Consider the following 961896-nt stretch of genomic DNA (forward strand, 5'->3'; position numbering starts at 1 on the left):
CCTTATCCCATGTCACCGGAAAAGCAGAAGGAACTACATAAGGAGTTGGACAAGATGCTGGAGCTGGACGTTGTCGCCCCGAGCGAGAGTCCTTGGAACAATCCAGTCCTTATGGTTCCTAAAGCTGACGGTACATGGCGATTTTGTCTGGACTGCCGGAGGCTCAACTCTGTGACGAAAGGCGATGCTTATGCCATTCCCTACATACCCCAGATATTGGATAGCCTCAAGAATGCCAAGTACATCAGTTCTGTGGATTTTAAATCGAGCTTTTGGCAAATTCCACTCGACCCTAGCTCACAGGAGAAGACTAGTTTCACAGTGCCTGGTAGGGGGTTGTTTAAATTTAAAGTTATGCCATTCGGCCTATGCGGAGCTCCTGCTCGCCAACAACGGCTCATGGACATGTTGTTTGGACACCCTTTCTGCAGTGACGTAACTAAAGGCATGATATTCGTGTACATCGACGACATTATAGTAGTTGCTGAAGATCTAGAAACGCACATACTTCTTTTAAAAAGGCTTCACGAAAGAATACAGAGCGCCAATTTAACAATCAACTTTGAGAAGAGCAAATTCTTCCGTAGCTCCTTAAAATATCTGGGATATGTAGTGGATGAGTTTGGGCTTAGGACCGATCCCGATAAGGTTCGTGCTGTTCTGGAGTTCCCGGTACCCAAAAATCCGAAAGAACTAAAAACCTTTCTAGGTGTTTGTTCTTGGTACCGTAGATTTATCAGGAATTTCTCCACCATTGCGGCACCCTTACACGCTCTTACCAGCTCAAAAACTAAATTTATTTGGAACCAAAACGCAGAAAATGCTTTTGTTACTTTAAAAAACACATTAGTTTCAGCTCCAATTTTAGCCTGCCCTGATTTTAGCAAACCATTTTCAGTTCACTGCGATGCATCTAATTTTGGCGTAGGAGGTGTGTTAGCGCAGAATATTGATGGCCATGACCGCCCTATCGCTTATATCAGCAGATCCCTTAACAAAAACGAACGTAACTATAGTGCTACCGAAAGGGAGGCGTTAGCAGTTGTGTACGCGGTTGAAAAATTTGAACCATATTTAGGTAGTAGACCATTCACCGTCGTAACCGATCACGCTTCACTTAGGTGGTTCATGAATTTGGAGAATCCTACGGGACGCTTAGCTCGTTGGGGTTGTAGGTTATCCCAATTTAATTTTACAATCGAGCATAGGAAAGGGAAGGATAATGTCGTCCCTGATGCCCTCTCACGATTGCTGCATGTGGATGCCATCGATGCTCCAAATGCAGGAACCGGTGATGAGTGGTATGATAAGGTTTTCTCTGGTTGTACGGCTTATCCCAAAAATTATCCCAATTATCGCGTCGAAAATGGTACTCTTCTACGATACAGCAAGGGTAAGTATGCCCTGACTCAGGAGTTTGATTGGAAGATTGTTGTGCCAAAGTCAAACCGTCTGCGGGTCATGTCCGAAAACCACGAACCACCGACCTCGGCACACCTCGGAGTGTTTAAAACGCACCGTAGGTTGTGTTTGAGGTATTTCTGGCCAGGAATGTACCGCGACGTGCTTGATTTTGTCAACAAATGCCGTATTTGTTCCGCTTATAAGCACAGGACCAAACTCACTCCTGGGATCATGGGTCAGCCTAAGCAGTGCTATAGGCCATTTCAAGCTGTATCCGTAGATTTGGTAGGACCTCTTCCACGATCACGTTCGGGTTACATGCACCTTTTAGTAGTAACATGCTGTTTTTCAAAGTACACCATGTTATTTCCACTTCGTCGAGCGACTAGTGCTGCAGTAGCTAAAAACTTTGAGAATTATGTGCTTCTAGCTCACGGGATTCCTGAAACCGTAATTACCGACAATGGGGTTCAATTCACGGGATCAGAATTCAGTGGCCTTCTCAAGAAGTACAATATTCCACGAGTTCACTACGGGCCTAGGTACACGCCACAGATTAACATGGTGGAAAGGTACAACAAAACAGTCATGACAGCTGTTTCGTCTTATGTAGCTGACGATCATAGGACATGGGATCTAAATTTATTTAAGGTGCAGTTTGCAATAAATAGTGCGGTGAACGAAACCACTGGGTTTAGTCCATTCTTTTTGGTCCATGGCCGGGAACCAATCATTAACGGTTCTTTTTATAATGATGACAGGGAATATGAGGTCTCTATGCCAAGGGACGAGTATGCGGGTGAATTTGGGGTCCTTCGGGATATTTTTCAAAAGGTTCGGGTTAATATCGAGAAGGCTCACACGACGAACGCGAAGTACTACAATCTGCGACGCCGTAATGTTAATATTTTGCGCGAGGGTCAAGTAGTGTGGCGGAAGACGTACGTACAGAGTGACGCCGCAAATTTTAAAGCCTCGAAACTTGCCCCAAAATACGAACAGTGCGTGATTAAAAAGGTATTGTCACCCTTAGTATACGAATTGGTTTCATTTGGTGGCAAGAACTTAGGTTCTTGGCATATAAAGGATTTAAAAATTTAATTTACAAATTGCCCCGTGTTCCCCTAGTCATATTTCTTTTAAAACAAATTTTTCCGGTTTGGATCGTTGTATTTGGCTCAATTTCAAAATTTACGTTTATGAAGAAAGTTACATTATTTTTCTTTTCATTGGTTAGCTTTCATAACATTTTATAAAAAAAAAATTAAAACTTTGGTGTTTACTTGTGTCGCTAGTAAGGACCTAGTAGGTGACAACCTATTTATACTGTCACGTTTTTTTTAGTAGTCTTTTTGATTTAAAATCACTAGATTTACTAAGATTTTATAAATGTTTTATGTTTAATGTTTTTTGATTTTAGTGTGTTTATGTGTGCGCTGATAAAGGCCCATGCACACTAGCGTCTGCAACGCAGCGTTTTTATGAACGCCCACTTTAGCGTTTCATATTTTTATGTTTTTTTTGTATAGGCGATTATAGCCAACTATTTAAAATAGTTTTTACGTTGCTCGTGTCAACATTTTTTTTTAGGCATTATAGTAGCCATTTGTTAGGAATTAATTTTTAGATAGGGAACCTTATTAGGTTACTCTTTGTTTTTTTTTCCCTTTTCGACGGAGCGGGTAGTGACTCCTTAAATAAGCCTCTAACAACTGTTGTTTTGTTTTTTGTCTTTGTCTTTAGAATTGGGGTATCGAGTGACACTAAGAGAGTTGTCAGCTCAACAGGGTTATGAATGTGGGTAACATCCAGTGAAATTGATACTGGGTGCTACTATATGAAAGAAGTGAAAGGTGATCAATGAATGGTGATGAATAACAGGTCGGGGTAATTGTTGTGCTTAGGGTTGTGCTGTTTAGATGTTGGTGTTTGTGCTTCGTTACGTTTTTTTTTATAAATTGTTGTTGTCTCGTCTTCTGTGACAGATTTTTTTTTTACATTTGATAAAATTTAGACTGGTTGTGCGCTCCAGGCTCTATGGCTGAGGGCAGCCGTGTTTCTCACCCAGTTCGAAACCTCTCGTGGGTAGGGGGGTATTGTAACGAAGCATTTCGGACCAACGAGCCTTGTAGCGACATCTTGTGGTTTCTGACGATATAACGTTGTTTTTATATTTTACCCGCAGGAAATCACAGATGGCGCTGCAGGGTTATCGATGGGCCCGAATATTTTTAATTATTTTATTTTCTTCAAAAATTTGGTATATTAAAATTATCTGCAACATTTATTTTTGATATATTATAATTATATTGTTTAAATTTTGGGATCAAACAAGTCGATCGATTGTTGTCGTTGATTCGGCGAATTTATGGTTTGGTAGATTTTTTCTAGTTTGGCAACTTTGTTCGTGGGTTTTGTGTCAGACTGACAGCTGGCTGAGCTGAGACAGGTTTTGGAAAGTGGGGACGTCGCGAGAGCGCCGGAGACTCCATTGCCGAAACCCAAATGTGGGCAAATTAAAGCCACAATGTATTGGCGGCATCAAGAGCCGATGTAACCATTTATATAAATAACTTAACCGAGATGGTGAGTCCTCGCAATTCTTCGTGCATATTTTTGCACCAACTTGGTGATAACCTCGAGGTCCTTTGTTTTTCAGCAACATCACTGAAATCCCATCGCCTAAGGTCCAGTGGGTGGGATTAGGTTTCATCCGAGCGATGCCCAACTATCCCGGATGAACCTGTAAGTTATTTTCTTTGTTTTACACTCGTGAGTTGCCTTGCCACGCTGTCAGCTGAACCACATGCTAATCATTGCCATTCCTTGTTGCAGATGGGGTTTTAATTGTTTTTAAAGTTTTAAAGGTTTAAAGTTTTGAGTTTTTTTAAAGTTTTGAGTTTTAAAAGTTTTTAAAGTTTTTTGTTTTGCTTTAAGTTTTTAACGTTTTGAAGTTTTAACGTTTTTGCAAGTTTTTAACGTCGAACGTTTTGCAAGTTTTAATCTAAGAAGAAGTTTATGATTGGATCAGACTATTTCAACAAATTTTGTGAATGAAGATTGCTACTGTTTTCTTCTGCGTTTGCAAGTTATTTCAAGCTTCATTTCGGCGGAGCTTGCCTTGGTTGTTTGCACGACGAAGCTTTCCTTTGTGCGGCGCGCATGTGGATGTGCCGCGCCTCTCCTTTTGTCAACACACCGGATAAGGCCCGGTGAAGGTCTGCGAGGTTGACCGGTGGACGTGCAGCCCGCCAGCTGCGTAACAGTTGGCCCGCTGCGCCGCCATCGTCCAGCACGCCCTGGCCTGAGCCGGCCTCAACTCATCACCTGTACAGTATTCCGGAACGCCTCAGGTAGGCCTGATAGTCGGAGGTCCTCGAGTAAGTGAGGTGCCTACAGGTGTACGGACAGTGTTTTTAAATATAGTGATATCCCATGGTTGTTACGGAGTGACAATTAACCTGACGGACCAAAGCGCGACCTGTCTCCCTCCATAGGGTTTTTGACCTACCTATGGTTAATGAAATTTGTAGATTTAAAAAATATACATTGTACAAATTCAAGGGAGTTTTCTTTGTCTCATGCTCACCGGTCTATAACATCTAGCTGTGCCCTTCAGGTAAACACCACTTTATAAATTTCTGAAACATATCGATATCAGTATTTCTATAACACCTTTTCCATTCACCTACCTTTTTATATAGGTAGTCAAAAATCTAGTGTTTCATGACGTGTGCTTGATTGTTGTGCTGTGATTTTTATAGAACTGTTTTAGATTAAATCACAAATTTTGTGCTTTCCTTTTAGGCGGATAAGAAAATGACAGATACATCTTAAAATAAAATTAGATGCTGTCTACAGGAATTAGTACCATTATAAATAAACTTATTTTGCCCTTAAACATGTGTAGTTTTCAATATGTGTAGTTTTGCAGTAGTAGGTAGTATTAGTAGGTATATTGAAGATAAAGAACACAACGTAATCCAATCATATAGAAAAAACATAGTCATTTTTTTGTGAGCAAAATCTATACAATATATTCACAAATTCCGAAGGTTAGTAACCTTCAAATTCGGTGTTACCAGCGAATCAGTTCGGGTCCGGTGAATCAGACAAATCCGTTTTGACTCCAATCAGGCAGAAATGCGTTGCAGAGGTCCCTTCTATAAGTGGTTTAGCTACCGTCGGGGCTAACTGCTCGTCGGCATGCGATCTATATTACGAGTCTGAACCAAACTGAATGCATCTTGGCTAAGCCCTGTGGTGAAATTTTAACCGAACGGAAATTTAATATCGATGATCGAATATAAAAAAAAATCGATTGGCCTATCTCGACTGATACATCACTATGCTAATGAACGTCACAACACTAGCTTACTTACTTTGAGAGATTTAAACCGTTGGCCTAAAGGTCTTTGTAACCAGACCAAAAATTCCAGAAAAATAGATCCAAATTGTGCCGCGCATTTCGAAATAGAATCGCTGTTAAATCATTGTACAACTACTCGTTCTGTCACATAAGATAGAACAATCAATAAAATGTAAAATGATACATGTATCCATAGCCTCACGCCTATTTCCCGCTAGTGATAAGCAGAGACTATGGAATTTTTATTAATATTATTATTTGTATGTCGTTTCCATATCTCGGGCCTACGGAGTCCCGGACTTTTGGAAGGCGTGCGTGGGGCCGAAGCCAACACGTAGAGGCCCCTTAAGACAGTTTAATCTAAATGTGGTGTGACACCAACCGGCGATTATCCGTGTATGCACTATGGGAGTGCACCCAAAGACAATCCCCGGTTCGTGTAGGACTATTGCAGATTATGGGAACAAAGGGAACTGGGCTATTGGGTTGGGGGATAGTGGACCGGAATACTGGAGCTATGGGGGATTATGGCGCCTGCTATTATTATTATTTCTATTTACGTATATCCTGACACACTTCTCTTGCTTCCTCCGCATTTATAAATCGTTTTATACATGCACGCCAGTTCAGAGGTACTAAACCTTTCCTAAGGATGTCTGCAATTTGGTCAATGTACGTCCTAGGTTTTTCTCTGCTAGCTCTAACAATACTTTCAATATTTTTATAAACAAAACAAAATAGCATCTGTATTTGTTACTAGGTCGAGAAAATTAAAAGAGCTGCTCTTGTCTGTAATAAATTTAATTAATTTTGAAATAACATGCCTGAGGCTGCCCAGGTGGGCAAGACCTCGGCACAGGGCGCTGCCAGAAAGGATTTTAATGTTTTTTTTGTGTATACCAAATCAATGCCAACAAAGAAGCACAAAGTTCTGTACTAATATAAAATTCAACACCGAAAAATCCTTTTTGGTACATCAAAAGCAAATTAATGTTTTACAAAATTTCATGCCTTGTCTTCGGGAGTTTGTTTAATTGCCCAACAAACTTTCGGCGGGAAAACCTTCGATAAAAGTCACCGGACATCCGGTCCGGGGTCCGACATCTTCAATTTTATTATAAAAAGGTCCCCTTTTCCAAAATGTTAGAACTTCGTTATCCCTGCAGGGTACTCTTTCTTATTGAATCAGCTTGTAGATGGTCGAATCAAGCGTGCCCCTGAATCTATTTATTCTTATGATATATTGGATTCAATAAAGCTACTAGTTGTAGTTCCGAAGTGAGTTACGTAAGGCTTTATTTGGGAAATGCTTTGTAATAAGTATAACATTTTTTAACTAATCCGCTTCTATATTGACAGATGTAACACCAGACTCTACGACATATTTACTTACCGTCTTTTTTTTCGTGTGTTCTCCAATCATTTCGACACTGGCAGATATGGCTGTAAGATTAAGCCACCCGTTGCCATAAAATAAAAAAGAAAAGAAAGATATTATAATACAGGGTGTTAGTGACATGGTAACAAATACTGAGGGGAATTCAGACCATGATTCTGAGTTACTATCAAGTGGAATTTTCCGTCGCATTCATGACTTTTTGTGTATTTTTAAATTATTTTCAAATATATCCTTTTGCAAGTATCTGAATCCCCTTCAGTATTTGTTACGATGTCACTTGTACCCCGTTCAAGTACGTACAGGTAACCATACAAGTACGTATGGGTGACAGTGACATTGAAACGTATACTAAGGGGGATGATTCAGACTTTCAGACCAGTTTTCTGAGTTGATATAAAGTGGAACTTTCTGTCGAAAAATTAATGAAAATTTTCTCTCTTTCTTTATTTAAGAGCTGCGCTCTTGTCGGTGGAGTAATCGCCTCCATTTTCATTACTCCATAGATAGGGCGTGTAGAACGGTGGTTGTCCCAATCGCCTTCCGTTCCGCAGTACACCGACCAATTTCTCAATCGGTGATGTTCTAGCTAGAGCCCTACCAGAATCCATTTCGGCTCGGAAAATTTTAGTGTTTTTTTATTTTATTTTTAGTTCTATACTTTTGCGACGGTAAATTCCACTCAATATCAACTCAAAATCATGGTCTGAATAATTATCCTTCAAAGTTTTCGTTGCGGTATCACTAACGTCCATTTGATTCAAACTACTAATGCAATAATGCTTTTGCTTGTATTCAAAAATAGAAGCACTATACAATATCTATTTTGTTTCACTTTTTACAACCCTTCTCGGAGCTTACTCTTCATTGCTTCCACTCACTTATTCCTGAAGGTTAATAGTATAATATTTCTTCTGTCCGTTTAATATCCAAACTTTCTTAAACTCCCGCCCGAAATTCCGAAACATCAGTTACTTAAACCAGTGTGATTCAGCCGTCGTTTATCCCAATTACTTACACAGCTTATATCTGAATTATGTTCATAGCTTAATGAGCCACGAAGAAACGGTCCCCTATCTGGCTGAGGGATTAGAGATAATGTTCCTTAGTCCGCAGTTGCAGTGGTTAACCGACGAAGGATGATATTCTTGAGACTTCCAAACCAGAGGCGTAGTTAGGGTGGGCAGTGCCCATATTTTGGTGTCTCTGAGAATGATAAGTGCCATTATTAATCGAGACAATAAATAATTTAACAACATCACACCTGTAGATAGGCAGTGGTATACAGGGTGTTAGTGACATCGTAACGAATACTGAGGGGGATGATTCAGACTATGATTCTTGGAAAATTCCACTTGATATTAACTCAGAATAATGAGCTGAATCATTCCCCTCAGTATTTTTTACGATGTTACGTACACCCTGTATAAGTACCATACAAGTAGATAGGGTGTTAGTGACATCGTAACAAATACTGAGGGGGATGTTTCAGAATTGATTTCAAGTGGAATTTTCCGTCGCAAATTTCACTTGATATTAACTCAGAATCATGGCCCGAATCGTTCCTCAAAGTTTTCGTTAAGATGTCACTAACACCCTGTATAGTATACTGTATACACCCACTCCTCCCCAGTTATGTTTACGTCCTATTCAATATGACAAGCCTATTGCTAATCCGGGTACAATTCTGGAAACTACATGATATCAATTATTTGTGATCCACACATGAATTCACAATCACAAAGTCGAATTCAGTGGTTTAGACCCGGGATTCAAACCCGTGACCGTATAAATCACGCGTTCTCCAAACGGGGCTATCTCGGATTTTTTTTCTCTTTATTTTTTTTTAACTTTTTTTTACAACACATACCAGCTCTTTCGAGAATTTTTGAATTTTCAACATTTACATGCTAATAATAATTAGCAGGATAGAGATAGGAACCTACCTATCCTAAGCGAATAAATGATTTCTGATTTCGAACCTTAACAAATTTATTACATTTTTAAACAAAACAATTTAACTTATTTAAACGCTTTCAAACAGAGTTCGAGAAAGGCGACGAATTCCTTTAAGCATATTATTCAGTTATTGCAAAAAACCGAATAATCATATTTATAATCATTTATTTGTTATAAAAATGGTATTACAGTTTGTAATTGGTCAATATGCTGGCAAATTTTTGTCCGGCCAAGTAGTGAATGCCACCTGCGGCAAATCTACAATGAGTGACGTCAAAAAAAAAGCTGACGAATATTGAGTTTTAATGTTTTCACCGTCACCTACTAAACTACTAAACTAAAAGTACCCTCATTATAATTCAAACCATGCATTCTTATGTTCTCCTGGTAACATTACTTACGGATACACACACACACACACACACACACAATACGCTTAATAATATATTACTAATAACCTACCCACGTAACATACACATAACATATTACTTCACTTATTAATTCTAATCTAATCTTTTATTATTTGTATTACGTTCAATGTTCCTTAAGAACTCTGAACTTAATTGCCTTGTAAAAATAAAGTAACTAACATAAGCGGTAAAATATGTTGTATAATTAAGAATGGCTATGGAGGAGTGGATCCTGTTGTCACAGGTGTTTTTGCACTTACTAGCAGGCTCCAACCCTGATTATTGTTAATTAAGTTTATTGTAAACGAACATAACATAACATAAATAGCCTATATACGTCCCACTGCTGGGCACAGGCCTCCTCTCAATCAACCGGAGAGGGTATGGAGCATACTCCACCACGCTGCTCCACTGCGGGTTGGTGGAAACGAAATAAACTTTATTTTATTTTTATTTTTTTTTTACCTACAAACGGGTGTCACCCGTAGCCGTCCCTGTGCAAAACTGTTTAAAGGTTGTTAAAGTTTGCAAAAACAATTTGCGTTCAGTCTTGTGGCAGGTAAGAGAATCCGCTTTGGTTTTAGCTGTTTGAGAGACGCAAAGTGTAGTTGGTATTAAGGATTAGTTCGTTAATTGTTAGATGGTAACTGGAATAATTTTCCTTAGTTTTGTGGCATGACGCAGCGGTTATTCAAAGCATTTTGCAGTACGTAAACTTAGTGGAGCAAAATTATTGGAGTACGGATTGCAGACAAAGGATTGTGGACTGTACAGTCGTAAAGAGACCACCAGTGCAATTCTATGATGAACATTTTGACATGCTTCTGAATTCGCAAGTAATCCGCTGGGATATTTGTAATTTCACACAAACACACATAAAACCACATGCTCGTAATCCCTACAGAATAGGTTTACGAGATGAATTGAAATATCTCCCACTTAGTCCAGCGTAGTAGCGATATTTATAATAATAAACCTCTCTCATTCTATAAAGGCCCATACAATAATTATCCTAACCTAAGTAGCTTACATATAACATACATACATACATAAACTCACGCCTATTTCCCACCGGGGTAAGCAGAGACTATAGAATTCCATTTGCTTCGATCCTGACACACTTCTCTTGCTTCCTCCACATTCATCAATCGCTTCATACACGCACGCCGGTTCAGAGTAGATCGTATTGAACCTATTCTAAGGACATCTCCAATTACATATAAACATATAAAAAATACTTAAATACAATAGAAAAATGCTTCATTAAAATCAATTTAAAAAATGTCAAGAGAAGCACAATCGGTGGCCTTATTGCTAAATAGAAATTTCTTCCAGGCAACCTCAGTGTGAAAGAACTTGCTAAATATTGGAGTAAGGGGCGATGCAATACAGGTATATGTATATAATGTAATAGAATAAATTAACACAAAACGGTTTACTTAAAATATACATACAAGGTGTTAGTGACATTGTAAAGAAAACTTTGAGGGATGATTCAGGCCATGATTCTGAGTTAACATGAACTTGAATATATTGGTTTAAGCCTGCAACCTCACAGCGAAAGTGAAACGTTTTTTAAACTGAGCTACCACGACACTTAATATTTATTCGTCCAGATGATTTCCTAAATTAACCCGACCGGGAGTCAGATCTATAGTTTGCTAGTCAATACATCTATGATGTCGTCATCATTGGTCACATTATCTTGACTGATGATGGTAGAAGTAGTTATAATCTGTCACGCATGCGTATGGAAAACCATACATAAAGCCTAAGAGCAAATGCACGTTACGAAATAAATCTCAAACCCGACTTTAGAACGAACTGTTTCTCACATAAAATACGTTGTACTAAATAAAGTACAGTCGCGGACTCAGTGGGGGCCGTCGTATCTACGTAGCTAGATAGGCCGACGGGAAGCCTGGAGTGCGCCGTGCGACACCAACGTCCGCTTCCTGTGTTCGGCATTGTACTCGCATGGGCACTTTCAACGCTAGTGGGGAAAAATACAGCTTGAGAGACGCAAAGGTGAGAGGAGAAACTGTGAATAAATTATTCGCTGTATTTTAGTACAAAGCTCTTCGACAGTATGTCTTCTCATGTACGTAGTTTTCTACTTCTGCTGGACTAGGGCACAGCTCGGACACTTCATACAAACAACCTCGTTTTACACAGACACCACACATTGACGTTATTGTACCCGTGCATCTGTGTGTGTGACGTCTGACGCCATATGATTCAAGTCTAAACTATATTCGAGGGCGGGAGGGGGGTGAGGTAAACGTAGCTTAGACGGTGGTGGGGAGCGGAGAGTTGCCGTTCTATACGTATTATTCCTTATTCTATGACTAGGTGTAAATAATAATGGCTAGGTCTTTATAGACGGCGATACATCTCACCACCTATCTTCACATTGGTCTAACAGAAAGTTCGGTGAGGTGTGGATATTCAGTTCATTTTGCGATGGATATACCTCTGATAACCTCTGCGATTGTTGAAGTTAAGCAACTTTCGCAAAGGCCGGTCATAGGATTGGTGACCACAAAAAAAAAGTTTTCATCTCGAACTCCTCCGTGCTTCGGAAGGCACGTTAAGCCGTTGGTCCCGGCTGTAGGGAAGGCCCGTGCCCCAGCTGTGGGGACGTTAATGGGCTGGTGATGATGATGATGATGAACCCCAATTATGATATAATCGTGGGCTTATGTTATTATATAAATTTCATCTAATCGGAAGTAATAGTGAGGACACTATGGAATTATATTTCCAATTCCCCTCTGATTACTTTTCCATTCCTTTTGATGTTGGGTGAAGTAATTACAGTTGGTTGGGACAAGGTGATTGGGTGACGTTTCCTCGAAATTGTGTGTCAATTAAGTACATAACATCTTACTGAAATATAATATGTTTCCTCAATCACAGTGAGGAAGAGAATTAGTACCTTGTAACGCATGTTGTTTCTCTACAGGGTATTATCACTAATACCCTGTAGAGAAACAACGTTACGATGTCACCATCGTAACGAAAACTCTTAAGGATCATTCAGATCATGATTCTGAGTTTATATCAAGTAGAATTTTCCGTCGCAAAAGTATAGAAATGAAATAATTTAAAAAAACAATAACATTTTCATGACTATTTTGACAGAAAATTCTACGTGATATCAACTCAGAATAATGGCCTAATTCATCCCTCTCAGTATTCGTTAAAGTGTCACTAACACCCATATGTACTCGTATGGTATGGATACTAGTTCGTACCTGTACGGGGTGTAAGGTACATCCTAACGAATACTGAGGGGGATGATTCAGCTCATTATTCTGAGTTACTATCAAATTGAACTTTCCATCGCTGTATAGAATTTAAATTAATTAAAAAATACACAAAAGAACCATGAATTTTGCGACGGAAAATTCCACTTGATATTTTTATGTCTCAGAGTCATGAGTTAAATCATCTCCCTCAGTAATGGTTACGATGTCACTAACACCCTGTATATTTTGAGTTCAGCTACGTCTATCTTTTCTCTGTCACTCAGAACTATCACTTGAGCGAGATAATGCGACCACATGCGGCGGAATCGACGGATGCGAATGCGGTCGCACTCCCGCTCTTTATTTCGCTCCAGCAAATGACGTTTCTGAGTGATAGAAAAGGATAAAAACATAGGATAGTGCGATGCGGTGCAGCCAGATTTAATAATGGAGTTCAACCCTTAATATACGTATATTATTTTAAGAGGTGATGAACTTAAAAAAAATATCGCCTCACCACCTTGGTGTTAGGGTAACTATTCAGCTGCCGACGTCCCCTGACATGGCTCATGTAACGAATAGATAATTAAGTAAATAGTAAGTACATAGAGACAATTGGATGATCAGTCTGCGACTTTCTAATAAAACTAAGGATCACAAAGTGATTTTTGTGGTATGTCTCCATCGGGTAACGAACCTGGGACCTACAGAATTGCATTGCGATCACGGAGGCCGGCAAATCTGTAGGTAAATACAATTTATAATTACGCTCAATCTGGCAATTACGATTCTGAGGACAAGGATTTCATAGACAATCAAAGGAAATAATTTCAGGCAGCGATTATCTTGAAAGGTAGAGAGGTTCTAGAGGTCCCACTTGAGAGGACGTTTGATTAAAGGTGACCCCTTGTTGAAATTAATTGGACTTTGTTGCTAACCTTGTCTTGTAGTTGTCAAGAGGGGGGTAAAAGAAATTATCAGGAAGGAAAAGGTAAGGTTGGCTGTATATTTTACCCCATTAGCTTTGTTAATATTGAAAGAAGGACAAAAATATAGAATACAGTCTTTGTATATAAATATTAATACTATACTCAGGGACATGATCCAGACCATCATTCTGGGTTAGTATCAAGTGGAATTTTCCGTCGCAAAATTCATGATTTTTTTTTTAGTTTTTTAAAATTATTTTCAATTCTATACTTTTGCGATGCAGAATTCCACTTGGGGATTAACTCAAAATAATCAGCTGAATCATTCCTCTTAGTATTCGTTACGATGTCACTTACACCCCGTACAAGTACATACGGTAGCCATACAAGTAGGTATGGGTGTTAGTGACATCGTAACGAATACTGAGGGGGATGATTCAGATCATGATTCTGAGTTGATATCAGGTGGAATTTTCTGTCAAAAAGTTAATGAAAATGTTTGTGTTTTTTTTAATTATTTTCCTATCATACTTTTGCGACGGAAAAAAATGATCCGAATACAGACAACGTGGTGAGAGCCCACAGTCCGGCCAAGTAGTTAATGCCATCTGCAGCAAATCTACAAAAAGTCACGTCAAAAAAATAGTTTAACTGGTAAAACTACTGGGAAAAGATCAATACTGTCTCTGAAAACCCAAATTTTCAACTTTTTTAGAGTTCCGAACTTCAAAAGGTAGAAACGGAACTTTTTAGGTCATCTACCCGTCTGCCCATCTGTCGAGATCCTTTTTCTTAATACTGAGTAAAAGGAGCAGGTTGAAATTAACATCAGGTACTTGTCTGTGGTCCCTTGAAGCTGTAAAAAAATCAAATCTCTAAATCAGCGTAAACCAAAACTACGGCCATTTTAAACATTATATTACATAACATAACATTATATTCATATGTTTTGAAGAGGCACACATTTATGGGACGCTTCCCATATACCTAGAAATGTCATAAAACCGTCATAAATATTAATTTTATATATCGGATACAATGAAATATCCACTATTGTACCTAGAAAATACTCTATTACGATAGAAATTCGCTCACACAAAGCAATTATAATAATAGATGTTCAAAACAGTGTTGGATGTGGTTAAAAGCAAGATACGCTGATTAAGCTTTTGCACGAAGTCCCGAACTTTCAATGCAAATATGTGGACGTGGCGGGACTTCCTGAATTCAGCAGATTTCGGGCGCCTGAGTAAATTGCTAGAGATACGAATTGTTATCTTGTTACGTATGTCGTAGTTTATGAATTGTCTTGTTTCAGTTTGTCTATTAAGCATTTGTGTCTTATTTGGTTGTCGCCGAACGAAGTAATTTTTTCTTTAGCTCTATGATCCAATCCCTAAAAAAAAACCATAATGGCGGACATGATTTAAAAAGAAAACGAGAAAAGAAGACAGTTGACGATCGGGAGCTGGACCTCGAAACCGACCCCGTCGGCGTGGTCGACGATTTCCCTCATTCAGCGCTTATCGCTATCGACCCCCTAGGGTCGATTAATTCTTTCAAATATTTTTCCTCTCAGACGACGCCCTGAGCCGAGGTTCGCGCCCAACTGGGCACCCTCAGGCCTGTTGTCTTAAACGTTGTACCGGGTGAGAGCCTTCAGCGCTCCCCATTTGTCCGGCCAAGTAGTTAATGCCATCTGCAGCAAATCTACAATAAGTCACATCAAAAAAAAAGATCGGGAGCGAAAAAGATTGATCATGGTTGAACCATCACGTGTAAGTAATTGTATTTGAGTAAAAATTAATTGAGTAAATACTTGTAAGTAATTGGTAAATAATTGAAACAAATGTAATATGTAATAGTGTTAAATGTCAATGGGACTTTAAAATAGCTGGCGAGGAGTGGGTGAATTCCATAGTCTCTGCTTACCTTAATTCACCAGTATGAATTGATTCAATGTGGCCTTTTAGAACTGAATGTTTGATTTGCTTCAATGTGGTCTTTTAAGACCCATTTATTAGTTCCAAGAAGTTATAGACGAAGCAACCCAGACATTCCCGTAGGTTAAATATTCCACGGTTCAATAAACACTACCATTGGCGACCACAAAGGAATTTGCTTCAAAGCTTTGAGGCAGACTTGAGAATTTAAAAATGCTATGTTGATTAATTGGCATAAAGTTTAAACTACGAGATATTAGACACGTTGTTCTGTAAGTGCAATTCAAAAGTCTATAGTTTTAACATTTTTAATTGTAACGTGTCGGACGACGCTCAGTGGGTAGGGCCGCTACAAGGTGGACCGACGATCTGGTGAAGGTCGCGGGAAGCCGCTGGATGCGGGCAGCGCAGGACCGATCGTCGTGGAGATCCTTGGGGGAGGCCTATGCCCAGCAGTGGGCGTCGTACGGCTGATGATGATGAATTTTAAAGCATTTTTTATGATAGTAATTAATATTATAAGCAAATAAATTTAGTAGTTGTTTATGAATCGGGCTTTTAAATTATATATCATATTTGAAGTTCACCTATAACATACCGGGTGTTAGTAACACCGTAACGAAAACTTTAAGGGTGATTCAGACCATGATTCTGAGATGATATCAAGTGGAATTATCCGTCATTATTTCTACCAAAATTAGGATTATTGAGTTTAGGATAAATCACATTAGGGCAATAGAAGTTTAGGAATATCAACATTAGGACCAAGGGCCATATAAGGATGTTAAATAATGAGGACTATGGAATATTAAGACAATCAAATGGGTATTAGGAACATCATGTTAGGACAAATAAAAATTAGGATATTCAACAGACCCCATAAGTCACAGGTTTTGTTCAATACCTGACAATTTCAATCGAGTGACAGACATTTTAACACAATGTAGGAATAAATTTCGCATCATAATATATTGCCAATAATACGAGTGAAATATCACAATCCACGATTTTCAAAAATTGACCCGCAACATTATTTCAGTTTTCCGCAAAACCATTGCGAATATGCTAATCCCTGAAATATAAATTTATAGGCAGACCCGGTCTAAACCAAAATATACTGCCAATAATTCATTCGCGTTTTATTTAGTCTCAAAACCGCATGAATTAACTCAAAAGGAGGTTTTTATCGCATTTTTTTGGGCTACATCCGCTTTCTCTTTAATACCCGACTTCGGCGAAGCAAAAGAAGGGTTATATGTATGTGTGTATGCATGTCTGTTCCAACGTAACTTCTAAACCACATGTCAGAATTTAACAAATGAGGTGTCGTTAGAAGCGCCTTAATCGTCCGGTGGTTATAAGCTATGTGACGTCACACTAAATTCAATATGGCTTCCTCTAGAGGACATAAACTGAGGACGAAAAAATTTTTTTTTCGAATCGTTATGTGTTGGATATCAAAGGAAAGGGCTTAATTTGCACATTTAAAATAGCTCCTATGAACATATTACGAGCTTTTACTTGCTCACGATTGACCACAATTATTACTACTTTTTCCAATTAGACTAGGCAGAAACGTGAAGTTATTAGAATAAAAAGCAACACTGTAAGCACAACCCGGAAACTCTACAAATATTTCGTTTCTGCAAGCAAGTTAGACTAAAATGAGACCTAACAATACGGAAAATCAAATCAAATTTACTTTATTGCACACACATACACGAAACATAAAAATCAAATCAAATGTTAAATCTAGCTCGACGCACATATTAATTAGTGCGGGCGGAGCGTTTCCGTTCTATATACATTGTATTCACCTTTATTCCATGTTACGGGCTCAACACAATACTCGTCATAAATTATGCATACTACCTGAAATCACTTCCAACTAACTAAAATCTCTATCCACTCACCGTAACCCATCGGTCACCGCAAAGGGTTGGTCCGCGCGTCACTTTTTGCCGTGTTGACGTAAGCTGCGTCACGTTGACGTACGGACGGCGTCACTTGACGCACGCTCCGTCATCTCCGGACCCTCGTCCGTCAAACGGATTCAGCTGTCACCGTTTTTGTTTGCAGTGATTCCTTTTGTCTTGCCCACGGTAATTAAGCGAATGGTAAAAAGTGAGGTTTTCACTTCGTCTGTTTTGTTTGTTTGTTTTGACAGACTTTTTTATACGTAACACCTGTAGCATAGAATTATATTACATGTAGAACGGTAACTTTATGTAAGGAATATTCAAGGCGGGCGTGGCCACATTGTACCTTTGAACACTGGCCTAATGGGGAAAATAGTAGTGATCTAATGTCAACAAGTCCACAATGACTTCTGGACAACTTTATAATTAAAACGCAGACTTAGACTAACAGAACAGAGGATCTATATCTCAGTGGAGCGCAGAGCCAAGAGGATGATCAGCGAGACGCGGCTAACAGCTAAACTACACTGCTTAGCACATCGGCGAAAAGTTGCCAGTATGTCGATATTCTACAGACAGCACTTCGAGGACTGTGCCCGCGATCTACATGAGCTCATTCCACCATCCCCTTTTTATCTTCGGATTTCCAGACGTACGGCCGGGTTCCATCCCAATTTGGTAGATACCAACTATTCGCACAAAGCGCTTCGCATCGTCCTTCATTTTGCGCACTGCTAAGGAGTGGAATCTGCCGTCTTCTGTATTTCCAAATGAAAATAACCCGGGTGTTTTCAAAGGCCAGTGTCAACAGGCACCTTCTGGGCGAGCTCGTTCCATCTTAGGCCTCGTCAATGCCGTCGGGCAAGTCTGGGGCCAAGAGTAAACCCATCAAAAGTAAAAAAAAAACTATAAAGGCCACATTCGAGAAATTCATCTAAAAACAATAAGTACTGCAATTTGGAAGTAAGTGCGCAACGTCAACAAATGTCAAATTGCTTTTTAAGTTGAATTGCTTCAATATGGCCTTTTAGACTCCCAGTACTGCCAACACATAAATAACCCGGCGTCAGTAACAAAAGTCTAGCAATTGAATGAGACGGCACTCAACGCCAGCTTAAGGCGGTAAAAGTGCTAGTTCAGTAGGAAAACAGCATTAAAACAAACACAGAAACTAATTCACATTATCGCTGAACTTAAGGGCTGTCGTTCATCTTCATTACCTCCATTAAGAGTGGGGAGAGACGGCGGGAAGGTCGGGCCGGTGTATCAGCGAATGGTCTTTAACGTTCTTATCAACGACTACATACTTACTTTTCCTACACTATTAAGACTTCACTAATTTAAGAGCCACACTCTTGTCTTCATCCTTTTAAAGGGCAATATAGGATAACGGTTTCCCTCTTGCTTTCTGCCTCCCAGTATTCTACCTGACGCGAATGGAATGACGCCCAGAGTGGTCTATTTAAAAACCGTACTAGGACTCCTATCCTCAGCCTCTGAATAGTACTGACAGTTACTGCTGCCTTCTGTCAGGTTCCAGGTTACAGTCTTTGTAATTTGCCCCTTTCGTCCTGCATTGACATACCTATGGCTTTCATTTCCGCCTCTGCAACCGTTGAGGATTTTATGACGACATAGGACACTTTTTTACTTAAGACTCCGTCTTTTATTTAAGAGCTGCGCTTTTGTCAACGGAGTATTCGCTATTCCTCTCTTCTTTCCGCCAAATCTTTCACCAAGAGGTGAGGTCTTAATACTGCAAGACCTGCACTTTCTCTTGTATTTGTTATATAAATTGTCCTCATAGGTCTACCCTTTCCTTTCTTTTCGCTTGGCCAATCATGTTTCCTCTCCGGTTCTCTATACAATAATTGTTCTTTTTTTCCAACTCTTTCCAGCACTTTTTCATTCGACACCATTTCAGTATACCCATCCATCCATCCATCCTTTGCCAACAGCACATCTCAAACGCTTCCAACGTCTCTCTGTCTCCTTCGGTATCAAAACTCAATTTTTATTTTTTTCTTCTTTACTTCTCGCTGACACAGCGACTCCACTCAGAAACAGAAGGAGCTTAATTCAGCCTGTTATTGCTTGTTCAATGCTTAATGAAGTCTGTTTTAATATATGTGCCGTGTGAAATTAGTTGTTTTGCCCTGTTAAGGCCGAGAAAGAGATGGATTGTTGGAAAAACAACGGGAAAAAAGAGATAGTTGTGCACAACTAGCTTTAACAGATTGAATTGTTAGGTATGTAGTACATAATTAATCATCATCAGCCCATTAACGTCCCCATTGCTGGGGCACGGGCCTTCCCTACGGATGGATAGGGAGATCGGGCCTTAAACCATCACGCGAGCCCGGTGCGGATTGATGGTTATTAACGACTGCTAAAGCAGCCGGGACCAAGTCACCCATCCTATGACCGGCCTTTGCGAAAGTTGCTTAACTTCAACAATGGCAGACCGAGCGCGTTAACCGCTGCGCCACCGAGATCATTGAGGATGATGACATAATGTTACAATGTTCTTTGGACGTGGGTTTAACGTCTTAGTTAAATTTGGTTTTTGTACTTTAATAAATAATGAACACGCTGACAGGAGACTTTCGATACCTACAAATGTGTATCTATTTTATTTTTATGTGACTTATTGTACATTTGCCGCAGATAGCATTAACTACTTGGCCGGACAAATAGGTAGCGCTGAGGGCTCTCACCCGGTATGTGAATACATTTATCCGCACATTTGTATCGAAATTCTTCTCTCTGTGTGATCAGCGTCAGTCAGTCACTTGTCGTCTTCTGGACGATATTTTCCTTCTATTATAAGGGTTATGAGGTCAATGACCAACCTCACCAACCGTGGAGACAGGGTTACTATTGAGCCGGTAACAGTCCCCTGACATGGTTGATTTAACGACTACGTACTTAAGTAAATAGTAGCTGGGACTGAGTGTTTAAATTCTGATACGGATACCTTATCTATCTCAATTAGGTTAACGACCTTGTGTTTTGTATGTGTGTTCTTCTTTGTTCTAGAAGAGTATGTGTGTTTATAAGACAAAAACACACACAACGGACTGACAAATTTTGGAGTGAATTTCACAACAGGGGGGTTCATTCAAGCGATTCATCTAAAAAAGCAATATTGCTATTTGACATTGGTTTGCATTGCGCTCTTACTTTTATATGCGCAAATATCAAATGGTATCATGACTAGGTTCAAGATAAATTATGAAATTCTGATTATACTAAATAAAGACAAAATTAAGGAAAAACAATTTATTTTTCTATTAAACTCATTTATGAATTTTATTCAAGAAAAACGTAATAATAAGTCCGACATTTTATCACGTTTTTCTATGACGTCACAGTGTGATTTTCATTCAAATTCCATAGCAATATTGTGTTTTGACTGGGGGGTTAAAATGGCCACATCGAACAATTCATCTAAGAAAGCAATGTTGCAATTTGAGATTTGTGCATATAAATGTAAGTGCGCAATGCAAATGTTAGATGAATTGCTTCGATGTGGTCATTTTCACCCCCCTGATTTGACTAGTTGGTAACTAGCGTATTGTTTCGATGATATTCTTTGATGTGGCTTTTATGAATAGGTACTTTTTGTATAGGTAGGTAGGTGGGTAGGTTTTGTGGTAGTTAGGTAGGTACTTAATCCAAAACACTGTTAGATTTGCATGTCAAACACATTTTTCATTTCACATTATTTATTTTAGATTCGCAAAAAATTATAATATTTTAACCAATAAATATATAATTTAAAGAAAAAGACATTCATTTTATATTCGCAATATGGGTCATGTTAAACATAAATATTAATTATATTTCTGACTGAATCCATTATATAAGCAAACCGCCCGCCTGAATAACGGCTCATTTTTACTGACTTGGATTATGGTAATCGCCGTAATTATTGGAATAATGAATTGATTCCATTTATTTGAACGTTCTCTGAATTAATAATAATAGCTTTTTTTTTTCAAAATTATCCCGCTTTAAGGTTTTATTATTGTGTGCTTCTTCTTCTTTGCGAGTCGATGGCGATCGATACTAAATTTTTGTGTGTGTGCTGTTTAAAACATAGGTGCGAGCAAGATATAATCCCTGCACTCTTCCTCTTACTCTTTATTATTTATGACCAAAGTGGGACCCAGAGGGGGTGAGGTAAACCTATCTCGGCGCCTGGTGCGGGAGAGGAGAGTTACCACAAAATAGATGAAAGAGGTCGAAAGGGACAAGTGAGCGCGAAACGCGCGCTATACAAGTATGAGCAAACTTTACAACGCACGGAGCTCCGCGATAGTATGTTAAAAGGTTATCTTTTCAGTATAATAATATACAGGTCAACAATCAAATATCGACTATCACGTAAGGAGATCCCCTCCTTATCACAGGAAAGCTAAAAACCTTAGTATGATAGGTTATGAATCGAAAAAACACCTTCGTATGCAATATGTTACGAAAAGTACAATATGCAGCAACATATTGACTACATTGACTACTGAACAAATACAATATAATTGCAGCCTATCACATAAAATAAACATTGCCGGTAAAAAGCTATGGACTTTGAAAAGCAGTAGAGCTATCATAGTTATCTGTTTGCTGGAGTAATAGTAAAAGAGAGTGGGGTTGAACCGAAGCTACAATCAATATTATGTATGTTCCATACCCCCTCCGGTTGAGGGGAGGCCTGTGCTCAGCAGTGGGACGTATATAGGCTGTTTATGTTATTACTTAAAAACATTTCAAAATTAATGTTTTTTATAGAACGTCTAGGGCCCTGTGCCGAGGATTTTCTTGCTGCTTCTTTTCCCCGGCTATACAGTAAAAGTTCGTTATGTAAAAATACGCCTCAAGGTGTAATTATGTTACCTACTGAATAAAGATATTTTTTAATTTGAATTTAAACAGTACCCACATCATTACTTCATGTAAGTAAATATAATATAGTAATCATAGATCATACATTCATCTTGTTCAGACTACGCACAAAAAATCAAAGTGAGACTGTTAAAATTCCTTACTTCTCGTTTTCATGCCTGAAAAGCGCTAATTGAATAAAGAAATTCAGTCGCACCCATTCTTTGAAGATTTTAAACTAGTTATCAACAGTACTTAGCCTTTTGTTAAATTAAAAATGTTCCAACCATTTTTTAAGCTTTCACCTTTGAATAATCTGAATACGATTTCGGAATAAAGAATTCCATTTTCAAATGAATTTCGGCCGACTTGTATTTAAGCTTACGACTAATTCCTAATTGGGGTGGTCAGAAGTACAAAAATCGCACCATGAACTAAGTAAATACTCAAGTTCATAAACCTTTTGCACCACCGTGAAAAATTGGTCGATAGCCAATAATAATTGTATTAATTAGTAAAAATTGTAGTGAGTCTTTTATGCTTAAACATACTTAGCGAGGTGCGCCTGTACTACACATTTATTTCCACCCCTTGAGGGTTACAAGCCTAATGCTTTGTTACAAATTAATATGATTAACTCACTGATGCGTGCTCAGCGGTGAAGGGAAACATCGCGAGGAAACCCACATACCCAAGAAATACGTATATATTCAGACGTATGTGACCTAACTTGTGTTGGACTGGTTTTTGCTTTACGGGTTGGAAGGTATGACAAGCAGTTGCTGAAAACCGGACCTGTCAAATCTTCAGGTTAGGTAAACGGATCCTGTGAAAAACTGGATAACGCTAGGGGGAACCGCAACCCAGGACGGAAGGGACAAATCATAGGGATTGTAACCTGGATCCAGATAGAGGGCAGCAGTAACTGTCAGCACTATACAGGAGTCTTAGTACGGCTTTGAAATAGACTACTCTGGGTGTCATCCCACTCGCGTCAGACAGAATACTGCGGGGCGGAAGGCAAGAGGGAAACCACTGCCCTATTTTTACCAAACAAAGTAGCATGGAGAATGCTACACCGACAACAGCGTGGCTCTTAAATTGGTGATGATAACTTATACGTGTGTAGATGCAGACGTAGACATCTATGAATTTTACATTAAGCTCATTTGTGTTAAAACTATCGCAGAAGCTCCGTCATTGGCCCTTTGTCATGCAAATTCTTTGATAACAAACTATTATATTAAGCGCTCGCGCCGCCAACTTACCTTTGGTGAACTTTGTCATTTGAATTCGTGAAAATTATTTAGTATGAGTATTTTTTAAAAACGTCTAGAGCCCAGTGTGAGTTTGTGTGTGATCAAAATCAAAATAATTACAACACATAAGGGTTCTTACCGCGTTTAAAACAGGGATATGAGACTCCCGATATTTCGACACTGTTGCAAGAACCACACTGTTGCACTGTTGCGGTAAGAACCCGTTATTATATGTTTTAATTATGATAATAACCGCGTCAACCTGAAACAATGCAAAATCAAAATAGTTGTCAAAATGCTACTTTCTTCACAACATTATCAGTATCAGCGAAACGCCGTCAATTCCGCGACAAAACAATGCAACTGGATATACGTACCAAGTCGGCCGCCGCATCCAATAATCCCAAATCAATGGACAATCTCGCCCGATAGTGATGTCGATAATTCAATTATTTGTCGATAGAGTTTTGGAAAGGCTGTCAATCTTAATACAATTATTTTGCGACGGTTCCTTTTTTAAAAGTACATTTTATTCGGAATTGTCATTAGAAAAGTTTTAGTACGATATATTCTGAACAGGCGTGTGTGTATAAAACGATTTGACGAATGTGAAGGAAACGGAGAAGTGTTTCAGGATCGAAGCCAGTTTTCTGTTTCAGCTTTTATAAGAAAAACAACATACGAGTAGAAGTTTATTTTATTAAGTACGAACAACATCGATTACATCAAATCGATCTGTAATCGATCTGTAATGTAATATTTTAGACGTTGAATAATTCCTCACCATCATCGACTGGCGTATATAACAGCCTCCGTGGTCCAGTGGTTGAGCGTTGGGTTCACTATCTTGAGGTCCCCGGTTTTAATACTGGTGGGAACATATCACTAAAATCACCTTGTGATCTCTACTTTGGTTAGGATATTGCGCGCTGATTACCTGATTATCCGAATGTAAAATTATCCGCGCTTCGGAGGGCATGTTAAGCAATTGGTCCCGGCTGCTATTTACCTTAGTGTGTAGTCGTGACATGACTCTTTGTCTCAGGGGCCTTTGGCGGCTGAATAGTAACCCTGACACCAGGGTTGATGAGGTTGGTAATTCACCTCACAACCCACACGATAGAAGTAAATTATAGACGTTGAATAACTCGACGCCATTATCGACTGCCAAACCAACACAGCACTACCGGACAATCGCGCATCAGACAACACGACCGTATAATCCGACCAAAGTGAAAAGCCTCGGCTATTGGCCACGCGCCAGCGGCTGTCGGTGCAACTCAATTAGTAAAATAATAACGCGGGTACATATTGATTTTATACGTATAATCACTGCACTGGAATTGTTCTATCATCAAGAGGTTTTGTTTGCGAACTAGTTTTACCCGTATGGAAGTTTGTTCCAAGTTATGTGGTAATGAGGTGCAAATAGTTATATTTTATGTACAATCAAAGAGCAATCACTGAGCCCAGCGAATTATTTTGTAAACAGTGGTGAAATTATGAACCGTTAGTTGTCATAATTATAAAATTTATGTTTTTGTAGGTGTTTTTGGTCTATTACAGAAACTACATGTAACCAGGAGGTCAAATTCAAATTCAAAAATATCTTTATTCAGTAGGTAACATAGTTACACTTTGAATCGTCAATTTTTACATAACGAACGTCTCATCCGCCTAAAACTACTGCAGCTTCTCACAACCTGTATAGCCGGGGAAAAGAAGATGCAAGAAAAACCTCGGCACAGGGCCCTAGACGTTCATTAAAAAAATAAAAATAAACATAAAATATTGATATACAATTGAATGTATTTTTTAGACAGTTAATCTTTTTTTTTTTTTTTTTGACGTGACTTATTGTAGATTTGCCGCAGATGGCATTAACTACTTGGCCGGACAAATGGGGAGCGCTGAAGGCTCTCACCCGGTAGACAGTTAATCCCATGCATTCATATCTTCTAAATAATCACTAACTTTATAATAACTTTTTTGTAAAGGTCTTAAGTACAACCAGTAAATTTATACTTTGCAAGTAATTGATTGGACTTTTGCAGCTTATCATACATACAGGATGCATGCTTTATTGGATTTTTGTGTTATAAAGATAAAGAGTTTTATAATTTAAATCAGCAACGTAAAGAACAGTTTAAATAAGCCATATGGTGGCGCTACCAACAAAATGTAGGTATGCAGTTGACACTTGATGGCTTATATAGGCCATAGGCATATAAAAGTAAGTGCGTCATCAAATTGCAATATTGCTTCGATATGTCCTCTCAAACCATAGCTTAACGTGCCTTCCGAATCACAAAAAATCTTACTTTCGGACAATCAAGTGTTACAGTCTGGTCACTGGCTGCTCTTAACAAAATAGTGATCAGAAAGTGATTTTTGCATTTATATTCCCACTGGGATTCTATCCCAGGACGTCATCATCATCAGCCCATTAACGTCCCCACTGCTGGGGCACGGGCCTTCCCTATGGATGGGTAGGGAGATCGGGACTTAAACCATCACGCGGGCCCAGTGCGGATTGATGGTTATTAACGACTGCTAATGCAGCCGGGACCAACGGCTTAACGTGCCTTCCGAAGCACGGAGGAGCTCGAGATGAAAACTTTTTTTTTTTTTGTGGTCACCCATCCAATGACCGGCCTTTGAGAAAGTTGTTTTACTTCAACAATCGCAGACCGAGCGCGTTAACCGCTGCGCCACCGAGCTCCTCAACCACTAAACTACAGAGGCGTGACAGTTCACAAGAACGTAGTGAAATTCCAATGCCAACTTCAAATTTAAAATAATGATTGCATAACTGCGACAATAAAATCTTTTATTCCAAAATTATTTTATCCAATTCATAGTTCGTTAGAGGTGTATTCAAGTGTCAATTGGCGACATCGTTATCGTATCGCTTATCTCTTTAATTGGCGTTGGCGTCGAGCCAACTTCGAACCTGCACTCTGCCGTCATTTATTGCAATATCACCATCTATTTTGTTTAACAAAATTCCCTGAATAGCTGCCAAGAATCGTAAATGCGTTGTTAAAAGTTGAGCACTAAAAATGTGTCAAAATTTGTGATAGTGACATTGGCTTTGATTTAAATATTGGATGGAAGTGAGGGTTTTCTTCTCTTAGAAAGGACAATAGAACATTCATCACTTCACGTCATGCTTCTTTAACACACATACATACATAAACTCAGGCTTTCCCTCCGCGGCAAGCAGAGACTATGGAATTCCATTTGCTTCGATCCTGACACACTTCTCTTGCTTCCTCCACAGTCATCAATCGTTTCATACACGCACGCCGGTTCCGAGTAGATCTTTCTGGGCACCCTCAGGCCTGTTGCTTTAAACTTTATACCGGGTGAGAGCCAGCGCTCCCCATTTGTCTGGCCAAGTATTTAATGCAATTTGCGGCAAATCTACAATAAGTCGTGAAATAAGGGTAGATCTTACATACATAAACTCACGCCTATTTCCCACCGGGGTAAGCAGAGACTATAGAATTCCATTTGCTTCGATCCTGACACACTTCTCGTGCTTCCTCCACATTCATCAATCGCTTCATACACGCACGCCGGTTAAGGGTAGATCTTACTGAACCTTTTCTAAGGAGTTTTCCAATTTGGTCAATGTACGTCCTTCTAGGTCTTCCTCTGTAATAGAAATAGAAATGTTTTATTGCGCCCATGTGTTCGTTTAAAATGTGGTGTTGTAAAAATTCAGAAGTACTTACTTAGTATTGTAGTATCAACATGGACCCGGTAAGGGCACTGCAACTGGTAGAGAGGACAACATACCTAATTATTAGTCAGTCATCATCATCATTGGCCTTATACGTCTGTTTCAGACGATTTATGACGTCATTGCCTCGAAAAAATCAGAATCAGAATTAGTCAGTAATCTTCTTCTATCATGTGGGTTGTAAGGTGAATTACCAACCTCATCAACCCTGGTGTCAGAGTTATTATTGAGCCGCCAAAGGCCCCTGATATGGCTCATGTAACGACTACTTACTTACATCAGTAATTAGTAACTGGGACCAACGACTTAACGTGCCTTCCGAAGCACGGATTATCTTACTTTTTGGACAATCAGGTGATCAGCCTGTAATCTCCTAACCAAACTGGGGATCACAAAGTGATTTATGTGATATGTCCCCACCGGGATTCGAACCTGGGACCTCCGGATCGTGAGCCCAACGCTCAACCACTGAACCACGGCTCAGCCACTAATAAAATTATTATTTATAATGCCAGCCCTACCACAGATCTTCGCTTTATACACTGCTTCTTTTTTAAATTATATTATTTATCACCTGCTTACCTAATGTCTTGTTCACTTGTTGCAGGTACGTTCACATGTCAACAGTGATGACGTCAGACTTCCAGAGTCGTGAGCGCAATTATGTTTAATTTAAGCCCGTGAGGCGGCCAAGTGGAGCCGACAAGTTCAACGCGCCCTTCGGCCTCGCTTCCTGTTTGGGGAAGTGAGTCACTGTTGGCGGTAGAGCGAAGAGCGATGTGATACTTCATATCACTCTTTCTATTAGACCATTTTAGTTTTACCTAAGATGGTATTCACTGCTTAGCCCTAACAACCTCCAGTTTTTAACCCCCGACGCAAAAACGTCGGGGTGTTATAAGTTTGACGTGTCTGTGTAAATGTGTATGTGTCTGTTTGTGGCATCGTGGCTCCTAAACGGAAGATCCGATTTTAGTGCGTTTTTTATTTGTTTGAAAGGTATATTAGTCGAGAGTGTTCTTAGCTATGTTTGGTGGAAATCGGTTTAGGTCTTCAAGGTCATCAGATCGTTTGTTAAGTGTGATAGGAATGTTACACGCTCAGTTTGCTTGCAAGCATAATTATGTGGGACAAGTTATTTTTGCTTTTTATAGGGTTTAGCATTTTTAACCTTTTGTCACAATAATTGAGTACTTCTTTTGGTCGGGGGTTTTTAATTATTTTTTTTATTGTAGATTTGCCGCAAATGTCATTTACTACTTGGCTGGACAAATGGGGAGCGCTGAAGGCTCTCACTCCGTTACAAAATTTAAGACAACAATCCTGAAAGTGCCAGGATGGGCGCGAACATCGGCCCATCTTCTGAGAGGATTATAATTTGAAACAACTTACGTATCGACTCTAGTAGGCCCATAGCAATCAGCAGTGAAATAGGGAAATCGTCGACCATGCCGGCAGGGTCGATATAAAGGTTCTGAAGTGTTTATTGTCGCTAGCTGTTTAGCTGCCTTGGTGACTGGAGTAATCGGGTCGTCAGGGTCACATTTGATGTCCTTCAAGTGCCGAGTCATATCACTCAAAACCATACATTTGAGTACATTAGGTAGATATATTGTTATTATTGTAATCTCAGTGAGATGTCAGTACTCAGATTATCCTACAATAGATGTACCTCTGACGGTAGTCGGTTTATTATGTTATGTAAGCTAGCCTAAAATTATCAAAAACCAAAGCAATATCAGTCTTTTAAACTTTTGGCAGCGAGGATATGCTGCCGCCAAAGGATGTTTTTCGGGGTACCGAACAGAGCATAGTACCCCGCTAGTCACGAGTTGGTAGTGTGACTCCGACGATCTGTTTGAGTCATGTTGGAAGTCGTATATATGCGTCACGCTGTGTAAACTTCGATAGCGCGTTTCACGAATGCATTTTTGAATGTGGCGCCATCTGTTGCATGTAGGCGGAACTAGCTGGCCAACTAGTTAGGTCCGCCACACACTCCCTTCTTCTACACACTTATTTCCGATTTTTATTTATATCCCTGTTCGGAAAACGCGTGACTTACGTTGTAGAGTAACGGGTTCGAATTCCGGTTCTGAACCACTGAATTCGAATTCATCAGTTGTAATTCATTCATATTTGGATCGTCGTGCGTGTATGAAGCGATTGATGAATGTGGAGGAAGCAAGAGAAGTATGTCAGGATCGAAGCAAATGGATTTCTATAGTCTCTGCTTACTCCGGTGGGAAATAGGCGTGAGTTTATGTATGTATGTGTGTTTGGATCATAGATATTTGGCAATAGGCGTGCCCCCTATTACATAAGATTTAAACAAAGCTGACGAGGAGTGGTTGCACACACTATACATAGCAGCCTACCCCTTCGTGGATACGTGCGCGATGCTATGCTATGTAAATTTATTTTTGACCAAAGAAAATACTGAAATATCGAACTAGATTACTTCTCGCCTGCAATGGAACCTCTAGCCTCCACCAAAGGGGGTTGGAAGGAAAGGGGGAGTTGAGCTTGTAACGTTGTAGCTAAGGGGTTAATTAAATTCCTCATGGTATAGTGATACTGGGGGCTCATGACGTTGTTTGCTGTCGGATTTGTAGAATCTCAAAGTGTTATAATATGATGTACGGATTTTCAACTCTCAATATTCCGTAACAGTATAATTTTCTTATTGGTTAAGAGGTTAAGAATGCTGCCGAATATGCTGTCCAGTACGGCTAACATGTGCAAGGTACTACCTACATTTATTATAGATACACATACATAAACTCACGCATATTTCCCACCGGGGTAAGCAGAAACTATAGAATTCCATTTGCTTTGATAAATCAATAAATTTTGTCGAAATCGATTGCTTTGTTTTTAGTAAGAACAAACTCCTTAACCACAAACTCGCGTGCCAGCTCAATAACAAATGCTGGCGATGGACGTTCGATTTTCAAATCTTAAAATATATTTATAAATTAATTCTGATATTTCAGAGGAGCAGCGGGCTTAGCACCGTAAGCGCGCGACTCTTTCTCGCCTCGACATACGTCACCCGTCACTCTCTCTCAGTACTTCACAGAAAGAGACAGACGATCTCTGTGTGCTTACGGTCCCGCAGACTTTCATGTTTGGATCATAGACAATAGACAATTCATTATATCTATCGTGTGATGAATAGGGTTCGTCTGTGGTTTCGATCACTTGTGGATCACCCACCCCAATATTCATCATCATTTATCTAAGACCCACGATCTTGTCGGTGTAGCATTCTCCATGCTACTTTATAAAGGAAAAATAGTGTTTTCCCTTTTGCTTTCCGCCCGCAGTACTGTTTGACGCGAGTGGGATGGCGCCCAGAGTAGTCTATTTCAAAGACGTACTAGGACTCCTGTCCTCCGCCTCTAAATAGTAAGTACTGAGAGTTACTACTGACCTCTGTTAGGTTCCATATTCCGTCCTGCATTGCCGTACCGTACTGGTTGCTCATATCTCCGACTCGTAAGCATAAGGATTTCGACACGAATATGTATTTAGCTTTTAAAGAACTGCTTAAATAAACCACAAACAAACTAACAAATCTATTTATCCAATGCACTATAACATCCGTTAGGTTTTCACACAGAACTGCCTTTAATTAAAAGCGTGATGAGTATTGAATAACTTCATCCGAACCACCGGACTTGCTAAGCGAGAGGACACACCCGGACATACCCGGGTATACCCGGATGCAAACACCGGTTCAGCCCGACAACGGACGGGAGGGGATAACTAGGCTTAAGGGAGGCCGTATTTTTAATTTAAATGAAATGTTTTTTTTTTTTTTTGACGCGACTTTATGTAGATTTGACGCAAATGGCATTAACTACTTGGTTGGATAAAGGAATCGAAAGGCTTTATCGACAGCAAGTGCTGCTCGTTTGTAAGAGGCCGAATTGCTGAAAGGTTGCCTGGAAGAAATTGCTGCATGAGCAATAAGGCCGCCTGTTGTGCTTTTCTGTATATGCTGTCCTTATCTCTGTATTTTGTGTCCATTGTGCTCAATAAAGTATTTTATCTATCTATCTGAAAGAAAAATCAAGTTTTCAGATTTAACGTCGTAATACCCGGATTTAAAAGGACATTGAGCCTTAGGACCGTAAAATAATAATCATGAAATTATCAACTAAAGTAACTAAAGTGATATCAACAGTTTCTGGTTCTCAAGGTGCCAATAGTTGAAAGTTAGGGTCACGATTCAGGGGTCCCGAGTTCGAAAAAAATAACTTTGCAGTTACCCGATTGTCTTTCCTAACAATTCCGTTCTATCCTACACGATCACAACTATTTTTTTTTAAATAATTTCTTCTGGACAATTTGCGATGAACCTCACTCCTGGCTAGAATTTTCAGCTCAATAAATATAAACTGGACAATAACCGAGCGATGAAATGAGTTATGAAAAGCACCCCCCCCTACAGTAGGGTGTTAAGGGGTAGAGGAAATGAAATCCTGAACTTTCGATATTTACACGCGAATCCGCGTTTAATGGAAACAACTTTTGTATTTGCTTTTGTTCAGTTGAAAAAGTTGTGTACGATATTGTTTCGGAATTTATTTCTGAATATTTTGTATTTGTAAGGGTCACATGAGTTAGTTGCATGTGTTTTTTTGCTTATTGTAACATAAGACAAGCTCAAGAATATGTCCTAATGGGGTAGTCAGAGGTACATCAATCGCAAGATGAACTGTACCCACACCCACCGAACTTGCCGTTAGACTATTGTAGATATACATCAGATGGTATTCACTGCTTGGCCACCAAGCTCCAGTTTCCCTTACATAGCATTGACTTGGCCGGACAAATAGAGAGTTTTGAAGGCACAAAAATACAAAAATTAAAGCCAAGAGGATCATATTTTAAAGATATGTTCGACCTTAGTGGGCCGATAGCGATAAAGGCTGAATGAAGAAAATCGTCTACTATGTCGGGGTCGGTATCGAAGAACCACCCTCCAGACAAAACATTGCCGGCACTCGACGAAACTCCTGAATTCAGAATCATTTATTCAACGTAATTATCAATGTAACATATATATAAGGTCAATGTAACATTTTTGAATCTACGTCATCATACGGACAATGATTCTGATTTAATAACAAGTGGATTTTTTGAAAAAAGAGGTTGTCACTTTCTTTTGTTTTGGTACGTAGTTGTTTATTTATTATAATATTTTCATTTCTAATAAATTTCTTATTTAGGCAATTCATAATACTTAGTGACAAATACTTTTAGGATCCAACCCGCAACAGGTTATGCCTAATTGCTTTTAAAATTGCTCGTTATTGGTTGTGGAGTCTCTCCTAATTGTTTTCTGTGGCATTCTGGAATTAAAAATACTTTCTATTTTCCTTGTCGCGATCAATACGTTATAATAAAAAGGAGCGGAGATTTGACCAATCACAGCGTTTGAGAGAGCGAAAAACGAAGACGCTCTGTCTGATTGGTGATTGGTCGATTCCTGCACATCTCCGATCCCCTCCGCCCAGCCCCGCGTCAATGGAAACACAGTCTAACGCGTAAGTGCGAGCAAAACCCACACCTTAGTGCCTTACGGTCATTTAAGGGACCTAGAAGGGGTAAGGTCGGCACCCGATACGAATTGGTGCGGGGGGAAAGTTACCGTTCTACACCCAGCACTCTTTATTCTATGCTCCAGTCTATAAAGCTTCAAAGTTGTTCGTATTCTATCTTTCAATACAATGCCACTAAGTATGACAAATAGTTTATTCTTTCTCTAAAAGTACGTTCTTGTATACAAGTTGTACTTTCAAAGTGAACGCAAAAAGTTTGAATGGTTTTCCCGCCAATCGTAACTTGTATTTTGTTTTCTCACTATTGTCATATAATAAAGAAAAATCTACACAGAAGGGACTCGACTTACTTCAAGCGCTTTTTATACTTTAGTCTATTGAAGACGAAAAATGTTAAGGAGTAAGGGAGAGCGCGCGGTCTGTCTCTCTCGTACAGTCACGAGCACTAACATGTATACACTTTGCAACCATGTCATATTAACTTTTCTGACAAATTAAACCATAAGCCTTAAATGTCAAATATGATAGTGCGACAGGGTTCTAAAGTGGGTACATGATATTGCTCATGACTGTACGCACGGGGATAGCAGCACACACTGTATCTATGTTGTGCCTGTTTAAAAATATGACACGACTCACCACCTATGTTGGTCTAACAGAGAGCTCGGCCTCCGTGGTCCAGTGGTTTGAGCGTTGGTCTTACGATCCAGAGGCCCCGGGTTCCAATCCCGGTGGGGACACATCACAAAAATCACTTTGTGATTCCTAGTTTGGTTAGGACATTACAGGCTGATGACCTGATTGTCCAAAAGTAAGATGATCCGTGCTTCGGAAGGCATGTTCAGCCGTTGGTCCCGGTTACTACTTACTGATGTAAGTAAGTAGTCGTTACATGAGTCATGTCAGGGGTCTTTGGCGGCTCAATAAGTTAGTTAATATAAGTTAAAGTAAGTTATAGTTATGAGCTTATGTTATGTGTGTCTGTTAGGATTTGGTGTGATATTCCTGATGGCTGTTGAAGGCTGGTCGCCTGAGGATTGTCCAGAAGAAAACGTCCAGAATGCCGTAAAAATCGTTTCACGTTTACAAACAGTACCTAGTACAATGGAGCACAATAAAAAAAGGAGAAAAGACGACTTTGTCATTTCAATGAAAATATTAATTTAATGTTCGGGTTGCAAACAGTGTCTGACGTGTGACATTGAGTCTTTGGACGATACCTTATTTAGATAGGTAACTACCCAGAAAACTTATGTCCCGGAATCCCATTCATTTCGGGAAACACCGGTACAAATAGCTCCGAGTTTGCCGACCACTCCCACCGAAACACGCAAACAAATCTCGAATTTACTTAGTAAATAATTAAAACATTCAACTGGGCTGCGAATTAATTTCGAAGCTTCCAATTTGAAGGGAGTTAAGGCGCGGAGACGAAATTCTGCCGAATTATAGAGTTGATGAGAAAAACGAGTCGCAAGAATGATTGGTTATTTCTATTGGAATTAAAAAAAAATGCAAATGAAAAAATAAAGAGGTTTCTTGTATACAATGCTTTTCAACAGTCTCCGTGGTTGGGGGCTTGGGCTCGCGATCTGGAGGTCCGGGTACGATTTCTGGCGAGTACATTATCGAAATCACTTTCTGAGACTGTCCTTTGTTTGATAAGGACATTGTAGGCTTGAATCACCTGATTGTCCGTAAAAGTAAGATTGTTCCATGATACAAAGCAGGTAAGGTTTCATCAAGAAAACTTCGATTTCTTTCAATTAATTTTAATTTTCGAATTTCGAAGAAGAAGAAGTATGTGGGTAAAAATAGAGACCACAATTTTTAACCTGGATTGAAACTAGCTTGTGATTTGCGAGGTTTTGTTAACAAAAATTTAAATCCATCATCTCCCTAGGGTCATCCCGTTTTCACAGGGTCCACTTACCTAAGCTGAAGATTAGACAAGTCCAGTTTTTTCAGAACCGAATCCTGTCTGGCCTTCTAACCCGCGAAGGCAAAACCAGCCAAATACAGGTTAAGTCACATACCTCCGAAACGCATTTCTCGGGTAGGTTATGTGGGTATGTGGGTTTCCTCACGACTGTTTCCATCGCCGCTGAGCACGTGATAATCATTTATGATCCAAACATGAATTCAAAAAACGATTTCGTAAATCATAGGTTTAGTCCCGTGCTGGATTCGAACCTGCAACTTTACGGCGAGAGTCAATCGTTCTTCCAGCTTGAGTACGACGGCGGTTAACAAAAATCTAATTCGATTGTGACTTTTCAAAATGGCGCTTGCATGGTGATTACTATAAGGCGTCGATATACATTTTCCCGAACAACTTCTCCTCTACATATTAATAGCACTCCTGCTCACAATACCCGACAACCCTTGAACACAACATCTGACCCCTGAAGCCTATCGCGTTCACGCCTTCTGTCAGACGCAGCTGCTAAAGAGATCTCCATTTTCATTCATTAATTCGATTCCTGCTTTTGAATGGTAATTTGATGATCTGTCGCTAAGATAAATCTACGAATCAGTTGTTTGTTAGTACCAGCTTAAGATGAAATTGAGTTCTCAGGACCCATTGTTTCATTTAATTTAATAGTTTATTATTACAGGAGGAAATTTAGAAACACGAAATTATTTAATTTGATACTTTCTTGTGCTTGAGCGGAAACTACGGTCCGCTTAATTTAGTCAAAGGCCTCTTACATGGCTCATGTAACAACTGCCGGGACCGACTTCTTAACGTGTCCTCCGAAACACGGATCATCTTACTTCCAGTCAATTAGTCTTTCATGGGTTTCAAATATTTATTGATTTATATTAAAATAATATATTACTGTGTGTGTAATAAATCTTCAATAAACTTAGCCTTAAAGTTAATTTTAACGAACTTAAGAAGTTAGTCTTATTAGAAATCTCTTTAAATAATTAATCAAATATTGAATATAACTTTTTGACAGATTAATACAGATTTCATGTCGTTTATAAATTACCTACTTACTTTAGGTTTTGTATTTCCGTCCCTTAGACAATATAATACTACTTAGACAAAACAAACCACCAAAATCATAATTAATTTTATTTTTCGTCAATTTTTTTCTGCTCAAGTTGTGTTACCAGACTTTAGGCAAAATACTCTGCTTTAAGCAAATAATCATTTGTCATATTGTTTTCTCTTATTCTAATTGTAATTAAGATACCTCTTTCTTTAAAATGATAACTTATAACATGTAAGTATGCATATAAACTGCCTATATACGTCCCACTGCTGGGCACAGGCCTCCCCTCAATCAACCGGAGGGGGTATGGAGCATACTCCACCACGCTGCTCCACTGCGGGTTGGTGGAGGTGTTTTTACGGCTAATAGCCGGGACCAACGGCTTAACGTGCCCTCCGAAGCACGGAGTCATCTTACTTTTTCGGACAATCAGGTGATTCAAGCCTGAAAAGTCCTTACCAAACAAAGGACAGTCTCACAAAGTGATTTCGACAATGTCCCCATCGGGAATCGAACCCGGACCTCCAGATCGTGAGCCTAACGCTCTAACCACTAGACCACGGAGGCTGTTAAATAGGCTAATAAAATAAATTAAAAACTAAACACGTAATTACAGCAAAGGCTCAATCAAATATACTCTTTACAACTCCCGAGCAAATGCGCCGAATATAAATCAGGCACTAGAACTTGAGTTAGATTTTTTTCGTCCACCAGTGAAGAACTAAAAGATGTAAGTACCAGCATTTCACAAATTCAACGAAATGGAGGTTTTGTTGAAGAAAATCACAAAAAATGTAATTTATTAAAAAGAGCTTACGTTTTTTCTTTATAACGCGACAAGAAGCTATTTATACAGGGCCACGAAAGTTAGTAAAATCTCTGTATAATTTTCACGAATTCCACTAAATATTTGTCAGCGATTTAAATATTTACAATCGGTATGTATGACCGGTTTCGAACATCAATCGTCATCAAGACGTAAAAACAAAAAGTGTACAATATACATATACGTAAATACAGTGTGTTAGGTACATCGTAACTAACACGAGGCAATGAGCGTAACGAAAAAAAGATTAGAAGAAAATAATTATATTTTTTTAACGTATACTGTCGCAATGTAAATCGAACAACGCGAATAATCACTAGACTACAGATTACATAGTCTACATTGATGGTTTTTAATAATCTGGCATTCTATTTTTTATTTTAATTTGGGAACTATGCAGCTTGAAACAACAAATACATGGAACATATATGAAACAGATTAAAGAGAAGGCGAACGTCATGTCTTATAAGGAAGTGAAGGAATTGGTCTTTGATAGACAAGAATGAAGAATGCTACACCGACAAGAGCGTGGCTCTTAAGCTTAAAACAAAAAATGGACCTGAAAATAATAAAAATAACACAAATATTATCATGAATTTTTGATCATTTTTTCAAATTCAGAATCACAGTCTGAATCATCGGCCAAAGTTTTCGTTACGGTGTTACTATAACCTTGTATAGACTACGTATGTCTAGCTAGATGACAAAATTAGCCCATAAACCTACCTAATAACTCTCAAAGTTATCATTTAATCCCGTTTTGCTCCAAGAAACGCAATAATTTATTCCCTTTGTGCCATGTGTCGTTAGTGTCGACATGTTTTGCATTAAAATGCCGTGTTTGGAACTCATTAGGCATCTGGTGCTAGGTTGAATGCTTAGTAATTTCAAATTAACACGTCTGTATAGGGCTTCCGTGTAATTTCGTTACTGTTTTCCTGGCAATTTGAGTAAATCGCGTGCTTAAGAGGGTGTATTAAGGCATAACTCCAGCATGTTATGTTATAAGCTTCGGTTTTAGATTAGGTTGCTTTGCTGGTGTTTTCTCGCGTGATAAATATAAAGTTGGGGTTAAATTATAGTGACATGTTACTTGATATATACTGCAATAGTAGTTTTTTTAACGTGTGGGTTGACAAGGACAATCGTTTAACCTCGGCAAACCTGGTGTCAAGGTAATTAAAGTTACTTTTAAACAAAACTTCGCAATAGAAACGCTAGTTTCGATCCAGGTAGTATTTTTTGGTTTCAATTTGTAACAAATAGAATTAAATCAAGTTTTTTTTAGAAGAAAATTCCATTAGAATGATTTTTTTTGAAAGAGACGCTTTCGAGGTTTTCATTTTGACGTTACTTAAGAGTAGATTTGCCGTTATGGCATAAAATTCTTGGCCTAAAACTTGACCATAGACTAAAAGAGGAGCACTAAAGACTCTCACACGGTACAAAATTGGGCACCCTCAGGACTGTTGTCTTGAGGGTGCCCAATTTTGTACCGTGCTCCGTGAGTTTATGCCATTGCGGCAAATCTACTCTTAAGTAACGTCAAAATGAAAACCTCGAAAGCGACTTTTTAAAAAAACTTCATTCTAATGGAATTTTCTTCTAAAAAAACTTGATTTTATTCTATTTATTACAAATTGAAACCAAAACATACTACCTGGATCGAAACTAGCCTTTCTATTGCGAAGTTTTGTTTAATAAAATCTTAACTTTAATAACCCTGACACCAGGTATGCCGAGGTTGATCGATTGTCCTTCTCAACCCAAACGTTAAACTACTATTGCAGTATATATCAAGTAACATGTCACTTTATAACTACTTTATAACTACTTTTATAACAACTTTATATTTATCACGCGAGAAAACACCAGCAAAGCAACCTAATCTAAAACCGAAGCTTATAACAAACATGCGGGAGTTATGCCTTAATACATAGTACTTGCATGGTTTAAGACAGTCATACTTGCAATGTTTTATGCTTATCAACTCTTATTAGATCAGTGCCGTGTTTATCAAAACTTACAAGTCTACACGTTCACAAGCTACAAGTTTCTGTAAATTATGTTCATCAAAAAAGTAGAGAGATTGTAAAATATCCTTGTGAGATAAATATTGAAACTTGTAACATATAATTTACATATTGTGTAGTTTTGATAAACACATACTTGAAATAGTGAAAATGTTTACATGAAAATTTCTTGTAATACAGGCCTTGTAAGTTTGATAAACAGGGCACTTGTCTAACTATGATAAACTTTACTTTGTACCTGCCAGGATGATAACCATCATTTTTTCTTCTATATTTTTTCAAACTTCAATCGCAACGACATGCAAATAACGGTGGGGACATATCACAAAAATCACTTTGTGATCCCTAATTTGGTTAGTACATTACAGGCTGATCACCTGATTGTCCGAAAGTAAGATCATCCGTGCTTCGGAAGGCACGTTAAGCCGTTGGTCCCGATAAGTATGTAGTCGTTACATGAGCCATGTCAGGGGCCCTTGGCGGCTCAGTAATAACCCTGACACCAGGGTTGATGAGGTTGGTATTCCACTTCACAACCCACACGATAAGAAGATGCCCCAATTGTATTCTAAGCAACACTTACAGGTAAAGAGGGTATCCTTGCATTTAGTCATCTTTGAGGCAAAGAGGGCGAGCCAACGTAGCAGATTGTTCGCCGCGGGGGATGCCGCGACCGAGATAATATGCTCGTGTGTGCTAAGATACATGTCTTATATGCTCGCTAGAATACAAGGCTCCGTATTCTAAAATACGTTTTTTTTAAAGCGCGTTAAGTTGTCGGTCTCGGTTATTGTTTACTTAAGTAAGTATGTAGTTGTTACATGAGCTATGTCAGTCCCTTGGCGGCACAAATAATAAGCGGTTACTGTTTACTTAAGTATGTAGTAGTTAGAACAACCATGCCAGTCCCTTTGCGGCTCAAATAATAAGTAACCTTGATACCACGGTTAATGAGATCGGTCATTGAACTTACAACCCGCACGACGAGAAAATAAGAAGATTTATTTTGTTTATTTTGTATTGCCACTATTATACTCGCTCCTTGTTCGAGAGGTTTTTTAACAGTGTAGTCTACGTCTTATGCTCCAGCATCGTCACAATTTTCAAAGCTCATATCCAAAGCTAAAAAAAAAAGTTAGTTTCCCGCTTCCGAGCGCACCTGTCAACTAATGTCATTACGGTTTTTGTGCACCGGCGCGTCACTTCGCCTCCGTAAATAAACAGTATTTTAAACTAATTGAAAACTAATATTTAACGCAAAAACATGATTGATGTAGTGCGACAAATCTGTTACTTACATAATCAAGTGCTTTTTTCTTTAAATAAGCTAGAAACAGTACCAAAGAAAAAATGTGGAAGACGACGAGCGTAAGTTCTTTTTGATAAAACAAAATGTGGATTAAACTGGTAAGTCTTAACATTATCCATCTACTAAAACAAGAGAAGATTATAATTATGATCAATTCAATTTGATTCCTTTTATTGTCGAAAACAAATTACTTTTTTTGAGGTTATAATTTTATAATCCTAACATTCGAAGAAGTAACTTAAGTCGGCACTTATTACTAATAAAAGTAACTAGTTTTATTAACAGAAATAATAATAATATTAAAATTGTATCGTGTTCGTGTTATAACAGTGATTTAAATGTTATACTTTGTTCCGATGTTGTTGTTGTTTAAATTCGCCTTATATAAGGCAGGCAAAGATCTGAGGACTATACAGTCTTGACTTTAGTAATTTAATATTCGAAAATCACGATCAAAATAGGCCTAAGCCTTGTCTTCAGTCCCTGATTGCCGCGTTTTTATTTTCATCTGTCACAAAAAAAAAAAGATTTTTATTTTTGTTTCTTTTCGTAATTCGTGTTCTTGACTTATGTGGTGGTTGATAACTTACTGTCAGCGAATGAAAAGAGCAGTTTTGTAATAAAACGAAGAGACCCAGTGAAATATAACCACAGAATGGCATAGAAAAGTAAATAATAAACATAGAAATAATTTGACAAGTTCAGATAATTAGATGACAGAAGCACTTCTTGTTTACCCTGTTCATCAAGAAGTACCTATGAGACAGTAGTACTCGATATTACAGAGGTCATCTACACCATTGGTAGACAAGATACATAACTTATTCAAGATAACACTTAAAACATTTAGAGAATTATAATTGGTTTACTACAGGATAACCATACTTAAAAATGATATTATAACAGTACATAATCCCTTCTCACAGTCTCTGTTAAGTGGTGTTAATAATGTTATCTTCTCCGAATGATACTTACAATATAAGATGATGATAATATACCCTAACAATAAAAACAGAAAGAGTGTTAAGAGAGTACAGGCAAAAGATAGCCTTATTATAGTAAGCAATTTCTTCCAAATTACTCTAATCTTATTATATTTCAAGCTTCCAACGTATGGGTGATGATTATTGGTACCAACCTAACCAACAAGAGAACACCACTTGGAGAGTCACCTAGTTAAGCACTAGTAGTGAACTGTCTGACTAGAGGATAGACAGACTATTTGTTTCCTTTTAGAGCTATCACAATAGAGGATAGACAATGGACTTGATGTATCAACCCTATTAACTTAAAAATCAACCACTAAGACTGTTGCAAAGCGCAAATATACCTATGTCTTATTTTAATACCTAGAGCCATCGTTTAGCGGATGGACAGTGGACTTGATGGTACCAACTCAATGTACATAAGAGCTATCACTAAAAAGTTCGCCATTGCTAAGCGCTAATATACCTTTTTTACATTTCCATACCTAGAGCTATCACTTAGAGGATAGACAATGGACTTGAAGGCACAATGCACATAAGAGCTACCATTAGGAAGGTCGCCATTGATAAGCGCTAATATACCTATTCGTCATTTCCATACCTAGAGCTATCACTTAGAGGATAGACAATGGACTTGAAGGCACAATGCACATAAGAGCTACCATTAGGAAGGTCGCCATTGATAAGCGCTAATATACCTATTTGTCATTTCCATACCTAGAGCTATCACTTAGAGGATAGACAATGGACTTGAAGGTATCAATGCAATGAACATAAGAGCTACCACTAGGAAAGTCGCCATTGATAAGCGCTAACATACCTATTTCTCATTTCCATACTTAGAGCTATCACTTAGAGGATAGACAATGGACTTGATGGTATCAACCTAATTAACAAAAGATTTACCACCAGGAAGGTCGCCATTGCCAAGCGCTTATATACCTATTTATCATTTCCATACCTAGAGCTATCACTTAGAGGATAGACAATGGACTTGAAGACACAATGAATGTAAAAGATACCACTAAGAAAGTCGCCATTGACAAGCGCTAACATACCTATTTCTCATTTCCATACTTAGAGCTATCACTTAGAGGATAGACAATGGACTTGATGGTATGAACCCTATTAACATAAGAGCTACCGCGATTAGGGTCGGCATTGGCAAGCGCTATATACCTATTTCTCATTTCCATACCTAGAGCTATCACTTAGAGGATAGACAATGGACTTTATGGTATCAACTCAAATAACATAAAGCTACCACTACAAGTATCGCCTTTTGCTAAACGCTAGTAGATAGCTAGAACATAGACCAACTATTTTTTATACTTTTATTTTCATGTTTGATTTGTCACTTGTGGAATTGAAGATAAACGATTTAATTGTCGGGGCTTACCTACCCATGTTGAAACTCAAGATTAGACTAATGCTGAGAAACAATAGACTATTATGTCAAATTGTTCATTATAAAATAATGAGAGTACAAATTCTGAAGAAATAACCGACAGTTCAAAACCTAAAAGCCTCTGTTCTATTAATCAACCTCAACTGTGCTAGAAATCAAAGTATTAATAGCCGAGATTACTTCCAAAAGAGATAACTGTACACAGGACATGGTTAGAGAACCATTAACTGCTATTCAATTCTTTCAACCAACATCATAAAATTCAAATAGCACATAAATAATAATGAATAACATTGCCCGAAGAGTGAGTAAACGAGATAGCAGCAGGATCTGTGGAACAGAGACAACAGTATCAGCAGGCAGCCCCGCAACAACAGTATGAACAGAAAGCCCACAAGGAACAGTATCAGCAGGCCGCCCACAGCCAGCAATAAAAGCAGTAATGCAACCAGACATGATCAGAAGTGCCATAACCAGCAGCCCTACAGCCAGCAGTAGTAGCAGAGCTACAACCAGATGTATTAGCAGTCTCACAGCCATTAGTATCAACAGTGCCCCAAGCAGCAAGGCCGTTTAAGAATAGTAGGAGGAAGAATTCCCTACAAAGTTACAATGGGAAAATTTGCACAAGCAAATATATTTTTCATGATATTTACTTTTCAAAATTCTGGTAAAATTAATCCCAAATGTCTATCACTAAAAGTTTAAGCATTATTATCATTAAGACATGGGATTCAAATCCATGATAATCCAGAATAACAATACTAATCTCAGTATAAATTGAGGTACCTACCTGATAATATTATAACTTCAATGAAAATTTCCTTCAAGTATTACATTCATAAACTGCCTATATACGTCCCACTGCTGGGCACAGGCCTCCCCTCAATTAACCGGAGGGGGTATGTATCCACCACGCTGCTCCACTGCGGGTTGGTGTGTATTTACAATTTATATAAAAATTACAACATTAATGTTACATAACATAAACAGCAATATACGGGATGTGTCCCTCCACTCAATCAATCGGAACCAAACTGCAGTGGAGAAGTAACAATAATATTTTTATGATAAATATATGTTTATCTTATTTTTCGGTTAGTGTTGTAAGGTCAATCAGGCAGGTCCCTTCACTAAGTAACCTGACATATTAAATCTTCAGGTTGGGTATGAGAAGTGAATCCCAGTGCAAACAACGGGATCATGTTAGGTTAGATTAAAGAAAAAGGATGATTTTTACAAACAATGATAATATACCTACACGACCGATAATTAATAAATTAATGTTATCCTTATATGTAACTGCATACCTAAGGGTAAAATATGTTTTATCCATTTATTTATTTTTTCCAGTAAATAATAGGACGTTACTATTACTGTCCTAAAAACAAATTTAATAATTATTACACTAAAGGGATAGCTGCGTAAACAATGTTACGTGTGTTGATGTGTCGTGTGTTCGTTGTTCTAACATCTGATTGGTGGGTGAAAGGTTGCATAGAGGAATAGTAAAAGATTCCACAACAAGTTATATTTATTATTACCACATAAAAAAAATATACTAAATATTATTACCAAGCCCATATGGTCGATATTAGGTAATACAAAATAACGTGGGCTCAGGTAATCTATTTTAATAAAAACAAAATCTTAATTATCACGAAGATAATTATCACACAAGTACATAATGTAAATGTACTTCCCCTCTTTATACTTTCAGCCTCATTTAACAATATCTTATAATAAAAGAGGAAAGTTTAGATCTGTGGTTCTGAATATCTTAATGAAAAAGGTCACTTGAATAAATGTATCGAAATTCTTACTTACACTTATATTTGTATTTTCTCTAATCAATTTGACATGTTGTCTTAGGATTCATTTAACTACTCAATGTCGACAACAATTGCCAACTTAGCACAGAATGTTACAATCAATCTTGTGTCTGGGTGCCCGCGTCATTACCCGTTCTTTATGTATTTCTTCTTTTATGTATGTAAACAAATAATGTGTAACTTTGATAATTATTGTAGACCTTGGTGTGCCAATGAAAAATGAGTGTTACACTATATGATAAACTCTCACAGTCCTTTCGACTACAACTATCGTGGTTGTTCAAGAGCTTCGGAAATCTGCTCTATGGTGAGGTCCCTGTGAGGCTCGTATAGCCAATTGTGATGTTGAGCTTCCATCAGAAATTTGTTCTTGTGTAGTTCTTTTGTTGTGAAATTGATAGTCATGTGAAATAGGTATTTAATGTACTTGCTTAACTTCAACTTTATTATTTAGAACTATGTATCTATTCTAGTACAGTATAGTATAACCATATATAACATACATAATATCGATTCCATTCTTGAGAACTGGTGAAACTTGTTTAGCGAACAGTAATTATTCTTATTGTTTTTTACATGATAATATCAAAACGTTTGGTGGAACGCCGCGCTGAGTTTATCAGGCAACGGCTGTGCCTCTGACTGCCTTTATTGGGATTAAAGTCATGGGCAGCTGAATTAGCCTTTGTGATAACAATGTACTTTATTCATTAATGAATAATCATATTATTGGTACTCGTTTCAATTTAAATGTTTCATTCCCAACTAAGCTTTAAACATCTACACTGTTAAAAAACCTCTCGAACAAGGAGCGAGTATAATTATGAGATTAAACGAACTTACCTGTAAGTGAAGTTCTATCTCAATTATACGAAGCTCCTTGTTCGAGAGGACTCCCTCCCTTCAATTTTAATATCCCGCCCTAAAGCTTCCACAGGTGATGGAGTTGTCCATGAAACATGCTTTAAACATAATGACATTAGTTGACAGGTGCGCTCGGAAGCGGGAAACTAACTTTTTTTTTTAGCTTTGGATATGAGCTTTGAAAATTGTGACGATGCTGGAGCATAAGACGTAGACTACACTGTTAAAAAACCTCTCGAACAAGGAGCTTCGTATAATTGAGATAGAACTTCACTTACAGGTAAGTTCGTTTAATCTCATAATTATTTGCCTCTTTCAAAAAATCCGAATTTTACTGGAACTCCAGAGCTTGAAGCCTATTGGTCGACGGGCGTTCGGTTACGCTCGGGTGCACTCGGTCACATTCGGGATTTAATCTCGACTAAATTGCTTCGGCCTGTCCGCCTCGGGCGAAAAACTGGAGTGGAAGTCATGTTTAGTGGTAATATATTTCACCGACTTTTTGGTCACAGACAAAAATAGAGATGTATACTTTAATATTAGCTCCTATCGAGCAAATACAACGTGTCGTGGTAGCCCAATTGGTAGAATGTTTGTCTCACATTTCACAGAAAATAAAATTAAAGCTCATGTGAAGCTTATTTTATGTAAAAAAGTTTATTATAAGATTAATGACTACCTAAATGATAAAAATGCGTGCTATTAAATGTGTTCCTCTAGTTATTAAATAACTTGTAATGTATACCCTCATTGGTTTTAAAAAGATGTGTTTCTCCTCGGCCATAATACCTTTCAAATTGACGTAGATACAAAAAATGTTACATTGACCTTCAACAAGTTTATCTATGATAATTACGTTGAATAAATAATTCTGATTTCTGATTCAGACCATGATGCGTAATTGATATAAAGTGAAATGTTTTGTAGTTTTTAAAACTATTTACAGTACCATACTTTTGCGATCATGGTCTCAATCATCCCTCAAAGTTTAGCTTATGATGTCACTAACACCCTCTATACTACATTCAGCTGCTTTTTTTTACGTGACTTATTGTAGATTTGCCGCAGATGGCATTAACTACTCGGCCGGACAAATGGGGAGCGCTGAAGGCTCTCACCCGGTACAACGTTTAAGACAACAGGCCTGAGGGTGCCCAGTTGGGCGCGAACCTCGGCTCAGGGCGTCGTCTGAGAGGAAAAATATTTGAAAGAATGAATCGACCCTAGGGGGTCGATAGCGATAAGCGCTGAATGTGGGAAATCGTCGACCACGCCGGCGGGGTCGGTATCGGGGTCCTGAAGTGTTTGGTGTCGCGAGCTGATTGGCTGCCTCTATGGCTAGAGTAATCGGGTCGTCGAGATCGTATATTACGTCCTTCGGACGCCGATACTTTTCAGTACCGTCCCTAAGGGGAATGTAATCGGAAGCCGCAACTACCAGGGGATTTGGGTGGTGCAGAGCAGAATCGAAAAACGTTTGGAAGCTAAGTTCAGCTGCTTATCACGATGAACATACCGTTTAAATCAAGGTATTCTCATCCTACTCGTCTTAAGAATAGCATAGTCTTATAAAATATATCAAATACGTTTCAAAATGTGCAACTCTTTAAAAGTACCTATGTCAGATAGACGGACGGACAAAGGGCGTAGACCCGTGTCGACAAAGAACCCTAAAAAAGCAAATATTATGTAACTATTATCCTTTCCAAATACAATTCGATACAAACATTCAAAAAACGAACGCGGTAGCCGATGACCAATATAAACACAAGTTGGACTATACCCGAGTGTCGGGGTTACTTACGTATTGCAGTCACGTGCCAGCCCACCTTGTGGTTACGTATACCAACCCCATTCGAGCTTATTATCTTAGTTCATAACACTCGCGTCGGTTCCTTTTGCGTGGAAACGTGCCCGTTTGTTAATAGAGTATAGGGTCGGATAAGTGTGATTTGATGTTTTCTTTACACAACTGTTTGTTATTGGGGCTTTGTTTAAGTTTGGATTTGGAATGGGTGTTTTATAGTATCAAATATGATTTTGGTGACTCTATATAGTATTGTTTATGTGTGTTTTTATTGAGAATATAAAATCTCTAGATGGCCAGTGAGTTTCTTTGTTGGACTGAGAGGAAATAAAAAAATATAACGCGTTCAATTGCTTACGAATTCCAATTTGTTAATAGTAGGGAATGCAATCCGGACTCGAGATCGCAAATTCGAGATCCCTCGGGATTGGAGATATCAATCTTTAAAGTAAGTAAGAAAGGTAAAGAAAGAAAAGAAGGAAGGATGAGATAAAGTAAGGAAAGGTAGAAAGGTAGTAAGTAAATGTATCTATCTTTGTATTTTATTTTTATATGTACAAGTATTCCTAAGCTGCACTATCCCGCTATATTTTAAATATCTCCTACATATAAACTTAGCTTGGAAGAGATTGCTACTTAACAATAAGGCCGCCTATTGTATTCTTTCTATTCTCCTTTGTTTTGTATTTTGTATTTCCTGTTTGTGCAATAAAGTATTTGTTATGTTATGTCTTGTTATAAAGTGAAGTAGAGTTCTTTAGATTTTCTAAGATTAAAGAATGTTAAGTTGGTGTGGACACGTAGAGCGGATGATGGGTAATAGGATTACGAAAGCGGTATATATAGCGAAGGTTGACGGCAGAGGAAGATCTAGAAGGACATACATTGACCAAATTGGAGATGTCCTTAGAAAAGGTTTAGTAAGATCTACTCTGAACCGGCGTGCGTATATGAAACGACTGACGAATGTGGAGGAAGCAAATTCAAATTCAAAAATATCTTTATTCAGTAGGTAACATAGTTACACTTTGAATCGTCAATTTTTAAATAACGAACGTCTCATCCGCCTTAAAATACTGCAGATTCTCACAACCTGTATAGCCGGGGAAAAGAAGCTGCAAGAGAAGTGTGTCAGGATCGAAGCAAATGGAATTCCATAGTCTCTGCTTACCACGGTGGGAAATAGGCGTGAGTTTATGTACGTATGTGATTAGAGTTCTTTAGGTATATACCTATGCTAATAACTTAACTTTATCTACATACGTAGTGTATGAAACTTGGTATATTCGTAGTTTATCCTAACAAAGTTATGGTAACGTGGCTTACACCGCCGTAAGCGGCTCAGAGGTGCAAGCTCGTCTACTCCATGCAAATAACGCACAAATCTCTACCGTGTATCCACTAACATAGAATGTACAGTCATGAGCAATATAATGTACACACTTTAGAACCCTGTCGCACTATCATGTTTGATATTTAATGAGACCTACGGTTTCATTTGTCAAAAAAGTTAATGAGACATGGTATCAAAGTATATATATATTAGTACTCGTGACCGTACTAACATAGAATTTACAGCCATGAGCAATATAATGTACCCACTTTTAGACTCTGTCGCACTTGCTTTGACATTTAGTGAGACTTATTTACACATATTTTTACTTAGTTACTCATATTTGACATTTGGTCAGACTTACAGTGCAATTTAAATTAATTTTATTTATATTTATTTTTTTAATTTCGGTATAAGACAAGAGAGAAAACACTGCCCTATTTGTTCCTAAAAAGTAGCATGGAGAGGAATGTTACATCGTAAAGAGCGTGGCTCTTATGATTTGTCAAAAAAAATATCATGTGACATGTACCAGTGTGTATGCATATTCAAATTCAAATTCAAAAATATCTTTATTCAGTAGGTAACATAGTTACACTTTGAATCGTCAATTTTTACATAACGAACGTCTCATCCGCCTAAAACTACTACTGCAGCTTCTCACAACCTGTATATTGATGCTTGTGACCGTACTTGTATTACCTGGTTAGCATAGACTATACACCTACTTCTCGTCGTTTTAATACTGATGATGATGATATTTCGTTTCAATTGGGTAGTGTCGTAGGTCAAAGATCATCATCATCTCCCTAGCGCTATCCCGTTTTTCATAGAGTCCGCTTACCAAACCTGAAGATTTGACAGGTCCGGTTTTTTACAGAAGCGACTGCCTGTCTGACCTTTCGACCCGCAAAGGGAAAACCAGCCCAAACACTTGGGCTTTGGTAGTTCTTTTTTCGTTTAAAACAAATAATTACTGCCTCCGGCCACTGTTGTGGGCCGTCTAATTCATCGGCATTTATTCCGTCCGCCATTACGTTTGTTTGTGCATTTTCCTCCATACGCGCCATTACTACGTCAAATATTTACCGAGCTGAAAGCCCATTCTCTGCCCTGTTTGTATTTTTATGTGTTATTAGACATAGTTTGGTGGAACTCCTCTGTCGGGAAACCTCTACTTGTTGAGTTTTTTATTTATTTACTTGTACAAGAATTTTCGAATTTCGAATCAGGGATAGATTTTGAAACGGATTTTTTATTATGCCTAATAATAAATAGTTTATTTTGTGGAAGAATCGAAAGTAGTTTTTCCGGATCGTAATGAGTGGATTTTTGTGGTCTTTGCCTACTCCAACGGAATATAGGTGTAATCTTATGTTTATTTTTCAGATTAATAGTTTTTTCAGTTACTCATCAGTTAAAATTCTAGACAATAATTTTAAATTAAGTATATTATTATATTATGCACTTCATTTAAAAAAAAATAATAAAACACACGTCTTTCTTAAAGCATAAAAACTTATTTTAAAGATACTTCTTCATAAAATTGTTCTGGTTTTAACACTTTAAATATTATGTGCATAAAACATTTTCAAAACCTAACCACCTTTTTAATACTTTATAGAATAATATAATAAGTCTAATTTAATTTTCTCCTCATTTTTCGTTATGACGGTAGTAAACTGAATACTTTAACTTTTTTTAAAACATTCTCGAAAATTTTTCACTAGACTAAATTTTAGTGAGAATTAATTAGAAACGTAAATTTGATAGGTCAGTTTTCTCGTAAAGAAAAGCCGCAGAAAGCCTGAGCTCACAAAAATAGAAAAAAAAAACCAGATATCTGCACGAAAATTTCTATTTAGTTCAGTTTATATTATGGAATAATTTTATATTTTAATGTCATTCATTTTGTGAAAAACTAAAGTAAGTAGGTAGAAGAAGTGCGGGGTTATCATTATGTCTCTAAATATCTAGGTTAGAACTTAAGGCCAGGCGCGCACTACGAGCTTTTCGCCGCGCGGCAGAAAAAAGCAGCGGCATAATGTCGCCCTGTAATACTGTACCAAACAGTTTTAAATTGTATTGCGCGCACTTGACGGCAGAGCCACCGCAGCGGCGCAGTATTAAAGTGCGACATTACGCCGCTGCTCTTTTCTGACGCGCGGCGAAAAACTCGTAGTGCGCGCCTGGCCTAAGACATAAATGTAAAAAATTGGCTGCAAGTTATATATTTTTATATAGTTATAGGGGTAGGTAGTTTTACGAAGCTTATGTGGATTTCATTGACTGTTTTTATTTATATTTATGACGAGGCCTTTCGTGGATGTGTAGTCTTTTTTTTTTTAATATTGTTACCTAATGAGAGACTTTCCAGGTTACCTTCCTCAGAAACAATATAGAAGGCGCTGTAACGATTTTCCTAAGTTTAACCTTCTAATTTCATGGATAACAGACATCCTCGTAATATGTATTGTATCCTTGTCTCTAGGTGTAAATGAGGACCCTTTTTATTACACCCACGCACAATTACATCTTCCATCCATTATTATTCTGATCAAAATAAAGAGAAGCAATATAAGCGGCAACATTTCGCATTCGCAGAGCTTTTTGTTAGACCGAGCACACGTGAGTGATATAAAATGAAATTCAAACCGACAGAACATAATCATTTGTAAATTCTTCTTCTTCTATCGTGTGGCTTGTGAGGTGGATTACTGACCTCATCCACCCTGGTGTCAGGGTTACTATTGAGCCGCCAAAAGCCCCTGACACGGCTCATGTAACGACTACTAACTTACATCAGTAAGTAGTAACCGGCACCAGCAGCTTAACGTTCCTTCCGAAGCACGGATCATCTTTCTTTCGGACAAGTAGGTGATCAGCCTGTGATGTGTGAACCACCGGGATTTGAACCCGGGACCTCCGGATCGTGAGCTGAACGCTCAAACCACTGGACCACCGAGGCCGTTTGTAAATACAACCTCATCTTAATCTATCTAGACAAGGACACAATGTCCTGTATAGCGTGTGCTTAGTCCGGAGTGCTCCGTTAATCGTTATTTTGCTTCATCAATATTAAGGGGATTCCGTACAATCCCTAGATAATCACCAGTGTTCTCGGAGTGGGGATTTTCTCAATTTACCCTCTCATCCCGCGGGATCGGAATAATCTACGGAATTGCGCAACACTTCGGTGCTAATATTTCACGCGAGCCAACGAATATTTTTGATGTTCGCCCCTTAAACTTAATTCTTTGCTGGCCTGGGGTTAGCGAGGCCACATTGAAGCAATTCACTTAACACTTTCAAGGATGGAACGTCTACTGACGTTCCGATTCCAAGGCGTCATAAGTACTACTTATTATGAACCATCAATGACCCATGATTTCTGTACTTCAAGGACAGAACGTCTACAGACGTTCCGATTCCAAGGCGTCATACTACTTAATATGAACCATCAATTTCCAATGGATTCTGTCTGTGAAAGGGTTAAAAAGGAATATTGCTATTTACATACATACTTACAAACATTTAAGATCTCGCCTATTGCCCTTTTGGGTAGGCAGAGATCATGGAAATCCACGACGCTGATGCACTACTTTCGCTTCTTGCACTTTCATCATGCACGTTGAATTCATGGTTTAAAGAACCCTTGGCACATAATAGTAATTATTATTATTGTATGTCGTTTCCATATCTTCTTCTTCTTCGTCGTTCCCTCACTGCTGAGGGTCGCGACCACAGGTTATGGTTTTCCACTCGGTACGGCTGTATGCTGCGTCCATATTTATCTTAGCCCTATGGTTATTACGAGTAAGTATTATAATTTGTTATGCGATACGGCTCACCACCTCTCACAGTGGTCTAACAAAAAGCTCGGTGAGGTGAGTGTACTTAGTTCATTCGCGATGCATGTACCTCTAACTACCCTATTTTGGATATAGTCGTGAGCTTACGTTATATTTGAGATATATGATGTTTATTGATTACGCACTTACGTTTATATAACATAACATAAACAACCTATATACGTCCCTCTGCTGGGCACATGCCTCCCCTCAACCAACCGGACGGGGTATGGAGCATACTCCACCACGCTGCTCCAATGCGGATTGGTGGAGGTGTTTTTACGGCTAATAGCCGGGACAAACGGCTTAACGTGCCCTCCGAAGCACGGAATCATCTTACTTTTTCGGACAATCAGGCGATTCAAGCCTGAAAAGTCCGCTTTAGTTACGTTTATATGTAAAATTGCAATATTGCTTTTTAGATCTCTCTCTCTCCTTGGCATTTATTACTCCCATTTGATAGTGCGGTCTGCCTTCTTCGTACTTCTCTTCCAATAATAAGAAAAACAATAGTAATTTTGCTTTTTAGATAAATTGCTGTAATGTGGCCTTTAAAGAGAGCGGTTCTGAAAAGGCCACATTAAAGCGATCCAGGAAAATAACGCCTGTTTTCCAGCTAATAAGAGCGAGGTCATACGATGCGTTGTGCGTCATTCGATACCGTTGTGATGTCGGGGCGGTAGTGTCTGTAGTTTTGCATATTAGACCTCTAATGATCAAACTAAAATGATGCAAATAATGATGTTATGGCCTTTGCTGTAAAGGAGTTTCTGTGCCCTTGCGTCGTCGCTAAGGACTTCTCGTAAATACTGATTTGCGCCATGTCGTGTTACATCTTGTAGTATATCGTAGCTGTGTGTAAACATAACTCTAGAACGACACACTCCAGTAATGTTTCGTTCCCGGGAGATTTCCTAAAATGGGAATATTCTCGTAATTTTCTTTAATATTGAGTACACTGGATGTTTTTTTTTTCAAATTGTACTATTTGTGCTCTGGTCTTATCTGCATAAAATTAGGTAATAAGGCTCTTTTGACATACGTTTTTCGCCTTTTTACTGCCGCGAATATTTCCAGAATGGAAACATTCCCAAAATGGGAACATTCCTAAAATAGGAACATTCCTAAAATGGGAACATTCCCAAAATGGGAACATTCCTAAAATGGGAACATTCCTAAAATGGGAACATTCCTAAAATGGGAACATTCCTAAAATGGGAACATTCCTAAAATGGGAACATTCCCAAAGTGGGAAGCTTCCCGGGAAATGCACATCAGTGACCACACGACATCTCTTGCTTCCTCCTTATTAATCAATCGTTTCATACACGCACGCTTATTCAGAGTAAGCAGACCTCCAGAGCAGGCCTCTTGCGCTCCTTTACTTAACAGCTTACAGCGGGGGTGAGGTAAATCTAGCTTGGCACCTATAAGAATTGGCGCGGGGCGGAGATTGTCCCTTCTATACGTAGTATTATTCTTTATAGTTCAAGTGAGAGATTCCAATAAGTAAAGGTCAGATTAGGGTTCTGTTGGCGAATGAGGCGACTGATAAAACCGGATGTTGTGCCTAGGGATTAACTAACCCTATAAATAGGCGTCAGACTAGCTATTGTGATTAAGGACTGATCGATAAAGGAAGGTATTGTTTAGCCGTGTAGGTAATAAACTTGGGACAGGCGGTAAATTTATGTTTGGTGATTTCAAAATGTGTTACAAATATTGCTTTTATATCCCGTAGGATATTTTCTGAGGCTCTCTTTGAAACTGGAATTCATCATTAACCCATTAACGTCCCCACTGCTGGGGCACGGGCCTTCCCTATGGATGGATAGGGAGATCGGGCCTTAAACTATCACGCCGGCCCAGTGCGGATTGATGGTTATTAACGACTGCTAATGCAGCCGGGACCAACGGCTTAACGTGCCTTCCGAAACACGAAGGAGCTCGAGATGAACTTTTTTTTTTGTTGTCACCCATGCTATGACCGACCTTTGCGAAAGTTGCTTAACTTCAACAATCGCAGACCGAGCGCGTTTACCGCTGCGCCACCGAGCTCCTAAACTGGAATTACTCTATTTGAAATAAGAATTAAGTTAAGTACCTACACACAGGTACGCAAAAAAACAGTAACAATACGCATAACTTCAGTATTTCCTATTCGAACATTTCCTATGCCAAAGCGTAAATGACCCCAAAATCTATTCGGCAATCGAATTCGCTTTTAAACAAACAATGTAACCTCCAGGTCTAACCCCAAAACGTCAACAACAATAACGCACGTCCTCTCTCCCAAATAAAACAATCCTGAACAACAATTAACACTTACAAAGGACCGAATCTATCGAATCAGCGAGTAATGGCGACTGCCCGACCAATCGGAAAGGTCATTGAGTTGCGCAACTATCACTAGTTGCGTACCTACTCCGTTTGGCGAAGTAAAGGTGTTTCACAGGGCATTGGTACGAGATGGAAAAGGTTGGGCGTGGTTTATCTTTTAGCGGTGATTTTTACAACTTCTGTGATCGTGAAAGAGTGTCAAATGTTTTCGAGGGGAGCCGGGTTACTGTCAGAACATTTTTAAAGCGATGTCACCAGGTTGTTTCTCTTTTGACCCTGATTGTCACTTCTGTCTATCTCTCTCGTTCACATTTATTATTACCATCTCATGGGGGTTTGACTTCTGATTCTCACTAGTAGTATTAGTAGTGCGTAGTTTGTCACATATATCTGACCACGCCTGTTTCCTGTTGGCGCCATTGGCACACCTCTTACGCCTCTTCGTTTAGAGCCTCTATCATAGATTAAGGAATAATACTACGTATAGAACGACAACTCTCCGCTCCGGGCGTTAGACGTCACACACACAGTTGCGCGTGTACGATAGCGTCAATGTGTAGTGTCTGTGTAAAACTGGATTGTTTGTAAAAAGTGTCCGGGGATTGGTTTCTATCTACAAACTTTTAAAAACAAATATGAAAATACCTTTATGATTATCCCCTCTTTGTCTATTCCGTCGGGGATACGGACCTTGACGATATGTGATAATTATGTTATGTGTTATGTTATGTTATGTGTTATTTTATGTTATGTGTTATGTTATTATGTTATCCCGAACACATTTAATTGGAAAAATTTACTACTTCTAACCACTAGACCACGGAGGCTGTTCAATATTACCGAAGTAAATTAGATATGTGTACCAGTTTAGTCATTTTCAAGCTAGCTTCTATACCATCAGCATCTCCCTTTTCAAAGTTATCCCTGCCTCATGATACCTGGAGCTCGCTTCTACGTCACGAAATCAGAAATCAGAAATCAGAATCATTTATTCAACGTAATTATCATGGATAAACTTGTTGAAGGTCAATGTAACATTTTTGAATTTACGTCATTTCGCAAGGTGTTATGGCTGAGGAGAAGAAATGACAAGAAACTGCAACAGCAACACATCTTTTAAAAACCAATGAGGATATACATTACAAGTTATTTAATAACTAGAGGAACACATTCAATACCAGACATTTTTATCATTTAGGTAGTCATTAATCTTATAATAAGCTTTTTTACATAAAGTAAGCTTCACGTGAGCTTTAAATTTATTTTCTGACAAATTTAAAATATTATCTGGTATTTTATTGTAAAAACGTATACATAACCCCAAAAAAGATGAATTTAATTTACTTAATCTAGAATTTTGAATAGCAATTTTATGTTTATTTCTTGTATTGTAAGTATGCCTTTCACAGTTTCTCGGAAGGAGAGATAAGTTTTTACGTACATACATAATATTTTCATATATATATTGACTTGCGACCGTCAGTATATTTATTTCTTTAAACAGCTCCCTCAAAGAGTCACGATAATAATTTATCGATTTATCTGTGACCTAGTTCATAAAGTTTCGTCCACACGCTCACAGTGAGACCTGACCGCATCTAACTTAGGTGTTACGTTGTTAGCCGATACATTGGCTGACCGTCGGGGGGTAAAATTAAACTTCGTCGACTTACAATTAAGTTCGTTCCGGTGTTTTGTACTAATGTACAATGCTCTAGGGACTGCTATGCGTTTTGTTAACTCGTTTTCTCTTAATCTGTTTCGTGATCGTAATCTGAATTGGTATTTACAAGGTTTTATTATGGCTTTAGTGGGAAATGAAATTTAAATAGTCAGCTTTATATTATTTGTTTTTTGAAATGGCGCGCGTTTATGAAACCATTGATGAATGTGGAGGAAGCAAGAGAAGTATGCAAATGGAATTCCCACCGAAGTAAGTGACCGCTTACCTCGGTGGGAAATAAGCCTGAGTATATGTATGAGTAGAAGTTTTTTAAACTTGATAGATCCACGTGGCTAAGACTCCTAAGCATTACCTACTATGGCGGACCCAACTAGTTAACCAGCTAGTTCCGCCTACATGCAACAGATGGCGCCACCATTCAATAATGTAGTCCTGGAACGCGCTATCGAAGTTTACACAGCGTGACGCATATATACAACTTCTGACATAACACCGTTGGATCGTCGATCCCTAGTCACACTACCAACTTGTGGCTAGCGGGGTACTATGCTCTGTTCGGTACCCTGAATCTATTCGTTGGAGGCAGAAAAACCTCGCCGCCAAACTGCTGATTACTTAATAAACATTGTAACCACAGTAGCTCCATAGTATTCCAGTGAGATAGGGCAAGAGCTCTATCAACTACTGCCGAGGGCGATTGTTTCTTTCAAAGCCAATCAGTTTTGCGTAACAATGTAATTTCTACTACAAATTAGGAACAACAAGCGACAATAAAAGCTAACAACATATTTGTATTCAATTCCTTCTCTAAAATACATTCGTAAGTGACATTTTGAAAGGCAAACGACAGATTTATACACAGCACACTCACATACAGTTATACGTAATCCCTAAAAAAACAAAAAGGAGACTTGAGGACGAAAAGAGATGGCTTGAGAACGTAATTAATTGTCGCTCCCTCACGCTAATGCATTGGAAACAAACTGTACTTCACAAAGAGGATTTTTAGGGTTGCGTGACATAATGGCAAAACGAAATCCTTATGAGATCACTCTACTCTACAGAGAACATTAACGTCCCCACTGCTGGGGCACGGGCCTTCCCTAGGGATGGATAGTGAGATCGGGCCTTAAACCACCACGCGGGCCCAGTGCGGATTGGTGGTTATTAACGACTGCTAATGCAGCCGGGACCAACGGCTTAACGTGCCTTCCGAAGCACGGAGGAGCTTGAGATGGAAACTTTTTTTGTGGTCACCCATCCTATGACCGGCCTTTGCGAAAGTTGCTTAACTTCAACAATCGCAGACCGAGCGCGTTTACGGCTGCGCCACCGAGCTCCACAACAGACAACATCATCTCTCCTTATTTGTCCGGCCAAGTGTTGATACACGATATTCAAGGCGGAAAACAAAATGAACTCGGCTCTGTTTATTTCATATGAAATAGCTTTCCCAAATTATATAAAAAAAAATCATCATTCCCCTAGCATTATCCCGATTTTTCACAGAGTCCGCTTACCTAACCTGAAGATTTGACAGGTCCGGTTTTTTTCCTTTAATGCTTTTTTCGTATTTTGACAGAACGACATGTATTATGGGTTCACTTATTAGCTGCAATCGACAAAACGATATAATTATATCGTCGGAATCGATAAAATTCTTATCTTATCTTATCTAGCCTAAAGTGTCCCACTGCTGGGCAAAGGCTTCCCTCCATTTCTTCCAGGACTCTCTCTTCAGTGTTTCCCCCGGCCAGCCTTCCAGGAAAGAATCCAGAAGAAAGAAGGACGATATCATCGGCAAAGCGGAGATTATTCAGTCTCTTGCCACCAAGGTCGATACCCCGCCTCTCCCATTCTGTCGCTAGGCTCCGAAAAACTTCTTCTAGCGTGCTAGTAAATAGCTTTGGCGACAGAGGATCACCCTGCCCTTTTCTATTTTAAAAGATGGTCCAGTCGTTTCTAATTGTATAGCTGCTGTGCTATTAGCATAGATTATTTTTAGAAGATCTATATATGTTTGTTGATAAAAATTACCCTTACCAAATTTAATCACATTGCGCATGTTAGCCTTACAGGCCGTTCTGATTAATATTACGTAGAGATTAAAAAAATAATAAAAAATACAGGTACATTTACAGTGTAATCATTGATATTTTTTTAAAAGGTAAAAAAAAGCCTACTGAGGCCAATTTTCCATCACAATAGTTAAACAATTGGGTTTGGAATTTACAAGGGTCTTCGTCTTTGGTCCTTAAAACCGCATTATTGATACGGACCCCTACTTCTACGAAGCGATTCTAGTCGGCGTTTCCGTATGCGTCCTCTAAGCCGTTTACATCAAACACAGGAGCCACGGCAATTTAACAAAAAGCCCAACAGATTCGTAAGTGGATAATAAAAATTGGATGCGATCCACTTTTCGTGATCGCTAAGAGCTCAGGGGAAATCTCTAAGTATAGTCGTACGTACACCGCGTACATTCGTAACCGATATGCCGTTCCGTCGTGACCGATTTTTTATCGAAGACACTTTTTCACGCTTGCATGATCATATTTTCGCTAACACAGCTGGCTCGACCATTATTAGAGGACGGCTTACCTATCACGTTGGCCTAACAGATAGCTCGGGCGTACCTTCACCCGAACTGACTACTCAGTTCATCTTGCGATGGATGTACCCAATCTTCTTCTATCGTGTGGTATGTGAGGTGGATTACCAACCCTAACAACCCTTGTGTCAGGGTTATTATTGAGCCGCCATAGGCCATTGACATGACTCATGTAACGACTACGTACTGACATAAGTAAGTAAAAATCCGGACCAACGGCTTAAAGTGATCAGCCTGTAATGTAATGACAATCAGGTGATCAGTCTGTTCTAACCAAACTAGGGATCACAAAGTGATTTTTGTGATTTGTCCCCACCTGGAATCAAACCCGGGATCTCCGGATTGTGAGCCCATCGCTTAACCACTCGACTACGGATGCAGATGTACCCAATTAGAAACTATAATAGTGACCTTAAGCGCGAAATAAAATTTAAGTCTATAGTTTATATGAATACTTAGGATGGATCTGAACCTAAGGTGTCAAAGGATCAGCCTACCGAAGAAAGCAATATTGCTATTTGGCATTTGTTTGCACTTACTTTGAATGGTGAATTCCTTTGGTGTGGCCATTTTAACCCCCCCTGTAGTGATAAAATAGCTGAATAGAAGTCGAGTTGCCTCTGGCAATGGAACAAGCCAGGCCTGTGAAAGGCATTGATTGGCAGTAACGGACAGACCTATGAACTTTCAGATCACGTACAGTACGCGTCAAAAAATGGACACGAATGTTCGCCTATCGCGCCCAGACAGATACGTCGGACACGCAGCGAAAAAAGTAATAGCTTAACTTCATTCCAGCGTTTTTATTTTTTGTTTTTGACAGATTCGCTTTTAGAATATTTTCAAATAAAAAAATCTTGTCTGAATTGTAAAGTCATCCGTGACGATTTTAAATTATGTTATGAAAAATTATATTAGTAACAAATCAAATCAAGAAAAACATGTCGAAGCAATGGGAATTCCACAGTATCTTCTTACTTTGGTAGGAAATAGGCATAAGTTTATGTATGTATGTTTACTTGATGATCTCCGACCGACTCCACTTCGACTCCTAGTCGGCACGACGCTGATGTGCCCGAAGATGGGTTATGCTTATCCTTGTCCGAAAGTAAGATACTAGTGTAGCAGAGTGCTAACTGCACACACTGGCCTTTAGTTCTGACCGTCAATCATTTTAAATTACGAAATTCCCATTCCATTCCGCATTTCCTTTCATTTTACACTGACTCATTGCATCCCCGACCTTCATAAGAACAACATAAATATATTATACTGTTTAGATCTGGCCGTGCCCTCTAATTCTGGATTTGTTTGTGAAGTGTTATTAATAAACTATTTATTCCTGCTGAAGTTTATAAGTTATTTTGTCATCGTTTATTACCTCTACTCTGCCGACAAGTCGGGATACCATCCTCACTACCCATCATGCCGCACAAGGTTTAGGTCTAATTAAGCCTATATTGAAGACAAGTCAGGAGCGTTTGACACCAAGCCGATGAGGCCATTGACCTCACACCCACACGAGAGAAGTAGACTATATTCCTTTACAGAATAGTCGAGATTCAAATGCTTTTATATGTACTGTCATAACGTGATGTAAAGCGGTTTCTGACAGGATTGAGAGTGATCGATTGATATTAATAGAGTTGAGCAGGCAAAACCTAGACTTCTTTGCAACGGAATCCTATCGAATAAATCTTCCTTCTTATTGATTGAGTACAGTTTTATATTCTATCAGTTCAGTATTTTATCACACGAACTGTACTACCAGTATTTATCAACTTTAGTCTCCTTTATGAAACGGTAGCCTCGTTGGTAGTACGCTTGCCTCTCACTCTGAGGTCGCAGGTTCGAAAGGCACGTTAAGCTGTTGGTCCCGGTCACTATTTACTGATGTAAGTGAGTAACCGTTACATGAGCCATGTCAGGGGCCTTTGGCGGTTCAATTATAACCATATTAACCAATCAGGATTGATGAGGCTGGTATTCCACCTCACAACCCACACAATAAGAAGATCCAGATAATCGGTGAACGGAAGTACTTGTCAAGAACACATACATAAACAATGTCCTGAAGTTTGTTTAACAAAAGCTACGCAATTTATGATTTTTCTCGACATGGTGAAAAGGTACGTCACCATCATACGTGGTCTAACAGTAAAACTCTTAATCGAACGTCATCCTAGACGTATCAGGATGGAAACCGCCAGCCGCGGCATAGACGTGCCGACACGTAGATTAGAAGCATGTCACCGTGTACAGGACCGTAGGTAATACATTTTGGCGGCGAGCCAGCGTTCAGACAGCTCATCCAGCTTTCCATCCGATTTGCGGCCAATCCGATACCGGCGTGCGCTCTATTTAGATGCGCTCACGATTGGTTTCACTTGCCTAGCTGCTGGAATTGATATGGGCTAGATTAATCTAGACTCTGTTGCCTGAGTGTTTGGGGCTTCTATGACTGCGTTTTTATGCGTGACCAGGTTTCTATCGTGTGGGTTGTGAGGTGAATTACCAACTTCATCAACCCTGGTGTCAGGGTTATTATTGAGCCGCCAAAGGCCCTTGACATGGCTCATGTAACGACTAAGTAAGCGGACCTGTTGAAAAGCAGGATAATGCTAGGGAGATGATGCTGGCAGGTGAAGAAGCGCCCTTACGATTAAAATAAAAGCCAGCTATTCTCCCGGCATGCTAGAGAGATGACGGAACAATGCTAGGGAGGTGATGAGGATCATAGACAATCGATATAAGTAACGTGGTTTTCAGAATTTGTGCCCAGTTCATGGCAATGCGCTCGCTCCCTCCCACATGCAACTCAAACATAGCTGCCCCCCATTATGGGACTTAATCATAGCTGGCGAGGAGTGGGTAAACTGTTAAGTACCTCTGCCTATCCTTTAAGTGATACAAGCGCGATGATTAAAAAAATAAATAAAAAAGAATAATAAAAATAAATATTAATAACAACAAACAACACAACAACAACAATTATCAATTTTTTTATATATATATATATATATATACTTTATACAATTATAAAAAAAAATGTTATATGCACAGTTTTTCGACTTTCTTATCTATCATGTTGTTTTTCTTTTTACATGAAATCTCATCTAATCTAGTCTACAAGATCCCACTGCTGGGCAAAGGCCTCCCCTTGTTCTTTCCATTTTTCGCGGTCCTGTGCGTACTCCGGCCAGTCCGGTCTTTATTACTTCTTTTACACGAAATAGATAATATTTTTTTTATGCATCATTTGCCGCCATCACACAAAATACTTGCTAACGACCATCACGAGGCTATTCCTCATGGACCTGCATAAAATTTTACTGTTTTAGTTTAAGTAAGTTTGTAAGTAGACTCTTTAATGACTTCTGGGGGCAATACGAGATCCATTAGAAACTAGTTAACAAGTAAAACTTGTTACTGCTGACACCGGCCGTTGCATTACTCCAGCAGGAAACTTATTAAGTATTTATAACTCTGTTTTTATGGCCGGCAGTGTAATTACGTAACGCGAAAAAACGTGACTTCTTGTTCTATTTTCGGCTTTTTGGCGGGAAACGGGAACGGGACAGTTGCTTTCTTCATTGAATAATCTAAATAATTAATACGAAGTGGTGTTTTGTGGTTAATGATCGCATTAAGTTAGTCGGAAGACATTCGCGAGTGTTATTATATCGGAGTATTCAATAGACAAAGTGTATCTGCCTATTTTCGCTTCGTGGCAGGAAGCCGCTTCATAGCTCGAAAGTTTATGCGGACTTTTGAGTTAATTCGTTTGGGGTTCGGAGTAGGAGTCTACTCCGAGGATGGGGGCTTAGGTTTCATCATCATCACCTTTCATCATTTCATTAATCATCAAGAAAAAAAAATACGTAAGACATGGCTGTATGGGCATAGTTCCCTTTGCCTTACCCTTCGGGGAAAACAAAAAAAAATCGTTCTATTATCAGTGCATGAACGCGTCAGAAAAGACAGATGTTCTCACAATAAAAAAGTGGAAAGTCGGGTATCTAGGCCACATGTTCCGAAATGACAGATATCGCCTGCTTCAAGTTATATTTTCGGGAAAAATCTTGGGTCGTATTTGCTTGGGAAGGCCAACATCAAGGAGTAGACGAAGATAGGCGACAGTCGAAGAGTTATTCCATACGGGCCGGGACATGCATAATTATTCTATGACCTGATCGCCAACCTCTATTAATGGACATGCACAGTGCCCGTTTAAAAAAAATTTAATTGTGACGTTTCTGTTCTCTTTATACGGCTTGAATTATTGTCTTAGAAAATATTGACCTTAGCTGGTTAACCTACTGTCAATTTTAAGAAAAAAAACCTTTCAGTGTGTCATTGAATTATCCATCTAAAAACTTGAATCACTTGAGATTGAGGTACAATTTCAAAATAGCAGTACGAGTGCATGCCCACATTTACATTTCTATTTCTCGTCCCACATCCACCGCACAGGAATGCGATGCACAAAGACAAGGAAGCCACCAAATGTCTGTACCGGTATAGAGACCGTTACCGGTGCCGTGGTAACGCCAGTTACGGTACCTTTACCACGGTGGTAACGTTTGTACCGTGGTAACGAAGAGAACAAATAGCAATGTGAGCATGTGGTCCCATTGTCTTTGGTTTGATGTGACATTTTGTGTCTTCAGAGAAGATGCCTGATGTATATTATTATTTTTTTTAAAAGACGTCGTTCTTGTTTAATTATATTTTGAAACGATTGTCTATGATGTCACAGGCTGCTTTTTCAAGCAAATACCATAGTCATTTCGTGTTTTGACGTTTAGTAAAAAGTAACTGCAACAAAGTCATTAAAAATATATTTATTTTAGGTAATACGGCCATAGTGATGCCGTGTCTAACGCGCGTGTCATGAAACAAGGCCTTAAAATATTAAAGCCCAACAAGCGAGTCATGTAAAACTTTATAAGCCAATACAAACCGGTTCACAAATCAAAATTTCATATTCTCGTAAAATATTTAACCATCGCGGATTAATGAGATCATATTTTCAAACTCATCAAAGTTATCTCGACCAACCCTAATTTTGTATCGGTTTTACGAGTCCCCCCTTTATTTTATACGAGTTTTACGACAATTTTAAGGTGAAATAAGGTTTAAAACGAAACAAAACAGGGTTAGTATTTATACGCTTACTTTGTACTGTGAAGTAGGGGTGGGAAAATTTAACATTTGAATTGATTAGGTTAGGTGTGGTATTTAAAGTTATTGCTACATAGTAAACACAACTCACGCTCAGAACACGGTAGTTTCCAACTAGTCAAATCAGTTACTTTTTTATACACGTCAACACACGAAATTACTATGGAATTTGTATAAAAAAAAACACTATCACATCATAGACCATTATAAAAATTATAAATAAGTTAAATAGAAAAAAGAAAATGTTTTTGTCATTTTTAGAACTGTCTTTATTTAGTAATCAGAATTTCATAATTTATCTTTGACTAAACCAAGTGTCAAGGCAAAGCTAGTGTAAAAAAAAACAAAAAAAAAAAACGGACAAAAGTAAAATTATAGCAATTGATACTGAAGTGTTATGATAGTTGGGTCGTTCTTCTTTTTTATCGACAATGATCTGTCTTACGTTCTGCTTTTGATAAGTTATGTTTTAGAATTTTATTTCATGTTTCCATTGTCCAAAAATATAGTTATCTTATTATACTCAAAATACAAGCAAAATACTAATCGGTTCCTCAATTAGTTATTAACGTAGCTTCATTGTTTTTCACAAAATTTTGTGACAGAGTGGTATATTGAAATGCTGTCTCCGATGGAAAGGGCCACTCTGTCACAATATTGTTTGGAATGCGCCTGCAAAGAAAAGTATGTTACCAAGAAAAAGAGAACCACTAAATAGTCCTTTAAGGAGAGATCTTTATATGATGTTTTAAAATATTTATTGCCGTTATAATTTTTAAAATGTTAAGTCCGATTAATTGGGAAAATGTCTTTTTATTGTCGATAAAAAAGAAGAACGACCCAGTTAAGTATGAATGTTTAATATAGTTTTATAACATACACTACTACGCTGCTCCACTGTGAAGATGTTTGACTTGTATATAGCCCGGGACCAATGGCTTAATACACCTTCCGAAGCACGGAATCACCCTTAGAGTCTTACAAAACATAACATAAATAGCCTACAATACGTCCCGCTACTGGACATAGAACTCCTTCAATCAACTGGATAGGTCAATTATTATGTCTTAGTCCATTTTGTAGCAGACGTCAATTTAGAGAATAAAACAAATGCCATAATTCGAAATTCAAAAAAATATTTTTAATCAGTAGATAAAATTACACTTTAAATTGTCATTTTTCACATAACAAAAAGAAGCTGCAAGAAAAACCTCGACACAGGGCGCTAGACGTTCTTTTTTTAAAAAAAAAAAACTTATACAATCAGTGATGAAAGCAGTTGAACGCAGTCTATGGCTTCTCTATCGTTATTCCAAGTGAGGTTTCTATAAAACGTTTAAAAACGACATCTTTTGCTAGTGTATTCAAAACACAAAACAACATAGGATCCCAAACAACCGCGCTATCTACCTTAAAACGGACCGTGATGTTATCAGCGTATCCGAAATAAATATAAAATTATAATTTAATTTAAACGTCGCAGCTATAATTGGCGTGCTCCGTAAACGGGGCCCTTTTATCTGATGCTCCAAACGCTCCAAATGTAAAATTATATTATCTATGGCAGAAAGGTGCGCCGGAATTTCGCCTTGTTGTTTTTTAATTTAGTTCGGCTTTGTAACGCACTTTAGGTTAAAGTAATATTTTTATCTTTAATAAATTATTTGTGGAATAGACTTTACTTATTTATTTATTTATTAAAAATAAGTAAAGTACTTAATACATTTTTTTTACAATTGACGGTGCAACAAAAACCAACTTTGGTTTGTCCGTACACCGACATCGGCTCGACATCGACTTGTAGCTTAGAGACATCACCTTTATACTTTATCAGGTGTGAGATAATGAATTACATTATAAGTTATCTTCTACAATAACTTTAACTTTATCAAGCATTTTCTGTTCTTTCCAGGTAAGACCACGAACAAATGTATCAAAATATCACTTCGTCTCAATATCGAAGAAAGTATCAAGAAGATAGTGGAGTACGGAATTGAAGACGGATACCGCAAATGGAAGGATACAAAAATACACGGATACAAAAATATATAGATACAAGAATACATGGATACAAGAATGCAAGATAAAGATGTTGGAGCGCAGTGTTTTTGTTTTAGAATTCCTACGCTTTACCGTTGCCAAGTTGTTGGGCAAAGCGTTTGGATTCTAAAACAAAATATCTTGCCTTGCTACGTTGCTACGCTGTGTAGCTACGAGAGTGCTACGACGCTACGCCGGTACAGTCGCCGACAGGTAGATTCATTTCGGTTGATGTAAGTAAGTGCATCTTGGCTATGTCTTATTCAACTGTATTTTCTTGTGTTTTGTTTTAAGGTGTGTTTGTTTCAGTATAAAACATTTTATTCAGGGATGTTTCCTGGCTGTGGAGTGAGTATACATTTTATTACACTGCTATTTTATAACAGCCTACCCTTTTCTTTTCGACTTAGAACTTTTTTGACGTGACATACAATTAGTTTGCATTAGATGGCATTCACTACTTGGCCGGACAAATGGGTAACATTGAAGGCTCTCACTCAAACTTAGAGCTTTAAATTTGATAATGCAAAAAATTGAGAAGGATCAAAAAATTATTCATTTTATTCCTATGTTACGTTTCAACAAAAGTTGTGCAAATCTGACACATCAAATCGGTATTTCTATTCGTAAACTTTACTAATCCCTTAAATATATTATAGTCGACTAAAAATCACACAGGATTTCAACTAGGGACCTCCGAATCATGAGCACAACTTTTAACCATTGAACCACAGAGCCTATGAAAATAACTCTGTGTAGGTACTTGTTTACCGGTAGGACAGCTATTGACCACGTTGGTTTATAAAGGTCGGTGAACCGAGGGTACTAATTACGAAGATAGTTGAGAGCTGATATTCGTTTCATCATCATCATCAGCCCACTGTTGGACATAGTCCTCTCCTAACGCGCTACAAAGCCTTATCGTCAGCCTTGCGCACCTAGTTGCTTCCAGCCACCTTCTTAAATTTTATAGAGATTTTTTTCTTACAAGAAAATGTCATCCTCATATTGATACAAAATTAAACATCAATCATAAATAACAATTAATTTGGTACCCTCCTATCCAACCCCTTTTTAACAAATCTCGTGCTTTCTTGCTTAGCAAAGAAAGAAGGCTATTACATGTTACAATCTCGTAAAGGATAACATCATTTCTTTGGTAATATTATCATCATAATTCTTTCATTTGGTTTAAATGGGATCATGTCTCTCTCTCTCTATTTAAGAGCTGCGCTCTTGTCGGTGGTACCTCCTGATACGACACGACCTGCACCTTGGGATCGTGTGTTCGTATTAAATGTGATGATATAAAAATACAGAGAAGTGAGTATTATAGTATCAATACGGACTAGTAAGGTCACTGTAATTGCAAGTCGTCCCGCCATCTTCTCAGGGTTGGACCCACTCTGCCGTCTCCATTCTAGAACACGCTAGCACCAGCGGTTGTCGGTTCTTAGACAAATTCCAGTTATAATACAACCATCGGGCTTAGCACCGTAAGCGCGCGACTCTTTCTCGCCTCGACATACGTCATCCGTCACTCTCTCACAGTACTGCACAGAAAGAGACATTTTTTTTTGACGTGACTTATTGTAGATTTGCCGCAGATGGCATTAACTACTTGGCCGGACAAATGGGGAGCGCTGAAGGCTCTCACCCGGTACAACGTTTAAGACAACAGGCCTGAGGGTGACCAGGTGGGCGCGAACCTCGGCTCAGGGCGTCGTCTGAGAGGAAAAATATTTGAAAGAATTAATCGACCCTAGTGGGTCGATAGCGATAAGCGCTGAATGAGGGAAATCGTCGACCACGCCGGCGGGGTCGGTATCGGGGCCCTACAGAAAGATACAGACAATCTCTGTCGCGGCGAGAAAGAGTCGCGTGCTTACGGTGCTAGGCCCGCAGTTCAGATATTCGTTTAATTTAATTTATTTTGGTACCGGTAAATTTTCCTCTGTTAAAGCATACTCAAACCAGAAGCACCCAAATATAAAAGCAAACGCTATCTAAAATTGAAATTTCTCAATCGAAAATTGTTGGACGATCAAAATTTAAATTTTCCCTATAAATAGCGGTACTTTGCCGCAAAACCAAAGCAGTTTATGCTGGGAATCGTCGGGTGGGAGCTCTTGGGGACATTTAAATGCATTAAGTTGTACGTAGCGGATGATTCTAGAGCCATTGCTGCCGTTTTATGGCGGTGAGATTGTGAGAACCATTACTGACGGTGAGCTACTAGGTGATACGATGGTTTCAACTTCTGGGGGGTTAAAATGGCCATATCGAAGCAATACATCTAAGAAAGCAATACGGCAATTTAACAAATTAACATAATTTAACGAAGTTCTCCTATTTCGAAAAACTACTAAAAAGTATTTGTTAAATAAAGCCTTTTATGAGATAGAAGATCTATTAAATGATTATAAGTTAAATAAATAATATAATGTTATTGTTATCTTATAGTATTTTATGCAACAGTTGTATAAGAAGGGTCAAAAAATGCGAGTGGCGTGAGTTGCGATGTGAGCCTTGGCGAACATCGCAATAAGAGACGCCACGAGCATTTTTTGACCTAGTTATACAACGTTGCATACAATACTTTTTCTACGACGACGTAATTTTAAATGAAACAAAAATTATACACAGAAAAATTTTATTTATAAAAATGAAGATGTAAATTTTGAATGGTATTGTGTGATATGGTAATATTGGGTACATTGGTAGGTTTTACTGCAGTGTTGATATGTAGATCGGTATTTTGTCCAATTTATTTTCCAACGCGCGGGAAAATGGCGGCAAATGTATACTTTTTTTTTATAGTATATCTATGGCACCAAACAAAGTAAAGGTGCCAGTTTCCAGGTCAAAAAAAAAAAAAAAAACAACAACAATGCTTTTTTGGCGACATTATAGTACAGTTACACTTTGTAAACAATGCTTTTATAGGCCATAGAGCGTACACTTTTTCAAAGAGTTTAATTATGTATGTACTTATATTAGACTTTTTGGTTATTTAAATGCCAGATTAAAGTAGAGGAGTAGAAAAATATATAAAAAAGCTTAGTTATTGATAAGTACTTAAAAATAATAATAATAATAGTATATTCATATTCATTTATTCGTAATAGTTCGTATTACATGTCATTATGTCGTATATAATCTAGGTTACATTCTACTAGTAGAATAATTAATTTGGTATCAGTCATTACACATTAAAAACAAAATAAAATAATAATAATCATAAAATGAATACAATAGCGTAATAAAGAAGTCATTTTTAAATATTAAAATAAAATCATGAGTTAAATGAAATAAATTCGTTATAACTATAGAACGTGTGCTCAAGAAGCCAGCATTTGGGTCGAGATTTTAAACAGGACAATGACGGTGCGTCAGTGATATGTGTCGGTAGTTTGTTGTTTGTTGTAGGTAGTATATAATATAATTTCTAAACTAAGTATAGTTATATAAAATAGTATTTTATGCAACAGTTGTATAAGAAGGGTCAAAAAATGCGAGTGGCGTGAGTTGCGATGTGAGCCTTGGCGAACATCGCAATAAGAGACGCCACGAGCATTTTTTGACCTAGTTATACAACGTTGCATACAATACTTTTTCTACGACGACGTAATTTTAAATGAAACAAAAATTATACAAAGAAAAATTTTATTTATAAAAAATATTTTCCAACGCGCGGGAAAATGGCGGCAAATGTATACTTTTTTTATAGTATATCTATGGCACCAAACAAAGTAAAGGTGCCAGTTTCCAGGTCAAAAAAAAAAACAACAACAATGCTTTTTTGGCGACATTATAGTACAGTTACACTTTGTAAACAATGCTTTTATAGGCCATAGAGCGTACACTTTTTCAAAGAGTTTAATTATGTATGTACTTATATTAGACTTTTTGGTTATTTAAATGCCAGATTAAAGTAGAGGAGTAGAAAAAATAGTTTATAGGTACATTATTTTTTGTTAGTTTTAAGTTATTGTTGGAATACTTTTGCGGTGCCCATACAGGGTGGCACATGTTTCTACATTATTTACTTATAAGAACTGCAATAAATAAATAAAGTAAAAATAAACATTTGCGCATATAAAATAAGTGCGCAATGCAAACAAATGTCAATTGGCAATATTGCTTTCTTAGATGTGGCCATTTTAACCCCCCTTCTCACTATAGCTGTAAAAGTAACGAATAAAAGCGTACCCGTATGTCATCATCTCCCTAGCATTACTCTGTTTCTCACAGGGTCCGCTTACCTAACTTGAATTTGACAGGTCCGCGAAGCGACTGCCTGTCTAACATTCCGACCCTCGAAGGGATAACCAGCCCAGTACAGGTTAGGTCACATACCTCCAAAAATGCATTTCTCGGAAATGTGGGTTTCATCACGCTGTTGTTGTCGATTATGGTGTCTGTGTGTATGGATAGAAATTAAAATGATCCGTGTTTCGGAAGGCACGTTAAGCCGTTGGCCTAGTTTACTACTTACTGATGTAAGCAGTCGTTTGTTCGTGTTTTTATTAGATTGTCACTAGCTAATCTAAGTGCATAATCGTTACATGAGCCATGTCATGGGCCTTAAGCGGCTCATCAACCCTGACACCAGGGTTGATGAGGTTAGTAATTCACCTCACAACCCATACGATGGAAAAAAATACGTTTCTCGCAATACCAAATCGAAATAAAGAGATAAAAGGTAAACTGTATAATTAATAAATATAAGATAAACATACTCGTAGGTTTCGCTGTAAAATGTTACGACTTCGCGAACACAAATATTAACTTAACCTAAATTTTCCCAATTCGGTCATAACAGGAAGTTGTCCATCTTTTAAAAGCCAAATTTTGGCTCTATATTAAAATGTGCTTTTACCAACAAATAAAAAATGAAATGACGCAAAGGACGCTAGTGGCAAATTATTAGGTCTAGGTTTTTCTTAAGAAATACAAGAAATGCATTTTCGGAAGTATGTGACCTAACCTGAATTGAGCTGGTTTTCTCTTCGCGGGTTGGAAGGCCAGACTGGCAGTCGCTTTTGTGAAAAACCGGACCTGTCAAATCTCAAGTTAGGTAAGGGGACTCTGCGAGAAACAAGATAATGCTAGAGAGATGATGATATCCATACATGCACACATATAGACTTTTTTCATATTAGGGATTCCCTTCAACCACCCGGAAAAGTCTTCACATCTAAAGTCCAAGACGATCAATCACTGTCTTAAAACTCTTGAAAAGTAAATTCTAAATTGCAATGAGCGTCCTGTTGTTACATTGTCAAAAAACCAGCCCAATACAGGTCACATTCATCCAAAGCGGTAAGTGACCTAGCCTGTATTAGGTTCGTTTTCCCTTCGCGGTGTGGAAGGTCAGACAGGCTAAGTAGTCACTTCTGTATTAAACCGGATTTGTCAAGTCTTCAGGTTAGGTAAGCGGACCCTGTGAAAAAAATCAGAACTTACTACCGAAAATAAACTCAAACTTTCAGAATTTAAATTCCAATTTCATTCAACAGCCGCTTAAGAAATTCCATTTTCTTTTCAAATAATGATATATTTGCGTTTTCCACATTTTCCATTACATTCATTCCAAGTCCATAACTCATCTACTGGCTTCTACTTAATTTCTTAAAGCGATGCAGAGGAGACACAAACCTTTCCACCATCTACACTGTTAGCTTAACTGTACCAAGTAAAATAGAACTAGGAAGTGAAGTGAAAAGACTGTCTGTTCTGGAAAAATAGTGAAGTGACCAATGTGAATATAAATATAAGAAACATTACAAGACATACACATACATACACAAACTCACGCCCGTAATCCCAAATGGGGTGGGCAGAGCCACAAGTAATCAAAGACAACTTGCAGCCACTGTTGATACGAAGTCCTAAGATGGATATGATGAACCTTATGGTGATAAGGGATCAGCCTATCGCCCATAACATTAGTCCATCATGTTAGAGGACGCAATCCCTCTGTCGGTTTTTACGATATGCCCGGGAAGACAAGCAGCTGAACGTGTTCTATGTTTTTTATTTGCTCCCAGAACAGCATAGAAGCAAGACAACAATTATAGAAAATCATCCTCGAAGGTAGATAGAGGTGTAGTGTCAAAGAATAAGAAACACGAAAACGTAAAGAACAGCAACTCTCCGCTCCCCACCAGCGGCTGAGCTCAGTAGTAACCTCGACACCAGGATTGTGAGGTGGAGTACCAACCTCATCAGCCCTCATAGAAGAGACTTCCCACGACCGTCCACGAGGCTTTCCGCATCTACTTATTCGGTCACGTTGAGCTTCGAGAAGTTGTCACTGTCTTTTCACGCTTCAGTATTCATGTCCAACTCTTCAACACAACAACAACCAACTCTCTCAACTCTTTCTTTTTTCCTCTTTCTTTTCTTTCTTTTTCTCTCTTTTCTTTTTCTCTCAATACCCAGAAGTGGATATGCTTTTTACTAGTTTTTAATGTTATATTGAATGTTGTACTGTATTTTTAAGTTGCTGTAATTGTCTAATTGTAATTGTGTTTTGTCTAATATTGTCTTTATTGTACGTTTTGGTGTATAACTGTCTGTGCAATCATCATCATCAGGCCATTAACATCCCCACTGCTGGGGTACGGGCCTTCCCTATAGATGGATAGGGAGATCGGACCTTAAACCATCTCGCGGGCCCAGTGGGGATTGATGGTTATTAACGACTGCTAATGCAGCCGGGACCAACGGCCTAACGTGCCTTCCGAAGCACGGAGGAGCTCGAGATGAAAACTTTTTTTTTGTGGTCACCCATCCTATGACTGGCCTTTGCGAAAGTTGCTTAACTTCAATAATCACAGACCAAGCGCTTTTACCGCTGCGCCACCGAGCTCCTCAAATGTGTGTCAGTGCAATAAATGTGTGTAAATAAATAAATGCCCAACACTAGACAACGAAAATACACTTTTTATACTTCCCCTTATATTCGTTACTGGATTTCTGAGACAGCACTATTGACGCAGTTAAATCTTGTTGGAATGCAGACATTCTTTATTCGCTCGACAAAGAGCTTCCACTGTGAATTCTAAATGGAGTGTTTAACTGTTTAACTATGTGTATTATAGGAAACTGTCTTGGTATAGAAAACAGTTCATTTGCAGCAGGAAATAAAGAATAATATTACGTAGTTGTCTAGAACAAAGCCACTCACACACTCATATATAACACACTATTTGCATGTTATAATTTTCATAAATGAATTATTAATCACTCTCATACTCACTCACTCATTCACTCATATATTATTATCACATTTAATATACCCGTCAATTGTGCTTTATTTTATGTAACCCACTTATGTACATTGTGGAGAATAAATATAAAAGATCTTTATTTATTTTTATTATATATATATATATAACAGAAACAGAAAAAACAGTGTATATATGTCATCTTATATATATATATATATATATATATATATATATATATATATATATGTCATCTTATTTTGATCACTGTTTCTTTATGCGCCTGTTAAATAAATAATAATATTGAAGGGACACTCCCCTCTACCCTCTCACAGGTACGAGCTTGAAGCGAGCTTCATTTGTCTCACCCTCTAATAGGGTCCTTTTTAGTAAGTATATTTAATTTCCATAATATGTGTTGATATTGAAGCCAGCAGTAACAAAGTATTTCACAGGTTTGACACAAGTATTTTATATACAGGGGGGTTAAAATGGCCACATCGAAGCAGTTCATCTAAGAAAGCAATATTGAAATTTGACATTTGCGCATATAACAGTAAGTACGCAAAACAAATGTCAAATTGCAATATTACATTTTTTTTCTGTTTACAATGATCCATAATTTACATAATAAAACATTCAAATAAATTAAAATAATAAATAAAATAAAATCTATTTCAACAATAACACAAAATAGGTACATATATTTTTTTTAATTCATATATTTAATATATTTTTGTTTTAATATTGCTTTCATAGATGAATTGCTTCGATGTGGCCATTTTAACCCCCTTAATGTGACCGTTCTGTCAGCACAAGTATCAATCAGTAAATACACAGTGACATGCTATAGCATCGGTGATGTTTTACACAGAATATACCTATATTATTAGACAGTGTTAACCCTACTGTCATCACGGCAAAATTTGAAACGACGTGCATAGTAGTGGTGTCAGTTTAACTACTTTAAGCACGACGTTATAACCTTTCTGTCCGTCAATGTGTTAAGTTGGCTAAATTGATCCATTCCACGTGAACGATGTTCCGGATAATCTGATAGCAACTAAGTTATAAATAATCCTCCTAAATAAAAAATCATAAAACTTGTTCAACATCAAGAAAATGATACGCCACGAGCAGACATTTCAAACAAATTAAATTCAGCTATTTCGTGGGATTTAATCTATAAATAAATATCTTCACGTTTTCTCTGTTACGCGTGTAAGCTATACACGTTGATGGCACCGGATGACACACACATCATATACAAATATATTTCTTGATTTTACTCCTACTTTTGATTTTCATTTCTCCTATCTAATATTGATTATGATTTTAATTTTATTTTAGATTGTAATGTTAATTTTAATCTTGATTTTTAATTTTAATTTCTTGCTTATAATTTTTATGTATTTGTACTTTTTATTTTTTAACAATTTTTGTATTTATTGTTTATTATTATTATTTTTTTCTATGGACGTTATTATGGTCGAATAAGAAATTATTTGAATTTGAATCTATACAATATGAAATATAAAGAAAGTTCTTTACGATATACCTTTGGTTGTCTAGCAGTGGGGCATATACAGGGTGTTACTGCGGTACGATGGGTGGTGATGGAGTCCTGACGTGCTGGCTGAGTAGTAGCAGGAGAGTAGGATGGGTTGTAATAACACAAACAGGAATACACAGTTTATTAATTACCACTTCACAAACAAGAACTTGACGAAATTCTAACGATGCTATACTGGGTGTTAGTGACATCGTAACGAATACTGAGAGGGATGATTCAGACCATGATTCTGAGTTAATATCTAGTGGAATTTTCCGTCGCAAAATTCATGAAATTTTGAGTTTCGTTTTTAATTATTTTAAATTCCATATTGTGCTTTTAGCTGCATAGAACCCAAATTTCAATAAAAAAAACAATAATGACAAATTATCGAAAATTTTCGATGTAATGGAGACAACAGCTGCTCGAACGGGTCAACGGCCACACGCACCACGCGCCGCGCGCCCCGCTCCGCACGCCCCGCTCCGCGCGCCCCGCGCCGCACGCCGGCGGCGGCGCGGCGGCGGCGCGGCCTACAAAGTAGGCACTACGAACCGATCCTATTTCTTTCTCTGTCTATCGTAAATTATAAATTTATTTTATTCTTATTCTTAAATGGACGGATAATCAACAGGCATAAAATTTATGGAATACACGTCAATTTTAAGCAGAAATCTAAAACAACCGACAGAATTAAGTTGACAGCACACGTCAAACGGTTTGCATACCAGCGAGATACTTTTTTGATTCGACCGGGTTATTCATTCATTTACTCATAGGAATCGGGGCCATTGGTGCTAATTCCTGTAAACACCATCTAATTTTATTTTAAGTTATATCTGTCATTTTCTTATCCGCCGAAAAGGAAAGGGACGGGTAATCGACAAGCATAAAATTTATGGAATACACGTCAATTTTAAGCACAAATCTAAAACAACCGTCTAAAAATTCGCCCAGGTTATTCATTTATTTACTCATTCTTCCTAAAATTAAGAGCTGTCAATCATCCGTCCCTTTCCTTTTCGGCGGGTAAGAAAATGACAGGTATAACTTAAAGTAAAATTAAGAGATGTCTGCAGGAATCGGGGCCATTATCTACCTAAAACAGTTGAAACAGTAAATAATTGTATTCTTTGTTGTCATTAGAATAACTAACAACCAACTAACACAACCACCACAGATTAGGTAATTAGTTACCTACTATGTCAACCATCCACCAACTTAGTATGTAAGTACCTACGCAAAACCTCGCTACACAAAAATCGAGCGAGATCGCGTCTAGAATTGGGCGGACACTCCGCCAGAGTGTTGCCTATCGATATTCTATCGATACCTAGTTAAAAAAAAACCAATAGTAGGTACCTATCGATAGATCTTTTAGATCAATACCCATTATTGTTACAAAGCAAGACCTATCGGTACTATCGCTAGTATCGATCTAAATGTACTATCACTACTTTCGATAGTTTAGACAATTTTCAAGTTCAACAATTGATAATCTACCTATCGATAGTTCGGCAACTCCGCCGCGTAGGCAATGTCGGCATGTTCAAAGAAAAAAATTGTCGGTATTAGTATTGACGGTAGGAATAGAAATACTCTTTATTTGCCTTTGAAAAGGTCAAAGGGTAAGAAAGAAATGCCAGTATCTTCAGAGATTGAACTCTCCGCCGTACTGAGGAGGATGTTAAAGCTCATGATTCTGAGTTAATAATAAGTGAAATTCCACGGAAGAAATAGAAATTAATTACAAAGAAGAGTTAGGTACTTACATAGATAACAAAAGACAGTCGTGTTCCTAGAGCAATCGCTACCAAATAATTCTTGTCAATTTCATTCTAACTTTTAAAAATTGAACTGGCATAATAAACATAGGCAAAGTAATCATAAAAATAATTGATATTTACTTAAAAATCAAGCGCAATTCACTTGAAAAAATTAAAAAAATACCTTCAAATTGATTTAATGAAATTAATTATGTTGAAATTGATCCCTTTGGGAGGAGCATTTCGACACGAGTTAGCAATTAAAAATGGTGCCATTGTTATTTTTTTTTTCTTTTTTTCTCTCAATTGGAATTTTTTCTCTCGATAATAAATACTGTTTATTATTTTTTTTTAATGCCAGTTCCTGTTTGCTTTCCGTTTATTAAAATTGTTTGGTATTTGAACATATTTGATTGTATCTCTGAACGTACGTTCGTGTTATATTTTTTTATAACACCGCCGCTTATCTAACGACAACTATATCTGAAGATCTGACAGGTCCGGTTTTTTACAGAAGCAACTACCTGTCTTATCTTCCAACCCGCGAGCTATTTACTTAAGTGCTCAAAAATAGAGTTGTATCTTTGCCCACTGCCATAAACATTTTCTTCTATTATGTATAAAATTAAAGTACCCTATAACTACGTATACATTCCTAACATACATAAAGTCACGCCTATTTCCCACCGGAGTAAGCAGAGACTATTGTAAAGTTGGAATTCCATTAGATTCGATCCTAACATACTTGTCTTGCTTCCTCCAATTTTATCGTTTTAGACACGCACGCTTTTCAGAGTAGATCGTACAAATTCTTTTCGTACAAACACAACAAATAATAAAGAGAATATATATAAATAAACCAGACAAAATCGCATTGAGCTTTATTCCGCCAGTCACGGGAAGCTTCTATCTACCCCGTTCAGTCGTGTTACAATAGTTAGAGCATTGCATTGCCCGGCATATAATCCCCCCTGATTGAGGGATTTCCTGCTAAGCCGGACCCAACAGGGATCCAATACAACCAGCATTATTTTACCAGATATGCCGAGCATTTTTCGACGAATTGTTTTCGAACAAGAACGTTTATCTGTTGTTATGTTTTGTTTTTTACACCATTATTCATCAATTTGAGAGCCACGCTCTTGTCGGTGCAGCATTTTCCATGCTACTTTTTTAGGGAAAAATAGGGCAGTGGTTTCCTTCTTGCCTTCCGCCCCGCAGTACTCTGTCTGACGCAAATGGGATGGCGCCCAGAGTAGTCTATTACAAAGCCATACTAGGACTCCTATCCTCCGCCTCTGAATAGTACTGACAGTTACTGCTGCCCTCTGTCAGGTTCCAGGTTACAGTCCCTGTGACTTGCCCCTGCCGTCCTGCATGGCCATACCGATGGCTCCCATCTTCGCCTCTGCAACCTTTGAGGTCTTCACTTCTGTTGTTGTAGGTAGGTTGTTTTTTAAATACATCCAAAAGTCTAGACCACCGACGAAGTGTAGCTTGTCTGTCGGTCTAATATAGGATACACTTCGGTGAGTGTGCGCGGGAACTTCACGAGTTAATTCCACCCACTCCATTCCATCTACGGACAACTAGACGTCGGCGGGCATTTCATCCTTATGTTGTGGATATACCACCAATCCGCACTAAACGGTTTTCTTTTTGATGCGAACAGCGAAGTATTGGAACTGTTGGAAAGTATTGGACTGCTCTTTATGCGTACAACAATAGAGAGTTGTACAGTTGCAGAGGTGACAGACGAGGACACGATGCTCGGCACGCGCATATACTCGACGGGGTGCCTCATAGGCTCCGGAGGAGCGCGAAAACTGTGCATGTCATGGCCCCGGGAGTGTACAACAAACTGCCTGACCATATAATACAAGCAAAGAATTGTATTATATTTAAACATAAACTTAAAAAATGGCTTATTGAGCAGGCATTCTATAGTTTTGACGACCTGTAATTGATAATATATTTTAATGTAATTGAATTCCGTAGTAATATTTAATTTCATTGAATTTTGTAATATCTGTGACGTGTAATTATTATTATCAATAAATGACTATGACCATGTCTGCCGTCATCTGTTTTTTCAACTCGTTATAATCTGGGAGTCTTCAAGGCTAGAGTGAATAGGCATTTTGTAGGTAAGCGTGAGTTCTCTTGACCTGGCTTTTCTTTAAAACATCCTGTATCTGAGCGCCGGCGCCGTATGCACGCATAGGCCTGTTTTCTGGTTAATTGTTAAATATTAAGTTCGTGTTTTAAATTTGGCTCGGATTAAGTGATTATCTCAGGGCTCCACTTTTACAGTCAAACTCTTATCAACATACATTTTTTTTTTATAATTATATAACAACCAAAACGTGGACGTATTTTTCGTATCCTCCAAATAACCCAGTTCATTATCAAACAAAAAAAAAACTTTTCTTTTTGACGTGACTTATTGTAGATTTGCCACAAAAGGCATTCATTACTTGGCTGTATAAATATGAACGCTGAGGGCTCTCACCCGGTGTAAAATTAAAGACAACAGGTCTGAGGGTGCCCAGTTGAGCGCGAACCTCGGCTCGGGGCGTCGTCTGAGAGGAAAACATAAAAAAAATCGACTCTCGTGGGTCGATAGCGATAAGCGCAAACAACAGCAGGCTTTAGGGTGTCCAGGTGGGCCGCGAAGCTCGGCTCAGGGTGGCTCGTCTGTTTAATTAATTAATTACTTAGTCCTAACTTTATTGTAGGTTAATATTACGGTACAAGTAAGCTAAGTTGGTCATTAAAGTCAAGACTGGATTTCAGCTCGGTCCCGGGTTTGATTACCGAATTCAAATTCATTGCTTTCATTTGTTTTTCTTTGCCCACCCCGATATGTATTCCTTTTGTAAAAAGATATAGAATAAAAGCAGGTCATATTTAAACAATTTTCTTATTTTAAAAATGTTTCAACTTCAACCGAGCGTAATAAAAGAGTGAAGCAGCTCAACTCAAGTCCAAACTTCCAAATGCTTGTTAGACCTAGTAATAAAATCACAGGGTCTGCTGTCACCCATCTCTGTCTATCACCATAAAATCTAAAAGAGATATCAAACGCACAGTAAAATTTATTGTCGTTTTACTTTCTGTTGGGAAAATGTTTTTCTCTATGGCTACACACTTTGAACTGTAAAATTCTTTTGGGACATTCATTAACAGACAGTTTATTTAGATGACAATTTTGTCCGATTAAAGAAAAGCTGCTGTGCAATTTAAAAATGAAACATTTAATTTAAAAACAGAAATTGGTCGTTCAAAATTAGTAATTTTATTTAGGACCAAAAATGAAATTATATTTAAAAAAAAAGTTTATTAAGCAGGCATATTATGCTTGTATTAGGAAACCCACGTAACAATTTTGTATTTGTACCTTTTTCATAAATTTCAACTTATAATACATGGCATGCATTTAAATTTAACGTGAATGTGTGTGTGTGTGTTTATGTGTATAGGTTTTAAGATTTTAAGTAATAACTAAGCAGAGTTATATTTCTTTTACCAATACACAATGGCTTAAAAATATATGTATATAAATATACCTAATATATTGTCAATTTGAAAGTTTTACACGAATTTTTCTCAGTACTCACTCTCGCAAGATGCACCAAGCTCCATCGGTTAAAATAATAAAGAGGAACGCGTACTTTTTCACGTTTTATTACTTTGTCTCTTGTCTTCTAGCTTATTAGTTTTATGGCTCGTTTATGAAGTCATAAATTATGTTTTATCTTAAAAAACAAACCGCAGTTTTTTATTGGAACGAGGCATTAGCCGTATTAGATAATTCACTGGTAAATTTTTTTTTTTATAAATTTATTTTCAGCGAATTGTCTATGGTGCAGTATGTAAGTAATTATTATAAGAAAAAGTTATTTTAAACTGGAAAAAACCTTATCATATATTTCTTCTTGTCATATTAATAAATCTTAGTAAAAATCTTTGAAAAAAATCAAATACAATTTAAAAAAAGTATCAAAGACAAAATATTTTTTTACTGTTTATGTTTGTGTTTGTGTTATAAGTCTGTATTATTTCATGAGAGATATTTCAACAGAAATCCGAAAAAAAATTAAGATATCGTTTTGAAAAGACAAAAATGATCAATAAGACATGCTATAAAAAACATAAAAACTTAAAACCTAATATTAAGTTAACCTAAGAATATTTTGTCTAATCATTTTCAACTCTATTTTTTTGCACGTGTGGCGTCTGTCTTCTTATTTCTTTTGCCAAACTACACGCCTATAAGCATAATATTTTTATCCTATCCCATAGATATTATCCTTGACATTCGACATAGAAAAAACATCGCTGACTAAGGCCTATTAATTACACGACGGTATCTTGATTCATTGTATAACAAAATCATAAATAATGTATTTACCAAAAAAAAGACCCATACACGGACGAAGATAATAAGAAAAACATGGAATGTTTTATACTATTTATAAGGCATACTGTTCTCGATTGAGTGTAATGAAAAAAAAAATAAGCCGTAAAAAAAACTGTTTTTTTTTTTAATTTTTAACACATATACACACACATTCTAAAATCCTTCAAAGCTAGCTAGAAGAAGCGCTGGATTATTTTTCTTTCTTTCCAGTTTAGCTCCAAGCTCGTACACAAGCATGCTGAAACACACACTCACACGTACACATACACACACTCTCAAACACACACCTTCTTACACACAAATACACTAAACTTAAGTTAACTGGCTTAAGCTATGAATCCAACTCACCAACATTAAATATAAAATTACAAATATTACGTATATAAATTCACTCAATTCCCATTTTTTTTTCTCTATCTTCTAGCTTTAAGTTAACTCAAACACGTGTACGTGTTGTTTTATTATTTGTTTAAAACTAACTTGAATGTTGTATACGCCTGTAATGGTATAACATACGGTCATTGTCCGTTCAATTTTATTCATGTAATTTTTATGTATATACCGATGGTGTATCTTAAATATATATATATAAATAAAATAAATAAATAAATGAATAAGAAGCTCATTGTTATTACGAGGTAAAAGACAAAACACCCACACATATGTATATCTCTTTCTTGCAGCTATCGTAAGTGAAGGATGGCTGTATTTTCAAAGGACTTTTGCCGTAAAAATCCGCCAGAATTGAGTTTAATCACACTAAACTCATTTAGACACAGAAAGTGGAATTCTTTGCCGTCTTCTGTATTTCCTAATGCATATCACCCGGGAGTTTTCAAGGCCCGAGTGAACAGCAGGCACCTTGTGAGCTCCATCTTAGGCCTCGTCAATGCCTTCGGGCAAGTCTGGGGCCAAGAACAAACCTATCAAAGGTAAATTGATTTAAGTTTACGCGGTGATCATGGCACTTGCAACAGTGTCGAAATATCGGGAGTCTCATATCTCCATTTAAACGCGGTAAGAACCCGTTATTTTGTGTTTTAACTATCAAAGGTAAAAAAAAAACACTACACAAGACTCCCGTAATCTCTATAAAGGTAGACAGAATCACAAGTTTCATCCTAGTCACAGCATAACCATCTTTAAAACGATAAACCATTAAGGCACAATCACACTGACACTAAACACTCAAACCATGCATCTTGACAATAACAACCGACACTTGGCACCATCTAGTTTTTACACCGCCGCTTCGCCGTTCACTCCTGTTTACGACTTTGTTATTCCCGTTCGCTCCCGTTTGTTCCCGTTTATTCCTGTTTTACCGGCGCGCCAGTGTGAGAGGTCCTTAACGTTCATCGCGTGAACTTGTAGAAAGATTTCATTTTAAAAATTGTGTGTTGAGTTTTAAAATAACTTCAGCGATTTGCTTTGTGATGTTTATTGACGTCACAACTGGAATTTTCCTCTTGTTTGAGAAGTAAAGGGTTTATGTAGTGGATTGAATTGTTTTCACGTATGGACTTGTTATTATTTATTTTATTTCTTTCGTAAAATTTTGATAGAGGGATAGTGTTTATTTTAACATACAACACACACAGTTAAATCAGTTACTTTTTACTAAACGTCAAAACACGAATATGCTCTGGAATTTGTATGAAAATGGACACTGTGGCATAGAAAAACGTGATAAAATATCCGAATTATTAATACGTTTTTCTTGAAAATTCATAAGTTGAATAGAAAACATAAATTGTTTTTCGTTAGTTTTAGGTCTGTCTTTATTTAATAATCACGATTTCATAACTTATCTTAAACCTGGTACACGACCCAATTGTTATGGGCTGATTCCTTGTCACCATAAAGGTCCCCAAATCAACCATCTTAGAACTTTGTATGAATAGTGGCTGCAAGTTACCTATGATTACTTGTGGCTCTGCCCACCCCGTTAGGGATTATAGGCGTGTGTTTAAGTTTTATAAATATGTTTTCTACTTCTTTGGAACGATGGTTAAAACCGACATTTTTCAATACAACTTTTTAAAATGTCGTAATACGTTCATTCAAGTAACTAGTACGATTATGTACATTTAAATTCAATACCTATTATAATTATTAATAAAATATAGTTTCAAGTAAAATCGATTTCAAGTTAATTTAAAAATCTGCAATTTATAGTTGCTTTAAAATATTACACGTTATTGCTAATTGATAGAGAAAATGATATCGTGCTATCTTCTTCTATCATGTAGTCTGGTCAACCCTGGTGTCAGGGTTATTATTGAACCGTCCCTTGATGTTATCAGGAAGTGGTAACCGAGACCAACGGCTTGCCTTCCGAAGCCTGGTTATTTTTGTCATGTTACTTTTTGTTGGTCCTTATCACAGAGTGGTTTTTGTGATGTTTCCCCACCAGGATTCGAACCATAATTTGTTATATTCTCTTCCAAAAGAAAACCTCCGCGTAGTATGGAAAGACTACGCCGTAACGCCGTAGCTAACAGCTACATAGTTTCGCTTTGCCATGTCATTCCTATTCATAACACTGTTATTCTACTTATGAGCTTGGAGCAATCATTGTGTTCATTTTTCAAGCCACCTAATTTCCATACAAGCCTTCTCTGGCAGTCTTCCAGCTGCTTTCAATCACTGGAGATAATGATGCTTACGAGATATCGATCCGAACCCACTTATGTCTCGTCTATGCAGAGTGTATTTATGAATAGTTATTGTACTGCCTTTTCATGTGGGTTTCCTTGTGATTTTGAATGACAAAGAAATGTGGAGGCGGTATTATTATTTGAAGTATTTATTGATTTATTTATCACAAGCATTCACACAAAATCTCAGTTCGTGAATCGAAGTTAAATGTCGACTACAAACTAACTTCACTAGGTAGAACTGCATACATTTTAGTCCACTACTACAAATCTTCTCAAACTTTTTAGATAACGTATCACGCACTAAACAACTTTACTTTTTATAACCTCATATCAAATGATTATCAAAGAGACTGTTACCAAAATAAGATCAAAAACTTTTATACTTACAAGAAGGTTTTTTTTATAAACTATTTTTGCCTCATAAAAGATTGCTCGTGGTTCCGCCTACCCCGTGCAAATGCTCAGTAGTGCAGCGATTTTGAATGCAGTGCCCGTAGAATATAGGGGTTCCGTAAAAAAGTCAATAAAAATAATAATCTTGCTTTAAAAGTTATAATGACGAATAAATTATTTATAATTTATATTGATTTTGTTGTAAATGTTTTTCTTTGTATTTAAGTTACAGTGTCTTTGATTTATAATCCTTTGATATGAGTAACCTCTTATCATAAAATTAAGTTTGTTAAGTAGGTGTTTCTATTTCCTCTTCATCTTCATAATCTATCCACTCCTTTTCTTCCATAGTATATGTAGTAGTTTAAGTAGTGATATTTATTTATTATAACAATTATAATTATGTGTATTATTATTATGTAGTTTATGTAGTCGAAAGTGTATTTATTTTTATATGCACAAGTATTCCTATGCTGCACTATCCCGCTATATTACTTAATATTCAATATCTCCTATACTTAAAGGTTGCCTGGAAGAGATTGCTACTTAGCAATAAGGCCGCCTATTGTACTAATTCTATTTCTCTTTTGTTTTGTATTTTGTTTTTTCCTGTTTGTGCAATAAAGTATTTGTTATGTTATGTGTTTTGTTATTTAAAAAGTTTGAGAACCCATGCAGTAGTAGACTAAAACTACTTGCATTGCAAGGTTCCATAAAATGGAAGGTCATTCTGCCGGCATGAACGACGAACAAAAAGCACTATAGGACATTCACATAAAATAAAAAAAAAATGCAAATATTCGACAAGATTTCGAGTATTCTTCACCACGTTGCTCGTATGCGGCCGGAGAGGTGTGGGCTCGTAGCCAACAGAGAATCAAGATTTAACTTTCTTCTTTATGATTTCAAAATCGAGATACTATTTAAACTACTGAATCGGCTAAAAACGCCAGTTACTTAAACCTGTACAAAAAAACAAGTGCGAAAATATCACTTTATTGTTCTAAATTGAAAATTAAGGGCTTTATTTCACTGGCGATGTTCTAACCATACGCGCCACCAACATGTAGTTGTATAAACGCGTTGTTTGTTGTTGGTTCCACAACCAACAAAAAGACACACATACATTTTTACATGTTCATTATACATTTTTTGGTGGCGTAATTTTAATGGTGAGAGTTGAGATTTATTTGAGAAAGTCTTGTGACGGTATGGCAGGGTGAATGAAAATGGGTTATGTTTGTCACATGAATGTTTAGAAATATAATATCTTCTGATTCGAATCAAAACTAGGACATAATTCATCTAAGAAAGCACTATTGGTATTTAACATTTTGTTTTCATTGCGCACTTACTTTTATATGCGCAAATGTCAAATTGCAATATTTCTTTTTTAGATAAATTGCTTCGATGTGGCCCTTTAACCCTTGACATAAATATATCAAAGGCCTAGGTCAGATATCGTCAACTTTTAGTGTCGGAATTTGTATAATCCAAATCGCCGTGGAAGAATTTAATGGAAAACTAAAGCGTATTTTATAGAACAGGCTTTCACACGTTTTTTTCATTACTTTTTCTTTTCATGTTCCTTTTATGTAATTTTGTGTACGTTTCATTCTTTGATGTGTTTGTATTGGCACGTTAAAACGTTGGGTTCGGCTATTATGTGGCTGGTGGAGCATGCTCCATACCCCCTCCGCTTGATTTTGGGGAGGTCTGTGCTCAGCAGTGGGACGTATACAGGCTGTTATGTATGTATTACTGTGGCGTCCTCTAAACATCAACATCAATTTAAGAGCCACGCTCTTGTCGGTGCAGCATTTCCATGCTACTTATTTAGGAAAAAATAGGGCAGTGGTTCTCTTGTCTTCCGCCCCGCAGTACTCTGTCTGACGCGAGTGGGATGGCGCCCAGAGTAGTCTATTACAAAGCCATACTAGGACTCCTGTCCTCCGCCTCTGAATAGTACTGACAGTTACTGCTGCCCTCTGTTAGTTTCCAGGTTACAGTCCCTGCGACTTGCCCCTTCCGTTCTGCATTGCCATACCGATGGCTCCCATCTTCGCCTCTGCAACCGTTGAGGTATTCACCCGTATCCCTGGGCAAGGGTTCTACGTTATATCCCGTAGATCTGGGTCCCTATTCGAACCCAGCCACCATCTCACTCCGGCCTACTGAAGTAAGAAGCGCCCACCCTCGCGGCAAGGACGCGCCGAACAGGAATTGCCCCAGTGGAGGGCAAAGAAGATGACTCTGTCTCCCCTGGGGCCGGGTTAATGGTCTTGTATGGAACTAAGACCAAAGGCCTCCTCTAAACTCTAAAAAAAAAAAGAAAATAAAACTACGGAACACTTCCCACCTCATTTTTCATTCCAATCAAAAAATAAACTCCGCATTACTTCGTCTTTCAACAAGAAAGGGGTAAACAAACAAATATTTCAATATTATCCTAGTTTACGTGGTGCGGGGGAGAATTTCAATCTACGTCGACAAAGGCCTTGGCTTGCGGCCAAGTGGCGAGTGCTTCTTTGTGTGACCAATCAGCTGACTGCGACTTGGTTAAAATGATACCTAGATGGCCGGAGATAAGTAAAAAAATGCTTCTCTGTTGTTTAATATTACATAACCCGTTTTGTTTTTTAAAAAATTGCACCATTCCGCGTTCCAATATATAAACTTCTTTCAAAGAATAATACTAATTGTAGAATGGACACTCTCCGCCCCGCACCAATTCGATGCTGAACTAGATTTACCTCAGCCCCCGCTGGGTCTCACTTTAGTCCAAATGGCGGTAAGCCGTTAAGGAGTAAAGGAGCGCGCAAGAATCGTCTGTCTCATTCGTACTAAAGCATTAGGCAGCACACGATAAGAACGAGATTTTTGTATGGAGTGTCTGGGTTGTGCCCTAAGGTTCATCATCATCAACAGCCGTATGACGCCCATTGCTGGGCATAGGTCTCCCCCAAGTATCTCCACAACGATCGGTTCTGCGCCCTAAGATTGCCTGGAAAAAAATGATGTTTTTTTTTTAATTGAAAATAATCGCCCAATAAAGTCGTCTTTAGCAATAAAATCGCCTTATGTACGGTATGGTATATTACAAGATTCTACTAGTTAACTACTACTTTGAACTGTGTGGCTGAATAAAATAAACGATGCAAGAAAACCACCCAAATTAATACTTAAAAATAGGTAATTTTGAAATTAGAACAGTGGCATTCCACTTGACTTATCTTCAACCAGTAATTTTTAAAGCAAAATTCAAATTTGCGATCTATCACATATTTTCTTAGATCGTGCGACTTCGTAGCGATATCACCTATCTGTGCAATCCTGCATCGAATTGCGCTGTAAAAAAATTCGCTAAAATGAATTCGAATAGTTACTAATTTACAAGCTACACGAGTGGCGTAACTTATTTTTATTCGGAGTGTGCCTTGTTGAAGCACTTATTTACTTCAAATGAAACATCGTAAACACACGTCAATGATTCTCGAGTCGATTTTACGAGTGAATTCGGGTGGAATTGAAAGCTCTCGTAGGAAAAGAGACATTTTTATGTACGCAGTAATCGAATACATATAAACGGTTGGTAAGTAAAGTCTTAAGGGCCCTGACTTCGAATGCCGAATTCAGACTTTAAATATAACCTCTCTCAGGGAACACCCGCGCTCTTGTCTCTATACCTATTTTTTTAATTAAAAAAAATTATTTGCTATAGTTTACTACTCCAAACTTTCCTTAACGTTACTTCAGAAACAATAAGGTATTTGACCGGGTCAAAGATAAATTATAAAATGCTAATCTAGAAATAGAAGCCAGTCTAAAATGATCAAAAATCAATCACATTTTACTTTTCAACATATTTTCGAATTTTATTTATAAATTAAGTAAAATAATAAATAAAAAATAAATAAAATATCTTTATTTAGGTAGGTACCCCATATTGTAAGATATAAAAACAAAATGTCAATTTAAAATTAAAAGTTAATTCAATCAAAAATTTTAAAATAATAATGAAATAAAACTAAATGTACTTAAAATTAAAATCATAATTATTAAAATGAAAATTATTTAAATCTTAAATAAATTAATATTAGCATAAAAATAAATGTAAAATAAAATAATAAATAAAAAAAGATGTAAAAAGATGTGTCATAACTTAGTCAAAGTAGCCTATTATTTTGCCTCTGTCTCTTTCTTAATTATTCTTACTTTACTTCAGAACTATTCAGAAACACGTGGCCCCTACTTAAAAAATGAAAAATGTTAACCATCTAGTGCCCTGTATATTAAGCTCATGACTAAATACCCAATTGGGGTAGTCAAAAAGGGCGTAGTAGAGGGTTACTTCATCCTCCACTGGTACTGCACGCCACTGCTCCACTCCACTCTTCCACTTTTTTTTGCGTGACTTATTGTAGATTTGCCGCAGTAGTTAATGTCATAACTACTTGGCCGGACAAAAATGCTCCACTGTGATGTAGAAACATCGTGAAGAAACCTACATACCCGAGAAGCACGTTTTCAGAGGTATGTAACCTAACCTAATCCAACATGTACTTAATTTGGCTGGTTAATAACATCCCTGACTCCACGGTTGGCGTAGTCGGTCTTCGACCTTGCAACCCTCAAAAGATGAAGAATAAACACAAATTTAATTATATTCGGTTAAAAACATAGTTAAACATTAAATTATTTTTAACATAAACCACGTAATCATCAGTTATCTATAATCCAAACATGAATTCAAACTCATAAAAGTCAAGTCTGAGCCGGGATTCAAACCCAAGACACGACGGTGTAAGTCACGCGTTCTCTGAACTGGGCTATCACGGACGAGTTTATTTCAGTGTTGAAATTCCAAATTGATTGAGACAAGCTGGCCGGCCGCCAGGAGTGGCTTGGAGTGTGCTTTTCTCAGCCTTCGTAAGCAGCTTTCAATGGGCTGCCGTTTGAGATCACTGCGACACAGATATTGTGTCAATCTGGAGATTTTTACCAGGCGCTTTATATAACATAACATAAACAGCCTATATACGTGCCACTGCTGGGCACAGGCCTCCCCTCAATCAACCGGAGGGGGTATGGAGCATACTCCACCACGCTGCTCTAATGCGGATTGGTGGAGGTGCTTTTACTCCGAATCACGGAATCATCTTACTTTTTCGGACAAGCAGGTGATTCAAGCCTGAAAAGTCCTAAAACGCGCTCGGTCTAAAAGCGCTTTTTAAAATAATTGTTATTTATCTATAACGCCACCCCACTGCAGAGCAAAGGCCTCTTTCCTTTTCTGCCATACCTTCCGACTTCCGATCTTGGGCTCTCTCTTTCCAAGAGAATATAAGATATAGTCAAGTATGCATCCAACTCGTCACGCCATCATTTTCTGCGTTTTTTTTTTCTGAAAAAAAAAACATAAAATTTAACATAATAAGGGTTTGCTCTTATTATGTAAAATTTTATGTCAACGGTTAAAAAAAAACATAAGGAAACTCTTTAATTTTACACTTTAGTTAAATGAGATACTTTTTAAAAAAACGTAAATTTTACTTGTGACGTCATCAATAAAGGCAGTCGACCATCGCACTCATTGAGATTTCATTTGTTAGGAATTAAAATTCCAAAAAAGGCCGAAAAGAAAGATGAGATTGATTTTTGATCATTTAAGACTAGCTTTTATTTCCAGATTAGCATTTTATAAATATTTGACCCAGTGAAATATAATCTGATCCTCCGAAACTTTTCGGACAATCAGATCAGCTTGTAATAATTATACTAACCAAACTAGGGATCATCAAAAGATTTGTGTAGATATACTTCACTGAGAATCGAACCCGCAGCCTATGGATTGTGAGCTCAACACTGAACCACTGGACCACATAAGCCGCACTTTTGGTGTTGAAAATTTCAATCACACTATTATCTCATGAACAAGTGAATCTTACTTATTTTACAGAACATCGTAAAGAAACTTGTTTACTCGGTGCAAAAACGCAATAAATTTTCCACTCTCCCCCACATAAAATAAGACACGTTCCCGTTTAACACAACTTATTTAGGATTCCCACCGGCCTCTAGCACTTGCAAATGTCTTGGGGTACTATTGTGGAACTCATTCGTCCCTTTTTATTTCAAATGGAATACTATCCTGCTGGAATTTTTAAAATTCGAATAACATTAGAACTGGACTGTCAAAACCGTATTCAACTGTTTTTTGCAGTTTCATTTAACGTAAGATTAATTTTCAAAATGTTATTTCATTTTTCACGACCCTCGAATCAAAAGTATCAAGTCTTGTGGTTCTGCCTTCTTTATAACTTGATCAGTTTTAATTAAAAAAAATTGTATTATTAGATTTTGATAAGTTTTATTACAAAGAATAAACAAATTCAAAAGTTACGTACTATTTAATGTATCTTCAAGTTGTTTTCTGATTATTTATGACTCTGCTAACAACTTCCGTGGTCCAGTGGTTGAGCGTAGGGCTCACGATCCGGAGGTCTCGGGTTCGATTCCCGGTGGGGACATATCACAACAATTACTTTGGATCCTTAGTTTGGTTAGGACATTACTGGCTAATTACTATATTGGCCGGAAGTAAGATGATCCGTACTTCGGAAGGGACGTTAAACCGTTGGTTCCGACTACTTACTGATGTAAGTAAGTAGTCGTTACGTGAGTCATGTCAGGTGCCTTTGGCAGCGCAATAGTAACCCTGACACCAGGGTTGATGAGGTTGATATTCCACCTCACAACCCACATGATAGAAGAAGAATGTCTCTGCTCACCCGATTATAGAACATGAGCTTGAGTTAAATTATACATAAACTGTATTATTACTATTATGTTTTACGTTTGCGTACAATAATATAAACTTGCAACTATGTGTACGAATAATCCGATAAGGATTACGAACATTTTTACCCACGACGGAACGGAGCAGATATATGCGTTTAGGGTGAGAGATGTTTGTGTGTGCGTTTGTGCAAAGTAATGTTATTACTTATCTTCTAAACTAATGATCCGATTTTGATGCGGTTTTCAATAACGGGTTTGTGTTTGATGAGTTCATGTTATTAGACAGTTGTCATGTCTGTAACTCACTAGGGGGCGCCACAATATTAGTGTTTAGAGTCAATATTATTCGAAACGCCTCTTCGATTTATAATAGCAATTTATTTTCAATAGTTTTTATTAGTTAATTGTTACCGAGGTTACATAACCGAGGAATATCCGGCAGCCCCCGACGGATATTCCTCGGTTATGTATTATGGTAAAATTATTATCGCTACATTTAAGTATATCTTCGAGAAACAGACACGTTAGGAAAATACTGTAAACATCCATATTCATTGTTTAGGTACTTAAGTATATCTATTACCGATGTCTCGAGATATCAACTCTTTTTTAGAAAGTATTTTTAAGTCTAATATAATATTTCGTTACTTACATAATAATTGGGTTAAGTCGGGGGTTTTGAGTTATTTTATTCTTTTTCGATGAGATTTTTACCGTCGTGGGTTTTTTCAAAATTTTTAATTTTTTTAACGCTCGTTCTCAGAATACTCCCCTGAAGGAAATCACGTACCACCCGAGGCAAGAACTGGCGACATTCCAGCTCCACATTTAAGGCACTATTTACAGAGTCCCATGATAAATTAGTTTAGTGTTAACTAGTGATATTTCCTCCTTTTATTTCGCGTCTTCCGTGCCAGCAATTAGTGGAAAACAGGACGGGTTTATTAAGGAGCTGTAGGGTGAATTTGGCTATGAATTTTAATAATGAGGCACTGTGGTACAGTTGATTACGGGCTTGCTTCTCAAACGGGATGCGCTGGTTCGAAACTCGGTACGGAATTTGCACCAGTGAATTATTAATCTGTTTTAAGTGCAGTTTTTAACGGCCGGGCAGTTTTTTTTAAAGGTTCAATACGATCTACTCTGAACCGGCGTGCGTGTATGAAGCGATTGATGAATGCGGAGGAAGCAAGAGAAGTGTGTCAGGATCGAAGCAAATGGAATTCTATAGTCTCTGCTTACCCCGGTGGGAAATAGGCGTGAGTTTATGTATGTATGTATGTTTTAACGGCCTCCGTGGTCCAGTGGTTTGAGCGTTCGGCTCACGGTCCGGAGGTCCTGAAACCATTTTGTGATCCCTAGTATGGTTAGGATATTACAGGCTGATCACCTTATTGCCCGAAAGTAAGATGATTCGTGCTTCGGAAGGCGCTTTAAGCCATTGATCCCGGTTACTACTTACTGATGCAAGTTAGTAGTCGTAACATGAGTCATGTCAGGGGCCTTTGGCGGTTCAATAGTAACCCTGACACCAGGGTTGATTTGGGTTGGTAATCCACCTCACAACCCACACGATAGAAGAAGGAGAAAAAGAGTGCAGTTTTCACTAACACAGTTGGTTCGACCATTATAGATGGCGAACGGCTGACCGCCATCACGTTGGTCTAACAGAAAGCTCGCTTAGTCCATCTTGCGATGGGTGTACCTGTGACTACCCCAATTGAGTTTTGTGAGGTAATGTTAAGTTTGATCGTCGAGGTGCCGATCTACTGCATAGCCTCCGTCGAAATTCTAAAAAGAACCAATTGGTAACACCCCAACACAAATTAAAGAAGAGTGAGCAATCTGTATATGGGTCGTTCTTCTTTTTTATCGACAATGATCTGTCCTTCGCTCTGCTATAACATAGCATGTTTTAGAATTTTATTTAATCTTTCCATTGGCCAGAAATATAGTTATCTTATTATACTTAAAATACTAGCGAAATACTAATCGGTTCCTCGATTAGTGATTAACGTAGCTTGGTTGTTTTTCACAAAATTCTGTGACAGAGTGGTAAATCGAAATGCTGTCTCCGATGAAAAGGGGCACTCTTTCACAATATATTTTGCAATGCGCCTGCAAGGAACAGTATATTACCAAGATAAAGAGAAACACTAAATACTCCTCTACAGACACATCTCTATATGATGTTTTTTAAATATTTATTGCCGTTATAATGAAAGATGTTAAATCCGATATAACGAGAAAATGACTTCTTATTGTCGATAAAAAAGAAGAATGACCCATATAACCGCTTAGCACCGGTAAACGTTGTACCGGGTGAGAGCCTTCAGCGCTCCCCATTTGTCCGTCCAAGGAGTTAATGTCATCTGCGGGAAATCTACAATAAGTCCCGTCAAAAAAAAAAGCTTAGCACCGGAAATACTGGATGCAGCGTCCACTCAACCTTTTCAAAAGTTCATAAAAGATCGGTTGTTTAAGAACATACGAGTATTCTATGAATTTAATGAATTTCTTTTCTATAATAATGTATACACTTAATTAATGTACCTACCTACATATGACATGTAGCTTATGTTACCGATAAAGATTTGTATTTGTATTTTTAGCATCACAATAAAGTCGGTAGCTAGTTCAGAACAGGTATATAAATCAAAAATCAGAATCATTTATTCAACGTAATTATCATGGATAAACTTGTTGAAGGTCAATAAAACATTTTTGAATTTACGTCATTCCGCAAGGTGTTATGGCTGTGGAAAAGACATGAGAAGAAACTGCAACGGCAACACATCTTTGAAATCAATGAGGGTACATTACAAGTTATTTAATAGCTACAGATAGTACAGATAGTACTTTCAACAGACCACTACGACAAAACCGTTCATTATTTGTACCAAAGGCTTCTACGAGTACGTCTGACGGATCTGTGCATATGCGATCCTTTGCCGTCTGCCGGCGCGTAAAATTATAGTGCGGCACTAAATTGTTGGCTCCGGAGTCGCATGAGCATTCCGGTTTGTTGGCGACGCTAAAATAAGCTCAGATTATGGTGTCGTTCTTTATTTCACACTTTCAAGGACAGAACGTCTACAGACGTTCCGATACCAAGGTGTCATCCTACCTATTATAATAATAATAAACAATATTAAACACATGCCGAATAGTCCAAAAATTCTTACAGACAGACCGACCTGCAACTTAACCTAATTTATTAAATGAGTGATCACTTGGTTTAGGCCCGTGATCACTTAAAGGTACCGGCCTTAAAGAGCCGAGATGGAATCAATCCAGACATACATAAAATAAATAATAATAATAATGTTTATTTCTCCACTTAAAACACAAAACAAAAAGCAATCTTAGTAGGCTAACATTGTTATACAAGTGTATTTTAAGGGAGATGTTGCTTGTAAAAGGATTTCCCTTGTACTACAGGTCACCAGGCCCCAACCCTATTATGAACCATCAATGACCCATGGTCTCTGTCCGTGAAAGGGTTAAGCATAAACCGTCCTCCCCTCAATAAACAAGGAGGGGGTATGGAGCATACTCCACCGTGCTGCTCTACTGCGGGTTGGTGGAGGTGATTTTACGGTTAATAACCGAGACCGGAACCAACGGCTTAAATTGCCAAAATTGAAAAATATATTTGACAATCTGGTTTAGGCCTGTGCTGGATTCGAACCTGCGACCAGTTTTGGGCTACCAAAAAAAAAAACCTCCTTACAGATATTTTTTTATAACCTTTTTTCCTTCTTTCTTTTTATTCTTTTCTTCTTTTTTTTTTTCTAAGTACAAGACAAACAACTGTAAAAACGTATGACAGTAAAAAATGAATTCTCTTGTAATATGAAAGGAGCCTGTATTAACGCGAATTGCTTTTCGTAAATTATTTTTTTATCTAAGTACACGGAAGTTTGTGCCTCAGCATAATATTATGTCGTCCCTAAAAACAGCTTCGGCACTAAAATACTCGCCAAACATATAAGACGAATGATCCATTTTGTCGGATCGTATCTCATTCGAATTAATAATCTCGGGCATTTTTCCAAGGAGTACAAAAAATGATGGGCCAGCCAGCTGTCTTCCCGGTATATCTCCATTGTATCGTACGCATTGTGAAAAGTGACCAGAATTTTAGACCCTCTGTTGGTCACAATCCTACTGGCTTTAAGAACGAGGCTTTTCGACTCCAGAGGTCTTGGTAAAGTGGTGGTTGTGTTCTTCATTATGGTGGAAAAGAAATGTTATTATGTTATACAATGTTAATGTCCATAAATGTATGTAGTATTGCTACCAACTTGTCGTCGGCGAGACTGTTTTGTTTTCGGTGTATTCTTTATTATGACGAGTGTGTCCTGTTTTCTTTATAAGCAATTTTTTGAATGGACGAATGATTAGAAGGATATAATGCATAGAGTAACATATCGTAAGCAAGGGTTGTCTGCGAGTGTTTTTTTTAGAAAGAAAGTAAGAAAGAAACGTTTATTATACAAGGTGTTAGTGACATCGTAACGGATACTGCGTGGGGTGATTCTGACCATGAGTTAATATCAAGTGGAATTTGCCGTCGAAAAATTCATATATTTTATTGTTTTTAAATTATTTTCAATTCTATACTTTTGCGATGGAAAATTATTATTCCTGGGCAAAGGCCTCCCCTTCCTCTTTCCATTTTTCGTGGTCCTGTGCGTACTCCGGCAAGCGTCCAAGTCGTCACGCCATCTCTTTAAAGGTCTACCACGACCTGTATCCGTCATGAGGCACCCAATGCGTGACGATCCGTGCCGTGCATGCGACAAACATTTCCTGCCCAATCCCATAATAAACATACACATGTTAACACTATACACATACATACATACGCATACGTGTATATATACCATATTCCCGTTAATGTGTCAATCATTCTAGTTTATAAAAGGGAGAGAGGATACTACACTTAAAGCATAGCATATTAAACGATGCATAATATATGCACTAAATATGTTTAAAAATTATATTTTTAAGTAACTTGGATTTTTCAACTTTACCTTCGCTGTTCAGCTCGTGCTTAGTTTTATTTCGAAAAAAGTACATTTTACATTCATAGCATTTATTTTCCGGTTTTAGTGAAATTAAATGAAACCCACAAATCTTTCAAAGCTTCAATCGAGACGAAAACTTTCCGCTAATTTTAGAGAGTTTTCCTTCCCAACGGCAGTTTTTAAATTTAGATTTTCAATTTAAATGGGTTTACGGTAAAATTTCAAATTAAATAATATTTAAAGTTTTTTAGTATAATTTGCTGTAAAAATCATGCGATGAAGTAACCTAATTGTCGCCTTATATATCCTCACTGTAAAGGCAAAATATCATTAAATAGCAGCCCATGTTATAAATATGTATTGTGTTGCTAATTATGAACAAAAACAAAGCAAAAAAAAGCAAGCTAGGCAAAGTCCAAGCTTTACATTCAGCCAAATCAGGTTTAATATTCTTGTAAGTAATAAAAACTGTTTACACTGCATGGAGTAGCTCGGTGGCGCAGCGGTAAACGTGCTCGGTCTGCGATTGTTGAAGTTAAGCAACTTTCGCAAAGGCCGGTTATAGGATGGGTGATCACAAAAAAAAAGTTTTCATCTCGAGCTCCTCCGTGCTTCGGAAGGCACGTTAAGCTGTTGGTCCCGGCTGCATTAGCAGTCGTTAATAACCATCAATACGCACTGGGCCCGCCTGATGGTTTAAGGCCCGATCTCCCTATCCATCCATAGGGAAGGACCGTGCCCCAGCAGTGGGGACGTTTATGGGTTCATGATGATGATGACACTGCATAATACATTTTTACTTAGGTAATTTTGCCTTTCTAGTGACAATTATATTGTTAACTTTTGCACGGCGCGAATTTTTCACAAAAATCTGATAATTATGTCTTTAGTCGTTTTGTGGTACAGGGGAAAGAGATATCAATAATAGCTGTAACTTTCCTGATTACTAGTGGCCCTGTCAACCCCATAACGGATTACGGGCGTGAGTTTTATATATTATTTTATTTTTGTATGGACGTCCATTGAATTTGATATTATTAACATGTATATCGATTACATATTTAACCGATGTAGAAACCGCGCGATTAGTTTATTTTGCCTACTTCCACAGTCTAATGTCGTACGGCATCTTGCTGTGGGGTCATGCTGCAGATATGAACAGCATTTTTGTTCTGCAAAAGCGAGCCATTCGGGCGATTTACAAATTGGGACCCAAGATGTCACTTAGAAATAAATTTAAAGAAATTAATGTTTTAACTTTGGCATCACAATATATCTTTGAAAACTTAATATATGTAAAAAAACATATAGGATTATTTGCAAAAAATATCGATCGGCACATTGTTAATACCAGGAATAAAAATAAACTTGCTTTACAAGTCAGTCGATTACATAAGATTACAAAATCTTTTAAGGGGCAATGTATACGTTTTTACAATAAGATTCCCATTGACATTCAGAATTTGCCTTTCAACTGTTTTAAGACAGTAGTTAAACAAAAACTTTACAAAAAAGGTTATTATAAAGTTAGTGATTATTTAGAAGATATGAATGCATGGGATTAACTGTCTTAGAACTGATATTAGGCAGCTAAATTACTCAATTGTATACCAATATTTTATGTTTTATGTTTATTTTAATTTTTTTTGAAGAACGTCTAGGGCCCTGTGCCGAGTTTTTTCTTGCAGCTTCTTTTCCCCGGCTATACAGGTTGTGAGAAGCTGCAGTAGTTTTAGGCGGATGAGACGTTCGTTATGTAAAATTGACGATTCAAAGTGTAACTATGTTACCTACTGAATAAAGATATTTTTGAATTTGAATATCTCGGGCCTATGGAGTCCTGGACTCGTATTATTAATATTATTATTTCTATACTCATATATCTTTTTCCTACTCATATTTTTGTGATAATGGGTTTACATTACTGTAAATAAAAAACTTATATTATTATTTTTTTATTGTTATTATACGTATCGTTAGCAATATTATATTTCTGGAAACGAAGAGTTGACACAGTGTGAAATATTTCCGTATCCATGATTCGTACGACGGGATCCGAGCTCCAAATTGTATTATGACACCATGAAGTGTACTCGCGCGGAACCTATTTGATTTGAAGCCTGCGAGTCGATATCTATTGCCGCTGATATCGTTTGACATACGAGGAAAATCAGAAATACCCTCTTTTTTTCGTAGGCAAAATAGATTTCGACAAGGTTTTTGTAGATTAGGAGGGAGGTTTTGGGAGGTTTTCTGGCCACGTCTTTCCCTCAGCGTTACAGATTCCGATGTGGTAGTAGTTTTACAGCTAGTTACTTAATTTTGTTTGACGTTCAAAAAGCGCTAACTTTGTAAGCCAATTTTGAAAAATAAATATTTTTGATTTTTTTTTTTGAGGAAAAGGGAATTTTAAATTCGAAAACGACATCCGTGGTCCAGTGGTTAAGCGTTCGGCTCACGATCAGGAGGTCCCGGGTTCGATTCTCGGTGGAGACATATAACTTTGTGATCCTTTGTTTGGTTAGGATATTACAAGCTGATCACCAGATTGTTCGAAAGTAAGATGATCCGTGCTTCGGAAGGCACGTTAAGCCGTTGGTCCCGCTTACTACTTACTGATGTAAGTAAGTAGTCGTAACATGAGCCATGTCAGGGGCCTTTAGCGGTTCAATAGTAACCTGACACCAGGGTTGATGAGGTTGGTACTCCACCTCACAACCCACATGATAGAAGAATGTGTAGTGTCTGTGTAAAACAAGGTGTTTTATAGGAAGTGTTTGGGGTGTGGCTTGTTATTAGAAAGAACAGTATCTACTCAGACTACTTTACGAAATTCTCAAGATTTAAAGCAAATGAACTCATTCCATACGTTTTCAATTCTCCCAGAAAATTGAATTTGGGTAATTCTCATTATTATTATTATTACTACACAGCGGAGGCTGTTCAAAAAGAAAAACAGCAATTTAGACGACTTTACGAAATTCCCGGGATATAAAGCAGATGTACTCACTCCTTACGTTTTCATTTCTGCCAGGAAACCGAATTTGGGTAATTCATATTCGAAACTAAGGTAACGAATGCAAAAACATTTCCAAAGATTTTTTTTTACCATATAGCCTCGGACGGTGGGCAAGACGCGAATATAAAATTCATGAATTCTTGCACAATTTGCATATAAACACGGCAACCTTTAGGTATTATGAAAGTTGGTTTATGAGTCAAAATGTATGCTCATAATTCATGATGAAATATAAGGCTTTTTTCGACAGTATTTAGCTCAGCCTACGCGGAATATAATTACGGGAGATATAAAATGAAGCTCATAAAAGGCAAGCTATAAAGAAAGAGAGGAAGGGGAAGACCAAGAAGAGCTTACATGTAACAAATTGAAGATACGGCGAACATCGTATCTTATAAAGAAGGTAAATAATTGACATTAGATAAACAAAAATGAAGAATTCTACACCGACAAGACCGTGGCTCTTAAATAAATGAAAATGAAGCTAGCTACAAGGAAAAACGTCAATTTTTGGTGGTGAAAATTCGAAAACAACTAAATTGATACCAAAAGTGAAAGTTTCCTAAGAAACGTTTAGTGATATTGTATTATGTAATTATCTTAAAAGTACAAAGATATTGTAATGTTTAAGTACTTACCACGACATGTATAGATACAATTGATTATAGGTAAAACAAATGTAAGTATCTATTTCTAACACAGTTACCTCGGCCATTATGGACGGCAATACGGCTCACCGAGTAAGCAAAGGTAAAACTGAGGGGGGGGAGGTAAACCTAGCTCAGCCGCTGGTGGGGGACGGAGAGTTGCCCTTCTACACATAGTATAATTCCTTATTCTATGCAACATGGCTCACATAATATATTCAAATTCAAAAATATCTTTATTCAATAGGTAACATAGTTACACTTTGAATCGTCAATTTTACATAACGAACGTCTTATCCGCCTAAAACTACTGCAGCTTCTCACAACCTGTATAGCCGGGGAAAAGAAGCTGCAAGAAAAACCTCGGCACAGGGCCCTAGAAGTTCTTTAAAAAAAAAAAAACATAAAATATTGGTATACAATTGAGTAATTTAGCTGCCTAATATCAGTTCTCAGACAGTTAATCCCATGCATTCATATCTTCTAAATAATCACTAACTTTGTAATAACCTTTTTTGTAAAGTTTTTGTTTAACTACTGTCTTAAAACAGTTGAAAGGCAAATTCTGAATGTCAATGGGAATCTTATTGTAAAAACGTATACATTGCCCCTTAAAAGATTTAGTAACCTTGTGTAATCGACTGACTTGTAATATAGGTGGGATAAGCAAGAACGTGTTGTCATATAAAGTCATTGTGGTCCCTTAGTACACCAGCTTGTTTCTCAATACGAAAGCGCCGTTTTGAACCCCGGTACCAGACTTACGTCAATGAGGTTATTCATCATCATCATCACCAGCCCAGTAACGTCCCCACTGCTGGGGCACGGACCTTCCCTATAGATGGATAGGGAGGTCGGGCTTTAAACCACCACGCGGGCCCAGTGCGGATTGGTGGTTATTAACGACTGCTAATGCAGCCGGGACCAACGGCTTAACGTGCCTTTCGAAGCACGGAGGAGCTCGAGATGAATTCTTTTTTATGTGGTCACCCATCCTATGACCGGCCTTTGCGAAAGTTGCTTAACTTCAACAATCGCAGACCGAGCGCGTTTACCGCTGCGCCACCGAGCTCCTCTCAATGAGGTTATTAATTTATCTTAACTGCAGTTTTCACTAACACAGCTGCCTCAGTCATTATAGTTAGCGATACGGCTCACCAAGTTGGTCTAACAGAAAGCTCGTAATAACGGTCTCCGTGGTTCAGTGGTTGAGCGTAACGTTGTGCTCGTCCGGACGTCCCGGGTTCGAATCCCGGTGGGGACAAATCACAACCACTTTGTGATCCCTAGTTTGGTTACGACACTACAGGCAAAAGTAAGATGATCCGTGCTTCGGAGGGCACGTTAAGTCGTTGGTCCCGGTTACTACTTACTGAAGTTATAGTCATTTCAAGAGTCATGTGGGACTTTGGCGGTTTAATAATAACCCTGATACCAGGGTTGGTGAGGTTGGTAATCCACCTCACAACCCACAGGATAGAAGAGAACATTATTCGATTACATTTGTCTAGCTAAAAACTTTATATTCTCTATAGGAGTATCAATAAGACAAGCCATCGATACAAAAAAGACAATATTGTACTCTCTCACAAAATTCTAACACAATTCAATTACTAAACGAAAAAGAAAACAATATGGACTCTAAAACGACGTCAAAGCAATTTAGTGCTTACTTCTATATTTCACTGAATCAGGTACTGTCGTCCAATAAGAGCCAAGGAACGTTCGCATTCCTACTCGCTAGTTGCGATCCACTAAATTTTAGTAGCCTTCCTCACCACGCGATTCGATATCGCATTGTTCTACGATACCAGTGAAATTCTCGGCGCAACTTGACATTGCATTAATGTATCCGTCAGAATCAGCGGGCACTAGTATTTTGTCAATGTTGTAGTAAACAGTGTAATGTAGTAACCAAAAAATCTACTAGATGTCGCTAATAAAAAAAATACCAAGATGGGGTGACGTCAACACCGCTTTTTTTCCGCTTCCAAACAGTTTTTTTGTGACTCTATAACGTACTCTAAGTCATTCAAAATTTAAGGGCACATTTGTAGATCCAGGCTGTCTTCTAACCTAAATTCTAATCGTCAATTGTTTTCATATCGCTTTTCGCTGTAAGGTCAATACAATTTAAAACATTATCAGATAATGGTCAAACTTCGAACGTTAAATTCGTCCAGTTTCTAATTCAACGTAATTCTAGCATCACAGATCGTTGCGATATCGTGCCGTGAGGAGGGTCACTTAGATAGAACGGAAAGCAAAGTAAATAGTGCAGTGACAGAGAGATAAGGCCAAATGAAATCCCTGGTGGTCTGTTTGTCTTGTTCGGCTCTGGACAGTATTGTGCTATAACGAGAGGATCTAGTGTGAGCATGTTATGAGAAGAGTGTAGTTTCCAACTAGTCAAATCAGTTACTTTTTACTAAACGTCAAATTAAAATTCAAATTCAAAGTGCTTTATTTGTAAGAATATAGGTATAAAATGATCTTATAGCTAGGATGTCCGCCATATTCGACCTTATAATTCAGGTACTTATACAAATTAAAATTATATATCATGCATTATCATGTCACATCAATTCAATAAATTAATATTAGGTATTAAAAATTATAGTTAAATCTATAACTTAAGTCAGGTAGTAAAATTTGTATCAATTCATATAAAAACAATTACATTAAAAATCATTATTATACATTTCATCAAAGTCAATTATTTTAAAAAAATAGAAAAATAAAATGTTTATATTATATTACTTTGTAGAAAAATATTATAGAAAAAGATAAAACACAAAATTACTATGGGATTTGTATGGAAAAACAACCTGTGACGTCATAAAAAAAACGTGACAATATTTCGCACTTATTATTACATTTTTCTTTATTAAACAAGTAATAGAAATATTATATTTTTTTAATATTTATTTAGTAATTAGAATTTCATTATTTATCTTTGACCTAGGTAAATTCCCAACTCTAGCTTGTACTAGACGATTATATACGTAATATAAACTAACGACTTTATCCCATTCGACAAGTCAGAGGTATATCCATTGCAGGATTAACTGAATTCCCACGCTAATCTGATAGGTGAACCGTATCGCCGTCTAATACGATTTGATTTTTCATTTACGCACTTTAAACGTAGTAATCTGTTTTCAAATAGTAATTTATTAACATTAATTTAACGGATGTTATAACAATTTAGCTAAATAATTAAATTACAATATTTCTAAACAAAATAATATTAATAAATATAATAAAAATAATATATTATTATATTACTATTAATTTCTCTTTTTCAGAGCTGATTATAGCTTATATTTTAGGTACTAATCAATTTGCGAATCCTCCAATTATAAATTGGCATAACTATGAAAAAATATAATTAAAGCATAAGCGGTAATAATAGTATTATAAATTTGATCATCTCCAATTAAAGTAAAAAGTATTTACTAACGTAATTACTTGGTTTGGCATTAAGACGAAAGCTATATCGTATTGCCAAAGATACGAACAAGCAACGGTGAGCGAATGTTTACATATGAGGGAGCACAACTTAATAACTGACTACCGTCCGATATAAAACGTATTGACTCAGATCGATCATTTAAGGCCAAACTTTCCCATTACGTAATACAAAATATTTCTATTTAGAGCATCCTATAATTTTAATTCTTTATAGCATCGTAAGCATGATTATTATTAAGTAAGTATTTCTTATGTAAGTGACTGTAAACTTTAATAAGAAATAAAAGATTCTATAAACCTGACTATGTCACACACACGGCGACTTTTTCTTTATATTTTTATTGTATTAATTACAATAAACAGTGGACTTAAGTACCTACATGATTAAAAATATGTAAATTATCAAAACTTTTCATGCCCATCGTGCATAAACGAAGCACAGAAGTAAAAACGCCTGAAAAAAGGAATAAAGCTAAATTCTCACCGAATGGGGTTGTTAATATTATCCCCTAGGCGCACATTTTGAAGGCACATTGACCACTCTTGGTGGAACTTTTTTAAAAGCTACGTGTTCAACTTTTCATAACGACTGACGAAAGTTAGTCGAAAGTTGCAAAAATAGCCAGAACTTCGTCTACTTTTTTTTTAATAATGAAGTCCAGATATTACGTGGCTTTTGCAAAGTTTAAATCAAATGTGAGGTTGAGTTTTGAACGTGGAATTGTGTCGATGATGGTGCTGGTGCAAATTAAACTTTGTGGCTAATGCATTGGAATAAATTTTTACTTCTCTATCGGAAAGTAATTTATTCGTTTTCAATCTCACACACCGTGTGTAACAAAATACTACGACGTAGCAAATAAGCTACGTTTTAGCAACCAGTTACACTACTTTTTTTATTATACTTAATACTAAACTACATTACATTATTTTAGGTGTAAATAATAATTAAGTGAAGTTTTCACTAACACAATTTGCTGGACCATTATAGACGGCAATACAGCTCACCATCTATCACGTTGATCTAAGAGAAAGCTCGGTGAGATGTGGGTACTTAGTTCATCTTTTAATGTAAGTCTGACTACCCCAAATTGGCATATATATATGAGCTTTGTAACTAATTAATCAAACTTCAAACAGCCAAAGCCCCCAAAAAGAGTGCGGTGCAACGAAATCTTTTAACGGAAGCATTTTATCCGGGTCTAAAAATTCGCTATTCAAAAAGAGAAGTTCGCTTCGGCTGTCGGTCGACCGGTGACCGCGGCCTTTTACCGAAAAACATTGGAATATCGGGTGTCAAGCGCAGATCGTCGGTTGCACACCGCGATAAACCGGTTTTTACGAATTTTATATCCGGATTGCTAAAGCAACACCTAAATACGAATGTAAATAATAATAGTAAGTTTGTTCAATAAGACAGGAAAAGAAAGTTATTTTTACTACGAGAGTGCCAAGTTAAGTACAAGGAAAAAATAAAAAATAAAAAAAAAAGTTTAAAACACAAATGTGTGAAATAAGATTCTAATACAGACTATTGGGTTCAGAGAGTGATTTAAAAATACGAAAAAATGCACAAAAATAGTTCAAACAATGTAATATTGAAAAAACAAAACCACCGCCGTGAGACCACCGGGGTGTTGTTCGGATGACATTGTAAGTTATACCAGAAAGCAGTGGATGAGACTTGCACGTAACCGGAAAGTATGGCTGGAAGGAGAGGAGGCATATATCCAGCCGTGGATAAATATGTTGAATGAGGACTCCTTCGACGAGTACCTGCGTGCCAGAACGCAGAGAACTGGCCGCCAGCGCGAGTCAAGTTGTCAAGTTTGAATATAGAAGACTGATGGCTGCGTGCGCACGCAGTAACAAGAGGCACACCATCAAGAACCGCCGTAAAGAACACTCGCAACAATATAATGCAATATAATGTAAGTATCTATAATCAAACAGTGCAATAATAAAACAGTCGTGAGAATCAGAACCGTACATACATACATACATAAAGTCACGCCTATTTCCCACCGGGGTAAGCAGAGACTATTGAATTCCATTTGCTTCGATCCTGACACACTTCTCTTGCTTCCGCCACATTCATCAATCGCTTCATACACGCACGCCGGTTCAGAGTAGATCGTATTAAACCTTTTCTAAGAACATCTCCAATTTGGTCAATAGAAGTCCTTCTCGGTCTTCCTCTGCCAGCCCTACCATCAACTTTCGCTGATGCTACCAGCAACTACATCAAACAGTGTGTTGGCAATTTCAAAAAAGGAACGTTACGTCACTTTTTAAGAGAAAAACGTTTTGGCGGGTGTTCCGTCTGCGACTACGAGGAAAGAAAAACAAGTGAAGACGATTATTGTCGAGAGAAGCGAAAACTGAAAGACTATTTGTTGTATTCTTTTGTATTAATATTTCTTATTATAATTTGTAGTAATAATATTTGGTTTCCGTAATAAAAGTGATATTTGAGCTACTTAACATTTACCGATTAAAACTGGGTATGTTACTAATATTTACGTTTTATTGTAGAGTTTGCTAACAAGTGCAATAATAAAACAGTCGTGAGAATCGGAAACCGTCTTTACTTGTAACTGTGATGCTCTTTAAGCGCAAATAAGCTACAGTGCAAGAGGATACAGGCTGATAGATAGGAACATTTTATGTGAAAAATCGATCGTAAAAGTAATACTTTAAAATAAAAAATACCCGGTGGTGACAAACTAACGCTCCCTATCACGCTTCCAATGTCGAATCGACATTCTGAACGCAACGTGTGATTTGTATGCCGTTTGAAGTTTTTGCACAAAACGCTTTTGTGCGCACACAGCCTAACATATTTGATTAAGGTGGCGGTAGTCAAAGGAATTCTCGCCTTTGTGCTCTTAATAGGGATCCAACTGAAAGCAAAATTGATTGGGCACAACTTCGCCGGTCAAATGTGTAGTTGTAAAGACACTAGCCAAACACTTTACGGTATTTTAATATCTATTTCATAGTTACAAAAGGTTGATCTTAGGTTGTCTCAAAGAGGGTAATTGAAATTTATTCTGAATTTAAAAAAGTAGCTTAGTGAATTCAATTAAATAAATAATAATAACATTAAATATTCTTTCGAGTATAATAATATGACTTTTAATTCACATTTGATTGGTATCTATTTTAAGTGGTTTTCAAGATTTCTGTCCGGTTTTTGGTAATAGGCTAGCACCTATTACGTTACATGACTTAAAAAAGCAGGCAAGGAGTGAATGTGCATCTATACACCTCTGCCTACCCCTTCGGGGATACAAGCGTGATTCTTTACTGTGTTTTCGTCTTTAATTCTCTTATTAAATCTATTCTCGTTTTCTAATCCTGTTAGGGATTTACGTGTGTGAATTTAGTTTGTCAATCTTTTATTAAAATCACAATGTCTAAAGCGAAAGAATGTCAAATCCCGGATATTTGATACAAACAACCTCGTTTTACACAGACACCACACATTGACGTTATCGTACACGCGCATTTGTGTGTGAGGTCTGATGCCATACGATTGAAAACTAAACTATGTCCGAGGGGGTGAGGTAAACCTAGCTCAGACGCTGGTGGGGAGCGGAGAGTTACTGTTCTATACGTAGTACAGCTATTCTGCCTCCAATGTAACCGGGTTTTCAGAACAAAGTTTGGCTTTGCCAGTCACATTCGAGCACACGAGAGAAGAGACTCAGGTCGCCGTTGTCGGATACGACAAGGAGGGTTATTCCTTACTCTATGATAGTAGATTCAACAGGGATTCCCTTAAAATGCATAAATGGTTTTGTCATAATTTTAATTATCATAATCCTTTTCGTATAACGTTTTTAAGCATAATAGTACTTTCCCATAATAACATCTAAGAATACTGGTTTTTTAGGTATAACTTACTTTTGAACTAATATTTTTTGGTATAAATTTGATTCGCATATAAATAGGTATCCATAATTCTTTTTTAGAATAATAGTGTTTTGTCATAATTTTTACAAGGCATAACAGTAGGTTAGGGTGCGGCGGGGGTGGCCCTTGGGCCACCCCTACGCCGCCAGCATGTTTATCTTACACACGAAAAGTATGCTGAATGATGACCAACAGCATGAAATAGAGTCAAAAAATATAAAAAGTCACAATCATGAACCAAATGCAGCCAAGGAAAAAGTAAGTTTCGGAAATGTTCAAAGTTGTGCCAAAACTTTTCTTATTCGGAGTAAAGTTTTTATGCTTATAATAATTATGCTTATATATCATTATTGTCATTAAATATTATGCTTATAGTAGTTATGAGTTTCAAAATTATGCTTAAAAAGTTATGACAAATTAATACTATGCGTAACTTATAATAGGATAAGTAATATTATGCCATGGAAAATTATTACATAAAAATTTATGCGTAAAAATAGAGAACCGATTCAACAGTCGGGTTGCTGAGGTTGGTAATCCACCTCACAACCCACAAATGCGAAGTAAATCAACTATATCTGATATTTAGTTTGGTTTTTACACGTGGCTAATTACTACCTCATTATTGCCGATTGATTAATGATATTACGAGAAACATCCGGGTATCCGGCATGCGAACCGAAATAACATTAAATGACAAATTACGGTAACAGGATAATAAAATTACCCGTTTTAAAATGACACGGCCGCAGTTCGCCCGGGCGGATAAAGTCGGCCCGGTTACCGGGTAACCGGTCGTAACGGTTATCCGGGTGAATTAAAAACTCGTGGAAAATGACCGGATTTTCTTCCTTGTAGGGTTAAGCTGACGAGGCCATGGATTTTCGGATTTTATGCGTGGTTTTAGTTTTTTATTTTTTTATTGTGGATATCGTACCTATATCAATGTCGTGTGATGTCAAGTGAAAATAATGACGGCCTCCGTGGTCCAGTGGTTGAGCGTTGGGCTCACGATCCGGAGGTCCTGGGTTTGATTCCCGGTGGGGACATATCTCAAAAATTACTTTGTGGTCCCTAGTTTGGTTAGGACATTACAGGCTGATCACCTGATTGTCCGAAAGTAAGACGATCCGTGCTTCGGAAGGCACGTTAAGACGTTGGTCCCGGTTACTACTTACTGATGCTAGTACGTAGTCGTTACATGAGTCATGTCATATAATCTATTTTGGTAAAAATACTCCGTCGTTTTTACAAAACAACACACAATCGCTTTGTAACTAAAATTGATTGGAGGCACGGATCGTGCTTCGGAAGGCACGTTAAGCCATTGGTCCCGGTTGCTACTTACTAATGTAAGTACGTAGTCGTTATATGAGTCATGTCAGGGGCTTTTGGCAGCTCATTGGTAACCCTGACACCAGGGTTGATGAGGTTGGTAGTTCACCTCACAACTCGCACGATAGAAGAAGTGAAAATAATTATGTACACACGCATAAATCACTTGTATCCCTATCGGGTTGGGCAGAGACCAAGAGACAATTTGTAGCCACTTTTGATACCCAACAAGGATATCATACACACACAACCATCATCATCAGTAATTTAAGAGCCACGCTCTTGTCGGTGAAGCATTCTCCGTGCTACTTTTTTGGGAAGAATAGGGAAATGGGTTGCCTTCCGCCCCGCAGTACTCTGACGCGAGTGGGATGGCACCCAGAGTAGTCTATTTCAAAGCCGTACTAGGACTCCTGTCCTCCGCCTCTGAATAGTACTGACAGTTACTGCTGCCCTCTGTCAGGTTCCAGGTTACAGTCCCTGTGATGCACCCCTTCCGTCCTGCACTGCCATACCGATCACATAGGTAATCAAAAATAGCCTATATACATCCCACTGTTGGCCACAGGCCTTCCCTCAATCAACTGGAGGGGGTATGGAGCATACTCTAGCATGTTGCACCTCAACGGGTTGGTAAAGGTGTTTTTACCGCTAATAGCCGGCACCAACGGCTTAATGTGCCCTCTGAAGCAGGGAATCATCTTAATTTTTCGGATAATCAGGCGATTCAAGGACAGTTTCATAAATACATGATGAATGGATATGATATATTTTATAAATTATGATTTATGACGAATCTGAATAATTTTATTTACACAATTTATATACTTTTGTTGTCTGTTTATATCGTGTGGGTTGTGAGGTGGAGTACCAACCTCATCAACCCTGGTGACAGGGTTACTATTGAGCCGCCAAAGGCCCCTGACATGGCTCATGCAACGACTACTTACTTACATCAGTAAGTAGTAACAGGGACCAACGGCTTAACGTGCCTTCTGAAGCTTGAATCATCTTTTTTTCGGACAATCTGGTGATCAGCCTGTAATGTCCTAACCAAACTAGGGATCACAAAGTAAATCACAAAATTATTAAAATTCATTGTTGTTGTTTACGGGGTTATTATTATAATTAAAACACATAATAACGGGTTCTTACGGCGTTTGAAATATATCACCAGTCATCCCGTCATCATGGCACTTGCAACAGTGTCGAAATATCGGGAGTCTCATATCCCTATTTCAAACGCGGTAAGAACCCGTTATAATGTGTTTTAATTATTAAAATAACCTCTGTGGCTTCTCCCTTGCTCGTTTTTTTTTTAAATAATATACCAGGGCATCGCTAATAATAGTTAAACAGCAAGCGCACTAAATTAGCATGCTTTTGGCATGTCTATCTGTCGCTATTATTACTTATTTCTCTTTAAATAAAAGCATTATTAAACACTTACACACACATCAATATTCCTCTCGAATAATACTCAAACATGTCTACCCAACACACTCTAATATAATTCGAATTCACATTACAAGTAAGTATATGTCACTAGTCAAGGCAAGTAATAATGGCTGTCTGGTAAAAATGATATGCTCAAACATTGTACGACATAATATAACCGAAGTCAAGTACGACTGGATTGAAATAAGAGAGGATTCCGTACGTTGTCAATTATTAAACGTATTTAGGTGTTGACTTTATGTTGTACTGAAAGCGACTAAGAAAACAGAGAATACGATCCTTTTCGGCGGATAAGAAAATGACAGATATAACTTAAATTAAAATTAGATGATGTTTACAGGAATTGAAGAGGAGCTCGGTGGCGTAGCGGTAAACGCGCTCGGTCTGCGATTGTTGAAGTTAAGCAACTTTCGCAAAGGCCGGTCTTAGGATGATCACAAAAAAAAAGTTTTCATCTCGAGCTCCTCCATGCTTCGGAAGGCACGTTAAGCCGTTTGTCCCGGCTGCATTAGCAGTCGTTAATAACCATCAATCCGCACTGGGCCCGCGTGATGGTTTAAGGCCCGAGCTCTCTATCCATCCATAGGGAAGGCCCGTGCCCCAGCAGTGGGGACGTTAATGGGCTGATGATGATTACAGGAATTAGCGCCAATATGTGCTTATTCTATAAAGTTTAGAAGTTGTGTCTGTTAAGTTTCAGAAGAATCAGGTATAGGTAGGTCTAACAGGAAGACAGACAGGGACGGAGCTATCTTACCCGGGTTGGTACTTCTGTACCAACCCTAAAAACCAAAACATAAACAAAATCAAACATAATAAATTTGAAGCTATAAAACAGGCGGGTAACTGTTGCGTGTACAACTTCATTCATTCATTCGTTCACGGCATACATTTCATCGTAATGTTCACTTTGGATAAAGGTCGGGCCATGAAACAAGCGGTGAGTGATCATTATGATAGTTAACGCGATAATTTATCGCTCGAAATGGATAGAAGATAGCACGCGTCTGGAATTAAGTAAATAAAATACTTGGGTTCTTTTACGGTTACATAATGAATGATATAAACATACCAACTTAACGTGGGTTCACGAGTATATCCCAGTTCTATTATTGGGAAAAATAAATTCAAAGCTCACGTGAAGCTTAAATTATGAAAAAAAGCTTATTTTAAGATTAATGATTACATAATGTTTGAATGTGTTCCTCTAGTTATTAAATAACTTGTAATGTATACCCTCATTGATTTAAAAGATGACACGGCATCAATATCATTGCGAAACAACTGCAAAATAGCCAGAAATTTCACATTTTCTCTGACAAGCTAACATTCATTTAGCCAAATGAATTTCCGACGACCCGATTACTCTAGCTATAGAGGCAGCACAGCTCGCGACACCAAACACTTCAAGACCCCGATACCGACCTCGTCGGCATGGTCGACGACCTCCCTCAATCAGCGCTTATCGCTATCGACCCACTAGTGTCGATTAATTCTTTCAAATATTTTTCCTCTCAGACGACATCCTGAGCCGAGGTTCACGCCCAACTGGGCACCCTCAGGCCTGTTGTCTTAAACGTTGTACCGGGTGAGAGCCTTCAGCGCTCCCCATTTCTCCGGCTAAGTAGTTAATGCCATCTGCGGCAAATCTACAATAAGTCACGTTAAAAAAAAATAAAAAACATAGTCAAATGAAAGCTTACAAAATATTCCGCTCCGCCCCTTCTCTACCCTGAAGTGACAAAGCATAGCGTGCGAAAGCCTTGTTACGGCTGTCCGATCTCAGAATCACGCATTCGCACGCGATCGCGTGGCACGCTATTTGATTAGCGGAAACGCATCCTCATCACATCGCGTCTCTATCACCAATTGTGGCTAAATCGCATGTTTTTGGCGATAAACATGTCGTAATATTTTGTATCGCACGCATTTTATGCAGCTCTAGCGAAGACGTTGGAATATTCGTGTTTCATTGTAATAAATTTTACTTCTATCACCTTGTGAAATACAATTTCTTTGTAAAAATTTTTGTTTGTTATAAATGTAACTTAGGTTTGGACTTTTCTTTAAATACATACTTAAAGTGAGTGTATTAAAAAACAAGAAACATTTATTGAGAAGTAGTTATACAAATGCAGGTGTCAAACATTATAAAATTTGTCTCAACAGCATGTCCATGTCGGACGTACAATATTACAAATAATGTCAGTATCAAGCATCGAGGAATTAAGTAAGTACCTAATAATTAGCCACATTATAAACATTTGTCAAGGTAAGGTAGGTTTTGATAAGGTAGGGTAGTCTAGGTAAGGTAGGTACCCAGTTATCAAGAGACTGTATTTGTCGATGAAGTCTTGGGATTATTAAAAAAAGCAATAATGGAGACAATGCCATGAGTAGATAATGCCATGTGCGCCTAATCTACAATAAATCGGGACAAAAAAAATAAAAAGCAATATCTAGACAGATATTACATGTTCCGAGAAGATACATAAATACAATACAAAAACTCATTATTGCATTTAAAATAAATATTAAAAATAAACAATTCTAATCAGTTAGATAGTACAACAGGCGGCCTTATTGCAATCTCTTCCAGGCAACCTTTATATATAGGAAATTAGACTGTGCAAAATAAAAGTAAAAATAAAATAAATAATATAAGAATACATACATAAACTATATTAAGAGTATAAAATGCGTATATACATACACATACTTTACTATGGAAAAGAGGAAAATATAACAGTAATATACCTACTTTGTATAGAAGAAGATGTAAGAAGAATGGAGAAGAGGAAGAAGACGTTATAAAGAAGAGGAGAGTTGATAAAGTGCAGCTTGACTTTCCCTTCCGATCATCCATTAGACAGAAATCATTTATACGCTTAGGATAGGTAGATGCAGAATCAAAAAATGGTACATTTGTGTGCATCGTGCACTTACTTTTATATGCGCAAATGTCAAATGGCAATATTGCTTTCTTAGATGAATTGCTTCGATGTGGCCATATTGACTACTAGCATGTAAATATAATAAAATCCTCATGATATAAAATCAATAATCGAATGTGACAACATGCCCGTGATGATTATTGTATCCACCTGCTAGCCTTTTATTTCAAATTAGTTTTCACATATCCCGTCTATCAGAGAAGATAATATTAATTTTACCCAAAAACAATGAAGGACTTTCGAGCTTACGTTCTTTAAATATCACATAGATAGCGTTGTCCAGTTTAGGAAGTTGTTTTTTTTTTGTCTTTTGGTTTTCCCCAAAGGGCAAGGCAAAGGGAACTATGCCCATACAGTCATGTCTTATGTATTCTTTTTCTTGATGATGATTAATGAAATGATGAAAGGTGATGACGATGAATGATGAAACCTAAGCCCCCACCTTCGAAGTAGACTCCTACTCCGAACCCCAAACGAATTAACTCAAAAGTCCGCATGAACTTTCGGGTCATGAAGTGGCTTGTTGGCACGAAGCGAAAATAGATAGTTACACTTTGTTTATTGAATACTCCGATATAGGTACTTATATACTATCGCGAATGTTTTAAGACTAACTTAATGCGATCATTAACCACAAAACACCACTTCGCATTATTTATTTTGATTATTCAATGGAGAAAGCAACTGTCATATTAAAAAAAAAACAAGTTTGTAGCAGCCAGATCTTCATTTAAACACACATAGAACAAAACACAAACACACAACAGAATTCAAAACTTCAAAGTCCATAAAAATTTCATAGTTTTTTCTACTTTGGTCCGCTAGCCGTACTGTCAGCATTCTATACTCAACAAAGCCATCTATGTAATTTTCGAAGAACTTCATCTGGAAAGTTCCTAATTTGACATTTCAACACAAATAGAGTTGCGCCCGTCAGCAGTATTTACCCACGCACTTACTCCTGTCCATCACAAACCATATTTCTGACAATGAAGGGAAATGGGCGGTTCGACGAAGCGTTTTGTTTATGCCAAGATAAATTCGCGGCTATTATTTAAGAAAGCGTTTTGTTCCGTTATAAATTGGTAGTAGATAAATTTTCTGGGTAGGCAAGGGAGTTTTTAATTTGGAGTCTATTGGATGAGTGTCAGTTCAAATGTATTAAAGAGTCTTTATTGAAGATGATTGTTTGGATATCATTATTATGGCGGGCTTTAAAATATTGCGTTTTTCTTTACGGCATTTCTAAGCGGCCCTTCAAAAAAGGAAATATTTTTTGACGTTTGTTTGTTTACGTCCTTTGGCCGCTCCTTGAAATGAAATTTCCATATTTAACGTGTTTAATAAAGCTATCTATATCCTTAGCAACACAGAGAATAATCTTCAAGGTTTCAAACAAAAAATGCTATTAAAAATTCTTTCTATTTTATATCCTTGTAAAATGGATTACCTAATTAATAATTTATAATATAATATTTTTACAATATCTAGACATTTTTTTAAACAGTCTCCATTTAGAACTTTTTTAAATAGCATAACACAAGATGGCGGTTGATTGTAAAAAAATGTGTTTATATAATAACATTTATTTTATGTTTTATCGTACCGTTAAACTAGTCTAGTGACAAGAGCGTTGGGCTCACAATCTGGAGGTCCCGGTTCTATTCTCGATGAGGATATTGTCGAAATCACATTGTGAGACTGTCTTTTGGTTTGATTTTGCAGGCTTGAATCACCTGATTCTGTGCTCCGGATGGTACGTTAAACCGTTGTTCTCGGCTATTTGCCGTAAAAACACCTCCACCAACCCGCATTGGAGCAGCGTGGTGGAGTATGCTCCATACCCCTTTTGATATAGGGTAAGCCTGTGCCCAGCAGTGGGACGTAAATTACAATTTGGAATTGCATTTTTTGGCTTTATTTACCTCTAGTATTCAAATATTTTTAAGATTTCATGTCATTATAAAAGGTGTTTCTATTTATTTACAAAATGTGTTTATTATTATATTAATCTACAGAAATAGGTACTTAAATCAACGAGATATGTTTTTAAAACATATTTTTCTGCAAACATGACCTTTCACGGAAGTCTGCTTTCAAACGTTTGATTTTTATGAATATTGATGGAACAAAATATATTCCCAGATGTTAATCCGCCATTTTGAATTTGACCATAAATGCCAGATCCATAAAACCCATACATATGCAATGTCTACTCAGACATCATATTCTCCTACGCTCCATTTCTCTGCGATACGTTTTCTAAGGTCAGCGGTTCAGAAAATATCTGATTCAGTAATATGGAGATACGATACGAATAACGAGTATTATCTACGGGGATTTATATATTATTGGATTTGCGGAGAATTGGCCACGTGTGGCTGGGAGAATAGCTGGGTTTTATTTTAATCATATTCATATTTTTATTGGTAATGTGCATGTGTAATGTCTCCGAGAACGACACGTGTGATAGAGCGAAGTGGAAGAGAAGACGAAGGCAGACCCCACCATCAGATGGGAATAATAAATCTCTACCCCTCTCCATTCTTCTTTCTCTATTCTTCTTTCTTATCTCTTTCTCTATTTCTCTTTTGTTTTTTCCTGTTTGTGCAATAAAGTATTCGTTATGTTATGTTAATACCAAGGAGAGAGTGAGAGAGAGATTTTTATTGGTAATGTACATTACACGTCATTTTTTTTTGACGTGACTTATTGTAGATTTGCCGCAGATGGCATTAACTTCTTGGCCGGACAAATGGGGAGCGCTGAAGGCTCTGCAGAAAGAGATCAATAAGAAAAAAGATAATATCATAAGGGCGCTTCGTCACCTGCCAGCAACATCTCCCTAGCATTATCCCGTTTTTCACAGGGTCCTTAACTTGAAGAGTTGACAGGTCCAGTTTTTTTATTATTAAATTGTTTAAGAAATCAAACGGATATCAACATACATACATAAACTCACGCCTATTTCTCACGGGGGTAAGAAGAGACTGGAATTCCACTTGCTTCGATCCTGACACACTTCTCTTGCTTTCTCCATATTCATCAATCCTTTCATACGCCGAGCATCAGAGTAGATCTAAAGCTTTTCTAAGGACATTTCCAATTTGATCAATGTACGTTCTTCTAGGTTTTCCTCTGCCAGACGTATCATCAACCTACGCTTTATATACCGCTTTCGTAATCCTATTTTCATTGTTTTTTTTTTAACTATTATCAAAAAGCTGATAAAGTCATTTTCAACAGAAAACTTAACTTAAGAAGTTAGTGTTTTATCACTTAGTACGTTCCAAAATATTTATATTTTTCTAAACTCTCATTTCAAACAGCGACAGGATTAGCAGAACGTAGTGGGTAGCTCACTGGGATAGACTAACCAATAAAATGCTACTTAGGTTCTATGACGATCTTGTGACGTAGCGAGTAGGCGCCGCTACTTCAAAAGCGCACCCCTGATGCCGGGCAGCAGCGGTATCAGTACTGGTTGGAGGCCGAGGAAATAGATTCTGGTAGGGCTCTAGCTAGAACATCACCGATTCAGAAATCAGAATCATTTATTCAACGTAATTATCATGAATAAACTTGTTAAAGGTCAATGTAACATTTTTGAATTTACGTCATTTCGCAAGGTGTTATGGCTGAGGAGAAGAAATGACAAGAAACTGCAACAGCAACACATCTTTTAAAAACCAGTGAGGATATACATTACAAGTTATTTAAGAAATTGGTCGGTGTACTGCGGAACGGAAGGCGATTGGGGCAACCACCGTTCTACACGCCCTATCTCCATAGTAATGGCGACTCCACCGATAAGAGCGCAGCTCTTAAATAAAGAGAGAGAATCTCTCATTTGGCTCGAGTTCTCCAGAAACACGCCAGCAAAATTAGAATAAAACGTTCACATCTGAAGTTTTTTTTTAATGTATTCCCATTACGAAAACAACCATATTGATCCATAAAACCCGGGCTGGAGATTCTACCGAGTCGCGTTACCCGATACGTCTTTTGTTATTTCATATCCGGGTTCCCCCTCACCCCGCCATTTTCCTTCCACCGGATGACGTAATTATAGATTTCAACCGGGCCATTGAATTGTGGCGAGGTATCGAATACCTAGGATGCTCTTAGCCAGACTTATAGTTCATCAAGTTAGCTTGAATGAAGAATTCCGCAATTTTCAAAGCTAAAAATTGGTATTCACCAGCCCTTAAACGTCCCCACTGCTGGGGCACGGGGCTTCCCTATGGATGGATAGGGAGATCGGGCCTTAAACCACCACGCGGGCCCAGTGCGGATTGGTGGTTATTAACGACTGCTAATGCAGCCGGGACCAACGGCTTAACGTGCCTTCCGAAGCACGGAGGAGCTCGAGATGAAAACTTTTTTTTTGTGGTCACCCATCCTATGACCGGCCCTTGCGAAGTTGCTTAACCTCAACAATCGCTGACCGAGTGTGTTTACCGCTGCGCCACCGAGCTCCTCCGAGCTATGTAGGTATTTTCATTCCTCGAGTACATAATTAATGAAAAATACAATGTAATAGCAGAATCGGTATGTCCCGGAAATTGATGCAAACTGTCAAAAAACGGAAAGTAGCGTATTTGGGGCATATTCTTAGGAATGAAAGATACCAGCTGCTTCAATTAATTATGATGGGCAAAATTGAAGGGAAAAGACGTCGAGGGAGGAGGAAGAAGTCATGGCTGCGGAACATCCGCGAATGGACCGGCGTTACAACCGTAGAACAGCTGTTTCGTCTTGCTTCTGACAGAGAAGAGTTCTCAAAGCTGACGGCCAACGTCCAGTAATGGACAGGCACTAGAAGAAGAAGAAGAATAGCAGAAGCATAATATTTAAAAATAAATGTTGCGTGATTTTGCTTCTCTTCATTTCGATCGGAATAATAATGGGTGGAAGATATGTTATAACAAGGGTCATCATTTATATCCAAAAACAAAGATGAAAGATGCATACGTCTGTTATCCATGAAATTAGAAGTTTGAACGAAGCATCATCTGTTTTTTTTTTGTGGAACGTCGCTTGGAAAGTCCCCCATTCATAAAACGCGTTAATGCTATTGATTTCGTGTCGCTATTTGTTCGTAAATATGTTGATCCTACCAGTAAGTGACAAAAGGCGCGTGCCGATTCATACCTTTATAGCACAGCAATAAAAGCTATTCTTATTATATTCAGGGTCTTATTTTGAAGCTCGGCGCTCGCGAAACGATTTTTGTTGCGTCATATTTCAGCTATGAGAATGTTTGTATGTAGGTATTCAAGGATCCACAACAAATAAAAAACAAAAGAAAAAATATTAGGTGAAAATTTTAAACGCTTTAACTGTTGCCTTCGGTTGATTAGAGTCATCTTCTCTGCCCTCCACTGGGGCAATTCCTGTTCGGCGCTTCCTTGCCGTTCGGATAGTGACCCAAACCTATACGGTATAACGTAGAATCCTTCGCCAGGGATACGGGTAAAGACCTCAACGGTTGCAGAATCGGAGATGGGAGCCATCGGTATGGTAATGCAGGACGGAAGAGGCGAATCACAGGGACAGTAACCTGGAACCTGGCAGAGGGCAGCAGTAACTGTCAGTACTATTCAGAAGCGGAGGATAAGAGTCCTAGTACGGCTTTGAAATAAACTACTCTGTGCGCCATCCCACTCGCGTCAGAGTAATGCGGGGTGGAAGGCAAGAGGGAAACCACTGCTTTATTTTCTCCAAAAAGGAGCACGGAGAATGCTACACCGATAAGAGTGTGGCTCTTAAATTTATTGACTGCTAGCTTGACACTCTGTCCGCCAGTCTTCATCTCTTGGCTGTAAGGATAATGAAACACTTGATCAACCAGCTTGACAGCTTTTACCGGCTCAATCGTCACCATAACACCTGAGTGATGGGGTCGGTCACTGATCTCATAACCCACCGGAGAGAAGAGAATTACTCGTATATATCTCATAATACAAAATAATATCATCATCAGCCGTACGACGCCCACTGCTGGGCATAAGCCTCCCCCAAGGATCTCCACGACGATCTCCATGACGTCCTGCAAAATAATATAATACATAATAATAAAAATGCAAATGGAATTATATAGTCTCTGCTTACCCCGGTGGGAAACAGGCGTGAGTTTATGTATGTATGTGTATCATAATAAATAGGGCCGAAGGCAAGAGGGAAACCACTGACCTATTTTTCCTAAAAGTAGCATGGATATTGCTACACTGCCAAGAGCGTGGCTTATAAATTAGTGATGATGATATTAATAATATAAAATAATAAATATTATGAATAACCACTGAGTTTTACGTTTGTATTTTGTCGTCTCTTCTTCTATCGTGTGGGTAGTGAGGTGAATTACCAACCTCATTAACCCTGGTGTCAGGGTTACTATTGAACCACCATGGCTCACATAACGATTACTGACTTACATCAGTAAGTAGTAACCGGGACTAACGGCTTAACGTGCCTTCCGAAACGCATTTTTGTCGTGAAAAACAATTTGTTTTATTGAAAATCCGGTTCAATCGGCTTTTGTGCATTCGTAATCGCATAATCTGCGCGGTGCTATGCTTGATATCAATTTTCGGATTCAAACGTTGTGAATAAAGTGTTGTTATAACCAAATATCGATAAGTTATTATATAGAGATTCACATCTTTAATCCCTGTCACAGAATACAGCGCAATGCTACCTTCACTTTTAAGAATATCATATTTACCTAAACATAAAAAAACACGAATTGCTGTGAAAGTATTGAAAAGGCTTCTTAAAACAATTTATTTTGACATCAAAAGTCTAAGGTAAAATATAAAATTAAGATGGTGTAATATATTTTAAGGGGTTTCTTAAAGCAAAGTATTAGGTATTATTCCTCTCTTCCCTTCAACGTTGCTGTGCCCTACAGGGTCCATGTTTTAGTTCCTATGCCTATGTGACACCCCATTGTACTACATCGAATGCAATAAATAATTGAGAATTGAATGGATAGGTTGAAGCTATTTCGCGGGTTATTTCTTTTCAATATTTTTATAATCATTTTGATTGACATTATTAATATATTTCACTTAATGTTTACTTAAAACGTTGAAAATAAATGATATGATTACAAAAGTGCTATCCACATTAGTCTACCAGGGATCTTCAAGTAAATAAACTTACTAATATCAGATCGCTGTTATATAGTATTTTACTTAGATAGTAGCGACGATGTAAAAGATCGCTTATAGTAAATCGTAGATCGGATATACACAATACGGAACAGCCTTGCGATAGACTTTCAAATTATTATTTTCAAGTTTCTAGAAAGACCAAGTTGTTTTGTCTTCCTTGGCTACTTTAATGGAATGTGACTAAACATAGGTTCACGACTATATCTCAGTCGGGGTAGTCAGAGGTGAACAAGATGAACTAAGTACCTACACCTCACCTATTCCTATTCTGTTAAATGTAAGTAAAGAAAAGTGTTGATAATTAGTTAGTGGGCTCGGTTTTTCCGCATTTAGACCTTAAGATGGCCTATTTTGCGTAAGTGTTGATAGAACAAACTAAATAAATTGTTTTGTTGACGTGGCGTAAGTATTTGAAAAATTTTGCTTAGGTTGGTAAGAACTGTGTATTCGTCACTTGACTTCAGAATTACAGATCTACACGAGAAACAGGGTGAAAAATGTTTCGAAATGTTGCCAAAGTATTTAGTAACGTTTTTTTTAACGTGACTAATATAGATTATGCCGCAAATTGCACTCACCCGGTACTAAATTTACGACGACAGGCCTGAGGGCTGTAACCACCGTTGCTAAGGTATTTTAATATAAAACCAGCATTAATTTCCTTATTTATTTTCTGTTGTCAACATCTCTGAAATATTGTAATTAAATCTCAAATTACATTGTAAAATACCTTTTGAAATGTCCCAAAAAGGGAGACCCACATATAATTCAAATGAATCCTTGAAAACGGGTCGGATTCGAGTTTGCTTAAAAAATAATTTATGCGGCAAAATGAGGTAATACTGGTACATCAGACGGAATATTTATTAATGTTACACATTGCATGTAGAGATGAAAATGTTCAAACAAAATTACACATTAAATCAATGAGGTTAGTGTAACATATATTATACATTAATGCAAAAAATGAGTCAATGTTGCAGTTTCTTGTCATTTCTTCTCCTCAGCCATAACACTTTGCAAAATAACCTATTATAAAAAAATGACTTTTATGAAAATGAATTTTAGTATTTGAATACATAGTCTTATCAGTGACTCCTTCAGATATGGAGGAAATGCTGGCTGGCGTTCACGTTGTCGTACAGAACCTTACAGGCATCTTTTTTTTTTGATCACCTGACTTATTGTAGATTTACCGCAGATGGCATCAACTACTTGGCCGGAGAAATGGGGAGCGCTGAAGATTCTCACCCGGTATTACGACATCAAATGTAGAATCTAACAGCAAAGAAGGAGGGTAGACAGATTTATTTGCCCTTAGGAAATTATGGATCTACCTACTCCACTCCAATTTCGTTAGTCATTCCGTGGTCATGGCCCTAGCAACAGTGTTGAAATATCGGGAGTCACACCTTTCCGCCCCGCGAAAAGTGGCAGAAAATGTATTGGCAACTAACGCTATGACTACACCCCTCCGGTCCGAAGAAACCCGAGTTCCTCTATGCCTTGTGTCAATCAAAAGAAAAAAAAACACTGGCGATTGTCATAAAATTGTAGACAAAGTTTTGGGCTAACCGAATATTGAAAAAAAAAAAAATAGTCAAGACTGTACGGACCTCAACAATAAACAACTTGAAACCATTTTTTTTTTAATCCTGAGCTATAGACAATTTATTGCTGTTTCAATCGACTTAAAGTCACTTAGTAACACTTAGGCCTCGGTCTGCGGTTTAAAACTCATGTGCGAAAGTCACGTAGCTGTATTTAATTAATAATTTCGACGTGGTTTCGGAACGAACGGCGCGCGCCGGCAAATCGTAATTTGATTTTTGAACGACACACGTCGGGTTTAAAATTCGAACGGTTTGTAACTGGCATTCGATTGTGGAATGTCAAAAAGAGAACAGAGTTTAAAATAAAAAGGAATAAATCAAAAAAGACTAGTGTAAAGAGTGTTTATGTTATATTTTGTGCTACTTAAACAGCAAAATTCGGTAAGCTATTTTAAAAAATATCTTCTATTTCACTTTGTCACAGTGTCATAATTATTATTCCTACAATTATTTAATGAGAATTTTGCTGGGAGGCTTTGCTTAGGCTTGAGCTGACTGTAGCCTTAGATTTTCACATGGTCCAATTTTCTACTCACTGTATCCCCAAGCAGACTCCTTTTAATATTCTTACCATTACTAACTCATCATCTCCCTAGCGTTACTCTGTTTCTCACAAAATCTGCTTATAATCATGAAGATTTGACACGTCCGGTTTATTATAGAAGCAACTGCCTATCAAACCTTCCAAGCCAAAGGAAAACCAGCCCTGTACAGTTCACATAACTCCGAAATGCATTTTTTGAGTAATATGGATTTCCTCATGCTGTTTTCCTTCACCGCTTATCGCGTGATATCTATAGGGTAGGTTCCAACTGGTCAAATCAGTTACTTTTTACTAAACGTTAAAACACGAAATTACTATGGAATATGTATGAATAAGTAACCAGTGACGTCATAGAAAAACGTGACATAATATCGCACTTATTACATTTTTTATTTATTAAAATTCATTAATAAAATAGAAAAAAGACAACTTTTTGTCATTTTTATCATCATCATCATCAGCCCATTAACTTCCCCACTGCTGGAGCACGGGCCTTCCCTATGGATGGATAGGGAGATCGGGCCTTAAACCATCACGCGGGCCCAGTGCGGATTGATGGTTATTAACGACTGCTAATGCAGCCGGGACCAAAGGCTTAACGTGCCTTCCGAAGCACGGAGGAGCTCGAGATGAAAACTTTTTTTTTGTGGTCACCCATCCTATGACCGGCCTTTGCGAAAGTTGCTTAACTTCAACAATCGCAGACCAAGCGCGTTAACCGCTGTGCCACCGAGCTCCTCCAGCCAGTCATTTTTATATCTGACTTTATTTAGTAATCTAGAGGTAGAAACTCGAATAAAGTCGAATTTAGTGGTTTAGATCCCGTACCGGGATTCGAACCCATAACAGTACGATGTAAGACACGCGTTCTCCGAATACGGTTATCAGGGATTTTATATAATATTTTACTTGTACACAATGCAAAAAAGCATTATATAAAATACAACACTCGGGTTAATGGTTAAAAAGTACACCTCCGATATTCTCGCGACAACATTTTATGACTCCCGCCCTCCCAAATGGAAATTATGAAAGTATTGTTCGTAAGATCACGTAAAAATTCTGCTTCGAAAAATCTGTCTGGAAACGAAATACTAATGTGATTGAGGGTGCTGCTTTAAACAAGTAGTAACATTGTACTGCTTTGCAATACAGGGTTTTTTTTTAGTTATTGGTTTTATTATATTTGATTCATTATTCAATAACGGCCTCCGTGGTCCAGTGGTTGAGCATTGGGCTCACGATCCGGAGGTCCCGGGTCCGAATCCCGGTGGGGACATATCACAAAAATCACTTTGTGATCCCTAATTTGGTTAGGACATGACAGGCTAATCATCTGATTGTCCAAAAAGTAAGATGATTCGTGCTTCGGAAGGCACGTTAAACCGTTGGTCTAGGTTACTACTTACTGATGTAAGAAAGTAGTCGTTACATGAGTCATGTCAGGGGCCTTTGGCGGCTCAATAGTAACCCTGACACCAGGGTTGATGAGGTTGGTAATTCACCTCATAACCCACACGATAGAAGAAGATATTCAATGAAAGACTTTCCAGGCATCGTTCCGCAAAAACAATACAGGGTGTATGTATTATGTATAATAATTAAATCTCTCCATACTGATATGACAATAGGAATTTAATACATAAAGGGATTTGAAGTCAGAATCGAATTACTGTCCTTCCGGTCTGTATATATGGCGTTGTTATGTTGGCATAATTGTATCAATATTGGACATCGTAACTGGATTTACAAACGCCATGTCAAATGTTTGACGTCACAGCAAGATGGCGGAGGTCAGATGGAATCCGATAATAAGATAAATAAATTTCACTACAAAGGTTACCAAATACATACATAAACTCACGCCTATTTCCCACCGCAGTAAGCAGAGACTATCGAATTCGATTTGCTTTTATCATGACACACTTCTCTTGCTTCCTCCACATTCATCAATCGCTTCATACACGCACGCTGGTTCAGAGTAGATCGTACTAAACCTTTTCTAAGGACATCTCCAATTTGGTCAATGTAAGTCCTTCTAAGACTTCCTCTGCCAGCCCTACCATCAACTTTCGCTTTATATATCGCTTTCGCAATTCTATTATCCTTCATCCGCTCTACGTGTCTAAACCAACTTAACATTCACTTCTCAATCTTAGTCACTATATCGTCTTTTACACCACATCTCTGTCTTATCACACTGTTTCTCACTCTATCACTCAACTTAACACCGCAGATGCTACGCAAAGACCACAAAAAAGGTTACAAAATATACACTTCTCATCAAAAAAATCGAAACACCTTGCAAGTTTACGTTTTGTCAGGATTATCAGAAAAATGTGTACATTTAGGAATAAATGTTAAATGTCGTTTAATAGTGAGTAATATGAGCTTATCAAATCTTAATGTTAATGTTCTAAATTTAAATGAATTTTTCATAGGTTTCGTATTTTGTTAAATGAGTCATTTTTATTCCGTATGGAGTATAAAGGAAATGGATAAAACAACACACGTAAATGAAAAAAAAAAAGCTAAAAAACGTTTATTTAATAACTTGTATTCCCTCCCCGAGCTCTAATTACTGCTTCCATACGGTTCTTCATCGATCGGATGAGAGTCACGATCACATGCTGTGGTATATTGTCCCATTCCTCTTGGATTGCATCTTGCAGCTGGCTAAGTGTTTCTAGGGCAGGATCTCTTGCTCGAATTCGTCTCTTTAATTCATCCCACAGATGTTCAATGGGATTCATGTCCGGGCTTCTTGCTGGCCATTCCATAATAGAGATATCGACTTCGTTAAGATAATCTCGTACGACGCCCGCGGTGTGAGCCCTAGCATTGTCGTGCATGAATATGAAGCCGTTGCCAATAAAATGTGCATAGGGCATCACATGAGGCTCGAGACACTCTTCGACGTACCGATGACAGTTTAGTGCAGGCAGACGTGGCCCAGACACGAAAGCAAGCTCTGTCTTACCGTCGGCGCTGATTCCTCCCCAAACCGTCCACGAACCGCCACCATAGCTGACCTTTTCTTCAATGCAGCATTGTGCATAGCGTTCTCCGTCTCTTCTGTAGACCTTGTTCCTTCCGTCGTTACCATACAGCATAATTTTACACTCATCAGAAAAGAGAACTTTGCTCCACTGTAGGTATGACCAATTTAGGTGCTCACGTGCAAAGTTAAGGCGCGCTCTTCGATGGTCTGCAGTTAATTTCGGCCCATTTGCTGGCTTATGCGGTACCAGTCCACGATCCTTCAACCTTCTTCTAATTGTAGAGTCACTTACAGCCAACCTTCGTACAACACGAAGCCGCTGCTGCAGTTGAAAAGCGTTAAGGCGTCGATTTCTTAAAGAAGTTGTTACAATAAATCGATCATCTCGCTCAGAAGTGACCCGATTCCTGCCAGATCCTGAACGGCGCGTGAACAAACCAGTCTCCCGATAACGTTTATAGACTCTATGAACAGATGACAGGCTTAGATGCAGTCTTGCAGCCACAACACGCTGACTAAGGCCAGAATCCAGCAATGCCACAACTTGGGCGGCTTCTGTGGGCGAAGTATCCATACGTTTTATAAAAAAACCTTTTTTCAGACGTCCCAAAGTCACAGTATTGAAATAAAAAACAAAAAGTTTAAGGATAGGCGCCAATTTTTAGTTTTTAAACGCTAAATGTACTCCAACCCTAAACACACATTTGTCTCAAAACAGTGATTCATTTCGTTTATAAGATAAACAAATTAAATTCTAATTTTGAATTTAGAATTTTCGCTTATTACTGTAATGGCCAAACTGCCAGCTATACATTTATGTATTTTTTTTCATCGTATGAATTCTTTTTTGTGTTAAATTCGGACAGAAACAATGAAAACGGAAGTGTTTCGATTTTTTTGATGAGAAGTGTATTATAAAAAATCGGTGCTTAAGAGTAGATTTTTTCGATTTAAAATTTTCTGTTTGTGATTTTCCCTAAACACGGATAAGTGCTATAAAAACAAAAAAGAAGACATTTAGAAATAAAAAGGAATAACATGCGGGTATAATATCTACTTTCTACAATAATCTCCGTATCTGTTATAGCCTTTTGAGTGTCATATCTCCTCTAAACAACTGAATTCGACTTTATTGCTATTTCGAAATCTCGTAATATCAATTATCTACGTTCCAAACATGAATTCAAACTCACAAATAACAACATTAATTATTTATCATAAAAATACATATCCAAACGTACTCCCGACCCGTAAACAGGCTTGAAAACAAATCCAACAATGTCTGGTCTATTATGCAGAAATTACTCGGCAATTTTACATGTTTAATGCTTGACGAAACAATAACAGTAGGTTATTTACATAACACGTGCTAGTGCTAATCCGGGGATAATTCCATAGTTCAACACACGTTCATTTTACCCGACTTTGGAGTAGCAAAGAGGAGGGTATAATATGTGTAAACAGAATTGATAACATGACTGCTCAGACATGTTCCGGATAGGTTTTATCCCCAATTCTTGCATAAAACAAGTATTGGAAGCACGTTATCTTAATCAATAAGATCCCAGAAGTTAAAAAATTAAAACTCGACTACAAAAAAAAACTACGGAAAAATTACGACTCAGGGCATCTTCGCGTCGAGGATTATTGTTAAAAGAATAAATCGACATCCACGCCGGTGGGGTCAGTAGCGGCGTCCCATAGTTTCTGTTGTCGCCAGCTGATTAGCCAACAGCCTCAGTGGTCCAGTGGTTGAGCGTTGTGCTCACCATCCGGAGGTCCCGGGTTCGAATCCCTGTGGGGACATATCACAAAAATCCTGTTGTGATCCCTAATTTGGTTAGGACATTACAGGCTGATCACTGATTGTCCGAAAGAAAGACGATCCGTGCTTCGGAAGGCACGTTAAGCCGTTGGTCCCGGTTACTACTTACTTATGTAAGTAAGTAGTCGTTACATGAGTCATGTCAGAGGCCTATGGTGGCTCAGTATTAACCCTGACACCAAGGTTAATGAGGTTAGTTATCCACCTCACAACCCACACGATAGAAGAAGATGTTTTTACACGTCCTCTATCCTACACCCATCAACATTCTCTCGTCAGTTTCCTCGTCAGCTAAATTTTCATCTAATTTTATTTTTTTTACAGTTTCATCTATATTTTGGTAAAAATACTCCGTCGTTTTTACAAAACAACACACAACCGCTTTGTTACTAAAATTGATTGGCCACCTTTATGGCTAAAGAAATTATCAGGATCGTATATATTACGTTCTTGGACGTGTTACTAAAACAATACGTCAGAGCATCGCATCTACCAAATTGTAACACTGAGCTTAATTATTAAACAAACTAGGACAGATTAGCATTTCATAACGAGACCGCGCTTTGCATATTCGCGGCACGTACGCACGCGTCATGGGCTGACACCAAATTACGCGGGCATTAGATATTGTAATTGCAGCACAAATGCAAAACCTCATCTGTATTCAGTGGACAGTGGTAAAATAGGGGTTTGTACCCGCGCATTTTTTATCAACTGCGGCGGGCGAGAATGCGCGCGGCATTCTTACTTGTTCTTCTTGTTGTAAATTTATTATGCTTTTTATCTTTTTTTAGAAATGGCAAAATAAATTAGGTAAGTAGTCGTTACATGAGTCATGTCAGGGGCCTTTGGCGGCTCAATAGTAACCCTGACACCAGGGTTGATGAGGTTGGTACGTCACCTCACAACCCACACGATAAGAAGAAGAATTAGGTAACATTGTGGACGCGTCTTGAGTAACAACCAACTTGATACAGGATGTTAGTGACATCGTAACAAATACTCAGGGGGATGATTCAGCTTATGATTCTGAGTTAATATCAATTGGAATTTTCTGTCGAAAAATTCATGATATTTTTCGTGTTTTGTTAAATTATTTTCAATTGTCTACTTTGGCAATGGAAACTTTCAGTTGATATCAACTCAGAATCATGGTCTGAATCAACCTTCGAAGTTTTAAGCACCTTGCGTAAGGGCCTTGTTGAAAAAACACATTCAGGTGTGATTTTCGATAACAAAACCTCTCGGTAAATAATTTAATGTCAATCCAGGTACAAAATAGTGGTTTAATTTTTGACTCGGATTGAAATTAATTGAAAGAAATCGAATGTTTCTACAATCATAATGCGAATGTGATTTTTAAACTATAAGTATAGAAACGCCTTTTAATAGTACCTATAGTTATTATGTCAATAATTGCGCCACGCGAAAGATGTTTGCAATTTAATATTTTCAAGAACAGAATTTTAAAAAGCGGTGTTTAAATATCCATACCCTTGTCATTGACGACAAGGTCGCTGTACTGACGACACATACGGGTGATAGGGTTGTAAAAGGAGGTGTTATTACGATACACGCATAGATTGAATGGTCTAGGATTCCGGGAACGATACGTATAAGAATCGATAAATCATTCATTAGTCTGAATATTATTAAACATAATACGTTGCATCCTAGCTGAAATTTAGCAATAAGCTTCCAGTTCAAATGCAGCCATGTAATAAATAGCCTTAACGGAACATCATACAAACTATATTCATATGTCAACAGTGTCCACACGACTACACAATTTATCCACAACTGCAACTGCCTATCGTGTTACTGTCCTCGTTTATTCATGATTAATGGTCATGCAAATTGCAACATCAAACGCTATATTGTATTTTTTTTATTAAACTTTGGTTTGGGCACGTTGATCGGACAGAAAGCTCAGTGAAGTGTGGTTACTGTAGCGAAATGTAACACTTGCTAACCAAAATAAAGTAAAAAAGTAAGTAAGTAGTAAGTATCAGTCATCCCGTGATCATGGCACTTGCAATAGTGTCGTAACATCTTGAGTCTTATATCCCTGCTTTAAACGCGGTAAGAACCCGTTATTATGCGTTTTAATTAACATAAAGTAAATTGTTTTTTTTTTAGTTTTTTCATCACTGATTTGGCTGTTTTTATTTCTTCAGCTAGTGGTCCACTATCTTATGGATATGTATAAAGTAAAATAAAATAATTATTAAGAATAAAATAGCGACAAAATAATGATTTCTGAAGTAAAGTAGAAAATCTTGAAAAAGGTACGTAATGGGTCATATCTCCTAAACCGTAAATAATTGCTGAACATACATAGGGGTGTATCTTCTTCTTATCGTGTGGGTTGTGAGGTGACATACCAACCTTATCAACCCTGGGGTATAACTGATAGCCAATGAGCTTCTCTATCTTTTTTTATTTGGAACGTGAACTTCTGGGCCCCTGTATAAAATTAAATATCGATATCATAGTTTTTTTTTTTTATGTAAATATATGTTTTTAAGTCTTTAATTTATTTTTCTGATCTTATGAAACCTAATTAAATTCATAAACCAATGAAAAAGTTTCAGGTTGATTAGAGAGTAAAAATTTTTCAAAAGTTTGTTTTTGTGTTTCTTTCATGTTTTTCTAATTTAAAATTTTAAATAATGAATTTAAAAAAAAACTAAAAAATTGGTAACTTAAAGTATTTACTTTAGGATAATTATTATTTAAGTGCATTATACTTTCTCAGTCGTATAATAGTAATAAAATGAACTTTGAACATATTAATACCACAGACCAGTCACTCCATACAAAAAATACTCTTTTGTTACTATTTGTCCCATCCAATCGAAAAAAAAAAAAACGTTTAGAAGCTAATTTATTTGGGGTACTTACTTAGTCTCAGACAAGAGGGAAACCACTGCCCTATTTTTTCCTAAAAAAGTAGCATGGAGAGTATTTTACAGAAATGCTGCACCGACAAGAGCGTGGCTCTTAAATTGATGATGATGACTTAGTCTCAGACTATTATGCGGGCGAACTATTTCTTTAGGTCCAATCATAGACCTCGTATATTGAATATCCATTTTTTTTTGGTTATATTTGCCCTGAGAAGGAGCAGACAAAGGAACATATGCCATACAGCCTTGTTGTTATATTGAATAGACAACCAATCTTTGTAAAGTCTCCGCGTCTTGTCAAAAGCGACGGCATACGCACATAATTATAATTATACAACCGGTATTGCAATTTATTTAAATAATCATAACATCTTAAAAGGCTACTTGACAACCCGGTCAAATGAGATAATTTATACGAAACGTCAAAACGAAAGTTTTCTTTGGAATTTGTATGGAAATACTGTCCTGTGACGTCATGAATAAAAGCGGTCAAACGTCGTACTTATTTTTACTTAAATTCATAAATAAAACTCGAAAAAAGTCTATAAGCAAAATTAGATTGTTTTTTGGTCATCTTTGACTGGCTTTTATTTCTATACAAGCATGTGATAATTTATTTTTGACCCAGTCAAAAACCCTATTTGAAAGGAACAAACCTATACCATAGAATAAGGAATAATACTACGTATAGAACGGCAACTCTCCGCTCCCCACCAGCGTTTGAGCTAGGTTTACCCCACCCCCTCTCGATAGTTTAGAGTTGAATCGTATTTATTAATATATAGACGTCACACACACAGATGCGCGTGTACGATTACGTCAATGTGTGGTGTCTGTGTAAAACGAGGTTGTTTGTATGAAGTGTCTGCGGTGTGCCTAAACTAAACCGCCTAGGACGCTTTTTTAGAACTCCTTAGCGAATGTGAGTCAATTTGTTGAAAGTATGTCAGTGGATCTAATAAAAAAAAACTTTATTTAGGTAAAACCTTGGACACATTATACATTTACAACATTAAAATATAAACACGTTAATATTTGGCAAGAAAATATAATATACCTAATCTTCTTCTATCGTGTGGATTGTCAGGTGTTTTCAACCCTGGTGTCAGGGTTACTATTGAGCCGCCATAGGCATCAGTAAGTAATAACCGGGACCAACGGCTTAAAGCGCCTTCCGAAGCACGGATCATCTTACTTTTTGAACAATCAGGTGATCGGTTTGTAATGTCATAACCAAACTAGGGATCACAATGTGATTTTTGTGATTTGTCCCCACCGGGATTCGAACCCGGGACCTCCGGAACGTGAGCACAACGCTCAACCACTGGACCACGGAAGCCGTTATAATATACCTAATATGTGTATTCACCACAATATTATATTCCCAACAAATCATACACGCCAATCAAACGTAATAGGGCTTTCACCAACACATCATCCCACCCCTCGGGGATCATATCTTGAGTACCTGCAGACTCAATTAATACAAGTATTCCCCAGACTGACCGGATGTGCCGCCATGACAGCGCGACACCGGATGTGATTTAGAGTGGGCGGTGCCTAACTTGGGACGGTATGGTACGACTTGGGTACGGGTTATTCTGTGTGCTAGAAAGGCTTTTGACTCGTTTTGTTTAGTTATTGGTTTTATTATATTTGACTTGTTTATTCAATGAGAGACTATTCAGTTCTACGTTCCTCAAAAGCAATATAAATGGCGCAGTTCAGATTTTTCTTCATCGTTTTTGGGTATAAACTATAACCCTTTTGTTACACCCACGCACAATTACATCGTCAACTCATTACAATGCTGACCAACATAAAGAGAAGCAATATAGTAACATAATACAAGGTATGAACGACATCTTTCCAGTCCCCACCAGCGGCTGAGCTAGGTTTACACCCCCCCCCCCCCCCCTCGGTCTTACTTTAGTCTTCAATCGTAAGGGCGTTAGTTTAGGGACGCAGATATGCGCGTGTACGATAACGTCAGTGTGTAGTATCTGTGTAAAACGAGGTTTTTTATATGAAGTGTCCGGGGTGAGCGTAATAGCCGAATGGGGGGAGAGCGCACGGACTCTGTCTCGTTTACACTACGTTAGGCTAAGAATGTGATTTTTGTATGGAGTTTTCGAGAGGACCCGATCAAAACTCTCTTATTATACAAGAAAATGTATAAAAAAAGACCTCAATTTTCCGCCCAGATTTAGGCGAAATATCTAACATAACTGGCTGCAGTGAGGAAAAATACAGTAATATAAAAATATTTGTATCATGTTACTATATCATGACATGATACAACATGTTACAAATATTTTTATATTACAGTATTTTCCCTTACTGAAACCAGTTATGTTTACACTAAAATCAATATTTGATATCTCCACAGCAACCTACGGGTGGCTTCACGGAAAATTGCTATAGTTACTGTTCATTTGGGGATATTTCGCCCAAATTTGGGGGGAAAATTGAGCTGTTTGTTTATCTTTGTACATTTCCTTGTATAATAAGAACATTTACATTCTCATTGCTTCAAACGCTTCGCAAATAGAGTACTGAGTTGTAATTAACTTATCCCACATTCTAATTTGATATTTGTATTTAAAAGTAGGCTTTTTCATTCTGGGGGGTTAAAATGGCCACATCGAAGCAATTCATCTAAGAAAGCAATATTGCTACTTGACTTTTGCTTGCATTGCGCACTTATTTTATATGCGCAAATGTCAAATTGCAATATTGATTTGTGAGATGAATTGCTTCGATGTGGCCATTTTAACCCACCTGATTAGTGTAGGGAGCGCTGGTAATTTTAATAAAACCCCACACAAACAATTGAATGAACTGTATTACTTAGGATATTAAATTAAATTACAAGATCCAAACATTGAGACGCGTTGGCTTGCTCGCGCTAGAGATGTGACTGACCATAAATGGTAGACTATTAGGTATGTCCCATACAATTAGATTGAACTTTTGACCTTTCATAATGTTTAACGCACTTCTAAGATAACACGGGAATTTGCTCTAAAATGTTATTTTGTCTGCCCTCGTTTCGTTGAGGCACTTCTTCTGAATTGTATTTTTTCCCTCCCAAGTGTTTCTAATTAAAATTAATTGCGTCCCGTTTAGAAGTTAATTGTAGCAAGGAAATGAGCCCTCGAACATAAATTGCAAATTAAATGAAGATGCACTACGGGCCGGTTCGCTAGTTTACGTGCAAATATTTCGTGCTTTGTTTTAAGTCCGTGCTTTGGAAATGTTGCTTCAATTTAAGCCTGATTTTCTTAAGGAATTACATTGTTCCTTTAAAAATAAGTATCTTGGGGCGACATTTACTTTAAAATACAACCTTTTAGGCATCCGAGCCTCAAATAAGAAAACGGATCACATCTTTTCTGTTCGTCTGCCTGTTTGTCCGTCTTCTTTTTCTTCTATCATGTGGATTGAGAGGTACAGGTACAGAGAGGTAACAACCTCATCAACCCACCAGGGTTGGGTCAGGGTTATTATTGAGCCGCCAAAGGCCCCTGACATGGCTCATGTAACGACTACTTACTTACATCATTAAGTAGTAACCGGGACCAATGGCTTAACGTGCCTTCCGAAGCACGGATCATCTTACTTTTTGGACAATCAGGTGATCAGCCCCGTCAAGACCTTCTTTAACAATCTAGTCTAAAATAATAAGAAAAAAAAACAAACTCATTTTTCGTTTTGACTTTGAATTAATTCTAATGATGAGAGTATGATGTTATACCATGTTTACTGACGACGACACTGTTATACTTGTATTCTCTTGTATAAACACGATAAATAAACATTTTTACGTTTCGAAAAAAGTATCTGACTTGACTAGGTTGTTTTCTAGCCAATTGGGACATGTTTCACCATTTTCGCCTGGTTTATTTAGACTGTGCATGCACAATAAGTTTATAGTAAGTTCACTGTAAAGATAGGCTACATAAGCCATCTTCAGGCGCATCAGCGTCGTGCCGACTAGGAGTCGAAGTAGTCATGGCCGAAAAATAATTCCACATCAGCCAGGATTTTAGAATTTGAAGAGTGTGGAAGAAGCGAAAGTGGTGTCTCCTGACACACTACAATTGTAGTAAGTGTATTCCCGTACTCTCTGCCCGTGATAATATGTACATAATGTATCACAAATATATACCAATATAAATATATATATATATATATATATATATATATATATATATATATATATATATATATATATATATATATATAGGCTCTGCCTAGTTTGGGAACCTCTGTTCATTTTGTAAAACTTATAAAAGTTATAAGTAACTATCGTACCCTACCTCAAACATATGCTTTATTTTTTATATTATATCTTTTTTAAATATATTATTTCTGACAATAAACACATTTTTGATTTTGATATTGAAATTTATACACAATTGAAACTTACATACGATACACTTCACTGCGTTTTTTGACCTACAACTTCCTTTCTTTTCCTCTTGAAAAATATTACAGCCATTATTAAATATACAAAGCGTAATTCGTTCAGGAAAAAGTGAGTCATTTAACGAAGAACCAGCTATACAGGTGACGGCCCGTTGTTATCTTAAACTGTGTAATCAAAATAAACAGGGACGATTCGCGTTGCGGTTTACACAATACAGAGATTACACGACCTATTTTTAAAGTCTACTCGAGGTGTTGTTATCTCTTTTCTTTATTTGTTTGTGTAAGTTGTGAGAATAGGATGAGAGGCATAATTTTTTAGAGACGTTTTTATATATTTTTTGACTTGACTTGCCTCAGGTGGCATTAACTACTTGGCCAGAGTATAAATTATCTTCTGGACTGAGAGTATAAGAGCTGATGTGATAATCACGAAATCACGTACTCTCTAAGGCAAAGGATTGATTTATAATTATCGGCAACGAACATCATATAAATAAGCGAGCAATGTGTACATTATTTCTTGCTTTTCTAGAAACCGTGACGAATACTGGCTCTTATCTATGGAATTCTCACCACAACGTTATATAAATTTATTTCTATAGTCAACATGGACTTCATATTAATTAATCAGCATTGTACCTACCTAAAATAATTTCAAATTTTGCTAAGAAACGATGATGAGAATTGGCAGTCACTTGTCACTGACATTATCACCAAGTTCTAACCGCAAAGATTGATGTTAATAAGCGCGCAATGTAAATAAAACATAATGTGTTCTTAACAAACAAACGGTGACGAGAATTGTCTCTCGGTGGTTAAGGTGCTACCACACGGTTATTACCGCAATGACATGTGGAATTCGTTTTGTGCTCATTTGTGCATCTGACAACGAGAAAGGAGGGAAATTGTGCATTAGACGTCTTGTGATTTTATGACACGTTTTTGTTACGTCTATGTTTGCTTCAAATACTATAAGTTCCTTGAACGTTAATATCAACTCTATACCTATATTTTTCAACCTAGGCTTTGTGCTTAAGTTAATTAAGTTAGTGAAATAAATTAAATAAGATTTTATTCTTTTACTCGCAACTTTGCTTCCTAGCCGATATCTTAGAACATAATCAGGTATATATACCTACTTATTAATTTCATCTTAGGCTATAGAAACCAGTTCGTAACGAGTTCCCATTCAATGAGCTGGCTCACGAACAAAGATAAACTTTTCAGTCGATCTTATATCAACTCGTTCCCAAATTCATTCCTGCCTTTTGTCTTTAAATAAAACAAGAAATTCGTCTATTAACTCCCTTTTCCAACAATTATCTTCGAAATCAAAAGACGAACGATTTGAATCTCATCAACGGAACAAAAATGCGTCAAATCGAACGCACGCTTCCAATTTGAAATTTATTATTTTTTATTCACTTTTATACATACACTTTGGAGTGTAAAAAAATTGCACCTTTTGTCTTCCATCGCGTTTTTAACGAGGTAATTACAATCACAATGGCTGTATCCACGAGCGATGAATGGGGAAAACGTCGTTCCGACTCAAAACCCATTGTGTAATTTATTTGAGCCACTGTAGCTGCCAGTAATTATTTTTTTGTGTCGCTTTTTTATATTTACTTTTTTATTTATGAGCTGCCAGGTTTGTTGTTTGAAATTTAGGTTTGGATTTTTGTAATGTAGGGTAAAATTGAAAATGGAATACTTGCTTAAAATTTGTCGATTCGGTGTCTGGTTTTAAGTACGATTCTATTGGGTCTAGACATTTGTTTTTATCTGTTTTTAGGCTTCTGCGAAAAGCGAGCCCAAAATGTTTATAATATAATAGATTTTGAAAATCACTCGAATAGTGTGTGATGAATTATCAACTTGATATACTGTATATATTTATATGATTTTATGTTAGCCCGCAGTCCAACTTGCAACTGATTTGAATTCATTAATTCTCATAAAATAAAGGTGAATTTTCTCATTGTTTCAGAAGCCGATTACACACTGGACGACTCGTTTTGGAATGAAGAAAGCCCAGTCGGTGAGTAAACATACATACATTCATAAACTCACGCCTATTTCCCACCGGGGTAAGCAGAGACTATAGAATTCCATTTGCTTCGATCCTGACACACTTCTCTTGCTTCCTCCACATTCATCAATCGCTTCATACACGCACGCCGGTTCAGAGTAGATTAAAAATGTTCCTAATTTGTTGATAATATTATAAGATAAGATATTTATTTTGTATAAATTCAGGTACAATATATTTGCAGTTACGCCTCACGTCTGTTTCCCCAAAGGTAACCCCTACCCACTCGTCGACAGCTATGTTTATTGAATAGGCTAGTTTCTAAGTAGTCAAATTAGTAACTTTATACTAAAACGTCAAAACACGAAATTCTTATGAACTTTGCATGAAAAAGCACACCGTGACGTCATAGAAAATCTTGATAAAAAAATGTCGGACTTGTTATTTATTAAATTTTTATTTATTAAAATTTCATAAATAAGTTAAATAGAAAAAAAATAAAATGTTTTTAAATCTGTCTTTATTTAGTAATCAGAATTTCTTTATTTATCTTTGTACTTTTTTATATCTTTTTTGATGAATGTGGAGGTAGCAGAAGTGTGTCAGGATCGAAACAAGTAGATTTCCGTAGTTTATATATGTAAGTATGTATCTTTGACCTAGGAAATAACTCAATTATTTATTTACTTAGCTAAGTATATTTTGGAGCTCGGTGGCGCAGCGGTAAACGCGCTCGGTCAGCGATTGTTAAAGTTAAGCAACTTTCGCAAAGGCCGGTCATAGGATGGGTGACCACAAAAAAAAGTTTTCATCTCGAGCTCCTCCGTGCTACGGAAGGCACTTTAAGCTGTTGGTCCCGGCTGCATTAGCAGTCGTTAATAACCACCAATCGGCACTGGGCCCGCGTGGTGGTTTAAGGCACGATCTCCCTATCCAACCATAGGGAAGGCCCGTGCCCCAGCAGTGGGGACGTTAATGGGCTGGTGATGATAAAGTATATTTTATGTTACAACTGAAATAAACCTCTTCACACGAGAAAAAAAGAAACTGGTTTTAACCCGAGGACAAAAATCTTGTCACGCGTTTTTAATTCCAGCTTGTCGCACTTATATATTTTATTAGCAACGGAAATGCCCCATAAAACCGGCGGTAAGGTTGCAGAAAAACCCGTGACAATCTAAGCCTTCACATGTCGTTGTAAAAACGCTCTTAAGGATATCCGTTGTCATACGTTTAGGGCGGGAAGTCGCCCATAACCGCTTCTTCTTTCGCTACGTTATAAATTCTGCATATTTTTTGGACTGTTTAGGTACTTTTTTGTTTGTTTTGTCCTGTTTTTCATTTAAATACCTACGCCCAAAAAAGTAATTGATGAATTATTTTATCTCACCTATCATCTTCTAACGTGTGAGTTGTGAGGTGAATAACCAACCCCATCAACCCTGGTGTCAGGTTAAAGTTAAAAAAACACGAAAACGTTAAATAATAGAAACACGTAAACGTTATAGATAGAGTTTGGTGGGACTTTGCCATAAGATTAATTTTAAGACCAAATTATGTAACCAAATTCATACATTTTTTTTTGTTTTATGTCCGACATTTTATCATGTTATTCTATGCCGTCACAGTGTGCTTTTTCATACAAATTATATAGTAATTTCGTGTTTTGACGTTTAGTAAAAAGTAACTGATTTGACTAGTTGGGAACTGGCCTATTGTTATGGGCGCTAGGTTCATTCCTTATTACCATAAGTTTCGTCATATTTATTTTAGGATTACGTATCAGTAAATTGTCTTTGATTACTTCTGGCTCTGTCCACCCGTGGGATTACAGGCAATAGTTTTCGAATGCATGTTATGTATGTCGATCGAGCAGATCGGCAACCGAGTCACGCACGCGCACCGCACTGCACTAGGAGTCACTACACGCCATATTCAAATGCAAATGGAACACGGTTCTCGATGTCGAATTGTGATTGATATGTAGAATATTAAACATTAATTTATTTAAGCGAAAGTGTTTGAGGAATTGATTTCAATGCAAACGTATCAAATAACATAAGTACTTCAATGTGTTATAGGTTAGTTGTCAGTTGAGTGAGTTAATTATTTCTGAAAGCATTATTAGCTGAATGAATATTAGGGTAAATTAATATAGTTAGTTTTTTGTGACTATTATTGTGGTCTAGCTTTTCGTCCGCCTTCTTGTCGGCGTGGATTTCGGACGGTTGCCGCTCACGTCACTTTTTATCCCCTATTTTATCCCCTGAAGGGTTGTTTTTAGGATAAAAATACTTATATCAACCTATCAACTTACCATAATTCAACTTAATCGCGGTCTGAGCGTGAGAAGATGATACACTATCAGTTAAGGGTTACGTAATTCTTATTTTAAATAGGACAGTTTCTTAAAGATAAAAAAAGAAAAGTAAGAAAGATAAGATTAAAAATATCAGTTGAAGCGTGAGATAATTTGGTAAAGGTCTGGTGTTCACACACACCTACTATATTAACATAATATTATTAAAATATACATCAATGCCTACCTATGTAGGCACGTTACCTGTGTATCACACGTTATAAATATACCTATTTCATTTAACGTCAAACAGTTGTAAGATAATTTAATAGAGTATAGATTCTGCCAACTAAATTATTTTATAGTTTGGCGGCACCCCGCCAAAAACACTTTTTTAAAAATCACTGTTTACAAGAAAATAGACGTTTATTTATTTTTTCAAAAAGACAGATTTAATAAAAATTTAATAAATAAAAATAATAAAATATTTCTTTCATTTAATTTATTAGATTGATTATAATTGTTAGTATAGATTTGCCTCGGACAGTACTATCCCGGTTTCTTATTACTAACGTATCACAAAAGGTATTCTGAAAACGTCAAAAATTACACGAGTTCGCCCGAACCCGTTTGTAACTCGCAATCTCGCTGCCACATCAAAGGTGTTGCGTTTAGATTTGCAACTAGCGGCTACGTTTGAAGCGGTTAGAACCGGTTTGCAGTGTATTTGGCATATATATCTAAACGCAAATAGCTTGTCTAAGTGAGAAGTTCTGATGCGGTTAATGCGGACATCACATATAGATTTATTCGAATCGTACGCGCAGCATTTTTAGTTTACAAACATCACGCCTTTTTCCTGATGGTGTAGGCAGAGACTACGGAATTCTTTTACTACGATTCTGACACGTCACTTTCACTTCTTCTACTCGCGTCTAAGACTTTTTAGAAAGAAAGAAAGAATATAATTTATTTAAGAAATAAGAAGGTAGATACATAAAATAAAGGAGTGAAAAAAATATTAAATTTACCTCTTAAAAGGGACATCAGCTCGGCAAAATGTTGTGACACTCCGACATTGAAGGTGGTGTCAGGGTTACTATTAAGCCGCCAAAGACCCTTTAATGTCATGGCTCATGTAACGACTACTTACTTACACCTGTACGTAGTACGAGGGACCATCGGCTTAACGTGGCTTCCGAAGCACGGATCATCTTACTTTCGGACAATCAGGTGATCAGCCTGTAATGTCCTAACCAAACTAGTGACCACAAACCTAGCTCTTAATCTTTTTGTTATTTATTGCCTGTAACTTTGCATGTGGAGAGTGTAGCTTGTAAGTTGTCCATTATAAAAAATAAATAAAGATTCCAAGTTGCTACTGCGCTATTACACGCGTGTAAAGTCGCGACACGCTCGCTGGATGCGCTTACGCTCGTTGCGTTCACCGCTTCGCAGCACACGATCTTTGTCTCATCCACTTATGTTACATATACTAATACTTTACTAACACTTTAGCGCTATTTATTGTGCTTTCACCAAACCTTCTGACGCGGAGGACTGGAGTCCTAGCGCGGCTTTGAAAAGTTACCATTATTAAATAAGTTTTTATTAAATTGCAAAATTTTTGAAAGGTTAAGGAACTGCAACCTAGAACCTGACAGAAGGTAACTAACTGTCAGAACTATTCAAAGGCGGAGGACAAGAGTCTATCACGAAAATCACTTTGTGATCCCTAGTTTGGTTAGGACATTACGGGCTGATCACCTGATTGTCCGAAAGTAAAATGATCCGTGCTTCGGAAGGCACATTAAGCCGTCGGTCCCGGTTACTGTTACTGACGCAAGTTAGTAGTCGTTACATGAACCATGTCAGGTGCCTTTGGCGCTTCAATAGTAACCCTGACACCAAGGTTGATGGGTTGGTAATCCACCTCACAACTCACACGATAGAAGAAGAAGATGGAGTATTCAGATTGTGGCGCAGTGTATCAGACAAATAAGTACCTTTTTTATAATAATATATATTTTTTTTTATTTTTAGAGTACTTCTCAATTTACAACTTTATACACCACCAATCTCGCAGACAATTCCCGAAATCACGATTAAGCCTATTATGCAAATTAAATATCGACGAAATGAAGCCAAAAGCTCTTCGGACGCTCTTCAGGTTAATCTCAGTGATTTGGGTTGATTTGAACGACTGTCGATAATAATATGTCTTGTCATATTTTACCTGACTTGTATTTTTCGTGCGTAGCGGTGAAGGAAAACATCGTGAGGAAACCCACCTTACCGAGAAATCAATTTTCGGAGGTATGTGACCTAACCTGTATTGAAAATACTTTATATTAAAAATACTTTACTTCTTCTTCTTCTGGTGTCAGGGTTATATTGAGCCGCCAAAGGCTCCTGACATGGCCCATTTAACGTCAACTTACTTACATAAGTATGTAGTAGCCGGGACCAACGGCTTAACGTGCCTTACGAAACACGGATCATTTTACTTTTTGAACAATCAGGTGATCCTGTAATGTCCTAACCAAACTAGGGATCACAAAGTGATTATCGTGAAACGTCATCACCGGGATTCGAACCCGGGACCTCCGGATCGTGAGCCCAACGCTCAACCACTGGAACATGGAGGTCATTATACTTTACTGACCTCACAGGGCAGATATAAACAAGCAAAAATGAAACCACGCACAACAACACACTTATTTGCACTTATTTGTTGTGCGTGGTTTCATTTTTGCTATATTTTGGCAAATATACTACAAGATACTTCCTAAAATTAATACAAATTACTTATCCCGATGATAGGCAAAACTGAGAACGCCAAAGTTAGCGTAACTTAATCTCGCCTGTATTACCATATGAATAGAGACGCACGCGCTCGCGAAATCAATAACTTAAACGCTACGTGATTTAGCTACGCCGTAGTCATGCTACGGCGTAGGCGTTGCTACGGCACATCTCAATTTTGGAAATTGATGGCCTCTGGGTGCTATTTGGGAGGTTGGAATAGATTGTGCGCCGCGAAATATAAATTTGCCATGTCTATTTGACGTGTTAGAAATTTGAAGATAGTTCGTGCATTTTCTTTATTGAACCTGTTCGATTTAGACAGTTTAAACTTGAAATTTTTCACCATATTTTGCCACTTTGGTTACAAAATCTTTTGATAGTTTGTAGTTTTGTTACAGTTTTTTTAATCTGGTCTACCAAATTGGGTAGTAAATAATATTTTTTTATCAACCAATCGATTTCCTCCGAATGCGTCATTTTACGTCACCGTTTTAATGTATCGAAACAGTTATCATAATGTGTCGCATTTTTACTCATAATAGTTACGATATAAATTGATGTAAGTGACGATAAAAACACTGGTATTTTAAAACAGAATCCCGCGCTCACATCTCCTTTCCTTTGAAGTCGTTGTAAGTCATATATAAGATAAGATTTTTTGTAACTATTTTTTTTAGTGCAATAAAGTATTGTTAAGGGAAACTACTGCCCTATTTTTCCCTGAAAATTTATATGGAGAATACTACAATCACAAAAGCATGGCTTTTAAATAAATGATGTCAAAGTATAATTGAATTTGAATTGCTGTGAAAGTAACACAACTTCCCTCCGGACAACAGGCCTGAGGGTGCCCAAGGCGTCGTCTGAGAGGAAAAATGTTTGAACGAATTAATCGACCTTAGTGGGTCGATAGCGATAATTTTCTGTTAAATAAAGTATAATTTCGTAAATAAAATCAATTTTAATTTATACGCCGATAAATACAGCACTACTTATAATGACAAGTCAGGATAAAAGGTGTTGTATTGTAAGCGGTGTGACAAACAAGAAAAAAAAATCCTGTTTGTCATACTGGTGTGACAACCTAGTGTGACCACGAGTCCGGAGGGCACAACTTCACGATAACTCTTTTGCGAGACGAAACTCTATACCAGAATCACAAGTGTCAAAACGTCTTAAACCTAATACAAATCACGCTCGATGTACACAATAATTTCAAAGTTAAACCTAATCCCAATTTAACACAAATACGAAATTGCCATTTCAGCCCAAATGAAGCTATAATTCAAAGTTAATCCTTAGTCAAATAAACAGAGTGCCCAATGACCCTTAATCCAACATACATGGACTGACTGTGTTTCTGATATAACCATTAGCTATAGCTTACTACCAGAAAGGAGAGGCTAGAGATGTAAATGCTACCTCATATTTGTCAAACATTATATTTGTTACACTATGTTACGGATACATAAACATAGTTACAAAGACACATACACACACCTTTTCACAATATTATCCACCCGTAACCACACTTACACACCCTGGCACACCCTTACTCACCCATACTCACACTGACTCACCCTTGCACACCCGTACGGACTCCTAATATACATCAATGGATAAGATTTCACTATTGAGTTATTTTTCTTGTATAATATCTCTGTTTACTTTTAGTTTTGCTTTTATAATATTTTGCTAATATAGCGGTGACGTGGGGGTCAAAGATGTTGTTCAGCTTAACATTGATATCGGCATTTTTTTACTCATTTCTCTGCAAGAATCCAAGAATTTAGAGGTACAATATTTTACGCCCCATCTTCAAATCGTGGTGTCTGTGTTTGAAATACTTTTTATTTTATTTTTTATTTGATTTTAATTTTAAGTTTGATTTTAATAATTTTTAACTTTATTTCATTATTATTATTATTTTTAATTTTAATATATGGGACATAATTATATCTTACAATATGGGTGCCTACCTGAAATAAATGCATTTTATTTTTATTTTTTATTTTTTTTATTACGTTATCTACTTAATTATAGAACGTAAATATTACATATACAACGAGGATTGCGTGTGGGTGAGGTGTGGGGTGTGGGTATGGGTGGGTCAGGAGACGATATTATTTATTTCGGATAACGCTTGCAGATGCGTAGTCTCGCCTCTATCAACGAGCAGCGGCTCTTGACCATTTACTGTGTTGCGGACTGGAAGCGGTCCAGACACAATGCAGGTTACGCACTATTGTGGCGAGGCTTTGTTTCAAACACATGAATTTATATTACATAAACATACAAATCCAAATTCAAAATATCTTCTATCGTGTGGGTTGTGAGGTGCGTGAGTTTATGTATGTATCGTTGGTTGTGTCTCTGGACATTGTGAGCATTGTGTGATAAAATATAGATTAATACTACGTATAGAACTATAAAAAACCGGACCTGTCAAATTTTCAGGACTACGTATAGAAGAGTAACTGTCTCGCACACCAATTTATATCAAGCGCCATCCTTGATCTACTTCACCCCCTCTAGGTTTTCAGTATTGGACCTTAATTTAAATGACTGTCACCTGCAAAGAACTGAGCCTTCATCATCATCACTAATTTAAGAGCCACGCTCTTGTCGGTGTAGCATTATTCATGTTACTTTTTAGGGAAAAGTAAGGCAGTGGTTTCCCTCTTGCCTTCCGCCGTATTCTATCTGACGCGAGTGGGATGGCACCCAGAATAGTATCTCGTATATTTAAGCCAAACTAGGACTCCTGTCCTCCGCCTCTGTATAGTACTGACAGTTACTGCTGCCTTCTGTCAGATTCCAGGTTACAGTCCCTGTGACGCGCCCCTTCCGTCCTGAAGTAAACCTTGGCAATCTAATAAAAACTTATTTAATAATGATAACTTTTATAAAGAAATTATCCACTCGACATTACAAAATCACAGCATATTTCTAAAACGTAAAAAAGTATAACACACAACGAGGTATTGTATTTAAGAACTTGAAAAATAAGAATTAATAAAAAAAGTTCGAGACAACCCAATTGTTGAACTTTGACACCGCAATCCTGAACACAAACCGAACTGTGAACAAAAAATTATAATCCGTAAAAAGTTTTAATGCAAACAGCTTACTGTGTATTAATGTACATCTATTATTATAAAAGTTCACTTTACGCTTCATTCACTCACTCATTCACTGACTCACTCAACCTGAAAACTCAGAAACTACAAGTGCGAGGATCTTTTGCGAGTTCGCCCTGGGGGAGATTCGCCGCAAATGGCATTAACTACTTGTCCGAGTAAGGGCTCTCATCCGGTACAAAATTTAAGACAACAGACCTGAGGGTGCCCAGCTGGACCCGAACCAGTTGTCAACTTACTTCGCCTAAATACGTGAAATTTATATGTGGTAGCCCAGTCGGTAGAACGCTTGCCTCTCACTCTGAGGTCGCAGGTTCGAATACAGCACAGGCCTAAACCAATGATTGTAGAATTTGTTTTCGAATTCATGTTTGGATCATAAATGATTACCACGTGCTTAGCGATGAAAAAAAACATCGTAAGGAAACCCACATTCCCGAGAAATGCGTTTTCGGAGCTATGTGACCTAACCTGTATTGGGCTGGTTTTCCCTTCGCGGGTTGGAAGCTCAGACAGGCAGTCGCTTCTGTAAAAAACCGGACCCGTCAAATTTTCTGGTTAGGTAAGCGGACCATGTGAAAAACGGGATAATGCTAGGGATGATTATATAATAATATCTATCTATCTGTTGCTTCTATGCTGTTCTGGGAGCAAATAAAAAACATAGAACACGTTCAGCTGCTTGTCTTCCCGGGCATGTCGTAAAAACCGACAGAGGGATTGCGTCCTCTAACATGATGGACTAATGTTATGGGCGATAGGCTGATCCCTTATCACCATAAGGTTCATCATATCCATCTTAGGACTTCGTATCAACAGTGGCTGCAAGTTGTCTTTGATTACTTGTGGCTCTGCCCACCCCATTTGGGATTACGGGCGTGAGTTTATGTATGTATGTATCAATCAAATAATATAATACCACCCATAATAATTATATCACTGTCAATGTTGTATGTTGTCTATCCTCATAGTTAATCCTTTTAAACTTTGCTAAGGTCTCTTTTGTATAATAGACACCTGAATCATAACCAAGCATTTCGATAACAACTTATCGTCGCCACCCAAACCACAGAATACATCTAATAGTGCTAACGTAGAAGCATGTGCAAATCATGTACCTGGTTTAGAACTCTGTCCCATTGACATATTTGATATTTAGTAAGGCTTGCAGTTCTACTAGTCAAAGAAGTTAATGTGACATGGTATAGAGCTCGTGGGAAAAACACATAACGTAAATTATGAGTTTGAATTCATGTTTGGAGTGTGTTTGGATACTCACGCAGTTTCCAGGATTTGTGTCTAGTTAATGTCAATAGGGTTGCTCTCTATTATATGGGACTTAAACATATCTGGCGAAAAGTGGGTGTGCTAGACATCTCTGCCTACCCTTTCGGGTTTATAAGCGTGATGTTATGTTATAGTTTTGATCTTTTTCATGTTCAAAAGTCAAGTTAAACTAATATTTTCTTAATAAAACAAGCAAGTCGGCGCTTGTCACCGCCAGGCCACCTCAATTTGAACTTTAAATAGAACAAGTTAAAACTGTTTCTGCTTACCGCTCCCAAGTTTTTAGTTAACCCTTGTTGAACTTAGTCTTGTTGTGTTTGTGAAATAGTTACACTTATTCTTTCTAAGTACCCCCTCCGGTTGATTGAGGGGAGGCCTGTGCCCAGCAGTGGGACGTATACCTATAGGCTATTTATGTATACTATCTCATCATCATCATCATCAGCCCATTAACGTCCCCACTGCTGGGGCACGGGCCTTCCCTATGGATGGATAGGGAGATCGGGCCTTAAACCATCACGCGGGCCCAGTGCGGATTGGTGGTTATTAACGACTGCTAATGCAGCCGGGACCAACGGCTTCACGTGCCTTCCGAAGCATCATCATCATCATCCTCATCCAAGCCGTGTCCGGCGACGGCGACTCCTAAACGTCTATCCCAGGTCGATGCTATGATAGGCTCTAATATGACTAGCAAAACGGAGGAGCTCGAGATGAAAACATTATTTTTTTGTGGTCACCCATCCAATGACCGGCCTTTGTGAAAGTTGCTTTACTTCAACAATCGCAGACCGAGCGCGTATTACACGGTATCCGTGGTGCCCGGTTAATGGCAACAACCCCCCCCCCCCTTTCCGTCCCCTTTTACAAGAGTGGGTGTAGATATTACACACCCCCAGTATTTTGCGTCTAAATTTTGTCACCATCTTTTAAATAGTCTCGGCTGATCGCTCCGCTACACTCCCCGCTAACACTCCTCCCCAACCCGTACCGCCCGAAGCATCGCACAGATGACGCGTACATTATGCATGGCGCTGCATTTAGCGATAGTGGGTCTACGTTGCATACTTGCATAGATATGCATATGTTATTCATGCCGCGGATCGCTCCGTATTGTTGAGGATACGCTGTTTGCGCTTGAGTAATACGTTTAAGTTATACAGCGAGTCAGACGATGCGTTGTGGCTCCGTTGCGATGTTCAGGCATCCCAGCTTCCCTCATTCAGATAAGCGCTGAATCGACATCGACCTGCTTCTTCTTCTTGTCGTTTCGGTGGCATTCAGATTTTTTCAGGGTCGTTTATTTTGTTGCGAATTTTCTTCTTTGCGAGTCGATTAAAGCTGGCTCTGGTGATTTCGAATTGTTTGGCCCTGAAAAAGGCCTTTGTTTTTCCCATACGTAGGTTCTTTTGTTTAGTCCTGATGAGGACCGATCACATTGGATCGCCATCGTGGTGAAAGGCGGTGCGCCGGGCGCGAGAAAACTTCAGTGCGCCACTCGGGGAGGGACCTTTCATACACCCCATTTTTTCAAATATAATCCAGTCAGACGACGCCCTGAACCGAACTTTGCTCCCAACTAAGCACCTTCAGGCCTCATCATCATCTCACTAGCATTACCCTGTTTTTCACAGGGTCCGCTTACCTAACCTGAAGATTTGACTTTGTTTATTACAGAAGCCACTGCCTGTCTGACCTTCTAACCCGCGAAGGAAAAACCAGCCCAATATAGGTTAGGTCACATAGCACCTTCAGGCCTATTGTCTTAACTCCTTGTCACCTATGTTTAAGTCCCTTGTAATGGGGGGTGCGCCCATTGCCATTAACCGGGCACAAATCCTGGGAATCACGTGATATCAAATATCCAAACACGAATTCAAACTCACAAAGTCGAACTCAGAATTTTAGACCTGATTATCTGAAAGTAAGATGACCCGTCCTTCCGAAGGCACATTAAGTCGGTGGTCCCGGTTACTGATGACTGATGTAACTAAGTGAGTAATCGTTACATGAGCCATGTCACTGGCCTTTGGCGGCGCAATAATAACCCTGACACCAGGGTTGACGAGGTTGTAATTCAACTCACAAACCACACGATAGAAAAAGAGGTTGTTTAGAGCCTGAACCGGGATTCGGGAGGCTAGGTGGCGCCACCGTTGCGTACACATTCAAATTCAAAAGCTCCGTATTTAATTTGTGCATAATTAATTAAATTCTAATAATCTTTGTGTCAAATAGTTCAAAACGTACTCAGGACAGTCTAAATTCTTGTGATTAGTGTTATCCAGTCGAACAGACAAGTTAATATTCTAATAATAAACATATAAGAAAACTGTGACTACTCGCTGGTTTACTTTTTTAAATGACTTACTAAAAGCTTTTAAACTATATCGTCGCATTGAAAAATCTAAACAGTGAAGTGTGGAAAGTGAAACATCAGTGATTAAACTAATAAAAAAAAAAAAATAATTTGTCTCGGATATTAGTGACGCTAAAATTTAAAGTGGTTATCGAATTAACCGTCAGTTTACATACCCACAAATGAATCTCAAATACCTGGACAAAATAACAGATGATTTCGCCACTTCTTCCATCGACCGAGTAGCCTAGCGGTCGAATGCATGGACTTAGAATGCGGTCAACTGAAGTGACGCCAGATCGGATCCCAGTGAATCCTAAAATTGTTTTGCGAAATTTTTTTATATATTATAATTTTTTTTTTATTTTTTTTTTTCTTTTTTATATATATATTTTGCGGATATAAATTGTATTTAGTTTTGTGACATTCGATGAGAATTTAAACACTACATTTAGTGACAGCAAGCTAAAAATAGGTGTTACAAAAAAACCCCTCGCTATTACCGACATATCAAGTTAGCCGAAAGATGGAAGCAGATACCCTTTTATGTTGCACTAAATGTAACAAATACATCCACAATTACCGCTACTTAAAATGTAGTGATTGTGTTACGCAAGTACATATTCCTGAATGCAGCACGGTGTCAGATAAAATTTTCGACACTATGTCAAGAAGTAGGAGGAAAATATGGAAATGTAGTAGCTGTAGGAATCGGAATAGGATGGCCAATAATGATGAATGTACAGAAAATATAACATTGCGGAAAAAAATTAAAGTAAACGCACCAATAGAAAACTCATTTAGTGATTTACCTTTAGAAGATGATGACAATGATGAGATGGAGGAGTATATATCATTGCAGACTTTAAATAGAAGTTGCCCGGAAATTGGTCCTAACTACCAAGAAGAAGTTAACGATTTAAAGAAACGCATGGAAAAACTAGAGGAGGCTGTGAATATAGCTGATAATCGGATAGAGACATTACTAAGGGAAAATAATGAGTTAAAAAGATTGATTCAATCTCATAAAATTAAAACAAAAATATGCAGCTCACCAACAAAACAACTTCGTACGCCTGTCACATGTAGACAAAGAAATTTAAATAGCGGCCTAAATAGAACAAAATTAGAATTCCAGCTAGACACACCAAAGCAAATACTGACTGTGAAAAACTCAGATACACTAAATGAATATAATGGCCCTGCTCCAGATCACACTACAAAGGTTTCGTGTGTAGGAGAACACAACAATAAACAAACACAGCAAACATATGATAAAAAGCCAAAACTGTGTATCTTGAGTACAAATAGAGAAATTTTATCGCCCACTATTTCAACACAAACATGTGATTTCTCTTTCTGCCATTTTCTAAAGCCGGGAGCTAAAACTACCCACTTGATAGAAAACATAGAGAAGAAGCTCGAAGGATTTACTAAAAAGGATTATTGTGTCTTATTTATCGGAGAAGAGGAGTTCAAAGCTACAAACGACTACGTTGAACTTGTTGGCTGCTTGAGAGATACCTTACAAAAAATTGATTACACAAACGTCATAATATGTTCGCCGATCTTCAAATGCAGAATTTATGCAGATTTGATAAATGCAAGAATCGAAAATTTTAATAGCCTGCTTCATGAAAACAACAATAAATATGAATATGCTTATCTTTTCGACTCAAATCTAAACTTAAGTTATGACAGCACTATGTTCAGACGAAATGGTTCCTTAAATAAACAAGGTCTTAGGATTGTTTTTAGGGATCTGTTTCAATTGATAAATGATATTAATGATTATTATAACCAACAAACACGTTGCAATCATGACGCTAGTCCTTTTTTAGGTGTGACTCAGTGATTCCAATTACTCAATGCACACCTCACAAAAAACCATTAAATTCATTTTTATTATTTCATCAAAACATTCAGGGTCTTTGTAGCAAGTTGGATTTACTGGAACATGCCTTTGAAGAACTTAGCAGTGAGGGGAACCAAATTGATGTACTTTGTTTCAGTGAAACTTTTGTTAAATCAGGAGCTGAGAAAAATATAAAATTCAAAAATTACAAATTAGGGGCAGCTTATTGTCGTCAAAATTGTCGAGGAGGAACATGTATTCTGGTCAATAAAAACATAGAAATAGTAGAGTTAAATTTTGTCAGTAAAATGGGAGTGAATTCTTATTTTGAATCGTGTGGTATAGAAATTATAGGATTAAAGATTATTATATTATGTATTTATAGAATCCCCAAAAATACAAATACCCATGTAAATATTTTTCTGGAGAAACTAAGTGAATTATTGTTTCAGGTTACCCATCATTATAAACAAAAGAAAATAATTGTTTGCGGTGACTGGAATATTGATATTCTAAAAAATAATGATTTTTCACGTAAACTGATAGGTACTTTACACAACTATAACGTTGAGGTCCATATTACGGAACCGACAAGATCCAAGTCGTGCATAGACCAAATAGCCAGTAATATAAAACGAGTTAAATCGGAAACGCGAAAACTTAACTTATCGGATCATGAAACAGCGCAATTAATTTACGTTAATGTTAATAAAGAAAAAGCATACCATGAAACCTGGTTTGAATTTAGAAGAGATTACTGTATGGAGAACTTCCTTAAATTTAAAGAGTGCATGTCGGCATTATCCTTTTCGGATGTGTTCCTTTCTTGTGACCTAAATTTATCATTCGAGAAATTCCATGAAACACTTATGTTATTTCATAAATTATGCTTTCCTAGAATTAAAATTAAAATATCAAATAGACCCAAAACACTTAAATGGTTGACTAAAGGGATTAAACTTTCTTGTAAACGCAAACGCACACTTTATAATAAATACAGATCGACAGCCACCGACAAAAATAAACATAAGAAAATGTATCAGGACTATACAACCATGTTAAAAAAATGTATGTTATTATCACAGCGAATAAATAATAAAAGATATATACAAAATCATAAAAGCAAATGCATGGCTACTTGGAAAATAATAAATACAACAGTAAACATTACACAAAAGAATGATATTAATAAAATCACCTATAATGATGAAGTTTATACAGAGCCTAATGACATTTGTAATAATTTGAATAATTATTTTATTGACAAAACAAATAATAGTTATCTAAACCAAGACTTCAAATTGATCAATAGTAATATAAATTCAATTTTTATTTGCCCAGTAACTTATGAAGAAACGTTAAAGATCATTATGTCGCTTAAAAATAGTAAATGTAGTGGGTATGATGAAATATCTTCTATAGTGCTTAAATCATGTGCAAAATATATTAGTGGCCCTCTAACTTATTTGATAAACCTATCATTTCAACAAGGTGTTTTTCCGGAAAAATTAAAAATATCTATAGTAAAACCAGTATTTAAACAAGGACTTAAAGATAGCCCAGAAAACTATAGACCGATCACCATAGTCCCAATCTTATCAAAAATCTTCGAAAAAGCCATGCATAACAGGTTAAGCGATTTCCTTCTTAAGCACAATGTTTTACACACTGATCAATACGGATTTAGAAAGGGCAGGTCTACAACCCTTGCTTGTTTTGAATTTGTTAAAAATGTAATTGAAGGGATTAATAAAAATAAACTAACATATGCAATATTGTTGGATATGAGTAAAGCTTTTGATTTTGTCTGTCATAAAAGACTGCTAAATAAGCTACAGCTTTACGGGGTAAGAGGTAAAGCGCACGATTGGTTGATGAGTTGTTTGGATAATAGAAAACAGTCCACAGAAATCTACAGATTCTGTAAAACAAACAGGAATACTATTGTTAGAGTTAGATATCGTTCTGTATTTGCAAAAAATAATAATTTGGGAGTTCCCCAGGGGAGTATTCTCGGACCGCTGCTGTTTATTACTTATATAAATGACCTGCCACTCTGTACCAAACATAAAACAATCCTTTTTGCTGATGATACGACGCTTATTGTTGAATGTGATAAAAATAAGGCAGATGAAACTTTAAATAATGTACTCTCAGATATTACTGAATGGATGGACAAAAATAATTTAAGACTAAACATTAAAAAAACTAAATTAATCCAACTACACTCGTGTCAAGCTAAAACACAACCTGTTGAAGTTAAATATAGCATGAATAAAATTGATCTAGTAGATACTACAAAATTTTTAGGCATAAATATTGATAAACATCTCAATTGGAAAATACATATAGTGGAGATTTGTGCAAAACTGAATAGATTTGTGTTTGCTCTAAAGAGATTATCACAAACTGTCTCCAAAGATTCAGCTCTCGTCGCTTACCATGGATACGTGGCCTCAGTTCTGAATTATGGCCTCTTAGTATGGGGAAACAGTGTTGAAATTGAAAGTGTACTAAAACTACAAAAACGATGTATACGTGCAATATGTAGAGTCGGATTTAGAGAAAGTTGCAGGCCTTTATTCAAACAATTAAATATCTTGCCAGTCCCATGTGCTTACATCAGAGCAGCATGCTGTTTTGTTAGGGAGTATCCTTATTACTTTAAAAAATACAGTGACGTCCACCAGAGACAAAATAGGTCATGTTTTGCTAATGTACTACATCAACCACAGACTCCAACCAACATGCATAAAAGAAATGCATCAAATATGTGCATTGAATTATATAATAATCTGCCAAATGAATTGAAAATACTAACTGGAAACAAGTTCAAGAATAACTTAACGAAATGGCTTATGGACAAATGTTACTATAATTTGAAGGAATATTTTGAACATAAAAATAAATAAATTTTGTAATTTTTTAATAATAAGTATATTTTCTATAATTTTCTTTCAATGTACCATTTCTTTATTTTTTATTTTCTTATGTATATTTGTACGCCTGCATGCAGGCCGAACACATCACAACATTGTTATTTAAATTATTTTACCACCTTTTTTGTATTCTATGTGTTCTCGCAAATAAATTGATTTGATCTGATTTGATTTGATTCGAAACACCAATGTCTTAATAATGTTCTTATCAGAATTACTCCCGAGACCATGCACACAAGGTATTTTCCCTCTCAGTATACCTATCTTACACACCACCGAAACGCTCAAAGCCCGTTCGAGCAATCGGTTGAATCTCAGAGCGATTTGTAAGTGGAAGCCACGAAATGCCACTCAAACGTCGTGAACCGGCTGACTTCACTGTTTTGTGGGGATTTCGGCTGGCTTCGTGGTTCCTATCAGATGTTCTGGAGTGTATTATGTACGAGTATGTATGCTCTAATAGTCAAGGTATGTACTGCCGCAAACATAACATCTGACCCGTGCGAATTAGGTAAATACCTCGCTAGGTATGTATTGTTACTTTGTAGACTCGTGTGTATTCATAATCATAATCATTTATTGCAAGTCACAGTTTTACACAGTTTTATTTAGTGTGTAATGTAGTTAATTGTGTAACTATAGTGTGATTAGTGTAACGGGGATAGTGTAAATCAAATTGTACTGGTTGCGTTGGAAGAGCGAGGCATTCCCATCACAAGTGTCATCTGACTACTTTAAGGGAAGCCCCTGTAACTTGTTTGTTATAGATTTACAGAAATGAAACCCTTTTTATTTTTTTTATTTTATTTTTATAACAAAATATAGCATACCTATTCCAATTCAGATTCAAGTTATCTTTATTCAGTGGCTAGCAAAGTTACACTTTGAATCGTCAATATTACATAACGAACGTCTGATCCGCCTAAAACTACTGCAGCTTCTCACAACCTGTAAAACCGGGGAAAAGAAGCTGCAAGAAAAACCTCGGTATAGGGCCCTAGACGTTCTTAAAAAAGAGAACATTAAATATTGTTATACAATTTAGTAATTTAGCTGCCTAATATCATTAATGAAATTTAATGTTCATAACCCCTAAAGAGACGAAAGAACTATAAGTTATCAACTATATAAACTGCAATCAATCTGGATTTAAATATCTATAACCTATGGCTTTTTCAAGGCAAGAGTGCACAGATTATGGTCAAATACTTACTAATTAAAGCACATAATAACGGGTTCTTACCGCGTTAAAACAATGTATAAAACAAAAAAATATTATGTAAGTACGATTATAAGAATCTAAAATTGATATTATGAACCCTACCGTACTTGTCAGCTAATCGTCGAAATTGCTAGTTTTTTATCGCAGGGGATTGTATCGCCAATAGCTTGGTGTCTCGAAATATTTTATCAAAGGTAACAATATATCAAAACAAACTAAAGCGCCACAAAAAGGCATTGTAATATTGAATTAATTATTCACAAAACGTTGCAAAAACCTATTGTTTCACTAAAAGTGCAAACTCACGTTGTTAACAATATTTTTCGGGAATTAAATGACAAAAGATTATTATGGATGGGCTTTGTTGGCTGTTTTCACATAGTTCGGTGCTGACGTTTGCGGTTTAAACTACCATATCATGAAAGAAGATACATACATACATAATTTCACGCCCGTAATCCTTAATCTACCATTATAGAAGGAAAAATTGAAGGGAAAAGAGGAAGGGGTAGACCTAGGATAACATTTATGAAACAAATAAAAGAGAAGGTGCAGGTCATGTCGTATCGGGAGGTGAAGGTTTTGGCGGGAAGAAGAGAGGATTGGCGATTACTCCACCGACAAAAGCGCAGCTCTTATAGTAGAGAGAGAGAGAATCCTTAATGGTATGGTCAGAGCCTCAGGTATAACCGTGTATAAAAGCAGTTAGTTTTTTATTACTTATTATTATTTGAAAGGTGAAGGTTTCGAGCTGAAATCGTTTAGTGCGGTGGTATATCCACAATATAAGGATGAAATGCCTGCCGACGCCTAGTTGTCCGTAGATGGAATGGAGTGGGTGGAATTAACTGCCTTTGCCCAACTTAGAATAAGTTTATCCTGTAAATGTTTTGTAAATTTATGTGCAATAAAGTGTTTTATTATTATTATTAATTAACTCTTGTAGTGTATCCTATAAAGACCAACAGACAAGCTACCTTTCGCCTGTGGTCTAGATTTTGGAGTCAACTGACTTTGACTTTGACTTGTGGACATAGGGTATCTATAGATAAATGAGTTCCATCATTCTTTCCAAACTTGAGATTGCCAAAACAATTCCAACAACCTGACAACTTCTAAACAATTTACGTAACAATATAACAACGTTACCTACTTGTTATGCACACGTGTATGTGTTGTTATTTAAGGCAAACATTTCGGTAACAAAGTGGTTTTTCACGGCGTTTGCGGTCGCGGCGTAATTAATATACAATAATGCCTCCCCTTTGAACAGGGGCGGAGTCAGGTGTCTAAGGTTCTTGATTATATTGAAATACAATGGTAAAAAATCGAGTTCTAATCAATTTGTTAAAAATCCGCGTTACATATGAAGTCGCCCACTAAATATTTACGGCCTTTTCTACATAGAAAATATCATTTATAACATTTTAGCACCGTAAATACTCCTTCAGTCTTTGTTCGGAGTAAACTGGCGCAGTCTAATGAAACGATTCAGGCGAGTAGACTACAAAAATATATGAAAGTGTAAAGTCGCCGCAGCTTACATACATGTTAAGAGGACGACTTTCCACGTAGGCAAAAAACCTTCTTCTTCCTTGCGCTATCCCACTTTAGGTGGGGTCGGCTCTCCTAATTTTGCGGCGCCATGACATTCTGTCTAGGGTTGTTGGGTCGGGTAAATTTTCATGTTTGAGTAATCGGGACATGCTGATCCACCAAGTGTAAGGAGGCAAAAAAACCAATACGCCTTAACGGAATCTGATATTGAATTAATCCTTTTCTAAATCCATCCCTTTACATAGGCATTATGACAATAAATCACCCGTGATAACGACTTGTAAATTTGTACATACATGAATGCGTAATATAGGAGTTAAAAGGGTTTAAAACGTTATAACCCGTTATCCTTCGCCACGTCATATTGAACGGGTATTAATTTTACGAAAGACTCCCTTAATTATAATCATTTCGTCATAAGTAGGTCACAAACATTATCGAGCTTTTGAAAATCACAATATATTAATGTCAAATCACGCTTTTGTATATATTACTTGCGATATTACCTCTACAAAGAAAATTCACTTGCTCTGAGTCAAAAGCAACGCAGCAATATTTCAGAATAATCTTACAGAAAGGTGAGGAAAAGATTATTACTTACCTTGTATACTGTCTCTGTGGTCTAGTTGTTTGAGCGTTGGCTCACGATCTGGAAGTCCAGGTTCAATTCCCTATGCGAACATTGTCGAAATCACTTTGTGAGACTGTCCTTTGTTTGGTAACGACTTTACAGGCTTGATTCACCTGATTGCCTGAAAAAATAAGATGATTCAGTGCTTCGGAGGGCATGTTAAGCCGTTGGTCCCGGATATTGGCCGTCAAAATGCCTCCACCAACCCGCAGTGGAGCAGCGTGGTGGAGTATGATCTATACCCCCTCCGGTGGATTGAGGGGAGGCCTGTGCCCAATAATGTATATTGTACCTACAACGTAAGAGAGAGGGAGACAGGCAGAAATATACCGCAAGATAGAAAGAAAGATATGGAACAGTTATAAGATTTCTCAACTTATTAGGTACTAGCGACCCGCCCCGGCTTCGCGAGGAAAAAAATTAAATTATTTACGACATCACATTATAAACCTCAAAAATAACAGTATTTCTCCACTATTTAATGGATGTTATTATACATATAAACCTTCCTCTTGAATCACTCTATCTATTAAAAAAACCGCATCATAATCCGTTGAAAAGTTTTAAAGATTAAAGCGTACATAGGGATATAGGGACAGAAAAAGCGACTTTGTTTTGTACTATGTAGTGATGCACGGACTTTTATCTAATAAATAAGTACAAATAACTCGAAACCTACATCTATAGGAGCACCACACCCGCACACTACATTTCTACGTACCGATGTTTCTATAATTCATTTGCAACTCGGAAGCGTTCTGTTTCCAAACAAATGAGTAATGGTTCCGTACTCTTTGTTTGTTCGTTGAAGTTTTAATATTATATATATATATAGCTTTGTACATATAAGGGGTGCCGCAAGACACGCATCTGAGACATTTCCCTGTATCGTTAATTAAGCAATTCATCAAAACTCAAGTTGGTGGCAACAAAACCCATTGTAAGTTTCTAAACGCACCTAGGAAACTGCCCAGTTTACACAGACCCCTCATGTTTTGTCCCACTTACGGATTTAGTATGAGCATTTTGGTGTTGTACGTCTTGCGATGAGTCAAGTTATTTTGGTCCTATGCCCGCAACGCTTTGGAAGTGTAAGCTCTTTTGATGTATGTGTGTATTTTTGGAAAACACAGTCTGTTTAAAGTTAAATTACCTGGTGATGGGTTTTTATAGAACACTAACGTTGGAATTAAAGAAAAAAGAAGAAGACAGAGAGTTGGATCAAAAAAGGTGAACGTCGTGTCTTATAAGAAAATGAAGTAATTGGCCTTTGATAAACGAGAGTGGATAATGCTACACCGATAAGAGCGTGGCTCTTAAATTAATGAGCGGATGAAGGATTAGAATGGAGATATGGAGTACATATTCTTGTACGCAACCATTTTACAAGCTTGCTTAATTAAAACATTGACACACATTTTAATTTACAAAATGGATTTATTTTTTAAAGTATCCACTCTGAACTGCGCGCGTGTACGAAACGATTAATGAAAGCAAGATAAGTATGTCAGGATTGAAGCAAATGGAATTGCAGTCTTTGTTTATCCCGGTGGGATATAGGCGTGAATTTCGTATTTCTTTAAAGATTTTGTTTATTTATTTATTTATTCAATTCAATTCACAATATAAGCATACAGCTAACGCCCAAGCACTTATATGTTAGCCAAAAAGGATGCATTAAATTTTACATTAACATAGGTTTTTTAATACTGCTTTCGATCCTTAATAAAATTTATGATTAAGGAACACGTTTGATTTACGTGAAAGCAAGAAATGGCACATTCGAAATTCTAGAATATTCTTCTAGAACTTTATTTTAATTGAGTACTTACTCAGAAAAGAAAACTCAATATAATTTGGTTAGGATAAGACATTAAGATGATCCGTGCTTCTGAAGGCACGTTAAGACGTTGGTCCCGGTTACTACTTACGTGATGTAAGTACATAGTCGTTACATGAGTTTTAGGGGCCTTGGACGGATTAATAATAACCCAAAACCCATTGTAAGTTTCTAAACGCACCTAAGAGAACTGCCCAGACCTCTCATGTTATGTCCCACTTACGGCTTTAGTATGATAATTTTGGTGCTGCATGTCTTGTAATGAGTCAAGTTATTTTGGTCCTATGCCCGCTACACTTTGTAAGTGTATGGATTTATTTTTTAATATAAATATATTAAATTGAGCCGCCAAAGGCCCCTGAGAAATGACTCATGGAACTATGTATGTACATCGCGTAAGTAGTAACCGGGACCAACGGCTGATAAGGTTGGTAATCCATCTCACAACCCACACGATAGAAAAAGCCAAAGTAAAATCAAAGAACAAAAGTACAGTCACTGAGCCCCGCGAATTATTTGTAAACAGTGGTGAAATTATGAAACATTAGTTGTCATAATTATAAAATGTAGGTTTTTGTAGGTGTTTTTTTTTGTCTATCACAAAAACGACATGTAACCAGGGGCCATGTAAAATGGCCAAATCAAAGCAAATCATTAAAGAAAGCAATATTGCTACTTGACATTTGTTTGCATATTGCGCACTTACTTTTATATGCGCAAATGTCAAATTGCAACATTGCTTTCTTAAAGGAGTTGCTTCGATGTGGCAATTTTAACCACCCAGGTCCTAAGTGCAACCAGTTAATTTATTACTTTGCAAGAAACTGATTGGACTTTTGCATCTTAAAGTACATCCAGTTAATAAAACTTGAATTCAATGCCAAAAAATAAAAAGCAAACTTGAATTTACATTTAGAACAAAACAATAACAGGTCATCAAAAAAGCGAAGCAAGTTAGTGGGGGCGCGGTAAACAGAGCATAAGAGGCAGTGCAATTTGGGGCGGCAGTCGCCAAGTAATACGCAGTCATTGTGGAGCAGTTACTGGAGCATGATGCACAGGAATGCCGGGAACACTGTTCTATACCCTGTTGTATAGGCTACAATTTCGCATACCTATTTGATGATTTTCTTGGAGAAAAGTGTTTCAATACAATAAGTATTTATTTATTTACCCTCTGTGGTATAGTGGTTAGAGCGCTAAGCTCACGATCTGTTTATGTATATATTAATTTACATTTCACGGTATTACAACACAGAAGCATCAATGTGCCCTGAAACTTTCACAATAAAATAAACAGAATTAAGTAGGTACAAATAAGGTAACCCCGATTCCTGCAGACACCTCCTAATTTTACTTTAAGTTATACCTGTCATTTTATATCCGCCGAAAAGGAAAGGGACGGATGATTGACAGCTCTTAATTTAAGGAAGAATGAGTAAATGAATGAATAACCCGGCGAATCAAAAAGGTATCTCGCTGGTAAGCAAACCGTTTGACGTGTGCTGTCAACATAATTCTGTCGGGTTATTGGCCAATGAAAAATTTTTGACGGTTGTTTTAGATTTGTGCTTAAAATTGACGAGTGTTCTATAAAATTCAATGCTTGTCGATTACCCGTCCCATTCCTTTTCGGCGGATAAGAAAATGACAGATATAACTTAAAATAAAATTAGATGGTGTTTACAGGAATTAGCACCTATGTATATACATTGTTTTAAGTTTACGCGGTTATTATCATAATTAAAACACATAATAACGGGTTCTTACCGCGTTTAAATGGGGATATGAGACTCCCGATATTTCGACACTGTTGCAAGTGCCATGATCACGGGATGACTGATGATCATCCCGTGATCATGATCGTGTTTTAATCACCTATGTATAATTAAAAAAAGAGTAAACAATATTCTCATAATTTCACAAATGCAGCTCCTGCCTTATTTATAGATTGACGTGGCCCTTGTCGATCTATGTACGGTGGTGTATGATGGTGTAATACATTATTATTACCATATCTACTTCGTTATAGTGAATCGGGGATTTTTTTTACGCGTCGAACGCCATGCCACTCGCCGCTGTCGTACCAATGCTGGATTGCGTTCTCCTATGTTTCGTATTGTTAATGATTATAATAATTATTTTAGTGATATTGATATAGTGGCTACACGAGTCGGTGAGTTTAAAAAGCAATTACTAACCATCCTCCAAAATGAATGACTGCACTAAGAATGTCAACGCTTTATTGTTATTGGTCCACTTATTTCGATTTGGCTCTTCCACTACGAGACGTTAAAATATTTTTAATATTAGTTGTGGTTATCGGTGTTGGTTTCACAATTACCCACTATCATGTATATAAGTATAAGTTAACAATTTTGATTGTGATACTGTTTGATGACCCAAATAAAGAGAAAAAAAAAAATGACTGTCACCACGTGGCTGACAATGTACTTTCCACTGGGGCCACTTTCCCAGATGTAGAAGGTGCTGTGTGAGAACTGAGAGATCACACATTTCAGGCTGTATCTTTTTAATTATTTCACTACAAACTTCAGGACACAGTTCTACATTTGTTTTACAACTCCTACTAAAACCTGCAATATTCCATTCGCGAATTTGCGAGGTGATCTCTCAGTGCACACACACATTCAAAAATGTGAGAATTGTCCAAATATCTAAAGACGTTTTTCGCGAATATTGTCTAAAAGTAATTAAAAAATAATTGAACGCTAAAAACTATTTTTTTCAGCCTTTTTTTGTTAGAAATGAGAGAATTCCATAATACCTGTATGGCAACCCTGCCTTTACTATTTTACATAGTAATGTAGCAAGTGTATTTAATAAAGTTAAACTTCAGTGTTAATATTTAAATTTTAAACGGTCCGGCAATATAGTTGATTCGAAATTTAAAATGTAATTCACTTGACCACCACAATTAATCGATACTCGAACGCAATCGAGAACTCGATGAAACGTCGATTCAGTGCCAACTCTCGTTAACCGTCAGCCGTTCTTTATTTGAAAATTTAAATTTGAAATCGGAATTCCATATGCATAATTAATAATATTATTTTGCTAAGTTTCTCCAAATGACAATTTATATTAATTTGTTGCGCAATTCAATAGAAGCTTAATTTGATATTGTCATGGTGATATTTTGTATCAATAATTTATATAATCCATTATCAATATATGCAATCAGAATAATTTTGCGGTGGAAATGAGAACATTGAAGAGTACATATGAGTTGCATGATATTGAAAGATAGAAAAGGATAGCCTTATAAAGGAGAGTTGTGGTGTGAAAGAAAATGTATTGACGAGAATTGAAAAAAAAATAAATGTTTAGATACTTTGGACATGTAGATAATAATCTCAATAAGCAAAGCAAAATATGTATGTCAATATCTAAACTAATATTTTTCTATCGTGTGGATTGTGAGTGTTACTAACCTTAAGAACCCTGGTGTCAGGGTTTTGTTATTGAGCCGCCCCTGATAAAGGCCCCAACATAACATAACAAATACTTTATTGCACAAACAGGAAAAAACAAAATACAAAACAAAAGAGAAATAGAATGAGTACAATAGGCGGCCTTATTGCCCCAAGTATGTATGTCTAAAAAAACCAAAAAATCTTTTCTCCATGAATAACTAAGTACTAAAAACCATTCCTTCCCAAAAGGTTTTAAAATCTAAAGGAAATCCGGGGCGATTCTACAGCGGTAACAAAATAGCACTTGTAGTAAACCGGGTATAAACCCGGGCCTTCCACCGTAAACCGGCTTTATGACTTTCCGCACCACAACGGTCGTCTGGATTGAAACTCATTTAGCTCATAAGTGCTCGAGAATGGATAGAATTAACATTTATATCAGACTTTGGAGAGCTTGAAAGATTTGAAGACTATCGAGGACACTATGTTTTCTATATCTACCTATCATAGCGGTGTTGTTGCCTGGAAGAAATTGTTCAGAGCAATAAGGCCGCCCATTTATCATCCCCCTAGCATTATCCCGTTTTCCACAGGGTCCGTTTACCTAATGTGAAGATTAGACAGGTCCGGTTTTTTACAGAAACGACGGCATGTCTGACCTTTTAACCAAAAATGACCTGACAACCAAATTTTTTCGTATATTATTAATATAATCGTAAGAATTTCGTGGTTAATTTTGCTGTAAATAATTGTAGAAAATGGAATCATTTATTCAACATAATAATCGTGGATAAACTTGTTGAAGGTCAATTTAACATTTTTGAACCTACGTCATTTCGCAAGGTGTTATGATTGAAGAGAAGAATTGACTTAGAAACTGCATCTGCATCACATCTTTTAAATCAATGTGGGTATATATTACAAGTTATTAAATAACTAGAGGAACCAGGCACTTTTACACACTTTTATCATTTAAGTTAATCATATTATAATAAGATTTTTGCATAAAGTAAGCTTCACATGATCTTTACAATTATATGACAAATGCAAAAGTTGTTGTGTCTTTATATTTTTGTAAACTTCGAGCTCTTTCAGTTGCTATTGAAACCAAAGTCGCGCCGAGCCGCGGTTTTTCCTGCAGCTTCTTTTCCTTGGCTATATACAGGTTGTGAGAAGCTGCAGTAGTTTTAGGCGGATGAGACGTTCGCTATGTAAAAAAATGACGATTCAAAGTGTAACTATGTTACTTATTGAATAATGATATTTTTGAATTTGAATTTGAAAGAACTTCACAGCAACTTCTCATCCGAAGAGCCACATGTGTATCGCGCGCAATCCGCAAGTTGTCGACCCCTGCGCTAGGAATATGATGATGAGATATTTTAAGTTACATCTCCCAACCACTCTTACATTGAAGCGTTATAGTTTACGAGTGAACTATTGAACGTCGTAAAAAGCGAAGTAAAAACTACACTCATAACATTTTATAGGAATACGTCTTTATATTGAAAGCAATGCACTTATAAGATTTATGGACGGTTGCAAGCCGATAACCGTAAGGTTACCGATGGCTTTGCAGTTGTGCATTTTATCGACTGAGTTAGAATGCAATTTTTTCTTACTTAACTATGTAATATGGTCACTGTCTGAAAATAATTGATATATTTAGAACCCTGATTGTAATTTGTATTATGTACAGTCACGAGTATCAATATGCTTTCATTGTGGTACCATGTCACATGATTTTTTTTTTGTTGACAAATTGCACTGTAAGTCTCACTAAATGTCAAAATATATGTTAGTGCTTTTATAGTATTAATGAATTTCTAGATTATAATAACTAAACTTTGACATTGTTACATACATACATACATAAACTCACGCCCGTAATCCCTAATGGGGTGGGCAGAGCCACAAGTAATCAAAGACAACTTGCAGCCACTGTTGATACGAAGTCCAAAGATGGATATGATGAACCTTATGGTGATAAGGGATCAGCCTATCGCCCATAACATTAGACATTGTTAATTATAGTTTTATTATTATTTTATTTTATGATTGATTTTTATTATATAATTCTTATTTAATTGTAGATGCATGTGTAGCACAATAGCATAAATTTGCATGCTTATTTGTAAGCTGAAAACACGGACTATTGTATACAATAACATCTGTAAACACTGTTTTCTGGCAAATAAATTATTCTATTCTATTCTATGCGACAGAGTCGTAAAGTGGGTACATAATATTGCTCATGACTGTACTATCATGTTTTTACAAACCTATCGCGCTAACGTACATATTTGACACTAGTCAAAGGTAACTCTTCGCCCCGCGCCGATACGTATCGAGAGCCGAGCTAGATTTACCTCACCCCCTCTGGCCGGTAAGCCACTAAGGAGTAAGTAGATGCGCGCGCAGATTGTCTGTCTCGCTCGCACCTACGTGGTCAGGCAGCACGCGGTAATAGTGAGATTTTTGTTTTTGTTGATGGAGTGTCCGAAGCGTGACTTAGTGAGACTTTGTTTCGATTTGTCAAATTAGACATAGATTCTAGTAACTTCCTAATATAAAAAAAATAAAAATCGGTGAACGTGTCCATTTCACATCCAAGCATAATCCATTCGAATTATTCGATAATTTTGGATTCAATTTTGCTTAGCTGTCAAATACATAATGCACACACGACACGTTCACAGCATGTTTATTTTTTATTTCATGCGGTAATTATTTGTTAGTATCAGTAATTATGTTAGTGACACCGCACAGAATACTGTTAAAGGCCACATCAAAACAATTCATCTAAAAAGCAATATTGCAATTTGTCATAACATATAAAAGTAAGTTCGCAATGCAAACAAATGTCAAATAGCAATATTTCTTTTTTAGATGAACTGCTTTGATGTGGCCTTTTTAATTCCCCTGAGGGGGATGATTCATTTCATAAATCTGAGTTAATATCGTGTGGAATTTTACATCGTATTCTAAGTATTCGTTACGGTGTCACTAACACACTGTGTAAGAATATAAAGAACGTAAAAAAAAAGAAGATACTTCCCGGACATCGGGTGCCGGAGTTTATTATTTCCTATTCGGTTGTTGCCTAATTAATTATTATTTAGATTGACAGGTCAGCGTTCTGTGATCGACAGGCAGAATGTGCTGATTCCGTGGCGTCATACGATATTTGGGTCATACTAGGCTTGTGTTATATAATAATATAAACAGGGATAATTGGGAGTAGATATTTGTGTTATTCTTATGAGTCCAGAAGGGCGCAGGCTTGTGACGAGGCGAGTCCACGAGTTCGAGCGACAGAGTATAGCAGACCTCGACGCGAACGACCTCCGTGGTCCAGTGGTTGAGCGCTGGGCTCACGATCTGAAGGTCCCGGATTCGATTCCCAGTGGAGACATATCACAAGAATTACTTTTTGGTCTCTAGTTTGGTTAGGACATTACTGTAAGATGATCCGCCGAAAGGCTCGTTAAGCTGTTGGTCCCGGTTACTGCTTGCTGATGAAAGTAAGCAGACGGTACATGAGCCATGTCTGGGGCCTTTGGCGGCTCAATAGTAACCCTGACACCAGGGTTGATGGGGTTGGTGCTCCACCTCAGAACCCAGACGATAGAAGAAGAAGACTAGACTACGTCTTCTTCTCAAACAAATATAGTTGGCGCTGTTCAGATTTTAGGTGACGATTACCTTTTTTCTTATCGCTTGGGGAACATTTAATAACTAGAGGAACTATGCCTGTATGTATTTAAATTAAGCCTCTGGTACCAAGTATGTCTACAAGTTGTATTCTGGAGACTGACTAAAAAAAAGCCAGTGAAACAAATACAGTTTAGTACCTATTAAACTTAATCAGGTAGATATAAATCCATCCAATTACTTTAGAATTACCATGAGTCTGTCTTGTTTATAAACTTGCTACCGCACAAATAAATCTCTTGACCAAATTTAAATTTCCTGCTGGCTCAAACAAACTCTTTGTAACTCCCAAATTGAATATATTACGATAATTTCGAGACTCCGGACTTTCGAGATCAACGGCTCAACAAACCTTGTTGGCCTTTCAGTTTTGATTAAGTTTGTTTATTGAATTTTAATGGCCTGGTCGCTCTGCTGTCGTCCAATGTGGTGTGTTTATTGGAGTTCAATTATGCGTTGCTAACTGGTTGATATAATAGATAGATAATCAAAATAATAATATTATTTTTTTCATCTATACTAGTGTAAATAATAAGATAGTAAAAAAACATACATGAAGAGCCCAGTTGGTAGAACGCTTTCCTCTCACTTTGAGGTCGCATGTACGAATCCAGCACAGACCTAAACCTCTGACTGTCGAATTTGTTTTCAAATTCACGTTTGGATCATAAATGATGATCACGTGCTCAGCGGTAAAGGAAAACACCGCGAGTAAACCCACATTCCCGAGAAATGCATTTTCGGAGCTATGTGACCTAACCTGTATTGGGCTGGTTTTCCCTTCGCGGGTTGGAAGGTCAGACAGGCAGTCGGTTCTGTAAACAACCGAACCTGTCAAATCTTCAGGTTAGGTAAGCGGAACCTGTGAAAAACGGGATAATGTTAGGGAGATGATGAGTAAAAGAAACATACATAAATGGCCTATATACGTCCTACTGTTGGGTACAAGCTACCCCTCGATCAACAGGAGGGGGTACAAAGTATACTTTATATCTATAAAGTGTGATTTTTCAAGCAAACCGCACTGGAGCAGCGCTGCGAAAACTTCTAAAAAACTGGCTAGTTGATGAGGAATTTTATGTCTTGAATGAATATTTTCAACAACAATGATATTTGACTAATGTTTATGTGACTAATTATTAGGTACTTACTTAATTCCTCGATGCTTAATACTGACATTATTTTTAATATTGTACGTCCGACATGGACATGCTGTTGAGATAATTTTTATAGATTTAATTTTATAAGTTAATTTGACACCTGCATGTATGTACCTACACAGATTCACAATAAAATTCAATTCAATTTTTTTTCTAAATGTTTCTTGTTTCTTGCGGGTTATGCTAGGGGAATCTATGTTTATCTCTCTTTATTTAAGAGCTGCGCTCATGTCGGTGGAGTAATCGCCATTACTCCATAGATAGGGCGTGTAGAACGGTGGTTGCCCCAATCGCCTTCCGTTCCGCAGTACACCGACCAATTTCTCAATCGGTGATGTTCTAGCTAGAGCCCTACCAGAATCCAATTCCTCGGCCTCCAACCAGTACTGATACCGAGAATGTATGAATGTATGTTTGTATTAAACGTTTTTTTCTTCCGCAGGTGAAGTGGAGCGGCTGCTACGCGAGTACCGTCAGAACCAGGAACTGGTGCGGAACATCGGCGCGCACTACTACCAGATCATATACCCCGTGCAGCTGCGACACCACGAGAAGATGGGCATCTCCACTCGGGAGGTCAACACGCAGAAGGTAAGTTGATTTATTTACTTTTTATTATGATTATCACGTGCCCAGCGGTGAAGGAAAACATTGTGAGGAAAATATTCCAAAGCAAAACTTTTTGGGAGGTATGTGACCTATTCTGTATTGTGCTGGTTTATCCGTCGTGTCTTAGAAGGCAGTTGCTTCTGTAAAACACCGGACCTGTCAAATCTTCAGGTTAGGGAAGCCGACCCTGTGAAAAGAGGATAACTTTAGGGAGATTATGGAGATTAATATGTGGCCAGGTCAAGAGTTCTCTTAACCGGCGACCATCAAGGAAGTCTTTGATGAGAGTGGAAAAGCGAAAGTGGTGTGTCTGAACTGTAATAAGTGGAATTCCATGGGCTCTGCCTACCCCAATGGGAAATAGGCATGATCATATGTGTGTACTAATAACAATAAACAACTACTCCAAAGCCACATACACCTAAACCATATAGCGTTTTGACATTCAATTTACCAATTCGAAATACGAGTAAATTCTCGTAAATAGTACGAGTAAATTCTCGTAAATAGTACGAGTAAATTCTCGTAAATAATGCGAGTATATTCTCGTATAATACAAAAGAAATGACCCTCGTTACGTGGTAAATAGTGTCGCCAACAAATTACATAGTTTGGGACCAAGTGTGCCCCACGACGCTCCAGTTCTAGATGATTAATGGGACCCTTCGCTAGAGCTGGGACATCTATACGTCTTGGGTAACTAGTATCGTAATGGGGCATAACAGGAACATTTCACACAAGCTTTCCTTGTAGAAAAAAAGAACATCAAAAATTTTACTTATATACATAAATTCAAACCAAGGTAAGCAGAGACTATGAAATTCCATTTTCTTCGATCCTGACACACTTCTCTTGCTTCCTCCACATTCATACATCGTTACATACACGCACGCCCGTTCTTAGTAGATCGTACTAAACCTTTTCTAAGGACATCTCCAAAAAGAAGCTACTATACAAATAAAAATGGTATAAATAATATAATTATCCAGAGTAAAATTATTGTTACGAACACAGATCTTTTCAGTATCATATATATTTACTCATCAGTATATATTTACTGTTTTCAAAATCCAAGCGCCATTATTTTATTAAAATCATTTAATAATATTTTTCATTGAAATTGTTTAATTTTACAAAAGTATCCACATGCTAGTAAGAGAACCTGTAACTTCAAAACTTTCAATTAATTATCGTATTATTGCATAAGTACAATAATACGGTACTTAATAGCTGTTATATACTCATAAGAGAGTATATAATAGCTATTTCCAATACTTAATACAAATAATTGGCATACCATCTCTATACAGTACGCGTTTTTTCTTTAACACAGAAACTTTATGTTTCTCGTATATTTTTTTATTTTGTATTATTCAATGTCTGAGTGACATGACACACAGGAGGGGGGCCCAGGGGGGACGCAGTGGAGTCCCCCAACAACTCCCTTTATAGCCCCCTGGCTACAATACAAGGAGGTACAATTTGTTAGCAGGCAGAAAGCAGGTGAAAAACCTGACGGTTATTTGAAAGTTATTTAGGGTTACATTACGTTGTTCTGCGAGGCGCGTGTAGACGACTTCCACGCGATCATGCGTAAGCGCTGTCCGTCTCTGCTGCGCCGTGCGCGTGCCAGCCCCAACACCATCGTGAGCGCATTGGTGGACCGGTACGAACCGCTGCTGAACCGCTGGGTGCGATTGCACGCTGTTACATAGTTGCCCGCGGCTTCGGTGTTTCGGGCTGACTTGATGTAGTTTACTTTTTTTAAGTTTACATCACCATCATCAATTTAAGAGCCACGCTCTTGTCTGTGTAGCAATCTCCATTCTTGTCTATCAAGGGCCACTTCTTTGACTTCCTTATAAGACACGACGTTCGCCTTCTCTTTAATTTGTTCCATCTAAGCACTTCTTGGTCTTCCCCTTCCTCTCTCAGTTTACATGGGTCTTGATTTCATTACGACCCTATTCACAGTCTCGTTTGCACAGATACAAAACCCATTAAAGTTGAGAACCTAGGTATACTTTGCATACAACATAAGTCTATATAAACTTTATGATTTAACCCGACATAACCTCAAACTTCATTATTTTATATCAGGTATTCACGTGAATTATTTTTGTTACTTACTCTCTTCTAAGTGGAAGTAAATAAAAACATAATTTGGGTTGACGTTAGGCAATTTACCCGGTATTTCGGGTAAATGGGAATTTACCCAAATAATTATAAAATGATACTATGTATAAATTCCCACTCATACCCATTTTTTACCTTCCCTCAAGCCGTGATAGCCCTGTTGTTAGAACGCGTGAGTTACATCCCAGTGTCACGCGTTTGAATCCCAGTTTGGGCTCTAAACTGAACGTGACTTTTTGAATTTAAATTCATGTTTTTAGCACGTGGTTTCTAGGGTTTGTGCCCGGTTAATGGCAATAGGCTTGCCCCCTATAACATGGAATTTAACATAAAAAAAAAATATAACATTTGTGGCGAGAAGCGGGTGTACTACGCATCTCTGCCTACCCCTTCGAGGATACTTTATTTAAATAAAACAAGTAATAACTATTGCAATTCTATCTAAATTAAAAACAAATTTCTAAGTACGCTATATAAGAATTTATTACTTCAACAGACTTCTTCAATTTGGATCTTATTAATATTATTAACTCTTCAAATAGGTTTTCTAGAAGGTTCTTATTTTATTAGGTTTCATTATGATTGAGTAGCGAACCAGTGAGACGAAAGTCTTTCGAAGTTTCATTCTGTATAAATCTTGATAAGAATTTTTTTTTTTAATATTTATCATTCAATTAGGTATCTGTAGGTACTAAAATATATATTTAAATTTCAAATACATTTAGACAATCTTACAACTAAACATTACAACCTTGTGTATAAGTATATATGAATAATGGTAATGTATTTGATATCAAAATAAAGGATTTTCCAGGCTATTTTACACAAGAACGTCCCATTATTATTCTGATCAAAATAAAGAGAAGCAATACAAGTAGCAACATAATTCTATACCATAGCTGATCCAAATATCAAGCAACGATTATTCTTATGTATGCTTCTGCCATCAGATTATATTTTTGAATAAATTCGTACCTGAGTAATGAAAAAATAGGTAATTATCACGTCAAATCTGTACAGCGCCATCTATATTGTATTTCGAGAATGTAGCCTGTAAATTCCCTCATTGAATACAAGGGTGCTTATACAGGGTGTTAGTGACATCGTAACGAATACTGAGGGGGATGATTCAGACCATGATTCTGAGTTGATATCAAGTGGAATTTTCCGTCGCAAAATTCATGTTTTTTATTTAGTTTTTTTAAATTATTTTCGACTCTATACTTTTGCGATGAAAAATTCCACTTGATATCATCTCAGAATCATGGTCTCAATCATCCCTCAAAGTTGTCGTTACGAAGTCACTAACACCCTGTATATTTTACTTCCACCGGATGGCTCCCTCAGCATCCGAACCACGCAGAATCTCTTTTCAAGAGCCAATTTAACTTCCCTGAAAACTTATTTAAGTTGTGAAAGATTCCGATCGATCGCGCGCCATTCTCAGGTACTAAGTAATTACAACAACAACTGCTTTATAGTCAAGTTATGTATATATCGAGTTATATTTGGAGATAAGTTTTATAACATAACTAGCGACCTGAGGAAAAAATTATATTATTTACGACATCACATTAAAAACCTCAAAAATAACAGTATTTCTCCACTATTTAATGGATGTTATTATACATATAAACCTTCCTCTTGAATCACTCTATCTATTAAAAAAACCGCATCATAATCCGTTGAAAAGTTTTAAAGATTAAAGCGTGCATAGGGATATAGGGACAGAAAAAGTGACTTTGTTTTATACTATGTAGTGATTTTAAGTTCCACGTTCTAAGCCTATTGTCATTAACCGGGCACAAATCTTAGAAACTACGTGATAAAAATGAATTCAAATTCAAAATGACCTATTCGAACCCTTGACGCAGCAATGTAAATGATGCGTTCTAAGAACAGGATAGGGTAAAAAATTAGTATAACATTAGTGATACTATTTGCTTTTAGCAATAAGGATAATAAAATCACAAAATCCAAAAAACTAGAGTGAATAGGCATTTAGTAGATGAGCGCGGCCTCCGTGGTCCAGTGGTTGAACGTTGTGTTCACGATCCGGAGGTACCACGTTCGAATCCCGGTGGGGACAAATCACAAAAATCACTTTGTGGTCCCTAGTTTGGTTAGAACATTACAGCTTATCACCTGATTGTTTGAAAAGTAAGATGATCCGTGTATTTTTTTTAAATCTTTATTCAAGTTACTAGGACTCATATTTTGTTAATAACAAAACTTATATACTAGGTTAGTAGATCAAGGCAATTAAATACAAATTATAATAGGAGAGTTGAGCCGCGTACTCGCGACTCACCGCCACGCCATACCTTTGGAAGGTAAGGTGACGCTTTGGAAGGCACGTTAAGCCGTTGGTCTCGGCTATTACTTTCTTATATTGAGACTTTGGCAGCTCAATAATAAACTTGACACGAGAGTTGATGAGGTAGGTCATCTACCTCATGATAGATTCTACGCTTCAGTTCAGCGTTAAGTAACCAATGCAGATTGTAACGAATACAACGTTTAACGTTTTTTTGAAGGACTTACATTGACCGAATTGAAGATGTCCTCAGAAAAGGTTTAGTACGATCTACTCTGAACCGGCGTGCGTGTATGAAGCAATTGATTAATGTGGAGGAAGCAAGACAAGTGTGTCAGGATCGTAGCAAATGGAATTCTATAATCTCTGCTTGCCCCGGTGGGAAATAGGCGTTATGTATGTATGTATGTACAACGTTTTACATTGCCCCTTGGATATACGTAGATATTCGTATTTCACTTACTCACTACACGCTGATGCATTATGCACGAGTAGTCTGTCGAAATTATCATAATACATATATTCTTTGGTAACGAGGTTCGGAGGGAAAAATAAGAATATTGAAGTCCTATTATTGGCTGTTTCGGATAACGAAGTTGATTCTGGTAAGTAAACGCGAAGAGCTAACGAGTCTAGTAAATCATGACCTGAAATTTCACGAAGTGATTTTTTGTGATATTTGAAAATTTGATTCGATTTTTGAAGGTCTTCGAATTTGATATTTTAGTCTCTTCTATCCTATGTTATTTTTTTATGATATTTGAAAATTTGATTCGATTTTTGAATGTCTTCGAATTTTATATTTGAGAGGAGTATCTACTCCTTTTCATTTTAGTGATGTTGATTTCTTTTTTCTTATTGAGTCTTTTACATAATACACATACAAACAGCCTATAACGTCCCACTGTTGGGCAAGGCATCCTCTTAATTACGGCGTATACTTAGGAGCCTGCAGGACCAACAGCTAAACCTGCTTTCCGAAGCACAGATACGATAATCGCTGGTTTCTGCCCGAGCTAGGGTTTGAACCTGCAAACTTACAGTGAGAGTGAAGCGTTCTTCCCACTGTGCTACCACGGCTTTCTAATATATATGTTAACGATGGGCTCATTGGAGCGAACTCATTGGTCAAATATTCTTTTTTGATATGACATTTTATTATACTCTTTTGTTTTGTTTTTCTAGGTTTAGGACGCATTGGTTTTTACTTTTTATTATTTGCGATATCTATGTATGCAGTTAATCGTTTTAGAATAAAGCATCGTATCAACTAGGCAACAGTTGACGCTCAACTTGTTTCGCGCAACATCTACGACAACGTTGCACAACAGCGCGCGACGTTGCCAGCTTAAGCGCAATATGTCGCGCGGCTTGTTTGTTTAGGAAGCATCGTTAGTTGAGCATCAATTGTTGTTGAGTCAAATTCAAATTCAAAAATATCTTTATTCAGTAGGTAACATAGTTACACTTTGAATCCTCAATTTTTACATAACGAACGTCTCATCCGCCTAAAACTACTGCAGATTCTCACAACCTGTATAGCCGGGGAAAAGAAGCTGCAAAAAAAACCTCGGCACAGGGCCCTAGACGTTCTTAAAAAAATAAAAATAAACATAAAATATTGGTATACAATTGAGTAATATAGCTGCCTAATATCAGTTCTCAGACAGTTAATCCCATGCATTCATATCTTCTAAATAATCACTAACTTTACTACTAACCTAACTACTGTCTTAAAACAGTTGAAAGGCAAATTCTGAATGTCAATCTTATTGTAAAAACGTATACATTGCCCCTTAAAAGATTTAGTAATCTTATGTAATCGACTGACTTGTAAAGCAAGTTTATTTTTATTCCTGGTATTAACAATGTGCCGATCGCTATTTTTTGCAAATAATCCTATATGTTTTTTTACATACATTAAGTTTTCAAAGATATATTGTGATGCCAAAGTTAAAATATTAATTTCTTTACTTAAATTTATTTCTAAGTGGAGACGTGAAGAGCAACAACACTAGTTCCTCTGACGACATGTTGTCCACGACAGACGTGTAGTAAATTCGTAGACAGACAACCTTGTTAAACAAAAATTCCTCGCTAAATTTCAACATTTTGGACAACATGTTGCGCGCCAAATGCTTCCAAGTGGAAACTCGGCTTTACTTACATAACATAACATAACAAATACTTTATTGCACAAACAGGAAAATACAAAATACAAAACAAAAGAGAAATAGAATTAGTACAATAAGCGGCCTTATTGCTAAGTAGCAATCTCATCCAGGCAACCTTTAAGTATATGGTATACTTACATACAATATATATTCGCTTTTGATATCCATGCTTAGATCTAATATTGTACAGATCTAGTAATAGTAGGTAATAATGCCGTATAATGGAGAATTAATCAGTTTTCGGGGAACACCGCGTTTGATGTACACATACTCAAGTTATAATATTGTAGTGTTCATCTCTGTTAATAAGGATATTAAGTCTCAATATGTAATGAGTATTTAATCATCTGTTCTAGTGATATCATTTCTAGGGTGGTATTGATAAACTAAACTCAGCTGAGACTGCCCTCAAGATCATTCTCAAGTCCCTGTTTTTATATGAGAACTGTCACATTGATAATGATCTTGAGAGAGAGTCTCGAAGCTGAGTTTATTAATACCACCCCTAGACTAAAATGTGGAATGAGCTTCTCTCTGAGATTTTACCGCTGCTCTATGATATGGGGTTCTTCAAAAAAAGAGTGAAAAAGGTTCTGGCTGATTGACTGATGCCTTCTAGCTATAAGTTTCATCATATCTACTCGTATCTTAAGACATTGTTATAGCAGCAGCATCATTTCCAATTACGAGCGCGTTTTTACGTGTGTATTTTTTATGACTATATTTCAAATTGGTTTAGTCAGAGGTACAACCATCGCAAGATTAATTGAGTACCCGTGCTTCTGCGAGCTTTCTATAAGACAAACATGATTGGTTGTAGATGTATCGCTGTCTAAAGGAGCAGAAAGAATAAGTACATGCTACATACATAAACTCACGCAAGTAATCCCTAATATGTTGGGCATAGACACAAGTACATTTTGAAAACCAAAAACATATCATTAAAAATAAGAAAACGGTTTATTAAATCATATATTTGGAGCATTGCACTCTATGGAAGTGAAACGTGGACTATGACACAGAGAGACAGAGAGAGATTGGAAGCGTTTGAGATGAGGTGTTGGCGAAGGATGGAGGGTATAAGCTGGACTGAAATGGTGTCAAATGAAAAAGTGCTGGAAAGATTTGAAGAAAAGAGAACCATATTGAAGACTATAGAGAACCGGAGAGGAAATATGATTGGCCACCTGATACGACACGATTAATTTATAACAAACATTATAGAAGGAAAAATTGAAGGGAAGAAAGGAAGAGGTAGACCTAGGAGAACATTTATGAAACAAATAAAAGAGAAGGTGCAGGTCGTGTCGTATCGGGAGGTGAAGGTTTTGGCGGGAAGAAGAGAGGAATGGCGATCACTCCACTGACAAGAGCGCAGCTCTTAAATAGAGAGAGAGAGACACAAGTAATGAAAGACAACTTGCAGCCACCGTCGATAAGAAGTCCTAATTTGGATGTGATGAACCTTATAATGGCAAGGAATCAGCAAAAAAAATAAATGAATGTTTCATTTACTCGTTACTAAGCCCACATACGACATATGGCAACATCTTATCTAGTTCTCACATTATGCCCCGCGTTGACACTAATTCTCGACTCGGTGGGCCCCTTGGGAAATCTACGCGATCTTACCCCTGAATTTACCCCAATGATATTATAATTTTTACCCACAAAACATTTTGCTGTTCCCCCAGAGGGAAGATAGGACAAAATTGTGTGCAGTTGAATTCAATAGGAGTTCTGTTAGACAAGTTTGTTTTAGAAAAAGGCAACGGTTTTGTAAGAATTTTGCTGTCTGGTAACATTTTTCGAAGAAGCGAAAAATTTAAATGAAATTTTGTATTCTTTTCTAGACATTTATATTTTTACGAAACGATTTTCTTCAAAAAATTAAGAACGTAATTCTTTACCTTTCATCGCTTTTTAGATACGTGCGTACACAAAGTCACATGGCTTGTAACAATTTATCTCGTTAAAATTAGGTATTTTAAAGTCTAATATTATTATTTTGCTTACATTTTTAGTTATTTCTATAAAACTTAAGAGCCTGAGCATGTCGTCATGTACTCACTAATCGTAAAGGTGTGTACGCGAAAGTATTTTTTGTCATCTTTAACTATCATTATGGTAGTTCACAACCCGGGTTTTAAGCAGTCTTAAATAACTTTTAGATTTTTTCCGGGCTTGAGCTCTAACCTATTGAATTCGACTTTTATGAGTTTGAATTCATATTTGGAACATAGATAATTTATATCCTCCGATTGATATCCATTTGTGCCCAGTTATTGACAAGAGGCTCGCTCCCTATTACATGGGACGTAGACATAACTGACGTGGAGTGAGTGTAGGTATATGTCGTGGCCAGATTTTAGAATTGATAATTTCATGATACAGGACGGTACGACAGGGCAGACGGACAGGCAGGACGGTTTCGGTACGGCAATTCAGGACGGAAGGGGCAAATCACAGGGACTGTAACCTGGAACCTGACTGAGGGCAGCAGTAACTGTCAGTACTATTCAGAGGCGGAGGACAGGAGTCCTAGCATGGCTTTGTAATAAACTACTCTGGGCGCCATCCCACTTGCGTCAGACAGAGTACTGCGGGGCGGAAGGCAAGAGGGAAACCACTGCCCTATTTTTCCCTAAAAAAGTGGCATAGAAAATGCTGCACCGACAAGAGCGTGGCTCTTAAATTGATGATGATGATGAATTTCATGATGTGCTCGATCATGAAATTATCATAACTTATGAAATAGAATATCACTCGTTAGACTCATCATGCGGTAGTTTGGAGATGCAGACGTGTTGCTCTGTTGGTACTGTTAAGTTTTAGAGAATTAACTGAACAATTACAATTATGAAAATAAAATTAAATGATCATCACTTTAAAGTAATTTTCACGTCACACACTCCAAACTAAACAGTCCGTGTCGCCATTACAACTAACTTGAGTCGTACCCAACTTACCTCCCGCTGTGAGAACTTGTTCGACTTTCCTCCACGATAAGCACACTGGCGTGTAATTGAAATAACTGAGCCGGGGCAAATTAACACATTTCCTAAGAAATACACAGGGGCAAAGAGAATAAGCTAAGGGTACTTAGAATTATACGTAAAAAAAAAATCAAAAACTAATGTTGACTTTTCTCGTTGAAAATCAATACATAATTATGTATTGTCAAAATTAGTTTTTGATTTATTTTTTTCAAACTAGGGAGTTTGATTAGGCCATTACTGGCTCATCACCAGATTGTCCGAAAGTAAGTTGATCCGTGCTTAGAAAGGCTCGTTAAGCCTTTGGTCCTGGTTACTACTTACTGATGTAAGTAAGTAGGCGTTAGGCTTAATAGTAACCCTGACACCAGGATTGATGAGGTTGGTACTCCACCTCATAACCCACACGATAGAAAAATACATGGCTTTGTAGGGTGGGATATTCCGTAGTTAGTTAGTTTTATATAAGTTCGTAGTCCTTTTTTCTGTTGGTAAAAATAAATATTGTATTAGACAAAAACCTAAATGCCTATTAATAATGTATTTTTACTTTACTTGAATAAAATCATAACGCAAACGTATATGTATTAGGATGGGGCGATTTATTTATTATTTTTTTATCGCTTCGGTATACCTGTAAAAAGTTGCTATTTTAGGCCAACATTAAGTACAAAAAAAAATCAGTTGACTTATGTTCATATCGTCATAAAGTTTCGCCCCATCGTCATAAAGTTTTCAAAAATTTAGGCAAATTATGAGTTTTGCCAATTTTTTTCAAAACATCGCAAACATTTTATTAAACTCCTGAGCGACAGTTATTACCGGTAGAAACATGCGTGTTGAGACTCTAGGTAGGTACCTATACAATGATCCTGCTTCCGATTGAAAAATCATTGTATAGGTACCTACTTCCCTTATTTTAATTGCAATATATTATAATTTTGTATAAATTTAAATTCTAAATTATAATTATAATATATAAATAATATAATTATAAAATATAAATTTTGTATAAATATATAAATTTGAAAATATCTTAAATAATTTCTTAACATATTTTGCTTGTTGTTCCAGGGTAGAGGCTTCGGATCGGATTACCAGCAAGGCACCAGATCACGCGCTAGGGTAAGTGAAATTAATTCATTAATATAATTTGCATACATTTTCTCTGTAGGTAAACGAGAAAATGATTATTAATGAGGTGAGCTAAGTAAGATTGTATGAACGGCGTTTGATATTGTAAAGATTTTAGTTACAAAGCGGTTGTGTGTTGTTTTGTAAAGACGACGGAGTATTTTTACAAAATATAGATGAAACTATAATAAAAATAAAATTAGATGTAAATATAGCTGACGAGGAAACTGACGAGAGAATGATGTAGGATTAGAGGACGTGTAAAAACTTCTTCTTCTATCGTGTTGGTTATGAGAAGTACAAACCTTATCAACCCTGGTGTCAGGGTTACTATTGAGCCGCCAAATACCCCTGACATGGCTCATGTAACGACTACTTACTTACATCAGTAAGTAACCGGGACCAACGGCTTAACGTGCCTTCCGAAGCACGGATCATCTTAGTTTCGGACAATCAGGTGATCAGTCTGTAATGTCCTAACCAAACTAGGGACCACAAAGTATTTTTTTTTTGATATGTCCCCACGGGGAATCGAACCCAGGACCTCCGGATCATGAGCTCAACGCCCACCCACTAGACCACGGTGGTCGTTAAAACATCTAAGGAATGATAATAGGTAAATCCTATATTATCAACTTTCAGTAGCATAGGATAAACTCCAAAATGAAAACAAATGTGTAACTATGCTTAACAAGGCGTGATTATGGCAACCCTACGCCGTCATGTCCCAAACTCAGTATTACCAGGTGCAATTTATGACTTTACAGGGTTCAGAATTAAATCTTCATCACGATTCATTGTGAGTCGCGGTTGGTAATGAGTTTACATCGTGTTAAGGGCCGTGCCCGGACACCGTAACATACCAGGTCCGTATACGTCCCGGCACAAAAAAATCTTTATAATATGAATTTATATGACACAACGTCCAATAGACCGTTCCGTCACCGATCAACACCAAAGCTGTGCATACACTCTCCGTGGTCCAGTGGTTGACCGTTGGGAGCTCTCTCTCTCTCTCTCTCTCTATCTCTCTCTCTTCTCTCTCTCTCTCTCTCTCTCTCTAACGCTCTCTCTCTCTCTCTAGCTAACGCCGAAATACTGTGCAATAAAGAACTATTGATAAAATTTATAATTATATTTAATATAATTTTTAATATAATTATAAAAGTAAAAATTCCTTTTTTACAAAATTTCTGTTTAATTACTGTTTTATAACTGTTCAAAGATAAATTATGGATGACAACGAGAATTGTAAATACGTATTCATTGCCTTAATGGTTTTATGCAGTCGATATGTAAGGCAAGTTTATGCTTATTCCGGGTATTAACAATGTGTCGATCTCAATTCTGTTTTTTTTTCCATAATAATTATATTAAATTTTCATAGATATATTGTAGCACCAAAGTCAAAATGCTGAGGAGGACGCGTCAAAATGGGCCTGAACTTGGGCTAAGACCAATACACACGAGATGTTGTTTTTGGGATAGGTCATTAAGTCATTATACATACCTAACGAAAAAAATGAAATAAAAAAATGAATCAACCGGGTTCTTGCACAGTCAAGGTAAAAAGTTTTATTTATTTCTCTATTAATTTTCCAAACAATAACGGTATTTTTAATTCGAGTGAGGAAAATATAGGCCTAAATGTCACTGAAGTGTTCCCACAAAGAACGTCTTACCGCGTTGAATTATAACTTTAAATTTAGTTGTAAGTGGGTGAGTCCGTCCACAAGACGTCTTAAGTGGGCCGGAAAACGGAACTGGAAATACAATTTTTACCATACATTAGCCCACGCACAGAACCCTTTAATCTTGCGACTCCGCCCCTTAATTAATGCGCCAGATGTCGTCGCTCGCGCACGTAGCCAATTTGTTAGGCAAAATGTTTCTTGACAATATAGTCGTGTACGAGCTGTTAGTTACGGCCGAGGACCGACCGACGATTTATTTGTTTTTAAAGGACGTATTTTACTTTATACCTATAAAATATTGCATATATTTCAGAGAAGGTAGGGGGGGGGGGAGGCAAGAGGGTAACCATTACCCTATTTTTCCCTAAACAAGTAGCATGGAGAACAATACGTGACTTATTGTAGATTTGGCGCAGATGGCATTCAAATTCAAAATTCAAAAATATCTTTATTCAGTAGGTAACATAGTTACACTTTGAATCGTCAATTTTACATAACGAACGTCTCATCCGCCTAAAACTACTGCAGCTTCTCACAACCTGTATAGCCGGGGAAAAGAAGCTGCAAGAAAAACCTCGGCACAGGGCCCTAGACGTTCTTTAAAAAAATAAAAATAAACATAAAATATTGATATACAATTGAGTAATTTAGCTGCCTAATATCAGTTCTCAGACAGTTAATCCCATGCATTCATATCTTCTAAATAATCACTAACTTTATAATAACCTTTTTTGTAAAGTTTTTGTTTAACTACTGTCTTAAAACAGTTGAAAGGCAAATTCTGAATGTCAATGGGAATCTTATTGTAAAAACGTCTACATTGCCCCTTAAAAGATTTAGTAATCTTATGTAATCGACTGACTTGTAAAGCAAGTTTATTTTTATTCCTGGTATTAACAATGTGCCGATCGCTATTTTTTATCTACTTGGCCGGAAACCACGCCGACAAGAGCATGGCTCTTAAGTTAGTGATGATGATTTCAGGGTACTATGTATTGGTCTTTCAGTTATATATAGTGACAACTTCGAACAATGCTTGGGAATATTGGCAACCAATAATTAGGCAGCCATATTACTGTTTTTTAGGAACATGCGCCCAGGTTTTTTTACAGCACCTTTTCTCCGCTATACAGGTTGAGAAGCTGCAGTAGTTATAGGTGTATGAGGCCCGTGCTTCGGAAGGCACGTTAAGCCCTTGCTCCCGGCTGCATTAACAGTCGTTAATAACCATCAATCCGCACTGGGCCCGCGTGATGGATTAAGGCCCGATCTCCCTATCCATCCATAGGGAAGGCCCGTGCCCCAGCAGAGGACGTTAATGGGCTGATGATGATGATGTTTCCAACCTTTGAATTTGAAGCTAGATAAATATGTCAAAATCGAGGCAAGTGTCTGCTTACCCCGCTAGTGGGAAATAAGCGTATGTTTAGGTACCTACGTCAATATATTAATAGTATGGAGAAATCTCACCATAACACCGCTCGATCCCGATGCGTCGTGCTCGATGAATCGTTTAAAAGGGCCTTAATAGTGACGAGTTTCAACCCCGTCATCCGTATAGACGACACACCTCTCCCTACTCCTTCAGAGATACAGGCTTGAAGCTATACTATCTTATGTTCTGATGGCAAACATGCCATGTTTTAGCTCTATAAATATAGAGTCGGCGCCTTCTCGCATATCACCAAATATAAACGTCCCCAAAATTCCCAAGACAACCTGACTATGCAAACACATCCTTCATTTGGCCGCATTATACCTGACGCCACATGCTCATTAGGATTCAACAAGCCAAATTCAGCTTAATACAACCTTACATGAGAGTTCAGAATTGATAAGGAGCTAGAATAACGACGTCGGTTTAATTCTGGCGTAAGGAAAGATTAGTTAAGGTTGAATTAATGTGTTTTAAAGACAGCCTCTCAGGGAGAAACGTAGAGGTTTTCAGGAGATTTTATACGTTAAGGTGCTGATTTGAGTACAAAACATCTAATTTTATTTTAAGTTACACCTGTTATTTTCTTATCCGCTGAAAAAGAAAGGGACAGGTAGTCGACAGGCATAAATTTTATGGAACACACGTCAATTTTAGGCAGAAATTTAAAAAGCCAGTTATTCATATTTTTTGTCCTGAACGGAGACTTAGATAGTATGTACTGTTGTTAATAAACGTAATGAACATGATTCATACGATACAGGATTTGCCTTATTGCTTTAATTTATTATAAAAGGACGCCACACAATATGAAATTAGAAGGTTAAACGAAGAAAAATCTGTACAGCGACATCTGTATTGTTTTTAAGGACCGAACCGTGGAAAGTCAGACATCTTTGTTTTTCGGTACAAATGATGACCCTTTTTATTAAACTCAGTCACAATTGCATCTGCCACCCATTATTATACAGATCAAAATAAATTGAAATAATATAGGTAGCAACATAATTCTAAAATTTGAAGTGATGTTATTGTCTTGTCTTCGTGTGTGGCGTCCTTTTATAATAAACAATTTATATTCTATTCTATATCTACGAAGGTATACCAATCTTTAACCACAACATACACCTAGTTACGTGCATACCAAGCCTCCGTTTAGTATTCGATTGCGCGTCGACCGGTTAAGCCCGCGCCTCCTACGGAATAGAAGCAATTTCAGACTCCACATACATGTTCAAACATGTTTCTATACGTACACAATGAACGGGGAGATTTGGTTCTGTACGGCCATTTGTCTTGTTGTACTAAGATGGTACGGTTCCAAATGACGTCATCTGTTTAGATCTTAAACTATAACTACAACTATCTCCACTACTACTAGTATCTCTCTACTACTCTTCTCCTTTCTTTCTTTTTTCTTTTTCTCTTTTTTTTTCTTCTTCTTCTTGCTCTTTCTACTACTATCTTTCTTGTTGTTTATTTATTATTTTTATTTATTTATTATATATTTGTAGATAATTATTTATTAAAGACGATGACGGCATTTTAGACAGCGATACATCTCACCACCTATCAAGTTGGCCTAATAGAAAGCTTGTTGGATTGTGAGTGAGGGGTTTTAAAAAGCCACATCGAAGCAATACATCTAAAAAACAATTTTGTAATTTGAAATTTGCGCACAGAAAAGTAAGTGCGCAACGCAAACAAAATGTCAAATAGCAATATTGTTTTTTTTAGATGATTTGCTGCGATGTGGCCTTTTTAACCCCTCTGCTCACAGTACTCTGGTGTACGCAAACAACAACGTCAATATACATAGATAAAATCTTTACATAGGTTTAACACATTATATTAACGTCTTAATATTACAATTTGAATATGTTTGAAATGATAGTCTTAAAATTAAAAAGGGTACTAGTTCGGCTGATGGCGTATCGACCCGCATGGGAGGCAGTACGATGCCAATTTTCAGCCAGAACCTATTGCTGGGCCGATAACGTAATACCTTCCCCAAGTGCTTTCTCCCTGTCCATTCTCTCTTCCAATAAACTAGAGTGAATAGGCATTTACTAGATGAGCGTGTGCCACTGTGTGTGTGTGGCCTCCGTGGTCCAGTAGTCGAGCGTTGTGCTCACGATCCGGAGGTACCGGGTTCGAATCCCGGTGATCCCTAGTTTGGTTAGGACATTACAGGCTGATCAACAAATTGTCCAAAAGTAAGATGATTCGTGCCTCGGAAGGCATGTTAAGCCGTTGGTCCGGTTACTACTTACTGGTGTAAGTACATAGTCGTTACATGAGTCATGTCAGGGCCATAGGCTCAATAATAACCCTGACACCAAGGTTGATGGGGTTGGTAATCCACCTCACAACCCACACGATAGAAGAAGAAGCGTGTACCAACTTTCACTTACCGCTAGATAAGATTCTCGTCAAAAAAAAACATATTTTCTTATTAAAAATAAGTGAAAAAATATACGGTCGAATTGAGAACCCCCCTTTTTTGAAGTCGGTAAAAAAATAAAGCTTACCGTACTCTATTCTCTGCTATGGTCGCAGTGGTATGGTCACGAGCATTAATATGTATACACTTTGGTACCACGTCACATTAACTTTTAAGACAAATTGAACTGTAAGTCTAACTAAATGTCAAATATGTTAGTGAGACAGAGTCCTAAAGTGGGTACATTATAATGCTCATGACTGTACCAAATCTCATCGCTCACATATTACTCGCGCGATGTCAATCGAACATGTCTCAGCGACTTGAAACATGTGCATACAAATTGTCAATAGACTTTACAATTCCCTCAGCGTGTCTTCAAGATATTTCTGTTTACACTGGCTGGTAGTTGTTTTAGGAGAGATAATTTCCAGTAAATACATTAAACATAATATAAGCATGCACATGACTATATCCTAATGGGGTAGTCAGAGGTACATCCATCGCAAGATGAACTATTTACCTCAGCGAGCATTCTGTTAGACCAACGTGATAGTTGGTGAGCCGTATCGCCCGTTTAGGCGCAGAATTTCCAATTCGCAAAACGTCCAATTTGCAGAATGTCCAATTCGCAAAACGTCCAATTCGCAGAATGTCCAATTCGCAAAATGTCCATTTCTCAGATAAATTAATATCTCATTGATTGGTGCAAGTCCTTTCGCTCCTCGTTTGAGCATGCCTGTGAACAACAATATTACAACGTAGCAACCTGAGTGAGTAAGTGAATAAATTAAGATAATCGCAGTTACGTAAATCACGCCTATTTTCTACTGGGGTAGACAGACCGCATATAAAAGTAAGTGCCCTATGCAAAGAAATGTCAAATAGCAATATTGCCGTCTTAGATGAATTGCTTCGATGTGGCTTTAGGTATGAATAAAAAACCTAATAATAATCAACTCATTTATTTATTGTACAAAAATAATAAATACCTAAACCTAACAATTATTTACAAATACTTAACTAAATAATTGAGATTTTATCACCAAACGTTGATATATTACAAAATTAAAAGAAAATATATAAAATTGAAAAATTGCTACTTACAAATAATTATTACGGAATAAAATGGCCCTGATTCTTGCAAACACCTCCTAATTTTATTTTAAGTTATACCTGTCATTTTCTTATCCGCCGAAAATAAAAGGGACGGATGATTGACAACTGTTAATTTTAAAATGAATGAAACGAATAAAGTAGGCATTTCCCTCATGAGTAATCCATTTGACGTGTGCTGTCAGTTTACTTCTGTCGGGTTATTGGCTCATATGAAATTTTGGAAGGGTTCTTTAAAGTTCTGTCTAAAATTAACGTTATGTGTTCTATAAATTGTATGCCTGTCATTTTCGGCAGATAAGAAAATGACAGGTATGACTTAAAATAAAATTAGGTGATGTGTGCATCAGCACCACTGGATTTATCAAAAGTCTTAACCTTATCGTAACGCTAAATCAATGACATCTTCCCATTTGATGCATTTATATCAGGTATTGTGATCATTTTAACTGGCCGGCGTAGGTGTAGGAACATAAGTATGGTAGCTATAACTCCTACCACTATAAGTACTAACACCATCATGATGTTTTTCGTATTTAGCATCGGCAAATGTAGTTCTTCTACAGTTTCCAGTTTAGTACCAGTTCTGCCATATACTATAGAACTGAATTCTCCCCAACCATTCTTCAACTTTGGTCTCACTACGACACCATATTCCGTATCTGCTTCTAGTTCAGTTATAGTAATATGTGTTTCTTCCGTTATTTTAACATGTTCTGTTGCTACCCCTTCGGCGAATACTGGAAAACACGTCACTTCATAATTTTCAATATCGTCATTAGGATTATTAGAATCAATAGTCGGTGTATCCCAGACTAAAGACAATTCATCACTTTTCACACTAACAACTCTTAATTTTATTACAGACATAACAGAAAAGACTTTAACGGCATAAATCGCCAGACACGCTCCTTCATCTTTGAACGCAAACAACACTCCTTTTTTAGCAACCGGTACACTTATAATTTCGGTATGCATTTCTTCTGAGTTGAATTTCCCTTCTTCCGTTGCAATTTGTTTAACTAAGTTGTAACTTTCTAGTTGATTGACGGACTGGTACGTTGGAGCTTTGGCAAATTCATTGTAGAACAGAGTAAATGTTTCTTTGCAGTTGGCTACTTCCGATCGTGAAGCTATTAGTGAGCAGTCTCGAATTTGGAACGTGATTTCAATGTTGATTTTATTAGCACCTCTAGTGTCAATAAAAGGTGTTAAGAGCCAATTGTTAGTTTTCTGATATGCTATATCGCATACCACGTATGATCGCCAGTTGATCTGTCTGTAGAAGTTGGAGTAAGACTGTTCTGTCCAGCCTGGTGTGCTGGTGTATTGGGTTAGCGGGTATCGCGTCCAGTTCAGATTATACTCCTTGGTAGTGTCCAATAGCATCACTTTCTCTGCTTGTATCTTGACGATAATCAACAATGCGACTATTGTTGATATTATCTTCTTCATCTTCGCTATCTTTTATGAAAATTTACTTATTTATTAGCAATTTTTCGCTCACGAATTTTCTCTTTACTTTTCTTACACTTGGCGCTTAAATTATCAACAGTTGTGTAGTTTGAAGTTTATTAAAAGTTATGTTCTTATCGACTGTGATACTCGACAAATACTGGTTAAAGAGGCTATTTACTGATTCCGATAGATTTCAATTTGAGCATGTCTTCTTCAGACGGACAAGCGGACAGAACTAAATTGTTACATTACAAGCAGTTCTATTTAAGAACTAACTTAACATAAACTAGAAGATAACATATTTTTTTTTATTATATTTGGCAATCTCGTACGTAACAATAACAATAAGTAATGAATTGCAAAAACATGTTGCCATTACAGCATGTTTTTTAGGGGTCCGTAGCCTAATGGCAAAAAACGGAACCCTTATAGATTCGTCATGTCTGTCCGTCCGTCCGTCCGTCCGTATATCACAGCCACTTTTCTCCGAAACTATAATAGCTATACTGTTAAAACTTGATAAATATGTGTATTTTGTGAACTGCATTAAGATTTTTATGCAATGATAGAAAAAAAAAAACAATAAATTTTGGGGGTCCCCATACATAGAACTGAAACTCAAAAAAAAAATTTTTCATCAAACCCATACGTGTGGGATATTTATGGATAGGTTAAATATATAAGGAAAGGTAAAATGGTATTGAGGTTTCTAATATCATTTTTTTCTAAACTGAATAGTTTGCGCGAGAGACACTTCCTAAGTGGTAAAATGTGTGTCCCCCCTGTAACTTTTAAAATAAGAAGAGGATAAAACTAAAAAAAAATATATGATGTAGATTAGCATGCAAACTACCAACGAAAATTGATTTGAACCAGATCTAGTAAGTAGTTTTTTTTAACACATCATAAATCGTAAACCGTAATTTACTTTTATATTATGTTACTTGCTGTTACGGAACCCTTCATGGGCGACTCCGACTCGCACTTGGCCGCTTTTTTAAATAATATAATTTAGCGCCACTCAGCGACTACTTCCTTCCTATCTAACTATAAACGATAACTTATCACTGTAAGTTCATCATAATAGTGTCTATTTTAAGACAATACACAAGGTCTTACGTTTAACATAACATAAACAGCCTATATACGTCCCACTGCTGGGCACAAGCCTCCTCTTAATCAACCGGAGGGGGGTTTGTTTATGTATTTAGGTTTATAACTACCCGTAGATTTCAACAGACGACTTGTAGTTTCCTCTATCCCATAAAGAAAAGATTGTGAATATATATATATATATATATATATATATATATAGGTGTGTTAGTTATGTATGCGTACGAAATAAGACCGTCATACAAATAAATTACGACAGCTAATCGATCACAACCCCCAAACAAATCCCGATTGAGATGATTTAGCCTCATAGAAGATCTATGATTGAATTTCCCGCGTTTTTTCTTGAAATAAGAGGAAAATAACAGCGTAATAATTATAGCAAAGTAAAGGGCAAGAAATAAGCTTTAGGAGGAAAATATAAGAGTATTATATTTTTTCGGACAACTCTACTCACATATCATCATATATGTTATACACACATAAACTCAAGCCTATTTCCCACCAGGGTAAGTATCGACTATGGGATTCCATTTGCTTCGATCCCGACATACTTCTCTTGTTTCCTCCACATTCATCAATTTCATACGTTTAGCATGCACACGCACGCTGGTTCAGAATAGATCGTACTAAACCTTTTCTAATGACGTCACCAATTTATCAGAGATCTGGGTAAAAAATGGTGCTAATTCCTGTAAATACCATCTAATTTTATTTTAAGTTATATCTGTCATTTTCTTATCCGCCGAAAAGGAAAGGGACGGGTAATCGACAAGCATTAAATTTATGGAATACACGTTAATTTTAAGCACAAATCTGAAACAATCTACTAGAAATTTTACATTGGCCAATAACCCGACAGAATTAAATTGACAGGACACGTCAAACGGTTTGCATACCAGCGAGATACCTTTTTGATTCGCCCGGGTTATTCATTCATTTACTCATTCTTCCTAAAATTAAGAGCTGTCAATCATCCGTCCCTTTCCTTTTCGGCGGATAAGAAAATGACAGATGTAACTTAAAGTAAAATTAGGAGGTGTTTGCAGGAATCGGGGCCATTGTCAGTCTCTACGATCTTTAATTAAAAAGTCTAAAATTAAATTTGGAATGACAGAAACAATATCAATGTCACAATGGTGACATAACACATAACAACCGATGTATCATGAACGTCCCACAACAGGCTAATTCCCAACTAGTCAAATTAATTACTTTTTGCTAAACGTCGAAACATGAAATTTTAATTACTAAGGAAATTGTGTGAAAAAGCACACTGTGACGTCATAAAAACACATAAAAAGAATCAAAATTTCATAACTTAATCCTAGTACACGACCCAATTGTAGTTTCCTAGGTCAAAGATAAATTGTGTAATTCTGATTACTAAATTAAGACAGATCTTAAGCTGACAAATAAACGTTTACTTTTTGTGTTTAACTTGTTTATTTATGAATTTATATTATAAAAAAAAATGAAATAATTAGTGCGACATTTTGTCCCGTTTTTCTTTGCCGTCATTGGTTGCTTTTTCATACTAATTCCACAGTAATTTCGTGCTTTGACGTTTAGTAAAAAGTATCGAATTGACTCGTTATACTACCATATTATACTCTACCACACTCGCTACTCCATTGATTTTGTGGGTGACATAATCCATTGACTATTTACTACATCCATCGATGACGTCAAAGCAACTCACTCGCTTCCCCAATACAAAGAAGTCAAAACCATCATCGGCTTTCGATCACTCCAACGCGAAATTTGCTCCATCCACGTCAAGGAACTTTGCCCTCAATCACGTAGGGGGGAGAGCCATAATTAAGGATGGCGGGGGATGAGGAAGGGGGGGATGGTAAAGTCTCATGATCATTCTCCCTGAGGTGTATTTTGTTCGATTCACGTGGAATACACGATTACAGCGGGAAATAGGTTTTTGTTTTTGTAATTAAAAAGCACACATGCTTTCATTAATGAAACCGCTCATTGGAGCTAACATACTCAACGTGATAAAAATAATTCACGGTTATTTTACCGATTACTATTTCATTATTTTTTATTTTTTTATGTATATTTGTACGCCTGCATCAGGCCGAACATACATAAACTGCCTATATACGTCCCACTGCTGGGCACAGGCCTCCCCTCAATCAACCGGAGGTGGTATGGAGCATACTCCACCACGCTGCTCCAATGCGGATTAGTGGAGGTGTTTATACGGCTAATAGCCGGAACCAACGGCTTAATGTGCCCTCCGAAGCACGGAATCATCTTACTTTTTCGGACAATCAGGTGATTCAAGCCTGAAAAGTCCTTACCAAACAAAGGACAGTCTCACAAAGTGATTTCGACAATGTCCCCATCGGGAATCGAACCCGGACCTCCAGATCGTGTGCCTAACGCTCTAACCACTAGACCACCGAGGCTGTTAGGTGACGTAGTAGGCCGAACACATCACAATATTGTTATTCGAATTATTTTACCACCTTTTTTGTATTCTATGTGTTCTCGCAAATAAATTGATTTGATTTGATTCTGACGATATAATTATGCCGTTTTGTCGATTGGTGCTAATATTTAAACACAAATAAGTCAATTCGATCTGGGAAAATACGAACAAAATCGCGTGCCACGCATGTAAGAGAAAAAAACAAACTTATCGATTTCGACAAAATTTAATTGATCGATAATTTTATGACATTGCGCATGTTAACTCTGCAGGTTTATATTCGCTCAAATAAAATAAAATAATTGATACATTTTATATATACATACACAATCATACATACTAAATATATATATTATACACATACTATAGATATGAGGAGCTCGGTGGCGCCGCGGTAAACGCGCTCGGTCTGCGATTGTTGAAGTTAAGCAACTTTCGCAAAGGCCGGTCATAGGATGGGTGACCACAAAAAAAAAGTTTTCATATCGAGCTCCTCCGTGCTTCGGAAAGCACGTTAAGCCGTTGGCCCCGGCACTGTGCCCGCGTGATGGTTTAAGGCCCGATCTCCCTATCCATCCATAGGGAAGGCCCGTGCCCCAGCAGTGGGGACGTTAATGGGCTGATCATGATGATGATAGATATATTTACATACAATGGTACATATAAGTAAAAATAAAATATTAGTTGCAAGACGATGATTAGTATATATTTACTTACTTACAGCTATATTTAAGTCCCACAAAATAGGGGCGAGCCTATTTCCATTAACCGGGCTCAAGTCCCGGAAATCACGTGATATCAATTGTCCAAACATAATTTGCAAAGAATATTAAGCTAGCTACACACACTCGTGGGCATTTTTTGCCCCACTTGAGGCAGTGTCCATTCGATTGGCAATTTCACGTGTAATTGCCGGAGTCGGGCTGCTGTCCGCCAATTTAGTAGGCAATCGAGCCGAAGGGCACTTACGTACCGTGCATTTACCTGTGGTCAAAGTGTGTGGGGATAGCTTTACTTTTCATTTTCATAATGCAACAATGAATAAAATCACTATTAATCCTCTTCTTTTTATCGTGTGGGGTGTGAGGTGGAATACCAACCTCAGGGTTATTACTGAGCCGCCAAAGGCCCCTGACATGGCACATGTAACGACTACGTACTTACATCAGTAAGTAGTAACCGGGACCAACGGCTGAACATGCCTTCCGAAGCACGGATCATCTTACTTTCATACAAACAGGTGATCAGCCTGTAATGTCCTAACCAAACTTGTGTGCTTTATCATACAAATTCCATAAATAATTTCGTGTTTTGACGTTTAGTAAAAAGTAACTGATTTGACTAGTGAGTCTATTGTGATGATGTATAAATGTTATTAATATTGGTTTATTAAAATATTACATTGTCCAAAAAAATTACTGAATTAAAAGTATGAAAGAAACATTTATTACTTCCGGACACCACAGACACAGACAGACAGGTACATTACATTTAACACAGGACAATGTCACTGGATTATGCCACTTATTTTCTATTACTTGCTACTTATACATACTATGTAGTACATAAAGTCAGTTATAAGAATTATAATAACAAGCTCTCCTTTGCAAGAACCATTGAGGATACAAAAAGAAAGGCTTTATGGCAACATTTTCTTTAAAAGGGTAATAGACTTGGTAAGTTCCTTTTTGTACAAAGGAAAAGTTAATGCGTCGGCTAGCAGTCGACTGTGGGGAAGAAGTGTATCTTTAACATCTGAAGAGCTTGTTGTATCGATCAACTAAGCAATTATACAAGTAGACTAATCTAAAAACATAAAAATACAAATACAAAATGACTTATTTGTGAAACACAGGTAGAGTAAGGTGTTATACATAATATAAGTTAGAGCGCTGTGATCTGGCAATCGGCGTACAAATATAAAATAATTAAAAGGGGAAAAAATACAAACAGTGTCTAAAAAACATCAAACCATAATGTTGCACTGTAAAATGTTTAAAATTCTACCATTTTTTAAATTAAAATATGTTTCTTGCACACATGATGCGCATTAATATTATAAACGAATTAAACATTGGAATTCTCCACTAATTTATGCATGCCCTATTATATTTTTTACATTGTCATTATTAAAGATATAAATGTATTATTAAAAAAATAAAAATAATTAGCTAATTAATTTATTATTAAAATAAAGAATATAAAAATGTTTCAGCCGTCCCGTGATCATGGCACTTGCAACAGTGTCGAAATTTCGGAAGTCTCATATCCCTTATAATAACGCGGTATGAACCCGGTGTTTTGTGTTTTAATTACAAAATAAAGAATTACAAGCATGTTTGTTTATTTCATGGTGTGGGTTATGAGGTAGGTTAACGTCATCAACCCAGAACCGGAAAGGATGGCGTCAAAAAGAGAAGGTCTATGCCCAGTAGTTGGTGGATACTTGCTGAGTAGATAGGTTTATAAAATGTGCAATAAAGCGTTTTTCAATCTTCTTCTTCTATGTGTGGGTTATGAGGTTAGTATACCTCATCAAAACTGGTTGTAATTGAACTGCCAAAGGCCCCTGCCATGACTCGTGTGACGACTACTTACTTATAGCAGTAAGTAGCAACCGGGACCAACGGCTGAACGTGCCTTCCGAAGCACGGATCATCTTACTTTCGGACAATCAGGTGATCAGCCTGTAATGTCCTAACCAAACTAGGGACCACAAAGTAATTTTTGTGATATGTGCCCATCGGGAATCGAACCCAGGACCTCCGGATCGTGAGCCCAACCCTCAACCACTGGACCAAGGATGCGGTTTTTTGTAATAGGTACCGATCGGGATTTGAATCTGGGACTGAGCCCAACGCTCAATCACTGGACTACAGAGGCCAGTTGAACATGACAGGGCATCTCGTTAGGGTTTATGTACATACCAATGTAATAGAATGACAGAGCATATAACGTACACCTACCCGTATCTTGACATAACTCGAGACAGGCAAATGTAAGCAATTATTCGCGCTACTCGAGCGTGGCTTTAGATTCGTGCCAACGAGATACTGCATCGATGGCTTACATATTGTACGGTCACGAGTACTAATATGCACACATTTTGAAACCATGTCACATTAACTTTTTTGACAATTTAAACCGTAAGTCTATTTAAATGTCAAACATGATAGTGCGACATGGTTCTAAAGTGGGTACCTACATGATATTGCTCATGACACATCCATACTAAGTTAACATTATAAATGAGAAAGTGTACGCATGTGTCTCTCTGTTTATTTGTTCGTCTTACACGGCAATACGGAGCGACAAATTGACGTGATTGTTTAAGTGGAAATAGTTGAAGGAATAGAGAGTGACATAGGCTACTTTTTATCTCTTTTTAATCCCCCACTTCCCTAAAATGGGGGGTGGAAGTTTGTATGGAGCATTCCGCAATTTTTGAGGTAGAAAGATAAGGATTCGTAAGCGGACTATTTGTGACTAACAAAAAAATCGTGCAGATTTTTTTTTTTTGGAAATCTGCCCCCAACCCCTTCAAACTGCTTCAAGGCCAGTGTGAACAGATGCCTTCTGGGAGAGCTCGGTCCATCTTAGGTCTCGTCAATGCCTTCGGGAAAGTCTGGGTCCAAGACCAAAAAAAAGAGGGTGATGTTTTATATGGGACTCTGCAGTTTTCAAGGTAGAAAGCTAAAAATTGGTACATTACGAAAAGGGAACCGTATAACCCCGAATTTAACGCGAGCGAAGCCGCGGGCAAAAGCTAGTACATACATAAAATCACGCCTATTTTCCGTTGGGGTAGGCAGAGAACACAGAAAGCCACTTTCTACGATCCTACATACCACCTTCACTTCCTTCACTCTTAAAGACTTCATACATGCTCGCCGGTTTTGGAGTACTCTTGACGTAGCCCGTGAGGTATGGAGCATACTTCACCACGCTGCTCCACTGCGGGTTAGTGGAGGTGTTTTTGACGGCTAATAGCCGGGACCAACGGCTTAAAATGCCCTCCGAAGCACGAAATCAATGCAATTCAAAGGTATTTTTCTCGGGTGTCACCCCGAACTGGGTGACCCCCGTCCCCCAACTCCGCCACTGTCTAGCTCTTGTCAGTTCGGTTCATCGCGTCGCTCCAATTAGTCCCTCTTTGTGCTGAAGCTCGGAGCTCCTTATTGACTCTGTAATCTCCTTGAAATTACGACTGTAATATCGAATTAGCTGTGATGAATGGCGCCGGTATCGATGAGGAGATGAAGCCTTTGGATGCATAATTATGCATTTTGAATGCCTGAGTGCCTCCATGATCCAGTGGTTGAGCGTTGTGCTCACGATCTGGAGGTCCCGGGTTCGAATCCCGGTGGGGACAAATCACTTTGTGATCCCTAGTTTGGTTAGGACGTTACAGGCTGATCACCTGATTGTCCAAAAAGTAAAAAGATCCGTGCTTCAGAAGGCACGTTAAGCCGTTGGTCCCGGTTATTACTTACTGATGTAAGTACATAGTCGTTACATGAGCCATGTCAGGGGCCTATGGCGGCTCAGTAATAACCCTAACACCAGGGTTGATGGGGTTGGTAATTCACCTCACAATCCACCGATGTGATTGTCCGAATTGTGACGGGTCCGAATCCTGGCTCGGGTACTAAATAACTAATGGAAATCGTCGAATTCGTCGACCATGCGGCGGCGTCGGTATCGGGGTCCTGAAGTGTTTGTTTTCTCGAGCTTATTGGCCGTTTCTATAACTAGAGTAATCGGGTCGTGAGGATCGTAAATTAGGTCCTTTGGTAGTGTGACTAGAGATTAACGTTAAACACCAAAACTGCATTTTTATACCGCACAATGATTTTCAGAACAGATTGTCTGATTTTCGGATCAGACATTTGTCCGGCCAAGTTGCCTTTGTCCGGCCAAGTAGTTAATGCCATCTGTGGCAAATCTACAATAAGTCACGTCAAAAAAATCGGGTCACACAGGCAGTCGCTTCTGTAAAAACCGGAGCTGTCAAATCCTCAGGTTAGACAAGCGGACCCTGTGAAAAACGGGATAATGCTATTAAATCCACTACAAATTTAAAATTCACGATACCTAACAACATGAAGTTAAAAAATAAAAGCTTGCAAATACCCAGCACTTTAAAAAAAAAGATTGACGAGTGCAAAATTAAGAATTCTCTTTTGTTGTAAAAATCCGAGACTTTCAACAGAATAAACAATGCGAGTTATAAAGAGGAGATGCGCTTTTAATATATACCAAATAAAGTGTTGTTTCGCAAAGATTTATAGAAGTTGGAAGTAAGTGCTTGGTTTACTCCAGCTCTAAGTTGAAAGAAATCTGGAGCTAAATGGTCGAGTTTCTAGAAAGATCTAGAATTTACTACGTAAAAGGCAAGTTTTGCTTGATAACTGCTTTAAATGTACCACTTTATCCGTCACAGACGGTGGAGATCCATGCATAGTCACGCCCGTGATACGTTTCATTGTGAGCCGTGGTAGCCTCGTTGGTAGAACGCTTGCCTTTCACTGCGGTCGCCGGTTCGAGTCCAGCACAGGTTGAACCAATCATTGTCGAATTTGACTTGATTATCATAAATGATTATCACGTGCTCAGCGGTGAAGGAAAACATCGTGAGGAAACCCACATTTTCCCGAGAAATAAATTTTTGGAGGTATGTGACCTAACCTGTATTGGGCTGGTTTTCCCTTCGCAGGTTGAAAGGTCAGACAGGCAGTCGCTTCTATAAAAAACTGGACCTGTCAAGTCTTCAGGTTAGGTAAGCGGACCCTGTGAAAAACAGGATAGTGCTAGGGAGCCCGTGATCCTAAACGAGGATGACAGAGCCATTTCAACAACTTACAACTCGTGGTAACATGTGAAAACCATTTTGGCATCAAATGGAGAACCGTGGTAGCGCAGCTGGAAGAACGCTTGCCTCAACGAGGTCGCAGGTTCAAATCCAGCACCGGTCTCTACTAAAAATTTAGAATTCATCTTTGAATCTTAAATGATTTATCATATTGTGCTATGCATAAGAAAAACATCATCAATCTCACATTATTCGGAAATACGACCTAACTTGTATTAGGCTGGTTTTCCCTTCACGTTGGAAGGACAAACATGGAGTCGCTTTTGTAAAAAAACCGGACCTGTCAAAAATATATTTTTACGGTCAACCACTGGGACACGGAGGCCGTTAGTTATGTTCGTATTCATTATGTTATGTTTGTGCCTACCTGTATAACTATAGGTAGAAATAGACAGAACCACTAAGTAATTTCTTAACACTTTTCCCGTTTTATCTCGCCTCTTTTCTGTGAGGGTGGTCAGTTGATGGATAGCATGAGCCCCCATAATCCGACTTACGATTAATAATACTCATAGCTATTAGATTCTTATTCCTTATTATGATATCCTAATGGCCTCCGTAGTCCAGTGGTTAAGCATTAGGATCCTGGAAATCCCGGGTTCGAAACCAGATTGGAACATAATTAAAAAAAACACTGTTTAGGGATCACTCACTCACTAAGAAATACACTACTCTGGGCGCCATTCTACTCGCGTCAGACAGAGTACTGCGGGGCGGAAGGCAAGAGGGAAACCACTGCCCTATTTACCCCTAAAAAGTAGCACGGAGAATGCTACACCGACAAGAGCGTGGCTTTAAATTAGTGATGTGATGATGAGGGATTACCAAAGTAAGCACATTGCAGTCTATGCCGATGGGTCTGATATTTAAGGACAAATAGCAAGGAGCTATAGCTATCTAGGTATAGTTTGGAGTATCGTGTAACTATCTAGTTACATAGGTACCAAATCGTAAATATGAAAACAATTAACAATCTGGTACAGTGCATAAATTATTTGGCAGTACAAAACAATAATTTATAGTCAAACGCAAAATCGAATTCTATGCTAAAATCTTTTTCAGTTCGCACAAAATTACGGTTTGGGACAATGGAACGTGTTTATTTTCACAATGGCAACACAATAATTTCCAATTTCCATACGTATACAAACGGCACGCCGTTGATTTTTATCAAACCAATTCTTTATTCAAAACTCAAAATAAATCTCAATTGGCGAGTGATACGGGATGGCTCAAACAAACGTTTTGTGAAAAGAGAAAAACAAAAATACATTTGAATCGGGCTTGAGGGTGAAGGGTAACTGTTCCAATTATCGTCAGGCAATGCATCGGATAAATATATCCATCGGTGGGCAGTAAATTGCCGTTCGTTCGTCACTCGCGGGCGTGGTCATGATTTGTGCCTCGCAACACCCATTTTTCATTCGCCCCGTCTATACTAAATCACGCTGACAACCCAGCGTGCTCCAACTATTGGCACATCCACCCTAATATTAGACTGAACCTAATTTTCTACCATATAAGGTGGATTTTATTACAAACTTGAACTTGCTTCATAATAATTTATTATTTGTTTACAGACATGTAATAAAAATAGGTGTGAAATATTGAGGTTGTTTGTTTGTGTTCCAGTGGAAAATCTGTGATTTTACATTATATTGAGGATTATACAATATTGTTTGGGTACAATGAACCTAAGAATACGATTTAGTTTCGTTTTATATAAAATTTTCGCTTTTAAACCAGAAGGTACAAACACCAAAAAAAAGTAAAAATAGGCGTCGTGGTAGACCTTGAAAGAGATGGTGCGACGACTTGGACGCTTGTCGGAGGGACTGGCCGGAGTACGTACAGGACCGCGAAAAATGGAAAGCGGAAGGGGAGGCCTTCGCCCGGCAGTGGGATCTTGCAGGCTAGACTAGATGTTAAGAGGCTGGCCTATTTATAGAAACCGGGACTCGAAACTGCAACCTACCTTTTATTTGGTGGTCAAAAAGGTAAAAAAAAAAGAAATGCGTTTCGAAGGTATGTGACCTAACCTGTATTTGGTTGGTTTTCCGTTCGCGGGTTTGATAATTAGACAGGCAGTTACTTCTGTAAAAACTGGACCTGTCAAATTGTCAGTTGAAGTAAGCGGTCTCCATGAGAAACGGGAAAACGCTAGGAAAATTATGAAAATTACGAAAATGGAAACCAAACATAGTTTCTGCTTCTCTCTCTCTCTCTATTTAAGAGCTGCGCTCTTGTCGGTGGAGTTTCTGCTTACCCCGGTGGGAAATATGCGTGAGTTTGTGTATTATATAAAAATAAACCAAGGAGCTCGTATATTTAGAATAACCTTCCAGGAAACAGTATAAATATATTCCCTCGAAACTTGCCAAAATCCTTCGTCAAAGGGAAATAACGAAAACAATAGCGAACCTCGTTCAAGCGAAAGGGACACTAGGAGCCCGTCTACCCTATATTTCTCACGCACGTGTTATGACGGCCACTGTCCATTCACCCTGCGTTTCATATTTCAGCGTGACGACTATTACTGGTCATTTACCCGTATTCTCTCATCGGATTTCGGCCATTCTGATACGGTACGAATCTATATGTTTATACAGTCTGGGTACGTGCTATAGATACCATAATTTTTTTATACATGAGTTGAATTCATGTACCCCCGTGCCCACTATTATATGGGTTAAATATAGCAGGCGAGGAGTGGGTGTTTTATTATTATACCTCTGCCTACCCCTTCGGGCGTACAGGCGTGATGATATATATCCATATTATCTACTAGTGAATGTAATTTTGTTTAAAAAAAACGCTACTTACAAGCATAGAATAAATATAATTATGTCATCATCATCATTTCCCTAGCATTATCCAGATTTTCATAGGGTCCACTTACCTAACCTGAATTCAAATTCAAATTCAAAAATATCTTTATTCAGTTGGTAACATAGTTACACTTTGAATCGTCAATTTTTACATAACGAACGTCTCATCCGCCTAAAACTACGTACTACAACTTCTCACAACCTGTATAGCCGGGGAAAAGAAGCTGCAAAAAAAACCTCGGCACAGGGACCTAGACGTTCTTTTAAAAAATAAATAAACATAAAATATATTTATACAATTGAGTAATTTAGCTGCCTAGTATCAGTTCTCAAACAGTTAATCCCATGCATTCATATCTTCTAAATAATCACTAACTTTATTAGATTTGACAGGTCCGGTTTTTTAAAGAAGCGACTGCCTGTCTGACTGTCTGTCTAATTATTAAAGAATCATAATTATTTACAATACGTATAAAACAGAAACTCTCCCCGCACCAATTCGTATCGCCGACCTCACCCCCTCTGTATGAAGTGTCCGTTATGGAACTTTAATTCGAAATAGCTAAACAGTCGCTTAGCTTTAGCTTAGGATAAGTCACTGTGATCCTGTGGTACTGGATTGCTTTCTCAGTTGGGTAGCGCCGATTTAAATCCCGGTACCAGAGTTATTAATTTACTTTAAGCGCAGTTTTCACTACACAGTTGGCTCGACGTTGGTCAAACAGAAAGCTCGGTGAGGTGTGGGTTAGTTCATCTTGCGATGGATGTACCTGCCTCTGACTGGGATATAGGCTATGTCCGATATCCGATCGGACGGAAGTCCGATAACCGAATCCGATATACCAGTTATTTTTTCGATAAGCTCAATTGAATTACGTCTCATAACTTATGTTTCACTTATAGATGCTCGATATTTGTTTTTCACAATAAATATCGCATTGCTGTCAAAGGAAATGCGTTTATCCTAAATGATGTATGGTTTTACTCTCGTAAGAAGGTTTGTGATGAATTGTGGAGGAAGTAGAAAGAACTTTATAGTTTTCTATTTACTCTGGCGTCCGTCTTGTGGATAGAGCGTTAGTCTCACGATCTGGAGGTTCCGGGTTTGATTCCCTATGGGAAATATCACCCTAGTTTGGTTGTGACTTTGCAGGCTGATCACCCAATAGTTCGAAATTAAGATGCTTCGTGCTTCGTAGCGCACGTCCTATAATAATCAAATCATATCAAATATACTTTATTCACACAACATACAAAACAAATTAACACAGATGATGATAGGTACAATCTGGGCGCCTTATAATAAGTTAGTAAGTAGTTTAAAAATCTCTAATAAAAAGTGGAGCGATAAAGAAATAACGTTATATTTGTTACTCAATAAAAACTAATAAAAAATAAAACCAATCACGGCAACTGAAAATACAAGTTTGCTCAACACGTCGACTGTTTGCTCAAAACGGGAACACACTTCCGTTAAATATTGCTACGACATTTCCTGCAGGATTCTTTTGTACTTATTATACCTAGTATACTAAGTATACTAGCTACTACCTGTGACTTCGTTCGCGTGAAGCCCTACTATTAAAACTATAGAAGTTTCATACAAACTCTCCCTCATTCAGCGCTTATCGCTATCGACCCTCTAGGGTCGATTAATTCTTTCAAATATTTTTCCTTTCAGACGACGCCCTGAGCCGAGGTTTCGTGCCCAACTGGGCACCCTCAGGCCTGTTGTCTTAAATGTTGTTCCGGGTGAGAGCCTTCAGCGGTCCCCATCTGTCCGGCCAAGTAGTTAATGCCATCTGCGGCAAATCTAAAATAAGTCACGTCAAAAAAAAATCATAAAAACTTTGCCACCTCTTTTTCTCTTTTTTTTTCTTGGGGTTGAGTTTCGCAAAATCCCGTCCTAGCGAGCACCTACGTCCTAAAAGAAACGCCCATGGAAAATTTGAGCACGTGTAGTTACGTGATGAGCCTCCACGGTCTAGTGGTTAGAGCGTTGGGCTCACAATCTGTCCGGTTTCCCGATTCCCGATGGGAACATTGCCGAAATCACTTTGTGAGACTGTCCTTTGTTTGGTAAGGACTTTGCAGGCTTAAATCACCTGATTTTCCAAAAAAGTAAGATGATTCTGTTGATGATGTTGATGTACAGTCATGAGCAATATAATGTACCCACTTTAGGACTCTGTCGCACTAAGATATTTGACATTTAGTGAGAGTTACAGTTCAATTTGTCGAAAAAGTTAATGTGACATGGTACCAAAGTGTATGTTAATGCTCGTGACCGTACTTCGGAGGGCAAGTTAAGCCGTTGGTCCCGGCTGTTAGCCGTAAAAACACCTCTACCAACTCGCAGTGGAGCAGTGTGGTGGAGTATGCTCCATACCTCCTCCGGTTGATTGAGGGGAGGCATGTGCCCGCAGTGGGGCGAATATGAGCTGTTTATGTCTATGTTTAGTCAGTGAGTGAGTGAGTGACCTTTCGCTAGTAGATATTTACAAGATTACGTGTTGTAATATCCTTAATAAATCACATTTACATCAGATTGCTTTATCGTAAGATCGGTGTATGTTAGTGGGTTTTGGAATGTATGGAATTATTACTGACTTATTTACGTCTACTCCTTAACGGGCTAAAGCCAATCATTATAGACTAGCTTGAAACTCCACCCGATCTCACGACACAATATTACGTAAAACGAAACCATTTTCTAATTTACTTTTTTTTAAAAGAGGACAAAATTGTCTCCACCCTTTTTCCAATCTCCCTGTCCTCATTTATACTTCAGATATAAGGCGGTGCGCCCGAGCGCGCAGCCGCCGTGAGCACTGCTCGCTCCGTTGCGCATCCAGTGCGAACACACCTGTCTCTTGTCTAGCACTTTTTCGTTCCACTGTATACGACCTCCGTACCCTTTTATATCGTTTTATTATTTCTTTGCTCTATGATATCTGAGCTACTTATGTTTTGTGATGTGTTTTATGTGTTCGCTTTGGACTCATGTTGTTGAGCGTTCTAACTATTTTTTTATCTTTATTTTAGAGGGGTTTTTCTAAATAGAATATATCACCCTCATAGGTGCTCACAAATATATACGTATACCAACTTATACAAATTCTTCTTCTTCTCTCGTGCGGGTTGTGAGGAGGATTACCAACCTCATCAACCCTGGTGTCAGGGTTACTATTGCACCGCCAAAGGCCCTTGACATGACTCATGTAACGACTACTTACTTACATCAGTAAGTAGTAACCGGGACCAACGACTTAACGTGCCTTCCGAAGCACGGATCATCTTACTTTCGGACAATCAGGTGATCAGCCTGTAATGTCCTAACCAAACCAGGGATCACAAAGTATTGTTTGTGATATTTTCCCACCGGGATTCGAACCCGGGACCTCTTGATCGTGAGTCTAACTACTAACGCTCTACCATACTGGACCGCGTAGGCCGTTTGTTTGTATTTGTATACACTTTAGTACCATGTCACATTAACTTTTTTGACAAATTGAACTGTAAGTCTCACTAAATGTCAAATCTGTTAGTGTGATAGAGTCCTAAAGTACATTAGTACATTATATTGCTCATGACTCATGACTGTACCTACTGATTATTTAACATAAACATAAATTTATTTTATTTTATTTTTTATTATTTAAATATCAGGACTTTACAGAGCAGAAGCGCCAATGCGCCGTGAAACTTTCTGATGCGAGTTTCATTAGTAAATTAAAAGTGCTACTCACACAAAAAGCTTCCTATAGCGTAAAGGAGTTCACAGTAGAATGAATAGTAAAGTATAATTATTAATTCATTTTAACGCCTTATTGTTATTAGGTATAACTTATTATAATTTATGGATACACAAAATATTTTGAATAAAGTATAATAATTTGATATTGTTTATTATGAAATAATTATGATGTATAACTAAAATTAATATTAATAATGTATGATAAATAATTAAAATGAATGAGAAATACAAATAAATATAAAATATTATGAATATGAATTTACAGAGAAATTAAATCAATGACCAATATATTGTGAAAGCCACTATGGTGGAATTAGGTTACAATTGAATTATGCGGGAAACCAGTGCACCGATGTAACCACATTCTGGGGAAGATTTAAATTTAAAATCATTAACCCTTCCACGCTGTGGTTGTCAACATTTTGGTGGAAATGACAATGGGCACTTTTGTATGAAACTTGGTCCAAGAACCTCCACTGATGAGACTTATATATAATGAAAGCTTATGCTTTCCCTATGATTCTGGCAAAGTTCTATCAGATTCTGTCCCGGGGTTCTTTTTTTACAGCCATGTTTGTCCTGGCTAAAAATGTGATAAAATACAGTGGGAGCTAAAATCGACTCAAGATTTGTTGCTGGATAACTAAGTCTACATAAATAATTATGTATCATATTGTATATCATTTTAAAGAGGATCTTTTCCAGAATCCGAAACATAAAAAAAAAACAAAAAAAATCTTTATGTGAGCGAATTATAGTCAATTTATATCTGCAGCGCCATTGTTTCTCGGTAGCTAAGTTCAAGTTTCATGCCTTTTACCCCTTCCAAAAGTATCTTACCGATTTTTTTTTTTATATTGCTTCCGGAATTTGATCTGAGTGATACTAACAAGAAAAATAAATAGACACCTCTCCGATAGAGACCGCCTAAGCTATTGCCTATTGCAAGAAATCGTCATCATTAGGAAGTCATTACGGTATTGCATATAAGCTTATCAGCAACTTGGAACTTAGTCCAAGAATCTCCACTGGTGAGACTTGCATGTAGTGATAGCTTATACTTGTCCTATGATTCTGGCAAAGTTCTATCAAACTCTGTCCTAGGGTTTTTTTACGGCCATGTTTGTCCTGAATGTACAGTAGTGGACTGCAAAATCGCCTCAGGATTTGTTGTCGAAAAACTATTTAACTAAGTCTATATACATAATTATATATCACAATGTATATCAATTTTAAAGGGGAAGGTTATCAGAATCAGAAACACAAATAAAAAAAAATGCATTATGTAAACGACTTTTAGCCAACTCACGTCCGTAGCACCATTTTTCTCAGCAGCTACGTACGAGTTTCGCGCCTTCCAACCTTTCCAAAGGAGCCCAATCATTTTTTCCTTCTTCTGATATTGCATTCTTAACCTGACAAGTGACAACAATAAGAAATAAAATAGATACCATTCCGATAGAGGCCGCGTAAGTTATGGACCTATTGCAAGATAACGTACTCAAAGGCTAGTCATTATAATCCAACAGACGTAACATGATTAGAATGCGGCAGGACGGAAATGTAGTACATCGCCTTATGCGAAAGAGACGAAATATGTGTCTCTTTAACACTAACAGTATACAGCTTAGTACGAGAGAAACAAGAAATAAGTCATTCTAATCAAGATGCAATACAATGACTCTATTGTATACAAAAGAAACACATTTATTAAACAAGTTCAGGCAATAACTGGTGCAAAAGGCGGCTTTATTGCCAAGGTAGCAATTACTACCAGGCAACCTTACGTTTACGATACGTTTGTTGTACCATACTGCATTGTTTATCAGACAAGCTATAAGCCTGGATTAATAAAACAAGATTGTGGTGAAAGAAAACATACTACATTTCCGTCCTGCCGCATTCTAATCATGTTACTTCTGTTGGATTATAATGACTAGCTGTAATATCGGAGAATAGGTACCTAACTACGAGCAAACAAACAACCGTGCGTTCTTCTGCAAAGCTAGTTTAATACTGCGGTTTGCCGCGGCTTGTACAATATACAACACTCCTCTCCTCTTAGCAATCGAACCTGATAACAAAATAACCATATATATAAATAACTATAATTTATAATTAACCTTCTTAGTTCTAGGTCTTAAGTTATAAGAAGAGGGTCGGGGCGATGGCTCTGGAGTCGGAGCCTTATCTTCCACTTGCTCCACATCTACATCCTCCAATTCCAAAGTCGATCGCTCAGACCCAATCTCTCCCTCTGCCTCCATTTCCCCCTCCGAAGCCTCCTGCCATTCTTCATTATCAAGTGTTTCTACTGGAATTATAGGACTTCGATCCACTGTTGCTTCAGACTGCGGAGGACAATATGGAGATGAACTACCGGGCTCTGACGTCATCGCTCCGTTAGTGTCAATATATTGGTCTACTGGATTAAAGTCCGCGCACCGCAATAATTGATCTACATGTCGCTTTAACGCGGTCTCTTGACCATCCAATTGAACCAGATACAATCTGCAACCTAGTTTGTTGGTTATCCATCCTTTGCACCACTTTATTTTTTTGTTTGTGTAACATTTTACTAAAACTAAGTCTCCTATCGAAAATGATCTGTATTTTTTTTGTATATTATTTTTAGATGGTTGTGCACATTGTGCGGCAGGAAAATTATTATCTTTCTTCGGAGGAAGAATACAGTCTAGTTTGCTTCGCAAATCACGACCTACCATCAACCTTGCCGGTGTCATTCCTGTAGCACAATGTACAGTATTGCGGTACACAAACAAATATTCCAATAAATGGTCATTAATATTTTTTATACATGTTCCGGGATATTTCTGAATTATAGACTTAATCATTTTTTTGCAATTTTTAACAGAATTTTCCGCCTGACCGTTGCTACTAGGGTGATAGATGGGTGAGGTTACATGTTCAATACCGTTTCTTTTGCAAAACTCGAAAAACTCCTGTGAAGCTATTTTTGGGTCATTGTCGGACACTATTGTATTAGGTAAACCATATCTCGAAAATAATTGTTTTAAAATGTTTATTAAATTATTTGTAGTTATAGTATTACACATATCAATGCATTCAAGCCACTTACTGTGCGCATCGACTACCACTAAATAATATCTTTGTAATATAAACATGTAATCTATGTGAATACGCTGCCACGGCCGGGCAGGGCGCGGCCAGGGAGAAGGCGGTGCACGCGGCGGCGCGGGGCGCAAGGCGCAGCATACGTCACACGCGCCGATCAGCTGCTCGATATGTCGGTCGATGCTCGGCCACCACATGCGAGCGCGCGCTGCGTTTTTTGTTTTGACCATACCTAGATGAGTCTTATGTAACTCTTGCAATAACCTGTGTCTATAACCCTCCGGTACTATGACTCGATGTCCTCGTAATAAACAACCGCTTTCAATTTCGAGATCATTTCTGCATTGGAAATATGGGTTTATGTTTTTACATTTTATTTTCCTAGGCCAACCATTTTTAACATATTTCATGACCGTGCTTAACACTTTATCCCGGGAAACTGCCTCACTTATGTCCTTGTAAGTTAAAGGCAAACTATGTAACTGTAAGGAATTAATAGTTTCTTTTTTAACACATTTTAAACAGTCCTTCACTACCGCGACTGGGGCTCGTGAAAAATAATCCGCCACCTGATTTTCTTTGCCCGACGTAAACTGTATTTTAAAATTGTATCCGGACAAGAAAATTGCGTATCGTATTAGACGAGATGCGGTCATCGTTGATATGCCGTTCTTTTTGCCGAAGATAGCTAATAATGGTCTGTGGTCTGTTTTTAATATAAATGGGGTTTGCCGGCCATACAAATATTGGTGGAAACGTTTTACACCAAATATGATTGCCGCGGCCTCTTTATGCAACTGGCTGTAATTACGTTCACTGCTCGTTAATGACCTTGAACCGAAAGCCAGCGGTCTCTCCACTCCATCTGCAGCCACTTGCGACAGTACGGCCCCCAGCCCGTCCGGACTCGCGTCCACGGTCAAGATCACCTGCGCTTCGCTGTCAAAATGTGCGAGCACGCGCTCCGATGACAGCTCATCCTTCACACTCTCGAATGCATGCTGGTGACGCTCTGTCCAATCCCATGGTGCGCCCGCGCGCAACAACTCATGGAGAGGACTTAAAATAGACGACGCGTTTGGTATAAAATTTCTGTAATAATTAGTCATTCCTAAATAACGTTTGAGTTCAGTAACATTGTTTGGACGTGGGGCTTTCGTAATCGCTTCCACTTTACTAGTGCATTTATGTAGTCCGCTTTTATCAATTGTGTGCCCCAAATATGTAACGCTGTCCTGTAAAAAAGCACATTTACTTTTTTCGAGTTTCAGTCCTGCGTTTTGAAAACGCTGAAAAACCTTTTGCAGGCGGTCTAGATGAGTAGCTTTATTGGGGCCTGTGACACAGACATCATCTAAAAAGACTGCTACCCCGTCTATACCTGCCAGTAAATTTTCGATCGCTCTTTGAAATATGGCCGGCGCACTGGCCAAGCCAAAAACTAAACGAGTATACATAAATAACCCTTTTGTAGTATTTATAGTTGTGAGCTTTTGGGATTGTCTTGATAATAATAACTGATTATACGCTTGACTACAGTCTAATTTAGAATATTTCTCACCACCACTTAACTTTGCGAAAATTTCCTCTACGCGAGGCAAAGGATATTTATCCACGTGAATATCATTATTAAGTGTAACGGAGTAATCAGCGCATATTCTCACACTACCATTTGCTTTCCGTACTGGCACAATAGGTGTAGCATAGTCAGAATGACTTACTGGTATTAGAATACCTGCTTTAACGAGTCGTGATAACTCAGCCTCCACCTGATCTTTAATAGCGAACGGAACTGATCGAGCCTTACAAAATTTCGGTTGAACACCATCTTTTAATTGTAAACTGACCTCTAAATCGCGATAACACCCTAGTTCACCGTCAAACAAACTTTTATATTTATGAATAATATGTTGAACATCAATATCGTTTGAACTTGTTACAGCCAAGCTATTATTGTTTATCACAAAACCTATGTTGAACTTGGCCATAAAATCGCGCCCGAGAAGCGGATACCCGCCTCCGTTTTTAATTACGTAAAATGTTATCGTTCCTTTTATGTTATTATAATAAACTGGTACTAAAAAACAGCCTACGGGGGCGATTTTGTGGCCATTATAGAAACACATTTTTACGTTACATTTTTCTAAAGGAAACTTGACAAAATGTTTTTCGTAATAATTTTCCGAAATAACACTTGTGCTCGACCCCGAGTCGAGTTCCATGTCGTGTCTGCGTTGGTCTATTAGAATCGGCACTAAGATAGGATCACTATTCACGCACCTCATATTGAACAGCTGACATTCCTCGCATTCGTGGTTGTCCTCCCGTTCACGCTGCGCCTGCGACCCTCCTTCTACATACGTTGCAATATTATTTATGTTCAACTGGCAAACTTTCTTAAGATGACCCTTATTGTTGCATTTATTGCACCTGTAATTCTTATAGCGGCATTTCTCCGCTACGTGGTTCTTCATTCCGCATACAGTGCAGGCGCCGGCGGCGGGCGGGCGGCCATCGCGCATGCTGCGCGCGGCGCCGGCTCGAGCCATGTTGCTCTTAAATATCGGCTCCTCCTTTACGCTAACAGACATTGTAGTGTTATTATTGCGTGCTTGTCGCGCACAGGCTGCCTGCTGTGCTATTTCTAGCGCCTTCGCGAACGTTAGCGTTGCTAAATCTTGTTCGCAAAGCCGGTCACGCTCCGGGCCTGATCTAAAGCCTAAAACGAACCGGTCGCGCAGTAAAACATTCAGTTCAGAACCGAATCCACAGTGCACAGCCATCCCTCGCAACCGTGCCGCCCATTCCTCTGCACTCTCACCGTCCATCTTCACCGCCTCGTAAAACTTACTACGATCGGCAAACGTTGATCTCCTCGGCGTGAAATGAGCATTGAGTTCATTCACTAGCTCGCTGAACGTTGCTTCCTCAATCTTCTTCGGATGCAATAAATTGCTAACCAAACGATATGAATCATCCGATAAATTAGTTAACAACACCGCACTTTGTTTTTCACTTTTGATGTCATTCAGTTTTATAAACATCATCAGTCTGCCGTAGTACACTGCCCATTCTTGATTTTTATAATCAAAACTCCCTAATGATCCGATATAAGCACTCATTTTGGTGGATTCGTCGTATGTTACCGCGCCACGTCGCCAGATGTAATATCGGAGAATAGGTACCTAACTACGAGCAAACAAACAACCGTGCGTTCTTCTGCAAAGCTAGTTTAATACTGCGGTTTGCCGCGGCTTGTACAATATACAACACTAGCCTTTGAGTACGTTATCTTGCAATAGGTCCATAACTTACGCGGCCTCTATCGGAATGGTATCTATTTTATTTCTTATTGTTGTCACTTGTCAGGTTAAGAATGCAATATCAGAAGAAGGAAAAAATGATTGGGCTCCTTTGGAAAGGTTGGAAGGCGCGAAACTCGTACGTAGCTGCTGAGAAAAATGGTGCTACGGACGTGAGTTGGCTAAAAGTCGTTTACATAATGCATTTTTTTTATTTGTGTTTCTGATTCTGATAACCTTCCCCTTTAAAATTGATATACATTGTGATATATAATTATGTATATAGACTTAGTTAAATAGTTTTTCGACAACAAATCCTGAGGCGATTTTGCAGTCCACTACTGTACATTCAGGACAAACATGGCCGTAAAAAAATCCTAGGACAGAGTTTGATAGAACTTTGCCAGAATCATAGGACAAGTATAAGCTATCACTACATGCAAGTCTCACCAGTGGAGGTTCTTGGACTAAGTTCCAAGTTGCTGATAAGCTTATATGCAATACCGTAATGACTTCCTAATGATGACGATTTCTTGCAATAGGCAATAGCTTATGCGGTCTCTATCGGAGAGGTGTCTATTTATTTTTCTTGTTAGTATCACTCAGATCAAATTCCGGAAGCAATATAAAAAAAAATCGGTAAGATACTTTTGGAAGGGGTAAAAGGCATGAAACTTGAACTTAGCTACCGAGAAACAATGGCGCTGCAGATATAAATTGACTATAATTCGCTTACATAAAGATTTTTTTTGTTTTTTTATGTTTCGGATTCTGGAAAAGATCCTCTTTAAAATGATATACAATATGATACATAATTATTTATGTAGACTTAGTTATCCAGCAACAAATCTTGAGTCGATTTTAGCTCCCACTGTATTTTATCACATTTTTAGCCAGGACAAACATGGCCGTAAAAAAAGAACCCCGGGACAGAATCTGATAGAACTTTGCCAGAATCATAGGGAAAGCATAAGCTTTCATTATATATAAGTCTCATCAGTGGAGGTTCTTGGACCAGATTCGCCCATTCTCCTTTACATCAATTAAATAATATTTTGGTGGGCACTCTGTTAATTTAAGTAATCATTAAAACTATAGAGCTGGTCTGTGGTAGTGTCAGAATAATGAAATGGTATTTTGTACATAAATTACATACTTAAATTAATTCCTAATGGAACCTCAAGCTATGGAAAGGTAATTTGCAGACACTATTAAATAAAACATTTAATAGTGTCTGCAAATTTCCTTTTCGGCGGATAAGAAAATGACAGATATAACTTAAAGTAAAATTAGGAGGTGTCTGCAGGAATCGGGGGCAATACGTACATAAAACTCACGATTAATTAAGCCAACTGGCGGATAGCAGAAAGCAATTTATTCCACAATGAAATCTATAATGTCTTAACTATATCTGGCATTCAAATTTAGCGAATAAAATATCGGCTATCAATGCATCTTGGTGTATTTTCCCGAATGCGGCCTTAATGGTCGGTGGGAAGACTTTCACGCAGTTACGAGACCATTACTTGCAGACTTGTGATTTAGCACCAATGGTTATATAAAACTTTGATTTAGAACGAGATTTTCAACATTACGTTTAGGGGCCACTTTGGCCCTGCGGTTCACCGGCTTGCTTCTCAAACGGCGAGCGCCGGTTCGAACCCCGGTACCGGACTTAAACTAACGACTATATCGCAACTGAAGATAATCAGAGGTACATCCATCGCAAGACGAACTAAGTACCCACACGTAACAGAGCTTTCTGTGACACTAACGGGATAGGTATATATGTATATATGTGTGTGTGTATGTATGTATATATAATTTATGTATGTATACAGGGTGTTAGTGACATCGTAACGAAAATTTTGAGAGGTGATTGAGGCCATGATTCTGAGTTGATATCAAGTGGAATTTTCCGTCGCAAAAGTATGGAACTGAAAATAATTTAAAAAAAACACAAAAAAAATTATGAATATTCAGATTATTATAGAATATTCAGATTCAGACCGAAAATTCCACTTGATATCAACTCAGAATCATCAAGTCTGAACCATCCCCCTCAGTATTCGTTACGGTGTCATTACCACCCATACCTACTTGTATGGCTACTGTATGAAGTTGTACGGGGTGTAAGTGACATCGTAACGAATACTGAGAGGGATGATTCAGCTGATTATTCTGAGTTAATATCAAGTGGAATTTTCCATCGCAAAAGTATAGAATTGAAAATAATTCAAAAAAACTAAAAAAATATCATGAATTTTGCGATGAAAAATTTCACTTGATATTAACTCAGAATCATGGTCTCAATCATCCACCTGAGTATTCGTTACGATGTCACTAACACCCTGTATTTTACCAGCGACAGGATTAGCAGAACGTAGTGAGTAGCTCACTGGGACGGCCTAACCTATAAAATGCTACTTAGGTTCTATGACGATCTTGTGACGTAGCGAGTAGGCGCCGCTACTTTAAAAGCGCACCCCTGATGCCGGGCAGCAGCGGTATCAGTATTGGTTGGAGGCCGAGGAAGTGGATTCTGGTAGGGCTCTAGCTAGAACATCACCGATTGAGAAATTGATCGATGTGCTGCGGAACGGAAGGCGATTGGGGCAACCACCGTTCTATACGCCCTATCTATGGAGTAATGAAGGCGATTACTCCACCGACCAGAGCGCAGCTCTTAAATAAAGAGAGAGATATATATTTTATGTAAATACTAAGTTAGTTTGTAGTCATCATCATCATCACCAGCCCATTAACGTCCCCACTGCTGGGGCACGGGCCTTCCCTATGGATGGATAGGATAATCGGGCCTTAAACCACCACGCGGGCCCAGTGCGGATTTGTGGTTATTAACGACTGCTAATGCCGCCGGGACCAACGGTTTAACGTGCCTTCCGAAGCACGGAGGAGCTCGAGATGAAAACTTTTTTTTGTGGTCACCCATCTTATGACCGGCCTTTGCGAAAGTTGCTTAACTTCAACAATCGCAGACCGAGTGCGTTTACCGCTGCGCCACCGAGCTCCTCAGTTTGTAGTATCATTATGTTTTAGGTAGGTCGTTATAAGTTATATTGTATCATTTACTTATACCTGTATTGCACTGTCCCCGACTCCAATATATAGCAAGTTCTTTCACCCTAAGGTTGCTTAAAAGAAATTGCTATTTAGCAATATGGCCGGCGATCGTGCTTCTCTTGTCACTTTTGTAATTGTTTTTATTAGTGTTTTGTTTATATGTGCAATAAAGCGTTTTTGTATTGTATTGGCAGATGATCAGTCGTATCGCCATCTGTAACGGTCGAGCCAACTGTGTTAATGAAAACTGCGCTTAAGATAAATTAATAACTTATTTGCGCAACTTCGGTGCCAGAGTTGGAACCATTAAACCGCCATTTATTTTAATATACTATATGATCCAACGAACTTCATAAGTAAAGTTTACTGGTACTTACCAGAACTGCCTACAGGGGATGTATTTAATACTTGTAATCGCCTTTGGTTTTCCTTTAATTCGAGTTTTCTTATTTTTCGTTGGTAATGAGCTATCCTTTCATCGGCACTTAGTTTCGGCATTTTGAAATAATGTTCATAGATACGCAAGAGACGTGTTTACGTTGCCTCGCACGGAAAAAGAATGAGTAATCTAAGATGGGGTGGCAAGTGAAGTAAAACTATCGTAATCGATTTTTTGGTATCGAGTCAAAATCGATACTGTTTAATTTTTAAAATCGTGCGAAGCTGCCTTGTAGGCTAAAAGGATTACCTGGTTAACTTATATCGTAGAATGAAGCGAAGTAATATAATAAATATGTTGAATAATTTTCCGACAGCATTTTACGTATAGCAGAAACATCAAAAGTAAATTAAAGTTTTAACTCCGTATTGCAATGCATTGTAAAGTTCTCATTGTAAAGTGCAGTTTGCATGTTTCCCCGTGTACTATTTAACGTGAACAAGCTTGATTCTACGCTAGTCCTGTTTGGTTGACTTGCGTTGTAATTAATTGTTGAGAACTTGTTCGGAATTCAAATGGAAAGTTGATAAGTTTGGCTTCTTATTCTTGAAGATATTGCTCGGTGAAGAGAAATCGTAAAGCGATTTCTTGACTTATAAATCTTATACCTATGCTATGGTAGTATTATTATTGCGTATGACAGACAAAAATAAAATATCCTGTGTGGATCATATATCCAGCTTAAGATCCCCTAGCTAAGTCACTCGTTCACAATGTGGATGTTTTTACAGAAGCGACTGCCTGTCTGACCTTCCAACTTGCGAAGAAAAATCACACACTTCCGAATTTGTGTCACATACCTCCGAAAATGCATTTCTCGGGAATGTCGGTTTCCTCACGACGCACGATAAGGTGCAAAAGTCCAATCAGTTTCATGCAAAGTAATAAATTAACTGGTGGCACTTAATACCTCCTGGTCACATGTCGTAAAATTTTATATTTATGACAACTAATGGTTCATACTTTCACGACTGTTTACAAATAATTCGCTGGGCTCAGTGACTGAACTTGTGCTCTTTGATTGTATATACCTAGTAGCTCCGCGTACATACCGAGTAAAAATCAGCTCACGTGTTTCAAGCTTCTATTTACGCATATAGGTATATCCCGTCCAATATACTTGTTCAAAATAGATACAGCCGATAGATTACACTTTTCGATATGTTAGAGCGTTTCCGCGTAGCCTCGACTAACAAATTGCGAGGCGCACTCTGTATCGCTTTATTTTATTTGATCGCCAGAGTTTCGTTCGTCCCTGAGAGATTGCCTGTTTGCCTGAGCGAGAACCCTGAGGACAAGATTGAATTAGAATGTAAGGATATCGCGTTCCTGGACTCACGTTTTATGCGAAATTTGAATATAGAATGGAGTGGTCACCTACCTAACTGATTATTTATTGATTTATTTATATATTTTTATTTTAATAAAAAGTTTATTTTTGTATGGTATTGTATTGGAGACGTGGTAGCCTAGTTCGTAGAACGCTTGTCTCTCACTTTAAGGTCGCAGGTTCGAATTCAGCACAGGCCTAAACCAATGATTGTCGAATTTGTTTTCGAATTCATATTTGGATCATAAATGATTATCAACGTGCTCTGCGGTGAAGGAAAACATCGTGAGGAATCTCACATTCCCGAGAAATGCATTTTCGGAGCTATGTGACCTAACCTGTATTGGGCTGGTTTTCCCTTTGCGGGTTGGAAGGTGAGACAGGCAGTCACTTCTGTAGAAAACAGGACCTGTCAAATCTTCAGGTTAGGTAAGCGGACCCTGTGAAAAACGGGACAATAGTAGGGCGATGATGGGGATTTTGTATTGTAGTCAAATATAAACCTTTTGCGCCCACACTAAAAACAAAACGCCTTATAACAAAACGAAAACTAAAAATAAAACCGGGTTTAAAATACAGTTCGGCCTCTAAAAATAAAAAAAAATAAACACAACTACTCCACTTCCAAAAATAACAAGTCGTAATAAGAAATATGAAAACTTCAAAAACCTCCACATTTCATTCTAACCAACAAGCACCAACCATGAACAAAAGGCGGGAAAAAACATAACTCACATGCAACAATCCAAACAATAACTGGAAAAAACCAGAAAAAGAAATTATAAAACCACAGCTCCCGCGAGATGCATTAGTAGCGGAAAAAGGTACAGACTGGCTTCAGATGGACATAGAAACCATTTTACCTAACACGTAAACATTTGGGATACACTTGCGGACAACGACAAATACACAATGAAGTGGTATCTCTATCCGTCTGGTGAGAAATACTTCAGTGATATTTTTTGTTAGTTTGTATAAATATTGTTTCCCTTTTTTCTTTAAGCTAGGCTATTTTCAGTTATATAGGGACAGCGCAAGTGGTCAGGAATCTTCCTTTCCTTCATCTTTTTCTTTTTCATATTTGTTTTTTCTTTTTTTACAGTCTGCATGAAAGTGTATCATGTTAGTGACACCATACCGAATACTGAGGCGGCTGATTCAGACCGTGATTCTGAGTTTAAATCAAGTGGAATTCTCCGTCGAAAAACTCATGATTTAAGTGTTTTTTTAATTATCTTCAGATCCATACTTTTGCGACGGAAAGTTTTACTTGATATTAACTCAGAATAATGAGCTGAATCATGCCTTTAAGTATTCTGTGCGATGTTACTAACACCAAATGGCTCTACGTTTTAATAGACAATGAGAATGATTTGTCAGTTTTTGTAAAGTTCTATGCTGTTCTGCTGTTTGCTTCTATGCTGTTCTGGGAGCAAATAAAAAACATAGAAAACGTTCAGCTGCTTGTCTTCCCGGGCATGTCGTAAAAACCGACAGAGGGATTGTGTCATCTAACATGATGGACTAATGTTATGGGCGATAGGCTGATCCCTTATCACCATAAGGTTCGTCATATCCAGCTTACGACATCGTATCAACAGTGGCTGCAAGTTGTCTTTGATTACTTGTGGCTCTGCCCACCCCATTAGGGATTACGGGCGTGAGTTTATGTATGTATGTATGTATGTATGTAAAGTTCTAGTTTCGATTCTCAGTAGAGACATTTTGAGAAACGAACTTTTTTAAAATACCTCCATCCATGGAGTATGCTCCATAGGTACCCTCAATAGTTGATTGATGGAAGTCCAGTCACCAACGGTGATTCTAAAAATCTGTTATAAAAAATGAATATTTTTAGACAACTAACTACGCTTATTAAAAACTTATTACAAACTATAACTACGCTTATTTTACATGCAGTATTGTATTGTTTTAACATACATAAGTATTTTTTTAAGTAACTTCAAAAAAGTCTTAAACTTAGTGTGTCATTTTTATTTATTTTCTATTCCCATACATATCTGGCTAGAGCGAAGTTCACCGAATACACAATAACGGTAGCTTTGATGTCACATTCGAAATTCGAAAATTCCAATCGCGATTGCCGCGTTCTTGCTTTCTGAATTCGAATGAAAGTAAAAATGATTTGTTCATGGTTATGTATAGGAAAAGTTCTTATGTCGCATAAAATATTAATGTCATATTTCGTACATTTTTATGAAGTGCATCGTAAATATTTACTTTTAATGTTAATAATTTGGTAATCAAATAAATTAATATAATAAGGTTCTAATTCATATTACTTTATAAATGTTAAACTATAAGTAGTATAATTTTCGATAGTTTTATAAAAGTAACGAAATATCTAAATTCCTATTACGAAAAGTGGAAAACCAACTCATTATGATTTAAAACGAATTACAAGAGCACATGTTTACAAATATCCTTCACCCATAGCCCCATTTTTCATCGAGCACAGTTCAAAAACATTTCCAGTCGGCACCTACTATTTGTACAAAAATAATCCCCAGCCCGTGGGAAAACTCAGCGGTTCCATTTTGCCCCACTTCGGAAACATATTGCCGGATAATCCCACACACTCCACTACAACGCTTTCACGACGTTTATTGTTTTCCTAGACGCTACCAGCCAGTAATGTTATGATTCGAAAATTTTTGCTCGAGTAATTCGAACGTCGAACTCGAGTTATTCGATTTGACATTTTTTCAAATCAAATTATATTCTAAATTCAAAAAGCTGGATTGTTCTGAATAAGTTTTCTATTTTGAAGAATAGAGAACGTATGCTATTGTATCGTATGAAGAATGTCATAGGAGTCGTATGAAGGATTATTAATGGTGGGTCGTTAATCTGTCAGTATAAACCATAGAGTTCATAATTATCATAAGACTTTTTAGTACCAAGTGACAACATTTGTCCAAAAATCTGGAGTAGAAAAATTATCAACAATATAAAACCTTTATATACCTTTATAATTATTAGCCTACTTGATTCTACTACCGGGAAAAAGAATCGAGATCTCTACATTTTGCGCATTATGAAAATTCAACAATAACTACCAACTCTAATATCGATACAACTCAGTTCTCGTACAGTCACATCACTAACAGTGAACAATCCAGATGATGTATGGTTGAAGAAATTGCAATTTCGGTGCAGCAGAAATTATAACGCAAAAGACAATTATACGTGGCGACGATATATCTTAGTCTGTCGACTGAATTTTAGCGCAGTCAGTCTTTGTTTAGTGCGAAGATTAATTTGGAAATGGGAATGTTATAATACTTGTTCTTCAATGTTTCTGTTTTCTACTACACAGACTATAAAAAAAAACGTGTGGCCATAGAGTAAAGAATAATACTGCGTATAGAACGGTAACTCTCCGCCCCGCGCCGCCGATTCGCATCGAGATTTACCTCACCCCCTCTTGGTCTTACTTTAAATGACCGTAAATTGAAGCAGGAGTAAAGGGAAGCGCACGAGGTTTGTCTGTCTCGCTCACGCTTATGCGTTAGGCGACAGACGGTTAGAATGAGATTTTTTATTGGAGTGCAGTGTTTCTGGAGGTTATCGGCTTGATAGACTTTCAACGCTTTTGAAAATAAAATAACGCAACAGTTTGAACCAAAAACTTTATCGTAAATCGTGGCCGACAGTGTACGCGTATGCATTAGTATAAAGCAATATTTTATCGCTAAGTGTAGGATAGCTTGCTATACATAGTATGTTAGTGAACATTCAGATAGTTTACCACTGATTTAATGTGGCCGTTAAAGTATTTAAGGGCTGATTTGAGAATTTTGAGATGCATTCACTTAACGTCCTATCCCTAGTTTGGTTAGGACATTACAGGCTATAATCAGCCATCAATCAGGTGATCCTGATTGTCTAAAAGTAAGACTATCCATATCCGTTGATCCCAGTTACTACTTACGTAGTCGTTACATGAGCCATGTCAGGGGCTTTTGGCGGGTCAATAATAACCCTGACACCAGGGTTGTTGAGGTTTACTAACCTCATAACCCACACGATAGAAGGAGAAGAATGCAAAACGCTTTATTGCACATATAAACCTATCTACTCAGCCTGTATCCACCCACTGTTGGGTAAAGGTCTCCTCTCTTTCACGCCATCCTTTCCGGTCCTGTGCAAGTATCATCCACCGCTTTCTGGCGTAACTCACAATGTTATCCGACCATCGGGCTGGAGGATTTTACCTTTAATTGTATAAGTTATGTACGCCGTAATTGTCATATATATTAGTCACAATACCGTAACCTTCAATATGTAAAAAAGTTTTAATGTATATGATGTGGTTGTACTTTATAAATAAATAAATAAATAGGATCTGCTGATCTGCTGGCCTCGATATCGTATACCATCCCTTGGCTACCATTCTGTAACAGAAAAGGAATAAAAATACATATATCTTTTCAGGAAAAGAAAACTTTATTTTGTCGGTCGCGGTAAATAAAAAAAAAGTAAGTGAAGTAGTCTACAGGTACAGGTACTTTGAACCAGATTATATAAAGTGTACACGACAGAACCACACGATAAGTAAAACGTACCTCGACATACTTACAGTACTTGGATGTTTTTGTAGGATGTTTTCGTAGAAGTATCTCGGTTGATTTATTTGAAGCGGAGAAGCGAAACAAATACGGTTAAAATATAAAAAAACCGGCTAAGTCCGGTGGCGAGGGTTCCGAATTATTGACTAGGTAAATATTTTTATTGTTTTTTTTTAAAGTGACTTTTTTTATATTTGCCACAAATGGAATTAACTATTTGGCCGAGAAATGGATGGCAATAGGCCTGCCCCTACGTGTGAATTAAACATAGCTGGCGAGGCGTGGGTGTGTATAGAATACACCTATGCCTACTTCTTTGGGGATACAGGCGTGATGCTATGATATTGAAGAAATCCCTTTATATCTGGGACGGCTCCCCTCACGAGGCAAGCTCATCGAGTCAGGCTGCCGCATCTCATAATCACATTATAGGAAACCCTATTCACGAAACAGGGTCGAAACCAGCCCCTGATTTAAGTGGGTTGGGGTTCGGGTCTTTTTAATTAGCAAAAGAGGTCCGTTTCATGCATCAAGTCGACTTATTCTGCGGCGCTGAATAAAACTTGATTCAAAGTACAAGATTGGAAACAACTATTAACGGCCTCCGAGGTCCAGAGGTTTGAGCATTCGGCTCACTATGCGGAGGTTCCGGATTCAAATCCCGGTGGGGACATATCACGAAAGTCACTTTGTGATCCCTAGTTTGATTAGGACATTATAGGCTGATCACCAGATTGTCCGAAAGTAAGATGATCCGTGCTTCGAAACGCACGTTAAGCTGTTGGTCCCGGTTATTACTTACTGATGCAAGTTAGTAATCGTTACATGAGTCATGTCAGGGGCCTTTGGCGGCTCAATAGTAACCCTGATACCAGGCTTGCTGAGGTTGTTAATCCACCTCAAAACCCACACTATAGAAGAGAAGAAACAACTATTTAAACTCATGCCTAGTTTCCACCGAGGTACCAAAGACTATGGAATTCCGTTTGCTTCGATCCAGGCCACACACACTTCTCTTGCTTCCTCCACATTCATCATCGTTTCATACATTCACGCCGGTTCAGAGTAGATCCTACTATACCTTTTTGTGAAGGTGTGTGCCCTTAGCGCGCCCCATTGGTCCAAGCAAGTAGTTAATGCAATTGCAGCCAAATATTCAGTACGTACATATATAAATAAAATATATTTTTAGGCAAACTAAATCTAATTAAAATACATAACGGGTTCTTACCGCGCTTAAATCAAGGAAATATGAGACTCCCAATATTTCGACACTGTTGCAATTGCCATTATCACGGGATGACTGATGAGATTGGAGTGGAGTAAGTAGATCCATAATTTTCTACGGGCAGACATATCTGTTTACCCTTATAAACTGCGTAAACTTAAAACAAAGTATAAACTAAATCTAACAAATTTATTTATTTACTTATATAATTATTATTGAAAATAAAAGTATCTATATTTTGATGACTTTTATTAAAGTTTGAACCAAAATATATATATTTTTTATTAATGTAAATAATATAAAATTATTTTTTCTACTCCTGTACTTTAATCTGGCATTTAAATAACCAAAAAGTCTAATATAAGTACATACATAATTAAACTCTTTGAAAAAGTGTACGCTCTATGGCCTATAAAAGCATTGTTTACAAAGTGTAACTGTACTATAATGTCGCCAAAAAAGCATTGTTGTTGTTTATTTTTTTTTTTTTTTGACCTGGAAACTGGCACCTTTACTTTGTTTGGTGCCATAGATATACTATAAAAAAAAAGTATACATTTGCCGCCATTTTCCCGCGCGTTGGAAAATAAATTGGAAAATTTTTGTGTTTCGTTTCAAAACACTAAAAAGTATAAAATAAAAAGGAAAAATGGATGAAGAACTATTGAATTCTACACCAGAAGAAATTTCAACGTTAGCTCAAGATTTACATCTTCATTTTTATAAATAAAATTTTTCTTTGTATAATTTTTGTTTCATTTTAAATTACGTCGTCGTAGAAAAAGTATTGTATGCAACGTTGTATAACTAGGTCAAAAAATGCTCGTGGCGTCTCTTATTGCGATGTTCGCCAAGGCTCACATCGCAACTCACGCCACTCGCATTTTTTGACCCTTCTTATACAACTGTTGCATAAAATACTATAATTGAGTAATAATAATTATTGATGTTGTAACAAAATAAACTGAAATACTTGTGCTTGTGCCTCATATTTTTATTTCTATTTTCTTGAAATCATTTTTGAGCTCATTTAAATTTTTGAATAAAGAACATCGGTTTATTTTAAAAAAATACATTAGAGTCCGTATTTTTAAATTAATTTTAGACGTAAAAAAGCGCGGGAGAATACATGCGTGATGAATAAAAGTAGGTATTACTACAGCCTGGTGTTGCCACAAAAATTTGGCGTAAAAATTCATACTATTTCAGTGTGTTTGCTTCGGGTTGACAGTTTACAGAGATGGGTGTGTTCAAAGTGGTCTTCGGTAAATACGTTGAGATTGTGGACCGTGCCGTGTATCCGAACCGAGACTCTGTCAATATACCTACTACTAGCGATGTGGCGGAAAATGTGTCCCAGCAATATGGATTTTCGTAACATTTTACACGTAGCGAAATGTTTCTTTTGACAAGGGCTTTTAAACTATGGTGTTCTCTTCGTCAATTAGAAAAGGTCCCAAAGGGAAATAAGCGTAAATCAATTCATCTCAAAAAGCAATATCGCTTGTAAGATGAATTAAATAGAATTAGAAATACAATAAAATACAAATATAGTTTATTGCACACGACATACAAAACAAGTTTTACACACATGGAAAGATACAATACAATCTGGCGGCCTTATTGCTAAGCAGCAATTTCTAAATATAAAATCATAAAAAATAAAATTTTATTTTATTTTATTTAGAAATATATTGATTCTTCAATGTGGCCTTTTAAAACGCCCAGATTCTTGATTGTTATATATATATCGTGGCCATATCATAGAATTGATCATTTCATGAAATGATCGACCATTTCATGAAATGGTCGTATTTCATGAAATAGAACAACATTCGTTGGCCACATCATGATGTGGTTTGGCCAGATCAATGAACACAAAACGTTTAACGATATGACCAACTAAATGGATGATTACTTCATGATATGGCCAAACGTTAGCGATCATATCGTAAAATAGTAACATTATTCACCGGTAGTGGCGCTGGTGTCGCTTAGTTTTTGTTTTGCATAATGGCGGCGGACAATAATTATTCTTGTGTGAACGCGAATAATACGAATAATAATGAGCAAATACAAGATAAAAGTGCAGTGAAGCAATGTTTTGACACTAAGGTGAAAAGAAAAACTCGTATTAACAGTAGACAGGAACTTTATTTTTATTTTTAGGTTATATGGCAAATAATGAAGGTCGAGTGACCACGCTACGTAAATCAATGGACTATTATTGGATTTCAAAATATGATATAATTAAAACTGCGAATGAAGAGATATTAATTTTAAAAAAGAAAAATATAGACGATGCTTCTGTCCGTAAAGTTTCTTTTTTTGACGTGACTTATTGTAGATTTGCCGCAGATGGCATTAACTACTTGAAACGGGATTCTATTAAAACGCATAGGTAAATGTTTTTGTCATAATTTAAATTATCATAATCCTTTTTTTTTATAATTTTTACAAGGCATAACGGTAGGTTAGGGTGCGGCGGGGGTGGCCCTTGGGCCACCCCTACGCCGCCAGTATGTTTATCTTACACACGAATAGTATACTGAATGATGACCAATGGCATGAAATAGTGTCAAAAAATATGACGACGACTTCAAAGCGAGACCACCAGTTACGGCGTATATGTCAACTACATCAACACTCCGTTAATCGAAAATGACTTTTCAATTTTTATTTGACTTTTAAACATTTTTGTACTTTGTACTAGAGTAATACATTATTTCCTACCTTATTAATTTCGCGTTTTTATTACACCACTTATCATGGACACCCTACATTAATGATATGGCCAAACGTGGATGGAAATATCATTAAACGCTGACGTTTAAACGATATGGTCAGTTGAAGTTGGCCATTTCATGAAATACGACCATTTCATGAAATGGTCGATCATTTCATGAAATGGTCAATTCTATGATCTGGCCACGACATATATATATATACATGACTCGTGTAACGACTACGTACTAACATCAGTAAGTAGTATTATTAATGACTAGTACATTCAATTATGTTGACGCTTAACATAAATTATTGAACGAATGATTCTGATTTATATACATTTACTCGGTTTTGGTGCTGTTTTGGAGTAAATTTTGTATTCACCATTTTCTTTTGTGAATTTTGTCTTTATGCCGTTTTAGCTAAGGCTTTTATCCGACAGCAAATCACTTCCGAACTACCTGTAAAGGAGAACTTCTCGAACGTATTTCACATTGAAATTCATCACTCCAAACACTTTGTTCTTTAATTAAGTCTACGGAGTTTCTTGTTTGTCTTTATACATGGGTTTGACAGTTTTAAAGTTTTATAAAGAGTATAATGAGGAAACTTGGGGGGAAATTGTTGAATATTGGCAGCAACTTGCCTCAATGGCAGTGCGGGTATATTTTGTTGCGCAGATCTTGTACTTGTTGCTGGCAACACAAGTATAAAATAATTAATCATATTTATTATATGGCAATATTGCACCGAAAGGCTTAAAAGGCTACTAGGCCAGAGCCGTTAACCAATTTCCAAAAAAAAAATGAACGGCCGACGCCATCGCTTTTTTTTGACGTGACTTATTGTAGATTTGCCGCAGATAGCATTAACTACTTGGCCGGACAAATGAGGAGAGCTGAAGGCTCTCACCCGGTACAACATTTAAGACAACAGACCTGAGGGTGCCCAGTTGGGCGTGAACCTCGGCTCAGGGCGTCGTCTGATAGTAAAAATATTTGAAAGAATTAATCGACCCTAGCGGGTCGATAGCGATAAGCGCTGATCGAGGGAAATTGTCGGCCACGCCGGCGTGGTCGTTATCGGGGTCCTGAAATGTTTGGTGTCGCGAGCTGATTGGCTGCCTCTATGGCTAGAGTAATCGGGTCTTCGGAAAATGTATTTATCAATTATAAAAATATAAATAAATAGTGACAAGGAACAAACTGGTGTTTTGTACTTGGAAGTAGAACCCTCGACCTTTCACCATCTACTACAACTACAGTCCACACACACACCAAGAGCCGAACAGTACTGACTCGTCTTATCAATGGCCTACAAATATTTGTCAGGTTCCAGGTTACAGTCCCTGTGACAGAGGGCAGCAGTAACTGTCAGTACTATTCAGAGGCGAAGGAGAGGAGTCCTAGTACGGGTTTGAAATAGACTCTGGGTGCTATCACACTCGCGTTAGACAAAGTACTTCGGGGCGGAAGCCAAGAAACCACTGCCCTATTTTTCCCTAAAAAGTAGCATAGAGAATGGTGCACCGACAAGAGCGTGGCTCTTAAATTAGTGCTGAAAAATAGTTGTATATGTATATACATACATAACATAGGCCTTGGGGGAGGCCTATGCCCAGCAGTGGGCGTCATACGGCTGATGATGATGATGATACATAACATAAGCTCACGACTTTAACCCGCTTGGGTAGTAGACGTTCATCGCAAGATGAACTAAATACTCACGCCTCACCGAGCTCTGTTTCAGACCAACTAGACCACGGAGGCTGTTACTGTAGACATCTGGCCATGATGTTAACACTATATGCAGGAAATCTACAATAAATACAAAAAAAAGTCTTTTTATTTTCATTTCTGAAAATAAAAGGAAACCTAGAAGGATATATCTCTCTCTTTATTTAAGAGCTGCGCTCTTGTCGGTGGATTAATCGCCATTACTCCATAGATAGGACGTGTAGAACGGTGGTTGCCCCAATCGCCTTCCGTTCCGCAGTACACCGACCAATTTCTCAATCGGTGATATTCTAGCTAGAGCCCTACCAGAATCCATTTCCTCGGCCTTCAACCAGTACTGATACCGCTGCTGCCCGGCATCAGCCCAAGTAGCAATCAAGAATTGTGATTAAGTCATATATGTCTAAACTTTAGCTAAAGTGAGATTTATCCAAATCAAATAGGACTTATTAGGACTTCATAAATTCATTTCCTTCTTTAATACTATATAGTTTTCAAAAAATCCTACTTTAGATAATTTAGAATACACAAAACCAAGTTAAGTATTCACAAAACTATTTAGTCTTATCTCAGCCTACTGTTAAGTCTACAAGTATTTTTTTACTTTACTCAGATTATTTAAAGGCTCACTTAACACTAAATTGATTTAGTGAAGTATCAGTTTAGTCTTGTAAAGTAAAAATTGATTGCCTAGATATACTTAAGGCAATTTTTATTATTTGTTGCTCCTATACAAGACTGTTTTATTCGTTTTTGACTACAATAAGTAAAACATAAGAAAAGTCTATTCAATGGACGATAAAATCGAAATAGAAGCAAGCAGAAAGATGGATGAAGTCCAAATAATAAAAGGATCTGGTGGTTTTCGAAGGCAGAATATTAAATACAGAAAACTAACCTGTGATAATGCACATCCCACTGTTTTTGTTAGCGATGCGATATCTTCTTCATTGCCATATTTTTTTTTATATCGATTGGTATAACACAATCATTTAATTTTGGCAAAAAAATCGTAAGTTCCTGTTTTTCAAATCCGATCCAGCGCGTGGCGGCCCAGGTACCTACGTCTCGCACAAATCTTCTCAAAAATGACTAAGCTAGTCTAACCTAGTCTAAGCGCACGGCAACACTACATTATGAAAAATCGAGTTTTATATTAAAACCTGCTAAGTTCAAATATAAAATTAGGTACCTATTAGTCTAATAATAAATAAATCCAATCAAAAACATAGACGTGAAATGAGAGCCAAGTTCAATATTATGCAATGCTTTGGTTGTTGACTTCAACGACAAAAGAAGTGAGATCTAAATGGGTGCCAAGTTCAATGGTCAGTCCTGAAATTTATTTATAAGTAACAGTATAACATATCATATCTTCTTATAACATAAGATAATATATTGTAGCCTAAGATCTGTCTTATTGTAGGTAAGTACATATCTTCGTAACGCGTGGGTCCTTTTAAAAAGACAAATTCAAAACTAAAAGTCGACTTTATAGGTAAAATAATATGCCAGTAAAATGGATGAGAGTTGTGTTGTATCGTGGGCGAAAAGCTGACAACCTATCACTGCTAAACACATGTTCCAACTTGCTTACCTACCCTTAAAGTACTTGTCAAATGTGGCATCAAGTGGTTTTATGATCACTTAGTGCTCTGCCTACCCCGATAGAGCATATAGGCGTGATTGTATGTTATGTTAAGTTAATCTACATACCTACCACAAAAAGACCGGCTGTCATGAGTTTTGATTACTTACTGATTCTTACATCTATAGTTAGGTACAGGCACTAATTAGGTATTTATGTTAAGCGTTCATGATAGAATCTAATTATTAAAAAGTTGCCAGTTTTTTTTTATTTTTTCCTTTATATTCATCTAATTACCTATCTGCATACCAAATTTTACCTCTCTAGGTCATCTGGAACTGGGTTAGAGTTTTGATAAAAATGAGTCAGTCAGTCAGTCAAAAAATGAGGATTTTGGACATTAATATCTAAATAACCGTTTGAGATAAGCTTATGAAATTTAGAACACTTATATGTATCTCACAAGTCTCAATATATGAGCCAAATTTGATACGTTTATGTGAAATAGTTTTTGATTTATGAGGGGGTCAAAAGTGGCTCCAAATGGTTCCTGTAATAATACACACGGTGCGGCTCGCCAGTTCTATTTCTTGAACTTGGCTTGACACGCTACCGCGTGTCTAGATACTTTTCTTTCTTCTTTCATTCTTTCTTTTAATAATTTTAAAAATGTACCTATTTTTAACTAAGCTTTATTCACAATCATAAACAAAACATATCTATTTTAAGTTTTGTGTATGGTTAAATGCATTTAAAGTGGGCATTAGATTTGATTCCTTTATTTTTTAGCTTGATAAAGACATCGGGAATTTGGCCGCCTTTTTTAACAATAATGTTTTAGGTGGGATTAGAAACTACCGCGCACACACACGACTTTAATCAAATTGCAAGGGTTCTTCGTATATACAATATTCAACGGATACTAGTTAATTTTTACAATAATCACATTGTTTCCGTTGGCAATTAGAAGCGCGGTGATCGTACCTACTTTGCGTCAGCGAACCATGTAGGTACCTATGAGAATGTATGCACGGAGACTCATTAGCAAATTGAGTTTATGTTTGTTAGTTCCAATTGTGATAAATATTAAATAATTAAGTAAATCACATTCCTATCCAAGTAAGAACTCAGCATAACAATATTTTTTTATCTTCCACGAGTCGAAAAACTTACCTCTCAAACAAACATACTTTCCATAGGTTTTAAGCTTGTTCGATTTTAATTGTTACTTGTTACATAGATGATTCTGGCACAGAATAAACAAACATGATTTTACGACATTACTTTACTAAATCAAAATAGAGGATCACTTTAGATATAAGAGTTTTAAGTAGGAATTCACTAAATACTTTTTGTCTTAAGTTGGTATACTCCTAGACAATTGAAGTAAAATTTATCTTAACTAGTACTTGATGAAGTGCAACTTGACTTTACTTTTCTAAACTGATTCTTACGAAATCAATTGTTTCTAAAGTCTTACTTCATTTAGAAAAATATTACTTAACGCCATTTTGCATTTACAGGAAGAAAACATGTAATATTTTTTTGACAATATTATCGTCAAAAACTGAAGTAAATTAATATATATTTCTGTTGTAGTAACAATTACTGCGTTCAGCTGTCACATATTAATAGAAAATGAATTTCTCTATACTATATGTCACCATTTTTTTTATTTGCTGAATAATCAATCCAAATTTTATTATTATTTTTCTGATATATTAAAGGCCCTTCTGTTTTTTAACACTTTCTATCGATTTTACACGAGAAACAATCATGCGTTTATAATTTCCTGTATGTGAAACGGCAGAATAACCTTTTGTTAAAACAACTTAACAAATATTTTAGACGCCATTTTCTTACAGTCTTCATTTCTTGTGTTAATATAAATGTTCGCCATTATATTCTAAAATAAAGACGCGTGAAGTAAAAATCGTTTTAGTATGATCTGAAGTTTTACTTCGTTTAGTTACAATTGACTCAGTGCAATTCAATCCTATAGTCTTAACTAAGTATTGTAGATATCTTCAAGTATACATTCTTGGTATTAAGTGATACTACAAGAATTCTAAGTTTAGAATATGCAAGAACATTGTCTAAAGTAGGGTTTAAGTCTGACTTAGCGTTGTCTTAAGTCTGTCTTGTATAAGAGTTAAAGTATGTGCCCACTTTTACTAAACTGTATCTTCAAGATATCTTGAGGGATATCTTGGAGACATATAAGACTTATCCAAGACAAGGGTTTGATTTAGTCTACTTGCCTTCAAGATATCTACAATTCTCTTTTAAGACAATCGGTTGCTACTTGGGAGGGGTGCGCTTTGGAAGTAGCGGCGCCTACTCGCTACGTCACAAGATCGTCGTAGAACCTAAGTAGCATATAGCAGTAGTATATAGTAGTAGTATGTAGAAGGATATACATTGACCAAATTGGAGATGTCCTCAGAAAAGGTTTAGTACGATCTACTCTGAACCGGCGTGCGTGTATGAAACGGCTGATGAATGTGGAGAAAGCAAGAGAAGTGAGGATCGAAGCAAATGGATTTCCATAGTCTCTGCTTACCCCGGTGGGAAATAGGCATTAGTTTAGTGTTCTGTAAATAATTATTTTCTCTTTAATCGAATAACATTTTTGCGCAAATTTTCTTCTCTTCCGAAGCCCCGAAGAATGTCTCCTTCAGCCGTCGTCAAATCTTCACACTATACATACATATCACGAAGTTACGTTATATTATGAAAACCCTTCGAAATTCGGTTAGATAGTTTGGACGTGTCGATCCGTGTCGAAATGGACGAGGGTCCATAATTTAATATACAATCACGAAGGGTCAATTAGTACGCTGCCTTTTGACAGTTTCGGACCTTCGGAATATGTGGAAATTTTTAATCTGTCCCAGACTTCGGGGTTTTATTCGTTTACTTACAGACTTAGTTGGACTTAAAGGGATATAGTGTTTATTTGGTGTAAGAGTAGGTATTACGATGGTAAAGTTTGACGAAATTGACACACACGTGGGTTCCACTTTCCCAATTAAACAGTCTGTGAAGTTTTATTACTTTTTATTTTATTTTTATGCCCAATAATTATCCACAACGCAAACTTTTACAATCGCCATCGCCTGTGTAAGGGCCAAAGCTGGGTTCCACGCCTAAACACTCCTTGTTTAGATGTAGTTATAAGTACAGTTTATAGAAACGATCGGCAAGTTAAAGATTCGTTGAATTAGGTTCATCATATTACTAATTTAAAATCCACGCTCTTGTCAGTGTAGCATTTAAGCTACTTTTTAAGGAAAAATAGGGCAGTGGTTTCCCTCTTGCCTTCCGCCCCGCAGTATTCTGTCTTACGCGAGTGGGATAGCGCCCAGAGAAGCAAAGCCGTACTAGGACTCCTGTCCTCCGCCTCTTAATAGTACTGACAGTTACTGCTGCTCTCTGTCAGGTTCCACGTTACAGTCCCTGTGACTTGCCCCTTCCGTCCTTCGCCTCTGCAACCGTTGATGTCTTCACCCGTATCCCTGGGCAAGGGATCTACGGTAGATAAGAATGAGGTTAAAAATATTTATTATCGCTCGTGGCTAGTACTCTACTATAATAACCGTATAATAACTTATAAAATAAGACCGTACAGTCTATGTATCCCCTCTCCCTACTTCTCGCTTTTTTTATGACTCTCTAACTCATTCACTGTCCTTCACTCAATCTATCATTTGTCTATGCATCCCTTTTATACTCTATACCTTCTGTACTACTCCCGTTACTCGTATACTTCTCATACAATCATCTCAACTCACATAACATACACTCAACCACATTCATATTATATACATTAGATTACACCTGTTCTTAGTCATGTTTAAGTCCCATGCAAGAGATTAGTCTCTTGATAACAACCGGGCACAGATCCTCAGAATGTGATTTAAAACACAAAATGGAATTCAGGGTAAATCTTCATAGATTTACGCGGCCTGCATTTTCACAAAACGCTTTTCTTTTTTGTTGAGAATGTGAGTTTTCTCCCGATGGTTCCCTTCAACACACGATAATCATTTATGATTTAAAAATTAATTGAAAAACTAATTCGAAACAATTAAAGTCAAGCATTATTCCCAATCGACTACTACATGATCCTCCATCTTTTGTGCTGTCAGTCTGTCTTCATACCATACTGTTTATATCTATGTCCATATTTATTTTAACCATTTCCTTTAACCCCGTGCCTGACAAATTGCCATTAATTGCATATCGCAAGAGCCAATTTGGCTGCCGAAACCCTTGCAGCAAATTTTTGAAACTGTTTTAAAAATCCATCTACTGACCCTCGCGTCTGATGGTACAGATTATTGAATTACACCGATGGACGCGTAATTTCACCATACACGTCCCCAGGGTGACGTCATTTCGGAAGTTGTAACTTTATTATCTCGATGAGTTTTCGTAAATGCGCCTCCAAGGGAATTAAATTGTAGTGGCGATTTATGTAATACTCTTAAATTTTTACTATGTTTAAAATTGTTATGAAAGTGGGAGAGATAGGGGAAGTCAGAGGTACGTACATCCATTCCAAGGTGAACTAAATAACCACACCTCACCGAACTTTCTGTTAGACCAACCTGATAGGTGATGAGGCGTTTCGCCGTTTATGATGATCAAACCAACTGTGATAGTGAAAAATAAAAATCATAATTAAATACATAAACTCAAGCCTATTTCCCACCGGGGTATGCAGAAACTATGGAATTCCATTTGCTTCGATCCTGACACACTTTCTCTCGCTTCCTCCACATTCATCAATCGTTTCATACACGCACGCCGATTCAGAGTAGATTGAACTGAACCTTATCTAAGGATATCTCCAATTTGGTCAATGTACGTCTTTCTAGGTCTTCCTCAGCCAGCTCTACCACCAACCTTGCTTTTTATACCACTTTTGTAATCGTATAAAAAAGGAAGTGGGAAATTGATTTTCAATTGTAAAGCTCATTTTTAGTAGTTATTGTAACTTTCACATTTCTTACGCAGACAATTGGACTGATAGTTATTTATTCACTCTTATTCCTGACATTCTTTTTGACGATTACGAAAGCAGTCATCATCATCAGCCCATTAACGTCCCCACTGCTGGGGCACGGGCCTTCCCTATGGATGGATAGGGAGATCGGGCCTTAAACCATCACGCGGGCCCAGTGCGGATTGATGGTTATTAACGACTGCTAATGCAGCCGGGACCAACGACTTAACGTGCCTTCCGAAGCACGGAGTAGCTCGAGATGAAAACTTTTTTTTTGTGGTGACCCATCCTATGACCGGCCTTTGCGAAAGTAACGAAAGCAGTATATAAAGCAAAAGTTGGTGGTAAGGTTTGCAGAGGAAGACCTACAAGAATGTACATTGACCAAATTGAAGATGTCCGTAGAAAAGGTTCAGTAAGATCTACACTGAACCGGCGTGCGTGTATGAAACGATTAATGAATGTGGAGGAAGCAAGAGAAGTATGTCAAGATCGAAGCAAATGGAATTCCATAGTCTCTGCTTACCCCTGTGGCAAATAGGCATGAGTTTCTGTATGTATTGATGAATAAATATATTTTTATATTTCTGTATCTCAAAATACAAATACAAATACAAAAATATTTATTTGTGAATGTTGCGTGTTATATTAAGATATTACAGTGTTGTCATCGGTCTCAGCACATTCAGCCAAGAATTGACATACAAATTCAAAATTGCCATTCATCTAACAAACTAAACTTGAGAAATCAATATAATAATATAATTAACTTAAATAAACTTAAAATAACTCAAATAATTAACTTAAATAATTCAATAAAATAATTCATATTTTAACTCAATAATAATAATTCCTAAATGTCATGTAAAATAATATATCAATCATTAATTTAAATTTATAAATAAAAATAACCAATAAAAAATCCACAAAATCTCTTATAAAAATACTTAATATCGTTTCATCCTTGTATTTGTACTTCAACAACCTATCTTAAGATTTAATACAAGTATCTATATTATATTTTCGTCAGAAAATGACTTCTTTTGACGTTAATATTAGTCGTAATGTACCTCTCTGTATCCAATTTCGGGATCACAATTTTGTCAAGTGTTCGCTGAAAGAATTTTTTCCTTTTATATTGCACCATCTTCGTCTGTTTGTTCCCCTGGTAGTTGCGGCTTCCGAGTACATTCCGCTTAGGGACGGTACTGAAAAGTATCGGCGTCCGAAGGACGTAATCTACGATCCCGACGACCCGATTACTCTAGCCATAGAGGCAGCCAATCAGCTCGCGACACCAACACTTCAGGACCCCGATACCGACCCCGCCGGCGCGCGTGGTCGACGATTTCCCTCGATTCGATTAATTCTTTCAAATATTTTTCCTCTCAGACGACGCCCTGAGCCGAGGTTGGCGCCCAACTGGGCACCCTCAGGCCTGTTGTCTTAAACGTTGTACCGGGTGAGAGCCTTCAGCGCTCCCCATTTGTCCGGCCAAGTAGTTAATGCCATCTGCGGCAAATCTACAATAAGTCACGTCAAAAAAAATGTCTGTTTGTGTATGTTAACACGTTAGTTGACTGGATTACTTATTTATTGCACAAAGAACATATATTTGCCGCCATTTGAGAAGCATGATTCATACAATGATTCTGAGTTGATATAAGTGGAATTTTCCCTCGTAAAAAATGTTTAAAATAATTTTAAATTCTATACTTTTGCAATGGAACATTTCACTTAATATTAATTCAGAATAATTATGATGTCACTTAAACCCTGTTCAAAAATTTTAGTGTTTATTTTTGAAATTATTTTCAGTTCCATACTTTTGCGACGGAATATTCGACTTGATGTCAACTCAGTATCATGATCTGAATCATTCCTCAAAGTTTTCGTTACGATGTTACTAGCGCCCTGTATGTGCAAATTGCTCAAATGTGGCCTTTTCAGACTGATTCGTTTAAAAAACTACACCTGAACAGGTTAGCTACTTCGGTCTGGGTAGTTTAATAATAATAAACTAGCGTTTAATAAAAATCATTCTTCTGTTTTAAAGTTCTTGTGCTATAATTAACTGGCAATTTTATCAAGTATGCGTTTTTGTCATCCAGTAACTTATTATGATTGCTTTTAATTTCGAAAGGGAGAAAATTGCACTTTTTGCGCTTTAAGACTATAAATTGCGCTCTGTTATTAACTTTTTCAAATTTCTTTTGTGCGACGTTCTGTTTAGAAATATGAAGTTAACTTGGAAATAAGTTGAGACGGAATTCAGTTTTCTCGTTTTAAAAACGTCTTTTGTTTTACCTATGGTAAATCGATTTTAATTTCTTGTCATGTGTCTTTTTCTAATTTGCTCTAAAAAAAGGAGACAGGTGATTTAGAGATTTAAAAAGTTATTACAATATACTTTTATTCAATCCAGAAATAACCTTATAAGTTATACAAACGCCAGAGTAATTCAGCGTAAAATTACGAATAAAAATCAAATTGGAATTTTTCTTGCTTGTATTTTTTTTTATAAAAAAGTATAATGATCACAAACCAATCTGTATCGATTGATTTAGTCCTAAGCATATCATATCCTATGTGACTTTTTATATTAATATGTATTTTTATTTGTTACAGACTGGCAAACATTTTCACCGGACGTCACTTCTCATCAAAGCCTTCAATCACAAGTTTAGACTAGACCTTGAGCTTAACACGTAAGTACCTAGTTCATACTTATTAAGTATTCTATCGAACATTTAAAAAAAAAAACTAAGCATCACATAATAGCGTGGAAAATCTTATAAAAAGTCTTTGAAAATCTTCTGCTATGTTCTAGCTTTTACTTACAGTAACATAATACCCTGAATAAATCACTGATGTGAGTTTTTATTTGTTTAAAAGGGTTTAAAAAGGCCACTTCGAAGCAATTACTTAATTTAAAAAGCAATAATGCAATTTGACAGTTGCGCATATAAAAGTCTAAGTGCGCAATTTCAAATAACAATATTGCTTTTTAATGAAATGCTTTAATGTGGCCTTTTTAACCCCTTGCTTGCTACACTGGGCGCGCGTCACAGTAGGCTGTTGATGTACCGTGTCTCCAGGTGTTTATATCGATATCACTGTGAGCACTGTGGTGCCTAAAATTGATTGACTTTTGAATAAACCAACCGAGAAAAGGATGCCAAATGACCCTGGCCATATTTTAGCAAATACACTGGAACCTGTAATAATAAATAATAATAAAAATAAATTTATTTCTCACTCACAATTACAGTAAAATTTAACATAGTACAGTCATGAGCAATATAATGTACCCACTTTAGGACTCTGTCGCACTAACATATGTGACATTTAGTGAGACTAGACAGTCCAATTTGTCAAAAAAGTTAATGTGACATGGTACCAAAGTGTATACTTATTAATGTTCGTGACCGTACTACTCACTGGAGATTGGTGTCCATACTAGACGGAATGCCTGTGTTACGGATTACCAGGCTCTCTTCCTCCCTGTTTTCATAGTTCATGGCAAGGCATTGTTATAAAAATAGACTCTTTAAAATTACAGCTATAGGTGTGTGTGTGTTTTAGCCCTACGACGCGAAGTGTCTTGGGATCGGGAGCTGCCATGACAGCAGCTTCCACTAACTGTAGTGTCCAAAGTGTTTTTTTTAACGTGACTTATTGTAGATTTGCTACAGATGGCATTAACTACTTGACCGGAAGTCCAAAGTGTAACAACGGACTTAATGTGGGTTCTGTAGTAACATTAATGAAGCGAGCGAATATGGCTCAGTTTTAAAAAAAAACTTTTCTTTCTTACTTTTATGGCTTTATAACCGCGGTGAGTGCTAGACTAACTTATAGTAACTCAACTTTCTTAACAGATGTGGCCAGAGCGAACTTCTAAATTCTGTTATGGCATGAGCCTTACAGATAAAAGTTTTCTGCTTCTAGTGATAGACAAACAGAAGCTTTAAGATTAAAAAAATAATAATAAATATACATCTTCTTCTGTCGTGTGGGTTGTGAGGTGGATTACCAACCTCATCAACCTTGGTGTCAGAGTTACTATTGAGACGCCAAAGGCCCCTGACATGACTCATGTAACGACTTCTTACTTACATTAATAAGTAGTAACCGGGACCAACGGCTTAACATGCCTTTCGGTGGACAGATCAGCTTACTTTCGGAAAACAGATGATCAGTCTGTAATGTCCTAACCAAACTAGGGATCACCAAGTATTTTTTGTGATATTTCCCCACCGGGATTCAAACCCGGGACCTCCGATCCGTGAGCCTAACGCTCAACCACTGGACCACGGAGGACGTTAATATACATACTGACGGCCGTAATCTGTAACATAAGTATAATATATACTATGCTAAAATCTTCTAGAACACGTGAATTACCTACATAGTAGTGTCATGAATTCGAATTATGACTCGGGCTTCCACGGAATTAATATGAATTTGAATTCATGTTTGAATTATAGATAATTCATATCAAGTATTTTTTTAATATTCTTTATTTACGATTCAATGTCAAAATTCTGATTTTTTTATTAAAAATATCATTTTGTTTATGTCACAAACTACACACGATATAAAATCAAACAAGAATAGTCTTCTAAGAAATATGCCACAAACATATTTCTGTTAAGTAGGTTATTATGTTTTTCTTTTCTATTGTACGAAATATTAATAAAACTAAAGGATATTCGAATCTTCGAATATTTAATATTGGTAGTTAATAACCTATTTTCGAATATCGGGGGTCGCGTTATTGCATTCTTGGGGATAGATTCGCTAGCACACTATATTGCGGATATGAGTTTGTTTCTTTCTTTTGCCTCCTTATACTTTTTTTATTCTATACCGAATTTTTGTTCAATAAAACATGAGATTTTTTAAGATCACTCTCAAAATTTGTTGGCGCATGGCTAACCGCGGAAGCCAGAACTTCTTTATTCAAATTTGAATTTGGAACATTCAATATTAAGAATTGAAAAAACATTTTATTCGATACCCGCATTGCTCGCGGATAATTACCGCTAAAATAGTCATGTTAGAATTCATTATCGAAGTTCAACTAGGTACTGTCACGAGCATTAATATGTATACACTTTGGTACCATGTCACATTAACTTTTTTTAATAAATAGAACTGTAAGTCTCACTAAATGTTAAATATGTTAGTGCGACAGAGTCCTAAAGTGGGTACATTATATTGCTCATGACTGTACTTAATGCAGTAGCACTCTTAGTTGCTGAACAGGGTAAGGGTGACATTATTATTATTACTGTAAAATTACTTTTTTTTGTCTTAATAATTTCTTGTGTGTAATATTTTTCTGATAATATTTACGAATCAAAAACTTGCGAGGTGGACATTTGTGGTAAAAAGTGTATTTTATTTGACAGATATATATTACTCGTTTCTTTCGTTTTTGATGAACGGTGAGAGAAAGGGACAGGTTATTAGCCCATCTCTCTGTTGCATCATGTTCAAGGCAAACCTCTAACCGCCTTTTACGACATGCCGGGAAAATTAATTTGCTCCGTTTTTAACCCGATCGCATTTTCACTTGTACAAAAAATTTACAAGGTTTTTCTTTTAACCTTTACCAAACTTTCGTTTACTTGTTTATATTTTAACGTTTTAGCCGAAGCACTCTGAGCATTACTCTACTTTACCGGCCGGAAGGAGGTAAACGCCCTCCTCGGGACACGATGAATTACTCTCTACCCTACTTCTGACGTTTCAAGCGCCATCTTTGTACGAATTCTCTTAAAATAAAAACGAAAAGACCCCTATATAAGAGTTAAATTTATTGCCCTTGTAGCTCAAAACGCCGGCGCCACGTTGTCATGGAAATTAAACATAAATGAAAAAAAGAAAATATTTTAAACGTCCTTTTTAACTCGTCTGCGAGTAAAAATAAAACGTTTAGCCTTCAGCTGTTTGTAGTTTCGCGTGTGACGTAAACAATCTAAGGGATTGGGTTCTTTTCAACATGATAGACTATCTTTTCCTATACTGATATGATGCGGTTGTAAGTAGAAGAGTTGGAATAGGAGAAGGTGTTTTAAAAAAAGTCTAAGTCGAAGGTGCTCTAAACTAAACCGGTGACTTATTGTAGATTTGCCGCAAATGGCATTAACTATTAAATTACTTGGCCGGACAAATGGGGAGCGCTGAAGGCTCTCACCCAGTACCTAAACCGGTGAGCGTGCTTGATCAGTTCAATGAGAGTTGAAGAAGCGAAAGTGGTGTGTCAGGATCGTAGTAAGAGGAATTCCGTGGTCTCTGCCTACCCCAATGGGAAATAGGCGTGATATTATGTATGTCCTACTACTATTATGTTGGCAATGGGTTGGAAACTTATCACGATGTGGTTTAGAATAAATGGTAATATTAATAATAACAAAGCGTGCAATTTCCCCAGTACATACAGGGTGTTAGTGACATATTATATACATACATACATAAACAGCCTATATACGTCCCACTGCGTGGCACAGGCCTCTCCTCAATCAACTGGAGGGGGTATTGAGCATACTCCACCACGCTGCTCCAATGCGGGTGTTAGTGACATCGTAACTAAAACTTTGAGGGATGACTCAGACCATGATTCTGAGTCGATATAAAGAGGAATTTTCCGTAAGTATAGAAGTGAAATTAATAAAAAAAAAACAGTAAAATTTCCATGAATTTTCCTGCAGGAAATTCCACTTGATATCAACTCAGAATCATGAGCTGAATCATTCCCCTCAGTATTTGATACGGTGTCACTAGCATCCATACGTATTAGATTTAAGTGACATCGTAACGAATACTGAGGGGGATTATTCAGCTCATTATTCTGAGTTAATATCAAGTGGAATTGTTCATCGCAAAAATATAATATAATTAAAAATAATTTAAAAAATACAAGAAAACGTTGAATTTTGAAACGGTAAATTCCAATTTATACTTATTAACTCCGAATTATAAGCTGAAACACCCCCTCGATGTCACTAACATCGTACTATAAGTACGGTCACGAGTACTAATATGTAAACACTTTGAAACCATGTCAAATTAATTTCTTTTTAAAATTCAAATGTAAGTCTCATTAAATGTCAAATATGATAGTGCGACAGGGTTCTAAAGTGGGTACATGATATTGCTCATGACTGTAAGTACTTAAGTTAACTGCGTGTGTTAAAGTAAACACGTGAAGGCTACGTACACACACAACCGAAAGGTCATGTCCCTTTTAATGGTATAGGAAACTAAGTAAGACAGATACCTGTGATTTACGACCACTAGTGTGCTATAAATAGTGGAAATGGTTGGTTAAATCGTTTCGGGACGTCCTGTGTTTAAACAAATACCATGTTTGGGTTTTTCCCCAAGAAGTACCAAAGGGTTGCGTGTCTCTATGTTGTTTACATTTTTTTTTGACGTGAGTTTTTTTTGGTCGGACAAATGGGGAGGGTTGAGGGCTCTCACCCGGTAATGTTGTTTGCAGACTGCATTTTGGTGAGTGTGCTTTCTTATTGCAGGGATTGCTTGAACTGATTTCACCTGCACCTTTCCAGCATACGACGATGCGACGCGGCGAGACATTCCATCCATATGTGGTCAACATTCCTTCTCTTCGAATCGCTAGATTCGCTTCCTCCTTCAGTATGCGAACTGCTAAAGAATGGGATTCTTTTCCCGCGTCATTGTTTCCTGATACGTATAATTTAGGGGTTGTAAAGGCAAATGTGAATAGGCGCTATTTGAGTTTACATGCTTCAGCTTAAACCACATCGCTGCTTAAGACCAGGCTGGATCGTGAGCAAACACACTCAAATCTTAAAAAAAAATAAAACAACAAGTTTATATCTCAAACTAGCTTCAGAGTTTTATTAAGCGTCCATGATCTTTTTTAAATATTAGAACACCACATAAGAAAAGCTCAGGGGCCTGTTTTATAAAACTTACAATTGTAAATTACAATGACAATTTGATGTACATTGCGGAGTGTGTAATCACAGTGATCACAAATATTTTGCAGTTTCAAATTAGCTACGTAATGAACACGAAATAGTCGTTGTAATTTACAATTGTAAGTTTTATAAACCAGGCCCCAGGACTCCCTCATCCAACTAAATAAATAAAAATAAAACTTATCTAATAAAAGAAAATAATTTTAAAATATCTTAAATAAATATTAAAAATAAAAATATTATATGGTGCAAATAAATAAAACAGCACACGATAAACGGGTTGCATATCAGCGAGATGAATGTTTGAATAGTCCGGGTTATTCAAATCTATAAATTTTATGCTTGTCCAATGCCTGGTTTTTATTTCATTTACGGATAAAAAAATGACAGGTCTAAATTAAAATAAAGTTAGATAGTGTGTACTGGAATCAGCACCAGGGTCGTGTTATCAAATTTATTTGTATTTATAGTGGTACATACTCGTATGATGAAATAAAGATCTTGTGAAAACAACTTTGCTTGTATACAGGGTGTTAGTGACATCGTAACATCATCGTAAGAGGGATGAATTAGACCATGATTTTGAATTAATATCAAGTGGAATTTTCCATCGCAAAATTCACGATACTTTTTACGGTTTATTTATCATTTTAAATTGTATACTTTTGCGATGGAAAATTCCACTTGATGTTAACTCAGAATAATGAGCAGAATCATCCTCCTCAGTATTCGTTACGATGTCACTTACACCCTATAGTATGTATGTAGATACCTATTCATTAGCGACTCGACGTTTCAATTACGTAAGAACGTAACTAGTATAGAGCGATCTGGCTCACGTCTGCCACGATTTTCTAATTCAGAGCTCCAATTCTAAGCCCTTCACTCTGCTAGCGAACTAGGCTACACTTATGTACGGAGCCTGAGGCGCAAGTCGCAGGCGAAGAATATTTAAAAACATAAACACCCCTATCGAAGTATTATCGAAGATGTAAACGTTGACGTTTCAACGACATCGTCAACTTTAAGTTGGCTATTTAAATATGACAATAACAAATAAAATTAAATATGACCATTTCATGAAATGATCAGTTCTAACATCTGGCCACGACATATATACACCCACACCTCGCTAGCTATGCCTAAGTCCCATGTAGTAAGACCTGTTGCCCGGATATAAATCCCTGAAATCACGTGAATACAAACTGAATCCAAACTAATAAAGTCGAATTCAGTAGTACTTACAGCTCGAAATGACTAATTACAGAGGGTGAAGTTTAAGATTTGAAATAATGAATCAACCCGGAATGAGGAAAATTGTCGACCACCCTGGCGGGGTCTGTATATGAGTCCTAGAGAGCTTGACAGTAATTATGTAATTTTCCTTTTTTTTGTAGAGGAAATAAACTTTTTACTTACTTACTTACTTTTGATAGACAGAATTTCCACTCGTTTATTTTATCCGGTCGAATAGTAAATGCCATTTGCGGCAAACCTATAATAAGTCACGTAAAAAAAAACGTACTTACCGCTCATAACTTGGACCACTGGGTGTACATACAACGCTCGTCGCACGCCCGGGTTGGCGACAACTTCATTAAAAGCGGCACAAACAAACGAGGCACGGCATATACAGCAAACACCCACTCTTTGTGCACCAATCAAATTTTTGCAGAAAAGCGCCGGTCTGTGAGTTACGCGGGTTTTGTTTGGAGCGGCGTATTACATCTACAATGTACTTATTATGTGCTTTTATATAAAATTGAATGAGTTACATGGTTTTTTTTAAAGTGAAGAACGTAACTACACTAAGGAATAAGAGAGAGCGCTGTCTATCTGTCTCGCTTGCACTTTCGCGTTAGGCAGCACCCGAAAAGAATAAGATTTTTGAACGGAGTGTCCTGAGTATGCTTATAGGTTTGTAAAGTATATAGATTTCATTTGTATCAATATTTTCATTGTACCAACAAAAAATAATATTAGAAAACTTTTTTCCCTATATCAAGTTTATTAACTTTACAAGAACGATGTCATTGCAACGCCACGTCGCACACGAGATTTTCCTCATAACATAGGGTGATCGTGATATCGTAACGAAAACTTTGCGGATAATTCCGACTATGATTCTGAGTTGATATCAAGTGGATTTTACCGTCGCAAAAATATGGATCTGAAATAATTAAAAATAACTGAAATATTCATGAATTTTTCGACAGGATGTTCCACTTGATATCAACTCAGAATCATGGTCTGAATCATCCACCAAAGTTTTCGTTACGGTGTCACTAACACTCATACGTACTGTACGTGTCTTCTATCTGTACGTGTTTGTACATGGTGTTAATGACATCGTAATGAATACTGAGGGGGATGATTCGACTCATGCTTCTGGATTAATATCAAGTTGAAATTTCCATCGCAAAACTACACTTGCATGTAATTCAAAAATTCTACTTGATATTATTACCACGGAATCATGAGCTAAATCATTCCCCTCAGTATTGGAAACGGTGTCTCTAACACGCTGTGTTAGGGAGCCACATTATTTAGGGCCACACATTTTTGGGCTCAAAAACAAGGTTCCCTGGTCGGTGATAACGCTTTATGTTTTTAGGGTTCTGTTCCGGGGAACAGTTACTAAATCGTCTGAGGACAGCCTCACAAGACGGAAGCTTTGTGACACCGTTGGGAATATCGCTTGATTGAAACACTTTTAAAAGATTAACTCACCATCTTTTTTATAGATTTACTTTGTTAACAAGGTTTTTGTTTTTATCCTATTTACGAGTACAGTCATAAGCAATATCATGTTAGGACCCACCTTAGAGTAACGGCTTCCGTGGTTCAGTGTTTAAGCGTTGTGCTCACGATCCGGAGATACCGGGTTCGAATCCCGGTGGAGACACATCATAAAAATCACTTTGAGGTCCCTAGTTTGGTTAGGACATTACAGGCTGATCACCTGATTGTCCAAAAGTAAGATGATCCGTGCTTTGGAAGGCACGTTAAGCCGTTGGTCCTGGTTACTACTTACTGATGTACGTACGTAGTCGTTACATGAGTCAAGTGGCTCAATAGTAACCCTCTCAGGGTTGATGGGGTTGCTAATCCACTCTACAACCCCCACAATTGAAGAAGAAGGAAACCCACTTTAGAACCCTGTCGCACTATCATATATGACAATTAATAAGACTCACGGTTTAATTTGTCAAAAAAGTAAATGTGACATTGTTTCAAAGTGTATACATATTAGTACTCGTGACTGACACCTACTCTTCGTCAGCTGTTCAAATCCCATTTAATAGGGGATCCTTTAAAACCACGTGACATCAATAATTTTTATTATCCAAACATGAATTCGAACATTTATTCAAATCAAACCAAATCAAATATACTTTACTGCACACAACATCATCATCATCAATTTAAGAGCCACGCTCTTGTCGGTGTAGCATTAATGCTACTTTTTAGGGAAAAATAGGGCAGTGGTTTCCCTCTTGCCTTCCGCCCAACATACAAAACAAATTTACACAAATGGATGATAGATACAGTACAATCTGGCGGCCTTATTGCTAAGCAGCAATTTCTTCCAGGCAACCAGTGGATAGGAAACATTTATTACAATATTTGTTGCGGGACAGTGCAACATCCTGTATAAAATAATAAAATACTAACATAAAAAAACAAATAAAAATACATACATATACCCATTTATATCAGACGTGTATATATATTATAATTATAATAATTATGGTATTACATATATAGATATGACAATAGTTTCCTGTAACTTCTAAAGGATAAAATACGTTAAATTAATATCTACACAGCGACTCGTAATGAGCGCATTTATTTATAAATAGCAAGTGAATTTAATCCCAGAGCGGAATTCTCAATTCGTCCATTCCAATTTCGGCAAAATCCTCGCTAATTCAAAATCATCTTATTACAAGGGAAACGGAACAAATTAAAAATGTAAGAAAGATAATTATCTAAGATTTGCAGGAGTTTCGTATTTTTATTCTTTTTCCTGTTTCATTGTCGTTAGAACACTTAACGAATTTATCGGACCAATTTCTTGTCTCGTTCAAACCTCATTATTTTGATAATGATAAATCAATCAATCAATCAATCAATCAATCAATCATTTATTTGCAAGAACACAAAGTTAAAGATCTTATTCTAAGTAAAACAGTGCATGTATTCAACCTGCAAGCAGGTGTGCAAATATTTATACATATACCTAATTATATTATTATTAAGACTTATTCCTATAGTTAAAGAATTCGTTGACACTATAAAAACACATATGTAATAACCATTTCGTTAAATCATGCTTAAATTCTATCATATTTAATTCCTTTAAATTTTCAGGTAAATTGTTAAAAATTATGACACACATGTTATAAACATTTTTTTTATAAATATACGCACGACAAGGAGGCTGGTATAGTACGTTCGCGTATTGTCTTCTAAGTTGTCTTGTACTTACTTCACTACATTTTTTGAAATAATGGTTTTGTGATTTTACAAAAATGCAGGCATCTTTTATGTACATGCAAGGTAAGGGCAACACGTTACATTTCTGAAACAGAGGTTTGCAACTATCCAGGGACCAAGCATTATTTATAGCACGCATGCACTTTTTCTGCACCCCTAAAGCTCTACATGCATCGACAGAATTGCCCCACATTAAGAGGCCATAACTTAGTAAAGAAGAAACGTATCCGTGGTAAGCTGTTAGGGCTGCCTCAGTTGAAACCGTCCTTCTTAGTCTTCTAAGAGCGTAAACAAACCGGTCCAGTCTCTGACAAACAGAATCTACGTGACTTTTCCAATTCAAATAGCAGTCTATATTCATTCCTAGAAATTTAAAATCATTTGTGAAACCTAATGCAGAACCATCAACTTCAATGTCTAGTGACAATGGTTGGGTATTATAAGAACGGAACTGCATTATTTTAGTTTTATTTATATTAAGGCAAAGATCGTTGCATTCCATCCATTTAGCGATGTCCTGTAAAGCGTCATTAATAATTTGTTCATATTTGTCTTTTCTGACACATTTTATTAAAATAGTGGTGTCATCGGCAAATAAAATACATTTATGAATAGTAGCAGCTGGTAGATCATTAATATATAAGAGAAACAATAATGGGCCGAGTATACTTCCTTGCGGAACACCAGTTTTATTCAAAGCTAAATCAGATCTAAATTTTTCTTTTGTCAAAACATTATTTCTTTTCGTTATTTTCGTAATTTCCGTGTATTGTTTCCTACATGTTAAATAGCTATTTAGCCACTCATAAGCTTTTCCTCTGATACCATAACGATGCAATTTCGTCAGCAACTTCGTGTGATTGACAAAGTCAAACGCCTTGCTCATGTCTAAGAAGACTGCCACAATTGATGAGCCATTGTTAATACTTTCTGTTACATGTCTTACCAAGTTAAAACACGCAAGCGTAGTGGAGCTTCCTTTGCGAAAGCCAAATTGCTCCTCAACTAGTACATTATGTTTATTTAAAAAATCATTCAACCTGATAAGCATAGCTTTTTCAAATATTTTGGCTAATATAGGAAGTAAACTTATGGGTCTATAATTATTCGGCTCTGACTTATTTCCGCCCTTAAAAAGAGGTTTAATGATGGATAACTGTAGTTGTTCTGGAAATATTCCTTCTGAAAACGACAAATTGATTATATGACAGAGAGGCCGACATATATAACTAGCACAGTGCTTCAGCACCTCTGTAGTTATTTCGTCATGACCACTTGCTTTGCTATTACGTAACAATCTAATTATTTTTAAAATTTCAATGTCATTAGTAGGTTTTAAAAATATAGAGTAGGGATTATTGTCAATAACAGGGCTACTATAGATCTGATTATTAGTTGCATGAGGATTATTCGTTAAATTAATAAAATAATCATTGAAAATATTTGATATATCATTAGGATTTGTATATTTTATATTATTAAAAATTAATGTATCAATTTCATTCTTATAAATATTATCACAGAGAGTAGATGAGATAACATTCCACGTAGCTAAACATTTATTTTTGTTTCTATTTATATACCTATTGTTTAAAAGTTTTTGGGCCACATCAACACATTTTTTAAATATGTTATTGTACCGTCTAAGTTTATTCTTTGCATTCGACTTATTATTATTTTGAAATTTGTATTGTAAGTTTAAGTGGCGCTTTGTTTTAGAGGACTTCTTAATTCCCTTTGTCAACCATTTTAATCTTTTGGGTCGAAGACAAATTTTAACTTTAATAACAGGAAAACATAAATTATAAAACAGGCAAAATGTTTCATAAAAAATATTGAAAGCAGGCACTACTCTTTCCGAATCATATACATCACTGAAAGATAGTGCTGAAATGCACTCACAGAATTTCCGTATGTTATCCTTCGAGTAGTCTCTCTTGTGTTCAAAATAAGTACGATTATATTGCATTTTCTTCGTTTTAATTGCAATAGATTGAGCAGTTTCATGATCAGATAGGCAAAGATAATGAATGTCGGACTCAACCTGATTTATATTACTTGCGAACTGATCTATACATGATTTCAATCTAGTAGGGGATGTTATGTGTATATTAAAATTGTAGTTTTGTAAAACGCTCAAAAGATTCCTTGTAGATATTGTTTCCGTTAAAATATTAATGTTCCAATCACCGCATATTATAATTTTTTTCCGGCTAAATTTATTTGTAAGATAATACAAAAGTTTATCAAGTTTGTATAGAAACGTACCAACGTGAGCTTTAGTTTGCGTCGGTATTCTGTAGATGCAACAGATAATTACATTCAAATTGTGTAACTCGATACCACAACATTCAAAATAAAATGGCGCAACTAAGCCCGGAGGAAAACACAATCTATTACTGTTCATCATCTTTTTAATCAGAATGCAAGTACCCCCTCTTGACTTATCTCTACAATAGGTTGAAGCCAGCTTAAATCCATTTAGTTTCACATTGCTTTCTTTATTACTTACAAGGTTAGTTTCGCTGAAACATAATATATCAACCTCCTTGTTATTGACCGACAGCTCATGCAGAGCTAACTCTATAGAGTCAATTTTATTACATAAACCCGCTATGTTCTGATGTAATATTCTTAATTTATTAACGAAAAAGATGATTACTAGTTTCTTGTTCTGAGGCTTTTGTTTTATTTGACTCTATCTTGTCAGTGCGAGCTATCACAGGAAAATAATCTAAAAGTGTCTTTTTTAGTTTTGGTTTGACAGTTTCATGTTCAATAGGTTTAAAATAGTATAATATAGAGTTTCTCGACGTCCTATCTAATTTTAAATTACCACTAGATTTCTTGAAAGTTTTACAGTTAAAATTAAGAAATTTTGAATCGTAATCAATACAGTCTATAATAAAATTCAAATGTTTACACATTTCCAAACGCGAACGTGTAGGCTGTACAGTTTTTGAAAAGTAACAGTTTTTGTACTGGTTACATACATTTTTCAATTCTAGGTTTAATTTATCTGTGTTTAAATGTTTGTTTTGCATAACTGGTAGAATTATGACAGCATTATCCTTTGTGAGCTTATTAATAATAGCATCTAATTCAGATAAAATTTTCAATGGGTTAGTGTCATTTTCACCCACACACAGCACAATTTTATCATGTTTTCCAAACTTTTGAGTGTAGCAATCCTTTATAATTTGATCGGTACGTGCGTTTCGTTTTATCATCGATGTTACAACATATTTTTCATACTTCGTGCTCATTCTTGATGCTATTAATGTAGTTGCAAGATTCGTACACTGTTGAGAGCCATATATCCATATTTTATATTGGGTTCGAGTGGTTACAGCCTTTTTCGGCGGTTTTAGATTCTCATTGTCAGTATTTTTCGTTCCAGGCTTACTCACAGTAAACTTAGCAAGATTACTCTCCTGGTTTAAGCCTTTTTTTCCATTTTGGGAATTTTTTCGTTCGCCAATGATTTTATTGTTTTCGACATTTTCTGAGCTATAAGATGAATTAAACGTTTTTTGTAACCGCTTTTTGTGCGATCCAGTCGGTGTCGACGTCGATCCTATTCTGCAGAGTGATTTCAGACGAAGGATTGTATTATCCTTATCAGCAATAGTCTGTTTTAGAGCAAAAGTTTCTGCTAGCATTTTCTCTATTTCGGACTCGGCACCACAATCTATACTGCTCACTTGGTATGTTTGTGTCTCTAAAATCTATCATGAAAATAATTAATACAAAGTAACTATTATTATGGAGGAATTCGGTGGCGCAGCGGTTAAAGCGCTCGGTCTGCGATTGTTGAAGTAAAGCAACTTTCGCAAAGGCCGGTCATAGGATCACAAAAAAAAAGTTTTCATCTCGAGCTCCTCCGTGCTTCGGAGGGCACGTTAAGCCGTTGGTCCCGGCTGCATTAGCAGTCGTTAATAACCATCAATCCGCACTGGGCCCGCGTGATGGTTTAAGGCCCGATCTCCCTATCTATCCATAGGGAAGGCCCGTGCCCCAGCAGTGGTGACGTTAATGGGCTGATGATGATGATGAACTATTATTATGTATGTCATTTCCATATCTCGGGCCTATGGAGTCCCGGACTTTTGGAAGCTCTTACTCTCGTAATTACTTTTCAATAACAACTTTTCAGTCTTTCCTTGTCTTTCTTTTCTTTTTTTATCTAGTCACCTAGAAGAAATGGCTGTATAGCAATAAGATCTGAATCTAAACACCTGAAAAAGCAATATTGCAATTTGACATTTGCGTATATAAAAGTAAGTGCGCAGTGCATACAGATGTCAAATAGCAATATTGCTTTCTTACATGAATTGCAACAATGTGTTTAAAATTGCAGGTTTTAGTTTTGCTAGGTTTCACTTAATCTTGATTTTTTCTTTTCACTTCCAGTACAAAAAATCACGAATGTAATCCGCATAAAATATCCACAATATCTACGTAACTGATCCCCGTATCTCCCTCCGAAACAGGGGATATGGAAGCCATTATTTACATGAGCGCTCGGAGCCTTTATTGACCTGTATTGTTTTTCAATCGCGGTTCGAGAAATGACGCCGATGACGTCATAGCATAAACAACATGGCCGCCGAATCGATGGGCCGCTAGCAGTGATGTATCGTTTGCGGGAATTTTCTCACTTTAAGAACATTCTCGGCAATAAAAAGGCACAAAAGTTATGTAAAAAATAATAGTTTTATCACTAAAATCCGACTACGAAAAATTCGCGCTCTAAAAAGTATCAAACAAGAAATATTTATCTGACATTCTTTCCGAATAGTGATGTTTAGGGGATAGCCGTGGTCGAATACCATGGTAAGTAAACTGTTAAGACAGAACGTAGGAGAAATATTTTCTTGTTTTTTATTTTTTAGAGCGCGATTTTTCTGTTGTATGTAGGTTTTTAGTTTTTAAGCTTCCTTTATTTATATTATTTTAGGGTCTTATTTATTAAGGGTACGTGCTTCCATTATGTTTTTTATGCAAGATTTGGAGATAAAACATATTCGAAACATGTTTGAGTATTTATTAATTAAAAGTAATTATCGCATAAGTACAAGCAAACCCGCTAAAAACGAAAACGCGTTAAAATTCAGGGATAAGATATCAGACTTACGATATTTCAATACTGTTGCATGTGCCATGATCACGGGATGACTGATGAAATTGGAGTGGAGTAGGTATCCATAATTTTCTAAGGTTAACGATATATCGCACATCTAGTTCTTTAAGGTCATAAATGTATTTTTTTAAATTTTACAGTAGAGCGCTTTAACGATTTTTGTTTTGCCATATCTAAGTTAATTACCAAGTTAAATCAATTTCAGATTTTTTGACATTTATGACTTTTAAGAACTAGATGTGCGATATTACATATTTGCAATTTGCAATTTAAGCCCTTTCACTATATATACAATAGAGGTTTTTTTTTTAAATTAAATTTTTTTTATTTACCAAATAAAGTAAAATTAACACAAGTTAATAGCGGGCCCTGCACTAGGGTTTCCCCTGTATCGCAGGAAATAATATTGGAAAATAATATTTTTATACGTCCTCAATTTTATGTCTAAAGGGACCACTTTGGGAACATTCCCGTGAACGACACATCTCTGGCCGATGGAGACTAAAGAGATTGTTTCGACACTTTTACTGGCGATCCGGTTTTGAGACTGAAATTGTGGGCGGGAAATTCCGTGCTTTTTCGGTTCAACGCTCTAGCGAAGCGAAGTAAGTAGTAACCGTGACCAACGGTTTAACGTGCCTTACTTCGGACAATCAGGTGATCAGCTTGCATTGTCTCACAGAGTGACTTTTGTGATATATCCCCACCGGGAATCGAACCCACCGGATTGTGTGCCCAACGCTCAACCACTGAACCACAGAGACCGTTACTGGAATTTGCGTCAAAATGGCAATTTGTAGTTGTTTGTAAATGTTTGTTTCCTTTTAGTGGTTGCCTGGAAGAAATTGGTCTAGAGCAATAAGGCCCTCCAAATTGTAATGTATTCATGTGTTATGTCTTGAAATTGAAATTTAGGATTTGTGATTGTGAAATTTAGTCCTGTGCAGTAAAGTATATTTGATTTGATTGTTCACTAATACTATATACTATTTGATATACAACCATTACTATTACTATTATAGAAACTATAAGTATAGTATATAAATATACTATTACTATTTGATACCTAAACTAAAAACTTAGATTATAGTTATATTTTTTATTATTTTTTTAATCAAAATAATAATAAACATTTTACAATCAAAAGCGGTGTCTCTTAAACCTATCAACAGGTTAAAACAGTGATATTTTATCTTGCTTTCATTATAAAGATCTATCTATCTAAAGGTTTGCAATATAAAGGTGCCAAATATTTGATTTTAAGAAATAAAAACAATCTGAATCGAATTTTATACTTTTTTATTTAATAAATCTACTTAATCACCTGAAAAAGATCCGTAAAAGATCCGCGTGAAAAGTAACGGACACGGATACGGATTTTTCTTTTATCTCGGATATCCGCGGATATGGATACGGATATTCGGAACATCACTATTTCAACATAAAGCAATTGTTCCCGCCATTTTGACGCTAATGTTACTGGACCACAGAGGCCGTTAAAATTAAAATGGTACTCTATTACTTCCCTTCAAAACCCAATCGTAAAGCTACTACTACTGATATTTTCTAAGAAATCGTCATTCACCCTTAAAGGTCTTTCGTGTCAGCATTTTCTAGGTATTCCTAGTTACTTGTTGAAACAATATTTTTTCTTGGAACAGCTCTATCACTTAGTCGAACTACACGTCAATTGATTCAAAGAAGAGATGGATTGTTACGAAAAGTAAGGATTTTCTATTCAGGGAACACCGTAAACTAAAATACTTTGTGGTTATGGTAAAGGCTTTTTGGCGGGAAACGGGAACGGGACAGTTGCTTTCTTCATTGAGTAAATAATTAATACGAAGTGGTGTTTTGTGGTTAATGATCGCATTAAGTTACTCGGCAGACATTCGCGAGTGTTACTATATCGGAGTATTCAGTGAACAAAGTGTATCTGCCTATTTTCGCTTCGTGTCAAGAAGCCGCTTCATAACTCGAAAGTTTATGCGGACTTTTGAGTTAATTCGTTTGGGGTTCGGAGTAGGAGTCTACTCCGAGGGTGGGGTCTTAGGTTTCATCATCATCACCTTTCATCATTTCATCAAGAAAAAAAATACGTAAGACATGGCTGTATGGGCATAGTTCCCTTTGCCTTACCCTTCGGGGAAAACCAAAACAAAAAAAATGGTTATGGTAAAACCCAGCTCCATTCCATCTACGGATAACCAGACGTCGGCAGGCATTTCATCCTTATGTTGTGGATATACCACCAATCCGTACTAAGCGTTTCGCCTCTTCTTTTTTGATGCGAACTGCAAAGGTCTGAAACTGTCTGCCGTCGTCTGTTTTTCCGACTCGTTATAATCTAGGAGTCTTCAAGGCTAGGGTGAGTAGGCATTTGCTGGGTAAGCGTGATCCACCCTAGACCACATCGTCACTTACCATCATGTGAGATTGTGGTCAAACGCGAACATATTATATAAAAAAAAAAACAGTTTAAAAAAATACTTTAACATTTTCTTGAAATTCTATAATCCTAATTCTGATAGGTAGAAGATAATCCGAATTAATATTAAAATAAACCAATTTACTAATTTATGATGTTTATAATGCCGTTTTTAAAAATTAATATTAATAAGTATTATGTAAGTACTTTAATAAATAAACATAATTAGAGCTGATTATTAAACTCACCAATTATGTTTTTACAGAAACGTGTAAACAGTTTTGAACTTAAGTAATTAGATTTCGCAATTAAAAGTTGGGGCAACAACTTGTACACACACCTTCCGTGCGAGACAGAGATAGGACACACGCTTCATCATAAGAACGAAAGAGATAATATATATGTCGAATATTACGGGGTGTGTGAGCTTGTGAATTCCATGTTCAATTTTATTGTTAACGAGATCAACTTTTAATAAGCTACAGATTAATATAAGAGATTTGAAGATTGTTTGTATAAATGTGTATTTTATGTCACATAACGGTACTTTGTAATAAAATCGTGTGCTTTTTTGGAATCTTTTTCTTATCGTGTGGGTTGTAAGGAATACCAGATACATCAACCCTGGTGTCAGGGTTATGATTGAGCCGCCAAAGGCCCCTGACATGGCTCATGTAACGATTATTCACTTACATCAGTAAATAGTAACCGGGACCAACGGCTTAACGTGCCTTCCGAAGCACGGATCACCTTGCTTTCGGACAATCAGGTGATCAGCCTGGATTGGACTTAAATATTTTAAATTGGTATTAAAACATTATATTATTATACTAGCGACCCGCCCAGGCTTCGCTTAGGTGCAACGCTGAAGGAAAAATGTAATTATTTACGACATCACATTAAAACCCTCAAAAATAACAGTATTTCTCCACTATTTAATGGATGTAATTATACATATATAAACCTTTCTCTTAATTCACTATCTACTAAAAAAACCGCATCAAAATCCGTTGTGTAGTTTTAAAGATTTAAGCGTACATAGGGATATAGGGACAGAAAAAGAGACTTTGGTTTATACTATGTAGTGATTATTTCATTTCACTTTACTATCGTAAATAACTGAGCCTGTCAAACCTTCAGGTTAAGTAAGCGGACTCCTGTGACAATGGTATAATGCTAGAAAGATAATATAACATACACGATTATGACTATATGCCGATTAGGCTAGTCAGAAGTACAGTGTGTTTGAAATATACCTAATAATGTATTCACCATATCACTAATTTAAGAGCCACGCTCTTGTCGGTGTAGCATCCTCCATGCCTCTTTTTAGGGAAAAATAGGGCAGTGAATTCCTTCTTGCCTTTCGCCTCGCAGTATTCAGTCTGAAGCGAGTGAGATGACGCCCAGGATCGTCTATTTCAAAGCCGTCCTAGGACTCCTGCCCTCCACCTCTGAATAGTACTGACAGTTACAGTTGCCCTCTGTCAGGTTCCAGGTTACCTACCGTCCCTGTGACCTGTGTGTACTACCATACAGTTTTAGAAAAACATGGTGGCAATTTTAAACCGTGTTATCGCCAAAACATCAAACAATTACACGGAAAGGAAATTAATATTCAAAAAAGAGATGGCTCGTATGAACCAATTATGCAAATATACGCGATAAAAACGATAGTATCGTGTCGCGCGATTGAAACGTTCGATTCCATCGGAAAAGTGGAAAATGAAATTAATGGCCATATTTACATTTAAGGGGCAGAGGGTTGTTTTCGCTGGCTTTTATTTTGATCCCACTAAGGATAAGTACCGAAACCTTCGGCGTATACACCGCGATGCAATAGTATTAGGCGGAAACAGTATATAAAGCGAAGGTTGGTGGTAGGGCTGGCAGAGGAAGACCTAGACGGACGTACATTGACCAAATTGGAGATGTCCTTAGAAAAGGTTCAGTGCTGGCAGGCAGGAAGCAAGAAAAAACGGTGTAATAAAGGTGATTTGAGTCTCCATTTAAGCGTAATGCCTCTGTCAGAAGACTTCTCTCTTCGATAAAAGCAAGTTGTACACAAATAAGATCTCTTCTTTTCTTCAAAAAGAAGAAGACAAGATAAAAACTTAAATACTAAACATTTTTTTACCGGCTTTTAATATACCTATTTATAAGTAATAGTGTAGTGTGTCTATGTGTACATGTATGTGTATGTGTGTGAGGGTATGTGTGTTTTTATGTGCTGGAACGTGTATCCTTTCATTTTATTGTACTATTATTTTCATTTTATTTTGAATATATATGTGGTGGTATAGCCGAGCTGCATTGTGTGACGGATGCAGCAGAGACTTGGTGCTTAAGCTGGATATTTGATCCACGCAGGATATTTTATTTTTGTCTGCCTCTCTCTCTCTCTATTTAAGAGCTGCGCTCTTGTCGGTGGAGTAATCGCCATTCCTCTCTTCTTCCCGCCAAAACCTTCACCTCCCGATACGACACGACCTGCACCTTCTCTTTTATTTGTTTCATAAATGTTATCCTAGGTCTACCCCTTCCTCTCTTCCCTTCAATTTTTCCTTCTATAATGTTTGTTGTAAATGAATCGTGTCGTATCAGGTGGCCAATCATATTTCCTATCCGGTTCTCTATAGTCTTCAATATGGTTCTCTTTTCTTCAACTCTGTCCAGCACTTTTTCATTTGACACCATTTCAGTCCAGCTTATACCCTCCATCCTTCGCCAACACCACATCTCAAACGCTTCCAACCTATCTCTGTCTCTCTCTCTTGTCTGCCATACGCAATAATAATAATAATTGTACTATTTTTAAAAAAGCCTATATTTGGTCTAACAGCTGTATACTAGGTATATAATCCCAAATCCACTTCAACCGCACGATCTTTTGCCCAAATCAGCCGTACCACGTATGAGTAGGGGTTCGCTTCTGATTTATGGTATGAATTTAATGCAATTTCAATTTAGATTCCGACATGGTAATGCTATGTGTGGTATGATTTACGGTAAATTAAACCTGGGGTATTAAATGGAAACAGTTGACAATTTTAAAATATTATTCATTTGAACGTTTTGTGAAATGGTTTAGTGTTAAGGGGAAGCTGAAATTGGGTGGGTTTTTGGTATTTGCTGATCTATAATGTTCCAATTCGGTGCAAAACGTTTCGCTTTCGCCCTCAAGTCTTCACTATTATTGACTCCCTAATTCAGCGCTTATCGCTATCGACCCGGTAGGGTCGATTAATTGTTTCAAATATTTTTCCTCTCAGACGACACCCTGAGCCGAGTTTTGCGCCCAACTGGGCACCCTCAGGCCTGTTGTCTTAAACGTTGTACCGGGTGAGAGCCTTCAGCGCTCCCCATTTGTCCGGCCAAGTAGTTAATGTCATCTGTGGCAAATCTACAATAAGTCACGTCAAAAAAAATCTATTATTGGCGACCTATCAATAATAAAACGGTTCTCGTGCAAGCATCAATATATTTTACAAGAAGACAAAATTCACTATCAAAATACAAAACAATAAAGGAATATAAAACTTTATAAAAGAGGTAAAATTCTATAAAAAGTTGTGCTACCTTGCACAACTATCCAGACAGAGTTTACCAGTCTCCTTGAAAAGCTGATCATCTCTTCATCATCTATTATATTTAAGTACGTCGAATGGAATTGTATTTTATTTCCTAATTAACTTTACCTTGATGCTCACACCTGATATCGACCAAAATATTATCACCTCTATCACGTTGGTCTAACCGAAAGTTCGGTGAAGGAAGGGTACTTAGTTCATCTTGCGATGGATGTATCTCTGACTAGCCTTATTTGGAATTTCGTCGTGAGTTTATTTTGTTTATAAGATACGATATAATACTTTATTGAGCATAAGATACACAAGATACAGAAATATGGACAACAGATACAGAAACGAACAGCAGCTGGATGTATTGTTCATGCAGTAATTTCTTTCAGACTTTTTTTGACCTGACTTATTGTAGATTTGCTGCAGATGGCATTAACTACTTGGCCGGAAAAATGGGGAGCGCTGAAGGCTCTCATCCGTTTTCTTTCAGACAACATTTGAGTACCTACAGGAAAATTATATCATATTATTTTCATTTATAATACAGGAAAATTACGTTGCTTTTATTCAATATTTTCATTTATATTATCCATTAAACCGGCGTATGTGTATGAAACAAAAGAAGTGTGTCAGAATCAAAGCACATTTGCTTTAATTTTAAATTCCATAATCTCTTCTCACCACGGGGTGGAAATAGGCGTGAGTTTGCGTATGTATGTATGTATTCTATATCCAAAAGTATTTCTTATATTTAAATCCAGTGTTATAAATGTTTTCAATTAAAAATTAAAAAAATAGTTTTATCCCGTTTCTCACAGAGTCCCTTTACCTAAACTAAAGATTTGACAGGTCCGGTTTTTAACAGAAGCGACTGCCTGTCTGACCTTCCAACCCGCGAAGGGAAAACCAGCCCAATACAGGTTAGGTCACATACTTAATTCTGAAAATGGATTTCTCGGAAATGTGGGTATCGCTTAACACGTGATAATCATTTATGACCCAAACATGAATTCTAAAACAAATTCAGCTATCATTGGTTTAAGCCTGTACTGGATTCGTACCTGCGACCTCAAAATGAGAGGCAAGCGTTCTACCAACTGGGCTACGACAACTCATAATTAAAAATCAAGACTGAAACTCAGAAACGTTGCAGCTGAATGTTTTAATTGCCTTTGCTTCCAATTAGCGATACAGTTCATTTCCAGATCAAGTAATTCAAACAAGAATATTATAAATTAATACAATCCTATACTTTGATTGCATAAACCTTTATTTAGAATAACAAAACCTTGATTCCTTACTCTTGTACTTCTGACTACCCCAATTAGGATACAGTTGTGAGCCTTTGTATGTGTGTATGCGTAAAACTTTAATATACTTAATCAGACGGTACTTTTCACCAGTCTATTTGTTTTCAATTTTATTTTTTAATTTAGGTTTACATGAGAATTTATTTAACTATTTATTTATTTATAAAGTACAACCACATCACATATATTAAAACATTTTACATTTATAAGGTTGGGGTATTGTGACTAATATATATGACAATTATGGCGTACATAACAAAAATTAAGTGTACTTAAGTATTTAAAAATAAAGTAAAATGAAAATTACACATCAAACTTAAAAATTAGAAATTAGAAAGATATAAGTATATGTAAAAAAAGAATTTCACATGATTGTGAACGAGTTGGCAAGGCAAGTTCGTTTTACATTCAATTTTATACATACATACACACATACACTCACGCCTATTTCCCACCATGGTAAGCAGAGACTATAGAATTCCATTTGCTTCGATCCTGACACATTTCTCTTGTTTTCTCCGCATTCGTCGCACGCCGGTTTCCAATTTGGTCAATGTAAGTCCTTCTAGGTCTTCCTCTGCCAGCGCTACCATCAACTTTCGCTTTTTTTTTCGCTTTCAATTATAATAATAAGTAATAATGGTTATAAGCTCACGTCTATATTCTCAACTGGGGCAGTCAAAGGTATGGTCATCGCGTGATGAATTGTGTAAACAGGGCCTTAGTGCCACACCGTAACAAATACTGAGGGGGATGAGTCAGACCATGATTCTGAGTTGATATAAAGTGGAATTTCCTGTCGGAAAATTCATGAAAATTTTAGTGTTGATGAGGGTGATAATCCACTTCGCAACCCATATGATAAAATAAAAATGCCCCACTTATTATTACTTTTTCTTCATTAAAATTTTTTAACACTTAAGTTAAATAGAAAAATAACGTTTTTTATCACCTTTAGATCAGTCTTTATTTAGTAATCAGAATTATTTTTGACCTAGGAAACTACCGAATTGTTCGGCCTAGTAGTGAATACCATCAGCGATTAAAAAAAAGAAGTTTCACAAGCTTCACTCTAAATAAACTATCGTTACAGTGGACATGAACGTTAACCGTATTCACGGATTTTTAATGAATAATTCGATTCCATTTCGGCTCAATAATGGTTTCCTGACTTAATTACATCAAATAAAACGTCAATGTACATTGTACTGTTTAATGCTGTTGGATTAATTGTACACTTTGAACTACCTATTTAATAAATAACTTATAGTGTTGCATTTTATGTTAATTATATCTCCCTAGTGATATCCCGTTTTCACAGGGTCCGCTTACCTAACCTGAAGATTTGACAGGTCCGGTTTTTTACAGAAGAGACTGCCTATCTGACCTTCCGACCCGCGAAGGGAAATACATCTGAAAGTATTTCTCAGGTATGTGGGTTTTCTCACGATGTTTTCTTTCACCGCTGAGCACGTAGTAATCATTTATGATCCAATCACGAAAAACTTGCGACCTTACAGTGAGAGTCAAACTTTCCACGTTCCACGGCTCTAAATTATTCAAAAAGGAAATTATTCGGAATTCGGTTACCGACTAAAAATTGGTTTAAAACACATAATAACGGGTTCTTACCGCGTTTAAAGCAGGGATATGAGACTCCCGATATTTTGACACTAATGCAAGTGTCATGATCACGCAAACACATAAACAAGCGGCAAAGAAAGAGGGAAGACAGATATGTCTGCCCGTAGAAAATTATGGTTCTACCTACTCCAGTCCAATCTCATCAGTCATCCCGTGATCATGGCACTTGTAACAGTGTCGATAGACCGGGAGTCTCATATCCCTGCTTTAAACGCGGTAAGAACCCGTTATTATGTGTTTTACATACATACATAAACTCACGCCTATTTCCCACCGGGGTAAGCAGAGACTATAGAATTCCATTTGCTTCGATCCTGACACACTTCTCTTGCTTCCTCCACATTCATCAATCGCTTCATACACGCACGCCGGTTCAGAGTAGATCGTATTGAACCTTTTCTAAGGGGTTTTTTCTTTTCTTTTTTTATGTGTTTTAATTATGATAATAACCGCGGAAACCCACTCACTCCTTTCACTTTGTTCTCCGGCTAGTACTATAATATACAATAAGCATCAAGGTTGACGTCATAATATCTTTTGAAGTCTGCAACGAAACCTAAATAATGACACACTTACCCTAAAACCCGCATGAAAACCCAATAACCAGCCGAAACCCAATCAAATGCCATAGAAAATTAATCATCTACACATCGAAACCTTTCTAGTTCAATGACCCGAAAACTTGCTTGTTTGAAATCGGAGCTAATCTGCTATTGGTAATCAGAAAACCCACAGAGGTCCGCCACTATGGCCTTACAGGTGCGTGGTTGCAATGGACCACACAATCGGGTTGTACCTCAAGATTAAATTGTGTAGCACCTATCTGCGATGTTTGGTTCAAGGTATAAGAGGAACTGGTGATATTGGTATTATGCTCTTGATCAATTCCCGGTGTTCATAAATCACTTTGTGAAATTGTTTTTAGTTTGGTTTCGCGTCGCGTTTGGTTTGGTTATTATTACTGTATTTTTTTAATTTATAGAACCGTGGTAGCCCAGTTGGTAGAACGCTTGCCGCTCACTTTTAGGTCGCAGGTTCGAATACAGCACATGCCTAAAACCAATGATTGTCGAATTTGTTTTCGAATTCATGTTTGGATCATAAATGATTTTCACGTGTTCAGCGGTGAAGGAAACAGAAGGTATGTGATCTAATCTGTATTGGGCTGGTTTTCCCTTCGCAGGTTGGAAGGTGAGACAAGCAGTCGCTTTTGTAAAAAAACTGGACCTGTCAAATCTTCAGGTTAGAAAAAGTGGACCCGGAAAATGCTAGGGAGATGATGAGATACAGTAGTCATCAGGGAGCCGTGTTAGCCTGGAAAAACGCTTGACTCCACTTTGAGGTCGCAGGTTCCAAACCCAGCACTGGGCTAAACCAACGACTTTCGAAATTGTTCTCTAATTCGTGTTTGTATATAGTACGGTCACGAGCATTAATATGTATACACTTTGGTACCATGTCACATTAACTTTTTTGACAAATTGAACTGTAAGTCTCACTAAACGTTAAGTATGTTAGTGCGACATTGTCCACCCACTTTAGTGGGTACATTATATTGCTCATGACTGTACACGAGCTCATTGAGGGAAAAATCGTGAGCAAACCCACCCATGTATGTAACTTAACCTATAAGAATGTTAGCCAAAAACCGGACCTGTCAGATCTTCAGGCAAAGTAAGCGGTCTCCATGAAAACATAATAACACGAGGTAGAGACGATCAAGAAACGTGTTCACTTTTTAAATTCGAATAAATGAAAGTCGAAAAACAACATTTACAAAAGACACATGAGACTCTTTATTAAAAACGTCATCAGCTGCATTAATAAGATAATGCCTCTGTCACCACCAGTCGTTGTAATGAATCATATCATTAATACTCTTAATGACCGAATAGTTATTTATTCCGTTGCTGACGGCGGTATTCCATATTATTCCAAAATGAATAATTGCGTCCATGTTGTAACACACCCCCCTTACATAAACAACTATCCTGGTCACGGCACCAAATTGTAACACTCCCCCCCCTCCTTACAACTATCCTGGTCACGGCACCAAAATGTAACACTCCCCCCTTACAACTATCCTACTCACGGCACCAAATGTAACACTCCCCCCCTTTCGCAACTCGTTTAAACACCTGCCTAAATCTATATATCCCTACAATCATCTACTTTGACCTATATATACGTTTAAAAATACCTGTAAAAGAATTCACACAGCACAGAAAACATATAAACAGACATATTCAAACGACTATGATAAAGCATAATATAATCCACCTGAAATAAAAGTACACAGACACGAACAGATAAAAATATATCAAATCAAGAAATCCTTAAAATATAACATGCAGCTATAAAACGAATTCGTAAAATAATCAAAGTAGATTTTAATTGGCCAATTAATAATAATGTGATCGTCTAGTATATTATGGTTAGGACTCTACGTTGTGTTTTTGTAATAACTCAGATTCTTTGAATGAAGGTATGTTGAGATCAGGATGAACGTACGAAAGGAGACGTTAAGAATGCCATACATATTATACATGTCATAAATAAATAGAATACAATATAAAACAATATACAGTAAATGAAATAAAGTTGAATAAATACTTAAATATTAATATATATAAAGTAATTTTAAATATTATAGTTTTGTTGCAAGTCGATAAAGAGACTAAATAAAATTAGATTAATATGAGAATTTAGAGGAGTACTAGAATGGTATTTGTATTTGGTACAATGAGAGACATAGGTAATAAACTTGAATACGATATAGATTGAAATATTGAAGTTTTGTCAATTGAGATTAAATTGAGAGTGCTATAAAGTATTTAATATAAAAATAAATAATTATAAATATAGTTAGGTTAAGTTAAATAAGGATTTATTTGTTTAGGAATTAGGTTTTATTATTGTGAAAGATCTAGGAACACAGGAAAAGGATTAGAATCCCATACCAACAATGTAATGGTATAGGGTGCCTTTTCGAGCCCCGACCACGCTCTTCGGCGAATGAGGCCCTACCCTGATTTAGGCCCCTCTCCGAAAAGGATATATTTTGTAATGGTGAGCCATTCGGCCTTGTTGTAGAGATGAAATATCTCTGAAGTATAAAATAAAGTGTAAGGATTTGGGATGAGCAGCACTCAGCACCAATCAGCTTCATAGCTTACTTTATTCAATTAGTATTAGATTTGATGTATGGTCAGCCTCATATGCAAAACATACAATATAATATACTTAGATTTGGTAAACAATATCAGCATTTCATCAAAAATGTCGGTCTACACCCAAGGACACGTTAACTTGTGTTGTCCAGTATTGATATTATTATAAATGAGTAAGAGCATTAAAACAAGTAATATAACAGATAATATTCGATGATAGTAACATAGACAGGCTTTCGTTAGTCCGTCGCAAAGGACTGCATCTCGTCGATAATTTATTTATATAAATAGTAGTATGATGAAGTACGATCGAGCGCTAGGACAACGGCCTGGATAATATCGAGAATATTAATAAATAACGCAGGTATGACCGTATGACAGAGTAACAATAGAATATTCAAATGATTAAATGTATATAGAATAACATATTCTATTAATAATGTACACAAAAATATTCACTTGTCATTATGCAGAGTGCTCCCGTTCAGGATATTTCAACAAGATAGGTTTGTCAAGTTAAGGAACTTTCAATAGAAGGTTGTGATGGAAATAATAAAATTATTATCTTCAACATAGTCATAATATAAACGTAATTGATATACTTAATAAAATAATAATCATAAATATTATAATATTCATCTAGTAATATCCAGATTCATTTGTACCTATATGTCAATTTGGAACGGTTGTTGAAGAGAAATTTAGTGGGTAAATAATATAAGTAGATATTAATTAAGTACTTAGATGTATAACCTTGCAGTGGTATCAAAATTATAACTCAATCACAATAGAAGCAATATAATTTTTAGAGTTGATCTACTGACCTATCCAATCTATACTTGTCACATTCCCAATGATCCTAACCAATCCTAATCTTACACCTATTCTTACTTGAGACCTGAAACCGATGTTTCAGATCGCTTTGTTCCTCTCAGCAACACCGTACGACTCCACCCTCTAGCTACCCGGCTCGTCTTTCTCAACTCCAGCGTCAACCCCTACAGTCTTTTCAACCCCTACAGTCTTTCCACTCACTACACTCACAACACTCCCGTCGGTCACGACCTGCTCACGTCCGATGGGCAAGTCCACTCACAACCCTCACAACGACCACGACCTGCTCCCGCGACATCCGAATGGCAAGTCCTCTCACAACCCTTACTTCGACCACGACCTGCTCCCGCGACGTCCGATAAGCAAGTCCTCGTCAACCCTCACAACGACCACGACCTGCTCCCGCGACGTTCGAATGGCAAGTCTCTCTCTCAATCCTCACAACGGTCACGACCCGCTCCCGCGGCGTACGATGGGCAAGTCCTCGTCAACCCTCACAACGACTACGACCTGCTCCCGCGACGTCCGAATCGCAAGTCCCCTCACAACCCTCACATCGACCACGACCTGCTCCCGCGACGACCGATGGGCAACTCCTCGTCAACCCTCACAACGACCACGACCTGCTCCCGCGACGTCCGAATCGCAAGTCCACTCACAACCCTCACAACGACCACGACCTGCTCCCGCGACGGCCGATGGGCAACACCTCGATCCTTGTGTTCTCTCTAACATTCTTCCCACACGTTCTCAAGTTGTTTTTTTCCCAAAAACCATTAACCTTTCTACATCTGCATTGCATATGTTAAGTGCAATCATTCCTATACTTTATTGCCAACAATCGAGTCCTTTGTATTTGGTTGGAATGCCCATTGTGCTAGCCACTTAGACAAAAGTTACTTCTCTGTTCTCATATCATATATCACAAACTTTATGGCAAACATTTGTATATGTTATCATCTAATATTTAAATTTATTGGACGTTTTGTTTTTGGCTTAGTATTTCTTATGAAATGTTTATAAAAACCTTTTCAAGTACCTACCCTACAGTATGAGATTCCCATGGTGTAAAGTTCTTCGGAATGCGTATAAAAAGTAACACACTTAATAAAACAAACATAATATGTTCACACCCTCTTTCCCTATCAGGGTAGCCAGAAGCACTACCTTCACACACCGTACCAGCCTCCCTTTGCTTCTCCGATTCTTACTCCGAATATTATGATGGTTATTGGGGTTGGTTCCGTCACAATCGCCCCCTAAATTATTACGAAGTTTACCAGAGTGATAATTTATAAGAATAAAGGAACACCACAATAACCTTCCCACAAATCCTTAATATCATGACGCTTTCTAGCTAAGTCAACTATAACTATCCTTCATGTACATCCACACATACATTATCTACATGTATTGTATTACGCCCCCAAGTACTATCAAACTGAGTGAAACTCCAAAAACTCTCAATGTTCTAATAAGGATACAGCATGTCCTAATAAGAACAAATTCAACTAATGCATGTTATTAAGGGTATGTAAATAAAGAATAATATACTACATATATACTTAATAACAATACAAATAGGTTATAATTATGTCACTTTAGTAATGAAGAAGACAAGTAGGTACCTAAGCAATGGAATGTAAGTTAGGTTATAAATATTTATATAGTTTAAAGGTAGTCAAGTCAACGCCAAGCAAACCTAAACTTAATGACACTGATTACAGCTTATAATTAAACAAGTCAAGTCTTATAAGAAAGTAAGAAATAAGTTAGAAACTTAATGTATGATATAATTAACTGAATTATGATGATTTAGTCTCTTAAATTAATTAAAGCAGCAACTTAAAGCTTAAGAATAACATAGGTAATTGTAATTAAAAATTTAAGGTGATAATAAATCCCGTCTATCGCCCAAAACCAATGAGATCCCATCTCTCATTCGACTCCCCTCATCAACAACAAATGGGTATATGGTATGATAAGCACATAAATGTGGCATATCAGAAGTGTTAGGTAAAATAAATTGGTAGGTGAAGGTAAGAGCTTCCCAACACCAATTTCACATATGTAATAAAATTATTTAAGTTAAACAGATTTACATCCAATCTAACAACACAACTCATTGCGATGCATAGCTGACACCATAGCCATGGCTCTAAAAGGTAAGAAGGTAAGTAAGTGAGCGACTTAGCAACCGGAAGCCAATACGCAGCTACTCATCACTGTCCTCCCCTCAATACACCTCAGTGCAAGAGGATCAACAGAAGCAGAGACTACCGAACTGGACTGACCCCGAGTATACTAAGCAAAAATGTCCCTAACGTCCCTATCATGGCTTCAGTGGCATTGCAATAACACCAGCCATAAGAATAAGTATGAGTGTGAGTGTGCGATGGATGGTCATGAATATGATACCAACCATGAATCACAAGAATATATGCGGTCAAACTGGATGTAATTGTTATGCATAAATGCATTATAAGTAGCAATAATATTGTATGTTAGTAATCTCACAAATTGCATAGTGAAATCAGGCCAGGTAAACCCCCGGACAAGGTTTAGTTTATAAAGTTAGGTATGTCACTATCTGGCAGCAGTGACATTAAAGTATAATCAGGTAGATGAATAATAAAATAACACAATTAAATTGTGTTGAATTGGTTTATGTATATCAGTGTAATCAAGCCAGGCAGGCCCGGAATATACAGATAAGTATGTAAGAAGTCATGTTAAGTCACATAGGTGAAATAACAACACAGATTCAAAGGATATAAGTTTATTCAAAAGCCATTACCAATAATACCATTACCTTCATCTCATGGTATCCAGACTTTTATAAATCAATTCAAATTAGTAATTTAGTGTATTATTTACATGGCTTAATAAGCCACAATAAGCTGATAGGTCCAGAGAGGGTCATAATAAAATTACATCATGACACAAGAGGACAAAGTTGACCCATACCATACAATACTGATTATAAGGCATCGGCTAGAGTCTTCATACTCGAAAGTATCGCCACGCACAACCGCTCATCAGGAGGAGGCAATCCAACCTGACTATCCAAGTCGCAACGCTGGCTCGATACTGATTATCTAGCTTCATCTCATATTGGCGGATGGTCCTCCTGTCCCAATATCAGAAAGAAGGTCATGGATAATAATATCTCACCGCACCACTCCTGTAGATAGCTGTATCTCCCAAAGCACCACTATAGAACAATTCAGAACCATGTTACAGTGGTAACAACAACTGTTCCAACAATTATTCTACATTGACACAGTGAGGTAGCAGGCCGTAAACCAAAAAGATTCACCCTGTGTAACGTCAGATTGGTTTTCGAGTAGAATCCTCGGGGAATTCTAACTACAATAAAACACAGCAAGATTACAATCCAACCTGGACCATCAGTCTAGGTTGACAAAAATATAAAGTAAAAATCTAAATCCATGAGGTTACCTCTAAAACCAGGATACCTCATTCTGTATACTGATCTCCCATCTCCAGGCAATAATTATATTACCTCGAAATGTAGATTTCAACACACAGAACTACACGAAGAACATTTTTTTTTTAGTCTATGCGGCAATATGTACAATTTTCATTGTAAACATTGACACACAGCCCAAACATACAACAAATTAGATAATAAAGTCCAGTCAGAATATGTCGCAAGCTGTCATTCCCTACGCGTCAGTAAAGTGTCAGTCAAAGTTAAATAGATAAACATACATAAACTACATAATATAATAACATAAATAGTAACAAAACACAAACAAAGGTAAACAATCACAAGCTGCACATGGTCCTTACGTTCGCAAGTTTTCCTATGCACTTTTGGCACATCCTACCGGGCCCTACCAACTTACAGAATCTCTCTTCTGACTTGAAATTCCTAAATAGGAAAACACTAGATTCAAATCAAGAAATAAGCAGCTTCACAATGATATAAACACTAGAAAATCATTATCACTTCCATATAAGTTTGTAGGTCTATGAATTTATGAAACCTAAGGTGAAACAAAATTTACATGTACATGTTTCTCTGTCCTTTTTTTTTTTTTTTTTTAATCCTACTATTCCCGCTATTAGCATCTATGCCTAATAAGAATGTGTCCCAATAAGACCGTGATCAACACTCTCCGTTTCCTTTGCGTTGAACTTCTCACTAACATTCGACTCAATTATATTTTAAAGAGAACATGATTTAATAGAATCACGTTTGATCATTCCTTTCATTAACTTCAAGTATTTCCACTATCACAAGACCCTATAAAAATTATGTCCTAGTAAGAACATGTCCAAATATAAACATTTTGCCATTTCTGTTTCATTGTACCTAATGTTAGATAGAAGACAAATGTTCGCCCATCTCATTTGATACATCACTATCATTCCACAGCAACATATACACATACATACACGCCCCCAAATTCTAACAAGACGGTTTGAACTTCAAGCACTTCCAACAAGTATTATGTCCTAAACAATGAATCGTCCTCGTTTTCCTTTTCATGTCCTGTTCATGCTATGCAAAAACTGAAAGCAAATTCCAATATCCTACTGTTGGCATGTCATAAACACTTATACACAAGTTACGTTCTGAAAACTAGCTATTTATTTACCCCTGTTAATAATATCCATCATCCACTGCAAAACATAATTATAATACAACACTATACTGTACTCTCTATGAAATAAAATCGTTAAATGAAAAACTCATCAAGGCTAGTTATCTGATACTTATATGACAAACACACTTTTCAAAATTAATGTAGCTCAAATAAATATAACAAATAAACAGAAAACACAGATTTATAATAACATTAATACATGCTTTCTAAAAGTTCATGACTTCATAGCTCCAGGATATGTAACCATTATATAAATAATAATAATAATCCTCCATGCGATGTTCAGCCACCATGTCTACTACTACATTGATTGCCCTAACACTACGTAATATCGATCTGAAAGAAATCAATTAAACCTGATACTACTGGGACTACTTCTAGCTGCGAGCTCTCACCTTTAATATTGCAACCCCTAAAGTAATAAACCGATTTCTGTTCTTCTAAACCTAACTTCATAACATACATACATATAAACACACAATCCTCTTCTTCTTCTACTGTTTTTATCCCCTGTAGAGTTGTAGGACTCACACACAACCAATCGAATATAATATATGTTCCACTGCTCAACTCATATACATATATACTCAACAGTTTCATTAATAACTACTGCATCACATAATCTGTACACATTTCATTGTACTCGAACATTAGACTGGGTAAAGGATAAACTGCTGGTGATGAACAATTACATGATTTATACTAAGGTCCACATAGCATACAACCATACTTAATCAACTAGTATAATGTCTCACTGCTGGGTTTATATTTTAATGTGTATGACAATAAAATAACTAATGAGCATTATATTACGTCTGTCCACTGCTAGGCTACATACTTTTTATTATAATTCTATATAATTGTTAAAATTAATCCTTATATTCTAAATGCTTGTTAAATTCTCAATTAAATCAGAATTTAATATTTTACTAAATAATTCTGAATTATTACCTTCCTGACAATGTAGTCAGTTACCTATCCGTATTGCTACCAAAGAGTATTTCATACTTTGCTAGATGTTAGCAATAATGATCAATACTAACATGTACCTAATATTTAACTAGAAAAAGCGTACGAAAGGGGAATTCACACATGTAACCACCCCTTTTGGAACAAAAGTAATTTTTAATGTCAAATGAATATCAATTGTATGCACATATCTGTGTTAACTACTGCTATATTAATTATTTCAATTTAAATGTTCCTAAAATAAAATTTACATTATTCTACCGAGTTCAAAACTAACCAATATCTAAGATAAGAAATTACCCCAAAAGCGTTGGAAGCTACTAATTATTTGCAATATATTCAAAATACCTATACTATAATACTAAAATAGAATCTAACCACACCTTTAATCTTTTTCATAAAGTAATAAAATAATAATAGTTAAGAATTCAATGTTGTGTTTTATACGACGTTCAAATTATTTTCGTAAATATTTTGATAAAGAATTAATAATAATAGAATAATAAAGTAATAATAATAAAGTAATATATTAATAGAATTATTAATTAATTAATTTTATTGGTTTTTTTTTTTAAATATTTTGATATTTTGTTTTTTTTTATAAGACCTAAATAAAATGTAAAGAAAATGAATATATTATAATTCTATATAGAAAACATACATACATAATAACATTTATAATAAAATTGATAATACTATATAACTCCACGCCCCCAAGACATTCAACCATTACTCAACATTTGAGACCTACTATCCTGGTCACGGCACCAAAATGTAACGCTCCCCCCTTCTTAACTAGCAACTATCCTGGTCACGGCACCAAATGTAACACACCCCCCTTACATAAACAACTATCCTGGTCACGGCACCAAATTGTAACACTCCCCCCCCTCCTTACAACTATCCTGGTCACGGCACCAAAATGTAACACTCCCCCCTTACAACTATCCTACTCACGGCACCAAATGTAACACTCCCCCCCTTTCGCAACTCGTTTAAACACCTGCCTAAATCTATATATCCCTACAATCATCTACTTTGACCTATATATACGTTTAAAAATACCTGTAAAAGAATTCACACAGCACAGAAAACATATAAACAGACATATTCAAACGACTATGATAAAGCATAATATAATCCACCTGAAATAAAAGTACACAGACACGAACAGATAAAAATATATCAAATCAAGAAATCCTTAAAATATAACATGCAGCTATAAAACGAATTCGTAAAATAATCAAAGTAGATTTTAATTGGCCAATTAATAATAATGTGATCGTCTAGTATATTATGGTTAGGACTCTACGTTGTGTTTTTGTAATAACTCAGATTCTTTGAATGAAGGTATGTTGAGATCAGGATGAACGTACGAAAGGAGACGTTAAGAATGCCATACATATTATACATGTCATAAATAAATAGAATACAATATAAAACAATATACAGTAAATGAAATAAAGTTGAATAAATACTTAAATATTAATATATATAAAGTAATTTTAAATATTATAGTTTTGTTGCAAGTCGATAAAGAGACTAAATAAAATTAGATTAATATGAGAATTTAGAGGAGTACTAGAATGGTATTTGTATTTGGTACAATGAGAGACATAGGTAATAAACTTGAATACGATATAGATTGAAATATTGAAGTTTTGTCAATTGAGATTAAATTGAGAGTGCTATAAAGTATTTAATATAAAAATAAATAATTATAAATATAGTTAGGTTAAGTTAAATAAGGATTTATTTGTTTAGGAATTAGGTTTTATTATTGTGAAAGATCTAGGAACACAGGAAAAGGATTAGAATCCCATACCAACAATGTAATGGTATAGGGTGCCTTTTCGAGCCCCGACCACGCTCTTCGGCGAATGAGGCCCTACCCTGATTTAGGCCCCTCTCCGAAAAGGATATATTTTGTAATGGTGAGCCATTCGGCCTTGTTGTAGAGATGAAATATCTCTGAAGTATAAAATAAAGTGTAAGGATTTGGGATGAGCAGCACTCAGCACCAATCAGCTTCATAGCTTACTTTATTCAATTAGTATTAGATTTGATGTATGGTCAGCCTCATATGCAAAACATACAATATAATATACTTAGATTTGGTAAACAATATCAGCATTTCATCAAAAATGTCGGTCTACACCCAAGGACACGTTAACTTGTGTTGTCCAGTATTGATATTATTATAAATGAGTAAGAGCATTAAAACAAGTAATATAACAGATAATATTCGATGATAGTAACATAGACAGGCTTTCGTTAGTCCGTCGCAAAGGACTGCATCTCGTCGATAATTTATTTATATAAATAGTAGTATGATGAAGTACGATCGAGCGCTAGGACAACGGCCTGGATAATATCGAGAATATTAATAAATAACGCAGGTATGACCGTATGACAGAGTAACAATAGAATATTCAAATGATTAAATGTATATAGAATAACATATTCTATTAATAATGTACACAAAAATATTCACTTGTCATTATGCAGAGTGCTCCCGTTCAGGATATTTCAACAAGATAGGTTTGTCAAGTTAAGGAACTTTCAATAGAAGGTTGTGATGGAAATAATAAAATTATTATCTTCAACATAGTCATAATATAAACGTAATTGATATACTTAATAAAATAATAATCATAAATATTATAATATTCATCTAGTAATATCCAGATTCATTTGTACCTATATGTCAATTTGGAACGGTTGTTGAAGAGAAATTTAGTGGGTAAATAATATAAGTAGATATTAATTAAGTACTTAGATGTATAACCTTGCAGTGGTATCAAAATTATAACTCAATCACAATAGAAGCAATATAATTTTTAGAGTTGATCTACTGACCTATCCAATCTATACTTGTCACATTCCCAATGATCCTAACCAATCCTAATCTTACACCTATTCTTACTTGAGACCTGAAACCGATGTTTCAGATCGCTTTGTTCCTCTCAGCAACACCGTACGACTCCACCCTCTAGCTACCCGGCTCGTCTTTCTCAACTCCAGCGTCAACCCCTACAGTCTTTTCAACCCCTACAGTCTTTCCACTCACTACACTCACAACACTCCCGTCGGTCACGACCTGCTCACGTCCGATGGGCAAGTCCACTCACAACCCTCACAACGACCACGACCTGCTCCCGCGACATCCGAATGGCAAGTCCTCTCACAACCCTTACTTCGACCACGACCTGCTCCCGCGACGTCCGATAAGCAAGTCCTCGTCAACCCTCACAACGACCACGACCTGCTCCCGCGACGTTCGAATGGCAAGTCTCTCTCTCAATCCTCACAACGGTCACGACCCGCTCCCGCGGCGTACGATGGGCAAGTCCTCGTCAACCCTCACAACGACTACGACCTGCTCCCGCGACGTCCGAATCGCAAGTCCCCTCACAACCCTCACATCGACCACGACCTGCTCCCGCGACGACCGATGGGCAACTCCTCGTCAACCCTCACAACGACCACGACCTGCTCCCGCGACGTCCGAATCGCAAGTCCACTCACAACCCTCACAACGACCACGACCTGCTCCCGCGACGGCCGATGGGCAACACCTCGATCCTTGTGTTCTCTCTAACATTCTTCCCACACGTTCTCAAGTTGTTTTTTTCCCAAAAACCATTAACCTTTCTACATCTGCATTGCATATGTTAAGTGCAATCATTCCTATACTTTATTGCCAACAATCGAGTCCTTTGTATTTGGTTGGAATGCCCATTGTGCTAGCCACTTAGACAAAAGTTACTTCTCTGTTCTCATATCATATATCACAAACTTTATGGCAAACATTTGTATATGTTATCATCTAATATTTAAATTTATTGGACGTTTTGTTTTTGGCTTAGTATTTCTTATGAAATGTTTATAAAAACCTTTTCAAGTACCTACCCTACAGTATGAGATTCCCATGGTGTAAAGTTCTTCGGAATGCGTATAAAAAGTAACACACTTAATAAAACAAACATAATATGTTCACACCCTCTTTCCCTATCAGGGTAGCCAGAAGCACTACCTTCACACACCGTACCAGCCTCCCTTTGCTTCTCCGATTCTTACTCCGAATATTATGATGGTTATTGGGGTTGGTTCCGTCACAATGTGCACTGAATGACGTTTGTGACGACAGTACCGTATCGGTGACAGCGTATTGTACGTTTCAATCATTAATTTTAACTGTTTGGGTGGCAGGTGCCTGAATTTTGATACAATACGTACATTTATAATTTTACATTAAGTACATAAAATAACGCGCAGAAGGCAAGAGGGAAACCACTGCCCTATTTTTTTCCTAAAACGTAGCATGGAGAATGCTACACCGATAAGAGCGTGGCTCTTTAGTTATGACATAAAATAACGCAGGCCGCAAGGGGTGCGTCACAGGGACTGTAACCTGGAACCCGACAGAAGGCAACAGTAACTGTTTAGCCAATACAGACTAGCTAAGTGGCGCTCGAAAGACACTTATCGGTACGTATTGGTACCATAGTAAAGACCTCAACGGTTGCAGAGCTGGAGATGGAAGCCATCGGTACGGAAATGCAGGACGAAAAGGGCAAGTCACAGGGACTGTAACCTGGAACCTGACAGAGGGCAGCAGTAACTGTAAATACTATTCAGAGGCGGAGGACAGGAGTCCTAATACGGCTTTGAACGCTTGCCTCTCACTTTGAAATCACAGGTTCGAGTCGAGCACAGGAATAAACCAATGATTGTTGAATTTGTTTTCGATTATAATTTATTATTATACTAATTCCTGGAGGACTCCTGTCCTCCGCCTCTGAATAGTACTTATAGTTACTGCTGCCCTCTGTCAGGTTCCAGGTTACAGTCCCTGTGACTTGCCCCTTGTGTTCTTGTGTAATTACCAAATTGTATAACAATATTTTATGTTTATTTAAAGAACGTCTAGGTCCCTGTGCCGAGGTTTTTCGTGCAGCTTCTTTTCCCCGGCTATACAGGTTGTGCGAAGCTGCAGTAGTTTTAGGCGGATGAGACGTTCGTTATGTAATAAATGGCGTTACCTACTGAAGAAACATACTTATGAATTTAATTTTTTAAGTAAGTATCATCATATTTCACAATCGAGTAGGTAAGTATCCTCTAAATCGATTTAATTCCCAGAGTTAGCAAATAAAGCCGCATTATATGGATGGAACCCGCTAACGTGATGTAAAATGCTTTTCGTTGTGTTTGCCCCGAGCAAACCGCAATCGATTCGAATCTAATTTGATGCGATGTAATTCCGAGATCCATCCTCAATTTCATCCAATACCCGACGTAATTCAAAATCAGGCACTTTTTCATTGGTTGCATTAACATTTAAATGTATTCGTTTAGGTTTTCCAAAAAAACGAGCAAAAGCACTTTTTTTTGACAAATATACATTCCAAGTTATATACCATTTGTGTGCCTGTAGACAAGCTTTATATTATATTTTGTTTGTCAAATCTCTATCACGTATACACATCATAATTATTATCAATTATTTAGTATTTACTCGTGCATGTCCGAGAATTATACGTCAGAATTAAACTAAATATACGGAACTCAGAATTATTAATGTAACTAATGTAATTATCATGGAATTTGTTGAAGCTCGGTTTGATATTATTGAATCTAGCCCAATTAGCAAGGTGTCATAAGTATGCCTTTCACAGTTTCTCGGAACAAGAGCTATGTAATCCTGAAACTGATAACAAGATTTCCTACGTTTGTGATTCTCTTACGATCTTGAATATCGTATCCTTTAAAATAATGGTACGTATTTTTCTCAAACTCTGCAGATGTTTGCATTTATTATCTGTGCTTGGAATCCAATAATGGCGGCGATCGATTTGAATTCATAATTCAAATTCTCGTCGACCGTGCACTACAAGCCGATTATGTTTCAAATCCTCTAAAGCTTAGTTTTCTTATTAGATACATTTTGAAATCCATTTCTGTCTTTGTAATAAGACGCTTTGTGGATTTTGGGATTACTGTGGCATTGGAAAATTTGAAGTCTTCCCTTTGTACTGTTTTTGCGGAATTGGTTTTGTCTCAGAACGGTTACAAAGATGTTGAGACTGGCGAATTTATTTTTATAGTAGAAAAAGTTGTTTTCGATGGTCCCTTGTTGGGCGCCAATTGGAAAGAAACTTGTTTCAGTCAAGAAAAAGTTTTAAATCTGTTTGTGAAAGCGGTACAAGGGGATATTTTATAGTTTAAATTTGTTAGCTTGAGGACGAACAAGCTTTTAAATCTTCAGATACAAATAAGTAGGAAAAAACATGATAACAAATACAATACTACAAGGTTTGAAAAGTATTAATCACGTAAAATTCAGTAGCACTGATGACCAACCAATATCAAGTTTATTATATCTAATGATATACTAAATATTAGATACTTAATGAACGGCTTCTGTGGGCCAGTGGTTAATCGTTGGACTCACGATCCGGAGGCCCCGGGTTCGAGTCCCGGTTGAAAGATATCACAAAAAATACTTTGTGATCCCTACTTTGCTTAGGATATTAGAGGCTGATCACCTGATTGTCCGAAAGTAATCCGTGATCCGTGCTTCGGAAGGCATGTTAAGCTGTTGGTCCCGGTTACTATTATACTGATGTGCTGGTGTTGCTGTTTTGCAATAAGGCCGCCTATTGTGCTTAATTTTATTCCTATGTTTATGTCCTGTGTATATGTCGTTGTGCAATAAAGTATTATTGATTGATGTAAGTGAGTAATCGTTACATGAGCCATGTCAGGGGCCTTTCATAACCTTGAAACCAGGGTTGATGAGGCTGGTATTCCACCTCACAACCTATACGATAAGAAGAAGAATATTAGATATGTTTATTAGTCATTTATGTGTTATGAAATTGTAAAGCTACCTACATAAAGTATTACGGAAAAGACTAGAATAAAGCAATAAAGATTGAGTCACGTATACACAAGTAAACACGAACTGTTTAAAAAAACATTCTAGCTGCGTAATCTCAATATTTACGTCGAAAACGTGTTGCGAGGTTGTCCCGTGCTGGGCGCCAAATAACATTACACGAGCTCATGCGATCGCAGATAAGCTGATTCGATTTGCCCGCGAATTTACCTCAATTTTAAATTCAAATACAAATTTTTGATGAACCAGTAAAAACCAGTTTTGGAATTATAAAACCGTCGCGAATTTTCCGATCGTCGTTCAGTTGCAATAATCATGAACAATCTTCAAATTGCTTCGAAATCTTCTCCGATGTCTGTTATCTTGTTAATAAGCCGCAGATGGCGCTTTTCATTTGCACTTTCTCGAAATTCAGACATTGAAGAGTCCATTTCTATCCGGGTTCGACTTCAATTTACAACTCCACCATTATTTCCTTGATTAGACTTCTTCCTAATTTCATAATGGAAATGATTATGCTGAATTGTAAGTGGTAGTTGAGATAATTTATTAAATTTTATCTGGATTTTTTTTTATTTTTTTTTTTGGAGAAGTCTATCAGGGTCGAAGCAAATGGAATTCTATAGTTTCTGCTTACCCCGGTGGGAAAAAGGCGTGGGTTTATGTATATGTGGAGAAATTACGAAATAAAAATAATAGAACAAGTAATTTGTAGATACTTTTTGTCCCGAAACGCTCTCTGTAGATATCACATTACTTATCACAAAGACTTCCTTCCTTTGATCAGGCTCTCTGGTGCTCTTAACTTCATTTATTTGAAACAAGGGTCGAGACCTTCGTACGGATCCTCCGTCAGGTTGTCATCAAGCCGGCTGATTGAGTCGCATTCGATCATCAAACGTCGTTACAATAATCCGGGGAGGTACGCAACTCGCGAGCACCTAAGCGAGGAAGCGGAGATTATACCATATTCTTTTATGCACCATGGCCCATGAAATAGGATTTTCTTAGTTAAATGGACGCCTATTTTTCAAAACATCCGCTCGTATTACGTGTAATATGTAAAGAAATCGACGCGTATAAAATTATCATCATCATCAGCCCATTAACGTCCCCACTGTTGGGGCACGGGCCTTCCCTATAGATGGATAGGGAGATCGGGCCTTAAACCATCACGCGGGTATAAAATTATATATTTCGTTTAAAACCTTTCTCAATTTTTATTTTCACACTTTAGAAGTAGAGTAAAAACGAGTAGGTAAAAGGATTTCTCTGAGCTCTGGACAGAGAGAAATGCGATTTAATTTTTCAGCTTCATTCTAAGAAATAGAGCAGCATTCTAAATGAAAGTTTTATTACCTACACCTACAAGCTAACATATTCCATTAATAGATAGGGTTTAACTTTCATTCTAGAGATTGCCCACCTGGGGGCATGGGAGTGCTTCCGCCAAGACGAGCAAAGCGGCAAGGACACTACCTACCTTTTCTCGAAACGTTTCGTCTATTTTGTTAACACTCATAACTCTGGTTTGGATTATACTAGATATTTATAACACACATAAATAGCATAAATATATAATGTCCCACTGCCGGACAAGGCCTCGTGGTATTAAATAAAATGTACCTTATTGCACATAAACAAAACATACAAGCGTTTATAAAACATTTAGCAACAGTACAAATGAGCAGTAAATAGCAAATGGCAATGGGAAATAATTATCTACGTTCCAAATATGAATTTCAACTTATAAAGTCAAAGGACAATGACCATAACTGTATGAGACCCGTCCCCCCTTCCAATATATTCTTTATTCGTGTAAGTAGTTTCATAAGTGTCTATAAAAAGAGTCCCAGTTGGTTTTAGCTTCAAAATCCATGGGGTTTAGAAATAAAATAAAACAATGATGAACAATGAACAGGAGGTACCCAAAGTCATACTTAAAAATCCGTATTCCGGATAAACCCCGCGTATTTCAAAAAAGTAGTCATATAACAAAAATATCGACTCGCTAAGACGCTTCGAATGAGATACGTCTAGAGCCTGTTGGTTGAAACAATGATGTATTTATTTATTATTTATTTTTATTTAGATAGGTATACCAACAGTACGCATATTATAAAGTTGTAAAATGCAAGTCTTAAATTAGTTTTTGTATACGTGCTCCAATTACAGGTACACACAGCATTCACAATTACAACAACAAAACGTATATATTTAGGTGTATATAATTATATATAAATAAATATGAATAAAACTTAAACATAAATTAACTTCTAAATTAAAACAGCCATAAATCTTCTTAGCAAACATAAGAGATGTACCAGTAGGTACCCAAAATCATACTTAAAAACCCAAATTCCGGATAAACCCCGCGTATTTCAAAAAAGTCGTGATATACCTAACAAAAATATCGACTCGCTAATACGCTTCGAATGAGATATGTCTGCAATCTCTTGGTGGAGGGGGAAGTTTTGACTCATTGTCCTTTAGTGGTTTAAAACCCGAACCCGAGGACTAACACTACAAGTTACGCGTTCTACGGGCAAGTCTATCACGGTGTCCTAATTGAATATCTAGAACTTTCCAATCACTTCACTAAACGAGTTTTAAACTCAAAACTAATCACCTAAGATATAGGAGGTAACGGTGTAGTTTCTAATTAATTTTGTTCAGTACAGGATAATAATATAATTTCTCGCATGTTCCCACATAAATAGTGCCTGGTTAGAGGTTAACTGTGTAACTAAAATAATTAGCAGAGTTGACAAGTTCGACGCGTCGCGAGTTGACATGGAGGTGGGAACATAGCGGATGCGGTATGCTTGTTTATGATCGTGTTGGTACAAAGAGCAACATGGAAGGGGGCAGATATACGCAGGCATTCCAGTTGCAGTCAGCCTGCGCGCTAGACTAAATCTAGCTATGTCACGCCTATTTCCCACCGGGGTTAAGCACAGACTATGGAATTCCATTTGATTTGATTCTGACACACTTCTCTTGCTTCCTCCATATTCATCAATCATTTCATACACGCACGCCGGTTCTAAGTAAGAGTAGAGTTCGGTGCGTCTCTGATAAAGCAATCAAAGAATTGGCATTGGAAGAGCGGAGAATCCTAGGCTGACAAAAGCGTGATGAAATAAAACTTTATTTACACCATAAACAAAACAGTTACAGAAGAAAAATATGAAACAAAAAAAATAAATTAAATAAAACTCAAAATAAAATAAATTATTTATTTATTTATTTGTACATAATAAAACATACAAAGAATCTCTAAACAAAGAGATTCTTCCAGCTGACCTACGTGACAAGAGAGACATTCAACTTATAATATTATATAGATAGACATACGTATACGCATACAAATTATTTATAAATTACTTATACTAATATAAAACAAAATATTAACCTAAACCTACAAACCACATTCAAATAAATTATATATAATATATATTTCATAAATATATAAACATATTATATACTTTCTATTTTGTTTTTTTAAATATACACATTAAATACAACACATATACTTACCTAAATAAATAAGTAAATGCATACAAATACGACTAATGCAACTCAAGCAAGACTCAAATAATAATCCTTCAAGTTCCTTTTAAAACTACCCACCGTGTCACATTCCCGAGTGACCCTGGGTAACGCGTTCCACAGTTTGACGGCCTGCACGGTAAAAAAGTCACCGTACATTTGCGCAGAATAGGGGGGAGTTTTCAGGTGCAGGTTGTAAAGGGGACGGTGTGAGATGAGGCGAAATACGTATTATAATTATGTACAATTAACACTTAAACTAAACCTTAATTAAAAAGCCCACCTTGAATCGTACCTGGTGCAAATGTACCCATAATGCTGGCTGCGTTTAAGCGTTGAACAGCCAACGATACGCGTTTCACCAGGTACCTACATTACTGATGACACAAATAGACGCGCTATCGCGTATACCCGGTGAGAGCCTTCAGCGCTCCCCATTTGTCCGGCCAAGTAGTTAATGCCACCTGCGGCAAATCTACAATAAGTCACGTCAAAAAAAAAGATGTCGCGTATACGAAGATACGAAATAACATAGCTAAGTATAAATTACAGGCGTCGTACAATAATCGTGGGAGATTTATCCCGTAGACAGTGTTCGCTGCGTCTATAGGTCGAAAGTCATATAGACGCAGCGAACACAATTTATGCAGAACCCCGTTGGCAACCCTAACTTAACTACAGTTTCGGTTACAACAGTATTAACCAAAAGCATAATGCTTGCCGTGAAATTATATTTGGAAATATCCTACACCGCACTAGCTTTAAGCGGTGGAAATTCAAAGATAAAATTATTGCAAATAATTGTCTTAACCATCGCGGTTTACAATATGCCGAGCGGTGGTAGCCTAGATGGTAGAACGCTTGCCTCTCACTTTGAGGTCGTAGGTTCGAATCCAGCACAGGCCTAATGATTGTCGGATTATCACGGGCTCAGAGGTGAAAGAAAATATCGTACGGAAACCCACATTCCCGAGAAATACAAGTCGGAGGTATGTGACTTAACCTGTATTGGGCTGGTTTTCCCTTCGCGGGTTGGAAGTAGAGACAGGCAGTCGCTTCTGTAAAAAACCGGACATGTCAAATGTTCAGATTAGGTAATCGGACGCTTATTAAGTATCCAATCCTTTTTCCTCTTCTGTCCACGATAACTCTTAATAATTGTCTCTTTCTAGTAATTTAGTAACCCTTTCTGTCTAACTTATTCCTTCCATCCTGTTTGCGTAGAGTTTTAATGCTTTCCGCTTATTGAAATTACTAGCAACACTAATTCATGGTTCCACGTTCGCGGTAACAAGTTAATTTATGTTGAGACTAAGCAAACGTTTGTAGCAGATGTTTGTCTTTCGTCGATTTATTATGGAACACACGCCACAACTGCTCGTGTGTTCAAAATGTCACTGAGCATCTTAAATGACGTGTCAACATTGTAAGGAAGTGCCTACTAAGTTGCAGGTATTAGAAATGACGTTAGGAACGACGATGAACAAACTACCGACACATAATAATATCACTGACGCACCGTCATTGCCCTGTTTTAAATCTCGACCCAAACGCTGGCTTCTTGAGCATACGTTCTATAGTTATAACGAATTTATTTCATTTATCTCATAATTTTATTTTAATATTTAAGAATGACTTCTTTATTACTGTATTGTATTCATTTTATAATATATTTTTTTATTATTATTATTTTTTAATGTGTAATGAATGATACCTAATGAACTATTCTACCAGTAGAAAGTAACCTAGATTATATACGACATATGCCATGTAATACGAACTATTACGAATAAATGAATATGAATATGAACATTAAGAACATTGAGTAAAGAAGAAAATACAAATTAACAATATAAAAAAGAAATTAAATTACATAAAATGACAATATATTGGTCGCAGTTTAACTTTTCTTTTTAAGTGACTTATTGTAGATTTTCCGCAGATGGCATTAACTACTTGGCCGGACAAATGGAGAGCGCTGAAGGCTCTCACCCGGTACAACGTTTAAGACAACAGGCCTGTGGGTGCTCAGTTGGGCGCGAACCTCGGCGCAGGGCGTCGTCTGAGAGGAAAAATATTTGAAAGAATTAATCGACCCTACTGGGTCAAGCTAAGCGCTGATTGAAGGAAATCGTCGACCACGCCGGCGGGGTCGGTATCGGGGAAAGATAAACGGAGATTTGCCGTATATATGAAGTTATTATTCTTTATTCTATGACTCTGATAAGGGTAACGGGTGTGAGTACCTACTAAGTATATACGTCCCACTGGTGGGAACACACCTCCACTCAGTAAACAGGACCGGAGGGGGTATTCGTTTGGAGCATAATTTACAACCAAATCAAATCAAATCAAATATACTTTATTTCACAGAACTAAAATTTCAACAATCAGACATAACACATGAGTACAGTACAATTTGGGCGGCCTTATTGCTCTAGAGCAATTTCTTCCAGGCAACCAACAAAAGGAGACAAACATTTACAACTTGGATGCGGGATGGTGCAACAAAAAAAAAATAAATAAATACCTAAAAGTAAAACTAAAGTTAATATAATAAATATTCCATACTATACGTACATATATTAATAAATACTCAATTTAATATAATCCATATATACTAAAAATATACAACCCTACTGCTGTTAGTGGAGGCATTTGGGCTGATAGCCTCGAATACTTGCTAATCACAAAAAAAAGCTGTATGATAAAAACCTTCAAAAACACGAGCAGAGCCCTTTCCTTATCCAATTTCTTCCAAAGAACCATAAGGATTATTAAATTAATTAGTCCTTAATTATTGTTTGTGTTGAATAAACACAATTTTCTTGGGAAAAAATCTATTCAGTAAAGGTCTAGTTTGCCCGGAGCGTGGGCTTTTCCATTGAATTTTTCTCTTTTTATATTAAGGGTTCGTCTCGTCCCGTTTTGATCAATACCTATCTCTATTAATACGTATTTCCTACGACACAAAATGTTATTAGGGGGGTTCTTCTTCTATCGTGTGGGTTGTGAGGTGAATTACCAACCTCATCAACCCTGGTGTCAGGGTTATGATTGAGCCGCCAAAAGCCCCTGACATGGCTCATGTAACGATTACGCACTTAGATTAGCTAGTGACAATCTAATAAAAACAAAACATAAATAGGTGTCTAACCTTGTCGCAGCCACTAACAATAATCAGTCACAACAAGAACAGACCAAGTTATTCAGATTACATAGCCGCGGTAAATCAAGGTAGACATGACGTGTCCCATTCATCATTCCTTGTGATTCCACACCTGCATGAATGCTTCGTAGACACTGGTTTTTAATATACGACGCGGTTTTTTGCACCGCGTTGGGTCAATTTAGGAGTTGTCCGGTTTTGGATTAGTGCAGTGACATATTCAATGTGGCAGAATTGGGGTGGACGCGTTCTTTTTGTAGAGATTAGAATTTATGAGCTTACTGAGTGCACTTCACTGAAGTTTTTGTTAGACTAAAGTGTTAGGTGATCATATGATGGGAGTGATAGGAGGCTTATCGTCGTATACAATTACAGTCGCGCCAATAAATAAACCTGATCTTTTTTTTACGGCCTCTGTGGTCCAGTGGTTGAGCGTTGGACTCACGATCTGGAGGTCCTGGGTTCAAATCCCAGATGGGAACATATCACGAAAATCACTTTGTGATCCCTAGTTTGGTTAGGACATACAGGCTGATCACCTGATCGTCCGAAAGTAAGATGATCCGTGCTTCGGAAGGCACGTTAAACCGTTGGTTCTGGTTACTTCTTACTGATGTAAGTGAGTGATGTAATCTTTACACCATGTCAGGGACCTTTGGCGGCTGAATCATAACTCCGACACCAGGACTGATGAGGCTGGTGTTCCACCTCACAACCCACACGATAAGAAGAATATGGTCTTTTTAACCTCTGGTATGAATTATAAGAACGTTTATGCACGGAAAGTACAGTAAAACTTGCATTCACAGGACAAACAGCAGATGCGAACCCCAGACTCGACTCGACTCGTCGAGCTCGACGTTTGATGAATAATATATTTTGAAGGCATGTTGGACAGGGCTGCCGATCAGTTCCGGAATTCCGGAATTCCAGTAATTCTAAAATTCCAGAAATTCAAGCTTAAATTTTATCGGAATAAACGCATTTCGATTCGAAAAAAGAATTCCGTTTAACTGTTGATCAGGGTTTGTTTGCGATTGTTTTGTAAGTGATTGAATCATATGTGATACAAGAGAAATAAAAATTCTATCGTGCAGACTGAAGTCACATCTGCAGTTCTTATGGGAGTGAGCAGAATTGCAAGTTATTGGACTTCCAGCATTACATCTTCCGCTTGGTTACAAAATTAAGACTAAAAATAACATAACATAAGAAATACTTTATTGCACAAACAGAAAAAAACAAAATACAAAACAAAAGAGAAGTAGAATGAGTACAATATATGAGTACAATATAGGTGGCCTTGTTGCTAAGTAGCAATCTCTTCCAGGTTTCCAGGCAACCTTTAAGTATAGGAGATGTTTAATATTATGTAATACAGCGTGATAGTGCAGCATGGGAATAGTTATACGTATAAAAATTAATACAAAGATAGATACACTTTACGAGTACATAAACTAGATAATAATAATACACATAATAATTGTTATAATAAATAAATATCAATACTTAAACTACTACATAATAATACTAGGTTTAAAATATAGTCCGCGGCGTCAATTAGTTCCATTAAAATATTTTGCTTTTATATCACTCATTAACTTTAAATTGGAACTTTAATGGAACCAGTTCCATTAAAGTAAAGCTCCATTAAAATTCGTGGACTTCTTTCGTGGCGCGGACTATACAGGTTAGGTCACATACCTCCAAAACGCAACGCAATATGGGTCACGATGTTTTCCTTCATCGCTGAGCACGTGATAAATATATTTAAGATCCAAACATGAATACAGTACAGTAGCTCTACCATCTACCATTTTCAAAATTGGTACGTTTGTAAAATTCAGTCCAATTTTCTTTAAAATGGCAACCCTCGCAAGTTCGCGGCCGGGATTAAACCTAAGACTTGCTGCTTCAGGCATCAGAGTATTGTCTGTTGTGGAGATGCAGTTTTGGCGAATAGTACTGCATATTGCATTACATTGCACACGCTTCCAGATTGCTAAGTCTAGTAAGGAACATTATAAGATAGTCTGAGATTACGTATTTTAAAAACGTATTGTAAAAGTACACTTATAGTCGTTATATCGTCCGATAAATGGCAATGGACTCCCGCTATTACATTAGACTTAATCAAAGCTGGCGAGGACAGTACACGTCCTTCAATTTCCAACAAATTAATCAACCACAGAGCGAATATTCTACTATATTTATATACTTACTTTGGGATTGCAGAGCACTGGCTAAAATTCCATTTCAAAAATATCTACAAATTCTCGTAAAATAACACTAAAAAGTAATCAAATAAATGGCGCAAGGTCCCAACTCGCGCGCCACATAAAATCTCAGACTAACAAGTGCTCACCTCGCGCTTAACAAAATTAAAAACAGATTGAAAATAACAAAGTTAACACCCAACGGGTTGCAAATCTGGAAATTTCAAATACAGATTGTTCCATTTTCAAACTCCGGACGTTCATAACTTTTTTAGTTTGTCTCGTTTGCACGCGGTAAACATTATTAAAAGCTGGAACGGAACGTCGGCTATTCGGTTCTTTTGTAGAATACGTTCCGTTTTACGCTCCGCAGTGCTCGGTTATTATTTGTGTATTGTGCAATGGGAGTTTATGATCTGGTCGTTTATTCTCGCGTGGGGCGTGTTTGTGAATGAAGCGAGGGAAAGGCGGTTCGGAAATTAGATTTTACTTTTTTTCTTATTTTAATGAATATAACGATGTAGGTTATTGCGAGCTTATTGCATAAGTTCCCGTCGCTTTGTCGCGGGCAAATTCTTAGTTCATTAAAATCAAATAACATTCCGACAATGCTGTACTGTAACCTATTACTCCTTGCCATCTATGTTAAAGTCCCATCATAGAATAAGAAATAATACTACGTATAGAACGGCAACTCTCCGCTCCCCACCAGCGGCAGAGCTAGGTTTAAGTACCTCACACCCCCCTTCGAACAAAGTTTAGACTTGATCGTATGGCGTCAGACGTTACACACACAGACGCGCGTGTACAATAATGCCAATGTGTGGTGTCTGAGTAAAACGAGGTAGTTTGTATGAAGTATCCCGGGTGTGGTATGTAATAGTCAAGCCTATTGCCATTAACCGGGCACAAATTCTAAAAGAATGTCATAGGATGGATGATCACAAAAAAAGTTTTCATCTCGAGCTCCTCCGTGCTTCGGAAGGCACGTTAAGCCGTTGGTCCCGGCTGCATTAGCAGTCGTTAATAACCATCAATCCGCACTGGGCCCGCGTGATGGTTTAAGGCCCGATCTCCCTATCCATCCATAGGGAAGACCCGTGTCCCAGCAGTGGGGACGTTAATGGGCTGATGATGATGATGGGCACAAATTCTGGAAACCATGTAATTATTAACTAACAAATTGAATAACTTTAGTTTTAAACATAGCGTCTCGCTTGTAGCCCGTAGAGATAGGCAGAGATGTGAGGGGTAAGAGTTCTACCTTTTACTATAATTATCTATGATTTCTTTATTGCTATAAATATAAAATAATTTCCTACTATTTACATTAAACCTATTCCATGAATAGATTAAGAAGATTAAAAAAGGAAGCAAGCAGGTCTTCCGTCCATTTCTACATAAGATTTTTTCGCGTCCCTAAATCTGATCTATCCCATTTTCAACTCGACGAAGCTGAATAGTTATAAAACTTTTCCGAGCAAATAATCCACGACCTATCGACAAGAAACAGAAATACAGAAATCGAATATGAAATTCAAACATCGAAACCCTTTACGCGTGTTGACAAGCAGAAACCCTCGAAGTAAAAGCACAAAAGTTATCCGACCGAAAAAGAAAGTCGTGTGCCATAATATGCCTTCCCAATTTCTCTATACATCCATACTAATTCAACAGTGCACTTATTCGCAGTCGGGTTGATATCAAAGCCGTTGGTTGCCATGGCGACGTCCTTTCAGCTCCCTTCAAGCGTGACTAATGCCGCCTGAGGTGAGGCCGTGATTGTAGATTGAAACAGGGTTTGGTCCTGTGGTTTCTATATACAGGGTGTTAGTGACATCGTAACGAAAACTTTGAAGGATGAATCACGAGATTCTGAATTGACATCAAGTAGAATTTTTCGTCGTATGAATCTGAAATTAATTAAAAATACACTAAAACTTTCATGAGTTTACCGACAGGAAATTCCACTTGAAATTAACTCAGAATCATTGTCTGAATCAACCTCCTCAGTATTTGTTACGGTGTCTCTAACACCGATACGTGTATGGCTACCTGTACGTACTTGTACGTACTGGTACAGGGCGTAAGTGACATCGTAACGATTACTGAGGGGGATGATTTAGCTCACTATTTTGATTATTAAGTGGATTGTTCCATCGCAAAAGTATATTATTATTGAAAATAATTTAATGAACAAATATAATCATGAATTTTGCGAAAAAATAAATCCACTCGATATTAACTCAGAATCATCCCCCTCAGTATTCTTTACGATGTCACTAACACCCTGTACACTATATGTAAACTGTTTTCACGGTTGTCACCTGTCAGTTTTGCTGGGGATATCCATGAGAGATGACCTCAAAACGGATGGGGTCCCTGATTGAATACAGTTAATAAGTTTCCCGTCATGCGTGATAACATAACTAAGGATAATCCCACGACTACAACCTAATTGGGGTAGTGTGATAAGGTGCAAAAGTCCAATCAGTTTCTTGCAAAGTAATAAATTAAGTGGTTGCACTTAAGACCTCCTGGTTACATTTCGCTTCTGTAGATTAATGTTGCTAAATTCTAGGCTAAAATTACACACCACGAGCCCATTAGCAATGTCCATTAATAGTATTTTATGCAACAGTTGTATAAGAAGGGTCAAAAAATGCGAGTGGCGTGAGTTGCGATGTGAGCCTTGGCGAACATCGCAATAAGAGACGCCACGAGCATTTTTTGACCTAGTTATACAACGTTGCATACAATACTTTTTCTACGACGACGTAATTTTAAATGAAACAAAAATTATACAAAGAAAAATTTTATTTATAAAAATGAAGATGTAAATTTTGAATGGTATTGTGTGATATGGTAATCAATAGTTCTTCATCCATTTTTCCTTTTTATTTTATACTTTTTAGTGTTTTGAAACGAAACACAAAAATTTTCCAATTTATTTTCCAACGCGCGGGAAAATGGCGGCAAATGTATACTTTTTTTTATAGTATATCTATGGCACCAAACAAAGTAAAGGTGCCAGTTTCCAGGTCAAAAAAAAAATCAACAACAATGCTTTTTTGGCGACATTATAGTACAGTTACACTTTGTAAACAATGCTTTTATAGGCCATAGAGCGTACACTTTTTAAAGAGTTTAATTATGTATGTACTTATATTAGACTTTTTGGTTATTTAAATGCCAGATTAAAGTAGAGGAGTAGAAAAAATATATAATAAGCTCCCAAAGTACTTAACGAACGAAACTAAAACTAATTTATTTATAAAAAATCTAAAAACAATCCTAATTAAAAAGAGCTATTATACTGTAGACGAATTTTTAAATGATAAGTTTTAATTTTTATACACACTTCGTCTCTTCCCTTCAACGTTGCTGTGCCTACCAGGGTCCATGTTTTAGTTCCTATGCCTATGTAACACCCCATTGTACTACATACATAAATAATAACATAAACTGCCTATATACGTCCCACTGCTGGGCACAGGCCTCCCCTCAATCAACCGGAGGGGGTATGGAGCATACTCCACCACGCTGCTCCACTGCGGGTTGGTGGAGATGTTTTTACGGCTAATAGCCGGGACCAACGGCTTAACGTGCCTTCCGAAGCACGGAATCATCTTACTTTTTCGGACAATCAGGTGATTCAAGCCTGAAAAGTCCTTACCAAACAAAGGACAGTCTCACAAAGTGATTTCGACAATGTCCCCATCGGGAATCGCCTCCAGATCTTGAGCCTAACGCTCTAACCACTAGACCACGGAGGCTGTATACATTTTATAATTATGACAACTAATGGTTCATAATTTCACCACTGTTTAGAAATAATTCACTGAGCTCACTGACTGCACTTTTGCTCTTTGATTGAACATCCATCTCAAGATGAACTAAGCGTGTTGGACAACAATCTCAAAGCGATTGTAAGTGATTTGTGGTGTTTCATTCAGCCTACCATTCCTACATTTACAACGCGGTTCGGACACTTTAAGAAAAACTTTTTAAAGAATGTGAGTTTAATTGTACATACATACATAAACTCACGCCTATTTCCCACCGGGGTAAGCAGAGACTATAGAAAGTCCTGACACACTTCTCTTGCTTACTCCACATTCATCAATCGCTCCATACACACACGCCGGTTCAGAGTAGATCGTATTAAACCTTTTCTATGGACATCTCCAATTTGGTCATCGTAAGTCCAATTGGTCTTCCTCTGCCAGCCCTACCATCAACTTTCGCTTTATATACCGCTTTTGCAATTCTGTTATCCTTCATCCGCTCTACGTGTCCAAACCAACCTAACATTCCCTTCTCAATCTTAGTCACTTTATCGTCTTTTACACCACATCTCTGACTTATCACACTTTTTCTCACTCTATCATTAACTTCACACCGCAGATACAACGCATTGTTTATATTATATCAGTGTATTCGGGTGAATATCAAAATGTGTCAAGTTTGGTGGCGACTGTCTTATTATTATAATTTTTTCGTGAAAAAATGGGGAAATTGGGAAAATTGGGAATTGAAAAATTCCTTTTTCATGTCGGAACCGAAGATCCTTTTGGATCTTTTTCATGTCGGAACCCAATTTTTCACGAAAAAATAATATGAACTTTCGCCACCAAACTTGAAATTTTGAGATTCACCCCATTCATTAAATAATATCCGTCTTCTTAGTACTATGAAAACATAGCGTTAGTGCGACGGCGCAGCATGGTTCATTATAGAATGAGTGCTTGTGATACAGGTATACTCCTAAATGGTCGGAGTTATAGGAGGTAGCGGAAGCGATTTTATAACCTTAAGTGCAGTTTTCACTAACAAAGTTGCCTCGACCATTATAGACGGCGATACGGCTCACCATCTATCACGTTGATCGAAATAGAAAGCTCGGCGAGGTGTGGGTACTTACTTCATCTTGCGATACATGTATCCCTGACTACCCCAATTTGGATATAAATAAAAAATAAAATAAAAATAATGTTTATTTCTCTCACTAGCTTAGAACTTGAGTACAATATCCAATGAATACGGGTACAGATTAATAAAGCAGGCGAGAGACTTATATACTTATGAGCCTTTGTTATGTTATACGCTGAGCACGTGAAAACGATTTCGATTTCGGTTTAGGCCCGTTCTGGATTCGAACCTGCGACCTTGCAGTGAGAGTCAAGCATTCTTCCAACTGAGATATTACGGCTCCAACCACCACGGTGCAAGTAGAAAAAAAGTAATTCATTTTTAAATCATCATCATCAGCCCATTAACGTCCCCACTGCTGGGGCACGGGCCTTCCCTATGGATGGATAGGGAGATCGGGCCTTAAACCATCACGCGGGCCCAGTGCGGATTGATGGTTATTAACGACTGCTAATGCAGCCGGGACCAACGGCTTAACGCGCCTTCCGAAGCACGGAGGAGCTCGAGATGAAAACTTTTTTTTTGTGGTCCTATCTGCGAAAGTTGCTTTACTTCAACAATCGCAGACCGAGCGCGTTAACCGCTGCGCCACCGAGCTCCTCTATTTTAAATAAATAAAAATAAATATACGGTCGAATTGAGAACATCCACCTTTTTTGAAGTCGGTAAAATATAACAATTACTACCAATTAAAAATAGCAATTACGTTATTATGCTGTTGTAACGATGTAAAGACAACAGTGGCTGCAAGTTGTCTTTGATTACTTGTGGCTCTGCCCACCCCATTTGGGATTACGGGCGTGAGTTTATGTATGTATGTAACGATGTAAAGATGTAATAACTGTTGATTGGTCAAATAAATACAGGGTGTTAGTGACATCGTAACGAAAACTTTGAGCGATGATTCAGGCCTTGAGTCTGAATTCATATTCAAATTCAAATTCAAAAATATCTTTATTCAGTAGGTAACATAGTTACACTTTGAATCGTCAATTTTACATAACGAACGTCTTATCCGCCTAAAACTACTGCAGCTTCTCACAACCTGTATAGCCGGGGAAAAGAAGCTGCAAGAAAAACCTCGGCACAGGGCCCTAGACGTTCTTTAAAAAAATAAAAATAAACATAAAATATTGGTATACATATATATATTCATATTCATTTATTCCTTAGAACAACTTTACATTGTGTTGGAAATGAAAATAAAAACAAGCTCAAACACATTACAATCTAAAACAACAGGGGGACTATAACTTACTTACAATATACCTAACAAACTATTACGACAAACACATTCAATATTCATTATCATTATAAAATATAGCACACATAAAGATCATAAAAAATAAAATCGTACACTTTAAACTTACTTACACTAAAAACAATGTCGATGTTGCATATATTCCTCAACGCTGTAAAAACAATTCTCCAGCAAAAAGAATTTAAATTTAAATTTGAATTTATATCAAGTGTAAAAAAACTGAAAAAAAACACTAAAGTTTTCATAAATTTAGGTCAGAATCATGAGCTGAATCATCCGCTTCAGTATTCGTTACGATGTCACTAACACCGTGTATTAAAAAAAAAACCAACAACTATGAACTTGCACCAACCGTCATTTCCGTACGTGGTTTCCTCAAGCCACGACATGACAAGCGATTGAATAACCGCCACTTTGACGGCGCAATAATTAAATTTCGAACAGAAGCTGGGAATTAACGAGGTTCCAGCCCAACGTGCAATATCAGGTGTCATTGTTTTACAGAAATGATTTTTGCGGTGAACATTTGTTATTTAAACTGATTTTTAACGGAATACATTTAGTGTTATGCTTTTGTCAGACAGACGGGTGCAGCTCATTAAATCTATGTTATGGGCGCAGAGCGTCAATAATAAGGCAGCATTGACTCAAGCAGGCCTCACTTGAGCATAGAGTAAAGAATAGTTGTAGGTATAGACTCCACGTACACATTCTTGAACTGGATCTGAAGATATTATCCCCTCATAGTGAGAACCTGTCCTTTTGGTGTAAATGTCAGTAATCTCTAGTGGACTTTATACACCCGAACCCAAGATTCTTTCAATCGTAGGGCTAGTATTATTATTATTATATCATAGTAATCAGACTCTGTGATATTTATTTCCTAATCGAGTAAGAAGTGATCTTAACTTCAGTGTCAATATTTTACTAAAAACCTCACCTTTACATTTCCGTACTCCGTCACACTTCATAAAGTCTTTCTGGATTCGCATATGGCGTCATCACGACGCAGTGGTGTGTTAAAATGACATATCCTGACGTAGGGAAATGTAAATGGTGCGTCATATAATTCGGCGTTAAAACGCGCGGAAAGAGCGCTAAGATGTATTTTCGCACGTGGTCGCCGATCTGGTAATCTGTGTGAATTTACTGCCGAATTTCATCCAAGATTAATGTTAAGTGGATTTTGGGAAAGGAAATCTGCCCTTCATGATAGCCTAGGAGGTTAAGAAGGCCACATCGAAGCAATTCATCTCAAGAAGCAATATTACTTTTGTTAGCATTGCGCACTTACTTTCATAATTATGTACAAATATCAAATTGCAAAATTACTTCTCTTTATCTTGTGAGGTGGAATACCAAGCAACCTCATCAACCCTGGTGTCAGGGTTATTACTGAGCCGGAAAAGGCCACTGATATGGCTCATGTAACGACTATATACTTACATCAGTAAGTAGTAACCGGGAGCAACGGCTTAACGTGCCTTACGAAGCACGGATCATCTTACTTTCGGACAATCAGGTGATCAGTCTGTAATGTCTTAACCAAACTAGGGATCACAGAGTGTTTTTTGTGATATGTCCCGGGATTCGAACCCAGGGCCTCCGGATCGTGAGCCCAACGCTCAACCACTGAATTACGGAGGTCGTTGCAATATTGATTTTTAGATGGATTGCTGCGATGTGATCTTTTAAACTTCTCAGTACAGACAGAGATTGCGTGACTGACAATTTGGTCACTATTGGACAAAGCTCTCTCAGAGAAGGGCTCTTAGAATAATTAGTCTCCTTTTATATTGTTACTTTTTGTTTGCTAAACCGTGGCAGCCCAGTTGGTAGAACGCTTGCCTCTCACTTTGAGGTTGCAGGTTTGAATCCAGCACAAGCCTAAATCAATGATTGTCGATTTCGTTTTCGAATTCATGTTTGGATCATAAATGATTATCACGGCGGTGAATGAAAACATCATGAGGAAAGTCATTCCCGAGAAATGCATTTTCGGAGGTATGTGACCTAATCTGTATTGGGTTTTCCGTTCTTGGGTTGGAAGGTTAGACAGGCATTCGCTTCTGTAAAAAACCCGGTCCTGTCAAATCTTCAGGTTAGGTAAGCGGACCCTGTGAAAAACGGGATAATATTAGGGAGATATTGATGACTATTTTTTTTTTTTAATCTTCTTTTTTTTGTGCCGCTCCATTACCGGAGGTTGACGATCAGCTCATGGAATGTGTGCCTGACCCTGGCCATTCAGTATAGCTCTACGACCATCCCCACCTTCGTCCACTCCATGATATTGTCTAACCATGTCAACATTGACCTTTCCACGCGTCACGACCCAATATTTTGCCTGACAATGTAACTTGAAGCAGATATCTGTCTTTCAGAGCATCATCATCAATTAAAGAGCCACACTCTTGTCGGTGCAACATTTTCCATGCAACTTTTTAGGGAAAAATAGGGCAGTAGTTTCCCTCTTGCCTTCTGCTTCACAGTACTCTGTCTGACGCGAGTGGGATGGCGCCGAGAGTAGTCTATTACAAAGCCATACTAGGACTCCTGTCCTCCGACAGTTACAGTTACAGTCCCTGTGACTTGCCCCTTCCGTCCTGCATTGCCATACCGATGGCTCCCATCTTCGCTTCTGCAACCGTTGAGGTCTTCACCCGTATCCCTGGGTATTTCAGAGCATATGCGATAAATACCTGAGATTTTTCTTTTTTATTGTGAGCTACATCTGCTGTTTACGGCCGCATCTTTGTGTTAAATATTATTAAGTATTAGTAAGTAGTTAGATTTTTTTAATTTGGTGTTTAATAAATTGTCAGTTTTCCTTTGAATAAGTATAAAAAGTTAAATTGAAAAAACAACTTTTCTTCGCTACGGAACCGTCAATTTCAAATTACTTTGAACTAGAAAATAAGGCAAAATAACATCAAATCGGTAGCGTACAAGTTGTTCAACCAGTCGAGTGTGTAGGGAACTTTCAGCCGGATCTCGCTGAAACTTTAGCTGCTTGAAAAAACTTCAGCTTCAGGTGCAGTATGTAACGGAAGAACTTGTGAAAACATACAAGTACTTATTTTGCTTAGATTTGTTAACTTGAATATAAGTTCTGTGCTTTATTGCACTAAATTTAGAAATTGCATAATACAACAATACAATACAACAATAAAATACACAAACAATAAATTGAGAATTACAATAAAATAGAATTATGAACAATAAAATAAATTTAATTCTATTACATTACATTATTAATGACATTGTTACTTAACAAATTCAAATCATTTATTGTGACACACAGGTACAGTGAGTAGATGTTACAAAGTTAAAATAATAAGACCGCTGTGATCTGCCGGTAGGTTGTTTTTTTTTGCATTTATTTATTTATTTGTTCATATAAAGTATAGTACAGTGCAATACATTGTTTCATAGGCTAATAACATATTTATAACAGGTAAGGTAATAAGCCTCTGCAGCCGAACTAGGTGAAACCTGTATCTCAGCATACAGCGCCTGTTCCCAACGGATAATAACAACTTAGCCAAATAAATTGTCCTTATTTAGTACATACTTGTATAGGTATATAACAATTAAACATTTGAAAAGGAAGATGCAAGGTGTGTGTGTGTGTGTGTGTGAGTGTGTGTGTGTGTGTGTGTGTGTGTGAGTGTGTGTGTGTGTGTGTGTGTGTGTGCGTGCGCGTGTGTGTGTGTGTGTGTGTGAGTGTGTGTGTGTGCGTGTGTGTGTGTGTGTGTGTGTGTGTGTGTGTGTGTGTGTGTGTGTGTGTGTGTGTTTGACATGTATGGGTTTAACGTGACATTTATAAATATAATAATTATGTATATCTGTGTTATGTTAAGTACCCCCAGTATCCCTTATCAAGAGGGCAGAGTCAAATTAATCAGATAAGTTGCCTAAAATGGAAAACAAATTGGGATTGATAAGTTCCTGGCTGCCTTTCGCTACGTTCACTAAAGTTTAGTTGAATTCGAGTTCATCTTCGGGTAATTCATAATATAATGTTTTATTTATTTTGTTGATATCAATAATAAATTTCCAGACTTTGTGCCCGTTTAATGGCAATAGGCTCGCCCTCTATTACATGGGACTTAAATATAGCTTACGAGGAGCGGATATATGTACAGTCATGAGCAATATCATGTACCCACTTTAGATCCCTGTCGCACTATCATATTTGACATTTAATGAGACTTACGGTGTGTCAAAAAAGTTAATGTGACATGGTACCAAAGTGTATACATATTAATGCTCGTGACCGTACTTACTATAATATACCTCTGTCATAGAATAATGTTGTTGGCTTTGTATATAACTGTATATCTCTGTCATAAAGGCGTATTGCTTTGTTATGTGTTGTTATAAGGTATTTACTCGTATGTTTGTCTAGATCTTCTTCTGAACAACAACTTTGACCAACCCTTGAGCAAATCTCTTTTTTTTTTGATTGAACATAATAAACGTTAACAATTTGGCCGGAACAAATCCCTGCAAAACCGGAGCAATATCTCGTACACGTTTCAAATATCCCGCTGGTATTACCTCTAAGAATTTAACATGAGACCCTTAGGTCTTGGCTCGTTATACAAACAAAAGCCAACAAAACGCTCGAAGATAGAGAGGGCAAAAATCCCTCCTTGAAATGAGTTGGCCCTCCATACATCTCATCAACGATAGACGCGCTCCCACTCGCACCCTTACAATAGCACACACTGACGCACAGTTTGAGAAACATTGGTTGGTTTGGAACAATGAAGGATTTGCCAGGCTATGTTGACAAAAAACAACATAGATGGCGTTTGCGTTGTTGTTGTTGGTGTTGTTGTTATGTTGTTGTTGTTGTTATGTTTTTGGTGGCGAGGGTGTGCTGCCACCAAAGGATGTTTTCGGGGTACCGAACTGAGCATAGTAACCAGCTAGCCACAAGTTGGTAGTGTGACTAGGGATCGACGATCCAACGGCGTTATGTTGGAAGTTGTATATATGCGTCTTGCTGTGTACTTCGATATCGCATTTCACGACTGCTTAAAGATTGCATTATTGAATGTGGCGCCATCTGTTACATGTGGGCGGAACTAGGTGGCCAACTAGTTGAATCCGCCACATGTTGTTATGTTGTTGTTGTTAAGTCATTAACGTGATAAATACCTATTTTCTCATTAGTCAGGTACATAATTATTCCAAAACACAATGTAATTGCAGAAGCATATTTTATATAAAAATAATTGATCATCAAAATCAAAATAATTGATATTTGGATCATATTTTGTATAGAATTATGTTGCTACCTATATTGCTTCCCTTTATTTTTATCAGAATAATAATGGGTGGAAGATGTAACTGTGCGTGCGATGTAATAAAAAGGGTCATCAATTTTGTACCCAAAAATAAAAATAAATTGATGCATTTTTCTGTTATCCATGAAATCAGAAGGTTAAATGTAGGAAAATCTGTACAGCGCCATCTGTATTATTTTTAAGGAACTTATCCTGAAAAGTCACTCAGTGGTGTTGGAGGTATTGAATTTCTGAGAATAAAAATATAATAAAATAATTATATTTTATATCTGTAATTTTAATTTTTTTTTGAACGTAAATTGTATGGTATATTTATTTTATTTTTTGTTTGGTTTGTTATTTTAAATTTAAATAAACTTCATTTATTATTGTCTTCATTCGCCTAGACTGTGAGTTCAATGAGCGAAATTATTAACCCTGGTGCCGACACCAGACATTTATTATTATTTCTATGTAATTATTATTTTTTGTTGTAACTTATTGTACATTTGCCGCATAAAGCATTAAGTACAGTCATGAGCAATATAATGTACCCACTTTAGGACTGTCGCACTAACATATTTGACATTTAGTGAGACTTACAGTTTAATTTATCAAAAAAGTTAATGTGGCATGGTACCAAAGTGTATACATATTATTGCTCGTGACCGTACTTGGTCGTATCAGTGATCCTTGGAACCCTGGCATCGTTTGTGAGGATTATACCTATTTAAAAGAATTAATCGCACTAGTGGTTCGATAGCGATAAGCGCTCCTTCTTCTATCGTTTGGGTTGTGAGATGGATTACCAACCTCATCAACCCTGGTGTCAGGGTTACTATCAAGCCGCCAAAGACCCCTAATATGACTAATGTATCAGTAAGTAGTAACCGAGACCAGCGGCTTAACGTGCCTTCCGAAGCACCGATCGTCTTACTTTCGGACAATCAGGTGAACAGCCTGTAATGTCCTAATCAAACTAGGAATCACAAAGTGATTTTTGTGATATGTCTCCACCGGGATTCGACCCTGGGACCTCCGGATCGTGAGTCCAACGCTCAACCACTGGACCACGGAGGACCGTTAAGTGCTGAATTAGGGAAGTCCCCGACCCGAAGCTGACGAGGTCAGTATCGACGTTCTCAAGTGCATATTATTATTAGCTTCAGGGTTGATGAGGTTGGTAATCCACCTCACACCCCACACGATAGTAGGAGTGGTAGCTAACCATCCTTTCTACCAGTACACCCCGCGAAGTAATACCCGCGCCTTACTCAGCTCTCATTAAAAGCAGTGTATTTGATCCGGTAATGGCTTGATTATCATATTAAGTGGGGCTGATGACCTCGGAGGAAATTAACATGGCTTCTTGGGCTACCTGTCGGAAGCCTCAGGACAACAGGCTAATAATACCCAGGATAAAAATAAATAAACTTGCTTAACATGTCAGTCGACTGCATAAAATCACTAAATCTTTTAAAGGCCAATGTACGATCACGAGCATTAATATGTATACACTTTGGTACCATGTCAAATTAACTTTTTTGACAAATTGAACTGTAAGTCTCACTAAATGTCAAATATGTTAGTGCGACAGAGTCTTAAAGTGGGTACATTATATTGCTCAATAATATAATATACAATAAGATTCCCATTGACATTCAGAATTTACCTTTGAACAGTTTTAAGACAGTAATTAACATAAACTTTGTAAAAAAGGTTACTATAAGGTTAGTAAAATATGAATGTATTGATATTAGGCAACCAAATGACTAAATTGTACCTCTATAAAAATAAATTATGTTGTTTTTTTAAAGTACGTCTAGGGCCCTGTGCCGAGGTTTCTGTTGCAGCTTCTTTTCTCCCGCTTTACAGGTTGTGAGAAGCTGCAGTAGTTTTAGACCGATGAGACGTTCGTTATGTAAAAATTGATTCAAAGTCTAACTATGTTACCTGCAATAAAAACCTCGGTACAGGGTCCTAGACGTACTCTTTTGAAAAAAAATAAACATAAAATATTATTATACAATTGAGTAATTTAGCTGCCTAATATCAGTTCTCAGACAGTTAATCCCATGCATTTTCTTACAAGTTAATAACTCTATCGAATAACGTGATATGCTCATAAATGAATGCGTGTTTGTTTACCCTCATAACTCCGCGTGATTCCGACGCGATTATAATCCGAATTCGTAGGGATAAAACTAATTACTCACCGAGTGACTTTGCATATAATTACCATGCTAACGATTTGCTCCAGTTAAGGGAAACACTTCCTCGTGTAAGGAAGGTGTGGTATGGATATAATGATGTATTCAGAGCGTAAGACTACGTTCACACCAGGGATGTTATGGATATGAAATTTCGGATACGGATTGGATATAGATATAAGAATGATTATTATACCGGTTACGGATACGGATAATAAATTATTTAGGATTATCCGTTAGTTTCCCCTACAACCCGCAGTGGATCAGCGTGGTGGAGAATGCTTCATACCCCCTCCGGTTGAATGAGGGGAGGCCTGTGCCCAGCAGCGGTACGTATATAGGCTGTTTATGTATCCGTTACTTTCGGATAATTTTGGTTACGGATATAATTTTTTAAGGAATTTCAAAAGTAAAATACTTACAAATAAGTAATAAAGTTGTTTTATTTGTAACGACAAGTTATATGTTATATAATTACGACAAAAGAATAAAAAAAAAACAAAAAATATGCTCGGCTTGTGTGTCGGCATTGGCTGTGGCCGCTATCCGATATTATCCGAAACTTTTATTTCGGACAAATTGACGTGGATTTTTAAGTGGAGATAGTTGAAGTGATTCTTCTTCTTCTTCTAGTGCCTGTCCATTACTGGACGTTGGCCGTCAGCTTTGAGAACTCTTCTCTGTCAGAAGCAAGACGAAACAGCTGTTCTACGGTTGAAGGGATAGAAAGTGACAAAGGCTATATTTTGTCTCTTTCTAACCCCCCACTTGCCTAAAATGGGGGATGGTAGTTTGTATGGTTTATTCCGCAATTTTAAAGGTAAGAAGTTACAAGTTGGTATGCGGACAATTTGTCACTAAAAAATATTGTACATCATTTTTTTTGTGGAAATCTGCCCCAACCCCTTCAAAGAGGGGGTGAAACTTTATATGGGACTTTTCGCAGTTTTCAGTGTATATAGCCGCCAAAAGCCCCTGGTGTGGATAATTGAATTTCCTGATGAATAATTTACACTAAGACACTCCAAACATGCACGTGGTAACGCGCATTTCAACGCGTCGCATCTAAATATATCCCATACAATGTTTCCTTTGTTCCCAATTTAACAAACAAGTTTTAAAAGCTTTTCAAAAAACAGACATTTTAAACAGTCAAAAATATTTTTCAGCTTACGAAATACGTAAAGAGTTTTTCGTTTTCAATCCTTGTTGCGTATTGTACTTTCCCGTACATTACAAACTTTCTGCTACTGCACTATGTTCTGCCCTAAAATACCGACAATGTGAGGGCTTTGGGACTTAAAATTTAAAATCCAGCGAAGTTACTGAAATTCTGGAACGTGTGTTAACACCCATAATACTTGTTGTTTTGTTACTTAAGTACAAATGTTAGCTGAATACCATAGAATGAGGAATAATACTACGTATAGAATGGCAACTCCCCGCTCCCCACCAGCGTCTGAGCTAGGTTTACCTCACCCCCCTCGAACATAGTTTAGACTTGAATCGTATGGTGTCAGACGTCACACACACAGATGTGCGTGTACGCACACTTAAAAGATTTAGTGATCTTATGTAATCGACTGACTTGTAAAGCAAGTTTATTTTTATTCCGAGTATTAACAATGTGCCGATCGCTATTTTTTGCAAACAATCCTATATGTTTTTTTACATATATTAAGTTTTTAGCAGCGGTACTCTTCTCTCACTGATATAATGTTTGGTCGCTGTAAGGGGTGCACCTTTATCTCCCAAAGATAAGACTATGAAAATCTACCCAAGAATTTAAAAAGCCATATTAATATTCGTTAAGCCATGTCTGTATTATTAGTAGCAAATCTAAACAAAATGATAAAAAAACAGTTCAAAGAAATATCATCCGCCGTATGGAAGTCATAACTTTAAAAATATAGTCCAGACGAGATTTCTATTCGCCGTAAAGTCGGTTGAACCGTATCCCCGGTTAGGGGCGAGATGGGTGAAATATGTATGCTACGATGATATGGGATGATGTATGCGTCGTAGCAATGTGTAACGGCGTTTCGTAGTCATGCTACGATTTTCGTAGAAAAGTGCTACGGATTTACTTTGTGGCATATAATAAAATAGTAGCTACGTAGTTATAAGATTTAGATATTATGATATGTTTTTTTTTAAATATTAATGTATTTTTTCCTTTGGTATTTATATGTAACATAACATAACCTCACAACTATGTCCCGAAAGGGGTAGTCATAATTACATTCCTCGCAAGATGAACAAAATTATACGAAACGAATTTATGTATCATTTAAGATAAAAGCATTTTTTTCTTTGAAGGAGTATCACTCATCAAAAATATAGATTCTATTTTCCTTCTACTGTACGTTCAACCCTATTAATTCGGACATCTACTAATTGTATGAACTATCATTAAGTAAAGTTGTATTTCTTGATATAACCAAGTTCGACTTTATCTTTTTCTCTACTTTCTACCTATCTTCTTTCTTTTTTGTTTTCCTTTTAATAGTATCTACCTACCCCGGTAGGTAATAGGCATGAGTTTATGTACGTATGTTTGTTGACTTTATCTTATATTACATTGTAGTCGCTTATAACTATAAAATTGTGAAACATGTTTTGACATCGGAAATTTTAAGTTCTGTGTTTTATTTCGCTGTAAAATTCTGAAGCGTTTGAATTTGAAGACAGCATACCATAAATAAGAAAGTATTAAATATACTTTGAAAGGCCGGTCATAGGATGGGTGACCACAAAAAAAAAGTTTTCATCTCGAGCTCCTCCGTGCTTCGGAAGGCACGTTAAGCCGTTGGTCCCGGCTGCATTAGCAGTCGATAATAACCACCAATCCGCACTGGGCCCGCGTGGTGGTTTAAGGCCCGATCTCCCCATCCATCCATAGGGAAGGCCCGTGTCCCAGCAGTGGGGACGATAATGGGCTGGTGATGATGATGATGATACTTTGAATACCCGTTGTGTACTAGGTTCAAAACAAATTACGAAAATTCTGGTTCTCACTAAATAAAGACGGGTCTAAAACTATCGAAAAAATTTTTTTTTTCTATTTAACTTTATTTATGAATTTTAATAAAAAAAAAAAAGTTATTACGGACTTGTTCTATTGCACTTTTTTATTATAAGTCCAACATTTTATCACGTTTTTCTATGACGTCACACTATGATGTATCTAGTAAAATTAAATAAGATTCACAGTTTCTTAAATTAAAATAAAGTGTGAACAAATAAACTTTTCGCTCAATATTTCGCTGTGCGGTTGCCGAAACAAAGAGTCGGCGTATACAAATCATTTTGAATGGATCCGCCAAGTTTTCTGATTGTTTTAATTTGCTGAAAACAACAACATTACGATTTGTTACCTTAGCAACAAAAGTTTCCATTTTGAGCCAATTTTCCACCGCTTATTTTTCACCCTTCCCATTTATGTTTATTTTGAATTTCAAAGTTCAGTATAATTTTGAAGACTTTAAATTGGTTTCAAACAAATTTGTCTGTAAACTGTTAGGTGCGATGACCTTTGATGTCGTTTTTAGGACCTGATTATCGACTTATATTGAGTTATTAAATTATCTTAAGTTCAGTTTTCAGTAACACAGTTGGTTCGACCGTTATAGACGGAGATACGGCAAACCACCTATCACGTTGGTCTAACAGAAAGTTCGTTTAAGTGTGGATACTTAGTTCATCTTGCGATGAATGTACCTCTGACTACCCCAGTTGTTATACAGTCGTGAGCTGATGTTATGTTATAGACCATCCTTCAATACTTACACTTCTCATCAATAGAATCAGGACACTACTAAACCAAATTACGAAATTGTATAACTTTTTTGACGTGACCTATTGTCTCAAATGGCATTCAATTCAATTCAAAACAATTTATTTCGGATAATACGTATACATCCATAATTTGTTAGTAACAATGCACTTACTTACTAGGTTAGTTAACAATCAAATTAAATATTAAAGTGTTAGTAACAATGAAACTTAATTCTATGTTAGTAGTACAACACCTATATATAACACACTGCCTTCATCCAGTGCCTAACCATAGGGCAGTCAACCCTATCCGTAATGCTATTCAGGAGGACGCTGCCGCTGCTCCGCACCCGCCGCACCAGCTAACGCATTAACTATTTGACGGACAAATGGGGAGCGCTGAGGACTCTCACCCGGTACCAAATTTAAGAGGACAGGCCTGAGGGTGCCTAGTTGGGCGCAAACCTCGACTCAGGGCATCGACCGAGAGGATAATGTTTAAAAGAATTAATCGACCCTAGTGGATCGATAGCGATAAACACTGATTGAGGAAAATCGCCAACCACGCCGGCGGGGTCGGTATCGGGGTTCTGATGTGATCTGATGTGCCTCTATGGCTGAAGTAATCAGGTCGTCGGGATCTATATTACTTACTTCAGGTACCGATATCTTTCAGTACCGTCCCTAAGCCAAGTTCAGATGCCAGTAACCTGGCATAAGCCAGGTTAGGAAAATAAGGTATAAACCTTATTTCCAATGCTGAACGTATTCAATTGTGTAGTTTTTACATAATAAATAAGTTCTATTTTCATTTTATAGTATGTACCGAACCTGACTAATTAACAGTGGTATAACTTTTTTTTGTTCACAGGCAACTGCTGGCGCCAAACTTGAGACAAACGCAATATCTTCCAAATGGTGCTGAAAGTGAAGTAAGACAGGTAAGTCGGAGTTTATTTTTTTATATCGTCGACAAGTGTTTAACGAACCATGTTATAATCGGGTACTTTCCTAGGTCAAAGATAAATTATAAAATTCTGATTAATAAATAAAGACAAATCTAGAATTACCGAAAAACATTATCTTTTTTCTATTTAACTTTATTATTAATATTTATTAATAATATAAAATATTAATAATAAAATAAAATGTAATAATAAGTGCGATATTTTGTCACGTTTTTCACAGGTTGCTTTTTCACACAAATTCCATAGTCATTTCGTGTTTTGACGTTAACGAACTTATTTGAAAAAGTAACTTATTTGACTAGTTAGAAATTAGCCTTTTTAAAGCGGTATGACACCTCGGACAAATAACAAATACAATCGACTCGTGTCTTCTACACGCGCGTATGTGTGAGTGACCTACATTGAGTCTGGAAAAATACTCATCATCATCAGTATCATCTCGCTGATTTTTTTACGTGATTTATTGCTAATATGCCGCATATGGTAACTACTTGGCCGGATGCAATTATGCAGCAACACAGTCCGTGTCTAAAAACTCGAATATTAAAGTTGTTACAGAAAAAGAAATAAATTCAACAACAATTTTAATGTCCATTCCTGCACAACTCCCAGACAGCATCAAACACAAAGGCTGTCCTAAAAATCACGTAAAAAATCGGTGGTGAATCGTAAAATTCATTCTCTCGAGCGTCCCAAAGAACACCATCTGCAAATGCATACTTTTTGCCGTCCGTCCGACCGGGCGCGCACCGCGAATTTTCCACTCGCATAACGTACCACTTTTTTTTGTCTCGACACTTTCGGCAGTTGTTTTTTGACTCGATTCCCGGACTGTGACTGGTCACAGCAACCCCTAGGGTTGTGTTTGAAAAATAATCTCTTATAACCGAAACTTTTTAGAATGCTTTTTTGAATTTTTGGTTGCTAATTTAGAGGTACAAAAGTAATCACTCTTTTGAAACTCTGGGCTTTGCGAAAAAGAACAAAAATCAGATTAGGACTTTTGTGTAACCGTTCTTTATTTATCCATAACAGAGAGTGTTTTGTAGCATATAGTGCAGCCACAGGTTCAAATCCCGACTCAGGCTCTAAACTATTCAATTCGAATTTATGAGTTTGAATCCAAGTTTGGATCGAAGATAATTTATATTATCATGTACTGAATCGTGAGAGAAGTTTGCCGCTCAGAGATCGGACTAGCGATCTGCTGCCGAATCGGGATTAAAAAACATTGAACGAACCCGTCTTGAACATCTTGACGCCAAACGCCAGTACCGAAAAACTCGACCCAAGCCCTCCTACCACTACACTTATAACTCAAGTGGGACTCTCTATTGTACTTCTTGCAACAGGACTTTCAAAACTAAATTTGGTTTTGCTAGTCACGCCCGCGCCCATGCAAGAGCCCAGGATAACACTAGCTAAAGGTGTCGCCGTCGACGAATACGTCTAGGAGGACATCATCATCATTATCATGTAGTTCTCAGAATTTGTGCCCAGTTAATGGCAACAACTTTATATTTACTAAGATACGCATGCATGCTAGATTGAAAACATATATCTTACGCGGTTTCGATTTTTTCATACAAATGTTTTTTCCCGCTAACTCCCGTTTCTGTGGGAATTTTGAAATATCCTGTTGCAACTAAGCTTTAAGTTAACTAAGGTACCTGCATGCCAAATTTTAAGCGTCTAACTTAAGCGGTTTAGTTTTTTCATACAAAAGGATTTTCCCGCTAATACCCGTTCCCGTGGGAATTCCGGGAATTCCTTTCTTAGTGCACCTCTACGGTACCTAAGCTACGTCCCTTCCAAATTTCAAGTGCCTACGTTTAGCCGTTTAGGCTGTGCGTTGATATGTCAGTCAGTCAGTTTCTCCTTTTATATATTTAAAAGATAGGTATAATTGTATAATATTATACCTCTGCATACATTTTTTTGTACATATTCTACGGATGCATTCTCTATTTAAACGTTAATATTTTTTTAAGACTATTATGCAAAGATTTAGGGTAAATACCTTGAATCGGGCGCGCTCAAACGCCATCTCCCGGATTTATATCGAAAGTTCCAGTGCAGTAGAAGATTTAAGTGGACTGCAAATGAATTGTTTCGAAGAACAAGTTAGCAAAACTGCACTTAGTTGCACAAACTATCTACTTCTTTTATGAATTGTAACCTCGCGAGACAATAAAGTTGAGAATTTGTTATTGCCCACTTTCCCTCTGCCTGATCATTTGTCTTGTCGGAAACTTTTCGAATTCGCTCCGACTTGTTTTTGGCAAAGTGATGTAAGACGAAATAAGTTCCGACGCTCTGTCCTTTAATTCAATTTATGTTCCATATAGTAACTAATCTTCTTTATGACTTTAAACTCCGTCAACTTTTTTTGCATATTTTTTTCGTAAACACATCCACATCACTGAAACAGCGTGGTGGAGAATGCTCCATACCCCTTCCAGTTGAATGAGAGGCGGCCCGTGCCGAGCAGTGGGACGTATATAAGCCATTTATGTTATTATATGTATGTTATATTATGCAAAATTATATAAAATGTAAGTGGCCAATAAAGTCAACGAGTATACATTTATTACATAAAGTCTACGTGCCAGGAATACATCAAAAATACGCCTTCAGTGACCCAAATAGCAATACGGAAGACGTTCCATCTTTTTTCATTCGGAATCCGGACTTAAATTTTAATAAAAGCGACCGGAAAAGCCTTATTTATCAATGTTTAAGTTGTAAAAAACAGCCAAGTGCGAGTCCATCCAATCCATCTGAGGACATGATAGATAAATAATGACAATGTATGATAAATACAAATAAATATATGAAATATGAAATCCAGACGTACGGCGGGCTACCATCCTTACTTGGTTGACATACCACTAATCCGCACCAAGCGCTTCGCTTCATCTTTCATAATGCGCACAGCCAAGGAATGGAATGGGCTGCCGGCGTCGGTGTTTCCTGTATCTTGTAACCTGGGGTCCTTTAAATCACGGGTGAATTGGCATTTTCTGGGTAAGCTCGTTCCAACTTCGATCTCTTCTTCTCCTCGTGGAAGAACGAAGTCGAGAGCAAACCCATCTTAATTAAAAAAAAATACTTTGGTACGAACCGCACGTCAAGTACTCCATACAAAAATCTCATTCGCGCAAGTACGAGCGAGACAGACAATCTACGCTCTCCTCTTTACTCCTTAGCAGCTTACGGCTCTTTATGACTAAAGGCACAATGCTGCTAATTCATGTAAACACCATCTAATTTAATATTAAGTTATGTCTGTCATTTTCTTATCCGCCGAAAAGGAAAGGGACGGGTAATCGACAAGCATAAAACCTATGGAATACAGGTCAATTTTAAACACAAATCTAAAACATCCCTATAAAAATTTTGCATTGGCTAATAACTATCAATCATCCGTCCCTGTCCTTTTCGGTGGATAAGAAAATAACAGGTATAACTTAAAGTAAAATTAAGAGGTGTCTGCAGGAATCGGGGCCATTATGCAAATAAATAAGAAGGCCCGGGGGGTGAAGTCGGTGCCCGAATTGGATTTGGTGCGGGGCGGAGAATTACCGTTCTATACGTATAATTCTTTGTTGTAAAGTACGTCCTTATAAAGCACACACATTCAAAATATTAATCTCAGAACCTTTGCTCTCATATTTTTTGCAAGTCACTACGCGTGGTTCCTTTTTAGGCGACTACTTTTGCAGTACGTCCTTCGTTAGTCCTATGAGGTTCTCATTAGTCCCGCTTTCATAATGCACCGCAGAAACACGTAACTTACCATGGCGTCATGCCTGTATCCCCGAAGGGGTAGATAGGGGTATAGTTTATACTTACACCCACTCCTAGGATATTTTTGCGGTGCTCAGAAACTCATCATAAACCGTACGACGCCCACTACTGGGCATATAGGCCTCCCCCATGGATCTTCACGAAGATCGGTCCTGCGCTACCCGCATCCAGCGCAGCGGCTTCCCGCGACCTTCACCAGATCGTCGGTCTACCTTTATTTATTTTTATTACTTCCCTTTGTTTGGTAAGGACATTGCAAGCTTTAATCACCTAATTGTCTTGGTTCGAAACGTTACGCCGTTGGTACTAGCTGTTAGCCATAAAACACCTCCATTAACCCACAGCGGAGCAAAGGCGGCCTTATCGCTAAGAGCGATCTCTTCCAGACAACCTTCGGAGGAGGATATATATTGTGTTTGTTACATAATAATAATAATATTTTTATTGAAAAAATATCGGTACATAGTTTTCCTTAAGTTAAGCATAGTTGACATGAATATAATTGAGTAGGTACCATAGCTGCATATAATAAGCAAAATTATATATTTTTTTTGTAAGTGGCCAAGAGTTAACGAGTATATTTTTATAACATTAAGTATATTAAATCTAGGTGCCAGGAATATATATCAAAAATACGCCTTCAGTGACCCAAATAGCAATACGGAAGACGTTCCATCTTTTTCATTCGGAATCCGGACTTAAATTTTAATAAGCGAACGGAAAAGCCTTATTTATCAATGTTTAAGTTGAAAAAAAACAGCCAAGTGCGAGTCGGAATCGCGCATAAGGGTTCCGCAGTAGACATACGACTATTCATATAATTTTTTAACAAAAATAAACTAGATTAAGATATACAATTGACGTTCGAAAACAGTCGTCTCTTTATGCGGCTTAAGAGCTTATTTTTTTATTGTACTGAGAAATTTGCTGCTTTTTCACAACTCAAAACGGTTGCAGATTTTACATAACATAGATTAGATTAGATTAATTTATTTTACATTTAGTTGTATAACACATTTTAGACACAATATAAAACGGTAACAACATAAATATGATCGTCGAAAATGATAACAAAAGAATGTCAACAAAGAAGATAATAAATTAAATTAAAATGTCAAAAGATAATAAATCAACACAATGTCATGGCTAATATGAGTAATAAATAAATTATGTATAAAATAAAATTACATTCAAGAAATTACAATATCAATTTGTAGGATTTCTTTCATAAATAGCCCATACATCCCAAAAGGCAAGGTCTTCCTCTCCTCAATCAACTGGACGGCTATGAACCATAATCCACCGCGCCCCTATAGTGCGGGTTAGTGGAGGTGTCCCAGGCTAGTAGCCTGGGACCAACGGCTTAACGTGCCTCCCGAAACTTAGAAACATTTAATTCATTTCTCATTGACATCACACGCTTCTAAGAAAAACAGTCTTTACAGACAGATGGGCAATAAAGTGATCATATAGGGTTTCATTTTGCCTTTTTTCCATTTAGGTACTTATCTAGACAAGTCGCTCGTTTTTTTCCGTAATTCATGTTTTCGACATGAGTGTATTTGTATTTTCGTACGGAACCCTAAAAACACCGCGACATTCGGCACGGAACTCGGCGGCGACGGAAACGGAATTTCAATCAGGTAGGTCTTTATTTGGCAGAGTACAGGCCAGTGGTTAGTAGCTGAAAGAAAGTTAAAAAAAACGTGCGTTTCCTAAATTACGGTCTCTTAAACATGGTTTGTATTGTAAAGCGTAGAACTACACCAGAAATAGAAAAAGTGGTCCCATTTTTTTTTTTGTAAATCGGGTCCTTTGACCACAACCAAAGTACAAGAGTGATTTATTATACAAAAGGTGAAAGGTATGTTTTACACGATTGTCGAGTTTAAATTTCGAACGAGCGAAGTAGTCTAGAATTGAACGGGAATTGAATTGTATGGGTTGATGAGGCTGGTCATCCACCTCACAACCCATACGATAGAAGAATGGCAAAAGTAGCGCGTTATTCTAAATTCGAATATAATATTTTTTTACAAATTGAAATAAAAATAATTGAATTGAATTGATTGTTTTTCAATTTATAAAAATTAAAATTTCAACGAATACTAATTACAATGAAAACTTTCATTGCAATTTTTTTAAATTAACATCACAAAAATCGACCTTCTCTGTTCTGTGATTGTAATTCCATATTATATAACTAAAAATTCTGACTGCAAATTATGATTTGTCGCAACCTTTAACTTACTAAGGTTTTACTATAGATAAAAAATGTAGTTCTGACGTTAGTCGCAAAATGATGAAAGATTTTCTGTTCGAATTCTTTACAAAAAAAAATGTGTTAATCTGGAACAAAACCCAGTTTTAACGAGTATTGTATTCATCGTAAATACATTATCATAAAGCTTTACCCACAATACAACTACTTCACATCTAATGAGCTCTTTTTTGTAAGTACTCGTTTTAACAAATAAAAAACTCTCCAAGTCTATTCATACTCAAGGGAAAACATTTTAAAAGCGAAGAAAAAATGGCGGTGTATATTTCAGAAATCCCTCTTACGCCCGCAATAAGCAATGGGAGATCTCACAATAAGTAAAACCTTTGTAAATAAAGTACGCTCAGGATATTTTTCGTCTGAAAGGGCTGGATACCGCGGATTTGTCGGTCTCAATACCAGCTTTATAACAGAATGTGAAGACAGATATCGAGAAAACATCGTTTTGGGTTGATTCGTATCATTGAGATGTGAATTCCGCACTGACTTTCCCCCTGGGACTTTAAAAAATAGTATGTCAAATCTTCGATCGTATAATATATAGCGTGTGACAAACGAACACTTTGGAAGATGATTCAGACTATGATTCTGAAACGTTATAAGAAATTTTCTGTTTAAAAATTCAATAAAATATTATTGTTTTTTTTTCCCGCAGTGGAGCAGCGTGGTGGAGTATGCTCCATACCCTCTCCGGTTGATTGAGAGGAGGCCTGTGCCCAGCAGTGGGACGTATATATAGGCTATTTATGTTATGTTATGTGTTTTTTTTTATTATTTTCAGTCCCACTGTACTTTAAGCTGCATAGAATGAATCATTTTTATTAATCAAATTTAAAATAAATAAATAAAAATGACAAATTATTAAAAAGCATCTATATAAATCGAACAGCTTAATAATTTGTATACGTATAGTCAAACGACTAATCGCGTTGATCGATTTTCGTTGCTCAATAAAATATTGAATACAATTTCAGTAAAGTAACTGCCTAATAGTGGTGTCCGTTATTCGCGTGCATTTCATCATCTACCTGGCATCATCCCGTTTTTCACGAGGTCCACTTACCTAATCTGTAGATTTGACAGGCCCGGTTTTTTACAGAAGCAACTGCCTGTCTGACCTACCAAACCGCGAGCGAACAACCAGCCCAATATAGGTTAGGTCACATACCTCCGAAGCATACCCCACATATCTTCTCGGGAATGTGGGTTTCCTCTCGATGTTTTTCTTCACCACTGGGCACGTGATAATCATTTATGATCCAAACATGAATTCGAACCTGCGACTTCAAATTTAGAGTCAAGCGTTATACCAACTGTGCCACCGCGGCTTTTAGTTCTCCGTGCATTTCTATATTCTAATCTTCTTCTAACGTGTGGGTTGTGAGGTGGATTACCAACCCCATCAACCCTGGCGTCAGGGTTACTATTGAGCCGCCAAAGGCCCCCGACATGGCTCATGTAACGCCTACTTACTTACATCAGTAAGTAGTAACCGGGACCAACAGCTTAACGTGCCTTGCGCACAGATCATCTTACTTTCGGACTATCAGGTGATCAGCCTGTAATATCGTAACCAAACTAGGGATCACAAAGTGATTTTTGTGATATGTCCCCACCGGGATTTGAACCCGGGACCTCCGGATCGTGAGCCCAACGCTCAAACCACTGGACCACGGAAGGCGTATATTCTAATTAATACATGACATAAAAAGGTTATCAGTGAATGCAAAAGGTCCGGTCCGATTTTAACGAGTGCTCTCAATCGGACGGTCTGTTGTTGCGAGAAGAGATTGCTTCGCTTAAGTGCGAAGTTACATCCAAGTTGTAAAGAGCTCTTTGTTTAACGATTCCAACTGCAGCCCGTGTTTAATTTCAATTATACGGCTCTTTCTAGTGGCTCGTGAATTGGCTACAATGTTTTTAGAAGAGGTTACTCGATTCGCCAGTGAACGGTTAAATTGTAAATTTAATTTCATAAAATATCGCTATGTAGGTACTCCCTCCTGTAAATTGAGCAAAAAACAGCCTGCAACAACTCTACTTGTAGACTACAATTGTCTGTGCGCTGCGATATTTTATGAAATTAAATTTACAATTTAACCCGCACAAGGGATTCTCTTCTCTTCTTCTATCGTGTGGGTTGTGAGGTGGAGTACAACCAGAGCCGCCAAAGGCCTGACATGGCTCATGTAACGACTACTTACTTACATCAGTAAGTGGTAACCGGGACCAACGGCTTAACGTGCCTTCCGAAGCACGGTTCATCTTACTTTCGGACAATGTGGTGATCAGGCAGTAATATACTAACCAAGTGATTGTTGTGATATGTCCCCACCGGGAATCGAAACCGGGACCTCCGGATCGTGAGCCCAACGCTCAACCACTGGACCACGGAGGTCGTTACAAAAGGGATTACCTATTTAGCCTTGTCCGGTCAACATAGACCTCGCTATACCCCGGACACTTCACACAATACACCTCGATTTACACAGACATCACACATTGACGTTATCGTACACGCGCATCTGTGTGTGTGACGTCTGACGCCCATATTATTGAAGACTATAAATAATAATAATAATAATATAATAAATAAAGCTTTATTTTCTCCCACATACATACATACATACATAAACTCACGCCCGTAATCCCTAATGGGGTGGGCAGAGCCACAAGTAATCAAAGACAACTTGCAACCACTGTTGATACGATGTCGTAAGCTGGATATTATGAACCTTATAAGGGATCAGCCTATCGCCCATAGCATTAGTCCATCATGTTAGAGGACACAATCCCTCCCACACAGACAGTTTAACAAACAACATAACGACATAACAAAGGCATAACTATAACATCTGTGTGAGAGACTGGTGTCTGTACTAGGATGCCCTGTATAACAGATCACCAGCCTCCCCACACTCCAAATCAGGTGCTAGGTATTTTATTATGTTTAAGTTACAGTTTGAATTATAGACTGTATACAATAATAAGAGTGGGATAGTTTTTTATAAGTACCTATCAGAAATAAGAAAAGGTTAAAGAACGTTCGGCATGCTTGGGTGTGTGTGTGTGTGTGTGTGTGTGTGTGTGAGTGAGTGTGTATGTGTCTCTCTGTGTGTGTGAGTGTGTGTGTGAGTGTGTGTGTGTGTCATGACATCACAAGAAGTAATTCTTCTGTTTCGCTATAATCCAGGGATTTTAGCCAGTTAAGACTAAACTAAACCTGAGGAGAGGTGAGGTAAACCTAGCTCAGCCGCAAGTGGGGAGCGGAGAGTTGCCGTTTTAGACGCAGTGTTATCCCTTATTATATGACGTTGGTCTAACAGAAAGCTTGGCGAGGTGTGGTTACTTAGTTCATGTTGCGATGGATGTACTTCTAACTATCACTCGGTCATTGGTATATAGTTTTGCTTGAGCTTATGTTATATTATGCTTATATGAAATAAACATAAAATTGCTATTCAAAATTCTAGATTAAGTAAATTAAATTCATCTTTTTTGGGGTTATGTATACGTTTTTACAATAAAATACCAGATAATATTTTAAATTTGTCAGAAAATAAATTTAAAGCTCATGTGAAGCTTACTTTATGTAAAAAAGCTTATTATAAGATTAATGACTACCTAAATGATAAAAATGTCTGGTAGTGAATGTGTTCCTCTAGTTATTAAATAACTTGTAATGTATATCCTCATTGGTTTTTAAAAGATGTGTTGCTGTTGCAGTTTCTTGTCATTTCTTCTCCTCAGCCAGAACACCTTGCGAAATGACGTAAATTCAAAAATGTTACATTGACCTTCAACAAGTTTATCCATGATAATTACGTTGAATAAATGATTCTGATTTCTGATATGTATTTGTATGTATGTATGCATATTATGTGGCGCAATATTCACCAAATGAAAGGGTAAATTGTAAATTTAATAAAATATCGCTGTTCGTTTCATAAACAGAAGCACGCCCGACCACTCAATCGGTATTTATTTATGCAAAGATACTGCCACAGCAATGAAAGCAATATGGAATGATAACACAAATATTTATCTTTGCCGCTTTCAAACATGCGTCTATTAAAATACCTTTTATTAAAAAAAAATATATTAAAAGGTATTGAGTTTTGCGTAGGTAGATAATGTATTCACAACGCGGACACATCATAGAAAAATCTAATTCGTACTGTTTGCTCCCAAACAACTAAGAGCGAACGAGACACAGCTCGCGCTTTCCCGCTTACTCGTTAGCGGCTTACGGCCTAGACTAAAGTTAAACCCAGAGGGGGTGAGGTAAGTCTGGCGCGACGCCCGATTCGAAATGGTGCGGGGCAGACGGTTACCGTTCTATATGCAGTATAACTCTTTGTTCTGTGGCATTAATCAAGCTGTAAGCAAATCAGGTGGTTTAAAATGGTGATATTGTAATTTGACATTTACGCATGTAAGAGCATGTTAACAGCCTCCGTGGTCTAGTGGTTAGAGCGTTAGGCTCACGATCTGGAGGTCCGGGTTCGATTCCCGATGGGGACATGGTCGAAATCACTTTGTGAGACTGTCCTTTGTTTGGTAAGGACTTTTCAGGCTTGAATCACCTGATTGTCCGAAAAAGTAAGATGATTCCGTGCTTCGGAGGGCACGTTAAGCCGTTGGTCCCGGCTATTAGCCGTAAAAACACCTCCACCAACCCGCAGTGGAGCAGCGTGGTGGAGTATGCTCCATACCCCCCTCCGGTTGATTGAGGGGAGGCCTGTGCCCAGCAGTGGGACGTATATAGGCAGTTTATGCATGTAAGAGCAATGTGAACAGATGTCAAATAGCAATATTTTCATTGTTTTTAGATGAATAATACCCACTCAATATGGCCTTTTTAAATCCAATATGGTCAAAATTTTAAGTACAACTCGTACGACGGCATAACGATCAATCAATCAATAATACTTTATTGCATAACGACTTATACAAATGACATAAACATACGAATAAAAACATAAGCACAATAGGCGGCCTAATAGAGATGTATATACCTTTATACTGGCCCCGATTCCTGCAGACACCGCCTAATTTTATTTTAAGTTATATCCGTCAGTTTCATATCCGTCGAAAAGGAAAGGGACGGATGATTCACAGCTCTTAATTTTAGGAAGAATGAGTAAATGAATGAATAACCCGATCAAATCAAAAAGGTACGTCACTGGTATGCAATCCGTTTGACATGCTGTCTACTAACTATGCCGGGTTATTGACTGATGTAAAATTTTTAGACGGTTGTTTTAGATTTGTGCTTAAAATTGACGTGTGTTCCATAAATTTTATGCTTGTCGATTACCCGTCCCTTTCCTTTTCGGCGGATAAGAAAATGACAGATATAACTTAAAATAAAATTAGATGGTATTTACAGGAATTAGCACCACTATATTAATATGTAGTTATAATAAAAATGTTATCTCTGGGAGTTAAATTTGATCCAAACAAAGGATCTGATTTTAAATTCAATTTAAATACTTCATGAGGAAATCAAACAAAACTGGGCGCACGTAATTTGAAAGTGAAGAAAGTAGGTTCTGTTGAGTCTGCATTCCCGGAAGTTTTGAAAGCATTAATATTTGTTCCGGGACGGTTAAAATAAATTCGTCCCTTTAATTTAATCAGACTTCACGCAGACACCGTTTCAGTGGGTTAACCTCGAGTTGAATAGAAGGCAGAAATTAGTATTACGTAATTAAAAGTTTCGGTAATTTCGGTATCTCCGACACCGGTGTTCGGCTTTCGGTCTAGCGACTTGTCTGTCGGCTATCGAGCCCGTCCAAACTCTCTATTCATCAGTCAGACAATTAAAGTGTTGAGACGGGTTTAATTGAGTTTTGAGAAAATTTTACTTCACAACTCTCTGGCAGATTAAGATTGAGAGCGATGGGCGAAAGCTCAATTGTTTTTGCATTTTACCGAATTATTGGGAAACAATCGCGGAGTATTTCGAAGATTAATGCAATAGGGTATTTGAATGGGTCACATATAAAATATAAATTAAAAAAAAATAGAAGCCAGCCTAATATGATCAAAATGTCAATCTCATTTCACTGTTTGACATATTTTCAAATTTTATTTATAAATTAACTAATAATGAGTACATCATTTGACCGATTTAATTGATGATTCACATTACAGTATTTGGATACACTCCAAAGAAAACTTTCGTTTTGACGTTTCGTGAAAAGTATCTCATTTGACTAAGAAGTCAAGTGGCCTATTCGGTAACTTTTACATCGTTAGTAATGCAAGTTTAAATTGAAAGTTGTTGAAGTACTGGCAAAAACTTAATTTGGTGTTTATTTGAGGTAAATTATTCAAAGCTCCTCAAAAATGTACTGATGTATGGCAACTCTGCGGTAGACGCAAGCAGTAAGTTCTTCGAAACAGACAAGATTTCTTTGATGTTCTTAAATATTCAAAGCTTCTGGAAGATTCACTAAAATATACATACGTCAGCGACGCTGTGGTTGTTACTAGCAGTCAGTTCTTCAAAACAGACATCATACATAGCATCACGCCTATATCCCCGTAGGTATAGGCAGAGGTGTATAGTGTTCACATTCACCCCTACCCAGCTATGTTGTAATAAGACCATCCCATGTAATAATAAGCAAGCCTATTACCATTAACCAGGCATAAAACTGGAAACAAAATGGTATCAATTTATTTGAACCTTTTGTTTCGCCGTCCGAGAGACCTCCGCCAGGTCTTGATTTGGCTTGGCTTAGCTGGAAGTCTCTAAATAGACTTCGGACTCAGGTGGGCCGAAGTAAGGACAATTTGTTCAGGTGGGGTTTCTCGGATGGCTCGGACTTAAGGTGCAAGTGCGGCACTGTTCCCCAAACGATGGAACATCTTACATCGTGTCCTGCGTGCACTCAGGAGGATCTGATGAGCGCTGCAGATAGGGCCATACTTGTTGCCGATACTATTTGGTTTGCCATTAACACGATAAGAATAATTTATTATGATCCAAATATGAATCATTTTTTATGAAAACAAAGTCTAAAATTGATTTCGAATTTAGTTCTAACCAAGCGCATCAGAATCTCTTATTAAGAAAATCTATTCCAATTCCAATCTTAAAATCTTAAAACTTAACCCCGCAAATGGTCCGTAAAATACACTTTCCGTATCCGGACTTGACAGAATTTCCGCCGGATTATCTTTCTGCGAGGTAAGCTGTGATTAAGCGGACAGTCTTTATGATTCACCTTTCGGAAAACTGCTGCCGTGGCTCGGGAATGCTAGCTTGATAGAGAACTTTCACACGTGCGGTTTTCGACGCGAGTTTGAGGGTCGCATAAGAAAATATTCTTGAATTCTTTTTTTTTGTGTGAGAATTATTAAGCTTAGTGTATCATGCGATTAATGGACCTTATTAGTAGGACCTTTTAGTCGTTACATGAGCCATGTCAGGGGCCTTTGGCGGCTCAAAAATAACCCTGACACCAGGTTGATGAGGTTGGTACTCCACCTCACAACCCACAAGATAGCAGAAGAATGGACCCTTAACAACTACATTTGGGAATATCGTCGTGGGTTTATTTTATGTATGTTATGAAATGTCAAATATGACAGTATACTTATATAACATTGTTTTAAAATATCCTATTGCGGCTCGAATTTCCAGACATACATAATACTGTGTTTTGTAATTAAAGCACATAATAACGGGTTCTTACCGCGTTTAAATGGGGATATGAGACTCCCGATATTTCTTATGTTATTATGTGCTTTAATTATGATAATAACCGCGTAAACTTAAAACAATGTATACTGTGTTTCGATCTTAAAATTCGTTGAATTCCTGTCAGTCATTATCGAATTCTATTGTTATAACCGAATAACTCTCAAACATAAAAATAATAGAGGAGAAATCATAAAAAAATAATACAATAATAATTATTATTTCTCCCCCCCCCCCATTATTCCCCTTATTATTTATTATTATTATTCTATTTTTTTATTATTTATCCTCTATTATTTTTATTTTTGAGAGTTATTCGGTAAAACTTTAATTTCCACATTTATCCGGCAAAGTAGCAAATACCACCCAAAGCGAATACATGCAAACCACTTTAAAATATTGACATCTGAATTTGAAAAAAGAAAAACCGCGCGTTCTAAAACCACTCCAATCCCCGCGTGTAACCACCCACCTGTGAAACTCGGATCGATTTACCGGCTGTTTACCCGGACACCCGGCAACTTTAATTAAACCCGGAGTAAGTCGCAAACGATGCTTCAAACGTTTAATTGCTGTTTCGCCATTCTACATCCCTCCAAGAATTGATTTAACTTAGCTTTTTATGATGTGACACAACCGTAAAGTAAGACAAGAGGTGAATATTGAAGACTTCCGCATTCGGTTTTAGGTGAAATTCGAAAAAGGTTATTTTTAATCGTATACCTCTGTATCTTCGTAGAAATATTGCTGCAACGTAAAAATTGATCCACGTAAAATATATTCTAAGTATAGGCTCTTAAAATTGATAGCCCCGATCAGAGAACGGGTGACTTCTTACACAGCGGGTCGGGATTCTTCTTCTTCTATCGTGTGAGTTGTGTGGTGAATTACCAACCTCATCAACCCTGGTGTCAGGGTTATTATTGAGCCGCCAAAGGCCCCTGACATGGCTCATGTAACGACTACTTACTTTTATCAGTAAGTAGTAACCGCGACCAACGGCTTAACGTGCCTTCCGAAGCACGGATCATCTTACTTTTTGGACAATCAGGTGATCAGCCTGTAATGTCCTAACCAAATTAGGGATCACAATGTGATTTTTGTGATATGTCTCCACCGGGATTCGAACCCGGGGCCTCCGGATCGTGAACCCAACGCTCAACCACTGGCCAAGGAGGCTCGGTATTAAATGAATATTTGGATCATAAACAATTGATATACTGTGGTTTCCAGCTTTTATACACTATTAGTGGCAATAGGCTCGCCTCGCTATATGGAATTTGATTACTTACTATAGGATAGGATTGAAATAAATTGTACGTACCATATTCAAGCGAGTCGATCGAGTCGCTCCAACGTAAAATAAAAATAAATCAATCGTTACAACTGGCTGAACCAGTCTCGTTCCGTCTTCCATTGCCTGTTATCTCGTAAACAAAATTACCGTAAACTCACTGCAGTTTAAATAAATATATCGAGGAACACGGTAGTAACAAATTTGACATGACGTTCGAACAAAGAATTGCAAAGAGTGTTTTGTTTTGTTATCAAAGTGTAAGAAGGTACGTATCTGTTTTCTACATATATAAGTAGGTAGCTAAACTTTTATGCTGAAGTGGGAGTGAATAAAAACCAGATTGTATTCAGCTGCTTACCTTACCGGGCATCTGAAGAAAAGAGACAGATGTATCATATTATGATGTGCGATGACTGAACTATTCCATCGAGGCTGCGTCTTTTTGTTTTTCAAAACGATATCAGACATAAATATGGTCTCAGACATCACAGAGTTTGACTATATAAAATAATTGTCTTAATAACAATTTTAAATTTTACTCTTTTAACATATTTCGTACCTAATTCCACTCATTTAGATCTCACTTCATTTGTTGTTAAAGTCAAAAACCAAGGCATGTAATCATAATATTTGAACTAGGTTCTCATTTTACATTTATGTTTTTGATGATTTACGTTTAAAACACAGCGAACCACGCTCCTATTACAGCACATATGCTCAAATTGTCAAGCAAGACCCGTTCGGAAAATTATATGTCCAAATTTCTTATAAAGTGGGAACCAGACACATTTACCTTATCTAAAACAGGAAGGAATAAATCAAGTAGTTTTCTCGCGAGAACGGAAAACCTGTCTCGGTACATAAGTTAGACTTTGTCGCTCTAGTCAGATGTATCGGGTAATAACCAGTTTGATCCGGTCTGATCCGGATCCGGGCGGATGGCGCCGGGGCTTGTGACGTTGTTCGACGTGTCGATAAAGATTTGTGCGACAATCTTTCAAGTTCTATTTTAAATGAAATGGCGTTTAAAAGCGAACATTTGCATTTTTGAATGTTTGGCATGAATGTCATATCGTCACCTTGTTGTGAAGACCAGATAAACGCCTTTTTGAAAAATGTAATTTTTGGTTGCGGTGCAGAAAAACATCGTGAGGAAACCCACATTCCCGAGAAATGCATTTTCGGAGGTATGTATTGGGCTGGTTTTCCGTTCGCGAGTTGGAATGTCAGACAGGCAGTCGCTTCTGTAAAATCCGGACCTATCAAATCTTCAGGTTAGGTAAGTGACATCAAACACTGAGAGGGATGATTTAGCTCATTATTTTGAGTTTATATCAAGTGGAATTTTTAGTCGCAAAAGGAACTGAAAATAATAATAAAAAGACAGTATAACAATTTCACAAAAGTAATAAATTTTAAATACTTACTTAAAAAAGCCTAAAAAGAAGCATGAATTTTGCGACGGAAAATTCCACTTGATATTAACTCAGAATCAAGGTCTGAATCATCTTCCTTCAGTATTCGTTACGATGTCACTAACGCCCTGTATAAAACACATAATAACGGGTTCTTCATCATCATCATCATCAGCCCATTAACGTCCCCACTGCTGGGGCACGGGCCTTCCCTATGGATGGATAGGGAGATCGGGCCTTAAACCACCACGCAGGCCCAGTGCGGATTGATGGTTATTAACGACTGCTAATGCAGCCGGGACCAACGGCTTAACGTGCCTTCCGAAGCACGGAGGAGCTCGAGATGAAAACTTTTTTTTTTTGTGGTCACCCATCCTATGATCGGCCTTTGCGAAAGTTGCTTTACTTCAACAATCGCAGACCGAGCGCGTTTACCGCTGCGCCACCGAGCTCCTCGTGCGGGTTCGGGTTCGTACCGCGTTTAAATGGGGATATGAGACTCCCGATATTTCGACACTGTTGCAAGTGCCATGATCACGGGATGACTGATGAGATTGGAGTGGAGTAGGTAGATCCATAATTTTCTACGGGCAGACATATCTGTCTGCCCTCTTTCTTTGCCGATTGTTTATGTTTTTGATATCGGAATGTTCGGAACCATCTGAACTCGCACGAAACTCACTACGACAAACCGCACTCACTGTGTCCTCACGTTTTTTCACCACATTAGGCCGTTCCAAGCTACCCGTTATTATGTGCTTTAATAATGTTGATAACCGCGTAAACTTAAAACAATGTATAACGCCCTGTATAACTTAATTTTTTGACATCATGTTCATCTCGTATTCCCAAGTAGGTACAGGCAGCTGGAAATCTGCCATTATGTTCACGTTTGACGGATACACGTCAAAGGGCACCGACCGAAATAAATTGCCTGGATGGGGTCCGGGAAACGCGAGTAAAGGCGAGGTGTCACCGAAAGAGGCAAGCGGCCATGATAAGCATTGAACGATAAACGGTAAGCGATAGCGCCGCGGCTATATGCTATAGGACGGAAATATGCTTCCGGAAGCATATTTTATATAATATTTGAGTTTTTTTATTTATTTATTTATTTATTTATTTGTACACAATAGAACACAGAAAGAAACATACAAAGAAAACAGACAGTACAGGTAAGCTTATCTCTAAGAAAGATATTTCTTCCAGCTGACCTACGTGATAAGACATGCAGTGTATAATAATACTACAGATATACATACCTACATACCTTTTATTTGTTGTAAGTATGTACTCGTTACATGAGCCTTGTCAGACGCCTTTGGCGGCTCAGTAATAATCTTAACACTATGGTTGATGAGGTTGGTATTCCGCCTCGCAACTCACACACAAGAAGATAAATAATATTTGAGGCATCAATCGCATTATAAAACTTTTCACAACATTCATTGCTTGTTTAGTATCGCGTAACCACAACTAACGCTTGTGTTATTGAGTAATGAACGGCGGGTACATCGATGTAGCGGTTGAGCCAGAAATGTCGTGGTGCGGCCGCTTCAGACGAACTCCGGACGTAGCATATAAGTACACCCGCTTCTCGCCAACTATACTCTAGTCAACTCTAGCCAAAGAGGCAGGCAATCAGCTCGCGACACCAAACACTTCAGGACCCCGATACCGACCCCGTCGGCGTTTGCGACGATTTCACTCAATAGGTGCTTATCGCTATCGACCTGCTAGGGTCGATTAATTCTTTCAAATATTTTTCCTCTCAGACGACGCCCTGAGCCGAGGTTCGCGCCCAACTGGGCACCCTCAGGCCTGTTGTCTTAAACGTTGTACCGGGTGAGAGCCGGCGCTCCCCATTTGTGCGGCCAAGTAGTTAATGTCATCTGCGGCAAATCTACAATAAGTCAGGTAAAAATAAATTCGCCGACTATGTTTGAGTCTCGTTTAATAGCGGGCGAGTCTAGTGCCATTATCCGAGCACTAATTCTGGAGATCTCGTGATATCAATTGTCGACTGGACACTTATAACAATAAAATCAGATATGTTAGTTTATCATTTAATGATAATTATCCAATAGCTTATTTTTATTAAAATCATTTTTACATACATACATACATAAACTATTTCCCACCGGGGTAAGCAGAGACTATAGAATTCCATTTGCTTCGATCCTGACACACTTCTCTTGCTTCCTCCACACTCATCAATTGTTTCATACATACACGCCGGTTCAGAGAAGATCGTGAACCTTTTCTAAGGACACCTCCAAGGAATATCATTTTTAAATATTTTATTTTTACAAAACAAAAATGTGATTTTTTATATGTGTATTACAAGACTGGAAACACGGACGGCCATAGTTTTTTTTTTTTTTTTGTTTTGTGAAATGTGAGCTTTGTGTGATATCACATTTCACAAAACAAAAAACTATCTGTCAGGTTTGATACTGTTTGACAGTTTCTTTGCTTATTGAAATGTGACGTCACTGGGCAAAATGTCACGTAACCAACCGTTTTCGCGCGAAATTTGAAATTAATGAAGGAAAATATGCTTTTTTTTGAGAAAAATGTTTTAGGAGGTGTAAAATACGGGTCTGTATTTCTTTAATACTTATCCGAAAACTGTCAAGTAGCCAATTATCTATGTTCGAAACATGAATTCAAACTGGGGTTTTGAAATTAATGAAGAAAAATATAGCATGTTTTATTTTTTAATATGAAGCTTTTTCGAGAAAATAAATTATTTTAAGAGGTATAAAATAAGCGTCTGTATTTTTTTAATACTTATCCGCAAACTGTCAAGTAGGCAATTTATCTATGTTCGAAACATGAATTAAAACTTATTGTCAGTGGTTTAGAGCCCGAACCGCTTAACGCGTCGCTAACAGTTACGAGTCTCAACGTTTCGAGACGCCTACGGAGCAACGGGGCTTAGAGAAGTCGCGGGGGAAGGGGACGGTAGGTGAGGAAATTCAGGATTGAATTGAAGGAAGTTTAGATTGGATTGAATTTTCTCGCTACCTTGTTTAATTCAGTAACGGAACGGGTGACGCGTCGCGTAGAAAAATCAAAGTTTATACATGTCGACGTGGGTTGAAACACCTTGGGTATTTGAAGATGAAAGTTTTGTCTTCCTTTAGGGTTTGGATTCAAATACCTTTTTTTCCCCGGCTATACAGGTTGTGAAAAGCTGTAGCAGTTGTAGGCGGATGAGACGTTCGTTGTGTACAAATTGACGAATCAAAGTGTAACTATGTTACCTACTGAATAAAGATATTATTGAATTTGAATTTAATCAAATACAGTTGAATTGGAATATGTTGGAACGCCGAAAGCTCCATACTATCGCTTGAAAATTATGATTAAATGCAAAGTGCAGTGATATTTTATAGTAATAGATCGAATTTGAAACCGCGCCGCAATCGAAATTCGAAAATGTCAGTCCGTGTAATGAATGTTATAATATTTAAACAAGGTCAATAAGATATTAAAGAGAGTATCCAGAGGAAAGAAAACGGTAGATCAGGATCGTGGAAAGAGAAAATTCAACTTCTATCGTATGGGGTGACGGGCTCCGTGGTCCAGTGTTCGAATCCCGGTGGGGACATATCACAAAAATCACTTTGTGATCCCTAGTTTGGTTAGAACATTACAGGCTGATCACCTGATTGTCCAAAAGAAAGATGATCTGTGCGTAAAGGCACGTTAAGCCGTTGGTCCCGGTTACTACTTACTGATGTAAGTAAGTAGTCGTTACACGAGCCATGTCAGGGGCCTTTGGCGGCTCAATAATAACCCTGACACCAGGCTTGATGAGGTTGGTAATTCACCTCACAACCCACACGATAGAAGAGAAGAGAATGTTGCGAGATGGAATAACAACCTCATCAACCCTGGTGTTAGGATTATAATTGAAACCACGTACTTACATCAGTCAGTAGTAACCGGGACCAACGGCTTAACGTGCCTTCCGAAGCACGAATATTCTTACTTACGGACATTCAATTGATCAGCCCGTAATGTCCTAATCAAACTAGGGATCACAGAGTGATTTTCTGTGATATGGCCCCATCGGGATTCGAGCGTGGGACCTCCGGATTGTGAACCCAATAACTGGAATATGGAGACCGTTGACGAAATTTCATTATCTCTTTCTACTCCCATTAGAAAACAGGCGTGTTTTATGTTTAGCTTTCTACGACGTTAATAATAGAATCACTAACATTACTTATGCCTCGTTTACTTAAACACTTTACTACAAATTAGTGTTGTCCTAGGAGGTAACTTAAACGGACTAACATTGAGTAGAATTGCTTAAATGAGGTAATTACATGGGATAAGAGCTCTATGTCTGAGCACGCTACATCGTTTGTTTGAAGTGCTACTTAGCTTTGTTACTCAAGTGATTTGTGTGATATCAAGTACCTACTTACTATGTACTCGTGATTACAAATTAGTGTTATATAAACCACCGTGCTCCAGCGTTAGAGCGTTGAGATCGTTTCCGATGGGGAAATATCGCAAAAAACATTTTGTGATCTCTAGTTTGTTAAGGACATTGCACGCTGATCACTCGATTGTCCAAAAGTAAGAAGGAAAAAGAAAAGGAGAGAGAAGGGAAGTAGGAAGGTAGTAAGGGGAGAAGGGAAGTCCAGGGCACAGGACAAGAATTTGTAGGGTGTTAAAACGTGCGGGTGGGTAAGAGCCCGTGAGGTGGATTACCAATCTCATCAACCCTGGTGTCGAGGTTACTTTCGAGCCGCCAAAGGACCCTGACACGGCTCATGTAACGACTACGTACTTACATCAGTAAGTAGTAACCGAGACCAACGGCTTAACGCGCCTTCCGACGTACGGATCATCTTACTTTCGGAAGATCAGGTGATCAGCCTGTAATGTCCTACCCAAACTAGGGATCACAAAGTGATTTTTGTGATATGTCCCCACCGGGATTCGAACCTGGGACCTCCGGATCGTGGATAAACTTATGGATAGAGCTATGTACGCCGTCACTCTGGGCTACATCAGACCTTTATAATAATTTTAAGATTAGAAATATGTAAATGCTTAATGTATACCATGTGCCAGTACTTTATACAGGATGTTAGTAGCATCGTTACAAATACCCCGCCGGCGTGGTCGACGATTTCCCTCATTCAGCGCTTATCGCTATCGACCCACTAGGGTCGATTAATTCTTTCAAATATTTTTCCTCTCAGACGACGCCCTGAACCGAGGTTCGCGCCCAACTGGGCACCCTCAGGCCTGTTGTCTTAAACGTTGTACCGGGTGAGAGCCTTCAGCGCTCCCCATTTGTCCGGTCAAGTAGTTAATGCCATCTGCGGCAAATCTATAATAAGTCACGTCAAAAAAAAAAATAGTCACGAATACTGAGGGGGATGATTCAGACCATGATTCGAAGTTAATATCAAGTGGAATTTTCCGTCGCAAAATTCAAGATTCTTTTTTTAAATTTAAATATTTTATTTCTATACTTTTGTGATGGAAAATTCCACTTGATATTAACTCGGAATAATGAGTTGAATCATCCCTCTCAGTATTCGTTACGATGTCACTTACGCCCCGTACAAGTACACACAGGTAGCCATACAAATAGGTATGGGTGTTAGAGACACAGTAATAAATACTCATAATAACTTCTGTAAAAAAACCGGACCTGTCAAATCTTCAGGTTAGGTAAGCGGACCCTGTGGAAAACGGGATAATGCTCGGCACGATGGTCGGCAGAGACAACAACATTTCACTCAAGACAGACCTTAGGCTACAATACATTATCTTATGTTATAAGAAGATATAATATGTTAAACTGTTACTTATAAATAAATTTCAGGACTGACCATTGAACTTGGCACCCATTTAGATCTCACTTCTTTTGTCGTTAAAGTCAACAACCAAGGCATTTATCATAATATTGAACTTGGCTGTCATTTCACATTTATGTTTTTGATTGGGTCTTATTTACTTAAAGAAAGCGTAATTGATCTTACAAGTCAAACGAGAGAAGAAACACAGCAGGCGGACTTATTGCTAAATAGCAATTATTTTATTTATTTTATTGTTTTATTGTCTTAGGGAAGCTTACAGCGTTATTTACAATATAAGCAACTTAATAATAACTATTGGCCAATTACAAGCTACCACAAATGATTGAAAATAAATTTAAACTATATGAGAAAGAATAAAATGAAAGCAATTAAAAGAAAATACAATTTTAAGACATGCGCAAAGCCATAAAAGTACAAACATTAAACAAAACAAAATACTACTACTACAACCAATAATAATATTGCTATTATTTAATATAGTTATTTATAAGCGAGGTCCTAAGAGAACCAGCGCTGCTGAAAAACAAATCGCATTCAGAACTATTTAAAATGTTGAATAGTTTGAGCGCACGAGGCAAAAAGCTGTTACGTCGGTAGTTGGTGCGGCATCGAGCAATTTCTGCTATTTAGCAATAAGTACTTCAGGTTAGGTAAACGGACCCTGTGAAAAACGGGATAATGCTGAGGGGACGATGGTCGGCAGAGACAAGGGCATTTCACTCTCATCAAAGTCTTCATGCATGCCCGCCGGTTTTGAGTACTCCTGATCTGGCTTTTCTACAAAATATCCTGGATCTGATAGTTTAAGTTGTTTATCAAAAATAACTTGAACTCATCATCATCAATTTAAGAGCCATGCTCTTGTCGGTGTAGCATTTTCCCTTCCAGTCTATCAAAGGCCAATTCCTTGACTTCCCTATAAGACACGACGTTAACCTTTTCTTCAATCTGTTCCATTTATGCTCTTCTTGGTCTTTCCCTTCCTCTCTTTCCTTCTATGATGAACTGTTCCCCCGAAAATCAGAAGCAATGTCTACAAGATGGTTGTAACCTGTCTGTAACAGTAAAACACTTAAAGCTACCTTTTTTAAAGCGTGTTACCCCCATGGGACAACCTCACTTAACGTGACACCGGTATCAATATCTTATGGAATATTTTCCCAACAAACTGATTTTTATGGCGATGGGGTCGAGTTAAACTTTCACATTTTTGATAGAGAAGAAAATCTTGGAGTTTTTGCTGTAAATGTTCCAACGTTGAGTCAACAGCACCTTATTAATGACCCTAATGTTCATCATCATCAGCCCATTAACGTCCCCACTGCTGGGGCACGTGCCTTCCCTATAGATGGATAGGGAGATCGGGCCTTAAGCCATCACGCGGGCCCAATGCGGATTGATGGTTATTAACGACTGCTAATGCAGTCGGGACCAACGGCTTAACGTGCCTTCCGAAGCGCGGAGGAGCTCGAGATGAAAACTTTTTTTTGTGGTCACCCATCCTATGACCGGCCTTTGCGAAAGTTGCTTAACTTCAACAATCGCAGACCGAGCGCGGTTACCGCTGCGCCACCGAGCTCCTCGACCCTAATGTTCATCACTACTAATTTAAGAGCCACGCTCTTGTTGGTGTACCATTCTCCATTCTTGTCTATCAAAGACCAATTCCTTCACTTCCTTATAAAACGTGACGTTCGCCTTCTCTTTAATCTGTTCCGTGTAAGCTCTTCTTGGTCTTCCCCTTCCTCTCTTTCTTTGTCCATTCTTTGATGTTTTTAATAAATTCGTCGCGAATACCCTAATGTTACCCGGAAGAAATTGCTATTTAGCCATAAGTCCGCCTGCTGTGTTTCTTCTCTCGTTTGACTTGTAAGATCATTTACTCTTTCTTTAAGTAAATAAGATAAAGAGTTAAAATCCTTACCGTATGTTTGTTTATTAAAGTGGTAAAAAAGACAAAAAATATATATTATATTTTTAGATAGATTATATATTTATATAAATCAAAATTATTTACAGAAAATAAAATTTATGTTTTTTTTTGTAATAATTTAAATTATTTAAAAAAATACCTGGTTATAAATACAATAAACGCATTTGATTTGATTTGAATTGATTCAAAACAAGCGTCATATTTGCACCGTTCAATTATACAGCGTAACGCCATAGCATCGTGACTTTGAGGAACTACAAGTCTAATTTAGTCGCAATATGGAACTGAAAATATTATAAAAAGAAACCTCAAAATTTGCATGATTTTTCCGAAAGGAAATTTCACTATCCACTATATTATAAATCGGTTTGTATCATCCCCCTCAGTATTAGGTAAGATGTCACTATCACTAACGCACTGTACGGTCACGAGAATTAATATGTATACACTTTGGTACCATCTCGCATTAACTTTTTTGACAAATTGAACTGTAAGTCTCACTAAATGTCAAATATGTTAGTGCGACAGAGTCCTAAAGTGGCTACATTATATTGCTCGTGACTGTACATTCTTGACATTTGCAAGAAAACCGACGTTCTTTTATTTTGTTACACAACCAGACATTCTTATAAATGAACAGGGAAAACACATTAACATGTATAATAATTGTCATTTCCCTCATAAGATATGAAAGGTTGTCAAGAATTGTCGGTTAGAATAAATATTCGTGCGCGTTTCATACAACAAATCAGAATCAGAATCAGAATCATTTATTCAACGTAATTATCATGGATAAACTTGTTGAAGGTCAATTTAACATTTTTGAATTTACGTCATTTCGCAAGGTGTTATGGCTGAGGAGAAGAAATGACAAGAAACTGCAACAGCAACACATCTTTTAAATCAATGAGGGTACATTACAAGTTATTTAATAACTAGAGGAACACATTTAATACCAGACATTTTTATCATTTAGGTAATCATTAATCTTATAATAGGCTTTTTTACATAAAGTAAGCTTCACGTGAGCTTTAAATTTGTTCTCTGACAAATTTAAAATATTATCTGGTATTTTATTGTAAAAACGTATACATAACCCCAAAAAAGATGAATTTAATTTACTTAATCTAGAATTTTGAACAACAATTTTATTTTTATTCAAATATAGATTTATTCTGTAATTTAACCACGTGCAAACCCATATCAAAAGAATGATTATTAAATGACATAATAATTATATATAGCATTATGCTTGTATCCTTTCCTCGCCAGCTATGTTTTAGTCCCGTGTAATTGGAACCGAGCCTATTGCAATTCTTCTCCTCATCGTGTGGGTTGTGAGGTGGAATACCAACCTCATCAACCCTGGTGTCAGGGTTATGACTGAGCCGCCAAAGGCCCCTGATATGGCTCATGTAACGATTACTCACTTACATCATCAGTAAGTAGTAACCGGGACCAACAGCTTAACGTACCTTCTGAAGCACGGATCATCTTACTTTCGGACAATGAAGTGATCAGCCTGTAATGTGCTAGCCAAACTAGGGATCACAAAGTGATTTTTGTGATTTGTCCCCACCGGGATTCGAACCCGGGGCTTCCGGATCGTGAGCACAACGCTCAACCACTAGACCATGGAGGCGGTATTGCAATTAGCCGGGCACGGATCCTGGAAACCACGAGATATTGACAATTTGCTGGTAGAAAATGAATTGCAAAAACACATATAAGCTGATGACTATATTACGATAGTCAGACGTACATCTATCGCAAGAGGAACTAAGTACCCACGCCTCACCGAGCTTTCTGTTAGACCAACGTGATAGGTGAGCCGTATCGCCGTCTATAATGGTCGAGCCAAGTATGTTAGGGAAAATTCTACTTTTGTTTTCGTCACGGTGTCACTGACCTTGTATTGTGAGGATATACGCGGAGACAATTCATTCGCGTCTTTCATTCACAGCTACTTTACCAGGGTAAGCAGAGCCTGGAAATTTCAATAAATTCGTTATATTCTGCGTTAGATCGTTATATCGAATTACTATACGTCAGTTAAGACATTGCAGGTTAAACGACCTCCATTGTTTAGTGCTTAGAACGTTGGTCTCTCGATCTGGAGGTCTCAGGTTCAATGATGGGGTATGGTGTTTGAAATTTGAAATCTTTACATAACATAACGTACGCCTCGCTAGCTATGTACAGTCATGAGCAATATAGTGTACCCACTTTAGGACTCTGTCGCACTAACATATTTGACATTTAGTGAGACTTCGGTACAGTTCAATTTGTCAAAAAAGTTAATGTGACATGGTACCAAATTGTATACATATTAACGTGATCGTGCTCGTGACTGTACAAGTCCCATGTTATAGGGGCGAGTCTGTTGCATTTAACCAGCCACAAACCCTGGAATGCTCTAAAGTTACTAATCCGGATAAATAAAGCTTTCTTTTTAAGACTCTTTCCTTAGAAACTCGAGCTTCTATTGAAAGGCCGTCTTCATTTTCTTTTTTTATTATATCGACATGGAGCTCACAGCGATACTATGTCAAGTGCCATTGTCGACGCCCTTTGATGTCAAATTAATTAAAACCTATTGTGCTCTGCTCTTTTGAACTCGCCTGATCTTGACTCGTGAGTGTGGAAAAACGCAGCGATGGATGGTTAGACTAGAAATAATTATATTAAGCTTCTAGACTGGATTGGCATAAAAATAACAGGGTCCACATAATACCGGCGTCGTCGACTTGTGCTGAGTGAGGCCCTTTTATCTCAGGACGTCCAACACCACCTTATGATCTTCTAAGACAACAGGCCTGAGGGTGCCCAGTTGGGCGCGAACCTCGGCTCAGGGCGTCGTCTGAGAGGAAGAATATTTGAAAGAATTAATCGAACCTAGTGGGTCGGTAGCGATAACCGCTGAATGGGAAATCAAAAAAAAAAAACAAAAAAAAGAAAAGAAAAACCGTCGACCAAACCGGCGGGGTCGGTATCGGGGTTCTGAAGTGTTTGGTGTCGCGAGCTGATTGGTCGCCTCTATGGACCTTATGATCATTTCGACGTACATCCGTTTTGCATTTTTTGTAATTGTTTTGTGAAAAATTTAAATGATGTTATTGTCTTGTTTTTGTGTGTGGCGTCCTTTTGTAATAAACTATTCTATTCTATTTCTATTCTATTCCATTCCATTCCAAAAGACGCCGAGACGGCTCGTTTGAACGGTCTAACAGACTCGGTGAGGTGTGGGGTTAGTTCATCTTGCGATGGATGCACCTCTGAATACCCCAATTGTGACACAGTCGTGAACAAATGTTATGTTCACGCTGACTATGTAGGCCAATTTGGAAAAATAAACATTTTTGAATTATATTTTAATTAAGATTTAAGAATTAAGAAAATGTGGTTAAAAGAGTTAAGAAAGGGATTGCTGAGATGGTTCGGACATGTAGAGAGAATAAGATCTACGAAGATTTACGATGCGGGTGTAAGTGGTAATCAGAGGTGCATCATAACTTATGTTATGTTATATTATAAAGTACTTATAGCGAAGACACAAAGTCACAAGCTCAGTTTTATATCCTCACGAATATATCGGTCGATTTCTTACTCGACTATATCGTAAAAAGTTTAGTACGAATTTCGTTGAAAATATTAGGTTCCGTACCAACTTTGTGTTTATAGGAAATACCAACAGATAACCACTTGATAGACAAATTCCTTTCTGTAGCTTCGTGTACCTCTTCTATTGTGTGGGTTGTGAGGTGGATTACCAACCCCATCAACCCTGGTGTCAGGGTTACTAACCGCCAAAGGCCCCTGAAATGGCTCATGTAACGACTACTTACTTGCATCAGTAAGTAGTAACTGGGACCAACGGCCTGCCAATGCCAATGCCCATAGATGTACCAAGAAAGAACATATTTTTGTAACAAATAACTTTCCGTGCATCTGTCCTACAATATTACTATTAGCAAGACAGTGTTATTGCGAACTCTTAATCTAGTATAATCTTTTTACATGTTTTTTATATTTTATATTTCTTCTTTTTTGACTTTTTGCATCTTCGTTTCTTGAAAATACATTAAAAAACTCTCTCATAAGCTAAGTATTTGTTATTCCTTCATATTATAGTAATACAGTCCACAATATAATTATTTATATCAGCTATCACCGTAGCTCACAAGTATAATTAAAGAAACAAAAATATTGTTTTTAGCATAATTGTTTTAATATCTATGGTTAACCACTCAAACCTGCCCTCGCGTCATGGAAATCGCTAATTATATCGAGGGCTTCGATCAATAGCCGTACATGTTTATCTACGTAGATAACACTCGGTGAGTTGATTCGCGCCGTGCAGACTTCGCAGTGGCATATTAAATACATTTTTCTCTAGTTTGATGGTTGTTAAATGGCCACAAATTCCCTTAATCAGCGCTTATCGCTATCAACCAACTAGGGTCGATTAATTCTTTCAAATATTTTTCCTCTCAGACGACGCCCTGAGCCGAGGTTGGAGCCCAACTGGGCACCCTCAGGCCTGTTGTCTAAAACGAGGTACCGGGTGAGAGCCTTCAGCGCTCCCCATTTGTCCGGCCAAGTAATTAATACCATCTGCGGCAAATCCACAATAAGTCACGTCAAAAATAAAATGGCCAGCGAGCTAGTATATCTTTAATACCTAGGTATCTACCACGGAAATGAAAAAAGAGATTGGAAATGCCCTAAGGCGCATTTTGTACGAGAACCGCTGTCGCCGGTTCAATCCCACTCTCTGTTACTACTACTCCTGCAAACAGATAACTACGTTACTCTACTGCTTATCAAAGTTAATAGCCACTTTACCGGCAATGTATGTTTTATATAATAGGCTGCAATTTTATTATTACTTTTCGTAAGATACTGCATACAAAAGTAATTGTTTTGATAAATAGCCGATCATACTAAGGTTTTTAGCTTTTCTGTGATTAGGAGGGATTTCCTTGCAGGATAATCGATATTTGACTTCTTGTCCTGCAGGTTATAGTAAATAAGAGGACCTTTTTATTTATATACTTACTTGCTCATCGAAATATTTGTTGACGTGTAATATTTATTATGAATAAAGAATTGAATTGAATTGAATTGCTCCTTGGGTCGTATAGTTTCTAAACGAGTGGAGTGCAAAGTTGACGTATGAACTATGTTATTTACTCATACTTGTAAGGTGCGCGTAGCACGCTCTTTTGGCACTTTCAACTTCTTTCTTCTATTCTGTGGCACCCACGCAAATAGGTATACAAAAACTGACTATATCTTATAAGGTTTGTAGCGTTGTCGACATTGTATATTCGAATAATAAGCAGTGCACATAAAATTTCACGCTCACAGTTCAATTCTCGACACGCCCAAGTGTTCAAGTGCCGGGCACATGTGCATTCAGTGGAATATCATCCGACTATTGCAAGAAAATAACATTTTCTCTTTATGGCACCAGCTGGTAACATTTCATGTTTTGCGACCTCTTTCGATCATGCGACGATAGAACTATAGATATAGGGTGCTGTTATGTTGGACGGGATGGGTACGATTCGACTATGAATTTTATAGTCGAAATGAAATCGATCAAAAATAAACCTTAGCACGTGCTTCAAACATACCAAATATTTCATTTCACGCATATGCAATATAAAATTAAGTACAGAAAAAAGAGAAATATAACAACAACCAATTAATAATTAATATTATTTTATTATTAATTGAGACAAATTCAATATACTTACCCGCAAAATTTTAAGCGTTTCAAATTATCGTAAACTGTAAGTGCCGATTCGGGGAACCACCAACTTAATTTGACAAGACTAAAACAACCTCCGTGGTCCAGTGGTTGAGCGTTCGGCTCACGATCCGGAGGCCACGGGCTCGATTTCCGGTGGGAACATACCACAAAAATTACTTTGTGGTCCCTAGTTTGGTTAGGACATTACTGGCTGATCACCAGATTGTCCGAAAGTAAAATGATCCGTGCTTCGGTACTACAGTTACTACTTACTGATGTAGTAAGTAAATAATTGTATATACGTAGTTTTAGTCTTCTTCTTCTTCTATCGTGTGGGTTGTGAGGTGGAGTACCAACCTCATCAACCTTGGTAAAACCCATGTAAAGACTATTGTTAAATAGTAATATTGTTAAATAGTCTTTACATGAGCCATGACAGGGGCCTTTGGCGGCTCAATAGTAACCCTGACACCAGGGTGGATGAGGTTGGTACTCCACCTCACAACCCACACGATAGAAGAAGAAGACTAAAACTACGTCTATCTCTTTCTTGCACTTATTATAAGTGAACGACAACACTACTTCCGACTTTATGTACAAAATAAAGTAATTACAATAATAATAGTTATCGGTCGAATGTTGTAAAAAATACCAGTTTTCGAACGCCTCTCTCTCTGTGAGGAGTTTATTGTGTGCCATTCCCTACTTTCATTATAATAATATATAAGATATATGTAAATGCTGGTAACATAAGAAAAGAACATTTGTATTGTGGAACTCTCGTATTCGGATGACGTTGTCGAATTGTTTTTCGAAATTTTCCCTAACTGTATTTCTCTCGTTCGTTTTTGCTTTGTGAATGTACCCACCGTGTTTTCGTTTTGAAGGTTCGAATAGCTTTGTTACATGTTGCAACACGCTATATTTTGAACCTTAAAATGTACTTTTTTGTGTGTACTGGCTGGTTTTGGGAAATGTTCTTAAAAATACAAAGAATTGACGTTCGAAATGCAAATGCTTTTAGGATTTTTAAAAAATGTACCACATTGGTACTTTTTGGAGGAATAGAACATTTTTAAAAATATAAAGAAGTGAAAATAGACTATTTGACAACCTAGTCAAATGAGATACTTGTCAAAATGAAAGTTTTCTTTGGAGTACTGTGACGTCATCAATAAAAGCAGTCAAACGTCGTACTCATTGTTAGTTAATTCATAAATAAAATTCGAAAATAAGTCGAAAAGTAAAATGAGATTGATTTTTGATCATGGTAGACTGGCTTCTATTTGTAGATTAGCATCTTATAATTTATTTTTGACCCAGTCAAATACCTTATGACGTTAATAATAAAATTATTGAGTGTATTTTGTTATAATTCCACATACAATTCGATTTTGGAATTCAGAATTGCACCGAAGGAACGAACAAAATAAACAACTCAAATATTAGTTCGAATTCCGAACCCAACCACATAATTTAGTAGCTATACAAAACTTGAATATCGAATCTCGACTACATTGATAACCCTAAAAGCAAATAACATCTATCTTCAAAACTAATCACATTCATTCAGCATCCAATCAAACTGCGAGTAACCAGTCCAATCCAGTTCCCTCGGCAACTTTCGGCAAACTTCGGCTTCGCGATCGTGACGTCACGTTTTTCATTATCGATACTATTTGTTGCCAATCAAGGTGTACCATTGATATTAATAGGACATCTTCTCGTAGCAATACGAATGGGTCACTGCAAGGTCTCTGAAGGAAAACATAGAATTCTCTCATCAGCTAACCTGTGTGGCTGCAAGATGTCTTCGAATAACTTGAAAATGGGATATTTCACTTGGTCGGATTTTAATGTAGGTCTAAAGAATCTGTAACGCTTCTTCAGGTGTTGTGGGCAATTGATGCGTTGCGATGTCGAGCTCAATAACAAATGTTATCGTTGCGAACACATAGCAGCGTACCGACAACGGCCTCTGTCGTAGGTATGGCACTTAGATAAGAAAAGCACAAAGCTTATGCTATGTGCCATTACTCAGTGCCAGTACTCATTACTATATCCCAATACAAATTTAATTATAAAACATACGATGCGTTGCGACGTCGTGGCACTCAGTACGTTGCGACGATACAGACCGGCAACAGCCTGTGTGGTGTGGCTCTTACGCATAAAAAAACGAATACTTTAACAAGAATGCCAAAACCCGTGCCTCGACATGATTGATAGCGTTAACCTAATTTAATTATAAGTACACACTCTTACCATTACCAAAAATATTTCCCTTCACATGGTCCATAAATTATGTATCACATAAACTGGTGCCTGTCGGCTCAAAAGAACGAGCGAATGAATGAATGAATGAAACCTTTTCGATTTCTTGCGAGCGCGAGCGGTCCTTCCATTCGTTCCATTTCGCGAACGCAAAAAGAACGCGGTCTAATTGCGAGTGCGGCTTTGAGATTGGGGCTTCGAAACGAGTGGCGTTTTTATTTATTTTTTTCTAAATTACTGTCTCTCCCACTGCTGTGAGTCAGTTCAAAACAAGATGGGCGATTTGGATGTCTTTGAAAGAAAACATCTGCCCGAGTAGGAAAAAAAAGTGACTGTGACATACGGACGGACGGACAGACAGACATGACGAATCATTTGGCTCTATTGTCACTATAAGGATGAACACTATAAACTCAAATGTAAACGGCAACGCTGTTGAGTTTTCCTAAATTTTGACAGTTCTCAAATCAAATCAAATCAAATATACTTTATTGCACAGAACTAGAATTTCAACAATCAGACATAACACATGAATACAGTACAATTTGGGCGGCCTTATTGCTCTAGAGCAATTTCTTCCAGGCAACCAACAAAAGGAAACAAACATTTACAACTTGGATACCATACTCCATACTGTCCAGCTCAAAATTCGTGATAAATTTCTATAAAATGTTGGAGCAACGTGGAGTGTATCTCGTCTGAAAGATACAAAAAATAAAAGCAGCCAGTTTTGATTGTTTTTCTAAGTTTTGTCCTTTCCGATGTTTAGGGAATAAATACATTGATTTACCAATCTATGAATAAATATGTTTTATGAAAAAAATAACCAAAACTAGATGTTTCTTTACTCAAATAGTATGGGGAACTGTCAAAATTTACGAACGCTCAACAGTAGCGACACCTGATGAGAGAAATAGGCAATTTTCCCCTCATTATCTGCAAATTGGCTAAGGTTTTTGTCCATCGACCTATCAATCTAACAGGGAGAACAGATTAGATGACTTTGTCAAGGTCGGGCTGAAAAATAACTCACTGCTTTTATCTTGACCTCTCCCAGGGAAGTTAGCAGAATACAAAGCCACAATTCTACACAAAGAACAAACAAACGACTTGGTTGAAAACAAGAAGCAGATCCTATTTCACCCTACACCTCTCTAGTTCTTTGACAGACATAATATCTTGAGAACGTCTAAATTCCAGAGCGTATTAGATTCGCTAAAAGCTCAGGTATCAAAGTGGAACTATGTAGCTTAGTACTTGTGAAAATGTTCCGGAATGTTCCGGTTTCCCTCGGCCGTTCCGAACTATTTTGAGGACAAATTCTTCAGTTTATTAACCTTTCGACGATGCTTGTGTGCATTGTGGTCCATGTCAATTCCAATTGGAAATGTTGGATTGGGATTAAAGAAAAAACAAAAAGTTAATGCCATCTGTGGCAACCTACAAAAGGTCACGTTAAAAAACGTCAAAAATGTATTTAATATCTTATCTTACTATCTTTCATACTAATATTATGAATGTGAAAGTTTCTGAGTTTGGATGTTTGGATGTTTGTTACTCTTTCACACAAAAACTAATAAATGGATTTTACTGAAACTTTACAATAATGTAGCTTATACATCAGAATAACACACAGCATTTTACAATAAAAAAAAATCGAAAGTTCTTACCGCGGGAACTAAAATCCACGCGGAAGTCGCGAGCGGCCGCTACTTAGAAATAATATAAAAGAAGAAGTCATAATATGATTGAGATAGGGTACATAAAATGTTTTAAAAGAAATAACAGAAGTTCTAACTGTGGACAATGGGATACAAGTAAGTCTGGCGTAAAATATGCTTAAACATGCATTAGTCGAAGCCAGTATTACCTACTTGTCGCATCTGCGTAGCCTGCAGTCACACGCTGGACACTCCATACAAAAATGACGTTGTTTTCGTGTTTTTTTTTTTTTGTTTGATAAATGCGAGAGTTTGATAAATTGGAAACGTTCCTGGCAGTAAAAAGGCGCAAAACTTATGCAAAAAGATTTTTTTTATTTTTTTATTTTGACGTGACTTATTGTAGATTTGCCGCAGATGGCATTAACTACTTGGCCGGACAAATGGGGAGCGCTGAAGGCTCTCACCCGGTACAACGTTTAAGACAGCAGGCCTGACGGTGCCCAGTTAGGCGCGAACCTCGGCTCAGGGCGTCGTCTGAGAGGAAAAATATTTGAAAGAATTAATCGACCCTAGTGGGTCGATAGCGATAAGCGCTGAATGAGGGAAATCGTCGACCACGCCGGCGGGGTCGGTATCGGGGCCCTGAAGTGTTTGGTGTCGCGAACTGATTGGCTGCCTCTATGGCGAAAAAAGATTTTTAGGCAGATAACAGCAGAGTAAAAGAAAGAACAATTTGAAAATGAAAAGCAACCAGTGTCGTTATCTTCTTCTTCTATCGTGTGGGTTGTGTGGTGGAGTACCAACCTCATCAACCCTGGTGTCAGGGTTACTATTGAGCCGCCAAAGGCCCCTGACATGGCTCATGTAAAGACTACTTACTTACATCAGTAAGTAGTAACCGGGACCAACGGCTTAACGTGCCTTCCGAAGCACGGATCATCTTACTTTTTGGACAATTAGGTGATCAGCCTGTAATGTCCTAACCAAACTAGGGATCACAAAGTGATTTTTGTGATATGTCCCCACCGGGATTCGAACCCGGGACCTCCGGATCGTGAGCCCAAAGCTCCACCACTGGACCACGGAGGCCGTTTGTAGGCCGTGTGTAGTGTCGTTATTATTTTCTTTTACAACGGGAATATTCCTACTCTGGGAACGTCCTGAGGAACTATTCATCACTGAACCTGACACAATCGTGGTCCACACCAAACACACTAGGTATATCATTAGAACCAATTAATTTTCCAAGGTGCCAACTATCTGATTGTCCTATGTAATTAGTACTGTGTAACATTCGACCGGCAGTATTGACATGCATTGTCCATATGTCATCGGACTGATAACAATCTATAGTCAACTCTGATGGTGTATCGCGTTGATAGAGCCATTATTAATGTCAGTGAAGTTAGTTTATGTGTGTATCTAATTGCTAGGAGATTGAATAGAATAGAATAGAAATAGTTTATTATGAAAGGATGCCACACACAAAAAGAAAGACAACAATATCATAATCTTATTTCCACTAAAACAATTACAAAAAAGCAAGAAGGATGTTAGTCGAAATGATCATAAGGTGGTGGTGGACGTCCTGAGATAAAAGGGCCTCACTCAGCACAAGTCGCGGCGCGAACCACGACGCTGATATTATGTGGACCCTATTGGGTGACGCACGAACATCGCGTTCCATAAACATTGATTGCCTGAAGGTATTAACAGTCCAGCACATTATAAAGACCAGCGCCGGTCGGTGCCAAGGATTCATGCTGAGGGAGATCTTTTGAAGTCATATTAATTATAGATACAGAAACGTGGTGTAATTGGTCAGGTGAGGCGTGCGTGGTCCAGTGGTTGAGCGTTGAGCTCACTATCCGGAGGTCCTTGGTACGAATCCCGGTGCGGACATATCACAAAAAGCTGATCACCTGATTGTCTGAAAGTAAGACGATCCGTGCTTCGGAAGGCACGTTAAGCCGTTGGACCCGGACACTAAGAATAAAAATAAGAATAAAATAAATTTATTGCCAGTACTGATGTAAGTGCGTAGTCGTTACATGAGTCATGTCAGGGGCCTTTGGTCGCTCAATAGTAACCTTGACACCAGGGTTGCTGAGGTTGGTAGTAATCCACCTCACAACCCACACGATAGAAGAAGAGGTCAGGCGTAAGAAGAAAAAAGTACAATAAACGACGACTAAATAATAAAAAGCAACCAAAACACCAATAATAATACCAATACATGCGGAAAGTAAGTACAAACATCACTAAGGGCACTCTGTTGTTTTATTATTAGGTTTGTAGCATCAAAACATGGAATAATTATCGTTGTGACAAAATACATACACTAGAATTAAAATAAGGAGAAAAAAATAATAAATCTAATCATACATTTTTAAGGAGACATAGCCATCAGTAAGTAGGTAGGCACATAACCTGAAGGTCGTATTCCATTTCCGACCGGTGTAAAAAGAGTCTGACATTCCATTTGCTTCAATCTTGACCATACTGTTCTTTCTTCCTCTAGAAGCACATTCATCAACAGAGCTAGTTCACAGTAGTTAGTATTTGTTTTTAAAGACTCTTTCTCTTCCCAATTTTTGAGTTTTGTTAATTTTATTTTTAAGTACATCGCACAAAAATAAAAAATAATAATTGAAAAAATGTAACAGTAAATCATTATTAAATCTTCTCGCTAATTAGTAAAGGCAAACACTCTCCACAATGCCAGAGAGACAAGAAATAACTAGTTAATATTTATCAAGTTGAATCGCGAACACCTCTTTTATTTATTCTTAACCATTAACCTCACAAAGTCAACCTGCTTAATCTAATTTGGGCAGTCACTCATTCAAGACAAAATTGCACGTAATAAAGTGATACAATTTAACTTAAACTAAACTGTATCGTCGTTTGCTATTAAACGAATATACGTAGGATTCCAAACTTGAACTATTGAAATTCATAATTTCACACTATCCTTCGATAAGAACAGCAGTAAAAATATTTTTTATTCATTTACAAAATATAGGTACATTTTAAATAAAATTAACAAAAGTCAAAATAAAAGAGAAAAATAAAAATTAAATACCTATATTGTTATTTTATTATTTAAAGAGAATTATAAATACTTAGATATAATAATAATATTCTTTTACTAACAAAATATGGATAAAAAAATATCGGAAATAAAATATTTTATTTCATTAATTTTTTTTTTAAATTAAACCGTAATGGATCCCAATAAGAGTCTTTAGAAAGCTCACAGTTTTCGTGGCCCAACGCCTGTATCCTTTTTCCTTCCAAAAGGACGATACTTGTGAATGACAAATTAGGAGATCTTTACAGAACACGAAATTACCCCCTCGGCGCATTTTATTCAATTTGCCCGCTCTCCTTCTACTTGGTGCTCGCCCCTATTTGGTGGTCAAATTAGAGGTTTCTCATTGAAATGATTGGTACGAATTTATTTTAAATAATGATTTTTATCCGAAGAATTTTCCTTTTGGTAATAAAATAAAATAAAGCCAGCAAAATGAAAAGGAATGCGGCAGATGTTGTCGAATTATTAATAAAAAAAAACAATGTAAATAAGAAACTGAGTGAAGTATTATTAAATTTGTTTAGTGAAGTGTTATTAATTTTATTAAGTGAAGGATGAGGAATGTGACGTATCATTCTAGAGGTATATTAGTCGAGTAAGGTATCCACGGATATATTCGTGTGGATATAAAACTGAGCTTGTGACTTTGTGTCTTCGCTATACTTTATAAAATAACATAACATAAGCTCACGCCTATGTCTCAATTGGGGTAGTCAGAGGTGCATCCATCGCAAGACGAACTAATTACCCGCACTTCACCGAGCGTTTTGTGAGCCATCTCTAATGGTCGAGCGAACTGTGTCCGATTTTTCTGATTCAAAAACGGTGTGCAAGTCCGGTTTTGAATCAGCGCTCCCCGTTTGTGAAGCAAACCACATAACCATTATGTGATTATATCACTACATAGTAAAAACAAAGTCGCTTTTTCCGTCCCCATATCCCTATGTACGCTTAAATCTTTAAAACTTCGCAACGGATTTTGATGCGGTTTTTTTTTAGTAGAGTGATTCAAGAGGAAGTTTTATATGTATAATAACATCCATTTAGTAGTGGAGAAATAATGTTATTTTTGAGGTTTTTAGTGTGATGTTGTAAATAATTTCATTTTCTCCTCAGCATTGCACCCGGGATGGGTCGCTAGTATTATATACTTACAAGAATCCATCTCTTTGTCACCAGGAAATCGAGCATTGTTACTACCACGGGACAGTGAAGGACTACCCTGGGGCATCAGCTGCCTTCCACACGTGCAACGGGGTGTCAGGGGTCATCCACATTGGCAACGAAACCTTCGTCATTCACCCCTTCTACGGCGGCGATCTATCGGTCAGTGCACGTTTCCATTTGTCCACGGCATACTGTGGAAATCTCGTATGTTTATTGAATGTTTTTTGCAGAGTTCTTAAGTCTCGTGAAGACTTACGAACTTCATCAAATGTTTCTTCATTACTAAGAGTGATGAAGTAAATACGTTTCTTGATAGATTTTCTCGAATAGTAGGTATAAAACTTCTTTATTTTACGGCTAAAATCCGGTCGAAAAAACCTTCTTACGCAAAGTAATTAAATCAAATACAATAAATACAAAAGAAAAACGAACAATACCAATAAAAAGTTACTTACTTTAGTTTTTGACAGAATAAAGACTAAGACTAAGATTAATTAGCCGAAAAACGAGGGTAGTATATGTATATTAAGATATTCATACCTACGAGATCTTCACAGTACCGTGGCGCTACTTGTCATTTATATTTGTTTCGTTTTTCAAGGACATTACAGACATATATCGAATGTGTAACTACTAACCTAACCTAACCTAATTATAATAATTCGTAATTTAAAACTTTAAACCAACCAAACTTTTTAAACTATTACTAAAAAATACCTAACATTAAGGTACTTAATATGTAAAAATTTTGCGCTAGAAAGAAATGTAATAAAAAGCTACAAAGAATGAACACACACACATGTTACTATAAAAATTGTTCGCTACTATATATTATTATAAACAACATTACAGTTAATTCTATGGATCATAGTAGTGTTCGATTATCGATTAATCGATTATATCTAATAATTGTTCGGTATAATCGATTATATAGATTGTACAATAATTCTGTCGAAAAAAACGATTAATGCAATACACTTCATCAATTATATTGCAATAATCGATTATTCGATGTAATTATAGAATTTCCAAAATTGATCGCGGAATGGTCGATTTCATCGATAAAATCGATACTGCCGATAGGCATATCGATATGTAGATTATTTAGGGGCTTAGAAAATAATCGATTAAAGTACATAGTACTATCGATTGTATAGATGTTTAAGGTCAACAATTTATAGTCTTCTTCTTCTAATTTATAGCCTTACTATCGTTAGTTCCGCAACAGAAATGCAATTATATCACAACTGATTAGCCATAACCCAGCAACGTCGTCCATTTACCCCGTTATAAATGGCGTTCTGACGGCAACGTTTAGCCGAATCCCCATATTTTAACCCTTACTTCAGCTTAATTAAGTTAACTCTCATAAAATGTTTTATGGCTGTCGCCAAACCCAATTATAAACAAGTATACTAAGTGTACATTTTAGGGGCCCGCAGTAGGAGCTTTGATTTCTGAAACATCAAATGTGGTTTTCGTTTTGTAAAACGAGTCACAAGTAAGTATAGATGATTTAGGCGCATGAGACGCTCGTTATGTAAAAAATTACGATTCAAAGTGTAACTATGTTACCTACTGAATAAATAATTTTCCAACAGGAATTGTTTACTGAAAAAATCCAACAGGCATTGTGTAATTTCTAACACAATGGACTAATTTTAAGGGTGATAATCTGATTTCTTGTGAAGACCCGTGGTAGGCCAGTTGGTAGAACGCCTGCCGCTCACTTTGAGGTCGCAGGTTTGAATCCAGCACAGGCTTAAACCAATGATTGTCGAATTTGTTCTCAAATTCATGTTTGGATCATAAATGATTATCACGTGCTCAGCGGTGAAAGAAAACATCGTGAGGAAACCTACACTCCCGAGAAATACATTTTGGGAGGTATGTGACCTAAGCTGTATTGGGCTGGTTTTTCCTTCGCGGGTTGGAAAGACAGACAGGCATTCGCTTTTGTAAAAAACCGGACCTATCAAATCTTCAGGGTAGGTAAGCGGGCCCTGTGAAAAATGGCATAATGCTAGGGAGATGCTAGCTTCACATCGTCCTTCATTATGCGCACTGCTAGGGAGTGGAATTAATTGCTGTCTTCTGTATTTCCGAATGCATAAAACCCGGGTGCCTTCAAGGCCAAAGTGAACAGGCCTCTTTTGGGTGAGCTCGCTCCATCTTAGGCCTCGTCAATGCCTTCAAGTCTGGGGCCAAGAGCAAACCCATCAAAGGTAAAAAAAGGAGATGAATCTGATTTCTTATCACCATAAGGTTTGTCACCACATTAGGACTTCGTTTCAACATACATACGTATACTTACATCTGTATTTATATTACTCACGTTTAACCAAATACTTTCTTTTCTTACTTTCTTTCTAATTTGAAATATTCTGCACTTCCTAATCATCCTACTTATTGTTCAAATCAGTAGCATATACTACACACACACACACACACACACACACACACACACACACAACACAGACAGATGGACAGACAGATATGTCTGCCCGTAGAAAATTATGGATCTACCTACTCCACTCCAATCTCATCAGTCATCCCGTGATCATGGCACTTGCAACAGTGTCCAAATATCAGGAATCTTATATCCCTATTTTAAACGGGGTAAGAACCCGTTATTATGTGTTTTAATTAGTAGCATATACTATAAAAAACACTACGGAACCCGCAATATAGGACTCACACTTGGCAAGCTTTATGTTTTATACGGCTGTCATCAGCTTTACCTTTCATAGCCCTTATGAGTAACGACTACAAATAATCCTTACCTTTATTGTTGCTCTAACAACCTCACAAAAATAATTAGGTACCAACCTTCTTTTAATTAATAACATAACATACCATCACGCCTGTATACCTGAAGGGTTTGGCAGATGGATAACAGGGTGTTAGTGACACCGTAACGAATACTGAGGGGGTGATTCAGACTGTGATTCTGAGTTAATATCAAATGAAATTTTCCGTCGCAAAATTCATATTTTTGTGGTTGTTTTTTTTCACTTGATATTAACTCAGAATAATCAGCTGAATCATCCCCCTCACTATTCGTTACGATGTCACTTACACTCCCTACAAGTATATACGGTAGCCAAACAAGTAGGTATGGGTGTTAGTGACACCGTAATGAATACTGAGGGGGATGATTCAGACCATGATTCTGAGCTAATGTCGGAACGATGAAGATTTTAATGTCTTTTTTTTATTATTTTCAGTTCCATACTTTTTCGGCGGAAAATTCCACTTGATATCAACCTAGAATCATGACCAGAATCATCCCTCAAAGTTTACGTTACGATGTCACTAACACCCTGTATACGTGAATATGAACCTCAAATGAGTGTTAGAGTGTTAACGACAGCCTCCTTGGTTCAATTAAGTTTTTGTTTATAATATAAGTTATTGCTAATACATTATTTTGTTTTTTTTTATTGTCATTGTCAGTTTTTCAATAAAAATCAGCACGAAATGCTTTGCTTGCTATATTCGATTATTCGATATGCACTCTCATCAAGTGGACTTTTAATCATCATTGATAGAAACAACACTGTCCCTTTGTCGGTTTTTACGACATGCCCAGGTATATAAAAAGTGGGACGCGTTCCTTTTTAATTTATTTTGCTCCCGTTTGAGCGCTGAAAATATAATTATATTTCTATTGAATGAATCAAAATTCCTTTTGAAATGTTCCATTTTCTCTTTAACGTGTAGGTAATACTCGAATTTAGAACTCTTTCTACGAAAAGTAATCAGTACACTTTGTACAAAACCTCTCATGTTCTATTTTTGAATTATATTTCCGGAATTTTGTTTTGAAAAAGATTTTTCTTTCATAATTTCCTTTTTAACTAAGTATCATGAATTCCTACGGCTTTGAAGATAGTAGATAAGTATTTAAAAGAAAAGTAATGTTTTTTAACTGTACACCACACAACCTATAAAAGATAACATAATCCCACGATTATAATACTCCTTATTGAAGATATTATTGGGTGTTGGGGCGGTGAAATTGATTTTATGAAATATAACAGCAACGTTTTGTTCTTGTGTTGTACTTACAGAAGAAAGAACGTAAGTTCCGCGAACGAACGTAATCATAAGGCCTCGGTCTCGAATTTTGCGGGCAGCGGAGCGGCAGCGGCGGCGGCGCGGGAGAGGGGCGGGCAACGCATACCTGTTCTCGAAACCAGCGGGCAGATCGCGCGGCACTGTAGCGGTGTAGTGTTGTGTTCGTGGTTGTGTTGTCGACATTCGCAAACGAAATGTCTGAAAATCGGCGACAACGGCGTTTTTTATTTCTTCCCATAAACGATTAATTATTCTTCTATTTTTATGGTTCACATCTTTGCTGTTCCATATGGGTCTCCTCTCAAAGATTGCCGAAATAATTTGCTCTAGCACGTCGGAGGACATTTTGATACCTATACGTCACGAAAAAAAAGTACAACACTATACTACAATGCAGACGCGCAACGGTCACCGCTCGACTGGAGTGCACCGCTCGTTGCCCGCCCCCGCGCCGCTCCCGCGCCGCTGTTTTCGAGACCCGGTCCATTTGACGATACGCATAAGATCCTGCCGCTCCCGCGCCGCCGCCGCCGCCGCCCCGCTGCCCGCAAAATTCGAGGCAGAGGCCTAAAGTATTTCCATATTTAAAAATCTTTAATATATTTTTATTTTTTCAACACTAATCCAGCTGAAATAACTAAACTAAATCCATCGCAAGATGAACTGAGACACTTCGCTGAGTCTGTTAGACCAACGTGATTGGAGGTGAGCCGAATCGCCGTCTATAAAGTTCGAGCCAACAGTGTTAGTGAAATAACTCACTGGCGCAAGGCCAGGGATGATGAGCCCTGTTTGAGAAGAAAGCCGGTGGTACACAGGACCATAATGGCTTTTTTGACAATTCACACAATGATGTATTGATACAGCATGTTTTCACTAATACAGTTGGCTCGATCATCATGGGCGGCAATACGGCTCACCTTTGTTTTTTTTTATGTGGCATTAACTACTTGGCCGGACAAATGGGGAGCGCTGAAGGCTCTCACCTGGTACAACGTTTAAGACAACAGGCCTGAGGGTGCCCAGTTGGGCGCGAACCTCGGCTCAGGGCGTCGTTTGAGAGGATGATATTTGAAAGAATTAATCGACCCTAGATGGTCGGTAGCGATAGGCGTCGACCACGCCGGCGGGGTCGGTATCTGGGTCCTGAAGGTTTGGTGTCGCGAGCTGATTGGCTGCCTCTATGGCTAGGATACGGTTCACCGCCTATCACTTTCTTCTTCTAATCTTTCTATCCGTTGGGGTGTAGAGCTTGAATAACAGTTTTCCACTTCTCGCGATCAAACGATCGCAAGCAAACGCTTGCTCCCATGAAATGCCGAGAGTTTTTAATTCTGGGCACCTATCACTTTGGTATTACAGAAAGCTCGGTGAAGCGTGGGTACTTTGTTCATCTTGCGATGGATGTACAATTAAAGAGCAAAAGTTCAGTCACTGAACCCAGCGAATAATTTGTAAACAGTGGTGAAATCATGAACCGTAAGTTGTCATAATTATAAAATTTATATTTTTGTAGTTGTTTTTGGTCTATTACAGAAACGACATGTAACCAGGAGGTCTTAAGTGCAACCAGTTAATTTATTACTTTGCAAGAAACTGATTGGACTTTTGCAGCTTATCGTACCTCTGACTACCCCAATTGGGATGTAGTCGTGAGCTTTTGTTTGTATGTCTTGACACAGCATATAATGTTACAAATATTATATTATCAATCTTAGGACCTTCATACCAAGTCTTTGAAAATGCATAACGAGTCAGTCAGTCAGTAAGTGACTTTTTATTTTATTATGTTTGCATACATTTTATATTACTAACATTCTATCCCATTCGCGTCAGACATAGTACTGCGGGGCGGAAGGCAACAGGGAAACCACTGCCCTATTTTTCCCTAAAAAAGTAGCATGAAGATTGCTACACCAACACGCATAATGGGCCATCTTAGAGTCTAAATGCGCAAAACAGAGCCCACTAACATAACATAACATAACATGCTACACTGACAAGAGCGTGGCTCTTAAATTAGAGATGAACATACTATGGACTCTGTCCTAATTAAAAAAAATATATATTCCATTCAATTTAACTATGCAGGTACCCCTGCGAAAATTACGCTATTTATTTTCTTAAGACATCGAAATTGATCGAGCCCTTAGTTCGGCAAGCGAGTCAATTTTGTCGTCGAATCCAACATTTTGGTTGCAACAGGGTCCAAACAATGGGGTCTTATCTTAGGGTCCACCCGCGGGTAACAATGGGCCCCAGGACAAAAGGGGGACCAAGATTAATCGACAATTGCGAACATTAGAGACGCGACGTTTTTTGTCACTAGTACGTAATAATAGTTTGTTTATCTCGCGAAACGTGCGGTTTTTATGACGTAAAAAGGTTGATGGCGGTAATAAGTATTATAATAAGTAAACTTTCGTGTAAAAGATATACAGGTGTTTGTGACGTAACGAATACTGAGGGGAATGATTCAGACCATCTGAGTTAATATCAGTGGAATTTTCCGTCGCAAAAGTAAAGATAAATATAAAAATCATTTAAAAAAATACATGAATATTGCGACGGAAAATTCCACTTGATATTAATTCAGAATCATGGTCTGAATCCTTCAGTATTCGTAACGATGTCACTAACACCCTGAATTTTTAATTATATTTGTCTTTTAAGTAAATTTAAGTTTGTTAATGTGGCGTTCAATAAATCATCATCAGCCCATTAACGTCTCCACTGCTGGGGCACGGGCCTTCCCTATGGATGGATAGGGATATCGGGCCTTAAACCATCACGCGGGCCCAGTGCGGATTGATGGTTATTAACGACTGCTAATGCAGCCGGGACCTATGGCTTAACGTGCCTTCCGAAGCACGGAGGAGCTCGAGATGAAAACATTTTTTTTTGTGGTCACCCATCCTATGACCGGCCTTTGCGAAAGTTGCTTAACTTCAACAATCGCAGACCGAGCGCGTTTACCGCTGCGCCACCGAGCTCCGCAATGTTTTCTTTCTTTCTTTTCAATAAATACCTGTTACGATGATATTCATGACGAGCTCATCACTATGGGACTATTGTTCATGACCCGAACACCTGCAGTGGTTAATTTGTACTAAAGTAATTGTTACCTTACATATGTATTTATTAATATTACAGGTTAAAGCATATTCGAGGGGAGATAGGGAATTTATGTTAATGTTGTTTGGTAAAGGAGACCCTTGGTGGCACAGTTGGAAAAACGCTTTGGCTACCACTGTGAGGACGTAGGTTTGAATCTGTGAATTCCTTTCGAATTTTTTAGATCAATTATGTGCTCAGTGAAACCCTCATACCCGATAAATGAGTGTAAAATGGTACATGATAAATACAAAACATAAGTTCACGACTATTCCCAAATAGGGCAGTCAGAGGTACATTAATCACATGATGAACTAAGTACCGCCTATTTCTCCTCGACAATTCGACACACCCCGGACACTTCATGCAAAACACCTCGTTTTATACAGACACTTCAGACGTTATCGTATATCGCCGTATCGTCGTCCATAACGGTCGACCCAACTATGTTAGTGAAAAACCTAAATAAAATAAATTAAAAAAGCGTCGTTTTGACAACTCATTGTTGTTAAGTGGGTTAAAAAGCTAAAATGTACCTGATGCGTATAATTTACATAAAAATATGGCACATCACACACACACACACACACACACACACACACACTGCACACACAACACTTGCAACAGTGTCGAAATATCTTTTTTTTGACGTGAGTTATTGTAGATTTGCCGCAGATGACTCTCACCCGGTGCAACGTTTAAGACAACCGGCCTGAGGGTGCCCAGTTGGGCGCGAACCTCGGCTCAGGGCGTCGTCTGAGAGAAGGAGTCGAAATATCGGGAGTCTCATATTTCCCTGATTTGAACGCGGTAAAGAACCCGTTATTATGTGTTTGAATTATAAAAATATGGCCTCATAGTGACATGCTTGGGTCAGCGTGTCACCGTAAAGTTCTTTCGTCACTCTGTAACTGTCACGGCAACATTTGTCGCGGACGGATAATCCCTCCCCTCCTTATCCCTCGGCATAAATTGCGACCCTCCCACGTAGTTTGGAGGGCCACAGGTAAATATAGAATCCAATCCGACTGCTGATCTTTTGGAGTGAGAATGTTTAGGCTATTAGAGCCGTGGTAGCCCAGTTGCTTGAACGCTTGCCTCTCACTTTCAGGTCGTTAGTTAGAATCCAGTACACACCTAAACCAATGATTGTCGAATTTTCGAATTCGTGTTTCCATCATAAATGATTATCACGTGCTCAGTGATTAAGGAAAACATCGTGAGGAAACCCACATTCCCGAGAAATGCATTTTCGGAGGTATGTGACCTAACCTGTATTCGGCCGGTTTTCCCTTCGCGGGTTGGAAGGTCAGACAGGCAGTCGCTTCTGTAAAAAATCGGACCTGTCAAATCTTCAGGTTAGGTAAGCGGATCAGATAAAAATCCTTAAAACCATGTGACATCTATGTTATCGTATAATTAGTTATATTGTATCGATGATACAAACATGAATTCAAACGCATAAAGTCGTCGAGCCGGGATTCGTACCCCTGATCCTACGTTGTAAGTCACGACTCATCTGTACAGGGCTAACACGGATCGTTTTAAATACAAAACATTATACATCATCATCAGCCCATTAACGTCCCCACTGCTGGGGCACGGGCCTTCCCTATGGATGGATAGGGAGATCGGGCCTTTAACCATCACGCGGGCCCAGTGCGGATTGGTGGTTATTAACGACCGCCAATGCAGCCGGGACCAACGGCTTAACGTGCCTTCCGAAGCACGAAGGAGCTCGAGATGAAAACTTTTTTTTTGTGGTCACCCATCCTATGACCGGCCTTTGCGAAAGTTGCTTAACTTCAACAATCGCAGACCGAGCGTGTTTACCAACCAACATTATACAACCAATCAAAAATAAAAATACGAGGTTACACCGGATCTACTAAAACATAAATCAAGTTTACGACCACAACACCATGAAGATATGGCGAACCGTGATTAATAGCGTACTTATCATATTTGATCACTTAAACTATGACAGATCATAAATCTGTGTAAAACACGCGTGAAACTGTTCATAGGCAATCCTAATCGTCGACGTCATCTTAATCTGGGATTACCGTATTAAACTAGGTATACACAGGTGAAAGAGGCGGTCTAGGGCGGGAATATGTTTCAATTTATTGAAAGTGTCATTTTTTATCTCTCGTGTGGATTGCTTCTATGCTGTTCTGGGAGCAAATAAAAAACATAGAACACGTTCAGCTGATTGTCTTCCCGGGCATGTCGTAAAAACCGACAGAGGGATTGTGTCCTCTAACATGATGGACTAATGTTATGGGCGATAGGCTGATCCCTTATCACCATAAGGTTCATCATATCCAGCTTATGACATCGTATCAACAGTGGCTGCAAGTTGTCTTTGATTACTTGTGGTTCTGCCCACCCCATTAGGGATAACGGGCGTGAGTTTATGTATGTATGTATGTATGTGTGGATTGTGAGAGCAATAACCGACCTCGCCAACCCTGTTACCATTGAGCTGCCATAAGCCTCTAACTTCATGTCTCTACTCAACCTCAACCACGGGACCGTTGACAAAACAGTAACTATCCGTCCCGCAACAATAGGATAGTTTCCAATTAGTCAAATCAGTTACTTTTAAACGTCAAATTACCACACCCCGGACACTTCATACAAACCACCTTGTTTTATACAGACACTACACATTGACATCATCGCACATCTGTGTGTGCGACGTCTGACACCATACGATTACGCGTTAGGTAGCACACGGTAAGAATAAGTTGTGCTTAGGGTCAACTTACCGAGACCACCGGCAAAGAATAAGAAATAATACTAGGTACGTATAGAACGGTAACTCTCCGCTCCCCACCAGTGGCTGAGCTAGGTTTGCGCCCTTCGGTCTTACTTTAGTCTTTAATCCGATAACACCGGCCCACTGAGTTTCTCTCAGGTTGTCCAAGGTTAGCTGGAAGAAATCCCAATTAGGGATAAGCTCGCCTATGCTTTATCTAACGATAAATTATATGTAAATTTTCCTTGTATTTTAAAGCAATAAAGAGTATACGAACAAACAAGTGTCCGAGGTGTGTAACGGGTAAACTTACGTTAGCAAGCTTTCGCATATAAATACGCCCAAGCAATGCTGCGTATTCGCATAAAATCTCCCGCTCTCCGCTACACACGCACTGCCGTGTCTGTAGACAGCTTTATCATCAACCTGTGTTTATTTACCACTTCAAACCACATAAATCTTATCCAAACGACATTTACCGAGATCCTGTGATTAACAGAGTAATCGCACCTTTGCTAGTTGGAATGATTTAAGAAATTATGTTAGGTACTAAACTATATAGATTTATAACACCCATTTGTAATAGAATCCGTCATAGCATGTGCCGTTCCCAAGAATTTTCCCGCTCGCTCTTAGAATGTTCCCGACAATAAAAAGGTGCAAAACTTATGTAAACAGAGCTTTATTAACTAACCATTAAGTAGATAAAACCGGAGTACAAGAAAGAACAATTTGAAAAAGAAATAAGTGTCCTTACTATTAAAGTATATACAGTTTTGGGCCGGTACTATTCTTTTTGTCATCGACACGATGAAAAGAATGCTAGGAACGTTCTGGCATGGCACAATGACAAACCTGCTTCGGTTTGGCGATGTTTGACCCTGACCCTGACCCCACGAGTGACTTACATCGTAGTATCACGGGTTAACTACTAAATTCGAATTTATCAAATCAAATCAAATCAAAAATCATTTTTTTTTTTTTTTAAATGTCATTATCAGCTGTTTATTTTTTTTTAATAAGAACAATTCTCACTTTTTTTTATCACTTGTAAGTCCTTTATTATATTATTATTATTATATTTACAAAAAGTTTTCAATTTATATACAGTACTCAATCAAAAAGCTCAATTAAAAATACTCCCTTTTATCACCTCTCGACCGAATGTGCCCATCACGCTCGCAGCGTTGCCCCGTTGGATGGCGAGAGAAATATGCTGCGCTAAGTAATGCCCGGACCGGGAGTCGCCACCCTGCTCCCTTAGCCGCTTACCCACCTCTCTAATAAAGCGCTTCGCTTCACAACCCCAAGTCCCCGCCGTTTCGACGGCAAACGGCACAAAGTCATACGTCGACTCCAGGTTGGCGTACTTACCGTGCTTGAGACCGGCCGCTGCCTCGGCTGCTGAGCCAGCAGCACGTTTGGTTCCTCTTATATGAGAAGCCGCATACGTGCTAACGCATGTGGCGTCCCACACAAGACATCGCCCTTTTTTCCATGGAATCAACGTGAGACCGTCCGGCCGCTTACCGTCAGAACGGGACAAAATCATTTATTTCAGATATGATGGTCCATATAACATTAATTAATTATACACTTAAAAAATTAAAATTAAAATACAATAAAATTAAAATTACATAATTACTAGTAGTTTTTGTTTGTCAGTAAATGCATCATACAACAATGGCGCATGACAGTTAAACCTATTATAGTCTGCGTTTTCATCTGTGTCCGTAGTGGAGTGTCATAATGAGAGAATTATCTGTATAGAAGTGAAAGACAGTGATCGTGCATTTCTGGTGTTTAGTGTATATATGCCATATGACAATAATAAAGATGAGAACCTTATCGAATTTACTAACTGTTTGGGATCTATAAGTGCTATTATTAATGAAAGTAATTCGGAGGCAGCCTATGTATTAGGCGATTTTAACGCCCATCCAAACAGCCGTTTTGGTCAAGAGCTGTTTCAGTTTTGCCGTGACGAGCTATGGGTGTGTGCGGACGTAGATACGCTCGGTGTTGACTCCGATACCTATACCTTTCAGTGCGAAATGACAGGAAGGCTTAGGTGGATAGACCATTGTTTAACTACTACCGCGGCATGGAATACCATTAGTGATATTCGTGTGGACAACGACGTATATTGGTCCGACCACTTCCCGTTACTTATTAAATTAAATGTAAAATCTGTGATAGCTAAATCTAGTCAAAATGTATGTAATTTAGATAAAAATAAATGTAAAATTCTATGGAATAATAGAGACCTGGAACAAATAAATAAATATGGACAGTACTGTTATGAGCATTTAAAATGTATCGATTTTTCTAGTAAATGTGTGTCTTGTGATGATAATGTTATGTGTGTACATGTAGATAGCTATTATAAGACGACTATCAATGCGATGTATGACCAAGTAGTTGATGTGCTGCAAAGTGCTGCCATCAGCTGTTGTATTTCTCAGACCAACAAAAAAGCTAGTGGTCGACGGGTCGCCGGTTGGAACTTACACGTAAGGGAAAGTCACCAAAATGCGCGAATGTATTTTAATTGGTGGACAGAATGTGGTAGGCCTAATTCAGGTTATATTTATGACAAAATGCGTATCACACGTAATTATTTTAAGAATAAGTTAAAATGGTGCCAGAGAAATGAAGAAAACATAAAAATAAATATTTTAGCTATAAGTAGGGCTAAAAATAATTTTAAAACATTTTGGAAGACTACTAAATCGTTAAATTATCGTGAAGCTACGCCAATGTGTGTCAACGGAGTCGATAACGCAAAAGGTATTGCGGAAATGTTCGCGCAACACTTTAGAGTCGAACCTAGGACCGTGCAGTGTGTGCCCCCGCCACCGCCACGGCCGCCGCCGCCGCCACCGACAGGGTGTCCTGCGCCCGCGCCCGCGCCGCCCGTTCGGCAGTTCACTGCTCGTGATGTGGCGCGCGTGGTGCGGGCCATGACGCGTGGTAAGTCTCCGGGGCATGACGGTTTGAGTGTGGAGCACATACTATACGCGAGCGATGAAATATATAGGGTTTTAGCTATAATGTTTTCATTCTGCTTAAAATATAGTTTTTTGCCTAATGCTATGATGAAAACCGTAGTCATTCCAATCGTTAAAAATAAGACCGGTGACTTGTCGAGCCACACAAACTATAGACCTATTTCTTTAGGTACGATAGTTGGTAAGATATTTGAAAGACTCTTGCAGCCCGTACTGGCGAATAACTTCCAAATCAGCGACGCTCAGTTTGGTTTTCGTCCTGGGCTCTCAACGGATTCTGCGATCTTAAGTCTCAAATATACTGTTGACTATTATGTTAATAGGGATACATCAGTATACGCCTGTTTTTTGGACTTAAGTCGTGCGTTCGATCTCGTCAATTATGACGTGTTATGGAGCAAACTCGCTAGGTCCAACACTCCGAAAGAGGTCATTAATCTGTTTAGATTCTGGTACGAAAACCAAACCAACTGTGTGAGATGGGGCGACGTACTGTCTAGTGAGTATAGACTAGATTGTGGCGTACGCCAAGGGGGGCTGACGTCTCCGGACCTTTTTAATCTCTATGTCAACGACCTTATCGAGGAGCTGAGAGGCTCCGGTGTTGGTTGCCATATTGGGAACCTGTGCGTTAACAATCTGAGCTATGCTGATGACATGGTGCTTCTCAGCCCCTCGATAAACGGATTGCGAAAACTCCTAGCTGTCTGTGAAAGGTATTCAAAATTGCACGGTCTGTTGTACAATACCTTGAAGACAGAAATGCTGGTGTTTAAAGCTGGTAAAGGTCCGGCGACGGTTCCGCCGGTATTTCTGGATGGCTCGCCGGTGCGGGTTGTGGAGACTTTCAAATACTTGGGACATATCCTCACTGATAGTCTCAATGACGACGCGGACTTGGAGAGAGAGCGCCGGGCGCTTGCGGTCAGGTGTAATATGCTCGCGCGCAGGTTCGCACGTTGTTCGAATGAAGTGAAGGTCACTTTATTCAAAGCATTTTGCCAGTGTTTTTATTCATGTCAGCTTTGGATAAAGTACTCGAAAAAGTCGTACAACGTGCTTAGGGTTCAGTATAATGACGCTTTTCGTATTATAATGAAACTACCCCGATACTGCAGTGCATCGGGCATGTTCGCTGGCGCGCGAGTGCCTGACTTCTACTCCATTCTAAGAGCTAGAACTGCCTCCTTCTGGGACCGGCTCCGTAACAGCCAGAACGGTATCCTGATGACTATCAGTGAAGACTTCGCAAACCCTTTTGCGAAACATTGGACGTCCCTACATCGGCCTGGGAAAACATAAGAATAATAACATAATATTGTATTACCCATTTTATTTCATATTTTATATCATTTTATTGTATAATTTTATTTTATTTTAATTTTATTTTATTGTATCTTTTATTTTTGTATATGGGTTTTTTATGCCTGAAATAAATGACTTATTATTATTATTATTATTATAGGTCCCAGCAAACTTCTTGAGCATCGACCTTGACTGCGCACAACCGAATTTTAGATCTCTTTGGTGGTGCGGTACGGGGCGCGGGGGCGGGTGAGTCCCGCATCGACCGGCTATTGGTAGATCAGTCGATACTTCCCCCGCGCACTCTTGTCTTCGTCCCTTTGACTCCCGAATACACTTGCGTGCAGTGAAACTGTCACGATTTTGTTATTGCTCTTTTGTTAGTTTTTTTTTGTTATTGCTCATTTGTTTAAGTTTAAGAATTAGTTACTAGCACGAGGTCTATGTCTACAGATTCAAAACCTAGCACCAGCTCTGGTATTGCTGGTTTCAAGTTTTCAACCTCATGGAAGGAATATTATACTTACCTAACGATTAGTTTTTTATTAAATATAATAATATAATATAAGTTTTAATAAACTGTTATAATATAAGTTTAGTTTTATTTACATAAATAATAATAATTGTTTTTTTTTTTAATGAAGTTAAGAAAATAATCAAAAGTTATTTTTTTGCACGGAAGTGCACGTGCGCGAACTTTCCCCCACTACGACACTTGATGCTCAAGAAGTTTGCCGGGAGTTATACTCTACTCTGCTTTATAAGTTTGAATTCATGTTTGGATCATAGATAATAGTTATGACGTGGTTCCAGGATTTGTGCCCGGTTAATGGCTATGGCCGATCTCCTTATCCATCCGTAGGGAAAGCCCGTGCCCCTGCAGTGGGGACGTTAATGGGCTGGTGATGATGATGATGAATGGCTATAGCCTCGCCCCCTATTACTTGGGACTGAAACATAGCTGGCAAGGAGTGGGTTTCGATGATAAATGCCCGAGAAGACTAGCATCTGAACGTGTTTTTTTTTTGCTCCTAGAACAGCAAAGAATTAAAAAAAAGTTTATTTAGGGTTTGGGTTAATTTAGGAATTTTTATAAAAAGAACAATTTAATTCCATTAAAACTGGAGCCTTCTCAAACATCCTTTGAATTCAAACGTTTCTGAATGTAGAGTTACTACGGCAAAATTCCTTGAAATTTGAAACTGTCCAATTTCTGGCGGATTATTAGAAGTCCTGTTAAAGCTAGCCGTCCAAAGGTTCCGGACTCCGGACCGTTGTGGACAAAAGACCGGAGTAAGTTCCAACAAGTCCGACCATGTTCACAACTTTATGCTAACAACTATTCCTAGGAATTCTAGAATAGTTATGGCCAAAGTACGTGTTAATAGAAGTTTGGTATTTTGAATTAGTGTTATAAAGCTTTCAGCTACTTAGGAATATTAAACTGCAGGTGTATTACTGGAGTTACTTATGAAGAAGTATTTAACTAAAGGAACTGGAGTTTAGTCACAAGAAATTATTATTGTACTTTACTGAAGACGAATGTATCATTTCAATTTTCCACAAAATTTACTAACTTCATAATACTTATATTTTACTTTTTTTACATATTTGAAATATAAATATATAGGTGTAAATATGTTTATTACAGTAAATTCACAAATTAATTATTTTACGTATAAATAAATGATAATAACAATAAACAAAACAAATACAAAAAATATCAAATTATAAATAAAATCATACACCAGTCATTGTCTGTTTCTGTTCGACTTTTTCTAACGTGACTTATTGTAGATTTGCCCAAATCAAAATCGGGAGCACTGAAGGCTCTCACCCGGTACAACTTTTAAGACATTAGGCCTGAGCGTGCCCAGTTTGACGCTAACCTTGGCCCAGGGTGTCGTCTGAGAGGATGATATTTGAGAATTAATCGACCCTAGATGGTCGATAACAATGAGCGCTGAATGAATAAAATCATCGACCACGTCGGCGGGGTCGTTATTGGAGTTCTGAAATGTTCGTTGTCGCAACTTGATTGACCACCTCTATTGCTAGAGTAGATGAGAGGGTCGTCGGGGCCGTGTCAGTCTGTTTTTTATATGAATTCCGTTATTGTACATAATAAAACACATTGAAACAACCATTTAAAAATGTAAACTCCTTTTAAAATTCAAAAAAATTATAAATATTTATTTTTCAAAATTGTCTTACATAGTCAGCGCTTTTGAACGTCAAAAATAAAATTACATTATTATGTAACTAGCTGTAAAACTACTACCACATCGGAATCTGTAACGCTGAGGGAAAGACGTGGCCAGAAAACCTCCCAGCACAGGGCCCTAGTCCTACTGTTTCATGTTATCCTTTCTTTTTTTTTTTACTGCGAGGAACGCTCCTCCAGCTAAGTGCCAATAATTGCTCAACATCCAGATATTAACACATTTTATAGTACATTAAACTTGTTTATGCAATTTTCCAATTGATACAGCTCAACGTAATATTATATATTATTATTCATTACAATAAAAAAAAAATAGTTCCCCATGTTTGTGATTTTGTTAGTTTAAGTATACTATACGCATTGGATTGTTTTTTATTTTATTTATTTAGGTACACATACAGCAATATATATGTAACTTTTACAGACTGCATTATAAATAGAATGACTTGGTATATATGCTTGCCAATTACATGCGTACACAGCATTCACCATAAATAAAAACAAAAAAAAACTATATTAATACTAAACTATATAAATTATAAACTATTATAATTTAATTTATTTAATTATAAACTATAAATATATATTAACACATTTTTTATGAACAATTTTAACAAAATAAAATGTAAATTTAAGTATTGTTTAACGCTTATAACGACAACCAAACTGATTTAGCACTTTATTTTAGTAGCATCGAGGAGAATCGTTAAAAATATTAGTAAAATTGTTTTTCTAAATAAATATATAAATAAGCCCATAACGCATTAACAAGTCGCTAACTCAAAATCCGTTTACGCAAACCCAAAACGCAAACCACGTACTAAAAAGTGCAAATTCGCCGACTAATTCCACCAACATAGTAAGGTGAAAAACAATCCAGTTGGCAAGTTGTAAAACTACTAGTCACGTAGAATTCAGCTGATTAATGCTGGCACGTCAGTTCGTACTCTCAGTAGTTAGTGGAGTAAAATTTTGAAATTATGTCTGGGAAATAAATGGAGAATTGTTCCTTGTTTTTCTGCATTCAAAGTGAATAGTTATTAAAGAGAATGCAGAAATTGTGCTGCTGTTGAAGTACGGTCGCGAGTACTAATACGTACACACCTTGAAATCATGTCACATTAACTTTTTTGACAAATTAAACCGTAAGTCTCATTAAATGTCAAATATGATAGTGCCACAGGGTTCTGAAGTGGGTACATGATATTGCTCATGAGTGTACTACTACTAATTAACATAAATTTATAAGCTGCGTTGTCGGGACTCTTTCAGGGAGCTGTTTAAAGAAATAAATATACTGACGGTCGCAAGTCAATATATATATGAAAACATTATGTATGTACGTAAAAATGTATCTCTCCTTCCGAGAAACTGTGAAAGGCATACTTACAATACAAGAAATAAACATAAAATTGCTATTCAAAATTCTAGATTAAGTAAATTAAATTCATCTTTTTTGGGGTTATGTATACGTTTTTACAATAAAATACCAGATAATATTTTAAATTTGTCAGAAAATAAATTTAAAGCTCATGTGAAGCTTACTTTATGTAAAAAAGCTTATTATAAGATTAATGAGTACCTAAATGATAAAAATGTCTGGTATTGAATGTGTTCCTCTAGTTATTAAATAACTTGTAATGTATATCCTCATTGGTTTTTAAAAGATGTGTTGCTGTTGCAGTTTCTTGTCATTTCTTCTCCTCAGCCTTGCGAAATGACGTAAATTTAAAAATGTTACATTGACCTTCAACAAGTTTATCCATGATAATTACGTTGAATAAATGATTCTGATGTCTGATTTCTGATTTAAAAGTAATTTATTTTAACATAACTATATTCCAATTAGGACGGCCTCTGTGGTCCGATTGTTGAGCGTTGAATTTAAATAACTAAAAATGTACAAATGTTAAATGCTGACCAACTGCAAACTGTAATACCATTTTTATTGCGAAGAAATGATTATGAATTATGAGTTGTGCAATGCTCACGATCCGGACGTCCCGGGTTCGAATTCCGGCGGGGACAAATCCCAAAAATCACTTAGATGCCTAGTTTAGTTAGGACATTACAGGCTGATAAACTGATTGTCTAAAAAGTAAGATGATTGGTCGCGGTTATTACTTACTGATGTAAGTACGTAGTCGTTACGTGAGTCATGTCAGGGGCCTATAGCGGCTCAATAATAACCCTGACACCAAGATTGATGGGGTTTTGGTAAACCACCTCACAACCCACACGATAGAAGAAGAGAAGATCCCACTTAGGGTAGTAAAAGGTACATCCATCGCAAGGTTAACTCAGAACCCACGCTTCACCGAGCTCTGTTAGACCAACGTGATAGGTGCGCCGTATCGCCGTCTCGATTGGTAGATAGATAGATAGATAAAATACTTTATTGAGCACAATAGGCACAAAATACAGAGATAAGGACAACATATACAGAAAAGCACAACAGGCGGCCTTATTGCTCATGCAGCAATTTCTTCCAGGCAACCTTTGGGTACAGGAAAATTTTGTACAAGTATAATAATAGCGGGTTAGTGCATTCTAACAAAATAAATAATTAAAAGAACTACTTACCTACATAAAATAAGTACATTTAACTATTTATATTATACATAAATATATAAAAGTAGGTAGGTACTTTATTTATTTATTTAGATAGGTATACCAACAGTACACATATTGTAAAGTTATAAAATACAAGTCTTAAATTACTTTTTGTATATGTGCTCCAATTACAGGTACACACAACATTCGTAATTACAACAACAAACTTATATATCTAAGTGTATATATATTTATATATAATTAAATATGTATAAAACTTAAACAGAAATTAACTTCTAAATTAAAACAGCCATAAATCTTCTTAGCAAACATAAGAGTTAAAACTATAACATATACATAGGTATACAACAAAATTAAGTATTGTTGGAAACAAATGAATTAAAATTAAAAATTAAAAATACAAATGGGAAAATGTACGTTATGAATTTATGATGATACTTATTAGAAGGCCACATTAAAGCAAATTAAAAAAAATATATGGCTATTTGAATTACATAACGTAGCCTCACGCCTATATCGCTGATTAAATACATATTTAATATACCTACCTACATACATTGTAGGTATTAAGAATGAATAAAGTGTCATAAATTTACAACGAAAGTCCATAAAACCATAAAAAATAGTACATTCTAGAACATTTTGGAACATTCGCGGCTCGTTATATGCGTTGACAGATGAACATCATTTATTATCGCGAAAAACTTCGGGCGTTCAACATGAATTTTTTACCGACTATGCTCTAAGGAAATGACGGGTTGGTAATTTTTTATACATACGTAATTGGTTGATAGGATGGTTAGCTGCGAATATAAAAATAAGCAGTCCCCGACCAAACAGCGACAGGATTAGCAGAACGTAGTGGGTAGCTCACTGGGACGGGCTAACCTATAAAATGCTACTTAGGTTCTATGACGATCTTGTGACGTAGCGAGTAGGCGCCGCTACTTCAAAAGCGCACCCCTGATGCCGGGCAGCAGCGGTATCAATACTGGTTGGAGGCCGAGGAAATGGATTCTGGTAGGGCTCTAGCTAGAACATCACCGATTGAGAAATTGGTCGGTGTGCTGCGGAACGGAAGGCGATTGGGGCAACCACCGTTCTACACGCCCTATCTATGGAGTAATGAAAATGGAGGCGATTACTCCACCGACAAGAGCACAGCTCTTAAATAAAGAGAAAGAGAGAGAGAGAGAGAGACGTAATTGGTAGTTTCCAAAGGTAAAAGATAGTTTACATAAACTGCCTATATACGTCCCACTGCTGGGCACAGGCCTCCCCTCAATCAACCGGAGGGGGTATGGAGCATACTCCACCACGCTGCTCCACTGCGGGTTGGTGGAGGTGTTCTTACGGCTAATAGCCGGGACCAACGGCTTAACGTGCCCTCCGAAGCACAGAATCATCTTACTTTTTCAGACAATCAGGTGATTCAAGCCTGGAAAGTCCTTACCAAACAAAGGACAGTCTCACAAAGTGATTTCGACAATGTCCCCATCGGGAATCGAACCCGGACCTCCAGATCGTGAGCCTAACGCTCTAACCACTAGACCACGGAGGCTGTTAGTGTAAAGATAGTTTATGAAATTACAATACAATACAAATATACTATATCGCACACAACATGCAAAACAAGTTTTACACAAATGGACGAAAGATGCAGTACAATCTGTTAATTCTGATTAATACTAAACAAAGACAGATCTAAAACTGACGAAAAACATTTTCTATTTCCTATTTAACTTATTTCTGAATTTCAAACAAGAAAAAAGCAATAATTATTGCATTTCTCGGGGATTTGGGTTTCCTCGTGATGTTTTCCTTCACCGCTGAGCGTGTGATAATCATTTATGATCCAAACATGAGTTCGGAAACAAATTCGACAATCATTGGTTTAGGCCTGTGCTGGATTCGAACCGCGACCTCAAAAAGTGAGAGGCAAGGGTACTACCAACTGGGCTACCACGGCGTCTAAACAAAAGAGTCATTTAAGTCATTCTTTCGTTAAGCCGTTGGTCCCGGTTACTACTTACTGATGTAAGTACGTAGTCGTTACATGAGTCATGTCAGAGGCCTTTGGCGGCTCAATAGTAACCTTGACACTAGGGTTGATGAGGTTGGCAATTCATCTCACAACCCACATTATAGAAGAAGAAGAGTTATTCTTTTTTCATTTTAGACATGTCACCAGTCGAACTTAGGAACATGGAAGCTGTTGCATCAGTTCTCGTACAATTAGCACAGCCCTGAACATTATGGCGGCGCTTCAGCACAAATGGGAGACGTTTTGTCCAAAGGATTAACACGTAAGAGGATCAAGACCTTTACATCGTCATTCTTCCCGAAATTTGGGAACACCGATGTGTTTCGTACGAGTATTTTTGCTATGTTATGCCCGTCTTTTGTTGCGCTTAATCCTGTTTTTATTTTGTCGTGTCGGGAATTACTGCGAAGGCTTTTGAGATATGTTAGATGTGAATAGAGACATATCATCACTGATGGTGTAAATGTCGTGGCCAGATCTTAGAACTGATCATTTCATGAAAAAGAATATCACACGTTGGCCACATCATGATGTAGTTTAGCCAGATCAATGAACACAAAACTTTTAACGATATGAGCAATTAAATGCATGATTACTTCATGATATGGCCAAACGTTGGCAATCACATCGTAAAATTAGTAACATTATCCACCGTAGTGGTACTGGTTTCGATTATATTTAAAACTTGATTAATAAACAATCGATGAATCAATGTAATTGTACAATTTACCATATCGAATAGGTACATAATTTTTAACTTAAGAAACTAATCGACTATTCGCATTTTTATTACACCACATAACATGGACACCGCCTACATTAACGATATGGCCAAACGTTGATTATCGTTGTTAAACGTTAATATCATTAAACGTTGACGTTTCTACAATATGGTCAACTTAACTTGACTATTTCATGAAATATGACCATTACATGAAATGATCGGGCACATAATGAAATGATCAATTTTAAGATCTATATTTTAGACATATATAATGTAGTATACAGCTCGTGAGGAGCTCGGTGGCGCAGCGGTTAACGCGCTTGGTATGCGATTGTTGAAGTTAAGTAACTTTCGCAAAGGCCGGTCATAGGATGGGTGACCACAAAAAATAAAAAAGTTTTCATCTAGAGCTCCTCCGTGCTTCGGAAGACACGTTAAGCCGTTGCACTATGGAATATGGTAGAACAAACGCGTATCAAAATTCATTTTTTCACTAATTGAAATAGGTCCTTCTATCAATGTAATATAATAGTTCGAAAGTCGAAGATTCATATTCTGTAGCGCAATTCATATTATATTTGGTGAAAGTAGTTGTTTTCATGTGGTAAAGTTAAGGTTCATGAAATTGGGAAATATCAAGTTCCTCATTGACGATTTTCAAAGTCAGATAGTTTTAAAACTTAAAATGAAAGGTATATGGTATTATATATTTTTGAAAAGCTTATCTATCGGAAAATTTAAACAAATTAAATTGATTGTTTTTAATACGAATATATACGTAAAAAAAATTAAAGAAGAAATTGAGGAAAAAATAGGTTTTCTTCAACTTCGTCGAAGCTTTTAACATTTACCGGCGTTTACCGGTGCTTTGAATTTAATGTTAATTGATAGTTTAGTTACCTATCAACAACATATATAAAAATTAGCTGCGATTTTTTGCGAACTTTGGAGATATGAGATAAAATCGAATCCTAGTCAGGGAACGGAAATTGCTATCAATTGCGGTTTCGTGGTTGACTTGATTTAACAATACTTTGTGGTATAGTTTATCAATTGATTATTTTATATTGTTAAGTTTTTATCATTTTGGTGTCATTTTCCGTGAGAAAATAGATATCTGAATTAATTCACACATTCTGAAACAATATATAAAGGGAGGTAACAAAATATGTTTCCATTACAATTTCAGTGGTATTTTCGTATAGTACGGCTATTTTACTCTTCAAAATGTCTACTTTTAACTGTAGTAAACGTGAATTAATAGAATCTTATCATCTGGTATAGTGGTAGACGGCAAGAAATTTGGTAATTATACTCTAGAAACGGCAAGATTATACGTGAGCAAGTATGGTTGGTATTATATGCCATCATCTGTCCACAAAATTTTAATTCACGGAGAGAGTATTATAAACCATTTTGCAGTATTACCAATTGGACAACTTTCCGAAGATGCACAGGAATCTCGTAATAAGGATTATAAGAAATTTCGACTACACCATGCTCGGAAATGTTCTCGAACAGCTACAAACGAAGATTTGTTCCATACATTACTTTATACTTCAGATCCATATATATCTAGCATAAGAAAAACATATACAAAAAGCGTAAAAGAGCTAGATGAAGATACTTTACACCTTCTTAAGGTTAATGAACTGATTTTAGATCCTGAAGCTCACCAGGTGTAAATGGGAATGAACCTAACAAGAAACCCTATTACATAGCTAGTTAAATTAATAATATTAAGAAAATTTTGATTCATTTCTATGTTTAGCATAATGTATAGCTATAGGTACTGTACCATTTTTTATTTTATTTTATCATTAATATGATAAGTTATGTTAATTGAGTAATTAGTGTTAAGAAATACAGGTAAGATAATATAACTAAAAATATAAATTTCAATAAATATATAGCATTTTAAACGATTGTGAGTTTTCTTTATTTAATAAAAAAAATTACGCGTAATTTCAATTCACCAAACATTACTTATATGAATTTTTATATATTCCTTTATATTAGTGCAAAATTACATCGCTCTATCTTTAAAATTGACGGAGTTACAGATTTTTGATCCGAAACACACCCAAATATTCCACAGTGCGTTGGTCCCGGCTGCATTAGCAGTCGTTAATAACCATCTATCCGCAGTGGGCCCGCGTGGTGGTTTAAGGCCCGATCTCCCTATCCATCCATAGGGAAGGCCCGTGCCCCAGCAGTGGGGACGTTAATGGGCTGATGATGATGATGTAGTATACAGTTTACACCCAGTCCTCACTAGTTATGTTCAATGCTTAAGTCGCATGTAATAAGGGGCGAGCTTATTGCCATTCAAAATTCAAATTCAAAATTCAAAAATATCTTTATTCAATAGGTAACATAGTTACACTTTGAATCGTAAATTTTTACATAACGAACGTCTCATCCGCCTAAAACTACTGCAGCTTCTCACAACCTGTATAGCCGGGGAAAAGAAGCTGCAAGAAAAACCTCGGCACAGGGACCTAGACGTTCTTTAAAAAAATAAAAATAAACATAAAATATTGGTATACAATTGAGTAATTTAGCTGCCTAATATCAGTTCTCAGACAGTTAATCCCATGCATTCATATCTTCTAAATAATCACTAACTTTATAATAACCTTTTTTGTAAAGTTTTTGTTTAACTACTGTCTTAAAACAGTTGATTCTCCAGACACAAGTTCTTCTTCTTCTCCTCATTTCGATGGCATTCAGATTTTCTCAGCCCAGTATTTTGCCACTCGGACACAAGTTAAAACCACTTGACATCAATTATCAAATCAAATCAAATCAAATATACTTTCTCTAAGTACCAAACAGGAATTGAAACACATAAAGTCGAATTCAGTAGTGTTATGTTCTAGAGCCTGATACTACGATGGAAGTCGTATGTATATGTCCTTTGTATATGTCGTTGTGCAATAAAGTATTATTGATTGATTGATTGATGATTGAAGTCACGCGTTTTTTCAACAATAGGGTTAAGAAGTGACCACGGAATTTCACATGTTACGATTACAAATTGAGGCTACTTCATGGGAGTTCACAGCTGACGAGAATTGTGTGTAAAATATAATACAGTTTACACTTCTGCCTACCCCTACTGAGTAAGGGTGTGATGTTATGTGACATTACTTATCCCCATTCCCGCTCTCCGCTTCTCTCCTACCAAAAGACAAGCTTGAACGAGATTATCCAGCTATGAAAAAAGTAGGTACTGTGCAATAATCAAGGGGGATATTAGTACCACACCTGACAACTTTTACACATCTGCCTACCCTACTGGGCTGCAGGCGTCATGTTATTTTATATTTATTTCCCGCTCTCCGCTTCTCTCTTTTCAAAAGACAAGCTTAAGCGAGATACCAATTCATGTCAGGTACTGTGCAATATGTTAAGGGGGATATTAGTACCACACCTGACAACTTTTACACATCTTTATGTTCTATTTGTGGCGAACCCAACTAGTTGGCCAGCTAGTTCCGCCCACATGCAACAGATGGCGCCACATTCAATAATGCAGTCTTGAAGCAGTCCTGAAACGCGATATCGAAGTTTACACAGCAAGACGCATATGTACAACTTCCAACATAACACCGTTGGATCGTCGATCCCTAGTCACACTACCAACTTACGGCTAGCGGGGTACTATGTTCGGTACCCCGAAAAAAACATCCTTTGACGGCAACATATCCTCGCCGTCAAATATTATTTCCCGCTCTCCGCTTCTCTCTTGTCATAAGACAAGCTATAAGCGAGATTACCGAGCAATGACAAACGTAGGCAGTGTGCAATATATCAAGGGAGATATTAGTACCATTCTGGACAACTTTTACACCTCTGCCTAGCACTGATGGGATGCAGGCGTGATGTTATGTTATATTATTTCCCGCTCTCCGCTTCTCTCTTTTCAAAAGACAAGCTTAAGCGAGATCCCAATTCATGTCAAGTACTGTGCAATATGTCAATGGGGATATTTTAGTACCATTCCGGACAACTTTTACACCTCTGCCTAGCACTGATGGGATGCAGGTGTGATGTTACGTTCTATTTGTGGCGAACCCAACTACTTGGCCAGCTAGTTCCGCCCGCATGCAACAGATGGCGCCACATTCAATAATGCAGTTTTGAAGCAGTCCTGAAACGCGATATCGAAGTTTACCAGCAAGACGCGCTTATATACAACTTCCAACATAACACCGATGGATCGTCAATCCCTAGTCACACTACCAACATGTGACTAGCGGGGTACTATGTTCGGTACCCCGAAAAAAACATCGTTTGACGGCAGCTTATCCTCGCCGCCAAATATTATTTCCCGCTCTCCGCTTCTCTCTTATCATAAGACAAGCTATAAGCGAGATTACCGAGCAATGACAAACGTAGGTACTGTGCAATATGTCAAGGGGGATATTAGGACCATTCCGGACAACTTTGAGGTATTACAACCGTGCATGTTGCGTGGAACAAGCTTAATTTGACTTGCAGAGCTTATTATGCAATTAGCGAACGAAAAATGGCGATGGAATACCGTATTTTCTACCTAAAACTTAAAAGTAAGTTATGTAATAAGAGTCATAACATAACATAACATAAATAGCCTATATACGTCCCACTCCTGGGCACAGGCCTCCCCTCAATCAACCGGAGGGGGTACGGAGCATACTCCACCACGCTGCTCCACTGCGGGTTGGTGGAGGTGTTTTTACGGCTAATAGCCGGGACCAACGGCTTAACGTGCCCTCCGAAGCAAGATGATAAGAGTCAATGCGTTTTTTTTTAAATTAAATATACCTTTACCTACGTAGCATTGCGCCTATATCCCCACAAGTGTAGGCTGAGGTGTATAGTATCATCTCAGGCCGTTACATCTTTATCAGATGATTCAAACAGCGTTTCTGTGGCAGCTGTTAAAATGGCTATAAGTCCGATGCGAGAGCGACGGTAGCGGCCGCACGACTGGCATTGTAGTTGAGGGTTATTAGACAGCACAGGTGGTAAATCGGCCCTTTCATTTTTGTGTCGCCTCTCGCGCTTGTCGGCTAGAATCTGGAACCTGGTTTTATCGTATGTCTGTATAGTATACACACTCTGGAAACAAAATGACAAATTGATTTTGGAGATTGATTTGGGAGCAAATAAAAAACATAGAACACGTTCAGCTGCTTGTCTTCCCGGGCATGTCGTAAAACCGACAGAGGGATTGTGTCCTCTAACATGATGGACTAATGTTATGGGCGATAGGCTGATCCCTTATCACCATAAGGTTTATCATATCCAGCTTACGACATCGTATCAACATTGGCTGCAAGTTGTCTTTGATTACTTGTGGCTCTGCCCACCCCATTAGGGATTACGGACGTGAGTTTATGTATGCATGATTTTTGTTTTCCAAATGAATTTTCCGACTGAAAATTCCACTTGATATCAACTCAGAATCATGGTCTGAATCATCCCCCTCAGTATTAGTTATAATGTCACTATACAAGTAAGGTTACGTAATTTTGCCCTTCTGATACAGGGAGTAGGATCGTTGGGAGAATAGCCTACTTTAAAGGCATTTACACAATCCCAATAACTTTGAATAACAAGTCCTAACGATACAAATACTGTTCACTGGCAAACAAATTACACCCTAAAATCCGATTATAACCAGATTAATACCAGCAAACAGAATTATTCATAAATAGAACATGAAATTCAAAATCAATGCGAAAACAAGCGTTTGAATCACGCAATATATACATACATACATAAAATCACGCCTACATCGTTAAAGTTTGGAATTGAAAATTATTTAAAAAAACAAAAAAGTACATGTCTTTTCGACAGAAAGTTCCATTTGATATTAACTCAGACGCATGGTCTGAATCATGGATTAAATCATCTGATGATTCAAATCATGATTCTGAGTTAATATCGTCCCTCAAATTCGTTACTAACACCCTGTATAATGTGGGGAAATAAACACTGAATTGTATCGCACTGAGCCGTATCGCCGTCTATAATTATAAAAATGCAATTAAAAAAAATATATTGCCATTTTTTTTAGCCGTTGGTCCCGGCTGCATTAGCAGTCGTTAATAACCATCAATCCGCACTGGGCCCGCGTGATGGTTTAAGGTCCGATCTCCCTATCCATCCATAGGGAAGGCCCGTGCCCCAGCAGTGGGGACGTTAATGGGCTGATGATGATGATGATGATATTGCCATTTCGCGGATGAACAACGTCATAGGTGTACTCGTAAGACCTTCATTGTTTTTAAACAACAAACTCCATAAGAGTACCCCAGCTCTACAGTCCTCGCCTCAACCGTTTGAAACCTCCACATTATGTTAAAATATGCGTCGGTAAAACAGGTTTAAACCGCCTGGTTCCAAATAAACCGGGTCAGAATAAACCGGGTAAGGATAAACCGGATAGGGGCGGATTACACGGACGTGACGAATAAGCGGCCACCGAGACATCGTAGTTTGCATTCTCACTGCATTTGCTCATGTAAGTACATTCTGCAAACAAGTGGACATGTTGCTTCGACTTTGCATAAATACCTAGTGTAGCAACTTTACACTTTAGCATAGAATAAAGATTAATACTACGTATATAACGGCAGAACGGTGAGGAGATCGGCGGCGCAGCGGTAAACGCGCTCGGTCTGCGATTGTTGAAGTTAAGCAACTTTCGCTAAGGCCGGTCATAGAATGGTGACCACAAAAAAAAGTTTTCATCTCGAGCTCCTCCGTGCATCGGAAGGCACGTTAAGCCGTTGGTCCCGGTTATTACTTACTGATGTAAGTACGTAGTCGTTACATGAGTCATGTCAGGGGCCTATGGCGGCTCAATAATAACTTCACCACAGGTTGATGGGGTTGGTAATCCACCTCAGAATCCACACGATAGAATAAGAGACTTACAACCCACGTACAGTCATGAGCAATATAATGTACCCACTTTAGGACTCTGTCGCACTAACATATTTGACATTTAGTGAGACTTACAGTTCAATTTGTCAAAAAAGTTAATGTGACATGGTGCCAAAGTGTATACATATTAATGCTCGAGACCGTACAAGTTTACGCAAAATACAACTTAATTGTATTTACTTACACAAGTAAATAACATAAAGTAGGACACAGAACGGCTTTACGTTTCAAGTTTAGAAAGGTTAATTTAGCACTCCAAGTTAATACCATCAAAATAAACCGCGACTAACCATGGCTTCGTTTACACCAACTAACGCCTAAATGAAACGTTAACGCAAATTTAAGTAATTAAATAAATAAATAAACAGACGGGGAATCGGCAAATCGAATTCTAAAAGCAAATACAAGTCCCGACGGGCTTGTAAATTGTAGCCACTGTATCGTTTTAAGATAATTATGTTTTATTTAACATTACATGAAACTGAGGAGCTCGGTGGTGCAGCGGTAAACGCGCTCGGCCTGCGATTGTTGAAGTTAAGCAACTTTCGCAAAGGCCGGTCATAGGATGGGTGACCAAAAAAAAATTTTTCATCTCGAGCTCCTCCGTGCTTCGGAAGGTGCGTTAAGCCGTTGGTCCCGGCTGCATTAGCAGTCGTTAATGACCATCAATCCGCACTGGGCCCGCCTGATGGTTTAAGGCCCGATCTCCCTATCCATCCATAGGGAAGGCCCGTGCCCCAGCAGTGGGGACGTTAATGGGCTGATGATGATGATGATGATTTAAATGTAAAAAGGTTTTAGGTAAGATGACTCCGTGTTTCGGAAGGCACGTTAAGCTCTTTAATTTGTTCCATGTAAGCTCTTCTTGGTCTTCCCCTTCCTCTCATTCTTTCTATCTTCCCTTCTATGTTTTTATAAATTCGTCGTGTTTTATTAAGTGTTTAATCATCTTCCCTTTTCTTTTGTCTTCTTTCCCTTACTTTTACTAACACTTCTTAATTAGTAATGAAGAGCAGCGCCATCTTCCTCTAACACCACATTTCAAAGGCTTTGACTCTCTTTCTGTCTTCTGTCAGTGTCCAAGTTTCACATCCATAGACGACTGTATTTCATACGAAAGTAATAATATTAATAAAACACTTTATAGCACACAAAATAACAAAAAAATACAGCCTAAACTTATTTTAAAATGGGCAAAGGCGGCCTTATCGCTAAGAGCGATCTCGGACAACCTTCGGCAGAGGATATAGTTCACTAGTAATAATGTCATTTCACATAAACATAAACATAAAGTCACGCCTATTTCCCACCGGGGTAAGCAGAGACTATAGAATTCCATTTGCTTCGATCCTGACACACCCAAAAAAAAAACCTCCTGAATTTTGATCCTGAATGTCATTTCATCTCCATATTATCTCGGGGCTATGGAGTCCCGGACTTTTGGAAGGCGTGCGTGGGACGGAAGCCAACACGTAGAGGGCCCTTAAGACGTGTGACACCAACCGACGATTATCCCTTTATGCACTAATAATATTATTATTATAACACGTTAGAAATAACACAATAGTACTTTCGGTTTTCACGACATATTTTTTATTTCCGCCCACTATGGGGACAGACAGGTACAAGCATTTTGAACCGTCTGATAGTTACAGCACCCAGAAAGCCATTAACAAATGTCTACTCGAAAAGTCCACTTGGTACCTCCAAGTTTCCCAATAACGACTAAGTTGTTACCGTGAGATGAATCTTAACTATCGGCTTAGTGCACTAAACTTGCTCGACAAGGCATCGAACCCGCTAATGCAGTGTGCATCGCAACTATGTTAAACGTCTGTTCAGCTCACAGGAGCCACTAATGCGCTTTGAAGTTTTGGATGTCACCCGAACTTTGGATTAGAATTGATCGCGGAATCGAATGTGTAAATGTTAATCGCCATCGCTAATTTAAGAGCGCTTGTCAGTGTAGCATTCTTCATTTTTAGGGAAAAATAGGACAGGGTTTCCCTCTTGCCTTCCGCCCCGCAGTACTCTGTCTGACACAAGTGGGATGGCGCCCAGAGTAGTCTATTTCAAAGCTGTACTATGACTCCTTCGCCTTTTTTGTTAGCCGTAAAAACATCTCTACCTACCCGCATTGGAGCAGCGTGTTGGAATATGCTCCATACCCCCTCCGGTTGATTGAGGGGAGGCCTGTGCCCAGCAGTGGGACGTATATAAGCTGTTTATGTTATGTTATGTAGGTATTTAATGTTAGGAGTGCGATATTTTTTAATGACTCGTAATTTAGCCCACCTCCTTTGGAATCACAGGTGTGAGTTTATTTTCTGACTGATTAAAGGGACAAGACTTCGATTTCAACATTTCGAATTACTTATTCCCGTAAGCTACACACCGACAAACATTCGCTAATCTCTCAAGGGCTATACAAATTACGCTCGAAAAATCTTCTGGAAAAAAAACAAGATGGCTGAATGAGAAAACCTCCGACAAATATGGCGGCCTGGAAATGACATTAATCATTAGAAATAAAAGTGAAGAGGTATGATTTGCAGATTCTATACAGCGAGTGCTTAAGTGCGCGTGGGGGGTTCTCAGAACGAGTATTCAAATACAAGATGTGATTTATTGTTTCTGATGGAGCTTTGATTTGTTAAGCAACGATTCGCTCCGACAAATGCGTTTTAGGTGTAATGTAAGGAAGTGAATTATATGAAAGATTTATTGAAACAAAATGGAATAGCATAAATGTAGTTGGCGAGGAGGGAGCCAAATAGTTAACGCCATCTGAGGCAAATCTACAATAAAAAATGGATGTATACAGGGTGTTAATGACATCGTAAAGAATACTAAGGGGGATGATTCAGACTGTGATGCTAAGTTAATATCGAGAGGAATTTGTGTTTTTTTTATTATTATTTTCAATTCTATATATATACTTTTGCGATGGAAACTTCCACTTTAATTAAACTCGGAATAATGAGCTCAATCATCCCCCTCAGTATTCGCTACGATGATTAATGACATCGTAACGAATACTGTGGGGGATGATTCAGACCATAATTCTGAGTGCGGCAAGCCAAACGGAATTTCGTGCCGGAAAGTTCATAACAATTTTAGTGTTTTGGTAATTATTTTCAGTTTCATTCTTTTGCGACGGAAAACTCCACTTTATATCAACCCAGAATCTTGGTCTGAATCATTCCCCTCAGTATTCGTTACGATGTCACTAACACCCTGTATACTATGGGTATATCTAATCTTTCGGGATAGAGTTGTGATGCCATGTTATGGCATAAAAATAGAAGGACCTTAGTTTTAATTATGTATTATTATAATACATCATAAAATATCAATGTTTTTTATAAAAAAAAATATTACAGAATAAAAACGAGCAACCATTAAGAAACGTAGCGTTCGTAGCCGCGTAGCACTTTCGTACCAACGTAGCAATTGCTACGACTTCGCGGTTTAGACAGTCATAATAAATGGAATTCCGTCTATCTTTCTGTCTATGTGGCAAGAAAATACAGAGTAATTCTAACTCTTTGGAAATACTAGTCATGCTGCCTCAATTGTGAAAATGAAATTGATATAAAAAATTGTCTTTGAATATCTTCAATTAGGAATGTTTCTTCTGTACTAAATTCAAAACGATGCTATGTCTCAGGTGCCTTTCGGCGTTTTGTAGTTGTGTCTTTGCTAACGGGATAATGGGTGAGGTTTTGTCACTTATCATAAAGCCTTAGGTACATCAGATTAGTTCTTTTTTTTTAAGAATTTGCTATCTTAGCGTTATTCCCTTTTTCATAAGGTCCGCCGCTTACTTAACCTGAATATTTGACGAGTCCGGTTTTTAAAAAAGCGACATATGTCTGTTTTACAGAATTTTCTTATGTTGTATTTTTTATTTCCAGTGTTGCTACTGTTCAGATAAATGAATATTTTCCTCAATCAGCGCTTATCGCTGTCGACCCACTATGATCGATTAATTCTTTCAAATATTTTTCCTCTCAGACGACGCCCTGAGCCGAGGTTCGCGCCCAACTGGGCACCCTCAGGCCTGTTGTCTTAAACTTTGTACCGGGTGAGAGCCTTCAGCGCTCACCATTTGTCCGGCCAAGTAGTTAATGCCATCTGCGGCAAATCTAAAATAAATCACTTAAAAAAAAGTTGGTCGAGCCAACTGTGCTAGTAACAGGCATCTGTCTCCATTTAAGCTCCTTAAGAAACTAGAAACAGTCTGCTCAACATTTTAAAATTCATCACATTGAATAATTCAGTTGCGAGTTGCGTTAATTTCATTCGCTAACAGCTACTTACTTTGTGACGGTAGCTATACCTCGTTTCGTAGAAACGTTTGCTTTCTCTTAAGCACAACCCGGATATTCCATACAAAAATCTCATTCAAACTATGTGCCTTTGTTTTGGTTTCATACAAGACCATCAACCCGGCCTTAGAAGGGACAGAGTCATCTTCTCTGCCCTCCACAGGGGGCAATTCCTGGTCGGCGCGTCCTTGTCGCGGTTGTGGGCGCCGCTTACTTCAGTAGGCTGGAGTGAGATCGTGGCGGAGTTGGGATAGTGATCCAGACTTACGGGGTGTAACGCAGAACTCTTGCCCGGGTACACGGGTGAAGACCTCAACGGTTGTAGAGGCGGAGTTGGCAGCTATCAATACGGCAGTGCAGGTCGGAAGGGACAAGTCAAGTAACCTGGAAGCTGACAGAAGGCAGCAGTAACTATCAGTACTTACTTTTCAAAGGCGGAGGACAGAAGTCCTAGTACGGCTTTGAAATAGGCTACTCTATACAAAGGTGTATTTGTTTGTTTCTGCCACATTGGCCATATACGTATAAAAAAGTTGGTAAAAAGTGAGCTGGTAGCCTGCTTGAGGAATAACGAGGCTGACGTAGCGCCAAATTAATAATTTTCTAAAATAAACTCATTTATACATGCGATGGAAAATTCCACTTGATATTAACTCAGAATAATGAGCTGAATCATCCTCGTCAGTATTAGTTACGATGTCACCGTAACGAATTCTGAGGGGGATGATTCAGACCATGATTCTGAGTGGATATCAAGTGGAATTTCGCAAAAATGAGATAAAATTTTTTGTTTCTATTTTTTATTATTTTCAATCTACAATAGGTCACGTCCAGAAACAAGCTAAGTTGCTTTAGCGACTGTAGAGTAACGCCAATTTACAACAAGAACTTCCTTAAAAGCCAATCGGAACCAATCCCTCTTATCAATAAATGGTTCTCAATCTCAATCACAGTTTCTGTAAAACAACAACTATCGTCCGCTACCTTATACAACAATCTTTCAATAAAAAAAAGAAAAACTCAAGCCAACCAGCGCAACGGACAGTAAGTAAGACAGTTCGTTCACTGAATGGATCGCTTAATGAACTTGCCGAGGCAGAGTCGGATTAAGATTAAATAGCGCCGCGTATTTTTAAAAATTTCGTGACTCTTAATAATTTTATTGTAGGCTCAATATGTTCGATTATATGGTGGGCAGAGCCATTCCGGCCAAGTAGTTAATGCCATCTGCGGCAAATCTACAATAAGTCACGTCAAAAAAAAAAAGGGCAGAGCCACAAGTAATATAGAAAAAAATATATAAATTAGTAAATTGTGTAATGTTTTAAGAAGAATATAGTTTAAGTTTTCATTTATTATTTTTATTTTCATATCTGTTTGTGCTGAGTTTTTAATAGATAAAGTTTTTTTAATAGTTCATTCACTCCTGCAGGAATTCTTAGGACTAGGATGCTTGGCATGAGCCCGTTGCATTTGTTAGTTGTATGAAGATTTGTATGACGTCATCGGCCATCCTGACGTCAGGACCGCCGGTGTATTTCTGTATCTCGGTAACGACTACAGGGGGGTTAAAATGGCCACATCGTAGCATCTCATGTAAGAAAGCAATATTGCAATTTGACATTGGCGCATATAAAAGTAAGTGCGCAATGCAAACAAATGTCAAATAGGATATAGTCCGGGCTTTATGTATTACTAGCGACTCGCCCAGACTTCGCTCTGGTGCAATGCTGAGGAAAAAATGAAATTATTTGCGACATCACATTAAAAACCTCAAAAATAACAGTATTTGTCCACTATTTAATGGATGTTATTATACATACAAACCTTCTTTAATCACTCTATCTATTAAAAAATTGCATCAAAATCTGTTGCATAGTTTTAAAGATTTAAGCGTACATAGGGATATAGGGACAGAAAAAGCGACTCTGTTTTATACTATCTAGTGATGTTATCTCAGGTGCACAATTGCACATCCATTGGAAGACGGACCAAGTACCCTCGCTTCAATTTTGTTTTTAATTTTTTTTTTTATTTATTGTGGGTTTGCCGCAAATGGCATGAACTACTTGACCAGACCCACGTTTCACCGAGTACTTATTACATTATTTTTCCTGATGCAAGATACCAGCATAACTGTCAGTACTATTCAGAGGCGGAGGACAGGAGTCCTAGTATGGCTTTGTAATAGACTACTCTGGGCGCCATCCCACTTGCGTCAGACAGAGTACTGCGGGGCGGAAGGCAAGAGGGAAACCACTGCCCTATTTTTCCCTAAAAAGTAGCATGGTAAATGCTGCACCGACAAGAGCGTGGCTCTTAAATTGATGATTATGAGATACCAGCGTATAGAGTTCGTTGGTCCACCATCACCTGGATACTGCCCATGGTCTAGCTCAAAATAAACCGATTCTCTTTTGTAATGAGTACCATCTTTGTGCAAATGGACCATTGTTCGTGGCTATTGTTTCTCAGTCCTGATTTGTGATGTTTGATAAGTCTCCCGGCGAAGATCTTATTACGGCCCTGGCTTGTCCGGTGTTTAATTATGACTGAAAATGTTCGAAAGTTTGATAATTCGGTAGTTCTCCAGTTCAAAATTAAATTATGAAATTGTGATTACTAAATAAAGACAGATATATAAAAATATTTTTTTCTATTTAACTTATTTATGAATTTTAATAATGAAAAATATACATCGTGAGGAAAGTTACATTCCCGAGAAATGCATTTTCGGAGGTATGTGACCTAACTTGTACAGGGCTGGTTTTCCCTTCGCGGGTTGGAAGGTCAGACAGTCGCTTCTGTGAAAATCCGGACCTGTCAATTCTTCAGGTTACGTAAGCGGACCCTGTGAGAAACGGGATAATGCTAGGGAGATGATGGAATAATGAAAAATGTTCCATCATCATCAGCACAAGTGCGTCATTTTGTTGCTGTCATTGACGCCTTTCGGCTACAAAACATTCCGAATGCTCGTCAGCAAGTACACCACAAAGACAAGGAATTAACTACTAGACCTCGATGGTGGAGGACTCGATGGTGTATTTAACTGGGTCATAGATAAATAACATAACATAAACAGCCTATATACGTCCCACTGCTGGGCACAGGCCTCCCCTCTATCAACCGGAGGGGGTATGGAGCATACTCCACCACGCTGCTCCAATGCGGGTTGGTGGAGGTGTTTTTACGGCTAATAGCCGGGACCAACGGCTTAACGTGCCCTCCGAAGCACGGAATCATCTTACTTTTTCGGACAATCAGGTGATTTAAGCCTGAAAAGTCCTTACCAAACAAAGGACAGTCTCACAAAGTGATTTCGACAATATCCCCATCGGGAATCGAACCCGGACCTCCAGATCGTGAGCCTAACGCTCTAACCACTAGACCACGGAGGCTGTTAAGGTTGAGGCATAGATAAATATATGATGCTAATCCAGAAATGGAAGTCTTTCTCATCTGACTATTGTTGAATGTGCTATCTTGTTCTCGCTTCGAAATAAAATCGTCATTATTAGTTTTAGGTTTGAGCTTCTTTTTGATATGTTTACTGCAACTATTTTTTTTTTTTTTGACGTGACTTATTGTAGATTTGCCGCAGATGGCATTAACTACTTGGCCGGACAAATGGGGAGCGCTGAAGGCTCTCACCCGGTACAACGTTTAAGACAACAGGCCTGAGGGTGCCCAGTTGGGCGTGAACCTCGGCTCAGGGCGTCGTCTGAGAGGAAAAACATTTGAAAGAATTAATCAACCCTAGTGGGTCGATAGCGATAAGCGCTGAATGAGGGAAATCGTTGACCACGCCGGCGGGGTCGGTATCGGGGTCCTATTACTGCAACCTACCCCCTATGTTTATCATAATTATAACATAAGTGGCTGAATGTGCATGCATGTTTTAACGTTATAGTCTAGTTTTACGTTTTTAAGTGTACGTCTAGTTTTTACGTGTCCAAGATAATAACGCGCTCAGGGTGCTGTTGGGGCTGCCGCGTTTTTGCAGCGCATCTTTAATGTTTGCTGAGACGCAGACGGATTGTTTTTTTGCAATAGTAAGGAAACGTTCCGCCTCAATGATGCGTTGCTTGGAAGCCAGCTCCAACAGCATCCTGGGTGTGTGGGTGGACCGCTGAGAGTCGCCATTGATGGCGCGATGGTTGCGACTACACGCAGACATACCTCCTCCCGCTAGACGACTCTAATTTTCATAATTTGTTTTCATAAATAAATATTAGTCTACTAACATTAGGATTAAGTACTATGTTACTATCTATGGACAAAAGACTGAAAATAAAGATTTTGAATTTACGTTACACTTAATTATCTAATTTCACGACTGTAACTAGTTATGAATGAATGAATGAATAAGAATTTATTTCGGATTTGAAATCCATAGATGTTAGTAAGTACAAAGTAACTTAAACCTAATGTTAGTAACAGGTACATAAAACAAACAAAAGCAACAAAAATAAAATATGATAAATTTATCAGACCCGATTTTACCGGCGGACACCATATCCCGGCTTGACTGGTATAATATGGAGGTCCGTCCAGTATGCCCATATTGGGCAATCAGGTCTGTCACATAACACCTTCAGGACTATACTGGGGCTCCCGCGCACACGCCGCATTATTGAGGCAACTCTCTTCCGCACATTAGCATGAAAGCCATCTGTGTGTGCCTCGGCAAACATGTCTGATGCGCTACAGAATCTCGGAAAACCCAGTAGAATCCTGAATGCATTGTTGTACTGAATCCGTAGGGCGTTAAAGGTCTTGTGCGTATACCGTACCCACAGGCTACACAGGTGTTATGTATGCCATAAATAAATAAATAAAATAAAAAGACCAGACAAATGGGGAGCGCCGACGGCCGGGTAATTCAAGACAACGGCCCTGAGAGTGCCCAGTTGGCCGCGAAATTGAACAATATTGACGTACCTAACTAGTAACAAAAAAGTTACGGAAGGAAACAATGAATTCGCTAATGAGTAAAACGGCTGACAAAAAAGTTTTTCACAAAAAAAAGAACGGACAAGGGAACATTTCAGATGAGGATTCAAAGGATTATCCTTTAGGATGGGATTTGAATCGGTTTTTGAGTTTCCGAGACTTTAAATCCAGATTTTTCTCCTCTCATTAAGCGAATAGTCCAATTTTGACTTTTGTTGCTTGTGGATACGACTCGTAATTCGTGTTTCGTTTGTACGGTTTGTACGTGTATTTTACTTTAAACAAAAAATGTAGGTTAGTTACCTATTTTTTAAGTCCGTTTTACTGTTCTTTTTTATTTAAATTTACAATGGGTACGACTAATTTTTTTTTTAAATTGTCAAATGTAATCTTTGAAGTTGTTAAAGTTGTAAATTCCGGAAGAAGGCCTGATTTCCTACATTACAAGTTTACTTAGGCATCCATCATCCACAAAAAATAGCTTGTAGTTAAGTTTCTTTGTAATTTATTTTTTGTGGTTTGGAAATAAAAAAAAATATATTATTAATATTTTTACATTCCCAATTGGCTACTTGTCACTTTTCATATAAGTATTTAAAAAAATACAAATGCTTATTTTACACCTCTTAAAATATTTTATTTTCTCTATACAGATGTTTCTTCGTTTAACCTTCTAATTTCATGGATATCAGACATTATGCATATTTATTTATCTATGTTTTTATTACAACCAGGCACAATTACACCTTTACCCATTATTCAATCAATCAATCAATAATACTTTATTGCACAACAACATATACAAAGGACATAAACATACGAATAAAATATAAGCACAATAGGCGGCCTTAATGCTAAACAGCAATTTCTGCTAGGCAACCTTAGGATGAAAGAAGATTATTCATTGGATTATTCACTGGTGGATTTTATCCATTATTATTCTGATCTACTTAATTAAAAAGAAGCAATATAGGTAGCAACATAATTCTATACATAATGTGATCCATACGCCACACTGTGAGCAACATAATTCTATACATAAGTGCGTGTTGCCAGTGATGACCTACGGCAGTGAGACGTGGCCGCTTACTATGGGTCTCGTGAGGAGGCTCGGTGTCGCTCAGCGGGCAATGGAGAGAGCTATGCTCGGTATTTCCCTGCTTGATCGAATCAGAAATGAGGAGATCCGCAGGAGAACTAAAGTCACCGACATAGCTCGGAGAATTGCAAAGCTGAAGTGGCAGTGGGCAGGACACATGGCGAGGAGAACCGATGGCCGCTGGGGCGGAAGGGTTCTGGAGTGGCGGCCGCGTGTCGGACGACGCTCAGTGGGTAGGCCCGCTACAAGGTGGACCGACGATCTGGTGAAGGTCGCGGGAAGCCGCTGGATGCGGGCAGCGCAGGACCGATCGTCGTGGAGATCCTTGGGGGAGGCCTATGCCCAGCAGTGGGCGTCGTACGGCTGATGATGATGAATGTGATCCAAATATCAAGCAATAATTATTTTTATGTATGCTTCTGCCATTACATTGCATTTTGGAATAATTATGTACCACAGTAATGAGAAAACAGGTAATTACTCTACAACGCCATCTATATTATTTTTGGTGAACATAGCCTGCATTGTCCCTCATTCTAACATCAGCAGGACTGCACCTACTTATTTAAAATTACATAAACTGCCTATATACGTCCCACTGCTGGGCACAGGCCTCCCCTCAATCAACCGGAGGGGGTATGGAGCATACTCCACCACGCTGCTCCACTGCGGGTTGGTGGAGGTGTTTTTACGGCTAATAGCCGGGACCAACGGCTTATCGTGCCCTCCGAAGCACGGAATCATCTTACTTTTTCGGACAATCAGGTGATTCAAGCCTGAAAAGTCCTTACCAAACAAAGGACAGTTCACAAAGTGATTTCGACAATGTCCCCATCGGGAATCGAACCCGGACCTCCAGATCGTGAGCCTAACGCTCTAACCACTAGACCACGGAGGCTGTTATTTAAAATTAATATTCTTTAAAAGCAGACGAGTCTTGGTTCTCTAAATATAAAACTGAACTCTAAAACTCAAACAGTAAAAGCTTTAATCCAGCCCTTCAGGGGTTAAGAGTAAAAAAAAAAATATATAAAATAAAATGGCTTCGTTCGTAAGCTGAACGAATTTGCAAAAATTGCCCCGAGGCGTGGGGCGAATACGTTCCCAAGCGTAAAGCTGTGTTATACTAGCTTCAGCATGTGGCTTTACTCGCATTATTATTTATGACTATATTCCCGAATGGCCTAGTCAGAGATACAGCATCGCAAGATGTAAGGGGGTTAAAAAGGCCACATGGAAGCAATTAATCTAAGAAAGCAAAAAAAAAAGCATAAAAAAAAAAAGCAAAAGCATATTGCAATTTGACAAGTGCGCATATAAAAGTAACTGCGCAATGCAAACAAATGTCAAATAGCAATATTGCTTTCTTCCAGTGTATAAAACTGACGCATACATATTGACGAACAATAGTTAGTTACTACGTAATTGCAATTACGTTAGGCGCCCATTTCGTTTTTCACAATACACGTGGCAATTACTTTAATCGAAAAATATCTGGTTCACTAGCAAAAAATATGAAATGTTTTTTTTTACACATAGCATTGGCTTTTAATTTATTTTTTTAATAAACTTCGATTCTATATTTGAATTAAATCTACAGAGACTACTAACAATCTGATTTTAATACAACATTTTTTTAGTTAGTGTCTGTGAGTGTTTGTGTGTATGTGTAAGTGTGTGTCTACATTTGGTATTTTCGAATCTACTCGTATGTGTGTGATATATTTACAATATTTCACCAATTTATGTTTGTATGTATTTATTTATATTTATGTTTGTCTACGGATATCTCCAAACCTGTTTACTGTACACCTCTGCCTTCCCTTTCGGGGATATAGGCGTGATGGAATATCCTATGTTATCACATAAAATAAGCTCACGACTTCGGTAGTCGGAGGTACATCCATCGCAAGATGAACTGAGTACCCACGCCTCACCGAGCTTTCTGTTACACTAACCTGATGGTCGTAAGCCGTATCGCCGTCTATAATGGTCGAGCCAACTGTGTATGTGTTGTTATGCTTCATCATCCTCCTATACGACCTCCGTGGTCCAGTGGTTGAGCGTTGTGCTCACGATCCGGAGATTCCGGGCTCGAATTCCGGTGGGGACTAATCACAAAAATCACTTTGTTATCCCTAGTTTGGTTAGGACATTACAGGCTGATCACCTGATTGTCCAAAAAGTAAGATGATCCGTGGGTCGAAAGGCACGTTAATCCGTTGGTCCCGGTTACTACTTACTAGTGTAAGATAGTAGTCGTTATATGAGCCATGTCAGGGGCCTTTGGCGGTTCAATAATAACTCTGACACCAGGGTTGGTTAGGTTGGTAATCCACCTCACAACCCACACGATAGAAGATCTTCCTCCTGCCCTTATCCCACTCTAGGTGTGGTGGGCACAATATGTATACTTCTTCCATTCATTTCTATCTGTCCGTCATCTCGCTACTCACACCTTTCACTCACATATCCTTGTTTACACAATGCACCCATACTTTCTTGGATCGTCCCCTACCCCTATATCAATCCACATTCATACTCGTAACTTTTGTTGTTATGCTTACTAACTGTTTTTTTTTAACTTCCTCATCCCTGTGCTCCTTATACAAACATAACACCTACTTGTTACCCTCGCAATCTCCTCGCTTTAAAAAATAAACATGAAAAAAAATCTCTTCCAAATATGAAATTGAGACGTTCTAATTTCCCTCGACTGGAAGACCTGTGGAAATAAAAAAGTAAAAAACGCACCCGATTGCTCCGTTTCGGGCATTAAATAAATTGGTTTGGTAACAAAATGGCCGACGTAAGCCTGCACTTTCTGTAATGAATCCAGGCCTAGGGGGTCAAGTAGAATACATTTACAAAGTGATGGGCCCACGACGTATGCACGTGGATAGTTGGACCGCTAACCAATTGTGAATTAATTCTATTCTGTTTTCGGTTTGCCTGGTACTTTTATTTACTTGGGGATTGTTTTTAACATTATATAAAACTGGGGGGTTCAAAGGCTACATCAAAGCAATACAACTGAAAAATCAACATTGCTATTTGACATTTGTAAACATTGCACACTTACTTTTATATGCGCAAATGTCAAATTGCAATATTACTTTTTGGATGAATTGCTTCGATGTGAAAAAAAAAACATAAACTATACAAGTTAGAGATTTAAAATAGAAAAATGACTTTTTATAGATAATTTTGACTGACCAAAATTACTTCGATTCATTCGACCATTATAGACGGCGATACGGCTCAGCACCTATCACGTTGGTCTAACAGAAAGCTCGGTGAATTGTGGCTACTTACTTCATAATTATGATGGATGTACCTCTGACTACCCCCATTTGGGATATAGTCGTGAGCGTATATTTTGTTTTCCTTTAGCGTTTTCGTTACATGTTGGAGGTGGGATTCTCTTAAAATGCATAAATGGTTTTGTCATAATTTTAATTATCATAATCCTTTTCGCATAACGTTTTTAAGTATAATAGTACTTTCCCATAATAACATCTAAGAATACTGGTTTGTTAGGTATAACTTATTTTTGGACTAATATTTGTTGGTATAAATTTGATTCGCATATAAATAGGTATCCATAATTCTTTTTTAGAATAATAGTGTTTTGTCATAATTTTTTCAAGGCATAACAGTAGGTTAGGGTGCGGCGGGGGTGGCCCTCGGGCCACCCCTACGCCGCCTGCATATTTATCTTACACATGAAAAGTATGCTGAACGATGACCAACAGCATGAAGTAGAGTCAAAAAATATAAAAAGTCACAATCATGAACCAAATGCAGCCAAGGAAAAAGTAAGTTTCGGAAATGTTCAAAGTTATGCCAAAATTTTTCTTTTTCGGAGTATAGTTTTTATGCTTATAATAATTATGCTTATATATCATTATTGTCATTAATTATTATGCTTATCGTAGTTATGAGTTTCAAAATTATGATTAAAAAGTTATGACAAATTAATACTATGCGTAACTAATAATAGGACAAGTAACATTATGCCATGGTAAATTATTACATTAAAATTTATGCGTAAAAATACAGAACCGTTGGAGGTACCTACTGAAGAGTGGCATAACACAATTAATATCATTCCATCTCTAGTTTGTCATATCTATCGCTAATTGGCACAGCCGCAAGTCAACTGATTATTATTTGCTTTTCAATCAACGTTAATTGGAATCGTCAAATATAGACGGAAGGGGAAAGGTTAACCAATGTAAACTCAGATTGAAATAGGCTCGGCGCCTGATTAAAAGGTAACCAGTTAAATAATCCTTACAAAATAGATGTTAATACCTTTTCACTTAAGGAAGCAAAACTGTTTATAATTAGTCAGCTCTTTCTTTGACGTGACTTATTGTAGATTTGTCGCAGATGGCATTAACTACTTGGCCGGACAAATGAGGAGCGCTAAAGGCTTTCACCCGGTACAACGTTTAAGACAACAGGCCTAAGGATACCCAGTTGGGCGCGAACCTCGTATCAGGGCGTCATATGAGAGGAAAAATATTTGAAAGAATTAATCGACCCTAGTGGGTCGATAGCGAAAAGCGCTGATTGAGGGAAATCGTCGACCACGCCGGCGGGGTTGGTATCGGGGTAGAAGTCAGCTCGCAGCCATTGCCGGGCAGAAGCCTCCTTCATTTCGCAAAATACAGGGTGTTAGTGACATCGTATCCAATCGCATCGAATCCCGGTGGGGACATATAACAAAAAAGTCAATTTGTGGTCCCTAGTTTGGTTAGCATATTACAGGCTGATCATCTGATTGTCCAAAAGTAAGGTGATCCGTGTTTCGGAAGGCACGTTAAGTCGTCGGTCCCGGTTACTACTTACTGATGTAAATAAATAGTTGTTACATGAGCCATGTCAGGGGCCTTTGGCAGCTCAATAATAATTCTGACACCAGGGTTGATGAGGTTGGTAATTCACCTCACAATCCACACGATAGTAGAAGTTGCATTACACCGACCCCTTTTTTGACGTGACTTATTGTAGATTTGCCGCCAATGGCATTAACTACTTGGCCTGACAAATGGGGAGCGTTGAGGGCTCTCATCCGGTTACTGATCTAGCCACAAAACATTTTTCCCCGGCAAAATAATCCGGGAGTAGTTGGTCAGCTATCCTGCACACCTGGCACAAGGTCACGTCCGAAAGTTGGAACTCAGCTGATAAGTAACAGTTAGGAAATCATTTTGAGGGCAAACCGGCCAGAAGTTGGCAACGGCGCGGGCGTGAGCCGCTAACAAGAGGTTTTTTTTTTTATTATTTAGTTTTAATTTGCAAGTAGTTTTTCGATGTTGATTTAAAGGCTGTATAAATTCTGGTTGGAGAACTAATCCAAGACTTTTTTTGACATGACGTATAGTATACGGCTTTAGAGCCGTGGTAGCCTTGTTAGTAGAATGCTTGCCTCTCACTTTAAGGTCGCAGATTCGAATCCAGCACAGGCCTAAACCAATGATTGTCGAATTTGTTTACGAATTCATGTTTGGATCATAAATGATTATGACGTGCTCAGCGGTGAAGGAAACATCGTGAGGAAACCCACATTCCCGAGAAATGTATTTTCGGAGGTATGTGACGTAACCTGTATTGGGCTGGTTTTCCATTCGCAGGTTGGAAAGTCAGACAGACAGTCGTTTCTGTAAAAACCGGACCTGACAAATCTTCAGGTTAGGTGAGCGGACCCTGTGAAAAACGGGATAATGGTAGGGAGATGATGACGTATAGTATACGGCTTTCTTACTGCCGTGCTTTCCGATGTACGAAATCGAAAGAAGCATTTTAATTTTTCGGACGATCAGGTGATCACAGCTGACACAGGTAACAGTCCCACAAAGTATGTCCCCTATGGGAATAAAATAAGTAAATAAAACACTTTTATATTAGTTAACAAAATTTTTCATACAATCAAAAAGTTGCTAATGTCTCTCATTATGCTTGAAAAGCCTATGTTGGGGGAATCGAGCCCGGACCTCCAGATCGTGAGCCCAATGCTCTAACCACTAGACAACGGTTTGTTTGGTTTGTTGTCCGATTTCCCTTTACGTAAATAAAATTAAACCGCTATCACTTAAAAACCCTTTTAACATAACATTTTCCAAATTCCCTTGCCTCATCTTCCTCGCAAATTCTCGGGTCTAAGCAAGTCAAGTGTAATGTCCCCCACGGATGTTGGGGATCAGATTAGCCCCAACAGGGACCCACTAAATTGATTATGATGTATAAGCTTGTAACGTGCGCCGAGAATCCCGTGTGACGTGAAAATGTTGACTTAACGGAAATTGGGTCGGTGTCACAGATTTTGTTAAGTTGATTTTAAAGAGGTCCGGTTTATACTGGTTTGGGAATTGAGGTGCTGGGTTTGAATCGCTGCCTACATACACAAACTCACGCTTATTTCCCACCGGGGTAAGCAGAGACTATGGAATCCCATTTGCTTCGACCCAAACACACTTCTATTGCTCCACATCCATCAATCGCTTCATACACGCACGCCGGTTCAGAGTAGATCGTACTAAACCTTTTTTAAGGACATCTCCAATTTGGTCAGTGTGAGTCCTTCTAGGTCTTCCTCTGCCAGCCCTACCATCAACTTTCGCTTTATATACCGCTTTTGCAATTCTATTACCCTTCATCCGCTCTACGTGTCCAAACCAACCTAACATTCCCTTCTCAATCTTAGTCACTATATCGTCTTTTACACCACATCTCTGGCTTATCACACTGTTTCTCACTCTATCACTCAACTTAACACCGCAGATGCTACGCAAATACCTCATTTATCCTTAAGCTTCTTCTGGTATGGCTTCTTCTGCCATATCGCTTTATATATCGCTTTCGCAATATTATACACATGACATAAATAAAGTACGCACAAGACAGGCAAACAGTTCAGCTTATTTCTCGCAGAAATATCTTCCAGCAGAACGGAAAAGAGATGCATTTACAAATAGAAGAGGACAGATATAGGCTTTTAGATAAGATACTTACAAAATTTTGAATTTTGATTTTTTTTTTAAATTTTGAATGAAGGCGATTGCTCCACCGACAAGAGCGCAGCTCTTAAATAAAGAGAGAGAGAGAGACACACAATTTTACGGAAAACAGATCACTGTCTCACCAGCAAGTGTGAAAACATAAAAGACTCTTCCCCCGTTCAGAATCTCACCATTTTGCTCACAGCCTCCGTGGTCTAGTGGTTAGAGCGTTAGGCTCACGATCTGGAGGTCCGGGTTCGATTCCCGATGGGGACATTGTCGAAATCATTTTGTGAGACTGTCCTTTGTTTGGTAAGGACTTTTCAGGCTTGAATCACCTGATTGTCCTAAAAAGTAAGATGATTCCGTGCTTCGGAGGGCACGTTAAGCCGTTGGTCCCGGCTATTAACCGTAAAAACACCTCCACCAACCCGCAGTGGAGCAGCGTGGTGGAGTATGCTCCATACGCCCTCCGGTTAATTGAGGGGAGGCTTGTGCCCAGTAGTGGGTCGTATATAGGCAGTTTATGTTATTATGTATAATTAATTTCATTTTTTGGCCATAAGCTTCCCGGATATCATTTATAGAGACCCGTATATTTATGGGGTAGAGAACTGCGTTCCGATGGTGTGTTTGAGATAAAATTTTACAGCCTAACTTCCCCTTTAAATCAGAGAGCGATAGCTGAACACTTTGGTTGTTTGTTTGATTCTCCTGTATTTTGCGAGGCTGAGACGATAGAGAAATATATAGGATACGATCATCTGCTATTTTATACATACATAAACTCACGCCTATTTCCCAGCGGGGTAAGCAGAGACTATGGAATGCCATTCGATACTCTTCAACTTTTAACCCACTTTTGTACTAAATAAAACCAACATTGGGATGCGCTGAACTCTGAACTGTCAACCGGTTCCATTATAATACAAGTATAAAACAAAGCTGTAGTGTGACTATGGAATTTCGCAGCAATTTTCGAGTTGCAGGTTGTATAATGAAAATGTATGAGATTTATTTAAATAAGCGAAAACACGTGCGGTTAGTCTGAACAGAGCGACAGGACAACTAAACTAATTTGCATCAACTATGTCCGCTAGCGCCTCACTATAGGTCATTCGCTTGTCTGCAAATACAAAGACTAAGTTGGGTCTAGTTTTTTTTTTAATAAAAGCGTGGGCGGCAACGGGTTAAATTTATTCACATAAAATGTTTATATATTTATACAGTAAACACGCTTAATCTGCAGTCATTTTTGATACGAAGTCCTGAAATAGATATTAGAGCATACCAGCAGGCATCTTCTTTTCTTTTCTTTTTCTTTTTTTTAATTCTTTATTGGTGCAATCATGTGTACAAAGGTTCTTCTAATTTTATTTTATATTTGTTTAGGTTTGTTTTTCTTTTGTTTTGAATTCTTTATTTTATTTATATTATATTTGTGGTGTAAATAAACGTCAAGTATTTTAAATTACACCTTAATGTTCTTATCCACTCAGCCTGGTCTATCTATCTACTGAGCCTGTATCCACCCACTGCTGGGTATAGACCTCCTCTCTTTCACACCATCCTTTCCGGTCCTGTGTTAGTCTCATCCATCGTAAAGGTATTGATTCAATCAAATTTTTTGATAAAAAAATTCAATTAATTAATTTTTTTTTTAGTTTAATTCAATTTTACTTGGCTGTTCAATACTTACACACACATTTACTGTCCAACGTCACTATTAGATTCATCATAATTATAGATCTTGAAACGAAATGCCTCTGAAAATGTGTTGTGTATTATAAAAACTAGTCAATCCCGTTTAATTCTTGACTTTTTTATGAATGTCACACTTTGTCTATTTAATTGTTATCATTTAGTACAGACTACAGATTTTTAAACATTGGATAAGTGAAAACACGTGGGGAGTGCACAGAGCGACCGTAGCGACCGAAGCGACCGAAGCGACGGGAGCACAACTAAACTAATTTGCATTAACTACGTCCGCATTGTGCTAGCACTTCGGTATTCTCGCTGACAGAGATTCCGGACACTGCAGGACAAAACGGTTCCACTTTAAAAAAAAACCATAAACATACATCCATAATCTCTTATCTTTTTTTCTTTTTTTTTCTGATGTGACTTATTGTAGATTTGCCGCAGATGGCATTAACTACTTGGCCGGACAAATGGGGAGCGCTGAAGGCTCTCACCCGGTACAACGTTTAAGACCACAGGCCTGAGGGTGCCCAGTTGGGCGCGAACGTCGGCTCAGGGCGTCGTCTGAGAGGAAAAATATTTGAAAGAATTAATCGACCCTAGTGGGTCGATAGCGATAAGCGCTCATTGAGGGAAATATTTACGCGTTATGCGGACACGGTAAGTATGAAATTTTTGTATAGAGTGTCCGGTGTATTTACGTCACTGTTCTTTATTCTATGGCAAATTGAGATACAATAGATGTTCATTGTCTCCCCGACAGTACATTGCCGCACACAGACTGTGCACAGTCTAAACTAACATCTAACTGTGATTGCTCCAAATTGATCTGGCTCTTGCTAACCTCTCGTCGGGTACAGCTACCCGACTGTTAGCGTTCGGTAGACTTTATTGGGTTAAGTTTTCAATGCCACAGGAGTTTTGCTTCAAATTATCAAGTTGAATGCATCAATCTTTGTTTTAGAAGACATTTCGATCTATCACTTTTTTAATAATGGGGCAACTATACAGGTACTTACAGAGTGAGACTACATACGTCTTCTGTGGTGCAGTCGTTGAGCGATCTCGAGGTCCCGGGTTTGAATCCCGGTGGGGGCATAAGCACAAAAATCACTTCGTGATCCCTAGTTTGATTAGAACATTACAGGCTGATCACCTTGTAAGATGATCCGTGGGTCTAAAGACACGTTAAGCCGTTGGTCCCGGTAACTACTTACTGATGTTAGTATGTAGTCGTTACATGAGCCATGTCAGGGGCCTTTAATGACCCTGACACAAGGTTAATGAGGTTGATATTCCACCTGACAACCCACACGATAAGAAGACAGCGTCAATTCGACTTTGAGACTTGCCAAGTCAAATCCCGTCAATCTCATTTACTTCACAAGTGAATTTCAAGTTGAAATCTCGGAGTTAGAGAAGAGATATTTACTTCAAATAAATTACGTTTGATTGATCGCTACCAATGAGATTGTTGATAAAGTTTTAATTGTCGGTACCCAGTTTTAAACGATTGTCAAAATATACAGTCTATTTATCAAATATTGTTCTAATTTCAGCTTTTAGACGAATAATCGAACATCGACCTTATTTTGTTTGTGATTCTGGCAGACAAAAAGTTATTTTCATTTTCATTTGACAGATCTAAACATACTGCCGTCCTTCTTTTACGATACGTGCAAGAAAGAGATAGAATTAGTTGTAGAACAGAAACAGTGAAGAAATAAAGATTTTCCGTCAAAATCACCGGAATTATTTTATGAATATTAGTGTATATTATGTGTTATATACAGAGTGTTGGTGACATCGGGAAATTCTAATGATATGTCACTTACACCCTATACAAGTGTTGGGTGGGTTATGGGTGTTAGTGACACCGTGAGGAATACTGATGGGGCGATTCAAACCATAATTGTGAGTTGATAGCAAGTGGAATCTCCTGTCTAAAAATTTATGAAAATGTTAGTTTTTTTTTTAATTATTATCAGTTTTTTGCAACGGAAATTTCACTTGATATCAACTCAGAATCATGGTCTGAATCATCCCTCAAAGTGTTCGTTACGATGTCACACACCCTGTATAGTTACATTCATAACTTTTACCCCAATTACTACATTATAACAAGATAGCACACCTCGGTCACTCCATACGAAAATGACATTTATACCGTGTACTGCCTAACGCGTAAGTGCGAGCGAGACAAACAAACCCCTCCCACCTCTCCCCTTTAATTACTCGTTTATGGACTACAGCCATTTGGACTAAAGTAGTAAGTAGTCTTACTTTAGAATAGGTGCGGGGCGCAGAGTTAGATAGATAGATAAAATACTTTATTGAGCACAATGGACACAAAATACAGAGATAAGGACAGCATATACAGAAAAGCACAACAGGCGGCCTTATTGCTCATGCAGCAATTTCTTCCAGGCAACCTTTGGGTACAGGAAAATTTTGTACAAGTATAATAATAGCGGGTTAGTGCATTCTAACAAAATAAATAATTAAAAGTACAACCTACATAAAATAAGTACATTTAACTGCATATTTATATTATACATACATAAACTCACGCCTATTTCCCACCGGGGTAAGCAGAGACTATAGAATTCCATTTGCTTCGATCCTGACACACTTCTCTTGCTTCCTCCACATTCATCAATCACTTCATACACGCACGCCGGTTCAGAGTAGATCGTATTGAACCTTTTCTAAGGACATCCCCAATTTGGTCATCGTAAGTCCTTCTCGGTCTTCCTCTGCCAGCCCTACCATCAACTTTCGCTTTATATACCGCTTTTGCAATCCTATTATCCTTCATCCGCTCTACGTGTCCAAACCAACCTAACATTCCCTTCTCAATCCTAGTCACTATATCGTCTTTTACACCACATCTCTGTCTTATCACACTGTTTCTCACTCTATCACTCAACTTAACACCGCAGATGCTACGCAAAGACCTCATTTCTACGGCATTGATCCTATTTTCATGCTTCTTCTGCCATACCCAACTTCACTACCGTACTTCAGTGTAGGGACAAGCACTGCATTGTGAACAGCTATCCTAGCATCTTGCGAGATACATTGGCTACTAACAACTGCGTGCATTGCCCCATTCACTGAATTACTCAATCTCACTCTCCTTTCTATATCTTCATCACATTTACCATCCCTTGTAAACATAGTACCCAAATACACAAATTCATTCACTTGTTCTACCATTTCTTTCCCAATCATAATTCTACACTCAGACACATTTTCTTCTCTTTCCATCACCAAAACTTTCGTCTTATTAACATTCACTCTCATACCCTTCTTTTGTAATTCACCTACCATTAGAGATACCATGTACTGAAGATCCTCCGCCGATTATACATAAATATATAAAATTATATATATATATGTATATATAGGGTGTTAGTGACATCGTAACGAAAACTTTGAGGGGTGGTTCAGGCCATGATTCTGAGTTGATATCAAGTAGAAATTTCCGTCGCAAAAGTATGGATTGGAAAATAATTAAAAAGAAAAGAAAAATTTTCATGAATTTTTTGACACGAAATTCCACTTGATATCAACTCAGAATCATGGTCTGAACCATCCCCTTCAGTATTCGTTACGGTGTCACTAACACCCATACCTACTTATATGGCTACCGTATGTACTTGTACGGGGTGTAAGTGTCATCGTAACGAATACTGAGAGGGATGATTCATCTGATTATTCTGAGTTAATATCAAGTGGAATTTTCCATCGCAAAAGTATAGAATTGAAAATAATTTAAAAAAACTAAAACAAAAATCATGAATTTTGCGACGGAAAATTCCACTTGATTTTAACTCAGAATCATGGTCTGAATCAACCCCCTCAGTATTCGTTACGATGTCACTAACACCCAGTATATATACAGTATTTTGTATAATTATTTAGTCGTGTATAATAGTCATATATAGTCGTATACATATAATAACACTATGGAAAATGGAAAGATGGTTTACATAAAAGAAGAGGAGCCAAAGGAGAGTTATGCAAATACAAAAATATTTATTCAAATGACACGGTATAACAATGCTTATTACACTGCGATATCCACACTAGGCATGCCTGGGTCGTGGGTATCACTTCAGAAAAACTGTTTACTAGTACTATACCTGTCACAGAACTACATACAAATAAATAAATGAAAAGAATAAACAAGAGAGAAAAAAAACTAAATAAATCGTAGACACAAAACTAGAACAAAAAATTGTGTGTGTGTGTTTGAGTTACCGTACTATACACAGAATTATACTTTATCTATGCCAATAACCCAAGTTTAACGATTTGTATAATTTTGCCACGTGACAGATGCCACTCAACATGACATGGATATCCCAGAGTAAGATACTAATTTCCTTATAAAAAGCCGGTACTCAAATTCCACGTAAGCAATAACCTCATAACCGGCAGCCAGATCTCATTTCCTCAATAAATCGCAAACAGATTGAATTAATGCACACGAAAGCTTCCGTAACATAATTCCTGCGAAATATTTATGACGAAGGTATATTTCCCGATACCCCGATCAAAGCACTTATATTCTAAATTTGAATTATATAAAGATGGCGCTGGAGGCTCAAAGGATCGTTCAAAAATGCGCTTTGTATCATGTTTCTTTTTTTAATGGAAATGGAATTATAAACACCCGTCTTCTAAGGCGACATTTCGACTGTTTCCTTTTCGTTACATGACAGTATTTTGAATTGTTTCTCGCGTGTATACGGGATTTGAATGCGATACGATTTTATCCAAGTTTATCCAATTTGAACGGCTACATAAACCGACCAAATGAAACGGGCTTTAGCCGTTCACCCTTCACCGCGGTTCCACTAAATTTCGCGCAGCAAAAAAATCAAATACAAATTCTTTATCGAAAAACATAATACATTTATTACGGTTACGCGTGATGGGGCTGCGATATGGGGTTATAATCGGGGAGATAGGCCTTCGGCCGTCGGCCTGCGCCGTTAACGATCACCAGGCTCTCTTGGGCTCGGCCTATTCCTGGCAATACGTTCGAAGTAATTGCTGATACCGAAAGGGTTTTTAAAGATTTATTCCTTAAAGATACGTAAGTCGGGGATAAAAACGTCGTTGGATAGATAAATTGTCTTTAAAAGCGGTGAGTTTTTGCTCGGCGCCACTTTTTGTGCCATAAGTAACTTCTTTCTTGTTTTACCAACGTATTTTTGTTACTGGCTGGAAGTCTGTAATTAATAAAGCTTAACTGAATTCCATTTTTGAATTCAGTTGAATAGTTTTTCGATTATTTCTGTGTCGGGCTAGAGGTAAACAAAAAATCTCGAATTTATTCAACTGTTTTTCATTCCTGTTGCGTCGGAAATGAAAGTTAGCTAAAGTCCTTATTACATAAATGAATCGATTTGACGTTTCAAAAAAGGATCTTTTGACTATGTCATTGTAGCTTTTGTAATTAATTATGCTTTATGGCCATCTTTTGGGAAAACAGATGAGAATGTGTCGGAAAATATTTCACCAACCTAAGTTTGCATAAATGAGTATTCACAAAGTTCTAATCTAATATGGTTGTGATAAGATCAAATTAATTCTTAACTTAGTAATGTTTAATTGTGCGTCTGTGTAATGTTCGAAGGGAATAATTTGGGAACAAGATAGCGAATATTAATTTATGGTGAAAGTCATAAGTGAAACGTTTTGATTTTGCCAACAATTTTAGCAACAAAAGAGACAGTACATGAGCAATATCATACATACATACATACACACACACACATAAACTCACGCCCGTAATCCCTAATGGGGTGGGCAGAGCCACAAGTACTCAAAGACAACTTGCAGCCACTGTTGATACGAAGTCCTAAGATGAATTATGATGAACCTTATGATGATAAGGGATCAGCCTATCGCCCATAACATTAGCCCGTCATTTAGAGGACACAATCCCTCTATCGGAGCAATATCATGTACCCACTTTAGAACCCTGCCGCACTATCATATTTGTCATTTAATGAGACACAGGAGGATTTAATGAGGATACAGGTTGTGAGAAGCTGCAGTAGTTTTAGGCGGATGAGACGTTCGTTATGTAGAAATTGACGATTCAAAGTGTAACTATGTTACCTATTGAATAAAGATATTTTTGAAATTAGAATTTCGGATCAGGTTAGCAAAGTGGACCCCGTGATAACTCTAGAAGACTTGTGATTCTGTCCACCCTGATAGAACATTCTCACTCTCGCTCATCTTAAGCTTTTAACTTGCACCAGATAGAGAAGACATGACTGCTATCAGCCCCACGGGATCGGAAATACGTCGAGACATTCTAGATAACATACCACCAACACCGAATCCTCTGCCAAATTACAATGTTAATTATTATTGACTTTATGTGTATGTATGGAGTCGGTCTGGAGTTAATTAAATTAGGAATAATTGTCTCTATCAAATATCTTTGTTATTGATTGTTTATTAGATCAGGGGGGTTAAAAAGGCCACATCGAAGCAATTCATCTAAGAAGGCAATATTGCAAATTGACATTTGCGCATATAAAAGTAAGTGCGCAATGCAGAGCGACTGGTAATCAAATCAAATATACTCTATTTCACAGAAACATTGGTAATGTTAGAGACACAAGGGCGGCCCTATTGCTCTAAAGCAATTTATACCAGGCAACCATTAACAGGAATCAATCAACCAACTAATCAACTCATCGTGTAAATAATGGTCCAATATGTTAAAAAGGAACCAATCTCTCAGTCGATTTTTACGAATGGTTCGAGAAGATGAACACTTGAACATAACTCTAGTTTTTTTCGCTCCCACTTTATAATTCGTTTCAACTTCATATTTTAATAGTGCTGAAAGATGAAGGAAAAATAGGTACTTAAATAATATGGATATATTTGGTTGTATAAAATTAATATAAGGAGCGGGAAAATAAAATGGCGTCGTTCTTGTTACTCCATTTTCTTTCTATTGTTTTTCTTTTGTTTTATGATAAAAAGGTTACATCCCGTTTTCGCTAGATGGCGCTTGTCTCTGATATGCTGCCACCACCTAGGTGTCCTACAGCAATTCTTTGTTAAATAGGTAAGTAAATCAATCAATTTTAAAGTAAACCCTGCCAAGAAATGCGTTTCAGACGTATGTGACCTAACTTGTATTGGGCTGGTTTTCCCTTGGGGTTGGAAGATCAGACAGGCAAGCGCTTGAAGTAGAGTCCGAACCTGTCAAACCTTCAGTTTAGGTAAACGGATTCTGTGAAAACGGGATAACGCTGAAATACTGAATTTTAATAAAACGACCTACAGTACCAGGAGCAGCGTGGTGGAGTATGCTCCATACCCCCTCCGGTTGATTGAGGGGACGCCTGTGCCCAGCAGTGGGACGTATATAGGCTGTTTACGTACGTACAGTACCAGGCAGACAGAAGCAATTGATTAAAGGTCTCCAATACAAGCGTATATACCAAGGGGAAATGAAATAAATAAAACCGGAATTGATGTGGTTAAGGCAAAAGTTGGGGAAACCGCGGACAACGGTATGAAGTGTAAAACAATCCGGCTGAAGCCAACGAGAATAGATCCAATTATTTTGCGGTTGCATCCACCAGGGAAAGTTCTACATCATAACATAAGCTCGCGACTATAACCCAATTGGGTAAGACAGAAAATAAAGAAGAAAATTTATACCGGCTTCTTATCGCGTTAAATCAGGAATATGATACCCACATATTTCAACACCTGTTGCAAGTGCCATGATCACTGGTCAGCGCTTCCCATTTGTCCGGCCAAGTAGTTAACGCCATTTCAGGCAAATCTACAATAAGTTACGTAAAAAAAATACGCAAATAATGTATTGTATCTAGAATTCTTGACCTTCCCTAGAAACAGGTACAATCAAAGACCAAAGTGCAGTCACTGAGCCCAGCGAATTATTTGTAAAGTGGTGAAATTATGAACCATTAGTGCATAATTATAAAATGTATGTTTTTGTAGTTGTTTTTGGTCTATTACAGAAATGACATGTAACCAGGAGGTCTTAAGTGCAACCAGTTAATTTATTACTTTGCAAGAAACTGATTGGCCTTTGGGAGCTTATGATATATCCACCGCATGATGTTCTAATTAGCCACATCTCACCTTTGGAATTTTTTTAGATCTACTTGATAAGTGTGAACCGTAACGCAAAGCCGTATTTTAATTGCAGTTTTAACTGATTAAGCTCGACCTTTTTTTTTCACGTCACTTATTATTGTAGATTTGCCGCAGATGGCATTAACTACTAGGCCGGACAAATGGGGAGCGCTGAAGGCTCTCACCCGATACCTAAGCTCGACCATTATAGACGGCGATACGGCTCACCACCTATCACAGTCGAACAGAAAGCTCGGTGAATTGTGGGTACATAAACTGCCTATATACGTCCCACTGCTGGGCACAGGCCTCCCCTCAATCAACCGGAGGGGGTATGGAGCATACTCCACCACGCTGCTCCACTGCGGGTTGGTGGAGGTGTTTTTACGGCTAATAGCCGGGACCAACGGCTTAACGTGCCCTCCGAAGCACGGAATCATCTTACTTTTTCGAACAATCAGGTGATTCAAGCCTGAAAAATCCTTACCAAACAAAGGACAGTCTCACAAAGTGATTTTGACAATGTCCCCATCGGGAATCGAACCCGGACCTCCAGATCGTGAGCCTAACGCTCTAACCACTAGACCACGGAGGCTGCTGAATTGTGGGTACTTAGTTCATATTGCGATGGATGTATCTTTGATTACTCCGATTGTGATATCGTCGTGAGCTTATGTAGTGTTACGTACATTTTTTATGATGCAGAAACAAATAAAAGCGCAGTGCACAACATAATTCTTTCCAACCATTGAACAAAGCACACGAAGTCACAAACTGGTCGGACCCCACAAAACTCCCCCTCCCCGGAATTCCTTAAACATTAATAAACAAAATAAACAATTCAGCTTCCTTCAAGGCGCACTAAGAGAGCCATTTACTTGAAGTATGCCCCTATAAATAGTGGATCGGAGTGGCGGTTCGCATTTTTCAAATAGCGACCGAACCTTAGCATTCTTGGATTGAAATGGGTCCCAGTAGCTCCGGGTTTCAATTCTAAATTGAATTGTTTGTGTGTAGGATTTACGTTTTCTGAACAGTTGGAATCGAACTATATTTAGATCGATCTTATTTTATTGATGACTTTTAGCGTTGGCATCGATTGCGACGTGAAATATTAGACATTTTATGGTCGTCATTTTATAAATCGTGAAGGAAAGTTTTGTTGGGAAGCGTTGAGACATTTCACAGCACACTTTTAAGTTTGGTTGATGAGCTCGGTCATTGACCTCACAATCCACACGAGGGAAGAAGAAAACTTATAATATAGAACGGTTCATTATGTTGGAGTGAGGATTATTATTATGTACGTCGTTTCTATTATCTCGGGCCTATGGAGTCCCGGACTTTTGGAAGGCCTGTGTGGGGCCGAAGCCAACACGTAGAGGCCCCTTAAGACAATTTCATCTAAATATGATGTGACACCAACCGGCGATTATCTCTGTATGCACTATGGGAGTGCACCCAAAGACAATCCCCGGCTCGTGTAGGACTATTGCATATTATGGTAACAAAAGAACGAACGAAGTATGAAGGGGCAATTTGGGCCTTTTCCATATCTAAAATATCATTCACAACATTTTAGGAAAAAATCAGCTACTTACTTCCTAATAATATCAAGCTAAAAGCGTATGTTCTTCCTTTACTGCCAATCCAGTAGTGAAGACCTACTAATTCTCGTTGCATAATACCTACCCTTATTTCCATAGTACAAGATTTAATCAAGCGTTCTAAAGCGTCTGAAAAAGTGATTTAAAGCAAAGCAGGCAATCAATCGGGTAAAGAAAACAAATTCCAGTTTAAACCGCACGGAACCGATATCGACCGGGGTTCGGGTGCCGATGACCATATTTTACACAGTCTGACGTCACGACTCGACAAAGATGGCACTGATTAACAATAGGTACGCTTCAGACACGATTTATACCTCTGGTGCTGATTCCAGAACACACCATCTAATTTTATTTTAAGTTATATCTGTCATTTTCTTATCCGCCGAAAAGGAAAGGAACGGATGATTGACAACTGTTAATTTTAAAATGAATGAATAACCCGGGCGAATAAAATAGAATCTCGCTGGTATGCAACCCGTTAAGTTATAACTGTCATTTCTTATCCGCCGAAAAGGACAGGAACGGATAAATAATCACAAGCATACAATTTATGGAACACACGTCAATTTCAGCCAGAAATTTTAAAACCTTTACCTGATGAATAAAGATATTTTTGAGTTTGAGTATGAAATATGTTTAGCCATGTGTAAGCCCAACCATAATAATATACTATACAAAGGCCTACCCTTATATGGATACAGGCGCAATGCTCTGTTACGTTATTATAATACAATTCCTAACTTATTGTAAGTGCCCTTTGTGAGAGAACATCCTCTTCTGTGACATAAGACAAATGTTAGGCTATCAGAGAAAGGGTCTGGAAGAATTGATGGTTCGTAGAAAATACAGGCTGTTAGTGACATCGTAACGAAAACTTTAACCTCTCATATGCCGAGATACCAGACACAATAGATTTTACATTGTGTCTGGTCGAGATCCGCGTTCCGGCGTTCGAAAGATTAAGGGATGATTCAGGCCATGATTCTGAGTTGATATCAAGTGGATTTTCCGTCGCAAAAGTATGGGCCGGAAAATAATTAAAAAATATACAAAAAAATTCATGAATTTTCCGACAGGATATCAACTTATCATGGTCTGAAACACCCCCCTCAGTATTCGTTACGGTGTCACTAACATCCATACCTACTTGTATGGCTACCTGTACGTACTGGATAGGGGTGTAAGTGACGTGTAAGACCTGGTAACGAATACTGAGGAGGTTGATTCAGCTCAATATTCTGAGTTAATATCAAGTGGAATTTTCTATCGCAAAAGTATAGAATTGACAATAATTAAAAAAAAACTAAAAAAATAATGAATTTTTCGACGAAAAATTCCACTTGATATCAGAAATCAGAAATCAAAATTATTTATTCAGCGTAATTTGCTATCGTGGATAAATTAGTTGAAGTTCAATGTAACATTTTCGAATTTACGTCATTTCGCAAGGTGTTATGGCTGAGGAGAAGAAATGACAAGAATCCGCAACACATCTTTTAAATCAATGAGGGTATACATTACAAGTTATTTAATAACTAGAGGAACACCTTCAATACTAGACATTTCCATCATTTAGGTTATCATTAATCTTATAATAAGCTTTTTTATATAAAGTAATCTTCACATGAGCTTTAATATATTATTTTAGAATCATGGTCCGAATGACCCACCTTAGTATTATTTATTAGTAGTTGTAGTAGTTTTTTTTAGTATTCGTTACGATGTCACTAACGGCCTGTATAAGGGTCTATCTAGGTCAAGGCGTATACGTGGAAGCTAAGCTTTGTTCTAGACTGAACGGTAAAAGCATTATTGTTGTTCAGTTGATAGAACAATAGTATCTACGCGGTTGCTGCTACAATATTGATTCTGTAGACAAGAACATTTTAGTGCCTATTCAGAAAAGAAACTGGGGGTTCTTCTTCATATCGTGAGGGTTGTGAAGTGGAATTCCAACCTCATCAACCCTGGTGTCAGGGTTATTACTGAGCCGCCAAAGGCCCCTGACATGGCTCATGTAACGACAGTAAGTAGTAACCGGGACCAACGGCTTAACGTGCCTTCCGAAGCACGGATCATCCTACTTTCGACCAATCAGGTGATCAGCCTGTAATGTCCTAACCAACCTAGGGATTACAAAGTGATAGGATCGTGAGCCCGACGCTCACCACTGGACCACGGGCTGGGGGTTAAAAGAGCCACATCGCAGCAATAAATCTAAGAAACCAATATTGCTATTTGACATTTGTTTGCATTGCGCACTTATTTTTGCCATCAGAATCAGAATCATTTATTCAACGTAATTATCATGGATAAACTTGTTGAAGGTCAATGTAACATTTTTGAATTTACGTCATTTCGCAAGGTGTTATGGCTGAGGAGAAGAAATGACAAGAAACTGCAACAGCAACACATCTTTTAAATCAATGAGGGTACATTACAAGTTATTTAATAACTAGAGGAACACATTCAATACCAGACATTTTTATCATTTAGGTAATCATTAATCTTATAATAGGCTTTTTTACATAAAGTAAGCTTCACGTGAGCTTTAAATTTGTTCTCTGACAAATTTAATATATTATCTGGTATTTTATTGTAAAAACGTATACATAACCCCAAAAAAGATGAATTTAATTTACTTAATCTAGAATTTTGAACAACAATTTTATTTTTATTCCTTGTATTGTAAGTATGCCTGTCATCAGTGGTTCTAATTAAGTGGGGAGGTATAATGTACATAGTATTAGGTAAATACATATTTAATATAAGTAATGAAGGGTAAGCTTGTATGTGTCATTCCCAGTCTCTCAATATACGTGTAACAATATGGTCGTAGTTTTATTTAAGGCTCTAGACAAACGGACCGCATTTCAACTGCAATCCGACTGCCAAATTGCAGTTCCGATGCAGTTTAAATGCAGTTGACACGACTGCAAGAGAACTGCAAACCAAACGGGCAGTCCGATTGCAGTTCAATTGCAGTCGGCGTGCAGTCGTGCTGCACAGTTGGCTTGCAGTTTTATTGCAGTCGTGTCAACTGCATTCAAACCGCACCTGAACTGCAATTTGCGGTTGGATTGCAGTTGAAATGCGGTACGTCTGTCTAGAGCCTAAGAGCTTCTGTAGGATCGCCCGCCCATTATCCCAGGACTCTACTTTTATATGCGCAAATGTCAAATTGCAACATTGCTTTCTTAAATGAATTGCTTCGATGTGGCCATTTTAACTTCCCTGTTTTTTTTTACTACGGTGTACTTTACACGCTTTCTACGAACAGGGCCATAATGGATTTTCTTGTTCTTATTTGTGTTGTTTAAGTAAATCTTGCTCGGGAGTGATACGAACTGGTGCGGGATGGAGAGTGTCCTTTCTATCTAATGTAATCTAGCCTAAAGGCGTCCCCTTCTTTTTCTTCCTTTCTCCTTCTTCTTTTCTCCTTCTTCCTTCCTTCTTCTTCCTTCTTCCTTCCTTCTTCTTCCTTCCTCCTTTTTTGTTCCTTCTATCCGTTCTATACGTAATATAATTCTTTATTCTATAAATAGGTAGCATCAACGAATTATATTCTTTAGCACATATCATCATTAAAAAGGCCATTGAAACAATTCACCTAAAAAGTGATATGGCTTTTGGACATTTGGTTACATTGCGCACTTAATTTTGAATTGCAATATTGCTTTTTTAGATGAATCGCTTCAATGTCGCCTCTTTAAACCCATAGATCTTTATTATTTGTGGTAGCTTGTAATCGGCCTGGACTTCCGTTATCCTGGAAAAGTTCGTTATCTAAAGAATGCAGTTAGCTTGCCAAATAAAATTTAATGAAAAAAATTGCACGCTTCAAGAATTTCGTGTCGTATATTGTCACTTCTTCTTTTTATCGTGTCGATGGCAAACTAAATTGTATCGGCCCAAAACTTGGCAACAAGTATGGCTCTATCTGCAGCGCTCATCAGATCCTCCTGCGTACAGGTGTTCGGGCACGCAGGACACGATGTAAGATGTTCCATCGTTTGGGGAACAGTGCCGCACTTGCACTTTAACACGTTAACAGTCCGGTGTACCGTATGTGGCACACGGGGAGCGGTTCCGCCGAGTTCGTGTACCCTATGAGGTACACGAGACCAGTGCAGCTTTATGGGCTGTCAAATCACGGACTCGTAAAATTTGTTGATATTTTCATAAAGGACTTGTAGCCAAAGACCTTATAAATAGAAAAAGTCAAAAACGTGTCACATTGAGTAACAAACGAAAGCCAAAAAATATAATATCTCATTTGGACATATGGCATGTTTTGAAACGCTTGTATGGGGACTGTTAACGTGTTAAGTCCGAGCCATCCGAGAAACCCCATCTGAACAGATTGTCCTTACTTCGGCCCACCTGAGTCCGAAGTCTATTTAGAGACTTCCAGGTAGGTATTGTCACTTGGGAGATAGAACAACTTGAATGCTCATATACGGATTATACGGCATCCCGTCCTATCCTGGCGATAGTGAGCCATCAGTCTTTCAGTTACGGCTGGCTGGTAGCATTGACGGGAACAAAGTACCCCAGCCATCTCAATGCGTTGCAAATACCGTTCAAACTGAACATCCAATTTAATTGTTCCATCAATTGTTCCCCATTGAAATAGATCAGTGAAATGTTTTTCAGTTAATTGAACTAGAAAACAAATAGTTGCTTCATTCTACTTGAAAAACTGCACAAATGTAATAATGTTGTTTTTGTAATTTTATTTTATTTTATTTTTATTTATAAAGGTACATACAACATTACAGTGTACACCAATGCGCTGTATGACGAGAAAAAAAAACAGTATAAAAACTAATATAACACAAAATAAACAGTGAATGAAAAAAGAAACAAAAAGAAAAATAAGACTATGAACATGAAAAACACTAAAAAAAATAATAATAAAAAAATTACAATTTCAAAATTAAAAGGTAAACTATCACAAAAAAAAATTAAAATAATAATGGAAAAAACAAAACAAAACAGTAAATCATTAACAAATCTTCTCGCAAAAGGCCAAACACTCTCTCCCTTATTGTCTCAGCCTTATTGTTTAAAGCTGGATAATAAAACCGATGGAATTAGGATGGGAGACCGTATATGAACATTCAAGTTGTTGTCGTAAAAACCGACAGAGGGATTGTGCACCTATTATCTCATTGCCTGGCCTGTGCTGGATTCGAACCTGCGACCTCAAAGTGAGAGGCAAGCGTTCTACCAACTAGGCTACCACTGCTCTCGTTACACCGCAAATACTTTATTTTATTCTTTCTTCAGAAGTAGATATGAAGATGCAACAATCTGTGGTAATATATTTAAAGTAATACAATTTAAATGTCGCTCTAGCGTCTTTTCTTCCATTTTTAGCGTCTCTTGCTCTGTCAATGTTCGATACAAACATTGAAAGTCCATTCCCGATATTCAGCTTCGAAAATTTTAATGAAAATAAAAGCTATACAAGATGTTATTGACATCGTAACGAAAACCTTGAGGAATGATTCAGACATGATTCTAAGTTGATATCAAGTTAAATCTTCATTGCAAAAGTATGGAGTTGAAACTAATAAAAAAAACATGAATAATGCGACAGAATTATGAGCTGAATCGTCCCCCTCAGTATTCGTTACGATGTCACTAACACCCTGTTTAAAGTCTTCAAATAACCCTACAGTCAAATGGTTGACACCACGAGCTGCATGACTAAAAAAAATGGACATCTGGCCGTTCTAATGTAGAATTACGTCTTCGGAAACATATCTAAGGCACTTGTCTCACCGACAACGATTAACGAGTAGAGCTAGAACTAGAAACGAGTTAGCGAGACGCGGGGAGCGAGTGCGTAATTCCGATATTTGTGTAGCTCGGCTATAAGCGAGTGTGCGAGTGAGGCGGGCGATTACTCGCAAACAACTCGTACACACGTATATCTATTGTATGTTTCTTGAGCGAGAAAATAGCCGATAATTAGTCGTTTTCTCGTCGTTGGTGGGACAACTGCCTAAGAGAGACGCCACACGATGCTACGACGAGCGACTCGTAGCGACGTTGTGTTGCACCGTACTTACGTAATAACTGTTACCGAATGTGTGACCGTACTATGTTCGGATACTCCGCTTCAAAATCTCATGCTTACCGTGTGCTGCCCCTTGCTTCGCCATACGTGCGAGCGAGACAAACGATCCGCGCACGCTCCCTTACTCCTTAACGTCCTGCAAATGAAAGAGACCAAAGAGGGAGTGGGGGGATGTCGTTTAAGCTCGCTCCAAGCTCATATTGGTGCAAGAAATCATCTTACGTTTTCGAACAATCGGGTCATCCTGTCTATACGTAGTTTTATTAATTATTCTACGACAACAGTACGTTGAAAACAATCTGTGTTGTTTTAAATCTTATATATTATAATTAATCGCCATTCCTCTCTTCTTCCCGCCAAAACCTTCACCTCCCGATACGACACGACCTGCACCTTCTCCACCGACATGAGCGCAGCTCTTAAATAGAGAGAGAGATTATAATTAATAACAATGAAAATAAATAATAAATTAAAAGAAATACTGTTGAAATAAAACACATCACTGTTTAAAAATTGTAAGTAAAACAATTTCTAAAACAAGATATAATGAAGCGATGGCACGCCAGGACAAACCCAAGACGGTTTATTGGTATGTCTGCATTATTCCATGTATATGTACATTTTTTGGTTAAATAAAAAAAAAAAACAATAACAGTTGCGATGACGCAACGAAGCAGCTATAGCCGTGTGGAATCTCTCTTATAACCATAATGCAGGGTAATACGGACGTTTTATGGCCAGTCTCGGCTTAGTTCGGACTTTGGCAAGTTTTGACAAACAACTGCTATCTAATCCGTCTTTATTGGAGCGATGTTGGTCGTGACTTTAAAGTTGGCTGGCCTTCGCTTTGTATCCGATCAAATCTGATCCGGTGGATTTTGGGATAAAGAAGTCAAAATATTAGACCGTCAAAGCATTGTTTTGAACTGAAACCATAGAGTTTTTAACTTAATATTAAATAGTTCTGTCTGTCTGTTTTTCATACCAACACTACTGAACAGATTTTTTATAAAATTTACTACAGAGATAGATTAGACCTTAGAAAAGAACATAGGATTGTTTTAATATATTAAAGGTATAATGAGGTGGAATAAACATGTCGCGCGCGATAACCGCAATCCACGCGCAGCGGAGTCGCGCGCGGAAATTTAGTTTCTCATTTAAAAAATAGTAAGTAATTACTAGTGTAACAGGTATTCTATTGTTTTAAAACACACCTGTTTTATAATCATGTTAAAACTTCAACAACAATACATAAAAAACTGTTCAAAAATTAAAAAAAAATAATACTTATAAACTCACGCCCATAATAAGTAATGGGATACTTACAGTTTTATTTATTTTTTATGTCCGGCCCCTTGTTTATAATAAACTTAAACAAAATATTTTATCATCAATCATATTATATCTATGAGCCGTGGTAGCCCAGTTGGTAGAAAGCTTGCCTCTCACTTTGAGGTCGCAGGTTCGAATCCAGCACAGGCCTAAACCAATGAATGTCGAATTTGTTTTTAAATTCATGTTTGGATCATAAATACCATGTGATCAGCGGTGAAATGCATTTTCGGAGATAATACAGTACCTGTATTGGATTGGTTTTCACTTCGCGGGTTGGAAAGTCAGACAGGCTGTCGCTTCTGTAAAAAAACGGACCTGTCAAATCTTCAGGTTAGGTAAGCGGACCCTGTAAAAAACGGGATAATGCTAGGAGGATGATCTATCAAACTTCGTCTTTCAAATAATTATTAACATACAGTAGGGGTCAAGTATCAACATAGTTGAGAACCTACTGATTCGACAAACAGCGCAGCGCACAACAAAACAATTCCACTGCAAAATTAATTTGCTTCAATTTGCGGCTCGCTAGATTGTCGAAACGTCACGCTCAGATCAATCACAAACAAATTCATAGTTCCCGAAATTCAGCTTCACGTACATAGCACAATTAGATTCTAACATTCAATCCATTTTAGCAATATTTCGATTCCAATCGTAACCAGGATTTGATTAAAAACGCCTGGAATCCGTTCGTGCTATCTGGTAAATTTATTTGACTGCTAATTTAGCGTCCTGTTTCCGAGGATTTCGCTTGTAATGATTTTCAAGCGAACGTTTCAATCCGATACGAATTGGCGGGTTGAAAAGGCGACATCGAAACAATTCATCTAAAAACGCGACCTCCGTGGTCCAGTGGTTGAGCGTTGGGCTCAATTCGGAGATCCTGGGTTCGATTCCCGGTGGAGACATATCACAAAAATCACTTTGTGATCCCTAGTTTGGTTAGGACATTACACGCAGATCACGTGATTGTCCGAAAAGTAAGATGATCCGTGCTTCGGAAGGCTTGTTAAGCCGTTGGTCCCGGTTACTACTTACTGATATAAGTAAGTAGTTACATGAGCCATGTGAAGGGCCTTTGGCGGCTCAATAGTGACCCTGGATTGGTACTGCTCCTCATAACCCACACGATAGAAGAAGAAGATCTAAAAAAGCAATATTGCTATTTGACATTTTACATCCCTCTCAGTTTTCGTTACGGTGTTACTAACACCCATACGTACTTACGTATACCTACTTGTACGTGCTCATTATTCTGAATTAACATGAAATGGCATTTTCCATCACAAAAGTATAGAATATGAAATAATTAAAAAAAAAAACAAAAAAAAACATGAATATGAAAACGAAATATTCCAATTGATATTAATCCAGAATTGTGGTCTGAATCATCTCTCTCAGTATTCGTTACGATGTCACTAACACCTGTATAATGTATGTCATGTACGGTCACGAGCATTAATATGTATACACTTTGGTACCATGTCACATTAACTTTTTTGACAAATTGAACTGTAATTCTCACTAAATGTCAAATATGTTAGTGCGACAGAGTCCTAAAGGGGGTACATTTATTTCTCATGACTGTATGTGAAAGTAAGTAAAGAAGACCTTCAGATTATGTAGGTAACGTTACAGCCAATCTAAACATACCACGAGGACGACCAAAAACAAGATGGGCGGATGTGGTCAAAATGGACCTGTGCATGTGCAATGTCTCCGAGAACGACACGTCTGATAGAGCGAAGTGGAAGAGAAGTACCAAGGAGGCAGACCCCACCATCAGATGGGAATAATAAGAGAGAGAGAGCATGTGAAAGTAATCCCTAATACGACTATTCCCCTTACATTTCACGCAGTCAGGTAAAACGGACCCGACGATATCATAAAATTGTATCTTTACTCCCAAAACGAAACATTATTCCATATTTTTCTGCGCGGAATGCCTAACTTTATGCTAATACATCTTTAGAATAAATATACCTCTGTCTCGGAAAGATTTATCCCTCTATCTGGGACAGTAACTTATGACCTACAAGGCAAATATTTGGGCTCAAGGCTCAACCCGCCCGTAGGTGACATCTGTCTAAGTGACGGCGTGTAGCGACCTAGATGGGATCAAAGATAAATTACAACGTTTAAGCGACCCATTGCCATAATTAAAAAAAAATACAACGCTTCTATTTTCCAAATGTCTCTCGGCAATTATCGTAATTTTAAAACAACATACATACATACATAAACTCACGTCTATTTCCCACCGGGGTGCACCAAGCAAGCAGAAACAAAAGAATTCCATTGCCTTTTCTCATGCTTTTAAAACATAACAACAATAAAGTACTTACATAGTTCTAAATTCAAAATCTGATGAACATAGAAATTGTATCGTGTAGGTACTAGATTCAAGATAAATAAATTATGAAATTCTGATTACCAAACAAAGAGTAATAAGAAAAAAAATCGAAAATTTAAATAAAAATAAAAAAAATAAGGAAAAAATTTTAAAAATCCTAACAGATGTCTCTATGAACCAATGCCAATAAATAAGGTTACCAAGATGGAGTGAATGACGAAACATGACTTTTATTTTTAATATTACTACAACAAACCAATATTTCTTCAAGACTAAAGTAAGACCCAGAGGTGGTGGGGTCTCCGGCCGATAAAAATTAGTGCGGGGCGGAAAGTTACCGTACTACACAAAGTAAAACTCTTTACTCTATGGTAGCTAATCGCTTCACCGCCATCAAAAGGCCAGAAACCTGATGACCGTAGTGATTTATAACGGCGGAACAGTCTCGCCTTGTATGCATCTTAATACGTCTTTTGTGACGCAAAGGGTTAACCCTAAATCGGCCGATTGGGATAGGGTCTGAATGGTCTTTATTAACCCCTGCCTAATAGAGTTATGGAATAGTTATGGATTATAAGTGAAGTGATGGTACGAATGATCCGAGGTTTCTGTTGCATTGTTGTTGGGAAGGTTTAGGGTTAGAGTTGGGTGTAATGTATTTTTTTTAATAAAAAAAATATGTTATTTTTTATTTTTTAGCATCATCACTGAATACGAATTCATGTTTGAATCGTAGATAAAATTGATATCACGTGGTTTCTAGGGTTTGTGCCCGGTTAATGGCAATAGGTTCGCCCCCTATTTCGTGATACTTAGGCATAGCTGGCGAGGAGTGAATGTGTATAATTTGTATTACTGTGTTATAATGATCCTTTTGTGTAATAAAGAATTGTTTATTGTATTGTATTCAACAGTCATTTGTTTTCATATAAATACGTACTCCATGCATTAGCTATAGACTAGGCCCCAAAACTATGCCCCGGGGAAGCGTTACCGGGGCCCTACACAACTCCCTGTTGCAGTATAGGCGGGAGTAATAACATTGCCTAGGTCCATAATTGGAGATCATTTGTATGGCTATATACTTAAATTACATTACATAACAATCTAATTTCCAACTAGTCAAATTAGTTACTTTTTACTAAACGTCAAAACACTTAATTACTATGGAGAAAAAGCAACCTATGACGTCATAGAAAAACGTGACAAAATATCGCACTTATTATTACTATTTTCTTTATTACAATTCATAAAAAAGTTAAATAGAAAAAATAAAACGTTTTTATTACCTTTACAACAGCCTCCGTGGTCTAGTGGTTAGAGCGTTACTCGATCTGGAGGTCCGGGTTCGATTCCCGATGGGGATATTGTCGAAATCACTTTGTGAGACTGTCCTTTGTTTAGTAAGGACATTTCAGGCTTGAATCACCTGATTATCCGAAAAAGTAAGATGATTCCGTGCTTCGGAGGGCACGTTGGTCCCGGCTATTAGCCGTAAGAACACCTGCACCAACCCGCATTGGAGCAGCGTGGTGGAGTATGATCCATACTCCCTCCGGTTGATTGAGGGGAGGCCTGTGCCGAGCAGTGGGACGTATATAGGCTGTGTATGTATGTTACCTTTAGATCTGTCTGTATTTTGTAATCAGAATTTCATCATTTATCTTTGACCTAGGACACTACCCAATTGCAAGATGTAATCGCAAGAAGAACTAACACACAGAACAGTGCCCACACCTCACCGAGCTTCCTGTTAGACGTAATAGTTGGTTAGCTGTATCGCCGTCTATCATGGTCGAGTCAACTTTGTTTGTGAAAACACTTAAGATAAATTATTAACTAATTGCTGCAATTCCAGTATCGGGGTTTACACCGCTTCGACTTTAAGCAAAATACACATACATACATAAACTCACGCCTATTTCCCACCGGGGTAAGCAGAGACTACAGAATTCCATTTGCTTCGATCCTGACACACTTCTCTTGCTTCCTCCACATTCATCAATCGCTTCATACACGCACGCCGGTTCAGAGTAGATCGTATTGAACCTTTTCTAAGGACATCTCCAATTTGGTCATCGTAAGTCCTTCTCGGTCTTCCTCTGCCAGCCCTACCATCAACTTTCGCTTTATATACCGCTTTTGCAATTCTATTATCCTTCATCCGCTCTACGTGTCCAAACCAACCTAACATTCCCTTCTCAATCCTAGTCACTATATCGTCTTTTACACCACATCTCTGTCTAATCACACTGTTTCTCACTCAAAAAAGCAAAATACAAAAAAAAAATACTTCTCAGAAGCTAACAAGAGCAAAAAATGAAAACAAGAGATCTGGCCAAGTAGAACGTGCTATCCGAGACAAATCCATAGCAAGACGAAAAAAAAAACAAAGCAAGAAGCAATCTGAATCAAGATAAGCCTAGAAAGAGATTGGAAGCGAAGGCGAAACGTCTGGTAAGAAGCGCTAATGAAACACGATATTCAATGCAATCTGGCTTAAGAAACTAGAATGCTAATGGGAAATGGATGAAAAAATTAAAAATTCTTGAATATTTTTCTTTGAGTAGGAACAATATTTTTCGGGAAAATAATAAATTTCATATTTTTCGGTTGCGTCAAATCGTTGTAAAAAATTAACATTGTTTTCCCGCCATTAGGTCTATACTACGTCTGTATAAAAGATTTCCATAGGCTGTCACTTAAAAAAAGGCTTATTGACACCAGCTAAGAAAATGACAGGTATAAGTAACTTAAAATAAAATTAGATCGTGTGTACTGAAGTCAGCACTAATATGAATAGAGCACGATGGATTTAATATATTTGTAAACATCCTGTATTATAACCATGTTCTAGCAAATGAACGTATCTGGTGTCTACGTATAATAACACGGTCATGTTTGGAAGTTGATAAGAATTTTTTGCCGCAAATGGCATTAACCACTTGTCCGGACAAATGGGGAGCACTGGCAACAGGTCTGTAGGTGCTCAAGGCGTCTGGGAGGATCATAATTTAAAAGAATGGATCAACCCTATTGGCTCGATAGCGATAAGCGCTGAATGGAAACAAAACTGAAGCGAAATTCAGATGGGCAAAAGCTGAAGACATGCGCTTCTGGAACTCGACACTCGATACAATCTAAAGCTTTAATCTTAATGAATACTATAGTAGATGCATGCAAAATCCTTAGTTTAAAGACAAAGAGGTAGAGTTTAACTTTGCAACAGAAGAGGAAACAGAAGAACAGAATAGAACGCCGGCCATTTGTCTGGCTAAGTAATGAATATTACCCGAGACTAGGTACAATAAATACGGAACTCTAAAATTAAAAAAAAAGTACTTTGGCAAGTTTGATACTGTTTTATCAAAGTTCACTGCACTACAAATTCTATGATGATAAGTAAAAAATCAAGTGTGCAAAGATGAGGGTGTGTGTGTTGTGTTTAAGTGTTTTAATAACCATGTTATAGTTAATGTCTCTAGCTAAAAGCCACATCAAAGATCAAATAGCCAAAGGGTTCATTTATGTCGTGGCCAGAGATCTTAGAATTAATCATTTTATGATGTGCTCGATCATTTAATATACGGGTCATATTTCATAGAATATCACACGTTGGCCACATCATGGTGTAGTTTGGCCAAATCAATGAACATAAAACGTTTAACGATATGAGCAACTAAATGCATGGTTACATCATGATATATCCAAACGTTGGCAATTATGTCGTAAAATTAGTAACACTATCCATCGGTAGTGGCGCTGGTGTCGATTATATTTAAAACTTGATTGATATTATAATCGATGAATCAATGTAATTGTACAATTTTCCATATAAAATAGGTACATAATTAAACCTAAGAAATTAATTGACTATTTACATTTTTATTACACCACATATCATAATAGAAATATCATTAAACGTTGACGTTTCAACGATATGGACAACTTAAGTTGGCTATTTCATGAAATATGACCATTTCACGAAATGGTCGAACACATCATGAAATGATTAAATTCTACGATCTGACCACGATATTTACACTACCAAATGTACAAAAAAAAATACCTTTAGCTCTATACTCCACACTCGTAATTAAACAGAAATCCTTTTCAATGAACATGCTTGAAACCGAAAAGAGAATACATAAAAGCAAGCAAAGTATTAGAGAGGAAATAAAAGCAGACATTCTTCATAAACTGCAAATTAAACGTGGAAGAGCATAGAGTAGCATTCCCGAACTAGACTGGCCGAGTGGCTGAACAAAAACAACGGACAAACTATGCACATTCTGCCTACTAAGTAGCACAAATAGTTCTTGCATGCATTTCAGATTAGCCGCCGTCCGGCACAAGACTCGTGTAGAACAAACAAGAGCTGCAGTTGTGCAACTTTGATTAAGTTTCGGGACTTTGCAGGCGGTTTTTGGGTGTATTGTTGGTTACTTTGCTACGCTCGCAAGGCGTCTTTTGTTGTTTTGGAAATTATATACTTACTAATGTTTTAAGAAACGGTTTTGTAGTGTCAGTAATTTATAATTCAAAATGTGAAGTCACGGAAGATATTGGACTAAGAATTTTAATTTAAGGTTCATCAGAAACGTATACTCACGTAACATTATTCTATGGTACTTTTCCTATTGTTAAATTTAATCTATTCCATTTTAGTCTTGTCTTAAAAAATACACAGCGTTTGAAGTTTTAAGACAAACTGCATCCTCTCGTATAACTAAACCTTCCGTTTTTCAGATAATTTCCAAACCAAACCCACTATCCCGCATAGGCAAATAAATATTTAAGACAGTGTCCGTTCTACGTTGTGTATTCTATAGCGTCTCAACTGCAAGGTAGTTTGATCTAACGTTCATTAAGGTATAACCTCGCTTACCGTCGCTATCCGACTCCACTCGACGTTTTCAAACGCTGCTAGATTGATAGCTGAGCTTGAACGCATATAAACGAAACGAACGTACATAATCCTTCTCGAATTCTCTGGTGAATTGGAAGAAAAAAACAAAGATTTTTTTCAACTGCTCATCTTTTCGAGCATGATTAAATATTATCGCATTATTGATTATTACTAGAATATGTAATAAATAATTAAAATTAATAATCTATGATCTAATAAATCAGAATGTTTCAATGTTTTCTCATTCTGAGTTTTGAGTCAGAATATTTCTCTCTTTTCTCGTTTTGAGTTTTCGAGTGAGAATTTTTCGATCTTTTCTCTTTTTGAATTTTTCTTTTCGTCTCTAACTATACACATTTAACTTCCAGCGTAGAACTAAACTAATTTGCGCTAAACGCCTCCCATTTTCAAAACGAGTTTCCTTGCGTTTATTGGACGGGCAATTGAATAGAACTTTTACGAGTTGTAGTGCATTCCATATTCAAGCCAGTTGGTTCTTGTAAAAGTAGATGCTTTAAAGCTTGGTTCGCATTGTTTTACTAACTTTAGACTTTTTACTGGTTTTAGAGAGAATCTCGTACGCCGCATTTATTGGCATTTATGCCTACTCGGTACGACAGTGCACTGTGTGTGTTTTTGAGTTCATTTCTTTCAATGTTTTCTGTATTTTTATATTATTTTTATTTTATTTTTCTGTTTTAATGCGACGAATGGGTGCCGAGACAAACCTCTGTGGTTTAACGGCATCATTCAAACCATGTATTAAGATTAAGGATATAATGAAAATAAAAAAATAAAAAAAAACTGAATAAATTATTTTTTATTTTACTTTATCTTTTTTAATGGTTCGTGATAAAAAGTCTACTGACAGAGAAAGGGGTCACGCCAAAATTGTTTTTGTTAACAAGTTAAATTAAGAACTAATTTGTATTTTATTTACTTGTATTTTGAGGATAAACTTAATATCTATACTCATTTTCTGTATTTCACATTCTACACGTATAGTTTACACCGAGTGAAATTAAAAAAATAATTACACATTTATCTGCTGAATCATATTACTACTAAGAGCATCTCCGAATCATGATGACAAAAAATACTTGTTGCGTACTTCAATCAAATTTCAAAAGCAGAAATAAGTATGAAAATAAATCACAGCTTTGCCCTAACGCGAGAGAGCACTCACAAATTTCAAATGCTATGAAAAATATTTCATTCTGCTCACTATTTTCTGGCTCTCAAACGAAAAAGTCCTCTATTTATAACGTCGCAAGTGCTTCGGTGAGTGCAATAAGATATTGCAGTTTGCACGTCGCGTTTTATACGAAATACAATATTAAAGAGAATAATATTTCTTCATAAATCGTGGTAGGTGTTGGTGGAGCGTTTACGAGCAACAATCTGGCGGGAATAACGGTTAAGTGACGTGAAATAGCGGTGGAGAATGTAGGCTACACACGTTTAATGGATCATAGTTCTGGCCAAGGCTGAATGCGCGCTGAATGAGTAAAAGAATAACTCTTATAGGGTTGAGATTATTGGTTAATTTCTATTTATCGAGCATTTTTTTTAATACATTGTTTTAAGTTTACGCGGTTATTATCATAATTAAAATTAAATTACAAATTTATATTAAATTTCAAATTAGTCATCCCGTGATCATGGCACTTGCAACAGTGTCGAAATATCGGGAGTCTCATATCCCCATTTAAACGCGGTAAGAACCCGTTATTATGTGTTTTAATTTTTTTTAATGCTCTTTTATCTATAGTTGGTGACTGATATTTGCTAAAGACTCTGTTTTTTTATACTTTATACTTCATCCGCGTGCCTTGGCAGAATGCGCTAAGATCACTTAGTTTCTGTTACGGCCATATCTCATCATCTCTACCATTGTCCCGTTTTTCACAGGGTCCGCTTACCTAACCTGAAGATTTGACAGGTCCGGTTTTCTACAGGAGCGAATGCCTGTCTGACCTTCCAACCCGCAAAGGGAAAACCAGCCCAATACAGGTTAGGTCACATACTTTCGAAAATGTATCAATGTATCAAAATTAATCATTGTTTTTAAAAAGATGTGTTGCTGTTGCAGTCTCTTGTCATTTCTTCTCCTCAGCCATAACACCTTGCGAAATGACGTACATTTAAAAATGGTACATTGACCTTCAACAAGTTTATCCATGACAATTACGTTGAATAAAAGATTCTGATTCTGATTCTGTATTTCTCGGTTTTCTTCACCGCTGAGCACGTGATAATCATTTATGATCCAAACATGAATTCGAATGCAAATTCGATAATCATTGGTTTAGGCCTGTGCTGGATTCGAACCTGCAAGCGTTTGACCAACTGGACTACCACGGCTAAGGCCATATCTCATAAAGACATAATGGTGACGCCACCACAGTCGTTGACATTGCAACCAACAATATTATGCTGAATTTATGCTGAAAAGCATAGTTGGTCTGATCGCGCCCAAAAGTAGCTTATGTTGATCCAGTTTCGATCTTCTCAATGTGCTTATTATAATATAAATTAATTCATCCGTTTAAGCTTGAAATGGTAGTATACAGACTGACGGTTACTTACACATTTATTTATAACAATGGATCATCATCACTAATTTAAGAGCCACGCTCTTGTCTGTGTAGCATTCTCCAATCTTGTCTATCAAGGACCAATTCCTTCACTTCCTTATAAGACATGACGTTCGCCTTCTGTTTAATCTGTTCTATGTAAGCTCTTCTCGGTCTTCCCTTTCCTCTCTTTCTTTCTTCTCATCTTCTTCTATCGTGTGGGTTGTGGGGTGGATTACCAACCCCATCAACCCTGGTGTCAGGGTTACTATTGAACCGCCAAAGGCCCATAATGAATATGAATACCAATACACCAAACCAACCAACCAATATATTTTTACCAATGGATATGAATTAAAAAATCAATCATTACCAACACAACGGCTTTTAAAAGCAAATTTTTAATGAATCGAAAACTATTCCCAATTCCCTCATGAATTAGGTAACAGGCAGACTAATGAGATAAACCGTTTATTTCAAATCAAGCTAACTCTCTAACTTTTTGATGGTCCCGAAAGAGCGTTCAGAATATATGAAAGTTTAATTGCTGTAAGTTTCAGGGATACCTATGCAAATTAACCAGGTTTGAGTATAAATTAAGGTAGTTTTATTTATAGATAGAGAGATATGTTATCTTTGTAAGGGATGTTTTTGATTACAAATGAAATTGAGCCCTTGGATACCTTTGCAGAACGCGCTAAGTTCACTTAGTTTCTGTTAGGGCCATATCTCATCATACATACATACATACATAAACTCACGCCTATTTCCCACCGGGGTAAGCAGAGACTATAGAATTCCATTTGCTATATTCATATCTCATCATATCGTATTATATCTCATCATATATGTGTGTCTGGTTGCGAAGCTCGGTGGCGCAGCGGTAAACGCGCTCGGTCTGCAATTGTTGAAGTTAAGCAACTTTCGCAAAGGCCGGTCATAGGATGGGTGACCACAAAAAAAAATCATCTCGAGATCCTCCGTGCTTCGGAAGGCACGTTAAGCCGTTGGTCCCGTCTGCATTAGCAGTCGTTAATAACCATCAATCCGCACTGGGCCCGCGTGATGGTTTAAGGCCCGATCTCCCTATCCATTCATAAGGAAGGCCCGTGCCCCAGCAGTAGAGACGTTAATAGGCTGATGATGATGATGATGTGCGTATGTGTGTCAAGTGGGGTAATGTGTAATACAGTAACAATGACAGAACGAAGTGGAACAAACTCCTGCAGCGGGCCTTTGTGCTGTATCGAGGGTTATATGAGTAACGGCGAGTGAGATAAAGGCTAGGATCCTCTTGTATAGCCAAATTTATAGAGGTTTGATAATATTTTGCCTCAATGACAATAGGTACCTAAGTAAAATATCTATTGGATAGAGCGCGGCATAGCTATGGAGAAGTGAAATTGAAATTGCACGGTTATTACTAGCGTTTGTAATATTGTGAACCTGTTTGAATGCTGATGGTGGTAGAAATGTGTCCGGAATGGATTTAATTTAATCATTACCTTAGTTACCAGGTAACTGGTACAATAATTCAAATTCAAATACAGATTCAAATTCAAAAATATATTTATTCAGTAGGTAACATAGTTACACTTTGAATCGTCAATTGTTACATAACGAACGTCTCATCCACCTAAAACTACTGCAGCTTCTCACAACCTGTATTGCCGGGGAAAAGAAACTGCAAGAAAAAATGTTCTTTAAAAAAAAATAAACTTGAGTAATTTAGCTGCTTAATATCAGTTCTCAGAAAGTTAATCCCATGCATTCATATCTTCTAAATAATCACTAACTTTATAATAACCTTTTTTGTAAAATTTCTTTTTAACTACTGTCTTAAAACAGTTGAATTTGAATAAACATAACAATACGCTTATATCCCCAAAGGGGTAAGCAGAGTCGTATAAGTCCCAAGCGCCATGCCATTTTTATTTATATTGAAACTAGCGTATCTATTGCGAGGTGGCCAGTATGTCGGTATTCTGCAGACTGCTCTCCCGGGAGAGTGCCCGCGATCTACACGAGCTCATTCCACCATCCTCCTCTTATCTTCGGACTTCCAGACGTACAGCCGGGTTCCATCCCTATTTGGTGGATATCCCAACTATTCGCACAAAGCTCTTCGCATCGTCCTCCACTATGCGCTCTGCTAGGAAGTGGAATTCTCTGCCGTCTTCTGTATTTCCCAATGCATGTAACCCGGGTGCTTTCAAGGCCAGAGTGAACAGGCACCTTCTGGGCGAGCTCGCTCCATCTTTGGCCTCGTCAATGCCTTCGGGCAAGTCTGGGGCCAAGAGCAAACCCATAGGTAAAAAGAGGTTTTGTTAAGAAACATCACTTGCGTGTGTGATTTTATTATATTCGCGCCCAACTGGGCATTCTCAGGCCTGTTGCATTAACTTTTGTACTGGGTTAGAGCCCTCAGCACTCCTCATTAAAAAATATTGAGAAGCAACTATTAGACAGATTCGACGTATTCTTTTCGATTGCCGGCATTTTAACATATTAACCAAAACGGAAAGTCCAATAAACGTCAAAATAATGGTCATAGAAGTTTGGCGCCATACTAATAAATGTTCTAACGGTCCTTTGTAATACGCCTGTATCCCCTTTTTTCAAACGGACATTTAATATTTTTTTTTACAAAATGTATGAAAAATCGTGATTTTTAAAATCCAATTAAAGCCAAACTAATGGTCATACACATTTGGTGTCATAGTAAAAAATGATCAGAGCAATCTACTCGAAAGGTTCGACACATTTTTTTTCTCTGGCCGGCATTTTCAAATTTGGGCCGGCCAAAGTATGGAGAGTCGATGATCTCCTTTTATTTGCATGGTGGCCGAGACTTTCCATTAAGTAATCCTACGATACTTGTGGCGTGAGTTTATGTATGTGTGTATGTCTTAATTCTATTTCAAAAACAACACACAACACAAACAAACGATAACTCTTTGGAAATTACTATCTTCTTCTTCTTTGCGAGTCGATGGCGATCGATATTAAATTTTTGCTGACCAGTAATAAGGTCACGCTTACGGCATTGTCAGTGGCTTCGTGAAGGTCTTTAATAGTGCAGGTGTTAGGGGATTTAGGACAGCATAAAAGGTGAACCATAGTTTGTGGTGATACACACTCGCACTCATTTAGTCTCAATAAAGGAAATTGCTATTAAGTCTCAATAGTATTGGCTGATGGATAAAAAACAAGTTTTAAGAGGTACACTTCCCCCACCTGGGGCTTATTTATTGCCGAGATCCGCGGGTTTACTTACGAACGATACATACTCGCTCGTTATGTACCCCGATACCGACCCCGCCGGCGTGGTCGACGATTTCCCTCAATCAGCGCTTATCGCTATCGACCCACTAGAGTCGATTAATTCTTTCAATTATTTTCCCTCTCAGACGACGCCCTGAGCCGAGGTTCGCGCCCAACTAGGCACCCTCAGGCCTGTTGTCTTAAACGTTGTACCGGGTGAGAGTCTTCAGCGCTCCCCATTTGTCCGGCCAAATAGTTAAAGCCATCTGCGGCAAATCTATAATAAGTCACGTCAAAAAAAAAATAATCTCGTTGTGTTTAAGGTAACATAACCTAGCATTGCGCTTGTAACTGTAGGAGCTCGGTGGCGCAGCGGTAAACGCGCTCGGTCTGCGATTGTTAAAGTTAAGCAACTTTCGCAAAGGCCGGTTTCCGAAATAAATATTTTGAATTTGAATTTGAATAGGATGGGTGACCACAAAAAAAAAGTTTTCATCTCGAGCTCCTCCGTGCTTCGGAAGGCACGTTAAGCCGTTGTTCCCGGCTGCATTAGCAGTCGTTAAGAACCATCAATCCGCACTGGGCCCGCGTAATGGTTTCAGGGCCGATCTCCCTATCCATTCATAGGGAAGGCCCGTGCTCCAGCAGTGGGGACGTTAATGGGCTGATGATGATGACGCTTGTAACTAAAACACATAGGTAATAGCCTCGATTCCTGCTGACACGTTTTACGTTTATATTAAGTTATATACCTGCTATTTTCTTATCCGCCGAAAAGGAAAAGGACGGATGGTTGACAGCTGTTTTCAAATGAATGAATAACCCCGGAAAATTAAATAGTCATCACACGGATATACAACAAATCTCCTAACGAGTTGTACGTCGATTATGCGATTGCATCTAAGTCACGTACAAGCACGGTTCATTCGGTTCTAATTGCACAATGACCGAATGAAGCCTTGCATTTGTAGTCTATAAAAAAATACTCGGTAAGAAAAACACTTCGGTTTGTGTTTAATACTTTATCGTGTAGCGTCTATTTGTTTAAGTGGCTTCGGTTGGCTTTGTCTGAAAAGTCTGCCACGGTAAATAGAATAAAATAAATGTTTATTTCAACACAAAGACACAAAACATTATTATTATAGTCTTCTTCTATCGTGTGGGTTAAATTGTGAGGTGGATTACCAACCTCATCAACTATTGTTACTATTGAGCCGCCACAGAACCCTGACATGACTTTTTTAAATTCAAAATTCAAATTCAAAAATATCTTTATTCAGTAGGTAACATAGTTACACTTTGAATGGTCAATTTTTACATAACGAACGTCTCATCCACCTTAAACTACTCATGTAACGTCTACGTACATACATCAGTAAGTAGTAACCGGGACTTATATGAATCTATCTTTCTTAGATGAATTGCTTCGATGTGGCCATTTTAACCCTCTTGTTCCGTTGTCTACCAGTGGGGGCCAACGTTAGAATAATAGAACGCAATCGGCTTCAACCCCAAACTGCCAAAGTCATATAAAAGGACAATAAACGATTAAAAAAGACCACTTAAAGATAACAGAGTATCTACGACCATTGTTACATATTTAAATATCCACTTGAAATTTTTAAAATGATTTATCGCTAAACTTTAGACGCAAGATAGGGTCTGGTATATAAATATTGCTAAAAATATCGCGCCCTTTACTCTACTGATAAAAACATCGTAAATTAAAGCTATCCAAGCCAAAATTAGGGTAAATTATAATTTATAACAACAACGAGACACCTTTACCTGTTCTCTTGGGACTTTAATTATATATTTTCTTCATAAAATTACTGCCATACTTGTCTTTTCATTGTCTCACTTTAGTCCGAGTAAGATTCATAATTCAATATTGTAAGGTAACGGATAAAAACAAATAAATACACCGTATTTCGTTATAATTCTGGTAATCTTTCACGTTTCTTAAAAACACTTGTTTCACTTATGATAATAAGAACAACATGTAATGGTTTAAAATAAGCATATTATTATTAACAGACATTAAAAATCAAAAGACAGGAAAAGAAAGACAGCAAAAAAGACAGTTAAATGGTCCACCAAACCGCAGTGGAGCAGCGTGGTGGAGTATTATCATTGACGATTCAAAGTGTAACTATGTTACCTACTGAATAAAGATATTTTTGAATTTGAATTTGAATACGCTCCATACCCCATTGCGGGTTCATTGCGGGGAGGTCTGTGCCTAGCAGTGGGACGCACATAGGCTATTTATGATATTATGAAAAATAATTTATGTACCCGAATTTGCACCCCTATTCCCTGCTTCCCATTCCGATGCACATTAAAAAAACCAAAAACTGTCAAACCAGTGTGACAAAGAGGTCTGATAAAAAAATACTTAATTATTGTTTAATCATTCTTTGACGAAGCCTGTGGTGGATGCCTAGTCTATTTCTTTTTATCAATGATTTTCATAATATAACGTCTTAATCATATAAATATTATAATCTAGCCTACAAGATCCCAGCTGCGCAAACTTTTTTTCTCTGTTTGTGTTTTGGGCAGGTTTTTGATTGCGTGTTAAACTACAAGAAACTTCTTCAAATCCTAAAGTAACATGCTTCATCACACTTGCTTTTAAAACTATACAATATACATAGCTAACACCTCTTGCACACGTTACGTTCAAACCACAACTTCATATCAGCTTTAAATGATGAATGCCTTACCTGCGCACTACTATACCCGAACAGAGGCCCGGCGCAGTGTCGCCCCTAAATTAGGACCATCCAATCGTACGCCATAGATCATATTTGGGGGGACATTGGGGACTTACCCCACTGGATTGGAAAGGTGGGAAATTCAGCAAGTGCTTGCGGTAACCCGTGCCAAACCAACTCCATCCTACTCCATAAATCACACATACACTTGGGCACTTTAGCAAATGATATTTTCTCCAAGTTTTCAGTCGATCTCATAAGTTGTCTAGAGTTTAGAACTTGAGAGTTCGCCAGTAATTGTCCGATTGAAGATGTACTGTATGCGTTGTACTATAAAATTTTGTACGGAAACTTGGGTTCGTGTCTGTAAGAGCAAGTTGGATGTTATTTTCAGTTAAGTTTGCTGTTGTGACGACATAGACGTACCGCAAATGTGAAATTTCAAATTTTATGTTCATGGTTACATATTTCACCCGTTTTAATTAATATTTATTTTACGATGACTCAAACCAATCTTCTTCTATCGTGTGGGTTATAAGGCGGAGTACCAACCCCATCAACCAAATCAATGATTTTTGCATTTGTTTTCTCCTGCTCAGCGGTGAAGAAAAACATCGTGAGGAAATCCACATACCCGGAAAATGCGTTTCAAATGTGTGTGTGTGTGTTAGCCTGTATTGTGCTAGTTTTCAGACGCGTAGTAAATTCTGTAAAAAACAAATCTGACCTGTCAAATCTTCAGGTTAGGTAAGCGGAACATTCTTCGTTCGGAGTAAACTGGTCCAGCCCCATGAAACCGACCAGGCGAGTAGACTACAAAAAAATGAAAAAAGGGCGACTTGCTTCCTAGTCAATATAAGCGCACGAGTATCCCATTGAGGTAGTCAGAGGTACATCCATCGCAAAAAAAACTAAGTACCCACACCTCACCGAGCATTTTGTTAGACCAACATGATAGGTGGTGAGCCATATCGCCGTCTATAATGATCGAGCCAACTGGGAAGTGAAAACTACATTTAAGATAAATTAATAAGTAATTGGTACAAGTCCGTTACCAGGGTTCGAACCTCCGTTTGGGAACAAGCCAGTGTATCTTAGGACCGCAGAAAAAAAAACTCTGTAGCGTTTTCTATCCCGTGTTTACAGCGCCCGATTACCTAACCTGAACATTTGACAGGTCCGGTCTTTTACAGAAGTAACTGCCTGTCTGACCTTCCAACCCGCGAAGGGAAAACCAGCCTAGTAAAAAAAAAGATTTGATAAAAGAAATATTGCATATATATACGTAACATTTTTTCGATTTCCCTCAGTCGCCGCCACAGACAGGAAGATAATCCGTCAGAGCGTTCATTCAATCCATTCGCGACTGAATCAGCGTTTGCCAAATTGCGGGTTTATTTCCTCTATGGTTCGTTTTTATGGTCATCTATAACATAACAACCTCGGTGGTCTAGTGGTTAGAGCGTTGGGCTCACGATCTGGAGGTCCGAGTTCGATCCTCAATGGGGACATTGTCGAAATCACTTTGTGAGACTGTCCTTTGTTTGGTGACATGCAGGCTTGAATCACCTGATTGTCCGAAAAAGACTCGCTAAGGCGTTGGTCCTGGACTAAGACACCCCCCCCCCCATCCCCCCCTTAGAATTAAAAGCGACACGATAAATAACATTCAACAACTCGCCAATCTAGCACGCAAGTAACATCCGAGTACCTATCTAATGACTGCCATACAAAACATTCCAGTAAATTCTCGTCGCCAAGTTTTAAGATTCACAAAGCTGGCAATAACTTGGTAGCAATTTGTGCACTTACCTGCACCTTACACTTGTTGACAAAGTTGTAAAGTGACGCTCCGAAACTTGGCGAACTTGTTAGATGGAATCCATGTTCTGAGTTGGCTGAGTTGCCACGTTTGGCATTGTTATGGCATCGTGAATAGTTTGTGTGTAATATTATTAGATATCATTTTAACGATACCTTGTAAGTAAGAAGGAAAATGGGTGTTTTGTTGTTACCGACTTCAAAAAGGAGGAGGTTCTCAATTCGACCGTATTTTTTTTTTTTTTTTTTTTTTATGTTTGTTCGGGCATATCTTCGTCGTATATGAACCGATTTTGATAATTCTTTTTTTGTTTGAAAGGAGATATACCCAAGGGGGTCCCATGTCAAGGAAGTCAGGATCTGATGATGGAAGACCAGAGAAATCGAGGGGAATTTTCAAAAATCGTAGGAGCGACTAGTGCGTTTGTAAAGTCATATTAATCGGATCGATCTTTAGGCTTCGGGAAAACTTCCCGACCTTCGAAAACTGGTCAGCATCAGGGAGACACCCTATGGCCTGGCAAAACTATACAACCTGGAGCAATTTTTCTTTCACGAAACGTATTTAAATCTTGATCAAATTCAATCGCCGGTGCAAAAAAACAAAATGGCGGAAAAACAAGATGGCCGCCATACAAAATTTTGTCGATTTTGGAAGAAGCCCCTTTGGGTAAAAATAATGTATGGGGCGCTTACTCAAAACGTCATGTAGAGTACGGAAATACTTTCTGGTCACCAAAAATTGCTCCGCATCAGAGAAATACTCTACGGCCTGGCAAAACTATCGCACGTGAAGCAATATTTCTTTCAGAGCACTTATTTAAATCTTGGTCAAATTCCATAGCGTGTGAAAAAAAAAATGGCGGAAAAACAAGATGGCCGCCATACAAAATTTTGTTTTTCCAGAAAATGTCTTGGGGGTGAAAATGATGTATAGGGGTGTGATCGGAACGTCATCTTTGAAAACTGCTCCCAATCAGGGAGACATTCTACGGCCTGGCAAACCTATTGCACCTGGATTTTGTTTGTTTCCACGACACCCATTTAAATCATGGTCAAATTCTGTCGCCGGTGAAAAAAAAACAAAATGGCGGAAAAACAAGATGGCCGCCATACGAAGAGGGACAGTTTCGAATAAACAGGACACGCGAGCTGCTTTAGCAGCGAGCGAACCACGCGAAATCTACTGTATCTATATGTGTGCGTGAGTGTGTATGATAGCAGCTTCCACTGACAACCACATGTGTGTGTATGTGTGTGTGTGTGTGTGTGTGTGTGTGTGTGTGTGTGTGTGTGTGTGTGTGTGTGTGCGTGTGTGTGAGTGTGTGTGTGTGTGTGTAAACATGTTCATCAATAATAATTGTGATCACTACTAATCATGTATTAATATATATCAATATAAATCAGAAAATTTGTCTGTCTCTGCATCCTTGCTCGGTCTAACCATCACTTAAAATCGTAAAATAAAATAAAATTTTTAACAAAAAAAAACCGACTTCAAACGCAAAACTAAAAAGCAATAAATAAATTTACTTCGCACAAAGTAATTAGTACGTATTTTCAATTAGTTAATTAATTTTATAAATCTGAAGTCGGTGCCAAGTAAATGCTACAACAACCCTACTACAATATCACATTACTATGTACACACAATATTGTTTAATACCTATATCAAAGCAATTACAAAACAATGTCAAACAAAAAATTACAAAACAATCAGTATTGAAAAATATATGAATCGGTACTTCGTTGTAGCATTTCCTTGGCACCGGCTTCAGATTTATAAAATTAATTAACTAATTGAAAATACGTACTAATTACTTTGTGCGAAGTAAATTTATTTATTGCTTTTTAGTTTTGCGTTTGAAGTCGGTTTTTTTTTGTTAAAAATTTTATTTTATTTTCATTTTGGCGCCCAGTATGGGACCTTCATGATTCCATAGTTCAACTAGAATTCAATTTACTTTTTCTTGTCTTGTCAATAAATTTCACTTTATTGTATGGAATTCCATTTGCTTCGATCCTAAGGCACTTCTTTTGCTTCCTCCACATTCATCAATCGTTTCATACACGCACGCCGGTTCAGAGTAAACCGTACTGAACCTTTTCTAAGAACATCTTCAATTTGTAAAGCCGTGGTAGCCCAGTCGGTAGAACGCTTGCCTCTAACTGTGAGGTCGCAGATTCAAATCCAGCACAGGCTTAAACCAATGATTGTCGAATTTGTTTTCGAATTCACGTTTGGTACATAAATGATTATCACGTGATCAGCGGTGAAGAAAAACATCGTGAGGAAACCCACATTTCGAATTGGACTGGCTTTCCCTTCGCGGGTTGTAAGGTCAAACAGGCAGTCGCTAAATGTAAAAAACCAGACCTGTCAAATCTTCAGGTTAGGTACGGTCACGAGCATTAATATGTATACACTTTGGTACCATGTCACATTTACTTTTTTGACAAATTGAACTGTAAGTCTCACTAAATGTCAAATATGTTAGTGCGACAGAGTCCTAAAGTGGGTACATTATATTGCCCATAACTGTAAGTGGTAAACGGGATGGAAAACGCTAGAGAGATTTTGGTACACCGGCTTGCTTCCCAAATGGAGGTCCGAACCCCAGTAACGGACTTGCACCAATTGCTTATTAATTTATCTTAAGTGTAGTTTTCACTAACGCAGTTGGCTCGATCATTATAGACGGCGATATGGCTCACTACCTATCACGTTGGTCTAACAGAAAGTTGAGTGAGGTGTGGGTAATGAAGGGGGCTCAATTCAATTCAATTCTTTATTCATAATAAATATTACATGTCAACAAATATTAATGGTAGGGAGATGAAGATCTACAATTTGTTCAATATACGACCTTCTATGACAGTCAAAGTAATCAATCAATCAATCAATCAATAATACTTTATTGCACAACGACATGTACAAAGGACATACATACATACACATACATACATAAACTCACGCCTATTTCCCACCGGGGTAAGCAGAGACTATAGAATTCCATTTGCTTCGATCCTGACACACTTCTCTTGCTTCCTCCACATTCATCAATCGCTTCATACACGCACGCCGGTTCAGAGTAGATCGTATTGAACCTTTTCTAAGGACATCTCCAATTTGGTCATCATAAGTCCTTCTCGGTCTTCCTCTGCCAGCCCTACCATCAACTTTCGCTTTATATACCGCTTTTGCAATCCTATTATCCTTCATCCGCTCTACGTGTCCAAACCAACCTAACATTCCCTTCTCAATCCTAGTCACTATATCGTCTTTTACAAAGGACATAAACATACGAATAAAAACATAAGCACAATAGTAATCAATCCAAGTAAACAAATCATCGGAGGAGCTCGGTGGCGCAGCGGTAAACGTGCTCGGTTTGCGATTGTTGAAGTTAAGCAACTTTCGCAATGGCTAGTCATAGGATGGGTGACCACAAAAAAAAAAGTTTTCATCTCCTCCGTGCTTCGGAAGGCACGTTAAGCTGTTGGTCCCGGCTGCATTAGCAGTCACTGGGCCCGCGTGATGGTTTAAGGCCCGATCTCCCTATCCATCCATAGGGAAGGCCCGTGCCCCAGCAGTGGGGACGTTAATGGGCTGATGATGATGAAACAAATCATTAAGATTATTATACGAAACATGGGTATCTCGCGATGTATACGTGTCCAAGACCAAGAGGCAGCGAATATTGCAGCTTACGACTCACAGATAAAATATCACAGACAACACCAGGAAATGAGACTGGGACGAAACTAATAAATAAAATATGATTGGATCGCACAAAGTTTGCTCGTTACGAGTTCGGTACTCAGTGAACTTGTTAATTGCGGTTCCTACACGTCCAACTCTTAGCAATGCCACTCAGATGATCAATGGTCGAGGTTCAAATATAACTATTTTGTTATACGTTACCATAGAACAAGTGATGTATTTACTCGAAATAAGGCGCGAAGTTGTGAGCGATCATAAACATTTTAAACGATATCCATATATGTACAGTCATGAGCAATATAATGTACCCACTTTAGGACTCTGTCGCACTAACATATTTGACATTTAGTGAGACTTACAGTTCAATTTGTCTAAAAAGTTAATGTGACATGGTACCAAAGTGTATACGGTTCTCTATTTTTACGCATATTTTTTTATGTAATAATTTACCATGGCATAATGTTACTTGTCCTATTATTAGTTACGCATAGTATTAATTTGTCATAACTTTGTAAGCATAATTTTGAAACTCATAACTACCATAAGCATAATAATTAATGACAATAATGACATATAAGCATAAGTATTATAAGCATAAAAACTATACTCCGAATAAGAAAAGTTTTGGCACAACTTTGAACATTTCCGAAACTTACTTTTCCTTGGTTGCATATGGTTCATGGTTGTGACTTTTTATATTTTTGTTCTTTATATTTTTTGACTCTATTTCATGCTGTTGGTGATCATTCAGTATACTTTTCGTGTGTAAGATAAACATGCTGGCGGCGTAGGGGTGGCCCAAGGGCCACCCCCGCCGCACCCTAACCTACTGTTATGCCTTGTAAAAATTATGACAAAACACTATTATTCTAAAAAAGACTTATGGATACCTATTTATATGTGAATCAAATTTATACCAACAAATATTAGTCCAAAAATAAGTTATACCTAACAAACCAGTATTCTTAGATGTTATTATGGGAAAGTACTATTATGCTTAAAAACGTTATGCGAAAAGGATTATGATAATTAAAATTATGACAAAACCATTTATGCATTTTAAGAGAATCCCAGTGTATACATGTATATGCATATTAATGTTCGTGACCGTATATCAATTGTAGTGTATGCACCGATAGCTACGAACATTATTTATTTGTTAAAAAAGTGACCAATAACAATGGTAATAAACTGGCTGTCGCGTATAGAGTGAGAATTTTATATTACGTAATAAAACCAATTTACTGTAAACACACAACATAACGCTGTAATACAATACAGATAGCGTCGAAAAATATTTCCAAACACCTACAAACAAAAACTCGTTCGCTCGCCAATAGCCCTTAGGTAGCCGGCTTTCAAAAACGGTCCACATAGAGAAAAAAGCGTAAAAACTTGACCAGCAAAAAACATGCGAAACAGCCCGCAGGGTTCAGCTCGTGAGAAATATCCAATTTAGCCGCGCTTCCCCCGTAAATCGACGCCATTTTTCATTTCGACCGCCATGTTGCGCAGTGGCGCCACCAATGCGGTTTTAAGGCTATAAAAAGCGGGAAAATAAAATAAAGGGACGCCCCTGATTGTGTAATAGAGGGAAGGATTTGTCTAGTTATTGTCCGTATGGACACACTGATTAAGCTATTATAATTCTTCCACATTGTACGCGTTGCCAAAATTTTCAAAATGAAATTATAATCTTGAACAATCAGGGTCGACTTAAATTAATTTTATTTGAAAAATCTGATGACGTCATCAAAATAATTTGAAATTAAAAAAATATTATTGTATGTTACAATATGATTAAATGTGCTGAGCGCTAAAAGCTTCACTTCCATCTATAAGTATACGTACCAAATTTATGACAATAAATTTTCATTTCATGGAAGGTATTAACCGCTTTTTTCTAACAAAACATAAATCGACTTTCTCTGTGTTCTGTGATAGTGAATATACTTAATTCCGTATAAAACTGAGTGTGCTAACAGCGCCTACGATATGGAAGAATTTTGCTTTGCCGGCACCTTTAGCAGATGTCAGTGTCAGTCATCATCATAGGTACTTCTAGGTACCTTCGGACTTTAATATCATAAATATGTGACTGCATCTTATCTTCCACTCGAGAATTGTGTGTAAAATAAATTCCCATAATTACTTAAATATGATTTATCCTGAAATTCGCTTTACAAACTGTGACAGAGTTATCCAAAATTCAGAAGGCAACGTCAATTATTTATAGCGAACATAAAACTAAACCGACTTGAAAAGCGCAACTCATAAAATAGAAATGCTTAAGCCTTCATCAAAGTTTCTGTAAACCTTACACCGGCTTTCATTCCCGCAACTTTGGAACCTTTTCTACACACGAACGTGATTGGGTATTTAATTCGATTTATTTATTACATCCTGGCAACACCGAATGGAACGCGCTATTCAAACTCAAGACATGTATTGGATAAAAGATTATTCTGTTGAGTTACCTAATTGCTCATTTCAGAGGCTTTACGCTGATGGAAATTAATTTGAATTTGAAATTAAGAGGATTTATTCATTAAAGAAGCCCGTAGCTGCGTGTGGAACGAAATTACTATTACGTTTAGTCTCTTACTAATGCACGAGCAAATTCTAAAGATTTAGCGTAGGCTCCGATCTCGCACGGCTAAATTAAGATTCATTGCAGCAAGATGTTGTACTTAACTGAAATACGACCTTATTGCTTGTCCACATCTCCACGTCACGGCGTCGTCAACGTGGAACGGTGCTGTAACGTGGCACGTTATGTTGACGTGCCGTGTAAATTTACGTTACGTTTATGGATCACACGTCTATTTTAGACACGAATCTAATACAACCGCCTAAAAATTGTACCACGGCGACGTTGCCGTACCGTGCACTAGCACGACGCGGCAATGTAACGTGGCACGTTACCGCACCGTTCCACGTTGACGACGCCGTGACGTGGAGATGTGGACAAGGTCTTACGTGAAATCAATATAGAACGCGTTGTATCCCTAACGCATTGTATCTCTAATCAAGAATTATTATCCTTAAAATATGCATAAAAGTAAAGTAGGCTATTTTCGTAATGTGCCTCGGCAGTTATCGCACTTCCGCACACAAACAAATGCTAATTTCCATGTTTTTCAATTATTAGATCCATCTTGAATTTGAATTTAGAACTAAGGAATTTCATGTTGTTTTTTTTCACGCGAGAAACAAAAGAAAAATACAAAAAATACGGTCATTAGCAATATCATGTACCCAATTTAGAACCCTATCGCACTATCATATTTGATATTTAAGGAGACTTAAGGTTTACTTTGTCAAAAAAGTTAATGTGAAATAGTTTCAAAGCTTATAGTGTATACATTTTGTATTCGTGATCGTATTTAGTTGTTAATTCAAATTCTGATAATGATAAATGTAATGTAATTATAACATATGAGTGAAGTAAACGCGAATGCTAATTTTGAGCTGACTTTATTTCTATAGAAACAACCTTAATAACATAGTAATGCATGATATTAAATTCATCCTTATAGATTTCTACGGTTTGTATTTCAAAAGATAATTGGGCCTTAAGACCTTACACTTTGTATTTATATTTCATGCATTGTGATTTAGTATACTATCAATATCAACATCTACGGCGCCAACTCGCCGTCTCCTTCAATTTCAACAGCTATAAAATTTTAACCGTCAAACTTTGCCGTATATACGTTACAGGGACTTGACTATAAATAATGTTGGATGTTGAAGCTAGTTCGGTTATTGATAGCGGGTGTCGCAGTGTTATGCGACTCAATTCAGTTGGTAGCAACTGGTGTATTGGCACACCCCGGACACTTCATACAAACAACCTCGTTTTACCGATAATAAAGATATTTTTGAATTTGAATTTTAATGTGTGGTGTCTGTACACATTAAAATTCAAATTCAAAAATATCTTTATTCAGTAGGTTAAAAAGGTTAGATGTTATAAAGTTATTCATTATTTAGAAGATATGAATGCATGGGATTAACTGTTTGAGAACTGATATTAGGCAGCTAAATGACTCAATTGTATAACAATATTTTATGTTTGTTTTTTTAAACGAAGGTCTAGGGTCCTGTGCCGAGGTTTTTCTTGCAGCTTCTTTTCCCGGGCTATACAGGTTGTGAGAAGCTGCAGTAGTTTTAGGCGGATGAGACGTTCGTTATGTAAAAATTGACGATTCAAAGTGTAACTATGTTACCTACTGAATAAAGATATTTTTGAATTTGAATTTATCGTAAGTTAGTAAAAAAACCTTCACTTCTTGCTGGATCTAGCATACACCCCGCGCGTGTTTCAGCCAATCAGCTCCCAGCTCACGTGCCATGGACCAGCAGTATTTTATTAGATCATTAAGCCGGCGTCGTATCCTGGACACCCCATCAATAAACCCGTAGTTCCTACTAAATTACAGGCCTATATTCAACAGTTTTGAAAGGGATTTTCGGTTAAAACTAATTTATTGAGTAGTAGATTGGAATAGATTTTGGTTCAGAAATCAGAATCATTTATACAACATAATAAAATTATCATGAATAAACTTGTTGAAGGTCAATGTAATATTTTTGAATTTACGACATTTCGCAAGGTGTTATGGCTGAGGAGAAGAAATGACAAGACACTGCAACAGCAACACATCTTTTAAATCAATAACTAGAGGAACACATTCAATACCAGACATTTTTATCATTTAGGTAGTCATTGATCGTATAATAAGCTTTTTTACCTAAAGTAAGCTTCATTTCTGACAAATTTAAAATATTATCTGGTATTTTATTGTAAAAACGTATACATAACCCCAAAAAAGATGAATTTAATTTACTTTTATATTATATCTGCACTTAAAAGATCACGTCAATTCACGTCGCTCAGCGTTGCCGTGAAAGACGTACTAACAGACAGACAGACACACATATACACCATTCTTCTTCTTCTTCTATCGTGTGGGTTGTGATATGGATAACAACCCCATCGAACCTGGTTTCAGGGTTATTATTGAGACACCATAGGCGCCTGACATGACTCATGTAAAGACTACGTACATCAGTAAGTAAGTAGTAACCGGGACCTATGGCTTAACGTGCCTTCCGAAGCACGGACCTTTTTGGACAATCAGGCGATCAGACTGCAATGTCCTAATTTGTCCCCACCGGGAATCGAACCCGGGACCTCTGGATCGTAAGCACAACGCTCAGCCACTGGACCACAGAGGCCGTCGAACACCATTAAATCCCCGCATTTATATCGCCGTATACACTGCGGATTGGTGGTTATTAACGACTGCTAATGCAGCTGGGACCAACGGCTTAACGTGCCTTCCAAAGCACGGAGGACCTCGAGATGAAAACTTTTTTTTTTGTGGTCACCCATCCTATGACCGGCCTTTGCGAAAGTTGCTTAACTTCAACAATCGCAGACCGAGCGCGTTTACCGTTGCGCCACCGAGCTCCTCACCACCACCATCATACACCATTTATAATATTAGTATTGATTGTTATAACAATTTAGCTAAATAAGCATTCCTCTGATGGATTCAGTTCTGCAATTAACGGTCGCTATCACCAATTTGGGACAAGTAGAATAATAATGAGAACATCAATTTACGTCCCTTTCCGGGCGTAAATAATTTGTACAAATGAGTCGGTAGGTGTACCAACCTCACGGCGTGCCTATCTACCAACATAACAACTGACAAAACTTTTTCATTAAATTGCATTATGTATTATGTTGTTTGTAGTTTTTGGGATTGCTTTTGTAGATGAATTGCTTCAAATTTTAATCCTCTTGTTTGTTTGTATACACTTCATTGCTTTAAAATACAAAGGAAATTTACAAATCATTTCTTTCGCATAGTACGCGTCATAATTTTTAGTTGTACTTACATGGAATTATAATCACTATTAAAGAATGGATAAGGCCGATTTTCGTTTTGTTAATTTGCAAAAATCCGAATGCCATCCATTTATATTACGCGCCGAATACTTCTGATGACGTAATCAGGTTCTTTTTTTTTAAATTAACAAAATGAAAATCGACCCTAGTCTCTGATGCTTAGTCATGATTATTCCATAAAAAAACTTATAAAACAGTTCGTATGATTCAGAAGAATCTGTATCTACTTTTAGCACTTTACGGAAATTTATACTTTAGTGTTTATCATAACATAGGGTAGTTTCCAACTAGTCAAATCAGTTACTTTTTACTAAACGTTAAAACACGAAATTACCATGGAATTTGTATGAAAAGGTAACATGTGACGTCATAGAAAAACGTGATAAAATGTCAAATCAAAATCAAAAATCAAATCATTTACACACACACCACCACACTCCACACACACACATACACACCATCGCACTTATTATTACATTTTTCTTTATTAAAATTCACAAATAAGCTAAATGGCAAAAAGGAATCATTTAGATTCTTTAGATCTATTTTTATTTAGTAATTAGAATTTCATAATTTATTTGAATTTTATCTTTGACGTAGGAAACTATCCAAGTACGACGTTGGTACGGTCACTCACGAGTACTAATATGCATGCATTTTGAAACCATGCCACATTAACTTTTTTGACAAATTAAACCGTAAGTCTCATTAAATGTCAAATATGATAGTGCGACAGGGTTCTAAAATGGGTATATTATATTGCTCATGACTGTACATATGCAAACAACATTAACGCCATACAGCATAGGATTAATATCTAATACAGCGGTGTCATTACGTGAAATACAATATCGATACAATCACCCTTTCTAAATTTACCCATTTCAAAATTCTATTGTTAGAATCAATGTTTTGTAATTAAACTCGTCGCATTAATTACATGTCTATTCAAAAGTAGCTCTTCGTTTAATCTTCAAGATACCTCTCAAGATAGCTTGAAAGACAATCAGCCTGAAGCATTAGGTATCCATAGCAACCAGATGTTTGCATCAAGACAGATTCGAAGACAGATGAAACGGTACCTAACAATAGCCAGCGATACTTCACAATTCATTTACCGAAAACTTTATCAAGCCATGATTAAACTACTCATTTGAATTGGCCGCAAACGTATTACAACTCTCTTACATTAACAACTTATTCACTTTGGCCGGGTAGGACAAGGTTGTCTAGAACTTCTGTCTGGCCCAGATGCTAAATGACAATCGATTTACAACCTAAAGCAATAAGAAACATGACTCTATATTAAACGAGGCGTACTCCAAACGGGGCAAATAATCATGGCGGTTCATTTTAATTTATTTTCGCATGAATTAATATGGGTTTTATGAGAAATTTTAAATTTGTCGGCTCTGCCACTGTGTTCTTTGGCAATTTCAAACGGATCATAATGAAAAGCGTTTAATAAATTCTACTTTGCAATAAAACTCGCTGATGTCTCTTTTCATACTGGGTCTGTGAAAATTCCAGCCTGTAATTAAAACCAAATAACTTTTTTATAGGAATACAATAAAGCTTAGGGCGCGTTAAGCTGTTGGTTGGCTATTAGCCGCAAAAATACACCTCCGCTAACCCGCAGTGAAGCGTGGTGGAGTATACTCCATACCCCTTCCGGTTGAAAAAAGAAAGCCTAGGCCTTCAGATGTGCCCAGCAGTGGGACGTATAAAGCAAAAAAAGCTACAATAAAGCTTACTATTACTACGAAAAGCATCAGTGGTGTAAGCCGATTCTGTTCAAAATTCCATTTGACGAGGGAATACTCTCTCAATTCATAAGACGCACCGTTATGTCGGCAAAGGAAATTTAAAATCGTTTAAAAAAGACATAAGTGAAGACACGTAAATAACACATAACATAAACTTACTACTACGTCCCAACTGGAGTCGTCAGAGGTACAACGCAAGATAAACTGACTATTAGTGATGTGCCGGATCGTTAAAAATGTATATCCGCGGATACGGATCTGAATACGGATATTTAGTGTAAAGATCCGCGGATACGGATACGGATAAGGATCTTTATTTTCTTATTCGATATCATTCGATTGGAGTCAATAAAAAGATTAAAGTTTTACTTATTTCATTGTTATAAAAGTGATATTTTATCTTGCTTTCATTATAAAGATCTATCTATCTAAATGTTTGCAATATAAAGGTGCCAAATATTTGATTTTAAGAAATAAAAACAATCTGAATGGAATTTTATAGTTTTTTATTTAATAATTCTACTTAATCACCTGAAAAAGATCCGCAAAAGATCCGCGTGAAAAGTAACGGATACGGATTTTTCTTTTATCTCGGATATCCGCGGATACGGATACGGATATTCGGAACATCACTACTGACTATCCACAGCTCACCGAGCTTTCTCCACACCCCGGACACTTCATATAAAAATCCTCGTTTTAGACAGACACTACACATTGATGTTATCGTACACGCGCATGTGTGTGTGACGTCTGAAGCCTATATGGTTAAACACTAAAGTAAGACCGAGGGGGTGTGAGGTAAACTTAGCTCAGCCACTGGTCGAGCGGGGAGTTGTCATTGCCCAGCTATACAGGTTGTGAGAAGCTGCAGTAGTTTTAGGCGGATGAGACGATTCAAAGAACCTACTGAATAAAGATATTTTTGAATTTGGAATTTGAATTGTTCTATACGTAGTATTATTTCTCATTCTATGCTCACTCTCAGACCAATATAATGGGTGGTTTTTTGTCTTTTCTAATTGGTTTTTGGCTTTCTTTCAGCAGAAGCACCCACATGTGATATTCGAGGCGCGAACCAAGGCCAACAAGGGGTGTGCCAACAAGCTGGAGTACCGACCGAAGACCAGGCGGACCAAACACGTGTCCTTCGTGGAGGCTCCGCTGGGAGACGACCCTGGGACTACGTAAGTGGATTTAAAATTATTTAGCCTTTTGACCTGACGTCGCGGTACACGTTTATACTTGCTGTTGTTTTTTTTTTTAAAAAAAGAGCATCTGGGGCCCTGTGCCGAGGTTATTATAAGGTTAGTGATTATTTAGAAGATACAAATGCACGGGACTGTCTGAAGACTGCTATTAGGCAGCCAAATTCCTAAATTGATATACAATTTTAATGATAAACAGTTTTTTTATAAGAACGTCTAGGGTGCTGAGGTTTTTCTTGCAGCTTCTTTTCCTCGGCTTTACAGGTTGTGAGAAGCTGCAGTAGTTTTAGGCGCATGAGACGTTCGTTATGTAAAAAATGACGATTCAAAGTGTAACTATGTTAGCTACTGAAAAAATATATTTTTGAATTTGAATTTGAGTTGCCTCCGTAATAGAAACCTCATAAGGGCCTTTTTGAAATATCACTTTCCAATGTGACTTTTGTTAACCCCGATACCGACCCCGCCGGCGTAGTCGACGATTTCCCTCAATCAGCGCTCATCGCTATCGACCCACTAGGGTCGATTAAATCTTTCAAATGTAATCCTCTCAGAGCCCTGAGCCGAGGTTTGCGCCTCGGGCACCCTCAGGCTTGTTGTCTTAAATTTTGTACCAAGTGATTTTTTTATTTGTACCCAGTCAAGTAGTTAATGCCATTTGCGGCAAATCTACAAATAGCCAAAAAAATACTTTTGTTAATAAAAACTTGCGATAGTCACGCTAATTTAATTCCAGGTAAAAATAGTCTCAAGTTTTACCCGGAATTATATTAATTGGATGAAACCGAGGTTCCATTGAAGAAAATTACAAAGAGAAAACATTTCTGACTCGGACGGGACTTGAACCCCCAGCTCTTGTCAAGCCGGGACGAGCGTGTTAACCATCTTCTTCTTCTAAGAAGAAGAAGAACCATTACAAAGAAAGAAAAAAGAAAGAAACATTTATTATCTACACCACCGGATCTTCTTCCTGTCCAAAATTCTTTCGATCTATGTATTGTCTTTAAGCCAAAAATAAAAAACAAAAATCATTGAAGAAAATTACAACTGAATGTCATTTTTCAAATAGGCGCTTACGTTATTTTTAAAAGACAAGCTAATTTCAAAAAATCGGCGAAACGTTTCGAGAAAAGGTAGTTAGTGCGCTTTGCTTTGCTCGTCTTGGCGGGGGCACTGCCGTGCCCCCAGATCAGTAGTGCAAAAATCTCGCAGTTCAAAACTCCGTCCCTACTAAAAGCTGGAACTTTTAAAAACACTGCGCCGATAAAGTTCCTCTGCGCAGGAGACAATACTAAATCACAACAACTACGATGTTTAAGCAAAAGAAGTACAACTTTCAGGTTATTAATCTCACGTTTTGCTGCGGCTCGAGCGATGTAAGACTTGGACACACCGGGCGCAGACATAGTAGGGCTTGCATCGGTAATTATCGTCGATATAGATAAAAGATAAGATAGAGATAATTAAGATTAATACCTAGGTACTCGGTGAGAAGCTCGGTGGCGCAGCGGTAAACGTGCTCGGTCTGCGATTGTTGAAGTTAAGCAACTTTCGCAAAGGCCGGTCATAGGATGGGTGACCACAAAAAAAAATCATCTCGAGCTCCTCCGTGCTTCGGAAGGCACGTTAAGCCGTTGGTCCCGGCTGCATTAGTAGTCGTTAAGAACCATCAATCCGCACTGGGCCCGCGTGATAGTTTAAGGCCCGATCTCCCTATCCATCCATAGGGAAGGCCCGTGCCCCAGCAGTGAGGACGTTAATGGGCTGATGATGATGATGATGACCTAGGTACTAATAGGAACCTAAGTACAAAAGATACAAAAATTATATAAGATACAGAATACACTAAGAAGTAGCTGGTTAAGAGTAGATAATGAGATACAAAAAAGCCGGTTACGTGCGAGGCCGACTCGCGCATTGACGGATCCGAGACTGACTTTGCCGTTGAAAAACTATTGGCTCGGTACATCGACATAGGTCACGATTAGTTAACCAAGTGCAAATAAGTTTGTAATTACAAAAACAAAATGAAATAACCATAAATTAACAATGTTCCGATTTTTTCCTTTACTTGCGGTATAAGACCATCTTTTTTACCAAATTCCATGATTCTAGGTCTATGGGACGTACCATATAGATTTTAATATCCATACGAAATGTACTTACTAAAATAATGCTATTTTTTTTGATTGCGTTGATTAACACTTTCAAGGACAGAACGTCTAATGACGTTCCGATTCTAAGGTGTCATACTATTTATAATGGACCATCAATGACCCATGGCCTCCGCCCGTGAAAGGGTTAAGAAGCTTGATTTTTTACAGCTTAATGGGCCTACTAGGCATTAGATTTGAATTTCAACGTCATAGCGTTAAAAGGTCTGTCGGTCAGACGGACGGAAAACAAAGTGTTCTCGGTTCTTTTTCCTTTTAAAGTTCCGAATCGTAAAAATGTCTGCCTGGAATAGTAATCTATTCCAACATAGTGGGGTAGAATGTGTCAGAAGTAGTAACTTCACCTTAAAAAGCCAAACAAAATGCCTAAAACTAAAAAAACGCCTAAGGTTGCCTGGAAGAAATTGCTGCATGAGCAATAAGGCCGCTTGTTGTGCTTTTCTGTATATGTTGTGCTTATCTCTGTATTTTGTGTCCATTGTGCTCAATAAAGTATTTTATCTATCTATCTAAATACTCACTACTACAATGGATTGACCTACTTTTCCGAACAAAAAACTTGCAGCTACTTTTACTATTATCATCAACTGTTAACAGAAATTATTCCGGAATACTGTTACGATACGGAGCGATAAAGCGCGCTCAGTGTATACCAACCACAATACGACTCGACCCCAAACTTCGTAACTAGGTACCGCCCCTTTTTAGTTTCTTTATAAAAGACGCAGTATACAGAAAGATTCGTAATGAATTCCTTTTGAAATTCACTGAAGGAATAGTTCTGACTAGTGCATGGACGGTGAATAATAAGGCGGGTCTGTTTTTGCCTTCATTTTCTATTCTTTGGCGATACTGCTGGAATTTTGTTCCGCTTTTGAGTGGTGCCTGGCTTGGTTTTGCTTTTTTTAGGGCTCTGTAGGTACCCGGAACCCTTATAGGATCACTTTGTTGTTCGTATGCCGTCCGCAACTATACACACGTACATACTCTCTCACCTTTTGATGTGACTTGTTGTAGGCCTTAACTACGAGGCCGGACAAATGCTAATGCTGGCAAAACCGTACAATTTAACAGTACTATAAAGTACACTAAAATTAGGTACAAATAATTCAGTATGACAAACAATTATAATAACTTACTTTCAAAATAAAATTTCATATATTATTAATAATTTAAACATCTTATTATAAATTAAATATGGATTTGTTTAAAAATTACTTATTTCGTATTTGAATAATTTAAGGTACTTACATTAAAATTGCAAATAATTCAGTACATGAACACAATTATAATAACGTATTTTCACAATAAAACATATTAATAATTTATAGAGTATGTCAACCTTATAATATTTTTTTCAATTTAAAAAAACACTAATTATTTAATATTTATCTGTGAAAAAGGTTCGTAAATATTTGTTGGATTTTTGGTATAAGTACTTAGGTTAAGGTATTTATCGCATGAGCCTTTGTAGCTTGTATAAATGATATAATATTGGCTCCGATTTGTGCAGGCACCTCCTAATTTTATTTTAAGTTATACAAGTCATTTTCTTATTCGCGGAAAGAAAAGGGATGGATGATTGACAACTGTTAATTTTAAAATGAATGAATAACCCGGGCAAATTAAATAACCAGGTATCTAGCTGATATGCAACCCGTTTGACTTTTTATTTTCTTTGCCGGTTTTTTAAATTTCACATCTCCGGGAAATGCATTTTCGGAGGTATGTGACTTACTGACCAGTATTGGGCCGGTTTTCCCTTCGCGGGTTGGAATGTCAGACAGGCAGTCGCTTCTGTAAAAAACCGGACCTGTCAAATCTTCAGGTTAGGAAAGCGGACCTTGTGAAAAACGGGATAATGCTAGGGATATGATGATGTACTGAAATCAGCATCATTATTATTATCGAATATTATGTCATGTATTATTGATAATCTGTAGTTCTGTAATTATATACGTCTCCAATTACCGTCAACAATACATAATTATAGCCTGAGACAAATTAACGAACCGTTAACCGATCCCTATTATCAATCATCAGTAGTTGGAATTATTGAATATTAATTAACATCATTAATATCATACATGGTGTAAGTGACATCGTAACGTAAGTGATTCTGAGTTGATATCAAGTGGAATTTCCCGTCGCAAATTTCATGTAATTTTTTCAAATTACTTATTTCCAATCGTATACTTAATCGAATATTAACTCAGAATAATAAGCTGAATCATCCCCTTAGTATTTGTTACGATGTCACTTACACCATGTACAAGTACATACAAGTAGGTAGAGTGTTAGTTACATCGTAACAAATACTGAGGGGGATGATTCCGACCGTGATTCTGAGTTGATATCAAGTGGAATTTTCCGTCGTCCAACGCAGAAAATAAATTTAAATCTAATGTGGAGCTTACTTTATGTTAAAAAAGCTTATTATAAAATTCATGATTACCTAAATGATAAAAATGTGTCGTATTACCTAAATATGTTCCTCTAATTATTAAATAACTTGTAATGTATACCTACATTGATTTTAAAAGATGTGTTGCTGTTGCAGTTTCTTGACATTTTTTCTCCTCAGCCATAGCATCTTGCGAAATGACGTAGATTCAAAAATGTTAAATTGACCTTCAACAAGTTTATCTATGATAATTACGTTGTATAAATGATTCTGATTCTGATTCAAGACTTCAAATTATTATTTTTTTATTCGGACAACATAAGATCCATAGGGTTAGTAACAAAAACTTAGATGCTAAGTTAGTTTACAAAAGATGGTGGACGATATTCGTATCTAAATCCGCCCGCCATCCCAATCAGGTGGCACATTACGGCGAATCGCATTTATCGGCAATCGCATTCAGGATTCTGTTGGGGCTGCCGCGGACTCGTTCGAACAGCACTCGTTCGTAATTATGTTTTCAGGGTTTGTGGTCTTATTTTTTACCTGCAGTCTCTCTCTATCTCTCTCTCTCTCTCTCTCTCTCTCTCTCTCCTTGGCATTTATTATCCCCATCTGATGGTGGGGTCTGCCTTCTCCGTATTTCTCTTCCACTTCGCCGTGTCGTTTTCGGAGACAATGCACAAGCACAGGTCCTTTTTTACCACATCCGCCCATATTGTTTTTCGTCTTTTTGATCTAAGCCCTGGTTGGTAACCCTGGCTTTTTACCCGCAATACTAGTTCTAAATTAAAGCACATAATAACGGGTTCTTACCGCGTTTAAATGGGGATATGAGACTCCCGATATTTCTACACCGCGTAAACTTAAAACTAGTTCTAAATTCAAAAAACTTTTAGAAGCCGAAAGTAGTAATGAAATTGTCATTTTAGTAAGTAATATGCCATCGTAGCGTCGTTGCTAGAAACCCAATAGCAAAAATCGAGCATAGTGCTGCATAACAACAATAGCAAATCATTACCCAAAGAATCGGCCCAATGCCGGGGTCCACTTATACCTTATAAATCATTCAGTCAGACCCAATTTGTTCTCGCGTGATGAAAAGGCGTCCTGAATATTGGATGGCTCTCGGGACTCCGGGTTTGTTTCGTCGATAGCTCTGGCCGAGGCCCTCGGAATTTTTATTTATTGATTTATAATACGCATTTTTTCAGCCGCCATCTTTGATTAAATTTCAATCAATCAATAATACTTTATTGCACAAAAACATATACAAAGGACATAAACATACGAATAAAACATAAGCACAATAGGCGGCCTTATTGCTAAACAGCAATTTCTGCCAGGCAACCTTAGGGTGAAAGAAGATTATTCATTGGATCACGGGCTGGTGCAATAAACATAATTATAATGATACCAACATAACAAAAAATTTTCGTGTTTGAAAATGAAATGGCTTATGATAAAATTCGTGATAGCTCTTTCACAGAATGCGAATACATTTCTCATCTCATACTAAAATCGTCAATATCTCACAACAGCTTTATTTCGACTCAAATTCAATTCCAAATCCAAAATCAAAAATTATCTTTATTCCGTAGGTTACATAGTAACAATTTGAATTGCCATTTTTTACATAACGAATGTCTCATCCGCCTAAAACTTTAGCTTCTCACAACCTGTATAGCCGGAGAAAAGAAGCTGCAAGTAAACCTCGGCACAGGACCCTAGACGTTCTTAAAAAAAAACTGTTTATCATTAAAATTGTTTATCAATTTAGGAATTTGGCTGCCTAATAGCAGTCTTCAGACATTCCCGTGCATTCGTATCTTCTAAATAATCACTAACCTTATAAAACCTTTTTTTGAAAGATTCTCTTTAATTACTGCCTTAATACTGATCATGGGTTAATTCTAAATGACTCGCTACCTTACTCGGTGCTGCTGATGTGCATTCAATTTAAGTACTACTACCATACCCACACGATAGTACAGTCATGAGCAATATAATGTACCCACTTTAGGACTCTGTCGCACTAACATATTTGACATTTAGTGAGACTTACAGTTCAATTTGTCAAAAAAGTTAATGTGACATAGTACTAAAGTGTATACATATTAATGCTCGTGACCGTACATAGTAGTAATTTAAGTAATTGAGCCAGTGGTGGTTCAGACGACGACATTCTTTTCGAAGGTTGATCACCTATGGATTTCTATCCACAACATTTAACAACTTTATTAGTAAACGTATTTCTTGCGTAACGGGGTCCGCTTACCTAACCTGAAGATTTGACAGGTCCGGTTTTTTACAAAAGCGACTGCCTGTCTGACTTTCCAACTCGAAGGGTAAACCAACCCAATACGGTTTAGGTCACATACCTCCGAAACGTATTTCTCGGGAATGTAGGTTTCCTCACGATATTTTCCTGCACCCTCAACCCACACGACCGGAGAAGAATAATTATTATAATTGTGATTCACTATATACAAAATTGATTGTATCCAAAGCATAAATTACATTGATCAAAGTCAACTTAAGCAAAGGCACTTCTGTTTCAAACGACAAGCTATTGAATGTTCAAAGAAGTGTGTCTTTGAGTATTATGAATCAAAACTTCATTTAAAATTCGACTGTAAACGTTATCATTACAACTTGATCAATACCAATCACCCGCTTAACAACATAAAAGCATTTCCACAGAGATTGCGAAAATAGAATCGGCAAAGATCAGCTATGCATTTGAGTCGATGGAACATTAAAATTCTACACTTTCAAGTCATTTCGGAGGCAATCGGGGTCCCAAGATAAGATGAGTCCAATTTCATCCGTTCCACTTTGATATTCGCTCAGGAGGGAGGTTATAATGATGCCTTTGACATTTCAAACTGCGTTCGCTCGATGATTGGATCTGAAACGCTAATGAACGGGGTAACTGGTCTGCGACGGACGCTGAAAAGTGGGGTAAATGGTTTGGTTGAGAATAAACGGTCAGCGGTTTCATTGAGTTATTGTCAAGTTGTCGCGAAAAGGGTTCGTGTGTTGCCTAAGTTGTCGCGTGACTGCGATTTTTTATACTCTCTTTTTTTATTATTTACTTTTTCTTCCTTGGCAAGTATTGAATAATAAATTATACGAGTAAGAGACTGATAGTAAGCATCGTGAATTACACAATATTACATGCTTAAACAAACCTAAACACTCCATGCCACTATTTAAGTATCTCTTAAAGTGGTTCTATGCTGTTCTGGGAGCAAATAAAAAACATAGAAAACGTTCAGCTGCTTGTCTTCCCGAACATGTCGTAAAAACCGACAGAGTAATTGTGTCCTCTAACATGGTGGACTAATGTTATGGGCGATAGGCTGATCCCTTATCACCATAAGGTTCATCAGATCCAGCTTACGACATCGTATCAACAGTGGCTGCAAGTTGTCTTTGATTACTTGTGGCTCTGCCCACCCCATTAGGGATTACGGGCGTGGGTTTATGTATGTATCTCTTAAAGTATATCTACATCCATATTACGTATAATATACCACCGAATCCTCATCCTGTTCATGCGAATTGCTCACTATTTTGATGTTACCAAAATATTCTAATGCAGGGGGCGTTAAAAACGAAAAGTCACTTTCATAAGCACTGGTTATAAATTATTTTTTGTCAAATTGTCACAAATAATTACAACAAATACATCTCATGTATTGACGCTGCGGAGAGTGAACGAACAGAGAAGCAAATGAATGAAACAGGCAGGCAAGCAAAACGCCCTCTCGCTCAACAAGCGGCTTGGAAGAAGGCGTCAAATTTCCAAAATAATTATTTACGCGTCCAAAGAATTTTGGAAACGAGATTCGTGCAAACACAGCCCTGTTTACTGAGATATATTCCGACGAACAAGACGCTATGGCACCACTTTACTAGTGATGGGATCCTTAACAACAACCTAGTATTGAGATACTAGTTTGCCTTCTTCTTCTATCTTGTGGGTTGTGAGGTGGATTACCAACCTCAGCAACCCTGGTGTCAGGGTTCAATATTTACCCGAAAGCCCATAAACGATTACTCACTTACATCAGTAAGTAGTAACCGGGACCAACAGTTTAACGTGCTTTCCGACATACTTAGGTTCACGGCTTGTTTATTATTATTTTTCATTAAATATCAATATAATATATACATTTTAAGCCTTTGCTGGCTTTGCTCTTGGCCCCAGACTTGCCCGAAGGCATTGACGAGGCCTAAGATGGAGCGAGCTTGCCCAGAACAATACACTACTACTAAAGTATGTATCACTTCGAACGCAATCCAAACAGAAATTAACTTGTTCATAAAATGGCGGACCAAATGTTGACGGCTGCGGTACTAACTGCTTTCCTGTACCACGAAACACACAACGACAGCTATCGTTGACCAACTGATGCCATAACTGCGCGTACGAGTGATAAGGACAGAGATAATAATCCCTCAATAACTCAGCAACTCAGTAACGGTCCGCTTGTTTACATTCTTTATCTCGTCTGGTTGGCTTTACTTTATACTATGTTAATATTTTGTGAAGAAAAAAGCTGCTAGTATCAATACCAGCTCCAAATTTGAATCCCGAGCCCATCCCTCCGCTTCGACTTGACAAATCTCCTTAGTCACGCATACCCCGCCCACTGAGCAATCTTACCGGAAAATAATTCCCAATGGGATTAATTCTAGCGTTAAATTATCCAGCGTTTTTTTTTTTCTGGACTAGATTGTGTAAACAAATGTTGCGTGCCATTGGAACTGTCACCAGGGACTACTGATTTACCTGAAGCTGCTACTACAGGGTACAGCTTGGCGTTTGTAATAGTAGGGTTCATCATTTCCGTGATCCCTTGAGGGTGGACAGGGAGAAAAGTAAAAATGAAAACCAAGAGTGAAACGAAGTGACACAAAATCAAATGGAGACTGAAACGATTTCATACATTCCTGGGCCAAGATGTATTCAGATGAAACAGTGTGAATTTATAGGTTTAAACTTATTAGTCACACAATGAAAATTCTGTAACTTTTGTCAATCTGGGAGCTAAGGTAATGGAGCTTTAGCAAAAGTGAGGTTATGTCGCAATATTTAACTATCGGATGATTCTTGAAATGCAAAAGAAGTTCTTAATTGTTCGAACCTTTGACGACCTCTGTGGTAGAGTGGCTTGCACGCTATTTTCAAGGCGTCGCCATCTCTGAGGTCCCAGGTTCGAATCCCGGTAGGGGCTGATGTTTGTATAATGAATCCAAGCATTTGTACCTACCTGAGTCTTGACTGTTTATATTATGTATTGCACAAAACTTCAACAATCAGACAACACATGAATACAGTACAATTTGGGCGGCCTTATTGCTCTAGAGCAATTTTGGTACCAAAACTATTATTTTATTTTGTCTAATAGTGGCCCAGTTGGAAAAACGACTGACTTTCACTGTAAGGTCGCAGGTTAGAAATCAGCGCAGGCCTAAATTAATCTTAATCGCCCTAAACTGAAACAGGCCTAGAAATTTCAACAAATAGGAAATCTTACTCCCAATCAATATAACTTCTTGATAAATCGAACATTCTGGATCATTCGAGAACCGTCGCGAAGTTTCTACTTACATAATTAAGGTACTTGGGCCCGATAAAGTTGATTAGAAGCGGAATTAATGGGGACAGATGAAAGGTCACCGTAATAGGTTTATTTAAAGATATTTTTTGCTCGACTCTTGCGAAGTTGGTGGAAGTTTTTTTTTATATACTCTGTCAATATCATTAAGTAAATCCAAACACTTCAAAATTAACGTTGAACAAGATTCATATAGTCTTCTTCTATCGTGTGGGTTGTGGAGTACCAACCTCATCACCCCTAGTTTCAGGGTTACTATTGACATGGCTCATGGTAACGACTACTTATTTACATCAGTAAGTAGTAGTCATTACCATTAGGGTTAGTAGGGTTAGTTGGTATAACTGCACCGGACCAGTAGTATATGTTTTAATTGTGATAATTACCGCGTAAACCTCAAACAATGGCCCCGATTCCTGCAGACACCTCCTAATTTTATTTTAAGTTATACCTATCTATTTTTTATCCACCGAAAAGGAAAGGGACAAATGATTGTCAACAAGTTAATTTTAAAACGAATAAATAACCCGGGCGAATAAAATAGGCATCTCGCTGGTATGCAATCTGCTTGACGTGCTGTCTACTTAACTAAACTTTTAGACGGTTGTTTTCGATTTCTGCCTAAAATTTACGTGTGTTCCATAAATTTTATGCCTGTTGATTACCCGTCCCTTTCTTATTCAGCGAATAAGAAAATGCCAGGTATAACTTAAAACAAAATTAGTTGGCGTCTGCAGGAATTAGCACCATTATCTAACTAAATATTATATAATTAAGTAATTAGGTACAAAATTATATAACACAGTTGTTTAGATTCATCACGCCCGTAATCCGTTAGGGCAGGGCTGAAAATAAAGCACGAAACGAAGGATCAAAAACGAATTATTAAAGACAAACTGATACGAAATCCAAGAGTTAATAGATTTTATGAACCGTACAAGTCCGGTTTTTTAATCTACCTGTCTGACCTTCCAACCCGAAGGGAAAACCAGCCCAATACAGGGTAGACACATCCGAAACGCATTTGTCGTTTCTTGCATTTTTTACAATGTTTTCTTTCGCCGCTGAGCATGTCATAAACATTTATGAACGTAACAAAACATAAACAGCCTATACACGTCCCAACGCTGGGCACAGGCCTCCCCTCAATCAACCGGGGGGGGGGGGGGGGGGGGTGTAGAGCATACTCCACCACGCTGCTCCACAAACATACACAAACATTTATGAACATGAAATCAAAAATCATTGGTTTAGACCCAGACATGGATTCGAACCTGCAGAGAGTCAAGCGTTCTTCCAACTGGGCCACCATGTATCTCACAATCTTACGTGAAAAGAAAGATATAAGTACTTTAAATTAAAAAAAAAACTCTTATTTCCAGGGATACCCGGGCAAAAGAAGATCGCTCATGGCGGTGGTGGCACGACGCGGGCCTGCGCGCGCTCAACCGGCGCAGGCGCGACGTGCGCGAGACCACGAAATACATCGAGACGGCCCTAGTCATAGACAAGGCCATGTTCGACAGGAGGAACGGCAGCACTCGCTCCGAGGTCGTGCACGACGCCATACAGGTCGCCAATATCGCTGATTTGGTAAGTAAAATATATTTATTTTATTTTAGACTAAGATTGTCCATAAGATGTTAGTAGTTACACACAGTATCTATGTTAGTTAGTAAACAGGCAATAAACATGTTTACAAGAAGAAGAAGGTTGTATATTGCACCATCCCGTGCTCCAATGCATAAACTTCTTTCACCGTAAGTTTGCCTGGTAGAAATTGCTGTTTAGCAGTAAGGCCGCCTATTGTGTTTTTTTTTATTCTTATGTTTATGTCCTTTGTATAATGTCGTTGTGCAATAAAGTATTATTGATTGATTGATTGACAATCTTGACAGAGCCATCTATGTGTATTGTGTATATTGTTTTTGAGGAACGGTCACGTGGTACCATGTCACATTAACTTTTTTGACAAATTGAACTGTAACTCTCACTAAATGTCAAATATGTTAGTGCGACAGAGTCCTAAAGTGGGTCTATTATATTGCTCATGACTGAACGTAGGGTGGAAAGTCCTTCATTACATTGGGAGAATACGACAACATACTCGTAAAAGACTAAGCACGAGATAATCTCCGGTAGACACCGACCAAATTACGGATGTCCGTATTGCTAATACCACAAACGCCGTGCCATAATCCTTTCCCTATTGCGCTGGCCTTCATCATCTATATGGGCGCTATTCTCCCAAATACCACCCTCTTATCCCTCGTCTATCAGAATAGTTCGCATTACCATTACCCGGCCATGTCAACAACGCACTAAGCAAAACGTGAGATGACATTACATACGGTTGTCTTTTCGTCCGTTCGTCCGTTGTCGGCCATTGCAGTAAACGTGTGGTCAAGGACAGAATAAACGTGAGTAGTGCGGTAGCTTCACTGATAGAGAGATAAATTATTTATTTGGTCAAAAAAAAAAAACAAAAATATTTATTCTTCAAAATTGGCTTACATAGTAAGCGCTTTTTGAACGTCAAAAATTTCATTACATTATCATGTAACTAGCTGTAAAACTACTACCATATCGGCAGCTGTATCGCTGAGGGAAAAACGTAGCCAGAAAACCTCCCAACACACATAAATATATTTAGATAAGACAGAAATAAAACAAAATGTTCATTTAATTTATTTCAAATTATAATGACGTATAATTGATTAATTTAATTATAAATCATAAACAAAAATACCATTAATATACATTTAAAAAGCAACAACATACAGAAACAAAATGTAAAAATACAGTTTTAGGAAACATTAATTGAATTATGCTAACTAAACAGCTCATTGATTTGATTCTCATTGATCTGTCTCTCTCTTTCACGCACACACACATGCATGCAACTGCCTTACTAAATAAATCGTTTAAAGTAATTTAGGTTACCCATCTACATACAAACATACACTGTGATGAACTGTGCTTTCTATGTGAGTGTAAGTCATCATCATCATCAACAGCCTATATACGTCCCACTGCTGGGCACAGGCCTCCCCTCAATCAACCGGAGGGGGTATGGAGCATACTCCACCACGCTGCTCCAATGCGGATTGGTGGAGGTGTTTTTACGGCTAATAGCCGGGACCAACGGCTTAACGTGCCCTCCGAAGCACGGAATCATCTTACTTTTTCGGACAATCAGGTGATTCAAGCCTGAAGAGTCCTTACCAAACAAAGGACAGTCTCACAAAGTGATTTCGACCATGTCCCCATCGGGAATCGAACCCGGACCTCCAGATCGTGAGCCTAACGCTCTAACCACTAGACCACGGAGTGTAAGTATATTTAATTATTTTCTTTGTATCAATAATGTACTTATCTTCATCACAACTCGACATACCATTTTGGTCTTCTTTTTATCGTGTGGGTTGTGAGGTGGAATACCAACCTCATCAACCCTGGTGTCAGGGTAATTACTGAGCCGCCAAAGGTAGTAGTAGGTAGTAACCGAGACCACCGGCTTTACGTGCCTTCCGAAGCACGGATCATCTTACTTTCGGAAAATCAGGTGATCAGCCTGTAATATTCTAACCAAACTAGGGATCAGAAAGTGATTTTTGTGGTATGCCCACCGGGATTCGAACCCGGGGCCTCCGGATCGTGAGCCCAACGCTCAACCACTGGACCACGGAGGCCGTAGCAATCTGCGTAGCATATTTTTGTCGACAGCGCATGTAATATACCTAGTAGCTACATCACCGGAGGAGAATGACCTTCCTGTATTCCTTTAATTTAAGTGAAGCTGTCTTATTGCTTCTATATCCTTGCCGTCAGAACCCAAACGCAATTGTTATTGCAGATTGTGTGAGAGGAAATAATCCTATACTTTTCCTTTTTCTTCCCACAATAATAATTATGGAAGAAAGCGTTTGCTTTATTATATTGGCAATGGTAAATTATTTGTACAATATTGATAATGCCAAATGATGGTGATTGGTACACAATATACTTGACATGGCTTTGGCCAGCCCTATTGGGATAACGACCTCTGTGGTCCAGTGGTTGAGGGTTGGGCTCACGATCCGGAAGTCCTGGGTTCGATTCCCGATGGGGACATTTCACAAAAGTTACTTTGTTTGGTTAGGACATTACAGGCTGATCACCTGATTGTCCGAAAGTAAGATGATCCGTGCTTCGGAAGACACGTTAAGTCGTTGGTCCCGGTTACTACTTACTGATGTAAGTGAGTAGTCGTTACATGAGCCATGCCAGGAACCTTTGGCGGCTCAATAGTAACCCTGACACCAGGGTTGATGAGGTTGGTACTCCACCTCACAACCCACACGATAGAAGAAGAGATTGGGATAACGAGCATGAATAAGGTATATATCTGTCTGTGTATATTTTTTTTTTTATATTAAAACGTATGAGTGCGTGTGAACACGATCAAGCGTGGTCTAAAGAAGCGATTTGGTCTAAGGGAAGCACGCAAACTCAAATAGTGCCTATTCACTCTTGCCTACTACTGATATAATAGGTATCTGATAAGTTATCCAGAACTTATTCAGCAAATAAATCGAACTTTCGGCCACACTTTCGGGACTTGAAACCTGACTGATAGTTTTGTTTATTTTGTAAAATGTGACGTCACACGAAACTCAATCATGGCCGCCCGTGTTTCGGGTCTATAACGTAATACACAGATAAAAAATCGCATTCTTATCTTGTAAAAATAAAATATTTAAAAATTATCTTAATACATAATAATAACAGCCTCCGTGGTCTAGTGGTTGGAGCGTTAGGCTCACGATCTGGAGGTCCGGGTTCGATTCCCGATGGGGACATTGTTGAAATCACTTTGTGAGACTGTCCTTTGTTTGGTAAGGACTTTTAAGGCTTGAATCACCTGATTGTCCGAAAAAGTAAGATTCCGTGCTTCGGAGGGCACGTTAAGCCGTTGGTCCCGGCTATTAGCCGTAAAAAACACCTCCACCAACCCGCAGTGGAGCAGCGTGGTGGAGTATGCTCCATACCCCCTCCGGTTGATTGAGGGGAGGCCTGTGCCCAGCAGTGGGACGTATATAGGCAGTTTATGATATTATGATTTATGATCTTAATACAAAAAACTAATGGGTAATTATCGTTAAATAATAAACTACCATCATCCGAAATGTTTCATAATTTTATTTTTACAAATGTCAAGTAACCAATGGGTGCGGATCGGAGTTTTTTTTTCCGTTGCCGTTCGACACGTATTCATTATTACATCCTCGCTGTCTACAATTACAAATATCCTACAAAGTTCGTCGCGCCATCGGGCAAAATGAGGACCCAATCGACCGCATATTACCAATAAATGGCACAATGGAAAGATTACGAGCATAATAGCATTAAAAGGAGACCCGAGCGGCGTTCAAGCATTTATGCATCTTCTGTCATGTTACAAAGATCTTATTATACTTAAACACTTCCCTCAATCAGCGCTTATCGCTATCGACCCACTAGGGTCGATCAATTATTTCAAATATCCTCTCAAACGACGCCCTGCGCGGAGGTTCGCGCCCAACTGGGCACCCTCAGGCATGTTGTCTTAAACTTTGTACTGGGTGAGAGCCTTTAGCGCTGCCCATTTGTCCGGCCAAATAGTTAATGCCATCTGCGGCACATCTACAATAAGTCACGTCAAGAAAAAAAAAACGTTTAGTAAAATGTAATAGATTTAACTAGTTGGAAACTATGCTATTATTTTTCATGTCTCTTCTATAACTTACTCATTTAAAGTGTCGATCTCAGTGCATTTTCTTCAATAAGCAACCACTACGAACTAAACTAAGCTAATTGGAATTACAACCCTCGCTGTCCCTCGTACTAGATTTGTAACTTGATTTTTCGTCCGCCATCTTTGAAAGTCTGTCTATCTGGCTCAGTATAACATCGTTAGCGTGCTCGTCAAAGCGATCTAACCGGATCTCGCCCGCCGATCTTTTAGTCTGTATATCGCTGACAAGAGCTATCGGAAACGGAAGTAATTTTGTTGTAGGATTCTTTTTTTGAACTGATTTTGAAATTTTGTTTCTGATTTTGTTTTTTGTTTTTGGCGTTTGAGGTTTTGGCCGGACAGATTATTATTATTTTTTGACGTAACTTAATATAGATTTGCCGCAGATGGCATTAAATACTTGGCCGGACAAATGTTGAGCGCTGCGGGCTCTCACACAGTACAAAATTTAAGACAACACGAGGGTGCCCAGTTGGACGCGAACCTCGGCTCAGGGCGTCGGCTGAGAGGATCATATTGAGAGAATTAATCAACCCTAGTGGGTCGATAGCGGTAAGCGCCAAATTAGGGAAGTCATCGACCACGCCAGCGGGGTTGGGATCAAGGAGACAGATTGGTGATCTGTAACACAGGCCTATCACAGACACCAGTCTCTCGCCTGCTTCATTAATCTGTACCCGTATACATTGGATATTGTATATTAAGTTCTAAGCTAGTGAGAGAAATAAACATTATCTTTATTTTTTTATTACAGATGAATGAGTATAAAGAGTAAATACTTATTATGACAACACAACTGTACACACTAAATAATTTGCCTAAAAACATTCATAAAACCAACAAAAGTACTTAAATTTAAAACTACTTAAACGACAAACGACGACGAAGACAATCGATAAAAAATAAAAGGTTTTGCTTATAATACGATAATGATACGAGCCAGCCAATCTGGGCCGTAACTTTGTCACACACGGCATAGGTACTCATATGGGAAACAATGTCATAGACAATCTGTTTTTTTATTCAGATCCATCGACCGGATTGTATCTATAAATATGCCAACGTCCTCCGTGGTCTAACGGTTGAGCGCTCACGATACGGAGGTTCCGGGTTCGAATCCCGGTGGGGACATAATATATAAAAAAATTACTTTGTGATCCCTAGTCTGGTTAGGACATTACAGACTGATCACCTAATTGTCCGAAAAGAAGACGATCCGTGCCTCGGAAGGCACGTTAAGACGTTGGTCCCAGTTACTACTTACTGATGTAAGTACGTAGTCGTTACATGAGTCATGTCAGGGGCCTTTGGCAGCTCAATAGTAACCCTGACACCAGGGTTGATGAGACACACGATAGAAGAAGATGCCAATTACAATAACAATAACTCATTAAAATCACTTATTGTACTGAACTTGACGTTCTGTTTAATACTACAAAACTACCTCCTCGTAATGTACTTCTTTTGATACGAAACAAAACGCGGGAACTCCCGAAAATCCGGCATAATTCAAAAAATGGTGTAAATATTACTGGGCTGTCAATTCCACCCTCCGAACACAAAACGGCGTCAATTTCTCAAACGGCCAACTCTGAATTTCGCACTTTAACAAAGTTATTTCCATTTTCCGTGAAATTGTGTAGCATAACGTCCCAGTTCTAGCTTCTAAAAAGCAAACTATGCCTGCAATATGCGAGGAAAATGCTGACAAAGTAGTTTCTTTTGATACACAGCGGACGGGAAAGACTGGCCGCGTTCATGTGTTGTCCTTTATACACTATTTTTGCAATTAAAACGTTGATACCATGTCGTAAGCTGGATATGACGAACCTTATGGTGATAAGGGATCAGCCATGTTACTAAGCTCTTGTTATACCTACTTACACACTTCCCTCAATCTGCGCTTATCGCTATCGACCCGCTAGAGTCGATTAATTCTTTCAAATATCCTCTCAGACAACGCCCTGCGCCGAGGTTCGCGCCCAACTGGGCACCCTCAGGCCTGTTGTCTTAAATTGTGTACCGGGTGAGAGCCCTCAGCGCTGCCCATTTGACCGGCCAAGCAAATTTTCAATAAATCACGTCAAGAAAAAAAAGTTTAGTAAAATGTAACAGATTTAACTAGTTGGAAACAAGCCTATTATTTTTCATGTGACTATAACTTACTCATTTAAAGTGTCGATCTCAGTGCATTTTCTTGAATAAGCAACCACTACGAACTAAACTAAGCTAATTGGCATTACAACCCTAGCTGTCCCTCTTCTTTTGATACATAGTGGACGGGAAAGACTGACCGCGTTCATATTTTGTCCTTTAAAGACTATTTTTGCAATTAAAACGCTCGAACGGCATCCACGAGTAATACATCCACCTATAGTTATAACCTCAAATCGGCGAAGTAGTGTGCTTATCGGTACAGTCATGAGCAATATACGTAATGTACCCACTTTAGGACTCTGTCGCACTAACATATTTGACATTTAGTGAGACTTACAGTTCTACTACTTACTACTACCTATTATGAACCACCAATGACCCATACTCTCTGTCCGTGAAATGGTTAACCGGTTTTATTTAGCTAAACCCGTACGGTATTTATTTGTATCAAAATTCAAAAATTGCAATTTAAGTACCTTCCTGTTGTCAGATTGATCTGAAATTTGGTACACACCTTTAATTCCGATGTAAGTACAATATAATAAAATTAATAACATTAGGTATAAATTTAAGATGGCCGCCGGTACAAAATGGGGGATTACATATTTTTCTGCGGTAAACGCGCTCGGTCTGCGATTGTTGAAGTTAAGCAACTTTCGCAAAAGCCGGTCATAAGATGGGTGACCACAAAAAAAAGTTTTCATCTCGAGCTCCTCCGTGCTTCGGAAGGCACGTTAAGCCGTTGGTCCCGGCTGCATTAGCTGTCGTTAATTATCACCAATCCGCACTGGGCCCGCGTGGTGGTTTAAGGCCCGATCTTCCTATCCATCCATAGGGAAGGCCCGTGCCCCAGCAGTGGGGACGTTAATGGGCTGGTGATGATGATGATTTTTGTGATTAGTCCCCATCGGGAATCGAACCCGGAACTTCTACATCGAGAGACCAATGTTCTTACCACTAAACCACAGAGGCTGAACTGTAATTAATAGACACAGACTCACCAACCACAGATAAAACAGCAATAACATAAAACGATGTGAAAACTCAAATGTAGTTTCACACGTAGAGATTATAAAGGTGTGTTTCAGGTAAAACATATTTTATGTTGAACTTAGGACATTATCTGCTTTATAATGGAAAGTACTTTATACTTCCTCTTATCTGATTCAAGTTCCTGTGCTTTCGATCCCAGCGAAGTTTCGTTGTGGCGCCTTTAGATGATTACGCATGAATATTGTCATAACATTTGGATAATTTTGATACTTGAGGTACTTAATACAAAAACGTTTCATGCGGAAAGCCACATTCTGGTTTAACCAATCTTATTAGATTTTGATATCTGCGTTCCTTATCCTACATTCATAAAATGCGTTTCGGAGGTATGTGACCTAACCTGTAGGGCTACTTTTCCCTTCGCGGGTTGGCAAGACAGACAAGCCGTTGCTTCTGTAAAAAACCAGACCTGTCAAATGTGCAGACAACATCACAAGGGACGACGCTAAGAAGATGATGATTTGCGATTCTTATCTTAAAACAACGGAAACTTGATCAGAAAGATACACAAACAAAACCAATCTTAATGGAGGACAACAACAAGTCATCAATAAGACATTAACCCCAACGGTGAAACTTTTCAAGCAATTTGACTCCCAAACTTAACTGAACAAGGTCCATAAAATTTTAATGTTACGGTTATTGTTATTAGGCTATTGTCAAATCACTGTTGAACATGCGCACAAAATTTGTCACTCTGGCTTACCTATAAGACACGACGAATTTACTAAAAGCATCATAGAAGGGAAGCTACAAGGAAAGAGAGGAAAGGGAAGACTAAGAAGAACTTATATGGAACAGACTAAGGAAAAGGCGAGTGTCGTGACTTATAAGGAAGTGCTACAATTGGCCTTTGAAAGACAAGAATGGAGAACGCTACACCGACAAGAGCGTAGCTCTTAAATTAGTGATGAGCTTACCTATACGGCAACTCTCCGCTCCCCACCAAAGACTGAGCTAGGTTTACCTCACCCCTCCTCGGTCTTACTTTAGTCTTCAATCGTATAGACGTCAGATGTCACACACATACGCGCGTGTACGATAACGTCAGTGTGTAGTGTCTGTGTAAAATGAGGTTTTTTGTATGAAGTGTCTGGGGTGTGCGTATAGGTCCGTATTACCGTATGTTCCCATCACATGCTGGAAACATAATGTTCTCTGAAGGACGTACTTTGACCGAATTGGAGATGTCCTTAGGAAAAGTTTTGTACGATAAACCGGCGTACGTTTCATACATAAAACAATTGATGAATGTGGAGGAGAAGTGTGTCTGAATCCAAGTAAATTGGAATTCGATAAACTCTGCTTACCCCGGTGGGAAATAGGCGTGAGGTTATGTATGTACCGCTCACCTCCTATCACGTTGGTATAACAGAAAACTCGGAGCGGTGTGGGTACTATCTTGCGATGGATATATCTCTGACTACCCCAATTGCGATATAGGCGTGAGCTTATGTTATGTAACGTCTCAGGACACATTGTCTAAAAATTCCTTTGATCAATATATCTCATCCCAATCTATTTTAAATATGCCAATATATCTTAAGAGTTTGCATACCACGGCCAACATCACTATTAGGAAGAATTTCAGAGAAATATGGTCTTATTTCAAGCTTTTTATTTTGGGATCGACCTTATTTAATCATGACCCGTTGTCCACAGTACTTCCGAACGCTGAACACGAGAGTATCCCTGGTGTACATCGAGTCGTGGCAGGGCGCTGACCGGGCAGACATCGACCGCAAGCAGGACATCACCAGGGCAATCCTCAAGTTCAGCGACTACACTGCCAGAAAACTGTTCACCGTCGAGAAAGATACCACGCAGTTGCTCACGTGAGTTGACTTCATCTTTTAAGTGTACATAAACTGCCTATATACGTCCCACTGCTGGGCACAGGCCTCCCCTCAATCAATCAACTGCGGGTTGGTGGAGGTGTTTTTACGGCTAATAGCCGGGACCAACGGCTTAACGTGCCCTCCGAAGCACGGAATCATCTTACTTTTTCGGACAATCAGGTGATTCAAGCCTGAAAAGTCCTTACCAAACAAAGGACAGTCTCACAAAGTGATTTCGTCAATGTCCCCATCGGGAAACGAACCCGGACCTCCAGATCGTGAGCCTAACGCTCTAACCACTAGACTACGGAGGCTGTTCTTTTAAGTGTATAAAAGGAAAAAAGATAATAAGAATCCTTTTATCAGAATAATTCAAAAGAAAGAATTAGTTAGCGCCGAGTTAGCGGGAGCTGTGGTAGCCCAGTTGGTCGAATCCTAGCATAGGCCTAAACCAATTATTTTCGAATATGTTTTCGAATCCATATTTGGATCATAAATGATAATCACGTGCTCAGCGGTGAAGAAAAACATCGTCAGGAAACCCACATTCCCGATAAATGTATTTTGGAGGTATGTGACCTAACTTATATTGGGATGGTTTACCCTTCGCGGGTTGGAAGGTCAGGGGCCTGTTTCATAAAACTTACAATTGTAAATTACAAATACAATTTCATGTACATTGCGGAGTGGGTGATCACAAATTAGTGGGTAATTGTTCTTTGAATAAGTGATGTTATTTTGTTGTTTTTGGTATGTGGCGTCCTTATTATAATAAACAATTTCTTATTCTTTTCAAACGGTATTCCATAGTATCTGCTTACCCCAGTGGGAAAAAGGCGTGAGTTCATGTATGTATGTATAAAAAAATATAAATGGATCAGGAATGATTACGCAAATTCAATATTATCGTAACGGAGCTGAACTCATACTTCATATTTTCATTTATTCCTTATAAACAACTTTACATTATCTTTACTCAAGCATGTCGTAACAGAGGACAGACGTAATTAATAAAAATTGCGTCTATGGCTTGTCAATTTTGATTAATGAGATCAATTATACAGGTTTTGGAACGAGATAAGCAGCAACCCGATTATCCACTTGGGCAAAGACACGGATGTTTTAGGAGTTTAAATGAGACATCCGCCAACTAAAAAATTAAATGTAATCAAAATCTCTTGGCACTGTAAAATCCTATTAGCACTAACTGTTTATCAAAGGAATTAACACAAACCCGCCGCTTCAACCTTAAATAATTCGCGCCTTTCCCAAAATTCGCCCTTAAATCTTAATTAACACGATAAACCGGGGCGCATTTACAAAGTTTTACAAATATTCCGGGATAGACAACTTGCAGCGTCGGCGAGCACTCCTCCACTCTGCTTATAACCCTTTTCGCTTTGACGTAATTTCGAGATATAGCGTAGTAGCAGGTCTGCTAACAGCTTCAGAATTAATCCCGAATGCGAGCGAACCGAGCGATTTGAACGATAAACGAATCTGCTTATGGGGTAAAAGCGAATTTTGTACGGTTTTAAAACGAGCATGAATTTTCGCTTCTGGAAACGTTGAGCGATAAACGGTTACAGATGTAAATAAGGTGTATGAGATTAATTCATGTTTGGTCTCACAGTTCATCGCATAGTTTAACGGTTATGCAAAACTTGAAATGCGGGGATATATTGCAGTTCTGTATGCATTTTAAACAGCTGCTGCTTTTAACATCTATCCGGATGAAATATTAAGGGTATCATAACCTTTTGATGTGCCTACGTTTGAATTCATGTGAATTAAGTTTGCTTTACAAGCGATATCATCTGAAGATTGACTGCTAGAATAGAATAATGTTTATTTGACAAAAAATGTATATTGCCGGTAAAGTGGCTATGGAATTTGAGAAGCAGTAGAGCTATCGTAGGTATCTGTTTGTAGGTTTAGTAGTAAAAGGCGGATGAGACGTTCGTTATGTAAAAATTGACGATTCAAAGTGTAACTATGTTACCTACTGAATAAAGATATTTTTGAATTTGAAAAAAAAAAAAAAGAGAGAGTGGGGTTGAACCGGCGACAGCGGTTCTCATACGAAATGCGCGATAGGGCCTTTCCGACTTCTTTCTTCTATTCCGTGGAGTAGAAGAAGGGGAAAGAGAGCTTTGCCCTTTTGGGCATGGTGCGGGCTAGTAAAATAATAATTCTAGATAGACTATGTCAGTCAGTCAGTCAGATGTAACAAGAAGTTTTAAATACTTGTAAAACAGGCCATAAGGACCTACACCAAAACATGTACAGACATGAGTAATATCATGTACCTACCCACTTTAGAACCTTGTCGCACTATCATATTTGACATTTAATGAGACTTACGGTTTCATTTGCAAAAAATTTAATGTGACATGGTTTCAAAATGTATACATACTAGTACTCGTGACCGTAACACTAAAATCAAAAAGGCAAGAAGAGCCGTCGCTAAACGCCGTTTTGTAATCGTCAAAATATTTGCTAGCGAAACGTAAATCGCGGGTTATCGTCGTAATTTTAACAAATTAGAAAATCCTGTCATATTTCACCGTCAGTTGCAAATCGACATGCTGATCTGATAACGGATTTGCGTTTAGGGGCGTGTCTTTTTGACTCCGAACGTTGAACTATAGGGGGTGTTAGTGACACCGTAACGAAAACTTTTAGGGGCGATTCAGACCATGATTCTGAGTCGACATCAAGTGGAATTTCCTGTCGGAATAATGTTTTTTTTTATTGTTAGTCCCATATTGTGTTTTAAGCTGCATAGAACCCAAACTTAAAATGAAAATTATAAAAATAAAATATTGTAAAGCGATTAACATAAACTGCCTATATACGTCCCACTGCTTTGCACAGGCCTCCCCTCAAACAACCGGAGGGGGTATGGAGCATACTCCACCACGCTGCTCCACTGCGGGTTGGTGGAGGTGTTATTACGGCTAATAGCCGGGACCAACGGCTTAACGTGCCTTCCGAAGCACGGAATCATCTTACTTTTTCGGACAACAGGTGATTCAAGATTGAAAACCCCTTACCAAACAAAGGACAGTCTCACAAAGTGATTTCGACAATGTCCCCATCGGGAATCGAACCCGGACCTCCAGATCTTGAGCCTAACGCTCTAACCACTAGACCACGGAGGCTGTTAATATAATAAATAATAAAATAAAGCGATTTACATTTCATTAATTCGTTTAAATTTTTTTTTATGGAATTTGTATGAAAAAGCACACTGTAACGTCATAGAAAAACTTGATTAAAATTCGTAAATAAGTTAAATAGAAGAAAGAAATCTGTCTTTATTTAGTATTCAGAATTTCATAATTTGTTTTGAACTTAGTACACGATCCAATTCCACATGCCATTTTAGTTCATTGATCCTGTCAATCATTCATTATAAAGCGCTTATTAGTATTTTTGTCACTGTCACTGTCGATTGTCAGAATCGTTTGCATCTTGGCTAAACCACCTTCGCTGCTGCTGCGTTTCCACCAAAGACGTGCTAGGCAGTGTAGCGATGGATTTGTTTGTTAAGAACCAATATAGAACCGCTTCCTTTATATTCAAATTCAAATTCAAAAATATCTTTATTCAGTTGATAACATAGTTACACTTTGAATCGTCAATTTTTACATAGATAACGAACGTCTCATCCGCCTAAAACTACTGCAGCTTCTCACAACCTGTATAGCCGGGGAAAAGAAGCTGCAAGAAAAACCTCGGCACAGGGCCCTAGACGTTCTTTAAAAAAATAAAAATAAACATAAAATATTGGTATACAATTGAGTAATTTAGCTGCCTAATATCAGTTCTCAGACAGTTAATCCCATGCATTCATATCTTCTAAATAATCACTAACTTTATAATAACCTTTTTTGTAAAGTTTTTGTTTAACTACTGTCTTAAAACAGTTGAAAGGCAAATTTTGAATGTCAATGGGAATCTTATTGTAAACACGTATACATTGCCCCTTAAAAGATTTAGTAACGTCTCTCAGCGTATCTCCTATAAATCGATTCTTCATTCTCCCTCGTCTTTGGTGGAAACTCAGCCTTACACTACAAAGGCAGCTGAAGCCACGCAAAGAAATTACGTAAATGATAATTCATAAAGACATGTCTTCACCCTCGTCAACTCACTTATTGGCTGTGAGAGTCTATAAGCCTTCGGTTTGGAAACCACTTGAGTTGTAATGCAAAACGTTTTAGCTACGAACGTCGGAAGCGATCTGAGCACTGGTCCTGCGTAATCCTAAACCATTCGCAATCAAATTAAACGTGTGTGTAGATCCGCGTAGATTAGTGACAGCTCCCTTGATGGAGGCACGTTAAGGTGATTGAAAGAGTTTGTTCTAGAAAGGAATATTTATTAAATAAAACAGATAATGCATTCATGTACATGTCGTGGCCAGATCGTAAAATTGATCATTGCATGATGTGGTCGACCATTTCATGAAATGGCCAAATTAAATTGACCATATCGTTGAATCGTCAACGTTTAATAATATATCAATCAACGTTTAGCCATATCGTTAATGTAGGCGGTGTCCATGCTATGTGGTGTAATAAAAATGCGAATAGTCGATTAATTTCTTAAGTTCAAAATTATGTACCTATTCGATATGGAAAATTGAACAATAACATTGATTCATCGATTATAATAGCAATCAAGTTTTAAATATAATCGACACCAGTGCCACTATCGGTGGATAATGTTACTAATTTTACGATATGATTGCCAACGTTTGGCCATATCATGAAGTAATCACGCATTTAGTTGCTCATATCGTTAAACGTTTTGTGTTCATTGATCTGGCCAAACTACATCATGACGTGGCCAACGAATGATATTCTATTTCATGAAATATGATCATTTCATGAAATGATCGAGCACATAATGAAATGATCAATTCTATGATCTGGCCACGACATATACACGTTAGCACCATGTCTCATTAACTTTTTTGACAAATTGAACTCTAAGGGTGGTATTAAAAAACTAATCTCAGCTTAAGAGACTTCCCTCAAGATCATATCAATGTGACAGTTCTCATAAAAACAGCAATCTCAGCGGAGATTATTTTATTAATACCACCCTAAGTCTCACTAAATGGCATCATGTATGTAGGTACTGTCTCCAGCCTTCGGTAGTTTGACTGGGCGCCTGGGTTATCTTAAATATCGTTCTGGACGCTCCCCATTTGTCCGGCCAAGTAGTTAACATCAATAAAAGTTGTCGATAGTTTCTTCATTTGTTATCAGCTTTGGAATCACACCTCTTTACCCTTCGTTTGTATCTGAAGCGTCAATAATTTGCAAAATCAGTAACTGGAAACTCGAATGAAACTCGGCGGTATCGCGAATTTCGTCGGGGAACTTTCTCGAAGTCGAGGTGTCTTTGTCATAATTTGCCAGCTCGGTCGGTTGTTCTCTTGTTATAAACTTTGTCGAATCCATCTCTGGTGTCAGACTGATCAGTCGGTTTTAAAGTTCACGATAAATATGCCGAGTCTCGTGATGAGTTTTGTAATTCTATGCCTGAGACTTAGCATAATAGTCAATGTCGTCCTGTGGTACACCGATTTGCTTCTAAAACGGGGAACACCGGATCGAACCCTGGTATCGGACTTGCACCATTGATTTATTTCAAGTGCAGTTTCCACTAACACAGTTGGCTCGACCATCTTCTTCTTCTTCTATCGTGCAGGTTATGAGGTACCAACCTCATCAACCCTGGGACCAGGGTTACTGTTGAGCCGCCAAAGGCCCCTGACATGGCTCACATATCGACTACTTACTTACATCAGTATGTAGTAACCGGGACCAACGGCTTAACGTGCCTTCCGAAGCACGGATCATCTTACTTTTGGACAATGAGGTGATCAGCGTAGCTCACAGGCAGCTTCTCATAACCTATGTATAACTATAACTTCATCTAAAGTTTTAGAGCTATTTCTGAATACAATATCTGATTACTGATATCGAAATTATTATTTTCCGTAAACCGTCACGCCGTGTTATTTCCGAAATAATTTATTACATTCCAAATCGGACCAAAATCAATTTAGTTGTTGTTGAAACTAGTTCGTAATTTGTTGAAAACTGCGAAAACTTTCGTTCCATTATTATCATATTATCATTACGTGACAATTCGTGAATGTAATTTCAGGGAACTTTCAGGGGTTAGATAGAACAGAATCGATCGACCTAACCTCAACTGATAAATCACTGTTTTAAATTTACGCGGTTAGTATCATAATTAAAACACATAATAACGGCATTTTTTTGCCGCTTGTTTATGTATTTGATATTGGAATGTTCGGAACCATCTGAACTCGCATTAGACTCGCTACGACAAACCGCACTCACTGTGTCCTCACGTTTTGTCACCACATTAGGCCGTTTTAAGCTTTTTACAACACCTACCACATGCAATATCGGGAGTCTCATATCCCTGCTTTAAACGCCGTAAGAACCCGTTATTATGTGTTTTAATAATGATAAATCACTATACTTACTAATAAACGTCACAACCCTAGCTTACATACTTTGACAGATCTAATTCTTACCGAAGCTACAGTAAAATGTTCATCGTCACTAATTTAAGAGCCACGCTCTTGTCGGTGTAGTATTCTCCATTCTTGTCTATCAAAGGCCTTATAAGACACGACGTTCACCTTGTCTTGAATCTGTTCCATGTAAGCTCTTCTTGGTGTTTCCCTTCCTCTCTTTGCTTGTAGCTTCCCTTCTATGACGTGTAAAATGTTATCTTTATTGAAATATTACGTGCTTTGGAAGGCACGATAATCCGATGATCCAGGTTAGTACTTACTGATGTAAGTATGTAGTCGTTACACGAGTCATGCGGGGCCTTTGGCAGCTCAATAATAACCCTGACACCAGGGTTGATGACGTTGTTGTTCTTTGTAAATGGTGTACTCAAATGCCCACTATGTGCGAGGATCTTTTCCAATAAGATTGGCTATATAAGCCACATGCGAGCACATGAACGTCGGAGTTGAAGCAGTCGCCGTAGCCGAAATCGGCTAGATCGCGTCATCATCATCATCATCATCATTCCACCTCACAACCCACACGATAAGAAGACTGAAATATTTATTTATTTATTTTACAGTTTTACATTCAGCCATCACCTATTGTACTGAATTGGTCGTTCTGTTTAATAATAGGTACCTAATTTAATATCTCGTCTTCAAATCAACGATCGTCTGCAACCATGGTGATATTAGCCTGATTAATAATGATAACTTTATGTATACAAGCAACATAGATATAGCCAACTTATTGAGGCTTCTGAATATCGCAACCCCCAGGCTATTATTTTAGGTGCGTATCTTATTATGTAAGTCCCTGATCATATAACAAATTGATTTACGATGTTTTGGTAAAAATATCTTCTTACATCGACGATAAATGAAGTCCAAACATGAAATGTTGTCTTTTGTTTTCCTTAGCTACTGTTTATATTATAAAACAGAGAGGTAAAAAAGGCCGCATCGCAGCAAATCATCTAAAAAAGCATTATTGCAATTTGCGCGTATAAAAGTAAGTGCGCAATACACACAAATGTCAAATAGCAATATTACTTGTTTATGTGAACTGCTTCAATGTCACCCCCCAGTTCTGGTATATTCGTTAGAGAGCCTGGCAATGAATACCTATTGATTCCGAATTCTCTATCGTCCTAATTCTTTGTAATAAGAGTCGCCAAACACGGGAGATTATTATACATTATATCTTCTCAAGAAGCCTTCGTATAATCATTTTATTTTAACAATTCATTCGTCTGCTCAGTTATGAGCTCAATATTGCACAGTGATTAAATGAAAGTTATTGAAATGTATCATTTACACGTTCCTTTTCCTCTAAAACAATATCCTTGGAATCTTTGAAATATTATAGTCTACAGTAAATATGAATTAAGTTGTAATTTTTTAGCTGTAAGTTGTAATTGTCTAAAATGTCAACGTAGTTGTTATTTTCATCGATCACAATGAAGTCCCTCGGCGATTATCGCATTTCCGAATTCAAACGAATGCTAATTTCCATGTTCATACATAAATTTTTGAATTTATAATTAAGTACTTTTTTGTTGTTTTGTTCACATCAAATTGTGATACACGATAATATCTGATAATTAATGAACATGGAAATTATCATTCGTTTGTATTCAGAAATGCGATAATTAGCAAGGGACATTAACAAACTAGACAGACTGTACAAGAATGTCGACCAATAGGCAATATTCATAGTCATTTATATAACATTGCAAAGACACTAATAGTTGAGGTGTTACATGGTAATAGGTACATAAACGGCCTCTGTGGTCCAGTGGTTGAGCGTTGGTTTCACGATCCGGAGGCCCCACGTTCGAATACCAGTGGGGACATATCACAAAAATCACTTTGTGATATTTATTTCAGTCAGAACCCAAACGCAATTGTTATTGCAGATTGTGTGAGAGGAAATAATCCTATACTTTTCCTTTTTCTGCCCACAATAATATGGAAGAAACCGTTTGCTTTATCATATTGGCAATGGTAAATTATTTGTACAATATTGATAATGCCAAATGATGGTGATTGGTACACAATATACTTGACATGGCTTTGGCCAGCCCTATTGGGATAACGACCTCCGTGGTCCAGTGGTTGAGCGTTGGGCTCACGATCCGGAAGTCCTGGGTTCGATTCCCGATGGGGACATTTCACAAAAATTACTTTGTTTGGCTAGGACATTACAGGCTGATCACCTGATTGTCCGAAAGTAAAATGATCCGTGCTTCGGAAGGCACGTTAAGCCGTTGGTCCCAGTTACTATTTACTATAAGTGAGTAATCGTTACATGAGCCACGTCAGGGGCCTTTGGCGGCCCAATCAGATATTGATGAGGCTGGTATTCCACCTTACAACCCACACGATAAGAGGAAGAACTAAGTTCAAAAAAAAAATATAAAGGTAACAAAATCATTATTGACTGACCTACTTATGCCAAAATTGTCTGTTTTCAGGTTTTTACGGTTTTTACTCCTCTTAAGGTCAACAGTAAAGATTATATCGCTCTTTTATTTCATTTAATACGCCCCGTAAAGGGACAAGGGAACCCCATATGTACTTAATCTGTTTTACTGAGGGGTAATAGCTTGGCAGGGGTCTTAAAACTCGGTGGGCAAAGTCCCGTTGTTTTTTAATGCTCAATTAACATATTTAAAGGACTTTCGTGCGGAGCTTAAGTAACATATTCTTGCGTGGAAAAGTAATTAGGGAACTTTTCTCGTGTGTGGTGGACAATGATGAGCTGGTAGCATACATACAACGTACATATGTCCTTAACCCTTTCACGGACAGAGACCATGGGTCATTGATGGTTCATAATAGGTAGTATGTTACCTTGGAATCGGAACGTCATTAGACGTTCTGTCCTTGAAAGTGTTAATGGGGTTGGCAGAGCTACAAGACACTGCAGCCACTTTTGATACGAAGTCCCAAAAAGGATTGAATAGAATAGAATAACTTTATTCCCAAAACAGTGCAGTACAATAGTAGAGAAGATAAAGAAAAGGGACTGACTCAGCATGTTGTTGCGAAGGATAGTAGAAATACCACTCTTAGCAACACTGATATTCTGCCAGTACCTAAGTTACGCTTATAAATACTTAGAACTATTGTGCCAACAAAAAGTGTCGGGATTTAGATTTATATTTGTCGAGATTTTGATTGCAGAAATATAGATATGAGAGTAAGTTGTAACGAATCATCTTGGATTATAGATCTCCGTTTCTGCGTTACACTCCATCTTGGTAATATTTAATTGGCGTGAGTTTTTAGCGACATCTCTTGGTTGCCTGAATACTTCGTTACATTTCATAAATGTTATCCCAAGTAAGCCGAGAGTTCCTTGAAGAAAAAATCATCTTACTTTCGGACAATCTGGTGATCAGCCTTACCAAACTAGGGATCAAAAAGTGATATTTATGATATGTCCCCACCGGGATTCGAACCCGGGACCTCCGGGTCGTGAGCTGAACGCTCAACCACTGGACCACAGACGCCGTTACTTTATGAATGTATGTTCGTATCCAATTCAATATGTTTCTATCTCTTCTACAGGGGGCTGACGTTCCCGGGAGGTGAATCCGGGATATCAGTCCCGGACACGATGTGCACGCCCAAGTCTGTGGGCATCTCCGTGGATACCAACACGTACGAACCTCACCTCCTCGCCGGCACCATGGCGCATATGATCGGACATAACATTGGTAAGTCGGATCGGTCAAGTAGTTAATCCGGCCAAATAGTTAATCCGGTAAAATAGTTAATCCGGCCAAGTAATAAATCCGGCCAAGTAGTTAATCCGGTCAAGTAACAAGAAATGTTAACAAGAATATTTGATTATGTGAATTGGCCAAAGAAATCTAATTGAAACAAGCAGTTACAATAAGTAATTTATAATTATTTCACGGAATAAAGTGTCGTGAGCCATTTAACATTTTCTAAAATTAACCGATAGTAAAAACAGCGGATTGAGCACACAAGATTCATGAAAACAAAAGAACATCAACATTCCTGAAATTAACCAACACAGAATTTATGAATAAAAGAATAAGCATATTAAAAAATACGAATTAATGTAAACAGATATCTAAAATGACGAAAATATCTGTTGTCAGAGTCGTATTAATGGTAAATATTTTTTTATCGTTAAAGTCGTTGGAAGCCTTCGTATAAACAATAATATTTACCAATTTGAAAAACCTTTTGTTGATCCAAATACTTACAAAACACTTACAAAAGAGAGTGATCACCTTTTGTTTTAAAAATGAAACTCGCCTTCAAACGCGGCCAATACCTTCCATTTTTGAATTATTCTAAATTCATTTTCTTAATATTTTTAAAATTAGAATCTAATATCCACTACACATTCTAATATGGATATTGTCCAGGGCCTCATATAACAATAGGGCCGGCTTGAAAAGGCTTGAACGTCTTAGCAGTTAAGCCACCCATCCATTACGGCCATTCAAAGGAGTTCGTTCAAAGGACGTATCCTATATTACCTGAGTCTTGAACGTAAATGCTGTAACCTTAGTTTAATGTTCACTTCACAATCTAACGTGTTTAAGGGGAGATTTGTAGGTATCATCATCATAACGAGGCGAAAACCATAACACTGTTAAATAAAAATACTCCTAAAACTGTTGTAAGCGCTTCGCATCGTCCTTCATTATGCGCACTGCTAAGGAGTAATCTTCCGTCTTCTGTATTTCTGAATGCATATAAGCCGGGTGCTTTCAAGGCCAGAGTAAACAGGCACCTTCTGGGCAAGCTCGCTCCTTCTTAGGCCTCGTCAATGCCTTCGGGCAAGTCTGGGGCCAAGAGCAAACACAACAGACGGACAACAAAGTGATCCTAAAAGGTTTCCGTTTTAACTTTTGAGGTTCGGAACCCTAATGATATAAATAAATATACTTTATATTTCGGAAAGTTTAGATTCCATTTTAACTAAGTTACATATAAAAAAACTTTTACATAATTTGTCCAGTGCTTCACAAAGCTGCTGTCCTACCTATCAGCGATAAAGAATCAAATTGCATAAGGAACTTCCCCAAAAAATAAAAGATGGCTCTGTTCAGATGGTGCGTTCTACAGTTATTCCATTGTTTAGCTTATAAAGTTTTCTACAACTTTGTCATTATACACATTTCTAAATTCCCATCCGTTTTCGAGCTACACGCTTCGGAAAAATGATAATTAAAGAAATGATCCGGTCTAATCCGCGACGTGGAAGAATCGTCTAACACTCCCTCGTCCCCAGGTATGAGCCACGACGACGGGCGGGAGCAGTGCTTCTGCCGCGACTGGCACGGATGCATCATGGCGCAGTCCATCGTCGGTCTGGAGAACGTCCAGCCGTACAAGTTCTCAGATTGCTCCAAGAATGACTACATCAACGAACTCAGGGTCGGGCAAGGACTCTGCCTGCTTAACAAGCCTAATGAGGTAAGGATTTTAGGAATAGCCTTGTGACTTTATGCAGCATCATCAAGAAATGAGATCGTAAGATTAGTGATTATCTATAGAAGTTATGCATGCAGCTTCTTTTCCCCGGCAATGCAGGTTGTGAGAAGCTGCTGTAATTTAGGTGGATGAAACGTTTGTTATGTAAAAAATGACGAATCAAAGTGTAAGTTCTATGTTACCTACCGAATAATGATATTTTTGAATTTGAATTTGATCAGTATTCGAAGATTTACGCATCTATATCCAATTCCACAGAAAATTTTCGTTTTGACGTTTCGTTAAAAGTAACCCATTTGACTAAGTTGTCAAGAAACCCCGATACTCTGGTATAGCTACCCCGGGGCGGTAGCATTTTGCTGACACATCAAATTCCCAAAAGACCACCATAATACAACCTTAATACGCAGGATCAAGGCATTCATATTCATTGCGGCTATCTTTCCATCTTCCATAAAATACTGTCCATGGGTCAAAGATCTAGTGTTACGACGTAAGCGCACAATCTATCAATTTTTATGGTCGGCATAATACATTTGTTATTTCTTCTTCTGCTTTGTCGGTTGATGAGGTCAACCCATGAGCCAGTTCTTTTTCGTTCTTTAAAAAAGCAATGATTGCATTTTCGTATTTCTTTTAAGCGTACTAGACGACTCCGCTCTTCTTTAATATCTTGTACCTTTTTTATAGTTTATAATACTATTGTTATCCTCGTAACGCCCGGATTTCCAGACACAATAGTTAAACAATGGGATTTGGATTTTAAAAGGCATTTGGGCCTTACGACCATATATTGATACCTAATTGCGTGTGTGTGTGTGTGTGTGTGTGTGTGTGTGTGTGTGTGAGTGCGTATGTGTAAGTGCAGATTCATGTTATTTTGTATAAGCCATGAGTGCGTCTATTTCGCCTAAGTTAAAGATTTTTATCCACACAAAAAAAATAGTTGTAGTTTTTGGATCTGGTACAATTTTGTCGTTGGAACAGTGTTTTCCTTTTGAGGCTGACAATCTTGAAAAGTGGTTACCTATTGACATGTCTGTCAGGGTTTCCCAGGCCATGGATGTTTTTTTATTGGTGGAGAATAATGTCTTATTATAATACAGCCACAGATCTAAAACAGAAGGTATATCAGTGTGAGTTCAAAGCTTCGTTAGAAGTACTTCGGATTAACGCGACGTCATAAGTCTTTTGTAAAACATCCGAAGAAACTCCGCAGCGAGTTGCGGCAACTCTTAGAAGCGTCATTGGCACTCCTGTGTCCACAGTCGATTCTAATGCAAAACAGATTTTCACGTCGAAAATTAATCGGAATCGTGCATTGTTTGTCGTCGAGACTTCCAGCCCACTCCTTTAATAAAAGTTATGTTAATACTGGACGCGCTCGGAATTATCTCTTCGTTTGCGAATATATTATAACGAACGAGAAACGGGACGGTTTATTGGAATAAATTTACATATCGCCGAATGATAATGCAGTATGCCTCCCGCTTCGATTTACCACGTTTACATATTTATCGCGCGATGATTGTGGAGGTACGATGCTTTATTTTCTTGCTCTCGATTGATACAACCTGTCCCTCTCTCCCTTACAGCTCCTAACATCCTAGTCTTCGCCCCGTAATGTAAATCCGATGTAAGTGTGTAAAAGTTTCTTTTGAGAGTGTTTTCTTATGCCTTCAGAGACATTTCGGTGTCTTCATGAAAGGTTTTTATTACCTTTGTATAAATGTTGCTTTGTCGATCGGGAACAAAAGAAATTCTCTTTTCAAAGCGATTCGATTACGCCAATTGAGACTGTTTCTTTATTATTGTTTGTGTCTCATAGAGCTCTCTGTTATCTGCCAATCTTTAAGAGCTCCGCTTAATTAATATGTCGTTGATAAGTTTCTACACTTATTCGTACATTCAACAATACTGTTCTGCTGTTTGTTCGTGTCTTTTAAAGGAATTGTGTCCTTTCTAACATGATGGACAATTGTTACGGGTGATAGACTAATCATAAGGCTCATCATATTCATCTTAAGACTTCATATCAGCAGTGCCTGCAAGTTGTCTTGCCAGAAGCTCTGCGCACCCCTATTTTTGTGTATTGTTTTAAAACAATACACTTTAACAAATGTATCTTTTTGACCATAAAAAATGACAACTTCAAGATAAATAACACGACCCACGAACTAAAGGAGTCAATCACTAGGTTGTACATAAATGAATAAGAATGATAATTATGGATAAGATAAGCACTAGCCTTCCACAAAAAACCAGAAATATTGTCAGTGATTTGATTATAATGTAAGTTATTTGCCCCTACATGAAAGATCATAAATCCTCCTGTCTTTATAAAGATCCGGCTACACGCCCTATATTATTTGCACATGTAACCGAAACGCTCCACATAGCGGAACTAGTCGTACATGATAACTTGTGCAATTTATTATTTTGCATTTGTGCAATAAAAATTTGATTGCTTGTGATTTGTGTGTTTGTTCCGTTTTTAAAGTCCGCTTATCTAACGTGAAAATTTACAAGTGCAGAAAGATTTGATTACTTGTGCAAATTACGATTTGTGCAATAAAGATCGTGTGTGCAATCGTTTACTCATGCTTATTACACGTTTTTGTGTGTGGTAAATGCTTTTTTCTCGATTGTCCCAGCTGGTGATCCATCGACAATGCGGCAACGGTCGTTTGGACGAAGGCGAGGAATGCGACTGTGGGACTATTGCTGAATGCCAGAACTCCAACCCTTGCTGTGACCCGTATACGTGTAGACTGACCAAGGAAGCCCAGTGTGCCTCAGGAGAGTGCTGTGAGAGATGTCAGGTGAGACTAAATTGTATTTATTTTACACGTGTCGGGACAGAACCAGCCCTAAAAAACAAGATAATTCTATTAAACGCCGACCTCTCAAGGTCGCAATGAAGACTAATCAACTTGTTTTCTCATTAATTAGCGAGCAGACTAACGTCCTCTACTAAATAAATAATCTTATATTAAAAATATAAGATAATAATTCCAAGGATAATATATAATTAACGTTCGTATCTTCTATTATTATTATTTTGTTTACTTTTATTTAGCTACTTAGTTTCGACACGTTATCATAAGAGAAAGCCCACACGATTCATTGTACGTTGTTATGTTTGAACGCTAACGCTGCGTCGTTCTATATCCTGTGTAAGAGACATCGTGACGAATAATGAGGGCAATGATTTAAATCATTATTCTGAGTTAATATCAAGTACAATTATCCGTCGCAATATTCATATTTTTTGTGTTTTAAATTATTTTGAAATCTTTATTTTGCGATGGCAAATTTCACTTGAAATTACTCAGATTAATGAGCTGAATCATCCCCTTTAGTTTTCGTTACGATGTCACTTGTACCCCGTACAAGTACGTACAGGTAGCCATACAAGTACATAAGGGTATTAGTGACGTAACGAATACTGAAGGGGATAATTCAGGCCATGATTCTGAGTTGATTTTAAGTGGAATTTCCTGTCGGAAAATTCATGTTCTTTTTGGGTTTTTTTATTATTTCCAGGTCCATACTTTTGCGACGGAAAACTCCAGTTGATATCAACTCGTAATCATGGGCTTAATCATCCCTCAAAATTTTTTCGTTACGATGTGACTAACACCCTGTATAATTCACACGACGTGTAGCCAGGTAATTAGTCCCCGCGTCATCTTTTCTCGTGCTTGCAAGCAAAGACAAGCAGCGAAGACACAATAAAGCGACAATGCAGCGGTGATGAATTGGTTCGTAGAAAAAGACTTTGAAGTTGACCAAGGTTATTTAATATCTTATAAAATTAAATTGTTAAAACAAAAACTCTGTTAAATGTTGCCAACAAAAGGGATACATGTGAAATAAAACGCGAGGGAATGCCGTCACTTTTGCGTAGTGTCAACGACTGCTCGTATGGCGCTGAGTGCGTCAAAATCTTAGCATTACAACGACAACGCACCGCTAGCGTCCGTGTAGCCTCACTCTAACAACAGACACACTCTAAATACATAGGTACTAAAAATAAATGTGTGTAGGAGTAAACATTGGCAAGTAAACACGCTCCTATTTTTCTCTTATTTTCTTGTATTGTATCAATCCAAGGATAAATGCGCTTGTTTCCCCTTGCCAAGGAATAGCTTAGTATGTAAATATCAATTTTTCTTGTCTCATTTAACACGTTATTAGTTAGAACTACATAAATCGTTGGGCACTCTATATCAATCCGTACCTTAGCTAGCATAGCTAAGGTTTTCCTGAATTTATCTAATCTATGCAGTCTCGCAGTGGAGCAGCGTGATGGAGTTTGCTCCATACCCCCTCCGGTTGATTGAGGGGAGGCCTGTGCCCAGCAGTGGGACGTATATAGGCTGTTTATGTTATGTTATGTATGTATCTAATCTATGGAAGAGATGAAGAAGAAATCTACAACAAATTTGATGTTACATTAACTCTAGTACGTATTATACAGATCGACCAGTTGAATACAATAAATTAATAATATATTTCAAGAAATACATTTTGCAATAGCCTCCAAGTAAGAATTAGATCTGTCAAAGTACGCCAGATAGTGTTGTGACGGTTATTAGCATAGTGAAGTATTAGTCGAGATTAGGTCGATTGATTATTTTCTACCTAACAGTATAGAAGGGTGACTGTCCGCCCCGCACCGATTCGTATCGGGCGCCGATTTCACCCCCTATAGGGTCTGTGGGTCTTACTTTAGTCACCTACGTAATTTTACACAATTTTTATAATAATTTTAAGTTTCAATTTTTATTCAAAATTCAACTCACATTATGTCTACTGAAGACACTAATCAAACCGTCCTTCTTCCAGCTCAAACCTCGCGGAGTGGTCTGCAGGGATTCCCACAACGAGTGTGACCTTGAAGAGACTTGCACCGGTCTATCGGGAGCCTGCCCTGCTGACGCGCACCGTAAGAACGGAGAACCCTGCGAACGAGGCAAAGGATACTGCTTCGCGGGTCAATGCCCGACTCTATCACTGCAATGTGAGATGATCTGGGGAACTGGGAGCACAGGCGCTGACAAAGAATGCTTTGAACAGTTCAACTCTAAAGGAGTTGTTACTGGACACTGTGGAAAGGATAGCAACGGGCATTACATCAAGTGTGATATGGAGTAAGTATTTCGAGTTATTTATTTAAAATTTTCCTTGTATGATGCTCTTTATAAACGAATCGTGACGAATCAGGTGGCCAATCATATTTCCTCTCTGGTTCTCTCGTTCGATCATGACCTATGCAGGGGTAGTTTTCGCTCACACGAGTCCCTCTCAAATCCACCGTCTACAGGTAATACAAAATCGTTTCATGCGCAATGAAAATCTGCACATTGACCTAGGTCTGCCAACCATTGCCCATCTGCGGCAAATCTGCAATAAGTCACGTCAAAAAAAAAGAAAAAATATATCTGGTTCTCTAAAGTGTAATGGTATAATGATTCTTTTTTCTTCAACTCTTTCCAACACTTCATTTGACACCGTTCAGTCCAGCTTATACCCTCCATTCTTCGCCAACACCACATCTCAACCACTTCCAACCTCTCTCTGTCTCTCTGTGACATTCTCCACGTTTCACTTCCATGGGATGCTTCAAATAGATTTCAAATCAGGTTGTATGAAATCCAAAATCAGATCCGTAATTAATACTTCATAGCAAAGACATCCATTGTATTTATCTGTAAGTGTACATAAATTCTAATAATTTGTAAATAGATGTGAAATTATTTCCGAGAAGCTGTAATTTATTCCGGGACTATTATATTTCGCTTGGAAATTTACAAGGATAATATGAAAATCCGTGAAAAGGTATTCAGATTTCAAATGTATATTTGCCCTCAGAAATATTCCAAACATAATGCCAAATAGGCTAGAGATCGAATACTGTATATAAACACAATATATCTAAACAAATGTACACAAGCAACGACTATATTTCAATAGGGGTACCCTATCGCAATTTGAACTAAGTACCTACACCTTACCGTGCTTTCTGTTAGACCAACGTGATAGGTGTATCGCCGTCTATAATGGTCGAGCCAAGTGTTTTAGAGAAACTTCAGCAACCCTGGTGTCAGGGTTATTATTGAGCCGCCAAAGGCTCATGTAACGATTACTCACTTACGTCAGTAAGTAGTAACCGGGACCAACGGCTTAACGTGCCATATGTTACAATGACCCAAAACACAAAGACTACAGGGGTGAATATCAAAATGTCAAGTTTGGTGGCGAACTTTCATATTATTTTTTCGTGACAAATTGGGTTCCGACATGAAAAAGGATATTTGGTTTCTACGAGGTAACTTGTTCCTCGTAGCTAGAACTATCCTTTTTCATGTCGGAACCAAGTTTTTCACGAAAAAATAATGTGAAAGTTCGCCACCAAACTTGCCACATTTTGATATTCACCCACAGCAATCTACAAGAAGCTTACTAAGGTCTTCTTCTTCAGGAATATCAAGTGCGGGTCACTGCAGTGCCAGCAAGGAAACCGGTATCCAGTGGTCCCCGGCATGGATGAGTACTACACGCGAGCAGTCATCACTATCAAGGGTAGTGAATACGAGTGCAAGTAAGTTGATCTTCTTCTTTTAGGCTATTCTCACATGATTGGATTCCGCAGCGGTGCACCGCGCGGTAAGGTGTTCGTGTGTTCCCGGAACCTCCGGATCGCAGCACAACGCTCAACTCCTGAACCACGGAGGCCGTTGACCTTACCTGGATGAACAGTGTATAATGTTCGAGACAAATCTGCATCTGTATAAGAAAAGTGCTCTGTGACTCCTTAGAGCACTTTTGAGGCAATACGAAAATCATGTTAAAATAAGATGTCTGTTTAGTTTTTCTCCTAATTTTCTTCTAGAAATTATCTTTTTTTAGGTCAGCCGTGAATATCTACGACTTATTCTTCTACAGCAAAAAGCAAGTTCTGCATTTCTGTTATCTGTGCAACACCTTAGTCTCGCGATGTATTGTGACGTCATTGTTTTTACACAGCTGTGTTCACTTTGACATCCACTGTGTACTTCTAGGTACAAGTATCAAAATTGCACATTCACTGTTGGAATCACTAATTTTTTATTTATTTATTTATTTATTTATTTATTTATTTATTTATTTATTTATTTATTTATTTATTTATTTATTTATTTATTTATTTATTTATTTATTTATTTATTTATTTATTTATTTATTTATTTATTTATTTATTTATTTATTTATTTATTTATTTATTTATTTATTTATTTATTTATTTATTTATTTATTTATTTATTTATTTATTTATTTATTTATTTATTTATTTATTTATTTATTTATTTATTTATTTATTTATTTATTTATTTATTTATTTATTTATTTATTTATTTATTTATTTATTTATGTAATACAAACATTATCATGACAGGCACTTAACCTAATGCGACAATGTTAGCGTACAATCTTATAAGATAACAATTGATAAGCTACTCTTTGGAACTCAGCCAATGTGCATGCGAACAAATCCAGATTCTGTGACATTTCATTTAATATTACAATAGCTTTTGTGAACGGGCAAAACTTAAGCAAATTTGTCCTTGCTACCGGCATTTTAAACAGTTCAGCTTTAGGGCCTCTTCGAAGTCTGCTATTCGGCACGATAATATTTATTGATTGTAATATGGCCATGTTAGTAAGCTTGCCTCGAAACACTTTAAACACATACTTGGCTAGTGCTACATCCCTGCGTACCTCTAGTCTATAATAAAAATTTTGTTGCAACTATCAATATTTATTTATATATAACAGCTTTCGTGGTCTAGTAGTTAGAGCGTTGGACCAATCTGAAGGCCTGGGTTTGATTCCCTCCGGCCAAGTAGTTAATGCCATCTGCGGCAAATCTGCAATAAGACAGGTGAAAAAAAAGTTTGATTCCCTATGGAGACATTGTCGACTTCGCTTTGCGAAACTGCCCTTTGTTTGATAAGGACATTACAGGCTTGAATCACATGATTGGTCGAAAAATAACTTTTTAGGTTTTTTTTAGGTTTTTTGAACACAGAATCATCTTACGATGATCCGTAGGTCCCGCCTCTTAATCATAAAATGCCAACGCTCACTGGAGCAGCGTGGTGGAGTATGCTCCATAGTAGCGCTTACGTGGTTTTGACTATAAGGCTACGTTATTGAATTTCCTGACTGGCTTAAAAGTTAAACAGTTGATTTTGAATGCTTAAGTATTTACTTAAGTAATTATCATGACTAAAGCGATGAGGGGTCATTGACCTTATAACCACATAAGAAGATGAAAAGGCTCATTTATTCACAACTCAGAAGTAACACAATCAAGGTAACAATCTCTGAATAAATGCCTATATTTAAACGAATCATATCAAATCAAATTTTCCGAGGTGAATGAACTGTTTTACCCAGATATTTACTTAACTACCCACGCCTTAGTTAAATTAATGTTTTATCGTTGTACAAAGTTTTTTTAGAATACCATTTGAATTTAGAACTAATTATGTCTCTACTTACAAAGAAGGAAAATTCTTGTTCCTTAATTTCTTCTTTATTATATTATCTTTGTCAGACATAGTCTACAAAAAAACATGTAATAAATAAAATTACTTTTTTTTGATGTTATAATTATTAATTAATTATTATTTTTTACTTTTCTACTATTTTTCTCTTTATATAACTTTAAATTAATTTCTTCTTTGTAAACAGAAGGAGCGGTGACTCTCAATGCAGACTTTTAAAGCATAATGGGAGAAACTAGCGACTAGGAAATTGTACGAAAATAAAAAAATATTTCATTTTTTTGGTTCGATTCCCGATGGGGACATTGTCGAAATCACTTTGTGAGACTGTCCTTTATTTGTTAAGGACATTGCAGGCTTGAATCACCTGATTGTCCGATAAGTAAGATGATTCCGTGCTTCGGAAGGCACGCTAAGCCGTTGGTCCCGGGCTACTAGCCCAAACACCTTCAGTCCTCCACCAACCCGCAGTGAAGCAGCGTGGTGGAGTATGCTCCATACCCCCTCCGGTTGATTGAGGAGAGACCTGTGCGCAGCAGTGGGACGTATCTAGGCTGTTTATGTTATGTTTATTTTATTTTATTTTTTGATTATAATATTTTCGTCACGATTTATTGGTACTTAATGTTTAATAGATTTTGACTACAACATTATAGTAATGCAATCAAACTACCGGTTGAGAAGATTCAGCGCTCCCCATTTGTCCGGCCAGTATTAGTTTATACTGACGTTTTTAGTATTATAAATAATAATAATATTTTTTTATTTAAAGATAACAATGGTCCAGCAAATGTTTTAGTACAATGAGTCTTAAAATTATAAGTTTAATTGAAATGATTGTATTTATTATTCAGTAAATAGAAACTAAAAATTAAAAATAATAATGAACATTAATGTCAAACCAATAAATTTCAATTAAATAAATAAATAAATTTAAATCATAATTTTAATAATATCAATCATTTTATTACTACATAAAATATTAACAGGCCACATTGAAGCAATTTATCTAAAAATATAATCAATATTCAATATTTTTTATTTGCATACTATAAAAGCAATATTGCCCATTTGTTATTTCTTTTTTTTTTTTGGAGGGGGAGCGGAAGGCAAGTGGGAAAGCACTGCTCTATTTTTCCCTAAAAAGTAGCTCGGAGAATGCTACACCGAGAAGAGCGCGGCTCTTAAATTAGTGATGTGATGGCACTTCTTAAGATTGCGCACTTACTTTTATAAGCGCAAATGTCAAATTGCAATATTGTTTTTTTAGCTGAATTTCTTTCACTTATGCGGGCGCATTGGATATTTATAGAAAAAAAAATGTGGCATAAAATAAAACACGCTTAACTAGATAATCGTAATCACTCTAATCCAAAAAAAAATGATAATTTTAATTGTGTCTTACGATTCATTGGTGCTAATTCCTGAACGGTCACGAGTACTAATATGTACATACACTTTGTAACCGTGTCACATTATCTTTTTTGACAAATTGAACCGTAAGTCTCATTTAACGGCCTCCGTGGTCCAGTGGTTGAGCGTTGGGCTCACGATCCGGAGGTCCCGGGTTCGAATCCCGGTGGGGACAAATCACAAAAATCACTTTGTGATCCCTAGTTTGGTTAGGACATTACAGGCTGATCACCTGATTGTCCAAAAAGTAAAAAGATCCGTGCTTCGGAAGGCACGTTAAGCCGTTGGTCCCGGTTATTACTTACTGATGTAAGTACGTAGTCGTTATATGAGTCATGTCAGGGGCCTTTGGCGGCTCAATAGTAACCCTGACACCAGGGTTGATGAGGTTGGTACTCCACCTCACAACTCACACGATAGAAGAAGAAGAAGAAGATTTAATGACAAATATGATAGTGCGACAGGGTTCTAAAGTGGGTACATGATATTGCTCATGACTGTACACACCATTTAATTTAATTTTAAGTTAATTAGAGGCATAAAAGTTGGGAAACATAAAAGTTTTCGACAGAAGCTTAAACAACCCTCTGAACATTTTACATTGGCCCGACAAAACCCGACAGAACCCGACAGAATCAAATTCACAGCACACGTCAAACGGGTTCGTCAAAGGATCAGTACGATCTACTCTGAACCGGCGTGCTTGAAACGATTGGTGAATGTAGCGGAAGCAAGAGAAGTGTTTCAGGATCGAAGCAAATTGAATTCCATAGTCTCTGCTTACCACAGTGGGAAATAGAGTTTATGTATGTATGTGTCAATCAGGTTGCATATCAGCGCGACGCCTATTTTATTCGCCGGGGTTATTCATTCATTCGCTCATTCATTTTACGGGGGATAAGAATGACAAGAGAGAAAATTACAGGTACATAACTTAAAATAAAATTAGGTGGTGTCAGCAGAAATCAGTGCCATTAAAGTACTTGTTATGTTATGTTAATAAGCCAACTAAAAACCAAATCTGAACTTTTACAGAGCGACTACGGGTCTACCGTCTCATTCGGAGATCGGTCCGTTGGGCCTGGTTCGCGATGGAACCCCCTGTGGAGACAACCTGGTCTGCGTCAACCAAACCTGCAGCTCCATCTTCCCCTTCATAGACCACACCAAATGCCCTACCGACCACAACAACAATGAATGCTCCGGAAAAGGGGTAAGTCAACCCAGATTTTTTTGTATGTAAGAATTTTTTTGGTCGATCGGTAATAGGATGGGTGACCACAAAAAAAGTTTTCATCTCGAGCTCCTCCGTGCTTCGGAAGGCACGTTAAGCCGTTGGTCCCGGCTGCATTAGCAGTCGTTTATAACCATCAATCAGCACTGGGCCCGCGTGATGGTTTAAGGTCCGATCTCCCTATCCATCCATAGGGAAGGCCCGTTCCCCAGCAGTGGAGACGTTAATGGGCTAATGATGATGAAATATTTTTTAACATGAAAATCTCTAGGAACACATTAGATTCGATTTTCATCGCAGCCATTTTTAATGCAGTGAAAAACAAAATTTAACCTCCTAAGGCCGAGATTTCCAGACACAATAGTTAAACAGTGGGGATTTTAAAAGGCTTTGTGAGATTTTTGTATGGAATGTCCAGGGTGTGCCGGTAGCTGCTAAGGTAAGTTAGTTTAAGCTTAACTAACATAGTTCAAGCTCTGTTCTTGTACCATTGACGTTCCATAGTTGTGTGCCATATACAAACACCATCCCCGTACCGCTTTATACCGTTTTTCAAAGGGTCCGCTTACCTAACCTAAAGATTTGACAGGTCCGGTTTTTTACAGAAGCGACTGCCTGTCTGACCTTCCAACTCGCGAAGGTAAAACCAGCCGCATAATGAGAGGTTAAGTCACATACCACCGAAAATGCATTGGAAATGTGGGTTTCGTCACGATGTTTTCGTTCACTACTGAGCACGTGAAAAAAAAAACCGTGTGCTAGCGCGTAAGTGCGAACAAGGCAGACAGACTCTTTAAGTCCTTAGAGGCTTACATCTAGTTAAAACTAAAGTAAGACCCAGAGGGGGTGAGGTAAATCTATCTCGGCGGCCGCTATGAAAGAGGAACCTTTCAGGCTACGTTACTCAAAACAATATACCCAGATGGCGCTGTACAGATTTTCCTTCGTTTACCCTTCTTATTTTGTATAAAACAGATATACAGGGTGTTAGTGACATCGTAACGAATACTCAGAGGGATGATTCAGACCATGATTCTGAGTTAATATCAAGTGGAATTTTCCGTCGCAAAATTCATGTTATTTTTTTAGTTTTTTTAAATTATTTTCAATTCTATACTTTTGCGATGGAAAATTCCACTTGATATTAACTCAGAATAATCAGCTGAATCATCCCTCTCAGTATTCGTTACGATGTCACTTACACCCCATACAAGTACATACAGTAGCCATACAAGTAGGTATGGGTGTTAGAGTGACACTGTAACGAATACTGAAGAGGATGATTCAGACCATGATTCTGAGTCGATATCAAGTGGAATTTCCTGTCGGAGGAGGAGTCATGAAAATTTTAGAGCTTATTTAAATTATTTTCCGTTCCATACTTTTGCGACGGAAAATTCCACTTGATATCAACTCAGAATTATGGCCTGAATCATTCCTCAAAGTTTTCGTTACGATGTCACTAACACCCTGTATATATATCTTTTATAAAGCGGTTTTTTTTAAAGCGGTATATAAAGCGAAAGTTGAGGAAGACCGAGAAGGACTTACGATGACCAAATTGGATATGTCCTTAGAAAAGGTTTAATACGATCTACTCTGAACCGGCGTGCGTGTATGAAGCGATTGATGAATGTGGAGGAAGCAAGAGAAGTGTGTCAGGATCGAAGCAAATGGAATTCTATAGTCTCTGCTTACCCCGGTGGGAAATAGGCGTGTGTTTATGTATGTATGTATGTATACATCTTTTATCTTTTTTTGGGTATAAATGAAGACCATTCTTATTACACCCAGCCACAATTACATCGTCTAATACATAATTATTATTCTGATCAAAACAAAGATAGCAACTAATTCTGTACACAATGTGATTCAAATATCAAGCAACAATTATTTTTATATATGCTTCTTTCAATACATTGTATTTTGGAATAGTTATGTACCTACCCGAGTAATGAGAAAATAGACAATCACGTTAAAGCTGTATAACTTACATAAACTGCCTATATACGTCCCACTGCTGGGCACAGGCCTCCCTTGAATCAACCAGAGGGGGTATGGAGCATACTCCACCTCGCTGCTCCACTGCGGGTTGGTGGAGGTGTTTTTACGGCTAATAGCCGGGACCAACGGCTTAACGTGCCCTCCGAAGCACGGAACCATCTTACTTTTTCGGACAATCAGGTGATTCAAGCCTGCAAAGTCCTTACCAAACAAAGGACAGTCTTACGAAGTGATTTCGACAATGGCCCCATCGGGAATCGAACCCGGACCTCCAGATCGTGAGCCTAACGCTCTAACCACTAGACCACGGGGGCTGTCAGCTGTAAAGCTGTACAACGCCATCCATCTTGTTTTGGTGAACTTAGTGTGGAAAGTCCCTCATTGGTGCAGGGCGGAGTGTTACCGTTCAGAATCAGAATCAGAATCATTTATTCAACGTAATTATCATGGATAAACTTGTTGAAGGTCAATGTAACATTTTTGAATTTACGTCATTTCGCAAGGTGTTATGGCTGAGGAGAAGAAATGACAAGAAACTGCAACAGCAACACATCTTTTAAATCAATGAGGGTACATTACAAGTTATTTAATAACTAGATGAACACATTCAATACCAGACATTTTTATCATTTAGGTAATCATTAATCTTATAATAGGCTTTTTTACATAAAGTAAGCTTCACGTGAGCTTTAAATTTGTTCTCTGACAAATTTAAAATATTATCTGGTATTTTATTGTAAAAACGTATACATAACCCCAAAAAAGATGAATTTAATTTACTTAATCTAGAATTTTGAACAACAATTTTATTTTTATTCCTTGTATTGTAAGTATGCCTTTCACAGTTTCTCGGAAGGAGAGATACATTTTTACGCACATACATAATGTTTTCATAAATATATTGACTTGCGACCGTCAGTATATTTATTTCTTTAAACAGCTCCCTTAAAGAGTCCCGACAACGCAGATTATAAATAGCGCGAACTGCCCTTTTTTGAACAATGAAAATAGTTTCTACATCAGCGGCTCGATCAATATCTATATTCTTTATTATATTATTTAGACGAAAAGAAACATGTATATTTATCAAGCATCTTATCTACTTCATTGAATAAAGATTGTCAAACAAAATGTATACCAAACTCAATAACAGAAGGATTAAATTGCATCTACCCAGGTACAACCATGACACGTTATTATATTAAGATGACATCTTTATGGCCTCTACATTCAATATCGCTTTATACCGCGGTGGTATTATCTTTTATTCACTTTGTGGTCATAACCCGGTAAATGGTACCCGCTGCACGGTGCACGCTAGTTTTAATAGTTTGAGTGCTCGAAACGTCGCTTTATTCGATTTTTCCTTGGCTGCCCCTTAAGTTGATTATATCCTACTTCTACTGTCTTTAATTGTTACTTACTGCATTGTTGTTGAGTTGTTTTGTACGGGTGACGATGGCCTTTCCAATACAATACAATGCAACGAACTACTCATATAAACACAACATCAAAAAAACAATGACAAAAGTGACAAGAGACGCACAATCGGCGACCTTATTGCTAAATTGCGATTTCTTCCAGGCAACCTTAGAGTGAAATATAAAACCGAATTATACAATGCGAGTGTAATATATAACAAATTACATTAGAAAATGTAACCAATTAATCAGATTTAAAAAGTTGACTAATTATTTAATTAAAAAGGCATTCTATTCCATTAATATTTAATTTCCTAAATGACATTAATTTATTGTTAATTTTCTATTTTGAATTTAATGTGTAATTTTGTTTGAATGCTATTGTAATTTATTGTTCATTTTATTGTTTGTAATTTAATCTGTTATATTATTGTATACTTAAAAAAATTACATAGTGCGACATAATTTATATTGTAACAACCATTTTGCCTATGTTGACGAATAAAATTAGTTTGAATTTGAAGAACCTGCTAAATATAAAATATGGGAGTCGGGAACGGTGCAATACAAAAGTAAATAATGCAATAGGGTAAATTAACTAAAACTGTCTACAAAAAAATATACGATACATAGGAACATAAAAATTATATAAATAGCCTATATACGTCCCACTGCTGGACACAGACCTCCCCTCAAACAACCGAAGGGGGTATGGAGCAAACTCCACCACGCTGCTCCACTACGAGTTGGTGGAGGAATTTGGTATGAATATGATAATATCACAGGTTGTATTGGGCTGCTTTCCCTTCGCGGGTTAGAAGGTCAGACAGTCAGACAAGCTGTTGCTTCTGTAAAAAGCGGACCCATCAAATCATCAGGTTAGGCAAGCGGACCCTATGAAAAACGGGATAATGCTAGGGGGATGATGATAATTAATATCATATCTGCTAAGGAGATGATGATAATGATATTCGGTTCAAGACATTTTTTATTCGCTTAGTTTGTAGCTGTAACTCTGTTTATGGACTTGTTAAATAGTTTTAATAGTTTGAGTGCTCGCTACGTTGCGTTCCATTTTTCTTGTGCCTCTCAACTTGATTACAGGCTGTGTCTGCCTCTGGGAGCTGCAAGTTTTTAACTGTCACTAGTAGTCACTACATCATTAGGGAGTTTAGCAAAGACCCGAGGTGCTTTGTACCAAAATTTTGTTACAAAAGGTGTGCTTCGTGTAGGTACGAGGGATTTTCGAGACAACGTTCTCCAAAATCAATACAGATGGCGTTGTACGTATTTAACGTGATAATTACCTATTTTTTCATCGCTCGCGTACATATATACATAACATAAACTGCCTATATACGTCCCACTGCTGGGCACAGGCCTCCCCTCAATCAACCGGAGGGGGTATGGAGCATACTCCACCACGCTGCTCCACTGCGGGTTGGTGGAGGTGTTTTTACGGCTAATAGCCGGGACCAACGGCTTAGCGTGCCCTCCGAAGCACGGAATCATCTTAATTTTTCGGACAATCAGGTGATTCAAGCCTGAGAAGTCCTTACCAAACAAAGGACAGTCTCACAAAGTGATTTCGACAATGTCCCCATCGGGAATCGAACCCGGACCTCCAGATCGTGAGCCTAACGCTCTAACCACTAGACCACGGAGGCTGCTCGCGTACATAATTATTGAAAAATATAATGTAGAGACATATACAGGATGTTAGTGACATCGTAACGAAAAATAAGGGGTATGATTCAGACCATGATTCTGAGTTAATATCAAGTGGAATTTTCCGTCGCAAAATTCATGATTTTTTTTAGTTTTTTTAAAGTTATTTTCAAATCTATACTTTTGCTATGGAAAATTCCACTTGATATTAATTTAGAATAATAAGCTGAAGCATCCTTCTCATTATTCGTTAGGATGTCACTTACACCCCGTACAAGTACATACCCTCATTTATGATCCAAAAACGAATTCAAACCTATAAAGTCGAATTCAGTTCGAAGTAGTTTTAGGCTGCAGTAGTTTTAGGCGGATGAGACGTTCGTTATGTAAAAATTGACGATTCAAAGTGTAACTATGTTACTTACTGAATAAAGATATTTTTGTATTTGAATTTGAGTAAGTCAGGCGTTCTGCGAACAGGGCTATCTAGGTTTACTCGGAGTTTTGTATTCACTTTGTGGTAATAACCCGGTAAATGGTATTCGTTACGCAGTTTTAATAGCTTGAGTGCTCGGCACATACGTTGCGTTATTCAATTTTTCCTGAGCTGTCTCTCAACTTAGTTATAGACTAGTCTAGCGCAAGTTTTTAACTAAGGGCCTCGGCCGGCTCGGCTCGGCGTTGGGCTCACGATTCGTAGGTCCCAGGTTCAAGTCTCGATGGGGACAAAAATCTCAAAAATCACTTCGTGATCCCTGTTTGGTTAGGTCATTACAGGCTGACCACCTGATTGTCCGAAAGTAAGATGATTCGTGCTTCACTATTATTTCTTTAAAATCCAAACTCCATTGTTTTACTATTGTGTCTGGAAACCTCGGCTTTACGAGGTTAATGTATAAATTAGACTGTTAGGTCTCCAAATAGTCCAATCATGACCTATGCAGGGGTAGTTTTCGCTCACGCGAGCCCCTCTCAAATTCACCGTCTACAGGTAATACAAAATCGTTTCATGCGGAAAGCCATGGGAGCTCCGTGGTTCCTTCGCAATCAAAATCTGCACATTGACCTAGGTCTGCCAACCATTGCCCAATGGCTCAAATTAGCTTCCAAACGTTTTTTCGATTTTGCTCCGCACCACCCAAATCCCCTGGTAGTTGCGGCTTCCGAATACATCCCGCTTAGGGACGGTACTGAAAAGTATCGGCGTCCGAAGGACGTAATATACGATCCCGACGACCCGATTACCCTAGCCATAGAGGCAGCCAATCAGCTCGCGACACCAAACACTTCAGGACCCCGATACCGACCCCGCCGGCGTGGTCGACGATTTCCCTCATTCAGCGCTTATCGCTATCGACCCACTAGGGTCGATTAATTCTTTCAAATATTTTTCCTCTCAGACGACGCCCTGAGCCGAGGTTCGCGCCCAACTGGGCACCCTCAGGCCTGTTGTCTTAAACGTTGTACCGGGTGAGAGCCTTCAGCGCTCCCCATTTGTCCGGCCAAGTAGTTAATGCCATCTGCGGCAAATCTACAATAAGTCACGTAACAAAAGGTCTCCAAATACAAAAAAGGTTATTATAAAGTTAGTGATTATTTAGAAGAAATGAATGCATGGGATTAACTGTCTGAGAACTGATATTAGGCAGCTAAATTACTCAATTGTATACCAATATTTATGTTTATTTTATTTTTTTAAAGAACGTCTAGGGCCCTGTGCCGAGGTTTTTCTTGCAGCTTCTTTTCCCCGGCTATACAGGTCGTGAGAAGCTGCAGTAGTTTTAGGCGGATGAGACGTTCGTTATGTAAAATTGACGATTCAAAGTGTAACTATGTTACCTATTGAATAAAGATATTTTTGAATTTGCATTTGAATTATATACTTATCAAAAAAATTAAACGTCTGACTAGTATTACTGAAATGGAGTCTCCGCTGCTCTGAGTGGAGTTTTAATTCAATATCATTTAATTGGCCGGCTTTGAGTCTGTTCGGACATCGTTAATTATAAGTTGGCCAGTGGCACGGGGTTGCGGTGTGGTCTGGGCCGTGGGATTCAGACTGTTTATTTACGAAGCTATTTCTGACAGTACTTTATTAAGTACTTCAATTTAGATTTTTTATCCTGTTCATCACTACAAAATATAAAACAAAGTCGCTTTTTCTGTCCCTATATCCCTATGTACGCTTAAATCTTTAAAACTACGCAACGGATTTTGATGCGGTTTTTTTTAATATATAGAGTGATTCAAGAGGAAGGTTTATATGTATAATAACATCCGTTAAATAGTGGAGAAATTCTGTTATTTTTGAGGTTTTTAATATGATGTCGTAAATAATTTCATTTTTTCCTCAGCATTGCACCCTCGCCGGGGCGGGTCGCTAGTAAATAAGCAAATGAATAAATAATTACGTTGAATAAATGTTTCTAATTTCTTATGCTGTTCATACCGCTCGTATAATAAGCTGTAAGGTAAGTGCGGTTTAAAACAAAGTCGCTTTCTGGTTGCAACTTCCACCATTCACCAAAAACTGTGTAGCACGTGTGTAATTACCAGCTCGGTCTGAATTTGCTAATGGTCGTCGCCACGGAAAAGTTTTGGGACGGTTTTGCGAAATCTATGGCCGGTGGTGGGTTATGGGATGTGGGGTTGGTGGTCCCGCGATTACATTAGCGTATAAGTACATTGTTTATTGTTGGCTGTTATTGTAAGGTACAATCAAAGAGCAAAAGTGCAGTCACTAAACAGTGGTGAAATTATCTTCTTCTATCGTGTGGGTTGTGAGGTGAATTCTTAACCTCATCAACCCTGGTGACAGAGTTATTATGGAGCCGCCAAAGGTCCCTGACATAACTCATGTAACGACTACTTACTTACATCGGCTTAACATGCCTTCCGAAGCACGGATCATCTTACTTTTTGGACAATCAGGTGATCAGCCTGTAATGTCCTAACTAGTGATGCACCGGATCCTACTTTTGCCGGGTACCCGGCTATCCGGCAAAATTACCCGGCATGCAGCGCGGAACCTTCTGAAAAACCGTGCCTTGAAAGAACTAAACCACTACCTCTACTCAGCAAGTGCTCGGAAGGATATAAATATGAATCTTTAATAAGTGCGGTGTGTGGGCAGGCTGATAATACGGCCACTTCCATATTATAAAGAAATACCCGAGAAAGAAAAAGAAACTGTTTTCGCAACTACCTATGTGACTTAATTGGGCTGGATTGAGTTCAAAATTCAAGCAGTTGTTTCTGTTAAAACCTGGAACTTCAGGTTAGGTAGGTGTGAAATATGATGACTATCGTAAAGAGTCTTGCAATGAAGACCACCCCCTTACGTGATACATAATCGTTTCGTGCGGAAACCCACGGGAGCCCCTTGGTTCCTTCGCAATGAAAATATGCACATCGACCTAGGTCTGCCAACCATTGCACAATGGCTCAAATTAGCTTCAACACCTTTTTTTTCGATTTTGCTCCTCACTACCCAAATCCCCTGGTAGTTGCGACTTCCGAATGCATCCCGCTTAGGGACAATACTGAAAAGTATCAGCACCCGGAGGACGTAATATCGACCAACCCACCCCGTCGGCGTTATCGACGTTTTCACTCATTCAGTCCTTATATAGTCGATTAAATTTATCAAATATAATCCTTTCGAACGCCGCCTTGAGGTTCTCGCCCAACTGACAGAAAGGAAGGACATCGAAAAAATTCGAAAATCGTAATTTGTTGTACCATAACAAAAAATATTATATTTTTGCGTTTACAAACTTATTTGCAGTTGGTAAACTAACCCCAACCTGTGACGATGTTTGGACACAACAGTTTTTCAACGGCAAAAACACTGTCTTTTTGTTACCATAATCTACATTTTCTTAATAATAGGTTTTATGAGTCTTCAGAACATGTGTAAGTGCAATAAATGTTAGTTTTGAAGCAACTTATTATTAAGTTTTAGCTTCAATAAAATTACCCGGCAGCGCCGGGTACCCGGCGCCATTATCCGGTACCCGGCCGGATCCTTAAAAAAGTGCCGGATCCGCCGGGTACCGGATCCAAACCGGGTACCCGTCCCATCTCTAGTCCTAACCAAACTAGGGATCACAAAGTGATTTTTGTGTTATGTCCCCACCGGAGCTCTAATCCGATCCAACTGCAGCGAGGAGTGAGACAGGGAGATGTCATCTCTCCCAAACTGTTCACTGCTGCATTGGAGGATATTTTTAAGCTTCTGGACTGGAAAGGATTTGGCATCAACATCAACGGCGAGTACCTGACGCACCTTCGATTTGCCGATGATATAGTCCTAATGGCTGAGACCCTGGAAGACCTGAACACCATGCTCGAGCATCTCAGTAACGCATCCCAACGAGTGGGTCTTAGCATGAACATGGCAAAGACAAAAATTATGTCCAACCACCATGTCGCACCCACTCCAGTTCAGGTTGGGAACGTTACACTCGAAGTTGTAGACCAGTACATTTACCTAGGACAAATAATCCAGTTAGGTAAGTCCAACTTCGAGAAAGAGATCTCTCGTCGGATCCAACTCGGATGGGCAGCGTTCGGGAAGCTGCGGAATATCTTCTCGTCAAAAATACCTCAGTGTCTCAAGACGAAAGTCTTTGACCAGTGCGTGTTGCCAGTGATGACCTACGGCAGTGAGACATGGCCGCTTACTATGGGTCTCGTAAGGAGGCTCGGTGTCGCTCAGCGGGCAATGGAGAGAGCTATGCTCGGTATTTCCCTGCTCGATCGAATCAGAAATGAGGAGATCCGCAGGAGAACTAAAGTCACCGACATAGCTCGAAGAATTGCAAAACTGAAGTGGCAGTGGGCAGGACACATAGCGAGGAGAACCGATGGCCGATGGGGCGGAAAGGTTCTGGAGTGGCGACCACGTGTCGGACGACGCTCAGTGGGTAGGCCCGCTACAAGGTGGACCGACGATCTGGTGAAGGTCGCGGGAAGCCGCTGGATGCGGGCAGCGCAGGACCGATCGTCGTGGAGATCCTTGGGGGAGGCCTATGCCCAGCAGTGGGCGTCATACGGCTGATGATGATGATGATGTCCCCACCGGGATTCGAACCCGGGACCTCCGGATCGTGAGTCCAACGCTCAACCACTGGACCACGGAGGCCGCTGGTGAAATTATGAACCATTAATTGTCATAATTATAAAATTTATATTTTTGTAGGTGTTTTTGGTCTATTACAGAAACGACATGTAACCAGGAGGTCTTAGGTGCAACCAGTTAATTTATTACTTTGCAAGATACTGATTGGACTTTTACAGCTTATCTATAACTACCTACCTACTCAATTTTTTAAAGGAATGGTGGTATTAGTAAACTAATCTCAGCTTCGAGACTGCCCTCAAGATCATGTCAATGTGACAGTTCTTATATAAAAACAAGTACTTGAGCATGATCTTGAGGGCAGTCTCAGATTAGTTTATTAATACCACTCCAAAGAGTAGTACTAAGTCGAGGTAGTCAGATATATCCATCACGAGATGAACTAAGTGCTCACGCGTCATCAAGCTTTCTGTTAGACCAACGTGATAGATAGTGAACCGCATCGCCGTCTATAATGGACGAGCCAACTGTGTTAGTGAAACTTTTTCAAAAATAGAATTGTAATTAAATATCTCGATATGGAATGATAATTTTACCACGGTTTAGTTGTTAGAGCGTTCATCTCTTGATCTGGAAGTCCCGGGTTCGACTCCTGGTGGCGGCCGATCACAGAACTCACCTTGTAATATGATTCCAACGTTACACGTTAAGTGGATGTTATTATTTGCCTTTCGACAACTGACAGACGGCGATCTACACGAGCTTATTCCACCATCCCCCTTTTATCTTCGGACTTCCAGACGTACGGGTTCCATCCTATTTGCTGGATATCCCAACTATTCGCACAAAGAGTTTTGCATCGTCCTTCATTATGCGTATTGCTGAGGAGTGGAATTATCTGCCGTCTTCTGTATTTCCGAATGCATATAACCCGGGTGCTTTCAACGCCAGAGTGGCGAGTCTTCTGGGCGAGCTCCATCCTAGGCCTCGTCAATGCCTTCGAGCAAGTCGGAGGTCAAGAGCAAACCCATCAAAGGTAAAAAAGACAGACCAACCTGACTATTTATGGACAGCCCGTAACATAGCTCATCTACTGCATAGTCCGACCACATTGACGCACCCATTAATACAATTTGTTTTCATGGGGTAACGCTATCTTTTAGCAGTTTTACCGAGCTCCTAACGACGGGCCAAAGTGGGGTCGTTACCATTATTATCAGCTCATTTGGACGCCATCCATCGCATCATTCGGGTGATTTTAGCCTAGTTTAGCCGAATCCCCACAGCTCTCAGTCAATTTCGTATTTCGACCGCTATTAAGATTTGCGTTCTAATAGATAGTTACCCGTCCTTACTTAGCTTCCGGTCTCCGTGGTCCAGTGGTTGAGCGTTGGGCTCACGATCCGGAGGACCTGGGTTCGAATCCCGGTAGGGACATATTACAAAAATCACTTTGTGATCCCTAGTTTGGTTAGGACATTACAGGATCACCTGATTGTCCGGAAGTAAGACGATCCGTGCTTCGGAAGGCACGTTAAGCCGTTGGTCCCGGTTACTATTTACTGATGTATTTACGTACGGACACGATAAAATCCTAATACGAACTGCATATTATAGTTCTTTTTTTGACGTGACTTATTGTAGATTTGCCGCAAATGGCATTAACTACTTGGCCGGACGAATGGGAAGCGGTGAGGGCTCTCACCCGGTTTATATTTTAGTGAAATCCAGTGAATGCCTCAGAAGCGGGGTATTCAGGCATGTGTGCGTCAAGCTAGCGGCCTCAAAAAAAAAATGGGCCCGAAAAAATAATTTGACCATACCAAAAATTAGTACTCTTATTGAAAAAAATAGTACCTGTTGTAAAAAAATTAGTACCATCACGGTTCTGGATTTATAGCCATGTTTTATTGCACTTGCTAGCTTGACGGTGAGCGAAATTTGGCGAGAGTTAACGACAGGGTCTTTCGCTTTTACTCATGTTTAAGCAAATAAATTATCTTTATCTTTATCTTTATCTTTGATTTAAACGCCAAAAAATAGTACCGAAATAGTACTCACCCCCTGCAAAATACCGAAATTAGTACTTCAACGGTTCCAAAGTTATAAAGGCAGTTCTTTGATCCCGCTAGCTTGACGTTTTGAAAATATCTATTGTCTGGGGAATGCTTGCATACTTCAGTTTGTAACTAATGTCAATAAACTCGTATGAAATAGTACTCCCTACCATCATATTTTTTTTACCATTTTTTTTTGAGGCCGCTAGCTTGACGCACACTTCAGGCATTCAGAGCAATAGTATCGAGCCGTAGTGCAGGCAATCCGATTTGGCGGAGAGTTGAAATCGTATTAGCATGTTGCCCTGTCACCACACTACCCTACAGATTGTTAGTGACGCCGCAACGAAAACTTTCGGTGAATTTGAATGAACGGCCTCCGTGGTCCAGTGGTTGAGCGTTGGACTCACGATCCGGAGGTCCTGGGTTCGATTCCCAGTGGGGACATATCACAAAAATTACTTTGTGGTCCCTAGTTTGGTTAGGACATTACAGGCTGATCACCTGATTGTCCGACAGTAAGACGATCCGTGCTTCGGAAGGCACGTTAAGCCGTTGGTCCCGGTTACTACTTACTGTGTAAGTACGTAGTCGTTATAAATGAGTCATGTCAGGGGCCTTTGGCGGCTCAATAGTAACCCTGACACCAGGGTTGATGAGGTTAGTAATTCGCCTCAAAACCCACACGATAGAAGAAGAAGAATGAACCATCCGATACAGACCATTATTCTAAGGTAACTTTCTATTTATAATGCTGTCTGTAAAAGTTTAATATGTATTGCTGTATGTGTACCTAATAAATAAATAAATAAATAAATAAATAAAACCAGGTCGTCAAAAAAAACATCAAGTGCAATTTCCAGTAGGAATTTATTAAAATTTGTGTTTATTGAAATGGTCATATTTCATGAAATAGAATATCATTCGTTGGCCACATCGTTATGTAGTTTGGCCAAATCAATGAACACAAAACGTTTATCTATATGAGCAACTATGTACATGATCACTTCATGATATGGCCAAACGTTGGCAATCATATCATAAAATTAGTAACATTATCCACCGGTAGTGGCGCTGGTGTCGATTATATTTAAAACTTGATTGATATTATCGATTAATCAATGTAATTGTACAATTTTCCATATCGAATAGGTATAGGCATTTTTTACACCACATAGCATGGACACATCCTACATTAATGATATGGCCAAACGTTGATTGAAAAATCATTAAACGTTGACGTTTCAACGATATGGTCAACTTAAGTTGGCTATTTTATGAAATATGACCATTATAAATGATCGAGCACATCATGAAACGATCAATTCTAAGATCTGGCCACGACATACGTACCGCTGTGCACGAATGTATAGCTAAAGAAGCGCCAAGTTTTCGCTGCATTTTTATATCAAGCGCTGTATATACGGTAGTGGTAAATCTATGACTGCTGCTAACAGGCTAACGCGATTGCCGACAACTCTCGGTGGCTTCAAATCCGATTGCAACCATGTCTGGATATGCTCGGTCGTGTAAAATTGTGCTGAAATAAACATATTTTTTTGAAATTTTATTTTATTGCAGTCCAATGTAAATGCAACTCTATATCTTGATATCAATTGTTTTCGAACATACAAAAATTATATTAACTTACATCTGTAACATTCGAAATTAGTATTATAAAATCAAAGAACCATGACCGTAACTGTATGAGACCCCCTTTCAACAGGTAATTTGTTGTATTTCATTAGTATCTTTAAAAATATTACCAATTAGTTCTAAATAAATTAATTCCACGGGATTTAAAAATAAAATTTAAAAAAAGTTCTTCGAAAATCGAAATTTTTTGAAACAATACTTACCCAAAATCGTACATAAAAACCCGAATTATTATTTTAATATTTCGAATATTTCGAGAAAGGCGTCATAGAACAAAAATATCAACTCACTAAAACGCTTCGAATGAGATAGCCGAGGCCGGGGTTTGAACCGGCCGTCCCCGTTTCAGAAGCAAGTCAACCACAGGACTACAGTCACAGTGAATCTTTAGTTTTCGTTTTGTAATAAGGTCAGTCTAGCGCAGAAGCAATCCCACCAGTATAACTAACTAACTAGAAGATCAAGTTCACGGAACATAAAACGCTCCACGTCGAGGTTACCGTGCGTCATTCCCATAAAAGAAGTTGCCAATATCTGTTCTAGCATTCTAGCTCTGTCCCACAGTCTAAGTTTCCGACGGCGAATAAATATGCGAGCAGAGCGAACACATGTAACAACGTTAGACTGCGCCTCGCAACTTTCTTTCTTTTAAATTTCTCGATTTTCTCGAAAATCTGCATGTTTTTGAACAGTCTTATCGTTTGTGCATTCCATGCGAGATTGGTTTGACACCTCTGGCAGTTCTGTGGGAGTTGTGGGGCGGTGATTTTGTGTACAGGGTGATTGTTTATCGTTAGGTTGTTGTAGATTATGTAGTACTGTGGTAATTAACAACACCTTGCCGCCCTCGCAATAGCTTATGCAGAATGTTAGTGACATCGTAACGAAAACTTTCAGGGATGATTCAGACTATGATTCTGAGTTCATATCAAGTGGAATTTTTCGTCGCAAAAGTATAGAACTGAAAATACTTTGACACAAAAAATCATGAATTTTGCGACGGTAAATTCCACTTAATATTATCTCGAAATGATGATCTGAATCATCCCTCAAAGTTTTCTTTACAATGTCACTAACACTGTGTGTATATATAGGTACGGCGTATAACATTTTTAATTATAATAAATTTAATTTCGTTCCAACGTTACAATACATTACGTCTACGTTAAAAGCCGTTACTGACAGAGACACATACAATAAATAAATTCAACAGATAGTAAGATAATGCGTAATATTTTACTGCCGTTACATAATTTTGGAAAATTGGATATCGCATCGAAGCGGGTTAGATCTCCTTTTTTATCCGACTTCAAAAAAGGAGGAGGTTCTCAATTCGTCGGAATCTTTTTTATGTATGTCCCTGATTACTCGAAAACGCCTAGACCGTTTTGGAAAAAGGAATAAAGTTCTTTAATAATACGTAATGGTCGGTGGTGTGTCATGTTCTCTATCTTAAGTCATTATCCCCTTTTTCTTGGGGTCCGCTTACCTAACCTGAAGATGTGACAGGTCCGGATTTTTACACAAGCGACTGCCTGTCTGACCCCGGAGGGTCGGGACCCGCGATGGGAAAACCAGCCCAATATAGGTTAGGTTACATACCTCCGAAAATGTACTATATCGGAGGTATGTGAACTAACCTGTATTGGGCTAGGTTTCCCTTCGCGGGTTGGAAGGACAGTCGCTTCTATAAAAAACCGGACCTGTCAAATCTTCAGGTTAGGTAAGCGCACCCTGTGAAAAACGGGATAATGCTAGGGAGATGTTAGTGAAAAATTGTTCCATCTCGTCAAATCTAAACGCAATCGCCTGCCACAAATGATGAGCACCATTCTTTATCTGGTAAAGTTGTGAGCCATCAATTTGTATATACCCCAAACCCGGTCCAGCCTAATTTGTAACGGCGAGGTGTAACGATCCTCCTTCAGTCAAATTAATACGAGTTCAAAGTTCCACTGAATGGAGCCGATGAGTTTGAATAGATTAAGTTACGGTAGTTACCGGGTCGAACAACCCACTGATCGGATTATAAATGATGTTTCCTAAATTGAGCACGAAATGGCTTCAGCTGAGCTTTGGGGCTGAAAAAATTTGCGCTTTTAGCCGGTTGGTCAGCTAAATTTTAGCTACGCCAGCCTTTGAGCAAAGAATAAGGCCTACTATGTACGTATAGAACGGCAACTCTCCGCTCACCACCAGCGTCTGACCTAGGTTTACCTCACCCCCTCTCGAACACAGTTTAGCCTTGAATCGTGAAGGCCGCGCGCACCATTGTTTTTATTTTTTATCTGATTAGTTTTATGTTCGAATTTTAAACGCCGATGTTCTTTCGTCTGATTCGAATATTTTTAATTTGAAAATATTTGAAGTTCATTGTGATTGTTCATCAAAACATGCTAATAATTTGTAATAAAATTGAACCTAAGATAAATGCTTAATGTAAAAATAATGTAAAAGCAATGAATAGTTCAGTGTTTTTTTAAGTTGTGAACCTTCACTGTTCAACATTTCTTGTTTGTGATTTGTTATTTTTCTTATTATAAAAGCATCTTTCATATGTAGTGCCTAAGTAAGTAATGTCGGTAAATTATGAATTGACGTCACACACACAGTTGCGCGTGTTGATAATGTCAATGTGTACGTGTGTAAAACGAAGTTGTTTGTATGAAGTGTCCGAGGTGTGCTTTGAGTTCGCTTTTCGTATTATTTTTTTTTTTTATATGTTATGTTAATTAATATTAAGTATGCCTAATATTTTTTTTTCATTCTTTCAATTGATTTTCAAATCATCATGGTCTAATCCGATTTGAAAATTGATGACCGACCCCCATCAACCTAAATAAGGCTGCTTAAAGAGCCCTCTGAAGCACGGACCATGTTTTAAAAAAAAATCTGCAAAAATATCGCTATCATAATCTAACATTCATCATACATTTTGACAGTTTTAATTTAATTTGTTTTTTTTTCCCCAGTGGGTAATTTATTACAAACTTCTACACACGTGTTGCACAAATATATCGTTTAGAAATAGGTAGCGATATCTCTATCAAGCAAAGGATTATCCCCCTTGTCAGTCCAATTAAACTTTCCCCAACATAGCTGATATAACGAATTGTATCTACATACATTCGAGAACTCGAAGACACGAACTGAAATTGAATTCTCTTGCGATACGTATAAATCATTTATTCTTTCACCATGTATTTGTATTGTAGATTCGCTGCTTATGTCATTCACTACTTGGCCGGACAAATGGGGAATGCTGAGAAGCTCGCTCAGAAAGAATTGATCGACCCTAGTGCGATAGCGATAAGCGCTGAATGTGGGACGTCAACCACGCCGGCGGGGTCGGTATCGGGATTCTGAAGTGCTTGTTCTCGCAAGCTGATTTGCCGCCTCTATGGCTAAAGTAATCAGGTCTCTTAGGTGTCAGGGTTATTATTGACCTGCCAAAGGCCCTTGCCATGGCTTATGTAACGACTACTTATTTACATCAGTAAGTAGTAACCGGGACCAACGGCTTAACGTGCCTTCCGAAGCACGGATCATCTTACATTTTGGAGAATCAGGTGATCAGCCTGTAATGTCCTAATCAAAGTAGGGATCATAAAGTGTTTTTGTGATATGTGCCCCCCCCCGGGGGATTCCTGGGACCTCCGGGTCGTGAGCCCAACGCTCAACCACTGGACCACGGAGGCCGTTATTTGTTATATTAAAAGTCCCAAACTACGATAGAAACCTTCCCACCGACGTGGTTGACGATTTCCCTCAATCAGCGCTTATCGCTATCGACCCACTAGAGTCTTTCAAATATTTTTCCTCTCAAACGACGCCCTGAGCTGAGGTTCGCGCTCAACTGGCCACCCCCAGGCTTGTTGTCTTAAACGTTGTACCGGGTGAGAGCCTTCAGCGCTCCCCATTTGTCCGGCCAAGTAGTTAATGCCATCTGCGGCAAATCTACAATAAGTAACGTAAAAAAAACGATAGAAATATAAACAATAACCCAGGAGCTGATGAAGATTCTTTTGTCCGGCCAAGTAACACATACTGTATGTAATGCAAAACTGGTTGGAATTTTTAAGCAGCGCGTGGAGTGGGGTTTATAACAGTGATAAGAACCGACCATCAGCTGCCCGCGGACTGTGACTTGTTTAGAACTACCTACCTGTTAGCATAGATTACATTATAATACTACATACTAGTGTTTTTAGTGTTGGTTATTGTGCTAGACAGAGTACCTACCTATAGATTTAGCTTGTAATTTCTATTAAATATAAGACAATCATTGTGACGTGGTGCGAAGAGCAGGCATCGAGACAAACTTTTGCAGGTTTACCGATCTCTGTATTCCAAAGTTTGTAACATTGTTTTATAAGAAAAAAAAGTAGTTTATGCCATCTGCGGCAAAGGTACGTTACGTCAATAGAAAATGAAGATTGTTACGTCACAATTCAGTTCTAGAAACTTCCATTAACAGATCCGTTCGTAACAAGAACATGGTAACAAAATGTTGATACTCCTTTACCGTTGTTTATAATTGTTCCTTGTTACGTATAACTTCATAATGTAACCCCGTGGAAATTACATAAGGCAGCTTCCTCACGGCGCGATACAAGTCATGCGATATCGAAACGAGTGCCTATTTAGGTAAAGGGTAAATGAAAACCTGGATATACTTTCACAAATTCTCAAAACGTGTCTATGAAATTTTGTATATATTAAGATGTCATCAAAAAATATCAAACATTAGATTTGTTGATCTAAAACTGGCAGCGTTACCCCAAAATCTCCCTAGTGCTGTCCCATTTTCAGAGGGTCCGCTTACCTTACCTGAAGATTTGACGGGTCCACTTTTTTACAGAAGTGACTGCTTGTCAACCCGCGAAAGGAAAACTAGCCCAATACAAGTTAAGTCACATACCGAAACACATTTTTCGGGTATGTGGGCTTCTCACCAAGTTGACGTTTGTTTCATAAATATGCCTGTCGATTACCCGTCCCTTTCCTTTTCGTCGGATAAGAAAATGACAGGTATAATTTAAAATAAACTTAGATTCTGTGTACTGGAATAAGCACCAATGTCTGAATAATAATTATTATTAATAAACACACAGCCTCCGTGGTCTGACAGCCTCCGTGGTCTAGTGGTTAGAGCGATAGGCTCACGATCTGGAGGTCCGGGTTCGATTCCCGATGGGGACATTGTCGAAATCACTTTGTGAGACTGTCCTTTGTTTGGTAAGTACTTTTCAGGCTTGAATCACCTGTTTGTCCGAAAAAGTAAGATGATTCCGTGCTTCGGAGGGCACGTTAAGCCGTTGGTCCCGGCTATTAGCCGTAAAAAACACCTCCACCAACCCGCAGTGGAGCAGCGTGGTGGAGTATGCTCTATACCCCCTCCGGTTGATTAAGGGGAGGCCTGTGCCCAGCAGTGGGACGTATATAGGCAGTTTATGTTATTAATAAACAAGCCCTGATCGTGTCGTGTGGAAGCTCGCTAAGAGTTTGTTCTCATAGCACGAATTGTATTAAAACTTCATTAACACGAGTTGTACTTGTTCGCTGTCTGTAAATGTTGATCTTGTACGTTTGCGAAACACAAACATTTGGTACAATGGCCGTTATTTATGCGTTCGAAGTTTAAAATTGGTAATATATGGAACAGCATCGATCGACCCAGTCTCGACTGATACGGTCACGAGTACTAATATGTATATACATTTTGAATTCATGTCACATTAACTTTTTTGACAAATTAAACCGTAAGTCTCATTAAATGTCAAATATGATAGTGCGATAGGGTTCTAAAGTGGGTACATGATATTGCTCAGCACTATGCTAACGAACAAGCTGATCACCTGAATGTCCGAAAGTAAGACGATACTTCCGAAGGCACGTTAAGTCGTTGGTCCCGGTTACTACGTACTGATGTAAGTACGTAGTCGTTACATGAGTCATGTCAGGGGCTTTTGGCGGCTCTATAGTAACCCTGATACCAGGGTTGATGAGGTTGGTAATCCACCTCCCAACCCACACGATAGAAGAAGATGCTAATGAACGTCATAACACTGACTTCTGTACTTTGACAGGTCTATCTCGTTCGAAGTTATTATGAAACATCCACTGCTAGGCACAGCCCCTCAATCCGGAGGGAGTATGGAGCATACTCCACCGCTTTGTTCCACTGCGGGTTGGTGTAGGACTTGTTACAGCTAATAGCCGGGATCAATGGCTTAACGTGCTCTTCGAAACACGGATTCGTTTTATATTGCGGACAATCACGTAATAGGGGGCAAGCGTATTGCCATTAAACCTGGGATACATCCTGGAAACCACGTGACATCATCATCAGCCGTATGACGCCCACTGCTGGGCATAGGCCTCCCCCAAGGATCAATTATCTTAAAATGAATTCAGACTCACAAAGTCGAATTAACACTTTCAAGGACAGAACGTCTACGGACGTTCCGATTCCCACCCACCAATGACCCATGGTCTGTCCGTGAATGGGTTAAGTGGTTTAGATCCGGGATTCAAATCCCGTGACACTACGACTTGTACACAGTTGCCACTATTTTGGAAAGTCTATTCGCTCGAGTTGTGGCTTCAACATGACCCATCATTAATAATGTCTGTTTTCGAATTCCAGGTGTGTTCAAACGAGAACAAGTGCGTCTGCACCCGGGGCTGGACCGGCCCTGACTGCTCCCACCCCGACGCCATCCCACCGTCACCCACGCCGTTCACCTCCGAGAACGCCACCAAAGCAGCCTACAACATGACCAAGAAGGAAACACCGTATGGTGAGTCGAAACCAGTAGCACAGGATACACTATACCAAGAAACACGCTTGGTACACAGATAATACTTGAGCTCATTGGTCTAAGAAAATTTAAAAGTCTCACATGCCCTGGATATGTGGCTCATGCCCATTTGAGGCTCAAAAGAAGCAAAAATGTTAATATTAGCCAAATGACAAAAGACGATAATTCCTGTAAACACCATCTAATTTTATTTTAAGTTATATCTGTCATTTTCTTATCCGCCGAAAAGGAAAGAGACGGGTAATCGACAGACATAAAAATGGAACACACGTCAATTTTAAGCACAAATCTAAAACACGCGTCTAAAAATTTTACATTGCGCTAATAACCCTACAAAATTATGTTCATGACACGTCAAAAAGCGAGATACCTTTTTGATTCGCCCGGGTTATTCATTCGTTTACTCATTCTTCCTAAAATTAAGAGCTGCGAATCATCCGTCCCTTTCCTTTTCGGCGGGTAAGAAAATGACAGGTATAACTTAAAATCAAAATTAGGAGGTGTTTGCAGGAATCGGGGCCAATAAGGGACTTTCCATACTATGTTCCCTAAAAACAATATAGATGGCGCTGTTCAGATTTAACGTGATAATTACCTATTTTCTCATTGCTCGGGGCACATCATTATTCAAAAATATAATGTAATGGCAGAGGAACATATTCTTCTTCTTTGCGAGTCGATGGCGATCGAAGCTAAATTTTTGCTGACCAATAATTGGCCACGCTTACGGCATTGTCAGTGGCTTCGTACAGGTCTTCAATAGTGCAGGTGTTAGGGCACTTAGGACAGCACAAAAGGTGAGCCATAGTTTGTGGTGATACTCCACACTCGCAATCATCGCAACCATACATATAAAAATAATAGTTGCTTGATATTTATTATGTTTATAAAATATTTGGATCAGACAACGATATAAAATTATGTTGCTACCTATATTTCTTCTTTTTATTTTGATCAGAATAATAATGGGTGGAAAATGTGTTGTGCCTGATGGTAATAAAAAAATAAAATAAATTAAAAATATTCCTATTTATTTCAGACTAAGATTGTGCATAAGATGTTAGTAGTTACACAAACTTAGTATCTACCTAGTATCTTAGTAATAATATCTACTTAGTATCTTAGTAATAACAAGGGTCATCATTTATACCCAAAAACAAAGATAAAATTTGCGTATGTGGATAACAATCCATGAAATTAGAAGGTGAAACGTAGGAAAATCTCTACAGCACCACCTATATATTTTTTTAAGGAACGAACCTGGATAGCCCTTATTTGTTTTTAGAACAGTAATTCTATTTGTTGAAATGAGTTTTTTACAGAGCAGAAGCTACTATCATCTAACCCCCACACAAAGGGAAAATCAAGCCACAACACAAGTCTCAATAAAACAGACAAATTGAAAATAAAGTTTGCAGTTCATGTCATACTTGTATTTCACAAGCTAACAATCTTCTATCAAGAAGACAAGTTGACAATGGCAACATATTTAAACAACCTCTTTATACATCTAACTAACTATACAACTTGTTTATGATTTCAGGTGTCTTGTGATATTTGAAATATTCCCCCTACTTGGCCTAACGAATCCGAGCACTGCTTTTGACGAACCAAACCTTAATTTTAAAGGAACTCACTTGACTTGCATGTTGGAACTGTTTGTATCTGTATGTATATTGATGCGGGCCCGCGGTGTCGCATGTGGATGTGTTTGGTGGCGCAGCAATGCTCGGATCGGGCGTGATGTGCGCGGCCGGCGCCGGCGCACTAACGCGCGGGACCCCTCTCTTGCAGGTGAACACGAGGGCAATAAGATGAGCACCATGAACATGGTGATATTGTTACTCGCGGTCGTGCTGTCCGTGTTCGTGGGGTTCGCCTGGATGGCATACTGCTTCAGGTAACAGCCGTGGTAACTCGGTGTTGTTGCACTCTGTCTGTCGCTCGTGCCTGTGTGGTGTCATGTTGGTTGTTGTGTGTCCCGCCCACCGTCCCGCCGGCGCCGGCCGCCGCGCCGCGCGCGCCGCACGCAGCCCCACTCACTGCCTGCGGCGTGCGACTCACTGTCTTCTCTTTGGGCGCAGAGAACTACCACGGCTCGAACACGGTGTTCCTCGTGGCGGTGCTCATGTCTGTGGTAGGGGGGGTATTCATAGTATTTGCCCTGAGCGCTCTCTGCTACAGGTCAGTCGTAGTACACAAAAACTTCTCCCTGTGCCTAAGGTTAGTGAGCAGAAAACAGACCAAAGGTAGTCTTTTAAGAAGAAATTTAAATCGTCACCTTCGTATACTTGTATGTTTATTTTAGACGTTAGCGTTGGTGTTTCTGTTCGTATTTACGTCGAAGATTGGTTTTATTTTATGTTTGGAGATACGTTTTTTATGTCGTTTACGTTGTGGTCGTAGAGCTAGTTGGCGGGTGGCGCGTCGGCCCTGTCGGCGCGCCACAACTGCATTTGATCTGTGGTTCTGTGTCCGCGCCGGCGGCCGGGCCGCGTCGCTCGCCACCGCGGCTCGCGTCCCCGCGGCACCCGCGCCTCCGCCCACCGCGGCACTCACCCCGCCCGGCCCGGCGCTCCTGCGCCGCGGCCTCCCACACGCGCACACGCCGACGCGGGGCGTCGCCGTCCGGCCGCCTCGCTGCATGCCGTCAAGGCTTTCCTCGTTGTACTCGAGACACCTTCTCGACTCAAACCCTTAAGATTCTGGGCTCTTGGATGTATGTATTGGCTTATGTGAACTGTGACTCGTTTTCGTTTCCTTTCTTGGTCGGAGGCCGCGCCGCCGGGCGCCCGAGACCGCGACCCGGCGGCGCGCTCGCGTCTATATCTTCCGAATACCGCCGCTCTCCGCGAGCTCGACCGCCACACATAACATTAATGCTTGAACGCAGTTACAGAGTCAGATCAGTAGCGTGTCGCCACCACGAGTGGATGGTACGTGCTATGAACTATGTGCCACGCTCGAGGTACGTACGTAAGCAAACACGGTCACTGGACCCGGTCAAACAAATTGGAGAAGATATAGACTCTCGACTCTAACGTCACCAATCACTTCCACTACCACTAAATTCTATCAACTTTTGCACGAGAAGCGAATGTGCGATGCACGGATTCTTCTTTCAAGCAGCTGTCTATCTAGTTAGCAACGCCTAATGTTACATTTAAGACTAAAGTGAGTATTTTCCAATAACTAAACTAAATATAATATTTATTAGACATCACTAATAAATATTTTCACGACCTATGAATTGATGTACCCTTCACACGATTAGAAAGAAGATATAAGAGAACATAGAAAAAGCTACTGGAAGACACTCACTTTAACTAAGCTAAGATCAATCTCTTAATATGTTTCCACTTACATAACATCAAGTTCCTAAGAGGAATGAAACGAAAAGTTCAAATTCAGTCCAATCCAAAAAAACATCAGAAACAATTGATTGAGATATCCAAAAGCACCAGTCTTTGCTTTGCTATCAGAAATTCTAAATTCAATAATTAAAAGCAACGGACGAAAGATGGACACAGCTTCATTCGAGTTCTAAACTTAAAAAACAAAGCAGTGTTGTCAACTTTTGTTCATTCCAATTCGATTCCAAATTTGCATTTGAAAAAGAATCGGAAACGAAAACATCTGCAGCAAAATTTGTGTTTCGGGTTGAAGGTGTTCTCGATTCCGATATAATTGGCCCTTGCGGTTCCGATTTTGTAAACGTAATCGATTGATCTGAGTGTGCGTTCCCACGCCACGCCTGCATCAGGAAAAAGAGCACGTTGCCGAAGTACGATCCTCCGTACGTGAAGAAGCCCATCGCGAAGAGCTTTGCTGCCGGGTCAACGACCTCCAACAATTCCCAGGAAGACATCTCGCTCGACGGTGGCAAGATGCATTCCTTCAACAACACATTTAGGTACGTTAAACTTACTAATAAGTTCATAAAAAAACTGTTTTTTGTCGTTTATTTTTTACTTTTAAATTGTAAATGTCTTTCCGTTTTTATTTCATTTCAACTTGTTTCTAAATTTTGGTTTACTGACTAAAAGAGGATTCAAAATTTCTGACCACGAGTTTACTTAAAGGAATTGGGCAGATCCTTTTTTATTTGAATTTAATAGCGGTGCTAGTGGCTATATTTCCTGAAAATAAATATATGTTTCCTCTTTCTAACGGATCTGGTGTACTCAAACAGAAACCTTCTGAGGTACGTCAAGGCTTGGCGTGTCTAGTTTGAACCGCGTCTCACGCTCCACAACTCTGCTCACATGGTTTTTGCTTTCATTTCACCGAGCTTCAAGTCCCGAAATGCTTCTTAACAGCAAATCTTCACCGGACTTTGCTAGTTTTATGCGTTTTTCTATATTTTCTAGCATAACTAAGCACAAACTTCACGGTTTTTTGCGCGTTTACCGACACGCTTTTTGACTAATGTTTATTTTGTACACTTCCTAGCGTCATAGATTAGATCATAATCATAAAAATAAATATCAAATTAGACGTAAAATAACACGAGAATACTCGTATTAACAGTAGTGGCAACATTTAGGCCGAAATTGAGGGAGGATTTGGAGGTAGCTTTTTAGCAGACGCTGCTACAGCAGTGGTGCCAAAATTGTAATGCTTTCTCATTTTTTTAGCCGCGGAGATTCTCAAAGAGTGATCTTCCGGCACGGCAATCACATGGCGGGCGCCGGGAATACTAGTAGATTTCCGTAAGTGTAGAGTTACCTTTATGTTGTGCTGTCATTTACATAATACCACTTGTTTCCTAAGAATGCCTCAGCTTCGTACGGCAATACGTTTTTGGCGATTTGATCATCTATTCGTTTTATATGTAGGTATTTCTTCAAAGGGATTATTTACTGATTGTTCTTGTCCGTCTTCAGGGATCACAAGCAGATGAAACGTGTTCATTCCGGTAGTGAAGACGAGCCAACGCATTCAGGTAAGGAAAAATGATTAAATATTTTTGTGATACTCACAGTATTTCTGGAGTGAATAATTTGAGCATATTAGAATTATAACAAGAACTGACTCAGTCTCAAGAAGGAACGTCAAAGAAAGGTTAACTGTTATTTTCTTCTCCAATGTTCGAGGGTTGAGTTATTAACACTTTGGCGGCATGGGTGATGTTGCTGCCAAAGAATGTTTTGAGGTACCGAACAGAGTACAGTACCACGCTAGCCACAAGTTGGTATGGTGACTAGGGATGTCATGTTGGAAGTTTTACAAAATGCGTCGCGCTGTGCAAACTTCGTTAGCGCGTTCTAGCCATCTATCAACGCCATCTGTTGCATATGGAGGAAACTAACTCGTCAACTAGTTGTGTCTACAACAACACCAACACAGCTATCATCACAAATCTTAGATTAATAATAAATTTACTGCCATTTTCAGGAGAAGAAGACATAGCCTTCATAGACGTGGCACCCAACTCGATGGCGAAGCTTCCAGAGAAGGGTATCCTGAAGAAGCATGGGTATGGTGCGGTGGATGGCAAGGACAAGTGGGGTGATGACTCCCAGTCGGAGCAGCTGGAGGCGGGCTCGCAGTCGGATGGACAGGAACCTGCTGGGGCCGTCGCTGATATGGAGTATAAATTTAAGGTAAGGAATGATTCCTAATTAAATATTTAAGTGGTGTGAACTGGGTCTGTCAGATTTTCAATTTAGTTCGATAAGGTTAGTTTTGGAAGTCCAAAAGGGCCACATTTGAAGCAATTCTAAAAAGCAATATCATTATTTTATTTGACATTTGCGCATATAAATATAGTGCACAATTCAATGTCAAGAAATTTGAAAGAGTAATATTGTGTATTTAGGTGAGTTGCTCCCATGTAATGTTTTTAGACCCTCTGTACTATGACTATCAATGATTGCGACTTTGGCACCTGTGTGAACCTCGCACCTGGGGCATATATGTCCCCGTTAGGTAAAATCACTTTAAAATACTAATTTAATTTGCAGGTCCAGACATTGAAATAGAATCGAAGAATATTCAACACCACAAGTACTTAGTACGCCTTGTCCTAAAACATACATTTATAAAATTCCAGGACTTAAACGGCTATCATGAAAATATAATCGTGGCATTGAAGACTGCGGCTGCGCAGCGAGCGAGCGCCGGCGCAGCGGGCGGATCCGGCGACCTTCGAGCTTTACAAGAATACGAATACAAACGGGAACGCGCACCTTCTGCCGAGAAGATCCACGAAGCAGAGCTGCGAAGGCAAAGGGCCGGAGACGAAGAGGAAGACGAGGCCCCGCAATGCGGCCCGATTAGAATCAGGAACTTAGAAGACCTGATACGGCAGTTGGAACACCACTCCAGCCGCCACATGAGCCCGTCAGGGTCGGAAGACATAAGAATGTCGGAGACAGAAGCTGATAGACACTATAGAATTGAGCCGGGAGAGGTGCCACCGTAAGTTTTCTTGGATTATTTAAGTTTTTGTACATTCTTGCAGCTGTCAATGTGTTATACAGGGTGTTAGTGACATCGTAACGAAAACTTTGAGGGATGATTCAGACCATGATTCTGAGTTGATATCAAGTGGATTTTTCCGTCGCAAAAATCATGTATTTTTTTTTAGTTTTTTTAAATTATTTTCAATTCTATACTTTTGCGATGGAAAATTCCACTTGATATTAACTCAGAATAATTAGCTGAATCATCCCTCTCAGTATTCGTTACGATGTCACTTACACCCCGTACAAGTACATACGGTAGCCATATAAGTAGGTATGGGTGTTAGTGACACCGTAACGAATATTGAGGGGGATTATTCAGACCATGATTCTGAGTTGATATCAAGTGGAATTTCCTGTCAAAAAATTCATGTTTTTTTTTTGTTTTTTTTTTATAATTATTTTCCTATCCATACTTTTGCGACGGAAAATTCCACTTGATATCAACTCAGAATCATGGTCTGAATCATCCCTCAAAGTTTTCGTTACGATGTCACTAACACCCTGTATAGTCTATAACATAACATAACCAGTGATTCCCAAAGTGGATTCCGAGGGGTTACTAAAGTAAAGGGGTGGATTATTATTTGAAACCCAAGTTTATCATTAGGCTGTCTATCCGGAGTGGAGCGAAGCAGCGGACCGGAGAAACGGAGAAGTATGAACCAATAGGATTGCACAAACTAGTTCCCAACTCACTGTATTAGTTGATATTTATCGCTGCCTCGCTCCGCTCTGGTGAATAGGCAGTCTTAGGCTTCGTACTCTCAATGCTGTGCGCGTTCAGTATATTAATGGATTCAGGATGTTGCTAGGGTTGCCCCGCTTCTGCAGCGCGTCGGGTATGTTTGTGAGGCACGCACACGCGTACAACGATGGCTTTCAGTAAATAGTAGTACAGTAGCCTCCCTGATGCGTCACCTGGGGGACAGCACCAGCACTCTCCTGAATACCATACTTTTCAAGGTTGATTGCCCTGTGTTAAGGCACTGGATCTCTATTCATATGGAGTCTATGCCGCCTTTATGTAATATCTGCTACTAACTCAGTCATAAGATTTGATTTGAAAACTGTGGTTACACCGAAATAAGAATATTATAAATAAATAAATTAGTCCTCGTTTTGTTATAAGGCGGAGATGATCTTACGAAAGGTTCCAACGTTTCAGTCGCTGTCGCGGCCGCATCGGCGGCGAGGAGGACGCGCGGTTCGGCTACCCGCGGTTTCGCGGCAGCGGGCGGCACCACCCCGGCATGTTCGCCGGCGCACCCGCCGCCAGCGGCGCCGCGGGCAGCGGCCTGCTCGCGCATGCGCACGCCGCACACTCGCCCCACGCGCGCGGCCCGCCAGATGACGACGCCCTGTACGAGACCGCTGACGCAGAACGCCTGCGCGACGCGCCTGATAGTGAGAGGTGAGTTTTATTTTCTGTTATTATTGTGTCAATTGGCGTTTTAAATATTCCAAATTACTAGCTTAGTACACACCAGCGGGGCGTCGGCAGCTCGTTTTTTATCGAAGGCTTCAGTTTATAGACGCAGCGAATGCTTTCTACGTATTTAAACGTCGTACGGTTATTGGTGGAAGCCCTCGATATAAATCGCGCCTCGCTTGCCGCGATTGCCGTGCCGCAAGAGCTGACATAATATATTTTGTGCAACTCAGATCAGATGGAGACTTCAAATAATTTTCAAATTCTACTAAAACACATTGTATCGTTGTCTACGTAAAAAAATAATACTTAGACACCTGTGTAAGACACCGTTTAAAGACTCAGACCTAGTCAACCCGTATCTTATCTAAGTTGCGCATTTATAGATCTCATAAATTGCAAAAAAAAAACACATTCAGAAACTAAATTACAGTAATGTTTAATTGATATGAAATAAAAAGAAAATTAACTGCTTACAAATATGACATCAGTACTTATAAGCACACGACACTAACACTAAGCCAATGCTCCGAGTCGAGCTCCAAGGTCTGACCTAGCGAGCACCGCTCCAGCCGACGTCTAGTCACGCGACAGGTAGGCCCGGGAGCCCGACGACGAGCCGACACGCGCCTCGACTCTCCGTTCCTCTTCTCTATCATTTTCTAGTGATGAATTTATTCAAGCTCAACAACAGTTAGCCCGGTGGGCGAGTGAAGACGCCGTGCCGGCGGCGGCGGCGGCGGCGGCGCGGCTCGCGGCCGCGCGCGACTACTTCCCGTCGCCCCCGGACAGCTCGGCCAGCTCGGAGCCCGGCGCGCGCCCGCCGCGCACCGCGCCGTCGCCACTCGCGTCGTCCAGCGCCTTCCCCGAGTACACGCACTGACGCGCTGCCGCTGCCGCGCCACCGAGCTGTGAGCCGCCACCGAGCCGCGAGCCACCGAGCCGCGAGCCACCGAGCCGCGAGCCACCGGGCTGTGAGCCGCCGCCGCGCCGCCCCCGCGCTAGGTGACGCGTACGCGCCGCGCCATCCGAGGCCGCGCGCCGCGTACGCCCGTAGGCTACTAGTATTCGATGTATCGAGCTCTGTTTGCACTGTTAGGGTAATCACGTTAACGAATAGTTTAACCGTTAGTAATGAACACAATAAATCTTCTCACGCGTAGCTAAACTAATAAAGGTATAGTGAATTCGATCGCAGGCCCGGCGGCGCGGTCCGCGCTGGCCGGCGCCCGCCTGTGAATACATACATAGTTATTGTTAGCGAACCAGTGACTTGTAAATATTATTGAACTATGAAGTATTAAATGCACATATATTAAAAGATATGACTGAACTACGTATTGGTATTGACAATTTAGAGTAATACTGTTGTATGTAAGTTTCGATTCGATGAAAGTGTGTCGCTGCCGCGCCCTGGGAGGGCGATGTCTGTTACGTTGAAATGTTTATAATTATATTTGTTCCATTTAAATCGATACGCTTTATAACTCTTATCTCTGTTCGGTGGCGCGGTCCTCCGGGCGCGGCAGATTGTATGTCTAAAGTACTATAAGTAAGACTTATCGTTTTATGGAAGTAGAGTATTGAAGCTGTACGGTGCCGAGGTCCTGGACGTCGAGTTCGCTTTCGTTTGACTTCCGACACGAAGCTCAAGTAGCTTTCAAATTAGATAGGCGATTAACAAATTGAGCTAATATACATAAGCGAAGCTTTAATGTAACAAGTGTAGTTGGAACGATGACAGTCCCGCCGCGAGAGCGTGCCATTGTCTGGAGCGCGGCGCGGCGCGGCCGAGTGCCGCCGTGACCGCGTGCCGCCGCGGCCGCGTGCCGCCGCGACCGCGTGCCGCCGCGACGGCGTGCCGCCGCGACCGCGTGCCGCCGCGGCCCGAGCCGCCGGAGCCGCGCCTCCGAGCCGGTACTCTGAAGCTGGGCGACACGCAACCGTCCCCGGAGAGCCACCGATCACTTCATTCTCTATCACCTCTCCGAAAAGGCGCCCAACTTCGCTTTAATTCCATTTCTACGATCGTGTTAGGGAATTAAATAAACTTATCTACCAAAATAACACCAAAATCAACTTAACTAACATAATCATAAGTCAAGTTCCGCTCTCGTATTAATTGTTAACAATATGATTGTAAATCGATTTGTCTAGTTTAAATAAATCAGAGATCTCGTACCACCGTGCACAAATAACTTTGTCTAACTAGCCATAAACGTACACATATTCTAAAACTTAATGTGAATAAAAGTTATTTCGATTATCAGAATATCTATTATTGTATTGACTTTAAACGAATTTACGCCGATAACAAGGAGGAAGGGAGTATGTTAAATATGTTATAGTTTTCTCGTTTTAGTTTATTGACAAATTAGAAATTTATCGTTTCATTCGCGTTTACGCTAGGTTAGGTGGCGCGGCCACGGGTGTACTCTAGATAACTTACCGTTAAATAATTGAATACCTAACTACTAACTAGCCTCAGCTCGTGCTAACACAAGTACAGAGCTAGAAAGACGAGTCACCTCGGAAACATAAACTATACGGCAGACGTTCAGGAATACACATTAAGCAAAAAAGCGCGTTCAAGAGTGTAGGTCGAACTCTCTTTCGTTGGCGTCGATCTCGTTAAAAAACTATACGTAGAGGCAAAGCAAAAAGAAAATGATTATTATCATCATTCATAAAATTTATAGGATTGATTATTGCTCACCGCGAACGCAAAAATACCTTAGAAACTTTATCTTTTGCAAATATCCAGTTAGAACTCGTTGTCGCCAACTAACGTAAGTTACAACTGGATATTTGCAAAAAGGCCAAAGATTTTAGGATATTTTTGCGTTAACGGTAATGAGACTGAACGAATAGCAAAGAAAGATCTACTCTACCCTCGCGATCCAATTTCAACGGTTGAAGATTTTAAATCGGCGGAAACGACGGAACGTTTCCAAAGTGACTCGATCATTGCGTGGGAGTACGACTGGCGCGAAACCCTGCGCCCTGTTCCCAGTAATTAATCTCATAGATACTCGTTATAACTTTAAGTAAGTCTAAATAGATACTATAAACAAGTACAGGGTAGATGTGATTGCAATACTCTGTAGCTGGGTGCGTCACTCGCTCGGTGCGGGGTTGGCACGCTCAATGTATGAATGTCCTAAGATATGCCTAACATTAGGTTAAGAAGTCAACTCTGCACCTGCTGTTCTACTCTAAACGTAAGCTCAATCGAATAAGTAATGATAATTTCTTCCATGTCCTCTTGCTTCCGTCTCGTTCACGCACGTCTGTTTTCTCCTGATAAAAATCCAAAAATGTCCTTGCCAAACTTCTTCATCCATAATTACATTTTATGAATGCGATGAATTCTTGCACTACCGTCCCATACTTTCTCCTTCTAAACTCTCACTGAATCTTTAAAGAACTTATGATAAACAATTACATTAGATAATAAAATACCTCATCACGATGATTGCTAGCATTGATTAAGTCATTTTGTACGGGATGATAAATTTGTAATTAAAAATGTCGATTGGGCTAACGAGCGAGTGAATTGCACCTGGTAGGCGTCGTGAACGCGTTTTTATAATCCTCCACATTCGCTTGTGTGACCGTACTGACGTCGGAGAACTCATGTGACGTAATGAAACTCATGTGTCGTCATCAAACTCATGTATCGTCATCAAACTCATGTGACGTCATCAAACTCATGCTATGTCATCGACAACATCGATGATTCCAATCGTAAAAGTTTGCCTCCCAAGGCAGCCCAAACTTTGCCTAAATATATAGGGGCCCAAAATTTTGAAGGTTACAGAGCTGTTTGGGCATTTTAATGCCTAAATGTTTGTGTTTAGGGTCCGCAACAGGTGAAACTCCTGTGTTTTTGACTTTGGTAACTAATTACAATTTTGCCTTAAGGCAAAAACCTGACCTTAAGGTCAGGTTTTCATTTCTGTGTGTGAAATTTCATGACTTACGAAACTCAACTTCTAAACTATCCTTTATTGTAAGTCATTTAATTTCCACTTTCATTAGACACTGACCAAAGTCACTAACAGATATATTTTATTGTCACGGCCTACTTATGCTAGAAGTAGGTGTACACAATCTTATAAATAAAATAAAGCTGTGAATTCGTATTGCAGTTTTGGATTGTTATATCATATTAAAACTGTAACATTTTCTATCCACCAGATCTTCCCTGTTTACAGATTCGATATTGTAATTTCACAGTTACTCTTTATTGTATTTTTAATTTAAAGCCCAAACCTCTTGACATCTCTATCAGTGAAGAGTACAATCATCGCATCGGTGTGATAATGTCAACGTATAGATATAACATACGTTGGTGTTATCGTACTAATTCGATAGACAACGATTGAGAAAATAATGATACAGTATGTGAAATAATATTTAAAAAAGTAATAAGGAGCCATATTTCTGTTTTTAAATTTGGTGTTATGGACATTTCGAGAGGTTTAGAATCTGTTTGTATGTCTACTGATTGGTTAAGTTGCGCATCCACTTGAACAGCATCGTAGCATACGGAGTGTCGTCATTTGTTTGCTAGCAAAAATGCCAACTTTCTTCAACGCAGGTCTGTAGGAACCAAAAAATCCTTACGCTCCGTACGTACCGATTCAAATCAATTGGACGCGTAGCTTAATTAATAATTAGGGAATGCAAACCCGACTCGAGATCGCAAATTCGAGATCCCGCAGGATTGCAAATATCATTCCCGCGAGATCCCGAAATTATCGAGATCTCGTCTAGTTCATAAAAAAATGTAAAGTTAGGATGGCTAAAAAACGATGAAAACTGCTTGTTTGTAAACAAATATTTTTTGAAAGAAAACAAAAAACCTTTATTCTTCAATATTACTAACTAAATAATTAAGTTTTCTTTGGTAATCAGCATAATCAAAACAGAAAGTATAACTCAAGGAGACTGATTCGCTCAATCCCGTCAATCTCGTAATATTATGCTTCGGGATTGATCCCGAAAAATTAGACGAGATCACCTGAGATCGGTATTGGATCCCCTATTAATATTACATCGGTATATAGTTTTACTTTATAGTTTATCAATTACATTATCATTACGAACACACAAGCGAAGATATACGCGTAGGCCTAACACGTCAATTGCGAACGGCGCCAACCACCGCCATTGCTCACGGCAGTGCTCTGTTCTTTATGCGAATGGTCGTAACTGAGAAAATAGCAAATCCAGGGATCGTACTCGCCACTGCCTGAAGGACGAATGATACCAACGATCCAAAAAGGCAAATTTAATCGTCTACAACCTTCTTCGATACTATTGCACAAATAATAAAGAACAAATGTGGACAAAAGGGGAAATCCTATGGACCTACCTGCGCAAAATGATGTGTGAATGAATGAGGACTAACTTTTGTATATAACCTACGATTACTTCTTGTAACAAGAGTTGTAGATGATTAAACCAACGCCTGTGTTCATTGTATAGATGAGTAATTAATAATCGAAACGCAATGTAGAGCACTTTAATATCTTGTGAAGTAAATTATTTGTGAAGCATGTCAATGTTGTGCGAGGATTTAAAGAGCGACAAGGAGTAATAATACCAGGGAATGAATGTAATTATGTATAGTAAGAAAAGGGATGTACTTTTTTATTTCAGTGTATTGCTCCTCGGATAAGATTACCATATAGACTTAATAACTGCCCAAGAGTGAATGGATTTTTAAGATACGCCATTCCGAGCAAGAGTTGTACGTTAATATTTAAACAATAATTGTACCTATAACACTAAGTTACCTAACCACGCAGCGGAGGTGGACCGTTCGCTAGTTTGTCATATTTAGACTACCTAGTAGGATCTTTTAGATAAGTAGTAAGATTAGACCTCGAGGAAAACCTGAGTTGCTCAAAAATACGACAATTTCCTCAAAAACGGTGACTTTAGGGTTACTATCATTCGCAGACAAGCAACACTGCCGACAACTGAACTAGAAATGTTAAGTGATATTATGTAATATAAAATACGAATTTTAAACGAAAAGACGTTGATACGTTGTACTTTTCCGTTTCATTTTGTCCTTGTAAATATATTTGCTATATGATTTACTAAATGAATGTAACATATTATTAATGAAAAAATAGATGAACACAAATTTTACGCCTCGTTTTATTTACTATCTCCTAACACACAATTACTATAATAATAAAAAAGGTTATGATAAACCAGGAAAAAAAATGCTAATGATATTAACGTTAATGACGCTATTGTTTATACAACGCTATAAATAACTCAAATTATAAGGGTCTTTAAAATGAAACAAAAATCAGTCACATTTTCACAGATTAAATTAATTATTAATACAGAAACACGTAAAATTAAGTGGAGAGATCGATACTATCACTTCTCCTTTTTATCAAGAACTTAGCGAAATCGTCTTTTTCAGGATCAAAGGACTGGATCCTTTCGCACTGAGCAGCGGTTGCAGCTTGCTTAATCTGATCTCCAAACGCCTTCACATCCTCTCTCTTTAACTCCACTACATATTTCCTAGTTTCCATTATAACTATTGCATCGTCTCTAGCCATAGACCAGACGCTAGGCTTCACCCGCCCCAACATATTCTGGCCAACAAACACCCCGTGAAACAAGCCTTGGAAGTGAGGCTTGTGAGGGTAATGCTCCAAGGCAGACAGAGATAAGAAGTGTATCTTGCCATAATCCATTGGTATGTAGGTCTCTCTGTCTTCGCGCAATAGCAGAGGCACTTCAGGCCCGCTTTCCGATATCTTCGCATCAATGTTACTCAGAACAACCATACCTAGATTCTGCTGAGTGTCCAAACTCATCGCTTCCACATCAAACTTCTCTCGATGCTCCAGTTCATAAAGCATCCGCATCACATTGCGTTCCGTTAGATCTGTACTGCGTTTGTAATTGACCCCGTTTGAATTCTTCAGCATATCTTTATCCTCACAATCCAACCCGTACCCTATGTAGGGGGACGTCACCATATCACCCAAATACCCCCGATGGAGGTACCTATCGCCACATTTGTAAACACCTGCTGCCAAACTCACATTAGGACGACAAACTTCTGTTTCAAGCCAGGTAAAAGCAACCCCATGCTCTCTATAGTGCTTGTACTCTTGGACACAGATTGCACTAGCCACCTCCTTGAGACGCATGTGGTAATCCCAGTCAAATACACCTGCTCTGCAGTCATATCTCATTGCAAGACTCATTCTCAGACGGTGCTCCCACAATTCAACAGCATTAAACTGATTAGTATTCCCCGTCGTCCAAAAATTGTAGAGGTTCTCCATATAATCTCGCTCGCGGTATTTCATCTGCTCAATTGATACGCAGGGGAGAAGACAGTTCATGTAGTCTGGGTTGGTGACCATGCCGACCAACTGACGGCCCTTGGCGATCAGGTATCTTGACGTTGAAGGCCGCAACAGTAAGTTTCCGTAGATTTCTATGAACTGGCGTGTCTTCTCGAGTAGCCCGCATCGCGTGGTCCGTTCTAAAGCCAAGGACACCAGGAGGAGTTGTCGTGCTACCAGCTCTGTGCACCCATCGACGACAAACAGGTTCATGTACCGTCTAGTGTGCCGGTGGGCTTGAGCCAAGGTCTTCAGAAGATGTCGCGCATCACAGCCACCGATGACCAAGAAATTCAATTCGTAAGCGTTTTCATCGCCGTGATTTAAGTATTCTTGTTGCAAGTCCAAGGCGGGAGATACGCCCCAGAACATTTTTGTTAGAATTCACGATAGGTCGTTGTTTACACTTCGACAGACTCTGCAGAAATGCCGTCAGTGTCATAGCGACAGGTAAACAAGTTGGCGAGGCGTGAACTTCAGTAGGGTGTTCCCATGGCAACGGTCTATTTATATTTTTTGCCGCCAATAATGTGCTTGCTTATCGACACCTAACGAGGCCCCACTTGAACAGGTTCTATGTGATTCGCTCCGATTAATTAATTTTATCAAAGTTTCCAAGCGGCGATAGAGCGACAGTAATGAGATTTCAACCCGTATAACCTTTGATATTGAACCGTAAAAGATACAACGCCTACGTTAATTTGCTTAGCAAAGACATCTTTCTGCGTAATGTCTCAGGTTTTTATTAGGTACCTTTATAAAAATAAAGCATTAAGCTTATTATTATAAGAATTAGAACGATTTATTACTGTTTCAAATGAATGAAATGAACACCATTACCATGCGCATTTAAATAGGTAAAATAATAAAACAAATCGTAAATAAATAAAGTAATTTTATTATTTAAATAATTTAACTATGTTCTATAAATAAATGCCTCTTTGCTTATAGCATGCAATGGTCGTATCGTATGCTACATGATTACTATACATATTTTGTTCCGTACATCTACATATACTTATCTACATAATATTATACATATATTAGATACCTTTTAGGTAGGTATGTACACTGGTTTAAAAATACTGTTTAAACTTAACTTATTAGGAAAGTCATTTTATTATAAGGCTGCCATAGAGTTATTAAAATCTATATGCTTCCACTAGCACCACTTAGTAAAAGGTTGAATTATAAAAATACTTTCAAAGCTGCGCGTCCACTAGGGTAGATTCGGAGCGTACGAAGCGTAAGGATCTATGGATGTTTTGCCTGATACTATCTTGGTTTAACCTTGTGGGGTATCGTGTGGGTTGTGAGATGGATTACCAACCCCATCAACCCTGGTATCAGGGTTATTATAGAGCCGCCATAGGCCCCTGACAAGACTCATGTAACGACTACGTACTTACATCAGTAAATATTAACCGGGACCAACGGCTTAACGTGCCTTCCGAAGCACGGATCATCTTACTTTTGGACAATCAGGTGATCAGCCTGTAATGTCCTAACCAAACTAGGGATCACAAAGTGATTTTTGTGATTTGTCCCCACCGGGATTCGAACCCGGGACCCATGGATCGTGAGCACAACGCTCAACCACTGGACCACGGAGGCCGATTGGCCGTGACCTTGTAAGACCGAGATTTTCAGACACAATAGTTAAAAAAAAAGAGACGAAAGATATGTCTAGAATAATTAAAACGTGAGATTTCGCCTCTTTCAAGAGAATTTCGAATTATCAGATGAAAACAGAGATTACGCGACCGAATGAAGTTCTATATAATCGTTGTTACCAATTTAAAATCCATTATGAGCAATCGAGTCAATTTTACTGAAATTAAAAAAAACTTCTGCCTGAAGCTTTTTTGTGTGTTAAAAATATTAAAAGATAATTGATATTTACGTACATAAGAGTTTGTATTGAATGTTTTAGGAGCAAAATACTATTTGATACTGACAATAAAGAAATTTGGTGAGGACGATACATACGGTCACGAGCATTAATATGTATACACTTTGGTACCATGTCACATTAACTGTTTTGACAAATTGAACTGTAAGTCTCACGAAATGTCAAATATGTTAGTGCGACACAGTCCTAAAGTGGGTACATTATATTGCTCATGACTGTACCTAAGAGCGTTTAAATTGGCAACGACGATATACACCTTATAACATTATAAGGGGTATAGAACTTCATTCGGTCGCGTCATAGAAAATCCTAACGCTCCGATGGTGTACAAGTAGACGCACAGCTTTATTCCTCCATCTATTGCTACTTATCTGAATATATCTAGACAATAAAGTCACGTTGATTTTCAAGCATTCTTTTAGAGTTTTTTAACATTTTTTTTCTATACTCCAGACAAATGAAAAATGTTTAAAGATAATTCGTCATATTTCATGCCTCGTAGTACCAAACACACACCGGACACTGCATACAAAAATCTCATTCTCTAACACTGCCGAGGACACACGTTTTGAAACTAGTGAAAGTGTTAAATACATAATGAATTATCCTTATAAACTACTCCAAGTCGTCTGGTAAAGTGCTTATAAACAAGCCAAATCAAGCCTTGGCTGAATTAGCTATAACTAGTCAATATTTACCTAATATTTGGTAACTCGCATTAAATATGCTACGAATTTCAAACTTCTAAGTGATAATACATTTTCGGAAAATAATAATTTACATGAAGAACTTTAAACTACTATAGACTAGATAAGCGTTTCATTGCAATAAGGGAGAGTCAAAAATAAAACTTAAAAAAAACAAAATATTGAACACTTTTTCTTAAATCTTTATAAGTATTACCTGTCTGATCTACCTGCGTGTTTAGGCCTATTATTAAAATTATGAATACCCAGAGCCGTTAAGAGGCCACATCAGAGCAATTAATCTAAAAAGCAATATTGCTATTTGACCTTTGTTTTTAGCATGTATTGGCTTTTTTCCATTCGCGGGTTGGAAGGTCAAACAGGCAGTCATTTCAAAAACAGGACCTGTCAAATCTTCATCTTTAGGTAAGCGAACTCTGTGTGAAACGGGATAATGCTAGGGAGATGATGGCATTTATTGACATCACGTACTTGCATACGCGCAAATGTCAAATAGCAATATTGCTTTTTAAATGAATTAGTTCGACGTAGCGAGGACAAGCTAGCTGGGATCCAACATAACCAAGTATTTTACAGCTGAAGTTGGCAAGTCATCCATGGCTACGGGTCTAATAATTTTCGTAACTACAATGAAAAGCGAAAGGACTAGAGAAAACAACTATCGAAAATACATTCGTCAGAAAAGAAAGAGCGGGGAAAATCTCAAATTGGCAAGACTTAAGTATTCGGAGTAAATTGCCACCACCGGTTATGTGGTCTATTGGTCTTTCGTCAAGAGAATCTCGAGTTGTCAGGAGAAGACAGAGATTTGGGCTTAGAATTGTTAGCTTCTATAGTAGAAGCCCCTGCTCCGCCTCTATAACCAGCCCCTGTACTTCTATGCGTATACGTCGACGACGTAACGGGAACCTTCCTCGTCTGCTTTATCTTCAACTTATTCAACCACAAGTCCCTTGTCTTCTTATTCCCCAACACGAAGAACAAGAACAGAACGAACCCTTGTAAAGTCGCTAACAATGTAAAAAGATAAGCTGCTACGATGTTATAGGCAAACAAACCGAAAAGCCACGGCAACCCGAATAGGAAAACTAATAAGCAGCTCACTGAAGCACATCGTATGGCTTCGTTTGAGTCGCCGTGTCTTTGAATCCTTCTAGACGCAAACACAGAACGAACTATCAGGGCAAATAGCGTCCAGTTCGCGAGCAGCATGACAGCGATAGGTGCGTAGACGGCCAACCATAGACCAAGACCTGAAGGATAGCAGAACGACCCGCTCGGGCTCTTCTCTTCGTAGCGCCCCGCATAAGAGTGAGGGGACACTGAGAGAAGAATACCAACCACAGCACAGGGAGCTCCCCAAGAGAAAGCAGAGGCTCTCAAAAGTTTATGAGAGGCATCTCTCGTGAAAACTATAACCAATCTTCTATAAGACAATACGGCTGCAACCAACATCCAACAAAATGATGCTAATACAGAATAATGTAACAAAACTCCTATCAGCATACAAGGGATGTCGTACGTATCGAATTTAGCAAATACTACAACCAAGAAACAAATTACCAACATGAAAATGGCTATACATAATTGAAGCCAGATTTTGTTGCTGAAGTCTCTTCTCCAAGATCTGAACAATGCAGCGGTTAGGCCTATCATGAATAGACCGAATATTGACAAACAACAACCGACGATAGTAAGGATTTCTAGTACATCCTCGTTTCTGTCGGAGAAAACCGCTCGTGGGACTAATATTTCAGCGAAATGAGTGAGATGAGTACATCGGCATGTATCTAGGACTCCGTCATCGATGGACCTGATGAAAGTGCAGCCGTTTTGAGACCAGTATCCGGATTCAGTGGTGTCGTTGAGGAATTCCCAATAAGCGCAGGCTCGGCTGACATTCTTGTCCGGGATTTCCGTCATTGGACTCAGATGAATGTCGATTACCTGAAACAGAAAAAAACACTTAGATCAAGCGTTCCAGATATTAGAGGTACTTACTTAATTACAACTACGATATTTATACTAACATCCTCTACAAGAAAATTCTGTGTTCTTCCAGGTCAATGGAGTTCTTGGTATACTAAATTCCAAAAAGTTATGAGGACCTATAATTATTATAATAGTCGATAGTCTTTCAATTTAACCCCTACAGCCAATCCCTTCTCATTTCACAAAATAGAAGTATATACATTGTTATCTTACCTCTCCATTTTCAAACTTCGTCACGTTTTGGACTTTAATGCTCAGGACCCTGCTATTGACGGTATAGACACCAGCTTGGGACTGAAAGGCTCTGTCATTCCGAAACACGACGAAGCTGATGCGACGAGAGGAGTTGACGACTGAATCCGGGAGGTGGACCACTGCTTCACTCTGGTTCGATGCTAACTGGGTCTGGTTTACTTCTGCAAAGAAATATTTAGAACTTTCGTTAGCACACTATCGAACACTCCATTACTCGACATTAAGCATGAATATTTTTTTGTCTTTAACTGGCTTGATAAAGAATCAATACTAGTAATATACGCATCACGTCTGTATTCCCAAAGGTTGAGGCAGAGGTGCATAGTATTAAAAAACCCACTTCTCGCCAACTATGTTTAAGTCCCATGTTAGGGCTAGCCTACTTACTTAGCCGGACACAAATACTAGAAACCTTTAGAGTTTTCTTTTGAACCTAGAACACGACAAAATTGTGTTACAAGATCCATAGCTGTTTCTTAAATACAATTAGTTAATACATCTTGAAATACCAAAGCCACACTTAGACCACTCACTGACTATGAAAAATATAATGGAAAAGGATAGAATTTAAAAAACCGTTATCTACTAACGTGTTTTATAAGAGCGACAACAAACCTGTTATAAGTTCAAAGGCATCATCAGTAAAAGCTTCATCATCTCGAGCAGCAATCCTTAACCCTCGAACGGGAGTTTCTGGTTCAGCATTGGCCAGAACCATGGCAATGTTAGGCCGAATTGTTGTGGCTTTGTGGGAACCATTCAGGTCAATTCTGCCTCCAAGCTCGTCTAGAAGGTGAAGCAGTTGACCAGGAATCTCAAGGTCTTCTTCTGTTTCTAGGAGGATGTCCACCTGGAAGTTGATGACCATTATACTTGTTTGTACTAATTTTGTAAAGATTCTATGCGTGAACTTTGATTTGCTTGATAACTTCTGATTTCATTAATATATCTTCCTTTCTAATCTTAAATCATTGGTTTAGGCCCGTGCCGGGATTCGAACCAAGGATTTTAGTGAAAATTAAGCGTTCTTCCATCTGAGTTACCAGGACTACTTCACAGTTACTTTAATAGCAGATTGATATACTTAACTAAAAAAAAAGTCCGGGCTTGTAAAGACCGTAGAAAAAAATATTTATCCGTAAATGAACAAAGACAACAAACTTATAGTTACATTACAGGGCAGCACTGTTGAATGTTCCTAAATTTTGACAGTTCTCCATACTGTTCAGCTAAAAGTAGTATCAAATTGATATAAAAAGTGGATCAACGTGGAGTGGAGTCCGTCTGAAGGATGAGTTACGAAAAAGAAAAGCCATTTTTGTTAGCATAGTTGGAAAAAAGCATTTTTGATTGAAAATAAGTTTTTCTACGTTTTTTCTTTCCGATCTTTAGGGAATAAATATAGCATTATGATTTTGCAGTTAAATGCCGCACAAGGGGTTATAGTGTAAAAATATAACCAAAACAATTATGTTTGTTTACTCAAATAGTATTTTATTTATTTATTTATTTATTTATTTTCATGGGATAATAAACAATTATACATGATATATTAACAATAGGTGTATGATTTTTTCACATAAGTACATGTACAATCAACCACATTATCCACGTATTAGTTTACAATGTCGTCTAGTGAGTTGAAATAGGTTATGTTATAAATTAAACAAAAAATAAATCAGCTCAGGGCTTGAATAATAGATTTTTTAAATTTAGAACTAGATAAATTGAATATGTCTATAAAATGAAATGAATCATTGTATTGAGAGAGAATACGACGTAGAGGTACTCGCCTGCCGGCGTTGGTGCGGCAGTAGTATGAGGAACTGTTAAAATTTAAGAACACAACCCAACAGAAGCGTCACCTGATGGGAGAAATATTGCTCTTTGCAATATTGCCAATACTCAATACTTACAGCGTCAAACGCATTTTCTACGTCTTCCATTATCACAGGCACTGATGCATCTTGCAGCAGGTTTCCTAGGTCTTCTAGCACTTGTTCTAGCTGTTCTTCCGGCTGGAATTCATGAATATTTAATGATTAACAAATATTACACAGGGTGTTAGTGACATTGTAACGAATACTAAGGGGAAAATTCCACTTGATATTAACTCAGAATAATGAGCTGCATCATTACGATTTCACTTCCCTTTAGTTTTCGTTACGATGTCACTTACACTTCGTACAAGTACGTCCAGGTCGCCATACAAGTACGTATGGGCGTTAATGACACCGTAACGAATACGGAAGGGGATGATTCAGACCACGATTCTGACTTGATATCAAGTGGAATTTCCTGTTGGAAAATTCATGAAAATGTTTTTTTTTTATTTTCAGTTCCATACCTTTGCGACGGAAAATTCAACTTGATGTCAACTCAGAATCATAGGCTCAATCATCTCTCAAAGTTTTCGTTACGATGCCACTAACACCCTGTGTACTTAGTATTCGTAATTGTTTGTCATCGACAAAGTCAAATCAAGAAGAACTCCCTCAGAGTTTTACTGTCAGTAAGATGCATTTATCTAAGAAATAAATAATGAGTATGTAGCACACGCCAAACCAAGATCTCAGTTGGCAATTTATGAATGATTTATTAAGTATGTTAGATTCAAAATATGTAACTGTGATGAAAATGTGCATCACCAAATTTGCTCCATGAAAAAGAGATGGATATGTTAATTGCATACAAGCATGAGAATTGATGATGAAGCAACATAGAGAACATATACATTAAAGCAATAAGATAAATCATTAATTAATAAAAGGTTGACAAGACCCTCGCGACGATCACCAAAGCCCAACACCATAAGGTTCGCAATCGAACTGCTTATTGAAGAAACATGGACCCTCAACTTGACCTGAAGTTCAAAAAGCAACACTGCTTTTTAACATTTGTTGGCATCGCGCACTTACTTTTTAAGCGCAAATGTCAAATAGCAATATTGCTTTTTAAATTAATTGCAGCGATGTGGTCTTTTTAACCACTCTGATCATTCAAAAACTTACCAGCGGCGGCGGCGGTCTACGAGTAGTAGTCGTTGTTGGCAGGACTGGACGTACAGTAGACACGGTCTCCGTTGGATACGTCGTTGGAGACACAGTGGAAACAGTCTCCGTGACTGTAGTCCAGGAATCCTCAACTGTTGTAGTCGGGATCTCTTCTGTAGTCGTCATGTGCTCTGTAGTCGGTTTTGGTGGTGGCCCGGGCCTTGTTGTATATTCTGGTCGCTCCGTGTCTTCGTCGGAGTCAGAAGAGTCATTCTGGCGGATGTATTGCATATCATGGTCCGTCTATAAGTTAGTGAGCAGGAATGAAGAGCGGTTAATGACACACGTCCATGCTTTAAAATTTAAAGGCTTCAAAATAGCATGATTGGCATCATTCGTTAGTAACAGCAGCAGTAAGAAGCAATATTGCTGTTTGACATTAGCGCATATAAATGTGAGTGCGCAGTGTCAACAAAATGTCAAATAGCGATATTGTTTTGTATGAATTGCTTCAAATGTGTCCTTTTTAAGGCTTTGGGGCCGTCCCTATATACGTCTCAGCTACAATAGATGGCGTAAATCGAAATTATTATTTTTGTCATAGATAAACTAAGCTAAATACTACACCTTTTTGGCACTACTTGAAGGTCTAAAGAACCTACAAACAATAATAACTATTATAAACCCTTCCTATTTTCTTCAGGTTTACTCACTCTGGGCCTGAAGTTGTTGACAAATTAATTGCCAAGTTGACAAATTGACAAATTAATATTATTATATAATATGAAAATCGTTTTGGAAAGGTTTAATTACGTTTACTTAGTAATAATTTTGTATGGCAATGTATATTTTAAAATTAAAAAAACTGCCCTACAGTGAAGCGGTTAAACAAAGAACATTCCAGAACATTAAAGAAACTCACAGAACTTTCCGTCGTGAGCGGATGAGCAGTGGGCATAAGCTGATGGACCTCGTGATTGAATCGGACGTCTGCAGTAACTGCGACGGGAGCTGTGGTGGTGCACTCTTCGATGGCTGTGGTCACCCACTGGACACCTTCGTCGAAGTCGCCCACGCAGGTGTAGTTGCGGCAGGAGGACGAGGTGACGGTCGACCCTGGAAGATGTAGGTAAACGTAGGTACATTCTCAAACCATACTGTTACAGTCTCGGCTGTGTATATTCCGGACTATATCGTCACTGAAAAGCCAAAAATACGTAAGCGCCAAAATGTCAGTTCAAGGAAAAGCCGTTTAAAGTAGCTTTTTTATTTTTTTATCATAACTTTTTACCAATTTATTCAATTTAGATGACGTCAACTTTTGCAACTTTCGCAAAGGCCGGTCATAGGATGGGTGACCACAAAAAAAAAATCATCTCGAGCTCCTCTGTGCTTCGGAAGGCACGTTAAGCCGTTGGTCCCGGCTGCATTAGCAGTCGTTAATAACCATCAATCCGCACTGGGCCCGCGTGATGGTTTAAGGCCCGATCTCCCTATCCATCCATAGGGAAGGCCCGTGCCCCAGCAGTGGGGACGTTAATGGGCTGATGATGATGATGATGATGAGATGACGTCAACATACACGGTTTTTCATTTTCCATATCTAGCAATACATAATTTATAAAATGGACTGCTATTTTAGGATATTTTGGCGCTTATGTAATTTTGCCTTTCCAGTGACGATATGTGGTAGTTTACTACCATTATCAACGGCCTCCGTGGTCCAGTGGTTGAGCGTGAGGCTCACAATCCGGAGGTCCCAGGTTCGAATCCCGGTGGGGAAATATCACAAAAATTACTTTATGATCCCTAGTTTGGTTAGGACATTACAGACTGATCACCTGATTGTCCGAAAGTAAGATGATCCGTGCTTCGCAAGGAACGTTGAGGTGTTGATCCCGGTTACTACTTAGTGATGTAAGTAAGCAGTCGTTACATGAGCCATGTCAGGGGCATTTGGCGGCTGAATAATAAACCTGACACCGGAGTTGATGAGGTTGGCAATCCACCTCACAACCCACACGATAGAAGAAGACCGTTATCCATGTATGTGTATAATTTACCTTCTGTACAGTTTTCACTAACGCTTGTCCATTATAGACGGCGATACGGCTCATCACCTATCACGTCGGTCTAGAAAGCTCGGTGACGTGTGGGCACTTAGTTCATCTTGCGATGTACCTTTGACTTTTGGTTATGTATATTATGTTATCATGTATCACGCCAGTAATCCTCAATAGGATGAACAATGCCACAAGTAAGCAATGGCAAACTTGCTGCCACTGTTACGGACTCCAAAGATAGAATGATGAACCTTATGGTGATAAGGGATCAGCTTCTCATCCATAACGGTTGTCCATCATGTTGGGAGACAATCCCTCTGTCGGATTTTACGACAGGCCCGGGAAGATAAGCGCCGAGACGAAAGCGTTCTATGTTTTTTTATTTGGTTCCAATCCAGCGTTAGTTACACGATGCAAACACGCATAATGGGCCATCTTAAGAGTCTAAATGCGGAAAACTGATCCCACTAATTCATCATCATCATCAGCCCATTAACGTCCCCACTGCTGGGGCACGGGCCTTCCCTATGGATCGATGGGGAGAACGGGCCTTAAACCATCACGCGGGCCCAGTGCGGATTGATGGTTATTAACGACTGCTAATGCAGCCGGGACCAACGGCTTAACGTGCACAGAGGAGCTCGAGATGAAAACTTTTTTTTTGTGGTCACCCATCCTATGACCGGCCTTTGCGAAAGTTGCTTAACTTCAACAATCGCAGACCGAGCGCGTTTACCGCTGCGCTACCGAGCTCCCACTAATTACACGATTCAAATTCCTCTAAAAATATCTCCCTGATCCGGCGTATCCCTTTTGCCCAAATACCGCGGGCTATCACTAATTGTCAATGTGTAAACACGCCCTAACACCCATAGCGACTTGCTGTTTGATCTCTATCATAGTTGCTAGTATGTCTTTGATGTGCGCAGTACTGAGAGTTGACGATTTATCGATAAATATAGTATCGATAAACTTTATATCTTCTTGCGTGTTTGAAAAGTACGTGAGAAGAAAAAGAAAAGAAAAAAGTACACTTACTTCATGTAGTAATTATTAAGTTAGTTAGCTTTTTATTGGGATATCATATCTGTCGAACTATCAGAGAGTACCAGCGAGGTTAATAACAGGGAGGAAACAAAAACTAAAAAATATGTAAAAAGAAAATAAGTAAGTAAATAAAAAAATAAATAATGTAAAATGTAATGTGTGTATGTATGTATGTGTAATGTGTATCTTTACAAATAATAAATGCAGGCGGCAGCACTCTTGAGTGTTCCTAAATTTTGTCAGTTCTTTGTAATTTAACACAATGGAACTGTCCAATGGAATAATGTTTTGAAATTCTACTAATAAGGTTTCTTTACAAAACTATACCCATATTAAGACAATAATTTAATCATTTGCCCCTTAGGAGCCTACTATTCCATCGTACAACCTACGTGGGAACTCGCTACCTACTAAAACATTCATTCATTCATTTCCCTGTCCATACTAACGGCCTTCGTGGTTCAGTGGTTGAGCGTTGTGCTCACCATTCGGATCCCAGGTTCGAATCCCGATGGTGACCATCATCATCATCAATTTAAGACCCACGCTCTTGTCGGTGACGCATTTACCATGCTACTTTTTTAGGGAAAAATAGGGCCGATGGTGACAAATCACAAAAATTACTTTGTGATCCCTAGTTTGGTTAGGACAATTCACCACCTGGTTGTCCAAAAAATAAGATGATCCGTGCTTCAGAAGGCACGTTCAGCCGTTGGTCCCGGTTAATACTTACTGATATAAGTAAGTTGTCGTTACATGAGCCATGTCAGGGGCCTTTGGCCGCTCAATAATAACCCTGACACCAGGGTTGATGAGGTTGGTAATTCACCTAAAAACCCACAAGATAGAAGAAGACTGTCCATACTTATCAATGAATAAAAATAAATGACATGTGTGTCATAAAGTCTGTGCTAATCTTATGAGAGTTTTTTTGCAAGAGAAGTGTGTCAGTTTCGAAGCAAATGGAATTCTATAGTCTCTGCTTACCCCGGTGGGAAATAGGCGCGAGTTTATGTATGTATGGTATACAGGGTGTTAGTGACATCGTAACGAAAACTTTGAGGGGTGATTGAGGCCATGATTCTGAGATGATATCAAGTGGAATTTTCCGTCGCAAAAGTATGGAATTGAAAATAATTAAAAAAATCACAAAAATTTACAGGATGATTCAGACTGAATTTTCCACTTGATATCAACTCAGAATCATGGTCTGAACCATCCCCCTCAGCATTCGTTACGGTGTCACTAACACCCATACCTACTTGTATGGCTACCGTATGTACTTGTGTGGGGTGTAAGTGACATCGTAACGAATACTGAGGGGGATGATTCAGCTGATTATTCTGAGTTAATATCAAGTGAAATTTTCCATCGCAAAAGTATAGAATTGAAAATAATTTACAAAAAAACTGAAAAAAATCATGAATTTTGCGACGAAAAATTCCACTTGATATTAACTCAGAATCATGGTCTGAATCATCCCCCTGAGTATTCGTTACGATGTCACTAACACCCTGTATTTTTAAAAAGCTCAATTAAAATGCTCCCTTTTACCACCTCTCGATTTGTAATCATTTATCGACTGATTATCGATATGTGTATTCGTTTATCGACCCCTAGCCCGTTGCCGGATATTTTGGAATAGATACCGAACGATACCGCTAATAATAATCAACATAGCATGATTGACAGCGCAAGTCAACATGTGCAATTTGTACAAGCTTATTAATAACTTTCCGATCTTCTTCTATCGTGTGGGTTGTGAGGAGTACCAACCTCATCAACCCTGGTGTCAGGGTTACTATTGAGCCGCGAAAGGCCCCTGACATGGCTCATATAACGACTACTTACTTACATCAGTAATAACCGGGATCAACGGCTTAACGTGCCCTCCGAAGCACGGATCATCTTACTTTCGGACAATCTGGTGATCAGCCAGTAATATCTTAAACAAACTAGGGACCGCAAAGTAATTTTTGTGATATATCCCCGCCGGGAACCGAACCCGGGACCTCCGGATCATGAGCCCAGCGCTCAACAACTGGACCACGGAGGTCTAATAATAATAATAAATCAGCATTGATAAAACGCCTTTCTTAAAATACGCACGAGGAAGGTAAATATGTTTTTCTGGATATTGTACGTCATTGGTGTTCGAGAAACTGTCGAATTCTAACACGTAAGTCAATGTGAAATTCCACAAACATAATTACGTAATGAGATCAATGCAATATTGAACACTAACACCCGTATTAAGACGTTCACTCAAATTGGCCACTTGACAGTTGTAACAGTAAAATATGAAATATGTCAGATACGGTAATTTATCATTTAACGATAATTATCCAATGGTGCTAATTCCTGCAGACGCCACCTAATTTTAAGTTATACCTGTCATTTTCTGATTCTTTGAAAAAGAAAGGGACGGCTAATCGACAGCCATAAAATTTATGGAATACACGTCAATTTTAAGTAGAAATCTAAAACAACCGTCTAAAAATTTTACATCGGCCAATAAACCGACAGAATTAAGTAGACAGCACGTCAAACGGATTGCATACCAGCGAGATGCCTATTTTATTCGCAAGGGTTATTCATTCGTTTTAAAATTAACTTATTGACAATCGAATAATTGACAAAAAATAAGTGAATTTTGAGTTCCATACTTTAATACATAAGGCTTTGTGATCCCTAGTTTCGTTAGGACATTACGGCCGATCACCTGATTGTCCGAAAGTCAAATGATCCGTGCTTCGAAAGGTCCGTTAAGCCGTTGGTCTCGGCTACTACTTACTGATGTAAGTAAGCAGTCGTTACATGAGCCATGTCGGTGGCATTTGGCGGCTCAATAGTTCATGCGGCTCAGGGTTCATGATACACGATAGAAGAAGATATTATAAATAAGTATTTGACAGCCAACACAGAAGTCTATAAAAGTCTTGTCTAGTCTAGTCTTAATCGTGGAGCGTACGGGGAGAGTGTATGGCTTTTTGCGAGAAGATTTACTGTTTTATTTTTTATATTAATATTTTTTACTTTTTAATTTTATATTTTTATTTTTTTAGTGTTTTTCATGTTATTTACAGTCATATTTTTCTTTATGTTTCTTTTTTCATTCAATGTTTATTTTTGTTGTATTAATTTTTATATTATTTTTTCGTCATACAGCGCATTGTGTTACACTGTAATATTGTATGTAACTTTATAAATAAATACATAATAATAATTGTATCAGGGAAATTTCCGCAAGATTGTTATGACAACCTACTTTTGAACGTCGCATGTCAATAAAGAATGTTAATTCTACAATATTAAAAGCTATTGAACTAACAATGGTAGGAGTACCTACAATTAATAGCCGATCTATTGAATAGTGCAGTGACATTGGGTTTGCAAACAACTCGTGTGGGTTAAATTATAAGAAAATAACTATTCGAGGAAAACACTACCCTATACTTCCATATTTTTCGACACGATAAGAAGAACAATTATTTTTAGATATGCTTCTGCCACTACCTTATATTTTTGAATAATTATGTAAGTACCCGAGTCTGACGCAAGTGGGAAGGCGCCTAGAGTAGTCTATTACAAAGTCATACTAGGACTCCAGAGTCAGACAGAGTACTGTAGCAGAGTACAAACTCTGCACATACTGGCCTTTTGTTCGGACCATCATCATTTTAAATTACGAAATTCTCATTCCATTCCATTCGCATTTCCTTTCATTCTACTCACTTTTAACTCACTGCATCCCCGACCTTCATTAAAACAACAAGTATATTATACTGTTTAGGGCCGTGCCCTCTAATTCCTAAGTCTTGATTCTTTTGTGAAATGTGTATATTGTGAACTATTATGTTTGTGACTATGTTACTAAGTTTGTGAAGTGTTTTTAATAAACTACATATATTCCCGCTTACTGTTGCTCCTACTTTATCATCGTCATCACCAATCATTCCCCTACTCTGCCGGCACGTCGGGATACCATATCCTCACCTCTCAGCGTGCCGCAGTACTGCGGGGCGGAAGGCAAGAGGGAAACCACTGCCCTATTTTTCCCTAAAAAAGTAGCATGGAGGAAAATGCTACACCGACAAGAGCGTGGCTCTTAAATTGATGATGATTGATGTACCCGAGTAATGAGGAAATAGGTGTCAATCAGATAAAAACTGGACAACGCCATCTATATTATTTTTGGGGAACGTAGCCTGCAGAGTCTCTCATTTTTTTATCTGGCTCGGAGACCGTATTCTTCGCTGAATAACATCAAAGTTGTCATCAAAATTATCCAAAAGTATCTTTGTAGCATCCAAATATAATTTTGTTTGTTTATTCAATATGTCAGGCATCGTAAAATGAGCTATCCTACAATATAAATAATAGTTATTAGCTTGGCTGGGAGCCAGTGAATTTGAAGTACTTACTTGTGACGTGCGCTGAAAAGCAATGATTTATTCAAAGTACTTTTGTGATGCACTAATTCTTAAACACGTACCGAGACTATTTATGGCAGGGTCTTGTCATTCATAAACAGAATAGAATTGACGTTTATTTTGGGGTTGGTCTAGGATTGTCTAGGTAGTGGGGGCCCTTGTCCCCAGGAGATGGTGCCCAATCTATGGGCAATCGCCGCCAAGCCGCAGAAGAATGCGAAAGCGTCCCCGTAGCTTGTCGTAACGACGGTGATACGGACACCGGGGGGTTTTAGTCGGTGTGAACCCGACATGCGGTAGGCATTTGCCCTTGAGAAAAAAAAAGGATTGTCTAGGTAAGAATGTGACCACGGAATAGAAGAAAGTTGGAAGGGTCACAGAGCGTGTGTAAGTTTAAGCAAATCCTCAACTTTGCACTTCACTTGTCCGCAAACTATACGACGCACGGAGCTCCGCTAAAATATATTTCCCGCTTAGGGACGGTACTGAAAAGTATCGGCGTCCGAAGGCCGTAATATACGATCCCGACGACCCGATTACTCTAGCCATAGAGGCAGCCAATCAGCTCGCGACACCAAACACTTCAGGACCCCGATACCAACCCCGCCAGCGTGGTCGCCGACTTCCTTCAATCAGCGCTTATCGCTATCGACCCACTAGGGTCGATTAATTCTTTAAAATATTTTTCCTCTCAGACGACGCCCTGAGCCGAGGTTCGAGCCCAACTGGGCACCCTCAGGCCTGTTGTCTTAAACGTTGTACCGGGTGAGAGCGTTCAGTCCTCCCCATTTGTCCGGCCAAGTAGTTAATGCCATCAGCTAAATTATATTACAAAGGTCGTCGTATACATTATAATCTGCACGGCAAGAAGTCAAATATCGACTATGATTTAAGAAGATCTCTCAGTATCACAGGAAGACTTAAAACCTTACTTGGCTATTTATCAAAAAATACAGCAGCAGTATCTTACTAAAAGTAATGATAAAATAGCAACATATTACATAAAATATGCATTGCCGATAAAGTGGCTATGGAAATTGAGAAGCAGTAGAGCTATGTTGCTATGTTGTTAATAAAAAACATAGAAAACGTTCAGCTGCTTGTCTTCCCGGGCATGTCGTAAAAAGCGACAGAGGGATTGTGTCCTCTAACATGATGGACTAATGTTATGGGCGATAGGCTGATCCCTTATCACCATAAGGTTCATCATATCCAGCTTACGACATCGTATCAACAGTGGCTGCAAGTTGTCTTTGATTACTTGTGGCTCTGCCTACCCCATTAGCGATTACGGGCGTGAGTTTATGTATGTATGTATGTAGAGCTATGTTATCTGTTTGCAGGAGTAGTGTAAAAGAGAGTGGGGTCCCGTTAAAGAATTAAAAGACATTTTCATAAAAAAATAGCGTCAAGACTTTCCAACCACTTTTGTCTATTCCGTGAATATAAACTAACTACTACTTTAAAGAATATATCGCAAAGCGACTAGATAATTATCATTTCATTTTTTTTTTTTTGACCGTTCGTCTAGATTTTGTTTTGTTTCATAAATGTACAGTCAAATAAACATTATGCTCCACCAAACCCGCACTGGATCAGCGTGGTGAATTGGCTCCGACCCCCTCCGGTTGATTGACGGGAGGCCTATGCCCAGCTTGCCCGGGGCCCCAACACGAGCAAAGCAAAGCGCCAGGGCTGGGCACTGCTTACTTTTCCTCGAAACGTTTTGTCGATTTTTTTTAATCTTGGCTATATTTTACGTGAAAATGTTTATTATGGATATTATACTATTTGTGAGTTTAGGACACTTTATACGAAACACCTCGTTTTACACAGACACTACACATTGACGTTATCGTACACGCGCATCTGTGCGTGTGACGTCTGACACCCATTCGATTGATGACTAAAGTAAGACCGAGGGGGGTGAGGTAAACCTAGCTCAGCCGCCGGTGGGGAGCGGAGAGTTGCCGGTCTATACGTAGTATTATTCCTTATTCCTTATTCTATGGTTTAGGTATGTTATGATATGCTGAACAGGATGTGTGCTTAAAAATTATTAATTATCTAACACTTTACTTATTTAGCTTTTTCTCTTCAAAAACCCAAAAAATACATTTGTTACGTAATTGCTAACATCATTACCATATAAGTAGGTACTGTTAGCAATGGAATAGTTACATCACCTTTTGTCATTTTAGTCTATTCATCAGTCTAGAAGTGTCATAGCAACATACAAAGCTTCTATTTTTTAATGTCACTCTTAACGCAACATAAGCTTACGATTATATCCCAATTAGGGTAGTCAGAGATACATCCATTATAAGATGAATTAAATACCCAGACTGAACACGTCACAGGTTGCTTTTTCATACAAATTGCATAGTAATTTAGTGTTTTGACGTTTAGTAAAAAGTACGTAACTGAATTGACCAGTTGGAAACTACCCTGTTGTACTTTAAGGTTGTTCACAAAACAACAATAAAGAACTTAGTTCCGAATTCAAATTGTGATACAACATAAATCTAATCATTGATTTGAGGAGCTCGGTGGCGTAAGGAGCTCGGTGGCGCAGCGGTTAACGCGCTCGGTCTGCGATTGTTGAAGTTAAGCAACTTTCGCAAAGGCTGGTCATAGGATGGACCACAAAAAAAAAGTTTTCATCTCGAGCTCCTCCGTGCTTCGGAAGGCACGTTAAGCCGTTGGTTCCGGCTGCATTAGCAGTCGTTAATAACCATCAATACGCACTGGGCCCGCGTGATGGTTTAAGGCCCGATCTCCCGATCCATCCATAGGGAAGGCCCGTGCCCCAGCAGTGGGGACGTTAATGGGATGATGATGATTATATTTAGTCTTTTTTTATAATACTCGTAAGTCAGTGACAGTTTTCTTGTCCCGGAAACAATTAATAAAATCGTTTTATAATGGTACCTAACCTGACCTGTATTTAATATCTCATCCGCCTAACCTCACAACTTAGCCCAAGCGCATAATTTTATCACTTGATTATAGTGAGGACTAGGACAAGGAACCGACATATAATTGCAGGTTAGGCTGTGCGCAGATGAACGTAAGTAAGTACTACAAAATACTTCCACAATATCTCAAGATGTCTATTTCTCACAAGGGCAGCTAAATACCACGGAAGTGTACCCTGGACAAACTCCGGACACATTATACAAAAACACATCGTTTTACACAGAAACTACATTGTATACTACACACACACACACACATTGCATACATTGTATCTACATTGTATTGCATTGTTGTATTGTATTATTTTACATAGACGTTATGGTACACGCGCATCGGTGTGTGTAACGTCTGACGCCCATACGATTGAAGACTAAAGACGGGGGGTGAGGTAAACCTAGCTCAGCCGCTGGTGGGGAGCGGAGAGTTGCCGTTCTATACGTAGTATTATTCCTTATTCTATGCCCGGACACACTACAAAATCTCATTCTTACCGCGTAAATGCAAGCGAGAGACATGCGCGCGTGTTCCTCCTTACTCCTTAGCGGTTTACAGCTATTTAGGCTAAAGACCCAGAGGGGGTGAGGTAAATCTAACTCGGCGCCCATTACGAATTGGTGCGGGGCGGAGAGGTACCGTTCTATTTATTTATTTATTTATTTATTTATTTATTTATTAAAAATAAGCACAGTACTTAATACATTTTCTACATGCAGTGTTATTCTTTATTTTATTACGTAAGTGTTAATCACTTCGAAAGCAGGATAGAAAGGTAGTATCCAGCCCAGTGCGAAAGGGATATCAGGAAAATGTATGACTCTGACAGCTGTCAATCCTAACAAGTATTTTTTATACATCCTTATTCTTTAAAGTTTTATAAACGCATTAGGGAACTCAATCTCGATCTCGCGGAATCCCATCTATTTTTTCGAGATCAATCCCGAAGCATTGATCAATCTAGAAGCGAGATCGACGGGATTGGGCGAATCTCCTTGAGTTATACTTTTTTTATTATGCTGATTTCGAAAGAAAACTTAAATAGGATTTTGTTTTCTTTCAAAAAATATTTTCTTTTAAATAACCTCACTATTAACAAGCAATTGTCGTTGTTTTCAGCCATTCCAACTTTAAATTTAGACGAAATGAACTAGACGAAATCCCGAAAATTTCGGGCGGGGTCTCGAATTTGCGATCTCGAGTCGAGATTGCATTCCCCACATAACATGTCCTTCAAAGTCTCAAAAATAGACAGTGTATGTCGGACCTAATAAATCGCGAGTTGCGTGCAAGTTAGATAGTCCTCGATAGAATAACATAGTTTACCCCACTTATCTACAAGAAAGGCAATCTGAGGTATTGATTAGTAATTGAGTCTGTGAAGGTGTAATCCTATCAGAAAAATGAAATAACACTTTAATCTACTGAATTGGTTAATGTGGTCCTGTAGTTCTTCTTCTTCTATCGTGTGGGTTGTGAGGTAGATTACCAGCCCCATCAACCCTGGTGTCAGGGTTACTATTGACCCGCCAAAGGCCCCTGACATGGCCTATGTAACGACTACTAACTTACATCAGTAAGTAGTAACCGGGACCAACGGCTTAACGTGCCTTCCGAAGCACGAATCATCTTTCTTTCGGACAATCGAGTGATCAGCCTGCAATGTCCTATAACCAAACTAGGGAACACAAAGTGATTTTCGTGATGTATCCCCACCAGGGTTTGAACGCGTGAGCGATTTGAATCGTTAGCCCAACGCTCAAACCACTGGACCTCGGAGGCCGTCCTGTAGTTTATCGGCTTGCTTCTCAAACAGGGTCCGAACCCCAGGACTTGCAACAGGCAGAATAGTGCATCCACTCCTCGCCAACTATGTTTAAGTCCAAGTAATAGGGGTCGAGCCTATATTACCTATGAACAGTTTTAAGACAGTAACTAAACATTATAAGAACTTTATAAAAAATAATTATTATAAGATTACTGATTATCTAGAAGATATGAATGCATGAGATTAACTGTCTGGGAACTGGTATATATTAGGCAGCCAAATTACTAAATTGTATTCAAAATATTATTTTTTTAAGAACGTTTAGGGCCCTGTGCCGAGGTTTTACTTGTTTAGGTTGTGAGAAGCTGCAGTAGTTTTAGCGGATGAGACGTTCGTTATGTCAAAAATGACTAAAGACTATACCTACTACCTGAATATACTGCTGAATAAAGATATTTTGGAATTTGAATTGCCATTTACCCGGCACACATCAATTATATATCACGTGGTTTCCAAGCCTAATAAAAACACGGCATATACTCAGTTAATTTCTCCGTAGTTAATTTCTCGAGACACATCCGGATATATAGCAATCTCGAGACTCGAGACAGACTCGAGACGCGCAAGTAATTATGCAGACGACTCAAATTGCCTCTCTTAAGCTAATCGTCGTGCAAAGACCACTGAGACCTCTTAACCTCTGAACTCAACGAATAAGATAATTACATTGAGCAAGCTGCGGCACATTTGATTGGAGCTTGTGGTTCTTGGAAATGATAGATGTAGAGTTAAGAAATAATAATAACTGAAGATAATTGCTTAATCGGCGAGGTAAAATCCGATTTGCAATAAAATTTACGAATCTAAAACCGAGTTCTGACAAGATACTACCTCGACACGCGACAGGACAAGGTTCCGACAAGATACTGCTGCGACAGGATACGGTTCCGACAGGCCTTTTTAACTTGTTTTTTTTTAAACTGTAATTCTCACTAAATGTCAAATATGTTAATGCGACAGTGTTCTAAAGTGGGCACATGCATGATATTGCTTATGCCTATACAAGTATTTATACTAGGTACCTATTTTGGATTATAATATATTAGGTATGCTCTCTAAAAGGAGAAATAGGAGGTTTTATTGTTTATCATATCGATCTTAGAACTATTAAATACCAAGTGTTGCTATATTATTGACTTTTGCTGACTTGTGATTCTGCCCAATAATAAGAATTACGGACGTCATACATTTCGTCAATAGAAAGAAAATAACTCACCTAACGCCATCATGGGGATTGATCCAAAACCTTTACAGTAGTATATCGGTTTCATGAATTCCACTTCAACATTGTCCCAGCGACCTGGAGGCACCGGCAGCATTTCTGGGTTCAACTGTACATGGACTAAAGCAGTCTTCCCGTCCAAGTATAACCTCTTTATCTTTATCTTGTAAATCACCTCCTTCCACTTCAACCCTGGATGTGACGCCTTAAAACTCTTCAACGCCTCTTCAGTTGACGAAGCATCAGAGAGTTCCAACTCACCAAAAATCTTAAAATACTTTGTTCTGTAAAAGATATACTCCTCCAATTTCCTTTCCCAGTCTCTGTAAAACTGCTCCAGATTTTCAAACTTATATTCAGTTTTTAGACGAATCTTAATAGCGTAGTAGTTGATTAAAGATTGTTTTTCTCGGATAAAGAGAGCTTTATTGGATTCAGAGACTATGTGGTTGGTGGAATCGACGTGGACGCACCAATAGTGGCCATCAGCCACCGGCTTTAAGACATAGAAGCCTGTGCTGTCGTCATATTTGACCTTAATTGCAGTTGGGAAATAAATAACAGAGTCAGAGAAACAGTAGATGTCCCTTTCGTTCACGGAATCGTTGGTTTGTAGAACCAGTTTGTTGTCCCTGAAAAAAAAACATGACCATTTTTATTTTATACAGACACTTGTTTAAACCCAACAATAAAATGAAAACAAAACACCACAATTGCAATAGAACAGACAATTTGCCATGCTTAATTTGCGAGTGCAAATATATTCCGTCTTTCAATACGAGTATGTTAGTAAACAACACAGATAACGAAGGATTTTCCCGAAGTCGTGTTTTTAAATCACTAATGATAAGCTGGGAGTTTAGATTATTTCGTTAATTTAATCTATTTGATAAGAGCGTCTAGCGTTCATACCAATTTTACTATTCACGTGGGTGTTCATCGGAATGATACGCAGATAAATTCAATGTCATAAAAGTCAACCAAAGTAAATTAGGAATATGATATTAGGAAGCATTGCCGAAATACTAAATGTGTCTCAGTACCAATAAAATTGTTGCCATTGAGATAACTACTTGTGGCTTCGTCCACTTCAATCTTTTTCTTTCGTGTAGGTTATGAGATCAATAACCAACGTCATCAACCCTGGTATCAGGGTTATAATTAAGCTGCATAACCCTCTGATATGACTCCACCTCAATGGGAGTAACAATTATGCAGGGTATTAGTGACATCTTAACGAAGACTTTTAAAGGTGATTCACACCACGATTCTGAGTTGATATCAAGTAGTATTTTCCACCGCAAAAGTATGGAACTGATAATAAGTAATAATAAAAAAACACTAACATTTTGACGAATTTTCTGACAGGAAATTCCGCTTGATGTCAGTGTTCGTTACGGTGTCACTAACACCCATACGTACGTACTTGTATGGCTACCTGTACGTACTTGTACGGGGTGTAAGTGCCATCATAACGAATACTGGGGGGATGATTTAGACCATGATTCTGAATTATCAAGTGAAATTTTACGTCGTAAAATTCATGTCTTTTTTAAAATTATTTTCAAATCTATACTTTTGCGACGGCAAATTCCACTTAATGTTACTTATATCAGAATAATGGTCTGAATCATCCCCCTCAGTATTCGTTACGATGTCACAAACATCCTGTATGTTACCTCCACCTTTTTGACCAAACTTTGCAAATATATATACTTTGACTATACTTACGGGTCAACAGAGACGTTTAGGCTAACAGATTTCAATGTTAGTGTCCTTTCACAAATGACGTCATAGAAAATGTATGATCCATTGACCATATACCAGAAGTTGTCTCGAAGCGCTCCAAGAGATGTGTCATTTGAGCCAATTTCATCTTCGAATTGCCATTCAGATGCTGGTATCTGAAAGGGAATGAAAACCTGATCATAAACTTATTATTGATAATTTGGTTGAAAATATCAATCAAAATAATAGTAAGTATTCAAAATTTGTATACACATAATTGCTATCGATACTACGTATCTGTTAAAAATGGTTATTAGTTACCTAATATCCATTCATACATCCATATCATTTACACAACAAAGACACGCACACAGATATAGAACCCGTCGAGCCAGCTACCTCGTACTGCCCAAGACACGTACAAACATCGGTAAAACTATGCTTACCTACCAGGGAGTGCAACTTTACAATAACCTACCTGCTAATATTAAAAGTATTGAATCTTTTGGGTCATTTAAGGCGAAATTAGCTAGTTATATTCTGGAAAAGTGAGTTTAATGTGTTTTTGTTTTTATTGATATTTACTGTGGTAACAGATGTTTCTAAAAATTGTACTTACCTATCAAACGCAAATGCACTTACTTACCTATCAAACGCAAATGCATACCTACATACTCATAGTGTAAGCGAACTAAAAAATCGAATTTACCTACCGCTTGTTTCTTAAGTAAAAGACATTGTAACTGTCGTTATTAAGAAATAAATATCTTTAAACTGAATATCAAACCTTCTTAGAAATAAATAGAGATAGGTCTCTCATAACACCAGCGCCGCGGCCCGTGCTAAGCACGTGACACGTCATTATGCTGAAGGAGATCCTTTTTTTTATTTTGGACGCCCTCCACAATATGTAGTTTAGGTGTTTGGTATATTTTTGATTATTTTTGTCTTATTGATTTTTAAATATATTTAAGTTTGTTAATGTGGCGTCCAATATGGAAATAAATGCTTTCTTTCTATCTAAATATTATCTTACCTATAATTATCTTATGTAACAGTCCAATTCCTGATGTAACTTTTATTTTACTGAGTGTTTTATTATAAGCTGTCTCTATCTTTTATAAATAAATAAATATTATTAGTGCCTAACTACATTTACAAATCATTATCTTTACGCTCACCTATTTTTAGTATTTACAACTAATAAATTAATGATCATCATGATACTAACTTTCTTATATAGAATGTGCGAACTCACCAAGGCATCTTCATTGGGCGTGTCATATCTTATTGACGAGTTATCATTGCTCAGGACTATCCCTAGAGGGATAGTAGGATTCGTATTCGTCGTGAGTAATGGGTTATTGGCATATCGCCATCCTTTGTTCAGTAAAAAACCTCCTCTTTTAGCACAGAGGTCTTTTGCTTGTCTCCAATTCGCTCTAACAGCTCCACCTCCAACCCCCGTGACAGCAGTTAGACAGGTAGCTCTTGGGCTGTAAAATCTCCAATAATCCGGCAAATCGCTGCATCCATCTCTATCCATATCATCTTCTCCCTTATAAGGCTTCACAAAGCAATATCTATAATAGTTCTCATCACATCTTGTTGCTGTGAAATTTGTTACTGGGTCTATAACTACACATAATTCTTCATCTACTCCTAAATTGGAATCGTATTTTACGTCGTATGTAGTTAGTAAAATGTCTCCTGTAGATCCTGTATACGACCAGTCGATAAAAGGACCTCCAGGGTATAAGGATTTGTAATCAGTCCATAGTATTACATTAGGCTCAGTGAAGTTCAAACTATGGTACAGTTTTGATGTGTACAAATTGCCTGTACAGTCTTTGAATTTATCAGCAAAGGATTCTGGTCCTTTTCTTCTGTAGCATATAGGGTCGTCGCCCTTGTATTTTGTGTATGCTAAACTGAATCCGATGGGGCATTTGTGTTTCGTCTTCTTGGCGTTTGCCGTTATGTTTATGCATATTATCAGCAGTAGAATGCAGACAAAGTTCCGATGTAACAGGATCATCTGAAACATAAATCTTAGTTACAGATTGTGCTACATCTTTGAATTTGCATAGGATTGCGTGCGGTGTAACAATAAAATGTAAGTGTTTAGCTTTTTTGCTGCAAGTATTTATGTAACGGTTTTTATCTGCCTGTCATTATGTAACATAATAACAAGGTCTCCTTTCAATAAGTGACACCGATTTGCATTTGCACTTATTTTCTAGATCAAATTGTAACCAGTAAACTGAGATGCACATAAAAAGACCAATGTCATCAAAAACTACAATTGCTAGACAATTTGACCACTAAACTTGAAGGTTTCGATTCCCGGTTGAGATACTTTAGGAAAATATTGGAAAAACATATTCGCTCAGGATATAGTCCCCACCAACCTAGAGGAGTTCACTGTCGTAGAGTAAGCTTAGTTAAACATTCAACTTCGTACAATCAGTAAGGGCAGGAATACATGTTTTCAATCTAGAATAGTCGCGAAAAGTTCCATTCTGAATGTCTCATCTCAATTTACATACGAAACAAAATGGCGCGGTGTATTTATGATTAGTAATCTAATCGTCAAGTTAAGCTAGATTAAGATAACATGAACCACTTAACAATATAACCGATATACCTACATTATCGCCTCTGATTGCGAATGTTTGAGGGGAATTTGCATTAGCGGGTTTTCTATGTAAACGTAAAGATAAAAGAGTATTTGCATTGCAATTTGTCATCATTGTGGGGTTTTACGCCCTATGAGTATGTTGACGGCGGCGCGCCTATCCGAACGTCCCACCGGGAATGGAACGCGGGCCTTCAGATTGTGAGTCTAACGCTCTAGTATGCCGTATGCCGTATAAATAAGATATAATTAGGTACTACAACACTGTAAGTTAATGCAGTTTAGTCATGTTTAAGCTATAATGTCTTGGATAAACTAGATCTTACGTAGCCTGAGGCTCTATGAACACGCTACCTAGACTAAAGGGCATGTTACTATGGAACTAGGTTATATGTAAAGTATTCGGGATAATGCGTTATAAATTAGCTTGAAAGTTAGGGTGATGTCATAAAGGAGCGTATTTAATGGTGCTGATTCCAGTACACCATGTGATAACAGCCTTATTATCATCTCCCTAGCATTATCCCGTTTTTCACAGGGTCCGCTTACCTAACCTGAAGATTTGACAGGTCCGGTTTTTAACAGAAGCGACTGCCTGTCTGACCTTCCAATACAGGTTAGGTAACATACTTCCGAAAATGCATTTCTCGGTAATGTGGGTTTCCTCACGATGTTTTCCTTCACCGCTGAGCACGTGATAATAATTTATGATCCAAACATGAATTTGAAAACAAATTCGACAATCATTGGTTTAGGCCTGTGCTGGATTCGAACCTGCAACCTCAAAGTGAGAGGCAAGCGTTCTACCAACTGGACTACCACGGCTCACAATTACCACCTAACCAATAACCGCCTTATACTACGACAGAATGATAATCTTCCAAGAATCTGCCTTTTTAGATTCGTTGCTGCAGAGGCCCGTGTTGCTCTATGGTTGCTGCACGTAGTTATGTGGTGTTGTTTCTAGTGATTTACTATTATTAGTTGTGAATCAAGAGGGCTCGCAGTAATGCAGCCCCAATGGCTACTGCGACCTAGTCAGATCTATTTTGCCAGGTCCTTACATATATATTTAAAACTCCTGCTCTAGACAAATCCGTTCGATTAGATCGAGCGTCTTTTTGGGAGGAAGCTCCATGACCTCCTGTGGATCCATTATGTGGCCCCGCAGGGTTCAGCTTCTACTGTGTATGAGAGCCTCACAGCTGCACAGCAGGTGTAATGGCGTCTCATCTTCCTTTAAACAGAATCTGCATAAAGGGGAGTGATACACTATTAGCCAAAAATATCGACTGAAGAGCATGATTTCTGAAAATTACCGCCAGTAAGTATAAACTAATCGGTAATCAAATTAAATCCACCCACTCTCTTCCCGTCAGCAGATGTCAGTACAGATGTTATGAAAGGCGCATGCGTGATACCCATTCAGAATTCCAAAGACTGCATCCGTAACTAATCATTATTATAAAAGCTAAAGAAGTCTGTCCATTTGTTGCGTTCTGACGCCTGTACACGCGTCAATGGTTGAGCCTCTGAGTGGTTGAGCGTGGGGCTCATGATCCGGAGGTCGCGGGTTCGAATCCCGGTGGGGACATATCACAAAAATCACTTTGTGATCCCTAGTTTGGTTAGGACATTACAGGCTGATCACCTGATTGTCCAAAAGTAAGATGATCCGTGCTTCAAAAGGCACGTTAAGCCGTTGGTCCCGATGTGTGAAGTAAGTAGTCGTTACATGAGCCATGCCAGGGCTCAATAATAACCCTGACACCAGGGTTGATGAGGTTGGTAATTCAACCTACAACCCACACGATAGAAGAAGAAGAAGAGGGACATAATTTGTGTACCTAGTTCATAACACATAACTTGTGTGCATACTCATTCAGCGCTTATCGCTGTTGGCCACTAGAGTCGATTAACTCTTTCTAATATTATCCTCTCAGACGACGCCCTGAGCCGAGATTCGCGTCCAAATGTCCACCCTCGGACCTGTTTTCTTAAATTTTGTTCAGGGTGACAGCAATCAGCGCTCCCCAAATATCCAGCCAAGTAGTTAATGCTATTTGCGACAAATTTACAATAAGAAAAATATACCTATTCACTTTTCGCGACAACCAGAACCGCGGTTGAAAGGCTAGTCCCAAAACTAGCAAGGAATTCAAAGTCATTTCTATAAAACGTAATTATTTATAAAGGAAGTTCACTTCATGTCCAAAGTAGATAAATTTCAATGAGTACATACTCCCTTACAACTACGTATAAACTTTGAGTTTATGATAGCATAACTCGTATGAAAGACTCAAATAGTACTATAAATCTGTAGTATACCTACACTAGTAGCTCATACATCAATGGCGTAGTTTGATCTTCATAACTGGACACACATACACATACACACACACACACACACACACACATCCCAAATAATATTAATTTTGGCGTTGGCAGCGAGTCACACAATATCGAATCCCGCTACAACGAGTTTCTGTATGGTGAGTCTCTGTATGGTGAGTATCTGTATGGTGACTCTCTGTATGGTGACTCTCCGTATGGTGACTCTCCGTATGGTGAGTCTTTGTATGGTGAGTCTCTGTATAGTGAGACTCTGTATGGACGGTGAGTGGCACGACGACGCGTCTGTCAATTGTTTTATACCTAACCTATGTACGGTCACGAGCATTAATATGTATTCACTTTAGTACCTTGACACATTAACTTTTTTGACATATTGAACTGTAAGTCTCACTAAATGTCAAATATGTTAGTGCGACAGAGTCCTAAAGTGGGTACATTATATTTCTCATGACTGTACATGAACGTATTACATACAGTAATTCTCGTGGTACTATCCAAACTTTATAAATATTTCGTAATCAAGAAGACTCAGTTGACCTAGAACTAAAAACTCTCGGCATGTCATGAGAGCAAGCTGTAGAGATTGCGAGGAGTGGAATTCTGTTGTCTGAGTCCTAGATCCCAGCAAAGGATAATAGGATTAAAAGAAAAAGAGGAATCTAAAAGTTCAGTAGTCACTCGATATTCTAAAAGCGTTCGAGACAGTATTCACTTGATACCGTTTAGTTTACGAAGGAATAACGTGACTGTGGTACTGTCGTGTTGTTGACTCATTTGGAGCCATGAAACTAAACATGAACCTGCTATGACTGACAGACTGACAATGCGGGTTAATACAGACGGCGGCCTCCGTGGTCCAGTGGTTGAGCTTTGGCTGTGATCCGAAGGTCGCTTTCCGGTGGCAACACGTTTAACATGTTATAAGCTGTCCCTATTAGCAACTACACCTCCACCCAACCAACAGTGGAGCAACGTGGTGGAATATGCTCCATACCCTCTGGTTGATAGAGGGGAGGTTGTGCCTAGCAGTAGGACGCATATATGCTGTTTATGTTATGTTATGTTTATGTATAAGTCAACGGCCTCCGTGGTCCAGTGGTTGAGCGTTGGGCTCACGATCCGGAGGCCCCGGGTTCAAATCCCGGTGAGGGCATGTCACAAAAATCACTTTGTGATCCCTAGTTTGGTTAGGACATCTCAGACTGATCACCTGATTGCCCGAAAATAAGATGATCCTTCGGAAAGCACGTTAAGCCATTGGTCCCGATGTTACTGATGTAAGTATGTAGTCGTTACACGAGTCATGTTAGGGGAATATGGCGGCTCAATAATAAACCTGACACCAGGGTTGATGAGGTTGGTATTCCACCTCACAACCCACACGTATGTATAAGTAAGTCGACGTGGCGCGTGGGCTGGTAGTAATAAAATACTTCACGAAATATCTAATGGAAGTCGCTGACTTCATGACTGCACAAAGGTCAGGGATTGCCCGCAGATTGATGTAATGAAATTCGTGGCTGACTTTGCAAACTGACGTATCTGCAATTTTTTGCTAAAATAATAATTTTCTCCCAATCTAACTGAATAAAAAAAGAATATATTCCAATTCTCGCTTATCTGGATACTGGTGGTCGTAAATGTTCCGACTCAATTCTTCGTAAAAGGACACTGTCCGCCTTATTTATTTACAAAACACAGCGTCTATAAATGTAATGGAATAAAATAAACTGGTCAGTGCGGTTCCGTACACTAGATAATTAAAACATGCTAAACTCACGTTCACGTGGGTATGAGTAAGTACAAGATAATAGATGACAATTTGCAGCTAAGATTAGTCTTTTGATTGTCTTATTGGCAATAGCAAAAGGCGCAAATCAGATTCGCCAAAAAATTCTGATAAGTCAGTTAGCGACGAATTTATTAGGCTCGCTCCGTCACTGCCGACCCTTAGCAGGCGGGGGGAGGGGGGGTTTGTTCTTCTTTCAAAATCAGCATGCATGTTTTTTTTTCCTTTAATTATCTTCCATTGAATTGAAGTCATCTTGTATTAGGTACTTGTAAAACTATTTTCGAGGAGCTCGGTGGCGCAGCGGTAAACGCGCTCGCTCTGCGATTGTTGAAGTTAAGCAACTTTCGCAATGGCCGGTCATAGGATGGGTGACCACAAAAAAAATCATCTCGAGCTCCCCCGTGCTTCGGAAGGCACGTTAAGCCGTTGGTCCCGGCTGCATTAGCAGTCGTTAATAACCATCAATCCGCACTGGGCCCGCGTGATGGTTTAAGGCCCGATCTCCCTATCCCTCCATAGGGAACGCCCGTGCCCCAGCAGTGGGGACGTTAATGGGGTGATGATGATGAAAACTATTTCTAAGACAAACCGCAAACAAAAACCCGAAATCAATATCCTGAAGTCCAGCCATTCACTACCGCATTTAAGATAAACTAAGTCTGATTTAGTTTATATGCGTCATTGTAATTTCCTTTGGGTTTCCCAATTTCCGGATATTGTGTTCTTTAGGATAAAAAGTATACGATCATGAGTACTTATATGCGTACACTTTGAAACCATGTCTCATTAACTTTTTTGACAAATTGAACTGTCAGTCTCATTAAATGTCAAATATGATAGTGCGATAGGGTTCTAAAGTGGGTACATGATACTCATGACTCTACGGTCTATTATTCCTCCATCAATGATTTGAGGCAATAAAACTGTTTTCTTACCGTCTCTAGACAATCATTGTATTTCTACATACATACGAATACTAATTTTCACACACATAAACGGCCTATATACGTCCCACTGCTGGGCACAGGGCTCCCCTCAGGGGGTACGGAGCATACTCAACCACGCTGCTCCAATGCGGGTTGGTGGAGGTGTTTTTACGGCTAATAGCCGGGACCAACGGTTTAACGTGCCCTCCGAAGCACGGAATCATCTTACTTTTTCGGACAATCAGGTGATTCAAGCCTGAAAAGTCCTTACCAAACAAAGGACAGTCTCACAAAGTGATTTCGACAATGTCCCCATCGGGATTCGAACCCGGACCTCCAGATCGTGAGCCTAACGCTCTAACCACTAGACCACGGAGGCTGTTAATTTTCATGACTAGATATCAATTATTACATTTATCAGAAGAATAGAAGATGTAGTATTATGGAATAACTGTGTACCCGAACAATGAGAAAATAAGTAATCTATATTATAATTAAAACACATAATAACGGGTTCTTACCGCGTTATATGCGTTTATGTTCCGCGCGGATGAGTCATCCCGTGATCATGGCACTTGCAACAGTGTCGAAATATCGGGAGTCTCATATCCCCATTTAAACGCGGTAAGAACCCGTTATTATGTGTTTTAATTATGATAATAACCGCGTAAACTTAAAACAATGTATAATCTATATTGTTCTTGGTTAACGTAGCCTACAAAGTCCTTCATTACTGATGACTTTTTGCTGTATTTTGATCATTTATGAGTCGGTTTTTTTTTATTTTGATTCCGTTTCAAATCAACTAACCAAAACGGCCGACCTTACGGTAGCAAGATGTCACAAGGTGATTTATTATCACTCAAATCTTGATTAGGGCCCAGTGCCACAACTAATGCTAGGTACTTTAACAGCGATTTAAAAAGCATCAAAACGTCTTGAACTACGTACATCTCTCACGCAATTTTCGCGTTGTAACTAAGCAATTACTTAGATTCGAAAATATTCTTTTAATGGTTTAAAGATTTCAATGTTTGAAAAATAACGTTTTATTCTTTTTTTTTTATTCCAAAAGGGCTGTCGTTTGACCACTATCTTACCTGGTGATATTATTTACATACTAAATTAATGCCTTATATAAACAAAATTACTAAGTTCAAGACTATGATAATGTTTCTGCGGACTCTGGTTTCAAGGTGATTGAACAGTCAAAGACACCAGCCGGATCTACATGACAACCGCGCCGCGCGGGTCGCGAATTATATCAAGCGCTTGGACCAATAAACAATACGAATGCTATCTACGTAGATGGACGTCAAACGGATATTGGTCGAAGCGCTCAATATAATTCGGACCGCGCGCGGCGCGGTTGTCATGCAGACCCGGCTGATCCATGTAAAGATTACATACTTACTTAAGTAAATAGTAGCCGATACCGACTGACTTAACGTGCCTTCCGAAGCACGGGCTATCTTACTTACAGACAATCAGGTGATCAGCCTGCAATGTCCTAACTAAACTAGGATCACAAAGTGATTTCTGTGATCGTCGATGTCCCCACCGGGATTCGAATCCGGGACGTCTCGGGATCGTGAGCCCAACGCTCAACTACTGGACCACGGAAGCCATGTATCTACTTAAAAAATATCATCCTCTAAATAAGTAGAATAATTAAATACATATTTTTCACTTGGCTTTCATAAATGTCATCATTATCATCATCAGCCGTACGACGCCCACTGCTGGGCATAGGCCTCCCCCAAGGATTCATAAATGTATCTTAGTCTATAAATACCTAAGTACCTATTATCTTACACATACATACATAAACTCACGCCCGTAATCCCTAATGGGGTGGGCAGAGCCACAAGTAATCAAAGACAACTTGCAGCCACTGTTGATACGAAGCCTACCTATTATCTTACTAATATTATAAATGTGAAAATTTGTGAGTATGGATATTTTGATGTTTGTTGCTCTTTCACGCAAAAACTACTAAATGGATTTTAATAAAACTTCACAATAATGTAGCTTATACGTAAATTCTTACCGCGGAAACTGAAATCCACGCGGACGAAGCCGCGGGCGGTCGCTAGTCTTTAATAAGGAAGACTAAACCCATTTTATTTGTTTACATTAAACCCTTTAATTTCCATTACATTAACATCCAAGATTACACAATTACAAAAATAAGGTCAACTTTAAAGCGGCAAAATGGGCGCAAGTATTCGAATTTAAGTAATTACTGTTTAATGCTAATTGTTCTACCGGACTTAAAGACCACAGAACTGTAAAGTAATTTTTTTAAAGACCAAAAAACTCACCTTCGCTCTTTCACGTCTTCAATAAGTACCGTTGTAAATATGGAGGATATTCAGCAAACATTTTACATCAACTCTACTCCAACAGCATAAAGTTTAAACTTAAACAGTGCCCGCTTTTTTCTTCCCACAGTTTTTTTTTTTTTAAATCTTCAATGACGTTTACAGATCCGGCTTTGATTGTGTTCAACCTGCAAATAAAAAAATAATGTCATTCATTGGTTTTTAATTGGTGTTCGAGAATGGGAGTTTTTCCATAATTCTACGCTATGCGTTTGTCTATGCATTTATTGATTGATTCCTTGGAAAATGCAGTTTTTTTTTTTTGCATAGAAGTAAAATGTCTCTACAACACTTACATAAACAGCCTATATACGTCCCACTGCCGGGCACAGGCCTCCCCTCAATCAACCGGAGGGGGTATGGAGCATACTCCACCACGCTGCTCCAATGCGGGTTGGTGGAGGTGTTTTAACGGCTAATAGCCGGGACCAACGGCTTAACGTGCCCTCCGAAGCACGGAATCATCTTACTTTTTCGGACAATCAGGTGATTCAAGCCTGAAAAGTCCTTACCAAACAAAGGACAGTCTCACAAAGTGATTTCGACAATGTCCCCATCGGGAATCGAACCCGGACCTCCAGATCGTGAGCCTAACGCTCTAACCACTAGACCACGGAGGCTGTTGTACAACACTTATTTTACTTTAATTCTACTATTATTTTATGATTACTTCTTTTTTTATTATTATTCTACTACTGCAATTAGGTCTTCTCTATGTTTACCATCAGGCATAGTTGAACCAACAAACTTAGCCAATATAAAAAAAATCATATCTAAAGACCGTTTTTTATTTATTAAGTCTTAATAAATAAACCTATTTATGAAGCCAGAAGAAAAAAAAACTATTTATATTTAGTAGGTAGGTATACAATTTTATCAATGCCCTTTAAAACTGTTTAAACAGTTTGCAGGAAAAAGTGATTACTTAAATGATAAAAATATCTGGTATTAAATGTGTTCCTCTAGTTATTAAATAACTTATAATGTATACCCTCATTGATTTAAAAGATGTGTTGCTGTTTCAGTTTCTTGTCATTTCTTCTCCTCAGCCAACACCTTGCGAAATGACGTAAATTCAAAAATGTTACATTGACCTTCATCAAGATTATCCCAACAAGTTGAAAAAAAAAATTGTAAGGATATCATAATCTTATTGTAGATTTGACGCAAATAGTTCTAACTTAGCCGGACAAATAGATTTGCCGCATCTGGTACTAACTACTTAGCCGGACAAATGGAAAGCGCGCAATAAAGCTATCGTATCTGTTTGCAGGAGTAGGTAAAAGAGAGTGGGGTTGAACCGGCGACAGTGGTTCACATATCTACAATCCCTTTATTTTTCGGCTGATATGACGGGTATAACATTTTTTTTTGACGTGGCTTATTGTAGATTTGCCGCTGATGGCATTAACTACTTGGCCGGACAAATGGGGAGCGCTGAGGGCTCTCACCCGGTACAAAATTTAAGACAACAAGCCTGAGGGTGCCCAGTTGGGCGCGAAACTCGGTTCACGGCGTCTAAGAGGATTATATTTGAAAGATTCAATCGACCGTAATGGACCTCCATAGCCTCCGTAGTCCAGTGGTTGAGCGTTGTGCTCACGATCCGGGGATCCCGGGTTCAAATCCCGGTGGGGACAAATCGCATTGTTATCCCTAGTTTGGTTAGGACATTACCGGCTGATCACACTGTCCAAAAGTAAGATTCGAGTTGGTCCCGGTTACTACTTACTGATGTAAGTTAGTAGTCGTTACATGAGTCATGTCAGGGGCCTTTGGCGGCGCAATAATAACCCTGGCACCAGGGTTGATGAGAATGGTAATCCACCTCATAACTCACACGATAAGAAGATAGGTTTTAGAGCGTGTTTTTGTTCGCGTCGGGTTTTAGTGTATAAACAATAATCTTATTGTTTCATTGTGCATGTTATACTTCATCATCACCAGCCCATTAACGTCCCCACTGCAGGGGCACGGGCCTTCCCTATGGATGGATAGGGAGATCGGGCCTTAAACCACCACGCGGGCCCAGTGCGGATTGGTGGTTATTAACGACTGCTAATGCAGCCGGGACCAACGGCTTAACGTGCCTTCCGAAGCACGGAGGAGTTTGAGATGAAACTTTTTTTTGTGGTCACCCATCCTATGACCGGCCTTTGCGAAAGTCGCTTAACTTCAACAATCGCAGACCGAACGCGTTAACCGCTGCGCCACCGAGCTCCTCATGTTAAATGTTACACATACAATAAGCCAAATAACCATGAGCATCAATAACTCGGCAAATTGTCTGCAGCATCTATTGCGGCTTCCAGCGGCGAGAGGCGATTGTTTCAGTTATTCAGAACTGAATGAGGTCAGTGCCCGACCCTGGCTGCACCCTGGACCATTATTATATATTGCGAGCGCAATGGTCACTTTGTGACGTCAAACTGTAGACTTACCTAACTTAACCTTACTTTATAGTATACTAGCTTTTTCTCTCACTTTCGCTCGCGATTAGGGGTAACACGGAAATTTCAGTGGATGAAAGTTCAGTCGAATTGTATGATACCTAATTGGATTCAATTTCGCTTGAACTTAAACGGGTGAATATCAAAATGTGCCAAGTTTGATGGCGAACTTTCATATTATTTTTTCGTGAAAAATTGGGCTCCGACACGAAAAAGGATAGTTCTAGCTACGAGGTAACTTGTTCCTCGAGGAACAAGAATATCCTTTTTCATGTCGGAACCCGTGAAAAATTCACGAAAAAATAATATGAAAGTTCGCCACCAAACTTGACATTTTGATATTCACCCAAACCCACGTTCATCCCTGGTTTATTTTTTATTTATAAGGTGGTAAAGTTGAATTCAGTGGTTGAACCCAAGCCGGGATTTCAAACCTATGACACTACAATGAAAGGGTATACAATATGTGTGATTGAGAAGGGGATGTTAAGTTGGTTTGGACACGTGGAGCGAATGAAGGATAATAGGATTACGAAAGCGTATATAAAGCGAAGGTTAAGGCCGGCAGAGGACGACCTAGAAGGACGTACGGTCACGAGCATTTATATGTATACACTTTGGTACCATGTCACATTAACTTTTTTGACAAATTGAACTGTAAGTCTCACTAAATGTCAAACACATTAGTGCGACAGAGTCCTAAAGTGGGTACATTATATTGCGCACGACTGTACATTGACCAAATTGGAGATGTCCTTAGAAAAGGTTCAGTACGATCTACTCTGAACCGGCGTATATAAAACGACTGATGAACGTGAAGGAAGCAAGAGAAATGTGTCAGGATCGAAGCAAATGGAATTCCATAGTCTCTGCTTACCCCGGTGTGGAATAGGCGTGAGTTTATGTATGTACAATGTAATGTTCTCCGAACAGGGCTATTACGGATTCCTTTGACTTAGTAACCAACCTTTATCTTTACCGTCGACTAGTTTTTCAGTATTTCACAGAAATAGTATGTCGTCATAACATAATCGACAGTCATCGTGTAAGTTTCCTGAATGGACTCGTCAATAACTAGTAAAGTTGGCTATACACAACACAACGTGACCGAACTGGTGATAAAGCACGTGCATTTCAGTCACGGAATAGAAGAATGAGGTGCTAGGTGCCAGGGCGAAGTGAACGCGAAACGCGCGCCATACAAAAATGAACAAAATAGTTCACACTTCAACTTTGCACTCTACTCGTCCGCAAACTTTACGAGGCACGGAGCTCTGCGATAGTATATTAAAAGGTCGTCTTGTGCCTTATAATCTGCAGGGTAACAAATGAAATAACGACTATCATGCAAGGAGATCCCTCCTTATCACAGGAAAGCTAAAAATCTTAGTGTGATCGGCTATTTATTTTTTATAAGTACGGTCACGAATGAATGGCGACCACGTGTCGGACGACGCTCAGTGGGTAGGCCCGCTACAAGGTGGACCGACGATCTGGTGAAGGTCGCGGGAAGCCGCTGGATGCGGGCAGCGCAGGACCGATCGTCGTGGAGATCCTTGGGGGAGGCCTATGCCCAGCAGTGGGCGTCATACGGCTGATGATGATGACGGTCACGAGTACATAATTATGTAGGTATACACTTTGAAACCACGTCACATTAACTTTTTTGACAAATTAAACCGTAAGTCTCATTAAATGTCAAATATGATAGCGCGACAGGGTTCTAAAGTGGGGATAGTGCTCATGACTGCCCAGGATTTTACGAAAAGTTGATAACCATTATAGGCTATCGCATAAAATATACATTGCCGGGAAAGTGGCTATGGAATTCTAGAAGCAATAAAGCTATCGTAGTTATCTGTTTGAAGGAGTAGGTAAAAAAGAGTGGGGTTGAACCGGCGACAGCGGTTCACATACAATCCCTTTTTTTTCGGTGGATAAGGAAATGACGGGTATAACTTAATTTTTAGCGCGCTTAATTTTTAGGGCTCTCACCCGTTACAAAATTTAATACAACAGGCCTGAGGGTGCCCAGGTGGGCACGAACCTCGGCTCAGGGCGTCGTCTGAAAGGAAGAATATTTGAAAGAATTAATCGATCCTAGTGGATCGATAGCGATAAGCGCTGAATGAGGGAAATCGTCGACCACGCCGGCGGTGAAGAAGTATTTGCTGTCGCGATCTGATTGGCCGCCTCTATGGCTGGAGTAATCGGGTCGGTGGGATCGTATATTACGTCCTTCGAATGCCGATACTTTCCAGTACCGCCCCTGAGCGATAACTTAAAAAAAAGTTACATGGTGCGTACTAAAATCACCACCTTGACTTTCAAGCTAATTTATAACGCAATATCCCGAATACTTTATATATAACCTAGTTCCTTAAAGACATACCCTTTAGTCTAGTTAGCGTGTTCATAGATGGTGTATACTGGAATCCCCTAGGAATAAATAAATAAATGATTTTGATTTGATCAGCACAAATGCTAGCTCATACTCATAAAAATCGTGTCTATGTAGCAAAACATTGATTAAGCTATATTTTATAATTATTTCCCGGCCATTTCACCTATTTTCATTCATCATCCATAATGGTTTAGGATCACGCCACAGCCATTAGACACGGGTAGGTACCTATAGAAGTGTTTTTTTTTATCTTTAGGATTCCGAAAGTTGCGTGTTTGAATCCTGGGTCGGGACTTAACAGAGCATGGTGGATATACATGTACCCATGACCTCAGCGGCCATCGTGACGGCCTCCATAGTCCAGTATTGAGCGTTGTGCTCACAATCCGAAGGTCCCGGGTTCGAATCCCAGTGGAGACAAAGCACAAAAATCACTTTATGATCCCTAGCTTGGTTATGACAATGCAGGCTGATCACCTGATTATCCAAAAGTAAGATGATCCGTGCTTCGGAAGGCATGTTAAACCGTTGGTCCCGGTTACTACTTACATGAGTCACGTCAGGGGCCTCAGTCAGGGGCCTTTGGTGGCTCAATAATAACCCTGACATCAGTGTTTATCCACCTTGGATTACCGGCCTCATCAACCCTAGTATCAGAGTTATTATACGATAGTAGAAGAAGACACACATACCGACATAAACTCACGCCTATTTCCCGCCCGGGTAAGCAGAGACTATGGAATTTGCTTCGATCCTGACACACGAAGAGTATATTTTATTTCACAGTAAATAAAGCCATAAAAATACTTAGGTAACTAGTAATATTTAGGAAAGTAAGTAGTATATTTGACTAAGTATAAGGAGTATTTAGTAAGTAGTCGTATTAGATTAGATTAGATTCATTTATTTCACATAACACTGTTCACTGTTCTGTTGTTCCGTTTTCATTTAACTGTAAACGAGGGAATCTAATTACAATTATTTTTTTCTCTTAAAGCCAAAGGGCAGATGGTTTCCAAGACATTTCGCTGGCAACCAAGGTCCGCGGTTTCAATTTCAAGGTTCCTTTTTACGCCAACTTCAATTAGTACCTGGTGAATGTAAAGCGGTAGGTTTTTTATAATTAAATTCTAGTTATTGTACGGGAATTAACATTTTAAAATTCTTTTTCTTACAAGACTATTATATTAATGTAGTAATATACTTAATAACCGTTTAAAATTATTCAGAGGTTGTAACAATTTGTCTTTAATATTCATATAAACTTAAATCATCATCATCATCAGCTCATTAACGTCCTTACTGCTGGGGCACAGGCCTTCCCTGTGGATGGATAGGGAGATCGGGCCTTAAACTACCACGCGGCCCAGTGCGGATTGGTGGTTATTAACGACTGCTAATGCAGCCGGGACCAACGGCTTAACGTGCCTTCCGTAGCACGGAGGAGCTCGAGATGAAAACTTTTTTTTGCGGTCACCCATCCTATGACCGGCCTTTTGCGAAAGTTGCTTAACTTCAACAATCGCAGACCGAGCGCGTTTACCGCTGCGCCACCGAGCTCCCCAATCAGCATCCATATAGTCTTAAGTCTAGACTGCAGTAGTACTAGGTACATTGCTAGTGCGTAAATAATGCACAATGACAATGACAAAATACTTGGCACATGCGCTCTTTAGCACCGACATGTGAATTTGATTTTAGTGCAAACTACATAGCTATGACTCAAATAGAAGCCCTTGGCGACTGATTGGACCAAGAAATTATGATATAACATAGCAATACTCCCGTATCACTGAAGGATTAGGCAGATAGTATTATGTCTGATTGGTGAATAGGTCGTGGTCAGATCTTAGAAGTGATAATTTCATGATGTGCTCTACTATATCACGAAGTAATCATGCATTTAGTCGCTCATGTCGTGAAACGTTTTCTGTTCATTGATCTGGCCAAAGTACAGTCATGAGCAATATAATGTACCCACTTTAGGACTCTGTCGCACTAACATATTTGACATTTAGTGAGACTTACAGTCCAAATTGTCAAAAAAGTTAATGTGACTTGGTACCAAAGTGTATACATATTAATGCTTGTGACCATACATCATGATGTGGGCAACGAATGACATTCTATTTCATGAAAATTAAATATGACCGTGTCATGAAATGATCGACCTCCGGCCAAGTAGTTAATGTCATCTGCGGCAAATCAACAATAAGTCAAAAAAAATGGCCGAGCACATCATGAAATGATCAATTCTAAGATCTGGCCACGACATATACCTATATATATATTATACTTAATTAAAGGCAGCCGGCGAAGTGTGGCTGTATATATTATAATGTTTCTTTGTTTGTGTTTAAATACCATGTGATACAAGATTGTAAACTGCTGGAATCAATACCATTAGCTAAATAAGTTTAAGAGGCACGAGTTTTATACATGTATAGTTCTGAAGTTACGACAGTAAATCAGCAAGGCTATAAAATTTAACAGCGCAGTATAAATACTACAAATCAGTGGTTATGGCTCGGTCACACTGTGTCACTTTACATTTGCGTAAAGTGTACAGTCATGTGTGTGTGTGTGTGTGTGTGTCAGTGTTTGTGTTTGTCAGTCATGTACCCACTTTAGAACCCTTTAAAACACTTTACAACCCTATCACACTAACGTATTCAACAATTAATAAAAAGAAAAGTTAATGTGACATGGTTTCAAAGTGTATCATATTAGTACTCGTGACCGTACAATACCACAGGTTAACAAGTTATGTGTTTTGAAGTTTTTTTACGTGAGTTCTTTTTGGTTACTAATGAAGAAGTGCTAGTAATAGTAAGGGAAAGGAAACAAATATTGAAAGTTATTGAGGACAGAAGAGGCAAGATGATTGGACATTTAAATGATAATAGATAATAGAAGGGAAGATAGAAGAAAAGAGAGGAAGGGGAAGACCAATAAGAGCTTACATGGAAGAGAAGGCGAACGTCGTTCCTTATAAGGAAGTCAAAGAATTGACTGTTGATAGACAAGAACGGAGAATGCTACACCGACAAGATGACGTTTCCAAGATGGCGCTTACGTGCTTTACACTAGAAGGCAACGATTTATATGTAAAATGAATAATTAACTACCTACCCATCAATTGACGATCCTATTTATATTTTATTGCACGCGTTGTGATATGTCTATGATGAAATACACAATAGAACTTTACGTGTCATCATCATCAATTTAAGAGCCACGCTCTTGTCGGTGCAGCATTCTTCATGCTACTTTTTTAGGGAAAAATAGGGCAGTGGTTTCCCTCTTGCCTTCCGCCCCGCAGTACTCTGACGTAAGTGGGATGGCGCCCAGAGTAGTCTATTACAAAGCCATACTAGGACTCCTGTCCTCCGCCTCTGAATAGTACTGACAGTTATTGCTGCCCTCAGTCAGGTTCCAGGTTACAGTCCCTGTGACTTGCCCTTTCCGTCCTGCATTGCCGTACCGATACACTTTATTACACTTTATTGCACAAAAATAAAAAGAAATAATTACAAAAACACTCTTAACTAAGTACATTGCAAATGGCGGCCTTATCGCTTAAAGCGATTTCTTCCAGACAACCATTCTGTATATATAACTACCACCGTACCACCAGGCTTCCATCTTCGCCTGAGCAACCGTTGTTGTATCATTATGATACACCTTATATTATTACATAATTTTAATGTATTGTGTCATCATCATTATCAGCCCATTAACGTCCCCACTGCTGGGGCACGGGCCTTTTCTATGGATGGATAGGGAGAACGGGAAGTAAGTAGCAATCTCTTCCAGGCAACCTTTAAGTATAGGAGATATTGAATATTAAGTAATATAGCGGGATAGTGCAGCATGGGAATACTTGTGCATATAAAAACTACTTGTGTTCTATACTTGTGTTCTATTTATTTTGATCAGAATAATAATGGGTGGAAGATGTAATTGTGCCTGGGTGTAGTAAAAAGTGTCATCATTTGTTCCCAAAAATAAAGAAAAAAGATATCGGTTATCCATGAAATTAGAAGACTAAACGAAGAAAAATGTGTACAGCGCCATCTACTATTTTTTTTTGAGGAACGTAGCCTAGAAAGTTCCTTACCTACTAAACAGTCGTAATAAATGAAAAATATCAACTCTATTACTCACAAACCAAACTTGTAGATACAGATATCAAATCTTTATTTTTAAGGCGTCGGCATTCCAATGAATCACATAACAAAGTGTTTAGATAGAAAACTGACTGACACGAATAATAAGATATGCAGCTCTGCGACAAATTGGAGCTGTTTATGATAGAAGTAGCGGAGATTTCCCCATTTCTCCAGCCAACTAGTGAATGCCATCCATAGGTAAGACATATCACAAAAAAAGAGATGTAACTCAAGACTAACGATAACACACACACCTTATATATTTTTTTAATATATATTTCATTCATTTCTGTTATTCATTTTTAGTAATATAAAGCAATATAATATATTATATATAATATTGTAAATTAATAATTAATATATTATTATAAATTAATAATTAAACTATTATACGCCCACGCAAATACACACACACGCACGCGCACACACACACACACACACACACACACACACACACACACACACACACACACACACACACACACACACACACACACGCACGCACGCACGCACGCACGCACGCACGCGCATACGCTCACAAACAATTTTAAAAAATTTTTGTCTTATGTATCATCAAATCTCATCTCTGCTAATTTGTGTTATATAAACATAAAATAAGTAGCTATAGACACTAATCATCCGAGGGGGGAGCCTGGGGTTCTGTACTACAAGCTAACGCTTCTCACAGACCCCAGTCTCTCTCACCAACCACTGTATCATAATCTTGTTTTATTGTTAATTACCAATTATCGTGTTGATGTGAGAGTAATAAACATATTTTTATTATTATTATTATTATATTGAATGTGTCCTCAAGATATTTTACGAGGAGGATGCTGTTGTAAATAATAGCAACTTGTCGGTTCCTATGTATGTGTAATGTGTGTGTAGAATAGGTACCAACATAGTTTAAGTTCACATTGTTACTAACAAGTATGGATTTAGGTCTGAAATAAATAATAATTCGATCTTTCAAAGTCAGGAATGAGTATAAAGTACTAATCATTGTTGAAAAGTGAACAAAAGTGTCTTTGGATCTTATATGCTATCGTACTCAGCGGTGAAGAAAAACATTGCGAGGAATCCCATATTCCCGAGAAATGCGTTTCGGAGGTAAGTACCTACTCGTATGTGACCTAACCTGGATTGGGCTGGTTTTGGGTCTACTTTAAAATCCTGTCAAATCTTCAGGTTAGGTAAGCGGACCCTCTTCTTCTTCTTTGCGAGTCGATGCGAGTCGAGCGGACCCTGTGACAATGGGATAAGGCTAGGGAGATGATAAGCATAGTATGATATATATACCGACCCCGCCGGCGTGGTCGACTATTTCTCTCATTCGGCGCTTATCGCTATCGACCCACTAGGGTCGATTCAACCTTTCAAATATTATCCTCTCAGACGACGCCCTGAGCCGAGGTTCGGGCCTTTAAATTTTGTACCGGATGAGAGCCCTCAGCGCTCTCCATTTGTCCAAGTAGTTCATGCCATTTGCAAATCTACAATAATTCACGTCAAAAAAATCAAAGTTAACTTCTGGTGCTTTGTGGTTCAACTGGATAGGTTATCTGGGAGAAGCAACAAAGTATATATTTTACCAGATTTTCATTAAATTAAAAGACCCTCGACCGTCGACCTTCCATTTCGATCGTAATCAGTAAACGATACATTGAATTCAATCACAATCCAATAGTCATAAACATAAATCACTTTCGTGACGATAAATAACAATGAAAAGTCACAAACTTGTCGCGCGAATAAATGTAATTTCCCTAATTAGGTACTTACATAGTTACCTGGCCCATGCGCCTGATAAAATTGTTACATGAACATAATTATTTTTTAATTCAAATTCAATATATTTATTTCGGAAACTAGTCCATATTACGTTAGTAACAGTAAGCTTAACTTAGTACTTATTAGTAACATATTAAATTATTTATTTTATAAATTATTATTTATTTTATCTATTATATATTTTTATTATTTAATATCGATCGCCATCGACTCGCAAAGAAGACGAAGTAACATATTCCAAAGACGACAACATAAAAATAAGCTACATGAGACCGGCCCGAGTCACCGAAGCCGCGGGCAGCTTGCGATTGCACGCTGTTACATAACAGCGTGCAATCGCACCCAGCGGTTCAGCAGCGGCGAATCGTACCGGTCCACCGATGCGCTCATGATGTTGGGGCTGCCGCGCGCACGGCACAACAGAGAGGCACAGCGCAATATTGTAATTAAAAACGTTTTGCCAGATTCGGCTCTAAACCACCGACTTTGAATTCACGTTTGGATCATAGATTATAATTAATATCACGTGTTTATGCACCGTATTCTAAGGATGTTAACTCGAACTTTCCTCTGCGTCCTCAGTTTAAGCGACCTTAAGAAAGACTACTCAAAATGAGAATCAGCTCAGAATCGGTATTCTTAGACGTCTGCCCAACCTTATCTTGAGTTTACTTCAGTGAGGTTGATTGGAGGCAAAAGTCATTGTTTTCGTATTATTTTGTTGACAGTATAATGCCCGACTCCAGAGACTAAAATCCTCAAGTCGTGGACGTCTCTTTAGCTGAGGCCGAGTCGAGTGGATGAAGTTTTGAGTTCTTCTATCGTGTGGGTTGTGAGGTGAATTACCAACCTCAACAACCCTGGTGTCAGGGTTACTATTGAGCTGCCAAAGGCCCCTGATATAGCTCATGTAACGATTACTCACTTACATCAGTAAGTAATAACCGGGACCAACGCCTTACGAAGCACGGAGCATCTTACTTTCGGACATGTCCTGTAATGTTCTAACGCAACTAGGGATCACAAAGTGGTTTTTGTGATATGTCCCCACCGGGATTCGAACCCGGTTCGTGAGCCCAACGCTCAACCACTGGACCACAGAGCCCGTTCGAGTTTCGAGTTGACATCTCAGAATAAGGGTGTTAGTCACTAGTTATTCATCTTATCTATCTCGTCATTTGTCTCTGTCGTAAATAACATAATAAAACGCAGGCAACACAAAAGGTAACGGCAGTCCAAACAAGTGGTGTCACACCTTTTATAGAGAAAAATATTCTCAATACGGCTGAGATAAGACTTGTACGGTGTTAGGTCTTAAATAAGACATAAAATGCGTCATACATAAGGAAACGTTATAGTTCATGTTAATAGATATCAATATACGGAAAAAAATGTTTTTCTTGTTTACAACATTTGCTTTGTATCGTATTAGCTATGTTCGCTGAACAAAACCTTTTTTCTTCTTGTTTTTTTTTCCTTTATAATGTCATTCTTTCAATGAGGGCCTTTCCAATCGACGTTCTCCAAACACCCGATCATCATCACTAATTTAAGAGCCACGCTCTTGTCGGTGCAGCATGATTGCGTCTTGCATCAGACAGAGTACTGCGGGGCGGAAGGCAAGAGGGAAACCACTGCCCTATTTTAAACGTGATAATAACCTATTTTCTCATTGCTGGGTTGCATAATAATTCAAAAATGTAATGTAATAGCTGAATATATATTTCACTAATTGTTGCTTGATATTTGGATCGCATTATGTATAGAATGATGTTGCTATCTATATTGCTTCTCTTTATTTTGATCAGAATAATAATGGGTGGAAGTTGTAATTGTACCTCGGTGTAATAAAAAGGGTCATCATTTATACCCAAAAGCAAAGACAAAAGATGCAGATGTCAGTTATCCATGAAAGTAGAAGATTAAACGAAGGAAAAACTGTACAGCGCCATCTATATTGTTTTAGAGGAATTTGGCCTACAAAGTCCCTCAATTAGAATAAGGAATAATACTACGTATAGAACGGCAACTCTCCGCTCCCCACCTGCGGCTGAGCTAGGTTTACCTCAACCCCTCGGTCTTACTTTAGTCTTCAATCGTATGGGAGTCAGACGTCACACACACAGAAGGCGCAAAAGTTATGTAAAAAAAGGTTTTTACCTAACCTTTAGGCGAATAAAATCAGAATACTTACAAGAAAGAACATTTAAAAACAAAAGCAATCAGTATCTTTACTATTAAAGAGTTTTTTGTTTTTGTTCCCAAATTGGAAATATTCCCGTTGTAGGTCATTATCTCCCTAGCGTTATCCCGTTTCTCACAGGGTCCGCTTACCTGTTTGTATTATCGGGTTGCATAAGGTGACATGTAAAATTGACAATATTTTTAACACTAACACTGTCGATTGTCACTGTTGATTGTCCTTTAAATCACGGGTGAATAGGCATTTTCTGGGTAAGCTCGTTCCAACGACGATCTCTTCTTCTCCTCGTGGAAGAACGAAGTCAAGAGCAACCCATCTTAATTAAAAAAAAAATATCGTGTGTAATTTGGCTAAGGGCTCTGGTTCGAGTTGCTAGTAAGTACGGTCACGAGCATTAATATGTATGTATACACTTTGGTACCATGCCACATTAACTTTTTTGACAAATTGAACTTTAAGTCTCACTAAATGTCAAATATGTTAGTGCGACAGAGTTCTAAAGTGGGTACATGATATTGCTCATGACTGTACCTAATAAGCATAAAATATTCACATGTCGCACATAAGCTCACAACTATGTCCCAATTGGGGGTAGTCAGAGGTACATCCATCGTAAGTTGAACTAAGTATCCACGCGTCACCGAGCTTACTATGTTTGTACTCACTATTAATAAAAGACATTTTACTTTACCTGACGCATAAATTATGATTTCCTTGAAACATTTGAAGCACGATGTACTCAGGAAAAAAACATTGTCATGCAAACAATTCAGTTTAACGAAAAGGAAGTATTTAGCAAAATATTTCATTACCTCAACTATGTTTGTTACAAAGTTCCGAACAATACGACACAGTTCTATCTCACGGAAAATCAACGAAGCGAAGCATAAGAGCTTCCTTGTGAAACTCTTTTGCTAATTAAAACACGCAAAGGTCATTAGACGGTATTGTCTGTGACTGATAATGATAATATACGATGAAAGTAAAAATAATCGTCGAATGTTTTCATAGTGGCATAGTTTTCGCATAGTTCCGAGATTAATCGAGATTATTCGATATTAATAAAATATTTATAGAATCTAGCGGCCGGTCATAGGATGGGTTTAAGGTTTAACATAAAAGTTTTCATCTCGAGCTCCTCCGTGCTTCGGAAGGCACGTTAAGCCATTGGTCCCGGGTGCATTAGCAGTCGTCGTTAATAACCACCAATCCGCACTGGGCCCGCGTGATGTTTTAAGGCCCGATCTCCCTATCCATCCATAGGGAAGGCCCGTGCCCCAGCAGTGGGAACGTTAATGGGCTGATGATGATGAAACATAGCTGGCGAGGTGTTTTACACCTCTGTCTGCCCCATCGGTGATATAGGCGTGATGCTTTGTATATTTATATACATTATGAACCTATTTCAAATAAACCAAGTCAATAGTACATACTTACTTTAAACGACGAGAATTGCATATGAAGACATCAATGAGAGTGAATTAAATCGGTCTTTTGGTTTGTTAGGTAGAGTATTGGGTAACAATAATGTTTCTGTCAACAACAGTCATTGACAGTTCACCAACCGGTAATCGGACTAACGGTTCGCGTACACCAAAACCGATCCGTCGGCCGTTTTCGGGTCGGAGCTGTTCGGACGACTGTCTCGGACGATCAACTGAATACACTGCAGACGATAACGGCCGTTGCCGGTGTAACCATAACACCAAAACACTACTCGATCGCAGAAAGAAGCGGGTAAAACTGACAAAAAATTCAAACATGTTCGGACTCGTCAGTTGATCGTCCGTTTTCGGGCGTTATCGGAAAAAACTCCTACCTACTAAAAAACTCGTCAACATAATCTTATCTGCAGACAATGAATTCATTGTTTATGATAACATTTCTTATTCGCAACGTTTTACGTAACTTGTCAAAAATGTTACTCATAGTACTAAATAAACATCCGGTAAAATAAATACTTACTATTTTTACCAACGGCTCCGTGGTCCAGTGGTTGAGCGTTGGGCTCACGATCCGGAGGACCCGGGTTTGAATGGGGACATATCACAAAAATCACTTTGTGATCCCTAGTTTGGTTAGGACATTACTACAGGCTGATCATCCGATCTGGTGAAGGTCGCGGGATGCCGCTGGATGCGGGCAGCGCAGGACCGATCGTCGTGGAGATCCTTGGGGGAGGCCTATGCCCAGCAGTGGGCGTCGTACGGCTGATGATGATGATCACCCGATTGTCCAAAAGTAAGACGATACGTGCTTTGAATGGAACGTTAAGCCGTTGGTCCCAGTTACTACTTACTGATGTAAGTAAGTAGTCGTTATATGAGTCATGTCAGGGGCCTGTGGCGGTTCGATAGTAACCTTGACACCAGGGTTGATGAGATTGGTAATCCACCTTACATCCCACACGATAGAAGAAGAAAACTATTTTTACCAACTTTACAAAGATAGATGACGTCACACAGAAAGGAAGTAGCCCCTTAAAAAAGTAATAAATTATGATCACGAAGTTTTTACAGTCGATAACGTTCCGATTAAAAATGGCCGACTTTACGCGCCATTTTCAATAAAACAGATGTAGCTTGCATCCGACGGGAGAATGATAACATTTTTCTGAATCAACCGTTGACTCTGGACTTTTCGTTGACTTTTATTGAGTAGCCGAAACTGTTGATTGATTAATAATATAAAAGTTGGTAGACAATGTGATTGATTGAGACTGAAAATGTTTCAAGGATTATTTCGGCTGTTCCGGCCCGTAAAATGTTTATTTTTGTAGTTGTTTTTTTTGTAATCCGTGATAGCTCTGTTCGGAAAACGCGTTACGTGTAAGTATCGTAATGTCCTGGGTTCGAAACCCGGCTTGAGCTCAACTACTAAACTACTGAATTCGACTTTATGGGCTTGAATTCATGTTTAGATCATAATTGATATCACGTGGTTTCCAAGATTTGAAAAGACCTTAGAAAAGGTACAGTAAAGGAAGCAAGAGATGACAGAATCGAAGCATATAGAATTCCATAGTCTCTGCTTACCTCGGTGGGAAATAAGCGTGAGTTTCAATTACGCTTGACTCTCAATTTGTGATCGCAGGGTCGAATCCCAGCATAGGCCTAAACCAATGATTTTTAGTTTGTTTTCGAATTCATCAATAATATATGCATTTCTACTTAAGTATACCAATTCCATAGAAATGTATCGCTTTGACGTTTCGTAAAAACTATCTCATTTGACTAAGTTGTCCGCTTGCCTATTGTTTCGATATCGCACTAATCGCGTCGCGGTGAGGGTCGAAAAAACGATGGTTTCTCGATCGGATTAAAAAACTGCGTTTTTGTCGCGTGGCCAGTCATGCGCAGTGCGCAGGCGCGGATGCGTGCCGCCATCTTGGCGTAACTGTCACATGCTCATTACTTTCATACTGCGCTGAAATGTTGAGATTGCACTTAATTTGCTTTTTTTGGAATGTGTTGAACATGTAGTCTAAATAGAATGATTATTATCCACGTTTTATAAGACGTTTATTACCGGTTGGGTTCATTTACGAGATTAAATTTTGCATGTACCTAGGGGATAGGGCCAATTTCCAAAAAAAATATGACAATCGACAGAGTCAGTGATAAAAATATATATGGGAATGACATTTCACCATCCCAATTTTTTTTGTGGAGGAACCTTACGACGCCGTCCAGTCAAAACGCGGGGGCGCACGCGTCCTGGAAACCTACAGATCCAATATTCAATATTCTTATTTGTATCTTAATCTATGAGTAAGAAAAGAAATATTTATTTTGGATAAATTCTCATTTATTTACCCTCGCAATTCTCCTTGAATTTGAATTTCAAATGGGAATTTTTCCAAAATACGGGTAACATCCGACGGTAAGATACGGCTTGCCTCTTCCTTTGAGGGTGCAGATTCGCATCCAGCACTTGAATGAATGTTTTCGAATTAAAGTTAGGATCATAAATGATTATCACGTGCTCAACGGTGAAGGAAACATCGTAAGGAAACCCACATAGCCGAGAAATGCATTTCGGAGGTATGTGGCCTAACCTGTATTGCGTTGGTTTTACCTTGCACTGGTTGGAAGGTCAGACAGGCAGTCGCTTCTGTAAAAAACCGGACCTGTCAAATCTTCAGGTTAGGTAAGTGGATCCTGTCAAAAATGGGTTAATGCTAGGGAGATGATGATGACCGGGTAATCACAAACCATTTACCTCCTCCGCCTATCACTATATACGCAACTTACGTTTTACGTTTATTTGCATCAGATAAGGGTAAGCCCGCCAGAACGCGTCCTACCTACAGTAAACATTTTTCATCAGGCAATTACCAGCTTCCGTCCGTATAGTAATCACTACTTCCTGTTTAGCTATTTAATTTTATTGTAAGGAGTTTTGGTGGTGCTTTAAATAGTGTTATTAATTGATCATAGTTTTCCTTGTTAGTAAAAATTATGATTATTTCGGAGCAAAACACATTACGTCCATAACGTTAGTAAAAATGACTATAAAGGGTGTTAGTGACACCATAACGAATACTGAGGGGGATGATTCAGACCATGATTCTGAGTCGATATCAAGTGGAATTCCCTGTCGGAAAATTCATGAAAGTATTTTTTTTTTTCGGTTCAATACGATCTACTCTGAACCGGCGTGCGTGTATGAAGCGATTGATGAATGTGGAGGAAGCAAGAGAAGTGTGTCAGGATCGAAGCAAATGGAATTCTATAGTCTCTGCTTACCCCGGTGGGAAATAGGCGTGAGTTTATGTATGTATGTATTTTTTTTTATTATTATTTTCAGTTTCATGCTTTTGCGACGAGAAATTCCACTTCATGTCAACTCAGAATCATAGTCTGAATCATCCCTCAAAGTTTTCATTACGATGTCACTAACACCCTGTATGTGTGAAACGCCGAATCTATCTCACCAGCTGACGACTAACGGGTCGGTTCTCCTAACCCAAACTCGCAGGCGGAACCAAAACAAAGCACGCAGTAACCTCGATCACAGATCGTCAGTAGGTCTCACGGACGGAGTAATGTTGAGATCTCCGAGATAACTTACTCAATGAGTGAGCACGCACTCTAATGCTTTGAGGTTTATGGAAGACGTTAATATAGGTAGTTTGGACTGTTTTTTTCGGCCCCATCGGAAATCAAAACCGGACCTCCAAATCGTGACCCTAACGCTCTAACCACTAGACCATGAAGGCTTTGTTTGGTAAGCACATTTACAGGCTTGAATCACCTGATTGTCCGAAATAGTAAGATGATTCCGTAGAGGGCATGTTGATCCGTTAGTCTCGGCTTTTACCCGTAACACATTACAACTCTACCAACCCGCAGTGGAGCAGCGTGGTGGAGTACGCTCTATAAACCTCCGGTTGATTGAGGGGAGGCCTGTACCCAGCAGCAGAGCAGTAGGACATATACAGGCTGTTTATGTTATGTATGTTATGGTCTTTTTTAGGGTTTCTTTAAAAGTCTTTTGTAAATATTTCCTTTTATTTTGGTGCAATAAAGTATATTTGTATTTGTAATTTAGTCTGGAAGCAGAACACACATAGAACCTGCACACATTGAGCCGCTTGCCTTCCCGGGAATGTCGCAAAATCCGACAAAGGAATTGTGTTTTAGAAATGACATGATGGACAATTGTTATGGGCGTTTTATTTTCCCGATATTTTTTCTTTCCCTGCCCACCACTACTTCTGCCCACCCCATTAGGGACTACGGATGTGAGTTTATGTATGTATGTACATGCAACTTCACCCAAAAGCCCATAATAGGACTGACTCAACAAATAGGCTCAATGGTTTATTATGATTCGATTTTGATATTATTTTATTGTACATTGTTTTAAGTTTACGCGGTTATTATCATAATTAAAACACATAATAACGGGTTCTTACCGCGTTTAAATGGGGATATGAGACTCCCGATATTTCGACACTGTTGCAAGTGCCATGATCACGGGATGACTGATGAGATTGGAGTGGAGTAGGTAGATCCATAATTTTCTACGGGCAGTCTCATATCCCCATTTAAACGCGGTAAGAACCCGTTATTATGTGTTTTAATTATTTTATTGTGTTAAAACAATATCAATTACGTTCAATAGAAAGGAATACTATTGATAGTGTGCGTTAGTACCTATTCCCCCATTCAGCGCTTACCGCTATCGACCTAGTGGGTCGATCAATTCTTTCAAAATATGATCCTCTCAGCGGAGGTTTGCGACCAACTGGGCACCCTCAAGCCTGTTGTCTTAAATGTTGTACCGGGTGAGAGCCCTCAGCGTTCCCCATTTGTCCGACCAAGCAGTTAATGCTTTTGCGGCAAATGTACAATAAGCCACGTCAAAAATATGTGTTAGTACGTACCTATTAGAAATTATTGCACCTTTTATTTATTTTAATGTTATCCTATCAAAAAGTACTCATAAGCAACTATTTTTTATATATTCTGTATCTTTGTACTGAAATAAATTTATTTATTTATTATCTTAAGTATTCAATACACATAGACATTACAGGTACATCTCATCTAGGTACCATATCGTCATAAATATGATGGTATCATATCATCCGGTAGGTGTATCTCATCTGTCAAGTTTTAATGAAGAAAAACCAAACATCTTAAAGAATATAAGTAATTTCACTTTGAAAGGCACCCATATCTCTACCATGACCGGATCTACCTATGGGCTGATTGGGCTGCAGCCCAGGGCCCCGGGGTTAGAAGGGGCCCCCAGATCCCGCTAAAAAGTAGACCATAATTTGAAAAAAAATGTCTGATAAAATATTTTTTGCTTTTAGTTGAGTATTAAGATATGCCCCCACGTAAGTAGTTTCAGCGCCCAGGGCCCCACAAATTCACGATCCGGCCATAATCTCTACAGTTTTTTCTTTTCACTACTTCAAAAGTGTATGACAATTATTGTCAATTCATACAAATAGGTACATCAACATACATATTTTCCTTCTCGCTTTTCACCACATAAAATCATCGTCACAACGCAAGTATGCAAGGTCCTGAAGGTCACAAAATGTACCGTGACATGAATACTAATACTCAACGTTATGCAATTTGGAAAATAAACCAAAAACAATTGACACAGTGATTCATTTTGGATGAAACACTCCTTAAATATGAAGTTGTCAGTGTGGTAGTTATCTAAAGGTAAACAAATGAATACTGCAGCCACATACCTATATGTTGTTGCCTTATAAAGAAAATATTTTTTTTTAAAACAGGGTCCGCTTACCTAACCTAACTTAACCTAAAGATTTGACAGGTCCGGTTTTTTACAGAAGCGACTGCCTGTCTGACCTTCCAACCCGCGAAGGGAAAACAGGTTAGGTCACATACCTCCGAAAATGCATTTCTCGGGAATGTGGGCTTCCACACGATGTTTTCCTTCACCGCTGAGTACTTGACCCAAACATGAATTGGAAAACAAATTCGACAATCATTGGTTTAGGCCTATGCTGGATTCAAACCTGCGACCCCAAAGTGTGAGACAAGCGTTCTACCAACTGATTTCACACACATTGAGATGTAATGAACAAAAATTTTAATTCTTTCAATTAATTTTAGTCCGGGTAAAAATTTGTTTTTCCGTGACCGGACCACTACACTGCGCTCCAAAACAGGTAGCACTGATTTAGGTAAAAAGTCAGCCAAACTGAAGTGGGACTGGGCCGGACAGGTTTGTCGGATGCATCCGGAGCGATGGGCACGAGTCGTTACCCGCTGGACAACTCAAGTCGGGCATAGAAGTCAAGGCAGACCGCGTAAAAGATGGTGTGACGACCTCAATGCTTATCGGAGGGATTGGTCGGAGATCGCGCAAAGTCGAGAGGAGTGGAAAAATTAAGGGGAGGCCTTTGCCCAGCAGTGGGACCGAATAGGCTAGATAAGATATGTTTTTCTTAGTGTCAATATGTTTGTGATAATGGGTTTTTACGTGCCTGTAAATAAAATCTTTATTATTTAATGATTATTATAATTCTATTATATCAGCTACCATAAACTTAGTAACCATACCAAGTGCGTCTGTATATTGTTTCTTGTGACTTTTGCCTCTGCCCACCCTGCTACAGATTACAACACTGATTACGAGCGTCAGATATGTCTGTTTATCTTAAACATGGCCTAATAGGCATGTGTCACGCTCACGTACCGGCGCGCGCGCATGTGAACTCATACAATTGCCCCGACTAATTATAACCTGTATAATGACCCGAAGTAACCTGTGTGGGAACGCCTGCTCAACCCGTATATAATATATAGGTTCCGTATTAATGTGCTATTATGTACGTTAGCACGGGAATCCTTAGGCTGCTTTTCAACCAGAGCTAGCTAAGTGCGAGGTAGCTAAGCGGTGTGCGAGGAAAAAATCCACCAATAGAATGACTTCATTTTCCTAGTCTCGCTCAGGTCAGCTCTGGTGGAAAAGGGTTTAGCGAAGCGAGGTCATTCTACGTACAAAACAAGCGATAAATGTGCTGCGAGGAATGTGCTACACTGCATAACACCCCCCACACCACACCACAGGACCACAGTGAATATTCTAGGACCTAATAAAAACAGTTTTGGTTTTTGAAAAATTGTTAAACTGGAAATAATTATCACCCGAGCATTATTAATATGTAACACTTTAGTACCATGTCACATTAACATTTTTACAAAGTGAACTGTTATTCTCACTAAATGTCAAATATGTTAATGCGACATTGTTCTAAAGTGGATACACGGTAATGCTTATTATATGCTTGTACAAGTTCTCTATACAAGGTCTCCTCTAAGAGGAGTTGGGCTTCAATAACGGATATAATTTGATTTTTCTATTATTATTATTTTTCTTTATATTTTTTTCTGTGATAGTTTACATTTATTATTTTATACTTAAGTAATTGGAATTTTTAGTATTTTTCATGTTATTTGTAGTCTTTTTTTTTTGTTTCTTTTTTCATTCATTGCTTATTTTGTACTTATATTCGTTTTTTTATATATTGTTTTCTCGTCAACAGCGCATTGGGTTACACTGTAATGTTGTATGTACCTTTATAAATAAATAAATAAGTAGTAGCAAATTAATTAGACCTTAGCTACCATTCAAGTAGTTCTACGACCACTTCGAATACGTGATTGACGGTCTCCGTGGTCCAGTGGTTGAGTGTTGGGCTCAAGATCCGGAGAACCCGGGTTCTAATCCTAGTGGGAACATATCACAAAAATCCCTAGTCTGGTTAGAACATTACAGGCTCTTCACATGATTGTTCGAAAGTAAGACGATCCGTGCTTCGGAAGGGACATTAAGCCGTTCATCCCGGTTACTACTTACTGATGCAAGTACGTAGTTGTTACATGAGTCATGTCAGAGGCCTTTGGCGGCTCAATAGTAACCCTGAGACCAGGGTTGGTGAGATTGGTAATCCATCTCACAACCCACACGATAGAAGAAGGACTTGAGGTCAATTGTTCAATCGACAAGCACATATGCAATCTCGGATTCCTTCCAATCTCCACCATGTCAGCAAACGTGTGACGTGGCCTTTCCTCAACAATAAACGTTATCACAACTCTTATCAGTACAAATCTTGCTTATTGCTTACCTACCTTCTCACTGCCGACTCGAAATCTTACGGCAAAAACCTTACAGCTGTGTGAATGGTATTTATTCACAGAACTCTTGCTTTATAATCTATACCGGGTGCCCTGAGCCAAGGTTCGCGCTCAGGGGGCACCCTCAGGCCTGCTGTCTTTGTTATACCGGATGAGAGCCCTCAGCGCTCCCCATTTGTCCGGCCAAGAAGTTAATGCCATTTGCGGCAAATCTAGAATAAGTCGCGTTAAAACAATATAAAAACTACCATTGTTGGAGAATAGGGTAGATGACAAAGCCAAATGAGACACTTTATTCGAAAGATCAAAACGGTTCAATGATACTGGCAGAATTATCTCTTACAGAAGCCATATTTATAAAATATTCGACTGATTTTTTATGAAAAAGTAACCTGTGATTAAAAAAAAACTTGACAAAATGTCGCACATGTTATTACATTTTTCTTTATTCTTCTATCGTGTGGGTTGTGAGGTGGAGTACCAACCTCATCAACCCTGGTGTCAGGGATACTATTGAGCCGCCAAAGGCCCCTGACATGGCTCATGTAACGACTACTTACTTAGGTACATCAGTAATTAGTAACCGGGACCAACGGCTTAACGTGATACCAACGGCTTAATTGTTTTTCTTTATTAAAATCCATAGATAAATAAGTAAGTTATAAATTCATAATTTCGTGTTTTGACATTTAGTAAAAAGTAACTGATTTGACTAGTTTGGAACCCTATTGCCTAACACAAGACAGACAAACGGTTCAGCTTATTTACTTATTTAGGAAAGAGATAAACATAAAAACTGGGCGACAGCAGATAGGCGTGTAGGCATAAAAAAGCTACAATTGAAGCAACATACAATAAATACCTGAACCTAAGTATACATACAATATTCTTCTATCGTGTGGGTTGTGAGGTGGATTACCAACCCCATTAACCAACAACAACACACAACAAGCACATAAAATATTATAACTTACCATAAATATATAATAGTAAGTAGTAACCATCTGGCAGCTCTTTTAAATAAATAAAAAAATGTCTATTAATAAATAGGTCAATCAACTGAAACAATTCAACTATAAATAAACTTGATAATAGTAATAAATAACTGACCATAAGATATAAGTTTCCTCTCAATAATTATATAATATAAATAATAAATGGACTTTTATTATTATAAATAGGGAAACTTAAGATTTATCCTGCAGACACATTGATTACAAATTAATTATACCAAAAACTGGAGGAAAACCCCAGAGTGGGGAATCCTTAGCCCGCACACTGGAGAACAATCAAAAGTAAAACAAACTCGACCGCGGTCTTTTGTTGGATGGGTGACCACTTTAACCCTTTCACGGACAGACACCATGGGTCATTGATGGTTCATAATAGGTAGTATGACACCTTGGAATGGGAAAGTCATTAAACGTTCTGTCCTTAAGTGTTAATAGCGTGGTTTCGACAGACCGATCCGTTGGATATTTGACACACGATAAAAGAAGATATTAAATATGTTTCTACACATAGGTACGCTTCGTTGCTTACGACGATTACTTAACGAAAACACGCATATTAAATTCAAATGTAGATCTTGTAAAATCGTAATGTAAAGTTTCATCAGCTTAAGCACACTAACACAAAGATTATAATTATAAAATCAGTTAAGTGCATTAAATATCTGCTATTTGTCCGTGAATCGAGGTTCGAATCCAGTTTCTCTAGCACAGGACTAAACCAATGATTTTCGAATTTGTTTTCGATTTCATGTTTGGATCATAAATGATTATCACGTATTCAGTGGTGAAGGAAAACATCGACAAGAATCCCACATTCCCGAGAAATGCATTTTCGGAGGTATGTGACCTAACCTGTATTGGGCTGGTTTTCCCTTCGCGGGTTGGAGGGTCAGTCGCTTCTGTAAAAAACCGTACCTGTCAAATCTTCAGATTAGGTACGCGGACCCTGTGAGTAACGGGATAATGCTAGAGAGATGATGGTGATGACTAGGTAGATACTTTTATTTTATTTTTTAAAGTTGTGTTTCTAAACGGTATTTGATGTCCATGTCTAACGTTTCTGTAGAGCAAGCGAATTAAAAAGTAGAGCCACTGCCTAAAGCTTTTCCATAGATCGGTACCGCATGAGTTGTACGTTATACTTACTTACAGGTTGTGTGATTTTATTAAGCCTACTTTTGTTTACATAAAAAACATGGTTATGTGATTTGCGAATTGAAACTATTAAATAAGATTATTGTCATGTAGATTCTATATCTAAAAAGACAATTTACATGAGTATAAATAATTATAGATGGACACTTGACGATATTGAAAATTAAATACAATACTAATTAATGTTGGGCAATGAAAATAATTGAATTATTAAATTAATTTAAAAAAAAACTTACCTGCGAATAAATCACGAATTCGAAAATAAATTCCAAAGTTCAGAAACAAAACAACAACACACAACAAATCACAAATGGAACACAAATTAAAAAGTCACTTTAAAAATTATATTCTGTTTTCGAACGAATTTTACTTTTTTCACCGGCACTCGCGACGCGCAACGGTTGCGTGCGCTCTACAGCCTCGCTTTCCTTCAACTGGGATCATTCGCTTTTCCGCGGAGAAGCGGAGACATCGGCGAAAACAAATAGTTTGCATACGTTCTGTAGTAGTATAGAACTCAGTTATACTTAGTATTGGAATGGTGTAGGTGTAAATTATAGTATATGTTTTGCTATAGATGCTTACCTACTGAAATACGAGTAAAATATCGACAGACACAGTATAGTAACATACATCAATGGACCCCGCACTCTACATACTTACACCCCTAAACTCTCTCTTCTTCTAATAATTTTATCTCCTGTTGGGATGTAGGGCTGGAATAACAGATTTCCACTCCTCGCGTTCTTTTGCAACCTCTGTAGCTACATTTTTGAAGTCATTTTATTTACAAGTTAAGTACTTAATTTTATTTTACTTAGCAATCAGTAATGTGGGAATGTTCCCGTTGTAAAAACTCTTTTATAGCAAGGACATCAATTGGCTGATATTTTTGTTTTTTTTTTTTTAATTTTTTTCCTTGTTTTCTGCGTAGGTTTTCTGGTCTTGTCTGCCTAAAGGTTGGGTACTAAAGTTCTTTTAAATAAGTTTGTGCTTGTCTAATTTCGGGAACGGCACATGACTGTTGACAACTGAGAAAACGAAACTCCAGGCAACTTTATATGTAGGTATCTATAAGAAATATTAGGTACTTATGTTAATTTAAAGGTGCTGATAGACTTGAGCATTTACTTGTAACAGAACAACAAGCCGAGCCAAGCAAAAACGCTCGATATAGAATGCTCGCTAAAATGTTTTCGTATTTTTCTCGTATTGTAACATTCGCACAAATGCTCATTACAAGTGAATGCTCAAGTTTATCAGCACCTGAACAACATTTACACCCCCCTATCTACGATCATGAGCATTAATATGTATACACTTTGGTACCATATGTCACATTAACTTTTTTGACAAATTGAACTGTAAGTCTCACTAAATGTCAAATATGTTAGTGCGACAGAGTCCTAAAGTGGGTACATTATATTGCTCATGACTGTACATTCTAAACCACTATATATATAAGTTTATGTAACTAGCTAACAAACGTGCGTAGAACTCGATTTGTTAGAAACTATGGTTTAATTGAATTATCAACTGATTTGAGTCTGCGTTCTGAAACTACATCACAGTCTTTATTGTTCTTTCAACATAATTGACGTTTTTGTATACAAATTCAATGAACTAGTTTAACAACAACTTTCCATTAAGTATATTATATATAGGTAGATAGACATCCTATATTAACACACATCGAATTATGCACAGACACGTACGTATCAAATTTTCATATCAAAAAGGTTTTATTTTGAAATAAAGATTGGCTAATAAACCGAAAAAAAATAATAGGCGACCTTTAAATCAAAAGAAAAATAACAAATTTACTTTTTTAACAACAAATGGCTGTACGTGAAAATATTTTTAACGATTTCAACCAGTATTATACGATGTGCGTCAAGCTAGCGGCCTCAAAAAAAATGGGCACGAAAAAATATTTTGACCATACCAAAAAATAGTACTCTTATTGAAAAAAATAGTACCTGTTGTAAAAAAATTAGTACCATCACGGTTCTGGATTTATAGCCATGTTTTATTGCACTTGCTAGCTTGACGGTGAGCGAAATTTGGCGAGAGTTAACGACAAGGTCTTTCGCTTTGATTTAAACGCCAAAAAATAGTACCGAAATAGTACTCACCCCCTGAAAAATACCGAAATTAGTACTTCAACGGTTCCAAAGTTATAAAGGCAGTTCTTTGATCCCGCTGGCTTGACGTTTTGAAAATTCCTATTATCTAGGGAACGCTTGCATACTTCAGTTTGTAACTAATATCAATAAACTCGTATGAAATAGTACTTCCTACCATCATAATTTGGACCTGATTCTCTTTGTAGAAATATGTCAAAAAGTCATTATAACCTATGTCATACATTTATCAAGACAGGTACAGTCGCGAACAAAATTATTACACATGCTCAAGAAGAATGTTGTCAGATTTTAGTATTTTTTCACCATTTTTGGGTAAAAATTGGTGAAGTGCCAGGGTTGTCAGATGAAAGTAATATCATTGTTGAAACTCTTTGAGTTATTCTACAAATACTGCAAATTGTTTATTAACAAACACTTCGATCCGTAACAAATTGAACATGAAGGTGTAAAATCACAGATTGTTTTCAATAAGAACTAGACCCATGCAGCCATTTTCTATTTAAATTAGTGCATATGGGTGTATGCAATAGCAATTTTTTGTAATAGCAACACTCTGAAGTGCAAAGAAATGGTAGGGTAGACCTCCAAAATGGCAATACCGACGATGGCAATACTTACGAATAAATTGTGAGGTTATGTAATTGTCTACGTGACTGTGTCAACAACAAATGTATGGCATAGGTTATGATGATTTTTTTACATATTTCTACAAAGAGAATCGGGTCAAAATTATGATGGTAGGGAGTACTATTTCATACGAGTTTATTGACATTAGTTACATACTGAAGTATGCAAGCGTTCCCCAGATAATAGGTATTTTCAAAACGTCAAGCCAGCGGGATCAAAGAACTGCCTTTATAACTTTGGAACCGTTGAAGTACTCATTTCGGTATTTTTCAGGGGGTGAGTACTATTTCGGTACTATTTTTTGGCGTTTAAATCAAAGCGAAAGACCTTGTCGTTAACTCTCGCCAAATTTCGCTCACCGTCAAGCTAGCAAGTGCAATAAAACATGGCTATAAATCCAGAACCGTGATGGTACTAATTTTTTTACAACAGGTACTATTTTTTTCAATAAGAGTACTATTTTTTGGTATGGTCAAATTATTTTTTCGTGCCCATTTTTTTTTGAGGCCGCTAGCTTGACGCACACATTATACGTCATAATATCGAATCTCCTTGTGAAAATAAATATACCTATCCTACTGATAAGGTAGGAAAAGATTTTAATCCGCTTTGACATGACAAGCATAAGTACTTATATACAATCTTTTTGGTGCTTTATTTACACATTCACACACTACGTAAATGATATATAATTTTCATTGGTCTACGATTGACAGACAAAGATTTACCTTTCGTTCGTAATATCGGGGATGTGCCGACCCACAACTCCACAAGTCTTCGGTAGACAACTTTACTGCCAAATCAAAATACAAACACTTCCCTACTAAGAATACTTATCGTCACCGTACTACTAAGAATACAGGGACTGGAAACTGACAGAGTGCCCTCTGCAGTAACTGTCAGTACTATTCAGAGGCGGAGGACAGGAGTCCTATACGGCTTTGAAATAGACCGGGCCTAGCACCGTAAGCACGCGACTCTTTCTCGCCGCGACAGAGATCGTCTGTCTCTTTCTGTGCAGTACTGTGAAAGAGTGACGGGTGACGTATGTCGAGGCGAGAAAGAGTCGCGCGCTTACGGTGCTAAGCCCGCTGGGACAGAGTACTGCGGGACAGACGGCAAGAGAGAAACCACTGCTCTATTTGACAAGAGCATGGCTTTTAAATTAGTGATGACACATATTGACATATATTGAGGATAAAATAGACTTTAGGATGGTTAAAGAATAGGACGGAAAAACTCCTCCACCAACCCGCAGTGGAGCAGCGTGGTGGAGTATGCTCCATACCCCTTCCGGTTGATTGAGGGGAGGCCTGTGCCCAGCAGAGGGACGTATATAGGCAGTTTATGTTTTAAAATATAAAATGGTTGTCTATTACTAGATGAGGGTCGGTATGTAAGGGGGTTCTTTTTGGTTAAAAGGAGAAAATAAAAGGAGTCAAGATAAAGAAATATCCTTTTTAATTCTATATCCCACCTGTGCTTACCCCTTAACAACGTGATAGCGTGATAGGCATGTTAAGCCGTAGGTCCCGGTTATTGCTTACTGATTGCTTGCTTGCTTACGTCGTTACATATGTCATGTCAGGGGCCTATGGCGGCTCAGTAATAACCCTGACACCAGTGTTGATGGGGTTGGTAATCCACCTCACAATCCACACGATAGAAAAGCAATGTTCACAATCAGAATCAGAAATTATTTATTTGCACAGAATACAGTATTTAAATAGGTATTACAAGAAAATTTTAACCGTGTATTCAGGCGTGCAAATGTTTAAGTTGCAGTCAATTAAAACAAGTCAGTTTAATAATTAATTAAAACAAATAAATTAAAGTACAAATTTACAAATTTTGTCAGAGAGAGCCATTGATTAAAATTAATAAAATAGTAGTAATAAAAAAAGCAAAAATAAATGTCAAATCAATTAAAATAAGTCAACATCTATATAAAATAATATTCATCTATCATCTAGATAAAATACAATCCTATACAAAGTTTGTCGGATAGAGCCATTCATGTGTTAAATTCTTACCTCATATTAGGAGAAACCATTCAACTGTTCTCTATACCTACTTACCTGTTACTTTATTGATAAAAAGTGGAAATTGTGAGTGTTTATCAGAATTGCGCCAGTCGTCCTAAAGTAATGATAAAGTTATTTTTAACTAGAACAAAACAAAGATACCTAGATATGTGCTAACGTCTATGCCTTACGTTATCGTCGACGTGATAACTGATAATACTATTCGAGATGGCTTCGAGAGCTGATAACGGTTCGAAGACTTACGAAATGATGATAAAATTGAGGTGTACTTAAATAAGTAGTCAATAATAATTTATTTATTTAATTTTACTCTGAACCGGCGTGCGTGTATGAAGCGATTGATGAATGTGGAGGAAGCAAGAGAAGTGTGTCAGGATCGAAGCAAATGGAATTCTATAGTCTCTGCTTACCCCGGTGGGAAATAGGCGTGAGTTTATGTATGTATGTAATAATTTATAATCATTTACCTGATTATACATTGTTTTAAGTTTACGCAGTTATTATCATAATTAAAGCACATAATACTTGCAACAGTGTCGAAATATCGGGAGTCTCATATCCCCATTTAAACGCGGTAAGAACCCGTTATTATGTGCTTTAATTATTTACCTGATTGTCCGAAAAAGTAAGATGATTCCGTGCTTCGGAGGGCACGTTAAGCCGTTGGTCCCGGCTATTAGCCGTAAAAACACCTCCACCAACCCGCAGTGGAGCAGCGTGGTGGAGTATGCTCCATACCCCCTCCGGTTGATTGAGGGGAGGCCTGTGCCCAGCGAGGGACGTATATAGGCAGTTTATGTCATAATGGCCCCGATTCCTGCAGCCACCGCCTAATTTTATTTTAAGTTATATCCGTCATTTTCATATCCGTCGAAAAGGAAAGGGACGGATGATTCACAGCTCTTAATTTTAGGAAGAATGAGTAAATGAATGAATAACCCGGGCGAATCAAAAGGTACGTCGCTGGTATGCAATCCGTTTGACGTGCTGTCTACTTAACTGTGTCGGGTTATTGACGGATGTAAAATTTTTAGACGGTTTAGATTTGTGCTTAAAATTGACGTGTGTTCCATAAATTTTATGCTTGTCGATTACCCGTCCCTTTCCTTTTCGGCGGATAAGAAAATAACAGATATAACTTAAAATAAAATTAGATGGTATTTACAGGAATTAGCACCATTATGTAAGTTATTTATCTCACGACGAATTTAGTAAAGACATCATAGAAGGAAAGTTACAAGGAAAAAGAGGAAGGGGAAGACAAAGAAGAGCTTACATGGAACAGATTAAAGAAATGGTGAACGTCGTGTCTTATAAGGAAGTGAAAGAATTGGCCTTTGATAGACAAGAATGGAGAATGCTACACCGACAAGAGCGTTGCTTTGAATTAATGATGATGATTTGTTTATTTACAATCGTTTCAGTCGACAAATTAAATTAAAAAAAACATTTAACATAAAACGAGCTAACGACTATTTATTTATTTATTTATTTATTATGGACAACTTACAAGCTATACTCTGCACATGCAAAGTTACAGACAATAAAAAAAAGATTAAGAGCTAGCTCAATTACAAGTAGTCACAGCATGCACAATCAAGTGAACAAGAAAACCCACAATACTAACCCAATTAACAATTAATAACTATATCCCAATTGAGATAGTTAGATGAACTAACTATAGTTTATCTTGCGATGAATGTACCTCTGACTACCCCAATAAACAAAACAGTCAAAACAAAGCAAAGCATGGCTCACCTTTTGTGCTGTCCTAAGTGCCCTAACACCTGCACTATTAAAGACCTTTACGAAGCCACTGACAATGCCGTAAGCGTGGCCAATTATTGGTCAGCAAAATTCTAGTATCGCCATCGACTCGCAAAGAGGAAGAAGAACAAAACAGTTACTTACAGAACAAAAATATCAAACAAAACAAAAATTAAATTAAATAGAACTAAAACAAACCCCAATTAGACTACGAACTAAATTCATCTTGCAACGGATGTACGATAAGGTGCAAAAGTCCAATCCGATTCTTGCAAAGAATACCAGCGTCGCGGCTCACGCCGCGGCATAAGCTGAGTGAGGACCTTTTATACGGGACACCATCCACTACACATGGGTAAGCCGACATGACGTCACATTTTAATTTAGGTATAAGTTTCTGTGTTCGTTTTCCATGTTTCTATATAGAAAATATTTCGTGTATGCGTTGACTTCTGATGTGATGTCATTATAATGTATATAAGTATATGTAATCCGTGTCTGTGGTGTCCTAAATAATAAATGTTTCTTTCTTTCTTTCTTTCAAATGTCGTTTCTGTAATACACCAAAAACACCTACAAAAACATAAATTTTATAATTATGACAACTTTCACCACTGTTTACAAATAATTCGCTGGACTCAGTGACTGGAGTTTTGCTCTTTGATTGTACCTCTGACACTTCACCGAACTTTCTGTAAGACCAGTGTGATAGTGATAGGTAGGTGCTGAGCTGTTTTTTCTTTCAAAATTCTTCTTCCACATATTTTTCCCCTCAGACGATGCCCTGAGCCGAGGTTCGAGCCCAACTGGGCACCCTCAGGCCTGTTATCTTAAACGTTGTACCGGATGAGAGCTTTCAGCGCTCCCCATTTGTCCGGCCAAGTAGTTAATGCCACCTGCGGCAAATCTACAATAAATCACGTCAAAAAAAATAACGCTCAGCTGTTTCGCCGGCTATAATGGTCGATAAAAAAAAAGCAAAATCCAAACAAAATGAAATTATTTCAATATCAAAAAGGTTTTATTTTGAAATTGTCATTGGCTAATAAATCTAAAAAAAACTAGAAGGCCCTTAAATCGAAAGAAAAATTTAATAACAATTTTTCTTTTTTAACAACAAATGGCTGTATGTGAAAATATTTTTAAGGAATTCAGCCAGTATTATATAAATATATCTTGCTAATTATTATCAGGATCGTCATTTACTCTAATGACTAACGGTATTAAAACACGTACATTTGACGTCAACAATTTAAATTACGCTCTGCGTCAAAAACTGCGTGGCATGACTTCGTATCAAGCTTTGCGGTTTCAAGTAATTAATTAAATATAGCGTGACTTGAAACACGGCTACAAAATGTTTTGGTTTTATAATCTGTGCTATAAAAATGTCATAAACAATAATCTTTTACGATTCCTGTGGTTAAGGGTGTTGGGACCCACGCATATACATATAGTTTTCGGCGATATGGCTGACATGGGTCCGTGCTTCGGAAGGCACGTTAAGCCGTTAGTCCCAGCTGCATTAGGAGTCGTTAATAACCATCAATCCGTGATGGTTTAAGGCCCGATCTCCCTATCCATCCATCCATAGGGAATGCCCGTGCCCCAGCAGTGGGGACGTTAATGGGCTGATGATGATGATGGCTGAAGTGTTGTCAAAGATAAACTAACCTAAATGACCTTTTTGCCACTACTTGAACGTCTAGAGAACCTACAAACAATAAAAGAATATTATAAACCCTTCCTATTTTCTTCAAGTTTACTCTGGGTTTGAAACTACTTATTGACAAGTTCCAAAAAGATTGTCCAAAAAGTAAAATGATCCGTGCCTCGGAAGGCACGTTAAGCCGTTGGTCCCGGTTATTACTTACTGATGTAAGTACGTAGTCGTTACATAGTTATGTCAGGGGCCTTTGATGACTCAGAAATAACCCTGACACCAGGGTTGATAGGGTTGGTAATTCACCCACAATCCACACGATAGAAGAAGAATTTTAGGACACCACAAACACGGATTACAGATACAATAACATCATAAGACAAAAAGCACACACAGTAAAATTAACATAGGTACTTAAAGTATATGTAGGTGTCATCATCATCAATTTAAGAGCCACGCTCTTGTCGGTGCAGCATTCTCCATGCTACTTTTTTAGGGAAAAATAGGACAGTGGTTTCCCTCTTGCCTTCCGCCTCGCAGTACTCTATCTGTCGTAAGTGGGATGGCGCCCAGAGTAGTCTATTACAAAGCCATACTAGGACTCCTGTCGTCCGCCTCTGAATAGTGCTGACAGTTACTGCTGCCCTCTGTCAGGTTCCAGGTTACAGTCCCTGTGACTAATAATATAGACATATAATAAAAAAGACAACAGAAGCATAAGTAAGTACTTATATAAAAATAAATGTTGATTAATATTTGCTGTCGACACGATAAGAAGATTGTTGATTGATATTTGGATCACATTATTCTATAGAATTATTTTGCCGCCTACATTGAGTTTCTTTATTTGGATGTGTGTAAAGGTTGTGTGTACTAAGATGACAACTGAAAGAAGTGGATGAAAGAGGAATACATGTTGAGCCGGCCACACCTAGAGAATGATAAGCTCACGAGTAGGTATATCCCAATTGGGGTAGTCAGAGAAACATCCATCACAAAATGAACTAAGAACCCACACCTCACCGAGCTTTCTGTTAAACCAACGTGGTGGTAAGGCTACGTTTCAATTGACGCGGAGCTCAGCGGAGATGTGCGGATTTGACCAATCACAGCGTTCGAGAGAGCGAAAAACGAAGACGGTCTGTCACTCTCTCCCTCACGGTGATTGGTCGATTCCTGCACATCTCCGCTCATCTCCGCACAGCTCCGCGTCAATGGAAACGCAGCCTGTGTTAGTGAAAACAAATTAATAACTCGTAAACCAGAGTGTGATCTGTTTGTGAGTGAGTGGACGTATGTGTGTCGCGAGTGTATGAGGTTCTCCGAGAAGATGAATGATGTGTGAAAATTTAATATGTTTTTATATTGTTTACACCTAATTTTCATAATGTTTAATTATATTATTGTTTATATTTAAAGTTTCACGGCACATTGGCGCCTCTGCACTGTAAAGTCGTGAAATGTAATTGTAAATAAATAAATAAATTGGTATAATAGATACTTAAGTAACGCTCGCTAGTGTACAACATCCTTAAGCTAAAAAATTGCGTGTTTTAATACCGTAAACGTAATAGCCGATTTTGTAGGCGGTAATGTAAAAATCATCGCGAAAATATCTAAATGGCGGCGCTCGTCCCACTTCAGGCTAATAAAGTACTAATTAATAATGTAGGTTGGTAAGTCTTTTAAAAATAAAATCATGATTTCATTTCATTCGAAATCATCAAACACATCATTCATACGTGCAGCCTGTGGGTACGGTATACGCACAAGACCTTTAACGCCCTACGGATTCAGTACAACAATGCATTCAGGATTCTACTGGGTTTACCGAGATTCTGTAGCGCATCAGGCATGTTTGCCGAGGCACACACAGATGGCTTTCATGCTATTGTGCGGAAGAGAGTTGCCTCAACAATGCGGCGTGTGCGCGGGAGCCCCAGTATAGTCCTGAAGGTGTTGTGTGACAGACCTGATTGCCCAATATGGGCATACTGGACGGACCTCCATATTATACCAGTCAAGCCGGGATATGGTGTCCGCCGGTAAAATCGGGTCTGATAAATTTATCATATTTTATTTTTGTTGCTTTTGTTTGTTTTATGTACCTGTTACTAACATTAGGTTTAAGTTACTTTGTACTTACTAACATCTATGGATTTCAAATCCGAAATAAATTATTATTCATTCATTCATTTTCCCGCAGTGGAGCAGCGTGGTGGAGTATGCTCCATTACCCCTCCGGTTGATTGAGGGGAGGCCTGTGCCCAGCAGTGGGACGTATATGGGCTATTTATGTTATGTGATAACATTCATGACTATGTTATGCACCCATAGTACTCGTACATGTAAGTAAATTACACTCTCATCATCTCCCTAACATTATTCCGTTTTTCACAGGGTCCGCTTACCTAACCTGAAGATTTGACAGGTCCGGATTTTTAGAGAAGCGACTGCCTATTAATTATTATTACTTTCAACGCTTGTTGTAAGTGCCATGATCACGGGTCAGCGTTTCCCATTTGTCCGGCCAAGTAGTTAATGCCATTTGCGGTAAATCTACAATAAGTCACGTCAAAAAAATACGCAAACAATGTGTTATGTTGTAAGTATGTATTGTGTATCTAGAATTCTTGACCTTCCCTAGAAATAGGTACAATCAAAGAGCAAAAGTGCAGTCTCTGATCCCAGCGAATTATTCGTAAACAATGGTGTAATTATGAACAATTAGTTGTCATAATTATACAATGTATGTTTTTAGGTGTTTTTGGTCTATTACAAAAACGACATGTAACTAGGAGGTATTAAGTGCAACCAGTTAATTTATTACTTTGCAAGAAACTGATTGCACTTTTGTACCTTATCGTACCTACTAATGTTATTTTGTCGCACGAGTGGGTACAAGCCTATTTACTTTGTAACTATTGTCATGTAGTTCGTGGAAAGCAGCCTTGTCATTTTATGCTAAAGTGTAATCAATAATTGGCATTGCTGTTTTATCTAAATGTAATATTGTTGTAATAGAATGTAATAGTGTTGGCTATAGACAGGCCACTATCGACTATCGGTTTTTAAAAAAAACAATGTCGATACTGGCCCCGATTCCTGCAGACACCTGTAATTTTATTTTAAATTACTTATACCCGTCATTTTCTTATCCGCCGAAAATGAAAAGGACGGATGGATAACAACTATTAATTTTAAGACTCTTAAATAAGTACATGGCAAATGTAGGTCTTGAAGCAAGTTGTTTTTATATTTTACTAGCGACCCGCCCCGGCTTCGCTCGGGTGCAATGCTGAGGAAAAAATGAAATTATTTACGACATCACATTAAAACCCTCAAAAATAACAGTATTTCTCCACTATTTAATGGATGTTATTATACATATAAACCTCACTCTTAAATCACTCTATCTATTAAAAAAACCGCATCAAAATCCGTTGCGTAGTTTTAAAGATTTAAGCGTACATAAGGATATAGGGTCAGAAAAAGCGACTTTGTTTTATACTATGTAGTGATTATTCTGTACTCCAGAGAGAAGTCTAACTACAGAAGCAATATTAACCATAGTACCTATTGCTAACGATAGTACCTATTGAACTAAATGACCTATTGATACTATTGGTTAAAAATATATCGATAGTCCGGCAACATTTACGCCCGTTTACCTACGCCCATAAATCCAATAGGGTTGGGCAAAAATAGAGTTGACACAAAACACTTCGTAAAATAAGTACCTAGGTGGGTGATTTTGATAAAACTTGCACAATTCCGGGAAGTAACGTGATATCTACCTACTTAATCCAATAAAAACATTAATATTTCAATGATACTGCTTCACGTTGCCTGCTAACACTGCTAAGAGCTTCCTTCATAAGAGAGACTTCACCAACGAGATCATTGATATTGTATCGTAATTTATAGGATTATGTTTTTTTACTATAACCATAGAATAAAGAATAATATATTATGTATAGAACGCGTTCTTTAAGAGTTACCTTTCTAACGAGAACACACCCCGGACACTTCATACAAACAACCTTGTTTTACACAGACACTACACATTGACGTTATCTTACACGCGCATCTGTGTGTGTAACGTCTGACGCTTATACGATTGAACTAAAGTAAGACCGAGGGGGTGAGATAAACCTAGCTCAGCCGCTGGTGGGGAACTTTCCTTACTTTTGTCATACGCTAAGGAGTAAAGTTTTGCTTGCACTTACGCGGTCCATCATGTTGGAAAGGACATAATCGTGCAAGGAATAGAAACTTTTTAAACAGCGGAACTGTTTTATTGAGCGTGTGCCGTATCGTTGTAAACGTGGTCTTCCGTCCGCTATCGTGACAAACGTAAAGATCTTATCAGACTAATTCTCCTTAATGGTAATTTTCCCGAACTTTGTAATAGACTCGACCTCATTCAAATTAGCAACGACGGGCTGCTTGATCACCCGACTGAAGGACATCAATACTCTCATATACTTACATGTATTCTGCCCACCTCTTTATGCTTTACGTACGGACATAAAGTTACAGATACAAAACCTTTTAGTTACTACTATTCTATTCAATTACATTTCATATCCGACAAAAAATATAATAAATAATTAAACCGCAAAAAAATAGTAATAAAATACCACAGTTGAATTATTTTATTATTTTTTCTAACAATTTCTCCGAGCAAAAACCAAACGTAAATATCACATCAAATTGACATCATAGATGACACTTGGAACAACGTCATAATTCTTTCTGTAATGTTGGCAATAATTTGTTTTTTCTCAATGACTCATTCCACGATTAGCTTCTTCAAAAGAGACAGCATTCTATAAATGGATACTGCCATCTCTGTTGTACCGATCAATAAATACTAGCATTGCGTAAAAATTGCGATAATCATCTGTGGTTTACTCTACTTTACTCTATGGTATGACATCATGGTTGCTTGCTGTCTGTCATATCAATTGGTTTTCGATTGGTCGTCATTGAAATTGTGTGTGCGACGAATCTCATCCTTTTGTATTTGTTAAACTAGAACATTCGCAAATAATTGATTTTCTATTAACTATTGCTTTCAAATGAAGTTCACCGCATAAAATAAAAACCATTTGCCAAAAAAGAAGCTTTCTCCTAACGCCCTAGAGGTGTAGACGGAAAATAGATCACTAAATTACGATTGTGCAAAATACGAGATCATCCCCGACGTTGTGATGGAAGTCTACTTTAATATAACTACGAGACGGAAAAAAACCGACGTGGACTGTTACAAATGATCTGGTGATTATCGCCGGACGAGTGTTTTGGTGGTAAACTTGAAAGGAAAATAAGAAGTCGGTAAACGACGGGTTTTATGTGCGCGTGATAGTGACATGAGCACAAACAACAAGCGGCGCGGAGCTAGTGGTTCCAGTTGTTCAGTGCCCGGAGTGCCGGCTCTCGTGAACGTCCCAGGCGGCGCCATGTCTGCCGATCTCGCTTCGCTGTTTGAGTGCCCCGTATGCTTCGATTATGTGCTGCCACCGATCCTGCAGTGTCAAAGCGGCCACCTGGTTTGCTCCAGCTGCCGCCCCAAGTTGTCTTGTTGCCCGACCTGCCGAGGCCCTCTCGGTAACATTCGCAACCTCGCCATGGAAAAAGTAGCCAGTAATGTAATGTTCCCTTGTAAACACTCCAACACTGGATGCACAGTCACCCTTGTCCACACAGAGAAAGCAGAGCATGAGGAAGCTTGTGAGTTTAGACCTTACTCTTGTCCGTGCCCAGGCGCATCCTGCAAGTGGCAAGGTGGACTGGACCAAGTGATGCCACACTTGATGATGTCTCACAAGAGCATCACTACACTCCAAGGTGAGGATATAGTATTCCTGGCCACAGACATTAACCTACCTGGAGCAGTGGATTGGGTCATGATGCAGTCCTGTTTCAACCACCATTTCATGTTAGTCCTTGAGAAACAAGAAAAGTTTGATGGCCATCAACAGTTCTTTGCTATTGTCCAACTCATAGGTTCACGGAAGGAAGCAGAGAACTTTGCGTACAGACTGGAGTTGAATGGACACCGCCGGCGCCTCACTTGGGAAGCAATGCCACGGTCCATACATGAAGGAGTCTCGTCTGCCATCATGAACTCTGACTGTCTTGTCTTTGACACATCCTTGGCTCAGCTGTTTGCTGACAATGGAAACCTTGGAATCAACGTCACAATCTCTATTGCCTAATATTTGCCAGTCACTAATGTATGTATAGGAATCACTAAAGGACTTATTTCATTGACTACTAAAAGTAATCCAATTATATTTTATGTCAGTGAAATGATACCAAATACGAAATTTTTAAGACAAATATGTACCTTATGAGAGTGAATATTTTTAACTTTTGAAATAATTACAATTTTGTTATGGTATTGACATTTCGGCTTTGACAATTTTTTGTATTTAATTTTTAATCAATATTAATCTTCAAAGTAAGCCAAAAATTGTTTATTCATTCATTTATTATCATTGTAAATGTGTGTTCATCTTCTCTAGATATAAGTAGTGAAAAGTTGAAAATTATTTGAGTGGTTAACTGTGGGATGCCTTGTGAATGTAGATTGTAAATCACAATAAATTGTGACATGTATGGAGAGTAAAGTGATTATTTTATTCCAAACAATGAACAAATGTTGTAACTAACATATTATATTGTGTATATAAGAGGTTTTGTGTAAGAAGATTGAGCAATTGTGATTTTTGCTTCATGACTTGGTGTGCGGGCATCGGCCGGTTCATTCTACTGTGTGTTACTCCTGGTTGATGCGGGATTATTATTCATTATCACACCCAAGATACAAGCAAACTATGTGATATAAATTCTATAGAACTATTGCTACTGGGCTCTGCATGCAGTTCCATGGCCTTTTTATCTTTTGTACACAGAATGGAACATTCTGGAAGCATTGAGTGTTAATGATCTACTCATGGTATTATTGTATTGTAAGCAATTTATGTGGTAAGATGTATGCTGTGGGTTGACCAATTGTGACAACCATATACAATAAACAAAATACTAATTATTATAATAATTTACTGCTAAGTCAAACCGGCCACAAGTTTACCAATATTTTTTGTTTCAATCCCTGTTAAAATGGAATAGGTTCTTGTTACTCTGTTTGTGTGAATTTGAAATTCTGGAATGTTCTTGAAGTGTCTTGTACAAACTTAACTTCATACAAACTCAGTAATGATTGTTAGTTTTATTAGCATCGTTTTATTTATACAAACCCCATGTTACTTAATTGTAGTTGTAATCACCTACCTAGTTTTCTTTACCATATACAATAAAATGACTGTTGCATTGAATCGGGCTACTATTTTGATTGATTAAAGAATGTGAATTCATGGAAAATGTTTAGGCATTGCGATCTCAAAGTTTAGAGTTTACTTCTTGGGGAAAATTTAAATTCAGTAGAGTGGAGTACAAAGGAATTTCAGCTTATGAACTGACACATTGTGCGACTGCCAAATCGGCATTCTAGCTGTAAATTCGCCCGATCAGAATGTAATATTGTGTTGGCTCACATGGTAGCATCTATAATATAAAGTTTGAAAATTCATGTCAATATTTCCAGTTCTTTGGACATTTTTTTAGAAATGGGAATCTTTTAGCTGAGCTAATAGAGACTGCAATATTGACATGGACCATCTAATTAATTAAGGTGAGCTGGTAAAAAGTTTATGAAAGATTCTAGTTGAAATAAATTTTTGTAATGTATTACTGTGGTTTATTTAAAGAAAAAATTTATCCTTTTTTCTGTCCTTTATTGATCTAAGATGATTAACATTTAATTATTATAATTTTGACACAAATAGTAACTTCATGGATCTCGAAAATAATTTTCAATTTATAGCAATGATTTTCAGTTACATATTTAATAATATTTACACCAATAATAACTAAGAGAATGATATGTAATAACGTCAACAAGGAATGAGAAATAACAAATAATTGCGGAAAATAATGTCATTTAGCACCAATAAATAAAATATTCAAATCACATCAGGCGGCATTCTAAAACTCCTTACTTCTAGGAATTCACAGCAGTCATTACATTAAGGATGACAGAGTTTAAAACCCAATAACATAAAACTAGAATAAACATGAATTATATTACACACAACTTTACTTAACACCGCAAAAATGACTGATCTCCATTGAAATAAAATACCTAAATAAAACTACTCAAGATTTATGTTTGTTTGCTGTTTTGTGGTTGCAAAGGCGAAGGGAGGAGACATGCAGAGGTTGGTGAGTCATTATCGTCTAAAATCGATACCGCTTCGGCCTTTGGACTAAATGGGTCTTTATTTTTAGGCTCTATATTCACTCGGATTCCTGAAAACCCATCTTGCTTTTCTGGATCCTTGCCTTTAACTGACAATTTGACTCCCATTGGACTAAAAGGGTCCTTCGACCCTAGGGGAAGATGGGACGCAGGTTTCTTTTCTGGAGTAAACGGATCCTTCCCAGCCTGATGCGGTTTTATGGGACTGAATGGATCGTGGTGTATGACTTCGAAAGCGTCTGTCGATTCGTTACTCTTCGGGTCTACTAGACTGAATTCGTCAAAGGAATCCAGAACCGTGCTGAAGTTACCTCGCGACGAATGCGGCGCGAACGGATCGAAGTCTTTCTTTATGCCTTCCGGGCTGAAAGGGTCTTTGGGTTCTTTAGGAGCGTCCTCTGCTATGCTGTTGTCGCCACTAAAGTCTGATAGGTCGATGTCGTAGTTTATATTGCTCAATCCCGGAGCTAAATGTTCGCTGCCAAATTCGTCAGGGGTCATAAGTTCGTCGATGGATCTGGAGTCAAAAGGCGTGAAGCCTAAAGGGGAAGGAGTGAGGAGTTCTAAAGAACTGGTTTGTTTTAAGTCCCATTGTTCGTGTTGGGGGGACTTTGGTGGGGAAGGTTTTTCGATGGCTTCGAAGCCGAGAATTGTGAGTTTTTCCTCTGGTTCTTCGGTTTGGATTTGGACTGGTTGGATAACATGGTCCTGTTTTAGTTCTGGTTTTGGGCTATCGGGAACTGGTTCTGTATCTGCTAGTTGCTTGTCTTCCGGTTCTTCAGCTGGTGGTTTCGATTCTTCGGGTTTGACGTCCAAGTCGATGAGCGGAGTGGTATTCTTGAACTTGCCGAACCGAGGCAGTTCCCGCCGAGGCGTTATTTCTAGCGGCGTTTTAGCGAGCACGTCCTGAACTTTTTTGGCTATTTGTTCCTGTGAAAAATTAAAACAGTTTAGGAATTTCCATATCACCAATTATGCAAATTTGACGATTCTTTTTTTTCCTTTCTCTGGCGTGATGCTTGTTGCTGATAAGGTTTGTTCACGAAGCTTGTGATGGATAGTCTTTTTGAAATGACATTTTTCTATAAAACATATCTAATTAACATTAGGAAAGTATTTAAATCGCTACAAAAGGAAAGGATGATAATTGAATAAACATCTTTCTACTGTACGACTTATAATAGATTTTCAACTTTCAGAGCTGTACCTCAAAGACATGTGCATCAGCGGCGAGCTTGTCCGCGCGGGCCCGCACGTCGTCGGCCTCCTTGAGCAGCCGCTGCGTCAGAGCACGCTGCTCCTCCGCCTCCCGCGCCGCGCCGCACAGCGACAACGCGCATGCCTGGGACGCACCGACCGTGTTACAACAACAATACATTCTTCCTCGTAAAGGGCAGTGAACGACCTCACCAAGCCTGACAGGGTTAAGTTAACATCTTAGAATACGGGTGTAAGATTATTATTATTAGCCTATATGATCCCACTGCTGAGCAAAGGCCAGATTGCCAGGTAAGATTAAAATTTTAAAATTATTATTATGTTTGTTTGTGTACACTAGCAGCTCAGAGCTGATGCGTGTACTTCACTGCACTTGTGTTCATAATTGTTATTTTTTATTATCAATGTTTATGCAGTAAATGTCTAGTCTGTGTTTAAAGGAGTTCACTGATGGTGCACTAATTATTGTTTCTGGGAGCTTATTCCAAGAGTCCAACAACGCGATTTGGCAGGAAATTATGTTTGAAATAAAGATATAAAAGGTAAGTTATTATTATTAGCATGCGCCACCTCATGAGCATGTAATGTAAATCTTGTTGAAGTGTGCCGTAAGAGATACCCTATTTGTACAGTCATGAGCAATACAATGTACCCACTTTAGGACTCTGTCGCACTAACATATTTGACATTTAGTGAGAGTTACAGTTTAATTTGTCAATAAAGTTAATGTCACATGGTACCAAAGTATATACATATTAATGCTCGTGACCGTACACTTTATTTATTTAACTACTTGACCGGCAAATTGATTTCGCCGGGCCGGGGAGCGCGAAGGCAGAAGGGTATATGTAAACAAGAGCAACAGTCTTACCCAGGAACTGCCACCGATAGACGCAGGCATCGCCATGTAGCAATCGAACTCCTTCCTGTCCATGTTTAGGGAATCCGCCGTCAGGTTTTCTATAAACGACACCGCACAGCACTGGAACAGTGAACAATAAGTACATACATAACATAAAGTCATCAGTCATCCCGTGATCATGGCACTTGCATGCAACAGTGTCGAAATATCGGGAGTCTCATATCCCCATTTAAACGCGGTAAGAACCCGTTATTATGTGCTTTAATTATAAACTGCATACGTACCACAGCTGGGCACAGGCCTCCCCTCAATGAACCGGAGGGGGTATGGAGCATACTCCACCACGCTGCTCCACTACGGGTTGGGCATGTTAAGCTGTTAGTCTCAACTATAAGCCGTGAAACAGCTCCACCAACAATAAGTAAATAAATATTATCGAGGTAACTAAATATTTTAATGTTGTAAATGTATATGTGCAAACAAAATATAGTCATAGTCATTTATTGATAATAATAATTACACGTCACAGATATTACAAAATTCAATGAAATTAAATATTACTACGGAATTCAATTACATTAAAATATATTATCAATTACAGGTCGTCAAAACTATAGAATGCCTGCTCAATAAGCCATTTTTTAAGTTTAAATATAGTACAATTCTTTGCTTGTATGATATGATATGGTCGTCAGGCAATTTGTTGTACACTCAAATGTGTCGTAGGTTTTACCTAAATAAACTTTTTTATTGCCCGGCCCGTGCCCCAGCAGTGGGGACGTTAATGGGCTGATGATGATGATGATGATGAAACTTTTTTATTATTATTTTTAGGTACTAAAGAGAAAAACAAAAGACGTTCTGTAGAGCTAAAAGAATGTCGTTTTGTCGATTGGTGCTAATATGTGAACCCAAATAAGTCAAGTCGTTCTGTCAAGTTACGAACAAAATCACGTGGTGCACATGTTGGGGAAAAAAACAAAATTATCGAATTCGACAAAATTGATTCGATATTATTCTCACGTTGCGCATTTTAGCCTTGCTGTGCACCTCACCAAGGTTTCTGTTAGACCAACGTGATAGGTGAGCCGCATCGCCGTCTATAAAGGTCGAGCCAACTGTGTTAGTGAATACTGCACTTAAGATAAATTAATAACTCATTGGTGCAATTTCGATGCTGGGGTTCGGACCGGCGCGGCGCTCCCCGTTTGTATATATATATTAATACGTACCAAATTAGTAAAGTAGTACCCTCCCTCGCCCGTCATCAGCCGCTGGGCGTTGCAGAACCGCGTCACGAAGTTGATATTGCTCACCAAGCGAGGTGGGTTGGCCTTGAGCACCTGCCATACAAAATGTATATAAAAAACTTGTTTACATACATAGAATGAGTGGTCATAGCTTACACCAACACCATCCTGCGCTGGCGGACCGGTGGGACTCACGGTTGCTGGCCTGATGGATACGACTGCACACAGTCAAATGAATGTAGTCTGCCGCCATCGGGGGTCCAACCGGCCTCGATTACTTCAAATTGTTTTCTTTTTAAGTTTGTAATGTTACTAACATATGGATGTTTTTATAAGTCCGAAATAAACTTTTTATTATTATTATTAGCCTTTATTCACCCACTCGCTATCGCTATCGACCCACTAGGGCCGCTAATTCTTTCAAATATAATTCTCTCAGACGGACGCCCTGAGACGAAGATCGCGCGCAACTGGGCACCCTCAGGCTTGTTGTCTGAAATTTTGTACTGAGTAGATAGATGATGATCGATTGAGAAATTGGTCGGTATACTGCGGAACGGAAGGCGATTGGGGCAACCACCGTTCTACACGCCCTATCTATGGAGTAATGAAAATGGAGGCGATTACTCCACCGACAAGAGCCCAGCTCTTTAATAAAGAGAGAGATAAATGAACACCTACCTTTTGAATGTTGACACAATACTTACAGTAAATATAAGCGCAGGCAGCAGGTCGTCGGCGGAGGCGGGAGCCGCGCTGCACAGCGCCAGCACGTGCCGGCAGCAGCGGCGCACGCGCGCCAGCTTGCCGCCGGGGTTCATGGCGCTATCCATGCCGAGCAACTCTGTTAATTGATAACACCAAGAGTCATCTGAGAAAAGCTCGTAGAACCAGTAATCCCTCTCCTTAAATTGGGAGCCATCTCTACTTGCTTCTAGACTGGCTGAACGTTGCCATTCACGCCATTTAGTTTCAGTGTAAGTGCGTCCACAACATCCTTGGTGGCGAACCCAGAGTACCTGTCTAACTTGGTGAGAGGTAACGCTCACAATACTAACAGACGTGTAACGATTGTGCCCCAACTAACACGTATGTGACCTTAAATGACACGATTGTAGCGTGACGTGTCAGGATTGTGGCCCAACTAATACGTATGTGACCTTAAATGACACGTTAGTAGCGTGACGTGTCACGATTGTGGCCCGACATAACACGTATGTGGCCTTAAATGACACGATTGTAGCGTGACGTGTCACGGTTGTGCCCTAACTAACACGTATGTGACCTTAAATGACACGATTGTAGCGTGACGTGTCAGAATTGTGGCCCAACTAACACGTATGTGACCTTAAATGACACGATTGTAGCGTGACGTGTCAGAATTGTGCCCCAACTAACACGTATGTGACCTTAAATGACACGATTGTAGCGTGACGTGTCAGAATTGTGGCCCAACTAACACGTATGTGACCTTAAATGACACGTTAGTAGCGTGACGTGTCACGATTGTGGCCCGACATAACACGTATGTGACCTTAAATGACACGTTAGTAGCGTGACGTGTCACGATTGTGGCCCGACATAACACGTATGTAGCCTTAAATGTCACGACTGTAGTGTGACATGTCATTTTTCTTTCGACATAACTCACCGCTAATAGCTTTGTACAGCAGTTGTCTACACTGAGCGTCGCTCTTGTCCAGCTTGCATTCTAGATGTCTCTCGCCGACCCAGCTCAGTTGTTGAATCCGATCTGACATGACACGGTCTTGGCGCTCGTCGTCTGTGCCCAGCGGTGAGAATACCACTGACGGGAGTCTGTTAGAAAGCAAGGTTCAATGATGGCAAAATGATCATTCCAAAAAGTTTGTTTTTTTTAACTTCTTCTTCTATCGTGTGGGTTGTGAGGTGGATTACCAACCTTCAGGGTTATTATTGAGCCGCCAAAGGCCCCTGACATGGCTCATGTAACGATTACACATAACATACATACATATTTCCCACCGGGATTTTTTTAGCTTTCCGGCATGTTTAGAATATGATTTTTTGTTTTTTCCCCCCTTTTTTTCTTGATTCCTTTTCCTTTTTTCAGATTTTTTCGCTTTTTTGGCGTGTAATGTAAATAGTTACAATATTCACAATTTAGTGATCAAAACCATATAATCTTCTCTTCTTCTTCTATCGTGTGGGTTTTGAGGCGAATTACTAACCTCATCAACCCTGGTGTCAGGGTTACTATTGAGCCGCCAAAGGCCCCTGACATGACTCATTTATAACGACTACGTACTTACACAGTAAGTAGTAACCGGGACCAACGGCTTAACGTGCCTTCCGAAGCACGGATCGTCTTACTTTCGGACAATCAGGTGATCAGCCTGTAATGTCCTAACCAAACTAGGGACCACAAAGTAATTTTTGTGATATGTCCCCACTGGGAATCGAACCCAGGACCTCCGGATCGTGAGTCCAACGCCAACCATATAATGATCAACTTACTCATGTAAATAAGTCATGGCGTGTTTCTCAACGAAGTCTATGAGCAGCTCCTTCATGTCGGAATCCACGTTAGCGAAGTGCGGTGACGTGTCCATGTGTTTCATAAAACGCTGAGGACAATGATACTTTTATTATTATATTAGTTAGGCAAGGTAAAGCCGTTGTTGGCGTCAGATCTGGCAACCCCCGTTGCCTAGGTATTGTTGGTTAAATGGCGCATAGCAACGGGGGTGTAAAGTTAGGTTTTTTACATTATTATAATTTTGTGTTCTTTTACTCATTATTATACGTAAACGAATACCGTATCTGTACAACATGCTGCCGGTCGACATACGTCAGGAGTGCAATATAAATAAATTTAGTAAATCTTTATTTAAACATCTTATGAAAAAGATCTCTTAGCTTTAAGTTAACTGTAAGTATTTTAAGACATAATAACTAAGCGAACTCCACTCCCACAGACAAACCGAGGAATTGGTTTTGTGGGGTTTTAGTGTAACAAAATTTTCTGTATTTTTTATGAAAAATAAATATTTTACTTACTTACGTTAATACTGAGTTGGTCATCTTTGATTTCGCTCGCTATTTACCGCGGTAGCAGAGTTAGGAGAAAGCTTAACTGCCACTGTGAGGTTGCTGGTTTGAATCCCAGCACGGGACTAAACCGATGATTTTCAAAATTGTATGAGTGGTTTTTTTTGAATGCTAGATTTTGTCGTAGAGGGCCGATCGTCTCTGAAATGCACGGGTCGGTTTGCCGGTGTGAGGCATACCTGATACTGCCGCTGAACCCTCTCGGAGAGCTCGTCGACGGTCATGAGGTTGGCGTACTTGATGACGTCCATGATGAACGAGTGTGTGAACACGCGGCAGTCGCGGCACAGCTGCGCGCCCAGCGAGGGGAACCGCGCGCGGAACTCTCGCTTCATGCCCTCGTTCACCATCGCCGGGATCTTGAACTCGGGTTGCTTCTTATCTTGGTCGTGGTGGTCTTCTGGAATTGTTAAGGGAAATTCGTCATACGGATGATAGCCAGAGTGTGTGTGCGCGCGTGCGTGATTGCGTGCATGCGTGCATGCGTGCGTGCGTGCGTGCTTGCATGCGTGCGTGCGTGCGTGCGTGCGTGTGTGTAGTATCAAATCTTCATCATCTAGAATTATTGACTATTATTTTGGTGCTGATTCCCTACTGACTTTAAGCTATTCATTTCCTCGGCGTCAGGTGAGATATTGGAAAACGGATTTCAGAGTAACCTTTAGCATATACGCGTAAGTACATAAACCACAAGAAAAATCAAATATTCTAATGATACAATGCAACAAACCTGCGCTACTCTTCTTAAACATGTTGAACTTGAGTAGATTCGCCTTCTTGAGGGTCTCGCTCTGCCGCAGCCGCTTCTCCTCGAACTTGGAGAACGACGAGTGCGAGGTCAGCTTGAGCCCGCGGCTGTCTGGCTTCTTCTGCTCCGGTTTCGGCAGAGTCGCCGATGAGGCTTTCTCTGAAAACCAGTACAATAAGAACAAAAAAATATTTCCACAAAAACACATTTTACAACATTTTCGAGATCTGTTTACAAGTGGTTTCAGATGATGCCCAAAATAGACTGAGCCTGTGCCGTAAGTGGACCCTGGGAAAAAATAACGCAAGGGAGACTATTAGAGTGACATATCTCTCGTCTCTTCGTACTAAACTAAATATTTCTAGTGCGAAAGCATACCCCGGACACGTCATACTAACAACCTCGTTTTACACAGACACTACACATTGAAATTGTCGTACACTCGCATCTGTGTATGTGACGCGTCTGACACCATATAATTCAAGTCTAAACTATGTTCGAGGGGGGTGAGGTAAACATAGCTCAGACGCTGGTGGGGAGCGGAGAGTTGCCGTTCTATAGGTAGTATTATTCCTTTTTCTATCTATAAGTATTTTAATAAGTGTAATTTATTAAATATTATTAATAATAAATTTATAATAATTAATAATAAAACATTGATACTGTTTTATTGATATGCAAACGATGGCCTGCGACTATTTGACACAAATATTAATCAATGCCCCAGAAACAAGGCAATAAAGGTTATTAGAAATGATGTAAAGACGTATTATAAATCAGATAACGATAATTTGTGATAATTAATTATTAATATTATGATTATAATAATAATTATTAATAAAAACAGCCCAGTAGCCCAGTTGGAAGAACGCTTGACCCTCACTGTAAGGTCGCAAGGTTCGAATCCAGCACGGGCCTAAACCTATGATTATCGCAATGGTTTTTGTCGCATATATATCGCAATGATTAATCACGTGTTCAGCGGTGAAGGAAAACATCGTGAGGAATCCGACAAACCCGAGAAATGCCTTTCGGAGATATGTGACATGTGACTTAACCAAAACGTTGTACCGGGTGAGAGCCTTCAGCGCTCCCCATTTGTCCGGCCAAGTAGTTAATGCCACCTGCGGCAAATCTACAATAATTCACGTCAAAAAAAAAGTGACTTAACCTGTATTGGGATGGCTTTCCCTTCGCGGGTTGGAAGGTCAGACAGGCAGTCGCTTCTGTAAAAACCACTGCCACTGCTGGGCACAGGCCTACACTCAATCAACCGCGCGTATGGAGCATACTCCACCACGCTGCTCTACTGCGGGTAGGTGGGTTGAAATAGACCGAACAAATTAATTTGGATGTAATATCATTAATCTTCTATCATGTATAATGATCATATGATCGAATTATAATATTATGTCTACCAGTAGTCAGGCCAGATAATTCCGTAGTAGTTCGTCGTTATCTTTGAAACATTTTCTGACGTTTAAAAGATAAATGCAGGACGGAAGGCGCAAGTCACAGGGACTGGGAACTACACAGTAACTTACTTGGAACCTGACAGAGGGCAGCGGTAACTGTCAGTACTATTTAGAGGCGAAGGACAGTTGTCCTAGTACGGCTTTGAAATAGACTACTCTGCGCGCCATCCCACTCGCGTCAGACAGAGTACTGCGAGGCGGAAGGCAAGAGGGAAACCACTGCCCTATTTTCCCCTAAAAAGTAGCATAGAGAATGTTACACCGACAAAAGCGCGGCTCTTAAATAAGTGACGATGAACTTATTAATACAATTTTTGTACACAAATCTTTTTTTTAAGATAGTGGTGCTAATTCCTGCAGACGTCATCTAATTTTATTTTAAGTTACACCTGTCATTTTCTTATCCGCTGAAAATGAAAGGGACGGGTTATCGACAGGCACAAAATGTATGGAACACACGTCAATTTTAAGCAGAAATCTAAAAACATCAAATCTCCGAAACTACAAGTGTTAGGGGTCTCTAATTTTGGTTTTACGGATACGGGTCCCTTTTAGGACGTAAGACTACACTAGGACGGGATTTTGCGAAATGCAACGCCTGAGAAAAAAAGAAAAAAAAAGGGGTGGCAAAGTTTGTATGAAACTTCTATAGTTTTAATAGTAGGGTATCACACGAACGAAGTCGCGGGTAACAAATAGATAGATATAGCCTTTATTATGAACTTATTGTAACAATTTTTTTTTATTTAGTTTAATTTTTTTTTTATTTTGTAGGTAACAAATAGTGAAAGATAAATGTTTTTTCTTTTTTTATATATTTTAGGACTAAACCCGTGATTAGGCGTCGGCTTAATGACGATACATAGATCGGAAGAATTTCGCATGGACAGGAGGAGGTCCCGGTGGTGTAATGGTTAACACGCTCGTCCCGGCTTAACAAGAGCTGCAGGTTCAAATCCCGTCCGAGTCAGTTTTTTTTTTTCGATTTAATTTTCTCTTCGTGAAAGATAAAAGGTTAAATACCTTGAATGGAGTTTTATATAAGGTTTTTATTGAACTTGACTGACAGTCTCATAATCAGATTTTCGCAATTTCACTGTGTAACCTCGAAGGTTTAACCCAATCAGTTAAATTATCAACCGTTATGTCAACTATTATCAACCGATCAAACACAGTGATAATATTTAAGGTGAAGTTCATAGCAGATAATAATCACAAACTGATCCGTCTGTTTATCAAAACCTTGTAAATACATTTTATAAATAATAATTGTGCAACATGCTGTCTGGGTTTTTGTTTATAAAAAATAATTACACAATAGGCTAGTTTCCAACTAGTCAAATCAGTTACTTTTTACTAAACGTCAAAACACGAAATTACTATGGAATTTGTATGAAAAAGCACTCTGTGACGTCATAGAAAAACGTGACAAAATGTCGGACTTATTATTACGTTTTTCTTGATTAAAATTCATAAATAAGTTTAATAGAAAAAAGAAAATGTTTTTCGTTAGTTTTAGATGTGTCTTTATTTAGTAATCAGAATTTCATAATTTATCTTGAACCTAGTACACGACCCTATTAATTCCATTGTTATTGGCCCTGATTCCTGCAGACACATTCTAATTTTATTTTAAGTTATACCCGTCATTTTCTTATCCGCCGAAAAGGAAAGGGACGGATAATTGTCAACAAGTTAATTTTAAAACGAAAAAATAACCCGGACGAATAAAATAGGCATCTCTCTGGTATGTAATGTAATCCATTTGACGTGCTGTCTACTTAACTCTGTCGGGTTATTGGCCGATGTAAAAGTTTTAGACGGTTGTTTTAGATTTCTGCTTAAAATTGACGTGTATTCCATAAATTTTATGCCTGTCGATTAACAGTCCTTTTCTTTTTTAACGGATAAGAAAATGACAGGTATAACAAAATAAAATTAGATGGCATCTGCAAGAATTAGCACCATTATGTTTTTTATTTTTTTTTTTGGAATTTTTGGCCTGGTTACATAGACCTTTAGGCCACAATGTTGTTAAGGCCGGCTATTTTGCTTATTTTATTCGTTTATGCATATTGCGGCACGCTGAGAGGTGAGGATATGGTATCCCGACGTGCCGGCAGAGTAGGGGAATGATTGGTGATAAAGTAGAAGCAACAGCAAGCAGTAGTAGTATAGTTTATTAAAAACACTTCACAAACTTAGTAACATAGTCACAAAAATAAAAGTTCACAATATACACATTTCACAAAAGGAGGGCACTGAGGAGGGTTTCAGAGGGCACGGCCCTAAACAGTATAATACGCTTGTTGTTTATATGAAGGTCAGGGATGCAGTGAGTCAAAAGTGAGTAAAATGAAAGGAAATGCGAATGGAATGGAATGAGAATTTCGTAATTTAAAATGATGACGGTCCGAACAAAAGGCCAGTATGTGCAGAGTTTGTACTCTGCTACAATATCCTATACTTATGTCTTTGTGCAATAAAGGATGATTAATTATTTTATGTGCAAAGTACAATACAATGCAAGTATACTAGGGAGTAGAATTCTTTGCCGTCTTCTGTATTTCCGAATGCATATAACCCGGGTGCTTTCAAAGCCAGAGTGAACAGGCACAATCTGGGCGAGATCGCTCCATCTTAGGCCTCGTCAATGCCTTCGGGCAAGTCTGGGGCCAAGAGCAAACCCATCAAAGGTAAAAAAAAAAAAAAAATATTGCACCAAAATAAAAGGAAACAAAGTAAAATAAAAGTAAGATCAAGCCATATACTGATACCCTGATGTCACTAACACCCTGTATAATATTACTTAGTACATATATAGGGCCAATTCATTGTTTATTATAAGAATGACACTGGCAAATGTGATCTATAAAATTGATGATGATGATGATCTCTCCGACCGATTTCGGCCATGGCGACTACTTCGACTCCTAATTGGCACGCCGCTGATGCGCCCGAAGATGGCTTATGTGGCCTATCTTTACAGTGAACTCCCAAGCGTGTTGGGACCCTAGCTCTGCGACAATAGATGGCGTAAGTGATCGAAATTATTATTTTTCTCATAAATATACTAAGCTAAATGAGCTCTACACCTATTTGCCACTACTTGAAGGTCTAGAGAACCTACAAACAATAAAAAAAATATTATAAATCCTTCCTATTACCTTCAGGTTTACTCTTGAAAGGTCCCAAAACCCTGAAGCATAATAAAAAAGGTAATATTATATTCTTCCAACTGAAAAAGGTTATCTAAGAGCTGTAGTAGCCCAGTCAGAAGAATGCTTCAGGTTGCAGGTTCGAATCCTAAACCAATGATTTTCATATAATAGAATATACATAGAATTCATATTTGGATCATAAATGATTATCATGTGTTCAGCAGTGGAGGACAAAATTATGATAAATTACTAATGTCTGCCTGGTCCATCAGTAATTCATCATAAAAAAATTATGATGCAGATACCAAGAATGGCCACACATTGTTTTCAGGTGGCTTATGTCAGTTCAACGTCAACACAGTTATGTAGTTATAGAATAGAATAGAAATTGTTTATTATAAAAGGATGCCACAAGCAAAAACAAAAGCATAGTTCATTTACATATCCACTAAGTAATAAAATATTTTAGGACTACCCACTTTTTTAGAGAGAGAGAGAGAGAGAGACCTATCATGTTGGTATAATAAATAAAAATCAAAAATCATTTATTTCAGACATGATGGTCCATATTACATTAATTAACAGAAAGCATGGTGAGGTGTGAGTACTTAGTTCATCTTGGGCGGTACTTAGTTCATACAGGGGGATTATAGTTATGTTATTATGTGTAAAAAAAAAGTATAATAGCTCACCAGCTCTCCGCTGCCGCTGCATCTGCTCACGGTGGCACTTGGAGCAGTAGCCCTGCCACTGGGGGTTGCCGTAGTAGTCGCAGCCATTCTTGCACTTCAGGTCGCTTTGGTCGATCCTCAGCGACGGCATCTTCGTAGAAAATGCAATGTACTTATACGACCGCTTCACATTCGGACCATACCACATCGCGATGAAATTTCACCCAAATGATAATCGCCAAAAAAAGGGAAATTAAGCTAGCTTTAACGCTCTGCACTCGAAAAGTCGCCCAAAAATCGAGCCACAGTCCTCAGCCCATTTCTCCGGGTTTTCACTGAGCTTCAATCGGATTTTCACGCGAGAAGTAGCATTCATTTCAATTTACGGCATTAACGATGCCCGTTTTACGATTTCCGTCGTTATATAGGCTGCGCTTATCAGAAAATATGTACTCAAGTATCGGCGATAACCAAATGAATACCAATACGTGAATTTAAGTGCGTATGCGGTTAGTCGTTCTTTGTCCACTTGTAGAATATGAATGAATATGCTTACCTTTGTGAAACGACGCCAATCGCCTCAATATAATTTGTAGAAGTAAATTAAAATTACGAAAATTCAATACAAATTCACTGACGCACACAAAAAACAATGTTTGACAGTTCTCATTTGTAAATGTCACTGACTGATTGACAATGGAACTGAACACATTCAGCTTACAATAAAAAAATATAATAACGATTGGATTGGAGAAAAAATTAATTTTAGACACGTTGTAAAAGACTTAGACAATTTATTATTTACTCCTAAAATTATTTTAATAATGATCGCATTTTCCTGAAAGTGAGATTGATTCTTGCGCCTTGTAATTTCTTCCGCACAGGCAAAGAATGGTACCATACTTCGTTGGTCGGTGGGTTCATAAATAGCACACTTCCATGTTCCAGTTCAATTTTTACTGCAAATAAGAAAAAACAGCACCTCCTTAATTTTCTTGTTTAATAAAACTTTTAGTACGTCCCCATTGCCAAGATTAAACCTGATTTTTTTTTGCAAAATTAAAAAAAACGGGTTCTCTTATTTTTACAAAATATTTCCAGTCTAATCTTTTTCAACGATCTTCGTGGATAAAGACACGTTTGTCTACCCTGGTCTACTCTACTTAGTTTCTATGGCAACGGCGATTCATAACATTATATGCAAGTTCGTCGCTTCGAATTAGCTAACAATTTTGTGTAAAGTTGATTCAAAGAGACATCAAGAGAAAGATGGATTATTTACAAATCAAAGACGGACAATACACCAAAACAATTTATACTATGGTAAGCCCTAGTTTAACCCTACCCACAAATTTTGATTGAAACAGTAAACAGGTTGTTTTTCAAATCGCATGCCCTTCAAAAGTATCACTTCCTCATGAATTACGCGATAAATGATAAAAATTACATAAACCAACTATTCCGGCAGGGTGTGCCGTTGGTTACGCGATATTACATTGCATAACGAAATGATAAGTTGACGACCCAGCCCAGCCCTCAAGTACAAACCTCCATCACTTTAGAAACATACGGAAATTCGAAATAATCTTTCGAACGCCGATAAACGGAATTAATCCTTTATGTCGTTGGCAGATACGTACAATACAGAACAAAGTCGTTAAACGGGGTAAAGATAAGGTTAACGATTCAGAGATACAGCTGCGGACTGCCGTTACAAGTTATCATTGACACGCAAATGCGCGATAAGCTATTTGTTCAATGCTCCTCACATCCTGTACAACTTTACAGCATATCTACATAATTGAAATACCTTTAATTATCACAAAATATAACTAACTCATCTGAGTTAAAACACAAAATAGGTGCACAATTTCAACTTATTACACACCCGACATCAATCCACTACAATTACGTAGTTTCCATTAAAAATCAGGACAATGCACTTAAGTAAATAGTGACCTATTTCTAGTTATTCAAGGATGCATGTGTAAGCTTATCTTATACACGCATCGAAGTGATATCGTTTCTAAAAGACAGACACGCGCACCGCATTAAACAACATTATATACTTTACATGAGTTGTTTACTATAAATAATCTAAGTACGTACTAGAATACCTTGATAATCAGGTGCTTCAGACGTGATTGTTAATAAATCTATTAAATTTTAAAGCCATGAACTTTGAACTGTCTTACAGATTAAAGAAGCGAGGTTTGAAGACGCAATCAGGGCGCTGACGGATGCTATGAATTTTAATCCAAACCGAGCTGGTTTATCTTTACTGGGATACTGCTATTATAGAACCCAAGCGTTCGTTGAAGCTGCGAACTGTTACGAACAACTCTCTGCTATGCACCCTGATGTGCCAGAGTACAAATTATACTTTGCACAATCCCTATACGAAGCATCCATGTTTGAAGAGTCATACAAAGTAACCATGCAGATCACTGCTTCCGAACTAGAGAGGAAAGTAGTCAAATTGCAATCCGCAATCAAATATGGCGAAGAAGACACTATAACTGCCAAGAGCTTGGTCGACGAATACGCTCTTGATGACATGGACAAAGATATAAACCTTGGATGTCTATTATACAAGGATAACCAGTATGAAGAAGCGCTTCAGAAGTTTTCAAGAAGCCTCAACGTGATCGGCTTTAATGCTCATCTCCATTATAACGTAGCTTTATGTTACTTCAGACTTAAGGAATACCCTCAGGCTTTAAAACATATAACGATGGTCATTGAAAGAGGCATCCGAGATCATCCAGAGCTGGGTGTGGGAATGCAAGCTGATACTTCTGAAGTCAAATCTGTTGGCAATACTCTAACACTCCACGAAACAGCATTAACAGAAGTATTTAATTTAAAGGCTGCTATTGAATATCAACTGAAGAATATTGAAGCTGCGAGAGAGGCTTTAAATGATATGCCACCAAGACATGAGCATGAACTAGATGCTGTTACTTTGCATAATTTAGCTCTGACTTCAATTGACATAAAACCAACAGATGGTTTCGAAAAACTGCATTTCCTCCTCCAGCAAGACCCGTTTCCTCCAGAAACTTTTGCTAACCTGTTATTATTGTACTGTAAGTTCGAGTACTTTGATCTAGCTGCTGACGTTTTAGCTGAAAACGCACAGTTTACCTATAAATATCTGACACCGTATCTATACGATTTCTTGGATGCAATAATCACAAGTCAAACTTCGCCAGAAGAGGCGTTCCAAAAGTATGAGGATATTGCCTCAAAACATGCAGAGCAGTTGAGAAAACTTACGAAAGTTGTACAAGAGAGTCGATCGCAAGGAGACAACGATCAGGTAAAGAAAGCGGTCGTTGAATATGAAGAAGCTTTAGAAAGATACATACCCGTTGTGATGGCACAGGCGAAAATCTATTGGGACATGGAGAATTACGGACAGGTTGAAAAGATTTTCCGTAAATCTGTTGAATTCTGCAACGAATCAGATGTGTGGCGCCTCAATGTAGCTCACGTTCTCTTTATGCAAGAGAACAAATACAAAGAAGCAGCTAGTTTCTACGAGCCCATTGTAAAGAAACAATACGATAATATACTAGATGTCAGCGCAGTTGTGCTTGCTAATTTGTGCGTGTCCTACATTATGACTTCTCAAAACGAAGAAGCTGAAGATATAATGAGGAAAATCGAAAAGGAGGAGGAGCAACAAATATTTGAAGACCCACAGAAGAAGTTTTATCACCTATGTATTGTAAATTTGGTCATTGGCACTTTATATTGTGCTAAAGGAAACTATGAATTTGGTATCTCTAGAGTTATTAAGTCTCTCGAGCCTTTTAATAAGCGGCTCGGCACAGACACTTGGTTTTATGCTAAACGTTGTTTTCTATCTTTCCTTGAAAACCTAGCTAAACATTTGATTGTTGTCAAGGATAATACTATTAAAGATTGCATGTTATTCTTGGAAGGGTGTGAGACTTACGGACGTCGAGTGAGCACCGTTATCGAAAATCCATTCCAAGAAGAAGACGCTAATACTAAAGCCAAACAAACCGTTACGTATGAAGCACGTCTTCTCCGCTACATGTTTTATAAGCTAAGAAATATCGACGACTCTGTAACTATTAATAAGTATGAAGATTTGAAATAAAATTACCTGGTGGTATTAGCTTTTTGTCTTTTCCTGGCTTCCTTGCGTCTTTGTGTTTTAAGACAAAAGTTCTTTCTTGTCCTAAAGAGACAGAAGCTATGGGTTGGCTAGGATCTAATTCGGGTTCATTGTCTCTGTGTTCGCCCATATGATCGTTACCATTCCTGTATCTGATAAAGATATGTAAATGATTACTTTCATACTGTTTATCAAGTTATTACGTACTTTTAACAATGTTGCATCATTACACAACTACGTGCAATGAACTTACTTGTTGACTAATACAAAGTCATATGTAATCCCTTTGAGTATCACGAGGAAGTCGCGCAGAGCGCGGACTGGGGCAGGCCAGGGAAGAGCAGGCACCGTCACTCCTGAATAAGTGTATGTAATGCCCGGATCACCGTACGCTACTTGTTGACGAGGCACAGGATACACTTTCCCGAAAACCCTAAAAGTATTTTTTTCGTCAAAGCGATTATCAAAATAAGCAGCAATTTGGTGGAACATTTTACTCACTTGATTTTAGACAAATCTCCTGTGAAATACTCCAAAGTATCTTCAAGTTCTTGAAATAAACTGTTGGCTACTGTTCTGGGTATTGGTACAGCATAATCTACATCAAGACCCTCGCTTTTAATACATTTCCACGTTACAGAATTTGGATCTATTGCTCTCAATGTATCCATCACTCTCTTTACTAATTTTTAAGGAAAGGAAAGAAAATGGCAACACTGTAAACGTCAAAACGTCTATTTTTTATGAAGAAAACAATTGCTTTGAAAACTATCACTATGCATATTCACTTCAATTAAGCATGATTATCAATTAAACATAAGTAATCACACTAGGATAATAAGTTTATAAATTTCCATAAAATTAATTTGTTTTGTTTGTTAATACAAACGTTACAAATTCACTTTGCTACACTGTCAACAACAATAATAATGTTGCCACTTTTTAAATAAAAACACCCATGCACGTTAAAATTTAAAAACGAAAAAACATCTGCTCTTAAAATATTGCCTCTTACTCGCAGGAAAAAGCTAGTAACCACCAAGCTAAAATAAAATTTATCTTCAAAATGTTTTTCGTGTACTTTTTTATAAAATCAAGAAAAAAACGTGTAAATAAATAAAGTTTATTTTCTCTCAAATACACTCAATTCAAAAAGCAAAATCTTCTAGAAAAATGGGGATTTATCCACATAAAAGCGGAGGCGCAGGTGACATTGATCTAGTCACAACTACATTGTTTTTGTTGTTCTGTAAAAACTTCTGAAAAACTGGCGAATTGGTTAAAAAATTTCGATGAAAAGGAAATTGGAAATGCGATCCCCATTGTATATTTGCATTTTCCATATTTTCAGCAGGTTTGTGAAAGATTGTTGTGGATCTGGAACTATTATAAGAAATTAAGATACATTTTCTTAATTAAAATACAGATTACTTACTGAAATGTTTTTAGTTTTAACTCACGTACTTTGAAAAATCTAGCAGACAATCATTATCGTGATAAACAGAATACTGTCTGATTCGTCTAATAGTGTCGCCATTATCAAAATCGTATCCGTAATCATATTCGTATAACTTTTCGATGATACCATTTCTGTCCTTTACAGTCCACACGTATTCCCCGGGCAACCCTCGAAGTTTTGGCTTTGGCTCTTCCGGCAAAAGAGGCATAATTCCCAAGTCTTGATGAGGAAGCTCGCTGACACTTGTGGTAGGCAAACTTTTAGTAGCAGTTAAGGTGATGACTGCTTTTTTAGGCATTAACCATTCTGACGAAGAAGCGGTTGATGTACTAGTTCTCTGCAAAACTTTTAGGAAATCGGCATTTACGTCAAAAGCCAATATGTTATGTTTGTTGTTCACGATGAAATTAGTACAATACGTCTTCAGCTTGAGATCACTGGATTGGCATACTTCATTTATTAAGCTCAGGAAATTATTAACGGCCTCTTCTTTATCTTTTGTCAATTTCTTTATGCGACTTTTTAAGAATATATTCTCCTGGTGCGTAACTAGGTAGAGCTGCTGAAAATTAACATACTTTGAACGATTTTCTTTTATTTGCTTTTGTGTGTCTTGGATTTGTCGCATGAGCCTATTTTTTGCCAAATTCTCTAGTTGACACTGCAGTCTGATATTTTTGTTTTCTTGAATTGCAGCGATTAAAAGTTGGCCCAGGTTATTTCGCTCCTGTCCGACTTCCCTCAACCTTTTAAGCAACAAATGGTTTAATTGATGCCGATTTTGCGTTCGTTTCAGTGCAAGAAATTGTGGCATATTGAGGGAAAGTAATAATCTTTTTGAATTTTCCCACAATGTTTTAAGTTTTTCTAGTAGGGCAACCCTGATGGGTATGCTAGTTATGTACAAATTCAAAAAGAATCGTTTTGCATTGGCGCGAAAATGGACGTTGGCAAGTTTTCCTTTAGTATAACGAATGATTTCTGCTTTCCTGTTGTATACAGTCACGGCCAATGCGCCAGCGAAGAATGTGATGTAATGTAAGATGGTGAGGGTTTGCCGCCTGTGCTGGTTTCTGAACCTGAACCTATCTCTAAATACTTTGTCTGGCGAGACTGTTGAATTCTTGTAAACAAATACAGTTGGTTTCACATTAAAACCTGTAAATTCATCACATTTAAACTGATTAGGTACTATAGGAAAAGTGGCCTATTAGAAATATAATGTGTTGTAATGACATACCTGTACTAAGAATTTCCTTATTTCTTTTTAAATACATATCAATAGAACACAACAAAGCCCACATGACTACAGCCATCAGCATTAGCCACTTAAATGCAAGATACATCATAAAATCAGTACCCTTATCTCCTCTAAAAATAGTAGCTTCTAAATTTATTAATGTGCATCCCACTGTATCTGAACCATGAATTTGTTACAGTCCATAAAAATCATGTTTTAATAAACAAATTAGAAAATCCGTGACACAGTCTGACATTTTTCAATTTTTATTTTTTACATTTCTGCTTTTTGACATATTGTACATACTTTCTTGCCAGTTACATTTTTTCTTCGTCTGTGTTCATAACCACAATAATTTTAAAACAATATAGAAAGAGTACCTACCTGTATCAAGCAACTTTTTTGTTGAAGTTGTTCTTTTTTCAGTTTTCAGGTTATTTAATTTTAAGATAAGTAAATATACCTACAGATTATCTAAATTAAAAAATGTTTACTCATTTAGAATCTTTTAATCTTAATAGTTTTCTAATTTTAACTTGTATTGCTAATCCTAAAAGTGTAACATTTTTTTTATACCATTCTATGTTGTACTGGATGTGAGTCTTCCAGTTTTTGTCTAGGAAAGCTTTGTAGAACACGCTCATTTCATCTGCTGTTAAATTTTGTTTGCCTTCTGGAAGATTCTTCTTTAGGTATTCATCGCGATCCTGCAATTGCAAAAAACATGCTTAGAAGACTTATTCTCAACAACAAACGATTACATAAAAGCAGGTAAGGTTAGGATTAGGAGTTAGGATACCTGGAAAAATCTCGAGTTGTGCTGTGTCCAAAAATTTTGATTCCAATCCTGCACTTCACTACGAAGTTCTCTGTACTTCTTTTCTATTGCCGTTTCATTTCCCGGCTGCCTGTATATTACCTTCCTCAAGTTAGATACCGGGTCTGGAGGTCCGATCATATCAGTACTTATCTTTTTAGGATTTGGAGGCTGTAAAGACTTTGTATCCGGAGTTGTACTGGTCTGTCTGATTAAACAGATATATGGTCGATAACTTGCCCATATTATTCGGTTACACAACATGTTTTGTTAATTCGAAAATAAAACTATCCTTTCCTCGTTTTCATTACGTTGTAATCGACACAGGTAATCGATAAATAATGTCAAAATGTCAAAAACAGCTGAAGTAACTGTCAAAATAGAGGTGAGTTCGGAAATAGCGTTATCATTTTGAAATTGTATCAATCAAGTATCAATGCATAAATAATGTAAAAATCTAGCTAAAGTTAAATAGATCAAACAGGTTATTTTTATTTTTTTAATAATATTTTAATGCATCAAATACCGACAAAGGTTGATAAGGCTGAACTTAATACAACTTTGTCAGACTGGGCGAATAGTAAAAAAAAATAAGACAGTTTTATTCTGATACGATAGCGCACAGTATAATTACGCAAGAACGAGACAAAAGATGACTGTTAATATTGATTATTATTGTTTGCTATCGCATTTTATTTTGAAAAATGTTCCTAGAGTAGAAATATGTAAACGAAACTGACATTTGTCAAATACTAAAAAGGATCGGCTTGTCAAATTTTGCCCTCAATGTCGAATTATGTAAAAGTGTGAAAGAAATTGATAAAATTCAAATAAAAGGCCCTTTAGCCTATTAGCGGTGTAAACGTCTGTAGGCTTTCTAGAAACACAATGGCTAAAGATAAACCTAATCCGTGTGCGGCTACCGATGACCAGTTTTCGCAGAAGATAGACATGTGCCTCACGGATGCAGTCGTGAAGACTGGTAATTCATACATTTTTACTCGTATTTACGGTAACCTTTGAAGTACTGGTCGTATATACAATTTGTCAGTGTCATTCACCACTCGGGAGTCACATGATTTTATATTTGGTTCAGTCATTCTACCTGTGAAAATATCTATTTAGCTTTGAGCTCATTACTGGTATAATCAAACACCGCTTCTTTCTTTTAAATCTTCTAGAAGATTCTACGTTATAGTAAATGTAGTCTATTATGTTACCAGTTCGGCTTATAGGTATTTTTTGTTTATAAACAATCCATAAGTTCTTTAATATTATTGTTTAAACTTCAGAAAGATTAGAATTGTGAGGTAATACTAATAGATTGATATGATATGCTCAGTCTTCATGATATAACTAAAAAAGTTATAAACTATGAACTCTGCAAACTGCAGTTCTTATCAATCACTTATGTTTTCAGGTTCAGGTTTGCTCCTAGGTGCACTAACTTCAGTACTCTTTTTAAAAAAGAGGAGATGGCCCCTAATTGCCGGGATGGGGATGGGTGTCGGGTTAGCCTGGGCTCACTGTGAACATGACCTCAATCCCCCTAAATTCAAACAAGAAAAGAAATAGGAATACTATTTAAATAGTTCTAATTATCAGGTAAACCATCATCTTTAATGTTTCTGGAAAGTTCTTATATGTTTTGAAAATCATTAGTTTAGCTTAAACATTCTTTAAAAAAAAATAGTTTAACAGCTTTCAAATTAAAGGTTCTATTTCTTATAATGTAATAATATTTAATAAACTGTTTAAAATATTCTCTGGAATTAGGTTTTGAGTTATCATTATGTATGTCTTATGTGACTATATTTATCATCATCAGATAAGAGCCAAGATCTTGTTAATGGACAATTGGAGATCTGTGCTTTCTCTTAGACTTATATGTATATTTGGTTTTTTTTTTCAGATAAGGGCTCACAAGTAAATCATGTGCAGATCAAATGCATTTAGTGGTACGCTAATTTGATGGAGTCCCAATAGAAGATTTATTGTTTTGAAAATGTTATAATTTGTGTTAATGTACAAGCAATTATTTATACAAGAGTTTTTTATTTTTATAACCCATTTTAGACTTCAATGACATTAAATAAAACAGCAACTAAAGAACAATGTTTAATAATAATAATTTTATTGTACAAATTGATACTGGAATTTAGATAAAGGATAGATTTAGTGGTCTTAACAATAAAAATAATTTAAATACAATAATTAATTATTTTTAGTATGAACAGGCAAGCTTCAACAACCCATATACAGACACCCAATGTGGTGGTAATTTAACTATAAAACATGGCAACACATCAAAGAGCACATATTTCACATGCCCTAGGACTAAACAGATTAACAAATTATCCAAAAATTGGCAACACTTTAAAAAGTTCTCATCAAAGCTCCCCCACAAGCACTTGAATACAATGTTAACGTTCGAACCATGATACAAAGATACACAAAGTTTGTCTTTTAATTATAAAACAATTTAAAATGCACTTTAACAGATTGCACACAGAAAATTTTATAACTATATCATGATTCATCAACAATAAATTTGAAAACAAACTTCTGATCAGAGGTTTTGCTTTCAATCGAGGATGCAGAAAGCAATTTGACTAACTTACATGTTATTTATAATAATAGCTAGGTACTTAACTAGATTATTTGGTAAAAAATTTGACTAGCACAATATTTGAGATACCCATCATCCTTTATTTGTGATTATATCGTCGCTGATGTCGCTAACTGACGTATCTGAAAGTTTTGGGGAATCTGATTTGCACCTTTTGCTATTGTCAATAGCTGTGTACCCACCTTGCGCACACTCAATGCCTCGGCTGGTGTGAACGTGCTTCGGGCGCGTCTTTGCTCGGGTGAGTGCGGCGCGGCCCCGATACAGAATGTTGCGGGTAAACTTGACGCGCTCAAAGGTGCCTCAGTGAGCGCTGTGCGTTAGGTGGGAACGGTTATGTTTTCGCTCGCGCGCGATACTACTTCAAGTTTTGTTTGTTGCCGTGTTTGTCTCTATATATAATATTAATATCATGGGCAGTCAGGAGTCCATTCGTTTAATACACCTGTACGGTCACGAGCATTAATATGTATACACTTTGGTACCATGTCACATTAACTTTTTTGACAAATTGAACTGTAAGTCTCACTAAATGTCAAATATGTTAGTGCGACAGAGTCCTAAAGTGGGTACATTATATGGCTCATGACTGTACAGCACGTACAAAACGCTTTGTGACCCCAAAGATCCAAAATATTTAAACAAAAATCGGGAAGACAAGATACTCGCGGACTTATGGTGGCTCAGCCTGCCTCGCGAGGCGGCCTCGTGTAAATTGAACAAAACTACTGAGGCTGCCTCGGGAGTCATCGCTCGCAATCCTGTGCGCTAGGTGGGTACGCGGCTAATAAGACACAAATTATTTTAGCAAAAAAAATTGCAGATACGTCAGTTTGCAAAGTCAGCCACGATATGTTGGTGTACTATTATTTGTGTATTTTATTTCAATTTTAGAAATTCAGGTACTGCATAGCAGTTTTAGAACTGATGCTTATTTCTTCTGCTACAGCCATACGACCTTACCGTCGACCGCCGTGTTACTGTAATAATTATGACATTCATCATATCAACAAACTTTAACAATAACTTTGTTTCAAAAGCTTGAAAATTAGATTATGACAGCAATTAAACCGATAATACTTTCTGAATACTTTCTAAAACGCATAATTAATTCCAAACTTGGCAAATTATGGAAAGACAAACAAAAATTGAAAGACTTCAGGAAAAAAACGGTTAAAAAACCGCGAGATGGAAAACATCTCGTACGTTAAAAATAAGTGAATATTACAGACAACCAATTTATTGGCAAGACATCGGCAAAAAAAATTCGTAATAACAAATATTTTTTAATAACTCCGCGGAAGCAACCCTAGAGGCTTGTACTAAACAAACCCCACATAATTATACTATCATGAAGAATAAAATTTCTACCTACTTATTCTATTTCATTACATCTTAATCCTTCATTCCGAGTTCACTAAACTCATTTATACCTAACACAGGTATTAAAATTACAGAGTTCTCATTATAGAGAGAGCATAGCCGGTGGAAACGGATATATGCACAAAACGAGCATATAATAAAATTTTCCACCATATTCATTGCTTCTTTATTATCGCGCAACCACGACTATCGCTTGTTTTACTACAATGAAGCAGAAATGTCTTGATGCGGCCTGGGAATGCAACCCCGACTCGAGATCGCGAATTCGAGATTCCGCGAGATTGGAAATATGAATCTCCATGGGGCCGTCCATTAATCATGCGAGGCTCGAAAGGGGGGAGGGGTCCATGAAAAAATCACAGAAATATCATAAGGGGGAAGGTAGTAATATATCACGAGTATTTATTTTTTCGGTGGCGCAGCGGTAAACGCGCTCGGTCTGCGATTGTTGAAGTTAAGCAACTTTCGCAAAGGCCGGTCATAGGATGGGTGACCACAAAAAAAAAAGTTTTCATCTCGAGCTCCTCCGTGCTTCGGAAGGCACGTTAAGCCGTTGGTCCCGGCTGCATTAGCAGTCGTTAATAACCACCAATCCGCACTGGGCCCGGGTGGTGGTTTAAGGCCCGATCTCCCTATCCATCCATAGGGAAGGCCCGTGCCCCAGCAGTGGGGACGTTAATGGGCTGGTGATGATGATGATGATGGCAAACGCGCGATACTGAACCGAAAAGTGGCGTTTCGTGCAATTATTTTGGTAGGTACTAAAAACACGTGATATAGGACAGGGGGGGGGGTTTAGTCTTGAACCTCACCATGTATCACCAAGGGGGAGGATTAGTGGATGGCCCCTATCATTCTTCGGGGTTCTCTCTTTATTTAAAAGCTGCGCTCTTGTCGGTGGAGAAATCTCCTTCATTACTCCATAGATAGGGCGTGTAGAACGGTGGTTGCCCCAATCGCCTTTCTTTTTCTTTTTTTTCCTTTTTTTGGGGGGGTTGATCCCGAAAAATTTGACGAGATCTCGCGAGATCGGGATTGCATTCCCTAGCGCGGCCGCTTCACACCGATGTGAGTCTGTTTACCGCTCATATCTCCCTTGATTTTATGATCTGTGCACTTAACACTTAAGACGTTACGCCTATCCATTCTAGGGTGTAAATAGGTGAGGCTAATATGTGGGTGTCGCTTAGTAATCAAGTAAACTACACACTACCTGGCCCCGTTTAGCGATTCAAAGGGCCGATTACTATCTAAAGGGCTATGAACCTTTCTGGCATATCTCAGTGGCGCCACCTAGCGGATTTTTTAAAACTGCGGCGCACGATGAAACCTATGCAAATCGATAGGGGACACTTGTCTGAACAAAAAAGCTTTAATGGACCTATGCTCTAAAGTGTCACGTTTTCAAGATATCTAGCTTGAAAGTTACGAAAAGTGTCGTATGGATAAATCGATTTTACTATTTATCTATATACAATCGTAATATAGTGACAAAGTGATTGATTATACATGAAACATTATTTAATATACAACATATTTATCTTATTGAAAAAATGAAATTAATAAATACTTGCAACAACATTAATGGTTTTTGTCTTTGCTACATTATATAGGAAGTACATAGGTACTTAACTGTGCACACCTTATCTAAGGTTACTAATTGCAAACTGAGTTTATCAGTTTGTGTTATGTATGATATAGGCGTCATTTACTCCTTAACTTGATTTTACTTGACACAACGATAGGATCTAATGAAATATAAAATAAAGTTTACATTTTTATAAACGCAATGCGTTTAGTGCGGCATCATTAGTACTCGTTAAAAAGCAGAATTCTCGAAGTTTAAGAAATCTGTGTAAGAGAAACAAAATGGTGTACTTATTAACTGCCATTTTGCTTTCTCGTTTAATTCCAGGAACTACGAAAATGGAGGTCCTTTGTTTAAAGTTGCACGAATTTCTATTATTTCGGCGGAATCAACAAGGATAGCGAATAGCCATACAATAAGTGTGAGTGAGACAACATCATACAATAAATACAATAGGACGATTGGCAGCCGGGTGAACTTTCAGTCAGTTTGCCACTTTCATCTTCAACGTGCGCACGCGCTTTTCTCTGTTCTGAGACTCTATCCTGTTCATTCTGTTGTATTTGTTACCACTGTTGAGTTTGTTAATATTGCTCTTGAGTTTGTTAGTATTTTTGTTGACTTTGTTAGTGTTATTATTGAATTTGTTGTTGTTGTCTTGGCAAGATGTCCAGTCATGTTGGTGCCAAGCAATGTTTTTTGTTGTGGTGTAAGCACTGTTCGTGGCCCGCGCCGAAGATCTTGGCGTCCTATATAGTCTTACTTGACAACTGAAGATTATATTGCTAGGCACCCCAACATCCTGAATTATGCTCGCCACTTATTTGACGATCGAGAGCTAAGTAATCTTATTTGAACATTGCAAAAATTAAAAATCTCAGTATGCAGTGTATCTGGTATATTATAGTCCCTGGTCAGTATAATACATAAAATGACAATGTATAATTCGGCTCGTTTCTCAATCGTGCTTTTCATAATCGAAATGTCATATGAAAAAAAATTCGTGTATGAAAATAATATATATCCTACTTTATCGAAGCTCTCATTATGTAGCGTCTTAGACGGAGTGTAATCAACGCAAAACATTTTTAACAGAAAGTCGTCAACTTATCTCTATTATAATTAGCCAGAGATAGCTCTTACGCCAAGCGTATCACTTGTGTACCAGACTTACGCTTTCAATAGATTTTATAGCCAACTATTACCACTTAATTATGTATAATAAATGATATTTGCATTTTTTGTAACAGTAGAGAGTAATCAGTTCATATTAATGCAAGCACAACGGTAAGGCTGTTTTTTCATCTGACATGTGCTACGTTGCTAGGTTTAATATCCACCAATCAGATAATTGGGTCTGATTCTGATCGGTACAATGAACCCGATTGTAGGGTATGCAACGTAGCATCTAGCATGTTACTGGTGGAAACGCAGTCTAAATGTGACGTACTTACTTCATTATTGATGGAACAGTATTCTTATCGTTTCCAGCTAACTACGCAATACCGAATATGCCACATTTAAAAGAGGAAGTGAGGATTGCTTGCGCCCTAATAAATGCCTTCGGAAAACGGGTGACAGATCACCCACTCGTAAATGAAATAAGCAACGATATATACCTTAAGCACGACGCCCCAAACTATCTGTGCGAGTTTGTAATACAAAACAATTTAAATCAACGCAGAGACGCTTTCCAAGCTATGAACTCAAGTGAAGGCTTTCAACAGTTTCCCATCTTATCATATGAGGATCTGTTGATAATGTCTCTGGGGCCGTATCAAGTGACGCAGGCAAGAAGCTACTATGGCGAACACCTAAAAGAAAACGGAACGTTTTTCATTGAAGTGTATGAAGATTTTGAAGTTGACTATAATTTAAATCAATACAACTTAGTAGTTTGTGATCCTTGGCTGACAAGAGCTAAAATACTCTCGAGGCACCAGAGCAACAGAATTTATTTTGTATATATCTTGCTAAATAATAGTTTGAAAAACAGAAATAAACTTGTCGGTCACTATTGCAGCTGTATAGTTGGAAAACGGACACTCGGGTGCTGTGCTCATGTCATGTGCATAGTTTGGTATATGGGATGGGCTCGGCACCAAGAAATTCAACCCCCTGCTGCCTTTTTAGATCAAGTTATTATTTCTGATGAAGAAGAAGATTGATTATTCAAGAAGACTGATATTCATTATCCTAATAGGTACGAATTTGTATAAAAAAAGCCTATTTGTTATAAGTATCACTGTATGTATTCAATAACAATTAGTATTGATTTCATTTTAAGCAAAATATAAATAACTATATGACTACTTTTACGATGTTTTATTTCATACTTATAAAAACACAACTAAGAAAATCGATGAATAATTGAACAATGTGTTCATGTAATATGATTGTTATGAACTAAACAGCTTAAGGTCCCGTTGCATTGAAGGCACACACCCCGTTGGTGTGTCTATACGAACTAGGTATGTTCCATACACTGCTGTAAAGTAAAGTAGTCCTAAAAGCGAATTTTCACACCCCACCTGCTTTCACTGTGATTAGACATTTAAGCTGCCTTTCATTGAATAAACATAAAAACTCAAAAAGTGTGAAATTGTTAGACAATCATAGCAAATAACTTTGAGCGTGATTACCACGAGAATAAGTCATGAGCTGTACATCTCACGACGTGTTTCTGGATTTCTTTTAAGTTACACATAAAAGTAAGTTATAGATATTTATTTTACCTATTTTCTATTTATTTATTTTTCAATAAAGTAAATATGTGGTATATTAAACACTAATATTCCATGCATAATCACTTAGTCACTATATTCCAATTGCATATAAAAGTAAAATCGATTTGTTCATACAACACTTTTCGGAACTTTCAAGCTAAATATCTTGAAAACGTGACGCTTTAGAGCATAGGTTCATTAAAGCTTTTTTGTTCAGAAAAGTGCCCCCTATCGATATGCACAGGTTTCATCGTGCGCCGCAGTTTTAAAAAATCCGCTAGGTGGCGCCACCAGGCTATGCCAGCCTCCATAGTGAAATGTTCAATGCCCTTTCGTACAACTCCAAGTTTCTATTCATAAAATATCCTTAATATGGTAATACAAAGTTCAAATATTTATACATTGTTTTAAGTTTACGCGGTATCGGGAGTCTCATATCCCCATTTAAACGCGGTAAGAACCCGTTATTATGTGTTTTAATTATTTCAAATATTTAGTTAGACGTCGATATAAAACTAAATCAAACTATTTGAATAGTTTTATTGCACTGATTATTATGGCACATTTATAAAGTTCGAGAAAAAATTACTTCACGAATTAGCCCTGCGTATTTTCATACAATATTACCCGTTTTGAAACTGCTCTTGACTGATAATTTGCTTGAATTTTTTTTATATATATTTGTTACGTTTTAAGATAAAACGTATAAGACGGCAAGGCCGGTCGAACTATCGGCCGATGTAGTCGGTAGTCGAACAGGCTCTTAGCTTTTCTTTCTTAAATCTTATAGGCACTGTTAGGGATGATTTTAAATACTAATTCCATTACTATCTTATTTTTAATCCAAGCGTAATTTAATAAAAATCTTAGATTTATGTATGACATTGTTTCAAGTTTACGCGGTTATTATCATAATTAAAGCACATAATAAGTTAAGTTTAGGGTAGACAGATATGTCTGCCCGTAGAAAATTATGGATCTACCTACTCCACTCCAATCTCATCAGTCATCCCGTGATCATGGCACTTGCAGCAGTGTCGAAATATCGGGAGTCTCATATCGCCATTTTAAACGCGGTAAGAACCCGTTATTATGTGCTTTTATTATGTATAACGTCACAGAGTGTAACAAAATCCAGTTCTCGTAAGTATAATGTGTGGTTGGACCTATGTGATGGTGATACTCAGTCTCCATTTATCTGCTGTGATGTTGAATAATGTATCTGTGGCGATTTCTCTAATGTAATGTATGTAGTCTCCTTTAGGCTGAATGTGGGTGTTTGACATTTGCTTTTTTTTAAAAAATGTGTTTATTAGTTTTCTAGTGAACCAAGAAGAAGAAGAACCAAGTCACGTTGCGTCCAAATGTTCTGATATTTTTTCTGTGTTTAAAAAAATAAATATTTTGAGAAGCAAACAGACGCCCTTTGGCGGCTCTATAATAACCCTGGCACCATGGTTGATGAAATTGGTCTATTTGACGATTTTGTAGCACTCTGTAACCAAAAAGTCCAACCAAATTCGGAGCCTGTTTCACCACGTAAAAACTGTCCTGTCATGTGAGTACTTATCTGCCAGATAAGTTCTGGATAAGCACCAATCAGGCACTTATCATCAGGTGATGAAACAAGCCTTTCAATTTTACTTTTGTAATCCTTCTGTTTATACATTGATAATCCAACCTCATTACTGTTATTGGAAATTACGTTTATACATTTTACGTGTCCAATCAAAATATCTAATGAGGTGCGGGATATAATACTGTTACATTACAACTAGTTATTGTGACATCGTGAAAACAAGCCAAGTTTGCAGCGACTGTTTATAAAAGTGTGAATTTATATTATCTTGCTATTTATACGAATTTTGGTATCAAGAGACTTATTAATATACACATTGAATTGAATAGAAGGTAAAAAAATAAATGTGATCCATTTGCATAGATTCCGGTCAAAAAAATAAAATGTAAAACTTTTACTTGTTTAGTTTTCGTAGTGATTCTCTTGATACCAAAAAATTCAACGCTAATTTAAAATTTACTAATCCTTTATATTCATACACCTACGGAGTAGGAAATCAGTTCGCCAGCTCGATATAGGCACTAAAATTTTCAATATCCAGGCGTAAATATTAGTAACTTTGGCAAAAAAAGTAAAAATTAGAATATTATATTTATTGAGCCAACCATATATTATGTATTTTTTTTCAAATTCGACTCACACAAAACAAAACAATATCTGAACCATAACATTTCTTAAGCCTCTACAATGTTTTGGAGGCAATTTGGAAGACACACGTATATAAATTCCGATGCCAAATCAGCCAAATGGCTAATAAAAAACCACTTTTACAAACCAAAATCCAGTACAAACAAACAACATCCAACAAAAAAGATCAGGAATTCATTCGCTATAGATTCCCGCTAAAAATACAACCAAAGGGTGAGTCTCAGCGCACTGGGGGGTTAACAAGGACACACCGAAGAAATTCATCTAAAAATGAAATTTGCGCATATAAAAGTAAGTGCGCAATGCAAACAAATGTCAAATAGCAATATTGCTTTCTTAGATGAATTGCTTCGATGTGGCTATTTTAAACCCTTGATATTGATTGACTTTTGAAATATCATTAGCGTCGACGTAAAAATATCCGCGAATCTTTTCGTCTTTTAGCAACTGTCCAGTTAGAAATTATGTATGTCGAAAATATACGTGAGTTCTAACTGGATAGTTGATACGAATGATATTGACTTTCTGTGCTCGGAGATCCACTCTAAAGTTAAAAAAAAAATGTTTTACTCTTTTTTTGCCAAACTTCCTTACAATAAGTCCCTTTGTATTCACTGTTATTTAGAATAACCAGTAAACTGCGTAACAATACTACGAACGCAATGTACGCCTAACCAGGACAATATGGACACTGGAAGATATTAGGAATAGCTTCTGTATTGATTTTCCTCTGTGTTGTGAGAAAAAACATTGATATATGCGTTATGAAGAAAATATGACCCGATTCTGCATTCTGGCTATAATAGTAAGCTTGGCCATAATGGTCGCCCGCCTAACCCAAATTGTCGAAAATTATTGCTAGTACAAGAAACACAAACCTAGTTTTAAAACCACCAAACTAATTAAAAAAAAGTGTCGTGTCACCAGTGCCAGACGCTTCACAACAAAAGCGGGCGTTTATACATAGATCGCTATAACTCGGATGTTTGAAGACTTTAATCATTTAAAGCACGCCTTTTACACATTAGGTGGAAATGGGTTGAAGAAATAAAATTTTACTATCCGTAAAAAAATGATTCTTTATACATGTCGCTTAAATTCCACAATGCAGATTCGGGCATAAATAAAATGTGACGCAAAATTACTCCATACTATAACATCATATATATGAAACAAATATTCAGATAAAATGGAACCTATAGTGACAATGCTCCAAATATAAACTACAGAAATGAACTTACATTCCGGTTAAATCCAGAAAACCTATCACACAAAATCTGTGGTCGAAAATCTTAATACACGTAGGGCAGTATATTTCCTTATGAACGACAGAAAAATAAACGCTTTTTCCTAATAAAAACAAAAATGTTCCATTTTTAAATGTAACGTATCAGGCTTATGTATATAACAATACAGGCTGGAAATTATATAAATAAGTAATAACATACTAGCATAGATTTAATATAACAATTTACGATAACATATTCGATATTCATACTTGTCACTTTTATTTTATTTTTAATTAAAAAAGAAATCGGTACTTCGCGAGCGCTGGCCGTAACACATTCGGCCAGAGCGGTGAAAAGAAAATTAAATTGTTTACCTCAGGATTCCTCAAGTTGAATCATTTTGTATCTTAGCACCTCGGCCATAGGTTAGGCCTCATTTGGTGGTCATGTCTGGCCAGTAGTTGATGTAATAGCGGTGTGTGCTGCCTTCGAACAGGCGGTCCAACCAGTTCTCTAATCCGTCCAGAAGGTTCTCTGTGGAGAGATAAATGAGCCGATAAGAGATTTTGACATACTAAACTGGATTAGTTAAATGAAAGTGATTAAAAAAATCACTACATAGTATAAAACAAAGTCGCTCCTATATCCCTATGTACGCTTAAATATTTAAAACTACGCAACGGACATGATGCGGTTTTTTTTAATAGATAGAATGATTTAAGAGGAAGGTTTATATTATTATGTATAATAACATCCATTAAATAGTGCAGAAATACTGTTATTTTTGAGGTTTTTAATGTGATGTCGTAAATAATTTCATTTTTTCCTCAGCATTGCACCCGAGTGAAGCCGGAGAGGGTCGCTAATACTTTATAAAGCTTTTCGCTGTGTCATTTTTTCTGGTAAACACATTCCATACAAGAAATCTCATTCTTACCATGTGCCGATTTACCACGTAAATGCGAGCGAGACAGACAGCTCGCGCGCATGCCCTTTCTCTCTCTAGCAATTACACGTTAAGAATGAAATTTTTGTATGGAGTGTGTCTATATGCTATGATCTCAGACGATGCCCTAAACCGCGGTTCGCGCCCAACTGGGCACCTTTAGGAATGTTGTTTCAAATTACTGAGACCCCTCAGCACTCCCTATTAGTCCAGCCAAGTATTTAACGCAATTGGCGGCAATGATTATCATCGACCAGCCCGCATCATTAAAATTTCATTTTCTTCTTCTATCGTGTGGGTTGTGAGGTGGATTACCAACCCCTGATGGGACTCTGGTGTCAGGGTTACTATTGAGCTGCCAAAGGCCCCTGACATGGCTCATGTAACGACTACTAACTTACATCAGTAAGTAGTAACCGGCACGCACGGCTTAACGTGCCTTCCGAAGCACAGATCATCTCTCTTTCGGACAATCAGGTGATCAGCCTGTAATGTCCTAACCAAACTAGGGATCACAAAGTAATTTTTGTGATGTGTCCCCACCGGGATTTGAACCCGGGACCTCCGGATCGCGAGCCCAACGCTCAAACCACTGGACCACGGAGGCCGTTGGGGGTTCAAAACTGAAATTCGAATGTCAGTTGTTCGATGAATTATTATTCGACTGATATATTTTTCGAATTATATTTTTAACGAACGATCAATCTTGCGAGTCAACTTTGTATCGAAACCCTCCTTACCCGACGAACGCTTGACCGATTGAACGATTTATCATTCATCGAACAACTTACATTCGTATTTCGAGTTGGGTATGGGCAATCATCATCACCAGCCCATTAACGTCCCCACTGCTGGGGCACGGGCCTTCCCTATGGATGGATAGGGAGATCGGGCCTTAAACCACCACGCGGGCCCAGTGCGGATTGGTGGTTATTAACGACTGCTAATGCAGCCGGGACAAACGGCTTAACGTGCCTTCCGAAACACGGAGGAGCTCGAGATGATTTTTTTTTGTGGTCACCCATCTTTGACCGGCCTTTGCGAAAGTTGCTTAACTTCAACAATCGCAGACCGAGCGCGTTTACCGCTGCGCCACCGAGCTCCTCAATGTATGGGCAATAAATAACGTTATAAATTTGAAAATAGAAGTATGTATCGGTGTCGTGGTACCCTGCAGCAGCGGCTGGGCGGGGCGCCGCGGCGGCGCGTCGTCCCCGGAGCTGGAGTCGGGGTCGGTGTGGAACCCGATGAAGGCGCCCGCCTCGGGGTCCGCCGCGCCGCCGCCCAGCGACCGCGTCATGCGGGACATGCGCTGCAACACGGAAAAGACGACATAAATAACATAATCTTCTATCGAGTGGGCTGTGAGGTGGAGTACCAACCCCAACCGCCAAAGGCCCCCGCGGATCAGAAAATGACAGGTATAACTTAAAATAAAATTAGGATTATCTGCAGGAATCGGGGCCAATGTTAAAATTAATTAACTCACGGCACATTGACCTAGTAGGTATGTAAATAGATCAATGATAGATAGGTCATTAACATAAATATTATAATATAAATGATAAATAACTTAAAATAAAATTAGATGGCGTCTGCGAGAATTATCACCATTGTTACTTTGAATAGAACATAAAGTGCAGTTTTGTAAAATTGAAAGAGCTACGGAAAGACATACTGAAAGAAACAATTTTAGAAATCAGAATCATTTATTCAACGTAATTATCATGGATAAACTTGTTGAAGGTCAATGTAACATTTTTGAATTTACGTCATTTCGCAAGGTGTTATGGCTGAGGAGAAGAAATGACAAGAAACTGCAACAAATAAATAATAATATATTTATTTGTTGAATAAACATTTTCTCTCTCTCTCTCTCTCTCAACAGCAACACATCTTTTAAATCAATGAGGGTACATTACAAGTTATTTAATAACTAGAGGAACACATTAAATACCAGACATTTTTATCATTTAAGAACTCTATGATGCTCACCTTATGCGGTTTAGTGCACTCAGGGTGCTTGGCGTGGTAGATGCAGAAGTACTTGCGGTGCGGGTTGAGCGCCAGCACGGTGCCCACGCAGTTGCGGGCGTTCACCCGCAGCTCGCCGCCGCCGAGGGACAGCTGCAGCAGGCGGCGGAACCACTCGATGTTGCGCTCAACCATCAGGTACGCGAAGAGGAGGGTCTTGTTCCTGGAAACGACGATAAGCTATGGTCATAAAGTAATTAATCCTCATGTCGCTAGTACACAACAATAAGCTATGGTCATAAAGTAACTAATACTCGTGTCCCTAGCACACGACAATTTATGGTCATAAAATGACTAATACTCGTGTCCCTAGCATACGACAATAAGCTATGGTCATAAAGTAACTGATACTCGTGTCCCTAGCACACGACAATTTATGGTCATAAAATGACTAATACTCGTGTCCCTAGCATACGACAATAAGCTATGGTCATAAAGTAACTAATACTCGTGTCCCTAGCACACGACAATTTATGGTCATAAAGTAACTAATACTCGTGTCCCTAGCACACGACAATTTATGGTCATAAAATAACTAATACTCGTGTCCCTAGCATACGACAATAAGCTATGGTCATAAAGTAACTAATACTCGTGTCCCTAGCACACGACAATTTATGGTCATAAAATAACTAATACTCGTGTCCCTAGCACACGACGTTAAGCTATGGTCATAAAGTAACTGATACTCGTGTCCCTAGCACACGACAATTTATGGTCATAAAATGACTAATACTCGTGTCCCTAGCATACGACAATAAGCTATGGTCATAAAGTAACTAATACTCGTGTCCCTAGCACACGACAATTTATGGTCATAAAGTAACTAATACTCGTGTCCCTAGCACACGACAATTTATGGTCATAAAATAACTAATACTCGTGTCCCTAGCATACGACAATAAGCTATGGTCATAAAGTAACTAATACTCGTGTCCCTAGCACACGACAATTTATGGTCATAAAATAACTAATACTCGTGTCCCTAGCACACGACGTTAAGCTATGGTCATAAAGTAACTGATACTCGTGTCCCTAGCACACGACAATTTATGGTCATAAAATGACTAATACTCGTGTCCCTAGCACACGACAATTTATGGTCATAAAATAACTAATACTCGTGTCCCTAGCATACGACAATAAGCTATGGTCATAAAGTAACTAATACTCGTGTCCCTAGCACACGACAATTTATGGTCATAAAATAACTAATACTCGTGTCCCTAGCACACGACGTTAAGCTATGGTCATAAAGTAACTAACTCATGTCCCTAGCACACGACAATTTATGGTCATAAAATGACTAATACTCGTGTGTCTATTACACGACGATAAGCTATGGTGGTGGTATGGTATGGTGGTATGGCTAAGTAACTAAACCCTAATCCGGAAGATCGGGTAGTGTAATACTTGTCATGAACTACCATGGACATCATAATCATAGACTACCACTCAAACATATCTTTATCTTTTATCTTTACCATCAAGTTTAGGTAATAAAACGTATCTTTCTTTCTAAATATGCCACCGAATTTCCAACGTGTATTTATGAAGAACATACTTGCGATACGGCCAAACGATCTTGTGGAATTTGGACAACAACATCACCCGACTCTGCGCGTCCACCAGCAGCACGATAGTTCGGCATCCCGGCTTCAATAGTCTGCAACAAACATACATTTTATACAGGGCGTTAGGGACACCGCAACGAAAACTTTGAGGGGTGATTCGAGCCATGATTCGGAGTTGATATCAAGTGGAATTTTCCGTTACAAAAGTACGGAACGGAATATAATAAAACAATAAAATTTTCATGAATTTTCCGACATTAAAATCCGCCTGATATCAACTCAGAATCATGGTCTGAACCATCCCTCTCAGTATTTGTTACGATGTTAGTGACAACGTACCGAATACTGAGGGGGATGAATCAGCTTATGATTCTGGGTATGAATTTGAAAATAATTTAAAGGCGGAAAATACACAAAAAAATACTCTTAACGACTACACTACATATGCTTTTAAAACAACAATTAAATAACACAACTCAACGAGTCGTCAAGACTAGAGTCAATAGGCTTTTGCCAAGCGTGATCCACCCTAGACCACATCTTCACTTACCATCAGGTGAGATTGTGGTTAAACGCGAGCCTCGTCATCCCCCTAGCATTATCCCGTGTTTTCACGGGGTCCGCTTACTTAACCTGAAGATTTGACAGGTCCGGTTTTTTACAGAAGCGAGCGCCTGTCTGACCTTCCAACCCGCGACGGCAAAACCAGCCCAATACAGGTTAGGTCACATACCTCTGAAAATGCATTTCTCGGGAATGTGGGTTCCCTCACGATGTTTTCCGTCACCGTTGCGCATGCGATAATCATTTATGATCCAAACATGAATTCGATAACAAATTTGACAATCATTGGTTTAGGCCTGTGTTGGATTCGAACCTGCGACCTCAAAGTGAGAGGCAAGCGTTCTGCCAAGTGGGCTACCACGGCTCTACCACGGGTCAAACGCGAGCCTATATTATTTAAATAAAAACCAACATAACATTATGCTCACGACTACTTCCCCACTACTCCCAATTGGGGTAGTCAGAGGTACATCCATCGGAAGAACTATGTACTGTTAGATAGAAGAGAATCGGTCGACCTAATATCGACTGATCACTATGCACTCACATCACTATGCTCATATAAACGTCACAACCCTAGCTTACGTACTTTGACAGATCTAATTCTTACCGCGCATTGAGACGATTGTAAATAGTAATCTTATTGAAATTCTTAATCATATTGAGCTTCTTCTATCGTGTGGATTGTGAGGTGGATTACTAACCTCATCAACCCTGTCAGGGGTACTGAGCCGCCATAGGCCCCTGACACGACTCATGTAACAACTACGTACTTACACCAGTAAGTATAACCGGGACCAACGGCTTAACGTGCCCTTATTTTCGGACAATCAGGTGATCAGCCTGTAATGTCCTAACCAAAGTTATTGAGCTTTCAAAAAACTTTACCAGACAAGCATCAGGCATAGTTATTTGGTTATACCTGACAAGTCCGTTGTACTTCTCAGCGCGCAGCTCGTGCAGCCGGAGCTCTGGCTGCGGTTCATTGTTATTCTTCTTGCTGGCACCATTCTGCTTGCGACGCTCTTCCTTCGCCTTCTGCACCGACTCTTCTTCTACGCGTCTGCAAGAACAATGGGATAGTTTCCAACTAGTCAAATCAGTTACTTTTTACTAAACGTCAAAACACAATATTACTATGGAATTTGTAGGAAAAGCAAACTGTGACGTCACAGAAAAACGTGACAAAACGTCGCACTTATTATTACGTTTTTCTTTATAGCCAATTATTGGTGCTAATTCCTGTAAATACCATCTAATTTTATTTTAAGTTATATCTGTCATTTTCTTATCCGCCGAAAAGGAAAGGGACGGGTAATCGACAAGCATAAAATTTATGGAACACACGTCAATTAGTGACAGTCTTGTAGACTTTACATCTATTTTGAGTGAGATGATAGCCATAATTGAAGCAAGCCATGTCGAGTCTGTTATTATGCTAGGTGACTTTAACGCGCACCCCGGCGAACGATTTTCTACTGAACTTTTATCGGTATGTACCGAGCAATCGTGGTCGTGTATTGACCATAAGCTTCTACCTAGTGACACCCATACGTTTGTGTGTCAAGCGAGAGGTGTGAAGCGTTGGTTAGATCACTGTATAGTGACAAGTGCGGCGAAGAACCTAGTTGTGAAGGCGTCAGTGTTATACGGTCTGAGTACATCCGATCATTATCCGGTTTTGTTTGAATGTAATGTTAATGTGATTAATCCTAAATTGTCGACAACGCGACTGCCTTGTAATAGGGTGCGCTGGGGTGAACGTGACAAAGTGCAGATTAAAGAATATTATGAATATTGTAATTCTAAATTACGACTTATAGACTTTCCGATAGAATGTAGGAACTGTTCTTATAATACGTGTTCTAGTATAGACCATTGTTTGTTGTTGGATAAAATGTATAATGAAATAGTGTCAGTTATGGTGGGGGGCGCCCGGTGTACGTATATCGGTAGTGACTATGTCAAACGCCGTAAATACATTACTGGCTGGAATAAGCACGTCAGTGGCGCTCACAGGGAGGCTAGATTGTGCTATCAAACTTGGCTTACATATGGTGCTCCCACTTGTGGACCTCTATACGAAAACATGTGTAGTACAAGAAGGACTTTCAAATCTAAATTAAAATTTTGTCAAAATAATGAACAGCAAATAAGGATGGACATATTAGCTGAAAATCATTCAAAGAAACAATTCGGGAAGTTTTGGAAGTCGACTAATAAGTTAAATGTGAAATCGGGTCTCCCGGTGAGTGTGGCTGGTGTAAGTGAGCCCGGCGAAATAGCCAATCTGTTTCGACAGCGCTTTAAAGTGGAGTCTCCATTGCCGGGCGTGCCTCGGGGGCTCGATGTAGGGGTCGAAGTACACAAAATCACAACTCGTTTTTCAGCTAATCAAGTATCATCTGTTATTAGCAAAATGGTACGAGGAAAGTCTCCAGGGTATGACGACCTTAGTATCGAGCACCTGAGGCATGCTGGGCCGCATTTACCGAGAGTGCTCTCTTTACTTTTTAATTTGTGTCTGAGTCACCATTACCTGCCACAGGACCTTATGTACACACTAGTGGTTCCGATCATTAAAGACAGGACGGGGGATGCCTCCGACGTGTCCAACTACAGGCCTATATCGCTTGCTACCGTGGTGGCTAAGGTTCTGGACAGTTTGCTTGATAAACAGCTGGCTAAGAACATTACTTTGCATGATGCCCAGTTTGGTTTCCGACCTGGCTTATCGACTGAGACCGCCATATTGTGCCTCAAGCAAACTGTACAGTACTACACTGCGAGGAAAACCCCGGTATTTGCCTGCTTTTTGGACTTGTCGAAGGCATTCGATCTAGTCTCTTATGATGTATTATGGCGTAAGCTATGGGAAGACACTACAGTGCCTCATGAACTGACGTCACTTCTGCGGTTTTGGTACGGCAATCAAAAGAATAGTGTTAGGTGGGCAGGGGCGCAGTCGGATGTGTACAGGTTGAATTGCGGGGTGCGACAGGGTGGGTTGACCTCGCCCCGGCTGTTCAACCTTTACATGGACGGGTTGGTCGGTGAGCTCAGCAGCACACATGTTGGATGTCACATTGACGGAACGTGCTTGAATAACATCAGCTACGCCGACGACATGGTGCTGTTGAGCCCATCGATTGAGGCCCTCAGGAAACTTATCACTATTTGCGAATCTTACGCGGCGGCCCAGGGGCTCAAGTATAATGTTAGGAAGAGTGAAATGATGGTTTTCAAGCCTCAGGCCAAAACAAGAGACGATTTCCCTGATGTCTTCCTTTGTGGCGCCCCCGTTTCCAGGGTATCTAAATTTAAATACTTGGGCCATTGGGTTACTGACGACCTCTCCGACAACAGTGACATAGAGCGTGAACGCAGGTCGCTGGCTGTCCGCTGTAATATGCTGGCCCGTAGGTTCGTGCGATGTGGGAAGGCAGTGAAGATTACGCTTTTTAAAGCTTACTGCCAATCCTTCTACTCGTGCGCCTTATGGGCCAGCTACACGCAGCGGAGATACAGCGAGTTGCGTGTGCAATATAATAACGCATTCAGGACCCTGTTGGGGCTACCGTGGCGTTGCAGCGCGTCCGGGATGTTCGCGGAGGCGCAAACGGATGACTTCTACGCAATTATGAGAAAACGATGCGCCTCCCTTCTTTTTCGGCTTCGCGCTAGCACCAACAGCCTTCTGAATGTGTTTGCAGGCCGGTATGACTCACCGATGCTGCGTCATTGGGTGCAGCTACACATACGGAGGTGAGGTTATTTTATTGTAATTTTTTTTTTTTTTTTTTTGCCACTAACATAGTATGTATATAAGTTTATACTGTTACTAACAATTATGGACACATGGTCTGAAATAAAATTATTGTATTGTATTGTATTTATTTGAGTATTTTTCTAATTTGATTTAGTTTTAACTTAATTTAATTTTACCATTGTATTTTGTTGATTTTGGAATTTTAATTTTTGAATTGTAATTTTAATTTAATTTCTAATGTAAATATGGGTTACATGCCTGAAATAAAATGATTTTATTTATTATTTATTTATTATTTAAGCACAAATCTAAACCAACCGTCTAAAAATTTTACATCTATCAATAACCCGACACAGTTAAGTAGACAGCAGGTCAAACGGATTGCATACCAGCGACGTACCTTTTGATTCGCCCGGGTTATTCATTCATTTACTCATTCTTCCTAAAATTAAGAGCTGTGAATCATCCGTCCCTTTCCTTTTCGACGGATATGAAAATGACGGATATAATTTAAAATAAAATTAGGCGGTGTCTGCAGGAATCGGGGCCATTATAATAACCGCGTAAACCTCAAACAATGTATAAGTCCGATTTTGATGTGTTTTTCTATTGTAGGGGTAGTTTAATGGAACATTTATTAAACGTAATTATCATGGATAAACTTGTTGAAGGTCAATGTAACATTTTTTCATTTACGTCATTTCGAGTTAGGTGTTATGGCTGAGGAGAAGAAATGATAAGAAACTGCAACAGCAACACATCTTTTAAAAACCAATGAGGGTATCATTACAAGTTATAACTAGAGGAACACATTCAATACCAGACATTTTTATCATTTAGGTAGTTATTAATCTTATAAGCTTTTTTACATAAAGTAAGCTTCACATGAGCTTTTTTCATATACTGAGTTATCATCTGGTGCCTGTGTTCCTGGCTGTATTTTTCCGAGTTTTCAACTTTTCAAGTTACTTACATGAGGTAAGCCATGAAGTATCCGGCCGCGAGTACGAGCGAGACCGTCACCAGCACCGACACGGCGGATATGGCCCGTTGTGTCTTCAACGCGGCCACCGCTCGCTCCGTCCACTCGCACAGTTTCACTATAGCGTGCCATAGCGCGCCCTTCGCCGCTTCGTCTAGTAGTTCCTGTTGATAACAACGGAAAGGGGGGTTAAAAAAGCCACATCGAAGCAATTCATCTAAAAAAGCAATACAGCTATTTGATATTTGTGTGCGTCGCAAAAAAAAAATCAAAATTATCAATGGTTGTCAATCAACAATTTGTCAAAGGAATTATTTAGTCATTTGATTATTCTTAAAATAATATTTGCACAGTTAAATTATTTCCTAAGTAAAACATTTGCGAAACTTGTATTATGTCAAATTATTGTTTTTAAAGTAATATGTTTCCGAAATGAAAGTTTGTCAAATGATTAGTTTACCAAACGTTGTTTGTTTGGCGGCAAGGGTGTGCTGCCGCCAAAGGATGTTTTCGGGGTACCGAACTGAGCATAGTACCCCGCTAGCCACAAGTTGGTAGTGTGACTAGGGATCGACGATCCAACGGTGTTGTGTTGGAAGATGTATATATGCGTCTTGCTGTGTAAACTTCGATACCGCGTTTCACGACCGCTTGAAGAATGTGGCGCCATCTGTTGCATGTGAGCGGAACTAGGTGGCCAACTAGTTGGGTCCGCTACATTTGTAAAATAATTTTTCGTCATACGTTTCTTGTTAAACAATAGTAAACTGAAAAAAACCCAAGTATACAAAGAATCTGTCCATCACCTGCACGTGAGTCTCGTAGGCTAGAACCTCGGTGGGTTTGAGCAGCCTCTTGATGAGGTGTTGGAGCGCTCGCTTGGTGTCATTTAGCTGTTGCTGGTACTTGATGGCTTCCTCGCTGCTTTCATCGCGGCAGTACGAGCGCGAGCAGCTCGGCCATGTCTCGTTGAGCCACTCGTATTGTATGCGCGTGGCCTCGCGTCGCCATATTATGACGATGCGGTGTTCCATTTGGGAGGAGTCACTTCCTGTTAAAAATACAGGGGTAGGAGGTCCAAATATTTTTCAAAAACAAAAAAAACATAAACAGCCTTAATACGTCTCGTCCAACAGGCCTGCCTTCAATCAACCAGAGGGGGTATGGCGCATATTTTACCTTTGCTTCATTGCGAGTTGGTGGTGTTTTTACGGCTAATAACCGGGACCAACGGCTTAATGTGCCATCCGAAACACGAAATCGTGTTACTTTTTCGGACAATCAGGTGATTTAAGCCTGCACAGTCCTTACCAAACGAAGGACAGTCCCACAAAGTGAATTTCGACAATGTCCCCATCGGGAATCGAACCCGGACCTCCAGATCGTAAGCCTAACGCTCTAACCACTAGACCACGGAAGCTGTTACAGGTTACGGTTGACAGAGGACTCCGTCCAAAAAGATTGTTTACAAGTTAGAAGCTGATCACCAGAGGTATGTCGAAAAATAATAGATCAGATTGGCAATTTGGCACAGAACCGGAAAAAGTTGCTTGAAGGAAAGGCCTATGCTCAACAGTGAGCGGACACAAGCTGGAGGTAGATAGACACGATAGTTTACACAACCTGTCAAAAATGATTGTAAAATGAGGATGTCCAACTGACCAGATCCATTAGCGAGCGCCTGCACGAAGCCGGGCTGCGCGTGCGTGTAGACGTAGGCGTAGTGCAGGCGCTCGGGCGCCTGGCGCGCCAGCGGCCGCAGCTGCGCGCGCGCCGCGGCCGCCGCGCCGCCCGCGCCCACCAGCAGCACGCAGCACAGCCGGCGCCGGCTGGCGCGCCACTCCACCGGGCAGATCGTGTCCAGGACGCTCTGTGCAAAATATCACGCGTTACGCATCGCACTTTCCTATAACTCTCCTTTTCTGTCACTCACTCTTCTTGTACATTCAGTGTGAACAGGTGCCAGAATTCCAGCTTAGCAGCAGTTTCAGTTATCAGTTCTCTAGCTAAAGTAAAACTGACCGATTTGGCTAAGCCTACAGATCCCGATGCTACTCAAAACCTCATCAGCACACACAGCACCTTAATTTTCGCAATCCTTGACCAGAATTCTTGGAAAAGTTACGAAATAATCTCAATGGCTTCGATGAACTCCGGTTGGCTCCTTGCTGTCTTCCTTTACCACCACCATGGCGTCCATGTTGCGTTGCAGTATTAACTCCTACTAGTGAGCTCCGAAATTATGAAGAATTGATGCCAGAGCATTTTGTTGGTAGCCAATTCAGTTGTCCGTTTCCCAGCCATCCTAAAACTGACTGAGCCAGTTGAACCTTCAGAAATTTGATGTGCAGAAACATCAAACATCTAAAACGCAATTTTTTGATCCTTTCCTCGGAGACTTTGACAAATAAATCAAGGTATCTGACCTGTGAAGACAGCCGCGGCAACGTGAGCATCTGGTTGGCCTCGATGAGTTCCCGCAGCGTTTGCGTGGGTATCTCCGTGGTGCTCACGGTGGCCGCCGGCTCCTCGCTGTCTTCCTTCAGCACCACCATCGTGTCCATGTTGCGCTGCACCTTGAAACGTTCCGAGACATTCTGTGCGTCTCGCGAAGTCATGTCTACGAAGCTGCAAGGTTAGAAAAAAGTTCAGTCGCTTATTGTATTTAACATAACATCACACTGCTAGGGAGTGGAATTCTTTGCCGTCTTCTGTATTTCTGAATGCATATTCTGGGCGAGTTCGCTCCATCTTAGCCCTCGTCAATGCCTTCAGGCCAGTCTAGGGCCAAGAGCAAACCCATCAAAGTATCTCCGCCGGGATAGGCAGATATGTTTATTAGTATGTATATACACATATCGTATAACGAAACCAAAAGAGAGAAAAAAGCTTACATTGCTCGCCGTTCAATAACGTAAGTGTTACCAATGTGCTACCATTAAATTGGTACCTCTAACATTCCAAGGACGTACATTTTATATATTCAAGGACCTAAGGAGCTTATTGTCATTAACCAGGTACAAATCCTGGAAATCGCGTGATATCAATTATCTAAGATCCAAACATGAAATCAAACTCTAAAGTCGAATTTAGCCGGCCTGAGCTGGGATTCAAACCAGTGATACTACGAAGTAAGTCTCGCGTTCTACGAATTTGCTACTCTTGTTATAAAAAAAAACCCAAAAAAAAGGTTTTATTGCAATATTCGTGCGTCAGGCTTTTTGGCGGGAAACGGGAACGGGACAGTTGCTTTCTTCATTGAATAATCTAAATAATTAATACGAAGTGGTGTTTTGTGGTTAGTGATCGCATTAAGTTAGTCGGAAGACATTCGCGAGTGTTATTATATCGGAGTATTCAATAGACAAAGTGTATCTGCCTATTTTCGCTTCGTGCCAGGAAGCCGCTTCATAACTCGAAAGTTTATGCGGACTTTTGAGTTAATTCGTTTGGGGTTCGGAAGGGGAGTCTACTCCGAGGGTGGGGCTTAGGTTTCATCATCATCACCTTTCATCATTTCATTAATCATCAAAAAAAAATACGTAAGACATGGCTGTATGGGCATAGTTCCCTTTGCCTTACCCTTTGGGGAAAACCAAAACAAAAAAAAATATTCGTGCGTCACATAATACCAGCGTCGTGGTTCACGCCGCGACTTGTGCTGAGTGAGGCCCTTTTATCTCAGGACGTCCACCACCACCTTATGATCATTTCGACAAACATCTGTCTTGTTTTTTTGTAATTCTTTTAGTGGAAATTTGATATGATGTTGTTGTCTTTTTTTGTGTGTTGCGCTCTTTTATAATAAACTATTTCTATTCTATTCTCTATTCTATTCAATATGGCGATAAAACACATAAACTCACCCGAAAGATAATCTATCTCTATAATGGAATGCAGTGATGAGGTATCGGAGGCGGATGGTCTGCCGCTCCTCGAAGATGAGCGCCTTCACCTTGTTATCTTCAAAGTCCGTCACGAACGACTCCACGTTACCGTCGTTGATGCTCGTCACCATCTTGTATGGGAACTTCCAGCGCATGAAGTCTGTTGACAGAAATATTACGTTAGTCTCTTGTTAAAGATGTGTACAATCTAGATAAATCATTTTTCATTATTTTGATAGTTTTATTACTTACAAAGCAGTACTTACTATCAGCCCTATATAGGACTGATAGGACGTACGTATTTAGACCAGGGGGGTTAAAAGGCCACATCGAAACAATTCATCTAAAAAAGCAATATTTAAATTAGACATTTGCGCATATAAAAGTAAATGCGCACTGCAAACAAATGTCAAATAGCAATATTGCTTTCTTAGATTAATTATTTCGATGTGGCCATTTTAACCCCCCTGGTTAATATAATTTTCTGTAGCTGAAAACTCAGAAGAACCGATCAAACGTTCAACTCACCCAGTATCTTGGGCAGCGACGCCAGCCCCTCCTTATACAAATACACATGTTTGTCAAGCACCAGCGTGAGACACGGTACTGTGTGCACACCAATCCTCCTCGCCAGGGCCGCTTCATGCGCCTTATGCACCGTTGCCATGGTAACGCCTAGTGGTTGGAGCGCGTCGACCAGGCGGCGCCATGCCGCGGCTGAGCGCACGCATTCGAAACACCAGTCCGTGTAGAACAACACTAATGCTGGTGTGTGCACACTCTTTTCTAATATGTTGTTTTCGAAGTGTCTGAGAATTGAGAAGTTTATTTCTTTAAATAAAGAAACCAGAGCATAGTTGTGCTAAAAGCCTAAGACCCTTATAGTAACGACTTTAAAGACGTGATTGGTTGATGGCATAGTTTAGTTGTGTCGTTAATCTGTCCGAAACAGGCGCGGGTTTTTTTACAGTCTTACAGAATACAATAACAAAATTGACAACATTGACTTTGGTTGATTTCTTATCCATTTCACAAATAAGTGCTTAATTTGTTCATTTAAAATGGTTCTTACACACAACACTTCAAGACACTATCTATCTCTGTCTGTCTACTGCCAATTAGCCTTTCCTAAATTTCCCATCTCAAAAAGATTCAACTCCATAAATGCAACTTACCGTGTTGTAACTGAGAGCTTATGAAATAGAGTTATATCTTGATCTTGTGTCCTAAAGTGGGCTCCAAAGAACTCTTCAAAAGGATCATTGCTGAAAAAAAAAGACATGGCATTAAGCTCTGTCTAAGAGTGGATAGAGTGTCTATAATCTAACTTTACTCTTTGATTGTTGCCAAAAGGCTGAACCTTTGTTCGTACAACTTCCCTCTAGAAAGCAGCTTCTAGCCTAACTGGATTATACAAAATATGTCTGGCAATTGTTGCCAAAATAATAATAGTTTTTAAGAATATCTATGAGGATTTTTCTTTAGTAATATTTGGTTTTACATTAGCTTGTTGTTGTTCAGCGGTGATTGACTGCGACGCGCGCTGCGCGAATCATATCAAGGACTTCGACCAATAGGCGCAGCGAATGATATCTACGTAGATAGAGGTCGTACGGCTATTGGTTGAAACCCTCGTAATAATTCGCGCACCGCGCGGCGCGTTTGCCGTAGTTCCTGACTAAGTGTAAAAAACTTTGCTCAGGTTCAGCTAGTTATTTTTTCGGGAATGTTTTAAAATCCGACAAAGGGATTGTGTCCTTTCTAATGTGATGGAATTGGGTAGTTTTGCGGCACGCTGAGAGGTGAGGATATGGTATCCCGACGTGCCGGCAGAGTAGGGGAATGATTGACGATGATAATGATTGCAACAGCAACAGGAGTATATACAGTTTATTAAAAACACTTCACAAACTTAGTAACATAGTTCACAATATACACATTTCATAAAAGAATCAGGACTTAGATATTAGAGGGCACGGCCCTAAACGGTATAACACACTTGTTGTTTTTATGAAGGTCGGGGATTCAGTGAGTCAAAAGTGAGTAGAATGAAAGGAAATGCGAATGGAATGGAATGAGAATTTCGTAATTTAAAATGATGATGGTCCGAACAAGACGCCAGTATGTGCAGAGTTTGTACTCTGCTACAGTTTCCTAGGTCAAAGATAAATTATGAATTCTGATTACTAAATAAAGACAGATCTAAAGGTGACATAAAACTTTTTCTTTTTTCTAATAAAGAAAGAAGAAAGAATTTTAATAAAGTAAAATGTAATAATAAGGGCAACAGTTTGTCACGTTTTCCTATGACGTCACAGGTTGCTTTTTCATACAAATTCCATAATAATTTCGTGTTTTGACATTTAGTAAAAGTAACTGATTTGACTAGTTGGAAACTGCCCTATTGTTATGGGCGATATTCTGATCCCTTGTAACAATGAGGTTCATCATATCCATGTTGGTACTTCATTCATCTTAGGAATTCTTTGTGAGAAGACCAAAGATTAGATTATGTTTATAAAAATAAAAAAAAAATAATTCCAAATTAATCACATATCTAGAAACATAAGTTGTAAAGGATAATCTTCCATCACTGTTAGTCATTAAGTATTTCCTCTCTGGTTGTTGATGTGCTATGATTCACCTTCTTGGCATTCTTGAGTATTTGAAATAAATCTTTATTAATGGCTCAAACTATTTGTGGTAAAACAAAGGAAACAAGAAAGGTACATTATTTGTATGTAAAGCCAACATACATACATAAACTCACGCCCGTAATCCCTAATAGGGTGGGCAGAGCCACAGGTAATTAAAGACAACTTGCAGCCACTGTTGATACACTAATAATACTTAATTTTGCATAAATAATAGGCTAAAGAGTGACTGTTATACTAACCTGTGTTAATGTGAATGTCTGTTTTGTTCTAGAATGTTTTGGAAGCAATAATAATTAACACTTTCACGGACAGAGACCATGGGTCAGTGATGGTTCATAATAGGTTGTATGACACCTGGGAATCGGAACATCCGTAGAAGTTCTGTCCTTGAAAGTGTTAAAAAAAAATATACAAGTATGTCAACAGATAACAGCTTATTGACGAAGAGTCTCACTCAATCAACAGGACATAACAAATACTTTTGTCTATTGTGTAATTTCTTCATTACTTGATACTGGCAGAATTGTGATCACACAAAAGCCATTAAGCAAGAATTGAATAGAATTTACTAACCTGAACCGTGCATACTGGCTGTAGTCATGTCTTTGTTTATATAGATAGTCGTCCTCATTGGTGATACCATACAAGTCGTACGCTTGTCTCCGTTCTGAATCTGATAACAGCTCGTATGCTTGCTTGATTTCCACAAACCGAGTCTCCGCATTTGGATGTTCATTTTTGTCTGGGTGCCTAATAATGTTATATACACATTTTCATAAAATGTACAAAAAAGTAATTCCGATTTTCATAAGTAAGCATATAGGGATAGAATTTAAAAAGTTAACATGTAAGTGTTCTGTAATGCTCCAAGGATCATTGAAAATATCTAAATAATTTTTATTTTTGTTTTATTCTCTTTAATTTTTATTTAATTGGAAAAGTTTATCATACCAAATAGATTTAATAGTGAGTATAATCAGTCATTCATCAGATAGTAAACTTAATGAAGTCATATAAGCCTGAACTGTTTTGCATATTGATCCAATCAAAATGAGGTTACAAGCACTTTGAATTGAGGTCAGTTAACATGATAAATAAAAAAGAATGCGACACAAACAAACTTACCATTCTTTGGCCAGAGCTTTGTATGCTTTGCGTATTTCGGGCATTGAAGCCTTGGGGTGTATTCCAAGGATCTGGTAAGGATCCCCGATCTTCTGCGCGAGCACTAGCGGCCCCACTGCCGCCGCCAGGAGCATCCACAGCCATCGCCCCTTCCAACCCTTGCATTTCCATTGCATATTACTAAATGCGACAGACTTCTCTGTTCCTCAAATCAAGCTTTGCACTATTCATAGAACGTTCACCAAAACCTCCAGTTCGCTGACAATACACATGACTGATGCGGAATCAACGTAAAAACTCGAGAAACTCTTATCAGTCATTCGTCCTAAAATAGAACGGCTGAAAATTCGTAAAATCGGAGATTTTCTTGAAAAATTACAAAAATGTCAACCGGGACCAACCATAGACATTTTTTTTTTTTTGGTTTGGTTTTCCCCGAAGGGTAAGGCAAAGGGAACTATGCCCATACAGCCATGTCTGACGTATTTTTTTTCTTGATGATTAATGAAATGATGAAAGGTGATGATGATGAAACCTAAGCCCCCACCCTCGGAGTAGACTCCTACTCCGAACCCCAAACGAATTAACTCAAAAGTCCGCATAAACTTTTGAGTTATGAAGCGGCTTCCTGACACGAAGCGAAAATAGGCAGATACACTTTGTTTATTGAATACTCCAATATAATAACACTCGCGAATGTCTTCCGACTAACTTAATGCGATCATTAACCACAAAACACCACTTCGTATTAATTATTTAGATTATTCAATGAAGAAAGCAACTGTCCCGTTTCCGCCTCCCGCCAAAAAGCCCCAACCATAGACAAATCGATTATTATTTTTTATTCTTCAGAAAAAAATATGATTGAAGCCCCCCATTCACATGCTGTCTTTTTATTGATCGGTTTTTGTAAATTTTTCATAGAACTGAGTAGTAAATGAGTAACATTTTCGAAGCGATTTCTTTGATGTACGTTACACTTACAGTTTACATAACAAAATGTAAAACTTGTTGTCGGCAAGCAATAACTATTGCGATTGAAAAGTATCTAAATGACCACTGTTCAGCTGTGCTGACTGCTGACAGCAATGATGTATGGTTTTCGTGCAGTGTAAAGCGCCCTTGCCGGTATATTTTTTTTTTTGTATGACGTCACATCCGATATTCAGTCACTTCAGCACAGACTAGTAAGAGATACTACGTATCAGACGAACATCTCTAGTACTAACGTTTTAATGATACATGACAGTTCTTTTTTTTAATATTCGAATTTTACTTGGCAAAGGACTATGCGTTAGGCGGCCTAATGTACAGCAGCTGGATGTTCAAAAGATACGGTCTTGTAACCGGGATCGGTATTATTCTACAGATTTTATTTCGACTTTAAAACAAGTAGGTACTTATTTCAAAGTCCGAGATAAACGTAAAATCTGTAGAAAATAATACCGAACCTGGAAACAAGAATGACCTCTTTTTAAGTTAGGGGTTGGTTCGTAGGGTTAAAAAGATGTGAGAGATTCATTAAATTATTTATTTTTTAAATTTTTACAATATTTTTTGCGTGGTGTAAGAAATGGTTCTTGCATCGGAGGCAAACACTTCTTTAAATTTAGACGGGATAAATCCGTGCCCAAAAGTTCACTTTTTGGTATATACACTTCTCATCAAAAAAATCGAAACACTTCCGTTTTCATTGTTTCTGTCCGAATTTAACACAAAAAAGAATTCATACGATGAAAAAAAATACATAAATGTATAGCTGGCAGTTTGGCCATTACAGTAATAAGCGAAAATTCTAAATTCAAAATTAGAATTTCATTTGTTTATCTTATAAACGAAATGAATCACTGTTTTGAGACAAATGTGTGTTTAGGGTTGGAGTACATTTAGCGTTTAAAAACTAAAAATTGGCGCCTATCCTTAAACTTTTTGTTTTTTATTTCAATACTGTGACTTTGGGACGTCTGAAAAAAGGTTTTTTTTCTAAAACGTATGGATACTTCGCCCACAGAAGCCGCCCAAGTTGTGGCATTGCTGGATTCTGGCCTTAGTCAGCGTGTTGTGGCTGCAAGACTGCATCTAAGCCTGTCATCTGTTCATAGAGTCTAAGATAAACGTTATCGGGAGACTGGTTTGTTCACGCGCCGTTCAGGATCTGGCAGGAATCGGGTCACTTCTGAGCGAGATGATCGATTTATTGTAACAACTTCTTTAAGAAATCGACGCCTTAACGCTTTTCAACTGCAGCAGCGGCTTCGTGTTGTACGAAGGGTGGCTGTAAGTGACTCTACAATTAGAAGAAGGTTGAAGGATCGTGGACTGGTACCGCATAAGCCAGCAAATGGGCCGAAATTAACTGCAGACCATCGAAGAGCGCGCCTTAACTTTGCACGTGAGCACCTAAATTGGTCATACCTACAGTGGAGCAAAGTTCTCTTTTCTGATGAGTGTAAAATTATGCTGTATGGTAACGACGGAAGGAACAAGGTCTACAGAAGAGACGGAGAACGCTATGCACAATGCTGCATTGAAGAAAAGGTCAGCTATGGTGGCGGTTCGTAGACGGTTTGGGGAGGAATCAGCGCCGACGGTAAGACAGAGCTTGCTTTCGTGTCTGGGCCACGTCTGCCTGCACTAAACTGTCATCGGTACGTCGAAGAGTGTCTCGAGCCTCATGTGATGCCCTATGCACATTTTATTGGCAACGGCTTCATATTCATGCACGACAATGCTAGGGCTCACACCGCGGGCGTCGTACGAGATTATCTTAACGAAGTCGATATCTCTATTATGGAATGGCCAGCAAGAAGCCCGGACATGAATCCCATTGAACATCTGTGGGATGAATTAAAGAGACGAATTCGAGCAAGAGATCCTGCCCCAGAAACACTTAGCCAGCTGCAAGATGCAATCCAAGAGGAATGGGACAATATACCACAGCATGTGATCGTGACTCTCATCCGATCGATGAAGAACCGTATGGAAGCAGTAATTAGAGCTCGGGGAGGGAATACAAGTTATTAAATAAACGTTTTTTAGTTTTTTTTTTCATTTACGTGTGTTGTTTTATCCATTTCCTTTATACTCCATACGGAATAAAAATGACTCATTTAACAAAATACGAAACCTATGAAAAATTCATTTAAATTTAGAACATTAACATTAAGATTTGATAAGCTCATATTACTCACTATTAAACGACATTTAACATTTATTCCTAAATGTACACATTTTTCTGATAATCCTGACAAAACGTAAACTTGCAAGGTGTTTCGATTTTTTTGATGAGAAGTGTATTTTAAATTAATTTAGTTTTCAAGACACTTCCGCCACTTGTTGAGTCTTTTCTCGATGCATGGAAAATGATGCAATGAAAACAGCGCCTTGTCGCGAATTTTTGCAAACACAGCACTCGCGATACATTTTCGAAAGAAAATACATGCGAAAAGATTCACTGGGCTTTGTATAACAAAGTAAAGTGGAGCAAATAAGCACAAATACACTTCAGTCGATCGAATCGAATACACAGTTTGTCACATTTTTGACAGGACGCCGATAAATATGGCCGATAAAGATAGCTGTCGCCGAAGTTGCCTCTCAGCAACCTCCTAAACTTTCACAACCAGCTTTCTTCCCTCCCTCTCCGTCTTCTCCATCCTCGAGTCAAAATCCCACCACCTCGTATCGTAAAACCGTATACCGGGAACGCCGTCCTCCTCCAGAATTAGGTAGGTCTTATGATGTTCAGGCTCACTCTGACATAACCCGTTCTCCCATATCCTCACAACCTAATGGTTGTGCCTTCCCTCCTCCTCCCGAGTCTACTCCTCTCCTTACTCCCAATGACAACCTCATAGAGCTGTTGGTTTGTTCCTTAATTAATATTATTTCTAAGTTCTCGGACTCCTTACCGAACAATGTCGTATCTCTATTGAAGCAATTCATGTCAATGTTAATAAATAAAAATGGCGGGTCATTGTCTCCTTCAATGGAATTGTAAAAGTATTCGATCCAAAAAACCTGAATTAATATTATTAATTAACAAATTCAAGCCTGTTGTCTGTGCCATCTCTGAGACATGGTTGAGGCCTGGCTCCATTTTTAGGATGCCTGGCTACTCCTGTATCCGGGATGACAGAGATGATGGTTATGCTGGTTCGGCCCTTCTTGTTAATAAAAATATTTCCTTCTCTCAAATTCCCATCCCACCGCATGATCGTGACCTACACGTAGTAGCAATTAAAGCTTTAAATTGTACTATTGTTTCAGTTTACTTCCCACACCCCAACCCCTCTCTTATTTCGGAACTGAATAATATCCTCTTTCCTCTCCCTGGACCATTTATAATTCTTGGCGATTTCAATGTCCACCACACTTTTTGGGGCTCCTATAAGTGTGACTCCCTGGCTCCTCATTTATTTGATCTCCTGGACAATATCAACCTGTGCGTGCTGAATGATGGCTCCCCGACGCGTAGGGTTTCACCTCTTGGTGGCTCTAGCGTGGTGGATTTGTCTTTGGTATCGCCTAGCATGGTTTTGACCCTTTCATGGAAGGTGTTACCTAATTGCTACGGTAGCGATCATTTCCCTATTATTATTTCCTTTCTTACCCCCAGCCCTCCGACTAAGAACCCTCCTCCTCTCTTGAAATACCGTCTGGACAGGGCCGATTGGCAAAAGTATGCGGAGCTGGTTAATGGTAAGATCCCGTCTCTTTCCCCGATCTCTTCATCTAACTATCTTACTTGCTACGAGGAATTTACATCGTGTATCACTTCATCCGCCGATAGCTCTATCCCTTTGAAAAACTCAGCACGAGGCAAAATATCATCGCCTCCTTGGTGGGACGCGGAATGTACGGAAAGCGTGCGTCAACGGGATGAGGCTGAGAATAGCTTTGCTGGTGATCTATCTTCCATGCAAAAATATCTGTCTTTCCAGAAGGCGTCTGCTCGCTCCAAGAGATTCCTCGCCAAGAAAAAAGTTAATGGATGGCGTGACTTTTGCGAGTCTCTTGCTCCCCGGTCTCCTGCTTCTTTGGTGTGGAAACGAATTAAATCATTCAGAAGGTATCTGTTAGACGACAGTAACTCTATAGCTAACGACACGTCCACTTGGCTGCCGGACTTCTTTGACAAGCTAGCTCCCCCATCTGTTCCTTTCCAGGATTGCTTCCCTTCCTCGTCCTCCTCCTTGTCTTCTTATAATAGTTTTAACGAGCCTTTCTCATATCCTGAACTTTCCTGTGCCCTAGATAACCTTAGAGACACATCTCCTGGCATGGATGGGATCCCTTATTCTCTAATTTCTAAATCTCCAATGTCGGCGAAAATGTACTTTCTTTGCATTATCAATGAAGTGTTTATAACAGGGACTGTTCCCGACTCCTGGAAGACTCAAATCATTGTCCCAATTTTAAAACCTGGCAAAGATCCTAGTAAGTCTTCTTCGTACAGACCTATTGCCCTCTCATCCGCTCTGGCTAAGATTCTGGAGCATCTCTTAAAGAACCGCTTGGAGTGGTTATTGGAGAATAAGGGATTATTATCGAAGTTTCAGTTTGGGTTTCGTAGAGGTATGGGCACTTTGGATAGTCTTAGCATCTTGACTACTGACATTAGGAGCGCTTTCAGCTGTGACGAACATGTCATTGGTGTATTCCTTGACATCTCCTCTGCTTATGATAACGTCCTCCTCCCAATACTCAGGCAAAAAATGCAACAGCTGAATATCCCGGAGAGGATGGTACACATCATATGCAACCTTTACATGGCTCGCAGTATCACGGTGAGAGTGCAAGGCTCTCTTTCTCCTCCCAGAACCTTGTGGAAAGGTCTCCCTCAGGGTTCCGTTCTTAGTCCGCTACTTTTCAATGTTTACACCTATGACCTTGATAGAACTGTCCTATGCTTTAGTAGTATCCTGCAATACGCAGATGACATTGCCCTTTACGCCCGCTCCTCCTCGTTTGCGGATGCATGTTCTCGCCTTAATTCTGCACTGTACTATTTAAGCACCTGGCTAAGCGATCACGGCCTCTCACTCTCTGTCCCTAAGTGCAGCGCTGTGGTATTCTCCCGCAAGCGTGTGATCCCAGCTATAGAGCTAGTTATTGATGAACAGCCAGTGTTCGTCTATGACAAAGTGAAATTTTTAGGAGTAATCCTTGACAGCAAAATGTGTGGATTACCTCATCTTGAACACATAGCTAATAAGTGCGAAAAAAATATCAACGTGCTTAGGTCTTTATCAGGGGTTCGTTGGGGCTCCCATCCGTATAGCCAAAAGCTTTTGTACAACGCCATTATACGCAGTCATTTTGATTACGCCAGTTTCATCCTCGAGCCCTGCAACAAAACTGCTCTTAATAAACTTGACAGGATTCAGGCTAAATGTTTACGGATTATTGCAGGTGCGATGAAGTCGTCCCCTACAAATGCGCTCCAAGTGGAATGTGTGGAACCTCCACTCCAATTACGTAGACAGTATCTCTCGGATAGGTATTATTTCAACACCTTACAAACATCATCTCATCCCCTTCATAAGAAACTAAATTCTCTTTGTTTGGTAGCTAGTTCTAATTATTGGAGACATAAAGACTTGCCGCCTCTCGTCAAGTCTTTTAATAAAATCAACCCTTCTACAATACATCAGACCCCTAAGGCCACTATTTTTGAATTTCCTTTTGAAAGTTTAATCTTTTGTCCTAAGGTAGGTAGGTAAGTAGGTAGGTATACTTAATCTAGGGATAGTCAAGAACTCGCAGGGTGCTGATAAGGAGCTTAATAGCTTAGTGAAGGATTGGCTTGGAAAAAAACTGGAAGGATTGGCTTCAACTCTATACTGATGCCTCTAAATTATCAGATACAAGTCACGTAGGAGCTGCTGTTTGGATTCCTAAATTTAATATCATCCTAAACTATAAATGCCCTGCTAACTGCTCCATTTTCACAGGTGAGTCCATTGCCCTTCTAGAAGCTGCCTCCTATGTGGAATCTCACAAATTGAATAGATCAATAATTTTCTCGGATTCCCTTAGCTGTTTGCAAGACCTTTTAAAATTGCCTTTTCACTCTAGAGATAATTTTTATCTCACCCTTAAAACTAAGGAAGTTCTTTATAGATGCCAAAAGAGTGGTCTTGAAATTGTCCTGGCTTGGATTCCCAGTCACAGCGGTATTCGTGGCAACGAGAACGCCGACCTATGTGCTAAAGAAGCTGTCCGCTTGGGTACTGAGATCTACAACAAGACTTTCTCCAGAGATATCCGGGCTCTCGCTAAATCACATCTATTCAAAACTTGGGATGAGCTTTGGCAAACATCTAAGCAAGCAAAAGGCAAACTTTACGGACTTATCCAACCTTCTATACCTATAAGACCTTGGTTTATTATTAATAATTTGCGAACGAAAAATGGTGGCGGGCTTATACTACGTGTGTTTCTAACCTATATGTCTGTGAAGTTAATTAACAATCGTGTTGTCTTTATTTTTAGGGAACTTCTGGACTACATCATTGGACTTCCCACCGAACAGTCTTCAGTATAATTTAAATTAACCTACCGACTATTTTTTTTTATGATTTTTTTTTTCTTCGGTACCTTGACGTTGGCAGAATCATCGTTTCTAAACGATGCAGCCATAAACTTTAAAAAGTGAAGTGAAGTGAAAGATAGCTGTCACCGCTAACCAATCACAGGCCAGCACAATTGTCGGACATCATTAAAAAATATGGCGCCTATTGACAACATTCGTTCCACCCAGATTACACGGCGTGCACTTCAGTCAGTCAACCAAGCAACCACCAACCAACTCAGCAGCTCAGCAGTTGACAATCCTCAATAACTTAGTGTACATGTCTGTTAACATTTTCGTTTATTTTGACGAAAATAAATAATAGTTTTAAGTATAAAAGTGATATTTAAATAATTAATTTATTACCGTTTCGAGTGTTGATCTGTAAGTATTTTTAAACTACTTTTTTAGGTTATGTATCTAGTCATTAAATTGTTTTCAACACTTTTCCTTATTATCTTTAAAAGCAAAAAATGTAGTTATTAGTTAGAAGCAAGCCGTAGTTTTTGAAACATATTTGCAACTATTTAATTATCCATATCTACATGTTTAGAACCGGCTGTTGTTTTATACAGATCTAATAAGAAAAAGAAATAAATTCTTGAACAAAGATTAAAAAATCTTTAATTCATCGGTAAAATCTTTATGCAAAATTGCACAATACTAGACAATACTTACTTAGATACCTATTCACATAAAATAAACTGTGAGTTGCATTTTTATTTCAACAGATAAGTTTCTTTTATCACTATTAGATAGTTAATTTTATCAACCAACTTACCCAAGGCCAGCCAGATTCAAGATGTGGTTGTTTTCTACATGCAATTGTGTTTATGTGTATATTTAAATAAATAAAAACTTTTTTAGAGTAAGATAATAACTAAGAAGGTACCTATAACTCAAAAATATATACTACTCTTACAAAGGGTATTTTGTTCATCTAAATAGGTTGTTCATCTATGCTATTTATAGTAGGTATACATAAATGAACACAGTGTTATATGTATATTTTTTTTAAAATCTGACTTATTGAGGCTTGAGCCAGTCTTATGGTTATGCCAGCCTCAGTGTTCTAAAATGCAGTAATATTCGTTATTCTACGAACCTATTGTTGCTACTACATTTTTATTTCTTTTAGGTATTTTATGTCGGTTAATTATAGCACCTAGCTACTTTTAACTAGTGCCTTTGTCCAACCAAGTAGTTATTGCTTCATGCAGCAAATCTACATTAGGACTCCTTAAAAAAAGGCAATGCTAACCTATGGCACGAAATATACACAGTGCTACCCCAAGATGTGATGCTATCAATACAGAACTCAAACTTGGAAACTTTCAACCTTCTTATTTTTATTTAAATATTTGTTTATTTACCTAAATCTGGCAACAACAGGCCAGACTTTTACATTTTTTTATTCCAGTATGTTGATCTAATGTACTTATATGTATATGTAGACTTACATATATGAACCATTACATGCACAAACTTTTGAATTCTTAATACAAAAGTATGTAATACGAAACAAAAGTCCTTGCAAATCAATATAATGTTCTTATAAATAAAAAAAACTACCATAGTTATGCTCCATCCCCTCTCCAGTTGTTTGAAGTGAGGCCTGTACCCAGCAGTGGGACATATATAGGCTATTAAGTTATCTTATGTAAAGAAAAACTGTGAAAAAAGAAGAAATTTTTCACACCACAAACTCAACACTCTTTTTCCTTTAATTTCAATAATGGAGTGTGAACTGTGTGACCCTTACGACGCGCAGTAATCGCATTATTTACCCGCATTATAGATCACTCTGGCCTCCAAACAGTTAAATAACCATTATTCATAGTAAAGAACCCACAAGATGGGTAGGTACCTATAAACAACGTAATGAATATCAATAGAGATGATAGGTATGACGCGACGACGTGACAGTTATGACGTCATTAGATGTATTTTTGCCATTGATGTAGGTATAATGGTGCTGATTCCTGTACTGTACACACCACCTAATTTTACTTTAACTTATAGGTACCTGTCATTTTCTTATCCGCCGAAAAGGAAAGCGACGGGCAATCGACAGACATAAATTTTATGGAACGCACGTCAAATTTAGGCAGAAATTTTAAAAAATCCCTCCGAAAATTTTATATTGATGAATAACCAGACAGAATTAAGTTAACAGCACACGTCAAACGTGTTGCATATCAGCGAGATGCCTATTTTATTCGCTCGGGTTTTGTTATTATTTTTGCATAGTAAATTGTCGATAGAAATTGCACAAGCATTTCATATTACAGCTCTGTTGATGCTAAGTCAGCGTTCTAATATGGCGTTCGTATTACACTATCACAGTATTGTTATCCCTACACTACACCACAACCTGAACTCTCTACACAAAAATCTCATTCTTACTGCGTGCCGTATTACCGCGAAGTGCGAGCGAGACACACAATTGGCGCGCGCTCCCTTACTCCTTAACGACTTACCGCCATTTAGACTAAAGCATAGAATAAGAAATAATACTATAGAACGGCAACTCTCAGTTCCCCGCCAGCGTCTGAGCTAGGTTTACCTCACCCCCTTCGAACATAGTTTAATCTTCAGACGTCATACACACAGATGCGCGTGTACGATAACGTCAATGTGTAGTGTCTGTGAAACAAGGTGTTTTGTATGAAGTGTCCGGGGTGTGACTAAAGTAAGAACCAGAGGGGATGCGGTAAATCTATAGCGCCCTATACGAAATGGTGCGGGGCGGAGAATGTACGCTCTTGTCGGTTTTGGATTCTCCATTCTTGTCTATCAAAATTCTTTAACTTCCTTATAAGACACGACTATCGCTTTCTCCTTAATCTGTTCCATGTAAGCTCTTTGTCTTCCCCTTCCTCTCTTTCTTTCTATCTACCCTTCTATGATGTGTCCGTTCTATACGCAGCATTATTCTGTGCCCCGATAGTCTATTGCACTATTGAGTATCTCTATGTCGAATATTGTGACCGCCGGCTTAAAGTGGGTGTGTAAGTGACGCACGAGTTTCAATTGCAGGTAATGGCTAGGATGTGATTGTTTGCGACTAAATAGATATAACGTGTATCAACCAGTGATGTGGCGTTCCTGAGAATGTTCCCAAAGTTGGAATGTCCCCGTTGTAAAAACTCTTTTACAGTAAGGACACTGGCTGCTAAAGGCCTCCGTGGTCCAGTGGTTGAGCGTGGGGCTCACGATCCGGAGGTTCCGGGTTCGAATCCCGGTGGGGACATATCACAAAAATCACTTTGTGATCCCTGGTTTGGTTAGGACATTACAGGCTGATCACCTGATTGTCCGAAAGTAAGACGATCCGTGCTTCGGAAGGCACGTTAAGCCGTTGGTTCCGGTTACTACTTACTTATGTAATTACGTAGTCGTTACATGAGTCATGTGAGGGGCCTTTGGCGGCTCAATAGTAACCTTGACACCAGGGTTTATGAGGTTGGTAATCCGCCTCACAACCTACACGATAGAAGAAGACTGGCTGCTTTTCTTTTTCAAATTTGTCTTTCTTGTATTCTGATCTTATCTGCCGGCTCTTTTTACGTGTGCGTCAAGCTAGCGGCCTCAAAAAAAAAATGGGCACGAAAAAATAATTTGACCACACCAAAAAATAGTACTCTTGTTGAAAAAAATAGTACCTGTTGTAAAAAAAATAGTACCATCACGGTTCTGGATTTATAGCCATGTTTTATTGCACTTGCTAGCTTGACGGTGAGCGAAATTTGGCGAGAGTTAACGAGAAGGTCTTTCGCTTTGATTTAAACGCCAAAAAATAGTACCGAAATAGTACTCACCCCCTGCAAAATACCGAAATGAGTACTTCAACGGTTCCAAAGTTATAAAGGCAGTTCTTTTATCCCGCTGGCTTGACGTTTTGAAAATACCTATTATCTAGGGAACGCTTGCATACTTCAGTTTGTAACTAATGTCAATAAACTCGTATGAAATAGTACTCCCTACCATCATAATTTGGACCTGATTCTCTTTGTAGAAATATGTCAAAAAGTCATTATAACCTATGCCACTTGCGTCTACTTGCTACTTGCGTCTTCGTGGATCGGACTCTATTTATAGACACTTCCTTATTAGTGATGTGCCGGATCGTTAAAAATGTATATCCGCGGATACGGATCTGAATACGGATATTTAGTGTAAAGATCCGCGGATACGGATACGGATCTTTATTTTCTTAAACAAAAAGATTAAAGTTTTAGTTATTTCATTGTTATAAAAGTGATATTTTATCTTGCTTTCATTATAAAGATCTATCTATCTAAATGTTTGCAATATAAAGGTGCCAAATATTTGATTTTAAGAAATAAAAACAATCTGAATGGAATTTTATAGCCTTTTTATTTAATAATTCTACTTAATCACCTGAAAAAGATCCGTAAAAGATCCGCGTGAAAAGTAATGGACACGGATACGGAAACAGATTTTTATTTTATCTCGGATATCCGCAGATACGGATACGAATACGGATATTCGGAACATCACTATTCCTTAATGACAATGCCGTAAGCGTGGCCAATTATTGGTCAGCAAAAATTTAGTTTCGATCGCCATCGACTCGCAAAGAAGAAGACTATTCCTTATTAATTTTATTGCGTACTATGTCGTGCCTCTTTTTACAAGCTTTGTATTGTTTTGAATTTCTCTTATAAGAGCAGTTCAATTTCTAAGAGTCATTTTCGATGCACTCTCCTGGCAACAGTGACAACCACGATGTCTGTTACAGCGGAACGGCTAAGCATTCATCGATAGAAGACGATATCGTCTTTCCATCACCTAATGGGGTGGGCAAAGCCACGAGTAATCAAAGACAACATGCAGCCACTGTTGATACGATGTCGTAAGCTAGATTATGATAAACCTTATGGTGATAAGGGATCAGCCTATCGTCCATAACATTAGTCCATCATGATAGAGGACACAATCCCTCTGTCGGTTTTTACGACATGCCCGGGAAGTCAAGCAGCTGGACGTTTTTTATTTGCTCCCAGAACAGCATAGAAGGTTACTCTACACACAGTCAATAAGTCGATTTTATCGTTTATCATCATGTCTGAATGTAAGAGCTAAGGTACCTATGGTACGGTGTGGTACCCAAATTCTATGCACAATAAAAATAATTACAAATTCTCGAGGTCAAGGTTAAAATTAGCATGTACCTATCTGTTCAAAGTGACTCCAAAACCAGTCAAGTTCATTGCGACAACGGTATCAATTGTAGAACACGCTTTGTCGTAAACTTTATGGCTCGTAAACTATTTTGTTGAGGCCATTTTAGATATATTAAATAGAAAATGCTCGGTCTACTCTGAACAGGCGTGCGTGTATGAAGCGATTGATGAATGTGGAGGAAGCAAGAGAAGTGTGTCAGGATCGAAGCAAATGGAATTCTATAGTCTCTGCTTACCCCGGTGGGAAATAGGCGTGAGTTTATATTTGTATGTATGTAAAATGCTCGTCATTCCAATTCGTCGTCGTTTCGAATTTGTTTTCGATTTCGTGTTTGATTATCACGTGCTCAGCTGTGAAGGAAAACATCGTGAGGAAACCGCGGGCAAAAGCTGTTCATAATAATTCATTAAAACATGTGACCTAATGAAGTGACGGCGTTTGTTACAAACGTGGAATGAGCTAATTCAAACGTCGAGATAATTACTGTTGATAACTGATAAGACCATACTACGATGTTTTATAATGAAATACTACACGCGAACGTAAATACCTAAATTGGTTTTATTGATTGTTCAATTCGATAAGTAAGACCTTACGTAACTTACTATTACAGAATTTGTATAGTACCTACTACTTACTCATCATCACCAGCCCATTAACGTCCCCACTGCTGGGGCACGGGCCTTCCCTATGGATGGATAGGGAGATCGGGCCATAAACCACCACGCGGGCCCAGTGCGGATTGGTGGTTATTAACGACTGCTAATGCAGCCGGGACCAACGGCTTAACGTGCCTTCCGAAGCACGGAGGAGCTCGAGATGAAAACTTTTTTTTTTGTGGTCACTCATCCTATGACCGGCCTTTGCGAAAGTTGCTTAACTTTAACAATCGTAGACCAAGCGCGTTTACCGCTGCGCCACCGAGCTCCTTACCGAGCTACTACTTACTATTTAAACAATATAAGCTCTCGATTATATTCCTAATTGGGCTAGTTAGAGGTACGTCCATCATAAGCAAGTGTTTTCCAGCAGCAGGGGGGGGATGTCATCAAGTCGCAGGCAGGTAGAGAATTGGATAAAATAGCAGTAGCCACCCATGACTCAAACTATCGCCAAGGGAGGGGGGTGTCGTGACCCCCATGAAAATTTCCGCACTTTCACTTATGTCCCTATTTCGCATTTTGATTTCTTACACCTGTGGGCTTAGCACCGTAAGCGCGCGACTCTTTCTCGCCTCGACATACGTCACCCGTCACTCTCTCACAGTACTGCACAGAAAGAGACAGATGATCTCTGTCGCGGCGAGAAAGAGTCGCGTGCTTACGGTGCTAAGCCCGCTGGCCAGTGTCATTATGTTTGACTGTGGTTTGACCTTATTTCAGCTTTAGCCTAGACCGAATTAACCTCGGAACACGTACTAGTTAAAAATCAATGTTTTGTAACTGAACGAGTTGTGAAACCTTCATTTAGTTACTTGTGTCGTGAAGGTGCGAACAGAGATTGACGAACTATGTGTTACATAATTAAAACACATAATACTGGGTTCTTACCGCGTTAATCGGGGATATGAGACTCACGATATTTCAACACTTTTGCAAGTGCCACGATCTCGGGACGACTAATGAAATTGAAGTGATAAACATATCTGTTAGTAAACATATCTAGGAGTAAACATATCTGTCTACCCTGTTTCTTTGCCGCTTGTTTCTACATTTGATATCGGAATGTTCGGAACTATCTGAACTCGCACCAAACTCACTACGACAAACCGCACTCACTGTGTCCTCTCTAAAACTATTCCGACAAATTCAAATTAAAAATATCTTTATTCAGTTGGTAACATAGTTACACTTTGAATCGTCAATTTTTACATAACGAACGACTCATCCGCCTAAAACTACTGCAGCTTCTCACAACCTGTATAGCCGGGGAAAAGAAGCTGCAAGAAAAACCTCGGCACAGGGCCCTAGACGTTCTTTAAAAAAATAAAAATAACATAACAACATCACGTGTGTATCCCTAAAGCTTACTCCGGACACTTCATACAAACAACCTCGTCATAGACAAACAGCACACCTTCACGTTATCGTACACGCGCATCTGTGTGGGTGACGTCTGACGTCATACGATTCCAGTCTAAACCACACCCCGGACACTTCATGCAAAGAATCTCGTCATACACAAACAGCACACAGTGACGTTATCGTACACGCGCATCTGTGTAGGTGACGTCTGACACCATACGATTCAATTCTAAACTATGTTCGAGAGGGGGTGAGGTAAGCCTAGCTCGGACGCTGGTGGGGAGCGGAGAGTTGCCATTCTATACGTAGTATTATTCCTTATTCTATGCCCGTAAAAAGTTCACCACGTGATAGGTTTCCGAAAGAAAACGACTAGATATAAATATTAAAGTCCAAACCTATCTCCAAAGGCCTCCGAAGGCGAATAACCGAATGGCGAATGTGTCGCAGGATGGACTAACCTTAATATAGATCTTGTTGTCTCATGAATAAATAAATTGTGGTAGTGTAAATAAGACAAATGACACAGCAAAAATAGCACATCAATCCTCAATTTGATATGATGTTGTTGTCTTTTTTTGTGTGTGGCGTCCTTTTATAATAAACTGTTTCTATTCTATTCTATTCTAATTGCAGGCTATACTAGATAGTACAAGTAGAGAATGATAATATTAGCTTGACAAAAGTAATCATAAAACATAATTATATGTCAGTACTGGAAATATTACTCTGTGTACCTACTCGTTTATGTATGTTACCGCAACTACCAGAATAGTTGATATCAAATGTCTGATTATGTAATTACATTACATTTAGGTAATCATTGTTATTTATTTAGGTACACAAACGAAATAATGTAATGTCGGTGTGATCTTTTCGGAGTTTTATGTCTACCTATTTCAAAGCGTTTCAGGTGACAGAATAACAAACCCAAACCTTGTCAATCAACTGTAGACTTCTCTTTCTAGTCTAAGCGCACGACAGTGCTCAGGCCAAGTTCCGGCAATACCGGCTACAACTACTAAGTACACGGAACGGTTTCGAGCTACCTTTTACCCTCCTGTAACTCAGTGCCTATTGTAGATACTCAAGTATGCCAAATTTCAAGAGTCTAGTTGCAACATATCTTAAAATATGTACCTACTATAAACTTACTGACTGACTGATCTATAAGTAGGTAATCAAAACTCAAACTCGTCCCGTCAGGACACTTCGAATTATTCCATAGTCATAAAATTTGACATACAGCGAGTTTACGTGCATATAAAAAAACATTGAGAAAATGATTAAAGGTAACCGACGACGGCACGAATTTCGATTTTTAAGTATTAAATTTGAAATATAATTAATTATATATTAGGAGCTCGGTGGCGCAGCGGTAAACGCGCTCGGTCTGCGATTGTTGAAGTTAAACAACTTTCGCAAAGGCCGGTCATAGGATGGGTGACCACAAAAAAAAAGTTTTCATCTCGAGCTCCTCCGTGCTTCGGAAGGCACGTTAAGCCGTTGGTCCCGGTTGCATTAGCAGTCGTTAATAACCACCAATCCGCAATGGGCCCGCGTGATGGTTTAAGGCCCGATCTCCCTACCCATCCATAGGGAAGGCTCGTGCCCCAGCAGTGGGGTGTGGGCTGGTGATGATGATGATGATGATAATTAATTAAAGGGGTTCCTCTCGTTGTAACAACAACTTGTAATATATATCTACTTGTAATATATTCTTCTCGTCAGCCATAACACCTTGCATATGACGTAGATTCAAACATGTAAATTGACCTTCAACAAGTTTATCCATGATAATTACGTTATCTCTGATTTCTGGATGTTTTTCTATCACCAGCACCACAGCACCATGGAAGCGTTAGCAGTGATACTGGAGCCGTACAAGGAGGCGGTGGGCTCGCTGGCGGCCATCGTCACCATCGGACAGATGTTCTCCGGCAGCTTCATCTGCTACGACATCTACAAGCAGGGGAACACTAGGGGCATTGGCATCATGCCCTTCGTCGGTGGTCTTATCATGTAAGTCACTGATGCATGTAACCAGGGCCGTAGAATCGTGGACAGTGTTATCTGTCATTTTAAAGCTATATAAAGACGCAGAGTGGGATAGATGTTCTCCAGCAGCTTCATCTGCTACGACATCTAAGCAGGGGACAAATGGGGGCATTGGTATCATGCCCTTCGTCGGTGGTCTTGTCATGTAAGTCAGTGATTCATATAACCAGGGCCCTAGAATCGTGGGAAATGTTAGCAGTCATTTTCTAGCCGTACAAGGATGTGGGGTGGGACAGATGTTCGCTAGCAGCTTCATCTGCTACGACATCTAAGCAGGGGACAACTAGGGGCATTGGTATCATGCCCTTCGTCGGTGGTCTTGTCATGTAAATCTGTGATGTTCGTGCCAGCACGTGCCTGTATCACAGCACCATGAAAGCATTAGTGTAGAATATGTTAATAGGTCGGCGGATATAGTAGAAAAGGTATCCGTTTTTTGTTCATAAACAAATACACTAACATACATAGCATCACGCCTATATCTCCGAAGGGATAGGCACAGGTATAGTGTATACAATACACCCACTCCTCACCAGCTATGTTCAAATAAAAAAGGGATCACCACGTTTACCACACAGTAATAGTGATCAGTGTGAGTGAGTGTGGTCTTCTTATATCGTGTGGGTTGTGAGGTGGATTACCAACCCCATCAACCCTGGTGTCAAGGTTATTATTGAGCCGCCATAGGCCCCTGACATGACTCGTGTAACGAGTACATACTTACATCAGTAAGTAATAACCGGGACCAACAGCTTAACGTGCTTCCGAAGCACGGATCGCCTTACTTTTGGACAAACTAGGGATCATAAAGTGATTTTTGTGATTTGTCCCCATCGGGATTCGAACCCAGGACCTCCGGATCGTGAGCACAACGCTCAACCACTGGACGGAGGCGGTCAGTGTGTGGTTATCTGTGTCGATGGTTGTTTTTGTGTGCAAAAAAACTAAAATGCACTATTTTGTGACTTTCAGGAGTGTACTCAATTTGAAATACGGCTACATACTCCGAGACGACACGATGATCCAAGTCAATCTTTTCGGATTGGCTCTCAACATTATATATTTAATGATCTTCTTCCACTACTCGTTGGAGAAAGTCAAGGTCTGGGCGCAGATAGGCCTCGGAGGCGCCTTCTCCGCTGCGTTGATTGGATACGCCCAAGTCGAGGACCCGAAGCTGGTGGAAGACAGATTCGGCCTGATTATCACCGCGTTCATGTTCTACCTCATTGCTTCACCGCTATTCGGATTGGTAAGTGTGACATGTTTACATTTAAATACATATTAATATAATCAGACTTGGTAAAAATCGGGTATAAAAGATCTTTTTTTTTAATAGTCTGAATGGGTAAATTATATGAAGTTTATATTTATTTATGTATTTATACAAAGTACTGCCACGTGGTTTACATTACAGCATTTACTTAACTCTTATATACTAGTATGTACAGTAACCGCGTACATAACTCTATCCATAATTTTAAGTGTTAAACTTTGTAGTAATTGATTATACGTAATAATGAAAAATGTGTAATATAATTATATAATATTGCTCCGATGTGTAATTTTTAATCCCCCAGTTACGTCTTACGTCAAAACACGAAATTATAATGGAATTTGCATGAAAAAGCATACCATGACATCATAAAAAAACGTGATAAAATATCGGACTTATTATTAATTACGTTTGTCTTGATTAAAATTCATAACATAAACAGCCTATATACGTCCCACTGTTGGGCACAGGCCTCTCCTCAATCAACCGGAGGGGGTATGGAGCATACTCCACCACGCTGCTCCAATGCGGGTTGATGGAGGTGTTTTTACGGCTAATAACCGGGACCAACGGCTTAACGTGCCCTCCGAAGCACGGAATCATCTTACTTTTTCGGACAATCAGGTGATTCAAGCATGAAAAGTCCTTGCCAAACAAAGGACAGTCTCACAAAGTGATTTCAACAATGTCCCCATCGGGAATCGAACCCGGACCTCCAGATCGTGAGCCTAACGCTCTAACCACTAGACCACGGAGGCTGTTACAATTCATAAATAAGTTAAATAGAAAAAAGGGGTAAGGGTTTGGGGTAAGGGAGGAAAACGGGAAGGATTTTCTTTGGTTTTATATATGTCTTTACTTAGTAATTAGACATTCATAATTTATCTTTGACCTAGGACACTACCAAATTGTTTGCGTATGTTTCAGAACGAGATAATCAAAAACAAGAGCACGGAAGGCATGCCAGTGCCCATCATCCTGTCGGGAACTGTGGTCACCTTCATGTGGCTGCTCTACGGCATCATACTTAGAAACAAGTTCCTTGTTGTGAGTCACATACATTTATTCATCCAAACAAGACATAATACAGTTTAACCCTACTAATGGTGCAAATTCCTGTTAATACCGTCTAATTTTATTTTAAGTTATATCTGTCATTTTCTTATCCGCCGAAAAGGAAAGGGACGGGTAATCGACAAGCATAAAATTTATGGAACACACGTCAATTTTAAGCACAAATCTAAACCAAACGTATAAAAAATTGACATCCATCAATAACCCGACACAGTTAAGTAGACAGCACGTCAAACGGATTGCATACCAGGGACGTACCTTTTTGATTCGCCCGGGTTATTCATTCATTTACTCATTCTTCCTAAAATTAAGAGCTGTGAATCATCCGTCCCTTTCCTTTTCGACGGATATGAAAATGACGGATTCTTAAAATAAAATTAGGCGGTGTCTGCAGGAATCGGGGCCAATAAACTCATAGTATAAGAAACCTAGGTATGCTCAAAAGTGCCACCTAAAATTTCAAGGTTAGGTTAGGTTAGTCGCGTTATCCTACCCTGCGTTGCCATTTTGTAAAAAATAAATAACCCACGACCAATGTTTTTGTATTTACTTTGCAACGGAATTTTGAACTTTTAGTAAAAGATTTACTTACAGTTTTAATGATTTTTATATATTTGGCAAGTAATAGTAATTAAATACATTAGTCAGTAATTCGCTTAATTTTCAATAATAAAATTTACGCCCTGGGAATGTTGGAGATACCAATATAATGGTAACACAGTGGTAACATTTACGTCATCAAAGGGCTAGCAATGGCGGCTTGTCATAGGATTACGCATACTTGATCTTCTTAGACCATGACAAAACTGAAAGTAGTTACTTTAGACAGGGTTCTGTCTGTTATCTCACACAGAGAACGAGTGCCCCTTACACCAGTTCCCAGGTGGCATAGCCGAGCTGCATTGTGTAATCCAACCGATTTTTTTCTTGCAGCTTTTTTTCCTCGGCTACACAGGTTGTGAGAAGCTGCAGTAGTTTTAGGCGTTCGTTACGTAAAAAAATACGATTCAAAGTGTAACTATGTGACCTACTGAATTTGACGGATGTGGCAAAGACTTGGTTGAGGGAGCAATTTTATTCCATATGCAATAATAATAAATGCTTTCACGCCAAAACTACTAAACCGATTTTGATGAAATTTGGTACGCTCACGAGCATCAATATGCATACATTTTGGTACCATGTCACATGATTTTTTTCGACATATTGCACTGTAAGTCTTACTAAATGTCAAATTATGTTAGTGCGACAGAGTCCTAAAGTGGGTACATTATATTGCTCATGACTGTACAGAGGTTAAATGGACCTTGAGAATTAACATAATTATGATAGCTTTTATATTATTTAGGGGTGGAGTAAACATGCCAAAGCTAGTAATGGTTTAAAAGGTTCAATAAAAGAAGTAATAAATGGAATTCCCTAGGCTCTGCTGCACCGCCGCGCCGGTGCGAAATAGGCGTGAGTTTATTTATTTGGCAGAAATCTACCAACTTATTCTAAAAATACCATCATCATCATCAGCCGTACGACGCCCACTGCTGGGCATAGGCCTCCCCCAAGGATCTCCTTCGCACCCCCTGCCCCGCCGTTACCGTAGCCGCTACCGTAGCTACGTACAGCGGGGCTGCCGGGGACTGGGGGCCGTTTTTTGTGAGTTGAGGTCATATGGGGGGGTTGGACCATAAGCCCACCGCGCTGGTCCAGTGCGTGTTGGTGGGTCGCCAGAGCCTCTTTCGTTGAACAGCAGGATGTACCGTGTGCAGGCGAGGTTGGCTTGGGCTCCGAAAGGTGTCATTTGGAGCCCCTTACATCCCCTAGCGAGGCTAAATATACCATTGATTTACTACTGCAGTAGTAGATCAATGAAAAATACTAAAATACCCATGGGAAACTAAGCTGTTACTACACCAAGCATTAATTAATCAGATATGACCTATCTTAATGATAGATAGACCAATAATTATATATGGGATTTAATTATCGCATTTATTACGTTTATACAGAAACCGAAAGATAATAATCAAACAAATAGGTATAATCCGACTGACCGCTAGCATCTGTTACCGTGTCTAACTACAATTTTCTTATCAATTATCAATTTGATTCTTCTTATCGTGTGGATTGTGAGGTGGAATACCACTCTCATCGACCCTGGTGTCAGGGTTATTATTGAGCCGCCAAAGGCCCCTGACATGACTCATGTTACGACTACTTACTTACATCAGTAAGTAATAACCGGGACCAACGGCTTAACGTGCCTTCCGAAGCACGGATCATCTTACTTTCGGACAATCAGGTGATCAGCCTGTAATGTCCTAACCAAACTAGGGACCACAAAGCTATTTTTTTTTGTGATATGTCCCCACCGGGATTCGAACCCGGGGCCTCCGGATCGTGAGCCCAACGCTCAACCACTCGACCACGAAGGCCGATTAGAAAGTCACTCATTCCCCAAAAACACAATAGATGGTGTTGTTAAGTTCTTTCTTCATTTAAACATCTAATTTCATGGATAACAGACATGTGCATCTTTTATCTTTGTTTTTGGGTATAAATGATGACCCTTTTTATTACACTAAAGTACAATTACAATTTCCACCCATTATTGTTCTGATCAAAATAAAGAGAAGAAATATAGGTAACAACATCATTCTATATATAATGTGATTCAAATATCAAGCAACAATTAGTTTTGTATGCTTCTGATATTACATAACATTTTTTTATAAAAGGTTACTTGACAACCTAGTCAAATGAGATACTTTTTACAAAACGTCAAAACGAAAGTTTTCTTTGGAGTTTGTATGGAAATACTGTCCTGTGACGTCATCAATAAAAGCGGTCAAACGTCGTACTCATTGTTACTTAATTCATAAATAAAATTGGAAAACAATTCGAATATTAAAATAAGATTGATTCTTGATCATTTTAGACTGGCTTCTATTTCTACGTTAGCATTTTATAATTTATCTTTGACATAGTCAAATACCCAATTATGCACCCCAGCAATGAGAAAATAGGTAATTATCATGTTAAAAGTGAACAACGCCATCTATCGTATGTTTGGGGAACGTCGATTGGAAAGTCACTCATTGAAACATGCTTGTCTACTGCGAGGTTTTGTTAACAAAAATCACATCTGAATATGATTTTTCAAAATGGCGCTTACGGGCTTTTCGCTATAAGACGACAATATATTGGGTGTTAGTGACATCGTAACGAATACTGAGGGGGTTGATTCAGACCATGATTCTGGGTTAAAATCAAGTGGAATTTTCCGTCGCAAAATTCATGTTTTTTTTTTAGTTTTTTTAAATTATTTTCAATTCTATACTTTTGCGATGGAAAATTCCACTTGATATTAACTCAGAATAATCAGATGAATCATCCCTCTCAGTATTCGTTACGATGACACTTACACCCCGTACAAGTACATACGGTAGCCATATAAGTAGGTATGGGTGTTAGTGACACCGTAACGAATACTGAGGGGGATGGTTCAGACCATGATTCTGAGTTGATATCAAGTGGAATTTCGTGTCAAAAAATTCATTAAATTTTTTCTTTTCTTTTTAATTATTTTCCAATCCATACTTTTGCGACGGAACTTTCTACTTGATATCAACTCAGAATCATGGCCTGAACCACCCCTCAAAGTTTTCGTTACGATGTCACTAACACCCTGTATATGAAGAAATCCTTGGGTGTGGGGGCGGAGAAATTATATTTTTTGAAATAAAACAGCAGCGTTTTTATTCGTGTGTTCGCGAATGAACGTAATCACAAAAGTGTTTCCATATTTAAAATAAAAATCTTAAATATATTTTTATGTTTTCAACTATACAAGCAAAGTTTAACTCAAAATCTTTTGTTTCCAGGTACAAAACGTAGTGGCTCTAGTGCTGTGCTCAGCCCAGCTGGCTTTGATCGCCATCTATCCCTCTAAGCCTAAGAAGGAGAAGACGAAAGTTAAAGCTAAGAAAGCCGACTAGAGACATTCCTTGTAAACGTTTTCATCGGTGCCTAGAATTAGTTTTAAGTAATATAATTGTAAATTAAACTAGTAAAAATTAACTTAATCGCGTCGATTTGAAGATTTTTGCTTTTAGTCATAGAAAAAACAATAATTAGAAGGGACACTCACTGCTCCGCATCAATGTACCCAGTGCCGAGCTTCGTTTATTAAGGGTTAGTTAAACTGCATCGCACTTTCATAAACTGCATAGCGAGATAATGCGACCGCAAGAGGAATTCACGAGGCGGTCGATGTCGCACTCCCGCTTTTTATCTCGCTCTAGCAAATGACGGTTCTGAGTGTCAGAAAAGGATTGGTGCCGTCAGATGTTTTTTAACCCTTTTTTTGTTTATTTTTTTGGCGTGACTTATTATATGTGTATACGAGTACTCGTAGATTTGCCGCGAATGGCATTAACTACTTGGCCGGACAAATGAAGACCGCTGAGGGGTCTCACCCGGTAGCCTTAGTCATTTCTTGTGCGGGCTGTGAAGGCAAAATTCAAATTGACGCGAATAATCAATCTATCATCCAGACCGCCATATGCTTATCAAAGAGAATGTAATCACTATATAGTTATGGCCCATCAAATGAAATTTAAGATTGTATAGTTTTTCAACACAAATTACGGTAATATATTTCTATCATGCTGTGTAATCAAGCTATATTTAAGGGTGGACCCTCGCTATATTCGTTGCAGCGACAATAGATTGTGTAAGTGTAGCCACACCATTCGGTGAACGAAATTATTATTTTCGTCATAGATAAAGTAAGCAAAAGCAAAAAAAAGCGCACCCCTGATGCCGGGCAGCAGCGGTATCAGTACTGGTTGGAGGCCGAGGAAATGGATTCTGGTAGGGCTCTAGCTAGAACATCACCGATTGAGAAATTGGTCGGTGTACTGCGGAACGGAAGGCGATTGGGGCAATCACCGTTCTACACGCCCTATCTATGGAGTATTGAAGGCGATTACTCCACCGACAAGAGCGCAGCTCTTAAATAAAGAGAGAGAGATATAAAGTAAGCTATTTAGCTCTACACTTTTTTGCCTCTACTTGAAGGTCTAGAGAACCTACAAACATAATAAATATTATAAACCCAATGTTTTCAGGTTTACTCTGGGTGTGAAGTTATTGACAACTTCTTATTTAAATATTTTTGTTACATATTATTACAAAGTACATACCGGGTGTTAGTAACGAAAACTTTGACGGATGATTCAGACCATGATTCTGAGTTTATATCAAGTGGAATTTTTCGTCGCAAAATTATGGAACGGAAAATAATTAAAAAAAACACAAAAAAATATTAGAAGATTATACGAAGGCAACTTTGTACAGCGCCATATTAACATATTATTATTATTTTTTTTGTTTGTAACATTGTTTTTATAAGAAAATAAATAAGAAATAAATAATGAATATATATTTTTTGGTGAACGTAGCCTGGAAATATTATTGCGACATAAATACTGAGTGTTACGCGACGGAAAATTCCACTTGATATTAACTCAGAATCATGGTCTGAATCATCCCTCTCAGTATTAGTTACGATGCCACTGACACCCTGTATATGGCGGTCTATATAAATATAAATAAATAACTCAATCCAAAATACCTCTGAAAGTGTAAAAGTATAAAATTGTTATTGTAAAACTTTGCTCAAGCAAGTTTTTTAAGTACGTAGTTGATAAATTATTGTTTTTCATGCTTGTAGTAGACATTATGCATATTTTTTTTACAATTTACCTAAATGACATTATAGCAAAGATATATTATGTATGTAGGATTATCACATACTCAGTGGTGAAGGAAAAAATCACGGAGATATGTGACCTAACCTGTATTGGGCTGGATTCCCTTCGCGGGTTCGAAGGTCAGACAGGCAGTTGCTTTTGTAAAATGGACCTGTAAAATCTTCAGGTTAGGTAATTGGACCCTGTAAAAACGGGATAACGCTAGGGAGATGATGACATTACATAAAATGTTCAGGGGAATTTATGTAAGCATTTATACTTATAGTATTTCTTGCGAACGAAGTTTTAAAACTATAAAATAGATGTATAGCTAGGTAAATACTAGGTTTGTTGCATAAAATAATATTTTTGAAGTTGAAGTTATAAACAAGCATATTTTAATTATGACTTTTTAAATAGATCGTTAATAAATAAATCAAATGATGAATGTGATGATTATATTAACCAGGGTGTTACAGAAGTTCGAGATATAATTAAATGAATTAACTATTTCTCCAAATTTTTATATACTTTTTTTATTCTTAAATAACATAAGCATTATATCCCAATTGAGGTAATCAAACCAGACACCCTAAGAATAAAGTGCCCACACCTCGCCGAGTTTTCTTTTCACCAATTTTATATATTTGCCGACTAAATGATTCTGCTTCTGAATTTTTTAAAAAAATATTAACCTTTGACTTATGTGTAATGGATTTCTAATTATACAATATAATATGTCGTCGTCGAAGAGTGAATTGCATTTTGATTTTAATAACATTTACACAATGATCTCTTTAGACAGAAATACATTCTATTTTCTCCCGACTACGCCAAAAAGGGGGTTATGTGTTTGACCGCTCTGTTTGTATGTTTGCAAGGTCTATTCCAACATAACTTCTAAACTACTTAACAGAATGTAGGGGAAGGCTGGGCAAAGCGAATACAATCGTACTTTTTTTATTTTAACTGCAGTTGATTATTGTTTAAATATGCTTGGTTACTGATCTTGGTATTTGTAAGAGCAATAAATAAAGACTAATTTGTGATATTTTTTTTGTTTTTGTATTGTAAACCTTTTCTGCTATAACCTTAAATACCTTAAGGTATCCACTATGCCCGGCCTTCCCCTATCTCTTTGGTGACGATATCATTATTATAGAAATATGGGGCCTAAAACGGTCATATTGAAGCAATTCACCTTAAAAGCATCATTGCGATTTGATACTACAAACAAATGTCAAATAGCAATATTGCTGTTTTAGATGAATTGTTTCAACGCAGCCTTTTAAGTCCTCAGTGATGTGACGTAATGAATTTAAACCGCGGCGTATAAGTTGAAGAAAAATGGCGGTCGTCCGCTTGGGTAGCGTCACACGCGCTGCCCCTCGCGTCTCCCCTCATACCGCTCTACGTTTGAGACCCAATCATTTATCACTGGTTATTGTTCAATTTGTATGCCGCGGATTATACCGACTCTGGTAGACAGTGGGTCGACAAAAACTTAATTTTTAATTTTAACAGCTTTTAAAATAGTGTCGTCCTTCACTACGATAAGTGGAAGGCAGAGATAGACCCAGTTATACAACTGGCAAATTAAGTAAAAAAATAATAATTAAAATTAAGGTTGATATCTGCCAACCCTGAAGCTACCTACCTATTTTAGTAAAAATATGTAGGTCTTATATAAAATTAATATTTTGTATGTAATTTAAGCGTAACATTCCAAATAACCTCTGATTTGACCTCTATTTTTCCTTCAAGGTCCATTAACTTACTCGTTTAGGGTGCGATCCCACTGAATCGAAGCGGAGTGGAGACGTGCAGCAATGAAAAATGTCATGCCATTATTTTTTATTTATTTAATTTAATTTTTATTGGAAGACCAACAGCTAACGATACAAAATAATAGTTAACAATAAAAAACAACAACAATAAACACAAAACACAAAAACAACAAAAAACAGCCATTTACAGGTCCTCGCCTGTAGCTTATATATTGTATAGAGTTATTTAACAGCATATATATATTGAAAATGATTATATGCATGACTATGTTCTAATTAGTCAAAGGTTCATCACTATTCATCAGTCATCGCAACGATAAAGTATTTGTAAGAATGCATCGTAAACTTCTATATATAATCATACCTGCTGTCGGTACAGTCCGATAGACACATCTGGAATAAAATGTTTTCTAATGTGTCATAAATAATAATGGCGGTTATCTATATCAATAGATGTTTATTTAACCATAAAATAGTAATCTTTTCAGCGCTTCGCATAAGTAGAAATGTATTGTTTTCCGCTCCGCTCCAACCGCGTCCGCTTCTATGGAGATGCACCCTTATCCATAGTTGTTATTAACTCAATTGTTACTATGTGTGTGAATGCATTTTACGAAACGATGTTATCAGTAAAGTTATGACATTGAGATCAATTTAATAAAATTATTTTATTTAAATGTGTGTATTTATTAACTTGCTTTATTTTTTGGCGATCAAGATAAAAGAAAGGTACATCAGAATGAAAACACGATCGATAACAAATGACTGCAATTCGCATTAACTACACATTATTAAAAAATATTTGAGATATAAATAAAATGTTATAGCATACGCACATAAGTACTAGCTGAGTGTACAAAAGTATTTTAAGACCAAAACAATTGATTGTACAATAATAGGTACAGATAAAAATAATAATAACCAGCTAATAATAGTAGCTACAGAGGTTCAAAAGATCGTGAGGAGGGGAAATTTGTTATTCGAGCTCAACATCCCAATGTGGATAAAAGGATAAATACACTTCTCATCAAAAAAATCGAAACACTTCCGTTTTCATTGTTTCTGTCCGAATTTAACACAAAAAAGAATTCATACGATGAAAAAAAATACATAAATGTATAGCTGGCAGTTTGGCCATTACAGTAATAAGCGAAAATTCTAAATTCAAAATTAGAATTTCATTTGTTTATCTTATAAACGAAATGAATCACTGTTTTGAGACAAATGTGTGTTTAGGGTTGGAGTACATTTAGCGTTTAAAAACTAAAAATTGGCGCCTATCCTTAAACTTTTTGTTTTTTATTTCAATACTGTGACTTTGGGACGTCTGAAAAAAGGTTTTTTTTCTAAAACGTATGGATACTTCGCCCACAGAAGCCGCCCAAGTTGTGGCATTGCTGGATTCTGGCCTTAGTCAGCGTGTTGTGGCTGCAAGACTGCATCTAAGCCTGTCATCTGTTCATAGAGTCTATAAACGTTATCGGGAGACTGGTTTGTTCACGCGCCGTTCAGGATCTGGCAGGAATCGGGTCACTTCTGAGCGAGATGATCGATTTATTGTAACAACTTCTTTAAGAAATCGACGCCTTAACGCTTTTCAACTGCAGCAGCGGCTTCGTGTTGTACGAAGGGTGGCTGTAAGTGACTCTACAATTAGAAGAAGGTTGAAGGATCGTGGACTGGTACCGCATAAGCCAGCAAATGGGCCGAAATTAACTGCAGACCATCGAAGAGCGCGCCTTAACTTTGCACGTGAGCACCTAAATTGGTCATACCTACAGTGGAGCAAAGTTCTCTTTTCTGATGAGTGTAAAATTATGCTGTATGGTAACGACGGAAGGAACAAGGTCTACAGAAGAGACGGAGAACGCTATGCACAATGCTGCATTGAAGAAAAGGTCAGCTATGGTGGCGGTTCGTGGACGGTTTGGGGAGGAATCAGCGACGACGGTAAGACAGAGCTTGCTTTCGTGTCTGGGCCACGTCTGCCTGCACTAAACTGTCATCGGTACGTCGAAGAGTGTCTCGAGCCTCATGTGATGCCCTATGCACATTTTATTGGCAACGGCTTCATATTCATGCACGACAATGCTAGGGCTCACACCGCGGGCGTCGTACGAGATTATCTTAACGAAGTCGATATCTCTATTATGGAATGGCCAGCAAGAAGCCCGGACATGAATCCCATTGAACATCTGTGGGATGAATTAAAGAGACGAATTCGAGCAAGAGATCCTGCCCCAGAAACACTTAGCCAGCTGCAAGATGCAATCCAAGAGGAATGGGACAATATACCACAGCATGTGATCGTGACTCTCATCCGATCGATGAAGAACCGTATGGAAGCAGTAATTAGAGCTCGGGGAGGGAATACAAGTTATTAAATAAACGTTTTTTAGCTTTTTTTTTCATTTACGTGTGTTGTTTTATCCATTTCCTTTATACTCCATACGGAATAAAATGACTCATTTAACAAAATACGAAACCTATGAAAAATTCATTTAAATTTAGAACATTAACATTAAGATTTGATAAGCTCATATTACTCACTATTAAACGACATTTAACATTTATTCCTAAATGTACACATTTTTCTGATAATCCTGACAAAACGTAAACTTGCAAGGTGTTTCGATTTTTTTGATGAGAAGTGTATATTTTGTTCTACACGAAGTAAGCAGAAATCAAGTCACCGAAATGTATTTAATTTATTTTCGACGTTTTCTCCTTTTAACAGTTTTGGATATTATTGCGGTAAGTATTTCCTTATTCTTGTTTTATTATTAATAATAATAGGTAAGTATTTAAGTGGATCAGTACACTTAAGGAAGTTAAACTGAAATAAAAAAAACTCTTCTTACCGAAACGGCGTCAAATGTTTTAAAATCATTTTGTTTAACACAATTTCCATTGTTTCAAGTAATTAATGGACTTACCAAAAAACTAAACTAAGAAAAGAGTAGAAAAATCATATTTTTTTATCTTCTTCTTGTCGTTTCGATGGCATTAGATTTCTTCAGCCCAGTATTCCTCCATTTTTTTTTATTATTTATTTGTTTAAGTACCTTTCTTATTTTCTTACTTTTTTATATTTAAGTACCTATTCTGATCCGTGGTACCTAGCCCAGTTGATACAACGCTTGCCTCTCACTTTGAGGTCGCAGGTTCGAATCCAGCACAGGCCTAAACCAGATTGTCGAGTTTGTTTTCGAATTCATATTTGGACCATAAATGATTATTACGTGCTCAGCGGTGAAGGAAAACATCGTAAGGAAACCCACATTCCCGAGAAATGCATTTTATGTATGGTATGTGACCTAATCTGTATCGGGTTGGTTTTCCCTTCGCGGGCTGGAAGGTCAGACAGGCATAAGCAGTCGCTTCTGTAAAAAGCCGGACCTGTCAAAGCTTCAGGTTAGGTTAGGTAAGCGGACCCTGTGAAAAACGGGATAATGCTAGACAGATGATTGGTGTATCCATTCTAACGTATTGATCTTTTATCGTTCACCCCAGAGTTTCGAGCTGATCCCCGAGCGAGCGAACGTAACATACTTTAACGAAAAGTACATCACTTATGCTGCGGGAAACGTGCGGCGCGCCGGCCGGCGACTGCCGTACTTCATCAACTTTGAAATCACTATCAGGCACACTTGGGGCAACAATGTAACGGTATGGACTTACCGAAGTATTTTTAATTTTTTTATTCCTGTATTGGGCTAGTTTTCCGTTCGCGGGTAGGAAGGTCAGGCAGGCAGTTGCTTTTGTAAAAAACCGGACCTGTCAAATCTTCATGTTAAGTAAGCTGTGAAAAACGGGAAAGTGATAGGGGGATGATGAAGTATTTTGATCGACCCTTGTAGGCCGATTATGATATGCGCTGAAAGAGGGAAAATGACGATGCTATCAAAGTCGGTATCGGGGTCCTGAAACGTGTTGTTGTCGGCTAATTAGGCACCTCTAAGGTCCAGAGTAATCAGGTCGTCAGGATCTTACAGGTATTATAATACTGAATCAAGGGTCGCGTTCCCCTAGGCACCCTTAAGCATGTTGTATCTCTCCTTCCGAGAAACTGTGAAAGGCATACTTACAATACAAGAAATAAAAATGAAATTGCTATTCAAAATTCTAGATTAAGTAAATTAAGTTCATCTTTTTTGGGGTTATGTATACGTTTTTACAATAAAATACCAGATAATATTTTAAATTTGTCAGAAAATAAATTTAAAGCTCATGTGAAGCTTACTTTATGTAAAAAAGCTTATTATAAGATTAATGACTACATAAATGATAAACTGTGTTCCTCTAGTTATTAAATAACTTGTAATATGTACCATTGGTTTTTAAAAGATGTGTTGCTGTTGCAGTTTCTTGTCATTTCTTCTCCTCAGCTATAACACCTTGCGAAATGACGTAAATTCAAAAATGTTATGTTGACCTTCAACAAGTTTATTCATGATAATTACATTGAATAAATGATTCTGATTTCTGTTGTCATAACATAACATAACACAAATAATATCCTATACAGGGTGTTAGTGACATCGTAACGAAAACTGGTATGTATGTTAGTGACACCGTAACGAATACTGAGGGGGATGATTCAGATCATGATTCTGAGTAAATATCAAGTGGAACTTTCCGTCAAAAAGTATGGGATGGAAAATAATTTAAAAAACACAAAAATGTTCATGAATTTTCCGACAGGAAATTCCACTTAATATCAACTCAGAATCATGATCTGAATCATCCCCCTCAGTATTCGTTACGGTGTCACTAACATCCATACCTACTTGTATGGCTACCTGTAGGTATGTACTGATACGGGGTGTAAGTGACATCGTAACGAATACTGAAGCGGCTGATTTAGCTCATTATTCTGAGTTAATATCAAGTGGAATTTTCAATCGCAAAAGTATAGGTAGAATTGAAAATACTTAATTTAAAAAATCATTAATTTGCGACGGAAAAATCCACTTGATAGCAACTCAGGATCATGGTCTGAATCATCCCCCTCAGTATTCGTTACAGTGTCAGTAACACTCTGTATACGTCCCACTGCTGCTAGTTACAAGCCTCTACTTCACCATACTGTTCCAGTGCGGGTTGGTGGAGGCTTAACGTGCCTTTGCACATTACAAAATATTTATTTGTAATATTTGAAGTTACACTTTTAACTAAACATGACTTTCAGGTGCACTACTATTTCTACGAGTTTCTACATAACGAGTATCGTCGCTCATTTCTCGAGTTTCACTTCAAGCTCTGTGATTTCTTCAAAAACGAGCCATACATTGGCAACGCCGTGTTTCGTCAATACAGAATCAAATGTCCTGTGGCAGCTGTAAGTGCCTAGCTACTACATTTACTTATCGAGACGATGGTTTAGGAACAAAAGATTTTAGAGTTACAGATTGCTATATCAATATAACTTACGTCTGTACATCATGAATCCAGTTCTATAGGAATCAATACAAAGACACGTTAAGCCGGTGGTCCCGGTTACTACTCACTGATGTAAGTAGTCGTTACATGAGCCATGCCAGGGGCCTTTGGCGGCTCTGTAATAACCCTGACACCAAGCGGGATGTTTGGTAAGCCCGCATTGCCATAAAAAAGTAAAAGATGTTACAAAGAAAAAATACTGTGCATTTAAACTAGGTATGGTATGTAAAAATCATGCAAAAAAGTACAAAAATATATACATAACATAAACTGCCTATATACGTCCCACTGCTGGGCACAGGCCTCCCCTCAATCAACCGGAAGGGGTAACAAAAATATACAATCCTTTAAATCTCAAGATCTGAGCCATGGTAGCCCAGGAAGAACGCTGGACTTCCACTATGAGTCGCAGGTTCGTATCTCAGCGTGGGTCTAAACCACAACAAACACATACATAGGTACGGTCTCGGTTAAATCCCAATCGGCCTAAAGCAATGATTTCCAATTGTTTTTTGCCTCATAAATTATTATCACGTGCTCAGCGGTGAACGAAAACATCATGAGGAAACCCACTTTCCCAGGAAATGCCTGTCAGAGGTATTCACGTGACATAACACATCTAGTTTCGCAGGGTAACTACAAGATGATGAACATGACGTTTACCGTGGACAAGTTTCCAAACGTGGTGCCATTCGAGAAGTCACGGGTGTATATATATATTTATTTATTTACTTCGGAAAACAAAGAGTTCCATTGGTGTTAGTAGCACTTAAAGTAGGTTAGTAAAATTAAACTAAACACAAAACAAATAGGATTCATAATGCGCCTATTGCCACGCGCACGAGATGCCACATAAGCGGACAGTCTGGACTGTGGGCGACCACCTGCAGGATGCTGCTGCCACTGGCGCGCACGCGCCTCAACAAGGACGCACATCGCTTGCGCAGGATCGCCGGGAAACCGTCCACACGCTCATCCGCGAACATGCCTGAGGCACTGCAGTAGCGCGGCAGCTCCAGCAGCATCCTAAAGGCGTTATTATATTGGACCCGCAGGGCATTAAACGATTTTTGGGTATACTTGCACCAGAGGCTGCTTGTATAAAAAGATTGACAATAAGCTCTAAAGAGCGTGATTTTCACTTGCTTTGTACAATGAGCAAACCTCCGGATAATCATATTTGCCCTCACCGCCAATGCCCTGCGTTCCCGCTCTATGTCCTCGTCGTCCCCGAGGTCCTCCGTCAACACATGGCCCAAATATATAAACTTTTCAACTCTGGCAAGCTGAGTGCCGTTTATGGTCAAAGACGGAATCACATTTGGATATTTATTCCCCGATTTAAACACCATAAACTCACATTTTCCAGAGTTGTAAATCAGGCCATGCGATTGAGCGAAGCCCTCACAGATCGACAAGAGCTTTCTTAACGAACCTATTGTCGGTCCCAGCAACACCATATCATCGGCGTAACTGATGTTATTTACGCAGAGTTCCTGTATATGGCAACCGACTCGGGCGCTGCTGAGACCACCAATAAGCTCATTAATATATATATTAAAGAGACGGGGAGAACTAAGCCCTCCCTGCCTCACACCACACTCTAAACGGTATGCATCTGACACTCCGTCTGCCCATTTCACAAAATTTGTTTGGTTGGAGTACCAGTACCTGAAAACTGCCAACAACTCAGGTCGAAAACTAATTTTCTCGAGTTTTTCCCACAGCAGGTCGTACGACACTAAATCGAACGCCTTCGAGAGATCGAGAAAAACGGCGTATACCGGAGTACTCCGCTCAGTGTAATATCTGACAGTATGCTTGACACTCAGAATAGCACTTTCAGTAGATAGACCGGCGCGGAATCCAAACTGTGCATCGTGCGGCTGAAAGCACTTACTCAAATGAGCGTCAAGCAAACTGTCAAATACTTTTGCTATAACGGTGGCTAAAGAAATTGGCCTATAATTGTTCTTATCCGATATATCACCAGTCTTTTTCTTTGTTATTGGCACTACTAGTGTCTTCATCAAATCAGGCGGTAAATAAGAATGGACAACACAGAGTGACAGAAACATGGCTAAAACTCTAGGCAAGTGAAGCCCGGCATGCAGCAGATGCTCTACGCTCAGGCCGTCGTGGCCGGGTGACTTCCCTCTCTTCATATTTTTTATTATAGCAGCGACCTCACGGCCAGAAAAACAGATAAGCTCCCGGCCATCGAAGGGCCCAGCAGAAAACATCTGCCGCTGTGATGGACCAAGAGGAGACTCCACCCTGAAATGATGTTTAAATAAATTAGCTATTTCGACTGAGTCACTCACTCCGCCTACATGGACAGGTATGCCAGGTCTAACATTTAACTTATTAGTGGCTTTCCAAAAACTACTAAAGTCTTTTTTGGCGTGATAAGATGCTATTATATCCATTCTAATACTCTCCTGATTTTTCTGACACCATCTGAGTCTCGATTTAAATATTTTCTGAGACTCACACATCTCGTTAAAAGCTAAACCATTAAGTGGCTTCCCCTGTAAGTGCCATATATGCGTCTTGAGCCTAGCCAGTCTATAAGCACCATTTACGTGCTTGTTCCAACCTACTAAGGATTTTTTTCCATTTCCAGTACGTGGAATGTCCTCTCGGCTCTGTACAGCAGCTTTACTAAGCACGGACACTATTTTTGCATACATGTTATCCAACAAAAGCTTGTGTTCTTCAGATGCACATAACCCCCTACAACAAGTTCTACATTCTGTAGGAAAGTCAAGCATTCTAAGCTCCGTGTTACACAAATCATGATACAATCTTATTTGTTCGTCATTTCTAACTCCCCACTTAACTTTATATTTAAAGTTAGATTCATCCGCAGTTAAAGATACTTTAGGCACAATCTTTTCTAAATTACAATGAATCACTAATGGGTAATGATCCGACATAAAAACATCTTTATTTAAAATCTTAACATTTTCAATAGTAAGCCTGGCGGATTGTGTTACTAAGCAATGATCAAGCCAACGAAGTGATCCACGATAAGGGCATTTAAAAGTAAAAGCACTTGAATCTACACCCAAGATATCCTCATCAGCACAGAACCAGTCCTGTTCGGAGCAGAAGCTTCTCATTTCATTACTGAAGTCAGTATTTGGGTGAGCGTTGAAATCACCAACAACGTACACAGCCTCAGCGTCACTGCTTGCGACCACAGACGATATTTCACTGAGACATTCGGTGAATTCTAAAAGGTTTGTCGAGCAGTTCGTAGGCATATATACGCATAAAAATAGGATGGTACGATTCCTCATTACACCTCTGATGCCCGTTATCCGAATATTATCAATAGGTACCACAGAAACGTCCTGGAAAATTCCTTTCCGCCAAAGGATAGCGATTCCTCCATAAGGTCTGCCTGGAAGAAGACCCGCAGACGTGTCGACCGAAGACTTTCCCGTGTACTCGAAATCATCATGTATACTTGCAAGAAACGGTATGTCATGTGGTAATAACCACGTTTCTTGGAGCGCCAGCAAATCAGCATCTTTGCATAGTCTTCTAACGCAGTTGACAGATGTCTTAACGTTCTTACAGTTGAAACTGACTAAAGTAGTGGTATTCAAATTATGCATTTTGTTCGGAATTTATTTCTGTTTTCTGCGATCTAGCTTTGTATGGTAAATACCTTCTAAAAGAAATACCATCAGGCCAGAGCTTATCATCTAGAAATAACTCAAGTTTGTGTTTTGCCACATTTAACTTAAAAGCATTGTAGGGTTTCTTCGTTTTCATATTAATCTTGGAGAGAGTCACACTTTCGTTTGTCCTAGCTAAAACGTACTCAGCAATGTCATTCGCCGAGGTATCCTTATGTACATTTGATATAAACAACGGAATCTTAATTTCAGCAGCTTTGAAATTTCCAACGGGTTGAGCTTTACCGGTCGTCTCTATACGATTCCGAAGACGCTTTCTCTGCACAAGTACCCATTCCTCAGTAGGCTTCTGTGTTGCTTTCACGCTGTCACGAAGCACATCGGCGGCCGTCTTTCTATTTGGACGCTTATTCGATACATTTGCGGTAGTCAATTCCGACCTACATTCGTCATTTTGAATTCCAATAAGAACATTCACGTTTTTGTGGTCACAAGAAACATTCGTCTTTTTGCATGCGCTAACTAAACGTTCGCCGTTTTGCGGAACAATGTTGCGTTCCTTATCAGCTGCTCTCGAACATAAAACCGGTTGACTCGTCGTAGCCGCAGTCGACACCACGTTCGCCGTACTAGCTGATCTGTTGTTTTGATTCGGTGTACTCGTGCAAATCGAACTATTTGATGTTAAGTGATGTTTATTTTGTGTAGATGTATTTTTAACTAGAATTTCAGATTCACAAGTACTGTTTGTGTGCTTGTCCTCTAACTGTGGACACACAGTCATATATGTAGTGTTAAGTGAGGAAGATAAGTTTACGTCGGAGTTTTGCACGCAAATATTTGTTCCCCGCTTAGTGTTTACATTGCCGTAGTCAAGAGGAGGGTACTCCGGCAAGATCTCTGGTAAATTATTGAAATGAACATCCCGTAAATTTGATTTTAATGCTATAATCTCATTTTTTACCTCTTCCAGTTGATTGACTTTGACATAATCTTCTTTTATTTCGCTAATATTGTTTCGTAACAGATTCAATTCCTTCAACAAGCTAGTTACATCAATGTGATTAAATGTAACTGGCGGCAATAAGTGTAGGTCTCTTGCAGCAAAAATAGGAATCAATTCAGGATCAGTCCTTTTCAATAAAACTATAATATCATCCAATTCTCTCTGCGACTTCCCATCTCTTCGCCTATTGATTTTGGGCATATCGGTAGGCATTGACTGAAATAGAAGCTCCTTTGCGTTATGGATGTCCTGTGCGGAGAACGCTGTCACACAGATACGCACAAGATTGTCCTCGTCCATCACGTCAATTTTTACCGACTTCAAAAAAGGAGGAGGTTCTCAATTCGACCGTATATTTTTTTTTTTTTTTTTTTTTTTTTTTTTTTTTTTTTTTTATGTTTGTTCGGGCATATCTTCGTCGTATATGAACCGATTTTGATAATTCTTTTTTTGTTTGAAAGGAGATATACCCAAGGGGGTCCCATGTCAAGGAAGTCAGGATCTGATGATGGAAGACCAGAGAAATCGAGGGGAATTTTCAAAAATCGTAGGAGTGACTAGTGCGTTTGTAAAGTCATATTGATCGGATCGATCTTTAGGCTTCGGGAAAACTTCCCGACCTTCGAAAACTGGTCAGCATCAGGGAGATACCCTATGGCCTGGCAAAACTATACAACCTGGAGCAATTTTTCTTTCACGAAACGTATTTAAATCTTGATCAAATTCAATCGCCGGTGCAAAAAAACAAAATGGCGGAAAAAAAAGATGGCCGCCATACAAAATTTTGTCGATTTTGGAAGAAGCCCGTTTGGGTAAAAATAATGTATGGGGCGCTTACTCAAAACGTCATGTAGAGTACGGAAATACTTTCTGGTCACCAAAAACTGCTCCGCATCAGAGAGATACTCTACGGCCTGGCAAAACTATCGCACGTGAACCAATATTTCTTTCAGAGCACTTATTTAAATCTTGGTCAAATTCCATAGCGCGTAAAAAAAAACAAAATGGCGGAAAAACAAGATGGCCGCCATACACAATTTTGTTTTTTCAGAAAATGTCTCGGGATATAAAATATATATCGGGGTTGTGATCGGATCGTCATGTTAAGTATGGAAATACTTCCCGATTTTCGAAAACTGCTCCGCATCAGGGTGACACCCTACGGCCTGGCGAAACTATCACACCTGAACCAATTTTTCTTTCACGAAACCTATTTAAATCTTGGTCGAATTTAATGGCCTGTGAAAAAAATACAAAATGGCGAAAAAACAAGATGGCCGCCATACAAAATTTTGTTTTTCCAGAAAATGTCTTGGGGGTAAAAATGATGTATAGGGGTGTGATCGGAACGTCATCTTTGAAAACTGCTCCCAATCAGGGAGACATCCTACGGTCTGGCAAACCTATTGCACCTGGATTTTGTTTGTTTCCACGACACCCATTTAAATCTTGGTCAAATTCTGTCGCCGGTGAAAAAAAACAAAATGGCGGAAAAACAAGATGGCCGCCATACGAAGAGGGACAGTTTCGAATAAACAGGACACGCGAACTGCTTTAGCAGCGAGCGAACCACGCGAAATCTACTGTATCTATATGTATGCGTGAGTGTGTATGATAGCAGCTTCCACTGACAACCACATGTGTGTATGTACACATACACATGTGTGTGTGTGTGTGTGTGCGTGTGTGTGCGCGCGCGCGCGCGCGCGCGCGTGTGTGTGTGTGTGTGTGTGTGTGTGTGTGTGTGCGTGTGTCTGTGTGTGTGCGTGTATCTGTGTGTGTGCGTGTGTACGTGCGCGTGTGCTCGTGTGCGTTAGCGCGTGTGTGAGTGTGTGTGTGTAAACATGTTCATCAATAATAATTGTGATCACTACTAATAATATATTATATTATTATATATGAATATAAATCAGAAAATCTGTCTGTCTGCATCCTTGCTCGGTCTAACCATCACTTAAAATCGTAAAATAAAATAAAATTTTTAACAAAAAAAAAACCGACTTCAAACGCAAAACTAAAAAGCAATAAATAAATTTACTTCGCACAAAGTAATTAGTACGTATTTTCAATTAGTTAATTAATTTATAATTCTGAAGTCGGTGCCAAGTAAATGCTACAACAACCCTACTACAATATCAAATTACTATGTACACACAATATTGTTTAATACCTATATCAAAGCAATTACAAAACAATGTCAAACAAAAAATTACAAAACAATCAGTATTGAAAAATATATGAATCGGTACTTCGTTGTAGCATTTCCTTGGCACCGGCTTCAGAATTATAAATTAATTAACTAATTGAAAATACGTACTAATTACTTTGTGCGAAGTAAATTTATTTATTGCTTTTTAGTTTTGCGTTTGAAGTCGGTTTTTTTTTTGTTAAAAATTTTTGTTTTGTATGAACGCTAGTACTTCGTTCAACACTATATTGCAGTTATTGCACTTAACAATGTTTGACATTGTTTTATAATAACTCTTAGTTTCGCAAACACATCAAAAATAACCGTGCGCGCGCGCCCGCTCGTGGGTAGAAAACTGATGCAGTCTTCGAGCAGAATGAAAACGGAGACATGATTTTCAAGGGGTACGCGGACATACTCATGAAAAACAGGCCGCTAAAACGGCGAAAACGACCATGGTATAATTACACAAGGTATAAAAGTGACAGCTAACATGTCAAGGAAAATATAGTCTTTTTTGAAAAATGTGAACATTGTGTTTTTATTTTTAACCTAGAAAAGAATAATTAATTTATTTATTTTAACCCGCCCGTGACCGTTACCGGTGCAAAGGTGCCCACTCGCCGCATTACCGTGCTGAATAGCTTTTTTTTTTGACGTGACTTATTGTAGATTTGCCGCAGATGGCATTAACTACTTGGCCGGACAAATGGGGAGCGCTGAAGGCTCTCACCCGGTACAACGTTTAAGACAACAGGCCTGAGGGTGCCCAGTTGGGCGCGAACCTCGGCTCAGGGCGTCGTCTGAGAAGAAAAATATTTGAAAGAATTAATCGACCCTAGTGGGTCGATAGCGATAAGCGCTGAATGAGGGAAATCGTCGACCACGCCGGCGGGTGCTGAATAGCGTTGGCCAACCTTTGCTCCAAGAACGAACCGGAGCGGGAGTCCCCCGTTTTTTTTCTGAGCCTGCGACCTAACTCTGAAATGAGGATTCTGGTGTCTGCTCCCCAGTTGCCAAAGGTCTCCACAGTAACGGGCACAAAATCGTACAGTGGCGCCAGTGCTGCGTATTATTCTCTTTTCTTCTCAGCGGTGTCCTCAGCTGCTACTGACGGAGAGTGGACAATTGCATAAACATAACATAAACTGCCTATATACGTCCCACTGCTGGGCACAGGCCAATTGCACCAATTGCACCGGACAATTGCATATCAAGGTGTAATAAAAGACGATATACTGACTAAGATTGAGAAGGGAATGTTAAGTTGGTTTGGACACATAGAGAGGATGAAGAATAACAGGATTACGAAAGCAGTAGGTATATAAAGGGAAGGTTGGTTGTAGGGCTGGTACAGAAAAACCTAAAAGGTAGAAAGGACATTGACAAAATTGAAGATGTCATTAGAAAAGGTTCAGTTAGATCTACTCTGAACCGGCATGCGTGTATGAAACGATTGATGAATGTGGAGGAAGCAAGAGAAGTATGTCAGGAAATAGGCGTGAGTTTATATATGCTACATTTCAAGGTTAGCCGCGCTGACGTCATCTAACTCTAAATTGACATTTTGTAATAAATAAATTACCCACGACTAATATTTATATTTATATATTTTTATAATATTTATAAATATTTAAGTAAGTACTTACAGTTTTAGTGATTTTATAGCTGTGTCAAGTGATAGTAATTAAGTACGTTAGTCAGTAGTTATTAGTTTACAATAATACAATTTAAGGTCTTGGAATGTTGGAGATACTTAAGTAAGTACTTACTAATTTAATGGTAACAGTCATGTAACTTACGTCATCCATCGGCTAGCATAGCAATGGCGGCTTTTCATAGGATTGAGCATAAGACCTTGTTTTATTATAACTTTGTGGCTGCTAAGGAAGTAATTGTTAAGTATAAGCACTGACATTATATAATTAAGTATGGACTTAATAAGTACCTAAGTATGTAAGTATTAGTAATGCTTTAGAGTCAATAAAAAGTTATGGAATACATAACATTGTACCTATTTATTGTACAAGATTCCATCGATTAGGTGCAACGTTGATAATCGCGGCGGTGGATTGAACATCAGCGCTCAAAAAGTGGGACGCAAAGTTATTGTTAATATGGCGACGTTGACAGTACTTTACCTCAGTGCGCGATTAGGCGCCGAACTGGCAACACGGGGAAGTGCGTGGTAAAAACTTGCAAAAATAGATGCTAAACGCGATAAAAGAATAATATGGACAATCATATTTTCTAATAAGTAATGAAAAAAAAAATAATAATAATAATAAAGTTTATTTAGGTAAAATCTAATAACACGACACGACAACTGACATCTGACCTGATGATAACTGTGCAACATCAGGACTGTTGTCTAAATGTTGTACCCGATGAGGCCCCTCACCCTAAATTAAGCTTCAAAAATAAAAAAATAATATACTTAGTACTTACTTTATATATATCAATGCAATTAAATCTAAAACTACGAGTACGAGTTTCAAGTTTATTTATTTCTGAACAATTTTTATATTGTGTCGAAAATTATACAAAATGTATAACACAATAAAATAATTCAATTCCCGTGGGATCATCAGTCGGTTCTTCTCTTCTAGCAGTAGCTCATAAGTTCTTCAACGGTACAAGGTTTATCACAGCACTCGGATACAATCTGTCGCTTGCCTCTGACCGTTTCCAGCGCTCTGGCAACTCTTGGCGTGATCCACGCCCAGGGCTGGTCAGCCCTCTTGTCCAAGTTGTCCGCGTACTGGCAGTGGAACGCTATAGTCTTCGCGAGTCTCCTGCCGCAATACACCTCGCCCACGTCTTGAGAAGAAACGTAGATGAAGGACAGAATTACGAAGAAGGAAAAGGTGATGAACTTCATGGTGATGAGGTAGAAATTCTAAACTGCTGAAGCTGGTTGAAGCGTCCTTTTGTGTTTAAAACACCCTGTGTTTGTAAAGAGCCCTGTGGTAGCTTTGGTCTTCTAGCAGAAAAGAGTTGAATTTGCGCTGATGTGATTGGAGTTTTCCCTTCCGATCTTTGGAAATGACTTTTAATGTTGTACCTTACTTGTTTTGGATTTAAACAAAGACTGAGGAATTCGAAACAGAAACCTTGTTTTATACCCCCATTACGTCATAAATATTCAATGGAAACAGATAAAATTAGTTCCTGTAGGTGTGAAATAGGTAAGTACGCTGATTATTTTGAATATATTTTGAATTAATTAATATTAACTTAACGTACGTCTCGCGTAGCACAGCCGTCACAATAAGGCGGATACAACCACTACGCACGCATTGCACGTAGCATGCACGTAGCATGTACGTAGCATGGCGTGTAGCGCACATGGCTCCTAGGAAAATAGACATATGGCATGCAGCGCATGCTTCATGGCGTGCGGGGCACATGCCTCGCAACGTTTGTATTCGGCTAATCTGAGCACGGTTAATGGGATGGGCAGAGCCACAAGGTAATCAGAAGTCGCCTTGCAGCTTTTGCTATGATAAAACATTTGCAGCAGTTCTTTTATGTCGCGTTTTTTACGACTTGCCTTGTAAGACAAGCAGCCGACCGCATTCTATTTTTTATTTCCACAAGATAGCAAGTAGGTACAATAGTTAAGGCATGTCTACAAAAAGGTAAGTACCTACATACTTTGAAATTGTCTACAGAAAAGAAAGAAAAAACCGAATGCACTAAGCAGAGCCCCATATTTTAAAATACCTATACATAAAATGATAGCACGAGTCATCCAATTACCTAATAGCTTCAATTTAATGGATGAATTATCTTTTTATTCGTGTAATGTTCTTCTGTATTATTTTATTTTTATGTATAAGTTTAATAAAATTCTTTCAGCGAGCAGGTGCAGAGGTACAATGTAAATAAATACGAAAGAAAAAAATGTTTTCAAGAAATTTTCGTGTTTTCTTCCTCATATTCTCTTGTGATATAATTTTCGTAAGTAGTTTAATATATCATTTATTAGTCAAATCTTAATACTAAATATACAATTTATCAATAAAATTATTAAAAAAAAACATCCATAAATAACCCGCGCCCGACCGTTCCCGGTGCAAGGTGTAGTAGTTTAATATGAATATTAAGTAAGTAGTCGTTACATGAGCCATGTCAGAGGCCTTTAGCGCCCTTTAACCCTGACACCAGGGTTGATGAGGTTGGTAATTCACCTGAGCCATGCCAGGGTCCTTTGGCGGCTCGATAATAACCCTTCACAACCCACAGGATAGAAAAGAAGAAGAAGAAGAAACTGTAAGCGTTTAGAATAAAAAAAGAAACAAATGGCGATTAAATGCCCGGTCTCATACCTTTTCGCCTGTTTTCTCTCTCTCTCGCTCTATAGCGCCGCACCGTGAATGGCAGTGGATCGTAAAATTTTGCACCCGATTATTCTTTCATTCTTCTCCTCGAGAAGCCTGTAACAACTGTTTAAAAATAAAACATTAGATAACCATTTTTAAAGTAAGTAGTTTAGATTTCCGCGACGAAGCCCGCGATCTCCTCATTTTCCGTGAGGCAAGCCTATAATAATACTCATATTCTTAGATGTCATATCATACTTTGTTTTAAGTTTACGCGGTTATTATCATAATTAAAGCACATAATAACGGGTTATTACCGCGTTTAAATGGGGATATGAGACTCCCGATATTTCGACACTGTTGCAAGTGCCATGATCACGGGATGACTGATGAGATTGGAGTGGAGTAGGTAGATCCATAATTTCGGGAGTCTCATATCCCCATTTAAACGCGGTAAGAACCCGTTATTATGTGCTTTAATTATGTCATATCATACTGCTACAAAATAATACGAAAAAAAATATATAAGTACGGTCGAATTGAGAACCTCCCCCTTTTTTGAAGTCTGTGAAAATAATGACGTCATGCCTCTACTTAACTTTACTGGAGTATAAAAGATAAGGTTGGGCTCAGTCTAAGGTTAGGTGATTTTGAGTTGAGCTCGATTCTAAATGGTCATTTAAATTTTCTAAATAGTCACTGTGGAGAAGAGAGAAGTCTCTTCTGATGAACGCCGTTTCGAACGCCGGTACCGGACTTGCACCAATTAATTATTAATTAAATTAAATTTTATTATTTTCTAGTTTTTGTGTACTTCGCTTGCAAGTGTATAAATTCCTACCTACATGTTCTTTATTTATTGTACTTACCTATTTGTTCGAGCATGATATTATGTTGCAAATTGGAAGCGACGATGGTGAATGTCGGTATACGGACAAACCAAAGTTGATTTTTGTTGTACCGTACTTATTTTTAATAAATAAATAAATAAAAAGGGTTTTATTTCTGTAAATCTATAACAAACAAGTTACAGGGGCTTCCCTAAAAGTAGTCAGATGACACTTGTGATGGGAATAAATAAAAAAAAAAAAAAATAAAAAATAATAATAAATAAATAATTAAATAAATAATAATAATTAAGTGCAGTTTTTCACTAACACAGTTAGCTCGAACATTACGCGCTACGACTCCCTACCTATCTGAAGCCAAAACATTCTGTTCAAAACAGTTTACTCTATTTTTTTTTGACGTGACTTTTGTAGATTTGCCGCAGATGGCATTAACTACTTGGCCGGACAAAACTTACTCTATTTGGTTAATACACTTGAATGTGCAGGAAACAATAGTGAAGATGTCAGGATCGAACCAAATGGAATTCCATAGTCTCTGCTTACCCCGGTGGGAAATAGGCGTGAGTTTGTGTATGTATGAACGGGACAGAGTCTAAGAAGGGTTGAGATAACATCTTCGTAAACGAGTGTACCTAAGTCATGTTGAAAAAAGAATTCCGCGAAAAGGCGAAGTTTTTGCGGAGGAAATTAACTTTTCTTATTTCTTTCAGTGTGTAATCGTAGGCCTACAAGTGATTCCTGAACGTGCACAGTTGACGTACATGAATGAGAAGTATATCAAGCATGCTGCCGTCAATGTGCGGAGATACAGCCGCAAAAGTCCATATTTTATCAACGTCGATATAACTATCAAACATACTTGGGAAAATAATATCACGGTAAAACTTTCCTTCTTCTTCGATCGTGTGGGTTTTTTTTGGTCTTTTATTTACTTAAGGGCTTTTAATCCCCAATTTTAAGCCCCATCGATCAAGACTGACTAAAACTGATAAAAAATCATATTTAATTCATGCCCCCACCCACAACAGCCTAAGATGTGATGCTGTGAGGTGGATTACCAACCTCATCAACCCTGGTGTCAGGGTTATTATTGAGCCCCCAAAGGCCCCTGACATGGCTCATGTAACGATTACTCACTTACATCAGTAAGTAGTAACCGGGACCACTGACTTAATGTGCCTTCCGAAGTACGGATCATCTTACTTTGAGACAATTAGGTGATCAGCCCGTAATGTCCTAACCAAACTAGGAATCACAAAGATTTTTGTGATATGTCCCCACCGGCATTCGAACCCGGGACCTCCAGATCGTGAGCTCAACGCTCAACCACTGGGCAACAAAGGCCGACTAACTTTCCTTATAAGTATACTTACTTGTTTTTTAAATGGTCATTTAAATTTTCTAAATGGTCACTGTGGGTCCTGTTCTACATCGGCTTGCTTCTCTCTTCTGATGAGGGCCGTTTCGAACCCCTGTACCAGACTTGCACCAATTTAGTCATCATTATCATCAGTCGTACGACGCCCACTGATGGGCATAGGCCTCCCCCAAGGATCTCCACGACGATCGGTCCTACCTACCTTGTAGCGGGCCTACCCTGCTCGATCGAATCAGAAATGAGGAGACCCGCAGGAGAACTAAAGTCACCGACATAACTCGGAGAATTGCAAAGCTGAAGTGGCAGTGGGCAGGACACATAGCGAGGAGAACCGATGGCCGCTGGGGCGGAAAGTTTCTAGAATGGCGACCACGTGTCGGACGACCAATTTAGTAATATTTTTTGATCATTGAGCCATGTCAGGGGCCTTTGGCGGCTCAATCACAATCCTGACACCAGGGTTGATGAGGTTGGTATTCCACCTCACAACCCACACGATAACAAGAAGTAATTATTAATTTACTTAAGTGCAGTTTGCACTAATATAGTCAGCTTGACCATTATAGACGGCGATACGTCTCACTACTCAAGTTGGTCTAAAGCCAATAAGTACTCTATTTGATGACTTACTATTGAATGTGGAGGAAGTAAGAGATGTCAGCATCGAAGCATATGGAATTCCATAGTCTCTGATTAACCCGGTGGGAAATAGGCGTGAGTTTATGTATGACATAACAGCAAATACTTTATTTCAAAAACAGGAAATATAAAATACTTACAAAACATAAGAGAAATTATATAGAAAGAGTACAATAGGTTATAATAATGATAATAATTTCTTTATTCAGGTAAAAAGGCTACCCGTTGGAAATATAAATACATAATTTTAAATCTATAAAATAAAAATAAAACTGTAAAAGTTAATACTAAGTACTTATAGAAAGTTACAAAAATTATCACAGTTATTTCCCCTATTCCCAGTAGTCTTACCAGTTGAACTACTGGGAATTTCCTTCCCAACAGACTTACTGAATAGTAAGATTTCGCTTTTCCCAAATTAAGTCTATTGGGAAGGATAATCCCAGTAGTTCAACTGGTAAGACTACTCGGTAAGACTACTGGGAATAGGGGAAGTTATTTACGATTCTCACCCTGGTGCACCTCTTGCTACGCTCTGGAATGTATATAAGTATGGATGTATTGTTTTAAGTTTACATAATTAAATCACATAATAACGGGTTCTTACCGCGTTTAAAGCAGGGATATGACTCCCGATATTTCGACACTGTTGCAAGTGCCATAATCACGGGATGACTGACGAGATTGGAGTGGAGTAGGTAGATCCATAATTTTCTACGGGCAGAAATATCTGTCTACCCTCTTTCTTTCACTTCAGTCATCCCGTGATCATGGCACTTGCAACAGTGTCGAAATATCGGGACGCGGTAAGAACCCGTTATTACGTGTTTTAAGTATGGATGTATGTGTTTTATGTCATCACATCATCATCACCAGCCCATTAACGTCCCCACTGCTGGGGCACGGGCCTTCCCTATGGATGGATAGGGAGATCGGGCCTTAAACCACCACGCGGGCCCAGTGCGGATTGGTGGTTATTAACGACTGCTAATGCAGCCGGGACCAACGGCTTAACGTGCCTTCCGAAGCACGGAGGAGTTCGAGATGAAAACTTTTTTTTTTGTGGTCACCCATCCTATGACCGGCCTTTGTGAAAGTTGCTTAACTTCAACAATCGCAGACCGAGCGCGCTGACCGCTGCGCCATCGAGCTCCGAGAGTGTTTTATGTACTTATGTATAAACGCCTAACCTTTATTTATTTACCTGTTTCTAGACTGACTTCCATTTCTACGAGTACCTACATAATGAGTATCGTCGTTCCTTTCCTCAATTAAGCTTCAAATTGTGTGACTTGATCAGAAGCGAGCCTTATATTGGCCACATTATAGCATCGTATGGGGTTAACTGCCCTATCTCACCTGTAAGTGATTTGTTTCTCCTTTTACGTAATCAACGATGGCATATCTATAATATTTTAGGTAGTTTCTTAAGTCAAAGATAAATTATGAAATTCTGATTAAGTACACTTAAATAAAGACAGATCGAAAGGTGACAAAAAATGTTTTCTTTTTTCTATTTAACTTACTTAAGTATCTATGAATTCTAATAACCAAAAATTTAATAATAACTGCCACATTTTGTCAGGTTTTTTATAACGTCACAGGTTCCTTTTTCATACAAGTTCCATAGTAATTTCGTGTTTTGGCGTTTAGTAAAAAGTTACTGGTCAAATCAGTTACTTTGGAAACTAGCCTATTCCCTCACGAGTCATACACAGTCTCCATGGTCTAGTTGTTGGAGCGTTGGGCTCATGATCTGGAGGTCCGGATTCGATTCTCGATGGGGACATTGTCGAAATCACCCTGTGAGACTGTCCTTTGTTTCATTTTCCGAAAAAGTAAGTTTTGTGCTTCACGTTAAGTCTTTCGTCCCGGGTTACCAGCCCAAACACCTCCACCAACCCGCAGTGGAGCAGCGTGGTAGAGTATGCTCCATACCTCCTCCGGTTAAAAGAGGGGAGGCCTGTGCCCAGCAGTGGGACGTATACAGGGTGTTAGTGACATCGTAACGAAAACTTTAACGGATGATTAAGCTCACTATTCTGAGTTAATATCAAGTGGGATTTTCTGTCGCAAAAGTATGGAACTGAAAATAATTAATATAAAACACTAATATTTTTGTGAATTTCCCAACAGGAATTTCCACTCGATATCAACTCAGAATCATGGTCTGAATCATCTCGCTAAGTATTCGTTAACGCTAGGGAAATGACTTCTATAGTTTGGAAAAAAAAATGAATAGTGTAGTAAGTAAGTACTTATTTTTGCAGGCCAGTGTAGGCAGGTAACTAGAGTTATAATTTTCTTTTTTACAGGGCCGCTACAAGTTTATGAACGTCACAGTCCCCACACAGAACTTCCCAAACGTTTTCCCCTTTGAGAAGGGAAGAATCAAAACAAGATTCACGCAGAATGAAAACGGAGACATCATAGTTCTAGCGCACACTGACGCAATCTTCAAACAAAACGGACAGAAGAACAAACCTTAAATAATAAACCAAAAAATAGATAAAAAATAAAAGGGAGCATTTTTAATTGAGCCTACTTGCGTGTACTTTTGTTTCTTTTTAAATAAAAATAAATAAATAAATTCAATTCTTTATTCTTCTTTTTTTTTCTTTTCTTTTTTTTCTTTTTTTTAGTTTTAGTAGTCTAGTTTTAATTACTTATTTGTAATTTTAAGATTAATAGTTTTATATGGTGCTTAAAGTGTAATAAATAAAAGTAAGTAAGTACTTAAGTACATTAATATTCAAGTAATATTATTGTATTGCATGTTTTGTGTTTTGAATTAATTTTGCGAAGATTTATTTTTTTAAGTATTTACTTTACTTTTGAATTAATTGGTATTTAGTAAAAACAACTATTCAATATTTAAATTTTTTACTTGGGTGATATATAAAAAATAGATAGAAATAAATAAAAAGATCGAAAGAATTTCGCATGGACAGGAGGAGGACCCGGTAGCACACTCCAAACAATTCATACAAACAACCTCTTTTTGCACAGACACTACACATTGACGTTATCGTACACGCGCATCTGTGTGTGTGACGTCTGACGCCATACGATTCAAGTCTAAACTGTGTTCAAGGGGGGATGAGGTAAACCTAGCTCAAACGCTGGTGGGGGGCGGAGAGTTGCCGTTCTACACGTAATATTATTCCTTATACTATGCCGGTGGTGTAATGGTTAACACGCTCGTTCTGGCTCGACAAGAGCTGCGGGTTCATGTCCCGTCCGAGACAGATTTTTTTTCAATTCAAATTTTCTCTTTGTGAATTAATAAATGAGGAGCTCGGTGGCGCAGCGGTTAACGCGCTCGGCCTGCGATTGTTGAAGTAAAGCAACTTTCATAGGATGGGTGACCACAAAAAAAAGTTTTCATCTCGAGCTCCTCCGTGCTTCGGAAGGCACGTTAAGCCGTTGGTCCCGGCTGCATTAGCAGTCGTTAATAACCATCAATCCGCACTGGGCCCGCGTGATGGTTTAAGGCCCGGTTTCCCTATCCATCCATAGGGAAGGCCCGTGCCCCAGCAGTGGGGACGTTAATGGGCTGATGATGATGATGAATTAATAAATATACTTAAGTACATAGATAAGACGACGACGACGACTAAACGATTCATTTATAACCAACATTATAGAAGGAAAAATTGAAGGGAGGAGAGGAAGGGGTAGACCTAGGATAACATTTATGAAACAAATAAAAGAGAAGGTGCAGGTCGTGTCGTATCGGGAGGTGAAGGTTTTGACGGGAAGAAGAGAGGAATGGCGATTACTCCACCGACAAGAGAACAGGTCTTAAATAGAGAGAGAGAGACATAGATAAGATTAAACTTACGCGCCCGTGAAATGTAAAACCATTGAATGCACACAGGGTGTTAGTGACACCATACCGAATACAGGGGATGATTCAGTCCATGATTCTGAGTTAATATGAAGTGGAATTTTCCGTCGCGAAAGTATTTTGAATCACCCCACAAAGTTTTCATTGCGGTGTCACTAACAGGTGTGTTGCTACAGGACATCCCATTTACTACCTAAAATGAACAATATACTTAAATTATTATTAGTTATGTATTGAATAATTATAAGAAATAAAAGTTATTTTAATATTCAAATATATTTGATAAAGAACACATCACTAATTTAAGATCCACGCTCTTATCGGTGTAGCATTCTCCATGCTACTTTTACAAGGAAAATAGGGCAGTGGTTTCCCTCTTACCTTTCGATAAAGGACACAATGATGTGAAATAAAAATATTGCCTTATTATTTTTATTTTATTTATTTGAACACACACAAAATTAACACACATATAAAATAGATGGTACAGGTAATGGTGCTCCCACACTGCCGTTAGAAAATGTTTAATAACGTTAGTAAACATTTGTTAGCAAACATTTAATCACAAATGTTAAAATAAATTTTCATGTTAAAAAATGTTTTGGTGTTATAAAATGTTTACAAACATTTTCTAACGGCAAGTGTGGGAGCACCTTAAGTTTCTTTATTTTATTACTCAAATGATTATTCTTTTCCCTTAGTTTTGCTCTGCACGGCTTTGAAGAGAGCATCGAGGTGGCCCTTGGCAATGATGTCGCCATTTTCGTTTTGTTCGAAGGTGGCGTACACTCGGCCCTTCTCAAAGGGAAACACGTTGGGGAAATTCTGCGTAGGCAGCGTAATGTTCATCAGTTTGTATTGGCCCTGAAAACAACAAAAAAGTTTCTCGTTTTCAAACGAAGACAATCGGACTTTTATGGTTAAGGCACACCCCGGACACTTCATACAAACAACCTCAATTTACACAGACACTACACATTGACGTTATCGTACACGCGCATCTGTATTAAACATAGCTGGAGAGGAGTGGATGTATATACTACCCACCTGTCGACTCCCTCAGAGCTACAGACTACGTTATATTGTTATATATCTCTGTAGAAGAGGCAGTGCTAACAGAAAAGCTCGGTTAAGGAAACATGAATAGTAGATACTCAGTTAATTTTGCGATGAATGTACCTCTGACTAGCCTAATTGGGAATATAGTCGTGATCTAATGTTATAAAATATATATAAGGATACTCTCCGCTCCGCATCCATACGAGCTTGGAGAGAGATTGGTTAATATACTTCCTGTTAGCTTGATTAATATCACGCAAATCGCGCCGTGCCGGGACCTTCTTCCATCGTGTGGGTTGTGAGGTAGATTACCAACCTCATCAACCCTGGTGTCAGGGTTACTATTGAGCCGCCAAAGGCCCCTCACATGACTCATGAAATGACTACGTACGTACCTACATCAGTAAGTAGTAACCGGGACCAACGGCTTAACGTGCCTTCAGAAGCACGGGCGTCTTACTTTCGGACAATCAGGTGATTAGCCTGTAATGTCCTAACTAAACTAGGGATCACAAAGTTATTTTTGTGATATGTTCCCACCGGGAGTCATCAACGCTCAACCACTGGACCACGGAGGCCGAATTCGCGCGCTGGGATGAAGGTCGCTTAAATGCTACGGTTCGGCTACGGTTTCGCTACGGGTGTGCTACGCGCTACGACAGTTGATAACTATTGGAAATTCTTCTAGATTTTTGGAGTTTGTGTTACAAATTAGCTATTAATCACAGTTTCTAATCGAACAGTTAGTTACCTAAGCATCATTTTCTGGGCAAAAGGAATTTCTGTGACAAGACTGACGAACCTTTTGAGCGGACAGTGACCTAGCGTACAATCATCATGATCATGTCACGGTATAATGCACAATGCATGATAAAACATTAAGCATAATTAAGTGACCGATATTATCAGAACAATTTCAGCTCTTATATTTATTTAGTCGGTACATAGTCATCTGTAATAGTGTACACACAAACATATACAGGCTGTTTGTAACATCGTAACGAAAACTTTGAGGGATGTTTCAGACCATGATTCTGAGTTGATATCAAGTGGAATTTTCCGTCGCAAAAGTATGGAACTGAAAATAATTAAAAAAAAAAACAAAAACATCATGAATTTTCCGACAGGAAATTCCACTTGATATTAACTCAGAATAATGAGCTGAATGATCCCTCTCAGTATTCGTTACGATGTCACTTACACCCTATACAAGTACATACAGGTAGCCATACATGTAGGTATGGGTTCCATCGCAAAAGTATGGAATTGAAAATAATTTAAAAAATCTAAAACAAAATCTATAATTTGGCGATGGAAAATTCCACTAAATATTAACTCAGAATCATGGTCTGAATCATCTTCCTCAGTATTCGTTACGATGTCACTTACACCCTGTATAATAAGTACGTTTACGTCCCACAGCTGGGCTTAGGTCTCCCCTTAATCAACCGGGGTATGGAGCATTCTCCACCACACTGCTACAATGCGGGTTGGTGCAGGCAGTTGGACTAGTAGCCAGGGCCCAACCTTCAGCATGGAATCATGTTGTGGAGTCGTGTAAAAAGTAATAATGCCACGTGTTCTGGCTACGCCTTCAGAACCCCGATACGACCCCGCCGGCGTGGTCGGTGACATCGCTCATTCAGGGCTTATCTTATCTATTCTATTTTTCTAATGCATAAGTAAATAGCTAAAGTTTCAAAAGAGTTTTATATGTAAGTACGGTTACTAGCATTAATATGTATACACGTTGGTACCATGTCACATTAACTTTTTTGACAAATTGAACTGTAAGTCTCACTAAATGTTAAATATGTTAGTGCGACAGAGTCCTAAAGTAGGTACATTATATTGCTCATGACTGTACACATTTTCACTTCACGTACTTGTACTGAGTCTTTCATCGAAGGTGGCATTATCAATCCCTGATAACCATCTGTAATACTTTAAGATTAAAAAAGCTAGCCTTCAACTCCCGTGCGAAAATATGTAGGTCCCATCCCATCTCGCAAATGATAAGTTCTGATGAAATGGGAATACATTTTCAAACGTGAATTCAAAATTCAAAGATATTTATTCTTGAAAATTGGCTTACTTAGATGGTTAGCTATTTTTGAAAGTAAAAAAATAAGTTACTTACATTATTATTATGTAAGCTGTAAAACTACTACCACATCGAAAGCTGTATCGCAGAGGGAAAGACGTGGCCAGAAAACCTCCCAGCCCTACTCCTACTGTTTCATGTTTTCCTTTTTTTTAAAATCCAGTTTGTATTACATATAAACTTAAATACAATGGTATTCCAATTGCAGACAGTGGAAGGAAAGTGAAAAATAATAAGAATTTATATGTGCCTTTTCGAGTTGAAGACATTTTAATAATGCTAGGATATAAGGGGTATACTTAGGTTAGGTACTCACTGCAGTAATAGGACACTTCATTCCAAAAGTTTTGGTAAGAGTTTCACTAACGAACGGGTCCTTCGTCAAGAAATCGCAGATTTTGTAATGTAGCTCGACGAATGAACGACGATATTCATTGTGAAGAAACTCGTAGGCAAATAAATGTATCTAGAAATATACGGAAATCATTTATTATTTCAGATCCAATGAGAAATCAGAATCATTTAATCAACGTAATTATCATGGATAAACTTGTTGAAGGTCATGTAACATTTTTGAATTTACGGCATTTAAGATTACTTATTTTAAGATTTGCCATACTGTGAATGTGGACACCCGGATTAAACCATATCTCACATAGTGAACGAGTGCCCTCTACACCGATTCTCAGGTGGCATAGCCGAGCGGCATTGTGTGACGGATGCGGCAGAGACTTGGTTAGGGTAGCTTAAGCTGGATATATGATCCACGCAGGTTATTTTATTTTTGTCTGCCATACGCAATAATAATACATACATACATAAACTCACGCCTATTTCCCACCGGGGTAAGCAGAGACTATATAATTCCATTTGCTTCGATCCTGACACACTTCTCTTGCTTCCTCCACATTCATCAATCGCTTCATACACGCACGCCGGTTCAAAGTAGATCGTATTAAACCTTTTCTTAGGACATCTCCAATTCGGTCAATGTAAGTTCTTCTCGGTCTTCCTCGGCCAGCCCTACCATCAACTTTCGCTTTATATACCGCTTTTGCAATTCTATTATCCTTCATCCGCTCTACGTGTCCAAACCAACCTAACATTCCCCTATCAATCTTAGTCACTATATCGTCTTTTACACCACATCTCTGTCGTATCATACTGTTTCTCACTATATCACTCAACTTCACTAATAATAATTTTAAGATTACTCGTAGTAGCGAAGTAGGAAGGCTTCACCGTCTTTCTCGTGGAATAAAAGAAAGAAGAAAGAGGTTGGAAGGGCCAAGGGGCTTCCGCTCTCCGCTCGTCCGCGAATTTGACGACGCACGGAGTTCCGATGTAATACAGGGTGTTAGTGACATCGTAACGAAAACTTTGAGGAATGATTCAGACCATGATCCTGAGTTAATATCAAGTGGAATTTTCCGTCGCAAAATTCATGTTTTTTTTTTAATTATTTTCATTTCTATACTTTTGCGATAGAAAATTCCACTTGATATTAACTCAGATTAATGAGCTGAATCAACCCTCTCAGTATTCGTTACGATGTCACTTAAGTACACCCCTTACAAGTACATACAGTAGCCATACCATTCCAACCATTTCCTTCTACGAGTATACCGTCGTCTTGCTTCTAAAACGTCGCCAGAATCATACCGAGACATTGTTCACCCAAGTATGAAGAGAAGTCCATTCCAAGTTCATATAGTACGCGCTCTTACGGCCATACCGCTTCACAGTAAACACCACATCCTCAGCATACTTGCTGTTTATGTACTCCACTTTGGCCCTTTCGGGGATAAACATAAAACACTGTAAGTAAATAAAGAAATATGGTCTTTAATTAAAGACAGGAGGCCTGTTCTCGTGGTTGTCTTTGCAAACTGACGTATCTGCAATTTTTTGTATAAATAATTTGTGTCTTATTGACAATTAGCGACCCGCCCCTGCTTCGCTCGGGTGCAATACTGAGGAAAAAATTAAATTATTTACGACATCACATTAAAAACAAAAATAACAGTATTTCTCCACTATTTAATGGATGTTACTATAATATAAACCTTCCTCTTGAATCACTCTATCTATTAAAAAAACCGCATCAAAATCCGTTGCGTAGTTTTAAAGATTTAAGCGTACATAGGGATATAGGGGCAGAAAAAGAACTTTGTTTTATACTATGTAGTCATAGCGAAAGGTGCAATTCAGATTCGCTGAAAATTTCAGATACGAACGTCAGTTAGCGACCTCAGCGACATTCTGTAACTTTTCAAATCACAGCTATAGGTATTAAGGGCCTGTTCACACTAGCGATTTGTCCAGCGATTTCACGGGGAGGCGAGATCGCAAGGTACGGTCTCGAGTACCAATATGTATACACTTTGAAACCATGTCACATTAACTTTTTTGACAAATTAAACCGTAAGCCTCATTAAATGTCAAATATGATAGTGCGACAGGGTTCTAAAGTGGATACATGATATTGCTCATGACTGTACACGCATACTCATTAATTCAACGTTCATATGTCAAAGATAAACTTGTGTTGTATAAACTTAGTCCAAATACAAGTGAGTAATTTTCTTAAACAAATAACTTGTAAGTACCTACATATTCTTGTAACTTGTAAGTATTAAGTACTTACCTTATATGGGTCGTTCTTCTTTTTTATCGACAATAAAAAGACATTTTCCCAATTAATCGGACTTAACATCTTTAAAATTATAACGGCAATAAATATTTTAAAACATCATATAAAGATCTGTCCGTAGAGGACTATTTAGTGGTTCTCTTTATCTTGGTAACATACTTTTCTCTGCAGGCGCATTCCAAAAAATATTGTGACAGAGTGGCCCTTTTCATCGGAGACAGCATTTCAATATACCACTCTGTCACAAAATTTTGTGAAAAACAATGAAGCTACGTTAATAACTAATTGAGGAACCGATTAGTATTTTGCTTGTATTTTGAGTATAATAAGATAACTATATTTTTGGACAATGGAAACATGAAATAAAATTCTAAAACATATCATTGTCGATAAAAAAGAAGAACGACCCATATACTTAAATAACAATTAATTATAATTAATTAAGGAAACTATAGGTCTAAACTAATTACCATAATGTAATACTTTCATGTAAATGACCGTTTGTTTCTTAATATACATAAATAAATAAATAACAACAACCTCCTTGGTCCAGTGGTTGAGCGTTGGGCTCACGACCCGGAGGTCCTGGGTTCGAATCCCGGTGGGGACATATCACAAAAATCACTTTGTGATCCCTAGTTTGGTTAGGACATTACAGGCTGATCACCTGATTGTCCGAAAGTAAGACGATCCGTGCTTCGGAAGGCACGTTAAGCCGTGGCGGCTCTATAGTAACCCTGAGACCAGGGTTGATGAGGTTGGTAATCCACCTCACAACTACACGATAGAAGAAGACGCTCTAGAATGTGACAGACGATAGAATGATACTTGTATTGCGTATACCGGGTGTGTGTTCTGGCCTTTCGACGTTGCTTTTGTGGCGAACGCGATGTAAATACATGAACAAATTACTTACCAAAGCAACATTTATGCCGGTAAGTAGAAGTGACACACGAAAATAAATGAAATAATCCATTTTTTTAAAGATACTTGATCAGTGATCGTAAACTCTGCTGTTCATAGATGCTGATGAATTAATAATGACTGAAACCATCTCAATTTTCGATAGGGCAGTGCTATCATCACATCCCATCTCTCACAAATAATTGGTTATGAATTATTTAGGTTTTGTATGAACACTAAATTGTTATTATACCAAACAAGGCTTGTTTGCATTTCGCGTAGATAATAGTGCCGATTAAATAGGCTAGTTTCCAACTAGTCAAATCAGTTACTTTTTGCACATGTCGGACTTATTATTACGTTTTTCTTGATTAAAATTCATAAATAAAAAAAAAAGAAAATATTTTTCGTTAGTTTTAGAGCTGTCTTTATTTAGTAAGTACTTAATCAGAATTTCATACTTTATCTTGAACCGAGTACATGACCCAATAGGGTAGTTTCCAACTACTCAAATCAGTTACTTTTTACTAAACGTCAAAATACGAAATTAATATGGAATTTGTATAAAAGCAACCTGTGACGTCATAACAAAAGGTGACAAAATGGCGCACTTATTACATTTTTCTTTATTAAACTTAACTTAAATAGGTTAAATAGAAAAAAGAAAATGTTTTTCGTTGGTTTTAGATCTGTCTTTATTAAGTAATCAGAATTTCATAATTTATCTTGAACCTAGTACATGACCCAATTGTGTGTCTCTGCGTTATACCTACTTATTATCAGAATTTATCGATCGGTGTGATTAGAACTTCCTCATTCGGCTTACCGCTATCGGCCCACTAGGGTCGATTAATTCTTTCAAATAATATATATTTTTTTATTTTATTTATTTATTTATTATGGACAACTTACAAGCTACACTCTGCACATGCAAAATTACAGACAATAAAAAAAAGATTAAGAGCTAGCTCAATTACAAGTAGTCATAGCATGCATAATCAAGTGAACAAGAAAAACAAGATAAACTATATTAAAAAAATAAAAAATAGACATAATTTAACAAAAAGCAGCCAGTGCAATATTTTTATATGCATTTAAGGGCATAGTAATGTCAAGATCATGATATCTGGCCAACATATTATACAATCTACACAACCTGGAAATAGTAGCATATTGACCCAAATTTGTTCTAGATGGTGGAGTTACAAAGAAGGAGTAGGCTTTTTTCCTACGAAGTCTCAGCGGAGTACTTATTTTAAATTTTGATATAATACCCTCAAACGACACCCTGAGCCAAGGCTCGCGCCCAGCAGGGCACCGTCAGGCCTGTTGTCTTAAATTTTGTACCGAATGAGAGCCCTCAGAGCTCCCCATTTGTTCGGCCAAGTAATTAATGCCAATAAGTCACGTCAAAAAAAGGTGTCATTAGATCAGATATAAAACGAGTGGATTTTCTAAAGTGCCTGTATACATCCCTCTTACGGAAGATACGCAAAAATATCGGCACCCGAATAACGCTATATGCGATCCTAACGACCCGATAACTCTAGCCATAGAGGCGGCCAATCAACTCGCAACAACAAACGCTTCAGGACCCCGATACCGACCCCGCCGGCGTGGTCTACGTTTTCACGCTTATCGCGAACGGCTGTCTAGAGTCGATTAAGTTCATATTGCCATGGATGTACCTCTGACTACCCCAATTGAGCTTTATATCGTGTGAACATATTTCGCCTGCAAAGGTATTTAATAAAATCTGGAGTAAGAACATTATGAACTATTTTTTAAATATCAAAGAGAAGAGAAGCGATCAATACTCTTTGATATTCCAAATGTGACATTGTGATAAATCATGAACAAATGAAACACTTTCCTTTAGGAAAATGATATTTATTTTCTTTATATAATATATATAATTTTATACATATACCTTTACATATATATATATTTATTTCGAAAACGTATATATAAACCAGCAGACTGAATATACTTCACGGAAAACGTAAGTTGAAAATTTGTTATTGATAAATACATATATGATTGTCCCCCATTGTGGGGGGTTTCCACCAGGTAGTGTGTTTTACACTACCATACTGCAAAAGCTAAGTAGGTACCTAAGTACTTTATTATGGCTTTTGGCCCGCAAATGTCTGGTAAGTACCTACTTATTTAATTATGACTTACGGTTTACGGTTTACATTCTGCCGCCAGATTTTCGGAAAATGAAAATACAGATCGACGGGGAATCTTTCACAGATAAATATCGGGTATTCGTTTTGTAAAAAAATATAAAAAACACCTTAAATATAGTCTTAGACTCGTATTGAAACAAACTTTAATAGCGATTATCTCAAAAACTAAAAGTTTCCTCAAAAAATAAATAAGTACATGATTTTGAACCGGGAAAAGATTCCCCGACGATCTGTATATTTCGTTTTCCGAAATCCGGAGGCAGGATATATACGATTTTTAACTAATTATCGCGCGCAGCTGTTTTTTCCACCCCCCTTCCTTTCGGAAAATTAATCAAAATTTCAGTGTTTTGTTTAACTATTTTCAGTTTCATACTTTTGCGACGGACAATTCCATTTGATGCCAACTCAGAATTATGGTCTGAATCATCCTTCAAAGTTTTCGTTACTATCGTTAACAGCCTGTATTTATATATTTCAGAACACGTTCTAAATTAGCAAGATGGCGGTGGCAGCTTTACGCCCTCACAAATTACTCAAGTTAATGAATACACTACAAAACCTGGCCTCTACGGTAAATAAAAAGAAATATAATATACTTATAGAAAAACAGTTGTAGAGCAGAGGACTAGCGAGCGCAAACCCGGCCAAGTACTCGTAGTTTTTTTTTTTGACGTGACTTATTGTAGATTTGCCGCAGATGGCATTAACTACTTGGCCGGACAAATGGGGAGCGCTGAAGGCTCTCACCCGGTACAACATTTAAGACAACAGGCCTGAGGGTGCCCAGTTGGGCGCGAACCTCGGCTCAGGGCGTCGTCTGAGAGGAAAAATATTTGAAAGAATTAATCGACCCTAGTGGGTCGATAGCGATAAGCGCTGAATGAAGGAAATCGTCGACCACGCCGGCGGGGTCGGTATCGGGGACCTGAAGTGTTTGGTGTCGCGAGCTGATTGGCTGCCTCTATGGCTAGAGTAAGTACTCGTAGTGAATGCGGGAAAAATACAATAAGTCACGACAAAAAAAAAGTGTACTTAGTGGTTTTTTTAAAACGGAGCCGGAGGCATTATGCGCTCACCTTCATCCAACAATACTTACCAACTATGGAATTTCATTTGCTTCTATCCTGACACACTTCTCTTGCTTCCTCCACATTCATTAATCGTTTCATACACGCATGCCGGTTCAGAGTAGATCGTACTAAACATTTTCGAAGGATATCTCCAATTTGGCCAATGTCCTTCTAGATCTTCCTCTGCCAGCCCTGCCTTCCTTCGCTTTATATACCGCTTTCGTAATCCTATTATCAACTTGTATTGTTGATAAATAACAAATATAACAGCATCACGCCTGTAGCAACGAAGAGGTAGGCAGAGGGTATAGTAATACACACCACTCACTCCTGTAAGTCATCATCATCAATTTAAGAGCCACGCTCTTGTCGGTGCAGCATTTTCCATGCTTCTTTTTTAGGGAAAATAGGGCAGTGGTTTACTCCTCTAAGTAGGACACCAATAATCGTGGCAACAACGTGACGTCTTAAACCTAAATAAAGATTTTATCTATCTATCTGAAGTATGTCAATTATCGACGTCAAACTCAAAAGTCGAATTCAATAGATTAGGGTCCGATCTGGGATTCAAATTTAGACACTGCGATGCAAGTCACGCGTTCTGACCTTCCAGTCAGCCTAATGCAGGTTACGTCACATACCTCCAAAACTCATTTCTCGCTGATAATAAAATTATGAACCAAACATATTCCACTCGGAAACGAATCTCATCCTCTCTTGTTTAGTGACGTAAGATCGAATGTCCTTTTCAAATCCAAACCCCCATTGTTTGGACATCTCGGTCTTGGGAGGTTAATGTTGCTTATTGTCATGCAGCACCATGTGGAGTACTCGAGTCAAGCGGAGTCGTTTCTAAATGGATCTAACGCCAACTTTCTGGAGAACCAATACAAGGATTGGGCGGGGAAAAAAGGTGCCGTTGATTCTGTAAGTGACTAACATTATTTATTAAGTCAAATACAAGACTAATTTTTTTTTTAATATTGATAAAACATGAACAAAATACGCTAAGGAGTATTGCCAAACGCGACATGGGTTTGTCTCAAAATAAAATATTAGTGAAATCAGTTACTTTTTACTAAACGGCAAACATAAATTTACTTACGACGACTAATGGGGATGTAGGCGGCGATCACAATAGGTACATGTTTTAGGTCGTAGACAACAACAAACAACAAAACAACAACAAACAACAACAACACAAACAATACATATCATTATATATATATATGATAATAAAAATGGGGAATGTGATTTTGATGATGCAGTTTCCATGAATAGTACAGCGGATAGGAGATGGATGGTCATGCTTTAGAAAAAGCAAAGCGGAGTTGAACAGAGGTTAGGAGATCTAGGAACATATAATAAAAGCTGACATCTATAGGGTATCTTCGTCCTATGACGTACAGAATCTTCTCTTTGCTGTCCGAAATGTCACAACAAAAAAGCATTGTTAGAAAAACACTGTTCGCTACGTCTTTGCTTTCCTGAACTCCGCTTTAAAGGTTTATTATAGGAAATAGGTTCGGAATCTACTACCTCTATAATATGTTCAACAACACTGACGTATGCTGCGTCGAATGTTTGATTCCATTACTTTCCAGTCCTGGGATGGATTTTATGACAGCTTGTGCGGTCCAGCTCTGTCCATTGATGAAGTACAAGATGAGTTTAGTCCAAATACAAGTGAGTAATTTTCTTAAACAAACAAATAACTTATTCTTGTAACTTGTAAGTAAGTACCTTATATAATTAAATAACAAATGCCTCCGTGGTTCAGTGGTTGAGCGTTGGGCTCACGATTCGGAGGTCTCGGGTTCGATTCCCGGTGGGGACATATCACAAAAATTACTTTGTGGTCTCTGGTTTGGTTAGGACATTACTGGCTAATCACCAGATTGTCCGAAAATAATATGATCCTTGCTTCGAAAGGCACGTTAAGCCGTTGGTCCCGGTTACTACTTACTGATGTAAGTAAGTAGTCGTTACATGAGCCATGTTAGGGCCCTTTGGCGGCTCAAAAGTAAACCCTGAAACCAGGGTTCATGTGGTTGGTATTTCACCTCACAACCCACACAATAGAAGAGAAAGAGTTAAATTGTGTAAAATACGAGTATATTAATACACATACATAAGTAAGTACTTATATTTAAATTATTATTGATGTTTACTGGGCATAGGCCTCCCCTCAACCAGATCAGGTTAGGGGAGGCCTGTGCCCAGCAAGTGGGACGTATATAGGCTGTTTATGTTATATGTCTTGATGTTTATAGAAAAACCGAAGTCGTCGGGTAAAAACAAATCTATCGACAAAGAGGTGATCAAACTCCATCTCGCTGTACAGAATCTTATTCGGAGTTATCAGGTGATTGTAAAGCCATTGACCTAGTAGATAGATACGTAAGTAGATCAATGATAGAATTTAAAAGAGCCACGCACTTGTCGGTGTAGCCTCCTCCATTCTTTGACTACCTTAAACCAGCTCAGTCGTTGGTGGGGAGCGGAGATTTGCCGTTCTATACGTAGGATTATTTCTTATTCAATGGTATAGGTAAGCTCATCACTAATTTAAGAGCCACGCTCTTGTTGGTGTAGCATTTTCCACTCTTGTCTATTAAAGGCCAATTCTTGCACTTCCTTATAAGATACGACGTTCGCCTTCTCTTTAATTTGTTCCATGTAAGCTCTTCTTGGTCTTCCCCTTCCTCTCTTTACTTTTATCTTCCCTTCTATGAAGTTTTTAAACAATCGTCGTGTCTTATTAAGTGTCCAATCGTCTTGCCTCTTCTGTCCTCAATAACTCTCAATATTTGTCTTCTTTCGGACATATTCTTTCCAACACCACATTCATAGGCTTCAAGTCTCTGTATGTATGTATTGTATGTGTGTCTGGATATAGGTACAGCCTATATACACAAATAAGTACTTCTCTTCAAAATGAATTTTCGTTGTGGCCTTTTTAAACCCGCTGGGAGTAAATACAACTCATATACATTGTGTATTGCAATTACAATTTGCCTTAATGTTTACTGTCTATTTATTTGTAGTCTCTTGTGTAAGTTGTTTTTATTACGTAATCAAAATCAAATCAAATCAAATATACTTTATTGCACACAACATACAAAACAATAATAAGAAAAATAAAATAATAAACAATATATTAAATATATATTTTATATATTTTTTAAGGAACTAATTTCAAAAATGTATAATTATGAACTTATATTTATATTTTGTTTTATTACTTTTGTTTTTATTTTTTTGTATATATTGTAATTTGATTGTAAGTTATGTGTTATTCCGTGTTTAGTTTTTTTTTCTGTTACTGTGGTGTCCCTTTATAATAAACGTCTCTTGCTTTCTTTATTTTGTTGCCGTCTTGAAGATTTTAACGTCAAACGGCAGATTCCCAAGTCGTCCTACAACTACATTTAGGTAAAAGTAGCTCATATGGGTCTGTTTATTGTGCTTCTTGCAAAAGGACTTTCAAAACCAAATTGGTTTCACTAGTCCCAGGATAACACTAGCTAAGGGTATTGCCGTCGACGGATACCTCTGGATGCATCGCCATCTAGAATTATTTATACATCTACATCTAGAATTGATATTTTCCACCTTAAATTCCTTAAATTTGCTTCCGCCATCAAAAATAAAACGGTGAAAAAAAAAAAGAATAAAAGAAAAACTGCATTAAAAAAATCTATTTAAATTGAATTAAAATAAGTACGTATTTTTTGTTTCTTTTTTTATTTTGTTTGTTATTAGTAAGTTAGACTAGACTACTGAAGAGTAGGTACCAAAGATATTCTATACTCATGAATATTATTACTAATATGTCTGAATTCGTATTATCTTTTAATCATCCTATATGTGTTTTATTTTTACTTTTTTTTGTATACCCAAGTGCATGCATTAATTCTTGGTGAAAACTTAATTGGCTTCTGTACTACCTTAAGTGTGTTATATTGTTTATGTGTTATTTTAAGCTGTATGCTTTCCTTAAATAAAAAAAATAAAAAATAAAGATACCATTCTAGGCCCGAGGCCATCTCCTGGCGAAGATCGACCCGCTGGAGCTGACGTACGGAGCCAAACAGATAATGAGGCACACCAACCAGTATGCGCCGGGGCAGGAGTACCAGATGGTCTGCAGAGAGCTCGGAACCACATTAAGTATGCATGCAAATATCCAAATTTTCTTTTCAGGAAGTTTTACTACCTGCTTTCATGTGGGCCAACCAACCTCAACCTCAACCTCTGTGGATCAACCTCATCAGCAGTGTTATAGTTAGCCTGACCTGATTGTTGGAAAAAGTAAGATGATCCATGCTTCGTACACGTTAAGCCATAGGTCCCAGCATTACATGCATAAGATCATGCTTATTTCCCGTTGGAGTAGGCAGACCACAGACGTTCGCTGTAAAAAACATCTCCACCAACCAGCAGTGAAGCAGCGTGGTGGAGTATGCTCCATACCCCCTCTGGTTGATCGAGGGGATGTCTGTGTCCAGCAGTGGGACATATATAGCCTGTTTAAGTTGCGTTATGTTATGTATTAAGCCGCCGAAAGCCCCTGACATGGCTTGTGTAACGGCTACATTTACTATAGCAAGTAGACTACTACGGAAGTAAAGGAAAATCGTAAAGTACCTTTTCTGCTTAATTTGATAATATCTCGTACACAGTTAGCTCGACTATTATAGACGGCGATACGACTCACCATTTAGGTTGATCTAACAGAAAGCTCGGTGAGGCGTCGGCACTTAGTTCATCATATGATGGGTACCTCTGACTCAATTGAGTTATATTCATATGTTATCTCGGCGTCAGCATAATGACGATATATATAGATCGAAGAATTTCGCTTAGGCAGGAGGAGGACCCGGTGGTGTAATGGTTAACACGCTCGTCCCGGCTTGACAAGAGCTGTGGGTTCAAGTCCCGTCCGAGTTAGATTTTTTCGATTTAATTTTCTCATTATGTTATCTCGTTGACGACTTGTACTTGGCCGATTTTGATTTATTATTTTAATAATTTAAGGGGATGAACATATGGATATGGTATTCGAGCTTCCGGAGAGAACATTCATCGGTGGAACAGAAAATAGCTTACCGTTAAGGTACTTATTTAAATTTTATTTTTATTATCCCACCAGATACTTTATTCTTTATAATAACGGAAATAACGGGGTCTGTTTCCCCTTCAATAAAATCTTGGAATCTTCAAAGTTCAAAGCTCGGTGAGGTGTGGGTACTTAGTTCATCTTGCAATGAATATACCTGTGAATATCCCAATTAAGATATAGTCGTGAGCTTATGTGTTATGTTGTTGTTGATCAACGTTCAACCTTTTATGACGCATACTTACTATCAGGTGAAAAACCTAAGGTTGCCTGGCAAAAATTGCTGTTTAACAATAAGGCCGCCTATTGTGCTTATTTTATTCGCGTCTGTACATGTCCTGTGTTTGTATTTGTGCAATACAGAATTAATTGATTATTGATTCATTGGTTGAAACTGTGAACAAACGCGGTCCTATTCTAACCGACTTCTAAAAAAGAGGTTCTCAATTCGATCCATGTCGTAACGTAGCAGTAACTGTTAGTACTATTCAGAGGCGGAGGTCAGGAGTCCTAGTATGACTTTGAAAGATAATTCTGTGGGCGCCATCCCACTCGCGGCAGACAGAGTACCGCGAGGCGGAAGGCTAGAGGGAAACCACTACCCCATTTCTCCCTAAAAGTAGCACGCAGAATGCTGCACCGACAAGAGCGCGGCTCTTAAATTCTTACTTACTCTTAAGTTGTGGGCACAACGTGTATACACGATGACGTGTCACGACGTTACCGTGACGACGAATGTGATTATTTATTTATTATATGGCGGAAATGTGTATGATCGTTCTCTAATTTGTATGACGAGGCCATGTGCGTAAGTGCGTTAATTTAAAATTGAGGAATAGAGTGAGCAACATCGTGTATCGTGTGATAAGAGATATATGTGGTGTAAAGGATGGACCCGCTATTATTATACTTGTACAAAATTTTCCTGTACCCAAAAGTTGCCTGGAAGAAGTTGCTGCATGAGCAATAAGGCCGCCTGTTGTGCTTTTCTGTATACGTTGTCCTTATCTCTGTATTTTGTGTCCATTGTGCTCAATAAAGTATTTTATCTATCTATCTATGATATAGTGAATAGTGACTAAGAAGAAGAAAAAGAAGAAGAAAATGTTATGTTGTTGTTGAGAAGGGAATGTTAAGTTGGCTTGGACACGTCGAACGGGTGTAGGATATTACGAAAGCGTTATATAAAGCGAAGGTTGATGGTAGGGCTGGCAGAGGAAGACCTAGAAGGACGTATATTTACCGAATTAAAATGTTGTATGAAACGATTGAGGAATGTGGAGGTAAAGAGAAGTGTGTCAGGATCGAAGCAAATTAAATTTCCATAGTCTTTGCTTACTCCGTTGGGAAATAGGCGAGGGTTTATGTATGTATGTATGGTATTGCAATACACTATCCTCCAACCGATAGCAGAGCGGTTTCAGTGTCCTATTCTGGGACACTGGAATGATATAAATACGAGGGACAGACCCCTTATTTATAATGTAAAATAAACTACATACTTTACTAACACTAGATATATAAGTAATTTTTCTTTGTCAATACTAAAAAAACTATGGAAGATTATGATTCCGAAATAAATAAAAAAAAAAAACATTTATTTTCAGACTACAGTCCATAGATATGTTAGTATGACTAACTTACATGCTATGTTAGTAACAAGTAATGCAGATAATAAGCAGATGGGCAACCTCACCGTGCGCTCGGGCGCAACACGTGCAGCTCGGTGAACCGGCGGCCCAGCAGCGCGGAGTCCAGCCGGTCTCCCACCATCCTAAGGACGCTGTTCGTGCTCCTTCGCACTCTGCGTACTAATGAGCCAACTTTTTTGCGAATTACCGCGTAAAAGTCGTCGACTCCAAATAAATGAAATCCGAAATAAATGATTTGATTATTTATTTAATTATAAATAAAAGAACGCTGACGTCGACTTTTCTGGCAAGGGAAATCGTGGCCCGCCTGCAGCGAGCGTACTGCGGCTCCATCGGCACGGAGTACATGCACCTGTACAGCCTGGACTGCGTCAACTTCCTGCGAGAGAAGTTGGAGAAGCCGGGAGCCATGGACAAGACGATCGAGGAGAAGAAGCTCATCCAGCGCCGGCTCACTAAGGCAGTTTTGTAAGTAACCTTTTATGCCTACTCCGCAACAGCGAAGAGTTATGCCGGACTGGATTTCATCTCGGTGTTCCAGCATTCCGCCTGTGGAATGAGCCAACTGCCAAAGAGAAACTTTGCCCTTAATACCCATTTGGGTGTACTCAGTCATGTATTGCATGTCTCAAACATAATCGGGAATGTTCCCGGTTCTCGGGAATGTTCGCACTTTGGGAGGTAGGTAAGACCAGATCCGAGTACTTACAAGAAAGAACAATTTGAAAAAGAAGTCCAGACAGTGTCCTTACCTTTGAAGAGTTTTTACAACGGGAATATTCCCACTTTGGGAACGGCACGGCACTGGGTGTACTGCTTAAGTACGAGGGAGACAGATAATCCGCGCGCGCACCCGCATTCTCCTTTGCGGCTTACTTAACTAGAGAAACACATTTAATACCAAGCATTTTTATCATTTAGTTTATTATTATTATTAAATGGTGTGCTCACATGCCCGCTATCTTTTCCAACAAGATTACCTTTATAAGCAACATGCGAGCACATGAACGTTGGAGTTGAAGCAGTCGCCGTGGCCGAAATCGGCTGGATCACATCACTTCATTAAACTTTTTTACATAAAGTAAACTTCACATCAGCTTTAAATTAATTTTCTGCCAAATTCAAAATATTATCCTTGTATTTTGCTATTAGTTTTAGCTTTAGTTGTTAGCTTATATTATGTTTTGCATACAGTTTGGAGAAATACTTCGCGACAAAATGGCCAGCGGAGAAGCGCTTCGGGCTGGAGGGCGGCGAGAGCATGATCGTGATGCTAGAAGAGATCGTGGACACCAGCACGCGGCTCGGAGTCAACTCCATCGTCATGGCCATGCAGCATCGAGGTAACGACCTGTCCAGTGGTTCAGCGTTAGGCCCGCGATTCGGATATTCTGGGTCCAAATCCCCGTGGGTGTGGGCGTGGCACTTGTTGGTATAGCATTCCTATCCATGCTACTTTTTAGGGAAAAATAGGGCAGTGGTTTCCCTCTTGCCTTCTGTCCCGCAGTACTCTGTCTGACGCGAGTGGGATGGCGCCCAGAGTAGTCTATCTCAAAGCCGTACTAGGACTCCTGTCCTCCGCCTATGAATAGTACTGACAGTTTCTGCTGCCCTCTGTCAGGTTCTAGGTTACAGTCCCTGTGACTTGCGCCTTCCCTCCTGCATTGCCGTACCGATGGCGCCCATCTTCGCCTCTACAACCGTTGAGGCCTTCACCTATGTCTCTTGGCAAGGATTGGAATCCGTTATTCCCGTAGGGATGTAATCACAAAAAACAGCCTTGAATATCCGGATCCGGATTCCTGAGAGAAAAACATATATTCAAACATTCAAACAAGGCATGTACGTACATAACAATAAACAAACAAGAGAAATGATGATGATGAGTGATGATGATGGTCTCACAATATTTTTTTCAGGCCGTTTGAATATGCTGGTAAACGTTTGTCGCAAGCAGCTTGTCGATATCTTTGCTCAATTCAAACCTATGGAACCAAAAGATCCAGTAAGTCATTACATTACATCATTTCAAATCGTAGCTAGTTACGTCTCTTAATCAGCGCTTATCGCTATCGTCCCGCTAGGGTCCGAACTGGGCACCCTCAGACCTGTTGTCTTAAACGTTTTACGGGGTGAGAGCCTTCAGCGCTCCCCATTTGTCCAGCCAAGTAGTTAATGTCATCTGCGGAAAATCTGCAATAAGCTAGTTACGGTTCCCGATCACACCAAAAATGGTATGGTCCCGAAAAGTATGCATCTCCAACCACTGTGGAATACAAGCTGAATTCAGTGGATTTGGACCGGGATTCGAACCTGTGACACCATCAGAATGTAAGTCACACGTTCACCGAACAGGGCTATCACAGATTTACTACAAAATAAACAACAATCCTTCTCAAGAAATCTCTTTGTTTAGATACCTCTAGGTAAGTTTTAAACTTAGGTGTCGATGTTGTAAAAAAAACAGGGTTCAGGCGACATCAAGTACCACCTGGGCACGTTCATCCACCGCTTCATCCGGCGCACCAACAAGTACATCAAGGTGTCGATGAGCTGCAACCCCTCGCACTTGGAGGTGGTGTCGCCGGTGGTGATTGGCAAAACCAGGGCCGAGCAGTACTGGAGGGGTGACAACAATGGTGACAAGGTTAGTGAGGATCCAACACCGATTAGTGTAGTTCTTCTCGCTTTTGTTCAGTCACGTAGTGAATGCCATCAGCATCCTCCTGCCCATCCTGCCCTTATCCCACTCTTACATTAAATGCGGTCAGCACAACATTAAAAAGAATTTGACGGCCTCCGTGATCCAATGGTTGAGCGTTAGGCTCACGATCTGGAGGCCTCGGGTTCGAATCCCGGTGGGGACATATCACAAAAATCACTATATGATCTCTAGTTTGGTCAGGACATTACAGGCTAATCACCTGATTCTCCGAAAGTAAGATGATCCGTGCTTCGGAAAGCACGTTAAGCCGTTGGTCCCGGTTTCTCCTTACTGATGTAAGTAAGTAGTCGTTATTTGAGTCATGTCAGGGGCCTTTGGCGGCTCATTAGTAACCTTGACACCAGGGTTGATGAGGTTGGTAGTCCACCACACAACCCACACGAGAGAAGAAGCACAACATGTATTCTTCTGCCAATTATCACTGTCAGTCATAATCTCAGTACTGTCACGAGGGATCTTCAAATATAAACAGGCAATTCATCTCGTATACAGAATCAAGGTTGAAAGAGGAATAAGTACGTATAAAATGAGAGAAACTCACATTGAGGTAGGCACTATGTTAATAAGACATTTATTTAAAAAAATACTTTTAGGCTGCGTTTCCATTGCCGCGGAGCTGTGCGGAAATGTGCAGGAATCGACCAATCACCGTGAGGGAGAGAGTGACAGAGCGTCTTCGTTTTTCGCTCTCTCGAACGCTGTGATTGGTCAAATCTGCACATCTCCGCTCTTCTCCGCGTCAGTAGAAACCCGGCTTTAGAATTCCGCACCTGCCAGCCAGGATGATGTGCATAGAAGATGTCACATCATCACAGTACTTACACCTTTTACATTCATATTCTCCTTCACACAATCCATCCAAATTTTCTTCCACCGCTCGCCAATGGCTTCCTCCCTCGAATCAACTGGAAGGGATACATATAATATAACATGTAGCCTACTCAGGTTGGGTTATAACAATAAATGATAATGATTGGTCATGATTTCGTCACCAGATAATGGCCATAGTGATGCACGGCGACGCGGCGTTCTGTGGACAAGGCGTGGTGTACGAGTCGATACACCTCGGCAACCTGCCAGCGTACACGTCTCACGGCGCCATTCACATCGTGTGCAACAACCAGATCGGATACACCACCGACCCGAGATACTCCCGGAGTTCGCCTTATTGCTCAGGTCTTATTAGTCGTCTTGTTATTTTGCCTTGGCGAACAGCAAAGGACTGGAATTGTCTGCCATCGTCTGTTTTTCCAACTCGTTATAATCTAGGAGACTTCAAGGCTAGAGTGAATAGGCAATCGCTAGGTAAGCTTAATCCACGCTAGGCTACATCGTCACTTACCATCAGTGAGATTGTGGGCAAACGCGAGCCTTAATTATAAAAAAAATATATATTAAGAACGTCCAGGGCCTACTACGCCGCCCCAGGGGACGACATAATTATGAAGGACTCCCCGAGTGGAGACAAAACGTCTACGGTCCTGTGCCGAGGTTTTTCTTGCAGCCACTTTTTCTCGGCTGTACTGGTTTTAAGATTCTGCACTACTTTTTAAGCAGATGAGACGTTCATTATGTAAAAAATTACCATTCAAGGTGTAACTAAGTATGTTACCAACTTAATAAAAAAAATTTTGAACTTGGTTTATTAATTTCCTCAAAGGTCGGTCTCGGATAGTCCATTGTAACCTTACCAGATCAATTGTGACTTTCACTCTAGTTCAAAGAATCCTCCTCGACGCCAATCTACTTCAGTTGCTGTTCAGGTTTGCACATAATTTACTGACTGGCAGATTTCAAAGTCACCATAAAAGGGTCGCGCTTCAGGTTCTACGTCCAATTTTGAACTAAATGAGAGATAAGTAATCTAGAAATACGAAGCTCAAGCCCATTCTCATTTATCAAGAAGTGGTAAAACAGGGTCTAAACCACAAATTTTTAACAGTTAAGTAGTGCGTAACCTACTGCGTAACCTGAAAAATTCTTATTCTTTATCCAAAGATGTGGCCAAATGTGTCGACGCTCCAGTACTCCATGTGAACGGCGATGACCCGGAGGCAGTATCGACCGTGGCCCGGATCGCGATAGAGTTCCGCTGCAAGTTCAAGAAAGATATCGTCTTGGACTTGGTCTGCTACCGGCGCTACGGACACAGCGAGGAAGACGAACCCATGTTTACGCAGCCGGTCATGTACAAACTCATCAGGAAACGAGACACAGGTTAGTAGTACTCAAGGAATGTATAGGGCACATGACTCCTTTCAATCAACCAGAGGAGATACAGAGCATACCTCGGTGCTCCAGTGCGGGTTGGTGGACATTGGGTGACTTCCGAAGCACGGCAATACCTTTTTCGGACAATCAGGATGATTCAGCCTAATATCCTAGCCAAATAAAACAGCACAAACAGCCTCGCAAAGTGATGTTCGACAGCCCCATCCGGTATCGAACCCGGTATCGAATCGAACCTCTAGATCATGAGCCCAACGCTCTAACGCCAAACCATGGAAGCTGTTACAAAATGGTAATCGAATTTTAATTCCCAAGTATTTTACAGTGGACAAAATGTATGCGGACAAACTGAGAGCCGAGGGGTCTGTGACAGACGCTGAGATCAAGGGCTGGGAGAAGGAGTACATGGACACGATGGCCGCACATTTCGAGCTGGCCAAGAAGGTGACCAAGCTGAGCATCCTCGACTGGATCGACACGCCATGGACCGGCTTTTTCCAGGCCACTGACCCTAAAAAGGTACTCCACATTTAAGTTCTAGAAAATTCTCAGCAGCAGCAGAAACTTAAGAGCTATATCTTGTCTGTGTACAATTAACCATGCTAGATGTTAGGAAAAACAAACCTGGACAACTGAGCACCCTCAGGCCTGTTGTCTCCATTCCATCGATGCGGGGCGGAAAGTCCTCTGTTAGAAGTGTGAACAAGTCATTTTTTATTTATTTTTTGCTTAAGATTTTAGGGACGGGTATAACCAAGACGACGCTGATGCACATTGCCACGCACTACTGCACTCCCCCGGAGCCCTGGGCCTTCGAACTACACGACGGCTTGAAGAAGATTCTTGCTAATCGGGAAAAAATGGTTCGTAGTCGTTCATGTACAGGGTGCGACACCGTAGCGAAAAATAAATTAGGATGTCTACTTGATTTGTACTTACTTACTAAAAACGTTGATAGGTGAATATTTAGGTACTTACCTAATTAAGATTTTGCATTTTTGCTCCGCCGCAATGAAAATTGACCACGCGAATAGTCGCTAGACAACCTCATCCCCCTAGCGTATCCCATTTTTCAGGTCCGCTTACCTAACCTGAAGATTTGACAGGTTCGATTTTTTACAAAAGCGACTGCCTGTGTAACCTTCCCACCCGCGAAGAGAAAACCATCCCAATACAGGTTAGGTCACGTACCTCTTAAAATGCAGTTCTCGGGAATGTGGGTTCCTCACGATGTTTTCCTTCACCGCTGAGCACGTGATAATCATTTATGATCCGATCATGAATTCGAAAACAAATTCGACAATCATTGGTTTTGGCCTGTGCTGGATTCGAACCTGCGATCTCTAAATGAGAAGCAAGCGTTCCACTAACTGGGCTAGCACGGCATAATAGTCGCTAGGCAACGCGGTTTCTAAATACTTTATGAATAAATAAGTAATACTTATTTACATTTTGATTGATTGTAGGTAAAAGAGGGGATAGCAGATTGGGCGATGGGTGAAACCCTGGCGCTCGGGTCTCTGCTACGAGACAGGGTCCACATCCGACTGACCGGTGAGGATGTCGAGCGAGGCACCAATGCCCACAGGTATTATAAAATAAGCTATTGACTCTTACACAAAGCTTTTATTTATCACTTTCTAATATTTTCAAGCGTCACATTGATATTCCAGGGAAACTGAAGAACATTGTTTAATAAACCATAAAACATACTTAATACAGAAAATATTAATAAAAAAATAAATAAAAATTAATTAAATAATAAAAATAATAAAAATCAAAATAATAATTAATAATAATTATTATTATTTATTTAATTATTAATTTAATTCCTTACACCTGTCCTCTATACGGCGAAACACCTACACCTATATACGTACAGGATGTTAGTGACATCGTAACGAATACTGAGGGGGATTATTCAGACCATGATTCTGAGTTGATATCAAGTGGAATTTCTTGTCGGAAAATCCATGAAATTTTTTGTGATTTTTTTAATTATTTTGCGACGGAAAACTCCACTTGATGGGTGAATTGCAAAAGCGAAAAAAAAAGTTGTCTTGGCTGAGAACGGTAGTGCAAAGTTCTGCTAAATGATTTTGAATATTTTTTCTGGGTAAAGTAAGTAATCCTCTACCTTGGCAAAAAAAAACATTCAGTTTCAGCAACTGTAACACGCTGAAAAAATTTTTTAAAGTGTCATTTTATCATTTCGGTAGCTTGTCCGTAACCCATTATCGCTTATAAAATGTCTTGCTCTACAATTATTTTCTATTATTGGGATTGAAAATGATAGAATTTCGTTAAATTATTAAATAATCTAACAACAAAAACTATTTCTGTCTGTTTACCTTCCTTCTCATACATTTGACAGGCAGTTAAATTTTGTCCGAAAAAAGTTATCATTTCAGAGGACAGTAAGTTTTGGTAGAATAACTCCGTCAACATTGCGTCTATGACACCTCCTTACCTGCCAACACCTCGCATTGGTTCGGCTCGACCGCTAGACGTGAACATACCCGTCACAGCGTGTAATGGTTTCCCGCCAAAAATAGAAATTTATCATTTCGGTGATAGGGGGACAAAAAAAAATCAGTAAAAAATCATTTCGGTAGCCATTATAACTCGTGTTAGATTAGTTCACTTTATTTAATATTGAAGTGTTAAATCGGCTGCAAGTACTGTGTTGTTTGAGAAGTGTCGATTTTTCGATAGTTATTTAAATTCACAGTTTATACAAAAATAACCTGTTTTTTATCATCTCGGTGTTATCATTCCGGTGGATTCGGTGGACTGAAATGCCAATAACAGTCCATGGGAATGATAAGTAACACTGAAATGATAAAACCGTTAAGTTTTAGAGATCCGTGTGTTAAATTTTAGTTTCGAATTAGGTATTGTTTTAAGGGCCTTTTTAACAATTCTGTGGAGCTATTTTATTTTTCCTCGAGATGATCTCATGATTTTCCAAAACCATTTTGGGTGATTGGAAAACGTCATATAACCTTCTATCAAACTCCTCTTTCTGCTTTTCTCGGTAACCTTGAATACCCAGACTTATCCATTCTTTAGATCCTGATGGACACTGGCCTGGATAAAATAGTTTACACCAGTGTCTACCGATCGCACAGCGGTAACTCTGAGATAAACAGGTTATTCACCTACCTCAGTAGGACAGTGGAGTTGGCATGGCGGAGGTATCTCTCAGCGCAACTTGTTCTTCTCCGGGACTCCAACGCCCACCAGCAAGAGTGGTTGTTCCCATTCCAGAAGACCAACCATGCTGGCAAAGAGGCGCAAGCTTTTGCCATGTGTGGCAAAATCTCTCACATCTGGTGAATTGCGTTACAAAGATACCTGACGTTGCTAATATCAACCTCTATCAGTGACTTCCCCCTTGGGAACATCCGACCATTATCTGGTGAGGTGTCTGTCTATTCCCCACCTGATTCTAGCCCCAGAGGATCGAGGCAAATATGGTGACACACGCTAGCAGATTGGGATGAGATGCGGCACTTCTTCGCAAACCTATCCTTGGCGTGAGGTTTGCTTTTCTTCAGAAGACTCGACGAGCTGCGGAGATGCCATATTAGTTGTCAGGCAATGGAATATTCTATCCCATTTTCTGACATATCATCTGACGATAAGGCTCGCTCATGGTACATCGCGGAGTATGCTAGTGCAGAAGCTCTAATATGCCTCCTAACATGCGGGCTCTGAAAAATTCCCTGAATACCGCTGCAAAGTCTTGCAAGAAGACAATGCGCAGGGCACGTTTCGACAATATTGGCCAAATTGATGCCAAACTGACTGAGCTGGTAGTAGAACCTTTTAGCCGCTAGTCAAATCGGTTGAAGCAAACTTCTGCCGTATAAAAATGCTTCGCACTCTAGACGTGAATAAGGTCAGTAGTCCTGATGATATCCCAGCAATAGTACTGCGGAACTGTGTACCTGAATAGTCTCCTACTGACACGCCTTTACCTGCTCTCTCTGGGTTCAGGACAATTCCCGAAACCATGGAACCTTGCCAATGTGCAGTGTATGCCCAAAAAAGGCACTCGTACCAACCCTGCTAACTACCGCCGCTAATCCTGAACAACCGCCTCCTGGCGTACCTTGAAGCCAACAATTTACTCAGAGATAGGTCAACTGATGTTCTTCTTGTGTATGCTACACGCTTATGGAGTGAGGCAATCTAGAATCAAGGCGAGGATCTTGTTATGTCCCTTGATACATTCAGGATCCCTTCTAGCCTATGTAATTGGATAGATAGGGATAGATTGATTCGGGTAGTAGTTGATGGGTGCTTGTCTGATCTACATGCTATTAATGCCGGACTCCCTCAGGGATTTGTTCTCTCCGCCACGTTTTTTCTATCAATGATCTGCTGATTATGCCCGGTATCTTTAGGCATGCAGACGATAGCACAGTGACGGAGAGATACATGTTCAATGCACGCGTAAGCACCAGAGATGATGATAGTGCCCTCAGAGAGGATCTTGTGAATCGTGTGAAACTGCCCCTTAAGTCCGTCTCAGACTGGGGTGACAACAAGTAGGTTGGACTCAACGCTTCCATGACCCAGGCGTGTCTATTCACCGCAAAACGGAGTCCTTTCCTCCTGACTGGGACTTTCCGGAGTGAATTACCAACCATCTCGAGCTCTTGGGTATGGATATAACTTCCAACTCGTTATAATCTAGGAGACTTCAAGACTAGGGTGAATAGGCATTTGCTAGGTAAATGTGATCCACCCTAGACCACATCGTCATTTACCATCAGGTGAGATTGTGGTCCTACGTGAACCTATATTATTTAAAAAAAATTTAGGTAAGTAATAAAGAAGCAATGACAATAGCCACAAAAAAGACATATTGACAATAAGCATCATCCCCCTAGCATTTTACCGATTTTTCACAGGGTCCTCTTACCTAACTTGAAGATTTGACAGGTCCAGTATTTTACAGAAGCGACTGCCTGTCTCACCTTCCAACCCACGAAGAGGAAACCAGCCCAATACACATTAGGTCACATACCTCCGAAAATGGAATTTTCGGGAATATGGGTTTCCTCACGATGTTTTTCTTCACCGCTGAGCATGTGACAATCATTTCTGATCTAAATATGAATTACCTTACCACCCACCCATTAGCTACCACGGCTCCACATATTGACAACAACTTAATGCATTTTTTATTGCTCGATGAAAGAAACGAACAACAATCTATTACTATTAGTAAATAGTATTAAACTATTTTTTATTTAGCAAGTATTGAACTATTTATCTAAGAATGTATAAATCGATCTCCAACAACCCGCAGTGGAACAGCGTGATGGAGTATGCTCCATAACCTCCCCCCCCCCCCCCCCCCGGTTAATTGAGAGAAGGCCTGTGCCCAGCAGTGGGACGTATATAGGCTATTTATGTATAAATCGAACTTCACTTTGTACGGAACCCTAGCTAAGCAGCACAATTTTTCTTGACTGTATCATTTCCGTGGGTTAATTTCATTTCAGTGGACTCACTATCATTTCAGTGTACATTTATATCATTTCGGTGTATATTTGTATCATTTCAGTGGGTACTTATCATTTCAGTGGACTCATAAAAATTCAATTTTAAATATCTCAGTAAGTTTCGATCGTATTTGATGCCCACTCACGCACATAATTCAAAATAGGTTAAAGTTTTATTTGTCGTCAAATATGTGAAGAAAAGTATTAAAATAAAAAATCTCACCGAAATGATAAAAAAATGAGACTTGTTGAAATTCACCCTGATATCAACTCCGAATCATGGTCTGAATCCTCAAAATTTTCGTTCCGATGTGCTAACACCCCATGTATTTTATGTTTGTTTCACTTTTTTTATCAAGCTGGGCAATTTTCAGGTCTATAGGGACAGCGCAAGTGGTTACGATTCTTCCTTTCCTTCATCTACTTCATTTATATTTTTTTTCTCTTATTTCCAATCGCAATTAATGTGTATCGAACACATAAGATGGATTACCTCTGCCTACCCCCTCACAGGTACACAGGAGTATTGCTATGTTATATCATAATATGTATTTTTTTATAAGTAATATATAATATAAACACACACACACAAACGCGCGCACGCGCGCGCGCGTAGTTTATTAATACCACCCTAAGAGCAAGTAGTCGTTACATTAGCCATGTCAGGGGCCTTTGGCGGCTCAACAGTAACCATGACACCAGGGTTGATGAGGTTGCTACTCCACCTCACAACCCACACGATAGAAGAAGACCCTAAGAATACCGATTTTAAGCTGAGTTCGTGGAAGACCTTGAGGTCGCCTCAACTGGGGACGGGATCGAGAAAGAGTCGAGTCAACATTTTACCATGATGTAACTTTGTGGTATGTTCCAGACACCACGTGCTCCACCACCAGAGCGTGGACGGCGCTATACACCGCGTGCTGGATACTCTATACCCAGACCAGGAACAGTACCACCTGCACAACAGCTCGCTGTCTGAGTTCGGTGAGCCTCCTCTTTATTTTAATAATAGGCTCGCGTCGAACACAATCTCACCTGATGTTAAGTGACGATGTGGTCTAGGGTGGATCACGCTTACCTAGCAAAAGCCTATTCACTCTAGCCTAGAAGACTCCTCGATTATAATGAGTCGGAAAAACAGACGACGGCAGACAGTTCCTGACCTTTGCAGTTCGCATCAAAAAAGAAGAGGCAAAACGCTTAGTGCGGATTGGTGGTACATCCACAACATAAGGATGAAATGCCTTCCGACGCCTTGTTGTGCGTAGATGGAATGGAGTGGGTGGAATTAACTCGTGAAGTTCCTGCGCACACTCACCGAAATGTGTTCTATAAAAGCCTGACAGACAAGCTATTTCGTCTGTGTTCTAAACTTTTCCTTTGATTTGGTAGTTCTTTTTTTGACGTGACATATTGTAGATTTGCCGCAGATGGCATTAACTACTTGGCCGGAATTAACTGCTTGGCTGGAGCTTCACTGGAAGCGCGTTGATGTCGTTTGTATAGAGGACGTGATGGCATCCACGCGATCGAACTACTTGTTTTTTGACGTGCCCTATACAAGAAAGGTAGATTTGCCGCGCCGATTTCCCTCAATCAGCGCTTATCGCTATCGACCCACTAGGGTCCCACTAGGGTCGATTAATTCTTTCAAATATTTTTCCTCTCAGACGACGCCCTGAGCCGAGGTTCGCGCCCAACTGGGCACCCTCACCCCTGTTGTCTTAAACGTTCTATCGGGTGAGAGCCTTCAGCGCTCCCCATTTGTCCGGTAGTAGTTAATGCCATCTGCGACAAATCTACAATAAGTCACGTCAAAAAAAAGCCGCGCCGAACTATCGCTCAATGGCACAACTGTGCGTCTATTGTATGCATATTTTTACTTAAGTACATTTAATGTATTTGAATGCAGTAGTACCTATCACGTTGGTTTAACAGAAAGCTCGGACGGGATCGGGTAGGTACGTAATTCTTGCGATGTATATACCTTGGACTACCCCAATTGGGATATAGTGTGAACTAATGTCGTGTTATGTTAATAATATTAGGGATGGAACCGAAAAGTACCGGCGTCTGAAGGACTATACGATCCCGAGGACCCGATAACTCTAGCTATAGAGGCGGCCAATCAGCTCGCGACAACAAACACTTCAAAACCCCGATACTGATCCCGCCGGCGTGGTCGACGATTTCCCTCATTCTAGTAGGTTGATAAATTCCACCCTCAGGCCTGTTGTCTTTAATTTTGTACAAGGTGAGAGTCCTCAGCGCTCCACATTTGTCCGGCCAAGTAGTTAATGCCATTTGCGGCGAATCTACAATAAGTGACGTCAAAAAAAAGTTGATTAATGATATTAAAATGTATTGTACTATCAAGCGATCCTGGGCTTCGAGACTGGCTATTCGTACTCCAGCCCGTACTGCCTGGCCATCTGGGAGGCGCAGTTCGGTGACTTCGCCGACACCGCGCAGCCCATGTTCGATACGTTCATCTCCAACGGCGAGAGCAAGTGGGTCTGCCAGTCGGGGCTCGTCGTGCAACTGCCGCATGGACTCGATGGCGCCGTTAGTACATACATACTTACATAAATGTAGGAAAATGAGAATACTATGGAAGGATAATACATAGATATGTATACCCTAATTTTGGGATAAGTATAGAAATAACACGGGATATTTTAAATATCATTAAGTACTCCTTATATTTTAACAAAATCCTCTAACTCGACCGACATCGCACCATCGACTCGCCTTTCTTACTTTTTAAAATACTTTTCTTACTTTTATACCATAAACAATCAAATTCCCATTTATTATCCTTCCATAGTATTCTCATTTTCCTACATTTATGTAAGTATGTACTTATTTTGATATTTTTAATGTAAGTAAGTATCTACTTTGATATTTTTAATGTAAGTAGATACTTACTTACATTAAAAATATCAAAATAAGTACTAGCTTTTAAAACACATAATAACGGGTTCTTACCGCGTTTAAATCAGGGATATGAGACTCCTGATCTTTCGCGTTAAGAACCCGTTATTATGTGTTTTAATTTTGATAAATAACCGCGTAAACCTATAACGGAACGGAAAAGCAGCAGGAGTAGATGGTATCTATATTGAGCTCATAAAATACGTCGTATGCCCACCAATACTTGACGAGTTGTTCGAAATTACACAACTTATGTATAAAGAAGGGAAGGTGCCAAAAGACTTTAAAGTGAGCAAAACGGTAACATTACCTAAAAAACAGAACACCCTCAAATGTGAGGAGCACAGAACACTGAGTCTTATTTCTCAGGCCGCCAAGATACTTTTGAAGATAATACAGAATAGACTAAGACCTAAAGCAGAAGAAGTGGTAGGAGACGACCAATATGGGTTCAGACAACAAAAAGGTACAAGAGAGGGTATACTAGCGTTGCGGATGATAATTGATAGAAGAATGGATTTAGGGTTAGACACACATATAGCATTCATAGATTTAGAGAAAGCGTTCGACAAGGTGGACTGGAAATTGATGATGAAGGCACTTATGGACATTGGAGTGGATTACAGAGACCGGAAAATAATAATGGAATTATATAGAGAACAAGAAGCAGTGATTGAGATTGGAGAAGAAAAGGGAATAGCAAGAATACGACAAGGAGTTAGACAGGGTTGTCCCCTTTCACCGTTGATATTCAACATATTCATAGAGTGCGCCATTAAAGAAATCAAGGAAAGTTCGGAAGGGGGGGTTAAAATCAATGGGGAAAACATCAAATTTGTAAGATTTGCAGATGACATTGCTGCATTCGCAGAAAATGAAATAGCATTAGAAAATCTGATAACAACCATGGACATTGTAATCAAAAAATTTCAGTTAAAGATAAACGCGAGCAAAACTAAAATAATGACAACATCCAAACATCCAGCAAACTATAGACCTGTTAAACTGAATGACAACATATTAGAAAGAGTTGATAGTTTCAAATATCTTGGAAGTATAATAAATAGTGACTCTAGATGCACACAAGACATAATAGCCAAACAAGCATTTAACAGGAAAAAAATACATTTTGAAAACCAAAAACATATCATTAAAAATAAGGAAACGGTTTATTAAATCATATATTTGGAGCATTGCACTCTATGGAAGTGAAACGTGGACTATGACACAGAGAGACAGAGAGAGATTGGAAGCGTTTGAGATGTGGTGTTGGCGAAGGATGGAGGGTATAAGCTGGACTGAAATGGTGTCAAATGAAAAAGTGCTGGAAAGAGTTGAAGAAAAGAGAACCATATTGAAGACTATAGAGAACCGGAGAGGAAATATGATTGGCCACCTGATACGACACGATTCATTTATAACAAACATTATAGAAGGAAAAATTGAAGGGAAGAGAGGAAGGGGTAGACCTAGGATAACATTTATGAAACAAATAAAAGAGAAGGTGCAGGTCGTGTCGTATCGGGAGGTGAAGGTTTTGGCGGGAAGAAGAGAGGAATGGCGGTTACTCCACCGACAAGAGCGCAGCTCTTAAATAGAGAGAGAGAAACCTATAACAATGTATATACTAGCTTTTGCCCGCGGCTTCGCTCGCTTTCAGTTAGGATTCCCCTTTCCTTGTGTACCAATTTTTAGCTTCATACTTTGAAAACTGCGAAAAGTCCCATATAAAATTTCACCCCCTCTTTAAAGGGGTTGGGGGTAGATTTCCAAAAAAAATATTCAGTCCAGGATTTTTTTTTGTTAGTCATAAATATTTTTAGCTATCTTACGTTGAAAATTGCGGAATACTCCATAAAATTTAAAAAAATTAAACACGATAAGAAGAACAAGAATTAAAAAATCAGAAGGTTGACGGGAAAGTGCTGTGTATGTTTCAGGGTCCAGAGCACTCCTCAGGGCGAATAGAGCGGTACCTGATCGCATGCGATTGTGATGAGGACGCCATACCCAACTTAGACGACAAGGAGATGGTTTGTGAGTGTCTTTATTTTCAAATCAAATCAAATATACTTTATTGCACAGAACTAAATTTCAACAATCAGACATAACACATGAATACAGTACAATTTGGGCGGCCTTATTGCTCTAGAGCAATTTCTTCCAGGCAACCACCAGAAGGAAACAAAACTTTACAATTATATGATGCGGGTGGGTCGGTGGACGGGTGGTTTTCACGTTTAGATCAGTGGGGCTATCGTGCGCAATGTGATAAAATTTTGTCACGGTCATTTTATCGATTATGACGATAATATAATTGTCTTTTTGTCGATTGGCGCTAATATGTGAACCCAAATAAGTCATGTCGTTCTGTCAAAATGCGAACAAAATCACGAGGTACGCATGTTACGCATGCGTGTACGCATGTACGCAAGTTTTCATGTCGAGCTCCTCGGTGCTTCGGAAGGCACGTTAAGCCGTTGGTCCCGGCTGCATTAGCAGTCGTTAATAACCACCAATCCGCACTGGGCTCGCGTGGTGGTTTAAGGCCCGATCTCCCTATCCATCCATAGGGAAGACCCGTGCCCCAGCAGTGGGGACGTTAATGGGCTGGTGATGATGATGATGACGCATGTTAGGAGAAAAACAAACTTATCGATTTCGACAAAATGTATTGCATCGATGGATAATTTTATCACGTTGCGCATTAATATGCGCCCTGCTGATTATAGATTGACAACACGTGGTTTCCAGAATTTGTTTGTGGCAATAGGCTCGCCCCCAATTACATGGGACTTAAACATAGGAGGAGTAGATGTACCTATACGGTCACGAGCATTAATATGTATACACTTTAGTACCATGTCACATTAACTTTTTTGGCATATTGAACTGTAAGTCTCACTAAATGTCAAATATGGTAGTGCGACAGAGTCCTAAAGTGGGTACATTATATTGCTCATGACTGTACACTTTACGCCTGTGCTTACCCCTTTGAGGAAATAGGCGTGATGCCATGTTATGTTATTACTTTTAATTAGTCATACTAGTCTAACTAGTCTTATGAAAAGCAAGCTTTGGTTTCCACCGAAGCGAAGAGGAAAACAGGCTATCAGACATGCGTAGAAACCGACCAATCAACCAATCAGAAGAATACGCTCTATCGGTAGTAAGTCCCCATCGGGATTTGAATCCGGGACCTCGGGATCGCGAGCCCAACGCTCAACCACTGGACCGAAAACGCCGTTACCCTTAATTCACCTTATATCACGCACAAAACACTTCGTAACTAACAAGTGAGCTTAAGTTGTCCAAAATAAACACATAATACACATACGGAGTGTAAGTGACATCGTAACGAATACTGAAGGGGGTGATTCTGCTCATTATTCTGAGTTGATATCAAGTGGAATTTTCCATCGCAAAAGTATAGAATTGAAAAATAAAAAAAAAATACATCAATTTTGCGACGGAAAATTCTACTTGATATTAACTCAGAATCATGGTCTGAATCACCCCCCTCAGGATTCGTTACGATGTCACTAACACCAATATCTTATCTGCACTAACAGTGAAGCAGCTCCGAGCGTGTAACTGGATAATAGCGCACCCTACGTCTGCGGCCAACTACTTCCACCTACTCCGAAGACAGCTCGCTCTACCCTTCAGGAAGCCGCTCATCATCTTCACGCCCAAGTTAGGCCTCAGGCATCCGCTGTACCGCTCCAAATTCGAGGAGTTCCTAATCGGCACCGAGTTCCAAAGGTATCGAAGTCAACCTAACAAGTTAAACTTAAATTCATATTCAAAAATATCTTAATTAGGTAACATAGTTACACATCGTCAATTTTTACGTAACAAACGTCCCATTCGCCTAAAACTACTGCATCTTCTCACAACCTGTATAGCCGAGGAAAAGAAGCTGCAAGTAAAACCTCGGTACAGGGCCCTAGACGTTCCTCCTAGACTAAGGGTGGTATTAATAAACTAATCTCAGCTGAGACTGCCCTCAAGATCATGCTCAACTCCCTGATTTTATATAAGTAAGTACTTACTGTCACATTGACATGATCTTGAGGGCAGTCTCGAAACTGAGATTAGTTTATTAATACTACTTAAGTACCCTAATTTAAACTACTTGCAACTAAGACTGAATAGGCACCTTCTGTTCTGCCCAGCAGTGGGACGTATATGGGCCGTTTATGTTTATGTGTTATGTTATTCTTATTTATTGTTTCGTAGAAGACTTTTTTATAATCTAAGATCTATCTAACCTGTGATTGGAACTGCACCAGCAAATTATTATCCCGTTGCAGAGCTATCCCAGAATCAGGACCGGCGTCGCAAAATCCGAAAGACGTGAAGAAGCTCATATTTTGTTCCGGAAAAGTGTATATCATGATTACGGATATTCGAAAGGAGAAGAAGTTAGAAGATAAAATCGCCGTTTGTCGTATTGAGCAGTTGTATCCTTTCCCTTACGATATTGTGTTGAGGGAAGCATGTAAATACGACAAGGCTAAAGTGTGTTTCTGTCAAGAGGAGCACAAAAACCAAGGACCCTGGTTGTGGGTGAAAGTCAGGATAGAAAATCTGTTGGGGAAGAAAGTCGAGTAAGTCCCTAGCTTACAGAAACCGAAATTACTTTGTAATACTTAGTTTGGTTAGGACGTTACAGCCTGATCACTGTGACCCCGGTCCTCGCCGGCGTGGTCGACGATTTCCCTCATTCAATGCTTACCATTGATCGATGTCGTTAACTTCAAAACGTTTTTTCGATTCTGCTCGCGACAACAAACACTTCAGGATCCCGATACCGACCCCGCCTGCGTGGTCGACGATTTCCCTCAATCAGCGCTTATCGCTATCGACCCACTAGGGTTGATTTTTCCTCTCAGACGACGCCCTGAGCCGACGTTCACGCCTAACTGGGCAGTTGCATTTTACGGGTGAGAGCCTTCAGCGCTCCCTATTTGTCCGGCAAAGTAGTTAATGCAATCTGCGGCAAATCTACAGTAAGTCACGTCAAAAAAAAAAGATCGATGTCGTCGATCGACCATCGATCGAGGTCTGGGAACACCTTAACGTTGCGTAGACCCTAAAAGATCCCCGTATGTCCTCAGATGTATCTCGCGGGCGCCGAGCCCAGCATCTGCCACGGGAATCAAGTGGATGTACGCGAAAGAGGTCAAGGAACTCAAAGAGGGAATTTTAAAGTTATGATTTACGACTTGAAGCTTCTAATACGGATTTGGTACCAGTTGGAGAATGGGCAAAATGCACTTAAAGTGGTCCAGTATAATAACCGACTTTGTACAGTCGTAGTTTGCGGAGTTGACATTTTCAGTTTAGGTACTAACGATATTAGTGTATAAATTCAAGTAAGCTTTAATTTGTAAACTGTACAGTTCAATTTACAATCAATATAATCAGCGCAAGGCACGTGGATAGGGTGCCGTCAACTATTTTACTTGTAATTGCAAAATGGACTGTTTAATTACATAATTTAAAGCTCATATTTGAATGGGATAACTTATAGGCGAGCTGATGTTTAGGCGACTATAGATGAACGCTAATATCGTTTGGAATTCACTGAAATTTAACTCCCTTATAAAGTTAAATGACTACGTTTTTGTAACCGTGTAGATAGCACTCAGTACTTAGAGCTAAACGTACTCTGCTCTGGCAACCGCGGTGGTGGTTAGTGGATCCAGCAGCTGCTATTTACTTTTTGCCCATACCCCTTTCAATTATGAAAATTTCTTCTAGACAAAGGTGATGTAAAGTTATTGTTAGTGAAAAATAAAATCTCTAAAAAAAGTATTGTTTTTGTTCCGCCCCTCGTGTGCTCTTATGTCTCTTGATTTGACCAAGAGATTTTACCCAGTATAACAACATTATTTTAAAAGTGGCGTCAGCGCGATATTATAAACAGTAGGTACAAAATGTTAAAATAATATAAATAATAATAAAATAAATAAAATGTTTTTATTAAAGGTAAAAACCCAATGATTACAAAGTTAATATGAACTACAAACTTGGCGGTATGAGAATGACTTCGCTTTAAAAAAAAACGAAAATTAACCTTCGTTTCTGTTTTCCAAAAAAGATTGAGATGACCAAAAACTAGGCTGTATGGGCTAAGTTCCCTTTGCCTGCCCGAATGGACAAATAAAAAAAAATCGTTTCTGTTTTGGCGAAAAGTTGGAATGTTTTGCCTCTATTTATTAAATTAATAAATCATGTCTTATTTCGAATATTTTTGTGCAAATATAGAGAGAAAAAACTCTGATGAAATCAAAGGGACATGCAATTCGATGTGCCCTCAGGACGAGGTTACAATGTAAGTTTCTAGTTTCATATTTTAAATTATGATGTTTATTGTATGTACCTATTTATTCTGTAAATCATAGTTAAAAATATTAATTAATAACGATACGTGTTATTAAAAACAAAGCCTTGATAGGTGACAGTTATTGATAGATGAATTTGGTTATTTCAGGCGGGAAAAAGAGAGGTTAGTTCACGTCTTGGAGGTGTTAGGGCCGAAAAGAATGTTGGTAAAGACGTACAGGCGGTCCGCCGCAGACTCTAACATGGCCCTGCCGCGGAACCTGCGCCCCTACCCCGTGCTCCGAGACACTGTACACTATTTGTTACTAGAGTAAGTTTTTGGTATTTTTCTATTTCTAAACTATGTCGCCCCTTTAAATAATTTAAATAACTTTGATATCTTAATATCTAATATACTATTTGCAGTACTAAAACAACAAAAATAGTCTATCATATGTCCCACTTGAGGAGGTACGGCATACTCCACAGTGCTGCTCCTCTGCAGTTTAATGGAGTTAAAAAAAAACTTATGTTCACAGAAATTGACACTAAGAATATTCTCATAGAGTTGACAAAGTAGAAGAAATACATCTTCAATTTAGGCTAATATTAATATGAGTTTAATTCTTATATCTCCCCATATTATTTTTAAATGGTTTTCAGTGTGACAAAGCGGACAGATGTATCAACAGCATGTGTGTATGACTTCCTAAATGACCGGCTACGAGCCGTGCGACAGGACATGACAATACAGAGGCTGTGCCCAGAGAACTGTGCCAGTTTATTGGAACCCATGATCAGATTCTATGTGTACTATGGTTATAGGTAAATAATTTTGTTAACAGGAACTTTTATATTATTATTTTTAAGATTCTGTACCAACATGGAACCTCTATCTTTCTGTTGCAGCTGAATATTTTAGTCTGTCGGGGACAGTCAGTTACCCTGATAACTGGCAACTTGTACCTATCTTTGAGATTTTGAGATAAGTTGAAATTTAAAAAAACAAACTTGTCCTTGCCTACATTCTAAAATGCTTTTAAAGACCTTTTCAATAGTAGCTGTACACTGACTTTTATAGTACAGCTTTCCTAATATGTAATGTATGTTTTAAAAAATACAGAATAATATTAGGATGATTGTTATCATGTACTTTCGTAATTAATTACATAGGGCTTAGGTGCTATATTCAGTGGATAAAACTCCTAGTTAGTTTAATTTGAACTGTAAGCTAATATGTTACTGTTCTCATTCTAAAGATGTTCTAATATTTTTGTATATTTAAAGATTTCTTTTTCTCTTTTAGATTATGTGAGCTCCCGATAAAAGATTATGATCCAGTGCTTAATAAAAAGTACCTATTAGAGTGTATGAAATGGTTCTTGACTTGTAAAAAAAATGAGAAGATGGAAATATCAAGTTTGTTTTCAAACATGAATATAACCTACAAGCTAAAATGTGACCGGGTGCTCATTGAAAGTCTGTATCTGTTGTGTAACCTGGATGATTTACACCCATTATATAGATATTTAACTTTACCAAAGGATTTAAAAAGGTGATGTTTATACATATTTTAGAGGGACTTTCCGTTCGGCATTCCCCAAAAACACAATAGATGGTGTGGTTAGGTTTTTCTTCGTTTAAACTTGTAATTTCATGTTCTCTTGTTCTTTCTTTTTGAGGAACATAGCCTAGAAAGTCCCTAATTGAAATAGACAAAATGCTGTCAAAAATGTACATTATTTATCAGATCCGTATACTGTATCAGTACAATTTCATATAAGTAGAATTTTTTTTTCTTATTTAATCTGTTATCAATAGTGCTTTTTTCTGTAAATTGAAGACCTTTTTGACATTTCAAGATTTTTTTTATTTTTTTTTTCATTTTTACTGAGGTTTTTTTTTTATTTCAGCCATCCACAACTGAAGCTAGCATATAGTATAGCAGTAGCAAATCTAAAAGGGAACTTTGTACAAGTGTGCAAACTGATGGACAGGCTCTGTCCACTCACATTCTGTGCATTGTGTATATATTTACCAGTTTTGCAAAGGTAAATTATTTTTTTTTTTTTTTATTCATAAGATATCCAACAGCAATTTTAGGCAGGTAAAGTTTAATATCACTAATTTAAGAGCCATGCTCTTGTAGGTGTAGCATTCTCCATGCTACTTTTTTAGGGAAAAATAGAGCAGTGATTTCCCTCTTGCCTTGGTTTTTAAATTTAAGTATTTAAATTACATAGTGTGTCTTAGCCAATAACAGGATATCACAGAATGTGTTAACTATTGAACCGAAATCTAATTCCGAACTAATTTGACATTGTAAGCGTCTCGCCAATCTGGACGATTAGGTTGTTGGCAACTTTTTGAACACGCAGGTTGTGCCGATGTTTTTGTCACTTAAGAGTGTTACTATCCACCGACCACCTTGAAGGTCCGTAATTTTTGGACATTCTGGATGTTGCTAACTATATGTATACCTTAACTGTCACTAACTTTTTGCTTCTAACTATACTATAAAATGTAACATTATGTCGTTGTCTCCCCAGAAAAGCCCTGCTGGTCCTAAGCCACGCATACAGTAGCAAGAGCCTGTCAGTGCCGGCGGCGGCGCTGCGGCGGTGGCTGCGGTACAACAGCGACGGTGACGCGATGGATGCGTGTGCGCACTACGGGGTCGCAGTGCAGGCCAGCGGCGGCGTCGTCAGGTTCGGCAAGGAGTTTAAACATGATGTGGCTACTGTGAGTATTTGGGATACAATGCTAGATTATAATTTCAAAACAGAACAGTTACTGTACGCCCACCACGTATATGAATGAGTAAGCGCAATTTTCCCTTTAGTTATATAGGAGACCTGTTCTGATCACACATATGTTAGTAGTTTATTTTACTCAACGATATTATTATGGATAGTATACGTTATCTCGGACAAAGTACGAGATACTTACATTTACTAGTTTATCTATTAACTTGTTGATGGCCTTCATTCGGTAGGAGCCAACAAATGCAAGCGAGACAGACAGTCCGCGCGTTCTCCCTTACTCCTTAGCGGCTTTTTATTTATACATACATAAAACCATATTTTAACATTACAGTACTTGATAAAATACCAATGCATTAAAAGGTTCAACATTACATTTCTGTATACTAAATAAACTTAAGTTACATTAAATGAATCTATAATAATAATTATTATAAATGTAATAATAGGATACAATTATAAATTACATTAAATAATAAAAAAAAAATTAATTAAATAATAATGTGTAATTTAATGTTTGAAAATAAGTTAAAAAAATATTTATTAGATTTAATTTAGCACGTACTTACCTATTTTTTTTAATTCTTAATTATTGTAATTTAACCAAGTGAGCGAGACTGTGATCCTGCAGACAAATTGCTTATGCAATTTTGCAGGACATTGCATTCAAACTAATGTTATACTTAAGGCTTAATAATAATAAATAAATAATAATAATAAATCCTCAATAATAATATAAAAGCAAATACAATTATATGTTTGTCAAGTGATCCAGCACAGCTTCCGCAAACTTCGCCACTGAACAGCCAAATATGTCAATTTGTTGTCTTACTTTAGCACAGGGGGTGAAATTAGCGCGCGATACGAATTGGTGTGGGGCGGAGAGTTAGCGTTCTATACGTATTATATTATTTAATCTATGCCAGAAGGGACCATACCCCACCACACCTCTCTAATCTCTAAACTCTACAATTTAGTAGTTAAACAAAAACTACAAAAAAGGTTATTATAAAGTTAGTGATTATTTAGAAGATATGAATGCATGGGATTAACTGTCTGAGAACTGATATTAGGCAGCTAAATTACTCAATTGTATACCAATATTTTATGTTTATTTTTATTTTTTTTAATAAACGTCTAGGGCCCTGTGCCGAGGTTTTTCTTGCAGCTTCTTTTCCCCGGCTATACAGGTTGTGAGAAGCTGCAGTAGTTTTAGGCGGATGAGACGTTCGTTATGTAAAATTGACGATTCAAAGTGTAACTATGTTACCTATTGAATAAAGATATTTTTGAATTTAGGAAACAAACTTTTTGACTTTCTTTTTGTTTCAGCTACAACCAATGAAACTACTCAACTTAGATAAGGATGTTGATTTGAGTGTTGATAATGTTTTCACTTATACCGTCAGTTATTGAAATTAGAATGTCGATTATGTAAAAATAAATATAATAATGGTGCTGATTTGACCTGTCATTTTGTTATCCTCCGAAAAAGAAAGGGACAGGTAATCGACAGGCATAAAATTCATGGAACACGTCAATTGTAGTCGTCGTTTATGTGTCTGTCTCCGCCTTGGGCATGTGCCTGTATGGTAACTTATAGTTGTAATTATTAAATAAATAAATAATAAATTATAAGCAGAAATTTAAAAATCTCTTCCAAAATTTTATATTAGCGAATTAAAACAGCACACTTCAAACAGATTGCATACAAGCGAGATGCCTATTTTATTCGTGCGGATTATTCATTCATTTTAAAATTAACAGTTCATCTGTCCCTATCCTTTTCGGCGGATAAAAATGTCTGAATTAATAAAATTAGGATGTGTCTGCAGGTATCGGGGGACCATTAGCTTATTGATCTCAAGTTATCATAAGGGTATTAGTTATATAAATAATGTATAAATATTAAATACAAACATAACGTCACGCGGACAAGGTAGGCAAAGGTGTATCAGTATAAATCCACTCCTTGTCAGCTGTTCAAGTTTGTTGTATAAGTGTTTTTGTTTGTATAAATAATAGTACAACCTTGTACTTTGACTTTTAAATAACAAAATAAAAGAGTATTTCTATAAAGGAATCCTTTATTGTTTTATTTACATATGAAATTCTCCTAATTACGCGTTAACTAATTACATTGGACAACAAAACTATCTAATATCAAACGGTTGCATGGCTCCCAACTTAGCGTCATGTATGCATGCTTTACCTTCCTATTGATAAATATGACAAGGCCTTTGAATATTGGACTGTTATACATTGCGCTTGCGCTCTAGCATGGGGCGTATGACAGGAGAACAAGTACAACCGACTATCGTGCGCAAGAGACCAACTAGGGCAATATTGCTATTCCGACAGTTGGCCTACGCGCCATGCTATATCGCAGAAGGTATAAAAACCCGAACAATTATTTTAATGCTTGAGTGTATCAAATGTACTTATTTTCCAAAGTTAGTGACAATTGCTCAAATAAGTTTACGCGACCGTCCAATATTCCCTTACACCTACTTTTCCTATCAAAGTTCCTAATAAAATTCATATAAACGTGATACAAAAAAGGAAATGACGGTCTGAAGGCCTCTTGTTGTGACCTTAAAAATGCATTTGATGTGCTACATATTATAACCATATTAAAAGCTAAAATGCTTTAATTTAATTGGAAATATGGTAGAACTAAGAGCGGGTTTGGTTCCTGTAATCCTTGTATCTTCTGCTGCCATAACCGTTCCCTCAACTACATGTAAAATAAATTAAAACTTAATAAAAACATCCAGCTACTCCGTGGGACAGCTAATGGTGCCTATTCGGGCAACCACCAACTTAAAACTTAATTTGACAGGACTAAAACTAACTCTATCCCTTTCTTGCACTTATTGTAAGTGCAGGACGGCACTAGTTTAGAAGCTGTCAAACTGAAATTAGGTTAAGTTCGTGGCGCCATTGTCCTTCCATAGTGGAAAGAATTTCTCAAAGGAAAAGTAATCATGAAATCGCTGATTAATTTGTCATTTGTCTATATATTGGATAGAATAGAAAACATACGAAAAATGCTGATATAAAAATAGATATACTCTGTTACAATATTGGCGATTGTCTTTTGTAACAAAATTTGTTTTTGCGACGTAACAGCATAGTATAGATGGTTACTAAAACTTCAGAAATTATCCCTTTAGTAAGTGTTCTATTCTACCATATATTTTCGCGATTATACCATAGTAATTCAATACGTTGGTTCTAGATACGATGTTCTAAACGTACACAATTTAATTCTAGAGCTAGTAAACAAATTCGATCGATCGCAGTGTCGTAAGAGCTGCGCGGCGCCACACCTGTTTACCGCGAATGTCGTGTCTGGTAACTATATCGTTGAGATAACTACATCGATTCATTTATGTTTATAATCACAAGCAAAGGACGCGTCAAAATAAGGTCTATAAAAGATAATTTAGGTGGAATTAGCTGATTCGTTGCAAAATCGTTAATATGGTGTACCAATCTCCTTTGACGCGACTCAATAAGCTAACATCGGGAATAAAGCGTATCCATTTATGTATGAATGACTAAACACAAATACTGAAAAAAAAACAAGAGTATAAAGTTTTCATAAGATATCAGTTAACTTTAAATACGATAACAATTTTCCATACATTAATTACCTATAGACATTTATTCCCAATTCAGATGTTGGTTACATAATTATATTTTGTTCTTATGTACAATATTCCTTGGTAGCACCTAGATAGTATTTGGTTTGGGAAGGTAAACACTAAAAAATAAAAAGTGCCGAGGAACCATCGAACCGGGGAAAAATAAATTCATAACAAGCTAAATGTCAAACATTTCAACAAGTTTTAAGACATTAGTCTACGCGATTTCATTGAGTAAATAACACGTAAAGCTGATAAATAACTTTTAAAACGATAACAAAAGTTTCTATTTTACAGAGGTACATTCAACACGAGTTGAAGTTTGAATACAATGTACATATTTACCTTCCAGATACGGGCGTAAACGATCAAACCACCCTACAGATTGTCATGTCTACGGGTTCAAGCAGTCGATTGAAATAACGCTGTGCTTATTATAAAACTTATCGTAGGCTACGGAACATGGCCGCAGTAGATTTATTAACCTCTCATCTGTGCAGACAGCAGACATGATAAGATTTTACATTGCGTCTGATCGAGATCTGCGTTCCAAAACAAGTTCGCGACTATTTCCCGGTAGTCAGAGTTACAGTTACTAGTACTAATATACACTTTGATACCATGTCACATTTACTTTTTTGACAAATTTAACTGTAAGTCTCATTAACTGTCAAATAAGTTAATTCGCCAGGGTTATATAGTGGGTACATGATAATACTCATGACTGTACATTCATCGCAAGGTGAAATACGTACCCACAGCTTACCGTGGATTTGTGGCCCGACAGACGATTAATTGAGGTCTGGCCCTTCTGAAAAAGCTAGTCCTTATAATAATAATAACGCAGACAGCGGGCCGTCCCTATTCCAGAGAAATGCGGTACCTGACCTAACCTGCATTGGGTTGGGCCTTTTGGGTTAGAAGGCCAGACAGGCAGTAGCTTGTATAAAAAACCGGACCTGTCAAATCTTCAGGTTAGGCAAGCGGACCCTATGTAAACGGGATTACTAGGGTCTATTATCCGCATAGACTCATAACATAAGCTCATGACTATATTTCAATTGGAGTAGTTAGAGATACATCCATCGCAAGATGAACAAAGTACCCACGCATCTCTGAGCTTTCTTTTGGACTCACAGGCCACCCTTTATGCACGTTAGGGAGTTGTATATATCGCACACGGCAAGCGCTATTACTTAGGCTGGGTTTCCACTGACGCTTATAAGAGCGGAGATGTGCGGATTTGACCAATCACAGCGTTCGAGAGAGCGAAAAACGAAGACGCTCTGTCACTCTCTCCCTCACGGTGATTGGTCGATTCCTGCACAGTTCCGCGTCTATAGAAACGCAGCCTTTCCCTACGCGTTAGTAACTACGGCCTATAGATTATGTAACGAATACAAACTTCGTTATTTCAATCTACTGCTGGCTAATTCTGCTACATGTAAGATGTAGCTGCTGTCGTTTGAGCTCATATAACGTAAATATACCAAAGACATTATAACTTCGTAAACTAGACGGTGAACTCTGGTACAAAAACTGGCCAAGCGAGAGAGGACTGGCACGGTGCCCTTTCTATACTCCACTCTATTAACACGTTGAACGCCAGACTAAAATTCATGGTCTAGCCGAGTAAGTTGCGGCACAGATGTCAAATGGTAGACATTGGTGTTTGACATTTCGGAAAATAATGAGTAAGTAAATCGTGTTTTCCTTAAGCTGCCTATTATTTTTTAGTTATTTCCAGACAATATAAAAGTCTCTACGATATTTGGACAATTGTCACATTTTTGGCGTGGCCCCAGGGGTAAGTCCATCGGCGGGCATATGGTGTCCGTCATAGCGTTCAACGTGTTAATAACGATGTACCCAGTGTTACCCGAACGAGTAGAGAAGTCGATAGACAAGGACACACTCAGATCAACTGATCTCTCACGTGGCTCGTTTGACCACACCATAGCTATACCAACTTTACACTCTAGGTAGTATAGTTTAAATTTGAATTTGACAAAAACCTTTTTCACAGTCTTGTTTACGAAGTATATAAGTCTTTGAAATAGACGGGTTAAAATTTTGCAAGGCTTAGGGCCGATGGTGTGCAACAGATAGCAGAATCGAGCTCGCGAGAGAAACGTAACAAGCGAGACGCACAAACCGGACAGAGGGGACACCTCGTCGTACAAACAACCAGACAATCGAAGACGATCGATACCTGAAAAGACACATACGTACTTGATTAATATTAGTTACATACATACATAAACTTACGCCCGTTATGCCTAATGGGGTGGGCAGAGCCACAAGAAAAATAAAAAAAATAAATAAATAAATTAATATTAGTTAATCCAATAAAAAAATATTACTGCAATACGATTTGTAGTTAGTTTATAAGACATGTTTTTTTTACTTGACTTATTGTAGATTTGCCGCAGATGGCATTAACTACTTGGCCGGACGAATGGGGAGCGCTGAAGGCTCTCACCCGGTACAACGTTTAAGACAACAGGCCCGAGGGTGCCTAGTTGGGCGCAAACCTCGGCTCAGGACGTCGTCTGAGCGGAAAAATATTTGAAAGAATTAATAGACTCTAGTGGGTCGATAGCGATAAACGCTGATTGAGGGAAATCGTCGACCACGCCGGCGGGATCGGTATCGGGGTCCTGAAGTGTTTGGTGTCGCGAGCTGATTGGCTGCCTCTATGGCTAAAGTAATCGGGTCGTCGGGATCGTATATTACGTCCTTCGACTCTAAGACATGCGTGGACAAACATACTTAGGAAATTTGGCACACATGTTCAGTTTAGAAGCTCTCCGCTTTGAAGGAAACCAGGGTTTGGTAAAAGGCCACATCAAACCAATTCATCCAAAAAAACAATATTGCTATTTGACATTTGTGTGCATTGCGCACTTAAGTTTTATACGCGCAAATGTCAAATTGCATATACTTACCACATTTATGACAATAAATTTTCATTTCATTTCATTATTGCTCTCTTAGAGGGATTGCTTCAATGTGGCCTTGTTAACCCCCCAGTTCTTACACTGAGACCGAGTCGAGCGCAGAAAGGTTCGAGTTAACCTCTCAAAAACCAACTCTTAGAGCTTCCTTCCATGGATGTGCTAGTAGTTCCCCTCCCCCCTCACCTAGTGTTGCTTGAGGAAGGCGTCGTCGAAGAGCTCGAGCTCGTGGCACAGGTAGTTTGCCTTGTTGCGCAGCTTCTTGGCGGACGAGGAGGCCTCCTCCAGCATCTTGATGGCCTCCTTCACCTCGCACAGCTCCGAGTCCATCTCCGTGGTCGCCTCGTCGATGAGGCGGCACAGACGCGCGAACATTGTCGACAGCTCCCTGTAAGAGATTATTACATTACAGCTAACGTCATATATTTACACGAGTACTAATATGTATTATGTAGTCACACTACCAACATGTGACTAGCGAGGTACTATGCTCTGTTCAGTACCTCGAAACCATCCTTTGGCGGCAGCACATCCTTGCCGCTAAACCCCATCACGTTGCTCCACTGCGGGTTGGCGGAGGCATTCGGGGTAACGGGTTACTAGCGAACATTAATAGGATTAGAATAAGAACTCACTGTTGCACTTGATGGCTGCAGTTGGCGGAGGTGAGGTCGACGATGAGCCGCAGCTTCTTGCTGGCGTGCGCCACGTACTGCTTCTTGAACACGCGCTCCTGCGCCTTGGCCGTCCACGTCAGCCGCTCGTACGCGTACAGGGCGCCGTACAGCACGCCCGTCACCGCCACTATGCGCCACCCTACTGTCTTCAGCAACTGTTCAAGTAATTGTGAGAAGCTGCAGTAGGTTTAGGCGGATGAGACGTTCGTTATGTAAAAAATGACGATTCAAAAAACTATGTTACCTACTGAATAAAGATATTTTAGATTTTTTATTCTTGAATGGCTTCTTGCAAAGTTAGGGAAACATGGATATAAAATTAACGGAAAGGACACGGAAAAGGATTAGTTTGGGATGATATAATAATAAATAAGCTTAATTACATATACAAGGAGTTGGTATTGAATTTAATATTATATTGTGACGGATTGAAAATGTCAAATCACATAAACACCGCAACCAGAGAGTTCTGGAATGTCATCGAAATCCTTCTTTCTCTTTTCTGACGCATAGCATCGTCCTTGTTTTTCTTTACTAGAGGGTTCCACTCAAGATAAATCGGGAAAATAATCGCCTATTCTGGTGACTGAAACCATAGGGTATATAAAGAGCGGGAAGAGCCAGTTCAGTTTCTAAAGCGATTGGAGCAAGAAGTGAAAACGTGAAAGTAAGGAAAAAGTGGAAGTGAAGTACAGTGTTTAAGCAGTGTAAAGTGCAGTGTTAGTGCAGTACTAGTGTCGTGTTCCGTGCTATGTTCGAGTGTCGCGAAATAAAGTGAAGTGACGGTGACGGAGTTATACCGCGAAGCCCTGTGCGGAAGCTGTACCGTGTGTATAGTGTGAGTTTCCTTCCAATCCCGAAGCCCACTTCCATAACAATATTATAATATATGTACATGTACACCCATGGCATTCTTATACCATTCCATTCCATTTGCGCTTGCTTGCATTTGCATGCTCAAAACTGACAGCTAGCATTTCAAGGTTAGCCCAGCTGACGTCATCCAACCCTGTGTTGCCATTTCGTAAAAAGTAAATTACCCACGTCCAATGTTTTTAATTTACTTTGCAAGGAAATTTTTTACTTTTTTTTAATCATTTTTGTATATGTGACAAATGTTATGTTATGTAAATACATTAATTAGTAATCCACTTAATTATCAATAATAAAATTTACGTCCTTGGAATGTTGGAGATACCAATTTAATGGTAACACAGTGGAGGATGGAAAGAACAAGTGAACTGTTGTGCCGACCCCACATAGAGTAGGATAGAGACAGGAGGATGATGAAGACATGGTCGATGTCCCTGACAATCATCATCATCACCAGCCCGTTAAAGTCCCCACTGCTGGGGCACGGGCCTTCCCTATGGGTCCCTGACAATGTTGAAGTATAATCATACCAGTCCAGAGAGCAGTAGTCCCCCCATGGTGCCCTGCGAGGTGAGCGCCCCGAGCGCGAACTTGGACAGCAGGGACCACTCCTCCGAGCTGAAGGCCAGCGCTGCCGGGCCGTTGCTGGCCGGCCGGGACACCTCCATCGACGACGGGATCGAGCTCACTGACGGCGGGATCTGCGGGGCACAACATTAAGTTGACAACACACGTCAAACGGGTAATTCTGTAAGGTTATCGGCCAATATAAAAAATAGGAAGGGATTTTTGAATTTCTGCCTATAATTAACGTGTGTTCCATAAATTTTATGCCTACCGATTACCTGTCCCTTACCTTTTCGGAGGATAAGAAAATGACAGGTATAACTTAAAATAAAATGAGTTAGTGTGTACAGTCATGAGCATTAATATGTATACACTTGGTACCAACCATGTCACATTAACTTTTTTGACAAATTGAACTATAAGTCTCACTAAATGTCAAATATGTTAGTGCGACAGAGTCCTAAAGTGGGTACATTATATTGCTCATGACTGTACCGGAATCAGCACCAATGTCTCTCTCAAAACTTTATTATTAAAATTAAAAATTGAGATAAATATCTTTGACTCTGTCATTTAGCCTGTTGCATAGAATATTGTACATATTAATTAAATTAACGACAAAAAAAAAAAAACAAAAATTGGTACAAAAGGTGGACTTATCTCAGAGATCTCTTCCAGCCAACCTCGCATGGTGTGAGAGGTCAATAAAAGTGAGTAGGCACAAAGTGTACTCAAAAAAAAACCGTACAGGGTGTTAGTGCCATCGTAACGAATACTGAGGGGGATGAATCAGACCATGATTCTGAGTTAATATCAAATGGAATTTTCCGTCGCAAAATTCATGTTTTTTTATAGATTTTTTATATTATTTTCAATTCCATACTTCGGAAAATTCATAAAAAAATTGTGTTTTTTTTAAATTATTTTCAGTTCCATACTTTTGCGACGGAAAATTCCACTTGATATCAACTCAGAATCATGGTCTGAATTATCCCTCAAAGTTTTCGTTACGATGTCACTAACACCCTGTATATACAATAACCAATATCCATGAATTAGTATGTCATATCAACCTGTGTGTACTGCGGCGGGTTCTTGAGCGCGATCTTGTTGGAGTTCTTCCCGTGGAAGCGCTGTATGAGCGCGGTGAGCCCGTACGAGAAGCGGAAGGAGAGGTCCTCGGTGAAGTCGGCGCACAGGTTGTCGCAGTTGAGCCGGTACAGCACCTCGAAGGGCTGCTGGTGCGGCACGATGTAGCTGGCCGCCGCCGCGCGCTTGTGCAGCGGCAGGATGTTGTACATGCGCTCTGGGGGCACACCGGACATACGTCACGCACACGGCCCACGAGAGGTTCGCACAGGTGTATAATAGGCTAGTTTCCAACTAGTCAAATCAGTTACTTTTTACTAAACGTCAAAACACGAAATTACTATGGAATTTGTATGAAAAAGCACACTGTGACGTCATAGAAAAACGTGATAAAATGTCGGACTTATTATTACGTTTTTCTTATTTAAAATTCATAAATAAGTTAAATGGAAAAAAGAAAATGTTTTTCGTTAGTTTTAGATGAGTCTTTATTTAGTAAACAGAACATCATAATTTATCTTGAACCTAGTACACGACCCAATAGTACGGTCACGAGCATTAATACCTATACATTTTGGTACCATGTCACGTTAACTTTTTTGACAAATTGAACTGTAAGTCTCATCATCATCATCATCAACCCATTAATGTCCCCACTGCTGGGGCACGGGCCTTCCCTATGGATGGATAGGGAGATCGGGCTTTAAACCATCACGCGGGCCCAGTGCGGATTGATGGTTATTAACGACTGCTAATGCAGCCGGGATCAACGGTTTAACGTGCCTTCCGAAGCACGGAGGAGCTCGAGATGAAAACTTTTTTTTTGTGGTCACCCATCCTATGACCGGCCTTTGCGAAAGTTGCTTAACTTCAACAATCGCAGCCCGAGCGCGTTTACCGCTGCGCCACCGAGCTCCTCAAGTCTCACTAAGAGTCAAATATGTTAGTGCGACAGAGTCCTAAAGTGGGTACATTATATTGCTCATGACTGTACACCCACTCGTCGCCAGCTATGTTTAAGCCCCATGTAAGAGGGAGCGACCCTATTGTCATTAACCGGGCACAAATGGTAGAAACCATGATTTCAATTATCTATGAACCTCGATTTCAGTGGTTTAGAACCCAAGCCGGGATTTGAACCCGTGACTAAGGTGTACATCACCCGTTCTCTCTTGTGTATTACACCTCATAGATCAGCTGATCGTATTTTATGTTTTTCTTTCCAGTGGTTGAGCGTTACGCTCACCATCCGGAGGTTTCGGATTCGAATCCCGGTGGGGACATATCACAAAAATCACTTTGTGGTCCCTAGTTTGGTTAAGACATTACAAGAATACAGGCTGATCCCCTGATTGACCGAAAGTAAGATGATCCGTGCTTCGGAAGGCACGTTGAGCCGTAAATTAGTAGTCGTTACATGAGCCATGTCAGGGGCCTTTGGCGGCTCAATAGTAACCCTAACACAACCCACACGATAGAAGAAGAAGATCGATCGATTAACATTAGGTTTCTGGGTTCTTTTCGAGGAGTCCTTTGTGATCTATGAGGGTAGCACATTCTACAAAATTGTGGCAACGTGTCCCCGCTGCACTCACCGGCCATCTCCTTCTGCGCCTCGTCCATCTCGTGGCCGATGTCGGAGGACAGCCGCTTCTTGAGCCGCGAGCCCAGGCCGGCCTCCACGTGCCGGTGCAGCGCCCGCTTGTACGCCTCCAGCGCCGCGCGCTCCGGCCGGAACGGAGTGTCGTACTCGTCCACCAGCGCCGACAGCCGCCTGATCTCTTGCGACAGGGTTAGGGATACCTGGAGTTGATTTCACTTGTATTAGAGACATCGTAAAATAGCCGTGGTAGCCCAGTTGGTGGAACGCTTGCCTCTCACTTTGAGGTCACGTACGCAGGTTCGATTCCAGCACAGACCTAAACCAATGATTGTCGTATTTGTTTTCGAATTCATGTTTGGATCATGATTATCACATGCTCAGTGGTGACGGAAAACATCGTGAGGAAATGCGTTTTCGGAGGTATGTGACCTAACGTGTATTGGACTGGTTTTCCCTTCGCGGGTTGGAAGGTCAGACCGGCAGTCGCTTCTGTAAAAAACCGGACAGGTTAGGTAAGCGTTCCCTGTGAAAAACGGGATAATGCTAGGGAGATGATGAGAGACGTCATAAAAGTGTTCGGAGTACAAATCATTACGGGTTCGATGGAGGCTCTAAACCTAATTTATTAATCTTAAAATTTATTTATTTTTTAATAAATTAAAAAAAACCTCTAACGTTCTAGGAAATAGCCGGACCCTTAACATTATGTCTACTATTGGACCTTTTTAATGACAAGTCACACAAACTCTACCACCAACCCGCACTGAAGCAGCATGCGGCGAATTCATTTAAAAATGGAACATTGCAATTTGACATTTGCACATATTAAAGTTCACCGCGAACAAATGTCAATTAGCAATGTTGCTTTTTTAGATAACTTGCTTCAAAGTGGCCTTTTTAACCCCTCTTTACACAGCAGTGGGACGTGTAAGGGCTGTATATGTTATGTTACCTTGTGCTCGACGCTCTCGACCATGCGGTTGATCTTGTCCTTCATCTGGCGCGTGATGGTGGTGAGCTGCTCCTCTATGGCGGTCAGCTGTTCGTGCAGCACGCGTTGTTTCTCCACCTTCGCCAGTTTCTGATCTGTCGCTGTGTTGTAAACCTGACGAGATAAAGAGTTTTGTTACAAATCGATCTGGATTCCTTGGATTCTGGATGGCAATGGGGTCGTGTCCTATTACATAGTACCTATAGCTGACGAGGAGTGGGTGTAATATATCTCTGCCTACCCCTTCGAGGATATAGGCGTGATGCTAAGTTGTGTGGATTCATCTCTCTAGCGCTGTCCCGTTTTCCACAGGGTCCGCTTACGTAGCCTGCAGAATTCTCAGGGGCTTTGTCATTTTTTAACACTATCATTGCCGATTGTGATAATCGTTTGCACCTTGGCTTCGCAGGTCAGGTTCTTTATAAGCGACCGCCAATCTGACTGTCAAACCCGGAAACTGGCTCAATTAAGTAGATGATCTAGAAGTGGATAATCTAGAAATAGAAGCTAATCTTATATATCTAAAAATAATCACTATTTTAAATTTTACTCTTTTACGAATAACACGTGCAGCCTGCTTGCATTTATATCGTAGAAACCGTCAAGAGCCCGCAGCACTCCCTATTTGTCCGGCCAAGTAGTTAATTAAAGAGGGATTGAGTATTTTCTAACATAATACTTTTTTAAGGGCGATATACAGATCCCTTGTCACTTTAAGGCTCATCATATTCGTATTGGGACTTAGTACCAACAGCGGCTGCAAGTTGTATTTGATTACTTGTGGCTCTGCGCAGCCCGTTAGGGATCACGGGCGTGAGTATATGTATGTGACCTGCTCGAGCGCCTGCATGACGTCAGCGGCGATGTTGCGGCCGCGGCGCGAGTGCTGCGCGAACTTGGTGCGCACGGCCGACTGGCTGATGCACTCCTCGAACTTGCGCTCGAAGTCCACGAACTCGAAGTAGCGCACCTGGTGCCCTTCCACCAGGATCGGCGCTGGAACCACAAAAGTTTTTTTTTTTATCAACACGTTAAGCCGTTGGTCCCGGGCTACTAGTCCAAACGCCTCCACTAACCCGCAGTAAAGTAAGTAAGTAACTCCTGCCCGGAAATATATTTACGAGGGGAATATATCTAATATGTGTATAGTTATATATAATAAACTTCCCACCGCATTTAAAAATATGACCAAAGCTGCTTTTAAAGTTAATTTGACAAAATGGTTGCTACAACATTGCTTTTATAGTATTAATGAATTTCTAGATTATAAAAACTAAATTTTGACATTGTTAATTAGAGTTTTATTATTATTATATTTTATGATTGATTCTTATGTAATTTTAGATGCATGTGTAGCACAACAGCATAAATTTGCATGCTTACTTGTAAGCTGAAAACACGGACTACTGTATACAATAACATCTGTAAACACTTGTTTTCTGGCAAATAAATTATTCTATTCTATTCTAAACTAGCGTGGTGCAGTATGCTCCATACCCCTTCCGGTTGATTGAGGGGAGACCTGTTCCCAGCAGTGGGACGTATATAAACTATGGCCCCGATTCCTGCAGACACCGCCTAATTTTATTTTAAGTTATATCCGTCATTTTCATATCCGTCGAAAATGAAAGGGACGGATGATTCACAGCTCTTAATTTTAGGAAGAATGAGTAAATGAATGAATAACCCGGGCGAATCAAAAGGTACGTTGCTGGTATGCAATCCGTTTGACCTGCTGTCTAGTTACTATGTCGGGTTATTGACGGATGTAAAATTTTTAGACGGTTGGTTTAGATTTGTGCTTAAAATTGACGTGTGTTCCATAAATTTTATGCTTGTCGATTACCCGTCCCTTTCCTTTTCGGCGGATAAGAAAATGACAGATATAACTTAAAATAAAATTAGATGGTATTTACAGGAATTAGCACCTATTTATGTTATTTTATGTTTCTCTCATCGTCGCATAAATGAGTGAGTTGGCTTGACCATTGTAGACGTCGATACGGCTCACCACTTATTTATTCTTATTATCGTGTGGGTGGTGAGGTGGAATACCAGCTTCATCAACCATGGTGTCAAGGTAACTATTGAGCAGCCAAAGGCCCCTGACATGGCACATGTAACGATTACTCACTTACAACAGTTTGTTTTGGGATATGTCCCCACCGGGATTCAAACCCAGGGCCTCCGGATCGCGAGTACAACGCTCTACCACTGGACCACAGAGGTCGTTGTATGAAGACCACCTTTCACCGTCTTACAGAAAAGGGTGGGTACTCATGAGCTTGTTATGTAATAACTAGAGCAACTCACCAACTGTGAGGATGCTTAAGGAGTATAATAATATTAATGCTGGAATTGATGTGGACATATTTCATGACAAGTTACACAGTTTCAGGTCTAAAATTATTCGGCACTTTTTGAGTTAATATTTTAAGTCTTTCTCAAAGGCCGGTCATAGGATGGGTGACCACAAAAAAAGTTTTCATCTCGAGTTCCTCCGTGCTTCGGAAGGCACGTTAAGCCGTTGGTCCCGGCTGCATTAGCAGTCGTTAATAACCACCAATCCGCACTGGGCCCGCGTGGTGGTTTAAGGCCCGATCTCCCTATCCATCCATAGGGAAGGCCCGTGCCCCAGCAGTGGGGACGTTAATGGGCTGGTGATGATGATTTTAAGTCTACCACCAAAGTTTATTTGTATGTTTTGATTTAGTTTAGTTTAATTAAGTTTAATTACCTTTCTGCTACTGTTAAATTTGTAAATTAGTTTATTGATTGTGAGTGCTATGTACACCGTTATTGTTACACATATCAGTCAGAATACCTAGTTAAGTTATGGAATAAGCTCAATATGTGTGATGTGGTTGTACTTTTTTAAATAAATAAATAAATAAATAAACTCACAGGAAACAGGCTTCTCCCTCTCGCGCATGCGCGTCAGCAGCGCCTCCTTGGCCGAGATGAAGAAGATGCGCTCCTCGGCCTCCTTGGGCGTGCACACACGCAGCTCGCGCGACAGGAAGTCTACGCAGCGGTTTGCGTGCTGCGTGCGCACCTGTAAGTAAACAACATGGGATTCACTGGGGTAGGTCTCAACACCCTTATAATGTTACTTTGATATTTTAACAGTTCTAAGGACTTGAAAATGTTAAGGTACAAATTCAAAAATATCTTTATTCAGTTGGTAACAACGTTACACTTTGAATCGTCAATTTTTCACAAATATTTTTTGTCGACTGTCTCATCCGCCTAAAACTAGACCCGGGGAAAAGAAGCTGCATTAAATGCCTCACAAGCGGTTAAGATTACGCTACCTTTATCATAAAGGTATAAAATTACGGTACCGATATAAAACTGGTACCGTAATATAATACCGGTATGATAACGGCAAGCGTAACCTTAAGCGCTTGTATACAACCAATGTATACAAGCGGTTAAGGTTACGCTGCTAACAGTTAAATACAAAGAAACAAGAAAAGCATCAAAACTTCAGGCGTATGAAACTATAATGGCGGTACCTATTAAAAGATAAAGAAAGTCAGAGGGGGTAACCCTAGGTCTGCGTCTTACCTGGTCCAACGTCTATCAGTGGCTGTGCAACGGGGCAATGCCGCTAGTATAATGGGTTCGTTTGGACCAGGTCAGATTCAGAACACTTAAACGCCTAGTTGCACGTGACGAAGTTACGTATGTTTCTGATTATGTGACAAATTGTATTATTATAATGAAATTGTGACCTGTTTATTAAAAGATAAAATATAATAATACTTAGTTAATAGTGTGGATGGATTGTGTAAAAAAGATACGTGCGTGAAAGGTGTGAGTACCGAGATGACGACCAACAGAAATTAATGGAAGAAGAATACAAGCTGTGCCGACCCCACCTAGATTGGGATAAGGGCAGAAGGATGATTAATACTCACTTGATCCAAGTATTCAGGCTCGGACGCGGAAGCGTCCCATCGATTATTCAATATAAAAATATTCGGTTGCGATATTTTGGTCGACACTTTGTGGAAAAAGTTCTTTTCCTGAAATAAAAACACTTCATTACTATCATGGTCTCTACTACAATCCGACAGAGGGGGATTGTGTCGTTTCTAACATTTATGAGCGATAGGTTGATCCCATGTCACCATTGGGCTCATTCAATTCATCTTAGGACTTCGTGTCGTCACGATAGAAGCTTGTGAAAATAATCAATGGTGTAATCGTCCCAACGACTAAATCATAGTGGTCCCAGTTACCCATTATCAAATTAGAAAAGGGCAAACTCGCCCCTGGGCCCAGTTTAAGACTGGGACGACATGTCCCCTAAATCTGTCTACTTACAGTGACCATGAGTGTGGACTCAGCATTGGCGACAAGCACGAAGACATCAGCGTCGAGGCAGTACTGGTCGATCCACTCGTCCAGATTGGGCGTCACGTCGACCCCGGGGCTGTCCACGAGCACCACGTCGTCCCGCAGCAGCGCGCACAGCTCGCGCGGCCAGTACACGTGCACCAACGAGCACTCCTGCAGCCGTGACGCGCATAGGGCGTGCCCCAGCTGGCTCACCGACTACGCATAGCACAAGAACAATGTAAAGTCATTTTTTTTTTGCTGCATATGCATAAGCTCTCTACATCAGAATTGGGGTAGTCAGAAGTACATCCATCGCAAGATGAATTAAGTACCCACACCTCACCAAGCTTTCTGTTAGGCAATACGGCTGACCACCAAGATAGGTGGTGAGCCGTATCGCCGTCTATAATGGTCAATCTCATAAACCGTAAATAATCGCTAAACCTACATGGGGGTGATTCTGGTAGCTAAAAAGCCCCTCTATCTAATTTTTCATTTTGAACGTGAAGTTCTGTAAAAAACGTAACGTGACATCCTGTATACATATGTAGTTTTATACCTTATTCCATGGTATAATCCAAAAGATTGGTAGAGAAAGACCTCAGACATGGTCGACAACGCTTAGGCAACACCCGTCTCTTTATATAACTTAAAATAAAATTAGGTCTCTGCTGAAATCAGCACCATTTCCAATTCCAATAAGAGTTGGTGCAAGTTGTCTTCTAACGACTCGCAGCTTGACCCCAGATGAATTTACTCAACAACTCAGATATTACGTTAGTCTCTATCCCGTATGTCAATGTATGTATTTGTAAACAAAACGGTAACGTGCTTGACAAGGCCAGAACGACAATTCTTGGCGCGGTCATTGCCCTATTAGCATCCTCATTCACCATCAAACACATTTATATTTGCATAACATATATTTTATTTGTAACCATTCACGCAACCAACCCAACATTCCGCTCCAGCTATTATTATTATTGGGCATTACATATGTAGAACTAAACCACAAGTAGACAGAAATAGAAATGAGGAAACCTCCCAAAATAGCTGACAATAAAGCGGGTAGGCGCTACGGAAGCCAAGTGGACATCTCGCTGAAAAGATTACTGTAGGCACGTCGCCAGGAATGGAGGGAAAACTCAAGGTCGAAGATTGGTCCAGAACCAAGGGCATATATGTATATCATAATGTTAACAAAAACAGGGATTTCTTCAAGATATCGCTTAAATATATACTACTTTTTCGATATATTATAAGACAAAAGACGGAATATGGAACTGAATCAATTATTTGAATAAAGAATTACTTCTCTTCCAAGAAGCACTTGCGGTTGCGGCAGTTCAACTAAACAAACGCGTGCAATCCGCGCGCACGCATATAAGTTATAACAACACGTATACATATAGCTGTTAATACCACGATTGTAAAGTTTCGTGATTTTTCTTTACTCGACTGCCGCACTATAATTAAAAGTGTATGGCTTTTGCATAAAGTAAATATGATATATTTTTTTTATAAATGTGTGCCAGTTTATGCAAAATAAATAAAATATTGAGATGTATGTGCAGCAGGATTATCATGTGATCTTAGGTAATATTACGTTTAACCCAACTACCAACCACTAACAAAACGTATTTTAGTCAAACACATGCCTCAGATGTATTCACCAAACTGTAATTCGCATGTTTAGAGCGTGCCAATAATGATTACTCGCTAATCGGTTTCTAGATTATGCATCTCTTTGTACATTCGCAAACACAAGTTTTACTTATTTCCGGTCAATTAACGTATGTATTTACGGGAATAAAACAAGAGTGGCTATGAACGATTTCCCTTGTATTCATTATTTTTATTAATTTATTTCACTCCGATAAATTAATCATCACAACGTTGTGCATAGGCAATCAGGGCTTGAAGAGGTCAAGGTACACAAGTGGTTAAGATTCATCATCACCAATTTAAGAGCCACGCTCTTGTCGGTGTAGCATTTTCCATTCCAGTCTATCAAAGGCCAATTCCTTGACTTCCTTAAAAGACACAACCTTAGCATTTTCTTTAATCAAGTTATTTAAGGTTTACAAATGAGGAAGTGCTAGTAAGAGTAAGGGAAAAGAGACAAATACTGAGAATTATTGAGGACAGAAGAGGCAAGATGATTGGTTAAGATTACGCTACGGTTATTATACCGGTATGAAATTACGGTACCGATTTCCTATTGGTCGGTATACCGGTATGATAGATAACGTTAACCGCTTGTATACTTTAACCGCTTTCAATCGCTCGTGCCAATACACGTCATGTTTCTTTTACCCGCATCCGGGAGCTAATTCAACTATCAAAACTCATTCGTTTGGTTTGTGGACCCGGGTATCTGGTAAAAAAAATCCTGACGTGCATTGTGGTAAAAGAAAAGACTTATGAAATATTAATGATAGACAAACTTTTAAAATTACTCTTTACATCTGTACTCAACAGTACCGTTAATTTAAATGGGCAATTTTAAACACTCAATTACACATGGAAAGCATTTAAGTAAAAAACGAGTGACTGCAATGAATAATTACGGTAAAAACTACAGATGCCGTTGGGGAGATTTTAGTCGAGAGACCAGAGAAAACGATTTGCAAGTCGAGGCTAAAGTCTTTTTAAAACCGCATTATAATCTATCTCTCCCAATTCATTCCATAATCACTAATTTAAGAGTCACGCTCTTGTCGGTGTAGCATTCTCCATTTTTGTCTATCAAAGACCAATTCCTTCACCTCCGTATAAGACACGACGTTCGCCTTCTCTTTAATCTGTTCCATGTATGCTCCAATTCATTCCAAATTGCCAAAATGTTTTTAAGCTGGAGGTTACACAGGGTACATAGTTAATATATCTCTGACTACCCCAATTGGGACATGGTTGTGAGATTACGTATTTATGTAAGCCACTGACATACTACAAACAAATATTACATAACATATATAAATAGTCCATATACGTCCCACTGTTGGGCACAGGCCTCCCCTCAATCAACCGGAGGGGGTATGGAGCATACTCCACCACGCTGCTTCACTGCTGGTTGGTGGAGGTATTTGTACAACTAATAGCCGGGACCCACACGTGCCCTCCGAAGCACGGAATCAACTTATTTTTTCAGATAATCAGGTGATTGAAACCTGTACCTTACCAAACAAAGGACAGTGTCACAAAGTGATTTCGACAATGTCCCCATCGGGAATCGAACCTGGACCTCCAGATCATGAGCCTAACGCTCTAACCACTAGACCACGGAGGCTGTGTGTTACAAACAAAGTGAAGTTATAAAGTGGTTTTATTTATAACAACAAGTTATATCTATTACGACAAAAGAAGAAAAAAACAAATAATACGCGCGGCTACATTATCCGAAAGTTTTATTTCGGATTCGGTTACGGTTACGGAGATTTTTTTTCAGTGGAAGAGAAGTACTAATAAGGCAGACCCCACCATCAGATGGGAATAATAAATGCCAAGGAGAGAGAGAGATGTCCGATAGTTTCGGTTATCCCTGTTGTAATACCTGGACATTAAGTTTCTCCTCGGAGCCCTCGGTGCGGAGGAAGGCCTCGTCGGTGTCGGAGCCCTCCACCTGCAGGAAGCAGTTGGTGGTGTGCCCGATGCCGCTCGGCAGGATCTTGTCGTGCAGCATAGCGTTTATCACTGTGCTCTTGCCGTTGCTTGTCCTGTGAGGATCACTTTGTTAGTTGCTTATAAACTATATACTTACAAACTATTTGTTTATATACAACATAACATAATCATAAACTGCCTATATACGTCCCACTTGAGAAGCTCGGTGGCGTAGCGGTAAACGCGCTCGGTCTGCGATTGTTGAAGTTAAGCAACTTTCGCAAAGGCGGTCATAGGACCACAAAAAAAGTTTTCATCTCGAGCTCCTCCGTGCTTTGGAAGGCACGTTAAGCCGTTGGTCCCGGCTGCATTAACAGTCGTTAATAACCATCAATCCGCACTGCGCCCGCGTGATGGTTTAAGGACCGATCTCCCTATCCATCCATAGGGAAGGCCCGTGCCCCAGCAGTGGGGACGAGTGGGGACGGACGGACGAATGGGCTGATGATGATGATGATGATACGTCCCACTGCTGGGCACAGGCCTTCCCTCAATCAACCGGAGGGGGTATGGACCACCACGCTGCTCCACTATATTATTATTATATTTAAAAAAAAACCATTTTTCTTGTATCTATTTTGTTGTAGTGTTGCCTGGCTGTAACTTTTAATTCCTTTTTTATTTTTTAACTACATACACATACATAAACTCACGCCCGTAATCCCAAATGGGGTGGGCAGAGCCACAAGTAATCAAAGACAACTTGCAGCCACTGTTGATACGAAGTCCTAAGATGGATATGATGAACCTTATGGTGATAAGGGATCAGCCTATCGCCCATAACATTAGTCCATCATGTTAGAGGAAGCAATCCCTCTGTCGGTTTTTACGACATGCCCGGGAAGACAAGCAGCTGAACGTGTTCTATGTTTTTTATTTTGTTTTTTAACTACCTATTCCAAATTCTACATGCATATTAATTACACAAGTTGTGCACGTCTGTAATTGGCGCAATGACTAATATACTATAAGAAAGTATATTATCTGCTGTGTGTTTGTATTGTTGATGTGCCTAATAAATAAATAAAAAAAAAATATTTACTAATGAGGAAGTGTTACAAAGAGTAACGGACCATTGTCTAGTAAACAAATGGTTTCGGGTCACATCGCATCAGCAAAGAGTTTGTCTTATGCTGTATAGTGTTTATGTTGCGATCGAAATAATCGTGCCCGAATTAGACCGCAGGATCAGGCCAATGCTTTTTTTATGTTAGTTATCGTAGATTTGCTGCATAATTAACTACTTGGCCGGACAATTGAGAGCACGCCAACCGCCAATGTGCTCACTGTGATGTTTTTTTTTTTCTTTTAATAGATTGCCTGTCTTAAAACTTAAAAATAACTTGATACATTTACTTTTTTTTGACGTGACTTTTTGTAGATTTTCCGCAGATGGCATTAAGTACTACCAATGGGGAGCGCTGAAGGCTCTCACCCGGTATCTACTATTACTACGTACATAGATAATTGATAACCTACCTGCCGAAAAAGGCAACTTTCATGTGATCTCGCTTAAGCACTTCCCGTATGGCTTGTACCTTGTTGACGTAGCCTTCAACATTGGCCACATCTTGTGCCGACGCGATGCCATTCTCGCCGGACACCGCTACAACAATATAACACAACATTATACCAAGAAAAAGCCTTCGCGGTGCACCCGAAGTATATAGAATGTTTCGACCGATAGAATAATAGCAAATGCAGCGGGGTTTGCACGACTACTCCTTCGCGATAATTACCAATAAACATCGTATGGCTTAATCAAAGCACACTCTGGACACTCCATACAAAAAACCCATTCTTCTTCTTCTATCGTGTTGGTTGTGAGGTGAATTACCAACCTGAGCCGCCGAAGGCCCCTGATATGATTCATAATAACGGCTACGTACTTACATCAGAAGGTAGTAACCGGGACCAACGGCTTAACGTGCCTTCCGAAGCGCGGATCGTCTTACTTTCGGACAATCAAGTGATCAGCCTGTAATGTCCTAACCAAACTAGGGACCACAAAGTAATTTTTGTGATATGTCCCCACCGGGAAACGAACCCAGGACCTCCGGATTGTGAGCCCAAGGCTCAACACATCCATATCGGGAGTCTTATATCCCTACTTTAAACGCGGTAAGAACCCTTTATTATGTGTTTTAATTATGATAATAACCGCGTAAACTTAAAACAAAGTGAGTAATTACTCACTTTGTGTGCTTAACGTGCCTTCCGAAGCGCGGATCGTCTTACTTTCGGACAATCAAGTGATCAGCCTGTAATGTCCTAACCAAACTAGGGACCACAAAGTAATTTTTGTGATATGTCCCCACCGGGAAACGAACCCAGGACCTCCGGATTGTGAGCCCAAGGCTCAACACATCCATATCGGGAGTCTTATATCCCTACTTTAAACGCGGTAAGAACCCTTTATTATGTGTTTTAATTATGATAATAACCGCGTAAACTTAAAACAAAGTGAGTAATTGTTACATGATCCATGTCAGGGGCCTTTGGCGGCTCAATAATAACCCTGACACCAGGGTTGATGAGGCTGGTATTCCACCTCACAACCCACACAATAAGAAGACAGGAAATATTAAATTGGAAAGTTTCACATAAACATTAATATCTATATTTCACATTCATAACCATGAGTATAATCTATTTGTCCCAAATATTCATTATCTTCTTCAAATAAACAAATAAACTTTGATTTCATAATCCACACAATATTTTCACTATCATAACACAATATTATTGAAATGAGTAGGTACATACAATTATATTGGTCATGAATTTTAATGTAATGATGTTTGAACCTTAAAAGTACAACAAATATCCAGTATGATTACATTAAACCAAGGTCATAATAATCATTGCCATACTACATGTGTGGTAACTGGTACTATATAACAAATTAATAAATGGTTGAATATCTAAATAGGGAACAGGCAAATATTTTAATGCAAATTGTGATATTAAATACCATTTCGTCTTTTCGATAAAATCACATTCTGATGTGAGTTTCGTCAACAAAACCTCAATTTCTTACAATTAATTCAATTTGGCTGTGGGCCAGTGGTTAAGAGTTGGACTCACGATCGCCATAAGTAGCCATAAGTAAATAGAATGTAACTCGCAGTCACTTACAAAAAAATCCTTCAATAACAGTATCTAGTTATGAATAAACCTAGACTTAGAGACTTAAAAGCTTCTCATTGGTGGCATTACAGCCAGTAAAATGACATTATCCTATGAAACAATACTACGAAGATAATATGAACATGACACAGATTAGATAGAGTAGATCAATCATGTTCTGATAATGAGTATTGACTGGTATTATGTGTAAATATGTTTATTGTTCATTCACATAGATAAGTCTACTATTATTCTCTTGTTGCCCAGATTCCCAGACATAATAGTTAAGCAAAAGGTTTGGATTTTAAAAGGACTATGGTCTTCTTCTATTGTGTGGGTTGTGAGGTGGAGTACCAACCTCATCAAACCTGGTGTCAGGGTTACTATTGAGCCGTCAAAGGCCCCTGACATGGCTCATGTAACAACTACTTAGATCAGTATGTAGTAACCGGGATCAACGGCCCAGACTATGGTCTTAAAACTTTATTACTATTCAAATTTCCTAATACAGATTACATAAGCTAATGCTTATAATGTTTATTAAAGGAGATTGGTGCTATTATTACTAAGGTAGTTTCCTAGGTCAAAGATACATTATGAAATTCTGAGTACTAAATAAAGACAGATCTAAAGCTGACAAAAAAGCTTTTCTTTTTTTTATTTAACTTATTTATGAATTTTAATAAAGAAAAATGTAATCATAACTGCGTCATTTTGTCACATTTTTCTATGACATCACAGGTTGCTTTTTCACACAAATTTCATAGTAATTTTGTATATAGTAAAAAGTAACTGATTTGACTAGTTGGAAACTACCCTATTATACTAGCGTATTTGATCCCACTGCTGGGGAAAAGCCTCCCCCATATTGCATATGTGTAATTATTATTAACTAAGTAAAATAAAAAACAACAATGTAACACTCACCATGCATAAAAGTGACTGCATCTTTGACATAGTCATCAATTTCGACGAATATATCATTGATTTTCTTCTTTGCCCGTACGAATATCTGCAATGGCGAGTCCACATTCGACATGTTCACGCGCACAGCCCCATTGTTGAGTGTTGCAATGTTATGGGGCCCATCGCCAGCCATCATTGATATCGTACGGTTAACATACGCAGCCATACGGGAAGGAAAGCACGGTTGTCGTTAGCTGAACCTTATGGCAAACAATGCCAACAATATAGTCACGGTACCAGTTCTACACTTCAAACACAACATGCAGGGTACAACTGCAACAAAAAATAAGGCATAAATATGTGCAACAAAACAAGTAACTACAAAACAGTGCAGCTATGTGAAAGCTTTCCTAGAATTCATTGAAACATGTTCAACTTACTGGGAGATTTAAATTGTTAGGGTTGTAACTAGTGTAAACAAAATTTGCTTTGATTGCAATTCTAATCGCACTCATAGCGTTCTCAATAACGGTGTGTTAGGTACCGGGAACGGAAATACCAAACAAAGTGTGGTTATTGAATAACCCAAGAGAACTTAAAACATGTTGAGGTTATCTCTGTGAAACGATCCCGTCCATTAAACATACAGACCATAAAAATATTGTAAGTAAAAGGACAGAAAGTGTAGAAAAAGCAAACCAAATAAAACGGAAGCAGAGTACTTTGTAAACGGTAATAAATTGCACCTTATCATCTCGTTGCATCATCGCAATCGATGCGCATCCCTGCAGGCCAGCAGCGTGAAAATATATACACTTTTAACGATATTTATAGATAGAAAATAGTAAGAAAAAAATACGATAAGACGTAAAACAACTGACAGCCGCTATAAATATAAAGTCAAAATTGATTTGTCCAAAATTTCATCTATAATTTCTATGCGCTTGTTTAGTATGAACAGGCGTAACGTATAAAAGGGATAACTAACCTGGAGCTTATAATAGAGTTTTATCCATTTTACTTCACTATTTTTGATTATAATTTTTAATTTCGGAAAATTAACTTAATTTTTCATTAGTTTTTTTTTTCTAATTTTTGTTTTCTATGGCATCCTTGAAAGTCATATTAATGTAAGTCTGTTTTGCACATCAATAACGGCGAATTGTGGTTGGTTGTTCAGGATGATACACGTTTTTAACCAATCAACACGTTTATTATACACAAAAATACCATAAACTATGACAAGGTCAACGGTATAGACAAATTTTATACGTTTTGTTTCTATTAATGCACTTTTTTAGATTTGCTCAAATTATAGTTGCACAAACCCAATCAAAGTCATACACCATGATTATCAATTAAAATCTTAGAAATTTAGATATATTTTTAGCTAAATGATTAAAAGCTTAAATTCAGATATAGTGTACAAACTTCAATAGAATTTACCTATGAGTTAACGAAACGTATAAGTCCTTTGCTATTTCAGTAATCAAGGTCTTTGTTCAGTATGTATGCGCCTGTCCCCTGTCCTGTCAATTCTGTCTAATGTTGCCAGACCACCTGGAAACCGCCGATTTTATTTCGTATAGAATCGTGCTATCATTGTTCTTTTAATAGTTTAATATAATAATAATACGGATCTGCACTTGGTTCGCTGAAAGTCTTCAGTGTTCCCTATAAGTGTGTTACTGCTATGTATATATATATATATATATATATATATATATATATATATATATATATATATATATATATATATATATATATATATATATATATATATATATATATATATATATATATATATATATATATATATATAATATATATATATAAGGGATATAAATCAGCGGGTGTCAACAATGTATGGGGGGAGCTCGATACCTACGGGGGCCAAAACAAATGTGGCCATGTATAATCTGAAAGACTTTTAGTAAAAGTAGTAGAATTCAGGGCGCATATACCGAAAATTATTACTGAGTTTTTTACTAATATAAAAAATAAAACAAAGTCTTTGTTAGATAAATTAAACATTTATATAATTATCATTTTTTTTTGGTAAGCCAATTATTTAAAAAATACATAAACTTAATTTTTGGAAATAAATATATATTAATATACTGGCAACCCTATCCCTTGATGTCTGTCACTGTCATTTCAAAATGGCGGCGCCTACGCAATTACGCATCGGTGTTGATTTTATTTCGTGAATATTCCTTACCGTATCGTCGAGTTGAGCTGCTGTTCCTCCGATAACGTGCAAAATATCATCATTTTTTAGTGATTTTCGAGACAGCGACTCTTTTTCGTGGTGTTTTGTGAGGCAGTGACTCTTTATGTGCTACGATGTCGGATAAGGAGAACAAACGGAAATGTTTTAAATGCGGCTCTTCACCCGCTGAAGACGGCATTAAATTGTTCCGAGCTCTTAAGCCTGGCACCAATAACCTAGTTCGGTAAGTAAACATGTGCTAACACCAATTGATTTCCTTGTTATTTCAATTGTCAGTTATCTAACCTAGTTATTTGTCTGTTGATAACATAATGAAATAATGTTATCTTTTAATTTATTGTTTCAGTTGTGAGCAATGGGCACAGTACATGTACCCTGGAAGAAATGTTAACTCTGTAGAATTTCTGAAAAAACTCTACAATGAGCACAGGATGCTTTGTTCAAAAAGAGGATTTTACGGATCTGACTCGAAAATATTTATTAAGGACTGCAGTCCCCAGAGACGTAAGTTATTGTTATTTTATTTTGTATTTTGACATTTTGTAGAACTGCTACTGAAAGGCAGAGGCTATAATATGAAAGTGCTACCTAAGTGTAAAAATGTGAGCTGTGAGAAAATATATGGATTAAACTCTGATATAAAAATGTATTAGAAATGTAGACAGACCCGGCCTGTACATGTTTGTGTACTTTCTAAGACTATGAAGAAATCATACTTGTTCTTTTCAACTTGCCTGCTAAATGTATGACATATGGCAACCCCTTTACAAAGAAGAGGCCTTCAATGATAAACTGAATTTTTCTATGCCGATTTGGTTCAGTAGATTTTACCCGGTTAAATAGTAAAATAAATAAATAGAATGCTAAAGAAGATAATTATAGTTAAAGTTATAAGGATCTCACTGGTTCGTCTTAGAGCAAAATTAAAAGTTGAAATCATAATTAAAATAAAAAAAATTTCAGATTGAGCAACCTATCTTCGTGGCAAGTCAGCCAGGTACTTCCGGAGTACATAGCCAGGTACTAACAAACATCACAAACCAGCCTGCTCATGGAACAGTAAGTAGTTCACAATGTAATTCCTTATTATTAAATCCAAATGGGTGTACTAATTTTAATGAGATTTGACACAGAGATTCTTTGACGTCCAAGAATGGACTGGACATATTTTTACTATCATCTCCCAAGCCTTTTTCCCATATCTCACTGGGTCGGCTACCTTATCTAGGGGATTTGACGATGGTACTGGCTTTTACACAGAACGACTGCCATCTGAGATCTACCTCCGCGACCCAGAAGGGAAACCAGACCCAATCCTAGATTAGGTTCCTAGAATAGGCAAACTGGACATATTTTTCGCTTAAGAAAATATTGAAATTACATACCTAATGGAATCTTCATTACCGGGTTCTTGGTACTTTATTTGTCAGCTCATGTTGCTAGTAGGTATTATTTATTTATTGTATAACTTATCCAGTGCTATGAGTTTGGTGTATCATCCAGTTGTATTGTGCCCAATAACTCCACCCAGGGCTCGTCTTGAGTACTCGGGGAAGCCTGCCGGAAAGAAGTGGCTCTATGTGAGTTTTGTCTCCCATTTCATCCAATATTAACTTTAAATTTCTTTCTTTGCAGATCGAGCAACAGGAGCAGCGTCCAGAAAACCTAAGACAATGAGACGACCAATGAGTATGTGTACGAACGACGAAAATTGAAATTGAGTTTTATGTGTAAACATTAAAGACGTGGCATGCGGTAATATCGCACGTTGTTTCTCCGGTGTAAATCAAGCATAATACTGTTTGTTCTGGAATGATTTGATTAAGGAGGCTTTTTCTTTGTGTTGGTCGTAGTGGTCCTAACAGCCAGTACGACCTGGGGCTTATTTCTAGAAACTTACAAGTCACAAGTTACAAATGTGTAACCATACTAACCCTTAAATTTCACAATTACTACGCGTGACCATGGTTACACACCTATAATTACAAGACTTGGAGGTTTCGTGAAACAAACCACTGGATTTATTATCTATCTTGACATTTAGTTAGCAATCTTCTGTCCACTACGAAACATATTGTATAGAATAAAATAAGGAAGTAAATCTAAAGGATTGGGACTGCCGCAACTTTTGCGTAGGAACTATTTGGTATTATTAAAAACTATATAAAAATAAAACAAATAATATTGATGAATGTGGAGGAAGCAAGAAAAGTGTGTCAGGATCGAAGCAAATGGAATTCTATATTCTCTGCTTACCCCGGTGGGAAATAGGCGTGAGTTTATGTATGTATGTATATAAAAATAATTTTTTGGCCCATGTTTCGTGAGAAAAGTTGTTCAGTTTCATGAATGAAATCCAATCCTTCAGTGTAGGTACTACACCGCATTTCTGTTAATTCATGCAACAGAATCTTTTCACAAGAAGAAAAATGTGATATTTGCACCATTGCTCCTAATTTACGAAAATTCTATTGTTACAAAATATATAGTTTTCATTTAATTCATTATCATCGACACTAAAGAAGAAGAATAAATAAATACATTTATACTTTTCTCAGTACTTGTTGTTTTTATTTATTATCTTGTAAGGAAACTTAATGTACGTTCTTGGATTTTTTTTTAAATTCTTGTTTTTTTTTTTTCAAATTTCCAAGAACATACATCGAGTTTTCTTACAAGTGAAAAAAACCTAAATTTTTAAATTAAGGATCAACGTAGAGGCCACGATTCGTAATTCCCGCGCTATTCTGTGTTAGCGTGGGCCAAAACTAGATGGCTCTCGTATCGAACCGCTTTATATGGAGTTGTCATTCTTCTCCGCTAGGAGTAATAGTGTTCTGTGATATAAATACACCTAGCTGCGAAAGTAACACTTGACTGTACACCTACTTGCATGCGTAATTCGTACGTACATATGTCAGCTGAGTACTCGTTACCTACGGGGGAGCCGCTTGGACGCATGTGACCTTACCATTTATTTACCATCATATAAAAACATGAAATGAAAGTTGTAGAAATTTTTGAGAAAATTGCTTACAAGGGATAGCAACACCGCTTGTCATTTTAACAAATGGCGAATGAATAGTGAAGATAGGTTCTCATGAGGAAATAAGTTTTATTGTTCTTTGAAACATAAATTACTTGTTGTGATTGAATACTTTTGTTTTCCTAACTAAATCATTATTTAAAATAATAAAATGTCGCGATCAGTCCGAGCTGAAACGAGAAATCGTGTGAAAGATGACATCAAGAGAGTCATGCAAGCTGTTGAAAAAGTTCGCCATTGGTAAGTTTAATTTTATTCCTGTTTCTTGTGATAAAATAATCTTTGAATAACTTTTGACTTGGTTTGTAGGGAAAAAAAGTGGGTGACAATTGGCGAGACAACTATGAAAATATATAAGTGGGTGCCTATATCCACGAACGAACAGAAAAAGAAGCATGCGGCGAAACGTGAAAACAAGGAGAATACACTGACGCCGAAGAAAACTCACGACTCCTCCAACTCTAACTTTGGTATGGCTGAAGATTCTAACACATGTAAGTACCTACTTATCAACCTATTATAATTTTTTTATGACTTACAATATTTGGCGGCCATTTTCAATACTTTCTTATCATATTTAACATAATAAAGTTCCTATACTGCCCCTATTTAAAAAAAATTAACATCTTTTTCTTATCTGTTCATTATTCCTATTTCCAGGCTTTTCCACAGTGAGTGACTCCCAAGGCCCGACAGAGTTCAATTCCACACATTTCTCTGAGGACTCCAACTCACAGAGCAGTGGTACCATAACTCCAGCTAAACGGTTAAAAACTGACTGAAATACAAGTAGAAAATAAAGCCCGAAGGGTTCAAGGACCTAGCTATGTGCTACAATGGACTAATATTGTGCCACTGGATGATATTAATATGCAATATGTGATGTGGATTTTATTTATAGGCTTGCATTTGGTTGAATGGAAAACTGAAGTCTAGGAAGTACAGTAGGGATTACAGGATATTGAGTGATCCTTGTTTTAATATTAGTATTAGTTATTAAAAACAATACAAACATATAAATGATAAATTAAACACCTCCAACACCAATACCATGCATCACCTTGAGGCAAGGTGCCCAACAAGCTGGCAGCATTGACTCTCTGAATTGCCAGAGTTACTCTTTGACAAAATAACAACCACCAGCGCTTGCATCCTGTAGCCCCGATGAAATGATCCTTAAATAGAACTTACTTAATTAACTTTCATATACATATTGAACATAATTTGGGGAAACTAATTTTTGGTTAATTGACATTTATGTCATTTTCTGTATTATTTTATCAGGCATTGGTCTTGATTTCATACTGATGCCAAAACATGATTTTAATGAATTTATTCCTTGAGGATTTCAGTTTTCTTTATTTGTGTGAATTTGAAAGACTATTTTGTTCAATTGTAAATACTTTTTCTGGACGAGTTAATACATAGGTTAAGATGTTGACTTAATTAGTATTTAATAATTTTACTTAAACGGATTATTAATAATTAAATGAAAAATAAAGATTGTATGGTATGCCATATTTATTGCAGAGAAAAATAACATTTTTTTATTTCATTAATGTGGTTGTTTATTAGTAACAATGCGATTAAAAAAGTAGTAACAAGATATTTTTCTTATATTAAATTCTAGATTTTCGTTACGTGGCGCCCTGCGCGTTTGCGTGAACCATAGAGCAACAGGGACCTCCGCGAACCGCGTGAACGCTGTTCCGGTCGCACTTTGAATACGGTTTTGTATGCATTCGCCTCCTGCAAATACGTACGAATACCAATACTACGATCAGCTGGCTCGCAACCAGTGTGCGCGGTCCCATAGACACGAAAGGTTGAAATTCGAGCGTGGTCGTAGAATCCAAGAATCTATCCAATCTACGAATCTATCGCGTAGCGAATCAGCTGAATCATGAATCCGTCGAACACCGAACGAGGAAAACTTATCTAAAGTGCTACCGTATAGTTTAGTTCCGTTTTCATATCTCGGACCAATGGAGTCCCCGACTTTTGGAAGGCGCACGCGCGCATCATTGGTGAGACCAAAGCCAACACGTAGAGGCCCCTAATAATTCAAGTGTGGTGTGACACTAACCGGCGAACGCACTATTAATACACCCTCCGAACACTTCATATAAAACGCCTCGTTTTACACAGATACTTGGTGTTATCGTACACGCGCATCTGTGAGTGTGACATTGGACGCCATTGATACGATTAATGACCGAGGGATGAGATAAACCTAGCTCAGCCGCTGGTGGGGAGCGGAGAGTTGCCGTTCTATTCTTTATTCTATGCTATTAGTATTATTAATACTTAAAAAAAAAACATTTTTAATTCATAAATACATTTATTGGAAAAGTCTAGAACTTGAAGAATCTGTCATCGGACTCATCGGAGTCATACTCGGTGCCAGCCGCGGAGCCGATGGACTGCCCGCCGAGCGACTGCACCTCCGACAGCGCGTCGAAGTCCGGGATACCCAGGATCATAGTCGTTATGTCGTTTAGCTTCACCTTCTGTTAGTGGAAATTGTGAAAAGCTACTGAATAGTACAGTTTAGGTACGATTTTTTGATATACGGTCACGAGCATTAATATGTATACACTTTGGTACCATGTCACATTAACTTTTTTGACAAATTGAACTGTAAGTCTCACTAAATGTCAAATATGTTAGTGCGACAGAGTCCTAAAGTGGGTACATGATATTGCTCATGACTGTACATGTTGCATGGATTCCTTACGATACACCCGCCATTTTAACTCTCATTTTAGAAACACTGAAAGATCTGAGTCATGGTCTGTAGCAAGATCGTCAACGATTTTGGTATTACGTGTCAATGAAAATATGTTCACAACGGACGAATAAGCGCTAGTATGCACTAGACTGCTGGAGAGCGTGCTCTGTATTTTAGGTACTCTTGTAGGTACTTATACTTTATATAAGCTCACAACTGTATCCCAATTGGCGTAGTCAAAGGTAGCTACCTACATCTTTTTTTTTTTTTTTTTTTTTTTTTTTTTTTTTTTTTTTTTTTTTTTTTTTTGACGTGACTTATTGTAGATTTGCCGCAGATGGCATTAACTACTTGGCCGGACAAATGGGGAGCGCTGAAGGCTCTCACCCGGTACAACATTTAAGACAACAGGCCTGAGGGTGCCCAGTTGGGCGCGAACCTCGGCTCAGGGCGTCGTCTGAGAGGAAAAATATTTGAAAGAATTAATCGACCCTAGTGGGTCGATAGCGATAAGCGCTGAATGAGGGAGCTACCTACATCCATCGCGAGATGAACTAAGGGCCCACACCTCACCGAGCTTTACACATAAACCCACATTTGAAATTTTTGGTAAGTACTAGGTACTTATTCATCTAACACGAATTACTTATGAACATATTTTTTCATAGACGCGTAAATGCCCAAATCGTTAACTTTCCATGGGGGTTAAAAAGGCCACAAAAGAAATATGGCTATTTGACATTGCGCACTTAATTTTATATGCGCAAATATTATTTTTAAATGAATTGCTTCTATGAGGCCTTTTTGAGGAGCTCGGTGGCGCAGCGGTTAACGCGCTCGGTTTGCGATTGTTGAAGTTAAGCAACTTTCGCAAAGGCCGGTCATAGGATGGGCGACCACAAAAAAGTTTTCATCTCGAGCTCCTCCTTGCTTCGGAAGGCACGTTAAGCCGTTGGTCCCGGCTGCATTAGCAGTCGTTAATAACCACCAATCCGCACTGGGCCCGCCATATCCATAGGGAAGGCCCGTGCCCCAGCAGTGGGGACGTTAATGGGCTGGTGATGGTGATGGTGGCCTTTTTAGACCTCCCGACATCCATTAAGCATGATACAAACATCTAATTTTAGGATATTACAGAAAGTCAACCGCATTGAAGCAAAAAAGCACACAGTAACTAAAAGCAATTTGTCATCTGGTGACTTAACTGCCCACCCCGGTAGAATTACGGGCGTGAGTTAGATACTTTGGGAGGGTATTATGAGCGTTAACAAGATGACGATGTTTGGAAGTTGCTAGTGTTGTGAGTTGACTCACCGGCGGCAGGAATGAAAAGTCTCCGGACGTGCCAGCGGCGCGGTCTTCGAAGCTCTGCCCCGCCAAGATCGAGAACAAGTACCACGCCAGCTCGCGGGAGAAACATTCACCTGGGATAAGAGGTCAGTAAACTTAAATGTTCATCAAATTGGAAATGGTGGCTCTATGTGATCTAGAGGTTAGACCATTTGGCTCAATACCTGGAGGTTCTGGGTTCGACTCGAGGACAAGTGACTAATCAGTCTGTATTTTGTTTGGTTCTGTTTTTGGATACCTGATTATTCATAAGATGATTCCGTGCTTCGGAAGGCACGTTCAGCCGTTGCTTACTATTGTGACGGAAAGACACCTATGTCACTAACAAAGTAATGAGTGACTTTCCAGTTTCCAAAACAAAAAACATAGATGGCGCTGTACAAAGTTGCCTTCGTTTAACCTTCTAATTTTATGGATAACAGACATACTATGCATCTTTTATCTTTGTTTATGGGGATAATGATGACCCTTGTTATTACACCCAGGCATTATTCTGATCAAAATATAGGTAGCAACATAATTCTATACCATATTTGATTCAAATATCAAGTGACAATTATTTTTTTATATATGCCTCTGCCATTACATTATATTTTTGAATAGTTATGTAAGTACTTACCTGAGCAATGACAAAATACCTGGAAAATAAATGTAGCCTGGGAAAGTCAATTATTATTGAGTTGACAGTACACAACGAATTGAACTCTGTACGTCCAATCGAGAGCGGATGGTCTATCCACAACATCACAGAGGATTTGGTTTGATGGTGATTTAATAACGGGCTAGACACAATTTTGTACTCGAAATAACTTTAAAAAAGCAGTTTCTTACTTTTTCTTCTATCGTGTGGGTTATGAGGTGCATATCATACTCATCAAGCCTGGTGTCAGGGTTATTATTGAGCCGCCATAGATAGATAGTTAAAATACTTTATTGACCACAATGGACACAAAATACAGAGATAAGGACAACATATACAGAAAAGCACAACAGGCGGCCTTATTGCTCATGCAGCAATTTCTTCCAGGCAACCTTTAGGTACAGGAAAATTTTGTACAATTAGTATAATAATAGCGCCTTAGGCCCCTGACATGGCTCATATAACGAATACGACTTGTTTCTTACCGTAGTCACAAAACAGATCGACAAAGTCGTCTCGGCGCATGTAGTCACCGCTGTCTTTGGAGTAACGAGAGAACACTTTGAAGGCATGTTTGATCTTTCGATAGTTGTCTCCAAACGCCGGCCGGTGGTTCAGGTACAACTTGACGAACTCGTCGAAGTCAATCTCTACCACCCCCCGTTTGTTGTACACCTTGAACTTCGCTTCCACTATTAGATTTTCCACCTGGAAAATACAGGGTGGTAGTGACATCGTAACGAATACTGAGGGGGGTGATTCAGCTCATGATTCTGAATTAATATCGAGTGGAATTAACCGGAGAGGAAATATGATTGGCCACCTGATACGACACGATTCATTTATAGCAAACATTATAGAAGGAAAAATTGAAGGGAAGAGAGGAAGGGGTAGACCTAGGATAACATTTATGAAACAAATAAAAGAGAAGGTGCAGGTCGTGTCGTATCGGGAGGTGAAGGTTTTGGCGGGAAGAAGAGAGGAATGGCGGTAAGAAGAGAGGAATGGCGGTTACTCCACTGACAAGAGCGCAGCTCTTAAATAGAGAGAGAGAGAGGAATTTCCCGTCGCAAAATTCATGATTATTTTTGGGCATTTTGTATTCTGTACTTTTTCGATGGAATATTCCACTTTGGAGTTTTCCTGATGATTTATACTGTTTAGGAGGCACTTTGTCATGGCTATAAAGCCTACCACACGCTCTACAGATGTAAGTAGTCAGTTGCAAGTGGTCCTGTGCCACTTTTATGTCGTCCCTTGTTTTATGCCAAGTGATAAATCCAGGCGTTATTGTGTATCTTTCGTCCATCTTCCTGAACCAACTGTTTCGATCCTCAGCCAGCTCCTCCTAACCGAGACATCCGAGGACCGAAACAGTTGGCGCAGGATCTACCTCATACTCAGATGGAAAGTACCCAAGAGCCCTCATTAGGTCAGGCAGCGACTCAATAGGTATATAGTCCTTGACACGCCGCATCGCCGGGGAAAAGGTGCCTTGACACAGGATCTGGATGTAGTAGAACAGGTCTCTGATCTCCTGAAACAGCCAGCCTGGTCTCCCGTTCTCCACCAGACAGTAGTAAGGGTCTAACTCTGTACCGCCGAGCTTAGTCGTTTTTTCCACTGCACTGGAAATTTGAGAATTTGTTTATCAGTGTAGAACTAAATAATAGGCGATTGATCTTCGGCAGCTTTAGCGTAGAATAAATATATTCTACATTTATAGAAAGGACACTCCGCTCCGCACACATACCAACTTATATCGAGCTTGAATTAAGTTATCCCGATGTGTATATGTGTGTCGTAGATTTTACCTAAATAAACTATTTTATTATTATTATTATTATTATTATTATTATTATGGGGACCACTTAGTCTATTTGAACCGTAATCAATAAAAAATAAATTTTTGTTTTTAAAAATTGAGTGTCCGGGCCGTGGCTTTATCTGCTATTTATATTTCTATAAGACACATACATACATAAACTCACGCCCGTAATCCCTAATGGGGTGGGCAGAGCCACAAGTAATCAAAGACAACTTGCAGCCACTGTTGATACGATGTCGTAAGCTGGATATGATGAACCTTACCTTATGAACCTACTATAAGAAATCGAAAAAGAATGTCTTTATTTGTGTCATTATCTACATTACCCGAAATTGGCAGACCACTGGCACATACAGCTATCTTTGAGTCCAATAGAGAACAGAGTTCCAGTGTCTTCACGAAAACCGATTTTGATCAACTGTAAGAAGAAAGTCGATTTAGTCAATATTTGATCAAGGTTTAATGCCTGTCTGGCGTCCCATTTGTGCGCCGATACCTACTCCATTGTTCTGCTATTGATTACACAATTTTTAAACTCTAATATTGTCTAATAAAACGCAAACAAAATCCCTTACACCGGCACACTTGTTCGGTTTTCCTGGCGACCGCAAACACGTCATAATGAACTTAAAGTCATTGGTGGGGAATGCTTTCTCCCGTTCTTGCAATAAGGCATTGTATACCAGCGGATTCTAGCTTGCATTAGAACATGTGACGTCACACGTTTCTATTGTCATTTCTTTCTAACTCCTTGATTTTGGATGGCTGTAATATTTTCCACGAAATTCGATTCTGTTATCACATTTGGCTTTTAATTTCGTATATTTTGGACCATATTCCAAACCTGATTAGGATGTCCCAACATGCCAGCATGTTTCCAAGGGTTCCCGTCAAGCGGCATCTTCTGCAGCCCTATCACGATCTTGGTGGTGAACAGCAGATAGAATAAGTCTTCATTCGTGGTTTCGTCCCTCTTCTTGACCAGCCGAATGTCTTGCACGGGATGGTCGAACCTGGGACCGAGGTAGGTCGCCAGTGTCATGGTCGTTGCGTAGTTTATGATCTTATACTTGTGCTGTTGGCAGGAGTGAAGTTAAGATTTTTTCAATATATTTTTTCAGATTCAGATGAATCTAAATAACAAAGCATTGGTTGTTATAATTTGTTATATGAAACAAGCTTTCTAGCTCATGTCTATAATGCTATCTATATGTATTGTTTTTGGTGAACGTAACCTTTAAAGTCCCTCATGGAAAAGGCCACATACATACATACACAAACTGCCACCGGGGTAAGCAGGTACTATGGAATTCTATTTGCTTCGATCCTTACACACTTCTCTTGCTTCCTCCACATTCATTAATCGTTTCATACTCGCACGCCGCGCCGGTTCACATTGAAGCTATAAGTATGCGCAAATGTAAAATTGCAATATTGCTTTTTAGATGAATTTCTTCAATGTGACCTTTTTCATAGAGCACCAACACGGACCTCTGCCGTATTGCTCTTTGAACCTTTTTAGATCCCCAAGATAGGTACTTATTGCAAATTTACTAATTGGTGGTTAGCTATATACTAATCTATGTAAGTATCATAGTATGTTTTCTTTATTGTATATAAGTAGGTACGTAATTGAGTTTGGTGTGTCCGTGGCTCACGTTCGATAGGTCTCCCATAATACCAGCGCCGCGGCCCGTGCTAAGCACGTGTCATGGCATTATGCTGAGGGAGATCCTTTTTTTATTTTGGGCGCCTCCATTGTGTATTTAATGTCTGTATTATTTGTCTTTTTGTCTTTGTTTTTTTTTCTATTTTTTTTATTTCTGTAATGTAAGTTTGTAAATGTGGCGTCCAATATGGAAATAAATATTTTCTTTCTTTACTAAGGTACTAATTTAATGTGGCTACGGCAAAGTACCGCAATGGCGGCTTTAAACTGTTGATAAAATAATACCTCGTCATTGGCAACAAGGATACTGGGCAGTTGTTCGTGACAGGTTTCTGGGTCGAGATCTTTTGGCACCGGCCAGGGTATACCAGCCAGGGGTATTGCCGACTGATCGATGCGATCCAAACTCAGCAGCTCCAGGTACTCTTCAGAGCTAGCCCCTATATCATACTCCACCATAATCCTGTCCATTCCAAGGGAAACCAACTTGTACTCTCCGTTAGGATTCTTTTCAGGTAAGAAGAACACCGAAGTGATCTCTTTGTAATGCGCTCTGTGTTTCCCGATGAACGTCCATTTCATGCGTTCGCAGTCGTATTTGTAAACGCCGACTGTTTTGCCTTTATCCTGTGTGTGAAATAGTTGGTTTAGGATTTACGAAGTTGAGATAATCTTTACACGCCTCCCATCAACTAGGCAACTAACGATCGAGCGACATGGTGGATTGTTTAGTCCACCGTGGAGCGATGACGTCAGCTGGGTTAACCTTGAAATGTTAGCTGTCACTTTTGAGCATACCTGCGGGCCTAGCACCGTAAGCACGCGACTCTTTCTCGTCGCGACAGAGATCGTCTGTCTCTTTCTGTGAGAGAGTGACGGGTGACGTATGTAGAGGTGAGAAAGAGTAGCACGCTTAGACGATTCTCACACTGCCCCGCATGATGCAGCGGATGCGTGGATGCGTGTTCTTCCGTTGCTTGTATCTCCGTTTGTATAGAAAACACGCACAGTCTAACACACAGAAAATGCATCCACGCGCGTTCATGCGGATCACGCGCATACAAGCGGAGAAACATGCACTCCCGCGAGTAGGTGCGGGGCGAGACGCAAGGTATGGCACACCGAATCCCGCAGTGCCGCGCGTGATTTTGGAACGGCTTTGAATGAAATGAGAGCCGCCGTGCGCAAAACGCCCCTACGCGCGTGAGTGCGTAAAAAACCCGCACGATGATGCAGATCTGCACTCCCGCAGGTATGCGCGTAGGTGCGTCGACACGCAACATGCAGCATGATGCTGGGCAGTGAGAATCGCCTTACGGTGCTAAGCCCGCTGGTTTTCTTAAAATCAAATCAAATCAATTTATTTGCGAGAACACATAGAATACAAAAAAGGTTGGCTTATACCATGAGTATAGTGATGTCTAGATTAGGTCGATCGATTTTATGTAACGGCGGGTAGGCTGTTTTGTACTTATTCGTATATTCCAGACTACGTACCATACTTACGCTGGATGTAAGTATTTGGAATAATATGAAAATAACTAACAGCGAAAGCCATCGTCAACGAATCAGGCGCATAATTAAATTCCTTAATAGCAAACTTGGTGTCTTTGAAAGGCGTTTTGGTTATAATATCAATCGTTGTGGGGTCCAAAAACAATATTTGGCCCGTGTTCAGACCGCAGGCTAGGTGAAGGCCTGCAAACGTTTAGAAATATTAATCGAGATTGACGGGATTGGGCGAATCTCCTTGAGCTATACTTTTTGTTTTGATTATGCTGGTTTCCAAAGAAAACTTAATTATTTAGTTAGTAGTTAATATTGAAGAACAAAAGGTTTTTGGTTAATTTAAAAAAATGTTTTGTTTTAATTAACCTCACTATCTTAAACAAGCAGTTTTCATCGTTTTCAGCCCTCTAACTTTACATTTTTTTATGAACTAGACGAGATCCCGTAAATTTTTGGGATCTCGTGGGATTCATATTCCTAATCCCGCGAGTTTTCGATCTCGAATTTGCAATCTCGAGGTGGGATTGCATTCCTTAATTGCGAGGTTTTGTTTACAAAAATCGTATTCGACTGTGATTTTTCAGAATGGCGCTTAAGTACCTAGATTTCTCTGTAAGTCGACGATATACTTGTACTTAGTTATGCGGATAATAAAACACAAAACCTGACGGCGAATACTTGAGACAGGTGACAGACAGTTGTGGCACGTAGTACTCAAAGTCCCCCTTGATGGAATCGTCCTTAGGAGGGGTCACGATCTTGTAGAACTCTCGCAGGTCAAGTCTTGACCGCAGCTTGTGTTGAGTGAAGTTGACCAGCTCCACGTTTCCATCTGTGTATCCCAGGCAGATCAGCTTCCTGGGGAAACATAAGATAAACTCATGACCAACCTCATCAACCCTGGTGTCAGGGTTATTATTGAGCCGCCAAAGGTCCCTGACGTGACTAATGTAACGACTGCGTACTTACATCAGTAAGTAGTAACCGGGACCAACGGCTTAACGTGCCTCCCAAAGCACGGAACACTTACTTTTGGACAATCAGGTGGTCAGCCTGTAATGTCTTAACCAAACTAGGGATAACTTCATCCCATTTGGGGTAGTGAGAGATACATCCATTGCAAGATGAACTAAGCACCTCACCGAGCTTTGTTAGACCAAAGTAAATTTGTAGCGTACCGGGTAAGAGCTCCCCATTTGTCCAGCCAAATAGTTAATACTGTATGCGGAAATCTACAATAAATTACGTCAAAAAGAATAAGAATGAAAGATGATGTTTAAATCACGGATAGTGTGTAAAGTATAATATTAGCCGTACTAGGTACATGCTACATGATATTCACCCTTAATATTCACAGACTACGCATCACTGAACTAACATCACTGACTGATAAAAAAGTTTTCATCTCGAGCTCCTCCGTGCTTCGGAAGGCACATTAAGCCGTTGGTCCCGGCTGCATTAGCAATCGTTAATAACCATCATTCCGCACTGGGCCCGCGTGATGGTTTCAAGGCCCGATCTCCCTATCCATTCATAGGAAAGGCCCGTGCCCCAGCAGTGGGGACGTTAATGGGCTAATGATGATGCATGATGATGACGCATCATTATTTATTAAAAAAAAACACTCGGATAAATACACTTTTAAGTCCTTACTTCTCAGGATGAACCGTTTGAGCCAAAACTGGCGATATCTTGTAGTCCAATATGATGTTGTTCTTCTCTGTCACGAAGTCCACAAAGCCAATACCGTTGTTGAGGCCGCCTGGAGTAGAATAAAGAAAGATAGTGTGCAAGTCGATTTTATGATATTTTTGGACTGTGAGCGAATAAAAAACAGAACGCTTATTCAACATAACGTGAACATGTACTTACCTACATAAACTCCCGTAATAGGATGGATTTCCATCCCATTATGGGATGATGTGATTAAGGAAACTTACAAAGAGAGAAGATCACGTCTTATCGATCATTCGAATTCAGTTGTTTAGAGCCCGAGAAATTCGAACTCGTGACCATAAGAAGTAAGTCACGCGTTGTTCGAACAGGGCTATGACTTTTTACGGATTTTTCAATCTTTTCTCTCATAATAATCGTCACGCATTTACAGATTTGTCCGGCCAAGTAGTTGATGCCATCTTCGGTAAATCTACAATAAGTCACTTCAAAAAACGAGAAGAATTTACATATTATGAAGTCCCGGACAACGAAGGGCAGCCCGCCCTTGGTGCAGTCCTGCGGCAGCTTCTTCTTGACCAGCTTGGTGGTCAACTCGCCCGTCTCCGGGTGCTTCGTCGCCACTATCTTCTCCCAACACTGGCATTTTGTGTTACCTGTAACGTTTCTCACTTCTTACTTTAAGCAAACAATGATCACGATTCCTGCAGACACCTCCTTATTGTATTTTAAGTTATACCCGTAATTTTCTTCCGCCGAAAAGGAAAGGGACCATGTAATCATCATTCTATTGTCCATTAATAATTATTCAATGCATTTTAGGGCGTCAAAAATACCGATTTAGAGTATACATTGATTTTGGTCACTTGTAGTTCTATCTATCGCAATAAGTAGGAACTATAGGCATGATTTGTGTGTCTGTTTGTCGTCTGTGTTGGTCTAACTCTCTCGTGGGTTGGAAAAACCGCGCTACTAAAATCAATGAGACTGGAAACGCCAGCTAATAACATGAACATCTTTCCCTTCCTTTTGTCATTTTAATATTAAGTATTTTGGAACAAAAATCAAATCGTGTTATTGTCTTGCTTGTATGGTGTGTGGCGTCCTTTTTAATAAACAATTTATATTCTTTATTCTATTAACATCTGAAATGCCAGTCGTGCGGACGCTATTGGCGATCCCGTATTGGACTTTTCAGCCATACAAGACGTCGCCGCAGAAACGCTGCATAAATCATTTGATCAAGATGTAAACTATGATGGGTTAATGATGATTAATATCCTCACATTTAGGATCAAGGATCATGTAACTCCGAGGCGAGATGTTGAAGCTGAGTCCTCGCACGTTGTCCACTGTGAACCCATGTACCCAGTACAGCAACTTCATCTGGTCGTCGTAGAAGTAGATCTGTCCAGCAGTGTCCCCTGTCACTAATATCCTGAAGAGGGAAATCTCAGTAAGAGCCCTTAGCTATAGAATAAAGAATAATACTACGTATAGAACGGCAATACTCCGCCCCGCACTAAATCGCCGATCTCACCCCTTTCGGGTCCTACTTTAGCCTTAAATGTCTCGCTCACACTTATACAGATTGTCCGGGATGTGTTTAGCACTCGGACGATATAGGTTTACTCGCATGTATAGAATGGAAAAAGTGTACCTAAATATTGAGGTGACTTTTATTGTAGATTTGCCTACAACGATGTTGTGACACAAAATAAGAATCTGAACGGCAACTCGGCTCCCAGCAGCGTCTGAGCTAGGTTTACCTCAACCCCAAGAAACATAGTTTAGTCTTCTATCGTATGGCGTCAGACGCCACACACACAGATGCGCGTTTACGATAACGTCAATGTGTGGCGTCTGTGTAAAACGAAGTTGTTTAAGTTTAAGAAGTGACCTGGGTGTGCTAGTAAGTACTAAGAAAAATAATTTGTGATAGGAACTGAATAGAACGTAACCTAAAGGAACTACCTACTGGGGAGTTAAAAGGGCCACATTGAATCCGTCTACCTAAAAAAGCAATATTGCTATTTGACATTTGTGGATTTTGTGCACTTATTTTCATATGCGAAAATGTCAAATTGCAAAGAGCACACCAAAGCATTTCATCTGAAAAGCATTCAGATGAAATGTTTTGGTGTGGTCTTTTAGACCTCTTGGTACTAACCCATCAACATATTTAATGACATTGATCTTATGTTTCTGAATTTTCAGAGACTTGATGTACTTGAGGTTATTGATATCAGAACAATTGGCATTCTTCGTGTACTCCAAGGTGTACCCGAAGAGCATGACACCACCGCGGCTGGTGGCCACTATGATCTGAGAAGTGGTTTTCACGAAGCAGAAGCAGGTGAGCCTCCCAAGGTCTAGAATGTGTTTCTTCTCAGGGTTCCTAACTTGCAGGCGCCAGTTGTCCGTTACTCTTAACAGCCCTCGTTCGTTGAGTATTATTTTCTGCATGTAAAATGATTAAGGGACAAATGGTGACTTCTGTGATGTAGAGGTTTCATCGCTAAACCAGACGTGTAGAGTTCGATTCTCGGTAAAAGAAAAGAATCCAAATCCCGCCCCCATTGGATCAGCTAACGGCCTCCGTGGTGCAGTGGTTGAGCGTTAGGCTCACGATCCGCAGGTCCCGGGTTCGAATCCCGCTGGGGAAATATCACAAAAAATACTTTGTGATCCTTAGTTTGGTTAGGACATTACAGGCTGATCACCTGATTGTCCGAAAGCAAGATGATCCGTGCTTCGGAAGGCACGTTAAGCCATTGGTCCCGGTTATTACTTATCATCTCCATACATACACTTTGGTTAAAATCACATCTAGAATCAGTCACACATTGTTTGAGTTTTATGCGATTATTACGAGTATCATAATTAAAACACATAATATCGGATTCTTACCGCGTTATTATCAGGAATATGGTCTCATATCCCATACCTCATATATAAGGGAGTCTTCCCTTGGGAGCCTTGTATTATGTGTTTTAATTGGAATCTGATAATCCAGCAACAAATACGAGTAATAAATGTGACTAACAGCGGCATCTCCAATCCAGAGGTCCTGTTTGGTCAGGAACGCGAACTGCATCGAATTATCTGGGTTAAACTCCATTGCCAAAATGGAGTCCTTCGTGATCGCTACTTCCGTTGTGGCTGAAATAACATGTAAATACAATGCATTACGCAACTGGTATGTGAAAACGCGTACCTACAGGCAGATATTATCGTATCGCATCGGCCATTATAGACGGCGATACGTTGGTCTAACAGAAAGCTCGTGAGGTGTGGTTACTTAGTTCATCTTGCGACGGATGTACCAGAGCCATCAGCGGCCGCCATGTCTTCGTTATTTTATTTTTATAATAGGGGGGGAGGGGGTTATGAGAGGAGGACTGGGTATACATATACATTATACACCTTTGGGCAGATAGGCGTGATGCTACATGTTATGATGCATAATTCCTAACACGATCAGCATCTATGAAGTTCTAACAGGTATACAAGTTGAACATACCATGAGGTTCTATTTTCCCTTCAGACCAGATCCACCAAGAGAGGTTTGCTTTCTCCCCATACCCTACAGTCAAAAGGTATTTAGCATCACCACTTAAGGCCAATTTGGCCAGCCTGTGGTGAGGGTTGAATATGGTGCGTTGCGGAAACAGGTTGGTCGTGTCCCATATGATGATGGCGTTCTCTGAACCGCTGTCGCCAGTCACCAGCCATTTGCCGTCAACGTCTGCCGCTATGCAGGTCACCTGCTGTCTCTGGAAGTTAGAAGTTCAGTTCTATTTTTCTCCTTCAAAAAGTCGGTCGACGATTGTGTGACGTGGGCGGGCAGCCTTAGGCGACAGTTTGTAAATTGACTAGGCGTTTCACATAGATACTGTATTTATTCATTCTTGAGATTAACTCACGTGCCCCTGTAGTATGCGCATGTGGTTGGTGGTCCAGTTGTAGAGCACGCCGAAGTTGCAGGCGGCGTAGAAGACGGTGCTGGTCCCCTTGTCGTTCAGGTTGATGACGCCAGCCCGGTGATTGAACCCGTACACCCAACGAATGTACTGGTGATAGACAAACATGCAGCTTTACTATAGGACATTACATTAGACGTAGGCTGTTGATCATGATAGCTGGAGACTCACTGACTGACTGACTCACTCTCTAACATAGCTCTTGATTTAAGTGGGGTAAACCGGAAATTTATTTAAGATTTACGTACAAGTAGGTTTAAATAGAATTTGTTTTCGAAAATGTTTGGATCATAAAAAGATTATCCGTGAGCGGTGAAGGAAAACATCGTGAGGAAACCCACATTCCCAAAAATGCATTTTCGGAGGTATATGACCTAACCTGTATTGGGCTGGTTTTTCCTTCGCGCGTTGGAAGGTCAGACAGGCAGTCGCTTCTATAAAAAACCGGACCTGTCAATTCTTCAGGTTAGGTAAGCGGACCCTGTGAAAAACGAAATAATGCTAGGGGGATGATGATTTAAGATTTAAGTAAGTACACTAAAGCGTCTCTTGATGGCTTTTTTTGTAATTTCCGACGTTTGTACGCACGCCACACAGAAATCCGCCAAGGTGTCGCACGGTTTGATACTAAATCTCGTTACACACTTAACAAGGTAAGGCTTTAACGTATCGGGAGTCTAGTTACTTAAGTACTTACATGATGGCTCAACGTTTAAAAGCAGCGCTTGAAATCTAAGGTAAGTAAGTATATAAGCTTACGTTACGATACCGATTTTAGGGACTAACAGTAAATCAGTCGGTAGATATTTCATTTACTTACTTTTTGGAATTCGATTTCATGAGTTTGAATTCATGTTTGCATCACAGATAATTGATATACTTAGCGTGGTTTCCATGATTTGTACTCGGTTAGCGGCAATAGGCTCGCCTCCTATCACGTGCGACTTAAACATAGCCGGGGAGGAGTAAGTGTATAAACCTTAAGGGATAAGTACACACGTTATGTTATAGAATATTTCATACCGGTAGCGTAAGCCTTTGTGCTGTCTTAAGTGCCCTAACATCTGCACTATTAAAGACCTTTACGAAGCCACTGACAATGCCGTAAGCGTGGCCAATTATTGGTCAGCAATAGTACCGATCGCCATCGACTCGCAAAGAAGAATAAGAAGAAGCGTAAGCTTCATCGTTTTTAAGCCCTGATCCCTTATCGAAACAACCAAAAATCAACCCATAACGAAGCAGCGATTCTCCGTACTCTTCCGGTTGATTGAGGGTAATCCAGTGCCCAGAAATAGGACGTATATATGCTGTTGTTACGGGCTAGAAGACGAAGCGCTTACAAAAGGTGACGGCTTGAAGTGGAACCCGGAGAATTCAGTTTTCTGTTTGATTTCGGACATGGACAGCGTGTAGAGCTGGTGCAGGGCGGCGGCGCTCGGAGACCGCTTATTCCTGGTGTCCGGCACCTCATGCACCCTCCGTACATCTATCAGACTAGTTCCCACCATCTTTACTAATCAACTTAGTCTTTTAATAGTAATAATAAATAAAAACAACTCGCAATAAGGAACTATAAAATCTTGTATTGCTTTGGCAGTCAGTGTCAATAGTAGAAACTCTTTGGTGTCGAGTGTATGACATTGAACTTGTCCGTGGAAAGTATTTTTTTCTTAATTTTGCATCTCTTTTCGCTTCCCATCTTTTTCGTAAATTGCAAAAAAGTTTTGTTTGCACTGGCGACGGTTTCATACAAAATGGCGCGCTTTGACCCGCTTTCCTGTGTTTATTTCTATCTACTCAGCCTGTGTCCACCCACTGCTGGGTATAGGCCTCCTCTTTCACGCCATCCTTTCCGGTCCTGTGCAAGTTCCGGCGTACTCTACAATGTCATCCGACCGGTCTGGTGGTCTGCCTCGCAAACCATCCCATGGCCACCATTCAGTAACAGCTTTAGTCTATCTGTTGTCTTCCCGACTTGACATTTGCACTGCCCTTCTCAAGCCTAGCGATTCATACCTATATTTTCGACTTTAGTGCATTGCTGAATTTCAACTTGTTGTTATTTATATATTTAAATATGTTACTTATATAAATACCATAAAATAAACCATAACAATACGTAACAATAGGCTTAACTAGGGTACAGTATAGTACTGGTGCGTTTATAAAATGACGTCATAAGTACGAGTACCGAGTATAGTTGCATATACTCGTGCGTATACGCATACGAGGAGCCACCCCGCTACTGATAACAACAGCGAAGAGCATTCACCACATCTCGACACTTGAGTCATATCGCCTGTCAAAGGTCAGTCCGATACTTACGCTCCCATACTCACCACATGTCTTTGTCTATAATGGACAATAAAATACTGCTACTACTTTGTGCATTACTTTCGGCGGAAAGTAGGACCTTATATCTGCAACTAAACGCGCCCACAAGTGAAGAGGTCAGTGGTATCAATGTTTTTGTTGGTTTTTGGGATTTTGTGTCGGTGGAGATCGTGAGAGTGTATTTTAAACATAAATCAGGATACGTCGTAAAAACCATAATTAAGTAAGTACTTACCTACCTATTTCTGGAATTGCATCCTTTTGAATTTTAATTTGCCTGCGCCGATCAGTTGTTCGTGAAACCGGAAATGGGTGTCTTTTTACATTAATTACATAACTGCTGACTTAAATTAAAATAGTTTTGGGATCCTAGCTCTGGGGGTATTGTTAAAGATTCATTAAAGATAATTAATCAAAACAAAGTGTCGAAACTACGGCGGAACTGTCTGACGTCATGCACTGGAGAGTTGTAAGTTGTGATGGCAATGAGAGAATTAACTTTTATGCTATGCTTCATGTGCTTGACTGGGAGTAAAGAGACAGAATGTATCCATCTTCTTAAGTTTTCATACAATGTCAAGTGTCGTGCTTCTGAAGGTAAATTAACCCGTTGGTCCCGGTAACTACTTAGGTACTTACTGATGTAAATACGTAGTCGTTAGGTACGTGAGCCATGTTAGGAGCCTTTGGCCTCTCTCTCCGGAAGAGGAGGAACTCGACACGGAGCGGAGCGGATATATTGACTCTAACTATCTTAAAAAATGTGGTCCAGACAACCTGATGTCAGAATGTCTGGCCACTTTATATGTTTTTTCACTGTTCGTTGAGGTAGTAGATAATTTAATGTAGGTACCAAATAGTATCAAAGAGGTATTGCACTTTGATAGCCTCCAAGCATAAAATATCGCACTTGGTCCAGGGGTTCTGACGTTGCCGTTCTATACGTAGTCATCATCATCAGCCCATTAACGTCCCCACTGCTGGGGCACGGGCCTTCCCTATGGATGGATAGGGAGATCGGGCCTTAAACCATCACGCGGGCCCAGTGCGGATTGATGGTTATTAACGACTGCTAATGCAGCCGGGACCAACGGCTTAACGTGCCTTCCGAAGCACGGAGGAGCTCGAGATGATTTTTTTTTGTGGTCACCCATCCTATGACCGGCCTTTGCGAAAGTTGCTTAACTTCAACAATCGCAGACTGAGCACGTTTACCGCTGCGCCACCGAGCTCCTCTATACGTAGTATTATTCCTTATTCTGTGCATCTTGTTCAGCTGTCGTTCATGAGAAGATATGGCTACCTGCCCGAGGGTTCGGGCGACGTGGACTATGCGTACACGCCGCACTCCATATCCGCTGCCGTCAAGAAGATGCAGGAGTTCGCTGGTCTACCACCGACTGGCATGTTGGACCTGGCTACTAAGAAGGTGGGTAACTTGGTTGATACCTTAGGAGAACGCGTGTCTTGCATCGTAGTCACGGGTTCGAATCCCGGTTCGGGGCTCTGAACCACTGAATTCGACATACCTATAAGTTTGAATTCCTGTTTGAATCATAGATAATTGATGTCACGTGGGTGCCAGCATTTATACATGGGATATAAGAGTAGTTTTTTTTTTGACGTGACTTATTGTAGATTTGCCGCAGATGGCATTAACTATTTGGCCGGTCAAATGAGAAGCGCTGGCCAGTTGGGTGCGAACTTCGACTCAGGGCGTCGCCTAAGAGGAAGATTTTTGAAAGAATTAATCGACTCTAGTGGATCGATATGCGCTGCATGAGGGAAATCGTCGGCCACGCTGGCGGGGTCGGTATCGGTGTTCTGAAGTGTTTCTTGTAGCGCGCTGACGTGACGTGACTTATTGTAGATTTGCCGCAGATGGCATTAACTACTTGGCCGGACAAATGGGGAGCGCTAAAGGCTCTCACCCGGTACAACGTTTAAGAAAACAGGCCTGAGGGTGCCCAATTGGGCGCGAACCTCGGCTCAGGGCGTCGTCTGAGAGGAAAAATATTTGAAAGAATTAATTGACCCTAGTGGGTCGATAGCGATAAGCGCTGAATGAGGGAAATCGTCGACCACGCCGGCGGGGTCGGTATCGGTGGGTGTATACACTGTACACTGCTTACTGCTCAGGCATGATGCTATGTTATGTTTATTGGTCTACTTGTAATTATATCTCGTACTAGATAAGTATATTCCCGCCATATACCACCGCATAGCGCATGCTGTCTCACTGCGGATTGAGAGAAACATTCAAACCCTAAGGACAGCTTAGTACAGTTTGTTCTCTAAAACGACTCCAACGGTAATTGAACCCATGAATAGTTATCGGCGAAATATACGATCCCGACGACCCGATTACTCTAGCCATAGAGGAGGCTAATCAGCGCGCGACAAGAAACAATTCAGAACCCCGATTCCGACCCCGCCCGCGTGGTCACGTTTTTCCCTCATTCAGCGCATATCGTTATCGACCCCAGTGGGTTGATTACTTCTTTCAAATATTTTCCTCTTAGGCGACGCCCTAAGCCGAAGTAGCCAGCGCTTCTCGTTTGTCCGGCCAAGTAGTTAATGCCATTTGCGGCAAATCTACACTAAGTCACGTCAAAAAAAAACCAAGACTAGGTAGGTGGTCAAAGTACCTAGCTACCCTAACTCCACATCCGCGAGACATCGTGCTGTTGAGTTTGGTGGTGTAATTTCCAATGTTTCTGTAGCTCTTCAAGAAGCGTCGGTGCGGAGTGAAAGACATCGGCGACACGTCGTCTAGACACCGCAGGTACATCCTGCGACAGGGGTGGAACAAGCGGTCTATCACTTACAGGTACGTACAGGCCATACGGGTACGGTCACGAGCATTAATATGTATACACTTTGGTACCATGTCACATTAACTTTTTTGACAAATTGAACTGTAAGTCTCACTAAATGTCAAATATGTTAATGCGACAGAGTCCTAAAGTGGGTACATTATATTGCTCATGACTGTACGTATGGTTGTTTGTGACACCGGCACCGTAACGAAATTTTTGAGGGATGATCACTGAAGAATCCCGTAGGAGACTACGAATTTGGGGCTAAATCGGGATAAACACTAAAACACGTCCGTTCTTAACAACTTGTATTTCGAATTACTTAAATTAAATTAAAAAAATCCCCGACCAAAAAAAATACACTCATTTATTATGACAAAAGGTTAAAAATGCTAAACCCTATAAAAAGCAAAAAATAACTTATCCCACATATGCTTGCAAGCAGACTGAGCGTGTAACATGCCTATCACACTTAACAAACGACCTGATGACCTTGAAGACCTGAACCGATTTCCACCAAACATAGCTAAGAACACTCTCGACTGATATACCTTTCAAACAAAAAAAACCGCATTAAAATCGGATCATCCGTTTGGGAGCTACGATGCCACAGACAAGCACAATCACCATGATTCTGAGTTGATATCAAGTGGAATTTACCATCGGATATTTTTGTTTTTTTTTAAATTATTTTCAATTTCATACTTTACAACGGCAGTATCAAAGTTTTCGTAACGGTTTCACTAACCCCTGTGTAACTAATAAGAAAAATGGCTGAATGTATAATTTCGCTGTCCAATCGTCGGATGTCATTGCAGAATAATCAACGGCTCCAGCACCCTGGAGAAGGCTCGTGTTGAGGAGGGGATGGCCCACGGGCTGTCTGTGTGGGCGCCCCACGGAGGCCTGCAGTTCTACAAGCTGGACGACGGCGCCGCAGACATCGAGGTGTCCTTCGCCAGTGGAGACCACGGAGACGGGTGAGACTACTTTTATCTAATCAAACATTTTTAAAACATTTATTAAGTAACAACAATCTTCTATCGTGTGGTTTGTGGGGGTGCAACAGTACAAATGGGTGTATTCAGCGGAGCCGGTAATTGCATAAACCAGCATAAACGCACATAACAATCAGATTTTTTATTCTCAAAAATACATTTGGTATTTTTGAGAATAAAATTTGAGGTTGCCTGGAAGAGATTGCTACTTAGCAATAAGGCCGCCTATTGTACTAATTCTGTTTCTCTTTTGTTTTGTATTTTGTTTTTTCCTGTTTGTGCAATAAAGTATTTGTTATGTTATGTTTGGTGAGTATGCTCCATACTCCCTCCGGTTGATTGAGGGGAGGCATGTGCTTAACAGTGGGACATATATTATCTTCTGTTATCTAAAAATAGTCGAGTCAATAAAGCAGTAAACTGGAGTTAACTTTATGTGGCAGGTTAACCTATATAACCATACATACATACATAAACAGCCTATATACGTCCCACTGCTGGGCACAGGCCTCCCCTCAATCAACCGGAGGGGGTATGGAGCATACTCCACCACGCTGCTCCAATGCGGGTTGGTGGAGGTGTTTTTACGGCTAATAGCCGGGACGAACGGCTTAACGTGCCCTCCGAAGCACGGAATCATCTTACTTTTTCGGATAATCAAGTGATTCAAGCCTGAAAACCTATATAACCACCATAAAGTTAATCAGAAACCTGCAGTCACTTTGTCGAAACCCTAAAATGGACATGATTAAGTGAGACGCAATCATCCTTGTGTCCGTAAAATCTGAGTTTTGAGGTGGGTGAAGGATTCCTCCACCAACCCGCATTGGAGCAGAGTGGTATGCACCATACCCCCTCCGGTCGATTGAGGGGAGGCCTGTGCCCAGCAGTGGGACGTATATAGGCAGGCTGTTTATGTATGTATGTATGAAGGATTCATGTGGTTCATTCAGGACTGCATAAGTCATGAATATAGCGTCTATTGAATACAGCGCGCGTTGTTTGTTGAATAACTATTGTTATAAATATACGAGAATAACGTGAGTTAGTCACCTTTATATTTAAGTTCACCATATTAATACGCCATATCTTCAGACGGTTATATATAAATAAACATACGAGTGGAATGTCTTTAACTATTGATCATCTCATTGTATGGTATGGAAACTTCCGAATTTTTATTTAACAAAACTTTACTTTATTTGCTAAAATTTCAATTTGGAACATTATGAATAAATTATAATTATTTATTTTTATAAGTACTTAATAATAATTAAGTACTCATATTTAATATTTTTTCATATTTAACCCTTACGAAACATAAACTTGCAGGACGTTTTGATGAGAAGTGAGTTTCATATTTTATGATAACTCGCGCCCTTGCAGGCGTCCATGTTAGAAATATACGGGCATGACCACGGCGCATGATTTAAGTACCACAGATATTATAAAGTAAAAAGTAAATCGAATCAAATATAATTAAAACACATAATAACGGGTTTTTACCGCGTTTAAAGCAGGGATATGAGACTTCCGTTACTATGTGTTTTATTTATGATAATAACCGCGTAAACTTAAAACAATGTATAAATCAAATATACTTTATTGCACAGAATTAAATTTCAACAATCAGACATAACACATAAATACAGTACAACTTGGGCGGCCTTATTGCTCTAGAGCAATAACTAGCTAGTAGCTGAGTAGTAAATATTTTCTGTTCTGAGGTAGGTACCTACCTGGTCCCTCGTCGCTAAGCCTATTAATATTCTCTTCGCAGATTTCCATTCGACGGCCCAGGTCGAGTGGTGGCCCACGCGTTCCCTCCGCCGCACGGCGCGATGCACTTCGACGACGACGAGATATGGGGCAGCGACCCCGAGGCGGAAGACGAGGATGTAACAGACTTCTTCGCCGTCGCCGTGCACGAGATCGGCCATGCCCTGGGCTTGTCACATTCCTCAGTCAAAGCCTCCGTCATGTACCCTTACTATCAAGTGCCCGTTGAACGATTACATATGGACGACATTCTCGGCATGCAGGAGTTGTATTGTGAGCATATAACATAACATAAACAGCCTATATACGTCCCACTGCTGGGCACAGGCCTCCCCTCAATCAACCGGAGGGGTATGGAGCATACTCCAACACGCTGCTCCAATGTGGATTGGTCGAACGTGCCCTCTGAAGCACGGAATCATCTTACTTTTTCGGACAATCAGGTGATTCAAGCCTGAAAAGTCCTTACCAAACAAAGGACAGTCTCACAAAGTGATTGATAGCGAGTGATTGATTGTTAAGTGATTGAGTGGTTGTGAGCATATATCCTTTTTTTATTTTTTTAGTTATCTCTTTTTGCATCACGTGCTTTTCAGGTGCTATAGGAAGCAAGAGAAGCCAAGGTCGAAGCAAATGGAATCCTAGTCTCTGAAATACGCATTAGTTTATGTATATGTATGTATGATTTCCGGGGTTTGTGCACGGTTAATGGCAAAAGGCTTACCCCCTATTACGTGGGATTAAAACATAGCGCGCGAGAAATGAGTAAATACTATGATACACATCATAATGAACATACGTTATTCGAAGAAATGTAACATTTAAGTCTTCTGAACAAAAATGTTTCACCCACAGTAAGTACTAGGGTGAATTTCAACAAGTCTCATTTTTTTATCATTTCGGTGAGATTTTTTATTTTAATACTTTTCTTCACATATTTGACGACAAATAAAACTTTAACCCATTTTGAATTATGTGCGTGAGTGGGCATCAAATACGATCGAAACTTACTGAGATATTAGTTAGAGTGTCGATGAGTTGATTTCAGGCCATAAAATGAAAAATGAGAGAACTTAGGGATTAAAAAGGCCACAACGGAGCAATTCATCCAACAAAGCAATATTGTAATTTGACATTTGCGCATGTAAAAGTAAGTGCGCAATGCAAACAAATGTCAAATAGCAACGTTGCTACCTTAGATGAATTCCTTCGATGTGGCCATTTTAACCCCCCATATATCGTTTTAACCGTAAATGAATTTTTGATACAAACACTGTTTTTATCGTTTCAATGGATGTGCTCCCCAGTGAAAGACCAACTCGCAGAAGCGACAGAGGCGCCGGCCAACGAGATCCTGTCCACCCCGCAAGTGCCGCGGTTCACGAAGGCCGACGACGACGACGACATACCTGACCTGTGCTTCACCAACTACGACACCCTGCAGGTTATACAGGGCATGATATTCGTGTTTGAGGAAGAGGTAAGTGGGAACTTGCTGTAGAAACATCGTAACGAAAACTTTGATGGATGATTCAGGCCATGATTCTGAGTTAATATCAAGTGGAATTTTCCGTCGCAAAAGTATTGAATGAAAAATACTTAATTTAAAAAAAAACACTAAAATTTTCATGAATTTTCCGACAGGAAAATCCACTTGATATCAACTCAGAATCATCCCCCTCAGTATTCGTTACGGTGTCACTAACACCCTGTATATGATATGGTAACTTCTTGAGACCGGTATCATTCTTCTTCTCACGTGTGGGTAGTGAGAACAATTACCTCATCAACGCTCAGGGTTCCTATCGAGCTGCTAAAGCCCCTGACATGACTCATGTAGCCGGGAACAACTGCTTAACGTGCCCTTCAAAGCACGGATCATCTTACTTTCGGACAATCAGGTCACGCTGCCATGTCGTAACGAAACTAGATATCACATTTTTTTTTCTGGTGTATCTCCACAGGGATCCGAACCCGAGACCTCCGGATCGTGAGCCTAACGACCACTGGACCACGGAGACCGTTATCGGAATCATGAAATTCTTCATAAACACTCAATGTTTACTTTACTTTGTTTGTTTTTGTTTTGTTTGTTTTGTTTTACTTTTAGGTATTTATTTATTTATTTTTTTGTTGCACCATCCCGCATCCAAGTTGTAAATGTTTGTTTCCTTTTGTTGGTTGCCTGGAAGAAATTGCTCTAGAGCAATAAGGCCGCCCAAATTGTACTGTATTCTTGTGTTATGTCTGATTGTTGAAATTCTAGTTCTGTGCAATAAAGTATATTTGATTTGATTTTGATTTTGATTTGATGTTTCAGTGGGTGTGGGTGTTCCGGGAGAGGAGGCAGCTGGAACCAGGCTACCCTCGCCGGTATCACGAGGTGTTTGTTGGACTGCCCGAGCACGTCAACGCTATACGGACTATCTATGAGATGCGGAACAGAAACATACGTATCTTTGCAGGTAGGTGGGGTGGGGGGTCCTTAGATAAATAGAATAGAACTCACTGGCTGTTCAACGTGGAAATGCGGCCAGTTTAATGGGTAGCTTTGAGCCGGAAGCGGTCCGGGGTGGGCTTCTGGAGTAGGTGGTTTTGGACGAAGCCAATTGTGGTTTTGTTTTTGTATTTTGACGAAGCTTGTGCGGATTTTATTATGTATGAATTGAATATGCTTTCCCTTATTTTAATTTTTTTAATATGAATGTTGGTACTGACGAAGCCTGTGGTGGATTTACATTCTGTTTTTTTTTATTATTTATAAAAACATAGAATAGAATATGTTTATTTATCAAAAAACTTAAACATGTATACATTACTTGCGGACCCCGCACTAGGGAAACCCTGTATCGCGGAGGTCCTGAACATTTGTTATTACCAAACACTTTTAAATAAACCGGTGAGCAACCCTGAAGCCTTTATTTTAAAAGTGTTGCACGCAACGTTATAACAGAAGATTATGCTCGAACTAAGGAAAATTAACCAAAACTAGATAGTTTGTGGTGTAGAATTCCGAAAGTGGTATATAAAGCGAAAGTTAATGGTAAGGCTGGCAGAGGAAGACCTAGAAGGACTTACTTTGGACCAAATTGGATATGTCCTTGGAAAAGGTTTAGTACGATCTGCTCAGAACTGGCGTGCGTGTGTGAAGTGATTGATGAATGTGGAGGAAGCAAAAGAAGTGTGTCAGGATCGATGCAAATAAAATTCTATAGTCTCTGCTTACCCCGGTGGGAAATAGGCGTGAGCTTATGTGTAGTAGGATTCCGCAGCGTGTAGTGTGCCTATCCACCTAAATAAGGTTCAATCGTGTTTAATACGTTTTTTTTACAAAGTTTAAATTAGTGGTAGTATTAGTTGTGTATATTTTGGTTTATTTTTATTTTGTTGTTACAATTATGATTAATTTTGATTATATTGTCATAAATTGAATTGAAATAATCATTTGCATACCTACTGTGGTAAAACATTAAGATGCTGTACATTATTTTCAAGACCGAATTATCAATCAATCAATCAATAATACTTTATTGCACAACAACATATACAAAGGACATAAACATACGAATAAAAACATAAGCACAATAGGCGGCCTTATTGCTAAACAGCAATTTCTGCCAGGCAACCTAAGGGTGAAAAAAGATTTTTTTTAGAATTATTGACTATTTTTTATGCAAGTTTTTTTACTTCCAGGCAGAAGATACTGGGAATTTGACAGGTCGTTCCACCTAATCAACAAGGGAACTATATACGAGTATGGTATCCCCAGACAGATAGCCGAACTGACGACAGTATTCGTCTCCAACTACAACAATAAGACCTATCTCATAGAGTATGAGCAGTTCTGGCGATATGATGACGAGACGAAGACCATAGACCGAGGTTATCCTAAAGAGATGTCGGCGTGGAGACAGGTGCCTTACCCCGTGGACAGCGCTCTGATTTGGAAAGGAGGTATGTTTAATTTGGTCAAATGCATCTGTTGTTTTTTTTTTTGTTATCAAAGAGTCTGCATCATGCAAATGGGGACTGCTTTTATTCCCTTCGGGGACTTGTAAATTGCACCAAATATATATTGCACAAACGACTGTATACAAGAGGTTATCGTTATGTCATGGACTGTACATTTCCTGTCCAGTTGCTAATCCGTCCACCTGAGAATCTGTCGAACTGAGAATCTGTCCAGTTGCGTATCTGTCCATTTGCTACGGAGGGGTATAGTCCTCTAGTCCAGTACTTCTTGTTTTGAACTGGGTGGTTCAAAAGGCCACATTGAAACAATTCATCTAAAAAAGCAATATTGCTTCAATGTGGCCTTTTTAACCCTGTACATACAATTGATAGATATTAGGTCGCACCACCACCCATCGACTCACTGTAGGAGTACTGACGTTGGGTTAGATTAGGTTCAGTCACATACCTCCGAAGCGAGTTTCTCCGGAATGTGTATTTTCTCACGATGGTTTCTAAACATTTTGAGATCCAAACATGAATTCGAAAATTCTTGTTCATCCAGCTGGGCCGCGACGGCTGACCTATATTACTATATTCTCTGTGTACATTAGTAAGCAATAAAGTGTTTTATCTATTTGGTTCCAGACACGTACTTCTTCCGCGGTCCCCGGTTCTGGCGGTTCGACAACACACTGGTGCGCGCGCACGAGTACTACCCGCTGCCGACCGCGCAGATTTGGTTCGACTGCCCCACCAGCCCCGACATGGACCGATACGTCGTCAATGATGACTCCTGATCTAAACTGTAACTCTTGTTTATTGAAAATGCTGCCGTAATGTTTCAGGTGTTGAGGTCTCTCCTTTTTTCTCTACTGTCTATCGTGTCTATAGATGTAAGACCGGTTTAAAACCAATCCGTTTAAAACGAATAAAACCGTTTTCCGTGCTTCGGAAGGCAACTTCGAAACTTACTAATGTAAGTAAGTAGTCGTTACATGAGCCATGTCAGGGGCCTTTGGCGGCTCAATAATAACACTGACACCAGGGTTGATGAGGTTGGTAATTCACCTCTCAACCCACACGATGGAAGACTGAAATAAACTTTGAACCAGCGCGATGGTCTTGAAGACATAACGTTCGTTCCAGTCTCTTTCATGCGCAAGTAAAAAGGGCGGTAGGTAATGTTCTCTTCTAATATAGTTTGTGTAATAAATACAATTACTAAGTATAGTTTCATATACCTACATAATTACTACTTAAGTTTTTGTATACTAGGTAATGTATGAAAGTACTTACCGTAGAATCTTTTTAAACTAGGTACCTAACGAAATACGACGTCAGTTGACCAAAACTTGCCCATAATGAAGTGTAAAACACATTTATTTTGGTAGGCGAGTTTTCAACTGTTTAAAACGGTTTATTTGGGGTTTAAAAGCGCAATATTTTCTTTAAAACGATTTAAACCGGTTGTTTTACATATGTAATCGTGTGAAATCGTGTCCCACTGAGCAAAAGCTGCCCCTCTCTTCTTCGACAGTTCCCTATTTAGGTATATGCTTTGCCATTCCCCTTCAAAGGTATGCAGATCATCTTGCCATCTTCTTTTGGGCCTGCCTAGGCTCCGACATCCATCTATCGATCCGGGTGCATTCGGCAAACCTTATGATTCAGATGCAACTCAACTCATTGATTACATACCTCAATTACTTTGCTGCTTCGAAAATTATAGCAGAGTACATTCAACTATTTAAAACTTATACTTAATTTTATTATTAAACTAATTGTTAAAGAAAGAACGTTTGTTATTAAAAAATATATCACTTTATTAAGAGTTCAAAAATCACATAATAGTAACAAAAGCGACAATAAAGAATTGATTTCGGATGTGGTGCACATTGGGAATGTTACTGAACATTTGTGAAACAAAAATATGCTTTAACAAACAAAAAATAAATTGGAAAATTTTTGTTTCATTTAAAATTACGTCGTCGTAGAAAAAGTATTGTATGCAACGTTGTATAACTAGGTCAAAAAATGCTCGTGGCGTCTCTTATTGCGATGTTCGCCAGGCTCACATCGCAACTCACGCCACTCGCATTTTTTGACCCTTCTTATACAACTGTTGCATAAAATACTATAATAATATAGAATTTGTTCTATATGTTGGGCCCAGTGGCGGGTCGATACTGGGTTGGTTTGTACTAAAACAAGGCAAGAATAAAAGACAGAACCAAAAGATATTCAAATTTCATTTTTATAACCTTTACCTGCTTCACAATTTTGTGCCTTATATCTCTTATTTTGTATATAATTTTATTAGATGGTCGTTTAAGTAGTTTAGCCCTACAAAAATCTAGAATACTATGGTGCTACGTCGACGTTATACAATGTTATTCGTTTCTGAGTCCCGGGTGTCAACTAGCGGCTGTAAACTGGACAGTTTTAGGAGTAAAGCTTTGTATGGTGAACGGAGCAACACATCAGTGCCGCTTCAGGCAACCAACTTAATTTGACAGGACTAAAAGTAGCTCTATCTCTTTCTTGCACTTATTGTAAGTGAAGGACGGAACTAGTTTAAGAGCTGTCAGACTAAAATTAGGTTAAGTTTGTGTCCGTTACAATGGGCACCAGTATGTGTGATTTTTTTTGTGGAATATATCTGTCTCACTTTTATACTCGGATCCTTCCCGTGCTTCGCTCCGATCACAAACAAAGCCTCTTCATGTATACGTATAACGATGTTCCCTACACTATGTTGACTATGGTACAACAAACTATTTTTTTTCTCGCTCTGTTACGTATAGCTAGCCATCTCTTTCTAGCACCAGGTAATTTGTGATTTACTATTTCGCTCTCTTGTCTCCTCAATCGACGCAAAAAGGGGCTTTTTAGATTTCTAAAACTCAAAACTCAACAAGAGAGCGAAGTTTTCAGCACTTTTCCTCACAAGAGAGCAAAAATCGGTTTTACAGCGAGGTTTTACGCACAACAGCTCCACTTTTTGCATCGAACTGTGAGACTGGATCGTCATACAGTGAAAACTACGTAAGCGCCTTTTTGAAAAATCCGAATATGATGTTTGGTAACAAAACCTACCTCGTAATAGACAAGCTAGTTTTAATACAGACAAAAAATTGGGGTTTTGTTTTTTTTTTATTTATTATTAGGTACTTAGACTACTCTCTATACTCTCTCTCGCTCTCTCTCTCTCTCTCTACTCTTTCTATTTCTCTTTTGTTTTGCATTTTCCTGTTTGTACAATAAAGTATTTGTTATGTTATGTTAAACTATAAAACACTATTTGTATGCCTACAGACAGGCTAAATGCAGAGACCGAATAATTGTATGCAACATGTAAAATTGTATGTACTTTTTGTACACCTGTGTTCACAAATAAAGAATTTGATTTAGTTTGAAATCGAGGTTCTGTTAGAGAAAATCACGTCGGACTGTCATTTTTCACAAACGCAAATGGGTCGTTCTTTTTTATCGACAATGATCTGTCCTTTGTTGCGATAAATTATGTATTTCAGAATGTTATTTAATCTTTCCACTGTCCAAAAATATAGTTAATCTGAAAATACTAGCAAAATACTAATCGGTTCCTCGATTAGTGGTTAACGTAGTTTCACAAAATTCTGTGAGAGTGGAAAATCGAAATGCTGTCTCCGGTGAGAAGGGCCATTCTGTCACAATATTTTGTGGAATGCCCCTGCAAAGAAATTATGTTACCAAGATAAAGAGAAACACCAAATAGTCCTCTACAGACACATCTTTATAAAAAATAAAAAAGATGTTATGTGTTGTGTGTGTGATGTTTTAAAATATTTATTGTCGTTATAATTTTAAAGATGTTAAATCCGATATATCGATAAAATGTCTTTTTATTGTCGATAAAAAGAAGAACGACTCATTTACATGGTTTTCACTATAAGGTGACGATATAGAAAACTTGTTTACAGTGGTACCATGAATGTTAGTGTAGAGGCATCGCTGCGTGGTGTGTTGTGGGCCCTTAGCTGCAGCAGGAGGCGGGGTTGGGGTCCTTGCCGGAGCGCTTCGTGATGTTGAGGCGCGTGAACTCCTCGGCCACAGTCGGGTGGATGCCCACCGTGTTGCTCAGCTGCTCCATTGTGATGCCGCATCTGGGGGACAACGTATTAATCTTAAGTCTTTTTTTTTTCTTTGGCGTGAGTGTTGATGTTTATGATCGTCACTCATTGGGTGCCTCATGACGGGTACAGGCGTCGTGGTAGACCTTGCGTCGACTTGGACGCGTACCGGAGGGACTGGCCGGAGTACGCATAGGACCGCGAAAATGGAAAGTGGAAAGGGTGGCCTTTGCCCAGCAGTGGTATCTTGTATGCTAGATTAGATTAGTGAGTTTATGTATGTATGTAAAACTTTATTTTTATATAGACAGCCTCTGTCATCCAGTGGTAGAGCGTTGGGTTCATGATCCGGAAGTCCCGAGTTCGAAGCATTTTTGTATCAAGCACTGTATCTGCGGTAGTGGTAAATCAATGTATGAATGTGTACGGGACACGTCCGAACATAACTTTATGCTGAAGCGGCAACCTACATTTAGGTGCCGCGCCATATTGTAAATTAGCTTTAATTACTGTGCACGTTAAGCCGTTGGTCCCGGCTGCATTAACACTCGGTAATAACCATCAATCCGCACTGGGCCCGCGTGATGGTTTAAGGCCCGATCTCCCTATCCATCCATAGGGAAGGCCCGTGCCCAAGCAGTGGGGACGTTAATGGGCTGATGATGATGAGTGTGTAATAAAACTTCATGACGAACTTCAACTTAACCAACTTATATGTGGCCTACTGTGGCTCATAGAGAATGTGATACTAACTTGATGGCAGCAGCGAAGCCCTGTATGACTTCTCCGGCCACGGGCCCCACAAAGTGCAGCCCCAGTATGCGCTGCGGCGCGTCCCGGAGCGCCACGGCCTTCAGGTAGCAGTTGCGGATGTTGCGCTGCGGGATGAAGAACTCCGTCGGCTTGTAGTACGCGTGGTACACCTCGATGTTCTCAGTGCCGAACCTGGAACCAAATCAGTTATTATTTTATGAAAAAAATGAAAAATGTTTATTTTCTTTTACAATAAAGCCTTAACTACTGGTGGATTGGGGTCTCCATTTAAGCGACATAGCCTGTGTTTGGAGGTCCCGCTCTTCCATTATTACAAATAAATTGTATGTAAATAAAGCAGTGTGGTAGGTTTAAAAAAAGACAAGTACTACGGCATGCAGATAGAATATATATCAGCACACCCAAATGTTATGAATGTTATGAAAAATGTTATGAAATAACAGTCTTACTTGCAAAACAATGGTGCCAATTCCTATAGACACCATCTAATTTTATTGTAAGTTATACCTGTCATTTTCTTATCCGCCGAAAAGGAACGGGACGGGTAATCGACAGCCATAAAAATTATGGAACACACGTCAATTTTAAGCACAAATCCATTGTTATATCGTCCCAAACTAATCCTTTTCCGTGTCCTTTCCATTAATTTTATATCCATGTTTCCCTAACTTTGGTGATTGGCTAAATGCGAAGGCGAAGCCATTCAAGAAAAAAAACCCATATACAAATTTTACATTAGCCAATAACCCGACAAGTTGACAGCACACGTCAAACGGTTTGCATACCAGCAAGATACGCACGCGTCCATGCATTAATTTACTCATTCTTCTTCAAATTAACAGCTGTCAATCACGCGTCCCTTTCTTTTTCGGCGGATGATAAAATTACAGGTATAACTTTAATTAAAATTAGGAGGCATTGAAAAGCAACTTTACAACACCACTTACTGATGTAAGTACGTAGTCGTCACGTGAGTCATGTCAGGGGTTGGTAATCCATCTCACAACCCACACGATAGAAGATTATAAATAGTACGTCAATCACATACGTATATGTTTAACCTATTTACCCAGTTAGGGGAAAGGTATACATACCATCTTCTTCTATCGTGTGGGTTGTGGTGTGGTGAATTACCAACCTCATCAACCCTGGTGTCAGGGTTACTATTGAGCCGCCAAAGGTCCCTGACATGGCTCATGTAACGACTACTTACTTACATCAGTAAGTATTAACCGGGGAGTAAAGGTACACCATAAATACTATAACAATCAGGTATGTCGTCACTCGTCACTGAAGTGAATTGAAGTGTCGTTATCAGCAATATCCTGATAAAACCACTCACACGTGGCGATACCGAGAGCCATGCTTCTACGGTTGTTGGCTACGAGGTTTATGGTTATGACGTGTGTAATAGTACCCTTATTATGATACCACAAACATTATGCCTATTAAAAGATTACGTGTATGAGTTCGCAAAATTGAGCTCACATAATGATTCATGATATTGATACTATTTCTATGAATGCTATTAGATAAAACTCCCATCAATTTATTACTTTTTGCTGGGTTAGGAGTTCTACTTTCTTTTCTTCTGTAATATTGCAGTGTCCTTTGACTTACTTGGGAATCGAATAAAGAATAAAACTATGATAGAACGGTAACTCTCTTCCGGTTTCAAACTAGTCAAATCAGTTCCTTTTTTTCTAAACGTCAAAACACGAAATTACTTTGGAATTTGTATAAAAAGAATAAGGGAGAGCGGACATATTCTCTGTCTCGTTCGCACTTACGCGTAAGGCGGCACATGGTAAAAATGAGATGTTTGTATGGGACGTCCGGGGTGCTCGGACCTTCCGATGTTGGGGTTGTGGCATAGAAGGAGACATAACTGCGACTAATGGGGTTAACCCTTTCACGGACAGAGACCATGGGTCATTGATGGTTCATAATAGCCCATTAACGTCCCCACTGCTGGGGCACGGGCCTTCCCTACGGATGGATAGGGAGATCGGGCCTTAAACCATCACGCGGGCCCAGTGCGGATTGATTGTTATTAACGACTGCTAATGCAGCCGGGACCAACGGCTTAACGTGCCTTTGGTCGAGCACGGAGGAGCTCGAGATGAAAACTTTTTTTTTGTGGTTACCCATCCTATGACCGGCCTTTGCGAAAGTTGCTTAACTTCAACAATCGCAGCCCGAGCGCGTTTACCGCTGCGCCACCGAGCTCCTCATAATAGGTAGTATGAGAATATGACAACTTGGAATCGGAACGTCATTAGACGTTTTGTCCTTGAAAGTGTTAAAAGACGACTAAGGGTGTTAAGGGGGTCATTTCATCTAAAACAGCAATATTACTTTTTGACATTTGTTAGCATTGCGCACTTACTTTAATGTCAAATCGCAATATTGCTTTTTGAGACGAATTACTTCGATGTAGCCTTTTCAACTCCCCTGGTATCAACAACCTAACAGCACAATTGGCGGCCTTATTGCTGTACATCAGTTTCTTCCACGCGATCAGAGACAGGTATTTATTGATTGTAAGTTTTGAAGCGGGATGGTGCAACAAGGATTACATAAATTACTTACAAAAGCAACATTTATACAAGTAGAAGTAACACACGTAAACGTCGATTTTATGACTTTGGTTTGTTTTTCTTCTTTTTTTGTTTGTTAATGATTTTTGATCTTGGTTTTCTTTTTGTTTTGTTTTTTTTTTGTTCATTCTTTTCTGTGTATTGATTTACGTGCGGTTTCTGTCCTGTGTTGAATGTAATGTACAGTCATGAGCAATATAATGTACCCACTTTAGGACTCTGTCGTACTAACATATTTGACATTGACTGAGACTTACAGTTCAATTTGTCAAAAAAGTTAATGTGACATGGTACCAAAGTGTATACATATTAATGCTCGTGACCGTACCTATCTGTCTGTGTCTGTGGTGTCCGGAAGTAATAAATGTTTCTTTCTTTCTTTCAAAATATATGAGTGTGTGCGTTAGGCAGCGAATGCCCCGTATACGTGCAGAATGTAGTGTCCCGCTAGGTACGCACCTCTGCACGGCGGTCTCCTCGCTGAGGCCGACGCAGCCGTACTCGAGCGGCGTGAACACGGTGGTGGCCACGTTGTCGTAGTCCATCTGCTGCTGGCCGCCGGCGAACATGCGGCGCGCCAGCAGGCGGCCGGCGTGGATGGCCACGGGCGTCAGCTCGGGCCGGCCCTCCAGCACGTCGCCCACCGCGTACACGTGCGGCACGTTCGACTGCTCCGTCGCCGCCACCAGCTTGCCCGACTCCGACAAACACTGCAAAATAAAAAAAAATCGATTAAAAAAATCAAAAAATATTTTTGTAGCTATGATCATTATCCCGTTTTTCACAGGGTCCGCTAACCTAACCTGAAGATTTGACAGGTCCGGTTTCTTACACAAACGACTGCCTGTCTGACCTTCCAACCGACGAAGGGAAAACCAGCCCAATACAGGTTAGGTCACACACCTCCGAAAATGCATTTCTCGGGAATGTAGGTTTCCTCACGATGTTTTTTTTTCGTTGAGCACGTGATAATGATTTACGATCCAAACGTGAATTCGAAAACGAATTCGACAATCATTGGTTTAGGCCTGTGCTGGATTCGAACCTGCGACCTCAAAGTGAGAGGCAAGCGTTCTACCAACTGGGCTACCACGGCTTTGTATTGATATTATGCGAAATGACGTCACACTCACGCTAACGCCGGCGAGGTCGAGCCGCAGTTGCTTGGTGAGCGCGTACCGGCCCGTCGCCATTAGCACCGTGTCGAATACATCCTCGTGTCTGCAAGGAAACAATACAAGTTGTATTATGTCTGCATGTTAACATTGGTGCTAATTCCTGTAAATACCATCTAATTTTATTTTAAGTTATATCTGTCATTTTCTTATCCGCCGAAAAGGAAAGGGACGGGTAATCGACAAGCATAAAATTTATGGAACACACGTCAATTTTAAGCACAAATCTAAACCAACCGTCTAAAAATTTTACATCCGTCAATAACCCGACACAGTTAAGTAGACAGCACGTCAAACGGATTGCATACCAGCGACGTACCTTTTGATTCACCCGGGTTATTCATTCATTTACTCATTCTTCCTAAAATTAAGAGCTGTGAATCATCCGTCCCTTTCCTTTTCGACGGATATGAAAATGACGGATATAACTTAAAATAAAATTAGGCGGTGTCTGCAGGAATCGGGGCCATTAACATAACATAAGTTCACGACTATATCCAAAAGGGGAAGTAAGATGTAAATCCATCGCAAGATTAACTAAGTACCCACGTCTCACCGAGCTAGGTGGTGAGCCGTATCGCCTTCTGTAATGGTCGAGGCAACTGAAAAATTAAGTTCTGTGGAATAAAGTATATTTGATTTAAGTTGAATATTTTTCAAATCAATTGATGAATGTGGAGGAAGCAAGAGAAGTGTGTCAGGATCGAAGCAAATGGAATTCTATAGTCTCTGCTTACCCCGGTGGGAAATAGGCGTGAGTTTATGTATGTATGTATGTATTTTTCAAATCAAATCAAAAACTTTTTGACTACGTGTAATGCAATAACTATGATCCAAACATGAATATAAACTTATAAAGTCGAATTCAATGGTTTGGACCTCCAGTCGAGAAGTATTGTTTTCTCCAAAAAAAAACAATCGTAAATGAAAATCACACCAAAAATCCTAGAAATTCCTTCATAGCAATAAGACAGCCGATTGTACATTTGCTGTCATTTTGTAATTGTCATTTATGTCGTGTTTACGTGCACTTCGCAGGGTGCGCAATGACACCGCCATCTAACGGTTACTACCAAAGAAGTGACTTTCGCTAGCAAAATGTGAGAGTTTGTATGTCGAAAGTTCAATTTTTTTATTTGTGGATCCCCCATCGACTTCGCCCCCGCCGAATAGTGTTTTTGAATTTGAAAATCGAAATAAAGGAATGCTATACTAACTGCTTCTGCGTCTCGTTGTTGAACCAGCGCGCCTTCAGCTGTCCGGACTCTAGCTTCTCGACGGAGAGCGGCACACACTTGTACTCGAAGTGGACCCCCTTCTGTTCCATCTCGTTGGTGACCATGCGCGCCATCTGTTGGTCGAAGCCGCGCAGGGGCACGGAGCGCACCAGCACCGTCACAGGGTAGCCCAGCGAGTTGAGGAACCCGGCGCATTCTAGACCGATGTCTGGTTGGGGGTTAAGGGAATTGATTGCTTCAGTTTATTCGAGGGTTGTGACAAAAGTTGGGCTTCGTACACACACAAACTTACATCCGTAATTCCTAACGGTGTATTATAACGGATGGTATTTTTTGACGTAACTCTTTCACTGTAGCTTATTTGCGCTTAAGGAGCATCACGGTTATAAGTAAAGACGATTTCTGATTTTCACGATTTTTTTAATATTGCACTCTTTGATTATCATCATCATCAGCCCATTAACGTCCCCACTGCTGGGGCACGGGCCTTCCCTATGAATGGATAGGGAGATCGGGCCTTAAACCATCACACGGGCCCAGTGCGGATAGATGGTTATTAACGACTGCTAATGCAGCCGGGACCAACGGCTTAACGTGCCTTCCGAAGCACGGAGGAGCTCGAGATGAAAACTTTTTTTTTTGTGGTCACCCATCCTATGACCGGCCTTTGCGAAAGTTGCGTTACTTCAACAATCGCAGACCGAGCGCGTTAACCGCTGCGCCACCGAGCTCCTCACTCTTTGATTATAGATACATCATATTGTATGGTTTACTATAACATTCTTGACGCGAGTATTCTGTACGGCGGTTCTTGATCGACTGTCTCTTGTTACTGCGCACGCAGCCATCAGTCTTCTATATTCAAACTTGACTCGCGCTGATAGCCAGTTTTCTGCATATTGGGACGCAGGCACTCGAAGGAGTCCTGATCCAACAGTGACTTGCCGCATATAGCATGGACAAATCGGGAGGGCTGAGGGTTCTCACCCGTTACAAAAACTAACACAACAGGCCTGAGGCTGCTCGGGTCAAGGCGTCGTCTGAGAGGATTACATTTGAAAGAATTAATCACAGTTTTACATACTAGTGGAGTATGCTCCATTCCCCCTCCGGTTGATTTAGGGGAAGACGGAAAGGCTGAACATCAGATAGTCCGAAAGTAAGATAATCCGTGCTTCGGAAGGCACGTTAAGCCGTTGGTTCCGGTTACTACTTACTGATGTAAGTGAGTAAGCGTTACATGAGCCATGTCAGGGGCCTTTGGCGGCTCAATAATAAACCTGACACCAGGGTTGATGAGGCTGGTATTCCACCTCACAACCACACGATAAGAAGATCAAAGGATACATCCAGCGCCAACAACAAGCGTCTTGCCCGGCGGGTGGCTGAGACTGAAGATGTCATCGCTGCTGATGCAGTATTCGACCGCGCCGGGGATGTCGGGGTAGTGCGGCCGCCCGCCCACCGCGATCACTACGTTCTTGGCTGTGAGCTCCTTGGTAGAGCCGTTCTTGAGGGTTGCTACTATTGTGTGAGGGTCCTGACGAGAAATACATAAAATATAAAACTCAATATCGCACTTGACTTAACCGGCTCCGTGGTCCAATGGTTTAGCGCTGGACTCACAATCCGGAGATAAAAATGTCTGGTATTGAATGTGTTCCTCTAGTTATTAAATAACTTGTAATGTACCCTCATTGATTTAAAAGATGTGTTGCTGTTGCAGTTTCTTGTCATTTCTTCTCCTCAGCCATAACACCTTGCGAAATGACGTAAATTCAAAAATGTTACATTGACCTTCAACAAGTTTATCCATGATAATTACGTTGAATAAATGATTCTGATTCTGGAGGTTCCGGGTTCGAATCCCGGTTTATAAGCAGAATTTACCTTTGATAGTTTTAAGACAGTAATGAAAAAGAAACTTGGTAAAAAAAGTTAAAGTGATTGTCTAGAAGATACGAATGTATGGGATTAGCTGTCTGCTGTCTGATATTAGGCAGCCAAATTACTAAATTGTATAAATATTAAAAGAATGTAGGGCCCTGTGCCGAGGTTTTCTTGCAGCTTCTTTTCCCCGGCTATACAGGTTGCGAGAAGCTGCATTAGTTAGCATTAGGCAGGTGAGACGTTCGTTATGTAAAAAAATTACGATTCAAAGTGTAACTGTAACATGTTACGTACAGAATAAAGATATTTATAAAAAATGAATTTGAATATGTTATGTTATATTTCTCAATCGTTATCGGACAGTAAATGTAATGCGCAGGATACTATCAGACATCATTTAGACATCTATTTAATAATCTTATCTCTGCTTCAAACATACCGTAGGTAATATAAATCCTCATATTATCGTCACCTTATGGTGAAAACCATGCATGCGCCTTTTAGGAAAATCTCATTCTAAAGTGATTTTATTCATCAAAAAAAATTGAGATTACAATATTTTATTTTAATTCAAAGCTCCCGGGTGAGCACAACCACCAGAAAGGCGCGAACGGTCAAAATATAACACAAGTAGTATGAAGTTTATACATATGACTTGTTTAAGTTATTTAAATGAATAGACATTGGCCAATAAGTAGCGAAACACGCCTTTCGGTACCTTAAACTCGCCGAGTCCGTTGATGTAGTCGATCTTCTTGTCGCGCAGGTCAACCCTGGTGACCCAGTTGACGGACTTGATGTGGTTCTGCACCGACTCCGTAAGCGTGCTCCAGTTGATCTTCACCTTGTCCACCGCTGGAATCTCCCAGCCGTACGAGGTCGCTTCCTAAAATCACATTCATACACATCTATTGGCGCCGATTCTGTCAGACAAACTTAATTTTAAATTCGTTTGTCAATTCGAAAACTATCCCTGTCTCTTTCTTGCACTTATCGTTAGAGAAAGATAGATCTAGTTTTAGAACTGTCAAATTAAATTGAAATTAAGTGTCTGTCAAAAACGGTAATGTATTTATCGCAAAATTAAGCATTTGCTTCTTACGTACCAATATTTCATCAATCCAGTCCATAAGTCTGCTTAGACTGACGGGAGACTGATGGTGTAACCCACTGATTGACGGACTGATGAAAATAATCATCGCACAACAGAGATAATAAGGTCGGCTTTTCTTTGCATGATAACAACAGTTTGTCACGATCACGACATGATTATGATCAGTCCGTCAATCTGGACTGATGAAATACTGACCGTGTAAACCTGCTCTAGGAAAACTAGATATCGTGATATCAATACTAATTTATGAGTTAATGGGTCATGAAAATTTACTACACTTCAATGTACAAAATCAAAAGGAAACATGTCTTTGTATAGGTACTATTCGTTTATAACACGCTAGAGCGTATAATAAACTAAGGAAGGACTAATGAGTTTCTACTGTTCTAAACTATTTTATATCATAGTTCGAAATTTGAAATTCCAGCAAAGGAACGTACAGTCCTGAGCAATATCATGTACCCACTTTGGAACCCTGTTGCACTATCATATTTGACATTTAATGAGACTTACGGTTTAATTTGTCAAAAAACTTAATGTGACATGGTTTCAAAGTGTATACATATTAGTACTCGTGACTGAACCTATTGTAGTCTATTTTATATCAACTTATTCATATAGCTTCACAAAAATACAAAGTTATTTATGCAAATTGAGGAAAAACAGAATCTCTTCCTGGTTCTTGGATTATAATTTGCCACCTTGGCGTGTTCACAAACTAACAAATTATTAACATTTTTGAATCTAAAATACAAACTTATAAAACAGAAGGTACCAAATACTTTTTTGAAGTCAGTGAAAATTAATATAATACATAGCCTGAGTTTTTACTAAAATTCAATTAATTGTGAGATGTGCACTGGAAGGGTGATGCATCCCCTAGCCCTCTAGTAAGGGTGCATCGCATAAGCCCCGCCTCCCCAGACTACCCCAACGCGAACGTACCTAACGCATCCATAAAAGACGTGTCTGTGTTTTTTTCACAATCATTTAAATTCACACAAATATTATAAATGAATAAGTAACTTCACGCTTAAACCGCTGAACCGATTTAGATGGAATTGGCTCGGAAATCGCCCCCTAAAAATGCTTTTTTACCAGAGCTGTGCGAATAAAATGTGTCGTACGAGGATGTGTAGCTATGCTGTGGAAATGTGTAGGGTGTCCACCGGAGCTGTGCGAGGTAAATTTCTCGTACGATGAAGTGTAGCGGAGCTGTCAAAATGCGCAAATGTGCGGTGCGAGGATGCGTTGCGAAGCTGTGAAATGTGTGAGCGGGAGGTGGGGTGGGGAGGGGGGGGGGGTGTATGTAGTGTAGCATATTCCTCGTAGCACATTTATCGCTTGTTTTGTGTGTAGAATGACCTCACTTCGATGACCTCACCCTTTTCCACCAGAAAGAGAAAATGAAGTGATTCTATTGGTGGATTTTTGGCACACCGCTTAGCTACCTCGCACATTTCTGGTGAAAAAGCAGCCTAAGGGGCTGAAGGGGATTCGGATTCTCCCCTATGGCACACCCTGGACACTTCATACGTTACCTATCGTACACAAAGTTTGTCTTCTCTTTTGCGATGTTATTGTCTATTATTAAAAGGTTAGGATAACCGGTGGGAACATATACCTATAAGATAATCCGTGCTTCGGAAGGCACGTTAAGGCCGTTGGTCCCGGTTACTTCTTACTGGTGTAAGTAAGTAGTCGTTACATGAGCCATGTCAGGGGCCTTTGGCAATAGTAACCTTGACACCAGGGTTGATGAGGTAGTACTCCACCTCACAACCCACACAATAGAAGAAGAGATTAAAAGGTCAATGACAAAAGACTAGTTGAAAGATACATAGCTCGGTGCTTTGGAATGACGCACTTTAAACAGACATTGGTGCTAATTCCTGTAAATACCATCTAATTTTATTTTAAGTTATATCTGTCATTTTCTTATCCACCGAAAAGGAAAGGGACGGGTAATCGACAAGCATAAAAATGGAACACACGTCAATTTTAAGCACAAATCTAAACAAACCGTCTAAAAATTTTACATCAGTCAATAACCCGACACAGTTAAGTAGACAGCACGTCAAACGGATTGCATACCAGCGACGTACCTTTTTGATTCGCCCGGGTTATTCATTCATTTACTCATTCTTCCTAAAATTAAGAGCTGTGAATCATCAGTCCCTTTCCTTTTCGACGGATATGAAAATGACGGATATAACTTAAAATAAAATTAGGCGGTGTCTGCAGGAATCGGGGCCATTGTCATATGATAAGGCCCTCGTGCAATTATATTATGCCTAGCTCACAGAACTAGTACACATAAACGGGGTGGGCCAACTTGCACCCAGTTGTCGCTCATGACTGTACCTCTGATTACCCTAACAATTATACTAGCTTATGTTATGTGTAGTAAGTAGCAATTTAAGATAAGGTACATTTATTAAACTTTATACTGACAATACGAAACGAAACTGGATTGCGAAAGCGGTATATAAAGCGAAGGTTGATGGTAGGGCTGGCCTAGAAGGACGTATATTGACCAAATTGGAGATGTCCTTAGAAAAGGTTTAGTACGATCTACTCTGAACCGGCGTGTGTGTATGAAACGATTGATGAATTTGGAGGAAGCAAATGGAATTCCATAGTCTCTGCTTACCCCGGTGGGAAATTGGCGTGAGTTTATGTATGTTATGTACGTATGCTGACAATCTGGTTTTATAAGCATAAACTATTGACAAGATCCAATGATCAATTTTCATGTAGTTTTTCCTTGAAATTATGGTTAGTCATCGACACTAGCTATAAATACCAATAGGGAACGATCGAATCATAGAATATGATATATACATATAGAGCGACATTTACTTGCATTACAAAAAGGAGATTAGGCTAGTTTCCAACTAGTCAAATCAGTTACTTTTTACGTCAAAACACGAAACTACTATGGAATTTGTATGAAAAAGCAACCTGTGACGTCATAGAAAAACGTGACAAAATGTCGCACTTATTACAATGATACAATACAATAAAAAAACGTTTTATTTCACATATAAACACAACACTAAAAACTATTACAAAAATGACAAGAGAAGCACAATCGGCAGTCATATTATGGCATTCATAATAGAAAAAAGAAAACTTTTTTGTCACCTTTAGATCTGTCGTTATTTAGTAATCAGAATTTCATAATTTATCAATTAATTTATTTTATTATTTTTTTTTGAATTTTTTTATTTTATTTCTTTTTTGAAATTTTTTTTTGTTGAATTTTTTTATTTATCTTTGACCTAGGAAACTACCCAATTTTTCTTCCTCAAAGAAGATTAATCTGCTCTATTGGGCAAAAGAAATGAGATGTTTTCATTTCTCGTGACTTATATCGTAGTTTTACGGGTTCGAATCCCGGTTCGTGTTCTTAACCCCAAAATTCTACTTTGTGAGTTTGAATTCATATTTGGAGCTCGCCCCCTATTACATGGAATTTAAACGTAGCTAGCGAAGAGTGGTCAGCCTACCCCTTCCGGGATACAGGCGCGCTGTTATGTATACTAGCTACTTTTACGCTAACATTCATCGCATACATATTCTACTGGCATTATCGGAAGTACGAACGATTGATGAAGCAAAATGTGGAAGAAGCAAGAGAAGTGTGTCAGGATCGAAGCAAATGGAATTCCAGTCTCTGGAATTCCATTTGCTTGGAAAATAGGCGTGAGTTTATGTATGTATCGGTAGTATTCTGTCGGTCAAACGCAGGCGTCATATCGCTGTAATCTATAGATCGGACGGTTGCGTAACATAAGGTAAAACACATCAAATTGGCTGGACGATTAAGTTGAACACGCGCTACAGTAGCCTCAGGCCATTAGCACTTTAGTCAGCATCAAACGAACAAATGTCATTTACTTATTTAGATATCTATCTACTACTCACATAAACACATAAGCTCACGACCATATCCCCCAATGCGGTAGTCAGAGGTGCATCCATCGCAAGATAACTAAGTATCCACACCTCACAGAGCATTCTATTAGACCAACGTGATAGGTGGTGAGCCGTAATGTATAATGGTCGAGCCATCTGTGTTAGCGAAAACTGCACTTGAGATAAATTATTAACTCATTGGTGCCAATCCGGTACCGGGTTTCGAACTGGCTTTCCCCGTTTGAGAAGCAAGCTGGTGAACCACAGGATCACAGTAACTTCTACCTACTACCGTCATCTCGCGTGACACACCCTACGTTTTTAGCATCAATTCACAAATTTTATACTTTGAGGTCGCGGGTTCGAATCCAGCACAGGCCTAAACCAATGATTGTCGAATTTGTTTTCGTTTTCATGTTTGGATCATAAATAACCATCACTTGATCAGCGGTGAAGGAAAACATCGTGAGGAAATCCACATTCCCGAGAAATGCATTTTCGGAAGTATTTGACCTAACCTGTATTGGGCCGATTTTCCCGTCGCGGGTTGGAAGGTCAGACAGTCAGTCGCTTCTGTAAAAAACCGGACCTGTCAAATCTAAGGTTAAGCAAGCGGACTCTGTCAAAAACGGGATAATACTAGGTAGATGATGATGACTCTTACAAGCCACAGAAGACCGCAATTTTGAGTCAACTTACGTGTCAGTATTTAAACTAATAAATAAAAAAGTTTATTTAGGTAAAACCTAGGACACACATATACATTTACAACATTAAAATACTAATCTTTCATTGATTATTATTAGAAAGCTTTTTTTCCTAAAAATAAAAATGAAAGATTAGCCTACCTTGATTCTAAAAGACTACCAGAACTATTAAAGTGCTGATACTTCTTTACAGAAATTAAGTTTAGAATAATTTTAAAACAACCATTGTGGTTCGTCTCCTTGACCTCCAATTAAGTCACAGTTTAGCTTGCTTAACTATTCTGACGTCGATTACGGTTATACTGCTACTTTTATTCAGAAATAACGTTTTCATTATCTTTTTAAAGAACTACACGTACTGATAAATATTTTATGTACCTACCTAGTATAAACGCAAAGCACTAATGTAAAATTACACCAAACATGCCAGTCAGACACTATAAACTAACGCTAACTTATAGGTACGTATATGTAAAGTAACAAAGACAATGGTGCTAATTCCTGTAAATACCATCTAATTTTATTTTAAGTTATATCTGTCATTTTCTTATCCGCCGAAAAGGAAAGGGACGGGTAATCGACAAGGATAAAATTTATGGAACACACGTGAATTTTAAGCACAAATCTGAAACAACCGTCTAAGAATTTTACATTGGCCAAAACAGCACACGTCAAACGGTTTGCATACCATCGAGATACCTTTTTGAATCATCCGTCCCTTTCCTTTTCGACGGATAAGAAAATGACAGGTATAACTTATAGTAAAATTAGGAAGTGTCTGCAGGAATCGGGGATACTGTAGTAAAATGCTGAAATATGTTTGCCGTTATCCCACCGTCCCTCTTCCGTCACAGGACCACACGAGCCGGCAAACGATGCCACCGCTTTACCGTGGAAGAAATTCTATCGCGCACAAAAAAATCGGCAACTCCTATCTCTGCCGCACCATTAAAAAGTGAAACGGGTTGCCGGCTCAAGAGTTCCCTCCTTCTTACAACGTGGGATCCTTTAAGCGAAGCGTAAAGAAGCACCTAGTACGCCAGTATGGTAGTCGCAACTGATTCGAATCTGAACCTCATTCTTCATTGCGTTGCTTTTCAGCTGCTACTGCAGTTAGGGCTTCTCTATGTTTACCATCAGGCATAGCTGAGCCAACATACTTGGTACATTTAAAAAATATTATGTATAATATCCAACGTGCCCACACACAACCTGCGGCCGCGCAGCCACCCGCTGCTGGCCATGTCGCCGGCACGCACTGAGGCGCGCACACACTCATGCCGTGCACATGCTTAGTGCACTCCTTGCATCAGCACCAGAGTGTAATCTGTTCGTGAGTGAGTGCAAGTATGTGTGTCGCGAGTGTCTGAGGTTCTGCGAGCGTGAAATTTAAATATGTTCTTATATTGTTTACACCTAAGTTTCATATGTTTAATTATATTGGTAATATTGAAAGTTTCACGGCGCATTGGCGATTTTGCACTGTAAAGTCATGAAATGTAAATAAATAAATAAATAAAAATAAATATCCATTCATAAAATAATAGTGATAAGAAATCAATGGCTACGCTAAGTCGTCGATAGCACCGTCACGGTAATTAAGTACCTAGTGCTCAGGCGAGGCGACCTTTACTGCACGGGCACGATACTCGGTATCTATATCTACAGTCTGATACTGTAAATGTATTTCGATTATATCGTACCACTTAAGGAGGGTTTTACACCGGTAGCATACAATAAAGAATAATACTTACTACTAAGACACCAGAGTTGATAACAACCCACACGAAATAATATAAAGCATAGTTAAACATACTTTTAAACATAAAAAAAAATACATTCGACATTTAAATTTGTTTGCCAGATAAAGAGAAAATAATATACGAGTTTAATAACCAGCATCTTTTTCAAGTATATCGCCATGTGAATCATTATTTGCATTGTTGTGAAATGAAACAAGCATCTCAGGCTAAGACAATGGTCATGTACACCACACAATCATAATATAACTGTCTACTTCCCAGATGAACAGGTCATAATTGGAGGTATCATGATAAGTCACGCGTGTAGCAGCGACAAATGATCTAATTACTTTTTAAATGTTATACGTATACACACTAAAAAGTGTATTTATTTCGAAAAATCATTAATTTTTTTATCATCTAGCTATTGCCAATTAGAAATAACTAGCGACCCGCCCCGGCTTCGCTCGGGTGCAAAAACAATTAAATTATTTACGACATCACATTAAAAACGTCAAAAATAACAGTATTTCCCCACTATTTAATGGATGTTATTACATATAAACCTTCCTCTTGAATTTATCTATTAAAAAAACCGCATCAAAAATAAAATGTTTTGTCACCTTTAGATCTGTCTTTATTAAGTGATCAGAATTTCATAATTTATCTTTGACCTAGGAAACTACCCAATCGGGGTAGTCAGTAGTGCATCCATCGCAAGATAAACTAAGTACCTACCTGCACCTCACCAAGTCATATTTTTATATATCTCTAATAACATTGTTAGCAACATCCAACAAATTATATTAATATAACGTGGTCAACTCAAAGTCGCTGTATTCTTTACTATCTGCTACTCTACACACCAAACACATCACATCAACATCTGTGTGCAACAAACATATATACTTAATAACTTACAACATAATCTTTTTAAGAGTTTCTTCTATGTATATCTGAATAAATTCTTGGAATAATTGAACCACAATTGGACTGTTAATAGACTACTTATTTAACTTTTAAATTATTAGAAATTATTTTTAATTATTTATTAGAAATACCTACCTAATAAAATGAAAATTAATTCTGGTGGTCAATGAGTATTGTATGGACATAACATCTAACTTATCAGTGTCTAATTTGCACTTGGTCAGTCTTTTATAGTTGTTTGTTATCATATCACTAATTCGAGCATGAAGTGCTTATCACAATAATGTAAATTACAAGTCTACATTGACTACATCACATCACCTCTGTATAAATCTTCATTATCAATTACATAAGTCTATGGTGTCGATTTTGGCAGACACCAACTTAAGTTAATTTACATTTGACATTTCTAAGGCTGCATTTCCATTGACGCGGAACTGTACGGAGATGTGCAGGAATCGACCAATCACCGTGAGGGAGAGAGTGACAGAGGCGTCTTAGTTTTTCACTCTCTCGAACGCTGTGATTGGTCAAATCCGCGCATCTCCGCTCTTTTCCGCCCATCTCCGCGTCGATGGAAACCCGGCCTAAAGCTTGCTGTCTCTTTCTTGTACTTGTTGTAAGTAAAGGACGGCACCATTTTTAACAGACTTCAAAGAAATCCTCCTATGATGTTAAAAAAATTGGTTCTCAATTCTGCTGATTTATTTAGGTTTGTTATTTGAGCTGTCAAAGTAAATTACTTCAATGTTTGTCTGCCAGAAACATCATCGTAATAACTAGAGGCATATTACTAAGTAAAAAAGGAGTAAAGGAAAGGAAGTGCTACCATTAAGGATAATCCAAGGAGTAGGTTCAGGAAGCAGGAAGGAGATCAGGATGGAAGCGCCACTTACCATTCCCTACAATCAAGAGAAAGAACCTTATAAACTTTGTACATTGTGAAGCTATAAGAATAAATTATAATAATTATAATTTATATACTTTTAGATATACATACTTATATTTTTTTGATAATTCTCATTTAAATATGGTAATGAATCATCATTTCAAAATAATATTGAGAAGTAATTAACAGCACTTACATGAATAGCTTCCCCAAGTAAAGCGGCCTGGTGCATCAGCTTCTTGGGTATGCATCCCACATTAACGCAGGTGCCACCAAGCCCCCATTTGGAGCCCTGAGGAGAGGGTGTCACATAGTCCAGCACTGCCACTTTTGCTCCATTGTTCACTGCCTCCTTGGCACAAGCGAGCCCCCCGGAGCCACCACCAATGACAGCCAGGTCATAGTCGAATGTTCCATCTACAAGGTGCATGTGCAATGAGTTTGATGGACACAATAGTACGAGGATTGTGAGGGGACAGAACAATAAGACAGATGATCAACAACACAATGCCCAAATTTGCATGACTCAATTACCTTGCATAGTCTCTATGGGGGCAACTGACTTGTTCCTACGGCTACAACATGTCCAACCTCCTGATGAGACCAGCAAGCAAATAACATTTATAACATCAACTAACAACTTACAACATATAACTGTTCAGTCAGAAGGTAAGAGACAAATCTTATTGAATTTTTTAAATTCGATAATGAACTAGAATAGTAATACAACAGTAAAATATTTCAAAATATGTGGTGCAATCTACATGAAAATACCTACAACAGATATTTTTCACTAGGCATGAATTAAGATCAGAAGACTAGACAGAAAGGTCACTACTATGGGAAAGAGACTAATTAGCCGTAAACCAAGTAAAAGGCGGTCAGACAAGTAGGTTGCTCAAGTGATTTTAGGTTATAAGATGATTTGCTCCTCAAGGCTAAGACTAACACAATTACGAGCTACTTACTTTTAGAGTATGTACGTCGAGCTATCAATAATGTACTAACCGCCTGTTTAGGCGGATTTGTAATAAAATTTATCCTTACAAAATTACGGATGATTGTCATTTTTGACGTTAATGCTAGGAGGACAGAGACAAAACTTCACACATATTTCAAGCAATAAAAAGGTAGTAAAAGATAACTTGCAATCTAAATCATTTTTAGAAAAATTGTGAACGACAGAACAAGCGCAATGAAGACGGTTTTGATTACGGGGGCTAACAGGGGCCTAGGGCTCGGGATGGTGAAATATCTCACTAAACAGAAGAAGGCAGAGAATATATTCGCCACTTGCCGGAACTCTTCGGAGGTTAGTATCAATTTTACTGACTTACCTATAGGTGCCATGGTTCCAGAATTATCTTAACTTTTCACTGAATTGATTACTATAACACTTTTACAAGATTCTAATAGCGGACGACACAAAACAACGAGCAAAACCTCACGGCCGAATAACAGCAATCAGACACAAAATGCTTTTTGTAGGAAACTGCGATGTGGGACAGAGATAGCACATTCGACTATGGCCGCTTGATGGCCGCCGACTGACAGATGACGTCATCGACCTTGAAAATCAACCGCGCTGCATGACGTAGAACTTTTTTGATGAGCTCACAACTTATTAAATCAAATTGATTTCCATATTGAAGTAAATTCTAAACTCAGTTTTCCAACAGCAATTTGTTTAAAATATTATGCCATAGCTGTATTTTAAAAATATGGAACATAGTTGAAACGGAAGTATATATCATGGGCGGATAAAAAAACCGCGGTAAAATACTTTTGAATAATTAAATTAAAACTTCGTTAATTGTATAACATGCACCTAAGAATTATAATACAGTTTTTTGCTATTTATTCTTTGCAGGAACTCACAAAACTGTCGCAAGAATATGAAAACCTACATATTTTGAATTTGGGTAATATTTTCTTTATTCTTTAAAATTATTTTTATTTTAAATATTGAAACTGATACCAAAGAAGATTAACTATGTACCTAATTTACATTTATTTTTGTAGATGTAACAAACATAGCAGCATTTAACGACGTTGCGTCGCAGATTTCCAAACTGGTTGGAGCCCAAGGGTTGAATTTGTTGATCAACAATGCGGGAGTTACCACTAAATTCACTAAACTGGCTCTGGTCAAACCGGAGCAGTTGTTGGACAATTTGACCGTCAACACGGTCGCTCCCATCATGCTTACAAAGGTCTAACATCACTTAGAAAATATACCTACCTATTTTTTTAGTTTTTTAAATATGATTCTTTAATTATTATGAATTATTTAAACAAAATTAGATCACCTACATATCGTATTGCCATAATAGTTTTGTTCCCCAGACCCTATTGCCACTCCTGAAGCAAGCGGCTGAAGCGAACAGCGACAAACCAATGGGGACCCAAAGAGCTGCCGTTATCAACATGAGCTCCGTCCTCGGCTCCATTGCACAAAATGACCAGGGTGGATTTTATCCGTATCGGTGTTCTAAGGTTCGACATACATTTTTTATCCATAATTATTCCGTGGTGGTCATTGAGCCGGATTAAAAAGTAAAATAATGTGTTGGCAGACAGAATCAGCCAATGTTGTCAATGTAAAAACAAAATAGTAAATTATCCAATATTATAATGGTTTTACTAAATAGTACGTTACTTTTAGGCAGCCTTGAATGCAGCCACCAAGTCAATGAGTATAGATCTGAAGAAAGACCACATTCTCGTTGCGTCTATGCACCCTGGCTGGGTGAAAACAGATATGGGCGGGAAGAACGCGCCTCTCGATGTCGATACCAGCATCCAGGGCATCTTCGAAACAGTTTCCAAACTTAGCGAGGGTGATAGCGGGAAATTCCTGCAATACGACGGCACCGAGTTGCCATGGTAAAAAATAAAGTGTGCCTGTAGAAACTGACAGCATAATTTTTACTTTACATTTTTTAAAATGTGTTTTTGTAATTCGAATAAATTTAATTTATCGTAGTTATTTATACTAGTTTTATTTTAGCAGTGGGTTTTTTTCTTTACGATTAGGCGTGGTTTGGTTGAAAAAAAAATATTCTTATTAATTAAAATGTTTTAGATACTTTAGATACTTGTGTTTAAATTCATACTTGCCTTCCCACTCTGCTTTTGTAGAGGACTTCTTTGCCGTGACGCAGGGATCTACTGCAATTAACTTCCGTCCTCCTTTACCTGCATGCGAATACAACTATTTAAAACCCATTTTTGATATGTCTAGAGACGGATGGATACGTTCCATGGCTGGGGATAAAACATCGGCCAACTTAAACGAAAACGGTAGGTACCAAAATAAAGTCCGCGCCACAAATAAAGTCCACGGATTTTAATGGAATAAGACCAGGCGGTCTTACCTGATATTAACCGAATTACGAGTGCGATAGTATAAAATGTACTTAAAAAGTGATCTATGAACAGAAAGATGCTCAATAGGTTACGTCACGTCAAGCAACCTCTGCTCACCTCGATAGGGACGGGTGTTCTCTGTCTCAGTAAACTTTCATCAAAAATAAATAGTCGCACTTTAATAATATTACGAAGTATTTATTTACAACGGAGGGTCGCCATCGTTTATCCTGTCTGCTCAGTCGGCACGAGAGTAATGACCTAAATTGATTTGAATTGAATTCGCAGTTGAATGGGTCTGTTGAGTTGAGCCAGACGACTTGCAAAGAATTGCAACCATCTATTTAAAGATTCAAATCGTTCGTCTTGTTGTAAAATGCCTGGTAACTATATCCATTCCGTCTTTGATAGCGTTGCATTCATTTATACATAGGCGCTTTCACTAACAAGAAAATCGATACGAAATAAAATTGCACCACTGCCTTTGAAAAAGATACGAATTATAATAAAGAAAATGTAATAATAAGTGCGACATTTGGTCACGTTTTTCTATGACGTCACAGGTTGCTTTTTCATACTTTCATAGTAATTTCGTGTTTTGACGTTTAGTAAAAGGTAACTCATTTGACTAGTTGGAAACTACCCTATTTTAGACAATATTAGTTTGGTAAGGTAACATGTAAATAGGTACTTATCTACTAACCACTACTACTACGAGTTGTCACTTGAGAGCTGCCCACCCCTAAAGAGATCACGAGCGTAAGTATATATAAGTATGTAGAACAACCACGGCCGTCGATGAGTAATTTGTCGGTGATTTAAATTTCTATATCTACTGTTGTTTCCGCCCACATTGCAGAACAATGCGAGTACTCGATAATAATTAGGCCTGCCTTCAAACTCGCGTCAACGTTCAAAATAATAACCTTATCAAAATAATCATTAATATTTAAGTTCGTTATTCAAACCTAGTACCTACTACTTTTTCTTCTTGCGTACGAAATTCCAATCTAAGCAGAATAGACCTACTTACTATGAAATTTCGTTTCTTTTACGCATACAATTACTTATTTTTTTGCACCTTGTACATACATACGTAGGTATCACTAACTAAATGCTCCGCTCAATCTCAACTCTCTAGGTAGGTATGATTAGTGATTAGAACCTCAACGAATATTCTACGGTAAAATCATTTGACATAACAATAAAAACTTACCAAGCTTGTTGCATTCATTTCTATTCGGGCATAACATTCCTACATCCATATTGATAACACAAAGATGGAATTTAAGTCGAAAAGGCTGGTACTTTGCTATCGAAATAATTTTGAAAAGCTATGTAGATTCTGTTTACAAAAGCTGTTACAAAGTTCTTAAGTACTTTCCCTTCTCCATAGGTTATTTGACGAAGAATTCATGAGTTATGTATTTTCGATGACATGATAATTATGACCAAGGAGAACTGTATGACTGTAATAGGCATGTCATCGTAACATCTGTCGATTTCAAAGAGCAACACGCGAAAGGAGTAGACATACGCAGGCATTCCCCTCTGCGAATCTATATCTCCCCCGAGACAGGTTTTTCTATAAAAACTAGTTGCAGTCGGCCTGCGCGCTAGACTGAAACGATGTCCTTGAAAAATGCCCAATTGTACTGTTTTTGTCGCAAAAAAGGATCGGACTCGTGAAATTTACAAAAAGAAGGCGTTGACTTCACATTTTACTAATTTTATATCACATTAGTATTTGCATACGGATTTGTTGCTCTATGGTCGATTTATCATGGTTACGTTGTTAAGGAGTAAGTATGTAAAATCATTCTGTTCATAAAGAATCGTTTCCACCAGACATGTGTCGACGTCAGTATTGGGGCGTCTGTCGCGCGATGTCTGATCAACTCCAGCGACCCTGATATCAGGGATATTAATGAGCCGCCACAGGCCCCGGACACGGCTCATGTGACAACTACATACTTACCGAGACCAACGAATTACGTGTCATCCGAGGTACGGATCATCTTACTTTCGGATCAGCCTTTAATGTCCTAACCAACTGATCCCTATCACAGTGATTTTTGTGATATGTCCCCACCGGGATTCGAACCCGAATCGTGAGCCCATCGCTCAACCACTGAACCACAGAGGTCCGATAACTCCCGATGCCTGGGGACCCATGTCCCTCGACAAATGTCGCCTACGATGCTTAACTCGCTTTCTCCCACGGTAGACAGGAGAGGTTTGATCTTAAGGTTTTTAGAGCAATGTGTTGGTATAGTAGTAGTTAGAACATGAAAAATAAAATTGCCATGTTGGTATCAAAAATCGGATTTATATTTCCGTTTAGCTGTATAGGTTTAAAGTCAGTAACAATTTGCCAGGTTACAGAGTTGGCCGCACAGCCGGTATCAAGCATGTAACATGTACTTTTTATAACAATGATACATTTTTTTCAGACCTAGTAACCTAAATCTTATACAGTCTACCTACAGATATACAAGTAAAGCTAAATTATCTACAATCATCAATAAATTATATACAGATAACAATACAGCAGGTTATATACAAGTGTTTTTTGAATAGACTTATCTGTAACCTGAAAATGTTTGATTTTTCCTACATTCAGGGCAGTACCATTTGCCTTTAGGCGGTACCATAATACCGACGCACTCGAAGTGGAACCATTCGATGGGACACCCCTCGGCGTCGCACGCGATCATCTCCGACACTTCGTCGTAAGGGCACCGGCAGTAGCAGTACACACTCTCGCCCTCCCGCGCCTGCCGGACTGCAGGGCGTTGGAATGGGTACGGTAAACTGGACGTGCCGGAGTTCAGATAGCTCGGCGGTGGTATTGGTACAGGAGCTTGCACGCTTCCAGGCTGGTAAATTTCCAATCCTCCTTCATCACTCGAATCTGAATCACTTGACTCCATCGATTCAGAATTCATAAGGATTTTTGGAGGTTCCGGATCCGGAATTGGTGCAGTTAATCTAATTGATTCAGAATAATTATATAACCTCTGTGACGGAAGAATAGTCGATGGTATTTCCTTTTTAGCTTTATGCGTCCCAGGAGACGGCAAATCCTCTTTCCTCCATTCCAGTTTTGGAGGTTGCTGAGGCTTCAAAGCTGTTGTTACAGTTGGAGTATGTGGAGTGTCTTCGTCACTCGAGTAGCCATAAAACTTATTCGGTACTCGTCTTCTTTTCGAAGCACGCTTGTTTTCACTACTAATAGTAGAGGGAGTAGTAGCATATGTGGTTACCGGTGTAACTGGAGCAGGTTCTGGTATATGTACTGTATTTGATTGTAGAGATATTGTTATTTTATTTGGTACCAAAGGCTGCTGTGGTGTGTGATGTGGTGGTGCCTCTAGTTCTGGTTTAGCTATAACTTCTTTAGGAATGTTTATTTTTATAGGTGCATGTCTTTTAGACTTAGACTTTTTCTTCTTTTTATTTTTCTTTTTACTACTAGACGATTTTTCTTTATGTTCATTCTCTTCTTTAGGCCCTTTTTCGGTTAGAGGCGTCATAGGTCTACTAGCCTCTCCAGAAATGGACCCGCCATCTGACGGCGCCACGGACGCAAGAAGCATCAATTGATTTCGTTTCTCTGCGTACATTTTATTGGCTAGTTTTTGTGGGTGCTTATCATAAAACTCTTCATCCGTTTCACTTTCATCAGTTTCCAAATCTGTTTCTGCAATTGGAGGCTCTACTTTCTCAGGAATTAATATAGGTGTTTCAGAAGCACCTGTCACATCAACGTCACTTAATCGTCTGTTTGTAATTTTTTTCTTCTGTTGCTTCATTTTTTTCTTTTCATTTCCAGATTCATCTGAGGAATCTGAATCAGAAGAACTCGATGACGAAGATCCACTGCTCGATGAACAACTGCAGTTTGAACCACAGGAACAGCTTGAGTCACTGTCGCTACTACTGCTACTTGAAGATGACAGCCCATCATGCCTTTTTCTAGGCGACTTTTTGCTTTTCTTTTTATCTAAATTAAAGATATCATCATCGCCATTTAGATCAGTAGGAATTATACAATAGTCGTGATCAGATTCACACACGTGCTTCCTTATAGGAACCAATGGGGGAGTTTTTTCTTTTGGTTTCTCAACTTTTTCCTGATACTTTTTGAAATTATCCCATATCTCAAGTACTTTTTGTTCATTGGGCTTTTCGTCTTCTGGTAATTCTTCTATTTTAGTGTCCTCTGTTTTATTTAGAGGGGTATTCACATCTTCATTTTTCACTGTATCTGGTTTTATATCAGATTCTGTAGTGGGCTTTGCCTCTTCTGTCGGTTTTTCATCTGGATCATCTTCCTTCTTGAGTGGAAGTGGTGGCTTTTCGCTATCAGATTCGTCACTGCTATCGCTCTCTGATAAATTCAGTTCTGGTAGATTCACATCTAGCAATAGTGCATCTTTGTCTTTTAGCTTCTTTTTCTTAGACTTTTTCGATAACTGATCAGTTCCAGCCTCAGTTTTTACCTCTGTTCCCTCCTGTGGCTTTTCATTATCATCAACCAAATCTATAACAGGAATAGGTTCTTTAGGTATTTCCATTGGCAAATCATTAACGGCTAGTGGCTTCTCTTCGCTTAGATCTTCAATCACCATTTTCTTTTTATGAATTTCTACATGTTTTGAAAGAAGTTTTTTAGAAACAAACTTTAAAGTGCAGTCCTCTTCTGTACATGCATGGGGAAACTCTTCTGAATGAAACCGTTTATGCACTTTCAAGCAAACTGCTTTTGTGAATTGTAAACTGCACTCGTCGCAAACAAAGACAGCAGGAGGTGTGCAGAAGTGGTAAACATGCGGCCATTTCTTTTGCAGACATCTTTTGCACTGTACACTTTGTGTACCATGTTTCCAAAATAAGTGATTAGTAATATCAGGTTTATTTCTATAAGCAATACCACAACGATAGCAGAGATGGTGGAGTTTGTGTTTCCAAACGTGATTGGAGAGTCGTGCTTGATTAAGACAAAATTCCAGACATACATCACATGTATGGTGTATTTTTCGAAGATGTACCATAAGTCTAAATGATGAGGGTATAGTGTCTATGTTGCACAAACAGCATCTAAACTTAATTTCGTACTCAGAATCATATGCTCCAGGGCATAAATGGCATAATAACTCACTATAACTATAAAAATTAGATTTACACATAACACACAATAATATAGTTTTCTGATGCATTTTGCGATTATGTAAATAGAGATCTTTGTGAACAGCAGTTTTGAAGTAACATTGAAAACATTCAAAGAGATGATCATACGGCACTTCTTCACTTTTAACTTCACTGTCGTAAGATTCCAGATTCATGTAGACTGAGCTCAGTTCTTCAGCACCAGCCTTAACTTTAGCAGTGATTGTCTCTGGCATGAGTTCTTCTGCAGTGATGCTATCCACAGTAGCAGAGAAGCGATGTTCAGCCACCATATGGAGTGCAAGTTGCTCACAGTTAACTGCAATTTTTCGAGCATGATTGCAGTAAATACAACTATATACAGTAGATGTCAAAAACACTTTCAACAAATCTTTCAGTGGGTATTTATCCAAGGGTTTATCTAACGTGAGCTCAGTTACTGGCAACTCCTCAGCCACGGGACCTTCTTCTGCTGTTGTATCAACTTTAATATCGTCTTCCATTGGTTCAGTCTTCAGTTCTGTTTTAGGTTCTATGATTTCATCTGTAATTTGTACTTTATCATCAATTGTGGGTGTGGTTTCTTCCTTAGCTTCTTCTGTTGGTGGTGCAGTGGGTTGTGGTTCTAGTGACAATTCTTTAACATTTCTATCTGGTTCTTCTATAGTAACATTATTTTCATCTACAGTAAGTTTATCACTAACATCACTGTCTGATGAATAATCACTGGACGAATCCTTATCCAAAAGTTCTTTAGGAACTCTCACTGTTAACTTTGGTACCCTGTTTAATGAATTGTCTTCTTCAATTTTATTATCATATATTGTTGATTTGATCATGTTTTCAGGTCTATTTTCTGGTGTTTTGGGAAGAGCCTCCAAATTATTATTTAACAGAGTTCTAAGAGTACTGTCTTGGCTATTGTCTCTAGAATACAAGGTGGTCTCTTGATTATTTTCAAATATTGTAGTTTTCACAAATGAATTGTCAGCTTTATCACATATCGTCATTTTGATAGTAGGGGTTCTGGGCAGAGTTGACTGCTCAGATTTTTCCTTTTCATATCGTTTTGGGGGTCTCCTGACCCTTGTGGGTGGCTTATACGCATTTTGCTGGCCTACAGTAGGATCTACTGTAGAATTTATAATAACAGGCGATTTGGCATTATTTAAGCTAAGTTTCAATTTTATACCACCCTCAACTGGTGGACATACAGGTACTTCAGGTGTGACAGGACCCAAATTCTCAGGAGCCAGGTCTACATTGTTTGGAGATTCATTGCCATCAGAATGTTCTAAACTCTCATCACCGTTTGGAAGTTGGTTGTTATGGAGTTCTGGGATAGGTTCAGTATGTTGTACAGGACTCTCTGAAGATTGTAACATTGAATTCTCCTTCTCCATACCACAGCTTATATTATTTAATGCATCTTTGTTGGTTATTGTAGAGTTTTCTGAATTAATACTTGTATCACTGCTTCCAAGTTCACTTTCACTCAAGTCTATTGGTGCTTTCTGTGATTGTGATATTATGTCAGATTTCACTTCACTAATTTCTTTCTTATCACTAATAGCTTTTAATGGTTCTTTTACAATGTTTGTAGGACCGTTTATTAATAGTTCATTACTAATTTTATTTTGTTTGACACTAGTTGATTTCACTGCATTTTTACTGACAAGTACAGGCACAGGTCTTGGTATAACATTATTACAGTCATGATTGGAAAAGTCATCCTGTTCACTGCATATTTCGTCACACACACAACACATCAGGTACAAAGTCCCGCTATATACACTGAAGAAATCTTCTTTACTGTCATAGTTGAATTCTTTTACATTGTGTTTATTGGTCAGATGTGATGATAATTTTTCAGCTTTGGAAAACATTCCCAAACAAAACAAACATATGTGCCTGTTGTGGACCTCCCGCATATGCAAGAAGAGGTTCCAGTTCTCATAGTATGTGCCACAAGCTGAACACAGGTAGACTTTACGAGTCACTCTCGATGGGCCCCCAGAATTGGTGTCTGTACTAGGTGCTGCTTCAGGACTCAGAGCAGGTTCTTTTGCTTGTGCCCGACACACCAGTTGATGCTCCTTCAGCATTGCAAGGGTTTTAAATGACATAGAACAGCACTTACGGCACTTAAACTTTACCATTGGCTGTAGACCTAGATTTTGGGCATATTCCTTCAACTGGGGTCCCTTTTCAGCCTTACCCTTCTGGAACTGTAGCAATTGGCTTTTAGGCACAAGACGTGGTACAGGTTTGTCCCGCTCATTGTCCATACTATTCTCTGCTTGTGATGAAACATTGTGAAATCTACTTCGATCTACTCGTTTTGGGATGAGTTTTGGTACTCTAGGTACTGCAGACGTACTTGTTTCACTAGACTTGGTCACAAATGATTTCTTTTTTTTACTTGCAACATAGTACTGGGGACTGTTATCAACAAATGGCCTCTTGCCAAGATGTATTCGCAAGGGATTGATCCGTTTTCTAACTTTGTCGTCCTGTGTAGCGTCGGGCGTAGATCTGTACTGGTCGTAAGGCTCCGCGGGCGGACTCGGTTGCTCACCAGCGATGTCGTGCCCATTTGCCGTCAATCTCGCGGGTTGTTGATTGTATAAGTTTGCCAATGAAGTAGATATAGTTTTCTCGTCTTTCGTCTTGGCAATATTACCATCTTCCATAGTTTTCTGCAAAAATAAAAACACGTGCTTGTGTGACTGCTGAGAAACAAAAGACATTCAAACAAGCGGAAATCGAAATCATTTGAAAAATCACCACGATAACAATGTTATTATCAACTTTACCTCTGGAATCGTACGTCCAGTACGAGTGTAACAATACAGATTCGTTTCCATGCATCCGTTTGGATAGGGCGCTTCTTACATCAGGCTCACTGTGAGGCAGCCGCGGGCTGGTCATTCCCGTAAAATGGCGTCACTTCGCAGAGCGAGGAATCGTGATATCAAAATCCTTGTAGTTGGTTTTTATCACTTATATCATTAAACACACACATTTTACACGTTTTATACCATATGAATAATCACAAACAATTCAAATTACTCTCGTCGTAATGTTTATTTCTATACACATTATCGAAAATCGCAGCGCGTTACGAGAAGCTATTCATGAACCATAAACAACATTTTTACTTTTTAATTTTTACTTTTTTCAAGAATTTGCGTAGGATAAAAACACGTGGTTTTTACCATAGACATTTTTTTTTTATAAATGAAATAATTTTAAAATATTGTTTTAAATTAATTACAAACACATTTTACAACGATATTATAAATCTCTGTCTTTTGTTAAACTTTATAGACATTACTAGTAAAACACTGATGCGAGCCGTTTAACGTTTAAAATAATAGACAATATCCTCCTCCTTTCCTGACCTGACCGTATTCGGCCACAGCGACTCGACAACCGACAACTAATGAAAGCGTCGTTCGTGTGCTCTCAAGTGACTGACATATCCGACCTTAGCATTAAATGTACGACCGCATTCAATTAAAATAATAGAAAATATAAAGAAGGCTATTCATGCTCTTGCAAAAGTTTTGATACATACCGGACCGGCAAAATGACTGGTGACCGGTATTGCCAACAATGTCATCCATGGCTTGTATTTGGTAATAGCAAGGACCATAATAGAGTTTGGTTGAGTACTCGCACGTTGAATGAATATTTATTTACCAATTATTTACTATGAATCAGTATTTATTATTAGCCTATTTTCTTATTTATTTCATTATCCTTATTATGTGCGTGTATCCAAATAAAATGCTAGTTTTTTTTTTGTACTCTTCACACTTGTCAAATACGTCAAAGCGGGCTTTTTAGCGGGAAACGGGAACGGGACAGTTGCTTTCTTCATTGATAATCTAAATAATTAATACGACGTGGTGTTTTGTGGTTAATGATCGCATTAAGTTAGTCGGAAGACATTCGCGAGTGTTATTACATTGGAGTATTCAATAAACAAAGTGTATCTGCCTATTTTCGCTTCGTGCTAGGAAGCCGCTTCATAGCTCAAAAGTTTATGCGGACTTTTGAGTTAATTCGTTTGGGGTTCGGAGTAGGAGTCTACTCCGAGGGTGGGGGCTTAGGTGTCATCATCATCATTCATCACCTTTCACCATTTCATTAATCATCAAGAAAAAAAAAATACGTCAGACATGCTGTATGGGCATAGTTCCTTTGCCTTACCCTTCGGGGAAAACCAAACAAAAAAAAAAAATACGTCAAAGCACAGACTAGTAAGAGATACTACGTATCAGACGAACATCTCTAGTACTAACGTTTTGTTTGTTTGGTTTTAATGATACATGACAGTTAGTTTTTTTTAATAATCGAATTTTAGTTGGCAAAGGACTACGCGTCATGCGGCATAGTGTACAGGAGTGGGACGTTCAAAAGAAAAGGTCTTGTAATTGGAATCGGTATTATTCTACAGATTTTAATTCGACTTTGAAACAAGTAAGTACTAATTTCAAAGTCCCAGATAAACGTAAAATCTGTAGAAAATAATACCGAACCCAGAAACAAGACCTAATGCCCTCTTTTTTTAAGTTAGGGCTTGGTTCGTCGGGTTAAAAACATGTGAGAGATTATTCATTAAATTATTTATTTTTTAATTTTATACAATATTTTTTACGTAATGCAAGAAATTGTTTTTACATCGGAGGCACACACTTCTTTAGATTTAGACGGGATAAATCCATGCCCTTTAAAATGCGATTTACATACAAAGAGATTCAAAAGTTCACTTCTTGGTGTATCTTTTAAATTAATTTCGTTTTCGAGACACTTCCGCCACTTATTGAGTCTTTTCCCGGTGCATGGAAAATGATGCAATGAAAACAGCGCCTTGTCACGAATTTTTGCAAACACAGCACTCGCGATACATTTTCGAAAGAAAATACATGCGAAAAGATTCACTGGGCTTTGTATTACAAGATAAAGTGGAGAAGATAAGCACAAATACACTTCACTCGATCACACAGTTTGTCATCTGTGTCGGCCATCTTTGACAGTACACCGGTAAAGATGGCCGATAAAGATGGCTGTCACCGCTAACCAATCACAGGCCAGCTCAATTTGTCATACATCGTTAAAAAATATGGCGCCTATCGACAACATTCGTTCTACGCAGATTTCACGGCGTGCGTCAAAGCGCTTTCGCGAACGAAGAGAAGGGTGTCGTTTTAGTTTTTATAATTTTGTTTAGTGCAATTTCTTTCTTTAGGTTTGTTATGTAGACAATGCTGATACAAGATGATGTCTGATCAGTTCAGGAAGGTAGAACCCTATTCTCCGAAGTCCTCGCCCCGAGGTGCGAGGTCACCAGTGGTGTCTCGTCAGGACTCCTCGGGAACTCTGAAGACCACCATCTCGCTGGGCAAGAACCCGTCCATAGTGCATAGTGGACCATTCTATTTAATGAAAGAGCCGCCAGGTAAACAAACACTTTATTTTAAACCCATTTTCAAATACTAACGCCACTTCCAACTGCAGTACATACATACTTACCTACTGAAGTTTGTATTTTTTGTTTTTGCGCCTTACCTTTTACCGTGTCCTTGTTTATTTTTGCAGCGGAATGTGAGTTGACCGGCGCTACGAATTTAATGGCATACTATGGACTTGAGCACTCTTACAGTAAATTTAATGGCAAAAAACTTAAGGAGTCGCTGTCGTCGTTTCTGCCGAACTTACCGGGCATCATGGATGGTCCGGGGCAGGAAGACAACAGCACTCTCGGGTCGGTGATAGCCAAGAGGCCCATTGGTGGTAAAGAACTGCTGCCACTGACCAGTGCTCAGCTGGCAGGGTTCCGGTTGCACCCAGGGCCCCTGCCCGAACAGTATCGCTACGTCAGCGCCACTCCACCCAAAAGACATAAGAGTAAACATAAGAAACATAAGCACACAGATGGAGCACCTTCTGGACAAGATACCCCTCTGCAAGGTATATTGATTTTAAACTTTCATTGACCTAGTCTAGAAAGAGCAATGGATTTGGATGGATTTTCAAAACTTTCTTTTCTTAAACTATTTTCATAGCTTTGGAGATAAATAAACACTGTCTTTTTAACATTTGTAAGTACTTAATAATCTTGTTATTTCCCAGACTCATCAAACCCAGACACCTACGAAAAGAAACACAAAAAGCAGAAACGGCATGATGACGATAAGGAGCGCAAGAAACGGAAAAAGGAGAAGAAAAGAAAAAAGCAAAAGCACAGTCCTGAACACGGTGGACTCACCCCCAGCCAGCATCCCATACCTTAGAATCTAGATCTGTTACGCTGATGGATACTCCTACTGAAATATTTGCATTACATCTAAGTCAGGTATGTCTAAGAAAAAATCTATTCAGGCTTGTTTAGTCAATTTCCATGAGATGAGCACCAAAAAAACTTTTAAAAAAGGAAGTATGGACTGATATCAAAATCTTGCCTGGATTCAATCCTTGGCAAGCAGAGGTCACCAATCAAGTCAGTCAGAACATTTATTCAAGATTAATTCAGTTTTCCAAAGCCCAAAACATGAATATCGGAAATTACGCTATATGGATTAATTGGTGTGTAAAATTCCGTAATTCATTTTTGATATAATTGTAATATAAATTATAATGTATACATAAATAAATTTTGCAAACGAGTTTGTTCTATCAATGAGCAATAATATGTTCATTAACTAACTTGTTTTCTTTTTAATAATTGTTAAGTCAGAATATAAGCTAATTTACAGTAATTTGTTTATGAATACAATTTTGTAATCTTGTTAAAATTAAAACACAAGCAATTAATTGATTAGGTATGATAATGATTTCATTAGGCATAAATCTTGGGAATACTTAGTTAATGACTTGCTAATCTCATTCATTACTTAATTTCAGTTGGAGTGTTCTGATTAAGTATAAGGCTGAATGGTATTGAGTTCAAAGAGAATCCAGAAAAAAGTAATATTAAAAAATAAAATGATTTCTGTTAGTTTGTTGAAACAATTTAAGCACATAAAAATGCTATTTTTGTTTCTAAACACTCTTTGGGCTCGACATATTCAAACGTAATAATTTAAGTATTACATTTAGAAGTAAGGGTTACAATATTGTTTAGTTTTCATTATTCACTTCATATTATTCTGCACCACTCTAATGTGGGGATAAGATAATATATCTACCTATATTATGTGTGCAACATAAAAGTTATGAACAATAGGCACATTTGGCAAAAGCCCTTCATGTCCTCCAAACTTGATTCAATATGATATATCAGCATAGATTTACTACTACCGTAGATTGAACATCAGCGCTCAAAAAGTGGCACGCAAAGTTACTGTTAACATAGCGACGTTGACAGTACTTTACCTCAGTGCGCGATTAGGCGCCGAACTGGCAACACGGGGAAGTGCGTGGTAAAAACTTGCAAAATAGAAGCTCAAAGCGAAAAAAGAACGATCGAACATCATATTTCTAATAAGTAATGACATTGTGCATGTTATCATAGTTTTAATTTTCGCAGTAAAATCCACCAAAATTATGATTTAATTTTAAAATACACTAAAACATGTAATCCGAGTCGCAGTATAACCCGACAGCGATACAAAACACCGCCCGCTTACATACGTAATAACACGATGCGTACTTTCTTAATTTGATACGATTTTATTGATTGTATATACCACTATGTACGAATATATAACTAAACAAGCGCCAAGTTTCGCCGCATTTTTGTGTCAAGCGCTGTATCTACGGTAGTGGTAAATCAGTGTATATCATCTACTATTTACTCGAACACCTGTGTAAATAAGTTTAGATAAGTAGGTAATCTATAGGAATTCGGTTCTAGAGTTATGTAACAAACTACATAATTGAGGCTATCAGTGGAGGTGGGCTCGTAAGACCGTGCTACGCGAACGCGAGACGTACTTCATTGCCGCGCAGCATCGTCTAGCAGCGCAATATTGCTCCACTGGGCAACATAACATGTTGCCGTGAGATCTTTAGGCATTGACGTATGTATAACATAATTATGTTACTTCTTTGTCTTTAGGGTTGAACTATATTTGAACGTATCGCAGTTTCTTAGGTTTGTATCCTTTTCTGTCACCCAGAACAGTCATTTGCTAGAGCGAGATAAAGAGCTGGATCGCACTCTCACCGCCTCGATAAATCTGCCTGCGGTTGCATTATCTCACTCTGGTTCTGGGTGTCAGAAAAAGATAGAAGCATAGGTGTGACAGCTCAACCCAAGCGTTCACAAAAGGTTAAAAGATGCATGATATTTAAGGCGACTGTCGTTTCTGTGTATGGGATTACGTCATCGAATTGTACAAAAATGGCGGGAAAAATGGCGTAACATGGACCGGATAACCATTATGCTCTATACTTATTGCAGAGCGATAACCATCATCTCCCTAGCGTTACTCCGTTTTCACAGGGTCCGCTTACCTACCCTAAAAATTGACAGGCTCGATTTTTATAGAAGCGACTGCCTGTCTGACCTTCCAACCCGCGAAGGGAAAACTAGCCCAACACAGGTTAGGTCACAATACAAGTTAGCTCACACACCTCCAAAACGCATAAACACTTGTTTATGCGGCTACTAATGAGGTGTAAAAAGGGGCATTTACAACTTAAATCTACATACCACGTTTACAGATGAATACGATTGTAAAATAATATCATACTTACTAAAACTTATAATTCCTATTACGGTTGGTAGAAGCATAAATCTTCACACGACGATTCTGAAGCGACATTTGGTATCTTGTAAGATAGATATAAATTGTAATAACATGCATATTATAGTAGTTTTCAACACGTTTGTATTTATGTACGTCTAATGTTACCGAAATTAATCAGCAATTTTTGTGGGTAAATGTATCTCATGAAACTTTTGTAAATATGTACCTCTTATCCCTCTTCATACCCAATAAATACCATAAAATGATTTTCAAGTTTCATTTCTGAAGAAGGCGAATAGCGAAGGCTGTTGATAGGCCTGGCAGAGGAAGACTTAGAAGGGCGTACATACATTGACTAAATTGGAGATGTTCTTAGAAGAGGTTTAGTACGATCTACTCTGAATCGGCGTCTGTATATGTAAGTATTGATGAATGGAGGAAGCACGAGAAGCGTGTCAGGATCGAAGCAAATAGAATTCCACAGTCTCTGCTTACCCCGGTGGGAAATAGGCGTGAGTTTATGTATGTATGTATCTTTTGAATAATGAGTTCAATAAAACAACACTGTTTTCCGGAGCGAAATTTATTCAAAGTATCCAAATTTATACATTTATTAAGTCAGTTTCGCTTTTATAAAAGAGAGGTTGGTCATTCCTAGTTAAAAAACAAAATAAATTAGTAATGCAGCACCAAAATACATACATCGTACTTACATTGACATTCCTACTTAACTTACGCTGACTTTAGTATACACGTAGAAGTCTGCACAGAACGGCCTATGGATACAAGTCATGAACGAGTACTTTTTATTACGAAGCGATTACAATGTTGTTAAGGATAATCAGAAAGATTTTCTAGTTAGTTCTTATTAGACTTTAATACAACTTAAATATGTCGAGTGGTGGCGATTGGTGCCGATTCAAGCAACCATCAACTTAATTTTAACCTATATTGACAGGACTAAAACTAGCTCCATCTCTTTCATGCACTTATTGTGAGTAAAGGACGGCGCTAGTTTAAGAGCTGTCAAAGTCAAATTAAGTTTATGTCCGCCCGAACAGACCAATTTCCAACTTTACACGTTACACGACTTTTGCATTATTATTGTTTTATTTCATGTAGCAACACCATCCATAGGCCGTAACACTCGTCTACTCCACACGTTACCGCAAGGGAAGAGGCAACACATTGATATCGAACCAAGTGACTTGCAATTTTTATTGTAAACGAATTGTAAGCAACTCTAGATAGATAAGTTACTTGAATCAGCAGATACATTCATTATATACGAGTAGAATACCCGCACACTACCGATTGCAGGGTCGTCTAGCTGACTGTTTATTGTATCAAATATGTCTCCTATTAGCTTAACTACCGACACGCTATGATGGCCGTTTTGACATAGTAAAGTACAGCAATTCGCATTCGCTCCATCAATATAGTTATAAATTAATAAGAAACTTGTAGAACACAATAAAATCCAGCTATTTGTTCCTTTAACATATACAATAAAAGGGTATTTGACTGGGTCGAAGATAAATTATGAAATGCTAATCTAGAAATAGAAGCTAGTCTGACATAATCAAAAATAAATCACATATTTATTGTGACTTATTTTCGAATTTTCTTTCAAATCAAATCAAATCAAATATACTTTATGTATTAAGTAACAATAAGAACGACTTTTGACTGCTTTTATTAATGACGTCACAGCACATTATTTCCACAAAATCCATAGAATTTTTTTGTTTTGACGTTTCGTAAAAAGTATCTCATTTGACTAAGTTGTCCAATAGCCTATTGATGAGCAGGACAACTGTCAAAACGGCCATCATAACGTGCAACTAGTTTAGGTATAAGGTTTTTGCATACGACTGTATTTAAGCAACCAATAACCAGTCAGCTACACAGCACGCCCGTTACATCTACGTACATAACGCTAAACATTGAATTATTGTAATCTAATACGTTTTGGTGCGCCATGGCACTAGAAGAGCTTGACTACGACAACTATACAGACAGGACTCGCCATAAGAACTTTACAAGTCACTGTACAACATAATACGTAACACATTTAGCTAAACTTATATAGCGTAGCATGATTAGTGACATATCTCTCATCTCTTTCACTCTAGGCAACGTGATATATCTCCGTCCTGTCATTCTGATCATGCAACGTTAAACAGAGTATTACTTTATACAGAGCGTCTCGCACACAGGTATAAAGTGAAATGGACAAAGCATGTTTGTGTAAAACAAGTATTGTTTCAGTAATTATTAACGCAACGTCGCTTAACTTCAATAAGTATTTATTAGCTACGGCTCACAGAGGATTCCTATTTCAAATAAAAGAGTATTAAGTGCTCTTCAATGGGGGACTTTTCAAGCTACGTTCACCAAAAACAATATAGATGGTTGTTCAGTTTAAACGTGATAATTACCTATTTTCTCATTACTCGGGGTACATAATTATTGCAAAATACAATGTAATGGGCAGAAGAATATATAAAAATAATTGTTGCTTGATATTTGGATCACATTATGTATAGAATTACGTTGCTACTAATAATAATGTGTGGAAGATGTAATTGTGGCTGGGTGTAATAATAAGGGTCATCTTTGAAAGACGCATATGTCCGTTATCCATGAAATTATAAGATAAGGCTAAACGAAGAAAACCTGTACAGCTCCATCTATGTTGATTTTGAGAAACGTACTCTGGAAAGTTCCTTATAGTTCCTGATGCATCACCCATTTACTCTATATCTATGGTCATGAAAATACACTGAACTTCTGCGATACAGCGATCCTTCTTACGTTTATCTGAGAACATTTTAGACTAGTGTATTTCATTACTCTGCCTGTAATTAATTACTAATGTATGCAACTGCATGTGTTCAATTTAATAACAACATTATTTCGGTACTAAAAAAGAAAGTCCAATTACAATATAAAGATTATAAAATATAATTTGAAATTAAGTTAGTAAAAGTATTATGGTAACTTTGCGTAACGTAATCTCAAAGGTAATAACTGATAGATTTATTTATAAACGTAATTTCACAAATCTACTTATTCATCCAATAAAAATATATCAAAATTATAAGTGACACGTGAATTTTGATACTTGTAAAAAGTTATTGCAGAATTTCAAACGATATGTATGACTTAACAAGATGAACTAAGTACCCACGCCTAACCGAGCTTTCTGTTAGACCAAAGTGATAGGTGGTGAGCCATATCGCCTTAGTATATGTATGGAACACGAAAAACCATAGAGCAACCGGCCTCCGAACGCAAGTAGTCATTAGATGCACATGCCCATTTGGGCTTATACTTTGACAGAGATACTCTGAATGGGCACTCCCTTCCTGCTTACGCGGAAGTCCGTATTTCTCTAAGCGAAAAACAGTCAATTTACGCCCATAATCGCTAGCGGGGTGGGCAGAATCTAGCAATATTATTATCTGTAGAAATTGATCGTTGATACGTGAATAATTAAAATCCAAATGTCACTTACAATAAATAAAAATGATATTCATAATGGACGATTCATGTAATTATCACATTAATGCGGATACAATTTTGAGCAATTACTTAATACAAGCCCTAAATATAAGTAACGGTTGCATTCATTACAAGAACATCACACGAACCGAACCACATCAGTTTCATTTTATTTTTTCAATTAAAACACGCCCTATATTCCCGTTGGGCTAGTCAGAGGAGTCAGAGGTACATCCATCGCAAGATGAACTAAGTTCCCACGCTTTACTGAGCTTTCTGTTAGACCAACGTGATAGGCGGTGAATATCGGCGAATCAAAAATTGGCGTAAAAGCTAAATAAGTAAAATGCAGATAAAATGTTTTTAAAACTCGTAACTCGACAGTCGTCCTAACATCCCAAAGTTAATGTAATAACATACAATTTGTGATACCAATGGCAAGTAAGAATAAAGTTATCACTATGTAAATAATTAGTAAAAGCGAAACGAAGTCGGCAAGCTAAACCAATGTCTATAAAAAATCTATACACAAATTATGAACATAATCCTAGTATTTATAAGAGTAACAAATAAATAATCATTTATTAATTAAACATAATATTAATTATACACATTATTTATAAATTTTACAGAATTATTCGTTATGTCCAAGGATTTACAGTTAAAATTATAAGAGCTGTTATACAAATTGTGGCCCCGATATGTTTTGGGCACATTTCTTAACATTTTTCAGTGTTATTCCTAGTAGAGACCTTACACCCTTTATCACCTCAACTGAGGACGGGTCGAGGAAGAGTCGAGTGAACATCTTAGAATACGGGTGTTAGTCTCCAATTGAGGACTGATGACAGAATGTTATAGAAGCATTCAGGCTAATATCTTACGAAACTTCACTATCAAATCAAAAGGGCAAGTATAACTTGATTCACTTTGAAAAATTGAAATGCAATATTTTCCTACTGACTGTAAAATGCAATTTGAGTAACCAAATTATACTTGGCTGAATACTTAAAATGCCGTTGCAATAAATGTTACATAAAAGCCGGTCGTTAGTAACCATCAGTACGCTGTTTCCGAACACACATGCCATACACACGCTCTACTTAAAAACTGTATGAATTTATTAATTTAATGCATAATTTTAGTGAATAGACAATCAGTCGAACATTGACTTTTACACTACGTCATAAAATTCATAATACTTATCGCTCCCTCCCTGTTACACCAAACCGTTCCAATTGACGATTATCAAAAGCTGTTACAATAAATAATAAAAAGATTTGGCTAAAAGGACTCGTATCCAGGCCATATAAACACTATAAAAAAAAGTAATGTCAAAATTGACAGGCGTTCGTAAATTCGCTGTTGAATACTTTATTAATCTAATTGATAAATTCGTTGCAAATTTTTCAGAATTTGATCGATATTACTTTTGTACTGCTTTTGAGGATCGTCATGTAGCATTCTGTTTACAATACGTTTGTAATCAATCGCTGCGTGTGACGTCACGACTGGAGAGAACAGTGCTGCCACCTAGCAGATAAGATAGCGTTCGATGACGTCACAATGTTTTCTATGCCGTTAGCGAATGTCTACTAGACAACGACCTAGAGCTTCAATACGCGTCGGGTTTTCATTCGGCAACCGGATCCGGGATCCGACTATTATGTTGAATAAGGCTCTCGGATCCGGCTCATCATCCGTTGGCGTTTATCCCGTTTTTATTCAGAGTCCGTTTACCTAACCTGAGGATATTAACAGACCACAAGCCTAATCGTGTAACTATCGTGTTTCTGTCACAATGAAACTCCTTGATTTTGATTGGTTGACAATGTCAAATTCTAGCCAATTACAGGACAGGATTTCTATCTGTCAAGACAGAAACTGACTTACACTAGCACCGCCAGATGAAAAAATCTCACATTTCTGCCAATTCCGGCAACGACCAACTAAATTTTAACTTAATTTGGCAGGAGTAAACTAGCTCTATCTCTTTCCTGCGCTTATTGTAAGTGAAGGATGGCAATACTTCAATACCCGGCAAACTACAATCAGGTTAAGTTTGTGTCCGTCCGGATTGGCACCAATGCATTGCTGTTCTAGATCAATTGTCTATGAATGGTGTTACGTTAAGCGGCGACATAGAATTAGGAATAATACTACGTATGGAACGGCCACTCTCCGCTCCCCACCAGCGGCTGAGCTCGGTTTACCTCACCCCTCGGTCTTACTTTAGTCTTCAATCGCTTCAGACGTCACACACACAGATGCGCGTTATCGTATACGTCAATGTGTAGTGTCTGTGTAAAGCGAGGTGTTTTGTATGAAGTGTCCGGGGTGTGACGTAAGGCCAATAATCAGTTGTCTATGGATGTTGAAGTTAAGCGGCGGTGTAGGCGTCGGCCGATCATTGTCACAGGTCCTTGAGCAGCGCGGACTTGGCGTTCTTCAGCTTGTCCAGCCGTTTGGTGAGGTGGCTGTTCTCCGTCTCTAGTTCCTCCACTCGGTTGAGAGCCTCGCGCGCCTGCAAACAGCAACAATTCATGTTAAAAATAAAAAGGAATATCGTCCCCCTTATAGTGAAAACTCACTTCCTGACGTGATTTTCTTCAACAAAACCTCATTCGCTATTAATTAATTTCATTCCAGGTAAACAACGAGCTTAGCACCGTAAGCACGCGACTCTTTCTCGCCGCGACAAAGATCGTCTGTCTCTTTCTGTGCAGTACTGTGAGAGAGTGACGGGTGACGTATGTCGAGGCGAGAAAGAGTCGCGCGCTTACGGTGCTAAGCCTGCAGGTGGTTTCATTTCTGTCACCTGATTGTCCAAAAGTAAGATGATCCGCGCTTCGGAAGGTACGTTAAGCCGTTGGTCCCGGTTATTACTTACTGATCGTTACGTAGTTGTTACATAAGTCATGTCAGCGGCCTAATGGCGACTCAATAATAACCCTGACACCAGGGTTGATGAGGTTGGTAACCTCACAACCCATACGATAGAAGAAGATTTCGGATAAAAATTAAAATCTCAATTTTTACGTGTGTTGAAGCTAGCGTGTCTATTGCGAGGTTTTGTTGACAAGAATCAGATCCGAATGTGACTTTTCAAATAGTGGTTTTCACTATAATATTTAGTGGTGCCGATTTCGGCAGACAAAACTTAAATGTAGTGTGACAGCTATAAAAATAGAGTTGTCCTTTACTTACGATGAGTGCCAGACAGAGATAAAGCTAGTTCTAGAACTGTCAAACTAAATTTAAATTGAATTGATGTCTACAGGAATCAGCATCATTATTACTTTATTTTTAAAGAAAAAAGGAGTAACGAGTTAATTGTATTTTTTTTAATTAAAAATGGTAGATTAGAAGAGATTTTAGTTACAAAGGTCGTAACATATAAACAAAATTTTAAAATGACTTTCTTATACAGGGTGCATTTTTAATATTTGCAGTTAAAATTATAATGTCTTATATATATATAACACCTCGCCGGTGTAACGGTGTCATTATTCGTCAATCATAACAATATAAATTAAGAAGCATGCACCCTGTATAACATGCAAGTACATGCTTTAAAAATTGAAATTATTTTGCTTATTTACATATACTACATAAATAACATTTACTTAGATCTTGACAATTACTCCACATTCATCAATCGTTTCATACACGCGCGCCAGTCCGGAATAGATCGTGCTAAACCTTCTTTAAAGACATCCCTGAATTTGGTCAATGTATGTCCTTCTAGGTCTTCTGCCAGCCCTACCAACAACCTTCGCCTTATATACCTCTTTCGTAATCCTATTATGCTTCACCCGTTCCATGTGTCCAAACCATTTTATCTAAACTTTTCCTTCTCAATCTTTGTTCGGTGTAGAGCACCAAACACGCAATCGCGGTAATTTTATTTAATAATATTTTATAATAAATATTTTATAATTTAGTGCATTTTTCAGTATAGGCGCGACCGGGTGCATCCTAAACATTTATTCTACTTTAGTAAACATACAATGGCCCCGATTCCCGCAGACACCTCCTAATTTTACTTAAAGTTATACCTGACATTTTCTTATTCTCCGAAAAGGAAAGAGACGGATGATTGACAGTCGTAAATTTTAGGAAGATTGAGTAAATGAATGAATAACCCCGGCGAATCAGAAAGGCATCTCGTTGGTATGCAAACCGTTTGACGTGTACTGTCAACTTAATTCTGTCGGGTTACTGGCCGACATTTTTAGACGATTGTTTTGCAATTCTGCTTAAAATTGACGTGTGTTCCATGAATTTTATGCCTGTCGATTACCCGTCCCTTTCTTTTTCAGCGGATGAGAAAATGACAGGTATAACTTAAAATAAAATTAGATGACGTCTGCAGGAATTAGCACCATTATCTCCAGAACTGTTTTTTAATATCAAACACTCACTGACAATCCTCACTAATGAGCTAACTGAAATAATCTTAATCAATACACCATCTTTCACACCACATCTCTCCATTGTGACTGTTTCTTACTTTATCGCAAAAAAAAACTTATTTACAGTTGAAACATAAAACGGATTAGGGCTGGAAGGGTACATCTATACGCCAGTATGAGGGTCTAGAGTACTACCTACACGCACAAGACAATCTTATTTGCCCAAGTAATCATGTATTGAACACATCAAACTCGTTTTCATGGCGAGACTTATGTACAAATCTGTTAGGATTAGGACTTTAATTCTAACTATAAATGGTTCAAATATAATTAATTTGATGTAAGCAATGTTGTTCGCTATACATTGAGGGTTATCGTTTGAAAAGGGACTCAATCACGTGGGCACACGGTTCAATCGACTGTACCGTTAGCTATCGCCTTTGATAACGGCCCAGAAGTCAACTACTTCCTCGACTTCAACTTCCTGAAAACAAATTATTTGTCACCAACAACACTTCAGTATAATTAGGTCGAGATATCAGCATAAAGACATCGCAGCTTCAGAAATGGTTGTTTATCTTCCACCTTATTCAATAAGTGCACAGGCACGGGTCAGGGTGCTTACGCCCTTGGAGTTGTAGTCACAACCCTCGCATGTAGTGGATATGCTGAGGGTTATGTTCGAGAGAAGCGGCCCATAGAATAAAGAATAACACTACGTACAAAATACCAAAACCTACGTGACTTCAATAATATTAATATATCCAAAAAACAATTATTCAAATTTTTAAATGACAAAACGAATAAATCTCTAAGTGATCATTTTGATGACAAATTATAATTATTTAGTTCTACTCACTTGACTTTAAATCCTTATTATGACTTGATTTTCTATACATAATTGTTGTCTGTTCGTATACTACATTTTACTGTTTCTAGCATGTGAAACAAAGTAAAAATGATTAAACACTGTAAGTAACTTCTCGTCTCACCAAATATAATTGTACGCCTACCGACAGACCACAGCGGTCTTATTATTATCTTTGTAACATCTACCCACTGTACCTGTGTGTCACAATAAATGATTTGAATTTGAATTTATTATTATATTTTTTTATTATAAATTTCCGCCCCGCACTAACTCGTATCGGGCGTCAATGTCACCCCTCTTATTTTAGTCTTAAATGGCCGTTAACTGCTCGTCTCGCTCGTCCTTGCGCGTCAGGCGGCACGCGGTAACGAGATATTTGTGCAGGGTCCGGGGTGTGTGGTGGTGTGGTACCTCTCTCTGCAGGCGGCGGCGCTCCTGCTTGAGCTGCTCCTCGTGCTCGTCCTGGTGGTCCTGCCGCGCCCGCAGCCGCGCCAGCTGCGCCTCCAGCCGCGCGGCGCCGGCGGCCTGCAGCGCCGCCTCGGCCTCCGCCCGCGCCGCGCGCGCCTTCGCCTCCGCCGTCGACTTGCGGAGCGCCTCTACTGCAATCGCAGATGGTTACATAAGGGTGAGAGGTGTGCGTCGATCATTACGCCAACATAAAAAGATCCTTAAAATAGGAAGTATATTAACGGGTCCATACGTGATTAAGTGTCATACAAGAATTAATAAGTTAATACTATGATCCATATAACATAAACAACCTATATACATCCCACTGCGTGGCACAGGTTTTCCCTCAATCAACACGAGGGAGCATAGAGCATACTCCACCACGCTGCTCCACTGCAGGTTATTGGAGGAGGATCCATAATATGCCAAAAAAATCATTTTCCGAGGCATGTGATATTTGTTCCAGAACCAAGGCTGGAAAAGGTTAGGAGGATTATGGTATACAAGCGGATAAGCGCGTTACTAAATTACGGTACAAAAAAACGGTACCGGTAATTTCGAACCGGTATGATAACTGTCCAACAAGTATGTATGAAATGAAATTTTGACGAGTGTAGAAGTGACAAACTTGAGTTTGAATTTAGAACTAACTGACCTTAATTCAAATTCTGGGACACGACAAATCTATTGAATTAATAATTGATGAACATTGATGTATAATAGTTTACTATAGTAACAGCAAAGTGAACATTAAGTCCTACATAAAGTGTGTTCCACAAATTTTATGCCTGTCGATTATCCATCCCATTCTTTTTCATCGGATACGAAAAAGACAGGTATAAATTAAAATAAAATTAGCTGGTGTGTACTGGAATCAATACCATTATCTCATTTGACTAGGAGACATATCACAAAAATTACTTTGTGGTTCCTAATTTGGTTAGGACATTAAAGGCTGATCACCTGATTGTCCGAAAGTAAGATGATACGTGTTTTGGGAGGTGTGTTAAGCCGTTGGTCCCGGTTACTACTTACTGATATAAGTAAGTAGTCATTACATGAGCCATGTCAGGGGCCCTTGGCCGCTCAATAGTAACCCTGACACCAGGGTTGATGAGGTTGGTACTCCACACAGCCCACACGATAGAAGAAGAATTTGACTAGGTGCTAGCGTGTTGTAGTACTCACGCTCAGTTTCAAGCTCGTGGTCGTGGTGGTTGGCGACCCCGTTCTGCCTGGCGGCGCGCTCCTCGTTCAGCTGAAGCTTCAGCTTGCGCAGCTCCGACTCCAGCGCCTGTTTCGCTGACACCAGGTTCTGCAACCGCACGTCTGGAATATGCGAACAATCGAGTCGTGAACTAGGTTCAAGATAAATTCTGATCACTAAATAAAGACAGATCTAAATCTAACGTAAACCTCATGTCATGTTTTTTTTATTATTGGTCAGCAAAAATTTAGTTTCGATCGCCATCGACTCGCAAAGAAGAAGACCTAACCAGTTGCAAAGGATTCAGAGCTACAGACGTGGTGCTATGTTATGTTTATATTCCTTGATGATGATATTCTAAAGACGTTAAGAACTACTCCCAATGCTCCATGCTACATATAGCGTGAAAGGCTGGATCACCTTCTGTCATCAAAATTATTTAGTACGCTTTTCAGACATCTAAAGAAGAGAACCACCGAGAAGTAAATGTTATCTCTGCGATCTCACTTCAAACTAGTGGCGATACAATACAAAATCTAAGAATCAGTTCTTTCAATGAAAATCACTCACCAAGCGTTCCTTCGCCAGCTTCCTGCAGCAGTTGTTCAGACTGGTGTGACACGAGCGCGAGCGCCGGCACTGATCCAAATCCCACCGGCTCGTCCCCCCTGTCCCCCCGCACGGCACCCGCCCCCCGGGTGTCCCCCTCGGGCCGGGTGTCCCCCGCCTCCACGAAGGCGTACCCCGCGGCCATGACAGCGGCGTCCCGGGCGCGCACGGCGTCCCGCGCCGCGGTCAACTCGCGTTCTAGAGACGCATGCTCGCGTTTTAAACGCTCGTGCGCCGAGCATTTCTCTTTGTGTTCCCGCTGGAAATGTTGAAAAGGAATCATATTAGAATCTAGTAATAAAAAATCTGTGGTACCATGCTCTGTTCGGTACCCCGAATCATTCTTAGGGTGGTATTAATAAACTAATCTCAGCTGAGACTCCGAGGAAAGAGAAAAGAAGAGGGAAGAGAGGAAGGGGTAGACCTAGGATAACATTTATGAAACAAATAAAAGAGAAGGTGCAGGTCGTGTCGTATCGGGAGGTGAAGGTTTTGGCGGGAAGAAGAGAGGAATGGCGGTTACTCCACCGACAAGAGCGCAGCTCTTAAATAGAGAGAGAGAGAGCTGAGACTGCCCTCAAGACCATGCTCAAGTCCCTGTTATATGAGAACGGTCACATTGACATGATCTTGAGGGCAGTCTCGAAGCTGAGATTAGTCTATTAATACCACCCTTAGTCGGCAGCACTCTCGCCTCCAAAAATATGTCAATTAATTTATATGTGAATTTTCCAACAATTAACTCTTAGTCCGTCGAGCTTTTATCATTTCGAACACACGCTTTTATATTTCCCTTGTACCCACTGTAGAACCCTGTCGCACTGTCATATTTGACATTTAATGAGACTTATGGTTTAATTTCTCAAAAAAGTTAATGTGACATGGTATCAAAGTGTATACATATTAGTACTCGTTAAGCCGTTGCTACCGGTTGCTACTTACTGATGTAAGTAGGGATGATGGGGTTAGTAATCACCTCACAACCCATAGGATAGAAGAAAAAGAAGTACTCGTGACCGTACAGGACAGTCCACTAGTTATATTGTCGTCACCTGCAGCTGCTGGTATTCCTCGTGCAGCTCCTCTATCCGGTCCTTGAGCAGCTCCAGCTGGTACCCGAGCGCCGCCTTGTCGTTGTCCAGCTGCGCGTTCAGGATCATCGCCTTGCGGAACTTCTCCTCCACTTCTTTCAGCTCATGCTGGTATACAAACATACATAAACATATAAATTCAAATTCAAAAATATCGTTATTTAGCCAATATCTTAATTACACTGTGAATTGTCTTTACATAACGAGTGTGTTTATAATCGTGCAGCAGTGGTATTTACCCTGAGGTCCTTGATGCTGAAGGTGTCGTCGGAGTCCTCGGAGCTGCGTCGCGGCGAGTGCAGCGCGGCCGGGCTGAGTGCCGCCAGCCGGCCGCCGCCGCGGCGGATGGCCGTCTCTGTAACCATACAACGACATGCATAAGTCCAGTTTTTTATGCATGATAGGCAAGCATTTACAATACCACAATTACAGTATTCAGACTCGGTGACAGTATAACCGGAAAAGTGACAGCGATAATCTAACGTAGATCTAGTTTTGTCAATCTAAAAACCAACACTGGACAATTTTACATCGTAATAAATCCGAAAGAAGATGATCCGTGCTTCGGAAGGCACGTTAAGCCGTTGCTACCGGTTACTACTTACTGATGTAAGTAAATCAGGGACCTATGGCGGCTGAATAGCAACCCCAACACTAGGGTTGATTACGTAAAGTTGACGGTAAAGGTTTCGCTACCGTTATCATACCGGTATGAAGTTACGGCACCGATTTTCTATTGGTCTGTAAAATCGATACCGTAATTTTATACTGTTAAAATAACGGCAACGTAACCTTAACCTTATCAAACCCTGGTCTATATAACCCTGGCCTGGTGATTATAAAGGAGCAAGTAGTACTATAAATTAAATATAAAAAGGTACTTTACTTTTGGGGAAGCGCAATTTTCCTTCGACTACACGTTCAGTTTTCATGAAACGGGGTCTAGCTAATCGCAAACCCATTGCCTAGTTTTGGGACAAATTATCTTCAAAAATATCGATCGATTGGCAACGTTACTATCATTTGTGACGTATATTGTCTGTGGTCTTCAGCCCTCTCTCTGCATATTTTTTAACTAAAATATAAACTGCATAATATCACAATCTATTTTATTTTTCCGACCTATGTAAACCAACAAAATGTTTTTACAAATGATGAACTATCAACTGAAAATGTTACAATTGAACACAAAAATGTTCCACGCCCAAAAGCACAAGTCGAAGACCAACTTCAATCCACGCTGCACTAGCACAGCAAAGAAACAGATCAACAGTAGAATCATTTCAATACCACAAACTGTAACTGAATGATGGCCCAATGCCTTTGTTGGTCGTTGATTGACAGTGATATCACGTGTTTGGTCAACCAAATGTTTAGGTAATTTTAAACAATAGTGACGGTTGGCATAGGTCATCAACGCATCATTTTTGATATCTGACAATAGTTGAAATGAAGCCAATAAATCAATTTAATTATTTGAATGTACAATCAAAGAGCAAAAGTGCAGTCACTGAGCCCAGGGAATTATTTGTAAACAGTGGCGAAATTATGAACAATTAGTACATAATTATAAAATTTATGTTTTTGTAGGTGTTTTGGTCTATTATAGAAACGACATGTAACCAGCAGGTCATAAGTGCAACCAGTTAATTTATTACTTTGCAAGAAATTGATTGGACTTTTGCACCTTATCGTACTTACATGTAAAAAAACGAGGAATTTTAACAGAATGGGAGCGGAATCGGATTTATTTGCGTGGTATTGATTCCTATAGAAGAAGTGTCTTCATTAGATCGGCAAATCCGCGCCGCAAATTCCGCTCGAGAGGACCGGACGCTCAATATCCAGATATTGGGCTCCTAATGCAGAGCGTCCGGTGTCTGCAGACTTTTCGCGACTAGTGGCTCTGCCTGCACCAATACTCAAGAGGGATTACTGGCGTTAGTTAAAGTACCAGGACAACATGACCGTGCAAAGCTGTGATGTTCACCCGCAGGCTCTGCACGACAACAGCGCCGCGCGTAACGCTAATTATATCGAGGGCTTCGACCAATACACACAGCGAATACTATCTACGTAGATAGACTTGATTTAAAAGACGTGTTGCTGTTGTAGTTTCTTGTCATTTCTTCTCCTCAACCGTTACATCTTGCGAAATGACGTAGATTCAAAAATGTTAAATTGACCTTCAACAAGTTTATCTATGATAATTACGTTGGATAAATGATTCTGTTTCCGACGTCGTACGGCTATTGGTCGAAGCCCTAGATATAACACGCGGCGCGCTTGCCGTGCGCCTTGTCATATGTATAATTGTATAATGTCGTAGGCCTTGTCAGCATTGTTCTCCTGCTGGCGATGCTGTTGCTCGAGCTCGCAAAGCTAGCTACTGTTAGAAGTACCAGGGTTACATAACCGTATAGAGTTATGATCCCCTCTTGAGTACATGTCGTACGCCTTGTAAGCATTGTTCCTCCTGCTAGCGTTACTCGCGCATGCGTGCCTCCATCGTCTCGCGCCGCTAGCTGCTGTTAGAAGTACCAGAGTTACATAACCTTATAGAGCTATGATCCTCACCTGAGTACATATCGTACGCCTTGTCGGCATTGTTCTCCTGTTCGCGCTGCTGTCGCTCGAGCTCGCGCATGCGTATCTCGCGCGCCTCCGCTCGTGCCGCCCGTCGCGCCGCTAGCCGCTGTTCTGCCTGAAACAAATAATACATACATATGAGTAAATACAATATTTATACTTATTTTCTGGACAAAAACAATACGAATACATAATTGAACCAGCAGCAGTGTTGCTCCACTATAATGTGTGTTTTTTATTTTTATTTATTTATTCCAAAAAAGATAAAATTTTTCTTAAAAAAATAATTGAACAATGATGTGCCGTTCCGTGCAGTAAAAAGGCGCAAAACTTATGTAAAAAAAGCTTTATTACCTAACCTTTAGGCAGATAAGACCAGATTAAAAGAAAGAAAAAAATTAAAAAGAAAAGCAGCCAATGTCCTTACTATTAAAGAGTTTCATCATCATCAGCCCATTAACGTCCCCACTACTGGGGCACGGGCCTTCCCTATGGATGGATAGGGGGATCGGGCCTTAAACCATCACGCGGGCTCATTGCGGATTGATGGTTATTAACGACTGCTAATGCAGCCGGGACCAACGACTTAACGTGCCTTCCGAAGCACGGAGGAGCTAGAGATGAAAACTTTTTTTTTGTGGTCACCCATCCTATGACCGGCCTTTGCGAAAGTTGCTTAACTTCAACAATCACACACCGAGCGCGTTTACCGCTGCGCCATCGAGCTCCTCCTAAATTATTAAAGAGTTTATACAACGGAAATATTCCCTGGTGTTGAAGTATGTCCTCTACACCACCGCCACTACACCTTCGATTGATTGAGAGGTTCCACTCCTGTACTAAGCAGTGGGATGTATATTGGTAGTTTATATTATGGTAATCCATGCGAATTAATTCGCAAGTCAAGGGGTTAGTTAAATTTTGATTACCCCTTATAGAGAGGTATCTAATGATACGCCAGTGAGATGAGAGCTGGTAAGACAACATGTAATTTTAACCATTAAATAAAGACGTTTCATAACGCAAATATTTCCTTTCGTGTAATTTATCAATCCATTAACATAAGGTAATTCGCAATAATCATGATTACTACTATAAATAAATTTGTTGCGCTTGCGCAAGCCGTCGTCTCATATACTTGTGGGCGTTACGGCGTGTGAGCTTACTTCCCAGCCAACCGGTTTGTAAGAGGACACATTATCAAGTCATTTGTTATTTCATCCTTACTACATCACATAAACTAACGTTCGTAACCACTAATGATAATTGGCGGCTACTTTTGATACCAAGTTCTAAGATGGATATAGGTAGGCTTTCTATTACATTACGCGATTCATTGGGCACGTAAGCGTCGGAATCGGGCGGTATAATACGTCATACGACGGACGAACATGACGGACGGGTGGACAGGGCTACTATTTCGCCGATGTACAATAAGCTGCAAAAGTCCAATCAGTTTCTTGCAAAGTAATAAATTAACTGGTTGCACTTATCACCTCCTGGTTACATGTCGTTTCTGTAATAGACCAAAAACACCTACAAAAACATTTTAAATTTTACAATTATGACAACTAATGGTTCATAATTTCACCACTGTTTACGAATAATTCGCTGGGCTCAGTGACTGAACTTTTGCTGTTTGATTGTACCTACGCGAATAGGGTTTGTGCCCTGTTAATGGCAATAGGCTCGCCCCCTATTAGATGGGACTTAAACATTAGGGTGGTATTAATAAACTAATCTCAGCTTCGAGACTCCCCTCAAAATCATGTCAATGTGACAGTTCTTATATACAAACAGGTACTTGAGCGTGATCTTGAGGGCAGTCAGTCTCAGCTAAGATTAGTTTTTAATACCACCCTTAGACACAAGGAACATACAAAGAATATATAGTATAGTATATAGTTTTAGGCACATGAGACGTTCGTTATGAAAAAAAAATACCATTCAAAGTGTAAGTAACTATGTTACCTACTGAATAAAAATATTTTTGAATTTGAATTTGAGAAAACAGATAGTACAGGTAAGCTTATCTCTAAACAAAGAGATTTCTTCCAGCTGACCTACGTGACGAGAGATATTCAACGTATAATATTATATAGAGACACATACTCATACGCGTACAAACTATTTAGAAAATACCCTTAGACCATATTGTTGCTTCACCTCAGTCGGCATCGGGTTAAAAATAAATAGAGAATAATACTCGTATTTCATTGTTTAATCGCTTCCAATCCAATAATGTACTCCGCTAGATTATGGAAGCATAATATAGGCGCGTACATTATCAAACTAATTTGTTAATTTCAACACAAACATATCAGCACGTATATGCCTACTCTGTATGAGTAATTAAGCTCTTCACGTCTAGAAGGCTTATAGTGATGCGATGGCTTATACACTGTTATTATGTCATGAGGCGTGTGAATAAGAGAATGTGTGTTAAAGATTATGTAACGTCAGTTTGTTTAGTGCCTCGTACGATCACGAGTACTCTTCTTCTATCGTGTGGGTTGTGAGGTGGATTACCAACCTCATCAACCCTGGTGTCAGGGTTATTATTGAGCCGCCAAAGGCCCCTGACATGACTCATGTAACGACTTCGTACTTACGTTATTACGAGTACTAATATGTATACACTTTGAAACCATGTCACATTAACTTTTTTGACAAATTAAACCGTAAGTCTCATTAAATGTCAAATATGATAGTGCGACAGGGTTCTAAAGTGGGTACACGATATTGCTCATGACTCTACATAGGTAATTAAAAAAAAAACATGCAAATAATAGTGCTTTAAAAATATAGTGTTAATTGAGTTGGCTATCACGCTTAACACGTTGGTCTAACAGAAAGCTCGGTGAGGCGTGGGTACTTAGTTCATCTTGCGATGGATGTACAATCAAATAGCAAAAGTGCAGTCACTGAGCCCAGCGAATTATTTGTAAACAGTGATGAAATTATGAACCATTAGTTGTTATAATTGTAAACTTTATGTTTTTGTAGGTGTTTTTGGTCTATTACAGAAACGACACGTAACCAGGACGTCTTAAGTGTAACCAGTTAATTTATTACTTTGCAAGAAACTGATTGGACTTTTGCACCTTTTCGTACCTCTGATTACCCTATTATAGTTGTGAGCTTTTCGTTATGTACGTTAATTATTATTTATTTCATAATGTTAAGTGTAAGTGTTATACATAGCCGTGGGAAAAATTTTCTTTGGTTAACCAACCAACATGAATATGAAATATTACACTCCCAAGAAGGTAACATTGTCGCTATGTGTTTTATGGACAACAATGGGAGTCGATGGTCAACTCGTTCCAATGGAGTAGATGCCACACTGACACTCTGTCTGTGACCCTTTTCACTCTTAAACCCCGACCGATTGAAATGAAACATAGTATGGAGATAGTTTGGGACCTAGAGCAGAACATAGGATAGGTTTTATTGCGAAAATCTCCTCCTAAGGAGATGAAAAGGGGGGAAATCGCGCGCGATAACTGAAGTCCACGCGGACATACACATTAGAAACCCCACGCGATATCTATTTGCTAGATAGAATTACTAAACAAGCTTAAACTACCTTCATATAATGGAAAGCTAATTAGTTAGATTGCCAATATAATAGAGAGCTGTGTTTATCGGCCGCGCCTGATTGGATTGCGGCCTTAAAGATAGCGGGAATCAGTTTTCTATAGGTATTTTATAGTACCATTGCCTGATAATTATCTACCCATATATATGAAAAACGCATAAAGTATCAATAAAGTCATCAAAGAAACCTAAACATAAAATGTCGGAAGTATGATAATATTACGAAAAGCTAGTATAAGTATTTTAAAATTTAAAGTATTTTAGCATTCGCATGTAAAAATGTATTACAATATCTCTGTTACCTGTTACTGATAGGGACCTCTCTAAATCTGGTACCAATAGATTGGAAGATAGGAAGCGATGAATACAGTGAAAACCAAAGTTACGTAGTTTTAATTTTCTCTTTGTGAGTCTCCCTAAGCACGGGTGAATATTATAAAACAAATACTTTAAAAACAAAGCTGTCGCATGTTGCGTGAATCCTAACCATTCAACGGGGAAACGTAAATAACATTTTAAAGTTCGACTGTACAGGGAGGGAGGGACCTCGTCTAGACAGACTAATGTAAGCAATCCATTAAAAAGTTTCGCTAAAACTGCCTGAGTGTTGCCCTGAAATAAATTACCTACAACTTTTTAACTAACAAGCAGTAAAGTCAATAGTACATCGCTCCTTTTCAGACATTACGTGATGGTTAATAAAGTGAAAACATTGTAATAATTGAAGGATTGTCATACATAACACATAAGCTCACGACTACATAAAATTAATAGAACATATATGTATATTTGTTATACATAACAAACGTTATCGAATATGTTTAATACCTATGTCAGAAAGAGTCGAATGAAAAACAAGAAAAAGATAAAATGATAAGAAAAAAGAAAAAAATGAAATGAAAAAATTAAAAAAATTTATGAAATAAAATGAATGAATGAAATGTCGTTAAATGGTAAGAAAATTTTGAAAATAGAAAACAGTCGCAGAAAAGAAGGGAGTAAAACATAGTAGCAAATAATGCGGAAATTTCTGGTCATGAAAATATAAGACAATAAAAATAGTAATATAAAGATTAAAACTGTATCACGGATGTACGGATATAATCAATTTGATTGAACTAAAAACACATGCCGATAAAGACCTACACGACACACAACAAATGCTAAATTGCAAAATCATGTCACTGATAGCCTGACAAAGTAAAAACAAGTGGGAAAACAGGGATGCTATAGCTAATGTAAATTTAACACCACAAGATGCGGGCGACAGGATGTATTGACGTTCGAACATGTTTAATATATCATAATATGACAAGTGAGGGTACTAGTAATCATAGAGAATTAGAATATTGAACGACGGAAACAAAACATGACGTAAAGAAATATAAACAAAAATATTTATAGCAACTATTTGTTAATACATGTGTCATCTTAAGATAAATAGACAAATAACGACTTCTAGAAAATAATCGAATGAGTAAATTCGATTGGATGGCCTCTACAATTTGATAAACGTCTTATGGTGAATGACAAAAGAATAAAGAAACGAATATTGGTGGGATTAGAAAGTAAAGTCACAAAATCCTTTTATAATGTAGACAAGCACTAAAAATATTATTTTGGAAATTCAAACGTTAAGCAGACGAAAGAGATTGTATGCACACTTACGAACTAGTGAAGTTATGCTTACGAAAGAGGTAAAATATCCTACTAATGCAAATGTAAAATTCTCAGTAGAAGTTAATGAAAACCGAAATAACATGGTAGCGTACATAGTAGGTTAATGCGAGAAAGGATTACGAGCCGATAAGAACGATAAATTGTTATTGTTTGACAGGCTTACTCATATTACAAGTATTTTAAACTATCTGGAAAGGAAACGAAAAGATATATTACTATTTTTCGTTCTTTTTCCTTCAATATTTCTTTATCAAAGAGTTGACATGTTTTATTTTAAAGTTCATTTGAAATTCTTGAAAGATATGGCTGGTTAGTTTTATATCCTCGTTGAAGTTTCAAGTCATGCTAGAATTATTAAAAAAAATATAACTAAACAACATTTTTTAAACTTGTACGAGTTTACAATTATATACGTGCTAACGTGTTTAATTTCCGCTAACAAGTATACGATAAAACGGTAAAGCGGATACATGACGAACTAAGCCGCGGCGACGGTTGACGGTTGGTTTATTCGCCTGGAGGCTGATGATATCATCTTTCTGGACAATGTGCGAGGCCGGGCTAACGCATGTGTTACAATCTGCGAATTTGACAGTTGTATGATACATCTGAGTAACCAGATGATTTGAATTTAGTTCAAACTATACTTGTTTGTTTTTTGATGGATCGCCGAAAATTCAATGAAATGAGATATACATATGTATTGATAACAGTGATAATGAAAGTGATATAGATAAAAAAACATTTGTTTTATATTTAGTCGTTTTGTGATAATTTTGACGTTTATAGAACAGATAATCGAGTCATCAACAAATGTATAAAATAAAAGTAAATACTTTAAAACCAGATACATAATACCTAGTCTAATAACCATGTAAGACGTAGAGGTATTAAACAATCGAGGTTGTATTTGTTATGTCCTATACTGAGTTGAGAAAATACCAAAACGATCATGGTGATAAAAATGGCAATACATTCCATATACGAACCAAAAGAATCACTTGTATATAACATGCAACTAGAGACAGATCCTTAAAGCAAGGATAATAACTAGGTGTCTTGTTTAATAAATCAGTTAACAAGTGTCAACAGAAATAAATAAACACGATAGAACAAGGGCAAATAGACATGTGCCAGTTAGAGGGCGATAATCCCACGATATACAACCTACACTGTTTACGCAGCTATCAATAATTACCACTGCTACACATAAATGTAACCAATAAGGAAAAAACCTGCAACAAAATGCACATAAAATTATACAAAACACGCGCATTAGATTCTAATGACGGCTTATTGATTTAGACATGATTGCGGCGTTGCGTAGGATTCGTGATAGCATGCTTTTAAAAGTGAAGAATTTGCATGCTAAATTAGAAGGTTGTGAAAGGAAAACTGCATGGCCTGTCGACTTTATTAAATAGCAAAGCATAACTAAATCAACTGTAAGTCTTATCGATATCTTTAATCGCTTTAGGTGTGAAGTATGTATGCACGATATGTAGGTACTGTATTATACTATATTGTACGATGTTTCTTAAAATATTGAATAAATCGGTGTTCGTAATTTGTAACATAATCAAGTTAAAGAAGATATTCTATGTATATATCGATGAAAATGCCAACTTTAAATATCTGCATGTTGTTTGCGTGTAAGATGCGTGAGTTTATTTATGTATGAATGTAAAGGAAATTAGAAATTGGTATGTCGAAAGAATAGATTTGTAACATAGCACGTCATTTCGACGGATTGACGTCGGCATGCGAAAACAATCAGAGCGATGCAATTTTCCAGAAGAATTGAAGATTTAAGTAATGAATGATGTCATAAAATTTAAAAATCATTGTTGTGAGTGTAACAAATCCTGTTTAATGGTACAAATTTGTGTTGGTCAGATGGACAACAGAATATAACTTAAAATCTTCTCATTTCATTAACAGTTTTCGTAGCAAATTGAAAATGAATTTGAATGGACGAACAACTTATTGTTCTTTTGACAAGACAATTTCGGCGACCGAAGTTTACAACTCGTCTACCACATGTGGACTAGATACATCTTTTCAGAGTCGATTCGGGTCAAAGACAATACGAATAAGACATGTAGTGAAAACAGACAAATATTCAAAATAATCATCGGAATATTCGTGGCTCGGGAAGAACTGTGACCACAGGGGTTATTGTATTCATTCTTACAACCATGCAAGGAACAAAACGCGAAATTCAAAACATCAATAATTCTATCCGATGCATCGTAACCAATGATCTCATCTTCAAGTAAATACTGTACAGTTGCCTATAGTTTTTACATTTAGCTGTCGAAGGACGAACTAACGTCCAAGAATCTTATTTTGACAATACATTAGTATTCATATGGCATACAGGACTGATGACTAACGATGGTATGCTTGAAAGCGAAGGAAGAAAATAAAAGGCAGGAACCATTGACTATAATGTGTGTGGAGTTGTTGAACTGTGTATCACAACAACAGCGTGAATTATTATTATGTCCGAAACGAAACAAACGTTATTATGTATGTTGAAGATCATCTGTCATCTCATTATCATCATATGTGGTAGCTATTTTTATTACTTACGCTATAACTGACACGTTTTTTCGAATCGTTGCCACTTTTATGAACTTTGGATCATTATGTATGACTCATGATAATGTTTGCTCTAGAATCAAACAGAAAAAAGATAGTCTAGTTATAGACAACCTAAAACAAAGGTTACAAAAAGCAGTTCACCTTTCAACAGGCCAAGAGACAATAGTCCACAATGACATCAAGCTGGGGACATTAGCTGCAGATGACATCGCCAATAAAGGACTTAATGACACACGTCAAGACAGTATTGTAATCATATCACTCACATACAGTAGCAGGAATCTGCCGGCTGCACACAGAAAGAGTTCAGGCGATGACATTTCAATGGCAGAAAGAAAGACACACAGGGTCAAACCGTCAAACACAAGTGTCCCCAGCTGTTGCTACACTTGTACTGATCTTTATATTATTTCGTTTCAACCACTTATTATTTACATAAGAAATAATTGCAAGCAAGTGTCATGTAACGGTTAAAATGTATAACATCTTGTGGCAGGCTTGCAAATGTCGTGAGCCTGACTACACAAACCCATAACTATACTATTCTTGCTAATTTGTTAGACAACACGCGCCTTTAAGTCACGAAGAACGGACTTTATTTTTTTGAATTTATCCTTACTAGCCTTACGTCATTCACGGTTATTTCCATTACCAATTGATTTAAATACTAAAAATATTTGTATTTTAAAACGCGTTCGATTCGTAAAAGGTCGAAATAACAGAACAATGCATAAATACGTTGTGTTTCGGGAATGTCCCTTACAACTTTATTACTAGGACACTGCTGTTATTGTTATGATGACGTAGATCTATTATTATAGAAACACTTACGTAAAGAACAAGTACTCTCCCGGCCAGCGCGAGCAAACTCTCCGGAAACATGACGTCATCAAGGATCTACTCATCGCAAGGTCGCGACACGAGGCGCCTTCTCTCCGGCGCACCTGAACGCTCACTACTGCTAATCTCCACTACACTTGTTCAAATCTATTCACAACTAAATGAACTTGTCATGAAATATACGTTATTCCAAGACACGTTGTCAAAGCGATAACTTTAAAAGGCTTTTGAAAATGATGTATGTATAATAATAATACTAGTTAGTGTTCAGTTGTAAACTATAATTGCGGCCCCTGAATACGCATAATAGCCTTGTCTTAACGAGATTAGATAATGACGCCCTTGACAGTTTTATACACCATGAACAGTAATTAGAAAATAAACTACGATCGTCTAAGGTAATTGTAATTATGGAGCGCGAGTAAAAGTGAGTTTCTAAAGGAAATATAGTTGCGAAGCAGGTTGCAAACGTGACTCAAACATGATTCAGGAAAAAACTAAAACGACTTGCACGGTTATCGCAAAGGTGACACAAGGTGCAAGAATGCAAGGAAAGGACATAACAATTAAGGACAAATGTTTCCCAAACAAATGATACGTACATGATTCTGTTGGTCACCGAGAATCCCGACAATGGATGGATTCTGGTCTCCGTGCGAATCCCTCCGGATCTCGGTCATATGATCACCATTGGTGTGATTTTCAAAATCACTGGAATGTCCGTTCTTTAGTCCGTTGACCTTCGGCTGACCATCCGCGCCGTTGAAACTATTATCGTTACCGTTTGTTACATCTGCGTTCTTAACGTTCATGTTCACAGTTTCGTTGAGAGGAACGCTAGATTTGACTTCCGCAGCCGCCTCTATAACATCATCATCAGTATCACCAAAGTCTCCATCGGTAAAGGCTTCCCCGCTCTCCTCGTCGCTATTTTCAGGAGTGTCGTATTCCCCCGGCCTACCCATGTCGACGTCACCGATTGCACTATTGTTACTTATTCCCCGAAATCAAACAAGTAGGTCTCATGAAATGTTTTCGCATTCCCACATCTGTTCGTCAACAATCACGACCTATTGCGTCCGACCGTCTGAGCCGCATGAATAGAAAGGAAGGACGCAATTTTTGCACTTGCCGCACTGCACTCCTATAGATTGCGATAAAACTTATACGTCGAGTAAATTTTATCTTATCGATATTTTGCACTTTCGTTGTGGCTCCTTGGAGAGCATTTCTTTGTTTTTTTAAACAATGGTATCAACAATAGATTATTGGTGTGTCAAGCGGTATATCACAATAAATGTTTGTTGGTGTTTACAAACAGGTGTTCACAACAATAGTGTCACTGGCGGGTGTCGCGGCTGGGGCTGGTGGCGCGCTGACGGACGTGCGTCTGGTGCGGCGTCGGCGCAGACTGTGCGGGCGCCGCGCCGCCGCTCGGCGTCACCGCACGCTGATATCGCTTTCGTAATGGTATCGCACCGTTACGTGCACCATTGACTCTAGCATAGAGACGAGCGGACTTGTAGCGAGAGCGGTTACTAAAACACTATCAAATTCAAAGCCCAAGGAAACCACGTGTCTAACAATTTAGTATACAATTATTGTGCTTGACTTTCATTCTTCTCGAACAGTAATAAATACCTAATATTTAGTGGTAACCGGAGTGTTTGAATAAAATGGAATTCCAATAAAAAATTGGATCTGAATCGTATTATGATGCACTAGACAACCCAGACGCTTAGATACGATTCCGGAAGGTCATCTTCCAATTTTTTTAATCAGTAGCTATTTCGCAAATGTCACTTGTTTAATTGTTTAGAAAGAAAAAAAGAAACGTTTATTATAAAGGGACACCACAGTAACAACCTTCCCCTATTGACTTTTGGACGTGTGACTCACGATTCTACTATGACGTACAGACATTCGTATTCTGCTCGTCTTAATTGCGTATTGTTTTGGGCTTGCAGCTTTACCGGCGCGGAAATACATGGTTAGCCATATAGATAATGTAGGATGTAGGAAATAATACATCACTACTGCAGACGAGGTCTATTTATATTAGGCATGCATAATACACTCGTAATTTATTTGTGTGGAATTGTATTTTATTTTTAAAAATAAATAATATAATACGTAATAAAAAACGTAAACAATAAATTTAAAAAGCATAAAACTAAGCCTAACTAGGCCTTTGCTCAGCAGTGGGATCATATAGGCTAATAAAGGCGTAGGGATGTGACGACCCCATCGCCCCCTGGTGAATTCATCAGCGAACCTGGTGAATTCAACAGTGCAGTCAGTCTCCGCAGGCCAGCTTGTGGCGAGCTGTTGGTGAGTGACGACACCACGGAGCTGAGATCCCCCGAGAGTCGGTCAGGCCCTCCGTCTCCGGCTTGCCTTCACTGGCTGGTCGGAGTGGACCCCAGCGGGGGCCGCAGGACTCTTCACCTCTGGCTTGCCTTCACTGGCCGGCCAGAGTGGGGCGTTAGAGCTATACGCTCGCAGGGTGGAAGTGAAAGATGCATAAGTCGCGAGTTGGTGAGGCGGGTAAACCGCCTCGCAGAAAGCGGTGTACACCTCTCGACACCCTGAGCTGCTCACAACCATGTTGCTGCCTTGCCGTCCAGTCGCGTCGGCTAGATAGGTGGCCCATCCAGTGAGTGGCGAGTCACCGCCTGCTCATTGTATCCATGTTACCAACATTGGTCGAGCAGGCGCCATAGTCCCCTATAGCCCCAGTATCCCGGTCTACTAACCCCCAACCCAATAGCCCAGTTCCCTTTGTTCCTATAATCTGCAATAGTCCTACACGAACCGGGGATTGTCTTTGGGTGCACTCCCATAGTGCATACAGGGATAATCGCCGGTTGGTGTCACACCAAATTTAGATTAAACTGTCTTAAGGGGCCTCTACGTGTTGGCTTCGGCCCCACGCACGCCTTCCAAAAGTCCGGGCCTCCATAGGCCCGAGATATGAAAAAGACATACAATAATAATAATAATAATAAAACTAAATGTTTTATAAATTCGTTTCGCGGTCTCAAGCCTAAACATTTTAATTGAAGTCGTTTAAATTTCGAATTTAAATTCAATTAAAAATCTAGGACGCGTCAAATTTTGTAGGTAATTAATCATTTCATCGTTCATTTTTATTTTATTTCGATTTAAGTAATTGATTTTCCGAATACCTTACATTTCTTAATGTTCACTTTATCCATAAATAATTTATTCGTAAAACCCGTTATGGTAAATATGAGTGACCCATATTGTGCAATCCAGATCGTAATTTATCCAGTATCATTAACGTGAAATGAATTCTAGTTTAATTTGAAAATAATTGAGCAATGCTGTGCAATTACTAAATGTTTGAAGTTGATTAGTGTACTGTAAATGGTTGTTAGAACATTATAAGAACAAGTATTTTGATTAGTACGTTTCACATCTGTTTTTTGAAAGAAATTGTCTCTTCAATTACATTCTCTTACAATGAAATGTAACCGATCTAATGTTGTACTTTCTTACGTGTGTGTTTGTTCTTAGGGTTGGACTATATCTGGCCGCATCGCATTGGACTTAATTTCTTTTTTAGTTTTTTTTTTTGATTGAGGTCTGATTTTTTTTATTGGAATATAAGTCAGAGCTTCTTTTTATTGCAGTATAAGGCGATTGATGAATGTGGAGGAAGCAAGAGAAGTGTGTCAGGATCGAAGCAAATGGAATTATATAGTCTCTGCTTACCCCGGTGGGAAATAGGCGTGAGTTTATGTATGAATGTATGTAAGTCACAAAGAAAAATGAGACTGATTGATAATGTTAGACTTAAATTATTTCTGATCCAGTGCAGTGGTATTTGCGTAGCATCTGCTGTGTGAAGTTGAGTGATAGAGTGAGAAACAGTGTGATAAGACAGAGATGTGGTGTAAAAGACGATATAGTGTTAGGTTGGTTTGGACACGTAGAGCGGATGAAGGATAATAGAATTGCAAAAGCGGTATATAAAGCGAAAGTTGATGGTAGGGCTGGCAGAGGAAGACCGAGAAGGACTTACGATGACCAAATTGGAGATGTCCTTAGAAAAGGTTCAATACGATCTACTCTGAACCGGCGTGTATGAAGCGATTGATGAATGTGGAGGAAGCACGAGAAGTGCGTTAGGATCGATGCAAATGGAATTCTATAGTCTCTGCTTACCCCGGTGGGAAATAGGCTTGACTTTATGTATGTATGTATGATCCAGTAATCTATATCAACTGTGCTATTATGTCAAACAAAGCGTTGGCAATTCATTTCATGTATAAGTAGGTAAATTAGCACAAAATATAATAATGTTGCAAAACAATACCCGCGCGTGACATTGACCTTATCATAAGAGGAACATGTTTCACCACATTACAACACTAACTGTGATAACATTATGTGTCACCGCTAATTTTGTAACGGGGCAAGTTGCAAGTAACTTGGGCAAAACAGTGATGTCCGGTCACGAGCATTAATATGTATACACTTTGGTACCATGTCACATTAACTTTTTTGACAAATTGAACTGCAAGTCTCACTAAATGTCAAATATGTTAGTGCGACAGAGTCCTAAAGTGGGTACATTATATTGCTCATGACTGCCCACCAAATGTGGAAGTTTCCATTTCGTAAGTGTAAGTAACTGCTCTCTGGGGTACCTGGCATTCGTAAAAGGTAAAAACTGTTTATTGTTTTAGTACTTTATATTATATACCATTACCGGAGAGGAAATATGATTGGCCACCTGATACGACACGATTCATTTATAACAAACATTATAGAAGGAAAAATTGAAGGGAAGAGAGGAAGGGACCTAGGATAACATTTATGAAACAAATAAAAGAGAAGGTGTAGGTCGTGTCGTATCGGGAGGTGAAGGTTTTGGCGGGAAGAAGAGAGGAATGGCGGTTACTCCACCGACAAGAGCGCAGCTCTTAAATAGAGAGAGATATATATATATATATACCATTATAAGTTCACGCTCGTAATGACTAACGAGGTGAGCAGAGCCATTTCTATACACATCCTACATACTTTCTACTTTACGATGTACATAATATACTTCTTGTTTTATCTCCTCGGAATAGAGGAAAGAGATTGGAAAGACCCTAACACGCATTTTGTATGAGAACCGGTGTCGCCGGTTCAAAAACCGATCTCATCAACCCTGACATTCTATCCAAGATGAATACGGTCAGAAAGGCAGTCGCTTCTGTAAAAAACCGGAGATACAGCATACAAAAGTATGTATTTTTTTTTCTAACTTTCATGACCTTAATGAACTAAACAATAACACTGTATGCCCCTCGCTCGTGTAAAGTAACGTATAGTGAATAAAAACAGGCAGGTTCGTTAGTGACCAAGGAGGTCCGTGTTGCTCTATGGTTATGACAGTCCTAAGCCAACATGACGCGGATAATAACGACATTTACCTGAACGCCTGACGTATGAAATGCCGGACCATGGAATGTCCGGGAAAACGAAAGCTCGGTATCACGGAACTTCAACAAAATTTCCTGATACAACATTTACGTGACTCCTCATTCTCTATCATTGCAAACATGAATCACCTCGGGCCTTTATTTAATCAGACTTACAATTGTAAATTATATCGACAATTTTATGTCCATTGCGGTGTGTGTTATTAGAAATCTTTTCCGGCTTTATGATAGCTACGCGACGAACACCAAATTGTCGTTGTAATTTACAATTATTGAAATAGGCCCCAGGTCACCTAAATACCTTCAACGTACAGCTACAGTTGTTATAGAAGTAGACAAGAATAATTTTGATTAAAATATCTATTTTTTTTAAAAGCGACATTTATACCTTTCTCTCTTCCTTACAAAAGAACCCGTTTTGAAGACAATTTTCCACGGTGCCATCATTAAAAGCAGTGTAACATTTTTCTCAAAGGCTCCAAGATGTGTGGCACAGATAACAGGCGACGCTGCGCCCGCGCCGGTATCAGATAATTGCCTCGGCTCATCCGGGACGGGGCATAGAATGCCGCTAATGAACGATCGCGGACCGTTGCGGGTATCGGCTAGTTTGCCAGTTTTTGTCGACAGTAGCTTCTTTGAATAGTAGAATAGAATAGGCACGCAGAAGTGGGTTAAGTATGCCGAGAAGAAAATTAGAATAGGCATATTAATGCTAGAATCTCTAATAATATTACACAAGGTAACCAAGCCGGAGAGATAATCTACAAGTATTTTACAGGGAATCAACCTACGGGGCTCCCTTCACACAGCACAGACCAAGCAGGCATATAGGCTGTTTATGATTTTTATGCATTTTACAGGGAGAACTAGCTAGTACTATTTCATGTAAAAAGTTCTTGTAGATATGACTCATCCGTAGTGTTCGGAATACATTAGTTTAAAGCTTAATAAATGTAGGCAAAACAAGACCTTACACAATAAAGCCAAGGACACAAAGTCACGGGTAACCTACTCGACATAATGCTGGGACTCTGACCTTAGCGATTGTGCAGCGAAACGTGTGGCTACAATAACGTACACGCAGGGACATCAAAGCAGGGGCCAGATGCCTTATTGCTCAATTTTAATATGCACTAAACGTTTTGCCTCTTCCTTTTTGATGCGAACAGCAAAGGACTGGAACTGTCTGCTGTCGTCTGTTTTTCCAACTCGTTATAATCTGAGAGCGTCCAAGGCTAGAGTGAATAGGCATTTGCTAGGTAAGCGTGATCCACACTAGACCACATCGTCAGGTGAGATTGTGGTCAAACGCGAGTCTATATTATTGAAAAAAAATTGCAGAGTTGATCTAAAGTTAAAGTTGATCATATGGTTTAGAGTAAGAGATGTTAAAATTAAAGTTAGACCATAGAATAAGAAATAATACTTGGTACGTATAGAACGGCAACTCACCGCTCCCCGCCAGCGTCTGAGCTAGGTTTACCTCACCTTCCTTCGAACATAGTTTAGACTTGAATCGTATGACGTCAAACGTCACACACGCAGATGCGCGTGTACAATAACGTCAATGTGGTGTCTGTATAAAACGAGGTAGTTTGTATGAAGTGTCCGGGGTGTGATTAGACTCCCAAAAAATGTAGCGTAAACTACACCTTTTTATGATATTCAAATTCAAAAATATCTTTATTCAGTAGGTAACATAGTTACACTTTGAATAGGCAATTTTTACATAACGAAAGTCCCATCCGCCTAAAACTACTGCAGCTTCTCACAATCTGTATAGCCGGGGAAAAGAAGCTGCAAGAAAAACCTCGACAGAGGGCCCTAGACGTTCTTTAAAAAAAAATAAACATAAAATATTTTTATACAATTGAGTAATTTAGTTGCCTAATATCAGTTCTGAGACAATTAATCCCATGCATTCAAATATTCTAAATAATCACTAACTTTATAATAGGTGATAGATATGATAAAGTAGACGGGAAAAGTACAGAAAACGACCGAACTGGCCGAGTGGCATGTTAGAACTAATTTATCAAATGCTGACATTAAAAAAAAATTGACATAGTGCTGTAACTAATCAATGAGTGACATGTGCTTAGCCTTCCAACTTGGTAAACTATCCAGATAAATGTGTACGTTATGTCCAAATTCATTTATATAATGTGGGAAGCGAAGTATAATTTCGTTAACGGCAAGAAGGTAACAAAATTAGATATTTTACGTCTATTTATGAATACGACCTACTTATTTTAATCGGAGATACCGGTGACGTCACCATGACTATGTATACGGTTCAACTGCCTTGCGAACAATAAAGATTACTTTATTTGTTTTTATTTGAATTTTAATTGTATGACAGTCCAGTGGAACCACTTCTTCTCTCGTGTGGTTTGTGAGGTGGATTACCAATCTTATCAACCCTGGTGTCAGGGTTACTATTGATCCGTCAAAGGCCCCTGACATAACTCATGTAACGACTACTTACTTACGTCAGTAAGTAGTAACCGGGACCAACGGCTTAACATGCCTTCCGAAGCACGGATCATCTTACTTTCGGATATTCAGGTGATCAGCCTGTAAGGTCCTAACCAAACTAGGGATCACAAAATATTTTTTGTGATATTTACCCACCGGGATTCGAGCCCGGGACTTCCGGATCGTGAGCCTAACGCTCAACCACTGGACCACGGAGGCCGTTAGTGGAACCACTAAGTAGGCCTTATAGAACTTTCTTTCCCAGAACCTCGGAATCTCGGAACTAAAGACCCACTTATTTTTCACAATCACAACGCAAAAACTCACGAAAGACGTTGACATGCTTTTACTAAACTCAGCCGAGCGAATCAAGCGACCAAACACTGGCATTATGAAGAAACCATTGCAGCACGCGAAACTAAACGCATTTATGTATGGTCAGCAAGTGAACTAAGATATACACTGGCCTGTAAAACTATGTACCTACTTGCTACATTTTTTAAATCATAGTAACTTTTTAAGAACTTTCGAAATAAAAAGGACTCAAAATACTAATGTATACTTTTATAGTTGCAAAAAAAATAAAACATTTCTTATACAATAAAACATTATTTTAAATCTCTGACTTCAGTTTACAAAAAAAAAAATTAAAAGTTTAGTACTTAGATTTGCCGGCCAGTGTTTTTGTGATATTAATATCTTTGAAGCCTTTGCCGGGAGACTATTTTGGGAACTGGATATGGGCCATTTTCCGATTGTCTTCTTTTCCTGTACTATTACTTTAATCTCATTCGTTTCTTTTTCTTTTCTTTTAAGATGAGGACTCTCCTTTGTGTAAATTATTGTTACTAATTTCTTGAGTCTTCTTGTGGTCACTCAATTTATTGCATTTTCGTCCCTATGCTTTTGGTATCTCCTTTTGTCTCTTATTTATTTTTGGAATACCAAGAGCTACATTAAATATTGAGGAAGTGTATATAAAATAGAAGAGCGAATTACAGTTAAATCTATCAATTTATTTCTTATCAATTCAGTATACTTCTCTTAGTCCAGTACCAGTATAATCTTTCGTAGTTATTGTTAAGTATCAAGTCTATATTTCTCTCGGCTTTTCTCTTAAGAACTACATTGCTTCACTTACACATAACGCACTCAAAAACTTTTATAACTTTTTACGACAGATCGTAAAATGTACTCCAATTAGCTCAACCTTCACTTGCTGTCTTTACCGGGTCTCTGGTTACATTCACGGAAAAAAAGTAAAATATTTGAGATAGTCAGTTCGGCACGCGTGTAGATAAAAACTGACGATCTACCGGCGAGGTGCTCGCGCGTTCGTAAATATCGTGACATTTGCAGTGCATCGGCGCACGCGCTTTCGTAACCGAGGTGAACGATCGATCGTGTGCGATATACTGAATTACTGACGTCCGGTATATCTGATTGGTGAATCTTTGGTTGTTATGTCATCTTGAATTCTTGGTCACAATCCTTAAGATGAAGAAGAAGACGCTGTTAAGAGTAAGCGCAGGGGATAAGCTTGCGTAGATATGAGAAATAATAAACGTACCTAAGATATATTATCTTATATCGATTTATGGTCCGTTCGAGAGGTCCGAAGACATCGATATTCTAAGCTAATTCGATCTGTGTACAACAACAGTCACTAACGCCACTTACAAGCAGTACTACAGGCGTTGCTGGCCAGGCAGCGGGATTTAGTATTTCTGTGTGAACGCGTGGCTACAAACTCGGACATTACGAAAATCCCGACCGGGAATCAGCACGGACGCCACGGGTTTCAACCAACCTTACTAAACTAGGTTTACTAAACGTCAAAACACGAAATTACTATGGAATTTGTATGAAAAACCAACCTGTGACGTCATAGAAAAACGTGACAAAACGTCGCAATTATTACATTTTTCTTTATTAAAATTCATAAATAAGTGAAATAGAAAAAAGTAAACTTTTTGTCACCTCTGTCTCTATTTAGTAATCAGAATTTCATAATCTGTCTGTACGAGTATCTGTCTTTATTTAGTAATCAGAATTTCATAATTTATCTTTGACCTAGGAAACTACCCAAGTCTCTCATTGCACTTAAGATAAAATAACTTATTGGTGCAAGTTCGATACCGGGGTTCGGACCAGCGCACCCCGCCGCGCGAATCCGCGGAACCCGTGCCTACGCCGCCTAGTGTGCTGCGATCATAAGAGCGGTAGTAAATTGTCTCCCGACGGCTTTTGGCTCTATCGCCCCAATAAATCGCATTACGATCTTGACGTCTATTGTAAAGAATCTAATCTAATATAAGTCTTAAACGTGCAATTTATGTGCATGCTGTCTCTTCGCACGCGACTTAGATTATCGCAAATATAGCTAAGACCAACCCTGGATAGTTCCCTAAGTCCGTTTCTGGATTTCGACCTAATCTATGTGCATCACCCAAATCGGCTCAGCGTTTTCGGCGAATAAATCCGCATCCAAGTCTAGTAAATGTTTGTTTCCAGCAGGGCTAATATGCGCAACGTGATAAAATTATCGATCGATTTTATAAATTTTGACGAAATCGGTAAGTTTGTTTTTTCCCTAACATGCGTGCTACGTTTTTTCTATTTATTTTTATGTTATTGCACTAAGTAATTGTAAGCGGATTATAGCGCCGAGACAAACCCGTGAAGGGTTAGCGGTGTTATTTTAATTGTTTTGTTAATTTTTCGTTGTATTCAATAATAAAAGGTGATTTTGTTCGTATTTTGACAGAACTACATGACTTATTTGGGTTCACATATTAGCGCCAATCGACAAAATGACATAATTATATCGTCAGAATCGATAAAATGACCGTGAAAAAATGTTATCACGTTGCGCATGTTAGTCCCTACTGGTAGTGGTTGCCTGGAAGAAATTGCTCGAGATAAAAGGCCGGCCAAGTTGTACTGTATCCATGTGTTATGTCTGATTGTTAAAAGTACCTAATTTCTGTGAAAAGTAACAAACAGACAGACAACGTTACTTTCGCATTAATAATATTAGTATGGATAACTAGAACATTCGATTACGATCACAATCCGGCCCGTACTGAAAGCAACCTTGATCGTGCAAACAATTGCACATAAACTGTGCAACATTACGTGCAGCCGGGGAAATCATACGCTAGTCAATCAATTGATTGACTAGCACGCAAACTAAACAACAAATCTGACTTCAGCTTCCACTTACTCCAGCGGTAATTAAACTCGGACTTACAGGGTTGGTAAACGGGACATTAGCACTGATTCCAGTCATAAGTTCTCATTTAAGAGCTGTCGAACTAAAATTGGGCTAAGTTTGTGTGTACCCGAATGGGCACCAATTTATTTTATTTAATTTTTATTAATAATATTAATTTTATTTTATTCATTAGGACATTAATAATTTTGATTTTATATAATTTAATTTTAATAATGGAATCTAATCTAATGTACTTATAATTATGGATATTAACCTGAAATAAATTTGAATTTGAATAACTTCATAACCCATCACTAATTTAAGAGCCACGCTCTAGTCGGTGTAGCGTTCTCCATGCTACTTTTTAAGGAAAAATAAGGCAGTGGTTTCCCTCTTGTCTTCCGCCCGCTGGTTCCAGTACCGACCAGTAACATAATAGCGGAATATTGCATTGTGACAAACTTACGATCAGCCTCTATTGTCCTAACCAAACTAGGGATCACAAAGTGATTTTTTGTGATTTGTCCCCACCGGGATTCGAACCCGGGACCTCCGGATCGTGAGCCCAACGCTCAACCACTGGACCACGGAGGCACTGGAACTCTAGTAATTGGCACATTATTACTCCGGAACAGTCATGGCATGGCATTAAGGCGCACGTAGCAGACGTGTCTACTCCGTGACTCACGCGCAGGATTCTGTTCATAAATAGCTGGTTGCCGCGCGCCTCTACCGAGTTAAATAATCGTTACAACTCGTCTCGACCTCAGAACAGAAGAATGTCTGTCTGTGGTCTCGACATTTTTGGCCTGTGTCCGGACCAGCAGCATAACGAGAAAATAATATTATGTATAAACTAATATACAAAATAACCTTTTTTTACTGGGACGGCCTCCGTGGTCCAGTGGTTGAGCGTTGGGCTCACGATCTGGAGGTCCGAGTTCGATTCCCGATGGGGACATTGTCAAAATCACTTTGTGAGACTGTCCTTTGTTTGGTAAGGACTAAACAGGCTTGAATCACCTGATTGTCCGAAAAAGTAAGATGATTCCGTGCTTCGGAGGGCACGTTAAGCCGTTGGTCCCGGTTATTAGCCGTAAAAACACCTCCACCAACCCGCAATCCGGTTGATTAAGAGGAGGCCTGTACCCAGCAGTGGGAAGTATATAGGCTGTTTATGTATGTAAAATATAACATTTCCTTTCATATTACGGCCCTTATCATCATTCATTTAAGAGCCACGCTCTTGTCGGTGTAGCATTCTCCATGCAACTGTTTTAGGGCAAAATAAGGCACCCTCTTGCCTTCCGCTCTGCAGTACTCAGACACGAGTGGGATGGCCCTTATAAGTATAACAAATATTTTCTTTCATCATAATCCGATTACGTAATCCCACATGAAGGGTACTTAGTTCGTCTGAGCCTAGACTGAGCTCTTAGACATAATACGATAGAAGTTCTTTGCCCAGACACGTACTCGCTACATTAAAGGACCTTTGATCCAATGAATGTCCTATCTCATTTACTAAAAGGTGCTGAATTGGATTATCGACTGCGCGCGCATACCTGATACTTTTTTTTGAATATAGTAGTGTCTATGAATTAGGGAATTCAGGGGGTTTAAAAACGCCACATCGAAGCAATTCATCTAAAAAAGGAATATTGCTATTTGACTTTTTTTGCATTGCGCTCTTACTTTTATACAGGGTGTTAGTGATATCGTAATGAAAACTTTGAGGGGTGATTCAGAGTTGATATCAAGTGCAAAAGTGCAAATTTATACTGAAAGTAATTTAAAAAACACAAACATTTTCATGAATTTTCCGACAGGACCATTTGATGTCAACTCAGAATCATGGTCTAAATCATCCCCCTCAGTATTCGTTACGGTGTCACTAACACCTATGGGTGTCATACATTAGGTATGTATGCCTAATGTATGACTAAGTAACCATACTAATCTAGCAATAGATGCCAGTCTAAAATGATCAAAAGTCCAATCTCATTTTACTGTCGACTTACTTTCGGATTTTATTTATGAATTAAGTAACAATGAGTACTACGTTTGACCGCTTTTATTGTATACCTATATATCCACATTGATGACGTCACAGGAGTGACGTCATCAATGTGGATACTGTCCTCAGTATCCATACAAACTCCGAAGAAAACTTCCATTTTGACGTTTCGTAAAAAGTATGTAATTTGACTAGGTTGTCAAGTAGCCTATACACGTAAAGCTATTTCCACTACGAACGTAATTAGAAGCAACACAAATATTGCGTCTTTGTCATCAACATATTGCGCAAGATATGACGTAGATAGAGGTGAGTATATTAAATATAGCTTTACCTTGGATATTTAAAATATTATTATATTTTTTCTCAACTCAAACACGAACAACCCTAAAGTTGTCTGGCAGAAATTGCTATTTAGCAATAAGGCCGCCTATTGTACTTATGTTTTTATTCGTATGTTTATGTCCTTTGTATATGTCGTTGTGCAATGAAGTATTATTGATTGATTGATTGAACAAGGAAATTGTCAAATGATTTGGTCTCTGCTATCTGAACCCTCCCGCTGAACACATAAAGGTCCATTTTTGACCCCTCCAGACAGCCCGATTCACCCCTCCGGCGCCAGGGGTCTACTTCTCAAACAGTCTATTTCTCATTTTGACTACTTTTCGTGGAGACAACTTCGCAAATCGCCTACTTATCAAACAGTCTATTTCGCATTCCGCCTACTCTCAAAGAGACCACTTCGCAAACTACCTACTTGTCAAAGAACGAACAAAGTACTGATAAATAGAAAATTATTCATTACGTTTTGTATTATATTATTTTTATTAACCAAACAAACTTAAAATGAAATTAAACTTAAATTGTAATGTAATAACAAAGAAAAACTTAAAAACACTAATTAAATTTTAATCGCATATAAACAGTTTTTTGTAAATATTCTATAATTGTTATTTCGTTAGCTTCTAATTGGCACACGTGTTTTTCTAATTTTTGATCAAATTGTATATCACAGTTCTTGCGGTTTTTTTTCAAAGGGTGGAACAAACATCTTTGAATTTGAAAATCGAAATGTTTTCCCTCTTTGCGCAGTTTATGAACAAATGAGAAGAAAGTTGGCTTTTTAGGTATCCTGGCATTGAGACGTAGTTCAATTGAAAAGTAGGCGGAATGCGAAACAGACTGTTTGCTAAGTAGGCAGTTAGCGAAGTAGTCAAACAGAGAAGTGGGTAATGATGCGAAATAGACAGTTTGAGAAGTAGACCCCTGGCGCCGGAGGGCGATTCGATTCACGCCTCGTTGGGATAAGTACACGCCTCCATTTGATTCAACGCCAACCTGATTCACTACTTAATAATTATAATTGGTTTATAATTACTTTATCAGCAATCGCTACCGGTCTCTATTTACCCGTAATATGTAGCTGTTAGCTGAGCCAAGAGGCTTTTGGTGGTTCAACAGTAACTCTGACATCAGGGTTGATCAGATCGGTCATTGACCTCACAACGAAAAAAGAGAAGAAGATTATTAATTTTTAACTCTACATAGGCTGATCACTACGTACCAAGTTCATCATTATCCATCTAATTGCAAGTTGCTTTCTTTTGTCTGCTTACCCTGTTAAGTATGAATTCTACTAAACTCGCGCCCGTGATCCCTAACAGGCTGGATAGAGGACAAGTAAAACTCAACAAAAATCATCAGATTACTTACAAGCTTCGGCCTAACATGGCAGACGATGGACCGCGACGATTCCTCATCACTGCTGCTCTCGAGACAGTCTGACAGCGACGGCGAGCGCCGCGGGGGCCATCTTGGGGCCTTGTCTGAGCACGGACTGAGCACCAGTGGGGCCGGCAACTGAGGCCCTTGGCCGCGCCACCAGGACACTAGAGCCGGGGCCACGCCGACCACCATCGCCAATCCTAGCTTCACCACCATGTTGTAGTTTATATCATTGGTTTTGATCTTTAATGGACTCTGTCTGGGATCATTTGCAGTATGAAGAAAGATCTTCTTGAATTCAGCTCTTTGAAGAAATCTGGATTGATTCTTCCTCTTTGGTGTTTGTACAATCTTCTTCAAGACGTAAAGACGTTCTTGGCTGTTGATATTCTTATCCTTTGCCCATTCAAAACGTTAAAATACGACCCGCTTATAATACAGTCAACGATTCTCTTAATAGTCTGTTCAACACGACCATAACTCATAACCCGTCACGAGGAAGCGCGACACATTGTTCAAACATAAATAAAAACGTCTATTTTAGATCGATGCAGCTTGCACGCTTTCACGCTGAACGTCTGTCACTGTAGACTCGAAACGTGCCGTCGAAACGAGTCAGCCGAAAAAAACGTGCCGGTAAATGTAATTAGTTTATAACACGTGCCGAAGACAGTGAATTCGCGCCACGTCTCGCGCCGCTAATAATTAATGCAATCGGTGATTGCAGCCGGTTTTCACACACGACCGCCTATTGTGAGAGGTTCGGGGTAAACTGGGAAACAGCCGTACTCTCGCGCTCGAGACGGCGGCGGCGGTCGTTGACTGCCCCCCTCCACCGGGCCCGGGCATGCCACCCCCCAGCCCTTACAACGCACCCACTGAAACACCTTTTTTTGCACATTTAAGACGTTATTGTGCTTATTTTTATGTGGTTTGGATGGTTAGTGGTTTTAGTAGGGGACGGCTGAATAACGGTGTTTTAATTTTGAATCGTTTTGCGTGTTGTGGGTTTTACGGTTTACAAGATCAAAAATAATATGTAATTTTCAAATTCAAACGCAAACTACAATAAAATCAATACGGTATATTTAAATAATACTGACCATTAATAAACTGGAATTATTGAATATTACCTAAGGAGGTTAATAAATATAAATTCTGCGTTTAAGAACGATAAACGTTTTCAACTAATATCAAGTTTACTTTGACTCAAATGAGATTATTAATAGAAACATGGAAGTTATAGCTCCCGATAAATATGCAGCAGATATATAGGACATTACAGTTAAAAAGCCGTAAAGACTATAAGGTGCATTTTACGCTGTAGGAAATAAAGTTCTAATTGTATGCGCATACGCAAGACCGCACCGCATGTTGCGTAATTATTATTGCACGCGGTAGCCGCTTCCTCAGTGAAGTTGCAAAATTTTGACGTCAGCATTAAAAGTGTTACAATGTTCTTGCTTTCAAATTCACTTCCACGGTTGTAAGAATGTTTTAGTAAGTAAACAGCTGGAGTTGAACATACAAAATGAGTCTCAGTACCGCCTTCTACTAGGCACAATTTTCCTTTCAATCAACAAGAGGTACCTATGGTGCATAGTTCACCACGGTGTTCGTAGACCCATATTTTCACAAGTCTAAATATGTTTTAATTGATTACTGGTTGATGTTTTTGTTGGTCTCCAGGATTTGTGCCCGGTTAATGGCAATAGACTCGCTCGCCCCTTATTAAATGGGACTTAAATATAGCTGGCGTCGAGTGGGTGTACTATACACCTCTGCCTACCCCTTTAGGGATACAGGTGTGATCTTATGTTATATGTTTTTTTATTAATATTGTGTTACTATACTGATGTCAAAGTTTATCTCCTCTCTTTCTAACTTTGCGCTCTACACATAATGCTATTGATTCTAGAAAAACTATTCCAGAAATTTCTGTAAGCATACAGCGCACACCCCCACCATTACACAGAGCACAAGATACAATAGGCAGCACTGCCCAGTACAGTAGGGGTGGCGGTGGGGGGTGTCGCAAAAAAGCTCGGAGTTGCATCAGCCAGTGGGAGGGGCTGCAGACAGATCGATGCCTACTGACGTCAGAGCTGCCTATAACCATAGAATAAGGAATACCTAATAACTACGTATAGAACGGAAACTCTCCGCTCCCCACGCTGAGCTAGGTTTACCTCACCCCCCTCGGTCTTACTTTAGTCTTCAATCGTATGAGCGTCAGACGTCATACACACAGATGCGCGTGTAAGTATGACAACGTCAATGTGTAGTGTCCGTGTAAAACGAGGTTTTTTTTTGTATGAAGTGTCCGGGATGTGCAGTTTTTATGGTGTGGTTATAACGACAGGGATATAGAGAGTTTATGATGATGGTTCATGCTAGGCAGGTGAGTGTTTTGGACAAACCGGCATTTATCTCTCTAGTTACAGTAGTGGTAGAGAAGGGATAAAATTGAATATAAAAAATAACCAAAGCGCGGTCTACATCTGCTAATAGAAACTTTAACAACAACCTTTTTATTGAATCTACAGCTGTTATTTTTTTGCTTAGGTTTTTACTCTCTGTTGCGAGGTTTTGTTAACAAAAATCCCATCGGAATGTAGTTTATAAAAATAAGCTTAAGTGGTTTTCAGTAAAAACGATGATATAAATATTATGTGTATATTTAGCTAATTTACGAAAACGGTCCACCTAATTTTATTTCGCAACTTGTGACTCTACTCACCCTGATACGACGGGCGGACTACAGGCATGAATAATTCACAAATTTGTTTCTTAGATTCTTCTTCTATCGTGTGGGTTGTGAGGCGCAGTACCAACCTCATCTACGCTGGTGTCAGGCTTATTATTGAGCCGCAAAAGAGTAAGTAGTCGTTACAAGAGCCCTGACATGGCTCATGTAACGACTACTGACTTACATCAGCAAGTAGTAACCGGGACCAACAGCGTAACGTAACTCGGAAGCACGGATCATCTTACTACAATCAGGTGATCAGCCGTAATGTCCTTACCAAACTAGGGATCACAAAGTGATTTTTATGGTATGTCCCCACTGGGATTCGAACCCGGGACCTCCGAATCGTGAGCCTAACGCACAACCACTGGACAATGGAGGTCGTTAGATTAAAGTAACAAAATCCATCTGGTACAAAAATAAGGCCACCGGAACATTTATCAGAGATAACCTAGATTCGGGGGTTGGGCGGCATAAGGGAGTATAAGCCCCAGGCAGCCTTTTGGGAGGATATATATAGGACCAGAAAGTGGGACACGCGATCGACCCACAAACAATGTATAAATGTGATCGGCATAAATTATCATTCACATACGCAAGATTTTCACACGATTTAAACTTTTTCCTTGAAGTGTGCAAATCTGCGGCCTACCAGTAAAGGCATTCTTCTCATAACAACAGTTTTACATAACATAAGCTCACGTCTGAGGAGCTGAGGAGAGGAGCTCGGTGGCGCAGCGGTTAACGCGCTCGGTCTGCGATTGTTGAAGTAAAGCAACTTTCGCAAAGGCCGGTCATAGGATGGGTGACCACAAAAAAAAAAAAAGTTTTCATCTCGAGCTCCTCCGTGCTTCGGAAGGCACGTTAAGCCGTTGGTCCCGGCTGCATTAGCAGTCGTTCATAACCACCAATCCGCACTGGGCCCGCGTGATGGTTTAAGGCCCGATCTCCCTATCCATCCATAGGGAAGGCCCGTGCCCCAGCAGTGGGGACGTTAATGGGCTGATGATGATGAAGCTCACGTCTATATCCCATGTGGGGTAGCCACAGGTACATCCATCACAAGATGAACTAAGTACCCACACCTCACCGAGCTTTCTGTTAGACCAATGTGATAGTATAATAGTCTAACTGTGTTATTAGTGACACAGTATTAAAGCTTAAATCACATACATAAAGATCACACCTATGTCGCTTTTGGGTAGGTAGAGACCACGAAATTCCACTTACTACAACTTTGACTTTTTGAGGAAAGAGAGGAAGGGGAAGACCAAGAAGAGCTTACATGGAACAGATTAAAGAAAAGGTTAACGTCGTGTCTTATAGGGAAGTCAAAGAATTGGCCTTTGATAGACTGGAATGGAAAATGCTACACCGACAAGAGCGTGGCTCTGATGATGACAACTTTGACACACCACTTTCGCCTCTTCCGCTCTCATCTTTAGTAAAAAATCGTCGATTGGCCAATATGATATCGTACCAAATCCCACCCACATGGAGGACCCTCTTACTGTAGATAACAAACTATAGAATAGAGACAGAATATACAGTTATATAAACGCGTAGAAGGCGGCCATGCTGAAATAGCTAACATAGCGTAGAATCTACATACATATAGTATGATATCCCGGGTATTACTTGTAATACCCAGGATTCCTTTGGAGGGAGGGGGGGTCAATACAGTGCAGGGAGGCGGGTCCGGGCGTAACTGGGCCACGATCGATGGGAAGGTTAACGACCTATCACCTGATTCGCGTCCAGACGTCCCAATTCCTATAAATGCCCTGGTTACTGTTAGTTTCTATTGATTTTGTAGTGGTTGTCACATAGTACTATACATAAACAGCCTATATACGTCCCACTGCTGGGCACAGGCCTCCCCTCAAATAACCGGAGGAGGTATGGACCATACTCCACCACGCTGCTCCACTGCGGGTTAGTGGAGGTGTTTTTACGGCTAATAGCCGGAACCAACGGCTTAACGTGCCCTCCGAAGCACGGACTCATCTTACTTTTTCGGACAATCAGTTGATTCAAGCCTGAAAAGTCCTTACCAAACAAAGGTCTCACAAAGTGATTTCGACAATGTCCCCATCGGGAAACGAACCCGGACCTCCAGATCGTGAGCCTAACGCTCTAAGCACTAGACCACGGAGGCTGTTACAATAATTATACATCATCATCTATGTGTACATAATTATACACATAGTACCATAATTATACATCAATTTTGCGTCGGTACTTCGTTCATCATGCGATGAACCTCTGTCTACACCAATTGGGAGTTTCCTAGGTCAAAGATAAATTATGAAATTCATCATCTCCCTAGCAACATCCCGTTTTTCACAGGGTCCGCTTACCTAACCTGAAGATTTGACATGTCCGGTTTACAGAAGCGACTGCCTGTCTTGACCTTCCAACCCACGAAGGGAAAACCAGGTTAACTCACATACCTTCGAAAATGCATTTCACTACTCGAGTTTAAACTAAAAAAGTTTTAAAAATCACGTTTAAAATATATAATATTCTAATCTAATCTAATCTAGCCTGCAAGATCCCACTGCTGGGCAAAGGCCTCCCCTTCCTCTTTCCATTTTTCGCGGTCCTGTATAATATTATTTGTTACTTTTTATGAGATCGATTATGAAGTCGGTTTGACTGTTTTAATTGCTTGGTTATTTGCTGAATGTACAAAATGGTAAGTTTGGCCTAAGCAATTATTAAGCTTTGGCATATAAAATGGCATGGGCCGGAGAAGGAATATAAAATAGGACGAAGCGGGAATGAAATGATTAAAATAATATTTTGGGATATGGCATATGGTTTGTAACGACCTAGACTAGAATTTTTCCCCTATTCCCAGTAAGCTTACCGAGTAGTCTTACCAGTTGAACTACTGGGAATTTTCTTTCCAATAGACTTACTGATTTTTTTATGTGGGTCGAAACTCAGTGGGACAAACGAAGACTAAATACAAATAAAACATAAAGGGGCCATTAATTACCTATTGAATCATCTGAAGAGTTCAGTTCAGAGAAAATAACACATCATCAACTGATATAAACACTTGAACAAGCTTACCGAGTCTCAAGTGGACTGCTATAAACAGACACAAGTGAAACTGGAAGACTAATCCATTCATATTGGTTGGGAGTTCTGTGTAAAGACTCTTCATCCCCCTAGTACTATCCCGTTTTTCACAGGTTCCGCTTGGGTTTTGTGTAAAGACTAACATAATTAAATAAATAACAATTACTTTTCTGCACACAGGAATTACAAATATGAAAAACAAAACCTTTCTCTACCTTCGGCCTCAACAAACTATAGACAGAACACCTATGTATGGCGAGCGTGTAATAATTTAAATAAACTTTGTAAGGAAGTTGATTTTGACTTGTTTAACACCGGTTTTGCAGCGGCGAGGAGATTACTCAGTCAAAGGTTTTTTGATGCCTAATCTTCTTTTTATGTTCTTTATTTTAACTTTAATTTGCCTGTGCACAACTCTCTGATATCATATTAACTAGTTTAGGGTTATCAGTGGAAACCTGTAATTAGTTTTCAACTGTTATGTTTTTTGTCTACTTTCTGTATTTTATAACTGTTGGTTTTCCTTAAATAAAATAATAGTATTTTATGCAACAGTTGTATAAGAAGGGTCAAAAAATGCGAGTGGCGTGAGTTGCGATGTGAGCCTTGGCGAACATCGCAATAAGAGACGCCACGAGCATTTTTTGACCTAGTTATACAACGTTGCATACAATACTTTTTCTACGACGACGTAATTTTAAACGAAACACAAAAATTTTCCAATTTATTTTCCAACGCGCGGGAAAATGGCGGCAAATGTATACTTTTTTTTTATAGTATATCTATGGCACCAAACAAAGTAAAGGTGCCAGTTTCCAGGTCAAAAAAAAAAAACAACAACAATGCTTTTTTGGCGACATTATAGTACAGTTACACTTTGTAAACAATGCTTTTATAGGCCATAGAGCGTACACTTTTTCAAAGAGTTTAATTATGTATGTACTTATATTAGACTTTTTGGTTATTTAAATGCCAGATTAAAGTAGAGGAGTAGAAAAATAAATAAAAGAGATTGAAAGAGTACAATACGGCGGTCTTATAGCTAGGTAGCAGTTTCTTCCAGGCAAAATTTGAGTATATGGGATGACTAGAATGTTTGTCATATATATACTTGTTTACTTGATTTACGAGTTTTGTATGTTGTGTGCAATAAAGTACCTATATTATATTCTATTGTATATAATAGCAGCCGGGACCAACGGCTTAACGTGCCTTTCGAATCACGTCTGACTCTAGCAAAATGATTTTGACCGGCGCATCTAGGATTCGAAACTTGGCCCTATAAATTAGAATTACCATGGGCCTAAATATTCTATAGATAATTGATACTTTTTTAGTGCAATAAAGTTTTCCTCCCTCCTGATCTCCACACCTGATGACCACTAGGCAATCACTAAATGAACAAAACATTCCATATTTGAATAAAAATAGATTTTTAAATTACAACAACTCTCTTTAGAACCAGATTGACCAGTTATATAACATAAACAGGTGTTACACATGAATGGCGCGCGCGCAGGATATTCGCGTCGTCTCGCGGAACCGTCTGTCCTGGTATGCTTCGTAGCTAGTATGCTTCCGTAGTAATATGATAAGCCTATTAATACCTTGTGGTCAGTAATGTTATAGGAGAGCCGTGGTAGATCAGTTGGTAGAACACTTGCCTCTTTGAGGTCGTAGGTTCGAATCCAGCACAGGCTTAAACCAATGATTGTCGAATTTGTTTTCCAATTCATGTTTGGATCATAAATGATAATCACGTTCTCAGCGGTGAAGGAAAACATCGTGAGGAAACCCACATTCCCGAGAAATGCATTTTCGGAGAGGCCTGTGCCCAGCAGTGGGACGTATATCATCATTGGCCTTATACGTCTGTTTCAGACGATTTATGACGTCATTGCCTCGAAGAAATAGGCTGTTTATATATGCATAACTTGAACGCGATTTATTCGTATTTTAGTAGAAAATTTCTCGTTTCTCAGTATTAGGAAGTAAAACACTTTCTCATAAAAACTGCATTCAAAAAGTACCCTTAAGTACCTATAACCTACCCTTGAAAACGGTTTGTTTGATCGATTACCATGAATAAAATGCACCACCTTTAAACTCCTACTTAGTACCAACCGAGAATAACAATTCCAGGCAATTTGTTGAAGCTACTTAGTATGACAAATTCAAAGCATCTGACTGACTCATGGCACGCGACGACTGATAGACAACGACCACCCAAACCCCAGTCAATGTTGAATCAATATGTCCCCAATGGCGCTATAAACTTGAAACGATACTATTTAGATTTTATTAAGCGTTAGAATACTATATTATTGTAGATACACAAATCTCCCTAGCATTATTCCGTATCCGCTTACCTAACCTGAAGATTTGCCAGGTCCGGTTTTTTACAGAAGCGACTTCTGACTTCTGACCTTCCAACCCGCGAAGGGAAAACTCGCAGACAACCTATATCGTAGAGAATTACATAAAATTTCAGTGGCCACCCACGACCAAACCAGTCGCCCGCCGGATCCACCCATGCATATATGAAAGAGTAAAATACTATCTTGCATAAATCTAGATTTGAAAGCGAGGAGGAGGAAGTAGGTAACCCAAACATCTCCATTAGCGGGCGTCATAATTGTCACCTCTGACATATAGATGCCACTTCATCGAGGACCGTGCAGCCGACCAAAACAACCGCAACCGCGAGCTGCACTGCATCCGAAATAGCAATACCCACAGATATACAACGAATAGATAGCATATTTATATAATTGCCATTTGGGCTGTGTACTAAGTTCAATATAAATTATGAAATTCTGATTACTCAATAAAGACAGATGTAAAACTAACGAAAAACATTTTCTTTTTTCTATTTAACTTATTTATGAATTTTAATAAGAAAAACGTAATAATAAGTCAGACATTTTTACACGTTTCGTGTTTGGACGTTTAGTAAAAAGTAATTGATTTGACTAGTTGGAAACTACCCTATTGGGGTACTCAAAAGTTACAGTCATGAGCAATATCCCACTTTAGGACTCTGTCGCACTAACATATTTGACATTTAATGAGACTTACAGTTCAATTTGTCAAAAAAGTTAATGTGACATGGTACTAAAGTATATACATATTAATGCTCGTGACCGTACATCCACACAAGTTTAAGTAAGTACCGACACCTCACCGAGCTTTCCGAGTTTTTTTACATGCCGGTTTAGAGTACGCCTGGCCTTTCTTTTAAACATACTGGAGCTGATCGCAGTATGTACGTTTAGGCCTAGAAATGTACGTTTGGGTCAAAGAGAGTTAATCTTTCATACTCATCACTTTCCTCTCTGTCCATACCATGCTATCTGTTGCTACTCAATTTCTCAGTGACCGGTTACACTTGCGGTCATATCCATTGAATGTATATCGGTGGCAGCAACTGTCACTGCGGCTATTTCCGTGGACTAACGCCGCGATGCGCTTGCGCGTACATACCGTGACATGGAATCATAAAGTCAGCTGGATAAGTGCAACAGGGCATCTTTGTCTTAATAATCGGATGCTAACAAAAGTCTGTTAAAATTAGTCATACTTACACCTAAACTGTCTACGTTTGAAACCTAAATAAACATTTTCATCTACATAACAAGGTGAAAGGCTTGTTTGTTTATATATAAGCTCACGACTATATCCAATTGGGGTAGTCAGAGATACCTACATCCATCACATGGTGAACTAAGCATCCACGCCTCTGCGAGCTTTCTGTTAGACCAACGTCATATTAGGTGCGCCGTATCGCCGTCTAATGATATTTTATTTTATGATATTCAATCACCGTTTGGCCATATCGTTAATGTATGCGGTGTGGTGTAATAAAAAATCGAATAGTCGATTAATTTCTTACATTCAAAACTATTTACCTAATCGATACAATTACTTCGATTCATCGATTATAATATCAATCAAGTTTTAAATATAATCGAGACCAGCTCCGCTTCCGGTGGATAATGTTACAAATTTTACGATATGATTGCCAACGTTTGGCCATATCGTTAAGCATTTTGTGTTCATTGATCTGGCCAAACTACACCATGACATGGTCAATCAGTGATATTCTATTTCATGAAATATGACCATTCATGAAATGAACGAGCACATCATGAAATGATCAATTCTAAGATCTGGCCACGAAATATACATACATATGTATGTATGTATAATCGCTCACGTCGCTAACTGACGTATCTGAAATTTTTGGCGAATCTGATTTGGACCTTTTGCTATTGTCAGTTATAATATCGTAAATTGCAGATACGTCAGTTTGCAAAGTCAGCCACAATATTATACAGCACACTCATAAGTCGTCATAAGCCATGGCTCTGCCTAACCCTTGAATTTGAATTATGAAAGGGGGTTTATGAAAATAAGGGTAAAGAAAGCAAAAGTAGAAAGTCGGAAGTCGAAAGTACGTAGCATGGAGAATGCTACACCAAAAAAGAGCGCGGCCCTTAAGTTAGTAATAATGGTTACAGAAGTCTACCTATATGCTTAGGTAGTGTTATATTTAATACTAAATGCAATGCGCTAAAGGTGTTTGCACACGGAAGAGTATTTTGATCGCGTCTTATTTTACGTCGCTCTTTACAGGTGATGCTGCACAGTGGGCGCGACCTGTGGTGCGACGTAGACATTACTAGACTACAGTATGCATAACTATTATGGATAATTAAAACACATATTACGTTAAACACGCGTTAAACTCGGGGATACGATTTTATCGCGGTAAGGACCTGGTATCATGTGTTTTAATTATGATAATAACCACGTAAACCTCAAACAATGCATGCATATTTCACTGGGTCAAAGATAAATTATAAAATGCTTACTCGACGTATGCTAGGCCTGCCGTGGGGGTGTAGTGCGACTGGCATGTTCGCTGATAACGAAGGAACTGATTTTTCACATGTGATGCGAAGAATGTTAGATTCTTTTAAACAAAGATTGCTACATAGCAATAATGGAATCATTTTTTTTTAAATAAAATATTTTTTATTTTTTTTTCTCCAGTATTTTACAATATCGAAATTGTGGACCTCCCAGTAAGCAATTTAATATGCTCGTATTGGGAGTGACCACGCTGCTTCCGAGGGTTACAATCTATAAATACTTAACTTAAAAAAAATCATTAACGTTGTACATGACTTATATCTGCGTAGCAGATTATTTGTATGTCCTTCTTTTTTATACGTCATATTTTGTCCAAGTTTTCGTTGGAGTCGACCCCCAGTGCGGCGTGTCTGGTACTAGTAGCCAGAGTATTTCGTATTGTAGATCGTGAAACATCTCCGTGCGTACGGTAAGTGTTTTTGTCGCGTGTTGTGGTTCTGACTACCCCGATAGGGATTGCGAGCGCGATAGTAAGTAAGCGATGTGTGTGAGTAGTGTGTGACTATAAAAAAATAATATATTCTTGTAGAATAAAAATTGGCTAAGGTTTGATAGCTTTCGTGGTCTAGTGGTTAGAGCGTCGGACAATCTGGAGGTCCGGGTTCGTTTCCCGATGGGAACATTGTCGAAATTACTTTGTACGACTGTCCTTTGTATAGTAACGACATTGCAGGGTTGATTCACCTAATTTCCCGAAAAAGTAAAATGATTCGATGCTTCAGACGGGACGTTAAGCCGTCGGCCTCTGCTATTAGCCGCAAAAACACCTCCACCAACCCGTATTGGAGCAGCGTGATGGAGTATGCTCCATACCCCCTCCGGTTGATTGAGGGGAGGCCTGTGCCCAGCAGTGGGACGTATATAGGCTGTTTATGTATACATATATGTACTCGCTCGCTATTACCACGGGACTTAAAAATAACTGACCAGTAGTAAATACTAATTACCTCTGCCTGCCCTTTTGGGGATAACACTTGATGCTACGTAATGTGTTAATTTTTGTATTATAAGTTGGCCATATACCTAGAAATATTATCATTTATCTTTAATATTATAATCTAATCAGTATCCTCCACACAGCAAAGATAAAGTAATTACTTTTTATTGTTTAACTTTTGCAATAAATTCATTGTAAGTTAATAATTGCCGATTGTGTCGGACAACTTTATTTTATTCCGATAGTAAAAGAATTAGCGCTGTCCTTCACTACGACGAATATAAGACGGAGATAGAGATAGTTGTACAACTTAATTAAAATTACGTTTGTGTTGCCAGAATCAACAAATGTGATGTCAGTGAACAATTTGCGGTTGTACTGAAAGGACGATTGGTAAGACATGCAAAACGGTAGAGAGTTTAACGAAAAAACTATGCAAGTGGATGGATATTGTCGTCTTATAGTGAAAACCTTACAATCTTTTTGAAAAATCACATTTTGATGTGATCTTCATCAACAAAACCTCGAATACTTTCAACAATTTAGATCAATTTCATCATCTCCAGTTTTTCACAGGGTCCGCTTACCTAACCTGAAGATTTGTCCGGTTTTTACAGAAGCGATTACCTGTCTGACCTTCCAACCCGCGAAGGGAAAACCAGCCCTAATATAGGTTAACTCACCTCCGATATGCATTTCTCGGAAATGTGGGTTTCCTCACGATGTCTCCTTTCACCTCTGAGCACGAATGAATCAATCAATGAATTTCATTCCGGGTAAAAGTTGAAACCACAATTTTTTATCTGGACTGAAACTAGCTTGTACATAACGAGAATTTGTTAACAAAAAAAACACATCGAAATGTCATTTAAAATGTGGTTTTCACTATAAAGAAACGAGACATACATACATATAGCATAAATTGACTCTACATTTGTTTGCTAAAGCTTGTATTTTGCTTTGTTTTATTTGAATACAATCCTGTTTTCATTTAGAATGCTTAGTTGTAAAGGTAAATAAATGTAACGCATGCATGTAAGTAGCGCCATCTGTTGTGTTGCAGGCGTAACTAATTAAACTGTAATATTAGGGTAGAACCAAATGACACGAGAAAGCAACCTGCAGCCACACACTTGGTGCTGCAGTCCTAAGATGGACTAGAGAGTGTAGTCCGGGCAGATGTACTATGCATGAGCCAGTCACAGTGCCTCGTTGGGCCGATAACATAGTAAGTATTCACTCTTTCTCAAAACTAGAATTAATAGGCACTTACTAGGTGAAACATGATCTCTCCGACCGATTTCGGCCACGGCGACCACTTCGACTCCTAGTCTAGTACTAGGTAACCATGTACTGAAGCCACATCTTCATTTATCAGGTGAGATTGTGGTTAAATGCAAAGCTATATATTTTAATAAAAAAAAAAGAATAATCAGTCTCTTCAACACAGTTCAATCACTCAAATATCCATTATTGCTCACAAACAAAACATACAAACATTTAGCAACGGTACAAATGGGCGGCCTTATTGCTCTCAAGCAATTTCTTCCAGGCAGGAATCAGCCATAAAGAAACTTGTCTATCATGTTGGAGTAGACAATAATTTAGTCAAGTGTTGGTGTTTAGTAACATTTACCGCATCATTCACAGTCATGATTTTGCAGCAAACTATAATATTTCGGTTTCGTAAAATATTATTGGTATGGTACAGGCATATGATAGCTAAGATTTGACTAATACCAAACATTACACTAATCAAAATCAAAATAAAAGGTGTGGAACATAATGCTTATGTGTAATGTTTTGGTTTTATAATACTTTATAATAAAAATTGGATCGTATAGGCTAAATAAGATAAGATAAGAAGATAATAAAAATGATAAATAAAAAGAAAAAAGAATAGATCAGTATGCTGTTAATAAAATATTTCACTATATGATATATCAAAAGTATCCAATTCCCACAGTAAAGAAAAGTGAGAAGAAAGAAGAAGTGAGAAGTAAAGTGTGAAAAGTGAATGAATAAACATTTTCAATCTTACCAAATAATTGAAAAAAGATTGAAAATAGAAAAAAGTCACTAGTTATTTGACAATCAGAATCAATTATTATGGTATCAGATATAATTTCTTAAACACCGTATTCAACACTTGTTAATGTTTATTTTTTCCATAAATGTTTCAATAAATTATGTTAGGCATTCCAACAAAACTCAGTTGAGCTGGCCTTCATTAATTTGTTTGTGAGTTTATTGAAATATCTTCGGTCCTAAATTAGACATTTATCTTAAATACAATATCAGTATAGCTTTAACGGAACACTCCAATGTATACTGTCAACTATAAATATTACTAACCTCCTTAGCAATTTGGTCCAGGGCTTGCTCCTCAGCCGTGGCCTTGGTCTGTGTACGTTGACGTCGTGATGGATCCATGTCTTGTTTGTCACTGTGACTACTGTAAAATAGAAGCATTTTCATTATTATTTATCACAATAACAATCATTTTTGATTTTATTATTTTCTATGTTTTTGTGAAATCACATACACAAAAAGAAAATATTATTATTATTAATAATAATAATATATTTTTTATATATTAATAATAAGTTTTAGGAAACACCATGTTTATAGAGAGGGACTCCGATCTACCTTTTTCCCTTAGGGTCTCAGGGCAGGAGAAAGGAGAAAATGCAGACCCAGGTCGAGTGAAAAAATGAAACATAATATAATCATTCTTAAAATATTTACAAGCATATTTTATATATGTTTCTTTTTATCATATAGTCTTACAATCATCATCAAATCTGCAGTCTTACAATACAATAATATGATACAGACAGGTTAGTTCTGTTCTTTGTAATGTTTTGTTCACACACTTTTCATGACAGTGTCATTGAATAGCGGCTGCCTCAGATGGCTGCAGCGCAGGGTTTACATACTTTTTAAACATCTTTATGAGATTGCATATGAAAAAATTGAATATACCTAGGTACCTACCTTTATTTATATGGATATAAATGTGTACATTTTATAACATTTAACACATGTACAAGTACATTAATCACTGGATTATAATTAGCAAATAAACAACTAAGTGACTGCCAACTTGTTTACCTCATTGACACAGTTTTCCTATTTGAATTAAAGTAAATGTATTCTTATCTAACTAGCATTGAATAACTGTACTTACTGAAGCGTAGCTTAGTAATTATAAAGAATAGCCAAGGTTAGGCTTTGACAATGCTTAGCCTTCAGTGAACTAATCTATAGAACAAAATAGACTAACACCCCCCTAGGCATGCCTTATCTCTGCCGAGGTAGAATAAGGTTATCTATGACTTACGTTTTCAAAACAATGTTAATTTGTTCCTAATTAATTCCGCTATTAACATCTCTGTGGTATGCTGCTAATTGGTCTCTGCTTTCATGTAGAATAACAATCAATCACAAAACACCGCAACTAACGTCTATATTCAAATGCGAAGTTTAGACACCAGTAACTTATGTCTGAAAGTGATATCATATCCACATTCATACAATACTTTAACAAAACATGTATCACATCACCACTGCTACAAATGTGTTTTACTTGTTTTAATTTGGTCGTTTAGCAAACTCGAGGAGCTCGCAGCCTCGCGCTCGCGACATACGGGATCACCAACAGTCTCATTTACATAATTATCTAGAACAAGTTGGCTTTAACCTACAGTTCATTGCGCTTCATCCGCGTGGATCCCCCCGGCGAAACCGTATCGGAATTATAATACTAGCAGGAAAAGTAATGGGCACAAAGCCAACATATTTTTTATGGCAGTCACTACAATGACATCATACTCACTGGGACAATTCACAGATGTAAACACATCACTGCAACAGTCCCTGCAACGAGTCCTCGGCCGCTCAACGCGACTCCGACGGGCGATAACTCTAATCAACAATGCAACACGCAAGAAACACAATTTTTTGCCAAATATTAGAAATACGGGGACACCAATTCACTGCCTACACGAATCACATTGATAGTACAACACGATCACACTTTCCACTAAACGTGAGCAGTTATTTGGCACTTCAGATTATTCTTATGTCGAATTAACCAGTTTGTGGGATTAGGAATGTGTAAATTACAACATTTTTCACTAAAATTAGTTCTACAAAAGCCAGTATGACATGCATGCCATTGCCATTTCAAACCGTCGCGTTCAAAAATATATGAACGAAGGTTGTCAACAAGTGATGCGATCAGTTTATTTGTAGTTGTTGGATGAATAAAATGGTTTTCTTTGCGGTATTCTACGGCGTTCGTCGCCATTTGTGGCATTTATTTGGTTGTAGGTAGGAACTAAAATTATATTTTACATAACAAATAGCCTATAATTTACATAAATGAAATATAATTTACCCAAGAGTGGGATGTTTATTATTAGAAATATTATTCCGTTAAGCTATTATCGATCCGAATATTCGGCAAATCTTCAGTTTTTATGAAATCTTAAGAGCAAGTATAAGAAATAAAAATTCTAATACTTGGTCCTTGCATCAGAGGATACTTCCTCTGAACAAACATAATGATTTCCATTCATATGCGACACCGAAACCGAATATTCGGCGGATCTCTTATTTATTATCATTATATTTTAATACCATTTGTAATACTAATTCAGGAAAAAATAAACAAAACCAATTACTTAATTATAAATAGCATTTTATTTCACTATTTTCCGTACACACTTACCAGCCAGAACAAACAGTGGGTAGAACAATCAACTTTTGTGAACTTAGAAATCACAAACATAAAATACACTAGATATTACATTAATGCGACGGAGACAGTCTATTCGCTCTTAGCCTTGGTGTCCTCCTTGTAGTAGAGGAAGACGAAGGAGAAGAGGAACACGCCGACCATCATGGAGAACGCGCTCACATAGTACGGGTACGCGCTGGGAATGAACCGCTCGTACTGCGTGTGCTGCAGCGGACGCACCGACACCTGCCAACAAAAAATATAAAATTCATAAAAAAAAAGAAAAACAATGACAATACTGAGATAAACTCACTTCACTTTTATAGTTTATGGCAGTCAGACGTCATAGAATAGACAACCATTGCTGCTAAAGTCATGTAAAGAAACACTTATCCAGATAAACTTAAATGTAATTAACATCGGTATATCTGAGTAAGATCAGACGAGGATCTGACAGCTTGAAATAAGCAGCTCTACTTATGTTTTTATTTTATTTGTAACAAAATACCCTGCTTCTTTGACAGCTTACACAAATCATATCTAAGGTTTCGACCAATAACCGTACGACGTCTTTAATCGTAGATAGCATTTGCTGCGTCTATTGATCGAAGCGTTGATATAATTCGGTTTCTGTGCCGAGGGGGCCGAACTAATGAATTTACTGTTGAAATTTTATGTTTTCCTGATACTGACCTGTGTAGAATGATAGAGCCTAGTATATCCAACTCTATCGTAGTCCACTTTGAACTGGTACACGCCCCACACATCGGGCACTTTGAACACCGCCTCATAGACCCCGTTGGGCTTCTTCTTCAATGTGGTGCGTATGAACGGGTCGATGCGGACAAACTCCAGCTGAACATCGTTGGCGTCGAACGGCTGCCATTTGCCGTTCTTCAGCTCTTCAATCTCGATTTGGTAGACCTGTTGACATGAGTAATATAAAATCAATTATTGCATGTACCTGATTCCAACGTGCCAGCAACCCGCCTGGAATAGCTGCTAGCCCTACATTATCTGTCAGACAGCCTTCAATTTCAAAGCCTTTTATTTAGTTAAACACATAGAACAGGATTACAATGATAAAATAAATAAAGTGCTAACAATCCCCTGTGTAGTGCGTCCTTTCGACACAAAGGCCTCCTCTAGCGATTTCCATGTATTTTTATTTCTTGCTCTTCTTAGCCATAGTGGGCCTGCTATTTCCTCCAGATTGTTTGACCATCTTCATCAGACGGCCTTAATCAAACCCTACTCTTGGTGGGTTTTCAAATGTTGGGGCAGGCAGAGACAGAATAAAAAAGAAAATACCACTTGGGCACTATGCAGGAGATCTCTTTATTTATTTTTTTAAATTCTGGTCCTTTTAAAGCCTCTTACAGTTTACACTGTAAGAGTTTGTTTACACAAACAGACACATAAGGGCTATTTTTCCATGCATAGGACCTTGTGGGTTGCAATAGCTTCTAGCCTTACACTATTGGAGTCTATCAGACACTTCTAATACCTTTCTTTTGATGCATTTTCAACAAGAAAATAATTCCTACTTGGGCTACTAGACAGGAGATACTTTATGTTATTTTGTATTTCTGATCCTTTCAAAGATATAGTTTAGTAAGTAGACAAAGTGACTAATAAGGACTGTTTAAACACGCATTAGGATTTGGGAACTTGTGGAATGAGAGTCTACTACTTATAAAGTTATTTAAGAGTATTGAGTAGTAGTGGATCGAAGCAAATGGAATTCTATAGTCTCTGCATACCCCAGTGGGAAATAGGCGTGAATCTATGTATTTTAAGGGTATATCTACTTACAACATTGTCAGTGATGGTGTATGTGTTGGTCGAGTCCTTCTCGCCCTGCTTGTGGTGGTACACGCGGCGCACGCGCAGCCGCCCGCGCTCGCCGAACGCCCACTCGCTCAGATTCAGCGCCAGGGCCTTGTTGCCCGACAGTTCGGACTTTACTTTATCACCCTGTGGATGTTAAAGATAAGAAAGTAAGAGGAGGATGCCACAGATACATCAAAAATAAAAATAAATGCTTCTTAAAGTCATGGTATAAGAAGACCAGTGGGCCTAGCACAGTAAGCACGCGACTCTTTCTCGCCGCGACAGAGATCATCTGTCTCTTTCTGTGCAGTACTGTGAGAGTGACGGGTGACGTATGTCGAGGCGAGAAAGAGTCGCGACTCTTTCTCTCCGCGCGCGTTTACGGTGCTAAGAATGCAGGAATGCTCAAAAGTGACAGCTAACATTTCAAGTTTAGCCCATCTGACGTCATCCCGCCCTACGTTAGCATTTCGTAAAAAATAAATTACGCACGACCAATACTTTTATATTTACTTTGCAAGGAAATTTTGAACTTTTAGTAGAAGATTTACTTACAGTTTTAATGATTTTTATATATGTGACAAGTAATAGTAATTAAATACAGTCAGTAATTCACTTAATTTTCAATAATAAACTTTAAAACTAAACTAAAGTACAGTACTCACATGAACTTTGGAGACTGGGGAATCGAAGGCCTCATCAGAGAAGAAGAACAGGGAGCCGCTGAACACAATGCGCGCGTTGTTGCGAGCTTGCAGCGCCGCGATCAGCACCGTCTTGCGACCGACGGCGTGAGGGTACTCCTTCACCTAAGAATTTTGTTAAAAAGTGATTTTTCAGGGAGTCAGAAATCGACATAATACAAGAATTAGTCAAGCTATTCAGGAAAAACAAATTAATGATAAAATCCCTTTGTGAGTTGAACAATAAACAATAAAATTATTTTAAATAAAATTGTGACTTTATTTTTTTTAATACATAAAAGTTTATGCACATAAAATAATACATAATCTAATTTAGCTACTTTTATTATACCAATATGAAATTATGGTATGACCCGAGAAATGGTAGTTTAACTTTAACCACACACACACTGGCACATCCCTCCTTTGCATGTATGTAAATTATAATTTAATTAGTAATGTGTAAGTGTGGTAGAACAATAAAAATAAAAAAAGTGTAAAATATTTTTGTTACCTACTTTGGAAGAGCGGTGCCTTCTAATACAAGCCCTATATGCTTAAAAAAAGGCATCAGCCTCTAGCTGATTGTATTTTGTTTGTTGCCAATAAAACATTATTTATTTAACCTCTTATACCTTAACTGCTTTCAAGCACCCAGGCAACTCTACTATTTTAATTTCATATGATCAATCAAGTAAAAAAACATCAGGTTAGGTTGACATAAAGTATAAATTCAAACATTTTTTTTGACTTACCTGGCTCTTAGGGTTGTAGCTGTAGGCAGTGCTGTCAGCAGTAAGAATAGGCAGAACAAGACTGTTATCTTTGTCCAGGATAAGACCGGTGCCTTCAAACAAGATTGGCTGGGTATTGTGTGAGCCTACAATTGTTGGCGCATTGATGAGGTTCTTTGGAGATACAACAATCCTGGTGTGTTCTCCATCATCTGATGCGTCATAGTTGAAATGGTCGATCACCGCTGCCGACTCCTCATCCATCTGAGAAACACAAATAGAATTTTCATTTGCTGTGTGTGTTATGTGAGTAAAAATAAATGCAATCAGTACTAGTTTAGGCTCCAGTGTCTACAGATATTACCATGATTTTTTATAGAGGAAATAAATATTTTGGTCTTGTAGTATCTACTACACAACAATGCCATATATGAAATTGATGATATAGCTAGACATTTACAGTACCTCAAAACCACATTCTGAAGCAATCTCCCTGTATACGTCGCCAGCGGCTGCGTTTCCAGCCATGAGTAGGTTGCCGCCATCGTCGATGAACTTCGTGATCGCCTCCGTATCAATCTGACCGCCGAATTCCAGCACAGAAGGAGCAAACACTACGAGATTCTTATACAAGTATTCACCATATTTAGAAAGCACTAAGTTGCTATCATCAGCTAATTTGAACGTCAGGGTGTAGCCACGGTCTGCAAAGAAGATTTATAAACATTTAATTGGAATATAAACGGACAGAAAGTATGTTATACCGGCATTTTGCCGACACGCAATCGATCCGAACTTACCTTGTAAAGACTTGAAGAATTGAGAGTGTGTCTCTCTAACATTAAGATTATCCACAAGAACTAATGTTTCTTTATCCGCTAGTGCTAGAGAAAAACAGGCAAATATGCCTAAAATTAGAGGAAAATTCATTTTTTATCGGTATCAATAACCTAAGAGAAGTGACGTGTACCAACTAAACACCAAAGACAATATTAATTTACTTTTTAATATCTCGATGTTTGTTACCTTGTCTATGACAAATATCTGCCAAGTTCCATAGATATCAAAAGTTTTTTTTACTTGGCGATATGCCAAGTCTTTAATTTTTTTTTTTTATATTATTACTGTTTATTTCTAAATATATATATATTAGAAGTAATATTATGAAAGCATAAGTTTTTACCTTTACAAAAAGTTTTCAATTTATATACAGTACTCAATCAAAAAGCTCAATTAAAAATACTCCCTTTTATCACCTCTCGACCGAATGTGCCCATCACGCTCGCAGCGTTGCCCCGTTGGATGACAGTCTTTAATTGTAAATGAAAACAAACTCATTAATTATTCCAAAATATTTTGAGTCTGTGCCATAATTTAAAAAGTATAAGTTTGACGTTTCGTGAAAATGTTTTATTTTTGTATTTATTATTTTCAATAAATTGTGCCCTAAATTTACATGGTGCACATTTCAGTTAGTGTTTCTCGTTACAGTCTTCCATTATTTTAGTTTGCAATGATGATATCACGGGCGAAGCACCGCTCCTCGGTGGAAGTTTGCGCGGATTGTGGAGCTTCAGGTTTGAGCGACGTTCTAGTTGTCTAGCTGCCTTATATGTCGTGTATTTTGAGTGCTCATAATATTTTCTTGTACGTGCAGATCCTTCATGGGCCTCGATCAACCGGGGGCTGCTGTTATGTGCGGAATGCTGTAGCGTCCATCGTAGTATGGGCCGCCACATATCTCATGTAAAATCTTTGCGGCAAGGCACCTGGCCGCCTTCTCTTCTGGCTGTACGTTTTTAAATTACTTAATAATTTTATTTTTAACTCAGTAAAAATATATTAATGATAATATTTTAATATTTATATATTTATTGTAGATGGTCCAAGCACTAACAGCACAGAATGTGAACAGCATCTGGGAGCACTCTCTGCTGGACGCATCAGCTCCTAAACACTTACGGAAGAAGCCACAACCTAAAGACCCTTTGCAGTGAGTATATGGGCTTTTCAACAAAACATAAATTGTTACCATTATAATTCTCATTTGTTTTTACTTTAATTATTATTGAAAAGTAAAAATTACACTGAATGGAACAGACTTAAGATATTATAAATATACATATACAGTTTAGTATCCTATAAAACATGCTGTAAAATATTATTTTATTTATTTACATTTGAGTATTCATTGCTGAAACTCATCCACTAAAATATTTTAGAACCTGATATCTTTATTACTAACTTATAAACCACAAAAACTTATTTTCTCCTAGCCCGGTAAAGTCCGAATTCATCCTGGCAAAGCACCTGAGACTGGCTTACATCTTGCGAGCACGACGTGACGAGCCCCCCAATGAGCTGGGGCGGAATCTCCACAGCGCTGTGCGGAGCTCTTCCCTCGACACTGCCATGAGACTCCTGGCACAGGGGGCTGATCCTAACTATTATAATCAGGTAATAATCTTCATTTTATTCTTATACTTTCAACTTGTGACACAATACTTTTTCATTGAAGAAAATTACAAATAAATCATTAATTTTAAAGGCACCCATACTGCTAAGAAATATTTTTTTACATGTAACTTTAGGCCTGTGGGATCCATGCTGAAGCTGATATTTAAATATATGTACATAGTTAACATAAACAGCCTATACATCCCACTGCTGGGCACAGGCCTTTGGTTGATTGAGGGGATGTTTAAATATATTCAAAAGATTTTCATTAGAAAGATGAATTGTTGTTGTTGTTGATTTTTGTTGGTTGCCTGGAAGAAATTGCTTTAGAGCAATAAGGCCGCCCAAATTGTACTGTACTCATATGTTTTGTCTGATTGTTGAAATTTTAGTTTTGTGCAATAAAGTATATTTGATTTGATTTGATGAATACAATCAAAGCAAGGAGAAGCAATTGATTTCTATTTATTGGGCTTACAAAACCAAAAATGCATAACATGCATATTTCCCATTGTGGTAGGTAGAGACCACAGAACTCCACTTACCTACTATGATCCTGTCATACCACTTTCCCTTCTTCCACTCATCAAAGACTTCATGAATGCTCGCCAGTTTAGAGAAAAACAGGAAATCCTACTTCCAAAATAGCTAATGACTATGTAGGTGTGCAGTATGGCCATCACACATTGTGTTAATTCCCCTCTGACCATTTAAATTAAGCAATCAACCTGATGGTTAGTCATGGTTTTAATTAATGATGCTGTTTGAAATTACTGTTAATTTATTATTATCCTTAAACAAGACTTAATAAATGATTAGTTATTTTTTAATTATTTTACTGATTAGTATTTTAAATAGGAAGATTAGTAATATTATTTTATTCTTCTATTTAACTTATTTATTTCAATTAAAAAACTAAACAATATTATATTTTATTCTTATTTATTCTTCTACATATATAAATGTTTGATCAATAAGATATTGATATTTATAATTATAACTGTGGTGTTATAATTGACATTGACATGTTAAATGTTTCAAGCAACAATTGAAGGTTAAATATAATGTCTCTGTTGCTAGATCTACACTAATATTATACGTAAATGCGAAAGTAACAATAGTTTTTGTACTATGCAGGATTCTTTTAGTGACAAATATTTTTTTTAACTTTTAATTGTTTGGCTTACCTAATTATAATTATTTATTATGTTTAAGCCTAAAAAATATGAAACAGTAACTCTTAGATTGCTCTATCTGACAATTCACCTTATGTTACCAATGTTGTACCACTAAAAGTATATGAGTATGATTATGTAATGATGTATGTGTGTCCCGGGTCAGGAGAAGGGCACGATGTGTCTCCACGTGGCGTGCCGCGCGGGGCAGGCGGCGCAGGCCGAGCTGCTGGCGTGCTGGGGCGCCGCGCCCGCCGCCAGGGACCACGCCGGCTGCACGCCCGCCGACTGCGCCAGGTACACATAACCAGTATTCATAAATAAATAGCCTAAAGTCGTTAGATAGAATACAATGGGAAATTAATTGTCATTTCTCCTTTTACAAAAATGCAATCCGACACCATACTCCTTACAATCTGTACTATCATAGACAATATATCCTATTTAAAAGAAACTTCCTTGCCTCCTAAATTCATACCATAAACAAATTCCCATTCATTATCCTTCCATATAGTATTCTCTCTTACGTTCAATCAGTCTTATGTTCCGTTCTAGTCACTTACATATACTCACTGAGTCCCACTGATGGGCACACGCCTCCCCTCAACCAACTGGAGGCGGTATGGAGGGTTCGATTCCCGATGGGGACAATGTTCCTTCGTCTACAAAATTTTAATTGTTGTAGAGGAAGCATTTATCAATGAATTTTTTACTAGTTTTAAATGTTTTATTGAATGTTGTACTGTATTTTTAAGTTACCTGTAATTGTCTAATTGTAATTGTGTTGTGTTTAATTTTGTTTATTGTACGTTTTGGTGTATAACTGTCAGTACAATAAATGTGTGTAAATAAATAAAAAGTTTGGTTCAATGAAATGTGCATCAACATGTCTGTGTGAGCTCGTATTTATGTTTAAAAATACCGTCTTAATTCGACTTTTAGACAAACTACAATATTAATCCAAAGTAATTGTAAACAAAATTACTGCATTACAGTAGTCAAAGGTCACTAACATTTCAAACTATTATTTATCTATTCATCAGCCGACATATCTCGAACAATGACGATTATTTCACTTTAACAATTAGCGTTCCTTGCATAGCGCGTAGGGTATTTACGAAAACAATGGGCTAGATTCCAACTAGTCAAATCAGTTACTTTTTACTAAACGTCACAACACAAAATTACCGCGGGATTTGTATGAAAATGCACACTGTGACGTCATAGAAAAACGTGATAAAATGTCGGATTTATTATTACGTTTCTCTTGATTAAAATGATAAATAAGTCACTGTGGTCCTGTGTATACCGGCTTGCTTTTCAATCAGGGAGCGCTGGTTCGTACCGGACTTGCACCAATGAGTTATAGATTTATCATAAGTGCAGTTTTCACTAACACAGTTGGCTCGACCATTATAGACGGCGATACGGCTCACCACCTACCATGTTGGTCTAACAGAAACTCGGTGAGGTGTGGGTACTTAGTTCATCTTGTGATGGATGTACCTCTGACTAAACCTGTTTAGGTTTGGTCTTGTAATTAAACTCCCAACATGAAATAATTAGAATGATTGGTAATGTGTATAATACTTGTTACACAGAGCGAGAGAAAGTGACGGAATAAAAAGTCTAATCTAATCTAGTCTACAAGACCCCCTGCTCAGGCGTCGAGGTAGACCTCGAAAGAGATGGCGTGACGACTTGGACGCATACCGGAGGGACTGGCCGGAGTACGCACAGGACCGCGAAAAATGGAAAGAGGAAGGGGAGGTCTTTGCCCAGTAGAATAAAAAGTAACATACTAAAAATAAAATAATATTTTGGTTAGTAAATCACCTCCGGTTGATGGAGGAGCGGCTTGTGCCCAGCAGTGGGACATAGACTGTTTACGTTTTATCTTTTGGTTGGTGTTGCCAACAACCCCTACCGCAATCAGGATATACTCGTGAGATTGTTATGCTAATGTTTCATCATCCGTATTCAGACAAGGCGGTCACATGGAACTGGCGGAGCGTATGACGGAGCTGGTGTACGAGGCGACGGACCGCATGATATACCTGCTGACGGGCACGAAGCCCGAGCACGCGGCCGGCCGGCACTACATCGTGCCGCGGGCGCACGACACGCACGAGATGACCGACGTCGCCAAAGCGGCGAGAGGCAAGCTGCAGTTGGTACGTCTTCTGTCGACTTCACACATCTCGAGGCTTTATAAGCGTTCTATATCGTAACAGGACTCCGATACCGACCCCGCCGGCGTGGTCGACGATTTCCCTCAATCAGCGCTTATCGCTATCGACCCACTAGGGTCGATTAATTCTTTCAAATATTTTACCTCTCAGACGACGCCCTGAGCCGAGGTTCGCGCCCACCTGGACACCCTCAGGCCTGTTGTCTTAAACGTCGTACTGAGCCTTCAGCGCTCCCCATTTGTCCGGCCAAGTAGTTACTGCCATCTGCGGCAAATCTACAATAAGTCACGTCAAAAAAAATTACATCGTAACGAATCGTAACGAATACTTAGGGGGATGATTTTTGACCATGATTCTGAGTTAATATCAATTGGAATTTGCCATCTGTCTTTATTTAATAATTGGAATTTCATATTTTATTTTCAACATATTACACGATCCATTTCTAGATTAGCAAATACAAACATACCAATCTTTATTGGTAACGTAAACTACATGTCATTGGAAGTACATTAATTAAGTGTATACATTATTATAGCAAAGAAATTCATTAAAGTCTTTTATGAGCTTTTTAAAAGATTGGTTGGACGCTGCATCTGTTTTTTGTTTTATTTTTTTGTGTTTTGTAGCATTTTATAATTTATCTTTGACCCAGTGAACTACGGTACTTGTGAATAAAAAAATATAAATTTTGTTCCAGTTGCCGAATCACCTGTTCGAAGAGCTGGTGATGGACATATATGATGAGATCGATCGCCGGGAAACAGAAGCCAGTGAGTGACTAATTAGCTATATTCTTCCATCCTTCTTCTTCTATCTTGTGGGTTTTGAGGTGAATTACCAACCTTATCAACCCCGGTGTCAGGGTTATTATTGAGCCGCCAAAGGCCCCTGACATGGCTCATGTAACGACTACTTACACCAGTAACCAGCACGTTCCGTCCTTATCCAGCCTTATTTATTATTTTATTTGGGGGTCGGTGTTTCTAAACTTACATAAACAGCCTATATACGTCCCACTGCTGGGCACACGCCTCCCCTCAATCAACAAAAGTGGATTTTTCCGTCGGATTATTCATGAAAAAGTGTTTTTTTTAATTATTTTCCATTCTATACTTTTCCAACAGGAAATTCCACTTGATATTAACTCTGAAGCATCCCCCAAAGGTTTAGTTATGATGTTACTAACACCGTGTACATATAATAAAGTTTTTAAATAATCTTCTCCACAGTCTGGCAAACATCAGCGAGCGGGCTGGAGCGGTGCGGAGTGGCGTTCCTACCAGTGAACCCCGCGCTCTCGGCGCCTCGCAACCAGGGTAGACAGAAACTAGCGAGGCTGTCTACGACTGAATTACACGCCTTGTTGAGGGATGTACTACTCGATGCTACTAGGAGGCAGCATATAGCTACCTTGCAACCTAGAGGTATTATAATCAGTTTTATGTACACCTTCTTTACACTAATAAGGCCGGTGTTTCGATGTTAGCTAAGAATTCGATTCGTACGCACATACAAAATACAAATATACTTTTTGCACCAAAATAAAAAAGAAATATTTACAAAAGGTTCTTAACTAGGTACATGGCAAATGGTGGCCTTATCGCTTAAAGAGATTCTTAAAGACAACCATAAGGCGAGGAAATATGTAAAAATTAAAGATGTGGGTGCAAACTATAAGCACATGTAGGTCTATTTTCTTAATGTCTTTCGCCAATAATCCCCAATTGGGTCGTGTACTAGGTTCAAAATAAATAATGAAATTCTAATATTACACACGGTGCGGCTCGCCATTTCTGTTTCTTGAACTTGGCTTGACACGCGACCGCGTGTCTAGATAACTAAATAAAGACAGAGTGTAAAATTATATTAACGAAAAACATTGAATATAATCGTGTACTAGGTCGTCAAGACGTCATTCTGTGACGTCAGTGTGTTTTTTTTTTTTTTAAATCCATAGTAATTTCGTGTTTTGACGTTTAGTAAAAAGTAACTGATTTGACTAGTTGGAAACTAGCCTATTCGAATTCTGATACACGATAAATCTAATGACTGATGCACATCTTAACCATCATCATCATCAGCCGTACGACGCCCACCGCTGGGCATAGGCCTCCCCCAAGGACATCAACATCACACCAACCAATAAATCGGTAATTCTTTATTTCACAAATACAAACTCAGGATATGTACAGACACGAATAAAATAAGCACAATAAGCGGCCTTATTGCGAAAAAGCAATTATTGCCAGGCAACCTTAGGGAGAACGAACTTAAAAATCCCTGGTCATTACGTGATTCCTTATTGACTTTTCTGATTGTCCCAGGGCTAACAGGGCCGATGAACCCGCTGCTGTCAGCGAGCCACTTGAAGCACATCTCTCAGATGTCCGACGACGAGCCGCTGTACGACTCCGTGGCCTCTGATGATGACTACGCCGCGCTAGCACCCATAGACCTTGATGTAAGACATTAAAACACATTATTACACCACGGGACAGAAGAAAGAGGTCGGAAATGCCCTAACGCGCATTCAAATTCAAAAATATCTTTATTCAATAGGTAACATAGTTACACTTTGAATCGTCAATTTTTACATAACGAACGTCCGCCTAAAACTACTGCAGCTTCTCACAACCTGTATAGCCGGCCATAAAGAGGCCGTCCATTAATCATGTGATGTTTTTTTTGGCATTTTTAACCCCTTGGTGATACATGGTGAGGTTCAAGACTACCCCCCCCCCCCCCCCATCCTATATCACGTGTATTTTTTAGTACCTACCAAAATAGATAACAATAAAGCTAATATACATAAATAATAAAGTACACACCGGGATAATCGCCGGTAACAAAACATAGAATACAACGTTTGACCACATTTATTGATGTGTCATTTCATGTCTTGACGTTTATTAAATTTAACTGATTTGAGGGAAATCTACCCTATTTAAACGGGTATAAAGTAAAAAAGAAATGACTAAAATCCTCATAGCCAAGCCTGTAAAAAAGAAAAAGTTACCTGTGGGAATAGCGCTAACAGCGACCTGACGGCATGTCTTATAGCCTCCGCCCGTTCCGGCAGCCGCGGCCGCTGCTCCCGCGCCGCGGCCCACAGGTCCTGTATTCCACACAGAACAACATAACACAATCGTTGGGATAGTCCAAGGGGCCGTCCATTAATCACGTGATGTTTTTTTTTTGGCATTTATAAACCCCCCCCCATGTGATACATGGTGAGGTTCAAGACTACCCCCCCCCCCCCATCCTATATCACGTGTATTTTTTAGTACCTACCAAAATAATTGCACGAAGCGCCACTTTTCGGTTCAGTATCGCGCGTTTGCCGAAAAAATAAATACTCGTGATATATTACTACACCCCCCCTCCCCCCTTATGATATTTCTGTGATTTTTTCATGGACCCCTCCCCCCTTTCGAGCCTCGCATGATCAATGGACGGCCCCATAGCCATTTTGTACGAGAACCGCTGTCGGATCAACCCCACTCTCTTACTCCTGAAGACAGATAACTACGATAGCTCTACTACTTCTCATGCCATAGTCACTTTACCGGCAAAGTATATTTTATGTGACAGGCCGCAATTTTATCATAATTAAAACACATAATAACTTAGGTCTTACCGCGTTTAAAGCAGTGATATGAGACTCCCGATAATTCGACACTGTTGCAAGTGCTGTTGCAGTGAGTTATCTATTTAATTATTTATTCAGATATCCAACAGCATTAATATTTGAATTAAGTATCATTCAAATAATATATAAAATTCAACTTAGGGAGTAGTGTAAGTGTCATCGAAATTGGTTCAGTAGTAGTAGAGTAGTTTGGATGTTGACGTCGGCTTAATGAAGATACATAGATCGAAAGAAATTCGCATGGATAGGAGGAGGACCCAATGGGTTAACACGCACGTCACGACTTGACAACAGCTGCGAGTTGTTTATTGATTTAAATTTTCTCTTTGTTGGTTCTAGTAAGTAAGTAAAGTAAAATCTTTATTTCCTCTACAAATAATAAAACACATGGATACATAAATACATACAAAAATACAATATTTGTAGAGGCTGGAGCCTAAACTAGGATACCCTGTGTTTTAGGACTCCAGGCCTCCACCCCCAAAAAGTCATGGTCAAGAAAAAATAACAAAATATAAAAAATAAAGTTTTTTTTTTTAATTGTTAGACTAAATCATAAAATATTAAAATATTTCTTAAAAAGAAATACTTCTACTGAAGCAACTTGATTTTTGATGATTTGTGTGTGATATGTAATATTTGTCAAAACAGATGTCGAACCTCCTCCCGCGGACGGGCGAGGCGGTGGCCTCGACGTACAACCCGTGCCTCCCCACGGAGCACTCCACCTCGGAGGCGCGGCGCTCGCCCAGCCAACACAGCACCCCCGAGAGACACCCCGAAATAGAAACACTAAAAAAAGAACTCGACAACAGAGATTCGACCATCACTGAACTAAAGAACCAATTAAAAAACCTACAGTCTATAGTCGAACAGCTGACTAAAGAAAATAGCGTTCTAAAAACGAGTAGCGTGGAAGACGACCAGAGTGTGACGTCATTGATCTCAACCACGGACAGTGTCAACGTTCTAGAACCTTCTAAATCTCAGGAGAGAGGGAAGAGTCTAGAAACAGAGCAACTGAAGGACGAAACAGACGCGAAGTTGACGTTGAAAAGCACGCAGCGACCGGTCAGTATGTATGAGACTAGAGAGGGACCAAAGAATAACTGGCAGGTTACTAAACACCAGGTACTAATTAATAATTTTACTAATTTATTTTAACACTTTCACGGACACAGACCGCGCGGCGTTGACCTTCCATTCATAGTAGTATCACACTTGGAATTGGAACGTCGTTATTTTATGTTCTGAGGACGTGGTTTATAGACATCCTGTCCTTGAAAGTGTTAAATATAAGTAGTTTGTAGTTTTTATATGTGACACAAGATATCGATTTTGTCTTAATATATTTTTAGCGGTCGTTTTCCTTTTCTGTCGAAACTAAGTTTCAGTGGTGAAGAGTTAGACTCATGGTCCAGAGGTTTGAATGGGTAGGGATATCAACACAAAAATCACTTATTGAAATGTGATCCTTAGTTTGGTTACATTGCAGGTTGATCACCCGATTGTCCGAAAGTAAGACGAACAGTGCTTCGGAAAGTACAATAAGCAGTCGATTACTATTTAGCTAAATATGTAGTCGTTATAGGAGCCGTATCAGGGGCCTATGGCGCTTCAATAGGTTGGGTTGATTAGGGCTGATTAGGTCGGTCATTCCCTCACAACCCAGACGAGAAGTCATCGATATTTACCTATTGACCGCACCGAGATGCTCAAATCTACTCCCATCATATTAACTCTTTCGACATATCTCCTAATATCATATCGGCCTCCGTGGACCAGTGGTTGAGCGCTGTGCTCACGATCCGGAGGTCCCGGGTTCGAATCTCGGCGGGGACATCACAAAAATCACTTTGTGATCCCTAGTTTGGTTAGGACATTACAGGCTGATCACCTGATTGTCCAAAAAGTAAGATGATCCGTGCTTCGGAAGGCACGTTAAGCCGTTGGTCCCGGTTATTACTGACTGATGTAAGTATGTAGTCGTTAAATGAGTCATGTCAGGGGCCTTTGGCGGCTCAGTAATAACCCTGACAACATTGATGAGGTTGGTAATCCACCTGACAATCCACACGATAGAAGAAGATATCGGATTTTGTGTCACGTGTAATTTTAGATTAACATAGTAGTTTAGCCGCTAAGTAGAAGTACTGAGGTGTGAGTTTAGAGCGAACTAAATGTACACTAAACTATAAATTCCCTTTGTGTTGAAATACATCTAGTCGCAGCGCCTTGCGCCTTCCAATGCTTCTATCATTTTCTGTCACTCAGAACCATCATTTGCTAGAGTGAGATAAATAGCGTTTGTGCGACCGCACTTCGCAACCTCGTCGATTCCGCCGCGTGTGGACTCTTTATCCCGCTCTAGCAAATTACGGTTCTGAATGATGGAAAAGGATACAACTATAGGAAATGGCGATGGTGCTGCCAGATGTAATTCAATCCTAACTAAATAAGCTGCTTATTACAAAATTACATAAAATCGCGCCTGACTTGGTTTCGGTAACATCTTAAATAATTAAAAACAATAATTAAATTGGAATGTAGTTAAAACGTCTTTGTCTTTAAGTTTTTTTTTTTTTTTTTTGAGAAAACAGTAGGTCCCATTATAAATAAGCTAAAATGAAGCGGTGTCAAATCAGAAAGGAAAATTGGTAAATTACCCGTTGTACTCATCCAACACCTCACCCCAACCCATTGGGTATTCCGCGCGTGAGTTTATGGATGTGTGTATGTATGTATGTACTTATTAAAGAAAGACAGATATCAAGAAAAGAAGAAGGAGAATTCTCCATCTGATGTCTCGTCAAACAAGGACAGAAATAAGAACTCTACATCTGATCTAAGCGCTTCAGAATGAGACAATTACACGATTTAATTTGACTAAAAAAGTATAGGTATATAAGAAAAATACTATGCTAATTATTTTTTACCTTACTTAATCACGACCCGTTAAAAATAGTGTACTATTTCATTTGACTGTTTGTGTCAAACAATCAGATATTATGTCCTTACCTTTTTTATTTATTAAACTGGTCGCACTATTGTGCGGATTATTTGTCGTACGAATTCATATGTTACACGTACGAACACTGCGACCAGAAACTGTAATTTCAACAAGACCAATCCGCGTCTACCCAAACCCCTAAAAAATAAATAATATTTCAGTTGACAACCCTGACGGGACTCGATCGGTCGTTGACCCAGAGCGTACTCGAAGGCGCATGCGCGGCCGACGTTGTGCCGAGTCCGGACCTGGTTCAGAGGCGCGCCGAGTCCGTGACGAGAGGCATACAGGTATGTTGAGCCGCAGCTGGTATACTTGCCTTGCACGTGCCAGTTACTTTCGTGTGCGTACTTTAACTGGCATGCGAGTAGATTGCATGGATACATTTTCCAGACATTCTCTTTGGACAAATGTCTTTTCTATACTTGACTCTGGCAGTAATGGTTGTCTGTACGACGACCGGTTGTCATAAACCATAAAGTTGAAGTTGAGTAGATTGCACTACATTTAATATTCGCCATACTAAACAGTCATGAGCAATATAATGTACTCACTTTAGGACTCTGTCGCACTAACATATTTGACATTTAGTGAGACTTACATGGTACCAAAGTGTATACATATTAATGCTCGTGACCGTACAAGTTTAGCTTGCATATTTCTTTGAATGTCACCTGTATTTACTGTGGAGGTCCGGATTCGATTCCCGACGGCGACGTTGTCGAAATTACTTCTTGAGATTGTCTTTCTTTGGTTGAATCATCTGATTGTCCGTAAAAGTAACATGGTTCCATGCTTCGGAAGGCACGTTAAGCCGTTGGTCTACTGGCCCTAAACCATCTCCATTAACTCCGGCCAAGTAGTTAATGCCGTATGCGGTAAATCTACAATAAGTCACGTCAAAAAAAGAGGCCTGTGGAACGCTGTAAATTTTTATTATGTATGACTCGGTGAAGCGTGGGTGCTTACTTCATCATGCGATGGAAAAAAATCACGAAATATCATAAGGGGGGAGGGGGGGGGGGGGTGTAGTAATATATCACGAGTATTTTTTTATTTTTAATTTTTTCTTATTTTGAATTTTATTTTTTCGGCAAACGCGCGACACTGAATCGAAAAGCGGCGTTTCGTGCAATTATTTTGATAGGTACTAAAGAATACACGTGATATAGGATGGGGGGGGGTAGTCTTGAACGTCACCATGTATCACCGGGGGGGGGGGGGGTAAAAATGCCAAAAAAAAAAAAGAACATCACATGATTAATGGACGGCCTCTTGGACTATCCCAACGATCGTGAGCGTGTTGTGTTATGTTGTTCTGTGTGGCATACAGGACCTGTGGGCCGCGGCGCGGGAGCAGCGGCCGCGGCTGCCGGAACGGGCGGAGGCTATAAGACATGCCGTCAGATCGCTGTTAGCGCTATTCCCACAGGTAACTTTTTCTTTTTTACAGGCTTGGCTATGAGGATTTTAGCCATTTCTTTTTTACTTTATACCCGTTTAAATAGGGTAGTTTTCCTTCAAATCAGTTACAATTTAATAAAACGTCAAGACATGAAATGATACACATCAATAAACGTGGTCAAACGTTGTACTCTTTATGTTACCGGCGATTATCCCGGTGTGTACTTTATTATTTATGTATATTAGCTTTATTGTTATCTATTTGTGGGTTCCCCCCAGACGTGCGCGGAGCCAGAGCTGTCTGCGGTGCTGTCGCAGCTGCGCGCGGCGTGCGCGGAGGTGTGCGCGGCGTGCGCGGCGCCGTCGCCGCTGCACGAGGTGCGCGCGGCCGCCTACGACCTGGCCAAGGCCACCAAGACGCTCGTCACGCACTTCCAGCCCGCCTCCTAGCGAACGCACGCGCACTACACCACCGTCTAGGTGTAGTCCGGTATGACACCTGCTCTTAACCACTTCTAGTTTATCCCCTAGACACCTATTTATCATCAATACATACATAATAACGACCCGCTAGCGTCGATTAATTCATCCAATATGATCCCCTCAGACGACGCCCTGAGCCGAGGTTCGCGCCCAACTGGGCACCCTCAGGCCTGTTGTCTTAAATTTTGTACCGGGTGAGAGCCCTCAGCGCTCCCCATTTGTCCGCCCAAGTAGTTTATGCCATCTGCGGCAAATCTACAATAAATCACGTCAAAAAAAATTAGATTGTTCCTGCGTGTTCGTACGTGTACGCACGAGTTGAGTGGAGTTGATAATGAAAGTGTGACTTGCCTAAAGCGCTTTAAAACTCCATTTACAATGAAAGTGAGCGTGCGGACTCGATGCGAAATGACACAGCAATGTGGGTTTCCTCACGATGTTTTCCTTCACGTGATAATAATTTATGATACAAACATGAATTCGCAAACGAATTTGACAATCATTGATTGAGGCCTGTGCTGGATTCGAATCTGCGACCTCAAAGTAAGCGCTACCAACTGGGCTACCACGGTTCCGTCTTATTGACAAGAGTTTTGTTAAAATATGGCATGTAAAATATTATAGAAAATAAAATGGTGTCTAGGGGTTCGCTAGTTTATGTTATATTTGTAGGTAGATTAAAATTAAGTATGTCCATTGGCCAGAATTAAACAAAATTTTACCTTTTTTTTCTTTTTTATCTTGTCTTAGCCTTTAGACCACGTCAGAAACACTACTTCTTATTACATATTCACTTTGGTGATCGATAGAGAATTTGTAACAATTGTACCCGTAGCTATGACAAAAGATATCAAATTGACTTAACATGATTTAGCGCTAATTCTCGCAAATGGACCAACGTATTATTTAAAGTATTTTACTGTTATTTTAAAGTGAAAACTACTTATAGACTAGAAAATAATAACTTGTGTCTTCGGAAGAAATTAACGACCTCATTATGTCTATACGGACTCAATTATCTTAGAAATAATTCAAATTTGAGCTTAACAACTATTGAACTGGAAAGTTCCAAACTTATCGACGGTATAAGAACTGCACTTCGATATATTTGAGGATTCCATTTTTAAAGACACATTCAAGCAGTTCATCTTAAAATGTAATATTGTTATTTGACTGTTGACATTGCGCACTTTTATATGCGCAATTGTTAAATAGCAATATTGCTTTTTTAAATGAATTGCTTCAATATGGCCTTTTTAGATCCTCAGCACTTGTTCTATTTTCAGCGATCAAGTGAAAATGTGTGTTTAGTCTCTACAAAGTTATCTTTTTCAAGGAAAATAGGACAATGGTTTCCCTCTTGCCTTCCGCACCGCAGTACTCTGTCTGAAGCGAGTGCGATGACGTCCAGAGTAGTCTTATTCCAAAGCCGTATTAGGACTCTTGTCTCCTGTCTCTGTGTGTAAATTAGCAAAATATATTTGCTAATATTTCTCGTATAAATTACAATTCATTATTTAGAAGAAGTAATTTTAACAATACAAGATACTTACACCCGAATTCTAAGATGTTGTTTGGAACCTTCCTCAATTTCGTCCTCAGTCGATGCGACCTTAAGCCTCAAACTGGATGACAGCGGGGGCGGCGCGGCGGCGATAGCGGCGCGGGGAGCGCGGTATAGAGTTGTGTCTCAAATGAACGCGATGTCGAAACGGCGACAACGCATTTTCGATTGTAGTTCTTTTGTTTCGTACTATTTATTATGGGCAAAAGAAGATCTGAATACCTATAATGAACATTGGAAACAACTTTTTGTTGGGTTTGAGTGGAGGAAGTATCTTAGAACATGCGTGTTAGACTCGTTGAAACAACTTTTTGTTTCCTTTGTTCATTATAGGGATTCAGATCTTCTTTTGCCCATAATAAATAGTACGAAACAAAAGAACTACAATCGAAAATGCGTTGTCGCCGTTTCGACATCGCGAGTTTCAAACGCAGAGACACCGCTCGACTAGAGCGCACCGCTCGTACCCCGCCCCCCGCGCCGCTGCCATCGAGAACACTTCAATATAAATCTTAGCATTTGAACGCGCCGCTCCCCGCACCGCCGCCGCCGCCGCGCCGCTGCCGCTGTCATCCAGTTTGAAGCCTTAAGGAAGACCTCATAGTACTCAACTGTAAATCGGTTTGTGAGACGTCGCCTCAACCTTATATCGAGTTTACTCCAGTGAGGTTAAGTAGTAGTAGTAGAGGCATTATTTTCGTATTATTTTGTTGGCAGTATGATATGCTCGACTCCAGTGAGTATGCTTAGCTGAGGCCTTGAGTGGAGGAAGTATCTTAGAACATGCGTGTTAGACTCGTTGAAAATCGAACAAGTGCCTAAAATAAAGTAAAAATTTAATAAGAAAATTTAACACGATTTCTATAACCGCTTTTCTAGCGTAGTTATACAGTTTAAAATTGAACGTTTTACAGGAAGACTGTTAGCGTAACACCAAAGTGTTTGATATGTTATAGATATTTATGTGGAGTTGATAGTTTTGATCATTGAGGCTATAGACTTGATCGTGCGATGCGGACTTATATTATTCATACGTTGACTACCAAAGAAGGCTCTGTTGGATTTAATAAGATCGAATGATATATTTCACACATGGATTTAGAATGACGCACGCGCACGTAACACTTTCAAACGTCACAATTAAATTCATTTATTCGACTTTTACAATGACTTTATGACACTAGTGAAAAGAAGAGATTATTAAACTCAACTTTTATACAAGTTTTTTCTTTAGAAAACATTCGTCGCACGGTAAAATGTCAGGAGTCGAGAGGCTTTTTTGTAACAGAGCTATTTAGAACGTCTAAGTCAACGTAGTTTAAACTCTTGCTTGGAGCTAGCATTCTTGTCAATATCATGAAAATATACTGTATCTAACATACTGGGTGTTAGTGACATCGTAACGAAAACTTTGAGGGATGAGTCAGACCATGATTCTGAGTTGATATCGAGTGGACCCCACCCTGCATACAATACAGACTAGGTATTCGAGATCGCAAATTGGAGATACCGCGGGATTGGAAATATCAATCTCGCGAGATCCCGAAATTGATACGAACTGTTGATACGAAGTCCTGAGACGGATATTATGGCGATAAGGCCTATCGCCCTTAACAATTGTCCATCATGTCACGAGTAGAAAGGACACAATCCCTCTGTCGAATTAAAAAAAAAACTTCGGCATTCATTTCCTTTTCGTAAGCTAAACAGCTTCGGAACGTATAGTTTAATCGCGCTATATATTTATTTATTTTATTCTTATTCTTATATATATTATATTTATATGAGCATCATGCTATGGCTACTTTTAGAAAATTTTATCGATCTGTTCTAAAATATATATGTTAAACAGAAATGCGCACTAAAATGTATAATATGCGTAGCTACTGTAGCTAGAAATAAATATTGGAATTGGTGTTAGTGAAAAGACTATTTATATTGGACGATGTGATTTATTATTCAGTCGATAGTGATGCAAAATACGGTTGCTCTAATCATATTAAGAATTGATAGATTTGTTGACATTGCGCACTTACTTTTACGTGCGCGTGTCAAATCGCAATATTGCTTTTTAGATGAATCGCTTCAATGTGGCCTTTTAGACCCAGTACTTTATCATCCATCAGATTTTATTTTGAACTTCAACTGTACACTTGGCAACAGAAGTATAGACATTTAGTTTTAAGAAATGAAGGTTGTCACAAATAGCTCGTTCCTTCGTTGCCGACTGTAATCTTGACGTGTTAGGTTATGTGAGTATTCGATGAAATAAGGTTAGTTATTGCTATGATTGTGATGCATTAGTTCGTTGTTTGACATACAAGTGCCATGCCTTCGCTGGAACTTATTTCTTCGGAGCTGATTACGCAAAAAATCACCATCAACGGGGAGTTTTCCACTAACTTCCATCATTGTAAACACAGATGGCGTTAACATCACTTTACGAAACTTTGTATGGGATGATAATTACGTAACGTTCCCATAATGAAGAGAAGTACTTAGAGACATATACATAATCTCACAGAGCTACAAGTATTCAAAGACAACTTGCCTCTGTTGATACGATGTCGTAAGCTAGATATGATGAACCTTATCAGCTTATTGCCCATAACATTAGTCCATCATGTTAGAAAGTCCACAATCCCTGTGTCGGATCTTACGACATGCCCGGGAAGACATGCAGCTGAACGGCTTCATGAGAAAATAACCCGATAATACAGTCCAAACCTAATTGGTTAATTATTGTTTCTGGAAACCTCGGCTACAAGAGGATATAATAAAGTAGTATTTTATCTCTTCTTATTAATAAAAAACAGAAAATATAGCGAATGATCCAAATAAATGGGACATTTTCATTTTCTTTTAATTTATTTTCTTGAATAAACTTCCAACCTACTGGATACTCCGAATTAAATATTAATATTATTTTACCTAAATGACTACCCACGTCTCACCGACCTTTCTGTTAAATCAACGTGGTAGGAGATAAGACATCGCTGTCTATAATGGTAAAGGCAACTGTGTTAGTGAAAATTGCACTGATTTAACCGACCTGGGGGTTCAAAGGGCCACATCAAAGCAATTCATCTAAAAAAGCAAAGCGATTAATTGCTTTGATGTGGTCTTTTTAGCCCCCCCAGAATTATTAAACGACTTAAAAAGTAGGAACGTTACCTAAACTTAATTGGAATTTTTGCGTAGTCAGCGAACTAAAAAACCTCACTTGTTCAAATTGGTGTAACCAAAGCGTCTATAATTATAATAATTGTCAAAATAAGCATTTAAATAATTTCTTTATAACTGTATACCTCTACTAAAAAGTATTTCTCTTTTGCACCTTCTAATCCATTCCATTATTTTATTGTGTTGTCTTTTGTTTCTTTTTTCCAGTGATTTATATTTTATTTAAGTACTTCTTCGATCAAACCATCCACAATATTAGTTTGTAAGAAACTTTATATTTATTTCGTGAATTCTAGATACGTTTTTTTATTCTACATACGTACTCATGCCTGTATTCTCAAAGGGTGGACAGAGATGCTCGTGTCTATCCACCTTATCACAAAACGAAGACTAATATATCTATCTATCTACTCAGCCTGTGTCCACCCACTGCTGGGTATAGGCCTCCTCTCTTTCCCTCCATCCTTTCCGGTCCTGTGCATCCATTGCTTTCCAGCGTACCTCACAAAGTCATCCGACCACCGGGCTGATGGTCTCGTCTCTTTCCTTTTCGGCGGATAAGAAAATGACAGGTATAACTTAAAATAAAATTAGGAGGTGTCTGCGGGAATCGGGGCCATTATCTTCAGTCTTTGTTTTGTAATAAAACTGCTAGTGAGTATGTTGGATTGTTTTATCGATGCATTGTTTTATCGATCCATACTTCCTATCGTCTTAACTAATGTGTAATTTTTATCTTCAATAGCCGCTAATGTATTTTCCGCCATGGAGTAACAATATGCTACATAAAAGAGAGAGTCCCTCGACATAGTAGAAAAGTTGACGCTAAAACGCGCGCAAATAGAACGCAAGTAGCGAGCGTTTGTACCAACTGTCAAAGTGTTCATAATGATACGACACATCGTGGCTTAGGGGACATCTCGTCCCAGTCTTAAACTGGGCCCAGGGACGAGGGTCACTAGCTGGCACTTACTTCGTTATTTATGTAAGCGTATACGGTTAGCGCCATCTAGTTACTCATGGCGAAATAGAGCAACATACTACGGTCCCTACCCATACCACGATAAAACAGCACCGGTGGTGAGCGTTGAGACGTGTTTCCGCCTTTCTATAAGAAACTAAAATTGTTTTTTATTTTGACACGTTTATACAGATAGTGAACTATTTTTGAGTTGCATGTCAGTGTGATCAGGGGCTGGTTTTAAACAATGAGGCACTTATTATCTGGGTTCAATGCTCTAACTAATCCCGCTCAAGATTTGTCTCCTTTCCTCAATAAATCAACTTCGTTCGTTACAGCATAACATACCATTACGCCTGAACCCCTCATGGGGTAGAAAGATCTCTGTCACATAACACACCTGTGTAAAGTATACACCCACTCCTCGCCAGATATGTTTAACAATGATTAAGCCTAAATAAAGTGGTTAAAACTGATCCCTGGCACATTGTTTCCTAAAATATATTGTGTATTGGTGCCTGTACCATAAAATAAATTAACGTATAGAACGGACACTCTGCCCCGTACCATTCGTATCGGTGCCAAGCTTTTACCCCGCTGAGTCTCAGTCTAAATGACCGTAAGCTGTTAAGGAGTAAGGGAGCGCGCGTAGACTGTCTCGCTCGCACTTACGCATGCGAGATTTTTGTATGGAGTGTCCGATCTGTGCCTGTACACTCGTTAGACCCACAATGCTCTAGTACCGAGTACACATTGAATTTGATAAAATCGTGCCTAAAAGTATAGTATTCATACATTTGTTAGACGAACTATACATAAGTTTAACTATTACTATGAGTTGTAGATTTTATATGACCGTTTCATATAAATTATAATCAATATATTGATAGAATAGTTACGATATATATATAGTTGATACGATGTGAATTTTAATAGTTATTGGTAAAATGTATTAGCTTTCGTACGAAATGTATTAGGGTATATTATACGCATATGTTAAGAGTATTATGTGATCACTTTATGTGCCAATGTTTATGTAAAAGACGTAGTTAGTATTAATCGGTAACACTAAGTAATCCTGTTCCCTAATTATAATAAAAGAGATGGATGTTAGAAATAGCTTTATTACTACGCTATTCAAATACTATTTATTTATTTACTATTGATAGAATGTACAATAGATCTACTTAGCTGCCGTAGCACGGCACCTATAACGCGCTCGTCGCGATAAATGAGCTAATAAATTGGTTTATTCATCATAAAGCCAGGCGTTTAAGTCAGGCGTTCTCATAACAGGGCTATCTCTCTGACGGTTTTTATTATATGCCCTATGAACTAAAGGCTTAGGGGACATCTCGTCCCAGTCTTAAACTGGGCCCAGGGACGAGTTTGCCCTTTTCTAATTTGATAATAGGTAACTGGGCCCACTATGAGTTTAAGACTGGGACGACATGTCCCCTAAGCCGAACTAAACTGTAACCATATAGCCATAAGGTCTGCGGTCCAGATGCCTTTTAAAATCCGAAACCCATTTCTTAACTATTGTGTCTGGGAATTCGGGCCTTATAAAGACATCACCATATCACTAATTTAAGAGCCACAATTTTGTCGGTGTAGCATTCTCCATTCTTGGCTATCAAAGACCAATTCCTTCACTTATAAGACACGACGTTCGCCTTCTCTTAAAAGACATAGTTGGTTCATTTATCGCGTCCCGTTTGATATGCTTTCGATCTGAAACAGTTCGAGCTCATATAGAAGAAAAAAAACCACAAGCAATGGCAATACAAATATGCTTTGGGAAAGATTAATAATGAAATTAGAATAATAAAGAAATTTATCTTTGTAATTTGTATCTGCTACTGTTAGATACGGTGGGGTTAAAAAGGCCAAATTGAAACAAGCCATCTAAAAATAGCTCTGACAAAATTGCACTTACTTTTATATGCGTAAATGTCAAATTGCAATATTGCTTTTTAGTTGAATTATTTCAATGTGATCTTTTTAAGCACTGTTTACCTTCCTAACTGCCGTTAAAAGGAAATGCATATTATATGCATACACTACTGTAAATTGCCTTACATTTTTAGCATTAATACACTGCTTTGTCCAAAATGTAGACTTTTATAACTGGGAACAGGATTTCGACTAGAATTCATATGGAAATTTATTGAATTTGTAACGTTTAACATATTAAATTTTATTATTATTAATATTTAAATTTGTCGTTTTATTTTGCCTAATAAACTACTAATATATATTAATCTCTACTACAATAAAGTGTAAAATTGCACCTTACTTTTACGGACACAGGATACACACACTAAAATATAATAATATAAAAAGTAAAATAGACTTCCTAGCCTTCTTACTAAGACCGCATTTGTTTTGCAGGATCAATGTACCTAAACCTCGGAAGCCCGTGTTGCTTTATGATATAAACAGTAAAACATCAACTGTATTATAAAATATATTATTTATTCATTTATTTTGTCATATTTTTTCTCACACAGAAGTGTATTACAATACATAATTACCATCATTAAAAAATACTTTACAATGTGCGATGTCGTTACAATATAGCCTCGGCTTGATTTTGTACGTTGATTACGTAAACACCAAAATTACTTATTCTGTTCTAAAATACACATAATTACGTATAAAAACTAATTGACAAAATGATTACAAAAAAGCGTTTGTAATTCTCGTTAGTGTTGTAGGTACAGTCAATCACATTAGTAGTTCTAAGGATTAGATATTGGGCCATTGATCTAATATGAGTTAGACATTTAACTTAGGCCTCGTTCAGTGCGGAGCCGTAATTTTGAATCATTCGTTTTCTACTCGCGTGCGAAATTATATACCTATTTCACGTAGCAAATTAGACAGAATAGGTATACAGGGTGTTAGTGACATCGTAACGAAAACTTTGAGGTATCATTCAGGCCACGCTTCTGAGTTGATATCAAGTGGAATTTTCCTTCGCAAAAGTATAGAACAGCAAATAATTTCAAAAACATTAAAATTTTAATGAATTTGCCGTCAGGAAAATCCACTTCATAACAACTCAGAATCATGGTCTGAATCATCCCCCTCCGTATTCGTTACGATGTCACTAACGAACGCCCTGCATATTTTCGCATGTGAGTTTGAGACAAACGATTCAAAAAGCGGCCAAGTGCGAGTCGGACTCGCCCATGGAGGGTTCCGTAACAGCAAGTAACATAATATAAAAGTAGAGGAAGTAAATTACGGTTTACGATTTATGATGTATTAAAAAAAAAAACTACTTACTAGATCTGGTTCAAACCAATTTTCGTTGGTAGTTTGCATGGTAATCTACATCATATATTTTTTTTAGTTTTATCCTCCTCTTCTTTTAGAAGTTACAGGGGGGCGAGGGGGGACACATTTTACCACTTTGGAAGTGTCTCTCGCGCAAACTATTCAGTTTAGAAAAAAATGATATTAGAAACTTCAATACTATTTTAGAAGACCTATCCATAGATACCCCACACGTATGGGTTTGTTGAAAAATATTTTTTTTTGAGTTTCAAAAATGTCTATGTATGGGGACCCCCAAAATTTATTGTTTTTTTTCTATCATTGCATAAAAATCTTAACGCGGTTCACAGAATACACATATGTATCAAGTTTCAACAGTATAGCTGTTATAGTTTCGGAGAAAAGCGGCTGTGACATACGGACGGACGGACAGACATGACGAATCTATAAGGGTTCCGTTTTTTGCCATTAGGCTACGGAACCCTAAAAATGAGCGTAGGGCGCTCAGCGTTTACGCAAAATGTCACGCGCATTTATATTTCTATGCAGTAACGCGTCGCTCTACAACCCACGCGGCTCTTTAACATAAGCCCACGACTATATCCCAACTGGAGTAGGCAGAGGTACCCATCACAAGATGAACTAAGTACCCACACCTCACCGAGCTAACCAACCAAAAACCAGCGAGCCAACTGTGCAGTGAAAACTCCTTAAAGGATAAGGACCATTATAGACGGCGATACGGCTCACCACCATTGGTCTAACAGAAAGCTCGGTGAGGTGTGAGTACTTAATGCAGTGAAAACTCCTTAAAGGATAAGGAGTTTTCACTGCACAGTTGGCTCGACCATAACTGTTATTTGCCCGTAACTGTTATTATTAAAAAGTTGAACATAAAGAGAGTAGGTACCTACTTTTATCGTTGTCTGTACTGCACAATACAACAGCTGAGATAATTGAAGGCCAAAATCTAAATTCAACAAAAAAATAATTGTTTCTGTCTATAAGGTCTATTTGTTTACACTTTTTATAAGTGAGCCACTGAGAAAAAACTGTATCCGTGCCACGAATTCATTATTATAATTACATAAATCATTGATAAAAGGGGACTATATTTTCTATCACCAAAATTTATATTTGTCATCAAGATGTATCACCTAATAAATAGATCTATCGCCACGAAATATTTTCGTTCTCAGATAAACAAAAATTGTTCCCAGGTATGAATTATCAAATTAATGTTAATATATGTGTAAAATAAGAGATCGATAACCAATAAAATTATATTGCATTACATGAATATAAACTTCGTTTTTATAATAACAGTTTTGTTACTTAAATAATAACTCTGTGGTCAGAATGGTAGATCTGTCACCAAATAAATCGATTATCGATCCCTGACTGCGACTCCTTTTTATTTGATATTTTGTCACCAATACAGTAGTAACATTTTATTTCGTTCAGATATTAAATTAATAGTATTCGTTACCAATTTAATACATCAATTCATAATTTTAATGAAAAAATGATCAAAGGGGCAGAGACAAATTGGCGCGCTTTAAAAATTGACCAATCCGGCCTCAACGATGGGTAGTAGGTAACTACGTTCGATCACACGATGCGCGACGCGGGCGGCGTGCCATAAGCCAGCTATTTTAAACCAGCGCTGATTGTTCAGTGGTAATTATTTTAAACAATAAATATTGATTACTTATATTGACTTTAATTGTTTTATTTACTACTCTGCTAAATATAATTTATACTACCAGTGGAAATTTAGAACCTTGGGAGTCTAGTTAAGTAGCAGAATCTTTTGGTTGAAACGATGATGACAACCCTAATTTTTTATTTGAACTTAATGCAATTTTCTAGTAACATAATATGATTTATTGGTAATCTCTTTAAATTAGTTTGTTTAAATACTTATTAGGACACACCTATTATAATACATACAAAAACATTTATTTGGTACTAGACCTTATATCTCAGGATTTTAGGTGATTTATTGTGGAACTGATTTTGCATTGTTTGGTGACTACATTTTGGTGACAGATCTACTATTTTGAGGACAAACCCTATTATTTAAGAAACACAAAAGTAATTAAATTGGTGATAGCTTAAATGATACCCTTGATAAAATCGAAACTATAAAAAAATAAGATTTACAATTGAGGTATAAATAAACTGGAAGGATTCACCATTAAAGACCTTGTCTTATCTAGTACATTAATGCTGGAATATTTTGTATGGCCATAGTGTTAGATAAATTCACGCCCGTGGTTTCCTAATGGAGAGGGCAGAACCACAAGTAATGCAGACACTTGTAACGAAGCTCTGTATGATGGATAGAACCTTATTTACGGTGTTAGGGTTATGGGTCAATTTGCGGATTGGACTATCTGGAAATTGGAAAATCTGTGTTTTTTACGTTTTGGACGCGTTGGACCATTTTCGAATTGGACATCATGCGCCTGACCGGATTATTCAAGTCATTAGGTAATCTATCATCATCTGCCAGCATTATCCCCTTTTTGACAGGGTCCGCTTACCTAACGACGAAGAAACGACTGACCTTCCAACCCGCGTAGGGAAAACCAGCCCAATACAGGTTAGGTAACATTTCTCGGAAAATGCATTTCTCGGGAAGGTGGGCTTCTCCGCTGAGCACGTGATAATAATTTACGATCCAAACATGATTTCAAAAACAAATTCGACAATCATTGGTTTAGGCCTGTACTGGATTCGAACCTGCGATCTTAAAGTGAGAGGCAAGCGTTCTACTAACTGGGCTACCACGGCTCAACATTAGGTAACTATCGTTAGAAGAAAAATATGTCTCATGAAGTCGCGATCATAAATGTCTTTAATACCCAACAGATGATGATATCACGCCGATTCACGTCAGATGCAGGCTGATGCATTACAGATACACAAAGTGCATTATCTGTATAATGTTAGTGACATCGTAACTAATACTGAAGGGGATGATCCATACTATGATTCTGAGTTGATATCAAATGGATTTTCCTGTCGAAAAAATCATGATGTTTTTTGTTTTTAATTATTTTCCGTCCCATACTTTTGCGACGGAAAATTCCACTGGATATCAACTCAGAATCATAGTCTGAATCATCGCTTAAAGTTTTCGTTACGATGTCACTAACACTGTCACAACTGTATAATTATTGATACCTAAAAAAGTACGAAAATGCGTCGTAAGATTCAAAGAACGTACAATTGACCTTTGACTAGTTTATCCATGATAATTACTTGGAGTAAAATGATTCTGATTTCGTCGAGCCTAAGACTATATTCCATCGCATGGTGAACTAATCGCGTTTCACCTAGTTCTGTACAAACTAGATCATTAGGTACGTACCTAAATCAAAGAGCAAAAAATCACTGAGCCTGGCGAATTATTTGTAAACAGTGGTGAAATTATGAACCATTATGTTTTTGGAGGTGTTGTTGGTGTATTACAGAAACGACATGTAACCAGTCTTAAGTGCAACCACTTAATTTATTACTTTGCAAGAAACTGATTGGACTTTTGCAGCCAGACATAAATGCGGCGTACATTACAAAAATAATCCCGTCTCGAAAAGCTCCCAATACCGCGTATGTATGTACATTGTACAGTCATGAGCAATATAATGTACCCACTTTAGAACTCTGTCGCACTAATATATTTGACATTCAGTGAGACTTACAGTTCAATTTGTCAAAAAAGTTAATGTGACATGGTACCAAAGTGTATACATATTAATGCTCGTGACCGTACATACATACCGACAGTACTGTCAGCATAGAATAAAATAACTGCTAACGTTACTATAGAACGGTCACTCACTGCCCCGCAGCAATTTATATCGGGTGCCAAGGTAGATTTACCTCACCCCCTCTGGGTCTTACTTTAAATAGCCGTAAGCCGCTGAGTGCGGGAGCGCGCGTAGACTCTTTGTCTTGTTCGCACTTACGCGGTAAGGCAGCACATGGTAAGAATGTTTTTGTAAGTAGTGTCCGAGATGTGCTTTCGGCACAATAGGCTAGTTTCCAACTAGTCAAATCAGTTACTTTTTACTAAACGTCAAAACACGAAATTACTATGGAATTTGTATGAAAACGCACACTGTGACGTCATAGAAAAACGTAATAAAATGTCGAACTTATTATTACGTTTTTCTTGATTAAAATTCATAACTAAGTTAAATAAAATAAAGAAAATGCTTTTCGTTAGTTTCACATTTGTGTTTATTTAGTAATCAGAATTTCATAATTTATCTTGAACCTGGTACACGACCCAATTTTAATGCGACGCAGAGACGGTCTACAAAGTTTTGGTATTATCCACATCACAAAAAACATTAACCCAGTTTGTGAAAACAATACGAATGGTTGGTGTTGGCAATGATTAGCAAATGTGTGCTCAACAGAAAGTGAGTAAGTAAATAAGTTTGAAGTAGTATTTGAACAACCTAGTCTAGTCGATATCTGTTTACCGGATATGCGCGGCGCGGCGCGGCAAATATTCTCTAGGGGGCAACTCTAACTCAAATTCTTATGAAATAGTAGAAATAAGGTTTTGCAGCGCCGCGCTACGCAACTGCGGGTGAAGTCTGTTTTTGAATTCGATTTTTGAATTTTTCTTCGATACCTATATAATTGAAGTTATTATGGTCGAATAAACGTACTTAACATAATAAAAGAGATATAGTACACCGCCTAGTGCGAAAGAGACGAGAGATATCTCTGTTGCACTAGAGGCATAATATAGCTTATCTAATCTAACTAGTACGAAAGAGACAAAAGATATATCATTTTGATCACATTACGTTTGTTGCACCATAATGTTTCCGATCCTTTTCACAGGTCAATCGTCGACAATTATGAAATTTTTACAATTATGGAAGAATAGCTCCTGGGAGTGAAAGTCTTGGTTACAGAAGAGAAGAAGCGGACCACTAACCAGACACGACACGACAGTCACTCTGGGAAAAACGGGGATAACGCTGCAGTTGAAGAAAAAATAAAGGTAAGTAGTTATAGACATAAGTAACATCACTCCGTGCTTCAGAGGGCACGTTAAGCTGTTGCTCCCGGCAATTAGCCCTTCCCGCAACCAGCAGTGGAGCAGCGTGATGGAGTATGTGTAAGTGTACCCCCTCCGGTTGAATGAGGGGAGGCCTGTGCCCAGCAGTGGGACGTATGTAGGCTGTTTATGTTGTTTTCAGGTAACCTAGACGTAAGATCCCTACTTCAACGTATAATATCTCTGATTATACCTACTGCTGTGCACGCGAAGGTCGTCAGAAGGTCAATGCATTGGCTTTGTCTATACTATAGGTACTAGATATATGTTCAGTCGCCCTCCGCCGTCACCCTCTAATTTAAAATGGTTATTAACTTATTAATAGGCGAAGCGGGTAGCGTGTTTGCCGCTCAACTCACCTTGAAACGCCTGTATGGCCTTTTTTGACAATCATAATCATAAAAAAATATTATTAAAGCATTTCGCTACTTTTAAACAGAACGACCAGACCTGATTACATTTCAATAAAGATAACATTTTACAACAGCTTCAATGCGCGGTAAGAATTAGACCTGTAAAAGTACGTAAGTAAGCTAGTTTTGTGACGTTCATTAACATTGTACTTATCAGTCGATATTAAGTCGATCGATTCTTTTCTATGTAACACTACGAAAAGTAGGTAGGTACGGTACTTAAATGACCTATCCTTAAAAATGTTTTTTTTTTTTTTGAAAGAACAAGAATTTTAAGACAAAATCACAACCTTAACACATTAAACACGTTGGTTTATTTTATTTGTGTAAGTGTAACTTGTTTTTTATGTAAGAGCGGAATCTCCTGACACAGGTATTACGCTTAAAATGAGGCTCCAATCAGCTCTATCACTGTAAATTGTTTTTAACAAAAATAGCTTATAATCTGACTCCAAATAAATTACATGGCCAAGGCACATTAGGGACGTATTACAAATGTTATTCCGCTAAATAATGTAGCATGAACTCTCCCTTATGACACGTAGGGGACAGACAGTCAATACACCAATAAAATAACCGCTATAGGTTACAATTTGCACCCTTAACGACTAGGGAGAGGACGCATTTTTGGAGACGTTTAACTTTGTTTAACACAAAATCATCAGCTTTCAATTTTTATAATAAACTCGTTGTAAAAATAAAGATTTGTAGATGATTTTTTTACGGAGGCTTCAACCGTTCCTCATTCTTTAATTGAAAACTTAGCGTCTGTAGCAAAACTTTTATGAAAAGGTAAACGTCCTAAGTATTCTACAATTTCGTTAAAAAAATATTTAAGTGTAATGGAAATCGGTAAAACTAACTTGTTTCCCGAATTATGCAAACAGTTCAACGAATTATTTTTACCAACTCTTCAGTTTCGTGCTGTTTAGTCATTTGCATATGAAAACACGTCACAATTTCCATTAGCATTGTAGTTTAAACGCTCGTTACATTTAAACGAGCTCTTTTACAAAAAGATAATTTGGTATATCGAGGTAACCGTAAAAATGAAAACTTATGAACACTAGTAATGCGTACTCGTACTTGCAGTATTATTTTTAAATATAGGAAATAATTATTACTGCTCAATTATTTTATATAAAAAAATATATCCTATTAAGTACTCAATTATATTGCCTTTATAAATCGTTCGCGAGGAATCCTAATATGTAGTTATTAAATACAAAAACTTAGGATATCCACTTAAACATATAAAAAATATCAATTAGTGACCATTAAAGCGAACCATTTAAACGTATTCAAAAGACTTTATAAATTAAAAACACGAGTAAGTAGGTACTCATAGCTACACAAAAAGTCTTCACACGATTAAAATCTTGACCTCGTATTACGATTTACTGTGCCAAGCATCATATTTCTTTTCAAACGTAAAAAGCTTTGTACATTTGGCGGAATACGTGATTGCTTGTGCCACGACGATGATTATTAAAAAACTAAATACGCTAGGGTTTCAAGAGCACTTCCAAATACAAATGGCTTGGTTCCCGCCAAAATATAGGTAACAGATGTTGGTGCATTCGTAGGTGACTTCGAAGCCGTAGCTTTCACCAACTACTACATGGAAGGCTGGTCCGAACTTCTTGTCCATTGCCTCCTTGACCATGCGGGCAGCCAGTTCGTTATTGTGGGAAAACTTCTCGCAGGCCGTCACTGATAACTCCATCGCTTCGTTCCGCATCTCTTCTGACATGTCCGAGTGCTGTGAACAATGGTTTTTTGGTCAGTTTTTGAGCCACACACACGTATCTAATCTGTACGACTTAACTAGACGAATAATGTACGATGTGAATGGGTTATAGTTACTAGTGAGGTGTCTAACTAGACGGGGGCTCAATAATAACACTGAAACCAGTGTTGATAAGCCTTACCCACAGGATTGAAGAAGCAGAGACTAGGCGTAACTTGTTCGAATTAACTAATTAATTTGCACGAGTTATACCTACAGTTGAATAGGTAGGTACTATCATAAATAGTAATTTGTAACTCTACGTGCTCTCTAAAATAAGGAAGAGTACTAGCGTGTGTAAGCGTCTTTTCAGATGTTTGGAAAAATGGGAGTATCACTTTGGTGAATTGTCATTGGCAAGGGGTGTTGGAGTCTGGTACAGGACCATCCAGGCAAGTCCGCTATGGATTCCTTGGTTTGAGAATGCCAACCTCAATAGGAAGCTATTGATCTCAGCTCTCAGGCTGCGTTCCGGACACATCCCAACAAATAAGTTTTATCATTTAATGGGTATTAAACCTTCACCTCTGTGCCATGACTGTCATATGGTCGATGACCTTTACCATATTTTGTTGGAATGTGCCCGGAATATAGACGTGCGAAGAAAGGTTTTTCGCTCTCAGGGTGTGATTTCTCTTGGCAACGGAGAAGTCAATTGCTGGTTGGCAGAGCCACTATCAAGTAAGGCTTTTAGTTTATATTATTTGGTTGACCAATCCCTTGTCTAAGGGATATGTACACGAAAGCACCTATGAGGCTGGCATGATTACACAGAGTGTTCAAAGCCTCGTTAAAAATAAGAAAAAAAAAAAAAGCGTCTTTTCATAACAATGTATTGTTTATGATGCCCCTCTGAGGTATAACCTTCGTTTTCCTTAATATCCTTGAACGTATCTCTCGTGATAGTATAATGGAAGTTATAATGAATAATAGGTCGTAAGAAAATCTCGTGGTAATCATTTCAAGGAAAACCTCTCTTCAATCGCTTTAACATTGAATTCAAATAGCATTTCTATAGGTACCTATTTTAAAATCGTTTTCTTATTGCACATGTTATGCGATATTTTCTGGTAACGGTCTCTGAAAATTCATTTAACAATTACTTACGTAAGTATAATTAAAAAAACATCTCAACACCTATCATAATAAGTCATAATCAAATAGCGCCAATTTAGCTAAACTTTACGGATGATTCTTTAGGTGCCTATACTTTTAAACGTGTGAATAAAAATACTTAATTTATAATATAACATATTTAAATAGGCGATCAGTTTCTAAATAGAACTTTCACTTTTCCTTTCTTTGAAGAACACATCATTATCATCTAAGTAAGTTGCGAACGTCATTTTCCTGTTTCCTTCCGCAGTTTTCCAGCTCTATAGGCAGTATTTTTTTTCTAATTTCGCGTGGACAGGTTTATACTTACAATATAACATAGTATTTCTACGTGAGATAAGTACAACCTAAAATGTTTACATCGAGTTGATTGATCTAAGGCTTGTTTAGAGTCTAAGCACTAGACTAGACCGCTGACTCTTAAGGAGGAGAAGAGGATCTGGAGGTCTCAAAAGGCCTCATCGATGCAATTCATGTAAAAAGCAATTTAATGCAATTTGACCTTTCGCATACAAAAGTAATTGCACAATTTAAACAAATGTCAAATAGTAATATTTTTGCTTTTTTAGACGAAGAAGTTTTTAGTTTTCTTCGGATAGCGTTCGTAACAATCTGACAATTCTTCTTCTTATCGTGTGGGTTGTGTGTGAGGTGGAATACTAGCCTCATCAACTCCTAGTGTCAGGGTTATGATTGAGCCGCCAAAGGCCACTGACATGGCTCATGTAACGATTACTGACTTACATCAGTATATAGTAACCGAGACCAGCGGCTTAACGTGCCTTCCGAAGCACGGATCATCTTACTTTCGGACAATCAGGTGATTAGCCTGTAATGTCCTAACCAAACTAGGGATCACAGTGATTTTTGTGATATCTTCCCACCGGGATTCGAACCCGGGGCCTCCGGATTGTGAGTCCAACACTCAACCGCTGGACCACAGAGGCCGTTAGTCTGACAAATGAAGAGCACTGAGAGATCTTGAGAATTACTTACATCTTCTATGAAAAACATAAAACGTGTAATAGATTGCTTGTAAAGACGAAGTCTGAATAGAATCCACCTGCCATAACAAACAATAGGTACCTACAGCGGACGCGTAAAATATTGCGTCTATTCTTGGTTCAAAGACCACTTTGTTTGTTTGATCTCCAAAATATTCGTTTTCTTAACTAAGTAGTGTACTAATTGTGGTATGGCATTGGTTATTCCTGAGCGACTATAACATTGATAAAGGATTTATTCGTTATGGTCTGTATTCCTTTACTATAATATCATACATACATAATTAGATTTTTTTTATAATACAGTGGGCAAACGAGCTAACGGATCACCCGATAATAAGCAATTACCGTCGCCCATAGACACCCGCAACACCAAGGGGGTCATACATAACGGCTTTGCCGGCCTAACTATTAAATTAGTAGATATTTAAGTGAATTTCGGAATGTGTTTTTTGCACAGTTTCTTGATTCCGTTCAATAAGCACACAATTCAAAGAATGTCAACATAGACTCAAGCATCAAGCTTAGTTGTCAGAGCATCTGCCTCTTGTACAAAATATTCCAGGTTCGATTTCCGGCTACCAAATATCATCTTTCATAAGATATTATTTTTAGCCTAGTCCATAGTAAAGCGATAAAGCAGTAGAAACGCATTTATCGTCATAATAAAAGACAATTATAAGACATCCAAGGTATCTGGCCGATATCTGCGAACTGTTTTGATTTTGATACTTAAGTAGCTTAGCGTAGAATATTTATTTATTTATAAAAAAAGGTACACCAACAGCTAAATATAATAAAACATTAAATAAATTAAAAGTTACATCAGGAATTAGACTGTTACATAAGACAATTATAGGTGCAGACAAAATTTGCAGTGTAAGACAACGTAATCGTTTAGGTAGATAACTAAATTATACAAATACAATTATACAGATACCTAATTAAAAATATAAAAGTAAAATACATGTTATGCTGGAGGACATAAATATTTATACATTTTATCCTACTAAGTAGAATACTTAATACAAAAAACCGTTATGTTCGATATCCGTAATTTATCTATACTTATAATAAATCTGTAGAGAGGTCAATTCTGTACATTAAATATTTTTTCAAAATAACTATCAGGGGGTGATAAGTGGTCGATACTGATGCCAAAAATGCAATCAGTAAAATTTTTGTCTGTCTGTCTGTCTGTCTGTCTGTCTGTCTGTCTGTCTGTATGTTCCTTATAGAAACAAAAACTACTGGACGGATTTTAATGAAACTTGGTACAATTATTCTTCACACTCCTGGACAGGTTATAGTATACTTTTCATCACGCTACAATCAATAGGAGCAGAGTAGTGAAGGGAAATCCTTTTGTATGAAAAATCTAAACCGCTCAAGTTAGACGTTTGAAATTTGGCATGCAGGTACCTTAGATACCGTAGAGGTGCACTAAGAAAGGAATTCCCGAAATTCCTACGGGAACGGGAATTAGCGGGAAAATCCTTTTGTATGAAAAATCTAAACCACTCAAGTTAGACGTTTGAAATTTGGCATGCAGGTACCTTAGATACCGTAGAGGTGTACTAAGAAAGGAATTCCCGAAATTCCCACGGGAACGGCAATTAGCGGGAAAATCCTTTTGTATGAAAAATCTAAACCACTCAAGTTAGACGTTTGAAATTTGGCATGCAGGTACCATAGGTACCGTAGAGGTGCACTAAGAAAGGAATTCCCAAAATTCTCACGGGAACGGGAATTAACGGGAAAATCCTTTTGTATGAAAAATCTAAACCATTCAAGTTAGATGTTTGAAATTTGGCTCGCAGGTACCTTAGATACCGTAGAGGTGCACTAAGAAAGGAATTCCCGAAATTCCCACGGGAACGGAAATTAGCGGGAAAATCCTTTTGTATGAAAAATCTAAACCACTCAAGTTAGACGTTTGAAATTTGGCATGCAGGTACCATAGGTACCGTAGAGGTGCACTAAGAAAGGAATTCCCGAAATTCCCACGAGAACGGGAATTAGCGGGAAAATCCTTTTGTATGAAAAATCTAAACCACTCAAGTTAGACGTTTGAAATTTGTCATGCAGGTACCTTAGATGCCGTAGAGGTGTACTAAGAAAGGAATTCCCGAAATTCCCACGGAAACGGGAATTAGCGGGAAAATCCTTTTGTATGAAAAATCTAAACCACTCAAGTTAGACGTTTGAAATTTGGCATGCAGGTACCATAGGTACCGTAGAGGTGCACTAAGAAAGGAATTCCCGAAATTCCCACGGGAACGGGAATTAGCGGGAAAATCCTTTTGTATGAAAAATCTAAACCACTCAAGTTAGACGTTTGAAATTTGGCATGCAGGTACTTTAGTAAACTTAAAGCTTAGTTGCAACAGGATATTACAAAATTCCCACGGGAACGGTAGTTAGCGGGAAAAACATTTGTATGAAAAAATCAAATCTAAATAAAAGGAGAAACTGACTGACTCAGTGACTGACATATCTACGCATAGCCTGAACGGCTAAACGTAGGCATTTGAAATTTGGAAGGGACATAGCTTAGGTACCGTAGAGGTGCACTAAGAAAGGAATTCCCGGAATTCCCACGGGAACGGAAATTTGCGGGAAAATCCTTTTGTATGAAAAATCTAAACCGCTTAAGTTAGACGCTTGAAATTTGGCATGCAGGTACCTTAGTTAACTTAAAGCTTAGTTGCAACAGGATATTGCAAAATTCCCACGGAAACGGGAGTAAGCGGGAAAAAAACATTTGTATGAAAAAATCGAAACCGCGTAAGATAGATGTTTTCAATTCAATTCAATTAAATTATTTATTGCATTCCATGTAGTACAATGGGGTGTTACATAGGCATAGGAACTAAAACATGGACCCTGTAGGGCACAGCAACGTTGAAGGGAAGAGAGGAAGTGTGTATTAAAATTAAAACTCAATGAACAATCAATTAAAAAAAAAAAACAATTCAATCAATTGATTCAATCTAGCATGCATGCATACCTTAGTAAATATAAAGTTTATTTTTGGCTGTATTTTGAAAAATGGGAGTTATTGGGAAAAAAAAAATATGAAAAAATCTAAACTGCATAAGTATGCACTCCCACACACACAAAGATCTCTCTCTTATATAACACGCCACGCGGACGAAGTCGCGGGCAAAAGCTAGTTTATTAATAATATCGTAATGTCACGGGTTTCGAAGCCAGGCTCGGGGTCTAAACTATTACATTCGACTTTGAGTTGATTTCATATTTGTTTATAATTCACGTAGTTTCTAGTAATTTGTGCCGAGTTAATGGCAAAAGGCTCGCCCTCTATTACATGGGAAACATAGTTGGCGAGGAGTGAGTGTATTGATACTGTACGATCACGAGTACAAATATGTATAATACAGTTTGAGACCATGTAGAATAGTATAGAAATTGTTTATTATAAAAGGACGCCACACACAAAGGCAAGACAATAACATCACTTAAAAAAAATCACAAAACAATTACAAACAGCATTGGAGGATGATCACGATGATCATTAGAATGACCATGTCACATTAACTTTTTTGACAAATGAAACCGTAAGTTTCATTAAATGTCAAATATGATAGTGCGACAGGGTTCTAAAGTGGGTACATGATATTGTTCATGACTGTATACTCTACCCCTTCCGGGATACAACCGTGATGCCATGTTTATGTGAATAATACGACGGCTGTAAGTTGGGCACAAGAGCGATGGTAATTCAATACGCTACGGGTCCGTTTCGCTACACCGAGCGCCGAAATTTAATACATTTCTCTCAATGTCACGTTGTTATTTTACTTTTTAAATATCTCTTCAGGTGGTATTGGCTATGGACCTGCCTTTCTGAAGGTAGGAAAATAGAACAAACACCAACCTAATAAAATGTAAAATGGACCATTATTTTCTATATCCCTATCACGTTGGGCAGAGCTACATGTCATCAATAAAACAACAGGCATTCCTGATAATTCGTTTCAAAATTTGATATGAACCGTACAGTGCCGGATTCAATCAAAAATAGAGTATAGGAAATATGGATAAGTATACTTCAATCTCTTTTTGTGGAGGAAGGACTATACTCGAATACTATTTACTGCGATTACCATAAAATACGAGCACGTTAATTTGGATACCATAATACCATAAAACGTTCTTTAATTAAATACCAACTGCTAAGTATACCTATATTAGCAACTAAGACATTAGGTGCCTACACAGAATAACAAAAAATGTAGGTATTGTAAATGTCACAATTGTATTTGTCTGTGATCCTACCGGGGTAGACAGAAAGGATGGTTCGAATGCAGTGCAGTGTTGAATCGACTAGGCATTTCATAATGTTGTAACAAAATAGATTACATAAATATTCTGATACTGCAGCCTCAAAGCATTGTTTACCTCGTCGCGATTTGAAAACTTACCCTTATAAGGGGGTAAGTGTGGATAATCTTCTCGGTAGCCGCAGGAGCCCCCCCTTCTTCAGCCATGGTCCTTGCACTTCACAACACAGGCAAAACTAAAATATAATATTCAAAACATAAACACCTACGATCGTAGCACTAGCATAGCACTTGCAAAGAACCGCGCGCTCCGAAAGCAGTCTCCCTACTGTTTACGCGTTGCCTTGGAAACCGACGGAGGCGGGAAGATGTGATTGATTTTTCTCAACGTGTGCCGCGACTACTAACCAGCCAGTAATCTCTACATTTTACCTAGTTGGGCTGACCTCCACAAGCGCGTGGGAGTCTACGAACCTACTTAGTGGAAACTATTGTGATTTCATTGGTGAAGTCATCGCCATTTATTATTTTATTTAAAATGTTTTTTGCTGCTGTTTGAATTAAGGCTAAGATGAACTTAATGTTGAGTTTATTTTTATCCTATAGTCTTATTAGAGCTGATGATGATCAAAAGAGCTTTATACTACATACTTACATACATTCACAAAACATAAAAATAAAGTTGTGCAAACTTTACTCGCTTGTACAAATATTTTAAAGTAGGTACCGAAGTAAATTTATTAAGATTAGGAGACTGCGAAGTTTAAAAAATAAAACTCGCACTCGCATTATAAAGAAGTTACTGAATTAACCAGCTTTGGCAGGCAGACTAAGACAAAGTCACATCTGCACTTCTTTTTTCCGCACAGTTCACTTTCCATTCAATTTATTATTTTGATACGGAACCCTAAAAATGAAATAATAAATCGTTATTTTATTATATTTTTTACAAGATAGTAGATTTTCATGTTAATGGCAACATTCATGCAACTGTCAATGTCAAAATCAGCTGTTTGAGTGTACATCTCGTGTTGCGTATGTTTCATACAAAAAATATTGATTTATTTGTGAATAATATTATTATTTAAGTTCTTACCCGACTACTGTTACAAGAATGGCTTCTAGGTTCAGTGGTGCTCTGCAGCTGACCGACCTTGACGACTTCATTACTCCGTCACAGGCGAGTGAGCATTCTAACCTCAAAATGTATTATTTAGGAAGTAAACATCTAACGTTAATAGTTACGTACCGTGAAATTAGCTTTCATTCTTCATTTTTCGCATTTAAATCTACGTTTGGAACTCCAATAGTAACATTTTACGGCGATTTTATGTACAATCTTATTGTTTAGAACGCATCGTAATGTATCTATTCGAAAGCATTAAAGTTAACAATTTGTGATATTAAAATGCTTACTATATTTAACATAATACAGATTATAAATAAAGAAAGTACTATTAAAAAGAAGTAACAAAAATGTCTGAATATTTAATAAATATTTACAGGAATGTATAAAACCCGTAAAAATCGAAAAATCGAAAGCAAAAACCGGAGCAAAGATAAAGATTGGTGATGATGGCTACTTCGACATATCGAGTGGGCGGGAACAGAAGTTGCAGAAGGTTGAGATCACGCTGGCGGACTGCCTCGCCTGCAGCGGGTGCATCACATCCGCGGAGAGTGTGCTGGTCACACGGCAGAGCCAGGAAGAACTGCTTAGGTGAGTCACAATATACCAAAAACAATATTCCATTACTGGAGTAGTCCAACAAACAAACAACCGAGAATGCTGTTTGTATAGCAAAAAATCTGGCTGGGAAAATCTGAAATCTGAATGCCATCAAAATGATAAGAAGATGGTAAGTTGACAATTTAGTCAATCAAAATTGATACTTTCTTCATTCCCCTAGCATTATATCATTTTCACAGAGTATGCTGACCTAACTTGTACAATAAGGGATTTTCTTTTTTTAATTTTCTTCCTAGCTGTTGGATAGGTGATGCTGAACTTGGTAGGTTATTACTGCAAGGAACAAAACATTAATTATTTCTGTTTTTCTTCGATTAAATTTTGACAACATAAAACATATAATATGTCAGAATAATTATGTTTTAAAAATAAATAAATAATAAGAAAAAGGAATCAATCTATTATTAGTTTGTGGCATCTTGGCAATGGCCCAGTAACACAGTTGTTTTTTTTTTATATTTTTTTCATACTCCCATTGCCAGTTTCTGTATTATTGTTTTTGCAACAAAACATAAAGAGCAATTAAAAAATAAATTACTATTAAAAGTTTCTCAAACATTCCAGAGTATTCTCAGAGCGCAAATATACAGACAATAAAGAAGTGACAAAGGATGTAAGTCTAATTGTGATATCACTCTCACCACAACCCGTGCTGTCTCTAGCCGCCAGATATAAACTTACCCCAGAGGATGCCACTAGAAAATTAGCAGGTAAACATTGATTTCAAGTATTTATATTCCACAGTGGGGGCGTCGCTTGCTATAGACCATAGTGGGGGCGTCGATATCTACCAACCATAAGGGGATCGTCGCTTGCTATTAACCATAATGGGAATGTCGCTACCTATCGACCACAGTGGGGGTGTCGCTTGCTATCGATCACAGCGGGGGCGTCGCTTGCTAATGACCATAATGGGGGCATCGCTACCTATCTACCACAGTGTGGGCGTCGCTTGCTATCAACATCAGTGGGGGCGTCGCTTGCTATTGACCATAGTGGGGGCGTCGCTACCTATCAACCTCAGTGGGGGCGTCGCTTGCTATTAACCATAGTGGGGGCGTCGCTACCTATCGACCACAGTGGGGGCGTCGCTTGCTATTGACCATAACGGGGTGTCACTCGCTACCGTGGCCAAACACACGTGGTTAAACAGACAAACAATTGTAATACCTACACGGCCTTAAGTTATATGAAAATAGCCTTCATCCACACTTGACATTACAGTTCTAAGACTTAGATATCAAATTCAATGAAATACCAACAGGTATAAAAGATAGGTGGGATGTACCTATGTTTTATTTTTACATTTACATTTTAAGCAAATCAATATTTTATACAAACTCTCAATGCAGGTTACTTCAAAAGTCTGGGCGCGGACCTTGTGCTGGATATGACGGTAGCTGAAGACCTGTCACTACTGGAGGCGCAGCAGGAGTTTTTACAGCGGTACCAGGACCAGCAGGCGGACCCCGGCGCCAAACACCTGCCCATGCTCGCCAGCTCTTGTCCAGGTCACAAATAATTTATTATTATTAATATTAATAGCAGCAGACTCAATATTGCAAGTCGAGAATACATAAATAAAGAACCCTACATCCCCAAAAGGGTAGGCAGAGGTTAAAAATGTATATTTCTCAATATTTACAAAGTTCCCACTTAACAAGTTAACAGAGACTGTTGCTTTTCCTATTATCTAAGTTCATATTAATAAAACTTTGGCATGATTAAGTGAGATTTAGTAAGTTAGAAACTTGTGACTTGTGACTTTTTTAAATATTATTGTGATGACGTTTTTCAATTAAAAAAAAAAATAGTGTGTTTTTCCACGACCCAGCCTTTTCTAAAGCAGCGATGTGGTCTAAGGTGGAGCACGCAAAAATAGTGCCTATTCACTGTTATCTTGAAAATCCCCAAATCATATGTATCGGGGAATAATGACGCAGGAAGAGAATTCCATTCTTATTGCCATTCTTGATGTATCTATATATATGGTTAACCTACCTACTTGTCTAACTGTAGTCTCACAAGTTTAAACAAACTTCTGTTAATCTTTTATTCTTCTCCCCAACCTCCTACTTCGATTTATTCTTTGTATACTTAATGAAATTCTGTATTCTAATAATTTATCTGAATTGGGTAGTTTCCTAGGTCAAAGATAAATTATGAAATTCTAATTACTAAATAAAGACAGATCTAATACTGACAAAAAACGTTTTCTTTTCTCAATTTAACCTATTTATGAATTTTAATAAAGAAAAATATAATAATTAGTGTGACATTTTATCACATTTTTCTATGACGTCACAAGTTTCTTTATCATACAAATTCCATAGTAATTTCGTGTTTTGACGTTTAATAAAAAGTATCTGATTTGAATAGTTGGAAACTAGCCTATTATAGTACTGCTTTCATCTTTACAGGCTGGGTATGCTACGCAGAGAAGACCCACGGCACCTTCATCCTCCCGTACATTTCAAGTACCAAGTCTCCCCAACAAATCATGGGGTCGCTGGTGAAACAATTCTTGTCCAAACAGAGGGAGGTGACGCCCGGGGAGGTGTACCATGTCACCTTCATGCCGTGCTATGATAAGAAGCTGGAAGCGTCCAGAGAAGACTTCTATAGCGATGTCTTGAACTGCCATGATGTGGACTGCGTTATTACTGCTAGTAAGTTCATCTCTGATTCTACATTGAAAATAAACATAACACAAACAGCCTATACGTCCCACTGCTGGGGACTCTCCCCTCCCCTCAATTAATCAGAGGGGGTATGGCGCATACTCCACCACGCTGCTCCACTGCGTGTTGGTACAGGTGTTTTTTACAACTACTAGCCGACACCAATGGCTTTACGTGCCTTCCGAAGCACGGAATCATCTTACATTTTTCGATCAATTAGGCGATCCCAGCCTATAATGTCCTTACCAAACAAAGGACAGTCTCACAAAGCCGCACACAACACCAACAGCCTCCGTGGTCTAGTGGTTAGAGCGTTGGGCTCACGATCTGGAGGTCAAGGGTTTGATTCCCGATGGCTTTTGGATTGGATGGATTTTGGCTTGATATGAGCTATGGATTTGAATTTGAAATGTCAAATAACTCACAAATTCACGTAGGCGCGACTATTGAGTAACTACGTAAGCTCACGACTGTATCCCAATTGGGGTAGTCAGACATACATCCATGGCAAGATGAACTAAGTACTCGCACCTCACCGAGCTTTCTGTTAGACCAACGTGATAGGTGGTGAGCTGTATCGCCGTATATAATGGTCGACCTAACTGTAACTATTCTTTTTCTTTAGGTTTCCGAACCTGAAAAGGAAAAACGGAACCCTTATAGAAAATTTTGTAATTTAATGAGGTCGTTGCATAGCATCTGCGGTGGTAAATTGAGTGATAGAATGAGAAAGTGTGATAAGAGAGAGATGTGGTGTAAAAGACGATACAGTGACTAATAGAGTAGAGCGGATGAAGGATAATAGGATTACGAAAGCAGTATATAAAGCGAAGGGGACCTAGAAGGACTTACATTGACCAAATTGCAGATGTCCTTAGAAAAGGCTCAGTACCATTACTCTGAACCGGCGTGCGTGTATGAAACGATTGATGAATGTGGAGGAAGCAAGAGAAGTGTGTCAGGATCAAAGCTACCCCGGTGGGAAATAGACAATCAATCAATTGTTCCCAGTAATCCCCTCTAGCCCTGTCTGAATTGTCTTCCCAGTTGTCACCGGGGTGACAATTCGTGCCGACTATTCCCTTTCAAAGCTGAATAGAGGGGAACAAGTGGGAAGTCTATATTCAGTTGTCACAATTGGGTCGTGTACTAGGTCCAAGATAAATTATGAAATTCTGATTACTAAATAAAAACATATCTAAAACTAACGAAAAATATTTTATTTTTTCTATTTAACTTATTTTTGAATTGTAATCACGAAAAATGCAATAATAAGTGCGACATTGTTTTAAGTTTACGCGGTTATTATCATAATTAAAGCACATAATAACGGGTTCTTACCGCGTTTAATATCGGGAGTCTCATATCCCCATTTAAACGCGGTAAGAACCCGTTATTATGTGCTTTAATTATAATAAGTGCGACATTTTATCACGTTTTTCTATGACGTCACAGTTTGCTTTTTCATACAAATTAAATAGTAATTTCGTGTTTTGACATTTAATAAAAAAAGTAACTGATTTGACTAGCTGGAAACTAGCCTATTGCTACGATTACTTTCTTGAATTGTCAGGGCTAGAGGGGACTACTGGGAACGATTGCGTTTATGTATGTTTGTAGTAATTTACCGTTCATATCCCTAACAGTTGAACTGGAACAAATGCTGGACAGTAACTCAAAGTCTCTAAGCGACGTCGAGGGTATCGAGTTAGACTGGCCGTGGAGCGAGCGCGAAGGTCCAACCAGCGTACGGAGACACATCGGCTCAGGGTCTGGAGGCTACGCAGACCAGGTGTTCCTGCATGCCGCTCACCAGCTGTTTGGGGAGACTGATGTGCCGCTCACGTACAGAAGTTTAAGGTATACTTATAGAAATAATACAGGGTGTTATTGACACCGTAACGAATACTATGGGGATGATTCAGACCATGATTCTGAGTTGATATCAAGTGGAATTTCCTGTCGGAAAATTCATAAATTTTTATGTGTTTTTTTATATTATTTTAATTTCAATACTTTTGCGACAGGAAATTCCACTTGATGTCCACTGAGATTCATGGTCTGAATCAACCCTCAAAGTTTTCGTTACGATATCACTAACACCTTGTACACACACCGCACCCCAGAATCATGGTCTGAATCATCAGCTCATTATTCTGAATTAATATCAAGAGAAATTTTCCATCGCAAAAGTAGAGAATTGAAAAGAATTAAAAAGACATCATGAATTTTGCGACGGAAAATTCCACTTGATATGAACTTGGAATCATCGTCTGAATCATCCCCTCAGTATTCGCGATACTATGTTATGTTACTATCTATAGACACAGGCATTTTGCGCACATATCTCAGATTACATAACCATTTACTTTAATATTCAAATTGCGTCCGAGTTGACCTATCACCTTCTAGTCAGTTCGCCGGTACCAACATGTGGTACAGGTATGCCGGTATATAATTAGACGGCGCGTGTATTACAATGCGCATGCGATGGGTACGTCTGGCGCCCGCTGACTCATGAAGGGCTCCCCTTTTCAATCTTCAGGTTAGGTGAGCGGACGCTGTGAAAAACGGGGTAACGCTAGGGAGATGATTTTGTAAAACATATACTACGCATATAACGTTATGCAGTGATGTTATCAGGGACTTTCCACGCCACGTTCCCGCTATAAATACAGATGGCGCTGTACAATGTTGCCTTCGTTAAACCTTCTAATTTCATGGAGAACAAACATATTATGAACATAACATAACATAACAATACATTGTTTTAAGTTTACGCGGTTATTATCATAATTAAAACACATAATAACGGGTTCATCCCGTGATCATGGCACTTGCAACAGTGTCGAAATATCGGGAGTCTCATATCCCCATTTAAACGCGGTAAGAACCCGTTATTATGTGTTTTAATTATAACATAACAAATACTTTATTGCACAAACAGGAAAAAACAAAATACAAAACAAAAGAGAAATAGAATTAGTACAATAGGCGGCCTTATTGCTAAGTAGCAATCTCTTCCAGGCAACCTTTAAGTATAGGAGATATTGAATATTAAGTAATATAGCGGGATAGTGCAGCATGGGAATACTTGTGCATATAAAAATAAATACACTTTCGACTACATAAACTACATAATAATAATACACATAATTATAATTGTTATAATAAATAAATATTATGCATCTTTTATCTTTGTTCTTTGCTTTGTTTGTTCTTGTTTTGTTTGTTTTATGGGGCAGAAGGCAAGAGGGAAACCACTGCCCTATTTTTTTCCTAAAAAAGTAGCATGAAGAATGCTACACCGACAAGAGCGTGGCTCTTTTGGGTATAAATCATGACCCTTGCTATATATTACAACCAGGCACAACACATATTTCACCCATTATTATTCTGATCAAAATAAAGAGAAGCAATATAGGTAGCAACATAATTCTATACTTATCTGATCAGCAATTATTTTTATATATGCTTCTGCCATTTCATTTTTTTTTTTAATAATTACGTACCCGAGCAATGAGAAAATAGGTGATTGTCACGTTAAATACATTCATTCGTTTATTCATATTTATTATTTACATTTCACGACCAACAAGCAGAAGCGCCAATGCGCCGTGAAACTTCCATCTCTCTCTTTCTTTCGTGAATCTGTACAGCGCCATCTATATTCTTTTTCGAGAATGTGACCTGGGCCTGTTTAACAAAACTTACAATTGTAAATTACAACGACAATTTGGTGTTCATTACGTAGCTAATATGAAACTGCAAAATGTTCGTGATCACACACTCCGCAATGTACATCAAATTGTCATTGTAATTTACAATTGTAAGTTTTATTAAACAGGCCCCTGGGAAGTCCCTGATTCCTAATATTTGTAAACTCATTAACGAGCAAATGCACATTGTAGTATAGTTCCCCATTTATCCGGGTAACCCTAGCGGTGACCCCGCAAGTGCGCAACTTGTAGCAATACGTCTTACTATGTTACTACGCCTTTCTGCGTGTTAATTAACGCATTAATCAACGCTGCGTTACTTGCGCGCGTTTTTTATAATAATAATTATTATTAATAAACTGCAGTTGAAACGATGGGTCCTTGGGGTCCAGAAGCAAAAATATTTGTTAAGGATCTCTCAATGCGTCTTATCGGGGCTTCGGGGGATGCTAGGGCTGGTAGTTATTTCTGTCAGAGAATTAGTCTGGCGATTCAGAGGGGTAATGCTGCCAGCCTGTTGGGCACCTTGCCTCGATGTGACGCATTGGAGGAGGTGTTTTATTTATAAGATGTGTTTGTTTTGTTTTTAATTGTTTGAATAAATTGATTTTAATTCATTAATTAATAAATAAAATTGTTTATTTCGGATCAAAAAATTATATCCATATTATGTTAGTAAGAAGTGACTTATGAAACTATTGTTATTGTTATTGTTATTATGTATTATTGCGCATGGCAAAAAAAATATCCTGCGTGGATCAAAAATAATAGTAAAATATGTTTACTTTGACAACGGTGCTAATTCCTGTAGACACCATCGAATAAGGGACTTTCCAGGCTTTGTCCCCCGAAAAAGAAGAGACTTAACGTGACTTGTTTCTATGCTGTTCTGGGAGCAAATAAAAAACATAGAACACGTTCAGCTGCTTGTCTTCCCGGGCATGTCGTAAAAACCGACAGAGGGATTGCGTCCTCTAACATAATGGACTAATGTTATGGGCGATAGGCTGATCCCTTATCACCATAAGGTTCATCATATCCATCTTAGGACTTCGTATCAACAGTGGCTGCAAGTTGTCTTTGATTACTTGTGGCTCTGCCCACCCCATTTGGGATTACGGGCGTGAGTTTATGTATGTATGTATGTACTTAACGTGATAATTACCTATTTTATCTTCACTCGAGTACATAATTATTCAAAAATACAATGTGATGGCAGAAGGATATATATGTATAAAAAAAATGGTCATCAGTTACACCCAAAAACAAAGATAAAAGGTGCACATGTCTGTTAACCATTAAATTGAAAATAACTAAAAACACAAAACATAACATGAATTTTGCGACGGAAAACACGATATTAACTCAGAATCATGGCCTGAGTCATCCCTCAAAGTATTCGTTACCATGTCACTAACACCCTGTATTTATTATTTAGGACGCGGCCTAATAATGTATTTCCGTCCTAGGAACCCGGACTTCAGAGAAGTGACGCTAGAGAAGGACGGCAAGGAGGTGCTGCGGTTCGCCATCGCCAACGGGTTCCGCAACATCCAGAACCTCGTGCAGAAGCTCAAGCGAGGCAAGTCGCCGTACCACTACGTTGAAGTCATGGCGTGCCCGTCAGGTTGGTAGTTGCACATTAAAAAAACATTTCTGTCTTACCTAACCTATTTGATCCAAAAAAAATATTGGTATACCTTAATAGGCTTAATAGGTTACCTTATAGTTTGTACCTGCGGGTAAAAAATCTTACAATTTTTACAATTTTCCTCACCTTGTGGTTGTCCGGAAGAAATCGCTTCAAGCGATAAGGCCGCCATTTGCCATGTACTTAGTTAAGTCTTTTTGTAATTATTTATTTTTATTTTGGTGCCTCTTCTCCCTTAGCGACTGCTTTAGCTGAAGAAATTTACAGAAAATTACAAAGAAATTAAAGAAAAACCTTCTCTACAACAGCTTCTAACAAATTCCCTGTGGGAAATAGGATTAAGTTTATGTATGGGGAATGAAAGCTTATTATGAACGTGTCCTGAGGGGGAGTGAGAGGTCTTTTGAAAGCGAGGTTGTGCTCTGTATAATATTGAAAAAAAAAAATAAGAGAAAATATAAAAAAAACTTCAAGGATTACAGTTATTTCAATTTTACCCCCACCTTTACATGTATATGTATAAATATACGTTCTCTTTCAACAGGTTGTCTAAACGGCGGCGCGCAAATTCGGCCCGTGACAGGCGAGTCCGGGCGCGACTTGGTGCTCCAACTGGAAACCCTATACTCGCAGCTGCCACTAGCGACACCTAGCGACAACAAGCTGCTTCGACGGCTGTACGCCGAGTGGCTGGACGGAAGAGATAGCGATAAAGCAAAGGCGGTGCTTCATACTAGCTACCACGCTGTTGAGAAGTCAGATATCGCGCTGAATATTAAGTGGTGAAGGTTAGTGAGCTTTTTGTAATAAGCATATCGTCATCACTAATTAAAGAGACACGCTCTTGTCGATGTAGCATTCTCCATGCTACTTTTTTAGGGAAAAATTCACCTCACAACCCACACGATAGAAGATAGAAGAAGAACGGAAAAATAGAGCAGTGGTTTCCCTCTTGCCTTCTGCCCAATAAGCATATAATTATAAAAAAAAAAACCCATAATAGACTTGGGGAGGTTAAAAAGGCCACATCAAAGCAATTCATCTAAAAACGCAATATTGCTATTTGATATTCGTGTGCATTGCGCAGTTACTTTTATATGCGCAAATATCAAATTGCAATATTGCTTTCTTAGATGAATTGCTTCGATGTGGCCTTTTTAATCCCACTGGGTTGTTATTTTTGAATCGCTCGTCTTCAAGTCACGTTCGAAAATCAATAAACCTTTGGCGGCAAGGGTTTGCTGCGGGTATCGAGGTACCGAACAGAAAATAGTACCCCGCTAGCCACAAGTTGGTAGTATTACTAGGGATCGACGATCCGCTTGAGTCATGTTGGAAGTTGTATATATGCGTGACGCTGTGTAAACTTCGATAGCGCATTTCAGGACTGCATTATTGAATGGTGGCGCCATCTGTTGCATGTGGGCGGAACTAGCTGGTCAACTAGTTGGGTCCGCCACATACCCATTTCACGTAGCACATCAGAACTTGTCATTTGCAAGATGAGACAGGTATATATTTTCGCATGCGAGTTAAAGGCGAGCGATTAAAAAAGCGGGTACGAATCTCGGGTCAGGCTTTCTAGATGTTGAGTGCATGATAGGATAGTAGACAATTGATATCACGTGGTTTTCAGGATTTGTGTCCGATTAATGACAATCGCCTGCTTCCTATTGCTGTAGGCAGATATCACGGAATTCCACTGGCTTGTATAAAAAAGAAACATAAGAAACTAGTTTTTCACTAAGCTACCCGAGTAAGAACAATCTGTAAACTTGTAAATAAGTATATAACATGATGAAATCGTTAATAGAGGTTTATGAAGTGTGGGTACTTAGGTCATCTTGCGATGGATGGGCCTTTACTAGCCCAGTTGGGTTATAGTGATGAGCTTATGTTATGTTTATGAAATAGCCTAACTATGACCTGTGACCCAAGCTAACATTTTCTTATCTGTGACACTGAGGGTGTATCAGGGGACAATTCAGTTTTCCATAAATGTCAAACAGCGTCAAACAGGTCACAGGACATAGTGTTAATTATATTTTATATCAATTGGTGCTGATTCCTGCAAACGTCCTAATTTTATTTTAAGTTATACCTGTCATTTTCGAATCCGCCGAAAAGGAAAGGGACGGGTAGTCTATGGAGCACATGTGAATATTAGGCAGCGACAACCCTTACAAAATTTTAACATTGCGTATAACGCGACATAATTATGACAGCACATGTCAAACGGGTTGCATATATTTGATACGTTCGGGTTAGTTTCATTCATTTTTCAATTAACAGCTGTCAATCCTCTGTCCCTTTCCTTTTTGGCGGATAAGAAAAAGACAGGTGTAACTTAAAATAAAATTAGGTGTTCTCAGCACCATTAATTGTTTTGTTATACTTTGGTGATACTTATAGTTTGTAAGTAGAATATTTTGTTGTGAAACAGCTAGGTTATGTGCAAGGGTAAAGAGTGTATTGTATCTGTTGTATTTATAAATCAAATTGTACATAACTAAACATAAGAGTAATTTGAATAAACAATTTAATTGTTTAAGTTTGTATTTCATTAAATTTTTTATAAAAATCAAGGGGTTAAAATACACAACATAGAAGAAATTCATCTAAAAATGTAAAAATCAATATTGTAATTTGACATTTGCTGCGAATATAAAAGCAAGTGTGCAATGAAACGTCAAATAGCAATGATGATTTTTTAGATGAATTGCTTTAATGTCGCTTCAGCGGGCTTAAAATGCCACTTATAAGCAATCCATTCTAAAAAAAAACAATATTACAATTTGACATTTGCGCAATTTGAACAAATGTCGAATAGCAATATTGCTTTTTAGGGGAAATCATTATATATGGCGGTTTTAACCCCCGAACATTTTGTTCTTCTTCCGTTCCGTTGAAAGAAAGGCAAAACAATATAAGTATGTAGTCTTATCAGGATATAACGGTATTACGGAGCCCTGTATATGTTACAACTGCATTATACATTCTTCACAGAAGAAAAATACCCGCTAAGAAACAGCAGAATTTGATTTTGCCTTTCTCACGACACGGTATTTTAAATCGTCCTTCAGCGAGTCGGTCACATGAAATATACGTGTTGATTACTATTGTATTATAATTTGAATGTTTTTTTATGACGGATTTTCCAGGTTATGTTCCCCAAACACCGTACGACACCGTATCAACAGTGGCTGCAAGTTGTCTTTGATTGCTTGTGGCTCTGCCCACCCCATTAGGGATTACGGGCGTGAGTTTATGTATGTATGTATGTTCCCCACAATCAATATAGATGGCTTTGTATACATTTAACGTGATAATTACCTATTTTCTCATTGCTCGGGTACATCAGTCTCTCTCTATATTTAAGAGCTGTGCTCTTGTCGGTGTGCTCCGCCAAATCCTTCACCTCCCGATACGACACGACCAGCACCTTCTCTTTTATTTGTTTCATAAATATTCTCCTAGCTTTACCTCTTCCTCTCTTTCCTTCTATGATGTTCTTTTTAAATGAATCGTGTCGTATAAGGTGGCTATCTTGTGGTTCTGTTTCTCTTTCTCATTCTTTTCAATATCTATTATGGTTCAACATCATTCAAAAATATAATAATCATTGCTTGATATTTGGATCAGATATGGTATAGACTTATTTTGCTACCTGTATTGCTTCTCATTTTGAACAGAATCATAAGGTGGAAGTGTTGTGCCTGGGTGTAATAACAAGGGTCATCATTTAAAATTAAAAACAAAAATTGAAAATTGAAGGATCCAAAAGGATCCTTTTTCATGTCGGAACCCAGGATTCTTTTGGATCCTTCAATTTTTCACGAAAAAAATATATGAAAGTTCGCCAACAAACTTGGCACATTTTGATATTCACCCATGTAAACACCGAAATTCCCCGTTATTTGTAATGGCGCGTGTTATGGTTATGCACAGTCACCGGCAGTATTTTGATCGTATGCAGATCGCCGCGTCACACGACAAAGGTCGCGAGGTAAGGCTGCGTATACACTCGCGTGCCAGCTATTGTTTCAGGCGGGTGAATCGATAGGTGACTTTTTCGATAGCAGTTTTGCCTTTGATGGCAATCTCATCCGGCCAAGCAGTTAATGCCATCTGCGGCAAATCTACAATAAGTCACGTCAAATAAAAAAAAAGATGGCAATCTCAGCTGATGGTAAGTGATAAAACCGCTTAATACGGATTAGAGGTCGATTTTCGCACGTCAAAATGAATGAAAATGTATAGGATTGACATTAGCTAATGTATCGCATGTAATACTGCTCTAGAGTAGATTGGTACCTACTAACTTGTTATCTAACTAGGGTGGGCAGACCCACAAACATTCAGAAAACAACTGGTACTCAATGAAAGTTACGTTATCTATTGAAAGTTATTGGAAAAGCTATTGAAAGTTACGCTTTGAGAAACCAGGGGGTTAAAAAGGCCAAGCAATTCGTCTAAAACAGCAATATTGCTATTTGACATTTGTTTGCATTGCGCACTTACCTTTATATGCGCAAATATCAAATTGCAATACATATTGTTTCTTTTTTTTAACTTTTTTTTTCTATGCTTTTGTGATGGAAAATTCCACTTGATATTTATTTACTCAAAATAATGAGTTGAATCATTCCCCTCAGTATACGATGTCACTTACACTCCGTACAAATACGTACGTATGGGTATTAGTGACACCTAGGAATGCAATATCGGTATACCAGGATCCCGAAATACCGGGATCCCGCATGATTTTTGCGGGATCAGTCCCCCACGTAATTCGAGCGGGATCCCGCGGGATTAGGGGGACTACGCATCGGCAAAAACCACGTGTTGTCGGAAGCTCTTTACTAACAATTGTACCTACAAGCGTGGAAGCAGAGCGTGCGTTTTCTGAAGCTGGCTATCTGGCATGCGAAGTTAGTTTGGCAGATGAAACTATGAACATCTTATGTTTTATGCGCAGTTATTCCCAAAATATTGTCTAACCTAATTATCTTGTTTATGTTTGTTGTGAAAGATCTCAACTTTCAATACATAATTTTGAATATTATTTCTTTTTTAATTTTTAGTTCTACATGCATTTATGATACAGGATTCCTATCACTATGCTTTGTGACTTTCAACATCATGCGGGATCTCGTAAAACGGGATCTCTAACACCCTGTATAAGTAAGTATGCAAATGTTCTAGTATTTCAATTTGAACATGTATCTTCCGAGTGTTTGTTGGTGTTTTTCCCGAGTCCTAGTCCAAGACCGGTCTGAACAGGTGTAGTTTTAAACGGAATGCCGGCGAATTGGGCTTCAAATCTTCGTAGGAGATTCAAGAGATCAATTGATTGTAAGTAGCCATGGAAATGTGTAGTACTTAGTTGTTAAAAAAAAGATTTATTTTTCTCCAGCATTACTTCAATTTTATGGTTGTATGGCAACCGGATCTCCAGCATTAACAAAATAACATAATTACAATAACAAAATTGTGGACTTCCCAGTAAGCAATTTTATATACTCGTGTTGGGAGTGACCACGCTGCTTCTGAGGGTTAAAAATTAAATAGGTATACACATTTTTTTTAATACTTAATGTTAAGACATACGTAAAGTAAAGCGAAATGAAAACATTTTTTTTATACATTAGCATTAGTTTTTAATTTTCAATATTATCTTATGAGTTTTTTTTATAAACGCCTGTAATAAAAATAAACAAGCGGTGACCGTGTGAGTAACCATAGAATAAATAATAATTGGGTCGTGTACTAGAGTACAAGGTTCAAGATAAATTATGAAATTCTGATTACTAAAGAAAGACAGATCTAAAACTAACGAAAAACATTTTCTGTTTTCTATTTAAGTTATTTACGAATTTTATTCAAGAAAAACGTAATAATAAGTCCGACATTTTATCACGCTTTTCTATGACGTCACCGTGTGCTTTTTCATACAAATTCCGTAGTAATTTTGCGTTTTGACATTTAGAAAAGTAACTGATTTGACTAGTAGAACGGTAACTCTCCCCCCGCACTTTTCTGTGTACTGAGGGACTTTTCTGTGTACGGTCCTCAAAATTAATATAGATGGCGCTATCCAGTTTTTTCTTCGTAACAGACATATGCATCTTTCGTCTTTGTTTTTGGGTATAAATAAAAAAAAAACATTTATTTTCAGACTACAGTCCATAGATATGTGATATATATGTGTGTGTGTGTGTGATATGTGTGTGTGGTGATATGTATAAATGATTATCCTTCTTATTACACCCAGGCATAATTACATCTTACACCCATTATTATTCTGATCAAACTAAAGAGAAGCAATATCGGTAGCAACATAGTTATATACATAATGTGATCCAAATCATCATCATCACCAGCCCATTAACGTCCCCACTGCTGGGGCACGGGCCTTCCCTATGGATGGATCGGGCATTAAGCCACCACGCGGGCCCAGTGCGGATTGGTGGTTATTAACGACTACTAATGCAGCCGGGGCCAACGGCTTAACGTGCCTTCCGAAGCACGGAGGAGCTCGAGATGAAAACTTTTTTTTTTGTGGTCACCCATCCTATGACCGGTCTTTGCGAAAGTTGCTTAACTTCAACAATCGCAGACCGAGCGCGTTTACCGCTGCGCCACCGAGCTCCTCAATCCAATATCTGTGATCCAAATATCAAGCAATAATTATTTTTATGTGTGCTTCTACCATTATACATTGTTTTAAGTTTACGCGGTTTATTATAATTAAAACACATAATAACGGGTTCGGGTACAGTGTCGAAATATCGGGAGTCTCATATCCCCATTTAAACGCGGTAAGAACCCGTTATTATGTGTTTTAATTATTCTGCCATTATATTGTTTTTTTGAATAATTATGTATCCACCCGAGTAATGAGAAAATAGGTAAATCTGGACAGCGCCATCTATATTATTTTTGAGGAAGCCAGCTTGGAAAGTCCTTCATTCTTGTCTCACACATCACGCACATGTGTAGCAACCCTTACGTCCCGTCCACGCCCCTTTACGTATATGCGGTGACCTTAAATCAGCTTATTATGAATATTCTATCGTAGTTGACAGAGCCAGTGTAGTGGGCGAAGTGCTGCGTATGGACACGCCGTAATACATGTTGAACCAAAGTGTAGTGTTTATAAACACGAAACGACGTGAATCAACGGATTTTTCTCAAGTTTGTGCAGTGAAATGGGTGACTTCCGAGTGAGGGGCACCACTAAGGCGTACGTCATTCTATTCTGCGCACTGGTCAAGACTGTCATCAGCACAGGATTGGGGAAGTGTCCCATCTACCCGCAGTTCCCGAACTTTGATGTCCAGAGGGTGAGTAGCTGTGGTTTTTTCTTTACATTTGTACAGCCAGTGCACTAGGATAACCCGGCCAAGTAGTTGGTGCCATGTGCGGCAAATCAGTCAGGTCAAAAAAGGAGCATTAAAATAGTAATAAATTGCCTTAAATTTACAACCCTGGCGCCCCATTTGTATGGCCAACTAGTTAACGTCAAAAAAGGACTACGACGGTAGAGCTACGACTCCGGAGTCAATTTGCACTTATGGTCACGAGCATTAATATGTATACACTTTGGTACCATGTCACATTAACTTTTTTGACAAATTGAACTGTAAGTCTCACTAAATATCAAAATATGTTAGTGCGACAGAGTCCTAAAGTGGGTACATTGTAATGCTTATGACTGTACATGAGCGTTATTCGATATGAAGACTTTACAGCCTACCCTAATTAGGATGTAAACTATCACTATGCCAACCACACAGCTAAGCCACAAAACGAACTGATTCTGTAGTTGATTTCTATGACATTTCCGGAATGATAAGCATAAACGATTTTTTGTTTTAACACTGAATGAAACCCACAAAGAGATTTAATCGAAAAAGTCTGATTCGGACGGGATCCATCACACATGATTCGGGATTTATCACATGGGCAGGATGAGGACCCGGTAGTGTAATGGTTCGCTTGCTTGACAAGAGCTACGGGTTCAAGTTCGACGCGAGTCAGACTTTTACGAATTAATTTCCTTTTTGATAAGCATATCTACCTATGCTGCTATGCTTTGCTTCTATGCTGTTCTGGGAGCATATAAAAACATAGAACACGTTCAGCTGCTTCTCTTCCCGGGCATGTCGTAAAAACCGACAGAGGGATTGTGTCCTCTAACATGATGGAATAATGTTATGGGCGATAGGCTGATCCCTTATCACCATAAGGTTCATCCTGCAAGTTGTCTTTGATTACTTGTGGCTCTGCCCACCCCATTAGGGATTACGGGCGTGAGTTTATGTATGTATGTATGTATGTATATCTACCTACTTTCTGTTTTTTTCTTATTGTCCAAATCCAAAACAACACATTAGCAGCACTAGAAATAGCCTACTACCTATACCTATTGCAATCGCGTGTTGTCTTGCATATTTGAAGATACTATTCGTGCTATTACAATAATGTTGTTGTGAACGCGCAGAAATCAAGTGAGTTGAAAAATTACGCGAAAATGGCGGCAAAGTGAAGGCATTATCAACAAGTATCTTTAATTTTAAAACAATGACTGCATTGTGGATGTACATATTTATAAAACATCAGAAGTATCAGAACTTCAATGGCTCAGAACTTCATAAACAAAGGTACATCCCTGAGGTACAACCAAATCCTCCTCTTTAAAGATATCCCGTGTTCATACGGGGCCGTTAACCTGACCTGAAGATTTGACAGGTCTTTTGCAGAAGCGACGGCCTACCTGGCCTTCCGAACTCTATAGCAATAAGTAGTAACATTATTTAGACTCACCAGAAAATCGACGAATCGGCTGTAGATCTGAGTTAAATAGGGCCAAGATAAATTGTAAAATGCTTATCTAGAAATAGAACACAGTCACAGAAGAACAAAAATCTACCTCATAATTATTTGTGACTTATTTTCGAATTTTAAATATGAATTATGTACCAATAAGTACCATGTTTGAACGCCTTTATTGATGACGCCACACGTCAGTATTTCCATACAAACTCCAAATATAATGAGAAGTGGTAACTTTCTGACATTGCGATCGAGATGATCATGTGTCATGATGAAAATGTTGTTGGTGGGATGGCATATTGACTTATTCTTCATTAATTTAAGAGCCATGCTCTTGTCGGTGTAGCATTCTCCATTTTTAGGGAAAAATAGGGCAGTTGTTTCCCTCTTGCCGTGTACTCTGTTTGACGCGAGTGGGATGGCGCCCAGAGTAGTCTATTTCAAAGCCGTCCTCCGCTTCTGAACAGTACTGACAGTTACTGCTGCCCTCTGTCAGGTTCCAGATTACAGTCCTTCTGACCTGCACCTTACTGACTTGACTTATTGTTTAGAGAAAGTTATATTTCCATTGAAATGTCATGTAATATGTGCGTCTCGTACATGATACCTCGATGTATGTTTCCTTTATAACCTGCAGCGTAATACAAATATTTCGAAACGTCTCATTCCTTCTGTTCGGCACTTGTTATGTGAACTGTAGGTGAAGTAGATGGTAAGAGGTCGAGGGTTCTACTTCCACCAGTTTCTTCTTTGTCACTATTTATTTCATGATCATCATCACCAGCCCATTAACGTCCCCACTGCTGGGGCACGGGCCTTCCCTATGAATGGATAGGGAGATCGGGCCTTAAACCACCGCGCGGGCCCAGTTCGGATTGGTGGTTATTAACGACTGCTAATGCAGCCAGGACCAACGGCTTAAAGTGCCTTCCGAAGCACGAAGGAGCTCGAGATGAAAACTTTTTTTTTGTGGTCACCCATCCTATGACCGGCCTATTCGAAAGTTGTTACTATTTATTTATATTTTTATAATTGTTGCATTTTCGCGGGAGGCGTCGGCCATTCAGTTCGGTGCAATATTGCCATATAAAAAATATTCTTATAAATACTTGTGTTGCCAGCAACACCTTCTAGATAGACCTACCTACCGATAGCTCCTTGTGCTCAATTTTTCGGTGTTTACTAGATTTGGAATGTGATGAATATTCAACCCCGCTTTCGTGCATTGTCGCCGGTCGATGAACTCACAGATTTTACACTTACTTACACTACATTTTATGCTATGATAAATGACTGAAACTGGCGGGCTATAAGGGCATAAAAATGCCACTTATTTTTTTTATAATATACCACTTTTCCATATCGTCGCTTTATAGTAAAAACCACGTAACGTATTTTTCAAAAGGGCGCGGCGGCGTCATGTTTCCGCTGGTATCTCTAATAGGCTAGCACTCTGTCAGTACTTGCTATTTGTCTGTACCCAGTTATACGAAAGTATTTAGACATACTTTAAATACATAACATAAACAGCCTAAATACATCCCACTGCTGTGCACACATCTCCCCTCAATCAACTGGAGGGGGTATGGAGCATACTACACCATGCCGTTCCACTATTGATCGAGGTGTTTTTTTGTTTTTTTGGCTGCGTGTGTGCGTGCGTGCGTGCGCGCGTGTGTGTGTGTGTGTGTGTTAATATATACCATAGCATCACACGTATATAAGCAGGTTTATAGTATTCACCCACTCCTCGTCAGCTATGTTCAACTCCCATCCCAAGATACTTCACATCACTAATTTAAGAGCCACGCTCTTCTCGGTGTAGCATTCTCCATGCTACTTTTTAGGGAAAAATAGAGCAGTGGTCCCTCTTGTCTTCCGCCTTGCAGTAAGTACTCTGTCTGATGCGAGTGGGATGGCGCCCAAAGTTGTCTATTTCAAAGCCGGTACAAAAAACGCAAGTAGATACTCAAAGTAGATAAGTACTTACCTATTTATTTTCTCGTTTTATCGATCCTAGTTTTCTAAAAATAAGAAGTGCGCTCAAGAACGTTTTTCAAGAAGTCACGTGTTGGTGCGCGCGCGCTTCACGCATACCATTCATGTTGTTGCTATGTTTGTAAAAGCTACTTTATTGTGCTAAACCTTTGTGCCAGTTTTCTTCGTGAGTGAACAGTGCACTCATTCATAAAAACATAGGCCATTCATAAATTCGCTATTCCGCTAAAAGGTTTATTTCCTCAACAGCCTCTGTGGTTTAGTGGTTAGAGCGTTAGGCTCCCGATCTGGAAATGCGGGTTCTATTCCCGATAGGGACATTGTAGAAATCACTTTGTGAGACTGTCTTTTGTTTGGTAAGGACATTGCAGGCTTAAATCACCCTGATATTCCGAAAAATAAGATGATTCCATGCTTCGGAGGGCACGTTAAGCCGTTGGTCCCGGCTATTAGGCCCCCGGCTATTATACATTTGCTAGATGAACGGATTTCAGATTCATCTTTAGCGTGTTCACGTGAATTCAGAGTGTTGAAAAGAAAAGGTTCAGTCAGCACCCCATAGTGTCCTCTCCAACAATGCCATCGGCAGTAAAATATCTGTTAACCACCATTTCATAATAATAATAATAATGACTTGGCTTCGGCCCCACCTACACCTTCCAAAAGTTCGGGACTCCATAGACCCGAGATATGGAAGCGACATACATAATAATAATTAAACACTTTATTGCACACAAATTTACAGAACATTTAGATACCGGATAAACTTATTCTAAGGTGGGCAAAGGCGGCCTTATCGCTAAGAGCGATCTCTTCCAGACAAAGGATATGGTACATTCATGTTGGTGTATTAAACAGACTCTATTTGTACAATACGTTAATCCTTAATATTGTTATTTAAACATGTTTCCCACTGGTTTTCCAGATGACAGGCACATGGTACGAAGTGGAGCGGTCGTTCTACCTGATGGAGATATCCGCCAGCTGCACCGAGCTGCAGGTGGCGCTTAATGACAGGGGGTACCTGCTCATCACAGTCAACACGCTTAACAGATGGTAAGATACATTGATGTATCATCATCATCATCAATCCCGCATCATCCTACTGCTGGGTATAGGCCTGCTCTATTTTGTACCACTCTTTCTGGTCCTGCGCTAACCACATCCACAATTTTCCCGCCGTTGCAACGATGTCTTCCGACCACCTGTGCCATGTTTATCAAAACTTACAAGTCTACACGTTCACAAGCTACAAGTTACTCACAAGTATGTACAAGTAAATTACGTTTATCAAAAAGTAGAGGGAATGTAAAATATACTTGTGAAATAAATATTGACACTTGTAACATGTAATTTACATATTGTGTAGTTTTGGTAAACACATTCTTGAATTTTTTTGGGGCTTGTGTTTTGATGAACAGGGTTCTGGCCGCTGGTCTATCCACTGACCTTTCCCCGTTTCGTGGCCAGCACTCTGTGACGGCCTTTGTCCATTGACCATCCTCGTGCGTAGCCAAGTGTCCGGCCATCTCCACTTCAGACTCGTGATGCGCCTACCCGAAGACTTGATTGATGTACAATCTAACATAACAACGACCTCTGTGGTTCAGTGGTTGGTTGGTCTCAGACTGTCTAGTATGCAATAAAGCGACTAAATATCCTTGTCGCAAAACCAGATCGCAAAATGACTACATACAACAGCTAAATGCTTCTGTGGCAGACCTAACTAGTTGGCAAGCTAGTTCCGCCCACATGCAACAGATGGCGCCACATTAAATAATGCAGTCTTCAAGCAGTCTTTTGGTTAATGGTATATAATATAAGATCTAGGTGAAATGATATCTAGTCTAGCAATATTGTTTTTTTAGGTGAATATTGCTTTGAAGTGGCCTTCTTAACCCCCAGCACGTACAGTCACGAGCAATACCCACTTTACAACCCTGTCGCACTATCATACATATTTGACATTTAATGACACTTACGGTTTAATTTGTCAAGAGTTAATGTGACATGGTATCGTGTATACATATTAGAACTCGTGACTGTACTTATAATTCACCTTGTAACAAATTCCTCTTCCTCTCGCCCAGGACAGGCAGTCCCTCGACGTCATACGGCATCGGTATCCCGAGCCACAACGGTTCCTCATCATTCCGCTATAAGCTGAACAACAGAATGCCGTACATCATCGGACGTATGTTGCCCGGAGCGGGGCAATATAACGTGCTGTTCACAGACTACGACACGTTCGCTATCGTGTGGTCCTGCTCTAGCGTCAGCGTCGCGCATTCCGGTTAGTATGTCCTTCTCTGTCATACCCACAGACTAAGTAAGTCATACCCCTGCCATACAAGATGGGCAGGGATCTTATTAGACCCACAGAATTATCTCTAGACTCGTTCGTCCTACTTTGTCCCTTTTGGCCTCTACGCTACTAACGTTCATTCTGGACGCGTATAAAATCATATTTGGGGGCCCTTAGACTTAAAAAAGAAAAAATGCATAAAATTAAAAAAAATATTGATTCATCGTAATTATCTATCTGTCACTTTTCCAAAATGTTTACAAACTATTCCACCGTTGAAGTAAACGACTTAACGAGGAAATCCCGCAGCCCGCGATAACCGATGTAGGGTGTTGTCAACTTTTAGAAAGCACGTTTTACGCGGGAAAAATTGAAATTGCTTTTTTTGTCGTTTGAAAAATAAAATAGAAGGTTTTATTAATTTTAATTAACCACGTTGGGGTCCCCCGTACCCCGGGAGTGGAAGGCAAGAGGGTAATCACTGCCTTATTTTTCCCTAAAAATGTAGGATGGAGCGTGGCTCTTAAATTAGTGATGATGAACGTATAACATTGGCCTTGATTCCTGTAGACACCTCCTAATTTTATTTTAAGTTATGCCCGTCATTTTCTTATCCGCCGAAAAGGAGAGGGATGGATGATTGGCCACAAGTTACTTTTAAAATGAATGATAACCCGTGCGAATAAAATAGGCATCTCGCTGGTATGCAATCCGTTTGACGTGCTGTCTACTTAATTCTGTCGGGTTATTGGCCGATGTATAAAAATAAAAATTTAGGCGGTTGTTTTAGTTTTCTGCTTAAAATTGACGTGTATTCTATAAATTTTATGCCTGTCGATTATCCGTCCCTTTCTTTTTCAACGGATAAGAAAATGACAGGTATAACAAAATAAAATTAGATGGCGTCTGCAGAATTTAACACCATTGACCAGGTAAAGATGCTTGTATTTTTACAGATCGGATGTGGGTACTGGGGCGGTCCCGCGAGATCGAAGCGCGTGTGCGTGCGCAGATCTACGCCATCCTAGAAGAGCTGCAGCTGGACCCGGACCGACTCATCATCTCCAAGAACAACAACTGCACCGACCAGCTCGTCGCCAATGTATTATAATTGTAATGTTAATAATAAACTTATATACGTATGTTGTGGCTATTTACTTGCAGGTGGCTTATTTGTTTTTTTAACTACTTGGCCGGACAAATTGGGAGCGCTGAAGGCTCTCACACGTACAGGGCGTCGTCAGAGAGGATAATATGTGAAAGGAAAGAAAAGAAAGAAAAAAAAATAAAAAAAAAAACAAAATGGGGAAAAAAAGAAGGAGAGAAGTGTCCTTTTTTGTATTCTGTGTTCTCGCGAATAAATTGATTTGATTTGAATTAATCGACCCTAGTGGGCCGGAATGAGAGAAATCGTCGACCACGCCAGCGGAGTCGGTATCAGTGGCCAATATCTTTTGATGGTGATATTCGTAAATCTGATTTTTATAGCACTTACCCGTGCGCGTGTTAACCATTACACCACCGGGTCCTCCTGTCCATGCGAAATTCTTTCGATCTATCTATAGTAATTAAGCCGACGTCTTAAATAATAGTACTACTCTATATTCTAGATAGATGGCGCCGGCTTTGCCTCACACACACACACACATACGGTCACGAGCATTAATATGTATACACTTTGGTACCATGTCACATTAACTTTTTTCACAAATTGAACTGTAAGTCTCACTAAATGTCAGATATGTTAGTGCGACAGAGTCCTAGAGTGGGTACATTATATTGCTCATGACTGTACATAGATCGAAAGAATTTCGCATGAACAGGTGGAGGACCCGGTGGCGTAATTGTTAACATGCTCGTCCCGGCTTGACAAGAGCAGCGGGTCCCGTCCGAGACAGAATTTCGTTCGATTTTAATTTTCTCTATTCGTCAATTTCCTCTCGTGTGGGTTGTGATTATAAGATCAATGACTGACCTCATCTACCCTGGTCTCAGGATTACTATTGACCATTTTTTTACTAACCAGTTAGTAAAGAATGCTGTGGTAAAAATATATCAATTCCATTGATTAAAATGGGAGGATGGATCTGTGTAACTGGTATCTATAATTAGAAATAAATAAGTGCTGAACGTGTTCTGGGAGTCTAAAAAGGCCACATTGAAGCAATTCATCTAAAAAACACTTTTTGTACATATAAAATTACCTTCAATGCGTTTACCCATAATAATTACGTTGTATAAATGAGTCCGATTTCTGTCAAATAGCAAAATTGATTTTTGAAGAAGCTACAATGAAGCAATTCATCTATGCTTCAATGTGGCCTCTTTAGACCCTCTGTTTTTACGAGTTTTTCACTTTACTCCCAATCCGACAGAGAATATATCGATGACAAAAATAAAACAAAAACATCGTCATCACACTTTCTATTTTTTTTGGAAAAATATTTTCTATTTACAACACTTTAGGTAAAAGTTAAAAGAGAGTAAAAAAGTCTTTGTGAGATTTTAACGATGATCGAAATGTGATGTCCGTCACTCAGGAATGTTATAGTCAAATGTTACAAGTTGTGCGGAAATCAACATTGAGTAGACACGGCAACAGTTTATTTTCGAATGTCTAGTTATATTATTTGCTAGTAACTTGTGTATCAAAGAAAGTTGAATATTTCATATAATTACTTCTATATTATATGGACTTCGTTACATTAATACCCTATTTATTTGGTTGATACTAAAGTCACGTGTCAAGACCGCGAAGCGTATTTTTGTTGAGACACACGAAATGTTGAATATTTGAACAGGTTTTCGTTTTACTTTGGGACTTTTTGACGAATCGAGATTAGACTAATGTTTTGAAAAGAACAAGTCACTTTTTTATAAAATGTGTTAGAAAAAAACACGCATTGCCGTCTGAACATCGTGGCTTATGATATAAACACCATACAAACATTCACATACAATAAAATTATAGAAATAACTCTACTGATCTATCTATTAGGAAATGTGCGATGATATGTACGTATGTAAATATTCATACACTGCTTATTTAAATTAATATTTATCGCCTTACCAAAAATATAAAAACCACGTAATAGATGCGATGTTACTGAATTTTTAATTTATTTAACGGATTTTTCGTAAAAAGATTGGCTTGTGATCCATGAATTTAGGCCAAAAACTACCAAAAAATGGTAGAAAAAGATAGTTCTTATTTTAAACGCAAAATGGCGGTTTTTATGTTTCTGGTTCAGCTTTTAATATGGAACAATATTTTGATATAATATTTGGCTTTGTTTTGGTTATAATGTCTCCGTACTAGAGGCGATCAGTACACGAACTATTCTAAGCCATGATCGTCGACGTCACATCTCACACTTACTAACTTGATCACGATTAATTCGAAACTACGAAATGTTTTGTACAGTGGGCAGTAAGCTTGTGTTAAGTCATATATAGCCACGTGTTACATGTGTTAGTGATTTATCTCTGTTGAGGGTAGACAAGGATAATGTAGTAGCAGATTATTTTTATTTTTCAAAGGAGAAGGCAAAGGAACACAGCCATACAGCCTGATCTGCAGGAGGATGTAAAGCTGGGATTTGTGGTACTCCTCACCCCGATAAGAATTATGGTCGTGTATTAGTCGCATCTTCCTGTCTAGACAAAGTGAAAACCGCAGAAAGTCGTGACGGCTCTGTTATAGTGCGTGAAATATGTGAAAAATGTTCTTGGGTTTAAAAGATTTACTTATCGTTGAGGTTACTACCGGTATTCGTTTATCATCGTCGAGTTGATCGTGATCAAAATATTCTTACATTATTGTCGCAGTAATTTGTAACGATACTGCTCTATGATAATTTTAAGATCAAAGTTAGGCCGTATAACTAGTAGTGGAGACGTTCGAGATAACAGAATGCCCAATCACAAAAGAATGCCCAATCACAAATAACCAACTTCCTATCTATGTCATAGTAAAATATACATCAAAAATCAATATACAGGCATTCGTCAAAACAAAAAAATAAAAAACCAATAACACGTGATCAAATCAACAAATAAATATATGTGCAAAACAAAAATAAAATACGAATAACACAACAAATAAATAAAATAATACTTTAAGTACCTAAATGCTGAGAACTCTCCTTACAAAAATTTACGTCAGACCGAACATGGTATAACAAAACCAGGTATACTCAATCCTATGAAAGGCCGCCATGTATGTTACATGAGTATTACCATTAAATTGGTATCTCCAACATTCCAAGGACTACTACTATTACTTGTCACATGTAAAAAAAAAATTAAAACCATAGGTAAATCTTTTACTAAAGGTCGTGGGTAATTTATTTTTTACGAAATGGAAACGCTGGATAGGATGACGTCAGCTGGGCTAACCTTGAAATGTTAGCTGTCACTTTTGAGCATACCTGGTTTTGTTATAGCATGAGAACGAAGACTATTTACAATAAGCCGGACAGATTATAAAAGGCATCCGGACACTCCGCACGCACGAAACTGAACACATATGAATTGCCATACGATCACTTGCAGTCTGGGGTTACCAATGCTATTAACTATTAGAAATTTTCTCTACTGACAACACAGTTTCTCACTTCGGTTATTCTGAGGCACTCGGCGTCGCGGTTGTTGTAGTCGTATGTGGAGAAGGAGGCTATCCTCTCCGCTGGGCTGTGGTTGGCCAGCTGCTGGTCGTTGGCGTTCGGCAACGTCTGGTTGATCCACAGGTGCTTCTGTTCCACCTCCTTGCTCACTATCACGAACATTTCCTTCTCCTTGCATTCCAGCTGCTCTTTGAGGTATGCTATGAGTTCGCTGCTCTGAAATTGGAAAAGAAAACAAATAAGACCAGTTTTAGGAGTAATGACAGAGCGTTGGTACCCTAGTTGGAACGCTTGACTCTCACTCGCGAGGTCGCGGGTTCGGATCCCAGCACGGGCGTAAACCTATGGTTTTCGGATTTGTTTTCAAATTTATGTTTGGATCATAAATTATTATCACGTTCTCAGCGGTGAAGGAAAACATCGCGAGGAAACCCTTCGAGTTGACAGGTCAGACAAGCCATCGCTTCTGAAAAACCGGATCTGTCAAATCTTCAGGTTAGGCAAGCGAACCCTGTGGAATGGGATATCGCTATAGAGACTATGATGAGGAGTGGTGGTAGATGTCGACTCTCATGGATATCAGTAGCCTATAAGGATCTTAAAGTCCTAGGTAGTCCTACTGTAGACCCCGATATGACATTTATAACCAGCTTTGGATTCTGTCATATTATATTTACGCCCAATCCTATATTCTTCTATTTGGGTTATGAGGAGCATTACCAACCTCATCGACCAACGTTATTATTGGTGTCCCTTATCCTAGCATTGCCACTATCACGGATCGGGATTCTGACTACACAGAAAATTTGTCGAAATTTGTCGCTAAATATATAAATACTCCTCGACACGCCGTTCAAAAGTTATATGTATAAGAGATTTTTTGTGACAGCGCCTACTAAATCCTTATTCCAGCATCACTTTCTTTGTTCTCGATAACTACAGCAGATAACGAGTGTCCCTTACACTTATTATTGAGCCGCCAAAGCTCCTCACATGTCCAGTAAGAACCACGGTTATAGGCCTTTGCAAACTTAATAATTTGAACATTGTTTTCTTGCGACTGTACTTGTTTTTTTTTTATCGACCTGCGCAGTAGTTTAATCGAGCATAAATTAGCAAGAATTTTTACTACCTCATAAAAACAGTGGAAATCGAAATGCGTATGCTAGGCGTCTAACTAACGCAACTAAAAACCATTATATGCATACCAACCATATATTATGTTTACCAAGCGGGCCCGGCACGGGTAGCACGCCGCGATGCCGCGATTTATATCGAAGTCTTCGCCCAATAGGCGTACGACATCTATCTACGTAGATAGCCAGTCACTGCGTCTAATGCTCGAAGCCTTCGATATAATTTGGAAACCGTCCGTGTCGCGGGCGCATCATGGTCTTATGAGTAGATAAATACAAACTCATCATATAAGAAACTGTATATGATGCTCGTAACTGTTGATGAGGGTGTCATCGGGTCATGACATGAGCTGAGCTTTCTGTCAGACCTACGTGATAGGTAGTGAGCCGTATCGCCGTCTATAATGCTCGAGCCAACTGTGTTAGTTAAAACTGCACTTAGGATAAATTAATACCTCATTGGTGCAAGTACGCTAATGAGGCATCATTTTAGAATGGACACATTATACATTTTACACAATATTTCACAATTTCAAGCCAATTGAGCATTGTTTGTCTAACCTTGTTGCCGCTCGCCGCAAGGTTGTTGTTGAATAAGAATTAGCCCCCGAGGTTAGACTAAATTAAAAATCGCACATGTTTTTAGCGAAATGTAACTAATTATCCGTAACGTTCACATTATGCCTAATGGGGTGGGCAGAGCTACAATGCAAGGTAGTTCGTAGATATTTTTAGTAAGAACGTCGATACAAATCATCATCTCCCTAGCGTTATCCCGTTTTCCCGTTACCTAACCTGACAAATTGTCAGGTCTGGCTTTTTACAGAAGCGACTGCCTGTCTGACCTTCCAACCCGCTAAGGAAAATTCGCCAAGCTTAATCAATAAACCGCTGGAAAAATCCGACAAAAACTAGTAAACTTGATGCATTTATTGAGTCCCAAAATGTTGAAGAAAGGCCTCCTTGTGCTTCTACAAGAGAATTTTCAAAACCAAATTTGGTTCTGCTAATGACGCTCATGCTCATGCAAGGGCCCAGGCTAACACTGGTGTCGCCGTCGACGGATACATCTGGTGGGACATCATCATCATCATAATTCATCTACGACGGCCAGTGGTGGCCCTAGCCAAATATTTAGGTGGTGCGGGCTCTTCAGCCTCTCAAAATACAAAACCCAATTGCTCCCCTCTAGATACGTGGCTGCTGGCCAGGGTGGACCAGTCTTGTTGATATTGACGTCACCGTATTTCGGCGCCCGGTGCGGTCGCACCGTTCGCACCGCCCTAGGGCGCCACTGACGACGGCAGAAACAATGACAGAGAGGAATGACGCACTCACCCTGCCTATAAGTTGTGGCACTTCCAGCTTAGAGTCGAGGTTGTAGAAATTGCCCTGGATCTGTCGGATGGCGATCCAGTGCCGGCGGCGCAGCGGGAGCATCACAAACCCCAGCTTGTAGTCCGACGGCACGTTCAGGATGAACCCGCTGATGTGCGACAGATTTAGGCACGCGGGGTCTCTGTTGAGTGGTCATCATGAATGTAAAGTTTGATTGATGATATAGGAGTGAGGGTCCAACGCGTTTTATTGTGAAAGTTGAAACGTCAGAGGCCTATGGCGGCTCAAGTGACGTCATCCACCTCTCACCCCACACAATAGAAGAAGTGACAAAGTGAATTAATAAATTCCGTGTGGAACCACAAGTTTTGTCGGCTCATTGGGAGTGAGATGATGATTTTGTCACATAATACAAAATACAGTACAGAAACTAAGTGACTAGCTGAACGAAGATTATATTCAGAGTAGATTCAAACCTTTGCAAGAAAGTAGCAATTTGTATACAATTATTATTACCCTTGTTTTATTATATATATTTTTAATGGTGCTAGTTCCTGTATACACCATCTAATTTTATTTTATGTTATACCTATCATTTTCTTTTCCGCTGAAAAAAAAAGGGACAGGTAATCGACAGGCTTAAAATTTATGGAACACACATCAATTTTAGGCAGAAATTTAAAAACCCTCCTAAAATTGTATATTGGCCCAACACAATTAAGTTGACAGCATACATTAAACTGAGGATTGCCTATTTTATTAGTCACACTTTAATTTTAAAATTAACAGTAATCAATCATCTGTCCTTTTCCTTTTAGGCAAATAAGAAAATTACGGCTATAACTTAAAATAAAATTAGGAGCTCCATGAGCATACATATGCCAACCAACAAGCGGACCTGGCGTTCGTTTCGCCTCCGTTATTTTAAAAGAAGATTTCCAAGAAAATACTCAATATCAGTTTTCAAACTCTTTATTCCACTTTAGTACTCTGTTATGAATTGCAAAGGTGGAGTTAAATGATTGATGATATGTATTGTTATAGTAATAAATGACATTCATCATTCACTTCAGTGCAAGTGTGTAAGTTACTTCAAAAGGGTAATAGCAAAATGCACCCACTCACAACATGCACATAGTTCTTTTTACTTTAGCAACTTAGATTATTAGCTAATAATGTCAATCATTAGACCAAAGATGACTCGTGTTCTATTAGAAATTGTTCATGATTTATAAATTGCTTATTTCATAAAATAATTTATTCAATTTATAATACTTGTTATACAATTTCAACAATCTTATTTCTTAATCTTCCAAATATTTCTAAAATAAAAAAATTGTTTAAAAACCTAATCTCCTTGTACAGATAATAAACATTTTTACACATACATACAAAAATTCACGCCTGTTTCCCACCAGGGTAAACAGAGACTATGGAATTCCATTTGTTTTGATCCTGACACACTTCTCTTGCTTCCTTCACATTCATCAATTAATAGACATTTTTACATTTTGTAAATTGCAAATGTCTTTTTAGTAAGTACGGCAAGAGTAATCATGACTTCCCCATTAAATTCAAAAGAATATTGAAGCCTCCACTAACCCACAGTGGAGCAGTGTGGTGGTTTTACCCACTCAAATTGATTAAGGGGATGCCTATGCCCAGTAGTGAAATGTAATTAGGGTGTTTATTGTTACTAATATGAGAATAATAAATAGCACTCACTTTCTCTTGTCAAACCAGATGGCCTCACAGTCTTTCTTCTGCAATGCCGCCATGATGACATTGATGTCGTAATTGCCGAGCCCCAGCATAGACCGGTGTGGGTTGATCCACACATTTGGTGACAACCGGCTGCATATTGCATCCAGTTCCGATTTAGAATATGAGCCTTTCTGCTGAAAGTCGCATCAACATCCATTACTTTTTAAATTAATAAGGATTTTTGCACACAAGAAATAAATATAATACTTATTTAACATTGAAGTAATAGGATTTTTAAGTCATTTTAAAGAACAAAAAATCGGATTTGTTACAAAATATATTATTTCAGAAATTAAAACATAATTCAAGTTGTACGAATAATTTAATAGCCGCTCAATTTTCTGTTTACATTACTAGTATTACTACATTATGATAGTGTGGAGTTCATGGTCAATACGACCTTGTTACGGAAATAATAACAAGCCGCTAACTTACCTGGAATAAATTGTTAAGTGCGTGCAAAGCACATAGCTCTTTAACCTGTTTTTCATGGTAAATTGTAGGTTTTGAACTCATCTCGTTTATGTCACATTTAACATGTTTTCTATCAACAAATACACATATTATATGTTCCGTCGGATTTTAATAATTATTCTATGTTAAGAAGAACTGTTTACACTACTTAATTTACAGAGAAAATAAGATAATTTAGCTTTCCCGATTTTTGCTGCACTTGACAATTTTGTAGACAATTTTGATTTTGACATTCTTTTTTTTTATTGTCGCTTATTCGAAACGTTCCATTCATCTTTATACAGCGTCACACACTTCATTCTACTTACCAAGACGAATAGTAACACAAATATATATCTTTTTGTTACAATATGTTATAACAAACAAAAGTTGCAAACAAATATACTTGGTACATTCAATAAATTATAAATTACAATCAATATGTCGTCAGACTAGGCTGCATGAGCTTTAAGGTTTTCCTTTTCCACCAGGAATAACCTTTGGGCAGAAAAAAAAGCGCGGGAAACATCGAATTTGGCGGTCGTGTTTTTTGGCTTTTTGTGTTAATTTTCTAATTTTAGTAGATTTCTGTAAGGTTTGGATCAGTAGGATCAATAAATATTGTGTATAGTGTTCTATAAATTGTTATTTTTGTATATATTTTATAATTTCTTTAGTTTCTGTGTCATATATATACTGGACTCTTGGTAAGTCTTTTACTGTATTTTTCTTATGGATCCCGTGGGGGATCCAGACCCGGGCGGGTCTGGTCACCCACCTTATGTAAGCCACACTGTAACTATATCCCAAAATGACGAGTCTAGCGTGGATACGGGCATGGATACTGATGGCTCCATGACCGTTGACCGCAGTACGTGTAAATCTCGTAAACGTCTTGCTCGTACTTCAGTATGTAGTCACTGCAATAAGCGAAGTCGCAAACATAAACGCAAACACGGAAATACCATGATTAATAGAGATGATGAGTGCCAATGCTCTACTACTTTAGAGTCGACTGAATTTATAGCTCCTCATACAATTCCTCATAGCAGGCCTGTCGTCACCACCACTCAATCTCCTAGTCAACAACCGGAACCATCCCTAAGCAACCCTGAAAAGTCTTTAACAAATCCCATTTCAAGAGGTGAATTTGTACAATCCGATGCAGCTCCTTATATTGTTCACATTCAAAAACAGCAAACTGATCCCAAGGACAGTGTTTCACTACATCCAGTTACTTTTGGCAAATTCCTTAAGAATCATTCTGTGCCAAGTATCATAAATGGTAGCCTGAAACGCATTGGCCGAAATCGGCTCTCTTTGTCGTTTTCAAAATACATGGATGCCAACCAATTTCTAAATAATCCAGCTTTAGTAGAGCAAAACTACAAAGTTTTCATTCCTTCCTTTTCCGTTACACGGGTTGGTATTGTACGTGGTGTGCCATCAGAGTGGTCAGATGATGAAGTCCAGGCAAACATTAATGTTCCGATTGGTTGCGGCCCAATATTAAAAATTAGAAGAATACGACGCAAAATAATTACTGAAGGTAAAGCTGAATTCAAAGCTACTGAGTCAGTGGTGGTAACTTTTGACGGACAAGTTTTGCCCAAGCGCATTTTTATGTGTTATACTTCTTTACCTGTAGAGTTGTACATTTTCCCGACAATACAATGTTTCAATTGTTGCCGCTTTGGTCATGTCAAAGATAACTGTCGTGCACATTCTGGGCCAAGGTGTTACAAATGCGGTCAAGGACATTCAGGAGCAAGTTGTGCAGTGTCAGAAGAACAAGCTTATTGTTGCTTATGTAAAGGTCCTCACTTTGCAAATAGCAAAAAATGTTTAGAATTTGAAAGACAAAGGTCCATAAAAGAATCTATGGCTAAGAACTGCCTGTCGTATCTGGAAGCAGCTAAGCTTCACCCGCCTATATCTCGGCTATCGTATGCGGATGCTTTATTGTCATCTCCGAGCGTGCCACCTTTGGCTTCGGCTTCTCGTAGTACCATAGAAAATGGCAGTCAACCTTCCAATACCAGCAATAATCATTTCTCGTACAAGAAAACTGTTTTTACCGAAAGAAAATCTTTACCTAAACCCGGAGTTGGCTACGACAAGGTAGCTCACGCTGCCTTGGTTGCTGATAGGAATATGCCTGCACCCTCCAATGGATGTGCCGTCATCCAAAATAATAATACATCTGAAATGTCAATCACAGATTTAATTATGGCTCTTATTAAATTATTGTCCCAATGTAATGTTAATAACAATAATGTACCGTCCAACGCTGCGTCTTTACTTGACACTTTTTCTAAAACACCATCCGTTAATGGACCAGTTGGCCATTGCACTGCAGTGGAATTGTCTAAGCATTAATGCTAGAAAAAATGAACTTGTTCATCTTGTAAATAAATATAAACCTTTTATAATAGGTTTACAGGAAACCTGGCTGAAACCTCAATATACATTTAAGATTTCAGGTTACGCTTGCCTCAGAGAAGATAGATCTGATGGTCATGACGGCGTAGCTCTACTTGTTCGTCATCCTCTTAATTTTTCTCATTTTATTCTTCCTCCTCATAGTACCAATTTGTTTATGATTGCAGCTATTGTAAATAATATTTGTTTTGTATCTATATATATACCTAAACCTTGTTCCGCAGTCTTTCGTGAACTAGATTCTATCATATCTATTTTACCTAAGCCGTTCGTTTTATTAGGCGACTTTAATGCCCAACATCCCTCTTGGGGAAGTACTGCACCAAATGCTTATGGTCCCCATATTTTGGATCTTATAGATTCTCACAATTTATGTATATTAAATAATGGCTCTCAAACCCGTCGAACTTCTCCTGCCCAAGGTTTTAGTGCTCCGGATCTTACTATCTGCTCTCCATCTCTAGCCCCTACAATTAGCTGGAGCCCCTTATCATCTACTTACGGTAGTGATCATTATCCAATATCTCTTACATTTCCATTCCGGTTGACCCCTAGTATTAAGCGTTCTTCCTTTCTAAAACATAATCTCAATAACGCGGATTGGGTTACTTTTAGTTCTATATTGGAAAGTAGAATTTGCTCTCTTCCGAAAATTGATCAGGACTCTGAAACACAATGTGCTGAAGCATTTGCCAAAGCATTTATTGAAGTTGCCGATGAAATTTTCCCAATAAAAAGCAGGCCCTCTGGTTACATCCCATCCCCTCCGTGGTGGGATAGTGATTGCACAGAAGCTATCAGAAGGAGAAAGAAAGCAGAAATAATATACCGTGAATTGTCTACAGATGAAAATTTTAATTCATTATCTATAATTATGAAAGAAACTAGAAAGTTATTTAAGAAAAAGAAGTATGAAAGTTGGAAGGATTTCTGCTTGGCTCTGTCTCCTGATACTCGGCCATCCCTAGTGTGGCAGAATATCAGAAGATTTAGATCCGCTTTCAGAGATACTAATTCAGGTTTCCTTCCTTCTTCTTTGGTTGATCCTTTCTTGGATCGGCTGGCGCCTCCTTTTGTGCCTCAGAACATTATATTACCGGCTATATCTCCGACTACTTTTGGTATCGGCAGTCTTTTTTCTCTTGAAGAGCTCAAGGGTGTTCTGTCACAGGTAAAAGATTCTGCCCCGGGCTGCGATGGGATCCCGTATTCCTTCTTGAGTCATTTAAATGATAAGGCCCTTTCATACTTTCTTGAACTCATCAATTCAATTCTAATCACTGGTAATATCCCATCTGCTTGGAAGATCCAAACAATAATCCCCATTCTCAAACCAAATAAAGATCCTTCTGAGGCTACCAATTACCGCCCCATTGCTTTATCTTCAGTTCTGATGAAGATTGCAGAGCATCTGGTTAAGATACGCCTTGAATGGTACATTGAAAATGGGAAGTTGCTGGGTAGCAGTCAGTTTGGTTTTAGAAGGGGTAGAAGCACAATTGACAACATTGCTATATTTGTGACTGACATTAGATTAGCTTTTACGCTTAACCATTCCGTCATAGCGGCTTTCTTAGATGTTAAGTCTGCTTATGATAGTGTTGACTTATCAATCCTTTTGTCTAAACTTAGGACTTTGAATGTCCCAAATATTCTGTCCAATTTTATTTATAATATGTTATCTGAAAGGTGTATTAATTTGCCTCTTGATAACTCTAACTCAACCACAAGACTAGTATGGAAGGGATTACCACAGGGATCTGTATTGAGTCCTTTATTGTATAACATTTTCACCCACGATTTAGAATCCTCAATCGGGGACAGGGTAAGTATTCTTCAATTCGCTGACGATCTGTTGCTTTATTGCACAGATCGTGATATACCTGTTGCGTGTTCCTCTTTATCCTCTGCTCTCTCTGGACTTAAAACATGGCTTGATTCAAATGGCCTTGAGATAGCCCCATCTAAGAGTTCCGTTATGGTATTTACCAGAAAGAGAGCACCTCCTCCTTTCTTTGTCTACTATGATGGCTATTCTATCCCGGTTAGGAACGAAGTTAAGTTTTTAGGTGTTGTTTTGGATACCCACTTAACAGGGAAGGCCCACTGTGATTTCATAGTAGGTAAATGTGAACGTAATCTGAATATTTTAAGATGTTTGTCAGGTGTATGGTGGGGTGCCCATCCATTTACTCTTAAGCTTTTGTATAACGCTATCTTTAGAAGTGTAATAGATTATGGCTCTTTTGTACTGGCTCCTGGTAATAGCACTGCATTCGAAAAGCTGGATGTCATTCAGTCTAAAGCGTTACGGATAATCTGTGGAGCTATGAAATCTAGCCCCATTAATTGTCTTCAAATTGAATGTAATGAGGCTCCTTTATTCTTACGCCGACAGTATCAATCGGATAAATTTATTTTCAGAGCCTTTCAGTTGGTAAATCATCCTCTACGGTCTAAGTTAGAACAACTGTTTGACGATGTCAACTCGACAACATATTGGGCACATAAATCGATCCCTTGTTTAGTCAAAAGTTATCAAAAGTTTATTTACCTTAAAGCACCTACTCATCAAACTGTAGTTTACCCTCTATTTTGTAGCAGCTTCGTTTCCCTAATATTAACCCCTTCCATTCATCTCAATATTGGAATAAGTAAGAATGAACCAGAGGCGAAACATTCTTTCAATTTTGTCAAGGAACGCGATTGGTCTCATTTTCACCACATTTTTACTGATGCCTCGAAACAGTGTCAAAGTGGCTGTGTTGGTGTTGGCGTTTTCCATCAACAATTTAACATAGTCCAAAAGATTAAACTTCCTGCCGAAACTTCAGTATTCACAGGAGAATGTTTTGGTCTGTTTAAAGCCGTTGATTATATTTTGACGGTCAAACTTAAAGAAACGATTATTTTCTCTGATTCACTAAGTGCTCTTCAGGCTTTGGCTAAATTTCCTTTTAAATCAAAAATAGTTTATCCCATCATTATAGAAATCAGAAAGCTTCTTCACAGGTGCCATTTATTAGGTTTTTCAGTGGTGTTTGCTTGGGTTCCCAGTCACTGTGGCATTGGTGGGAATGATAGAGCTGATCATCTGGCTAAGGATGCAATAGAGTGTGGTGACATGGTGCCCTACAAAAATTATTCCCATGACTTAATGGCACTTCCTGCTTCGTTTCTCCACGATGCCTGGAAAGACGAATGGGAGAAAAGTAGTCGTAGCAAAGGCAAATTTTATGCTTTAATCCAACCTAGCTTACTTTCTAAACCGTGGTTTTTCCGATTTAAATTTAGTAAAAGGGCTACAAGTTGTCTTATCCGTATGCGGTTAGGACACACTTGTAGCCCAGCTCAACTCGCTAAATTTGGTATAATAGACTGTGCTATATGTGACTGCGGGCTGGACGTTGCCGATGTTAACCACATATTTCTTGCTTGTCCTATAAATAACACTAATTTTTTATATCGTAATTTACTTTCTATAAATATCCCTTTACCTACTAGTATCCCTATCCTTCTTTCATATAATAACTTTGATATATATAAATTCTTATCCATATTTATCTGTGTAAATGATATAAAATTATAATCCTATCTTATAATATATATCCCCATCCTCTGATCCTTCTTCCTAAATTCCTGTTTCACTAAATTCCTTTTATTTTTATGAAATGTTTCCTCGTTTTGTCGGTGGCAAATACGCAAACCGCGTCATGCCAAAAAAAAAAAAAAAAAAAAAAAAAAAAAAAAAAAAAAAAAACCTTTGGGCAAAGACCTTGTATAGAATAGACAGATAATATTTTAGAGTGACGATCAAACTATCACAGCTCTCTTTCTTCCCTATGGCAACAATCTCTGTGAAAAAAAAAAAACAAACATAGACAAAACACCGCTGTCTAGAACGTCAGTGTTGACCGTTTTGAGATGTTGTGGTAGCCAGCTGGATACCAAACCTGCCGTTAGTTTTTTGGTGTTTTGGGACGTTATTTTAACTTGTTATATAAAAAAATCTGTGAAATAGTTATTCATTATGAACCATGGCTTGCGAAGCTATTGGTTGTGAGAGTAGAATGGGTGTTATAATGGAGAACGATCCAATTATGTCTCACCATGGGTAAGTTATCGACCACATAATACATGTTTGTGTGCAAGAAATACATTACATGGTCTGGTTTTTGTAAAGTTTATTGAGCCCTAAACACGATGCAGACGCATATTTTCAGCAAAGCCGTCACATTTGTACAAATAATTGATTTCACATTTTACGTTAATCAGCTTTGACAGATCATGTACCCAAAGTATTATAAGTAGTGTTGTCCTTTGATGTCGATAACATAATATTATGTTTGAATGCAACATCTACATGTTGTGTTATTCTATTCACGTTTAATTTATTTTTCGACCTGTTTCCGATTTGGAAGAAGATTACATAAAGATATTGTATTTTCCAGATTTCCTAAATATCCTAATTTACGAAACAAGAAATAAAGAAACAATTAGATTCAGACCATGAAACGAGATGATTCTCTCTTCTGAAGGACGCCTTCTCCTTATTTAAGCCTGTGCTAATTACATTTTGATGTATCTTGCTTTCTATCGAGCAAGATACCAAACAAAAATATTACATAAAGATGCAGTACCAACAATATTCACTCACATATCTCACATAAGGTGAGTTTAAGTTTAGTTTTATAGATGAATTTGCAGCTATTTCGTTTTTGTATTCTACATAAGCATGGAAAAAATAATTCAATACAATACAAATATTCTCTATTGCACAAAGTAATTAGTATGAATAACTATTTTTGTAAGTACCTGTGATTATTCCTTCTATGTGCAATGTGTAAACATGCAATGCTTGTGTATTTGGGTGCTCCACGTTAATATGTGCCATTCTTGCAGGTAAAGTTATAACGACCAGAGCCGACACTATACACTTCTAAAGAAAGTGTACAAGAGGAAATATTTTTTTTTATCACCAAAAGTCGGAATTGTTCAGTGCTTCGTGGTCATTGTATTCTAACTATATTGAATAAAAATCTTATAAAGAAGTATTTGCTTTTATTCTTTAATCGCATTAAGATAATCGACGAAATACAGGGTGTTAGTGACATCGTAACGAAAAAAAAAAATGGAACGCCTATTTTATTGTACTAAAAACGATGGTGGGTGTCTTTCTTGTCGCAAATGTTTAATTAAGATTTTCAATTTTTACTGTGCCGCAATGTAAGTCGAACAACGCGCCACACAGACGCTAAACCTACGCGCGGCTACGTTACGCGTGCGTGATACGATGTTGATATCTAGGTAGGAGTTTTCATTCTCTTGTATTTAGATGCTTAGTGGTTCAACGTTTAAAAATGTTGTTTGTTGAAGTAGAACACTTACTGCCACGATTTTTCACACATGGTACCTACCTACCAGTTATTAAAATGTTCCTAACTTATTAACAATAAAAACCCTACTCTTACCTTACCTTAATTGTTATTCCTTCGGATGAAGTACCTAGGTAGGTACCTACCCTAGAACATATCACGTCACGTAGGTATGCAACATCGCGTTTCCTCCGCGGTAGGTAGGTATCACACGCACTCACAAACACAACACCTTGCTCTTTAATAAAACATCAACAATCTTCCATACTTTTGCGCAGTAAATGGTCTATGATCCATCATCACAGTCGACACTACTCATTTACAGAATAAAACAAACACAAAACACTCACAACCACGAAAAAAATATCCTCGAAAAACATCACGCGATTCGGGTCAAGCTTAGTATTCGACTGAGCGGAAGCGCGCGGCGGCGCGCGGCGTTAGCGCAAAGCATCAAAGGCGCCGACGACGCGCCGGCCGCGGCCGAGTCGAGCCGACGACTAGAGAGAGAGAGAGAAGTATGTTTACAGAGAAAGAAATAGTATCTGTTCGTAATGCCTACTTTATTGGCGCGCGTTGCCCTTGACCCGTGCGCCGGCTATTCACCTGTGCGGCTGTGCATAGCTGAAGTTGTAGGTACGTTATTATTTATTGATGACATTGATAAAATTTAATAATTAGTAATTTTTATTTGTTTATTTTAAATGTGCGTTCTATGCAGCTTAAAACACAATATGGGACTGAAAAGAATCTAAAATTTAAAATCTAAAAAAATAAAAAATCTAAATCTAAAAATCTAAAGGCCTATGTGGTCCAGTGGTTTAGCGATGGGTTCATGATCCGGAGGGTCCGGGTTCCTATTCCGGTGGGGACTTATCACAAAAATCTGTTTATAAGGCCGTTGGTTAGGACGTTACAGGCTTATCACCTGATTGTCCGAAAGTAAAAAGATCCGTGCTTCGGAAGGCACGTTAAGCCGTTGCTCCCGTCTACTACTTATGTAAGTAGGTACGTAGCCGTTACATGAGTATTGTACACAGAACAGGATAGGTTTAATTAGTTCTTTACTGATGATTTAACAATGAGATTTAAAACCACGAATAACTTAGTACTTAGTACCTCGGTACCAACATGTAACAAGAAAAATAAGATCACTCCCTCTCGGACATTTTTTTTTCTTTGAACATGCCGACATTGCCTACGCGGCGGAGTTGCCGAATTATCGATAGGTAGATTATCAATTGTTGAACTTGAAAATTGTCTAAACTATCGAAAGTAGTGATAGTACATTTAGAGCGATACTAGCGATAGTCGATAGATAGTCTTGCTTTGTAACAATAATGGTAGGTATTGATCTAAAAGATCTATCCTAGGTACCTATCGATAGAATATCGATAGGCAACACTCTGGCGGAGTGTCCGCCCAATTCTAGACGCGATCTCGCTCGATTTTTGTGTAGCGAGGTTTTGCGTAGGTACTTTCATACCTACTAAGTTGGTGGATGGTTGACGTAATAGGTAACTAATTACCTAATCTGTGGTGGTTGTGTTAGTTGGTTGTTAGTTATTCTAATGACAACAAAGAATACAATTATTTACTGTTTCAACTGTTTTAGGTAGATAATGGCCCCGATTCCTATGAGTAAATGAATGAATAACCCGGCTGAATCAAAAAGGCTGAATCTCGCTGGTATGCAAACCGTTTGACGTGTCCTGTCAACTTAATTCTGTCGGTTGTTTTAGATTTCTGCTTAAAATTGACGTGTATTCCATAAATTTTATGCCTGTCGATTATCCGTCCATTTAAGAATAAGAATAAAATAAATTTATAATTTACGATAGACAGAGAAAGAAATAGGATCGGTTCGTAGTGCCTACTTTGTAGGCCGCGCCGCCGCCGCCGCCGCGCTGCCGCCGGCGTGCGGAGCGGGGCGTGCGGAGTGGGTCGTACGGAGCGGGGCGCACGGCGTGTGGGCGTGTGCGTGTGGCCGTTAACCCGTTCGAGCAGCTGACTATGGATAGGTACCGCAAAATTGTAGTCTCCATTACATTGAAGATTTTCGAAAATTTGTCATTATTGTTTTTTTTATTGAAATTTGGGTTCTATGCAGCTTAAAACATAATATGGTATTGAAAATAATTAAAAACAAAACTCAAAATTTCATGAATTTTGCGACGGAAAATTCCACGAGATATTAACTCAGAATCATGGTCTGAATCATCCCTCTCAGTATTCGTTACGATGTCACTAACACCCAGTATACTAGAAGGTCGTTTGCTTCTTGTATCGAGAGCCGATTTGATTCCCGGTCAAGTTAATGAAAAACGTAGAAAACGTGTATTTAATTGTTATAAAATATTTTTGAATCAAGCATGATTTAGAGCGAAAACAAAACAAAGCGTTCTTCCCGGGGTAGGTATGTGATTTATAGCAACCTGGCCGCAATGTCGTATTAAAATGATACTATAGTATATTTGGACTAGATGGACCGTCCTGACCTCCTCATAACACCTTGCGAAATGACATAGATTCAGAAATGTTAAATTGACCTTTAACAAGTTTGTCGATGATAATTGCGGGGAACAAGTAAATCGTTTTAACTAATTTACTTGTGGTTCTACCCACCCAGATATGAATACTAGGTCGTTATTTCTGTATTTAATTAATCATTCAATTTGTAAAGTATAATTTTTTAGATCTTGGACTAACATGAAATATTTAGCCGATAATAATGTCGATAAAAACATGGAACGGCACTAGTGGTCTTGATACAAAAACATATACAATAGGTACGTTTCTATACAAACCCGCTACGCGAGTACAAAAGACGTACCGACGATAGTATATTTATCTCTTTTTAACTTATGACGGCTCATATGAGTGCGAAAGACAAAACCTATGTTTTTCTTTCGTCTTAAATATGCTCCGTCTATTCTATACAAGGTCTTTGCCTTTGGGAATAACAATAACGAAACAAAATGACAATTGATACAGGGTTGCCAATTTGTGTGAAATTCCTCAAAATGCGGGGAATCTCAAATTGATTGGGAACAGCATTATCAGAGGAAAATGCGGGTATTTTGACATCTCAACGTTAAAGACGTATTATTATTTATTTATGCAGTAATCGCGAGTCAAATGACGACAATTTTTCATAAATTTTATTGACAATTTGTTTGATAATATTTTGAAATTTTTAATAAGTTATTTGAC

General features: G+C 38.4%; 30 protein-coding genes, 3 long non-coding RNA genes and 1 other non-coding gene across 53 annotated transcripts; 18 read left to right on the forward strand and 16 right to left on the reverse strand.

Annotated features, from left to right (window-relative positions):
* The first annotated feature begins 3390 nt into the window (after positions 1-3390).
* LOC126367409 (uncharacterized) lies at positions 3391-4967 on the forward strand. Of its 2 annotated transcripts, XR_007566479.1 has the most exons (3): positions 3391-3990; positions 4064-4149; positions 4240-4967. It is a non-coding gene; the product is annotated as an uncharacterized LOC126367409 (long non-coding RNA). The 2 variants fall into 2 exon arrangements; XR_007566478.1 differs by having other exon boundaries at positions 4064-4967.
* Positions 4968-68842: 63875 nt separating this feature from the next.
* Positions 68843-70109, forward strand: LOC126367410 (uncharacterized). Its single transcript, XR_007566480.1, has 2 exons — positions 68843-69005; positions 69916-70109. It is a non-coding gene; the product is annotated as an uncharacterized LOC126367410 (long non-coding RNA).
* A 66246-nt stretch (positions 70110-136355) lies between these two features.
* Positions 136356-508044, forward strand: LOC126367298 (disintegrin and metalloproteinase domain-containing protein 11). The gene is made up of 24 exons (XM_050010750.1): positions 136356-136373; positions 167055-167203; positions 177919-177969; positions 232905-232984; positions 300658-300727; positions 339032-339178; positions 434192-434331; positions 445943-446153; positions 455209-455381; positions 465535-465683; positions 467240-467424; positions 470097-470264; positions 472294-472598; positions 473930-474049; positions 478446-478623; positions 499183-499336; positions 501442-501541; positions 503121-503270; positions 503995-504069; positions 504244-504302; positions 504755-504963; positions 505413-505780; positions 506993-507238; positions 507940-508044. Exons 2-24 carry the CDS (start codon positions 167168-167170, stop codon positions 507968-507970), a joined length of 3405 nt encoding a protein of 1134 aa, XP_049866707.1. The 5' UTR covers positions 136356-136373; positions 167055-167167; the 3' UTR covers positions 507971-508044.
* Positions 204169-208407, reverse strand: LOC126367365 (uncharacterized). Its single transcript, XM_050010862.1, has 2 exons — positions 207520-208407; positions 204169-204217 (listed from the first exon to the last, which is right to left on the reverse strand). The coding sequence occupies exons 1-2, from the start codon at positions 208359-208361 to the stop codon at positions 204205-204207; spliced, it is 855 nt and encodes a 284-aa protein (XP_049866819.1). The 5' UTR covers positions 208362-208407; the 3' UTR covers positions 204169-204204.
* Positions 508045-513639: 5595 nt separating the features above from the next.
* LOC126367623 (dynein axonemal assembly factor 3 homolog) lies at positions 513640-515022 on the reverse strand. The gene has a single exon (XM_050011238.1). It carries the CDS (start codon positions 515020-515022, stop codon positions 513640-513642), a length of 1383 nt encoding a protein of 460 aa, XP_049867195.1.
* Positions 515023-515528: 506 nt separating this feature from the next.
* Positions 515529-573151, reverse strand: LOC126367297 (adhesion G-protein coupled receptor G2-like). 4 transcript variants are annotated; one of them, XM_050010748.1, is made up of 11 exons: positions 572964-573151; positions 547839-548026; positions 539062-539841; positions 537807-537979; positions 536070-536707; positions 523432-523625; positions 522528-522782; positions 521433-521534; positions 520132-520366; positions 519475-519677; positions 515529-519216 (listed from the first exon to the last, which is right to left on the reverse strand). In XM_050010748.1, exons 3-11 carry the CDS (start codon positions 539839-539841, stop codon positions 518041-518043), a joined length of 3756 nt encoding a protein of 1251 aa, XP_049866705.1. In that variant the 5' UTR covers positions 547839-548026; positions 572964-573151; the 3' UTR covers positions 515529-518040. The 4 variants fall into 4 exon arrangements, with proteins under 4 accessions (XP_049866705.1, XP_049866703.1, XP_049866704.1 ...); XM_050010746.1 differs by having other exon boundaries at positions 522528-522812; XM_050010747.1 differs by lacking the exon at positions 572964-573151 and adding an exon at positions 562359-562703 and having other exon boundaries at positions 522528-522812.
* A 12776-nt stretch (positions 573152-585927) lies between these two features.
* LOC126367366 (E3 ubiquitin-protein ligase SIAH1A-like) lies at positions 585928-588734 on the forward strand. Its single transcript, XM_050010863.1, has one exon. It carries the CDS (start codon positions 586352-586354, stop codon positions 587198-587200), a length of 849 nt encoding a protein of 282 aa, XP_049866820.1. The 5' UTR covers positions 585928-586351; the 3' UTR covers positions 587201-588734.
* Positions 588735-589066: 332 nt separating this feature from the next.
* On the reverse strand, positions 589067-602446 carry LOC126367311 (rab5 GDP/GTP exchange factor). Its single transcript, XM_050010779.1, has 11 exons — positions 602337-602446; positions 601802-601931; positions 596456-596632; positions 595905-596125; positions 595132-595241; positions 594287-594453; positions 593343-593479; positions 592618-592728; positions 591395-591505; positions 590513-590647; positions 589067-590235 (listed from the first exon to the last, which is right to left on the reverse strand). The coding sequence occupies exons 2-11, from the start codon at positions 601929-601931 to the stop codon at positions 589210-589212; spliced, it is 2325 nt and encodes a 774-aa protein (XP_049866736.1). The 5' UTR covers positions 602337-602446; the 3' UTR covers positions 589067-589209.
* A 79-nt stretch (positions 602447-602525) lies between these two features.
* LOC126367383 (DNA oxidative demethylase ALKBH2-like) lies at positions 602526-606630 on the reverse strand. The gene is made up of 4 exons (XM_050010889.1): positions 606432-606630; positions 606184-606363; positions 605919-606082; positions 602526-602739 (listed from the first exon to the last, which is right to left on the reverse strand). The coding sequence occupies exons 1-4, from the start codon at positions 606599-606601 to the stop codon at positions 602594-602596; spliced, it is 660 nt and encodes a 219-aa protein (XP_049866846.1). The 5' UTR covers positions 606602-606630; the 3' UTR covers positions 602526-602593.
* LOC126367318 (tetratricopeptide repeat protein 30A) lies at positions 602886-605932 on the forward strand. Its single transcript, XM_050010790.1, has 2 exons — positions 602886-603103; positions 603978-605932. Exons 1-2 carry the CDS (start codon positions 603050-603052, stop codon positions 605910-605912), a joined length of 1989 nt encoding a protein of 662 aa, XP_049866747.1. The 5' UTR covers positions 602886-603049; the 3' UTR covers positions 605913-605932.
* Positions 606631-606998: 368 nt separating the features above from the next.
* LOC126367369 (COA8 family protein CG14806, mitochondrial) lies at positions 606999-609791 on the reverse strand. 4 transcript variants are annotated; one of them, XM_050010868.1, is made up of 3 exons: positions 609206-609335; positions 607395-607951; positions 606999-607313 (listed from the first exon to the last, which is right to left on the reverse strand). In XM_050010868.1, exons 1-3 carry the CDS (start codon positions 609206-609208, stop codon positions 607112-607114), a joined length of 762 nt encoding a protein of 253 aa, XP_049866825.1. In that variant the 5' UTR covers positions 609209-609335; the 3' UTR covers positions 606999-607111. The 4 variants fall into 4 exon arrangements, with proteins under 4 accessions (XP_049866825.1, XP_049866827.1, XP_049866828.1 ...); XM_050010870.1 differs by lacking the exon at positions 606999-607313 and adding an exon at positions 609429-609791 and having other exon boundaries at positions 607924-607951; positions 609206-609336; XM_050010871.1 differs by lacking the exons at positions 606999-607313; positions 607395-607951 and adding exons at positions 608526-608547; positions 609429-609791 and having other exon boundaries at positions 609206-609336.
* A 409-nt stretch (positions 609792-610200) lies between these two features.
* LOC126367404 (MICOS complex subunit MIC10-like) lies at positions 610201-611493 on the forward strand. Its single transcript, XM_050010914.1, has 3 exons — positions 610201-610428; positions 610867-611051; positions 611359-611493. The coding sequence occupies exons 1-2, from the start codon at positions 610335-610337 to the stop codon at positions 611019-611021; spliced, it is 249 nt and encodes an 82-aa protein (XP_049866871.1). The 5' UTR covers positions 610201-610334; the 3' UTR covers positions 611022-611051; positions 611359-611493.
* Positions 611494-611551: 58 nt separating this feature from the next.
* LOC126367308 (dnaJ homolog subfamily C member 16) lies at positions 611552-639157 on the reverse strand. Of its 3 annotated transcripts, none has more exons than XR_007566471.1 (15): positions 638767-639157; positions 638215-638391; positions 636160-636249; positions 635513-635793; positions 634964-635144; positions 633524-633725; positions 632760-632967; positions 631904-632148; positions 631089-631261; positions 627269-627409; positions 625773-625874; positions 624170-624371; positions 623345-623486; positions 621603-621762; positions 611552-613055 (listed from the first exon to the last, which is right to left on the reverse strand). XR_007566471.1 is itself a non-coding variant. In XM_050010770.1 (14 exons), the coding sequence occupies exons 1-14, from the start codon at positions 638940-638942 to the stop codon at positions 621662-621664; spliced, it is 2421 nt and encodes an 806-aa protein (XP_049866727.1). In that variant the 5' UTR covers positions 638943-639157; the 3' UTR covers positions 618469-621661. The 3 variants fall into 3 exon arrangements, 1 of the variants encoding a protein (XP_049866727.1); XR_007566472.1 differs by lacking the exon at positions 611552-613055 and adding an exon at positions 618469-621416; XM_050010770.1 differs by lacking the exon at positions 611552-613055 and having other exon boundaries at positions 618469-621762.
* On the reverse strand, positions 622709-622781 carry Trnaa-cgc (transfer RNA alanine (anticodon CGC)). Its single transcript has one exon. It is a non-coding gene; the product is annotated as a tRNA-Ala (tRNA).
* A 7418-nt stretch (positions 639158-646575) lies between the features above and the next one.
* On the forward strand, positions 646576-666199 carry LOC126367381 (sugar transporter SWEET1). The gene is made up of 5 exons (XM_050010887.1): positions 646576-646726; positions 655418-655599; positions 656608-656887; positions 657839-657958; positions 661864-666199. Exons 2-5 carry the CDS (start codon positions 655430-655432, stop codon positions 661975-661977), a joined length of 684 nt encoding a protein of 227 aa, XP_049866844.1. The 5' UTR covers positions 646576-646726; positions 655418-655429; the 3' UTR covers positions 661978-666199.
* Positions 666200-668181: 1982 nt separating this feature from the next.
* Positions 668182-678300, forward strand: LOC126367624 (uncharacterized). Its single transcript, XM_050011239.1, has 5 exons — positions 668182-668276; positions 669036-669191; positions 670714-670863; positions 671596-671674; positions 678167-678300. Exons 1-5 carry the CDS (start codon positions 668220-668222, stop codon positions 678298-678300), a joined length of 576 nt encoding a protein of 191 aa, XP_049867196.1. The 5' UTR covers positions 668182-668219.
* Positions 678301-699645: 21345 nt separating this feature from the next.
* LOC126367625 (2-oxoglutarate dehydrogenase complex component E1-like) lies at positions 699646-724292 on the forward strand. The gene is made up of 20 exons (XM_050011240.1): positions 699646-699762; positions 700440-700521; positions 701109-701200; positions 702873-703008; positions 703876-703954; positions 705901-706077; positions 706804-706952; positions 707529-707614; positions 708077-708256; positions 709330-709510; positions 710333-710551; positions 710889-711082; positions 711298-711426; positions 712030-712151; positions 716957-717069; positions 718463-718650; positions 720960-721056; positions 722592-722784; positions 723336-723632; positions 724143-724292. Exons 1-20 carry the CDS (start codon positions 699646-699648, stop codon positions 724240-724242), a joined length of 2931 nt encoding a protein of 976 aa, XP_049867197.1. The 3' UTR covers positions 724243-724292.
* An 892-nt stretch (positions 724293-725184) lies between these two features.
* Positions 725185-729705, forward strand: LOC126367349 (SAC3 domain-containing protein 1). The gene is made up of 7 exons (XM_050010840.1): positions 725185-725362; positions 725522-725683; positions 726016-726177; positions 726659-726907; positions 727266-727403; positions 727902-728094; positions 729447-729705. Exons 1-7 carry the CDS (start codon positions 725262-725264, stop codon positions 729528-729530), a joined length of 1089 nt encoding a protein of 362 aa, XP_049866797.1. The 5' UTR covers positions 725185-725261; the 3' UTR covers positions 729531-729705.
* A 478-nt stretch (positions 729706-730183) lies between these two features.
* On the reverse strand, positions 730184-753698 carry LOC126367312 (transmembrane GTPase Marf). Of its 2 annotated transcripts, XM_050010781.1 has the most exons (16): positions 753555-753681; positions 753313-753351; positions 752588-752899; positions 750011-750137; positions 748422-748584; positions 744854-745084; positions 744445-744552; positions 743426-743576; positions 741354-741517; positions 740483-740635; positions 739523-739730; positions 737912-738144; positions 736802-736972; positions 735357-735553; positions 734908-735109; positions 730184-733976 (listed from the first exon to the last, which is right to left on the reverse strand). In XM_050010781.1, exons 3-15 carry the CDS (start codon positions 752790-752792, stop codon positions 734908-734910), a joined length of 2313 nt encoding a protein of 770 aa, XP_049866738.1. In that variant the 5' UTR covers positions 752793-752899; positions 753313-753351; positions 753555-753681; the 3' UTR covers positions 730184-733976. The 2 variants fall into 2 exon arrangements, with proteins under 2 accessions (XP_049866738.1, XP_049866737.1); XM_050010780.1 differs by lacking the exon at positions 753313-753351 and having other exon boundaries at positions 753555-753698.
* A 729-nt stretch (positions 753699-754427) lies between these two features.
* Positions 754428-757359, forward strand: LOC126367408 (uncharacterized). The gene is made up of 4 exons (XR_007566477.1): positions 754428-755022; positions 755146-755303; positions 755763-755858; positions 756435-757359. It is a non-coding gene; the product is annotated as an uncharacterized LOC126367408 (long non-coding RNA).
* Positions 757360-757854: 495 nt separating this feature from the next.
* LOC126367398 (B-cell CLL/lymphoma 7 protein family member A) lies at positions 757855-758748 on the forward strand. Its single transcript, XM_050010908.1, has 3 exons — positions 757855-758085; positions 758155-758339; positions 758506-758748. Exons 1-3 carry the CDS (start codon positions 757997-757999, stop codon positions 758625-758627), a joined length of 396 nt encoding a protein of 131 aa, XP_049866865.1. The 5' UTR covers positions 757855-757996; the 3' UTR covers positions 758628-758748.
* Positions 758749-760170: 1422 nt separating this feature from the next.
* LOC126367304 (cilia- and flagella-associated protein 251-like) lies at positions 760171-779192 on the reverse strand. Its single transcript, XM_050010759.1, has 18 exons — positions 778856-779192; positions 774573-774698; positions 773173-773319; positions 772770-773022; positions 772293-772408; positions 771417-771706; positions 770533-770684; positions 769756-769902; positions 769226-769334; positions 768237-768430; positions 767610-767761; positions 766349-766690; positions 765239-765469; positions 764721-764812; positions 763960-764194; positions 763052-763274; positions 761891-762000; positions 760171-760355 (listed from the first exon to the last, which is right to left on the reverse strand). The coding sequence occupies exons 1-18, from the start codon at positions 778907-778909 to the stop codon at positions 760200-760202; spliced, it is 3129 nt and encodes a 1042-aa protein (XP_049866716.1). The 5' UTR covers positions 778910-779192; the 3' UTR covers positions 760171-760199.
* LOC126367332 (matrix metalloproteinase-2-like) lies at positions 771363-787063 on the forward strand. Of its 3 annotated transcripts, none has more exons than XM_050010816.1 (9): positions 771363-771602; positions 776843-776995; positions 778290-778396; positions 779204-779365; positions 781164-781435; positions 782470-782642; positions 783483-783627; positions 784856-785116; positions 785762-787063. In XM_050010816.1, exons 2-9 carry the CDS (start codon positions 776852-776854, stop codon positions 785911-785913), a joined length of 1416 nt encoding a protein of 471 aa, XP_049866773.1. In that variant the 5' UTR covers positions 771363-771602; positions 776843-776851; the 3' UTR covers positions 785914-787063. The 3 variants fall into 3 exon arrangements, with proteins under 3 accessions (XP_049866773.1, XP_049866772.1, XP_049866770.1); XM_050010815.1 differs by lacking the exon at positions 771363-771602 and adding an exon at positions 775547-775789; XM_050010813.1 differs by lacking the exon at positions 771363-771602 and adding an exon at positions 775547-775682.
* A 359-nt stretch (positions 787064-787422) lies between these two features.
* On the reverse strand, positions 787423-807741 carry LOC126367329 (thioredoxin reductase 1, mitochondrial). 2 transcript variants are annotated; one of them, XM_050010810.1, is made up of 9 exons: positions 807546-807741; positions 806405-806625; positions 797624-797791; positions 796363-796555; positions 794995-795223; positions 793736-793823; positions 793062-793312; positions 789982-790173; positions 787423-789261 (listed from the first exon to the last, which is right to left on the reverse strand). In XM_050010810.1, exons 1-9 carry the CDS (start codon positions 807556-807558, stop codon positions 789132-789134), a joined length of 1485 nt encoding a protein of 494 aa, XP_049866767.1. In that variant the 5' UTR covers positions 807559-807741; the 3' UTR covers positions 787423-789131. The 2 variants fall into 2 exon arrangements, with proteins under 2 accessions (XP_049866767.1, XP_049866766.1); XM_050010809.1 differs by lacking the exon at positions 807546-807741 and adding an exon at positions 807177-807305.
* LOC126367373 (C-factor) lies at positions 807388-809197 on the forward strand. Its single transcript, XM_050010876.1, has 5 exons — positions 807388-807520; positions 808079-808130; positions 808231-808421; positions 808555-808704; positions 808874-809197. The coding sequence occupies exons 1-5, from the start codon at positions 807404-807406 to the stop codon at positions 809096-809098; spliced, it is 735 nt and encodes a 244-aa protein (XP_049866833.1). The 5' UTR covers positions 807388-807403; the 3' UTR covers positions 809099-809197.
* A 2689-nt stretch (positions 809198-811886) lies between these two features.
* On the reverse strand, positions 811887-817896 carry LOC126367293 (uncharacterized). The gene is made up of 2 exons (XM_050010739.1): positions 817566-817896; positions 811887-817448 (listed from the first exon to the last, which is right to left on the reverse strand). Exons 1-2 carry the CDS (start codon positions 817614-817616, stop codon positions 812160-812162), a joined length of 5340 nt encoding a protein of 1779 aa, XP_049866696.1. The 5' UTR covers positions 817617-817896; the 3' UTR covers positions 811887-812159.
* A 2036-nt stretch (positions 817897-819932) lies between these two features.
* Positions 819933-823717, forward strand: LOC126367378 (mediator of RNA polymerase II transcription subunit 19). The gene is made up of 3 exons (XM_050010883.1): positions 819933-820216; positions 820357-820728; positions 820891-823717. The coding sequence occupies exons 1-3, from the start codon at positions 820036-820038 to the stop codon at positions 821049-821051; spliced, it is 714 nt and encodes a 237-aa protein (XP_049866840.1). The 5' UTR covers positions 819933-820035; the 3' UTR covers positions 821052-823717.
* A 299-nt stretch (positions 823718-824016) lies between these two features.
* LOC126367333 (leucine-rich repeat flightless-interacting protein 2) lies at positions 824017-877808 on the reverse strand. 5 transcript variants are annotated; one of them, XM_050010820.1, is made up of 9 exons: positions 877369-877808; positions 875886-875985; positions 838179-838305; positions 835841-835956; positions 835563-835709; positions 834472-834769; positions 833883-834023; positions 832656-832843; positions 824017-829482 (listed from the first exon to the last, which is right to left on the reverse strand). In XM_050010820.1, exons 2-9 carry the CDS (start codon positions 875961-875963, stop codon positions 829372-829374), a joined length of 1206 nt encoding a protein of 401 aa, XP_049866777.1. In that variant the 5' UTR covers positions 875964-875985; positions 877369-877808; the 3' UTR covers positions 824017-829371. The 5 variants fall into 5 exon arrangements, with proteins under 5 accessions (XP_049866777.1, XP_049866778.1, XP_049866775.1 ...); XM_050010821.1 differs by lacking the exon at positions 877369-877808 and adding an exon at positions 876874-877293; XM_050010818.1 differs by lacking the exons at positions 875886-875985; positions 877369-877808 and adding exons at positions 831799-831857; positions 847520-848340.
* Positions 877809-878233: 425 nt separating this feature from the next.
* Positions 878234-882517, reverse strand: LOC126367341 (dolichyl-diphosphooligosaccharide--protein glycosyltransferase 48 kDa subunit). Its single transcript, XM_050010829.1, has 7 exons — positions 882325-882517; positions 881990-882228; positions 881546-881788; positions 880773-880916; positions 880090-880251; positions 878968-879198; positions 878234-878520 (listed from the first exon to the last, which is right to left on the reverse strand). Exons 1-7 carry the CDS (start codon positions 882452-882454, stop codon positions 878365-878367), a joined length of 1305 nt encoding a protein of 434 aa, XP_049866786.1. The 5' UTR covers positions 882455-882517; the 3' UTR covers positions 878234-878364.
* Positions 882518-882917: 400 nt separating this feature from the next.
* LOC126367313 (ARF GTPase-activating protein Git) lies at positions 882918-896623 on the forward strand. Of its 2 annotated transcripts, none has more exons than XM_050010782.1 (13): positions 882918-883101; positions 883182-883315; positions 883405-883517; positions 883801-883981; positions 885323-885453; positions 887141-887330; positions 888049-888121; positions 888581-888775; positions 889676-889812; positions 891652-892131; positions 894172-894300; positions 895344-895442; positions 895694-896623. In XM_050010782.1, the coding sequence occupies exons 1-13, from the start codon at positions 883038-883040 to the stop codon at positions 895862-895864; spliced, it is 2097 nt and encodes a 698-aa protein (XP_049866739.1). In that variant the 5' UTR covers positions 882918-883037; the 3' UTR covers positions 895865-896623. The 2 variants fall into 2 exon arrangements, with proteins under 2 accessions (XP_049866739.1, XP_049866740.1); XM_050010783.1 differs by having other exon boundaries at positions 891652-892071.
* Positions 896624-910629: 14006 nt separating this feature from the next.
* Positions 910630-919086, reverse strand: LOC126367401 (dynein axonemal light chain 4). Its single transcript, XM_050010911.1, has 2 exons — positions 918750-919086; positions 910630-912154 (listed from the first exon to the last, which is right to left on the reverse strand). Exons 1-2 carry the CDS (start codon positions 918813-918815, stop codon positions 911906-911908), a joined length of 315 nt encoding a protein of 104 aa, XP_049866868.1. The 5' UTR covers positions 918816-919086; the 3' UTR covers positions 910630-911905.
* Positions 919087-919612: 526 nt separating this feature from the next.
* Positions 919613-930960, forward strand: LOC126367338 (probable cytosolic Fe-S cluster assembly factor GL21135). Its single transcript, XM_050010826.1, has 8 exons — positions 919613-919788; positions 920114-920328; positions 920923-921068; positions 921711-921869; positions 922779-923027; positions 924686-924899; positions 928228-928385; positions 928954-930960. Exons 1-8 carry the CDS (start codon positions 919723-919725, stop codon positions 929193-929195), a joined length of 1449 nt encoding a protein of 482 aa, XP_049866783.1. The 5' UTR covers positions 919613-919722; the 3' UTR covers positions 929196-930960.
* Positions 930961-935456: 4496 nt separating this feature from the next.
* On the forward strand, positions 935457-942692 carry LOC126367387 (apolipoprotein D-like). The gene is made up of 4 exons (XM_050010892.1): positions 935457-935755; positions 940171-940301; positions 941336-941538; positions 942507-942692. Exons 1-4 carry the CDS (start codon positions 935621-935623, stop codon positions 942659-942661), a joined length of 624 nt encoding a protein of 207 aa, XP_049866849.1. The 5' UTR covers positions 935457-935620; the 3' UTR covers positions 942662-942692.
* Positions 942693-943959: 1267 nt separating this feature from the next.
* LOC126367380 (josephin-2) lies at positions 943960-951128 on the reverse strand. 2 transcript variants are annotated; one of them, XM_050010886.1, is made up of 4 exons: positions 950849-951128; positions 950375-950544; positions 948650-948830; positions 943960-946391 (listed from the first exon to the last, which is right to left on the reverse strand). In XM_050010886.1, the coding sequence occupies exons 1-4, from the start codon at positions 950927-950929 to the stop codon at positions 946131-946133; spliced, it is 693 nt and encodes a 230-aa protein (XP_049866843.1). In that variant the 5' UTR covers positions 950930-951128; the 3' UTR covers positions 943960-946130. The 2 variants fall into 2 exon arrangements, with proteins under 2 accessions (XP_049866843.1, XP_049866842.1); XM_050010885.1 differs by having other exon boundaries at positions 950375-950547; positions 950849-951118.
* Between the last annotated feature and the right edge of the window lie 10768 nt (positions 951129-961896).

Source organism: Pectinophora gossypiella, chromosome 6, assembly GCF_024362695.1.
Source record: "Pectinophora gossypiella chromosome 6, ilPecGoss1.1, whole genome shotgun sequence".
Classification (NCBI taxonomy): domain Eukaryota; kingdom Metazoa; phylum Arthropoda; class Insecta; order Lepidoptera; family Gelechiidae; genus Pectinophora; species Pectinophora gossypiella.

Coding starts and splice junctions, on each gene's coding strand:
- LOC126367298 (XM_050010750.1), top strand. CDS start 167,168: ATGGGCATCTCCACTCGGGAGGTCAACACGCAGAAG. Junction 504,303..504,754: donor AGACGAGCCAACGCATTCAG/GTAAGGAAAAAT, acceptor TGCCATTTTCAG/GAGAAGAAGACATAGCCTTC. Junction 507,239..507,939: donor GACGCGCCTGATAGTGAGAG/GTGAGTTTTATT, acceptor AATTTATTCAAG/CTCAACAACAGTTAGCCCGG.
- LOC126367365 (XM_050010862.1), bottom strand. CDS start 208,361: ATGAGTGCTTATATCGGATCATTAGGGAGTTTTGATTATAAAAATCAA.
- LOC126367623 (XM_050011238.1), bottom strand. CDS start 515,022: ATGTTCTGGGGCGTATCTCCCGCCTTGGACTTGCAACAAGAATACTTA.
- LOC126367297 (XM_050010746.1), bottom strand. CDS start 539,841: ATGATCCTGTTACATCGGAACTTTGTCTGCATTCTACTGCTGATAATA. Junction 536,708..537,806: donor CTAAACGTCTCTGTTGACCC/GTAAGTATAGTC, acceptor TTTTTTTTTCAG/GGACAACAAACTGGTTCTAC. Junction 521,535..522,527: donor GTAGACCGCCGCCGCCGCTG/GTAAGTTTTTGA, acceptor CATGAATTCCAG/CCGGAAGAACAGCTAGAACA.
- LOC126367366 (XM_050010863.1), top strand. CDS start 586,352: ATGAGCACAAACAACAAGCGGCGCGGAGCTAGTGGTTCCAGTTGTTCA.
- LOC126367311 (XM_050010779.1), bottom strand. CDS start 601,931: ATGCCGTCGCTGAGGATCGACCAAAGCGACCTGAAGTGCAAGAATGGC. Junction 596,126..596,455: donor GTTTAAGAAGAGTAGCGCAG/GTTTGTTGCATT, acceptor TAACAATTCCAG/AAGACCACCACGACCAAGAT. Junction 595,242..595,904: donor GGGTTCAGCGGCAGTATCAG/GTATGCCTCACA, acceptor CATTGTCCTCAG/CGTTTTATGAAACACATGGA.
- LOC126367318 (XM_050010790.1), top strand. CDS start 603,050: ATGGATTATTTACAAATCAAAGACGGACAATACACCAAAACAATTTAT. Junction 603,104..603,977: donor CCAAAACAATTTATACTATG/GTAAGCCCTAGT, acceptor ACTGTCTTACAG/ATTAAAGAAGCGAGGTTTGA.
- LOC126367383 (XM_050010889.1), bottom strand. CDS start 606,601: ATGGATACATTGAGAGCAATAGATCCAAATTCTGTAACGTGGAAATGT. Junction 606,364..606,431: donor GGAGATTTGTCTAAAATCAA/GTGAGTAAAATG, acceptor AAATACTTTTAG/GGTTTTCGGGAAAGTGTATC. Junction 602,740..605,918: donor CAAAAAGCTAATACCACCAG/GTAATTTTATTT, acceptor TCTTATTTGCAG/TAAAAATTGAACTGGAACAT.
- LOC126367369 (XM_050010868.1), bottom strand. Junction 607,314..607,394: donor TGTCTGCTAGATTTTTCAAA/GTACGTGAGTTA, acceptor TTCTTATAATAG/TTCCAGATCCACAACAATCT.
- LOC126367404 (XM_050010914.1), top strand. CDS start 610,335: ATGGCTAAAGATAAACCTAATCCGTGTGCGGCTACCGATGACCAGTTT. Junction 610,429..610,866: donor GGATGCAGTCGTGAAGACTG/GTAATTCATACA, acceptor TTATGTTTTCAG/GTTCAGGTTTGCTCCTAGGT.
- LOC126367308 (XM_050010770.1), bottom strand. CDS start 638,942: ATGCAATGGAAATGCAAGGGTTGGAAGGGGCGATGGCTGTGGATGCTC. Junction 635,794..636,159: donor AAGCTCTCAGTTACAACACG/GTAAGTTGCATT, acceptor CTCAATTCTCAG/ACACTTCGAAAACAACATAT. Junction 624,372..625,772: donor ATCGTTTGGCCGTATCGCAA/GTATGTTCTTCA, acceptor CGTCGTTTCCAG/GAACAAGACCCTCCTCTTCG.
- LOC126367381 (XM_050010887.1), top strand. CDS start 655,430: ATGGAAGCGTTAGCAGTGATACTGGAGCCGTACAAGGAGGCGGTGGGC. Junction 656,888..657,838: donor CTTCACCGCTATTCGGATTG/GTAAGTGTGACA, acceptor CGTATGTTTCAG/AACGAGATAATCAAAAACAA. Junction 657,959..661,863: donor TTAGAAACAAGTTCCTTGTT/GTGAGTCACATA, acceptor TTTTGTTTCCAG/GTACAAAACGTAGTGGCTCT.
- LOC126367624 (XM_050011239.1), top strand. CDS start 668,220: ATGTATTTAATTTATTTTCGACGTTTTCTCCTTTTAACAGTTTTGGAT. Junction 668,277..669,035: donor CAGTTTTGGATATTATTGCG/GTAAGTATTTCC, acceptor CGTTCACCCCAG/AGTTTCGAGCTGATCCCCGA. Junction 669,192..670,713: donor CTTGGGGCAACAATGTAACG/GTATGGACTTAC, acceptor CATGACTTTCAG/GTGCACTACTATTTCTACGA.
- LOC126367625 (XM_050011240.1), top strand. CDS start 699,646: ATGCAGCACCATGTGGAGTACTCGAGTCAAGCGGAGTCGTTTCTAAAT. Junction 712,152..716,956: donor CGAGGCACCAATGCCCACAG/GTATTATAAAAT, acceptor GGTATGTTCCAG/ACACCACGTGCTCCACCACC. Junction 721,057..722,591: donor AGACGACAAGGAGATGGTTT/GTGAGTGTCTTT, acceptor CTGCACTAACAG/TGAAGCAGCTCCGAGCGTGT.
- LOC126367349 (XM_050010840.1), top strand. CDS start 725,262: ATGTCTTATTTCGAATATTTTTGTGCAAATATAGAGAGAAAAAACTCT. Junction 725,684..726,015: donor GTACACTATTTGTTACTAGA/GTAAGTTTTTGG, acceptor AATGGTTTTCAG/TGTGACAAAGCGGACAGATG. Junction 726,178..726,658: donor TATGTGTACTATGGTTATAG/GTAAATAATTTT, acceptor TTTCTCTTTTAG/ATTATGTGAGCTCCCGATAA.
- LOC126367312 (XM_050010780.1), bottom strand. CDS start 752,792: ATGGCTGCGTATGTTAACCGTACGATATCAATGATGGCTGGCGATGGG. Junction 743,577..744,444: donor AGCCTGAATACTTGGATCAA/GTGAGTATTAAT, acceptor GTTTACTTACAG/GTGCGCACGCAGCACGCAAA. Junction 741,518..743,425: donor GAGGGAGAAGCCTGTTTCCT/GTGAGTTTATTT, acceptor TTGTGGTTCCAG/CGCCGATCCTGGTGGAAGGG.
- LOC126367398 (XM_050010908.1), top strand. CDS start 757,997: ATGTCGCGATCAGTCCGAGCTGAAACGAGAAATCGTGTGAAAGATGAC. Junction 758,086..758,154: donor GTTGAAAAAGTTCGCCATTG/GTAAGTTTAATT, acceptor CTTGGTTTGTAG/GGAAAAAAAGTGGGTGACAA. Junction 758,340..758,505: donor GGCTGAAGATTCTAACACAT/GTAAGTACCTAC, acceptor TCCTATTTCCAG/GCTTTTCCACAGTGAGTGAC.
- LOC126367332 (XM_050010813.1), top strand. CDS start 775,575: ATGTCTTTGTCTATAATGGACAATAAAATACTGCTACTACTTTGTGCA. Junction 776,996..778,289: donor TGGACCTGGCTACTAAGAAG/GTGGGTAACTTG, acceptor ATGTTTCTGTAG/CTCTTCAAGAAGCGTCGGTG. Junction 785,117..785,761: donor CGCTCTGATTTGGAAAGGAG/GTATGTTTAATT, acceptor ATTTGGTTCCAG/ACACGTACTTCTTCCGCGGT.
- LOC126367304 (XM_050010759.1), bottom strand. CDS start 778,909: ATGTTTGGTGGAAATCGGTTCAGGTCTTCAAGGTCATCAGGTCGTTTG. Junction 769,903..770,532: donor CATGATCCTTGATCCTAAAT/GTGAGGATATTA, acceptor GAAACGTTACAG/GTAACACAAAATGCCAGTGT. Junction 767,762..768,236: donor TCTCAAGTATTCGCCGTCAG/GTTTTGTGTTTT, acceptor AAACGTTTGCAG/GCCTTCACCTAGCCTGCGGT.
- LOC126367329 (XM_050010809.1), bottom strand. CDS start 807,276: ATGACAATCATCCGTAATTTTGTAAGGATAAATTTTATTACAAATCCG. Junction 796,556..797,623: donor ACGGACTCGGCGAGTTTAAG/GTACCGAAAGGC, acceptor ATTTCTCGTCAG/GACCCTCACACAATAGTAGC. Junction 793,313..793,735: donor TCGACCTCGCCGGCGTTAGC/GTGAGTGTGACG, acceptor TTTATTTTGCAG/TGTTTGTCGGAGTCGGGCAA.
- LOC126367373 (XM_050010876.1), top strand. CDS start 807,404: ATGAAGACGGTTTTGATTACGGGGGCTAACAGGGGCCTAGGGCTCGGG. Junction 807,521..808,078: donor CTTGCCGGAACTCTTCGGAG/GTTAGTATCAAT, acceptor TATTCTTTGCAG/GAACTCACAAAACTGTCGCA. Junction 808,131..808,230: donor CCTACATATTTTGAATTTGG/GTAATATTTTCT, acceptor TTATTTTTGTAG/ATGTAACAAACATAGCAGCA.
- LOC126367293 (XM_050010739.1), bottom strand. CDS start 817,616: ATGGAAACGAATCTGTATTGTTACACTCGTACTGGACGTACGATTCCA. Junction 817,449..817,565: donor CTGGACGTACGATTCCAGAG/GTAAAGTTGATA, acceptor TTATTTTTGCAG/AAAACTATGGAAGATGGTAA.
- LOC126367378 (XM_050010883.1), top strand. CDS start 820,036: ATGATGTCTGATCAGTTCAGGAAGGTAGAACCCTATTCTCCGAAGTCC. Junction 820,217..820,356: donor TTTAATGAAAGAGCCGCCAG/GTAAACAAACAC, acceptor TTATTTTTGCAG/CGGAATGTGAGTTGACCGGC. Junction 820,729..820,890: donor ACAAGATACCCCTCTGCAAG/GTATATTGATTT, acceptor GTTATTTCCCAG/ACTCATCAAACCCAGACACC.
- LOC126367333 (XM_050010817.1), bottom strand. CDS start 847,882: ATGGGTAGGCCGGGGGAATACGACACTCCTGAAAATAGCGACGAGGAG. Junction 835,957..838,178: donor GGCGTACGATATGTACTCAG/GTGAGGATCATA, acceptor GTATGGTTACAG/AGACGGCCATCCGCCGCGGC. Junction 834,770..835,562: donor AGGAATACCAGCAGCTGCAG/GTGACGACAATA, acceptor CAACATTTCCAG/CGGGAACACAAAGAGAAATG.
- LOC126367341 (XM_050010829.1), bottom strand. CDS start 882,454: ATGAATTTTCCTCTAATTTTAGGCATATTTGCCTGTTTTTCTCTAGCA. Junction 882,229..882,324: donor ATTCTTCAAGTCTTTACAAG/GTAAGTTCGGAT, acceptor TCTTCTTTGCAG/ACCGTGGCTACACCCTGACG. Junction 880,252..880,772: donor CCCCAGTCTCCAAAGTTCAT/GTGAGTACTGTA, acceptor TAACATCCACAG/GGTGATAAAGTAAAGTCCGA.
- LOC126367313 (XM_050010782.1), top strand. CDS start 883,038: ATGATGATATCACGGGCGAAGCACCGCTCCTCGGTGGAAGTTTGCGCG. Junction 885,454..887,140: donor ACGCCCGCCGACTGCGCCAG/GTACACATAACC, acceptor ATCCGTATTCAG/ACAAGGCGGTCACATGGAAC. Junction 892,132..894,171: donor GGCAGGTTACTAAACACCAG/GTACTAATTAAT, acceptor ATAATATTTCAG/TTGACAACCCTGACGGGACT.
- LOC126367401 (XM_050010911.1), bottom strand. CDS start 918,815: ATGGCTGAAGAAGGGGGGGCTCCTGCGGCTACCGAGAAGATTATCCAC. Junction 912,155..918,749: donor ACACTTACCCCCTTATAAGG/GTAAGTTTTCAA, acceptor CATTGTTCACAG/CACTCGGACATGTCAGAAGA.
- LOC126367338 (XM_050010826.1), top strand. CDS start 919,723: ATGGCTTCTAGGTTCAGTGGTGCTCTGCAGCTGACCGACCTTGACGAC. Junction 921,069..921,710: donor TGCCACTAGAAAATTAGCAG/GTAAACATTGAT, acceptor CTCTCAATGCAG/GTTACTTCAAAAGTCTGGGC. Junction 921,870..922,778: donor GCTCGCCAGCTCTTGTCCAG/GTCACAAATAAT, acceptor TCATCTTTACAG/GCTGGGTATGCTACGCAGAG.
- LOC126367387 (XM_050010892.1), top strand. CDS start 935,621: ATGGGTGACTTCCGAGTGAGGGGCACCACTAAGGCGTACGTCATTCTA. Junction 935,756..940,170: donor CGAACTTTGATGTCCAGAGG/GTGAGTAGCTGT, acceptor CTGGTTTTCCAG/ATGACAGGCACATGGTACGA. Junction 940,302..941,335: donor GTCAACACGCTTAACAGATG/GTAAGATACATT, acceptor CCTCTCGCCCAG/GACAGGCAGTCCCTCGACGT.
- LOC126367380 (XM_050010885.1), bottom strand. CDS start 950,929: ATGAGTTCAAAACCTACAATTTACCATGAAAAACAGGTTAAAGAGCTA. Junction 948,831..950,374: donor ATCTGGTTTGACAAGAGAAA/GTGAGTGCTATT, acceptor ACCACTCAACAG/AGACCCCGCGTGCCTAAATC. Junction 946,392..948,649: donor TGCCACAACTTATAGGCAGG/GTGAGTGCGTCA, acceptor TTCCAATTTCAG/AGCAGCGAACTCATAGCATA.